This window comes from Hetaerina americana, unplaced genomic scaffold, assembly GCF_022747635.1.
Source record: "Hetaerina americana unplaced genomic scaffold, ioHetAmer1.1.p SCAF_8, whole genome shotgun sequence".
Classification (NCBI taxonomy): Eukaryota; Metazoa; Arthropoda; class Insecta; order Odonata; family Calopterygidae; genus Hetaerina; species Hetaerina americana.
The window spans coordinates 82,959,849-84,113,281 of NW_027287427.1; the positions used below are offsets into that span (position 1 = coordinate 82,959,849).

Below are 1,153,433 nucleotides of genomic sequence, written 5' to 3' on the forward strand. Positions count from 1 at the left end.
AGTATACTCCTCGGAAAACCCGTAAGGAGACGAAAAAGGTTAATTTTTTCCATAGTTGGGTCCACCTGTAATAAACCACTTTCTTTTGGGATTCATGGGTCTTAAAAAGCTTCCGGACGGATTTCCTGTGAGTTTTAATTTTCTGATGCATCTCTTTGCTATGCGATTTGAAATGAGCTCCAACAATTATGTGATAAATACTCAGTCCTCTTCTTTTTTTAACATTCTCGAGTCATAAGTAAGTATAAATATGTCCCAACCATATTTGTCCCCCTCAATTTATCCATTACTTCATCTTCCTCCGCAAGGATATATCCCCAAAGGCTTACCCCCTCCACTCCGGAATCTTTCACCCTAGTTAATCTTTCCTCATTGAAAATCATTATTTTTCGATGTTTTCAACAGAATTTTACCTAAAAGGCAATTGCAAAATTGTTATTTATAGCTCAATTTTCAAATAAGCCATAAACCTTTTTGAAAAATAAGATTAATTTTCTACTTGTGCATCATCCCTCGAATAATTATTGAAATGTAAAATTGTCCTGAAATGGAAATAAAATTAGGATTATTAGAACTTATGAAGAGTAAATTATATTATCCAAATCGTTATAATATTATTGCGAATGATAATTATAGCTGTTAACCTTGTAAAAGCCCTTACTATTCTGCTTAACAGTACTTGATACATGTAAGACAGCTAATTTATAAAAGTTATTGCTTAATCCTACTGGGTGAGAAGTTACCCATGATATGATGAACAAAGAATAAAACATATAAATGAAATTCACTTACTTGTTTAATAACTTTCCGGAAAATCCAACTGATTTGTATGAATACATGAGAAAATAACTGTAACTGAAGTTTTAAAATTGGAAATTTAGATGGAATTGTTTACCTTCCTTGCATATCTTTGCCATGTGCAATTTATTCATGTGGTGGGACATCCTCAACTTGGGGCAAGTTGTGTGGCACGAGATCGTCTTGGCAAAGTTCAGGTGGCACAGAAGATGGAACTGCCCCTCCTAAGCTGTTGTGCGAATGTCAAATGGCGTGTAGGGCTCAATACAGTGTGGGCTCTACCTCTACCTATCCAGCCAACATTGGGAATGATTATTGCGGTCGTACACAGATACCTTAAAACTGAAATTTTGAATCTGTACTATTAGAATGGGATAAATGAGACCGCAAAAAAATACACATGTTATGAAAAGTAGTTTTAAGTGAAGATGCATTAGAAAAATTAGAGATTTCATGATTATGAGAGAGAGTACAGAGAAGTTTACTCTATGTTACTAATAAACATTCTCGCAATAATAATCTGTGATAAAAACCCACTTTACTCAGAGTATCACCATTGCAGAGGTATATTCAGTGTACTGGTCTTTAATGAAGTAATGTAACATTTTAAACAGGTGCAAATTACTTATATCTTGGAATATCCCCTGAAAATACAAATCCGCTAATTACATAATTTTTCACAAAACAAATCGACCAGAAATAAAAATTCTGAACGCTCCTTACACCGGCGTGATATGATTAGCAGATAAAACTAACTGGATTAAGTGACATAACTTTACTTCATGTTCGGAAAACGTTTTAGGCATTTTTATGTAAAAATAACTTTAGAAGAAATGTAAAGATATAACGGCTACGTGACAGCAAATTTGGTTGAAAATTTGGTGATGCCTAAGAATCCAGATATCCTTGATCCGGGCATGATGCCTTTGAAAAACCACGCATATATTTTAAGTGTTTTGTTTTCATGATTACATCCCAGAAATTTGTGAAAGTTTGTTGGCGAAGAAATGGTATGCTACCATGCATTTAACACATACCGTAGGTTTTAGTTTAAGGTCAGATTTACACTATTGTATCAATTTTTTAAAAAGAAATTCTTGATTAATGATTCACTCCCGAAATAGGCATGGGAATTGCATTACCAATTAGGCTCAATCATAGTTCAAATGATATCATGAAGCGTGGGCGTGGTTAGTCATCCGGTGTCGTTATCTTTCTTGTAAATAGCCAACTGCAAACTCAGATTCTATCTTCGGTCTCCTTGAGAAATTGGTCGGGAAAAGATTTGTTGTCCATTGAAACTTTCGAAACTTGCTGCAAGTGTCTCCCACTTTTTTCTGCCACCAAAACACTTCTGGCATGACGAAGAGCTCCAAGAGGCGGTCTGGAAGTGGTTAAACGGACATGAGGAAAATTTGAATAACGTTAATTTAAAATGTTAGTGCCACTTGTGGAACGATGTCTCAATATCTTACACATAGTGTTCTAAGGCCCTCCTCATTCGAATCCAGTACACAGTGACAACTATTCCCATTGTCATCATGGAGGACCAAATGACTCGATAGCATTCGTTTTCTGCAAATATTTTTATGCACGCCGAATAACTAGATCCATTAGTATGTGAACGCCGGTTGAATGTAGTTTGAGCTCTTATTTCTATTTGCATCTGTAGAACAGAGTTTAATCAGGGATACATTAAGACCCCGTACTTGAAATTATCCAAGTATTTGATTTTATAATTACAGAAATAACATATTTAAAATTTTTCTAACGGTGGCAACCCTGTATTCCTTCATTTCGATATTAATCAGTATTTGAACAGGACATGATAGCATAGAAGGATGATTTTCATTGACAATTTATTTTCACTAAAATCTGTGGAGAAACCTCATTGCAAATTTGGATGGGATTTTTTCGGTTTCTAGGATGCTATGTAATAACTTTTGAGGAAAGAACGAACGGGAAAAATAAGTGACTCAGTTGATAGTGTTCAATTCACATAATAAAGTAAAGAAAAGATGGTAACAATTTTCCCCTAGATAAGTTAAATAGTACGCCGGGTTTCGATGCATTACATCATCTTCAGACTTCATGTAATATACCGAAACCCGGTCATACTATTTAACTTATCTAGTGGAAAATTGTTACTATGTTTTCCTTATTGCATTCGAATTCCACCACATCACACCTGAAGCAACTCAATTTGTTCAATTCACACAGCAAAAGCGTGGTGTAGAGACGCCTTCACGTAAGTATCTGTATGACTGCCACAGATATGTCAATTAATTGTAAAATTCATTGAACTAATTTGACCACTAAAAGTTACTTATGAGAGATTAAATTTCAAGCAACATATTCACATGATTTTCTCGTAGTTATTTATTAGATAAATGGATCAAAATGTATTGTTCATGAATTTAAATCTAGATTTCACACAATTTCTGAGAAAATTGAATGCTTATCTTATCGACAATGCAATGACATTTGACGAAGTCCCTGTCAACTGACGACTAGAATTTCTATTTTGTGGTGATAAATGACTAGGATAAAAATAAATACGATACTTATTTTTTAAGATATGAAACGCTCAGCGGTTTTTTAGTCACTGCTAAATATTTGCGTAATTGTTCTTGAAATATCTTAAAATGATATAATAAATGAAGCAGGATTTTCCATTTCGATATGACGGAAAGCCAAATTTTCACCAAAAATTAATGAATAATAACATTAAGTCAGGACTTTGTATTAAAAATATTTACAGCATTTTTTTAGCTCATGCTTCGTTATAATATCGGTATATTTATTCCTGTGGTCGATATTATTCAATTTCTGCAGGCATTTGTGGGTAAGAAAATAAAAAGCGGTAACTGATAAAGCCTCATCTATCAACCGCATATCTTTCTGACAAGTCCCCGAGAGCCGCTCAATTAATCTTCCCGAAACATCGTCGGATATCGCCTCACTGGTCCCGAGCAGCGTAAATTCATATTTTCGCCTGTTAACATATTGCGGAGTCGGGACTGTGGGACGAGGTAAAAGGTGGGGGGGGCGTATGGTGCCTTGGCTTCGCCCGGAGCGAGACAGGAAGGGAGACATCTTTTCACCGCTTCCCATAAACGTCCCTTTCATTCGTCATGCAGTGTGTATAAATGAGCCCGATGTGGGGGTGGGCCGCGTGGAGATAAGGTGGATGGGAAGAGGGAAAAACAACAGAGATTCACTCGGGCGAATCAATTGCCGTTAATTCTCCTGATTTTTTATTGGCTTGGCAGCCCGTGAGTATTCTTTTTTACACGTCGACTTGCAGTAGCGTATCGCAGCACGACAACAAATGAATTGGAGAATTTATGCTGGCGACCGCCGGTATGAATGAATGCCCCGAAAGAAATTACCAGCTGTCGGTCAAACCGAAATTTAGGCACTTTCAAATTTTAACCCGGTCGGATACAATTGCTAATAAATTTTACGCACTCGGAATCTCGTAATGAGATCAAAATTCTGTCAGTGATTTATTTCTGGGATCTCTTAAAACAGTCACACGACAAACTGCATCGGTTATCAGCATGTATTCCTGATTGTCGGTGAGTTATTTGCGAGAATATAAATGTAACCATTAATAATAATCAATATAGACAAAAATTGCGTTTATTTTTTACTGAATTTTCATCATGAAGGCACCTTTTGTGGACAGAATTTAATGCATTAAATTTCAAGGGGTGAAAGAAATATAGCAATCTAATAGTTTGAAATAAATTTATTAAGTGTGATTCGGAAAATAACTATAAATCCGCGCGTGTATGACCATAACGTTTTTTCTCACTTGCTTACTTACTTTGCTTAAAAATCAGCAGTGTTTGCCATAAGTAACGCCTTTTCTCTCTTTTTACAATCAAAGAGCAACCTTACCTAACTTTCTACTCGAAAGAGTTAAATATAAGGTCTTCCTTTCGATGGGTAAGAATGTCATTATAAATAAACATTAATACCATATCTTGGAATGAGTATTTCTAATAAAAGTAATTGCGTGCGAGCTAATATTGCAATTTATCAGCAGATACATGGAATAAAACAAAGCAAGAGCGCAAAACGTGCTTTTCGTGGAAACATGACAGTGGTAGAGGCTAATTCGAATTTACTATGCCCCGCGCACGCCGCAAATTCATTAGAAAGCAGCAGGGCTTCGTTAATGAGCTCTGGAATTTGCCAAGCCATCGCTCTGCAGCGCCGCGGCTGCGAAGTCTGTCCAGCCGCTGACCGAACTGACGCTAAAGTCATTTCCCGCCCCCTCATTTGCCTGCGGTGGGTGCGGCCGCCGCAAGCGGGGGGTATGTGCCGCGGGGGCCTCTGCCCCATCTCCCGCCTCGCCTCCTCCGGGCGGAAGTGGCCCGCCGACGCCGACGGATCTCCAGCACCACGACCGCCTCCGCTCCGACGCGGGCTTGTGGAACTTCTCGCGGCAGCAGACCAAGGGGTACAAGAGGTTAAAGCGGAAGAGTTAGGCGCGAGGTTGAGGAACGCTATTCCCAATGGCATTATTGAAAAATCCTCATAAATAACATGAAATCCTGTAGAAAATATAAACCCACCCAATCCTTCATTGGTACTTAAGAAAGCCATTGCTTTCAATTTATAGTACGTCATGGTAACGAAACCTCGTTTTCGAGGGAGGAAAAGAGTAAATAGCAGATTTTTCCAAAGAGGGTATGTCTAATAAAGGTCATACTACGTTACTCACATATTAATGATTAGAATAGATTCAGAGTGGTAGAAGGTATACTGTAAGACTTTACCTGGAAGAGTTGAGGCGAGTTTAGCTATTGATATTGAAGCTGTAATTGACGAGGATATGCACCTTAAATCCAGATTATAAGGAGAGCAATTCATGTGTGTGTGTATATATATATATATATATATATATATATATATATATATATATATATATATATATATATATATATATATATATACCAACTCAGCCACATAAAATAGATATTTGGAAAGGGTTAGGAACACATAAAAGACGAACACAAGATAGGTAGGTAAGGCAGAATCTAGCAGATCACAAATGTAAAAATATTTCCTTGACCGGGATTTGAACTACGGATGGCGGATTTTCGTGTTTGAATGTGTGTTTATACATGTGTATATATATATATATATATATATATATATATATATATATATATATATATATATATCCATATATATGATTTCGTCGACGTAACTCGGAAGTGTTGAATAATAATGTAGCTTATGTAATGTAGCTTAATGTAGAGTATTGGAGCTTACTTCCATATTTTTCGATGAAGACGGAGCAGAATTCCGTCGAAATGATCAAGAAATAACGCGTGAGTGATCTTTTTATGTGAGTCTATATTGTTTGTTGCTCTCCAATTTATTATATATATGAGTGTGTGTGTGTGTGTGGGTCGCGGTAGTCCAGGGGGTAGAGCGTTGGGATACTGACCGGAGGGGCCCGGGTTCGATTCCCTGGGCACCTGCAGCTCCACCTAAGCTATGTGAATTTTCGGGTGCCACATGTTGCTGGGAAACCAATACCGACACAGGGAAAGGAACTTGCCCCCCTACCCTGATGTTTGAAATCCACACATCAGGGTAGGGGGGCCACTGAGGCTTAGTACCGGGTGAACTCTACCGTCACCAACCAAACCGACCCTCGGGTTGATTACTGTGATTATGGATGTACACACATGTATTTATTTGTGTATCTATTTCCCTTATATCTTCTCATATATAAATATATATGGTAATGTTTATGGGAAAACGTAATAGGGACGATAATATTCCCATTGCATCATGGTAAAATAAAAATCAAAGGAAGGACTTAACAGAGTAAGATTCAGAAATATAAAACACTGAAAGAGACTTTGCCATGAAACTTAGGGCCTAGTTGCCAAGAAAATTTGGTCTTAGAGAAAACCGGGTGAGCGTGGTTTAGGTGAGTTTTAGAATTTTAGAATTAAGTTTAAATAACGAAAAGGAAATGATTTGAAGCAATGAAAATTTTTGTAAATTTAAAAACACATTATTATTGGTATATTCCATGATAAGTCACTTGAGATGAGTTTTTGAGAGAAGAATAACAATAACGGTCATTTAGATCATTTATCTCTGCCAGTACTCATTAAATATGATATACCCCTCCAAGCAAAACTATCAAATGAATATATATATGTGTATAGATAAATAAGTGTGTATATATACTCATTCAAATTGATATAAATATAAAGAAAGGGATTATTATACAAATTTTTATGTGAATGATTACATGATGGGAATTTGGCGGATTTTCGCATTCTATACATACGCATATACTATATAATTAAAAATATATTGTATAGGAATCTAGTGGTGACGGCTCAGACCGGTTAATTCAAACGCTCGGAATGCTAAAATATATGTTGCGGATTCGCCAATACTCACCATTATATCGGTGGCTGAATCGGAGGGGTAGATCTAAGTTGGTTAACGAGAAACACTGGTCGAAGGAAAGGTTGTGAGAATTTTCGTGTGAAGGGATAGGAAGAGAAGAGAGTGAGGCAGAATTATAAAAATAACGGTGATTTTTCTTGCGGTTGGACAAGGGGGTAATGCGTTCGCCTACGTAGAGAGATGAGCATTGATTGCATGATAGAAGATTAGCCTATTTCTAATATTATACGAATATATATATATATATATATATTTTTTTTTTAAGGTAATCTACCGGTTAAGGTAGGTTTTTGGATGGACACAACTACCAAACAAATATTTCCTTCAGGAATTTTTCTCGGGTTTCCAACCGGGTCAGGTTTGACCTGACCCGGTTGGAAACCCGAGAAAAATTCCTGAATACTATTCGCCGGGAAAGCCTGAGATCCTTCAAATATTTCCTTACTCCTAACAAAACACAAAATCCATCATCCTACTCTATACTATATAAGGTCCCTCTTCATCTCTGAGTACTTTCTTCCTCCCTTCATCCCGCCCAACATCCCTATCCTGTTCCTTCCCTTTCCTCTTTTACCCAAAATCCTACCCTCTATCACAGTCTTCAACATTCCACTGCCGGTCAACAACCCCTTCATCCACTTTTCCTGCCTCCATAGGATTGCTCCCAACAAACCCCACTCTTCGCCCACCATACCAAGTTCTTCCTCATTTGTCTTCTTCTCTTTCCATTTCACCTTCTCCATTCTTCTCCACGCCCACATTTCAAAAGCCTCCAATCTACGTCTATCCTCCTGCTTCAATGACCACGTTTCCGCACCGTACATAGCTACGCTCCATATCAAAGTTTTTACGAGTCTTTTCTTAACATCCTTACTCAAAGTCCCCGTCATCAACTCCCTCCTCCTTGTGAAAGCCTCTTTGCCTAGGGCAATTCTTCTCCTTACGTCCCTACTACTTTGACCGTGTTGGTCCAAAACACTACCGAGATACGTAAACTGCTCTACCGGCTCTAGTTTTTGCCCTCCTATTTTAATGTTAAGCTTGGCCTTTTTCTTTCTAGAAAATCGCATAACCTTTGTTTTCTTAATATTGATTCTCATCCCATACCTGTCGCACTGAATTTCAATTCACTCAGCAATGCTTCCAGCCCCTTGGCTGACTGACAAACTAAGGCTTGGTCATCAGCAAACCTAACTGATTTTACGAATTCCCAGCCCACTTTCATTCCTACCTCGAGTTCTTCCCATCCCCCTTTAATCATTTCCTCTGCATACAGGTTGAACAGCAACGGTGATAATGGGCAACCCTGCCTTACACCCCTTCCTAACACTGCCCATCCTGACTCCCCGTTTCCCACCCGCACCTGAGCAGTCTGAGACATGTACAGGTTGCGGATTAGCCTCCTTTCCCTCCAATCTATTCCTATTTTCTGCAATATACTCATTAGTTATTCCCAATTCACCCTATCAAACGCTTTTTCGAAATCTACGAAACAGGCAAATACCTCCTGGTTGTGTTTTATATTCCTCTCGATTAATAATCTCATTACTGCAATGGCATCACGCGTACCTCTCCCCTTCCTAAACCCAAACTGATCATCCCCTAAGTAATCATTTGCCCTACTCTCTATCCTTTTGTTTATGATCCTGAGAACAACTTTAGCTGCGTGGGATATCAAACTAATCGTCCTATAGTCCTCATATGACGTGGCCTTTACCTTTTTCGGAATAGGAACTAAAACTGATCTCACAAAGTCTTCCGGCCAGATTCCCTCATCATAAATACTACGGATCAGCCCATATAGCCTCTTCCTCCCACATTTTCCTAAGCATTTTAAAAGTTCCACGGGAATGTTATCTACCCCCACGGTCTTATTTAGTTTCATCTCCCTTAATGCCCTTTCTATCTCATGGTCTAGTATGCCTGGACCTAAGCTGTCCTCCTCTACGTCATTTTCTTTTTCAATGTCTAACTTTGTTGGTCTGAGTTCTTTATCATACAGTTCTTCTATATACTCCTTCCATCTCTCTTGGATCTTTCCTGCGTCAACTATTACCTTACCCGCCTTATCTCTAACTGTTAGCATAGCTCTTCCTTTCTTACTTCCCGATAACGATTTAACTTTGCTGTACAGCGCACCGATTTCACCCTTCCTCTGCAGACTTTCCATATCCTCGCACTGCGTCTTCCACCATGCTTCTTTTGCTTTATTTGTTGCCCGCCTCAATTTATTGTTTAATTCTTTGTACTTCATTTTGCCTAATTCTGTATTCATATTCTTCCATTTTCTCCACTCATCCATCTTTGTAATCATCTCATCCGTGACCCATGGTTTCCTAGTCCTTTTAGCGTTAACGGTTCCAATAGTGTATTTTGCGGCTTTAGACAACCCCTTCTTGATCATTTCCCATTTTTCTTCGATAGTACTAAGCCCTTTACCATCCTCCATGATTTTCTCTACCGCCTGTTTGTATTCCTTCCTTTTCAACCCATTTAACGCTTCTACATCCCATTTTCTTACTCGCCGCCCCTGCCTTATCTTTTTGAAACGTACGCTACATTTCATAACAACTAAATTGTGGTCTGAGTCCGCATCCGCTCCCGGGAAGCTGTGGGAATTTATCACACTATTCCTAAACCTGTGTCTAACCAGGATATAATCTAGCTGATATCTTCCTGAGTCACCTGGCATTTTCCATGTATACCTGCGTCTTTTGTGGTGTCTAAACCAAGTGTTGGTGATCACTAACCCCTGTCTCCTGCAGAACTCAACTGCTTTCTCCCCGCGGTCATTCATCGTGCCTAAACCGTAGTCCCCGACCTCGTCACCTTCTCTTCCTTCGCCTACCGTCGCATTCCAATCCCCCATCACTATCAAATGTTTCTTTGCAGGAGCACACGAAATTATGTGCACTAACTGATCGTATATCCAATCGACCTCTTCTTCCTTGTGGTTGCTCGGTGGCATGTATACATAAATAATAACTAAGTTCGTCGGTTCTGCTTTTATCTCTACTAGTAGTATTCTATCCGTTACCTGATCTATGTTGACTACGCTTCTCTCTACCTCTTCATTTAATACAATGGCAACCCCTCGTTGGCTCTCGTCCCCGCCGCTGTATATTATTCTATACTTATCACTCCAGTAATCCCCGCTATCTTTCCATCTCACCTCGCATAGACCTAAAATATCTATACTTCCCCTTTCCATCTCTCGCTTAACATTCTCCAATTTCCCTGTCCTCATCATTGTCCTAACATTCCACGTTCCTATTCTAACTAATTTCGTCTTCTTCTCCTGCGTATTCTGTCCTGCTGCTGCTGGTTTTCCCCTGCAAGGGTTTCGTGGGATGACGACCGCGGAAGCCTTGCCTCACCCGCTGCCGGGCACGACACACGGCCGATTGGGCCGAGCCCCGTGGTTGCCAGGACTCAAAATATCTCTATTGTCCATCATATTTTTCTAGGGAATGATAATTGAGGTGGTTTCCCGTTGCCTTCCTCAATAGTGTTTTTAACATGACACCATCACTTACTGGCCGCCCCACTGGGGTCAGACGCCATTGCAGCCGCCTCACTGAGGAACAGACGCTACGTGGACTACCTTTCGTCTGGCTCCTAACCTTCGACCTATTTGGCATGGGTGACCCTACCAGGAGCAATAATTATTACTCCCGCCAGCACAGCTCTAGGGGTCATCGGAATGCACAAGCCCTTCCACCACGTCCAGGCTGTAGTCCGGGGATATATATATATATATATATATATATATATATATATATATATATATATATATATATATATATATATATATATACATGCACACACACACACACACACATAGAAGACTGAAATTTCTCAAATTTATGCAATGACCTCAGATGCCGATCGGCTTCCATAACAGCTACTACTAATAATGTTTTTTCCAGAAATCACATTTATCTACCTTCTCACTCCTTGCTGAGAGCTAGTCAATGCATAGAGGGAGTTTGAAGAGCAGCATGGAGAAGGAAGTAAGTAGATTGGATGTTATAGAGTGCGCAGAAGGGCAAGAAGAGTTTGGATTTTGGTGGTCAGGGGGTTGGGGCTCTAGTTAGTTCGAAGTAACGGGGAGCGGAGGGAGGGAGGGAGAATGGTGGGGCGGTTCTCGAGGAGTAGTAGAGGGGAGAAGGAAACAAGTGAAGGGAAGGGGGCGGTTGGGTGGTTGGTTGAATGGTGGAAAAGTGGGTGGGCCATTCGCTTGCACGTAACAAACACCATCCATTGTTGGCCTTAGGAGGGAAACATTGAGAACCTTCGACAGGAAAAGAAAATGCAAAGGTTGCCATCAAAGGGTAAAGGGTGAAAAAAACTAAGTATAAGAGAATCAGCCTTGGCTTTCGGTTTGCCAGCCATCTATAAGGGATTGAAGGGATGCACATGAATTACGCGGATTCGTATAAAGGAGGATGATAAAGGGTCAGGGAATTGGTTAATCACTTGGAAGGATATCCGACCCAATAGTTAGTATAAATGAGAGAAAGAAGAAGTAGAAATAGGTGCCAATGAGACCAAGTTAGATTCAGGGCTAGCCAAATGGGAAGCGATCAATTGTTTATCGAGGCAATTAAACAATAATGGATAAAATACGTGGCACTCTCCACAATTAGAGAATTTACAGTTTTAATGCATATTTAAACATGTATATTGATATTTATTTACACATACATACATGTACTACAATCGTGACGCAGTGGAAGGGTTTGTACGTTCTGATGACCCCGAAAGTTGGGCTTGTGAGGGCAATGGTACAGATATGTCATTTGAACATTAACCGACATATTTTTCTGCAATACTCGTATACCATTTACAAATTTCAACAACCAGCAACCAGCTCAATAAACAATCATAAGTTTCGTTTGATTTGTGGGCACTGATTTCCACTGTACCAAGTCGTACGTGTTTAAAATAAACACTTATGGGGATTTTTTCTACTGTTATATTCTGTGTAATTTGCAGTTTCTTGAAAAATACAAGGTAATATTAACAAAATATTGCCTTGCTCCTTTTCTTTGGGACGGGTGTTTGATTTTGCAATTTTTCGGAAAAGTACCACCACAGACCACATCATCCCCTCCAACTCCCGCCATCACATAAGCTTTCCACTCTTCATTTCCTTTTCAACAGACTGTTAGCCATCCCCCTTTCCAACAGTAATTTTGCTAAAGAACTCAAAACGATTAAAGGTTTCGCAATGAAAAATGGTTTCAAAGAAAATTTAATTGACAAAATGCTACAAAGAAAATGTTCCTCCGAAGCATACAATCTTTTGTTCAAACCTATTAATATGGAGGAAATAGGTTACAAATGGTGTAAAATCCCATATTATGGATTAATTTCACAGAAGTTAGCCAACCTTTTTCCTAGAGAGAAATTTCGAATAGCTTTTTATTATAATAATAACTTAAAATCATTCTTGAATAACACTAAAGACAAAATATGTACGCAAAATAAAAGTGGTGTGTATAAGTTAACTTGTGGGGACTGTGGTGCTATATACAGGTATATAGGTCAAACGGGGAGGTCATTAAAGACACGGGCGGAGGAACATAAACGCTGTTTTAGAACTTGTGACCTCAAACAATCACACTTTGCTAAACATTTATGGGAAGAAAACCATGGGAGTGATTTCAACCCAGAACTGTTACACAAGAGTGAAAAAGGAATGAGGATGGACAAGTGGGAAGAGCTTGAAATCAGAAAGAACTTAAAAACGGGTCATGCGGTTAATGACTTATTGTTTGAATACCTCTCCCCAATCATGGAAGTGAACCTTTCCCTCCCAGATAGACCCGACAAACCCCCCCACCCCACCCAACCCAACCCCACTCTAAACCAACCAAGCACCTGTCCTGACACTTAACACCCCTCTTCCCCCTCCCCATCAACGCCAATCGCAACTCCATTTTCTTTCACCTCCTCCTCTCCCCCCTCTCTCACCCACCCCTCCTCTTCCTCATGATTGGTATATAAGTGAACTGCGACTGATTTATTTTGTACCTGATGATGACGCTTGAGCGTTGAAACCGGTTGTACGCTAATAAAGGACAGTGGAAAGTTACTTTGTATTCTTAATTTCATTAAAATGAATTTCCACAAGGTTGAGCCAGGAACAATTGAATATGATTCCCTTAGTTGTTCCGAATGTCGCAAACAGTACAAGCTGCGACCTATCTTCTCTATTAACAAAAATATTGATCAAAATACCAAGGTAACAAAACAGCTCGCCACCTGAGGAGGTAACAGTAGTCATATCGGCATTATCACTTAACTGCTATGCTTTAATGGAGATTATGCATTTGTTTCTTGAATTTTAGTGAAGTACTGACTACTACTGCCAGGAGTCATAAAATTGTCTATTTTTTCCAATGTGGGATAGGACTTGATAATTCTTTAACGGCCGGTAAAACTTGAGTGCTATGTATATTCCTGAAAGCATTAGTGTGGTTTTCTCTCTTTTAACTGGAGGGGCTTAGTGTTTTCAATTACTCGGTCCCCAAAGTGGAACAAATATAAAAAACACGTTTCCCCTATGATACAGAGCAGAAGTCTGCTGATACGTTTTATTTCTCCTTCTGAGGGAAACTATGAAGGCTGGTGACTTTTAGCTTTCTTCCAAGGAACATGGATAATGGTTTTCATTTATGGCTCTTTAGCACTTATGATAAGGTTATATATATATATATATATATATATATATACACTGGACGGGGAAATAATAGAAACAAAATTATATGGAAACCGATGTGAGCTCTGTTATTTATACTATTTCAATTCGTAATAATTTGGCAGTAAACAAATATTCATACTATTTATTCACTCTTGCACCCGCGTCTTTTAATTGAGTCTCATTCGATCTACGTTTTTGCATAAGTGATATTTAGTTACGGCTTATGCAAGGAAATGAATAAGAATCAAACAAGAACAGGACGATCAAGTGTATAACGAAGGAACATACTCTCCAAGGTAACGAGGTGAGTATACGAGACGTCGATACAGAGAAAACGTGAATAGGAAATGATATAAATATTTCAGAGAAATTTATTTCCTTTTGAGAATGAATAAATGTTGAGGTTGCAATATAAAAAATGAGTTATTTCAATAAACCTATTTCTTGCCATCCATGCGATTTTGTCAAAGACTTAACTGGAAAGGAAGTCACAAGATATGTGAATGCACACCAATGGGATAGGATAATTTCTATGGATGAAAATATTTCCTTGTACCAAGGCATTTTTTAGGTGTTCTTGTTAAAATAAAATATCTCTTACCCCATTTTTGATATGGTACTCATATTTCTGCGAGAAAAATTTGAAAATTATTTTCCCAATTCACATCCGAATCAACCAGCAGTCAGTCTTTTTCCCCATCAGGTATTTGAACTAAATCAACATTTTATGATATGCATTTCAAGGAAAATAGAAGCAATAATGGCTCACGTTTGTCTGTATACCCTAAAATATGGCTTGGGACTTTAAGTGTCCCGATCTTGTGAAAATAATGAATGTTTTAGGCAGTGATCGACGCAATGTCAACTAATTTGAAGTAAAACTTTACTATTGGTTGTTTCGTTTGGATTTGCAAGTTATAAACGAGAACGGTTCTGAAGCGTTTGACCTTGGCTAGAATAATAGTTTTTAGGTGAGGAGGCCGACTACTGATGTCATTTGCGCCATAGGGGATGGACAGGAAAGGATGAAGGGTGGAGAGAAACCCGGCGTCGGCATTAGCCTACTCTTTACGAATGGCGCCAAGGGGTCCGCAGTTTAACGTCCCATCCGACGGACGGCTTACTCACTGAAAGTGCTCTCCACAAAGCACCTCAATTAGGGATCGAGATACCTCTGAAAAATATTCAACACCGTCGGGATTTGAACCCGCTCCCTCTGGGTGGGAAGCCAGGACCTTGGCTAGAGTAGACGTTTTCAGAATAGGCGTAGAAGCTTAACATTAGTAAAATAAAATATCGTGGAAAACTATTACTTTTTTAATTCCACAGTAATTCATTTTATGCACCACCCGGGTTGTGACGGTCAACGCCATCATCAGGTCATCGGGATGACGTTGAACTTTGGCGTCGAAACCCGGGTCGTGTCTAAATGAAATATGGTGAAATTACGAAGACAGAGTATTTCATTATAAAAAGAATCAATTCCCGAAATTGACACCTAAAAACAACCAATTATTGTAAACTAAATATTTACATTAATATCGATATCATGAAATTATCCAAATATCTGTGGTTTAGAATGCAACAATTTCAGAGTGTAAAATGGACCGGGATCTCGATCAAGGCGACTGATTTTTGCACTCTGAAATTGTTGCGTTGTAATGAAAGTTAGCGGATGACTCCGTTGAAAGTTACTGTCGTTACGAAAATTATTTTTTTCGTATTACCACCTATTAAAATGGGATGGATTTCATTATACACCTTGCAACGCTTTGTATGAGGACTTTGATATCTATCGAATGGTACTAGAATACATTCAAATACCTCATCGTAATCGGGCTACAGGCACAAGCCATCGTCAAAAAAACTGATGCAAGGTTTCATCGGATTATTGCAAGAATTCGATATGATTACGAAATGCTGGCATTTGAGCGCGCGTTACACGTACCTGATCATTATTCAAAATTTGCCATCTTGCCTAAGTTTTATGCCTAATGCCAGGTCACAAACGGAATTTAGAATTTTTATCACGGTTTGGCGTCTGAGATATTGGTCCCGGAAAATAAACTTTACCGCTCTTCTTGAAAAATCCACCCCCCCCCCGGCCCAATTCCTTTTTTTAGGCAGGAAATAAAATAAATTCGCAGACAAAATTATGAAGGCTCCTTAGCCAATTTCTGCTCTTATTGTTCCCTCATGAACCCCCCCCCCGTAAAAAATAAAATTAAATGAAACGCTCGTTCCGAAGAAAAATAAGAATTCCCTCCCACCCACGGAAAAACCTTCCGACACGATTCCTTCCCACCCCTTCCACATTTCTATTCCACTCCACCCCTCCCCTCAAAAAACCCCCTGCGCTTTCCGAACGCCACAACCCCCTCCCCCTCGACCCCCATAACACCCACCCTCTCTCTCCTCCTCGCAAACTCAAAAAATAAAAAAAAAATAATAATAGAAATGCCGACCTTCCCACTCATCCATTCGTTCTCTCCCTCCTTGCTCTCATTCCTTTCTGCGTCCGCGACGCAAAAACTTTTTCGCATGAATCGTGGTCGTGTGGGAGGCAGTATGCACGGTTGGCGGAAGGTGAGGCACTCCTCGTCTCAGGGAGAGAACGCCGCGCGCTACTTGACTTCTTCCCTCCGCTCTCACACATGAACACGTGAACCCAGTTCCCCGGCAAACTCCACCCGCCATTCGGTCCTCCCACATGGAAACCAACGCCTCTCCCCCCCACCCCGAACACACTCCTGCTGCGATCCTCCTTCCGTCCCGCCGCCCCCCCCCCAGCACACCTACCACTCCCGCCTCTTCCCAAGCCCTCTCTCGGTCTTGTCCCAAGTCGGCGGTGAATATATTTCGGGACTCGCCTAACCCCTCGTCCTCTTTCCCTATACGTACGTCCTCCCTCCGCACAAACCACTTTTATCCTTCCAACCCGAGACGTTAAGACCTTCAAACCAGCCTCCCCACTCCTCCTCCTCCCAAAGTCGGATGGTGCCAGAGTTGGTGCGGTGATGTGGCGGGAGGCAGAGTAGAGGAGCGGGAGGACAAAAGGGTTCGAAGCCGGGTCACGTGACGGCATGGGCCCTCTGGGTAATACGGCATAAGAGGAAGGAATTGAATGTGGCTGGAGTGGCGTCGAGCGGGAATGCCTTTCTCCACTCACTCACCCCTCCTTCCAGACGGGCACGGAACACGAGAGGAGAAGTATGATGCGGGGAGGCACGCGGGGACGTCGGAGGACGCCGAGGGGAGGCGGATGGAGGACCGAGGGTTCGAGTGGGCAAATTTTGTGCTTTCTGCGTGCCGGATAAATAATGGCGCCTTGCCTCGATGAGTAGGTACTGCCTGATTCCGTATCGCCGAACATTTGACTCCCATCACGAAGTGAAAAGAAAATCGCATGAAAAGGAGAGAGATGAAATCAAAGGATCGAGACAATTATTTACAGCGGTAGAATGCAAGTCCAACGAAAGGCAAGTCTGCCATTAGGGGGAATCACTTATTCTCTAATAAATCTTTAAAAAATAATTTGCTTTCGATAGCGAGTAGTGAAAATTGGTCCCTACATATTATACTTCAAAAAGATGGATATAATAACAATTGCATGTTATTATGGCTCGGGTGATTCCAGAGACCGAAAATCAATCTTTTACTTTGTCGAAAACACAATGCTTAAAGGACGCAACCTAGGTTGCGATAAACCTGGATCAGGTTTTGCAAGTTATCATGATGCAAATTAATGACGAATGAAAATAGAAGCTAAAATATAGAAAGATGTTATAAGAGAATGTATTATCTCAATGGCGTGTTTCATCTTGCACTGCGAATAAGTGATAGAAGCACAAACAGTCTGTATCAAAGCAATTTGGAGGAACGGAGAAAAAATATACATGCTTTGGTCTGATAATGAAATCGAAGAAATAGCGGAGAACTGGAAAGAACTGCAAGCGTTCTTGATCACAGTAGAAAAAGTATTGCAAAAATATAAAATCAAACCAACTTAGAAAAAAATCATAATATACCGAAGAAAAAGAAGCAATTGCCGGCAAAATCTCACGACCGATGTGATGGGAGAGACTCAACGATTATCAAGTGCAGAAGAGCTCAAGCTAAGAAGGCATTTGTGATTAAGATGCAACTCTAATGTAGAAAGAAGAGACGGCTACGAACATTATAGTAGTTCGTAAAAGCTTTCGAGTGGAGTGTTGCATTTTATGGATAAGAGAAATGAAGCACAGGGAAAGTCCATCCGGGCAACCTTGGAAAACTTGGACACATAAAGTAAGATATGAAGAAGCTCACAAAAGATTATAAGAGAAAGTGTCACATGGAGAACCTTAAGGAACAGAAGAACCAAATGGGTCGGACTCAACTTGTGACTCAATGAATTTGTAACGGATATGCAAGTTGGAAAAGTTGACTAGGGCACAAACAGGGCAGTCATTGAATTGGACAGTGCAAACACATCGCCTGAATAAAGAGAGATATAGGATAATGGAATAAATGTTAAAAGTTTCATTTAGTTGTCAGGAAACATACAGTTTTGTTTTTGATATCTTTTTACAGGGAATTTGGACATTAAAAATTTCAAATTCAAGGAATATTTTGTAAGCAATGCCTATATAATGGATGGATATCTGGACGAAAAAGTTTGGAAAAATGTTTAGCTAGTTTTTTTAAAATTTTATTCAAAGTAACCTGATCAAAGGTAAGTCGGCATGCTATCACCAAAATTAAAGACAATCTTATAATAGAACTTCAATTGACTGGACCCACGAAAACAGTCGTGCTGGTATGTAAGAATGCACGTGAGAACGTGCGTGCGTATAATAAATGTGTACCTTCCCGCAGGTTTTTGACTGGCAATAAAAATTCTTAAATGTATAATGGTTTATTAACCTACCGTTTTGCAATACTATTTTTCTCATTCTTAAGTGATTAGCAGAAAAACACAGTGTGAAATCCAAGGCTGTGAACTAAATTTTCTTCCCATGGGTAGAGGTGAAGTAACAAGATCCAAGTATAGGTTTACCACTGGTTAAATAAAATCAATAATGAGACCTTTAGAATCTATATGGCTCGCCGTGGTTAGCTGGATGAACCTATTTCTTTTGTTCAGATAGCATTTATTTCCATTTATTTTGGATTCAGTGAGGAGTGTAAACGTTACCGGGCTCTTCGTTTTCCTTTCGCCATGGATGAGTGCATTTCCGCGTTCGCTTTATATGCGGAATCAAAAAAAAAGCACGCCCACCACGATTCGAAGCCAGTTTTTATTTCGTAGGAGCGGAGACCTGAGTGGGGATGGAAGCAATTCGAGGAACCCACCGCACACACTGGCTGGTTCAGACAGCTGCTTTTGGAGGCAATAGTAAGCGTGCAGGGAACCTTTTCAATTAGTTTTAGCCCTTCCCAGAAACATCTGACAATGGCAGATCTCGGTGATAGGCGCAACATTACATTTCAAAACAAACGTTTTCAGTTGAGGGGCTTCGCAGAGACCCCGCGAGGCAACTCTCGTGCGGGGAGGTCTTCCGTCCCGAGTACGGAGGCCAAAAGGGAATCGGGGAGAGAGAAGGGTGCGGGGGGTCGAGGGGTGGAGATGGTGGGTAGCGGGGCGAAGGGGTTAAGGGGGGTGGAGGAGGCTCGATCTCTGGTGTAAGGGGGGGCGGTGGCGGGCGAAATGGCGGCTTAGGGAGGAGGAAGGCCCCAAGAACGAGGAGGAGACGCCAGAGGCCGCAGAGCGACGGGCCCTCACTCCAGAATCCTAAATATCTGCGATCTCTTCTCCCTTGGTGCCAAGTCGTAAGCAGGAAGGATAGCATTCCGTTGCTCAGCTTAGCGGAATCGCTTCAGCCAAGGCAAAAACTCGCATGTTGATTGATGCCTTGGGCCAAGAGAGCCAATGAATTAGAGCCGTAATTGGGTTTCCAAAGTGTTCCAACGGCTGAGAACATGTCGTACTGCAACCCAAAACCTTATCACAAATGACATCCATGCCGGAAGTGTGATAGAGAAACCGGTACGGCATTAACCAAAGTAACCATGACGACTTCGAGAAGAGGAGGAAAGTTTAAAAGTTCCCGCCGAGTTAGTCCTGTTATTCAGAAGTGCCTCGGCACAAGGAGAGGTATGTCAAAGTGCCCGCGTCTCTTAGCGGTATGCTTTGCTTGATCTAATTATTTGATTCAATGCACTTACCATAATAATTTTCTTAAGCAGTGTCCGACATATCAGGCAAATTTTTACGATCTTACTGTATTTCTCAGACATTTTCCTGCCGGCACTTGAAAACATTTATTTAAAAATTTATTGACATTACTTCTACATCAAATTAAAAAAAAATTAAGGAGCGGAGTTCGCTTTTTTTATTAATGAATATATAAGAGCTTGACGCTAATAATTAGAACTTGATACTGATCATCTATGCGGATTAAATACTTATAGACACTATATGTGGATAAAACATTTAATAGATACGGCAGAATTAAAAACTTAAAGGTAAGATTTGCAACGGAAAACGTGATTTTCAAGTCCAAAACGACTTACAAGGTTTTCAAATACCGACTCAGTCGTATAACACCACAGTTTCAACGACCTTCATGACTTCACCTATGGGATTACGGCATATTATAATGCTCGTAAATCCTAACTTTTACTTTTCCCCTGAGTGGCACAGTTTCTGTTCATGGAAATGAAAAACGACTTAGAGATATCAAAAGGAACCCATAATCCCTATTTGTGTAGTCAAATGTTTGTACGATGCCCATATAAGTGTGACTGAACTTTTATGCCCGGGAAAAGAAAAAATATTATTAGTTCGAGCAGCATGTTTTTGTTACTTCTTTCATAAGAGATTTTTTTGCGGATACATTTCTGTCGAATGAGGCCAACCGGCATTAAGACTTCTCCGTGGATAATTTCTTTACTATTTGTCCGTTGAAGCGTCTAACTCTTGGCTAAGCACATATTTTACTTAAACTGTAAACGAATTGGATCAAGTTCGTAACACCAAATCTTTCATGCTTACGAAATTCCTTTCTTTGCCTCGCAACATATCTTACGGTACATGATTCATGAGCCGGTTTTGATTAAATGAGCATTCTTATAAGCTGTCTCTTCACTGAAGTATATTTTGATTGTCGTTGACTGGTACGTTTTCTGGGTTGTAGATCAAAACTTTTGCCCCCCCCCCCCACGTCTACTTAAGGCAAAGTTATCTGGTGTAAGACTTAACTTCCATCCAACTCTTTTGCCCTCTGCAGGGAAATTCCCTGTGAGTATCAAATCACTTCCAGTTCCAGCTAATTATTATTTCCATATAAATAAAATAATTAAATTGTGTACACAATCGTTTATCCTTCTTGAAGCCTTTTAAAAATATATTTACGTATATTAAAAATAGATATTTCTCACTTAGTACAGATTAACTTCATTAATCCCGAACTCTAGATTTGAATTTTGTGTCTGCCATAGTGAATACACTTAACTGTCTATTACTCTGTGACTATTGTTTGAAAAGTCTCCATCCTATATAGTTCCTTATATATCGGCAGCTCCTATGTTTCATGCGACGGCTAAACCTCTACCGCTCTTTTTTCAAAACAGAAAATTCTGTGCCCTGAATCAAATTGTTTCTGGAATGCAACGCTGGGTGTTTGCCCACGATTGAGTCAAGGGAATAGTATTTGATCTATTTAATGAACTTCCTGTACACTTTTAAATAGTTTGTTGGTGATCACTGAATTTCTAATCCAATAAGTTAAAAGGCATTTCCAAACGCCTCGCGAAGGAACAAACACCGCATGAATTACTTTTTCTCTCAGTAGTACTCTTATCTACATGACGTGAGTGTCCATAAAAGATTTCAATTTTTCCAGCTCATTCTCCACGAAAGTCGATACGATTCATGGCAAGTGAAGAACTATAATTTTATTTAAATTTAAAATAAATTTCAAAAGGATATTTTTAAAGTGCATTGTACAAATATTTTCAGAGAAAACACATTTCACAAAAGACATCAAAACTATTTCATGGGATAAAATATTAAATTCGGGCATAAATATGATGGTTTAATTTCTAAAACCATGCCAGAACCTTGTAGAATACTTACCAATAATATCCATCCAGGTTTATATTACTTCAAAAGGCTGAACACACTCATTTACTAAATTTTCCTCTTTAGTGAACAAGTGTAATAAAATGCAACAATTTCTGAGTGTAAAAATCATTCGCCTTGACCGGGATTCGAACCCGGATCTCTCAATTTCCGGTCGAATGCTTTAGCCAGTTAAGCTATGGTTCAATTTAGTTTTATTCGGTCTAGTATGTTACACTGCTAGTGCTTACATTGTACACATTGTCAGCTTATAGATTATGGTTACAGCATTTTTTTTCCTTTGTAAATATATGTATGCATATAGATGCATAAAAACATAAATATGCAAATTACACACTTACATATACATAAATTCAAATACATTTCATAAAACAATTGTGACCATGAACAATACTGTGGAAGGAAATAATGAAGGCAGGGTTCACAGGATATAGAAGGAAATATTTTGATTAGCAGCGGAGCATTACATTTGGTTGGAATTATTGATAGATTTGAAGCACAGTTATTCAGAAAAACAACTTTTTTACCACGGATGTCCGGTACCAGGGGCAGCCACATCCGTTCCACCAATGCTTGCATGCCTTTAGCGGAATGTTTATGCTAAGTTTGCCTTTTGATGTGGGTGACAATGCGGGGTTTGAAAACCTCGTCCCACTATACAGCGAGGTCTGCACCGGGACTGAGTGCCGCGATCAGTTCACACACCCGGGTGCGGATAGAATCGCGGCGAGTCGCGTCCTCCAACACGCGGAGGTCCATACACCACACGGAGCCGCAGCGGTCGACGTGCGCACCCTTGGGTTGTGTCCGGGCATGTAACTCTCATGATCACTGCGCAGTAATCAGAGAAGGACACCGGGAGGTTGTCCACTGTCTGGACATCATTCTTTAGAGATGCCGAGACGAAGAGGTAGTCAATCCGCATCCGAGAGTTAGGCCCTGATCGTGTGAAAGGGGCGGGACCAGCGCAGAAAGAATGCACTGCGTCAACCACTCCAATGGAGTCGAGCATCAGTGAGAGCGCCCAGCTTGGATAATATGTCACCCTATCCCTGTCCGAGGCACTAACCTCTCGGCTGTAGATAGATTTAAAACCTACACCCGATATGGTCTTCCCCGAGAAGGAATACAGGTAGGGGAGGAGAAGTTCATTAAAATATAGTATGTTTCGCGCTCTGCACTCGCGCGCTCACCGGGGGGAGCGTAAAGGTTTGTGATATGGATACCATTCACGATAGCGGACGTCATTCGGCCCGAGGGGTGGCGGCGAACATGACAAAACGGAATGCCATTTCGGGCAAGGGTGGTGGTGCCAGAATGACCCTCGGTGAAATTGCCGATAGCCTGAAAGATATTTGCATCCCAGACTATGTCCTCCTTTACCTATTCAAGGCGGATCACATCAGCCCTAAGATTGCGGAGAAAACGTTGGAGGACTGCAATTCTTAAAGCGGGATAAACGCCAGCAATATTAAGTGACATAATATTCATTGGTGGAATGAAAGGACAGCTATGGGCACCGCACATCACTAACCAGAGTAAGTGGCTTACGTTTCCTGGTCGTGGCTTACGTCGCTTCGGTCGCGGCTTGAACCCGGGCGACGAGTGCTTCGCCGCTTGGCGGGACGCTTCGTCCGACGATCGAAGTCTCGAGTTATCACCGCATACCTCCCCCTCGACCTCGTCCGAAGAGGATGACCCAGCCGTGGTCTCTACGAAGAGCGGGTTACTCGGCAGCATTCCACGGGGGCCTTCTTCGAGCGAGCACAGCTGGGGGTCGTCCCAGTCCAGGTGGCCTCAGGGGGGGTCGGGGTGGGTGATTGGAGGTCATCTGCCGAGGGGGCCCCGTCGGGAGAAATCATAGGAAATCGGTCGAATGGGTCCGCATCTAGAGGAGCTCTGGGAAGATCGTCGACACCTTGGCTGTCCTCAAAGGGGAAGGACGATGGAATGTCTGGGATTGTTGACGTAGACAAAGTTTTACTCGTACATGTGACAACTTCCGCGGCCGGTTATACTTTCTTGAGTTTCCGTGATAACGGAATCGAGGGGCCTGCCATTGTGGAAGGGGGACAATCGCAATCGGATGCATCCTCCCCCGCTGTCACCCATGATTCTCTGGCAGTTGGAAGCCCGTGGTGCAAGGATTGCGGGGAGAGCGTGTCGGTGAGTGGCCAGAGAAAGGACGGACGCAGGATGATCCATCCTCTTTTGACGGGGTCACGGAGATAGGGGCCGGTGGTCGTGAGAGTATATCCGAGCTGGTAGGGACCGCAGCTTGATCGATGTTCGAAATCAGCAGTACAGTGTCGTCCGTCCTCTTCTTTTGGGATCCCTTTCTTCCGTTGACGACTTTCGCTCCCTCTGAAGTTTCCCTCCAAGTGGAGGGGGTTGCGGGGGTTCGGCGGGAACAGCTGGGGGCGCACCATCGATAAGTATCAGCGACCGCGCCCTCTCCTCCACAGCCATCTCGGGCTCATCCACCTCCTCAGCGGTGTTCGGGTTGGAGGCCAAAAACATTGCCTCCGCATAGCTCTTCCCTCCCTGGTTCCGAGGGCAGGTCTTGCGTTCGTGGCCTTCTTGGTTGCGACGGGCGCAGGTGCGGCGCTGACCCTCGTAGATGATGTTGGTCCGGTTGCCGCCGATGTGGAGGTACAAGGGGATATTTCTTTCGACCGTCATCCGCACCACTCTCGTACCTGTCAGCACGCGCGCCATTTTGTCGCCCTCCCACGAGCGATGGATTTTTCCAGAACGTTGAACCTCGCCTGTTATATCATCCAATGGGATCTCCACAGGGAGACAAAGAACCCTGACATTACAAGGGCTACCGGAGTCCTCGTCAATGGTAATTGTCGTTCTAGGATCATTTAGGTATAGAAACGGTAGTTTCCGTGGGCTATTATCTAGAATCCTCTTCATAGCAGCTTCAGTTGCCAACTACAGGAATACCAAATGGCGATTATATCCAAATTGGATCGCCACAATCTCTTCGGGTGTGAGACCCAGCGACTCTAGGGTGAAGGGGATGGACCTCCATCGGAGTAGGGGACTTCGCCTTCTCATCAACTTGCAAGGCGAGCGTGTTTACGTAACGTACGACCATTTTGAAACAAATCAGATTGAGCACGCCAGCGCGAAAAAAAAGGGAGAGCGCACCGAAAGCACTCCGAGAAAGAAAAAAACACGCGTGTACACTCCCTCCCCGCTACACACACCCGACGGTAGCAAATAAAACGGAGCCTTAGCTCTACACCAGGAGTCAAGGTCAGTCTTGATCCAGTGAACAAAACGAAAGCACGGCCTTCCCGGCAGAAGAAGTAGAGAGTCAAACCGCACGCTTCTTGATGAACTAGGCGGTCAACCGCCGCTCGAAACAAAACACGATCGGAACCTCGATTTCCGAGAGTCTGGCAGTGCCGCTCTCCAAATCCCCGCGGCCGATGCCTCGGACGCGGGCGAATTTTAGACATTCGATGAACACAGGCAAGTCCTGCGAGGCGTCCTCTTAAACTTTGAAAAATTGGGGCTTTTAAAAGAACAAGATGTTGTAACTAAATACCTTACATACAATGTCACGAAAAACGAGTTTTATTCGTGGTAAAAAATGAGCGTTAGATAGGACCAAATGAATTGGGCTGCTGAATACAAAGTTTGTATCAAAAGTATCGGGAAAGGTTAGGGAAACCTAGATTTATTTCAGATTTTTCTGTAATGCCTCAAGTTTTTCAAAGTACATTCCTTGGGCGTTGAGGCACTTTTGCAAGGGTTTATCAACGGCTCGAATGGTTCGTATTTAAGCTTCTTTGACGGTACTTAGGGTCCCATGATGATGTTCTTTGAGGCAGGATTTCACTTTTGGAATAGGAAATAACCTACCGGTGCCAAGCAGAGACTGAAATGGGGTTGGGATATCGTCGCGATGTCGTTGCGGACAACATAACCATGTGCACTGTCACCATAACAATGTAAATACGACCTACGATCACGCGCACACTTCACTGACGATCTGAATTTAGCACCTCACGCAGACGTCAGGAATTAACTGTTACCGTAACATTTTGTACAAACCTTGTACGGGTTCTCTGGCACAGTACTTGTCCATCTTCATCTAATTTCTCACACCGACTCAGCACCAATCTTGCTGTCTCATTTTTCCTAGTTTTCCTTAGTTTTCTCCGTCTCTAATCATCATAGTAATGTAAAACCATAAACCATAAACACAGTCATCAACCCGAAGGTCGGTTTGGTAGATGATGGCAGAGTTCACCCAGTATTAAGCCCGACGGCGTTTGAAATTCACACATCAGGGTAGGGGGGCCAGTTCCTTTCCTGTGCCGGTTATGGTTTCCCAGGAAGATCTGCTGCCCGTAAAAGCACTTAGCTTGGGTGGAGCTGCAGGTGCCTTGCCCGGGAATCGAACCCGGGACCCTCCCGTCAGCAGTCCAATGCTCTACCCCCTGCATTACCGCGACCCACCATATTTATGTAATAATACATATTTATTAGTAATAATTGAATATTTCGGAAAGGAGCAGGCATTCCCTTACTATGTTATAATACACAGTTGAAAGGGAACAAAAAAGTTTTAATCAAATGTGGAAATATGGATAATAATGACAGAAAATCAGTGACAAAAATACTCATTGATTTTTGCTAAAAATCTCTTTATTTCAACACATTTGTTTTCAGGTATTTAGATAACACTTCTAAATTTATAACATAAAAAATTTATCTTCTCCACAACAATACATTTCATGCGTAACAGGTGGTTAACATTAGTATAGTGAACGTTCATTGCTTACGCCGGCTGTCACAATAGAGTAAGCAAGTTGCAGTTATAAAAGGGAGATTATGTTTTTAGACAAAGACGCATTTAGACATTTAAAAAGATATGCTTCCTCTCCAGATCCTCCCCAGCAACCCAGCAGTTTAAAGCGAAATACCATATTTTATTTTAGATTTCATCCCGTGCATGAACGTGCACGAATATCCAAGTACTTATAACAGGCCAAAAAAAACGTAAACCATTACGAAATGACATCGCGGAAACTCAGTTGCCAATTTACCTGTTTCTCAAACTCTTGCGAATCGGAGAAAATTTCAGCATTTCCAAAATGTTTGTGTTGTCGCTATTTGTTAAGCCGCTTTGCTGCTCACTACTCCCTTAAATGCAATGATAAGCCCTTAGGATGTTTTTTTATTTTTTTAAATTATGTTATTTTTCGAAGATCGTTATTAACAACATTTTTGACCACCGTTGGATAGGACAGTAGACCATTATACACACTTAGTAAACATCATGGTTACAATTGATATGTGTCATTGTCAAACGAGACAAGGCATTTGAATTTTTGTTTGCTTTTTGATAATGGATAACTCACTGTTTTCATATAACTGTTTAACGTATTGCATATTTAATATCGCATTTTCAGTCGAGTTAATATGTAGATTGTTTGGGCGCACAGTGTAACCAATGCTATAGTTGACTTTTCACACAAAACGCTACGCAGACGTTAGGCCCATGATTTATACCATTTACAGAGGCTGTCGTTTATTAGATTTATTGCTAAAATTCTACATAGGTACTTGATATGTTAACTTTCTCGGCCATTAAAAGGCCTGATAGTTAGTAACATTTCATTGTCTAGCAGCAGATTCATTCTTTTGTGTGCTATTTCAAAGCATCCATGTTTTATTTTTCTCATTATTAATAAAATTTATGAACGTAAATGTTTTCAATTAACTTCCTCTAAGAAAAAAATGGATGCATACAATGATATTAGAATCAATACATCAGCTTTGCAGGGAAAACATGTTTTTTGGATTCTTGTATTATCGCTAGTGGAATAGCAGCCCGCCTTCTTGGTGAGAAATCTTTATAGTTTTACCTCCAAGTAGGTCATGAAATATCTTGAGGAAAAATTAAGCAATGGGATGCAGAAATTTTACAGTTTATTTGGAGAAAGGAAATATAAATTTAATGTAAAACCCAGAAAAGTAATAAAGACATTTTTACTTCAATTCTATTCAATGAAAAATTAAAAAAAAATCTTTTGAAAAATTTCCTTTCTAGCTACTTAATTTGTCATTTCGGTGACGGCGAAATGAACGGCAGAATTCCAAGTCATATTCAACTTTTATGTTTAACATCACTCATTTACTGATCGTGTTTCCGGATGCATATCAAAACTTAAGCAATAAACAACGGATTAATTCGGAAGACGACTTCGCGATAGATATGTTTAAAATCCACCAAACAACCATTTAACATTTTTTGAGGTTTTCTCATAGGAACTTCGAAACTCAACCTTAAATACATGTTGGCTCGCTGGATTCATCTCTTTCCTTCGTTGGGAAGTTACCTGAAGAAGGATTGAAGGGATAATCCACATTAACGAACAAAAACGTTACGGAACACATCTGAACGATTTGTGATTAACATGCTTGTAAGGAGATGTTGGAATGTATCGTATATTGTGCACGGAATTCCTTTTAGTTAAAGTTGTTTAAATAAGATTGCCAAAGATAAGACATTTTAGAAATATTAAATTCCATTCCTCTTAACATTCAAGGCCATCTTGATTATTTCTGAAGAAATATCACTGACATTTTTTCAGTTATCTTATCCGCTAAAATATACGAAAATATATCGGGGATACGCTAAATGGTCTACGCAACACGTTCACAACGCTATGAAGCCCCTTTTTAGGTTAGATACAACATATACAGACAGATAATCCATCAATCACTTTTCGAACTCTTTTTACAACTGTTAACATATTCATTCTTCCATGTATTTCTAAAAGCATGTGGAAGAATGGATATTTTTCCTTTTCAAATAACAGTTAACTTACAGACGCCTTCTCCTACATCTGTATTCTTCCGCACCGGAAGCCAGGAACGACGCACATGTACAACAGTACATTCGTTTTCGCTGTTAAAGGCCAAAAAATTTTACATCGAGAACTGGTCCAGAAAACTATTACAGCAGTACTCATGCGGTACACTCCTGTACTGTCGTATTGTAGCTATTGCCTAAATCACGTCGTAGTCCACTTTCCAATTTCTGATCATGTACAATTCACTTTGCCAACCGCAAGCAACAACGTAAGCTTATTAATTAAACACGGATCTGCTATGGGAACAATACAATACTATAGGATCAACAATTCATCACAAGGTTACAAAAACTTCAACAAAATTTCTTTTCTCCATCCTGACGCCAATGACATCAGATCCATAAACGTGACTGATTTTTCCCTGGTATCCTTTCCCTGGGGATCTTGTCCCCGGCGGATGAATTAATCCATTTAAACTTCATCTTCAGCCTGGTTTTTGGAAAGAAATGCTTCATGACGGACGCGTAGTACTTTGGCGTCCAATAGTCGACACGCGCAACTCTTGAGCTCTCTTTCAAGTACATTCCACCATCGGATGAAATATGACACCCACCGCCAGAAGAAAAACTCCGCGTCGACCTCCGAAACCCTTCCCAACACACCAAACTTCCCTCCTCCTACAACTCTCCCCCCTTCGCCCGGCATTAGTATTTTCAACACTCCCCCCAACCACTCGCACACCCCTCGAGGGACGACTGCAGTTCCGATTTCCCCCGCGACGACCTCTCCTCCCTCCCGCCCGGGGTTTTTGAGCGGCCGTCGAATCGAGGGGCGTTCGTTCGTATTCCGGTCCGATTGTGACCCGAGGGCGATCCAGGCCATAAGGTTGATATGTTTTCGGAGCTGCGTCTTCGGACGGCCTCCCGCTTCCCTCCGCCTACCTCCTCTTTTACTCCCCCGGTCGAAGAGAAGGGAAGAGACGGAAGAATGGGAGCGTGGGGAGGATGGGAGAGTGCCGGACCCGGTATGCTGGAGTGGGGGAGTCCCGGGGTAGGGGGTGAAGGTCGAAGGTAGCGGTTCACTTCGGGTTAACGAGGGGATCTCTTTCCGGCTCGGGGAGGGGGGCAACGAGGGAGTCGAGACCGGGAGAAGGCTGGCTCGGGGCGGGAGTTGGTGGAACGAGTGAGGGGAGGCAGGAGAGGGGTGAAACAGTGAAGCGGGCGTAAAGAGGGGAATAGGGGTTGGGGGAGCGGCTAAAAACTAGAGGTGACTATATGGCGTTGGGTATTCTCGAAGCGTCCCGGAGAAGTCTGCGGTCGTCTAGGGGGACCAGCGTTTGCCCCACTACATTTTTTTCGCATGGACCGGAGGAGTTTTTCGGGGGAGGGGGGAGATTGAAGAAAGGCGTTTATTTCATTGCCACTACTGTGGATGAAAGGGGGAAGAAAAAGCATCATCGGCCTCTCACGTGGGATGGGGGGGGGTGGAATTAGGAGATTATTCACTTCGACCTTCCTTCATTCGGCTTACTATCCGCCGATACCCCATTCATCATCACCTCTAGTATGTCTATCAGTGTTTCGTGGAACACGCGGGGTCACAAAAACAAACGCATCAGAAGACACAAAGAGTCCCGGAGAGTTTCTCGGTGTTTTGCCAAATCGGTGCACTCGGCCTTACCCCCCGCAATCACTCGCATTTCTCCATCTCCTCAACCCATGTGTCTCTCCTTCCTCGCACCACTCATGTATAAATGCTCTTCCACCCATCTCTGCTCTCAATGCGAGGTCCCTCTCCCCCCTTGGAGAGCACCGTTAATTTCGTCTCTGGAAGAATTTTGAAATAGGGTGGCGTCTCTGACTCCGGGGTTCCTAGACCACCGCAGTCATCTTGAGGGGCGAACTGGATGTGAGAAGTGGAGGATTGCAGTCGGCAGTCTTTCATCTCGGTGCTCCCGTGAAGCTCGTTCGCTCGCCTTCCGCCCTTCCAATACCCTTCTTCCACTCGCGCGGACCTCAGTGCTGTTTCCAACTGTTGGCTGAAGAGTCACGAGGAGGTGGAAAGTATTAGACGAATTTAAATTACTGATTAAAGTAGTTATTAATTATATATTATAATTTATATGAATATCATACACTACTAAAACTTTGCTTATAACTTTGTTACCATCAAGCCCATCTGACCAATTACTCGTTCAGACAACAAAGGAGCATCTATTCAGAAAAGCAATCTGATATTGGCCCAAGAAAATTTCAAGAACAAGAATGTCCTTTTTGGCAATTAGACGGGTTCAAGGTGTTAAGTTTTTCTCAGTTCGTTTTGACGAAACACATTCCACAAAGATTATTCCATCTTCTGCATTTTTTAACGTTAAATTTACAGTTTAAATATTTTTGCATACATTGAGCCATTGAGTGGAATGATTTGGAATATTTTCTTTGATGACATAATTATCTCAATTGTTATTTGGACTTAGAGTTTATGCAGTGTGAAAATCTTAGAAAAAGTTATAATTACGTCAAAATATTAATAAAACCGATAGAAAAGCAATAATACAAGCGAAGGATACATCTAACATAAAGGAAATAAGTGGAAGTATTTTAACTTTATTAGTCATCCACTTACATGAAGTAAAACACTAATTTTCATACCAAGTGTCAAAGTTTATTCAAGAGAACATTTTTAAAGTTTATTACACACAAATTAAGCAAAAAATTGTATTCCCACTGATAATGTATTTTATCATAAAAAATAGCCGTGCGGCCAATAGGAATTCTTTTAAATACACTTTTGTGCAATAACGCCATTAAATTCGTAAGTACCAGGTGCAAACTCCATACTTATTAGTTAATTCTTCGAGAGTTTTTCGCGTAAATAATCAGTAATTGATATTTATATTTCTTGATTAAAAAGGAAATGGAATACACACCTTTGTAATAAACTTCTCGGTGCATACTTGGGCAGTATTTTCCTCCTCCTGGGGTCTGAAAAGAATTGAAAATATTAGTGTGCTAACATATTTTCAATGATGAATGTTGGGCATACGACCACAATGCTTTCTCGAAAGTCCATAAATGGAGGAATATAATACTTTTAAAACATCTTTTACAAAACGCAAGGCATAAAATAGATTTATATTGGGTTACTTTGCTCTCATTTAAATACATATATATATATATATATATACATACATATATATATATATATATATATATATACATATATATATACATATATATATATATATATATATACATATATATAAATATATATATATATATACATATATATATAGATATACTATATATAGGGTATGGTGGAGAATGTATTACATTTTCTTGGCCAGTTTACACATTTAAAATAAGCAGAAAATTATCAGGGGTTTATGTACGTAATGTCCTAATAAAATTAAGTTCTATAGTCTATAAAATGCCTTCAATTAGGTAATAAAGCTTTACTAAGAATACATAGGAAAGTAGGAATCTGTATAAAAAATTTACATTTTAGCTGTAGTGTTTATTAAAGCGTAATTAGTAACGGTTTTTAGATAAGGAGGCGAGAAATGACTGATACCTCATGCGTCATTAGGGATTAAAGGGTAATATGATGGGGATAAAATATTCAGAGAATGAGGAAAGGGTGGAGAGAAATCCCAATCGCCTACTCTGTGAAAGAAATACAGCAGGAGGTCCAAAGTTAAACATACCGGCCGAAGGGTGACGTACGCAAGTTGAGGTTTTCTCCACGTAGCGCCCTAAATAAGGATCATGATGTCCGTGAAAGATGTTTACACCGTCGGATTTCGATCCTGGCTCTTAAGCCCGTTTTTTAAGAATGGTAAGGCTACATGTGACGTCAAAATTGGAGGGCGAAACTAAAACCAGTGAAACAGTTTCTCGTAAGTGCTCCGGACCATGATGGGCCAAGGAGCAAGGCCATAAGAGAGAAAATTTTATTGGGAATAGAAACTTTAACAATGAAGTGGAAGTGATAACCGGGACTTTGGATAAATATATTAAGAAAAGTCTCGTTCAAACTTGTAGGAGGGGCGTAGTATTGTGCTGCGTTGAAACATGTATTATGGATGTGGAAATGACGGCTTCTTCATTTAAACATTTAATTGGCTTAGGTTGAATGGTTTTGTGATGTGGATGTGAAAAATGATACCAAGATTAAATTGAGAGATAGGAAAATATAAAAAAATAATCAGCTTGGTAGGTGAGGAGAGAGAAATGTAATGATAAATCCAAAAAAGACAGGATAAGTGGAAGAAGAGCTTTTTGATCGGCAATGGAACTTTGAAAACAGTGTTGGAAGGAAGAAAGTTAGCCTGATGATGAAGGGAGAAGAAAGGTATAGGCATGCTTGATGGAATGAAGAAAAATATAGACTGTATGCGGAATTTAACAGTTTACTGTAGTCTCGGGCCAGGGTGCATCTGGTTATGTTGAACTAAGAAATTTCGGGTTGTAAAATATGCGTCTATCCAAAATCTTACCAACATGGCAGACAAACAAATAATAATAATAGTCTTCGTTAGTGTCTAGCGGCCAAATTGCCAAAGAACTGAACCAACATTCCAAGATATAACCGCTACGAGAGCGCGTGGCAAGGGGTCATAGCAATTAATTTGTATTCAGTGACTGTTGGTGTTGGCACGCATTTATTGTGCGGAAATGTTAGATTTTTCGTATGTTGTGTTGCATATTGACGCCACGAATGGTAAAAGGGGAAAAGAATTCCTTAAATCTGTCCGTTTGTATCTTATTCTTTGGGTTTTGTTTGCCTGCTGATATAGCGTGAGGCTTCCACTGTATACACATTAAACTCGATTATATTGCACGGATTTGTTCAAGTGGTTAATGTAGCCTTCAAGATACCAGTGTGTCACATCGAAAGATTTTCAATAATAATGTTGGAATATCTGCAATACTGATTATTCACAATAAGAGCACTATTTCACCGTAGAAGTACGATGGTTATTTTGGAAATTATGTCCAAACACTCGCCATGTATTCAAGTTGAGGTCTTACCAAATTAACGTTACTCCTTTATTTTTCTGATTTGGATATTTCCTCAATGTTCGTTTGACGAACCCTCTTTCCTTAATGCATCTTCGCATACGTTTACGTGCTCATCACATCTTATCATCTGTCTTCGGGTGACATACGAGACATTCTTACAATTAATCCGCTATTTATGTTTTCAACTGTGAGTCTTAAACATTTACTTCAGATTGTTTAGTTACGGTTATTTAAGTTGTGTAAATTTACAAAGAGTTTGCATTTTGTGCTATCATTGGAAAGTTCTTACGGTGGGAGGCAAAAATATACATTACGTTCTTCCTGGTTTCTAACAGCTCCTCACTGCTCTTTAATGCATAGAGAAGTGTACCTCACGTAGATATGTCACCACCCTCAGTACTCCCTGCCATACGCTGTGTTGGTGGCTTGCTTGGTAACATGTAGGAGTAGAAGATAACTTGAGCAAAATGTCGTTCGAATGCGTCAAGCACGCGATACAAGTGAGGAACCTGACAATTTGTCAAATTGTGGCCATTCTGTAGAAAATATTAGGATATTTATTTCTGTATTGAGAAAGACTTCATTTTTGTTTAGGTATATAATATTCTTTTATATTTTTGATTAGAAACGGTGGCCTGGATGGATGGATTTCTTAGAAACAGGTTCAATTTTATCATCAAAATCAACATCTTTCATAATAATTGTGTGCAATGTCTTGTTTGTAAGCAATGCCCTCAGCGCAAAAAAGCAAGTCAAACAGAACTAACCCACCGCTTCTTTCATATCATTCTTTATTTACAGATACAAGGAATTTAATTCACTATTCTCATAATCAAATACCCGTAGAGTATTGAAATACGAAGAAAGAGGAAATTTTCAAAAAATAAGCTCTTCAGTAAAAAGTTACCCCACTCTACTTCCTTTCTTGTTAATGATATCATTACTCAGAATAAAAAACTATAGAGCCACAGGTTTGGAATCCTCTAAATATAAACGCTTTTAATTCTCATTTGAAAAAAAAATCATTTATGGGAGAAAGTATTGCAACCAAATAGAATTATAAATATATTTATAGGCGGAAATATATTTTTTCGAATCTGATTATGATCGATACAACAAGAAATACAACGAACCGATTAACAAAATGTATACAATGAACTTGTCTATTAAAATTAAAACTAGGAATTATCATCACAACGATAAAATTCATTTACGTTAAACTGTGATGACTGAATTTATATTAATCATAGTGCAGTAATGATGAACTCTGGATATCACATCGTGTTCCTCAATAAAGATTCATGATAATTTATCGGGGAAATGGCTGAAAGAGAAGTGCCTTGCCAAACGTCTTTCGTTTGGAATTTTAAATTGGAACTATAAAATTTTAATGAACTAACGTGACTTTATCCGTCTCGGCATGCGTTTCCCTTTTGAACAAAATATGAAAAGGGATTGATTTCTCCACCGGCTGGGTAATTTTTTCTTTTCCCTTCCAAGTCCTTTTGAGCAAAACTGCCCGTGACGAGAGCAGGGCTAGAGCAAACGGCGGAAGGGGTTGAATGGAGGTAGACGAGGCCTCACTGAAAACTACACGAGAAATAAAAGATTCTAGCCGACGCGGCATGGGATGATTAGTACTTGAATGGACCAGATTGATTCCCTTTGGAGCCGTAGTGCACGGGGGAAAACCAATTGATGCGATCCGGTGAGGAGGGGCGCAACCCCGGCCGGAAATAACCTTTTAGCCTGGTCATCCGTTCAATGGAAAAGAAAATAGACGGTCACGATCCGCGCCATTTTAATCCGAGCGGAATCTGGTTGAATGGGGCGCTGTCTCGCTGGTGAACGGTCGATGCGATAAGTCGGTAAATTGAGTGCAGGGAGGAGGGGTGGGGGAGGGAGTCACAAATAAGAACCTCTGGGGTGGTTAATTAATACACGTACATCAATACGGTGTGGCTTGGAAGGGAATAAAGGCTATCGATTGTGATATCGGAAGCAACAAGGAGCTTTAGAAAAATCACAATGAAAATTTTTTTAAGGGATGAGACTAAGAGGCGACTACTTTCGAGAAACATCTGCGATGCTCTATAATTATTTCATCGACGGTAAGTATTCTTTTATTAGATTTAATGTGCGAGACCACGAAAATTACTGAATGGTAATATTCAACACTTGGTTTTACTGGAAAATCCCAGTCGAAAACTTCCGATCCAAGAGCCGGCGGCGGACCGCATTCGTGACGCGAGAGGGAAAGACGACCCGGGGATTGAGGTCGATTCCAGCGCCACCAATGAAGTGCGCGGAGAACTGATGGCGCTCGGAGATTTAAAAAAATGCAATTTGCCGATAGAGTAAATCTATTTTTCCTGCATCCCTCAAGCGTATAACATTTTTTCAACATTCCCTTCCACGCTCCGGCAATCAAAAAGTCAGTTTTGTGATGGCCCTAATTACTTTTGAAATGCATCAGTGGAGATGTTTAGCAACAAAATTTCGGAACCCATCCCAAATAATAATGGTCCAGTGAAAACATCACTTGTCAATTATATACTTATATCAGTCTTCCAGCTAAGCTCTTCTATTCATGCATTCCTTGAAATCAATCCATTAATATATTCTTCGGATTCGGCAGGCATGCCAATGCAATGAAAATTAATCAAGGTCTTATTTCATAGTGACTGTACTCAATTAATTTATTCTCATATATACTTACAGTAAATCTTCTTAACTCCTGCTAACGTTTCGAAGGAGATAAATAGATAGATAGTCGTCTTTATGTTGGAGCGAGATTGGGACTATGGAGTCTCTTCTACCACCTAACCCCTACGGAGAGCGATATAAAAGAGATATTACAATTTCTGATAAACATGAAAATTCTATATTTTTTGCAAAACGCATCAGAGGAAAAGAAAAACTTTCTTTAACACAAATATTCATTGTTTCTTCACTCTCATTATGCGTGACGGATGAAGATTATCAACGCTTTGGGGCTGTTCATTTGTACATGATTTTCGGACGAGGTTGATGGGAACACTTAGGGCTGCTCTTACCTGCTGCGAGTTGAACTCTATATTCGTCCGCACGGGCCTGTGGTGCAGCGGCTGCGGAGGTCGGAAGTTGCTGCCGAGTGGCGCCCTCGGGTGCATCCCGTCGCCTTGCATAAGGCGTCGAAGGCCGTGGAGCTGTTCGGTGAGAAGAACGTTTGAGCAATGAGAGTAAACAGGGAAACAGGCGGGAATAGATCAAATTCGGCGATTGTGAAAAAATAAACGCGGATGAGTCATTGGGTATATTACGATTCTTGATTGTTGACGGTATATCGAGGTATGGGTTATGGTTAAAGAGCAAAATATGTAATATTCTCGATTAATCTGTAATAATTAGTCAAAAAGCTGCTGTAGTAGGTTGGAATACGAGAGAAAATTGAGGGCTATCACCTACTAAGAAACTTCTCAATCTTAGATCGATCTCGATATTTGAAAACAAGACAATATGTTTTGAATTATTTCATCGGTTACTGTTACCAATTGATTAAGGTTATTTATCATAAATGCATGTACCATTAGGATGATAATCAAAATTTGAGGCTCATAAAAATTAAATGATTTAAACTTAAAATATGGCTTAAAATATATTAATAAGGAACAGATTTCCTGTTTTAAATGTTCCTTCAATTCCTGCCCCATTTTGAATATTAAAACAATAACTATTTTTTAACAAATTATAAAAATGAATCTGCATTAAATGTGTCAGAGGTGGGTACAGCTCATTTAAATTTTTGTCTAATATGGCCAGTTTTCAATGATTACCACAATTACCTCCTTCCATAATAAATTTTATAAATCATAAAAATTATTCTTACTCAATTGCAAAATCTAATTTACCAATGTAAACTAATATTAAATATATCATTTGAAAATACCACATCAAATAGCTTTTTAGGCACCAAACAACAAATTAGGAAGAACAGTAAACTATGTATCACTTCATTGTTTGCACTTCAGTCGAAAGAGTTCTACTTGGTAAATTAAAAGTACTTTTTGGGTAAAGTGGTACTTTATACTTTCACTATCAAAGTAATTATCTGGTAGATTGATGAACTTCTGAGGATGTAGAGTGTTCAAGGGCATCCTGAATTTTCTCCGGGACCATTCAATCTGTAGATAAACTCTGTATCAGTTTAGAACACCTCACCCCTGTTTTAAATTTTCAAAGATCATTTTGGCTTCATTTATTATAGCTGATGACATTGCGTATGTTAAAGTATAATTAAGACTAGTTATTTGTGCATACAGGCAGCACGGGTGCATTAAATGTGTCCATGAAGTCTCTCCAAAATATTCGGTAGCGACTAATTATTTATAATTTGGACATGAAAATTGTCTTTTGATCGATCATTCATCTGCTATTTTAACGTAGATGCACAGGACGAGAATTACTTCCATTATGTAAACTTTCATTTTCCTCTGAATCTACTTCCTAAAATTTGCATTAGCATTCATCGCATGTACGCAGTTGTTGATTTGTATTTTCGACTTTCACAAAATTTTCCACCTAGAAAATTACACTCGTCGTTACACCGTTGAATTATTGACTTAACCTGGGGATGAGGTGCCCCCGATGTTTTGCGAAAATTAGGACGACTGGCGAATGAATGGTGCGCCAAGAAATGAAAACGTACCGCCGATTAAACTTCTCGTGGGTACGTGGCCACCGAAACTGAACGTCGAATAATTACTTCCGGATCTTATCTCGGATCCCTCTCGAGCCCCCAACAACCCACATATTGTCGGGAACCTGGGGAAGGGGGGGACACACCCTGGGGGTTGGTGAAGGAAGTAAGTGAGGGGAAAGGGGGCGGCTAGAAAATCATTTTTGGCGAAGGATTCTGTCCCTCCTCGTTCCAGAACACAGTCCTCCCTCCCCCCACCCCCACTCCCCCCCTCCCTCCATCCCCAATCCTCCCCAGTCATCCATCCCTCCTACCCAAATCCTCCCTCCGGGTCCTTCGAGCGAAGAAGTCACGAACGCGTCATCTGCAAAGATGATCCGGAAGAGACTGAAGATCATTCCGGCGCTGATCCTCTCTTTTCTCTCCCCGTCCTCCTCTCCGATGCCACGTCCTCCGTCTCGCGTTCCACAAAAGAAGAACGCAGCACCAACTCGCCCTCCCCCGCACAAGCCCATACACCGCCCCGACCCCCTCTCACCCATCGAGAGACCAAAATATCCACCCCCAAAGCCTCCTCCCCCTCCGCGGGGACGGAGGGCTAAGGGCGAGACAAGCGCTTCCCCCAAACGCGTTGTTTATTCTCAAATATCCTCTCGGCACGTCTTTTCAAACCCATTTATCCGACTCCTCCGGCCTCGTTCCTCGCTCTCCCGCCCTCTCCTCTCTTCCCCCGACTCCTCAATCCACCCCGGAGAGGAAAAACAACAGCTATCTCCCTGCACATCCCATTCTTTCCTCATCCTCCGCTTCCCTCTCCGCATCTCTCTCCACCCTCCCCGTTCCTTAGCCCTTCCTGTGTCCTCCTCCCCATCCCCCGCCACCCTTATAAGTCCTCCCAAACCCCCAGCATTCACCCTTCTCCTTCCACTCCTCCCGGCGTCTTTTCTTTCCCAACCAATCAAATCTAATTGTTTCAGCTCGGCGGAGTTTCCCGGGCAGAGGACGTGATCTGCAGTCGTAAAACAAAAAACACGTGCGCCAACCCATGGAAAACTCCTCACGTTTGGATGAATGGGGCTGCGGAGACGGGGGAAAAATGAGAGAGAGAGAGAGAGAGGTAGGAGGTGTGTGTGTATATGAGTGTGGATGAAGATGGAGCATAGGGATGAGTCAGGGCGGAAACGTTTTCGTTCAGTTTGCATAATACTAGTATCGATGAATTATGACTATATAATTTGAAAATATTTTTGTTGAAAGCAGGAGTATGTTCCCTGTTATGTTATGTACCCGTATGTTTTCAAATGAAGAACATTTTCCTTTATATTCGTTCATTTGAATTTGATACAACCCTAAACATATTGTTATATGTTTGCTTCAAAAATTGAATGAAACATAAGGTCCCCATAGAAGAGTTATTCGAAAATCCACATTTGATTGGTGCTGTTATTTCCAAGATATAACTTCGCATTTGTTAAAAACAATCTTCAGTGTTAAACATATTTTATGATATAACCAATGAAATATCATCGCAAAGTTTATATTTCATCTTGTTTTGCGATTTTCATCAATTTCACAATTAATAACTCATATTATAAAATACATGTAACATGTGTCAGACTGCTCAGGTGCGAGTGGCGGGTGGACAGTACGGATGAGCAGTATTAGGGCGAGGAGTAAAACAGAGTTGGATTGAATTACCTGTACTGGTCAACGTAAATCAGGAGGAAGCAGTTGAAAAGGCATGGGAATTACTGGGAAGAGAGATGAAATTAGTGGGGAATTTATAATATCAGTTTGGTTTTCTTATGATCAAGTTCTAACTTGTCAGTCAGCAAAGGGTTTGCAAGCTCTGCTCAGCGCACGAGACAGCCAGGGAGATAGTTATGGGATGAGAACAAATGTAAACAAAACGAAGGATATGCGATTTTATAGAAAGAAAAAGACCAAGTTAACTGTCAAAATAGGAGTTCATAAACTAGAGCAGGTGGAACGGTTTACGTATCCCGGTAGTGTTTTGGATCAAAGTGGTCAAAGTTATAAATACATAAGAAGAAGAATTGTGTTAGGCATAATAACTTTTACAAGGAAGAATTAATGACCGGGAATATGAGTCAGAATACTAAAATATTTCTTTCAAATCCTTGAAATGGAACGTGATCTTTTGCGGCTTGGAAACATGGTGATTGAAGCAGGATGATAGACATTGATTTGGATACTTTTAGAATGTGGGTGCGGAGGAGGATTAAAAAGATGAAATAGACTGAAATTAAAAAATAAAAGGAGGGAGTGCTAGGGATGGTGAGGCTGGAGACAGGATTGTTAAAATAAGTCACATTAGGCAGGAAAAATATACTCAACAAATGCAGGCGAAATTTTGTGGAAGTTCGTTATTACATGTAAAAATTTGCACTTTTCCACAGAAATCTGTGGAAAAGTGCAATATTTTCTCTCTCACAGATTCAGGGTGTTTTGATTGGCGATGGAATGTTTAAGACTGTGATAGAGGAGAGAATGTTACTTAAACAAGGAGGGTAAAGGAATAAGATAGGCATGTTGGATTAACTAAATGGAAGAAAAAAGTATGCAGAATTAACACGGGGCTTGTGATGCCACGATTTCCGATTTCAGATTTTGCTTTTCGCCAGGAGAGGCAAGTAAATATACTTCTGTACCATTGTTTAGATTGTGTCCATCCAAAATCTGCCGTGATCGGAAATACCGGTGATGAATATAAAAATTACAAGATAGGCTCGTATTTCTACTTTTAAAGATGTTTGGTATCCGACACATAATGGCATGTGAAATAGATATCTGTACTATCTATCACTGCTAGTAATATCGTGAATTGAAGCTTGGATATGATATGGCCGTTTTGATAACGAAAATTATAGATAAACGGTTAAAACCTGATTTTAAGATGATGGTATTAATTGGGGAACAATTGAGGCATACTCGTAAACCTATTTATAAGTAAGCAGGAGATTATTGAAAAGGATTCTTAAAGTTCATCATTACTGATCTTAGTAATATATCCGAGATTAGAAGAATATGTTTATCTTATTCGGCGTGTCTGCCAGTATTCAAGTAGGGGCTGCGTTCTAAAACGATGAAATATAGAGGAGAAAAATTAACTGTGAAGTTACAGGTTTTTCGTGAATACTTGTAATTGTGGAGCTAAGGAGACATAGTAATAGATATTACTCCAATTACAGAAGGACATAGGAATTGATATTACTCCTGGATATCATACATATCATATGAAAAAGATACTATGGGATTCATGCTTCTGACAAATTTCGTTTACAGCTAGCGCTCTTAAGATCATCAAGAGGAATGAGAAGAGGACATGATATTACTTAGGAGGATATACGTTTGGATTAAGAAAGGAGAAAGATAGGCGCATTAACAGCAATGCCACTAAAGATGTCACAAATATCGAAAAGCATATTGTACAATCAGAGTTTGACGGTTTACTTAATAGATATTGAGAAGGCATTCGATAGAGTAAGTTTCTAACAATAAATGAATGCATAATATATCATAGGAGTATATTGGAGAGATTTATTCACTTAAATACGCGTCTCAGTCTAATTGGATGTGTGTGGTGAATGGAGGAGGACAAGGTTAGGAAGAGCGATAAGACAGGACTGTTCATTATCAACCTTCCTTTTCAAGCTATATAGATAGGGTCAAGCTCAACTTGATAATCAGCCAAAGGATTACAATCATTGCTTAATGTTTACAAAATCAATGTAATATGTATCGAATAAGAATCAGTTTAAACTATCAAATGATGCTGGGTTTTCAGAAAGAGAAAGACTAAGTCAAATGCTAAAACAGAATGAAAGAAACTAGAGAGATGGAAAAGTTTAATCATCTCGGAAGTGTTTTGGATCGCTGTGATCTAAGTGGTTGGGACATAAGAGAAGGAATTGAAATAGGAACAGAGGTTAAAAAAATGAGAGGGTGATTGAGGAAAAGAACTTTGGAAATAGATGCTAAGAACAAATAGTGAAAACTTCGGTATGGAGAGTGGTTTAGGGCGGAATGGAATTTTTAATTAAAGGAATATGAGACTTACGAGATTAAAGGCTTTTGAGATTTGGTGTGGAGAAGAATGGGACGTTAAAATAAACAGAAATAAAAACAAGCAAAGGAGCATTAGAAATGGCGGGGATTAGATAGGGTTTCTATGAGAAATTCGGATGCAAGAAAGGTGGATTCATAGAATTTTGATTAGGGATGAATTGTTTTAGAATGTGATAGAGTGTTATGCAAGTGATATTGGAGGAGGAAATGATCAGGACTTTTGACTAAATGATGGCAGATGTAGTGTCTATGGAAGTAAATAAGAGTTTATGGTAGCCTGGGGTGAAGGTTTGGGTCTCGCTATGCAAAGGAGACTGAACATTGCTACAAAATATAGAGATGTTCAGTCTGTGTCCATCCAAAACCAACACTGAATGGCATACTACCATAAAATCGAGGAAATGTGGTAATTAACCTTAGGTTGTCATTTTGAAGAAGAAAAATTAGAATACAACCCCCCAAAAACTGGAAACAGAACATCTTTCTGTTTGGAGGCGATTCAGTCTCAAAGTTAGTGGGAAATATGTATTAATAATATTTTAAACGGGAAACATAGAAGATCTAGTAATTTGAAACTTTTTTTATTCATTAATATATCTTTTGAATACATGCAACTATTTAAAAAGATAAGTCGAATAATGGTAAATTCATTCATTTGAAATATAGAGCGCAATCAGATAATACCACCTTTCTAAACGAACTTTTAAACTAACTTCCTTTAAACGAACATGAACCTCCACAAAGTTGAGCCCGAGACCATAGAATTCACCACCTTTCTATTTAGATATCAATATCTACATATTTGAACATATTTATGCAAGGCCCCGAGGACCGAAATTAAAAACAATTTAGGTTTAATTAGCTCCATTATCTTCTTTGAAATTCGTACTTTAGTTTACTCGTATTTTAAATGAAACTATGTTTGAGGTAAGTTTTTAAATATTGTCTTTTTCCTAAAAAACTGGACGATAGAATGCTTATTTCGATTAACGTGGAAATATCTAATATTTTTATTGGGATAGTAACAAGGCCATGAAATAGGTGACAATAATTGACAAAAATTACGCATCCAAGTGGTCACTGTATCCTCTATTAAAATGCAGAATATTGTTTCGATGAATATTTGCCTATGTCAATTAATACTACTCAACGCCTTTTTCGAAATATTGACCTCTGCACGGTTTTGCCCATCTGCCGATTTTCTGCATTTTTATGTCAATCTGCTCAAATACAGCGCTCTTCAACTTCAAAAAAATTTGACAAAACACTCGAAATATGAACATCATATTCGATTTTCCTATGGAGTCAAAACAGAAAAAATATAAGGAATAATACAGGGAATTTATAGCATTTCGATGATTTTACATTCGTTCACGGAGTTTCGTATCAATTTTTAATTATCTATTCTATGTCGGAGGGAATGGCTATGTATTTCTTGGCTAGGAAATCAATCTCCTGTTCCCAATCCAGTTTTAACTCCGAGCAGAAGCAGTTTGATTACTTAGTCAGAGTGAAAAGTGAGGAAGGAGCACAATATATTCCACGCGAAATTAGCTAAACGAAATTTCTTCCCGCTCAAGTCGAAGTGTTGCTCATATTGTCAACGGAGGAAAAAAAAGTCGACCCTGCATCCTCCTTCAGAAACACGAATTGAGAGTTTTCCAATCTCACCTCGGAGGCGGCGGATTCATGGAGTTGGTCTACCAGAGAGTTGACAAGAGGTGAGAAGCAGGGGGAAAACTCCGAAGTAGGACAAAGCCTGCAGAGGGTGGGGGATGCTTAACATCCCGCACGCAGGGAAAGGGTCTAGATAAGCCCAACTGGGGGGAGGGATGAAGACCAAGCCGAAAAGTAATAACAAAACAAATTTAAAGGCGTTTCGTGGGTTTTGTCGGAGAGGCCCGTCTTCGGGCGAGACGGGGAAGGGGGAGAGGTTTAAATTGTTTTTGGAGAGCGATGTTAGAAGAAATTGTTCGCGCGGAGAAGATTATGTGACGTGACTCCAATCTTCTCCGACATGCCGCAGCAGTCAACCTTCCTTCTAACCCCTACCCTCATCCTCCCCCCCCCGCCGACCCCATCCCCCCCCGCGCCCGCAAAAGTCCCCATCCAACGCTTGTTGCCTTCGCGCCCTCTTCAATATGTCTCCTTTTATTTTATCTCATATCTCGCTCGCTTCAACGACCTGTCAATGTCTCCGATATATATCGACGAAGTTTTCCGTCCCTTTGGCAAATCCAGGAAAAATCTTGAATTCATTGTTTCCCGTCTGCTTATCGACGCCGTGAGATGTCCCCATCGAGGCTCCCGTTGCCCTCTCCTCGGTCGGGAATTGCGTCGGGAGCAAGTTTGGAAAGGAGACGAAAAAATAAGCGCCGGAAACTCGGGGAGGAATTGTCAACAACTCACCTTTATTAAAGATCAGACGGGAAGAAATTTTCTCTTTGCCTTTTTTGGAGCGGAGGTGGAATGAAATGATCAGTATTCACGGCAACATTCTATTGTCCATGTAGACAAAGAAAAGGGTGAAGTTTTGCACTTCATTTTATGGACACTGAATCGATTTTTCAAATCTATTACGACGGAGAAAATGACCATTTTTATATGTGAAGTTTTTCGAAACACAGTACTGCTTAAAAATAAAAGCAGTGGCACGGACTGAAAAAGAATGGAAATTATACGAGGAAACTGAAATTTTCAGCGTTGGCCCATTCGGCAAATTTTCGACAATTTTCAAGAGTAATAATTTGAAATGTAATTTTTGAAAAATAATTATAACAAATTTACTGAGATACTTAAAATTAAATGGGGAATACAAAACTAATATTAGACCAGGAGTTTAAAAAAGTAACCTTACGAAATTCAATTAAAAATAGATTAATAGGAACATATGTTGTATTTGGTCTCTGTGAACTTTATATACAAGTATATATTTATGAAAATTTCGTGAACTTACTGCCAAGCATTTTTTATCACACATATGTATAGCTTTATATTTCCTTTTTAAAATCATTTTATCTGTCTGCTTTTAAAAAAATTTCTGTTATGTATGAATTGAGAAGATATCGGGAAAACTTTTCATTCATGTGAGCGTAGCAAGCACGAGAATACATATATTAATATGTAAGATTTTTCCGTTTTTCTGCAAAATTCATCAGAATTTGAGCGAGAAAATAAGGTCAAAAATTTGTCAGTGCTTAGGTAAATCAATGCTTGCGAGCCACTTCATTATAAACCTTACCTAAATATAAAATTATGATTTTCATTTTAATACAAAAGTTTCTGATTAATATTGAAGGGTTTGATCATCGCAAGTAAAGAGAAAAGGTTATTTGAAACTAATATTTCTACTATATATAGACATCTTATCAACCTTCTTCTTCATTGTCCAATAACTCTATGCCATTCAATCAAAGCTGGTTTCTTAAGATCATATAGCCTTAATTTTTTAAATATTTTTTCGTTTATTCTCTAGATAATGAGAACCTCATATAATATCAAGTCTCCAGATAATACTCATTGAGTAAAGAGACGCATTTCCGCAATAATTTATGAAAATATACGTGAAAATGAGAGAAAGTTCCCGAAAATATGTCCTACCAATTTATCATAATTTCGAACCATTATGTTGATACATATACGTCTATCTTGTCAAATAAAGCCTTACATGCCTTTTAAATTAAAGGTGTGAAGAGTGAAGATGGGAGTAAAACAAAATCAATGACGTCAATCGAATTTACTGGCATGTCATTAACGGCTGAAACGATATTCTATCATAAATGATTACATTCAGTGTCACAAATAGTTTTTTTTCAAAAAAAGACAATGGATTTCCTGTTGGTAAACAACATCGCCACTGGCTAATTTCGTAAAAAGTGATTGAAAAATTGTTGATTGACTTTGATTGATCGTAATGGGCCGGATGAAGGCCTACCTCGGGTGTGGAATTGAGTCAACTCTGATGGTTTGGCCCTTGAAAAACCCACCGAAGAGCCAAGGGGGCTGTTAGAATGCCATGTGGCGCGGATCACCCAGAGTAGTTCGGAAAGAAAAAATAAAAATGTATGCTTATTGGATTCTGCATGAAAACCTACGCAGCCATATATATATATATGCTTATTTATAATAGTGTTCCGTCTCGCCCGAGTTTATCAGTTGAATATTTGTTCACCAAGAATATTTCATTCGATCTCAACCTCCTTATCCCTCTCTCTTCCTCCACTGTTCCCTCTTTGCCCAGGGTCGTCTGACTCTGAGGCGGCAGCGAAAGAATAAAAATTACAGCGTCGTTTATACAGGTATCTCATGTGTACCGTGCAGCTCATCTCAATGCACAGTCAAGGCAAACGGCGAGGAATGCCTTAATCATCCAGGAAGAGTGCATAGAACATCATTAAAACAGATTGGCCAGAGGTAAAGAACAAACAATCGATAAACATTCTGCCTCATTAAACTCACATAGGAATTATCTTAGAGAAGCTCTCGACCATATACATCATGCAAATCGAAGTATATCGAAGAAAATATCAGCAGTGGCAGGCGAATTTCGAAGGATGAGGTTGTTCAAGCGTATTGAAAAGATGAACAGAATTATGAACTTTCAGAGAGATAGGAAATTGTCCCCTTCGCTCTGAGAGTGTCCGAAATATAATTATTCATTATCACATTTTCATGGTCTATCATGCTCCCTTTCTTTACTTTCACATCTGATTAATGGCGTTTGCTATTTTTAAAGGAAACTTTTTGGAAAAAGGGCTCAGTGGTAAATGGAGAAAGTTCAATTTATGAGACTTGATGAGAAAATTCTCGCTCCGATATAATAAAATAATGTAAATTTTGCTGCTTTATCAAGCTTGAGAATTTAATTTCGGGAAAATAATTTAGTGGCTTATGACATTTACGTAAAACGTGACCTCGTGGTGCTGTTGTCTTGAACCGGTTATTGGAATAGTGCTAGGCCATCAAATGTTGCCGTGGAAATGGGCAAAACTGGGTGAGAGACTCGAGACATGCTCAAGGCAGCTTATGATGATGATAACGCCATCGGTATATCGGGTCCTATTAGGAGGCAAAACTTGTTTTGGGAGGTTAGAGAAGGCGTTGAAGACGCCGAACGTTCAGGACGCTCTTTGACCTCAAAGAGTGACCAAATTCATCCAAGAGTGAAGGCTTTGTTGGACAGGGATTGCAGATTAAGTATTCGCATGGTTTCTGGAGAACTTGGTACCTCTGAAAATGATGTGCATCGACTTGTAAGCAAAAACATGGGCATGAGAGAGGTGTGTGTGCGGGGAGTTTATTGCCGCGAGTGCTCTCGGACTAACGAAAGGGAACTCGCACGCGGATCTGCCAACAGCTCCTCGACCAAGTGAGTGAGGATCCAAAAATTTAGGCAATGCCCCACCAGACTTCTTCCTCTTCCTCCGCCTCAAGTCCGTGCTGAAATGACGTCACCACGGCTCGGTGTGAGCGTTACAACAGGCCGTAACGAGAGAGCTTAGCAGCATTCCAGGCACCCCATTCCAGAAAGCGTACGAGGCTTGGAAAACCCGCTGGCAGAGGACGCTCCGGGGTGCTACTTCGAAGATTTTGAGTGAATGTATTGATTCTAGCAATAAACTATTTTAATGGACTCAGTCCTACTACTTTTGGGATAAACCTTGAATATGAAATTACGAGGAGGTTAATTTTCAGCGATGTGTCAATGCTTACAAATCTAAACCTCATTTATGTCCATTCATTATATGCTATTTTATCGTGGTCACGCTTAGATTATCAGAAATGCACAAGAGCATCCGTCTCGAAGATGTTAACATCTATAATGCATTAAGTATAGTAATTAATAGCCACATTTTCAGGGTGTTCATGGATGAGACTGGAAAAGTTATATCTGTCATGCAACATTGCGTGCTCCTTTCGTCGGCCGCTATATACGTGCGCTGAATTTAAGGTTAAGCCACAAAAGCCGATATTAAATTAGCCATGCATGAGTAAAAACAGAAATTTGCTGGAAAATGTGTTGACGCCCAAATACCGAAATCTAAAATACGAGGGTCATCCGGAAAGTAGTACCCGTTCGTGCCGCATGAAGTGCTGACGACGCGAGTAGCCGCTGGACGAGGTCAGATAGCTTCAGTGGCTTGTCTGCCTTCTCTGAGCCAAGTTGCGTGACGCTAGCATTGCCTGTGTTGTTTCTGTGATTGTTTACAATGTTTAAAAAATTGAGAACGTCGCCAGTTGTGAAGTGAGGGCAGTGATTAAATTCCTCAATGCAAGAAACGTTCGCCCATGTGATATTCATCGCCAATTAAAGGAGGTGTATGGAGACAATGTAATGGACGAGTCGTCTGTTCGGCGGTGGTGTCGCAACTTCAACATGGGGAGGGGGAACACACACGACGATGAGCGTTCGGAGAGACCGTCTGTCATTACAGACCAACTGGTGAGCTCAGTTGACGAATTCGTGAGGAACGATCGGCGCGTCACAATTGATGACATCTGTGAGCATTTTCCCAATGTTTCTCGAACAATTGTTCATGAAATTGTTAAACACCATCTGCATTATGCAAAAATTTGTGCAAGATGGGTCCCTCGCGTATCTCAATGAGCTGGCGGCGAAGGACTATGCAGCAGGAATACAGAAACTTGTCACACTTTATGACAAATGCCTTAATTTGCTTGGAGATTATGTTGAGAAGTAGTTTAAAGTATCCTCTTTCAAATAAAATTTTTTATGTTTGTTAATATTTACTTTTGTGTCTTTATTTCACGAACGGGTACTACTTTCCGGATGACCCTCGTAGTAATTTCCTTTGCCTTTAATGAAATAAATTTCGGAAAGTAATTCGACATCAATAAGCAGATGATGCACCTTTTATTTTTGCCAACGCCCTTCCTTTTTATCGTGTGAAATTATTGAACGTGGGTGGTGGTAAGTGGGTTTTGTCCCTGTGATTAAAATGAATGAATATGAGGTGGTGTATTCCATTTATTTCTTGCATTCCTTAACGATTATTATTATTTAAGTGATTAATAATATATTTCATTCTTTCAATGGTAATCGATATTAAAACTCTAATATGACCATCTAATAATCTGTACAAATATTAACTAATAACTAACTTTCAATTAAATCTTTTGATTAACATTTTTCTGTAAATAAGGTATTTCATTCCGCTACATTTGCAAATGTTAAATGTACCTTTCGTGTTTCCCAATTTAGAAAAAAAAATATTTGAAGTTTTCTCGATGGTCAATGATCAAGACGTGGGGAGTGACGAGAATTGAGCCGAGAGGAGGGTGAGAATAAAGCAGGGAAATGACGACTCCCGTGGCTGTATCGCTCACCGGAGAACTCTTCATTAATTATTGGAGTCTGTGGGACCAGGTGAGAGTTGGCGGCACTTTTACTGTCTCTGATCGGCACAGTATAACGTGTTTACACCGGATGAGACATGTGGTGAGGTGGAAGGTAACGGTATGTGGTAAGGATCAAATGAATATTCACAGTTGGGTCAAAGGAAAGGGGGAAGAAGAGAGAAAGAGGGGGAAATGCCGGGCTTTTCGATGGAAAGACGAATTCGGATCAGTTAGGGATTAATTATCGCATTTCTGCTCCACAGATGGAGGGGAAACAAATCCGTGAGAATAGCAGGGCAATGGGGAGATATTTTAGTCCAAGGATGAAATTTTAAAATATTGCCTGTTTTTTTATGAATATGTCTTTGTAGGGACCCAAAAGATGATCGGAAGACTTTTAAAGAGGTTTTGGCATTGCAATATATTTACGGTATGCTCAGTATTCCTTGAATCAGACGGGTAGCTTCCATTCGGTCCATTGCTCTCCCGCTGCCGGACTCGAGCCCGATGGTTACCAGTGCTCGTACTGATATCTAAGCCCGTCAATATTGCGTGGAATATGGAGGATGTTTTAGAATGAATGTTGGGATTGTAAAACTCCACAGTGTTTATTACATTTAACTTATAATTATAAATTATATATCAAATGACAGAGTAACTCAAACAGTTTTCTTGTCACAACTGCTCAAACACCGTTTCCTCTGTCGTCCATTAGCAGGCGCTGGTAGCAAAGAGGGTAGCTAGAGCGAACAGTGGGATCGGGATGGCGCGGTCGCTAACGCATTTACTTCACACCCTGAGGGCCTGGGTTCGACACCCGGCGACGACAGATATTTTTCAGTGGAATCCCGATGCCTTCCTGAGGGGCTTTTTGGAGGGCACTTTGAGTGAGTGAGCCGTTCGTCGGATGGGACGCTAATCTGCGGACCCCTTGGCGCCTTTAAGAGCAGGCTAATGCCGACGCCGAGTTTCTTTCCACCCTTCAACCTGTCCATCTCTCATGGCGCAAATCACCTGAGCTTTCGGTCGCCTCCCATAAAAACTACTATTACTGAGCAGAAAGCGTTTTGCGTTTTACAATTTACAAGAACTGAATCTGTAGTTGTAGTAGTGTATTGTTCATTCGATCTCACGCCATGTGATTTATAGCTTTGAGGGATCTTAAAGGATCACAAAGAATGTGCCTCCGCCACCAGCTGACCTACCCAACTAGAGACATGATTGAAGCAGTTGCTGCAGCAATTACTCAGGGCGTGCCACGATCAAGGTTTGAGAAGAACTCGACTATCGACGCGGTGAGAACATTTAACACGAGTAAGAAAAACTGTTTAAGTTGCTCTTTCATTTAGATACTAGATAAATATATACTTTAATATCCTTCAAGCTATAACTATGGCGTGTGGCAGGTGGGTAATTCACACCAGACTAATTGTATATTTTTATCATTGTAATTTTAATGTAATGCACACTGCAAAGTCTTAAAACCCCGATATTCATATCCCTGATGCTCATTTTGATAAAACTTGTACTTTTAAAATAGAGGGGGTCTCATAATTGTACGAGGGCGGTTCAATAAGTACCCGTGTCAGAAATGAAGAAACCATTTTTTCAAAAACATTTTTTTAATTTTTCAACATAGTCCCCTTTTAGAAGGATACACTTCTTCCAGAGTTCCGGCCATTTTTTTAACCCCTCCAAAAAGAGGATTTGTCGAACTCTCGAAAATACGCCTCTGTCTCGGCGATAACTTCCTCGTTTGAGCTAAATTTTTTCCCCGCGAGCCATTTCTAGGGAGCCAGATAGGGTGAATACTGGGGGTGCGGCAGCAATTCATAACGTAGTTCATGCAGTTCATGAAGTTGACAGCCAGATCAGCTTGTTGTCCACCGTGAGCAATCGCGGAACCCATCGCGCCGACAATTTTTTCATCGCCAACTCAATCATGTAAAATATTAATTGCCGTTCCGGCCTCTGATAATTCGCGCACTTTCGTTCGTCGATCAGTGAGAATCATGGTGTGGACTTTTTGAATGATTTCCTCGGTAACCACGTCTGCCGGGCGTCCTGGTCCCTCCTCATTAAAAACAGATGTTCGCCCACGTTTAAATTCGTTGAACCAAAATCTAACTGTGGTCATAGATGGCGAAGTGTCTCCATAAACAGCATCCAAATTTGCTTTTATCTCCTCGCATTTCTTCCCATCCAAAAACAAAAAGCCAATTACCGAACGATACTGCTCTTTTACCATCTTAGCGAAAATCACGAAACACGTCTTACTCGAATGGCTTCAAAATCCAAACTAGCCTTTAAATCAGTCTGAAATTTATTTCACCTTCGTTTGATAGATGGTAGCACACGATGATAACATAAACTTCCCTCAGGAACAGCCTTTGTCCTCAAACACAGGTACTTATTGAACCGCCCTCGTATTTCACAATAATATTTTAAACGTGAGCAATCAGTGCAAGAGCCGTCTCTCAGGTCCATATTTTGCAGTCCCCGCCTTACTGAGTAACAGCTTAATGAGGCTATACGGAAATCCCTTTGCCTGGCCCCTATCCTAATTTGGCAGGGGCGATCTTACCAGGACAAATTATCTTTATTCCCGTCTGTAGAGGGGTCATCAAAAAGCGTAAGGCCTTCCATCAACTGAAGGTTGTATCCTATGCGGAGGTTTAATTTATGTGTATAAACGCACACACACATTTATATTCTCATTTCTCCGCCACTATATATCTATCCGAATGCCCCTCACCACATACTCTCGGCAATGAGTTTATCCTGAAAACATTATCCTAGCAGAGAATTCCTTCTCTTTCCTCAAAACGCATTGCCTTCAGGTCAAAGGCTGTGCAATGGGTAATAGATTAAGCCCTTCACCTCCACCTCGGCCCCCTTGATAAAAACTTCCTTTCTGGTAACCCCCTTCAGCCTCTCCTCTGCGTGAGATACATATATGATGTATTTCTTCTCTGGCTACATAGCGGGAATTCCATTGAAACATTCATTTTCTCCCTCAATACTTTCTTTTCTCTCTCCTTTCTACTCTACCTCAGAAATCACTTTCCTTGATGTCAACATTTCTCTTATTAATAAAATATTCCACATCCCTCTCAACTTTATACCCAGCAATAAAATGTAATGCCTCCACTACACCAGCTGTCACACATCGCCCACTTAACGCCTTCTTATATACACACTCTCCACCCGTGGTTACCGTGTCTGCAATAACGCTCCCTTCTCCCTGGACACATTCCTCCACAATTTACATAACGCACTCCTCCACCGCGGTTATCCCAAGTCCCTTCTTTATAAAATATCCCCTGAATCTTTCACGCCCTCAAACCTTTCCAAGACCCCTCCCTATGCACAGCGTGCGAACAGTTACTCAAACATATCCCCAAAGACCTCTTCCCCATTCCGGCCAATCAAAAACAACAGCAAGCCCGCCATATTTAATCGTACCATAAATTTATGGGGCAATTTGAAATCCACTCGATCCCAATCGAAATTCTCAGTCGACCACAACTCCGACCGATATCTAGCGGTAGACATGTCTGCATAAAACATGTCCCATCTTCACCACTCCTTGCCTTTCCTCTCAACTTACCATTTCTCTCCCATCCCACGGTACTCCCTCACGCACATCCCCCCTCCTACGACCGGCAGTGCACCACACTCCTCAATATACAGTAAGTATCAAACAATCACCGCGCCGCACGCAGCCTTCTTCCGCATTGGCATCTCTACGAGCGCCTAAACATGCCTCCCTCCACAATGTTTCACTTAATGATTGTTTTAATGTGTCGATTATTGCCTCCTTTCCCCTTTTGACAGACACACCGCTAAAACTCATAATCCTCGAGGAAGTATGCATTTGGCCCCTGGGAGCTTGCTCTGACACAGACTCAGAACTTGCTCGATTCCGTCTTCCCCACATCTTCCGTGCTATCCATGGGAATGTGCATTCGTTCGCCGCATGGCGGGGTTTTCGTGTTTGAATATGTATTTGGCCAATGTGGCTCGTCTTCTTCTTCTGGGCATGCGTGCCACGAAACACGGTTCCCATCATTTCTGACGCTGTATGATTACTTTCCTACTTCATTTTCCTCTTGCCGTTGTCCATTTCTCGTTTGGTGGGTGAAACAGCTCCCTAACGCCATCTCCCGATCAAAAAATCTGGGCACTTGATTGCTTTAACCGCAGAAGATTGGTGTAAATTGTGTTTACTAGACAGCTAGGACGTGTTTGCTTTTACCGAGTATCTGTTTTCGCCGGCGACTGAGGCATCGGCCGCCGGGATTGATGCAGCGGCACTGCCCGACTTCCTGGAAGACTGAGCGTATGGTCGTGTTTTTTTTCGTGGGAGGTTGACCAACCGGCTTTTTTGAAGCGTGAGGTTTGAATCCAGTCTTTCTTCCGCGGGGAGAGCCTTGCTTCGTTTTGTTTACTGAGACCTTATCTCTTGTTATATATGTTAGATTCCCTTTGTTTTGCTACCACCGGGTGCTTGTAGCGAGGAGGGAGTGTACATGATTGTCTTTTCCCTCATGGCAATGCTAGTTCTTATACCGCGCTTTCTTTCTACAGGCAAGTGGGCTGAATTTGATTTTTTAATAGCTGTGCGCCGCTTAAAAGTGACGTCTGGTACCTATCCGGTCCCGGACAAAGTCCGTGGTTGAATTTCTTTTGCAAAACGGCTGCCCTATCATCGATAATTTCAGCCATATCATCGATAAATTATCATAATACTATATACGAGGGTCATCCGGAAAGTAGTACCCGTTCGTGCCGCATGAAGTGCTGACGACGCGAGTAGCCGCTGGACGAGGTCAGATAGCTTCAGTGGCTTGTCTGCCTTCTCTGAGCCAAGTTGCGTGACGCTAGCATTGCCTGTGTTGTTTCTGTGATTGTTTACAATGTTTAAAAAAATTGAGAACGCCGCCAGTTGTGAAGTGAGGGCAGTGATTAAATTCCTCAATGCAAGAAACGTTCGCCCATGTGATATTCATCGCCAATTAAAGGAGGTGTATGGAGACAATGTAATGGACGAGTCGTCTGTTCGGCGGTGGTGTCGCAACTTCAACATGGGGAGGGGGAACACACACGACGATGAGCGTTCGGGGAGACCGTCTGTCATTACAGACCAACTGGTGAGCTCAGTTGACGAATTCGTGAGGAACGATCGGCGCGTCACAATTGATGACATCTGTGAGCATTTTCCCAATGTTTCTCGAACAATTGTTCATGAAATTGTTAAACACCATCTGCATTATGCAAAAATTTGTGCAAGATGGGTCCCTCGCGTATCTCAATGAGCTGGCGGCGAAGGACTATGCAGCAGGAATACAGAAACTTGTCACACGTTATGACAAATGCCTTAATTTGCTTGGAGATTATGTTGAGAAGTAGTTTAAAGTATCCTCTTTCAAATAAAATTTTTTATGTTTGTTAATATTTACTTTTGTGTCTTTATTTCACGAACGGGTACTACTTTCCGGATGACCCTCGTGTGTGTATATATATATATACTATATATATATATATATACTATATATATATATATATATACTATATATATATATATATATACATATATATATATACTATATATATATATATATATATATATATATATATATATATATATATATATATATATATATATATATAGTACTTGTACTCATGTAATATTTCAAGGAAAAACATGATTTACACATAATCTGTGAACTGACGTTATGCATGATGCAAACAAACTCTGTAACATTCTGGACCGGATAAAATAGATTGTATTATAGCTGAAATGGTTAAAGCATCGGCCCGGCATGTCGAAAGATCCGGTGTTCATGTCCCGGTCAAGGAAATAGTTTCTCATTTGTGATCTGCTCGATACTGCCTTCACCACCTCTCTGTGGTAATGAGTACTGTGTTTGTCTTTTATGTGTGTTCCTATCCTTTTTCCTTATATCTATATCCATGTGAATGAATAAATATAAATATTTACACACACACACACACACACATATATATATATAAACACACACATATGTATGTGTATGTATACATAAACTCACACACAATTTTCCGCACTGTAGTGGCGGGGTAATGTTCTCGACGGCCAACCTGGGTTCGAACCCCGCCGAGGTGGGTTTTTCTCCATCTAGGGCTTGGGTGTTTGGCGGTAAAGGGCAACTTGCTCTTTCCAAATTAATGTGAAATATATATGCACAATTTGAATACCGATTGGATGAAAAGGATTGTGCACTTTAGTCAGGATTTCACATATTTTACGTCGTATCTTGACTATGTCCGATATGTTTAACTGTTTTTTAAAATAACTATTAAAAATATAACTCGTGCGCGATCCGATGAACTTTGGAATTCAATCTTGGGGAAAGAACAATCTCTACTTGTATATTCGTTTTTTTGCACAAATTAGAATCGCCTATTTTTTAGAGTAACTATACTTTTAGAGAAGGTTTAACGATAACAAGCAATACGGACACATTAAATGTCAGAAGTGGTTTTTCAAACATGTGAACGTGAAAAATCGCGTCGTATTTGATGTAACTGGAGTCATGTTGGAATGGAGAAAATATCCAGCTGCGAGAGGTTTGCGTCGGACAGAGATTACTGCGACGGAACACTGCTTCCTACCTGTTGCTTGGTGATGTATATCGGTTTATTTAAGACGACCCATGTGACAGTTTCGTGGCATGCCGGGGCCGTTGTGGAGCCGTCGTAGGTCATGTAGAAATCCGTCTCCGGCAAAAGGCCCCTCACGGACAATCTCCTCACTTCGGATTCCGCACCTTGGGAGCAAGCAAAGGATGCGATGTCATTAAAGGCGCAGTAATCCAGTGCGAATTCATTCCTTACAACTCACTAAAAATTATCCACTTTACCAATGCATTTTCTGAATTTGTCGTATTGCTTCTTCATAAAAGGCTATTTAACTAAGTACGTCAAATACAATTGTTTTATCACCGGCATTTTTTTTGTTTTGAAATTGAAAAATAAACAACTTGACTTTTCCAAATATTTTTTTTAGGTTTCTTTATGGTAAAACCTAGGTCGTAAATAAAAAAATGTATGTGGAAAAGCCAAGTTGTTTATTTTTCAATTTCATTTTCAATTTCATTTTCAACATGTCTAATATAAATTTTTAGCAAAAATATTTATGTCGAAGATATACTATTAAAATTCACATAGTTATCAGTGTGGTATAGAGGCATTACCTTTTATTAACTGTATGGAGTTGTAATTAACTCTAAAGAAGATCAAGGAATAAGGTTAAATCACGTTTTCAAGAAATTATGTTTCGTATATTGTAAAGATTTTTGAAGCTACTGAACACATGAAAATGCCATTTAAATAATGTAAATACTAAATTTAACTTATATATTCATGAATTACCTTAGGAAGTTCATGATCTAAGAGAGTATGGATTCTGATTTTCGTTTTAAGATAAATTTTGAAAATATTTTACTAACCGATATTATTAAATTCGATCTTGTCTACAAAATGTAAAAGCCCGTAGTTCTATTGATATTTTTGAATATATTAATGAAATGAAATCATTAAATTTTTCACCAGAAAATATTTTCATTCATCAGATGAAAAATTAGAATTTCTGGGTTAATGCTAAATAAACCTAGCGGACAGCAATTTATCACATTATCATCCGATATCTTAGTTTAAGTGACATTGTTTTGCCCTAAAATTACCTCTATGCAATATTTTTTACTCAAAATAAAAATTTTCGGCGCAAATTAATGTATAAATAAATAAAGTTAAATAGTTTAAATAAAGAAATTGTTATTTCTCCAGACTTCATTCTAATCATTCATAAGAAACGTAAGACGAAAATCATAATTTTCTCATACATATGACAAACATAACATATTATTCGTTACACATTTTTTCCTTCCAACTCACCATCAAAATAAGGCATTTTGAGGCCGTGGGATTGGAAAACTTACCTCCAAACTTGATCCTTTCGAGTTGATCTGTCAGAAGTCGAAGTTCTGGATTAGATAAGTCTCCTAACTGCAATAAAAAATGGGAAAAATAAATATATTAGTTATCGTACCGGGAAATAATCATCTGGCATGCAATAAACTGTTTATTGAAGGAAAACTGAATTTGCGGTGAGCAGCGATAAAGGGAGGAAATAATCTTAAGGTCAATCCATTCATTCCTGAGACATTCAGAGGAGGATATAAGGAATACGCGGGAAAAAATGAGACAAAAGAATTTTATGCGAGAAGAAACAAAGGTTAATTAAACAATTCATCAAGACGGCCACACATTAAAGTGAATGCAATCGTTATTATTGCAAGCACACTGCACTCAAAGATTTCGCTAGCTTATTCTTGATTTTTTTCACGCCACTCGTCATATTGCAGTTTTGAAAAATATATTAATTATATGACTTTCATAATTTTTAGCACTATATTACACAGCATTGTGTTTGTAATTACCTTTTTGACATGGATAATAGAACGTAGTCGTTCACCTGCTCCCGTCAGTTGCAGTATGATAAAAAAAATAGGCTAACAACTACAGAAAAATAAAATTTTAAATTTGCAGCTTACACGAAATAAAGTCCCGTACGCATTAACTTAGGAAGTGATTATCACTTACACCTCTAGTTATAAAAAAGGACACTTTTACTTTGATCATTAACTGTACTGAATGATTATACTGGCACATACGTGTGGAATTAAGCATCAATAACTGAATGCATGCAATTGAAAATAATCATTCTGTAATAAACATTTTGAATAAAAATTGACCAATCAAATGGGTCGCAATTATCCGAGCAAAGATTATCTGTCTCTCTGATTAGAAATACATACACTCCGGTAAACTCACCCATTTAAAATGTTCACTTAGTCGTAATCCTATTGAAAAACAGTTGATCAATTTAATGTGACCTAATTACAGTTACGGTCTTTCGGAAATTTGATTCGGAATGCGGTGACATCTCAACTCGTCGCCATTATATTACGCGCAAATCCAGTTATGCGCGGAGTGAGTGGTTCCCGGCGGCGAAGAGCAGGTGCCCCGTCTAGGCACGTTGTCACGGGGATTTCAGAAGCTACAATCCAAGCACGGGTTCATTTTTCTCTCGGCTTCCCGCACGCCGTGTCGAATGCGGCGGAGCAAGAAAGACTTAAAGTAGTTACAGCAAATGGCTCGGGGAAACGGGAAGGGATGACGCTTTATTAGTGTGTGGGTGTGTTCTTGATGAGATGAGTGGGAAGGGGGGCGGGAGGGGGAAAGGAGAGTCGGGGGGAGTTCAGAATTAGTGGGAGGGGGGAGGCAGGGGGCGGGGGGCAGGGTAATCACAGTGGGGGTGGGTGGGAGGGGAGCAATCCCATCTCTAGTTTTGATAAATTTGCTCGCAGATACCGAGGCGATCATTCCGTGGCCATCGACGAGGAGGAATGGAAACCCTTACCCTTAACCCTCTTCCGCTTGCTCGCACTCTTGCAATCGACCCGTGTGGAGGGCACTGCAGGGTCAGCCCTTTTGACTACTTCGGTCTTATGAATATGATTTCTGTTAGCAGTGGTAGCCTTTTCCTCCATACATCCTATGTGTAGAAGAGGATTCATGAAATATGAGGACCATTTTAAAATAAAGCTGTAAAATAATGGCCATGTTGTCATGGTGCCGTAAAATCATTTCTTAATTTAAACGGTCATTATTTGTACACGCAGGGCCAGATATTTCATCAAGGTGAAGCAGAGAGAAAGGAATGGTCGGGGGAGGTACTCATTGCGGGTGAAAAGGGACGGAGGAAGGAAGGAAAGATCCAGGAATGGACCAGAATGAGGAAGGCGGTGGTGCCGAGGGAGGTTTATGGGAGGGGAACCCTCCGAGAGGGGAGGGGGGGAGGAACCGAGAGAGGGAGAGAGGGTTGCGGAGATGGAGGCTGGTGGGTGAACGAGAAGGAAATGTATGTTGATGCGAGCTAGTTACGGAATCTGTCATTGGCAAACGTTTTCCATCCGGAGAACCTCGGTCTTGCAGGGAAGGGCTGGGATTGAGGATGTGCAGGAGGGAGGGGTTGAGGTGGAGGGAGGGGGGAGGCAGGGGTCGGAGGAGGTAAGAGAGCCGGGGGAAGGAGTATGTGGAGGGATGGTCGCAAAGAAGGATATATACATCGTGTGGTAAAAGTAGATTTCCGTAAATGAAATTGTGCTCTAGGAAGACAAAACTACTTCATTGCAAAAAAGCATTTATTCTGGAGAAAAAACGAAATATTTTCACAAGGTATTTTAAAATAAAATTTTTGCGGAGGCAATATTACATCTAGATACGTTTTTGATTTTTAAACTTGATTATTAGAGCTCTTAGACGCAGCATTTACATCTATATACGTTTGTTATATTTTAAATTGGATCTTAAATCTCAATTCATTTAATGGTGGAATCTTATGTCTTCTTTATCTAATGATTGGGTATTTTATAATGGAAGGAGAATTTTTCCATCATTAATGTCCTCCAAAGTTTGAGTAATCAATTTATCGTTCATACGTACTTCTAAATTTTAATTTAGGATTTAATTAATGGGCTAAAGCTTTACCCCGACGTGAAGTTTCGTAGGAAGGTGGAATCAATAGGCTTACTAATGACACCATTAATGTACGATACAATATTATTAGCCCTGCTGTTTAAACACTATTGGTACTTTAACTCAAGAGAATGTAATCATACCGTGGGATTTTACCGAATGCATAAAAGTGCAAAATGAATGCTGTATTTAACTGTGTTCGAGCCTGCAGTTCTGCTAATCCGCAAAAGATATTAATGAAGAAGTCTCCTAAAATTATTCAAAGGAAATATGAAGAAAGAATAAAAGTGATAGCATTCTATTAGAATTTGAATCTTTTCGTTCGTAAGGAATACTAGAAAATTTCTGTTACAATCTTTTTTCAGCGCCATTAAAAATAAATTATAATATTAATGACATTAAAAATTATAGCATGGATATATAGGCGAAGGTATTACCAATAAATTTTCAATTCTAGAATAAACATGTATATTTAAATGTATGCATGTATATATATATATATATATATATATATATATATATACTCATATATACAGAAACATATATAAGGAAAAGGGATAGGAACACGTATAAAGGACGAACACAATAGAGGTGGGGAAGGCGGAATCGAACGGATCACAAGAGTAAAAATATTTCCTCAACCGGGACTCGAACACCGGATCTTTCCACTTGCCGGGCGGATGCTCTTAACCACTTGAGCTATGGTTCAATTTATTTTTATTCGGTCTAGTATGTTACACTGCTAGTGTTTACATTGTACACATTGTCAGCTTACAGATTATGGTTACAGAATATTTTTTTCCTTATTATGGTTACACACTTACATAGACATAAATTCATATACATGGCATAAAACAATTGTGACCATGAACAATACTGTGGAAGGAAATAATAAAGGCAGGGTTCACAAAATATAGAAGGAATTATTTGGATTAGCAACGGAACATTAGATTTGGTTGGAATTATTGATAGCTTTGAAGCACAGTTATTCAGAAAAACAACTTTTTAACCACGGACGAAGTGTGTCCGGTACCGGGGGCAGCCACATCCGTTCCACCAATGCTTGCATGCCTTTAGCGGAATGTTTATTCGCGGTTCTCATCTGTGTGAATTCCACGATTAGGGTGGTCATTATGAAGGATTGGAAGTTCGGAAAGAGCCGAAAGTTCAAGGTGATCAGATTCATGTCGGTAATGGCACCACCACCGAACACGTCCCAGGTTTTATAGATCTTTTTTAGAGCTTCCCATTCTCTGATTTTATCGTTGCATCCAAGGATGAGATGTGCGACGTTGTCTATTCGACCGCATGACGGACAAAGGGGCGAATCGGCTAGCCGAAGATGGTGCCTCACTTCCCTCGTCATGACTGTGTTCGCGATTAGGTTAAACATTCCACTACGTGCTTCATCGTTCGCCCTGCTGGTCGCCCAGTTTTTCCAAGAAATCGTTCTTTTTAATGTATCTTGTTGCTGCTCGGTAAGCGCTCTGACATACTACCTTGATCAAAAAGTTCCCGGAATAACCACCGTGTGGCGCTCCCATCGTTCCGATTTGAGTTCTGTTTTTTTTGTTAAATTGGTACATCTGTTGTTGATATTCCCTTTAAATCTTAGTGTCATAACTTGACATTTGCAAAAGTTACGTAGCCAAGAGTACATCTATCTCTATGTGTGTTGGCGATTTTTTACAATTGCAGAAATGGATTTAAATTTGCAACAACGAACTTGTATTAAATTTTGCGTAAAAAACGGATTTAGTGGCGCACGGACGTTGGAAATGTTGGAAAAGTGTTTCGGCAACGATTCTCTAAAAAAAACGGTCGTTTACCAGTGGCACGAGCGGTTCAGAAGTGATCGTGAGTCAATCGAAGATGATGAACGCAGTGGCAGACCATCGACATCGAAAGTCGGTGAAAAAAATGATAAAGTAAAAGAAATGTTGGTCAATAACCGCAAATTAACCCTCAGAGAAATAGCGGAGGACTTGAACATTGCCTATGGATCCGCCCAAGACATTGTGGTTAATGATTTGGGTTTCCGTCGTGTAGCAGCAAAGTTGATGCCAAAAGACCTCAATTTCATGCAAAAAAGAGACCGTGTTGACGTCGCAAAAGACATGATTTGCGAGGCTGAATCCGATCCCACATTCATCAAAAGGATCATTACTGGAGACGAGACGTGGGTTTATGAGTACGACACGCAATCCAGACATCAGGCAAGTGAATGGCGTTCACCAAATGAGCCGAGACCAAAAAAACCACGTCGTTTTCAGTCAAAAAAGAAGGCAATGCTGACGGTTTTCATGGATTACAACGGTGTAGTGCATCATGAATTTTTGCCAGAAGGCCAGACAGTAAACAAAGAGTATTATTTGGGCGTTATGAGACGTTTGCGTGAAGCAATTCGCCGAAAGAGACCAGAAATGTGGGCAGAAAACTCGTGGATTTTGCACCATGATAACGCACCGTCGCACAGTGCTATCATTATTCGTAATTTTTTGACGAAAAATGCAACAAATACCATCCAACAGCCACCGAATTCACCTGATTTGGCTCCCTGTGACTTCTTTCTGTTCAATCGAGTTAAAAAACCATTACGGGGAACGCGTTTTAGCAGCCGAGAGGAAGTAATGGAAAAATCGCAGGAAGCACTGATGGACATACCGAAAACCGAATATAAAAAATGTTTCGAGGATTGGATCAAGCGCTGGCATAAGTGTGTTGCAGTCGATGGGGATTACTTTGAAGGGGACAATATAGATTTAGATGAATAAACTTGTATTTTTAATTTTCTGGATAAATTCCGGGAAATTTTTGATCAAGGTAGTACAGGGTCTTCACCCGAATTGCTTCTCCATCTCGCAGGAGAGAAGCGACTTTTTTCGTTTCATCAAATGCCCTCCGGTGGCATACGTCGCGCGCGAGTTCCTGCCACGCGTCCTTGAGGAGTGCCTTGCGCCACGCGTCGTCACCGCCGAGGATGCGCAGGCTAAGCTTCGCGTAGACCACCTTCGCCTTTAGAGCTGTATCGGTTAAATTGAGACCACCCTGCTCAAACGGGCCATAGAGCTGGTTTCGGGACACTTTCTTTACGTAGCCATTCCAGATCATTTGGTTGGACACTCTAATAAAGTATGCGTTGTATTTAGTGGGTAAGGGCCATAGATGGGCCACATACCATATCCTTGGGAAGACAATCTGGTTGAGGAGGCGGACGCGGGTCACGATCGGGAGGGAAGGGAGTGAAAGCTTTCCAACACTCCATTTTACATGATGGTCAATAATTCCCCAGTTTCGCTCAATCGTGGGAGCCAACTCCCTCTCCCACCAGAACCCCAAGATTTTGAGCGAGGGCGCTTCTGACCAACCGATGGAGTTCGAGGGCCGGTCGCCCTTCAGCAGCAAAAACCCGGATTTCCGGTTATTGAGGAAGATACCACCCTGCTCATATGACTTTAATATGTCGTGGGCTAGGGCCATGTGGGACGGGTCGTCTACGAAGAGCGTTATGTCGTCAGCGTATGCGACGCCCAGGCAGACGGCGCCGTGACGACGTACCCCGATTCCACTGCTCTGTAGTCGTCTGAGTATGGGGTCTAAGGCAAGGGCGAACAGCAGCATTGACAGTGGGCAGCCCTGCCGAACGGAGTTACTGACGGGGATGGGCGGCGAGGTGGCATTGTTTATCCTAATTATAGAGTATATTCCGTTATACATCGTTGATACGGCACGAATGAAGTACTCGGGGAAGGCCATCTTCTTGAGCACGGTGAGAATCCATTCGATCCGGACCAGGTCAAATGCTTTCTCAAGATCGATAGCCACGAGTGATAAAAAACGATCACCATACAAGGGGGCGGAAAAAATGATGTCACGAATTAAAAGTGCTGCATCGAAAATGTTTCGCGTTTTCGACACGGCGTACTGGGATGGAGAGAGGACGATGTCGGCAGCAGCCGTCATTCTACATCGTAGGACGTGCGCCAATATTTTATAGTCTGCGTTTAAAAGGGCGATTGGCCTGAAGTCGTTGAACGACTTTGGCCGCGTCTTCTTTGGTATAAGCGTTATCACGGCGGTCCTCTGACTTGCAGTCAGAGAGCCGCTAGCTAAAATACAGTTAAAAAGGTGGGTTAAAATAGGTTTTAAAACATCCCAGTACGCTAAATAAAATTCAAAGGGTAGGCCGTCCAAGCCGGGTGCTTTGCCCTTCGGGAACATGGACGAGACGCAGTCCAGTTCGTCTGAACTTATGTCTCGACAAAGATCGTCTTTTTGATCTGTAGGAAGCGTAGGGAGAGGGGGGAGAGGGGGTGCGTCTCCCTCCTTCCATGGAGGATACCTGTTAAAGGTGTTTTGAAAGTGCCGGCCCGCTTCCTTAAGGAGGTCGGTGTCACCGGCGGCAGATTCTCTGACAGGGATTCTGTCTATATCGGAGCCAGAGTTGGATTTCATCCAGCGCCGAAGCTCAGATAGCGTTAGGGGGCCCCCTTTATCCGTGTCCAGTTCTTTTTGCCACTGTTGGGGAGCGTATTTTTGGAGCTCGTGGCCCAGGATAATTTTTTTTAGGGACGAAACTTGGGCGTGGAAACCCTCCGGCGCCACATCCTTACGCAGGAGCTCTTCCAGCGCTCGGCGGTAGAAGGAGATGGTGTAGTTCTTTTCCCTACGCCACTCCAAAGTTTGCCTTTTGATGTGGGTGACAATGTGGGGTTTGAAAACCTCGTCCCACCATAGAGCGAGATTTGCACCGGGACGGAGTGCCGCGATCAGTGCACACACCCGGGTGCGGATAGAATCACGACGAGTCGCGTCCTCCAACACGCGGAGGTCCATGCGCCACACGGAGCCGCAGCGGTGGACGTGCGCGCCCGGGGTTGTGTCCGGGCACGTAACTCTCATGATCACTGCGCAGTGATCAGAGAAGGACACCGGGAGGGTGTCCACTGTCTGGACATCATTCTTTAGGGATGTCGAGACGAAGAGGTAGTCAATCCGCGTCCGAGAGTTAGGCCCTGATCGCGTGAAGGGGGCGGGACCGGCGCAATAAGAACGCACTGCGTCAATCGCTCTAATGGAGTCGAGCATCAGTGAGAGCGCCCGGCTTGGATAGTATGTCACGTTATCCCTGTTCGAGGCACTATCCTCTCGGCGGTAGATAGTGTTAAAATCTCCGCCCAATATGGCCTTCCCCGAGAAGGAATACAGGTAGGGGAGGAGAAGTTCATTGAAATATGTTTCGCGCTCTGCCCTCGCGCGCTCACCGGAGGGAGCGTAAAGGTTTGTGATATGGATACCATTCACGATAACGGACGTTATTCGGCCCGAGGGGTGGCGGCGAACATGAGAGAACGGAATGCCATTTCGGACTAGGGTGGTGGTGCCAGAATGACTTTCGGCGAAATTGCCGATAGCCTGAAAGATGTTCGCATCCCAGACTATGTCCTCCTTTACCTCTTGAAGGAGGATTACATCAGCCCTAAGGTCGCGGAGAAAACGTTGGAGGACTGCAATTTTTAAAGCGCTATAAACGCCAGCAATATTAAGCGAAACAATATTCATTGGTGGAATGAGAGGACAGCTATGGGCACCGGACATCACTTACCAGAGTCCTGGTCATGGCTTACGTCGCTTCGGTCGCGGCTCGAACCCGGGCGACGAGTGCTTCGCCGCTTCCCAGGACGCTTCGTCCGACGGGTCGACGATCGAGGTCTCGAGTTGCCACCGCATACCTCCCCTCCGACCTCGTCCGAAGAGGAAGACCCAGCCGTGGTTTCTACGAAGAGCGGGTTACTTGGCGGCATTCCACGGGGGGCCCTGTTCGAGCGAGCAGAGCTGTGGGCCGTCCCAGCCCAGGAGGTGGCCTCAGGGGGGGGCGGGGTGACGGACTGGTGGTCGGGAGAAATTAGAGGAGATCGGTCGAATTGGTCCGCCTCTAGAGGAGCCCTGGGAAGATCGTCGACACCTTGGCTGTCCTCAAAGGAGAATGACGATGGAATGTCTGGGATTGTTGACGTCGACAAGGTTTTGCTCGTACATGTGTCAACTTCCGCGGCCGGTGATACTTTCTTGATTTTCCGTGATACCATAATGGAGGGACCCGCCGTTGAGGAAGGGGGACAGTCGCAATCGGATACATCCTCCCCCGCTGTCACCCGTGATTCTCGGGGAGTTAGCAGCCCGTGAAGCAAGGATTGCGGGGAGAACTCATCGTTGGCGTGGCCAGAGAAAGGAAGGACGCAGGATGATCTGTCCTCTTTTGACGGGGTCACGGAGATAGGAGCCGGTGGTCGTGAGTGTGTATCCGAGCTGGTAGGGACCGCAGCTTGATCGATGTTCGAAATCAGCAGTGCAATGTCGTCCGTTCTCTTCTTCTTCGGATCCCTTTCTTCCGTTGACGACTTTCGCTCCCTCTGAAATTTCCCTCCAAGTGGAGGGGGATGCGGGGGTTCGGCGGGAACAGCTGGGGGCGCACCCTCGATAAGTATCAGGGACCGCGCCCTCTCCTCCACAGCCATCTCGGGCTCATCTATCTCCTCGGCGGTGTTCGGATTAGAGGCCAAAAACATTGCCTCCGCATAGCTCTTCCCTCCCTGGTTCCGAGGGCAGGTCTTGCGCTCGTGGCCTTCTTGGTTGCAACGGGCGCAGGTGCGGCGCTGACCCTCGTAGATGATGATGGCCCGGTTGCCGCCGATGTGGAGGTACGAGGGGATATTTCTTTCGACCGTCATCCGCACCACTCTCGTACCTGTTAACACGCGCGCCAATTTGTCGCCCTCCCACCTGTTCTCCCACGAGCGATGGATTTTTCCAAAACGCTGAAGCTCGCCTGTTATATCTTCCAATGGGGTCTCCACGGGGAGACATAGAACCCTGACATTACAAGGGCTACCGGAGGTCTCGTCAATAGTAATCGTCGTCCTCGGATCATTTTTGGATGGAAACGGTAGTTTTCGTGGGATAAGATCTAGAATCCTCTTCATAGTAGCTTCAGTTTCCAATTTCAGGAATACCAAATGGCGGTTATATCCAAATTGGATCGCCACAATCTCTTCGGGTGTGAGGCCCAGCGACTCTAGTGTAAAGAGGTGGACCTCCAACGGAGTAGGGGGTTTCGCCTTCTCATCAACTTGCAAGGCGAGCGTGTTTACGCGACGTACGACCATTTTGAAAGAAATCAAATGGAGCACGCCAGCGCCAAGAAAAGAAGAAGAGCGCACTGAAAGCACTCCAAGGAAAGAAAGAAAAAAAACACTCACTAACGCTCCCTCCCCGCTACGCGCACCCGGCGGTAGCAAATAAAAAGGAGCCTAAGCTCTACACTAGTGGTCAAGGTCAGTCTTGATCCAGTAAACAAAACAAAGGCACGGCCTTCCCGGCGGAAGAAGTCGAGAGTCAAACTGCACGCTTCTTGATGAACTAGGCGGTCAACCGCCGCTCGAAACAAAACACGATCGGAACCTCGATTTCTGAGAGAGTCCGGCAGTGCCGCTCTCCAAACCCCGGCGGCCGAAGCCTCGGACGCCGGCGAATTTTAGACACTCGGTGAACACAGGCACGTCCTGCTATCGAGGCAGCTATCGAGGATATGTAATTTACCCTGAGATCCGTGGGTCTTATATGTCGCCAAGCGCCCCGATTCTTTAGCCAAGAGATGGCGTCAGGGGGCTGTCAGGGTAAATTACATATCCTCGATAGCTCAAGTGGTTAAGAGCATCCGCCCGGCAAGTGGAAAGATCCGGTGTTCGAGTCCCGGTTGAGGAAATATTTTTACTCTTGTGATCCGTTCGATTCCGCCTTCCCCACCTCTATTGTGTTCGTCCTTTATACGTGTTCCTATCCCTTTTCCTTATATATGTTTCTGTATATATGAGTATTTATTCGCCGTTTGGCGGGATTTCGTGTTTGAATGTATATATATATATATATATATATATATATATATATATATATATATATATATATATATATATATATATATATATATATATATATATATATATATATATATATATATACATATATATATATACATATATATATATACATATAATGGTTCGCGGTAGTCTAGTGGGTAGAGCGTTGGACTGCTGATCGGAGGGTCCCGGGTTCAATTCCCGGGCAAGGCACTCTGGGCACCTGCAGCTCCACCCAAGCTATGTAATTTTTCGGGTACCAGGTCTTCCTGGGAAACCATAACCGGCACGGGGAAAGGAACTGGCCCCCCTGCCCTGATGTGTGAATTTTCACACGCCGTATAGGGCTTAGTACTGGATGATCTCTACCATCACCTACTAAACCGACCTTCGGGTTGTCCCTCTCTTCCTTGATAAAGGTGGTCACGACCACCGAAAATTCGAAAAATACTGAGTCTCTTTTTGTGTGCTTCTATGTGTTTTTGTCAGTGTCCACTAGTGCTAAGTGCTATATATATTTATATTTTTTTTGATTCCTACTGCTTTTTCTATGGTAAAGAAAAATGTCTGATGATGAAGTAGTGTATATAGTAATTTTCATGCATAGCAAAATTCATGAAACCTTGAAATGCGTAACACTGAAGAAAGCGGTGGCCAGGAGCGGTTGAAGTAATACACTGCTTTAAATTATAGAGTAATAGTTAACATTTTAATCTTGCAAAAAAATGGTAGTTGTAAATTATTATTGCTACCGATGGTCAACAGGTGCAATCTATTACCGAAAGCAAATCTCGGTATAATGCGTTCCGAAAATGCATGATTACGTAACTTATAGTAAACGTAAAGCCGAAGTACTTAAAGTGTGAAAAGAAATGATGGTGAGGGCAATTGTTCATCGTTGCTTTTATTCAAAGCAGTAAGTCGTCCCATTGCAAGTATGATGGTAATTGCATATCTTTTAATAAAGCAGTATTTTCCAACGTCGAATTACTCCCGTCGGCATCATAGTTTCTAGGAATTCGCTATTTTCTGTCCCTCGCGGGATTATTTAATTGCTCACATCGCCCGCCAATAGAAAATAACTGGTTAAGAAGTTGGGAGAAAGGAGGTTAATCGCTATGCATGAGTGAAAACTCACACACCCAGACCCGTGCCTACTACTACTACAACTCGTATTGCTGATCATTGTGGTGAATACGTACGCATATATATATGCGGTGGCTCAGTAATTTATTTACCTCACCATCATCTCACCAGATATATTCTGCGTTTACTCTATCATTTAGTGGTTTTTAACTCAAGTGGACTGTTTTAATCAACTCAGAGTTCTGACAGAACCCGGGTATTGTATGCCTGAGTTTGATTGTCTCCACTCCATGAAATTCTCGAGATGGGACTGATTGAACGTACAATACACATTGAATGAACTCTGGAATTTTGCATTGAAGTTTCCTGGAGTTTCATCTGCAGAGCATTTACGATGACTTCATTTTGACTACTGTTAAAATTAGAATTATTTTTATTATGTGATGTATCATATCCTCCTATGGAATAAGACTAATGAATTTCACATAAAACTGATTCCATGGTTACGATAACTACCCTTAGACCTTTCCCCATTTTTCATATCCTGCGTCTATCACTAAATGAATTTTGATGAGTAGGGGAAGAACATTGATGGAAGCAGGGGCACATTGGTCCAGGTCCTTGAAACGAACCTACAAGCCCCGCTTGTGTTGTCCAGGAGGCCTTTTTGATCAACCTCTACATATCTAAAACATTTTTGGGTTCACGTGACTGTCAGCAAAGCCATTTTGTTTTAGTAATCCATACAACTCATTCCATCGATGATCTCGTAACTCCTTCCAACTATTCGCATTTTTCTTACCTAATACATTCGATGACGATTAGCTCCATGATCGCAGCGATAGCATAAACATTTAAGTGGACTTTTTAAGAAAGTTCACCAGTCCGAAGAGCACTAATCCATATCATGGAATCACATCTACGTTAAAGATTCTGCACTCGACTCTGCTTTAGTCGTCCGTCTATGCCTTCAGGACGTGTTTAGTGAAGATCTTTCGCATCGCCAAGTTTTCAGTGATAATGGCGTGCACTGTCATCTTATCAATGCCAATGCGATCTGCAATCACGCGCACAGTTAACTGAGGATCTGAATTCAGCACTTAACGCACAGGTCAGGGAAAAATTATTACCGATACTTTTAAGACAAACCTTGAAGTCTAATGAATATTTTTAAGGTAATCTACCGGTTAAGGTAGGTTTTTGGATGGACACAACTACCAAACAAACATTTAATTACTCCTAACCAAACACAAAATACATCATCCTACTCTATATCAGGTCCCTCTTCATCTCTGAGTACTTTCTTCCTCCCTTCATCCCGTGCAAAATCCGTATCCTGTTCCTTCCCTTTCCTCTTTTGCCCAATATTCCACCCTCTATCACAGTCTTCAACATCCCACTGCCGGTCAACACCCCCTTCATCCACTTTTCCTGCCTCCATAGGATTGCCCCCAACAAACCCCTCTCTTCGCCCACCATACCAAGTGCTTCCTCATTTGTTTTCTCCTCTGTCCATTTCACCTTCTCCATTCTTCTCCACACCCACATTTCAAAAGCCTCCAGTCTACGTCTATCCTCCTGCTTCAATGACCACTTTTCCGTACCGTACCTAGCTACGCTCAATATCAAAGTTTTTACGAGTCTTTTCTTAATATCCTTACTCAGCGTCCCTGTCATCAACTCCCTCCTCCTTGTGAAAGCCTCTTTGCCTAGCGCAATTCTTCTCCTTACGTCCCTACTACTTTGACCGTTTTGGTCCAAAACACTACCGAGATACGTAAACTTTTCTACCTGCTCTAGTTTTTGCCCTCCTATTTTAATGTTAAGCTCGGCCTTTTTCTTTCTAGAAAATCGCATAACCTTTGATTTATTAATATTGATTCTCATCCCATGCCTGTCGCACTGAATTTCCAATTCACTAAGCAAAAGCCTGCAACCCCTTGGCTGACTGACAAACTAAAGCTTGGTCATCAGCAAACCTAACTGATTTTACGAATTCCCCGCCCACTTTCATTCCCACCTCCAGTTATTCCCATGCCTCTTTGATCATTTCCTCTGCATACAGGTTGAACAGCAACGGTGATAATGGGCAACCCTGCCTTACACCTCTTCCTAACACTGCCCAACCGGACTCCCCGTTTCCCACCCGCACCTGAGCAGTCTGAGACATGTACAGGTTGCGGATTAGCCTCCTTTCCCTCCAATCTATTCCTATTTTCTGCAATATACTCATTAGTTTTTCCCAGTTCACTCTATCAAAAGCTTTTTCAAAATCTACGAAACAGGCGAATACCTCCTGGTTGTGCCTAATGAATATGCATGCGAATATATCCGAGTGATAAGCTAGGTGTTCTATTTCACAATCACTGGGAATTTAACCATACAATATTAATAATTCTGTCCCAGTATGTATAAACATAATATTTTTAATGGAAAGTATTCACATAACCTTTTTAATTTCTTATTTATTATTATGGTATCGCGTAATGAGTTTCAATGCTAAAACCTTTTTGAAAAAGATCTTTTGAAATGGCCCTTGGAGAAGGATTAAATTCCTCCATTAACCATCATGAATGACTGAAACCTAGCCGTGGCTTTCATTAGCAGAGTATCCATGTCAGAAACAACTGCTACATTAAGTAATTTTCTTCTGGGGTTGTCCCTGGCGTCGAATTAGTTTTCCGTAAACAGCCACTGGTAGTCCCTTGCCTGATTTTCCGTGAGAATTTCTAGTTTGTTTGTTTCCTAGGATTAGTATTTAGGGGAGGTGACCGACAGCTGAGGTCATTTGCGCTATAGGGAATGGATAGCAATTCGGCATTAGCCCACTCTTTACGGAAGGCGCCAAGGGTTCCGCAGCTTAACTTCCCATCCGGCGGACGGCGTACAAACTTAAAGTGCCCTCCACAAAGCACCTCAAGTAGGGATCGAAATACGACGGTATTTGAACCCGGGTCTTCTGGGTGGGAAGCCACTACGATAGCCATCGCACCATCTCGATCCCCGTTTGCTTCCTACGTGAGGTGATGCCTGATGCCGTGGGAGTATTTCATTGCAAATCCCTTCGCAGGACGGCGACGGCGATAGTTTATCCCATACGAGGTCTGCAGTAAATGATCTTACAGCTCGGATTCTATGCCCTCTATCGGGATTTGTATTTGTTAAATGTCCGTAGCAGATCATCACCCATTACATATTAAATAATGGTTCCTTAATGTCTAATATATCATTAGAATAGAACATACTATGCTTTAATTGTTGATAATAATAGAGTTTGCTAACAATAATGTATTCCCTAACTAAAATGGTGAAGGTGTTTACAACCTACGAATAATACTCGAAGTTGCTTCTAGAACTGAAATAAGGTCGTAAGAGAATGGTCACAATCAAACTAGTAATTTTAGTAGGCAAATGTCGCTTGAAAAGAATTAACTCGTACACAAGTATACAGGCTGCTGTAGGAAAAATCCATTACGCGCATAATATAACCTCATGAGTTGGATTTTCAACAATCACGAGGAAAGTTTTGATTAAAAGGCATGGACTTAATTCTGACGTGGTTTAGCCATCTTATTAGTATATCAAGATGAAAATGGAAAATAACCAATTCAAAATGATAAAGTAGTTTCTTGCACGCAGGCGGTGGCTTTAATTTTAATAGCCTCCCCTGAAACTCTAATGTGATTCGTGATCTAATGTTGATTATACAGATGTATAAAATATAACAAAATCAAAGTAAGGTCGGGGAAAAATTTGACCAATATATTTAAAGACTAATGCAAGAGAGCGTAAAGCCTAATGATTTCCTTGCATTAATAATGAGTTTGGGCAAAATGGATATTCTGTTCAAAATTCACTCAGATTTCGAGGTTTCAAATGGTATGGCTATTACACAGCGGTAAAGATCGGGGAGAGTAATAACATAAATAATATTTGCAGAATATATATCACATAGAAAATAATCTATGTAATTTAGGCAAAATATATAAAAATACAGTAAAATTATTGAATCCAGTGATTAAGTTTCCAAAATTCAGAGCTGTGGCATACCTCGTGGGGAATGTCTGAAAATAAATAAGCATCTATGGATGATTTGATTGCAATTACTAACGTTCAGGTAAGGAATTAAGTGCAAATAAATGCGATTAACGTCAATCTTTAGAAATAATTGAAATTTCCCGCATTAGAGAATGAATCTATTTTTGGATATAGAAGTGCTCAATTTCCATGATTATCCCTGTGTTTCGAGGATGTAGTCGAGAGTGGAAGCAAAGCATGGAGACGCGGGCACGGACATTTCCATCGATGCGGGGCACGGGCCGCACGGAAAGAGCGAACTTTATCGGGTGCATTTATTCTCGGAGGAGGGTGACGGGCGTGAAAAATTATCTGGATGCGATTGCAAGGCTGGGTGGCCACTGAGTGCGGAGGAGAGGGGGGGGGTTTAGGGGTGGTCAGCAGGGTGGGGGGTGTGTGTGGAGGAATGGTGGGCGGGGGAAATGGATACGGATATGTGGGGCGGTAAATAGGGGGGGGATGGGAGGGGAAGGAGATTGAGCACCCTTTGAAGCGGGATGGATGGTCAGGGAGGCGGCTGAATGATTAGTCGAAGCGGGAAGGGGTGGTTGTTGGTGGGGGATCGTGGGGAGGGGGGGTGCAGACGCGAGAAGGGAAGGGCACTCGTGAGATGTGATTCGCGCCCCCCACCCCCTCTATGGCCCCCATCTCGCCCTCTCAATGGTTGGCCACTCCGGCGGCCCCGAGATCTTAGCGGCAAACGGGGGAAGGATGTGTCTGATTGATGGGTCGGCGCCCCCGATCCGTGGCCCGGCGGTCGCGGAGTAAGTGGCGGGGAACACATGGGGCGGGTGCCGCCGGCTGCTGCTCCCGCTCCCTACCCCCCCCCCCCGCTCTCCGCGGTGAGGGGGTTGAAGGGAGGGGAATGCGTGGCTTGGGAATCAAAATAAATCTTCCGAGGGCCGTTACGGTGCTCCATTTCCCACACTTTTTATTTCGCATTCAAATGCATTGCGGTGTAATCGTGTTGTGTGCTTCCATTGCGACAGCACTTGCTTCGTTTGCAGCACGATCGAAAAACAAATACGGGCGATCCCTCGGCAGTCGTGTGTTTAGCGGACACTCTTGAGAGATGATAATATTTTTATCATTAACATTTTAGTCACAAAGGTTTGGACGTTACCATAATGTATAAATTCTTTTATTTGTTTATTTTATTAATTACTTTCAAATTACTTGAAATAATGTTCGTCACAATTTAAAAAACTTGTATTTCCTACGAACAAAATTTTTATTTTGCAGCAATTTCAGTTGCAACTCAAAGTTCAATGATATTATTTACGATTTCAATATTGGTGCATAGATGCAGCGCCAAAGTACTTGCATTTAGTCAAAAACATTGCACTCTCCTCCGTCTTAAATAATGCTTTCTTATTTTTCCCGGAATATAATTAAATAAATGATACCTATTTCCACTTCCTTATAATTCAGAGTTGAAACAATTATTGTTTGGTTCCTAAGATGTGTCTCATAGAAGGGAAGTTCCACCGTATGAAGAAAAGTCGTTCTTAACTTTTATTAAAAGGCAAAACTTTTCATGTCAAGCATGATTCTGAAATGCCATTTTTATAGCCTCTAATATCCGCCATTATTTATATAATATTGATGGAAGTAGACGTACGTTAGAATTTAAGAGCAATTAACTTGATTTCGCAATCGTCAAAAGAATTATTTGATTATAATGTTCAACAAAAAGGTGAACAACAGAGAGTTAATGATCACTTGGGGAATATCGTTTGTTTTCATAAAAGGAAAGGGGTAGTAAGCGTTATGCTACTGCAGTTATTGGGGATACTGATAAAAATAAACACGGAATATATCAATGAATTTATTTATGCCCTGCATTTCGAGATGGCATTCGGCAGAGTAAAATGGGTAAAATTAATAATTTACAGTAGAAGATATGACTAGACTGGAAAAAGGGGCAACTTCCCCTGAACCTATGCATCTCTTCCTAGGTTCAAAGACATGCAGCGAATGAAGAGTTGAGATGGGTAGTTTTAGAAAGGGGTGTAAGATATGGCTGCTCATTATCGCTTGTGCTTATAAACGTATGCGGAAAGGTAAACTAGGCATGATAAGAGCTAGAGATATGAATGAAAGTAGACGGGTTATTCAGACTTATATTTAGATTGGTGTGACAATACCATGTTTAATTTTCTTGTAAGCAAAATAATTACAATCACTGTTTATCGCTTGATAAAATAGTTGCTATAAATATGGGATGATAATGTATTGAAATAAAGTATAAGTATTTGGACACTTCATAAAAAACTGGAGCATTGACTTTGCATTGAAGTAAATGGGTAATAAGCACCCTAAAATATTAATGACATTGTTCTCACACTTCCAGAAATTAATGAAGTACTTTTGGTAGCCTACTCTTGCAAATGTTTGCAAAATATTGATGACAACATTGAAAAACATCCCGAATAAATTCAATTAGGCCAATATATGAGTCTCGCATTTTCCAAAACTTACCTATTGATACTATATCTTATCTATCTATATATATAAAGGAGAGTGTTTGTTTGTATGTATGTAATTTGTTTACTTTTTTGCTGTCATAGAAACAGTATTTTTCCAACTATGCCAGCAGGATACTTTTGCAAGAATACTATTGTATTCAGAATTGCCGAGATATTATACGTGGAATACATCAAGGAAAGTCTTTTGTAGAAGAAAAATGGGCAACTTTGATCCTGAGAATAATATTTATTCATGTGACGCATTGGGCCGAGTCTACACAGTCCATCCTAACAACGCCGAATGTTATTTTTTAAGAATGCTTCTACATACCATTAGAGGACCTCGCTCATTTGCAGAATTAAGAACGGTAAACGGAGAAATATGTGAGACATTCAGAGAAGCTTGCCAGAATTTAGGGTTGCTAGAAGGAGATCAACACTGGGATGGCTCATTGCGAGAGGCCAGTTTGATTTCTCTTCCAGGACAAATCCGAATTTTGTTTGCCATCATAATAACCTCCTGTAATCCATCTAACCCAAAAACAATATGGGAAAAATATAAAGAATCAATGAGTGAGGATATACTGGCTAAAGTTCGAAGTGAAAATCCTACATTGGATATTACGTTTAACTCCGACATTTTTAATAAAACTTTGATTATTTTGGAGGAAAAGTGTATCACCATGGTTAACAAGACTTTAGTGGAACTCGGTCTTTTTGCACCTGTACAAGATCAACAGGGTGTATTTTATCCAGATTATATACGTGAAACTAGCTACAATGTCTTAGACTTAGAAGCATACATCGCGGATAAAAATCCACTTCTTAATGAAGATCAGAAATTCGCGTACGAAACAATAATGGATCAAGTAGATAAACAAGAAGGAAGTATCATTTTTCTTGATGCTGCTGGTGGCACGGGAAAAACATTTTTAATTAATTTAGTTCTCGCTGAAATCAGGGTTCATGGAGAAATTGCTCTAGCCGTTGCATCTTCAGGTATTGCAGCGACATTAATGGAAGGAGGAAGAACAGCCCACTCTGCCCTTAAGTTGCCACTTAATATTTCCCGACAAGAAAATCCCACATGTCATATAAATAAAACAAGCGGCCAGGCACAAGTTCTTATAGAATGTAAATTGATAGCATGGGATGAGTGTTAGATGGCTCATAAAAAATCTCTTGAGGCCCTCAACGCAACACTTCAAGATCTTAGAGGAAACTGCAGTTTAATGGGAGGAGCTCTGGTACTCCTGTGTGGAGACTTCCATCAAACTCTGCCTGTCATTCCAAAATCGACTCCAGCCGATGAAATTTATGCCTGTTTAAAACATTCTGTTCTATGGAATCATGTCCAAGAAATTAGCCTTAAACAAAACATGCGAATCGTCTTAAGAGATGGGAATGCTCAAAATTTTGCAAATAAACTTTTGGAGATTGGAGAAGATAGATTAGTTATTGAAGCATCTGGTATGATAAAATGTCATCAGATTTATGTGTATCGGTGAAAACTGTCCGCGATATGATACAAGCAGTCTATCCCAACGTTAATCAAAATTATAAAAATTTAGAATGGTTGCGAGAAAGAGCCATTCTTGCTCCTAAGAACGATGATGTTAATGAAATTAACAAGGAGATACTAGCCATGCTGCCAGGAGACGTGATTGAATATAAATCGGTTGATACCGTAGTGGATGCTGACGAAGCCGTCAATTATCCAACGGAATTCCTAAATTCACTTGATCCAGCTGGATTGCCACAACATCGCCTTATACTTAAAGTAGGATCTCCAATCATTTTATTGCGAAATTTAGATCCACCAAAACTCTGCAATGGGACACGATTGTGTGTGACAAAATTAATGAAAAATATAATCCAGGCAGTCATTTTAACTGGAAAAGGTGAAATTATTTTTATTCCACGGATACCTCTAATCCCAACTGATATTCCCTTCAACTTTAAAAGATTACAGTTTCCAGTCCGGCTAGCTTTTTCAATTACCATTAATAAATCACAGGGACAGTCTTTAAAGTTTTGTGGTGTTGATCTAAGATCGCCATGTTTTAGCCACGGGCAACTTTATGTTGCTTGCTCCAGAGTAGGTTCGCCTAAAAATTTATATATTCTTTCTCCTGGATATGAAACAAAAAATGTAGTTTATAAACAGGTGTTAAATAAAAAAGATTCTTAAATTTGTATGAAGTAGTGTATTATTGTACTTTATAATTTGTTGTTTTTATTTATGTAGTATATTTATATTACTGTTTCTCCCTAACCCGTGCAAAGCCGGGTATTAAGCTAGTTGATACTATAGCTTATGCATACAAAAGCATTGATTAAAGCGTTCGTTGAATATGATCAGTCTAAAAATAATCTTTGAAGTTGACGATGATCTTATTTGTTTTCCGTACACATTTATTTCAAGAAATACCACATTTCCTTTGGTGAAATCTGGATATGCTTAGAGATATTTCTCATTGCTTGTCATTTCTTCGTAGATTGTATATTTTGGTGTGTTTCTGGCCATCGCTGTGGTAATGTCTTTGTGGAAAGGCCCTCAGCATGCTATCAAGGTTAATTAATTGCCAACCATATTAGTCAGGAGGATAATAGAAAGGGGGTGTTAGTCAGGTGGATATGAGCTCGTCTGTTATCTAAAACGTCATTGGATCGGGTGTGGGTTTTGCGTCAACTTTAATGGTTCAGCACTTTGAAAATTTAATGACAAGCAAAGGGCTTATCGGATCCCAGAGGGAGGAAGGCCAACAGAATGGTCTGGAGAGCAAATAGTTAGTTACTAATGGTCTATCGTTTTTTGGAAGCAATAGCAGCTGGTAAAATCATTACTGAATCATTCTACGTAATCATGATAATTAATAGGGGAGGCGACTGACAGTTTTTCATCTGGGTAAGGAGGGCAATTAGATACAGGCAGTATTTAGAGGGAATTAGGGAAGGGTGGAAAGTATTGGCTAAGGTCACATCCGACGGGTTGCTTAGTCCAGTCGAAGTCCTCTCCGCATGTACCAAAGTGTGGGTACCATGGGTACTGGATACGTCATGGGTAAGATCTGCCATGGCCGAGATCGAAACCCTCTCTCGGGCTCTCGGGGTGGGAAGGCAGTACACAAGCCACCTTACCTTGATCAGTTCACAACGATGAACCTAATTGAACCCAAAAATGTTCAATCGTTTACAGCGCTACCCTGAAATCCTAGAATCAGCACTTTATCCATTATTTATATTAAATATTGCTTTACCTAATTTAATTTCAAAATAATAAGAGAGGATTAAGAACTGAAAGCTCGAGGGCAACGGACCACGTCCCTCCTCCATCATATCCGACATCCTCCTCCTCTCTTCCATGCCGCTCGCCTCCGCCTGCCATCCCTTCGCCTGAAAACATTCGCCATCAGAAAGTGATGGGGCGCTTACCTCTCCCTGTGTCAAGCCTCCGTTCCTATTTTTGTCACCTGTTGACCAAAATACCGGCGTGGGAATTTTGACTTTCATCACATGATGGTCACTGGGATGTAAAATACGCGCCAAGTACTACGGTCTATTATTGATTTCATGTTGAATATTTTATGAAAAATGATACTCTTGTAAATGCATCCCGGACTTAAGCCCCTCAATTCATTTTGCTATTTCTTGGTTGGGACTGTCGGCAAATTAATTCCTCAATATACATTTCTACGGCGCAGAAACATGGCCATGGAAGCAGGATGGTAGGCATGGATTTGAGACATTTGAATTGTGGGTGTAGAGAAAGTGGAGTGGACTAAAAGGAAAGTCAACGAGGAGGTACACAATGTGGTGGGAGAAGGGACATGGTTGTTGGGAGAAGTCAAATGGAGGCGGAAAAGATGGAATTAGAGCATTTTGATAGGCGCTGACACAATGAAGAATATGAGAGAGGTGAGAAATTTAGACAAATGAAAAAGGTGTAGGAATAGAATATTCAATTTGGATGGAATGAAGAAATACGTGGAATTGAATGGGAACCTTTGTGTTGTCACGATTTCCGATTCAAGTCGTCCTTTTGGAAGGAAAGACAAGTAAATGTATTTTTGTACAACTGTTTAAGCTGTGTCCAGCCAAAATCTACCTTAACAGGTAGAATAATAATAATAATACAAAAATATAGGATATTGTATAATAATGATAAAAAAGAGGATATAATTAGAACGAAAACCAAATTATTCAAAATCTAAAATGTTTAGATGACCAAAATCCTACATGAAACTTGTTTATTTTTTAGGATATTTCATTTTTCAATTTTTTTTAATTTACACCTTTAATGACCCAATCATTCAAACTTGTCGATTTAATTGTATACGCTTATTAACTAAATATTTGCTTATTTGAAATTGTTTGGTCAAATAAATATTTGGTGTTTTCTTTAAAGATTAAATATAATATTTTAGTCATTATGCATATTTTTGCCGTATGTCAAATCCGTTTATCATCAAATGCCCCAATTATGCGTAATAAATAACGGAATCGCAAAGCAGAGAAATCAACGACGGCTGACAGGATACAGAGAATTTCTGACGAGCGTGTTCTGTGAAACTTCACACCGTTGGAGATGTGCGTAGCTTTGGGGTCTGCTAGATATGGCCGTATGCCAAATTTCATCTTTCACTGAATAAATATTCTCTTTTATTTGATAACCAAAGTGCCTGGAAAACCAGAAGTTTGATTTCGAAATGTGTAGATAGCACAAATCTCGCTGATCCAAGTCAAGTCTCCATGGCGCGTGTGATGCAAAAAATACCGAAGTTAATAGAGTAATATGTTGGCCCTGTTTCTTTCCATGCATTACCATTCAGTTGCCCATGAATTTCCAGTAACCAGAATATCCCTTACTGCTGGGAATTTATCGCTCAGAAGTCACTCAGACTTTGACATCGAAACACTACAATCAGTACTCCACTGCTCTTACTCAGAGAATACCACGAAATGCTTTCCCTGTTGTAAAGTCTTAATAGGCAAATAAAAAGTGAATCTTTTTGGACGATTAGACTTAATCACTTCATACGCCTACGAAAATCTATTCTGTAGATTTTATACAATGAGTGATATAATAAAATGCGTAAAAAAATGCGATGCAACAAGGGAAGGCAACATAAAGCTTTTCAATGTATTCATCTCAACCGCAAAATTTAATCAACATGTTATATAAAGATTTTGACTTTTCATGCCATTTTACATTCAGACTATGACATTCCTTTCATAGAACATTTTATGATGAGTTGTCATATTATAAATAACTAAAATTTAGAAAAATATTTTTCAATTTTTTATCGAAAAAAATATTTTATTCATAGTACACACTACGCTCTCTTGAATTTGCAGATCATTTCATTTCATTCAAGAAATGATCCTTGTAGGAGTTCTAATCGCTTTTAATCACAACCTTCATTTTCATTTAATTATTCACTGTTATAATTATCATTCCAATTGATTTGGTTTCTTTATTATAATTATAAACTTCTCTCCGACTTACGATAATTGCCATTGACAAACAGAATATCATGTTTCTGGCTTTTATACATAATTGTTTATCGTCAATTATATGAAGGCGTGTGCATCAATATTGTAAAACACTTTTTTGTTTAACATGCTATTACATCTATATCATAAGTCAAATCCACAGCGTGAGGATATTTACGTTTCCTGATGCTTTATATTATGTTTGGCTTGCATTTAATATAATTCACTCAACTGCCCGTTTGAAAAATAAATAAAATAGTCACGACGTTCTGTCATTGAGTAATCAAAAATAAAGGATATATATATATATATATATATATATATATATATATATATATATATATAAATATATAATTTTATTATTAGGTAATCTACAGGTTAAGGTAGGTTTTTGGATGGACATAGCTACTAATTAAATAATTTGTGACTCCTAGCAAAACACAACATCCTACTCTATATCAGGACCCTCATTATCTCTGAGAACTTTCTTCCTCCCTTCATCCCGTCCAACATCCCTATCCTGTTCCTTCCCTTTCCTCGTTTGCCTGAAATTCTCAACTCAATTACAGTCTTCAACATCCCACTGCCGGTCAATACCCCCTCCATCCACTTTTCCTTCCTCCATAGGATTTCTCCCCACAAACCCTTCACCCACCATACCAAGTGCTTCCTCATTTGTTTCTGATTTAATTGTAAATTTTGATGAGTTAAATAGTTTTTCCAGGACTACTCAATAATTCAGCGGAAATCCTCGTCTTAATTTTCACCGGCGTACTCAATTTAGTTCGCTTCGATTCGTCTCCGTGCAAAGGTACAACGGGCCCGCCGAGATTATTCCCATTATCCAGAAGTTGACGCTGAATTAGACTTCCTGGGAAGATAATTAACACTCAAATAACTTTTTCCCGGGTCGGGGCGCGGCGCGTGTCCCGGGCATTTCGGTTCGTTGCAACCCGGGCGAACGGCGCGGTTTTGAGTCGGGTCGGGTGTGGGACCGCATCGGGATCACGGACCGTAAGATTGAAATAAAATGGCCGGCGATGATATGTAGGCCGACGGATCTGTTTGAGCAATACGCACACGCGCGGATGTAATTAGACGTCTAAATTAATGCGCCCCGGCGTTATTGGAAGTCGTCGGTGCGCGACGGGAGGGATGACGCGGTTGGGTGGGAGGGGGGCGAGCGGTCGCGGAGTGTGGAACCCCCTCCCCCCCCCTGCGACCCAGCCGGTAGTCAAGCACACACAGACATTCGTTCGTCCCCCACTCACCCTGAGAGCCTGGAACACACACACACGCCCGTTCACGCACAGCCCCCCCCTCCCTCCGAAATACGTTCCAGCAGCTCATAATGGATGCAGATTCCTCGGCGTCTCGAATAATCTCACGTTTTGCTGTCAGCGCGGGTGCCACAAGCGATAACACGAGAGGGGCGGAGGACGGGGAGAAGGGGGGCGTGCGAATCACGGGCGACGAATCGGCGGCGACTGGGAGGCTGTTCCGCGCAGGATTGTTACAAGTAAATAACAACCTGAGTGAGGGCATACATTTATATGATAATAGAGACCTTGATAAAGACTGGCGCGATGGGGAAAATAGGTACGTCAGGTTGTTGAGCGCAAGGATAATTACCATGACAACATTGAGAGAAATAGCGCAGTGGCGTATTTTTGGAACAAAATAAATTTGAATTTCAACCAGCCCAGGCTTAAATTGTATAAAAAAGATAATCCACTAATGTGATGCATTCAATTACAAATGAAAAAAGTGAACAAGGTCTACAATTTTCTCCTACCCTTTCTTGGAATTGGTGATCGGTAACAGTAAATAAAAAAGATCCAATCTGTGGTTGATATTATTTGTGACCATTGATGTAGTGTGTTTTAACATCTCATGGCAACTCCGAAAAAGCTGGAGAAGGTAACATTATCTATCGCTATGATTGAAGCTCCTCTGTGAAACCAAGTTCTCTACCGTTTATTACTTTGCAGATTTGGGGCCAGTGGGCCCGTGGTGGCCAAATACGAAATAATTTCGACTCTCTACGCCAACTAAATCTAAAGCCTACGGTTATTATTGCTAAATCCTAAGCAGAGTTGTGGAGACATGCCTAACCCCTAGCCTTCTATTAGACAAATACTTCTCAGGGAATTTAATTCTTGTCACTGCGGTCGAGAGAATCGATAAAGGTGATTAAAAACATGTCATATTTGTTTGATTATTTTTTGGGTGTGATTATATTGACGGGTTGGAGTGAAAGGCACTAATGTGTTCCCAATGTTTTGGTAAGGCGATGTATAGGAACTATTATATGGAGCAAATTGAATATATTTGGTTAGGCAACGTCCCTCGTCGGCTTTTCAAAATATTATCAGTTAATTTTAATTAATCTTAATATGCTTAATGATATTTAGCGATACATTATGACAGCTAAAGTAATTGTTTTTCTTGGTCAAATAGCATATCCGTTACCCCTTTCGTGACCTTCTGGTCCAGTAATGTGGAAGCTGAAAGTGAATACTTCACAATAAATATGTTTACCCGAAAACTACCGCATTGCAGGGGTGGTTAATTCAACGGAATTCCGATTGTAAAATTTGGAAAGGCGCGTCACTAACTGATACTAACAACAACTGCTAGAGAATCCCGTTCAAGGTTTGCTTTGCCTGAGGATGCATCCTAGAGATATGCAAAATCCCGAGTAGTGTGTTTATGGTTACTGTAACGTTTTTGGAGCACCATTTAGAGCTCTATACATAAAAATGTATATAAAATAATTTGTGCCTTTAAACCGTGTGGTTTACGATGCAATAAAATAATGAGACCTTGTGTAGATTAAAAGAAAATATTGCATCTTTTCAACTACCAATTCCTAAATTTGTCAATCAATTCTAAATTTTTTCCAAAAATTGCGTCCAGATTGATTAAGTAAAACGACTCATGAGCACTCAGTAAGTGAGTGAACCTAGGAGTGAAAATATACTAATATATTTTTCGAGGTTCAGTGATAATGTACGCACATCAATGTAAATACGTGTTAAAGAATTCTCGTGATGACCCTTACAATATTTCCAGATTAATTCTCTCCAACACCTCGCACCAATCGTGATGGCCGGCATAAAAAATATACTGCGACGGCAATATCTATCTCTCCCTCTCTCTCTCACACGTAAATTACTATTCCTTACCATTCGAACCCCGAGAGCAGAATCGAAAAAATCACCGGATTAGCCAAAACGGGCTTTGTAGTGGGTATCTCTTTGATTCAGGGAGCGTCACCCTTATCGTATGCCTCCGTGCGTGCGCGCGCCGGAGAGGAGGCCGGGGTGGCAGGGGGTGCGAGGAGGGGTGTGGGACGGGCATGGTACGGGCCGTGATCGAGAGCTCGGGGAATAAGGGATGGTTTCCGAGATGGAGTCTGGCGTCGAGGCCACATGTCGCCGTCATGCTAAAGAGAGACCCTAGGGTGGCGGGCAGGGGGGGCTCGAGCGGGAAGCGTGAAAGCAAGAAGAAAGGGGTGTGATGAATTGTGGAAGATGTAATTAAAGCGGAGAAGCACGGAGCCATTTGCTGAATTACTTGTCGTTTACCGCCTTTCTCCGTTTGCAGGAGAAGTTAAACATTTACGCTGGCACGCACATGACAGCGTACGACTACGTATGTTCTAATCTCGACACCTTTTTACTCCAATGAAAAATACTGTATGAAACGTGTCCCTACTTCCCTAAGGGCCTGTGTTACCTTTTAAATGAATTCCCTCCAGCTTGCTCCTGAAAATGCCATAACATTGAAAATACATCGACTAGGAGTGCACCACACAATGCGCAGTTTCTCAGTCTCCAGCTGCATCTAAGAACTAAGAGTTGTCTGGTGAATTGCATGATAGTAAATATTTGTGCTCAAAATCTTTTAAAACCTAAGAGGAACGCACAAAAACTATCAAATTCGAAAATATTTTCTAAGAATACTCCGACAAAAATGGCTGTCAGAAAGTACTTCATAAGTCTAATTGAGAGAAAGCAAGACGGAATCAGGAGAATGCGGCCGAAATATTTCTAACACCAGGTTGTAAAGCCAGTTATTATTATAAGGTAATCTACCGGTTAAGGTAGGTTTTTGGATGGACAGCTCCTAAATAAATATTTTGTGACTCCTAGCAAGACACAACATCCTACTCTACATCATGTCCCTCTTCATCTCTGAGTTCCTTCTTCCTCCCTTCATCCCGTCCAACATCCCTATCCTGTTCCTTCTCTTTCCACGTTTGCCCAACATTCTCCCCTCTATCACAGTCTTCAACATCCCACTGCCGGTCAATACCCCCTTCATTCACTTTTCCTGCCTCCATACGATTTCTACCAACAAACCCCTCTCTTCGCCCACCATACCAAGTACTTCCTCGTTTGTTTTCTTCTCTGTCCATTTCACCGTGGGACAAGAATATAGTATAAGAGGTTTTTATTTTTTTATTTAGCATGAGCCCACACTTTTTATTAGACAGCACTTTTTGACCTTTACATCGGACTATTAGGAATGGACACAATTACATGCACCCCAGTCCTAGGGGGAAGAAGACCCACCCATGCGGGAATTGAACCCACGACCCTTAGATTGGCAGACGAAGCCGTTACCCCTCCGCCTCCGGGGCCGGCCGGAAAATTTGACTGCTGAAACGGATATGTGCAGGAAATTTTCCTCGTGCTCATTCAGCGATGACAAATAAGTAAGGTAATATAAAGAATGAAATGGCCTTTCGATTAAGGATGTTGTCTTTTTGCCTGCGTCTCGGACTCATCAAATTTGCCTAAATGGATGTTGGCCGAAAACCTTCCATTCATTTCTGTGGCAGCTTTCGGGGTAATATGTTGGTGTAATGGCGGCAGGGTGCGGTGAGAGGGGCTCTGGGAAGGAGCGGCCGGAGGCACGGGTAGAGTGATGGTGGGGAGAGGACAGAGTGATGGCATAACTGATAAAGGTTTCCGCAGACCTATCATTGGTTCGGAGTGATTCCGCCGGAGGGCAGGGCAGGGCCCGTGGCTGCTCTCGAAGCCGCTCGGATCCGCGGCGGTGGGTTGGCAAGGCGCCCGCGGGGGATCACGGGAAGGGTGGGGATAGGGGTGGGGACAAGGAGAAGACTCGTGCATGTTTATATCCAAGCTGGCTCTTCTTTTTTTTCTTTTTTCCTGAAGAGTAAGTAGCTGACGCCGATGATATTCCCGCGTGGAAAAATGTTTGATGTGATGTTATATTCATCAAGGACGTGGGTGTGGGAGGAGTAGCGCTAATGTTTTGGGAATCGGGGGAATTAGCAAAGAATATTTCCTTCCATTTTTTCTCTTCCGGGAGGTTTCCTCGAATGTTATATTAATCTCAACCATTTTTCATAAAAAATATTGTGCGTTCAAATAAGGTTTAATATTTTGTTCCCCTACCGTTTATTTTAAAGTCAAGTAACTAATTTTCTGTCATTTCTGATTGGAAACTCACCTTGTAAGGGCCAAATTTTAAATTATAATGCTCAATACTTCCATTTAATTTCTGAAGTCGACGCGTCGTCTTATCACTTCTGTTTTCATATTACTGATTTGACTGATGCCACTTCACGTGCTATGGAAACGTGACATGGCTTACTTCCGCTTTCTTCCTACTAATACGTCTTCTTTAATCTTTAAACAAAATTTCTTCAAGTTTGAACTATAACGGGAAATAGTAAACCTGGACTAAGAATATAACAAGAGACTTTTTACTAGCTTAGTGACTGTTTAGACCACCACAATCGGAAAGTTTCTCCAACTGATTGAATGCCAGTGGTTTGATTGTCGTGTCTGGAAATCCTTTCCTTTGAAATCAACGTGAATTTCAAAACCTGTTCGCAACTTTACTTGGCATATTGTATTTATTGTATGTACCATCATCTAAGGAAAAAACATATACGCTCGATTTGTGGAGGGGCGCTAAAAAAGCTGGCATTCGTCAAACGTATCGTCGGAACGTGTAGCGACGAAAGAGTAAAGGAATCTTGCTATTTATATTTGGTCACGTTGAGTATGCGGCGAGCATTTGAGATCCATTTAAAAAAACATTAATTAGATAATTGAACGGGGCACAGAGTAAGGTCGCTAGGTTTGTGAAAAACGTTTTCGGTATTTATTTCGGTGATCGCTTGCTCGGTGAATCGGATGTCCTCAGACATTAATTCACAATACTTATTGCGTGCATGAGTTAAAATGTCATGTAATACTAGTGTAGCCTCACAGTACAGATTCCGCAGGATCCATTGTTTCTGTTATTCGATATAAGAATAATTTTGACTTAGCGATGAACTTCATACATTAACTCTAATTTCCTAGAGTCAACTACGGAGTAAATAATACATTTTGCAATAGAATTTTAAATTTTTTCGTACTCTTTTCATGCTCATTTTTCTTTTCACTCACTCATTTGATTCCCGTCATATTATTAGTCTCCGCGAATGACTGACTTCATTTATGTTCCTGCCTGGAGTCTCCTTTCCCCTTCACCTGTCGTCCAACGTATCCTGGAAACAACCCCTACCACACATCATAAGGCGGTTGCAGGGCATTGTACACAGGGGGATGAGCCCTTTTCGTATTCAACGTGCCTAATTTTTTTTTCTAAAACTTCTCTTAAGATGTACACAATATCACATACAGTTTTATCGCCTTACCGTTACCTAGCGCTTTACATATTTTTTGTGCGGCTGTCTCTTTCATTTCGTTCCTCATTACTTCATTCAATGTATTACTCCGCTTCGTACTCTCTCTTTACTTTCCTTTTGTAATACATTTCTTCATCTCATTGTATACGTGTATCTTTACGCGAATTAAATTTTGCACCATGGCAGCTTTGAGACCCGAGAGCTTTTCTTAGAACTGTGTAATTACGATTTTGCCTTGACAGGAATGCCTGTATATTTGGAATTTTAATGCCTATCTACGTGCTCAATGGCGCTTAGTCCAAGTTTGGGCTGTTGGTGGTTTGGGTGTAGTTGGCCAAGTAGCTGAATATTATGCCGTGCATGTTACATTGTAATACGCAGATCACAATACAACTACCGGTTTATCTGTATCATTACTTGTACCTACAGGTACATTTCATCATAACATGTTTTCTCAAGTAAACCGCGATTATTTACTTACCGAATCCATTGTCTCATATTTTCACTGAGGAAGTGCTCCAATTTGTTTACCTGTTTTCAGTTCAAAGTAACTTAGTTTGTCGATTATTATTTAGTATATAATAACATTTATAATATATGATTCGCTTTCTTTGAATATACTTCTCTCAAATAGTCTTGTTCAACAGCAAGACTGTCTTACGTTGACTCTCCTCTTTTTAATATAATATTGAGACAAAGGTTTAAGCCATATACTGACATAAAAAAGCGTTCTCATTGAATTGCTTCGAAGAAAAAAGTGTTTTTCTTCTTTTTAGAGGAAATTACGAGGGTGGTTGTATTGGCCGTAATCATTTGACCAATTTCTTTCGTGTCTCTCTAAATATTTTGGAAAACAAACAATCTGTCACAGGTAAGTGTTTGGGAATGAATTATTTTTAATGCCGAAACGAAGTTTCTAACCTCCACGCCAACCAACTCGCCTCCACGCAGCACGCATCAATTCCTCCCTTGCTGGTGTCCCCACCCGCCCACTGTCGAATTTAAAGTGAATTTAAGAGGGGACCCCCGTCCCTCCTTCCACCGACTTCCCCCGCCTCATCCGCCGACGGCTCCGCTCGTATTTGCCCACTCCCTCCCTCCCTTCTCCCAAACCTCCGCTCGTGCTGTTTTTTAAAACGATTTTCCCGGATCCGCCACCAGTTTCCCCTCATGCTGGAGGCTCCACTGGATCCCTCTGCCGGAAGATGGACCAACTTTCAATTCTAACCTTTAACCTCTCACTCCCTCTTACCCTTCCGATATTTCTGGTCGAATCAGAATCGTACCCTTGAGCTACTACAAAATCCTTATTTACGAAAAATTATGCGATAGGAAACTTCGGGGCACCAACCTTAAAGTATTTAGATGGAAGGGGTTGTTATAGTGATTTTTTTCTGAAATATTTTAAATAAGGATACAATAGAAGAGAAAGAGGTACATAATTAATAACCACCAAGTGTTTTTATTTAGTATTTCATCTGATAGCGTGAATTGCGATTGCTGAATTATTGCTAGAAAGCAGCATCTCTTATGGAACCGTATTTTATTATTCTATTCGATTTTTCGAGCCTGCCAATGCAGTTTGTCGTCATCATGTTTCCATCTATGGCCGTGTGCAACTGTGGAATCTCATACGGTAATAAAGAGGTGATGATCTGCTGTGCGTAGAATTCCTGCAGGTTTACTCGTCAATGGAGGGTCTACAATCCCTCACATTATGTAGGGAACTCTGTGTACAGCACAGAGCGTCAATTTTTGGCGTACAGCGTGCATGCGAAGGTGCGTGTCTGCTCGAAGCCAAACACGACGCACCTTTCGACAGCCGGGGGAAATTTGTATTCACGCCTCTGCTCCGCCTCACGTCCTCCATAAGGCAGGGAACTGCGGAATTACTCTTCCCTCCACCTCACGGAGCCCGCTGATGGCTTAGGGGATGGAAAATAGGGGGTGGCGATGGGGAAAGGGGGTGCGGGGCTGGCTTATAGGGACTCTCTAGTCGAATGGAGGGTGAGTGGGTGAAAGGGGCAGCAGAACGAGCGAGGGACGAAATGGGCAGAGGTGATGGTGCCAGGCCCCGAAATAAAATAAAAGGATTGAAATATATTTTATTATGTAATCCGTGCGGGAAGGAGTCAGCTGGCTGGCTCTTGTGGCAGTCTCTTCGCCGAGGAGGACAAGACACTGGACCCTAATGTTTTATCTTATAATAATAATCGCCTATCGTTTGGATCTCCAGAGTGGTCCTCACATCCACTCGGACGATAGCGGGTCCACATTGTACGTGCATCCTTTCGGTAAACATTTTCAACGAATAAATGGAACACTTACCTCTATAAGCATTGAATCACAGACAAAAAATTCTTTCAGTGGTTGAATTAGGGAAAATCCCATAATGTAGGGTAATAGGGATGAGAAGGAGCTGTCAAATTGGAAAGTCGTAGGAAAAACAGAATTTCGGTAGTAACTGATGAAAACTAAATGTAAAAATTTCGTTGGATAAAATCTCCCTATCCGTTTTTTACCTGCATAAAACGTAAATTTTCCATTAAATATCTCGAGATAAAGTAATCAAAATGAAATATTCTGGGCATAAAATTATTCTAGGATGATCGAATTCGTTCATAGAAATTGGAAAAGATTTGGTTAAACAATTCTTTGGGCAATGTTATTATTATGAAACACTACGAATTTGCGGCATTAGAAAATGCGGAAATGAACATATTGAAATTATTTTTACTGATTGATTCCGGGTCATTTCCATTTTATATTAAGGTTCTCATCAGAAGCTAAGTAAGCAGTATATTAATGCTAGCTTTCAAACATCTAAAATTACCTCTGCGTACAAAATTATGAACCCAACGAGCGTCACACGAGTCGTTAAACTTCCCTAAAATGTGCCAAGGCAGCTGAAATAATTCGTTAACGTGTTTCTTTAATATTAAGTAATAGAGGCTATCTAATATTCAACAGGTAGGAGTCTAGGTACATAAGCTGTAGTTCAGTACAAAGTTGAACGCATTTTCTGGTTTGACAGTATGTTTACTATGGTATCCACCTTACTTGATTAACATATGAATTGAATTTTTGCCACCACCGAGATGTGCTACTCCATTGTTGATTTGCGTGCGGGGGCGGCTCATCTTGTGATTACACCTGAGTCGAGTGAGTTTTGGCAAAACAGGGGTTACTTTTAATATTTTAGTTGCAGTTTGAAATCAGATTCTAGCATTAAGATATTTTTGGTTGTTCTACTAGAGGCCCTGGCATTTTTATCCAGTAGCCTCCATACTAGCCAGTCGCCTAGATTTCCACACCACATAATTTACCTCAAAATAAAATAAAATTTGGTCTAATTCCTGTAAAATTATAAAACTCCCTTTGGGCGTTTTACTTATGCATCTGTAATGACCCTTGGGGCAGAAGGACAAGGCTGGCTGGTCATTAAACTACACCACAATTCCCAACGGAATAATTTCCCTCTCCACATATTAGCTTACGCAAGAATATGGAAATTTTTCATTTAGCTGAATACTGTATGCTCACGATTCATGAATTCGAAACGCTGATGAGATAAAATTTGCGCAATATGCGTAAAACTCGAAACTTCATCCGACTTCACTTTGAATTACTGAACGTAGCCTCGTAAATTTTCTCTAGAAGAGATCATATATATTTCAGATTTAGAATGAGTGCCATATTCTTGAATATGAACTCTCAGTTTCTTGTGTCTGCGAGTATCGGATTCAAGATACTATCCGATTTAAAATCTTCAATAGTTCAGCTTACCACTGGAAATTATGCTGATTATGGCGCCTTAATTCCTTAAAACAATTATTACTGCTGTTTATTTTAAGTGAGCCTCACTTACAATCTTAAAGCTTTTCAATAAAGTTTGCGTTTTCATTGTATTCCAAAGTTAAACAGAAAAACGAAGATTTCTGCAGCATTGCATTGAAATAATATCAAAGATGCGATGCTGTAAATGAATATTTTCAAGCACATGAGATATTGTGTCTGTTTCTTTATTGTAATGAATGTAATTTAATATAATTTAAATTGTTTATTTATTAATTATTCATAAATCATTATTCCCTAAGAAAATATTTTGTGGAAATTAGTAGAGGAGATATTTATTATGTGTCATTAAGACATATAAGATGTGAGTCCACATTAAGGCAGAAAATCTATTGGAATTGTTATTCACCAACTCAGAAGCACTAAAAAATGTACAAAATATGAAGCGGTGAAAAAATAAAATTGTCAATCCTCCCCATTGGTATTCTTGACAAAAAAGCTTACTCGTCATGGGTTTATACTTATTATTATTCTTATTATAGGCTTTTGAGTTTTTATGTTTACGGAAAAACAAGTGAATAATCAAATGGCTTTCCTGTTTAATTATTAAATAAAAATTATTTACTCAAATAATGTTTTCAAAATAATGCCTTCATTTGAAATATATCCATTTCTTTAGTTCCCCTTTAAAATTCTAATGAGGAATTTTCAAATTCTGGACATAAAGGGAAAAATAAAATGTCAAAATGTGACATTAAATGTGATGTTAAATATATAGTATGTACATGAAATAAGCGCCGTGTTTAATTTCATCTTCGATAAAACTGTCATTATCATTCAAATTGCAGATACCATATAATTGATGAAAGTCTGATGGCTCATGGTTTCTCACAAATGATAAATATAATAAGGAGGATTATGATGTTAAATGCGCATCGAATCATGCAATTAAAAGAAAATTGATATTTGATGGACTGTTTAGCTATAACCAAAAATCCGAAAACATTTTAAGAACTCCGAGGGAAAGAAAACTAGAATACCACTCGTATGTTCAAATGTTTGAGGTTTCTTGGGATTTAGGCCTACTTGTGAAACTCTCATTTGTTGAAAATTGAAATTTTCTTGCCGGAAGTGTTGCTGGTCTAATGCACAAAGTATTAAGAGAATGCAAGGCGGTGCCGAAAGGTTGTCATTAAATTGAAAATGCCATTTAGAATATATTTTTACCTCGTTTCCACGATCAGTCGTACTCTCACGATAAATGGCATCGTAGACGTCAAAAGGTCTGCACTCATGATGGTTTACTGTTTATTCCAACATCTCATTTGACAGGATGCATCCAAACTCTTCTGCCTCCTCATTCCAAAATGTTACTTTTCAATACTGTTAAAGTTTTAAAGAAACTATAGATGTTTATTCCCCATCTGTGTTTCGTAATTTAATTCACACTCATGATTGAGATTTTTTACTATGTTGGGTTATAATTTAACTCCGCAGCTTTAAGCATATCGAGTTTTCCCTGGATATATTTTGCACATAATGTGATCAAATCCATTTTTCTATTCAATTCCGGTAGAAAAAAGGTTTTTCGGAGTATGAACTCCACTGGAATATTCGGTAAAGCCGCCCGTTACCGAGAAATGGCACAATGACGGACAGCCACGTCTCGGGAGGGAGTCCACGAGGACATGCGGGTTATGTTATTTCGCCGAACCCACCCGCCACCCCTCATTAGCGCGGCCTTACCCCCCCCCTCTCACCGTCTGCACCCTTATGAGGTCTCCGCCCCTTCGCCGTCCGCTTCCTTCCCTCCCCAACCCCTTCCTGTTCCCTGTTCCAAAACTTGCCCCCCCCCTTGGTTGTTACCGCCGGTCCCCTCGAAGCGGAGAGCACGCCATATTTCTATCCGCCGACCGCACCACATTTCCATCTTGTCGCGGCGGGCGCCAAGGGGATGGAGGGCTGGTGGCTGCTTGCACGAGATCGCCTCGTCGAATTTATCGAGCACCTTCAGAATAGGTCGTTTCCTGTCCACAAAATGGCAGACCACCAATTTATTTTATTCCTGCGAAGCGTACGCAAAGGGCCTGACGGGCCTCCTGCTCCCTCCGCGGGGCTGGGACCCCACTTAACCCCTCCGCCCCTAAGTGACCGCCATGCCTGCGTCTCCCCCGTCCGGCACTCACCCTCTCCATCCTCTCTTCCTCCACCCCCCCCCTCCACCCTCCGCTCCTTCAGCTCCCTTGACGCTACACCATGTTGTCCACCCCATTTATTGCCGCTTCACGTGGCTCCCGAGGAGTTAAAACTTACTTATCAAGCAATCTTATGTTTCCCCTACTTGATTGACGATTCACTGCTATCTTGTGACGGCAAATATGATCAAAATGCGGGATGAATTGAGCGGAAAAATGTTACTCTTTAAATATTTTTATCCTTGAATGAACTTCACATATTAAATGCACAATTGTTCCAAGTATTTGATAATTTCAATGATTTTTATTATTTCTGTGATAGTTTAAAGATGCATAATAAGATTGACCATTTTAATGTTCCTTAAACGTCAAAGAGAAGCGTTGAGTACTAATATCTGTTCTTTGCTGCCAGTTCCTACGGAATAAAATTAAGGTATAAAATACATTTTAAGGCTCAAAGTGCTATAAAATAAAATAAATTTTCTTATCCTTTTTCATGCATTACTATTCGAGCAACTCTCGGTGTCACCATATCCTCTTAAGTGGGTGAAAACCTTCGATCATGATAGATACTTGATTTCGAACGTTAATTAACAATTATGAGGGTAGAAAGAAACTTGACATTTCCACCATTAAGGTTTAACATTTCACGACCATGGTTTCGATGCTGTGCATTATCATCACCTGATGATGATGCACAACATCAAAACCATGATCATGTGGAGTATTAAACCTTAATGGTGGAAATGTCAAGTTTCTTTCTACCCTCATAATGAAAGAATTCCTCAAAGTTAAACCTGAAACTGTTAATTTTCCAATATAGGAACTGTGCTCGATCACGGTCTAAGTTATTAGCGTTCATTTAAATCTTAATATATGTTTATTACATGATAATGTTATGCATTAAAAATAAGTTTCCAGAGATTGATAAAAAATTTACATTCACATTATTGCATGAGCTCCTCACCAAATTACAGCATGTGGACTGTCATGTTCCACTCATGGTTCGATTCACGATTTTTGTTGATTTTTTAAATTGAAAATATCAGTTAAAGGCCGTCGAATATTAGGACAAAGTTATTTTAGGTGATTGACGGAGAGGAAAAATGTTGCAAATCAGTGGTTAAAAAATTATTTTCCTGCTGCCAAATAAATCGCAAGGAATTTTATGCTGCTTAATAAATTGCTTAGTATTTATGAGTTTGTGGCTAACCAGTATAAATATGATATTGGGTTATGATACCCAGAACAGTTGGATTAAATTCTTGATAATTATTTACTTTGTATTGTTTTAATGGAGAAATATTATGTATTTCGGACATATTCGTACATTATAATATTTTTGAAGCCAACTTAATACATCTAAAAATGAATATTTAAATATGAATCTTCATAAATTTATAAAAGTATGCATTCATCATACATGTGATTACATATCTGAAAGTAAATATGTGTTAATCGATCTGTGTAAAAAAATGTCACCTTCTTCAAATTCAAACTCGTGAGTATGCCGATGCAATATATCAGGTGTTTAAATAGCCACAGCATATTAGTAATTATCCAACCATTGCTGTTCGTCCCCGCAATTGTCCGCAAACAATAATGCATTAAAATAATCTCGATCACCTCAATCCGCACCAAAAAGGTCCCACTTATAGCCACTCTCACGGCCATTGATTTTTACTCCTTTAGAAGAGAGCAACATAGTTTAAAAAATGAGAACAACTTAGCTTAACACATGTTATGTGAAAACAATATCGTTTTATAATTCTGAACACAGTGCAGACAAAACTTGGAGTAATATGTAATACCTGTAGAAAATGTGCTTAAATTATAGTTGCACACTCCATAGATAATGCTGTCTACAAAAATACTCATTCTTACAGTGAACTATTAATTATTGCATATCTTTCTACAAACAAAGAGAAAAAACACCGTCCAACTTTCAGGATTCTGAAAATGAACGTAAACCTTCGAGATAAAATATCTGTAATAATATATTTATTTTCTTTAATGAATAAACGGACGTTTTACGGTCAAATTAAAAATACAGAATTCATATCCTATGAAAAAGCACAAATTGGCTTTTCGTATAGGAGCTAAAGAGGATTTCTCCATCGCTTCCACAGCGGGGCATGCCTCGGGAGTGCATAAATAAATTCCTAACGTTCGAAATCGACTATCGCGCAAAACTCAATTCATTCCGCGATGGAATTCCGACGGCAGAGATAGAATGAGGATCAAATGACGGTGTCCATTGAGGGACGAATTTTTTTTGAGGCAAGGAATTTTCTTTCTAACTTTCGTAGACTCAAGGAGGCCTCGAGTTTGATATGCAAGGATGAGGGAGAGAATAATCCACCGCATTACTTTAGACAGCCTTTTTATGGGATATGAGGTAAATAGTGGCCCGTATGAAAAGAGGATTGATTTGCTAACGAAAAGGGGAAGCAGTCAAATAAGCGCACGTATTTTGAATTTTCCTGGCGAGCAAGGAAAAAAACTCCAAATCCAATTCCAAATAAAATATGACTTTAATAAAAGTCACGGACATAGAGGCGGCTGATGCACGAAAGAGATGTATTCAACAAGCTTCGAAATTTAATGAAGGAATACAAATAAAGATCAATGATTCACCTCCAGCGATTCAATCAACCCACCGACCCTGTTTAAATTGAACCTTGTTTGCACAGTGATGATGGCATTAGATTGCCTCCGTTCGATATTTATTTCCTTCTAATTAGTTCCTATGTATGTTTATCATGTGTATGTACATATAGATATTAATTGATGCATACGAGGGAGGTCTAAAAATTTTCCAACCTAACAAAGATATAAGAAATTTTTTCCTCATATTTTCTGAAATTTTCCAAGGTTAGAAACTTTTCAGACAACCCTCGTATGCAAATATGTATCGAAGTTTTAGGAGAGGCAACCGACAGCTAAAGTCATTTGCGCCATTAGGGATCGATGGGAAAGGAACATTGGGAGAGGACGTCGTACTCACTCAAAGTGCTCTCCTCAAGGAACCTAAACTAGGGATCGGGATTCCAGTGAAAACATATCTCTACATCTACATCTACTTAATACCCCGCAAGCCACCGCAAGGGCGTGTGGCGGGGGGTGTAAGGACACCACCCGTAATTTAGAAAAGAAAAAAAACCGCATGCAAAGACCACAAATTCATGCATCCACAAAAAGATAGCATACATTCATGCAAGAACACTTACACCCAACACACACATGCAAACACTCAAACTACCAACTAACATACATATGCACCTGAAAGTATACCTAACAGCTTTGCAGTGTTTAATTTTGTTCCGGCTTGTAAATTCAATGTTTTTAATATTTCTAAAGTGCATTCGGTTTCTTACTACTATGATTCCTGATTGTTCAGGGAAAGAATGAGTGTTTGTATCTATCTGTACTGGAATCTATCTCCCTTATTTTATCGTCCAAGCGAAGGTATGCACTTGTTGGAGATCCTTGCTGGGTATTGATCTGTAAACCCCCAAGATAACATCATCGGCGCGTGGATTTAAACCTTCCAGTAATTAGGTGGGGGGCAAAACAGCAGGGGGCGGGCAGGCACAAGATCTGGTAAATCGCCTCATTAGCATAGAAGGGTCTACCCAGGTAGTAAATAAGCCCACTAGGGGAGAAAATACCCTCGACGTTTTTCTACTTAGACCTCCAAACCCTATCCTTAGTATCCCCCGCCACACGCCCTTGCGGCGGCTTGCGGGGTATTATGTAGATGTAGATGTAGTATAGATGTCTTTCCGAGAATAATTGATCACGCAGCAGTGTGTTCAAATGGACTGGTATAGATCAACAAAAGGAAGTATGGGAGATGAAAAGAAAATTTGGCAATATGCCCGGGCAGATAGGGAAGGGTGTCAGGAATTTTTAAGGGGCAAGTTTCCTGGATGGGCAGGTAGTGGAGCGACCGTGGAGAATATATGGGAAACATTCAAAGAAATAATTCTTGAAGGGGAAATGAAATATGTTCCCATAAAATATTTGAAACAGAACACGGATCCGGAGTACTACAACAAAACCATAAAAAACTCAAGCGGTAAGAAAGGCATATAGATTAAAGAATGAAAGTAAAGAAATGTCACACCATTACAGGACCTTGGTACGGAACCTAAATAGGGCAAAGAAGGCGAAGGAAAAATTTCTTATAAATGCAATTTCGAAAGACAAGGCAACGAAATTCTATAGATACATTAAAACAAGGAAGGGCAACAGGGAACGAGTGAATATATTAAAAACTACGGAAAATGGCATTGTAACAGACACTGTAGAACTAGAAAATATGTTTAACTCCTGCTTTACCAACTAACATACACATGCACCTGAAATTATACCTAACAGCTTTGCAATGTTTAATTTTGTTCCGACTTGTAAATTGAATGTTTTTAATATTTCTAAAGTGACTTCGGTTTCTTACTATTATGCTTTCTGATCGTTCGGGGAAACAGATTTTGAAATTCAGGGTCATCGTTTAAAGGCCAATTGTTTTCCTGTGCCGGTTATGGTTTACAAGGAATATCTGGTACCAGAAAAATCAAATAGCTTGCTAACGGATGCCTATTTCTGTCGCATTCAAGAGTCCATCGGAGGGATACTCCATCGTATATATTGTGTCATAATTAGTAATTGAACTAGGCAATTAATGTATTGTGTCGATGTATGTTAGTCTTAAATTATTGGATTTATTAGTTTTATTGCTATATAGTATATGTGTAATAAGTGAAATTTATCTGTTAGTTAGTTATCTTGCAAATTTGTGACGTGGGATTGGGTGGTAGAAGATACTCCATAGTCTCAATCTCACCTCAAAATAAATACCACTTTCAACCTACTATCTATCTCTCACAAGCCTGCTCTATCCACTTTGGCTGCATGTAACCTTTCTAGATGAGAGCTAAAGAATATTAAACAATAACGAGTTAGAAAAAGGGCTGTTTCTTAATGTTGGTCTCATAAATAAATCACGGATTTGGTCAAGCAGATATTATGATCTATAACTTAATCTAAATGACGAGTACTGCCGTCTAACTGCATTCGTTTTTCCGACGCGGACCCTTCCGCACCTCTCTTCAGTCGCTCGTGCACTTTGACCCCACCTCGTGCTTCTGCGGCACGGGTTCCGAGTTCGTTTACGACGCGCAGGGAACGAGTTTTGCGTGCTTTTCGTCGAGGGATATAAAAAAATGCCCGTAGTGTGCTCGTGCAGCAACAGCGGTAACGGCGCAGCACCAACATCCCGGGGCGCGGCGTTAACCGAAGGGGTCGGGTGGTGTGCGGTCGGTGAAGTGGGAAGGGCGGGGTGAGGTCTTGCCAGTGGTCCCGCGGGCGAGCAAACGGGTGGGAGGGGGAGGTGGTGGGGGAGGGGTGCTCACCGGAGAGGGGGGACAGGGGTCCGAAAGAGTGGGTGGAGGGGGTTAGCGGACCCAGTGACAGGGACGGGTAGGGACAGGATGTTTGAGTAGGGCCGCGTGCGTCGTCCCCTGTTGCAAAATCGGATGGGAAGGGGGAAAGATCAGCTCGTAAAAGCTTTAAAGGTTTCTTAATTTGAAAATGTTTCACCCACACCCACCTTCCCTTCCCCCCAACTCACTCGGTTTGAAACACGCACAAAAAGTGTGGGAGTGAAGCAGGATGTAACGGACTTAGTGGTGTGATTTTTATTAGTAACAGAAGAAATTCAGAGAAGAGAGATAGAACGTCAGGGAATTCCTAGAAATGGGTCATTTTTATATCCAACTGTGTGCACAAGAACATGGATACTCAAGTGCAAACATGGGGTAGAATATTATTCAAACGGAAATATACCATATAAAAATTGATGAAGTCAGTATTGAGGGCATTTGAAGGAGAATTTCATTTGCGAGGAGAGCACATTAAAAGGAAATGAAATAGATGTTCAAGCATTGCGGAAATAAAATGACGAATAAAAATACGGACTTTGTTTTGAGTACAAAAATAGGTGAAAGGTTGAATGCAGACCTCGGTGTTGTGTGGATTTGAAACTTGCTATTTGAGGAGGGAATATGAGTGTGAATTTTGAGATTGAGTTAAAAATTTAAATTGGAACATTGCAGTTATTACGAATGATTGAGATTATGCACAGGAAGGGATGGAAAACAAAGAGCTGCTCTGCAGGGTAGAGTTTGCAGAAGGGGTTGAAAGTTGAAAGGAACGAGAAATGTGAATGAAAGTACCAATAATATTAAGATACAATGGGATTTTAAAGCCTTTGATAGCGGACAATTAGCGGTGAATAGGAAGAAAAATAATTGGGAATTTATATGAAAAGGAAGGGGCGAAACACCTTGAAATTTTCGTTGAGCAGAATTCTGATTTAGAGTGATGCTTAGGTTTTATTCCCACTAATTTAGGAACTAGATAACTACAAATGAGCTATGTTCCTTAGAAGATGGCGACACTCTTTAATAGCTCTCACGGTCGAAATCCACCGCTGAGTAAGACATAGCTATTAATTAAATGTATGTCAAATATATGCAGACAAATGAATGATCCTAATTTTCTAAAGTACAGTTATGTTAAGGGACTTTGATTTGGCGTGTAAAAGGCCATTATTTTTCAATATTACAATTCAACAAGAAATTAATTTTAAAGATATTTGCTGTCAGATAATATGAGCATCTAGTATAAAAGATGGGTAATGCAAGGTACAAAGGAAAGATATGCTTTAAATTTTGAAGTATGCATTAATTTTAAAATAAAAGAAAGATTTAGGAGACTAGAGTACTTCTCCTTTTTACTTAACCCTTAAAAATCGTAAGATTTCATTATTTTTCATTGGCTGTGAGTGAAGAATAATTTAAATACAGGGTAATTTTTATGAGCATTTGAAAAAATCGAAATATATACATTAAAAAATATCGTGTAGATATTTTTACAAATACTGATTGAGAAATGAATGTTTTCAGCCAATTTGGATTCTCTTTTCATAAGCGTAACGATCTGACTACTTTGATTTAAAAGTACGTTTATAATAATAAAATCTGAATCACTAGCTTTGTTTTCTTTGAATATATTGAATGCTTTCAGCTGAATCGAATCATTTAAATCAATTTATTTTCTGCTATAAGTACTCGTAATACTTAAACAATTCATTCATATTTGCTGCACTTTGAATGACGATTATAGACTTAGTATGCCTAGGGACATAACTAATAGTCATGGATTTAAGAAATAAGCACTGGCAACCGACCGCGGCGTTTTAGTTGAAGGTCCTGTGGCACGAACTGCGAAACTGGTCGTTGGTTTAACAAATGCTTGCAAAATAAAAGAGTTTCTTGCGTCATTTGGTGGAAAATCTTCGTATTGAAATTTATGTATATTGTGAAATATATTGAAATACTGTGTTTGGCCTGTATTTTTACCTGACAATGTTTTACCATAACGTAACCTAGGTCGTAAATAAAACAATTTCTATGTGGAATAGCCACGTTGTTTATTTTCAATTTCAAATGCTCCTAAGTTAAAGGAACAAGACATATGAAAGTCGGTTGAATCTAATTTTGGTTAATGGAAATTTTTTTGCACAAAGGTCTTTACAGTCATTATCCTTTTGGTTCCTCAGTAGCCGTATTAAATTATCAGGCCTCTTCTTTGTACAATTTGTGTTTTTCCACCGCTAGGTGGACTTGGGAGTTAAGTATATGCATTCTTTTAAAATCAGTATAGAATCCTAAATATTTTTCAAAGGTTTTAAAACATTGAAGAAGTAATTAAATTAAACTAAAATATGCTCGAAATATTGTGAAATTGATCGTTAAGTGATAAATTACAACTGAGCAGAAATCATCAATCGCGTCGGCGAGTGAAATATTCTAATTATAAGAAGTATTAATAAAAAACGTAGAAGAGTTGAGAAAATTATGCATGCTCTCAGAAACCTTAGCTTGAAGAATCGTAAGATATGGCAACATTTTCACACCACATAAGGCACCCTAAGGAGGTTTTAATCAGGTGGGACATCACAATGATGCTAGGGCTTTTTTAGCGCTTTATGCGCCATTTATGTGACTCTCACTTAGCTTTGTGGAATCCGTCTTTCCATATTTTATCCCATATTCTCTGTGGATGATGATACTGACGGTATTGAGTTTCTAGAGGAGATACGTAATTCGCTCCAGTCCGCAAAAAATAAACTAATTAATCTGTAAGTTGTTTTAAATTTCCGCTTTGTTATAATTGGTTAATGAATGAAAAAATACAGTTAAAAGTTATTACGGTACTTGAGCTGAAGTACGATTTGATGATTGAGGGTTGAAGTCGCCACTTCAACAGGCGTGTGGAATATTTAAATATTCATGATAGATAGGCGAGCCAATTTTATTCCTTGTACCATCTGTATTTTTAAAGGAAGATCTCGTGCCGGAAAATAAATTTCACTAGTGAATTTGAAGGAATCCATGAATTCATTCAAATCCACCTGTTCACGATCCATCGATTAAAATAATGATATGGACTAGTACATACTATAAAAAATGTATTAGTGTACAAGCATCAACACGCATGCCTGCATATTATGGTTAGCAATAATAAAGCATAGTAAAGATTTAAATACGGCTTTTGGATAAACAATATCAAAGTGGATAACAATAGTTTTACCTTTATTTTTGTCTTGTTATTTATCTGTTATAATTCGAGGTAAGAAAATGTATCCTGGTCTACCTATTAGTGACTACCTACCTGGTCTACATATGGTGGATAATAATTCTTTCGATGTCAAAGATAAACTTGGGTGATCTTAAATTTTTCAGCCCTTGTTGCTGCGATGAATCCAGTTTTATAATTATTGTGCTGTGACTGTGCATATGTTTTCCTTTATCACCATGGTCGAATCTGCCATTACTACTTCGGACTATTTTATACCGACGGTGTTGCTAGAAAACTAAGGTATCCCGTACATTTCTGTTTTGCTAGCTGTCTACTTGACCTAGCATCCTGATTCTCCCAACATTGCCGCCATCCCAGTTCTTTCCTCGCAGTAATTTTCAAGAAATTTGGCGAAATTTCTCTAAAATTGACCAACTTTTTAACTGACCTTTTGCAACATAAATTCGAAATATTTGGCCGGCGATGGCCTGCCACCCAGAGTTCACGGGTTAGATTTTCATCTAGATGGGTTTTACTCCACCTAGGGCTTGGGTGTTTGTAATCATCTTCTATGTAATAATGTAATATGCAGGGGTTAGGTGGAAGAAGAGATTGTTAAGTGTCATTCTCAACCACATTAAAGTCGTGAAATAAAGAAATACTCTTTAAATGTTTTCCCCCATTGAACTCTGATGCCTTTGTAATAACCAAGTATTTGACCTTTTCAGAGTTACTTAATGTATTTTCTGCTTGATTGATTTATGAGTTATGTGATTTATACTTGCTCAATTACTCGTTCAAATTTCAGTGAATCGGTGAATTTTCTTTGAGGTTTCACAGTCCAGGGCCTTCTTATACGTATGTTGTTATCTGTTGGGCTGTGGAAAGATTTCATCGGAGGGCGACGACTAAAGCCTCAACTTTCCTGCAGCACGAAATACACCCCAAAAGGCTAAGTCCAGTAGATGACAGGATTCACTATCAGTTTGGAGTCATTATCATTTAGCGGGAGAAATATTATAACGTGTAACGTGTTTTGTTATAAATACCCATTTTTTCCGAATGACCTCATTCGTGTTCTGTTCATCTGTTTTTAAGTCTCCCTTTCAATCCCTCGTCCCTCTCCGCGGGGGGAAATTCCAGCTACCTGCAATCGTTGGGTCGCATTCCCTGCCTTTTACAGTCTCTTCGGGGGATAGAGTGTTCTGTGGTGCATGTTCATGTGGTAGTGATGTTTCACACTCTTGCTTGTTGTGTCCTGGCTTGCGTGTTGTAGGATGGCTTTCGTGCTGCATCCTGGGGTGCAGTTTTTTGTTGTTTTGCGTAATATGTGTTTGCATGAGTGTTGGATGAAGGGATTTTTGCATGAGTGTGTGCGCTGCTGTGGGTGTAATTTTCCACGTTGTTGTTTTGCATGTGGCATTGTTCCTTTTTACGGTTGGTGACCTAACACCCCCCGCCACACGCCCTTGCGGCGGCTTGCGGGGTATTATGTAGATGTACATGTAGATGAACCTCTTCCCCCACGTAAACCGGGAGAGAAGTCGGCTCAGTAAATACAATGCCCCACTTACCAGGATTCATTGTCCATTTACTACCGTCCACATTTCCGTCACGGACAATAATTGAGGAAACTCGTCGTTGTCCAATTAAATAATGATTTTGACGCGGCACTGTCGGTTAAATGGTCTTACCTCCTGAACTGTGAGCCTTTACAACCGTCACACTGAGCCAAAAAATTATGGACTATTTTTCATTTAGTTAATAGTCTTCGGAATGCCTGGAATGGGTGACTTGACCAAAAATAATCCCGTATCATTTCTATTGCAATAGAGCCGTAGGGGGTCTTAAAATCACGCAGGTCCACCCATCACGTCAAGTTTATACCCGGCTGGTTAGGAGGTAAAAGTAAATTATTTTGTTTTTAAGCAATAAGAGGTTACAGCCAATAATTATTAGGTTATAGTTTACAAGAGTTAGCATTTGCGTCATATTTTTAAGGGTTAGCACTGGAGGGATTCGATGGGTGTCCCGAAAGAGGGAAGGGTACGGAAGAGAGCGAGCACCTGGGGACGGACGTGCTATTGGCACGCGCACTGCTCACCGTTGCGTGACGGTATGGCGTGCGGCCCCCGGAGGGCGGACGCTGGGGTGGAGAGACAAAACGGATAGCCGAAAATAAAATAGAAGAAAAACGGAGAAGTGACGTGGGAGAGGGAAAGAAAACAGCAGAAGAACGGCAAGCGAAATGTGATGGCGATGAGTATATTTGTAGGAGCGTAACTGTTGAGCGTCCATCGACGCCGATGTCGGCCGGGCGTGTCATTTCACTTCTAACAGAGAGCAATGTCGAATTTCCAGCGATCCATGCCACATAAGCAATGACATCTCTAAATGCATCCTGAAAGGATCACGTGGTTCGCAATTATTCGCTCCAGGGAGCTTTTCTCATAGCTATAATAGCAGCCTTCTCAATGGTACGAGAGATGATCTAGGGTGGTAAAAATAGGAAAACGCTTAATTAAAATATGAAAACAAGGTAGCCGAGACTGTAAGCTTGATTGGCACTATGTTGTAAAGGGGCAGGGGACTCAAGCAAAGGTTCCGGCTACCTCGTTTTCATTGCTTCACGTCCGCAGGTACGTTCAATTTATATTTACTTCATAAAAATAGCTCATTAGGTGCCCTAGCGTGCAGGAATATATTTGTGAACTTGCTTTCCAATGTTCTAAACACTTTTCCAACTCTATTTACAGGACTCTAATTTTTCATGTGGTCCTCTCTAATCTTTTCTCACTCACCAATATGCTTTCCCTATCTCATTATTCCTGGCTTTTCACCAGCATTATTTATTTAAATTAGACATTAATATGTCATCAAAAATTCCTCCATTCATTAGTCTCAACTTCTCCGTTCTCGTTTTTAGCATTCCCATTCCTCCCCACGGCATTAACTCGAACTAATGGCAAATCATTTACATGATTTTTCTCTTATACTCTATAAACAATTTTTATGAATCCATAACATACGAATTATCATTACGAAAAGTTTTAAGATTTTTTGTAATAAAATGATACTATGGGCTTCATGGTTATTATTATCTTCATTTTACTTAACATTTCACTCTACTTTCACAGATGATAGCTATATTGCACTCGCTACTTTCACTACTCACTTTTAAAGCTTACCTTTTTAGAATTATTCCCATAGTTACCATATTTCCAGTCCGGGTTCAGCTATAACATACCTACAATGATTTTTTTCCTCAGTTTTACCACCTTTCTTTGAATGTTTCGTATTCAAGAGTGGTCATAAGTAATGCTCAATAGTTTCTATTGGTAATGAGAAATACTTTAGGAGAAAATTTTTACATAGTTGTAATTTTTTCATTGGAAATGAATAGATAAAATGTTTTAGCATTGAAACTCATTACACGACACCATAACAATTAGTTATAAATAAAAAGGTTACGAAAACATTTTTTATCAAAAATATTGTGTTTAAATACTGGGACAAAATTATTAATATTGTATCCTTAAATTTACAGTATTTGCCATATTTTCCCTCTATCTAACTCATGCACTCGTTATATTATTTATTTCTTGTATTCTCCAACTGTTGATTTACAGATATAACTGTACATTATTCTTCACACGCATCTTTCCACATTTTTTTACAATGCCAGTATTTCACTTTATGCTTTTTTCTATTGAAATAATTTTAAAGTTCAAATTAGGGTCTCTCCCTAATAAAACATTTAGCCGTTTAACAATTCTTATCTCTCCACTCCATCTCTTTTGCCTCCCCAGAGTAACTGATGCATTTATTCATTTTGATTCATTGATTGACAATGCATTAATGCTTTGTAAATAATCTTATTTCGACCATCAGATTACGTTTTGCAAGTTTCACTATCCCTTTTAAAGTTCATTGGAACTATGTTTTTCTGCCTCCTTCGTCTGCCTTCCCTCATATCGGCGTACATATCCGATGAAAGAATCAGATGTTTTGTATCTTTGGTTAACCATGGCATTGCTCTTACGGCTAGTAGTACAGAATAAATTAAAAACTCCAGCAGCCGTAAACAGTTTACCTTTCTAAACAAAGAACAAATGAGATTAGTTGGCTTACGCGATAAGTCAAAGAATGGGGTAAAGGGTAAAAAAGGAAAGGGATAAGAAAGGTGAATATGAATACGCGTATTTTCTCACTTCACCTTCAGTACGCTGAAGAGGGCTACTTTGTGGCCGAAACACGCGTATTCGTATTCACCTTTCTTATCCCTTTCCTTATTTACCCTTTACCCGATCCTTGACTTTTGGTGTTAGCCAACTAATCTCATTTGTACTTTCTTATGAAAGGTAAACTGTTGACGGCTACTGGAGTTGCTCATTTATTCAATAAAATATATGTATTAAAAAGAAGTCGCAGCTGAAGCCTTCCTCAAAATGTGAATTTATATTTTTTTCCATTTTACTTCAGATAGAAACGATCAAAATAGTTTTATGAATTTACGAAATTACTGCAGTCATTATGTTGCAGAGAAGATCTAATCCATTCATCCCTTGTCGTCTCCTGTCTTCCTTAAAAAAGCTCTTTTATGACTTGTTTATTAAAATGTCGATGGCAATGTTTGAAATTAGCCTCAGGGATTTTTAAAAAAATTTAAATGATCTTAACCAAGTCAAATTCAAATCACATAAATATTAATTACGTGTGTCCAATATTGCATGAGAGTGATATTAAGGGTGTTTGGCAGTGGGTCCGTTCAATATATTTTTAGGTCTTCAGAGAATATTTATCCTAAATTTGGTATATAATCATTAAATCTTATACAACTATTTACCTAAAACTTACATATTTGAATGATTAATTTTATAACAGTATCCATTCATTTCATTATGTAGTAGAATATAACACTAATTAAGGTTTTATGCGGCCAGAATTTGGCTTTATTAATGATTAGAGTGATATGGACTACCTTTTTCCAGTGACGATAAGTTGGGTTCATGCGGAAACCTTGACACAGACAGCCAACAGACTTTTAATCAAACTTCGACTTTAATTCGGCATTTCATCTTCGAGTTTCCATCAAATTTGGAGCTCTGACCAGAAAGGGTTGAATTTAACTTCAAAATGAACTAATATTTTATTATGTACCATGCATTAACTGTTTAAGATCAATTAAGTCATGTTGGAGACCATGAAGAAAAAGTATGCAAACGCATTTATTCCCTACTACTTGTATAGGTGGCATATTGCATTGTATAGACGATTGCAATATGATTGATGGCATCGGTGAAATTTAGGAAATTGATGTTGTTTAATCGTCAAATTTTGTGATGTAGAGAACATAAACAAAGATTACTTAAAAGAGAAATGAATGCCGTGTCTGTTTCTGTAGCATATTACGTTCCGGCCATTTTCATTGAAATTTCATGAATTCTGATGAATTTTATATGCACTAACTCCAAAAAATAATATTAAGCTTGAGTCATCATTTCACCCTTATTTGTGCATTTAATTTATGAGAATCATATTTTCTCGCGTGTCCATCTAGGTTTCCATGGGCCCTCAATGTATACCTGTGCATCAAAGTAAGTTTGGTGGTATAGAGTTCGGTAGTTTTAGTATCAGAGTAAGTTATACTCATGTATTCAATAATAAGTATGAAGTTTTTCTAAGGAATACGTTGGTATAACTCCTTATGGTAAGATTATTCGAGTTGACATTTTATAGCAGAAAGTTTACTCATGATTGACGTAATAAACAGGTTAAATTTATTTGTGATAAATTTCCTCCGTCAATTATAAAAAAAGGATAAACGCATGCATCTGAGGATTCCGTTATTTATTCTGGTACGCGTAGCTTAATGAAAGTTTGCCACAAAACTTCGCTATTTTGATTGATTTAGTAATAGACTTTTGTTTTTTTCCAATTAATTTTTTTCAGGATACATTTGATAAAAATATCAACTTGCAATTTTAAGTTTTTGAAAATAAGGAGAAGAAGCGTGAATTTAACGCCATAAAATCCAGCTTGAAATGAACATAAAATTCATTTATAAAAATGAATTTAAAAAGATATTCGCGTAGTTATTTGGGTTTTATTTGATTTTTGGGTAACTGACTGCCGTTGTGTTATATAAACTATTTGCAGTAATATACAAACTATCTCAAAATTTGTTGTTTCTGGCGTAACTTATGAAATTTGCATAACATATTGAAATGAAATAATTGACTTTGTAATTCCACACACTTTATTTGAAAAACACGACCCAGGTTTCGACGTTGAACGTCATCATCAGGTGGTCCCACCACCTGATGATGACGTTCAACGTCGAAACCTGGGTCGTGTGTTTTTTAAAATAAAGTGTGTGGATTTTAATGCAACAATTTCAGAGCGTAAAAATCATTCGCCTTGACTGGGACTCGAACCCAGATCCCTCAATATCCGGTCGAGTGCTTTAGCCACTTAAGCTACCAAGGCGTCCTCTTAAACTCTGAAATTTTGGGGCTTTTTAAAGGAACTAGATGTTATGACGAAATACCGTACATACAATGTCACATGCATTCGTAGTCGTGCGCGAGGCGCCACTGTCCACGAGGTTAAAAGCCAACTTTAAACACGTATGGTGTTTTCCCTTTGACAAATTCCAAAGAAACTACGGGAGATGCCGCAACAGTAACTTTTAACGGAGTCATCCGCTAATGTGCATTTTAATGCAACAATTTCAGAGCGTAAAAATCATTCGCCTTGACTGGGACTCGAACCAAGATCCCTCAATATCCGGTCGAGTGCTTTAGCCACTTAAGCTACCGAGGCGTCCTCTTAAACTCTGAAATTTTGGGGCTTTTTAAAGGAACTAGATGTTATGACGAAATACCGTACATACAATGAAATTGTTGCATTAAAATGCACATTAGCGGATGACTCCGTTAAAAGTTACTGTTGCGGCATCTCCCGCAGTTTCTTTGGAATTTGTTAAAGTGTGTGGAATTACAAAGTCAATTATTTCATTACATTTCAAACAAACTAGCTCATTTACGATCTTAAAATAAGTACGTACACTCTTGAAGATTAAGGTAATATTTAGTGAAAATTTTAATCGAACCTTCATACAATTTTATTCGTAATATGTGTATATTTTCATCTGGATAAAATTAATGAGCAGATCTCTTTCACACAATCCATGAATTTGATAAGAATAAATTATGCAATGATCATCTCAAAGCCCATCTATTCATGGGTGTTTCATGTCTTGGCCATCGTTATTATTACCCTCTCATTCTATTGCAACTATAGACATCTCTGTACCCTTACCACTCTACAAAAGAGCAACTTTTGACGTTTCCCAAACAGAGCTTGACATTTTGTACATTGCTTTGACCATCCAGCCCAGAGAAAATATTTCTATTAACTTTTTCTGTGAGAGCAGAGGGAAATTCGAATTTTTTCCCTGTAAATTTTCCCTGGGTGACCGAACAATTCGAATTCCTCGTCCCTAACTGTGGTAGCCTCAAGCATTTTAGGAGGCAAGTCCGACAAAAATACAAGAATTTCATTGCTATTCATGAATGTATGGGAGATTAAGGCTTAACTTTATTAAAATACCTATTCCAATGCTTCTGAATGTTAGTACCTTGACGTTTTGTTTTATTTATAAGGGTTCATTATTTTTATCACTAATTTGACACTAAATATATGCAGCCTACTATGAATGGTTCTAAGCTAATTCTATTAATTTTAGATCAATATGTAAGTTAAATAATGCGAAAGCTTAAATAGTTTTACGGCAACAGCTTTAAATTTCAGTAATCCATAAAAAATAAAGTCACGGTACATTATCTTCTTCGCAAGATTCATATAAAGTTATTCTCTCATTCATTCATTACTAAAATTCAGTTAAAATAAATTATTAGCATTGCTTAAAATTATCTCCCACAATGATGTTGGGGATAAATGTTTTCTTTTCTCTTTGAAGAAATGAAAATATATTGCCAACTTTTGTTTCAGACGATATCTTTTCTGGTTAATTCGACATATTCCTAACTCATATTATACGCCACACCAAGTGGGAGATATTTATTTTGAATGAGTAATTTGTTGGGAAATGGTGTGAGGATGGCATTATTTGAATTAGTCTTACGTAATTGGTTTAACATTTTTTTGGAAATTTTTATTATCAACATGATACCATTAAAGATAATATGCCTCTACTCTCTCACAGGGCTGTGCAGCCTTCCGACACACCTATATAAAAGTTGGAACACCTGAGTCAAAGGGTTCCAATTCCGAGTTAAAAATAACGATATGAATCCTCGATGAAGTTCAGTCACGAAAACTGAATAAACCTATTTCCCGTTGCAGGTAATGTGTTTTGACTTTAATACACATTTTTAGGAACATTCGTAAAGTCATTTAAGGAACATACGGGTTTCATCGAAAACTTTAAATCATATGAATGGTTATTGCAGCCGTCGATTCCTTTATTTAGTGTAAATTATCTCACCAACCGGTAGCTTATTTTTTTACGTCCCTCTTAATTCATTCTACGTACTTATCTGGTGGGAAGATACTGGGAGGATACCTCCCACTGTCTTCCATAAAATCTTCCCTCCTAAATACGAGTACGTTTTTAACTCCTATGTGCCTCAATGTGAGTTCAGTCCATTTCGTTCTCTTTTGCTGTAGAATCCTCTATGTGATAGCTTCCCCTATTTTTTAAATTTACTTACAAGTTTAGATGACTTTATATTTAAAGTTATAACCTTCTAATAAACCACAATAAGGATTTATTTGGACACAAAAATAAACTAAATCATATGTATCAGCGTAACCAGCCAAAATACATCACAAGTATTACTATGGCAACTTAAATGCATACGTCATCTGGTATATTTAAAGCATTCATAAGGACAAAGCGATAAAAAGTCAATTATTAGATTACTTTTAAAAATATGACCGTAAAACTAGAATTAAATTCTCAAGAACCTTACAACTTTTTCAGAGGACATGAGAGCTAGGAATTTTTAAACAGAGAACGTCAATAATAACATTCACATAAATGGGACAATGAAACGTTCCAGAACACCCGATAACGTTCTAACAATCTAACATGAAAATACCAACAATTTATTTGCGTTTGGAACAAATTTTGGACACAAGAAAAAAATGACTTTTATTATTGAAAACAATCCAGATAACAGTGCACTATCAAGGAACAGTAATGAATTATGGGAATATTGTTTTATTTTAACCTAAATAAAAAAAACAATTGGGCGTTCAAATGTTCTGTTTTATGAATGTTCAGCGTTAAGTTCCTTTCTTCTATAGAAGAGGAAAACTATTTGTAAGAGATTCATACGGGAAAACAAATGGATTGAGTGCTTTTGTGATCTATAATAAGGATCTCAGGTGTGAAAGACAAATTTCCTCAACACCTCACAATTTTAACCACCAGCCAAAGTGAGAAATCGAAGAATTTTTGCCGAGTAAGTTTCCAAAGGGTTTGGACGGCTCTCATTGGAGGACGACCTCTCTCATTACAATGATGGAAAACCTCGCCCAGTGACAACCGATGTGCTTAGCATTACCTGAAATAGTACACATGATATACAATTAAAAATGTGTATGGTTATTAATATATAATACGGACTATCAACTTTGCTTTGGACACATGATATGCAAAATCGTCTTTGAGCGTTAATTTCCAGACGCCTTTTTTTCTCAATTTGCCATCATTTTTTGCAATTTGCAACCAGAAGGTTGATTTAAAGATCTGGAGTTCTTTCCTAATTATAATGTAAGAAAATTCTCATTATTCATAGGCTTTCATTACATTTATATTCATATTTGTGTGGGTTCCCATCATAGATTTTCTAATGTCGACGAGACGTTATATATTCCCGGAGGTAATTTACCGAATTTCAGTCAAATCTTTGCATATTGAAAATAGCTTGATCTCATGTGATAAAGCCAATACCAACGGTGAGGGGCAAATTGTGGGCACTATTTCATTGTTTCCTGATTAATCGAATCTTTCAAGTTCAGTGCCTATTTTACATTCAGAGGCAATAAGTCTCTAATTATAGCTCTGGATTAGGTATTAATATATCATTAGAGTCGCTTGGATTCGACGTGAAAACGTTTTCCTCTACATTAGCGGAGGGTGTGTCGTCTCATGAGGCCACTTTCTTTAGCAAGTGGCGCACAGTGGGTCGCAAAGGCACAAAACGACCGTTGGGACGGTTCAATTATTAAGTCGGCGGTAAGATTTCACCTCGAGATGAAAGGGCGTGTACCTCTCCCGCCCCGCGACAGTGCTCCGTTCCCGCTTTCAAAACAAAAAAACCAAGGAAAAGGGAGTTCGGTGTGGCCGACCTCCCAGTTTCTTCTCCTCTCGCGACCATCTTTCGGTTCGACTAAGCACATTGGGAATCGGGGCTCGGATTCATATGCCTACTAACTCCTCTCCGTACGTGGCCTTCCGGAATGGGGAAAGGATACACGGTTCTGAGGAGGAAAGTGAGAGTGTTAATCGGATTCTAGTAATAGTAGCAGGGAGTCGTGGAACCAATTCTACCTTGAAATCTAGCAATTCTAATGAAATAGGTCGATATTCTACCAAAGCCAATCTAGGAGCTTGGAAATTTTGGTGGAGGAGGGCTGATACTTCATCAGCATGCCCTAATATTTATTGTTTGTGGGTCTATTTAGTTATCTACTCTCTTTGTCTAAAGTGGAATGTTGCAGAAACTTTCAACTTAGCTATAAATATATGGTTTGCATGAAAAGTATCTGGCAAACTTTCGGATGAATAGACTTATTTCAGATATTACTACAACGCTTCAGAATCCTTCCAGAAACATCCCTTGAGTGTTGACACACTTTTGTAGGCGTCTTTTCCACGACTCTAAGGCTCTCCGATAGACGGATTCCGGAAGGCCTTTAATGGTACGGGGGCCAGCTTCTTTGTCGGCTACATATTAGGGTTCCACGGTGGCGTCCTTTGAGGGAGGATTTCACTTTGGGAAATAGGAAATAGTCAGTTGGTGCCAATTCAGGACTGAAAGGGGGTTGGAGAACCATCGCAATGGCGTCGCAGAATGTCTTCGTAAGCAGACAATCGACTTTGCTCTTGGTCGTCCGTCAAGATCTCCGGGAGGAATTTATCGCAGATCCTTTCCATCACCAAATTTCCAGTGATAATGGTGTGCGCTGTCATCTTATGAAAGCCAATACGATCGGCGATCATGGGCACACTTACCCGACGGTCTGAATTCAACACTTGGCGCACACGTCAGGAAAAAAATATTACCGGTACCTTTTATACAAGCCTTGTGCGCCACTATTGACAACCTTTAATGGAATTGTACGTTCTATATTTGTGATAAACTCGTACTATGTTAATTTATTCATCACAGGGGGCTAAATTTGGGACAGAATACAAGTATCAAACTTTAAAATTTGACATTATCGACCTTAGTTAGGTTTCTGTACAACAGGAAAGAGCATTCTTCAGACACGTGCATAGTTTAGCAATTGGTCAAATTCTGAAATGCAATTCTTCATCTCCTATCCAAAGTGTAATAAATCGTCTCTATTGCCTCCTCTACTTAAATCACTGAAGTTCTCAAACAAAGACATTTGAAAAAATTGACGAAATGATTCAAAGAGGATTTTAATAAAAAACAATGCAGTCCAAGCACCAAGTACTAAGAATGTGAGGTTCGTTTTCCCCACCAATTCAGGTGGACTAAGAGAAATTTCCATCTCGATTTCCATCCACTAATTTCTATCTGTATCGATAACACAATGTATGTGGCAGTTTTGGACATCGTTAAATCTAGGAATATCGTTGAATCCCTGCAAGGCATTCTTCCAAGTTTATCGTCTCACCGAGAGCGCATAAGCAGAGCATGGGAAATGTTGAGCGTGAATGTGAAAGGGGGATGATAAGAATTTTCTCGAGGTTGAAAACATTGGTTGGGGTTGAACGCTTAAAAATCCACGCCGGCACGGAGGTGGTGATTTACAGCGGAATATTTTGAGTAATCCGCGAATGCTTTTTCATCCCTCCTCTAACTCTCCGTCCCCTCTTTAAAGGAGGGAGTTCAGAGAGAGGGGAGGGAGAGTTCCGTGATTAAATCGCATTTGTCAAAGCCTCTCCCACGAAGGAAGAGAAACTTTTGCTGATGAAATGCCTCCACGGTCTAAGACGTGGATTAACTTTCTTGCTTTCTCTGGAATTATGCTATTCCAGAATCCCCTTCACAAATTTTTCCCTTGCTATTAACCTGTCAACACGTCTATTTTGCAGCGCTTCTTCTGCGATCTAATGCGTGGCGTTCTCGCGTTTTCCTTCGTCGATCCGCAACTTTTTTCCATTGGTGGGGAGAGACGATTACATCTATTGTAGGTCGTTCTTTGATAGAGAGAAATATCACCTTGAACGCTCAAACGCAATATTAGGTGGAATTACACAATTGTCAGTAATTACGACTTAATTTAGAGCAATAAATGACGAACAAATTTATGATCAGTTCAACAAACTTAAGTCTAAGGCTGATGCTGAAGTGGTTTACTTTCATCATCGCCTGCCTCATTTTACGTACATTACAATCACATCTCCAGAGAAATGAATTGAGGACACTCATTTAAGGGGATCAAGAAAGCTATATGATCAACCAATGGGTTAGCGTGATGGTTAAAAAGATGGAAGCGTGTAGTCTTGTGCATATAAATTAATGTAATGTACAAAAATAATGCGGATAAAGTAAAATTGTTATATTTCTTAAAAATAAAATAAATTTACCAAAAATTAATTTTATATACACTCATTCATTAGTTCAATTGTGGTATTCCGACATTTAAAGATTATTTTTGAGAACTTTTTCTTCATATTGATTTATAGCGGATATAATTTTTTATATCATAGCTAATTTAGGTAAATCAATATCCAGTCAAATCATTTGAACTATACTTTACATGACAAAAATATTTCAAAAAACACCCTACATGTTTAATATGTAATAACAATATTTATAACAATAATATTTCAAAATATAATAAATGATGTATGAATAAAAATGTTATTAAATATTAATTTTAAAAATGTTTTTATTTCTTAAAAATTTTATTGCAATATTTATAACGCTGATAATATTTTTACCTATTCTCCCGCCGAAATTAAATGTTTATTTTTATATTCATATCACCCTTTGCAATGTTAATGTGTATTATTATTTTTCTAATCGCCTTCTCATAATTAATTATGTTTATTACGGAAAAATTCCTTAAATATCATGCTAAACTTTTTGGTAAGGATAATTTATTGTCTTTTGCTACTGTAGATCAAAATGCATTGAAATAAATCCACAATTGTTTTTTATAAACTTAAAAATGAATGAAATCATGTAAGTAGACCTTGCAAGGCGTTTTCATCGAAAGAAAAATTGCATTGCGTGCCTAAATTATAACTTTAAAACTACTAGAACCTGCTCAAAACTCACATTTTATTAAAATTTATAAATAATGAAGTAAATTAGTGGTTATTTATGTTCTAATCACTATCTGCATTCTACACCTTGTTATTTGACTGGGGTACATACCAAGTCGTATCCTTCATTGCGGATATCAGTGAAAATTTGAGAAATGACTGTAAGCATCGAATACATATTTAGATTTGTCACAGATCAGTTTGAACTAGACAGGTGTCCGCAAAGAAGGTTTAGTAATGTGGTCGTTTTAGTGACTCGGCCTCAATTGTTCCATTTTTTCTATTAAAAATTCATCCAAGTTCATACTTTGTCCTCATATTCCATTTTTCGGACGCCTGCCAGACAGACGGTTGGCCGCGACATTTCCTATTTCCATCCGACGCCGTCTCAATATTATCCAGTCAGAGAAATAATTTCCAACGGCGGCTCTAGCATTATCGTATCATCCGCGGAAAGGAGAAATTTATCCGGCCGCTTCACCGCATGGCCTCCGCCCGTCACTCCACGGCACGTTACCGCAGCGAGATTCCGACGTTGGAGTGAACGCCGAGCGTCGAACGTTGACGGCTCGTATTACGACTATTCTCCACCTCCGGCGTGATTATTCTTGAATCAGTCATTTATTTGGAATAGAAATTATTACACGTCTATTTCAGGTGTCTGGTCAAGAATGTGATATTTAGACGGTATTTAATTTAGGAGAATTAATCTTCTGTCAGAAATGTCGGATACGATAATTGTGGAGAAAAATAGGGCAGCGAAATCCGTTGAATATGGAATGAAACTTTGAAGGATTTCATTTTGTAATGAAAGGAAGTTTGGATATTTTATTATAACTAGTTGTGATAATAAAAAATCATACCAAGATGGTCTCCTTTATTATAAGTAAAGCTAAGTGGTTTTAGCGTCATCAAACTTTGCTGACGATACAAGCTTATGATAGTTTCACTACCATAGGATCGTATTTATCCCATTTTCATTCTTATAATATGTTACCCTCCGATACTTTCGTCATGTGTAAGATTCGTAGGTAAGTAGGTTTTCTTCCTATAAATCACTCTTGGCGAGAACGTTTAACCTGGTGGTTAAAACAATGCGTCCCTTAGAGATGATTTGAAAACGGATCACAAATTGCAAGCACAGCATTGTTAATGGCGTATTTAAAGAGACGTTTTAATGATGAGTTTACCTTAATGAAATTTTGAGTTCAGAGTACATTAACTCTACCATTTATTGATAAGTAATAACTTCAATAAGAGCAAAATAACATTCTCGACAGTTTAATTAATTGCTGAGCAGCCATCGCCGCTGTGGTTTACAATTTCCGCTTATTATGTTTGATATTTTCAGTTTTGCTTTTTTCCGTTAAAATTCGTGTATTTATAGCCTCAATCTCGATCATGACCCCAATAAATGGTCCATATTTAGACAGGGGTTTAATTAAACATTAGATGCCGAGTTAATTATTATTTTCCAAACAAGTAAGTCCATTTGGGTTTTTTGAACTGATTCCAATGTGTGAAGGTTACTCAAAATTTGAATAAGATGTGACAAAGTAAAACCATATAGTTAACAGAAATAGGTGCTTAATAATATATAAATACAATATTCTTGAATGACAATGTAATAAGTACACAATTAATCAGGAGTAGGGAAGCCTTCGGTCACAGATGTTACTTTAGCCAAGCTTGCTCAATCCATCTACATCGTGCGCGAAACCACTAATCTGATCTATATGCACAATGACCTAGTTTGCTGCAAACTTTACAAACCCCCATTTTCCTAATTTGAGAAGGGTTTTGAGCGTCTAAGTGCTCATGCCAAAATGCACTTTCGAAAGGTTAGGTAAACGTGTCTGCTGAAAGCCACGAAATACATCTCGGGTGTATGTCACTATATGTATGTACAGGTATACTTCAGGCGTAAAAATTCCGTCATAACTATATCCCATTTTTCCTTGAGGCCGGAGGAGCTAACTTTCTTTCATAAGCGGCGACTAGAAATTGACGTCGTCTCAATTCAAGTATTATTAAAGTGACCGCTATTTTAACCTCCTAATTTTTAAAGTCTCTCACTCAAATATATAGGCATATGACCATTACTACCCGAGGGAATGGAGTGAAATTCATTCGAAATCCATGTACTTGTTTCAATCCGAGGTCAAGGTTATATTGAGAACTGTCACTGACGGTTATTAAGCTTCAAACTTCATCTATATTCGTGTAGGAAGCAGATATTTTTGTCAAACATTTTCATTTTCCATTGCTAACTGTAAAAATTCACGATATTCGAACGAAGGTTAAATATGTTTTGTAATATGAGCAAAACGATGATAAATAATGGACATCTTTTATAAATAACACTAGAGACGAAATTTCTACAAACATTCCACCAAATCGTCCTGGGGCTTCTAATTGAATTTACTAATGCAAGATTTATTTATAATTAGTTTGGCTTTCTTATGGGCAGATTGTCTGTCTATTGAAAGATCCCGGTCTTAAATACAGGACACTTGGGCAAACACTTGGAACACCAACATTTAAAAGTCTCAGTGGTGATTTTGACAACCAGAATTTCATCTAAAACTTCAGGTGGAACATGGAACTAATAAACATAACGATACATTTTATGCCAGCGCTATGCTTTTCGGTGAATACCGGCATCAATTCTTGTCACTGTGATCTACGAGTATGTGCCGACCCCGGTGGCGGCGGGGCATCGCCCTCCCCTCCGGAGTTCGGTATCTCTTGGCTCTCTTGATTCCATAAACCCATAGTTATTCGTAAGCATTTTTTGTCATTCTAATTAACGTCTTCCCAATCAGTTATGGTATAGTCGCGCATAAATCTTTTCCGTTATTTGGTGCCGTGAAAATAGAACAGAGAAATGAAAGATGGTGGCTATAAATGTCTGGAATTCAAGAAATTACTGCTAAGCGCTCCTTTATAAAGAAGAAAGAATAAGTTGAGAGTGACATAAACTAGCTATGACTTCAGAATCACCGAACTTGAATTTTAGTCGGGAGAAAGAGAGCCATCTTGCTCCAACCCTCCCCATCAAACCACTTCTCTTAGGATTTCCGCTGCGTGCCTCTTTCCCGTGAACCCTATTCAAGGCCGACTCACATAACTGTGGTGCACCATGGCAACTTAAATTTTCGCTCTGCCTCAATACCTACTTAATTCCGAACCCTCTCCAGCATGAATATGTGATCACAGGCTACTCATATCAGTTAATTTCACGGTCTCTCATTTGATGACTTGACGTTAAAATGACCGTGACACATGTTGAAACGAGTCGGTTTATTTAACTGCAATCAAGTCGGCTCCTGTGCTCCAGAATAATGAATTGGGAAATTCATAGTGTGCATTTTTTTAAGCATGTGTCAGCTCGAGTATTTCTGGTCAAGACAAAATATCAAACGAGAAGGAAATATTTGTACTCGTCATCGGCTCGACATAATAAGTATTAACCTAAAAGGTAGCGACTGCGCATGGTTATACTAGTATATTTATGTATTTTTTTTTGCAGGTTCTCCCCACCTTTCCCCATCCATTTGAGAAACCCTAACCCCCTCATCCCTTTCACTTTCCTCCTGGTGCTGCAATCCCTGGAACACACCTTTTCGGTGGCTCGCAGGGTATTGATGTAGATATATTAACATTATACCCCAGATTGTCGAAAACAGTATTTGTAAAAAACAATACTACTTTATTGTTACGAAATGTACATTTACTAGGATACCTATCTTTAAAATGCTTTTACGTAATTGTTAGAAGACTAAGATTGTCTGGAATTGTTCTAATTTGAGAGGTAACCCTTCCAAGGTAAGTGGCGTTCGGTGGAGTGGATGGCGCTGCCGAAGGCAAGAAGAGGAAGCATGGAATGTTGGGGGACTCCGGAAAGCCCGTGAGTGCCAAGTCATGGACTTTCCGTGTATGTGGCTGCGCGGGGCAACTGCCCCGTGATGACTCCAACCCACGGCCCCGCGGACTTCCCCTGACGTCTCCTGGCTTCCTTCCGCCGATCGCCTGCTTGTCATTGGCGCGCCAGTTTCCCTGCAGAGGCCCTCGGAGGCGGCGGCTCTGCACGCGACTCTCACCTTACTCGGAGGGAACATAATTAGCTCCGGGGTGGTTATCCCCACCACGTCAGATTGGCCACTTTTTAAATCAAATACTTTCTTCTCATTTGTTACATTTATGACTTATTCTATCATTTAAATCAATAATTCCTTATAGGTACACAAATATAATCTTAAATCTGTTCAGGTTTAATTCATAACGTTATTTTGTATGAATAAAAACCATTAACACAGTAATCAACCCGAAGATCGGTTGAGATCACCCAGTACTAAGCCCTATACGGCGTGTGTAATTCACTCATCAGGGTAAGGGGGGGCAGTTCCTTTCCCTGTTCCGGTTATGGTTTCCCCGGAAGATCTGGTACCCAAAAAATTTTTTTTGAATGAATATTCTATGCAATTTAAATATATTATAATTTCCATTTTTCCTCTGTGGACCATAATTTTTGAATGCGTATATTGCTGCTTCGATGAATTAATGTATCTTAGAAACAGAAATTAATATTTACTCATTAGCTTGGATACAATTTGTGCTTATCTTTTTTATATTATAACTGTTAAAAATGTAACAATGGCAATCAGCTTGTTACTTTCGATGCATGTTCCAATAATAGTGAATAATTTAGCAGTGTCGATGATTATAAATATGTAATTTTGCTCAAGTAATACCACTGTTTATTAGTTACTATTGCTTGGGAACGGTTTACGAGTAAAAGTTGCTTTTCTTCGATTCGGTTGACCCAAAAAATAGTTTCACTATGTTAATCAAGAATATTCTGTCTTCCTGAACATAAAAAAAATATTCACTTTCCAGCCCAATAGTTTTATTTTAAAAGTGAAAAAAGTAGCACTTTTACACTTTCAACTTCTTCCTTTCAAATAAATTTGACTATTTGACATGTTCTGTTACCCCTGTAAGCTGATAATTATCCCGAACAATTACCATCTCTCAAAAGAGCTGGTAATTGTCTGGGTCCGCATGAAATTTTAATGACTTCAGGGTATACTTGCTGCAATTTCTACTTAAACCAGATTTAATTTTCTTCTATTTTTCAATATTTACAGAATCCGTCTAACAAAACAATGTATTTACAGATTCATAAAAATTTTGTGTATGCATTTAATTTATTTTTATTTTGTCAAAATTTTCACAATCGAAAAAAGAGCACGAATGTCGATTTTTTTGTTTTATCAGTCTTAATAGTAGTTTTCCTTAAAATGTAAGCACTAATTTCCTAAGGTATTGCGATATATGTAATGCTTAACAGCTCCATAGCAAAGCTTACAGCTGTAAAAATATTATATTCCCCTCTTTCATAATGTCATAAAATGCAATACCCCACGAGGAATGCCGACGCAAAAACAAAATTTATAACTCCAAGTACGACAGGGTACGCTCCGCAGTTGCGAGGCCACCATTTTGAACATCACACACAAACAGAACATCGCGTGGGGGCTACTGGATGTCGTTAATGTAGGTCAAGTGGCGAAGAGAGACAGGAGAAGGTGGGGAGCGCCTTGAGAAGGGAGACGGCGAAGACAGGAAGTACCTTCTAGGGAATCTAGACGGTAAATCATCGAAACGTAATCTCGGAAGCGGCATTTCTCCACGGTCTCTTCACCGGGAAAAGTTAGAAATGTATGGTACACGAGGATCTAGGTAATAGACTTAAATAGCGAATCATAGCACTGAACAAGTTTATGGCTTAAAGGGTTTAAGTGAATCATGCATATGCTCAACGAGGACGAATGTCCACGGAAAATTGTGATGAAATCTCCCGTAGATGGTAAATTTATTTTTGCGAGCATATTGTATTTCTTCACAGAACTTTAACTAAATCCACCAAACAAAACTCCAAAAGCCAATGCAGTGGGCCCAAATTTCTCTACTTTTAATTCCTTTACTTCTTATCTAACTTTGCTCGAAAATATTTTCTTTGAGCTAATAGCAATAATGTAGAGAAGTAAAAAAAGCCTTAAGCTTTTCGCAAGAAAATTAATAAAAAATAAATTTAGGATTTTTTTACATGAGCCCCTTTGAGTCATTTTAGATTGTTTCAACTAATTGTTACGTTTTTAGTATTAAGTTTTTACTATAGCCTTCGTTAAATTCCAATTTATCGTCAATATATACATATATATGTATGTGTATATATATGTATTTGCGTACATATATTTTTTAACGTAGGAATGATATCTCGCTTCTTCATTTAAATTATTATTCACATCCTTAAGACTTTCCTATTAAAGACATTCATATATATAAATTTTAATATATGTATATACATAATTTTTTGCAGCATATTTCTTACAAGATACATACGTATATATATATACATATATATATATATATATATATATATATATATATATATATATATATATCCAAACTAAGACGTTATTCTCAGTTTAACTTAAGTGTGAATAGTCGCCCTGAATGTCACACCTTTTTATTTAATCTGCAGAAGCATATCGGCAAAATAAAAACAAATGCTCTAATTAATAAAAAAATTAATTCCTTATAAGGTACTCACCTGAAGCAGTAACGATACCCCGACGATTCCTTGGGCTTTATGGAGGGATTCGGAGAAGTTCCGGTAGAGTTGCGAGTTGAATCCAAATATTTGAATCTGCAAAAGAATAAACGACTTCAGCAGCAGAAAATAGGAACTCTCTATTACATAAGTGTGACAAACCATATTTACCTGTATTTCAAGCAGCATGGCTATTTGGTTTCCTCAAAAAATGATTATTTTTATGGCTTTTGTGCAAAAATACTCTTTGCAACGCTCTATAAACATTGCATAAATATTGTCTTTTTTCTGGTTTTATCAATATCTGGTTTCATGCGCATTAACTCTATTTTATGAGTTCTTAAAAATAAATTTTACATCTCTGAAATGGTTATTTAAAACGCAAATTTATATTTGTAAGGCATTTTCGATGGAGTTAATAAATAACCTCTGCATAAATATATTCACACATGAAACAACTGCAAAAAATTTATTACGAACATTGAATTTGGGTTGTTAAAAGAAATTTCTTGAAATACCTTCCCTTGAGAAGCAGAAATGTTTTTAAATTAAAGGAAATGTTGCCCCGACGGCAATTCTTGGTTCTTATCTCAGCAGTATCTGATCCTGGATTTAGACCACATTCATTATATTCAATGACCTCAGGCCGACGAAGAATGAACATTTTTCTCCCGTGAATTTTATTGAAGATATTATTAACAAAATTTAATGTTAAATTTACATATAAAAAGCGAGATTTTAGCACGGTAAGGCGTATGATAGCAGAAAAGTTTAATGCAGGATAGTGTTAATAAACTAATATTTGTTGGAGTGGAAATGTGAATAATTGTATTCATCTCATAATTACCTCAATTGTGACTGAGGCGAATTGTATGCTCAACTTATTTCCTCTTTGAATTAGTATTCAATGACCATTTTGCTAAAGTTCACAGTAGTTTTTAACTCAACATTGGGACACCGTAAACCCGTGGAACTCTGCTTCATTTAAACACATTAAACTTTTTTCGAAATTTCGCTTACCTAAGAAATTATTCTAGACGGGTTTCGCGAAATAATTGATCATTTTAAAGTATATTAATTAATAATTGGATAAAGGCTTTAATTCTTGCCTTTTGGCAGAAAAAAACTTGTGCACACTTATTTTTAATGAAATTAAGTCGTGAGCTATAGTATGTATTCATCAGTCTCTTGATATTTTGTATCTGTTTTTTGCGGAAAGAACTGACATTTACGATTAATACGTGGCCTGTGAAATAAATGCGCGAACTGGCGCAATCTGCCGGCCGTGACGCGGACTATAGCCCCGCCCACTGGCGACGCTAATTGGATGAGACCCAATGAGCCCTCTGAGGTTGGCGGATCGTCGAGCTGTGCATATGGTGCCAGTTATGTTGGTTTCTGTGGCCCTTGTTTCTACTTTTTTTTTCACTCACTTCCTCCCTCTTCCAGTATCATCCAAGATTTCTTAACTCTCACCGCTTTCAAACCTAACTTCTTCCATATGTCCATTCAATGTGTCCACCTCCTTCTAATTATTTCCTCCGCTTACCCTCTGCTTTCAACATATTTTATTCCAGTTTTTTGCTATCTCTCCCAGTAATATGGTTATTCTTGGTTGAATATTTTTAAGCGTAATTTGCCCTATTTTTCTCTGTCATCGGTGTCCTTTTTACGGCGCCCTTTCTTTAAATCAAAATACAAAATTAACCTTCCACTCTTTTTAGTCTTAGGCGTATAATTTGCCCTATTTTTCTCTGTCATCGGTGTCCTTTTTACGGCGCCCTTTCTTTAAATCAAAATACAAAATTAACCTTCTACTCTTTAGTCTTAGGCGTAGTCCCTCCGGCAATTCCTTCAGCAAAATCCTCCTCCCCCATGAGCAGCTCCGAATTTTCTTTTTCGTTCTTCTTCTCGTGAAGATTAATTACTTTGAGCTTTTCCTGCAGCACCACTTAGAAATTCTTAATTTATTACTCTCTCCTTTCACCTAATTTAATTAGTTTTATCAACAGCCGCATTTGGATCGCCTTTCTCTGTCTTTCTCTAATGGAATTCACAGTTTTACCTAGAAAATTAAACATATTTAAAACACATTGGAAACATATTGATTATACACACATTAAGTGTACCTGATGAAGGATTTGAAATGGAACAGCGATTGGAATGTCGGAAGAGAAAAGGTGTGAAATACCCGCGATTGGATTTGAGTAGTTTTGTAAAACACTCTCTATAATCAATTCAACATCACGTTTGAGGAATACTCTAGTGAGTATTCATCTGCATTAATACGCTGCCATCCACCACAAAAGTGTGTGACAGAAGGTGCACGAACCATGTGGGATGGGTAAGGGATAAGGAAGAGAGAGCGTATTAAGAGTGAGGAAGATGGAAAAATATACTCACGAAATATTCCCAAAAAGACGTGAAAATCCATATTCCCTTGGAAAACCATTGCTTTTTCCAGAATAATTTTATGATTTATTACTATCACTGGTCATTTCTTAGGTTTTCACTCTTTATCCATCCCCATTTTATTTTCTCAATGCAACCCACTACGGAATTAAAGGTTTCATTGATGCAATTAACTTTTATAACCCTAAACTTTTTCAATCATGAAATCACAGAGTTTATATATAATATGTTGAGATTATTTCACCCGTGACGCTACATCAGCAATGATTTTTAAAGGATACTGGTGATTGGCAGCAACTTTATTAACCTTCTCCTCCAGTTGAATACCTGTCCATTTCTGGGATTCGTCATTTTTCCAATTTTAGCATTCCCTCTTATTATACGCATATCTCATTAATCTTCAATTCCATCAGTATTCCCCACAGTCCGAATATGCACACATCCTTCCATTTTAAATGTTATTTTTCCTAAGCATGTCATACAAAATTCGAAATCTGCCTTTACGTTTAAATGCTTTTTAAATCTTTACACAGTGTCTGTCATCAATTAACGTGAAAATGTTTGCTTAATATGAAAATACAGTTGTGCACTTTGTACGTGTATCCGCAAAAATGTGTCTATTTTCATCAATAGTAAGGAGGAATGGAGTAAACACACGAAAGGAGAAGAACGTAGGCATGTTCCAAGTTGAAAACGAGGGTGAGAGTGAAGCAAGAACGAGTAGCCGGTCATGGTAAGATGTTGGGCTACATTGACCAACTCGAGCCAATTGGGCAGAAGGCGCTAATTGTGGTAATTGAGGCTTTCTAAAACATGTGTCTATACCATACACACTTGCCCTTGAAGAGGATAGATATCCAACAGGTCGTAGCATGGCTGAGGGTGGGTTTCCTCTAGGTAAGATGCATTATTATAAAAAAATGATTTCATTTTGCACCAATAATCGAAGTAGGAGTCTATAAAAAATCTAGATCCATATTCCGTCATTTAAAGTCAGTAGAATTAAGATATATTGTTGTTAACTTAAATTAAAATTGATAGGTTTAGTTAAACGTGACAGTTTCAGGCTTAACTTTGTGAAATTCCTTCATGATGAGGGTAGAAAAAGAAACTTTGCACTTCCACGTAATAATTTAATGCTTCATACGATCATGGTTTTGTGAAGCATTGCATCTTTATGTGGAAGTGCAATGTTTCTTTTTCTATCCCCATGATTATTAGTTTTGGTTCCGTAATGAGGCAAGAGTAGGTGTAGTAGCAGTAGTTATTTGGGGAGGTGACCGACAGTTGAGGTAAATTAGGCTATTAGGGATAGGTGGGTAATTCGGTGCTGGAAGTATACTCAGGGAAAGGGTGAAGAGAGACCCGGAGTTGGCATCACTCTTAAATAAAGGCGCCGAGTCCACAGATTAACGTCTTATCCGACGGACGGCGCACTTACTCTTGAAGTGCACTCCACGTAATAGCCGTAATGCGACAAGAGATGACGCGTGAATTGGAAAGAATTGATGACATTTTTCGGTGTTAGACAGCTGCTATTCAAATGGAGAAGGCAGGAAATTGTTCAAACCTATGCTTTGAAATTAATGGACCACCCCTAAGAAAAAAGACGAATCTAAAACTTATCCATGGGAACCTTGAAGACAAAGAAGCAGAAAAGAATGCTGTACCTATTGTAAAACTCTTCATTTATCTGTTTTGGTCTATGAGTAATGATTATCAATGCGTATGCTGATATCATTTTAAAAAAATATTTTTATCAAATATCATTTTAATACTATTGACGCAGTATTGTGATTTTGTACGAGAACTATGTCACAACATCATAACTATGGGAAAAGATTCTTTACTCTTTATACTAGTAGATTTCCTGGTTTTCTCAATTAAGGCAGAAGAACATACTGAAAATAAGTGTGAACATACTTTTATTTCTACAGGTATTTCATACTATTGCTAAGTTTCAGTAGTCTATCTCATAGAACTAGCAAGATAAAGGTGGGAATATATGTAGTAGAACCAAGTGATTCCCTACTACGTCGCTGAAATAATGCAGCTATAGCGGCAGCGAGTCATGAAACTTCAGAATTGGCGAAATAGCGGTTCGGGGGATGATGGTGTGCGCTTAAAGAAATGGAGTTGTGGGCTGGGGTCTCGTGTGGTGGAGGGTGGGCGAGGGTGGTTGGTGGAAGGGGTAGGTGGGTGGGAGGTGTTGGGGGAAGGAGGAGAGGGTGGGAGGTGTTGGGGGAGGTAGCGCCTCGCGAACAAAGGGGGGAGCCGTCGCCTCCCTAGAGACGAACTTGCGACTGCGACTTGGGAGTTGGCCGTGCAAATTTGTAGTTTTGTGGGGCGCGAAAGAGCGGTCGTCCCGGGTGCGCTGCCGAGGAACTGAGTTGGGTGGTGTTCCAAGGGTTGTCCACGCCCCCCCCCCTTCCTCTTGGCATTTTGTGGAGCTCCCTTAATTGCCTCCCTCGCCCCCTCCATCCCTCTCTGCGAATCCATTATGCATATTGGGGTGCATTTTTGCGTCTCTTAAATCCCACCTTCCATTCCTTCCCCCATTCCCCGAAGCGCACACTCTAGCGAAGTACCGAGCACTGCATTACATCCATTTCCAGATATTATTATTGCGCGCACTATACGTTATCTGTATGACGATTGAAGGGATCTGAAAATCGCTCGAGTGATATTTACGTCGGTGTGAGGGACTATTATTATTAGATCGATTCATTTTCATGAGAGAAATGGGAGATAAACCTTGCTGACAACTCGCGGGATTTTTTCATAGCAGCTCGCATTTTAACAGTTCGCAGTGAACGAAGTAGAAAAACCATAGTCTGCACACACTACCACAGCAGGATGCGTGGACCGGGGCGTGTAGACACCAAGACGGTGGCTCTAGCCCTATCCACAGTCACGCTAGGCCGAAACGTAACTTAATTTCTAGACGTCTCTCGTAATCGTCTCGGATTACTCACTGTAATGTGAGTAATCGACTCCAATAGTAAATTTAGATAACTAATCTACCGGCACCTGGGTTTTTTGTTTACTCCTGCCATTGCAACATTTGAATGGACGACGATATTTCCAGCGTTTAAGTCAGTGACCGAATTAACTTATTACCTTATGAAATTCCAGAATAGCTTTATATTAATGGCGTATTTTTCCAGAGTCTACATTAGTAAGGTAATGTACTAGGCATTGGGAAATTAGAAGTTTTCTTCGTACCGCGTCAGTAGCCAGAGACCGAATGGCAGATTATTCTTTTAGTATTTCGTGAAGCCGCATCTCGAACTGAGTTAATTTCCACATGCATACATATTTTCAATAAAAAAGTCGCAAAATATATGCAATTTGAAACGCGTGCGTAGAGAGAGACTCGTACATGCATACGTCTAACTAGTAAATCCCATCCTTATACTCTAGCAAAACATCTAGTTACAAAAATAGATACATTTACCGTTGGGAAAATGATAATATTATATGCGATCGAAATAATTTGTGATGCATAACTGTTCTGCTCAATACAGTGATTCTATACCTTAGCCTTAGACTAGCGCTTAATAGACCCAGACCCATTGAAGGAGGTTAAGTTTGCTAAATCAAAGTAATGAGTAAATTAACTGGTGAAATTATGAAACATTTCGCCCTCAATAACTGCACATCGTCCAATTTTTTTAACCGCAAGCGATTTCATGAGGATAATTCGCAAATAGTCACTTTACTTTTCATCCGAAACTTTTATTTTTCCTTCATAATAAAATTTGGTCCATCAGTCTCTTGTAGGCACGACGAATATTTACATTAAAATGGAAGTCGAGGCGGGATAACGTTTAATGACGCCTCGGTGAAGCGAATATATAGACAGTGATGGATTGCCATTTGAATTATTTCTTTAAAGAAGAAATTATTTCTTTCTTTGGAGTGAGATAGCTTTTTATCAAACCATCATACGGGGGGGTGGAGTCCCTTAAAATATAATAATATTAAATCACAATTAAAAGTGTTCGGAGTATGCCATGAAGAGCTCTGAAGGGAGTCAAGATCCCTGTCGCTGCGCATGAAACATTTTCCCCGCGTAATCGACGGAGATAGCCTCTCGATTGTTTTTCGAGCGCGTGGAATCGGTCGCTTTAGTCACGCCTATCCGCTCGCCCTTTCGCCTCCCGTCCTTACTCCCCCTCCCCACATCCGAATCCTGGCCCCGCGGAAACTTCGGCTTTAAAATTTCATCCAGCCCTTTAACCCCTCCCACCCCCCGCTTTCTCCCCCTCTCACTTTCCCTCCCGCTTAGGGCCTCCCCCCTCTCCCGCCAGTCGTCCCAACTTCCGCCCAGTCACAGTGCCCCACTTACTCGACTCAAAGGCCATGCAAATGGAATAATGTCTGTCTACGCGGCTTCCTCCCTCCCCACTGAATTTTCCGCCTCCGTCACCTTTTGCAGACGAGTCGCCTCCCCGCCCCCTCTCCGCTGTCATGTCTTCCTCCCCCGCTCTGCAAAACCCTTTCGTCCAATCACAATCCTCCCCGGCATCCCTTCCGTCTTCCCCCTTCCGCCCCCCGACGGTCCCTCCTCCCACGTCTAATCACATTTGCGTAGCAACCGCACCTCTTCCTCTCACTCCCTCCTTCCTCTCGCTTCCCACCCTCCCGCCGCCTCCCCGGAACGTCACCCTCCACTCTCAACCCCCACCACTCCCAAAACCTTACCCGAGACCTTTTAAAAACTTTGGCATCTTTTTTTCATGACGTTGAGGAAGAGCAAGAGTCCTCCTACTAAACCCTCTTCCCTTTCTACCTTGCTTGCTTGCTTTCTCTCTCTCTCTTTCTGTCTCTATCCCCACACGCTTCCAGTTTTTAAGCCGATAAATCTTTAAAAGCGGATTCGCGAGCCGTTTCTTCGCCTTAGCGATTTTTAGAGCTCTCCTCATCCCCCCCGTGGCCGCCACACCCTTTCCCATCACGATCCCTCCCTTAAATTCATTTACTTTTTTCCCCCGGGGACTTGAATCCTGCTACCTGTGGCTAGCGCGCATGCAAAACGTCCCCCGGCCTGGCGTTTGTTCCACACGTCCGTCCGGTCGCCCGCAACAGCACAGAGAGGTGTGAGTGGGGTTGCTCAGTCACCGAAGATGTTAACTCTTTTGATACTTTCCACGAAACCCCAGGGACCCTTTCTGTTATCTTTCTTTTACTTTCCTCCCATTCTACTTACCGTCACTGCCGTTCACTCTATGACACTAAAACAATAAATAAACGTAAATTCTATATAATCGGAAAAGAAATTGCCATCATTAAAAAATATTCCGAGAGTATATATAAAAATTTAGTTGTACGTGCAGTGCATTTTTATATACATTGAAGAATTCGTTTTATTTTGTTCAGCAACCATTAAGTCAATTCCATGACAAATAATTCAAATAAATGGATTTAATAATTAAGGTTTTCGAAAAACGAATCATAAATACTAAAGTTGCTAAACAATATATAGCACTTTATTCTAAATTCATCCTGGAAGCCCAAAATACCAGTGAAGTCGCTAAATTTCCATCCATGTAAAATTTTCGCTTTAACTATTTTATTACGATAACTTGCATGAAAATTCCATTAAATACGACTTTTCCACTGCCATCCATCTATAATTTAGGATACATATGACATTTCAAAAGAGTTTTAGAGCTTTTCTTTACATCCATTCTCAATGAGTCGTTTTAGCGCTAGCGAACGAGCTAAGCAAGATTTTGGAATGATAACTTTAAAGTATCACCACATTATAGATATTATAAAATTCTAATGTTGGTTGCCTTAGCCTCTAATTACCATTAATGTAGGTATACTGGAGGTAGTATCTTCTGGTAGGATTTATCTTGAAACAGGAGACAACTTCTTGATTATCAGCAAATAAAAATCGAATATCTTGTAAATATTTAGCTACTTTTTGACAGGCGGACTGTTTCCGTGGCTCTTGTTACTACATATTTTGACTAGTATAATCTTTATTTAAATATTGTTGTAATTTTGCATGAAGATGAATTAAGGTTTTTCTCCGTATTAATTCTTCTTTAAAATTAACGAAAATGGGATTAACGAGTAATCTACAAATAAATGTTCCCTTCACTTGTCGCTGATAGTTCAATAAACGCTAGAAACACAGAGGACACTCTCCCGTCACTGGCAAGATTAGCTTTCGGCAGATATTCCGTGCGGTTCGAAATTACCTTCAGGCAGAGTTATTAAACAATTTACCTAATTCATTTAGCTGAGCTTCTTCCTTTGACGACCGACCATAGATTGCAAACTCCATAGATCTATATCATTTAGCTCTAATACTAGATAAGCACAAATCAGGAGCAGATCCTGGAAAGAGAGGTCGTACACGAGGAAGGAAGCGGTATCCCTTAACCGCCGCTGCCCCCGTTCCCCCAGAGTCACGCTCCCTCATGCGACCCACCCTCGGAAGCTGCGGGACTCACCTCCGCCGGGAAAGCGTATCCGTTGACCGTGTGCTCTGAGCCAGCGTCGTCTCGCAGGCCGAAGTGGACGTGGATCTCGTGGAACTGGTATCGGTAGGAGAGCGGGCCGCCCGTGATGTTCACGTGCCGCGTGGTCGTGTTATCCACCGTGAACACGACGCTGTGCCCGGTGTTGGCGATTGACCCGTGGATCTGGCATGCGGAAGAGGAGAACATTGAGGGGGTGGGCAACGAGCATCATGGGCGGAAGAGGTTGGTTACCACCCTCGAGCACCCATTCCATCCCCCTCCCCCAGCAACCACCAAACCCCGGAGGAGATAGGTAGTTTCGAGGGGGGGGGATGATGGTGGTGGGTTTTGCGGCGGGCCTGGGAAGCCACTGCCACCGCCGGGCGACGCGGGACGAGATTCGATATTCGATTGGAACGGTTTTTCAATGGAAAACATATTAAATGCCCTCCAATCAAAAATCATTCCTATCATCTCATTTGTTCTTAATACTTAACATACCAGCCAGAAGATTTTTGAAAAAGTCATGCAAATATTTTGGATTCTTAGTAGAAGGTAGGGGAATACAAACAAATCTGAATTACGCTTAATATTTCATTATTCATATTCATACCAATTTCACACGATCTATTTCAACTTTTAACAAAATGACAAAAATTAAATCCCATGAAATTTAACGTAAGAAATGGGATTAATATTTTCAGCAATTAAAAGCAATGTTTATTTACTTTAAAAATACAGTACTCTCTGTTTCAATTAATAATGCTCTGAAAGTTTAATAATAATCTTTGAAGAGTAATTTCATAAATACGCGAACTAAATATATAATTTTCATGGTGCAATACCTCTTAGGCTAAATATTCAATGTTCTTAAGCCATTATATTGTCTATTTAACGTTCTGTTGTTTAATTGTCGAATGCAATGTTCGTTTGAATGGAATTTTCGTTTCTAGCGTCATGGCTGGTTATATAAAAATATTTTTGATTGCCTGCAAGTTGACTATTTAAACCTTGCGATAAGAAAATAAATGGCAGCTAAAATCACATAAAACTCCGTGGCAAACATTCAATATATTTTAAGTACATTATACCGCTAAAATTGAATCAAGGAAAATTATAAGGACGTGCCTTTGCATATTAAACCTAAGATAAAAGGTAGCTCATTGTTATTCAAGAAGATGATCCAGTATTTATTGGGTAATCAAATGAATCCAAATTCTTCGCAGCTCTAATGTTTCATATTATATTAGAAATAGTTGGCCGGCATTGCGTCCTTTAGTAGATAACCCTAAGTGATTCATTTGCCGCGTGTGAAGTCAATTATTTAGACATGTAGTCTTAATCACTTATTATATTGATCGAACAAGGTGTTTTGGACAAATTTCTCCCTCAGGAATGCTACACATAAAACCTCATTCTTTCTCTCCAGAAACGAGAGGAATGAGTTGGTCAGAGAAATGAGATTGGGAATGAATTGTCAACCATTGAGATGATGAGTCGATAAATTGAGACATTTTAAGGTTAGGATATAATGAGACGGTTGCCAACGTAAGTTTTCCATGTGAATCGTTTTGTTTGATATGATCATCAACTTAAAGATGCTGATCACCTTATCTGTCCCATTTGATATTATGAGGAAGCACACACGTCCTTTTTCGACATTAGAATTTTCAAATTTGCGTTCTCTCCCAAGTGAGGGGAAACAGAGAGTACCTTTGGCGTAATTCAACGTTGCGAAAATTCAAAATGGCCATCAATTCGTTGAATTCGATCGGACAATACGTTTCATTTCATTTGAAGAGATGGTCAGTGACCGCTTTTTCTCAAAGTATAAAGGATTTATTTCAATTAGAAAACGTTAAATTCAAATTTATGATTAAACTGAATCTAATTGCATGCTTACCCTGTACTTGTCTATGTGCAGGATCCGGAGGTTTGGATCGTATAACAATTTGCTTGGCTCCAAATTTACTGGAGACTGACGGCGGCCCTTGTTGCATAACGACCACTCCGGATTAATTAGGCCCCAGAATGCAGGCCCTGAAAAGCAAGAGCGGGAATGATTAGCCAAACGTATTCCAAGTCCAATGGTGGCAACCGACTACTCAGAAGGTTTAAACATCATAGCTTAAAAGACATGTCAAACAATTAATAAATTCTTGGGAGCAGATAATTTTCATCAATATTATACTCGTATACCAAAAACTGCAATCTTGGGGATCTTCTGTGTGCAGAAAATGTATCAAAAAGACACAGTCATTGATCCCTAAGAAATATTGAAAATGAAATGTATACACAATAAGAGGGCCTGAGGCAATAATATAATATTGTTATAATTATTTTCATTGTAGCTATTGTCATTATTATTGTTATAATTATTGTTAATATTAGTATTGTATTTGTTATTATTGTTATTAGTAGTAGTGGTAGTATCTCATTAGTATATGAAGAGGACAATAATGCTATACACCAAATTATTACGCAAAATATTCCGTAAATTAATAATAATTCAGCGAGCAATTTTATTGGTTGATTTAAACTATATCTGGAGAAGACTTGTAGATGGCGCTTTTATGATTACAGATAGACGAATGAGAAAGCCACGCTGAAATTAAAAAAAATAGAGACATATCTTGTAGTATGTACACAGCCGCCGTAGGATTATTTTACTTCTCTTAGAAAAACACAACCGAACATCCTAATCTACAAAAATCTCCTATTCCTCTCCGCATTCTACTTCCTTCTTCCCTTCATTTCGTCCAACACATATATCCCATTCCTGCCCTTTCCTCGTTTGCTTAACACTTTCTCCTCTTTCATAGTCTTAAACATCTCATTGCCAAACGATGTGTTTTGCGTCCATTTTCCCGCCTCCTCCTCCTTGTCTCCTTAGGATATCTCCTTGTACTCCCCCACATAGCCCAGAAACTCCCCATTTGTTTTCCTTTCTTTCCACTTCACCTTCTCTATCCATCTCCTTCTACACACCAACATTTGAAAAGCCTCCAATCCACGCCTATCATACTGCTTCAGCGACCATACTTCCCTGCCCAACATAATTGCGCTCCAGATCAAAGTTTTAACGAGCCTTTCATTGACATCCTTACTCAACATCCCCATCATCAACTCCTTCCTCCTTGTGCAAGCTTCTTTACCTAACGCAATTCTTCTCCTACATGGTTCGTCCGGAAAATAAGTGTACTGATTTTTTCCCGCCGCTCCAGGCGCGCCCAGCACCGCTCTGACGGGCTGCGATTGGAGGGGGTATGTTGGCATGCGACGCTGAAAAAGGCAGTCGGCTCTGAGCTGTGGTGTAGTGAGGAGCTCTGCTAACGCGAACCTCCACGCTCGACCCGCGTCACGGAACGCGATGCCGAAGTTTTTGGAGCAGCTTTATTCCATCAAATTTGCTGTAAAGCTTGGGAAATCGTCTACCGAAACTGCCGGTATGATTAACCAGGCTTACGGGGAGTCAGCCATGTCCAGAAACATGTCCCTGTCAGCCATGTTCCTGTATGTTCCCACTACGTCAACCAATTCGCTTCCGCGATACGTAAACAGCTCCACCTTCTCTAGTTTTTGCCTTCCTATTTTAACATTTAACTTGGCCTTTCTCTTCCTGGAAAACTGCATAACCTTTGTTTTATTTATATTAGTGCGTAAATGGTAGTTGCGTGAAAATATTTTATGGGCACATTAGGGAAGAATACGTGACGATTGAATGGGTAATGGTTATGAGTTGGATGAAACAGTAAAAGAGAAGTATGAAACACATATTCTACGAAGGTTTGATCAGATGAAGATGATAGATTTTAATGGAATCAAAGAAAATATATATTGAAAAAAGATAAAATGATTTAAGAATAAGGGATAGGCCAAGGAATGCATGGAGGAATACGATAGAAAGGACTAAAACCAAGGAGGAAATGTGGACTGATGAGTGTGGCAGAGGAGATCGAAGTAAGCAAGAAACAGGGCAGTATACCAAACGGTATGAATGGGAATGAGATTCCGGAGCCAAAGTTAAATCAGGCAAACAGGCCTACTACTCCGGGAACAGCGCGAATTCACATGCACGCAATAAAATTATAATACTTGGTATGGGAAACTCCATTTGACGTATTAACGAACGTAATTCACAATGAAAATTGCAAGAACATAATCATAATTTGAATATTATTACTTTTTATGGGGATAACATTTAAATAGGTGCTCTTAAGGTGAGAAAGAGTGACTCCAAAACTAGGGGTGAAGGGGAAAACCTCCCTTGCAAAATTCATTGGTCTTTCATTATTGACTTTTCATTGGGTGCGTTTGTTTTCGTAATAAATCCAAACTTTATTGGTATTCTCAACTTGAGCTCGAAATATCGGACAAAATTTATTCTAAACAGATCACCGGTCGTTAATGCTGTCCTCCTTGGGAGACATCTGGAGAAAGCGAAGACGGAATAATGGCTACTTCGCTCCCTATCGACCAGCTACAGCGCTTGTCAGCCAATCCATATGCTTCCAGGACACCGCTTCATTACCGCGAGGGCGTAAAAAACAGAGAGTTAATACCCTTTCCTCTTTTTTTACCAAAAAAAATACGACGTCGCAAACACATGCCTTCCTATTCTTTTATTTCCCCCCCGCCTCCGCAATCGGGAAAGGTGCTCCCAAGGCCCACTTAATGCCGCAATCTGTTTTTTCACCGTTTGCGTGGAACCCAGTGATAACGTCCGAAACATTGACTGCCAATGAAACAACCTCTTTTACGTGGCGCGTAAAATGGAGGAAGGCGAGGGGGAAAGGGAGAGTGGGAGATGGGGTGGCCACTCCGACCGTTCCATGTTTATTCGGTTGTTGGGGCGAAACAAAAGAGCATCTGCATGCGAAGTGGAAGAAGCAAGTGGCAGAGGCGGTGGCGGCGGCGTGGTCTGGGAACGTGACCGAATTAATCACGTCGAGCACGCAATTACGCGCTTTCTCGCCCGCTGCCCACCTCGGCCTAATCGAGGGCAAATACAATCAATCTCGCGGACACGCAGGGCGACAACGCGGACGCTTTCAGAGGGATGTCTGGGGAAGGAGAGGAGTGGGATGGGGGAGAGGAAGCGGGCACTTTTACGCATGACCCCGTGACGCGGGTAGCTCAATCAAAGAGCGTGTGCGAGGGTTATGGCGAAAAGGGAAAGGGGAATTACCGGCAGCCGAACCCTATTCACCCATGTTGAAGATTTCTGCCAGAGACTTGTCTCAACCTCAGCCAAAAGACATTTGATTTCCAGATTAGAATGTACATACTATTAGACGTTAGAGTTTCTATGATGATTCAGTGTTCTAAGAAATCTTAAATGGAAGAACCATATAGTATTAAAACAGAGGATGTTTTTATTGATGAGGCGCTTGAGAATGTTGATAGGCAAATAAGTATTACGCGTAAGTATTGTAAAGCTACCAGTTAATCCCGGAAGTACACCAGGAGTCAATGTATTCTTTAAGCGTAATTGATTAATCCTTCCAAATGAACCAATAAGATTTAACAAGCATGTTTAATTAGTTTCAATTTTCTAACTAAAGAATATTCTGCGAAAAATAAATGATTTTAAAAGAATTTTAGCATGTTTACCAAGAGAGTCAAGGTTTTTATTGTATTGAGGTAAAGGAAATGAGTCAGATTCCATTTATTTGCCGGTTTATTCCAATCCCTTAAGAATGGCAACTTAAAATAATGTATTATTTCTTCACAATGGCACTTTAAAAAATCTTGAAAAATTCTTTATTTTCAGAAAAAAGCATTGAAAAATTGCACTATTGACGGAGAATCGGGTTGACAGTCCAAGAATTGGTTTGAATCAGTTCTCCGAACTATCGCATTCCAATCTGTCAACCTCTTCTTTCTCTCACACATCCTCGTTCGTCAGAACGGTTTCCTTTGTCTCCTCCTTACGATATGCATAGTTAATCCCATACCTTCTTCTATAATTCTTATCCACTATCATCTCTTAAGTCATGGTTTTACTTAAGATATCTAGCCACTGAATATATTCAATGACTATCCCTTTCCTTGTTGAAATGGACATTAATAAGCTTCACTCTTTCTTTGAAGTAATTCTTCATTTGTTACTCTGTCTATCCATTTTATTTTCAACATCTCTCTGTGGTTTTACACTTCTATCGCCTCCAAAATTCTTTTATCAGCTATTACAAACCTCTAATCCTGAAAAATGTGGACTCAATATACCGTATAAATTTAACAAACTGGTTCCTCGTGCCCATGGTAGTACGATTTGCCGCATTTAATAGCTGTTGCTCCTGATTGAAAGTGTTCTTTGCCATTCTTATTCCATTTCCTACATCTATTTTGCTTGTTCATTGAACACCTCCGAAATAAAAAAAATGTTCTATAGAGGTGCAAACCATTACTGTTCCACAGAGGACTAATAAAATAATATCACATATGCTTCACACCAATAGATTGAGAAAAATAATGCTTTTTTTTAGAAGAGTTCATGTTATCTTTTAATTGAATTCGATTCGCAAAACTCAAGATTCAATCCGTTTCAAATGTGGGTCAGTACCACTAATAACTGCTTATACATTCAAGCATATAAAGAAAATTTCAACAATAAGAAAACTATCCAGTTATTATGTTCTTTATACCTTCCCGAACGCGAGTTCACAGCGTTTTATCATTTTCTAATCACAGATCCGTAACGACACCCTTCACTAATTCTACTTTTTCGACTGCCAGTCATAAGTGCTCACGCATACAATTCAGATTATGTCCATTATATTTGACCAGTCCTTTTGAATTCCCTGCAAAGTACCGGTTAGTACTGTTCATTCAAATTTCAGACAAGAATTCTCTCCGTTGACTCCAGGAATGCCGTCTTAACAGGAGAGCACAGGGAAGAAACGTATAATTTGTTAATAAAACTGAACTTAATACCACGAGCCACTATATAAGTAGGTTATGCTTGCCATTTTCAATTCTCTCTTAAATTTATTAGTCACATGTATTCATGAATTATTAATATCTATAATTTTATGTCTTTATGTTCATCCATGTGACACAATGTTTGCTCTTGTGTTGCAATGGAAGATTATTGCGGAAATATGTTAAGGGTATCAAACGCGAAAACAATGAAACAATATTCAAGAATTAACAACTTTTTAGCTTTGAAAAATTTTAAAAGTATGGTTATCATTAAAAATTGACTTATGAAAGCACATTAGTTCGTTTGAAAAGCTTAGGTGAGTTGACTTGCGTTGAAGTGAGTGAGACTTCAACTTGTGTTGTCGTGACGATTAACCTTCAGTACGCTAAAGAGGGCTGCTTTGTGGCCAAAATACGCGTTTTCGTATTTACCTTTCTTATCCCTTTCCTTATTTACCATTTACCCCATCCTTTGACTTGTGGCGTTAGCCAAATAATCTCATTTGTATTTTGTTTTGGAAGGTAAACTGTTTACGGCTATTGGAGTTTTTAATTTATTCAATACTACTAGCCGTAAGAGCTCATTTCTACCAATAATGACATTTATAAAAGCAGGAATCTTGCATGCAACATTCACACTTTCTAGGGAAAAATGTGTCAAAATATGTAATTCTGCTAGATCTCTTTTCATCCGCGTTTGCAATCAAACTTACGCAACTATTTGTGTAATTCAAATAATATCGATGCGCAATTTTTACTTCATTTCACACTAAGAGTTGCAAGAGCTAAAGATCTAATATTTATTTTGGCTCAAGTGAAAAATTAGTCCTGGATAGACGAAGAAATAAAAGAAAGACGGATAAATGTTGATGGGTAACGAAGTGCGCCCTAGAGGGATTATATGTATTTGCGGGGAAATGTTTCCTACCCGCGTATTAAAAGAATATATCAACGTCGGAACCGCTTCTCCGTATACCTTGGGAGCCATATATGAGCAAACAGCAGCGGATCGCGAGCGCCGCGTGCTATTTCCGTATGCCGAAGCTATCTCCTACCATTGGGACCATAAAGCATTTGACGACAACCAAGAAATGGCTTTCGAGCCCCTGCCACTGGGACACGGTGGGGCTAAAATGCGAGTATTGGGCCGGATAGTAAATAAAAAGGTCCTTTCTACGGATTTCGAGGAGAGGCAGGGGTGGAGACAAGGCGGAAGGGGTTCGCAGGTGTAATGACCTGTGGCGGCCCTAAGGCCGAGATGACTTACTACAGCAGGGAGCGAGGAGATGTGAGGAGGAAAAAATATGCTTCTGAGGAAAAGGGATCATTCTTTCTGGCGAATAATCCTTCCACCTTTTCTCATTTGACATCCCTTGATACTATTTGCAACGTTAGTGGTAATGCCCTTGCCTTACATGATCGAGGACCAGTTGAAATTATACCTAAGAGTACCACGTGCGTTCGGCGACATTGGTTATTTTATTTCATCCTTCTGCTGTACGTACTTGATTAATACATTTTTGTACTAGATTTTATGGTGTTTCTAACCATAGTATCACTATAGTCGCATTAAATTTGAAAATTCGATTTAAAATTTGACGTTACATTCATCTTTCAAGCTTTATGGAGGATAATTTGGAATCCTTACACTATCTTTAGTAACATAACAGTGAAGAGTCGAAAAATGTATTAACCCAGTAAAGATTTATATCATACAATCTGCACATTCTTGATGGTTACAAAATAAACAATTTGTAGCAGCCTCGGTGAATTGAGTCAGTAAACCTAAATTTTTCCAAGAGATTAGGTTAAATGGTATTTTTGTATTTTTCGTAAATATATACAATGTCTAGCCCAGGACTCAAGTGAAATATTCCTTTCCTGGAAAGTAGCTTATGGAATTATTATTTTATATGTTTAGAGATATTCGAGTATCAAAATCGCTGAAGGCTCATTTTTTGATTTCTAAATCCGATTCCATCATGAAAAATGAATATATATATATATATATATATATATATATATATATATATATATATATATATAATTTTACCAGTATTTCAATCCTAGGATTGAAATTGCAGCTCTCCATTTTGCTCTATTTAATGCCAATGCCCTCAATCCTTGATACCCTGTGTATTTTGTCTGTGTCCTGTAGCGCTAACTTTTATACATTGTATATATATATATATATATATATATATATATATATATATATATATATATATATATATAAAATATATATATGAGGACCAGGTCCCATTCTCTGGGCACCAGCAGCTCCACTCGTGATTTTTCGCGAACCAGATCTTCCTGGGAAACCAAAACCGGCACAGGGAAAGGAACTGGCCCCCCTACCCTGATGTGTGAATTTAACACGCCGCCGGGCTTAGTATTGGGTGTACTCTACCATCACCTACCAAACTGACCTTCGGGTTGATTACTGTGTTTACCGTTTTTTATATGCATATATATATAATATATATTTAAGCCCAAAATAAGAACAAATTCAATTAAAAAAGTATATAAAATTTACCTTTACCTTTGATCGTAAAAAATTATAATTACATTTTTTACGGAGCTACAAATCTTTGATCCTTTTCTCAAAAAACGAGCTAGACGTACTTTATGTTCTCTTAAATAACTCCTCGGTAGAAGAAAAAAAATCAAGTTAAATTTCAAAACAGAAGTTATATCTGATGCAAATTGCCATATTTTGTTTTCGAGCAGGAAACTAAGAGAGAATTTCGCCATCTTCTCCTGTGCCAAATATGAATATCTATTCTTAGAATAATCCTTATAGTCTAGGGTATTTTTATTGAATAACATATTATGACAATTACATCCACTCTATACCTAATTAGTCCCCAGAAAGGAAACAATGGGTGGCTCCTTACTCAGGACTTGGCGCAGAAAGTAAAAAAATGAATATCAAATGGCGAGTTCTGATCACGCGGTGACTATTTATGGTCATCAGATAAGAGAACTGCTAAAGCATTTATCGCGCGGTCTGCCACGCTTTGGAACGCCCCCACCGGCCCGCCGCCCCTCCCCTTTTCCCTTTCAAAGAAATTGCTTCAGACTGCATTTCTCATTCCACCTTGAGCTGACCCCCAATTTTCATTAGTCGGAAATAGAAATTTACAGGGTTGGCGTAGTTCCTAGGGTTCTAGTTTATGCGCGTATTTGGCCATGGAAAAAAATATATCAAAGGCTGAGGTTATGAATAGGGCTAGTAAAAATAAGTGAACAGGGTTTATGAACACTCCTGCAATAATAATTGAAGATTTTACCTAATAACTAACTTTGCTGGATCCGGTTAAAACAAATTAAATATATATAATAAAAAAAGAAATACGACATCAAATTGGCTGCACACAACATGCTGATTGGTATGAAAGATTTGATTCCATTAAATGTTCCCATGCTATTTCACACATTTGTCAATATTTTAGTCTCATGCTCATTTCCTTAGTTTTGATAACTCTTTCTAAAAAAATAGATTGTTTTTTAAAAGTAAATGCATTGAAAATGAAATGTTTCCATACTAATATATTGAATACTACTACATTAAATACCCAAAATATTTCAGGACTTTTTCGGTATGTATGAAAATGAATTTCAGACAGGGTAAATTAATATAAATGCTCAAATTGAGATAAATTAATCAAATCCAGCATATTAAATGTAATATGTTAGCAAATGCGAATGAACGGCGAGGAGAGGTTTATGAATTATGTTTAACTGCCGGAAAATCCTAGATTGAAACAAAAATTGCAAGATAAATAATCAATCAATATCTCCTCAATTCTCTTACCAGGCATTCGCATAATTCATAAGTTAAAAATTCAACACGAAAAAATGACTAGCAGTGAGTTATTGCGCTCATGTGTGTCGTGAGGGAGAATTCTGTCGACTTGTTAGTCCATTGGGTTGTGGATGACATGGCCACGCTTATGACTGACCTTAGACATGTAGATATTTTGTTTATTGTAAACAGCAAAATTCGACAATCTCTGATTATATTATTTAAAAGTAAAATTTTAAAAGTGCCAATATCTTTCGGTTACTTGCTACGGCCAAATTCGATGGTTTCAAATGATTTCTAAAAAAAGATAATTACAGAGTACATCAGTTCGTCTTTTTGAATTCCGTATTCATTAGACCTTGCAAAATCTATCTATCCGCCCACCTATGAACCCCTAGCCACCGTTGGGGAATGTAGCTAAGGAATGAAGGTATTTTGAAAGGTGCTCGGAGTCAGCGTTATCGCAACGAGTTTCCCACGTAGTAATACGCAATCATTTATGGGTTAACACGCAACGCGTCAGTCCTCTAGGAAGAGATCTGTGGTGCGGACGCCTCTATGTTGCTGTTCCCCGGTAGTGATTTGTGAAAATGGAAAAACTGAGAATCGAGAGAGATTAAATACTTCGCTTAGTAAGGCATGGAAGCAAAGGAAATTCATGCCATCAGAACACTCTGGGGGACTCTGCTCCTTCTAAGTCAACGGTTGCCATGAAGGCAAACGAGTTTAAGTTTGGTCGGGAGAGCTTAGATGATGATCCACTTAGTGATCGGCCAAAATGTGCCCCGACCCCATAAACTTCACGACCATGTTATGAGTGAATAATATGGTCGTGGAGGATAGACGATTGAAAGCACGGGAAATCGCTGAAGCTGTCGGGATGTCATCTGAATGGGCATGTCACATTTTAATGGTGGAGTTTAATATGAGAAAATAATCTGCTAAATAGGTGCCGTGACCTCTGACGCGGGGTCACAATGGAAATTTCCGAGCAATTTTTGACCCGTTTTAAGAGCAACCAACAAAGTTTTCTGCAATTAATTCTAAGGCTTCCGCGACATCTGTTTGATGAATTCATTCTTCTTTCGGGAATTTCCGTCGCGTAGGTGAGCGTAGGTTTTCTGCCCCGGTTTATGACCGCAGATGTGAATCCGGTCCACCACTATGCCCTAGAGACAAAAGAGGAGGAAGAGTGGTGGAAACATGTTGATTTTACCATCACCAAAGATAGCAAATGCAATACTGTCGACCGGAAAGGTGATTGCTTCAGTTTCAGTCTGGAATGCTAAAGGAATTCTTACGAAAGATGACCTTCACACTGGTCAAACAAATACTGGGCAACACTAAGCTGACCATCTGGACCGACTACAGTGACAGATGCACTATTACGTTGAAGGACAGGCGATGATTACACACCAGGAATACATCAAAAATTAAGTTATGCTTAACTTTTAGTTACAACATACATAGTTTTGTAAAATAATTCAAATAATTTATGCAGATGAGTTAAATATAGGTAGGTACATGAACTGTGATATCTAAGTTACAGCTAGGAATCATGGGAACGAACGGAAGATCACTCAACCACGTGACGGCTGTATTCCATTGAATCGGGTATATCACATCACTTGATAATTTATATTTATTTCACCTAATCTTGATAAAAATATGAATAGATTTAGTCTGCGTTAACGCACGACTCAACTTCCGAAAGATTCACTTCCCTTTTCGCCCGCCATCGGTTCAAAACTCACACCAAAGGATATCATTTGGCTGGCTATTTGCGAGTGATGTTCTAGCAATCCACCGTTTTATTTTTCTTTTTACCTCGTTGGAAAGGAGCAAAGATTTCGGTCACGTTATCAACTCCGTCGTGGCATTGCTGTTCCTCATCGGCGTTAATAGCCCCCGTGGCTACCTCCCCTACCAGACCACCGTCCACCCTGAGGCGTGCTTTTTCTCTCCTCCACCACCCCTCGGCTGCCTGCTTATTATTCGCCATTGAGGAGACCCCTAGAAAGGAAGACGATCTCTTCCTGGCCCAAACTACCCCTCGCCGGCCTCTCCGCCCACTCAACACGGCCGGCGATCGCTGGCCCCTTCCATTCCCTTGGAAGGGTCCCCTCCTCTCTGCCCCTCGTCTCAATCCACCGCTCCCTTCCCCCTCTCTCCCTCCACCCTCCCGCTCCGAAGCGTTTCCTGGCGAAATTGCTTATCCCCTTGCGTGACCCGAGACACACAACTTCCTCCCCGCGAACAAGCACTACTCGCTGCCCCAAATGCCCCGGCCGCGCCCCTTTGCCCGGAATCGCATCCCAACCCCACTTGCACACACCCACCCCCCCTCTGACTCCTGTGCTCTGTCGTCTTCTCCATACGCTCCGAATACATTTTCTCTCTTCTTCTTTGCCGTTTTAATGGCGATTTTCGTCCTGTAGTAGACGTAGAACATAGGGCTAAAGGGCAAATCTCCCTTCTTGATCGGGGGGACTCAGTTAACATCCGTGTGAACTTTCAACTAGAGTTTTCGCTCCAGCTGAGAGAATAGCCAAAACGTACTACAAGTTGAAACTTTGGTGTACGTGACGAATCCACAGGGGTTGATGCAAAAGTTAAGACTCCAAATTAGCCATTTCTTGGCTCTCGCCGTGTCTTAGCAAAAAATGCAAATACACCACTTTCGGGGAATAAAATACATGTAATTCGAAATTAGTCAAATGGCATTTTCGTTAACTAGAATTAGGTTTAGATTTTTAGGATAGATTCATTACAATTTAAAACAAAATTAATGTTCCAAATTATTAATAATGCTCTTCAAACTACTATTCCATGGGTGCAAGATAAACATGGTGGCTAGCTCGGTATAATAGAACAATGTTTGTCATTATGATTAAGTGCTGTTTAGAAGATGATTCAAGTACACCAACTATACGAGTTTACTGTAACAGTAAAATTGTGCCGACATCTCCCCGTGTAATCAAGTAAAATTTTTTTATTCGTATGAATCTCGTAAGATAATGGATGCACTTGAATTCAGGCAAATGTAGCGAGGAAGCATTTGAAAATATTCATGTTCTAAACTCTCCTTTAAACAACCAAGATTCCCATGGGACAATCAATACTATTGCGCATTATTTTAATGTGCATGTCGGTAAAATGTTGAAAGAACGACTCCCCTGCAAAGCAACAGATAACACTCCCATGACGGAAGACCACTAACATTAACTCTGACGCGAATTATTCGAATTTCGGCAATCAAGGAATCCAGGTTCGATTCCCGGTCCCGGCATACGAGCTGGTGACTGCACTAAAATAACGGTCGCGCAGTTTTATCATTAAAAAGTACTCAAGTACTGAAAGAAGTATAATTGGAGGGATAATAATATTTTCAATATCTTTTACATCAGCGGTTTGATAATAGTTAATGTGCGAAACATTTACATAAAAAACGTCGTTTTTTAAATTTTTTATATCATACCACGAGAAATTTTACACGTCGTCATTTTTATCGACCATCGCCATTGGTTTGTTGGACAGAATTTTTTTCCCTTTTCAACCTTGTTTTTTTTCCGTACACTTTTTCTTATTATTTTAAATACTACCACTTTGTGCGCCTCTCTCTCCCTCTCACCCTCCATTCAGTATTCCATCCCGCTGAGTCTCTCTTCCCGTCTCTTTTCACGACCTGTTCCGTGCCCGTCGTCCGCACGGCGCGAGTGAATGCATTAACCGCCTCCACACTGGCACCAAGCCACCATCCCCTCCCGGACTTACATTTCCGTCAATCACCACCGCCTCCCTTCCTGGCTGGCAGAGCGCTCTCTTTCTGCGGCCGACCACCCCACTGCCACCCCCTGGCCCGCCCCTTGAGGGCCGACCGCGATAGTAAAACCTCCCCACCCAAACACACAAAAGATGGACGCCCCCCCGTCCCACACTCTCGTCCGCCCGTGAGGACTCGCCATTTCGTGTGAAAAAAATGGCAACGAGCACTCCAGTCAGGGAGGGCATGTTAGATCATAACTGCCTCGCGAACGAATGCTAAAGATTGAGAGTTTATATAGGCTAATGCGAGGTTGTCGTGGAGAACTTGTAATTTCAGGATGTTTGCCAATCCAAATCGCACTTCTCGGCGAAAGAAGAAACGCGTAAAATTGCACTTAAACGCCCCTTCGAATAATTTAGCATATCAATTACGGTTTCGCTTTGTGAAAATTTACATGTTTTCTAGGACGACCCATTCTGTCTCTCCCTCTACTCTCCCCCGAGTGCGTCGATGCCGGAACAAGACGTTCAGCGGTGGAATCCATAGCTATTAGACGCCAAATATAGCTCCAACATTACGAGTGCAGCATGCATGGTGCGCGTATTTCATTAATACACTGGAAACGATGCTTCAACCAGTTGTTTGGACTCTCCAGCATCGCTCGCTCACGCTATCTCGCGCATAATGAAGCGCGGCTCAACCACGACCTAATGTATTCTTTGCCAACCAGAAACTTGTTAATGAGAGATGTATCAAAGAATTGCCACCTTTTGTAACGCTTGAATTTGGGAAGCTTTTCCATCAGTATTTCTCATTTTTAAAAATAGATTTCTAAGTACAAGACTCATTATTTATTATTGAAATTTGCGATACCATTTGTTTATATGAATCGAAATTCAAGAACTGAAGTAAGGATTATGCAATAATTGGAGAATATGGATAAAACCATTAAGCTAAGTGAGCTTAGGAAAAATAAAATCTTATGAAGAAATACATTTAGCACAAGTAAATATAGTATATTAGATAAAAATATTTAGAAATTTTTAAATGTCCAAAATTTCCGGAAAAAATCATTTAGTTTTCAGCGTAGTTCAAGTTGAGCAAAAAAAAAGCAAGTGGTGGTACTTTCATTTGAGTTCGAATACTATTATTATTATCAATAGCTTTATTTTCAAAATTTATTTTGAAAGTGTTTTTTTGAAACTTTTGCTGTGGATAACGAGATGCATTAGAGTTTATGTTATCCTTTGGGCGTTGAACATGGAACTCCAAATGCGTTGGCTCGCACGTGCACTGTATATCGTCGCCTGTCACATCTTTTCTTAATAAATATTCGTAATACGTGTATCAAACAGAAACATCCATTTATCGCTGCTTATTAACCGTAAATTTGATTACTCGCGATATGTAGAGGTAAGAGGTCAACTATAGATAATGACCGTAAAATAAAAATGAAAGTATATCGAAGGACTACAAAGTACTATAAACACTATAACTTCGGTAAAAACTAGCAATCAGATAGGTCATAGGGGATTGACTGATTTAAGTACACTTAAACAATGGTGACCAATCTATTGCATGCTACAGACACAATTTTACGAGTATTTCGCTCCCTCATTCTCTTAATACCAATCAAAGTTTGCCGTTCAAGCGAAAGTGACTTCAAGAAGAGGTGAGTTAAATTTATGAGAGAATGTTACTTAAATATTTAAATGTTATTGCCGGAGGAATGAGCAAAAAATACCTCTCGCAATTTTACCTGAGAAGTGATTTGAGAAGGGCAGGACGTGTGGAAGGTTTATTTTCAAATTAGTAAATCATTGGAATGGGGCATTAAGTGATGAGTGTGATTTGCAGAATAATTTTGTCTACTTAAAATGAAGGCAAAAGAGATACATGATGTCGGTCCAGAAAGTAACTTACGCTTGCGTGTAACGAGCGAAGCAGTGGGGGGAGTCAATGTTCGCTACGTTGACACACACACACAGACACACATACACAGTAGGGCAGTACGACTCGATCTGAAGTGTTTGGAAGACCACACCGCTTGTCGTTTGTCCACAGTTCAAAATGACCAATGCAATTGGAAATCCCACCAAATGTAAAATCCATTTAAAGGTAAGGTTTTTACTGGCAAAAATTTCAAAGCTGCTGGCATCCATCGGGGAAATTTGTGCTGTAGATAGATAGATAGAGGTCTGTATACCGACTAAGTGATGAGTGACAGTGTTGTACGTCAGTGGTATTGTTAGGTTTAGATTGAACGGACAAATGACCATGATGCCCAAGGACTGGTCATCCGTCAAATCATCAGTCACAAGGCTGACCCGCACCGAGGAGGACCACTGCGGTCCTCGTCGGTGCGGCCATTTTTAAACTGAATGCACCACTGCCTCACTCCATCTTCACTCATTATTGCGTTTCCGTACACACTTCACAAAGTTGCCTATGAATATGAAGTGTCTTGTGATTCTTGGCCGGTAAAAACCTAATCATAGATCGCAATACTAAACTGGCGGGATTTTCTATTGTAGGGCACATTTTGACAGTTCGTAGTGAGCAAGGTAGAAGAACCCTGGTCTGCACATACTACCACATCAGGATGCGTGGACTGAGTGCAGGTAGGTTTATACGCCAAGATGGTTTATCTAGCTCTACCCACGCTAACTCAAAACGTAGCAGAGCGATGCGAAAAGTATGGTGTTCTATTTTTTTCATTACAAATCAAGTATATTCTCAACTTTGTCTGCATCGTAAGTAACGCTGAGCATTTAGCTATTTTTCTGCATAGTCACCTTGACGATCAATCACTTTTTACATCCTTGTAAGCAGCTTTTTAATTCCGGCGTCGTACCTTTCTCCCACCACGTCACGAAGCTAACTGACGACTGTTTCTTGCCCTTCCTCATCTGACTTGAATTTCTGTCCTCCAAGGTGTTTTTTGAGAGTGGGAAACAATGGTAGTCGCTGGGGGCAACGTCCGGACTGCAAGGAGGGTGGTCGATGATATCCCAGCAGCCGAATTCATTGAGTAGGGTGGTCGTTTGATGTGGCACAAGTGCATTGTCATGATTCAAACACACGTCTTTGGTGAGACACCTTGTTCTAACCGAGGACCTCCGACACACAATAGTCTGCAGTAGAGAGAAGTAGCCACTCTCTTCATTAAGGCCTTCCTTTATCTCATGAAGGGTAATTCTCCGGCTATTGCGCACCATCTCGTCAACTGGAGCCACCGTTGATTCCGGCAAACTCGGCCGTTCCGACCGCTGCTCATCGTGGACGTTTTGGCGGCCATCAAAAAACTCCCTGCACCACTTCTGCACGTTTTTGATGTCCATACACTTCCCACCGTACACTTCCACTAAATGGCGACAAATTTATATCGGGGAAGCAGTCGTCAGTAGGCTTCGCGATGCAGCGGGAGAAAGGTACGACGCCGGTATTAAAAAGCTGCTTACAAGGATGCAAAAAGTCAAGGCGACTATGTAAAAAATAGCAAAATGCTCAACGATGTACGGAAAATTGGGAAAATTTGATTTTTCATGAAATAAAAATAGAAGATCTTACTTTTTGAATCGCTCTCGTAAATTAATTCTTGACGGTCCTCGTATAATGATCCCATCTTTAATATAAGTTAAAATGCACTCGTTATACCGTCAGCCGTGCTTCATTTCCCGAAAATAAGAACTTGTTCCTAATCCATTTTCTGGTAGCCGCTAGGATACATCAACGCCTTGAGAGCCCCGCACTTCGTACCCTATCCTTCGTACCCTCTCTCCGCGGCTACTCCGCGGCTTTACAAACTCCGCCCCCAACTCTCCCCGTCGCCCGATATTCAAACCCGTTAATAGCTTATAAAACCACCATATTTTCCCGTTCGTCTCCACCGTCACGTAGTTCCCAGATCCCTCCCTCCCGTGCCGACTTCATCCCCGTCAAAAATCCCTCACGTCACTCCCCATCGTATCTTTCAATCACCAGCTTGCCTGCCTTTTCACACCAATTAAATCCACTCCCTCATCCGCTCCGGTCCCTGTGTAGCATCCCCCTCGCCCATGCGTACCCACTTTCTCTTCCATTACTCCCGATCCTCCGCCTGCCAGTAACATCCCGCAGATATCGACCACCTTTACCCCGTCTCCCAGTGCTCCTCGCCTGGCTCGACGCCGAGCTTTCCCTCCGTCCCCAACCCCTCAATCTCAACCTCTTTAAGTACCGCTTAATCGTTTATTTCGTTCCAGCCGCCAATCCACCCCTCCGAGCCTATAAATGTATCATTCTCTCGCTTCTGCGGGCCTTGCCGCATTTTCCCATCACAGATGGGCTTCGATCGGTCATTTTTTTTCTTCCACGGAAATATTTCCTCATTAACGGGAGAATTTAGTCGGTTAGATGGCTTTAATCACTCATCGAGCGATTATCGGTCGATTTTCCGCCGTCATCATCATCGGTTAATTTAAGGGGCTCAGCTAACACACCTCGGAAAGACTGCAGGTACGTTTATGATCGACAATGGAAGTCGAAGATGATTTAATCCAGATTTTCGGTCTTTAAGAAGAAGAAATTATTGCTCCGGCTAAAAATTATCTCTGAATTGCTCTTCTGGTCTTTCTTTTCGACACTCAGTGTGAGGTTTATTGTTGCTCAAATGAATATAATCTGGATCAATTTGTGGCGGTCGAGTTAGCGCTTAGAACGCTGTCTGTTCCATTTCTTGCATTCGTAACTACCTCAATATTATTAGGTTTCCATCACGGTCGTTCAACACTACTGGCAATTGGAAAGCTCGCTGCAAAATAAAGTTAAGGTGGTATCGTTCTTTTCAACCAAATTTCAATTAAATACATATTTTAATGCTTATTTGTAATGTTAAAATTGTCTATAGTAAAATATTCCTATTAATTACGAGAAATCGACCAAATGGAAGCATAATGGATATATGAAAATAAAATATAAAATGACTGACAAAATATAGAGAGTGAGTGAGTGAATGTATATTGAGTAAATATCTGATGAATGCAATTTTAGGACCTCTTGATTCTGTTCCAAGAAACTGCAGGAGATGCTTCGACAGTAGCTTTTAACAGTATCCTCAGCTAAATATACATTACAATGCAGCAAATATTGTTTTAACCGACCCAATTACCCGGATTGTAATCTTTAAATGCTCAATTCTGATATCTATTGCTTGGCTTCATTGACATAAAATCCTTCCTAATGCCCTTAACTCCTTTTGCCTCTCGTTAATCTTTTTAAAGGCCTCTCGCATTTTCTCTCCATAACCCCCACTTCGTTTGATCAAGTTTACCTACACACTTCCCCAAATCTATTTTATTTATTTATTTATTTATTTATTTTATTTGGGATACATTGCTGTTAGGCGATAAGCCGGGTGGCAATGACATGATATAACAAACAGTAGTCATTCTTAAAACATATCACAGTGTCATTAAATAGTCGCCATTAAATAGTGTCATTTAACAATCCCATCATGTATACCTTTTGCATTCACGCCTAAATGATTTAATGCTTTTGGGTAAGGGCTTAAAGAGTTCATCAGGCAGCTGGTTCCACTCTTTGATTCCCATATTTAGGAACGAAAACTTGGCGGTGTTTGTCCTTTGGGGCATGTATTTGATTTTAAGCGGGTGATCATTCCTGCCGAGATAACATGGCTTATTTACACTCTCGTTCAGTTCTTTCCAGCCTCCGTCAGCTTTCAATATTTTAAAAATGGCACACAGTCTATTCAGCTTCCGTCTGTTCTTTAGTGACCCCCATCCTAGTGAGCCTAGCATGTCACTTACACTGTCGGTCTGCCTATGTCACCCTAAAACGTACCTGGCAGCCTACCTTTGCACTTCATTCCACGTGACCATACTTCTTCTCAAAACTTTTTTCTCAATATTTTTCTGTCTTAGAATTTCCTAAAAAATCTCCCTCTTTTCTCCATCTACAACTTATTCCTTCATTCTGGTAACCTTCCTTCCTTCTTAACCATCACATTTCAAATCGTTTATCCCAGCCTTATTTTCTTTTCAGAGTTTAATTTCCGACATCATTTTACGCCACGCAATTCCTTCATTTTTCAGTTACGCCGTAATTAGGTTGTCCCACAATTTTAAGAAGTACAGCAGTACACGCAGCATGCTGAGAACAAGATGTGGGTCAAATCTCCAGCAAAATGCTACGTAATAAGCAGAATTTTGCGAGCTGATTTGTAAACCTTTTGAAACATCTAGGGTTGAAAACCCGTATTTGAGAAGTTTAAATACGCTGGATATGCCGGAAAATACGTTGAGTTAATAATTTTGATTGCAGTACCTTTTATTACGTCTAACTTTTACGATAGTTAACAGTATTCACGACATTTGAATATTAGGGGACAAGAATATTTTTAAAGTTTTACGAAAACTGTCGCTTAAATTTTAATTTTGTCCCATATATCTCTTGACTTTTGACTTAAGAGCAATTTAACTACCAGCATTCAAATATTTTCAAGTGTCCGACAACTGTTTCAAGTTTCGTAAACATTAGGTTTCCTACTGGGAATGACCGTATATCCAATTTTCCCTATTCCAAGAATCATATTCAACAATTCACCCAATAGATAAACGTCTTTATTCGGGGCAAAAATGAGACCATAAGGTACCTCGTTTCAGATAACCCTTCGTCAAGTACGTAAACACCATTATACAGGATAGGAAATGCAATGTAATGAGAGGAAAATATGAAGCAATATAGAGAAAAATAAAATAATAGTAAAGTCATATGTATAATAAAATAAATAACCGTAATATGTCGTCTTGTGGGAAATAACTAGGGAGTTAAGGCAAGAAGACCTTAGTAAAAACCCACGCAGGAAAACATCCACAAAGAAAAGAGTTTTTGTAAAACATCCACAAACCCTGCAAGATAGTTTATAAAAACTAAGGAGACGTCTGCATATTCTAGACTTATTGCGAGTGCATAGGCAAAGTAATATTTACATTTATTTCTTTGTTTAAACCGTTTGACGTGGAAATTGATAATTGTGTTTCTAAATGTTTTAAGAAATCAATACTGCATGAGGTCTCTTTCTGAGTACTCTGGCTTTCGTAAGAATTATCGTCATTCTATAAACCTCCAAAATACTATGCTCTTCAACCAGAGAATTAGAAGGACATCGTTTCTAATCAAAGTTTGATCCCCTGCAAATATAGCTACTTTAACAGTTCTCCACCACTATCCTCCATCACTATTACATTAGCTTCAAAGATAGGGAACTTTCCTAGTTGGCAAGCAGGCATCCATTCATTATCCATTACCATGATTGAGTGTTTTCATCTTTTGAATAAGTTGCTGAGTTGCTAAAAAATTTGCATTTCATCTAATAGGTTTGCTAACTCCAGTTACTGTTGTCTTCTCAGAATCATTGCAGGGAAGGAAGACATACTCTCTATTTTGAATGTGTCTATGCAAAAATGTTTTCTATTTAGTTCATTTCTATCTAATTTAAATTTAGTTTGCTTCAAAATTCCTATGCTTGTCTTTTTCTCCAAATTTTGCTGATAAATATTACCTCTGCTTCGCGTTAATTCAAATTAATGTACATCTATGATAAAATATTGGTCAAGTCCTTCCCCCAAATATGCTTCTAACTGTAAGAACGAGCCCATAAGATCTATCCCCGGAGTACACAAACAACTAACAATTTGAATAGTTTTGCTGGAATATCATCTAATAGTGTGTTATCTATCTTTCAATTTGTCTATCGTTTACTCTTTTGGGTCTAATTGTTCTCAATTGTTCGTTATTATCCGCCATTATTATTAAATCTTTTGCTCATTCTTCATTTCAAATATGTATTCTAGTTCTTACATTTTATTCTTTCCACTACTTTCTCTCTATTTTAATATGCTAAAATTATTTTTTATTGCTCTCTGAATATTTTCTAAAATATCACCAAATTATTTTGTCCGACCAGTCAATTAGATTCTGTTAGACCTACCCACCCCAAGGTCAACAGGAAAATTCCATATTCGTGCTCTTCCCCGGAATCGGATGTTATATTAATTAATGGGTTTTTTTTACTAATCTCTACAGTTTTGCTAAGGAGGTATATCGTGAAAGCCAAATAATGACTTCTATTGAAAATGCATTTGATTCTCTGATTAATGATGAGAGCTTTTACCGAGACAGTCTTTCAGCATCGCCAATTATTCGAAACAGCCAAGTTCACGCAGCAGAATCAATCAAACATTCATCACCCCTGGCTTTAATTTAACGGGCCCTTGAACAGGACTTGTTAAAATCTGCATTGCTGGAGAGGTGATTGAACTGAATAGATTATATTTTTAACGCGCACTCGGTAATCTAACGCCGAAAATCTATGTTCACAACGACGGTTAACTTGAGAGCGGCGAGCGTGACATAACCCTTAGTGACTATTCGGTTATTTGATTTGGACTAATAGGATTTCGCATCGGAGCGATTTCATTAGTTGATTCAAAAAATAAAGCTGTTATTTTCGAAAACACTTCCATCGTTAGTGGGGCACTGAATATTCTGGTTAATTAACAAGTGCCACAACACCCAGTGAAGACCAAAAATAATTATCTCATCGTGATAATGGTCTCACTAACCTAATTATGATCTCCTGCGAAGTATGTTTAAATAACAGTCCTTCAATTTTCAGTTAACAGCATCGTTTAACAAACCTCGATTGTGCTAAAGAGGCAAAAAGTTTTATTTTAGCAAAAAAGCGATTTCAATCAAATGTGGATTCTTTTTTTAATTATTTTTCAATTCTTCATTTTTTAGGAGTGTTTTTGCAATTCATATGGTCTAAAAAGGATAAAAATTAATAGTGGTCCAGCGGTAATAGAGAGAAGATGCATTTAAAAAATATATAATCTTTTCAAATACATTTTTCTCGAGAAAAGTTTTAATAAATTAAAAATATTAACCGGTTGACCGAAGTATTTGATTAAAAAATAACGACTGATTGCCAAATTTCGCACAAAATGTAAATCGGTAAGCAAATAAAAATTTTACTAAAACTACAGAAGCTTGCTTATCACAGCGTTGGTGATAATTAAAATGTCATCAGTGGTAGCGATATAGAGAGTCGGGTGAGAGAGAGGGACGGGAACTGATGGAAGCGTATATTTTGTATTGTCTGGATGCTAATTACTAGAGTATTTTTTTAATGGTGGTCAATTTTACTACCGTAATCAGCCGAAAACACCAAAGAGGGAATGGGGATACCAAGGAGAGGAAGTAGGAAGAAGGCAGTTTGGTCGTGGGGTGGTTTTATTGCAGTTACGTACGACGCTGCCGGTGATGTGATGATTCTCTCTCGCGTATGACACGAGCCACAGAGTATGTCGAAGCCTCGATGCGATGAAATGCACCGCGCTCTCCGAAAGGCAAAGAAGACGGCGATTAAGAGTGAAAATGATCGATTCTCATGCTCTTTGTAGGACTTCACTAGTGTGATGGCCGTCACAAACTCACGAAACATAAGGAAATGTTATTGGCTTGAATGAATTTTACAATTACTGCAAGGATGCGCAGGCGTTCGAATAGTTATAGTTCACTGCCTTAAGAAAGATTTTTGTCAAATACGTGAATGACTCAATTTACTTCATTGAAGTTTCTAGTATAATCATTTAGAATGATGAAATAAATCAAACATGTGAAACTAATATGACTTCATTTTACTACAGAGATAATTTTCAACTCTAAATTTCACTAACAATTTATAATTCCACGCAGAAGAAGAACCTAAAAACAAGGAATATTTAATGACCATACATCCTCACAGTAAAAACTCAAAGTGACCGTGTATAAGGTTACATTTCATATGCGCAGGTCATCCACATTTTTCTCTTATGGTGCCACATATTATAATCTTCGATTAGATGTCGCCAATCGTGCTCAATAGTCTATGTCACAATTGTTTCTTAATATCATGCCGTTAAGATATTTTTAACGATAACTTTTAAAAGAACCAGTGATCTTGTTTCTTTGCCTAAATACTGCAACAGATACTCTTCTACTCGCAAAACAGAACACCAAAACCTAGCCAACAAAACAAAATACTTTTGAAGGCCAATCTAAGCACAATCCATATATTGCACGGCATTCATCGGCACGGCGTATTATATGGCAGTGCACTGTGAACATCCATTGCATGCTGCCAAATATTCTAGATAATAATATGCTGTTGTTTTGATAATAAATTATATGTTATAATGTTAATTATAAATGCAGATTAATTAGTTGAAAATAAGTCTGAGTCACAGTTTTGGGTATGGATTAGAGCTCGTCAGGACAGCAGTTTTGGCAATAAAATTATCTATTTAAGAAGCATTTTACATCCAGATATATTGGGATGATGGATCTAGTTTTTTCTGTCACATAAAAATCCATATGGGAGCCTATTTGAACAATTAATAATAATTATCAGGAAATCAAGTGATATCCTCTCACTTAATTTCTTCGATCCTACTTTGTTTACCTCCTTACTGCAATTGCCTATTTTTAAAACACGTCTCAAGAACCTGGGTTAATCATATCATGGAATACGTTTAACAGAGATAATGTAACGAGAGTTGATAGACACTTAGTATGATGCACGTTCATTTGAAAGGAATTCTTCAATACATCGAAAGAGTAAGTGGTACGGTTTCCAACTGAGGACATTTTTCAAAGCTCGAAATGGCTTCCCTTTACCATGGTGGTATTCTATATGATATCTGGATGAAGTGGTATTTCACGATTTCATGTTTCAAGATAAATGATGGCAATATTTATGAAAATTGTTGATCAAAATTTGAATATCAAAAGATAATTGGAGCTGCTGGCTACCGTTTCCTTGGGAGTTTTCAAGTACTACACTTAAGATATTATACAATAGCAACTGCGTCAGAGGTACACGAAAGACCTTCAAAATTAGTTATATCTGAAAAGGATATCGTTTGGGATATGGCAAGGAAACGTTTTTTACTTCATAAGCAATGAACGTCCCTTTTGTGAAATTTGGGTGAAAACATCTTCATGGTAAAATCGAATCGAACCGGCATTGTCTGTTCCTCGACCCATTTATGTCATCACTTCCGTAGATATTCCCATAAAGATTGCATCTCCGTTATCTTACGGATAAGATATTGGAATTAAAGCACTCCTTGGTTTGTCTTGCATTATGTAGCCTTTAACCTCTCTCGCTGTGGATTACTGCAAAAACATTTGGTGTCCATGCAAACGTTTTCGATTGAAATGGATTCAAAAGCACAACGAGTTGCTTCTTTGAATCATTAGCATCATACGTTTGCGGGAAACCGTCCGATTCCCAGCTCTCTCCCCTTGCTCTTAACAACCAACCACGCTGTCTTAAGATAACTGTCTGCAGCCTCGCTTGATGTGGTCCAACTATGCTTGATGTCACCCTTGTGGGAATTATAGTTGCACCTCTTATATTTTACCAAGACTGAAACTCTAAAGTCAATAAAAAGTCTAACTCCATCACTCTTCAGAGCGCTTTGTTGAAGATTACATTTTTGAAATAAAAAAATGAAATATAATGGAGAATTTTTTCTCTAAAGCTCTGACTGAAATACTCCTCCGAGGGTGTTAGAACCATGCCTTAGTTATCATGCCCCTGCCATTTAAACTCTCTCTGAATAAGTGACCCTACCGGGAAAAACATATTTATCCCTGTCGGTGAAGCGCATGGGGTCATGGGAACGTGTAAGCTCTTCCGCAAGTTTCACAGCTATACTTCATGAAAGGAGAACTTGGTAACTTGTGTGCATTTCCTGGAGTAATAGTGAACAGACTTAGAGTCACGGAAGTATAGAGACAAAAATTGGTACGATAATTTTTGGGGTCCATGAACGAATTACATGTCATTAGAAAGCATTTCGTCGGCCATGATGCTAAATTTACGCACGACGGTATGCAATTCTTAAAAAAATCTTAATTAAAATTGAACTAAAATGGAATGGTTAAGATGGTTTTAAAAACCACGATACCATATAGATGAGACCGAACGTTTGAGGGATAGCTTCGTTTTCCTTTTGATCCTTAGTGTTTTGATCACAAGAGTGCATTAGAGAAACGTTTTTTATCCGCTCAAAAATGCATCTGTGAGGAGAGCTTTATTTGTGAGGCCGAATTATCTATCTGACAAATTAAATGCGAGGCGCGAAAAACGATTAATTAGAGACCAAAAGGACAAACGGTGTCGATGCACGAAGCCGAAAAGCCCTCTCCGTCCCGCGGACTAATTGAAACCCTCTCCCTGGAGCCCACCCTCCCACCGACGCTCCTCCCTTTCACCCCTAGGCACCCACGTCACCTTCGACGCCTCCTACAATAATAGTGATTTGAGCAAATAATCCGCCTTTCCACCCGCATCGCGGCGCCGAGTAATCACAATCCGCCAGATAAAACTCCGGTGCCCTCCCCGCTGGAGCCACTCCCACCCTCCCCTTTGCCCTCCCTTCTCTGCTCCCCCCTCACTTTGCACTCCCCCCCTCCTTACATTCCCCGTATCCAGCCCACCCTCCTGCTCTACCCCCTCCATCAAGGGCCTCCTAACCACCCTCTCCTTTCCCGAGAAACATAGGAGGCCACCTTTCATCCCATCGTAAAATATTAATGCGTACAAGCGGCGTGCCTGGAGGGCGGAAGGGCCGTGTCATTGTCGGAAGGGAGTTGGTGGAGTCCGGGGGGAGAGTGCTTGGTTTGGGGGAAGGGGGAGGCGGGGAGGGACGGGGTGGGAAGGGAAGAACCGAAGGCGTCGCCCTTTCTGGGAATCCGGTGTCGAGTCGGGGGTGAAAAGTGGGGAAAGGTGGGAGTGGAGGCAGATATTGGTCGTGGCTTATCTGGACGCAAGGAAAGGAGGGGAGCATTGTTTAGAATATGGGGAGATATGAAAGGAGGGGGAGGGGAAGGGTTGAAAAAGTATCACTAATGAGGAAAAATACTTGATCATTAAATATTCTCATGAAATAGGTAGATTCTTCGAGGAGAACAGCGGAAGTTTGCAATTGTATTCAATGGCCAGTGTATTATTTATTTCGAGCCTTCTTCATGGTTTTTACTCATTACTCATTGAAGCATCGGTTTGCCATATCCTAAAATTCCTTCTTATTATATAGATGATAGATATATACACACAGATATATAGATGATATACATGTATTCTTTCTATGGCCACAGTTTCTGTATTGCCTTGAAACATTCATTTCCTCCCTCAATGTTTGCTTTTCTCTCTCCTTCACATCCATCTTACTCTATCTCAGAAATCACTTAAATTGATGTCAACATTTCCCTCACTGAACAAAATGACACATCTCTCTCTCACATTAAACCTACTCACAAACAACAATCACTCTGCTACACCAGATGCCCATCCCATCGCGCACTAAGCGCTCTCTTCCATAATAACTCTCCACACTTGGTCACTAGGTCTGTAAAAACCTAAACTTTCTGGACAAATTCCAATGCAATTTACATATCTCTCTCCTCCACCGGTGTTACCTTAAGTCCCTTATTAATAAAAAAATCCTTCGAAGCATTCACCCACCTTCCCAAGACACCAACACACACACTCTCTCCAATTGTACAACATACTTTCCTGGAATTCAGTCCCTCAGACATATTCTCAAAGACCTATTCCCCATTCTGAACAATCAACAAACAACGGCAAGCATTTTAAGCAATCGTCCCTTGGTTACTTTTAAACGACCCGCCAAATACGTATTAAATTCCACCAAGTCTTCATCCAAATCCCCAGCCATCCACAAATCCACACCGGCCGGCACTCTACAAAATATCAACATGTAAAACATGTCCCGTCTTCACCACTCCTTTCCTCTCCTCTCAACTCACCATTTCTCTCCCATCCCTCGACACTCCCTCACGCAAACCCCGTAATATAATCTATCGACTTATCTTCAGGCTCTGTCCTTCTCCTACGCTGGGCAGTGCACCGCACTCATCATTATCCACACGGATAATCACTGCGTTTCATGCAAACCACCTTCCGCATTAGCCTCCCTTCCAGTGCCTAAACATACCTCCCTCCATAGTGTTCCACTCAATGGCTGTTTCAATGTGTCCTTGATTGCCTCTCCTTCCCCCTTTCAACAGACACACCTCTAAAACTCAAAACCCTCGAATCGGCATCCATCTGGTTCCTACCCTCGAGTACGATAAACAATCAATGATGAGCCAGGAGAAATATTGAATGAACCACGGAAGATTACGCGGAGACGGAAGAAATATATGGAGGAACTACGTGTTAGTATATGTTATGGCCGGTTATCCGCAATCTCAGACTTAAAAAGATAGTATGACGTACCTGGATTGCCCAGGTCCAGACATACTTGATCTTAAGATAGGATGAGCATTAAAGAATTGAAATCAGAGAAGGTCATTGGCGTTGAAAAATTCCCGTGAAGCTATTAGGGTTTAGGAAAACGTCTGAGAATTTTTTTAATGGACTAATTCGTAGCATTTATTGAGGAGGAAGATTTCATTGTATCAATGCTCTGATTCCATGAAATGCAGTCAGCCATATATGAGGATTAGATTATAGAAGTGTATTTTAGAAGAATAAGTTTGATTTCACATGCAGCAGAAGTGGTTCTTCGAATGACCCAAAGGAGGATAGATGGATAGAAAAATGATTATTTGCGGAAGATTGGGCAAAAGCTTGGGAAAGAGTAGAAGTACGCGTCATTCCGTAGTAGTAACGAGGCCACTAAAATAGGGGAGCATTGAACACAATGATGTATATATTTCTTTTATGGATTTTGAGAAGGCGATGATTGAATTCATGAATGTATTGAAGGCATAAGGAGTCTATTGGTGGAATAGGAGACATATCCTCAACCTGCTCAACATCCTGAGACATATCCTCAACACATCAGACTGCTCAAGTGCGAGTGGCGGTTGGAAAGTCTGTATGGACAATGTTAGGAAGATGAGTAAGACAGAGGTGTCCGCTATTACTTGTGTGGTCCAAACAATATGTGGATAAAGAGGTATGGAAGGAATATGAGATAGGCATGAAATTTGGAGGGAAATCCATAAAATAAGATGTGTTAGCAGATATCAAGCTTTCTTTTGTCAGTCAGCAAGGGATTGCAAGCGTTGCTGAACGCATTGAAATGTCAGTGTCACTTGCACGGGACGATAATAAATGTAAACAAAATAATGGCTATTCGGTTTTCACGAAAGAGAAAGGCTAAGTTAAATATTGGGGTAGGAGTTCATAAACCAGAGCAAGTGAAACAGTTTTTGTTTTTGGGAAGTGTTTTGGACCAAAATGATCAAACTAGTAGGGGTACACGAAAAAGAATTGATTTAGACAAAGAAGCTTTCACAAGGGGATTTGTTGACAAGAACTTTGAGTAAATATGTTAAGAAAAGAATCGTTTAAACTATTTTTTAAATGGACTAATAGGTTTCTGTTAATCAACTTAGCATAGAAACTGTTTCCCCATGATTCAAAATTCCCCAACCCGTGAAAATATATGGATATATCCCACGGGCATAAAAAATAACTGGCTACATACCTATATATCGACGATTGGAGAACTATAAGGATTATTTCAATTGAACAATCTCGGTCTAAACCGACTATTGAAATATACCGAAGGAAACAATAAGGACAATCATGGTAGTATTACTTTCTTTAGGAATTACTTTGAAGTGACGCTTTCTTATCTCCTTCAAAGTTGGCTCTTTTATCTCCTCGTAGACGTAGTCAACAGCCAAGCGATGAAAATAATTAAGTGCAAATTATGCTTAATTGAGAGTCTGGGCGTTCAGCTACATTTTTTGAAAGTGTTAAAATAATGTTGTGCTCAATTTATGGTCTATGTGAAATGATATGAGAACGATGAAAAACCTTAACTTTTTGTGATCGAAAATCAGTATACGGTTAGAACATTTGGTTTTAAGATGGCTTAAGATTTAGGTACCTTAAAATATGTCACTAATTGCGGCTATCTCCATTATCATTGGAATTATTTTATGCGACATAATACACTGACTTCCAGGTTGAATTCAAATTTCATGCATCTCAATTATCTTGCGTTCACTTTATTCCTCAAGTCTAATCACCCATTCACTCAATGATCCTCTCCACTCTCCGGCATATCCTATTTCCTTTCATATTCCGTAGCTGGAGTCTCCCACGGGGCCGGGAGAGGGAGAAAGAAGGCCGATCGACTTCCCCTCCCCTTCCTGAAAGGCAGTCATCCAGACAATCAATTCAAATGGGACAGCCGTTTAATGCGTATGCAAATGCGTTCCTATTCTCGCCGAATCCTTGTCTCCCCTCGCCGACTCGCAGATTTTAATGAGGAAGGCGTCCCGCTGGAGATTAAGAAGTGGAGGAGTCGTTAGTTTCGCCGCACCCCGCGTCGTCGAGGGACGAACTCGATCCCTATCGAGGAGGAGACATTCCTCCGGCGACGACGCCACCGCCCGGAACCCTCCCTCCCCAGCCACAAACCCCCGTCCCCCCCCCCCCCAACCGCGCCCATACTAACAGAGCGGGGAAACCTCGATGGCGTTCATTCACTCGGCTCATTAGCAAGGGTAATGGCGTAACGGAGTATGGAGAAGAAGTGGAAGTGTCCTCGAGGAAGCGATACAAGTATTACCGTAAGTGGAAATAGCAAGTAAACCTTCTTCTACATTTAAATTAGGGAGCATGGCATACCAAGCGGTTACAGCATCAAAAGCTGACCATAGACCGGTTAATACCTTTGAAATCTTTTACGATGTATTTAAGAGTAGGAGAACTTTTGGTAAACCCAAAGCATGGGCAAAAAGAACTTGATCTTCAAACAATATGGTTGTAAACAAAAATGTTTAATTTGCATTTCGGTAAAAATGATTCAGGTTTCTAGCCAAAAAAAAAGAGAATGATCTTGCGTGGATATTTGCAAAGAAACATAAATCTCCGATTCCGTCCAAGGGATTGTATGGCTAGAAGTCTTCAAATGTTTGTTCTGGAGTCCGATTTTTCTTTTATGACACTGCTTGAAGTTTTTAGGTTCTTTGGAAAGTAATTGTTTTCAATTTTCCAGAATAACTAACCGAAACCAAGCCAAGTTGCCTGCAACTTGGGGAGAGGGCTCTCTGGCCGTTAGGGTGTCGGTAAGTGAAATACATTTTTCTCTGTCAAAAAATATTGTCACATAATAAATATTGCTATTTATATATATATATATATATATATATATATATATATATATATATATATATATATATATATATATATATATTATTGAAGTTACGTAGAAAAAAATATGTCAATTCTAGAAAATAGTAATACCATAAACACAGTAATCAACCCGAAGGTCGGTTTAGTGGGTGATGGCAGAGTTCACCTAGTACTAAACCCTCTACGGCGGGTGAAATTCACACATTAGCAGGGTAATAAGGTGGGACAGTTCCTTTCCCTGTGCCGGTTATGATTTCCCAGGAAGTCCTGGTACCCGAAAAATCACTTCAGCTTGCGTGGAGCTGCAGGTGCCCAGAGTGCCTTGCCCAGGAATCGAACCCGTGACCCTCCGATCAGCAGTAGTAGTAGTTTTGAGGGGAGGCGACCGACAGCTATGGTCATTTGCGCCATAGGGGATGGACAGGAAAGGAGGAAGGGTGGAGAGAAACCCGGCGTCGGCATTAGCCTACTCTTTACGAAAGGCGCCAAGGGGTCCACAGTTTAACGTCCCATCCGACGGACGGCGTACTCACTCAAAGTGCCCTCCACAAAGCACCTCAAGTAGGGATCGAGATACCTCTGAAAAATATTCAACACCGCCGGGATTTGAACCCGCGCCCTCAGGGTGGGAAGCCAGTACGTTAGCCCCCGCACCATCTCGATCCCCTCCGATCAGCAGTCCAACCCTCTACCCACTGGACTACCGCATATACATGTATATCTATATATATAAAGGAGAGTGTTTGTTTGTATGTATGTAATTTGTTTACTTTTTTGCTGTCATAGAAACAGCATTTTTCCAACTATGCCAGGAATATACTTTTGCAAGAACACTATTGTATTCAGAATTGCCAAGATATCATACGTGGAATACATCAAGGAAAGTCTTTTGTAGAAGAAAAATGGGCAACTTTGATCCTGAGAATAATATTTATTCATGTGACGCATTGGGCCGAGTCTACACAGTCCATCCTAACAACGCCGAATGTTATTTTTTAAGAATGCTTCTACATACCATTAGAGGACCTCGCTCATTTGCAGAATTAAGAACGGTAAACGGAGAAATATGTGAGACATTCAGAGAAGCTTGCCAGAATTTAGGGTTGCTAGAAGGAGATCAACACTGGGATGACTCATTGCGAGAGGCCAGTTTGATTTCTCTTCCAGGACAAATCTGAATTTTGTTTGCCATCATAATAACCTCCTCTAATCCATCTTACCCAAAAACATTATGGGAAAAATATAAAGAATCAATGAGTGAGGATATACTGGCTAAAGTTCGAAGTGGAAATCCTACATAGGATATTACGTTTAACTCCGACATTTTTAATAAAACTTTGATTATTTTGGAGGAAAAGTGTATCACCATGGTTAACAAGACTTTAGTGGAACTTGGGCCTTTTGCACCGTTACAAGATCAACAGGGTGTATTTTATCCAGATTATATACGTGAAACTAGCTACAATGTCTTAGACTTAGAAGCATACATCGCGGATAAAAAGCCACTTCTTAATGAAGATCAGAAATTCGCGTACGAAACAATAATGGATCAAGTAGATAAACAAGAAGGAGGTATCATTTTTCTTGATGCTGCTGGTGGCACGGGAAAAACATTTTTAATTAATTTAGTTCTCGCTGAAATCAGGGTTCATGGAGAAATTGCTCTAGCCGTTGCATCTTCAGGTATTGCAGCGACATTAATGGAAGGAGGAAGAACAGCCCACTCTGCCCTTAAGTTGCCACTTAATATTTCCCGACAAAAAAATCCCACATGTCACATAAATAAAACAAGCGGCCAGGCACAAGTTCTTATAGAATGTACATTGATAGTATGGGATGAGTGTACGATGGCGCATAAAAAATCTCTTGAGGCCCTCTACGCAACACTTCAAGATCTTAGAGGAAACTGCTGTTTAATGGGAGGAGCTCTGGTACTCCTGTGTGGAGACTTCCGTCAAACTCTGCCTGTCATTCCAAAATCGACTCCAGCCGATGAAATTTATGCCTTTTTAAAACATTCTGTTCTATGGAATCATGTCTAATAAATTAGCCTTAAACAAAACATGCGAATCCTCTTAAGAGATGGGAATGCTCAAAATTTTGCAAATAAACTTTTGGAGATTGGAGAAGATAGATTAGTTATTGAAGCATCTGGTATGATAAAATTGTCATCAGATTTATGTGTATCGGTGAAAACTGTCCGCGATATGATACAAGCAGTCTATCCTAACGTTAATCAAAATTATAAAAATTTAGAATGGTTGCGAGAAAGAGCCATTCTTGCTCCTAAGAACGATGATGTTAATGAAATTAACAAGGAGATACTAGCCATGCTCCCAGGAGACGTGATTGAATATAAATCGGTTGATACCGTAGTGGATGCTGGCGAAGCCGTCAATTATCCAACGGAATTCCTAAATTCACTTGATCCAGCTGGATTGCCACAACATCGCCTTATACTTAAAGTAGGATCTCCAATCATTTTATTGCGAAATGTAGATCAACCAAAACTCTGCAATGGGACACGATTGTGTGTGACATAATTAATGAAAAATATAATCCAGGCAGTAATTTTAACTGGAAAAGGAAAAGGTGAAATAATTTTTATTCCACGGATACCTGTAATCCCAACTGATCTTCCCTTCAACTTTAAAAGATTACAGTTTCCAGTCCGGCTAGCTTTTTCAATTACCATTAATAAACCACAGGGACAGTCTTTAAAGTTTTGTGGTGTTGATCTAAGATCGCCATGTTTCAGCCACGGGCAACTTTATGCTGCTTGCTCCAGAGTAGGTTCGCCTAAAAATTTATATATTCTTTCTCCTGGATATGAAACAAAAAATGTAGTTTATAAACAGGTGTTAAATAAAAAAGATTCTTAAATTTGTATGAAGTAGTGTACCTGTATTATTGTACTTTATTATTTGTTGTTTTTATTTATGTAGTATATTTATATTATTGTTTCTCCCTAACCCGTGCAAAGCCGGGTATTCAGCTAGTATATATATATATATATATATATATATATATATATATATAGTTATATATATAGTTATATATATATAGTTATATATATATATAGTTATATATATATATATATATATATATATATATATATAAACACAGTTGTAGATTGTTAGAATATAGAGAAACATAGAAAGGACACTCACAATTTGTTATTTTACGTTTCGACAGCAGGGCTGTCGTCTTCAGAACCCTTGATTCTGAAGACGACAAGGGTTCTGAAGACGACATCCGTGCTGTCGAAACGTCAAATAACAAATTGTGAGTGTCCTATCTTTGTGTCTCTATATTCTAAAAATCTACATCTGTGTTTTTATATATTTGTGCGTCGCCGAAGAGCGTTCCATTTCGAAGATATTATATATATATATATATATATATATATATATATATATATATATATATATATATACACATATATATATATATATATCCTGTATGATGTTGTATGAATTCTAACCCACTGTCCTTTCCTCTTGTGTATTGTCTATTTCTCCTTTGGTGGGTGAAACAGCCCCCTGACGCCATCTCTTGCCTAAAGAATCGGGGCGCTTGGCGACATATTAGATCCACGGATCACATAGAAAATTACGTTTCCTCGATAGCTCAAGTGGTTAAGAGCATCCGCCCGGCAAGTGGAAAGATCCGGTGTTCGAATCCCGTTCAAGGAAATATTTTTACTCTTGTGATCCGTTCGATCCGGTTCGTCCTTTATGTGTGTTCCTATCCCTTTTCCTTGTATCTGTTTCTGTATATATGAGTATTTATTCGCCGTTTGGCGGGATTTCGTGTTTGAATATATATATATATATATATATATATATATATATATATATATATATATATATGGATATATATATATATATCCATATATATATATATATATATATATAATTATATATATATATATATAATTATATATATATGGATATCTTCTGATGAAGACGGAGTAGAATTCCGTCGAAATTATCAAGAAATAGTTTTTTGTGTTTCAATATTGTGTGTTACTGTGTAATGCACTATTCGGCACTTCCGTGTTACATCTACGAAAGCGTATATGCATATATATATATATATATATATATATATATATATATATATATATATATATATATATATATGTATATGTATGTGTGTGTGTTTGTGTTTGCGTATGCGTGTTTGTATGTGTGTGTGTACATGGAAGTTTTAAAAAATGTAACTATAAATTCGGAAATAGTTTAGGTTAGGCATAAAAACTTTTTTCTCAGCTTGTTACTTGCAGGAACAACTTACAATGTCGGGAGAAACTTTTCATCCTCCAAATGTATAGCTATGAACCTTTTGTCGCATCTCTCAGAAATTTTGATACACGTTGTTTTTTTAAATTCTGTAGTTAAAGCAGTAGTAGAGTAGTTATCCCAGGTGAAATTGCGAAATATTTACATATTTAGGCAACTTCAGCACGTTTTAATTGTATTTAACTGAAATGGTAACGACTTGTAGTAAACTCAAGGGTTTGAAAAATACACTGATAAATTATCACAAGTGACGGTACTCTGCTTTTTAGGCGAATCCAGTAATTTTATGTTCTTCACAGAAGTGGAGGTCAAAATTATCTCCAGGAAGTAAATGATCACTCGAACGCGTGTGTGGGTTGAAATAATGGCGCAGTGAAAAGAGACGGAGATGACCCATTTCCCGCGGTCTCAACAACAGATAAGCGGGGGGCGTGCAAATGCAAGCAGATTAAGGTTGCTGCCTCCCCGTCGTGTCTGTGGGCGGCGGGGATTCCTACGAAGAGCGCCATCTTCCCATCCTGCAACAGCACTGCTACACCATCGCCCGTCCTTCCCTTCTTCGTTTTAATTCCTTCCGTCGTTGGGACAAAACATTTGAGAGCGCGGCCTCTATCCAATTAGTCAAGAGCGCCGTCCTTTGGAAAATAAGAAATGGGAGGCACTCGTGCGGATGAAAACGGTAATAATTGCCCAAATTAAATGTTGATTGTGTAGGAGGGCGAGGAAGGGGGGAGTTCAGAAGAGCAGAAATGAGAGAAAGAGATAATCTCTGGAAGCCTGGGCACTGAGGTCATGGGAACGTTGAATAAAAAAGACGGTGGGTTATGCAAGCGGCGAAGGATAAAGAAGTCGAATTCCTGGGGTTCTTGTTTCGATGAACGAAGAGAGAAAGCAGAATGCTAAAATGGTTAATGAGTTAATAAAGACCTTTGGGATTGTGATTTCGATTGTCGTATCGTTGATATGGGCAAGTGCAAAAGGGCACTAAGCAATTCATATTTTCATCTTAACATTATAATTCATTTCTAAAACATTGTATTTTTAATATAATTTTTCTACCAATCAAAGGATTCTTTGCAACCTATTTTTAATTCAATTGAGGCCTCCCGAAAATGTTTAGTATATACTGTACAAGGAAAGCACGTATGGCGTCATTAATTTCACCTTTTATCTACGTGAATAGCCGTTAACTGATTGGACAAGGTGGGTTGAAAGTCCATGCAACATTGTCATGGACATCGGCCTCCGTACATGCATGTGCAACAGACACTGAAGCACCAAATATTAGGTTGCGATTTACCATTGATCTCGTTATCTCTATTTTCAAGGCGAACGTTCAAAGGCAGACATCCTCCCCATACTCTTTTCTACACTGCTGATTAATCGCATCCGCAAACGTGAAACTGTCTCTCTTCAGTTGGATAATTTCTTACTCAGTGAATTTTTTGGATTAAAAATACACAATAGACCTTTAAAAACTCTCTTGGTTGATTGAAAACTCTCTCCCCTCATTTCACAATAGTTTTACTTAATTTATTTTTATTTTAGCACAGCATACATGTCCGTGTGAATAAAATAGAGCATTTCAATCCAATGAACGAAAAACGAAGGAGTGCCTGGATTTTAAAATCCATATTTATAAAAGTTTGCACACCTTGAACACTATGTGTGTCCTTTTTCCCATAAACACCGATATAGAATCATTAGTGAAAGCAATTGACATGGGAAGAGGAAAGAACCTAAAGGTTAGAGAAAGAAATTTTTTCCTCGTGTTCTAAAACTTATTCCCCTGCTAATGATTTGGTAATTTTTCCGTGCAAGTTTATTAGTGCAATCGTAATTTTCTCTGAAAAATATCTACAGCAAAATGAAGCCCTGATGCTTTGGCAGTGTTGTGCAGGCAACCCAGTTCGACGATTCTTTTATTTAATAATAGTATTTTACGTGTGGCAAGAAATGATATGGAACAGATGTCATACGGATTAAAATCAAATTAACAAGTACCATGAATATTCTCATGTACATGTGGTAAGGGGCGGGGTTGGAAATGAATATATCCATTAAATTTCCCAAGTTACCTTTTGTTCGAATTTTTTAATGAGTTCGAACATATCAGAAAATATACTGTACAAATTTCGGATATTCATCAATAGAGGAATAGAAAATAGCTTGGGGAAAACTTTCTTTAAAATAGTACTAAATTATCTGTTTCTTTGATCGAGTTCGAGTGAGTTTACATTATCACGTTTATCCGAGACTTGAGGAGGACGTTTCGTATTCACGTCCTCCGCGAGAAATCCGTTCGTGGAACATCGACGGAGCGGGTGTAGAGAAGCGAGTGCTCCCCCCACTCTTTTGAAAGTGGGGTGGTGTGGGGGTGAGGGGGGGCGAGGAAAGGGGCGGAAAAAAGACAGAAAGAAAGGGGCCAAGTGGATGAAGGCGGATGGAGAAGGACCATAGGAGGGAATAATTGGAGTGGCCGCAGCTTAATTTTGCATCGAGAAATCTCTGTCTCCGAGAGACTTAGCCAAGTGCGAATGGAGGGATAAATGCGGAGAGGGAATCACTCCTCTGGGGGATGGGGTCGAAACGAGTCTCGGTGTGGAAGTGGGGGGGACGGTGGAAAGAGGGTGGATCGGGGGATGCGGGGGTGTTTGCGGTGGGCAAGCGAGCCTGGGAGAGGGAGAGAGGTTTCCACGAGTTGCGGGGAGGAAGTGAGAGGGAGGGAGGGAGGAAAAGAAATGACTGAGCTCAAAAGGAGCCGTGTAAAATGGGCACGTGGGGTAAAATGGGACGAGTAATCAGGAAAGCGAAGAATTAGGTGGGATTGAGAGTCGACGAGAGGTGGGAGAGGTGATGCATGCCCGAAGACGAGGTTGTAGGCGCACGGGAGAACTAACTGGCTTCTTTCATTTCTCTCTTCTTTCCCCCTTATTTTCCTTATTTTTATAAAACACCAATTTCTCCTTTATTCCACCGCGGGAGTAATACACGGAGAAGGAGAGTTGTTAGGGGGGGTAGGATTACAAGGAATGGGGTAGGAGGTAGTTAGGTTCCCTCCAGACCACCGGAAGAAAAAAGAAAGAATGGCGCGGGGGTTTTCGCAGCCGTAATGGGGGAGCCTTAAATTTGCGGCGGTCTGAAATGGTGGATCTCTCTTCGGGAACCTCGTCTTCCTTTTGTTTTATCACCTTTTATTTTTCTCTTGTTTTTCTGGAGATTTTTCACTGCGTCTCATCCACTCTCAAAAGTCCAGAAAGAGAAAGAAAAGGATGTCATTTTTTTCCCCTTTTGTCTCCTAATTGTGGAGCTTAAATTCTTCTTTTTAAGGTCGAGTGAATTATGTTGCCAATTTGAAACCTGGGCGACGTACCACATTTGAATCTGGTGCTCTGATGTAGATAGGTACACCTGCAGCTGTAGCTTTAAAATGATCGTAGCAATTTTTAACATGTAATTTCTTTCACTGCAGGAAATAACGGTGATTAGGAATGCGAGGCGAAACCATTGCTTAAAACACTAATTCTACCGTCAGCGCATAAGATTGAAATTTATTTCACCGGCCCTTGTGGAAGTATTTGCTCGGTCGTACATAAAGGAAATAAATTGCCAGTTTTTATTTTCCTTATAGATATTTCTGGTTGCTCTCCTAATGAATCTAATTTGCCGACCCCGGTGGCGGCGGGGTAACGTCCTCATCTGCCATTCCAAGGGTAGCGGGTTCGATTCCCGCCTGGGTGAGTTTTCCTCCACCTAGGGCTTGGGTGTTTGTGTATGTGACCATTCTTATCGTTGTTAATAGTTCGATGTAAAAGCCAAAATGTGCTGTTTTCGGACTGATATTGAATAAATAAGGAAATAAATAAATAATCTTCTCTCGTTTGTCATTAGGTTTTTCCGGAGATTAAAACCGGTAGTGTCCACGTTCCACAATGGTTGAGAGTAAAATCAAACCCAAGAGGCCTTGTTATCATTAGAGTGGCGTGCGGCAATTACTATTTGAACGTACCATGATCGCAGTCGAACAATTGATCTTGGCAATTTAAATTTATAACCTAAAATTTAATAAGAATGTAGGAACTCTAAATGTGAATATTCATTGTATGTTTTCCTCAGCCGCAGTTTTACTCATTGGAAAATAATTTTTCCTTTTTAAATCAGAACTACGATGCAATGCTTCATCCCCGTGAGCGAGACATTATTAGGGTTTAAAATATACCGGCCAAATGTTACCAGCGTCAAGAACTTCGTAAATTGATTCTGTATCGCTTGTTTTCGTTCCTCAGAGAAATTTCTGTGCCTGAGCGTAATAATTCCCTTAACTCTTAAGGATATTGCACATGATGTTAGATATTTTTAATATTTTGATCAGTACGAAGGGGCTGATTACTCGTGAATGGGATGGGAGAGGATTGGATTGCCAGGAAGATGCGACAGAGTTAATTGGAGTAAACGCGTATTAAGGAGATCGAGCTCCAAGTTCTAGGGATCTTACTTAGTACCAAGTTCGTTCTCGGTTCGGAAAGACAGGGCTCTCGGCATGGACGCACTGGGAAGTGGCTCGGGTCTCCTGATTCGTCTCAAGGAGGTCTATGTGAACTTAGTTCTTGGAAGAGGTTCACTAATTCCCACGCAAACACACACACATGCACATTCACACACGAGTTCAAATCCATTCATGCGAACAGTCACTGCGTTTGTCGGGATTGTGGATGGAATACGAATCTGTTTGGGGGCTTAGAACTCTTGTACGCTCGACGCGGGCGATAGAGTAGTGGGAGTACTTCAGTGTACGCTCTAGGAGGATTAGAAGGCCATTAACGATGTAACCTCGGGTAGTTTATCACTTCTTTCAAAGTCTTCTTGGAAAAGAATAAGCAGGTTCGAGAAGCAAGATCACCATCATCGGGGGATTTTGAGATCAGAGACTGAAAGATAGTCAAGTGGAAGATATGGATTTCTTCACATTAGTCCTAAACATTTGCCCCTTGTATTAGGGATATAGAGTTTTGAAAATGTGACGATTATTAATTTCATATGCTTGCTTGAGCTGCCGACCGTTGAATTTATTGCAAAAAAACATGCATCTAGATAAAAGATTGCAAATGGATTTTCATAGTAAGAGGACTGTCCAGAAAGTAATTTAAGTTTCGTAATAATATATGAACCTAATGACAAGACAAAAGTGTGATTACATACATTACATTACGTAAGAGACAATCTTGAACTGATTTTCTACATTGTCATCATCCAAATTGAGGCATTTTTCATAACGATAACCAAGTTTTCAATATCGTCTCTGAAGAAATCTGCCGTCTGCCCCAAGGCTAGGCCGACCATTGTGGACCTCGTCGTGAGCATTAGCGCGGTGGCCGTTCTTTAAGTGAAAGCACCACTGCCTCACTCTATGCCTTCACTCATTATTTCATCTCCTTACACACTTCAAAAATTTGCGTATGGATTTCATTTGGTTTATGATTTTTCCATTAAAAACCTAATCACACATTGCACTTTACAACTCGCGGGATTTTACAGGGTTCGTCCGGAAAATAAGTGTACTGAGCTCAGGAAAAAAAATTATTACACTTTTACATATCTTAAGCTAATATTCCTCAAAATAGGACCCTTGTGAGTCGATACACTTGTTCCAGCGGCGTTCCCATTCCTGGAACGCTCCCGCGAAGGCATCATCGGGAACCTCTCGAAGACTCGTCGTCGACCTCTTCTCTGCCCTCCACGAACAGCTTGTGCCACCGAAAGATCATGTTTCTGGACATGGCTGACTCCCCGTAAGCCTGGTTAATCATACCGACAGTTTCGGTAGACGATTTCCCAAGCTTTACCGCAAATTTGATGGAATAACGCTGCTCCAAAAACTTCGGCATCGCGTTCGGTGACGTGGGTCGAAGCGTGGAGGTTCGCGTTAACAGAGCTCCTCACTACACCACAGCTAAGAGCCGACTGCCTTTTTCAGCGTCGCTTGCCAACATACCCCCCTCCAATCGCAGCCCGTCAGAGCGGTGCTGGGCGCGCCTGGAGCGGCGCGCCCAGCCCAGGAGTCAGTACACTTATTTTCCGGACGAACCCTGTACATTACAACGAACATATTAACAGTTCTCAGTGGGCAAAGTAGGAGAATTCCCGTCTACACACTTCCAAATTAGGATGCATTCTAAAGGTCCTGTAAGTTAAAGGACGTTTAGACCCCAAGAAGGTGGCTTTAGCCGTACCCACCGCTCCGGCAAGGAATGGGATTTGATGAGTCGTCCACAGCTAAACTTCTCAAAGACTCCTCCCGTAAATGAAAACGTATTTTGTCGCCTTTTAAGCACTTCTAAACTGGCTCCGTAACACGCATAGGTTATCTCTAAACGGTCAAATTAATTATAATTGCTTATAAAAGTATATTTCGGCTGTCAAATTTAATAATGCGAACAGTTGCTTATCACTTCCTCATTCCTTGGATTGATTGTGACGTCAGTCACGCCACAACTCGAGGGTGGTTGAGTTTTTGAGGTTGCAAAAAGGCTAAAATTCGCGATTTCACGATTCTCCAGTTTTTATTTGATACAATTGGACTACTAGCAATTCTTTTGCAAATATTCTCAGCTAATTTTAGTTATTCGTAAAAATATATGTTAATCGCTTTTCCACAGCCTTAAATCCAAACGAAAATTTTACATGAAAATCCATTTGTCTATAAAAAAATGAAATGTAAATTTTCTTTGGTTTCGAATATATGTTTTTAGAATAACGTATAATTTGCTCATTCTAATTTCTTTATTTCTTATTAACTCAATAATAGTTTATTGGACACCTATTCCATTTCCCAAATGCAATAAAACCTCATAGTGTGTAGGAATTTGAATGAGTGAAATGTCGATTGTCATGGTAGGAAAAAGAAAGATAGAATACGTCACCACTAAATAAGGTCTGAATGTGAATCCATTATTTTCAACACCACCTAAATGTCTCCCGTAAAGCATTTATAAAGTTATGCGTAGTCATCGTTCCTTTATAGAACCTTTTCCCACATTTTATAATTATATCCTAGTCTACTACTAAACCATTATAGCGGTAATTTATTCCGAAGTGAGTTATTAAAAACCATGGCTATGCGTAGGATATTAAGTCAACAGATCACGGTCATTTTCAAGACAAATTAAAAATGACAGTGCTTCCGAACACATGGCCTCTCTTCAAGATTAAGTGTTGATAATTACTAAGCAGGGTTTATTTGTTTTTAGAACATGGAAGTTTTTGGAACATTTTCATTAAGTTAACCATGAATGAATTCGTTCAAGCTTCACTGCCGGGTAGGTATATTCGTAAATTTGCACTAAAGTCCTTGAAAAGAAATATATAGTATCTCTCTCAAACTAGATATATTCAAGAAAATAGTAATGCCTTACATCAAAGGAAGAGAGATATGCATTTTTCAGACTTATCATCGGAAATACTGTGAAATGAATGGTAATATATAGTATGATTCCTTGCGTTCGTAGCTCGTAAGATTTTGCATTCGAATCATAAAATTTCTCTCAGTGGATTAATTGGGATGTGAAAATGGCAAGGAGATGGGAGGTTTTAGCTGTAAGGAAGGATATATCAATTTTCAGGGTTTTGTCAAAACGAATTCCAGGTTGAGATTGCTGCAAAGATTCTTGTTTTACTAAATGAGACGTCGCGGACATATTAGACCTGCATAATTCATTCTAAGAATATATGAAGAGCGACGCAGGCAAAGCGGCCTCGTGAGTTCCTTTAAGGATCATTGAATATCCTCGCACTCCAGCGTCGAGGGAGACACCCGGAACGGGGGCGTCTTTGTTGGGATGCAGCGGTGGAAGACTCCAAGTACGTGCGGATTCATTTACCTCCAACAGAGATTTGACGGTGGGCGTATTGAGCATCACAGGGCTCCGGCAAGGAATGGGATTTGATGAGGTTGTTACTAAAGACAAAGGTATGGAACAAACAGTGTAAGTCGGTATTAAGGTAAGGAAACAGTGGATGCAACGAAGGGAGAAAGAAATCGAGGGGAAGAGACGCTGGCGAGCGAGGGATAAATCAAACGACGGCTTCACCACTTTAGACGCAATGCCATCTAAAGACAGCCAAAGCACGCGCGGAAGATTACTGTTCGGCTGGATTATTATGCAATATAAATCAAACGAGAGCGCGACGAGTTATTCTGCCGCCACATAAAAGAGTCCTATTTTGATGACAGCACATACGAGACTTATTGTTTGGCCTCAAATTGTCTTATATGTTAATAACTTGGTCACAGTTTCTCACCACACGTGCACCGCATAGATATGCGTCAATGCTGGTACGATACAAGCTGAATCTACAAATTCAATTAAGTGTAATTATTTTACTCATAATCCGTTAGGTTTGGCATTAACAGTATGCGACAGAGTAAAAATACCCCCAATAGTTGCATAAAACTCCTGAATACAGACAGAGTATTCGTAGCTGTTACTAATAGGGAAAAGTGTTGAGTCTAAATAAACAGGGGTATATTTAACGCTTATTGAGAAAAATTCTATTGTTTTTTCCGAATATAAAGTTGAAGGATAATTGCATTCATTTGTTTGAACGAACGTGTCGTGTAAATACGAGGGTCATCCGGAAAGTAGTACCCGTTCGTGCCGCATGAAGTGCTGACGACGCGAGTAGCCGCTGGACGAGGTCAGATAGCTTCAGTGGCTTGTCTGCCTTCTCTGAGCCAAGTTGCGTGACGCTAGCATTGCCTGTGTTGTTTCTGTGATTGTTTACAATGTTTAAAAAAATTGAGAACGCCGCCAGTTGTGAAGTGAGGGCAGTGATTAAATTCCTCAATGCAAGAAACGTTCGCCCATGTGATATTCATCGCCAATTAAAGGAGGTGTATGGAGACAATGTAATGGACGAGTCGTCTGTTCGGCGGTGGTGTCGCAACTTCAACATGGGGAGGGGGAACACACACGACGATGAGCGTTCGGGTAGACCGTCTGTCATTACAGACCAACTGGTGAGCTCAGTTGACGAATTCGTGAGGAACGATCGGCGCGTCACAATTGATGACATCTGTGAGCATTTTCCCAATGTTTCTCGAACAATTGTTCATGAAATTGTTAAACACCATCTGCATTATGCAAAAATTTGTGCAAGATGGGTCCCTCGCGTATCTCAATGAGCTGGCGGCGAAGGACTATGCAGCAGGAATACAGAAACTTGTCACACGTTATGACAAATGCCTTAATTTGCTTGGAGATTATGTTGAGAAGTAGTTTAAAGTATCCTCTTTCAAATAAAATTTTTTATGTTTGTTAATATTTACTTTTGTCTTTTTATTTCACGAACGGGTACTACTTTCCGGATGACCCTCGTACATTTACCGCTTACTTAGTTGGCCGCAGTTTTATAACTGAAACCTCGACCTTTACCGTAAGTTGGCAGATTGTTTTCTATTTTTAATTTCAATTTTATCATGATTGTTAATTGACTTAGTTATTGCAGCAGAGATATATTAATAATGATACTAATTAATAATTGTAAAAGTAATAATAATAATTAACTAACGTTAGCACTACTAATTGATGCCCTTCCTGTGATTCACTTGGCGCGCTTTACTCAAGGGGTCAAATTTACTTTCAAATTTTGGATAGAATTTAATTAAATCGCTGTCATTTCCGAAAATAGTTTAGAACTCCTCAAAATGTAGAGTGCCACATTTATTCTCGAGTTTCCTCACCAGGTCTACCATTAACTATTTCATGTCGACACCGAATGGGTACATGTACACCCCATTAATAAATAACGCTCTCTGAAATCTTGTCGAAACGAACGCACTGTGCACACGCTACGCTGATTCATGTCCGAAATGAGGGCCGTCCTACGGGTGCGGCCCATTTCGAAGTGATTCTTCGAAAGAAGCTAGTGTGGAACGATTGTGCACGGGCAGTGGATTGATTTGAATAATGTATTCGACTGTGTCGGTTTTCCTTGGAAAATTCTTTTTTTCCGAGGGGCTCCTATATGTTTACGAGAAATAACCCCTGTGAAACAAGATAAAAAGCTTTCTCTTATAGTATCCGCGCCGTTAAGAGAAATACATGGCCTCCTCTTATACGAAGGGTATCTGGGAATAGAGATTCACTGTTTCCTTGAAAATAAGTAAGCACATCCCGGAATAGATATGTGCCCCATATTTTGTACTCATTTGAAATGAGTTACGAGCAACTACGTGTTTCATACCTGAAGTCTAACATATGAGGAAATTATATTAATTACAAATGCATTCAATCGATTTACCGTTCCAAGAATATTATTATGAAAGTTAATGAAATTTAATATCTAACCGATTATTATCTATTATTTTAATGTAGGCGATTAATAATTCCTCCCTTGCAATTGGAGAGAATGTGAGGAAGCCATGGCCAAGGACTAGTTAGTCCACCATCGATGCCTGGACATTAAGTTTGATTATTGTTGAGGAATGTATTTACAAGTAATGTTTTATATTCCTTACGGTTTTTGAATAAGTTTAAAACACGATAGCTATTGTGTTTTTATTACTTCAAATAAATTGCGGCATTTTTTCAACACTCTAAATTCTCATATTTTTCATTTTATAATAGAACATTTTAGAGAACAATAATCAGAATATATTTTACTATTTAAAAAAACAGTAATTCAGTTTAGAAAAATCATCTTTCAAAACTTTATGGTACTTGATGTTTATAAATAATATTAATCCATTACTAATTTTTCCTTCTTCTAACTACCATGAACAAACTCATCTTTAATATTGCATTCTTCAATTTTGAGGGCAATATTGGCAACACTCAACCCATAGGTACAAGGTTTGTCTAACAGGCATCGGTATCTTTCTTTCCTGGCGTGTGCGTAAAGTGCTGAATTCAGACCATTGTTTACGTGTGGACATGATTATAGATCGTATTGACATTGATACGGTGACAGTGTATCACACAGTTCAGACAATGATCACACCATTATCACTGAAAATTTGTCGATGCGAAAGATCTGCACGAAACTCGACCCGGTCTTCTCGGACGACCAAGAGGAGAGTCGAGCGTCTGCTTACGAAGACCTTGTGAAACGGCATTCCCCAACCCTCCTACAGCCCCTACTTGGCAGAATAGTAGAATATTTCCTATTGCCAAAAGTTTAATCCTCCCTCAAAAGACATCAGCATGGGACCCTAAGTGCCGTTAAAGAAGCTTACACGCGTACCCTTAGAGATCATCCGGAATCCACCGACAAGGGATCCTTCGATTCATAGAAAAGCCGATGGCAAAACTGTGCTGACGCTCAAGGGATGTACTTGGAATAATTTTGAGGCATTTCACCAATATCTGAAATAAATCAATTTTTCCAAAACTTTTCCTGATACTTTTTATACAAACCATGAGTTACTGCAACTCTCACTTTACCTTCTCTCCGGATGATTACGAATATATACTATTATATGTGATACTATAGCCACTCTGTGATGAGATGCGACGTGGAAACGCTTGACTTTCCCTGCGTTAGTCTCGGTCTCCAGCGGAATAACCAGGTTAGCAGATCGAAAATACAGACTTTCACGTTAGATATTTGTGTCCGTTGTTAATTTTGGGAACTGTTACCTTTTTCAAGATCAAGTTTTGAGCCTACTTAGTTTCCTGACAAAAAAAACTGACTCCCATCTCTCTCTGATATGCGCGTTGTGGAGGGAAAGAACAATAATTCTAGTGACAACCTGCTTCATTTTTAAGTATGCGCGTAGAGAAGACATTTTCGGTGATCAGTAATGGGAAAATCTTGACTTGCATTTAAGAGAAAGTAATTGAGATGAATTACCCGGGCGCGCCCGCTCATTAATGCAAGTCAGAGACCAAACTATGACGGCCTCTCGAGCCGGTGAATCGAATATGAAGTGTCATAAGAGAAGGAGAGTTACGCGTTTGAGAATCGCGTGTGGACTGAATGGGAGGGAGTGTAGGGTCGGAGGACGCGATTTGGGAAAGAGGAAATGGAATGCGGAGCCGTCATTAAGTGGCGCGGAGTCATAGAAAGAAGGTGGAGTTCATTCGTTTCCACGGTCAAACGTGATAAATCGCTTTCGGCTCGCGTGACAAAAATTAAATAATGTGACGTGATTTTCGCGTGTCACCCTGATTTTGACAACTGGGAATGTCGACATTTCAAGTTCACATTCTATGAATAGATGCTGAAGTCGCGATGATTGCTCAAATAATTTTATACTCTTTTGCCTTTAGCCTTGTCATTTCCGGTAAAGTTGGGAAGTATTTTGTAAACAAATGAATTTTACTTTCCGTGAGGGCGATAGCCGAGCACGAGACTGAAAAGATGAGCATCTTATGTCATTATTTTTGTGCGTACCATTAAAATATTGCGTTCATTTTATCTGGATACGTAGGGATTTAAAATAACTCAACATCATGCTTTAGTTTTAGTGAACGTATTTTGTCAGTTTAGGACAATATGGTGGTCCTAGTTATTGTGTGTAAAAGTATGAAATATTTTACTTTACATAGACCAGGCTTAAACAAATCTCTTCAAAGGAATTTCTCGAGGCTTGAATGGAATAAAGGCATTATTATACTGAATCATTAATACCATTAGCATATGTAACTAAAGAAAAATACAATTTGGACGAGATATTGGGGTAAAAATAAAATATGTTTAGTCCATAATATATATGTAAAAATAATATAGTAAAAATAATTAGCGAGAAATGTGTTTTAGTGCTCAAAAAGTTTAGTTCATACTCGTAAATCAGTTTTTCCCCTCGTCATCTCAAAATTGGGCTCTGCAGCATTTTGAAATTGATCTAAATTAAATTTGAATGTAATTTACGTGTTCTTTTGCATGCTACTTAAAGAGCTGCGACGAATTAAGTATATTCCCACTAATGATGCCTTTATTCAAGCGAAGGCAAATTAGCGGATGATTACAATTTGGTATTTCGAAGTCCTCAGTATCAGTACAAGTCTACAAGTTTATATGCTCTAGGTATAAATAAACTTAAAAAAATAAAACAAACCGCACACAGAGCCTCAGGTTCCAGAATTTTGGGTAGACTACTCACATAATAATAAAATAAAATTAAGTTTGCATATCAAAGAAAAATATCGAAAATCTCAAAATAATATGATTGATGTTCTTTAGAAATAAGAGTAATATTAAAGTACATAATTGACATTTATATAAGATACATAATTGACGGATATTATTGATTGGATGATGTATAATACAATGCCTATATCATGGACCAAAATATTTAGTATTTGAGGAATCACCTGATAATATCTTGAAATCCCTAGCTAAGAGCCAGTAGCACAGAGAGCCGCCTATGAGTAAGTATTATATTACTACGCACTCAGGCATTAAATTTATGATAGCTTAGCTACCAAAAGACCTATGGCGTGCTTTCGTAGCAAATGAGGAAAGTGTGATGTGATAAAGAAAACACAGGAGTGGACTTATCACCAACCAAACAACTGTCCCATTGGACTCCACCGCGACCGTCGATGGGGTTTGACGGTCGAAGGCCCCGGTTAGTCTGTCGGCCTGGCACTGCGATACTCCGCGGTGGAGAGAGGGGAGAGGGCAGGATTCGGTGGGCAGGCGCTGAGGAATTTGTGTGAGGGAATGCGTGTCGACAGGGGTGTGGATGGAATGGGGTTGATGGAGGGGGTGGATAAGCCGGGAATGGAGAGAGGAAGAAGCTCAGGGTCGGAGGAAGAGGGGATGAGACGAAGGCGAGGCCGGGCGAGATTGAGGCTGTGAGTGAGGAGTGTTGTAGACTCAGATGGAGGGCAGGGGAAAGCAGCGGAGGCGGAGACCGTGCCTCTGTCTAAGAAACAATGCTTGCTGATTGCCGAATCCATTTGGGTGTAAAATTACAAGATTAATGGTTTGCAGAGCGCCGAGGTTTTAAAGGAATTAGCGGCGGGGGAGGAGGGGAGGGGAGAGGAGTAGGTTGGATTCGGTGTTGAGGGAAATCTTCGTTTTATGTCCGCTTTGAAATATGCATGCATTTATCCCACGCCGACAAATGATGGGATCTCGGAATCGCGTTTGCGGATACGAGCAGCTCTCTCCTGCCTATCGAAACAAAATTGCAGGATGTTTTGCGCTAGTCTGGAACGACGCATAAAGGTTCATGCTACTCTCTGAGGTAATTTCCATTACAAATCTCAATCAAGGGACTGCGGAATTAATATTTTGTCTATTATACCATTCATTATTCTTCGAATAAAATTGAAATTACCATTTCTATTTTTTGAATAAATTTGAATAAAGTATATCGAAAACTATGTAATCGTCACCAATAATTTCCTAATGGGTATTCTCCTTGAGCATGTATTTGTGATTGCAATTTATTTAATTTAAAACAAATAATTTCGATGATAGACTCAAGTCTTCCAAATTACAAATGCTACCAATGTTTGCAAATAATAACCTTGTTACATTTTGTACACTTTTTTAACAAATGTTAGAATAAATATGGGTACAATGGAATTAAAATACCGAAATATGAATCCATTACCTCCGGGATAGATTGCTTAATTTCAGGCGTGATATGATGAAATTGAAACAAAATAATTAACTAATAGTAACCCTTGTCCAGAACATATAAATTAGATATGTAGTGAAAAATACTGCTTATTGTTCATGATTACCTATGAGAGAAGAAATTTGGGTGACATCACAAGTTAGGTTCATTTCATTTTTCTTGAATTAACCTAAAATCTTACGCCAGAACTGTATCCGGCAATGACTCCATCAAATTGCAGCAAAGTACGCGTAAATACTCGTACATACTAGAAATATAAATCTCCAGAGGACCAATAAGATTAAAAGGGCTTTGGGTGTTTGACATTGGTGATTCAAGTATGGCACACTTTGCGGCTAATTAATTAAATTTCTTTCTAGTTATATACAATGATAGAGTTAATGAATTATGATTTAAGTGTTGTATTGTATTAGTTAATATCTTTTACCGGCCCCGGTGGCGGTGGGATAACGTAATCGTCTGCCAACCCAGAGGTAAGGTCGAAGTGCTGCTTTCGGACTAATGCAAAATAAATAAGTAAATGAATTTCAGTCAAGTAAATCAGTTCAAAATAAATATATGAATATTTTCGTAGTACAAATTTCAGTCATACAAAGCCTTATGTCGTTCGTATTTAGCAGATTAAATTAAGGCCGAATATTTTGCTTTATGTAAAACTAGAAATGGATTTACTTTTTCAATGCAACCAAAGTTAAAAGTTACTGTTTCGGCATCTCCCGCAATTTCTTTGGATTTACTTTGTATTGACTGTGATTGCGTCTTTGAAAGATACGTTGTTCTTAATATAACTAAAATTTCACATAACATTTTGAATGCTATATTCATTTTTCAATTATTGAATTAGATTCATTCCCAAAATAGAATACAATTTTGGCGCTGTAAAAGTATAAAATACACATTGCACTGATATTACACATAGGATTTAAAGAAGCCACTTGAAGTAAGTTTTACATAAGTTCCTGTGTAGGAATTACCATAACAATATATTCTCTCTATATGGCTTTCCTGAAAGTACGCGCATACGTGATAATGATTTTGATTTACTGGAATTAGTTTAAAATAAGAGTTTGAAAAAAAGATGATTTAGGAACTGAAAACATTTTCTGTCGCTAGAATCTAGGAAAAAATGTTTTATGTCTTCCGTGTGTATAGTTTGACGAACGGAAAACTAAACTATAAACTCAGAATAGTATCGTTTCTATAAAACTCATCTCTCGTTATCTCACTAAGATAACATGAACGAACAGCTATCCATGCGGAAATACCAAAGAGGTTATAATAGAAGATGTGATTTTTCTGATTCAATAGAGACAAGGTTTCTTTCATGCTAAATTCGAAGAAATTTAAAGTCAGTGTTTTTTTAAACTTCTGATTACAAATAGAGAGCGTATCAATTTTCCGTTGTGGTTATTAGAAGATACAGGATACATAAATAGCTCTCTCCTGTTATTCGATAAGAAATTTATGCGCAACCTGCTACACGCAAAATATTTCTGAAAGCATACTATGTATTTCAAATTTCACTCTCATTGACTACCTTGAACATTATTAGTACGATTTAATAATGCAGGAAATTTAAAAGCCTAATGGAAAAAATTCCTTATATTTTATATTACTTTGTGCATATAATAAAAAGTGTTGCTTCAAGTTGGAATATATTTTTCCTCTTTCAATTACTGCTTGACATCATAATTTATCTAACTTAAGTATATTACTGGTTGCAACTTTGGGGATAAGGTAAAATTGAAATACTAATTAATTAAGTAAGTAGAGGAGCCTGTTTGGATTTTGAGCATCAAAAATCCCTTTTCTATGCCGAAGTCGAAATAATAGATATATATAAAAACATTTCCACCGTTTGACATTATATGATGCGATTACATTTTTAAAAATTCATTTAACATCCTTTTTCAATGTTAACATCGGCGTGTGGAAGGCTTATCGTCCACAATACAAACCTTGTAATGTATTTAAAATCCATTCAGAAAATGTCCCTTTGTAATAGCTTTCAGATTCCAAAAAGGAGTTCACATTATTGAAAAAAATGGACAGGGACCACAGTAACAGCTCACCTTTCTCTAGGAGCACTAATTCGTAAGCCAAAGATGGAAATATTCACATTGTCCAAGAAAGTGGAACTCTGAGTGTTAGCTTCCGGTATTACATCGCCCTCAACCGGGGAGAATAAACCCACCGTAGATCCATGACAAGGAAACAATTATGGTTCCGAGAGAGAGAAGAAAGCCCCTCATGCTACTTAGAGTAAAAATATCTCTTAAGAAAGTTCTACCACACATCCATCCTAACAATCCATCCCAGAAGGACGCAGGAAATATGCCTACATATAGAAATATGAAATATCCCTCAAGTCGTCGCAAGAAAGTGTGGCAGGGGGTGATAGGTCACCAGCGATTCTATATGCATTCCCTCTATGTCGTCATACTCGTGGCCACTCGCGATCAATCCAAAAATCTCGTGGAAAAGGGTTGACCCACAAAGAGGGCAGGAATAAATTATTGAAAATGGGCAGGCATATATGCAATTCAGGCACTCATTACCGGTTAGTATTCTACTTATTCCGGACTGACCACAGCTTTATGTTTATTACAGCTATCTCTGACGGAAAATGAATAATAACTTTGCGATCAAGAACTTTATTTCTTTATTTTTAATGTCGGCAAGTTAAGTACATATATTAATGATATACTTGTGCATCGTATCCCCTCTATAGCTGCGAATGAGAATATAAGAGTGAAACTTTTCTCCGTTTTGGTTCTTAATGTGAAACTATGCACGTTTCTATCGTTCTAATTAATATATATACTTATGGAGGTATTGCCAAACAAAGGGAGATCTCTTTTTAATAATGTTTCTACCACCTACCCAGAGACAAGGGCTTATGCATTGCATAAAAGAATCAAATGACAAAGCATGGAAGGGTTGGGGCAGGGGAATGAATAAAGAGGCGCGGTGCCGGGAAATGTGGGGGAGGAAAGGGATGTGGGAGGGAACGGAATGCGACGGGCGTATGTGGTAGTGGAAGTAGCTTATTCTGGGAGAGGACTCCGGAGCCGCGGAGTGTAAAAAAGAGAAAAGTGTATTAGGCTTTGGCAAATCTGCCTCTGTAGTTAATTAATTGATAAAAAAAGGCTTAAAAATTGTAGATTACTTTATCCTTCGAATGAAAGAATAAACATTATGAAAAACAAAATAGAAATACTGACAGATATTTAAAATTATCAAATGGGAGTGAACGCCCACAGGCAGAATTTTATAATGATACCACGAGTAATATTTTTTTAGAAATATTAATCAACGAAATATTAATCTAATTTTTAAGAATTGGTTAACCAGTTGATACTTAATACAAACAGAAAAACATAGGGAAAACTTCATTTTTTTCCAATTTAAACACAAGAAATAAAAAAATTAGACCTTTGAATCGCCAAATTGGGTTCAAAGTATTACTTTTACATTACGATAATGAAATTCAACTGTCTCTGTGGGGGGGGGGGGGGACCCTCCCGCTACCTGCAGCGTTGGGTCTAATTCTCTACCTGTGTCCTCGGGGGAGGAGACTGATGTATGTTACATGTCCATGTGGTAATAGAATTTCGACTTCTCATGTTCAAATTCTAGCTTGCACCTTATTGGATAAATGTTTTGCTGCAATCCTAAGATGATATTGTTAGTTAATAGTATATATATTGCAGGCGTACAAGTTGAATGGATTTTTGCATGAATTAATACGTCACTGTGGTTATAGATTTGCATGAATGTGTTTATTTTACATGTGTTTTGTCCCCTTTTATAAGTGGTGACCTAATACCCCCCACCACTCGCCCTTGCGGCGGCGTGCCTGGCATTATGTAGATGAACATATTAAATATAAGACTCAATAGATAAACACGAATAACTTAGTTTACATCGAACATCAAATGAAATTGGATTGATATAGCTTGTCTTTGCATTTCCGAGTTCTCATCCGCGTTGGGTGTCTCTTGGCAACGACAGTTTCGCTGGCCGTCCTGCATTCAGGTCGAAGGCATTTTTCGATGCTTTCTTTTCGCCTAATATACAGGCGGTAAAATGTAAACAGTAAATATGTAAATGGGCTATGAAAACATTTTCTAAAAAATAGGAATGCATGCATAATAGTTAAAATTTTTTTTCTTTGATATAATAGAAGAACTTTCTCAATCAATTCATTTGGGTGTAAATATCGTGAGGGCTTAATCGAGTATAGATGAAAAATAGTGATAGTTAAAATCAACTTACATATAAAAATAAATATTTTTGAGGACCATATGCAAATGAAATAAGTAGTTGAATATTATTTCATTATAGAACCTATTTTTGACGCTCTTTACCCAAATAATTACCCTTAAATTACTCAAAGATATGCGAAAACTCTATTACACATTCAACTAATATTTTAATTGTGGCGATAACATATTATAAATTTAACTCAATTACGAAAACCGGTCGGAAATATATTACTACCACCCGATGGTTACGGTGACCAAAGGAGAAATTTCCTTAGTTTTTCTTTTATATGACTCACGGATATTACTTATCAAAATAAAATAAAAAAAGATTTTTTGATTATGATAAATCTTTTTTCAAAATAATACCAATTTAAGAAAATATAGATACTCTAGGCATTATAAAAACATTAATGGTGGGTAATTTATCAAATGGATTTCTCAATTCATCTTTTACTACGGAGTTTTTTTAGGCTTTTATGCTCAGGCTATGTTCTTCAATATGAAATCATCAAATTCAATGTTAAAATCATCAAGCGTGAAGCTATTTATCTGAAGGATATCGCGAACTAGTTACAGATTTTAAATTTCTCTGTGATATTTGTCGATAAGATGAATACAAGTCAGCAGTCACCTTGCAATCAAATTTCACGAAAGCCCTCAAGAAAGTAACTTACGTTTCGGCCTAGCGTGACTATGGATAGGGCTAGAGTCATCATATAGGTATCTAAGCACACACTCAGTACCCAACCCGCTCTGGGAGTGTGCGACTGTGGTTCATCTACTTTGCTCACTGTGAAATGTTAAAAAAGAAGCTGCAATTGATAATCTAGGGAGTAGTCATTGAGCACGTCGAAATGATTAATTATAGTGACAAAATATTCGTAAGAATTTGATATTTTTCATCCGATGAAAAAGGGAAATAAAGAAGAATAAAATTTCTCTTCAAAGTGTGATGGAGATTATTAGAAAGGCGGTAGATATGGTATAAAGAGAGACGAGATTGATCAATTTGCGGACTAATGACTGACACAAGAAAAGGGGGAGGCTTTTCCTTGTGCTTCCTTATTCGCATCTCATCAGATACGCCAGTAGACATTCTAGAGGTTTCCCATAATTTTGCATGTTCTTTTCCTCCTTGGAAACCCATTTGCTGGACGTTCGATTTCCAATATTGCCATCAAAATAAAAGTTGGTAGGGTGGCTTTAGAGTAGCTGTGAGGGGATATTTGGAAGAGACTGATGGCATGTGGTATCCAGGTTGGTCCAATATTCTTTGGTCGGGGGCGTGAAATCAGGAATTTCAATTCATACATATATATATGAGTATATCATACTCGTAAAATGAAGTCAACTTAAAGCCTTAAAGAATGCACTTAGTGAAAAATGTCTATGAGTATGATGTGATGGCGATAATGCATTAAGTATAATCCACAAAATAAACAATGAATAAGCACATACACACACAACCAGACACTTACATATTATATAGGTACACGTGTATATGTGTGTGTATATATATATATATATATATATATATATATATATATATATATATATATATATATATATATATATATATATATATATATATATATATATAAATATGTGAAAGTCTCACGGATGCGAATGACAATGTATATGAAGTTAGCAGTCCTCAGAACTCAGTTCCTTCCTTCTCTACCTTGAGAAAGTTGGGCTGTATTACCGACAATACGAAAATTTTTGAGTTTCTTTTCTTTCTTGTGTGTTTATGTCTTTTAGTCTGCCTTCACTAGTGCTAACTTCATATACAATATGTATATAATATGCATATATATACTATATATATACTCTCTCTCTTTCTCTCTCTCTCTCTCTCTCTCTCTCTCTATATATATATATATATATATATATATATATATATATATATATATATATATATATATATATATATATATATATATATGTATATATATGGAAAGAGAGAGAAAGAGAGGCCTTCCTGCAAGTATTATTTCCAATATGTTGTCACACATTCATCTTTATTGACTTCTACAAAAATTGAGTTTTTTCATTTCATGTGTATCCGTAAAAATAATAATTTATCGGTCCCCGGAGTCTTGAGCGATATTGAAACTTCCTATCGCCACCAGTTGGCAGGTGTATGGAGCGGAGTCGCGCCTTGTTGCTAAAAAATACGATATACGAATTAGCATGAGCCTGTAAACTTTAGAGTGAAGTGAATTTTGCAGAATTGTTCGTAGAATTATGGCTTCCTCCGCAAAGAATAAATCTTCCTCGTTACCTTCTACCGCTATTAACGCGTAAATTCAGAAATAATTTTAGCTCTGTATACTTACACAAAAGTAAGCCGCCCATGTGGATATGCCGTGCGTCCATACCATGGACACCATTGTTAAATATTCAAATAGCTGTATCTAGGCTCCCACATTATTACACCTTCTTAGAAATGGAGTAGTGTATAAATGTATACGTAAATAGCAACCAAAATTACAGAAGCAGCTGGGTAATTCATTAAAGACCTGCCTATTTTATTCGTATTTTTTGTGGCGCCAAAGTATAATTTTATCTTTTATGTTCATTTAACCTGTTTCGTGTATGCTGCATAATTTTAATTGATTTAACTACAAAATTTAGTCAGCGGTAGCCATTGAAAGGCGAAGCATGATAAGCCACCTACGGCACGCGACGCCGCCTCAGTATTTTTCTACTATTTGGAATAATTTGTTAACAGAGGCCTATGTCTCTGTTAAGATTATGTTGTGACATGAATGTGGGCGGTAGACTCCGCGAAACTTAGTAAATTCACAAGAGTCTCACCATGATAAATTTGAAATATTTTTCTCATACTTTATTTAGTCCAAACCTAGATATAGACTAAAAGATGACTTTATCTTTTTAATTAATGTGAATAAAAAACAGTTTCCGGAAATCCAATTTTCATTCTCAAAGCAAGCGGAATAGAACATTTTTAAAAATTGTAATGGCAGCAACTAAAGCGATACTGGATTGAAATCAATAAAACATGATATGGACATTTTCTGTACAGGAGTGATGAATGTGACGTTTTTTGCCACTATATTTTGAAAATTCACAATACATTCACTAGCTTGATTAGTTTCCCAAAATGCGAAAAACTTCACAGCGAGCTAGAGTGATTTTCAACCCGAGGAAAAAATAAATTAGTTCTCGGAGAATTTTTAAATCTAGAATAACTTCCGCTGACACTTTGCCACCCAGAATTTGAAGGACTCTTATTTCTACGGCCACGTTGGAATATTGATGCATGCATTGAGGATTTGGGGTAGAACTATTTAAACGCTCGATAAAATATTTCTTACATGCTCGTCATAAAGCTTTTACTTTCAAGTTAAAATCAAAGTGGAGTACGAGAATCGTAAGACTCGTAATATCAGAATTTATTAAACCACTTTTTTCGCATTTCTAAAACCTTCATTTTTTTTCATTGACTATTAGATGAGATTTTAACATAATTTTCCAAATTTATCTTACCCTAAACGTTTAAGAAAAATATTTTGAAATTATATAATAACTGCACAACTTGAAATATTTATCAATTATCGTAGGAGTATATGTATTTAAAATTATACTTCCCGCACTTTTAATTGCCTACCGGGGTATCTTGAAGTATTTTAATTGAAATAAAGTTTCTCCGGTTACATATTTTTCCCTTCTTCATGCACAAGGGAAAAATAATTCCAACTTAATTCTAATATATCTCAGGGTAATTTTTCAAGTCAATTTGGTTCTCTAAGTCAAGCAAAATCTTGAAATTTTAAGACTGGATGTACATGTATGTATGTAAATGAAAGTGTAAGCTCTTTGAGTTCGTGAAGCCGTCAGTTCGCGGTGACAGCCCGTGCGTATATACTGGTATTAAAACCGTACGGTAAATGCCAGAATAAGCGTTACTCAGTCATTTAGTATAAATATATGTATTGCGTGATATTTACAGTAATTACAACCTGCTGATACGGTTTTACGATAGTGGAAAAGATCTCGGAACGCTTATTTTATTCATGTTTTCTTATGTCTATCTCTAGATTACAGAAGAGGAAAAGTGGGTGCTCGATTTAGAAAATGAATCATATTCTGTATTGTTGTACTATCTTTTCCAACTTAGGAAGTTCCAATGTGACAGCTCCCAAGCAAAATTAGGTAATCCATAAAGGCACAACGAAATAAGAGTGCATATCATTGTGTTGTGTGCATGGGGATGGCACACACGAAGACGTATCCATATGCTATACATACAGACGGACAATGCATTTAAAATAATGTCTAACTTCAGAATTTTTCCCTTGGCATAGATATAGCTACACAACAAACTTTTCCAACTAGAATCTACATTATAAATGATTTCCAATATGGTTATAAAAATTTTTTATGTGCTAGGTTATATGTATATTGATATCTTTAAAAATGTTATTCCTGAAAGAATAAAATAAATATTGGTGAAAATTTTCGCACACCAAAAAATTTTCAGCCGTCCATAAATTTCCCACCGTTCTGCTGGGCAAAGCTTCGGCTAGAAATGGCTTAATACAGAGGATCAAAAAAGATTTCCGACCGGGAAAATACATAAATTAATCACAAAATCAAGGAGTTAAAGGTTTTTCCTTTGCTTTGTTTTTGCGATGGCCGCAGATTACGATTGAAAAGCCACGGAGGGAGTGGAGAGAGGAGCCGAGATTAGCGCTACGGGAATAATAAGTCCAACGTCCTTTATCCCCGCGGGTGGAGAGAGGTGGGTCTCTGGAGGCGAGCGAACGAATGCCTCTAACCCCAACCCCGCCCACCCACGAGATGAAGAGGATAAGTGGGTTGGGAGGGGAGGGGGTTGGGGTGGAAGTGTGGGCGATATATTAAAGTCAATACGTCGAAATCAGTGCCAAGAAGATTCTTCTCTGTAATTCCCAGGACGAGTCAATCAAAATGTGCAAGTCATATGTCGAAAGGCATCTCCATATGAGATGCGCTATTCTGATTCGCCTCCGACAAAAATTGCTTTCCTTTAAAAACGTTTCCCGATTATTTTACCCGATTATTTTGGTGCTCTTTCTAATAATGTCTCCCTTTATCACGATTCGATTTCAATTCCTAATTACGCTCTTTCTGATTTACTTTGGAATATGTTAAAATTCCGATTTTACGCGAGAAAGTACTCATTTCGTGTCGTCGTCGATTACTGAGCAAATTGCATGCATCTACCTCGAATAAATCATCGAATTCGCTGCCCTCAGTCGTGAATTAAAAGCAGAATTTGTTCATCTAACTCGCCCTTTTGATTACCACCATTCATTTTTTTGTCATCTCTTTTGCTGTCCGTTACACAACTGCATAATTTCTTCAGCCTTAGGTATTCACCAACATAAAATCTTATTAGGCTTCGGTAATTGCAGTGGCATGAATTTTGAAATTATTGTGAAATATAGCGAGAAAGAGTCAAAGGTTTAACGTCCATCATCATTATTCCGTCGCATTAGGTAATCCAGTTCTGGTCTTGCAGGACTAATTGTCATTTTCATACCAAAATGTTGGATCGAATTTTGAAATGCAAAATTTTTAGAGTCAATGGATTGGTGTGTTTTGATTGAAATTGATGTTTTTCCCTTCACCATTTTCCTTCCTTCCCAATTCGAAGATCGACCGACGGATTGGTGCAAAGCTAAGGGAGGGATAGTAATGCAACCAAAAGAAAATTACGATTTTATTTCACATCGCCAGATGACTCCATCAATGCACGCTACGTACTTTTCTGAATTTGTGTGTCATTTTTTGTCCTTGGAAAGTTTTTAATTTCCCCAGGATTGCTCTCTCGTCCCATTGACCGCGTGACCCAAAAGTTACGGTTGAAACACGATACGAGGAGAGAAAAGTAATTGAATAAGTGCAAAATAAATACGGCTTTGAAAGGACTTGCCTGTCACACAAAAACACTCGAAGTACAAAACCAAATTCAAACACACGAACTCCTCGACGTGTAATTAATATTTTTGCCTTTCCACCTTAACCCGTATCTCACAAGCTCTGTCACTGGTGCAATAGAATTATATAATTAGATGTTTCGGACAGGTCAATTCCTGCCTCCACTTCTTCGTTACTGAATGTCCTGTTCAGAATTAAAATATTACGCAATGCGATGCAACCGGTAAAGTTGGCCCATTACAAAAGATTAAGCGGTTTATTTTTCTTCTCTTGCGATAGTAGAGCCTTCCCCCACGTGCCGCTAAATCTGTCGAAGCGCGTTCATAATTTTTTACGGCCTTAATTATTCTTCCAAATTTTTGAAAACTAATGATAAATGCAATTTAAAATCCTATGAATGTGAAAAAAAGATCCAAATCCTCAGTTGTACTCGCATATTAGTTCAAATTACATTTTAGACTGGGTTGAGTAATGTTTGTAAATTTAAGAGTATCTTCTATCCATTTATCATTTCTCTGAGCATTTTCTTCAATGGGGTTTATAAATGATCCCTTTATACTGCATTTAAATTATAAACGAAATTCAAAATTTGAGAATTTTCTCTACTGGATTCCGATTGCTCATTGATTGATGTTAGCCTCCTTTCCTGCGATGCGCAAAGTTTTATTTGAATGTCGCACATATTTATTTAAATTTTTGTTTCTACTTTGACCATTACTCAGAATATTTTAAATACAAAATCTCATCCATTTAATTGTCCAAGTATTAAAAATATTTATCATTTTTAAATATGATTAGATAAAATACAGTAAATGGTTGCGTTCGTAGAAACAGGCTTTCAGAGATTCCTTTATTGATTGACGCAATCGGCTGTTCATGGACGCACATATCCGCTCACTTCACTTGTCCTTTCATTTTGACTCAATATCTTGATCGCTGACTCCCTTTTATTTTCGAGAATACTTTACCTGCTTCCAAAATTGCTTCAATACATTCTCACGAGTCCTTTTTCTTGCTTTAAACAGCTTTTCAAACGCTTAAGTCACCGGTGGCGCTGTATCTAAGCTACTTGTTATGGCTGTGCTTTATATTCCCGTAGCGGCATTCCCTACAGAATTACTATATCACCCACTTAACGAATACCACCAAGAATTACATAAGGGGCAATTGGAAAACTTAAGAAAAATCATTTCAAAAGATTAAAAGAGATTCGCTGAGATTTGAATAGGTACGCAATGAAGGAAATTAAATATGAATATCCAGGTACTCATTGAATAAGAACGTATTTACTATTTTTTTATGTTTCTAAATATTATTACTTATCTGGTTCATTTCCCGCAAATTAGACTTATTCACTGTTCTCAATCAACTCAAATGTTTCACTGTTCAGCTGAATCTTTTTTGGGAGCTTTTTTTGTTATACTACTAATGTTGTAGGATCCAGAATAAATATCAATTAATTATTCAAAAAATGTTTGATAAGAAAAATCAGATTCATCTGTTATATTAATACTATCCTCGTTAAACCCATTGGTAAGATACTTAATCTTACTGTTATAAAAGATTCATGTCATCTTATTTCTGTTTACTTACAAATGTATTACTCCCATTAATTAGTCAGTAATAAAATTTACCTCAATCATAAAATTAGCATTGATTTTTGCTTATAACTAAGAGCCAACCGTTTAAAATCAAAGATGCCGTTGTAAATGATAGGTTCATAATTTGCTGCTTCATATCTCTCCTCTTGTCACTTAATAAAAATACTAAATCTGCAGTTAAAACCTAATATTTCATTGTGTAATTTGATCCCATTTCATTCATTGTAATTTGGAATCTTGTTAACATTTACATTGCTAATTTTGAATTGAGGTGTTTGAATGTAAAGTGTACTTTTCAAGCTATTCAAGGAAAATTTGGGTGGTGCATTTTGTTTGGCGAGATGAATTCACGACTGTGTCCTAAAGTTGTTGATTTGGAAGTGCGTAGTATTTAATAGGAACCAATTTTAACCCCTGTCTCTTTTTTTCCAAACTGTGCTTTATTCTGTGGCTCTCAATACCTGCGTCGTCTATTTCATGTGAAATTATATTAATCTCAGAGATAATTCGAAAAGATTTTCAATTTGTTTGAGATGATAATAAAAATCACTTCAATCATAATAACTGCCTTGTAGATCTGAAATTCATAAACATAATTCCATCACTGACATTTTTGACGAAATCCTTTCCCAAAAGCATTTACTAATTAAATTTTAACATTGGGTTTTGGCTTATTTAGCAAAAGACAAAATATCCATGCGTATTTTTATGTTGCGGAAATAATTACTGCTGTTGCATTAACCAATTATGTATCTAGAATAATATTAAAGTGTATTCTTATTGAATTTTTTAGGATGTTAAATTTTAATTTTTCTTTCAATTGAATCTTTAAATCACCGTTAATTATGCATACCACACTTTCTTAAATGACTTTTTTTTAATTTTCATAGAAATACTAAGAACGATATATATTTTGACCATTCAGCTGCTTGAAGTTATTTGACCTTAGGAATTTGGTTTTAATTTATTGGATTTCATTAATGTCTCGCAAAAACGGAGAATCCGTGTAGGTTTTCGATATTTTCTCTTGGAATGAAGAACTAAACTATCATAAAATACACTTTCGTCTAATTGTCTCCTAGTAATTTCATTGCCAATTTTCAAATATCTTCTTTGAATCATCTAAAATTTCAATCCCTATAATTTATATATAATATTTAAAGAATTTTACTCTAAAATGTTCACTTTTTGTTCAAATTATTCCCGTCCTCCGTTTCATTTGACCTCATCGTAAACTAGACACGTTGGCTCTTAGTTCTATTTTTCATCATTGTGGAAACCTCACGGCACGAACGGCATCTTCACATTTCTTCCTTCCTGGATGACTAATTAGGTTCCACTTACCAAAATCTGGCTACAATTAACAAAACAAAATGCTAAAATGTTTCATAAAAGAGGGAGATATTGCTTCCTATTTTCTCACAGGTCTGCGACACCTATCCTCTTAGAAGTTCTACAGAAATCCACAACATTTATTACGAAACTACTCCGTAAAATTAAATAGTAAAAGCTGGAAACTCAGTTTTATCAAATGATTGGATTGAGGAGTAAGGCAAGGGAAGAGGAGGTTTACATTTTGCTTCTTGCTTATTACTCATTTTTGCATACATTCCCAGTCGATAAATAAGTGGGTACAGAAAGGGCTGGGAAAATGAATGACGGGTAACTATCATTTATTTTCTATGAGTTAAATCTTGTAGTCCAAGAAATATAAGCTATTATTAGGCTCAATGAAGAATCATTGTCATAGGCATGAGGTATCTTGAACGAAAGTAGTGAGGGTTTCAATTTGTAGGAATACAAAGGATATGGAAAAGCAAGATATTGACAAGAATCAGAATGGAACAACAGAGTTTTAGTGGAGCGTATCAACCAATATTAATTTTGAGCAATTTAAAATAATAATTTTGTGTGCCTGTTGTGAAATAAAAGCATCTTTCAGTTACCGCCAGTACTCTTTGCCGAATTCATAAGTTTTGCTGATGACATTTTTCGAAGTTTTTCTCCTGAAGATTTTTATCGAGAAGTAACTATATCATTAAGATCTACGCCTCATTTTCAAGTGTATTTTCCTTTCCTCCTTAATATTTATAGACTCTTTGGGCACAATTTCCTTGAAATAGCATGGGAAAACTGTATGTTTTAGCATATTGAAATTTAATTAGAAAAGCTACTGTTTTAGATAGAAATTTTACTTTTATTGCAAAAAGGACCCCACTATTCGTCGTTAATTTTGGGTTGACGAAGAGAGAGAGGTATTCCACGACATTTTCAGTGGAGCATATTTCAATTTCTTTCCTTTTAATTTATTATTTTTTTAGAGCAAAGTGAAAGAAATTGACTCAAAATTAGCTTATTCAATTTTCACTCTCAAGTAAAACATTCCAACCTTTCCATTGCCTAAGCAATGCACTTATTCATCAAAAACTTCGTTCAGATGGTACTTACGCCACACACACAGCCCGTACGCCTTGCTTTTTTTTCATCGAGATGAAACGGCTCGCATAGTTCCCTAAGGATAGCCACCATTGCGACTGGGCAAAAAAAGGAGCGCTGAATATTTGCGAAGTTCTTGATAAGGCTATTGGGCCTTTGATCTTCCGTTTCATTAGCGAGAACTATATTCATGCTCTTTGAGAGTGCCTCGCTTTCCGCGTGGCCCTTACCCGACTTCTCTCCCTTCCTATGACTTCGCTGTCTAAAAGTGGACCTCTTTTACGGTTCTTAAACACATATCGCCACCGCGGGAGCGTAGGAAGCACGCGGCATGAATTACCGCGGGTCAATGCGACCCCTCTTGTGACCCCTAGCCTCCCTATCCATTAGAAGTTCCTCACAAAGGAGGGCTCTTATTCTGTCCGAACGATTGTGAGAGCCTCCGGTAATGCACACCCTCTTCCCACCCTCTCCACCTCTTCCCCGGTTGGCTTGCGCCGTCCAGCCCTCCCTCGCCCAAATGTACATTTCGCGAATTCTTGCAATCAAACGGATTCACTCTAGTAATGCCGAGCGCTGTTCTTTGCCAGCGTCCAGACATTAAGGGACCGGCTTCATGTTTTTGAGTTCTTTTTCCTCCGTGGTATAACGAACCAGAAACAAATTTCAAAGAAAAATTTTCTTTTTTTCACTAAAAGGAATTAAAATTCTTGTTCCGCCAAGAGGGTCTCGTGCCCTTGTGTTTAAAATGACGAAATGAGAGCAGAGTACCATCAACGTAATTCATAAGGGCCATACCAATCACGTCAAAAAATCGTTAGCTAAATATGGGCTTTCAGGTATTGGAAAATTAATTATCTGCTCCACGTAATTTTTCACTGAGTACGTTTTTCGACGTAAATTTCGATGTGTTTGCCGAAACTCGAAATGCGTAGTCAAATACAAGACCTAATATCTAATAACCAAGGCTTTATGAAACCTCCATATATAATTGAAAAGTGAGTTAGTTCCATAATGCCACAACATGAACTCCTTTCACCATATCATAACTTTATTTGTACACATTTTTGGAGACATAAATTCGCCTAAGGAGTCATCGCATTAGCTATTTCAGAAATTATAGATAAATTATAGCGTAAGTGATGATTTGAGTCTTTCCCCATGCTGGTTGAGAATTTTGCGAACATCTGACCCCGTAAGTGCCCGATGGTATTCCTACCTTGGGTCGATTTGTTATTTCATACCCGTTCTATGCATGAGTGATGAAATAATAGATTCAATTTACAATTTTTCAATTAATTCGTGAACGAGAATGCTTCTTTTCATTCCAGAATAGGCAATAATTTAGAATAGTGTTCGAAATTAATTTTAATGTCTTTGTGTATGCTTTAAAATTTACAATGCAACAATTTCAGAGTGTAAAAACAGGCATTCGTAGTCATGTGCGAAGCGCCGCTGTCTACGAGTTAAAGCCAACTTTAAACGCAATGGTGTTTTGCCTCTGACATATGCCAATAAGCTGCGGGAGATGCGGCAACAGTAACTTTTGACGGACTCATCCACTGAGTGTGCATTACAATTCAATAATTAGCAGATTAACCTGCACATTAGCGGATGACTCCGTTAAAAGTTACCGTTGCGGCATCTCCCGCTTTTTCTTGGAATTAAATTTAATGTATTGATTTAAAATTATTTATGTTGCAATTAGTTCTTGTTGCTCAATTTTGCTACTTCACCGTCATTTAAAGGTATGAAGCAATGCCATACACTTTTGGCTGAATAGAGTGTTAAATATTTTGAATTATCAATGGATCCATCAAAACCTAACTTCATGGAAGCACAATCACATGCAAAATATCCTTAGACGTATTAACATTTCTAGTGTGCTGAAAGCAATTATTATGTTTAATGCTTTTAAAATGGATGGCCCTGGAAATGATGCGTGCACAAAAAATATTCAGTGATTTTGAAAGCAGTATATAGGAGATTTGCTTCAAATGTTTCAACGTACGTTGCATTCTAAGGAATACACGTAATAATTTAACTGCTCTTTACTTACACGAAGCCAATTGGCCACCACTGAGCGATGGAGGAAGGAAATATTCTTTTTGGAAGAATTTGACCACGCCGAACTAATCACGAAATGCGTCAAGATGAATTAGCTCCGGAAAATAAAAATTTTAGAAAAAAATTGAAGTGGAAAAAGTGGATACTGCTCCGTCAGATAAAAGTGTTTCAAAGTCGACGGCTCCATCGTAACGGTGAACCCGGATTCCCTTCACCTCTCGCAGGCGGAGGCAGATAACATCAAGCCGGGGCGCTTATCTCTCTTCGCCGGGGCTTAGCTGCCGAATGCGTGCCGTATCTCTTCATCGGTCGCCTCCCCTCCCACTCTCTTTACCTGATGCTGTGCCGAGGGGGATTGGAGAAGGGGCAGGGTTCAGGGGTCGTCCCCGTCCCCCGCGTCACCAAATTCCCATTCCGTGGCAGAGGGATTGGGTCGCGGCGAGAGGGTGATGCCCCCACAAGTAGCGGGGAGGGGCGGGGTCGGAGGTTAAGAACAAAAAAGGGTGCAGATGTGAACGTTCAGATTATGAATTTGAAAAGGGAATCTCATATTACATACATGTACACGTGCATATCTTTCTTTTAATCCTGAAAACATAGGTCACAGCCAATAAGGGTCGTTTGAAATATGGATGTGAATTAATGATCTTATTAAGCAGGAAAATGTAAAAAAATACCTCGTAGTCATTGACATTTATAAATGTAGTAATAGTAAGTAGAAATAATTTAAAACTTCTTGATATTACTTTTTATGTTTACAAAGACAAAAACAATAAATTGCAAAAAGAGAACGTGCAAAATTGGGATTTTTTTCATGAATTCAATAAATTTAAACAAAGTGACACCAGAGCATAGGTGAATTTAAGGGGGGAGGATATTCACCCTCGTGGAATTCCTGAACACTTGCACAAATTAACATTTTAATTATCCATTCGTCTTCGGATTTTTATTTCATACTATAATGCACGTTTAATGTATTGATAATATTTACACTGACCAACACTGACTTACATTCGCTGTGATTGCAATATATATGGGTTATAGTCACATAAATACTCAAGGATTTAGGGAAACATCGAAGAAAGGCGTGTTTTACTCTCAGTAGTACGTGTATGGGATGGGAGATGACCAAAAACCTTTGATAGATCTACGTTGATTCCCTTCACAAAAAAGGAAAATACAACATTATTCGAGAACTGGAACCATAAGCTAGTTTTTTCACGCAGATGGAGCAGTACATCGGATCATCGACATATAAACGGATAAGAATGGAAACTGTTACAAAGGGAAAGATCGGTTTCGTGAAGGAGATGCGTATGCTTGATGCTATAGCAGCAAACAGATCTCCAGCTTTCAAGTTAGAACATAATTCACCGTCTCGGACACTCTTATCGTCTCTAACCCATGTCACCTATGATCTCAAACTGTCACTAGCTGTGACTTCAAGTCTCCATGACTACACAGTTGTCGCTAGCGATTGACGTATCAAAATGGCGTGTTAAGCATGGGGTTAAGAGATTTCAGTACGCTACCACCTATGCTTTCTAATATATACAGGGTTCGTCCGGAAAATAAGTGTACTGAGCTCAGGAAAAAAAATTATTACACTTTTACATATCTCAAGCTAATATTCCTCAAAATAGGACCCTTGTGAGTCGATACACTTGTTCCAGCGGCGTTCCCATTCCTGGAACGCTCCCGCGAAGGCATCATCGGGAACCTCTCGAAGACTCGTCGTCGACCTCTTCTCTGCCCTCCACGAACATCTTGTGCCACCGAAAGATCATGTTTCTGGACATGGCTGACTCCCCGTAAGCCTGGTTAATCATACCGACAGTTTCGGTAAACGATTTCCCAAGCTTTACCTAGAGGTTCGCGTTAACAGAGCTACTCACTACACCACAGCACAGAGCCTTTTTCAGCGTCGCTTGCCAACATACCCCCCTCCAATCGCAGCCCGTCAGAGCGGTGCTGGGCTCGCCTGGAGCGGCGGGGAAAAATCAGTACACTTTTTTTCCGGACGAACCCTGTATATCCAAATTTTCTGTTTAGAAAGCATTGTAAACTCACCACTTCATTCATTTCCCACAACAATTTTTCAACACACCCAAGCTCACCGGTTCTAGTGATTTGGTCGTCCCTTGGATACCACTGCGGCGTACTTGGGTCAATGATGGCGAGGTCATACTCGGGAGGAGAATAAGGAGGGGGAGACATGAGTGGACACTGTCAAGGGTGGGCACTAAGAAGTCGACTGGCCGTATTTGAATCCGGAGACCGCCTTTTCGCTCGTTAGCTCAGACCAGCTTGTGCCCCTCACCCCTTTCGATGAGCCTCCGTTCCCATGAAGAGTACTTGAAATCTATTAATGAAAATTTCTAATAACTGTCGCTTTCATTCATTGACCACGTTCTGTTTTGCTAGCGTTTACTTTTTTATTCATGCATTTCACGTCTCCGATTTATTTCCACTGTTTAGATTTTTTTCCAATTGATATTAAAGTAAAGTCAAGGAAAGTAAATATCTTAAGGCAAAGATGATTAAAACTGGGAGTACATATATAATGGCCCAACTGAGTGTTAAAGTGAGATATCCGAGAGAAACGAGTAGGTAATGAGTGGGGAAGGAGCCATGCATGTAGGAAATAGGACGTTTCAGAAAAAATGACTCATTACCGTAACTACGCCACTGAAGAATTAAGTGAATTCAAATTGCATAATAAACCATAAACACACTCATCAACCCGTTTGATAGTTACGATAACGTAGAGTTCACCCGGTACTAAGCCCGACGGCGTGGGAAATTCGAACACCAAGGTAAGAGTGTGCCAGGGCCTTTCCCAGGAAGATCTGGTACCCAACAAAACCACATAGCTTGGGTGAAGGTGAGAGTGCCCAGAGGGGTTTGCCCGGTAATCAAACTCGGACCATCCTGTCAGTAGTCCAACCCTCTACCCCTGGACTACCTCGACTCACATTGCATGATAATGCACATTGATATACACGAGTGGAAACTTAAGTAATTATAAATTGTATTGCTTTTACAATAAATAACCAGCGAAATGACATTCTCTCATTAATTAAGGTATCATTATCACTTAAGAGCCTTTATAATTTATCCTCATTTTTTAATATTTACTATACCAAATTTGAAATAAATAGGTTTTTTCTTTACGTGCACAGAAATATCTTATCCCAGTAATTAATTTTACGATGTAAATCGAACCATGGGTATTCAGAAATTTATAATTTGCATCCTTTATCGTACATATTTAATGTTTTCTGGATAAAGAAAATTGTGCAGGGGAATCAGGTAAATCACATTAATCATAGAACACTGCGCTGATTGCAAAGAAAGATTTAGCAACATTGGCCAATGGCTAACTACTACGTGAACTGATTTATGCAGGAGTAATAAGATGAAAGAATAAGTTATAATTATAAGTAACTATTCAACATTAAAATGGAATCAAACTATAAATGTACTGATACCAATGAAGTAATAAGATATAACAGTATAAAATTTACTGCTTTTAATGCCCAGAATATGAAAGTATTTAAGTTAAGACAATAATTTAAAAGGTCACTTTTAATTTTTGAATTAATGAATCTTATTTGTGAAATATCTTGTGCCTAAATAGCACTCTATGCTTGGCCACCTGTAGTAAAAAATGAAGTCGTGGTGGTCCCTGATTCATTCCGTCTCAAACTCACTCGCACCCCTCCCCCCTTTATCCCTTCTTTATCTCCACGCAAACCGGGGTCTATATATTTCCTAAAACTCAGACCGAATGAAAGAGATGTTATGTCCTACACGTAGAGTACATTTGTGCATATTTACAGGTGTGCATATATTTTTTTCTTTACCCTACCTGAATGAACCCTATCTTTTTTTTATCCCTGGGCATGGCGAGCCGTGGCTTTCACCAACTCGAGACCAGAGGGCCCGATAGGACTGCCTTCTCCCTCTGCGCTCGCCCTCAAACTTCACATACGCTACCCATATGTCTTTATATATACACACGATCCACTCGGTCGAAACCTCCTCCCCTCCCCTTCTCCTTATCTAACACTCCACCCCCCCCCCCAACCCCCCCCCAAACTACGTCCATACACCCCTCGTCCTACACCCAGGCCCATTTTTCCTTTATCCCACCCTTCGCAAAACTCCAATGAGGACCCATTTCATCCGAGGACACACGTAAACCTTATCAATCCTATCTGTCTCTCTCTAGCTCCCCTTCATTTCACCTCTCTCTTCTTCTTTCTCCCGTCGATTGCGTCCCGCGGTCTCTCCTGCTTCTGTCCTCTCGTCCCACGTTGCAACAATCTCATAAAAGTAATGTGCCAACAAGAAATTAAGTGGTCATGACGAACTCAAAGTAGAAAACTAACTTTAACTGGGAGCGTGCTGAAAGTGCAAACACTATACGCTCGAGCCATACTGGAATGAGACGAAGGGTTGGTATCAGCAGGCCTTTTTCTCCTTCAGATAATAATAATGGTAAAGGTAACTGTTGTGGTTTGAGGTCGTCAGAGATGCACTATAACCACTAAAACAGCCGGAAAGTAATCGTGAAATGCTGCACGCAGTGGTGCCCGATTTGCAGTTGTCACCGAATGCTTTTAGACACCACCGTTTTAAGGTGGAATAATCAGACGGTGAAAGGCTGTTTCAATAGAATATTATTTCTTAAATTATTGCCTAACGTCAATCGCAAGAACATTATTGTTTATGTTTTGATTCCAGTGAAATTTGGAAGTTTCCAAAATTTGAGGAACATATTCCATTATTTTTCATAGTATTACCTTAACAAATATTTCAATGGTAATAAAATTAATTTATGTACAGACTTTAAGCATAACCTGTTCCTCTTCGTCTGAATATAACTGTCTAAAAAAAACCAATATCACACAAAAATTCAATGGATTCTTTCGAAGGCGGTCTAAGAACAAATCAGGACAGAAATTCGTTATTTTTCTGAGAGTTGAATGGATAAACTTTGTGCGTAATGCACAATTCAGTATGGTTTACATTTAATTCTTTAATAATTTATAAAAATAGCCTAAAAACAGTGTAATTTTATGCTTGAAGATTAATAATGGTTGATAAATGATATAAATGAAGTTAAAATCCTTCAATGTGACTGTTTGCGAAAACAGTTTCGGGATTTGGTTTACTTTTGCTTTTATTAGGGCTGTATAGTTTATTTTGTGTATGGTATTCATAAATAGATAGTAAAGTCATGGGCTTCGCAAATATTTTGAGCGGTATGTTTTTCTGTTAAATAGAAATGTGGTGATACGTGGGGATGAGGAATATTAAAATGTCGGAGGCGATACTGAAGAATATGAGAATATATTAGACTTATGTTAACTCTGAGTAAAATAAGGGATACATTTATCGGGAACAATTTTAGGCTCGATGATGATGACCGTAGACTCCCATCGATGGCAAAAATAACTCGCAGAATTGCACAAGAATACATCTCATATGAGATACACGAACAAATAACGACAGATTTTAAAGACAAGAATCCACCCCTTAAAACCCCACGGAAGGTTTCACCCCTTAAAACAATAGAGTTGCGTCATATCAATGTTATATTTGTTGGCGATTGACGATGATGAAAGTTATTGAGTATTTTCAGGTGGCACTCGGAGTGCCGTGTACTCCTCTGACAAGTTCATGGTGGGAAATTTTCCGCAGGGATAATGTAAGGGGTAAGCACTTCTTCTACCTTCGGATATAATTGATTGCTAGCAAGTGATTGCTATTAAGTTTTTTCAGGGCCCCAGGACGTTTTCGGTAACTGAACAGAATAGCGGTTTCGACCGTGTTAGGGCAGAGAAGTATTTTGTGTTGACGTTAGTTTGGTGTGTAGGGTACCATGAATTGTAAAAATGTAATTTTTTGTAACCTTGAAAGTTTTTGCAATGCTAAATGACACGTCGCTTGTTATTTTGCAAGAAAAATTACATCTTATCAGTTCTACAATTAATATTTGGAATTTGAGAGACATGGTCTCTCCTGCCGTAGTACGGTGGGGCTAATGACATAACTTTAACATTATTATTAAAAGGATATCGTTCCAATTTATGTTAGAGATTCAATCTGTAATTTAACCTTCGCTCCATGAAAGATTCACAACCTAGCTTCTCTGATAATTATGATACGCTACTCAGTTTGTCGTAACAACGTTTTGCAAATCTACCTCCTATAGAAGCACGCTACAGGTGAACTTATTCGGCAACCAATCAACCTTACCAGCAGCAGGGTCTAAATGGGGCCCAACCAGAAAAAAATATTGCTCCTTCGCCACACGCCCGTGTGGTGGCTTGCGGTTTATTGTGTAGGAGAGCTAACATTCGTATGCAACAGATATGAGGCAAAGTTCAGTGAAAATTTAGTTTCGTCAAGGGGGTATTTGTGAAATTCATTGTATGTGCGTTTGTGCATGTCACAGTTCTACAGAATTGTTTGAATATACGTATCCTATTATTGAATGTTACTGAATGTAAGCACTTTCTTTTGTGTGTTTAAAATTTTTCGAGTGCACGATCAAACTAATATTTGTGTAGAGGTGAGTGACTGAGTTGATTGGGATGGTGCAAGGATGGGCGGTGACCTAACAACGCCCTTGCCGCGGCTTGCTTTTGTAGATACAGATATAATATATCCCTTTGTGTTAATTACTCTTATAATAGTAGTTGAAACTAATTAATATGTGTGAATCGATGTAATCCAGGGAATCGTTTCTTCAGTAGAATGCGAGATTCAATGCCTAGGGGTTATTTCGTGGCTCAACTATCCTCTTGCTTTGCAGCAAGGGTTTTGAGAGAGAAGTTGATCTCTGACCATGCCGTTTTAAAATAAGTGTCATTTAATCCTTACGTCCTCAAGTTAAGATACAAAATGCAACACACACAGTGCTCCTTCAATACTACCTCCGAATTAGTCAACAGTTAAGGACACTTACGATCGAAAATATATAAATATAAATATATATATATATATATATATATATATATATATATTATATATATATATGTGTATATATATATATATTTATATATATTATATATATGTATATATATATATATTATATATATATATGTATATATATATATATATATATATATATATATATATATATATATATATATATATAAAAGAAAACTATTTTCTTCCTCATTACTTAAGTTGTATCTTAAAGTGAAATATTCATGACTATGCTCAAAAAATAATATTTTCTCTTGTATATACACATGTGAGCATTCTAATTACTCTTCATATCGATCAGTATAATATTGGAAAAATTGGGAAAAAATTGCATTTATCAGAGAATATATGATCATTTGTGCTAAATAATTGGAAAACAATTTTTCTGACCTTACCCCACTATCTGGATTCTGAATGTGGAGCACATAACAATGTTTATCCTTTTTTAAGTGATTTTTTCCCTAATTTTTAGCACTCACTGCATGCAAAAGCCTGGCGGTTTTCTGCGAGATGAATTATTTATTCGGAGTTTTGAATCCCGGTCCGTTCTCTGGTGTTTTTTTAAAATCAGGTAGCACGCTTGTCTCGAGGGTTTTTCTGTATCTAATGTAGACTTTTAATGATACGGAGATGAAAGTTATCGATTCCGGAATTCTTCAAAATATTAGAGTGTCAGATCGAATGCCTTGTTGAGTATATTTTCCAAATCTATCAAGCAGAAAGAAACGTCCTTCTTCTCATCATTACAGTACACTTGAAGCAATAAGGGTGTCTCTCTGGTTCCAAGAGACTTTCTAAAACCAAATTGTGTAGCCTCTAGATTTTGGTCGCACATACTCCATATTCTATTTTGTTTTATTCTAAAGAATGTCTTCCTGGTACGACTCATTAAGATGATTAAGTGGTAGCCAGTACATTTTCTTGCTTCACAATTTTTTCGGGAGAGGGATGAAAACAGAGAGCATTCCCTTTTATGGGATCTCTTTCCCATTACATACTTGATTATATAAGATGACCTAAAGCACTAAATTGTATTCATTAATATTTTTAAGAGCTCTCTAGGAAATTTAACTAATCCAGGGGAATATCTTACCTTTAACTTTTTTAGTGAAGATTCAATTCCTGATTTTTAAAATAGGGATAAATCTTATAACATTAATCTTTTGAAATGTATATAAGTTTATGTAAACATCAAATTTTAGATTGCTAGTTGTTTGGTTTATCTTTTGGAGCTTTCTCAATTTACAGTCGTGTTAAGGCAATTTAAACCATACTCTTTCATAAACTATATTTTTCTCTTCGCATAATTTATGCAATCCTTCTCCATGTTCGTTTCCCTGGACAACATCCTTCTCTATTATTATTATTTCCTCTTATTGATTCCCTAGTGTATTATCTCTATGTTATTGACCAAGTTTTGTATTTAAAGTTTAATAAGAAATATATAATTTGATTACCCTATGTACATTTTTTCAAGTTAGTTGATCGTAGAATATGTATTTAGTTACTATACCCTCTGTTACATTTGTAGTCAACTGTTAGGGTAAATATCTGTATGATATTTCTAATAAAAGGTTTATTTTTTTTCAGTTAAAGGAGAATAAGGCCTGATGCAGGAATAAGGAAGGGAAAAATATAAAAAAAAACTTATTTTAGAACAAGAGTTGGGACTGGCTATGTTTTATTGGTGAGTAGTATCCGTGCTAGGATAACACAGCGTCCATTAGAGCAAAAACATGATGCAGTGTATTTTCTATTCTATGAAAAAAACCCGATCCAGGCCATCTTAGTTCACTTACAAGGTGTGATCAATAAAAGGCAGGATTGATTTTATAACTTGTTTATTTCGACGGATACAGCTTAATCGAACTTGTCGCCCTCAAAGTACATGCCTTGGCTGACGACACACCTTTGCCAACGATTCTTCCAGCTCTCGAACCCTGCCTGGTAAGCCGCCTTAGGGATCCTCTTCAGTTCCACCGTACAATTAGTTTTGATGTCCGCAATAGAGTCGAATCGGCTATCCCTCTAACAGTTGAACGGCGATTTGTCCGCACGTAATCGTTCTCCAAATTGGCATGGTTGGGGTCTGTCGACGTGGAAGGCCGCCCCCAATCGAATTAATCGAAAAATATGAATCGCGAATCTTCATCTGTCAAAATTCTGTCCGATTTAAAACGACCGTACCACTAAAAACACTGGCGTAGACTCATAGCTTCATTAACGAAGGGTTGCTGAATCATTTCAAATGTCTCCGTAGAACTTTTGCAAAGTTTGAAACAAAACTTCACGCACACACGCTGTTCCTCTAGCTCCTTCATCGCTGCCGTTGCACGCGACGACGAACAGGTTTAGACACGTACCGCTGCTGCTGCGTGACGACTCGACGTAAACAAACACAACACCTCTCGTTTTAGTCGACAGACGTATCGCTTGATGGTCACTGTGTCTCTTTTAGATTCGTTGAGCAGTTTGTGCAGAACAAAATCAGTCCAGTCTCTTTTTGATCATACCTTGTACTCTTAAAAAGTCGAGATTAATTCTTCTCATTTTATTTTTTTAATTATCTAAATATCCTGCTTCACACAGGGTTTAACTAATCTAAGTACTTATCCTGAAGTTATACTTCGACGCGTCGACCCGGATAATTCCTAAATTATTATTTCGCTTACTGTCGACAATAAACCATTACGAAAATTAAGAAGGTACAGGACAGAGGCATGACACAGCAAAAAATCTATTTTAGTAATAACAGGTCGCGTTTTATTATGTTTCAAATCTTTTATACGCAGGATGGCATATTAGGATATAGTGTTTCCGAATGTTTTCACTAAAGTTCACAGATATCTATGAATATGTTAGTACTTCGTTATTTTACACTAACTTCAATTTTTGTTTTCTCTTATCCGAATCAATTCAGTGTTACAGTTACAAAAACCCAGACAACTGATATAGGCATAAGTTCCATTTCACCAAAAAGATCAAAGTAAACACGAATCAAAATTTGTTCGTTAATTGGAATTGACATTAGAAAAATCAAGAAAATACACGCCGTATGTTTGAAAAACTTTTAGGTAACGAGAGCCGAATTTCTTCCTCTAATTAGGGAGACATTTAAAAAACAATAATGAGAATTTCTGATAATAAAACCGAAATCCAAAAAACGAAAGTTAGTGTGATTCGTCTGAAAAAGAATGAAATTGAAAAGGAAATCTTGTTTAGGAGTGCTTAAAGTGATCGTCCATGGCAATTAAGCGTGTGCGAGCATGGGGAACAAATCCAATGCCTCTAAGCTTCCGATTAATGGGGTTTAAAGGACACATTATTGAGAACATTCACCAGGGGAGGGAGAATTGTAGCTTCCTCTGGGAGTGAAATTAAAACTCAATTTGATTTGACCACGGTCAAACTCCTTAATATAATTCCGAGCAACCTCAATTAAAGACCTCCTCCCCATATAACGCTTCGGGGAAAATACCCAATAAAAACCGTAGCGGCGAGTTTCCTCAGCTTTTATTCTCTCCCTTGCGCTCCCACAAAAATCATCGAAATACCGCGGTCAGGAAAGGGACAGTTCGGAGGGAGGGTGGTTCGGGAGGACGGGGGAAGGGGGGCGGGAGGTCCGGTTGGCTTTTAAAAGGATCCTCCCTCCCACCCCACGCTCTCTGACCAAGGGACAGCTGCCACAAATAAATCAAACTTTCCGGACGGAATTAAAACTGCGGTCCTAATCCCCTTGGCGAATCAAGCGAACGGGAATTGATGAGGGCCGTGTCGTCTGTAATTGAGGCGCGAACTCGCAAAAACAAGAGGTGACGGCGGCGGCACATTTAGGCCTTGATGCTGCCGCCCCTGCCGAAGAGGCGCGGCGGTGCTGGTCGTCACTGCTGCCGCCGGCCGCCTAATCACAGGGGCGTCATTGTCCCCGCGATTGCCAGATCATAAATCCCCTCGCTCCATTCGCTCTCACTCCGTCCTCTCCCACATTGGACCACCGTTCAGGTAATATTTTTATACTATCAATGCGATGCTCTAAAAATGGTTACGTTAAATTATTTTAATACATGGTTTGTATAAGAAGTATTAGGAAAAGTTTCGGATGGATATATTTATTTCAGATATTGCTTCAATGCCTCAAAATTCTTAAAAGCACATCCTTTTAGCGTTGGCACAATATTGCCAGGGCGGCTTTTTTACGACTCGAAGGTTCCCTGGTCGGTGGATTCCGGAAGGTTTTTAAGGGTACGCGCGCAAGCTTTTGTGACGGCAGTTAGGATTCCATGGTGGTGCCCTATGAGGAAGACTCACTTTTGGGAATAGAAACTAGCCTGTCCGTGCCAAGTCGGGACTGCAAGGAGATTGAGAAAATGAATAAACGTATTCTGATGCTTTATCTATCGCCGAAAGAATTACTTCTGAAATCTATCTGAGCTACATTTTATCTTTCTAATTTTACTGACATAATCTCGCCTACCGTAGTACAACGGGGGTAACAATGCATAATAACATCATTTCTAAAGAGACATCCTTCCGATTTATACAAGATATTTAATCTATAATTTAACCTTTGCTCCGTGAGTGATTCAAATCAAAGTCCCTCAATTAATTTGGATACGCTACTCATTTTATTATAACGAAGTTTTACAACTCTATCCCCTCTATGCAATCGAATTCGGCAATCAATCCAGCTTCATGAGGATACCATATACTAGCAGCATATTCTAAATAAGGTCTAACTATCGAAAGATAACATTTCTAATTAACATATCACATTTACCCTGTACCATTCTAATAAATCCAAATTTTTTGTAAGCTTGTCCACAATTTTCCCGCATGTGTTTCAGCCAGGAGAGGTCGTGAGCGAGGGTAACGCCTAAGTATTTAATCGAACCTACGCATTCCATTTCGGTTTTCATTGTCCAGTAGGCTTTCGGGATGGAATCGCTCTTTTTTCAATGATTCGTTACTACGCACTTTTTCAAGTTCATCTCAACAAATTTTAGGTCTTCTGGTTAAGATTCTTTATCCTTAGGAATACGGATATCTCAGTAAACCCTTCGTCGGCGCATAAACGTATCTTACTAGTGACTGCGGCGTTAGTGTTGCTGACGTAAAGGAGGAATTAGAAAGGTCCTATAACAACTTCCTGGCAAAGATGTGAAGTGACTTCCAGTGCATTAGAGCCAACTTCATCTATGACTACTCTTTGTACCCGACCGAATATCTACAGGTATTTCCCAGAACCAATTATTTGGAATGATCCGTCGTAGGAATGTGCTGCTGAGTCGCTTGAGAGGGACCACGTGGGGTATAGGGATGCTCTTCTACGCCAGTTTATAGAGCGTTTGAAAGATGAATAACAAGAAGACCAGGGACTCAGCCGATCTCATTAGGTTATCTGAATTCCATTGCAGATTGATCTTATGAATATAAGAAAATCACTTTTTCCGATGTATAACCGACGGAGACAAACCCGAGGAAAAAGATTAGAGATTTTATATATATATATATATATATATATATATATATATGTGTGTATATATATATATGCATATATATATATATATGTATATATATATATATACATATATATATATGCATATATATATACATATATATATATATATATACATATATATATATATACATATATATATATATATATATATACATACATATATATATATATACATATATATATATATACATATATATATATACATATATATATATGCATATATATATATACATATATATATATATATATATATATATATATATATATATATATATATATATATATATACATATGACTACGAATACCGCGAATGCTGAGTCTGACTCCCATAAAAGTTTTATGGTCAAAGACAACCCAATGTTGTTTTTGCATACCGCAATAATCTAGTAAAATATTACCGAGCAAGTCATAATGGAAATTCAGCAGATTTATTGATGGTTTTACCCATTTCAAAATTTACGCGTTCCTAGATGTATCCTCTCCAGGGAAATAACTCGGGAGGGAATGCGGGACGCCTGGCCCACATTCTCTGATGCACATCAAGATACGAAAATGGTATTCCGAAGCGTAAAATTCATCAGCAGCACTCCAAAAAGTATGAAAAAGAACATGAAAAGGGATGAAGATTTTAATGTTAATTCAAAACGCAATGCGCAACATACATAAAAGTTTTTAAAATACTATAATATAAAACTTAAGCTACGTATTTAATGTAATAATTATATATGAGAGCGTCATTGATCAAAGCAGGTAAGTTTTTAAAAAAATACAGTAAAGAGTTAATTAATTTAAAAAGTAAAACATCAGTACATTTTATCCTTCATCAAATTAAAATGGTGAGTCTAATTACCAGCACAAAATTTATGATGATTACTAGGCAAAATGTAGATTTTTAACATAGTACCTGCGTATTTAGCCCGGGTTGTTTCTTATGGAATCATTAATTAAAATATAAAATGAGATATAACAACGTGGATCGCCTAAAAATTACGAGTACACATTGCTAGTTACCTGCGTCATATCATAAAAATGAAAAACATATAGTAAAAAGGGTTTTGATTAATCTAACTGTCATCAAGGAAGAAATTGTCTTCCTCATGTGCACGTAACCGAGTTATGTAAAACATTGCAGCGTAATACGGAAGCTGTACCATCCAAATGCTTTTGGGTTGCTACAAAAATATCTAAATATGGCGACTGAATTGTTCGTTTATCAGATTGCTGAATTTAAAATATGCTAGAAATAAATGGCGGAAGTTTAGCATAAAATGGCACTTTGCCATTCTGGCGGAATTGCATTCAGTACTCTTAAGTGGTAAATTTTAACAAATGATTGTTACAAAACTTGAATCACGTCCTAAACTACATTTTAATTCTTTGAAATGGCTGAAAATTAAAAGATTTCGCTCCACATATGTGCCTCATTAACGTGACCTTTTGCCATTAATTCAAAGAAGAAATTTATAACCCTGAAAGTATTGGTAAGATAGTTTTCCGAGATTACGGTTCTTTTTAAAAAAATGTTAATTTTTAATATTTACCCCAATCACTAGCAATATTTAATAATTTTATCTCTAGGGAGGTGCTGAATATTAACTTCCGCCACCCTTGACTACCCTCCTATGGCTCTCTAACCTCTCTTTTTCATCTTTCAAAATCAATTTAATTTCTGCTCAATCACATCTTATTATATTAATCGCGTAGCAATTAGGAAATTGCCCTGGTCGCTACGGTCAAAGTCGGGTCAGCGGTCACTGTAATGCACATGCATGCATACACAAGAAGAACAGATATGAGGCAAAATTCCCTGAAATACAAAGACACTTCAAGATGACCAACCGCACCTTTGCCATCACACAAGTGCCAGGCTCACACCATACCTACAAGGCTCCGACCATCGCCGCACACCGTCGATAATCACCCACTCTTCAATTTCATATACCGTTCAATATCACGCACCGTTAACATATCATTCACTTTTACAATACCACTTCTCACAGCGTCCAAATCACATACAAACAATATTTTTAAAACGTACAATAGTATAATAATCCCTGATCAATGAAGTTTATCACCCAGTGGCTGCTTCTTAAACTCCTAAAATTTGATGAAAAGGGCTCAAACAAACCTCCAGGCAGCTGGTTCCATTCACCAATAGTTCTGTTAAAAAGTGGTGGTTTTTCTTATTTTATTTTTATTCAAAAAATGTGGTCGTTTTTTCCCTCAAAGTTTGGTTTTTCTATCTATTTCCATAAATCTTCCCACGCTTCGTCATTTTAAACAATTTTTTATACCGCGCGGCTAACCTACTCCTTTTTCTTCTATTTTTCAAACTCTCCCATTTCAGTTTAGCCAACATTTCCGTAACAATCTCTGCTCTTTTGTACCTTCCGAGTACATATCTTGCTGACTTGCTTTGAACTTTTTCTATCTTTCTAATATGTCCCACCCCATATGGATCCCATACTATGGACGAATATTCTGGGATAGGGCTAACCACTACCTTATATTTGTGGCAACGCTGCTTCCTTTTAAATATCTCACTATCCAATCAAGTATTTTAAATGCTTTTCTTGTCATATTATGAACTTGGAATCCCCACTAAAGATCCCTAATTGAGTAAACGTCTAAATATTTGCAATGACTGCTACTTGGGATTCTTTCTCCAAAGAGGGTGTAAATATCCTTTTGTGCATTCCTTTTATTTGAAAAATGAAAATATGCTTACTCTTACTAACATTAATGCCGATATTATCATTAGTAACCCAGTAACCAAGGCGACTGATGTCATTTTATAGTGTTAGACATTGAAGTATAATTTGATTGATTTCCGATCAAAAATGTTTTCTTGCCACCGCTCCTTTCACAACCCCTATAATCCCATTTTCATTTCGGTCAAAGTATGAAATCCATTAGGTTTTTAATTCTCATTATTTCATGACTTGCTACATCATTCAGTTCTCATAGGTTCTCCGAAAGTGAGGAACGCAGAAGTTAACTGTAATATCCGAATTTTGGGCATAAATATTTAAGTTCTCTTACGATAATTCAATCGATAGCAGACAAATATTCTGACTACATACTGACCTAATAATGTAGTCCGGTAGAAGATAGGGTTTGTTTGGCATGAATTTCATTTGGTAAGTTCTGACTTTATCAATCCACAGTTACATTCATTCTCTTTTTAGAATATCACCCAGATAACATTTCTCCATTTATATTCCCTGTTTAAAACAAATTGATGGGTATGCATATATCATAACTTCCGTTTAACATTTTCGTGCATAAAGATTCACCTGAATGTTGATTACGGTGCTCTTTCTCTCGTCTGAATGCGTATCTATGATTGGAAATTTATTTAAATTTGAAGAGCTCACAACAAATCTTCAATGAAATTTATGGCAAATTACATTAAATCTTACTCATGTGTGTAACTTGACTGAAATACTTCAATCCTTTTCAGATTAGAGAGCCTATCATTTTGAAATGTCGGTCTTCTAAATTACAGTCTCTTCTGACTCACGCTAATGATAAGAATATCGCAAGAGGTTATCCTTCTTCGGTGAACAGCAGTGGTGTCCCACTGATGGTGTCCTGTTCATTTCGGACATTTCGCCTCGTGGCGATAAATTTGTTGAAGTCTGTCACTAAGCCCTGGATCATTTGGAGATTTTAGGTGGAGTCGGTAAACGAGTTTAGCTATATAAGCACGCTTATCATTGACTAAAAGAGTTGCTGTGTATATTAATACAGGATCGAGAGACTCCGCATTTAATTTCATTATTCCTATTTATTACAGGTATGATGCACCAAATATTCACCGGGGGAATTAAAATTATCATGTACAAGTAAAAACTTGCAGTAAATTAGATAAGTATAAATAGTGTATTATTGAGACAAATTATGACTAATTTGCGCCGTGAATGATGTTTTCAGTTGCGAATCACTTAAAGGTGTGAACGACTGCATTTTCAATGGGTTTGAGTCGCTTCATATATTTGTACGTTTTTGAATGGTTTTACGAATTTTATGATCTATCCTACGCTTCAGATGAAATATTTCCCGTGACTTTCCTCGAAATCTTCTTTCTTTGGTTGTGATTCAAGGAAACTCCACTTTAGATTTTTTTTTGTTAGGAAGCCCTGTTTTAGGCAACAAGCCTCTTTAGGGAGGGGAGGGAGGGAGGGAGGTAGGTCCACTTTAGATCTAACAGTTTAGAATATATTCCTAACTTATTCCATCCGTTACTTTTTTACCGCCTTTCCTCCCAACATTTGTGTGGTAAACGTCTTCCATTTCACCTTCTCCCTCTTAAACAAGCCAAACAACCTCCACTCCTCTTCTTTAAATGGCATTCGCAAACTCGGCACGTATCATGGCGGCTGCGAAAGAGCCAATGAGACGAGAGCGTGCCCTTTCCCGTGGCGGCATCTGTGTTTCAATAAAGCAAGGAGAGGGCCCCGCTAGCAGCTTAACCCACGCCAGGAAAGAACGATCATGGCCCTCACAAGAGGGGGGAACTTCCTTATCTCACCGCTAGGGGGCGCTTCTTATTCATCTCTCGTTCCGGGAGTAAAGGGATGCGTTTACTTAGGTCGTTATTTTTTCCTTACCTTTTTTTTTCAAGCCCAACGAGTATGTTCACACGTTAGCACTTAACGGGCTTTATTTCCTTCGCCGGTTCCTGTAGAAGCAGAGCAAATTTAACTACTTGATGGGGTTCTGGGCGTAATCTTATCTTACGCAAGACACGAATGTCAAGAAATCTAGGTAATTAATAGTCGCTACTTACTTGCGCATTCTATGGTATGTCTCTTTGAAGACATATCGAGTGATTCGAAGATCGAGGAATGAGAGAAAGTACTCTGCATGCTAAATTCCATGGTGAATTTATATCCCAGGGTTTGGCTCATACCGTGGGTTTTCAAAACAACTGACATCGAGTTAAACGATTGAACTTTGACAAATTCTAATTCAAAATAGTACAAATATTGAAACATTTCAATAAATTTCATTGTATTTATTCTAATGCTAATGTTGATATTCTCTTCGGAAGAATTCAATCGCGATTTTGAACTATTATTTTAAATATCTACAATGTCTTCACAATCAAAAGTATTCCCATCTTTAAGCATAGATCTCTTCTAAACTAATTTGTAGCAACGTAAATAATACTAGCTCAATTCAATGTAACATTCAAACCTGAAAGCATGAGAAAAGGGCAAAAATATTAATTGCAACAATAACAATTTTTATTATTTTCGTTATACATGCTGCAAATATGGATTAAAAAAACCCGGGTTTAACATGCTCTGCGTTCAAAACGTTTGTTTTAATTATTATTATAGAGGGAGAGGTTTCAGGTTACGTTCGGTTCATAAAATAAAGGTGCTCATGGGTTCAACCTTCCGGTTTCAAGTGCAGGTACGGAGGAGGTTCCGAGGACAAACTCAATTTCATTTGGCCCTCCTCCCCAGCCTCTTGCCCCTGGTTCTAATTTTCGCCCTCCCCAGATCAGTGTGGAGATGCACGTAGATGGGGGTGAGGAAACCGCCCCCTGGTGAGAATTCAACAGTCGGCGAGTGCGGTCTCGGAAACTCATGCGGGTGCCAGCAGAGAGTGGGGGAGGTCCCTGTCCGCCTCCCTCGGACCCCGCTAACCATCCAATGTCCGCGCCAGGGCCAATGGTGGCCCAGCCACCCGCAAGGAAACTCTTTCCCACGACTGACTCGCCAGCGTGAAATGTATCTTCTCCCTTCGTTTCATCTACTCTCCTTCCGACTTGCTATCTCCATTGAAGGCATGTCGATAAATTATAAACTTTGTTCCCCTGCAAATTAAACTCGAGTGCATTAGCATCCTTGGTATATTTTTATTTTATTGTCTTTGCAGAGTTTCTTGGCTATACTCATACTTATGGAGTGCTTCTACTCGTAGTGCGATGGGGGTCAAAATACATTTTCAACATCGCTGCTAAAAATACATCCTTCCAATTTATACAAGAGATTGGTATAAAGTATAGAAGTGGTTGGGGTTTTGAAAGTCTATTCATGAGTTAAAAGCATAATGTCCCTCCCGTGAGTCAATTTGAGAGGTGACGGTTGGACTTCAGTAATACTCATCTCTAAAGCGTTTAAAATGAACTCACACAGCAAAGTAGGGGAACGGTTCCATTCCCTATGCCGATTGGGATTTCCGTGGAATATCTGTTACTCGGAAATTGCTCGGTTTAATTGAAGACGATAACGCCCAGAAATCTTTCACCGAAAAGGAAACATAAAAACAATCGTTAAGAAAATTCGTTTTAGTTTTAGCGACCAGGAGAATGACCTCCGACTTAAAATTCTGTCGTGGAAAAAACCGGACGATACTTATTCCGATCGAGACTCCATTGACATTTCTTGTTTAATACACGTTAGATACATACAAGTAATGTACTGCATATTTCCCATTTATGCAAGAAATCAATTGTATTTTTCGATATTTTTGTCTCTGTACGTTAATACATTAAGATAGTTCCTAGGTGAATTATGAGTATATTTGAATGGTACGCAAGGCTTAGCGAAAACAATTTGCATCCTTACCTCCATTCGGATATTTTCTATGGCCTGAATGAAGATTACCGCAAACCTGCAAATTTAGAATGAAATGAATCTATTTAGGACGCAGTCCCATCAGTTAAAAAAAATTCTCTTCGATTTTTTCAAGAAATATGAAGCATTGCTCTCCTCCCGAGTATTTAAGTACTTTTTAACTTTTGTATTGAATTGCCCCTGTATAAGAAAAATCCAATTTTTATAGGTTTTATTTTTCTTTTAGAACGGATTACAATATTGAAGTCTGAATTATTCATGTATAATCAATTAAATAAAATGACCAAGAGCTAAAATTACGTTTCAGAAGGAGTAGTAGTCGTAGTTTAAGGGGAGGTGGATGGTCAGCTGAGGTCATTGGCACCATTAGGGAAGGATGGGAAAAGACGTGTGGAGAGAAATCCGGCGATGGCATTAGCCTACTCCAGTCGAAAGGCGCCAACGGGACCGCAGTTTAACGTCCTATCCGAAGGACGTTACACTTATCTAAAGTGATCTCCTCAAAGCACCTCAAGTAGGGATCTGGTTGCCGCTGAAAAATATTTGTTGCCTCCATGATATATTTTTCAGCGGTATCCCAATCCCTACTTGAGGTGCTTTGTGGAGAGCGTTTTGAATGAGGACGACGTCCGTCGGATGGGACTTAAAACTGCGGACCCCTTGGTGCCTTTGGGCAACGAATAATTGTTCACAACAACCCTTTACGTGCCGAAGATATAGCCAGAGGCAGGGAAAAAATATTAATACTTATCGATTGGATAGATTAAATATTCTCCCTCTTAATTAAATATAATTTTAATTTGATATTGCAGAAAGAAGTAATACCAGGGAAACTTAAATTTGAGGAGCCTTAAAGTTGCTATTGCGAGTGATAAAATCAAAAGTGGAGGTGAGAAGAATCGGATCACTGATTTTCAATCAAATGGCTTTAGACTTACACTGTGAAAATTCATGATCACTGAATAATTAAAACTTGTATTTTTCTAAAAAAAATTATTATACTGCAAGTTTCGACGCATAGGTGACATGATCATATATTTCTGATGATGTCACCCAAAATAGTAGTAGATGAAGTAAGTGTTTGTGAAAAAATAAAAAGTTTATTTGTTCCTTGCAGACCTCAAATCACCCCCAAACCTAATGGCTCAAGTGAATCGGGGGTTCCCATAGCAATCTTTAAAGAGTTCGGTAACATTGCATTACATGAAACAAACTAATTGTTTAAATAAAAATAATCGTTTAGCCAAGTAACGCCCCCTTCAATTGAAAGGCTGAAGCCTTTCAAGAAGTTCCCTAGAATCTCTGTTGGCCGGACTCCACAGTTAATTGAAGAAAAAACAAAGTTGCCCAACTCCGGTTGCCAATGTCGTCAAACTCCGCGCCAGGACCTGCTTTTGGAAACTCGTGACGAACTGGTTTTCGGAAAGGGAGGATTCTTCTGCTCCCGGATTCTTAATTTACCCCTTTTCAACTATCGTACCTACGTTACTTCGTTTCTTCGACTCTCTCGAAAAATTGCATTTCCGCATTCCCACTCAGCAGCACTCTCCGGCTTGAAGAGTGTGAAAAGCACGGAAAAAAGTAAAGAAAGAGAACTCCGAAGGAAAACAGGAACAATCAAATGACTCCTCACTCGTCCACGCAAAGGGATAGGAAAGTAGGTGGAGATTTTTTCCCATGGTAACGAATCGGCAGCCACACAACACACACACACGTATTCGGACAAAGGAAATCACTTTCTTGGCCTCCTTTTCATTACCCTGTTAAGTAAATTAAAAAAAGAAGAAGCGAGCCTTTTTCACTTACAAATCTCTTTCGGGAGGCAATGAAGACCGCTGAAGCCTTCCAGGTTTACCAGGCTGCGCGTGGCGCTCCCGCCGCCATTGTCCCAATTGCCAGTGCTAATCCCCGGGCAGCAAAGCGGCGCGGCATAACTTCGTTTCCAATTTGCGCGAGAGGTGGCGTGCGCAAGTGGATGTTGTCCCTTTACCCTCTTTTCCCCACCAACTTATCAATCGCTTGAGGAATATCTTCTTTTTTTTCCTTTTTAGAGTGTAATCATTTTCACGTGTACTCAAATGGAAACAGAAGAACATAACTTTACCGCAAATGTGTATTAATTTAAACTATTATGTTCAATTTTCCACAAAATTCAGAAAATATGTAATTTCCTATAAAAGCTACCAAATCTTTATTAATCCAAGGAGTAAAAAACTTTAACAAATGAATCGAAGAATTTTTGGCAACACTCTTCTGTTATACTTAGTTTGGGTGTACAAATACAAATATGTACAGTAATTATAGTATAAGTAGTAATAGTAAGTTGCAATTTAAGCAGTAATATATACAAAGTATAGATTGGGTATACAAATTCGACATTAAATGTTCAGATAGGAGGTAGGCATAATTGTTTAACATGATATCCACGGTTATTACAGTATATTCGGTATCTACATTCAATGAATAATTGTAACAATATGGTGTTATTAATTTCCTGGTCCCAGACATTTTTGATGCTTTTTGGATAGCGTTTACGCTACTCATGCACCAGTCGTCAGTCTTCACTAGATTCTGAAAAGGTCATTTATTTTTAAAAGAAACAAAAGCTGTCATTGATATTACTAGTCCTTTTTTCTCCTCGATTCGAACACTTCAATTTCAAATAACTAATGAAGAGGTCTAAGGCTAAAGGTTTTTTGGTTGATTCATGGTTTTATAAAGTATCCCACGAGATTTTGTCAAAACAAGGACTAACCAAACAGTCAATACCATATCTGAATGACATACTCCCAATCCTTCTTAGTAATTCTTGATCTGTCATTTATATATGAATGGCCTGCCACGACATCTAATACATTCAGTATCATTGATTTTAGAGTAATCTGACAATAGTTGATAAAAAGAGAACTGGATTATTTCAGCAGTATTATGTACAAAATGCACTTAAAAGTGGAAGCGTTAATAAAAGAATCGCTTTGATTAAAGGAAAATTAACAAAGAGGATGGAATTTAGCGCAGGTTCTCTATGTAAATATCTACAGGATTAGGAAAGACTTTAAGGAATCGGAGAACTATTAAGATTTGCCATCTGATCTTTGAAAGAAGAGAATGAGGTAGTTGAACAGTAGTTTCAGAGGTGTTTTGACGTGTAGGAATTGGGAAAATGAAAACTAACGACGAAGTTTCAAATAAGGTACTGAAAGAGAAGACGTCGCTTATTGATATTCAAAGGAGACATACTAAGTTAGGGGACGAGAAATTGAGAGTTAGAGCGATGCTAATGGCGCTGATATAAGAGAAAATATTACGTGTTTATGGAAGAAAAGAATGACATATTTCTTAGACGGCGTAAAGACGAGTAGAAAGTTTTATTCCTGTAATTTTCAGTTATAATATAATGATATTTCAGTAAAAATTGCATAGTAAGTATACTGGTTCAGTAATAATTTACTTAGTATATAGTGCGTTTAATAGATCGCCCAAATCATACAATTAATAGATAGAAAGGACAATTGAGCTACTTACAGTATCTTTTGGGACTGACTATATTAAATAACACTTCCTTTGATAACAAAATAAACCCCTTTAATAAATATATTAATTAAAACCCTTAAAGGCTTACGGAAATATTATTTAATATAGTCAGTCTAATTAATAAAGAGATCACCACCATTCTTGATTCAATCAAAAATATCCTCAACGTATTCGACTCACAGAATCCTGTTAGTTGAGTGAATCTCCAATTTTTATACTCGTACACGACCGTATAAAATTTTAAGTTTGAAACATATGCCTCGTAAGTGCTAATGCCATTAAAAGCCTATGGAATATGACAATGTTCATCATCTCTGCCCCAAACCACAAAAAACACGCGGATAATTACGCAGGGAAACAGTGACTAATCGTGAATCTGAATAAATATCTCGGATATCAAGTAGAGGCATGGAAACTATTTATCCACTGTTAATGACGATACGTAGAATTAGAAAACGGTACATACTTCTGACCTTTTTCCTTCATCTTATTTTTTGATACCCCAAGTTAGAAATTAACTAGAAGAGAGAGAGAATCAATGAACTAAGCATATTAAAAATCTCTGGTTTTTCAGATCACACATTATTTTTAGGCATCATTCCCTTTCTTTATCGAGGTAATCGGAGCTTCGAGAGGGTCTTCAGGACACGGGGGTTGAGGGATAATAGCATGGTAGGGCAGGGCAAGGAGGAAAGGAAGAGAAATAAGGCGAGATGGTGGGCATTCCGGTTCCCAGAGCCTCACAGCCAGCCAGCCTTCCTTCCGATTCTGATGAGGCGGACGGACAACTTCGGCCCGGATTGCAGTCGTATGCTCTCGGGTCTGGGTCAATCGAAGGACGGGGCACACGAGGCCGTGGCGTTTCATTCGAACGGGGAGTGAAGGACAGCGAAGGCCTTGGTTGATTCTGAGGGGCGGAGGGAGTGAGGGGGAGTCCAGGGGTTGGGGTAGAGACGGCATTAGGATGAACGCGGGCTCCGGCAGATATTACAATGCATCGGCTGCGTTGAGCTGTTTATGAGATGTCGTACGCGAATGACGAACCCTTAACGCAATTGCGACGAAATATTAAGATACTTATCTTCAATCATTAATTATTGATTCTCGATTTCTATATATATGCTGGAATATGGGATGTAAAGATCTGGTACAGAGGACACATTCCACAATGATACTAGCATCGCATGGATGCACTCCTCATTGTAAGGTATCCTACGAAAGATATGTGAAATCCAAAGTATTAAAACCGAATAATGGCTTGGCAAGTGGACTCTACTAATAGTTAACCAACGATGCGTGAAATTCCTCAGTGAAGACCTGTAAGGGGGGGGCAATTTATTTCCCTGTGCCGTCTTTGATTTCCCTGAAAGATCTGATGAGCGATAAATTTCAGCAGTTGATCGACAGTGAACAGCTTCGATGAAGCTAAGGTTGCCCAGAGGCGTCACCCAGAATCGAACCTGGGTCTTCCTGTCAGTGAACCAGCGCTCTACCAACTGGACTACCATACTTCTGACAGAAGTGATACACAGCTCTGTAAAACTGTAGCTTTTAGAATCGATAGTGACATTGATGCGTCAATTTGCGTCGCACAGTGCCACGAGCGTGTGCTTGGAGAGCAAGGAGTGCCGGGTTGAGAACGGGGAGAGACGAGAGGTGGAATCGCGACAGATGTGGGAGTGGAAATATGAGCAGTAGTAGTCATAAAGGTATGCCCGACCGACAGCAGATGAAATTTTCTCACGAAGGGAAGGGTTATCTGGTAGGAATAGGATGTTTCAGGGAATGTAGGAAGGGTAGGGAGAAACCCGGCGTCGGCATTAGCCTACTCTTAACGAAAGGTGCCAAAGGGTCCGCAATTTAACTTCCCATCCGACGGACGGCCTACTATCTTAAAGTGCTCTGTATAAAACACCTCAAGTGGGGATCAGGATACCACTGAAAAATTCGGCTACAACCGGGATTCGAACCCTATATCGGCCTCCGATATAGGAGACCAGTAAACAGAACCCAACGCACCACCCCGATCCCCTGCAAAAATGAGACGTGAGGGAGACGACGAAAAAGTGTTGGGGTGAACTTACAATGGGTTCATAGGCTATATTTTACAAATTGAGATTAGATAACAGGTAGTTTATATGCTGCATGAATTTTATGATGAACTTACGCTTGAACTAAGAAACAAGTAACTCTTATATTAAATGAATTTTTAAAATTATTCTTTGAAATGTTGTTTATAGTTTGTGTCGTGCATTGTAATAAGGTCTTAGTTATTTTTCATGGATTACAACACTGAATTAAGTCAATGATTATTTAACTTATTGTTTATGTTGTTATATCCTATGGTTACGTGCTATCATAAGATAGAATATATACACCATCACCCTCGTATAATTACAAATATTTGAACTATTCTCTTTGTGTTTAGCACCGTAAGTAAGTGAATACTAAATCAGATACTCTAGTTACGTTCGGTCTTCGAATCTGAAAATGAGAGTTACGCCGAACATAATGTCTCAGGGGTCGTGTGGACTGTAGTTGAAAAGTTCAAACAATAACATTGTTTTAAAATTCTACCCGAAAGCCGAGATTTTTATAGTCTTTTATTTTCATATTCCGCGAAGGTAACGACAACGATTCGTTGCGTCGTAAAAAAAATAAGATTAGTATTCGTTGGCAGAACCAAGGAAGGAACATGGAATGATCTTAGTGAAAGATTCTTAAACAAGAATAAGAAAATGAAAAATATCAATTTGTTGCCATAAGTTTTACATTTTGGAAGAAATATTTTTATCGAGTAGGAGGTTATCTATTCTTAAAAAAAATCTTCCTGGATTTTTTATTTATTTTGACTTTTAGTAATTTTTTGCCATATTGTGCGATTTTTAACCCGAAATAAATTTGAATCACCTGTAAATGCAAGTGGAAGCAAGATGACTAGCCATTTGCAACTTGCTAACAGGGCATAAAATGCGATCTCAGATCATTAGTTTTCTTCATTGCATGCGCGTGTTTATCTCCGTTCGTTTTTGTGGAAGGCATAGAAGAAAGGCGAAGAAAGTCTGGCTCAAAATTATGTTAGGTATATTATACATACGCATTCTAATATCATTTTCTTTCTTTCTATGCCATTCATGCATATTTTTTGCCTCTTTATTTAAACATTTATACTTGTCTACATTTTGTGTCTAAATACAACATTTTCATCAATAAAGAATAATTTCATAAAACCCACGTTTTTCCTTTAAGTGGAACTCCTTTCAGCAGCGAACATAGTTTACAGCATAGTGCGGAGAAAAGAAATTAGTGTAACTATGAAATAAAAATGCAAAAATCTAGTGTGGCATAGTGCAATCAACTTATCCATATTTGTTACCCTATTATACTGATTTAAATTTCTATTATGAGCTAATTATGAGTCATAATGAGATATTATGCATTACCTAATTAAGAGAAGCGAAATGAATTGCTTATGCTATTATCTAAATACCTATCATCGCAATCCCCTAAGGTACACCGTGTTCATAATTCTATTCACCAGGTAAAATTTATCAAAGTCATTCACAGACTTATCACTTCATAATATTCTCTCTCGCAGTAATTATTCTGCCGTAGTTAATGGTTCATAATTATTCATTATCTCTCGTCATCATATAATATCTGCTGTGTGGTATTTCCGCTTATAAAGTGCTACTGCTATTATTTAAATCAATGAAGGAACTATTTGTCTGTGCAAAGAAATGTTGGCTCTGTTAATACGCGCATATAACTAGTTTTCATTAGTTCTGTACGCCATTAGATGGACAATTTATTGATTGACGGACTCATGATGTATTCTGTTGACATATAAGTGCTTACCAATTGCACATATTACTCCTCTTGGGCTATTTCTCTGCTTTGACAATACGTCTAATATTCCAAGGTAATTAAACTCCTCAATTCATAAATGAAATATCCATATATTTTAAGGTTCTATTCCCTACCAGTTTCATTCAAAGTCGTCGAAACGATATTCCGATAGAAATCACATTGTAGCATATGATCAAGGTTGTATTTAATTCCCAGGCACTACGTAAAAGTGAGAGTAAAACTCTTTTTCTTTTGAAATATTAATTTATTTATAAGCCCATCAGTTAAGTAATTGCGTATATTGAGAGATGCCGCCTCTTCTTCAATTCAACCTGAGGGCGAAGGGGAAGACACCCAGGAGCACCAGTCGACCGCTCTCTCATCTCTCTCATTCCTCAAGCTTGGAAGGGGAGGACGGAGTCATAGGGTTTGTAAGCCCCCCCTTGATGCCCTCCCCCTCTATTCTTCGATCCTATTCACGGCTCTGGTGGGTTGAAAGACGGGTGAGATGAGGGGGTTAAGGGAGGGGGTTGGGGGAGGTGGCGGCGGTGGTCAGGGTGGGTGTGTCGGGGTTAGCGCTGGCAGGGGCAGGGAGGGGTGGGGGGGCGGGTGAGTGGCCATGGGAGCGTGAAAAGAGGTTCGCTGAGGAGCCCACTGTCGAGAGTTGGACTTCGGTTTGCGGATTGGGCGGAGACTGAGAGAGGGGGGTGGGGCGCGGTGGACAGGGACTCGTACGACAGGGAGGATGCGAAGGGGGTCGCGGGTGTTGGTGGGGGGGGATAGGGGGGTGGGGTAACATCTGCGATGGAGAAGATAGGTCTTCGTGGAGGGAGGCCGTGGCGGGCGCAGGTGATGAGATTGATAGAGATAAGCGGAAAGACGAAAAGATAAGCTCGGGTGTAAGGGAAAGGAGGCCTCTCTTATCCATTTGGCTAATGCAGTTAATATGTGAGTCATCGCCTTGGTCGCTTTCGTAAAATTAATATCCAGAACGTACAAGAGGCGAAATAAAAATAAAAACACTACATTCACACGCACGTAGGGCACGTCCTGACTCATTTCCTCATTGCGCATCGAATTTAAGTGAAATTATTTTCAGCAAGCATTGCAATTGAATGCGTATTTACATTTATTTAACTTGCTTATCATGTGCGAGAAATGCTATATCGTCCACTTGTGGATAACGACTTTGGGCCCACTCGGAGTATAGTGTCATGCCACGTCCGACAGCATGCATCAACGAGCTAAATACTAAGCGAAATATATTTGCTGTTTAATACACACGAGTTTAATTAGGACGTATTAATATTTTAAATCTAAATTGCCGCAGTGTCATAAATTAGACTCCGGACGAGGAGCATATTTTCCAAAACACAGTAACTGTCGTAACAATAGACCCACAAAGTTGGCCTACCGAATATATTGCAGAATTAAATTCTTTCTAAAAGGCTATGCCATGCACAGGTGAGAAAGAAAGAATAAAATAGGCCATAGAGCGTTTGTTGCATTCATTCTAAAACTGTAGCCACGGTACCGTACACGAAAATAACACAGTGATCTTATGTGGCACAGTGATTTGGTCGAACTAAAAAATATTGCTAAAGTGCTCGTCATGACTTTCATATTGACGTTCTTTGAATAGCCCATGTCCAAATATCAGCTTAAAACAAAACAATATTGTAATTGTTGTCGCAGAAGATTTAAATGGATCACCAATTACCTGCAACAACTCTTACGTCTCGTAACCGGCAAAAAATACCATTTCAGTCCAAAACATGTGAATTTTATCGTGATTTTCACTTTAAAACAAATAATTAAAGTCACGAAGACAAATTCACTCTATTTTTTAAAAATAATTTAAATTTTGGGGCCAAATTCCAATGAATACGTTATACGCTTATATAACAGCAAATACGTTATGCGGGAATTCTGACCTTTAAAGCAAAATGTTATGCAAACATATAGGAGATAACTGAAAACGATTTTGGTCGTGTATAAGGAAAACACACGAGAAACATCCAACTCTAAAATCGTTACAGTCGAAAAATGACGAAATTGTAACAGAAAGCATGACAAAGTGATTAACTCAAACTATTTTTTTAAGAACGCCTATGGCATAAATAATAGTGCAAAAATCATTCCCTCAAACGCCTGAAGGGCTTATGAGCCACCTATTCATTTTCCAAGGGCAATAAGGGTATTTGAAAAACAGCCCCAAAATATAAAACATTCAAGACCCCAGGTCCGCAAATAATCCCCACCAGAATAAGAGAGGGAGTTGCTAAAGTATCTTAACTAATTTAGTAACAGTTTATTACATGTCCATTAAAGCAGATAAAGCGCCTCTCCACTTATAAGTTAGCTCATCTAACCTCCAATTACACAGGAAGCGATTAGGAAGTCCCAAGCAATTACATAGTAGACTTATTTCTTTAATGCTATTATTCTGCAAAATAAAATACCATTTCATTGTCAGTAATATCATACCTTCACCAACGGTAGGAGCTTACCCTGCCTTGACCTGATTGAGTTTATTAAAGGCAGATTATGTGAAATAAAATTGATTCTTTTGTTCACATCCTTAAATCGGGAGAAATGTTACATTCTTTGTTTTTAGGAAAGATTTTGGCAAAGTTGCTAACGCAAACTTGATATGCAAAATTAGATGCGTATAATGGCATGAATGTAAAAGCAACCCACTGGGTTAGGGACTTGTTAACATACTCTAAAAATCAGTAGTCTTTCTAAATGTGAGTACAATCAAGAATGTTAAAAGGGAAGTTTTTTAGGCTTTTATTTGATGATTATGATCTACCTAAGTTCCTACGCTAGTAAGAATTTTTGAGTACCTACAGACAATAGAGTGTTATACAGAGAAATAAGAACACTAGGAGATTGCGGGATACTATCTAGAAATGCTTACCTGATATCGGCGTCCTATAAGGATGGGGAATATAATTAAATACGTAAAATATGAAGCAATATCTTAATAAAATTGAGTTTTTAATAAAGATAAATGCGTGAACAACAAACTACGTTCATGGGACCGAATTAAGCATTTTAAAACAGATGACGTACTTGGGGATAACACGGACATCTAACCTTTCATGGACTATGAAAATGAGGATAAATCTAAAAGAGATTAGAACTCATCAGACGAGTTGCAGAAAAATATAATAGAAAGGTGAGATATAGGCATTCATTCTCCTCTCAGAGTAAACACGGCACCCATCTTATCGACATCTTTTCACGAACAATGTTTCAAGCAAAAGTGAAAACACCTTTCTGTGTGATATGTACAGGGTACGTTTCGAAGGTAATGGAATTTAATTTTTTGCGCCGCTCCTATTGGTAGGAGTGGGATCAAACCACTTGCAGTCAGGTGTGGGAGGGACGCTAAGCTTTGCCGAAAAACCAGTCTCAGTGCTCTCCAAGCCGTGGAAGCGGCAGGACGTCAGTTATTGAAAACCTCTGCGCGCCGACCGTGTCTAGAAAAAAATGGTATCGACGATCGAGCAACGTGACGCCATTACTAAGTTTTGTGGTAAACTGAAAAAAATCTCTTGAGGAGACAAAAAAAACGATTCGCGGGACTTACGGGGACTCTGCTCTGGCCTAATCACAAGTTAAAGGAGGTGGTTAAAGGCCTTCATAGGAGGGCCGGGAAGAGATCCACGACGAGCAACATCGCTCCGGGCGGCCGCCAACCAGCAAAACCGACAACAATGTGACTCGTGTTCGACAATTGTTGGACTATGACCGTCGATTGAGTATCAAAATGAACTGAACTTGTCGTTTACCGTTTTGTTTCCCATTGTTACTGACCATTTAGCGATGAGAAACGTGTGCGCAAGCTCGCGCCGAAGGTGTTCGCAACAACGGGCTACGAGTCCGCAAATTCCCGGCCAAACACCAGGTGCCAACGCTGCCCCATCCACCTAATAGTCCTGACGTCGCCCCAGCAGACTTCTTGTCGTTCCCTCAGTGTGACGAAGACCTTCCGAGAGGTCCCCGAAGACGCCTTCCAGAGCACGTAACGGTCATGACAGAGTCACTGGAAAAATGTGTTGAGGCCCAAGGGCAGTGCTTTGAAGAATTTTAAGTGTTTGTGCAAATCTGGTAAATAAATTACTTTTAAAAAAATTGCATTACTTCCAGAACGCACCCTGTATGCTTGTGACCTTAATTATGTTGGGAACTTCGATCCGTCGATCACTCAAAACTATATAATGGATTTATGAATATATTCTATTGTTTCAGGCTTCACTTCGTGGAAGTATTTAGTATCCATATTAAAAAGAAAGACTTGTACTTTTCCACATATTTTATTATATGGTACGACGCGTTTCACCGACTTTCGGCATCCTGATGATGCCGCAAGTCGGTGAAACGCGTTGTACCATATAGGAAAAGTACAAGTCTTTCCTTTTAGAATTGATAATGGATTTTGTCAATCATTTCGGAGAAATTCACTTCCTCTGGACGTCCCGAACGATATTCATCATTTGTGGGCGCACGGCAACGTTTAACCTCATTCACCCAATTGTAAACAGTCACAAACAACGGAGCAGATGTGCCATGAACTTCATTCAACTCAACTGGGATGTCTCTCGGTGCTAATTGTTTTAAAAAGAAGTGTTTGATCACCGCACGAAACAAATTTATTTTCATTTCTATAAATAAACAAAATGTTGGTGCTTCGGTCGACTAAAAATGAAATCGCGTGGTAAATATAGCTGAAACAATAAAAACAGTCTTGTGAGATATGAAGCCAACTAAAAGTAAACTTTTTCTGTTACTACGAGCGTCATTTCATGGATTCTCTATGGAATTATTGAACGACCAATGTATATATTTATTCATTCAAATGCGTGAATGAACTAATGATTGCGCATACATGCCTGGTACACTACCTCGCGGCGGCTAATGCGGGGGGTTTTCAGTAGATGTAACTGTTTAAGTTTAGTTTTTGTAATATATGTTAAATTGGATACCTATAGAAAAGTTAAAATGGCTCGATTAAACATGATTAAGTTCAGAAACCACTTGGAAACCATGACCTAAGTGTTTGATTAATATTTAATATTGTCCTCATACATTTATAAATCGAAACTCTTGGTAGCCCTGTTAATTAACAGAGTGATTCCAGAAATATAGGAAGGAAGTAACAAAGTATGAGACCGGATTAAATTAGGATATTCTCATGTTATATTAAGAAACCAAACAAATCGTTTTCTCTGGAAAAGAAATACTAGCGGTTCCCAATTAGTTTTTATTGAATTAAAACGATCGGAAGCGATCATTTAAATTCATAACTATTAATAAAATAATGCTCTAAGGCTGAATTATTTAATAGAGAATTGGTATAAACATATAAAATTAATGTGAAACAATGTAAAAAAAGGCCGCAATGACTTTGTATCGCTGAAGTTATGATAGCACTCAAGAGGTTTTTTATACGAACTCATTCTTACGTGATGTATTTTGAGCGTGAGTTCAACAGCACAGTTGCGAATTGAAAACTCAAAACTTCAGCAAGAAATTGAGTTTTCGGTAACGCATTAGATATGTAATATTCTAACTGTGAAAGAAAAAGGTATCCCATCAAAAATGTCTTCTTTGAAAGAAGGCCAAGATTTATGTGGTTACATTATTCTTAGGGTAGCGTAGGGGGCAGTGGGTATCTAAATTGAATCGGGAGTCGATACGGAATACTTCTACGGAATATTACTGTGCATTACTAAAAAATATACTCTTCAGAATAATATAGTACATATAAAATTATCTGAATACAATCAAAGCAGCAGTATGATATGAGATTGTTATGTAATTAAAATGACAGGGGTTACAAGTTTTTCAAAAAAGGAAAAAACCGTGGAATTATTTAATTACTTTTTGAAAGAGATAACTTAAAAAGATTATCTGAATGGGAAATAATCGAGTTCATTTGTAATCTTTTACACTAATAACTTATTAATAATAACTGCCGCTTAAGTTACATATTTTATAATATTTTAAACTCAGAATTAACAGTAATGTTTAATGAGAGAGACTGAACTCCAGAAGGGAAAGAGCCTGAAAAAGATTATGGCTGATAAATCCAAAGGATATTTTCCAATTCATATGGGCGGAGTGTCATCTTTTGGCCAGGCTTTTTCAATGATTATAGCAAATCAGTTTTAAACTGCTTAAACAATTTTAAGCATAATAGACAGATTGGGAAGATATTCTCACACATATTATTTGAAAAAAACCGTATAAAAACATTTTTGGCGGTTGCACATCCGACTTACAGTGAGGCCAACTCAGATATCCAGCTCTGGCTTCAGTTTTCAGATCCCTCTACATCTGGGCCCCTTAATCTGAGTATTAATCCTGAGGGGGAAAATGCAAAACAAAATATCTGCCGCTTCTTTTTAAGAATTTATCGACAGCTCCCCTTGTGTGTAGTTCTCGATGTTAACTCTAGGGGTCAGGAGAAGATAGGCGATCACTTGACGTCGGTCTGCTCGTCATGGCCGGAATTACCTGCGTTCTAATTTGCCTGAGAGGCCCTGTGTCGCCGCTATACACTGCTATCCCGGGCTAAGGGTCACCCCTGAGGGGAAACAAGTGAGGGGAGGGGGGCGAAGGGGTCATTGGGGAGGGGCGGCGGGGCCCGAAAACGCATGGACCTGCGAAGAAGTGGGGTGACTTGGAGGCCTTTGATGGCCGGTTGGGGAGGGAGGGGGGTGGTTTGGCTCTTCGTGTCCAACGGAGGTGGAAATGGTGGAAGATGGACAGAGAGTTGAAAGGTCATCAACACAGATCGGCAGAAGATTGCCACTCGCGGCAAATGGATAGGACAGGAGGAAAGGGCATGAGTGGGATGGGGGAGGGTTTCAAAAGACGACCTCTGAAACCACCCCATCCGATTCCATCCCTCCCTTCCTCTCTCCCTCTCATCCGCACCTCTCTTGACCCGCAAGCTACGCTGAAAACCCACACAAAACTCGCGCCCTCCCCTCCTCTTCGCCACCGCAGACTCCTCGCCCCTGGCTTCCATTCTTCCGCCTCCGATCACGACTTGCCCTCTCACGCCGCCCCCCCCCCCGTCAGACTATGCCCAAAAATCAAATCCCTCCTACACGCGCTCTGCCCTGCTTTCGACTTCGTCTCATAATACATACCGACCGCTTTTTCGTCCTATTCGCAAAGCCATCATTTCGACGACCCATATCTCCTGGAAATGAGGTCCGCTTCATTCGGAAGTTCACTCGTGTGTGATGTCATAACGTGGGGTGCATATTACCTCAGAGGTCCCGGTTTGTTTAATCGTTTGAGAATTTCGGTTTAGTTAGACATGATGTTGCGGCTGTCGCGATAGCTTTCCATTTCGACGGACAGGGTTCCTTTTTCGGTGAGGACGTTAAGTTCTCGGAAGGGAGTAAAGCCTAGTAGTTCACGTCACGTGGAAATTTTTAGTGCCCTGCAGTTCAAATGTGATAGGTTAAGCACTATGTCCCATGAAACCCTTCCTCTAATAACTGGACCTTTAATCTAATGCTCTTTCCTTTTACTCTCATTTAATCCGCAGAAAAGTAGGCACGAGGCTTGCATATGAAATTTTATTTCACTGACAACTACCTACCCTACCTCTATAATTGCATGAAATCGTTGAATCAAATAGGATAGTTTGATAAGATATAATGCATAGCTTCCTCCAAAGTCAAAATAAAATAACTTTTCATACAAAATAATCACATTGTGTCAAATTGGATTGTCCTTTCAGTTCATTAAAGTATCAGCAACACTGTGACAACATTGTTGAAAAATTTTGAAGCGGTAATTTTTCAGTGTTTTTTCTGGGTTGATTGGTAGTTGCATAATTCTCTATCTCTGCAAATTTATATGAAATTTTAGCTGCAAATTCTGAGGTTAAATACCTACTCCTCGTTTTTAATTTTTCCTTTACCAAAAATCACTAAGGCTAGGTGACAAAAATAGTTTTTAGTCGAATTCTGCCAGCAGTGAATTACTTGACCTACCCAAGCTGTGCCTTACTTTGGAATTTTTGTATGGTTATTGCCTGGATACCCATTAATCTAAATACAGTCCTACATCAGTAATGTTATTTTTCATAAAGTAATTTAACGTAGTTCTGTATGATAGTTCTTACCTTGAAATACGTTACACCTCCTAATAATTAGACTGAATGTTTATCTCTCTTCAATAAATTGAAAGACTGAGTAAACCATTTTTTGGAAATAGTCTCGAGTTGGAGAGTAATTAACAGCTTATCTCATATTAACCTGCTGACCATCCAAACCAAGCTTGTATCGTTACTGCTTCATACTGGTTTTCCCCCGGTCATTTATTCCATACTCAAATGATATTTGAATAATATTTTCCCCTCATATTGAAAATTATTCTTTTTAAGAGTCTCTGAGCTTTAAAGCCTTTGAATTAAAACTGAACAGACAGTTGTATGATGAGTTTAGGAAAGTTGTATGCTGCCATTATACATTGAAATAAAGTTTGTGAAAAAATGCATAAATGTTTTTAATTCATGGCGATCGAGCCTTGGTGATATATATCTATGAGTATTTTCCATAAAACTCTTCAATTCATTGAGGAAAATTCAATCGCATTTGGAAATGAACCAGTACTGAAGTCTTTGTTTCGTAGGCACTGGTTCCGACAGTAGTGTATAATTTTGCGATATAGATATAAGTACGCTTAAAAGTGGCGGTATTATTGAGATATTTCGATTCTCAAAGGTGGAATACTCACAGAGGCCTATGTGGAATTACACCAACTTCTACACAGTACCCCGCAAGCTGACGCAAGGGAATGTGGCGGAGGGTTTAGGTCCCACCCGTAAAAGAGAATAAAACCACACGCAAAACCAACAAACTCATACAAATCTACGCCCACAGAGGCAAATAAGAAAACATTCTTCCAATTATGTACTAAATGTGTTCTGTATAAATTAGTTGAAGATAAATATCCGCTTTGAATAATTTTAACCACCAATGTTTTTATTACTTTCAAATATAACATGCAAATAATACCTGTATTTGTTTTATTGCTTTGAAATAAACGATTTGGAAAAAATCAAAGATTTTCCAATAAAATTAAATAGTTAAAGAAGTAATATTTCTGCTGCAGGATAGGACAGGTAAGAAATGGCAAAGAAACGATGAGTATTTTTACAAAAAATACATATACCAATTCGCAATCAATACTTGAGGAAACTATTATATAAAATAAAAATGCAACGAGAAAATATGCCTCTTAGCACAGTTTTTATTTCGGGCTCGGTCAATTAAAGCTTTGACTAATTATTTAGTAACTAATTGATCTTATAACATTGGCAAATACTTTTCCTTCTATTCCGTGAATTGGTGAATGTTGATTCAGTAGTAAGAATGCTTAGTTATTTATTTCCAGTATTTAAGAAATAATTTTTTAATATCAAGAATATAGTTTTGTGATCACAAGTAGTTACAATCTTATATGGTGTCAATATTTCTCCTCTATTTTTTTAAAGTTAAATAAGTATGTTGACGATATTTCCAAAGTTTCTAATCAGCAGTTAGACCAATTTCTTCAGTGATTTGCTCGAGAGAAGACCAAATTGAAAAGGCAATTTCTTAAACTTAAAATTTGATTTTCAATGCTTTCTCAAGTATATCCGATATTAAAAAATATGCGTTGTGTTGAATTTCTAGAATAAAACAAATATGTCAGTCGCAGCCTTTATTTTGAGCAAACTTTCCCGCTAGGAAAAGGAATAGACGAAACACTTGAAATTGAAACTAAATTTTTATTGAATCCACGCGGATTTGAAACCATAGAGACATCTCTTGATCTACATGGACCTTCAGGACATGACGATGACTCAAGGAGTCGAAGCTTTAGTTTTAATGATAAAATCTTAGTAGACGTAACAAGGTGTAAGTCTATGTCTTTCTCAATTGTGGTATAGAATTTTTAAAAAGCATCATGTATCTTTGGCAACAACTATCTTCCATTTGAAATTAGTTATGACTATCTGCTGTATAAACTGAGTATTGACCGCCTACATATTTTCCTTCATCCAAATATTTCTCCCGCAATAGCCTTGCGACAGGTACCGACAGTTATAAGATACCCATTCTTACACAAAGTGGTCATCCTTTTTTATTTCCACCCTTTCAAAATTTCGGCTGACTCGTATTCCGGGATTAAATCTCATCATTTGTATCGGATAACGACACTTTTCAGGCTGGCCCTAGGTTTTGGACAAGATAAAACCTTTTCCTAACTACGTACGTATGTAAGTGAGGGGTACGAAAGGTCATAGGGAGGGCGCTCGCTACAAGCCATTTCGCTAATTCCCGCCCGTGTGCGCTCGAACGAACCTGAGGTCACACGCTGGCTGAGGAAAGAGATCCTCCCACGAACCTTCATGCCCCCTCGGACCTTCCCTCCCCCCCTTTCCTCATTGCGGGAGTACCGTATCAAATGGGACGGTGGTGCCCGCCGCTCGACCGGTCCGAATCGAAAGGGCCAGCTCAGCCGTGCGCCCTAGGCGACCGCCAGGGTGGTGGTGTATCTCCTTTTACGCTCCCTCCTCACCCGTCCCCAGTCCCGCACACACTCCCCCGCAATCCTTAGAGAAAGAACGTTCTCTTCCAAGGCCCCCGGGCTCTCTTTCCGTGCATCACTTGACACACTGAGAAAGCTCTGCTTTTAAAAGGAGTCACGATCCCTTGCATCTAATGGGGGCCAGCTGCGGTCATTGTGGTTGTTGCCCTTGTCGGTACAAGGCTTGGAGAGAAGCAGTGGGTAGGTTGAGGGCAAGGGAATTATGTCAGTCCTGGGGTTATTGGATCCTATTCTGATTTTTTGAGTGGGTTCATGGAGTTAAGCAGAACTCCCCTTAATATTTGAATGGGTTTTAACGAATTGCTCAGTAGAAGGCTTCCGCTTGAGTGATTCCTGACAATCTATTATTTTTGTGTTAAACCTGGAAAACAGTGGAATACAAGAGAAAAAATTGTTTTTTTGAATAATTTGGGAGTGATTTTATCAATTATCAACCATATTTGCTCTTCCTTGAATAGATATAACAAAAGTCACGCCTACTTGCCAAAACCCGTTCCAGGAATGGTACATAATAAATGAATCAATAGTAAGCGTATTTTAATAAACGCGAAGTGAGATAGTTGATTTATTCAAAAAACACCATTATTACATAAATTGTGGAATTTTGGAGTACTACAATTCAATAACCTGATTCTTCAAGGTCTTTATGTATAGCAACCAATTATTGAATAGTCGATGCTTCGTTGTTTCACTTCGATAGCCTTATTCAATTTGATGTCGTTGTGTGAATAGAAGCCAAGTGGAAAACACTGTAACTGATTGATTATCATTTTAAAGAAATATTCACTTCGGTGTAATTATTTACTGACTACCCTGTCATTACAATGCAGTAATAAATAAAATAAGCTTGTAATGGATTCACGAAATAATTCTTTTAGTTCCCTCGATGTTTCCATTTATTTAACAGAAAAATCACGAAAAAATTTAAATTCGGCTAATCTTATTGACCCATTAATCAATTAACGATTTTCTATAATGCCAGTGAAATTCATTTAATGGTTAAAACTGCGATATTTAAAACCAATGTACGCCATAAATGTTTACCACGATTTAAAGAGAATTACTACCGTTGGCATATGGGAAACTTCCTCAATCGAAAGAATATACTGATCATCAATTTGACCATAATAGTCTTCCACATCTGAGACTTATGAAGTTCAGCAATATGAGAACGGGAGTCTGATTCCCGCAAAGTTGAAACACGCCATGTACTGTTGGGACAGGAACTCTTGAGTCTGACTCAATAGGCTGAAATTGAACGGAGGGTCTGGGTCGTGATTTCCATGCCACCACGGTTTGGGGGGTGATGTAGAATTTGAACGCTTTAACCGAGGACTCAAAGAGTCCCCCTTAACCGCCAAACACTTCATCGAGGCAAAGGGCTCCGTAATGCAAGACAGAGGGGTATGGTACTCCTGAGGACGTTGCCATTAAAGCTCTTTGCAGGCGTGTGTTACCTCAGGACGCTAACTCGGGAAGGGTGCAGTCTCAAGAAAGATGGCACGTAAAATGAGGGCGGGCGGTACTTGGGAGAAAATGAACAAGTTAACATGAAATCAAGTCCAGGACACCTAATTCTTGATTTTTTTCTCTTCTTTGTACCGCAATAATAGAAAAGAGTCATTAACTTGATTTATTTTAACCAAGCATCGATTATCAATTATACCACATTTTCGTAACACACCATTAATGCATAATATCAATAATGGCACAAATAGAGAAAAAACGGAATTTTTATCACTCTTGTTTGAGAAAAACTACGGCAGTTGATGATTTTATGAACTTTTGTAGGAAATAAGATAACCCGAAAAACTAAGTTTTACTTCTATGAGTAAAAGATATTGTTACCAATCAAATAGCAAATATATTTTTGGGGATCTATCCTGCAAAATGTAATATTATCAACAAGTATGTTATCAACTTTCAATATCAAATGTGAGTACATTCTACAAGGATATTTGCGCATCAGTGCTGCTTTTATGCTACACTTACTACGAACTTCATGAGTTCCTATGAAATCTGAGAGGTTTTAAAATAAATTCTATTCCTCTTTCACCTATTTCACAAATAAACTTATGGGTCCGTTATGACGCAGTAAAACAACAGGAAATGTTTTTAGGCTGACTAATAAATTCACTTAACTACAATATATCTATTAAAGATATTCAATTGATTTTTATAAGCTTAGATTTAAAAGAACATGCCAGATTACCTTGTCTCATGCCCATTCTATGCCATTTGTGAACAACAACCTTTTGATCCCAAATTGAAATCGGTGTAAAATAAAGTGTATATTTAAATTAATTAAAATTCATTAATGTTTTCCTTAAATGCCACGTTAAATCAGTAAATTGATGCAAAATTTAAATCAGCTCTGAATCCATCGCTGAATTCAAAGAATTACTGATTTTAAAAATCCTATCGAAACGTTATTTTATAATTTAGTGGGAAGAAGGATACGATTAAGGAGTTGAATTATCCTATTTCAACTACTATATACGTAAAAATAATTAGCACTTCCTTCAAGATAAAACGGCACTATGAATTGATTACTTATAGCGTAACGACAAAACATATATTTAGCGGATACCCTTTCAAAATTTCCTGTGATTTTGTGTTCTAATTTTAGCGATTCAGTTTTACATAAAGCTCACCTGTTGATTTCCGCGAAGATTAAAAAGATACAGCGGATATATTCACCAAACCATTAAGTGAGACATGAATTTTTACGATTGGCGTACAACCAAACCGACGACCAAACCAAGGCCGAAATACTGACAATTATAATTGAGCACAAATCCGTAATTGGATGAAAATTGACTGTTTTTAAATGAATTTCAAACCTTATCACTTAGCAAATATAGGATAATTGAGAGAAGTAGGAATGGATACGCCCAACATTTGATTTCGAGTTCTTTTCGTCACGTTTTGCGTTTCCCTTCAGGGTTCAAACCTTAGCCCTTTCCGATGAGGCTTGTTGTGTGCATTGAATGAACGTATTGTACGTTTCCTATTCAAACACCACGTGAATTTTTCCTTTTCTGTTGCTGATTATGATTAAAAGTTTCATGATTGTGTTTAATCACTCGGAGGCTTAAGATCAAAAGCTATGAGTGTGATAACACTAACTTAATCGTATTCGACGATGAGAATATGGATGAATTTAGAATATGCACTGTGTGGTGTTCTTTTCTCGGTGTAAAATTAAATGCTAAATTAACGATAAGGGAAATTATTGAAAAAAATGTAAATTAATTGTGAAAAAATATTTATAGAATACTACATATTTTGATTAAATTTAAAAAGAACAGCGTCGTTGGTTAGATTTTTTAAAACTTTATTCTAAATACAGTCCCTATCAAGGTTGAAACATGGCCATCATAAATATTACAATTAATAGCAATAATACTCAAATGGTTTACTAGTTCCGAATTTTAAAGTCAGACGTCAATTTATTCAAGCAGGTGAAAAATGGCGCACCAAGTAACAAACATTTTTAAGAGATGGGTCACAAAAAAATATGCATAAGAAAAATTTCATAAAAATGCTTTGGATAGACGTGGCAATATTGTACTCTACACACAAATATCGTTTTTAAGTTTGGAAAGAGGCTTTAAATTTCAGCTTGCTACAGTGGGGAAATGAAATCCAAAAAAAACTAAGCAGGCATAGAGACAAAGGCAAGCGGAATGGAAATTGATACTTTCTGGTTTCTCAGGGTTTAATCGGTTTGCATAAACAATTTGAACAAAATGATACGCATTATCAAGTCATGAGTTCTCCAGAATGCACGCCATTCACTTTATATGCAAACGGAATTTAGAAAAAAACAGCACAAAAACTATGCCACGGCACAAGTAAGGGAAAATAAGAAACGGTTTGGCAGGACAGCGGCCATGTCGAGGGGCGAACACGTTCGGTCTTGCAGCAATTCATTGCTCTGGGGGAGAGGGAGCCAGTTTCCAGGAATCGCTTGGAGACGGAAGGGGAGGAGGAAACAATGGGAAGGGGAAAGCTTTATTAAAATTGGAATCCTTTTCGTAGGAGAGAGCTGCTGAAACAAAGAGCCACGCCACCCTCGTCTCAGAAGCCGGCGGCGAGGAGGGCTTTCGGCCGCCGATTCGCTTGCCCCTCGCACCGCAGTGACCGCCGATGTTGAAAGAGGCGGAGGGGGCGGCGTGGAACTATTTGGGGAAGGAGAAGGATCGTCTGAGGAGGAGGAGGAAGGCTGAGAGAGGGGAACACACAATGCCGATGCAGACCTGATTGCACGCCATTCCTGGAAGACGCCCCCTTGCAACAAACTGCCGAGTCGTTCCAAGGGACTTTTTGGATGGTCACGTTGACCCAGGAAAATAAAATGAAACCGGCATGGAACGAAGAGGATAGGGAGAATGGAAGATGAAGATGTAGGGGAGAGTGGCGGGTGGTGGCATTCCGCGGCCACATGGTGGCGAGATCTTGAAACGAACCCTACATGGTGCCACATATTACATATTGCCTGATCTAACACATCGCGCTACCAATTGATTCCAGGAAAACTTCACATAGTTTCTCTATGAATGCAAAAATTTTAGCAAGAATATTTTCACACTCTCTTTGCATGGTGGATTAGATGACTCTTACAGACACTAAATGCACATCCATATATTAGACCAAATATTATAGCAGAGAGGCTTAATTTAAGTAAACTTTTCCAGCAAATACAAATTTTTTCCTGCTCGTGGACTGAATTTTTTAATCTGTTAGAAGTGGGATCTTGTAGTCAGGAGTATTTATTATGCTGCAATAACTGGAGCAATTATAATTTTTTTTGGTAGCGCTATCCATCTAAAGTAAATTTAGCGATAGCTGGAGTAATTAAAATTAGCACTACTTAGTGGCAAGAGACCCTCCTAAAAATTTAGTAGCCAAAATAAATAAATTTTGTGGATGTTTATTGAATTCTGGTAAATAAAGAATGTACGGAAAATTTCAGTAGGTTGTGGTTATGGTCTCATTGGGTGTTATAAAATTAATTCTTTGTGAAATTCCACGAAACTGCGGGAGATTCCGCAGCATTAACTTTTAACGGAATCATCCGCAAATATGTTGTTGCATGGTTACAGCAACTTTTAACGGAGTCATCCTTGTTGCATTGAATTCTTTGTGAATTCGTGTATGTGGCGAAATTATAAGAAACCGTGACGAATAATAAACAAAGCAGATACAAAAATGATTGGAAATTTTTGGCCTACGTTAATATTAGGGAGTAAGAAAATATAACTTTTGATATTGTAAAAGCAATCATTTCTATGCCATTTTTATACATTGTTAGATAAATTAATGTGGATGGATCATAGTGAGCCTGAGACATAAATAATTTGTTTCAAAATACGGGAGCATCTTTGCTGACTATTTTACCCCCCCCCCCGCCGTTACCCTGGCGGCGGGGTAACGGAGGGGTAACATCCTCGTCTGCCATTCCAAGGGTCGATTCCCGCCTAGGTGAGTTTCCCTCCATCTAGGGCTTGGGTGTTTGTAAATGTGACCATTGTTATCGTTGTAAATAGTGCGATGTAAAGGCCAAAATGTGCTGTTTTCGGACTAATACTGAGTAAATAAATAAATAAAAATAACTGAAGACGGTGCATAAGCGTATTGAAACGAAGTAATGGAAGGAGTAAACAATATTTAAATAAGATGGAAGATCTGATCAATTTTATGCTGATTCATTTGCATGGTGCACTTTTTTATAGAATTGAAAAGCATGATATTTTGCAAATGGATTGAGCATAGAAGGAGTAATTGACAATCTGTCATAATTGAAAGGGGTAGATATATCTTAGGACATAAACTTTACGAAAATCTTTTATCAGGCAATGTGAGGAGAAAATTCATGTTGCGCTCATTGACTTTCCTTCAGCTAAAGATTGGGATGGAGAACTAGACGGAGGAATTACATTTCCATCTCTTGCCTGGAAGACGAAGAATTCTGCTATTGGAGACGGAATGCGTTGAGCAGAATTGCCAAAAAAACTTTGGAACTACATTGAGAGAATTAATTATACCTGTGATTTGCAATTTTCAAAAACCCTTGCCTGAATTGAAGACGGAAGTTTCACAGCAGAGAGAGACTTATGCACGGAAGTCCTCCCTCTATTGCCATCCAGTGTCCACCCAATTGCTTCGAGAAGGTGGAGTAATATGGTCACTGTCACGTGGTGAATTGTTGTGACTTAACTGAAAAAATGGGCTAACAAATATGAACTGTACACGTAGATAATTAACTTTGAAACGTATAGTCTTTTTTAAAAAAAGTTTGGTTTCCCCCCTGCGTGGATTATGTTATAACGTTTGGCAAAAGATGTATTTAAAGGAAACCGAATAGGCTGAATTAATGGATGCAAGTGGAGCTAGATTGCAAAGGGTCCCATGAAATTAGAATCTAAAGCAAGATATCGCTTTCGGCTGGTCACTTCCCGCTTTCATCGCCGTGTAAATGCAACAGGTCGCTAAAATTCATTGATGATTCATTTTTTATTCATCAATGGTTGGCATTTCATTTAAATTAATGTACCTCAGGAATCACTCATTGCTTTAGAATATTTTATACAATTTTGAATACATTTGAATTAAATATGATATATTTTAAAATTATATTCCACACCAGCACCACTTCTGAATAATTTGCCAGCACTATGTGTTTCATTAGAGCCGTAATATGCTTTCATTACCATCCATTTCATAGTAAATTCGTTTCATGAAAGTCGTCAAAAACATGCATTAATGTTTGCCTTCTTAGAAATGCCATTATAAAGCAGTGTTTTTCAGTCTTTTTAGGTAGAGATTTGCTATCCCCATCGGTGGAAACTTGTAGACTAGCATGAAGAAAGAAGTCCATGAAGAAGAAGAGCTTTGAAGCCTCAGTTTTGTAAAAGTTATTCAAAACTAAAATTCCTTTCTAGTGAGTTCATTCGTGGTTACTGTCAGGATTACTCTAAATTACAAATTTTATGTTCATAATATTGAAAAGTAGCATAGCATAGGGAGTAGAGTTTTTAGCTACTCACCAGAGGGACCAGTGTTTAATTTCTAGTAACTCGTCCGGAACATAAAAATCCACCGTCCATCCGATCCCATGTTATTTCAGATGCTATAGAACTCTCTGAGAGATTAAATACTCAAAGAAATGAACTGACCCTTCAAACATCTATGCTGAACCCATTACCTTGATTATCATCCATTTCTCATGGCACAATGTCATAGCTTATCCCATCTATATGTTAGATATTTGAAAGTGGTGTATGTAAGAAAGGAGTGAAAGTTAAATATCAAGACGTGCTTTCTCACCATTTATTAAATGATAGTGTGTTTTAAATGCTAAAATAAAAAAAGTATTAATAAACACTCCAAATATGGATGGCCATTGGTTAGAGCCTTTCCTCCGACAAGAGAATCATGGTTTTGAATTGGACATTACCAGCCAAAATCCTAGCTGCACCTCCGGAAAACCAGTACTAAATGGTAATTATGGGTGGAAGAGGAAACAGTGGCGCCTCATGAAAGGAATGCATTAATATCAGTCTTGAATAACAATACGAGGTGAGTGACACTCAGCTATGTTTTAGGCATCTGCTCCGGTGGGTTGATCTCTTCAGGAGTATCTTGTTAACTGTTTTGCACGGAAAACCATGCTAAGTTATGGATCTAAAACGTTTCCTGATGGATGTCTCCCGTGTTTCTATAATGCAAATTTTATAATAGCGTATGGATGAATATAGAAAGAGAGATAAATTCTTTCACTTATGTACATACTTAACGAAAGTAAACCCCTTTTTTTCCTCCCGTAAACAATTATTACTATAAACATTCCGTATGAATAATAGAAAATTTTTATTTGATGAACTATCAGTAATATAGAGGTATTGATAAATTAATTCTTATCAAATTGTCCGCCGGGGAAACATATTACATTATATCACATCTCCAAGGAAATTTAATGAAATTTTATGTTCGAACATACTAATAATAAATGTGAAGCTTCCAGCCGTATAAGGTATAAAAATTCCCTCCATCACCCTCGGAGTGAAATCGTGATGGATAGTGGTGGGAACGGAAGGCGGACAGCTCTTTCGGCGAGTGGCAGCGAGCGACGTCCTTTAATATGGCGAGGCGTTTGCGACGGAAGGACTTAGGACGGTAAATGAATAGACGCCTGTCATCGAGCGATCCCTCAGCAAAGGAGCGTCTTCCCACGACCATTCCAAACCGAAAATGTTTCAACCTTCCGGGCCGAGCGCATTTGCCACGGAGGGGGTGAGTCGGAGGCGGGGGGGGGGGGGCGAATGACAGCAGTGTGAGGGGAAGGGATGACAACCGCTTCAGAAAAAAATAAGAAACGAAAAAAATGAATAAAATCAGAGGAAGTGGGAGAAGATATCTCCGACGGTGCACTCATTTCCTCCCCATCTTTCTCTCACTTCCTTTCTCTCTCCCTCGCGACTCCTTTCGGGAAATAAGGACGCTCTGAGAGGGCTCAGCGTAGCGGGAGGTTTGCGAGACTTGGTTGGCGTGGAGTTTGGGTTATAGGAGGGGGACTTTTGGGAGGGGGACTTGGTCTGAGCAAAGGGGGATGGGGGTGGACGGGTGTGCAGAGGGTAAGGGGGAGGGGACGGTATGTGTGTGTGTATCCCCCCTCTCCCCCTGCGACAATGGGGCCGCCTTTGCCCGCCCCAATATCCCTCCCGACAATTTTCTAGCCATTAACGATCCCCACCCATTAAAAGGGAAGTCCCGTCGTTTACAAAGGAGCTCTTTCGCGCTCTCCAGCAGAAAGAGACTGTGGATATGAGAGTAAAAATGACGCCAGAAGAACGGGAGCGGTGGGGCTTTCAAAGTCTTCCCCACGTCCCATCTCAACCCCATCTCTTACATACATACATTTCAGTGGGATAGGTATGTATAAAGAAGCATATGAAAAAAGCTTCCCCTTATATAGAATTACATTTTTCGAGGACTCAATGGCCTAAAAATGATGTGTCTAATCCTAAATGCCTAGACATTTGAAAAGTTTAAATACTAGGCTAAAACTTATAGGTCATGAATGTTACAGTACACTAGGTGGTATTGCATACTGTGTTAGAGTATGCATTTAAATATTTTACGAAAACAGTAAAAATCGAACGAAAGATAAAAGGTGTTTTTTATTCATAATAATTATATGAAAGTTCTTATTGTAGAAATTCAACTTTGCTTAAAAAATTTTTCCCTTGCATCTGCATACTATTGACAGTATGAAAAATGAAACATAATAACAAAAGACACGACAGCAAAATTATTATCTTTATAAGCAATCAGCGAGTGTCCTTTTGTTCGTTCATTGCAACCGATTATTTCGTTTTCATAAAATATTGGCTTAAGGAAAAAATATGGCAGCCTGATTAAACAACAGTTTTAATTTCATATCTTGATTTTCAGTTACTTTAAAGGACGTTCTCAGGTTCCCTATTGAACCCGAGAACTGAGTGTAACTAGACTTAAAATGTGGCTGAAGTGTATTGGTACTTTAGTAATTCGGCTGCTCATTGTTTCGAGACGAAATTTACAATTTGTATCCACATTTTGAAAGAAAAATGATAAATGTACGATTTCTAGATCACTTTTACTGGTATGCGATTTAAGCAGTTTTCAGTGTCAAAATAATATCATTTTTATTTAAAAATAACTGTAAAAGGGAACCTAGGTCATCATTACTGCTTTAGATAGACTCTGGAGCATTCATTTTTCTGAATTCTTACTGATGATATTGCAGGAATTATAATGAACGATACAATATGGAAAGTAAGAAGAAGTGAAATTGGGAGGCGGAATTCTTTTTCATAAAAATCAGTGAAATTTTTTAAAGAAGAATTCGTTTGAAACGGAATATTCATCATAGATACTCAAATTGATCATTTTAATTCAAATAAATTGATTAGCCTATTAATACCAATGCTGCTAATTCTTCTCTTCTTCATTCTGTCTTAAAATGTACGGTCATAATTTTTTAATAGAATAAACCATCGATAGAATAATCCCCCGATCATCGATTTGTGAGGTGATTGCAGAGTTCACAAAATGCTAAGTCCGACGACGTGTGAAATTCACTCATGAGCGGGGGTGGGGCCAGTTCCTTTCCCTATGCCATAAATGATTTCCCTGGTGCCTGTGACTGGTACAGGAAAAATCACATAGCTCGGGCGAGACTGAGGGAGCCCAGAGAGCGTGCCCCGGAGTCAAACCAGAACCCTCTGGTCAGTAGTTCAACGCTCTACCCCATGAACTACCCCGTCCCCTTAAAAAGAAAATTAGACCGTAAATATTTGAAATATGGGGACCAAAAACCAAAATATACCATTTTAAAAGAATCTATTCTTCATAGGTTAAATTTAAGAAAAGAAACGTATTTTATTTTGGAGAAGGAGAGAGTTATCGTAACTTTTTCTTTACTTCCTTATCCGTCAATTTTATTTTTTTCGCGGTTCTCCCTCCACACTTGCACTTCAAAAGCCTTCATTCTATGCTTATATTCTTTCATCAGCGATACGTTTTGGAGTCATTTTGTACTGCTACACGCATAAAGATTTTCACAAACATTTTTGTTACATTTTTTTAAAGCATCCATAAACCCCCACCTCTTTGTAAAACATTCTTAAAATAATGAAATTCATTTTTTATACCTATCCTAAGTAATATTTCCATAATTTTATGAATCACCTATTGCATGACTGTTGCAATGTGAAAAACCTACTCCTCTAATTTATGATTTCCATCTTAAATACTATGCCTATCTACTTCTTAAGAACATATTCCTTTCGATTTTATGATGAATAATCATTTCATACCTCCGTAATCGATTATTCAACGCACTTATAATCCTTTCAATCCTCGAGCACAAAGCCAAGTAGCGCTTATTTACACACAAATTTTATTTAATCATTCCCCAACATACACTCATCCCAGCGACCGTCGATTCCCATACGCATCTTACCGTCTCTTTACGTATGATTATTAATGACAAAACAGGGTATTTTAGCGCCTTTAATATTCTCTGTCAAATAAATTGACTTTTCTCTAACTATTTAGCTTGGATAAGCTTCCTATCATGCAAGGTTTCTCATAGAGGTTGGATGGAAGAGTGGCTTATTCTAATCGTAATCTAAAAAATCTCGTCGGAAATCGTCTGACATCTTAAATTTTCTCCCAATTTACTCTGTGGCTTATTCGTTTTATTCGGTAATTTTGGTAATTACTATACCACCACCATGCTCTAGTGAGATCATTATAAACTCATAATGAGCACCCTCCGTGTAATAATTTTTCCTCCCCTCCATTGTTTTGCTTATGATACTATGTATAAACTTTGTTATGGGTAAAATATTATTATGCTCTTTAAACTATATAAACTTCCTTTCCTCTTTCTTGAAATGGAAATAAATGCCATTCTAAAAACTTTTTTATCTAAAGAAACCTTCCTTCTCTCTAACAAAATGCCTCAAATAAGCACATAAGAAATCTTCTTCGCAATTTTTCAAAGTATTTTTTGTTCCTATATATCTTGATGCTTCGTCAAACTCGTTATCAAATTTGACTGCATATAGGCTATTCCAACGGTAATACATATACTTTTCTTTGCCTAAACTCAAAAACCAATTTTGTTTACCATATCTTCTCCTAGCCCGATTGCAATCTCGTTCCAGTCTACATATATTACTGCATGCAAAATTTTCTTACTCATCTTCTGACAATTACGTATTTCGCCGTTCTTTACTGTGCGCCTATTCCTCGCAACTACCTCTTGATACTCTTTTACTCTTCTCTTTTTATAAATATTTATGTAGCCGTATAAATTCCAGTCATAGGTTTAATATTTATCACTTTTTACTATTTTTCTCCAATTAATTTGAAATACATTCTTCAATGTGCTCTGCAATACTTTCCGTTTCCATTTCTCAGTTATGCTTCAGATCATTCCTTTTCTGATAAGTAGATATATCATCTTTATTCCCAATAAATGTTCTTTTCTTTCATTTGTTAATTATGTTGCGCCAGTCTTTAGTATACAGCTGTGCTACATAAATTAAACTTTTTATAAAAAATTCACTAAAAATTAAATCATTTGTCCGAATAATTAATATTTTCCTTCCACTTCGGTTATTTCTTTTCATAAACAATAAATTTCTTCTACTATCACATATCTCCAGGTGTATTTCAAATCCCCTTCATATACGATGTGTTTTAGATATATACGAAGGCTGACCAGAAGGTTAGGAAGATGAAATAATGAGTGAAGGCGGAGTGAAGCAGTGGTGTATTCAGTTTAAAAATAGCCTTGTGATAGATGAGCTGACGGTGGAACTCAACGAAAAAATTGTTAAAAATTGTCGATTTACGATTATAGATCTCTTGCTAGAAGTGTCTTAGAACACAGCGCTTTGAAAGTGCAGCAGAATTACATGCTGGTGTAAGCAATTGAGCTTCTGTATCGTAATGATAAATGCCTCAATTTGAATGACGACTCGGTATAAAAGTTGTTTCAGAATGAGCTTTAAAGATATATATATGTATCTTCGAAATTGAACGCTCTTCGGCGACGCACAAATATATAAAAACACATATTGTGAGTGTCCTTTCTTTGTGTCTCTATGGTCTAAAAATCTGCATCTGTGTATATATATACAAATATATATATATATATATATATATATATATATATATATATATATATATATATATATATATATAACAAAACTTTGTCATGTCACTAGGTTCATAATTCATTTCAAAACGTAGGGTACTTTCTGGGAACCCCTCGTTTTCCCAGATTTTGAAGCGATTTCTTCCAATTAATAATTTAGTTTGAATCAGTTACAGCTGTTTTGGATTATTGATATACGTAATTTTAGTTAGTAAAAGCATATTTTCTGTTAACCCATGATAGTATAATGTCTTTGTTAGGCCAAAACGTAAGTTACTTTCTTGATACCCCTTGTATTTACTTGTTAATACGCCTACCCTTCCCTCGTTCTTCATTCGTCCCATATTTGTCGACACCCACTGCTCCCTGCAGGAGGTGTGGCGGAGGCAAGGAGGGAGACGGCACTCGGCGACCGTCGTCTCGCTTTCCCGCCTCCCCTTCCCGCCAGAGTCGAGAGGCGTCGTTGGCCTGGGTGTCGTTTTGGAAACGCGGTTTGCTTCGTCGCCCCGGCGCGGCGTGAGACGCGACGCCGGAAGAGTGAAGGGATTTTAAAATCGGTCACACGGTGAGCCCGCCAGTTGCGTTTTTGTATTCCCATTCCTTCCCTTCCGCACCCTAACGTCTCTTTCTTCGCGGAAAGAATTCGTGGTGGGTACCGGTTGGGCAAAACCGGTGTTTCAAATATCCCCTGTCCTGAAATTTTCGAGTCTGGAGTTCAGTTAGAAAAACTAAATGAATAAGACATATACATTTTTTACTGTACATGGAATGTTTAACGCTTTTATATATTGTTAAGGTGTAGTTACCCATGATAATATAATGTATCTATTTTATAACCATAAATATGGGAGCTCTGTGCACTCAATGTCATGATAAAATTCCACAAACAATAGAAATTTCGATGTTAAAGCTTCATTCCGTGCATTAAGGTAGATATAACATGAACGTAACTGTTATGAATCTTTCTTAAAAAAGTAGCTTTAATTTAGTCCTTTATTTAGTGATTGAATCTTATGTTCACTCATCGCAATTTTGACAAATCCCAACCTTTTAATAAATGATTAACCTTAAATCACAGTATTTTTCAGGACCTCAAACCAAATAGGGAATATCACTAATGTCCATTTATGTGTGTATTCGTAGACCTTAGTAACAGTCAGAAGGAAGTTGGTGAAGTTTTATTTTTTGTATTACTGAAAGGCCAGCAAAAGATGATAAATTCATTCATAGCACTAAAACTAGACGGAATAACATTTCAAATAATGTACACATCTATTATAAAAATTTCCTAAATTCCAATATTTATTGGAACGTATCCTTGAGTCGGATGTAAAGGAGCATGCAATTTTTTCTTTAAAAAATAATCAGATGCAAAATATTTCGTTGAGATAGCTATTTGTAATGCTCACAGGTTATTATATTATACGTACTCAGTCATAGCAGATGAATGCCTATTGTTATAGTAAAGTGTCCACCCCACCAGAGGATATTCACAGAATTAGCGTTAAATTCTACCTTCTTGAAGCGAATTCCTTCTGTTCCAAGACTTGATAACACTTGAATAACTTGATAACAGTTTAAGTACTATAAAATTTTAAGTGTGTATTTGAATTCGGAGAGGTGCAGAAAAATATATAATGTATATGAAAGGCGATAGGGTTAACTATTCTACTACTAAAATGTCATTTTTATAAAATGTTTGAAGTGATTTGTTCCAATTTATTAATTAGTTTGAATCGATTGGGGTGGTTTGGAATAATTAATATACGGTTTTTTAATTTATTAAAGCATATTTTCTGTTAATGGCAGAATTTGAGTTCAAAAGAGCGAGAATCAATACTAGGTCAGATATTTGGAAGTATACAAATAGAGTAAAATCAATACATCTTTATTCTTAATATGTGAATTGTATTACATCGCATGCTTCAACCAATATCAGAGAAAACTACGTGTATCACTTACATCCGTGTGCTTACATCATACACATATCGTGTACATGTATGGGGTTGGATACATAAGTAGAAATTGCTAGTAGAGAGAATGTTTTTTTCAATCATCTAAAAATGATTTAGGAAAAGTTATCATGCATGAGTATCATATTTTATATTTTTAACCCGTGGCATGACTGTTGAATCTCTCAGTAACTCTCAGGTATGGGATGAAACAAATTTTTACATTTTGGCTTTGTAGTAAGCTCTTTCTGACTCTATCGACTAATTTATTATTCGTCATTTTTTATGCAACTCACCCAAATGCTGAACTGGTAAGACTTTTTGTGAATCGGGTAAAGGTAAACATAATCTGCAAATCAGTAGTTTAAGCTACACGTACCTGAAAAAAGATAATAGTTGGCATTGAGACACAAGCAATATTAAAATTATCTACATATTATGTTGCTCATATAAGCAATTACTAATGAAAACTTCGTTGCAATTTTCCACAGTTAAAACTTTATTGCCGACCATGGTTTCGATACACTGTATCATCTTCAGTGTCTGAAGATGATACAGTGTATCGAAACCATGGTCGGCAATAAAGTTTTAACTGTGGAAAATTGCAACGAAGTTTTCATTATGTCTCGATTCCACAATATCACGCCTGACTCTTCACTTTTCGTGAGCAATTACTTATTAGAATATTTACTTATAGAATAGAACTATTTAAACTTTAAAATAATACAAGCCAGGAAGGCCATTAGTGTTAACCCTTATAAATAATTTATTTTTAAGGTCATTATCTTCTTTCTGAAGAGACTCCTTTCTACTACTGAAGAATGTTCGTGTGCCACCGTAAATTTGAACCAAATGCCGTGAGACATTTTTGCGTGAAATTCGTTTTTTCATTGTGTCAATTGGTTTTTTTACTTCAAATTAACCAAAAAAACGAATTTTGTACTCCAGTTTTGTTACGTAGCATGAAAATAAAAACAAAGACCAATTTATAAAACCAAGCCTTAGATGGTGGAAAAAGTTTTGAGCTGGTAAACGTGAATTTCACTCGAGAAATTATGGAAGATAAGAGGAGGTCGAAGACTGGGAAGATTGTTGGTAACGAAGTAGGAACATCTGGGAGGACTCATCTGTGGGAGCTGAGGCAAAGTGACGCAAAAACTCGTAGAGAGCACAAGGAGGGGAAAAAACTCAATTTTCCTCGGCACCAAATGAGAAAAATGTCTGAATTAAAAATCCAATTACGTTCTCTCCTCTCTTGCTTTGATGATCGATTGTATCAATCCTCTATGTTGCCAGGGAAAACTTAAGAATTTATTTACACATATATATTATCAATATATTATTTTAAGATTGAATTGGGACGGTACTTCCTTAATCAAGAATTGAATTGAAGATAATTTTAACAACCAAGAAAGTCAATAAGAGTACAACAAATACCACTTTCGATCATGAGCTGTTGATTAGTCATTAAATCATAGTCTACACTTACATTTTTGGTTTTAGGGCAAGTATACATATATATATATCTTATATCGATTTCCAAAGCCTCTTTTGTACTTTATTCATTATTTTACAATTTGGAATAACTTTTTGTGGTGATATAAAAATATCATCTCATTTTTCAATGGAACTTTAGTGCCATCTTTCCACAAGAAATTCAATGAACACACATAAATGAAAAGACTCTAAATATTCAGAAAATGCAGTTAAACATCTAGAGACATAAAATCTCATAGATACGGATTGCTTAAAGCACGTATGATTTACATTGTTCAGACATCAATGACGTTATGTCGCACTTTAGGAGTAAACACTGCATAATAAAATCATTGTGATTAAATAGAATACCTCTTCAAACGATACACAAAACACATTAAAGGATTGATGTGAAATAAACCATTTTCTAACTCTCTTTTAACCATTACAAAGAGCCTTTCCTTTCCCTTGGACGTATAACCTAAATTCTTCACTTAATTAATGTCTAGTGGTTTTTCTGTACCCACTGAATACTTTATTCCTTATTTATTGATCATTCTGCTGACAAATAACCTTTCTTTTCACACTGATCATAATGCCCGTGCACGTAATACAGCATAATCATTTCTCCCTGTTTATTTCCTTCATTAAAAAAAATTATATTTATGCTTTATTTTTCTCCTCAGTTTCCCAATTTTTAAATTATACATAGTACTCTCAAATTAACGAATACCGGTAAATTTTTTCATTGAATTCACTCAAGGCTTCAATCATCTTTGCAAATACTAAATCATATACCTCAGATTAAAAAAAATTCATTTGTACAATGCACTTTCCATCTTGAGTCCTACAGAGTTAAATAAAAGGTTACTTCTGCTTAAAATAACGTCTCCCGTCAATTCTTACTGATTATTCATACATTTCCATATCAATCTTCGCACTTAATGCCTATCAGTGAGTCTCAGAGTTCTTCATCGAACTCAAGTTAGTTTTTTCGGGGTTTCTTAGAAATATTTTAGCAATGCCGATCGTAATTGGTATAAACTTTGACTTTCTGCAAATTTATATTCAATGCCATTTTCAAATATTTTTTCGAGAGAGCCATTCTCCAACTCACGAATGAAAAAATGCATCAAATTTATTTTCTGCACAACTTTGTCCAATAATTTCATATCTGCGATAACATCCACTTAATAATAACCAAAGTATTCTAAGAAAGCTATGCTTTCAAAAGCATATTAATCGTTTTATCTTTCCTCGTTGCAATGTTTTTCTTACCTTGATCATTTCCTTTTTACTATTACGAAAAATGCTTTTGTTTCATCCAATTTTCTTTGTTTAGTGAAGAAACCCTGGAAAATTCCACCCTTTAAATCTCTAACCTCCGATAACCTTAATTTAAATGTTCATATAAAATTCAAATTTTTTAGTTCCATGCTCAGAAAGTGATTCATTTAACGAAATAGCATTTGCATCAGCATATGTCCACGTGAAATATTTTACAATATGAAAAATATAGTATTATATATTATATATATATATACATATATATATATACATATTTATATATATATATATATATATACATATATATATATACATATTTATATATATATATATATGTATCCCGGTCTAGGATATATTTTTACATTCGTGATCTGCTGGATTCCGCCTTCCCCACCTCTCCTGTGTTCGTCCTTAGTGTGTGTTCCTATCCCTTTTCCTTTTATGTGTTTCTATATATATGAGTATTTGTTCGCCGTTTGGCGGGATTTCGTGTTTGAATGGATGTATATATATATGTATATGTATATATATATATATATATATATATATATATATATATATATATATATATATATACAAATATATAAAAACACAGATGTAGATTTTTAGAATATAGAGACACAAAGAAAGGACACTCACAATTTGTTATTTTACGTTTCGACAGCACGGCTGTCGTCTTCAGAATGGCGTTCTCGGGGAAGAGCGGAGAGGATGTGCGGGGGAGAGTTGGGGGAAGGAGAGGTAAAGGGTTTCGGTGATTGAAATCCTTCCCAAATCTGCGAGTATAATAGAGGTGAGAACCCGCGAGATGGCGCATATCTGGGTGGCCCAATCATTCAAACCGCCCGGGCTGAACCAAGCCCACTGAATGCATCAATTGGCTGCCTACATATCCCCCCCACCCCCTTGTTCATTTCCTATTGGTCCCTTTACCTCTCCTTCCCCCAACTCTCCCCCGCAAATCCTCTCCGCTCTTCCCCGAGAACGCCATTCTGAAGACGACAGCCGTGCTGTCGAAACGTAAAATAACAAATTGTGAGTGTCCTTTCTTTGTGTCTCTATATTCTAAAAATCTACATCTGTGTTTTTATATATTTGTGTGTCGCCGAAGAGCGTTCCATTTCGAAGATATTATATATATATATATATATATATATATATATATATATATATAACATTCAATCTCTATCATCTCTACCGACAGATATCCTCAATTTTATATCAAGTAGCTTATTCACGATTACTCTTCTGTTTCTGCAGCGGAATTATTGATTTTGGTACATTTCTTCGTATAGTCTACAAGGGACTTTTCCCGTTCTTTCTGATATCAACGCCCGTGTTAGGGACCTTATTCCAAGCAATGGTAGCATTTGTTTTTAGCATATGAGGAATTAAAACTTGGGATATTTTCCTGGGCTTAGATTCAAAACAATATTTCACTTTAAATGCAGTTAAATTTGCAATTTGAAGTTGTCACAATATCATTCCTTAGGAAAATTCACATATTCGAGGAACTGACGCTGTCCTGTCTACCATTCTTGGCCTGAAAAATAAATACATACCGATGATATGTATAACTCTGCCAGAAAAAGGTTCCTGATCACCTCGTTTAGTTTCAAAGTTTGGCCTGGAAATAGGCCTCGGTGGTAAAGTTTATTTTCACGTCATCAAATTTATATCCTGCAAATTATACATAACCCTCATAGAAATCATTCAGTATCCTGTATACTATGCACATGCATTACGCATGTGTATTAAACGCTGTGTACTTTTAGGATACATCGATATTTTCAATTATACTCTATTTTTACCTACATTGTTAAATCACACTAATTATAATTATTTTATTTTTTTTATAAATTATATTATATATATATATGTTTGTATGTATATATATATATATATATATATATATATATATATATATATATATATATATATATATATATATATATATATATATATATATATATATATATATATATATATATATATATATATATATATATATATATATATTGTATTTTTGAAATATATAGTTATTAGAATTGTAGAAATAGTAAATTTTCCGTTGCCTTTGATGTCAATCAAGTGAATATATTCTATTGTTTTAGGCTTCACTTCGTGGTAGTATTTAATATCCATACTAATAAGAAAGGCTCGTACTTTTCCACAGATTTTATTATACGGTACCGTATAATCAAATCTGTCGAAAAGTACGAGACTTTCTTGGTAGTATGGATATCAATCAAGTGACGTAAAATGGTATGTTTTGTTTGAAAAACCATTAAACTGTTAGTGCTACGTTAGAAGAAACCATAGTTTATTATTTACGAAGTGATTGAAAAATATCTTATTTGTCTTTGAAAAAAATTAGGAAAAATGTCATTAGGAATATGTTAATATATCAACTAGCACTGGCAAAATTAAAAATAATAGCTTTTTAGGGTATTAGTTTCGTTGGCAAAATAAGTGTGTGCAAGAGGTAAAACGATGATGTCCTGTTCAAATTTCTTAGAAATTGGAGGAAATAAAAGAGTCACAAAACAAGGGATGAAAATTATATTTTAACCAAAAGGTGACCGACAGAAATCAACGGCCGGGGAAAAAGTTTTCAATAAACATTATTTTTGAATTGTAAAATGTAAATATCAAAATAATTTTCATGGTTTAACGTAGTTCTCAATTACTATATACACGTATATAAATAAATCGCTCTGCAAATAAAAATAAAACAGATCTGTAAAATGTTGGCCAAATGCGCTCTAAATAATGGTGCCCCCGAAGAATGGATTTTATAACCATTTTATTCTGAAATTAAGGGAAAATATAACTATAATTAAAAAAATAAAGTAAATTTTTACGCCTTATATCTGATGCAAAAATGTGGAAACTTTAGCTTGAAAAAGTCATAGTGATTCTATAATCAGATATTATCTTTTAAATTAAATGCAAATATTAGAATAAATAAAATCAAATTGATCTTATTTTACGTGCAAATCACTCTGAAAAATTATTATCTAGAATAATTTATTCTTTTATTGTTTTTTTTAAACAAATTTGGACAGGTAGAATAAATATTGCTCAAAGTGCTTTCCCATGTGTCCCACGCATCTGAATGACTATCATAATTTTCACATCCATCTCTCGATGCTGCACTTAAACAGTCAAAAATTTAAGTGTATTTATCGTTTAATTTTTGTATAAAATTAAATAAATAATCAAGTGTAACAAACGTAAGTAAAAGCAAGTTATGTGGCAATTATTAGAACTCACCTCCGATCGGGGCAACCAAATGTGGGCGGGGGAGCTGCGAGAGTGCGCGCGGGGTGTCGGCGCCTTGTCTCCCTCCCGACTCACCCTTCGAAAGGGAGACAAGTGATTGGGCGTGGGAGGAGAGAACGAAGGGGAACTCGGTCGGATGGAATTCATCTAGTGGTTCTTCATCGCACTTGGCAAACAAAAAGAGGAACGCCAACGTTTGCGATGGAATTCGTTCCCACAATCCCTCGCGTCTGTCCTCTTGCGCCCGGTCGCCTCACCCCTCCTTTCTCGCGGGTCCCTTACTAATCTCCACCCTCCTTGCTCGGGCACATTCATCCGCCAGTGGCCCCTTCCCTTCCTCCCTCTGCCCCTGACCCCCCAAAGTCCCCGCCTCCCCCTTTCTTCCTCACTTTCGTCGTCTGTATAATCTCTCTTTCCTCGCCTCCTCCGTCTTCACTCGAGCCCTTCCTGCCACCTGCCACCTTCTCACTCGCCCTATTTTGAAATTACAATCTCATGCGCCCCCCGCAGAGAGTACACTTTCTTTTACCGCGTGGTTCGATTCGAGGGAAACGGCGTGTCTGCGCTCCGCTCGTGCTAAGAAACCAGCGCCACGCGACGCCAATCGTGTACTGAGAGAAGCGAATCCTGCGTTGTACGTTACATTGTTGATTGGTCCATGAATAGATCTAGAGCACTATGGACCTCTATCTAAAGGTCATTGAAGGTAATAATAATAATAATTGGTCTTATTTGTATCATATTTGTGAGGAGGGAAAATCAATCATAAATTAAGCTTACTTTGGCGTAGCTGATAGATAGTGATAGACGTTATTTCAAATTAATATTTTCCTCATCAGTGAGTATTTATTTATTATATTTTAATAATAACTGAAAGTTTTTCAAGGGTCCTTAACATTTACATTTTCTTCAAAATGTTATGCTAATTCATTTCAATAAATAACAATTAAATTATGAATGGAAGAATCTGATAATACATGATGCTGCTAGAGTTTGCGCACATGGACTTCACTGTGATACGTGTAGAAAAATCGTAGTTATATCTAAAAGAATTTCAGAGGACGCTTTGTTTTAAACTTATTTTGGAGTTATACAAGTACAAATTGGAAACTACAGGGGTTTTTTTTAATTGCCATGATATTACGAAGGAATATATTTTTATATACATTACGAAGGAATTACATAAAATTAATGAATAACCACGCAGATATCGCGGGTAAAATGCGTAGTTTGAAACTACGTAGTACTAACGGACATTATTTTTTAATGCAAGTTTTAGGGGCTATTTACTCGAAGTAAACGTGATTTCTGTTGAATTTCAGAAGAAATTGATCGTCGCCAATGAATAATGGTTAACATGATATGCTGATGGAAAAATAAAATTAATAATAAGCTTTGAAAAGAATAAGGGTATTTTTCCTAGTTCAAGACGATGAACAGCTTATGTTCCAAATCTGCACATTTCATTCGTCTCAATATTACGTATAAAAACCTTCTTAATATGTTCTCATCGATAATACCTGAAACTGCGTGAAATACAATACTATATGCTCAAATTTTCAGAATCTTCTCCGTAAAAATGTCCTTTCTTGTTTTTCCATTGAATAAAATCCATTAGTGGTATACCCACATTTCTGGCTTACACCTAATGGAACACGTACGAACAGTTTTGGTTAAACGCACTGGATTAAAAGGAAAGGTTCTCAACCAATCGTAGAGTTCAAAATAAGGGTATAAAACCAACGTTATTCCCGCGATGAAGACAATAGATTCATTATTGGAATTATTGCCATAAAGTTAAAATTAAAATAAGTAAAAAATAACTATAGTTAATGAGTTATAAAGAGAAGCCATTTATGAAATTTTATCAAGGTTTAGTAACCCAAATGGTCGAAATCGTTGATATGGGAGGGTTGGTTATTTTTTAAATCAGGACTCGGTGTTTGTATACGTATCCTCCTCCCGTGTAATCCATTACTGTTCAAAAATGGAAGCCGTTTATTTTTCCAATGACTCACAGAGACTCGTATCATTGCGCAAAACGTATAACACTTAAACCCGGTTCAATATAAAAAAAGGCAAGAAAAAAACCGATCAAATAAATTAAAAATATGTTCAAAATCTAATATTGATAGTTTTAAACTATCTGCAATAATAATAATAATCCCTATTATAGATATAGATATTTTTATAAGTTAAATTATTTGAGAAATATAATGATTGCTAGTCAAAAAACTACTATGAAAGCTCTAAATTGGCAACAGTAAAATTTCAGTGTTAGTTAGTTTAATTCATCTAAATATTAATTAGTCAGTTACATTCATCTAAGTAAATATCTCATACTTTTTAATAAAACAATATATGATAAAAATAAATACACTACATATTTTGTGAAAAATAAATTATGAATGGCCAAACATTTATGCATGAGCATGTTTCTCTTCATGGTCCGTTTATCGCCTTTGTAGGTGTAACTGCTGAAGATAAGATTAAAATTATTAAAAATTAAAAAAATTATTAAAAATTAAAATTAATTAAAAAATTAGATTTTAACACACATATTCAATTGTGCGGAGAAAACTATGCTAAGTATTATTCATATACGAATTAAGGAACACAATATTCATCGAATATTCTAAATAATTCCGATTTTAACATGTTAGTAAGATCAATTATTTCCCTTTTACCTCTAGCTTCAGCCATTTCCAAGATTTTTGACAATCTGCTGTCATTTAATGCGCGCATACGCTCTCACCATGAGAACGCCGACGCCGTTGAAAGATATTCACCACGAGCATCAACCGTACCACTTATTATCACGACCATTTGTTCTATTAAACGTTTGAGAAGTTTCCTCGCATTTTTCATCTCCCGCTCTTTCGCCCCCGCTTCCCCAAGGCAAATACTCATCCCTCCCCTTCCCCCCAGCCCCTCCCCCATCAACCTCTTCTCCGCGCCTATCTTTCCGACCCCACAACTTTTCCCTCAAGTCATCGTGCCCGCATTACCCTTTATTAATCCAATTTTCGGCGCTCCAAAGAGAGAGTGGAGGGAGAGGTAAGGAGCAGAATCGTCTTGACGAAGCGAAAAGTTAAGAAGAGGCGGGATGGATTCTTTTGTGTCTGTGTGCGTTAGAGCGGATTTGTAAATGGGCAGGAGATGGAAAGGATGGGCGCTATGCATTCAGGATGTGCTAAAAAAAACAAGCGGAAAGGTGCGGCTTGTGTGTGTTGTATGTGTGTGTGTGTACGAGTAAGAGAGAGAGAGAGAGAGCAACGGAAACGTAAACCCTCTTAACTCGTTAAAGTAGCCGCGATAAGTTGGTTAAAGAACCGTGCCGCTCTCTCCTGCCGCCTTCTCCACGAGATTAAGTGCAGGAGGTGCAATGGGATGGGAAACGGAGGCTAAGGGAGTGGATTCCCCCTTCGCAAGGGTAAGGATAGAAGAAAAGAGTTTGATCAGGGTGAGGGATGATAGTAAGAGAGCCATTAAATGTTTCATGGTGAAATTACAACAAAAGTACAACAATGAAATATGCTGTTAGGTACTTCAATGTGCAGCACGATTGACCTAAATTTAGATATCCATAAAACAAGGGCACATTTAAAATATCCATTATTTTTCATAGGTACTCATCAGCCGGAGAATCAGATTGAAGACAGGATCTGTCCCAAGAGTAACATTGTTTATTTTTCCCGGATAGACCGCGGCGGTTTCTATGGCTGGGCTCGAAGGAGGTAAGTCTCAGGAAAGATTGGAAGCCGGTGGTAGTTGGCTCTCAGTTTTGCGCAATGCGGGTAGTTCGTTTGCGATACCTATATACCGTGACCTCGTTACAATATGTTATGAACAGCGCCACGCCAATTTGAGAAAAAACTGGGAAAAACTGGGAAAGAGACTCATGACATGCTCAAGGCAGCTTATGGTGATAACGCCATGGGTAGATCGGATGTCTTTTAGTAGCCAAAGTTGTTTCAGGAGGGCAGAGAACGCCGAACGTTCAGGATGTCCCTCGAACTCAAAAAGTGACAAAAACCTTGGAAGAGTGAAGGTTTTGTTGGACAGGGATTGCAGATTAAGTATTCGAATGGTTTCTGATGAACTGAGCATCCCTAAAAGTGATGTGCGTCAACTCGTGAGCAAAAAAATGGCATGAGAAAACTGTGTGCAAAGTTGGTGCCGCGAGTGCCCTCGGACAAACAAAAGGAAACTCGCACGCGGATCTGCCAAGAGATACTCGACCATGCCTCAATCCCCCTAGAGCCCTGACAATACCCCACTAGACTTCATCCGCCTCAAACCAGTGCTGAAAGGACGTCACCACGACTCGGTGGAAGGGTTGAAACAGACCGTGGCGAGGGAGTGTGGCAGCATTCCGGGCGCCGCTTTCTAGAAAGCATACGAGGCGCGGGAAAACCCGCTGCTAGCGATGTGTGGACGCACAAGGGTGATACTACTTCGAAGACTTTTGAATGAGTGTATCAATTCTGGTGAGAAATATACTTTTTTATCCAATTAGGCCTATTACCTTTTGGACAAACATTGAGAATCTGACATACTATATATTTGTCATACTCTAGGAATTATAGGTTTTTGTTCATTGAATAATAATCACACCTTCACTGCATTACTTCATCTTTCTCCATGTCTATTACCCCCAAAAAATCGTAAAAAAATATCAATAGTATTTTTTTCTCGTATTAAAAATTCTGACATGAAAACAAACCTAATTGCCTTACAACTAATAATTATCGTCTCCATCCACGTATTTAACTTCTTCCGTTTTTCCCGGTATCTATTACAAACAGAAAATAATCGAGGCATGCTCTTATAACGCAGGTATTGAAGGATGGCAATCAAAGATTGAAAGAAACAGATGATTTATTTTCATTCAAAATAGTCATCCGCAATAATAAAGACTTAAAATAAACATTCTTTGGCTCATGGGAACAAATTAATGGATTCAATTAGTTTATTCAACATATTAAGCTCTTTAATACATCATTAATGATTGAATGCAGAATTTAATGTCCCATTCGGTAAAATCTTAGTGAATTGAGAATAAACGTCTATTAACTAATTTAAAAACTGATCTCAGGTATACTATTAAATATTTTATATTGCCACTTTTCCTTGAAGTAATTACTTAAATAAAAATCTAGTTTCTTCAAATAAGTTGCAATATTTAAATGAGTTCTTACGTGAAACCCAAAATGGCACCTGCTTAACAACGCAAAGGTGATTCATATTTGAAAATAGGTTTTTGGTGAGATAGCAAATAAAGTTTATTATCACTGCCACATTTCCTCTTTAAAATAATTACGTAACATAATGAATAACTTAGGGGATCTCAGTTCTTAATGTAGTTTCAGGAAAAAGGTATATTTTATGTAGTGAAATATTTCTTTAACTAATTTGTTCAAAAAGCACGTGTCAGCCTAGATTTTCAAAATTTTGAATGTTCATAAATTTTTGCTTTTCATTGTAATTATATGATTAGAAGGGTGGAGTAAAACCACCTTAAAACAATTCCATATTTTAAAATACTATGACGAACAAATGTTTGCTCCAAATGTTGTTATTTATCGAGAGATAATGATGTTGTGGTCATGTGGAAACATTAAAATCATAATTTTAATTCCATTAATTTCTATCGATTGAATTATAAAAATCTAATATTCAACCCATGGGAAATAAACTCGTTCAATTTTGTCCAAGAATGGAAGAAATATAGTCAAAATATGATATCCAAATGTATTTAAAGTTAAAAAATTACTTATTACGTGTCGGGAACTGACTCGTTCATATTGATCAGGGTAGGCAAACATTTGTTGGTAAATTAATCTCTGATTATGAAGCAGGAAGTGGACCCATTAATCATTTGATTCACATATTTCATTTATGGATGATAATAAATCATCCGTAATTGTATATTTTAATTGGTCAGATGCAATATCCTAAATTGTTAGTGGACAGAGGTGTTGTATTAACATGATTAATGGATTAACCATATCACCACCCTGGAATCAAGAGATTGCTAATGTGTGAGAAGAGATGATGAATTCAAGTAAACTAAAGCAATCAACATTCTGAGGGTGGTACGTCCCAAATGTTCAATTTCTTTTTCAATCCAATTACATAAGTAAAATTTTTACAACGCAAATGATTTGTATTTCCTGAAGCATTTTGAGTGAATCATAAACATTCCTCTGTCAATTAGAGTAGCAAAGGTATTGGTAAGTTTCGGAGCATCATTATAATTATGATTTAAATTCCATAACTTCCCGCACTTAAGCACTTATACATGAACTCGACTTTAGTGAAGAAATGTTATTCTTTTTATTGAGGAGGGAAAAATACTTTTGTGGCTGTGTTTTCTTTTCCATTTATATCCTGTTTAGTGTCCATTTAGTATATATATACGAGTATGTATGCACATATCTCTCGACACACATTCATACTGTATATAACATTTGTAAAACTCGTAGGCAACGCTAAAAACATTAAATATATATGTCAAAAATAAAAAATGTTATATTTCAACCTTCATTATTTGTCTTTTAGAAATCTATGGAATAAATTTGAATTGCTTATGACATTTTGTAATATACAATAAAACATTATATTTTTTAAGTATTTTAAAAATATTTTGCTATAAAACTCCCCACACACTCTGATTGGTGGATTCTCGTTCTTAGCAATCCTATTGATATTTGCAGTAAAAAAATTTGTAAGCCCTGAACTAAATTTTATCGATCACTATTTTCAAAATCGGAGAGGCCTGTCGTGTTCTGTTTATTCATAAGAGTCAGTTACCCGCAACTCCATCGTGAGTTCATCAAGACATGGCTTAAAGAACTACTAAGGGTAGGGAGTAACATCCACTTTAATATGTTTAAAGAGGGAAGCACATCGGAATGGCAGTGAAGCATTGATTAAAAAACTCCTTCTGCAAAGAGTTACTGAAAGAAAGTCTCCAGTATTCCTTTCATAAAAACTCTGACATTCATTTTGCATGTAGATTTTGCGATAATAATCCCTCTTTCGTGATAGAATGTAAAGTCTGGAAGGGAGGAGCATAAAATAAGGTGATATTAGAATATCATTTAATCATTATATCCTCTTTCAAAGAGGTATTTATATTCTCGGAGGAAACACCGTAACTCTTGCCAACTCCTGCCCCTTTGAGATTAGCCGATATTCTCCACTTAAAGTGAACGTAAAATTTCACCACTTCTTGCATGAAACCGTGCTTTATTTCATCGACAGGTGGATGAAAGCCAAAGATTATATAAGTGAGGTAAGGTTTGAACACTCCCGTGTTAAAACGTTTGCGTATGTTCCTGGAGTGATTTAGCGTGAAAGTAGAGGAAAAAAACTTCTATTCCTTTTATGGTCCATGAAATGCATTACCCTTCAAATCATGAGGATTCATTTTCAAATAATCCCCAGGGTTACCCAGTTGTTTAAAGAAGATAAGAAACTTGACTGCGCTAAAAGGCATAACGCCCTGGGATTTGCGCTGTGGTTGAGGAAGAACCTGCTCCAAAATTGCAAAAGAACCAAATACACTGCAGTGGTTAACTCTACTACGTGTTCGCTCCTTAAACGCTGAGAGTCTCGCGGAGTTAATTGATACTCACGCTCTCGAGATATGGTTTATTTCTGCTCTCCGTTAATAGACGCGTAATGCAAAGGTCCTTATCGCACGCTTCTCGATCAAGGCGTTACTCAATGATTCATTCATCAGTCAGAGAATTTTTTGGAGAATATTTTCAAGTTTTCCTATATTAGATCCCCGTTATAGTCAATGCACTCTATCTAGTTACTTAGCTGGAATGAATATAAATTTTTACATCCATATTCCTCGTTTTTTGAATGATTTTACTCAATCAAATTAGAATACCTTCGAAAGAGGTAGTTTAAATCTTTTAGATTTCCTTATTAGGGTGTGGTTTTAATGTGAATACAAGTTCTGCTCTTGGTCAATGTAAAAAAATCCACAGCTAAAACCTTTAACGGCGTACATATGCATATACATGTATATGTATATATATATATATATATATATTCATATATATAATGATTATATTTGTATATATATTTATATACGGACATGTATGTTTGTATATATAGTTACTTGTATTACAATGAAGATAGTGGGGACCACTGAAATATAATATAAAGTCTTAAGTGATAATTTTAACACTTTTATTTATCTCTTTATTATTTTTTATGCTACAATCTCTAAATACGCGTGCGCATTTGACTTTTAACGCCATTAAGATGTAGTTTCTGCGAATTATATATATATATATATATATATATATATATATATATATATATATATATATATATATATATATATATATATATATGTATGTATATAAATTCATATATACAATGTATATATATATATATATACATAAAATATATATAAATTCATATATACAATGTATATATATATATTTTATATATATATATATATATATATATATATTCAATATGTATATTATGGTTCAATGTAAATGTCTTTGAAAAAGAACACTCTTCAGCTACGGCACAAATATATATAACGCCGAAACGTCATAACTAAATATGCATGTGTCCTCTCTCTTTATATAAGTATTTATATAAATATATGTGTGTATGCATATATATATAAATATGATAGAAATGAAATATCATGTAAATAAGAACATGTGGCACGTGGGCGCAAATGGAATATTTACAGGTGTCAACTGGTATCTAATCAATACCCTTCAGAAAATAGACCCAGCGCAATTCCGATCAAAATAAAACTCTTAGTACCAAATTAAAACTTTACTTTAGGTGTAATGTATTGTCCTTTTGTTTAAAGTGTTGTAGAATGACTCCTAAATTAAATCCGTAAAATTAAGAAGTATTACGATGATGTAATTAGTCTTTTTAGAGTATTACTCAATTATTGACCTTAGGGAGCAGTACTGATACAAGGAGGAAGTTTAGATATTGAATTGTGTATCTATGATATCCTCCGAGTACGGAGTCAAATAGTTTTTATTTAACTTGATAAAGGTGGGTCATATTATAGCGTCCTATCAATAATAGGTGATTGATAATCCTCTGGGATTTAATACCAATTTTCAATTTCACCATATTTTAATTTATTTATGACACGGAAAAATCGAAAAAAGTTTTATAAACATCAATTATGTTCAAGCATGTATGCCAAATTTGATAAACTAACCTAGTAATATCACTCCTTGTTTTGCAATAAAGACACGCGTAGCAGAAAAAGTCTTTTGGTGCCGATATCCTTCTTTATCCTTTCAAACCATTTCAAAGAAAGGACCGCAAGCATTCAGAGAGCACGGGGAAGACGTAGGATAAATTGAAAAATCCCTGGGAGACATATTTCTTATTTGAAAGAAACCAAGGAAAACAATGAGCTGCCAGAGTTTGTTTCTGCAAAGAAATTTTTTAGCAAAAAATGATCAGTGAGCGGATGAAAGAAAACTCAGGAGAAGAACAAAATGTAAAAAGTGAACCCGAAAGAAAGAGAAAATCGCAAATATGATATTTTTAATTGAAGGAAGGTCGTAAAGAAAAATTTTGATGAGGATATGCGACATAATTCGCAATTTTGGCGTATCAAAGTGAAAATGGTGAATATTCATAGAATAGGAAAACTGTGTTTATTACCTTCAACTTATGTTCTTTTTCTTATTATCTTTCCACCCAACGTAGTTATCCTTCCCCACCCTTCACATGGCCTGTTTAACCTTCTTTCCACTGTCAATATTGCCTTAAACATTCCTTCACCAAATAAAATGCTGTGCATGAACCTTACCCTTTGGATTTCTCCCAACGCTATTTCCTCCTCACACGGAATGCCTCGTACTTACTCGTTGGATTTTATTTCCGATACTTTTACAACATTTGATTTATTATTTAACTAATCGCTTTTTATTAAAATTGGAATTCAGTTACAAAAAACATTAAGTTTACAATCATTCTTGCGAGGAAGTGAGGTTTTGAATCATACCACATATATTCTAGCTTATAGAGGTTTAAAATATATAATTTCGCATAACACATAGTATTTCCATCGTAGGTAATATTAGAGTGATGTACAGGTAATATGGGAAAGTACAAATTCAAGTTGGTGTATTTCTACGGTTGAGCACATTCACTGAGTAAATGTTGTTAAATTTGAAATTACATGAGAGAGAACCAAGGGGGTATGAGTGAATAAGTTTCCTAACACTGTGGGTTGAATTTAGCGGGAAGATGGAATAAAAAAATAAATTGGGATGAAAGGAGGTTGCAAGGTGATGGAGAAGAGAATTTTTTCTGACGGAAAACGGAAGAGAAGGGAAGGGCGTGCGTGGTGTTTTTTTGGGTGGGGAAGGGAGTTTGGAAGGCTCTCTCGTGTTGAGAATATATTCTCGGCAAGAAGAATGGATTTCTTGAGGGTTCTGAAGGTGAAGAATTCGCCATAGAAAAGGGTTCAAAGGCTAAACTGTGTTCTTATGATTGGTGTGGCAATCGTCTAAGGCCATCATGTGTGAGTTGGGTGAAATATCAGGAGCACCAGCTCCCTCTTTTCGATGTAGTGCTCTCAGAAAACCATCGACTGTGAACGAGTGCTTTATCTTGTATTGTGTTTTGGAAATCGTATCTCCCCGTACGCATGCCGTGATGAAATCTAACCCAAGAAATCTCAGCAATGTCCGCGGCAAGAAATGTTACTGTCCTTCCACCGACTGGCAACTATTTGGTGCTGTTTTCGTGATCAGGGAGGTGAAATTCTCCTTGAATGAGAGGGGGGAGGGGTCATACTTGGGCGATTCCTAGCAAAATTATTTGGTCAAACGATGCTTTTTGTGCGTTTTCTTGATAAACTTTCAACCAGAAAGAATCTAATAAATGAAAATATTTTTTGGAAATAATTTGTAAATTTTTGAGGACGAGTTTTTGTCTCTTTTTCATTTGCCATGTCTTTATATTTATCCATAATTTATCTGCATTACACATCATTAACTTACTCTCCAATTTTTTTAGTATTATCATTTGGTAAAATTCTATCGCCTTATTAGTTTAACTAGTTCTCATAATTATTATTAGGATCATAGATGATGATTTAAATTAAATTCACATTGCATTCTACCGAAATGGAAATAATTGATAGGAATAGAGCGATCAAAAATTTAAATTAAGCATTTATATCGTCAAAACCTTCCATCTAACTGAGCGTTTATTAAACCAATACGTTCAAATGCGGATGACGGAAAACAAAAAATGATTTTCTATGAAATATATTGTAAATGGATACTGGATGTAATGGATACTAGATGTAATGGATAATGGTAATAGGATTCATAAATCAACAAACACCATTCTTTTGCTTCAGCTTTCTCAAGCTATTTGTCCTCATAACTTCATTTGTAGTTTAGCTGATATAAATATTTTTATTTAGGTTATACTTGTGAACATTCAAATAACTTATGCAGTTAAAAAAATTTCAGATACCAGGAAAGGAGTCTGTGCAGTCATTAAAAGGTAAACTTTTCCAACAAAAGATATTTCAGAAATGCCTCGGTGTTTTTCATGATTTCTCCATTGCACATAAGTCATCAAACGCACAGAATAAGCAGAAAAGGAGTATACGTATGTATACTTTAGAAGCACATATGTGAATAGAAAATTAAAACAAACCTTTTATAAAAGAATGATGAAGATATCATTGCTGAAATATAAATCGGTATTTCAATGCTTTTGGTTTTTAGGCGTCGCCATAGATTTTGGTATGTGATACATTCTAATGCTCTAATTTTTAAGAAGTTATATGATATTCTTAAGAATCAGTCAAATATATATTTAGTTAATAGTATTCTGACGGTTGAGGTTTGTTTTATATAAACATGTGAAGTCAAGTAAATTCCTAGAGACGAACGCTATTGGAGAATATTTCTAAAGTTTTCTTATTATTGACTATAATAATTTACCTAACTTCATATTCAAAGCCAAAAGCTCAAACGTCCTCTTATACATGTAACAATAGTGACTGCCCACCGTTAAATTTGTAAGGGGTAACTAACAGGAAACAAAACAAAACCCTACTTATAATACTTGCGATGTAATATTTTTCTATTCCACATAATTGCTGCTTCCCTTGGTTCTTCTCAATATGTGTATTCGTTTCCTCCAACTACTTCAATTTATCCCAATTCTCTTCCCGGTGGGTCTCTTCAAAATGTTTCTACCAATAAAAAACCTTAACATCCAGTTGTTTTGTGCCTCCTTTGCATATATTATGCTCCCTCTTTTCTCCCCTTTCGCGATTGAAAATTTAACTGTGGAATCGCTGTGCTTCTCTTATCTGTTTATACCAGTCTACAAGTATTAATAGATAAGAGAAACAGTCTAATACCCGTTATTTTGTAACTTTTTTAACCGGTTAAAATAAATTAGAACCGAACTCCGATAAAAATAATACTACTAATAATAATGTTGAACTCCGAACCGATATTCGGTTCGGAGTTCAACATTATCATTAGTCACTTTTAATACAAGTGGAGAAAGTTCTGTATCATATGCATCTACTGTCCTAATGAGGTTGTTTGCTAAATAAATAGAATTATGAAGTAATGTAAACATGTTGGCGGATGAAGTCCAACGATTAAATTAAGTCGTATTGAATTTCCCGAGACTGTCGAGAAGCATGCTATTGGTTATCAAATGGAATAACATCTACCTATTTTCTCCCCAAAGGGTTTTTTTACAATAATAAATTTACCAATATATTTTTACTCGAACGATAAATAGAAATGATATTATTTAATATTATTTCTTAAAAACAAATCAAAACTGTATTTAATTAACAATTAGATATAGCTTCCAAATGGTTTAATTCAGTGCCGCTGGAAAACACACTATGATAATTACAATAATTCGTCCCATATTTTAGTCTACATCTCATCGATAATTGCTCAGTTTTCACCCCCCTCTGAACATTTAAGACCATTGCATAATATCAAGTAAGTCTTGCTTAACTATTTGCCAATTACATCCTAAGAAATATGTTGAAAAGAAATGCACGCGTCGTGAGTTCATAATGGAGTGACGACGGCACTTAACCCTTGTGGTGGAATTTGGACACCTCTTGGCAAGGAGACCCCCCTTAGTATTTTTACGACCCCCTCTCTCTCTTTCTCGCTCAATCCCTGATAACCTTCAAACTTTACAAGTCTCCCTATGAGTGCACTATCAGCAGCATTTGCCGACACCACGGCGTGGGAAGGCGCCGGAGGAAGAAAAGCAGGATGCCGAGAAAACAAGCGGATTGGAGAGGGAGGAAATGAGATGATGGTGTGAGATTTTTTAAACAATCGTGTCACGATTTGACCTCCTTGTTATCGGAATGCTCATAATTCCCATTCGGATGAGAATTGAATAACGCATTTTTATCGCTCCCTCCCCAGCACAGTCACCATCTACCAGGAGTCGCATCACACAACCCACCCACGTGCTATCCGTCTGCAGGCCGGTGTGTGCGTGTGTTTGCAAGCCAAGTCCCTCCATTTTCCTTCCTCCCTTTTCTCCCATTTTTATGTCTCTTCTCCCCTTCACCCCTCCTATTTATTTTTCTACTTGGTCAATCGACGCACTCAGTCCACACCCCGGTGGCGGCGCCCACTGACCAGGCTCTCTACCGAAGCCAATGTCTCTCGCTCGCCTCCGCCCTCCGTCAATTCTTTCCCCTTCCCACCTCCCGTATAGTCGTTTCGGGGGCAGCGCGGCGACCTCCACTTGTGTCCTCACTCGTCTTGCCCCCCCCGCCCCGCCCTCTAACCCCGAGGCCGGTCCAAGTCCACGCGATTCTTTCCCCGTCCTTCTCCGACGGCAGCGGCGATTTGCCGATTCTCATCTCGAAGCGATTGGGCGATTGCGAGGGCGGATCAAGGGGTTGGCGGCTGTTCCAGCGGTGCCGTCGTCCGTCGTTTCGACTTGATTTTACGATTTTACTTTTAGAATCGCTCTGAGTATTATTCCCTCGCAAATCTCCTGTTCCCTCCGACTCCGAAATGATGCACGCGTGATGAAGGGAAGGGCGATAAATGGGAACGCCCTTATCTATCACTTCGGTGATGCTATACTATAATAAGATCAACCCTTTTTGTGAAACTTCGGGACGCATACAAATCAAAAGTTTGCAGGCTCGATAAAAAATAATAGCAGTATTGAGAGATAAAAAAGAACAATGATCCGTAATAATAACTGACTAATTTGATTACAGAAGATTTCAAATGCTGAATCACTGCCACCATGCAGAAAATTTCTGGTGCCAGATTTGACCAAAAAACTTTTACATTCAAACCTTAAACCGTTGATCCCGTGAAATAAGACAAAAAAATTCCATTTAGTGTAATCTCGGAAGATAGATCATTACAGTCATAGTATGAGTGACGAAATCTTGCCATTTTAGCATAATCACTAAGCAGATGACATTTGAATGGTAAAAAATTGTATTTATCAGAAGCTATCCATCAAACAGTCACTCTTTCATTGCAGCCGTATACTCACCCATTATCATCCTATTGACCGCTGCATGAGCATTAAGGCATTCAGTTGGGCAGTTGAATGAAGGCTCCGCCGTATCGCATGCGATTTTGGGTTTAACAACCCGAAGGATTTCTATCATTGACACGCATTCAGTTGTTACTGAACTTACACACAGTTTCCATTTTGATCCTCGAGTGCGAGGAGTGCACATTAGCAACAGCGTAACAGCAGAAGTATGTACGTCCGGAGCATGCGGAAAGTACCTCCAGGAATACGAATTGAAGGGGTGAAAAGAGGTTGTGGGGAGATGGAGAAAATGATGGCCCGAGCCACGGGGGGGGCTAGGTTCTTTCGTGATGGCGGCGGTGGGTTTGCGAAGTTGCAGCCCGTAAACCGCCCCCTCCCTAGCCTCCTCTCCATCCGAAGGCTTCGATCGAGGGGGACCTAAGCCTACGGATAAGCATCCCGACCCCGTATTTCTCTCTTTACCACTCACTCACGCTCTTTCTGCACATTCTCCTTTTTTATAGGACGAGGCAATTGGAGAAGAATCTAAGCAATTCAAGGGCAAGCAGTAGATTTTTCGTGTTAGTTTTGCAAGACAGCGTTTAAAAAACCGGGAATTGTGGACCTCACTGAGTGTTAAAAACCGAATGCATATGGAGGAATCCATTGGGGGTGTTTCCATAGGGGGTGGAAATTTGGCTGGAGACTAGTTTTACTACACTGCACGTAGCATCATCTAAACTACTCGTATGAAATGGATCGGTCCATCTGGCCGATGCGACAGTATAGCGAAATTAGCTAAGAGCAATAAATTCTACCCTGTGGAAACGCAAAGTTATTTTGAATCTACCTTGTACATTACGATGGAATTTAACGAAGCGTCGACCTGAATTATCCATTGAAGTAAAATTACGAATTAATTCTCTGTGTGGCGTAAATTTCTCTCACCTTATTAAAGAAACGGTAGGTGTTTCCTCGTTTCTCATATCAAAGCCATCCGACTCAAAATGTTTGCGCCGTATATCATATTGACAATACTCATTTTATTGCACCATGGTAGCGATTACTTTCGATTTTAAAGGTATAAACAAGTTGCATCCCCAAAAGTAATTTCTGACGAACTTATAGCTGTATTTTGTTACTAAAACATTGTGTTAATATTCATTTATTGTTTCCACAATGTAGCTTGAACGGGATAAATAATTAAGAGCAGTAGATAATGCTAATGGAATGTGAGGAAACGTTTTAAAGCGCATTTTTGACCCATAAAGTATGTCTTTCTTGAATCAACCAATCCACTTCTTAAATCCCCCCTTTTCCAAAACCACTCCCATGTCCTGAAATAAACCTAGATGCAAAACAAGTCCTATTATCAAAACCAGAATCCCATCCCTCCCCCACCCGCTTTTTAGCTCTATCCCACCAACTCCCTATTCCCTCTTGTGTCTCCATCTTAGTATCCCTCACACCCTCGGACTCTCCATTGAAACTCAAAGTAATAGAGTAGGCTTTCATCTGGCTCCTGGATACCTAGAATTGCCAAGGAATTAATATTATACATTAATTACCCAGATCTTCACATATTTCCATCCCCCCTCCGCACCCAACACCCTTCATATTATGAACAACTTCTAAAATTGCCCCTACTGACTCTTCCCCTCCCAACACTTCCCAACGTTCCCCTTCCATTCTACATTTCCAGCCCTTTCTATTTCTCAGTTACGTCCTTCTCTAGTCCTAGTGAGTTTCTTTTATGTTTTTGTCTTTCCCCCAATGCTAACTTCGTATACATTTGTGGTCGTGGTAGTCCAGGGGGTAGAGCGTTGGACTACTGACTGGAGGGTCCCGGGTTCGATTCCTAAGGGTAACCAAAAAATCACGTAGCTTGTGTGGAGCTGCAGGTGCCCTGAGACTTACCTGGGACCCTCCGGTCAGTAGCCCAACGCTCTACCCCCTGGACTACCGCGACCTAATATATATAAATATATATATATATATATATATATATATATATATATATATATATATATATATATATATATATATATATGTATATATAGTATATTATTGCTTCTATATCTTCCTTCTATATAGATGATGAAAGAGCAGATTTCCGTCAAAATGATCAAGAAATAACGTGTGAGTGATATTTTTATATGTGTATATATTGTTTGTTTCTATCCAATTTATTATATACAGGGTCGCACCCAAAAGTGGTAGGACTGATTTTTTTACAAGAATTTTATTGACGATATGCTTACATCGACTTAATAATCATCAAAGTATGCTCCTTGAGCTGCTACACACTTAGTATAACGTTGCTCCCATTCCCCGTACGCCCGCTGGAAATTTTCTTTGGGGATTCCGTTGATGACCGTCGTCGAAGCCTCTTGAACGGCCTTTATCGAGTCAAAACGTAATCCCTTGCGCTGTCTTTTCATCAGGGGGAAGAAGAAGAAGTCCGGTGGTGCCAGATAAGGAGAAAAGGGCGGGTGCGGCAATGTGGCAACGCCGTATTTGGCCAGGAGCTGAGTATTTGGCAGTGTGCGATGGCCGGTCGGACTCTTTTCACGCGTTCTCGGATGCGGGTGAGCACCTGCACGTAAATGTTCGCATTCACAGTCTCCCCTGGTTGGAAAAACTCCTTGATGGTCGAAAAACACAATCAACATTGTTTTGATTTTTGCTTTGCTCATGCGAGCCTCTTTTGGACTTGGGGACGCGGAAGGGTGCCATTCCGCGGATTGTCTTTTCGTTTCGGGGTCATATTGAAAAACCCATGCTTCGTCACCAGTTATCACATTGTCCAAACAATTTTCATCTCGGTGCAAATTGGCTAACACTTCTTCGGAAATGCGCACACGCGTTGCCTGCTGGTCGACACTCAGAATTTTCGGCACCATCTTGGCGCACACCTTGCGCATGGCCAAATCCTGTGAAATAATGCGTTGGACGTTGGATGCAGACAGACCCAACTGGTCTGTAATTTCTTCACTGGTTAAGCGTCGGTCTGTGTTCAGCAGTGTCCTCACTCTGTCCACATTCGTGTCGGTTCTTGCCGTCGACGGCCGTCCGGAGCGATGGTCGTCTTCAACGAGCTCCCTACCCTCTTTAAACAACTTGTGCCACTCAAATAAGGTGAAACGGCTTAAGGCAGTGTCCCCATAAGCCTGCTTGATCATATCGAGGGTCTCAGTGGCCGTCTTCCCGAGTTTCGCACAAAATTTTTCGGAATAAAGTTGCTCTAAATTTAGATTCATTTTGTTTGTCGACGCGGACAAAAAACTTGCTTCACTAAAAACGGTGTCCTCACTCAATGACAGCCCGCAGGCGACTGAGGTTGGTGTCTGATGTTGGTGTCTGATGAAGGTGATGTTAAAAATGTATTGCATTTGAAGACATTATCATACTCTGATTAACACTAATAGGTGTAGCATAGCTTATAGGGTGATTGAGTTGCAAAATTCGGGAATGTTATGACTGGGAATATTTAGTTTGCTAATATGGAGATATAAAAGTTGCAGATATCTATACCTACATACTTGTTTTTATTTAATATCATATTTCATATGTTAATTCGTTATTGTGCAAATCAGGCAATACGGTTGGTTACATGGAATCTAAAACTCGTTATTTCGTTAGAAATTCGAAATTTATTAGTAAAAATCTATAACGTTCCAACTATAAATGTATCGTATCAGCTAAAAAATAAAATTTAATCCTCGATATTAACTGCTAATGATTTTAAAACTGCTAACGCATTTTAATTCACTTAAGAGTTATCATTGTAAAAATAGAATACTTAGAAGTGAGGATTGGAATAGTTGCTTCCTTACATTATATAAAATATCAATTCGTCACTATGACGCAAATAAAAATAATTTTGGAGCGTCGGTGAATAATAAAACGCATAATTATTAGGCAATTTCCAGTTTTATTTTTTTTATTCAAACTATTGTAATGAACAATATTATATTCTTTTTAAATTTTATACAATTATTATTCACAGTATAGCCTATGAATTTTATATCGATTTGTCTTCGTCATGTACATTTATTCTATTAGATTTCGATGAATTAGGTCGACAATCTTCATAATTCTTGTTGTTATACACTCGGAATACAGAATTTGTCAGGAAAGCTTAAGGTGGAACTATCCATTAGTTTGCAAATCAAAATAGCTTGAGAAAGGATGGCTTCATCTTTCGCGTTTGAAGATTGAATAACGTTAAGGAATCGGATTTTTGAGAAGAAAAAAATTCGTCGTGTATAGCGAATATGATTCGTTATCGGGTAATTTGCATTTCGAGCGACCCATCTCTACCCAAATTCTGACTTCTCAGTTGTTTGTCTCCTGACTAGCATTTGAATGACGGACGAATGAAAAAATGTGCAACGGCAGAATGATTGAATTTTATGCGGCATCTTTGTTTTCAGGTGGGTAAGTCTAGACTGCTATAAATGGAGAAAGGGAGTGGCCTCCCTTTTTCTCCTGCTCTTTTTCCTTCCAAGTCTTCCCTTCTCCGTGGACCATTTCCGACACGCATCGTGAAACCTCCGGACCCTAGGCTACCGCGGAGCCGGCCGATGATGGAGTGAAGCCCAAAATGGAGAAAACCTTTTTCCCGTTGAGGTCAGGGTGCAAGTCAATCACCCACTCCCCTTAGGTCTCAGCCTCTCAAATCCCAAGCTGGGACCCCTTTTTCCATCCTATTCCTTCGTTGACTCCCTTTATAACTCCCTCAATATTCTCCCTTGCTACCACCCTTCCAACGATCAGCCACCCAGTCACAACCGCTGTAGTTATTGTAAAAGGTAACCGACAACTAAAGACCATTTACGCCGTGAGGTCTACGTCGGTAATTTTGAAGGGGCAGATTTCTTGAAATGGGGAAGGGTTGATCCGGTATTGTTAGAAGCCTAAACTTAGCGCAAGGTGCCATGGGACCGACAGTATAACGTCCCATCCCAAGGACGGCGTACTTCACATGAAATGATCTCCTTATAGCACCGCATGAAAGTGTCGGGATACCTCTGAAAAAGTCTGCCAAGATAGAGATTCCAACCAACGGCCTTGGAGGAGAGTACCTGACGCTCACTATTTCTCCCCCCAAAAAATATACCTCGCCAATACCAACCTCCCTCCATATTTGAACTCGTATTTGTCCAATAACTGGTTGGTCTTTTATAAGTTATTGTCGTCTCTGCGTCTGAGCGTTTTTTTAGCATGCTGTACTTTTTTCTAAAATGCTGATTTCTTTCTATTATCCTTGCAAATAGAGGATTCCTTTTTTAATTTTACATTTTTATTTCAATATTCATTCAATTATTTGATAAGGATAGTATTAAATTGAAATTAATTCCAAATATTCAGTTTTATTTGTCACTAATATAAAAATCATTAGATTATTGTTAGTTATTAGTTAGTTGTAGTACCTCATATTGCTCTCATTTTTTTCTTTCCATTAGTGACCTTATTACAGGCACAGCATGTTTCGTCTCTCTTCCTTTGCTGAATAGAACTAATAATCCTCTTAATAATCATTCATTGATTCTCCATTCTTTTTACACGATTCTTAGTACTATTTTAACGGCATGCAATATCAGCCTGATGTTCTGTCGTCTACACATACACCTTCCCCTTTCTTGCCATGAGAATGAATACTAATCTGATAAATATCTCGGCCAAATTCCATTCTCATAAATATGTATTAGTCCTTAAAAGAGTGTCTACCATTTTTAATCAAGTCTGGAGTAGCTTTATCTATTTATCTATATATCCCCATTGTTTGATTTCAATTTTCTTCTATACTCTTTCCTTCCTTTACTTCCAAAGATCTTTATACCTCTCAATCAACTATGCTGGGAACTTAGCTAGCCCTATCAACGTAATATTTCTTTTCAATGTTTAACATGCTGGCCTGATATCTTGACCACATATGTATCCGTTATGTATTCCTTTCATCGCTCTTTTTTGGCTTAATATATCATTTTCCTGACGTATCTTTAAGATTTATCGTGGATTTTTCCTTCTTGTTTACTGATAATAATTTCACCTTCTTACACAGCCTTACAAATTTCTGGCTCCATTAGTAAACTTTCCGTATCCTCGAACTTCGGCTTCGACCACGCCCCTTCCGCCTTATCAGTTTCCTGTCGACGATTATTATTTATGCTGTTTCTTTCTTCTACCTAAGAATGAATTATATTCTATGTAACAATGTACATTCTACTCTTTCCTTCTATATTCTGTTTTTCTAATCATCTCGTCTTTAATTCATTGTGTTCTTGTTATTTCCTATTAACTGTTTTTACAGTGCTGTATCCCTTCTTTGAGATGTTTTTATTTCCATTTTTCATCTTCTGTACCCGTCATCCTCTCTCAGCTCATACAGTTTCCACTGCCTAAAGGTCTGATACTCCTCTCTTTTCGTCCCGGTCAAATATTTTATACTCCACTTCCTCATTATTTTCCCAATATCCTACTTCTAAACCTGATGTCACAAGTTTGTACTAAATTATGCACGATCTAAATTGGCATTCGTTCCCAGTAAACTGTGTAAATTAATCACGTATGTGCTGTGCCAAAATATAGTTTAATAGTAACATAAGATATCTATGGTGATTCCAAAGCATTTTCCACGTGTGTCTATGCCTGTTTCACTGCTTAAACTAAGTGCTCGCAATGATTTAGAACTGAACACTCTACTGCTTCCTTCCCTCAGTAATTCCTTTTTCGTTAAATCTTAGTGCCCGGCACGATCCGTATGTTCTTTTAGGAACAACAGCAAATGTTTTCTCTATTCAAAAAAGCATTAAAATGACTATTTCTTCCTTCCTATTATTGTTTGATGGTGAAGAGATATGAATTATGAACAAGTTCTTTGGCTAGACTTACGCTTCTGCGGACAATATTCTACAACTTGCCCTCTCTAGATTTGATACGCTCCTATCAAACGTTTGGCTCAGTGCTCAAGTATTACGAATTCCTATTTTGATGTTAAAAGGAAAATACCCTCCACGGTAGCCCCCTTTGCCTTTGCTGTATATTGCTATCACTCTCGTAATCCGCGCTATGTTTTCTTCTCAATCTCTATTCCATTTTATTCATCGCCACACTTATATTTTTATAACATCCCTTTTCTCAGCATTATCCTTAAATTCGAAGTCTCTATTTCTACTGTTTGATCTTATTCTTTGTCTTCTTATCTGCTAACGCTGTCGATTCTGCTTTGACAGGATTTTGTTTCATGAAGACCGCGACGACCATAAGTCTCTCTCCCGCTGCAGGGAACGGCACAGGGTTCAATGGTACGGATCCTCTAGCTGCCACGATTCATGTTCATTCCATTCTTGGAATTATTAATTGAGTTTGTTTAGCATTGCCATCTTTAATAGTGTTTACAGTCCACCATCACTGACATTGCCGCTTCACTAGAGCGACAGATGGCTTTATCTGCCAGCAAAATGAGAAAGACATGCTGCTAGTATTGTTTTTTTCTTGGAAACTACCGTTCATCTGATTTGATCCTACTGCAATTCTCCCGCTAGCACAGCTCAAGGGGACATCAGGAACTACGATTCCTACCACAAGGTTTAGTTTGTACCTAACAGGGGGAATTAAACATTTTGATCTTTGTTTTATCCCTGGATATATATTTTCAAACTAATGATATGAAATTATTCTTCATGTTTAAGTAATGTTGTCTATTGATACGAATGCAACTATTACGATAATTGTAAATTAAGGACAGATAATAATGCTAATAGCTGTGAAATAATAAAACATAATTCAATTGTACAGCAAGATTAATTTTTGTCCCCCTTAAAGTAGAAGAGCGTTTGACTAGGTATATCGCCATTAGTATAATTTTGTATTTATGTCAATAATACCTTTTCATGCGTTGAAAAAGGGAAATCTTCATCAATCAGGTATGAACATATTTTTTAACTGACTCATTAGATTTAAAAGTGCTTCTTAGGCATAGAAGATAGTATATACGAAAAAAGAGGCATGAATAATCATCCACTGAGATCTTCAATGCGGAGGTAAACAATACCGCAGGAAAAGAATTATTAAGATGCACTGTATATGGACGATTGCGATTAAAATTAAATACAAACAGCTATTTTATTTTCTTAATACAATTACCACTCATAAAAAATACAAATATTAAATATAAGCATCATTGATAAATTGACCTAGCCTCAAACCAAATCTTTAATAAAAAATATTTTGTAAAATAAATGGCTAATTTAAATACATTTTCTTCTTATTCATGGGCTATGCTAATCTTACGGCTTATGGGACATGATGTGCAAGGAAATATCGCCCAAAATTATATGCTTCGAATTTGATTTGAAAAATTACAACAGCGGACATTAATCCGTGTCCCTGAAGCGTTCTGTTTCCGTACGCATTGCCACCTGGTCTCAATGCGGCAGATAATCTCGATAGAGCGCCGCGGAGGCCCTTATCTCCACGTGCTCGTTCGCGCACGTTGGTTGTGTGCGTGTGTATCGGCATGTGACTGACCACTCGTTGAGTGAGGGAAGAATGCAGAGTTGAATTCGCATCCGGCGGATGGCCCTCGACCCTCTTCCCCCCCCCCCAATGACGCCATTACGTAAACCTATTCTGAGCCTAAAGTCCTGCTTTATTCGTCCTCTCTTTTCCCTCCCCCTCATCCCTTCTTCGCCACCGTTCGATATTCCATCCCCCTCCGACTTCTCGCCCAACGAGCAACTCCGGCTTCCCGCGGCGTCAACTTTTCCTCTTTTGTCACCCCGGAAATCTTTACCCCACCTCGAGTTACATGGCTCTGGGAACGCGTTTTGATGCATTGAGTGTTTGATTTTTCCTGAAATGTGTACGCAACTCCTTTGTTATTTAACGACTCAATTTAAAAAAATTTCCATGAGCAGACTGCTCGAGTTCAACGGATTCCTATATCTCTGGCGCTAAATCAGGGAATGGTGTATATTATGTGATAGTTACAGCAATTGTTCAATTATATTTTTGTGATTTGGTGATTATCCTGGGAAAAAAGTTGACATATGATCTTTGCACTGAACTTAGCCCTATGTTAGGGGCGATATGCTTAGTGAATGTAATCGATACTATTAATTGAACACATTTTCTGAAAGAAATGTTTTCCGAAGTAAAATTGCAATAATTTTTCAATTTGGCAATTTGTAAGCAGTCCTGAAAATTTTATTGAAATTCCTAAGTTGTGTGACCACTTTCCAACCTGCTTATCATCAACGGATATTTGCTTTACCCTTAAATTATACGAGAAAAATCAAAGATGAGCATGCCAATATATTTTAACGTCCGAGCGATTACTACAGAGAACACGATTCATTTTTACACACATCGATTGGAAAATACGTCGATATTATCCTCAAAGTTCCTCGCCCATTCCCCACAGCCTCTCCGTTTCTTAGAGGCCCGTATACCCACCTTCTTATTCCGCATTACACACTCCAAAGGAGCGGTGGGTATATCATGGATTCTGCTCACGGCCGGGCGTCTGGATGGCCTGGCTCCCGAAATCGTTTCAGTGTTTGATTATCCGACCGCCTTCGCCCATCCCTCCTCCCCCGCGCTATGTCTCATACCAAACCAACCCCCCTCTCTCTCTCTCTCTACCCCCGCAAACCTCCGCTATTCCCACTTCCTCCCACCATCCCTCGTTCCGTTTTTATTATTTCCCCCCCCTTTCTTTCCACCCTTGCTCGCCCCGGATCCACCTTTTCCCAGCACTCGTTATGTCCATTCCTCAAAGTAGTAGCAGTAGTATTTAGGGGAGGCGACGGACAGCTCAGGTCATTTGCGCAATTAGGGATGGACAGGATAGGATGAAGGGTGGAGAGAAACCCGGCGTTGGCACTAGCCTACTCTTAAAGAAAGGCGCCAAGGGGTCCTTAACGCAGCTTAACGTCCCATCCAACGGACGGCGTACTCACTCCAAGTGCCCCCTACGATGCACCTCAGTTAGAGATCGGGATAACACTGAAAAAGATCTACCGTCTCCCAGATTCAAACCCGGGTCATCTCAGTGGGAAGCCAGTACGTAAGGCGCTGCACCATCCCGATCCCCCATTCGTCAAAGCTTCTCATTTTACTTAGCTCTTTCATCGCCGTCATTCCTTGGTACGAACTCCTAGCCTACATCTCCACCTTTTCCTCTGTGAAAATAATTAACCGAAATGAAATGCTATTTCATGGCAACATTTATTTTGGTAAAATTCGAAGACGCGGAATTGCCGTCTTTTAAATTTGCCATCAACCCTTGGTTGTCATCAGGCTCATAAGAAGTTCGCGGCCAATTATGAGAAAAAATCGCAAAAATTAATCTGATACTAAGAACGGAATGGTCGATTCCTTCCTCAAAGTCGCATTATAATTTTATGAAGAATTTGTTTTATAATAGTTCGACATCAAATTAGTCCATAAGCAATATTTGATTAGCACACAAAGCTTTCATATCTCTGTTACATCGTTTTAGACATACAGGTTTGATTAAATTGCACAAAGCCTTCAGAAGTAACTAACGATCTTTCAAAAAGAAGTATATATTTTCATTGTAGATAGTAATTGATAAACTAACTGAAAAAAATGTAACAAAATATATACACCGTAAAAAATAAACATAGGTAATGTAGAATAATAAATTTCAAAAAGACTCGTCGCCGTATTTATAAAAGTTCCTTGCCTACTATGACGCCCTGTTTCATAGCAGTATTTCACGATAAGAAAGAATATTCTTAGTATCTTGTCCTAAATTTGAATAAGCGTGTCTTGAATACAGCAAATGACACATCGTGTATAGGATGTGCGATTTTTAAAAGAAGAAGCGTATTTTCTTTACTTTTTTGCCACAGTTTTTGGAAATTTTATATTTTTCAATGCGGCAGCACATATGTAAAACTATGAATTGCCCCCAGTTTTGGTCTGAGTTGATGGCGTATTATAAGATCTGGAGTCTAAGCAATCAGGTCACCCAGTATTCAAATGCATTTTAGCGCGTCTTTAAAAATTCTAACATTCCCTGTATTTTATTCCCTATTTATTTTAGAGCTTTTAAAGGGTGGAAAATAATCTTTTAACATTTCAGAACATACTTCATAAAATTCCATGAGTTATCACCACATTTTGCAGCACAAAATTGCTACGAGATAAGAGTAGCCACTTGGTTTCATTCATTACTTTCGGAGAATTTCACCGAGGATGTTCCAAATTTTGTTCAGTCCAACTATTGACAGTTTAGTTAATTTAATATGTCACACGTATCATGTTTCTCCATTGTAATGCAAAATTAGCTCAACTCTCGCTTTGATTGCTCTGCCCTCCTACGCATTCCCTCCATATATTCTACCCTTGGCATTTTCGCACGAACGCGGAGGTCGTTGCAGGGAGTTGAATGAAATGATCTTTAGTCGTATTCTCCTCGTCTCCATCTTGCCATAGAGCACGCTATTCAACCCAACACCTATTCTGTGCCACTCTCTCGCCCCCGAAGTCGTTCCCTCAAGAGCTCTCCCGGTTGGACATTAGTGGGATCTCCAGAACGGAGCGAATTACGGCCGGAATAAAAGAATATCTCTCGGCCGCGAAGGGGTTGGAGGGAGGGGGGGGGGGGGGAGGGGGCGTGTTTGTGTGTGTTCTGTCGGCGGCGCCCGTGTGTGCGTCCGCGGGTGTAATGCGATCTGTCATTAAAGGAAATTACGTGCGGCTGAATATCAATGCCCTGAAGACTCACGGAGGCTGGAATCTTAAGTCGAAGAAGAACATGATGGAAATGCTGACGCCGGGAGGGATGAGTATCTACAGTTCACCGGCGTTTCCTTGGGAATACCTGATGAAGGAGATTGCCAAAAACCACTTACTAAACATAAAAATAATCACATCGGAATTTTTTGCAGATATTTAACACCCGCAAATAAGTTGCATGAATGATTAACCCAACGTATCTATTGAAATAAAAGTTATTTATCTAGAAAATGATAACCCTCTCTAGAAATTTTTTATGAAATAGTTTTAGAAATTTTAGTTCTCCTATAAACGTTTAGAAAAGAGTGCTTTGCACGTTGAATTGCAGACTAAAAGAAATAATTTGACATGAATTTTTTCTTACTATATTTTTGGTATTCTACCGTTTAGGATAGGTTTTGGATGGACACAGATAATTCGCAGCAATTTTCAGAGCCTCGTATAACAAGATATACCCTAACATCTTTCACTACAATGACTGAGCATACATTATCTCTATTTCTCTTTTTTTTGGTCAAAATTCTTATCTTATTCTTCCCACCTTGCTTGCCAAAATTCATATCCTACAGGTATCTCACGGAATTCTGATTATTGCTAAATATTTTGATCAATTTCATGGTGTCTAGCTCAATCTTGTGAAATTTCTACTTTAGGTAAAAGTAAAACTTTGTGAATTTCACCAATACTCGTTGCCTTATGACTGGTTTCGTTACGTATGTGATATTAATTGCACCTGAATACGGCTCATTAATGATGAAACCAGGTTCACCGCAGTGAATTTTGGTGAAATCTACAAATATTTTCATACTTCCTAAAAAAACTTTGATATCCAAGGTATGAATTATTTGCCCAAAGTTTACTGGTCTGGTTTTATTTTACGATTATAAGGTGGTAAATATTTTTATGTAATTTGCTCGGCAACATATATTTTCTTCCATTTTTATTCATTTCCTTTTTTATTTTATTTATGCATGAAATTCACTCTGCCCTTGCCATAACGCACGTCCCGTCACGTCCGCGTTCACATTTTCTCTTCTATGAATCATGGGGTACCATCACGGGTCTTTTATCTTTAGCCCACATATCCACTTTTCTGGGCCCCCTCCCGCTCTTCCCGCCCCCTCCGCCACTCGACCAATTCAAATGATCCCTTCGCACCCGCGCCAACCCTTTCATGGGCGCTTTATGCTGCGGGACGCATTCCTTTATTTCCCAGCGGTCAGCGCCCAGCACTTCTCCCAGTTCCTGCTCTCTGCCACCGCAAAACAACGCTCTGGGTCTCATTCCGAAATTCTCCCACCCCCGCTGTCCTCTCTGCCTAACTTGCGCCTGAGCTGTGGTCTGCTTACCCGCCTTCAGAAGACTGACATAGCAGTTTCGAGTCAAATATTCCTTGCGATGAGTTGTACTTCTCTTAATACAAATTCTCTAACCTTTTATAATTCAATTAATATTTATAATCTAATATTTATTCTAAACGTTTATCAGATCCTGAATTTCCGCTATTTCTTCCTTATTCTAAAACGTCAATAGTTTTATCCATGAGCAACGACAACAGTATCGAACCATAATGATTCAAAACACAATCTTAATGGTATAAGCCGCTGACTGTTGTTACGATGGCTACGGCTAGATGTATTGAAACGAAACAGATTATACAGATGACTGAGTTTTAAATTAATTTTGGTGCAGGATGATATTCACTTAAACAGTTATTTTATGTTGGTACATACTGTCCTAAGGTTACGTCACTGTTTTCGTGGAGCATGAATAGCATTATTTGACGTCTTGGAAGATGAGAGAAACAACAGAAATTCAGGAACTGATAAACTGTATTAAAGTCAGAAGGAAAAAATGAGATAAATGAAATGATAAAAGCAAAGAGAACTTTTATGAAGAGCCGGTAAAAAGACATACAACTTTTGGCAAGGAATATTTGAATCAGATTTTCACCTTGAGACACGGCAATAAATACGAGGTGGAACCGAATGTCATTACTATTGACAACTTTGAAATCATTACTGAAAATTAAATAAACCTGAACCAAATAGAGGAAGGGAATATTTAGAAAGTCTATATGACGGAGGGTAACTGCTGGATAGACAAGATAGCGCCAATGAAAATGCCCACAAAGTAGACTCACTGACCAGGGATGCATTTGACACTGAACTTAACACTGGGCTTAAAGAGAATACAGGTAAAAACTGGTCCCCAGGGCTAAATCCAACTCTATTGGAAATGAAATAATGTTGGGCAACAACTTTTTCAGAGTTAAAATTTATTCTGTAACATCTGCAATATAATTAAAAACTAAGGATTGATTTTAAAAACAATATGATCCCACCCACATTGAATAAATGTGAAAACAAAGTCTATCCCTGCATGTAAACCAAAGCATCTGGAGCAGCGCACAGTCACTGATTATAAAAAACTGAAAGCTCCTTGAGGGATGAAAGTGTATTCTGTATCGTAATGGATCAGGCTTTCGAAAGGAAGAAATGCAACGACTAAAAAAAATCTTTTAAAACGACTGATATATGCTGATGAAAGAAGAAGTTACCAGTGAATATTCTTATTTTTAGAGTTATCAGAAACCATTTCAAGGAATTATAGGGTTAATTATTATATGGTTTACCGTTAATATATAATTTCCCGGTTAAATCTCTTAAAAGATCATGAGACACGTTGAGTGCTAAGTATTTAAACTCCATCGCTTAAGACCATTTTCCATACAAACTCGTCCCAATGCTGTGTGGTGGGAAAATTGGATATATTAAATGCTGACCATATGTCAATAGAATATGATAACAATATTGCCAGTGAGAATAATTATAGAGAAAACAATGCGTGTGAACAAGCAACTGAATGTGGCATTCGTGGAATTGGAGAAAGCGTTCGACAGTGTGGAATGGAACAAGGTGTTTGGACTGCTGGAAAAACTCGGAATAGATTACAACGATAGAGTAATAATCTATCAGCTATACAAGAAGCAAGTAGCCACAATGCGAATGAGAGATAGAAGCCATAGAGGCTTAAATCAACAAAGGAGTTAGACAAGGATGCAACCTCTAAACCGGAATTGTTCAACATGTACGTACCTGGAGGAGGCAATAAGAGAAGCACAAGGAATCGTATTAAACGGAATAAGGGTCAATGGAGAAGAGATAAACATGCTACGATTCGCCGACGATATTGAAATGATAGCAGAAACCAGGAGGATCTTCAAAGGGCACTAAACGTATTGGATAAAGTTCTACCATGATACAACATGAACATAAACAAGACGAAGACTAAAATCCTATTATATGGAAGAGAGAAGCGGAATACAGCAGTCACACTAAAAGGACAAGAATTAGAGCTAGTGGATTCCTTGATCTATCTCGGAAGTGCCATCACACGGGACGGAAGAGGTACTAAAGAAATCAAGCGAAGATCAGCTCAAGCTACCATAAGAGAGCATTCACGATGAAGAGATAGCTGATATGTTCAAAGAGGATAGAACTAAAGACGAGAAAACAATAAGTAAAACCATTCTTATGTAGCGTGGCACTCTATGGATCAGAAGCATGGACCATCGGAAAAGTAGTCCAGAAAAGAATAGATGGATTCGAAACCTGGTGCTGAAGGAGGATTCTTTACATCAAATGGACAGATAAAATAAGAAATGAAGAAGAAGTATACAGTAGAATAGACGAAGAACGGACCTTATGGAAGACCGTAGAGAAAAGGAGAACCAGATAGATTGGGCACACCCTGAGGCACAATGGATACATGAAGAATATAATAGAAGGAAAAGTCCCAAGATGAAGTCCAAGGGATGAATACATGAGACAAATAAAGAAGAAAGTACATTGCAAAAAACACCAGGAAGCTAGCCAATTAGCATCAGATGGGGTAGGAGAGAGGGCTGCAGTCAACCAATCTTAGGATTGAAAGACCAATGATGATTGGCAATGCAGTATTTCTTGGGCTTTCTATTTCTGCAATGGTCTTGGGCTCGTATTATAGTATTATGATTACTGAGTCAACCAAAATATCTGGCAAAAAGTTTCTTTAATAATATTACATCCATACTGTATCATTAGTCTTTTTATAGACTGGAATCTTGTATCATTGTACAAATAGCACAGGTAGTAAATGATAGAAACATTATCTTTTATAAAATCAGCCACTTTAGAGAAATTATAGTTAATACCGAATTTTACTTATTTATTTCCAAAATATGCACAAAGATAAGTATTTATTAATGCATTAACTTTTGAGATAATAATCAATCATTTTTCTCCTCACAGAAACTGTTTAAATGATATAATATAAATTTTGTTTAGAATTAATGGTGCATTTTAAATTATAAACATGGATCATAGCCTTTTAGGGAATCTACAATTAAGCAAAACTCCAATTTCGGTATTTTGTCAAAGAAATACAATGTGAGACTGCCTACATGGGCATGTAACATTTAGTACATCTATTGTTTCGTGTTTGCACATGCCACCTCATGTTTATTAGTGGTAATAATAACTTGTTGTGATTTACGTTGAAATGTACCTTCAAATACAACTAAGCAAATTGCTGCTTATTGAGGTTTTTCGGTTAAATTCTTTCGCTGCTATATAATAACCAATTTTGAAAACCATAAACTTTAGATACGATTGATGAAATCGTCAAACATTTCAAGGATTTCGTGTTAAAAGTGTATCAAATATTCTGAAATGAGTTGATCGCTGTACGAATGAAGATTCTAGAAATTGATGCAATCTTCTATTTATGAAATTCAATGAAACCTTGGGATTTCGTTCAAAAGTGAATGGAAGTTTGGAACAAATATTCTGGAAAAACATGAATAATAGTTCAACTCACACCAATGCCGTTTATAAACACTAATATTTCACCCATGTTAGCACTCTTTACTAATTTGTAACTGTATATATCGCTTTATGTTCATTATTTCTTGAATTCTTTAGTCTTGTTGAAGTCTCTGACTAGCTGCATAACCGTTTATCCTCGTGGATAACAAAGGTACGTATGAAGAAAATATAAGCAGTAAAAATATAAAGACAAATGATTTGCGAGATGTATTACGAGGAGATAATTTTTATTTTTACACTATATATTTAACGATTAAAAATATATGCCTGGATACAATTTGCTAATTCATTGTCTATGCCACATTTATCTCAAAGAACGGTAGTAAATTCTCTTAAACATTTCTAGTACCCACTGTATTACTCAATCTTGAATGGTTACGCTAAATACTTTTTTATTTTTTTTTTGCATGAATAGAGAGAGAGAGCGTTCCTATGTAAAGAGTACTTCAACAAGTTGCGAGAGAATCAAAAAATAAAATACATCCGTCTTTGTAAGAGTGAACACTATAGTATGCCCTCCAACGAGATTCAAAAAGGAAATCATTTTCCATTGTGATCTTAACTCCCGCAACGTGCCCCACATGCAGTTCTTCCAAGATCCTTTTCCGCAACGAAAAGGAAAACTAAGAGAAGATAAAAAGAATGAAGAGGAGAAAAGATTTTCCGCCAAATATTGGCCTTTGATACCTCCAATCTTTCACCATTCTCCACTCCCACATCCCCCACATCACCAGAGGCCTCCATTCCTCGCCCCTTACTCCGCTTCGCCGCGACACATCCGATGTTTACCGAACCCAGGGTCCGGGGTAATTTCTCAGAAACTCTGGCGGTGTACAAATCTTCCTCCGGCAGCCATCCCCTCACACTATCCCACTCTTCCTTTCCTCCCCTTCACCTCACCCTGACCGCCTCCTGCTCGCCCCCTCAAACCACTCCACCTTTATGAGGCCGTCGGAGGTAGGAGGTCGGCCACTACGCCTCTTTTTCTCATCTCCTCTCCCTCATCACAAAGACCGTCCGACAATTTTGGACCCCTCCATTCCGAAATTGCGATATTTCTATCCGCTGTCACGTTGTGAGATTAATAGTTGCGAAGTCATATTGCATCGAATTCTATGCAAATTTGAGCCAAACGAATATTTAATTTATCCATTACTGATACTGCAGTGCTATACAATCATCAGTTTTGGATCGAACATTACATTTGCATCCAAATGCCCTTGCCAATCCTATACCTCCTTTTAGTTTCTCTAGTTTTGTTCTTCCTTTTCCCTTAAATACCTTCTTTTCTGTCTCTGAAAAATATATTAGCCCGCAGAATCATATTTATTTGGAAAATTTGGAAAGCAAAATTATTATTATCCATCGAATATTTACATATCAAGTTTTATAACTCAATCGATTTAAAGTTTTCCAAAAAAAATATTTTTACAAATAGAAGAATGGATTGACTAGACAAGTAGGGTATAGATCATTCTTAAATTTGAAACCAGGATGATTTAAGTGAATTGAGGAAGTTTGGAGAAAATTCTGCTGTGAGGCTTGGCTTGAGCACATCGAAAGCCGAAAGCTAGGTCAACAGAACGACATCAACTCCGACGAGTGATACGAGTCCCCTAAATGAAGTGTGCGTAACTGAGTTAGTAGCCGGGATATGGTATAACAATATGTGGTCGTTGGCTAAAACTTTTGAGTTTCACGGAGCGGGAAGTCAACGCAACAGTAAAAGCCGCCGCCTGGGTCGTAGTCCACAAACGTCGCTGTACGAAGTGAAGTTTAAAAGATCATGGAAAAAACGAGTAGATTCTTTTCTGTCCTAATTTTTTAATTGTTATCTCGGGTTTTTGATCTATGAATTTGCTATCACCGCATTATATATTTTATTCTACCCCTTAGAATAAATTAAACATTAAAATAATTTACTTTCAAGCTTATATACTTCTTATCGCCTATAAATCCACAAACATGTCTCTTTATTTCCTTACTCTTCCTGGCTTACCGAGCGTTTCTTCTCTCTATTGCCTTCTTCATCATCTCGTTGCCTCTCAATCACTCCTGGATCTACTTTTCTTGCCTTGTTTCAATATCTCCCAATAACCAATCCTCATTCCTTACCATCCGTGTTCCATTATTCTGAGAACTTATGACACAAATGCCACAAATTTACGTTCATATAACGACTAAAATTGTGAACCATACAACCGACGCTTCACATTGGTTTTCACTAATATTAACGTATTAACTTGAAGGCAATTAACATAATAAAAATATCACACAGCTTTCATTATACTGATGAAAGAATTAATACCCTAAAAATGATATGAATGAAAAATATACGCTGGAGATATTTATGATATTCACAAATAATCGCTCAATTTCATAAGAATTAACACATATGGCGATAAAATTGGTCGAAATAAGTACATGTTATTAGGTTAAATATGTTTGATACACAATAGTGCAAGTTTTAGGGAAGTACGAACAACTTACTGGAAATATCAAGTTTTATTAGCTTCACCTCTTTCCCCACAATACAAAATAACATTGAACAAAAACGAGGGGATCGAGATGGTGCGGGGGCTAACGTACTGGCTTCCCACCCTGAGGGCGCGGGTTCAAATCCCGGCGGTGTTGAATATTTTTCAGAGGTATCTCGATCCCTACTTGAGGTGCTTTGTGGAGGGCACTTTGAGTGAGTACGCCGTCCGTCGGATGGGACGTTAAGCCGCGGACCCCTTGGCGCCTTTCGTAAAGAGTAGGCTAATGCCGACGCCGGGTTTCTCTCCACCCTTCATCCTTTCCTGTCCTTCCCCTATGGCGCAAATGACCTTAGCTGTCGGTCGCCTCCCCTCAAAACTACTACTACTACAAAAACGATGAAAGAATTTTTACTGTGGGATTTCGGAGAGAATGACGTAATGAATAAAAACTTTGACGAGAACTCAATTCTTTCTAATACTTACTCAAAGAACAAATGCCTCTTTTCTCCCGTTTCTTTTATCTCTACTGCTAGAATGTCACTTTGCTTCTTTACTCCTCTGAAAGACATTATTTCTGCTCTTAGAAGCAGTGTGGCGATAATGACTTACTCTTTGTCATTGCGGGTCACCTCAGGCGGATATAATATGAGGAGGGAGTGAGTTTGCTCTCAAAAAGTGAAAATAATTCCTTTTTTTATCCATGAACGGAATAAGAAAGGATTTATCGAACACTGGGGAACAGATTTCCGGTAATTCTTCCCAGAACATCCTTCTCCGTTGAGATTTATTTAAGGAACTCATTTCAGAACGAAGATGTGGATAAGAGGGAGCCAGCAAGAGGATCGCATTTGCATTTTTCTGAAATAATGTCAGGGTGAGCTCTTAACAAAAATTAAACCTTTCAAAACCTTAGCCTTTCTCTTTTTCACAAACTGTATAAACTTCGTTTTTTTTACATTTATTCTCATTCCAAATCTACTGCCATTACCTTACAATGCGCTCGGCATAGTTTGAAACATGTCGAATTGATGACTTATTGACAAATTAAAGATTGATTATCCGCCAATCCAACTAATTTAATAAATTCCTCACCGATTTCCATTTCCTCCAACAATTCTCCCCAGGCCTATCCATTCCCTCAGTCTACTCCTATTTTCTGCAATAAATTTATTTACTCCACCCTATTTGCTCTGTCAAACACTTTCTCAAAATTTACGAAAAAACAAATACACGTGATGTTGTTCTATGTTTTTCTTTATTAGTGACCTCAGTACTACTATGGCATCATGTTTTCCTCTCCCCTTCCTGAAACTAAACTGATCATCCCTTAAGTATTCATTTGCCTTGTCTCCATACTCTTATTGATGATTCTAACATTCACTTTAGCTGCATGCAAAATCAAGCTTATTGTTCTGCACTCCTCACTTATTTCTACCTTTCCGTTTATTTGGAAAGAAACAAAAACGTACCTGACAAAGTCCTCCGTCCTAATTCCTCCCTCATACATACAACGATTTACCTCATAAAAACTCTTCCTCCCACATTTTCTCAAATGTTTGAATAGTTCCGCAAGAATGTTATCTACCCCTACGGCCTTATTTGATTTCAAATCCCTGAAGGCCCTTTCTATCTCACTGTCAAGTAAGCCTGAACCTAAGTTATCCTCTACTACGCCATATCCTCTCTCTATTTTATGCTTGTTTCAAGCCATTTTACCAAACATTTCTGCTATATATTCCTTTAATTAAACTAGGATATTTTCTGGTGCAAAAATGTTTCCCCTGACTTTTCTTTGACTGCTCGTAACTATTTACCCTTATTACTTCCCGACCGGGCTTTAATCTTCTTGTATAGACCTCGAATTCTACTCTCCCTCTAGAAATGTTCTATTACCTCCCACTGCGTCTTTCACCATTCTTATTTTGCTCTATTTGCTCTTACCTGCCTCAGTTGATTATTTCACTCTTTCTACTTCCCCATCTAACTCTGCGTTTACTATGTTCCATTTACATTTCTCAAATACAAGTATCTTTCTAATCCACTCGTCCGTAATCTATGGTTTCCTTGTCCTTTTCCTATTCTAATTTCCTATAGTATTGTTTGCGGCTTTCGATATCCCTATTTTTATTTGTTCTCATATTTTCTCTGTAGAATCTTTCTCATGACACCCTCTGAAGTCTGCTGAAAATATTTGCCTGTCGCTCCTGTTAAGGCTTCCAAATTCCATTTCCTAAACCGTCTTCGGTGTTTTATCTTTTTGGATCGAACTCTTAACTCGTTTATTTCAAACTTCCGCATGTGCTTCCGGAAAACTGTGCAAATTAATGGATTCTTTGTCTAATTAATGGAATTAATTCTTAAATATGTATCTAAAAACAATATAGTCAAACTGATATTTTCCAATGACCAAGTTTGATGTTTCTACTTTCGCAATATTCAGTCCTTTGATCTATATTAACTACTCTTCTTCCTACCTTTGTATTCAATATCATTACCATCCCTTCGCTGTATATTGCTCTTTCACTATCAATCCAACAATCCTTGCGATATTGATGAAGCATCTTGTACTTTTCTGGCGCATCTGTTGAGTGAAATCCTCCTTCAATTTTACCTCAGCCCCAAAACATCTATCCCCTCTCTCCATCTCTTATTTCATATTTTCTTATTTTCCTGCCCCCAATATCACCCTAACATTCAAAATTCATATTTTTACTGATTATGTCCTATTCCGTGATACGACTGACGTTTTTGCTTAGAAAGGATTTCATGAAATGACGACCGCGGAAGTCTTGCCTCTCCCGTTGCCAGAGGCGACACACGGCCGATTGGGCCGAGTCTCGTAGTTTCCAGGACTCCTTTTACTTATATTGTCCATTGTGACATTCCCGGGTTATGTTATTGAAGTAGTTTCTCGATACCTTTCTCAAAAGTTTTTTTTTAATGTGACAACATCACTCAATGGCCGCCCCATTGGGATCAGACGCCTTTGCAACCGTCAGCAAATACCGACGTCGTCTCAATTTCGTCTGCTCCTACCCATCGACCTATCTGGCATTGGTGACCCTACCAGAATTAAATATCTTTGCTCTCGCCTGCACTAATCTAGGGATAATCTAAACCCACAAGCCCTTCCACCACGTCTAGATTATGCTCCATGGGGAGGAAGGATAAATATAATTAAGTCAATCTGAAAGGTTCTGAACAAAATAACGATAAACAGTGAGATGTGGAAGACGGTGATATAATAAAGAGCACTTGGTAAGTGAGGAAGAGGAATAAATATTAAATGAAATTTTGACCTAACCGGAAATGGAAAATTACGAATAGCTGAAGTAAATAGCACAAGAAATATGTTTAGCTCCTTGTAAATTGTTATACATACGAGTATTATTACATACTTGCATTAGTTATCACGGGTGGTACAAAAACATACTTCGAATATATATTACTAATGAAAATGTTTTTCATTAAGTTACATGCATCTGAGGAAATATTGGAAATTTCTGACATTAGCCACCTCAAAATATCCTCTACCTCTTCTCCATGTTCCTTTCACCAGTATATTCGTATTCATCATGAGAAAGACAGATTTGACCTTTCCCCCAGATTTATTTGCAACGCACAAGGCAATATTCAACTTGTGATCCATCATATTTATACCTGTTTGGGGAAGGGGGGGGAGAAAAGAACGAAGAGTAAGATAGGCGTGTACAAAAAGGGGAAATATGAAAACCCAAAGAAACAGAGAAGCTAGCGAACTAACTTTGAGCGTTCCATATTTCCCCTCTTCGTTCCCACTTAACTTACCTCTCACCCCCCCCCCTTTTCTTAAGCAGGAATAAATATGATGTATCGCAAGTTGAATCTTACCTTGTGCCTTACAAATAAATCTGTGGAAAAGCGCAAATCTGTCTTTCTTTTAACATATAAGGCTGGATTGCATCGCAGTGGACTGTAGACAAAGCTGCGTACAATTTTACAATTTATTATTAGAAATGGATGCAGCAGTTATACAAATACCTTCAAGGTATAACTGCTCGTGAGGTGATACCACGAATAAGTATTTCTACATTAAATTCAAACGGTGAAGAAATGTTATAACCACTAGAAAACATATTTAATTTCAGGATTTATTAATCAAGTGAGTACTCATTTGTATCTTACTCTATAGGAACGTGTTTTTGTTAAACGATATATTTATTTCTAAATGTGCTTCTACTTTGTCAATAGTTTTATATGAAAATCCATATGCATTGAATAAATATGACAAAAAATAAATAATGTCCTTAAAACGCGGTGCCATTACGCTGAGCAATTTAACAGAAATCTCTACGCACAAGTCGAAAGATTTGAAAAATTGGAACTCAGGTATCTTTGGATAAGACAAAATGCAATTTTTCTCAGAATAAAAGACATTAGGGTAATAAATGTAGTTAGATGATCTTAATGTAGACGAAAGATGTAAATAGTTTGAGCGATTGCTACTTAGCTTCCTTCCAACTCACAAAAAAGGATTATGTGCAAAGACTTAAACATTGACTTTCTGAAGATAAAATATGTCAGTGTATGTACCCTTCAGTTATCGTCAGCATTGCATGCTGATGACGACACACGCGTATGTGTTTGGCTGGCTGACTCATGTTTAATTCTGATTAGTCAATAGCATTTCGGAGCTCTTCCTACCTTCAAGGTGTCTCCTTGATCAATGTACCGAGAAATAAAGTTCAAAATATTGGAACAGATCACTCAAATAATGTAAAACGTTTAGGAATCTGGTTTAAGAATATAAATACACAATAGAGTCAATATAATTCTATTCCATATTGTTTTACGCAAGATATTTCAATTACACATCGGCAAAGGTTAATACATATTTTAGTGATTCCGCATTTTGATTAGTGCTTAATTACATTCTTTGGTGACAGCAAATTGAGTACGGGAATTGTTGTGTTTCATCTTGTATATGCATTTGATTGATTTCATGTGGATTCACAATTTAACATATAATTCACAATTGCGGCTGCGATTTGAACATTACTCAGAAAAATAAAAGTTAATGAAATAATATGTAACTGTGATTATTAATAAAACTTATAAATTACAAAATTTTGAATTTATTATCTTATAAGTGCTTAAAGACAAGTGCTACCCCATTGAATACTTATCCTTGGATGTTAAATGGGAGGTATAAGTGCCAGAACCAAGCAAATTCTGCTCATTCTCCACGGTGGCTCAGTTTGTGATCAGAAGTTGGAAAGAATGTGCTGTAAAATGCTAGTCAGTCACACACAAAAAGCCGTTTGCATTCATCGGATTCACTTGGAACGTATTCCCATGTGCACTGAATTTGCTCAAAAAATGAGTGAATATATTAGACGCCACAATGGCCATTGCAACGACTCCCAAGACAATTTGAGGGCCACTCATTAAACTTGCTTGGAGAATTCTTCGCTTCCTTAGACACACGGCTTAATGGTGTTCAGGGTAAAGCAGATACGATGGTCGGGAGGTTTTGCAAGCCCTTATGATTTCAGAATTAAAGGAGAGTAAGTATGTCATTTTCTAAATGCATAGGTCGGGTTAATTTATGAATTTTGTTGCCAGGGAGATCAGAAGCGCCCGGTTACTGCTCTTCTCACGTTAGTTGTTAAATTAAGAAAAAAAATGGGAAGCGTATGTCTTCTTTAAATGAAAGTGAGCTGGAATCGATAAAGTTGCCTAATTTTTTGGAATAAATCACTGACTTTATTGTACTGAAACACTATGAGGTCGCGTAATAAATGCCTTATATATTTTAGAATACCTAAGTGCGAATCTCAATTCTATGCATAAAAAGTTTGTGTCCTAATCACTGTTAATCATTAAAAAATATAGATGCCTACACACGGCTGTAACCATTTGCAAATTGATGCATTTGTTACCAAGTAGTTAATGGAGTGCCAAAAAAGTAAAAACAAGTGTACAATATGTGCATGATAATAAAATTTATTGACGCTTACTTAATTTGTGTAGAAAAATCTAAAATATAACTTAATTTTCGTCTGTATATACTATTTTTTTTTACAATTTTGCGATTTTTTACAATTGCAGAAATGGATTTAAATTTGCAACAACGAACTTGTATTAAATTTTGCGTAAAAAACGGATTTAGTGGCGCACGGACGTTGGAAATGTTGGAAAAGTGTTTCGGCAACGATTCTCTAAAAAAAACGGTCGTTTACCAGTGGCACGAGCGGTTCAGAAGTGGTCGTGAGTCAATCGAAGATGATGAACGCAGTGGCAGACCATCGACATCGAAAGTCGGTGAAAAAATTGATAAAGTAAAAGAAATGTTGGTCAATAACCGCAAAGTAACCATCAGAGAAATAGCGGAGGACTTGAACATTGCCTATGGATCCGCCCAAGACATTGTGGTTAATGATTTGGGTTTCCGTCGTGTAGCATGCCAAAAGACCTCAATTTCATGCAAAAAAGAGACCGTGTTGACGTCGCAAAAGACATGATTTGCGAGGCTGAATCCGATCCCACATTCATCAAAAGGATCATTACTGGAGACGAGACGTGGGTTTATGAGTACGACACGCAATCCAGACATCAGGCAAGTGAATGGCGTTCACCAAATGAGCCGAGACCAAAAAAACCACGTCGTTTTCAGTCAAAAAAGAAGGCAATGCTGACGGTTTTCATGGATTACAACGGTGTAGTGCATCATGAATTTTTGCCAGAAGGCCATACAGTAAACAAAGAGTATTATTTGGGCGTTATGAGACGTTTGCGTGAAGCAATTCGCCGAAAGAGACCAGAAATGTGGGCAGAAAACTCGTGGATTTTGCACCATGATAACGCACCGTCGCACAGTGCTATCATTATTCGTAATTTTTTGACGAAAAATGCAACAAATACCATCCAACAGCCACCGAATTCACCTGATTTGGCTCCCTGTGACTTCTTTCTGTTCAATCGAGTTAAAAAACCATTACGGGGAACGCGTTTTAGCAGGCGAGAGGAAGTAATGGAAAAATCGCAGGAAGCACTGATGGACATACCGAAAACCGACCGTAACTTTTGCAAATGTCAAGTTATGACACTAAGATTTAAAGGGAATATCAACAACAGATGTACCAATTTAACAAAAAAAAAGAACTCAAATCGGAACGATGGGAGCGCCACACGGTGGTTATTCCGGGAACTTTTTGATCAAGGTAGTATATATGAAGAACTGTTTATAATTTTTTGGGTCATATATGTAGTAATATTTTCCTTTAAGTGTTCAGAGCATTACACGGTAAGGAACTAAATAAATGCCTAAGAAGCAGCATAGCAGTGGTATTTTTTGAGATATTTAAGGAAAAATTGGCACCAAAAATAGTTAGGCAGAACAGTTTCAAAGTATAGCTGGATTCATCAAAAACAATTACGGTTTAAATCCCAATGAAACGATCCCAAAGGAAAGATCTCGCATTTTCCCATCTTCACACCATTCTCTCGAAACTATTCTCCACTCCCGATTGCCTCGAAAATAAAATAAAAGTTTAACAAAACGTACACTCAGTGAATCCCTCCGATTCCATTCCCTCTAAGAGAGTAATTTAGTGAAATGCGAAGTGGACGGCGACGTGAAGGAACACACTCGCTCCAATTCATGCTCTTACATGAGAGGAGGACATTTAGCGAATTACGCGGTCCTCATTGAGCGAAGGCGCGAGGGTGAGGGGAAGGGAGGGGCGGGGAGGGGTAGCAGAAAGGGGAAGGATAAAAAGGGAAACAGGAGAGGCGGGTAAAGAGGGTGGGAATAACAAGTCCACCCATTCGCGCTTAAACGGCACCAAAACAACGGAGTCGTTCGCGTTCCCCACAGCTTCGCCCTCCACCCCAAAGGCTCCAGTTCTCATTATCGCTCTCCCCTTCCAAACCTCTCTCTCCTTCTCGCCCTCCCCACCCCCACCCTACCCGCTATTTACGCGCCGACACCGGGGTGTGCCACCCCTTCCATCTCCTATATCCTCTCTCCCTCTCTCTTGCCTTCTCCTCGCCCCCCCCTGAGCCTCCTTCGAGTGGGTCCTTTCCGTTTCGTCGCCTGGCCAATTTGCGTCGGCTGTAAGTGGCCAAACAGACCCTTTCTAGCAACAGGGAGTGGAACGGAGCTCCAAGACGACGCTTTACGAGCACAGCGACGAAGGGGGTGGTTGTGGTCAGGGGGGGAGAGGGGGTACGCAGTGGGCAGAGGTTTGGGAAGGGGACGCTGCCGTGACTCGGTCGACCGTCTTTTGGGGGTTTAGCGTTTGGTGTCGGCGCAGGCGGGCGGGGGGAAAGGTGGGGGGAGCGAGACAATTCCATCGTCTCCCCTTTATCCCCTTTCGTGCCCCCAACCCCCTCCCGGCCCCTCTCGCCCCGCATCCCTTACACCGCCCCCTTGCCCATCTCCACTTTCTTCCTCGCTGCCAATCATCCTTCTCACCGCTCGTCTCCCAAGCCTGTGAGACTGTTCCTCCGGTAAATTTAATTAAACCTAACCAAATGCGAAGAAGGGATTTGACGCAGTCCGTCACCCCATCTAGTGACAAATTTACGGCTATTAAATTATGTAAGTCCACTTACCTGCTACATTTCTAGTTCTTACACAAATAGCTTGGAAGATTTGGTTCGGAAAGTATTAATTAAACCTTAAATAAGGCGTATAAATGAGGGAAAACTATGACAGAGAAAGCAATTGGGTTGCATGTAATTTTATGGAGTATAAGTGATTGAAAAAAATGAAGCATTGAGTTGATAATGAATGTAAACGTTTTAAAGTTTAATAAAAATACGATAAAATTCTTAGCAGTAAAAGAAAAATTACAAGAAAATATTTTATAAAGAAATTCACTATCCTAATGAGTAATAGTAGTAGTTGCCCTGTGTAATTTTATAGAAAAATTGGAAAAACAGCAAAATGTATAAAAATCGTTTGAATACAAATACAGTATTTTCATACATAGTAATGGTAAATGTGTAGCTGTAAGATACCTAACTACTAATTAGATAAAAGCTCTCAATAATTTGCTTATTAAGCGAAAAGCTGATAAGTTTCTCTTTCTTTAGTCTTTAAAGTTGCCTGGTCACGTTTTGCTTAATTTATTGAGGCTAAGTCTATCCCCAGATTAACGCCTCTGGTTCCAGTTTGAATGATGATATGAAATTGCAGATTTCCGCCAAGTATCTGACAACATCAAAATGAAAAAATCATTAACTTTTAGCCATCTGCACCATTACTGGAATGGAATATGCTTATTAAGTGGGATGTAACCTAGAAATGGCAGTTGCTCGCACAATTCAAATTTACACTGGAGCTGGTATTTCATATCGTGTTCGCAATCGCATAGTATAATTTGATGCAATATCACTTAAGAAAACGTTTTGATGATATAATATATTTGGAAAGTTGATGACGGAACCAGGTCTTTTGAGCAAGCTTTCCATAGAGAGGAAGAGATACGATAGAACGTATCTAAGGAAAGGAGCTTAACTCTCTCCTGGAAAATTCTACCGCTCACTGGGCGCAATAATAAAGAAACTGCTAATAAAAGTTACAAAATCATTGGTAAACTGTATAAGTCTCCTTTATGTATGGTGGGCATTCACTCCATTTTTGGTGAAGTCAACTTATTTTTTTGGTCAAATAGAACTCAGAAATGGCATCTTTAAGTTACATAAATGTGCCATTCATATCTTAGCGTTCCATTTACTCAGTTAAAAATATTTTCCATTGTCCTTTTTCTTCATGAACTGGTAACTAGAATATTAAATTACATTTTTAATAAAAACATTAATAAGGTGGTAATTTATTTAGTACTCTTTTATTTTCAAATTCAAATTTTCATGTAAATTCATCTTAAAATAAGCTCTACTTTCACTGACAAAAAAAATTAACGATTTAATAAACATAATAAATTTTAGAAAAAAATTTCTTTCACATTAGATGTTATTCGAAGCTAAATAAAAAATACAAGAAAACAAACTCAAAGTTTGTGGCAAGGAAATAATATGAAATATTTCGTATGAATGTATTTCTGACTCATGTATCTTCATATTAATCTTAGTTGACTTGAAAAGAAACGATCTGCACAATCACTGTTCATCATTAACCAGATGCCTCTCTCCGATGGAGAAAAATGAGTGGAAATACAGATAACTGTTTTTACCTTTTCATTAGGCTACGCTTTTCTATTGGCCACCCAAAAAAGTGAGAAGCGAGGCTTATTTTGCTCCCATCGTGAAATATTTGAGTTGCTACTAATAATAAATTCAGGCGTTTCCACTATTATAGGGAGAAGTGGAAGAGAACTTCCCGTGAATGCAATGAAAATGCAGATTTTGGAAAGCGTTACGCGCATGTCAAGTATCAAAGCGGAGGTTTATGATTTGCTTTCTTTTTACGCGAGATGAGAGCGTGTTTGGGCTCGCGTTTACTCAATTTCCAAGTCACCCATTATATTCCGAGGGGAACCTGGCCATTTTTAATTTTATGTAATTTGGGGGGTGCTGCTGAAGTATTTATGCCCTTGTGACCTCCGAGCTGAATCTCAGTGCAGTTTAATAAAGGCCGAAATGAGGAAATGAGTAATTTCAGGTTGCATAAATATGAATAAATACGATTAAAGTTGCACTTTTAGTGGTTACGGAGGAAGATTCTTCTCGGGGTTGCAGGATTGGGATTAGGATTGAAATCCTTAAATAAATCCATATTCATCTGAAATTTCTAACTAAATCAAGTCAAGAATAATGACGCTACTTAAACGTTTAGATTACTTTGTTTGCTAGTTTAAATTCTTTCCCAAAAGGAATTTGGCTCGACTTAATTATTTCAATTTTAATTTAACTTCATAGCCTTTATGCTCATATTTTTCAAATTAAATTGAAGTTATTTAAAAACATTAACTTTGAAGTCTGTTATAAAAAAACACGAAGTATGTCTCCCTCCTGACTATCTTTCCTGAACTAAAATTACCCTTTAAAAATTCCATTTTGGTGCCATTTACCAATCCATACATATAAAAGATTATCACTATTTGTTATATTTTTCCAATTGCAAAGCAGTTTCGTTGATAACCCGAGAAGTTAAGCCATATAAATTTAATTAAGACGATAATTACGTGAGAAGATTCATAAATTATAAAATGCGGAATGCAAGAAAAGGCTACATCTAAATATCATGTTAAAAAGCACACATTAGTGAATATTTCGATTCCTTATCTTAAAGAGAAATTAAACAAATCTTAATTGATATTTCCTATAAAGGCAGTAGGTTTTTATTTGTACGCAACATGGATAAAAATATTCTCAAAAACAATTACAAAATCGTCATGAGTACCAAAACTGAAAACATAAATTAAACATATTCAATTTTTATTAAATCATTCTTTTACAACTGTAAGTTATGTGTGCCCATGTACCAATAAGAGCTTTTGCATTATCTGAAAAAATTTCTAAGATTCCATTAACTTCTTCTCCAAAAAAGAAAAACCTTGTCTTTCCTCAGTCACTTGCGTATACATAATTCATCATCAAATATTCTCAATGAAGGGCTTTCCTCGGTCGTGGTATCATGGGATGGCTGTTCATTCATTAACACCCGAGAGGAGCCCTCTAATAGCGAAGAGGGACGTCACTTTAATTGAGTGCCTTTGCAAACACTCCGTTTCCCTCAGCCCAAGATTAGCGACGCTAGTAAAAACACGACACCAAAGGCGACCGCATTCTAGTCCTCCGGATCTCTCGACCCGTTGGGAGGGGAAGGCTGTTCTCTAGAGAGGGACTGGGAGAGGGAGGGAGGGACGGCGTGCGTGGTGTGGGGCGTACCTATGCGTAAAAGGACTCCGGAACACACCACAACAATGCCGCGAGAGTTAGCAAAACTGCCGGATCCTCGGGCGGGGGAGGAGGGGACGCGAAACAGAAACGACTAAACCCCCACCCCCCTTCGCACACATTCTCGCGAAACCTCTTAAGCGAGAGAAAATCCTCACTCTCTTCCCCGTCCCAGCCACGTCGCAGTTCCCATCCGACACCTCTCGCAAAGATTGCACCACTTCCCGTCTCCACCCCCAGCCAAAGACCCTCCCTCACTCCTACTCCCTCCAGATCCAATGAACACCCTCCGCATGCGGCGACATCCCTTCTAGTGCTAAACGAACCGCCCTCCCACACGTGCGCCCCCACGAGAACAATTTCGAAAGCAGACACGGCGGGGCACATACATCAGGCGTGTGTCACGCGGCGGAGAGGGAAGAGAGTGCGAGCCGTGGGCCTTCTGGAGGGCCGAGGTCAAAACTGGAGGCGGCCTGAGGGGTGACGCGGGGAGGCCCGACTACCGTGCGCGCCCAACTGGCCCTGGGACGAGGAGATGGTGGGATGGGTGGGTCCCTAACGGGTGGGCAAGGGTGATTGGGGCAAATGGGTCGGTGCGGAGCCGAGTGGGGTCATTTGCATCTGCATATCAACCAGCCGCCACTGTACGTCCCAGGTCATCATCCTTCAGAGAGACTTAATTATTTTATATTGAATCAATTGCAAGTAATCGAATACAAAATCATGCAAGCGATACAAACAATTCAAATACCAAGTCAAACGTATGGGCTCAAATACGAGCCAATACATTTGATTGATTTGTCCTCAAATACGAGCTCTTACGAGTATATAGTATGTAATTACTGTCAAGTTTCCATCCGGGTAAAAGAATGCTCAATGCATAGCGAAGTACTCTTTAGCCGATATCGATGAAATCAAAGGCAATACTCTCTTCACAGGGACGAAATTTATGTGGTTGAATCCATCAGATAAATTTCAACGTTTTGATTTCAAGACTTCCGTAAGATTTTATTTGTGTTTGAATTATTGTGCATATTATTCTATGTTCTGTGATCAAAGCATTAGTGAAAAAGGATGATTCTGTTAATTGTATTTTATGCCCCTTTTAATCCTTTTTGATTGACTTGGAATAGAAGTTATTCAACCGATACCATCATTGACGTAAAAATACTTTAAATCGAAATGCCCCTCAGGAAGAGTCTGGAACGTATTTTTTCGCCTTCAGTGCTTCCCATATCAGGTTTTTTAGTTGCCAAGTGATGCCTTAATGTTTGATCGCATCATTTTTTTTAATGAAGCGGGCAGTTTTGTTTCGTACTTGGTTAGACTCAGAATGAAATATTTCTCTGTTGGGAGGAGACACCCCGGCCCCGTTCTGAGTCCCCAAAGTGAAGACACGGAAAGGGGAATGAAGAGTGCAATGGGAGGAGGGATAGAGAGCGGGGAAAGTCGTTGCCGCGGATAGGGGAGAGGAAAGGCAGGGTTCGGAAGAAATGTTCCAGCCCAGAGAGCGTCTTAGAAGATGCGGTCAAAGGGGGAAGCAACGGAGACGAAATGGAAGGATCTAAGCTCGAACGAACCTCGGGGGTACTGGCTGGATTCTCGCTTATTATAATCTTTGCTCCATATTTTCTTAAAAACCACAATGCAAATTTTCACTGCCAAAGATTTTATTGGTTGGGAAAATAAGCAGTGATCTATTAAAGCAAATGGGCGCAAAAAGAAAAGAGTACTAATTAATGGACAATTATTTAGCTAATTATCAGTGAGGTCGGAAGGTTCGATATTTGTATCTTACCTTTAACTATTTATAACCTAGGATATCTTCAAAGGATTATTTTCCATTAGAGGAAAATAAATATGAGTAAGTTTTAATTATTAATATATTATTATTGAAATCACGAATATGTTCTCGTTAGACAGCATTTATTACTTGATGCCATTCTGTTAATCTAAGCGTGGATATGATTAACTTTGTGTACTACACATCTGATAATGAGATTATTTCTATACAATCCTTAACAAATGGATGAGGCGACTTTATTTCGTATTATCTGTCGACGTTAAAATCAAGCATACTTGTAAAAAGACTTTTAATATTCAACATGACGAACTATATATAAAGAAAAATACCCTTTTGAAATAATGGAGGAATAAAGTCCCTATTAGCAAGAGCAAAGGGATATAATGTCTAGCCTTTACATATTTCACGAGGTGTTTATTTGAATGTATATTGGCGGAAGATAAATAAACGTATTCATACTGAAAAATGTTTTAGACCTGTAATAATGTTAATAAACATAACTTTTGATCTAAAAGAGAAAATAGATCTTTATAAACTGGATTAAGCTGAATGAACATTGATGGATAAAATGTGATTAGTGTTTGATAATTTCTGGTCATGTCCTAAAAAGTATAAATAAGGGTGCGAAGTATCCTTAAATTTATTGGTGGAAAATTCAATACCGCAGAATATAATATAGAACTTTTGATTAGACGAGAAACGAATGAACTTGAGCAAGAGAAGGCTCGTAGGAGGCGATTCTTCAACTAAGAGCAGAAGCGAAGGTGTTTGCGGGGGGGCGGGGAGTGGGGGAAGGGAGGTTTGTCGCGAGAAAGGCGGAAAGGAAGGGATTTGAAATGAGGCGTGTGGCCAAGAGCGAGGCCGTGAAAAAAAATACCGAGGGCGCAACGGTAATTCTGGAGAGGAAACAGGATGAGAGTGAACTAATTTCACTCTCACGCCGAACCGAAGCGAGCCTCATTAAAAGCTCTTTAGGTCCCGCGAGATCATTGAGAAGAAGTGCGTCTCATAACTAGGGAGTCTAGCGGGATATTTTCAAAGTATATACTGGGACCCGAAAATGGCATACGTAAATGTTTTCAGTAGCCATATATTCGCTAAAAAAATATTTCCCCAATTCGATAGGTCTTCTAGGGAAATCATGACCAGGAGAAAGAATTAATTCGTCGCCTATCATGATATTTGATTTTCATGCACCGTTGAACCTAGTATTAGGTGAAATTTAGCGCCATTAATCAGACAATCTTTACGATGGCTTCTGTGATTTATTATGCAAGTACATAATCGCTCTTCATTTGCATTCATGCATAATCCCTGTTACCCTTCACTTTTCAGGATATACCCGTATATTTAACCTTTCCTTTTATATACCCTATATTATATATTTATATACCCTTACCAAAGGTAATCAAACTGATAATATCTTAGGGCTTCCGTGAAATGTGTTGCACATTGTGAAAAGAGAAAAATTTGAAAGCTAGCTAAACAACTAGTCTACAGGCATATTTTACTGATAATTACTCTTCTATTTACGAAAATAAATTACAGCATACATTTTCATTGGTTCACAATTTAAAATAGGGTAAAATATTAGCAGTTAGTACAAATCAACCACTTTAGTTAAATTCATTATTTTTTTCAATTTTACAAAAGCGCTATAAGTTCGATGTTCGCATCTGTTGAGGTGGCACGCCTCAGTGAGTCCCTTGTATTTGTCGTTTATAAGCTTAAAGAAAAATCCAATTAACCGAAAAGAGCACCTCGGCATTCTACCCGAAGATCGGTTTGATAGGTGGGGGTAGTAGAGCTAACCTAATATTGCGCTCACGGCGCGTCAAACTAACGTATCAGAGCAAGGGGGGGGGAGAATCACGGAGCGAAGGTTAAGTGACAGATTGAATCGCTTATATAAATTGAAAGGATATCATTTTAGTAATCATATTGAAAACGTGTTATAAGTCCCATCGTACTACGATAGGTGAGATCTTGTCAGTAAAATTAGAGTGATTAAGTGTTGAACTGGTAGTTTTAAGATGTGATTTTTCCAACTAACAATAAGGGATCAGAATAACATGGTCCAACCACGCTACGGGGGGAAAAGTATTTCAGGTCAAAATTAATACGGGGTGTATTAACCTCATTCCACACCCCCTAGCGGTGGATTGCAGGGTACTAAAATCTTTAAAAACGTTGAAAACTAATGACTCGCGACCAGAAAAAAAAACACAGTTTGGGCGAACCTGAGGCTACCCATAAAAGTGCATGGAATCAAACCCGGGTCCTGGGGTCCTAAGTCTAGCCTTATAGCCACTGGATTATCACGCTCCATATGCTCATGAACAAATATAAAACATTCAGATGGCACTCGAAAAATTGGTTTTCTATTCGAAATTTCATTTTTATGCTTTTCATATTTACGGGCAGCCCGTTTTGTAAAATATTCTTAAGATAAAACGCAAAGCGTCACCTAAATGCTCATGGATTTGGGGTGGGAATCATTGGAAGAGAGACGATTCAATGCAAGATTGAAATTATTAAATAAATTCAGATCCGCATGTTTCAGCACCGAGGTCTCGCAAATTATTCGTACTCCTACATACATTGGTCGCTCGGATCATGCATATAAAATTCGGGAAATAGATGCCAGAACTAGCCGACTCAAGGACTCCATCTTCCCACGGACAATACGGGATAGCAACTGCAGGGTTATAGATAGCAAAAATTCCACTTGCCACCCTCAGCGTCTAAAAAATAATTAGTTCTACTTAAATGCATGCTCTTCCACTAACCTTATGTGTTTTGTTATAATAATCCATTCTTTCCGAATGACCTCATTCGTATTCTGTTCATCTGTTTTTAAGTCTCCCTTTCAATCCGTCGTCCCTCTCCGCGGAGGGAAATTCCTGCTACCGGCAACTTTGGGTCGCATTCCCTGCCTTTCAAAGTCTTTTCGGGGGTAGAATGTTTCGTGGTGCGTGTTCATGTGGTAGTGATGTATCACATTCTTGCTTGTTGTGTCCTGGCTTCCGTGTTGTAGGATGGCTTTCGTGCTGCATCCTGGGGTGCAGGTTTTAGTTGTTTTGCGGCATATGTGTTTGCATGAGTATTGGATGAAGGGATTTTTGCATGAGTGTGTGCGCTGCTGTGGGTGTAATTTTCCGTGTTGTTTTTTTTTTGCATGTGATATTGTTCCTTTGTGACATAACACCCCCCGCCACACGCCCTTGCGGCGACTTGCGGGGTATTTTGTAGATGTAGATGTATGCTAAAACTGCGAATCCATCTGTTGATCCACGCACGTCTTTGCTACGCGTACATTCAACAAAAAAGCTTACAAAGGAAATTGTTCCGCATGGCTTATACCACGGCTGCAGTCAACAATTCGGTATCAACGAAGTATGAATCTGCCCAATGTTGCGGATAAAGCTAACAATGTTTCACAACTGGCTACTTCGGAACCTCACACAACCGCTCTCAATGTCGTTAAAGTGGCAATACTTATGGCCGACGATTACACTAAGCAGTACACAAACTACGAGGGTCATCCGGAAAGTAGTACCCGTTCGTGCCGCATGAAGTGCTGACGACGCGAGTAGCCGCTGGACGAGGTCAGATAGCTTCAGTGGCTTGTCTGCCTTCTCTGAGCCAAGTTGCGTGACGCTAGCGCGCGTCACAATTGATGACATCTGTGAGCATTTTCCCAATGTTTCTCGAACAATTGTTCATGAAATTGTTAAACACCATCTGCATTATGCAAAAATTTGTGCAAGATGGGTCCCTCGCGTATCTCAATGAGCTGGCGGCGAAGGACTATGCAGCAGGAATACAGAAACTTGTCACACGTTATGACAAATGCCTTAATTTGCTTGGAGATTATGTTGAGAAGTAGTTTAAAGTATCCTCTTTCAAATAAAATTTTTTATGTTTGTTAATATTTACTTTTGTGTCTTTATTTCACGAACGGGTACTACTTTCCGGATGACCCTCGTACTTAGTAATTGGCACTTAATCTAAGTAAAAGTAGCTCTGTGTGACCGAAGTTTAAAATAGTAAAACGATAACAATTAATTTGTGCTAATAAATAGGCAATAGATAAAATCATAGAAGCCTCCCAGTTTTTAAATCTTCACAAAATATGCGGAAAAATAGGCCCAAATGGCAAAGAGATAGCCTCGCATCGTGCGCACTTTTGCTTGCTAGATGCCAGAGTAGATATCTCATTAAGTCATAGAATTATGCATGGGAAGGCGTATGTGGAGTACACTGAGAGCGCCTTCATACAAATAGGCCACCACATCTAAGGTCAGGTGGCACAAAATTCGTTAGTAATTAGTGGATAACTGGACTAGGTCGGGCATGGTGAACTTAGATCAATTGCACCCAAATTAGCCAACAGAGCCATTATTTTGGCACGCAGAGCTGAGAGAGTGCTACGGACAATTTCACGCTGACCATTCAATAGGTTGGCACACGAGTCAAGAGTGTATACAGGGTCGCACCCAAAAGTGGTAGGACTGATTTTTTACAAGAGTTTTATTGGCGATATACTTACATCGACTTAATAATCTTCAAAGTATGCTCCTTGAGCTGCTACACCCTTAGTACAACGTTGCTCCCATTCCCCGTTCGCCCGCTGGAAATTTTCTTTGGGGATGCCGTTCATGACCCTCGTCGAAGCCTCTTGAACGGCCTTTATCTACTGAATACGTAATCCCTTGCGCTGTCTTTTCATCAGGGGGAAGAAGAAGAAGTCCGGTGGTGTCAGATCGGGAGAATAGGGCGGGTACGGCAACGTGGCAACGCCGTATTTGGCCAGGAGCTGTCTGACGACGAGCGCGCCATGGCAGAATTTTCGGCACCATCTCGGCGCACACCTTGCGCATGGCCAAATCCTGTGAAATAATGCGTTGGACGTTGGATGCAGACAGTCCCAACTGGTTTGCAATTTCTTCACTGGTTAAGCGTGGGTCTGTGTTCAGCAGTGTCCTCACTCTGTCCACATTCGTGTCGGTTCTTGCCGTCGACGGCCGTCCGGAGCGATGGTCGTCTTCAACGAGCTCCCTACCCTCTTTAAACAACTTGTGCCACTCAAATACTGTGAAAAGGCAGTGTCCCCATAAGCCTTCTTGATCATATCGAGGGTCTCAGTTACCGTCTTCCCGAGTTTCGCACAAAACTTCACGGAATAACGTTGCTCTAAATTCAGATTCATTTTGTTTGTCGACGCGGACAAAAAACTTGCTTCACTAAAAATGGTGTCCTCACTCAACGACAGCCCGCAGGCGACTGAGGTTGGTATCGGTCTATTGCTAAGAGTCCCCTTCACCTTACCCTGCCAGGCAGATCCCCCTTTACCGATCTGTTCGCGCCGGAGAAAATCAGTCCTACCACTTTTGGGTGCAAACCTGTACTCCTATTAGGTAGAGAAACGTTGGCACTCTTTCGCCAATAGATTTGCCATCCCTGGCCTAGGTATTCCACAAAACCATTAAGGAATCAAAAAGAAACGAAAGACGCATCATAAGAAAATGCAAACACTTATCACTTCATGAGAAGTGTAATACAGTCGCTTCAAAGTGTTTTAAAATTAAAACAATGGGCTCACTTGTCAACAATAATCACTTCCTTCACTATAAGCCGCAGTCTGTCGGAATGGGTTTGCTTTTTGATTGACCTAGCATCTTGTACTGGTAACTGTTAACTAAAATGATATATTTATATATTCTTAATAATGACTCATTATTTGGCTCTGCATTATCTATCTCTCTCCCCCTTTATTCCATCTAAAATACTGCTTCAGTACCAAAATAATAGGCGATGAAAAGAATCTCTACTTATTTCCCTGGCTACCACTGCTCATTCCGATATTCCATTCTCAAAATGTGCGTGTGCAGTTTGAGATATAAATGGGCTCTGGATATGTCGTCAAATCCTCCCAGTTGACTTCTGTCTTCTCAACATTTCCATTAATTGTGCACAATTTACACCATCAAATTCATTTTCCATGTGCACTAAGCATACAAAAACATCCTGGTAATACTCCAGATTTCTTTCTACAAGTTCCCTCATTATTGTTGTGGCATCATGCATACTTAACTCCTTTCTAATTCACAACGGGTGTCTTCCTAATCATTGATTTTCTTTTTCCACCATCTTTTTGTGATGATACTAAGCACTCACTGTCTTTCTCACTAGAATTATAACCCTTACATAGTGCTGCTTTTTACATTTTTGGGGTGGTATGATCATCAAACAGGTAGAGTGAAGAAGTTGGCGAAAGTCTTCTCACCAAATTCTCGCCCTTATATTGCTACCAATGAGCGAGCCCTCTTTCTTTCTCGTTTTCCGATTTAGCTCCTATATCTTCCTGGAGCACCACCAGCGTCGTTGTATTTCCCTCTTTTTATTTATTTAATCATTTTTTCGTATTGTTTAGGAGTGTAACATTATTTGGTCTCTTATATTTGTCATAGGGGCCTATTTTATTTTGTTTGGTGTGTATCATAGCCCCCTTAGTGTTTTATTTTAATGTATCAAAGTATATTTTACACTTTGTCAGTAAGAAGTCTGAAAGTTTTGCTATGTTTGTTTTTTGGTATACCATCCCGCTGAAAATCATAATGAAACTTAGAAAAGTACGTAGTCATAATTTTTTAGGAAAATAGAAATTCCTTTCCGAACGCCTACTGCATTGAGAACACCGAAATGGAATTTTTAGACTCAATAAAATACCTAGGCATTACCTTCACTCCCGATCTCTCATGGGTGTAACACATACACGGGGAATATGTGGGAAAGCTAACAAAAAATGGGATTTAATATAAGAGTACTTGGTAAATGTGATGCAAAGGTCAAAGAGAAATGTTATCCTTCGCTGGTTGGGCCTCATTTAGAATATGCTGCGGGTTTATGGGATCCTGAAGAAGTTGGATTGATTGCCGAAAAGGATCGCGTGCAGCGTGGAGGAGTTGGATTTGTAAAACTGTGTTATGATAATCTTAGTAGGATATCTAAAATATTAGAGCAGCTAGCCTTGGAATCACTCACAGAGCGAAGGATAAATTACAGATTGAAGCTCTTGCAGAAATTGGAAGGAGGCCTCTTTAGCGGTGATGTTGAACATTTCTTATTACCCCCCTCCCATTCGTGCTACGATAGGCGAGATTATATCATTAAAATTAGACAGATTAAGTGTAGAACAGATAGAGTTTAATGTTATTTCTCCTGCGATCGATAAGGGATCAAAATAACATTGTCCGACCGCGCTAGGTGGGAAAACTATCTTGCATCAAAAGTAGTCTTGTGTGTAATCACCCTCTGCAACACACCCTAGCGGTGGCTTGGAGGGTATACGTATATAAACAAATATAAATAAAAAACTGCCATCGCGTATTTGTAGAGGACATTTATGCCTTGACATGTTATGTTGTGGTGTGATCCGATAACCATTTACAGCGATTAATCAAAGCATTGGTAATCGGCTGACCGGTTTTCTGTAGGTAACACCGAGGAGATATCTAACTACTATTACTACATTGTTAAATGATTGGCCAGTGTTTCGCTCCCCCCCAAGTGGGTGGTGCAAAGTGGAGTGAGTGTGCCGTAGTTTGCGCCGCAGCAACAGGAGATGGATATGTGATGCTGAGGTGCAGGGAGTGCGGCGGGATGGGGGGTGGGGGCAACGGTAAGGCGGGCGAGGGAGTGGGGCGGGTGGGAGAAGGCTGGCGGGGAGAGGAGGGGGCCTCTGGATCCCTCCTCTCCACCGGTGAAGTCTCCTCTGTGGTAAGGGGGGCGCGGAAGGGGGGGGGCGGGCAGGCGTGGATGGGGCGAGGAGAGGGCGCTACTGGAGAGAAGCGCTGGAAAGTGATTCCGCCGAGCCCCCGGAGGCCATATTACTCCGGCGACGAGGAAAACTGCTCGATTAAAGCTTCTTCAAAGGTGCACCTCGGCACAATAAGTAGAGGAAGGCCAGTGGAGCGTGTATATGAAGGAGTGCTGCATTATGGGGTAGCGGCGGAGGAGGGGTGGGGAAGAGGTATGGGGGCACAGACTGCCGGGAGAAAGGGAGAGGAACCAAGGGAAGTTGAATGTTGGTGCGAGAGGCGGTGTTGGTGAGGCGGTGTAGTAAAGCAGTAAAAGGGATGTTCGGGGAGGGTATGCTTTAGAAGATCCAGGGGTGGTGTGGCGGCGGTGGTGGGGGAGGGGGTTGGTTAAACGGAGCCATAGAGGCGATAATGAGTGCTTGGCTACGTGCTCGTGCCTGTGAGTGGGCGTGTTTGTGTGTAGGCATTTGTATCCGTGTGTGTGTGCGCGCGAACGTGTTTGTTCGCCGAGGAACCTCTTCTTCTCTCTCCACCCCATTTCCGTTTATGGCGAAGATAACATTCTGCGCCAAAACGAGGGAGGGAGGGAAGGGGGAATGAGATTGAATGCCTCTTATCCGGACGGCAAACAAGCTCTCAAGCAAGCGTTCCTGGGCGAAGTGGGAACGTTTTCATTTTTTTTTCCCACCCCCCTCTAATATTTTTCATTCCAGTTTCGGAGTCCGTGTGTGTTTTTGCGTCCCATTGCTTTGGAGGTTCATTTGTGTGCAACCTGAAAATAAATTGGACGCGCGCGGTGGGATTCGGCTAGTGCCATTTTAGAATGAGGCAAAGAAGGGCGGAGAGGTGTAATTACTTCTCTCCCGGGGAGAGCTTGGGAAAGATTCCGCGTGAAATGGCTAATTTCGGACTATAAAATATATATATTTAAGTATGTATGTAAAAAGAAGGTGGAGCACATTTTGTCAAGGAGTTAACCAGCCATGCGTTTAAACTATGGAAATCACTTATTGAATAAAATTAGGCATTTTTTTCGAAGTGAGAAGGACATTCTTTCTCTCAGGGATTTTAGATGAGTTCCCTTAAAATGCATCACTCAATACTTTATTGATGGATTGTTAAGAAAAGAGAAGTAATAAAAAAGTTACTGGAAAATAAATGCTGCCAACAATATGCATTAATGTGACTTGAAATTATAATAGCGATCTATGAAAGGGATTTTAAATGAGTTGGTCACAAGTTCTCCAATACGATTCCGTTTTAAATCCTCGTTAGCATTTTCTTTATCAGAGCTACGTTTTGGTAAACTGAGGAAATTCATTAAAAAGATTGGTTTTTCTGAAAAATGTAGGACATTTAAGCCATAGCATAACATTAGTGCTACTTAAATTAAATTACTATCATTCATAAGTTTGAATATTTTCTCTCTTGATATCGTGCCAGTGCTTATTCACCTCCTACCTACCTATAATTTTATTGCCAAATATTCTCGTTCTCTCATAGCCTTCAAAATCATATTTCTCCCTCCCCTCGTTCCTTTTTCCTTCCTTTATTTATTCACATCTGTATCTACACACTACCACGAAAACGGTCATAAGGACGTCTGGCAGAGGGCGTTCGGGCAACAGGCATAACTGCATCAAATCTAATACTTCTGCAAACGTAATGACACCTTGCGATCACCTTCGAGGCACGCGGGAGGGGGCGACCGGACGTAATTCACATAATAATAACAACGGATTCACATGCTACGTAGTGGCATCCCACTCATTGGGGACATAAATTTTACAAATAATCTAAAACTTTATTTACATGACACCACATGACTCGGCGCATGAATTGAGTTGAGGGAGAAAATAATTTCCACGATCCTAACTTTTTTCGCTAGTGCTTTCCCAGTTCTCTCTTAGTATGGCCCTCCTGCGTTATTGTCGCGAATACTACGCGGGAGACATAACTACTTGAATCTATCCGCTCGGCGGCCTATCTCTCTTAATTTACGATAATTGTCTGCACTACCCTCATAATTGGAGAGCTGAATTGCGAGCTTCAATGTTGGATTCAAAACGATTGGTATCATTGGGATAGGGTTGATTTTTCCCTTAGTCTTGGCATATCTAAAGATTTCACATAATTTTGTGAAAATGTGAGGCTTCGCGATCTTTCGTTTGAGTAGTGGTATTAGCTTTCAGGGGAGATGACCGACAGCTGAGGTCATTTGCGCCATTCAGAATAGATGAGAATGAAGGAGGAGTAATGAGAAACCCGGTGTCAGCAGTAGTCCACACTTAACAAAAGGTGCCAAGGGGTCAAACAGCTTAACGTCCCCATTCGACAGACGGCGTGCTAACTCGAAGTTCTCATCACAAGGTTCTCATCAAGTAGGGATCGGGACACCACTCAAAAATATCTGGCGTTCCGACAAGATTCGACCCCGGGCTCTCTTGGTGAGAAGTCAGTTCTGTTAGCAACCGAACCATCCTGATCCCCTCTTATGTTCGAAATTTTCACGAATGTCTCTTACATAAACAGGACTAGTAGTCCTATTTATGTAAAAGACATTCGTGGGCTAGTAGCAGAAAATAACATAACCAGCGTCTTTTGACATGGATTCTGTGTGCTAATCGCATAATCTATGTGGTGTCTTTCTACAAGAAGAATAATGTCTCTTTCACGGTTACATTTTCCTATTATACTTGTACATTTAATGTATGCGAGCATCTCAAGGACCCATCCACAAAGAGTGCGCATGTGCTTCCCCATGTAAGATCAGATGCAATGCTGACACCCAAGTATTTTATGTGGCCTACAGCCTTTGTCTGATCACATTCCAGTTCTGTAGTTGGTAAAGTCTGCTCGCTTTTTAAGCACTTTAAATTTTAAGAATGGCATAATCGTCCATTTTTTAGTATTTAAATCCAAAACACATTATTTTCCCCACGCTTTAATATTGCGTTAGGTATTGCTTAGTATTTGGCGATCTATATTGGTAGAAATTTTTCCTTCAGGTTATCATGTCGTCGGCAAATAGTAATATGCAGCTTTTTATTAGTTATTTGATATAATTAATGTAAATAAGAAAGAGTTAAATGGGCTGTGGCGTAACCCAAAGGGCAGCCAGATATTAATTACCCAACATTAGAGCTTGAGCCAATTTTTACTACTCTTCGTTTGCGATTAGAAGGGAAATCCTGAATCCAGTTTGATGCATTATCGTTAATTCATTACCCTCGTAACACGTGTAACAATTTGGCATTTGCAAATTTATCAATGGCCTTTATAAAGTCCAAGAAAATTGCACATTCTTGCTTGTTCCTTTCCCTCTATTCCAAGAAATGTTATATAAAAAGCCTCAACTGCGTTTCGTATGACCTTTCCTTTCGTCCGATTTCCTTTCATCCGCTCGATTCCGTCTTCCCCACCTCTATTGTATTCGTATATAATATATATACTCATTTATATAGAAACAGATATAAGGAAAAGGGATAGGAACACACATAAAGGACAAACACAGAAGTGGGAAAGGCGGAATCAGGCCTATAACGAGTGAAAAAATATTTCCTAGACCGGGATTTGAACTCCGGATCTTTCCACTTGCCGACCGGAGGCTCTCAACCAATTGAGCTATCCAGGAAACATAATTTACAGCGAGATCTGCGATGCTTTATGCAACCAAGTGCCCCGATTCTTTGGCCAAAAGATGGCATTAGGGAGCTGTCACCCACCAAAGGAGAAATAGACAAGACACACACAAGAGGAAAGGATAGTAGTACAGCAATCATGCAACATTATAAATGATAAGAACAGTGCATTTCGTGGCACGCATTGCCAGAAGAAGAGACGAGCCACATTTGCCTATTACACATTCAAACACGATATCCCGCCAAGCGGCGAACAAATACCCATTTATATAGAAACAGATATGAGGAAAAAGGACGGGGTGCCAAGTGATGTGGACTGAGTGTTATTAATAATTGGGAAGAGGTCACGAATTAAATGTTTAATTTTTTGTGCTCCGGGGAAGAAAGTGAGATTAGGGCATTTTGGTTTAGGGAGAGAAGTATATTGGGTTGACGGTTTGAGGATTATACTGTTCAGTAGTTTTTCAGGGTACCCACATTTTCTGAGAGAGTCATGTAGCTGATCCAAGTATTTCTGTTGGGAGGGGGTGTTGTTGCAGAGACGGAAGTCACGGACTGAGAGTGAGAATGGGATGGAGCGCTTTGTATGAGGTGAATGGCAGCTGTCGAAATGAAGATGCTGTTGCTTATTGGTTGGTTTAATCTGGACTGAGGTGTAAAACGTCTTGTTTTGGAGGTGAATGTCAATACCTAGGAAAGTGATATTCGAGTCGGATATCGAAGAAGTGAAAGAGGCAGGGGGGAGGAGTTGAGAGAGGATATAAAAGTGGATAAATTTTCGCGGTCATGGGACCAAAGGAGGAAAATATCATCGATATAGCGCGCCCAGAAGTGTGGTTTGAGCGTTTTTTGTTGCAGAAAGTCATGTTCTAGTTTACGCATAAAAGGATTGGCCTATGCAGGAGCCATACGCGTGCCCATTGCGGTGCCTTTTATTTGTAAATATATTTTGTCGCTGAATTGAAAAGCATTTTTGGTGAGGACAATTTGGCTCAGTTCGATGAGGAAATCTGTGGATGGGGTGTGTGGGTATATATATATGTATATATATATATATATATATATATATAAGCCGCCCCATTATATATATATATATATATATAATTATAATGGGGCACCACAATAGAACACAAATAGAATATCAACATTTAATAGAACACTCACGCGGTAAATTGTTTGAGCTTTCGGCCCTCTCAGAGGCCTTCTTCTGGTAAGACTTACTTCAATCAATTTACCGCGTGAGTGTTCTTTTTAAATATTGCTATTTTATTTGTGTTCTATTGTGCCGTCCCATTATTGTGCTCGTGTGAGTGTTTCCCTATAATCGATATATATATATATATATATATATTCAAACACAAAATCCCACCAAACGGCGTATAAATACTCTTCTATATAGAAACAGATATAAGGGAAAGGGATAGGAACACACATAAAGGACGAACACAATAGAAGTGGGGAAGGCGGAATCGAACGGATCACAAGAGTAAAAATATTTCCTTGACCGGGGCTCGAACACCGAATCTTTCCATTTGCCGGATCTCAGGGTAAATTACGTTTCCTCGATAGCTCAAGTGGTTAAGAGCATCCGCCCGGCAAGTGGAAAGATCCGAGGTTCGAGTCCCGGTCAAGGAAATATTTTTACTCTTGTAATCCGTTCGATTCCGCCTTCCCCACCTTTATTGTGTTCGTCCTTTGTGTGTTCCTATCCCTTTTCCTTATATCTGTTTCTATATAAATAGTATATATATATATATATATATATATATATATATATATATATATATACATAGACACACATGCACAATTCTATAATAATTTAATGCCACTCAACAATAGGGGTTAACGAATGTGAGCGCTAATTTTAGGGTGAATATATGGGAAACTGTTAGTTTTTTAAAATAGATTTATTTAGGAGTGATGATGAGGTATCGTTTAATAATTATAAAGTTTTTTTTTGTTTTTTCATTTTGATGTTTGACAGTCAATATTATTTGCCCGCTTGATTTGATTGACGTGCCATATGCAAACTTTTTTTCTAAAGGTAAATACTTCCAATTATTTTAATCTGTTGAAAAATAAGACCTCCAATCAATGGTTTTCAATACAGATCCGATTTAATTGAATCATTTTTTATATCGTTCCATTACAAATAGATTGTCGTTTCAGTTTATCTTTATCGCGTATGAAAATTTTCTCTCAATTTGAACTTTGACCCTGGCGAGGGCATGATAGTAATTACTGTCTACAACCTTGAATCTTAACCCCCAAATTCAATGTATTTCACAAAATGACCTCACTTAAGAAAACAAGTTAAGCTTGCAGTTACTCCGCGACAAAAGAGTGATATACCCAGAGAAATCATTCACTTTTATGCCAATCCCGCCTCGGTGACAGATAAAGTCTTCGGAAAGAATTTCAAACATAACCGTGACCTTTTATTACAATTTGTACAACATTTTCTCTCATTGAATTATTCAATACATTGTAAATTTCTTTGACTAATTAGTAATGGGTTATCCTAGAGTGGTATTGTAAAAGGCAAATGCATCGTAAGCCTTACGCTCGTCCATTCGTTCCATTAGCTAAATATGTAGCCCATGGTGGTCTATGAGTTGGCACAAACGTAATATCTGCATTACGTTTGTGCTTACGTTTGTACCCTGCAGGAGTTATTCATTATACCATAACGGAGGCTATGTAAAAGGTTCAATTTTAGCTGGCGTGCTTTACACGTGAACTGGAAGTGGCCTTTGAGGTCAGCTAATTATTCTAACGATGGCTTGGATATCAGAGGTCAACCCGTGCTACATCACAGACTCCACGATAGATTCAACTGTGAGATTCCTTCAACCATTGACCCTCGTCATAGCCCCGAATAGGCATGTTCTATGCCTTCTAGTACGCTCTCTTGACCCCTTTCTCCATAGAGGTCTAACTGAACGCTGCCCGCCCTAGAATTCCTCGCCTGTGCCCGCTTACTGGCTATTTCCGCTCGAGGGTTGATTGGAACTTGGGTCTTGCCATGGAAAGCGTCTTTCAGTGGAACGAATAAGTGACGGAGGATGCCTTTCTGTGCATTGGTCGTGTTCCTCAGGGCCTGTTTTGATATACAATCATTTGTAACGCGCAATCGCTATCGCATAACCTGAGTGGCGCAACATGTTTTAATGATTCACGTTTCTACCATCCTCTTTTCATATTACCGATATTCCAATTACCAACTTTTATTCGATTTAAAAAATATATATTGGTTCTCATAGACGTAACTAACTCCATCCTTCTATATTTACGATGTTATATCAGTTGCGTAAGCCGTACTTATGTTAAAGCTGAAGTGAATCGTCCATTGTATATTTTAAAAATATCAATTAATAAAATTCACATGTTTATACGCATAAAAGGAAGGACTAACTTTGTAGTTCCACACGAAATGTTTCTTGTGGAACTACAAAGTTAGTCCTTTCATTTATTTATAATGAATCGGTTCCATAAAGTTACGCCAGAAACCATTAATCGCATAAAAGGAGTTTATCTATCTATTTATATGCATGTATGACAATACTACGCTCATATCCCTTCTTTTGACCTGACTAATATTTTGACAAAGATTTTAATAATAATAATAATAAACAATTTCTATTGCTCTGGGAGCAAAGTCACCTGGAGCAGAATACATGTTACATGAGGTTTTGAAACCTATGGAGTGAAACAGGTTTACATAATGCATAGAATAAGGTAATTAAACCAGTCACAAAACACAATTTAACATCATTTGAACGAAACATATAGTACAATACATACATACAAATACAAAGAACAATAGTTAAATATTTAACCTGATAGAACAGCAATAGGTCATTTTGGTAGTGTGGTAGACAGATATTTAAACATTTCCCTGTTGAATTGGAATGTGTTCCTGGATAATTTTACTTTATCAGGCAAACAGTTCCATAGTTTACGGGATGAAATACTGAATGACTTTTCATATATAGCCGTGCGGTATTTGGGAAGATGGAATGTTTTTGTAATGCGGTTTGATCTCTTTGATCAAGATATCTCATCAGATCAGATCATCTCTTTGATAAAGATTTTAGTAAATAATAAGCGTATAAATTTTGAAAAAATGCCCAGAATATTCTTAAAAGCTTGATACATTTATTAAGAAACTATTAGAAACATTTTTCGAGCAAAAAGTTGGCACTGATTCATCCTCCGGCAAATGATAACAGATCAAATGAGATTTGGATTGATCGAGGGACTAATGAACTGGTTGGCCACGCCGAAGACGTGAGCGGCGCAGCAGAATGGTATGTAAGTACTTGGACGCCCACTTATGTGTCTCATGAAGTACGCTTAGAGTGCAGCACTCCGTACGCCGGTCTAGGCATTTATCTCTGGAATACTTGAAGCTTTTCTCTATGAGTTGGCTAATGCCGACGTTAGGAACACTCCAACCATACCTCCATTGCCTTTTAGTCCTACCTGTTTCTAAATCACCAGACGTAAACTCATGTTACGGATAATCTCTTTGTTTGTTGGCTCCTTAAACTACTGTAACTGCCTCTTTTCTCTCAATACTTCAATCCGTTGCTAAAATTGAAGATAGGCGAAGTAAACGCGCTTCTATTACTAGCCATTTCGAATAATTGATGGAGTATTTCAGAAACTCATGGTGCCGCTCTTAGCTTTTATTCACTACTTCATTTCACCTCTGTATTACAGGAAATAAACTTATGTACCCAAGGCAACTACTAGCATACTTCAGAAATGTATGAAGAGATGTAGTATCGTGTGTAACGGTTTTGAACCTCTAACGTGACTAAATCCCAGTGCAGTGCCCATAACATTAACTTCCTCAGGTATTTGAGTTTATTGGACGATGACATTGTTAGCAGTTCATTGGAAGTTGTTTGTCTAATAATATTTCTCCATTAATTAACTCCATTCGCTTGCTGATTCTCTCTTTGCTAAACTATTCTTCATATCACATCACTCGAGGCTGGAAATACTAATTGTCCTCAAGCATAAAACTGGCTAACTCTCATTTACGTCACGTGACTCCATTGATATGAAACTGCATCGGTACATCATGTTAAAATGGAGCTTCGGAAAATATATTGATATGGCCAAAAAAGTAGAAAAATAATTTTTCCAAATTGAAATTTTTAAGTGGAAGAAATAATTTTATTACTTTGATTAAAACCATACACAACTATGTGTCTTGAAAAATTCGCCTCAATTAAAATAATTTTTTTCCGAAAAACTGACCCGAAAGAAAAGAATGGACCTTGGTCGTACATGCAAATGCTCAGGTTTCAAGTTGCCCTAAGGCATATCTTATTTTGATGAATTTATATTGGTGTCAGTGGGCTTTCATTATATCAAAACACGTCAAGTGCAATTCAGCCCTTAAAGAGTTTAATTCGTTGAACATATAATTTTTTCGGGTACTCGTGAAATTACTTCGAAGATCATACTGAACATAAGACCCCCCGAGACCTTATCCAATTTAACGCTTCACGGGGTCGAGCCTATCTTGCAATTATTCAAATATACAATTTCTTTTCATCTCAAGGAATTAGCGATGCGCGCAAATTTATGATCGAATAATTCGATCAAAATTTTTCCTGCTCATGAGTTTCATTTCGAACGGTAAATAGGAACGGAATTTGAAGCGATTTTTGAGACAGTGTATAGTTTACCCTTCTCCCTGTTTAATGAAGCAAGACTCAATTAATACTCAGCCAGGTATTTTCGAGCAATGTTGGGAGAGCGGGTGGGTGGGATGGCCGTGGACGGGAGGAGGACTGGGGGAGGCGGCGGATGGGTCGGCCGCCATTCCCCGGCAGCATGAGCAAGTTGGAAACAAAGCGGCGGGGGGAGGATGCCTGTAGGGTTTGACGGGAAGTGGGAGGTGGGCGTAAGGGGGATTCCAAGAGCAATTCGTCTCAGCCCGACTCGGCAGCGTCCACCACGCAGCAGTTCTCGCTTGGCTCTGCGGATAAATACCGCCAGTCCGCTTCGGGTTTTCATCTACATCTACATCTACATAATACCCCGCAAGCCGCCGCAAGGGCGTGTGGCGGGGGGTGTTAGGTCACCAACCGTAAAAAAGAAAAATACCACATGCAAAAAAAAAACAACACGGAAAATTACACCCTCAGCAGCGCACACACTCATGCAAAAATCCCTTCATCCAATACTCATGCAAACACATATACCGCAAAACAACTAAAAAACTGCACCCCATGATGCAGCACGAAAGACATTCTACAACACGGAAGCCAGGACACAACAAGCAAGAAATTGAAACATCACTACCACATGAAAATGCACCACGAAACACTCTACCCCCAAAGAGTCTAATTGGCAGGGAATGCGACCCAACGTTGCAGGTAGCAGGAATTTGCCCCCGCGGAGAGGGACGAGGGATTGAAAGGGAGACTTAAAAACAGATGAACAGAACACGAATGAGGTCATTCGGAAAGAATGGGTTATTACAGCAAAACACAAGGTTAGTGGAAGAGCATGCATTTAAATACAACTAATTATTTTTTAGACGCTGAGGGTGGCAAGTGGAATTTTTGCTATCTATAACCCTGCAGTTGCTATCCCGTATTGTCCGTGGGAAGAAGGAGTCCTTGAGTCGGCTAGTTCTGGCATCTATTTCCCGAATTTTATATGCATGATCCAAGCGACCAATGTATGTAGGAGTACGAATAATTTGCGAGACCTCGGTGCTGAAACATGGAATTGGATTTTTCGGATTTGACCTCCACGTTTCCCGTATATAAAACTTCCCCAGTTAGAATGAATACCGCCTTCAAGATCCAATGGACGCCTGGAACACTTCTCCTCCTTTGAGACTCCTTCTCTTCCTCATAGATGTTGTTAAAAGCCAGTCCGCCGACGAATCCTTCTGAAACCGCCGAAGCTCCCGATCCCATCCCAGCCACCCCCCACTTCCCTTATCCCTCCTCCCCCCGCACGTCTCTGGCCCCCACCTCCACCTCACCCTTCGATTCCTCGCACCGAGGTCAAATCCATTTCTCAACCTATCATTCCGAGCCCTCCAAATGCCCTTTACCCTCTCCACGGCTATGAACAGCTGAACTCAATCTCTTTAGATTCACGTGTTCGATTCAATTTGCTATAATCACGACAAAAATGAGGTTTAAGTGACGCCGATTTACTTTGTAAGAGTGGTCGAGTTATCTCCAATATTTTTTGCACCAATTACAACTTTTAGGGTTTACTTAATTAGGTTCCCCTATTTAAACGTAACCGTTACGATGATCTTGTATTCATGAATCTAAAGCAGTGGGTAAGCAAATTATAAGTGAAGTGCTTAATAGATATATATCATTCATATTGTTCTTAAAACACAATCTTTAAGAATGCTTTTTGACTTTTATTTCTTGAGGGATCAATATAACCATATAGTTGACAACTTCAGGCCCAGTAGTAAATGCGTGGAGCTGGACAACGTGCAAAATGGGTCATCACATCTGACTCCATAACACTTTCAAATTATATCAGCAGTAAAGCATATTTCCTTCTCGGTATTGCGCTAGAAGTGCTTTGCACGGCTGTTTGTATTTTTAATGCAACATTCGCAGTAATTCCATGAAATACATTCAAGCAACACACTTCTTGCTTTGAAGCCATTCATCTTTGGAAAGATAAATAGCTTCAAAGCTTTTTACCTGCCGGAAAGATGCATGCGCGTGTGTAAATAAATAAATAAATAAATAAATACATATATATATATATATATATATATATATATATATATATATATATATATATATATATATATATATATATATATATATATATATATATATATATATATACATATATATATATACATATATACGAGGGTCATCCGGAAAGTAGTACCCGTTCGTGAAATAAAGAGACAAAAGTAAATATTAACAAACATAAAAAATTTTATTTGAAAGAGGATACTTTAAACTACTTCTCAACATAATCTCCAAGCAAATTAAGGCATTTGTCATAACGTGTGACAAGTTTCTGTATTCCTGCTGCATAGTCCTTCGCCGCCAGCTCATTGAGATACGCCAGGGACCCATCTTGCACAAATTTTTGCATAATGCAGATGGTGTTTAACAATTTCATGAACAATTGTTCGAGAAACATTGGGAAAATGCTCACAGATGTCATCAATTGTGACGCGCCGATCGTTCCTCACGAATTCGTCAACTGAGCTCACCAGTTGGTCTGTAATGACAGACGGTCTCTCCGAACGCTCATCGTCGTGTGTGTTCCCCCTCCCCATGTTGAAGTTGCGACACCACCGCCGAACAGACGACTCGTCCATTACATTGTCTCCATACGCCTCCTTTAATTGGCGATGAATATCACATGGGCGAACGTTTCTTGCATTGAGGAATTTAATCACTGCCCTCACTTCACAACTGGCGGCGTTCTCAATTTTTTTAAACATTGTAAACAATCACAGAAACAACACAGGCAATGCTAGCGTCACGCAACTTGGCTCAGAGAAGGCAGACAAGCCACTGAAGCTATCTGACCTCGTCCAGCGTCTACTCGCGTCGTCAGCACTTCATGCGGCAGGAACGGGTACTACTTTCCGGATGACCCTCGTATATATAACGATTGTACGGCAAAACTCACACGAGCGGCACAATAATGGGCTGACACAATACCACACAAATAGAATAGAATAGCAACATTTAAAAGGACACTCACACGATAAATTGTTCGTGCTTTCGGCCCTCTCAGAGACCTTCGTCTCACTTGAAGAAGGCCTCTGAGTGGGCCGAAAGCTCGAACAATTTACCGTGTGAGTGTCCTTTTAAATGTTGCTATTCTATTCTATTTGTGTTATATTGTGTCAGCCCATTATTATATATATATATATATATATATATATATATATATATATATATATATATATATATCTTTATTTATTTATTTATGTGTATGTATTACACATACATGTATATATGAGGAGCACCACATGTGTATGAAGATCGTGGCGGTGTGGTAACTAATGTACTACCTTACTTTCGAGAGTGGCCGGGTTCGAATCCTGGAGACATTTTTCAGGGGTATCCTGATCCCTGCTTGAAGTGCTTTGTGGAGAGCACTTTGAGTGAGTACACCGTCCGTCAAATGGTACATTTAACTACAGATACCTTGGTGCCTTTCGTTAAGACTAGGCTAACGTCAAGGCAGGGTTTATCTCCACCCTTCTTCCTTTTCTATCCATTCGTAATGGCGTAAATAACCTGTCGGTCGCCTCCCCTAAAACGACTACAATGAATATATATATATATATATACACATGTACATATAGGTATGTGTGTATATATAAATACATATAAACATGTATATTTTTACAAGAAATGAATTTATATTCATTTCTTTATAAGTTAATATTTCTAATATAAATTGGGTGATAGAGGAGCCAATTCCAAAAAACATATTAGTGATAAGTTTTTCCGTTAAGATAACTTTTTATATGAATGCATCTCTGAGGATGTCGGTTTTCATTTGAACAATTCTCCTTGAATGTGAGCATTCCAGCAGAATTTTAAATCATGCGTAGGTGAAATACTGGGAGGGACAAGTCCCAATCCTTAAGAAAGAATCATCTCTTCTTAAATAGATAGTATAAAAACTCTTATTAGCAGGCATGTTTTTTGCTATTAAACAACTAGATCCGATGATTCATTTGTTAAATAAAAAATACCAAAAAGGACTGCAAAACTTGTGTTCCGCAAGTAGTTGTGTCCTTAGTGGACATTCCTGAGAGATCGTAGATAAATGCATTAATTTTGAGGCCAGAGAGTTTTCCTTTCGCCCACGTTGGACGAGAAATTCGATCAGATAATATTCCGAGGGTCATATGCTGATTACCCTCATTACAAGCCTTAAAGGGCTTCTTCCTTTGGTTACCTACGTTCTCAGTCCTGGACCCTCATTCCGGGCGTCTATCGCCCGCCTCATAGCCTTACTGTCTGATCCTCCTCTCAACCCCACTTTCACTACCGATCCCTCTCCTCCCTTCCTCGTTTGTGTCCCGCCGCTTAATTTCCTTTCCCCGTTCCGTCACCGCTCTGAAATCTCTCACCCCTCCCCTGTCGACCCAAAAGCACCGCCATATCCCGGCCCAACCACCGAAATATCTCCCACTCTCTCTCCAGCCTATCGCGCGGTGTAGTTTATGCGGGGGATCCCACTCGCGCAAAGCTGACTCCCAGCCTCCTCCACTAGCTCCCTCGCATGCGCCTGCTCTTACGTGGTACGCGTTCTCTCGTCTCCTCCGAGAATCGCTCCCCCCGCATGCGTCCCTCGCACGCACTCCCAGATTGAAGGGAAGGTCTCCCTCCATCCCGCTCCAAGGGTCAGTCTCCGTTCTTGTGTTTTCCCTCTTTCTGATATTGAACGCCCTTATCGGTACATGCAGTCGGAAATGTGGGGAACCTCTTCGGGGCGTTATGACATTCAGTTCCAAATACAGTTTTGAGCAATCGTAGTCATTATTTTTGTAGCAGGCATCGCATGAAAATAGAACCGAGTGAAATCAATCCAAAAATATTTTGCAAAATGTTTAGATCAATACTAAATTAATTTTAGTATGCAATCGTTTAAAAATTACGGAGAAAAATGCTGTGATTAAAAGGATGTGGAAGAAACTGTGACTGACAGTGGCGAAGGATTTGTAAGTTTGAGAATGGGGTTTCCCATCTTGGCGCCGCGAAACTATGGAGTTTCTCATAAATTTAGATTTATTAAATAAATTACCAAGGTGATTAATCTCATATCGTAATTTAAAAAAATATTTTACTCCAATTTTCTTAAAATTCTTCCGCCAGAATGAATATTTCTTTCCTTTTCGGATGCATCAAAGTTTCTGCAAAGCTCGGAAAATCTTATTACAGATCAGGTCAGTCCACGGACTGTTCTCTCAGACCAAACTTATATTATGATAGCAGAAAGGTAATAAAACCAAATAAAATTGACCTGGAAATATTGCAACTTTAACATTTGTAAACTTATTGTGATTGCTTTCGTGACCCGGCCGTAGACTAATTTACTTTGACTATAACTCCGCACTGGGTAATGGTTATATGCATTCCTGTCATCACCCTCAGTTGGGTTATATTTTTGCCTCAACTGGAATCATCGAAGCATCTGCCGTCATCCGCTCCAATGACGTGATAGTGTCACATCAAACAGAAGTATGTAGAGCGTCCAATGGTTTTCCTCGGGGGACCACCCTCCTCCTATATAATTTATTGTCTACTTTTGGTGCATCGCAGCCCTCATCGTCCCCAGAGCACTTCCATTGCTTCCCCTGCATAATTACTGCACTGCTCCACTTTTTTGCTTCGATCGCTCACTTTCCTCCTTTGATCATACGCCGCTGCATTTTTCCTTTGCTCACTGCATTTCATCCCTTTCCCCTCCATTGTCCCGGTCCTCATTTTGACGTACCTTTGGTTCTTTTCCGCTCCCCCGAGACGCATCTCGCATTTTTAAGACAAAATATAGCCAGATGCTCAGATATTCCGGAGAATTGCTACCTACTCCTTCAAAGCCTCTTCAAAATGATTTATTCTAATGATGTGGTGGAAAAATATTATTTTTTTATTATTTAAGTAAAATTAAATTTTACAGTCTCTATAGTTTTTATAAATATTTTCTCATCTTTACGTTCCTTTCCTTTGTGAAAATGGAATACAATGAATGAATGGCGGAACATTCGGTTGCTGAGTCTGCGCGTCTCAAAATTGATGATGGCTGTATACACTCCCATTTGCGTCATTTCGTCATTGAATTAATGTTTTTAGGGATGAAAGTAGTAACTATCTAGGATATCAGACATTGTGTTGTTAAAGTTCACTCAAGCATAATGCTTTACTGATTGAAAAACAAAAAGATTTCTTTAAAATTGTTTGTTCTGTTTCGTGTCTATTTGACTCTTCTCGAAAAAAAATGAATGCTCAATGTTGTAGAAACGTCGAGAAAGAGTAAACAATTGTCATTATGGATGCGTTGCCTGATTAATATAATCTGTGAAATATTTTTACTTTTCAAATGATCTTGAGAAAGAAATTTGGTTTCTCTTCCAAATCCCCCGGAAATTCAACATTACATCCAAACTGGATATTAATCCAACAAGGATAATATTGGTCGCTTGCTTTCACCTTTTGTCGAATTCGGATATGTTGCCTGCAGATTATTTATCTACTGCAATCTTTTCTCAGCTTGCCATTTCGACCCTTTTTGATTCGATCCACTTCGATTCGTTATATCCAAATACAATTTCGACTCACGTATTTACATTCTTTACTTATTTTTATGATTTACTCTGTTAGTTGATCCCAAATACGTGTATAATAAAATTTAATCTATAAAGTATTGTTTTCAGTAGAGCCCATTCTGTCTGTTATTGAGTCTTTAAAAGTAAAACAGCGAGTACCCATCTTTTGGGTATTGAATACTATGGATTACTATTAACTTCTGCATCGCAAGGATATAGCCATTAAAAAAGTGTTATCGCAGCAACGCGGAAATTATCATTTAAATTTAAAGTACTCGTACTTTGGTTATTGCATTTACTTACATGAAGGAGAATGTTGTGTCTTTTCAAGGCTATCACTCATCTATCGTTTGGTAGATTATCATGAAGCACTTTGCAATTTGATTCAGATAAATTCAATTCTAATTTTTGCCGAGTCTACGCTTAAAACATAATTTAATTATGAATTAATTTCCATTGGATATTATTTAATTTATATTTTTGTCGCGGGGACATTGAATATTTTATTCCTTGGAAGACGTTTTCTGTTCATAATCTCATTAAAAAATTGAGGAATAACTCGTTCTAGAAACTTGAATTCTAAAAACCCATTAGAGTTTCATTTAACACTTAAGTTATTTTTTGTAAGATTGTTAAGGAATTGTGCATTATGATGCTAAACTTTAATGCTGCCGGGTAATTTTAATTGTGTTGGAAGTGTTTATAAGCCGAATTAGTTCCTCATTGTGATTTTCAATTAAAAATATCCACCATTGATGGATTTGCCGTACAGTATTCATCATCAAACTAACGTCCCTTTCGCGTTTGGTAAAACCTTATTAGATTAAACAAACTTTTAATATCGCATAAAATTCTTATACTCATGCAGTAAGATTTTATGCAAACCATTTAACAAAGGCCATAGAGTTTATTTTAATAGTATTGAATTGAATTTTCGATATCAAAAGACAGTTTTACGCTTCTATCGCTTCAGATTCTACCTACTTGACACCTTCCTAGGTGTTGAGAAACTGATATAAAAAAGATTGTGTATAGGGAAGAAGAGTCGAGTGTTTTTGGGATAAGACTTTGATCGCCAATTGAGCACAATTGTAAGAATGTGTGAGTCGAACTGCGGCTTTTATCAATCTAGCGTTCATCCGAACAGCAAGGGTTACCCTCAGTGGAATTACAACCTACCTTTTGTCCACTTCCACCCCTGTCCCTTCATGGTCCCAATTACTCTTCCTCCCTCATATCTTAATCCCTAAAGTCATCCCTTTCCTTCCTAACACCGACCCTTTCTCGCTTCTCCTCAAGTCTGTTCCATTCCTCGTCTTCGCGTCCCCAATTTTCCACCTCCTCCGCTACTCCCTTTTCAGCCCTTATACGTTTCGTTGTTCTCCTTTTTCCCAATTTCCTCCATCTTCATTTTTTCGGTCGCCTCCGCTTCCCCTCCCACCTGCGGCCCATTCTTCTCGGCCACGGACCTCGCCGTATGCTGGGGAGCTTTTCCACCGGAGTATCTTCACAGACACAGCGGCGCCACCTTCGACGGAACTTCGCCTCTCCCCGCTCGTTTGTCTGGCATTTATCCCCTCCCTCCCCCTTTGCCTCTCATACCTCTCTCGCCCTTCCTTGCCCTTCGGCGTCCCATGCGCCAAGAGTTCTCCTATACTCGGTGCGAACCCTTACGCCACCTCCTCCTCTCTTTCTCTCTTCCCGATACTTCGCCGTCGCGTTTCTTCTTTGCATCTAAACACCACCCCACTCGCCCGTTTGCTTTGGATCTGCCGTTCCCACACTCTCGTTCCCATTTCACAACGCTTGTCGCTTCCTTTCCCTTGGTCACGGGACGGAAGGCTTCGCGAGGGGAGGGGTCGAAGGGATGGGTTTTCCCCCTCGCGCCACTACCCCCCCCCCCTCCCACACCCCGTTCCGTTCCACTCCGACTACTTGAGAGCAGAACACTCGCACTGCATCGCTCCTCATAGGAATTTGAGTTCATTGGTTTTTCAAAATTTTTTGCGCCACCCTTTGCTAGGATTCCTCTGCAGACGCTCGTGTTTAAGCTACCCAAGGCGTTGGAGTGCGCCTTTTTTGCGGCGGAAGGAAAATAGTCCAACAGAAAGAAAAAAAATATATAATTCGAGGCCATGGAATCGTCGTGGAGAAACATTTTTGAGAGAATTCGGAAAATTCTAAACTGAAAATTTTCGCCACCTTTCGTGCATTCTCGTTAGTCGTGATAGCGTGACACACATTTCTGTCTGTATCCATCCCCGACTCCTTTATCCGGTCGTGTTAAAGGCGACAGGGCAATTTCAAATATAAAGAGTGGCCTACTTCGTAGGCGAAAGGAAGCTCGGGTCATGATTCAATCGAAGGAAATTCAGGGTATTTGACGTGGAGACGTTTGAGTGAAAACAGAATTTATGGCGTTCAGCAGCCTGAAGTCAAGATATTTGGTGCTGCAAATATTCTTCCTGCGCAAAGAAAAAAATTTAATCACACCTATTCAGAAATAACTTCCGTCACATATTATTATTATTTGATCGAAATTTGTCTTTATCATTAGGATTACAACTCAATAAAATTAATTCAAGTCGAACCTTTAAGGGGGTAATATAATTTTGGACCTTCTAAAATTGGTGCGTAATGATTCTATTTAAAAAATAATTTCAGATTACTCTTTTGAAAACTTAATTATATTTATTTTTACTATAGGAGTCCTATTCAAATATTGTAGAAGTGAAATTTTTCCAAGAATGAAAAAATCATCGTACTTAAATCATGCTTGATTAATGCTTAAAATATTTTTCACACTAAAATTAAAGCTTATATCCTTGATACTTTACTTATTGTTTCATTCAGTCAAAATGGATCAATATTCGTGATATTTGGAATACACGGTTTTTCCAACCCAGTACAAGTTTTATTTGATTGGCCTCCTAAATCATAGCATTGACATCCTATTACATTGAAGGTACTAGTATTCAGCAGTCTTTGGCGTTGACAACGAATCAAGTATTTAAATGAAAGCTCTTTATTTTAATTATGCTAATGAAGAAATCATGGGATATAATTATGTAATAATAATACTAAAAAATTCCAATGAAACTGCGGGAGATGCCGCATTAGTAACTTTTAACGGAGTCATTCGCTAATATGCATTTCAAATGCGACAATTTCAGAGAGTAAAAATCATTCGCCTTGACCGGGATCCAGGTTAAGGTGAATGATTTTTACATTCTTAAATTGTTGCATTGGAATAATACTGAATTTATATTTGTATCAACATTGATTACCTTACCCATTAATTAGTATATTATCGTTGTTTTTGCGCAGTGATGAAAGGAATTTAACAGCATATTTATGGTATTTATGTATTAAAATAGGATCTACAAATAATAGGTATTTATGTATTCAATGGAATCTACAAATAATAACTACAACACAATACACAAAACTGTTACAAGGTAAACAGTGTTAATTTTTATCACATTCAAATATTGTAATGACATTACTTTAAGGATTGTATTTTTATCAGTATTGAACTAAAAGATATATTTTTAAGGTAAACATGCGTTTCGCTAAAATATACACTACGCTCCAAAACAACTGTAGGAAACGGTGACAGATGCACAGAAAAACTCTTCCCCCGAATACGCATGGCGTAAATTCAAAGAACCATTTTATTGGCTATAATTTGCTTGCATGGTATTCCAAAAGTGATAAAATGAAGCCCATTTGTAGCGCATCAAAGTTTTCCCTTTAATAAAACTGTGACATTCATACGAGGACATAGGTTAACGCACATCCATGCAGCCTCCAACCTTTTATGGCCTCTCCAGTTAAACTCCATTAAAAATTTACATCCCTCCCATCCTACTTCTTCTTCAAGTTCGTCCCCCTCCCCCCCCCGCCTTCCTCGTACATGCACCAGTCCCCTCCTTCCCTCCGCCCCCGAGAGTAATCGCGGCCCCCTCCATCTTGTTTGACCTTATGTCACCAAAGGGGCAAAAAAATGATGAAACAAATCCTACTGCTACAGTCACCTCCCTCCAGCCTCCCGTCGTGGACCTTTCCGCGCCCCTTGCCAACTCCTCCCCCCTCACTCCAGCCAACAACCTTAAGTTAACCTTTTCCTCCTCTTCTTCCTTTCGCACAATTACCCTTCGGCGATTGTAACATGGCCTTGGAAATGCGGATTCAAGGGGGAGCGGAGGAGTGGAGGGAGCGAAAGAGTACAAAGGCAGAGTGGGAGATAGGCGGGCGTGTTTCTTTGAAGGGGGTTGGTTTCTTAGGAGAGTAAGGGACCCAAGTGCTGAGTTTTTTTCCTTTATTCAGTAGGAGTCAAGAGAGACTGCGTGTGAGAGGAAGAAAATTGTCCTCGATCTATATTCTTTCCTATCAATAGGCCGTCATGTCGATAACCCTTATAAATTTCATTTTGATATGCATGTTCACTGGGATTGTTTCGCTGAGGCGATCATAAAAAAAAATGATGGAATAATAAAGGAATTTCAATTGAAAAATAAGAACTGAAATGAAAACGAAATGAAAGTGTTAAAATAAAGTGAGTGAAATACATATTTGAATGTTTGCGTGTCTTCAGGGGAAAATCTAGTTTGAAGAAATGGTTGCTAATCTTTGTTTTTGTGAGTGAAGTAAAAGTAAATTTTAATTTCCCTCGCCCGTTGGCAGAGTTTTCTTCAGGTAAATAAATTTCCTTGATATTTCTATTTGTCTAAACTTTTCCTTTCCACATTTGTGTCCTTCATACACGCAGATAATTGAGGCCATTTGTCTTTAAGTCCTTTTTTTATCCTATGTTTCCGCACTGTCACTCATGTTTTCCATTCATTTTACTCAGAAGAAAAAGAATTATGGAAATGCTGAAAGCTTCTTGATTTACTTGAGCTACACCATTGTTTCTAATTTCGTACATTTCTTCCGTTTATCGCAGATTGACGAATGACGATCCAAAATTATTGGACGTACAATGACCAAGAGGCTACAAGAAAACGCGAGAGATACGAAAGAAGACACAATATTTGAATAATATAATAGTTATACGTTTTGTGGCTATGAGGGAGGAGCCAGGAAAATCTTTACAGACTTCAATGGATTGAATGCCACATATGCACAAAATCTTCTCCCTGAATGTCATGATCATTTTCCAAACTTATATATTCGACGACTTATTATAATTTTAGGGTTCCCTGTATTTTTATTACAGTAATTATACAATTTAAACTGCACAGGATATAAAATAATTTTCATATTTTTTCATTGAAATTTGTAGACTGATCTTGCTCAGCTTTGTGAGTGAACATGAATGAAAACATCTATAGTTAAATTAATTATACCCTCAATTCTCTTTTACTCTTACGTAATTCTTAGCCATAGACCAAGCGTAATTTAAGAAACTATGTGCATTATTCATATTAGCCATTGGTAGGTTAAAGTATGTAGAAAAAAGGACGGGAGCTTTGTAGATGTAATGTAAACTTTTCATAAATGATACATCAGCAATTCATCAGGTCAGATTTTTTATTCAATTGTGCAAAAGGCTGTGATGCAAGAAAAATAGGGGTAATTGCCTTATAATGCAAGTATCAAAACATTCCAAAAGGGCGCATGAAAAAATGTAAAATGCAGTCAAGTCCATTCACCCAGTCCAACAGAAGCCAGCAAGCAGATAACTCAAAAATGGGCCAAGCTTATCCTGCCAATTATCAATTTATCCGACAATCCGAAGAGATCTCCCCTCAAAGCGTCTTGCACCAAAATATTATTCACGAATCACATCAAACTTCCTAAATAGATCTTTTTTGGAGATAAACAATTTCCAAATAAATGATTCTATTTTCCATTCTAAGTAAGTTCACGTGCACTTCAAGGGTAAAAAGTCATCCGGAGTAGTGCTGAAAATAACTACAGGTCCCGGAGCGGAAAATTCGTACGCGCCACGCCGGTTGAATAAGAAAACATGCGGCAAGGGAGGACGGAACGGAAAATAAGAATAAATATCGTAAAAAAGTAAAGTGAATTAATATCCGTGGTGGTGATAAAAAGGAGCCAAAATAAAGACGACTTAATAAATAAAAGTCGTCTCGGAGAGAAAAAAATCGTAGTAAGGTTTTCGGTCGGTCGGTTTCCGGAGAAGGCAGAGGAGACGGGGTGGATCGTGGGAGGAGGCGGGAGAGAAGATACTACGAAGAGGAGAGGAGGGCGTGTTTTGCGGGGAGCCGGTGCGCTGCCGGGAGGGAGAGAGGGGGTTGAAATGGGGAAGGGAAGAGGGTGAAAGGGCAAGGAAAGAAGGGCAAAAATCGGAAGGTGACTGGGAGCGGGGTGAAGGGGGTTGGGGTGAGAAGAAGAAGATGACGAAGCTCGAGTTTGAGAAAGAGACGTTTACACAAGTTTGAGAATGTTTTCGTTTCGTTCTCGAGAACAATCCCAGGGGCCAATTTGCATTATTCAAATTCGGAGGGGACCGCGATGGGAGGGGGGATGGGGTTCGACTGTGTGGGGGAGGGAGGGGTGTGTACCCATGGCGTGGGACTTTACGGGGCAGGGATTCCAGGAAGGAAGGTGGGTGGGAGAGGGCGTGGGAGGGCATGAGGTGGTTGATTGGGGTTTGAAGGAGAAATGGCGGGGGAAGGGGAGGGGAGGCGGAACGGGTTAGGGAATTAGTTGGACGAGGGGTTGGAGGAGTCAGGGAAAGATAGTTGAGAACGATGTTTATGTAAGGGAGGAGCAAATAGTATTGAGGAAATTGCAGGTATTGAGGAGCAGACGGAGTTGAATCCGTGATGAAGCGGAGTTGGTGGCGTAAAGCCTTGTGTGTAACCGATATAAGGGATGCCAATTAGTTGAATCATACGGCCGGGAATTATTAATTCACTTTGACTTACGTCTATTGATTAGAGTCGTTAAATGTCCATAAGTTTTGTTTTAATTTTAGCGCAGAACGAATAAACAACGTAATGTCCTACTAAAACTAATGATTGTTTTTCTGTAAAAGCCAAAATAATATAGATCTTAGCGAGTAAAAATATTTAATATCCGAAATACGAGAGAGCATCGTATACTTAGGCATCCAAAACCTGCCGTAGCAGATAGATTTTCTATAATAATCAGAGTGTTCCGGGGAAAACACATTCGTGAAACTTGCAGAATAGCGAATAAAAAGGTCAGGATTCATAAAAAGGATACTTGGGAATTTTAATGAGAGGCCAAGTGATGTTTGATAATTTAAGTTAGTTAGGCCCCGCATGGAGTACGTTGCGGGTGTATAGGATCATTGCGAGGCAGGCTTAATTTTGGAACTAGATCATGTGCAACGTAGAGCAGTTAGGTTTGTGAATAGTTTTTTCATACGACGTAGTATTGCCACAACACTATTCGAAGAATTAGAATGGACGCCAATATTACTCGTAGTTGACCGTAGGTTGACGTGCGGGTTAAATATTCTGCGTAAACTTATCCGAGAACGTTAAAGACATATTACAGACCCCGATTTGCTGAACGGGGAAACGCCGTTAATTTTACTGATATACTACCTTGATCAAAAAGTTCCAGGAATAACCACCGTGTGGCGCTCCCATCGTTCCGATTTGAGTTCCGTTTTTTTTGTTAAATTGGTACATCTGTTGTTGATATTCCCTTTAAATCTTAGTGTCATAACTTGACATTTGCAAAAGTTACGTAGCCAAGAGTACATCTATCTCTGTGTTTGTTGGCGATTTTCTACAATTGCAGAAATGGATTTAAATTTGCAACAACGAACTTGTATTGAATTTTGCGTAAAAAACGGATTTAGTGGCGCACGGACGTTGGAAATGTTGGAAAAGTATTTCGGCAACGATTCTCTAAAAAAAACGGTCGTTTACCAGTGGCACGAGCGGTTCAGAAGTGGTCGTGAGTCAATCGAAGATGATGAACGCAGTGGCAGACCATCGACATCGAAAGTCGGTGAAAAAATTGATAAAGTAAAAGAAATGTTGGTCAATAACCGCAAATTAACCATCAGAGAAATAGCGGAGGACTTGAGCATTGCCTATGGATCCGCCCAAGACATTGTGGTTAATGATTTGGGTTTCCGTCGTGTAGCAGCAAAGTTGGTGCCAAAAGACCTCAATTTCATGCAAAAAAGAGACCGTGTTGACGTCGCAAAAGACATGATTTGCGAGGCTGAATCCGATCCCACATTCATCAAAAGGATCATTACTGGAGACGAGACGTGGGTTTATGAGTACGACACGCAATCCAGACATCAGGCAAGTGAATGGCGTTCACCAAATGAGCCGAGACCAAAAAAACCACGTCGTTTTCAGTCAAAAAAGAAGGCAATGCTGACGGTTTTCATGGATTACAACGGTGTAGTGCATCATGAATTTTTGCCAGAAGGCCAGACAGTAAACAAAGAGTATTATTTGGGCGTTATGAGACGTTTGCGTGAAGCAATTCGCCGAAAGAGACCAGAAATGTGGGCAGAAAACTCGTGGATTTTGCACCATGATAACGCACCGTCGCACAGTGCTATCATTATTCGTAATTTTTTGACGAAAAATGCAACAAATACCATCCAACAGCCACCGAATTCACCTGATTTGGCTCCCTGTGACTTCTTTCTGTTCAATCGAGTTAAAAAACCATTACGGGGAACGCGTTTTAGCAGCCGAGAGGAAGTAATGGAAAAATCGCAGGAAGCACTGATGGACATACCGAAAACCGAATATAAAAAATGTTTCGAGGATTGGATCAAGCGCTGGCATAAGTGTGTTGCAGTCGATGGGGATTACTTTGAAGGGGACAATATAGATTTAGATGAATAAACTTGTATTTTTAATTTTCTGATTACGAGGGTCATCCGGAAAGTAGTACCCGTTCGTGAAATAAAGACACAAAAGTAAATATTAACAAACATAAAAAATTTTATTTGAAAGAGGATACTTTAAACTACTTCTCAACATAATCTCCAAGCAAATTAAGGCATTTGTCACAACGTGTGACAAGTTTCTGTATTCCTGCTGCATAGTCCTTCGCCGCCAGCTCATTGAGATACGCGAGGGACCCATCTTGCACAAATTTTTGCATAATGCAGATGGTGTTTAACAATTTCATGAACAATTGTTCGAGAAACATTGGGAAAATGCTCACAGATGTCATCAATTGTGACGCGCCGATCGTTCCTCACGAATTCGTCAACTGAGCTCACCAGTTGGTCTGTAATGACAGACGGTCTCCCCGAACGCTCATCGTCGTGTGTGTTCCCCCTCCCCATGTGGAAGTTGCGACACCACCGCCGAACAGACGACTCGTCCATTACATTGTCTCCATACACCTCCTTTAATTGGCGATGAATATCACATGGGCGAACGTTTCTTGCATTGAGGAATTTAATCACTGCCCTCACTTCACAACTGGCGGCGTTCTCAATTTTTTTAAACATTGTAAACAATCACAGAAACAACACAGGCAATGCTAGCGTCACGCAACTTGGCTCAGAGAAGGCAGACAAGCCACTGAAGCTATCTGACCTCGTCCAGCGTCTACTCGCGTCGTCAGCACTTCATGCGGCACGAACGGGTACTACTTTCCGGATGACCCTCGTATATTCCGGGAAATTTTTGATCAAGGTAGTAGGTAGATAATATCACACACGTGAAATCAGGGAGATAGATAGTATATTGCATAGATCTAAAAAAAAAATTTCCTTCCACCATTAGAGATAAAAATAGAGATGAAAGCAATCGCGTAGGAGATAATTAGAATTGGCAGTGTATATTTTTTAGTAATATCTAGTTTGTTATTTTTTAATTAATAGATCCACATTTTCAACAGTTCTACCACATGATTTCAATAAATGAATTTTATTATTGACTATTGTTTAATGCAGTTAGCTTCATTTGCGTGATTACCTTTCTTCCAGTTCTTGATAAAACTAATATTTGTGTAGAGGTGCCATGATTGGGATAGCGGATGCATGGTTGGTGACCCCCCGCCACATGCCCTTAAGGTGGCTTGCGGGGCATTGTATAGCTGTACAGTAGATGGCTTGTGAACTTGTTTCACAAATATTTTTTAATTTTCTTTACCTGAGTTTTTGCAACAGTGATTACAGATCAATAATTATTTGTGTTCTTTTTTATGAAGATAGAACAATGCATTAATTTGAAACAAATGACAATACCAGCTGTATGAATGGGTTGCCTTAGAATTTCTCTGCTTTAAAAAGATACCCCAAAAATACCACCTCATTTCTATGAATAGGTTATTCCAAAAAGAATGATTCGTGCTGTACTTGGGGTTTTTTGGCTTAGGTTTTGCTAAGGGTTTCTAGTAGAGAGTGCTTTTGAACCGGATGGAAATGTACGAAAATTGATTTCCCTTCTCACGACTGCTTTGGTGATTCTTATAGAGAATAGTTTTACTGAAATGAGATAGCATTTTTTCTCCTTTTTTTCGTTCAAATTCGATGAATTCTGTGTTTTTCAATATCTGTGTGAGTCAAATATAATGATACCACTGCAGCATTATTTATGTCAGTGGCATTTTAAGTTGATTCACGCAAAGTCTCCAAATTAAAAATTCCTTTGGAAGGTTAATGTGAAGATTTCCGCAGAGTTTCGTATCATTACCTTCATTACTGAGATTCCTGACACGTTGGTCAACGTTTGACAGTGGCGTCTTCAGGTCGAATTGAAGTCTTCAATTTAACTTGAAGATGCTTCCTGGGACGGGGGTAAAACTGTTTGCCACGCTGGTCAAGGCAACTTGGATCCTATTGCAAGCAATATTTATCGAATAATTAACTTAGATAATCACTAATAATAATAACTAAGCCTTCATATATATATATATATATATATATATATATATATATATATATATATATATATATATATATATATATATATATATATATATATATATATATATATATTATATATTATATATATAATATATATATATATATAATCCCCTAACTGATTCAGCCACCAATATAGAGATGAGAACTCGAGATTCCGCCTGCATATTTGCTTTCCGTTCTTTCAAAATTCCCACCCTTAACCGCCATCTTTAATTTCCCTCCCAGCATGCTTTCCCCACACCTCCCCTACCCGCCCCCCGCCCATACCCCTTTCCCCTCTCCAACATATTTTCAGTCTCACTTGAAGAAGGCCTCTGAGAGGGCCGAAAGCTCGAACAATTTACCGTGTGAGTGTCCTTTTAAATGTTACTATTCTATTCTATTTGTGTTCTATTGTGTCAGCCCATTATATATATATAGGGTAGAAAGATATATATATATATATATATATATATATATATATATATATATATATATATATATATATATATATATATATATATATCTTTCTACCCTATTCAATGTGAATTCCCTCATTCCTTGATACTTTATCTGTATTACATTGATTCTGCCTCAATGTGTGTCAAACCCATCCATTTCTTCTTTGCCGCAGAGTTCTCAATCTAGTCCTATTCTCTTCTGCTCCTCTATATACTTCCTCATCCATTGCTTAATTTTCAGCATTCTCCTCCAGCACCATGTTTCTAAGGCTTTTATTCATCGCTGGTATTTCAGAACCATAAAGTGCCATGCTCCATAAGAATATCTTGACGAATTGTTTCCTTGTTTCCATCCTTAGGTTCTCAGGTTATATATAAAATATATATATATACACATATACATATATATATATATATATATATATATATATATATGTATCTTTCCACCCTCTCACCACCCACATTCAAAAGCTTCAAACCTATCACCTTGCTGTATTGGCCATGTTTCCGCGCATTACAAAGCATAACCGTAAATACTATAGAAATATAATGAAAATTAAGTGAAGACCTAATACTGTATTCAATGTCGGATGCTTAGTGTGTAATCACCCCTGCCGCACACCCTAGCGGAAGCTAGCAGTAGCCTTGTACACGGATAGAATCGCCCAGAACTGAACCCCCAGTCGTCAGGGAGTTGAAAAATTATTTTAAAAGTAATAATTGCATAGGGGTCTTAAAAACCCTGAAAAGGTTACCTAGTAATTATCATTCCAGAACGTTGAATCAAAGCTACCATCATTAAAAGTTTGAACACAATGAATTGATTATATAAAGGAAAATATTACAAATTTTAACAAGCTAGTACTTAAGGACAGAATTTTGATCATCTTTAGCACCGAAAATGGAAATGAACTGTATCCGAGAACTGTTTTATACCAATAGTATATTTAAGTTTTAGAAATTCTTGGTGTAGTTCATGCAATACTAATCTTAACTCTTTTTTATATATCTCCTTTTGATTTGAATTGATCTTACCTTAAGTTAAACTTAAAAAGTTCTTCTTCGCAGGAGGATTTCTTAAGGACATTAATAGCAAAATATATGTGCTTTGAAGAATAATAGAGGTAATTATCAATTACCATGTTGCAGATAGGTTTGTACGTAAAACAGTAAACTCGCGTTTCGCGGTACTTCTAACGGTATCTGCTTAGTGCCTAGACCTGGAATGGTGAATGTTTAGGTGAGCGCCCATGTTCCTCTACTTAATATGAATATACTCGCAAAAAAACTCCCGCCCTTTACCATCAAATACCCGTAGAATTCCCTAAATAAGAGTAATAATGGTTACTGGTCAAAGTTTATTTTTGCGTGATGCGAAGCCGTAGAACCATATAGGAGAAATTTCAGTGAGATTTTCATACTGAGAATAATATTTACGAGCTAGCATTTAGCGAGGCTTCCTTCTGAATGCTTCATTGGAGGTGAATCCATGCCATTGGGCATCATATCAGCCATTATGTCAACTTCCCCGTTCTTAGAAATCTTTCATATAAATAGCATTTGCATATTTGTGATTACCTGGAAGTCTGTTGAAAATCTGTTTTGAAACGAACGGAATCGATCCATCGCATCAACTCGGGTCGTTTTTATTCGATCTGATTTAATTACAATCTGTTCATCCGATATCCATGCAAATGATTCAGCGATCCCGAAGGGAACCAATTATCTAGCTCATATGCAATCGCTTTATCTGACTTAACTAGAATTAGGTATTTATAACTTTAGGCAATAGATTGATCAGACCTCGATGCAAAAAGGTCTTTTGGTTCCTCTGAAATAGATTCATCCCGTCCCTATGCAGTCGATTCATACGACCCAATGGCCTCAAAACAGATGGAACCGCGGCGGCTGAGAATGAGTCGATGGTGGAGCAGGAGGACCATTGAGCGGTGCATGATTAGAGTGCTTTCGGAAACAAAAGCACTATGCCTCTTCTACTTCGTGTATTTGGTATTCAGGGACATAGTATCTGACTGGTTTGGTAACAATCAAATGGCTAGGTGAAAACTACCCCCCGCCACACGCCCTTGCGGCGGCTTGCGGGGTATTATGTAGATGTAGATGAAGCTATCTCGAATTTCTTTGATTAGACGAAATCATTCCAATGCATGTGGTGATAACATTTTGACTTCGGCACATTGCGCACGGCTCTATGAGTGCGTGTCGATCAGAAGGGTCGTAAAACTGCCAATCTCTTGCTGTTTTTGTCAAAAGATTTTGGATTCTAATTCAGATATTTGTTGTCCTAATTCAGATTTTAAAATACCCAACTTATTAAAATATACCCAAATATTCCGAATAGCGCAGATGTATAAACCCGAACGTCTTCTATTAATTAATTGCTGTAATTTGCGTTGCATGTAAGAAAGTAATTCGAAGTAAGTTGCTTGTTTTTTTGTTAAAGTAACCTTTCATCACCGCATTAGCTATAATTGTCAATCACATTCCTTGCTTACGTTTCCTGGATTTACCGTTTCGCTCTCCTTGTAACTGCCAACGCAAATATTTTTTAGTTGATTCAATATGGAAAACTGTTTTATTATTCTTAGGTATCCTTATATACACAGGGGAAAAGCTAGCAAATTTCACTAAAGGTAAAACAATCTGAGGAGAAAAAATATGAAAGTATTGACTGAGTAAAAGGAAAGTGAATTTGTATATGTGGGAGTGAAGTGATTAGTCGAGTAGAGAGTGGCGTCGTATCAATCCCTTGAAGCAGTCTCCAAGGATCACAAAGATGCAATTAAGATATGCAACGAAAACTATTTTAATGAACCCAACATTATATTTTCAGTTCAAGTTAATAAATTAGGGTAAAAACGCATTATTTCAGCGCCGAGTTTTGCGTAGTGAAATATGTGCCACAGCAGTCAACCCCACCACATCTCAAGTTGGAGTAAACCTCCACGAATGAAGGAAGCTACGACCACAAGTCAACACCAAACATTGGCACCCTCTCTCGTGGAGACAACAAGCACAAGGGAGGAAGCACACGTGGGTGACTCCGCCGGCTCTTCATTTCGCAGGCACCTCGGGGGAGCCTTCGCTAAGACCACCCATTAAGTCACCCTTGAGAGAAACAAAAGACTCCTTCGCTGTTGTTACCAAAGAAAACAAGGACAGAGACCTGAACCAAAAATCCCTTAGTCCACTTCCTGTGCTCCATCCCTGTAACGTCCATTCACCCAAGGCCACAACTTCCAGCCCTACCCCCAACTCGCCAATTCCATCACCATCCAAACAACAATACGAGCCTCTTCTTCTATGATCCATCGCGTCACCAAGGAGGCCACCCCTGCCCAGACCCTAAGAAACCTCAACGAAGCATCCATCTCACTCATTTCCATGGAAACCAATCTGGGATAAAAGGCTCGCACATTTTTTCCCCCACCCATGCATCGCGTGTCGTATTTCTTCCCTCCCTCTTCACGGAAGAGAGGTGGATCTGCAAAACCTGTTTCATTTCGTCCTCAACCCGATTCGTGAAGGCGGTGTGATGTGACCTACACCCTTGAGGGCTTATTCCAGCCCATCCGCGTACGCGCGCCTCCCTCTCTTCCCCGCATTTCACGCTCAGCTTCTCTCTTTTCCCTCCAGGAGGCGCTGCTCTGGCTGCAGTGCCATTATTGCCCTCCTCTCGACCCCCTCGGGCTCACCTCGCCCCACCCACCCGCACCGTTACTCCTCTTCCCTCTCGGCTATTATGACAGAAATCTCTCTCATCGCCCTCGGAGCGACTTACACCCTTCCTCATCTCAGCCGCAGGCCTCCCGGGTGGGAATTAGCGTGGGATAATCTCACCCGAGGGGTTCGCCTCGGCTGTCCTCTCCCGTAGCTCTCACTGCACATCTTCTGCGGTGCAGGGACCACGTGCACCGCAGGACTCACGTTGAGAGACAGCCGACCTCTCTCTTCCTCCACTTGCCACCTCACCATTTTTACTCCACTTTCCTCCTCTTAGGCACTCTCTGAGAAGTTCTCTTGAGACGAGACGGGGAGGGACGGGTAATTTTAGCAAACCCATGATATTTACGTAACCATTCGTTCGATCTCGCCCAACGTGTCGGGTGGATCAGAAAGTAGCAATTAAAATATGGAAAATACATTTCGCTAATATGTTGGATAAAATAATAACTGCTTAAAAATTTCTATTTCTGCAGATATGATCAATGGCATTGAATGGTGGAAGGTGTTCTATCCAACAACTTCCACGCTGAAAATATTTATTTTATGGATTATATCGTGAGAGTAAGCATGAAAAATTAAATATCTCTGGATCACTTAGTTATTCACGCATTCAAACCCGTTTATTGGAGCTTAAATGTCCAAGTTATCACTCTAATCCCTTTAATTTCATTCCCCGTTAACCAAATTTTGACCATTGCTGCTGCTAAAATTTATCAGCAATTTTAGCAGAATATAAGCTTAGATTACATTTTCTCGTCCTTCATTTAATGTCCGTTTCATGAATTAAACGCAAACTAAAGAAATGAATATTTTTTAAAAATATTGAGCGAAAATAATATAGAAATTTCATTTATACGTTACTCGTACTACCTCCATTTTATGTAATTTCTCTCTGATATAAAATCATACTATCAGTAATGTTCCAATAAATGAGACTTTATAGCATGTAAATTGTGAAATCAATTCTAGATTGTTAAAATTTTCTCTCAAATACAAATTCATTATCTAAAACCTAATCCATTAAAAGAAATAATGAGAACAAACATCTATAAGTATAAGAATGATGTAGAAATTCGTCTGACAGATACCATGAATTGAAAATGAGATGCTTTAATCAATCACGGTAAATATTTCCATGCATTACAACATTTATACGATACCAAATGGCAAAATATGAATAAATTACGAAATAACTATTCATTTTTAATTCATAAATATAGAATTATGATAAAAATTATTTATAACATGGATTCCATCAGTTAGAGACTCTTTCTAGCGACAAATAATAGTAAATTGGGTAAATCTTATGCCATAGTTAAAATATAACTCAGCCGTTCCTTCCAGCATTTTGTCGATAACAGCTTTGCCACATATGCATACGACCCAATATAACCACAAGAAATGCGTTTCCAGGAAAATATTCCAGGTTTACGTAATACTTCAAAAATCCTAGTTTTATTCAATTATAAATTAATGACTAGCCACCATAAAAGCAATTTAGTTTGAGGTCACTTTTGCAGAATTTAAAAGTGAACACTTAAAAGTGAAATTAAGTAAACAAAATTATTTACCTGATATGCCATCGTAAGTCCACCACTCCTCCCAGCTTACTCCACTGGTTACTGTAAGGATAAAAATACATTTATTTCATTATTTTACAAGCATTTATTTGTATTTAACAGGCTTATTAACACAAACACTTATTTCCGTTTAGTTGAAATTTTGAAGTGACCATCTTATCTAATTTTAAGGTTTTTGATTCGCCTTTTAAATATTTCCATCTGCTCGTTTTCAGAAAATATTATTTATTTTATCAATATATTATTTTAACTAATAATTTGTGCTGATGTCAAATATTTGTGATACCTTCAATGACATAGTTAAAATATAAAACATAACAAAATTAAAATATTTGGAAATTTTCTCTCAAATCTTCCTTCATATAAGAATTCATGTCAATATCAACGCCTACTATTTACAACTACATATACTACTAGCGTTTAATAAATTTTTATCAATATCGGATATCTTGGAAGGAATAGACATTTTACTTCATTCATATGTACCCACGTATGAACAGACGAATGATAAATATTTGATAATAAATTAAATATTGTAACGAAAGTGAATTCAAACTTTTAGTTCAGTATAGTGGAGAACAAATGTCAATTATTTTTTTGAACTTGATCGGAAATGAAGCAAATAAAAAACAAATTTTGGTTTGCATGTTGTGTAAAATATTGTTCTCGCGAAGCGGCATCATGACGAGATGACTTCCGAAAATTTTATTTAGTTTAATCCGTTTCTGGTTTCAAGAAATCCTCTTTCAATTATGGGTATTACTTTAATTTTACTTTTACTTAAGATTGCCTAAGGTGCACTTAATCCAGTAACTTCACTATTATTAAAGTATTCTTAAAAGAATATATTTCAATCTCATACTCTTCACTCCTTCATAATTTATAGTGATTATCTTTTCGAGGAAACCGGAAATCAATTAGGATCATAAAAAATGATGCACAGATTTTTGAGTGGAATCCTTCTCGTAGATAAGGGAATGTAACAATGTAATTCACGCAGACAAAGAGGGTAAAGCTAACATCCTCAATTCTTTCTTCCAAAGCGTTTTCACGAACGATATTGCCACCGCATATCTCCAAGAAACGATACATACTCAACCCATGGAAAAAATAACAGCGGACCAACAAGGAATTCTCAAATTGCTTAATGACATTAAACCCAACAAATCCCTGGGTCTCCAAAACATTGACAGCTAGGGTGATAAAACATTTAGCTCCAAATATTGCCCTGCACCTTGAATTTATATTTAACGAATCCTTCACAGAGTTCAAAGTCCCTACGATTTGGAAAACCGCGCAAATAACGCCTATTTTTAAAAGTGGTGACAGGGAGGACCCCAGTAATTACAGACCTATATCTCTCACTTCTATCTGTTGCAAAATCTTAGAGCACATAATTGTCAGTTCAAAAATGAGATACCTTGATAACATTTACTTTTTAAGTGACAATCCACACGGATTCAGGAAAATCCGCTCATGCGAAACCCAATTAGGATTATTTACATACTAGTATGACTTACCATTATTGGGTGACAGAGGGAGGCAAGTGAATGCGATCTTCTTAGATTTTCAAAAGGCATTTGATAAGGTTCCCCATGGTAAACTCATTAATAAATTAAAGGTAGGAAAAGTAAATCTTGCGAAACACAACTTGGTCTCTTCATTCACAACGTACTTAGATCGGGAGAAAACAACACACACGTCGATTCAGTATTCCTGGATTTAAAAAAAACCTTCAACAAAGTCCCACACATTGAACTGTTACATAAACTTAAATACTATGGGATCAATGAGTAAATAATTGATTGGATTAGAGACTTCTTGTCAAACCGCAAACAAATAGTAGTCATAGATGGGTTGTGCTCAACCGATAGAGATGTAACTTTGGGCGTCCCCCAGGGAAGTGTAATAGGGCCTCTTCTATTCTTAATATACATAAATGACTTAAGCACACACGTTAGTAGCGATCTAAGGTTATTTGCTGATGACACGGTGATAAACAGGGAAAAAAGGAGCCAACTAGATCGTGAGCTACTCTCTAGAGACTTAGACAATATCCCAGAATGGTGCAATAAATGGGGATTAACACTTAATATAGATAAATGTGCAGTTTTGAAATTTTGGAATAAAGGAAGTGACAAACAGGATACAAACTACGAAATAGAGGATTCAGTACTGACTACGACCAATCAAGTTAAATATTTTGGGGTTGTTCTAACACCACGCCTTTCATGGGGAATACATATCAGGACAATATGCGGATCAGCTTTAAAGAAACTTGGCTTCATAAAACGGGTGGTGGGGAAATGTGATTAAAAATGTTAAAGAGAGGTGTTATTTTTCTCTGGTTAGACCTCATTTGGAATATTCTGCTAGTTTTCAGGATCCTTGGGAGAAAACTTGGCAAAAAGAATTAAATAAAGTCCAGAGAAAATCCGTTAGATTCGTTAAAAATTGTTATGATAAGAACACAAGTGTGACAGGTCTCTTAGGGGAATTAGGCTGGGAACCACTTGAAGTGCGGAGAGAACAAGCGAGGCTTAGATTTTTAGAAAGGTTCACAACAAACGAGTTTAGCTATGACACTGAAGGAATTACAATGACTCCACACTACTTAGGTAGATCAGACTACTTAGGGAGATAGATTCCAGTACAGATACAAATACTCATTCTTTCTCCGAACAATCAGAAATCATAATAGTAAGAAACCGAAGTCACTTTAGAAATGTTAAAAACATAGAATTTACAAGTTGGAACAAAATTAAGCATTGTAAAAGTGTTAAGTATACTTTCTGGTGCATGTGTATGTTGGTGCAAACTAGTTGGTAGTTTGAGTGTTAGCATGCGTGTGGTGTATAAGTGTTCTTGCATGAATGTATGCCATATTTTTTTGTGGCTGTAGGAATTTTTGGTTTTTGTATGCGGTTTTTTTTCTTTTCTAAATTACGGGTGGTGTCCTAATACCCCCGCCACACGCCCTTGCGGCGGCTTGCGGGGTATTATGTAGATGTAAACGTAGATGTAGATATGTGGCATGGCGTGCATTTTATTTCCCTGAAGTCAAATGCTTAATAAACCATATTTCTTTACTGGAAATTCGATAAATTCATGTCAGTTGCACCTGAAATATTGCAGTTGCCGTACGTTTTGGTCAAGGTGTTTAATTAGTTGAATACTGAAGTCACTGTATTATTATTAGCACATATTGAAAAACGATTTTTGAATAATTCAGTTATAACTTTTTCCTCGTTCTAACGATCGTTCAAAAGAAAACGCACTCTTCGGAGTGGTTGGATGGATTGAAAACTCGACCGTGTAACAAATACCAGGAATGAGAGGAAAAGACTTCACATATATTATGTTTGAAGTAAAGCTTCTCTAACGACTAAGTTAGTCGACTCTCCGCCCTTCCCAACGACCAATTTTCCACAAAAAGCCACAATTTTAAGTTTACGAAGGTCAAAACCGCCCTCTGAGAGACCACCTACCATTAAACGACATCATCTCCACGTAACCACGAGTTGGACTCGTATACACAAAGGGGGAGTGGGACCTCATCACACATTTAGAAGAGCCGAGGAAATTCGTTATTTGCTGGCGACTCAAAGACGACCAAAATAAAAAAAGAAACGATGGATGGGAAGTGAAACAAAGGAACGGAAGAGGGAATGAGCAATGAATGCTCCCACGCCGCCGCCGTCCTGGTTGAATTTTTCAGGGTGACGACCCACTCGAGTGGTCACGTGGACGGACGTCACGAGCGCTCAGAAATCCCACCGTTGGGCACGGAAGGAGGGGGAGGGAAGGGGGTGATTGCGGTCGGGAGACGGGGCGGAGGGAGGGGGTGAGTTGAAAGTGGCCCGGAGGAGGAAAGAGATGTATCAATGATATGTGAAGGGGGAAGAGAGGAAAAAATAGAGGGAAGAGCGGATAATAAATAAAAAAACCGAAGTTTGGAAAACAGGTTCCAAGTCCATGGATCGCGTGCCGGTAAACACGTTGGGGTCCGGCGTGTGACCGATACCCCATCAGGAGGCATTCCGAAGTGGAGAGCGTCGACGTCACCCCCGATTACCCCCACGCTCCTTCCCACCCACCCCCTTTAAGACGCCATCCTATTTCCTTTTCCACGGAAGCGATGCCCACCCTTCGGAAGGGTCTCGTTTCGACCGGGCGACACCCCTTCGACACCCCCCCCCCCCGGGTACTCTCATGCGAGGCACGCATACTCCACCGGGTGTTTACGCAGCCGAGGCCTAGGGCTCTTGATTCGGTCGGAGGCACACGGCGGCGGTGGCATGGATTAGCGGATTATTTATCGACCAGTGACCTCATGGGCCGTCAATTCGAGGGGCAAGTGGGAATGGGCGGGAGCAGAGAGGCGCTGAGGGGGGCATTCATTATCGTCCCTAACACCTTAAATGTCTGCGTGCTCAAAAAAGCTCACTCTACATCTGTTGCCCTTCGCCATTAGATTTGAGGTTTTTTATTTGATATTGTAAGATGTTTTTTAATGGGCAAGAAAAAATATTGTGAAAAAAATAACCACTGTGTCTGGGATAGCATTCGATTTCATTGTATTAATACAGCTATCTATTGCCGAAGATGTCGTCTTAAAAATATTTTTCCAATTAACAGTGGCAATCTTTTGGCTAATAATGGATTTTTTTATTTATTTTGCTCTAATATCTATTTTCCAAAATTATTTTTTGCATCTGACACTCATTTTCTCTCTTCATTTCAAAACCTTTTTGTGTCCATCTGGCACTTCCTCGCCGTGCAGTCCTATCCATTTGATCCATTTCTCTTCTGCTCATCTATTTATATCCTTTCTCGTTTGTCACTTTCTCTGTCAATGTAATCCTTAGAATTTTCCTCCAGCACCATATTTCAGAGGGTTCTATTCTTTGCTGGTCAACTATTCCATTGCTCCATGTCTATCATTCGTAGAGTCTAATGCTCCATACAAGCGTTTTGACTAACTGCTTCCTTGTTTGTAACTTCAAGTTCTCTGATCATTTTAATCACCTGCTCGTCACGAATGCCTTGCTTTCCAAGTTATTCTTCGCTTGATGTCTGACAAACTTTTTCTGAAGTTAGTTTTACTGCTATCTAGGTAGACAAAGGATTCCACTTGCTCTACATTTGCTCCTCAAATTGTGATATTTGCCTTCAGCTGATCTCTTCCATACACACAAACACAAGTTTCCTTATTTTTGTTGATCATATTACAGGTATATGTACCTGCATTACCTGTATAGCCCCCAAGTATCCATGGTATTCAGAGTTGCTTGCATGTACTCTTGATTTAATTACTACTGCGATGTCGTCTGCGTCTTCATTTCTTCATCATTCACCTTGCCTCCTTTGATGGCAATTACTGGTGTTTCTTTTATTGCCTCTCCTAGGCTTGCGTCGAATAGTGCTTGCGAGAGGTTTGCATGTTTGTCTAACCCCTTTGTTTATCTTGGCTTATATTTTCCTTCCGTTTTTCATTGACATGTTTTTTACCTGACTCCTGTAGAAGTAATTGATTGTCCTTCTGTAGTTGTGGTCGATTCCGAACACTTTTTTTTAGAATCTTTAATATATATATTGTTCTATTCGGCATTTTAATAAGGCTTTCTGTAAGTCCACGAATTCCACGCGTATAAGTAAAGGCTTGCTTATGTGTAATCATCATTTTTTGGACGGTACCCTCAAGTTCAGTATAACCTCTTTTGTACCACGGTTTTAAAAATCCAAATTGTTTTTTTCCGCGAGGCAATCATCTATCTTCCTCCTTTCCTTCGAATAATTATCCGAGAAAGTATTTTCGACGCACGAGACATCAGGCTCAATGTTCTTCTCAGCTACCTGTTTATGGTATTTTCGATGTTACAATTAGTACATGGTTTCGACATCCTTTAATAATTTTCCAGTGCCGTAACTATGTCAGATCATTCCAATAGAATATATTCGCTTTGCTCTCGAGTACCTTGATTATTTTTTCCATTTATTTTGCCAACTATTGTGATCTCTCAGGTCGGTTCATCACGGCTCTTGTCTCCTCTCATTGTATCCTGGCGCTTTCGTTTACTCCTGTTAGGATCTCCACTTTAATAAAGTAATATTGAAGTAATGTGTGCCCTAGGTAGAGTACTTTAATATATCTTCACTTTCTCTTCCCATTTATTTGATCTTCTATTACTATCTTAAGATTAACATCTCTTGCGTCGATGAATTTTTTTCTCCAATATATTCCTTTCATCTCTTTCCAATTCCTTCATCTTTTATTTTATCTTTCAATTAGCATTTGACTTTGATGGATTTTGTTTTTCTTTCCCCAAATTGTATCTTCACCAGTTATTAGTCCGCTTTCCTGTTTGCCTACTTTTTTATCAATGATTTCCTCGAAGCAACATTTATTTCGTTTTTTTATTTGGCCTTCTCATACGCTCGTATGAGTTGGTTCCGCAACTTTTTATGAAGAGTTTCCTTAGTTTCATTTCTTGGATTTTTGTATTTCCTCTCTCGCCTCCGTGAGCACTCTTAATTGAACTCTCATCCATGACCGCTTAGATATCGCCACCCTAATCACTAGTTACTCATTTACCACTTCTGATTTGATTTTATTCATTTCCTTCCATTCTCCTTCTAAGTCCCTTTTTACTACTTATATTTTTTGTCGATAACCGCGGTAAACGTCTCTGTTGCTTGATTTTCTTCCAGTTTATTCGTTTTTAATGCGTGCTTAAGTGTCACTCTCTTCGTTTTATTTTATTGCGTCTTACTTCACAATCTTCGAGTCCAAATCCAGCATTTTCCAACTTCCCGCACACTTCTAATGACCTTACCGTGCCATATTCTATCCTGCATACGTCAACCTTGACTGATGACTCTATTTCAGTAGTCTTCACCTTTTCCTGACCAGTTGGGAAACTATTTAAAACAGGAATATTTTGCCAGAAGGAATGGAATCGCCTTATGCATGGTTGCAAGTTTGCATCTGCCATGAAGATTAATTTGGTTGTTTCCCGTTGAGTATGCAGCGGCAGTATTTCGCAGTTGTGCTGCTGATTCCATGATTTTCACGCAAATGCGACAGTTGACACCGGACTGATATTTTCGAACGGCGATCGGAAATTAGTACCTCATGGTGAAATTGCTACCTTTCACGATTGATTCACGATAGAGTTTGTTTTAGAAACCACTTCCCTCGTTGCTTACTTTCGAATAAATGGGAAATTAGATTCCAAAGCTTTTGGCAATATCTGAGAATCGATCCAGTGACCATGAACTCCGTAGCGGCAGAGTCGCTGCCCCCAGCCTATCTGGGCTAGGGACTACTGGGCCTGCTTGAGGGTATGCGCACGTATGCATGGTTAACATTATGCGAGTTCGCGTATTGCATTATAATTGTGTTAAGATTGTTTCGAATAAAAAACTTGGTAAACGGACTTATGCTGTAGCTATTAGGTATTTATATCATATACTAGATGGGGAGGAAGTTTACTAACTGATGTAATAGTTAACACACAGCTCGTTTAGCCTTTAGCCGACATTCTGGGGCCTGATTTTTTTCCTTCTTCCGTCTTTCATCCGTTATTATTTTCCATGTGGCATGCGTATACTGTTTGTAAAACCGCATTAAATAATTCCTTATTTTTTCCATAGTCATGAATGTATAGTTAAAATATAATGCTCAAAAGCCTTTGATCTATCGTCCTACTTAGAAGCGAAGAGAAAGTGCCGAAGTGAGATTGAAGAAATTTAAGAGGTATTTGGTCTACGTAGATGGCCAGGATCATATTTAATGGTGATCATTGTTTCGGTCAAATTTACTAATTTTTAAATATGTCACGTATTTGAATAGCCTCTTTAAAACATCACATTCCATCTGAATACAGCTGCAAATATTTTCGGCGAATCTCATATAGTACTCATGTTTTCTCATTTCCGTAATAATTTTAATTTTTTTAATAATGTGATAAATCATATTGAGCAATAAAATATGAATTTATAAAATCATAGCGTATAATTCGATGGTAAATTTTCTAAATATTTTACAATAAACCGAAAATATTACCAAAATTAAAAATAAATGATTAAGGGCTTTTTAGTTTATTCCTTCCTTAGTTAGGTATTTAATATTCTTTAAATTCATCTGTGGAGCATAGCAAATATTTGAGAGATGAAATCCTTGATATTAATCCTAGAGTTTTACATCTATGGTTCCCCAAATATTTCCGTATTTGCGCTTGAAGTTAATAATTTTGAAATTACTGAGATATATTCATAGTTGCTGCCGACACCGTTGAATTATATTTCTGGGACCCCGCGTTGTGGCTCAAAGCAAAAGGAACCCAGGAAAAAATGTACAGAGGAATCAGAAATCCTTGGTAGTTTCTCTTTCAAACTTCCTTGGGATATCCTCCTCACCGAAAAAATTTAAACATTTACTCCCTGTGTCCCCAATGGATCGTCATTTCAGTTCCCCCCGGTTGCTTCCTCCCTTCCCTCTAGGAGATAGCTGGAATGGGGAAACTACCAACCCCTTCCACACCCACCCCCCGCGGCAGCATAGTACATGGAGACTGGCGGGGTGGGGTGTTCTGAAGCAGAGATGCAAATATCACAAGGCGAGCGGGTCGCATCGACAGCGGGGAATTGAGCGTGGGGGAGAGGGGGGATGGAATTCGAGAGAGGAGCGATGGGGGAGAGCACTTTTTGTTAGAGAGTGAGGATGCCGGCCAGCCGTTTGGAGCAAAGGATGCAGCGAGCGGAGCCGAGCGTTGTTTTCTCAAAGTCGCCTGGACTTTATGTCCCTTTGGCGATAAACCCACGGAGAGGAGATGTAAGGAAATGCGGGGAGGGTTACCGTACCCCCTCCCGTGAGGTGGAATTCGTCGTGCAAGAAGAGAGATGTACGGCGTAATGAGACGCCGGAAAAGAAAGGAGGCGGGAGGTGAGAGGGGTAATTCGATTGCCGATTGGAGCCATCCCGAGAGAAATTCCGGGAACGCCTTGCTGGTTACCGGGAAGGAGGGAGCGTTGGTCAATGAGGGCGTAAAAGTGGTCAATATTTTTCAAGCAAGTTCAAATACAAGGTCTGCTCCAAAAGACGTAGGACTGAGTCGATATTAAAAATTATTTGTTGCCAGAATTGAGAAATTCACAGAAATGTCTTCGAAGTAGCGCCCTTGAGCGTCCGCTGCCAGTGGCTTTTCCACGTCTCATGCGCCATCTGGGAGGCGACGCCCGTAATACTGCTGGGCTCCCTCGTCACGGCTTGTTGTAACGCTTTCACCGAGCGGCGGTGACGTTCCTTTCAGCGCGGATGTGAGGTGGGGGGAGAGGAAGAAGTTTGGTGGGGACGCGTCAGGGCGGTAGGATGGATTTGGATCCTCACTCGCATGGATGCAGACAATAATTAATAATTACTGTCTCAGGACCATGCTATATTACAGTCCTAGTAAATGCACTGCAGGAAAAAGTTCACCAAGAGTCTCAAATTCGTCTTCGCTGACAGTATATTCTTAAAGGCTAAATTCTTAAGAAATTTCTTCCCATTCTCCTTAGCACGTCTACAGAATACTTTCTTTTAAGGTGAATGGAGAATGAATTGGCGCAGGCCATTGCGTTTTTATGGAGATCATATTCAAAATGGCAACAAAATACCGTATTTTGCCGACATTTTACAATATTTTCGCGTGAGATACGATCGATTTTGAATATCATAGGAGTTATCAATATTTTATCATAATATAGGTCAAAGTCTAAAGCTTCATTGACCCCCTTCTTTCGACACTTTTATGGAATAGGTAAAATAGTGCTTCAAGGAGAATTTTATGTTTTTAATAAAAATAATTCTCAGATAAAGATGAAAAAAATTCTGATTTGTTCACTTCCGGTGGATAGATAAAGGCTTAAATATATATTCAGCTCTTCTAACCTCAGTAAAAATATTGAATATTAAATTTCCAATGGTAATTTTTGAGTAACCGTGCCCGTATAAACCTATCATACAGCACAAACAACGGCATGGGAACACGGCAAAATCAATTTAAGGACACCTCACATCATATATTTTCGTAAAACTATTGATTTTTTAATAAACACTACTTTCTCCAGAATTTGGTGGGGACGAATTGAAGACGGAAACCAAAGAGGCATGGTGTGAAATTAGCCGAAATTTCAACTGGGGGGCTTATTTCATTGTAACATAATTATATTTTCCCAAGAATTCGCATGACTCTATTCATTTGTAATCTGTAATCTCTACATTTGTAATTTGAAAGGCCAGTTTAACGACAAGTAGCTGCAAGGGCTGCTAAAAAAATACAGGTTTACAGGAGTATACTGGTATACGTGTATAAATACGATTATACTGGGACTGTTTGAAGAAAAAAGAAACTCTTAAAAGTTACTCTTCATACGAAACAACACTGAAATCAGATATATTTTAGCCTTCATTCCGGCTGTCAAGAACTAAATGGAAACGTTCACCCCCTCGTGGCTTGCTCTAAACGAAGCAAGACCGCTCTCATAATGTCGCATGTGATCTCTTTTTGATTGCACCCACTTTTGTGAGGAGAATTCGCCGCAGAGCTCTTCGCTCCTGGCTATTGTCCTCTTCCTATCCATCTCCTTCCCCCCATTCCTTCCCTCCCCCCTACTCAACCTCTTTCCCAAAATTACCCCCCTCTTCCCCCTTCCCCAGCCCCACTCGCTTTCATGCTATGACGCCCTGAATGACTATGACACATCGCGCCGCTCACGTCCGCGGGAGTCGAGGAAACTAGGAGGCTTATCTCGCACACATTATGGCAATGTTCGGCGACGCCATGCCGTTAACCGATGCGTAGTAATTTCCCTCTCTTACGTCGAAATGGCGGGCCGGTTTGCCCACCGTATTCCAGGAGCACGCATGTTAGGGGAGGAGGTAATGGGGAGAGAGGGATGAGGGGGGAAAGGTAATTCATTAGTGTGCGGGGAGGTACCCGTCAAATACTCCTGATGGACGATTTTGTGAGCATAGTGTTGATATTTAACGACAAATACCCGAGCAAGGCGAGCAGGCGGTGAGTATCCAACGTGTCTATCGTATTTTGTGGCCAATCATTTGACCGAAGGACTTAGAGCAAGAGAGTTTCCAGTGCACATGGTGTGCTAACAAACAGTTAAGTTTTGCATTTAATTGCGTTTGCATGATGTCACAGAAAAAAGTATTTATGATTTTGATAATTTACCATCTGATTCGACAAATCCCTGTTGATCATGTTACTTTTTGGCCAAAAAACGGGAATTGGATCGCGTGCAACGGAGAGCTGGATTTGTAAAACGCTGTAATGATAAACTGAGAAACGCACCCAAAATATTAGAGGAGATAGACTGGGAATAACTCACGGAGTGAAGGTTAAATTACAGATTAAACCTCTTGCATAAATTAGAAGGACGTCTCTTTAGCAATGATGTGGCAAATGTATTATTACCCTCATCGTACTACGGTATGCGAGATAATGTCAATAAAATTAGAGAGGTTAACTGCAGAGCAGATAGATTTAACATGTCATTTTTCCCATGAAACATAAGTAATGAGAATAACTTCGTCCGACCCTGGTAGGGGTCAATATATTTAGGTCAAAATTAGTCTGGTGTGTAAACATCCCCTGCCATACACCCTAGTGGTGGCTTGCAGGGTACTTTAATGATAATGCCAAAAAAACTATAATATATTGTTCCTCAAAACTTTTATTTTGAAGTAGACGTCTTATTTCTCCAATTTAACACTAATGCGAATGGATTCCTGATTTTTTCAACGCAAAAGGATTCTCGGTACCGATGCGGCTCTCCGAGATAAGAATCCGTCCTAGTACTTGGGCTATTAATACATATTGAAGAGTATTTTATATAATTTTCAATCGTCGGTTTAGTATGTTGATTTGGATGCATTCTTTAAGTACATTGTGTTTCATTGAATTAAAGGCAACATTTTTGTGCCTCACTTTAGAATTCTCGGTTGTTCAAACTAATTTTATCTTCCGCTTACGAATATTGGTGAATGGCTGAATGTTGATTACAGGTGTTGGTACTCGCGCACCAACCCTGACACCTAGTAATGATGTAAAAAATGAAACAGATACTAAGTCAACGGTTTGTAGGATTGTTCAAATAAAAGGGTGCGTGGCACTTTTTTTGACGGAGCCAGAAGTTATATCAAACTCCATTCTTAGAACTGAGAATGAATATAGTATTGAAATATTTCCAGGTGATTAAGCCCTACCTGGTTGATATTTACCCCTTATTTATTTTAATGTTATAAAACTAAGATTTTTTTCAAAGTTTCTCTTATTTCTCATTAACTATAACTTCATCGAAATCAATTGCATGCCGGTAAGTATGTGTCTGCTGTATTAAAAAAAAATGGTAACTGTTTACTACTGGACTGCTGAACCTTAAAGTGAATTTAAGCGAGGCCTAACCATCGAAAGATAGAATTAATCCTTAACCTTTTCCTCGCATTTTTCCACTCTTCTGTTAAATCTTCTGTATGTATATATATATATATATATATATATATATATATATATATATATATATATATATATATATATATATATATGTATATATATATATATTCTTTGTTCATAATTTTATTAATTTGTGCCCGTTTTTGAGTACGTACTTATGATGTACTGAAAAAAAGCATCTCATAAAAATTAAACTTTATGAAGATATATTTAATTATTACGATAGTTTCTCAGCTAACGATACCGATTATTCATAACATCCAATTTATGTTGTCATCTAATTTTAACATTGAAGGGACAATGTTTTCACGTCTATAGACAATAATTTGTGATCATTCCTGTTATTCTCATCTCTTTGATGGGTGTTCAGAAGTACCCAAACAGTGCTTCTAGGTCTGCAGAATATTTAAAAAGATTGCTATGAATGGACCCTGATGAACTTTTATATACGAGCTCGTAATTCAGCTTTATTTCCTTTTGAAACAATTTTCAAGTAATTATCAATGATTGCGTTATTTTTAATTCTAATTGAGCTTTATCTTTGCAGATTTACAGAATTCCGCATGCATAAAAGGCTTATTGTGATTATGCATACATTGAGTGCAATCTGGTAAATTTCTCATGTGTCAACAGAAGGTGATGATTTAAATGGACTTATGCAAGACTTACGTGATTCACAAACTAATCTCTTAAATACAGTACTTACTAAAAGAAAGCCCACACTATATCCTCTACCGAATCCAAGCAACTGTAAAATTGAAAAATTACTGCGGAGAGAAATGTTTTCGAGTTCTGTTTTTACAAAATACTCTCCAGTTTCAATCATGCCATTATGAATCGTATACCTTGCTGTATTAAATTAATTCAAACAAGTCTCTTATAGCTAGATTAATTTTAACTTGAAACAATAATACTTTATAAATATTAAAGACCGTGATGTTGGGCGGAGTGGAGGGATTGCCTAATGACTGGACAGCCCGGGTTCAATCCAGGGTGACACGTCTGGACACTCACAGAATTTATCAAGCCCTTTGATATTTCTGGTCCAAGTCTTCCTGGAAAGTCGCAAATGGAATTTGGAAGTAATTTTTGCCTCCCACGTTTCTGATGCACGACATTCACTTGCTCTATCGTATACTCTTTGCATGGATCTATACTATTCCAAGACATACGTATATGTTATGTATGCATGAGAAATGAAGCCAATGTTGTACTAATATATCAGCTGATGCTGTTACACTATAACAAAAACGATTTTACGAAACCATCATCTGTGAATTATGCAACATTAGGATATTATTTAGCCGTGGATTACTTAAACGATATCAGCAATGTTTAGTGAACCGAGTTTTAATCTCAAATTTAATTCTTCTTTCTCTTCATCTACTGACACATTTCTTTGTAAAAAATGCAATCTCCATAAATTTTAATGTATTTCTTTTCTTGGATGAGGCTACAGGTATATTAATGCAATCACTTCCTTATACTCCTAAATGTATTTTTCTCTGCCCGTAGGTAATGAACAACATATCGACATATTGGTGGTTGTCGACCCCGATGGCGGCGGGGTATTTCCCGCCTTGCGACCTAGAGGTCGCAAGGCGGGAAATCGCGGGTTTGGTTCCCGCCAAGGTGATTTTTTCTACACCTAGGGCTTGGGTGTACATGTATGTAGATGTCAAATCATTTCATTTTTCAAAGTCCGATGCAAAATCCAAAGTACTATTTTCTGACTAATGCAAAATAAATAATTTTTCACTGGTTAATGGTATTTTTTAACATGAATCCTCATTTAGTTCACCAGTCATTACACTGTAATTCACGGCACCAATGCCGACGTAATGCATTTCATAACTTTATATCATACCTGTGATTGTAGGCATTGGCTAGTGTTTATCTAATGAATACAGGTTTGTGAGAGGAATCAACCTTGGTTGACAAATACAATAAATACAGAGACCAATCTGGTAATGAATGGCATTTGTAATCAATGACATCAAATTACGATTAATATTATCCTCGCGGCTTAATGTATCTGACCCTATACCTCTGGCATCTTTTGTAGTATCTTATGTACCTCAACTCTTTCTCTTCCACAGCCACCGGTCAAAAGCCTCCAGTCAACGTCTTTTGTCAACATTCAAATTAATTCACCTTAAAATCCTGGAATGGCATTCCATATTAAAGTTTTCGCTGCTCATTCCTTTAAATCTTTAACTTACGGCTCCTGTCATCAACTTCATCCTCTTTGTGAAAGTTTATTTACCAAACAAATTTCTTATTTTAAGGTCCCTTCCACTGTCCCCTTTTCATTTGAAACCCTGCCCGTATAAGTGAACTGTTTTATTGCTTTAGTTTATGCTTTCCTATGAACATATTTTTCTTATGCTTCTTATTTCGTGAGTATCTCACTGTAATCTTTCTGTAATGCACTCGATAATTAATTTAATCCTTTGACTGAATGCCTAAACTTCCGCTAATGTAAATAATTCGATTATTCCTGCACCAACGTTTATCCCTTCCTCCATAGTTGCCCATTCGCCTCTTACCGCGTCAACACCATACACGAACTGATTTTAAACGCGGCTGATGCTAAACGTCACTGCCTGCCCCTTCCACCTCTCTACCCATCATTCGGACTTGAGCAGTATTGACTCACGCACAAATTCTAGATAAGTCACCTATCACCATAGTCTACTCCTAATCACTTGCAATACGTTCGTTAATCCTAGCAGATTTAACGTCTTCCTGAAATTTAAAAAAAAACTTATTTTCAATTAATGATCTCATTAATGTTAATTAATCGCGCAAACCCATACCCTTAGTATTATTGACTTTTTTGTACTTGTCAATTGCTCAATGTTCCATGTCTTTGTCGATTATCTGATTTAATATTTTCTTTGTGCGCAAAACCAAATTTACCCTCCGACATTTCTATAATAATACTGCCTATTTATCTTTTGGATTAATTTACTATCAATATTGATTCAACATTACTTTCCGTTCAATAGTCTCCTTAATGTAAAACATTTTTCCACCACTTTTCCACTAAACTCATGCGTAAATCTGAAGGTTTTACATGTTCTTGGTAAAAAATAGCAAAAAAATAATTAAGTAAGTTGAACTATTTAATTTGTTAAAGTTAAATAATTTTATAATTTAAAACAGCACTTCAAGATGAGTAACTATAATAGTAATTTTATACACTTTAAGAAATCCGAACGGGGATAATTACCCCTTTACTTTTCCTTGAACCCCATTGCTCATAAGGTGAGTTTTCCACTAGTCTATCAAACGAATTGCAGTGGTTGCTGTAGTTTATTAATGTAAACGTGTATATGGTAGTGTAAGCATACGCCCAAACAGGTTTTCACTGGACTAAGCAACATTATTAACTTTTTGATCGGAGCTAACTTGAAATTTATTTAAATATGTGCCTAAAATCAATGATTTGGTAAATGAAAATTTATTTTATTTTTTATTGTTTCATCTAAACCAACTATATTTTCATTCGATAAATCATGAATCATCTTAAAGATTCTGACGTCAACGTAGGAGAAATCATCTTGTTATGAATAAATGGCTTCTAATAGGTTTCACCAAGCATTTCTGGAAATTCTTTTTCTTCTTTTTAGCTTCTCTGTTTGCTTTGCAATAGAGCTGTGCAACATTATTTTATTTACTCAAGTCAGCCTTTAGAATAGTGCACAGCCAAAACTGGACCAAAGCCAAACTATTTGGAATACTGTGTAGTTGGGAGGCAAACGCAATTTCAAATGGATAACTTAAGCCATTATATTTTTATTCCCCAAGATGAGTTTCCTACGGGGTTAAATTCACGCACTGAATTTCAATTTGCATTGAGCTGAATTGTGGACCTCGGCGCTGCGACATTTTTACTCCCATGTTGTATGTGATCCAACCCGTAAGATTAAAATGCCCTCCATGAGTTTGTTTTTAAAATCATACTACTTGCCTACGTGCTACGGTCGTGTTCCCTTTTCGGAGTTGTTTAAAGGGGTCCGGCGGAGGACGACACCCCTTTAAACGCAAGAGCGGGATCTCTGAAGGTTGAAACATCATCGTGGAACGATGAGAGGGCAGCCGCATGTATGGCCCGAGGAAGACAACCCCTGTGCTGACCACCGTTCCCCCGGCCCCCACGGACCCCCGTCCCCCGTTCCCTCTCGTCCACACCCCTGCCCAAACAGTCCAATTCAACAACCTCACCCCACTGGTTCCTCCCCAACCTCCGCCACCAGTCGCTCATTCCTTACCCTCTCTCGCTCCCCTCCCTCCCGCTCAGCTCTTTGTCGGTGTATCCTCTTTCGCAACCCCCCCTTAAGGGCGACCAGCGGCACCCTTTCAATATTCCATGGCTGGGAGTCCCACCGCCTACTTCTCCTCCGCCAACTCCGCTCTATACTCAACCTGCACTTCCTGGCCCTCTTCCGCCCAACCTTTTGTCCTGGACTAACTATGTCCGCCTCCCCATCGCTTCGTCTACAATCTCTCTCTCTCGCTCTCTCTCTCACCCCTTTCCTTTCTCAGAAAGAAGCCCTTCATTATAATTAGATTATTTGCCGACTTGAAGATAAACTATAGAAAAAACGTAGCATCCGGTATATTTAAGCAATTTCAAACGTAATTAAATTATTAATTAAGTCGAAGCTTTGATGAAGTGAAATATTTATTGACGCTCTTATCATGGTGAGTCGATAGTGGGTGTTCACTAGTTAACTACAGTCTGGTCACACGCTCGTGACTAACTCTGATGATGTGTATAAACTGGAAGTTCGTTTACTGAGAAACTCAATCCTAGGATCTTCAACTATGGAGACAAAAGTTGAGCCACGGGGAATCAGAAGTGGTGATTCCGCTGGTGTATGAAATTTATTTAAGATCAATTGGAAGTAATGGAAAACCAGAACAAATATGTTCAAGATGATTTTTAATATCATGGAAACTTAAAAACGGAAATTCAATTCGTAGTATGATTCAATTGAATGAAATATTTTTCCCGATACTTCATTTCGAGGAGTTAAATTCGCCTACTTAAAAATGAATTTGGTATCGTTAAATTTGTTTTCCTACTTTATTATACCTATTTGATAAAAGCATAAAACAATTACGTTTTCATACATACACACTTCTGAAATCGCACCGATCAACGATCTTTCACGATAACTAAAAGGTAAAATACTTCGCCACTTGTGAACGCACTTCAGCAAACTAAGCTGTTAGAAAATCCAGACGAGTGAAAGACGGACGTTTATAGTCGGGGCCACGCTCTTGGTAGGGTTAAATTTGCAAACAAGGAATATAAGTTACATATGTGAACGCAAAGCCGCGTCTTCTCACCCCTCCCCCCCTTCCCCTCACCCCCCCCTTTCTCTCTCTCTCTCTCTCTCTCTCTCTTGTCGTTTTCCTCCAGCGAAATAGACGCCGTCTTGTGCCCTCCATTCACGCACTGAAAATTCTATTGCTTCCAGATACATTTTATTTGAGTACTTGCATCAAAAGAAGATAGAAATATGCATTCTTCACTGGCAATGACTAACAGTACGCTCATCTTCCTACATAATATTGATTAAAATTTGTTTAATCTCTACAAGAAAATGGTTTATGAAATAGGCCCATGACTCCAGTATGGATTTTCAGGATATGATGTATTTTCTGACTATTTTCAAATTGGTAAGATGTTTGTTTACATCTCTAATATAAACAAATTTGATATTTATTTTTAGCCACCGACGCGTTATTCCAAAATTTTATTGATGTAATCATAATAAAATAAATTCTTTTCAAATCAATGTTTTTTCCCATCAGGTTGTTTTCTTCGTTTGCGTCATTGCAATAGGACCGCTTCTCTTAATAGGAAACCTATATTGATTCAGTTACAGGTTCTGCCATTTATATCGAAGGTAAAAATTCCAACTTCTATAGAATTCCAGATAAACAGGATAGCGTGTTTCGGGAACGGCGTCCTTCGCTCCATGTGCCATTCACTTATCTCGATGGCTATAGTTTCGGCTTTATATTATTTTATTCAACCAACGCTGGGACGTTTTTTTTACAGCTAGCATTTAAATTACCACTCACATGGAGAGGAAACGTGGGCATGCATACCTGTTCGTGTAAAACAACATCATTTTTCGAAGGCGGGGGACATTTTTTTCCATATACTTCTAAGCATATTCTTATCAAATGTTTTGTCGACAAATGTATCACCAGCTCTGAATTTTACTTCCATTTATATTGTAAATTATAGACTTACTTACTATAGGCTGCATCATCATGGACATGTAATCCTAGAGTAACTGGTAAATGAGAATCCTCTGTAAGAGGTCTCCTTCTCCGAAAGTTTAGTAATTTACCAACAGCTTCCTGTACCTGCACATTGCATGACGTTTGTTAATTGAACTTTTCTATTTTCCCCGGAATGCAGTATCTCACTGATGAATGAAACACTTCCTTTTTTAAGCCAGACTAGAATTTTCTAATCAATACTTAGCCTTCATATCATATTCTTTCATGCATGGTAAAGTCTAATATGAATCTGAATATGAGATTTTAGACAGACTAAACCCTTGTACTAATTAAATCCAAACATCCTGCATTTCTTTAAAAACCCTTCGCAAATTTGTAAATTTGGTCACAAACGCTCTTTTTACTATGACACTTCTTATCTTGAAGATTTCTTCGATCCCTTTCACCAATGACTTCCTCGGTCTAACCGTTAGCAAAACCATTTACTCTTTTCTTATACATGTGTTGACTAATCTAACACTAAAAAATTAACTCTTAAACACCAGACACGTGTAGTGAAATTCATTTTTGATTACCTGTCACCTTTTCATCCAATCCAAATTATTGCATTAACCAATTATTTTTCTTCCTAAATATTCCAAAAGCACTGCTAATATACCCCAGACCAAACCAAATTCATGTTTGTATCGGAACAATTGCGTTTGAACTGGATACATAAAATGGGTAGGTTTGCACTTTTAAACTCTAAAATATTTACTACTTTGTTCAAGATTTTTTCTTAAACATTCCAGATACCTTTCATCCGGAATTTGGAGTTCTATTAATCTATTCTCTACTAAGAAACTCGCAGATCCAAGGTTTACAAAATCATCTAGGATTTCGCTCAGATCCATCCATGTTATCCAATAAATGTAAAGAATTTGATTTGAAGCCCTCCTAAACCGTGGTTACAACTAGAACCGTGATTGTATTTTTAAGGAGTCCTTTTATGCATTAACTGTTTAAATGTTTTGTTTTCATGCTTGATAGAAGATTAGATGTGTTATGTGTTTGTGAATGAAAATCAATATATTGTGGCACAAACATTTGATCGGTTCTGCTCTCTTGTGGTATAAAATTTTGAAACTGTTCGTATTTATACTTTGATCTTATGTTCCACCTAACTCGAGGGCCATTTTCATCCTCTCTACATCGAATTTTCTCTATCAAAATGTTATATTAACTGTAAATTGGCTAAATTCTCAGATCTAGTAGAAATATCACGTTTCCTACACAGACGACGCCTATCCTAAATTATTTTTCCGCTCCTTTGCTTTCCTCTCCGAGATCGAATTCTAAGGGTATGCACGAATTGTAAACTGAGAGTGCCTGCCATCGGGGAAGTTCCCTCAACATTCAGATGGATATAGGGCACAGCTAGTACCAGTGTTTCTTGGAGTAATGTATCCTCGAATCGAAAATTCATTCGAAGGGGTGATTCGGAGTGGTCCTTCGGCAAGTGAAGTCGTACATTTTCGGTCACTGTTGCCAGATACGATTCCTCCCTCAACCGTTGCCTGATCGCAGTGAGCAACCCTATTTGAGTAGTAGCAGATGATAAACCATGAATTAATATGCATGAATTTTTAGAATTTGTTTTCAATTAGTAAACTCTCGCATCAATTTTCATGACTATATTCCCTCTTGTATTGTTAGTGTACCAATAAACCCGAGAATTATATAACAAGTGCCGTCAAGAAAGTGCTGAGAGGTCAGGAAGCGTGATTGAAGTCGTTAGTGCGGTTTCACCGGTCGGGAGGAACGAAGGGCCTTCGGGGGATCGTGAAGGACGCATAGCTCGTGGTGATCGAGTCCATCGGAATACATACAAGTCAAGACGAGACGGTTAGTATGTTTATTTCTTGTCATCATTTGACTCTCTGTAGCAATATTTTTCAAATAATTTTCAAATCACAGATAGATTAAAAAATACAATGTCAAAATGTAATTCTTAAAGATGACGTAATTTCTATGGACACTTTTCATGTAAAATTCAATATCTTAATGATTAACAGTGAAAATTAGCATTAAATCCTTCTAAATATGACCACATTGCTGCAGAAATTTTGAGAGTGTTTTAGACATAATACGTTTAAAAAAAGGGCTTGATGAGATTTTTATTCTTCTCATTCCACGCTTATACCCCTTTCTCATAACTCTGATTCATGAATACGTTTCCCTTCCCTACTTTTCTCGATTCAATTGTCTTCCTCGACCTTTCCCGCTCTTTCTGCTGTGTCAGTTTTGTTTACGGCTTTCATTAGGTTTCTTTTGTGTTCACCATTCAACTTTTAAAATGTTTCCACTTTCATAGCCGAACGGTGGCTCAGAAGGAAAATCCGCACTCGGACACTTAGGATTTTCTGTCCCTATCCTTATCATGTTTGTTAATTCGAACTTTCACTTCAAGATAACGTGAATACTAGGAAAGGGTTCGCACCTTTATATTCCAAACTGTTTTTGTGATTCTGTATTGGGAAAATTTTTCTTTCGTTTGGTAGAGGTTCTCATTTATTATTAACAACGAGTTAGGGCTGGTTTTAGTAAATCCCTGTAAATCAATGGCACGTCTAAAATTCAAAGGAGTTAAATCTATCACAGAAAAAATGGAATATTCTTGAAATTGTTTAGGCTGATTTTTTATTAATATTATGACATATTATTACTTAATTTACTTTAAAAAAATGTTAGTATTCTAGTCTGAAATGTAATTTCTCAGCCTGTGAGAATCCGGAACTACCAGTGTTGTCAGTGCATTATATTTTTTATTCAATAATTGTTCAATTTATTTGTTTTCAAAATTAATGAAAAGATTCTACGTAGCTATGAAGCTGAAAAGAGTTTTGACACAGGGATACTATTGCAAGTTATTATTCTATACTCTTTTGTTAAGGCTATACTTAACCTTTAATTTGAAAGTTGAAGATACAAGCCTGACAATAATTGTAAGCACCGCACAATTTCTCAGCAAAATATCTCTCAAGCTGAATCTTAATAAAAATTAAAAGGAATAATCAATTTTAAACGATTGTCATGTGAGTATCCAGCGAGGCAAAACTTTTTCAAAAGAGAATTCACTCGCGTAAAGCAATTCTCGAAGAAATGCCCTAGGTCAAGAAGTCCTCAATATTTAAATGGCAATACAGGTATGCTTTTGACCTTAATCCGAGATCGTTCAGCCACCATTGCTCTCAAAATAAAATAATAAAAAAAGAGTTTGACTCCTCCTCCCGAGAAAGCTCATGCTCACGCAATTTCCAGTCTTAATACACCCGCCGACGTTTGCCTACCTCTCCGCCGGCCGCACCTTACCACTCCGCCGCCCGCGATTCTGCATCCCGACGCCTCCTCCCGCCCGCCCGCTCTCCCACCCCCCTTCCCATTCTCACACTCCCACTCGGGAAGGCACAAAGGCGGAGGAAAATCAAAATGTAAAACGAGAGACAAGAAGTTGGAGAGTTCCCTTGAAATTATTTTTCTTTCTTTTGGTTCCACCCTCCCCCGTTCTCCTTCCCTCTCATTCCATTATCTCTCTCTCTAATACTCTCCCCCACAAGTTCGCCGAAACGGCATTCCTTCCCTCCCTCATTCCCCGCTGCACGTGCCCTCGCCTTAAATATTTAACATCTCACCCGTCCTCATTTCCTCACCACGGCCTTCCCTTTCCACCCACCCTCCTCAGACATACGCCCCTCCTTTTCCATTCCCCTTCGCCCCGCACCTCCTCCCCCCTGCGCGCCCCACCGGCACGAATCCCTATTACTCATCCTACCTCTGGGCTTGTCCCGGGTCGTCCCTCTATGACCCGCTAAAACAACTACCCCCAGCCATTTCATCCCCATTCATTTACCAATCTACTCTTCTTGATCATTCGAATTTCATACCTATATGATTACGTACAGGGACTGGTTTTACAACCACTCTTTTCATCTAAACAATAGATTTAAGGAAGTTTGAAAGTTTTTTTTAGTGGTCTGATTCTGTAAGCAATACCACGCAATGTTATACGTTAATACTTATAATATCTTATAGAAATTAAGAAATGACGGATGAATGCCAAAGAAAATCGACGAAATAAGTTTAAAAGATTTATAAAATACTAAAATTTGGAAACCAAAATAAAGCATGCGTTTTTGAATGCTTAATAATATTACTTTTATGGCAAAATTACTAGGTATTTGCCGGCCTCGGTGGCGGCGGGGTTACATCCTCGCCTACCAACCCAAAGGTCGTGGGTTTGATTCCCGCCTAGGTGGATTTTCCCTCCTTCTAGGGCTTGGTTGTATGTGATTGTCTTCAATATAATATCTGTAATGTAGGGCTAGGTGGAAGAAGGGACTATTAGTCTCAACCTAGCCCAATTAAGTCGATAAATAAATAAAAAAATAAAATAAATATTCCGGGATCAAGTTGAAAGAATATTAAAGTTCACAGAATAACAACTCCTTTAGCAATAGAAACACTTTTACAATTAGTGTATTAAAATGCAACAATTTCAAAGTGTAAAAATCATTTCCCCGACCGAATTGTCAAACCCGGACACCTCGATTTCCGGTCGAGTGCTTTATACAGGTTAGCTCCCGGGATCCGGTTTCGAATCCCGGTCAAAAAAATGTTTTTAACACTTCGAAATTCTTGTATCGTAATGCGCATTGGCGGATAACTCCGTTAAAAGTTACTGGTGCGGTATCTCCCGTAATTCTTTGCGAGTGTCTTATTGGCAATTCGTTAGTAAATACGTATAATAACTATGATGCAAAATTTTAATCGAAATCTTGGCGTCCTATGATTTCAAAACATGGTCTTTAAGGAAGTGTAAATCAGAGGATTGTGAGGAAACGAGGCTATGAGGAAATAAGTTAGACGGAGAGGAAGGCAAAGGCAATGGTGTTTGTGTGTCAAGAAGAAAGGATTGTGAAGACGGAATTGGAAAGAATCTAAAAAACAATGGTGAATGGAATGCTATGAGGAGTTAGTGGGAAGATTAAGGAAGTCGCGCGAGAGAATGCCAGACAAGCGGGGAGTAAGGACGGGAAGAGACATCTTGGACGGCTCGAAGGAGTAAAGTGCTTCAGGAGCTAGGGAAGGCCCAAAGTGTTTAATCCCTGAAGATTTCCTCTAGAAGAACATCAAGTAGCGCAATAGTTTGATCGCAGGTTACATGTACTAATTGAAATCAAATACCCTCTGCAATGCAGCAAATACGGACGTTTCTGAAAGTATTTAATAGATTTCATTGTACTCCCTTGACGGGTTGGTTACATCCGTTTAGGCTGTCATAATATATTTGGCGTCATTAAAAGAGCCCAAATACGAATGTTTTGGTATTATTTTCCGTTTAGAAATAGGAGAATCTTCGATAAAAATTGATTATTTGCATTTCAGAGGCATTGAGATATATTTTGGAGTCAACATTTCTGGTTTTGAATGCGAAATGAAATTTAGTTTCATTTGCCAAATGAGCATGAGGCTTCCTTCCTACGCTTACTTTACTTGGATGTACTTACTCTACAACCTTGGTCACTTGAGCCCTTCTAACTGAAGGATGGGCATGTGTTAGAGAGATCTAAAATTGTTTTAATTGAATAAGTATGACTTTTATGGCATTAAGAATCTTTTGTCACTATCCTTGATCCAGACTGCCGCATACTATTACTGAAGTACCATCTTATGAACAAATGCACGCAGATGCAATCTGAGGTTTGAAATAAGAAACCTAATTGTTATTTTAAACACCTATGATGTGTAACTACTTTTTCGAGTCGAAAGTTATCATAAGGATCACTATCATCATTGCGAAGAAAAGTTTTCAATAATTTTACATAACCATACGTTTCATCTAGATGAAGGTCAGTCTGTAATAGTGTCCCCTTTCATTTTTATAATTGTTTTATGTCGGTCAAATGTTGTTGTATGTTGGTCAAATGCTAAAGTAAAGTTGCATGGTCTTTTCCGTTGCTATGGACTCTTTAAGCCGATAATTTTATCACTTATACACGCTGTCCTCTTTAATCTTCATGTTCCGCACCAGGGAAAATCAATATACTAACATACGTCTTTATTATGTGCCTAATCCTATATCCTTAGCTTTCCAAGGGGTTGGTTCCCCTTGATGTGTAGGTGGAAACTCTAGCTGTATCCTCTGTGCTTGGTGAACTAATTTAACTGTTTCATATTAAATCTATGAGCACATGGGCCGTAATTAATGCTTACCAGACCTCGCCATTGGTATCTTGGTTAATTTTTAACTAAGTGGTAAATAAATTTAATTTCACATATCTGTTGACTTTCAACTTAATTCCTCCTTCCCTAAGAGAGTATTTCTTTCCATAAACCTAATTAGAGGAATTATTATTTCTACGTAAATTCGTGAAAGCTTTTCATTTTAAGAATGTTAAGAAAATTTACAAATACCCTTTGCAAATTTTCATGCAAAAAAGTCAACATCCTCTGAAGAGGCTGTGAAAATATGATTTTTAAGAAAGATTTAGCATTTCATGAAAGCGTCTGTTTAGAAAGTGGTATTCCGATGGGTTTATGACGAACTGCATTTTGAAAGGGGGAAGAAACCATTTGGACCCTCTCGCAACATTGTTTATTCTCGTTTCTATCTCAACGTGAATTCTCTCCCGGTATGCCAGAACTACTCCACTCACCTCTTCTCTTAGCCCTTGACGATACACTATCCCCTTATTCCACTTCGATCTCTCACTGTACCCTGCCCATAACCTCTTCTTCCTCAGACCGTCCCCTACCCCATCCCCTAGAGCATCCAGCGCGGTAAATCTTATTGTTACTGAAATTACGTTAGTCGTCTCATCCAAGCGCATTGCTCTTTCTAACAGAAATATTCTTTAAGAGAGCTTTATGTATACTACGGCTTATTTAAATTTTCAACAGTTTTTCTTTTTGCCCCTTCTTGACATGTTATTGTTTTATTTGAATTTCCAATATTATGAATCCTATGAGGATAAACTCTTTATGAGATAATTGTCCTATCGCACCTTCATTTAGGTTTTTATTTCCAATATTATTCATTTTAGATAAATCAGCTACAGTAAGTGTAAGCCTAAGAATTCAAAGTCGAGGGCAAAGTTTCCAAGTTTGAACGGCACAAATGAATTTTTGCAATGATATCTTTAACTCACCTACAGTGAATATTGATTTTTTCATTACCTTGTAAATAACAGTATAATTACCAAATTTCAATGCCTTTAAATATATAATAAACCAATCACGTCATAACTGTGAAATATGAACTAACTTACCTTAGTGAATATCTTAAACATTTTATTTTTTCTTTACCAAAGGAAAATGCATTAAAAATAGAAGGTGAAATAAGCTTCGTTAAACGTTCAATAAATTAAAACTTTTTCGCTATTGATTTTTGGGACAAAAATTGTAAATATACTCCTGATAATGACGGCATGCGTCGAAAGCTATTTAAGTAACATGTATAGGCATACATGCTCATTTGCGCAATCATACAGGTATTTTCTATCAAATATTTCAATTTGGCTCTCAGTAATGACTTGGTAGAGTTAGAAATAATCTACGCATATGATTAAAGAAAACTTCTTCACGAACTTTTCTCTCCACTCCTAGCAAGAGAGTTCCTAATTTCCCGTTTTTAAATTAATTTTGTGCGTTTTAATTACCATTGCGTTTATTTTATTTTACAGGGAATGCTTAAAGGTAATTTTTGTTTCATGAATCATATTTAAACTTTTCACCATTTTTTGACCAGACATCTTCATATGTTGGCAACTCTGCCCTCATTTTTCTATTCCAAATCAATCATCCATCGGTCACTATGCATTGAACTGGTGCTTAATACCAGCTTATCCAATACATAATTTCTTTCAACGCTAAAACGTTTTACATGCACCTATTATATAATTTCATTTTTGTGTAGAATACATCTTTCTTAATGCAAAGATTGCGAAACGATATTATGAAGTACGGCCGCAGTGCTAACTACTTCCATTTCATTCCCACCCAGTCTCGGTTTTATGTAATAGTCGCAGAAATCGACATGATTGAGGCTGAATCGGTAAATAAAGCCTTTTGTTGTTCATAGTTGTTGCATTGTCAATATCATTTGAATGTTAAATGGCGTGTCATCTCCTCTACATGAAACTTGCTTAAGCGGCACAATTCACTAAATCACACGCTATCTTCACCAACACTATCGTATACGTAAACTTCAATTTCGACTTCATTTTCACCGATAGAGTATACCAACACCAAAAGAAGACAACGGGTAGGGCTGACTGCGAGCGGCAAGCGCTTTTCACTTCGCTCTCCCGCATTGAAGTACGTTAAATCGCGATTCTGCTCACCACTTTCGTAAAGTTCAGCAAGCCGTGAGAAGAGGCGTTCAGTCAAACGAACAGAGCCCGTCCGTCTCACCGTGAAGCCGAAGGGAGACTTCAAAGAACGCGTCGGCGTTGTTTAGGTATCGAAGAAGGGAAGAGGTCCGTGGACGCCCTGTGACAAAAAAATGGACCTTTTTAACCGACCCTTCTGATTTCAGCCAGGAGGGGGGGGGGGTGTCCACGCGCGAGTGTAGGTGCGAATCAGCTGATCGCCATGGGGTGGGAGCGGAAGGGTGAGGGCTTGTTGGGGGGGGGGGGGCGGGGGTTATCCAGACGGGAGCGGGGGCGTGTCGAGAGGGTTGGGGAGGGTGTGCGTGTATCTGAGGGAGGCAGTCATTCATATTTTCCGTTCTCTTGCTCCACGGTCGAGGCCGCCGCGGAGTCGGAATAAAAAATGAAATTAACGTTTCCATAATTTATTTGGGACGCGGAAGAAGAAAGGGAGATGTGAGACTGCTGCTCTGTGGAGTAATTGGGCGGCAATCGCGGGGACTGGTTGGCTGGGATACCTCCGCTCCGCTCTAATAAACTCCCCCTCCCGCCCTGCCGGGGTTGGGGGAGGGAGGCTGATGGGGAGGGGTTGGGGCGTCTGCAGCGAAGGGGGGGGGGAGGGGGAGCGTGGAACTGAGATGGAACGTCTTCTTTCGCCTGACTGCGTGGTTCTCTTTGCGGGGGAGCGTGCCTTAACCCTGGACCCTTGGCCGGGGCATATGTTCGCGTTGACGTATTTGAAGTTTCTTTTTTTATTTTGACCTACGGGTAAAGTTCAGCAGCTCCAAAAAGGGCCCATATATTTTTCTGCATGTTAACATTATTATTCATGTCCCCTATTTTCCTTGTAGCATGAATTTGTCTATACATTGTAGACAAAGGGAAATGTTTGACTCGAATAAAATATTTGACATCAAATTAGTTTTTAACTAACAATTAATAATTCATTTTGTATCATCCTATTACCTTCCTTCTATAACCTACCTTTCCTCATCCTCTGCTCTGTTCGCACCCCATTCAACTGGCCTAGAACTTTTCTCCTGCTCTTCGAAGTTTCTTGGTCTCCTCATATTTCCTGCCACTATTTGTAGACATTCTCCTCAAACATAATCAATCTATTGGTTCATTCTCTAATCCGTGAGTCAATGGCTGTTATGTTCTGTCTAGAGTAAATAGTTATGCAATTTTTGTCCCTAATCTCCATAGCGAACACATTTACGTTTAGGTGTATTTTTGTTTGTTTTGGGCATTAGTACCGCTTACACTGTATTCTATGCTACCAAACCGACGCTATTCTGGGCCCTATTATTATATTTATTTAAGAATCGCCGATCCATAAAATAATGTATGGAGTTATAACTATGACAGTGTCATGACATCCATAAACCATGGAACATGCATGATTATTCGCATTATTTCATATCATATTTTATTACCCATCAATTACAAATCGCTATTTCACTGTCGCACGGTTCTCTCCATTTCAATGAGTCATTAAAAAAAATCATCAAATTCTCATTCCTTCCATATTTCATCAAAGCATTACGTAGTTTTCCTTGTTTATCCGGTATGAGGCCTCCAAATCAACAGACGGACTGTAATTACCTCGAAATGGCATATTTGGATAGAAATTCTTATAATTGGTTTGTGTATCTGTTGACCGTCAGTTAAACCAGCACACTATCCTTTTCCTGCCATCTCACTTTACAATTCCTTCTGTGAAATTCCTTTTGAATACCGATGGTGCTCTCAGATACAGGTTGAAGAGGTTAATTGGCCAAACAACCACTGCCATATATTTGCTAGATTATTTTCCAAGTTTACAATCGATGATCTTTTAATTAATAATCTTTCTTTATTATTATAAAAAACCGGAGCTCTTCATTTGAAAGTCCACCTTACTTCAACCTTTTTTTATACGAATGCACTATTTTGACATCACTCGTATTCCGAATATTTGGTATAGCTACAATTTGCTAATAGAATAAAGTAAATCTCAAAGGCGAGCTACATTTGCGGGATATTTTCACTTTATGTGAGTTTTGTAATATAATCATACATTCTTCCACATTACCAATGCGGTTTCAGCCACTTTTAAAGTTATTTAATTCTCTTTGCAATCATGTTTGCCGTCCGGTGCACTTGTCCACTTGAATACTCCATTCACCACTACAGCACAAAACCTCAAAATAGCCCTACCAATCCTCTGTTATTCAAATTGTATCTAAAAAAATCTCATTTATTTTATATTCTCATGTTTGGAAATATACACATCACGCAATTTTTGCAAAAATCAAATAAATATGTTTTTAAATGTCTGCATGTAACAGTAATTTTTAAATTTGATTTGAAAAATTGAGCATTTTTATTTTTGAATTGTGCCGTAAATGGTGTTCTTTTTCTCTATTTCCTAATATTAAAAAATCGTAATATCTAAATAAATTTTATATTCATTTACCTTTTTGAGTAGTGAAATTTCAAAAATTAACAGTTGCATGGTTTCATGAAGTCCTATCATTCCATTTGTTGGTGAAATTAATATCCGTGAAAATTAAAAATTAAGATTACTCCGGGCATATCTTAACGTGGTCCATGTACCAAAATGGAAATATTTGTTTTGGACGAGATAATTTGAACTATCTATGAAAACCGATAATATTCAGCTGGAAATCAGCCAAGTATTCCACATTTTTCTTGCCTTTTTGTGAAAATTCTAAATCATAAAATTTCTACAACTACTTCCCGGGTACGACTCAGCGCGCGTTTTGTTATACTTCGTAGACATTTCTAGAATTAAAAGTATACCCTCAAACTTAAATTTGGAAAAATGTAAACACAACTTCCTCTCTGACCTTTCTCTTCCAAAGGTAGTAAAAATGGAAGAGGCTCACTGCATATAAATTCCAACTTTATTTTTGAGAGAGGGTCGAAAGTTATCAGTGACGAAGAACCGATAGTGAGGAGAAAGTCCTGGTGTTCGCGGAATTATTGAACGAAGCGATCAATCAAGTTTCTCCCCACCGTCAATTTGCATAAGTCCTCCCTTCGGCTCACCCCGATTTCTTCGGTTTTTTTCCTAATTTGTTTCCCCTCGTGGATAAAATTAGACGGCGGTGGCTTTGGCGGGATGGGAACGAAGGAAGACCGGGTTCCTATCTACGCGGGAATCACTCGTACATCACGCTCGCCGGCGTAAACGATTCCTCAATTTCACGTTTGTTGCGAGCGCCCAAAGCTTTATATTTCTGTTTTATTTTTTGCTATTGTCTAACGGCGCTCCTTCGCGCACGACGGTGAGGGAGAGGTTGGAGATTTACGCGTCACCTCTTGGTTTCAGAACCACCTCCGAATGAGGCAAGGCTATCGGGGCGACTGAGCGTGCCCTCTCAGGGGCAAAGGTGTATATGTATATGAAGGGGACATGGTTTATTTCGGTTGGGAGTCTAATTGCAATTCAGATTTCCTAGCATTTTTCGCCAAAGTTATTGCCCGTATCTTTTCCCTTCGAATTTACGAGGCTCATTCGGCGAGGTGTCCCCAAAACCACCAGTCGGGAGAAATTTTCGATTTAAGTCCGAAGCGAAGATTTCAGTATTATATGTGTGCTATGCATATTTTATGACTAAATTTTAAACAAGTGAAACAATCAGAGTAATAATTGATAAAATTTAAATGGGAGTTTATTTTTTTATAAATTTCGAAATCTTCATTGTTAAATTTAGCTCTTTTAAACATTGATTAGACTAATACAAGTTGAATACATGTTCATTTCTTATTGTTTAAATCCTTTATAATCTTCTAAACTTACCATATTTAAGGAAAACCGAATGCGTACTTTTATTGCACTTTTTTCTTTCAGATTGACGGATAATTATATTCAATTTCTCAAGTTGAAGGATGCGTTAAATTAATTTTCTAAATTAAAGCGAATATTATAGGAATGTAGTCACAGTATAGTTCACATTGCAGTGCAATTGTTCACACTGGACTGATATTAATTTAATAAGATAAATTTCCTTAAAATATACCTCAATTTTAAAGATACATAAAATATACTTGGGAAAAAATATGAAATTTCAATGATAGACAAAGCCGAGGGGAGGTTGTGTCTGCAAGAGTGGTTGCATATAGTTACGCTCACCATCGTGTAATTAATATTAAACCAAATGTATATATAAGAGTAGAGCTCAAAAATCCCTGTGTAAATCCCATAAGAAGTACGAAATTGAATCATTTATTTTTCTTTCTGTTTTATGGTCATAGTTTTTGTAGGTCTTCTGGAGTGTTGCAAAATTTTCTATTACGAAATAGTTTTCAAATAATACTTTGTTAAGCTATTTTTTATCGAATTTCCAGGATTCAAACCCTGATTTTGGGGTGATGGTCACCCAGTACTAAGCCCGACGGCGTGTGAAATTCACACATCAGGGTAGGGGGCCAGTTCCTTTACCTGTGCCGGTTATGGTTTCCCAGGATGATCTGGTACCCGAAAATCACATAGCTTGGGTGGAGCTGCAGGTACCCAAAGACTTGCCCGGGAATCGAACCCTGGCCCCTCTGGTCAGTAGTCCAACACTCAACCCCTGGACTACCGCGACTAACATGTAGTAAAATTAATATTAGTACTAAAATTTGATTCAGTTTAGTAATGGAAAAAATAAAGGAATCAATATATGACGATTCCATTCTAAGTTATGCTGCCAAGAAATGGGAGATAAGTTTAATAATTAATCCCATGCTCTTTGAAATTTCTAAATAAATAGAAAAATATTCTAAAAATATGAAAAATTCCAGGAAATTGTGAATGTTGTACACATTTGCTAATGACTGTACATCATTGTCATATTGAGCGAGGGATATTTGATAAGAGGTAATTATAAGCATTTTTATTGGCATAGTATTTTTATTCAAAAATATAATTTAATGGATCGCTATTACCTGAAAGATTACTTTAAATGTGAAGCACGTTTCAAGGATTTTATACTCGCAATGCGTAGAGTGGCAGCCGTTGCAATTTGAAACATGTTCAGTTCTCGTTCGTGTGCTTTTGGTGATGAAAAGGTTCGAAAATAAAGGCGAATTTTTATTTTGGGACACAGGGACAAATCACATCGGGCAAGGTCTGGACAAAAAGGAGGACGACGCACATATTATAAATTGATTCTAACCAGAGAATCGCGGCGGGCCACCGAACACAAACAAGTCTAACGTGAAATATTTCTCTTACCAACGAATGTGTGGTATTCAATGAATTTTTTTTAAAATCATGATATTGTTCCAAATCATTAATCAAAAATCTTATCTCATAATGACTGCAGTGGTGTCAACGCTTACTTTCGTAAGAGCAGTGACTCTACTTCCAAGTCCACTTTCCTTTGAAAATTATTATCTCACAAATTTAAGCATTTAACATCTATCTAGCAGTATTATAGGAATGGAAAGATTATACAGCAGCCATTTGTACTATTAATTAGGCCTTTATTGACCATTTTTTCAGATGAAAGCAAAATCTCAATCCAACGTTGTTTATTTCCTCCATTCTTGTTGCTGTCGAGCTAAATATGTAAATGTATTTATTGATAAACGGTATGTAATACTAAAGGCAAAGCAGTGAAAATAATTCCAGACAAACGAGTACATCAAGCATTAATATAGAAAGGTATAGTAAAATTGGATTTTTAATGACTTTTTTGGATAAAAATAAGACAATTTTTTGTGAACAGCTCTCCAATATTATTTTTTTAGTTCCAATTATATAGGTCCTCTTCGTTGTCAGCCCTAACCGTCCCTAATTTCTTGTATGTTTTTTGGCATCCGTAGTTTCACTCTTTGAGCCCTTTTCCTACATGTCCTCATTTAAGGGGAATTTCGCTTAATGTATTCTTCAAGTGAAAGACTCCAATGAGCACCTTCTTCGTCAAATCGTATTCACCGAGTTATTAATACTACGGTTGCAGCATCTATTCTAAATATCTTCATAGTCGTTAGTTCCTTCAGTGATATTTTATTCTATGTAGTACGCCAGAAATTAAAATACTGTTATTTTATTTAATTTCCCCTTTTGCTAAGTGTTTTGAGCTGATGTATATCAGTAATAAAGTGTGCTAGAATCCATCATATCTCTTCAGCAATAGCTAAAGTGAAAATATTATATGGCTAATATTGGAAATGTTGAAAACTCAAAGCCTCAAGGCTAGATTAAAGTTGGCAAGTCCCCAGATTAGAAATGTGCAAGATCCCAGACCCCATAGGAGCAGATAATGATAAAAATAAAATTAGCGATATTTGTTCAAACAATGAGATTCCAAGAAACCTTTTTTTCTCGATGATTCCAATAAATAAAATGACCAACCGCAAAAATCAGCCGGAAAAGTTTTACTAATTGTAAATAATATCTGTTCAAAAATTTATCTCCCGTGATGGAATTGTAATTTGTGGGAAGATGCTAACATAATCTAGTTTATGATTCTATAATGATTTCCCACTAGGGAGAAAGGCCAAGTATAATAGCATAGAACATATCCAATGCCCGCAAATATTTCTGCTAAACATCCATATAAAATTCTAAGTGTAGAATTCGAAGGTGGCTTTCTAAAATAAGATTTTTTTCTGCTATTTTGAAGTAAAACTGCCTTAGAATTTGTTTTAGAATATAAATATCTATTTCGATACTTATTTAGTCATTAATAAATTTAAAGTTAGTAAAGATCAAGGAACTACTCTACAGTATAATGACGTTTAGTTAAGAAATATTGTGTAGCTAACCTGTGGTAGTGTAAGGATAATAAATTTTAATTTTACAGTTGAGTTATTAATTTCTCAGTTATGTTATTTGAAAACCTCACACGCATTAAAATTTACCGACCACTAATTATTACATTGGCTTCTGGTATGAAATGAAGAATTCTGTGAAAGGTATAATTTAAAGCTTTTGATTTTTGGAGGAAATTCTTAGAAATAATAATTGTGCCATTGCTTTTTGTTTAAAGTAATTTTATGAATGTAAAAAATATCAATCATCCATAACAGAGCTTCAAGATATTTTCTAACAAATTCAAACTCTCTATAAAAATTACCAAAATCTAAATTAATATTATCTTTTAGATTTTATTGCCTCATATTTTCATATTGTGGCAATGAAAACCGCCAGTATGTGCATCATTTTCTATTATTGGTTCATTCTAAATTAATTGCCTACTTAATTAATCTAACACTGGGATAAATATTTGAACAAAGTTTGATATTCTGAAAGAATTAAAATAAATAGATTTGCAAGGGATTAACACATAAAATATCATCCCCTCTGACTTTATGGAGGCTATTATGGCAAACAAGAACATTTTACAGTCCACGGATGAAATTTTTAATTTAAATAATAGGAAATAAGAACGAAATATTTATCTACTTCATAAAATATTTGACAAATAAAAAAGCTTAATATTTAGCATTGAAGTTATTCATACATATAGATTCGTTGTATATTATACATAACAATAAACATTAGCGGATAATTGATTGGTAGTACTGAATTGAAAACTAAACGAGCAAAATTAAGCTTACCCTGCATATACCAGTTATTTCTTATTAGACAACTGGCTCCAAAGGAAACTCATGGATTGTCAGAAGTGGATAGAATTTGGAAATTCATTCAAACAAAAAATTAGTGAAATCAATTTATTTTCATTTTTGTTATGTTTATATAATACGCATTTTATTCAGCCCCTGACTGCAGACTGCATGTGTGTATATAAAAATTTTGACTAAACAGTGAATATTGTGGCTTTGAGCAATGTAAATGTTCATAGCTGGGTAATAAGCTATTTATTTAATTTCGTTGGGCAGGTGTTAGCCTTTAAAACATCACTTAGTATAATGTAAAACCCAACCATAACCAATATACGGTATTAAAAATGTCGCCTCTCCATATTTTATTCTTTTAAATTGAGTTCCACTTGATAAAAGCCCTAGTAAAGCACCTGCATTATAAAATGCCTTGAATGTTTCCTACGGACAGCGTTGGGAAATACATCCAGAGTGGTCCAGGTAATCCCATCTGCCTAGCATGGTTTAAATTCGTGGCCTACGAATTCCGAAACTCGGCAGACATTTTAATTTTTAAATTGAACTCCCTCCTCCCCCATCCCCTGGCCTTGCCGAGAATGCCCCGAACGCATTCCATCGCAATGAATAAACTATCAAACCGTGTGTTTGTGTGTGTGTGTGTGTGGAGCAAGAAGTTCTCTGTTTTCCGTCCCGAGATTAAATACTTTTTGATGAAATGTGGCTCACCGGAGACGTGGAGCCCTGTGGAGGGGAATGAGGAGAACTATTGTAAAAGGAGGTGGAAATGAAAAGTAAGAGCAAATAATGAAGGACGGTCTGCCCGGTGACAAAAAGGGAGCTTTATTTTCAAAGAAATGTCCTTTGCTCCTTGGGTCCGCAAAAAACTAGTCTAGAATGCTTTAATACATCATGAGTGAACTCACCGTGTTCGCCTTCACTCAAATGTGCTCCAAGGCATTGGAATTTGGAAAGGAAAATTTAAGCTTTAAACGTTCCATTGCGTCAAAGTAATAACTGACTCATTATGTAATATGTTGTCAGTCAGGAAACATATTGCTCGGAATTCGGTTGGAATGTCTTCTTAATTTCTAATTAAAAAGTTGCGGGCTTTGATTATTCCTATGAATAAAAAAACATGTTTTATATATTTGGATACGTTTATATGCGTGTACGGTGTAAATAGTTGTCTTTGAAATACGGTGGTCCACCCACCTATATTTTTCATGGCATTTTGACGTCAGGCTTTTTAGTTAAGTGTTAGCTATAGTATAGATACAATATTGGAGATACTTAATAACCTAAAAATACTTCTCCTACATGCAGAACTAAATAGTCGGAACGTTTTAACCCAATGCATTAGGGATGGGATACACACAGTTTTCTGACTCTAAAACTGGTATGTCACCGACTTGAGTCCGCCAAAATGGAACATTACGGCTAAGGGTTCCTCGTTCCCTCCGTAACGCTTCCTCGTTCCATTTGGAATGAGGTACGATTTGGAAAGGGTATTCGTGAGAAGACGGCAATGCTAATGAAGAAATCTTGTCTGATGCGGAGGGCAAAATGATGACTCCAGACGTGTGCCAACGAAGAGGATGAATTATATCTGGAGAGGACAACTTCGAAATCGGCACTTGTCGACTTTATTTTTATATGTGATGCTTTCGAGGCGTGATAAAGAGGTAGCAATAAAATTGAGAGTGGATACTCTCTCTGTAATACTTAGTAATGCGAAACACGTCTAAAAATCGTAGCAATGAATTTCAATGAAGCCGTACATGGAATGGACCGTAAATACAACATGGAATACATTGTGTACAACAGTTCAACTTGTTTTGTGAAGTTAAATCCCTCTATGAGTTATTAAGTGATGCTGAAAATGATAAATAAATCTCTTTCCTTATCACAGTTTCCCCGTGCCTACAGCAGTAAACATAATTTCTCCTCCGCACTTAAAATTCTTTCTTTCTCTTGCCTAAAACACCGAATTGCGTAGAATCATTTCAATTTTTCTTATGGAACAATCTTCTTCCACTGGAATTGTAAGCATACGGCTACAAGATATAATCGGTTAAAATAGGAAAATTTAATCCCAGTGAAAAAGACCTTTTTAACATTTTTGTAATTGTAGGGAGATGGAATGGCAATGGAAGATGGAATGGCAATGGAGTCAATGGTGCGAAACACAGCCAACGTTAAATTCCGAGGAGGAGTTATGATTAACTGTCTCCACATCAAAGGAGAGTTTACAGTAGTTAGTAGTAGTATTTAGGGAAGGCGATCGATGACTGAGGTCATTTGCGCCATATGGGATGGATGGGAAAGGATGTAGGGTGGAGAGAAACCCGGCGTCGGCATTAACCTACTCTTTACGAAAGGCGCCAAGGGGTCTGCAGTTTAACGCCCCATCCGACGGTCGGCGTGCTCACTGAAAGCGCTTTTCACAAAGCACCTCGAGTAGGGATCGGGATACTACTGAAAAATACCTGCCGCCTCAGGGATTCGAACTCGGGCTCTCTGTGTGGGAAGCCAGTACGGTAGCCATCGCATCATCTCGATCGCCTTACGGTAGTTTTATTGCTTGTTCGAAGCATGGTCAATTCATAATATAGATATGAAATAATCTATTCTTGATATATTCGATTATAGCAGACTTAACTTTTTGAAAATTTATAATTACAAAGTAAAAAAACACATTGGTGGAAACATAAATTGTGTGTTTCTACTTCAGTGAATCTATTTTTTTAACAACGATTTTATCACGGCTAATTAAAATGTAAAGGACAACATGTTATAAGGAACGATTTGGGAGTGAAAAATCTCTTTAACTGATCTAAGTAGGTGATATGCACCTACATGTCTTAGTATATAGCATGATAATATCTTAAGCCAAAGTAATTGAGTTTTTATAGAAAGTGGATTTCGGATAATGCTAGATGACATTTAAAGTAGGGATTCATAAGAACTGCATAAACCAATGTAAAGTTCTTCGGAAAATACGGTCTCTCACGAATACTCACATGAGGACATACGAGCATAAGAGTACTTACTCGTTATAAGCACACTACCAAGGAAATTACCAGCTACTCTTTTTAATAAGAACGTCATAGCGTTCATTAGGAGCCCGTACTATTCCAAAGGAGATGCAATGATTGAAATTCACCATTAGAAGCAATGGCCAACTTTTTCCACTGCATCCAAAAACGACGTTTGACTTAGTGGAATTTGAATGATCATTCCACCCACGTCTTTCGACTCTAACCTCGCTCCTATTTTACACTTTCCGCGAACCCCCCCCCCTCCCTCCCACACACACATACGGTGCTTCTCTCGTGGTCGAAGGAGGGTCCCTCCCAGAGGTCGCCCTTTCTTCCCCCCGGATGCATTCCGGGATGGAGCGAAACTGTTCTCGCGGGAGGATATTATTGATTACGAGAACACTTAGGAACGCGTAAAGAGGGAATCGTATAAAAAGAAGGCGAAATAGGCGAGGGCACGGGAGCGGGAGGAACGGCTGAGAGGGAACGGTCGAATAAAAGTGTGATAGGGAGGTTTAGGGCTTGGGAAGGTATGTTTGTTCCAGGGTGGGTGGGGAAAGGGAGTAGGGTAGGTCTCGGTGTAGGCTGGGAAAGAGAGAGGGTGGATAACAGGGGGAAGGGGTGGTAAAGGAGAAAGAGACAATGGAAGAGGGGCAGAAAAGTAAGTGGTAAATCGAGGGATGGGACCCTTGTTTCGAAAATGGGGAAACCTTCCATGTTTATGAGTGCATAAAGGGTGAATAGGGCGGGACCCCGCCGGCCCGTGCATAAAATGGGCGGCTAGGCAAAGCGGGTGTAGGTTTTAAAGAGGGAGAGGGCTGGGGGCAAAGGTTGAGAGGCCACTAGGGCGAGGATGGGGCGGAGGGTGGGAGAGTAGGGAGTAATCGAGGTTGAAGACGTGTGCTTGCGTGCAAAGGTATATAAACGAGTTCCAGTCGAAATGCTTCGAGCGTTTAGTATTCAGCGGTGTCGCCTGTATACGATCCACGTGCTGAGAGAACAAAGACGTTCCTCTCCTCGCTCTCTTTTCCCGTGAGTAACGCGTCGGCCCTGGATTTACACCCCTTGTGCTGAGAGCCACTTCGCTATTTTACGCACTGTTTTCACTCTGATTAACAGCGAAGTTACTGGAGCACTTCGGTCACGATTCTAACTGAACATTCAATCAATTCTCTAAGCATTTTATGAATGGAAAAGCTACATGTTATGCTAGAAAATCATAAGAGTTACAAGGTTTGCATAAAAAGTATCGGTAACTATTTTTTCCTGACGTATGCGTGAAGTTCTGAATTCAGACCGTCGGTTAAGTTCGATCATTATCGCAGAACGTATTGGCAATGGTTAGATGGCAGTGCACGCCATCGTCAATGACAATTTGGTGATGAAAAAGATCTGCGCTAAACTTGTTTCGAAGGACTTGAGGGACGACCAAGAGCAGAGTCGAGTATTTATTCGCAAATACCTTCTGTAACGGCATCGCGACGATTACCCAACCCTCTTATAGTCCCGAATTGGCACCAGCAGAATATTTCCTATACTCTAAAGTGAAAACCTCCCTCAAAGGAATCCACCAATGGGACCCCAAGGGCCGTCAAAGAAGTTTGCAGGCGTACCCTCAAGGACTTTCCGGAATCCGCCTTCCAGGGAGCCTTTGAGTCGTGGAAAAGCTGCTCTGGCAAAAGTGTGTCGACGCTCAAAGGATGTACTTCGAATAATTTTTAGGGATTGTAGCAACATCTGAAGTAAATCGATTTTTTCCGAAACTTTTCCCGAAACATTTTATACTAACTGCGTATACAGTCTTCATGTAAAAGTAAGCAAAACAACAGAAGCAAGCACAGTGGGCGTAGCAAGAGCTGATTCCACCCAAAAAGGAATTAACTATTTTGCAATTTTTAAAAGTTTCATGTTTTCCATGAATTATTAATTTTGAAAAAACACGTGCCCGCAATAAAAGTTAGACAAGACTGCGATGTTTCCAGCGAAGAAATTTCATTTGAACCTAAAAATATTTTAACTTTGAATTTCGAATAAGAATCACCCGCTTGTTTTATAAGAACTCAGTGCCCATGATCATCAAATCGGGCTAAGGACCCGATAGAGAAAGGATTCAAAGAGATTGACGATAAGGTATAGGATTGATTCTATTGAATGACAAGGACCTCAAATTAGAAGAGTGACGGGTTACACCCGTGGAATATACTTATGCTCTTCAGAATCATTGTCCACATCGAGTTCCTCATTCCTTATTATTCCTTTGAAACCTGTGAAGTCAATGTTTCCATTCTGTAATATTATGAAACTTTCAATCATGTAATTTCAATAGAGAGAAAGGAATGAGATGAAACTTTTACGAGGCATTAAAAATAAATTGTGTTGATTTTGCACATTTTCTTAGAATGTATTATAAAATATATATTCGAATTTCTTTCCCCACCATTCCCAGCGATTCCACGTTTGTTTTTCTTCCTACGCATGTCACTTTTTCTATCCATCATCATACCTTCAAAAGCCTCTAATCGGCGCATCGAACAAGTGTCCACGCCGTACAAAGCCACGCTCCACATCAAAGTTTAGGAGGCCAGTTTCTTAATATTCTTACTTAACGACCCAGTTATTAATTCCCACTCCCTTGTGAAAGCTTCCTTGCCTAACCACCTACTTTGATATGTTGGTCAATAACACTTTCGAGATAAGTAAACTCTTTTTTATTTATCTAGTTTATGAACTCATATTTTAATATTTAACTTAATTTTTCTCTTTCTCAAGATAGCACCAACTTTGGTTTGCAAACTTTTTTCTTTTCCCATACCTATCACACTGTCTTTCCAAATCGTTCAAAAATATTCGAAGCCACTTGGCTGACTGACAAACTAAAGCTTGCTCATCCGCAAACCTAACTGATTCTATACGTTCTCTACCGTTTTTCATCCCTATGACGAGTTATACCCACGCCTCGTTAAACATTTCCCCCAAGCATAAGTTGAAAAATATAGGAGGTAATGAACATCCCTCTCTTCCTAGCACTACCCATCCAGACTATCAATCTTACGCTCGTAACTAAGTAATATACAAGGTGTGATCAAAATAAGACAGGACTGATAATATGTATAACTATAACTTGTTTATTTCGACGGACAAAGCTTAATCGAACTTGTCGCCCTCAAAGTACATGCCTTGGCTGACGACACACCTTTGCCAACGTTTCTTCCAGCTATCGAACCCTGCCTGGTAAGCCGCCTTAGGGATCCTCTTCAGGTCCGCCGTACAATTAGTTTTAATGCCGTCAATAGAGTCGAATCGGCGCCCTCTCAAGGTTGATTTTAAATTTGGAAACAAAACAAAAGTCTGATAGGGCCAGGTCTGGAGAGTGGGGTGGCTGTGGGATCACGGAAGTACCGGTTCTGGTGAAAAACTCTGTCACGACCAGCGCTGATTGAGTCGGCGCGTTATCGTGGTGGAAACGCCATGCATTGTTTCTCCACATACCCGGCCTCTTTCGTCTCGATCCGTTAAACGGTTTATGCAGAATAAAATCAGTCCAGTCTTTTTTTATCACACCTTGTACCAAATACAGATTGTGGATAAGCCTCCTATCTCTATTATCTAATCCTGATTACTGAAACGAATTCATTTATTACACCCATTTCACTGAGTCAAACATCGTCTCTACATGAACTTAATCGACAAATATATTTCGACTGCATCAATCTTTTGTGTTCCTCTAAATTAATGGCCTCAGTAATTCTGCAGCATCATGCGCAACTCACCTCTTTCTGAATCCAAACTAATCATTCTATAAGTAATCCTTTGCTCTCTTGCTGATAAGCCTAAGAATACGTCAGCTGCGAGTGAAATCGAACTCATTGTTCTGTAGTTCTCACGTATGGCTCACCTTTCTTTATTTGGAATAAAAACTACGATATACCGAACGAAATCTTCTGACGAAATTCCTATCCTTATAAATGCTATGAATTAGTCCTTAAAAACTCTTCTACATTTTTCTAAAACTTAAACAGCTCCGCGGGAACGATGCTTACCCTCGCGCAGCTATTTGATGTCAATTCCGTTAACACGGTTATTCTGTCTCGCCATTTGCCTGGACTAAACGTATACTCATTAATGTAATATTCTCTTTCTATGACCAGCCTTGCTGGCCCAATATCTTTACCATATGGTAACTTTATATATTCCTTCCATCCGTCTTGAATCTTTCCTGATTCAATTATTAAATTTTCTGACTTAATTTTGATTATTGTTACGGATTTTCCCTCCTTATTTCCAGACAGACACTTTCATGTGCACCATTCACGAGTTCTCCATTCTCGTATATTCTTCATTAGTAAACTTTCTACATATATCTTCACACTGCATCGTACACCGCGCTTCTCTCGCTTTGCTTGTTTCCGCCTCAGTTTATTATTTATCATTTATAATTGCCTTTTCTAAATCTGTTTTTTAATATCTAACTTTCGCTTCTATAATCCATCTTTCTCATCATCTCGCCCGTGATCCAAGATTTCCTTTTCTTTTCCTCTTTACTCTTCCTACAGCTTTGTTTACGGCTTTCTTTATCCGTTCATTTGAATCTTCCCTAGTGTCTTTTATAGTTCCCAGCTCAATTTTCTCACGCATAATTTTCTCGAGAGCCTGCTCATACTCCTTTCTAGTTGTTTTCCAGACGCCTTTGCAGCCGCGTCACCAAAGAGCGGACGTTACTCGGCCTATCACATTGTCTGGTCCCTACTTTTCCACCTATCTGGAGGTCATCCCAACTGGAGAATATTCCATTGATCCCGCAAGTACAGCCTTAGGGGTTATCACAAATCGAAAGACATTCAATGGCGTAAAATGTATCGAATAGAGGTCAGTATTATTTAACATCGATCAGGATAAAGAGAAACCTAATATCTAAAGCCGATAGTTTTCGTAAATATTACAAAATATATGGTAATATCTACGGTATGGTAATGGTATTACTACGTATACCATATAGGTTCAACGTTGGAAGGAGGGAGATAAGTAAGACGTGGCACTTTATATGACCTAAACGGTGATTTGGACGATATATCGGCCATTGTTTATTTGATAATTTTTAATAAATGTTTTTACCTTTTTCTCTTCCTCTGCTACATGCTCCTTTATCGCTTACCCTTCCCACGTGGTTCTTTCACCCCCTAATACAGACGTTTTTAGGTGGATCGCGAGGTATTTATATCGATGTGGATGATTTAGACGATTCCAGCTATGGAAAGTACAAGTGCAATTGGGATTTGTTTGTTAAATATTATCAATATGACAATTAATGCCATTATTATGATTCTGTGGACGATAAATGTGTTTGTTGGGCAATTATTAATTAAATGAACTTTGTTAACGCTTAGATCTATGTTTCCCTTCATCTACTCGAGAGGAGAGTGTTGGGAAAGTATTGACGAAAATATGGGATACTGTACCCCCGTTGTAAGCACATGAAAAGGGTGCTATATATTGAAATAATTCGATTATTATCATATTTTAGTAATTGACATAATGTAGATAAACCGTCGTCTTGTAAATGTTATATTTTAATTGATTGTCGATATTAGGAAAAGAATATTACACGTTTCCTAGACCTGCACAGAAAGTGGGGACCGTGGACATTCGTAGGGATAGGCGTGGAATAGGTCAGGATAGGTCATGGCGGTGAAGGCGTGGGGTCAAGGAGACCGGAAGGTAATCAGGGAAATGCGTGACCACACCCAGTGTTATTATGTCGTCCCGAGCGTCCGCCACTCTCTCTTCCCAAGCCAAATGTCGTGCGAGTGTTCATTCTGCTTTTTACATGATGACCACACTACATTTGCCTCTCGTACTTTTTCTGCCCTTATTCTCGTCTGGCAGTCTTATTTTGAATGAGAGCGGAGGCGCAGTGAATGCCACCGTTTGCTCAAGCTTGCAAGAATTTTGCTCAGACTATCAAAATAATTTCCAACTTCAACGCACAAGTAATCATTTTCCAAAATTTTTATATTCTACGGAGCGAATAAATTTCAAATATATTACATTTTGGTTACATTACAGTTGTTAAAAATTTTAATTACATTTAATTCATAAAATAGGGAATGGAAATTATGTATTTTATTTAGAAATATCGTTCTTATCCCATCTATCATGATGCCTACTTACTATTCTTCTTGTGTCAATAGCCGGCCACGTCGACAAATAAATAGATTTATGTTGCGTCAGAAAAACTAATAATAATATTCTTCATCGATACTACCTGATTTTGTTCTGAAATAACGAAAGTTTTTTGTGTTTTCACTTACCTCAACTTTAATTTTGCAAATAAAATATCATATTCACTTCAAACTATTCCCACGCAAGCAAAAGGTTTCCTTATCATATCACAGTAAATTCGTCTCTTTATTAAGAGACAGTAGCAATAGACAGGGATACGAATGGGAAGAGTTAAATCAGCAGTGTCTGATGAAATTTCTGATTCGTCTGCCGTCATATTACCAGGGCTCTAATTTTCGAATACTATTTCTACCACTGGCTAATGGTGTAAGATTATTGATTGGATATTTTTGTTTAACTTTTCTCTGGTAATTTATTTTTAAGTCAATATGGAAGAGACAATTCGAAAGAGGAACATAATGAATTAATTGAGATAATTGGTGTGTGAAACCATTTTATCGTTGATCAGTATTTAGAAAACAGTGAACACAAGATTTATCGTTTTTTCTATGAAAATATTTATCCTTTTTAAATGATAACAGAATAATTAAAATCCCAACCATTTGACCAGTTTGAATATTAGTAGATTAGTTTATAAGATTAAAGCATCATTTCATGGTGAAAAAATTTTTGCCGCGCTTTTTACGCATTAGTTTAAATGGTTTCATTTGTTAAATTTGAATATTAATGTCCACTGAATTAATTTTTTCCCATGCGTGAGAGTAAATGCTATTCCACTACCAATTCATATTCACGCACAAAACTTACACTCTACTTCTCTCACGCACACATCCATGTGTGCATACATACATATTTGTTATCATTCAGAACATTATACACCCAGAATAACAAACATTTAAATTATAATATCTGCTACCAACAAAGCATAAAATCTATTAAATAAATCTAAAATTTATGCCAGGTTTATTTCAACCAGTAGGGTCCCTATCAGTAAAATTATATCAGAATATACTCTTAGAAATGATTTAAACTATTCATTAGTCGAAAAGAAGAATGCCATTGCACCTAAACAAATTTCTGAAGAACGGAAAATACAGTCCCGATCTGTGAACCATGCAATTCGTCTATAATCTTATTTTGGGGCTTATGGGAAAGTCAATATTTTAAACACGATTAAACTAATTAAATAATAGTACAGTGTAGGCCCATGAGATCTCGTGATAATTCCGATAGTAGTTTTCACCGTGAAGACACGACATTGCCTGGGATAGGTGACATCAAAACTAAGAAAATGAAAAACCATTTTTTTGCACCATGAATCAATGTCAGGATAGGCAATTTAAAAATATGTTCGGGGGCAAATTCGTAGATGCTATTATTGTGAATAAATAATTGATATTTTATATTTAGATAAAATATAACTGACGAGAAAACGGAATTAGTTTTCTCATTTTCATTATAGAAAGTAAAATAATTGCTAAAAATAAAACAAAAAAAGACTAAAATTATAAAAAATGATGGACTTCTCAGTTGGATATTTTAGATTTTTTGTGCTATTTCATCGGAAGCTTTATTATATTTCATTAATTTCCTTAGAAATTTTAAGCATTTCGTATGGAATTTCATAGCACGGAGATTTTCAAGAAAGTTTAGATATAGATATTTTCATTATGATAAATAGTTCGCTAGATTTCGAAGATTTTATGCATATAAATTTTCAGTTGTGCTGGGTGAAAGGTTCCTTTCTGAGGAATCGATTTGACTGGAGAGGTTAATAACTTTTCAACAAACGAAAACGTTTCACCCACAGACGCCTCAGCAAATAGATCGTGTCTCTCTCGTCTCTGCCCTCATGTTTTAATTTCACCCACCGTACGGGTCGCCTTATTAGTAGTATCCTTGGATTTTTAAATATTATAAATAGTTTATATAATGCGTGTCTGATTGTAGAGGATAAAAGTATTAATAAATACAACTCCATCGCCTTTCGTATTTTGAAAGAATATCGAACGTTCTTCTGATTATTTCTGCAGCCGGACGACATTTGAATCCGTTGAGTGCGAGTTCTAATCCAAGGCCAGTTGGTACTATTTGCGGCAAAACTTAACGATATACGCGGTATGCGCATTCCCTGGGAGTGATGATCGTGCAGTGGTTCTCACGTACCTCCCCATCAGGAAGAGGGTGAAAAAGCGGGACCCAAACGGAGCCTTCGCCATTCGTCCCGACCATTATTCATCCGGCGCCTCATCGCGCCCCCGCCCCGCTCGGGGGTAGAAATGGAGACACGGCGGCCCTGAATGGGACGATGCCGTGGAGGCGACGGCGGCCAGGGCTGGGGGGGGGGAAGGCGGCACACACGCGTCCGCGGTGGAGTCTTTTTTCCTGCTACGGGAGGACTGAGGGTGAGGTGGGGTTGGGGGGGTTTAGTATTTCGGGCCGCGTGGGGGTGGGGCGGGGAGGAGGCGGAGAGATCGCGAGAGAGAGTATGCGCTCGCATAATCCAGTGTCGGGCGACGCTATCGTAACGAGATTCTGGCGGCTGTCATCGCGTGTGTGGCGGGGCGTGTTGCGAGCGGCAATTAATCATCCTCGCCTCCCCCGGAACGACCGAATCTTCCTCCTCCCCCCTCCCCCGCCAGCGGTAACCACTCCCCCGCCCCCAACCTCACCTTCAACACGCCCCCTCCCATCCTGCCCACTCCTTCCGTGGTTACTCTTGTATTCCAAAAACCTGGAAAATCGTCAAATTCTGGAAAGGGATAATTCGGAGAATTCAGCGTCAATTCCGAAAAAAGTCAGTTTTTGACAAGCTTTAAGGGTTGAGTATTTTTTTCACTTTTAGCCACATAATTGATTGCAAATAACTATTCGAATGTCAGAGAAGTGTTACGATGACAGCGACTTATTACCCATGTTCTAACAGGTTTATTTTTTTATTCCTTTTACGTTTTCTTTATGGATATTATATTTCTTCATCAACATCATGAATTATTAATCAGAAGATTGGTTGGCCACAGCTCAGCCCCACTGACCAATCAATTCTCCTTCCATCGTTGGTGATCTCTTTGTGCCAATATGTTAATTTTGTTTGGAGTTGTAATTATTTGATCCATGAATCTCATATCCGGGGTATCCTTCCGCAGTACTTCTGATTCACTCTCAAACCCCAATCATGCTTGATGGCCGATTAGTTAATATCCTCTTGCAATTTTGAGTGTATAAAATGCTTCTTTCTTTCATTGTTTCTTCTCCTATATTTCTAAGAATACTTTTGTCAATATTTTCAACCTCCCATTTCGTATTCTTCTCCATTCCCTTTGAGATTTTCTGTCAATAAATATGAAATTTCGTTAATTGAATTGAATCGATTTCCTATGAATGATTTTGTTGAAAACCTGAGAAATTTGTATCCCTTTTTTAGTAAATATTTTAACTTAAGTTTACTAAAATGGCAACACAGATACCTCCTTCTTCCATCTTTGTTGGCATTTGTTTATTTTATTAGTCTCAATTTGGAGATTTTCTTACCAATTGAGACTTAAGCTTAAATATTGCTTTTCTTGAGGGTTGGCTTTCTGATCCTCTTATATAGTATATAATGGCTAGTATTCTTGTAAGATCTTCTCTTTTTTTTAAAAAAAAGCACGGAAATTTCGTCCGCAAATCGCAGACTTCTTATCTTTTCTCCTTGAATTTGCACTTAATTTTTTACATTTTTTCTTAAATTCGCTGTGTTCCACTATATTCGGATTTAACATAATGATATTTTAATTTTATGAGTGGTAATAATGAGTAGCCTTTTATTCCTTTTTTATTTTAGCATGAAGTATTTCTTTCTTTCCCATCTGCCGACATATTTGTTCCTTGTCACTCAAATCAAGCGCCAGAATCAGTAGCTCCGGTGAATAAATTAAAAATTTGAACTGAATGGCTTCCAGAGCAGAGGCCATTTAGCTCTCAGGTGACAGTTAAGGGGCGCCAAAACATTGTAAAAAAGCTATATTAATAAATACTTATAAGAAGGACAGGAGTAGACCTCAAAAAGGAGAGCTATCAGTCTGATAATAAACATTTAATTAGAACTTTTTACCCGGTGTGTAACACAAAAAATCAAAATATATCCCAACAATTATCTCCTGGGTTTTAGGTCATTATTTTTTGACAAACCGGCTCCAGCTGGCTATCCGTATCAGTAAAGTGGTATTCCGTGATTTTACAATGCTCAGATGTATTTACGGAATAATGCGGAAATGAGTAATAATTGTGTTTCTGCATGCGTTATTTCAGAAGTAGACACAGAACAACAGATTCACATGAAGCATTCACATATTCCCTTGTATTGAGGGAAATTTAATCGCTAGCATATTCTTGAAATCAATCATGGAATTATTTCTACAAACGCATTTTAATGCTTTCAAATTTAAATTTTAGTATAGGAAAGGTCAATAGCTGCTCTTTCTTCTATCAATTCAGAGTCAGTGCAAAACGAATCTATAAAATATTTTCAAAGAATTAAATATTACAGTCAGTAGTTAAGAATAAATATATTTGACAATTGATTGGTAATCTGTCACTATGCACTTACTTTGTAATTGTTGCGGGGCAATATTACCCAGTATTATTTGAAAGTTTTGCACAGAGCTTTAATTGGAAAATAATACTATCCGCATACTTTGGATTGTATAAAAAAGTATTCTCATTTAGCCATCATAAATCCAATTCAGACGTAATTTTTGACTTAACAAAATTAATAAAACAGACGGAATATTCGTAGAGATTAAAAATTAAATGTATCTCTATTTGTAAGCACGTGCTCACTCTAAGTGCGTTCTCAGTATTCGATGGAAACAGAAATCCGTCATGAAATACAAAAGTTAACAGTAGTTAATTGCTTGAGACTCTCTCACCATGGCAAATACTCGATGGTAACCTGAAAACCACTAGAAAATTTAGGGAATTGTGTGTCATAACAATCGAAGGAGATAAAAAGTTAAACGAGAGGGAAAAAGATCGCTCAAATTGGCGTTTGTTTTTGGTGTCTTTAAGGAGCGGGGAGCTTTGTTGAAAGGGGTAGATGGAGACACGACCAGAAAAAGGAAGACGAACAGATGGGAAGAAAATGAATAAAGGAATCGGTTTATTCATGAAACAAAAGTTGGTTATGGAGGGAGAGGGAATGGGAGGGAGGGTTGAAGAATGGAGGGGTAAATTCCGAGTTCGGAAATAGTCCAAATTTCACTCTCTTCTCCCCTCCCCTCCTCTCGACTTCCTCCCTCCCTCGCCCTCCTCACCTCCGACTGCTCGCTCGTCTCAATGTTTGTCTTTCCTAAGGCCTCGTGCAAGAAAAACAGATATCAATATTCTGCTGAGCACGAGGCATGAATTCCGCCTTACAAAATTCATACCAATGATTCGAAGAAACTCCCGTTTCCCTCGTTGAGACCCCTTCGGAATATCGCCCGCCCCCCCTCCAACGCCCTCCGCTACCCCCACCCCCTCACCGCCGCAGCTTTTTATCTCTCCGTCTCGCTCATATCGCTCTCCCAACTCATATCTCTCCCTTCCTCTCTGCCTCCCCCTCCTTCTTATCTCCAGTTCGCAGAGATATTCCAGATATTTTAAGACACCTCGATCACAGTACTCTCAGCATGGGGAAAAAAATATACTCTCGTATTTTCTTTCACGAAAGATACAAATTTTTACGAAAACTCCAGATCATCTCCACCTCACTAACCTTAACTCCGAACCTCCTGCCTGCCTACAATACGAAATGGTATAACGCACTAATTTTTGCTATATTTTTTGGGTTTTCCCTTTTTTTGTGGTTTTTCTGTCTTGTGTGATGCTTGAAAAATTACGACAGGACCGAAAAGTTGAATGTAAAATGAAGTTAATCTCTAATTTGATGAGTAAGTTTTATTAATGTAATAATTTTCTGATTATTTTTGTCCGAGAAAATTTCACATTGATCGGCCGCTCATTTCTAGTTTTTTTGCAACAGATCCACTCATTTGAATTGGCGAAGGATATTTTTCTACTTTCCCTAAAGAATACGGCAGTGTATTAAATAACTTGTGATGATAAATCACTTCTAGAAGTTGCAATTTGATTATACCTTGGTAAATGATCAAATATTTTGTTCTTAGAAATATACTACGCTGCAAGATTTCAACTGAAAATCCAAAGAATCTAAAAAATGTAATGTCTTAAAAATATGATTGATATGTAAATGATCTGGGTAATTTATAATTCATCAACGGATCTATACGATATAGCAACTCCTGGCTCTGATAAACTACCATACTTATAATTCTAGCACTTCCTTAAAATATGAAGATTATCCTGAAATAGTATATTGGTTTCATTTAGATTTTTTCCCACTCCTTCCTCTAATCGTTATGCTCTTTTTAATTTTCTTCACCTAGTGTTTCCTTCACAAGTTCATTTCTGCGTAAGTGCAAGCCCCTTTGGGAAATGGTGTCTCATATTCATCCGAGTTCGGAATTTTTTCCAGTTCTCAGCTCCACTCCCACCATTACGACCCCTTCGCCGAACGCCATTGCAAACTTTCACCGACCCGGTTTCTTTCCAACCCTTCAAAACTTCCGCTGCCGCACCCCTACCCCCTCTCCGAACCCTCTGCCCAAACACAACAGCCAATGGAGACTCCACGCCCCTTCTCCCTCACCGCAAGGCTCCTAACTATTCATCCTGACTTCGGGAGGAGGAGACATTGGGGGAGATCGGGGCCTGGTTGAGGCTCGGGGAAAGAGGGGCCGTCTGACCCCCGAGAGCGGTCGACGTTGGGGAGGATGGTGGCAGTATGGCGGACGGGGGTGAGAGCGGACGGGGGCGGGCCGGTTGGTGGAGCGAGAGAAGTCGGCCACGCAAAGTGGTGGCAGAGAGTCGTCAAGGAACGGGTAAACCCCACTCGCTCCCCGGCTCTCCCCTCCCCGTCCAACCCCCCTCGCAATGTCCCCTCGGCAACCCCACTCCCATTCTTTGCTGGGCGCGGTCTCTCTCTCTCTTTCTCTCTCTCCCCCTAGGGGGGCAGGCCCGCATGAAATGTGAATGAAAGGCCCGACACGCGCGCGGACGCCGCAAAGGGCGGGTCCGGGGCAGAAGGGCAGAGGTGGTGGTGGTGAACTGGTTGGGGGGAGGTTTTGCGGAGCCGGGGGAGGGGGGCGGAGGTGAGAGTAGAAATGAGAAGAGTAAGGAAATGCGGAGGGGGCAGGAAGGGGGCAGGGAGGGGAGGAGGTGGGGTAGGATGGATGGAGGGATAACTGGCTTCATTTGAGACGAAATGTGGACAAATATACGTAAGGGTCTTCTCGTCCACGCGACGAATAATTAATTACATTTTATGCAAACAGTGTAAGCATATAATTAAAAGAGAACGAAAATACATGGTAAACACACTTCCTCCTCAAAAGGGACCTCATCTAAAGTACCATTTAGTTGCGATTGTCCTATATAATTTTTACTTCAAGCAGGAGTGAGGTTTATAGTCAATGGTGCCATTCACGCAAAACTAATTTTACTCGAAACATTACCATAATATCACAAATGAATTTGGGCACCCCCGCTGAAATGAATCTTTCTGCTGTGCCACTCGTGATCCCTGGTCACGTATGCATATTTTGTTTCAAATACTGGTTCGGGGGAACACCAGAAAATTAAGAATGCCTACCTAAATCCCTGAAACGGAACTTTGATTAACAAACACGATTTTAAATATTTTTAGTGGTCATAAATCTACTTTCTATGATTGGTTTAATCAAATAAAGTACATAAACTACATTTATCTATTTGAATGTTGTTTTGATAAATAAACTTGTATTTATTAGCCTCTAAAAGGAAAAATATGTACAAAGTCATTTGGTTTCCTCGTAGAAATGGCGGGTTCCCAGACAGTTCTTATTATTAGCAGTAGTCTGCCTGATTAGTTTAGGTTTTTGATGGATCCTTGCCCTATTAAATATAACTAATGAAATATATATAAAAGTAATATAACACTGTATAAACATGGCTTAAATCTCATACTGTACCCCATTGTTTATCTCCTGAGTATACATTCTACTTTCCTTAATTTCATCCAAATTTCCCCCTTTACCTCGATTTCCAAACATTATCCCCTCTAATACTGTCTTCAGCACCCCGTCGACTCTCAGTATGCCTTGCATTCATTTGTCCTACCACCTTAGAAATTTTCCCAACAACCCTCTCTCTTCCCCTAACATACCTGGAACTTCAACATTTATTTTCCTTTCCATCTAGTTTATTTTCTCCGTTTCTCGTCACAGATACCCATCTCTAAAACCTCTTTATTACGTTTAGCTACTAGTTTTTGAGAAACAAAAAACTACGCTCCATATCAGGACATCTATTAGTCTTTTTCCCATCTTTACTTAAAGAATAAAGTACAGCTTCTATAGACGCCACTTCAACAAGCAAACCTTTTTCTTTAATGGACCCCACCACGCTGCTAACCTCACTTCATAACACTTCCTCAAGAAACATAGCTTTTGCAGGAAGATTTCACTAAATCTGGCGGGTGGAAATTATCCTCTGAGTTCCCGAAGACATGATCCGGATTTGAGCCTAAGGATCTGAGTGGCCATACACTCTTTGCAATGGGTTGCCCCGCCGATCCCTCGATTCGAAACTATGTCAACATTAGTTCAAAGGAGGAGAGAAATGAGATGCACGTGGAACAGCATTTCACAGGCATGTTGAATGGTGCCCATAAACCATTGGAAATTGTGTGCGGCCCTGAAGAGGGACGGGGGGGGGAGTGGTTGGGGAGGGGGAGATGGATAGGTTGGGAGCCAGATGGAAAGGCAGAGGCAGAAGCCCCCCCCCCTTATGCTATCCTCCTCCTCTATGATCAGTTCAAATGCCTTAAACTCCTAGGGGAACATTTTCCAATAATTCATTCCTCCCCAATGAGCCATTAACGTTAAATAAACTTATTTTCCAAAAAAAAATTTAAATTTCCCAAAACTCTCCTTTTAGATATCCGGCTGGATGGTTTATTGGTAATTATAACTTAATATTTATGGGTCAAGTTCCATTTACACAAAAGTCTTGGTATAGTATGAATCTTCTCTGAAATAACTGCGAAGAATTTTTGATCTTGGTAGAGGTGTGGATTTTTTACATTTTACGGGTTTATTTGTGAGCGAATTCATCTTGGCGAAAGTTATACCCGTGATTTTCATAATCGGTTAAACATTATATTGTCGGCTACGATGGCGGCGGGGTAATGTCCTCGCATGCCTGCTCAAGAGGTCGCGAGTTCAATTCCCGCCCAGGTTGGTTTCCACCATCTAGGGCCTAGTTGTTTATATTTGTGTCCATTACTGGATTGCTATAATGGTTAGAAGTTACGTCTTAGGTATTAAAATGCTGTTTTCGGATTAATGCTGTATAAATTAGAATAAACATTTTAAAGCATAAAGATTTCAAGTTTCTTTTTAAGGTGATCCCTTTCCTATTTCGGTATGGACTCTATGAATCTGCTACCCCTGATGTTATAGCACGATCATTACACTCATGCAGTTCCTATTTAAATCCAAGAGCGTGAAAATGTGAGTACAAATTAATTTTTTTCCTCCACCAAATTCATACTTAAGCATGTATATTTAGTAATAAACACTGGTAAACAGGCATCTGAGTAAGACCAAAGCTCAAGTGTAATTTCGGCAGCTGACGGGGGCTGTAATGCAGGAGCACATACCCCGAAGCCCATTCCCGTTCTTCGCCATCTTGCCTGCTTCTTCCCCCTCTCACCTGCGCCTTTTTTCATTCCTCCCTCGCATTCACTCCCTCTCCCCCTCATCAGCCACTCCTCTCTCCCGCCACTGCGAGCCGAGGAACGGATCAACAAGCTTCGCGGATGCCGTATTGTCCGTGCTTTGTGTAAAAAGGATTCCTCCGGCGTATAAAAGTCCAAAAGTGGGCGTACAAATCTAGGATCATGCCCACTCCTCGCCAATATCGAGGTCCCCGTAACTCAAAAAATAGGAACGAAAAGACAACCCCGGATTCTCCGGATCCGGGGGCATTGGAAGAGACTCACTGAGGATGAAGCATGAGGGATAATTTGGCCCGACTGCAGGCGGCGAATCAATATGCCGAGAGGTAGGGAAAGTGGCTCAGGGGTGTCGCCACGTTAAGACCCCACGGCCCTCACTCCCATCGGATCCCCGATTAAAAGAGGGAGAGGGCGCCGGCCGGAGTCCACTCTTGCTGGCCGCTGTCCACCACTCCGAACAGGGGATGTGTGGGGGGGTGTTCTCGCCCGGTAAGCAAAGAGTCTAGAATGCTTCCATATCACGCGAAGCCAAGGCATGCCGAGCCCTAATGGAATGAGCTATGGAGCGACGAGACCTAGTTTCTCTCCCTTCTTCATCCCCATCATGCAACCGGATTCTCGGCACTGAATTTTGGGACAAGTGCCACATCGAATTTTTGAAAAAATAAAATGTAATGCTTCAAAAAATTATCAAGGTGTTAAAAATTTCTAAAATTAAAAATTTGAATCCAAAAGAAGAAGTATATTGTATCCGAAAATTGTTTTGTAAGTTTCAGTCCTTCGCTGTTGGAGAGGAAGGAAATATAGACAAACTGAGAAGTCCGTCTCAAATTGACAGTGAAAGAGGCTTTGATTTACGCTTTACGCAAGTAGCTGCACATACGTAATATTGACTGTCTGGTTCATGGGAGGAAGAGAAAACAAAGCCTTGTATCTCGATTGAGATTTGAGACCCCTTTATGTAAGTCTTATAGAAGCACATCGTGTCGAAAGGAAGAACGGTCTGAAATTATTGGACAGAGCGTGAAATACATAATGTATGGTCGCAAGTTTAATCCCACGTGGCACTCCAGGAAAACCGCACACAAAATTCAAATAGTGTGACTCTTCTCATTTCCAAAAACTCTGGCAACTCACCCTATATTGGGCGAGTTTCCAGGGCATAGCACCTAAATTCATTGATCAAAAAGAAACTTTGTGTTTAGAGCTAATAAGGATACAAGACAGAAGATAGGTTGTTAGAAGAAAAGCTTATGGAAGAATTATTAGCCAAAAATGTGCACGAATAGTTTTCAATACATTTATTGTAAATATTACATATTTAATTATTTACATTCCATTAAATGGCAATGGCAAATTTCCGATCCAAATGAGTTCTAAAAATAATACGGGCATTAACGTAAGTAAGAGCATGCATATAATGTTTCCACATTAAAAGGATATAAATCAGAATATTTACAATCTCTTTTTGAGAAAGAACCTCTGGTGGCAGTAATTGCAAATATTTAAGGGTTTATTTTGGGAGCGTGCCTGGGAATCTGAAGTAAATGTTGTTACTAGGATATTATTATAATTACTTCACTGGGTAATGAGAAATTTAAAAGGAAGTAGCGTCGCTAGAAAAGTAAAACATTGATGAGGTTTCAGTTTGTGCTATCATGAAATATTCGTTAATGATATGAGACCCATATGATGCTGGATGCATTTAAAAGGTTGAAAAGTGTGTCAAAAAGCAGCTAGATATTTACCAAACCTCTTGGCATGAAAGAACAAATAACTGAACGAGAATGTTGGGTATTCGGAAATGGGAGAGTTTTTAAAATATAAGTAGTAGTTTATTTACAATATGTGAGATAGTTAAAAATAAAAATGTATGGGACGACTTAAGGAAGAAATCGAAAAAACTAATGTCAAGGAGTAAAATGTTGATAAGCTGTTTTGAAATAAAATTAAGGCACACACAAAAACAGAAAACTTTTCATTTTTAAATAGAATTTTTAATGGAACCAGTTTTTTAAAGAGTTTTTGGAGCCCTTCCCTTCATATGTGAGGCATTTTAAGAGTAGAGGTATAACAGCCTTTGGACGGAGAAATGGGTGATAGACTCATATTGTCTATTGTGGTACTGACTGCAAGCGATATGGACAGCGTTAGAGAGGGGCTGTAGAAGACAAGTTAGATCGTGATTAAAACTATTTGTATGACCCTCAACACTGCCTACCTGCACATGCATATTTGAATAATAAATACCCTTCTACATATCATACCATTTTGGGGCAGGTATTGTCGATAAAAAATGATTTTAGGTATGGTCTTTTAAAAACTAAATAACTTATGCTAGTTCCTTTCATACTTATCTGCCAATGTATACTTTATTCGCTAACGTTTTATCCATACATATTTTCATGCGTGATCATAGAATACTGAGTTTTTGATATTTATTGCATCAATACTGTAATTTTTATTGTTAAAACAGACAGACAAGGGGATTGTCACTTTACCGTTCGGTATGTCGTGTACATCCAAAACCGGTAGATTACCTATGATAGTAATAGTATCATTGATCGCTATCACCCATTACATTTTAAATCTTCTCATTCCTCTTAAAACTTTTTAATCTTATCTCACGTGCCTGTTAAGGTATTGAACTCTCATCCATTGTAACAATTTGACGAAACCAGTACAGTGCATTCTTACACATAAATGCAGGATTATACCCAATTCTTATTAAATTTACCTTCTTAATATTTCTTTGGCTTTAACAACTGACCAAATAGATGTTCATTTAAATGGAAAGAAGGGAATATAGTTAGAATAGTTTTTCAAGCATTCATCAATGTGATATTCCACTGAAAATATCGGAGTAACTCATTTTTGAATGACGATAAAATACTCCCCTAATATTAAAAAGAACATATCAAATTTCATACGAAATTAGTACTCACTCCCAGGATGTAAATAATTTGTTGTTCTTATTTCAATGCAAAGAATGTGAGGTCAAGTGTTGTATTCTGGATAACTATACGCCGAGAAAAAACTTAATAAGTTCAATTATCATACGGACACATTTATTGTAATGAATTTTTAGCTATGATTTGAATTTATATAGTGTAATACAGAGAGCACGCATACTCAAATAAATATTTGGAACAACAAAATGGAAGAAAATCGGACTATTGTATTGCAATGATATTGTCTAAACCTAAACGTGGTATGTATCATTTCATTCATCCTGATCATAGTTACTCATAAAAATCCATTTCGATTTCTCCTTAATTAAATTTGTGAATGTATATATATATATATATATATATATATATATATATATATATATATATATATATATAGTGCCATTAAATAGCACTTAAGTACATGCACATATACCTTAAATCAATTGTGATACGGGGACCAGTATCAGGAGCATAAATATCATTGGGCACCTGGGCACGACAGCCGATTCTTATTTTTGGCATGCAGCCCTGAACTGTGGTTTCTGACCCTGAAATTTGGCAGCTGACCCTTATTTTTTACAACCCCTTCCTCTGTCGAGCATGGCAAATTGTGGCTTGCCCTTGTCAATGGTGGTCGGTCATCGCCCATGCCCTAGACGCGCTATACTCAAACTAAGAACACGCACGACTCGGTGAGGGTTCTTTTCTCAAGAAGAACAATGTCATCCTATTTTGTTCCTTATTCATTCCGAATCTGAATGTTTCTTACTCATTTCTACATTATTACATGAATTTCTCCTGATTAATAATGGGCAAAGAGTCTCCCAAGCCACATGTAGCAATCTATTAAGACAACTATCTCATATCTTTCCACTTTTGACATAGCCCTTCATTGCTTTGGTGCCAAACGTTTTATTCTCCATCACTGCTTCGTGTGTCAATTAAATTTATACTTTTACAGTTGTCGCCATTTGCATAGGCGGTGATGAGCTGATTCCGATTATTTGGTGAATAATCTTAACTTACGAATTTTATTTTAGGCAACCTACTTTGAATGAAATACAGAAGTTTTGATTATGAAAATTATTTTAATTGCTATAATAATTTATTTGAAAATTTCGTGAATATTTAGAGCTATCAGCCGTTTTTGTCTTTTAATGAACGTTTATCTTACCTTTTTTCCCACCGGTTTTTTATAAAACATTAACACATTCATTAAATGAAGAAGACCATGTATTTTTCCACTTTTCTTAAACAATGGAAATAGAATAGTGGATAAATAAATTGTGTTCTTCATTTAATGGGCGTGCAAATCCACAAAGTTGAGCCAGAAACAATTGAAAACATTAACAACATTGAATTATATAGATTTGAAATCTCTGCCTTCTCGTTCCCTTATACTTTTCATGTATTTTCAGGGCGTTAAAGAACCACTTATAAAAACAGAAATTTATGTTATAACATGTAAAACCAAAGCTCGAGCGTTTGTTTACATATTTATTATACCATTAATACTTACGTATTACCTGTATATTATGTCTCTATGTATAACTTTGAAAGGACGAAAATTCACGAAAAATTTATAATATATTTCTTATTTTAAAATGTATAATGGTTAGCTATAAGTTAAATGCATAAAGTAGTTCAGTTTTTATGTCAAAAACGATGCCTTTTCTAGTTGTGATATACCCTAGTGCAAATGTTGAAAGTAAGCCTTTCCAGGGATTTCATTGCGATCAGGTGGCGATCGAGTGCGACTTGATATGGAGAATGCGTGGCTTTCCTTCCTCTTGTGCTATTGTTGGCACCTCAACGCGGGAGAATCGAGGGAAGTAAGCTTGCCTCATAGTCTGCCGAACTTATAAGAGGGCATACTCCTATCACATATTCCTTCTTGGCCTCCAATTTAAATTTAAATTGATTTGCTTTTTCACGCATTATTATTGAAAATGTATATTCTAAAATAAATATTTTACCAAAGCTAAATGTATAGTTAAAAAATTAGATTAATGGTACCAGTGCTCACCAAAAAAACATTTATTTTTAATCATGCTTAAACTGTTTTATACTGGACTAATCAGAGAAAACTCTATCACAATACGTATTGATTCTTTGTTGTTAATTTACATGAAGTTTATTTCCTTTCTTAGATATTATTTTGAAAATTAAGATTTTAAAATAGATATTTCGCTAAAACCAAATATATAATTAAAGAAATGAGATCGATTGCACCATTATTCGCTAAAAATGCATCATTTTTTAAAGAATGCAAACACTGTTTTATGCTGGAGTGATTTAAAACGTGATACCATATATTATATAAGATTTTACCACTCGTAAAAAAACCCTTTGCGCGCCTGGCAATATTTGTTAGTATTGTATAGCATCGCTTAGGATATTTTAAAATTTTTTCTCTCGAAATTGCAAAACCACACGGGATGAAGACATTTTTAACCACATCGGAAAAAAATCAGCCGAAATGTTCCAATGAGAGACAAAAATCTCTGAGTTAATGCATTTTTCAGTCCTTCAATTTCTGGGGAAATGCCTTCGAGAGCCTTGGAAGGAAATCCTATTTCGGCGAGGCGCAGGGAGTTGGATTGTGGTGGTCGCTGCGCTGTAACTTCTTTCTGACGGGAGAAAATGTTTCCAGCGGTTCCCCACCACTTTCCCCTTCCAACGATCACGGATTGGGGGAAACGTTTTTACGGCTCCTTTGACCCGGCCGACTGGAGAATCGCAATTCGTCATTTCATTTCGAAAAAGAGAAGGGGGTTGTAGGGAGGAAGGGTAACCTATTATATATATATATATATATATATATATATGTATTAAAAAAAAATATATATATATATGTATATAAATATAAATAAATAAATAAATAAATAAATATATATATATATATATATATATATATATATATATATATATATATATATATATATACATGTATCGATGATGTTGAAGCATGCACGAGAGCAATATTACATTTGGACGGCACAATAGAATACAAAAATAAAATAGATAACACGGTACATAATAAAAAATTCGGAATTGAAGAACGCCTCAAAAATTCCGAAAGCTTAAAAATTCTTAAATGTGAATGTCCTTTTACGTATTATCCATGATATGTATAATATGTGTATATACATATACATGTATAAACTCATTCCCATATATATATATATAGATTTAAGGAAAAGGGATAAGAACACATATAAGACGAACACAGGTGGGGCAGTTGGTTGCATAGATCAACTGGTTAAGAGCATGTGCTCGATAAGTCGCAGATCCGTGGCTCAAGTCCCGGTTAAGGAAACATTTTTACGCTTGTAATCTGCTCTATTCCACCTTCCCCACCATTCCTGTGTTCATCTTTTATATGTGTTCCTATCCCTTTTCCTTGTTGAGGAAGGAAACGATCATCAAAATCGAAACTATGTTCGATGAAAATGCTCGTAAAATTTTCACTTTAATCTCCGTTTGACGAAAAATATTGTTTTCTTAAAGTCTCTACCCTAAACGTACTGGGACAATACTTTTTTTAAAGAAATAATGAGCTAATACTTAATTGCTCAACCGAAACAGGTATGCGTATTAGTTTGATACAAAGTAGTTTTAATTTTAATATTAAAATAGTTCATGATGTTAACAAATAATTTATTTAAATAATATGAAATTTTAATTTTTTTACGATGCATGCAATATTTTTTCCGAGTGAGTGAGTTGATTTCTTCCAATAGTCCGTCAAAGAGTTAGATCCTCTCATTTCTAGCTGTGCCTTTGCCTTCGCGGGGTCCTCCCTCGCCCGACTGAGCCTACCCAAATTTAAAGAGTAGTCGGGATTCTGCCACCACATCGGTGGCCCTGTATTCCCCGCCTTGTTTCCAATACATACGCGGCTCGATCCCGAAAGAGCAGGGGGTCGCACAGGGGACCTTCCTCCTCCCACGGCCCTTTCTCTCTCATGCGGTCCTTTGGAGGAGGAAACGTTCCGTTTGCGAGCGATCGCCGAGGGCCTGATCGTTCTTTTGGGCGCGGGAGGGGGTCGACTTTAATTTTAAAAATGCCAAGGACAGACTTGTCGTTTCTCTCTCTTCATTCCTGGCGAAGAGGAGGGGTTTATGGAATGGCAGGTAAAAGACTTCAACTGACGGAAATTGAGCGGAGGATTTGTCTATCAACAATGGATTATATTGTCTATCTTGAAGACCATAGGACTTAATCTTCACGATCCTGTGTTAGTTTTAAGTATCGAGAGATTGCTTCTCAGCCAAATCCTTCGATGCCTGTGATCTTGACCCATGTCGTTTCCGAATATCTGAGCACTGATAGGAATACAAATGATTGTGGATACTCATGTGTGTTTTAAGATGAACATTTCAAAACTTTATATTTCAGAGGGGGAAGTGGCGAGTGTTGGTCTTCGCGCCCATTAATAAATAATTATATTGAGACAGATTCAAAAAAACTTCGAGAGATGCCACGACCATAACGTTTAACGGAGTCATTCGCTAAAGCGCATAAAAATTATCAATTTAAAAGTGTAAAAATAATTTGCCTCGACCGGGATTCGAACCGGGATCCCTCGATGACACTTCATTGGCTTAAATAGGGAGAGCACTCGACCGGGCATATAGGGAATTCGATAACTTGCATTATATTATCTATCATTATAATGCTGATGAATTTCGGGTTCAATCGCAGAAAAGATAGTTTCGTCAAACCAGAAACTGTAATTTTTAATATGCTGTACTTTATGTCAGCCTGGAGACCGTTAATAGAAAAACAATTTACCTCAGAGGATATCTTTTATTGAGCTGTAAAACATGTACTTTTTTACTCAAGGTTTGCATAAAAAGTACCTGTCACAATTTTTTCCTGATGTCTGTGTTAAGTACTGAATTCGGACCACGTCGGTTAAATGTGTGCATAATCGCAGATTGCATTGCTATTGGTAAGATGACAGTACACACAATTATGACTGGAAATTTGGCAATGCGAAAGATCTGCGCTAAACTCGTCCCGAAGGCCTTGAAGGACGACCAAGAGCAGAGTCGACTGCCTGCTTGCGAAGACCGTCTGCAACGTCATCGCAAAGTTTCCCCGACCCGTTATAATCCCAACTTGGCACCAGCATACTATTTTCTGTTTACAAAAGTTAAATCTTCCCTTAAATAACACCACCATGGGGCCCTAAGGGCCGTCAAAGAAGCTTGCAAGTGTACAAATTAACTTTTCCCGATACTTTTTATACAAATCATGTTTAGCTCCCTTTCTACTCTCGTAGGTAAACATGTTGAACGTATACTGTGGAAGATAAAATGACCTCTTCCCAAAATTTTATTTGAAACCGAATGCTAATATGGAGAATACGTACGTCCATATTAAATTTATGGAAAATTACCAGTTTGCCTTGTCTCAAATGGATATATTTTACTCATTAAGAACAGTATTATCTAATAAAAAGATAACCTGTTCGATCCGAAAATATTTCAGTATGTCACAAATGAATTATTTTCAATATGACGTTTATTTTATAGCAAATAAAAATACTCTACAGTAAAACGCTTAGCAGGGGGAGAACCTCATTTTTCATTGAAAATAAATAAATATACGTTCATCATTAATAGCAAATGTCTGTAAATATTCCCTCCTATAACTGCAATAGGATGAGCATGAGAGTCTCTCCTGAAACCATGTTCGTACTGCATTTCATTAATTATTCCGCAGAATTGGAGATAAGTAATGGATTTCGTGGAACCAGAGCTTACAAAGAGAACAATGAGATTGCTAGAATGGAAAAAGTTTCCGTGAAATCAAATTTGCCGTCACATCATAAAAACACAATTCTCTAAATGGAATACTTATTTCTGAAGCAGTTCTTCCAAATTCATTAATCAGGAAATGGGTTATTGGTTCCTCGCCCTGCTTGGAGTACGTGCAAAACCATTTCACACTTCAGTGGTCGCGGTAAAAAAAATCAAACCACCCCTCTTTTAACCTCGTTGCCTGTTTTCTCCTGCTGTTAACATCATCAATATTACTCGAAATAATATTTGCAATCGTTCAATAAAGCGACTCCGTTAAAGCGTCGTATCCAATCGTAATTTCTGCCCCCAATGCCTGTTTGCTCACGTTTTCATTGAGCCTCTAAAGGTCGCTCGGGGAACTAGACCCGAAAGCCGTAAAACAAACCAGATGCATGCTGGGGGGATGGAAAAATAAAACGTCCAATTAATAGTCTATCGGCTCTCAATTTAAATTAAGCCGCGTACAAAAACAAGTGTTGCCCGTCTCCACGCGATTGGAGGGAGCGTTGTAGGCATTTTCGGCCCTTTAGCACATCCCACACCGCTTGTACCCGGGGAAAGTAGAAAATTCTAGAAAAATTTTGTGAAACAATCCGTCGTGATTCGAACCTGTTTTCAGAGCAAAGAGTTCGTTTCAACACAACCAGCTGTAATGCGGTCAAGTTAAGTGACCACCCCGGAATTGGTGAAAAAAAAGTGAATGAAACATGAGGGAGGGTTTACGTTACGGAGTACAGGCGCGTGACGAAATTTCGCCCGGAAACGTGGGTTAAAGAGACCAAAACCACCGGTTGTAGAAGAGAAATAAAAAGACAGCTTTAAAAAAACTCAATTTTCTAAATTCATGAGGATGTAATCGTGAAACGATGAGGGTGAAAACTGAAAGGACGGGCTGAGGAAGAGTCCCCGTGATAACGAACACTCAGTTTGGTTCCTTCATATTTTCCATCCCGTTCAGTTGTCTGTCCTCGTTCCCAAACAATGCTTCTCGCCACTAGATCGGCATGTATATGTCGAAAGAAGAGGCCGTAATATTTAAAATAATGCACATTGGGATTGGTGGTTAATATAGGCAACTTCGCAGTTTTGCAATTTTGGAGCAAAGGTAGGGGCTAATAGGACATAAATTATAAAATAAAGGGTTCGGTGCTTACTACCGCCGATTAAGTTAAATATTTGGGGGTAGTTCTAACACCACACTCATCATGGGGGGCATATATCAGGACATGCGCGGATCCACTTTGGATAAACTTCGCTTCATTAAACAGGAAATGTAATTAGAAAGTAAAAAAGAATTTTGCTCTAGTTCGACCTCATTTGGAATATGCCGTAAGTATTTGGGATCATTGGCAGAAGCATGCCAAAAATAATTAGATAAATTTCAGTGAAAATGCGCCAGATTCGTCTAAAATTGTTGCCATAAGAAGACGAGTATGACAAAAATTTTAGGAGAATTAGGCTGGGAGTCAGTTGAGATGCGAAGAGAACAAGCGAGGCTTAGAATTTCAGAAAGGTGCAGAACAAACGAGTTTAATAATGAAACTGAAGTAATGATTATGGCCCCACACTACTTAGGTAGATCACATCACAATGGTAAGATAAGAGAGATAGTTTCCAGTACAGATAGATACAAATATTCATTCTTTTCTCGGACAATCATGAATCATAATAGTAAGAAACCAATTTCACTAGAGTGATATTAAAAACTTTTAATTTATAAGTCAGTAAAAGATTAAATGAAGCGCAGACATAAGGTATATTCGTAGGTGCATATGTATGTCAGTTGATAATATATGTATTTGCATGTGAGTGAGTATAAACTTTTTGCATGACTACCAGTTTATACGATTTTGTGTGTGTAGTTTGGTGTGAATTTATGGGTTTTGCATGCGATCTTGTTCTCTTTTTATTTGATGGTGACCTAACAACCCCTGTCACACGCCCTTTCGGCGGCTTGCGGGGCACCATGTAAATGGAGGTGAACATTGAATGAAACAGGGCCCCGATATTTCCATGAATCGGGTGTGCTGCCAGTGGGGAATGAAATTTCACTTCTGAACACAGTCACACAGCGTGAAATAATAATCCCCGTGTGTATTACTTATGAATGCAGTGATTTGTTTGGAGCAGTTCTCCCAATTGCCCTCTTGCATGAACATCTATGCATTCTTAGTCCAGTACTCTGATAACTTCCATGGCATTGTGGTTCTTTTAGTTTATTTTTGGCTTACCTCTGCTGATTCCCCATCCTTGTTACCTTTCAGTATGCCATTTGGTAAAATATCGTTCATCTGGAGATGCTCAAATCAGCTTCTTGAGTATTAATTTAAATGTTCATTCCCTTGAACTTATAGGTTTTTCCTTTCATATGTATTAGAATTGCTTCATATTTTATCCCTTGTATCAATTACCTAACATTCTCCCCCCTATTACAGTCTTCAACATCCCACTGCAGATCAATTCGGCCTTCATTCATTTTTCATGCCTCTAAGGGTTTTCTCCCAACTAACCCCTCTCTTCACCCACCATACCAAGTACTTACTCATTTGTTTTCTTTTTGGTCCACTTCACCCACTCCATCAGTCTCCACACCCACATTTCAAAAGCCTCCAACTTTGTCATCACCTCCCTCTTCCTTGTTAAAGCCTCTTTTCCTGGTGCAATTCTTCTCCTAACGCGCTTAATAATTAGTTCATGTTGGACCAAAACACTTCCGCGATACGTAAACTGTTCTACCTGCTCTTGCTTTGGCCCTGCTATTTTAATGTTTATGGAGAGTGGAAGGAAGTGCACAGAGAGGAAGAGGGACTTGATGTAGAGAAGATTGCTGGATTGTGTTTTATTTGGAGATATTTGGTTGTTGTGTCCATCCAAAACCTACCTTAACAGGTAGATTACTTAATAATAATATCCATTACATATAACGAGTCACGAAAGATCTCATCGTTACACAGATAAATTTCGAAAAAAGTCCACCAGGAAAATTTAAAACCAAGCATTGATGTGGAACAAGCAGCAACATAGTCAGCATTGTTTTATTGGCAGTATGTATTGATGCATACCACTTTAATTAGAGGGAGTTGGTTATAATCGGCCTATTGATTATGTCAATTTGTAAATCGTGTGAATGCCTCCATGTGTTACGGATTCCATGTGGCAAAAAGTGTTAACATTGGTGTCGTCTGTTAACGTCACAGCTTCATCTCTCACTCTCTTGTCCTGGATTTCACTTAGGTATTAAGGCAGTGTTCAGAACAGGATCATCATCATCCCCTCTCCGCTTAGGAGGGGACGGCGCCGAAGGAGAGGTGTGAGAGACGGATGAAGGAGGGTTGGGGTTAGGAGGAACTAGTTGAGACAAAACGGCCGAGAACTGTTGGCATCAAGGCATCCATTTGAATCTTCGGTTGACAAGGCGAATGGGAGGGTAATAGAAAAACCACGGGAGATATTCCTCCGTCTCCCACCCTCTATGGCATTCGCGAAATCCGCATATCCTTGCAGAGATGCTTTCTCTCTCTCTCCGCCGATCTCTTTTTCGTCCCGAATTTACCTTCCACCCTGCCTTTTCTATCATCTACCTCTCTCGCTCACCTGAAACTAATTGCAAGGCCCACTCCGAGGGCTATCATGTTATAAAAAAAGGCCCTTCGCCTTCTCCCAACTCTCGCGGCCCGGTGGCATTTTTTTCCACCGGACAGGATGGCAGGAAAATAGAGATGGGAAGAGGAGATAAAAAAATTATACGATTGCGAAATGATAAAAAGAGTGAGGACGGACATTGGCAAACCCTTCGGTGGGGGTGATGTGTAGGGAGTGGGCAGCAGGGGGTGGGGTGGAAGGAGAGGGAAGTGGAAGGGGTGTTCGGAGATTTTTGCCTGGAGTGGAGGGGGTGGGTGACCGGCCGGCGTGCGCGATGGCTTTCTACGTCACCTTCCCTCCCCTTGCCCCCATCACCGCCCCCCACACTCCCCCCTGCTTCCCGCCCCTCCCGCATCTCTCGGCGAAACCAATCATTTCAACCACCCGCGTCTCGCTTGTTGGGACAAGACCATTGATCACTCTCTCTCTGTAGCCACAATCTGCAACAGCATTTGGTACCCACACACTCGCACACACAAACACACCCGCCCTCTCGCGTCCCGCCTGTCCCCGTCCTTCCGCCTCCTCCCCCCCTCCACTTAACTGCCCTCCTACCCCAGCCCTCAAACCCCCACCCCCGAAACTCAGCCCAGCCTACTCTCTCCCCCTCCGCGAACACGAAAGATCAACCGTCCTCTCCAGAGGCACCCAAATCTTTTTTAATTTTATTTTTTTTAAGCTTTCCCTCCCGTGTTTGAGCCTCCCATTGCTTTGTAATTGCTTCCAAACGCCCTGGTTTTTTCCCATGCCCAGTGGTTTGAAAACAATGTCTTCTTTTGTTGAATGGCAGGTATTGCTCCAGTACAGATCTATTTACCTAATGGTACATCAGTCTCTCCCTCAACTAAAGGGAGGGCAATAGCTGGATGTCCATATTTCTCTCCCACGTGATCCCAAATCATTCGTTAGTATCATTTGTTCGCGTAAACCCCGATCGAAAACTCGTTCAGACGATGCATTATGACAGTGCACATCTCCCTGAAACGGCTTTCGTTTGAGTCATGAATTTAATTAAAGCCCGTTTGATATTTTGTACTACTGCAATTTGGACTCGAAATTCAATTGCGACGAGCAATCGGTACCTCTGACAGAGGTAGTTGTGAACGCTGATAAGACGCTCGTGTTTAACAAAAAAGAGCGACAACACTTTGATGAAACTTAAATTGTTTAGGTTAATATTAGCCTTGCAGAGCATAAAGACAGCAGTGACTGAATAGTTCTTCAACTGACGTTTTAATAACAAACATGTACCTATTGCGATAAGCACGTGACCAGATCATTGCATTCAGCAACGAAATACTTGGACCAATTAAAAGCAGACTTTTTAATTACTTCTCGCTCAGAGTTTCTAAGCATATAGCTGTAATTGCCAGAAATAAATTATTCATTAATGCAAAAGCCATCAAGTAGAGAGTAAAAATGACAATGAAAGCTGCAGTTTTGCCATTTATTGATAGATGGATAACACTCGCAAACCATAGTGACAAAGTTGCAAGACAAGGATGGAATGCATTCGGATCATTTTAAGGTGAGACTAAAGGGAATATAAAACTTCCCTTCACACTTTGTTGCTGTGCTTTGTAAACGTTTTCCATCTGTGAATAAATTTCCTTGCTTCACAAAGTTTCGAAGGATCGAATTTCATCTATGGAATATTTCTTCTTAAAAAATCTTTCCATCTATGAACAATTTCAATAAATTAACGCCCGAGGTATATTCTTTTTTATTTGTTCAACGTATAGAATAGTTAGTTTTCCTTTTCCTTGAGGTCTTGTGGAGTTACGAGGTCAATGGTGAAACCGATCGCATAGAATCTGTCTCGTGTGCTAAAGACTTGACCTCATATCGTTGCAATAAACCTTTCGGATTTGTATAATACCTCATGGCAATGCGTGTGTTCACAGAGGCGTGCGACCCTCCGGTATGATGACTGTTCTTTGAGTCCACTATTTCCTCAGATGATCGGTCTGAATGGCATCTGGCCAATTATCAAAAAACTGCAAAGGCATACTTTCTGTTATCCCGAGGTGATCATTATCTTAGAGACTAGGCTTTGTTTCGATTCCATTCACTGACTAAATCAGGAATGCCTTCTCTTACTTCTGTTTCGTGGCATATTTCCTCACCTTTTTATTATATATTAGATATGAACAACGATATTGATGCACGACCGATAGGAAAACCTCTTCAAGGTTTCCTAAACACACAAGCTTTGCTGGAATAGTATCGATAGCAATATTTTCCTGATGCAGTGCTGAATTAAAGACCGTCAGTTAAGCATAAGCATGATCGAAGATCTTATTGGCATTGTTTAGATGACAATGCGCACACTATTATCACTAAAAATGTGGCGATGCGAAAGATCTGAGCTAAACTCGTCCCAAAGGTCTTGACGTATGACGAAGAGCAGAGCCGAGTGTATGTCTGCTTGCAAAGACCTTCGGCAACGGCATCGCGATGATTCCCCAACCCTCTTACACTCCCGACTTAGCATTAGCCAATACAATGGGAATTTCCTTTTCCCAAAAGTGAAATCCTCCCTCAAATAACACCGCCATGGGACCCTAAGTGCTTACCTGTGTACCCTTCGAAAGGACCTTCCGGAATCCGCCTATCAGGAAGCCTTCGAGCCGTGGAAAAGCCGATGGCAAAGGTGTGTCGACGCTGATGGGATATACTTCGAGGAATTTTGAGGTATTGTAGCAATATCTGAAATACATCTTTTTTACGAAATTTTTCCCGATACCTTTTATGCAAACCATGTATGAACGAATTTAGAAAACCTCATGTGCACTATTTTGGTGAATATTTTTTTTCATTAACCTTCAGGACATTCTAATTCACAATTCGTGAAGTAGTTCCTTGTGGCTGGATAAACTAGTCGTAACTTCTTTGGGGAGTAAATATAGCATAGGGGTAGTATAAATATAGAGGGGAGTAAATATAGTAACAAATTCTAATAGAATTATATTATTAGTTCAGAATACATGGCTTTAGATCCAGTAGCGAATTGAAACTAAGCATACGACTATTCAAACGAAATAGCAATTGAAATAACGTAATCTGAGGACATTTAATTTCTCTAATATTTTATTCTGGGAGTTTTTGGTTTTTCTAGAATGTAATAGAGTTAGAAAAATATGTTCCGTTAAAAGGTCAATTTACTCTATTTACCGTGGACCTCTATTAAAAAAGATATATCTTTATAAAAAGAATGACCAACTATCGAAAACTTGCCACGGTAGTTTTTTTGATCGTTATCTTAGGAATTTACTCAAATAGAATTCTTGTTGGAAATGATCTTATCAACTGGGAAGCGAAGAAGCTCAACCCAAATGGTATCATTCTTGTGAATCCCGACCCTGGTTGCGATTATTCTTCGAGACACCTTTTTCATTCTTTACACACACACTCACACACACAAACACACACACACAAACACACACACACACATATATATATATACATATATATATATATATATATATATATATATATATATATATATATAATATATATATACTACCTTGAACAAAAAGTTCCCGGAATAACCACCGTGTGGCACTCCCATCGTTCCGATTTGAGTTCTGTTTTTTTTGTTAAATTGGTACATCTGTTGTTGATATTCCCTTTAAATCTTAGTGTCATAACTTGACATTTGCAAAAGTTACGTAGCCAAGAGTACATCTATCTCTGTGTGTGTTGGCGATTTTTTACAATTGCAGAAATGGATTTAAATTTGCAACAACGAACTTGTATTAAATTTTGCGTAAAAAACGGATTTAGTGGCGCACGGACGTTGGAAATGTTGGAAAAGTGTTTCGGCAACGATTCTCTAAAAAAAACGGTCGTTTACCAGTGGCACGAGCGGTTCAGAAGTGGTCGTGAGTCAATCGAAGATGATGAACGCAGTGGCAGACCATCGACATCGAAAGTCGGTGAAAAAATCGATAAAGTAAAAGAAATGTTGGTCAATAACCGCAAACTAACCATCAGAGAAATAGCGGAGGACTTGAACATTTCCTATGGATCCGCCCAAGACATTGTGGTTAATGATTTGGGTTTCCGTCGTGTAGCAGCAAAGTTGGTGCCAAAAGACCTCAATTTCATGCAAAAAAGAGACCGTGTTGACGTCGCAAAAGACATGATTTGCGAGGCTGAATCCGATCCCACATTCATCAAAAGGATCATTACTGGAGACGAGACGTGGGTTTATGAGTACGACACGCAATCCAGACATCAGGCAAGTGAATGGCGTTCACCAAATGAGCCGAGGCCAAAAAAACCACGTCGTTTTCAGTCAAAAAAGAAGGCAATGCTGACGGTTTTCATGGATTACAACGGTGTAGTGCATCATGAATTTTTGCCAGAAGGCCAGACAGTAAACAAAGAGTATTATTTGGGCGTTATGAGACGTTTGCGTGAAGCAATTCGCCGAAAGAGACCAGAAATGTGGGCAGAAAACTCGTGGATTTTGCACCATGATAACGCACCGTCGCACAGTGCTATCATTATTCGTAATTTTTTGACGAAAAATGCAACAAATACCATCCAAAAGCCACCGAATTCACCTGATTTGGCTCCCTGTGACTTCTTTATGTTCAATCGAGTTAAAAAACCATTACGGGGAACGCGTTTTAGCAGCCGAGAGGAAGTAATGGAAAAATCGCAGGAAGCACTGATGGACATACCGAAAACCGACCGTAACTTTTGCAAATGTCAAGTTATGACACTAAGATTTAAAGGGAATATCAACAACAGATGTACCAATTTAACAAAAAAAACAGAACTCAAATCGGAACAATGGGAGCGCCACACGGTGGTTATTCCGGGAACCTTTTGATCAAGGTAGTATATTATATATAATGTGTGTGTGTGTGTGGGTTCTGTAGTGGCCCGCGTTCGATTCCCGGGCAAGGTACTCTGGGCACCTGCAGCTCCACCCAAGCTATGTGATTTGTCGGGTACCAAATCTTCCTGGGAAACCATAACCGGCACAGGGAAAGGAACTGGCCCCCTACCCTGATGTGTTTATATCACACGCCATCGGGCTTAGTACTGGGTGAGATCTACCATCACCTACCAAACGCTTCGGGTTGTTTACTGTGTTTATGGTTATATAAGTATATATATATATATATATATATATATATATATATATATATATATATATATATATAATTTCGTCGAAGTGACACGGAAGTGTTGAATAAAAAACTTGGACAGCAATATAAGAACACATAAAAAGAACACTCACACGTTTTTCTTAAAAATTTCGATGGAGCTAAATTCCGTCGAAATTATTAACAAATATTGTGAGTTTTTCTTTTCATGTGTTCTTATATTGTATGTTGCTGTCCAAGGTATATATATATATATTATATATATATATATATATATATATATATATATATATATATATATATATATATATATATATATATATATATATATTTCTACCTTTATTTCTAGCTACATACATATATCTTTAGAGTGAGAGATAGAAATGTAAAAATAAAATAATGTCTAGCTATAAAATAATATATTTTTTTGCTTAAAGTTTTGACTTTAAGATCTAGTATTCAGAAGCAAAGAAAATACGGGAGATATCACGACGGTAAATTGTCACGGAATCATCCGATAAGTGTGCATAAGAGTACAACACAACAATTTTAGAATTGTAAAAATCATTCACCTTGACGGGACTGTAAACAAATTCAGGATGTAATATTTTCAGGTATAAAATCCTGCATATTCTTTGAAGAAATTTAATCATTAAGCACGTTAATATTTTTTCATATTATGTCCATATCGAGACATTATCGTACATTACGATTCTGTGATTTATTGAAAAATTTATTTTTCAATTTAAATTTTATGGTGGACGAAAACCCCTTTGTATTGGAATGAAAAAAACTATCTGGAAAATAAACTGTAACCATACCTTATATATATTTAATGAAAGTAGGTAAAATTAAACAAATATTTTTCATCTTGACTGCTGTAGAGCAGCGACGAAGAAAACCCCGTCTTTTTTAGTTTGCAAGTCAAAATTACCATAAATTATTTTCCAATTTTGAAGTACCGACTTTCCTTTTACGTGGGTTTTTTCCCTTTTGATTTCACATTTGATATTGGAATCACTTTATCTAGGCTACATGTGTGCTGCGTGCCAAATAATTAATAGGTTAAAACGCTTTCCAATAATTTGAAAAATGGGCATAAAAAATCCGCTAGATTTGTTACAAATAGTTTCAAGAAGGGAGTAAGCGTGACGGTTATGTTTGAGAAATCAGATTGGACGCTCTTGATTCACAAATATACTAAGTAAGACCCAAACATTTAGAAAAGTACATGGTCCTAGTTTTCTTGCAATACCGAGGGAATTAATGTGACACCATTTCATTCTTCTTGTTAGATCCCATCAACGTGATAAAAGGAGGGAAATGCCGTCACCAGTAGATTCCAGGCTTCGTTTTCCCTCCTTCTCCAAGCAACCATAACAAATCAAACCGAAGGACCCGACACGAATGATTTAATGAAGCACGCCAATTATAGCATTAAGGTATGTAATGTCTACTAGTTTCCATGCACCTGATCAAATATTTATTTAATTGATATGCCTTAAGACATCTGCGGATTCAGGTAGGGGATCAATAACCTAACCTAAGAATCAATTATCAAAGGATTGGTCGTGGGAAGCAGCGTTAGTGGGAATGGGATAATTAAGGAAGGAGGGAGATGTATCGGAGTAGCGGTGGTTGCTCATGCGGAGAGAGGAGGTGGCGGTGAATCAGCCCACGTAGAAGGAAGCACGACAGATGTTACATGGTAGGCGGTGTATCAAATTTTTTGAAGTGCAGGTAGCGAAGGAATAAATCTTGGGTCGGCATTTGGTATTCGGAGAAGTGGTTGGTCGAATAAAATGGCAGCATTTGCAGCGTGGGCGATTACATGGTGCGGAGAGAGGCGGGGCAATGACAGGGGGCCCGCAGGTGGTCTGGTGGATTTGAATATGTCCCGTTAGTTCGACGGGCGTTGAAATGTCACGGAGGGACAATGTGAGAAAAATGTAATATGGACTCATTTGAAAAATTAGGTAGAGATGAGGTATAATTTGTGTTTTTAATTTGTGGGTGTGGAGAACATTGTGGGCGGTTATTTTGGGGATGAGGAGGGTAATTGGGTGAATATTTGAGGATTTTATTATTAATTAGCTTTTCCGGGTACCAATGATTTTCTCAGAAATCGCGTGAATCAAAGTTACCTTTCTTAGTTTCTCTTTGTGTAGATAAATTCTCCGTTCAGTGGTTCGCTGTACCCCTGGACTACCGGGACCCATATAACGAGTATGTGTGGGTGTGTGTGTGTGTATATATATATACACACACACACACCCACATATATATATATATATATATATATATATATATATATATATATATATATATATATATATATATATATGTATATATATATATATATTTATTATATATATATATTATATATATATATATATATATATATATATATATATATATATATATATATATATATGTCACGCAGTCTGATCTAAAGAAGGTCTCAGAGAAGGCCGAAAGCCTAAACTTTCCTTTTACGTGTTATCTATTTTATTTTTGTGTTCTATTGTGCCGTCCAAATGTTATATTGCTCTAGTGAGTGGTTGTGCATCATCGATATAGAGAATATATATGCATATGTATATGTATATATATATATATATATATATGTATATATATATATATATATATATATATATATATATATATATATATCTAGGACGAATATCAGCCAGAATGTAAAAAAAATGATCGCGTCACCTTGCCCTAAAACAAATGAGATACTATGAGTGACGTCCTTATTTTGCTTCAAATTTATGATCTATCATAACATTTTTGATTTCCAGGGTGGGAGTTTTTAAATTTGAAACATCGAAAGTCTAGTTCGCGAGAATTTTTCACGAACCTCGATGGCGACGCTTCACTTCTAATTCCAACCCATGCAACGCAAGACTCATTTGCGGAATTGCTCGAGAATTATTACATTTTTAATTTATGTACACAAAAGCAACGTGAGCAAGAATCAGGATTTGTGTAAGCTGGCCAGTCTCTTGAGTGCCCCGAGGCTCTTGAATGTGTTTTTCATGACTTACTCATCTTCTCCGTGTTCCCATGGCATGGCTTAAAATTAACGATTTAACTCCGGGCTCGTGTTCCATGGACGAGGAATACTATTTAACTCTATACCGACAGGCAAAAGAATCTGTTAAAGCGTTCAGGATGAAATGAATAAAATAATCGCCCTTCCGCAGGGATTTCGAATGAAACGGTACTCCACGGACCTTTTTGGGGGAAACGAAAAATTTTCCCTCGGCGTAGTATACCTAATATTCCCCCTCACTCCCAATCTTCTGACTTTTGAAGTGCTCTGTGGTGGTTATTTTACTTAAATGTCCCATTTTTTTCATTTCGACGCAGACGTCAAAAAGCGTCCGATGGGGAAGCGCCGAAAAACCATGTCACCGTGAAGAAAACTTCTCGGGGTTTGGACCGACCAAGCAGCAAACTTTACGAAAAACGGATGAGTAGGAGGAGGGAAGGGACAGTCAGGAAGAAATAAACGAAAGAATTTCAACGCTGAGCGGTGGTATCATTCAAGCTATTCATTTGTTTTTTCCCCTTTAAAATATTCACTATCCACGAAATGTATCCTTTTGAAAATAAAAATGAAGGGAGAAAATAAAAGGATCGCACGTGAGAAGAAATTCTTGGAACACATAAATTGATTCCGCGTCCGCACGCGAATACAGACACAAGCTGAGAGTCATGGTGGTGTTTTGAATATCTGTTTCATTTTTTTCCCTCCAAACATTATTGTTTTTTTTATTTTCCTGGCCACACGTGTTTCCTCTCTGCTCAGTATGTATTGAGTGAGCCACTACTGCCCTGATGTCGACCTTTTCTGCCTTTTTTTATTGCCATCCAACTGGCGTCGCTAGTGCCTATCTCTCTCCCTCTCGCTTCTTTTCCGCTGGCATCACGTGACCGCATGCGTGTGAGTGTGTGTGGGAGTGTGTGTGTATGGGAGTGTGTGTGTGTGCGTGTGTGTGAGTGTGTGGGGGAGTGTATTCGAATGTGTGCGCGCAAGGGTAATTTTATGATCGATGGTGCTGCCAACCGGCTGCGGTGTGTGGATTTGCATTAAACCCCAGTATTCCATATCCGGACTACGAAAGGGAGATTTTATTTTTGGTCGGGATTGGGGAAAGGGAGTGTGGGAAAGAGAATTATGAGAATCCAAACATAAAAAAATGACATCCGAAATGGCTTTTACAAATAACAGAATGACAATCCGTTTCCCTTTCTCGCGTTACAAGAATTTGATATGAAACTCGCTTGGAGTTACACTCGTCAGTTCGGATATTTGATTCCGTTCTTTCTTTCATTATGAATAATTGATAAAAGACGCTCTCACTTCTTTTCGCCGACAATACGCGAGGACTTCTTTCGTTGGTCTCACAAAGTGAAGACAATATTGCGAGAGTCCAACTGTGCGGTCTGAAGACGTAATGGATAAATTTCTTCGTCTCACTTGATCCTTTCATCTTGATTCGCCTGATCTTTCCACCATGCCGCGCACGGAAACATTGAACAAAAAGTCGTCAGGCAGGCTGACATTTATTAAAACGCACTCTCTGTAATATTTCGTTGTTCGTCGAGATTCATAATGAAATATTCCCTTTTTCCATTAATAGCGTTTACATTTAACAATTACATGCGCAATAACATACTTTCATACTTTTGCACGAATTTGGCTCGAAAAATATTTTTAAAAATGGGTCAGTAATTAAATATAGAAGTGTATGCCACATATTTACACAATTGAATGTTTTTCAAATCATAAATGTTTAAGGATAAAAAAATACCATACAATTGAGAATTTGATGCACCCCTAAATTTATGCCGGCATATAAAATATATGTACTAATTTTCAGCTAACACGGCCAACAGTTTTCCTTTGGATTAAGCTCTCAATAAATTCTGACGTTGAATGTCTAAGCCATGATCGATGGATTGTACACTATTATAATGAGACTCGTGATAATCAGTAGATGGGGAATAATTTTTAATATATACTCAAATGCATATTTATCTTTAGAGGTGAAACCTATTGGCTGGTTGTAGGTCTCTTCTTCTGACTTTCCATCATCGCGGAATTCGATCAACGGGCTGAATTATTTCGCAGTGACTCGCGAAGTAAGGCTCGAGCGTTCTACTTGCGAGTACACGTTGAGGTTGCTCCCTTCGTCCTCTATCGTAATCGATAAATTTAGTATTTACAGGCGGTGATTTATGATATAACCTCCATTTATTTCAGCAAATTAAATTAAGCCCAAGTAGCACAGTTACTATTATTGAATAGATGACCCAGTTTTACTTGTTACAAATCATCATTTCAAAGAAACATCATGTCAACATCGAAACATGACATAAATTTAATGTGAATAAAATGCACTTAGGTTAACCTCGCTATAGGCAAGTTTAAAATCGCGTCGAAAGAGCAACTCTTGTCTTTTTAAATTCCACAACCGGTGAAATCAAACCCGAACGCTGCATAAACCGCCAGAGAGACTCCATGGGAGTCATTTTAAACCTGTTAACGGCAAACTCTTCCCTTCCACTCGTTTTTCCACGAAATACACAACATTATTCTCCCCCCTCATCCTCCCCCTTCCTCGCCCTCCTGCTCACTCCCTAATTATACTACTTATATATTCTATTATTACTTATATACTTGTTCTATTACCACCTTCCTCTCAGTGCATCAACATGCACTGTACCCTACGACTCCATCCCCTCTAGCCATTCCTTTACTGTTCCCTCCTGAACTTTAAAGGTGTAAATCCTGAATGCCCCAATTTTGTGCGTATGTTTGGTACTTGATAATTCCACAACATGTAAAAATGTTTTTATCGTGCTTGAATAAAGTGGGGGAATTCTTTCAGTTAAATTTACAGATTTAGTAAGAATAACAACAGAAATACACTTATAAGGTAGCAAGGTTACTTGAAATTGCAAATGTTAGTTTTTTTGTAGACTACCTAAGAAAATACTATATTTTAACCGGTGACTATAATATCAAAGGTAAATATAACGTTTGACTACATTTTAAATCATTAATAGCTTTATTTGAATCGTGTACAACCGCAGAGTTTAGCAAAATAACTTTGCACGTAGGCCTTGTCCGTCATTATAGGATACCGCATCGCCGAATCCCATTAAGTGATATTAAGCGAGCTATGCTTGCATGCAGTATCTGTAGTATAGTTAGCATACTGGCCGACCTTTGAACACTTTGCACTTGTGCACCTTTTTGGAGTATTTAATTTGCGGTTCCTTTCGTCAGGTATCTTTCAAATGTTCTAAATATCATCGTATAAATAAATCTCAATAAAATCAACCACTCTCGAAAAATATTGAAACGAAAGCTCAAACTGGAGTAAAAAGAAACGCGCACGGTGGAGAGGAAATCTAATTTCAGGCAATGGGCATGAGTCTGCTTACAACTAAGCAAATGGACCACTTCACCTTTGTGGGATCATTATTCTACGCTTTAACATTGCTAACTGGGTAATGTTTATTTAAGATGAACCACACATACTTAAACTTGACGCTATTACTTTTGGTGATACTGCAACGAATTCGTCCTCGAGGTAGACGCCCATTTCGCGAGCCAACTAATTTACTCAGGGCTCGATTAGCATGAAACTTTCGTTTCGGGGGGTTGAGAGGCGCGTGGCATATCACGCCGGGCGCAAATGGCGTCCCTATTGGTTTACCTCATCCTTTCCAAACCCTCTGCTCCATCCTCACGCGTCCTCGGGCCAATTCATTAATCCCTCCTTCAAAAGTCTTTCGAGAGAATCATTTGGATGAGAAGGAACCTTTCTGTTAATTAACCCTCAGCAGGGGGCGGAAAAAAAATTACGAGGATTACGTCGGATTGAGCGTGTGCGCGTAAGGGGGTTGGCCGTTTCCCATTGTTGGAAACACGCAATAATAACCACTTAATGCGCAAATTTGTTCGCAAAAACTCGGCCGACAGGAATTCGCGGCCGGGTGTTTGCCCTTAACTTGCGGGGGGGGGGTGGAGAAGTAGGAAGTGACTCGCCCAACACACCCCCTCCTCCCCATTTTCTTTGACCTCCTCCACTCGTCTCACGTTTTATTTTTCAAAATGCTTTTTGCATATTTTTTTCGACGCAGGGGTGGTGGTGTGGGTAGAAGTGGAGAATGGGCCGGTCGGAAGCGGAGTTGCAGGGCGGGCGGGGTGGTAGGGTGGGGAGGATGCTTGAAACGCTTCATTTCCACACACGCGTTCCCACGTGCGGCCTCAATTAAAGGCAAAAAAATGGAAGAAAGACGATGCGAAAGGTTTTCGTCGAGTACAAAGGTGAGCGATGGTGGGTAACGTGGGAGGGCCGGGAGGGAAGGCGCCCAACACGCGGTGTGTGCTGGGGGATTTCGCGGATTGGCCGGAATAAACAAACAGGATGCTGTGTGTGGATGAAAGAGCTTTGTAAGGTGGAGGAAGGGAAGCAGGGTGGGAAGAACGAGGAGGAGAAAACTGGAAGAACAGTGGGTCAAAGGGATGTACAAGATCAGTTGGGAGTGAAACGTGGAAATTATTCAGTTTCGCAAATATTTTGAAGTCCTGAATGCACGGGGCGCGTGGTGAACGGAGAAGACGGTCTTTGTATGTGTTGGATGGGGTGACGCAACGAGACTGCGTAACCTGCATTTTCCAAACCAGATAGTAGTGTTCAACAGTCAGCGGTGCTGGATGCAAACATCCACACAAAGTATGCATGGGCTCAGAATCAAAGCTCACCATTCGGAATTCGTATAATTCCTTTCCCTGTCGCAGTTTGTTTCCCACGGGTATTTTTTTGACTAATCTTTCAAACTGCAAAATACGAGATGAAAATTTTGATTTAATACTTCCTTTCCCAGAAAATAACGTTTTCGTGAATGGGTAAGAGAAGATATTGTGAGGGACAATAATCTCAGAAAACAAATGTTTCGTCGGTGTAAATCCATTGATGAATCCAACACAACGCCCTTCAAATTTTCATTTTCATGAAATTTTAAATGCGTCATTGCAGGCTTCGTTGAGAAAAATCTGAATGCTTTGAGTTTATTTGAAATTCTAATTCAATAATACACACTCCAAAAAGAACAGTTAATTTGCGTGGTTAATTTTATTTTTCAATCCCATTTCCACTTTTGAATATAGTAAGTTCATCAAATACGAGTTTTAATCTCTAAAATAAGGGTACATATATATGTTTATTTATAAAATGTTTATTATATTATTTAAATTTTGGTAGGACTAAGCATTTTAAGGGTTCCAATCGATGATGCATTAAAAATGTATCATTTAGAGTCAAAAACGTTAGAATATGGTTTGAGAAGATGCTTTAACATTTTGCTCCCTCCGTTGCACCTTATTCTCAATTGATTGAAGATCAACAAATTTCCATGAGTAAATTAACGTGACATGGATTTTCATGGCTGAAGCGTGTCAGTAAAAATAATTTTTATTCGGCTACAAGTTGAGTAACCAAAATTTACACATTAACACATATATGATCTATGTTTTGGCGAAACTGGCTTTAATTTTGAGGTTCTTGGTAATTGCAAATATGAATTTCACAGAATTCTGTCAAAGGTTTTATATTGTGATGTCCAAAACTCCCAACTATGTGTGTAACCATCATTGCATTTTGATGTTCTTCCATACATAATGTTTGGTATTTCAAGGTTTATTTCATTCTATTCATAATTATATTCTTATAGTGCTGTTTCATAATCTTGAAATTATATTTAACACAAAATGTTTCACATTTAACAGCTCTTCAAGAAAGTGTAAACCAAAGTTTCCTATTCACCAAAATATTTGTGATTAGAAATTTTTTAAATACTTTCAATTAAAATATTTTTCTGCATACGACATTATTAATATACGTACATATGAATACATTAGTTTAGAAACTAAAAGAAGAGGAATATAAATCTGCCAGCAGAATTGGTTATCATTTTTCTCCAGACTACTTTGTTGCTCGATAATGCTGTGATTAAGCAATTATTAAAATATGAAAAAACTATATAAGTATATTTTCAATCAAGAAAAAAGAAAGCATGCTCTCAATTCATATGATATTCATATCCTCAAAGAAATAACTTTTAACGAAAATGAAATAAGGAATCTTTTATCCTCTAAAACCCTCATACGACATGCTAATTTGAAATGTGATACTTAGTGATTGGTCAGATTCAGAATTTCAGGCGTAATTGATGGTATTGGTCATATAACCTATCGGTAAAATAAAGTGTAAAAATGGAAATTTAGGGTTAAGGAAACAGGAAAAGAATGTTCTAATCATTACGTCACCATTAATGTATTTCCTTGCTCATTGGAGCATGGTTGCTGGATTACTGCCGCGATCAATTGGTGCCGTCTGTAATTAGGCAGTCGACGGTTATGGCATTGGACAAAATCTCTCCTTTAAATCACATATTTGCGTGCACATGACATTAGTTATGAAGGTAAAAAATTCTCTTTTGACCAGTAATACGACTAAATTCAGCCCACGCACCACTTTTAGCCCAGTATTTCCTGTTTTGTGGATGTCTCCTTTTGACTCATCGATGATGATGATAGGGATTCGCTGAAATCAACTAAAATTCCCTGATTGTAAAATTGCAAAGAGTTACAACATAGAAAAAGTGGGCGAATATGCCAAAATCTATTAATAATCAATAATTTCGAGTTTAATGACTTCGAACGAACTAAAACGTTTCTAATTATTTGTATCCAGATATAGAGTAACTATGTGAATGACAGCTTGGTTCTTCCAAGCTTGGCATTTCGGTGGTTATGGCAATCCGTTGCATGATATTTATTAGATTTGTATTACTCGTCATTGTTTTTCTATCTCTCATAACTCATTACGATTAATATCACGAATATGTATGAGTTTATTTTGATTGTTCGAGTATTGAGTGATTGTGTCACTTTTGGGATATTTTCACAAATTTCCTAAAGTTAAAGTAGGGATCATTTCCAAGGAAATAATTATAAAAAGCCGGAGAAATGCTGCCTATTTTTACAAAAAAAGTTATTTCTTTATTTGAATTTGATGTCAACCTGTATTATATTATTATTTCATGTTGAACGAAACATTAAGAAAAAACCAGTAGGCTGAGATATGGGCCCTCCCTCCATTTTCTATGCTATTTATAAAAATATTATTCCTAAACGTGGTCTTTCATTTTTAAATCATTCATTTGTGACAGCCTTTACCGCAGAAGTTGTATTATTGGCTTCCAAACGTGGACGAAATTTTGTTAATATGGACGTGAAATACGAGGTAATTACGTAGATAACTGGTTAAAATGCATAAACTACCTTGGTTAAACGTAATTGCTTAAACTACTTTGACAGAACTTTCATTATGGAAACCCGTTAAGGCGGTATTAAATTTATTTTGTGATATGATTCGAAATCTCTTGACCAATTCGTCACTTTCATATTAATACCGTACTGTTAAAAATTGTGTAGCAGTTTATTGTGAGTGACATTGTCGAAGGCTTTTTTTGAAATCCAGAAATATTGCGTTTGCTCGAGTATTGCTTTTGCCCGATTTCAGTACATCGTGAATATAAAGATTGGGTTTAGCAAAATCTGCTCTTCCTAAATCCTTTATGTAGTTATGGTTATGGTTTATTATCTTCCTGCTTTCTTGGATTCTAATAACGGTACTAGCCAAATCTGTTCTGATATTCTTCCTGAAATCGATGTGAAATGTAAAGCCTTGTAATTGGTAGTATTTTCACTATATCCATCTAAATTGATGGGAGTAATGTGAGATAGCCTACATTTGTGAGGTACTGAACCTTCTTCCATCGACTTCCATCGACGAAATAATTTCTAAATATGGGGAAATTTCTTCAGCTAATTTCTTCAAAATACAAGCAGGTATTTCTCCTGGGCCTGGTGTTTTGTTTTTTTTTACTATCACGGAGCCGTTGTTATTTCCCTCTCTTGGACAGTTTAAGGTCACTAATGTGTTCTCCGAGTGATTGAGGAGTCTTGTTTGGTGCGCTGATATCTTCATTGGTCAAGTGGAAAGGCGGCGATTTACCCGTCAGTTAGATGCCATAGAAAAAGTTTGCAAATAATAATGCAAAGCAAAATGTTCGAGCATATTATTGCTAGCAATATAATTGTCAAATAATCAGGGATATAATTTTCCCTAACAATCACAGATTTAGGAAAAAAATCATCTGAGACACGATCGGATTTATTTTGTACGAAATACGGTAATTGGGGAAGAGGAATACTTTGCTGTGGTTCTTTCACTGAAGGTCCTCGGCAATACGCCATGCAATAATGTTATTAATACTTCAAGATATTATTGGTTAATTGAAAAATCAACCACCTATCTTATGGAATTCGTATCTACCCGTATTCAAAAGTTAGTCGTCGATGGGTTGAGGTTTTTATTTGTAGATATAAGTCCAGGAATGCCTCAGGGAAATTTTATAGGTCTCCTACCCTTCCCGATAAACGTTAACGAACTAGGAAGCGATGTTAGGACCAATATTATATTTTATGCTTTTATCACAGTGGTTTTAAGAGAAATAAGGACACCAGCAAGTTAAGCACTGCCCTGTTACAATTTAGAGCAGCAGTGGAGAGCATTTATGACGGGGATGCTGAGTAAAGTATTGTAAGAAATTATTGTTAGAAATAAATATAAAAAAATGCATCGAATTAAAATATTGCATAAAAAAGGAACAAGGCGTCAATTAGAAAATAGATGGTATCTAACCAAGCATCTCAGATCAGATTAAATTATATGGTGTTACACTTGCTTCAAAACTGCCATGGAGTACACATATTCGAATAATATGTGGGTCAGCCACACGAAGCTCGATATAATTAGACGGGTTGATGGCAAATGGAATAAAAAAGTAAAAGAGAGTGAAGCATAGTGATGGACGAGGGAGATTTTAAGTGAGGTAGAGTACTGCGCTCATGATCAAAGTCTGACAATTGGGATAACGCAATAAAGCTAGGCAGGCGATAAACTTAGTTACAAGGAACAATTAGTTGCCACACCGCTGCTGAAGTACATATATGAGTTAAATGCTTGGGAATTCAGAGGGATATCAGTGAATCTATTTTATGATTGGACGCAGAATTAGAAACCGCGTACTTAATTTGCTCAAGTTCCCGGGAGCTGATGCGGGTTCAAATCATAATGTAGAACTAATGAAGAACTACGTCAAATTCAGAAAGATAAAATGTAGAAGAGAAGAAAGGTATGCCAGAAGGCAGTATTGTAGTGCACAAAAGAGGACAGGGATACCGAAAACTTAGAAAATATATCAAAACGGTGTATATACAGATAACCTCAGGCAGAATTATTAGAACAATAACTGGAAGAGGCCAAGAAAACCATGGGTTATGGATGACTTAATTATGAAGGGGCAGAACAGGAAGTAATAGAATGTGTTAATACATAATAAGGCAAAAGGAAGTACAAAAAGGAAATGATATAAATCACGTGGAAGACTACTATGATAAAAGAAGCGGGGTGGAAGGCATTACGAAGATAAAGAGATTGTACAAAGGAAAGGACAAATAGGTGCGGTTAACGGAAAGGTAAAACATTCACAGTAAATAAGAAGGAGAACACTATTTAGAACAAGGTAGAGTAACGTAATAATTGAACCAAATAAAACTTGAGTTGGAAAAAATACATTAATTACACTCAAGGTAAAGATATGAGAGCAAGTTAAGATAAATAGTAAATATGAGGAAAGTGGGGGATAATTTAATCCCAGGCGCACTTGCTTGCAAAGTACAAAGAATATTGAGGGAAATGAAAACAAACATGACCGTAAAGATAAATTACACCCCGCAGAACAAAGGAGGAGCCTAGGAAAACGCAGAAGTAAGAGCTTTAATGGGCCAAATCATAGGATTTATGAGGGAGGAATGGGCCGGAAAATTCCTTAGAAAAAATTATTTTTATCCCGAAAAAGGAAAAGGTAACTATATATGAGGACGGTAAAATGACACGTTCGATTTCGCAAGTTGCCAAGGTGGTGTTTAGAATCATCAATACGAGGATACGGAGGAGGTAGAACGAGTAAGTAAATCGTTTGATTCCAGGAAGGAAAGAGAAAGGGTAAATAAACGTTTAAATAGGAGGGTAACCCCTAGAGCAGGTGGAACGGTTTACGCATCTCGGAAGTGTTTCGGATCAAAATGGTCAAAGTTGTAGGGATATAAGGTTTTATTGGGCAAAGAATCGTTGGCAAGGAGGATAGCATTTATGTCGGAGATGTTGAATAAAGATTAAAAAAAAGCCTCGGCAAAACTTTGATATGAGACGTAATTATGTATTATATACCGCGCGGAAACATTGTCATTGAAAACGAATGACAGGCGTAGATTGGAGGCTCTTTAAATGTGAGTGTTGAGAAGGATGAAAAAGGTGAAGTGGACAGACAGGAAAATAAATGAGGAAGTCTGCGAAATTTAAATGAGGAAGTGCTGGAATGTGGAGGAGTGCTGCAGTGTATGGTGGAAAGGAGAAGGGATTATTGACAGAAATCCAAAGAAGACAAGAAAAATGGATGAAAATTATGTCGATTGGCAATAGGATGTTGAAGACTGTGATAGAGGGTAGAATGTTAGGCAAACGAGGAAAGGGTAGGAATAGGATAGGGATATTAAACGGAGAGAAGGGAGGAAGGAAGTATACGAAGTTGAAGAGAAGCTTATAAAAATTAGGATGTTGGGTTGTGTTTTATTAGGAGAGACAAGATATTTAGTTGGCAGTTGTGTCCATTAATAAACTACCTTAACCAGTAGATTACCTGTAATAATATCTCCCGAAATCAGTCACGATTGCGGGTTTTCAAGCTTTAGTTTGCCATTTCCCCCAGCGGTTAGGCTAGCAATTTGCACGAGGAGAAAATTTATGGCAGAAACGTTGAATAAGGATGTTAGTAAAAAGCAGTTCAAAAACTTGATATCTTGCTAGATTTTCACATAGAGGAAATATGTTCGTTGATGCTATAATATAGACTTTTAAAATGTTGATATGGCTAAAAATGGAAAATTTCCAAAGGAAGACTAAATGGATGGAGAGTATTTTAATTTGAGATGGACTTTCGCAAACTGTGATGGGATAACGTTAGGCAAGCGTGATCTGGGAAGGAAACTTATCAATATATTAGACGGGCTCAAAGGACGTATAATGAACTAGGATTATGGAAAATTGTAATGTAGTTTGCAGTGCCCAAACGTTTCTTGTTAGACAAAGCTAAAATGTGTAGCAATGTTCAATCTATGTCCATTCAAAACATGCAATTATTTGATTATTGGTTGGGAGATGGTAATTGGGTCCTCACGTCAAAATCCCGCATTCAATTCCTAATGGTGGATTGATGATCGGGTTCTAGTACGGTAACGTTCTCTCCTTCATATATGGAGCTGTATGAAACCTGAATTGTTTAACCCTCTCGAGCTTCTGAAGATAATCATATACATGGACTAATTTGGGCAATAGAATTTTCTTCATACTTCCCTCTCTTCCTACTACATGAAAACTTACCCACAAACTTAACTAAGCTTTGGAACTGGAAGTTAAAGTTTCTTCTAATAGTTATTAATCCCATGAACTGATAAATCTGTATCACCAATATTGAATCTAGATAATCTGTTATTAACAAAGAGTTAATGTGTACAAAGTTAATTATCTCAATCATAATTCTGTTTATTTTTTAGGTCTCTAGTCGTCTCTGCATTTTTTAAGAACTCTGAGTCCAAAGTGGCAAGGCTCTTGAATCTCTACAGCTCTGCATTAGTAGTATTCATAACTCAAACTTGTGTTCGAATTAGAAATTCCTTTGTTAAATGTGCAACCTATTAATTATGCTCTTCCTCTTTCCATGTTCTCTTCTCATTTATTCTCATATTTCTAATTTTTTGCAGTTCTATCTCGTAAAGCAAACATCTTCCCCTGTAATGAAAACCTTCAACATACCGATTCTTCATACTCTTCCATCTGTATTTTCTCTTCACTTCAATCTTTCACTGGTCATATTTCCCCTGCATCTCTTAATTGACATACATAAAACAATATATCATATCTATTCCTCTCTTCTCACAGACCACGATTCTGAACGATGGTAGATTCTCCATACTCATTTATTACAAACTTCATCAACTCTCGTCTAAACGGCCTCCACCGGTTGGGCTTCATTCCTATATTTTAAAGCTTCCCTTTGATAAAGTAAACACCTCAACAGTGCTTAAATTCGTATAAGCGTCCAAAATATTACTAAAACCTCTGAGTGCATATAATTTTCGTAATAACTTTTTTCTTTCAGTATTTAAGGAGATACATCCTTAATCCGGACTCAATGCAGGAAAGTGGGCTTGTGCATTGGTATTATATTCCACGTCCCATACTAAAGACTCGTGAGACTAATAATTTACAAATGGCTTAGTTTCCCAGCTCTTTCAGAGGCGCGGTCGTCGCATTTGTACATCAAGGGAATACTCACCTCAACCTGCTCTGAATGCAAAGGTTCAGCACATCCGAAAATATAATACAAACGTTGCTTCAGACTCGAAAGATTATCGTATCTTCGCCACTCAAAGCGTACACAAACCTTTTCTTATCCATTTTCACGTAATCCGACGATTTGACGATTTTTTGATTTAAAAATGAAAACAGGAAAGGAATCCCGAAAATGAAATTTCGTCACTTAGTTCAACCCCTTTATATTCTCAAAAAAATATCCCTCGGATCCGCGGCTTGATGTTGGTGGAGAGGGATGGAATGCCCCTGGGTAGATGAGGAGAGGGGGATGGGTGGGAGGGGTTTGGGAGGGAGGGGAAGTGAGATCGAGGTGGGCGAGTGTTTGTGGTGATCATTCGCAGGCTGCGGGAAAAGCGTACGGATACTGCGCAATTGGTGAGTGGGTCGCGAAGGGCGGAGTGCCGGTCGGTGGCTTGGACGGCATCTCGGAGATCGAGGAGAACCGACCTTTAGAGCGAAGTGAGTGCATTTCCGATTGAGACCACTTAAGTTTAACGAACTGGTCACATATCTCCCAGCCAACTTATACCGGAGGCATGGCGAAATAAATGTTGGCTTGTTACAATGAAGGGTGATACTATTCTTATCCTCGGTCTTCCACCAAAAAATGTATTGCAAGCTCTATAGTATACCTCACCACATGCTAATATCGATTCCGTATCAATGAACGCAATCGGAGTGGGAAAATTGTATTCCCTTATTTGTGCCTCCTAACATATACTAACAATTGAAGAAAGATTATTCCTAGGAATGAGCCGAATTTATTTTTACAATTCATGTTTCCGTGGACGAATTCTGTGTTTTCTTAAATTTCAGTAACATCCAACTACGATCCCGAAGGGTGGCATAACCATTTTGAAAACCTATGTATCGTGTCAATTTTAGACAACTGTGAGAAGGCGTGGAATGAAAAATATTAAAAATTATGATTAAAATAAAGAAGATGAGGATATTATTAAGGTTATTTAAATATGTCACGAAAGTAATTAAGATGGTTTTCCAATTCAAATTCTGAAGGAAAGGGACAGGTGGAACAATATTGTTACCTAAGAAATTGGATCAGATCACCAGCAATTAAGAAAGACAGGGAATACTTGGACTCACTGCTCCGTATACCGCTGATGAATTTTAAGTTGATTTGCATAGCAAATTGTAATTGAATTAGCGCCAGAAATTTGAAAGCTAGACGAACTGTAAGTCAGAATTAATTTGCACTCGTGATAAAAACGATCTAATTTGAAATTAAAAACAGCACAATACACACGTCGTTTGATGCTATAGTATTCCTCCATTCAAGTTGAAAAGTTTGTGCTGCCTATGTATTCAATGGTATATTTGAGAGAGATTTCACAAGGTGAAGTACTACTATGCCGTAAAGATTTTACAGGTCTAGGAAAACAGTCAAGAAATTTTAAAATATTCTTTTATGAAAAGTGAAAACTGTATAAAATTTATAAAACAGTCAAGAGGAGGATATTTAAAAATTAGTAAGTGATGTATACTCTGTGACGGCAGCTAAAATACCCAAGAATTAACATGGGAAACGCTAGGTACTCTGAGGCGACAATCTCCCCCAATGTTTTTCAAAATAATTTCCTCATTCACCACATAAATTCTTAGGTAAAAATTACGTTTCTTGTTACTCCTTAGAGAGATATAGTACTAATTTTTTCGTAATTGATTTTTTCCGTGATGTCAAAAATCATGGAGATGATAGTATAATTAAAAACACGCGAAACGTATGGCCGCATAATTGAATCTCAGGCTAGGTCAAGACTGATGTCCATTCCTCACCAGCAAATATTTCTTTTCTACGTAATTTCGCTCCTAATATCACTTTCATCCTCCCCAGCGGGCACAGTTGATATTTCAGCGCGAAGCTTTGTGGACGCGGGGCTAATGAGATTTTCCTACTCAAGGGCTGCAAGAATAATAAGGCGGATACATTCGCCCAATGGATGCAAGCAATACGCGGGGAGGGCGGAGGTGGGGGGGGTGGTGCGGGGAAACTTCCGGGGTGGAAACAGAGGCTGTGGTAACGGTGGAAGCGGTGCAGCGTGGGCAGGTCAGGAGAGGATGGCCGGGGGGGGGGGGGACTGCGAAAGCAGCATCGCGCGGGATAAGTGCTCATGACTGATAAACTTAAAACCGGCGTGGGAATGAATCGGGGAGGCGAATGGCGGTGCTGGACGAGGGAGGGTCGGTCAGGAAATTTAGAGTCCCTGACCGTCCAGGCATCAGTGGAGGAGCGGGTTGGGAGGGTGAAAGGTGATGGTGGGGGGAGTCGAGTATTAGGCAGGAGAGAGGGTGGGAGTGGACTAAAGGGCTAAGGGTTGAGTGCCCTTTTTATGGAGCGTGGGAGTCGGGATGTGTGTTTGTTGGGGGATGCGGGCCTGCCCGCTTCTCTCCCGACCCCTTCCTCCCGGCGAGCGGAACCTCGAGCACCCCGGGTGGAGGGTGAGGGGTTGATTCGCTCGGCAACGGGGGATGGAGGCGATTGCGACCGCTGGTGGCGGGTGAAGCGGGCGGGAGGTTGGGTTGGAAGAGGTGGGTGGGAATGGACAAAGGCGGCTGGCGGCGGGGATTCGGTGGCGACGGCCATCTCGCGTGATCCGGATCAAGCAGAATGAGATGGGGAGTGGGCGGGATTTGCCGCTCGCATCGACGGGATGAAATTTGTCGATTTTTTCTTCGCTCTCGCACCCAGCGTATCTGTGTCCCTCCTGAAATGAAAGAAGATCCTCGACGCCATCGTCCCGTTTGCATTGCTTAACGTATTTTCGCGTTCACTTTGCTACGCATACAACACCAAGAATCAATCGACGATTAAAAATGTAATGTCGAAATTATTACTCTAGGCTCCTGGGATGATTGAAAATACCCCAAAAAACATATTTTCCATTTTTAGCATGCGATTCAGCTAGTTCGAATTGTAATTCATCTAATACTGTGGTTAGAATCGAGTACTTTGAAATATCCGTTACATTTTCGTACTAATGGACTGAATTTGAATCAATTATATCTTAAATCACATAAAATTGATTCAAAAGTTGATTTAATAGGTCCAAAAATATATTTTTTGAAGAAGAGAGAGTGTACAACGCCATCTGAATTGCGGCGTACTCTCAAGTCCAGTGTGCAGGAGAGGAAGATTGGAGTGAGGCTTAGTTAGCAATGGCGTAAAAGTCCACTTAGGTTGTTCACCTGAAGGCAGGTTATTAGTAATTCATTCACACTCTCGGATACATTGGTTCTCACAATTGATGTAAAAAGCATACAGTGAGAATATTGTATTAATCACATGAGTATATCAGTATTAAGGTAGAATAACCAATATCTTGCGTATAGATTGGGATATTTTATTGAAACTATGAGCAATCAATCACTTAAAATGAACGAAATGAAAGATTATTATAGGAGGAAAAACAGTCAACATTTGTTGCTTGAGTTACCTATATAATTTAAGGAAGTACTATAAAATATGATGAAAAAGCCTTTTAAATTCAATTCATTACACATAAGTAAACCACGACATTCTGCTTTGACAACTGGAATTAGTTTAACATCAATTATTCTTTATTTTATTCTTTGAAGCATTGTTCCCATAGTAAGTAAGGTAAGCAAAAAATAATGCTTATTTTACAAATTTACTTTTTCCTATCCTTCGCATGCTTGTCTCATAACTCCATCTCATATTGAGATTTTTAGGAATAGCTTAATGTATCTAGCGTTTCGCGATAACTTTAGTCCCACTATCCTACGTGTAGTTGGTAGGCAAAATGCTGCTAGCTCTGGTATGCAATCTTGGAAAAACCCCCTTAGCAAATACGCTCAGAGATCTACCTCCAAATTGAAGTGATTTTGCTCGTTGGTTGCACTGCAAATGAAATTATTACCACCTTTTGGTGGATGAAGTAAAATATAACCCATGATAAATGGGAAAACTTGTTTTAGTTCCTCAAAGCATTTCTTTAGTATTGTTTTTAAAATTCATTATTTCTAATCTCCATATTCTATCCACCATACCTTAGGGATAAAAAACATCCAAGGACAAAAATATGGCCCTTACTTATTTTGTGTCCTGTTTATTAACCCAAAATATTACAATTTAGTACTGTGTTTAATTAATTCCGTAATTCAGGTTTTATGTTTAATATTTGACCCCCCATTGGTCATAAACATGCATGAAAATAGCTGGAGGAAAAAAATTAAATGATAGCCTTATTTGAAAATACGTCACATATATAAAACATTTGCATATTCTTAATAAAAATTAATTTCGGCATCAGAAAACTACTCTTAATCTGCTAATCTGCTGCTAATATTTAATTTATAAAAAAGGTTCTACGATATATTATCCCCAAGACTATTGTTCGATGTGTGGTTGTCGAGTGGATTTAGCTTTCACCAATGGCATAACATTCAGTTCCGTATGACATATGACACCTTTTTCCAACAGAAAAATATTTAAATGAATACGCAAAAAACACTATTTTGTCGTGATTATTTTACACTCTTAGATCTCTGATTTATTTCCAAGAGAAGGACGTTGTCAGTTCATCTTTGTTGGCAACCAACATATCTTCACACTCTTCTGGGAAAATTGGTCTATCATTACAAATTTCATTTTTCAGGATTGTTATTCTCTTAATGAGAAAAAGCAGATGCAGATCCCAATTATAGTGCATGAAGTTAGTGTATCATCATTATCGCAGCTAAGGTATGTCCCTTAAGAAACCAAGAAAGAAATATGACCAAGAAAAACGATACAGTTCGGACGAGATTGTATTTAGTTATATCTCCAACCTGGATCGTTTAAATTGAGTATTTTTTAGCATTTTAGGTGTACTCTCTCACTAGGGTATAAAATGGGAGTTACTTTACATTTTGACGATATTTAGGCTAATTTGATCTTAAATTCATGCGTTAGAAATCCTTAAATATCTTTTAGTGAAAAAAATGAATAAAGCCTAGGTATAAATAAATCTTTTTAGCCTACCAAGTTATCAATGAAATGGCATTCAGTATAATTATAAAAGCAAAAAATTTCTTTTACACCAAACGTGGTTTTCAAAATGTTCGGTCAACCGTAAATATTGAACATGTTATTAAAACGTACAGCATTTGTAATCACATACCTGTAGATCATAGCTCACTCATTCTTGCAGGGTGGTATTGGCATACTGTCTCCATTGAGTTTAAAATAAATGCGCGCCTATTTGCAAAAAAATTGAAAAGTTCCTCCTTTCCTATCCTGGCCGCAACGAAATTGCTTTGCAGCATCCCACCCACAATGACGGAGGCGTTGGAATGCCTTCAATTTCCAATCGGTCTTTTTTTCCATCCCCTTTCCCCCCTCCCCCCACCGTCATCTCCTTACCAGCGCCTTTACCGTCCCGCCCCAACCACCGCCTTCCTATGCACCGCATCCTGGGCCCCCAGGCTCCTCGCTAAACCGCAAACGATGTCCCTCGACGTCGAGGGAGGCGTGTGCGGTGGGGGTGAGACGGCAGCGGGGGTGTGGAGGAGGAGAAGGCGGCGGCATTGCATCCACGAAACACACTGCTTCCGCGCTTTTTGGCGTAACCCTAAGCCTCAGGCCGGTGGCGGTCGAGTCTTCCTCCTTCTCTCTCGTCCGCCCCTAAAATTGAAACCATGCAATTTCCTCGCCCACTCTCGATCCGTCCCACCCCCACATTAACCGGTACACCCCCCTCCGTACACCCTCTTTCCCAAACACTGTCGCTCTCTCCCTCTCTTTCCGTCACGGGGGCCCCTGTTAGCCATTGTCACTCTGATAATACATTTATAACTTGATTTATTTATTTACATTCCTGATGATATCACATTATCATTGATGTTTTGATTGCATTTCGGAGCCTGCTTACACGTGCGTGTGTTTATTGATGTGGCTTAATTATTTAATTAAACACGTTGTGTGGCAAGTGAGCAATGCGATGGTGTGGAATAAAATCGGGGAGTTTCCACCAGGCAAACATCACTACGCACAAGTGTAATTTTCTAAGTAGTGCAGATTACTAAGTAAAAGAAAGTAGCATGAAAATTTAAGGAATTTTTACTAATTTTTTACACTCATACTGTGCATTTCATTCGTGCTATTTATGTTAACCAAGTTTTCACTTGTAGTTACTGGTATTTTCTCATCATTGTTTTATCAAGACGTGAATTTACGTCCCAATATAGTCTGCTTAATTCAATTTTGAGAATTTACTCGTAGCGCGAAAATTGTATTGCATGTTTTAATCACTTGATATTTGCCTCCTGCTTCTTGGCGTAAAATCTTTGCTGCTGGTTTGTTATCTAGATGTATTCTATTCCGCCAAGAATTTTGCAGCCAGCTGTTATAGTTTCTCTAAAAAGGTGGCATTTAACGCATCTATGTATTTGTATATTATCTTTCATACTTTGCTCCCTGTAGATTTTTGTTGCTATTACTCAATCCTATACTGCTACTAGAATACTTCCTGCAGAGAGTTTTTCAATTAGGTCATAAGTAAGAAAGTGCTTAGTCTATTTTAGGTTGCGAATAATTTTGTAGTAGTTACCCTGAAATCCTCTTTTTGACCAGGTGTTTTTTTTTCCTCCGTGAATACCATTTTCGTTCTCTCCTTGTCTCACAATCTCCACTCCAAGATTCGGTTGAATACAACCTTTTCCTACTTAAGCAATGATTTGGCGAAGTGATGTTGGCTTTTTTTATGATTTTTGCGGGCTACTATCTTGATCAAAAAGTTCCCGGAATAACCACCGTGTGGCGCTCCCATCGTTCCGATTTGAGTTCTGTTTTTTTTGTTAAATTGGTACATCTGTTGTTGATATTCCCTTTAAATCTTAGTGTCATAACTTGACATTTGCAAAAGTTACGGTCGGTTTTCGGTATGTCCATCAGTGCTTCCTGCGATTTTTCCATTACTTCCTCCTTTTGCAAATGTCAAGTTATGACACTAAGATTTAAAGGGAATATCAACAACAGATGTACCAATTTAACAAAAAAAACAGAACTCAAATCGGAACGATGGGAGCGCCACACGGTGGTTATTCCGGGAACTTTTTGATCAAGGTAGTATTTATTGGAGATTTTTGCAGTATCTGAATATCTATGAATATCTTCTTCTTCGTACCTTACTACTGCTCGTAAATGCAATTCTCTTGGTTCCGATTTCTTTTAAATAAAATAACCCAGCGCTAACTTACTTCTCCATCGAAAAATAATAAGAACATACATAACAGATGGACATTATTGTGCAACTGAATTTAGAGCCTGCTCGTCCAAAATGTTACTCCGTCCTGATTAGTATTATTTAAAACACACTATTAATTAAAATAATAATAGAGTTTCTAAAGTATCGTTATTTACTCTTGCCCTCATGTTACATATTTAAGTCATTCTCTGTTTGATGTGAGCCAACTGTAGTCGTAATAATGACTTAAACTCTTAAGAATTGGCCGAAAAAAACTTTTGTTGAACTGTGCACCTGAAATTTAAGATTGAGAGCCATCTCATCCTTTCACATCCCAGTTGGCAAAACTTCGCGGTGCCGATGCATGCACAATATAAATATCATCTGCTCAGGTGGCGTGGACCAAAGGGACCTAACCGTAGTCTGGAATATGACTACATTTATAGATACATAAGTGATGAAAATCTAATCGTTCGGAAATGCGACAAGGAAAACGTTTTCATTTCTGTGAACAAATGGAAACAGTATTTTTTAAACTTCTAGTTTTAATTCAAGCTGTAACGCGATATTTCGTGCATAAATAAGTTTATTTTCAACTTTCATCGCTAAAAAATGTCTACTTTTCTTTCCTAAAAATGAAGAAACATGAAAGTAACTATGATGATAGGTAGAGTGGTTCAACAATACATTCTTCAGGATGAACTCTTAACAATTCAAAGAAATTAAAAGTAAAAATAAAGTAGTCGACCAGCTGGACAAGAAATAACTCATTGGAATTGGAAGAAGACAACTGAATACAACTTCACCTTTAAGAACAAAGATCAAACTGTATCATAGCCAGGAGATACTTACTTCTGGACCTTTTTCTACTTCGTTTTTCTTTCCATACTAATGCTCTGATTGCCAGTCTAATCAATTTTCAAATAAATCCCTCCTTTTGTAACAATCTATATAAAGTCCTTATAATGCCTGTTTATGTACCTGATGACGGTGCGACAAAACGGAACCTGGCGCTGGAAAAATAAAATGTATCTCATGAAAAATCAAATGAGTGATACACTTAATTTAAATAATCAATTTTCTCCTAACCAAAGCTTCCTTTGGGACCAAACGACAATCTTTCATAACTAATTGCACTAAATATCTCCATCTAGCAGTGGGTTCCTCTATTCTCCTTCATCATATAAGCTGTACCCGATCCACTTTCTTTCTAACACATTCGATTGGTAACCGTTCATAACAACCAAACCACGTAAGGATGATTTGTTTTATTGTGCTCTTTGACGCTGGCACACTCCTGCCCTCTAACAAATTGCGAAGTTTCAGCTGTGACGTGGTGGCATTCGAGCATAACAATGTTAACATTATTCCTTATTCTACCCTCTAGTATACGACTTATCTCATTGAACTTCGTACCCGCAAACATTATCCTGAGTAACCTGCGCCTAGATTTGTTGTGTTAGCCACATTTTCGTGGCCCAACATTCTTCTCTATGCATATGTCACGACCTGCGCTATACCAAGTGACCTTAAGATTAACGGGCATCCTCTTTCGCACGAGACCTCTAAAAAGAGTTTCCCATGCCATTGTATTGATGCATGATTCTATTATCCTAATCCTTTTTTTATAAACAGCGCAGCTTACCTTAATATTCCCTAGATAATGAATTTCAAGGGTTATTCATCAATGCACATCAGGATGAGCATGCTTCAGGCATATCGCGGAAGAGTTTTCTTAACAATTTTGATCCATAAACTGTGCTCATCGCCCTTATCTGTCCTCACCCATCTCGATTCTGAAATGCATTTCTGTTTTCTAGCTTTCTGCACTTATGCTTTTTTACGGAATGTTTTGTTTGATTACTACTCGTTTTTTCTGCTGAGCTGTAGTCCGGATATTTACCTTGTACCATTTCCAATATGTAACTTAGGTGAGATTTTACTTGGTATTCCACATTGAATTTGAAAATTTGCTTGCGATAATTGAATCATTTCTATATTTTATTAGATTTATTAAAGCTTTATTTAAAAACCAGTAGAAAAGGAAAGCAATTCATTGCATTACGCTTGGCTTTATATTTTATTTTCAGTAGATTAAAATAGAGCATATTATGAATAATTACTCAGTATAGCAAATGTATGGAAAAATATTTGAATGCAAATGAAAGATGATGAAAATATTTTTGAAGAAGTAGTATTTTTTTAATATGTTCCCTACTTAATGAAGACGTCTAGTGAGTGCCAATGTGCGATATTGGTAGTAGTAGTTTGAGGGGAGGTGACCGACAGCTGAGGCCATTACGGATGGACAGGAAAGGATTAGGGTGGAGAGAAACCCAGCGACGGTATTAGCCCACTCTTAAGGAAAGGCGCCAAGGGGTTCGTAGCTTAACGTCCCATCAGATAGACGGTGTACTAACTCAAAGTGTTCTTCATAAAGTACCTCAAGAAGGGATCGGGATACCACTGAAAATTATCTGCCGCACCCGGGACCTCTGGGAAGTACGTTATCCACCGCACAATCCCGATCCCCACGATATTCGTGTATTATATGATTAGTAGGGTGCGTGAATTATGCAATGCGTTTTTGTAAAGTGTTGTAAGCTCGGTAAATGAAACTGGTAACTTTAATTATGTACCATTAAAAAGCTATGGAGGGCCCCGAAAACGTTTTCTTGAGCAACACCTGAATGAAAACTGCTCGCTTATAAATAATTAAATAAGAGAAAATAGAGTACTTATTATATTCCATTCTTATACCAACTTAATAGTGTAATTACTGAATATGTTTTTCCACTTATATAAATATTTCGAAATTATTGAAAATATATAAGATCACGTTACAATTACTTTGAGTCTATCCATAATTTTCCTTGATGCAGTTCTCCATTGTAATCATTGCATCATGTTAACATCCTTAAACCACCAAATATTTCTTTTCTAATTTCTTGTATTTCAACATTTAATAAATATTGCTCTTGGGTCGGTTGAATGATTCTTACAGTTTAAAGTAATTCTAACTTCATCTTTAGCTGACCAAATCTTTTTATAATAATTCCGTTAAGTTTATATATAACGAATATTGTCAGTATGTCGTTGGCACTTTTCATTTATTATTTTACTGGAAATCAATGAGTTGGGAGGAAATTTCAATCCATGAAAATAATCATGAAATTCCAGCTCTGCGTTGCACATCTAATGAAGTTACACACGAAAACCCATCCCTGATCACCTGCCATTCTGGTCAGTCCGCGGAAACCGTGATATTTCACCAAGAGCGGATAACGCTTGCGGTATAATAAAAAATGGGACCATTTTTAGCCAGGGTTGGGAGTGAAATCAAAAAAACCTTTTCTTCCTAATATGCCTCAGAGGGTATGAGTTTTATTGGCACAATATCGGCATTTTTTTATTCCTCGGAATACGGAACCACAATAGAATTCGAAGCTCCTGATCTGCGTCATGTCGATCCGTCATAAACTTGCGCGCGTATTTCGGGCGTCACCGCCCTGCAACCCAACGCACAACTTCTTCGCCCACATGTGGACCCGACTCCGCACACTGCCCACCACATCTCCCTCCCATCACGCCCCTTGTGCCCTCTCGGCCCCTCCCCACCTGATTCCCCATCGCCTTGGTTCCCCCTCTAGACTCCCACATCTGGCGAGACCACTAATTAAGTCGGATAGGTCTGCACGGCCGTCCCTTTCCAGGTCGACCCCTCGACTCCTCCCGCAAACCTCACCGCCGCGCCCCCTAGCGCCACCCCCTTCCAGACGCCACTGACCTCCTCTACTTTTCCCGTCGCCGTCGTCCTCCGCTGATTCATCCCTCCCGCCCGTCCACCCGATCCCCATAGGCGCATCGTGGTTGCAGTTCCAAAACGCCACTCTAGCTCCCTCGGCCCCCTTGGGGGGGGGCAGGGAGGGGGGAAGCGAGGGAAAGGGGTGGGTCAGGTAGGAGGAGGGGGATAGGGGATCCATCACTGCGACAAGCACGCATTCGGGTGGGGGAGGGGTGGGCGGGGGATGGAGGCCTTTCAAGGGGATGGAGTGGAGGCGGTGACGCGGGTCCCGAGCCGAGAGAGACGCGCAGATAATCTCAAAAGGCATGGCTCTACTCAGCAGATGGGTGACCACTCAATGTATTGGTGCAAGATTCGTGACTAAGCACCCCGTCGAATGGAATAAGTATTGCGTGCATGATTCATCTCCGTGAGCTGAGCGACGCACAGAGGCAGGGCAGAAACGACGAAGTATTGCACAGGAGTTCCCAAAGTTTGACTTCCCGGTAAGAAGCTATATTCCTTTGTGTCCTGTAGACCACCAGAAATCAAAAACGGAAACCTAGGACGTGTAAACGCTTGTTTCCTAATTTTTGTGCGTCAATGACACGTTACAGTCATGGGAACTGTTTTGTATATACATCTCCAATTTGACAGTTTAATTACTTCCTTTTGTAGGCAACCATTTAATTTTCACTGGTCTTTACTCATAAACACATATTTGTGAAGGGCACTTCTATCGACATATAGTAAATGTTTGCCCTAAATAGTATATTTCCTTTTGTTTGTCCATATTTGTCATCCATAAGTACAGGATATGATAATAATTTTATAAAACCATTACATATATCAAAGGAAAATATTTACGAACTTCTTGTTAGGAGAAGGCTTCAATTCATTCATAGTTTTAAAAAGGTTGAATTTTTGCATTCTCACTGATGGCCATAAAATGAGCTAACATAAAATTAATATTTAATTGAAAAAGTAACTCCTCCAGAATGAAAACGCCATGGTAAATATTAATTCTATTTATATTGACAAGTATATTTTTCTATTCACGTTAGTTTGCTGTAAAAATAATTAGATGAAATTCCTCTAGTTAGTCACCGTTTCCTACTTCCCCTGGCGGTGGTGCAATTTTATTAAAACCTAAACCAATGATTAAATCTTCTAAGTGTTGTCAGAATTTTTAAATGAAAATATTATATACTAGGATGAGAAGTTGTTAAATAACCTTTTCTCGTCTCTTTTAGTAGGAGGGAAATAAATCTTTTTTGCTTGTAACATCCTAATATATGTAGTAAATAAAAATATTTTTCCGGGACGTTTGATCGTGAAGTAATTTCATATAAATGTGCACTTTTTCACAGAAAGGGGGGGAAGATAGCCGGGGTGAAGAGAAGCCAAAAAGCTTTCTTTTCACTCTCAAAAATCTTGATGTCGGCATGTGATGCTACCAATCATTATCGCGCGCATTAAGCTCCCAGTATCTCCTCTCGTTATTGCGTGTTTGCTCTTTTGAATGATATCCAAAAATTCATACGGTCCGTTTCTTTGCATTCAACACGTTTTTCTGCCTAATTTCAAGATTTTTAGGAGTTTAAAAGAGCCAATAAGATTTTATATGATCCTAAACTTGCACCGCGGCTCTGAGAGGCGGATAGACGCCCATTTTTTTTTCAACTCTGCAAAACACAAAATAGAAGAGTTCTACGTCAATTTTCTTTCCAATCAATTATCGCACATAAAAACAAGGAAAATAGTTATTCAAAATTACATTGGATTTGATCCAGCCATTTTATTCACGGGGACCAATAACTTGAGTGTACATGTTTGAAAAATCCATTATTAATCAGTCAACGAAAGAGTTCTTTTGATATGACCTGACAAAATTGATGTAATAATGTGGAAAATGTTTTTCTGTACAATCATCTTTAATTATATTTTCTTTTGAATTCGTTTTTCTATGGCAATAATTTTTTAAAGAGGTACGGAAAATTGCACAAAATAAATTGTGAAACGGGGATTATCCGATGTATACAAAAAGTAAATATTAGTTACAATATCATGTATTTACTTCCTTCATTGTTAAGTTTAAGATTTTATTCATATATTCAGGCAGCTTTATATGGTCTAAAGACGGTCCATAGGAAAACTTTGAAGTTTACAAAATATACTCGACTAACTGTTATGATAAAAGAGAACATTCTACCCTCATGACTAAGAAATGTATTTTATAAATTTATTTGAAGAAGATGTTTGCAGTTTGCCAAAGAACAATCCAAACCTTTCGTAAAAACATATATGGCGGACAATTTTAAGGTGGATCTATGTAAATTGGCATTTTTCTTCTATCGTATGACCCAAAGTACTGAATTTAAGTATCCTTTAGAATTTCGATGATCATAAGTGGCTGCAAAATTGTATCCCCATTTAATGTTATCTCCCACTAGCTTTGAGTATAGAATACTATTCATGTGAGTAGCAATGAACCCCATTTTAACAAGCTTGAAATATTTATATCTAGGTTATGAGTTCACGTTGAAAAAATTCTTGATTTGAAAAAATGTCAAAAATTTTGGCTGATTCAAGATTTTACATAAATAAAACGGAAGATTTCATTCTTCCAATTATTCCTCAATTTTGACTCGTCCGTCTTACGAGCACTTCTTTAAGCAAACTTACTGGAATTAGGCATCTTCTTTCACGGTTCTACGCTTTTTAATGATTTAGAGCTCAGAATTAAATGAATAAAATAATTATAACAGCGCTGTTTTGAATGGGATGAGCTAATAGAGAATCGTATTATTTTGTGGGTTTTAGCGAATATTCCAAAGGTAAAAACTCACGAAATCGGCTAATGAAAGGCAGTCACGAGCATGAAATGTGAAAGGGATTGTCTCATCCTCACTGAAAAATGAAAAATAATGCAAAAACTCCAGGTCCGGATTTATCACTGCTGAAGCGCGCTAATTTTATTATTTTCTCAGCTACATTCACCTTGGTAATCATCACGAGAAAAGAGGAGGGGAATAGTTGAAAAACCAACTCAATTTTACCCGCCTCGGTGCTGACGGGATAGCATCCTCGATTGCTGGCATGAGGTTATGGTTTCCTTCACAGCCTTGTTCGGTTTTCATCCACCGAAGTCCCGGGAGGTTTTGTTTGTCTTCAAGATATTTCATGCTGACGTCCCATTGCTTAAAGTGGAAGACTTCGCAGTATTTAAATAAGTGTAAATTAATAAATTAAATTTTCTTACTTGTTTCTTATTATTAAATCATAACCCTTTCTTACTCGTTGCTCTTCTTTATTTTGGCATGGGATCCACGCAAACAAATCAACTTACGTTTCAACCATCGCAGGGTCGACTCTTATCCAAATTTACAGAAAACACTATGCTCCTCTCTGAAACTCTGTTCCTTTGCTTATTTAAATCCCTCCTCAGATTAACCTCTTCACTCCTCCCTCTCGCTCAACCCACATTTCTGTGGCTTGCATATTTCCGCGGCGTAGAATAATTCCTCTCTCCCCCTCCAGCGAGCGAAGGCGCGGAGCGATTCGTTATTCCCTCCCGACGACCGCCCGTGTGTGCGCACTGATCAATGCTTTGGTGCCCTCACCCTACCAACCCCTCTGCCCCCCCCGAGCTCTTTTCAAGCCCTCTTAGGGTGGAGGTTGGCCCTCATCGCCTTCCCTCCCGATCGGTGGCTCTCGCATCCGCCATAAGCAGGAGTCAATGCCGCTGAAAATCTCATTTGCTCTCCGTACCTAGCCAACCCACGACGCCGAGAAAATATGCAGGTGTTTCCTTCCGAAGACGCCACTGAGTGGAAATACGTATAAAGGAACCTATGATTCCGACAACCTCGGGCGAACACCACCAGATGGCTGCTCACTTTCTCCTCACTCCATCCCCTCTGAGCGATGGAAATCCGACGCATCACCAATCAATGAACTTCTCCAGAATAATTTACTCGTCAGACGAATGATTTGCCTGTTGACGGAGTGATAAAAGGATTAGGTACTTTTTTAATCGCTTGAGGATACAAAGAGCGAGTCGTTATATCTAAAATGAAAAGGCGTCAGAAGATCTAAAATGTAAGATGTCTATGGGTACGCGTTCACTGCTGTCATGAAGTGATTAAGCAATTATAAAGGATTGTATGCACTCTATTCTAAGGTAGAATGTGTACCTAATTATTACAAAGGCAATGAAAGTTTTAATATAATTCAGTGAAAGTTTGCGCTTAGGTTAACCAAATCAACCCAACCATTTTATATTCGTGAACGAAGAAAATTATGCGCTAAACTACATTAGCATATATGCCAGAATTTACTCATCCTGGTAATTGATTGCTGACAATGATTGCTTGTCTGACATATTTGAACAATTACTATCCCATTTTCATATCCCAATTATGCAATGAAACAAGGATTCGAATGGTTTCTCTATCAATTTTGAAATCCACAGCCTTCTCTGTTAAAGGTGTTACAGCATAGTTCTAAGAATTTGGTAATATAAGCAAAATAGAGAAAGAAAGAGAGCAGGTTTATCTAGACAGCATGACGGCAGGAAGAAGTTATGAAGGAATAAACACATAATTAATGAAGGGGAAAAAAGGGACACTGACACCAGACCACGCCTCCTTTCCGGGTATTTTGCTGATATGGAGATAGAAAGGGTTGCACTGTCTAACTTGGACACGTGACCATCACAACATTTTGTTATATATTTGTCGCCTAATGAAAATGGAAACGAGAAATCACCGGCCGATTATTAAAATATCTCAGGCTCAATACGTAAAACGAATGCAGTTTCTCCAAGACAGTATTTCAAAAATCAATGGGCTCATTCACTGTTTTAAAAATTTGCTACTGACCTCCTTAATTAGTTTATAATATGATTATGATTTCGCATGATAACAATTTGTAAACCCATTCTCTGACGAATTCTCCTTTAATGTTTTTAAAAGTTAAATATCAACAAAAACCTCAGGTATAATCTCAGAACGAAAAATATATCAACACATTGATGCCATTTCATATCTCCACATAAATATCAGAATGATTTGATTTTCTATCCGGAATGAATGTGATGGCTTAGGGGAGGGAATTATCCCACACCCTTGAACTTCACACGGCTTTTAGTTACCTTAAATTGGGCTGGATTTATTCTCATCAATTCAGAAAAAAATTGGGTTGAATTTTGTGTTCGTGAGGAATTAAGTTGGAGAACTAGGACATCTAAGCTTCCTTCGGGAAAATTCAATGAGCGGGTGATTGAAGCATTAGTGCCTTCCCTTTAGATCACAGATATTCTGTGGTAGGTCTTTATGTCATGTTCAAAAACATCATCAGCTTCTCGAAGTTGAAGGAAATAGTTGGTCATAAATAAGCCGGAGAAGAAATACAAATAATACTCCTCGCAAGGACTGCAGAGTTATGGTAAGATTCATTGCGGCTTATTCCTCCCTATTATGTAGGAGAAAAGAAGAAAATTAATTATGAAAATGTATTTTTTAAAAAAAACTCTGAAAACGTGATTTTCTCTTCTCTAAATCGTGTCGCTCTACCCCAGGGACCATTTACACAAATTAGCCATCAACCACGTATCAATTTAAATATATTGCCCAAAGTTTTTAAGGGAAAAGAGTCACATTTTTTTGGAAGGGAGCATATAAAAGAGTCATTTTGAAATGGGATACAAAAGTTCCTGGAACACATTTTTTCCTTCCCTTTTGGGTCATATGTAAGGCGTTATCGGGGAAGGGTGAGAGGGGGAGTAGGAAGGGGTGAAGCTGGTGTATGCGAGGGAAAAAGACGGAAAACTTATAACCTCTCCAGAAGCTCCGAGGGAAGCTTTTATAGCAACAGAGAACCCAAATTGAGACAAACTCCGCGAATGTTTCATTCTTATAAAAGAATATTTTTTTATTTTGTGATCGGGAAAAAAACGCAAATATTGGGAAAGAAAGAATACATTTTGACCTCCGTAAAGAGAAGTTGCCTTAAATTTTATCGCCTCGATACGTACGCGTTACGCGTTTTTAAGTACTTGTAGTAAAGTGATTGTAGTAAAGAGAGACAGAAATGAGTCTGGACAATCCGAAAAGTTCATAAAATTCTTCGCCCCATCAAATATCCAATACTTTATGGAATAAAGTTTTCATTAATTTAAAGCTGATATCATCATCTTGTGAGCATTCCTATTGCAAAGAAAATGCTAAATGCTTCCATGCCTGCAGTGTGTTCACTCATTCATAAAAATTATTGCACTATTGTTTAAATCTAACGATAAACGTTTTTATTGACGCTGGCGGTGGGTAAATAATCTAAATAATACACTATAAATGTTAATTACATAAAATACAAAATATGTGTGAAATGAATCCATGTCACTACCATTTTTATTAGTTTATAGAATACACAGAGCTGTCCTCGAATACGTAAAAATGAACTTCTGTCTGACAAGTTTTAATTACCTTTGGAATCAAATATCTCGCTATTTTGGCTTTTCGTTCAATGTATTTCGTAAAATGTCGTTATTTCAAAATCGTCCTGAATAACGTTTGAAACAACTCATTCCCTTGATGGCATCAAAATTGTATTTAATTAATCATATTCCTTTATTTCAATTCATTTTGTTTGACGAAAAGAAATTTTAATTCCTCAAATGATTGGATTTCAAATAAAATGATTTATTTAAATGATAAATGGAACGTCTCCAGGCAGTATTATTTTTTCAATAATTTTACTTGACCTAACCAAAAATATCAAACGCTCAACCGTTTTTATAAATCATGGTATTGAATACCTACACTGAGTTTACAACAGATTTTGTGCCCGCCTTTTTCTGTGCCCGATTTTTTAATCGTAACGAAAGTTAATGTTATCACATTGATATTTTAAAATTTTTCTGATAATACTATCGGCTTTATTTTTAGGATTCATAACATTGAAAAATTTTAGCAATGGATCTAGAAAAATAAGGACGGATTTGTTCATTAGCTTTATGGAAATACCTTTATTTCAATTGAGGAACATTTTGCTGTCATCGGTAACTCATAATTTAATGTTTCACGGAGCAAACTGCTATTCCTGCATTAAATACTTTTTCGTGAACCGATATTGCAATCGCGATGAAACATATAACTATTCATATCAAAGAGATTAGCCGAGAATGATTTACAGGTAGATATCAAAGGTATAAACATAATATTAATTTGTTTATGGAAGGACTTCATTATATTTTATGGCTACATTGATGGCCACATGACTATATGATCGCTCAGTATTTGCACGATCGTACGAGAATTCAATAAAACATACCCTTAGATTTTTTCATTATGACACTCCGACTGTATAATTGTTGCTGTAATCTATGTAGTAATTTAATTAATTGTTTGTATTTATTAATAAAATAAAAAGAAAATGCTTTTAACCAAAATGCGAATATAATAGTTAGAAATCCTATTTATCGTTTTGACATCCATATTTAAAACCTAAACCTATTTCCTAATTTAAGATTAATAGTTAAACAACAATTTTTAAAATATTTGACATCAGGTCAGGTACATGTTGGAAATCTTAGAAAGAGAAATTATTAGATATTTTATTTTAGTTTAACGAATAATAAAAAAAAATTCCAATGGTCATGAAATTGACAGAAGGTGAGGAATCGGTACTATTTCAGGAATTACTATCAGTTCTAGGAAGTTCAACGAAGAGGAAACCAACCATAACAATTTTCAGCAACAAAAATTACTCTTTTGGAAACGTTTAACATCGGTTTCGGAGTAACAGCCTAAAATGCCCCTTATCCCCTTCAACTTTCCCTCTCAACCCGCATCAATACTAACCTTGTTAAAGCTGATAACATTACCATCCTCTTCTCGCTTATAGTTCCCGGTTTTACTCTTACTGCTGTGAGGTTTAGGCAAAATAACTTATCCCTTATTTTGGCAGCGGATTTCTCTCATTTCGTCGCAACTGTTTGGCTGACGATTTAGTGACATGCTTGGATTATTTATGCTGTGTCTCCAACAAAATCGCATAATCTCCAATAATTTTATAATGTCTCAAATAGCCTCGGGTCTTGTGTTTCCGGGTTTAGGGGCTCCCAGTTTGTGTCGCACTTGAATGTCAGATTAGGTCCTTTCTTGGTGAGAAATTTAATTTTATATTTTGTTCTACTTCTGTCTCATCCTGAATTCTGCAATGGTCCTTGTACTTAAATTATTACCATCACTATATTAACACCATTTTTTCTAGTTTTCATCAGCATATGTTTTTAAATCTACATCTCACTAATATTTAACGAGAATCCTTTGCCATTCTTATTGATAATCGTGACAGGATGGCAACAATGAAAGAGATGGCATCCAGACACCTGAAATAGACGGGATCAAGTCTCGGTCGCGAATACCACCGTTTTTACTGTGTTAGCTGCTCAATGATGAGTGATCATATTTTTTATCCGTGCCTTTTTATTACCTGAAAATGAATGTTTTATTGTTAACTTGAATCTGTTAAATTTTGGGACTCCAGTACTGTGTCAGCACCCGTACTTGCACCTCGAAAATAATCCGTTCTCCTAGGCCTACGAATGATGATAGAAAAGGCCTCCCACGAAGATGTTTCCTGTATTTAAGAACAGAAAAAAGTCATGTGGGACTAGGTCTGGGATTAGAGATATGATAAACGTAACACATTGATGTTTGCGGAGCAATGAGTGACAAAATGTACGATGTTCGTCCGTTGACTATCGAATTGCTAGTACAATTTTATGTACATGCTGACACACTATTCCCTGAACACAGAAAAAACAATATTACCACACTTTTCCCAGAACTTGGCTATTTGTGGTGCTAATAAACCCGAAAAATACTGCAAAGGGTATTTCCCATTGCTCTCGGGATACAAATGATTCATTTCATTGCATTGATTAACATTAAAGAACGTCTTATCTTCCAATTATGTCAACTACAAGTGTTAACACACCTGTCTGCGAACATGTTGCTTTTTTGGGAAAGGACAATCTCAGCACTCACCACAAACAATCAATGTGCGGAATGCACTCAATAAAATTATTAATATTTCTGAAAGCTATTTTAGCGTCGTGGACAGTCTTCTCTTGCAATGGCAGTGGTGGTTTTAATGTTTACTTTGGTAAGAATAATGACTGGAATTCTAAATTTATTTGATTTTGTTTTGCCACGATATGAAAAAGATCTGACTCTCCATTAGTCTCCTGTAACATTACATGCACGAGTGCCAAAGCTGACGATATGTTTAGGTGAAAACTAAATTTCAATACTGCGTCACTTGTTACATTCATATCTCTTCCTTAAGCAAAGAGAGCATATTTCAAATTTCAATGGCTTTTGGCTGGTGTAAAATCAATGAAACTTTTTCCAACACATATTGGGTGCATTAAGCCAACAGTGTAACATAGTATTAAATTTTCGCTAAATTAATTACGCCAACTAAAAAATTGAAAAAAACTCTCTTGGACGAGGAAAGTGATGTTGAATGGACTAAAAGATGGAGAATCAGTATGCGCATGGCAGACATCCCTATCTATGGTTTGAGGTACCGATGGGGTCAACGATCGAGAAATAAGGGCAACAACAAGGCACTGCCCGACATTCGGCTGAGATTAGCGCAATATGACAGAATTAGGGACATAATTGAGTTGAATTTTAATCCCAATGTTGCGACAATGGTGCAATTTCTATGTTCATAATCCCTTGGCGCATCAACGGCTTACGATTCTTTCCTCCCTAGTCAAGCAACCGGGTCGACACCAACAACAGTACTCCCTTTCTCTGAGATCCACAACTTTTATTTTCCCCGTCGTCCCTGCGTTCGCAACCACCCCAATCCTCCCTCCGACGACTGCCTTTTGCAAACTGCACCAACCCAATCCTCCCTCCGACGACTGCCTTTTGCAAACTGCACCTCACCGTCTAGCGAGGGGAGAGGAATGAGAGAGACAGGAGGTTGGGTGGGGGGCGGAGGGGTTGATGCTGCCAAGGGGTTTTGATTCTCGAAATGCCCACTAGAGGGGAGGAGGGGTCGGAGAGGGGAGAGTTCGGGGGAGGGTGCGGAAGAGAGAGGGAGGAGTGAGATGGTCGCCGGACCGTAATTGAGAGCCCGCATCAAAAGAGAGGAGGAGATGAGGGTTCAAACCATACGGCACTGCCGTCCATTTTACGATATTGCAAATGAATTGGCAAGCACACTCCTCGGGACGGGGAATTCCGGAGGAGGAGGAGGTAGAAGGGGGGGTATGAGTACGCCATGCACCCCCCACTCACCCTGGGGGTCCGGGGACGGCGTGGGAGGTCCCACGGACTGACCCGTAGGCGAGGCCATAAAGTGAAAATAAAAATATAAAAAAAAGGAAAGAGTCAATCTCAGTCAGCCGGCCTTTCTCTCGGCCCTCCCCCTGCCCTCCTCCGCCCACAACCTCCCCCCCTCTCTCTTTGTCCACTCACTCGCATCAAACGGACTCGAGAGGTCAGCGATGGAGGCAGAGGCGCGGGGGGATGGGGGTTGGAAAAGGGGGGAGGGGAGGAGGTGTGTTGTGTGGTGCGGCGGGAAGCCGGAGCGCGAACTCGTAGTGGGGGAGGAGGGGTAGAGGAGGGTCAAAGCAGTGCACATGCGAGGGTCGCCGTGATTAGCACGCGCGCGCGGGCGGGCGGGCCGCTCCTCCTCACCGGGTGCGCCCCGCGAGGAATGCAGCGAAACCAAAGGGAGGCGCAGGCGCCTTGGGGAATAAAAAGCAGTTCCGCTCAGAGATGGAAATGGAGCCGGAGAGCGTATCTCGGTGGCTTTGTTTGTCTTTCCGGTCAAAGTAGGCGAGAAGGTAACTCTTTGAGAGTCACCCACCCATTGTTGGTATCTGTGATTAAGGGAGACTGCGTCGCAAGGGGCGGGGGTGTGTTGGGAGAGGGAAAGGGGGGTGAGTGAATGCGTGCGTGAGGCTATGCCGGAAGACCCCGACTCGGAACAACCAACGGAGGGTGCGGCGGGTCCTGTTCATTCTAGGGCTCGTGGTGCTTCCCTCGGGTACCTCTCTCTCCTTTAATAGGGAACCTTAGATTGATAAACACAATTCTTAATGTGGTACTTGCTGATAAACGGCTGAATATCGCCACGTGATTTGAGCTAATACTCAACAGCGAACACGAGCTGGTGATAGAACGGTTTGATTTGCATTGATATTCATGGCCTTCGCACTGTTTTGCTTACGAATGAAAAACTCAAAAAATGCCTACAGTTATGACTGTTATTTGAGGGAATTTCTCCCTCTTCTGATTTTACTCTATACATTTCCTTTTCCTTGTGCAAGGATTGTATAAAATGTATCAGGAAAAGTTTCGGAAAAAATAGATTTGTTTCAGATATTGCTGCATCACGTATATCCCTTCAGCGTCGACATACTTTTGCCAGCGGTTTTTCCACGACTCGAAGGCTCCCTTGAAGGCGGATTTCGGAAAGTAAGCTTCTTTGGCAGCATTTAGGGTCCCATGGTGTTGTCCTTTTAGGGAGAATTTCACTTTTAAGAATAGAAAATTGTCTACTGGTGCCGATTTGGGACCGTAAAGAGGATTGGGGAATCGTCGTGATGCCTTTGCAGAAGGTCTTTGCAAGTAAAAACTCGACTCTTGCCCTTAGTCGTCCGTCAAGACTTTGGGACGAGATAAACGCAGATTGTTCGCATCGCCAAATTGTCAGTGATAATAGTGTGCACTGTCATGTCATCAATGCCAATACGATATCAGCGATCATGCACACACTTAACCGACGGTCTAAATTTAGGAATTCACCTAAAAGTCGGGAAAATATGTTAACCGATCCTTTTTACACAAATCTTGTACGTGCCAACACTTCCTACGCTTCTGTCACAGTCATAAATTGCATCTTGCGTTTCCTTCTGCTGCTGACGTTTTTAATATTACAAAACTATGGACTAAATTTATTCTTTACGTGAAAGATTTCAACTCAATAATAAGATATTTAGAAATAATAAACATTGAGCGTAAGATATGAAATAATGCAAATATTAAGTTTAGGAATACTAAAACCTAGACCTTGGAATATCTAGTTCATGCTTTAAGACACAGTTTGGTATTCGTCCAAAGAGTTTCTTTGCGGTTTAGATGATTATTTCCTGGAAGGCAATCTGAGTCAATGGTAGATGCACGTAATAATTAACCATAATAATTTAGTTGAATCGCTTCATGAAAAGCATAAAGGTATTGAAACTTGAAAGTGAATGGATTTATAGTCTATATTTAATGGCGAATATTTAGTGCAGACATCCATTTTTATTCTGGAAATGTTGTAATAAAGAGAAAACTTTGATAATAAAATACGCAAGTTAACCATCGTGCTGGTATGATATGAAATGAACTCTTCATTAGCAAACGAGCCTTTAAACACAGTGTAGGAGTAAATGACGGCTTTGATTCAAATTCAGATATTTTGCAAATTGCATTTATTTTTTTTCTCCCGCTATTTTAAGAACATAAACTGTGAGGAAACTTCTGCGACCATTTACGAATGAGTTAATCATTTTCTGTAACTTACATCAATAGAGAAAAAATGTTCCGAGTGTGCAATTGCGTAAAGACAACGATACTTTGCAGCAAAATGAATTTCAAAGAAGCCACAAATTATCGTCTGAGACCTTTATTCCGGTGACATTAACTAAGTTAACCCCGGTGGCGGCGGGGTAACGTCCTCGTCTGCCATTCCAAGGGTGGCGGGTTCGATTCCCGCCTGGGTGAGTTTTCCTCCACCTAGGGCTTGGGTGTTTGTAAATGTAACCATTGTTATCGTTGTTAATAGTTCGATTTAAAGGCCAAAATGTGCTGTTTTCGGGCTCATACTGAATAAATAAAATAAATAAAAATAAATAAACATGTTTCCAGGCATATGATCATCAGGCTAAAATTTTATACTATTTCTCACAAGTTAATTAGTGATAATGTTCTTTTTGCAATATAAGTTGCTATACTCGTAAAGCTTTTCCATTGCTTAATAATGTAAAGTCATATATTAGACTTTGCAAAAAATAATGTCAATTCATTGACCCGTGGATACTGAGAAAGGTGATTTAGTGGAATGAAATACTACCTAATGACGGTAGTTGATGAAACAGAGATGACCCGCAATGAAGTGTCCACATTTTTGCCCGATGAGAGTACTCGCCGTGGACGTGATGACGAGTGAGGTGAGGCGTGGGAGAGTTTGGGAGATGCGATGGCCGGCTAATATTAGATCAAGGACGGGAATTACAGTGACCGCCAGAACTTTTAAGTTGGGCACAGGGGGAGAAAAAGTTTACTGAAGGGACCGCAAACCCTGGAAAGGAATTGGTTGGAAGAAAAAATAATTGAATGAAATGAGTGAAGATAAGTTTGCTGAAATAATTGGGTCAGGTCATGCTTGGAAGATTCATGTCTACCGTTGAGTAAGTCTAATGCGTTATCATTGGTAACGTTGATCCAGTTTTGTGCCACACCGCTGAGTGAAGCTTCCTGGAGAATTTTTCGCTGGAATATTTGTGAAGCATTTCCAAATCCAAAACTACGTCTTGCGAACATTAATTTGCTGAGTGAATTTTTCGTGAATTGTTTTGTCGTGATTGATCTTGAGTATAATTTCTATGTGAAACAAATAATATTGCCCAACATAATATTCAGCTAACATGTAGCCAACGAAGTAGCAAAATAAATAATATTAATTATTGGCGCGATTCAATTTCTCCTGAATTGAAAAATACACAATTATGTCACAATTACATAGGATGGTATTTTGCACTCATTTTTCACCATTAAGTAGCAAAAGGAATGAAAAACACTTACTTATATACATATGTTGATGAATGGTAAATAAAATTATATGAATATTGCATCCCTTCAATTTTTTTACCAATTCATTATTATTACCATCCAGATGCAAGCATACTTTCTCAAAAAGACCAATCAAGTTAATCCAATCAAGTTATTTCCCCAAATTTTATTCAACTGACTTAGATGACAACAAAATTTGTTAATTCTTGAGAAGGTGTGGATTTATTAATTATTCTATCCCAAAGATCCACATAATGACATTAAGAGATTTCCTTACGACGGAAACAATGAAACTCCATTTGGTGATATTTCACACGCTGACATTTTACCGATATTAGATTTAATTCAGCCGTGACAGCCGGAGTTCTTATGTAGTTTTGAAGAAATTAATGAGTATCTGAAACTCCTTTCATACTTTGGCAAGCCCATTTATGACCTAAAGCAAAAAGCTTTTAAAACAAAGCTTTTCTCCACGACCGCAGAGGGAGGAATAAAAGAAGGACTTCTCGTAATATTTATGGATGAATCGCAGGCGGGCGGGTGCGAGGGGAGTCAAACGGAAACCGCTTGCGTCAGGGAGATGCCACCCATCTCGCTCTCCCTCCGACTAAGGAAAAGGGAAATTTTCTTATAATGGGCGAAAGGAAATCCAGGCTAATTTTAAAAATAATGCTCTTTCTCGAGAGGTGGGAAAAATAAATTTATTTTTTCTTATTTTTATTTTTCCCAAGGTATCTGGAGACTAATTCATCTCGGAGCACCCCGTCGTTGGGAAATGTTTTTTTTTCCACCTCGCTTTTTCCTTCCACTCAGCAAAAAAATATGAAAGGCAACGGGAGCAAGGAGTGACAATGAAACCAGGGAAGGGTTTTTTTAAAGAAGACGGAGTATGAATAACATTATTCAAATCTTCGATACACAACCTATTTAGCGTACGTCACACGTTTGTCTAGCGCTGGAGTGATAGCCTTCAAATTCCTCACTCCCACCCACTTCACCATTCCACAGTTTGTTCGCTCTTTTGGGGTTTTTTCACTTGTCCTGGAGACGGAAAAGGAAATTTTTGGGTATTTTTGGGACCACAATTGGTGAGGCTTCACATATCGATCTCTGTTGGGAATGAATCGCAACACATTTGTGGTCCTTCTCCGTCTAGTTTAGTGTCGCAAACAAAAAACCAGAGTCCGAATCGAAAATCGATAAGAAATGCTATGAATCATGAACGATTATATTTCCTGAGTGGCCGGAGATAGGATAAGGCTTGAGATAGGCTTACGCGGGAAATATGAAGTGCTACCGATAGCTAAAGAAATGATGCTCCTTAAAGAAATTGGTATATCAAATGCCTTAAACACCACTTAAATATTCCTACACTCACGGATAAAAATGGACGACAATTCAATGGTTGCATTTTAATGCCTACCGCGAGTCCATTTGGAACGCGTGTGTTATTTTAAGGTTTTGCCGAATTATTATGTTATAATCAAGGAAAAGAAGAGAGGAGCTAAAGAGGTTCGGGGGGAGGTTGTATTTGAAATACGGCCACCATGGTTTTTGGCATGGAACACTATTGAACACAAAAAAAGAAGAATTTCGTGCATTTCAGGTGAAGCAGCCAGCCTTTCGTGATTCAGCAGTTGACACAGCCCCTTTCTGATCAACTTTCACAAAATTTCCTTTTAGGAGCTTACTGTGACTGTTTGGAGGAAAGAAAAAATTCAGAAATATTTACATCCGCATATGAATATTTGCGAACCTGCCTCCTCTACGTCGAGTTACACATAATTCACAAAACATTATAATAACTGATGACTTTAAAAGTGCCGAGTAATATTATTTTCGGGAAGTCTAAAGTTTCTTTGAAGGATGACGTACTATTGTTATCACGAACTATTTGACAGGAGAATTTATTTTGCTTTCCTCGGCAATCTCCTTTCAAAAAATAATGTTATCAGTTCTCCTTCTTTGACTATTTTTCCTTGCTAGTGGCTATTTTTCCTTGCTCAACCAGTATTTACAGGTCAAAGTCCAAAAATTGCCGAAAACGAGCCACATAGGTGTCGGTTTTGCTGATTGACGGTAGCCCAGAGAGCGTTTTTCGTCTTGGACCTCTTCCCGGCCCTCTTTAATCGCCTTTAAACACCTCGAAACTTATGAGTAGGACAGAGTCCCCATAAGCCTCACGAATCATTTTGTTAGTCTCCCCAAGAGATTTTTTTTCAGTTTAGCACAAAACGTAGTAATTGCGTAACGTTGCTCAATCGTCGATTGCATTTTTTCGTGACACGGTCGGCGCGAAGATGCTTACAATAACTGATATCCTGCCACTTTTACAGCGTGGAGAGCACTGAGACCGGTTTTCTGGCAAAGCTTAGTTCCCCCCAACCAACCACGTGGTCCGAACCCAGCCGGCGCGGAAAATTCAATTGCATTACTTTTGGAACGCACCTTGTATATTTGGTTATTTAAATTAAAAACTGTTCAAACTAGGTCCTGCGAGGTATGAATAGTCAAAAAAAGATATGCCTGGACTAGAGTCTGAGTGCTCTTGTGTTGCGCCTATCCTGATTTGGGTCAGCATTTAACTCTTCCTCTGGATCGCTACTTGTTTTGTTTCCGCACGGTGAGCATTAACTCAACTTTCACCAACTAGTGCTTGAAGAAGGAAGAATGAGGGTGCGAATAGATATTCCTTTGACTAGGAGTACCAGAAGCAACTTTGCATCCATCGCTCACATGCTGAAAACGTTCAAAAATATGCATTAAGTTCCAAAAGTCTTGCGCCCCGCAGCTAGACACATGGTATTTGTTCCAACCTTAGATATTCTAGGACATTCATGTGCTAACTGATATTTCCTCTTATGTAACATGAATTACAACGGTAGAAGAATGTTCTATCAACTGTATAGAAACCCAGACGCCAAAATTTAAATGAAGAAGGAACTAAATTAGGAGCTAAAATCAATGAAGGAGTTCTATGTGGAGACAAATTCTCACAAGCATACGAGCACTTGCTCGTATAATAAAGAAAGCACTACGAGAGGATATAAAATAATTTATGAGAAACGAAGAAACATAACCATGCTCTGTTTCACAGTAATGGGAGATAATTCAAATATATACTCGCAGAAATCACACAACAGAATGAATAAAGCACTTCATGGATATGATATAAAAATCTATGACAAGATAATTCAAATATTTCTATGCGAAAGAAAGAATCAGTCTAGCTAGTAGAAGAAAAATGGCACGATTACAAGAAACCTATTTCTTTTATTAGAAGATAATTGCATGATATGACAAGAGCTAACCATGCATCGTCTGAATGTTGAGAGAAAAAGATATTTACCGAGATGGCATAATTACTTGAAGAAGATGGCCTTACCGCTAGTTTCCGAAAATAAGCTTAAAGACAACGAATGAGGCATCCCACGAAAGGACGGTGTATCTATCTATGCAAGTGAGACATTCACTGTAGGAAGAGAGTCCAGATTAAATTGGAGGCATTCGAAATTGGAAACTGGATTTAAAAAATAGATAATTTTTAACTTTCCACGGTGGCATGTCACCAGATGTATTTTTTATCTTTACCTGTAATTTCTAAGATAGTTGTGAAGAGCGTTGGTAATTCAACATTGATAATGTTGTTTTTTAAGATATCACAGAGTGTATGCTAATACTGGAAGAAAATGCTGAAGATGAAGTTGGCATATAGCGAGAGAAATGAAGAAGGATACTGAAGTAAAGGTGGGAGAGATATAATGTAGTTCAGTTGGGTAAGAAACCAGATGAATGTGGAACCAAATGAGATAATGCTTCAGTTAAGAAGATAAGAAGGTAAGACCATGTTGGAGTGCTAAAGTGAACATAGGTGTTGCATCCGAAATCTATCAAAGTATAACGTAAATAGTGGTAAAGATGGTGATGATCGTCTCATAATGACATAAACCTATTAGTAAATTAGAATCCATCTCATTTTCCAGAGATAACTCAATTAAACGAAAAGTACTTGTCGCCGGAAGTTTCGAATTCCAGATATTGCCACTTAATTATTCCTCAGCGAAAATCTTTTCACTGGAGATGCATAACATTGGAATTGTGTTCCCATATATTTTCCTTACCTCGTCCACGTTATTTACAATGGGGGATAAGAAATAAAGCCGCAGACTGAAATATTCACCATTGAAATTATCCTCCTAATTTCCCAATGTTTATATCGAGACAATCCATTAGGATTGATTATAATTGCCCATAGTGTGATGGAATATCCACCGTATATCCTTTAAAAGTTGAGTCTATTTAAAATGTAAATGCATTCTAATTCAGCAATTAGTGTGAGCTGAGCGCCACTTAATACGATTAACGCCTTGCATTTGCTGTGATCTCTATATTTGTGTTGATTCGGGAAACGCATTTAGCAGCTATCAGTTGAAAAACAGATATCTCTAAAATATTTGTATTTTTAAATTTTTGTTTTCCTCCTTTTTTCATTTAATTTAATTACGGAAAACATTGACTATTGACGAATTCTACCTCAAACCAACGAGCAATTTTTTAAAATTTTTCATTTATTATTATAATTTATGATGCATTTCGAGTCTGATTAGATCTGCCTCATCGTCTAAAATAGCTGCAATTTTTTCTCTATCATTTTTTGGGTTCATTTAAAAAATAACTTTATTTAACGTGCATATTATTGTTTCAATCGACTTCTTTAAAACGTGATTGTTCGTCAACTGTGTTCTATCTACTAATTCACACATTGTTCAAGATTATGCATTCAAAACCAAAATGTAATTTGAAATAAAAACTCTTTGCTTGAGTATCAGTTCAGTGTACTAGTCAACGCAGAAAGAAGTGAAAAAATTTTGATGCATTAAAAGTTTTTTGGGGACTAGTATTTCATTTAAAGTTTCCAGTATCCTAAGAAACTACCATTTACTCGAGAATTTTAAAAGAACATCCTTAGATACTGTGAAAAATAACTATAGAAATAGATTTTCTGGAAAAAAGGCACATTTTTTAGCTGTCTTTCCTGTTATAATTATGTGTTTTATATTTCTCCAAATTAAATTATCCATCCCATTTAGAATATAATGTAAATCATTCACCACCATATAAACTTTAAACAGTTTCAAAATATTTGGATCTTCGCCATAAATTCCTCACGATATGAATAAATTTTCCATTCATATACTTATCTTCAATTGCTATTGACCTCATTTTAAATACTACACGACTTTGTTGAACAAGAAAATACAATCCGTATGATTCCGCATCATGTAAGCATTCTTTTGTGTTTAAACAATTGGACTAATTGTTCTACATTTCGAATTTTAACGAAAGATAATCAATAATATTTTACTTAAGAATTAGTTCAGTCGAAATTTACCAGCGATTATTTTCATATTAATTAGAAAATTTTACTCTACATACTAATTTCGGGTTAACTAACTTAGGTTCAACTATTAAATTTAACGACCACTATCAAAACTAAATTTGGTAACTAAAATGCATATCTTTTGAAACACTTCATTTCTCACCGCTCTTCCTAGAATATTGTCTCATTGTTTAAATTTCAAAAAAAGTATTTTCATACATTTTTAAAATACTTTTTTTAAACTTAAAAAACGGTCGTATTTAAAGGTTTTAGACACATTTCCCTGGGCGTAAACACGAGCCTTTCCTTCTAAAGGGAGTGAGAAATCTCTCCCTCTATTCCCATCTACGCACACCAGAGTTTAACCATAAACTTCGTACGCCAAACTATAACTCTCGACAAAAGATTCTTGTGGGAACGTCGAATATTCACTTCTTTCCTTCCTCTTTTCTTTCCCTTCCATTTCTACCTTCACGATATTCCTCGCCTACCCCAACCTCTCCCGCTCCTCCGCACAAGGATACACATGAGGGAGCTTATTCGCCCGACTCGCACCCACTCTCCATTTCCACTTTTATTTAATTTTTCAATATACGTCCACTCCTTTTCGGGATTGATTACGCGGTGACGTTTCCTCAAGTTATTCTTTCTTCGCCGTGAAGGAAAAAATAATAAAGGACGGAAGTTCTTTAGGGAACAACAGGGGACCGAGTCGAGAGATTTATTTTTTCACTTCCCTTTCTTCGGGCAGGGGCTGGTATGCGGCGGCTGCGGGGTGAGGGTCGTTTGGGGCGGGTCTGTGGGGGGGGGGGGGGAAGGTGGAGGGGGCGCGGTCCTCGGGAACGCCGGGACTGATAGAGAGGGTGGCAGGAGGGAGGGTCTTGGAAGGGCGTTACTCCTACCTCCGCCCTCCCTTCTACCCGCCCCGCAACTAGGGTTGCCAACTCTGAATGTGTTGATCCCGAACGGTATCCGGTTCGTGGTTTCGCAATATCTTCCGGAACGCGAAAATAACGCTCATCCTTATCTGCTCTTCGTGCCGCTGCATGGGCACAAGTCGGAAGGGTGTTAGATAATGCCATTTATGTCAGTATCTGTAATTGTCAGCTGTTTTGCGATCGTAAAGAGAGTGGTGAAAAATACTTCTTCTGATTAAGTAATATGAGACTATTCGTATCGTATTTTTATGATTGATAAATGAGAGATTTAAAGTTTGAGGATGTATGGAGCGGCTGCAAAACAAATTTTAATTCTACGATGGGAAACTTTGCTACATGACGGTTTTTAAAAGGTGATTTTCAATTGAATAAATTGAAGCTCAAAAGTTTGATTTTCATTTTTTATGTTCATTAGGAGAGAAAATCATCTGCTTTAGAGATATGAACGCCTCTTGTGACATGTTGAACGTAATAACTTTGTTATCTTGTAATTGCTAGATTTCAAAGTTTTAATTGCTAAATTTCAAAGTTATCATACTTATCTAAAACATAATTTCTCTCTAATACTCTTTTATAGTTATTCATAATTTATACTCCTTTCCTTTTCTCGAAAAGTTGATTATAATGCTTTCTTTTCCCCACGTACTGTAAATTTCCCCTATATTGCGTCCTACTACAATATCTTAACTCCTCTGAACATCAAATAAAAATATAATTATATGAAGTATGTATAATCAGAGATGTGTGACTAATGGCCGACTCGTGTCAATTTTTTAAAAATTTCCCTCGGCTTAACCATGGATAATTACCTTAAAAAAATTAGATAGCCATTGGAATGTGAGCTAAATTATTTTACTTTATTATATTTATCACTAGATATTTATGATTTGTTATTTATAATTTATTGAGATATAGCATATCCACGTACAATAGAGTGAGAAAATATTGTGTATATTTCAATGACATATACGTCACATTGATTACGTGTGGAAACCTACTTAGATGTATAAATAATACAAGATATAACTTTCCATTTTAAACCCTGTAAGATTTTATAGAATTGGATGAAAGCAGTAATAAAATTTGGGACAAAATTTGAGATATAATTATTATTCTAATTCATCTAACCTTGCGAGGTCAACTACACTCATGAAGTTTCATATATATCGTCATCTATTTCTAATATGCTATCTGTGATACAATCTACCCTGCTCTCAATGGTAAGGAGAAAGACTATTGCTTGCCTGAAAGCGCAGAATCAATTTTAATATTATTACGTTCATTTAACCCTGTGGGCGTTGGCAGCAGTGTGACATAGTTTCACATTAAGCCCTCTAAACTGTAAAGACTTTTTATACGGCTGACTAACAACTGTAATACCAATAGTGCACCTTAGAAGACACAACGATTGACACCAAATGAATAACGTATATAGTGCCGCACATCGGTCGATATAAACACAATATTAGAGCAGCAATATGCCACGGACTTTGAATATCAACTCTCTTTCCCCCAAGGCATTCCATTTGCAGCAAATCATAGGTTAATCACAGGAAAAGTTGTAACCAAGAATGTCTTTCTATAATTTTCAATTACTCCCCAAAAGCATGGAATCGTGTAAAATAAATGAATGATAAAGTCTGGGTGAGTTCAAACACTTCCTGCCATATATTCCCGTCACTGTGCATGACGTAGATGTAGAAATAGATACAGATGAAACGGTCTCAATTAGAGTTCGGAAGAATTTCAGGACTTGTGTCAAGTTAGGAGAGCCTGCTGGGGATTTCCTCGAGTGTTGGCAATCCTTCCTCGCACCCAGTCGAGTGGGGGAGCAGTGAGGGAAAAGTTTACGCACCCCCTTCCACCCCCGTCCTCCACTCATTCTTCCCTCCCCCGCTCCATGCAGTCCTCTCTCCCGATCCTCATTCCCGCGACATTCCCTCTCCTCTCTTCTCTCCAACTTCCATTCCCTTTCCTTATCTTCATCCCTTTCCCGAACCTGCTGCCGTAAAATCGTGCCCACCTTCCACTACGCGACTCGTTATCTCAATTTTGATACGCACAAACCTCCCGTCACACGGCTTTGGAAGGGCAAAAATTGATCAAATAGTCTCAAAATGATGCATGCGCGTCGCGCTGCTTTTTATGCAACTGGATAATAAGATATGTTGTTTCATACGCCAACGCCGTCAAATTATTTATCGATGTATAATATTCGGTCAAGCATCTCGATAAACTTCGGCATATACCCTCACTCTATTTAAGCCTAGAATTTCTGCCTGGGTGCATCGTAAAGATAATTTTGGTGATCACGTTATTGAGGTAGATGAACCGATTAATTAGGTTATTAAAGATTCACCTGCAATAGATAACAGACACAAAGCGCCCTTTCATTATTACGTCCTTGCTGGTTCCTCACATAGTGAGAAAAGGCCTCTTTCACAGTAGGAAAAATTATGTGAGTAACTGTGTGAGAACGAGTCTTACCTGAAGAAGGCCTATGGAAAGGTCGAAAGTTTAAACTGTCTTAAATGTGAGTATCATCGTTTTACGTTTTTGTGTTCTAATATCATTTTTGTGTCCCATCATGCCGTCCAATTACTCTCGTCAATATATATATATATATATATATATATATATATATATATATATATATATATATATATATATATATATATTATTATTAGGTAATCTACCGGTTAAGGTAGGTTTTTGGATGGACGTAATTACTAATTAAATAATTTGTGGCCCCTAGCAAAATACAACATCCTACTATACATCAGGTCCCTCTTCAGCTCTGAGTACTTTCTTCCTCCCTTCATCCCGTCCAACATCCCTATCCTGTATATATATATATATATATATATATATATATATATATATATATATATATATATACAAATATATAAAAAACACAGATGTAGATTTTTAGAATATAGAGACACAAAGAAAGGACACTCACAATTTGTTATTTTACGTTTCGACAGCACGGCTGTCGTCTTCAGAACCTTCAGGACCGGATTCTGAAGACGACAGCCGTGCTGTCGAAACGTAAAATAACAAATTGTGAGTGTCCTTTCTTTGTGTCTCTATATTCTAAAAATCTACATCTGTGTTTTTTATATATTTGTGTGTCGCCGAAGAGCGTTCCATTTCGAAGATATTTTATATATATATATATATATATATATATATATATATATATATATATATATATATATATATATATGCATATATATATATACATCCCGTCCAACATCCCTATCCTATAATATATATATATAGACCCACATATATATATTTATATAAATAAATATATTATTCATATATCTAGTGGTGGTATTAATTTCCTCTATTCCATCATATTCCTTTTTCTTTATTACTCCTTAATTTATCCTTTTCCTCTCCTATCTCCATCCCTCTCAACCATCTCATCTTCTATATCTACTTCCACAAAACCTCTTCACTTCCAAGCTCTTCTCTTCTTTCCACCTCTTTCGGCAGCAGCCACTCGTCCTCATCCCTTACTCCTCTTATCACCCGAACCATGGAAGAACAGGAAACGTTTCCCCACTTCTTACCTCGCACCCTAACAAATCCACGCTAATTCCTCTTCCCACCCTTTTAAAACCCTCCTAAATTTTCCATCGTTCCTTCTTCACTACTGTCTTTTTCTCTCTACTCCCCTCGGCCGCCTGACATCCACCACCCCCCTCCCGACAACCCACAGTGCAACGCGGTTATACGGGTGGTAAATAATTCAGCACTGGGCTGGAGAGGTGGTTAGGGGATGGGGGGCGAATGGGAGGGCAAAAGGAAGGGGTCTGAGAAGCGGGTGGGGCTGTGAGGCGGGGGTGTCAGCGTGGAAAGATTGGCTGCAGGGGGGGGGGGGAGTGGAATTGTGATGGTGGAACATTTGAGCGGGCAGACGCGTGAGGGGGAAAGTAGGAGGCAAGGAAGGAAGTTAAGGAGGAGGCAAATTGTTTTGGAAAAGTCAGAGATGACTTCAGTCAAATTAAAAAATTCCACTTTCATCTCATTCATTTTGTTACCAACCCCGGTGGCGGCGGGGCAATGTCCTCACTTGCTTACCCAGAAGTCGCGGGTTCGATTCCCGCCTGGGTGGTCTTTTCTCCACCTACGGCTTGGGTGTATATAATTTTCTAAGTGTTGCATCATTATTCAAAGTCCTATGTAAAGGCCGAAGTGCTGTTTTCGCACTAATGCAAAAAATAAAATAATTAAAATCAATTTGAACGGTTTTAGGAAAAAAATGAGCAGAAATTTGAGAAGTATGAACATTCATCTTACTATTTTGGTGAACTAAATGAAAGAACCCTAAGTGCATTGAAAATTTCATTTCAGAATCTCGAGTTCTTGCTTGCTGGTGCTTTAAACTCAACAAATTACTATTTGGAGTTAACTTCTTCCAACGTAAATTCATGGTGTATGTTTCTTGGTCAAATAATATGAATGCATGCTATTTCATTTCACGTAAATATTTAGGCATTAAGAAGTGAAGTTATTTTACCACCGTCAAATTTTTATCATAATTCAAATACAAATCGCAAACCATATTCCTCTACAACCAATCACTAATTTTGATACCGCGCGATGAAAATCTCCCGAAATTGTTAGACTACTCAGTATTACTTTCTATGCAGTGCCTTAATTTTTACTTCACCTAAAACCGGCGGGGACATGTATTAATAGAAATAATTTGCGGAATACATGAGCATCCTGCGACAATTAGAATATGCTTTTCATGATGCATTTTAATAATATACCCTTTAATTCTGATATTTTAATTATTTTTTCCGGAGTATTCAGCGGTTTATGTTTTTATTATTTGTCGCCAAGATTTTCTGCAGAAAATAAGTGCGGCATCATTTTGGTAACAGTAAATATTACGGAAGTAATGCCGTAATGCCTTTCTCTCGCACCCCTCACCTCTCCTATTCCAGCAGTCATTACTTGTATTTCTTCCGATGAAGACGGAGCTGAATTCCGTCGAAATGATCAAGATGCATCATATGGCTGCCTACATATCCCCTCCAAGCCCCTTTTTCATTTCCTATTGGTCCCTTACGTCTCCTTCCCCCATCTCTCCCCCGCACATGTCCTCTCCGCTCTTCCCCAAGAACGCCATTCTGAAGACGTCGGTCGAGCCGTCGAAACGTCAAATAACATATTGTAAGTGTCCTTTCTTTGGGTCTCTATGGTCTAAAAATCAACATCAGTGTTTTGATATATTTGTGCGTCGCCGAAGAGCGTTCCATTTCGAAGATATATATATATATTTATATATATATATATATATATATATATATATATATATAGGCATTATTTAATAAGATTGGTGAAGTTTATTTAACTTATTTAAGTGAACTTGTTACCCAACTATTGACTGCAGAAAGGAAAAATTGAAACTATAGGCATTATAAATCGTTTAGGCTAACAAAAATCGAATTACAGAGTGATTCTCAGGTATTTCGATCATAGTTGAATGCATTTCAGTTTTGATACAGCAGAATTCCAAATTTGGATTTTACGGAAACATTAAGGTCACGTAATAGCACTAAATTTCATGATTCATGCATAATACAAGGCACAATAATTAAATACTTTAATATCAAAATATTGAAATCCCTATTGGAAATCTGTTGCTTATATTTAGCATGACCGAAACATATACTTATTTTTTTTTAACTTACGTAACATATAAGCAAAATTGATTTTATATTATGCTTTCATACTATCTTGCATTTGCCTAATCTTTTTGATATTTATAATCCAGTGCGTTGTAAAAATAAAAATTCATGAAAATTGTTTCCGCAGTAATTCATGCAGCATTTTTTAAGGAAATGCCTAGCACATCGGGTGTATTCGTGGAGGCGCATATTATAGTGAAAAATCATACCTTGAATAAATATTCAAAGGTTAACCTTTGATGCACTATAATTGATGCACCGAATTTTTCAAGCAAATAGGAATATTTTCTCATGAAATGACGCGAAGTATCTTCAAAATATTTTTCCGATATTAGTTCGATGAATATTCTTGAAGCATCATCCCATGACCACTTTCCGGATATTATGGCATTGGTAATCCGAAAAGAATATTTATTTAGGTATTTACAATAGAAAAAAATAATATTGATTGGAAATACTAGCAGTATGCCATCGAGGAAATTTCCATGATTTATAATAAACATGCATGTAATATGTTATATGGATATATTATACTTCATGAACAACATTTCTTATAATAAACGAATAAATATGTCGTTAAAAAATATATTCCACGTGGATTCAAAATTTTTTAGTTTTTGACTGTAGGCATATACCAGTTGTATAAAACGCTATTGGTGACGATTAGATGAATTTACATGCATTTATTTAAATTTCGCGTTTCAAAACAAGGAGAGGGAGTGTGATATTTATGTGTATGACCTCGCTTGGAAAATCTATTAAATGCTGCCGAACCACATAAGTAAGGTGTTAAAAAATAATGCAGCATTATCAGCTATTTTAAATGTTTCTTTAAACCAGAAAACATTAGTGATATGAGAAATACTTGGTCTTTAAAAATGGAAAACTAGTAAATTTGGAAGAAATGTGTTCCAACGGTTTGTAAACAATTTTTTAATGTAGTTTTCAATATTAATTTTGAATTATTGAGTATAAATCTTTTGAAAAAGTAATCACCCGTTTCCAACAATCTAAGTAACAGCTGCGGGGAAATAAAGAATATTTCAGTGCATAGTCATCCACGGTATATGCTACAAGACTATTTCTGCAATTTTTTTAATACTCTCCTGAGATGATGAGGATGGCATGCCCTTTGCGTCAATGGGAGCATGGAAAAAAATTCTATGCCTTTCACTGGAAATGATGAAAATTTGTGAATTAAAGTTATTTCGCCTAGAGCACTATGATACCAAAATTTGCGTAGCAGAATGACGTGTAAATTTCAAATTAAAAAAGATTAAATTCTATTAGCGGGACAAAGAAGCCGAAATTAGTTATTTTGATGAAAGAGGAGAATATTAGAATAAGTGAAATCTTTCACCTACACTGACAGCAAGATGACAGCATAGCGCCTTACAAGCATCAAGCGCGGAAAATCATCAGCTAAAAAGAGAGCAACACTAGAGAGCCATCTGAATTGCTAAATAAATGACCCAGAAAAAATACACACCACACACATATACATATATACATACATATATATATATATATATATATATATATATATATATATATATATATATATATATATATATATATATATACATATACATATATATATATATATAGAAATATATATATATATATATATATATATATATATATATATATATATATATATACAGGGTTCGTCCGGAAAATAAGTGTACTGACTCCTGGGCTGGGCGCGCCGCTCCAGGCGCGCCCAGCACCGCTCTGACGGGCTGCGATTGGAGGGGGGTATGTTGGCAAGCGACGCTGAAAAAGGCAGTCGGCTCTGAGCTGTGGTGTAGTAAGAACCCTGTCCGTCCGGAAAATAAGTGTACTGAGCTCAGGAAAAAAAAATTATTACACTTTTACATATCTCAAGCTAATATTCCTCAAAATAGGACCCTTGTGAGTCGATACACTTGTTCCAGCGGCGTTCCCATTCCTGGAACGCTCCCGCGAAGGCATCATCGGGAACCTCTCGAAGACTCGTCGTCGACCTCTTCTCTGCCCTCCACGAACATCTTGTGCCACCGAAAGATCATGTTTCTGGACATGGCTGACTCCCCGTAAGCCTGGTTAATCATACCGACAGTTTCGGTAGACGATTTCCCAAGCTTTACCGCAAATTTGATGGAATAACGCTGCTCCAAAAACTTCGGCATCGCGTTCAGTGACGTGGGTCGAAGCGTGGAGGTTCGCAATTCAAAATTATCAATCAATTTTTTAATCTTTCTAAATTTGTCTAATCTTTTTAAATTTGGATGAAAAAAATACATATCTATTAATTCATGAATATCTTTATGCCTCAATTTAATAACACATAGTTCACGTTTGTTGATCATATTTCTTGTTGACAGTACTTGTACAGTACAGAGCATTTTATTAATCGAAATAGACCTGTGACGAAGGAAAATGTGATCAGATAAGAATAAAAATTTAGAGAAAACCATCGTTTGGAGGTAGATAACGAAGGCCAAAGAGGTAATGTCGGAATAAAAGAAATATACTTAAGAATAACGTAATATTGGCAATGTAGAACGTTCGGAAGTTTTTCGAATAAGCTCATATTCGATGCCGGGTGACATCTCTGAGTGATGTCTGTTTACTAATGTGGTGAGATTACTTTAGGTATCACAGATCTCTGGTAAATCACAGAGAAGGAATTGGATCCACTTAATTCCTTGTTCATTAGTGCATTTCTTAAGCGTTATTACTTAGTCTTAGAAATTATCTCCTATCAAGCCAATCGTTTGTTTAAAAACTAGCTTATAAGACTTGTGTTCAGAAAACGATAGTGTCGGCTACCTTCCTGCAATGCATGTAATAACATTTACGAAGATACAATAATGTCTCCATTCTTTTTATGAGCATTTTCCAAAAATACCATGGTGAAAATATTACTCATTTGCAACGAGAAAAAAAGATGGACTCCAATTTTACGTATATAACCACCTTAGGATTTATATCTGGTATTTATGTGGATGCAAAAGAAAATCTGGATTAATCCTGGAAACTATATGGATTTATGAGGAATATCTTGGAAGTAAATAGAGACGGTGAAGTCCTACGACTCAATAGCAAGATGAAAATGTGATGGTTTAGTATGTAACGGGTTGCAGAGAGTAAACTAATCTGCATAAGGAAGAGAAAGGCGCAGAGTTACAGTCAGCAAATATAGGATTGAAGTGCTAGAGGAATGATTTTAAAATTACAATTGTTTATTTTTACCTCCCAGAGTATTTAAAAATATAATTACATTAAATTTGTTTGTCAAAGTACGTGTTCCATTGGCATAATTTTTAATTTTTCAAGATCTAGATAAGTAAATGTAACTTAAACTTCAAATTCCAAGCCTAAAATACCAAGAACGGTAATGTCATTGAATTTTACATGGATAGTTATTAAATATTATGTTTTAAAATTAAATTTGCAGTTTACCTTAACGCGCAACATTCTTTCCATTAAATGTGAGCCCTTTATTAGGTGATGTGGGGTGAGGGAATGTGAGCTTTAATAGGTTTTCAAGCTCGAGAACGTCAATAGAGCACGTTATATCCTTGTGAGTGCAAGGCACGAGTGCCTGAAATATGTATTACATGAAAATCTTTCGTGGCAATTAAGTGTATTATAACCGAAATGAAACTGAGAACGTGAGAAGCTATGGCAACGATGCAGAGAGATACTACGCGCCTCTCTAAATACATCCTCACGCCCCAACGTCTGGTGAGCGGTTGGCGCAATTTGGATTGAGCACTTTTTCACATAAGTAGGCGAGGCTAAGGAGATAAGTTAAGACAAAAGTAGAAAGGGACATAAAATTAATAAATTATTATTATTTAGCTCACATAAATACATGAACTCACACGCATATATATAGATAGTAGTGTAAAAAATATTTCTAAGAAAAGCTTGATAAAGATTTAAAAACTTCCTAAGGGTGTTCGGTGGTCCAACCCTCCCTCATTCATATATATATATATATATATATATATATATATATATATATATATATATATATACATATATATTTAAACATTACACTAAATAGTTATATAAAAAACACTACATAAATAATATTTTTTATGATTATTTAGTGTAGCGCGAGCTCAACTTTGCTTTTTAAGCCAAACTACTTGTTCATGTGATCCGTAAGCTCTTAATATTGAGTTATTATTAGTGATTTATTATTTATAGTTTACTTATTATACGACTCGTACTGTCGATAGAAATTTGCAAAAATGCACCTTTATGTAAAAAACATATGTCCTTGCTCTTTACAGAGTGTATTCAACATGACCACTTGAGAGTGTTTTTCTCAGAAATATGCCTTAATATAAAAATATCAATAATCAATGCATTTTTTTTCTCTTTTTTTACAATATTCTTGGTTGAGAAATTTAACTAAGCGTTAAACTTAAACTGAGTCTGAATAGCTAGAATGTGAATGGGAACGCAGACTTGTAACTACATGTATCATACAAGTCACAGTTAACATATGTTCACTTAACTCAGCGATGTTATTGTTTGAGCTATTAATTAAGTGAGGGAAAATGTTTTACAAACACTCACCAGATCAGCAGGGTAAAACTAATCCCAACGACAGAAATACAAGACCCAAACCAAAGACCTTCCTGTGGGGAAGGACGCGACGGTGTTGACTGAAAGTGCTAACGGGTCGGTGTGGAAAATAGGAGTCGTGACCCGATCGGTTGGTAGAACAAAAACAATTTTGAATCAGCAACCACACCTCAATGTTCGTCGCTAATAATATCCGAGCACTTTAAACAAAACCCACTAATTAAAGAGTTACCTCCCTCTCTTTCCCCACGAAAACGCAATGAAGCCCGCAATTGAATCACCGTACATTTATTTATTTTCAAATATAAATCTGGCGTGAATCTACTCCATTGAAACAGCTTCGGCTTTTAACCTTTTTCTCCACGCTCGGATTGAAAAGGAATTCGCGACGCCCAATCCCCGCGGCGAACGCTCGTTTCCATGCAAATATTCCGGACAATGAACTGATTTATTTGCAATTTCGGGTGCGCGGGATTCCCGGCGTGCAAGTGATGTGATCGAAGTATGTCACGGAAACAAAAAAAAGTTAAATCGCCACCAGATGGCAGGAGGAATCGTCGCTACGGGCCGAAACCAAAAAAAAAGAAAAAATGAATGATCGAAAAAAAACTTTATTTCACACGAGCGGGCGGCACAAAAGAGTGAGCGCGGGGTGGGAAATAAAATTTGAGGGATTTACAGATAAAATGACGGGAGCGAATTTCGGATGCACGCAGAAATGACGCGGGTGGTTGAAACAACGACAGGTCATGATGGACCGAAATCGGAAAGGCAGTAAATAAATCCAGAATTTAATTATCGTCGGAAATAAATTTTTAAAAAAAATCGTCGTCAATTGGTTTTCTTCATTTCCCCACTCCAAAATCTCGTTTTGTTATACTTTTCTTTCTTTTCCCTTGTATTTTGTTTTTTTTTGTTTGTTTGTTTTTTAAATGGTGGTTTCAATCGTGGTAATGGAGCGGAGGAGAATGGTCGAGGAAAATTTTACGGAATTCCCAAAACGAAAAAAAATTTAAGTGGAAACGATTTTGACGAAGGGGTTACGTATAAAAAAAGACTGCGATGAGGTCGTAATTAATGTAATGAATCTGAAAGCGGATTTAAGCGAGAAATCACTCACGGAAGTGGTATGAGCGAAAGGTTTTCGTTAGCAGGGACAATAAGGTTAATTATGTATCGTTTCACGCGCTATCACAAAAACCTCTATGCTCTGCTTTCCTCATAGACTTTGTCACGTCAGCCTTATGCCTTTACAAACTGGTACCCGATTCCTCACCCTTATCTGCCCAAGCAAAAACCTTTTTATCTTCATTTCCTCACGCATATCCCGAAAGGAAATTTACCAAATACGTGTATTGTCCCCAGATTTCATAAAATTTGACTTTACGCAGCCTTATTGGGAACGATACATCGGAGGCATTTGAGAAACTTATAGGAATGATATATTTTGACTATTGTGGCCTACTAAGTTTAGCATTTTTGTCAATTTTTGACTAACTTCTCAAGCACGGTATTTTCATAGATGAAACCAATACCCAGTAATTGCTGCGGAAACTATGCGGCAATAAATGTAGTTACAGAGTGTTGGATATGATTCTATGTATGTCTAAATAATGATTCACATGCTTTAAATTAAGGTGAAAAATTACTTTTGTTGGTAATTACATAGTTTTATTTTATATTAGAGGAATGAATAGCAGATTTATTCCTTCCAGAAAGCTTTCGTTTAGTCATATCTATCTCTGAGCTTTAGAGAAATATGAAATCTATCAGTTTCATGGAGAGCGGTAATTGTTATATTTGATGACATTATAATCAATTTCTCTAACAATTAGAATGTTCTCGTCCATATATTATTTAACTCTTTAGATACATATAACTTTCTTTCACATAGAACTTCCTCTTCGTGGAAATAAATTATAATTCCATTGAAAATAACCTTTATATGACATTGCGCCCAAAAATCTTTGCTTAGGCGTGATGTTAATTTTATCGAGCGTGTCAATTAGTAGAGCAGGAGAAATTTTCCGATTTTGTCTCCTTGCTTCCTTCCTTCCTTCCTCCCTTTTTCGTCATTTCCTTCTTACCCATCCACCTTCCATCCCCACACTCGTTACTCAATCGTTTTACCTTTCCTCCCTCGCCAATCAAGTTTCCTCTGCCTCGCTTTCCCCCTTCGTCCTGACACAGAGCCCATAAGTATAACTGCCGCCCTTCCCCCAAGTACAAGACGTGAGGGCACAGAAGAACGTCCGCCATTAGTCCCGGCGCCATTCCAGCAAATGCCCGATCCCTAACCCCCATACCTACCCTCCATACCCCCCTGACACCACACCACTTCCCCCTCCTTTTCCCCAGCAACCGTTGTCACTTTAATCGCCTCTCCTCCCTCTCCAACTAACTCTCACTTGTATTTACATTCCCTTCTCATGCTTAAATATTTTTTGTTTCATTTTTTGCTCTCGCCGAAAAATAATATATTTCTCCATTCTCACTCCCTTCAATGCCCTCATTATATGCAGGTATTACATTAACGCTAAGTCTCTTTAGGAGTTGTCTAAGGTACCTGGAATTCCGGCGTGCTGATTGGTACTCTATGAGTCTAAAGGGAGACATCATATTGCGTAATCGAGTCAAAGTATTCATTTCAAAACATTGATTCCACCTCATTTATAGTGTGTAAAATTCAAAACAATTAGAGAGAAGAGGAAAGGGATTACGTTTTGCACTCTGTATACGATTTCCCATCATAAAACCTAGCACTATAAAAATCGTAGATAAACGTATAATGGGATTACCAAGAAGAATAACCCAAATTTGAGTCAAGGCGCTCCATTTAGTTGACAAAACATTAACCACTAGGGGACCACGCCATCGCATTGGCAAAAATTAGTTTAAAATAATTGGCAACATTAAAAAATTACTAAGTGCCATAAATAATACTTTTAAATTTTAGGTGTATACGTATTCCCACAAATGGACGCCTCATTAGTGCTCTACAACATAGGACATTGTAATTTTCATTACTTCAAAAGATCGATCTTAAACATACGTGTATATTATATAATTAATTATATATATGTGTGCATTAATATGCACATAAACATATTTATAATAATAAATTAATGCAAATAGAAATATTTAGTGTTGCAAGAATTTGGACATGATTTTCGTGGTATCTAAATGCTGATCTTCCTGACCAGCAACAGTGGGCTTATTTGCAATTGACTTGTATAGTTATATATATATATATATATATATATATATATATATATATATACATATATACCTCCCCTGGACTACAACCTTGTGGTTGATGTGGTGGAAGGGCTTGCGCGTTCCGATGACCCTAGATCTGTGCTGGCGGTAGAAATAATAATTGCTCCTGGCAGGGTCACCCATGCAATAAAGGTCGAAGGTTAGGAGCCAGACGAAAGGTGGTTCACGCAGCGTCTGTTCCTCAGTAAGGCGGCTGCAACGGCGTCTGACCCCAGTGGGGCGGCCAGTAAGTGATGGTGTCACGTTAAAAAAACTATTGAGGAAGGCAACGGAAAACCACCTCAATTATCATTCTCAAGATAAATATGATCCTCACTAAAGAGATTTGGATCCTGGCAACTACGAGGCTCAACCCAATCGGCCGTGTGTCGTGCGCGGCAGCGGGGGAGGCAAGGCTTTCCCGGTCGTCATCCCACAAAACCCTTGCAAGGGCAAACCCGCAGCATCAGGACAGAAGACGCAAGAGAAGAAGACCAAATTAATTAGAATAGGAACGGGGATATTAGGACAATGATGAGGACAGGGAAATTTGAAAATGTTAAGCGAGAGCTGGGAAGGGGAAATATATATATTTTAGGTCTATGCGAAGTGAGATGGAAGGATAGCGAGGATAACTGGAGAGATAATTATAGAAAAATTATCTGCGGTGGGGATGAGAGCCAACGAGGGGTTACCATAGTATTAAATGAAGAAGTAGGAAGAAGCGTAGTCAACATACAACAGGTAACGGATAAGATATTACTAGAAGAGATAAAAGCAGAACCGACGAACTTGGTTATTATTAAAGTATACATGCCACCGAGCAATCATACAGAGGAAAAGGTCCATAGGATATACGATCAATTAGAGGACATAATCGTGTAGATTCCTAGAGGGAAATATTTGATAGTGATGGGGGATTGAAATGCGACGGTAGACGAAGGAAGAGATGGTGATGAGGTGGGGGGACTACGGTTTAGGTACGAGGAATGACCGCGGGGAGAAAGCAGTTGAGTTCTGCAGGAGACAGGGGCTAGTCATCACCAACACTTGGTGTAGACACCACAAAAGACGCAGGTATACATGGAAAATGCCAGGTGACTCAGAGAAGTATCAGCTAGATTATACTCTGGTTAGACCCAGGTTTAGGAACAGTGTGATAAATTCGCACAGCTTCCCGGGAGCGGGGTCGGACTCTGACCACAATTTAGTTGTTACGAAATGTAGCGTACGTGTCAAAAAGATAAGGCAGGGGCGGCGAGTTAGAAAATGGAATGTAGAAGCATTAAATGCCTTGAAAAGGAAGGAATATAAACAGGCGGTAGAGAAAATCATGGAGGATGTTAAAGGGCTTAGTACTATCGAAGAAAAATTGGAAATGATCAAGAAAGGGTTGTCTAAAGCCGCAAAAGACACTATTGGAACCGTTAACGCTAAAAGGACTAGGAAACCATGGATCACGGATGAGATGATTACAAAGATGGATGAGCGGAGAAAATGGAAGAATGTAAATACAGAGTTAGGCAAAATGAAGTACAAAGAATTAAACAATAAATTAAGGCGCGCAACAAATAAAGCAAAAGAAGCTTGGTGGAAGACACATTGCGAGGATATGGAAATTCTGCAGAGGGAGGGTGAAATCGGTGCGCTGTACAGCAAAGTATAATCTTTATCGGGAAGTAAGAAAGGAAGATTATGCTAACAGCTAGAGATAGGGCGGGTAAGATAATAGTTGACACAGGGAAGATCCAAGAGAGATGGAAGGAGTATATGGAACAACCGTATAGTAAAGAACTTAGACCAACAAAGTTAGACATAGAAAAGGAATATGACGTAGTGGAAGATAGCTTAGGCCCAGACATACTCGACGAGAAGATAGAAAGGACATTAAGGGAGATGAAACTAAATAAGGCCGTGGGGGTAGATAACATTCCTGCGGAACTACTGAAATGTTTAGACAAATGAGGGAGGAAGAGGCTATATGGCCGGATTCGTAGTATCTATGAGAAAGGAATCTGGCTGGATTGTTATTGTGAGATAAGTTCTAGTTCCTATTCTGAAAAAGGTAAAGGCTACATCATGTGAGGACTTCAGGACAATTAGTTTGATATCCCACGCAGTCAAAGTTGTTCTCAGGATCATCAACGGAAGGACAGGGAGTAGGGCAAATGATTACTTTGGGGATGCTCAGTTTGGTTTCAGGAATGGGAAAGGTACGCGTGATACCATTGCAGTAATGAGATTATTAATCGAGATGAATATCGAGAATATTAATCGAGAGGAATAGCATACCACCGAGAGGTATTTGCCTGTTTCGTAGATTTTGAAAAATCGTTTGGTAAAGTGAATTGGGGAAAACTCATGAGTATATTGCGGAAAATAGGAATAGATTGCAGGGAAAGGAGGCTAATCCGCAACCTGTACATGTCTCAGACTGCTCAGGTGGGGGTGGGAAACGGGGAGTCAGGATGGGCATTGTTAGGAAGGGGTGTAAGGCAGGGTTGCCCATTATCACCGTTGCTGTTCAACCTTTATGCAGAGGAAATGATTAAAGAGGCATGGGAAGAACTTGAGGTAGGAATGAAAGTGGGCGGGGAATTCGTAAAATCAGTTAGGTTCGCAGATGACCAGGCTTTAGTTTGTCAGTCAGCCAAGGGATTGCAAGCATTGTGGAGTGAATTGGAAATTCAATGCGACAGGTATGGGATGAGAATCAATATTAATAAGACAAAGGTTAAGCGGTGTTCTAGAAAGAAAAAGGCTAATCTGAACATTAAAATAGGTGGGCAAAAACTAGAGCAGAACGTATCAGTTCAACGTATCAGGAGAAATCCTATGGAGGCAGTGGGATGCTGAAGACTGTAATTGAGGGGAGAATGTTAGGCGAACGAGGAAAGGGAAGGAACAGGATAGGGATGTTGGACGGAGTGAAGGGAGGAAGAAAGTACCCAGAGATGAAGAGGGACCTGATATAGAGTAGGATCCTAGATTTTTTGTTTTGTTAGGAGTCATAAAATGTTTTATTTAGTAGCTGTGTCCATCCAAAAACCTTACTTAACCGGTAGATTACCTAATAATAATAATAATAATATATACACTTTGCATATATTTATTTATATATAGATTCTTATTTTGTAGAAAGTGCATTTTAAATTCTTTCATCTTGAAGGTTATCGGTGAAATCGGTTTCTATTCATCAATGGGTGTCACGCCGTCAATTAATATAAGCAGAGTAGAGAAATATTAAGATTGGAGGCGAATATTGGTAAAGTATTACTAACAAATATATATTATCAGATAATGAATTCGTAAATAAATCCTTGTAGGGCTCTATCTTTTTATTGCTTCCATTTACACGTTTGAAATAGTTGATATCAAGTTATCTGATTTGTTATGAAATCCTATAAATACCCCATGCAAGCTCATCCAGACTACTCTTCTCATAATGCAGGTATATTTCCTTAAAGTAATAATGCATTCGTGGATGATTGCGATGAATTATAGTCAATGGAAGTTTTACTTTTTCTAAACTGTGTACTCTATTCACGTTTGAAGATAAATCTCTAGTTCTATCTTCCACAAAGAGTTATTCGATTTTTATCGTTTCGAACTTAGATTCATTTATAATGTTGTATTAATTATTCAAGTTTTGATGCAACCACCAATTCCACATGATATTTGTTGCAGTAATTGGAGCATATAAGAAAAGTGGAAGAATTTCCGATGCAGATGTGTATTTATATGTGCATGAATGTCACGACTACGTAGAGTTCACAATCCAATGTGTATCTTTCGTTTCCGTATTCCCGAAGAGCCGATGGAATGCGATGAACATGGGAGAAGTGTGTTTTGTTCGCTACCATATTAATTTTCGACGCGTAAGTCATGGTAAGGGAAAGTAATTCGTTTTCGGACCTTTCCAAAATATATGAAATCATTATTCCTCCGTGCTTTCATGTCCTTTAGGTGGGGACAATGCTCAAAGAGAAGTTTTCAAAAGCAATTTTTTCATTAAATCGCATATGTCGTTCATTTCGAGGTTTCCTTCCTTTTCATGTCATAGACCTCCATCCATCTTCTTCCCATAATCCATCTTGTGCAGTCCCCTTCTCCCTATTGACTTCTGTCCTTTACTCGTCTAAAATATATTTGTGCCAGTGTGTGTCCGTGAACACCTCATTCTATTTCCACCCGTTTGCATATCCCTCTCTCATATATTTCCCCGCCGTTTCTTTCCATCAATTTTACTTAATTTATCTTCTTAGCACCCCCTGGCGAAAGCAATGGCCCCATTCCACCTCCAACTCGGCACTTATTTCCTCATCTGTGACATTATTACCTTTTTTTGGAGGACCCATTTCAATACGTTTTCACCCTAACACGGACCCTCCCTCCCTTCCCGTCTCTCTCTTCCCGTCTCTCTCTCTCTCTCACACGCACACACACATACGTCCATAGCCACCTCCACGCCCCCGTTAACCCTCCCAAACATCACAGCTCTCTCCTGGATTTCTCAAATCCTTCAATCTTTCTTCTTCGTCTCATACTCCTATCCACCCCCTCGAGGACCCAACCCCCGCGGCCCCTCTCTCATCCCGTTTAAGGCACCCCGAAACGCCCTCTTGGCCTCCCCCGACCCTTTCTCAACCGAACCTTCGATCCCCTTCCCCTGCCTGCCACTTGTCAATTCTTCTTTCCCCTCGACGGCCTCTCCCTCTCTCTTATTCCTCCCCCGGCTCCGACCGGCTTCCATAAACTCAACCCCTCCACCCCCGCTTTCCCCCTCCCCCCCACCTGCAGCCCCACAAAACTCTTCCCACTCCCCTCTGCTCAGCATTCTCTCGTGCCAGCAAAATCTCTTCATTCCCGTCTCCGGTCTATAGTTTTCTTAAGTACCACCACTTTTATGCAGTTTTTTTAGGAAAAATTCGTAAGGGACGTTGTTTTCATGAAAATAAATATTTGAATTGAAACTTAAATATGTTTTCAATCAGGCAACATTCATTTTATCTTCTTCAAACTGAACACGTAATATCTTTTCTGCCAATCATTGCGTCGTTTCATCGAGTTAGCTATTAACAATTATAATTTCCCGAGAAATTCCTGATTTTTTAGTGATATTTCTGGATAAAGGAGACTGGAACTAGCCTGTAACCCTTGGTTCCAGCATTAAACATGTAGAATTTGTAACTTTATGAGTATTTTACTTGATTAATCACTCATGTACATTGAACGAAGAAGAATTTCGAGTTTTAATTACCTTCTTCTGTTTATTCATATTTTTCGCACCGTTGTATTTAATGATATTCTGCTTGCATAGAAATTGAAATGTTTTTTGTAGAAAGCTTGTCACAGTCCCACAAAAATTTCTCTTCCTTTTAGTTAAAACTACTCCTCTGAGTTTGTGTTTTCAAACTTGTGGGATACTTTATGGCATCATATTAAAAGGCAGGATGATTTTTTTTTATTTAGCCGTAAAACTCTTGATAACAAGCTTAACAATTGTTAAGTTCATTTAATTATCGAACATTTAATTTCCTACTGATCATCACTCGCGCAAAAAGCTTTTCAGGGTAATGCAAATTTTCAAACAAATGGAGGTACCTTATTAGTAAATTATGGAAATGTAATACGATTCACTAATGCTTAGTTTTCATCTAAACGTCAAAAATTCATATGGTAACAAGCGATAGGTTATTTAGTATTACTGGGACTAATTACAAGGATCTTTCTCTGCTTTCATAATTACGTATTCCCGATTCAAGGTCCATGTATCTATTTCATTTCCTTTCCCGTCTCGGCTCTAGGTTATGCAATATTTCTCTCTTTTTCCTTCCTTCTTAGTTTTGATATAAATTACCTATTTTTAAGTTTAAATTAACCTTTATCAATGAAACTCATGGGATTGGTGGTCACTATGGATGGTCAGCACCTAAAAAACACGTGGTTTTTCGCACGTAAATTTTTTAATAGAATCTTAAATGACTTTGAAGTTTCGATGCGCATATCGCCCGTTAGAAAAAATATTCTCCGATCAATTTCTAGAACCAAAGAGTAGAATATATTCTCAGGTATTCTCCGGAGTTTAAAATGTATTACTTAATTTTTTTTAAAACCAGGAGAAAATATTCCGTTATTTATTTACACTTATAGAATGTCAGGTTTGACGTGATTATACTGTTCTAAATAATGTATTTCTCTCGAAAAGGTTTGAGCATGTTATCTTTGATTTATTTTATATGCCTATCCTTCCCAGTATACGTTAATTTGACAATATTAGATAATTTTATCATCATAAGTCTTTTGATAATTCGATTTCTTTTTTTATCTTATTTCATCTCCCTTATCTCAACAAACCCGAAATGTGAGCTCTATATACATCTGTGTGTGTGTGTGTGTATGGATGTATAGGAGCACTTAAATATTATGTATAAATAATAATCAATTCAACCTCACTAGCTATGAAAATGTGACTTGTTACGTATGTAAGACTTATACTTACCACGAACCGATTCCTTTTACATGGTTACATCCATTGCGTTAATTAGTTGTAGAAATTACTAAGAGAAAATTCCTGTTCCTAGCTCAATATTTTGATATTTTCTCATTGTTTACTACTGAATAATAGCCCATCATACTTTTCAAGGAGGGTCAAGCGTATATCCTCCACTTCACAGCCACGGAAATCCCCTTCCTGCCATTCCGCCTGCTGAAATCAATTAAATTTTGATGAGGCCACCGACCAGCATCTGTCTCTCCTTACATCCATCTTTCTCAATGGCCTTTCAATCTCCCTCCTACATAATTCCCACTCTTCCCTCTCAATTACCCTCAAGCGATTCAAACTATTACGTTCCTTTTCCACAGTCTGTCAGGTTGTTTTCCCAGATTTTCCACCTGGACTTGATATCTGAATGCAGAAGTGATTTTGACAAAATTTAACAAGAACTAGGTAGAACTCCCGTGGCAATGTTTCTTTCGTATTTATTCATTTATTGATTTAAACGCCGCATAAAAAAGAACTCATTCCTTGCGGAACTATTTTTTCCTAATTTAATACAAAACGCTGAAAATTTTCAAATTTTGGATAAACAATTCATTCAAAATGTCCACCCATGTGTTCTCTGTTCCGCACAATGATCCCTCTCCAGCTCTCGATTTGAAGTAGATGGAGTCCAAGGATAAAACACGCGTGAAGACACCCATGCAAAGTATTCAACTTTATCTGCTGCTACTTGAACAACTCTGAGAGTCATTGTTCACTGCTATAGTACAGTTTTTTCTCATTCAGTTCTTCATTGTTTTCTATCTACATAGTAGTTGCCCGACAATAAAAATATCAGTAATATTTCCCCGTATTTCTCACTCGATACATGATCATTTTTAGCATTAAATGATATTCTGCATGCCTTCTACATATGACTTTCTGTACATAATTGACAAAACTGAAATCCTGAAAAGCCAAGTCCTATGTTTTTCCCTTACGTATCTATAGCCAGGTTTATAAAAGTCTCTCATTACCAGTGCTTTAGCATTAAAAGCAAATTAAATAATTCACTGCTTCTATCTTCCGGCATAAGCTAAGTGCCTCCATTTTTTATTCCATTTTGTCAAAAAATTTACTTTAATTGTTCTTATATCATACACCTTTCGATTTAAATTGGCTGGATACAGGTTATACACTGGCTATAGTCCAATTCCTCGTCTAAATAGGCACTACCTGACACCCCACTCTACAAAAATCCCTTATTAAATTCTATGTACATGAACTATATACTTCTCCTCATTTGATACAACGACCTTATTTCTTTCCTTTCTATGCTTTGCTTGCCTTACGTTTCGTAGTTTTTATGTATTCCATTGCCAAAAAAATGCCATGCATCCACGTTTCTTGTCACCTTTGGGTTTCTTCTAGAAAACTTTTTGCCTTCCGTACCAAGCTGGTTCATCTTGAATTGTGTTTCTTTCCGTCCAGTTTACCTCCTCCATCCTTCATCAAACCCGTATTTCAAACTTCATTACACCGTCCCATTTAATTATTCTCATATTCTCTCTACTGTCTCCTTTTTTCATAAATACATTTTTAGTCTTCTTTGTCATAAGTAATTTTGTCTCGCTTATATAGCTGCATTATATTTCCTCATCTGACTTTCTGTTTCATCCATTTAAATCTAGCATCATACGTCAATAGAATTAAATTTTTAAATGAATCCGCATCTGCTTGTGGCAACTGGGAGAAATAACTATGCTGTGCCTAATCATAATATAGTTTGACTGATATCTCTCTTAGATCCCTCGGACCCCACTAATATAAGAGCGTGAATCAAATTAACTATTGAAAGTGCACTAAAATTTCAATATTATATCCCAATGTCCTGTTAGCTGACAGTAGTGACAATAAGATTTGAAAAGAGTCCCACAATTGGTAGCATAATTCAACAACATGCTGCAACAACAGTGTAAACATGGAAACTGAATTTGCAAAATACACCAGAGATGAAAATTTATCTGTTTAGTAGTTAAGAGGAAATACATTGAAAGTCATCGATAAATTAAAGTTAATGATTCAACTCCGTCACTCCAACAAGTTTACAAGTGAGCATAGTACTTCCTAAACAGCATTATTAGTTTTTTACGAGACTCCCCTTGACCAGGTCAGGCACACCAAGTGTTCACACCTCAGTGGCACTTAAATCCATGGTATTTCTAAAGCCATTGTGAACTTTCAAAGTGCTGGAATATTTCGATTACACGCCATGGATAGAATATATGAAAATATTATTAGTGAGGATCTTTTGTTACAAAGAAATACGGGGTTATAAATATATAAATTTCAAAGTTTCCATTTGGCTCTACCCAGTATCTACGTCTATTGTAGCTTTTGAACCAGGTCTTTGTTATGTCTTCTACAAAACTCTAATGCTTCTTCCCCGAGGCCATCCATACCTTGACGTAAAACGTAGCTTCCCACAGCACTCCCAACCTAACCATATTAAAGTTTAACCGATAACTTACATAATTTATGGCCAGTTTAAAAAAATGTATCCGTCTATTCTGATTTGTGCAAACTGAAATCACTGCTTATTGCGCGTATCTCCTACTTTGCAATCACCCTGCAAATGTATCCATTCTCGTACGAGTAGGGGTCAACAATCTATGATGTCGAATTTCAGAAAACATTCCAATTCTTTTCGGTGTACTAAAGCATATAAACTATCACTGAGATATTGAAGATTATGGTAGTGGATAAAGCTGAGCAAACAAGGAAGTGGCAGGAATAGGATAGGGATGTTGGACAGAATGAAGGGAGTAAGGAAGCAAACGGAGTTGAAGTGAAGAGAGACTTGTTGTAAAGTAATTTTATGTTGGGTTGTGTTTCGTAAGGAGAGATCGAATAATTTAGTGTATCTTACCATCCAAAATTACCTTAATCGGTAATTACCGTGATCGATTTTCTATAGTAATATTAATTATACAGGGTGCGAAAACATAGCTTCCTTTTTTCCAAACGCAAAACACTTCAAAAATGTAAGTTATGTTGCCGCACACTGTGTGTACACACACACACTGTATATATATATATATATATATATATATATATATATATATATATATATATATATATATATATATATATATATATATATATATATATATATATACACACATTATATCATGGAAATAGATATAAGGAAAAGGGATAGGAACACATATAAGGGCGGACACAGGAGAGGAGGGGAAGGAGGAATCGAGTAGATCACATGTGTAAAACTAATTCCTTGACTGGAACTTGAACCACGGATATTTCAACTTTCTGGGCCGATGCTCTAACCACATATACTATGACATAAATTATTTCATTCGGTACAAAATATTATAGAGTTTGTTTGTATCATTCATAATATCAGCTCACAGATTGTGTGCTCGTACATCATGTTTATCCTTTATATAAGTATATACATGCATAAATACGTACATGCATAATACATATAACCTACATACATATGCAAATGCACATATATACACACGCATACATATGTGCACGCACACACACACGCACATATTCATGCATATAATTAGAAGCCCAAATATTTTAAAATATCATTCTTACTTGAAGGGAATAGCTTCAATCCGCTAAAAGTTCATTTAAAAGCTAAACAAATTAGGAAAATCTACTTTGGTGTGAAATTTTATACTGTTTACCATTTTAAAATCTAGCGTCAATTAATCAATACGAAAATATTAAGATACTTTTAATAATCAAGCCATTTTGATGGGTCATCTGAATGAGAGTGTAATTTAGTATTGAAATTTGCTCTCAAACATTAGGTTGTTGACCAGCCGATCGATCATTATTACTTCAATATGTCTTTCATATGAGTACTTCTTACGCAAGTAATTGAAATTTTCTCAAAGGTACGTTTAGTATTTATATATATTTAAAAAATATAATATCTACCCTTTAATGATAAAAACCAGCACAGAAAAATTTATAAGAGCGACGTGTGTCCGCAAAAGCCTTTGACAAACCTAAAAGTCTTGTTATCTGCATGCATTTTCACTTAAAAACTAAATATCATCTGCATATCGGTGGAAACAGCGTAAACGTGCATTTAACTTTGAATATAGGTTTATATTGGAAAATGTGATTATGATTCGACGCCAGGCGTCTCTTTATAAAATACATCATTAATTGTAAAAAAAGTCTATTCCAAACATGAATGTAACAAAACCGGCCCGGACGGTTCATAGTCCGGGATAGGTGCCAATTTGATGGCGACATCAAAGGACAAGAAAAAGGTATTTTGAATTAATGTAGATAATTTTTCATAGCTACTTTGGTACAAAAATGCACTCATTAATTTATTTTGTGGCTAGGGTTTAATAATAACAAAGCTACAGATACTTCTCTTTCTTAGCCAATTGGTGACATTGTTGGGGAGCCTAAGACATTTCCGGCCGAACGGCTACAGCAATTACATGTCTGTCCAATCTCGAATTAAGTCCAATCGAGCATTAAGATCTCACACCCACTGCCTGTGATTCTTTGGTTCATTTATCATCATATTTCAATTTAGAAAACATGAATTTCGGTAAATGTACATTTGGTAAATTAAGGAACTTTCACGAACTAAATGTTTCGTCGAAATACATTTTTATATTTCTCATCACATATTTATTGGCACTGTTACAATAAATCCCATTTCAGCCAAATTTTAATTTTATAACCTTAAAATCAGTCATTATAAGATAAGATGCCAATATCTTTTGTAGGATAAGTGAACATTCACGTTTCAGAGAAAATTCTGGGCGATTTAATAATGCAGGAAAGAAAATGTAATTCTCATGTGGATTCGTATCTGACTCATCTGTTTAAAAATTTTTAAAATCAGAATCGCAGTAAAGTGATTATAGCCATTAGGAAAGGCAACGCTTAATTTCTCCTAATTCCGTAACTTCACAAATCCTTCCGGGGGATGGCGAGTACGCAGGTGCTTGGGCTGCTACCATCTTGCAAAGAAAAAGCAGTGCCGACAAACTCATCTCCCAATGGACGATAGCATTTTTATTTCTTAGTCCCTTTTAAAATCTAATATCCTCTTAACCCTTGGCCTTTAGGCAATGCATTTATAATACTTCATATTAATATTTTCTATTTTCAGTACAACGCCATAGGTAGCTTAATGAAACTCTTAACTATCGTTATTCAATTTCCAAGTGTGGCCAAAAAGATCCTCCAAGTTTTATAAATTGAATTTTTTCAAAAGCAACTTCTACAGCTTTTTGGGGGATTGATCCTTACTTTTAGGTCAATTCAAAATTCCATTTGTTCCAAATACTCCATAACCGTTGGGAACATAACTCATAATCTTAAAGTGAGGCAGGCTAAATAAAAACAACAGCCATATAATCTTTAAAATTTAGGAATATATAGATTAAAGTGTCTTAGGTAGGCTTGGTAAATTACTAATCGTTCAAAACCACTATATTTCCACGTTCTTCGACTTTGTTTAAGTGCTTAACTGTTTACTCCCTCCGCTCTCAATAAATATACTTGGTATTTTTCCTCATTCAAAATTGCATGCTAGGGAACGTACAGGTTGCCATCACAGTTTCATGTTACTTTGTTAAGATCTGTGATAATCCTTTTCCAACAAAGATTCCTCGCGCATGCTGTGGACCTATACAAATATATAACCTCTCATCTTCGCTTGGCCTGTAGTCTATCATTCTATGTAATTTTAATGTGAATATTGCTATCATTGAACAATTTCGATCGAGATATCAGAAAAATATGAATTAATCGCACCCATAGTCACGGATACAAACACATTTTCATTAATGTCGCTTTGATGAATATTTTAGGATTCCCTCTAAACTCTCTTTTGAAATTGATAGAATGAAGTTTAAATTAATTTATTATCTACATCATATCGAAATAAATCCAAATAGAATATGATTTACGTCATTAACAAATTTTGGAGCAGAATTGATTATGATAATTTTGTTCTGAAGTCTTGGTTAGACGCTCCAGAAATGAAGTATCTACTTCAAAATCTCGTTTTCATCTCCTATATTCCTGCGTGCCCTTTGGATGTCATTCATTAAGGAGTGGATAGCTTCACCCAGTTCATGCCTAAAATCTCCTATTTTTTATAACCATTATTCATGACTAACGTAATTCTGATCTTTTTTCTTATTGATAGTTGAAAAGTCTATTTCTAGTTTGTCTGATAACTCTTTTGAATGCTAGATTCACAAAATGGGCATTAGAAAAAGTTACAGAAAATTATCCAAAATTGCTGTATTTTTTAACATTAAAATTGAATGTCTCCAATAACTGCTTTGTATTTGAATGCTGTGAAATAGAAAAAAAGGACTGGGGAAATATGAAATATTAGTTCAAAGGCCCAAGCATCGGACTTTATGAGAGACAAAATGTAATGCAGAGGAGAGGGTAAATAATTGACACCCTTTATAAAAAAAATAATAAAGAAGAAAAGTTACAGTCACTCATGATTTTTTATAGGCAAGAGAATACAAATTTATCAACTGATCTGTATTAAGAATGAAAGGAAAATATATCCTCGGCATAAACAATAATTTAATTAAAATAATGGCATACATTATGGATATATAAGATAATATTCATATATGATTATCTAAAGGCATACTGAAACAAGTAGAAATGCTAGCTATATTTGCTACTAGATCACTTGCTGTTGAAATTACAAGTTGTAGTGCATGCGATGACGAAGATGGCTTTCTTTAGGAATACATAATGATGAACGGTAAAAAATACTTTTCTTGAGATGAGTATTCCATTAATTCAAACATATCATATAGTCATAAAAATAAATGTTCTAAGACAATGTACATGAACTTTAGGGGAAGAAGACTAAATAACATTATTAGCAATGACAACGCGGTCCTACAGGAGAACTAGAAGAAGAAAATTATGACCGAATGTTTAACAAATGAAACATTTTGAAGGATTGAAGCCAAGAGAGGCACAAGGAACCGAAGGAAGCGAAGTGAACCGTCCTGAAATATGATAGTTCAAGAAATTTTGAAAGAATATAACAGCAAATTTAAGCGGAAATTGAGAGATAGATCAACGCCGAAAAAACTACGAAGTAATGACTAGATTAGTAGTAACTTAATAATATAATGAGTCACTTAAAAATCAACGGATTTAGAAGAAGTTTGATGATGATTTTGATGAATAAAATCTCAATTGAATCGTAGACCGTATTTAAAAAGTTAAGTTCTAATTTCTGTGAGCATATTATAATAATATTAAAACGAGATTACTTGGACTATCTGCTATGATGTTACAAGTCGAGTGCCTTTGCAACTCTACCCTACCTCGACAATTTTCACCATCTGAAATGGATTGCACACGTTTTGTCATCTGTTATACTTCCTCTTGTTCCCTCTCGTGGAAGCCATCTTGTTCAGCTTCCTCAACATACCTACGACGACTCGCTCCAATTTCTTACGCCCGCGCTTTCCAAAAGCAACGCTCTCATCGCCCTTAACTTTCTTTCATATCCCACTTCTCCACCCCTCTTCCGCCTTCCTTTTCTCCCTCCCCCCTTCCACGTCCTCACCAACGAGGCAACTGTCGCCTCTGACGAGGCGCCCACACGCATTGTTTGGGTGGTGCTGCAATGCAGATTTTGTTCACGATTTTTGTAAATGCTGGCCCATCGTGGATTCGCGCTGTCTGCCTGAATAGTGACAATTCTGCATACATTATGGGTGCTTCAGGGGTGCAGTGGCGGCAACCCTCCACGACGAGAGTGAACGAGGAAGGGAGCGACTGAATTGAGTGGCGCATCGCTTAAAGCGATGTGCTAGGTGACATTTTCCCCCGAGAATCGAGAACACACGTTTACTCGTGCGAGCGGTTGGAAGGGATCGAATATATGCCCCTGTACCCTTGTCTGTTTTTCTTCGTAGTAGTTACTCCATGACCGTACGTATGTATGTCGTCATCCCGCCCGTGGGTTTTTTATCGTGATCAGAAAATTTCAACATATGTATCATATTCCAGCTCGTTCCTTAAGTATTGAAAGTATTTGTACTTGGAATAATAGGTAACTGGTCATATTTTCATTTGCATACTTTTGAAGGACTACTTGAACTAATATGAGATAAATCCCATTACAAAACTGATCTGCCAAATTAGAACAGCTATTTCTTCACTGCAAAAAAAACCATCCACAGCTGAAATCACTAAATATGTACTAAATAATTAATTTCTAACATGACTAACCCTACATTTTTCTAATTCACATTTACGATTCTGCCTCATGCCAAAAATTGTAAAGATTTTCTCAGCGGATTCTTATCAAGTCCCTAATTTCTTCTATTCCATACTCGTGTTCCAAACTTCCAACCTGCTAGTCGTAATTCTATGAGACGTTCCTGGAGATTATGAGTGCCTTTTAACTAGATAGGCACACTTGTATGTGGTATACATGAATGACTGAATATTCGAGGGAATAACCCCTAAAATTTATTAATTTTCTACAGATATGAATTTGGAAAAAATAATCAAATAGAATTAAGGGCATAAAGGGCATCACCTTGCTTTCATAGAACAATTCCTGGTAATCATATTCTTTTAAATTCTGATATTTTTGCCATCATTAATTCCATCTCAGAAGCCATTCAATTCGTACTAGTTCAACTTTCCAACCAATACCAACTTTATGATCCGAAAAGTTTTTTAATCTTTCATTATAGAAAATCAATTTGGATTATTGCATGCAACTAAGTAATCGCAATAATTATTCCATAATGTATTTAATGCAATAAAGCTAATTGAAAATCGTTAAACAAATACTTTGTAACATTACCGACAGGTTTCTGAGCAGACGGCTGAAAGTAGCCTCATCATTTGTTATAATTTCAGTATGACCGAAACATTGAAGATTTTATTTAGATCGCAGGTAATTTACAAAATTCTTGCCTGGAAATGCCAAATGCGAATCGGAAACGTGTTAAAATAATACTGTTGGGATTCAAAATAAATATTTTTACAGATTAAATACTTAATTATGATAATAACTAATATTTATTAACAATACCTAACTTTAAAAGGAGCTATATCTTAGCCAACGAACAGCATAGTTTGGTGAAAATTCGTCGAATGGCAATGAATGAAATTTGGTTACAATACTATATTTCACTCTACGATACTTAATGGCTCAGATCGCCAACCAATTTTTGTGTCCATTGGAACATGTGGTTCCAACTCAAACATAGTTTATTGCCATTGCATTATCCAGAGCTCAACTCATATTTTCCGATGTCAAAAACACGAATCAAATCAAACTTTTATGACTTATTGAACAATCCTATTCCGGATTCATAGTATTACTTCTGGATTCCCTTCCCACGGAATCTCTCGTTCATCCCTCTGTCCTTTCCCACCCACAAACTCTCCTCATAATCCTCACCCGCGAATGACCCTCCCCTCTCTTTGTTCGTTTTTCTCACTCCCCCTCGAACCAACCCACACGTCGAAAACCCCAACACCACCACTCTTTCGCCGCGAGAACTTCTGGCGAACCCAACTCCCGTCGACCCACCCCCGCACTACTCCACTTCCTTGGTGGCATTCACTCATAAATCTCAATCCTGCAATTTCACGCCCATGAACGATTGATCAGAAAACTCTTCGGAAACGTTTTTGTCAAGCCCGCTGTGGACCCTGAGGGGTACGTAGGAGGAAGAGAGAGGGGAAGGGCAGGGGGGAATCAAAGTGGGAGATCAGACGTTTCGTGGCGGCAGGGGCGTAGAGGGGGGGAGGCGGGGGGTTAAGAGGGCGCTGGGAATTAAGGGAAGGAGGCGTTTAGGATCTCCGGAGGGAATGCATAAAAAGGTCGAGAGGAGAGACGGTTTTTAGGATGAGGGAGTTAGTGGGATGAAATAAAATGGAGTGGAGAGCGAGAGAGGGAGAGATATCAAGGCTTTTCGCGAAGCCCTTGGGGGTTAGAATGCGATATCGCATCGGCGAATTTAACGACGCGCATTTGTATTTCCTTCACCCTACCCCCTAAAACCACGCGCCCCCCCCTCGCAAACCCCCCAACCCCCCACCCGGGAGGATGCCGCGGAACGACATTCCGATCGTCTTATAATCTCTTCCTATCCCGTTACCTTTCACCCCCCACCTCGGAAACCCAACGACACCTCGGCTAAACATCCGTTTACGCCCTTATGACCTTGATGAAAATCTCTCTCTCTCTCGCCCTCACCTCCCGCCCCGGCGGCCTTAAAATCCCGAGGCCCCACTCCGACCCTCGCACTGCTCGACCCATCGGGGATTCTTCTCACGCGCGAAGCCGGCGTTCCCCGACTCCCCGACCCACCGCCCCTCAATCTCCCGCCAATATCGCTACCCTCCCTTCCCCTAGCCGAACGGATCCCACCCCTCGCCCACCACCCACAGCCCCAGCTACCCCTCTTCCTCTGCCCTCCCGGCCCTCGCCCCCCCTTCTACGGGGCCGAGAGCCAAAACTTCCCAATTTTACCGCTACCGAGGCTTAAGGCGACGCTGATGCCGCCGGGTGTTACGCGGATGATCTGTTAAACGTTTATGGAACTTGGGTTGGAGATTTTCCAGTCGGCCTGTTTTACTCGGTGAGAGAGATATGGGGATCGGATTCATGGTTGGTCGGATAGAGGGAGGAGCGAGTGGGAGTGGAAGGGGGATGTGGCGGTGGGAGAGGGCGAGTTTGGAGCTTGGGTAGGGTGGGGAGCGATGCTAAGAGAACGGGCGGCAAAGGGATAAACTTGGTGGTGTAATGAAGGATAAGGTATTTTGACGTCTTATATTTATAGCATGAGGCAGTGTGTGGAAAGGAATCGAAAAAAATTATGGTGTGCCATGCAGTGAAATGCGTGCCTTATGAATTTTACCCTTACGAATAATATAAACCTACGAAATAATACAGCCAATGATATATGACATGAATTTTACTATAATATTATCAAATTAAAACAAGGTTGAGCTATTTAAATGCAAATACCATTCCGCAACTACATTCGCTAAATTATGACTATAAAAATTATTATTGATCAAAATTAAATATCGTTGAATGAAACAAAATGGTACGTGGCGAGTACAAGGCCTTTTTTATGAATTTGACCAGGTATAGTTATTTAATTCTCATAATTTACTGTTCTAAAAAGTAAGTTTGACGTAACATATAGTTTTTCAGAATATGGTATACCCGTATCTGTGGTAGACATTGTCTTGATTTTTCTGCAATTTTCATTTCGAGGATAGGAGCTGCAAGCTCAAACACTTTCAGTTCGTCTACGTATGCCTCCGCTGATGAAACACGTTTCAACGAGAGTTGTCTTGCATATTGAGGAACAAGAAATAGTCGCATGAGTATAGTTTTGGAAAATAGGGGGGATTGGGAAAGCACTTCACATTTATTTTCTCGAAATATTGAGAAACTGTAATTTCGATTGTCGGCGGTGCATTATCTTCGAGGAGAATTTAAATTAGCATTCATCCGATTAATTTCCGATTTTCTATCGAAATGGTATCAGTGCTGTAAATGTTTACTTCCGTCAGAACAGTGATTTGTTCTCCGCGTCCATCTTCCTTTGAATTGAATCGTTTCCACTCTTCACACTTTTTAACCGTTTTCTAGTTCTGCTTCGAGGAAAACTTCTATTTGTCAATTTCACATTTACAAATTTTTGCAGAATATTATTCGTAAATTAACGTTTACGATTACTCCTTATAGAGAACATTTCGGAGCTAAGGAAATAAGCAACATTTCCGTTAAACACAAAAGGTTTGATTAAATATTTCAAATTTTTTTGCTCTTTCTTATATTAATGGATGCAATTTGATCGAGTCAGATAAACAATCTACATAGGAGACAATCATACAAATATGATTACCTCTTGAATAATTAGAATATTAGAATTTCAGTTTGTGAAAATTTTGAAACTTAAGATGGGCGCAACGAGGCAAATATGTTGCCTAGAAATGCATCAGTGTTTTATAATTGTTAATAAAAGTCATTCGATTGTCCAGTGATTCCTTCTTGGTCGTTATGTGTAAAATAATTGCCCTTTTGGCTATAAGAAAGCCCATGGTTACACAAAATGTTTCTTGGGAGTTAGCTTCTTTGAATCTTTGCATGTTGACGAGAAACCTAACGTTATCTTATTTTCTACTGCCTTAACAGATTTTTCTCAATTCTAAAGACATTTAATTAAAACTTATGTACCCTCTTTGACAATGAGAGCGTGAAATGTTCAAAATTTACTTCTAAAAATTATTCGTTTGATGTATCAAGCAAAAAAATTGTTTCTCTGACTATAAATGGTACTTGTATCATTAGCATAACTCATTACATATTCTAAAACTATACTCCGATACAGCATTATTTTATGCCATGCCGAATTTATATTATTGTAATTTAGCATTCAAATACATACATTTCTTTCTCGCAGTAAAATTGATGATCTGAAATCAGTCAAGTCCATCGGAAAGTACGTCCATCACATTAGAATAAAAATATTTTTGCACTCCATTGATTTGAAAAACATTAATACTTTTCTAAAAATTACCGTTAGTTTCAATATACAGGACAATTTCAATTCCTAGGTAATTAATTCTTTGATGAAGAACACAAATCATACTAAATAATATAACCGTTGAAATTTTTCTTCATATAATATGCTAGCTATATATTTTTCAAATACATGCAGGAACACTTCGCCTATTTTCATGGAAATGAGATATCAGAGGAAATTGGAGGAGGCATTGATAAAAAACGTTTTATCTTTGTGAAATTCAAACATTCTTTCCTCTCTCCGCAATCAATGGCCGAAAGAGTCGGCCAATAATCCCGATGGAATGTGTTTCAACTCACTGAGCGGTATCAAATATTTTTGCAATTCCTCGACAAACTGGCGGCAAACGAATTCATTGCTACAATTTGGAGAAATTACTGCTGATCTGAAAGTTTGGTAATTAATCAAAGGAAATGATTCAATGACCACAAAGTGCTACTTTTCTCTGCTCATTCATGGAAGTATCTATGAGATTTATTAAATATTAAAAATTTTTACGGGTGGCACCGTATACCCATTTAGTAAAAACCATGTCATTACAATGGGAGTGTAAATTTGTACGCCATACTATTACAAATAAGAAGAAATACTGCTTCCTATCAAAGGATTTTTGATAGAAAAACCGCTCTTCTTATGCTATGTTGAAAATTAGATTACAAGTGTAATGTGGAATATCAAAGGCCAGAAAATTTAAAGAATATGTGAGCAACTTTTCATAAATCTTTCAATTTGTTTACGTACTCCAGCAACCAGGGTGTTTCCATTTATATGCATTGTCCTGCGATTATTTTATAAAGGCTTCATACTTGATGAATGAAGCTAGAATGATCCTAAGTCATCCCTGGAGCGTTTTTGGAGAAAGAGAAGGCGGGTCAGGAGCATGTTTTTAAAAGCACTATCCGTCCGGCCGATGCGACTCTACAAAGTGGGTTTTCAGTGCCCGGAAGTTGTCATGATTTCTAGTGTTCTATGCTAATGTATTTCATATTTTTGCTATAGAAAAACAATCTGTGTCCTTCATTCTGCTTTTTAAAATAATTACATCTTCATTAAATTATGCTGTTTTGCGGTCATTTGGGCAGGGTGCACATTAACGATAAAGTTACGTAAAAACAATTCCTTTAGCAAGTTAAACGTATTAAGAATGAAAATTAGCAATGAAATCTTATTCAGAGTGTTTATTACAGGAAAGTACAGAAAGGAAGGCAGAATTTAACCCAATTAAATCCTTTATACAGTAAAACGGAAAGGCAATGATGCATGTACAAAACGCAATTTCTAATCTTTGACTATTGTGTATTGAAAAACATTTTGTGAAATCCGACATTTAAAAAGGCAAAAAATAGCCAAAATGGAATAAAATGAGTGCATGAGAAGAGAGCGGAGGAAATGTGATGCTGATCGGAGATGCATAACGCTGGCTAGATAAAGAAAAGGATCGGATGATAAATTACAGGGAACCGAATAAAGGCAGAGATTTCTCTTAGGATAATGGACGTTTAGTTGCAATAGGGAAGGGAGTAGGGATCATTAAGGGTTAGGAAGGTTTAGCGAAACGTAGTAAAAAGAAAATGTAGAAAACGGTGAGATTCAAGTCGTGAAAAATATTCGGAGATCAATAGTGTATGCGGGCGAATGAAGAAATTAGCAAGGGTATTTGTTTGCTTTTTGTCTGGTTATCATTTTGCATTACTTTCCAGGGCATCGGTCGCCTAATGTGGCCCATATTTACTAAGTTTTCATCCTTGAAACTTTGCCTTAGAATTACTCGTCAGAAATAAAAAATGCAAAAAAATGACGGTTTCATATAAAATCATAGGATATCTAAAAATCCTTTTTTATTTTAAAATATATCGTGCTCTACATACTTATTGTGACAGTTTTCAGTGAAATGTTATCCACGCTTAACCAGACATCTGCTCAATGTGATTTCATTGATCAGGTATTGGAGTCCCCGGCTGAAGGTGTGTTCTTTATTATCTCAGCAATAGAGTACTTGTATATTTCTATGTGCCTTCTAATTTATTCTATTAGAGTATAGGTGATTCCCCAACAAATGATAAATATTTTATATTGAAGTCAGTTTTAGAAATAGTTTTCCACTCATTTACACTTATAAGTGAATAATTAAATCACATAGTTATAAAGACTGATCGTACGATAAAAAAATGTTAACAAATACAAATGCATTTTTTTCTTCTCTTAATTCATTCTTTTAGAGTGTCAACTCGTCGATTAGAACTCTTACCATTTTTAATCCAGTAAAGATGAGGTTAAACCATGCGAAAGTAACATTTGTGGTAAAACTTTTGCTTAAGTTAAGGAAAGGTGGATCCCAACCATTGAACTGTGTCTAAATTCATGCCGAAGAGTCTCAAATGTCTTTATGCTGTAATAACGTTCCTCAATGTCTCATAAAACACTATCCAGCATTCGTGTGGTGATGACCAAAATTGACAAGTTCATTTTAGGCCATTCTAAAACAATATCGGGGGAATCAGCGACAAACCCATATGTGGTTTATTCACGTATAGACTAAAACCAAATGGAACATCATGTTATTATGGTAGCTAGCAATTAATTGGCTTTCAACACCCAAGTACATTTAGGCTTATAAGGAGAAAGTTACACAGCTGAAGTTGTAAAGCAAGTTTCAAATATCTGTGCGTGAACGCTCCCAAGAAAAAAACTATGGTACCCCGAATACATGTGAGAAATTCTCAACAATTTCTCCAGAAATAAAACAGCAGCCAATTATAGATCACTCAACAAAATGCGTTCTTTTTGTTCAATTTTAAATGCTGCAACGTTCAGAAATTGACATAGATTACTGATAGTGATTTTCAAATGGGGATGCAACTGCACCTCAGGCCGTGCATTTAAGAAACATTGATTGGCAGAAGATGAGCATGATGATTTCTTTTTGTTTGTAATTTGCTTTTATTCTCAAAAGATGATTGCCGTAATTTACGAAAGCACGATTTCCCATCAATCAACTTCCTTTTAAAAAAGAAACTGCGGTGTTGACGCGGATGGAGGGCAATAAAATTGAAACTCATGTTGAAGCAAGTCGTTAAAAGTTCAAATCAAAGAACGGTAAATCTAGGTTGGAACGAAAACTCACTCTAACGATAATCAATGTCGAGTTATACCGCATATTTTCAGACCAGTGGACGCAGATTCCCTTTATTTTTAGGGACTCCGTAAAAAACGACTTATTAGGAGGGTCATTTGACAAGGATTTCTAGCAACACTCTAACCTCGTTCGGATTTAACAGCTATCACGGCGGCATAAGGTGTTTTCAATCCTGCCAGTCATACATATAGCCTTCGTGGTACGCATGACATAATCTTTGTCTATTGAGTAGACAATGCTTCGAAGGATGCACAAGATTAGTGTGTGAAGTTCCATTGGTCAATCTGGGAGACAGCCCGTCCACACTGACCTCCATCACGCATCACTTAAGTAGCTTGGTACACATTGAGCTACATGCAATTTCTGGATTGCAAGCAATCTAGTTATGAATCCGAGTGGTATTATTCGGGGGTATAAACGTCATCTTGAAACCAATCTTAGTTGTACTATTTCATAGTTTCAAACTGATTGATAGGAATCGAACTGATGAACATAGAGTTTGTGCTCAAACTAACTAAGAAAGCATTACATTTCCAAAAGTTAAAAGTTTAGTAAATAAATGTAATTGTATTTGGAATTCCCACCTTCATAATCACCACTGTAAAGCGTGGCTGCCGGAAATTGACCATGACTTACTACTTAAAAAAAATGTCAAAATTACTCTTTCTACACAGGTAAATCCACTAAAAAAGTGAACGAAAAAACTCCAATAAAAAATTCCATTGTAAATTGGACGCCTTTATCTTCTGTTGCATAATGTGGAATTATGCAACAGAACATTGCAACAGAGCGTATTGAATTTTGTGCATTAACACAAAATTCAATACGCTCCCCACGGTAGCACAAAGTATATAAAGTGATATAGCAGGAGAGAAATGTTTGATAGAATGCTAAGGAAACGATCAATAAATTGAACGTCGCTGCAGACCCCAGGATGCGGCCGACCCGTACACCTCACCCTGGGGCCCTCTCATCCTTCTGACCTTTCTCACTATGACACGCGCCCTCGGTGCACCACTGGCCAATATTGGGTTACTTATTATTATTATCATTTTCAAGCGTCATATCACCTGCCGGACCGGAGAGGTTTAGCCTTTAAGGGAAAAAGAGCCAATGAAAATAAAAATTATACTTGAAAAAAACTCTAAGCTGTATAAATGTTACCACATTATAGACCTATTTTACTTAAGTTTCTTAAATATAAATATTCTTTAAGTTTCTGAAATATAAAAAAAAACAAAAACACAGGTGCTTGACTAGCTATTGATTTTATTATGGATGCAGTATTTGTAGGCATTTTTTCAACGCCTAAATCTCACTTTAAGCTTATAAAACATTAAATTAGCTTGATAACCTTATTAACAATTATTATGTAAGCTTCCGCCACAAAATAGAATCCGTTCTGAATGGAGTATATTGAGTGGCTGTTGGACATTTACCTATGTGGTCCCGCCAATTAAAATTATCTACCTATCTGCAGGCACTGATTCTGGGATTTTTAGGGGGAAAAAATAAATGATTATTTTTTAAGAAAGTTTTACAAACCATATCTAAACAATTTTATAAAATAGCTACGTGTGGCGTGATCATGATGAGGTACGCTGGCGTAATTTTTGAAAGAGATGATCTGGTGATGACGGGCGGTGACCGAACGCTAAATAATTATGTAAATGTAGATGTAAATTATCGAGTTCGATCACCGAGTTCGGAATAGATCAATAATTATTTCTCTTTGTATATATCTGCGAAAATTTAATCAGGGGCAAAGTTTCTTATTAATTGTTTCGGTAAGTTTTAAAAATAAAATTACGACGCTAAAAGATAACATTACATAAGTCGCTATGACTCTAATGAAACAGAAAGTAATTCTATTTTTATTAAATACAATAAATACGAGTACCTGTGCATTTTTACGGAACCGGAAGAAATGTGTTCGTATTTAGGAAATAGATGAAGAATAGCTCATAGTTATACACGTATAATGACGGCGGTTTTAGGAATCACCCTAGAGATTGGAACTTATAGTAATTCCTCGAAGTTCACAGAGGGTAATAACCATCATATGCAATCTTTTATATTTTATATGTTGGTTGAATTGAAGTACTCGTAGTATAATGTATTAGAAAAAAGCCCTGTTGAAAAGCAATATCATAAATTCACTAGAAAAAAACCCTCAAGTCTTCCGAGGAAGAAGAAATAATAGGCTAATTCCATCTTACAATATCGGTGAAATTCGTGGCCATTTGCATTAGTGAATAAAATTCTAATTTTTTATAAAGGATAGAAATGTGGGAAATTTGAGTCGAGGGAATGAGATTTTTGGTGTTTTCCACGGCCATGTCACTCTAGTCTTCAATCTCACATCTTTTTCCTAGGCTATGTTCAAGAACACCTTTCGCGGAATAACTCTTTCGTTGGCCCCCCGATATTTTTTACCCGAGCAGAGGACCTAACGACTCCTCCCTCTCATCCCCCTCCGTCGCCAACCTCCACCCCATGGCTCCTCAAGTTGGAGCGCCGTATTCCCCCTTCGGCTCCACCTCCCTCTTATCCCTGCCCTCCGCGGCGCGGGAGAGGGTGCACTCCGCTCCAACTCCTTCGGCCATCCAACCACCCATTCCTCCTCCTCTCTTGTTTTTATACTAAATACTCCCCATTCCATCCTCGCAAGACCTCGACTCGAAGCCCCTTTCGACAACCCTCCTCCAACTCCTCCGCCCTCGCATTTCCCACCTATTCTTTCCATCCCCTCCGCTCTCTTCTTGTCTTGTCACCATATCCCATCACCCTCGAGTCGTGCGCTCACTCGTAATTGGCTTTAAACTCCAATTGCCACGGGCCCAGCATTCGTTGTGGCACATAACTTTTGTTGATTTCTTAGTCACCGCTGGCGTCTTAACTTTAGCTGGTGCTTCAAATCATAGTTTGCGTTGAGCAGAACTAGAAAATCATTGCGCAACATCTTCCTAGGTTTCTAAAAGAAACTTCATTTTATCTTTTGCACCCTAATATATTTTGTCTTCTCCAAACAGACTCTTTAAAATAACCGTAATTCAAACCTGCCTTTTGCCCAATTACCGAGTATTCTATCTTTAACATTGTCTCCGGTATTACTCACCTGCTCATAATCTCATCCGTCCTAATTACCTTCCGTTGTTGTGCCTTCGCATCAACTTTATCCCTTTAAATTCGCGTTATCGTTTCTTTTCCTTTCGTCGCAGCTAATTTTCACCATTATTAATCCAGCCCAATTAATATGACCGTTGCTTCTACACTCTTTTTCCAACCTCAAATAACTTGTTTTCACACCATATAGTAATAAGATTATCATTTATGTTTTCAATCATACATTATTTTCCATTCGATTTCGCCAATTACCTTATATTTTAAATTGTTTTATTTCCAAAGAATTCCCTTGTGAGCATGCTGTTCCGCTGGTATATCTGCGTATCTTAATCTCATTTGGTAGTACGTGTAGCAAATTGAGTAGTTTCAGGTGTGATGTGGTGAAATTCGAACATAATAAAGAACGGATAGAAGCAATGTTTCCCTTGATAAGATTTATTGCCCGAATGGGTTTCGATGTTTTATATCTTCTTCAGATGAAACCTGAAGATACTTGAAGATGATATAATACGTCGAAATTCGGTCTCTCTATAAAACCTATCGAATAGAACATTGCCACTACATGTTCTTAATTAGACGTGCAGCGTTATATTTCTTGTCTATCTAACAACAAATTTTGTGTAATTTTTCTTCAATTCATAGTTTTGTAACTGATTATGCACTACACTCAAAATTTACTGGGTATCTTTGTTATTTTTTTACCAAAAACGGTCATTTAATAATTTTACTGGTAGACCAAAGCCAAGTTCAATTTCATTCTATCCCAACTCAAGCTGTCTATTACAAAAATGGTAATTAATGGTAAATATCACGCGGTCATTCACGTTCATAGTTATTTCTACTTGAATAAATAGGTTTCATATGATTATTTCATTTAAATTACAATTTCTGGGCTCCCGGTTCCAGACACCCGATTTGTGCGAATATGCATATTTATAAAAGCGTCTATGCCATGAAGTAGATATTGATGTTTTCTACTAATTCATATTGTAACCAATATTTATAGTCAGATATTACCTTATGGTAATGGCAATTTCTTCTTGTTGCAGTGTACACCACTATCAATCGTAAATTTCTAAGGTTTGGTGAAAAATTACCTTTTACATGGCTCATATTGAGCACAAAGTTTACTAAATCAATTATTTTTCGTTTCATTGACGGTACTTATCCTGAAAGATGTGATTTAATTCTTCCCTGTCAAGTTTACCTCCTGAAATAAACTCCTGCCTAATTTTAATAGGGAAGTTTATACATTATAGACTAATGCTCGTTTTGTAATAAACGTATTCACGAATACCTTTGAAACTTCTCCATCTCTTTATTTACTTCTATAAATGTATTTTATTCTCACCTACGGGCTTTCCATTGCGGCCCTAAGAGTTTGTAAATGATTTAATGAAATATGGTGCTAAATACCAGGCTTATCCTCTTCGCTATTTCCTTTATTTCTTATTCATTAAATTCTACTACTTTAATGTATACATTTCAATGCGATCTTTTCTCATTTCATCATTAGGTAAACCTAGGCAGATACCATTACACCTTGCTAACTCATTATTACTCATCTCCCGAGTTCTTCCAAACAACCCTACAAATGGAGAGTTATAATGAGCAAGAAAGAAATAACCCACTCTCTTCTCCGTCCCTTTCATCATTCACGATTTTTCACGGAAGAAAGCAAAACCCACTCCTTCCATCCCATCTTCCTCAAGGATGGAGGGAAAGAAGGAGATAAGTATTGCACCAGGAGTTACCTCGGGTAGCACGCTCCCCCTTCTCTCCATCCCCCCTCTCATTTCCCCCCCCCCCAACCCCCAGTGTCTACCACAGCGTACACCAACGATACCTCAACTCGGCACGCACCATTCAAACCCACGGCGGTAACAAGATGTGTCGACAGCGGCTCAGTCTTTCAGAGGTAACGAAATGGAAGGGGTGGCGAGGAACAGGAGGGGGGGGGTGAGCGGAAGGAGGATGGTTGCAGAGAAGGGCCTGACGAGGGGGGGTGAGAGAGAGATACGCTATTTTCACATCGCCTCTCCCTCCTTAACAACCCCACTCCTACCCCGCTGCCCTTGAGGCTTAGAAATCCTCATGCCCACTCCAGCAAGAGAAATATACGTATACCTGCAGGAAGGGGGACCAAGACGTGAGCCTTGAGTTATCACCGAGATTTTGAGGGGAGACGTTGAGACGGAGGTTTGAGATTAATCTGAGTAAGTTTAAGGTTTTCATTTCAGCCCCCACTCCACCTAACCTTCCTCCCGCACTAACACTGTTCGTCGTCGACACTTGCAAAGGCTCTCTGGACCACCCAGCCCCGCGTCTTTAAGCTGAAATGGCGAGATGGGGCGGGAGAGAGTTCTCCCAGAAGAGAAGAAACCTTAACCACACCTTGCATCTCGGTGCCACTCCGGACCACTCCTCCGCCTCTTTGACCCTCTTTCTCCTCCATCCATTCTCGGCTTCCCTCCGCTCTCCCTCTCACGCCCTCAAGTGTTTGTGGCGCGAGGGTTTTCCGTTTTTTTGCTTTTTTCCTTGAGTGAACTCTACCTGCTAAGAGGGTCAAGAGTTCGTATATATCCATTAGGAGGAGCGGACGTCTGTAGAGAATTTATTTACTCGTGCTTTGCCTCGTTATCGTCGGACTCATTCCCTGCCTTTATCTCTTCACGTGGCTCACGCTTCTCCATACTCCCTCCCTCCACTTCCCCTCTCACCAACACTGTGTTCCCCTTGCGAAGAAAAGCAACTCCCTTCTTTGGCCTATCCACCTCGTTCTTCTTATTCCGCTTCATTCCTTTCCCCCTATGCGTATCCCGTAATAAGGCCATCGCTTGTCATGCTATGCACAGATAGAATCTCCTGGCTTCCCGAAACAGTATGAAACTAGGGACTAAGCCTTCGTTTTCTATTTCTAAATTAGTTTTCAATCCCTTCCTCGTGGGTTTCTGCATTCATTCATCCTAGTCATATCAATCAAATAATTTCCTGTTTGAAGAAAATTGCTCTTTATTCTGAAGGTATGTATTAGCTAGACTTCAATGTAAATGGCAAACCAGAAACTCTGGCGAAGAAAAAACGTTCAGAAAAAATGTGGAACGTTTGCTGCTGTGTGATTCTCCATCTCCTGAGAAAACGCATTTATATCCATGTATTATTATTTTTTATAATTATAAAATATTTATAATGTTATTGAAATAGTTTTCACAAGTGGGAAAAAGGCTTGTGCTACATTCTTATCAGATGAAGATACATTTTGAACCCTGAGTTTGCCGAAGACAGGTGCACACTACGAAGTCGTTTTCACGGCGTGATTTTAAAGGAAACATTTTCATGCAGTTGGTTCTTAGTTTCATTCAGTATTATGTCTTATTATTAAGTTTCGCTAAATATCCCGGATAAATAGAGAGAGGAAATTTTAAATTGAAGCTCTGATGTTTATACTAATAATTTCGTATTTCCAGAGCACTTTATTTTTAATTTGGTTTGAAAAATTAGTAAAATAAGAAAATATTTCTAGTTTTACACAGCTAAAACATATTTTATCTGACGAAATTTCCACTAATTTTTCTATTTTACATCATAGAGGTTTGCCACTAAGTTTATATCACAGAATTTGATTGCATCCTATAAATGAAATATTTTAACGTTCTTTAAGGCCTGACGGATTTTAAGGACGAAAACACGCACGTCTGGGGAAATTCTGTTAAGTATTGTAAAATGTAAAATCTTAAATTGAACCCGAAAAATATTAAAGGAATGTTACACAAGGAGATTAAATAAGAATTCCTATATAGGAGTGAACTGGATGATTTTTTTTCCTTTTTTGGCGCTTAATTTTTATTTTATTACCATTGCTTCAATTTGAGAATATTTTTTGTAAAAAAATTAAAATAAACTATATTACGGCTCCATCTCACGCTATTAATGTGTGGTGAAAGATTGAAATGATGGTTTTAAATAATAAATGGGTATGTTTTGTCAGGTACGCGTTTGAAATTACACTAGAACTTTTTCAATTGCTGGTACTACATCGCTCATTGCTACAAGTTATTAATATGTTATTTAAAAAGTCGTTTAAAATGAAAATTTTGAACATAGATGCGTTTTTTTTTATAGAATTCCAGAGGTTTTTATAGAATTCCTTTTGAAATAAGATGTGAACCCCTTTTCAGTTTTATCTCCCAGACAAATAATATATGTGATTCACTTACTGACTTTACTCCAATAATTCATATGCCTCAATTTTATTTAAATAATCGTCTGGGGAAAAAACAGTTAAAATGTTTGCTGTTTGCATGAATTCTAAATTATGCGATATCGCCCAAAATATGTTGAAAACGTTTCATAAAAATTACTTACATTTAGTGTATTATAAAGCAGCTTATGTGATACATAAATTCATCAATAGCGGACGAAAAAGTAATGTAAAATCCGGGCAATTTTCAAGAAGAAAGCAATTTTAGATGCATGTTGGTAAATCTTTTCACAATATATTACAAGCTATCACATGCATTACGTCAAACCAATATCTCTATTTGTTCTTTGAGTTCTCTCTTCCGTAGATATAATCATTTTCTCCATCTGCAATCAGCTCTCCAACTTGCTAGTCCTTCTCGCTTTTTGACCTCTCCCAGTACACTCTTTGCCACCTACTCACCTCTCCTCTTCCCCTTTCGTTTCTTACACCCGTTCCGGGCACTCAACTTCCTCCCTTGTCCCCTATCCCCAACCTGGTATATTAACACTTTTTTACTTCCCGAAAACTCACACTTATTAACGTGTTTCTCCCCTGAAGCAAAACTCCCGGGTCGTTCACCCGCGGCTGCGTGCTCCCTCTTGTTTTGTCAAGTTTCTTTCCTTCCCCTTTCTTAATTTTCCGCCGTACTTCAATTGGGTATTATCAGCCCCGTCTTTAGCCCTACAAGTGGATAGCCGTTTATAATTTGATTTTCAGATACAGACCCTTGTGGATTGGAAGAGTTGTCCTGGACGGACGGGGGGATATAAACCATGGTAATAAATTATAAATGATTATATTACAGTGTCACAAAAATTATCACGCTTCATGTTCTTTTGGGAATCAGAATTCAGGATTCAAACGATTTAACCAGTAACTAGCCTGAATTTTCAAAACAAAAACTTTGTTTTTATTTTTCTCAATGGTTTTACTTCTTGAACACGGAATTTAAGAAGTTAGTTCCGCGGGAAATGTTCACTTTTAACATTTTTATAGATTGTGTTGCGAAAGAATAAACAATACTTCATTTTTCTGTAAGTAACCGAGTGTGATTTTGCATATTTACCGGCAGCACTAACTAGGAATATACTTCCAAATTACCTACTGTAGTATTTAAAAAATATGTATATTTTTTACCATATGTACTATACACATATATATATATATATATATATATATATATATATATATATATATATATATATATGTATTTTTTAAGGTAATCTACCGGTTAAGTTAGGTTTTTGGATGGACACAACTACCAAACAAATATTTTATTACTCCTAACAAAACACAAAATCCATCATCCTACTCTATATCAGGTCCCTCTTCATCTCTGAGTACTTTCTTCCTCCCTTCATCCCGTCCAACATCCCTATTCTGTTCCTTCCCTTTCCTATTGTGCCCAACATTCTACCCTCTATCACAGTCTTCAACATCCCACTGCCGGTCAACACCCCCTTCATCCACTTTTCCTGCCTCCATAGGATTGCTCCAACAAACCCCTCTCTTCGCCCACCATACCAAGTACTTCCTCATTTGTTTTCTTCTCTGTCCATTTCACCTTCTCCATTCTTCTCCACACCCACATTTCAAAAGCCTCCAATCTACGTCTATCCTCCTGCTTCAATGACCACGTTTCCGCACCGTACATAGCTACGCTCCATATCAAAGTTTTTACGAGTCTTTTCTTAACATCCTTACTCCAAGTCCCCGTCATCAACTCCCTCCTCCTTGTGAAAGCCACTTTGTCTAGCGCCATTCTTCTCCTTACGTCCCTACTACTTTGACCGTGTTGGTCCAAAACACTACCGAGATACGTAAACTGTTCTACCTGCTCTAGTTTTTGCCCTCCTATTTTAATGTTAAGCTTGGCCTTTTTCTTTCTAGAAAATCGCATAACCTTTGTTTATTTAATATTGATTCTCATCCCATACCTGTCACACTGAATTTCCAGTTCACTAAGCAATGCTTGCAGCCCCTTGGCTGACTGACAAACTAAAGCTTGGTCATCAGCAAATATAACTGATTTTACGAATTCCCCGCCCACTTTCATTCCTACCTCCAGTTCTTCCCGTGCCTCTTTGATCATTTCCTCTGCATACAGGTTGAACAGCAACGGTAATAATGGGCAACCCTGCCTTACACCCCTTCCTAACAATGCCCATCCTGACTCCCCGTTTCCCACCCGCACCTGAGCAGTCTGAGACATGTACAGGTTGCGGATTAGCCTCCTTTCCCTCCAATCTATTCCTATTTTCTGCAATATACTCATTAGTTTTTCCCAATTCACTCTATTAAACGCTTTTTCGAAATCTACGAAACAGGCAAATACCTCCTGGTTGTGTTCTATATTCCTCTCGATTTATAATCTCATTATTGCAATGGCATCACGCGTACCTCTCCCTTTCCTAAACCCAAACTGATCATCCCCTAAGTAATAATTTGCCCTGGTCTCTATCCTTTTGTTTGTGATCCTGAGAACAACTTTAGCTGCATGGGACATCAAACTAATTGTCCTATAGTCCTCACATGACGTGGCCTTTACTTTTTTCGGAATAGGAACTAGAACTGATCTCATAATAACAATCCAGCCAGATTCCTTCCTCATAGATACTACGAATCCGGCCATATAGCCTCTTCCTCCCTCATTTGTCTAAACATTTCAGTAGTTCCGCAGGAATTTTGTCCACCCCCACGGCCTTATTTAGTTTCATCTCCCTTAATGTCCTTTCTATCTCATTGTCTAGTATGCCTGGACCTAAGCTGTCTTCCTCTACGTCATTTTCTTTTTCAATGTCTAACTTTGTTGGTCTGAGTTCTTTACTATACAGTTCTTCTATATATTCCTTCCATCTCTCTTGGATCTTTCCTGCGTCAACTATTACCTTACCCGCCTTATCTCTTACTGTTAGCATAGCTCTTTCTTTCTTACTTCCCGATAACGATATAACTTTGCTGTACAGCGCACCGATTTCACCCTTCCTCTGCAGATTTTCCATATCCTCGCACTGCGTCTTCCACCATGCTTCTTTTGCTTTATTTGATGCTCGTCTCAATTTATTGTTCAATTCTTTCTACTTCATTTTGCCTAATTCTGTATTTATATTCTTCCATTTTCGCCGCTCATCCATCTTTGTAACCATCTCATCCGTGATCCATGGTTTCCTAGTCCTTTTAGCGTTAACGGTTCCAATAGTGTCTTTTGCGGCTTTAGACAACCCTTTTTTGATCATTTCCCATTTTTCTTCGATAGTACTAAGCCCTTTGCCATCCTCCATGATTTTCTCTACCACCTGTTTGTATTCCTTCCTTTTCCACCCATTTAATGCTTCTACATTCCATTTTCTAACTCGCCGCCCCTGCCTTATCTTTTTGAAACGGACTGTACATTTCATAACAACTAAATTGTGGTCTGAGTCCGCATCCGCTCCCGGGAAGCTGTGCGAATTATTCACACTGTTCCTAAACCTGTGTCTAACCAGGATATAATCTAGCTGATATCTTCCTGAGTCACCTGGCATTTTCCATGTATACCTGCGTCTTTTGCGGTGTCTAAACCAAGTGTTGGTGATGACTAACCCCTGTCTCCTGCAGAACTCAACTGCTTTCTCCCCGCGGTCATTCCTCGTGCCTAAACCGTAGTCCCCCACCTCATCACCATCTCTTCCTTCGCCTACCGTCGCATTCCAATCCCCCATCACTATCAAATGTTTCCCTGCAGGAGCACATGCGATCATGTCCTCTAACTGATCGTATATCCTATCGACCTCTTCTTCCTTATGGTTGCTCGGTGGCATGTATACCTGAATAATAACTAAGTTCGTCGGTTCTGCTTTTATCTCCACTAGTAGTATTCTATCCGTTACCTGCTCTATGTTGACTGCACTTCTTTCTACCTCTTCATTTAATACTATGGCAACTCCTCGTTGGCTCTCGTCCCCACCGCTGTATATTATTCTATACTTATCACTCCAGTAATCTCCGCTATCTTTCCATCTCACCTCGCATAGACCTAAAATATCTATATTTCCCCTTTCCATCTCTCGCATAACATTCTCCAATTTCCCTGTCTTCATCATTGTCCTAACATTCCACGTTCCTATTCTAACTAATTTGGTCTTCTTCTTCTGCGTCTTCTGTCCTGCTGCTGCTGGTTTTCCCTTGCAAGGGTTTCGTGGGATGACGACCGCGGAAGCCTTGCCTCCCCCGCTGCCGGGCACGACACACGGCCGATTGGGCCGAGCCCCATGGTTGCCAGCACTCAAAATATCTCTATTGTCCATCATATTTTTCTTGGGAATGATAATTGAGGTGGTTTCCCGTTGCCTTCCTCAATAGTGTTTTTAACGTGACACCATCACTTAGTGGCCGCCCCACTGGGGTCAGACGCCATTGCAGCCGCCTCATTGAGGAACAGACGCTGCGTGGACTACCTTTCGTCTGGCTCCTAACCTTCGACCTATCTGGCATGGGTGACCCTACCAGGAGCAATTATTATTACTCCCGCCAGCACAGCTCTAGGGGTCATCGGAACGCACTAGCCCTTCCACCACGTCAAGGTTGTAGTCCGGGGAGGGATATATATATATATACAGTAACGCATAATATAGAAACACAAAAAAAGAGAACACTCACACGTATTTTCTTGATATTTCGACGGAAACAATCCGTCTTCCTCTGAAGATATAGAAGTAATCTTCATTACTTCTATATCTTCAGAGGAAGACGGATTGTTTCCGTCGAAATATCAAGAAATTACGTGTGAGTGTTCTCTTCTTTTGTGTTTCTATATTATGTGTTACTGTGTATTGTACTATTCGGCACTTCTGTGTTACGTCTATGAAAGCATATATATATATATATATATATATATATATATATATATATATATATATATATATATATATATATATATCTGTGTGTGTGTGTATTTTTTTCAATGATATAATAAGGACATTTTCATTTAAGAAACTTTGAGCTTTCGACCTACTCTTGTGCCTTGATCAGGTCAGACTATAAATAAATACACACACACGCATATATATTTATATAAATATACATATACGCGTACATATATATATATATATATTACAAGTATGTATATATATATATAAGTACATTTATATATTGTGGTGTCCTAACACCCCCCGCCATACGCCCTTGCGGCGGCTTGCCGGGTATTAAATAGATGTAGATTTAGATGTAGATATACATATATCCGTCTGATTGTGAGTATTCATCCATTCTCATCTCAATTTTTTGAGCTTTTGTAATAGTGGAGGACTATCAAGTGCAGAGAATACTAGTCGATAGGTCTTGACCAAACGGTTTTGCTATTTTAAATAGCACAGGAAAATGTAAAGACGGAAGATTAAGAATCGAATATCTCAGTCCACTCCACCAGTCACACGCTATCTGTAAGCTAAATACCGGAAAGGCGTTCCACCTCCAAACGTTAACACTAAACCCGTCCTTTCCTTTCCCTCCTACGCTTAATAAAACCATGCCTAATTTAACACCAGTGCCCTTTGATACGCATCCATATCCCTTGCAATGAATATATTTTCCTCTAGCCTCCTCATTCAAGCAAACTTGGCAGGCCCTCCACCGCCACCTTATGCACTCGCCTGGCTCGGAGGACAGTTTCGCATGTCCACCGGCCCTTCCCCTCGCTCTTGAGGCGACTGACGTTACTTGCACGGCCGTCCCCGCCCGCGGAGGAGGGAAGTTAAATAATGACCCACACCCATTTCGACCTTCGGTGCACCTGGCCGTTGGACGAGAGAGCAGCGAGGAGGGGTATAGAGAGCCTGGAGTTGGCACGGCCGGACGGGCTTGGCTCGGCGTGTCCCCCGGGGCCCACCCTGGTGCGACGGTGACTCAATCTCCTCGCTGAAATCCTCGCCTCGGAATGCGAGGCATTGCTGCAATGATGGTTGGCGGGGGATAAGCCGTTTGGATGGGCCGTGGGCTGAGGGGGGCGGTAGGGTTCGGGTAACTCGGGCACTCGGTGTTCGAGCCAATTGGGTCATGAGACCCAGTCAGAATGTTGTTCGTGGGGGACGTGGGGAGAAAAATGCCGACGGAGGCCGGGGAACCGGACAAAAAGTTTTCGGGAGTGGAGGAGCTCCTCTCGTGAGTCGAGATCGCGATGGGATGGTAAACATGCACGCGGGTCCTGGAGGCCGCCACTCAATGGGAATTCCCTAGCAAAATTGAAAGCCACTCCCATCCGGATATAATTTCTGGCCTCTTTCACTAAGGGTAGAGAGAACTTGTGCGTTCACCTTATGGGGAATGGCCATATTACTGAGAAGTATTATCAAACTTTTCGTGGACCTAATTAATAAATAACTTCTTCCTCATGTGAATTTCAAACACTCTAGAACTGATATTATTGAGGGATGAAATGAGATGTGTATGCCGCCGCAGTTTTCGAGTCAGAGCCAGGCTTCAGATTACGTATGTGAACGTAATAACCAGGCATGCTTGAAATTAATGAGACTTTTAAATTTCTCCTTAAAAAATGAATTTGCATTAAGTGAAAGGAGGTATTTATTTTTAGATGTAAAGTAGTATATGAGAATGGGTATTTTGAGTATGACGAAATAACACTCTGGGGTGATCAAGTCAACAAATGTTCATGTCTCAGGCCAATGGTGAAAGAAAAATGGAGAGTAAGGGAGTTCAGCAAATAAGTAACTTTTGTAAAAAGTTTATTTTTTAAAGAGGAGAATTCGAAAAGATACCAGCAACGTTGGGGGGCATTCCCTGACTTTCACAGTCTCCTCGGGGGGTGAAGTGTTTTGAGGTGCATGTTCATGTGGTAGTGGTGTTTCACATTCTTGCTTGTTGTGTTCTGGCTTGCGTATTGTGGGATGGCTGCATCCTGGGGTGCAGTTGTTGTTGATTTATGGCATATGTGTTTGCATGAGTGGTGGATGAAGGGATTTTGGCATGAGTGTGCGCTGCTGTGGGTGTAATATTCCATGTTGTTGTTTTGCAAGTGGTATTGTTCCATTTTACGGTTGGTGACCTAACACCCCCCGCCACAAGCCCTTGCGGCGGCTTGCGGGGTATTACGTAGATGTAGATACGCTACAGTAAAATTTCTAAGAGGGGTTAGCTAAATTTAGCTCAATCAATAAGTTACCCTTAAGAATATAGTAAAGAAAAAAGACAGTAAAGAAAAGAAAGCACTCACCGATAACCAATTCATCTACATCTACATAATACCCCGCAAGCCGCCGCATGGGCGTGTGGCGGGGGGTGTTAGGTCACCAACCGTAAAAAAGAAAAATACCACATGCAAAAAAAACAACACGGAAAATTACACCCTCAGTAGCGCACACACTCATGCAAAAATCCCTTCATCCAATACTCATGCAAACACATATCTACATCTACATCTACTCAATACCCCGCAAGCCGCCGCAAGGGCGTGTGGCGGGGGGTGCTAGGACACCACCCATAATTTAGAAAAGAAAAATAATTAAAAAAAAAATCGCATGCAATAACGACAAAATCATATATAAAAAAAAACATGGCATACATTCATGCATGAACACTTACACCCCACACACATGCAAACACTCAAACTACCAACTAACATACACATGCACCTGAAAGTATACCTAACATCTCTATAGTGTTTAATTTTGTTCCGACTTGTAAATTCAAAGTTTTTAATATTTCTAAAGTGACTTCGGTTTCTTGCTATTATGATTACTGATTGTTCGGGGAAAGAATGAGTATTTGTACCTATCTGTCTTGGAATCTATCTCCCTTAGTTTATCTTTGTGGTCTGATCTACCTAAGTAGTGTGGGGCCATTATAATTCCTTCAGTGTCATATTTAAACTCGTTTGTTCTGAACCTTTCTAAAAGTCTAAGCCTCGCTTGTTCTCTCCGCACTTCAAGTGGTTCCCAGCCTAAATCCCCTAAGAGACCTGTCACACTTGTGTTTTTATCATAACAATTTTTAACAAATCTAGCGGATTTTCTCTGGACTTTATCTAATTCTTTTTGCCAAATTTTCTCCCACGGATCCCAAATACTTGCGGCATATTCCAAATGAGGTCTAACTAGAGCAAAATAACACCTCTCTTTAACTTTTTCATTACATTTCCCCACCACCCGTTTTATGAAGCCAAGTTTCTTTAAAGCTGATCCGCATATTGTCCTGATATGTGCTCCCCATGAAAGGCGTGGTGTTAGAACAACCCCCAAATATTTAACTTGATTTGCCGTAGTCAATACTGAACCCTCTATTTTGTAGTTTATATCCTGTTCCTCGCTTCCTTTATTCCAAAATTTCAAAACTGCACATTTATCTATATTAAGTGTTAATCCCCATTTATTGCACCATCCCGAGATATTGTCTAAGTCTCTAGAGAGTAGCTCGCGATCTAGTTGGCTCCTTATTTCCCTGTATATCACCGTGTCGTCAGCAAATAACCTTAGATTGCTACTAACGTGTGTGCTTAAGTCATTTATGTATATTAAGAACAGAAGAGGCCCTATTACACTTCCCTGGGGGACGCCCGAAGTAACATCTCTCTCCGTTGAGCACAACCCATCTATGACTACTATTTGTTTGCGGTTTGACAAGAAGTCCCTAATCCAATTAATTATTTTCTCATTGATCCCATAGTATTTAAGTTTGTGTAACAATTTATTGTGTGGGACTTTGTCGAAGGCTTTTTTGAAATCCAGGAATACTGCATCGACTTGGGTGTTGTTTTCTCCCGATCTAAGTATATCGTGAATGAAGAGACCAAGTTGTGTTTCGCAAGATCTGCTTTTCCTAAATCCGTGCTGGTTGTGGATTAGTATTTTCCTACTATCAAGAAATTTCATAATGTTAGTGACAATAACGTGTTCCAATATTTTACAAGAGATCGATGTTAAAGAAATGGGTCGGTAATTGGTTGGTTTATCCCTATCGCCGCCTTTATAGATGGGAGTTATATGGGCTAGCTTCCAGTCGCGAGGCACTGAGCCTTCTTCTATCGATTTTAGAAAAACAATATGTAAAAATGGGGCAATGTCGTCAGCTAATTCCTTTAATATTCTAGCAGGTATTTCTTCCGGACCAGGTGCCTTGTGTGCTTTGATACTACGGAGCAGATGTACTATTCCCTGCTTGGTCAGTGTAAGATCGCTCATGTGTTCCCCGGGTGGGTGTGGAGGATCGTTTGGTGCGTTTGTGTTTTTGTTGTAGACGCTCTGGAAAAAATGGTTTAAAATATTTGCCTTTTTCACGCTATCTGTAATGATTTCTCCATTTTCCGTCTTCAAAGAGTGAACAGTGGGACGTTTACCCTGTATTTCCCTAACATAGGACCAGAATGACTTTGGATTTTCCTCAAGATATTCGCTTAGCATTTTAGATTTAAAAGAGTGTAGTGCTGTGCGCATAATACTTTTCGTCTTACTACGACATTCTTTTAGTAGCTGTTTGGTTGTATTCACAAAACTTATATCGTCACTTTTTAAACTCTTTTTGAAATTTGACTGTAGCTTTCTTTGCCTTCTTAATGCCGATCTGACTTCCCCGTTGTACCATCTAGGTTCCTTACTGTCGCATTTGAGTTTGGACGGGATGTACGTCTTTATTCCTTCGCGTAAAATATTTAAGAAATAATTCCAAGTGTTCTCTGTATTTGTTGTCAGTGTTTTTGTCTTGTATTCCGGTAATTTTATCTTTAAATATTCTCTTAGTCCGTTAAAATTTGCCTTGTTGTATAGGTATATTTTACGCTTTTCTTTGTTTATTTTGACGAACTTAGTTTTTAACTCCACAAGAATAGCCTTATGGTCACTGATTCCGTCTATTATTTCAATGTTAGTAATGATTTCGGGCATAGAAGTCGCAAAGATGTCTAGTATGCTTTGGCCCCGTGTTGGTGATTTAACTATTTGTTCTAAGGAGTGTTTTGTGAATATATGAAGGAGTTCTTGGCATGAATCTCTGTTTTTGGCAGATTTTCCCACGCAGTAGTTTTCCCAGTCAATTGACGGTAGATTTGTGTCACCAGCGATTATAGTAATACTGTTGCTTTGTCTGCTGCTGATAGTGGATATTTGTGCTGATAGTGGATATTTGATATACCGCATATACCGCAAAACAACTAAAAAACTGCACCCCATGATGCAGCACGAAAGCCATCCTACAACACGGAAGCCAGGACACAACAAGCAAGAAATTGAAACATCACTACCACATGAAAATGCACCACGAAACACTACCCCCAAAGAGTCTGTAAAAGGCGACCCAACGTTGCAGGTAGCAGGAATTTGCCCCCGCGGAGAGGGACGAGGGATTGAAAGGAAAGAGACTTAAAAACAGATGAACGGAACATGAATGAGGTAATTCGGAAAGAATGGGTTATTATAGCAAAACACATAAGGTTAGTGGAAGAGCATGCATTTAAATACAACTAATTATTTTTTAGACGCTGAGGGTGGCAAGTGGAATTTTTGCTATCTATAACCCTGCAGTTGCTATCCCGTATTATCCGTGGGAAGAAGGAGTCCTTGAGTCGGCTAGTTCTGGCATCTATGGTCTTTTATCACTATACCAATATTACTATTATAGTATATAATATTATTATTATAATTATTATTATTGTATTATAATATTATTATTATATATACTATTTCTTACAAACACGCCGGAACGTATTATTAGTGTAACAACTGATGAGGGCTTGAGTGACCATAAAGCAATTAATGTCCATTTGGACATAGCAATAAAAAAGATTGTTAAACCAAAAAGAAAAATTTATAATTACCATAAAGCAGACTTTGAATCTTTTGCCAATCAATTAAACTCTTCACTACCCGAGTTCAAAACCCGCTTAAGTCATGTCAACGTGGAAGAAACTTGGACAGAATTTGTCAATATCATGCAAAAAGGAATCGTAGATTTCATACCTATAAAATACGTTAAAGCAAATCGCGACCCCAGGTGGTACAATAAAGACGTTAGAAAAGCCCTTCGAAAGCAGAGAATGCTACACTCTAGGGTAAAGAGGGCAGGCGTGAACACATCATCCCCTGAGAATAAACAATTATGGGACACATATAGATCCTCCAAAATTGAAACCAAAACACAATTACGTAGCGCTTTACTGGGCTTTAAACGCAAAGTACTTTGCGAGCACTTGGACACTGACCCCAAAGCTTTCTGGTCATATGTTAGGGAAGTAAATGGGAGTAAACAAACCGTGGCTTGCTTAAGGGATTGTAGCAATGTAATTCATACAGACAGCGAGGTTAAAGCTAACATCTTAAATTCATTCTTCCAAAGCGTTTTCTCGAATGATGTTGCCACCGCATATCTCCAAGAAACAATACATACTCCACCCATGGAAAAAATAACAGTGGACCAACAAGGAATTCTAAAATTACTTAATGAGCTTAAACCCAACAAATCCCCGGGTCCCGAAAATATACCAGCTAGGGTGATAAAACATTTAGCTCCAAACATTGCCCCGTACCTTGAATTTATATTTAACAAATCCCTCACAGAGTGCAAAGTACCTAAGATTTGGATAACCGCGCAAATAACGCCTATTTTTAAAAGTGGTGACAGGGAGGATCCCAGTCATTACAGACCTATATCTCTCACTTCTATCTGTTGTAAAATCTTAGAGCACATAATTGTCAGTTCAATAATGAGACACCTTGACAATATTAACTTTTTAAGTGACAATCAACACGGATTCAGGAAAAACCGCTCCTGCGAAACCCAATTAGGATTATTTACACATGATTTACTTGTATCTGGTGAGAGAGGTAGGCAAGTGGATGCCATCTTCTTAGATTTTCAAAAGGCATTTGATAAGGTCCCACATGGTAAACTCATTCATAAATTAAAGGTCGCGGGTATAAACAAGGGCGCTATAAGTTGGGTTAAAGATTTTCTTTCAGAGCGGGAACAGAGGGTAGTCTTTGATGGCGCTAGTTCCGACAGCATTCGAGTCACGTCGGGGGTACCTCAGGGAAGTGTGATCGGGCCGTTACTTTTCTTGATTTTTGTTAACGATTTGAACCGCGAAGTGAAAAGTAACATTAGGATGTTTGCGGATGACACGGTGATCTATCGGGAGATATCTGGGGATGAGGATCGTTTTATTCTAGCGCAGGATTTAGATTGCATTACTAAATGGTGTTCTAACTGGGGATTGACTCTAAATTATAATAAATGTTCAGTGGTAAATTTCTTTAAAAGATCAACGGGATTTGCTTACAAATTAGCTGGAGGTGACCTAGCAGTAGTTGATACGGTAAAATACCTAGGTGTCACATTCACTAAAGACTTAACTTGGGGGACTCACATACGTAAAGTCTGCGGTCAAGCAAATAAAAAATTGGGATTCATTAGACGCATTGTCGGCAAAAGTGACTCAAAGGTCAAGGAACGTTGTTACCACGCTCTTGTAAGGCCTCATGTAGAATACGCATGCAGCGTGTGGGACCCGAGTGAAAAAGGTCTCATTCGGGAAATTGAGAAGGTTCAACGCCGGGCAGCCCGTTTTGTAAAAAATTCCTACGATAAAACGCAAAGCGTTACCGAAATGCTCATGGATTTGGGGTGGGAATCATTAGAAGAGAGACGATTCAATGCAAGACTGAAATTATTAAATAAATTCAGATCCGCATGTTTCAGCACCGAGGTGTCGCAGATTATTCGTACTCCTACATACATTGGTCGCTCGGATCATGCATATAAAATTCGGGAAATAGATGCCAGGACTAGCCGACTCAAGGACTCCTTCTTCCCACGGACAATACGGGATAGCAACTGTAGGATTATAGATAGTAAAAATTCCACTTGCCACCCTCAGTGTCTAAAAAATAATTAGTTCTACTTAAATGCATGCTCCTCCACTAACCTTATGTGTTTTGTTATAATAACCAATTCTTTCCGCATGATATCATTCGTGTTCTGTTCATCTGTTTTTAAGTTTCCCTTTCAGTCCCTCTTCCCTCCCGGCGGGGGGAAATTCCTGCTACCTGCAACGTTGGGTCGAATTCCCTTCCTTTTACTGTCTCTTTGGGGGGTTGAGTGTTTTGTGGTGCATTTTCATGTGGTAGTGATGTTTCACATTCTTGCTTGTTGTGTCCTGGCTTGCGTGTTTTAGGATGGCTTTCGTGCTGTATCCTGGGGTGCAGTTTTTTGTTGTTTTGCGGTGTATGTGTTTGCATGAGTATTGGATGGAGGGAGTTTTGCATGAGTGTGTGCGCTGCTGGGGTGTAATTTTCCGTGTTGTTTTTTGCATGTGGTATTTTTCGTTTTTACGGTTGGTGACCTAACACCCCCCGCCACACGCCCTTGCGGCGGCTTGCGGGGTATTATGTAGATGTAGATGTAGAAGGCACAGAAGCGGGCACGCAGGTAGTCTCAGGTAGGGCCGAACCGGTTCCAGGGAGCGAGCTCGAGCACGTCTGTTCACGGCAGAAGACAGGCAGAGAAAGCAAGTCTAGCTACACATTTATAGCAATATTAAGGTCGTAAGTAATAAATTTGGGGAGTAAATCAAAAATAAAATTCAGATTAAAAATTCTCGTTAGAATCGATTCTGCGCTCTAGTGGTTTCCAAAGTTGGTTACTTATAAAGCGTTTTTAGCATAACGTCTCTCTCTGTCTTCATGAAGAAATTAATTAGAGATGACTATTCAGCCGTCTTATATACTCTTCACCTGCCAATTGGCCGTGGGGTCGAGTTCCTCTCCTGGGTCGAGAATGCGATAGGAGGGCGAACATGCACGGCGCTCCAACTTCAGTCGTGATGACGGCTTCCGCCTCCCCCCCCCTTACCCGCCTTGGAATTTCCTACGACATGGGCGAGAGTCAATTATCGTTGCGGAGTATGTCAATGTCAACAGAAAATGGCTGAAAAGTGATGGTCAATGCTGGAAGAAGGTAAACAAAAATAGCCATCACTGAAGTAACGGCCAAAACTGAAAGGACGAATAGTGTATTAAGAACCCCCCGCCACACGCCCTTGCGGCGGCTTGCGGGGTATTAAGTAGATGTAGATGAAGTAGCAGATAAAGAATCTCAAATTGCTTTACACTTGTAGACGCTCATTGTGACCCGAGAGAAACGTTGTGCCTAAACGTTTCCATATCCAGTTAACCGAAATTGACACCAAAAAAGGGTAAATAGCAATTGGATGATCATTTTTCAAATAGTGTTTGCCAAAAAATTCGGCTCCTTTGTCAAGTATTATCTTGCATATTACTTTTTTTCATTCTTCCCCTATTGCATAAATGTACAAGTTTTGGATATGTGTATATATATATATATATATATATATATATATATATATATATATATATATATATATATATTTGGCAATCAAAAATATTATGAGCAAAATTTTTCATTGAGAACAGTAATTAAACATATCGAATAAAATTATGAATAAATAAATCGATTGAAAAGGATTGTAGTAGTTGAAACCTTTAGGCCTGAATTTGACAGAATTTGAAGGAAGAGCCTCTTACTCTATAAGCACGTAACCTCACTCGCTCTTCAATTTTATTTAGTTATAATTTTCATTTTCTGGACGAAACATCTTACTCATTCATACACTTTCGGTGCATTCATCTGCCAATAGAATTTTGAGATCTTCCAAGATGTGGTCACAACACTGTTTTATAAACATAAATGTACTCTTTTGTGCAATTACATCAGATACACCAACTAATTTAAGTTAAATGTGTGCTCAGGTTTGCGATCAACCTACATTCTAATATACTTGTCTCGTGGCCAACCTAACGTTACTCTCAATTATTTATTCGGTAAAATTTATCTTTTCATTCACTCTCGTCCCATGTATATTGTATATATGGGACGGACCACCAGTCCGTTTCTCATTTTGTACCTTACAATTAAAATTCCCCTCTTGTCCTTTACTAGCACGTCATTACTATTATCACACGCATTTAAAAAATGTCCATCCCAACAAATATTACACTCAGCTAATTCCATGGAGCTATAAAATTATTAGGAAAAATTTAATTTCATTTATTTTTCGTTTAAGGATATACCTAATATATTGGTATAGTGATAAAAGACCATGAACATTGGCAAAAAAACAATTAAATATTTTATTGAAAATTTAAATTAATGGACAATATTGAGAGCCTTGGAATGGACAGAAAGAAATGACACTGAATATTGGTTTAGGATAATATGAAATTTATTTCTGGTCACTTTATCTTTTTAAAAGATTATTTGCTATTCAATTAAATATATCTAGTAAATCTTTCTAAAATAACTTCAATAGCAATTTCTAATATAATCAACATATTATTAATGGATAATAATCTTAAGAGTAAACTTTCAAATATTAAATGCTATCGTTTATATTTTAGGCCTTTATACTACCCTTCTACAGCATACCGATGTTGAACTCTGTTATGATGGGCGCGTAATCGATGTGGACTCACCTGAAAAGAACAGAAAACGATGATATATAAAATTAATCATTGAAAGTAGATAATTTTTATTAAATATTTTGAAATATTTTATTTTAATTATTGATATAAAATATATATTAAATATAAAATTATGTATACTATACATTATAGAGTCGCGGTAGTGCAGGGGGTATAGGGTTGGACTAATGACGGGAGGATCCCGGGTTCAATTCCCGGGAAAGTCTCTGGGCACCTGCAGCTCCACCCAAGCTATGTGGATTTTCGGGTACCAGATCTTCCTGGGAAACCATAACCGGCACAGGGAAAGGAACTGGCCCCCCTATCCTGATGTGTGAATTTCACACGCCGTCGGGCTTAGTACTGGGTGAACTCTTTCGTCACCTACCAAACCGTCCGGGTTGATTAATGTTTTTATGGTTTTTATACTATATATTATATTTTTAATTATAATGTGTAGTTATATAACCATTTAAATATATAATCATGAATAACATATATATATATATATATATATATATATATATATATATATATATATATATATATATATATACATACTCGTACATAAAAAGTAATTTTTTATTCAATAAGGCCCAAGCCCTAAACCCGGGTAAATTCTTCTAAAAGAATCAATCCTCGTTCAATCTTAAATGATTAAATTTTAATATGTTTAATAAAAAGTTATAAGCCATTACTTCCAATTAATATAAAAAAGAAAGTAGCAAAAATCGTGCTACCGCCAGTTGCCAAGTACATGGTGTGATTCGATATTTTTGTTCACAAGGGTCATCATCAGCTCATTTTCATAGACAGTTATGCCTTGTTTTTGGACCAACAGAAATTAGTGTAGAAAAGATTAGACAACGGTGACGAGACTTCAATTATGGAACGTCACACGTGACACTATTTGTTTCGCCTAGGCAATGTTTAATAATGCCGCCTCGAATACGTCGCAAGAAATACAATAAAATTGCTATTTGTTTTGTACGTAGAAAGCAATGAAATTCTCGGTAATCTTGGTTAATTCTCTTCAAAGTAAATTGGAGTATACATATTGTACCGTTTCCTTTTTAAATGATCGATCAAGATAAAGCCTTTACCAGTTAAATTAGAAGAATAATTTTAATGATAGCATTGTGAAATAACTTGTAATAAGTGCAAACATTTATTACTCTTGCGAAGTGAAAATTTCGGAGAACATTCATGACGGCAGTTCTAAGGTGGAGACTTAAAATAGTGTCCACTGCCAATAGATTTTAATTCGTAGATTGATCAATAAAAGCTATAGTATTCGTGTATAAAAATAACATTCAAGAAAATTCCATCGCACCATTTGAAAAGAGCAAGATAATTTTTACAATTTCCCCTGAAAAATTTATTTTCTCTTGATATTTAAAAATATTACTCCGTGGGAAAAAGGCCTCTCGCGTGAGTTTCTGCCTCACTGTAAAAAAAAATACGTTCTACAAAATCCTTGAAGAAATTCAATCGCCACGGACTTCCGAGTTGCGACAAAGGATTTTATTCCCTCCTCTAAAAGCCCTTATATCCTCTCACTTATAACTTTAACGGCCGGCTATATACGAAAAAATGGAGGGAAGAATGTTCCGACCACGAAATCCCCATCCTGTTCTCCACCCGCCCTCACTCCCATCATGAACAACACATTCCTTATAGACCTCCCCCCCTCGTGCGAGGGGTGGGAGCGTGGAGGAGCCTGGACACGGGGTGCCAGCCGGTGGCGGCATCCCACTTCCCCACACCAATACACACAGAGGGTGGAGGGGGAGTGGGGCGGGGGGGTCATTGCCGTGTTTTCCAACCCCCACCCCACGCGCCACCACTTACCTTCCATTTCCTCCTTCCTTCCTCTCCCAGGGATACTCAAAAGGGGTTCTCACCCCCACTCTACCTCTGACCCCCTTTCGGAAGAAAAAGCCCATCAGGCGCCCCCAAAACGCCCCCCTTCCCCGATCCCCTCCTTTCTCCCCCCTCATGGTCACAAACCCCCCTGGATGCGACTTCGTCACATCCTCCTATCTCCCCCGTACTCCTCCACGCTATCAAAAAAAAGGAAGAATTCTCACCGGGTGTGGAACGCCATTGCTCCCCTCCCTCGCTCAACTATCAAACCTCATCTCCGCTTAACCTCTCCTCCCTCGAAACCACGTGCCGACACCCCTCCCGCCTCAAGCCAGAAATGTTTCGGGAGACTGTCACTTTCCGCACTTCGCACCTCGGCCCCCCTTCCCGGGGGCACCCTTCCTGGGAGCGCGGGGGGAGGAGACGGGGAAACCCCAGACGCGGAAATTCCTCAGTGCACCCCCCTCCAATTCCTTTCTCTCCGTTTGCCCCGAAAAGTGCCACCGCGTCCTCCCTCAACAGCCGGGAGGTTTCGACGCGCATCAGTTGCTTCCCACCCTTGCCCCGCTTCCCTACTCTTCCTTCACCGCCGCGATTGCTTTCATTTTGAGCGGACCCCCCCTGATCGAAGAAGCTACCGGAGATGGAGAGGGAAGATTTTCGTCAGTTCAGGACAATCAACCTGCGCATTTTTCACCCTCCCCTATAGCATAATATATTTCAAAAGAAGTCGCGGTAACATAAAAGCATCCATTTCCGCATTTATCGAGTGCATGAATATTTTAGAATTGCTTGCACCGTAAATTTGTTCATTAGTCATTAATCGTGAATGCTTCATTGCCAGAAAGATCTTTTAACATTATTATAATCTGCATGAGAGAAGAGCAATGGCCCTTTAAAATGAACTTAAAAGGTTAATAGTAAAATCAGCTCTAAAAATTCAATGTTACGATGATACCTTCATCGAACGTAAAACCATTTGGCCTCCCAAAACAACGTACTAATCCATAATTCCTTCTCCGAATATCCCCAGCCCTCGGCTTTTGTTGATAAGATCTGATGAGAGAATCCCTCTTGAGAAGTGCTTACGCACTCGTATTTTGATCCTATACTAACGAACAAAGCTTTAGCCACGGTATTCAGAAGATCTTTGCTCATCTCAAGTTGATCCGTTTTCTGATTACTGCTCTATTTTCCTAACAAGGTTGATCGTATATGATTCCTTCAATATACATACATAATGGCAATTGATTGATTCTAGATCATTCATAGTACCAATGCACAAGAAATTAAAGAATATTTTCATACCTACGAAATGCACTTTAGAATTATTTCACGCATATTTTTAAAAATGAAGACATAATTTTTTAAATAGTAAGGTCATTTTTAAGATACATTATACAATCAGATCCCATTCAACTATTTCCTTTTAAATATCATGCAAAATCACACACGCCGGGGGAAACTGACAGGTGCCCAGGGACGTGCCCGGTATTCGAACTCCGACCCCTCCAACCCTGGACGACCACGTCCACTTTCCAGGTGGACATATTTTTCTCTAATTAATATCAGGTGTACATATTTTTCAATATCAAATCATCATTTATTGCAATCCATAAAAATAGATATCTATTCTTATTCAGCCATGGATTTTATTATTTAGAAAGTAGATGCTACATATTTAGCGCTTTAATAAAGAAACATGTGTTACTATGTTCACCAATATATAACTTTGGAGCATTGGAAATTGACCATCGTGACCATTCATATTGTTACCTGATGGAAGTGTCATATTAAGTTTATTAAGATTTGGCGTCACGTTCAAAGACTGCGTCCGTCGTGATTGGAAAAACAAGAAAATCCGTTTAATTAGGAACTCCTCGATCGCTATTTCTATGAAGAACAGACAGCCCTTTTATTTTTCTATCGGGTTGGATCGTTCTTCATTTCCCTGTTTCAACAGGGAAATGAAGAACAATCCACCCCGTGTAAGTTCGTGACACGACTCCGCTTCCAACTTCTTTGCCCACCTTTTTTTTAATCGCTCTTTCCTTCGAAAAGCATTCACGTTTGAAATTGCGATTAACAAACACGGCACAAACAAGACTCGTCAGAACTTCTCCAACTTCTCGAACCTTTACCCAAATGCATCAATCCCCTTACCAGAAACTGCATCTAACCACTCTGGTGAAAGGAGCAAAAAAAAGCTGGCTTACACCAGACGTTCCCATAGTTTCCTCTTGTTTGCTGGCGAGAGCAGGAAAAAAATAATCATTTCTCCACGAAACAAGGTCTTATACACCAGAGAAGGTTTTCCTCAAGCGCTGCTACCATCACTAAACCTTCACCCTCCGTCCACATCCGTCCCGTTTCTTTCTTCGGGTCTTGCCTCACCTCGAAACTCCCGCAGTCAATCTCTTCACCGCGAGAAATCAAAAAATCCTCTCTGGTGGAATCGCCTTTCAAAATACAGCTGTTAACAATTTCTCCGAAGAATTTAGTTTTTGGGAGAGCATTAAACCACACAGAAAAATACTCCACTTATATCGCCGTCCATTTTATTCTCCCCCTGCATCTACCACCCTCGTCTCCCTTTTTCCGTTCAAAAATTTGATGATCCTCATCATCATCGTCAAACGAGAGTGGGGGTCGTGAAAGCCAATTCGCAGTTAACTGCCATAATGGAGTGAGTGTGTAGACTTACGGTTCATGAGTAAATTGTGACCATCTCTCCTTCTATATATACTCTCCTGTATATCTACTCTTTCGCCTCATTTCTCTCTCCATACATGTATCATATTATATATATATATATATATATATATATATATATATATATATATATATATAGATGATTTCGTCGAAGTAACACGGAAGTGTTGAATAAATAACTTGGACAGCAACAAACACTATGAGAACACATAAAAAGAACACTCACACGTCATAAAGAGTTTACAGTTATTAAGAAATAATGTGTCAGTGTTCTTTTTACACGTTCTTATAGTGTGTGTGTGTGTGTATATATATATGTATATATATATATGTATGTATATATATATATATATTATATATATATATATATATATATATATATATATATATATATATATATATATATATATATATATATATATATATATATATATGTCGTAGATGTAGAAGCACTCACGAGAGCAATGTAACATATGAATTGCAAAATAGAACGCAAAATAATACAGATAACACGTAAAAGGACACTCATATTTTAGATTGTTTGAGCTTTCAGCCTTCTCTGAGACCTTGTTAAGGTCTGACTGGAATGTATTGGATGGAGACTATGGAGTCTAGGGGGGGAGATACATGGTATGCTGGGAAAGGAATTAAAGATGGCGGTAAAGGGTAGGAATTTTAAAAGATTGGAAAACTAGTGTACATATATGCGGATTCATGAGTTGTAACCTCTATATTGGTGGCTGCAACGGATAGGGATTCTAGGAATGGTTAGGGAGAAACATTGGTCGAATGAAAGGTATTAGGAATTTGCATGTGAAGGAATAGGAATAGAAGAGATTGAGGCAGAATTACAGGAGTAGCGGTGATTGTTCATTCGAATGTTAAGTGTGCAATGCATTCGCCTATGTAAAATGGAGTGCATTGTTTGCATGACAAAAGATAGATAACATTTTTCTAGAGGCAATTAGCGTGGGAACGAGGTGAGGGGGCAATGAGGGAATATGGAGAGAGGGGAGCAGATCTGATAAGCAGACATATTTTACATCGGGAGCAAGTAGGGGAAACATGAGGAAATTTGTCAGAGGGGGTGAGCGCCAAATGGTTGGTGGACCTAAGAAGGTTGTTGAGATCGGCGGGTCGTCTGTATATGAGAGAGGGGCAGTGAGGATGAGGTAGCGTCATTGCGTGTAAAACAGGAAACATTTCATTAGTAAGGTTTTCAGTCTGTGGGATCCAGGTGGTGCAATGGTTGAGTCCTGCGTCAGATGTGGGGTTGTTTTTCTGTGGTGTGTGAGGTCGGGTGGAGCGTTGGATTTTATTTTGTAGGAGCTTTTCTGGGTAACCGCGTTTGTGGTGAGCATGCATGGTGTAGACAGTGGAGGTATTTGTTGGGGGTGGCTTTAGTGTTGCAAATCAGGTGTCCGCGGATAGAGAGAGAGAGAGAGAGGAATCGAGCATTTAGCGTGAGAAGGGTGACAGCTGGTGAAGTGTAGGTGTTGTTGATGGTTAGTGGCTTTGATATGTACTGAAGTGGTGAATTTGTTATTGTGAAGTGAGATGCCTGTGTCAAAAAAGGTGGTGGTGGAGTCTGAAATGAAAGAAGTGAATTTAACTGTGAAAGAAGAATTTAAGGTCGATAAGAAATTATTGAGGGACTCAGAGACGCGGGTCCAGGGAATGAAAATTTCGCCTATGTAGCGGGCCCAGAAAAGAGGTTGGAAGGGGTGCTGTGAAAGGAAAGTCCCCTCAAGGTGGCCCATGAAGAGATTGGCGTATTATGGCGCCATCCTCGTCCTCATCGATGTGCCTTTGGTTTTTAAATAGGAACAATTTTGGAACGAAAATACGTCCGGACGAAAACTGACTAGATTGAGGAGAAAATCAGTTGAAGGGCGCTGGGGTGGGGGGCGTAGAGAGACATAATGTCGGAGAGAGGATAAGCATTCTGCATGGGGAAAAGAGGTGTAGAGGGAAGTAACGGCGATGGTGGCCATAAGTAGGCCGGAGGTGGAGGGAATGGAGACAGAATCGAAAAAGTGAAGAAAGTGATACGTGTCTATCGTGAAGGAGGGCAAGGAGAGTACAAGAGGTTGTAGGTGGTGGTCAAGGAATGCGGAGATTATTTCGGTGGGAAAAATGCAACTGGAAACTAAAGGGCGAAAGGGGATGCTGGGTTTGTGTATTTTTAGGAGGATATAAAACTGGGGTGTTCTGGGGTTTGGGAGTGAGAGTAGGGATACGTCTTGGGATGAGAGAACTTCTTCTGGTCCAAATTGGAGGAGGAAAGACCGAATTTCTATTTGGAAAGTTGATGTCGGGTTGTTGGTGAGAGTGGTATAGGTATAGATATATCATTGAGGTGAGCGAGAGCTTTGGATAGTAATCGTTGGTGTTTAAAATTAATAATGAGAAGCCTTTATCGGCGGTGGTGACAACAATGTTGGGATTGGACTGTAGGGTTTTTAGGGCATGACGCTCGTTCATGGAGAGGTTATTTTTTGGTCTGAGATGTTTTCTGAAGGATTGATTGGAAACTTTTTCGATAAGGAGACGCATAAAAATTTCGACAGGTTACTCGGAAGGGGTTTTGGTTCATGGGTTGAAGCAGGGCGGAATTTTTCGAGTGCGGGATTGGCGTTTGTGTGACCGAAAGGTTTTACTTTGGAACGAAAATACTATGGAATCAATGATAAAATAATAAATTGGATGAGAGACTTCTTGTCAAATCGCAAACAAATAGAGGTCATAGATGGGTTGTGCTCAACGGATAGAGATGTAACTTCGGGATGTGTAATAGGGCCTCTTCTGTTCTTAATATACATTAATGACTTAAGCACACACGTTGGTAGCAATCTGAGGTCATTTGCTGACGACACGGTGGTATACAGGGAAATAAGGAGCCAACTAGATCGCGAGCTACTCTCTAGAGACTTAGACAATATCTCGGAATGGTGTAATAAATGGGGATTAACACTTAATATAGATAAATGTGCAGTTTTGAAATTTTGGAATAAAGGAAGCGAGGAACAGGATATAAACTACAAAATAGAGGGTTCAGTATTGACTACGGCAAATCAAGTTAAATATTTGGGGGTTGTTCTAACACCACCCCTTTCACGGGGAGCATATATCAGGGCAATATGCGGATCAGCTTTAAAGAAACTTGGCTTCATAAAATGGGTGGTGGGGAAATGTAATGAGAAAGTTAAAGAGAGGTGTTATTTTTCTCTAGTAAGACCTCATTTGGAATATGCCGCAAGTATTTGGGATCCTTGGGAGAAAATTTGGCAAAAAGAATTAAATAAAGTCCAGAGAAAATCCGATAGATTCGTTAAAAATTGTCATGATAAGAACACAAGTGTGACAGGTCTCTTAGGGGATTTAGGCTGGGAACCACTTGAAGTGCGGAGAGAACAAGCGAGGCTTAGACTTTTAGAAAGGTTCAGAACAAACGAGTTTAAATATGACACTGAAGGAATTATAATGGCCCCACACTACTTAGGTAGATCAGACCACAAAGACAAACTAAGGGAGATAGATTCCAAGACAGATAGGTACAAATACTCATTCTTTCTCCGAACAATCATAAATCATAATTATAAGAAACCGAAGTCACTTTAGAAATGTTAAAAACATTGAATTTACAAGTTGGAGCAAAATTAAGCATTGTAAAAGTGTTAAGTATACTTTCTGGTGCATGTGTATGTTGGTGCAAACTAGTTGGTAGTTTGAGTGTTAGCATGCGTGTGGTGTATAAGTGTTCTTGCATGAATGTATGCCATATTATTTTGTGGCTGTAGGAATTTTTGGTTTTTGTATGCGGTTTTTTTTCTTTTCTAAATTACGGGTGGTGTCCTAATACCCCCGCCACACGCCCTTGCGGCGGCTTGCGGGGTATTATGTACATGTAAACGTAGATGTGGATATGTGTGATGGCGTGTATTTTATTTCCCTGAAGTCAAATGTTTAATAAACCATATTTCTTTACTGTAAATTCGATATATTTATGTCAGTTGCACCTGACATATTGCAGTTGCCGTACGTTTTGGTCAAGGTGTTCAATTAGTTGGATACTGAAGTCAATGTATTATTATTAGCACATGTTGAAAAACGATTTTTGAATAATTCATTTATAACTTTTCCTCGTTCTAACGATCGTTCAAAAGAAAACGCACTCTTTGGAGTGGTTGGATGGATTGAAAACTCGACCGTGCAACAAATACCAGGAATGAGAGGAAAAGACCAAAACTGGTAGTTTGAGTGTTAGCATGTGTGTGGTGTATTAGTAAGTGTTCTTGCATGAATGTATGCCATGTTTTTTTTGTGGCTGTATGAATTTGTGGTTCTTGCATGCGGTTTTTTTTTCTTTTTTCTAAATTACGGGTGGTGTCCAAACAACCCCCGCCACACGCCCTTGCGGCGGCTTGCGGGGTTTTAAGTAGATGTAGATGTAAAAGGTTTACTTCGTGATTTCAGTAGGCGCGCCATCGAAGGTTTCGCAAGAAACTGAGGTTATCGGTGAGTATACTGATGGGGTTTTCATAACTATTTTGGATAAGAAATAGCCCGCGGATAATGAGAAAAAAGTAATAGACGGTTTGGATTCCTATAAGGATCTAAATTTTCCTTCCTCGAAAAAATTTCAGTCCCCATCTACCAGTAAATCTGATATTGTGAAGCACGTGACTAGGTTTTTCGAGGAATTATTCAGAAAATCCCAAAATGATCGATCGTTTTAATTTATACTGCACGCATAACGTAAATAAGAATCAAGACTCAAATGAGCATGTTTAAACAAACCAACATATTTCTGAATGATCGTTCATTATATTATTTAAGAGATAAACTGTGGCAAAAAAAAACCTCTCGAAAATTCTCATTCATTCCGTGGAAGAACAAAATACATTTCATCGAAGCATTGAAGAAGTGCCATCAGGTTTCTTTATTGTTACCCATGCAAATCTGATATCTAGCAATGGCAACTTGTCATGTATGCAATGACTGCGACAGGTTTGCATTTTATTAAAAGAATAGCAATCCTAGTAAATAGTATATTGAAACACATAACTTCTCACATGGTGCGAGTACCTAAACTAAATGTACAATGTACTATCGATAGACCATGACAGTTATGGAGTAATCCCGTTCAATCAATCACGGTAATTTCTTGGAGGAGAAAATTTAGAATCATACTTCCTTCTTTCTCAGGTCTCCTGAAAGGTGTTGCGGCGTCGGTACAATTGTATTCAAATGCTTCCAAAACAACCCGCTCGACTCCCGAGTCTTGGAGGTTTACTATCCCCCACTCCTTCGTAACCTGTCTGGCACCCGTATCTTGCCCCCAAACCCTCTTCTTCCGCTTGCCCGCCAAACCCATCAACCCCTGACCCAATCCGCCACCTTTCACCCCCCCCCCACACACACTCTTAACACGCACGCGCTAACAAATAGCACTCGCTCACCGCAAGGCGCATGGGTCGGCGGAGCAAGTAACTTGGCGGCACGCCAGACACACCGTCCTTACGCCACCTCCCGCCCCCCTTTCCCCTTCCCAGAAACCCCGAAATTCTTCCCCCAGGCAACAACTACCACCATCACCTCGACCTCGAAAAGCTACTTACCGACACCATCGCTTTCGTCTTTTCTTTTTTCGGCCCCTCGCTGGAAAAAAGCCTCGCAACTCTCCTCACTTTTCGAAATATAAAAAAAGGGGAGCCAGGTTTGGGGAGAGGAGTTGGTTTGGGGGGGGGGGCGGCAGGAGGTGGTGTGGTAGGAGGGGTGGCTGAGTGGGAGTTCGGGCAGAAATGGAGAAGGGGTAAGGATAAAAAAAAAACCTCGGATGAACTTCATTGAGGACGGCTTAGGGAGTGAGCTAGTTCCAGCTTTTCCCCGTCTCCAAGACCCCGCGCGAGAATAACAAGAAAAATAGAAAACAAAAGAGTGACGAGGAGAGAGCAAAGTTCTGGATTCCTCGCGTCGGAAGAGCCGACGACAAATGAGAGAGTTTTACGACCCTTTTTCCGTTTTCAAGGCAACATTTGTTCGTCGTTTATTTTTGTAGGTTTGTAGATATGTTGATATATATATATATACACACACATATGTGTATACATATATAGAATCAATTATTTACGCATATGTCACTAATTTTTATTTTTTATAGTATCGTCTGGGTGGTTTGGAAGTGATTTTTCGACGACCTCCACGGCAACTTTGACATTATAAGGTTCTATTGAAAATATATCGTAGGGTTGTCAGGAAACAGAAAACATTTATTTATATAAAGAGTGATTTACGATGTTAATACCACGTCTGTTAATCTATAATGTTTACTCTTCTTCAAGTGGAAGAATACTGGATTGATAATTGGATTTCCACTGTGATCGCCTCCGTCTCGGAAACTACGGATCAGGGTTCTCTTCACTACTTCTCTCGTGATCTGATGTACACGCATGTCTTGGGTCGAACATTCATTTTATACTTTCTTTTCTCCAATCAATTATGACTACTTTCATGGATTGAAATGGCGTTATGCTCTTCATCCCAAAAAAAAATACCTCAAGTAAAGCAGTGATGTCAAATATTCGTATGATTTTAAACACCCATGGATCCGCAGGTGAAATTGCAAAGTGGGATCATTGGAAATCAAACATGGAAACAAGTTAATATAATGCTAATTTGTATTGGACAATATTACTGAGATTTTAATGAAGAATAATCACCAAATATTTTATTAAGCATATAAGAATATAAGACCTTCCTGTACAAGAATTTCCTACTGGTGGCGTTAGCTGTTTGGGGGAAGTAGCGGCCGGCATTCATTAGGGGTTTGAAAGGAGGAATGAGGATATTCTTGGCCATATTCCGGTGATAAGCACTGAGGAAACGACTTCGAATTTTGAAGTCCGACAGCCGTCCAGGATTTGCGGCAAAGGACACTGACGAACGAATATAGCCCACAGTCTGATTATTGCCGCTAATTAATAGAGGTTTAGAAGGATTGTTATGCTTAAAGCCTCCGCTTATTCCCCTGCCACCACTGGTCAACGTTTTTGAAGGAGCCAAGGGGCCGGGACCAGCTTCTGACGCCTCCAATCGATGCCGTCCTAATTGAGACGAAGGGGCATCGAAGCAGTTCAGCGGACGCCAGCCACTGTGCATGCCGCCACCGTGCCGTGGACGCAGCAAAGGAAGTGAAGAGGGGAGGGCCCCCCCCCCTGCAGAACTTTAAAGCCCTCAGGTTGAGTCACCTGCGCCGTTGGAAGGTGCTTCTCGGGGCCAAATAAGAGGAGCGATCTTCCGTTGGTGTTTGACTGTGAGTATTGCTAGTAATTTCCCGAATCGCTCCGAATTTGGCTGCCGCTAATACTGGGAGATATGGCTGGTGGGCTGTTCAAGAAGTAGTATTTAGGGGAGGTGACCGACAGCTGAGGTCATTTGCGCCATAGGGGATGGATGGAAAAGGATGAAGGGTGGAGAGGAACCCGGCGTCGGCATTAACCTACTCTTAACGAAAGGCGCCAAGGGGTCCGCAGCTTAATGTCCCATTCGACGGACGGCGTACTCACTCAAAGTGCCCTCCACAAAGCACCTTAAGAAGGGATCGAGATACCTTTGAAAAATATTCAACCCCGCGGGGATTTGGACCCGGGCCCTCTGGGTGGGAAGCCAGTACGATAGCCACCTCACCATCTCGATCCCCAAGTTCTCAAGTATCCTAACTTTTTCTTAACCGAAAGCTTCCAAAATGGTTGAAACTTCTTTAACTTTTCAACATAATAACACTAAAGACATGAATGATTTTCATAGCACCGTAATTGTCATTCCATGGCTGCTGAAAAATCCTATGTGGTGATGCCTTCGCTTACTGGAAAAACGGCTTCTCCGTGGCCTCGTTGTCACACGACGTCAGCCTTCTTTGAACTGTCACACCCAGGAGCGTCCTTTTTTCGCATCCACAATACATTCACTGCATGCCTCTCCCTTAATTGACGATGCGCTTCGACGGTAGCTACACCACGCAAGTGGTAAGCAAGAAGGATCTTGCAGATCTTGCGCACTAAAAAATGCCATTTTAAGTACGAGTTTTAAGACCGCTTCCCACTTAAGCGGTGGCTATATATAAATACTCAGTATTGTACGTTACTGCTAAATATGTTTTGCAATTAAACACGATCATAGTGCTGGCAGATTTTAAACTCAACCGTATCTTTCCTTCTTCTCCATAGTCTCTATCTCTCCCCAAAATAAATACCACCATCTATCTATCTCCCATTCTCGAGAGATAACTGAGTGATCATAGATTTTGAACGCACTACGTATTTGATAGTTGTGTTTCTACTAGAATAACTCGGCCTATTAAGTCCTATTATAGCTCGGTCGACATCTACAAAGTTATTAGCTTAAGAGTCTTTACAAACTTTATTTTTAAAATAAGAAATTATTTTGTTCTATCTCATTCATTAAGTCACGCGTCGTTTTTTTCTAAATGTTAGTACTGATATTCGGCCAAGTTTTCGGGTACTAAAAGAATAAATCTGCATGCATGATGATGAAAAACACATTCATTTAGAATGATACAGGTAGTATCATTTGTATTGTGCCGATGAAGGAGTTGATCTTTTGAAAAAAAATTAAATTGATGAGATTTTAATGACGTTTGATTCCCACCATGTTAATGTCCTTTTCACGTGCACGAAGCACTTAAGCCGGTAACATGAAATTAAAACTGGTTAAAACCTTTTTGTATCGTTTGAATCACAATATTCATTATAATTCTAATTATATTGAATAAGAATATTTAATTAGGTGCATTATTACGTGGTAAATTTTATTTATACTTAAAATTCGGGGTCTCTCATTTGTTCAGCCACGTTGAATGATATTAAAAATCAAATAGAAATTGGCAATGGAATTAACTATTCCAGTAAATGAAAATAATACCTGTATCACTGATGCATCAAAAATGAATCCAACTCTAATTAAGGCTCTACCTCCCACAATGTTTCTAGTGTCCCCGTTTCTATCAACAATTTTTTATGAAAATATTCATAAGCATGAACCTTAGTAACACAATCCTTTTTTTTTATCTTCCTCCTAATCGTCTATGTAAAGCCCTTTTGGAACACTTTGAGTATTTATATTTGAGGAGATGGCTATGATGTGGTTTTTATTAATTGCATAAGGACATTTGTACATTTTTCGAAGTGTTAATTCCCGATTAATAGTTTCAAACAAATAATCAGAAACTAAATTTATTAACGAATCTATTAATTAAAACCATTTTAATTGGTTCTGAGTTCCGGATCGTTAGGTAATTTTAAAATTTACAAAATAGACGGGGATATGAAAATGAAAACTAACTATAATATTTATAAGAATGAAATATCATTTGGTAATCGTACCTTTATTCGCGTTATTAATACTATAGCCTATATAATTACATTAAAGGCATAGTGTAGACTTAGTGTAAGTGCATGCGTCTTCTATTGTGTTTTGACCCACGTCATTACCACACGACGGTCACTAAATAATACCATAAATAGCAAGTCCCATGTCCCTCGTCTACCACATCCTGAAGGTATAATTCAAGTATGATGCAGCCTGAAGTACTTTTACGAAGGATATGGACCACGTGATAATTTTCTTAGACTTCGCACTTGAACAAGCATTTTAAATCCCGCAACGCCGGGGAAAACTGCGTTTTCTTTTGTCTCTCTCTCTCTCCCTCGATGCCTGCCTCTCCACCCCTCTCTATCTCCCCTCCTCCCCCGTTCCCCCTCCGCCACCTTGCCCGCCCTCTTCCTCAGTCGGCGAAACCCGTAAGCTTTTGCACCTCTCCGCAACATATTTCCAACCTTTCCTCGGTCGAACCACTCACAAAAGGACAACCCACACACCTCCCAACCGCACCTACCCCCAAACCCCTCGCCCACCCTCCCCGCCCACCCCACCCCATCCCCTCCGTTCCCGTTTACGTAACCTCCGTGCCGTAGACCCTTTTCTTTTCGCACACCAACCCTCCTCTCCCCTCCGCCGTAGCCTTGTTTCCAATCCCACCCCTCCCCACCGGCCGCACTCCCTCCCATCCCCCCTCCCTCACTCCCTCACCTGACTCTTTTCCGTCTTGAGAGCTACCGTTCCATTTTCTCCCCTGTCTTCGGATTTCCCTCCTCAGAAAAGTTATGACTCCCCAGCGTCCACGCGTCACAGGCCTGTCCCGTAATGAAGTTGCCTTCCTTTAACCCTCTTCCCATCCCCTCCCCCAACACCCACTCCATCCCCACATCCCGTCTACCTCCTCGCTTATTCGCTTGCCTTCTCCTCTTTCTCCCTTTCTTTCACGCACGGTGTTCGCATTCCGGCTCCAGCTCCTTCCCCCTTCTCCACTCACCTTCCGCTCTCTCTCTCCTTCCCTCTCTCGTCTCATTCTCTCATTCTCCCATTGGCCACGACACAGCGTTGCCACCTCTCGAATTCACCCGAGTCGATGATTTCCCGCGGAGCTGTGGAAAGGAAAGGAAGGAAGGTTGGGACACGCGGGGAATGGAAAATGGTAATTTAGTTTTTCCGAAAGATGGCGTCAATGCCTCCGCGGTATTTCTTTGGTCTAGAGAGCGTGGTCGAAATTTCTGAATTTCTTGAATTTTTATGAAAAGTAACACGTACGTGTGTCCTTCGTAAAGTTTAGATTTAAAGCTTACTCCATTTCTTGGAAATACTACGCATTTTTTAAGCTACCTGAAGCATCATTAGAGGGATTTTATAAAAATTCCGTAAATAAATTTGATTCATAACTTTAAAGAACTATTTAATTACAGGATATATGTAAATCTAATAGTTTTAGTAAATAAAGTGGCTAAATTCTTTCTTAATATGGTATAAGGACACTATGGGAATGAAATGATTAAAAATAGGAAAATGGAGTGGAGATTTATTTATTGGAGAGGGATTCATTTTTATATAATTCATCTATAGTGATCTCAGAAATCCAGATTTTGAACCATATTCTGTTATTTTACTGCTCACTATTATTCTCTTAGGAAATTTATCCAATTGACATTTTATGATTACTTATTTTTCTTATGATGATAAATTAACATACAAATTAACAAATAGACACACTTGTTTTTTCCACTTGCCTTGGTGCATTTGACTTGAAGAATTTCACATGTTCACGCAGTACTCATAATAATGTTTGTTTGAGTGTACCAAGCCTGGATATTTCAATAAATGTAAAATGGGCTGAATATGGATATTTCAATTTCTTTTTAGTCCATCCTAGTGATTGTAACAAATTTCTTTTTGATAGTCTAAATATTAGTATGATTTATTTACTTAAAAAAACGTTGAATAAAAATGAATGTTACAACAAAACAAGGGGCTATGGAAAAACAATTGCTGAAATACCCCAGTTACTTCTCATGGCGAATAAATGTTAACCTTGAGTGACATGAGTTTCATTTACGTCGTAATTCCTCACAAAGAGACATATATACCTACGGGTAATACAATATGTTCGTTGAATGTCATCACGAGTAATCGGTAATTCGTTATATTTATTGAATACTCAGGTATTTAAAAACAATATAGCTTACTTCCATGCTCACCATTGGTTCTTTAATACAATAAATAATCTGTAAAATGCACTTATTCAAAACTCTTAGATTCCTGTTAATACATACCATACATGGGATTAGTGGATGTAGGTTTTCGCAGTAGATTTCTAAACTCGAATATATTCAATGCCTATAGCTTGCTCGTGATTGACCTTTACATTCCCTGCTGAAGTGTTGTAACAAGTTCAACCCAGTGTAATTGCAATTCCAAACAGGCAACCTATCAGACGCCTCCTTCTGATGCACAAAATTGAGTTTGGTCAAGAATGTGCCGAACAGGATATTTGCACAGTGTTGTCAAGGAACCTCGGCCTCATTTGGCTTTTCCCTACGTAAACTTCAGAAGTATAGCCTTGCTAAAGGATTAAGTGAATTCAGAGAAAGATTAAAGACTATTTGATTTAAGATCACAATAGGCCTATGGATCACGGACAAGGGAAATGGCCGGGGATTCAGGGAGACATCAGGTAGGCTATATTGTGGTTAGGCACAGATTTCGGAATAGTGTGATTATTTCACGCAGTTTCCCAGGGGGGGGAGGATGCAGATTTTGCTCTATCCATGCAGAAATTACTTTCATGCAATTACTGCATATTTTGTACTGAATGTTTAAGAGAATAGGAGGGAATACCAGAGGTAAAGATATTAGGTAAACAAGAAAGCTTAAATATAGAAGGAACATATGATGTACATGGGGATAATTCAGATCCGGGCATACTAGATGAAGGGCATTAAGGGACACGAAATCAAATATTGCCGTGTGTGTAGACTACATTCTTGCTGAACTACAAAAAGGTTTTAAAAATGTGGAAGGAAGTGTTTTTACGGCCTGATTCGTAGAATTTATGGAGGAGGAATTTGGCTGAAAGATTTTGTCATATCAGTGTTAGTTCTAATCCCAAAAAAGGAAAGTCCATATGTGAAAGCTATAGAACAATAAGTTTGATTTCGTAGATATGATCACCACTAAGAAAATGGAGAGGATGACTAATGATTGATTACTTTGGGGAAGAAAAGTCTCGGTTAAGAAGGGCGTTGGGCACCCGTGATACCTTTGGTGCATTGAGGTCGCTAATAAATATTGGCATAGAATTCAACCCAGGCATATTTGTTTATTACGTAAATTTCAAGAAAGAGTATAATGGCGAAATTTAATGCATTGCAGAAAATAGAAGTAAATAGGAGGGATAGGAGACTTATCCACAATCTTCTCTATCATTGGCTGCTCAGGTATGAGTGACGGACGGGGACTCGGGCCGGATAGTGTTAAGAATATGGTTGAGAGAGTAATTTTCATTTCATTTCACCCGCTTTTCCAAAATATGAAGAAGAATTGGTTAAATAGGCATTGGAAGAACTCGGGACAGTAATGAAAATCAGTGGGTAATAATGTTTACAGTGTAGTTTACGGATGATCAAGCTTTAGTTTTCTTGTCAGCTAAGAGGTTGCTAGCATTTATGAGCGCATTGTAAAAGTCAGTGCGGTTTGTATGCGATGAGATTAAATGTAAAGAGAACAAATGATGAAAGAACACACTTAGCTTTTCCACAAAGATTATTTTTATTACGACCTATGTTTCGTTTTAGCGAAACATCTTCAGATGTCACCTGGAGATGTTATGCGAAACCTAGGTCGCAATAAAAAAACCCAAAGTGGAAGAGTAAAGTGCCTTCTTTCATAATGAAGTATTTCCAACATGTTACGCCTGAATCTCTGTTATCTAAGCAGAACAAAGGTTTTGTTGTTTTCGAGAAGCAAAAAGTGAATTGCAATATTAAAACATCAGTGCAATAATTTCAGAGTGTAAAAATCATTCACCTTGACCGGGATCCGAACCCGGATCCCTCGATGTCCGGCCGAGGGCTTTAGCCAGTTATTATTATTATTAACTATTGAGGCATCCTCTTAAACTCTAAATTTTTGTTTTCGGGCATCGAGAGATCCGGGTTCGGATCCCGGTCAAGGCAAATGATTTTTCCATTCTGAAACTATTGTATTGAAATGCATATTAGCGCATGAACCCGTTAAAAGTTACTGCTGCGGCATCTCCCGCAGTTTCTTGGAATTCAAATATCTGTTCATACAGTTTAATAGATGGAACAGTTTACTTACCTTGGAAACGTTTTCGACCAAAATAGTACAGGTGAGAGGAACATGAGAATAAGTAAAAGCAAAATGAAGGTTATACGCTTTTCGAGAAGAACCAAAGTCAAGTTTAACTTCAAAACATGATGGCGAAAGCCAGAGTGGGTGGAGCAATTTACTTATATTGTCAATGTTTTGAACAAAGATGGTCAAAAGAGTAGGAATGTTAGAACTAGGTTTGCATTAGACAAAGGAGCTTCCGCAAGAAGGGAATTGATGACAGGGACTTAGGGTCAGGAAAAGGCTCTTTAAAACTTTGATCCATTGATTTGTACAGCGTGCAGACGTGGACATTGAGGCCAGGTTATAGACATAGTTTTGGAGTCCTTGAAATGAGGATGTGGGGAATGCTTGAGGAGGTGAACTTGACTGAGAGAAAAACAAACGAAAAGTGCTCGATATAGAGTGGGAGGAGGAGAGAGTGGAGGTCAGGGATGAGAGGCTTTTGCTGCATTTTCAAATTGCTTTTGTTGGAACCTGTCAATGGCATTGCAAAACGATAGTAAATTAATTTTTGGAGAAATATTTTTTGATTATTTTTTATACGCTGACATCTCTCTTGCCACGGAAATGCCTCCCAGCAGAGAGATCTGTAATTCAAGGATTATTTTTAATGCCTCTCTAATGATAAAATACAGTTGGGGCGTATTGCAAGGTCAAGAGAAGTCTGGGGAAAACAAGGGTTTAACATACTTTAGTATTACTTCCATTCATTGATTTTGGACCTGCAGTATGAGTGCATGAGTAATAAATTAGTTAAAATTTGCATTTTAGATATAACGTGCTTAAAACAATATTTTCCGCATATATATGTTCGTTAGTGACTTAATAATACACACTAAATAATCCACATCAAAATAATACCATTATAAAAATGACGGGATAAGTTACTTCGAGCAACATTTTATTGTTTTAATATTTTTTCCATTGATTTATTAGTAGGATATTTCATTTTAAGGCAAAATTTATAGTGCCGTCAGTATGATGAGGGACTCTGTTATGCGTATTCATTTGCCCATTCTGCTTGTGAGCATACTGGACAACAAGTTTCAATAGTGGATGGGATTGGTAAGTAATTAATTCAAGACAACCTTTTAATTAGTGTGCTGTCAATGTACGCAATAGTAGGAACGCTTTTTTTACCCGCCGCATTTAATTCGGAGACTGCAAGTCATTTTGCTGAAGATTGCCATTTCTTTTAACGTCGGTTATTTGAATGCCGTTCAGATAATTTTTTTCTTCTCAAAGCCAATCCGGATTTGAGTAAATTATGTAGCACGAAGGGATCATATGAGCTCATTTAACATATATGTTCGCCTGTTCGCTCGAGGCATTCATTGGAATCGGACGGATCAATTTGGAAAGCGGCAACGAGCTCCTACCCATCCTTAGTATTCACTGTCCATCTCACTTCGGTCGAACGCTATTTCACGCCTGACCAGCATCGAAATAAAAAAACAACGAATCGAGTGCGTACATTTCCCGCCGTCCATTTTGCTTTCGTTTCCCAGGCGAAAAACAAATAAATGGGAAAATGAGATGAAAAGCGCGTGTTTCATCGGGTTCAACTAATGCATACGACATTTCTCGCCCCGCGAGCGAGTTCCAAAATTTAGCTCTTCATTTTTTTTCTCCTCGCTCTTGCTTTTTCTCGCTTCCATTTTATTCGGCGTCCATGCATTTTGGAAGCGGGACTCTGGACGTTTTTTCGCCCGCCGGTCCTCCCCCCGTGAGTCAACGTAGGGAAAGGGACTCCGAGGGGCTGGCACGGTGGTCTCTCAACCCACCAGCGTTCCCCCGTCCCTCCTTTCCACCCCTCGGATGCCTTTGCGATTCCCCGGAGTACCGCGGCTGTCAGGACGCGCGTCCTTCACATTAAAACCACATCTTTTGTTGATGTACTTTTTCTTTCCCTCCTCGCGCGCTCCCTCCGAACCGCCACTGGCGAAGACAGCGAAATAAAAAGATGACAATGTTTTGGAGAGCTTCATCTCGCTCGTCTTCCCCCGGCCGTTTCACGGCAGCCTCCCTCCCGCTCCCCCGGCATGCACTCCTATCCGTCTCCTGCTGGCGTGGACTCGCAGACTTTACCCTCCACCCCAACCTCCCTCTTCATATCCTCTCCTTGCCTCCACTCCCCCCTCCCTTTCTCATAAAGAAAACCATCTTCCCAGCATCTGTACCCTCTTCCTTCCACCAAGAAAAAGACTCGTCTCCGTAACCGCAGCCTTTTATTTCATTTTATCTCGGTCCCTCATCGCCTTCCTCGTCGGCCCTTCCTCCCGTCTTACCCGTCATGGCCTTCAAGGCCTGTTTCTATCCGACGTGCACCTATCGGAGAGTTTTCATATTCCTCGTGATTAAATGGGTAACATATATTTCTCATCCTCCCAGTCCTAGTGCTCGCTTCGTATCCTTTCCCCTCCCCCACTCCGTCTCGCGGATACCTCGAGGGACATCAGGTCTCAAACAACGTGTGTGCTTCCCGGGCTGCTTATTTTTTCACCACCAGGGGAGCCCGTTTCCCCATTTCACGCCGCACCCTCACATCAAGACGAATGTTTTGCAAATTCCATTGCCGTGTGCGTTGGATATTTATTCCGGTTCATATTCTTTGAATAAGTTAATTAGAGAAATATGTGATAGGCAATTAGTCATATCGCTTGTTTGTGTGAACGATTGAGCCGTTGGCGCGCAAAGGTACTGCTATCGCAACTGCTCTCATTGTTTTTTTGCAAAAACAAGGCCATGATTCTTATAACTCATGTGGTCTAATTGTTATTGAAACGAATACTAATAAAATAATGATATTACTCTATGCTCTGAGAAAAAATGTAATATTTTGATAGAATTATCCTCTATCGAATTTACATTCACCTCAGCGATTGATTTTGATATTTGTGAGTACTGCTCACCACTTGCTAAGTAATGTGGCTCGTGAAGCTTTGACGTACAAGTTTAAGTATTTCGGAGTTAGTAATTTCTTCCCCTTTTTCTGGCACTCCCCGAGTTGTTTTGATTGATAAAAATATAGTTCAATACAATGTCAAGTAATATGAGATAAAAAGCTATACCTCAAATCGATGGTTAATGGCGATGAATGCCTTTTCTTCTCCCCCCCTCTGACAGCTAAGAGCTGTACCACTCGTTTTCAGCTTCATAGAAGGTGAGAGTTTTGCCCTAAGTTCCTTTCATTTTCTGCTACTTTCCCTCTCAATCACTTCCATCTCAGGAGCTCTCCGTATATACTTTCGCTCCATCTTGCCATGTCTCCCGACTAACGGTTTGCTGCCTTCAAAGCCCCTGCAACACGTTCCGGGTTTAAGTATAAGCTGCAACAAATATGAGGAATTTCATTTTACTCTAATGGAAATAATTTGCAGAGCTGTACGAAACTGTATTTATGAAGGATTCAAATTTTTTGTTCATGGCTTTAAGCGTGCAGCTTTCAATCAGTGGCTACCAAGGAGTGAAACCATGTTGGTTCACATGTGAACAGCGATATTTCTACGTTTTTCAATCACATTTCCGAAACAATGATACATTCAATTATGAATTCAACGCGATATGTACTCAATAGTGCGCGAGTAGAGAAATATGTTTCCTTATTATGTTGAAGGAGTCTAAATTTTTTTTCTTGAAGTCTTTCTCTCACGTAATCAATTTAATCTTTCAAAATCTCGTCTCTTAGTGAGCACATATCCTATCAAAAAATTCATAGACAGAGTTAAAAGAACTATTACTTTTATTCTAAATATTCGATAGCTGTTGAACACAAGACGCTGTTTTTACAGTCAAAATTTATTCATGTCGATCAGGTCCCACGTTGCTAGAATCACAGATCAAATTACCAAAAGAACATTTTATGTACAATTTATCAGGTCATTGAACTTATTACTATGCACTTAAAAACATTATGCACTTTAAATTATTTTTTTTCTCCAATATCCTCATCAATGAAAGCGTACATATAGTTCTCACTCTGCCACCTCAAATACTGATACAATGAAGGCAAAGACCAATGGCGTAGACCAATGAAGGTTGTTGCCTTATTAAACTGGAAAGTATTAATAATATGTTGATTTTTTTTAGACTGAAACACCTCTTACGAATCCTATTTGCTATTTTTTTATACTCTCCGCGCAGGTTACGGAATCTCGGATTAGTCTCTCCTTACAGCGTCATTATGAGTGACACCTGCCGAGCGCATGACTTTTCGATCCCACTTCCCCTCCTAATGCCGCTACGACGCACACCTACGCCTTCACTGACTTTCCTTTTTATATTATTTCCAGCCAATGGGGAGTAAGAGTGAGAGAGAGAGAGAGAGAGTGGCGTAGGCCCTTAATATCTGCTCAGTTCGCCGCATTGTGTACACTCATTTCTTCCCACTTCTCCTCCAAACTCTCCTTTTTACGGATCTTTCCTTCTCGCTCCCTCTTTCATTCGACCTCTCCTCCCCCTTCCACCCCTCTCCCCACCACTCCAATCTTCCCATCTCTCCCCTCCATCTCTACTCTCCTATTATTTGCCACTCCTTTTTTAACATCATTTCATTTCCTCTCCCTGTCCTTAATTACTTTGTTCTCCTACTCCCAAGCCCTTTAGCGGTTTTACCACCTCAAGATCCATATGTGGCCAGACGAAGCATTCATGGAGTTTCTGTCCCGGATATTTGCTGAGGCTGGGGAAAGCAAAGAGGGTATTTTTTTCTGAGGCGACAATGGATTCGTGTAAATTGCGTTGAGAGATAGCTCGGGTTTAAGGACTAGGAAAACTGTTGTAAGTAACTGAAGAAATACGTTTCTGAAGATGTTAGAGAGAAGCATTCGGGTGTCGTTAACAGTATAAACCCCAAGATTTGGAAATACGTAGACCCACATGTTCCTAGCCATTATTAAATCTATGTTGGATGAAAATAAAAAGAGACGTTCCAGGCATGATATGGTGGAATATCATGATTAGTTAAAAATACACCTGATGATGATGTAGTTACATTGAAACCGGCCGCATTAAATTATATTTTTTTTAAATCGCCAATTTTAAGTAATTAAGTTGGATGAAAAAATTGGTGTCTAAATATCTGAAGTAGAAATCTAGTTGCTTCCTCAACAGAAGACATCACCTATCATAAGGCAAGAATCCTCCACGTAACATTACATCTTATAAAAATAATATAGTAATCTAAAACTGACATTTAACCTGTGACTATGTTGCTAATCAAATCAAAAGGATCTACTAGAGAATCTACTTGTCAAATTTGGAGTTACCATGTATTTCAATAAGGATTTCGTAATGCATCAAAGCACTTCACAGCCTAATCATTAATAATTTGCAACTTTTCATAAAAATTTTAATAGATGACAGTTTTTTTACTTACCATCAGGCCATTAATAACTAAAAACGAAGAAAGAAGGAAGGCTCAGCTGCATCCTTTCCTTACAATAAAATTAGAAGCTTGTGGATGTTCACTCTTTTTCTCTCTACCGGCTCTCTTTATTTTCACCTAAAAAATTGCATTGAATATCATTTATGAACCTCTTCAAACTTCCTTTCCCATCTCTTAATCCTTGACATGATCTTTCCTAGAATCCTCGCAAGTTCCACGGCTCTCAGTTTTATTTATTTTCTGTCCCCATTTTAAGGAGTCGCATGTGTTCATGTTTGTTGTCCATCCATTCTTCATTCCATTCGTTTGTTCGTTGAACCCCTTTCAAATTAACATCCTGGTAATTATAAGGACGTTAACAATCCAATATCAAACACAAAATGAATGAATTCGGGGTATTTTCCTTTCCTCTCTTGGCTATTCTAGTTCCGTGAATTTCTTTTTTTTTTCATTTCCGCCCCTTTTTCTCCGTTTACCCCTACCGCCCTGTCGGAAACTTCTTTCTACTCTTGTTCCGCCCTCTTTCTCCCTTGGGTATCTCCCCCCCTAGATTAAGGTCTGCTTTTATGTCCGAGTCACTAAGGACTCATTCGGTACACTCTGAAATATGGTCAGATATTCAGTTTAGAGAGCGATGGAATTTTCTTTTTCCTGGCCTACAGATTAACCTCGCCCCCCTCCTTTCGTCCTCATTGGATCTCCGCTTACCAATAGAGTCATCATTTGTGTGAGCACGTTAACCTTTCTACAGCTAGAGTAACAATCAAAGGAATAATTCTCTACCAAAAATCTTTGTACTAGAGCTCTCCCATTTCCCCGCCAAATCAAGAATTCCGAATTACCTAATTTGAAGTCAGAAATATTTATTATGATTGTTGAGTGAGGAGGAGAAGCATTTTTATAAAGTAAAAGGCTGATTTTTTTCTTACTGCTTTTACAACATATGAGAATAGGTTTCTCAAAAATTCACATGGTAACCAAGTAGCAGTTTTTGAAAACGTGATTAACGGTTACGTGAGAGCAATAAATTCCAAAGTGAGAAATAAGAGTGGGGAAGAACCCATTAAAAAAAAAAATTTATGGATTAAAACTCAACTCAGAATATGCAGGTTCTGAGAAGAATGAATGCATATTTCGAATATCCCATTTAATCAGCAATGCATCTAATCGTGCACTTTTGACTGATACTACGTTGTTGCTAAGGCATTTAAGTTCGTTTCATTTTATTTTTCTGTGCTCGTGTTATTTATTTAGGAGTCCCGAAACATTGGGGGATAACACGAGTATTTTCCGCCAGGGCATAGTTTAGCTCCTCGACGTATGTTATGGGTGTGGGGTATTTTTCGAACAGTGGTTAAAATTTCATATTATATACAACGGATTTTAAGTTGGTCATTAATTTAAAGCAGCCTACAGCAATTTTTCACTAATTTGCATCTTTGTAGAGGCTATGCTCAAGTAAAATTATCATTTAACTTTAATAATAACAAAGAAATAATAATTATTACTATTATTAGTTTATTTATGGTTTTGATTAAGTTATTATTTACATTTATAGAGTTATTTATGATGAGTTTGAAAATTTATATTTCATTGCATATCCGACATTGAAAAATTAAAAGATTTGTACGAAAATTTAGAGTCGCAGTCTTCGGATTATTTTCCTCTCCTTAAAAAGGGTAAATCTCATCTGGGAGTTACATCTCTGAGGAAAAAAACAGAATTTTAATATTTTGATTAATTGTTTACACAAAATTGAAAATATTTATATCTTTAGATGATTTGAAGTCTTTTAAATTATCATAAATCCGAATTTTACCTACATTAAAAAATAGTAACAGATTTCGCAAGGTTATTTGATTATATGCTATTATAATGTCATTTTCGAGATTACTACCATTTATTTTGATTTTATATCATCTATACATATATATATATATATATATATATATATATATATATATATATATATATATATATATATATATATATATGTATGTATGTATATGTATAAGAACCATAAAACAGTAATCAACCTGAAGGTCGGTTTGGTTGGTGATGATGGAGTTCACCCACTTTAAGCCCGAAGATTTGATTCGAATAGCGTGCTATAGATTTTTATATCATATATATTTTATATATGTCACATATATATATCACATATATTTTATATCATATTATTGAATTAACTTTACTTATTTCTAATAACTTAAAAACCCTTTGCTTTTACACTTGTAACCATCTAATTCGGCTGCAGAAAAGAGAATTATATTCTAATAAAACATAGAATCCATGATTGCAGTCTTAATATATCAGTTACTATAATGCCGCTTTAGGATAGAGATAAATAAATGACATGGTATCTGTTTAGTGAACTTCTGATGCTGATTGAACTTAATCGTGATGTCGTTGAATCTGGGAAATTCTTTATTTTCGATTAATTCGGGCTCTCTACTCATTCTGCAGGCATGTTAAGCAAGTTTTTTCCTCCTTATTTACTGAGAAGTCGAGGTATATCTATTAATCACACGCAAAAGAGGAGGCAGGGGTCTACAGTCCACCTCACGTGCACGTGTTCCTGGATAGTAGCAGGGCGATGTGGTTAATTCCCAGGCGCGTTCCGCTGGGAGAGGAAGAGGTCGGGGGCAGGGAAGGGTCTGTGGTATACGTCGGAAACAACCCCGCACGCTTTACATTTTATCCTTCATTTATATAGTACATTCTCCAGATCTTCCTCCTTATTCTCCGCATTCTTTATTGCTTAATAACCAAGTGTTCTCTATTTATTTCTTAGCCGTAGGAATGTGCCATAAATTCCAGTTAAGTGTATTACATGATCAGAGAATTTGCGTTCATCTATCACTTTGGCACTTGGAAAATCTCAAAGCGTAATTTCTGAGTGAGTTTGCCCATCCATAGTTCTATTTCACTTCTAAAACGCGGGAGTTTATGGATAATTTTGAATTTTAAATAACATCATTGGATTAGTATTCGCGTACGCAAAACAGCTCTCCGGATAGAAATCCCGTTTGCAAAGGCGCTACGAATGAAAATTTAAGCCATAAAAACGACCTTCTTGATAGATAGTTTTTCACAGATCTCGGGTAACATTTCTCTGTCCTCTTTTACGGCTAATAGTTTGAAAAACTGAATTGAATAAATATTACACCTGAAGAACGTAACATAACATACGTAGATACGTTAAAAATATGCATTTAACATCATGCGGGGTTTAACTTTTGAAAAAGGCAATTCGAAATTGAGCTAATATAATAATTAGACCAAAAAAAGAGCCTATCCATTTGAAATCATAAAGCAGTTTCCAGACACGTATACGTCGAGAATAATGTTGTTCAAGCATGGTCATTGATTTTCGCCATTTGAATGTGTTTAAGCATGCATGCTGAATGTTTGAAATACATGTATGTATTCTTGCTCAAAAACGACGAAACTGGGCTGCGGGGGAGAAAACGAGGACTGATGTCCGCCTATTGCACTCTTTCTTGAACACAGAATTTTAAGTCCATGGACAGCCATTTCATCTAACATAAATTAAAATAAAACTGTTTCTGGTGTAATTTTGTGTAAAATCTTCACATTGAAATTGAAAATGAGCAACTTGAATTTTCTATTTGGAAAATTTTTATTCACGACCTAGGTTTCGTTATGGTATAACATCGTCAGGTCTGGTATAACATCGTCAAACCTGACAATGGTTATACCATAACGAAACCTAGGTCGTGAATAAAAATTTCTATGTGGAAAAGCCAAGTTGTTCATTTTCTATTTCAATTCCAACGTAAATTGTTTTGTTTCCGATATTCTCCCCTTCACCAGCAACGAAACGCGTCCAACTCAAGAAAACAGCTTGTAGTATACTTTCTATCAGTGGTTCTGGCTTCTAATTAGTTCTTTCCTGCTGAAAAATTTTCCACATTTTCATATTTTTACGTTTTCTTCAAGTATCAATCGTGCAAATGCATTAGAATTATAAACTCCACTTATAAATTTACTTAATTTAAAACTCAATATTTTATCCAAATGCAATTGGCTTGTGTTTCTGGACATATTCTCATGGGATCAATGCAGTGTTTTGCTTCAAATGATGACATCCTTGGCTTTCGTTTGGTAGTTGAAATTAATTTTAGCCAAAAGTTGGGGATGGACGGAACGAATTATTATATAAATCAATTTCTAGAAGTAACCGGACTGTCAGAGTACGATTTAGCTATCTAGATACTTGACATTTAAGTAGTATCAAATAAGTTTTTCTAGGAATTGATGGTCTCCAACGGTTAATTTGACTTTAAGTATTATTTTGTTTGCAGCCTTCACAAACACTGATTTTTCTTTCATTGTCTATGCAATATCATGTCGGTAAAAAGCTTTACTATCATCAAACTTGCAAATCTGTTGCCTCCCAAAAAGCTTTTCTTGAAAAATATATTAACTCTCCCAAGGTTGGATTTCAAAATGCGATCAATTTGAAATTCCGGACGATCACCTGAAAGGAAAGAATGTCTCGTGACCAGAGGGCACGCAATTAACGGTACAATTTTGAATTTGCAAGAAAGGTTAACTTTCTTACTTTTCTTTACCGGAATAAAAACCTTCGAACTTAAGCACTGAGACCATCGCATTTTCTCCAAATAAACCCACACGCCTAGAATCATCCTAGATTTGCCGTGAGCGAACTTAAATGTCCCTTCGCTTCCAAGGACCCCTCGATTTCTTCCCGTTTCACGGCTGATTTTAAGAGGGTGAGCCATCTGTCCGAAGTCACCGCCTCCCAAAAGATCTTGCTTATCAGTAAGTTCCTCAAAGTCGGTTTATCGGTTCCCAATCTCCCTTCTCAATCTAGCGGCCGTCTCCTGCGGCAATCTCCACAACCCCCATGCCCCCCCCCCTTCGATCTCGCCCTCATCCCAGCGCCGATACCCATTTCCCAAGGCGAAGGCGGCGATGCCACCTACCTCCAGCCTGGGATTCGTGCCTCCAAACCCACCGTCGTCACCACCACCACCATCGGCGACAGCCGCCCCGAGGAACTTTCCCCATCCCACCTCTCAAACCCCTCCCCCACGTTCCACCCTGTTCCCCCCACCCCTTATTCCTTGAACTCCCCTCCACGAGCCGAATTCGACCATCCCGCTCTTCCTTTTCTTTCCCGATCCTTATGTTTATTCCCCCCACAGATTCGGATAGACCTTTTTCTCCCCCCCCCCCGCTCTCCTTCGTTCCTTTCCCCCGCAGGAGGTGCTGCTCGCAGGAGTCAGATACCCCCTGCGAGCCCTCTTTTTCCCACCTCCCCCCCTCTCCCACCAATCCTCCTCATTCAACCCCCGCAAAAACACTCCTGCCCATCTCACGCCCTCTCCCTCCCACGCCTCGCCGCCCTCCCTCCCGAGGGACCCATCCGTCTCCCGTTCCACGGCACTCCGCCAAAGCGTCCTTTCACTTTCTCCCCGATCCACTCCCCCCCCACCTTTCCCCGCAACTTCGCTACCTCCTCCCGACGCCATTTTACCCCCACACCTCCATTTCCCGTATCCACACACGCACTCACACTCGGAGAGGGGGAAGGGAAAACCCCCTCTTCATCCTCCGCCCAGCCTTCCATTTTCACCGCCCCCATCTCATCCGTTACCCTTCATCCCCGTGACTAGTCCGCGCCCAAACATTTTTCGCTCATCTTCAAATTTTACTCCTCTCCATCCCATTTTCCTTTTTGTCTCTCGGGATATTTATCGAAGGCCGACTTCAATGCTAGTCGTTTCATTTATGCTATGAAAAATTCTGACAAGCATTCCGTGGGAATTTTTTTTCCTACTTCATCATAAGTTCTAAAATTATTCGAGCTTCATTAAGGAATGTTGGGACATCTACGTGTGACATTAGCGAGCGATAGTGGATGATTCGTCGCGACTTGGTCGGAAGAGAATATTACGTTCTCTGAGTGATAATGAATGCGTCGTAATTTTTTAATAAAATAATTATTTAAAAAATATTTATTTAGATCTCTGCAGTCTAATTATTTGTAGGAAAGCTCATGAAGTAATTTTGCCATGAAGGGTCCCTCTTCATTGTGTTACTCTTATTGGTTTTTTCTCTATTCAACACTCAGCATGGATAAATACGTTATTCAGTTTTAAATCTTTTTTATTACTGAGACAATCATTAAATCAAGTATAGCAAAGCTGAATTATGGATAATTTTATGCTGAATGGTAGTTTATAATTTAGTATGACCGTTCATACTAGCAGTCTCATGTAATAGTCAAGTTTTCACCCCTAATTTTCATCCCACGAAAATACTCCACAAAATTTTGGAATTCCAATTTTTAATTTTTTCTTCGAATTTATTCTTTTCTTTATATTTTTCTTGATCTGGCTATCTTCCCTAATTTCACATGTTCTAATTTCTTTTCACAAGTCTAACACATTTACTCAAGCTATTTGGTACATAGCATGTTTATACGAAGCTATAGTATTGGTAAAAGAGAAAGATTAAATGGTATTGAAAACGAAGAATCCAGTATTTCAATGACATTGAGTACGGGCAGTCATATAGTACTTTCACTTAAAGCATGCACTTTTCTCTCGCCGAATTTGTTTCTCATATCATTCCATTAACCTTTTATTGATTGCAATTGTCATTTTCTCCTATGGATTTACGTTTTATCTTTCCTTCGTCATAGAAACATTTATGCTACGAACGGTCAAATCATTGCTTTTTCCAATGCTACAATTTTCTCAGCCGTGAAAATGATTTTTATCGGTTAAATTTCGTTTAGTTATTTTAGAGAAAAAACTTTTCGATGGGCTCTGTCGGGCAATAAGTCTGAAAAGGAATGCAATTATCTTTTAAGTGATAGTGGTGCCTCGCGCTCTATGTACGCACGAGGGGAATTTTCAGTTTTCCTCCTACACATGGAGTTATGGAGGTCCTAGTCACGTTTTTCAGGCTACCTTCAATATCCCCGACCACCCCTTCCTTGCCTCCTCCTCCCTCCCTTTCGACTCTAATCTTCTCGGCCTCAAGGACGGGACGTGCCCTTCGGTCGCACAGCTGCGGCTTCCGGATTGCCAACCCTTCCGGCCGAGGGGGTATGGGGAGGAGGGTCGAATTCATAGGGGGACGGGAGTGGACTCTTGTCTCCTGCCCAAACTTATCGTCACCCTGGGTGCAATAATAGACACGCTGCACCCACTCTAGTTCAGATTCACGTGGAGTCCACTGCATGCAGCATAATAATCCCCTAGCGTTGAGGAAATTTACGCAAGCCACGTCGGAGCCGTGGAGTGAACTATTGACCCAATGATCACACCATTTCCGTTTTTGAAATTATATAGCTATATAGTATCAGGTGGATGATATATTAGGGCAATGACAACTGTCGCAAAACTCATGGAAATGTAGAAATTTCAAAAGCAAGCATTCAACCAGAAACCCTACAGACAGTGGCAGACAATGTACACGTCTCCGACGGTTAGAAAGTCTTACCTTTGTGCATAAAGCCAATTCAAAATGTAATTGATGTTCCGTGTTTGATATTAGTGGAGTTTGACTTGAAATTCTTTGAATTATTTCAAACATTATTTTGTTAAAAATCTTAAAATGTGTCAACAATCATCCCATAGTAAAATGATATTCGCTTGCTCTAAAATGATATAAATTGCTTTTGTAAGACTACTTTTATTTCATTTTAATCAATGTAATGTTATAATAATTAGAATTTATATTCTAGCGTTTACTAGGAGAAAATTTCACAAATATTCAACATGATATTCTCTTATAATGAGCTAATTATGATTAGAATAAAACGAATTATCTACAGCATTTGATTCCTTATTCAACCGCATATTTATTATCAGATGCATTTTAACCCATCAACGAGTTAATTTCTCATTCACTGAGTATTAGCGAAGTTCAATGCCACCTGAGAGATCCGCGCTTGGCTGTGTCATCTTTTAACAATCACAAAGGCCTTTGTAAGGCAGCTGAGAGGAAGCAGAGACTTGGGACTCAGTTGGTGAGGGTTCGTAGAGAGGGCTCTGATTAGCCAGAATCGGCGTTCGATGTTGCGTGGAAAATGCATCGAGATGAGTAATGGCACGAATGGAGGGCGGGGGAGGGATACTTTGGCAGCTGAAATCGGCATGATGATCGGCAACTGGCTGCGACAGGGTAATAGTGACCAGGATTAGAGCGAGTAATGCTTTAGAGGATATAGTAATCATCTGGTAATGCATTAATCATTAAAAGCATGCTTATTAAAGCTCGTAAGTAGCATCCATCTGCTGAAACCGCGGTTAAATGCATTCTGCGCCATTTTTGATCCTGGTGTGTTGCATCCATTACTGTTAGAAAGCTCCATTTTTATTTTAAAAAATGCCTCTATTGCATGTACATGGACACGCACCTGCTCTTTTATCTTGATAATTCCGTTATATTTCAAATTAATTGCCTAAGAAGAAAATTAGAGCTTATCGAATTAAACAAAATGGGAAATTTCAAGGTTTTGAGTTCGACGTGAACTTAAAAAGAAAATATAAAGGTTGATTAAAACATTAGAGTTGAAGGGCATATAGTACGAGCTCGTAGGTAAGGGAGAGCCTTTCACTTATCTAAAGGGTCTCCATAATGAAAGTGGATATAGTAGTAAAGTCAATAAAAGCAATATCGCTTAAAATAATGAAATGATTTTAGAAATAGTAGCGTGTTAATTCCGAGGAACTTAATCGAAGATGTACGAAAATATTACTTATGGAAAGCTTTTATGGGGCGTACTCCTGTATCGCTGAGAGACATTGTTGTCCAGACTATAAGATTAAGGCCTGGGTTGATAATGGGTTGTTCAATTCAGTCGATCATTTATATAAAAAATGCCTTTTTTATTGGCCTTAGGATCTTCTTCCTTGAGATTAGATCATTTATATGAACGCTAGGTAGAAGATTACTGATAAATCCGATTTCGTAAACATGAAAGATTTCTCTATAGTGAATGTGAACAGTTTAACCATAGCATTAATGCCATCAGTCAATTATTAAGCATTTTAACGGTCGGTTTCGAACTTAGCTAGCAGCCATAAAACTTAGTTTTGGTGTTAATTGGAGGTACAAGTTACATTTCAGTTCAGTAAGACCTTAATAAAACCTTACCTAAGAAGCTTAGATTGAGGACCTGCAGGTTTATGCGCCAAGAAATTTGTAGGATAAAGGAAAATTTGATCCAATACATCCTCGATGGGAATGATTGCTGAAGGATGTGGTTTTGAAATTATATAAAAATATTGTGTTAAAGAGTGGAAGGAATACATAATTAGGAATTCACGAAGGGTGTCAGAGAAAATGTGTGGCTGAAATATTTTTTGATGAAGTGTAGGTTGTGTTCGGAAAAAATTTGAAATTTAGAAATCATAGGTTAACAATATTTATTATTCCTTGATCCATGATATAATATTAATTGAACTTGAGATACTTTTAACAATAAATTATTTGAGGGAAGAAATTTAGAAATACATGCAACTAAATATGAACATTTATCAGATATATTCAGTTGGATAAATCTGCTAAAAAAATTAAATCAAAATCATTGCTTTGTAGAAACACATCTATTAGTAGATTAATGATTTAAAAACAATTTAAAAGCAAATTTCAGCCACAGAGTGCACTTGTTTCTTTCTGCGTAACTGTGTATTATCTGTGTTCGAAAAATGTAAGAGATATTTGGTATTTTTTTGGCATTGGAAATCAGGTAGGACGTTTGTTGCATCAATGAAAAATTTCTTTCAAAAACGTTAACTTTTGGAAAAAGATGCTAGCAGCAGTCAAACATTAGAGATATTATGGAAAACAGTAGAGTCACAACTAATCCACAACTATCAGTGCTCCTACGAACATTCACAATGACATATGCCGGGTTATAATTGAACTCGATATTGCAATTTGATTATACAGGGTTATTGTCAATTATTTATAAAGTAACAGAGGAAGATTGGAGTAAATTTTTTTAATGAAAAGGATTTTAAAATAACATGAATGTTTTATGGTAGTAAATTGCTCAGCATTCAAAAAAGATTATTTTATTATTTCGGTGTTCCCTATCGGTTATTAACATATTAAAGTGTTATTCTTAATGGATACTTAAACAGTTTATTGCATTAATAATCTTATCTGTTTAAAAGTGCATTCCGTTGTTCTGCAAGACCCTTAGTCTTCTCTACTCTTTTCATATTTGGAGTGACTCTCATCACAATCTCTCAAACAATTCAAAAACATTTACTTTCTTCACTTCTTGTTTTTGCTTATTGAAGATATTTCATTCACATTTTCTCAGGTAGAGGCAATATGTGGGTGAAGTGTATCGATCTGAATGAATTCATGAAATATAAGTTATTATTTCTTTAAGGGATCGGGATAGTGCAGTGGTTAATGTACTGGATTCCCACCAAGAGGCCCCGAGTTCGAATGCTGGAGGCGGTAGATCATTTTTATGTGGTATCCTGATTCCTACTTGAGGTGCTTTGTGGAGAGCACTTTGAGCGAATACGCCGTCCGTCGGATGGGACGTTAAATTGCGGACCCCTTGGCGCCCTTTGTTAAGAATGGGCTGATGGTGACGCCGGGTTCCTCCAGTCTTCCTCCATTTTCATCTCTCCCTAGTAGAAGTAGTTTTTAAGGGAGTTGACCGACGTCTAAGGTCATTTGCGCCATTATGTTGAAAAATGTTGGCTTTATCCAGGATTCGAACCCGGGCACTCTTGGTGAGAACCCAGTACGTTAGCCACCTATCCCAATCCTCTATCTTTACCTAAAGCCGCAAATGACCTCAGCTGTCGGTTGCCTCCCCTAATGACTGCTGCTACTACTTTATTTAACTAAGTTAATAGCCTACGTATTGAAGGTTATTTGGCAGACGGTATCAATCAATTTACTGATGTAACTACCAATTAAAATTTTAAGTATATTTCATTGTTTCCGCATGTATAATGGAGACGGAAATTTGCCGTCCGCATTCATAATTTGCTATTTCGGGGAGATAACCTCTGCTATCTTCATTCAGGTTTACAATGGAGAATGCATAATAAAGGTATATCTGGAATTGAAATAAATTAATTGGCAACATATCGTCGACATATACAATACTCGACAAGAGGATATATAGAATATACAATGCAGCATTTCATAATACCATTATCATTATGTGTTCCCCATTGTGCGCCAAGGAACAGAAAACTACTCTTGAGTACTTTACTATTCCATACTAGGACAATCCAAATTTATGAACTGGGAGGCAACCACGTCACTCGGTTTTCGTAACTCGTCCTACGTATGTTCGATGTTTTTTCAATAGTTAAAGGAGGTGCCGTAAGCTATTGATGATTACCGAAAAAATCGAGATGAAAAATGAATGTCTACTTGTTATTCTTAGGATATCTATACATGGTCATCATCCAGAGTTATACATTTTTCCTATGATTCCATGATATTTAAATGGCCGTCATTGCAGAACTCAGCCGATTACGTCAACAACCATTTTTTACCCATTAAATTGCGTCAATTTTGTGGTCAAATCTCCCCCACATTGGTTTTTTGAGTCCTGGGGATAAGCATAATCGGGATCGGGAGAATAGGGTGGATGTGGCGAAATTTAAAACTTACATGACTTGGATTGCCATTCGCGCCGAGTTATTGCTAAAGGTCATGAAACACCTGACACCTTTGATGTGTGCAGTTCTTCGTGAATAATTTTCCACACACTGCTGTAACTAACATCAGTTTCATTCAGGACCATTTGGATGGTTACTCTTCTGCTTAATGGGATTAAGTCCTCCACTTTCTTCGCGTCCGTGAGTGACGGTCTTCCACTTCTCGGATCGTTTGTGAGGGACATGCGGCCAGTTTGAAAATTCCTTTCCCCCCTCACAACTGTGTCATATGACTGGCTATCATTTCCATTAACATCATTTCATCCTGGCTTTGTCGGACACTGTAACTTTTCAATGAAGAATCTTAGCCACACTGCGAACCTCTATACTGAGAGTTAACTCGCTCTACTAGATCTACTAATCGGATTCTTGAAACAAAACAAGTCAATATTAACAGCTTTCGTTTAAAACATTATGTGTATAAGAATCAATTTATTTTCAGAATAAATTTTATCTAGATATCGCAGTTAATTCTTAGCAATAGTTATTTAAAAGCGATACCCTAATGTAACCCGCGATTCCAAGGCACAGTGGTCACCAAAGCGAGGAGTGCCAAAAATCACAATTTATTCTTACCAACCAAAAGGAATTTCTCTTCCATTGTTTTAACGAAGACACACTGTTCTTTGAGAATCGCCGTCGATCCACTCAATTGCGGATTGGATCCGCCCGAATGGATTTTGCGGCCGCGGGGCGTTCTCCGACGGATGATGCATGTTGAGCCCTTTCCCAGCTCCATTCCCAGCTCCCCCCAATCCTCATAAATGGCCCACGAGCCTCGCCCCCTTCCACCCTCGCGACCACCAATCAACCCCCTTCTCAATCCCACCCCCCCGTTCCCCACACGATCGCCATTCAGCCAACCTCCACATCCCCCCGATCGCCGCTTGCTGCATCCGAAACGGTCCCCCCCTCCCCCCGCCCCTAGCGGAGGAGGCCGGCGATACATGACAAGCGTTTGTCGTGGGGCGGGGGTGGGGTGTTTGCTGCTGGAGAGGGAGAGAACGAGCGAGGCGTGAGGCAATTAATGGGCCTCTCGGCTGGGAGAGGGGGCAGGGGGGGGAGGTAGCACCTGCTCTTGCCGGACGCGCGCCATATGGGGCAAGCGGACAAACTCTCGAATGCTGCGGTGTGGGAATTCAGGCGGGCGAAATGCCTGCCCGCCCACGTCCTCCCTCCGTCCGCGCGTATATCTCACCCGCTACACGCGTGCCCCCGGGGGAATCAGTGCGCCGTCACGAGGAGGAGGCATACTCGGCAATGTTTACGCCCTCCCGGCGCGTCACCGTGCGCGGGTTTGAAGGATTCCCTCCCTCCGGGCGCCTTCCGAAGACTCCCGGGACATGCGCTTGCAGCGGAGTCACCAGTGATCGAGGAGAGGCCGATTGAAACATTTTACCTCCTCTTCGAGAGCGGCTCCCACCGCCGTAAATTAAGTACTTGTCCGCCGAATGGCATGCGGAGTTGATAATGCCTCCGTGCATCTTAAGAAATTTAGTGTTCAGAAGATGTTATTGGATATGATAATCACGCACATAGTTACGATTAACGAAGGAGTTATATCAATAGCTGAATTGTTATGAGAGATTTTGATAGAGGTCATATTTAGGTCGAAATTGAGACCGAATTCTTTCATTCAACCCATTTCCATGGCATTATATTATGCCATAAAATTTATAAGTACACCCTTAGACTATACCTATACACGTGCAGACATTTAAATACATACAGACGAACAGGCAGGCACGAGAGGAGGTACTACTGCATTTGGATCGGTAACCCTAATATTGTGAATCAAGGGCATTCCGTTGCCACTTCCTAAAGAAATTTACACATCATATTACCTATGAAGCGATGCTAGAGAATACCTGTTCGATTATAAATAGTCAAGAACAATACATTGTAAATTGACTCCTATGACACAATTTGACACGGATTAAACATATTTTATGTTATCAAACATTTTGACGAAAGGAAAAATATTTTTTATGATGCAACCCACATTTGACTCTCATGTTTAAACTGCTCCTTTCTCTAGAAGGAATAGCAAATGTTGCAGCTATGTAGCGCTCTATTCAGCAATTACTTATGATTTTCAGAGAAATAAAAATAAGAGAATTTCATAGATGAATGTGATGGAAGGGATTATCAAGGGAAGGAGTATTATGCGCCTAAGGGTCAGTAAATTAATCCTCGGTTTGAGTTATTTTTGGCTTCCTGTTAGGTATGAAAAGTTTATTATGAATTTATGTGAGGAACTTAGATGCTGTTAAATACACTATATAATTAGGGGCGGAATGAAAACACTTATGAGGATTGAAGTGAAAGCTATTCAAGCAATATTGATGTTATGCCTAAAGAAGTGTAATAAGTAATGAAAGAAGTGGATCAGTCGATGGAGTTGACGAAATCAGCACTTAATGGCTGTAATATTTCATTGCCGACATTATAATCGTAAATTTTGTACTTAAGAAGTTGGAAATTGTCAAAATTCTCGTCCGTTAACTTTAAAATTGAACGAGTCGAACGAAAACTTATATATATTCAAATTCATTTAGCCTGAATTCTAAGTTTCCCAGCTATCGTCATATTCTTTGAACTATACATCCAAAAACATCGAAAATAGGTGCCAATATCTTTTACCTGGTCGCATAACTCCCCAAAATTTAGGTTTGATCATCAGCTAATATAAGGACAAAACTCGTTCAGGGTGTAATATTATGCTTTCTGATTAACAAGATAGTCTTTCTTTGTGAAATTATTATTTTTAGTTTCTCCTGTAGCTAGTAAATGTAATCATCATTCAAAATTGTACCTGAATATTTGCTAAAAACTAGTAATGACTGTTGAAACTTTTCCCTCGTAGTTTTACAACAACTTACAAGGCGATTATGTAGAAAAGTGACATATGTTTGTAAAAAATAACAGTCGTAAATAAAAACTAAATTTACAAATATTTTTTAATGACCAAATTGCCCTTATTCTTCGAATATCTCTAATTTATATTTTGAATTTTAAACATTTTTAACCTGGTGATGTCGCTCCAGCGATGAAACTGGTCTTTTCTAAATAAACACGTAGCAAATTAAAAACTTCCTTTTAGGTTTTAATGACCATTAATATTTCAAAAAGTTAAGTCAGAAGCTATATACGCTACCGAACATGTTTACTCAATGGTTGATCTACAAATACGTCTCCACTTCCAACGTTTAAAAACTAATTATGTACGATTGGATTTAGGCAACTCGTTGTATAAGTCCATAATAATAATTCATAATAATACTCACGTTTATTTACGGAATAAAAAGGTTGATTCGATAGATTTATTTGCTCAGGAAGTCGTGTGATGTCACAGTTAAAATATTTTATTACAGTGAAATATGAAGCTAGGAAGCAAATTAGTACTATGATCGTGAATTATACATACTTATTCTGTTATTAACCCATATCATTAGCACTAAATATTAACAATATGGTTTAATGAATGTAATAAATAGGTAGTCACTTGTGTTTGTGCTTGCATTGCTTGATATTGATTGAAATGAATTAAAATTGTAATGAGAAAGATTTTGTGAACTTACGGATAAGTGTGTATATGTAAAGCCTTCGGTTACACTTGTTTACTCTTTTATCGCTACATCTTCGTTAAATATATAAATGTTTCTTGAGACACCTAATATCTTCAAAAATACATAGATGGTTCAAATAATACGTTGAAATATAAATGGTTTGGAAAATATATAGCCCATATAGTTTGATTTGGTAGTACATTTCCATAATTAGATAACATATTTTTATAGTACACCTGCAGTTCCATAGTAATAAGTTTAGCATTAACTCAGCGAAAATTAAGGCCCCTCTAACATCACTCTATTGGCAGTAATGGGTCAACTGTCCAGTCAAAATAATGTGCCAATTAGCCATTAATTTTAGTGAGTGAAAACCATTTATAAGAAAACTTTATTTTTTCTTTAAAAAAAATAAAAATCTTATTTTATTGTGACCATATCTCATTAATTACTATCATACATAATTGGCTTAATTAATATATTGTTAGGTTGTCATGTAAATTTAAATTATAATTTTGAAGACTGAAACTGGTAATGCATATTCAGAAACGGTATAGGAAGAGGTCTGTCATTGGTTAGCTATTTGATCCGAACATTCATATCAATTTCGATCAGTGAGAAAGGCTTTTCAGTATACAGAATCCTTTTAGATGCGAGTTTGAGAGCATGTTAAATTTTATTATATATTTAAAAGATAATAATACATAGATTGGAGGCTCTTAATATATGGGTATGGAAAAACCTGGAGCGTATAAAATAGACGGAAGGAGAAAGGAACAAACAGCTGCGGAAGGCAGGGGAAGAGATAATGTGGTATAAAATAATGGTAAGAAAGTGGGATAAGTGCATACACAGTTTACTGCGACAGAGGAAAGAGGGTGAGCGATGTTTGAGTCTTTCTGGAATTCTATTACAAAGTTTGAACAGTTTAATTGATTTGAAAAAATAATTCCCAATTTCCGATCTGCAGAATACGATATTATTTCAACTAGATCACTACATTGTAACATGTTGAAGAACGGGTAAACAGATGGGAGGATAAATGGTAAGCGATGTATATGGAGGAATGTAATGACGGGTTCGACGTGATGAAGGGCTAAGAAGGAACACGGTGCCATACATTGGTATATTTCTCATTATAATTCCAACCTGCTCCCTTGTACCCAAGTTTTGGTTAGCAAACCATCCAGTATTTTATAATGTCATGCAGAAAAATATGCGCAGGCGTTTGTTTATTTTTCTCACCCAGAAAATATTGTCTTGAATAATAATTTCTTGAAGGAAAGTAGGAAAAATGTTTTCATTTACAAAAAGTCGACACAGTTCTCATGCCCAACAACATTCTTTCACGTTGCCGGGATAGAGTTTTCATGTGTGAGAATAAATGCCAGCATTCAACAAATGAAAAGAGTAATTGAAGTTCCTTACCAAATATTTCGTCGATTATAAAACCTGAATTCCATTAGTAATCGTGAAATGGCACAAAAACAGTTCCACTGAATTCTGGCATTCCACGTCTGCCTTTACTAAAGTATAAGATTCAGAAAAGGTGCTGCCAATCAGAAGTACGAAAGACAAACCAATCGCGATTTACTCGAGTAGGCATGAAGTATCGTACATTTTGCTACTTTTAATAATAAATTTAAATAAAATGGACTCTTTTATATAGTTAGTTTAACCGCGTTTTAAAAATGGCTTTGTTTCTTGGAACAGGTAATGATAATTAAACGGCTGAGTGAGTGTTACTTTAATTCAACGTGTATGATTCACCTTCCATGCTGTTAACAAAAGGCAAATGAGGAGGAGGCATTCATCCTCACATTTACTCATTCATTTGGGAATAAACGCGATGTGGGAAGCGATAACAACAAACTTAGTTCGCCGCAGGTCACCGTCCACAGAATACCGAGAACCAAATGGGAATGAATAACGCTGGGCGTAAGGCGAGGGCAGGCTCTTGGAATCCTCATTATGCTATGGTCGTACGAGATTAGGGAAATAACATTTCCATTAAATGTATACTAATATATACCCTATCGGAACAAAAATATCATGTTAAAAGGATGATGATCAAGGCAATTGATATATTTAAAAAAAAATTGGTAATGAAATTAATATCTTTTTAAAGGTTAGTAAAAATATTGCAGCAATTCTAAGGATAATATTCATTAAAGAAATTAATTAATTTATGAATTATGTGCTTTTAGTTTAAATTAAAACCTTAAAACCTATATTTTCGAAAATTACATTTTTTTTAAATATTCTACGAAGTCCGTACTTAAATTCAAGCAGATACTCAGATAAATTCATTAACTCAGTATTGAAATAATAACAATAAGACATAACATATACACAGCTTTATATGTATTATTTAAATTCGTAATAAACTATGGTAAGCAGGTAAAAAATAACTAGACGCACCGGAGAAAGTACAGTAACACCACTAATACCCAACCCTGTGACGGAATGGGTAAGTATGAGGTATGTTATACACTTGCTAATTTGAATTCAAATTCAATTAAAACAGAAAATTATGCCGCCACACCCTGTATAATAGACTTGTATGCTGCAAGCAGAAAGACTTCATCTTAATGTTTGGTTTAGTGCTCAAAACAGTAGTGACCAGCGTTAGTTTCATTACCCGTCTCTCGGTAACGTCTTGGTTCTTATAAGTTGCATTCTACGATAAACGCCACGAGAAATTGGAGGATCTTAAAAGGAAATGTAAACATGTTATGTATTGATACTAATCTCGTCTAATAATTGGAAAAATTTATTTGAAATAGATAACCGGTTTGTAAAAAATAACTGCCTCAAATAATTGAGTCTCGTCTGCGTGGATGGGATGTGGATCTTCCGGGGGTCTACTCTAGATTAACCCTATTAGGAAAGCACGCGCATCACGTGACCTTATTTTCGGCTTTGTGGAGATAATCTAATTCTTGCACCACTTGCTCAGGCGAGGAAATAGCAGCAAAACTGGAGCGACATATTTTTCGACGTTAAGACGCTAAGATTAAATTTCCCCTTCCATATTTGACGAGCACAGCACCAGAAGAAAGGAGAAGCAACGGAGTAACATCATGCATGTATTTGTGTCTCTTCATTAAAGACTTCTCCCTCACCCATTTCCACGACCATTCAGATAGCTTTTGGCGAAGGATTTTGCGGCGGCTTCGAGTGCATGAAGTGTGATTATATGCCAACAGAATCCAAATTGAACGTTTAAAATTTTCAGAATGGTAATATCAAGAGTAATACTAACAATTTAAATACTGCTGCTACTAAACTTCATTAGCCTCTCAGGGACTCCAACAAATGATGAATGGAATGTTACTATTATTACCTCCACTGTGGATGAGAAAATCTCTACGTGTTTCAAAACGTTATGGCGATAATGAATCGAGTAAGGCTATCTTACAAATACAGAGAAATGAGGATTAAATAGCGACGGAGGGGAGGCTGCCGAGGCGGTAGGAGTAGCGGAAATTTTTGAGGGAACAGTCGTAGAGAGAATCAGGTGGGAAAGCGGGAGAGAGGAGCGTTCGGGTTTGCGGGGATGGAGAGGGGAAGAGAATGCAGGATTGTGCTGGGTTTGGGGGGGGGGTTCCGGAGATGATTCAGGATGATCGCCCCGGGGAGTGAGTGGGTGCGGGTGGCTAATTCCTGAGGCGGTGTGACTTTATATATAGCACGGGTCGGAGCCGAGGCTTGGTGGTGTGGCGCCTGAAACTTTCGCATCCAATGAGCGCAAAGCCTGGGGCGAGAGGACAACGCACGGCGAGAAGGGGAGGGGTGTTGGAGGGAAGGAAGGGGCGGGGAAGGGTTGACGCGACCCTCCCCTCCCAGAGCGCAGAGGAGTGAGTACGTGTGTGTGTGTGTGTGGCGTAGGATTCGAGAGGATTGGAGAGTTGCAGCGCGCGCCCTCGTCTGTGTGCATCTGTGTATGTATGTGAATGTGTGTGTGTGTGTGTGATGTGAGGAGAGAGGATGTTGGCGCCGGGCGCTTGAGGAGAGGCGAAGGAATGGTTTGAAAAGTGGGAAAAGTTGAAGGCAGACATCCCAAGCCAGTCAGATGCTATTTTATTCCCTCTCCCATACGTTTTGTTTCCCAGACTAGCGCTCTCCCCAAGTTTTTTTTATTTACTTTTACCGTTTTCATAATTCTTCCTCTCACCCCTTCTCCCACTGTCTTCATTTTTTTCCCCTCCGTTATCCTCCAACTCCTCCCCATCCACACCTTCTCTCCCCAACTCCCCCTGCCCTATCCCCCACATCATCTTCTCCCTCTTCTTTCGTGCAACCCCCTCCCTCCCTCCTCTCGCTCCCGAGCCAACGATACGGCGGTGAAATATTACTTGTTATATTCCCAGCCTTTCAACTGGAAGGGTTTAGTTTTATCTGCTCATTTTGCATTTGCGTTATTCTGGGGAGAAAAGGTAGCATTTCCAGGCTTTTTTTTCGCCTTTATTCATCCTCACGCTCCTCTGCTCTTTCAGGAAGAGGGAATAATTAAGTGCAAAGCATTAATTGGAATGGTTTTGTTTTTAGAGCGTAGCGAATGAACGATGATAATGAATGATTTTCTTTCGCCGGTAATAAAAAATATTTATGAATTTCTTTTACCAACTATTCACAGTTCCTCCTATTGACTCAAATGAATTTGGCACATCTCGATTTCTACTGGCAATATTGAGGCAGTGTTTATTTCAAACCTCAGTGGGCTACACCGTTTTATTGAAACCAAGCGCGATTGGAAAGGCGTGAACGTGGAAGAAACTTGGGTTTTGAGTGATTTTTGTTTCTTTACGCCTTTGCATATTAACGCAAGATACTTTTAGGGAACAGCAGAAAAAGGCCTGTAATGAGATTTATAAATCGTACATTCCGAAGGAAAAGAAATGGATAGACATGAAGAAAGAGGATAGCCGATGAAAGGAAAGTGGAGTGTTCGTTCTTCGTCGATTCAATCTTAGAATCGATGGCCAGAGGTAATGGAGACTTAAAGAGCTGTCTTAATTGAATACTCATTCTTTCTCTGAGCTTTTAACTGTTAATAATAATTAAGCCTTTTCCCTGCCCAAATCGTGTAATGAGTATACGAAATTGGTGAATTTAAATTTATTACTTGGTTAGTGAAATTTGTAAAGGGTTTTTCAAATACAATGTTCAGAAATACCTTAGTAACTAGCAAAATTAACATATATATCTATGGTAAATAATTTTACATGTTTAGGATATCTGCAACTGGTTGGGGCAAGTGGGTTTTTTCTTTGAAGCTGTAAAACGTTATGTCTACGTCGAATTAGATTTGGATATGTATAGTATATTGTATATGGATATGGATAAAAAAATTCAAAAAGATTGTTTTAAATGCGTAAAGATTAAATAACCTTAAAATCATTTATTATTTGAAATATAATTGAATATCAATTAATTGAATTTTTCCTTTATCACAAGCGTTTGAATTCTTTTACAGATAGCCATAAAAAACTTTTTAGATAATTTTTAGGTCTGCATAGTAGACTAGTTAGGCAAAATTATTCCTACTATTTGTGTGAAATTAAAGAAGCCCGAAAACATACGGCCTCATACTAATTGAGTGGGTTAGATCATAAAGATAAGATACGTGAGGTAGACTGCAAGACAGATAGATACAAATATTCGTTCTTTCCATGGAAAACCAGACATCATAATATTATGAAATCAAAGTCAAAATAGAAATATCAATGACATTCCATTTACAAGTCAGGACAAAATTAAACGCTGCGTAGACATTGGGTATATTCGCATGTGCATGTGAATGTGTATCTTAGTTGATAGTACATAGTGTTGCATGTATTTAAGTAACTATGGTTTTTGCATGAATATATACATCTCTGTGGGTGTAAACGTGCATGACTTTGGTAGTTTTACAGTTGATTTTATTGTTTTACAGGTGCTGATCCAATACCCCCACCACACGCCGATACTTTGTCTTAAGGATAATTATGTAGTAGATGTAGAAAGAATCATAATTCAAAAAAATAATAATTAGTTAAATTCATAGCCCTCATATTTTCTGTTTCTTTTTCTACTTTTCGCTCCCTGTATTTTAATGCACGAGTGATTCCCATTTATAAAAGTATTATATTGCAAGAGCAATGAACAGTATATTGAAGACTCCAAATTGTGAAAATGAAATAGGCGAAAAATGAGTACACTGTTCATTTACTAATTCTATTCCGGTGAGAGAGAGAGAGTAATGTGAAGCTTATACAGGTAGCAAGTGTAATAACTATCTAATTAATTAAGGGTGATTTGATTGGAGAATGGAATTTTATAGTTGAATTATTGAAATTAGGATTGTGGAAGAGTATTGGTACCCCTGCTAAAAATCTATTGGAATGAAAATTTCACCCGTCCGCTTTCTTTCTCTGAAGTTTGGAGTAGTTAAATTGGTGGAGCTAAAGAGGAAATTCAAGTGCCTATCTCAATGAAGGAAAATTTATGAATCAGTTGGCAGAATGAGAGTAACAGTTCTTGTTGGGAATCGGATTTAGTCCTCCAGGCGAACCTTGTCCCTAGCCGAAGGAACTTTCCCTATCTCTCTGTCTCATAAGGAGCGTGCAGAAACATCCACTAATGCTGCCAAACACTCGAATTCCAACCTCGCGGCAATCGGCCGTCCGGAACAGAACCTCGGCCCTTGAACTCGAGTTGGGAGTTAGTGAGCGGTTCTGTACCCCCCCCCCCTTTCCCTTAGCTTCTCCTTCCCCCTTCCCCCCCCCCCTGGCAACCCCGCCGGCAGCTCGCTCCTCCGCCGCCGCACCCACACCTCGAGTCGCAGCCGCTCGACAGTCGCAAGCTCAGTTTCAATATTTGCCACCGAGATCTTTTCCACTCTCCACCCAATCTTAACGTTCCCGCACCTTTTGCAAACTTACGAATCGAGTTTTGTAAATCTCAAGTAACGGAATCTCGCGTTTCCGTTGAGGATGCTGCAAGGGTTTGGTCCATTGAGAGCCTCCTGGCTTCATTCCTCCGTTGTTCCCCGGCAAACGAAACGGAATCCCTTCCAGTGCGGTTAATATCCGACGAGATCGCGTTCAAAAGTAGTTTAAGTGGTTTTATTGCTGTTTGCTCTCCAACTTAAAGTGTAATACACATACGTATATTTAGTGCGACCATGTTGCGAGGCATTTTTACCGGTGAACATTAAAACTATCAATATAATTCGATGTTTCAACCCAATGAAATTTATTTCCCTGAGGAGTATATATGTTATGCTACAAAAGATTCTTGCAGAGTCTCTTCTAAAGTAAGAGCTTATAGAGTCACAGAGCTAAAAGATGGTTTAAAATGTACCTGGAGGGAAGACATTCGAAGTCATAAGAATGTGGGCTCGAAACTCGAGCAACTGCTGGCAAACATTAAGACCGTTGCCTCTGTTTGAGGGAAGAGAGAAGTGATAGTCTACGGGAAATCACCATCGAGTGAACTTGGTGGGAAAGATATTATAGAGAAATGCCTAATTACGAGAAACAAATGATGGGAAGTTTCAACACAAATAGCAGTGGGGAAATTAAGGTATTTGTAGGGAAGAGGATAATTTCAAGAGCTGATACAAACCATGATCATGAGATTAATGATGAATTAAAAATATATTTAAGTAATTTTTTCTACTGAATGTCATTTTAATTTAAAAAATGAAAAACGATTTTTAATAATATATAATCGCATCTTTGTAGGGATGAATTGACTCACCTTCAGTTATCCACTTATTCCTAATTCAAGGATTATTTCTAAATGATTCCTGTATAAATGACATTAACTCTTCCCATTTACAATAGGCATGACATCGCAGTGTTTTTTTCAGTTTCTCCAGTTCTTCAGAGGTCCAGGGTGACCAGAGATTAGCGAGCATACACATCGGTTAGATTTAACCTTGATAGCTAAATATTTAATTTGCATGAAGGCAGTTCAAGTGCTCACTACGTCAACGTGAAATCGTGACCGACAGGTAGATAGGATTTTAATTCAAATCAAAATATGTTAGCTATCATATATTTGCGGCAAAGAGTTACATGACGTGGGAAATGAAAACCTGATTAAGAAATTAAAATCATAATTTCATAGTACAAAGTCCGCAGTGGAGTCGTCCGACTTCGGAGAAGTGAATAGTGAAAAGGCCACCTCTGAGGGAGATAGAGAGAATCGAGATAACAGCACGTAGTCATGGAAATGCTGCCCTAAAAATTTATGAAAATACGGTGCTTTTTAAATTCCCAACGATTTGTGAGGGCTCCACGTTTATTGCGAGCCATCGGAAGAGAATGATTTGCAATATTTTCCCTTTGGTTACGCGGAAATATCCCGTGGATCAGAAGAAGGAACATTAGGGACTACCTGAATTAATTCCAGGTATCTTCTCTTCCCTCGTGCTCCTGTTTCACGGAGTAAGACCCATCGGCATACCAATCCGAAGAGTCACCACGCTCTCTTGCGTCGTACTGTTGTGAATAGCGTCTCTGTTTGTTTCATCTGTCTTTTTGAAGTAATTCCTTGAATCACCAGGCTGGGAAGGAGATTAGCGAAACAACACCCCCATCGGATACAAATAGAACTTTTATTTAAATGCATTTTAGAATAATTACTGCAAGTAAGTCTAATTAACTTTATTTAGTGCATGATCGAACCGATATTGGTATAGAGGTGCATGGTGTATTTGTGGCTGGTGACCAAACACCCCCCGCCACACTCCCTTGAGATGGCTTTCGTTGCATTATGTAGCTGTAGATCTAGATAAATTATTTTTTGAGATAGTAACTCCTCTAAATATTTTGGAAAGTTTCTCGAGCAAATGATTGCCTCTTCAAAACATTCGCTATGAAGCGGACTGTTTATGTAACCTCTCCAAAAATATCGTTGGTGAATTTTTATCGGTATACAAGCTTGATCAAGGCCCAAATTTAGTGCATGGTAGTCAATTGAAAATTTAAATTATATAACGAAAATATATATGAATACTTGTGATGGATTTAATTTTTTTGATCCAGTTAGATTCAATCCTCCGCAATATTTTGGACTTAATTCGTATGTGTTTTGAAAATTCACTCATAGATAGACGATGGCTGTTTTCATTTAAGCATTTTTAATCCTCTCCAGATTTTAAATTCTATACAAACCCTTTTTTCGAGTTGCCTAAAACTTTCCTTTTCACCAGTGCACAAATTTCGAGAATGATATTTTTAAACGTTCACTAATTTCAACGAGGATACCAAAACCACTAGCGCATAATTCGGGCTTACGATCTCAATGAGTCCATAAAAATCTCGGAAGGCACTTTAAACGTATCCGTATTTGATTTTCTTTTTCCATCGTTCAGGGAAGATACCTACCTACCTTATTCCACTCTTTCCCAGAAATGAGCTGGGACAAATCACCCTCTTTACATTATTAACGCGGAATTCGAAAAGCTGTTCTAATCTGGGGATCCGTGGACGAGTCTTTATAGAAGCGTATTAAAGGCCCACGTGCAACTCCAAATCCGTCCCCTCCCACGAGTCTCCCGGCGCCCTAATCTCCAACCTCCCTCCCTCCCCTCCTCTCGTCCCACCCCAACCCCTCCATACCCTGAAACCCTCGTTCATCCACTTTTCAGACACTGCATTCCCGCCGGAATTAAGCGACGGTGGATTTCTCGCCGGCGGTTAGTCGACTATGACGTATGGCTCCACTTAATAAATTCCATCTTCCTCTCCCGCGCGCATCCCAGCCCTTACCCGCACTCGCCTCTCTCCCCCCACCCTCTTTCCAACCCTATCGCCTCCCGCCGACGGCAAACGGCCGGAACTGCAAACTCTCCCGGCCCGTGCCATTCCCCCCCACCTGCCAAAAAACACGCCCGCCCCTCTCCGACTCTTCACTTTCGTTATCACAACTATCTCCACCCCACACTCTCCCCTTACGTCCCCATCCCCTTTTCCCCTCCCCTTTTCCCCTCCCCTTTTCCCCCTCCCCACCCCACGTGCTCTTTGTGCACACCATTGTCGTGGTGTGCACACCCTTTCGTCGTCGTTTTGCTGTCCTTCAGTCGAGACCGCGCCGTGGGGGGAACCATTTAATCGATCCGCTTTCATTCCCTATTTGTTCAGTATCTACCCACATGCGTAATTTGCGGAAATGCCTCTCCGGGTACACGAATCGGGGAAAAGTGAAAAGGGCATTCGAAGGGTTGCTTCGATGTTAAATTAACTTCAGCACATGATAATCTTTGGAAAATGCAACGGAACCATGGAATTGGGACAACTGAGTGCAAAGGGAAAGCGAAAAGGAAAGGGAAAGATGGTAATGGAAAAGTTTGACGAAAGAATGACCGGTGGATAGTGTGAAATTAGAACGAGAAACGTGATTATTCGGAACTGCGTGGAAAATATATGGCATTCCTTTGGGGACCTAAAATTGGTTTTAGATCGAATCAATCAATAGACAAGGTTTCGTGATTTTTTTTGACATTGATTAGAGAAACATGGATATGAAGCTTCGTGTCGAAGGGTGCCAAAATGCCAATATTTATCCACATTCTTCGAAATCACACAATCTCTATAAAAATTAAAAAAAAACAAGTTCATTGATCATCATTAAACAAAAACTACCATTTCTGTACTTAAAAAATGCATGATCGTAATTCCTTTTAAGGCATTATCATTAAAATTGATACTAGCTCACTGACTGTGACCTACATGTTTCCGCAAAGCAATTGTGCGATATCGTAAATTTCCTGAATGGAATAAATAAACTTTAAGAAAATTTTTACAATTTCTAGAACTGATTCTAAGATTCTTTTGGTGAAAAAATCTAAAAAAAATAAAACTTTAACGCATCTGTCGTTTTATTTAGTGTTCGCCTTCATTTCACGTATGTAGGAATATTAAAGTGTATTTACAGGTGTATGGAGTCTGCTGATGAAATAATCAATAGAATATCTTCAAGATTAAGAGTGTTGTAGTGACACACTATCTCACTTACCTAAACTTTAACTTCCTTCCCAGTACCTTGATCATCTATTCATTTACGCCAAACACACGTCAAACTACAGGTTACTCGGACAGGAAATGTTCGTAAACCATTTATCATGTATTTCAGGATAATTTATGGAGTTAAGATTACAGATTTTAATTTACAATTAGATGATAAAGTTTTCTTCTGGAGTGGACTCCAGATGTGATCACGAAATCTTAAAATCCTGAAACGGTATTTGCATTTACCTCTTCCGTAATCGACTAGAGATATTTTATTTATATGGTATCATCTATTGATATCAAGTCGGATCATTTTGATTGGAGGCACACCATGAAACTCGTGTCAGCTACTTTTCTAAGTCTTAGTCTAAATATATTTCTCGTGAAGGATTATTTTATCCTGGTTCTCGTATGTGTTATTTATTATTTCCTCTTGTCTGCTTAACTGTCTTTATCCATCTAAAGTATTTCGAACAATCATTATTGTCTCAATGAGAATTCATTGTTACCACATGCGCAGAAGTAAGCGTTTAAACTTCCAATGAGAAAACTTTAGCATTTTGCTTGTATTTGGCCAATGTTCTAAAAGCATACCAAAAATACAAGCTTTAATTATAATCTCTGAATTTTCTCTAAATGAATTAATAGTCTCACATAGCCCCAGGAGGCTAAATGGCCTTGATTGAGATGTTTCAACGAAGATGTCTCCTATTACACAGTCCCAATTGATCCTCCCTAAAATTCTTTTTAATTCTCCCATGAAAGACGTAGACTCCGTTCGTCCGACTGGAACCATTCGGTGTTCCTTAACTCGTTCTAAGTTTGTGTGTAACTTGCGACTCGAAGCCATGCCGACACACCCATTCCATGGTCGTCACAAGGCCTTCCGGAACTTCCCCACCCCTCCACCCACTCCGTTCTCTGGATAGAAGAACACTTGCTGAGGAAGATGATTTCCCAAGATTTTCAATCATGAAAGGAACTAGAAAATTACTAAGTTTCACGGGAAATTACCTAAAACTGCAGATGAGACGATAAATAAAGAGTATAAAAGATGTCTATGCAAGGCGTCGAAAGAGTTGACTCAGATTTCACGATAAAGGGCTGCAATGGAATTTTCAGTGCGCATACGAAAGCAGATGACAGTTTTCAATATTCATTCTTCATAATTCGTGCCACCTAATAAATATTTTCGTTCTACAATAAAATTAATGAATAATAAAATACGTTGAGAAATTTCGGCACTATTTCTCCTCGATAACAAGCCTAAAATACCGATGTAATATGTAGCCAATAGAAAATGGATCTCCTATATTCACACATCAGGGCAGGGGCCAGTTCCTTTCCCTGTGCCGGTTATGGTTTCCCAGGAAGATCTGGTACCCGAAAAATCACATAGTTTGGGTGGAGCTGCAGTGCTCAAAGTGCCTTGCCCGGGAATCGAACCCGGGACCCTCCGGTCAGTAGTCCAACGCGCTACCCACTGGACTACCGCGACCCACTATATATATTTATAAAGTAATAGTAGGTAATCTACCGGTTAAGGTAGGTTTTGGATGGACACAGCAACTAAATAAATATTTTGTGACCCCTAACAAAACGCAACATCAGATCCCTCTTCGTCTCCGAATACTTTCTTCCTCCCTGATTCCCGTCCAAAATCCCTATCCTGTTCCTTCCCTTTCTTCGTCTGCCCAACATTCTCCCCTCTATCACAGTCTTCAACATCACAATGCCGGTCAATACCCCCTTCATCCACTTTTCCTGCCTCCACAGGAGTTCTCTCAACAAACCCCTCTCTTCGCCCACCATACCAAGTACTTCCTCATATGTTTTTTTTTCTCTGTCTATTTCACCTACTCCATTCTTCTCCACACCCAAATTTCAAAAGCCTTCAGCCTACGTCTATCATCCTGCTTCAATGACTACGTTTCCGCGCCGTACATAATTACGCTCCGAATCAAAGTTTTTACGAGTCTTTTCTTAACATTCTTACTCAACGTCAATGTCATCAACTCCCTCCTCCTCGTGAAAGCCTCTTTGCCCAGCGCAATTCTTCTCCTTACGTCCCAACTACTTTGACCGTGTTGGTCCAAAACACTACTGAGATATTGAAATGTAATGAAATAATTGACTTTTGACACTACTGAGATACGTAAACTGTTCAACCTGCTCTAGTTTTTGCCCTCCTATTTCAATGTTTAGCTCAGCCCTTTTCTTTCTAGAAAATAGCATAACCTTTGTTTTATTAATATTGATTCTCATTCCATACCTGTCGCACTGAATTCCCAATTCACTCAGCAATGCTTGAAACCCCTTGGCTGACTGACAAACTAAAGCTTGGTCATCAGCAAACCTAACTGATTTTATGAATTCCCCGCCCACTTTCATGCCAACCTCCAGTCCTCCCCATGCCTCTATAAACATTTTTTCAACATACAGGTTAAACAGCAACGGTGATAATGGGCAACCCTGCCTTACACCCCTTCCTAACACTGCCCATCCTAACTCCCCGTTTCCCACCCGCACCTGAGCAGTCTGAGACATGTACAGGTTGCGGATTAGCCTCCTTCCCCTCCAATCTATTCCTATTTTCTTCAACACATCCATTATTTTTTTCCCAATTCACTCTATCAAACGCTTTTTCGAAATCTACGAAACAGGCAAATACCTCCTGGTTGTGTTCTATATTCCTCCCGTTTATTAATCTCATTACTGCAATGGCATCCCGCGTACCTCTCCCCTTCCTAAACCCAAACTGGTCATCTCCTAAGTAATCATTTGCCCTAATCTCTATCCTTTTGTTTATGATCCTTAGAACAACTTTAGCTGCGTGGGATATCAAACTTATTGTCCTGAAGTCCTGACATGATGTAGCCTTTACCTTTTTCAGAATTGGAACTAAAACTGATCTCACAACTGAGCTCTTTAGCATCCTCCATGATTTCCTCTAAAGCCTGTTTGTATTCCTTCCTTTTCAACCCATTTATTGCTTCTACATTCCATTTTCTAACCCCTCGCCCCTACCTTATCTTTTTGAAACGGACGCTACATTTCATAACAACTAAATTGTGGTCTGAGTCCGCATCCGCTCCCGGGAAGCTGTGCGAATTTATCACACTGTTCCTAAACCTGTGTCTAACCAGGATATAATCTAGCTGATACCTTTCTGAGTCACCTTGCATTTTCCATGTATACCTGCATCTTTTGTGAAGTCTAAACCAAGTGTTGGTGGTGACTAGCCCCTGTCTCCTGCAGAACTCAACTGCTTTCTCCCCGCGGTCATTCCTCGTGCCTAAACCGTAGTCCCCCACCTCATCACCATCTCTTCCTTCGCCTACCGTCGTATTCCAATCCCCCATCACTATCAAATGTTTCCCTGCAGGAATACACGCGATCATGTCCTCTAACTGATCGTATATCCTATCGACCTCTTCTTCCTTATGGTTGTTCGGTTGCATGTATGCCTGAAAAATAACCAAGTTCGTCGGTTCTGCTTTTATCTCTACTAGTAATAATCTATCCTTTACCTGCTCTATGTTGACTACGCTTCTTCCTACCTCTTCATTTAATACAATAGCAAGCCCACGTTGGCTCTCGTCCCCGCCGCTGTATATTATTCTATACTGATCACTCCAGTAATCCCCGCTATCCTTCCATCTCACCTCGCATAGACCTAAAATATCTATTTTTCCTCTTTCCATCTCTCGCTTAATATTCTCCAATTTCCCTGTCCTCATCATTGCACTAACATTCCACGTTCCTATTCTAACTAATTTGGTCGTCTTCTCTTCCGTCTTCTCTCCTGCTGGTTCTGGTTTTCCCCTGCAAGGGTTTCGTGGGATAACGACCGCGGAAGCCTTGCCTACCCCGCTGCCGGGCACGACACACGGCCGATTGGGCTGAGTCCCGTAGTTGCCAGGACTCAAAATATCTCTATTGTCCATCATATTTTTCTTGGGAATGATAATTGAGGTGGTTTCCCGTTGCCTTCCTCAATAGTGTTTTTAACGTGACTCCATCACTTACTGGCCGCCCCACTGGGGTCAGACGCCATTGCAGCCGCCTCAATGAGGAACAGACGCTGCGTGGACTGCCTTTCGTCTGGCTCCTAACCTTCGACCTATCTGGCATGGGTGACCCTACCAGGAGCAATTTTTATTACTCCCGCCAGCACAGCTCTAGGGGTCATCGGAACGCACAAGCCTTTCCACCAAGTCAAGGTTGTAGTCCGGGGTGGGATGTATACACATAAATATATATATATATATATATATATATATATATATATATATATATATATATTTAGTATTAATACTTTTGACGGGCAGCTTGGCTCCATAATCTATTAGCTCTGGCTTTTTTAACTATACATGTGTTTATTATTTATATTGGTACGGAATTTTGGCTTGACGACTTTTACTAATGTTGTTGAAAGAGATATTATAGTCGAATAAAAGATGGTAAATAATATTTCATTCACATAGTACTGCGTATTTTTCTACCTTATTCGTATTTGGTGTTTGTTTTTATTTTCATTTCATTCAATTCCCTCGATTTATTATACGCAGTTAGTTATGAATTGGAGCATGGAGTAGGTAAATATTTTAACCAACAGTGATTTTTAACTGGATTTGCTAGCTAAAGCTGGTAACCCTTGTTGGGTGATAAAAATATTATTGAAGTTAAAAAGCGTCCCGTAAACTGCACTGCTAAGTATTTAAGTGTGAATATGTTAATCAATGCGAGTCTTTTAATATATTTTTGACCTTGTGTTTTATGGAAAGCGAATTTCTTCTCTACTTCTAGTATCGCACAGTGCTGTAGAAATCCGGTCAAAACAATTTTATTCTTCTCTTGTCCCAGGACAATTGCACAAAATTCCCAATACACCCGGAAAATCTCCAATAAAGTCGTAATCACTTCACACTAGAACGTCCTGATCAATGAGTCGTTTAGTGATCGTCAGAGCGATTGTTTCAGGCAGCAGTAGATTTGCGCATGGGTTAGTATCGAAATCATATCCACCCTTCTGCTTCTTTGTCTATTGGATGATGCATACTGATTGTTTTTTGGTCCTTTACTTTCAATTTCTCAAACACTTCCAGTGTTGATACAACTCTAAACGCATTGAATGTTACGCATGACATATGGACACCGACGACAAACTATGCAAATCAAAATAGATTGGACTATACGCCCAACTCAAGATGATTTTCTTCCGTTCCAAGCAGTGACGAGGGAATAAGTTTTTCTTAGGCTAATTATTAATCCTTTTCAATATATTTTCTGGAAGTTCCGTTGTAAAATTGGATCTTTATAAAATGAATGATATGGATCCATGGCCATCTCAAAAATAGAAAATGCACGAGCACAATTATTAGTTATTTTTCACCTTTTTTCATCGATTTGGTGCATCTTTGTCTAGTTATGTTCTTTCAATTGTACAGGTTAATTAAGTACGCCTTAGCTGCCTATTTGAATTTGGTGATGTACATATAGGAATGTTTATGGATAATTGAAAATTATTAATTTATGCCGTATTTCGGAAAATATTGGGGAAGCTGGGTTCAACCCGAAGTTACACTGGAGATGGTGTAATTGAACATTCTAAAAATAGAAGCGTATTTTTGTCATTCATTGCGTTCATAAATTTTTAATAATTAATTTTTACTTATTGCTCTTTCATATATTTTTTCTGGGAAATGAAGGAGTAAATCTTTTGAAAACGGAAACTTAATGCAAAATATTCTTATATTGTGACATAGTTTGTGGTTCTATATAGTAACTAAGAATTTTTAAACGCAGTATTTTTATACGTTTCAAAATTTAATGAACTTGGCCTCACTTGACATTGTAGTGTAATATTTCTTATAATATCACTTACGGAAACCTTAAATGAAAACACGTTGAACACTCGTATGCTGAATCTCTTCAATGCATTCTAGCGTGAATCGGACACCACCGATTTAATTATCGCTCTGCATTCCGGCAAAATAGAAGTGATCGACAAAATTTATAAAAAATTATGCTATATTGATGTTATATCTTCATAACAATTTTAGAGGAAAAAAATATTTATATTTCGTTTTGTTGGCCAATTTTATATTGCAACATGTCCATATGTGAGTTCCACACGCACAGATGAATCATAAACCTTCATTCATTGATGGATTTCTACATCCCTCCTCTCAAATACTCAACAAACAAATGAGATTATAATTTCCTTTGTGGTGTTTGTTGAAATTGCAGCTCCCATGATTACACTACAGTGGCACTATTTTGATGCTGTCTGACATAATGCTGCTGCAGCAAACTCATCAAACCATGGCTGCGTAGATTTTCGCGGCGGTGGCTTGAAGAATTCTGCATGTCCGGGTTTTCACCGCGTTGTTGTTTGAAGCCGACAACAGTTTCTGGGTTTCAACAGTTTAACTGGGATCGAGTCGGCCATCCGAAAGCTTCCCAAGGGAGACGCTGATGAGATAAGGGAAGAAGTAGCACTCATTCTACGCAACGCTAGACCACCTAAGTCTAATATCACAACTGCCGAAAGACGAGCTCTGAGGAACCTGCAAGAAAATGAATTTCAATAGAGATGAAGGCTACCATCTCCACAACGCGTGGAAGAGAGTCCTCCGAAAAAGGACCAATCAGAGAGCAGCACCTGGACGGGACCACCTATATAAGGACGGCCAAAATCTGAGTCCCTCATCTTCGACCTGAAGACGCCGGATGAAACTTCGGCGAAACTGTTGTCGGCTTCAAACAACAACGCGGTGAAAACCCGGACATGCAGAATTCTTCATCAAACCATGATTAACATCATTGCCAAATAACAGGACAGTGAGACACCTTTTTGAAATTTTAATGCACTTCAAAGGATTTCACTTGATTCACTCTCGTATAACAATCAGCCGGATTTATAGTAGAGTTTAGGAAATACCTACACTATTATTTCTTTAAAGGTAACATTTCTTTTAAATTTCACACCTAAAACGAAAGCCTTCACAGTTTAAGCATAATTTACTTGTTCTGATTAAGAAAATCTAAGACGTTGATATTTAATCGAAAATCCTTATGTGCTGATTCATATTTAACGATAGTAAAACGTAGGTATTGAACATTAAACATGCGCCAAAAAAGTCTTCTTTAGTGATTTCTCGCAGGACATACGTACTTGGAAATGATCACAGACCATTGTTCGTACATATATTGTTTTTAGAATCCACATACTAATGTTACACGTAATTATTAATAACTCTACGTAGTTACTTTAATTATTTATGTTACAATATTGACGGGCTACATGGTGCCCGCAATACGAAAGGGCCATTAATAGTTTTAAATGATTTAAGTAAACAATTTTTTTATTATATTTAGAAAACTTTTTTAGAAAAATTTTTCATTTATTATTCTTTAATGGAATTTCCTGAGAAATATATTTTTAGGTTACTAAGCCAAGTGCAGGAAAGTGAATAATAAAAAGACTACTTTCTGGGACAATCGGCATGCATTGATGTAAAACAATTAAATGGACAATTCGTTTCCATTAGAAAGTAATTACTGCTAATAGCCAGTATGTGTAAATTTTCCACGAGTACAAGTGGATAAAATATCATGTGTTTTCATTACTTATATAATGATTGCAGCCTTGACAACTTTATTTCTTGCTAGGATATCTTTACAAAAAGAGAAAATTGGAGATGGAATTATGAAGATAAAATCAGTAAGAAGAATCTTTATTGATTAATGGTCTGATCTCAATGGATACAGCGTTGCTTTATGATTATGTACTTCTTCAATGAGATCATATTGTTAGTTCACGCAAGATGAAAAATTAGTATCAGTCGCTCTCAACTCGATTTAATTGGCTGAGTTAACGATGCGGTAAATGTAGTTATATTAATACGATGAAAATATTAGATTCTATTCAATTGATATTATTTTGGATAGCCTAGAACGGAGAATTAAGCAATAAAATCTAAACTTACTTAACCGTATCACTCACATGTATTTTCCATTTTTCGTAGACTGGTTCAAATAACCCATTTTCCAGTTTCATGCGCTTAATAATTCCCCAACAACTCACTCACACATCCGAACGCAACCCCTCACTACTACTAGAAGACTTAATTCAAACTTGAACCTAAACCTTTAAGCCTTGCCACCTAACGCGGTGCGGGGATTATAAGATCCGGAATTGAGCTTAAGGGAAAACAATTGCGTCGCGGAAATCTCAAACCCTTTAAACTGCTAGCGCCACTGCAGTCACCTCGTGACCTCCTCGTCTCCGCCACCCCTCCCGCCAAACCACCCCTTCCACTGTGGACACTTGCTCAACACTCCATTCTCCTCAAATTTGAGTTGAACTCCTTAAATCCTTTAAATAATCATAAATTATTAACTTTTAATGTATTTTCTCATAGAAAAAACATTACAAAATTATTTATAAGTAACTTATCAGTACCTTTTTCTGGTGAATAAATATCCATATCGATGTAATTAGACAAATAAATTGGTGGTAGGTATGTAAACAATAACTGATATGAATTTGAATGATTATTTATAAATATTAATACAAATGTGTTATCGATTTCATTGAGGTTAACTTTAATTAAGGATACTATTTAAACTTGAGAGTATTTAAATTGAAAGATTTTTTTTAATTGCTGGTGAAATAGTTTTGATAAGATTGAAAGTATGATTGTGCTGTGCATTGGTCTGCCGATTGAATCTGTTGGTTGGCGGTAAGATTTTGCGATGAAGTAACTTTTCCGGTTACCGAGTGCGCTGCGGGAGTGGTGGACGCCTTCTGTGTTCACCTTCGCTCTCAAAACGTCATTCTTCTGCTTTCGACATAAGTGACATGGCCGCATAATCGTTAAGGCTTGCATGATAGTATCTTTTTTCTTGTGTCTTAATAGCGTCTTTAATAGGTACCATTTGCTCTCTGCTCTTCCCGACGTTTCTTTTCCTTTAACTTTACATTTTTCTTCAGCCAAAATATCTACCATTAAATTTTTTTTTACATTTTTTAGGACCCTACAAGCCACCGTTATGGAGTGTGCCAGGGGGTTAACACGCAGCAGACTAATTTTGACCCTAGCTCATACCGCGGTTGGACAATGTTATTCTGATCCCTTATCGTTCGTGGAAAAATGATGTCTTAAATCTACCTGTTCTATACTTTAACTCTCTGATATTTTCTCGCATAACGTACAACGATGGGTGTAATGATACATTTTAAACTTCATTGCTAAAGAGACATCCTTCGAACTTATGCAAGAAACTAAATTTGTAACTTAACCTTCGCTCAGTGAGTGATTCCCAACCTAGCTCCTCTTATATTTTGGATACGCCACTATGTTTATCTTAACGATGTTTTGCAAATCTAGTTTCTCTACGCTGCACACGATCCAATTCGGCAACTAATCCAACTTCATAAGGATCTCATATAACAGCAGCATATTCTAAATGAGATATAACCAGCGACAGATAAAATTTATTTTAGTTTCGCAAGATAACGTTTCCATTAATTTACATAGTTTCCATTTCACGGAATAAAAGATACTATACCAAAATTGCCGCATTTACATTTGGTTTTTTACTTGTGGCTGTACACCTGGTCAAAGGAAAACCGATTGCAAACTCTGGGTTCTGTGTCCTCAACCCCTTCCTCAATGCGTATCACCTCCGATTATATGATTATTTCCGGTCTAACTCTGCCAATTACTTCCCCTTGATGATGGTTTATCTGACAGTTCTTTGCTTATAGTTAAATATTTTATGCACTTATAACACACATATAAACTTCATTAATCGAAAATTGTTCAATTTACACAACTGTGCTCTTGATGACTTTAATTTTTTTGTAATACATTGTCACAACCTTGAGATACATACAACAATTTTGGCAGACCCCTCCGTCTGAACCTGTGACAATCAGGCCATATCCCCCTCCTTTTCTTCTCCCTCCGAACCCTCTCTCAGCCAAGAGTCCCCTTATCACTCCCCCGTCATCCCACTGATTCATACCTACCCCCCCCCACCCACCCACTCACGTCTCCGCCCAGCTGAGCACACCAAAAACCCGTCCGGCGCGTCTCATCCCACATTTCAATCACCTCTGTCTCCCGGACCGCGAAATTTCTCGTCTAGTGCCCATGTCCACACCGGGGCCCCCATTCCATCCCCCGCTCCTTCCCAACCCCCTCCGTCCCCCTGCATGGAGAGAGCCTCGGGGACGCAATCCGCCCGCCACCGAAAAAACGACGGGCGATGAGGAGGAAGGAAGTAGGGAGAAGCAAAATAAACGTCTGCCTACATATCTCCTCCGCTCAACGGGGCGGCAAAGGGGGAGGGGGGTGGAGGGGGGAGGAGGGAGGGGGATTGCGGTCGTTTACATTCACAAAATAGACTCACCCGGCACTTCATGTGAACTCCCCCTTTCCCCTTCTAGCACCTTTCTCCTCTCAATACACCCATACTGACCCGAATGAAAGCTTTCGTCGTGATAAAATAAATATCTGGATGCAAAAGCTGTTTAGCCCTGGTTCGAATGGGTCTTCAAAAAGTGAAAGGAAATAATATTTGGGAATACCACATTTGGTATCCCTTGTATTTGTGTTCCACGAATTGTTTTGTCGTGGGACCTTGATCGCCGCTGGCTCATCACCTGATGCAATATCCGAATGCGACAAAACGCAGTAGGTCGTGGTGAAGGTATTGCTTTAAAATTCACTATAACATTTCTTTTACAATGTTGCTAAAGTAAGTCAGAACTACTTGTCTCTGTGCCTGAGATGATAGCATATCTATCTACTGAGGAGCACTGTTATTGGTTCTACACGTAGATTTTTCTTAGCTCTTGTGCCAATTGTATGTAATTACTGATCTATATTCCACTGGATTAACCTCTTTTTTCTATTTTTATAGGGTTCGAAAATTTATCCCCATCGCTTCTTAAATATGACTGCTTTGTAACCTTCTAATTAGAATAGCCATAATTTCATCCAAATTTGTAATTTTTCTAAATGATTTCATTTTTGCAATTTTCTTCAACTAATCCTCATACTATTCTGCTCGGTGGTAACCGTTATCATATATTTTTTTAATTTTTTCCGTAAATACGTTTTTCTGTAAAATAGTATGACAGTATTTTCAATTAATTTCGTCACTTAAGCATGGCCTGTTGCTTTGAGTTTTGGGAGAGAGTAAAAATCTCAGGGCCGTCCTAAAAATAAATGGAAATATCTATCTCTCCCTCTATATTTTCGGAAAGACTACTTAGTCAAGGTCCAAGCCCTACTCATCCTCCCTTCGTACAGATTTGTACTCGTATGCGAACTGAGCGGTTTGCGTTGTTTCAATTGATAATACATCCATGGAATTGGGACCTCTAAGTTTTATTTTTTTCTAAATTTGGTCATCTATTTATTTCCAATTAGATTTTATCTGTGGATATTGCGTAATAATCTATCAATAAGAAAGTGGTTCCATTTACAAAAAGATGCATCACTGCATGATGCATCAAAGGAATCTAAATGCGGGTTCTGAGTGTAAGGATATTCATATCAACCTCTTACATAAAAGTAGAGGCGAAATATATTTAATTAACTTAACTCTCATAATTACTAATACTTTCAACAAATGATACGGTGATAAGTTACGATATAACAGAAACTTGATGCACAATTGTCGCCCTAAATATTGGAGTAAGATACAAGAGTAATAATATTTTGCATTGTAACTCGCAAACAGGTTTTTTTGAGCAACGGCTCTAATTATTTAGGTATAATACGGCATATACAGTACAGGGTTTTACTATAGCTTCAGAGCTATATTTCATAGCTACATTGCAGAGCTATCCATGGTAGATTCTTTCTTTAGAAAATTTCTTGCGATGGTTTTCTCAATAAAATTTGAATTATTCGAGTAATGCCAATTACGATTTATTTATGGAAATGATATCATTAATTGGTGCCAATTTACCTAAATCAGTTTTCAATAGCCTTAACGATGATCTTTATTAATCATTGCATGAGGGTTCCTAATATCATCCTAGAACTTGATGAACTTCGAGATATTATGTATGAGATCCGATCAAAGTATTTCCATTTTTATTGGTAATGAGAACACTCAAGGCGGTATAGCATAATGGCACACTAATATATGGATTTATCACGCACTTCGATCAGCATGCAGGATTAGTTATCAATTCAAAAAAGTACTTACCATTTTTTTTAACCATTACATTAAGAGAGGATCAGGCTTACCTGAAAGTCAAAGAGATGATATGAATAATTGCTTCTAAATTATAGCCAAACTTAGGTTAATAGTCATATCTGCTCAAAGTTCATTTTGATTCGTTCACAATATTCAAATTTTAATTTTTATGCTCCATAAAAATGTATAATTGGTGATTTTTTTGCAAGTTCCGTGGAATATCTCAACTGTGTACCCTTATTTTAATATCTTTGATGGAAAATTCATAAGGCGTAAATTTAAAAAATGTCACTCTGCGCTTAGCATGCTAAATTTAATAAATTTATTTCTTTAAAATTTCACTTTAGTTTCAAAATAATAACCTTTTAGTTGCACACGCAAATAGATGTAAATGGAGTTTATGAGATTCATTAAATTCAATTCACCCTTTGATTCCACAAATGAGTAAATAAGGAGCCTCTCCATTTGGAAGTGCTCATGGTGGAAAATATTTTAATGAAGATTATGCAGCGCAAAATCATGGATCGAGAAGCATATAATGTGAAGTACATATATAATGAATGAATAAAACCTTTTATATTCTCTCAATTTACCTGTATTACGATACTACCAGTTACAACGCGTAGGCGACATCATCATGCGCCAGATTACGTCCCTAAGCGTCGAAACCGATAGTGCCGGCATAAGTGTGCGGTAAAAATGTACAAAATATTTACTCATTCAGTGACCATGAATTTTCGCAAAGTTGAGCCTTCAACCATTAAAATCTATGAGGCACTTGAATCTGATTTAACAAGCGTCCATAGTATTCAATAATCACAAAAAAACTGGATATTCTGAGACAATATAATTGACTTAATTACTTCTCGTGAATTCTCCTTCAATACCCCATCCAAGCACATCTCTCCGTTAATGAACCCACAGTTATGAAAAACAACGTGCCGTAATTAACTCTTGCGGACACCAAAATGCTGTTAACCGATAAGCCTACATGTGCTTCCGCAGGTATTGTTTATTGACACTCATAGAACTAGAGTATGTTCACTTTATTTCTTTGTAATTATGAAGCATTCAAACGATGGCGATGAGTCATTAGGGACACTTTAATGTGCATCGCATTTTTCCATTGGTTTATGGAGTGTCCCTTCCTCTGCCCATTAAAATGTAGTTAAGAGCTGGTCCGATTCCTGATGATCGCGTCTGTTATTGCAACACGTGTACTCCCATATTTATTTTGCGTGTGATTTTGCCCACATTCATTAAATCGGATCGGATCGAACGGCCTGAGCTGCATCCACTGAGATACAGGATATTTATTAATATAAATATGTGTCAATTTTGAATTTGCATTTATTCTTTTGTCTTAATCTTTTCTTATAGCCAACTCTATCTCTCTTAATATGTATCAAATGGAAGGTTTGGAAATACATATGGGATGAGGCCTACACTTCAGTAATATTTAGATTTTAGAGACTTATTAATGAAAAAATCGAGAATAATTAGCGAAAATTGGATGTTGGAGGCGTGAACTTCTCTCCCACTACCCTCTCCTAATGGTCTCCGAAGTGTTTAGTGTCTTGTTACTATTGTCTATGCACAACTAACCTCCCCCACCCCATTACGTTCCTTCGCCATTTGACAAGAATGCTCCCGATGAGAGTTCTTCTCGGGCTTTTTACCCTTTCCTTAACTATGCCACCCTCACTCACTCGCCTACAAGTACTGGCTACATCCCCTGGTCCTATATATCACTCTTCCCCCCTACTTGTACCTTTCAAACTAAGAATCAATCAAACAAAAAAAAAATTTTATGAAATATCATTATTACCTAAACTATTATCTGCATAGTAATCTTGATTAACAGCACCCTTGACTTGTTATTCAAGACATATTGTTTCCCCTTAGATACTGGCATTAGCCATTTTTTGCCCATATTTCTTTCATCATCTCTCTAGCAAACGTTCAGCTAAAAGACAAACATTTAAATGTATATGGATTATTTTCGAAGCAATTCTATTATTACATGTATGACTGCAAACTTAGAACTATTTCACAATTTAACCGTACGTTGAATATTCAATAATGTCAGTGCAATTAAATGGGTACCTTTGATTGAAGGTTTTTGCAGTGACAACTATTTTCGTTGAATAATTTTCCACGGTTCCAGGAGAAAATTCTCAATACTCAGCTGAACATCCAGAAAAGAGTATGGAAAGCGGATGTTACCTACCACAATAATCAACCAGAACACTCGTTTGATACATGAGGGTGGAAGCTCACTTGGTACTAATATCAATGTCGAGTGAAAATCTAGTGAATCAAATCCGGGCCATCCGGTCAGTAGCCCAGCGCTGTACCTAATAGATTGCCTGTCCATGAAAGCGAATGAATCATTTCAAATAATAATGCAAATGCCAAAGGTGATAGATGGGCACCGAGCATCGGGCACCAACTAGTTTGTCCTTCTTAGTTCTGTCATTCACTATGGCCTGATGAGCCGAGTTATCGTTCTTTCACTTATCCACGTGCCTACCTGAACTGACACAAAATTTGGCTCTCGGTAATCGGTCACCATTTTGGCTACTTTGATTTTACGATAAAGACTACTTACTGTTTTCATTGCGATATTTAGGATAGAGTTGTTATAACTTTTGATTTGACGTTAACGTTCGGCTGCCGTTATTTTACCGTGCTGGACAATGCATGTAAAAAGCAAGCTGGAGAAAAGGAGTGACAAATAATGGCCCTCGAAAGAGAAGAGCGGTTAATTTTGGGTATAACAATATCAAGTATATTTAGTCGCGGTAGTTTTAGGGGAGGCGACCGACAGCTGAGGTCATTAATGCCGTTAGGGATGAACAGGGCGAAAGGATGAAGGGCGGTATCTCCTCCACGCAATGTTTAAGCGGTAGGTGAGCTTAAAAGTTGTATTAGAGGTAAAACCAGTCTCTGTCTTCCACGACGATAACTTTGGTCTCCTCTGGAGAGTGTCGTCAGGTTGAGAGCTTGGTCAATTTACGTCTCGACTACTAGTACTACTAGTCGTTTAGCGTGTTTTTATTTAGAAGACCTGACCACGCAGATCGGCCTCTCGGGACTTAGAACTCAGCTGGCCACCGCCGACGAAATCTCTCCGACCTTAAGCGGCCGTCGAGGAAATTGACTCATGCGCACTCTTCTTCCCTAAAAATGAGTCTCTTAATTGGTTAATTAACACCAATATCAATTTGAAAAACTGTATTTTGAGTAAAAATATTCGGCCTTAAATCGTTGGTGTCTATTTAAAAATAGTATATTTACTTTAGAAATTAAATCATAAGGTCCATCCAATGTCATGTATACAACGTTTGCCTTGAATAAGCCATAGGCATTAAATATTTTTAAAGTAACAGTAAGTTTTTTGTGGATCTGAGATTTTAACCCAGTCTTATTTAGTAAACATTAAAAAAGTGCATCACACAGGTCTGTCCCAAAAGTAGTAGGACTGAGTTGATTATAAGTAATTAATTGCATAATATATTCACTCAAAGGTCTTTAAGTAGCCCCCTTGTGCGTGCACACCCCGCTGCCAGAGGGCTTTCCACGCCTCGTACGCCTTCTGGAAGGCAGTACCCGGAATGCTCTTAAGCTACCTCGTCCGGGCCTGTTGTAACGCTTCCACGGAGCCGTGGAGGCGTCCTTTCAGCACGGATTTGAGGCGGGGGAAGAGAAAGAAGTCTGGCAGGGCAACGTCAGGTCTGTAGGGTGGCTGAGGCATGGTCGAGAACCTCTTGGCAGATCCGCGCGCGAGTTTCATTTTGTTCGTACGAGAGCACTCCCGGCACCAACCTCGCACACAATCCTTTCTCGTGCCTACGTTTTCGGTCACATGTCGATACACATCAATTTTAAGGATGACAATTTCATCAAAGACCATACAAACACCTAACCTGCGATTCTGTCCAACGAAGCCTTCACTCTTGCAATATTTTTGTCACTTTTTGAGCTCAAAGAGCGTGATGAACATTCGGTGTCTTCAACGCCTTCTTAACTATCCCGAAACAACTTGTGCCACTCAAAAACACCCGATCTAGCCATAGCGTTATCACCATAAGCTGCCTTGAGCATGTCATGAGTCTCGGTTTTTCCCAGTCTCACGCAAAATTTATTAGCGCAGCATTGATTCAAGAAACAGTTCATGATGGAACGCAACGAGTGCACGTTATAGAGGTTTCGCAAGCGAGCAATCCGCAAAGGATGAGAGCCAACTGGCACCGATCTTCAGTCTTCCCTGAGACTACTCTCTCTCGAACCCAGTCAAAGAACCCGCAGCCCGTTCGCTCGTCTGTCCGGGGAAAAAACTCTCTGCTACTTTTGGGACATACCTTGTAAGCCACCCAGTGTATTTAGTTATTTTTAAATTACAACTTGCATTAAACTCGATAAATTAGAAAATAATTCTATTCAAATAAATAAGGGATCAGAATAACATTGCCCGACCACGGTAGGTTTATATTCGGATCAAAATTAGTCTGGTGTGTATTCACCCCCGGCCACAAATCCTTAAGGTGGCTTGCAGAGAACTAAAATATCTTATATCAAAGGCAACGTATGTGTAGATTACCCCTTGTATGTTTATGTAAATAGCTAAATCCAGACTTTACTCTCTATTCCAATCCTATAAATACAGTAATCAAATCGTCGATTTAAATGTAGAAGCTTGCATGAACAAAAGCCTAATAGTTATGAACTAGAAATTTACATTCAAAAAACTGATGCTATCTATGTACGAAATTGACAGAAAGTAATTCCGAATGCGTCATGCTTGATGGAAGGTGAGGTTCTTCACACCTTAACTAATTTTCTAACGTCACTTTAATAAAAAATTTCCATTTTACTTTCAATAATTCATTCATTTTTTAAAGATAACTGTAAATTCCATATTATGACTTTCATTTTTTTACAGTTACTAAATAACTGATGCGTATTATGAAGCACCTTAAAACATTCTTCCCATTAAATTATGCACACTTAAATAAATACGGCCGTGAATTTTAAAAATAGTCAATTTTACTACCCTTTCTTCATTAAGATCAGCAGAGGGAATCTAATGTAACCTACTACTCACAAGTTTACATCCCTAAATTTTACGATTCCTTTTCTAAACGGCAGGAAGTTTTGAAGCCCTAATCTCACACCCAAAGAGTGTCTATTGCTCTAGCTTTAAAGCAGTGCACATGCCACCATTTGTTTTCCATTTCGCATCCACTTTCCCTTTTCCTGTGGTAACTGATTGCTTCACTGAAGATCGGTCCCGTTTTCTTTTGGCCTGTCAAGCGGCTAAACGTGCATGGTGGAGAGGAAGATAGGAGCCTTCCCTGAACGACCCGGCCGCCCTGGCCCCCATTGACCTAGCCAAAACGAGTATTCGCGATAATAATTTTCGCTTGGGATGATCTCCTCTGCCCGCATGCACCGCCCCCGTGTTTCCACATGACGTAGGAGTAAGTTGGATTCCCCGCGGCGATTGGTCAGCGAAGGGAGGAGCAAAGGGCGAGGCGGAAATCGTTGGAATTAATTCATTTGGGAAATATCATCATCGCGGAAAATTATTTCAACGCAGAGGACCGTAAACTTGATTCCGTTTTCCTTTATTGAATTTTTAGGAGAATATTTCCTGCAATCTCTAATAATATCAGTTGATTTATGTATTTCTCGTCTGCCTGGTGCCCACTAAACTTAGATTTACTTTATCGATCTTTATCCTTTAGTCCTTGGTCGTCTAAAAATATACGTCCTCATTTGATCATTAAAAATAACAACCGCAAGATTGCCAACAAATGTGATAAAGAAAGCACACATTCAAAAATCACACTTATGAATGAATGTGTCCCGTAGTGGCTGACGTATGTGTTGAAATAAATGGCTCAATTTTCGAACCGAATGTGTTATGATTCGTCATATATCATTCGTACCAATCTTTTGAAGTGAATTTCGATTTTCATTACTAGCTTATATTCAAAAGTATTTTCGTATATTGTGTTGGTAATTTAATTTATGCATCAAACTACGAGGCAAGTGAATTTCAATATTCCGATTGACCATGGAAATATTTAGATTATAGTTTGTCTTACTTGCCCCATAATCTTGAAATTTTAAAAGTTTTTAATACAAGCTACTAAAATGTTAAAATAACTAGACAATAAAATTTGTAATCACCAAGTGCGGTGGGATCGGGATATTGCAGTGGTTAACGTACTGGCTTCCCACCTCGAGGGCCCGGGTTCGAGTCCCGGCGGTGGCGGATATTTTTCAGAGGTATCTCGATCCCTACTTGAGATTCATTTAAGTGGAGAGCAATTTGAGTGAGTACGGCGTTCGTCGGATGGGACGTTACGCTGCCTACGCCTTGGCGCCTTTCGACTAGAGTAGGCGAATGCCGACGGCGGGTCTCTCTCCACCATTCCTTTCGCATCCATCCCTAATGGCTAAATGACTTTAACTGTCGGACGCCTCTCCTAACCTACTACTATCAAGAAAAGTAAAATATTTTAAGAGCATTTAGCAATAAATAATCGTTCATTACTTATAAATTATCATTTTTGTAAATTGCATTATTTTAATCTCTTTCACCGATAATATACATATATACGCATATTCCTATAACCATTTTCATTTCATGAATAATGATAGTAAAGATGGTTGAACAAATAAATTTTGGAAGGAAAATTCAAGGGATGGATGTAAAAAATTCGAAAAAGCCAGCTACGAGGTAAAGAATAGTAGAAAAAATAATTAGTCAATTAAATCCAATATCAGAAAGTATAGAGAGACACCAAGTGAAAAACAGATTGAAGTAACCACGAACAAATAACGGTATTAATAGTGTACAATGACTATTTTTAATAATTCTCGGCTGCAAAAAATGAAAAAATGTATTATTTGTTTCATTGAAACATAAATATATCCTGTTTTCGGACTAATGATTAATAAATAAATAAAATAAATGAATTAATTAAAACTCATCTTAAATATTTTATCAAAAAACACGCCGTTTTTAAGCAAAATAAACAACATGCTCAATTGATAATTCTTCGTGTTTCCATAATGAGGATTACTCATTTCCAACAGTTTTCAGCTGGCTCAGAAAAACGCCCTCCCATTAGCATTTCCATGCATTGTCATTAGTTCTTCTGCCACTTTCCTATTTTGGTGAAAGCATTGAGATCCTGAATTTCCTTACGGAACCTTCCCTTCCATTTTTTTTATTCTATCATGGGCATTGGGTCCCCTGGGGTGCTCAGTCCATCTGGTTCCACTCTCCTCGATGTCACCCCGTTTTATCTTTTCCACCTAATGCATTCTATTCTGGAATACCAACCTTCAGTAGTCTATTAGATCCGGGTTCTGAGCTTTATATTACATATACCCTGAAGTTATTTTTCTTTAATTCAGACATATTCCTCTTATAAATTGTGCAACAACCACATAGTTACTTTCATAAATGGTTTCCTTATTTACAATAAAATAACCGTGCATAGCGATTGCTACCCCTGAGTGCGTTTTAAACGTTGAATGTGTTCATCGATTTTATTTACCTCAAGATACGTGTAGAGATAAAATGAGAAGCAGTAGAGGTGATATCTCTGTACTCATTAAATGGTAGATGCTTTCTATTGGTGTAGGAGTCTTAAAATTCTACGAATTGCGTAGAAAGATGAGAAATATACACGGTAAACGAGGAAACAATGGCTTTTAATTTTTCAACACTGAAATTAAAAAAAAATCATATCACCACTTTGCTATTCTGAGAAGCAACACCCCTTCACTTCTTCTTTAGCTCACTCATCTGTAAGTATTTATACACCAAATACTATATTTGTATGGAAATGTATTGGCCCAAAAGCAATTAGCTTGCTTGCAAAAGATCCAGGAAGTTGAAATTTTTATGGATATGATATCAAGTCTGAAAAACAATTGGTATTTTACTTCGAGGGGTGTTTTATGAACCCTTAGCTTTATTGATCATTATCTGCATGAAAACGTATGGAAGAAACTGCAAAAGTCCATGTTTTCCTTAAATGGTTTAACTACAAAACACAGTGTATTGTGGAAGAAATAACGGTTTCGATGCGGTAACGATGCGAAATTATCCAAATGCTCGCATCATATGCATATACTGAGATTAATTGTAGGAAATTATCATATTTTTTTACTAATTGGATATTGCTCTGGGCAATATATGGAGAGGTACTAATAAATGAGATCTTGCAAAACACTGTGCTATGAATGGATAGTTTTAGCTGATGAATTTAATAAAGGTAGAATGGAGCTGTCTCAACTGAAATACTTCTAATCTACTCACGCTTTCTTATCTCTATGCCCAAGAGAGAAGACTCACTGAAATGTGAGGCAGACAGTTGAGGACTGAGACTTTCGGGCAAGGGGAAGTTTAGAAAGTGTAGCAGTAGGTATGAGTAGAATGGGATTGGACAACTTAGTTGTTTCTGAGATGAAATGTCCGCCAGAAGCTTCTCGGAGCGATAGTTAAATACTTAACACAGGCTTCGTAATTGTAAATGCAGAAAAATGCCGTACCGAGTATGAAAAAGTTCATTCCACACAGTAAAAGTGTCGTCAGAATGAAGATAGGGGTCCAAGGCCAACGAAAACGCCAAATAAGTTCAACATGCCAACTGGAGACTTTGTTTCTGGTTTTATGCGTACGATAATAGCGCTGGTGCAATAAAATTTTAAAGTTGGAATGATATGTTTAATTATTTTCTATTGCTGGAATTCAATCGCCAAATCTCAATAAGCGAAAACAGGAAAAAGATAGTATAGACTATGGAAACGAGCAAGAAAGTAGATATCTTGCATATCTATTATTGGAATAATACAGTGATGATCACAATTTTCTTTAATTGAAATGAATTGACGTTCTCATTGAAGACAAAGGTAGAAAGAGTAAAGGAAGTGTATATAAATTCTTTATGACGCATATTAAATGCATCTCAGAAAGTTGGAAGAAGGGAATAATATTTTTGAAAATGATGATGTGACTGCATTTTCCGGAATAACTCTGGAATTCATATTTTGGAAATTCGGATTTAGATTTATAGACATTCAAGATTCCGTTATACACAAATGAAAACTTAGGAGTATGCAAAGCTTTCAATACAGTGTAGCTTAATATGAGATATGCTTTGAGAGTAGAAATACATTAAAACTTTAAGAAAAATATAATTTCCCTTTATGTAAAGTGAGAAAGAGCATTAAAATGTGAGAAATTCAAACCAATTAGTCAAACAACCCTTGAGGTATAGTTTATAAAAATATCTACAAAAATTAGAAGTGGAAAACTAACTTGATATATCTTGAGAATTAGTACGTAGTTTTATCAAAAGCCATAATGGAAGAAACAAACAAGGTTTGGATAAAAAGTATTGGTAAAATATTTTTTCCTGACATGTGGGTAAAGAGCTGTTTTTCAGACCGTCGATCAAGTGTGTGTATGATCGCAGGTCGTTTTGGTATTGGTAAGATGTACACAATTATCACTGAACATTTGGTAATGCGAAAGATCTGAGGGTAAACTCGTCCCAAAGGTCTTGACGGATAACCAAGAGGATATTCGAGTGTCTTCTTGCGAAGGCCTTCTGCAACGGCATCGCGACGATTCCCCAACCCCCTCATAGACCCGACTTGGCACCAGCACAATATTTCCTATTCCCAAAAGGGTAATCCTCCCTCAAAGGACACCACCATGAGACCCTTAAGTGCCGTCAAAGAAGCTTGTGCGCGTGCTCTTAAGGACCTTCCGGAATCAACCTACCAGGGAGTCTTCGAGTTGTGAAAAAGCCGCTTGCAATAGTGGGTCGACGCTCAAGGGATGTAATTTGAAGAACTTTGAGGTATTGTAGCATTATCTGAAATAAATATATTTTTCCGATACTTTTTATGCAAACCAAGTAAAGAAAAGCAATTTAGTAACCACTTCAATGAAGAATAGTGGTGTGATATCAAAGATGTCATTGTAAGAGGCTTCATAGAGCGAAGAATTTGGGTGGTAAGAGGAAAGCTTTGGAAGGTGGGATTACCTGTTCTTCCGATTGATAACTGATGGCGACGGGAGGGATTGGTGAAATACTCGTGCATTGCTCATATTCTCCTAAAAATAACTTAACGCATCAGCATTTTTTGCTGGCACAGTCCGTAGTAAGTTTAGAGCAAGCAGGGGCGAGATGGGAGAGGGGTGGGAACGTGTCTTACAGCTCTTACGCGCCCCTCTCACCTTCTCCGATTCTGCGGTTCCCACAGTCGGCGATGGGGGTCGGGAGCTTAAAATCCTTCACGCACCAATTAAGCCCTCGGGCAACGTTGCTCGTGTTTTCCCCGTGCGGGCGGATTGGAGGGGGGACCTGGGGGGGGGGGTGCGAAGGAGCGTGGACTGGTGGTCATATCCCTAACCAACATCGGAAACACCGACCGGGCCAAAATTTACACGTGCCGTCACTTGCAGATAACTCCCCGGGCGAATAAATCGCTGCGGGCGGCGGGAGAAGGGGTGAAGCGGAAGGGGAAGGCGGAGGGAGTGACGGAGAAATGTGGGGGGGAAGCGGAGGGGAGGAAGGATTTTTAGGAGAGAGGGAAGAGAACTTTACGAAGGAAGGGAATTGTTGGCGCAGACTCTTCAAGCGGTCGGCGGAAAATCGGCTGTGATGGAGCAGCGGTTGGACTCAAATACGCCACACCGCACATTTAAACTATGTATTAGTTTTAATTTTTTTTGATTATTTAACGGGGTGCAGTTATTAGCCAAATATTATTATCATTATGTCAAATAAGTTTCATTGATCGTTTGTCGATTTACAATGCATTAAAAGATAAACTTTCCTTGACGTAATAGCATTGATGGTTTACATAAAAAGTGTCGGGAAAGATTTTGAGACAAATAATTTATTTGATATATGGCTACAATGCCTCAAATTCTTCAAATTACATCCCTTGACTCACACGCTCTTCTGCCAGCGGCTTTTCTACGACTCAAAGGCTCCCTTGTAGACGGATTCCGGAAGGTCCTTAAGGGTACGCCTGCAAAGTTCTTTGACGACGGTCTCGTGGTGGTGTCCTTTGAGGGAGGATTTCACTTTTAGAGGGAATAGGAAATAATCTGTTGGTTCCAATTCGGGACTATGAGGGGGCTGGGGAATCGTCGCGGTGACGTTGCAGAAGTTCGCAAGCAGACACTCGACTCTACTCTTCATCGTCCGTCAAGGCCTTCGGAACGATTTTAGATTAAATCTTGCGCAGGGCTAAGTTTCCATTGATGAATGTGTGCAATGTCATCTTACCAATGCCAATACGATCTGCTATCTGATCATGCGTTCACTTAACTGACGATCTGAAAAACAGCACTCCACACGCACGCGGGAGGGAAACATTGCTGCAGATACTTTTAATACAATCCTTGTGTTCTTACTTCTCCCATGTAACCGTTAATTGATAATATTGTAATTGATAACATTGCAGGAGGAAACGGACTTGCTCAAATAGTGTTCTATTAGGTATTGTGGATTTTAACGAGTAGTGTTACGTTCCATGCTTAGAGAATGAGGAAGCAGTTTTAATAACAAATGATTCTTTGAATCTCTTTAGAATACAAATGAAATATTTATAATATTATGAATGATATAAAATATTATAAGAAACCCTAAACATGTGATCATTGGATGAAAAGGCGGTCATAACTTCAGAATTTTAACAAATTTAAAAGAAGATATCAAAAAAGAAAATTGGAAAATATCAGTGTGTATTACTCGTAATATGAATTAAATAAATGTAATAATAGATACAATCCATGCATTTTTTCACTCAGTTGTCCAAAAAATATGTTTAACGTTACGTCGGAAATATTTTATTTTATTTAATAGGCACAACTAAAATTTTCAAGAAATAAATAGCTTAACTGCTCTCTCAAAAGGTCTTTAGATTGTTATAACATTTAATTAACTCCAATTTGTAAATAACCAACAATTTGATAATGGACATAATATAGCACTTTTTGAGTAAAGTTTGAAATTTCGTAAACCTCTTTACATTAAAACATGAATGGTGAATCTTGCCATTTAGGAAAATACATTTTATTCTTGCATCATCTTTTACATTTATCACCTTGTATACATCTTTTATAAAATACCAAAAACCAATGTTCCAACGTTTGCATGCCCTCTATTGATAATGTAGTACATATATTTTAAGAAATGTTGTTACTGTAACAGTACAAGATATCCTCACGGTAAAATAAAAGTATAGCGAAGATACTGAGTTCGTTTTCTGAAAGATAATTAAAGTAGTGGCTACTACCCCTGTGGCTCATAACTTTTAGGGTTGAATATGATGTCACAACTTTGTTAATTATTACTTAACATTAAATATTGGAAAAATATACCGCACATTCTGGGAAAATAACTTTATGGTGATTTTCGGTTTTGAGATCTTTCAGACTTTTTTTTATTTGAACGTCTAAAAAGCGGTGTAAATTGTGCTCGGAAACTGTAGTTTTGTGACCATCCTAGAGTATGAAGTGTGTGGTGCCCTATACCTCACACCTCATACTATGACATATGCATATTCAACACCCAATACATTCTCATAATAATGTGGGTCGCGGTAGTCCAGTGGGTAGAGCGTTGGACTGCTGACCAGAGGGTCCCGGGTTCGATTCCCGGGCAAATCACTCTGGGCACCTGCTGCTCCACTCAATCTATGTGATTTTTCGGGTAACAGATCTCCTTGGGAAACCATAACCGGCACAGGGAAAGGAACTGGCCCCCCTACCCTGATGTGTGAATTTCACACGCCGTCGGGCTTAGTACTGGGTGAACTCCACCATCACCTGCCAAACCGACCTTCGGGTTGATTACTGTGTTCATGGTTATGGTTAACAATATAATATTGTGCCTAAAAAATGGATTACTTTCGCCAATTGCATTAATATCGGAAAGAAATTTGAGAAACTCATCCGTATCTTAAAATATTCATTGTGGTGCACATATTTAAATCGATTATACGCAATATGCCAACGGTTTTTAAGATTTAATGTAGTGAAATTAGTGTAGGAGTCATCACATCTTATTTCCAAATTTAATTTATTGACAGAGCCGGAAAACTTTGAGCTTTCCATTCCCTAAGTATTTTATTCGGTTGCCTCACACTTCAATGGCATGGAATCAGAGAGAATACATTGCAGATCGACTTTCCATCAGCCTGCAAATCCCAGGCCTTGGAACTCATCAGCTCCCGGTTGGTACCCCGAGCTACTTCTGAGGTCACGAAGCTTCGTATCGCATGAAGGCGTGCAAAATATCGAAAAAACGGAAAGGGTAAGGATAGCACTTGACGGAGTAGAGAAGGGAACCTATTTATATTCCACGGTTGGGTCCCTTTTGAGGAATGTAGCGTGATTTGGATTCGCCAAGCTGCGGGTCAAACAGGGTTGAGGCGGCCGGTCAGGATATTTATTTCGTGGACGGAGTTATTTACGTGAAAGGGACGAGGAGTGAGAGGGATCCTCACTCGCTGAGGGCCCTAGGACAGGGAGAGACGACCAAATGGCCTCGGGAGAGCCCTTTGGGTAATCGAGATCCAATGGACCAAGTGCGGGAGTTTGAACGTGCGGCAACATCGCCTAAGCATTCAAACGAGAAAATGAAATACACCATTATGCTATAACCAACCGGATGTAAGTGCTTGAGCGTCATTATTAGGTTTCTGCTTGCATCACTTAACCTAAGAAACAGTGTACTCATTTAAAGGGCATCATGTCCAATATGTTTATGTTGGTGGCAAAATTACCAATCGGAAGAAAATCCTTACTTTAGGCTCGAGGCTAATTACATCACCTCTGCACAAATATTAGTTAGATCATGCACTTGAAAAATGTTAATCAAACGAAAGAAGTTACTTCCATGCAAAAATATCCAATGACAGGATATATGGGGATCGGGATGCGCGGTGGCTAACGGAATGGCTTCCCACCGAGAGGGTCCGGGTTCGAATCCTGGGAAGACAGATATTTTTCAGTGGTATCCCCATCCTTACTTTGTGGAGGGCACTTTGAGTGAGTACGCCGTCCGTCCGATGGGACGTTAAGCTGCGGTACTCTGGGCGCCTTCCGACTAGAGTAGGCTACCATATTAAGTCGGGACTTGCAATACTATATGTCTTCAACTTCCTCAGATAAGTAACATGCCTCAAATTTATGCAGTAAATTTAACTTGTGTTAAGCCTACGGTCAACTTACGGCGCCATCCTAATACTTCTAATGATATCGATGTAGATAGCAGGTACTGTGCAACCATGTGTCAATGATTATCCTTATTTCATTTGAGAACATTCATTACTCTTGGATATGTTACTAAAACGCTAAAAATCAAACTCACTTCAATGAATTTTTTGTGGAGATTGGGACTCGGATTTGAAGACTTATGAATTTCTGTAAGATATTTTTCCATAGTTCTAAGGCTACTTACAGGAATCAAGAGGTTCTCGATTCGAGCTCTACACACTCAAATGGCCATATTTGATCAATTCAATTGTCAGGCATAAATCTCTATCAGGCTTGCACACAATTTCATTGATAAATATGTAGAAATATTATTTGGCCAGCGTCAGAATTAGAAAATAGGAAGCTATGGTGGTAATTTTTCTTGAAGCCAACATCGGTATTTCCATTAATTGCTCCTGCATCTTCGATGGTCCCCGAGGGCTAGTGGTGGGACATTTACATTGGATATTCACCTGCATCTACCTATCGCGTCCAAGGTGTAGCAAAATGAGGTCATGGGCTTGGGAATGAGGAGGGGTATCGGGGGAGATTAGACTGGAAGAATATATCCCCTAAAGATTCGCTTCCCTTGTTCCGACATGTTTAGTTTGAGGGAGAGGGGGGAAGGAGAGCTCCTTGTTTCTCTCGAGAAGAAGGAGCAACTTTGTGGGTCTTCCAAGAAGGTCTTTAAGTGGCCTAGAGGAGGAGTTCGGCGCCGTGTTTCTTGCTCTCCAGACTCCTAGTCCGTCCACCCTGCACGATAGTTTCACGAAGAATTGCTGTTTCTGCCCGATATCCCCAACATGATTTGCTCATGATGAACACGTTACGAAACATTTTCACGTGATAAACACTTTCCGATATTTGACATGGTATGCTAATGCTGGCAATAAACTCCTAATACGAGGGTCATCCGGAAAGTAGTACCCGTTCGTGAAATAAAGACACAAAAGTAAATATTAACAAACATAAAAAATTTTATTTGAAAGAGGATACTTTAAACTACTTCTCAACATAATCTCCAAGCAAATTAAGGCATTTGTCATAACGTGTGACAAGTTTCTGTATTCCTGCTGCATAGTCCTTCGCCGCCAGCTCATTGAGATACGCGAGGGACCCATCTTGCACAAATTTTTGCATAATGCAGATGGTGTTTAACAATTTCATGAACAATTGTTCGAGAAACATTGGGAAAATGCTCACAGATGTCATCAATTGTGACGCGCCGATCGTTCCTCACGAATTCGTCAACTGAGCTCACCAGTTGGTCTGTAATGACAGACGGTCTCTCCGAACGCTCATCGTCGTGTGTGTTCCCCCTCCCCATGTTGAAGTTGCGACACCACCGCCGAACAGACGACTCGTCCATTACATTGTCTCCATACACCTCCTTTAATTGGCGATGAATATCACATGGGCGAACGTTTCTTGCATTGAGGAATTTAATCACTGCCCTCACTTCACAACTGGCGGCGTTCTCAATTTTTTTAAACATTGTAAACAATCACAGAAACAACACAGGCAATGCTAGCGTCACGCAACTTGGCTCAGAGAAGGCAGACAAGCCACTGAAGCTATCTGACCTCGTCCAGCGGCTACACGCGTCGTCAGCACTTCATGCGGCACGAACGGGTACTACTTTCCGGATGACCCTCGTAGTATACAAGATCGTTGCGGAAGATCGCTACCAGAATAAAACAATTAGAGCCGATTTAATATGAAAAATCCCATAGAAAACATATTCGTAAAAATTGAACCATCAAATAAAGATTCATACGATATTTATGCACTATATACGATAGGATATACTTAATTTCATTGACAATTTATGTATTAGCATTTACTACCAGCAGTTAGATAGGTAGACTGCAAATATTCCGACCTAACAAATTAAGGAGATGTTTTTTGTTCAAATTTACGTCAACGACATCAACCCCGTGGTTAATAGTAATGTGAGTTTATTTGCCGACGATGCAGCGGTTTACAGAGATATCCGTTCTCCTGAGGACACAGCAGCTTTATCATATGACCTCATTGCTATAGAACGCTGGTGCGCTCATTGGAAATTAGAATTAAAGTTAAAAATGTGCGTTGCAATGAATTTTTGGGAAAAAAGCAATTTCCTCCCGAATACCTACTGCATCAGGAACACCGAAATAGAAAGTTTAGACTCGATTAAATGCTTAGGTTTTTCCCTCACTCAAGACCTCTCCTCGGTGAAATACATGGGGAATGTGTGGGAAAGCTAAAGAAAATTAGGATTCAAAAGAAGAGTATTGGGGAAATATGAGGACAAGGTTAAAAATACGAATTTCGCAGGAGAGGTCTCATTATATTATGTTGCTATTATATGGAATCCTTCATGAAATGGGTTTGATTGCCGCATTGGATGGCGTGCAGCGTAGGGCTAGATTTGCAAAACGTCGTTATGACAAAGTGAGTGGTTTATCAAAATCATTAGAGGAGCTAGGTTGGGAATCACGCACGGATTGAAGGTTAAATTAGAGTCACATTAATCGGAAGGACGTCTCTTTAGCAATAATGTTGAAAATGTTTCATTACCCCCATCGCACTACCGTAGAAGAGATCATTGTGTCATTGAGAACAGAGAGATCAAGTATAGAACAGATTGATTTAAAATGCTATTTTCCCCACTAAAGATAAAGGATCAAGATAACGTTGTCGGACCGCACTAGGTGGGAAAATTATTTTGGTTCAAAAGTGGCCTAGTGTATAATCACTCCCTGCCACACTCCCTAGAAAGTCGTACGTAAATAAAAAAGCACTTTCTTCTTCTTCAAATGCCGTCTTATTTTGACATTTCTGTCCTCAGTTTGTCAAGTAATGATGCATAATACTCTCCCGTTATTGTTTCACCTTTTTGAAGATAATCAATAGACACAATTTCGTGACAATCGATATCACCTTCCCGGCCAATGGAAGCGTCTTTACCTTTCCTGGAGCAGGTTCAACCTTTGCAATCCCTTATGTTGACTGTTATTTCGTCTTAAGAGTTTACAGATTAATCCATTTTCGTCTACAGTTGTGAATCGACGCAAGGAATCTGACTCGCTTCGCTTAAACCTCCCCAAACCGCCCCTTGGAAATGTTCAGTCGAATGCGCTTTTGGTCCAAAGTGAGCAGACGTGGCAACCTACGCGCGGACAGCTTAGGCTTTCAAGTCATTATATGACGAACGCGTCCTTTTAATAGCCCATAGCCTCTGCTATCTCGCTAACCTTAATTCGATGGTCATTCAGTACTATTTGGTGACATTGTTTTATATTATCGGTGGTTGTCGCAATTTTTGACCATCCCGAACGCTCATCATCAGTCGACCTGGTAAAGCCTCGTTTAAAATCAGCTTCTCTAAATTTCACGGTCATAAATGATGCTGCAGAGTCCCCAAAACACAACATCCAACTTGTCTTTGATTTAAATAGGCGCATTCTCTTTCAAAAACAATCTATAGCATTTACAGCTCGTTGCTCAATGTTTTCAATTTTTACAGAAACCCTCGCAACGACTCACTCAAACGATTGCCAAGCGACAAATTCAGCAGAATAGTATCCAAAATGGCTGAAGTATTTTTGAGTACCTTTCAACACATGCGCAAACACATCCTCCAACTTTTGTTGAATAGCACTGCCATCTTCATGCTGATGCCGGAAACTTTCAAATAACCCTCGTACATATATGAATGTCACTAGCAAGAAAGTCATTATATTTGTAGAATTTTCAAGTTGAGAATCTGTTTCTTGTTAATTTGTCCTCTAAAAATCAGTCAAAATCAAAGTTAAATACATTCTTATTATATTTTATTTGTTTTAAACAATAAAATGATTAATTTTATTACTAGAACTTTAAGTATCACGAATAATTATTTTTTTAATCTTGCCAAATTTAGCTCAAACATATTTTAGTGAGTTCTATTTCATCCATACATCGGTGGGATCGTGACCAAGAACTCGTGCAATATTCACCAACATCAAAGACACACACTTATTTAGAAATATATTTTTAAGAACTTTATGTGCCCTTCATCCATGACATAACTATAGCCCCCTTAACGTAGCCATCGTCAAGCGAGGATTCTTCAAACATTTATGAGGGGATGACTAATATTTGTTTTCTGGGGAAGAAAATAAAGTGTAATAATTTTTTATCCAGGATGTTTTTAGGGAGAGATGGAGCTTATCATAGATCAGAAAAGGTAGCAATGGGAATCCATGACGTATGCCCTATATACATGTACTTCACGGGTGTCCCGGCAGCTCCCACACTTCGTCCCGCCGACCTATCCATCGTGCAATGATCTCCTTACCTCCCTCTCGCACAAAACCTTCAGATTTAACATCATAAAGGATTGCTACATAATAACTGTGCGAAGTTTGCTTTTTAATACTGAAACCAGTGCCATCCACACGCATCCTATATTTCGCGTTCCATCAGAACAATCTTGGCTTGCTGATTTCAGTCTCCAATGCTTCATAATATCGCCGGTGATTATCTATAGATAAAACCCAAATATTAATGAAATTCGCTCTGAAATTGATGTAAATATTTAACTTGCATTGATACATTAAAAAAAAACTTGAAGATACTATATCATTTGATGTTTCAATTGAATACTTCAGAATATCTGCCTTCAACTGCCATTCAGGTTTGATTTTAATCTCTCCCGATTAACGTGATCACCCTGTTAGAAATTATTTCGTTTGATTAGGGAATTTTAAAGTCAGTTATTCAATTTGTATGAACTCACAGAAAAGTTTCAGAATTTGAAAATATGTAAAATGAAAATAGGGAATGAAATCCCTTTTAGTATTTTATGCCCGATTTGGACCACAATGCTTTTGCTTTTTATCCAGTATTTGCGATGACTAAAGGATGTGACAACGTGCCGATTAGATAAGTAATCATCACCCCCTCTAAGCATGCATACTTTTCTGGAGTCTAATATATTTCCATGTTTAAAAATGACGAAATATGCTTGATGTTCATAATCTCAAGTTTTAAATGTCAACGCTAATTGATGATTCCTGTGGTAATTTTAGATTTATTCCTTGAATTAACTGGGAACTAACGCTAAATTTATTGGCAGCGATTGAGAGATTGTATGTTTCGTCAAACCTTGCATATCCTTACCTCCGCAACGTGTTTTGAATCCTTTTATAAAGACGAATGCGTCTCCAGGGAGGAATTCACCATGAGTTTGAATAAACCCTTAGCAACGCATTATATTTTAGTTATGAAACTTTCCTCATGAGTCTAGCTGTATATTTTTCCAAAGGAAATGAACATTGAATTTCTTCATTCCAGTTTAATACAGGTCACGGAGTTAGAGCCGAGAGTATTGTCAGGAATCCACTGAAAAGGGATTGATAAGGCGACCCAGTTTCCCGATGTGGACTATTCACTATTTCTCGCTCGATTGAGGGCTAACATTTAGACGTCCTCTACGGCAGCCGAAAGAAAACCTTTTATTTCCCCGCACCGGCTTGTGATGCTTGTCGTGGAATGGGCGCACGCAGAGTGCCCCCCTCCTTGCCTCCACCGTGCAGTGTCACTACGGGGTCGCCCACCTTCCCCAATGTAATACCTCTGCCCCTTAAACAGATCATCTGTCCCCCTCCGCACTCATTCAATCTTTTGACCTCCATTTCATTCCCTTTTTCTCCTCAGCCAAGTCCTGTTTAATCCATGACGTGAGTTTTTCTAAAATACTGGTACTCGCTCCTGTTTACGCGTCTTTACTATGCCATGGAATACACTAAGCTCTCAGATTCAACGACCAGCCGTTGGAATACTCCGGGTTCCTCGGTAATGAACGATTTTTAAAATAAGGGTTTTTTAAAAGGAATTATAGACTGAATTTAATTAAATCAGTGTATTGATTAATTGGTACGGACTAAATTCTACTTTACTCAGGTTTCTATTTTATATGATTCCAACGGCCAGGTTTTTCTTAAATTCAGGAGTAAAGCTGTGAGTTGTGTAACTGCTATAATTTTCAATTTTGATGCATTTCTCAACGGTCGAATAATTGGAAAAAGTGCGTTTTAACTCTACAATTAACTCTAAAGCTATGCAATCCGATTGAATAGACTATTATAATTCAAAGCTGTTTTTCAGGTGCATATGTTATCTAGTGTACTTGTGTGTAACATATCATAAAATTTAACGGATAGACTCGTACTTTGACTTACACTGCTATTTTCAATCTCAAATTAAGAATCAGTATATCACCCATCACATTTTCTATGCCTCACATGTTGCAAAACCTCTTGCACCTAAGAGATAATAACTCATTAAATCTGTAGTTCTGCTTTAATGATTGCAGTCAGTATGTAAAGTTTTTGATCAATGATGAAAAATTTTCCTCAAATTTTGGGAAACGAAATACAATTAATAGCCGCGTCCATACTACGGTAATGGAATTTTAATCTTTTTATTAATTTATTAATATTAATTGGTTAGTTGCGGCACATTTTCATCGACTACCACCATGTTGACCCCAATAATACGTATAATGAAACTTATTATTGAGCGGTGCACGCTGTAAGGGGTATACACAACTTTGAAAATATATTTGGAACATATTATTTATTTACTGCAATTACAGTGGCAAAATAAGATGTTAGCTCATCAGACTTGACATTTCCTTTATAAAATTTATGATTATTATCATATAAGTGTTCATCATCATCGGCAGTAATTAATCTTATAATTTGTTGTACACTTGCACTCTGTTCTCATCCAGGCTTAGCCTATTCTTCTTTTCAATGATTCTAACATTTATATTTCCCATTCTCCACTTTAGGCATTCAGTTCTTGATCCTCCACAGAGATGTTCCCACACCAACTCTTCCCTCCGATTGTGCTTAATTTACATATAGAATTTCAGCGTCATACATTGATTGGGGAAGTTGTTAGATATATATGTTGGAGTTAATTAGGTTATTTGGCGTATACTTCCTCGTGTTATTTTCATCTACCTATCATATGTGAGTATTGCTTGAAGCACGGGACCGTACAATAATAAATTCCTTAGTTTGAAGTAATTCAAGTCTTGGCACCCGAGCTTTGGATTTATATACGTATAAGGATATATTAGCTTTTTAACCTAACCAAAAATTCTAAGGTGTATCGAAATTGGTTTAATCAAATCAGTTATTTAGATTAGATCACAAAATTTTATTCATACTTTTGGTATTCCTACCTTTTTCCACAACTTGTATATATTAATATTATTTATCATATTACATAAAACTAATACTCCTATCTTTTCCTCTATTTACACATCTTAATTCTTTTTTCATGCCCCACTCTTTTCAAAACTTAATTTAAATTTTCGATCACTACAAAAATATCTGTTAATTCATCCAAATGAGGGATGATTTCCAATTGGGTGATATTATTCGAAAATGTTATTTCCAAAATGAAATAAACTTTTATTTCAGTTAATTGAATTCAGATGAATGACACAAGATACCTATCTTTTCTTTGGGCTACTCATCTTGTCATGTTTCTTAAACAAAGACTTCTTTTTCAGACCTTGGTTTACGGCATCGATGGAATGGTATCCACGACGTCGCAGAATTTCTCATCAGTCATACGAGTCATTTCGTATGACATGTAAAACTTGACGAAATTGAAAGCCTTCTGGCATAAAGCTTAGCTTTCTCACATAAAACATTAAGAGGCCCCAGGGCTACAATGCACTCCTTTAGTGCTAGATTTCGTTTTACATAGGATGCCATTTCTTCTACTTTAAACAAAGTTCCCTTTAAATGTGCCAATAACACGCCACTATCATCCCTAGGCAAATACATTACTCAACCATCGTATCTATAGTTCTCTCTGACTTTACCTCACCTCACGGAGTCCGAACACATTTCCTGCTTGACCTTCCCAGCTTCCTTGCCGTCAAAATTGTCCTCACATCTATTGATTCAATTAGAAAGAGCTGAGACCTTCTCTTGAATGTTTTTATAAGCCAAGACTTGCTAGCTTATTATGAATTATTATTAAGAGAAAGTTGCATCCCAAAACTGTTGCCTTTGCACTGTGCCCTCTTATGGCTTTGAAAAAGGAGTCATATGATGAATATACTTATCAAATTTTGAGTAGATCCTAATTGATACCTTGATGACTTTGTCTGTTCAAACAGCCAATCAGGATTTATAACAGTAAATACGGTATTATGAATCCACCAAATGAATCGTAAAACTGAGGAAATATGGAAGGGGATCCAAATTTTAATAAGTAATATGAAAAGTAGGCTGCGGCACGCTGCTGCAGTAGATGCAGATAATTTTCTACTACATTATTCCGCCCGACCATTCACTACGCATAGCCCTTTCACCATCAATTCTGGTCCGCTGAGCCCATATCCGCCTTCTCCCATATGGTCCACTTCCTGCTCTTTCCTTTTCCCGCATTCTATCTTTTCGCCTGCTGCTCCGCAAATCCTGCCTTCCTCACTGTCCCTGCGACCTTTCACCTCCGCTCCCATTGTTCCTCTCTTGGCCTTGCTCCTCGGCCACCAGACCCTTTCCTCCTTTCTTCGACCGTATCAATTTTAATGTCGATATCGCTCGCAGAACTTCCAAGGAAATGCGTTTAATGGGTAGGGATGAGGATAGAGGGAGAGAGAGATTGAGGGAGGGATAGAGGGGATACTTATATGTTCCATGTGGAATATGTGATGAGCGGATACATTTCCATTTCGACAATAAGCTTCTTTCAATACAGCCAAGGATAGCAATAGTAATTTGGGTTGTGAAAGGTTACATGGTGGCGGTTTCGTAAGCGTTAGGGTCCATTACTTTTAGAAGTGTGTTAATGAGGCAAAAGAAAGGAAAGAATACTCACGGATTCAAGAATTTTAGTTTCTTCAGAGATAATTTCATTATTTTTGATTCAACCATTATTAAAATAATTCTTATTTATATAGCAAATGATTTTGGGTGTTACTTTTTGGAAATTTTACGTCAATAGTAGTCCAAATCGTTTCATTAAAGGCACAGAACCAAAACCAACAAGTCATGAAGCGAAGAGATCCATCGAGTAATTTTAATTTTAATTTGTTTTTGAAAATTATTGTATCAAAAATGTATTTTGTAGAATTATTGGTAGTCATTCCCATGAAATGTATTATATATAGGTATGAGGACAAATGACAACCTACTCTGCAGAAAATAATCCTAGTGATATAAACTCCAGTGGGATCATTTCCACGTTTGGAAATTGGAGTCAGGCCTATTCAAATCCTTGGCTTCATTAAAAATATTACTGGGATTCCTTCACATGAATTTAGGTATAAAATATCCTAATAACATATTTTATCAACTTAGCGACAAAATATTACTTCCTGTTGCAGTTCCACATGATTATTTTAAGTGATTTGAGAAATTCAAATGAATTTCACATTCAGTCTCGGAACTGAAATTTCACTCTTAATTCTGAGTTTTCTATTTCAAAATTAGCTTTGGTAGGGAAAATTCTGATGATATTTAATTAAATAACCACAGTCATCAAATCAAAGATTGGTTTAATAGATTATGGTTACATACATAAATAATCCTCGAAAGGCTGAAGAAAAGTCCAACGCGTCAGAAAGAATATCTTTGACATGGCTATGATATATGTCTGAATAATATATATATATATATATATATATATATATATATATATATATATATATATATATATAGTATATGCTTTCATAGACGTAACACGGAAGTGCCGAATAGTACAATACACAGTAACACATAATATAGAAACACAAAAAAAGAGAACACTCACACGTATTTTCTTGATATTTCGACGGAAACAATCCGTCTTCCTCTGAAGATGTAGAAGTAATGACTGCTGGAATTGTTGAGGTGAGGGGTGCGAGAGAAAGGGAAGGGGGCCAGGGGAAGGGGAGAACGGGAGGCGAAGGAGGGGTGAAAGGAATGGTTGGGGAGAGGAAAGGGAGAGGGAAGGGGTGGAAGTAACAGTTTTAGGCCACTCCCATCAGTGAACGACATTGAGGACCGGATGCTGATAGGCCATACAGATGTAAATGAAAGCCAATTCAAGGGTTTTTAATTCTATAGGGTTATCGGATGTGGGAAGGGACGCTAGGACGGAAACATTGTAACACTGGTTGAAGGGGGTATTGTGATGGGAAGCATGTTTAGGGATGGGGAGACCCGCGGACGGGGAGGAGGGATTGCACGAGGCGCGGTGGTTGTTAATCCTAATGTTGAGTGGTGTGGAACATTGGCCTATGTAAAAGGACGGGCAGAGTTTACAGGTAAGAAGATAAACAACATTCTTGGAAGTGCAAGAGGAATAGGGGAAGGGCGGGAGAGAGTTGAATGGTGGGATGGAGTGGGGTGGAGTGGTGAAAATAGGGCAGGTTTTGCATCTTGCTCGATGACATGGAGTGGGTATGGCTCTGGGTGTGTGAGGGGATTTTGAGAGTGGCCTGGTGGATTTGAGGATATCTGCTAGGTTGGCGGGACGTTTGAAGGTGACAGAGGGGCAATTGGGGAGAAGGTTGGAGGAAGTGTTGTGATTTTTGAGGATGGGGAATAGGTCTTTGAGGATGACTTTGAGAGACTGAATGCCTGGGAAGTAGGTCGTACAGATTGAGAGAGGCTGGGAGTCTGTGGTAGACGCAGGCTTGGGGGTGTAGGAATGTTTAAGTATTTTTTTATGGAGGAGAGAATCAGGGTATCCTCGTTGGAGGAGGGAGTGGTGAAGGTTGTTAAGGTATTTGTTAAGGGATTCGGGATGGTTGCAAATGCGGTGACCGCGGATAGAAAGAGAGTAAGGGAGGGAGCGCTTGGTATGGGAGGGGTGACAACTGCTGTAATGAAGGTATTGCTGCTTATTAGTAGGTTTGGTGTGAACAGAGGTAAGGAATTTGTTGTTGCTGAGGGAAATATTAACATCGAGGAAGGTAATCTGAGAGGATGAAATGGTCGAGGTGAAAGACAAAGATGAGGAATCATTGAGTTTGGAGATGAAGGAATTGAGGGAATCTATGCCGTGTGGCCATAGTAGAAAGATGTCGTCAATGTATCGGAGCCACAGGAGAGGTTGCAGAGGATAGTTGGAAAGGAAATTCTCTTCCAGGACACCGAGGTGGAGGTTTGCATATGAAGGGCTGAATCTGCTACCCATGGCACAGCCCTTTATTTGGAGGTAATGGTTATTGTTGAAAGAAAAGGAGTTGCGGGTGAGAATGAAGTTGGAAAGATCAATGAGAAAATCGGTACTGGGGATTTGAGGGGTAGGGCGTTTGGAGAGGAAGTAACGTAGGGAAGAAAGGCCTTCTTGGTGAGGAATGGATGTGTATAAGGAGGTGACATCGATTGTAGCCATAGTAATTTGGGTGTCAGGAGGGAGTGAAGTTGAGTGGAGCAATCTGAGGAAGTGGTAGGTATCTTTGATAAAGGAGGGTAGGGAGTGAACTAAAGGTTGGAGATAGTGGTCCACGAAGGCGGAAATTCTTTCGGTCGGAGAGCTACGCGAGGAGACTATAGGGCGGCCTGGGTTGTTGGGTTTGTGGATCTTAGGAAGGATGTAGAAGTGAGGGGTGTGAGGTTGGGAATGGGAAAGGAGGGAGATGTCCCTGGGGGAAAGATTCTCCTTAGGGCCATTGTCTCGGAGGAAAGCGATTATTTCTTTTTGGAATGCGGGGTTAGGGTCAGCAGGAATATGTTGATAGGAGGAAGTGTCGGAGAGTAATCTGTTGCATTCTTGAAGGTAGTCTGTAGTGTTTAGGATTACAACTGTCGAACCCTTGTCGGCAGAAGTGATGACTAGGTTGGGGTTGCGTGTGAGTTTTTTTAACTCAGCTAATTCGGCCGGGGAGAGATTAGTTTTCGGATTTAGAGATTTAAGGAAAGAAGGACTAGATGTTTTGGACAGGAGAAGATTGATAAAGATTTCGACCGGGTGATTTGGAGGGAGCGGTGGAGGCTCAAGGTGGGAAGGCGGCCGGAACTTGGTGAGAGCGCTGTGTGTGTGTGCGGGGGATTGAGTGGCGGGTTGCATCGCCCAGAAATGTCGCCATCTAAGATTTCTGGCAAAATTGATGACGTCTGCGAGGATGGTCACGTGATTAACCTTGGGGGTGGGGGAAAAAGAGAGGCCTTTTCCCAGAAGAGAGGTTTGGTGCTCATTCAGCGTTGTGCTAGAGAGGTTCAGCACGTGTTCGGCAGTATCTTTTGCTTGGTCAGCCGGCGGGGAAGGGACGGATTGAGAAGGGTTTTGTTGGTGGCAACGGCTCGGTGGAATTCCTGGTGTTGGTAGGGAAGGTGGGGGTAGGTGGAAAACAGTCGCTAAATCCGGTTTCTGTAGGTAAAGGGGTGGGGGAGGAGGGCTAGGTTTGACAAGTTGGAGAGGTAAGGCAAGGCCTTGGCGGAAGTAAGAAGTGCAAAGATTGGACAATTTGTTTAAGGCTTTTCTGCGTCGGAACTCAAGGGAGCGGAGAGCCGATTTGAGGATTCGGTTTACATTCGGGAGGAGATGTGGGGAAGTGAGAGAAAGAATGTTGATGAGGGAATGTGTGGAATTGTGATATTTGTGAATGAGGCCATTGTATTGATCTCGGATGAACGTGCAAAAAAGAAAGGACTGTTGAAACTTGAGTGCATGTAGACTGGGGTGCAGGACGGAAGGTAGGCCTGATATAGGGAACTTAATGCATAAGCCATTGGGAATGATACCCAATGCAATGCATGCCGAAAGAAATTCAGAATGGCAGGTGTATTGGGCGAGTTTGCGGGAAAATTTCCGAATCTGGCGTAACCAAGATGATGTGGGATCAAAGTCGTTCATCATTGGAAGGGTGCAAAAATATATAAAGGAAGGGTGTTGGGATGGTGATTAAGTGGAAGAGGAAAAATAGAGAAACAGTAGTGAAGGGAAGGATAGGACACTGAGAAAGGTAGTTTCAGCTTACAATACTGGAACCGTAGACACAGCACGTTGACAGAAGATGACAGGGTGATTGCTCATAGCAACAGTATATAGTATATGCTTTCATAGAGTCTTTCAAAGTCATCCTCAAAGACCTATTCCCCATCCTCAAAAATCACAACACTTCCTCCAACCTTCTCCCCAATTGCCCCTCTGTCACCTTCAAACGTCCCGCCAACCTAGCAGATATCCTCAAATCCACCAGGCCACTCTCAAAATCCCCTCACACACCCAGAGCCATACCCACTCCATGTCATCGAGCAAGATGCAAAACCTGCCCTATTTTCACCACTCCACCCCACTCCATCCCACCATTCAACTCTCTCCCGCCCTTCCCCTATTCCTCTTGCACTTCCAAGAATGTTGTTTATCTTCTTACCTGTAAACTCTGCCCGTCCTTTTACATAGGCCAATGTTCCACACCACTCAACATTAGGATTAACAACCACCGCGCCTCGTGCAATCCCTCCTCCCCGTCCGCGGGTCTCCCCATCCCTAAACATGCTTCCCATCACAATACCCCCTTCAACCAGTGTTACAATGTTTCCGTCCTAGCGTCCCTTCCCACATCCGATAACCCTATAGAATTAAAAACCCTTGAATTGGCTTTCATTTACATCTGTATGGCCTATCAGCATCCGGGCCTCAATGTCGTTCACTGATGGGAGTGGCCTAAAACTGTTACTTCCACCCCTTCCCTCTCCCTTTCCTCTCCCCAACCATTCCTTTCACCCCTCCTTCGCCTCCCGTTCTCCCCTTCCCCTGGCCCCCTTCCCTTTCTCTCGCACCCCTCACCTCAACAATTCCAGCAGTCATTACTTCTACATCTTCAGAGGAAGACGGATTGTTTCCGTCGAAATATCAAGAAAATACGTGTGAGTGTTCTCTTTTTTTGTGTTTCTATATTATGTGTTACTGTGTATTGTACTATATATATATATATATATATATATATATATATATATATATATACAAATATATAAAAAACACAGATGTAGATTTTTAGAATATAGAGACACAAAGAAAGGACACTCACAATTTGTTATTTTACGTTTCGACAGCACGGCTGTCGTCTTCAGAATCGTTTCTGTTTCTGAAGACGACAGCCGTGCTGTCGAAACGTAAAATAACAAATTGTGAGTGTCCTTTCTTTGTGTCTCTATATTCTAAAAATCTACATCTGTGTTTTTAATATATTTATGTGTCGCCGAAGAGCGTTCCATTTCGAAGATATTATATATATATATATATATATATATATATATATATATATATATATATATATATATATATATATATATATATATATATATGCTTTCGTAGACGTAGCCTGGAAGTGCCGAATAGTACATTACACAGTAACAAACAATATAGAAACAAAAAAAAGGAACACTCACACGTTATTTTTTGATAATTTCGACGGAATTCTACTCCGTCTTAGATAGAGATGTAATCTTACTTCTCTATCTTCCGATGAAGATGGAGTAGAATACCGTCAAAATTATCAGGAAATAACATGTAAGTGTTCCTTTTTTTGTTTCTATATTGTTTGTTACTTTGTAATGTACTATATATATATAAAAGCCTAAAAGCCGCCCTAAAGCTACGATGTGGCTCCGCAGAACTAATTAATACTCCACAGAATTAAAATGATTTGAGATAGAAACCATTTTATAATAGTTGGTAACGTCAAAGAGACCATTACGAGGTGCTTGAACGAGTTTCTAGTCGACGCCCTTCAGGAAGCGAACCACGGCTAGCAGAGGCTCGGACATCGGTGTGTCGATGCAAAAAAAGAGCGTTATTTTGAAGAACTATAGTAATTTGCGCTATGATATGCAATGCATTTTCCCCAAATTTACTCGAGAATTTTCGGTGATGGCCATTGACAGGACATAAACGTATATCAAATCAAACTCATAAGAAGAAACGCTCAGAGATAATTTACGTTTACATGGTTACAAATACATAGTTTGATGTAAAATAATCACGCCGAAAGAATATTGTCCTCAACACCGAAAAATGAAATACCTAAATATTCTTTTTATTTCTATTTTTTAATTGTTTTCCTAATTTTCTGTCTGCTTTCTCCACTCGAAATTTACAACGAGAAGACATATATACTATTATATTCACTCGTCCGACCGGGGGCAGAGAGTGCGGCGTTGTAATAGTTCCTCAGTTGGCGAACGCGGGCGGTTGTGGGGAAAGGAAGACGAGTCACCCCCACAACACCCCTCCCAACTCTGTGGCCGGTCGTAGATCGATCAAATGGACAAATCAGTCGACCCCTCGACCCACCCCCTCTTATTTCGACACTCCTGCACCTATCTCAGTCCACGCCCCTACTTCGTCCACCCCCTTGCCGAAGCATTCGCACGCGTCCCCACCTATACCTGTAGGTGCTCTCGCCAACCAACCCCTCCCTCCCTCCCCACACCCTCGCCCGCCACTCAACCCTCCCCCGTCATCTCGCCGTATAGAATCGCTCCTCGCAGCAGAGTTTGGATTTATCTTTTCAACGAAATTTCCAATTTCTTTCGTCAGGGAGGAAACGCTCCCCACCTCCTTTCCCTGAAAAGGAGGAGGGGTTATGGTAGAGGTACCGTAAAAAGATGGAATGACACACACACATATATATAGGAGGAGTGATATATATATATATATATATATATATATATATATATATATATATATATATATATATATATATATATATATATATATATAGTATATATATATTACTCCTCGCACAAACACACAAACACATGCGTGCGCGAGGTTTAGTGTGTGACGCAGGTCTTTCCGAGGAGGAGGGTGGAGGGGGAGTAAAAAGGCAGATCGAAGTGGGTGGAGGGATAGAGTGAGTGGGTGAGGGATGGGGGTGGGGATGGAGGATGAAAACGCCCCGTGGACGGAAAGCCAAGGAACCAACGATCTCATCTCCGCGGGCCAGAATCCCTTTTCCGCGAATGAAAATTCAAAATCCTATGTCAACGCTTCTTTCGCCTCCTCCATTTCTTTGATTTTTCCCTTCTCTCTCATCCCAATCCGCGCACACCCCTCTTCTACCCTATTCCACCCCCCTTCCCTCTCTCTCTCCTGAAAACCTCTGGTCTCTGAATGCGATTTTCGTCTTATATGGATTAGAGACGAGAGTTTTCTTGTGGGGTGAGGGCCGTGTAAGGTGATGTGGGAGGTAGAGGTGGTGTATTCTGTGGAAAGTAGGGAGGAAGGAAGGAAGGGGAGAGGGTAGGGTGTAAAATGGGATGGGAATGTAAATCACTCGGCGGAAACGGGGTAGTGGGCGTAGCGTGAGTATTAGAAAGTGATCTGCGGCTTAGGAAAATATAGTGCCTGTTGGTTCTCCCTCGCGGTTGCTGCCACCCTCCCCCCCACTCTCTCTCTCTTTCCCACCCCTCACCCTCTTTCCTCCCTCTGCCATTGCAATCACTCCCGAGCCCTCGTTCCTTCCACCTTCGCTGGAAGTACTGCCCCACCACCAATGAAAATTCACAATTTAGTTGTGGCCATTTCATTCCACAAAGCCCCCTTGGGGGGATTTTAGTTGGACTTTTTGTTGCGACGTCAGTGGTTAGGGACATATAGCGATTTTTTTCGGCACATAAATGGGAAACACATAACTTTTCATTTAGTTAATTTGCTGTACAAAATGAGGAGTACTAAAGCGTTAGCGTATTGTTCGATGGAAAATATTCCTCAGAGAAGCGTTGAATGACAGCCTATTGACTTCAGATGGCACTGTTTTATCGTCCGAAAACGTGATGTGGGCATAAAATCATCTTCTCATTGCGTAAGGTTAGCACTTCTGATGTAATAAGAATGACAGTATACAGTTTAAATATAGATAAAACCTAAAAGATAAGAATGGAGGGAAATGATTTCAAATGTTTCCCCAGAAAATTCCTACTATGCTTTCTGCGTCCTTTTTCTGTTCCGTTATTCCATTTAATAAAAATTTATGGGAAAATTGGTAGTTGTGAAAACGGATGCATAGATTTGGATTGCTGAAAAATTGCATTGTTTCAAATTAATGTATTACAATTATTTTAATATTAATGATTAGTTTTTCTGTTGCATATCATTACTTTACTTCTAATTCGGCGTGGTAAACAATGAGTGTTTTTTTTCAAATGCTTTAATTTCTGACATACGACCCAGCGGGTTACATAGTTGCTAGGGCTTAACTATTCATATTTGCGTCCATCCTTAGGTCATGCGTAAATAATCAAGGTGAATTTCCTTGCCTTCTCCAGCAGTTTTTGTATGACACAATAATTTATTATTAACTTGATTAATATTTATCTATATTAGTCTTCAAATTAATATAACTCTACTCTTTAACGATCATGATCATTAAAAAGTTTATATGGTGTCTGCTTACATTTCATTCACAAATTACAGACTTTTAAAAATAAATAATAAAAGTTAATGCATACTTTTACAAACTTTCATTTCTCAGACGCCAGTAGGAACTCTTTCTAAACTCTTCCACATGCCATTGAATGATTAATACAAAAAATCGATGAATGCAGGAGACATGCTCTCATTTGAACTAATGAGCACCTCTGAAGCTATGATGGTGGATTGATTCACATTCATCATTTTTTGTTTTTTTTTCGTATCAAAGTTCAATTAGGTCCTGCCAAAAACGGAGTTTAATTCTTGAACATTTTATGCTTCCAAAAAAGAAACATTTTATGGAAAATTAACAAGTCCCAAAGGGGGGGTGAAATATTCAACGGTTGTTTTATCTAAAGGCTTGGATGTGACTTTAATTAGATACAATTTATATGAAATCGACGTCTTTTATTTTTAGGTACTCTCTCTTGTGGGTCTAAATTACATAAAGAAATGAGATTTTACCAACTAACCCCATGAATGTAAATAGAAAGCCCATGAATAGTGAGAAATTAATGTTTAATTATTGCATTTTGTGTTGTGTAACTTGAATAACTTGTGAATAAACAGAACAAGAGACAAGGGTGATCATCTTGTTTAAATTAATTAAAGAATTTCTTGCAGTTCCGACATATCGTTATATTTTTTTGATATCTTATTATTAAGTGACGTTCACGCGTGCAACACGTTTTCCACGTTTGATTACCTTTATAGACTTTATAGATAAGTGTGTATCGAAAAAAATCTTTATCTCATTACACTGTTCCATTAATTCTATAGTCTCTCAAATACATCAATTTTTAAAGTCTGTTGAAGCAAATAATTTTGATTTTCCAGTATCAAACAAATATATTCTGAATTAGGTTTAAAGGACAGTCGTCATGGATATTTACCTTCAAGAAGTTGAACGGAGAGTTTAAATATAGATTTATAACTTCAAGGTGAAATATATTTAAGAACATTACGGCTTGCTTATAAAATTTTAATTGAAAATTTAAATATTCCATTATTTCCTCCTTCGTCAGTAATAAAGGAATATTGTTAAAGGTCCATTGTGGTGGCAATGTCACTTAGACATAACGTCCGATTCACTTAGTTGATAGTCAGAAACACTGAAACTATGCTGATATGGTTTAACATCTGAGGGAATGAGAATTTTATGGTGTATGTAGATTTGAATCAAATGCAAGTAGAGAGTGACGGTTTGTGGCAAGTTTATTATAAGTGTGTTTCTTCCGTGCTGCTTCCGATTCCATCCCTTCGCTCCAGGGCCGGCCCTGTATTTGTTTCCAGGAGCACTCATTCAATTCATGCGACTGTTCCTCTCCCGAGAGACGTGTTGCCCCAAGCCGAGAGGAGCCACAAGTACTCCCATCTCCCGCGGAAATACTCCCGTTTTCATGCCGAATGTTAAGGCCGTTGCACGAGTGGCATTCGAGGTCATCATCCATCCGGTCCCACCACCCGAGGGTCTTCGCTGCGTTCGGTTGAAGGACACGGCCTGGTCGAGTGCACAATGGCCCTTCGGAGCGCCCTGGCGAGCCAGGACGAGGCTGTCCCTCAGCTAGGGCCACTGGGATGAGAACATCCGACTCGAAATTACAAGGGAGAAGATTATCTTACTGGACGAAACGAATTTGGTACGGTACACGATCGGAAAAGGTAAATACAGGGGGTGCTCTAACCGGTATTCGAAGAGTAGCATATCGTACCTAACTAACACTTGACTGTGAAGTGGTCCCAGACATCTTTTTCTTTCGCTGATAATATCGATTTGAAATCCTCAGTGCCAATATTAGGTTTTCCATGCTTAAATCAGGTGCTTTGTGCTGCTTTTATCTCCGCTATCATTATTTTTTCGTTCATTCTCTCGATTATCATTCAGAATGGCGTCTGTTCCTAAGTCAGTTTATAATATCATTTGAAGAACTGAACTCCTACCTAGTAACAGTGTTATACTTTGCCTTTCAGGGATGTCGGTAATTATTTATTATCACTTAAAGGGTGATTAAAATTTTCTTTAAAATTTGGTGAAGGAATAAATAGTACATGAGATATTTTCTCTTTCTTGATCTACCTTTGCAAAAGCATTGATTTTATATAAATGAGAAATGAACAAGAGTTATCCTTACATACAATTGAATTTACTAGTCGGTTATGACGTATCCGATATGAGAGATATTATGTCGACAGGGTACAAGGATTCTACGTGAGGAATTAAACGTTTGCGATAGGGTTAAAATTTAGTAATTCGACTGACCATTCTTGCAAAAATTTCCATGAATTCAGAAATTAATTTAGAGCTCTCATGTTTTAAATTCTATATAAAATATGTTTGGATGAAGTTTGATTATAAACCACTTATTTTATTTATTTGTTCAAACGGGTTAAAATTTTATTTCAATTTCCTACAAGCTAACCTGTTGGTCTGTTTTTCTGTCTACCAGAGCGTTTTAAGTAAAGTGCCGCATTCCATTGAATAGTTAAGAAATTTTTTATCAAGAGTACTTTTTTAACAAGTGTGAACATTAATATTAACCTTATAGGTGAGCAATTGAGCATATTGCTACACTAACTATTTACCAACGGCATAGTTTTCACTCTAAGCTACAAAAATATTGTTTGTGTTTCATATTTTTTCAAAACTTTTAAGTGTTACTAAATCATGAAACAGCTACTTTTTTATACCCCAATTCCTCATTTTTCTCTTATTTCTAGGCACGTAGTTTTTTTTCATTTGCCCCATAGTCTTATTTTATGAATTTATTTATTTTTATGCATCTTAAAAGGGTTTCAGCTACCATTATATAATTTGTTTTCATTATAGATAAATTGGCATACAAGTATTACGTCAAGCCAATGTATTCTAGAGGTAACTCCAGAAGGAGTGCACCTCGACAGGTACATCATTCAAATTCTGCATTAGATTCAAACGGCATCACTATCTTTTACAAATATTAGAATTCCTTTTCCGTAGTTGCTTTCGTTGAGTGCGATTTCCATTAATTAAAAAATGGCAATTTTCCACGGAATAAAATTTAATGCGACCGGTTTCAATGGAATTACATCATCGTCAGGTACCACTCATCACTCGGAGTCCAGTTTATATGCTGAAAAGCAAGTAAGGGGAGGGTAGTGGAGAAGAGAAGAAGAGGGCGGAAATGTGGAAGGGTGCATGGGTGACTACGTATGTGAGTGGGGGAAGGGATGGTGGTGGGGCATAATTGTTTTATTAATATATCTGCAAGTCTTTTGTCGCTATATCTTTGATACTTTAAGTCATTATTCGTCTAATTTTGGTTTTACATATTGTACTTTTCGTTTTTTTCAATATTTATTATTGAATGTCATATATGGTTCAGGGCACGTTAGGTCTTATCCATTTGAGATATCACTTCTGTTTGTAGAATACCACACCTTTTTTTTCTCGTACCCAGACTTTTTGGCAATTTGGTCTTCTTTCCATCATTGGCCAACATGCTTTGTATTTGTAGAATTCTTCCAAATTTTCTAGCTTAATGCCAATAGCTTTCTTTTTGATTGCTGTTTCAATTTCACAAATCTTACTTCACCCTCTCTTTTGGACCCGCGGTCTTTGTAAAGCCATTTGTCACACAGAATTTGCGATTGATTTTCCTTCTTTTTAAAATTCTTTCGTAGACTTCTCCTTCAAGTAAGCATTATTTAAAGGTACTTGGCATGATAATTAGGTTTCCATTACACAGTAACATATGATTATTCGTACGTTTCATTGGAACTGTATTGAGGATCGGCTCGTCCGCCACCATCCTGCCTGTAATTTTGGGGATTACTTGGTAGTAGGTATTTCAGACAATTCTTTTCCTATGAAACGCGTGACATTTAAGAGTTAACGATCAGTTATGCAATCATTTACTAATTTTAATTGGCCAACAGCACTTCATTTAATTAGTAGTGAATTTTTTTTTTGTGATCCTACTCTTACTGTTATTGAAGGATATTTGTTACACATAGGTAGCAGAGAAGTAAATGAATTAAATAAATTTCATTATCAGTGCAGCCCAAGTCTTCTAGCTGGAAATGTTCTGTCTCCGACGTAGATTTATGCAATTTACACAACATATTTGAATGAAAGAAGAAACTTGGTATTTCCACTTTCACGTTATTGATTTGCGACCTAGGTTTTGACGTTGGACGTCAGCATCAAGCGACCTGATGATAGACGTCCAAAGTCGAAACCCAGGTCGTATTTTAATAAAGTTCGTGTGGAATTACCAAGTTACTTCTTTCAATTAAACATCTACGAGTTAATTTTAAAATGAGTAGGGATGGGAAACCTGGAAATTCTAATTCCTACCTGTAGTGGAGGTTGAAATTTCAACTGTATACCTTATTTGAGTTCCTTGTAAAGGCAAAAAATTAGCATTCTCTGCATTCAAAGCTCTCGTGCAAGCGGTGAGTTCCAAGCATTAAAGAAATATTTACATATTTTCCACTCTCAGCGAAATTCATTCCTGGGATGCGAGTAGGATCACTCAATGAACCACCAAACTTAAACAAAAGTCTGCGTTCGACGGAAGGAGACTATTCAGATGACTGGCTGGAAGTGTTTGAGCTACTTCCTCACCGCCGAGCGCCAATGGTCATCGGAAGCCTCCAGTTCGTTCTTCTGAACAGAACCAGGTACGAATCGCCATTCCATGCGGAACATCTTCCGAGTCAAGAACATCTTCGGCTGCCATGAGAACTCTTCTCTCTTTGCTTCGAGCCCCGTGGTCAAGGGATACCACCGGAAATTTTAACAGAAACGCGACCTAATCGTCGCGCGCTTGGATCTCGCTTGGGCTTGGAAGAGTAGTGGAACGCCGGTCGATTTGCCTCAGGGAATAACCAAGAGAAAACAAAATTGTGGTCCTTTGAAGATACTAGGTGCATAGTGACCGCCCAGTAAATGAAAAATTATTGATACCACAGAGGTCGGAATATGAATTGGTACTTTAAAAGAACTTAACAGAGTTCATTGAAACGTTTTGTAAGCTTCATTAAACAAATATGAAAAATAAAAATTTGAAAAATTAAATGAAAATCATTTATAAATTATCTAGAGGCAAATAACTTTATCTAATATCATTTTTTCCAAAATTGTGACAATTTTATTTGTTTCTAAGTGATAAGCGTGATATATATAAATATATATATATATATATATATATATATATATATATATATATATATATATATATATATATATATATATATATATATATATATATATATTTATATATATCACGCTTATCACTTAGAAACAAATAAAATATATATATATATATATATATATATATATATATATATATATATATATATTTTTTTATATATATATATTTTTATATATATAAATATATATATATATGTATATAACATTTGAACGGCACAATAGAGCACACATTATAATAGATAACACGTAAAAGGGCACTCTCATTTTAGTTTGTATGAGCTCTCGGCCTATTTTCGGCTGAAGCTGTTTTATTTTGTGTTATATTGTGCGGTCCAAACGCTATATTGCTCTCGTGAGCGTTATACTATATAGACATATATATTTATTTTATTTATTCAGTATAAGTTCGAAAACAGCACGTACTGGCCTTTACATCGAACTATTAACAACGATAACAATCATGACATTTACAAACACCCAAGCCCTAGGTGGAGGAAAACTCACCCAGGCGGGAATCGAACCCGCGACCCTTGGAATGGCAGCCGAGGACGTTACCCCGCCACCACCGGGGTCGGATATATACACACACACATATTTATATATGAATGTTTGTATGCATATATTATATTTTTCTCTTTTATTACTTGGCTTGGGACCTAGAAACCAATATTTGATATTATTCCTGCACCTATACGGGTCAGTGGCGTGACTAAAGTTTTGAAACAGGAAGTGGAAAATATTTACTGTGCGTTATTTTTCGTTTTATTATATTTATGTAACTAAGTGGATTGGAATTTGATCTTTACATGGAATCAGCAATACATGTATTATTTTTATTTTACCGTTTGAGATACAGTTTAGATGCTCTACATATATATATTTGCATTTCTCAAAATTGAAAAGCATTGCACTCCCTATATCCTTGCTATCATTTCATCTTCGCGATCTCACTCTGTGTGATTTTAAAACTAATTGCTTGGTGTTTATTCTCATTTTGAGTGCAGCGTTGCAATGTTTTGAAGTAATATGTTGTTCAAAAACTTCAAACAGAACCAAGAATGGTAAATATGTATATAATAGTATTATGAAATAAAGAAAGCAATACGAAACCACAGTATGCTAGGGCAGAGGAATAATATCGAGCTTTGATTTTCTTTCTCGCCCTCAGGAATTGTGATAACACTTACGTAGCTTCTGAGATCTCTCGTTTTGAAAAATACAAAAAATCAAGGCACGAGTATAGCAACATCAAATGGAGTTTGATGGGCCGACTGGAGTGTTCTTCTGTTGCACCGCTCCGGTTCGCCGACAGACACGTTTGTCTTCCGACCGAACGGCAATGCGCGAGCCCTTATCTTCATACTGCCTCGTCGACGTCCCGGCAGGCTCCCTCGCTTCCTCGGTCTAATCCATCAATAAATGCCCCGTGGCCGTTACTCTTGGTCAACGAGCGTCGCTCTCTCCTTTGACCGGGATCGTCCGTATCCCCGAGGCAATGCTCTCGATATCACGCGATGAAAGATGGATAGCCCTGGTTCCATTGTTTACACTTTGTCGTAAAGAAAGAAGGTCAATCCCCACTAGGTCACGGATCTTTGCGTTTACCACTGCCTCTCTTCCTCGCACGTATCATTTTTTTATTGTTTATTTGAGAAACAAGTTGAGGAGGTGGGGAAATTGACGTTCTTTCGCAAAGCGGAAGGGAATTCTTCCGTCGAGCGATGGTATATTCTTTTGACTCTTCATTTTTTGCTATCCCGCGCTGTAATTGTTCTAAGAGTTCAGAACTCTTCTCGTGAAAGCAAGAACGCATTCGTCTCTCCACGGTCATCATAAGGGTTTGATATTCAAAGACTCTTACCCTTGAAAAATTCATTCACTCCAGGAGCAAAATTCATAGGTTTTGCTGAAGTTGTAATTGAAATGGATTATTTGGCCTAATTCGTATGCCCAGAGTCCTTCAGATCTCAATTCTTCTCCAAAAGAGTAATGTATCAATGTTATCACTAATGGCACGTTTGTTTAATTACATCCAAAATCCATCAGGTCAAAAAGAAAAACGGTGTCATTTGGAATTGCGGAACTACGACTTACGAGAATGTTAGTGAAACGAAGCCATGTGGAAAACTCAGAATGTGAGTCAAATAAGATTATTAGAATGTTGCACGTCGTAATATTCATTCATTGCGTTGTTGGCTTAAGGACATTCAGTGGGCGCGAAAACCTAGGTACGTACTGATGATAATGATAAGTTTATTTAATTCAGAATCACTTTTGCATTTTTGCTTGGATCCAAATAGCATCCGAAAATGTATTTATCTATTATTTTAAATGCATCATGTATTACTTTAAATAATTTATTGGTATTCTTTTCATTATATTTTATTATTAGTGGGTCTTTTTTAATTTGGTCGCATGAACTGCGGAGCTGCTGTCTACCAAGGATCTAATCTTCCATTATTAGCGTAAGTGCATCAATGCTAATTGTTTGTTGTGCAGTGTTAAGTGCATCAGTGCATCAGTATGAATTTCTGATTTATGGCAGAGAAAATGATAATTACCTTCGTTAAAGACACTTACCGATTAATATGACAAGAGTAATTGGGTGTCACATTGCGAGTTTCGTGTAAATTTGGTTCATATTTTGAATTCCTATATTTCTGAACATATTGTAAACGTTAACTTGTGTTGAAAGGAAGATTTCAAGTATTGCTTTGTCACTACTTGACGCGGTACCCTTCCCGTTAGAATATTAACATATATGCTAGATTGTTCATGAGTGGGAAAAATTAAGAGTCCCAACTTATTATAAACAGAAGAATATGCCACCTGGCAACGAATACTTACTACATAACTCGGTGTCATTATATTTCTGATTCAAATAGGTAGTATGTGGAATTCCTGGGATTGGTAATGGTAACCTTTCCGGGGAATCAACTGGCCCGTATACTCGAAACTATATGCGCTAACAGAAGGAGAAAGTAAAAGTACAATTTTAGCGTTTTTCTTTTTCTCTGTAATTAAATTTAGAGTTTGTTTGAGTACTCTTAAATTTTTTTGGAATGGCATTTGAATGGAATGAGCATTTATTCATTGCTGTGATTTCCACTTTCACATTTGTATATTTCCGCTTATCACCAATATGACAAAAGAAAAGATAACATCAAGTAGAGAATTTAGAAGAAAATCGCAATGGTATCTTAATAATGCTGACTCAATATACACAAAACCACACAAAAGAAATTCACCTGCTTCATTTTTGCCATTTCAGTTCAATAATTTTGAATATATATGTAATTAAATGAAAACCAAATGATACTGAAATCCATTATGACGTTGTATTTTGTTAAAGATTAAAATATGTGTTTAATATTTTTGTATGAAAAAATGAATGGTATTCATCAGACTTTGCAGGCAATACATAAACAAATGCTATTCATATGTATGTGTACGTCATCGAGCGGCGCCCTGAGTCGTCTTCGGTGTAACCGGAATCCTTGATTGAAATCTCCCGTTTAACTGAGACGAAAAACCTCTCGTTTTACGTTAATACCTATTTAAATGTCGAAACGGAGTAAGGTGAAATCTCGGATGATTAATTGAAAATGTACTCAATTGCCTACGCCTCGCATTTGTTAGCTGTCAATTTTTCCTTCCGATCAATGTCAAGCAAACCAAAATGCCTATTTCAAAATTTAGTTTGGCTTTGACTTCAAACGTCCTCATGCTATGCCGCCAACCCCCAGTTCTCTATTCAGTTTGCCTAATTATGCTCACAAACTCTCTGTAGTAGTGACAAGCAATAACTAATGTGGTATGGCTGTAAGTGGATATACGTTACCCTTTCCGCCGCATAAATAATTATAAGGATTTATGTGTCTAATTCAATATGACCATCGTATAGAGGAATATTCATTTGGCTACGTCGAACGAAAACAATGAATTTAACGTAAATTACCTCGTTATCTAAGATTCTTTCTCTTTCGAGGGGGTTTGACTTCACATCTGCGTGAACAAAAACCTGCGTTGAACCTACTTCAACTTTACCGGCGATGCAATGACTAATTACATGATTTCATAGAGAACTTTGGAGTAATTTTGATGTTTTTAAATAAATAATGGTACAAATCGTAATTAACAATGCAAAACCAAAAATCCATAAATGCAATTTTCATCCTTAATTTTATAATACATGAAAATATTAGCAAATATAAGCAATAAAAATGTGATGGAGTCATTAAAAGGTTACAAAGCATTTGTCTTACATATTGTATGTGAACGTTCTTACATGATACTCGTAGCTTTGATGCTATTAACACCCTTAATATTTACAGCTACGATATTCTTGTCATTTCTCTCTCCGGTCTGTGAGTTAGCACCTTCGGGGTTTTCGCCAGGGGAAAGTGCCATCACGCCCCTAACCCGGTGCACATCCATATAAGCTCTTCACATTTCAAACTCGCAAAGCAAAACTCGTTTCGCCTTATGCTTCATATATACACATTTGGAACAGCGAGGGCTCGAAGGAGCTTATTGAACACAGTCCTCGAGGTAGCACATTGAAATTTCACTGAAAAAAAATAAAAGGCGAGGGTGGATAAAACGTTGAATTCAAAGAATGGGCTGCTACATTTTGATGAGTCGAATTTTTAGCATAGTGATGCAGAAAGGAAATGGAAATGCCATCACGAAAATGGTATTCAATGATCACGAATTTATCAACGTCTCTTATCTCGACGAACACATTTTGCAATAGTTAATCCTCTAAGTAGTTTTACCTCCCTTTCATTCACATTTGCAATTCAGCACAGTGGAGTTACAGCAAAATGCTTTCTATTATAATTTTATCCATTTTAAATGTAATTATCCAAGCATATTTATCAAACCATAACTTCTCTTAAGAGCCATTGATTTTGAAAATTTTAAACTTTGCCATAACGTCTACAAATTAGCAGAGATATGTGATGAAGATATCAACGATCTAATGGCATTATGTTTTTTTAAGGCAAATAATAACTAGAGAGATTCTATTTTTGGCGAACTCAAAAAACATGCCTAAAATATAACAATATCTGTTTTTTTTTAATTTACCCTATTAAAGAATAAAATAGTCCTAATCAATCCTAAAATATTACTCACCCTATCTCCAGAAGATTCTTTCTCAATTTGCAGTCATGAAATAGGCGTGTCGAGGAAAAATATTTTCTAAATTAGCAATACTAACATTTTTGCTGTCTTCTTTATTCAGAAATAGAAATTTTGTTTGAGTTTCGTTTACGATGTTTTTGTTTCATTTTACAATCAATATTTTATTGTTATTTTATTTCATTTTTTATGCCTTCTCACTATGAATCAAACTGGATACCGAAAATGGTAAGCTTAAAATAGAATCTCATCAGACAGATTCCATCAAAGCAATTTTGAAATGCATACTTAATAATTATAAATAGGGAGGTTGCAGTAGTCCAGGGGTTGAGCGTTGGATTGCTGACCGGAGGGCCGGGGTTCGATTCCCGGGCTAGCCTCTCTGGGGACCCTCTTCTCCAACCAAGCTTCGTGATTTTTCGGGTACTAGATCTTCCTGGGGAAACACGAAACCGGACAAGGAAAGGAACTGGCCCCCCTTAATACCCTGCTAATGCGTGAATTTCACACACCATCGGGCTTAGTGCTGGGTGAACTTTATCATCACTTACCAAACCGACATTCGGGTTTGCCGTGTTTCACTAAATACTAATGAATGCTACCCAATATATTCCGGTTACAAGATTAAGAAATAATAATACTTCCACATAATTGCACTCAGGCAACATCATTTTATCCTATGGGAAATATGGATGATACCCACTTGGGATTCAATTGTCGAGTAAATCTCTTTTTTGCAGCAACTCTACGCTGCCATGCTCGAAAAATACTTTTCTTTCACTCATTTTATATGAGTTAAATCGGAGCTCGCTCCACACAAGGCTTTTAAGGTGGGGGGTGGGGTGGTCCGTTAATAAACTATTTCCCGAATCCACATGCAATGGGCGAAATATAATCATCCCGATGTGGTTCCACACATTTGAAATAAAATAAGGTCGGATCGAGACCGCGTATAAAAAATGAATGTGGAGACAGAGGGAAGGGGAGCGAAAAACTACTCACCAAAGCGAAACTATAGAGGTCTCTCTCTCTCCATTTATAACATTTCCGCTCCGTGCCGCGCATACGATCCGTGCAAACCGATTCTTTATCGATCAACTTGTTAACGCCGCCGCGTGCGCAATAAAATTTAAAATCGGCAGTTATACACGACCTCGATTTCTCCCCCTGCCTGCTCCCCTCTTCCCCCGCAACGGTGAGAGGGCCTCCCGCTTCCCATTCCGCTCCCACCCCTTCAACCCCGTCACCCCCCCCTTCCGCCCTCCCCCCAACGCCCGGGCCTCTTCCTGCGTTTTCTCCACCGTCTTCCTTCCGTCCTTTTAGCGACTTGTGACGGGGCGGAGAGTACAGCCCTTGTATTCATGCATTCTGCATTTTTTCCCTATGATGCCTTCATAAAGTATACACTCGTTTGCAAATAGACCATTACATCTAATTGTTTAGATCGTAATTACGAGGAAACAAGTACAACATGTACGTTATCATACAAGATTCGTATAAAAAGTATCGGTAACAATTCTTTCCTGACGTGTGCGTTAAGTGCTGAATTCAGACCATAGGGTAAGTGTGCGCATGAGCGCAGATCGTATAGGCGTTGATAGGATGACAGTGCATACCATTATCAATGAAAATTTGGCGATTCGAAAGATCTGGAAGACCCATTTAGGAAGAGAGATAGAAGTCATTCACAGCGGAATAGGTGGAGATGATTGCGATTCCACCAGCATGGCAGATATATTATCCAATCAAAACCCATTGGTTTTCAAGCCTCCAAAAGTTATAATGCCTCTTTATTCCCAAAAAATATATATTTCAACTATTTTAGCGAAAGGTTTCTGATATTTTACCGATAAACAATAAGAGTTGGATGTATCACGAATTATCCAAGTACGCACTTTTACACAGTAACATCTGTGCAATTAATATTTCTAGAATGAGAAAAGAAAGTGAATCAGTAGTCATCAACTGTTTAAATAGTGGAATTTTTCATTCCGATTAAAAAAAGAAAATTTGTTTGTTCTTTAAAGATAGCACTGCCCATATATAAACCCCACTGTCACGCTTCCATGTCAGATTAACAACGTTTAAATGTGAATAAAGGATGAGTTATTGCAATAATGTAAAATCACGTGTGTGTTTCAGTCAATATTTTCAAGACATTTTCCTAATCAATAAAAATGGGGAGGTTATAATTGAAGTAGAAGTGCCTAAACTTGATAATCGAAGTGTTAGGTAAGTCAAATAACTGAAGCATTTTGATCAAATTATTATTCTATTTTTAAAAATGCCATTATTCTTATTATTACATCATTCTGGTTACGGTATGCTTTAGTTAAACTTTAAATAATTAAGCATGCGTCATGATTTTACTGCAGATATTTTCATTCAATAATGTCAAATTTGTTTCCATACAGTTATATCAAGCATGTTTTGTTCCATATAAAAAAGAAATGATATAGGCTTAAAAAAGCAATTTATTTCATCCCTAATGGTCATGGGATTTTAATTCGACACATTTAATTGGATCTTCAGTATTTATATGATTTTAAATTTGTAGATATGCCGAGAAAAAATGTATAAGAGAGCACTCCTATTTTAGTCTAAAACTGTGATAATATAACCTCAGTGAAATAACCCTTGGTGATTCCTTTGAGGAACTCTTTGGAAACGGAAAGGAATAATAGACCTGGCAAGTTATTATGCCAGTAGTTATGTCACATTATAATGCTTCATTAATTGGAAACTATATTGGAATATGGTGGGTCGCGGTAGCCCACTGGGTAGAGCGTTGCTGCTGACCGGAGGGTCCCGGGTTCGATTCCCGAGCAAGGCACTCTGGGCACCTGCAGCTCCACCCAAGCTATGTGATTTTTCGGGTACCCGATCTTCCTGGGAAACTATAACCGGCACAGGGAAAGGAACTGGTCCCCTTACCCTGGTGTGTGAATTTCACACGCCGTCGGGCTTAGTACTGGGTGATATCTACCATCACCTGCTAAACCGACCTTCGGGTTGATTACTGTGTTTATGGTTTTTTTATTGGAATATGCTACCATCTATTACCAGAATTACCATAAGTAATAGAACTCTAGTCCTGTGGTAACTTTTAACATAGAAAGTCTCTGATGAAAGTGCTTTCATCTCTCCGAGTGCACAGCTTGTAAAACTAGCAGAAACTTCATGGCGTATTTCATATGACGAACTTCGAAAGATGAAAGTTTAAATGATGAGATTTTGGGATCAAAACATTTGCTTGCCTATGGTCAACTGTTTAAATCTTAAATCAAGAAGAGGACGAAGGATAAACATTGATCACTGCCGCGATTCACATTTTGAAAAATCAATTTTCCTCTAACTGGTAGGAGAGAATGCTAATTTTTCCGGGCGCAAGAAAAATTCCTAAATCCAGTCGAACGGCCTAAAAGACAAAAGTAGTTCATCCAGTTGTACAATGTGCCTCCCCCACCTGGCAAATTTCCCTTAAGTGGTGATTCTGAAACCAATTATCCAATCTCAATTCGAAATTCATCCGCTAACAAGTTTTTATCCCTGGTAGCGATTTATTAACTCGTCCCCTCTGCCCAACGACACGGAAATATTTCTTTGCAGTGAAGTTTTTTTCAAGTGATTCACTGTGTGTGTGTGTTCCCCCACCGTCCCACACCCTGCGGTTATCGTAATGGGAGCAGTATCGGCGGGACGGCGACCGATTCGCGGGGGCCGGAGGGGGGTGGGTGAGCGAGGGTTAGAGGGGTCAGCGTGTTATGCGGTCGGTCGGGCGAACCACGGAGTAGGGGATGCATTGATGGGTGAGGGGAGGTATAGGGAGGGTGTGGGGGACTCGAAGGGGGTTGGGGAGGTTGTTTAGCGGATGAATTGAGGGGTATGACGAGTGAAAGAGAGAGAGAGAGAGAAGGAGGTGGGATTCGGGGGGGTTGGGATCAAACGAGGTGTTTGAGCGTAAGGGAAAGGGACGATGCGCAGGCGGATAATGGACTTCATTCAAACGAAATTGAGACCTCATGATTTCTTTTTTACATTTAAAACTCCGGTGGAATGCATGAAAAAACACAAAATAAACAAAATGGAAACCAACTTTTTGGAAATATGAATCACGTCTAGATGTTATTCCCATCATTAGAGAAAAACACATGTATCATTTCTTTAATTTTTAATCAGTAAAACGTTTCAACCACATGCGTTTATTTGGGAATTTTTTTAGTCTTTGGTTTTTTATTTTATTGTTTCATAGCCAAAAAAATGGCTGTCTATCAAATGGAAATATCTGTAGGAAAGCGTTCAGTGCTTCGGGAGCTCAGCCGTTTGTGGCTTTAGTGGATATTTCAGAAATCACATAGAGTTAGTGGTAGGCTCTATCGTAATCATGATTCACAAGGATTTAGCTATTTCAATGATGATGAATCAGTTTCAGTCTTACTGGTATTTCTTGCAAACAACATATATCTTTGGTAGCTAAAAATAAGAAAGACCTAGTAGCAAGAGAGAATAGTAATAAAAATGATAATGCAAAAGGCCAACACGGTCAAAGTAGTAGGGACGTAAGGAGAAGAATTGCGCTAGGCAAAGAGGCTTTCACAAGGAGGAGGGAGTTGATGACGGGGACGTTGAGTAAGGATATTAAGAAAAGACTCGTAAAAACTTGGATCTGGAGCGTAGCTATGTACGGCGCGGAAACGTGGTCATTGAAGCAGGAGGATAGACGTAGATTAGAGGCTTTTTAAATGTGGGTGTGCTTTTTAAATGTGGGATTTGCTCGGTAGTGGGATTTTGCAGACTATAATTGAGGGGAGAATATTAGGTGAACGAGGAAAGGGAAGGAATAAGATAGGTATGTTGGACAGAATGAAGGGAGGAAGAAAGTACTCAGAGATGAAGAGGGACCTAATTTAGAGTAGGAGACTGGATTCTGTGTTTTGTTAGGAGTCCCAAAATATTTATTTAACAGCTGTGTCCATCCAAAAACCTAACTGGTAGATTACCTAATAATAATAATAATGCAAAAGGAGTGATAAAAAAAGAGGTATATGCCGAATGTAATTACTCGTAATGGTAGTTTAAGCATGAACCTTAGGATATAATTTTCAATATATAATAATATTTCTGGAGTTGGTATTGCTACCGTTTATAATAAAAATATTTGAAAGGTGCAAAAAGAAGATTAAAGTCGACTGATATGAGACGAAATTGAAGATATTGCATAGAGTAAGGAAAATGCATATGAATGTTTTCAAGCAAGGCTGATTAGCGGTGTCTATGAAATAACTCGTATGCAACAAGATGTAAAAACTGATATAATTGAGAGAATCAAATATTTTGTAACATTTTTGAAAATAATTTGGCAGTTAAATTAAATGTCAGAATAATTTAACCATGATGTCATCAGAATTAATTACATGCCTGATACCCTGCCAAATAATAAGTGAACAGTCATAAAAAAATGAGAGTAATTTAAAATGACCCGATATTAATACATGCAGAGTGTCCTTATAAGCAATTCTAAATGTTGTCTATCTCTAAATACCAAATGCTAATTATAATTAATCACAAGTTCAAATGATAAGTATTTGCAAATGTAATCCTAGAGTTTTATATTTCAAAATCATTCGTCATTTGTGTGCGGTAAAAGAAAAATATTCGAAAAAAACAGACCTTACGTAAATGCAAGTACAGGCCAATGTCAAGAGAAAATTTTCGCCCGCTAACTGGAATAACAAAGAAATAAAAACAAGGATAGTCAGTAAGAATTAGTCTACTATTTCTGCGGCAGAATGTGCGGCTGGATGATAACGTCAGTCAGGAATGAAAGGAGGAGGCAGCCTCCACAAAATGCTGAGCAGTTGTAACCTCGAGATACGAACAAATCTCAGGTTTTGAATCATTAAGGACGTATCATCGTCGACAGTTCTGGAAAAAAATGCCGGACTTGACGTGAATTTAATGCTTACTTCTAACTAGCATGCTTATCCCATCGCACACTGATTGCAACAGATTCCTTATTCCCAGTCCACAATTTCACGTTTCGGGTCACCGCCTTGGCATAACTAGCTCATGCTCGCGTCGCGGAAGTCCCGCCTCCTTAATATTAACTCGACCGCTCTCTGGGTGTCGGTTTGCGAGCCACCCACCCTTCCTTCTGGAATGTGAGCACGCCTAAGGCTAGACAATGGGTCATTTGTGGTCGACAGAGTGAAACTTTTTCTTGGTCCCTGGGAACGAGGGAATTATCTACGATGGGAAAAGTTTTGTCTGCATCGCGTTAATCATGCTGTCAGAATGACACTAGGAACGTAAACGTAGAGTAATGGAGAGATCACTGAGATGTATGCAGTTGGGACAAACAGTATCGTACACTATGCACCGCTCTGGACCCAAATATCTCTACAATAAAACAGGTTTTAGTGTTTTGTAGGGAGTAGATGAAAACCTTTTTATAATATTTAAATAATAAAGATATCTGATTTCTACCGTGGAATAATGAGACGATGAGTTCTGGCAGTAGTGAGAACCTTGCTTGTACCATCCGAAACAGTCGTCAATATTTGGTGTTAAATATGAGGAGATATATGTATGATAACGCCACCCTAAGACGATCCGAATGAGTAATGCGCCAGCCAGAAGTATGTCGATCATCCTAATGGAAAAATTCTTCCAGAAAAATTCCATTTATTTGACGTAATTCTGTGACCAATGAAATATTGCATCCAATTCACCTGAGAGTCATTAAGATTTTACAAGTTATTTTGTTACATCTGGATAAAAAGGATGAATACTTCTGCATGAGAATAATAACTGCGAATACAAGGTTTGTCTATAAAGTATTGGTAACATATTTTTCCTGACATGTGCGTGAAGTGCTGAATTCAGACCGTCGGTTAAGTGGGCGCAGGATCACATTGGCATTGATCAAATGACAGCGCACACCATTATCACTGAAAAATTGGTGATGCGAAAGATCTCTCTTAAACTCGTCCCAAAGGTCTTGGCGGGCGACCAAAAGCAGAGTCGAGTGTCTACTTGCAAAGGCCTTCTGCAACGATATCGCGACGATTCTCCAACCCCCTCAGAGTCCTGACTTGACACTAGGACAATTTTCTCTATTCCCAAAAGGGTAAACCTCCCTTGAAGGACACCACCATGGGTCCCTCAGTACCGTCCAAGAAACTTGTACGTGTACCCTTAAGGACTTCCCGCAATGCACCTACCATTGTTGCAATATCTGAAATAATAATATTTTATACAATCCATGTAATTGGACCTTAGGTGGATGAAAAACCAGTCCCGGTGTTTCAGTCCCATCCTCGAGACCATGCTGCGCGGAAACTTCCGCCATGTTGCGTGCTCCTGAGGCCTCGGCGTTCTTCTCGGCGCCCGAGGTTTGACCACGGTTGGTGCTATCTTCTAGCCGAAAGATTGCCCCGGAGGAGGAATCCATCACCTTTCTCATTAACAAAATATTTTTTTAATTCCTCGAGCACTATATCTTGATACAGATTGGGACTCAAATAAAAACCGCAAAAACCTAATAAACATTCGATTTCTCGCACCCTCGCATATCCCACCCGGCATTCGCCGTAGCTTTCTCTAGAATTTAAGAATAAAAATTATATTTTTGACTCTTATACTTTTGCTTATAAGATTAATTGAATATAGTTTAAGTAGTAACGTAGTCAATGGAATACAATTCACTCTGTTGGTTGGTATTTACTACGGATGACTGTGATAAAGAATTTGTGTACTTACTATTAGGTTTTCATGATGGTGTGATTGCGTGATAAAAAATTACCTTGAGTACATAGCAAGAAATAATTATTTCCATTGCACATATAATTTCAGATTTAGAACAAAAGCATTGTGTAAGCAACATTTATATTTTTTTGGTTTTAAAAATAATGTTTAAACGGACATGCTCTTTTTTATTTTGACTTTAAATGAAAGCTCGAAGAACAACGTGCGTAAAAATAAATCTAAAGTTGCATTTTAAGCGCAATCAGAATATAGGGTATTCTTTTTCCGGTAGGGATACATCCGCTTTGGACAAAGAGTTATGAAGGGCACAAAACCTTTTGAAAGCCCACGTACCCACATCGCGCTGTAAATATATATAACTTGGGTCGAAATAGGAAACGGCTTTTGTTTTACGAGAGGGTTTGCTCGTGAGAGAGGGCCGCGCCGACTGAAATATCACTATTTTATCGAGCTGTTTAGGAAACGCACGATTTTGAATCGAGGGCAGAGATGAAAGAATGATGGAGAAGGCACGAAGGTCGCACAAGTCTCATTCCGCAATAGGTCTTCGAGAGGCCTCGAAGGTCTTCACATTGAGGGGAAGAGTAAATTTGGTTCTTCTGCCATTTATTCGTGCTGTTGCTTTATGGGGAGCCACGGTAAATAACGTCTCCCACCACACACTTACTTGAAATGATCTGCTTCATTTACGCCTCCGATTTTGAAGCGAGAATGAGTAAACAATAAACGCTTACTCAGTATATTTCAAGTATTTTTCAATGTAGAGTTATACATTGGAATTATTTACTTGCTTGAAAAAGGTATGTATATATATATATATATATATATATATATATATATATATATATATATATATATATATATATATATGTATGCCCCCGATGTAAAACCTGTCTTCTTATTAGGTCTACTCCACTCTCCCTACATCCCCTCATTGCCCCTTCACCTCGTTCCCACGCTAATTGCCTCTCAAAAAATATTATTTACCTTTTGTCATGCAAACATTGAATTTCCTTTTACATAGGCGAATGCATTACCCCCTTATCTATTCGAATGAATAATCACCGGTAATCCTGCAATTCTGCCTCTCTCTCTTCTCTTCCTACCCCTTCACACGCCAATTCCAACCTTTCATTCAACCAGTGTTTTGCTCTTAGCATCCTAGAATCCCTACCTGATTCAGCCACCAACATAGAGGTGAGAACTGGTGAATCCGCCTACATATTAGCTTTCCGTTCTTTAAAAATTCCCACCCTTAACCGCCATCTTTAATTTCCCTCCCAGCATTCCCTCCATACCTCCCCTCCCCGCCCATACCCCTTTCCCTTCTCCACAGCAATAGCATATTTTCAGTCTCACTTGAAGAAGGCCTCCGAGAGGGTCGAAAGCTCGAACACTTTACCATGTGATTGTTCTTTTAAATGATACTATTCTTTTCTATTTGTGTTATATTGTGTCAGCCCATTATTTTATATATATATATATTTATATATATATATATATATATATATATATATATATATATATATATACATATATATATACGCACTGTTCTTATCCTTTATGATGTTGTATGATTCCTTTACTACTCACCTTTCCTCTATGTGTCTTGTCTATTTCTCCTTTGGTGGGTGAAACAGCTCCCTAACGCCATCTCTCGGCCAAAGAATAGGGGCACTTAGTCGTATAAAGCATCACAGATCTCAGTGTAAATTACGTTTCCTGGATAGCTCAAGTGGTTGAGAGAATCCGCCCGGCAAGTGGAGAGTGTGTGTATACTTATCAAGGAAAAGGGGTAGAAACACAAAAAAAGACAATCACAGATGAGGTGGGGAAGGCGAAATTGAGCAGATCACAAGTACAAGAACATTTCCTTGCCCTGGGCCTGAACCACGAATCTTTCAACTTGTCGGGTCGATTATCTTTTATATATGTTTCTATCCTTTTTCCTCATACGATATCTATATCCATATGCATGAATATTTCTTCACCATATGGCGGGTTGTTTTCATGTTTGAATTTGTATATATATTATATATATATATGTGTATATATATATATATATATATATATATATATATATATATATATATATATAATTAGGTAATCTACCGGATTAGGTATGTTTTTGGATGGACATAATTGCTAATTGAATAATTTGTGACCCCTAGCAAAGCACAACTACTCCAGGTTCTTCTTCAGCTCTGAGTATTTTCTTCCTCCCTTCATCCCGTCCAACATTCCTATCCTGTTCCTTCCCTTTCCTCGTTTGCCTAACATTCTCCCCTCTATCACAGTCTTTAACATCCCGCTGCCAGTCAATACCCCCTTCATCCACTTTTCCTGCCTCCATAGGATTTCTCCCAACAAGCCCCTCTCTTCGCCCACCATACCAAGTACTTCCTTCGAATTTTCGGTTGTCCAAGCCATCTTTCTCAAGGAAGAGAATGACATATCTCTGTCCTGAACTAAGTTCTGAATCAACCCGAAGGACGTTTTGGTAAGCGATAGTATAGTTCAGCCAGTGCTAAGCTAGATGACGTGTGAAATTCGCGCATCTTAGTATTGAGGCCAGATCCTTTCCCTGTGAAGGCTATGGTTTCCCAGGGAGATCTCGTACCCAAAGAATCACACAGATTGGGTAGAGCTAAGGGTGTGGCCCAAGCCCAGGCCCAGTGGGGCTGCCTGGGAATAGAACCCGGGACCTTCTGTCAGTATTTCAACACTCTGCACATTAATATATATATATATATATATATATATATATGTATATATACATGTTTGACCTCTATACGTTTTTTGATCCTTTTTCCCTATATTTATGCCCGAGTTACTATACTTCCGTCGTTTGGCGGGTTTTCATGTTTGAATTTGAATATTTTCAGTATGGTTCATTATTCTTATTTAGAGTATGCATGGTTTTAAACGCATTGGTGTAACTACTTTTTATGACATTTAATGACAACTTTGCCTGCTATCCGACCACTCTTATATTAGTCCATTTCTCTCTGGTGGTGGTTGAAACATCTCCCGAGCTCTATATCTCTGGCCGCTGAACTATCTACATCTAATAATATTCCATAAGCCGCCGCAAGGGGGTATTAGGTCACCACCCGTTAAACATAATAAAACCACATGTAAAACTAACGAATTTGCGCCAATCTGCATCTTCAGAGACGAACGTAGATATTAATGCAAAAATCATTTCAACTTACACTCATTCAAATATGTGTACGATCAACTATCATAAACATGAACATGCACCTATGAGTATACGAGGTATCCCAGTTGGGGTGTAGGCGAATTTATATAAAGTCTACTGTGCCCGTGAATTGTTCATCTGGAATGTGTAGAATTCTAATCGGTAATAAGCGTCTGACTTGCATGTGTGTCTGCCCTCTTTTAACGTATCGTCTTCTCCTCTAAATGTTAGCTTCGGAATAGCTGCAAACCATGTAAAACTCGTAATATATGCAGGCATGTTTCATGATCGGTGTTCGGTCGTCCCCTTTACAGGGTGTTTTTGGTGGTTCGAGGGGTATCAGGTACATGAGGAAATTGAGGGAATATAAATGCCTGGTGACCTATCACCCCCTGCCGCACATCTTTGTGACGGCTGGCGGGGTATTATGCAAATGTAGATGCCTTAAAAGTACAAGTTTTGAATAAAAAGTATCGGTAACAATTTTTCTCTGACATGTGCGTGAAGTGCTGAATTCAGACCGTCATTTAAATGTGCGCATGATCGCTGATCGTATATTGATTGGCATTGACAAGATGACAAAGCACGCCATTATTACTGAAAATTTGGTATTACGAAAGATCAACACTAAACTCGTCCCGAAGGTCTTGACGGACAACCAAGAGTAGAGCAAATGACTGCTTTCAAAGAACCTCAACGGCATCGCGACGTTTCCCAAACCCCTTTACGGCCCCCAATTGTCAAAAGCAGACTATTTCTAATTCCTTAAGTACCGTCAAAGAAACTTCCACACGCACCCTTAAGGACATTCTGGAATCTGGCAACCAGGGTTTTGAGTCGTGGAAAAGCCGCTGATGAAAGTGTGTCGACGCTCAATGGATGTGCTTTGAAGAATTTTGAAACATTGTAGGAATATCTGAACCAAATCTATTTTTCCGAAACTTTTCCAAACACTTTTTATACAAACCATGTATTACCACACAACGTTTAATCTTGCCCTGACATGTAAATCGAATGTCTTTACTATTTCTGTAATGGCTCTGATTTCTTACAACAATTATGATTCCTGATTGTCCGGGGCAAGAACGAATATTTATATCTTACCTGTCCTGGAGTCTACGCAGAATACTGGGGTCTTGGCTCCTAGGACAATCGGGGCACTTGGTCACATTAATTTCCTCAGATTCAAGCCATAATCACTTGTGCTCAATGGCTTAATGACAACAGCATTCATGCGGCTATTTGAAGGTATCTGGTTCAAGTCTTGTTCCAGTAAACATTTTGTTGCTTGGAATCCACAGGAACCCTCTCACTCTCCTTAGTAACCATGTGTTAGCTCTTTATATCCTTTTAGCGATTTTCTTTCTTTATTCTCTATATTTATATCCGTGTGAATGCTTTCCCCATTTTTCTGGTTTACACGTTTAAATGCCGACACCGGGTTTCTCTCCACCGTTCTCTGATCAACCTACCCTTACCGCATTACCCACATTTCCCTAACGAACTGATGACCCAAATTACCTGAGATGGCGTTCGTTCGCTTTCCTTAATAAATAATGCCACTAATCATGCATTTATTTCACCAAAATTGTAAATTATTTGCATCGAAAAGGGTCGAACTTGGCTTCACTCAGGGCCGTCTGCGCCATTGGGTGCATTCACGTTCAAGTGAAATACGCCCGGGGCCCTTGGGAGTCGGGGATCTTGACTGAGTATGCTTGGGAGGGAAAGGAAACCCAGGGTCCCATAGATCGGGGAGAGGGATGTTTCGCGGTCAAGACAAAGAGTAGATAGGTAAAAAAGGCATTTCGTAAAAGTTATGTTTTCACCAGACGAAAATTCAGGGTCGCATCCTTCCCCTTCGAAACAGGCCCTCCGACCACCAATATCAATTTCCGAACAGAAGATAGCCCATGTGTGTTTACGTATACTAGTGGAAGACTTTTACCAAACGTGGCATTGAGTAGAGTATAGAGCTCAAGTAATTTATGTGTGAAGGAGTATTAGAAAGACATTGGCATCTCTATTTGATTGGGATTAAGACGGCGTTATTATTTATCGATGTATGAATTTTATGTAAGCAAAAGAACGGAGGAGAAAATGATATCCAATAGATAATGGAGAGAAAATGAAAGGATTATTGCTGAGATAAGTTAGTTTATAGCCTACAACTACGCCAGGCATTATGGTTAATAGCGGACATGAGCAACACTGGGCAGCTAGCCTAGAAGCCATGAAAATTATTGTAATAATAGCCCTATACTTTGCGTTGATGGATTTAACAGCTGAGTTCGCACTGAGTTCCCTGGGGGATGACCTGTGCACGTCATAAAAATTCTTTATCCCGCTACAACTGCGTTTTCTAGGAAGACTTCATTCACAAAAATCACAGACCTTGGGTTTGAACCCGGCTCAGATTAGAACCCAAATATTGCGATCAGTCACAGCGCTATACACAGCAGGCCTCAAGTAATTGCCTTAACTAGTCGGTAATTATATGCATTCCAGTTGGAAGTGTGCCGGTTTAATAGTTTTAGCTGTGGATAAAGATTGTTCGACCTTATTTTATATTTAGTTTGGCTAATGCTTACGCTTCATGAAGCAGAGGAAAGAGGGAGGGAGGTGGTGAAGTTAAAAGGTGAAGATGTACCTGGGGTGGTGAGGGAAGGCACAGGGGCATGACGCGTGAGAGAAGTTTGCGGGCAGCAGAGATTCAGTCATAAGTCGTCACGCATCTTGGGTATTAGATGGAAACGAAAATCGATGAGTCAGCCGAGACCTATTTTTCATTTCCTACGGCGGCCCCTCTCACGGGACCTTCCCCTGCGCCGTTTGCCCTCGCCCCGCCCAACCTCCCGCCCCCCTCCAAAACCCGCCTCGCCGCTATAGGGATCTCCCCCTCACCCATCTTCATCCCCCACAACGATCTCCCCCTCTCCGTCCCATTTCCCTCGCCCATACACGACTTACAGCCTGAATAATAATATAACTCCGACGCCCTCCTTTACCGCTTCCGAAGTCGAGGAGAAAATAAAACAGCGCGAATGACTGAGTAGTGCGATGGGCCCGCGGACCTCTAATAAGAGGTCTCGGGAATACGCTACTTTCCTCGCACCCTCTCTCCGTTTGGGTGTTTCTGAGGTTCGCCTCAAAATAATCGATTAGGTGCCAAAATACGCCGGGGTCGTTCAAGGGTCGGGACAATACGCTCACGGCAGTAACTTTCGGAGATTTAAGTACGAAATAGATCTTGCTTGAAGTATGCACTCCTCTCGAAGTAGTTCCTGTAAAAGAGAAAGGTTTAAACAACAGTCTCGGCATGCGATGCAAAGGAAACCCTGTTGTTTGAACTAGGGTAGCTCGTTTAATGGAAGAAACTCTGTTTGAATGTATTTGGAAGTTTAATTTATTTATCGATACATTATTTATTCTTTTATGAGCGAATATTTTTATAATCTGTAGGAAAGCCTCTCAATATTTATAATCTGCGTACTGTTTCCTCATTGCCTACCATTTGACTTCATTCTTGAGACAATCTTAGCCTTTTTTTTAAGTATCCCATGGTTTCGATTTGCAAAATCGTCTGCCCCTGTCTCTGACCGCAAATATTTCTCTTGAACGTGGAGAAGGGGGATCCCTTACTCTATCTTTTTCTCTTTAACCAGAAAATATAATGGCCATATAAAAAAATTCACCATAAGATGTTTTGTTAACACTGTAAACATATTTTTGAAATACTTGTGTACTTTAGCGTATTTCCCTGGGAACACCAGATAATTATAAATGAGCATGTTTGTAGATATAATAACGATGGGTGGACTAATAACTAAAACAGAAAAACGGCTTGAGTGTAAAAGTAGCTCCAAGGAGGATTTCGACAGAGCCCGAAATATCACCTAAACGCTGAGAAAGAATAATACCTGCAACCTCAGTTGTGTGCAAAATAATAGAAAAAAGAATCGCTGACTACATTAGGGAATGGTGGAGAAGAGATAGATGTCTATTCAAACACCAACATGGGTTTAGAAGGGGATATTCATGTGAAACGCAGCTTTTGGGATTTAGCCAATATATCGGCGACGCAATAGACGAAGGAAAGGATGTGGATGCAGTAATTGTTGATTTCTGGGCAGCTTTCGACCGAGTGCCTCACGATAAATTATAGTTAAAGTTGGATGTGGAAGTTTGTTTTTATGTGATGTGGAAGTGCCATTGTATGTAAGAATATTTTGTCTCCTATCTGTTTTTCTGGTGCGTGTATGTATGTATGTTCGTTGTAAGAGTGATCATTGATCAAACTTGACCGTTGCCAGCAGGACAATTGCCTAATTGCAACGTAATTCTTAAATAACAATAATATATCTGTCACCAAAATGAGGATAGGTGGTCAAAATTCACTGCCTACAAGGTTACGCTGGATGCATCTAGGTTTAATCAATAAACTTAGACATAATATTAGCATTTTAGATGAGCATTAAAAAGATATACAAAATAAAAAATATAATGGATTAAAATAATTGACATTAAAGTAGTCAGTGTGTGTTCTACAAACAATATTGAGCTTCCAAAATAGGGATGTGGGTTTTTGTGTCTTAGAAGCAATTAGACGTTAAAGATAACGTCATTTGCCGCATTTGTTGCCCTTATTCTTTTATATTAATTGCTTTTTCACTGTGAAGTTCAGTTGCAAATAAAAAATCTGTTAAAAATAATCTAAATTATCTCTTCGTTTTTCTATAGCATCTATATCTTGAAGCATAGGAAAAAAGGAATTAGTAAGTAATAAATAATATCAAAATGTCCCCCCCCCCATCGATAACTCGTACATTACTAGGGGCAGTCAAATGAAAAGCGAGCACTCGCCATAAAACAAAATCCGCTAAAATCTTTAAGCTAACTTTTTAAGTATCAATACTGCCATTGCTGTGGTAGAAGAACTGCACAGTGTTAACTCATTATGTGCGAAGCTGTTACTGGGTTATTTCCTTGCTCGTACGCGGACTGGTTGTTGTAGCGGTTGCTCAGCTTTCATTTGACTGCCCCTCATATATTAATGGCATTGAATGTTTCTTAAATGAATGCAGTATTTTTGCATTGAGTTATTTCCCTTTTTGAAATGTCAGTATTCTAGGGATCATAGGAACCATTTCTTTACACCAATAAAAAATGCCGGGTGAAATTGCGTTTTATACTTTCTGGTGTGTTCCATAACTATGCAATCCCAAATTATATGCGCAGAATCATAATTTGACTATTCAAAATTGCTATGAGTTTTCTGATACTCAGCTTAAGAATATTTTACAGGGACAGAAAGTCACGCAAGAGGTTAGAGAGCCCTTCATGAATATTCCAGCAGGCACGATTTTTTCTATATAATTTGAAGAGTCAACGGTTACGCCGTATATGTATTGTTCAATGCGGTAAAAATTTCAAGAATGATGTAACTAAGTCCGCAATTAATTTCTCAGTACTAATTTTCTTCAAATCACTGCTGAGTTTTTTCTCCTGCGGTATACGAAGCCTCTTCAAGGGAGAGGTCTTCTTGTGAGAGCTTTTTGCGAAGGCGACTACCTTCATCAGGCAAAAGAGGATTCACTCCATGTATTTATTATTTATATTTTCATTACAACGATTTGATTGAATTTTTCTCATCTAAATCTCAAGGGGCGAGGCATATTTGCGTTTCTCTCTGAGGTTTTACTCCTTTTTTTTCCTTCTGGAATTCTGGGTGAAAGTACATCCAAGTACTCGGTATTATAGCTATTTCTATATCACACGACAATTTTTTTTTAACTTGCCTTTGAAAGAAAAAATAGTATCCGGCACCGGAAAATGAAGTACCCATTCGAAGAGCGGTCTTCGATAGAGCTCACTCTCCGCCATCAATTGTGTGCCAGGCAAGGGGAGAAGGGCAAACGATGTGCCCTTTGCCCTCTCCAGGATCTCCAGCGACAAACTAACGGAGCGGCGGCCCCCAGGGGTCGTTTTCGGCCGTTTAGCTCACGAATCGCTGGACACGTCTCGTATGATCCCTCCCGCTTCCGCCCCGATGGATTCCTCTGTTTTCATTGCCCGTACGGCCAACCATTCCTCCCAAATCCTTCACCCCCCTCCACCCCTTTCCACACTCCCCTTCCCGCGCTGGCGATTCCCCCGACCTCCCCACCCATCCTCGCCCAACCCTCCGCCCCACCGATCTTTATTCCTGCCCTTCGTTTCTGTTCGGTTTCAATTTTTAAGGCCTCAACTCGCTTTTTGACGGCGCAGTGAGAGGTGCAGGAGGGAGAAGGGATGAAAAGTCAGGAGCGGGCAGGTGTACATCTGACGACAGAGATCGAGGACGTGTGTGACGTGTGAGGGGATCGAAACAGATCTTGACCGCGGAGCGATTGGGCGACATCCAGGAGACATCTTAAGTACACGCACGTCATGCCCGGCCAGGTGAAGCGGCTGAGGCATTGCCGCGGGGGATCTGAAACGTCAACCTTCAGTCATACGGATGAATGGAGTTGGTGCTTTGTTTGAGAGAAAAGGGGGATGGCAATGAAGTATTTCTAAAACATGTCAGTGTTCACTCTTGGTTTTGTTAAGACCAAGAATTCTGCAGACAAAAAACCGAGGGCTTGAATCCAGCCATTTGTTACCTTCACATCCGCTGCCGATACCCAATTTCAAAAGTAAAGTCCGTACTGATACCTATACACCTTGGAAATTGTTTTTCTACCTAGGTTCCTTCATGACTGAAGGGGCTTACATCCTCAGTGCCTTTGAGTACACGAAAAGTTGCTTAAATTCCTTTTTCCTACACAATTTTTAATATTCATGAGCCTAATCCTTAAAGTAGAACATTTTTCAGTTTCCATTACCACGTGTTTACTAGTCTTGATTCATCATCAAGTAAAGTCCGTATTGGTCTTTAAATCCTAAGATTGGTTTACTGCAGCCCTATATCCTACCCTATCTGACGATAATTGGCTTATTTCCTAGTATTTTTTGCAATATACTCTCTTCTGTATTTGTCCCATATATTTATATCTTGGCCTTCTTCTTGGGGCTTTTCCCTCTATGTTTCCTTAGTCTTAGTCTTTTCCTAAATCTTAGTCTGGCTTAGCCATGGAAAATCGGCGTTATATTTATCTAACGCCGACAGAATGAAGCCAAATATCTTCAAGTGGTTTCGTGCGTCCTCATATTGTGTGAACCATGAGTAAATTGAAAACTGCTCATGGCTCCATCGGGAGATATTCTGTTAATTAAACGATATTTGGATAGTAAACCCAAGCATTAGAAATTTCTATATTCAGTTCAACTCATATGGCTGAGTTCTCAAGCCTATGAAAAGTGAATGCGTAAGAGTTCAAATTCATTTACGACGTTAATTTCGGACCAATGAAAATCAGAATTGGCCACAATCACTTACTTTAACCGTAATACGAAATCGGGGATCCTAACTCAGATTTCAAATTATTTTTTAATAATGAAACGAGGTACATAAAATAAAATAAATATTTAAGGCATATGTTAAGGCATTACCGCCCGAAGTAAATTTGAAAGCGAAATTTGTGAAGGTTAAGTAGCGACATTGTAATTAAATAGTAGTATCCTCGTTCTCAAAACATTATCTATCTGTGTAAACCTGCGTAAACCTTTATTTGGATAATGATAGTGACGATAAGTACAAAAAAATGACTAATTTATCAGGGCTTATGACAAAACCTCGAAGCAAGAACCCGCACAGCATTTCAAATGTAACATTTAGTCATATATTACAATTAGGAACCAATATTTTGAAATTATTCATAACAGATGCAGATAAAAATGTTGGAGAAAATGAATAAAATATTTTAAGATTTAAGTAGTACGATATTTCGTGGTATTCCTCGTTTCCGGAGTTTAACCATAAAACATTTCTTTTCCTACTCTACGCAAAGAGTATTTTTGATTCCACCCAATTAGGATGAGCTCTGAGCTAAGGAAAATCAATAAAAAATATCTAAAAATAACTTTAAACTATTTGGTAAGGGGTTGTGGGGCACATTTCACAGATAATTGATTTTGCATTAGATATTACTTTCGCTTAATAACAGCTTATTACACTTTATCATCATAAGCGAAAATATTACGTAATCAAGAATTACGGTCGACTATCGCGAGACATGTAGATAATGAGTGATGGCTTGGTTGACATAACTGAGTAAAATATATTATGAAAGCAGAAATATTCCTCAATCAAAACTACACAGCTAATATATTTTCTTAGTCAAATCGGAGTCAATATCATGTCATTATATATTACTAACTGCAAATGTTTTGGATATCTAGGCAATATTTATTTTGTATTCCATGGTTTCTTGCTCAATGTTGTTCAAGTTCATGTTCATGGAATGAATAACACGATATATTTTTCCACTGCTCTTTAGTTTGGTAATTTAATTTAGGAACCAAAGTAAAGGACAGTGGAAAAACTCATTGTGTTCGTCATTCCATGAATATATCTTATATTTTGAAAATATATTTGCAGATTTAATTTAGCTAATAACTGAAGATCCAGGCATCATAGGTTTTTTGTATTCACTTCTTGACACGGAAGTCATGAGAAGTCCCAAATTATATTACCGTCTATGATGAAATTCTTTCCATAATTCATGCAAAAAAAATGGAACCATTGCTTCACAAGATAATTTAAAAGGCTAAAACTTAATAGATCCTACAGCGTGTAAACAAAGATCACCCTTTCTCCTTCTCTTTTGTTTTCTTTCACGTGTCTCCCAGAAAAGTGGGTCACGTTTTCTCTGCTGAAATGTTCAGCTATTCTTTTAGAAACCCACTCGTTGGTGCTCAAGTGTTTCGACGTATCCTTCTCTATACATACATACATACTTATGTATGCAAATATGTATGCGTATATATATATATATATATATATATATATATATATATATATATATATATATATATATATATGTTCCTCAAGTATTCCAACCCGAGAATTGGAAATATCGAAGTTATAACGCCATCCCTTCCACCTCCAGAATTCTCCGCCACCCTCGGGATCCCCACGAAACAGGTTCAAGAGTTTCATTTTTCGAACGAGTCTCCTTCCCTTCTCTCGTTGCCCAAAGGGAGAACGTCTCTATTTGCCCTTCCTTACCGAAATTTTCCAAGATAAACACAGAAGTCATATTAACCCCTGGTACCTTTCCTACCTACTCTCCTCCCGCCCCGTCGCTACCCGTCGGGGTCTCCGGATCTCCTTCCTCACCCTGCCCTGCTTGCCATCATCCCTTCCGGGGGAGCCTCTCGCCTCCCCTTTCCCCGAACCCTCGAAACCCGGGTGTTATTCTTGCGCCGCAACTTCCCCCCCCACTCATTATCATACAAGAAGGCGGCCTTCTCCCTTCACTCGAATCTCGTGCAACTTCTGTGTTTCTTTAAAGTTCATCCCTCCTCCCCCCACACACCCTATTTCTTTCACATTTCCTGACTTTTCTCTCTCTCTTTCTCTCTCCTTCACTCTTCCCAACCGCCGCCCAACCCCAAGGATGACACGCCGACCATTGCCAAGCGGCGATCTATGAGTTCAACCCTCTCCCAATCCAGTTTTAGCCACCGTCCTCAATTTCAAGTTCAAATCCTCGGTCTCTGGTGCAATTTAATGAGTCTCTCTCCCACCCACGGGCAAAGGAACAACACGACGTGGTCGTAGCAATGGACGCAGTAATATTACTATGTTCATGAGCATTTCCTTTACAAGCGTCCAATTATCGTTCCCAATAGACTTCTAACTAGAAGGCATTCTATAAACTGGGTTACTCTATACAAGTACAAGTAGGATTTAAAATATAATAAAGTCAACTTTTTAGTTTTATTTATATCATACTCTCTCGTGAGTTTAATCTTTAAAAATACCTATGTTTTCTCAATAAAAATCTCTAAAAAACACTCGTGAAATTATCATGATAACTTCATAACGTAGAAGTATGAAAATTTACGTGAGATTTTAGCTTAATATTTACCAATTCTGCGACGAGACATCTGAAAATCTTTCCAAAACTTTCCATTTGTATCAAAAAATACCAATCATTCACGTCTTTTAAATAAATATAAGTTTGAATAAAGGCTCATTTTGACTTAATGTCATGTGATTTTCGTGTTTTCTCATGTACTTAATTTCCATAGCCATATAATTAAATTTGAAAATATTTAATTCCCCAACTGCAATTTTTGCCACTGATAATTTCATAAAGGACCTCTATTCTAATCTTTCCTAGAAGCTAAGCTAAGAGATTCAAACTCCTACGCAGAGAGAGAGGCATTTGATGGTATTTCCTTCTATATTTATTTACTTAATTGCCAATAACACTGCAAAAAAACACCTTGGTAAACGCTTCTTATGGAGTTAATGACGGAGGTCTAAACGACTTAAGCTGTTACAAAAATAATAAGTCTTGCGCATTACTCGATATCATACGTAATAATATTCCCAAAGAAAGAAAGTAAAATAAAATTTTGTATTTTAATTTATTCCCGATGGCAGAAATATTTGTATTTACAACAGCCAAGCTAAGATATTCCGGAATGGAGGCCAATTTTGCCAGAGTAATCATAAACTTGTGATTTTCTCCTACTGCTATCATAGATGTACTCAGTAATATTTCAGCCTCCATGAACACTAAATTTGTAATACACATTGAAATAATGTAGGAAGTAGGTAAAAAATAAAATCCGCCGAGTAATTAAAGAGTGAGAATCAATATCAGCCACTGGGAGGAAATTATAAACAAACGGTTGATGCAAATCATATGGTATAATGAGTGTTTTGCTGGTGTAGCATGTACTCAAACATAAAAATGAAAGATTCAACGAGAAAGCAAAATAAACTTATTAAGTTGAAATAAAGAATGATGTTAGGTGTTTAAACAATTTAGGAAAGTTCTGACTGTATAAACGAAAGAAAATATGTTACAATCAACCAAAATAATAAATGAAAAACTCATTGCTATGATTATAATTTTTGTTTGAGAAAATAAGTTATCACTTAAAACAGGGGCCTTAGCTTCTGACCCACAGATTACCTGATTGACATGAATCTACGTTAAGGGTCGTTATTAGGCCAGATTTAAAGTATATCGCTTATTAAATGGGAACAACACCCATTACAACCATTCTCAGTTAACAATGAGTAATTATAGGAGGTTTATTGCGCTTTCTTTATGCGAGTATGTTAGATTCACAGGAATAAAGATAAAATCTACCAACATCCAAAGGTAACCAGATACGGGAAAAAATATATCTTATACTTTGTCTAAGGTATCGGAGACCGAAAACATAGCAAAATAAATAGTAACAATGCATTTATACGCTTCTTGTCATTGAATTAATAATGCCCTAGTCCGATAATGTAAATCATTATGCACACTATGCTGACTCCTGATTAAACTTAACAACGTATTTATTCCATATTTACTTAATTTATAAAATTATTTGATATACTATATATAATATAATATATTATTACGTATGCTTTGGTTTTATTCCGAAAATAGTGGAGCCGTTTAGAAATCGCACAAGTCCGAAGGCTAAATGTTTTTCCCTGTGTTGCTCTTTTTATGTAGGTTCGGAGAAATTCCGAGAATTATTTGAATGAAGAATTTCTTATTCACATTTTCAGCATATGGTATTGACAGATTATTAATTTATTTACTTTAAAAACTATATTTTTTAAATTTATTTCCATTGAGGCTAAATCATTTCTCGATTGCACAAGTATTGAGCGATGCATATTCCAATTTTTAAATGCATTTTTTCTTTAAATTTTGTTATGCCAGTATTACAGTTTGCTTCTTTATTTTCTTACCATATTTTTTTGAACTTTATGTTCTCCCTCTATTTACTGATGACATTTTGAGACCAAAACATGTATCGCTCCATTCTTAAATTATTAGTTTGCTCAGAAAGAAGAGCAGCAAATAGTCACATTTCTCTAATGAATACGAAGCCTAATGATGTCGTGTTTCTCGTCAAAAACATCAGAGTCTACTGGCGTGTCTAATTTTTGCCAAGGCATAGATAACACGCATGTCTGTCCTGTGGGGTCTAACACGCCAAATAATGGTTTACATAAAACTCTTGTTCATTCAGGAAACTCGTTGAGAATGACGAAAAATTAATAAAATATGATCGAAATATCCACAGGAGTATTATTACATGTGATGACCAAGGACAGTAGCGTAGTCACGCCAAGGATAAGATGATATATTGCCACCGACCATAAAGATTTCATTAAATTATCAGTAAGGTGTAAATTAAAGGATTCCCAGGAAATACCAAAATAAGGAAATTTCTGTTTGTCATACATGCAGCGATCGCATATTCAGCATAATTAGGATTGGTGGTATTCGACCGGTTTTCTGTCCTAAGAAGGTTTTCATGATGACTGCTTCCTCAGAGTTAGATGCACCCGATCGAAATGAATATAGATAAAAAGATCTCGCTAAATAAATGACATTTCCTGAACCTGCAACTTTATCGATGATGATAACATAGGGGATTCTGAATGTATAATCCTAATTTAACTTAAGTATTCTTGCTCCAATTTTAATTCAGGGTCTGTCCCAAAAATAAGCAGAATCAGTCGGGGAGAGTTTTATTGTAGTTAAAAGTACAAACTGCTGAAATTTTTGACAAGAGCACCCTTATGTATCAACATACCAATGTCAGCGCCTCTGTAACGCTTCTGGTACGCTTTCTGGAAGGCGTCGACGGGAATTTCGTTCAGGCACCCCGTCATGGCCTCCGACATAATTAAGTGGTCCAAAACCGTACTCAAAGGGGTTGTACCAATTATAAAAAATTGGGGTCACATCACCATGGTCCAAGAGGTCCAAGGGTAGATGGTCACACAAGCAGCCTTCTGGCAGCACCTTGGGAACCATCTTGTCACAACTTTCTCATGGCTAAATCGTCTCTAAGAATGCAATGGACTGTGGTTTTTTTTTAAATATAGCACACTTCTGCTAACATCCTGACACTTGGAGATCAATCGGAATCGAGCATGCGGTTCACTTTTTGCACTTTTTCATCACACTTTGCTGTTGACGTATATACAGGGCATTCCTCATGTTTAACCTCCTCTAAACCCTCCCGGGATATTCCAAAAAACTGCGGGAAATACCGCATCCGTAACTTCTAATAGAATCATGCGAAATTTCAGAGTTTATGAGGACGCCTCCATAGCTAAAATGGCTAAAGCACTCGGCCGGACATCGAGGGTTCCAAGTTGGAATCCTGGTCAAGGCGAATGATTTTTACACTCTGAAATTGATACTCTCAGAATATCTTGTACCAGCGGAAAACCATTGGACATTCTTTTAAACATTGCTGTATGTCTTGAATCCGATTTTCCAAGCTTAACACAAAATTGTATCGCCTATCGTTGCTCCATGGAACGTGGTATCGTGAATTCGTGACGCGACCCTCGAGTCGGAGTCCGGTTTTGCAGTTATCAGCACACAGTAACGACCCCCAGACAACTAACGTGGATCGCGTTGCTTTCTCAAGACATGCCATCACCTATTCCGTCACAAATCGCCCCACTCCAGCCGTCCACGTTAGCGGAAAAAAATCATTTCCAACGTTTGGGACAAACCATTTAGTCCATATTTTCATATTTCTTTTTTTCTTCAATAGTATTTTTTCAGCCAACAAACTTTTTAAGAAGGAAGACCTTGAATTCCACTGCACATCCCCAACCAATCCTTCAGTATTTTGCCTTCGATAAATTGATATTATCCCGGCTTTGTGCATAAACTATAACATCGAGGCCTGGAGCATATGTCGTCATCTGCGACAGTCTCCTAGATGAAAGCCCTCCGCCATGCTTCACCGTCACCCTTTTAATTTCATGACTTTTCCGCGAGCGTGAGGTGACTTGGAAATATCTTTCTTCTTAATTATTTTCCCCCGGGGAAGTTTGGCAACATGGGCTGAATTTATAGGCGGAGGTTGATTTTTTCCAACCTTTGTTTTCAGAAAATATTTTATTTCCCATTCCAAAATTTCCAATTGGGTCAAGCAAGTGGTGGTTTTAATCCCTGGTAGACGATAATGCTATACCAAGGAGAGTGGAGGAAGAGTTTGAGTTTCCCGCGTCGTTATTCCAACCACAACCTTCCTCCGTTCAGTTAATTTATACTTTAAGTCCAATATTATCGGGACAACAGAGATACTTTTCGTTTGTCTCTTCCACGGCTCCAGTAATGTGAGCTATCACGAAAGAGAGCTACTGGGCAGATCGGAAAGCGACGATCAAAGTGAGCGACTTCAATAACACTCCCAAAGTTTTTGAAACTCGTTTATATACTCTACAGAGTTGTATTTTGCTTTGAGTGACTCACAATATTCATAAACTATGTTCACACAATCTATGATTTTTAATCCAGATATATTACAGCATAACCTATCAGACACGAATGTGTAGTTTGAATTTTATGACCCTATAGGTAATGGACTCCTTATTTGAGTGAGCATGGTTGAATAACTTTTCGTGGAGCAGATTATAAAATGACCTCAGCCTTGCGAAAATTAAAACCCAATTTTCGCAATGAAAAGGCGAGAGAACAAGGTAAAAATATTCATTTTCAATAATAAATCGTTATAGATAAAGAATTATAACGTTAAAAATGAGGATAATCTTAAACAAAGGTGACTCGATTAGTTTTCCATCCTTATGCGTTTCTTAACTCCCTATCCCTAAGTTCTATAATGTTTCAAAAACTAACAGTTTCAAATCAGATATAAAATTATTCTGACTAGCATCTAAAAATGTATCCTTAGTTAAGAAATATTTGGGAAATTATTTAAGAGTTATGTGCTCCCATTATTTCAACATTTTATCAATTTAAAATTTAATTTAAAACGAATAAAATGTTGGGCTTCCACTATTGACATATTTTTCATTTAAAAATTAGAAAAAAACGATTCGTTAAAGTATGAAATTTGTTTTGATTAGAGAATAAATTTAAAGTATGCAGTAATGAAATATGACACCAGAAATGTAAGATAAGGGTATTGCGTATTTAGATGTTCGTTATTGCCAATTCTAGTACCAAAGAAACCATAATGAATCAGCCCCTTCGATCGCTGAGGGAACGTTTTGATTTTTGTGCTCATTAGAGTAGGATCTCTTTTGTGCCAATGCCTCACGTATCTATCCTTGGAAATGACTGTCCTTGGATGTTTTGTTATAAAAGGCTTGATAAATAACCGTTTAAATAAAATATACGCCATTATAAGAAAATTTGGACTTTTAATGGAAAAAACTAAGCAATATATTTCAAATTTGAGGGAGTGGAAAATTATTTTTGCATTAAAAATTACCTTTTAATTCAGTACTGATTGTGGAAGTACACAATTGCCACAATTACAAACAACATACGATGCCTGAATCGTGTAAAAGTTTTAACTGAGAAATTAACATAATTTTTAGAATAAAAACAAGGCATGCCGCGGGTCATAGATGTGACAGTAAACTTAGATGCTTTTAGTGGGGAATATCTGGGAAAAGAAAATAACCTTTTAATAATCCATATGGTTTAATAATCAATGGAACTGTTAAAATGTGCCATTGATATGATGGTGCTCATGAAGAGGCCGTAATGATTACTAGCTGAGTTCCTTACCTTGATTTCTCTTGCAGTTGGAACATCCAGAAATGAACGTCCCAACACGTTTGCTCGTCAGAGCACGACCTCCCTTCACTTTGCCACGTTTGCCCCTCCCTTTTAAGGCTCGGCAGGAGACATAGTTCCCATTCCCTTCCTCCTTTCCCAAGGCCTTTCAGTCCTTTCTCGATCCCACGCTAACGCTCCTTTTAGTCGCCATTGCCACCCCTCGACATTCGCTGTTCCGGTTAAATGGCGTCCTGGGCGCATTAGGCCGCCCCGGCGCGCCGCGAGGCATGCTGGGACTCGGCGCCGTCGCTAGCCGAAGGGACTCCGAGGGAGGTGGTGGGGTTTGGTGCGGGCGCCGTCGAGCCCCCGGCGATCTGAACCCCCACCCCCGGCCACCCCCCTTCGGCTCAGTCTAATTTGCTTCAGTCCAATTAACTATTGAGTGAAAGTGTACACGTCATGCCGCGGTGTAAATAGGGGAGTCATTGCAAAAACATGTTTCGGGAAAATATGTATAGTTACCATTAAAATGTTTCCTGCAATGCACGCAAATTTTTGGAGTCTGTTACGTGCAATTTGGGAAATGTTTTGCAATGAGCATCGGGGGTTAGCATAGATCCCCGTGCTTTGGGTGTAGAAGAACCCACTAAGCGGAATTCCAACGGACGTCCTAATTAGCTAGCGAGGGCACTATCATGCAGCCACTGAGGACGATAAAGGCATTTGCGATCGGAAAATAAAGGGAGTTCTAGTTATCAGTCACTGTCAAGTCAAAACATACAGTCAAACATTAATAAAAATCACGTTTCGCATGGGAATAATATAATCCGTGTGGAATAGTGATCCTTTGGAGTTAATTATTCAAAATTGAAATAATATTATAGCAAATTTAGACTCCCATTATGGCGTACCACATATATACCTCCTCCAGCAAACTAAAGCATTTTTTCAGCGGATGAAAATGAATATTCCAAGAATGGAATTTCTCAGGTAAATGGACTTTGGAAACGGGAAGAAAGAAATATTCCTGGGACCAAGTTCTTCCTGAATTTCCTAAAATTAACGGAAACTAAAATTAATTAATAAAATAAAATAGATGAATATTAATGATTTTACGTAAACAATTCAACAGGGACTTAACTTCAAGAGAACAGGTTATTTCAGTTAATAATGAAACGTTCTTCCTATTCCCCGAGGAGTAGTGTTAAATTTGCATGAAAAGGTATGAAATATTATCGTTATCACTCCCGTTTCTCATTTCGATATTTTAAGGAAACTAACTTCTATACTGTTTTCGTTAGGACTGCTGATTGTTTATATATCCCTACTCTGATTTTGCCTTTACTTAGGACTCCCTTATTTGAATAAATGGTGTAAATTTAAAAAGTTTAGAGAAGTACGATACTATACTTTCAAGAATTGTTCTTTTTTGAAACTAAACAAAGTGAGATATAAAGCAAAGATTTGCCTGATAACATTTCAGTTACCTAAATAATAAAGGAACCTGTTTTCGTAAAATTTCCCAAACGGACGGATCGTTCACCCCCTAGGCTATAAAAACTGCAGTTTCATCTCGTAATTGAAATTCTTCTGGTCTGGAATAATAATAGTGGGTCGTTGACACGTACCCTAGCTCTTACTTCCAGAGTATATATAAATAAAAATTACTATTAAAACCAACTCAGATTTGCTGGATACTTTGTCGTTTCTTGTGAAGTAATTAGTACATGATCAAATTCTTAAATTTTCAACTTTTGCCTGTGCATCATAAATGATACACCTATTATCTAAATATTTTTCTGAGAGACTGCTTATGCATTTTCAATAGGTTGACCACCAACGACCCTCGAAGATCTCATAGTAAATCTGTCCAAGAATTCAGCCATCTCCTCTCCTTTCACAATACTCCTCTCTTTTTTCTTGTTTCATTTCGAACCCAAATTCTTTCTTCCACATTCCATGAATTTTCCTCTCTTCAATGGCTTAAGCTCTTAATAAAACAATGTTTCATAGTTCTCCTTGCATACATATTTTGCACCAAAGCAAATTATTTTTGAGTGTCTTAAAGATTTACCTAAAGAAAGGAAATAATTTTTTCAAATCAAAGTACTTGAGACCGTATCATATTGGCGATACCAACTTGGATTCATATGTGCACTACATAGCTAAACATCTGAGTTTACCGTATCTATGAAGAAAATCGTTTTTAGTTTTGTTTAATGAGTTTCAAAACTTTTTTAGTAAGGGTATGAACTTCGAATTTTACTAGCATTGCTAATGAAACTATTTCATAAAGTTAGTTTACGATATGTGAGAACCCAGTTTAATATATTTAGGCAAACGAAGTCGCTTAAAATATTACAAATTCATTTGTTTGACTAACCAGATATTCTCTTGTTTTTTCAATCACTCTGATACAATTATTATCATTCCTTTCAAAGACATCTTCTAATTTATTGCGCGTGAAATTAAATACAACAGGGATTTGTACATAAGAACTGGCACCAAAACTAGAACTTATATAATAACTATTTAAAACTAATAAAGTATTGATACTGGGATTTTATAAACGAAAACCTCAAGTACTGAATTCCATGATGCAAAACAATAGGAAGACTCAACTATGAGAAACAAATAAATTGAATCAAAAGTAGGATGAACTGCTGCGAAAGTAAAGGGAAGATTCAATTGCTTAGTGTTCCCTTGTGATAAGTCAAAATATTTCTACGATCCAATTCGTCCTTATAACACAAGAAAATAAAATATATTTTTTCCTTTTTTATAATCATACTTTTATATATCCCTTTGATGTTACTATTTGGAACGTTAGACACTACACCATTTGCTTTTTCATACAATTGAAATTATTTAAATATACCTTAGATAAAAAATAATTATAATAAATAATATATTTATTAATTATTTAAAAGAGAAAAATATATATCATAAATAAAATCATCCTTTGTTATTCCCTATTATTTGTGATTTTTGCAAATCATATTACAATGTTTAAAAAAGTCTTTAATGAATAATTTGAATATCTTTTGAGAGAAGATGGTGCTAAGTATTACATGAACTGTAGAGATAGGACTTAAAGTAGTAATTACTTAGTCTTGTGACAGATGAACTGAAGGATTCTTGAACATCAAGGACATTTGTCCGTGCACTCTTAAACTAACAATACTGCTAACGCACAACACTGCCACTCATCTTTTGGTCGGTACACATCACAAATTTCCAGATGAATGTCATCAGCGGATTGAAGATTATTGCCAGTGAAAACCTTAAAACTAAACGGACTTTACATTTTGCGAAATTTCCAATTGTATTGATCATTTTGACCCGTCACTGTAAACAAAAGACAAGCGGTGTTGCCTTTCAATCACTACAGCTCGAGAGGTACTGTCCTAATGTGCGTCTCAACACAGCAAACACTCGGCTCTCCCCCTACTTCGCACCCTACACGCAAACGTAAGTTACTTTCAGGACAGACCTCGTCACAATACCTTGCCAAATAAAATATGGGAATTCAAATGCAATTGGGGTTTTTGATGTGCATTAGAACCCACAAGAATTACAATATTGCTGCGGTCTTCGGGATTGTCTTGTTCTAAAACTATGACGGAACATCAAGTCTTGCGGAAAGGTCCGCAGAGCGATCGCTGGAGCCAAAGTTTCCCGTGGAATCGGTGCTCCCTTCGGTAATCGCTGGGCGGAGGATGGCGTCTTGAGGAGAATCGCTGGAGGGGGCGCAACAGTTAACCAGGGGGCCTCACCGCAACCAGGGGGCGCGCCTCCCACCCATTTTCCCGTTTCTTAAGACCTCTCTCTCTCACACCCACGCATTCGTCCTCACCCTTCCCTCACCAACTCCTTGTCATCCCTTCCGCACGCTTGATTCACCCCATCCCTCCGCAAAGCAACTCCCAACCGCTTCAAGCTTCCTTTCCCCACACCTCCGCAACCCCCCCCCCATTCACCCCCAGTTCCCCCAGCCGCCATATCTCCATTTTACCCCGTGAAATCTCACGCGTTCACCTTCCTTCGCTTCCGTTTTAAAACCCATTAGCTTCCTTCATCCGTCTCTCTTCACTTTCTCCCGCTTTTCCACCCCCTCCATCATCCGCCAGCGCCACTCCCTCCTCACCAGTCCATTTCCCTTCCCTAATCATGACCTCCCCCGGCATTCCCAGCACTCTCGACGTCCCCTCTCACTCCCGGCCTTCCTCAACGCATGCCGAATCCCTCCTCTCCGCCCGAGGCGCACCCTGGCAATTCCCTGCCGCTCTCGGAGCGTCCCAACCCACGCGACCCCCTCCCAACCCCACGAGCCGACCTCGCCCCCCTAAGCCTTCTTCCCGTTCATCTCCATCAATTCACGTCATAACCAATTCGAGGAGTATTCCATCTTCATCAGTCCTCTCTGCTTCTCTTGCAGTTTGAATAGGTCCCAACCCACATGGGAATGTCTCTCCCCAAAACCCTCCCTCTTCCCTGTCTCTCAGAGCCCGCCCGCGGCACCTCCCCAATCCCCAGCCGCCCAGTCACCTCTCCCACACACTCTCTTTCCTACCCACCCCCACGTCTCTTCTTTCCGTTTCTTGTTTCCATGCCCTCACTCCTCTAACTTACATCCTCCTCTCCCAATCGCTATTCTGAACCAATGAAGACATAAGGCCTCCCGCCGAGGATTCTACATACCCATTCATCTCTTTATCACGCACTTCCTCCTGAGGATATTTCCTTCCCAAGGTTAAGTGCTTCATGTCTATGTCGGAATTCACGTGCCAACCCTCCGCCATTCACGGGAAACGATGTACAAACATCGTGCAAGTTGCGAGAGAAAAATGGATGCCATCCAAGCATCGGAGCAAGTAAAATATGTCACTTAGATTGGAATTGGAATGTTAATATATGGAGTGAATTTTTTTTATTGAGGAGGTAGATTTAAATATTTCAAGCCAATTGAGTTCCTACTTGCAATATCTAACGAAATTTACACCAACCTTTATACATTTAACGGTATTTGAAACTCATCCTCTTCTGATCCATTCCAATACAAGCATTCATACAGATGAATTATTGAGAGATGATGCAGATGAGACTGAGACTAAGCATTCCCTTCCTCCACCTAAACCTTCGTCATTTACCCGCATAAATACGTCAACAACCATTAGAACAAAGGGAGTAGAAACGTTTGCAGAGATATTTTGGAAGTATAGCACTGGGAAATGACTGGGGTTGATGATCAAGTTTGGCAGAAGGAATCTTCTGCAACTTGCCTCGAAATGGAATGTACAAAGCAGTAGCCGGAATGGAAAAAAAGAATTCTAAGGAGGCAGTTGAAGACATTTATATGAGGACGAGAAGGCGGATACCGTTGAATAAATGTTGTAAACACATCATAAAAGTGATTACGGAAGACTCAAGAATAATTATAGGAACAGTAAATAGGGAAATGTTAAGGAAACCATGGATAACAAGCGATATGGTTAGAAAGATAGAAGAGAGGTGGAAGTGGAGCAGTATCAAGAGAGAATTAGGGAGAAGCTACTACCTTATTATTTAATATTTAATTGAGATACACAAAACGGTGCGTCGCAAATGTGTGTGTTAGTTTTAATAGGTCTCAGCCACAGAACTACAGGAAAAATTCAGAAAAAATACACGTTTAAATTATAGCAAGTTTACTTGTGACAAGGAGAGACTTATTGCACCCCCAGGTTCCACTTCTAATCCTAGCATACATATTTTATCTCCAATGGAATCAAATACTCGTTTTCCCTTGAACCAAACATATTATCGACAAAAGCTTTCAATAACCTCTTTATTCTCAAATCACAGGGTAATCTGCAAAGCCTAATTAAAAAATGACGACTATTTCACCATGAAAATATTCATTTCGTATATACACACTTATAGCTGCAAGTATAAGCGGGCATTTCCCTTCTCATGGACTACAACTTGGCGTGGTGAAAGGGCTGGTGCGTTCTGATGACCCCTAGAGCTGTGCTGGCGGGAGCAATGATATTTGCTCCTGATATGGTCATCCATGCCAGATAGGTCGAAGGGTAGGAGCCAGAAGAAAGTTGATTCGCGCAGCGTCTATTACACACCGAGTCGGCAGCAAAGGTGTTTGACCCTTGTGGGGCGGCCATTTAATTGTTGGTGTGACTTTAAATAGACCATTGAAGAAGGTAAAGGAAAACCACCTTCATTATTTATCCCATGTAAAAAGGATTCTCGGGGATTTGATGATGAGACCTGGCAACGGCGGCTAACTGGGGTACGTGTCGTACCCGGCAGTGGGGGAGGCAGGGCAACTGGGGTCGCCATTAAATGTAATTCTTGTAAAGCAAAATCGAATAAGCGAACCACACCAGGGAAGAAGACATGAATGTATAAGTGGACCAAAAGAGACAGAATAGAGGGTTAGAATGTAAGAAGGTTGCTTAAGACAGGGAGATAAGTAAAAAGGGGAGATGGAGAGAGGAGGTATAGATATTTTAGGGACGTGCGAGATGAGATATAAGGATAGCAGTGATTACTACAGCGATGGCAATGGAGTCATACACAGGAAAAGGGAGGATATCTAGCGAGATCAGACGCTAATTTTGATCAAAAAAATAGAAATAAGCGAAGTAAAACTTATAACAGATAAATGATAGAAGATTAGAGATTAGGCTAAACCAGCAAAGCTTGATCGTTATTCAAATCTACCTGCCAAAAAGTGACAATACGGGAGAAGAAGTAGAGATGACATTCCATCAATTTGAGGAAATAATTGAGGGTGTCAGGACACATCTGATAAAAAGTGGCATTGTAAGGAACGGTTGGTGAGAGTGTAAAGTAAAAGCTAAGAACACCAATTGAGTAATTGTTCAGGCCTGCGTGGAATCAATCAATCATAGGGAGGACATAGTCTACAAAGTTTACAATTAATGGAAGGAAATAATGGCCGATGTTCGTGAGAAAAATTACTTTATAGTGATGGGGGAATGGAACGCGAAGCTAGGGAGACATACGAGTTTATTTCATACGAGCAAATTTAATACGTAAAAACACTCGTACGTATTAAACTGGCAAAGGACTTTTGTTGAGAAAAAAAAATAACCTCATAAAGTGTGTCCATCTGAGTCCATCCGATACCTACCTTATACGGTAGACTACGAGGGTAGATGGAAAGGTTCTCGGAATCACATCAGATGCCAGCGCTAGCGCAACGAGTTTCCCGCGTAGTAATAGTCTATCCTTTATGAGTAAACGCGTACCGCGTCAGTGCTCTGAGAAGAGATCTGTGATGCTCACACCTCACTGTTGTTGTTCCCTTCCAGTGATTTGTGAAGAAGGAAAAAATTAAAACTCGAGCAGTGAGCAAATACGATCGTACTTCGTAAAGAAAGGTATGGAAGAAAAGAAAATCCATGCCAACTTTTAGAACAGTCTGGGGAGCTCTGATCCTTCATATTCAACTGATGACAAGTAAACGAACAAGTTTGGTTGGGGCAGCTTAGATGGGCTTAGCTCCGCGCAGTGGTCGGCCAAAATGTGGCGCTACCCCAGAAATCATTGCAAAAGTGCATAACATGGTCATGGAAGATGGCCGAGTGAAAATGCGAGGAGTCACTGAAGCTGTAGGAATGTCATCTCAATAACTTGTCATCCCTGAAATCGGATACAAGAAAGTTATCTGCCAGATGGTTACCGCGACTCTTGAGACAGGATCACAAATACCTCAATGGAAAATTCCGAACAATGTTACACCCGTTTTAAGAGCAACCAGCAAGATTTTCTGCGCATTGCATTCATGGAAGATTGTCACCAATCAATCCAGATGCATTGAATACTGGAGGAAAATTACCCCAAAATGAAGTATGCGCTCCTCTAAAGAAGATAGCGATAAGAAACTGCAAAGAGTACTTAAAGAATTGCATTTAGCAGGGGAAAAGGCACTCTCACAAATTCATCTAAATACTGAGTATTACTTCTAATTAAAAAAATAATCGATGTAATGTCACATGCATATTTAATGACTCAGAGGGTGGATTAAGATACGTAGGGGAGCGAATTACATAATTTCTCAATTTTCTAAAAACTATTACATGTTTCTTTTCTTTTGCGTTTTTTTTAATAATTTATATTTGCCAATCGTATTTTTCTCATCAAAGTCTGTAAAAAAGATAAGTTGAAAGAACTGAAACTTCTCATCTAAGTCTGTCGCAAAGATAAGTTGAGAGAACTGAAACTGTAAAGATGCCACGACAGTAACTTTAATGGAGGTATCCGTTAATGTGCATTGAAATTCATCAATTTCTATGTATAACTCTTACCTTCACCTTGCACGAGATTCGAACCCGGATCCCTCGATATCCGGACGAGATCTTTATTCAATTAAGCTACTAAGGTGTTTGATATTGTGAGAGAGTTTACTTTCTTTTAGCCTAGATTATTTTACCGAATCTTTTGCGCAAAGAGTTAAAGATCTGACAGAAAATTTATAGATCACTTTCTTTTAGTTTTTGATCAATCTAATTGTTCACATTTTTGCATTAGAGACGATTGAAAATGTTTAAGTTATTTATCAACGTAGTACAACAGTGAATTATTATTTGTGACACCATTAATATTAAATGTCATCATGTAGTTATCTTTATTGATACTTGAGTCATATCTTGTCGTGAGAAAAATGAACTACTCGTATTTGAATAATTCAACAACTTTATTCGCTAAGTTCTAAAGTTTCTCAAAGCTCTGAAGTTCGTACTTCATAGTTGCATAGGTATTGATTAAAATAAAGCTAATTAAACAGAGTTTGAGTGGCTATCAATTTTTTATGAGATGGTTTCATTTTTTACTCAATAATAATGTTATAGGAAGTCTCAATTTCATTATTTTGATATCATGCCAATTGTATAGCACTAAATAATTGTCACGTTGCATGTGATGACGAGAATGAAGAGGGTATTGGTAGTAGCAGCAAAAGATTTAGAAGTAGGGGATGTTACGTTAGAGGGAGATAAACAACATTGCTATGGTAAATTTTTTACAGACCTTGTAGAATCGGAATTGCTGATTGGAGACTATTTTTCCTGGTTACCTTTGGTTTCTATCTTTTTATTTTCCATAATAAGCACAGGCCATAATGAAGGGCGTTTTGGGGTTATAATTTATAATTCCTACTCCTATATCAGTTTTATATTGAATAAAATCACAGTTATCAATAAAAGTATCCAATGTATGGTAAAAGTTTATAACTAATGGGATTTTCCGAAAGATACATCAAGGAAACATCAAAACAAAGCCAGTTTTATGTACTTTAAATATATCTCAAAAATTAAATCCAGTACGATTAGATATTTCATTTTTAATTAGGAATGGCAAAATACGATGACAAAATACACCCTTCAGTGTTAATAATTTCATGTTAAAAAATTCATATTTTTATCTCCTCACGTAGACTGAACGATACGGGTCTTCTGCGAAAATTTCTCTTTTCTAAAAGAAAAAAAACACTTTATCACACGTTATATTACTTTTTCAGTGAGGATGGTTGTAAAACATTTACCTATTCAGGACACTCTGGGATTAGCAAATTTTCAGCATGATTTAAAATATTTCCCAAAAATCATTATCACCGAGAAAATATTTATTTATCAACACAGCCTTAGAAATCATGAGTTTATTATTATATCTATATATTATCAGTCACTATTGTAATTATTATTCAACAAACATTCCGTTACTATAAAAATAATAGCCATTAGAGTCAATTCACACTGCCATGGTTTTGAGTTTTCATACGCAATTAATCTGTGCTCCACGTTTTTCAAACTAGTCTTTAAAATTAGCATAGCTTATATCTATATTCAGTACATCAGCGTGGTTTGTGCCCAGTTCCTTCATACAGATTAATAATAATCCAATACATTTGAGCTTTTTACCAGTGATTGCTGAATATTTAAACTGTCTCCAGGTTTTCTCTTTTCATTTACGACTTCTTGTGCTAACAACCCTATAGTTTACTCCAAGTCCGATATCTGTTGCCCGTAGATCCTTTAAACTGCTCCTATTCTTAACAAATAACTTCATTTTGTTTTAGTCTGTTGACTTTCAAAGTGCAATTCTTATCGGTTTTCATGCACATATAATTTTCCTAAAATGTTTTCAAAATGGAAAGCTGTCTTTAGTTTGCCAAGTTTATTAAATGTTTACCCAAATAATATTTCATAATACAACGGCTAATACTTTGCTTTATATATTTCGGGTACATTTTCACCATCGAAGAGTAGGCTCTTCGTGGTGGCCTTAGTGATCTTAAAAGCATCGATAGATTGCGGTAAGCTCATCATTAATATAATTCTTGTGGTTCAATATGGTAGGCATACATTTCTGCAATGATTTACCTACCACATGATTTTCTATAACTTATTACGATGATGAATTAACTGTAGCAGGAGACTTTAACCCTCATTTTTAGGAGGGTGGGATTTAAGTTCGATGTTAGTAGCTCTAGGAATGATATACCAATGTATCAGTTTCGACATATTTTAGAACGTTTAGTGTATATATATATGAAAATAATGTAAAATTAAATCTTCTTTAATATTCCGGATATTAAGAATCAAACACACATCCTACTACGTAATTATGGAAAAACATTTTATTTTCCATACAGATTTCAGATGATTTTATACGCGCTAGTAAGCACTTTGGAAAAATATTAATACCAAATTATTTATTCTCGATGGTTTTTACAGGCACAAACTGGAGCAACCATTTAAAGAAATGTCTCCTGTAAAACCAATTATCGACTGAAAAAGCTCAAAATCGCAATATTACGGGTAGAGAAATCACTGATCGCCAATCGCTAAGGAGTAATTCAAACAAACGCATGTAATACTACGTCGGCCGAACCGATGTGTGGCAAACCGAGCATTAATATTTTCATTGCAAGCCATTAGAAATTTCTCTGGTTGTAGATTAAAGTTTAACGAGCTTCAACGGAGGATAATCAGTCACATCATAACTGATTTTCTCATCTCGTGAATAAAGAAAAATACCAGGATCGTTGGTCGAAATGGACCTCGAGACCATCGAGTTTGCCAAGTCGGCTGGGCACCGATATGGCCTAAGCGAACGGCACTTGCCCACGGCGTCTCCAAACGCTAGCGAACAGGTACGATCCTCAATGAACGGTAAAAGGTTTTTTTTAAAGTATAGGGAACGCCATTTTCCTGACTTGACATGATTGTCAAGTGCTCGAGGATGAAAACATGTTAAAAACTGCAGTTTTTAAGCCGTACAAGCTCTTGAAAGATGGCCGAGAGAGCGTGTAGAACTAGCCCCACGTTCGACGGCCGTCGACGCCAAGAACCGACGACAACGTGCAACATGCGCGCAAAGTGATGATTTCAGACCGTCGGTTAAGTGTGCGCATTATTGTAGATTTAATTGGCATTGATAAGATGAGAAATGCACACCATTATCACTCAAAATTCGGCGATGCGAAAGATCTCCGCTAAACTCATCCGGAAGGTCCCTTGACAGTCGATCAATAGCAGAGTCATTAACATCTGAATTAATCATCTTAACAAGAATCAGGTCACGATGATTAATCGAATTAAAAACAAACGAAACATTTGGACAAGTTGAACAAAGGAGTTAAGATAAGGATGCAACCTAGATATCAGTACTATTCAAAGTGTTCCTAGAAGGGGCAAGAAAGAACTCACAAGAAGTGGGCATGAAAGGAGTCAAGGGGAATTGCAAATAAATAAACATGCTCCGGATGGCAGATCACATTGCAGAAGTTGCAGAAACGCGAGAGGACCTGCAAGAAACTCTGAACACTATGCACGAAATACTAAGTGAATATAACAAGAGCAACAACCGGAAGAAAACTCAAATCCTTGCGTGTGGAGGAGAGAAGTTAAAGATTGATCGATCCCACAATTCGAGGTTTGAAACTAAAGCAAGTGCAATCCTTCATTCACCTGGGCTGCAGCATAACTTGGTTTGGAAGAAGTTCGACCAACTTAATGCGCAGAATGGCTCATGAGAAGAAGGTGTTCCTGAAGAAGAGGTAACTACGAGTACTTTGTACTAAAAACCTGAGGTCGCCAACGAGGAATCAGTCAGTCGAAATGTTCATATGAAGCATTAAACAATACGAATCAGTGACATGGAGCATTGGGAATTTGATACTTTGAAGAATACGAGGCATGTATAAAAAGTATCGGTGGCAATTTTTCCAAACGTGCGTGAAGAGCTGAATTCAGACCTTCGGTTGTTAAGTGTACGTATGATTGCTGATCGTCTTGGCTTTGAGAAGATGACAGTGCACACCGTTATCAATAAAAAATTGGCGATGCGAAAGATCTGCACTAAACTCGTCCCGAAGGTCTTGACAGAAGACTAAGCGCAGAGTCGAGGGTCTGCTTACAATGACCTTCTGCAACGGCATCGTGACGATTCCCCAAACCCCTTACAGTCTAGAGTTGGCACCAACAGACAATTTCATGTTCCTAAAAATGAAATTCTCCCCCAAAGGACACCACCATGGGACCAAAAGTAGGGTCAAATAAGCTTGCAGGCGTACCCTAAAGGACCTTCCGAAATCCGCCTGCCATGATTCGCGAAAAAGGCGCCGGCAAAAGTGCGTCGACCATAAGGGGATGTACTTGGAATAATTTTGAGGTCTTGTAGCAATATATGCAATGAATCTATTTTTCCGAAACAGTTCATACACACCTTATATCTCTCAGAAAACCGTCATGAGAGCAGAAACGTTCATTTGAGAAACATTCAAATGACATTGCACCAAGTCTCGAGCTACCATCGAGGAACGAAGAACCCGTAAGCAAGCAGCAGTGATGCACGAGGCGCGTGGACGGCCCTCCAAATGTCGCTCTTTCAAGACGGACTGCCCCGGGCGAATTGCGCGCCCGGGATCGCAGGGCAAGGAGCACCTGCCAACATCCACCGGCGATAACGCTTTCATCTCCACGCATTCACACACGCACACGCATAGACACACGCCGCTGACGAGGACATTTGCTTTCATTCTCCTTTCCCTCCTTTTTTCATTTATTCCAATATTCCACGCGAAATTTTGAGAGGAGGGAGATGTGAGTTAGGGGAGGGGGGACTTCATCATTTTTTTATCGCCCCATCCCCATGATCCACCTCCCTCTATCGTCCGCGCTCTTAGCCTCCACGTCCACCCCTTCGCAACACCTTCCTCCCGGCAGCCACCTCCTTCCCCTCCGTCCCCCGACGCCAGGTGGAGTGCTTGATCATCGAGCTTAAACCGTGGTCCCCAGCGAGCGTGGAGTTGTTTTGAAGGGAGAAACGGGACCCCCGGGGGGTAGGGGCGTCGGGTTGGAAAGAGAGGCGAGGCGATGGCATTAGGGGTGGCTGTCTGAAGGTAGGGGCGTGATGTTGGGTCGGGGAGGAGGGGTTGAAATGCCCGCGACGGACTTCGTTAAAGGGAGGAGCAGAAACTAACGGACGTTTCACTCAATTCCGTCAACTGGTCTGCCGCCGAGAGGTTCAATTTTCTAGTTATTCGGAATATTCCGCGCCGCTCCTCACGAAAAATACCTCTATTTTCCCTATTAATTCTATCTATATTTGCTTTCTTGATACAAGGGCAAAACGTTTTACCAACAAATGAGATCAATTCTTAAATCTTTAAATTTTACTCTAATAACGTTAGAAGATATAACCAATTTGTGTATTAAAAAACCATAAAAACAGTAATCAACCTTAAGGTCGGTTTAGTAGGTGATGGTAGATTTCACCCAGTACTAAGCTCTATACGGTATGTGAAATTCACACACAAGGGTAGGGTGTCCAGTTCCTGTCCCTGTGCCGGTTATGGGTTCCCATGAAGACCTGGTACCCGAAAAATCACATAGCTTGGATGGATCAGCAGATTGCCGGGTAGGTATGGATGGTAATTGAATCCGGGCACTCCGGTCAGTAGTCCAACGTTCAACCCCCGGACTACTGCGACCCACTATTTATATATATATTGACTGACATTTCAATATATATTTCATATATTGACTGACTTTCATGCATCTAATAAAACGGATGAAACGTTAAACAGAACTTTATTAAAAAATGAATGCTAAAAAGTTATCTATCGAGTCATGAACGGTTTTTGATGGACCCTAGCACTAAACACCACTGAATTCCTAAACACTTTTCTAGCATGATACAAAATATCCTTAAACTCCATAATTCATATTAAAATGGCTCATTTTGCGTTTTTTATAATTTCTATCTCCATCACAGCGATTCATAATTAATACTCTTTTCCTGTTTCCACCTCGCTTTCCAAATATTTTCCCTCGTTCTTATCTTCGGAATCTAGTTTCTAGAAAAAAATCGGATTATTAGCTCTTAAAATATTCTACTGAAGCCCATTTTATTCTTTTTATCCTTTTTTTTCTAAATAAATTGGCGCGAGCAGGCAATTCATTTGTCGTAAATGGGTATATTTTTGCCTAACTCAAATGAATCATTAATAACTAATTTTTATTTTCTTGGCGAAGATTTAATGATCAAGTTAAATAGTGCGGCCATATACATGTAAGTTAATTTAGTTTTACGCCTGACGTAGGCTCCACTTTCTGTTATATTTCCATGGGCCAAATAATGTCATCAAGAATATATTAATAGTGGTGACAGTATTGGAAAGAGAAGCATGCTATGAACTTTAATAGAATGCAATAGAAATGAAAATTAATTCGCTCAGGTTGCAGGTGCGACGGTAAGGCTAGCACGGTCAGCAGGATTACTCATTATTTCCAAAGAATGTCTAGGTGTCCCCTGAGGAACGCATTTAATAATGCAGGATGAAGATTATCCTTCTCCTTAGTGTGTAGTAAGATCATTTCCGAATTAGTTCCTAGTTTATTTCAGTTGCAACAAGTACTATCACATACTGACCAAAAAAATTCAATTCTCACCTGGAGCATTACGATTTCAATGAAAATGTTACCTTTCTTAAGCAAGATTAATTTTATGCCCCCACGAAGAGAATTTCACAAATGTAAAATTAATGAACGGTTTATCACATTGAAATGAAATCGTTTCTTGGTAACTTAAGTTTACTAGTGATTAAGAAAATAGCATGAAATTCTGAGGAACTGAAGCTTCAAAAAATGAATATAAACTATAAAATACGTTTTATTATACGTTCTCACTTTATGTATGAACTTGAATGCATTCATATGAATCGGTATGAAACTATTTTTTAATTACATTATTTAATCAAAAACCGAGGAAAAGATCTGTGTGTCTGCTTCATAAATAATGACATAGTAAATTAAATATTTTTAAAATATTTTCTTCCCGTTGAGTAAAATAACGTTGAAAGTGAATGAATTTGTACACCGCGTTCTCCTCCCACTGGGCATGGATGACCTTTCAAGTTCACTTCGTATGATACGTAGATGCATGATATTCCTCATCAATTAGTCTGAGACCATATATCCATAGTATATTGAACACTAGCCTATCCAGCTATGTTAATAATAGCACTTCATTAGTCAATATTGATATTAATTCAACAATAAAATTGATGTTAATTTGGACGAAATAAGTAGGAAATGTTTTCGCTGAATATCAATTTAATACTCCCGTTTCAATACGATTATATTAAATGAGAAATATTAAAATGTTAAAACATTATATAAAAAATGAACCATTAGTAGATTTATGTGGTTGAACATTAGTCATCATTTAAATCATAATATTATAAATCAATATTGTTTTTGTAGCTGTAATAACCTTAAAAAAATCATTTAGCATATTTCTGTCATAACTTCAAATTCATTGCAGTGATGAGCAAATGGTATTATTTCAAAATATTAATGATATAGTTATAGCCTTCAGGCCTTTCCCAGAGCCAAAAAATGCGCACGAAGGTAAAACATGAGTCACAAATTGAATTAAAATGTACTGACAAAAAAATGAATTACTTCTCTTTTGGTTTAAAATAAGGTAATGAATCATTGTGACTTTCCAAATCAGTTACTTCTGATAATATTTGCCACATTAACAATCTTTTGGGATAGATATAGCATTAGATAGATTATTCGTTGTGCATTCCATCTTAGGTAAAATAAAATGTATGAGGACAGGGAAGAGAGTTGGATCTTGAACTCTGGGCCGGGCGCTCCTCCTTCATTGAAGCAATCAAAAATTGAAGACACGTAATTATCGATTGAGTTAAAACACTCGTTATTTAGATTTTCAATGGAAAATATTGTCCGAGCGAGTCATCGTGTGTGTTCGTGTGGGCGTCGTGTGGGTGAAGCATTGTGCATGCATTTTTAAAAATCTGTTGTTTCCATAATGATGCTTTGTCCATTTCGGATTTGTTTAGGACCATTCCCGTTTGTTTCAAGTCAATATCTCGTACAAAAGAAAGAGAATGCTGGAGGAAGTCTCCGTGGAGCAGATGAATCCATTTACCGCGAACACACACGCACCCACGCCTTTCTATTTGAGATGAGATTTCGTCCGTGGGGGTATCTCGTCTTCAGGAAGGGGAAGCCAAGTGGGAGGGGTGTGGAGGGAGACCCAGCGGGAGAGGGAAGATGCTCTCGGGTAGATAATGCTGGATGGATATGGAGACTAGCGAAGTTAGGATTTTGCGCTGGCGTAGTGGGTGACGCGCAGGGGCCGTCGAATGGGCATGAGGCGGGGGGAACGGGGGGAGAAGCCGCATCCGTCCGATGGGCGAGGGTGGGGTCGGGAAGAGGAGTGTCGGGGGGGTTCATGCGAGTATCTCCCGGCCTTGGTTTAGGCGCTAAGGATTGTCCGGGGGAGGAGCAGTGAGAGTGCGAGGGGGTAGGGATGGAGACGAACGTCGGGTCTTGGCGTTGGGGGAGGAGGGGAAACTAGGGGATGAGAATTGGAGAAGTGAGTACGGGAGAGACCCCTAATGCCGACGGATGTGAAATAATGGATGACAGTGGTGCCCGCGAGGTGGTGGAAAGGGTCGGGTGAACCGAGTCCAGGATTTAGCGCGCGGAAGATACTCTGGGGATTGTCTAAAGGGGTTTAAGGATGGGCGAGGGTGCCTGTGGCGCGGGAAGGTGGGGGGGGGAGGGACAATGGTCTCGTGGAGCGTGACGGTCGAGGGGGAGTAAGTGGGAAGAATGCTGGCGGAGCACCGAGGAAGGTCCTTCGTCTCTCCTTCTGCCCGTGATTCCGTTCTTTGACTGGTTCCGCAATCCACCGGCCCACCACCCCCCCAGCGCCTCGTTTTATCCCTAGTATTCCATTTGACTCGGAAAGGAGATCTCTCACGACCCGGCAGGACACCACCGCCGCAAGTAATGCGTCATTGTGTCCATGCTAACTATGCGATCTTCGGACTTTATTGTTGAGGATTGTGGATTCCCTGTTCATTAGATATCCTCAAGGGAAGTCAGAGTTTTTTCAAGGTCTATCAGATAAATTTATTATTGCAATTGCAGATTGTAATATAAAAAACGTTTTCCTGCCTCTCATGCTCCTTGTTCGTTTAAAATGAGGAGAATGACGTTTATAACTAAAGTTATAAATAAGAAAATTCTGGCTGTTTGGAATGCATACGTTTGGTATTAATATCCCATTTTATCAGGGAACTAGTACAATAATTTCTTCAAGTTGCTCTCGTTGAGGAGGATCACATCAATTATTATTATTATTATTATTAGAATAAATTTATGATATTATGACATTGAAAACGATCATTGGCGTCTTTTCAGTTTCTTCTTGTTGGTGTCTTTTCGGAATTAATTATTATATTATTCACCAAGTAGAATTGCCGTATTGTTATCCTTAGGTAATCATTTCTAAATATACCCAACTGAAGTTGCTTTAATCAATTTTATCGTATGAGTTGGTGAAAATGAACATTACTTAGCTATTTTTAAACATCACTAAACAAAGCCAAAAATACTTAAAACTACTCCGCAACTGAGAAATATACTCTTCTCTGTATTTTTTTAACTTCTTGTTAAATTAATTTCGTACCAATGAGATTTTATTGAAAATTTAAAATGGTGACATTAGATATTCATCAAAAAATTATTGTTACCAAGTCAGCATCAAACTAATCACACCATCTCAGAGTATTACTTCAAAGTTTTGAGGCTTAATAAAGAGTAAAGAAATGCAGAATCTACTTTTCTCAGACCACTTAATTAGAATGACGAACCATGCGCCCGTAAACGTACGTACGAACTGGCCAACTCTCATACTTTGCTCTTAATATCATCCATTATCTCTTCATATGCAATTCTTTCAACGGAAGTCTTTTTTCAAGGAGTAATATCCCTCTCCCATCCGCGCCTCTTCCTTTGCGAATTTGTCACTGCAACCTGCGTCAGCCTCACAGTTAATCCAGGTTTTTTTTTAGTATTACCATTTCCTTCTTAGTGTTCTGAATCTATTTAGCGACGGTAGGGGTTTCTGTTGCGTGAACCACTTGGGGAAAGAAAACTATACAACTACCAGGGTCATTTACTTCATTTTATAGCGAGATTATTCTGTAAAGAGAGCTCATTTTTTAACTTCTACAATTTTTTAAAATTAATTTAAAGCTAATTTCATTTGATTTATGTTTCTCATCGAAAAACTGAAAATCGAAACTTCAGTATTTGAAGTCACATCTAGATGCAGTGAAAATATTTAAAAATTAGAATTATACTTTTGTTTTTTAAGAAATTTAGTAATTAATGATATACTCATACTTCTTTCTCTAAGATGATCAAATAATTTTCTTAAAATGGCACCATATGTCTCTGTATCATAGGCGTATATTTTTCTCCATTTTTTGTTGCCTCAAAAAGTTGTAGGAAACTGGTGTCTGATTGTGTTCAAATAAAAATTTTGCCGGAGACCGACACATTTTCTACCTAGACTTTCTAACAATGGCTGAATCTTTTAAGATGAGCTCATTTAAATGTAACTCAATAAGATTTTTATTAAATTGCAAGCATTGAAAAACTCTACAACCCTTATCACATTACTTCCTCAATTTATTATTAATATTATTTGCTTTAATTTGTAAAAAACAGTTAAAATTGCTTTCATCAAATTTGAAATACATTTACTATGACGTCGTAATTGACGCATGCACAAATTATGCAAAGTAAATTTGTATTGAACGGCAAAACATGTTTTTGTTGGGTATGCAAATTTTGATGCGCATGAAACTCAATTGAATTCCATCATCATTTGCAAAAATAGAGCGTCGTTTCTTGTGAGTTGATTAAAATTACTTTTAGACAATTCCCAAACACATTGTCAGATGGCATTTCAGACCAATGAATTTTAATTAGCAAGATCAGGATGACGTCGCCGTAATAACCAGTCAATACGTTTTTTAACGTGTTATCAGGGTAGTAAACGGAAGTCCTTTTGAAAAAAGATTATAAAAAAATAAAATGTCTTCAATGCAAATGCTTTAATGCAGGAAATTAAAATACAAACCAAACACGGAAATACATTAAATCAACCAAAAAGAGTAAAGGCCATGCAAAAAAGAAAGATTTTTACGCTTTGAGCAATGTTACATTGTCACATTCATTTGCGAATGACTCCGTCAAAAGTTACTGTTGCCGCATCTCCCGCAGTTTTTTTGTCAAACGAAGATACCTGTGGAAACAAATATGCAAAAAACATAAAGTAAACAATAAATAATAAAAAATAGACAATTTAGAGGTACAATTTGTTGTGTTTGGCCAAAGATAATATTTTAGATGGACATATTTACAATTGTAATTGGATGTCAGTACATTTTGAAAATTATATCATTTAAATAATGAGCTAGTTATTTTTAAATGGCAATTTGGAAATATCACAATGATAGCCAGGTAATGACCAATTTGAATAACTTTCAGTTACGAATTTATGATATTGCCTCACAAATTATTGCTATGGACATGGTTAGACATCACTCGTTTCATTCACATTTTTGCCGAGTAACGCTTTGTTAATTAACCATCAAATATTATTTTCTTAGAAGCACAGAAATCTTGAATTACATTCTGAATTATGGGTGGTTTCAGAAATTGCAGCATTTAATTCTATGAGACTATATTCAAGGTTTGATGAAATGCATAAGGGAACAAAGTGAATAATTATTTTTTTAGGGAAAAATCTCATTTAAAATATTTGGAAACAAACTATGTACTTTGTTCTGTAAATGCAATGCAAGTAATTTGGATGCTTAAGAAATTTGAGGAAAATTTATCTATCCCTTGTGTTGCCACTAAGTAAAAGTCTAAACAAAGCTTTCAATCCGTATGGCGATGCAAACATTCATCTCTCATGATGGACAAACTTAGCGTACAAGTATTTGAGTAATGGAAATCCAAATCCATAGATACTCGCCAACCCCACATCATAGTTCGGGCAGTAAGCACTTGATAGCATATCCTCCGGGGACATCAAAAGTGTATTTAAAAAATTGGATACGATATTATTATTATCATTAAAACTCACATGCGCAGATGGACAATGTCAGGTGACAGGTATTACAATCAAACTTGCCTTGGAAAAATAGTATGACAACTCCAAGCAATATCACAAAAGATAATAAATAAAATCAGTCGGAGAAAAAATACACTTAAGGGTGGAATCCAATTGGTGGAATCCAACATCACATATCACATTAAGTATGTTTCAAAAATTACTATCTCCAATCTCGTCTTATGGAGAAATGTTTAACTATAGCATCCAGCGCGGATATTTTGATTCTACTTGCATTTGCGTGAAGCGAACTGTGTCGCCGATCCCTCGAGCAAGTGCGTTGTTCCGTATATCAGGCGAAGACAAGGGAAGAAGACGTCCATGAACCCCTCACTCAGCTTAAAATATTCATTCCGTACCACACCGTTATATTTATTCTACGTCGACTTTTACGACCATTCCGATATCCTCTTCCAGCGCATCAGCTGCACAGAGGTCTTCACCCCCGCCCTCCCCGCCCCTCTGACACTCCTTCCATAAGCCTACCTACTTTTTTATACACCCGCGCTATTCCTCTGTTTACCTCAGGCAGTAAAAAATTTGCGAACCCTTTGAAACCGAATTCATCGAATATATGAGCTCACGCAGAAGAGGTTTGACGGCCGTTTTTACTTCATCCTTCGGGATTAGCCGCTTTGATTACTAATCCGCGAATAGTTCGCATATGCGTCTCCCCTTTTACTGCATTTACTCTGAATGGTATAAATACGAGGGAGCAGAGTTCCAAATATTGGGATCAGAGCAAGATGAGAAGAGGAGTGTAAATTACTTCAATGCTGTCCTAGTACAACTCTATAAAAGCAAATCTCTTGCAGCATGTTCCCAAAAGTTGATTATTTTATTTCACTATTTTAGTTAATTATTTTATACATTGAAAACGGACGGAATAAGCTAGGAAAATAACCAAATGCATGCAGAAAAGTAGAAATAATTAAGAATAACTTGGACTTTAGATATCAGGGAAACGAAATTAAAATAAGTGTATGGAGTATGGTGGTCGATTAAAAAGGGAATTGTGATTCGGATTACGTTTAATATTTCAGGAAAAATTGTGATATTGACGTAGTATTTGCTGATTACTAATAATACGTATCATGAGGCAAAAACTAATTTAATTTTCTATTTTCGACCCCCATTATTATTTTTTTATTCAAATAAATTTTTCAAAAAAACTTATCCATGTATAATAATTATAAATACTCACGACGTAATCTCCCTCCCATATCATGACATTCTCTAAAATGTTGTTTATTGAAACGTAATAATAACTATTATCACATTTCATCTTCATAGACCCCTAGTTTTTGTTGATATGACTGGAATTGATTCTGCAAGTAAATTAATATTTTAGATACGTTCATATAAAATGATTTTTTTAAATAGATAATTCCGAAAAAATATTCATCCCACATTACCGAGAATAGCGTTAATTATTCCCTAGCTATTCTAGTAAATAGCAAAGAAAATATTATTTAACTCAATCATACGCAAAGCGAATTAATTTTCTTGAAAAGCTTGTTGGTGTAATTTCATGTAACACTTTAAGCCAATCGAGTGACCAGTTAACCAAAAGGATAACTACTGCACCACCAGACTCATTACAGTAGTCAACGAGCTGTATATTCCTTGGCAGCGATGAAATGCTCATTTCAGACAAGGATGAGGATAAATGCCGCGCTATTGAAATTAATTATCAGCGGAGGGACTCCAGTTTCGGCGCCTATATCCCCAGGATACATCATTAAGATGTTTGCACTTCCTCTACGGAGCTAATCTTTTATTTATTCCGCCACGTTTTCTAGGAGCCTTTCAATTTTGCGGCCTCGACGAAGGATTACTCAAGAGATGGGAGGTTATCTGACGCTCTTAATTTCGAGGAGGATGGAGTCGTTTAATCTAGCCACCTCGTTTCTCGTTGTTCATCTTCATTCCAAGCTCACGTAGGAGCTTAAGCCTCCCCCTCTCCCCTTCCCTTCCTCCCTGGCCATCCCTCCTCCCGCCTCGACGCCTTCCTCGCTCTGTCACTCCGAATTTCCACAACCGCACGTCCAAATATACGCGCACACACACTCTCTCTTCTGCCGTCCAACACTTCTCCTTCCCTCGCTCTATTTTTATCAAGGTTTGTTGGGAATAATAGTGATTTTCCGTGACATGTTCCTTAAGGTGATTTCGACAACATAAAAACTTTTATCAAGGTTCAGATTCTGTTTTGGGGATGAGGTTTATGGAAAACAATGGAGAAAGTCTTTATATTGATCGCAGACGGATGATCAGACATTTTGATATTAAAAATACATTGCTTTCGTTTTCTGGACTGGTCATAAAGCACATTCAGGCAACTTTTTACAAAACCCTTATTGAAGGATCTACAGTAATACAATTTAAGAGCGCCATCTTAGTTCTATGTCGGATGCGTATTATTTGCTGTTTACTTTTAAAGGCCTATTTTTCTACTTTGCAAAATATTAGATTTATTTTATTTTAAATAATGGATTAGATCGATAAATATGTACAATATACATTCTTTCTCAGTAAAAAACTCTTTTCCCTAGCTACTTTTCGTCACCCTTTCATTTTTGCTAATAAAAAATGTTTACTTCAACAGAATGTTTTCCCTAGCTTAATTGCATTAATATACTTCAAATGTTTTTGAAACTGAATGAGATTTTAGTAACTAACAAATAATTTTCCACCAATTCCACTAATTATTTCATACGTGTAACATAGCAAATGAGCCAATAGAAAATCCGTGTATATATATATATATATATATATATACACATACATTTCTACATACATATACATATATATAGTTATTCATTTTTAGGCGTTCCCTTTTTCTGCTGACTTTGGACTCTGGGAGTCAAAGAAATTCAGCGTAATTGAAATGTAGATATCCAGTTTATGCGTTGGTCTATAGAGAAACTATTTCTAAAAGCTCTTTATTTTTACTCGGCATGCTAATTTTAATTGACAATCAATTTTTACGCAGCATATCTTTTTCAACGGAAAATCATTTAAAACACCGGCATCTGAAAAAAATATAAAAAATTTATTTAATCATTAAGGAAAATATGTCTGCCAGTTTAATTTTTCCAGCCTTGGCGTGTATTTTTATGTCATTACCTTTCTTTTAGTAAGCAGATTCTTTTTTCTTTGTTTTCCGATGGAATTAACTCAACGAATTTAATATTAGCATACGGTGATAATTTTCTACCCAAGAGCTATTCTGATCCGAAACTGAGACCTAAATTCTGATTCCAGTTCATGTAAACGTAATCATCAGTTTGACCAAAGTGATGCATTTTATTCAATGTTGAAAATAATATCTTTTTTTTCCTTACCATCCTTTTACTTTGGGGTTTATATTTACATAGATTAACGTGACCCCTGTGATTAAATTCCCTTTAATTAGTGAGATTAATTTTATTTCCTACTTTATCATCTTTTCCTACACATTAAACTAGTCAAAAATACCCAATAGATATGGCACTACAAATGCCACTTCGTTGAGCAAACACGGAACTCAAGGAACATTAAATGGAAACTGAGTGTAAATATATCTCTAATAATTCAAAAATTTAAAAATATAATCTCAGTTTTGCTCCTTTTGGTCAATGCTTTATAAACATCAAAACATTCTCAATACAAGAGAGCAATGCACCACCCTTTAATTTCAACGAATATCAGTGCAAAAAGTTCAATATGCAGGTTACACTTACCCATGAGAGCCCTTTAAAATCATTAAGATTATGCATTATTTGCAAATAAGTCTTAAGTTCTCAAATAAATTTTATCTTTGGCGATTCATTTGACATACTTGGTAGTTTTCCTCAGTTTGAGTTTTCTGTGGAAGTACCCTGTAGGCATGCATTAATAGCTTTTCCGATAATTGTTTGTGATAAGTTTCAATTGCATACCTCTTTATTTACTTCACTTTATAATCAAAAGGAAAGATCCACTTGTTGTTCATATTTTAATTAATTAAAATGGCAATACAGCTGGTTTCATTTGTCAACTTGTAACGAAATACGAATGAATAAGTGCCGGAGGAAACCCGACGTTGCACTGTCACACTAGGAACTAGCAAGCTGCTCTCTCTGTCCCCACTGTGGACAAACGCCCCCTATGTCTGCACATTTATTACAAAACAAAACCATTAATAAAACATCATCTATTATTTTGATAACTTCCTCCACTGAATTACCACTCTGTTACAATAAATGAACAAATAAGAATGTCAACATTTTGGGACGAGTTAATTGCTTCAGAAAGCCAGCACAAAGTATCGATGTGGCACATTTGGTAAGAGTTTTATTACTCATCTCAAACTTTCCTTTAATTCCATCCCATTCACATCTCCTCTCTATCTAGCCCCTTGCTTTAAGCAATGCCTCCCCCTCTTCCCGGCCCTGGGCTTCCTAGTCCTCCCATCCCGTCAACCTTCATGACCCTTCCGCCACCGCTCTGGCGGAAATCCACGGTCAACTCTTGTGCTTTTTCCCTCTCCGCTTCTTAGTGTTGCCTCCCTGCCACCTTACTTCTGGCTCCCTTCCCCCTCCTGTACCTGAGGGAATCGCCTCCTCCGGCTTTGTTGGAGATATCTCTTGTTGCCCCCCTTCTTTTTTTACCCTCTCCGGGGAAAGATGCCTAGACATAAAAACAGATGAAAGAAAACTCACGAAGCAGGAAATGGAAAATGAGGGGAATGGTCAATATGATGAAAAAGTGAAGAAATATTAGTTCACATTACTTAAACCACATTTCGAGTATCTTCTCCAAAAAATAAATATTGGGCGTTTCCGAAAACGTTTTTAAATGTAAAACATAGAAATAGATATAAATATAATCTGTATCAAATGTCTTTCTTATCTGTGGAAATTTTAATCGAAGATATTAATATTTTCATGTTAATAGGGGAAACAAGTTTTGGGGTCCTGCAAGGGTAGGTGAGAAATATTCTTTAAACGTTTACGCAAGAATTTACTGTCGAAAGGGTAAGCCTTAGCAAAATGATAGGAGGCCATTGGCTATCAAAATCACTGATTCTTAGCGTTTCTCCTGACTAAATATTCCGATCCAAAAAATGTCCCAATTACGTCAAGCAGAGAAATTTGTGAATGAGTTTTTGTGAACTTATGCTCTTTTCAAGCTAAAAGTTTTTTTTTTCCTTCCCAGAATCACATCTTAAAATATACTATAAACAAAGTGGCATGATTAACTAAATATCTGTATTATTTTAAATAGCCCATTACTAGGATATATTCTTTACGCTATCGTATTTATATCAACAAGATATGACTTTCGTCTGGGAATTAAACCACGAGTTTGGTAATGGTAGGGTGGTGGGGGTGGTTAAAGGATTTTACTTTGAATTTAGAGTTTAAGCCAAGAAATTGCTTCGTTTTTCGATAATATTAATATGCATCCTTCGCCACTGCGACTGTCTTGCTCATGTGCTGAGCCCCGAGTCACACGCATATCCTTTTCCAAGGGCTCTGGGCGTAGAGGAGGAAGGAGAGCCCAGTGTGGTCGAGGATGAGCGAGAGGAAGGATGATGAGCATTATGAATAAATATGAGAAAGACGTAGAGAGGATAATGGGGCAGAGGTGGAAGAGGGGCGGAGGGGAAGAAATGGAAGAGAAGAAGCGAGTGAGCGTGGGTTTGGAATGGAGGCACCCGGATGAAATTCGGGGAGGAGGAAAGCCAAGGGTCGGAATGATGCCAAGAAAATCAAAGATGGCCATGCGTGGATGAGCTGTCGTAGGCGAAAAAGGGTGAAGTTAAAAGAGACACCCCGTACAATCACTATCAAGTACAAATAGATTATAACATTGCGCAAGGAAAAATATGTCAACTTCGTCATACAGGGTGCGTTCCAAAATTATTGCTTTTATATTTTTAAAGTAATTTATTGAACAAATTTGCACAAACACTTAACATTCTTCAAAGTACTGTCCTTGTCTGTCTACACATTTTTTCCAGCGACTCTGCCATGATCGGTACGCGCCCTGGAAGGCGTCTTCGGGGACCTCACGCAAGGTCTTCGTCACGGCTGATTGGATCCCTTCTATGGACGAAAAACGGGTTCCTTTCAGGGCTGACCTAATCCGATGGAGCAAAAAGAAGTCTGATGGGTTAACGTCAGGACTGTATGGGGGGTGGCCCTTGACCGTTGACCCTTGGTGTTTTGCCAGGGACTCGCGGACTCGAAACGCATTATGGCCAGGCGTGTTGTCGTGATGGAGTTGCCAGGTAGCGGAGATGTCTTTTCTCGTCCTGATGAAATTTTTTCGGAGTTTTGCTAGCACCTCTACATAATAGGCAGCGGTAACTGTTTGTAATTGATGAAAAAACTCCTTATGGGCCACTCATTTACTGTCGAAAAAGACAATGAGCGTTTTTTCACTTTTGATTTGCTCATTCTTGCCATTTTGGGCTTAGGCTGGTCGGTTTGCCACTCAGAGCTTCGGTGTTTCGATTCTGGGTCGTATTCAAAAACCCTGGTTTCATCTCCAGTGATGACGTTGTCCAAATATTTAGGCTCATTTTCAATATGTTGAAAAGGTCAGTTGAAATATCCGCTCGATTGGTCTTTCGTGACACGGTCGACGCGCAGAGGTTTACAGTAACTGACTTACTGCCGCTTTAACAGCTTTGAGAGCACTGAGATTAATTTTGAGGCAAAGCTTAGCGTCATCCCCTATTTTTCTACATAGTCACCTATCAAACTGAGGCGTTTATCTACCAAAATATACAAGCTTATCAATTCCGTCTCTAAAGAAATATGCCGCCTTTCATTTTAACCACTCGTTTACACCAGCATGTAATTCTGCGTCACTGTCAAAGTGCTGCGTTGCAACGAGGTCTAGTGAGAGATCCGTAATTTTAAATTGCAATTTTCACGAATTTTTTCGTTGATTTCCACCGTTAGTCTATCTGTCATAGAGATAGGCCGATCACTGTGGTACTCGTCGTGAATATTGGTGCAGCAATTTGTAAACTGAATACGCACACCACTCTTCCTTCGCTAATTATTCCGTCTTCGTACATTTCACAAAGTTGTCTATGAATTTCAATTGGCTTGAGATTCTTAACCTAATCACAGATCGCGCTTCACAATTCGCGGGATTTGCTATTCAAGCCCACATTTCAACAGTTCGTAGTGAGCCGTGTATAAGAACCACAGTCTGCGCTTTACCACAGCAGGATGCGTGCTGAGTGTAGGAACGTTTAAACGATGGCGGTGGCCCTTACCTACCCACCGCCTCACTAGGCTGAAACTTAAGTTACTCTCTGGTCAACCCTCATAAATATATGGGACATGGACGCAAAACAGTTATAAGAACACTAACGCGTGTTGCTAAAATCCAGGATTTAAATTCATATAATAGCTGCGTGGGGGAACTGATGGATTTGGATAAAATTTTAAAGTGCATCGCTTCAAAATAAGATGATAGGGTAAAGAGGTATTTTGGGGCATTTTTGGATTGCTGCTGTATTATTTGGCTCGTTACATTTTACTAACTGCTATTTTGAGATAACTTTTCATGAAATTCATGGTCATAAATTTGAAATATATTTCGTTCTTTAACTTAAAAACAAAACAAACAGTGCATGATTTCATATGCTTCATGCTTTTCAAATAGATATGAAACATTCCAAATGTTACAATTAATAGAAGGAAATTCAAGCAAAAATAATGTTATTTTAATGCAACAATTTCAGAGCGTAAAAAGCATTCGCCTTGACTGGGACTCGAACCCAGATCCCTCAATATCCGGTCGAGTGCTTTAGCCACTTAAGCTACCGAGGCGTCCTCTTAAACTCTGAAATTTTGGGGCTTTTAAAGGAACTAGATGTTATGACGAAATACCGTACATACAATGTCACATGCATTCGTAGTCGTGCGCGAGGCGCCACTGTCCACGAGGTTAAAGCCAACTTTAAACACGTATGGTGTTTTCCCTTTGACAAATTCCAAAGAAACTGCGGGAGATGCCGCAACAGTAACTTTTAACGGAGTCATCCGCTAATGTGCATTTTAATGCAACAATTTCAGAGCGTAAAAATCATTCGCCTTGACTGGGACTCGAACCCAGATCCCTCAATATCCGGTCGAGTGCTTTAGCCACTTAAGCTACCGAGGCGTCCTCTTAAACTCTGAAATTTTGGGGCTTTTAAAGGAACTAGATGTAACATCTAGTTCCTTTAAAAGCCCCAAAATTTCAGAGTTTAAGAGGACGCCTCGGTAGCTTAAGTGGCTAAAGCACTCGACCGGATATTGAGGGATCTGGGTTCGAGTCCCAGTCAAGGCGAATGATTTTTACGCTCTGAAATTGTTGCATTAAAATGCACATTAGCGGATGACTCCGTTAAAAGTTACTGTTGCGGCATCTCCCGCAGTTTCTTTGGAATTTTTCAAAAATAATGTGATTACGATTAAAAGTTGGTATTACTTCTTTTCATTAACGTTTATTATAGATAGGATTAATGAGATAAATATTTTTTAATTTCATCCCTTTGGTTAACATTTTCAGCTATGTACTTTGAAGAAATCCATTTTTCTCTTTTGTGAATCTAGATCTTTCGTCTATTTTCTATCATATACGAGGAGTGAATATTTAAGGGTTTCATTTTTTTCCTATTGCAAACATAATATTTGATAATTTTTTATGTTTGATGCATTTTCAATTCGGAAGAAAAGAATTGGAACAATATTTTCATTCAAAATATAGTAGCGTATCGGTTATTTTTCTATTGTTGTAAAAACTTAGTTAATTGCATTAGCCATTAGTTTCAAGTAACAAGTCTGCACTATTCGTAAGGTTCAAGTTCCTCAAGTTCTTTATATTAAAGCGTAGGTAATTGATGAAGGTAGGTGATATTAAAGTGTTCCAGTTTCTCAAGTACCGTGATATAAAAGCGTAGGTAATTGTGCGTACCCAGTCGCTCTTTCTCAGGGACAGAATTTTTATCCTTGGGATCTTGCATCATTAAACTGCCTCTAGACCACAGCTTTTTGGTCGTACAATAACCTAAATGTCTCCTCAATTTTTTGCATACACTAAGAATTTTCCAAACCGGTTAAACCAAAAGTAATTTCAGATAAAGTATGAATAAGAATTTCTAGAAAAAAAATGGAACTGTAGGATCAGTAATAAAATGAGTGTTTTTTATTGCAATCTGGCGTTATTAAAAAATATTTAATCCCAAATCTTTAATTTTGGGCAATCATTGGTTAAAAGAATGACAAGACCCCCAGAAAAGGGAAATGAACTTCAAAATAAGTGTAAACAGGCAGAACTTTATTAAGAAGACAAATAAGCAGGCAATGAATTAGCCCGATCCATGACCGGGTATTCTATTAATTATTTTAAAATCCTCTCCATTTAATAAGGATGCATTATCCTTCAGCTCAAACTTATTTCTTCGCGTTAAAATATTTAGTAAAATACTTTAAAAGGAATTTAAGCCTAGGAAAGTACATTAGACGTACATTTTCCGCCAAGGTGCATTAAGAGTGACGCCTGGTTTCCCTTTGCCTTGAATTATTTCCGAGGGATCGTTAATGACTTCAAATTAGGTACTGAGGTGGCCTCTAAGCTTCCGTAAATAAGGACTTAAAAGGCGAGAAACAGGAGTAAGCTCTGCGGTCTGCGTGCGAGGTAAATAGATGAAAAGGCTTATTCCGCGAAAGCGGATAATTAACCCGAGAAATATTTGATGCGGTCACACATAACTTTCATTTTATATCAGTTTTTTAATAAAGGCATTTAATGAATGACGACATCAATCAATGTTTGAGTTACTTGAATCCATTAAAAAGTATGTGTGGATGCGGCCCCTCTCTGCAGTGAGGGAAGAGGTTTATCATCATGCCCTCTTAGGGTGTCTGCCTAAACACTTAGTTTTGAAAATCTTTTTCCATCCGGAGTTGAAATGATTTGCCATCGTTTAAAGAATTGAGCAGTATAAAAGGTGAAGAGCATAAGAAAACATATTACCTTATCCGTTTAATGGCCACTTTCAATGCTACCAACTCAAACTTTCATATCTCCGGCTATTTTAAATTTAATTTCATGAAGGCGTGCTGCAGCCACACATTGAAATTTTGATGCGCATTACACATTACACTCCATATCTCTCATTTGCATAATCAAATGTAAGTATGAAATTTAACAATTCACTGTAACATTTCGCACTACTCAGGTGATTTAAAATTCTCCTGTATACTTCTAAAAGGAAAAATGGAGGAATAATACCGCAGGCATCTCCTCTAAAAGCGATAGATATACGCATGGTTTATAATCAATCCATTTTCCTCCAGGGTTTAATGAAGCCGAATGAAGTTCCTTTGGCGAGCAAATAAACAAGAGTAAGAAAGCGCTAAAAATCCGAAAAAGAAATGAATATGTATCACTCGTTTTTATTTAAAAATAAATTTCATGGTGAACATATTATATTCAATATGAATGCAAATAGGCTTCAAGTTTCGTGCCACGTTGATACTTGCTTAATACAAACTAAAGTGAGAAAAATGTAATGCTTCTTCGCAAATTCGTATCAGTTCTAATGACCCATAGCCACAGAACACAGGCATGACTGAGAAAGAAATAAATACTATGAATACCGTGGTTACTAACAGCGTGGAAAGATTAATTATGTACCCATAGTATATTAACAGATTAAACTGTCCAAATACCATGACCAACCGAATCAAGTGCTCTTTTAGCTGTCACAAAAAATAAAATGGTTACAAAAGAACCTTAGCACCATTACATAACTGAATAAACTGAAAAACTTAACTTGATAAATCCCATCATTGAATTATGGAGATAGGTATGGATGTGTACTTGTAAATAGTTTGTGTAAATAGTATTTGGAAATAGCACTTGGGTATGCGTGTAAGCTTCTTTGACGGCACTTCGGGTCCCATGATGGTGTCCTTTGAGGGAGGATTTAACGTTTGGGAATAGGAAATAGTCTGCTGGTGCCAATTCGGGACTCGAAGGGGGTTGGGGAATCATCGAGATGCCACTGCAGAAGGTCTTCGCAACCAGACCTTCAACTCTGCCCTTAGTCGTCTTTCAATGCCTTCGGGACGACATTAGTGCAGATCTTTCTCATCGCCATATTTTCAGTGATAATGATGTGCACTGTCACGTTATCAATGCCAATACGATCAGCGATCATGTGCACACTTAAACGACAGCCTGAATACTTCACGATCACGTCAGGAAAAATTGTTCCCAACAGGTTTTTACAAACTTTGTATAGTTTGACATAAATTTGCAATTATATGTTCATATTTATGAATTTTATGAGTTTCTAATTAGACATCAATGGCTAGTGGACTAACACCCCCCGCCGTACATTTTTGCGGCCCCATAAGGTTATTGTATTAATACATGTAGGTTTAACAGATACAAACTTCAGATTTTACATTATATTTAAATAGTTTTAGGCACAGTAACAATAAAAAATAATTGTTCCTGGGTTCCCTGGATATCGGCGATGAGATTTCAGAGAGTTTGGAAAGATTGAGAAAGGAAGCTAGATCGTAAAGATGCATTCATTTCTCTCGAAAATCAAATCCAACGCACTCTTGCGGTCTGGTTCGATATTTAGGTATTAATAATTTGACGTTATTATTGCAACGACTGATTGAGGAGAAGTTTTTTGCTCATTAATCTTACTAATATTGGCATATTGCAGTCATTTAAAATATGCACAAGTTTTCAAAAGCGTTTTTTGAACCTGCTAGTGTGTATATATGGATGTATAAGTATGTTAATAAGGTGGGTTGAATGTGGTTGTTTTGCAAATGGATTCACAAAGAAAATGCGGTAAATTATGAATTAAGTGGAATACAAAAAAACCTTGGAGGTAATTATCTCTTTATAATAATAAAAAAGCTTTAAAATTGAACAATTTCCCATTTAAAAAAATGACGGCACTCTGTCAGGAAACTAATTTAAATTCTATAAAAACGGAGGAACGAAGAAGTCGAACTTCGCCTAAGAATAGCTGAGGCGAAAATGGTACACAGGAAAAGCCACTGTACATTGCATCAGTGTACTTGAAGGAGGCTTTGGACGGTATTAAGTGGAGCAATATTTCCAAATGATTTAAAACACTTGGCCTGAAAAATTACTATAAGAGAATAGTCAACCAACTTCGCAAAAACCAAGAAACACATTGAGAGCAAAGGACGGAAAATAGAGTCTAATATAGATAAAGAGGTTGGAAGCAGCAAGTTGTTGCGCTAAGAGAAGAGAAATTGAAGAAGGAGAGTCTTTCATCTATCAATGAATTAGCACAAATTGTAAGGAATTCGTCCAATATAACGCGGGGATTTCTTTATCTACCTCAACAGAAAGCCCACAAGTCACCGCAGGGCATATCGTCCGAATCCTGGAGCACCAGTTATGCCTGAATAAGTATGTATACACTAATCAAAAATGTGAATACATATGTAGTCCCAAATATCCTTAAAAACGTTTACTTACATACATGCCTATCTACATCATGCAGTATTGAGTGTTTTTGAGTGAGTATTAAATTTTTTATGGAATTATTTCAAGGGTGATTAAAGCTCATAAGAAATTTACCATAAATACGCGCGTTATAACCAAAATTTCATTATTATAAAACCTAGCCGTTACGTGAGGGCATTTATGTGTGACCCTGCCATGTATGAAAGACATGGATCACGAGAAAGACTTTTCCGAGAGTAATACGCAAAAGCAATCAAATTGCCAGACAATATGAGAAATATAGTAGCTGATAGAACAGCAAAGGAAGAAAGAAAATATAGAATAAGGTAAATAATGGTAAAACTATATCAATAACTTGAGACATAAGGAAGACCGAGGTCAAGGAATAGGAATGTTAGACGGAAGGGCTCGAAGAGTGTAAATGTGAAGGGAAGCCTAAGGAACTGAGCTTCAGATTGGAATATTGATGGCGATAACGACGCATACGGTTTATTGCGATCAAACAGATAGGTCACGTGAATGCAGCTATTGAAAATAGATGAATTGTAAATTTTCATACATTGCATCATTTCATAAATTTCTGGAAAAACCACTGCTCTCCCACCAGATTTCCCCATACGTGGTGCCGCTGGATTATTAACTTGAGGGCATGACTATATATATTATTAATATGTGTATGCCTTCTATGACATCATAGATGAAAGCGAATTTCTGCCTCGATTCGCGGTATTCTGGAAAATATTATATTAAGCTCAGTGGCTATCAAGTTGCACAGCATTTTTTTAATTTCATAATCGGTTTTTAATTCTAAGAAGCAAGAGTTAAGTGCCGTTATAAATAAATATATTAGGGAATACCATATTTTTATTAAGTAAGGTCGTTTTTGGAGAATTTGGACATTAAATCATCTGGAAATTTTCGGTTATCTTAAATAAGAACAATATTTATCAATATATTCATTCAAAGAGAGTAAGTTTAATTAATTTTGTCAGATGGAATGATCATTCTAATGCCTTTTGGAAATAATATCTTCTATCTTGGGCGTTAAGTAATTGCCACGAAAAATTCGCAATGTGATTCCAAAAAAGCCCTGAGGATCACGAAGATAAATTTACCGTAGAATACCTAAATGTATTTCTCAAAATAATAGTAACGACGTCCCGAGATTCACTAGAGGGTGAATACCCTTTGTTAATCCCGAGGTTTTCAGCCAAAACCGGCTCGGAGGGCCGACGATCCGAGGACATGGAGAAAGCCTTCGCTCGGGAGAGAAGACAATGATGCAGACGGGCCGGGACGGAGAATTTATGCGGAGGAAGGAGAAAAATGGCGCGGGGGGGAGAACTGTGGACCTCGGAGGAGAGCGGGGCAATAAATATGGGTGGGGGAGGGGGAATTTCGAGGGTGCGGGTCACGTGACGCGGGGTAAGAAAGCGAGGTAAACAAGGGGCGTTGGTGAGAAAGAAGGTAATGCCGCCGAAAGCCCTTCCATGAAGCTCCTCGAAGAGAGGGGAATTTGGACAGCTTACGACCCGGGATTTGGAGAAATTCAGGTGAATGGCCGTATATCTTCGTTGTCCTACTTGCGTCGGCACACTATTTTAATTAGCGGTCATTTGTTGCTTTGAGAAAAGGGAAGCGAAGGTGAGCGGGGAAGGGAGAGGTCCTACGGCGGCGGGGGGGAATGTTTGGTGGAAAAGGGGGAATCTGGGAAGAGAGGGCAGGGCGTGGCCGATACGGGTGTGTTCTCGCCAAAGGCGCTTCGGCCCGCGGCGGTGATTAGCAAAGGGATCCCCCGTCGCGGTGGCGAGGGCGAAGGTGGCAAGGGGGGCAAAAGGTGGGGCAAAGGAGGGGGGAGGATAAGGTGGCAAAAGAGTTGGGATAGGAGGAAATACCGGGGTGGATTGCCACTCTTTTCATTTTCCCGAGGCACACCTCCCTCGCTTTGCCTGGTGAGCTGACTGTTTCGTCGTAATCATTCTTTTGAGAACTCAAAAATCCTTAATTTTATTTGGAGAGCTTGACGAATAAATAAAGAAAGAAGATCTCTAAAAAACGAAGATAATAAAGCCTCATGAAGTAGAATTCGTTAGATGAATCGCAAAACTTGAAGGTTAACATGAAAGGATAAGAACAAGGATATATTTTGGCTGTGCCTTTGAAGAAAAGTGAACATATACGAATAAAATAATTTGCACTTGAGTTTTGTGTATTGAACATACTTTAACATTGAACCTGTACTTTGTTTCTCTATTTATATATACTCGTATATATCCTACAAGCCACCACAAGGGTGTGTTGGCAGGGGTTGAATACACACCAGAATAATTTTACCCAAACATGACCCTACCGCGGTAAAGCAATGTTATTATGACCCCTATACTGTATTTCGTGGAAAAAATATAATCTTAAATCTATCTGTTTTATACTTAACCTCTCTAATTTTATCAGCATGATCTCTCCTACCGTAGTGCGATGGGGATGATCATACATTTTCAACATCACTGCTAAAGAGACGCCCTTTCAATTAATGCAAGAGCTTCAATCTGTGATTTAAACCTTCGCTCCGTGAGTGATTCCCAGTCTAGCCGCTCTAATATTTTGAATACCCGACTAAGTTTATCACAACAACGTCTTTCAAAATTTTAGCTCCTCTACACTGCACGCCATCTAAAGTAATTCCACACATTCTCAGTATTTCGGAAATTAATATCTTTCTTAAAACTAGAAAATTGATTCTGTAGCACGCACTTTATTGTAGCCACCTTCTTTCAGCAAGTAAAATTTCCTTTTAGTCTTCTTATTTAGGACCACATGAAGCGAAAACTTGGCATTTAATGCTTTATGGTCGCTAATTCCTTTTATAATGTCTATATTTAAGACGTTTTCGGGGATATTTTTGACTAACAAATGAAGAATATTTTCGCCCCAAGTTGGTGAAGTGACAAGTAGATAGGACATCGAAATCTCCACCGATTACGTCACGATCAATGTGCTGGGATATAAAACCTGGTATTTTTTGTTCTAATTCCAGTATTGAATTATTTCTGTTGGCTGGCGGTCTTTAAAATGCGCATACAAAAGTTATTTTGGACTGAGGACTTTTAATTGAGCACCAAACCTTTTACAAGCCACTACCTGGAGTCACCTCAGCCCTGCTGACGCAAGAATTTTTAACTGTAACAAAGACACCGCCCCCGATTATATTTTTTCTGCCATTTTTGTAAATGGAAAATTATTTTGGAAACATTTCACCGTCGACATTATTAGTAGAATGGTTTGAGGCGTCACTTTGTGGAAGCGATTCATTTCGGAAAAGAAGTACTTAGTCATTACACATATATTAATTTAAATACGACCCGGGGTTCGACTTTCAAAATCACCATCAGGTCACCTGATGATGACTTTTTAAGTCGAAATCTAGGTCGTGTTTGATAAAATATATGTGGAATAACTAAGTACTTATTTTCTGATATTATCAGTGATTAACGAGCTTTCTGTCCCAATAATTATATCTGCACCTGTGATATGAGTAAGGTGATGATATTCTGCGACTTTGTTTTTTAAACTTCGACAATTTACTACCAATACAGACAATGTTTCCTTGACTTTACGATTTTTGAATTTTTAACGGGGATCGTCTTCTAATTAATATTGAATCCCTTGTAAAATTGTCCGTCCGATGCTATCTGATTGGTGTTAAATGCTATTGCCAACCCTGAACCTACACTTCATTTAAAGCTACTTGAATCAACAAAAGATTTTCTACCAAAGAGAGGCATTTGATCATAACAGAGCAAACATTTACCAGAATAAAAGACAAGCCAACATTTTTAAAGGAGGGCTAAAGCAAGTTCAAAACCTTGTCTTTGGGCAAATCTAGATGCTTCTAGCAAATTAAGGTGCCTCTAGAAAAGCTAGCTAGATGTCTCTCTCATCATTAAATGAAGGATGAGAGGAAGATAAGCTAGAAAATACTTATTGATACTGAAATAAAATCTATGAATACCCCATATTGTAGTAAAAGAAAAGTGAAAAGCGTGACATGCAGTTAGGCATAATAGAACATAGAAATAGGCATAACTGAATAAGAAAAATCATACTTAAATGAAATGAAATTGTACTGTTTTAGGCTTCACTTCGTGGAAGTATTAATCATACGAAAACTCTTGATAATAAAATGTATTAAAATCTATACGATGGCCTTAAGGTCTTCCTGGCGGAGTCCCCGCTTCAATTTTTCCTTCTACCATGATTCTAACTGATTCATTCTGCTTCACGGTATCTCCTTCAAATTCATTTCGTTCTTTTTTCCCATAGAATTATCCCTATGGCCTCATCCTTTCCGGCTCTTACATATCGTTCCTCACTTTGTCTGCCCTAAATCTTCAGCATTATAATCCAGCACCCTATTTTAAAGGATTCTACATGGTTTGTACAAAAAGTGTCGGAAAAAGTTTCACTAAAATAGATTGATATCAGATATTGCTAATGTATCTCAATATGCTTTAAACTATTCCTACTTCCCTTGAGTATCGACACACTTCTTCTAGCTGCTTCTCCGCGACTCGTAGGCATCCTGGTAGGCGGATTCAGGAAGGTCCTTCAGGTTACGCCTGCAAGCTTATTTGACGGCACTTAGGGTCCCATGGTGGTGTCCTTTGGGGGAGAATTTCATTTTTAGGAACATGAAATTGTCTGTTGGTGCCAACTCTAGACTGTAAGGGGTTTGGGGAATCGTCACGATGCCGTTGCAGAAGGTCATTGTAAGCAGACCCTCGACTCTGCGCTTAGTCTTCTGTCAAGACCTTCGGGACGAGTTTAGTGCAGATCTTTCGCATCGCCAATTTTTTATTGATAACGGTGTGCACTGTCATCTTCTCAAAGCCAAGACGATCAGCAATCATACGTACACTTAACAACCGAAGGTCTGAATTCAGCTCTTCACGCACGTTTGGAAAAATTGCCACCGATACTTTTTATACATGCCTCGTATTCTTCAAAGTATCAAATTCCCAATGCTCCATGTCACTGATTCGTATTGTTTAATGCTTCATATGAACATTTCGACTGACTGATTCCTCGTTGGCGACCTCAGGTTTTTAGTACAAAGTACTCGTAGTTACCTCTTCTTCAGGAACACCTTCTTCTCATGAGCCATTCTGCGCATTAAGTTGGTCGAACTTCTTCCAAACCAAGTTATGCTGCAGCCCAGGTGAATGAAGGATTGCACTTGCTTTAGTTTCAAACCTCGAATTGTGGGATCGATCAATCTTTAACTTCTCTCCTCCACACGCAAGGATTTGAGTTTTCTTCCGGTTGTTGCTCTTGTTATATTCACTTAGTATTTCGTGCATAGTGTTCAGAGTTTCTTGCAGGTCCTCTCGCGTTTCTGCAACTTCTGCAATGTGATCTGCCATCCGGAGCATGTTTATTTATTTGCAATTCCCCTTGACTCCTTTCATGCCCACTTCTTGTGAGTTCTTTCTTGCCTCTTCTAAGAACACTTTGAATAGTTGCATCCTTATCTTAACTCCTTTGTTTATCTTTTCCAAATGTTTCGTTTGTTTTTAATTTGATTGATCATCGTGACCTGATTCTTGTTAAGATGATTAATTCTTCTTCTGTTGATGTACTCCATTCCAAGCGCCATTATTATCATGAATAATTGTATCATTCTACGTTGTCGATAACATACTCTATGTCCATGATATCACACATAATGGTTAGTTTATGTCTATCGTTTATTTTCGATGAGTACCCTCAAGCTGAGTGTGCTGAGCTCTCTTATTCCCCGGTTTATCCTGGATCCTAATTGGCTTTCTGTTCTATTATTTCAATTTTTCGACTAATTATCTAAGTAATTATCTCCAATGCGTTAGACCTCAGGCTCAATGTTCTGGGCTTTTTGCGTTCATTTGATTCGGTTTCTTCGGTATTCCATTCATCACACCCTTCTTCAATTCCCCTGGTAATTTCATACAACCATAGGACTTGGATTACTCCAAAGAGAGTATTCTATGCTTTTACCTCGAAGGCATTAATTGTATATCCGTTTTTTTGTCTTGGTGCTCTGTAAGCCTTTGATGTCTCTCACGAATTCGTATTTCAGTTTTCCCCATTCCATTCTTCTTCTATGACAATTTCTTCTTCAATTAATCCCTTTCAAGTGGTTTGGGTCTTCTATCTCTTTTCCCATTTTCTTCATCTTCTATAAGTATGTTTCCATTGAAGTCGTGGGCCGCGTAAGTTTTTGTTTCTATTTCTCTGGATTGTCTCTTTCCGTATGCAAGCCATTTCTCTGTTTCCCTTCTCTATGCTGTCATCTATTTCCTCGCAGCGTGTTTCTATTCATTCCTCCTCGGCCTTGTTGCACTCTCGTTTGGATTATTCCACAGATTCTTAAGAAGATTTTCCTTAGATTCATTTTGAGGATCCTTGAATGTTCTTCTTGTCCGGATGAGTTTTTATATATGCTCTTTTATCGATGGCCGTTTTTTTATTTCCTTCTATCGTCATCCTATGTTAGTCTCATTTACTCATTCAGCTTTTCTGCCGATAAATGCAATAAACTTTCCTTTGGCTCACTCTTCCTTCAGTATCTCTGAGTTTCATTTGGATTATAATGTCACTTTCTTCATTCTCGTGCATCATACTTGGCTGTCTATCAATGACTACCAAATTGTGATCGCTATTTTTATTTACGGCGCAGTAGCTCCGACTTTAAAGTTATAATATATCGTACAATTTTCTTTTCATTTATGGGCTCAACGTTGAATACATACATACCGTGGTATGTATAATCAATGTTAAATGGTATCATCATTGCATTAAATTCGTAATCACAAAGTTACTAAAGCAAGGTATCAATGAGCCACTTCATGATCTGCGTGAAGGAAATGTTTTTTCAATGAAGCAACCAAATTAAATTCACTGAGACCACAAGATCGTATTGAGGTCAAAAAATGTAAAATATTCGAGAAAAGTTTCAAGAGTGAGTAATTTTTCTATTAAACTCAGTTATTTATCGAATTAAACAGAGAAAATCAAAGCAGCTGGTTATAGAGGTGCGATTAGATATTAATTTTATGCAATTATTCATGGCCAACTGGCTTTTCAGGGTAATTTATTCAATAAATCCTACATAAGGGATTTCCCGGAAGTCGACGAATAATCGGAATCAATGGAATGCTATTCTTGTTTGTTGCAACAAGATACGGAACTGTATACTGAATATACCTAAGGGTATGCGTAAGAATACACACCATATCTTAGGGTATTTTAACGATGAATTCAAAATTTTCCACACATAAAGCAATTCTTTTCAGTCGAAATTAACTGCAGCTTAGCTATCATGGAGGAATTCATTCATAGTTAACCTCGCTAACTAAAGGTAGATTCGGAACGGTCCCTAGGGGCTATTTACATCTAAGTATTGTGAGAACTTTCTCTTAAATCGTCTTTTACATACCACTACGTACTATCTAAATTAATGTCACACTGTGATGTAAGATTAAAGGTATTTGCATATTTCTCCGGCCATCTTCCATCTGTGCCTACAGCCGTTATTATATTTCGACCAGATCTAGTAGTATTTATCACACCCCTTCTTCCATGGTATCCCTTCTCTTCATGAACATTTTTGAGTCTTAAAAATTACTCGCCAACCTCTCTCCCATCCCTCGCTCCTCCTATAGCTACGTTCGAATCCCTATTTATTGATAGATTCATCCTTCCACTCACTTCATCAATTATTTCTCCTAATTCATCAACTTATAAAAATAGCAAGATACTGTGTGCTTCATGAAATAGGCAGAAATTGAGTCATTCCCCATTTATTTTAGCGCCAATATGACAAACAACGAGTGAATGATGTTCCCGGAAGCATTAAATATTTCCATGTATTAGTCATTTTCAGATTACTGTAGGTCCTAAAGAAACTGAAATTAATTTCAAAGAAACCGAGGGGGATGCCACAGCAGTAACTTTTAACGGAGTCATCCGCTAATATGAATTTCAATGCAATAATTTCAGAGAGTAAAAATCATTCGCCTTGACCAGGATTCGAACCCGGATCCCTCAATGTCCGGTCGAGTGCTTTAAGTTAAGGAGTTAAGCTATCGAGGTGTCCTCTTAAAATTTCAGAATTTAAGAAGACGCCTTGATAGCTTAACTGGCTAAAGAACTCCACCGGGCATTGAGGGATCCGGGTTCGAATCCCGGTCAAGGTGTATGGTTTGCACACTCTGAAATTAATGCATTGAAATTAATTTTCCTTATTTGGAAAATTTACGTTCATAAACATTCAAAGAAACTGCACAGGATTCCGTGGCAGTAACGTCAAAAGGAGTGGTGCACAATACAATACATCAATTAAGAATGTAAAAATCATTTACCTTGACCAGGATTCGAGCCCGGATCTCTCGATGTCCGCCCGAATTCTTAAGCTGGCTACCAAGGCGCCCTCTTACACACCGAATAATTTGAATAATTTAGAAATTGTAATTTGCGACAGTGGATGACTCAGTTTAACGTTATTTGCTAAGTTTATACATGGTATTCTGCCTATTAAATCTGGTTATTGACGGTCATTATTATAATCTATGTACTACGAAAACATCCTTATATTTTACTTTATTATATTATTTTATTATTTATAATTATTTCTATTATTATTCCTAATATTTATATTATTTCTTAATGATTTCATCGTAAATGTTAAATTCTCGGATATTTTATTCACACAATAAATTTAATGATAATGCTTTCTCCTTCAATTCTACAGGTATAAATTATTTATATCAATCCGAGATTTGGTTTGAAATTTCTTTTGAAATTCTTATACTCCCTGCCAGTTTATTCTTCCTATCTTAACTCCTTGCGTTGAAATTGTTCATTATTTGCCCTTACTTGGCCTTCGTTAATATATTTTCTCTTCATTTTTACTTCAAATTTCGTCTTCAATAGTCTACGCATCTTCGGGTATGCCCAATTTATTTCCTTCTAAGTTAAGACTGTTTCCTTCATAGACTAGTTTGTTCACCCATTCCCTTTCAAGTACTTCATTTACTACTCGGTCAATTCAACATTCTTCATTAGCGCCATAGTTTGTGTAGTCCATTCTAAAGGAGGGAACATAACATTATATCCGAGCCCAATTTTTCAAAAAGCTCTTCTCCGATCGACGAAAAGTCAGTTGATCTTGTAATACCCTTTTTCTCTACGAAAAGTCTTAAGATGAGAATTGCTTATCCTATTTCTTTATTTCTCCTAATACCAAATTCATCCTCATTGAAAAATCTCATGCTTATTTTTTCCACTCTTTGGTAGATAATTTTTGCCAGAGAATTAGTTTCTTACATCGTCAAACTGATTGTTCTGAGTGACTTATATTTTTCTCTTTGTTTTTTTTCATTTTCATCTTTAATTGGCATCAAGACGATTATATTCTTCTTGAAGGTTATTGGCATATGTTTACACATGTGCATATTAAATGGAAATTTTGTGGCCATTTATTTCTAGTGGCATTTATTGTGAGCTCAAACATTTCATCTTAACTTCTTTTTTATTGCTTCAAAACAAGGAGTTGAAGGGTAAAATCATGAAGGAGATAATAAGGCCTACTTAACCCACAGAAAATACGGAAATAAATCAGTCTAATACAAGAGTATGTGTCAAATGTTTGAACATTTACAATTGGTAATTATTAGGTAACTAACAAACCTTCTGTTATTGAATTAGTGCAGCCATTCGGAAATCTCCTGGAAGCCAAAGGTGACACTTACCTGCAAAGAAGAGAAAAATTCATTAGTTTTTAGGATCAGTTCGTGCAGTCATTCTTCATACCCTCGAATTTTTATTAATGTCTGTAATTTAATGAATCCAACTGCTCTATCCGTGATTAAACAGAAAGAGATTGAACTGGTTCTATGGCCTTCTTTTTTATAATTTTGTTACCAATGTTTGAACTTAATTATAATGCTGGATGCTTATAAAGCAAACAAATATATTCTTAATATAATTCTACGAAAATGAATGAATAGAAAAGTTAAATTGCTGACATCAGTAAAAATATTGTTTCTGCAAACCTTAAATAACATTTTTCCCAAATAGACAATCCCCTCTCTTAGCTTTTATTCCTGACACCGCTAGCCAAATTATGAATCTTAGTTCTTATATCCTTGCATTCATGTCTTTCAAATTCAAGAGATGATAATAAATGCATAGGTAATATAAATTAATGCAATATCATGGACTTCGGATCAGAAAACGGCAATTGAAGAGTGACTCCAGTGTCCACGTCTAGCATTAATGTGTGAAAAGTGTCCTAAGACTAAATGGAATCGATGAATTAAACCGAGCTGTTTAACACTACGCATTTCTACTAATAATGAATATAATTACCCATAGTAATTACCCATCAAGAAAATTGGTCATGCGATAACACTGAATAGTATAGCCGTTGATAAAAGCTACATGAATCAAGTTAAATGCATGTAATCTCATTAAAGTTGTCTCGGAGATTATGAGAACTATTGCAGACTGAATTCCGACATGTAAACGCACACACGCCACTCTTAACTCAATTGTATTGTAAATGGCTTTATTCCATTTAGAATATACTTCCTCATTTCATATTCAAAGAAAAGTTCAAGGAGCTAAAGATGAGGTCGAGCACTCAATGGCAGGTACACATGTTGAAGAATAATGAGCCAAGGATTGCTTTCCCAGGGGGTTAGAAAGGTGATAAAAGAAGGCAGAATAGATCAAAGAAAGATGACATTAAAGAAAGACGATTTTTGATGCTGATAATATATCTTAGTGAAGGAGTTTTGGACAGAACTTGTAAAAATAATTGATTTTGGTTGAATAACCCAATCCTTACAAAAGATAAATTATATTGCATGAATTAGCGGACGTAAATTGTCACCCTTATCCCAAAGGCTTCCCAGCTGAATCCAAGAGACATGTCAATGCATAACGCATTGACGATCCGTACCGTTTTTACAAGATCAAATTTTTACCTACGATGTTTACTGAACACATGAACAAGGGATTCATCAAGTTAATCCCTCCGAATTTAACTGAATTCCAGAGATAAATGTAGTGGGAGAAATGGAATAGTCTGCTTCCTGTGGCCGGCGCACGTCACGCCTTGGGGCAGGATTCATAGGACCACGGTATCGCCTGTTCAGATGTCCACGCGACGGAATGAATGACATTGCTCTCTTGTATCGGGCGTCAGGCCAACGAGATGCTGCGGAGAGAGAGGGAGAGACATATTCGAGTCCGTGTAGCTGACTCCGCCGCCGTCTATCCGTCCTCCCCCCCTGTTCCCCTAACCCCGACCCGCGTCCACGAATCCAAATGCGACCGGTCGAAGCGCGCGCACACACACACACCCATTCACACGACACGGAAGACCCCCTCGGGGACTATCCCAGCCTTGACCCCCATTGTTGCACCTGAGGCGTCCCGGTCTCCATTTCAGCTGCCCACCTCGTCCACATTCGCCGGGCCTAACAATGGTACTCGCGAAGCCTCTTGAAAAGACACCCGCCCCCTCCTTACTCCAACCCCCTTCCCCAACGACGACCTCCGTTCTCTCCTCCTCAAGCTATGGAAAAAATATCCCAACGGAATATTTTATTTTCCTCCGCTAAAATTATTTGTTTCGCGTACACTTATTCGTTTCTGATGTCACGTATTCTCTCTCCGTAATTGGCGTAAGGCCTTCAGTCACCGCTGGCTTCCCCAGCGGTGAGGGAATGTACGAGCGAGGGAGGGCGAGCGAGCATCCGCATCAGGGGCATTCTCCTTCGTCGCTGGGCACTCATTCGGTTCCCGCGTATTCCGAGGGACCACGTCGGGTGACGGTCCGAGTCCCGAGCGACGAGTGAATCGGACGGATGAGAATGCTATGCGGGATTAGCGGATACCGCCAAGGGCTTCAAAAGCGATGTCATCACTTTCTCAAACTCACGCTCTTTCGCCGAATCTTGGAAAAAGTCAGTTTGTGTTCGCGTCATGGAACGAAAACAAAGTATTGCATAAAAAAATGGCGGACTGAGCTTTGGAGAACGCGTACGCTTTTTTATGGCGAACATTTGAAAGCGGAGCTCCGCAAGCATTCCCCTTTCCTCCCTTGGACTAACTGCTAACCTTGCAGTGATCATGTAGCACGAATATTTGAAAGTAGTTTCAGCTCCTACGCTCTTATTTCGTTAGGAAATACACTGGACCCAAAGATAAGAAATTCAACTTTGCCTTTTATAATCGGACGTCTTCACCTCAGTATGCGAATAATATATTAATGATTGACGTTTTCAATATACGTGCTTCCAATTTTTCTGAAACGAGTGACCTGCCAGCAGCAATCATTACCATTCCTTGTAATACCATAGGAGCCGGGGATCGAGATGGTGCGGGGGCTAACGTACTGGCTTCCCACCCTGAGGGCGCGGGTTCAAATCCCGGCGGTGTTGAATATTTTTCAGAGGTATCTCGATCCCTACTTGAGGTGCTTTGTGGAGGGCACTTTGAGTGAGTACGCCGTCCGTCGGATGGGACGTTAAACTGCGGACCCCTTGGCGCCTTTCGTAAAGAGTAGGCTAATGCCGACGCCGGGTTTCTCTCCACCCTTCATCCTTTCCTGTCCATCCCCTATGGCGCAAATGACCTTAGCTGTCGGTCGCCTCCCCTAAAAACTACTACTACCCATAGGAGCCGCAGAAGTTCTAATGCCTCTTCAATGTTGAATTTATTACAAGATAGCATACACACAACTGGAAAAATGTGAAAATTAGATTCCTACTTATGTTTCTGGTAACACCGGCTGTACCTTCCAATTTGGCCTCACGGGAGCCTTCTCTTTTTACATTTGAGCCAAACCTTTAAGAAAACTATGTGCAGCTTAGGGTAGGCAGCAATGCTAACATGAAATAACACAAGACTTAAATTAAGAGTAGTAAAATATGAGAAGACACATTTTTGGATTCCCCAATCTCGCTAACGTAAACACATCTTTATTTATTATTAGTTAAATGTGATACCGTCCTTCAGTTTAGAAAGCCACAGGTCAAGTATACATATAACCACAGCAATCCACTTGAAGGTTAATTTGACAGGTGAGGGTGGAGATCACCGAGTGCAGTGGCCGGAGAGACGTGTGTTCACAAGTCGTTGGGCACACTACGCACTGTGGGAGAGTCTATTACTTTTCTTGCGCTAACTGTGGACTCCCAGAAATATCAGCCAACCAAAAAACATATTGCTTGGATGAAACTAAGACTGAAGAACCACAGATCTCTTCCAGAGCACTGTCGTAATACGGGTTTACTCAAAGAATTGCCTATTAGTACGCGGGATACTCGTTGTGCTAGCGCTGACATCAAATGGTGGGTTCCCAGAACATTTCAAACTACCCTCGCACTCCTCAAACTATATATATATATATATATATATATATATATATATATATATATATATATATATATATATATATATATATTTATATATATATATACATATATAATGGGCTGACACAGTATAACACAAATAGAAAAGAATAGCAACATTTAAAAGAACACTCACTTGAAGAAGGCCTCTAAGAGGGCCGAAAGCTCGAACAATTTACCGCGTGAGTGTTCTTTTAAATGTTGCTATTCTTTTCTATTTGTGTTATACTGAGTCAACCTATTATTGTGCCGCTCGTGTGAGTTTTTCCTTACAATCGTTATATACGAGGGTCATCCGGAAAGTAGTACCCGTTCGTGAAATAAAGACACAAAAGTAAATATTAACAAACATAAAAAATTTTATTTGAAAGAGGATACTTTAAACTACTTCTCAACATAATCTCCAAGCAAATTAAGGCATTTGTCATAACGTGTGACAAGTTTCTGTATTCCTGCTGCATAGTCCTTCGCCGCCAGCTCATTGAGATACGCGAGGGACCCATCTTGCACACATTTTTGCATAATGCAGATGGTGTTTAACAATTTCATGAACAATTGTTCGAGAAACATTGGGAAAATGCTCACAGATGTCGTCAATTGTGACGCGCCGATCGTTCCTCACGAATTCGTCAACTGAGCTCACCAGTTGGTCTGTAATGACAGACGGTCTCTCCGAACGCTCATCGTCGTGTGTGTTCCCCCTCCCCATGTTGAAGTTGCGACACCACCGCCGAACAGACGACTCGTCCATTACATTGTCTCCATACACCTCCTTTAATTGGCGATGAATATCACATGGGCGAACGTTTCTTGCATTGAGGAATTTAATCACTGCCCTCACTTCACAACTGGCGGCGTTCTCAATTTTTTTAAACATTGTAAACAATCACAGAAACAACACAGGCAATGCTAGCGTCACGCAACTTGGCTCAGAGAAGGCAGACAAGCCACTGAAGCTATCTGACCTCGTCCAGCGGCTACTCGCGTTGACAGCACTTCATGCGGCACGATCGGGTACTACTTTCCGGATGACCGTCGTATATTATGTGTGTGTGTGTGTAAAACAACACACAAGAGGAAAGAATAGCAGGTTAGCAATCATACAACATCATAAAGGATAAGAACAGTGGCTCGCATAGCCTGAGGAAGAGACGAGCCACATTGGCCTAATACACATTCGAACACATGCTGTATGATCGCTAACCTACTCTCCTTTCCTCTTGTGTGTTGCCTATTTCTCCTATGGTGGGTGAAATAGCTCCCTAACGCCATCCCTTGGCCAAAGAATCGGGGCATTTGGTTGCTTAAAGCATCGCAGATCTCAGTATCAAATACGTCTCCTGGATAGCTCATTTGGTAAAGAGCATCCGCCCGCCAAGTGGAAAGATACGGAGTTCAAGTCCCGGTATAGGAGATATTTTTACGCTTGCGATTTGCCTGAATCCGCCTTCCCTACCTCTACTGTGTTCGTCCGTCAATTGTGTTCCTTTCCCTTTTCCTTATATGTATTTCTATTTGAATGAGAGTATGTCTTCGAAATGGAACGCTCTTCGGCGACGCACAAGTATATAAAAACACAGATGTAGATTTTTAAACCATAGAGACACAAAGAAAGGGCACTCACAATATGTTGTTTGGACGTTTCGAAGGTTTGTCCGTCGTCTTCAAAATGTACATCTGATCGAATTCTGGAAACGACGGCCGAGGGGTCAAATTAACATATTATGTCCTTTCTTTGTGTCTCTATGGTTTAAAAATCTACATCTGTGTTTATGTATTTATATTTTTTTAAAGGTAATCTACCGGTTAAGGTAGGTTTTTGGATGGACACAACTACCAAACAAATATTTTATTACTCCTAACAAAACACAAAATCCATCATCCTACTTTATATCCGGCCCCTCTTCATCTCTGAGTATTTTCTTCCTCCCTTCATTCCGTCCAACATCCATATCCTGTTCCTTCCCTTTCCTCTTTTGCCAAACATTCTACCCTCTATCACAGTCTTCAACATACCACTGCCGGTCAACACCCCATTCATCCACTTTTCCTGCCGCCATACGATTGCTCCCAACAAACCCCTCTCTTCGCCCACCATACCAAGTACTTCCTCATTTGTGTTCTTCTCTGTCCATTTCACCTTCTCCATTATTCTCCACACCCACATTTCAAAGCCTCCAATCTACGTCTATCCTCCTCCTTCAATGACCACGTTTCCGCACCGTACATAACTACGCTCCATATCAAAGTTTTTACGAGTCTTTTCTTAACATCCTTATTCAAAGTCCCTGTCATCAACTCCCTCCTCCTTGTGAAAGCCTCTTTGCCTAGCGCAATTCTTCTCCTTACGTCCCTACTACTTTGACCGTGTTGGTCCAAAACACTACCGAGATACGTAAACTGTTCAACCTGCTCTATTTTTTGCCCTCCTATTTTAATGTTAAGCTTGGCCTTTTTCTTTCTAGAAAATCGCATAACCTTTGTTTTATTAATATTGATTCTCATCCCATACCTGTCGCACTGAATTTCCAATTCACTCAGCAATGCTTGCAGCCCCTTGGCTGACTGACAAACTAAAGCTTGGTCATCAGCAAACCTAACTGATTTTACGAATTTCCCGCCCACTTTCATTCCTACCACGAGTTCTTCCCATGCCCCTTTGATCATTTCCTCTGCATACAGGTTGAACAGCAACGGTGATAATGGGCAACCCTGCCTTACACCCCTTCCTAACACTGCCCATCCTGACTCCCCATTTCCCACCCGCACCTGAGCAGTCTGAGACATGCACAGGTAGCGGATTAGCCTCCTTTCCCTCCAATCTATTCCTATTTTCTGCAGAATACTCATTAGTTTTTCCCAATTCACTCTATCAAACGCTTTTTCGAAATCTACGAAACAGGCAAATACCTCCTGGTTGTGTTCTATATTCCTCTCGATTAATAATCTCATTACTGCAATGGCATCACGCGTACCTCTCCCCTTCCTAAACCCAAACTGATCATCCCCTAAGTAATCATTTGCCCTACTCTCTATCCTTTTGTTTATGATCCTGAGAACAACTTTAGCTGCGTGGGATAACAAACTAATTGTCCTGTAGTCCTCACATGACGTGGCCTTTACCTTTTTCGGAATAGGAACTAAAACTGATCTCACAAAGTCTTCCGGCCAGATTCCCTCCTCATAAATACTATGGATCAGCCCATATAGCCTCTTCCTCCCACATTTTCCTAAGCATTTGAAAAGTTCCACGGGAATGTTATCTACCCCCACGGCCTTCATCTCCCTTAATGCGATTTCTATCTCATTGTCTAGTATGCCGGGACCTAAGCTGTCTTCCTCTACGTCATTTTCTTTTTCAATGTCTAACTTTGTTGGTCTGAGTTCTTTTCTATACAGTTCTTCTATATACTCCTTCCATCTCTCTTGGATCTTTCCTGCGTCAACTATTACCTTACCCACCTTATCTCTAACTGTTAGCATAGCTCTTCCTTTCTTACTTCCCGATAATGATTTAACTTTGCTGTACAGCGCACCGATTTCACCCTTCCTCTGCAGACTTTCCATATCCTCGCACTGCGTCTTCCACCATGCTTCTTTTGCTTTATTTGTTGCCCGCCTCAATGTATTGTTCAATTCTTTGTACTATGTATTTATATATATAAATGTATATATGTATATATATATATTTTTTCATAAAAAGTGTATATACATTACATATATGTATATATAATATATATATATATATATATATATATATATATATATATATATATATATATATATATATATATATATATTTATATATATAAGGCTGGGCATCTCTGGTGTGGTCCTAGGCTCGACCGACGGGCTCAGAGGCAGGGTAATGAATGGGGTCCCTGCTCCAGGAACGTCTCGCTTCATAAGGCATCGCGCCTTTGAGGGGAAGGGCTTTAAAGTAGCTACATAGATAGTAGCTACATTGTAGCAACAAGGGAATTGGGTAGCGGACATTGTCTTGCCTTGGTTTCCAAGAAACCCGCACTACATCACCATACGATGTCCTGTATGTTAGGTGGTACTCCTTTGGTGAGATAATCGTTAGTGTGGGTTTCCGAGAACTACAATTTTGCCCAACATACCTTTCCTTCTCCCCCTTTTCCGTAGCCGTTGAAATCCATCCATTTTTTCTGTCTCCTTTGAAATCAACCCAAATTTCTCTTTATTCATCACGGCTAGTACTTAATGTTCTTGTTTTCATTTCCGTCCATTACATATTTTAACTCCTTCCCCACACCCGAATCTAAATCACTCCACTTTCCCTTGCTGCAATCTCTCGTCACTGTAATCGGGGAGCGACATACATGCTAATGTGTAAGCCCAAACTATCTTTCCTTTGGAAGTTCACTTTTGGTACCTGTTAATAAATCTCTTTATTGTACTTTTTTGAAAACTCTATTTTTTTAATTTCCCTAGTCCAAAAAAATATGCATTCCACAAGTTTCTCAATTCACAACGAATCTCAATATTTGCTTTCTATGTCAATAATGGTTTATCTAACATCTTTACCGAAAATAACTTTCATGTATTTTCAAAGTTCTCAATTACAATTTTTTGCCGTATCTTACATCAAGTATAGATACACACATTACTTTAATATGTCCTGACATGGCCCGTACAAACTCTTTATCTCTTTTATCGTGCGTCCATTTATTCTTCGTAGCAAAGTTTCTGAATCATCACCCTGCTCTCTAAACAGCATTTCTTAGACAATAAACACATGTACCCTCTTTAAAAAAGCTAAAATGGTTCTTTTGTATAACTATATCTCTGCTTCATACATGTAATTGCATGGATAACGGAAGATATAAGGGATGATTAGTAGTTTGAAAATTATGATTAATACCTCACCGAAAGATTAGTCTCCCTTGGTAGCCTATTGAACGGTACCCAATATCTATCCAATGAATAATTACTTTCTATTCGAAATGAATTGTTTTCATACTAAGATTTTTTAATGAAAATTATAATATAATTTTCTCCCAACAAATGAAGAAGTATTAACCATTCTATCTCTCATTCGTAATTCTCACGACTTTCATTGCCCTCAGTCCCAAAAAAATATGCTCATCTTCTCCCTTGCCCCCTTCCGCATATTTCAGTATTGTCCCGTTTATTTTCTCGCAGCACAGATCATGCTTCGTCTCTCGGCAGTCCTTGTGGTGCGCAGAGGGAGACCTCGTCTTCATTACTGCATCATGTATCGTGCATCATGCCAAATGTGAATACACTGCGAAAGGGAGAGTCTGAAGACAATCCTCTCACCTTGTGCTTATGAAATCAGAATGTTTTATTCCACTGCGCCATTCCCTTGCGTCACTTTGGCGGACATGGTTGGGGTCGAAAAAAGAAGTCTCGAGAACACTGGACAATAGATTCGGATAAATTTTGCTACCTGTAGACCTACAATTCAATTTAAAAGATGGTCATTTTGAAAGACAAAAAAGGCCAATTTTTTATGAACCGCAAAACAAACGTTACATAAAAAAAGGTTTTTTGCAATGTTCTCAACCGCGACGTTTTGATATACACGAATTTTCAATTTAAAAATTCACGTACATTTATTACCTTATTGTTAGAGCATTCAAAAAATATTCCAAATATTATCCATAAATATTATTATGTTCCCTTGGTACTCGGCGCCCCCGTCTGGTCTCTTCCGTGGAGCAGCACGAAGGTGAGGGGAATGATGCGATGGGCAAGGGGAGAGGCGTCGCTGATGGCAGCCCATTCACCGCCCCTGCACACAGGGAGAGAGTTAAGGGGCTTGGGGTGGGTGGTTGGTGGAGGCGCCGGCCGGGATGCTCCGAGGCGCCAATGGTTTCACGCGGTTTGTGAGGGACGGGCGATATTATCTCAGGGGATGGCGGAGGGGAAGAGTGACATGGAAAGTTGGGAAAGGAGGCGGGCGAGATGGCGGGAGTCGCGCTGGTGGGGGTCGGGAGTAGTAGTTTCGGGTGGTTCCGCTACGTTGACGGAGAGTAGCCCCCGTGAAATGAGCAGAGGGAGGAAAAGATGGGGAGGGAGAGAGAGAGAGACAGTGAGAGAAAGGCGTCTGGAATTGTGGGAAGGTAGTAACCAGTGGGCGGGCGAGGAGTGCAGGGATTAGGTGGGCACAGAAGGCACAAGAGAATGGAATTCCACACGGATTTCCAACTGCATTAAACATGAAAGGGGTGATTCCTAAAACCCTCGCCCTTTCTCGTAAATTTGCCTTGATCGGTGAAGAAATTCTCAGGACTATGATAATTCAAACGTAACTTGGGATCTTAAGAAAAACACACCGTAAATGGTTTACAAGAATTAAATTCAGAGATGTGGCTTAGAACCAAGGGAAATACTTGATAAATCCCTACAGAATGTGCCAACTATATGTATTAATATTTGTACATCGTCAATTTAACAGATAGGGAATTTTAAATCTCTTGCACGAAGTTGACTGCAAAAATATTTGTCGAGACCTATCTTCATGTATTTGATTGTCTTCATTTCAACATAAATATTTCGAGTAATTAAAACGAAATGTCGCAGTGAACTTTAATTTTTTACCAATAAAAATATAGTAGCGCTATTCGATTTAAATTCTTGAAAGCTCTTAAAAATTGTTATTTGAAACATGCACCTTCCTCGTTATTTTCTCTGAAACATATTGTGTATAAAAATATCACTGCACAATATTTTTTTAAACTCAATATAACAATTTTTGCTTTTGAAAAGCTGGACAACGTATAGCTTGTTTTAATGAAATTTAATTCTTGTATAACGCCTGAACTTCATTTTTTACCACTGCAAAATGCAAAATTTATTCTATAAGCTGTTCTTCGTAGTGGTAGTATTGCAAACGTTTACGGCATTACTGGCGAAAAAGCGGTGTTCCAGGGGTGGCCATGTCAATTTAAAAATTATGGAATCTAGCGAAGATAACAGAACGTATGAACTTTACTGCGAAAATTTTAATGACAACGAGTCGTAGATTCACTATTATACGGTATAATTAATGCTCTCCCGCTTGATACTCCCGTTGCCAACGCGCCCCTCATCTAACCCGAAGGGTAGTAATTCCTTTGATTCCTCTGAAAATATGCTGCCTTCATCCACATCAATATCTTTTTATTTTTCCACAGACTATTTCAAAGTTGAAAAAACCTTCGTAAGGAGCAAAAAGAAATAGCCATATATAGATATTCCTCCTCTCGATTCGCAAAATCGAAAGACTTCAAATGGTGGTCGATCCCATTCCTGGGAGCGATTTCACATCGCCTGCTTACCTTACTCAAATCAGCCTTTTATCCTCCCCTAACTCTCTCCGAACCCATAGATAACGGCAAAGACAAACAGGAAATACTTCTAAAATCACGCATAAACAAATTTAAATGCGACAGCTGCACAATTTCTTATGCCGGTCGGAAAGGAAGAAATTTCAAGACTCGAGCCAAATAACACGCTGGGTGCCAAAAAATCATAATTTAAATTCTCTATTTGCAAAATACCTCATTAAATTGAACCACAATAGCAATTTTTCCCCAAAATACTGCATAACCTCCCAAAACGGATTGAATATGGACGCTCTTGGGCAAATCGAGATATGAAAGCACTTGCCAGACCCCAACACGACCTTTTGTACCCACAACCCTCCCCTCTCCATTCACCTGGAGGGAGAAAACGAAAATCATCCCTCAAACAAACTAGATCGCACCCACCCTCCACACCCCTCCATCCCACCCCTACGCCACGTCATAGCCACGGCACTACCTCCACTTCCCCTACCATTATCCAAATAACCCCGATCCCCACTTTCAGTATCGCTACCTTCCTCACCCTCCAACCAAAGCCACCCTCTTCTCTTTGTCCGAAGTGTATTATGCCAGTGCTACATACAAATAACATTTGAACCTGACGATGCCGCAAGTCAGTGAAACGCGTAATATCTTAAAATAAAATCTGTGGGAAAGTACAAACTTTTCAATATGGATATGAAGTACTTCTACGAAAGTAAACCTGTAAGCTTGTAAATTATAATGTCTTGAATTAATTAGATATAGCCTTAGGATATTAATGGGTCACCTAACATGGTCAGCTAATTAGAAAAAAACCAATATCTTATGAAGAGATAGGAATTGTATATAAAATATTCTATTGGTAGGTGCTAAAATAGTACGTATCTATCAATGAAAGCAGTTATAATAAAGTATTTTGTGAGAAAAATGCCAAATTTATAATTTTGTTTTTTAAGATAAATGACTTGGAAAAAGGTAGCTTGAAATATTGAAATATGTTTTAGGTCGATAATAAGACGATGAGAGATGATGTATTTAGAAAACATTTGGTCACTAGGATTTGGGAGCAAGAAATCTTCAAAAGGACTTAAGAGCAGGAAGAAATTAAACATTACTCGTCCATTAAAAAGGCAATATTTTTACTTCAAATGTTGTAGACCTTTGAAGTTAATAGATTCGTATTTTCAATACGTATAAAGCCTTAGTTAATGAACCTAAATTAACCGAATAGGTTAAGATGAGTTTAATCATTGTCAAACCATTCCTTATTAGCATTGCTCATAAAAAATCATGAATAATCTCTAAAATAATTTTCTTCCAAGGAGGTAATACAGGCGATCAAAACAAACTTATAATGCCTTCACCACTAGAATTTATCGATCTTCAAAATATCAGAAAAAAACTTCTGCGTACACTTTAAAAGTAACTTGCGTGTCGATGAACGGGCGCTTAATATGATATTGATCATCCATAGGCGTAGGTATCGGAAAAACGTCAAAGGTCGGAGTGCAAACGCTATTAAAATCGCCAGGAACGTTTTGATTCGGAGGACTCTATCACCGTATCACTCGGGAAGGGGATGGATGGAGCTTAGTCACTCGATATTTCGAATAAATCGTCGACGGTAGGGAAAACTGAGCATAGGGTATCGTAATTGGCCACGAGCAATAGAATTTTCAATGCACTTGTGGGGCAGTGGAAATACGAAGGGAATGTTTTATAATGAACCCCTCTCGAAGAGCACTGCTTTTCACATTTCTATCGATTCATCTCGTTTATTTACCCTTCAGAAGCACTCGGAGGAAGTGAAGACGCGTTCGAACTGGTGAAAAAGGTTCGTGCGTTTTTTTATACTTGCCTCTTAACTCTCCCTCATATTTTATCATTAGTTTTTCTGCTGTGCTTTGAAATTCTTCACAAGACATTCCATTGGTATATTTCCCAGCGAACAAAGTCTCGCACAACTTGCATCATTTGAGGAGATTTATCCGCATAAAAATTTGGTAGTACTTAGGGATTAATGATTATTCAGGAACAGGTATAAATACGATTCATATAGATTCCCCTGAAACTACACGTTACACTGTGACTATCACGAAGAAGAACGTATAAAATGAGAAAAAACACCCGTTTTGAGAATTTTGCAATTTACTGCCCACGCATGCTACGATTTGCTTGTGTTTGCTAGAATTTGGGCACTTGAGCCATCAATTGAAATGAGCCCCCACGTTCAAAGGCTAAATCGAATTGCAGTGTACGAAAATTTCATTTACCCTGAAGGTGAGCGTTTCCTCCTCAGTTTACTTTGGATGACTATTATTCCACCCTTTCCTTATTCACGCACTTTTGTCTCCGTGGGAGAAAATTCCCCGTGAACCGCACCTTTCTCGCAAAAGCTGTCGGTAATGAAAAAATATCGATCGCCAAACTTTGTTTCCCTCCCCATCCCCACTTTAATAAAGTGTTCCCGAGTGCCCCAGTTTTCATAACAACATCATGGTGTGACCACAAGTTGGCCGTTTTTTTCGTTTTCGTTCCCATCCCGGCTCCGCCTCCGTTCAATTTAGTTCCGCTCCCACTTTCTGCCCCGAATTTCTCCATTCTACCCTCCAAACCCCATTCCCCCTGATCCCCATTCCATTGCCCTGGGCCACAAACGAAATCCTCATTATCCCCTGCTTTCTATACTCCTTGTACTCCTTATCATTCCTTGGGCATTTCATTGACATTCGAACTTAAAATGAAAAGTATCAATAAGAATCACAAAAAGATTTCATTAAAATAATAACAATAATTAATATGATCTCATTTATGATCAAATAAATGCTCTCTAAAAGGGATAATAAGTATTTACAACGCTTCTTTGTCGAGATTTTGCAGAAGTGAACAAATTTATCAAAAATCCAATTTAATTAGCTATAAAACAATATATATGGTTATGGTGAAGACATATTATTAATTTTGAATAATATGTTTCCTGCATTAAATATTCGTAATGCTACTAAATTAAAACTTATTATGATTTTTCCATCAATTTTTAAACAGTTTTTTTGTCTTCCAGTGATATTCATGTTTCGAGGAAAAGACGATTACGATTGCTCTTTGTTTACACGTTTAATCAATGCGAATGCCATTAGGGGAAAAATAAAGAAATAATAACGAAAAAGCCAATGGAAAAATCAAGGGAGAAAAAGAATATTTGAAATTATTCGAAAATATCCTGTAAATTAAGGCATTATAAATTGTTCAATTTATTTCATGGTCGTAGCTAATAGAGTTAGGTTTTGGGTTGCCCATAACAACTATTACTTTCTCTTATCACGAGAACTCCCTTTGGTACTTGGGTCAATTTATGTAAAAATAATATAACCGGAGAAATTGCACAGGAAATGTTCGCAATTGTTCGAAGTAAGTTCATTTCCTGAATTTTACCCTAAATTTATTTGACCGATCTCTAATACCTGAATGGTTTCCGAACGGTTATTAATCTGAATTTTGTTCTTTTTTGCATCACTTAATTATTTACCCTCGTCTTAAATTATTTTATAATTTAAGCCGAGTCTTCAGGTTCATTTCACAATCCCTCGCATCACCAACTCTTCTGTTCACATAATCTAAACAATTATTTAACCAATTAGAAGTAAATGTTAAGCATATGCCTTTTATTTTTTAGTGTTTTTATTCTTTAATTGTCCATTAAAAATTATATTGATTCCTAGAGAATATTAAGAAATAATTTGGATTTAAATAGTTCAACGATTCCATGCTATCTGACAACTTCCATCACCAATAGCATACCAGTATGAACTTGAGATCACCCACATGACGAGTGGATTTAATCGAAGTCTCGTTTGCGTTGAATTATAAAATTTGTCTACAAATAAAAAAATTATTTGTAATTTCATTACAAAATTCTTTGATGCGTTCATGATGGGAAAATCTATCAAACGGCACTTGTATCGCTAAAACTAAAATTTCCTAAAGCAATTCTGCTGGACGGGTTCCTCGCAATGATTGCTTTGAAACGTTTCGTGACGACCCACGGAGGTTATTCATCGCCGGTGACCCAGTTTTTTATTGTGAGAGAGTTTAATTGCCAATGTTATATAAAGTGAACTGGAATCTTCGTGATGTCAATGAGATTCAAGCTGTTCCAATACTGGTACTCGTATAATTGAGAAAAAGGCATTTAAAAAAGAAACCAGTAGAAAAATTATAAATTCAGGGTTCATGTAAATTGCTCGACAAACATTGCTGCTAAAAAATAGATACATACTTATCGTAAAAAATAGAGTTTAATCGTGAAAATGTCAAGGTGCTTGGTCAGAAATAAGTTGAAAGTCACAGTAAAGCATAACTGAGAGCGGTAAATGCAGAGTGACAATTTACATTTATCGTCAGTTAAGAGAGAATAGTAACCGATGGAAGTGGAAGCTATTGGCTAGTAGTCCCAATCTATGAAAATGTAACTGTTCATTCATTCACTACTTAAAATAACTAAATCTGTGAATGTTTAACTGTTAATCTGTAAATTAATAACTTTATGAGATTAAATTTACTCTCAAATACACACAATTTTATTATAGTTAAAAATCCTTTTTTTGTGCACATTCATTCCAAAGTTATCTCTAATTATTTTATCTCCTTCACGATCAACCATGCCCATATTCTATCCACAAGATTACTACATGCCCTTTAAGGATTATTATAGAATTATAAAATACAGCAATTTGAAATGAAACGTTTTTGTAAGAGCTCTAAACATAGCGTCCTTGACTTTCATTCAATGCTGCAATTAGTACTGGGGGATGAGAATGCTAGGCGCACCGAGATACCGGGCTCAATGAGAAGATTATCCGTGCGCTGCTCCCAATTTAAACCAATATTTATGCCTAGCAATTAGGTTTCTTCAGTGCCATAATTATCATAACTCTTCATTCTCTTGAAAATATAACTTCCCGTTCGCAAACAACCCAAACAAAGTTGGCAGTCATAGCCAAGCAAAAATAGTAGTGTAAAATGCTTTCTGAAGGAGTGGCGACTTGTGTATTTAATAAATGTTATTAACTCCTGCGGGGCGTCACGAATTCTCTGTAGCACTTTGTATTACTTCTTATAGCATAAAAATTTCTAATAAAATTGAATGCAGTGATATTCTTTAAAAACTTACACAAAGGGTTTAAGGGTCGTATTACATGACGGCAGTTTTCCCTCGCCCCTCCTATGGAGCGTTTGTTTGACCGGAACGGAGCTTCCCCCATCCCTCGGATTTCTTTTTTAAGCTTCCCTCTTCCTATTACTCAACAATTAGTAAATCCTTCACGTGGTCTGAAAAATTGTCAAACAAACCCATGACATTTCATTTACTTCTGAACAAACTACAAACACATGCATTAATAAGTCTTCTAAGTGTTTTTCAAATGCATATTCTTAATATTAACATTTTTTTAACTATTATAAAAAATGGAAGCTTTTTGAAGGGATATTTATTTTAATAATTCACGATACTATGTCATCACCTGAAGAAATCATTCATCATGACAAGGACATCATCAGCTTCCATCTACAAATGACATCACGATTATGAGGGGATATAGCTCATTTTAACAATACGAGACATTAAAACAGTTGCGTGTTGTGATATGGTCTTCACATTTAGGATTTACGACGGTAAATAAACACCTCAATAATCTATTATTGAATTTTAAATGTTTGCAATGTTGGCAAACCTGATCCGTAATTCTGTAATTTACAGTCTTGAATGACCTTTCCGTTTCAGTTTAAAATATTTTCGGCGATGTATCGATTACCAAAACCACCAGAAAGTACTCTGACGCCCTTGAATTCGATGAGTTCGTTCTATGACCCGAATGTGAAAGATTCTTCCGGTGCCATAATATGGGAGGTTTGGGGTACTTGAATGAAAGTGACGTCATTTAAGAGGAGATTTTTTTCCCTGGCGGGACAAAGGATTTTAACAATCCACGCCAAAAGCAGCGTGATGCCATTATTGGACCATAATGTAGGACGATAAGTCAAGCGGGAAGTCATCACTTCATGAAATTTACATCCCAAAAGTAGCAGAACTGAGTTGATTTAAAAAACATTCATTGCCAAAATGTATACATTCACTCAAAAGCCTTCGAAGTTGCACCCTAGTGCGTCCACACACCGCTGCCATTGGGTTTTCCAAGCCTCGAACGCCTTCTGAGAGGTGGCGCCCAGAATGCGGCTAAGCTCCCTCGTCACTTCCTTTTGTAACGCTTTCACCGAGCCGTCGTGATGTCCTCTCAGCACTTCTTTGAGGTGGGAGAAGAGGAAAAGTCTGGTGAGGCATTGTTTAAAAAGTTTGGATCCTAATTCACGTGGTCGAGATACTCTTCAACATTTTCTCTGCCCACCCGGAACAACTTGTACCACTCAAAAACACCCGATCAACCCATGCCGTTATCACCATAACCTGCTTTGAGTGGTCATGGGTCTCTTTCCCGGTTTTGCCCAGTTTCACGTAAAATTTGATGGCGTAGCGCTGTTCCAATAATCGGTTCATGATGGAGCGTAATGAGGTCACGTTAAAGAGGTTTCGCAAACAAACGATCAGCACTCTGCAAAAGCTGGGAGCCAACTGAGACTAGTCTCCAGCCTTTCTTGAGACTCCCCTCCCTCGAAATCAGTCAGAGAAATCGCCAACTCTCCATCCGTCTATCCGGGAAAAAAATAAGTCATACTACTTTTGGGCCAGACCTTGTATTTTTCTCCAACCCTCGGGATATGATTCCCCATTTGAGCGTCTGGCGAAGAGTGCGTTTGTGGATGAAAACATTCTTTTTTCAACTCCGGGAGAGCGCGAGGAGTCCGCGGGCCGATGTTCGACGGAATCATTGATAAGGGGGGGGGGCGAGAGAGAGGGCATGGGGGAAAGCGAGGGACGCCGGGGAGGTGTGAGCCCTGAATGGGAGTCGTAAATTTAATTGGTCGGTTTGAGACATGGTTACGGCGGAGGAGAGCGGGTGGCGGGGAGATGAGGGAATGATCTCCTGCCCTTCGTCCTTACCTCCTTTTCTACCCTCCCCCTCCATTCGCACCCCCTTTCCCCGCCCCAGCCTCCACCCCTCCCTCGGACCCGAGGAGATCGAGGCTTCGAGAGGTCGGGGGCACGGCCGTTCAAGGCGGGCGGCGGCTGGAGGAAACAACTCCCGTAAATATATCGAGGAAAGTTGAGCAATAGATCGAGAAAGATAAGGAAGAGAGTGAAAGAGGGAGGGGAGGTGGGGTTTGGGGGTGGAGGGTGAGAGGAGGAGGAGACAGGTTGGGAGGGGAACGCAGTTGGCCGGAAGTTTTCGGCCTTAAAGAGGTGTTCCCTGAAAGATTAATTAAGATTATAGCATTAGGAAAATGACTTTGCAAGGGAAAAATTTCAAACGCAAGCGATTCCATTATATAAAAATCGTTAATTTTCTGTTGTGCTTAAACTTTGATTTGATTTCCCCGTCTCACTCTGTTGGCTTTGCGTAATTACCGAAGTTAAAAAAGTTGGAGAAATTTTTTCATAATGATTTTTTATGGCATTAGCTCAGGTAAAATTGTGATGCGGATTAATTTGATTGGATGCGGAATCACACTGGAAAGTGTAACTAGATAGTACACGTAAACTTTATTGTATATGTTTCATTATAGGATAGAGTCCAAGGTCTCCGCACTCGTCTTGATCCACACGAAGGACTTCGCGGTGCGATTTAAGTTTCAGAGCATTGTGCGGTTCAGTAATTCCTCATTATGTCTAATGCTGATGTTTAACATTTTTGCCTTGGTTTTATAACTATAGCAAGAGCAAATGCACGACTTTCCTATTTCCGTCTAAGCGACTTCTAATACTAAATTCTACCAGGGTTCAATTAAATTTGAATACGACGTTACAGGTAAAATAATTCACATGCTGGAGTGTGTTTCACCATCAATCTTCAGGAACGATGTCAGTAAATTTTATGTTGCATCGCTCGAGGATTGATCCCAATCGCACAATATCTCTTTATGCAGGGCCTCTTACGCTGTTATGTCGACGGTTTCACTGCAGGGTGTGCTAGAAAACCTCATCGTTGTTATTTTTACCCATTGAATACAGAAGATGGTCTCTCTATGTCGGTGTTTTCCGCAAATAAAATCTACCTGGAAGACATTTTGACCGTGTGGCTTAAAAGAGGGCATAGTGTCTTGGTGCATAGTCCTGTTCAAATTGGGCGAAGCAAACTTGAATGATGAATAGGGTGAAAAATGGAGCGTCTCAGAACAGAATGTAGAAATTATTGATATTTGTGGTCTTGTAGTGATATCCCAGTGATCACGGGGATCATGGGGATTAAATGGGGATCAAAATGGTGTGGTGGCTAACGTACAGGCTTCCCACCGAGGGGGCCCGGGTTTAAATTCTGATTTTTAATTTTATCCTTTATAAAACAAATATTTTTCAGTAATATCCGGAGCCCTACTTATGCTTTGCGGAGACCAATTTGAGTGTGTACGCCGTCCGTCGGATGGGATGTTAAATTTCGGGCCCGTTTACGCCTTTCGTTAAGAGTAGGCTTATGCCGACGCCGGGTTTCTCTCTACCCTTCATCCTGTCCATCCATAATGGAGCAAATGACCTCAGCCGTCGATCCCCTCCCATGAAACGATGACTACTTCCCAAAAAATGAAAGATTTACAATGCAGACTGAGAATTAATATATACCTTCTGTAAATTTAACCTGATTAACTTTGACCTGCTGTTGGAGTGAAAATGAAGATTTGGTTCATTGTATTCACATTCTTATTTTTGAGGAGTGTAATGGTCGGCGGTAATGGCGTCTTCGAATTAATTACAACATATTTAGCCAGGACCAAACACGTGTTGAGGCAGATCTGTGCATTTTTCTTATGGCGATGGATTTTCAAGTATTTAAAATATAAGAGAAATATTCAATAATGTTTTATTCGGATTGTTTATTGCTCAAAATAAAATTTTGAGCAATGCTGCTAGCTTAGCGTCTAATCTCTTCGTGGTACAAGCTTCGCTGATTTTTATCACAGTACTTCTTCAGCGTTTGAATTTTGTTCAGTTCACCAAAGATATAAATGAACGACGCCACAGTAAAATGTTACGTGCGCCTGAAGAAATCGTCATCCTAGGCCAATGAAATGCTACAGGAGGAATGAATGTGACAGACTGTTCTTTTGCAAAGCACAATTGGGCGATGGTTTAAAGTGTTAAAAAATTGTGGAAAGAGGGGATACAATCCATTTCAAAGAAAGATGAAATCGGAGCTTAGGTTACTACTCTTAAGGAAGTAAACATTAACGTTTCTTATAATTTTGTAAGAAGAGATTGTAAAATAGCCATCGGAATTATTGAACATCCAGTGGGGCTTACAAATGCGTTAGCAAAAGAAGTACATATCATGAGACGTGTTGCTGGACTCTCAGCGACATTCACCGGCAACTCGCCCTAATCTAGCCCAAAAAAACGAGAGGTGTTGCTCATCCTCAAGACAGTCCAGATGCATGTTTTGTATAAAAAGTATCGGTAATATTTTTTCCGGACGTATGCGTGAAGCTCTGAATTCAGACCGTCGGTTAAGTGTGCGCATGATGGCAGATCTTATTGGCATTGATATTATGACAAAGCACACCATTATCACTGAAAATATGGCGATACAAAAGGTCTGCGCTAAACTCGTCCCGAAGGTCGTGTCGGACAACCAAGAGCAGAGTCAAGTGTCTGCTTGCGAAGACCTTCTGCAGTGGCATCTCGATGATTCCCCAACCCCCTTTGAGTCCCAACTTGGCACCAGCAAAATATTTCTTATTCCCAATAGTATAATCCTCCCTCTAAGGACACCACCATGGGACTCCTAATTGCCTTCAAAGAAGCTTGTACGCGTGTCCTTCAGGACCTTTCGGAATCCGCCTACCAGGGAGAATTTGAGTCATGGAAAAACCGCTGACGAAAGCGTGTTTTCGCTCAAGTGAAGTATTTGGAAGAATGTCGAGGCATGGCAGCAATATCTGAAATAAATGTATTTTTCCGGAACTTTTACCGATACCTTTAATACCAACCATGTTTTTTGTGAGTTTTTTCCGTTCTCTTATTAAAGAAGCTTCCTGAAACTATCGCTGAAAGAGTTTTTGATAACCCAAACCATGCGTAGATGAACTGCTGAAAATAATTAAAATTGAAATGGCTAGCGCTGACGCAATGCTGGGTTTAAATCGAAGAAACTTGTTTCATGTATACAATACTCACGAAGGTAACAATATGGCGGGAATAATATTAAAAAATGATATGATTAATTTTTGCGTTAAATTATGCAAAGGAAAAATAAATTATTTTTTAAGTCTTTGTATATTGGCATTTAAATGAAACATTCAAGCATTTTTAAAATTCGATACCATCAGTCTGGAAGGGCTTGGTAGATATTTTAATTGCTCCCAAATCGTTAATTTTAAAGAAAGGAAAAGGGTGATCATTCGTTGGTTTGGTCATCCATTTACATTTTACTTGTTCTTGTGTCCAAATTATTTGAAATCAGCCGTTTAAATATATTTTTATTTGATCAAAACGAGGATCAACAGTGTCCTTTAGAATAATTATCAGCCAAGATACCTCTCTAAAAAGGTCTTAGTGCAAGTACGCCTTCTGCTTCTACATTCATACTCATCGACCGAAGCATTCGAATTATCTTGCATTCGAAAGCCGTCATCTGTTAATTAAATAATAGTTTTAATGAATTCACTTATTTCTTTGCTAGCACTGAACGAAACCATAATTCAAGATGAAATCAATATGTCCCTTTGGTGATAAAGTTGTACAAAAATCAATTTTCGATTTTGTTTTAAGGATTATAGTCAATATAAATACAGCGATACTGGTGTTACAATACAATATTTTGCTAAAATTCCGATATGGAGATATCGGTCGTGTTAGAGAAAGTTTTTATTTATATTATTAGAATTACTGTTATTTTACATTTTTCAGGGTAATCGCAAAATAGATCTCGAACTAATGAGTGGCATATGATCTCCACGTATAATATAATATTAAAATTAATTCGAAAATATTTCCATAATATTCTATTACGTGTCTCTTGCTTATATATTGTCTGATCAATGATTTCTGAATAAAAATCATTTAATATACACAGTAGAGACTTTTGAGGCCCTGGTTTCTGTATTTGTATATATACCAATAGTTAATAGGAAAACCGATTCCCTAAGTATATTGTGACTAATAATACGAATTTATCTTAAAATAATTTGTTGGTCTAAAATAATTCAGTGGGATTAAATTCTCATATTGAACGTAAACTTTATTGATAGTTTTTGTCAGATAATATTTCAAAACATAGAAATACGATTACTTTTATCATTTTCAATGTATCCCATTAATAATATTTCCAATGAATTTCTTAGAAAATTGGTTTACTCAAATCGATTGTTTTAAAAATCAAATGTTTAAATTATTTTCCCTTGTTTAAATAGACAATTGAAAGAATATAATAAATTCTTATTTCAAATTTTGGAATAGCAATCGCGTAAAAATAAAACTTTTCTTCATTCTATTTTTTACGAAAGAAGGCGAATAATTTTACTGCTATTGCGCTCGGGTAAGTGATTTGAATACATATCAAAATAATGGGGTAAAAGCAATAATCAATACCTAATTGATGCGTGTGCTTTTTTTTAATTGTCTTCGGAAATTATATAATTCTTAGTTTAATGAAGAAAATTTATTATAATAAAGCCTGGATTTCTTAAACCCTGGGTTTCTTTGACATTATCTACGACGAGAGGAATAACGAGAAATGTTTGCATGAACATTTTATTTGGATACAACTTATTTTCAGGAAAGGATCCGTTTATATTTTTTCATCTAGGAAAAGCAAGAGTTATAAGGAAACAAGTATGCTTGGAGCTTTGCACAAAAGTCACGGTGATCGGTAGAACGCATGCCGGAGGGCATTTGTTTCATTTTCATCCGCCGCGATGGTGTCGTTTTCCCCTTCCCACGTCATCTCATTACCGTAATTTTCCCTGGCACCCTCGCTCGGTACATGTGCTCCCCCGCCCATCTTCCGCCGACCCCCCATCATCTTCCAGCCGCCTCTCACTCACTCATCTACCACCCTCTCCTCCCCCCCCCAACCACGGCACCTGCATTCCCTCCCCCGGCGATGGCCCGCACCCACCGCATGGCGCGCTCGAGGGGAGCGGGTGTGCACAGTCCCAGGGAGTGGCTGGAATGGCGTGACCGAACTCCATTTCTGCTTTTCATCCGTTATTGGGAGCAGGGAAGCACCAGTTGGGAAGGGTGGAGGGAGGAGAGGACGGAGGGGAAGAAAACTTCTTAGAGCAGAGTGGAAAATAGGGAAATGAAAAAATACGGAGGAAATAGATTATGAGTGGAGTGGAAAGAGATGGGAATATTCGTGCGAATAACATAGGATAGGAATCATTGTTTTATGCGTAGCTATACAGAGAAGGGATAGGTTTCTCCTTCATCACCATCCACCGTGGGTGACTGGAAGGTAAGAAAGAAAGAAAGGACGCTGGAAGGGACGCGACCGAACGAATGCAAAGATTCAATCGGCAAAGGGTAGAGCTTTAGCCTGATTGTGATTGCACTCCGTTTTCACCTTATAATAAATTCTTAATGCTATCCTTTTACTGGTCTGTCCAAGCGTCTATCCGATTTATTGTCTTTTTAAATGCAACTGCAAATTTTCATGCAATTACAGGTGAAAGGGAAAAGATGATTCCATTCAAAGGGTAAATCTTTCTCAATTTTCTCTATAATTACGAGTACAGTTTCGGATCGTTAAGAAACTTTTATACCAATTCAGGACTACACAGAGTAGGAAGAGATGCTAGAAATAATAATAATGGTAGTCGACCAGTTAGGAAAGTTGTTGGATAAACATAGTGAATACAATTGTGCAAAAATACATGAATTTGCCTCTCTTAACAGAAAAAAACACAATCTGACATCCAGTACTATAGTAAGTCCCTCTTCAACTCCGAATAATTCCTTTCTCCCTTCATTCCCTCCTAATAGGTGTGCTATCCTATTCCTGCCTCTTCCTTGCTTAACATTCTCCCCTCTATCACAGTCTTTCACATCCCACTACCTATCAAAGTGCATAGCATCCATCTCTCCTGCCTCCTTTACACTTGTTATTCTGCTAAAATTCCCTTCTCTTCCCCCACCATGCCTAGCACTTCATTGGTTTTACTTTCTGTCCACTTAACATTCCTTATCCTACTCCGAACCCGCATTTCAAAAGCATTCAATATACAGCCTCCTGTTTCAATGACCATGTTTCCACGCAATAAAAAACCAAGCCCATATTTAAGTTTTGAAGAGCCGTTAATTAACATCCATAACCAACTTCCCTACCATCGAATCCCCAGGGATCGGGATGGCACGGTCGGTAACGTACTCGCTTCCAACCCTGAGAGGTTCGAATCCCGGCGACGCCAGATATTTTTCGGTGGTGTCCCGATCCCTACTTGAGGTGCTTTGTGGAGGGCACTTTGAGTGAGTACGCCGTCCGTCGGATGAGACGTTAAGCTGCGGACCCCTTTACGCCTTTCGTTAAGACTAGGCTAATTCCGACGCCGGGTTTCTCTCTACCCTTCATCCTGTCCATCCATAATGGCGCAAATGACCTGAGCTGTCGGTGGCCTCCCAAAAACTACTACTACTTCCCAATTTTCTCCTCTTTGGATGATTTTTACCAAACGCCACTATTCTCCTTGTGTCCCCACGATTTGGATCATCTTGGTCCAGAACACTAACAAGATAGGTAAACTGCTGAAGTTGATGACCTCCTATTTTGATTTTTAAATCAGTATTTTTAAACCGATCTTTTATAGAAAACCGCAGAACCTTTGTTTTGTTCACATTTATTCTCATTCCATATCTAACGCACTGACTTGCCAATGGACTCAGCAATGATTGCCAACCCTTAGATGACTGACAAACTAAAGTTCGATCGTCGGAAAGCATACCTGATTTTATGCATTCCCCGCCGATTTTCATTCATACTTCCAAATCTTCCCATTTACTTTCACCATTTCCTCCACATTATACCATATCACACCTGATATTGGACACTGATCACCCGGTCTCTCGATTCGACACTCGCATCTGAGCAGTCTCTGACATGTTCGTGCTGCGGATGTCTCCAAACCCTCAAATCTGAGTCCCTGAAATACATTCCATGGTTCCACTAAATTCACTCTAATAAATTCTTCCTGAAAATCTATGAGACAGACGGATAGGTAATACCATAATAATGAGGACGCTAATCGTTTATTTTTTGCGAGAGAAAATCTCGATTAGGACTTAAGTAAAATTTCTATGACCAATACGTATATATATATATATATATATATATATATATATATATATATATATATATATATATATATATATATATATATAAAATCACATATCGAATTTAGTATTAATGTAGAAATTTTATTGCGATACTTAAGAATAAGATGGCTTGACAGAATAGTAAGTTGAGGGTTTGATCCTGACCCTAGATTTCTGGGTTCAAATCTGGCTCTGGTCATTCCGATGGCACTCTCCCTGGGCCCCGCAATGCACCTTAAAGGAGAACTTATGGCATCGCAGGTAAAGGAACAGCTCTCCTTTTGGCACTGAAGGTTAGTTTGAGCTGCCGTAGCTAAGTGAATACAGTCTATGACTACATAAATTCAAGGTTGTGTTTAAAGAATTCGGGTTTGTTTGGTTCATTATTTCAAAATGTACTTAAATGATAGGTAACTAAAATGTTCAGTACTTACATTGATGTACTAGCATTGTCGAACGAATGAAAATAACAAAATCATATGCACACTCATGCTCCCGTATTATTCTAATTGTCTTCAAGTTAATCATTTAATTAACTGGGATTTATGTTATGCTGTTTAAGTTCCCCATTCGACGATATTGGTGTGGTAACCCTAATTTTAAAACATTCTCAGGCGTAGAAGACCCTACTAGAAATACTATTTACGATGACGTAGTTGCTCAAATGTTAAACATTTGATAAAAGTCATTATTCATTTGAATGATATTACATTACTTAGATTTCAAAGCGTAGTAAGACTAAGCTCTAAATTCGTGACATATATTGTTTTCGAATTCAAATGAAAAGACCTAAAAGCTCATGCCTGTTTAATTTGCCCTATCGCTTTCGTATTTTTAGCATTCACTTAGAAATTACTCGAGATGGTGGCGTTTATTTTAGCGTGTTGGAGGTGACCGACCATTAATATATTGAAGAATTCCTAATAAATGTATCCCTTATTTCAATTGTGTAAGAACCGCCTTTATAAAAATCTGACCATGAAAAATTTGTAAAAATAATTTAAAATTTAACTAATGAAATGACGAACTAGTTTCAAATACTGCTGAACAGCTTATTTCTAAGGTACATGTGGTATTTTGATAGTACAGATATCCCTTCAAAATAAGGGAATATGTCAGCCGCTTTTAAAAATGGTGTAAGTTTCCAATCTCTTGCGGTAACCCTAATACCATCAAAAGTTAGAAAAACGATTTATTGCTCTTTTATTATTTAGCATTTGATTTTAAGTTCCTTTCCCTAAAATTTGGTAAGATTGATTTAAAGTACTATTCACTGGCGTTTTCAATAAAAATACGCTCGAATATTAATTTATTATTTTGCAATATATATATATATATATATATATATATATATATATATATATATATATATATATATATATATATATATATATACGAATATAATTGGTATAAATATTAATTATGATCATTTAATTGTGATATAACATGTAATATTAGGGAATATTTTAATCCTTCTCTTTTCTAAGTTTACTTCCTTTTATCAGCAAAATATGACAGACACATCGTTAATTCGCAAGTAATTGTTACATAAATGCAACAATATCGTATACCTATGCCTACCTAACTCGCACCATTGGATGAATGCTGTTGCTACGGTTTATATTTAATTACAATTTTCTTCTGAGTTAATCTAAAAAGCGCCATTTCAAATTAAATTGTGAACTACACCCCCCCTTTCTCAGTTCAATCACAGACTATTGTGAGCAGAAATACCCTCGCGATCGCAAACCCTTTTATTGCTGGTTTCACACGAAAAGGAAGCAAAACCTATTGCAATAAAATTCCACCGGCCGTTTTTAATTGGTCCCAGCGAGATTTGCAGTGTTCTACAGCGGTGGGAACGACTCGGCTTATATCGCTCCTCTTCCGCCCTCTCCAATGCATCCCACCCTCGCCCATTGACGCTCGATTTTAAATACTCCCTGGCGTCCACTCTCGAGAGCGTTTCGAGAATCCGCGGTCTTTTTTCTCCTCTCCTCCCAAAAAGGAATCGCTTTTTTATGCCGGCTCCCACCCTGCCACTTTCGATCTGAATCCCCGCGCGCATAAAAGACGAATACCAAACCAATGGGACCTAATGCCTACCACGGGGGTCTAATAATGCCCAGCCAATGACCGCGAAATGAGATGAGACGAGGGTCGAGCCAGACTCGTTCCCGCTGCTGCTTCAATCTCGTTTGTCCTCTCTCGTCTCAGTCACCAGAGAGACTACCACTCCCTTTTTGTTTTTCTAAAAACCAATGAATTTTTCATCTATAATTGGCTCTATATTGGTCCGCTATTGTTTTGTGTCTCTTTCCGGCTGTCGATCTACGTGTAGAAAGGAAGCAAATAAAACATATGCTGAATTTTTATGGTTTGAGACTCCACTTCGTGAAATTCATAATCACTGATTAAATATAATCGCACTTGGTATTTTTTTCTCACAACATTTTTTGGGAAAAAATACCAAGTTTGTTCATTAAGCGTTAACATATGCTCTTAACTAACGAAAGGTCTCTACTCTTTATCCTTAAAAGGGGATTATCAGCTGGGAGATTGGTGGACTAAGAGTAGTTTTCTGATGACTTCGATTTTTTATTAGTTAATGATTTTAATTAAAACAATAAGCCTTGTAAACTTAGCATACACTCATTTGATTAAAGCCTTCTACGTATGGAATTAACCGTGTTCATTTCAAGGCAATTCCACATAAATATCAACTAATCACAGCTTGTAAACGAGGTATTGGCCCATTAACTGACTCAAGATCCAGAAAATGTCCTAATGGCGAATAGCAGACCAGGTATGAAGCATTAACCTAGCAGTCTCCAAAGAACACAGATCAAATCCATAAAAGTCGTTATGAAACTAAACAGTTCGCTTAGTACCGAAAATAAAGCCTTCCTTCAAAGAAATTTGGCAGCAAGAGTACTCGCTCAATATAATTATGAAGCTTTGAATTATATGTTAAAAGATTTTGCAGGATACCAATATTACATAAATTCGTCCTATATTTTTTTGGAAACTAATATTATCTCTGTGGAGGGTGGTTACATGAGCCAGTTTCAATTCGCAAGGCACCGAACATTCTTCTTAAGACGTACAAGGTTTTTCAATAAGGTAAGGTATGGTTGGCAATACCCTATTTTGATCTAGTGGGAATTGCTCGCGAACTATGAACTATGTTTGCCCTCATATATTTTGGAGCTGCTTTTTATCTATTATTCCTTGGAAAAATGATATGTCGCTCATTATGTCTTTCGGTTTGCGGATGACTACTCTTTCTCCAATAAGAATTTTGCTTCAGACTTGAAATAACCTATTTTGCGCATTGTCCATGCTTATAGTCTAAATAGCATTTATGCCATTTTTTGCCTCACAATAATGCAAACCGGATCAATACAACCGGGTCAGACCAGACAAATTTAGGTCTGTAGAGAATAAAGTTCTTTATCCCGTCTCGTTTAATATTTTAAAACATTTTCAAGTCTCTATCAGCACTGAGGGTATCTAACCTGAATGACTGCAATTCGTGTTTAACTTTCTTCCACAGATCATTAAAGTTCCCTTTGTTGAATTGATCTACCTAATGCTCTTCCTTAATAACATTCACCAACTTAGTTTTCATTTCCGCAACGCAATCATACTAGGTGTAATGAAAAAATTACCGGACTGATTTTATTGTGCGCAAACCGTTCAATGGATCGAAATGAGACACAGTGCGCCATCTAGCGACACAACTGACAACTAAACCGAGAGGTGTTGCGTTTGTTTACGTCGATCCATTATGCAGCAGCAGCGGTACGTGTCATAACCTGTTCGTCGCCGCGTGAAACGGCAGGTATGAAAGAGCTAGAGGAACAGCGTGTGTGCATGAAATTTTGTTTTTAACTCGGCAAAAGTACTGCGGAGACATTTAGAATGATTCAGCAAGCCTTTGTTAATGGAGTTATGAGTCGAAGTGTTTTGAGTGGTACAGTCGTTTTAAATCAGGAAGGACCTTGACAGATGAAGATCCGCGAACGGGGTGGCCTTCCACACCCCAAACATGTGGAATTGGTGAACGATATGGCGCGGGCAAATCGCCGTTTAACTGTTAGAGATATAGGCAAGGAAGTTAACATTAGTTTTGGATTTTTTCCCAGGGCTAATTTCTTTTTTTGAACTAATTTTTTCTCTTGAGGCCAATTGATGTTGTGCATATGCATATTTTATCACATCGTTTCCCATAAATGTCAAATACTAAAGGTTATCACTAATGATGGCGCTAAAGATATATTACGCTTGAGGAAATTTTATTTGATAGCTGAAACATGTACTCATTTCATTAGGAAGGAAAATATAGACGGGAATGAACAATCCACCAACAATTGTTACGTAGCTAAAGAATCAAAATCGGTTCTCATGAGCAAAGAAATTTGGAATTTTTTCAGAACGAAAACAATTACTTTTCTCGATCAAAAACCGACCATCGGTTTATCATTCTGCTTCAACTTAGAATATACCTGCTCATTTAGGTAGTAAATGTCCCATTAGCAAAGTGATCATATTTTGTAGCAAAATTAAGATAATATTAGCCACATGAAATGGGGCCTTCCTTCAAAGAATCATTTGTATATGTTCCTCACCGTACTACGAGGGGCATTGTAAAAGTAAGTCCCGTTTGATTAAAAAATATATATTATTTAGAATAAGTTTTATTGACGGTTTTAGTTTATTACAAAGCTACTTCACTTTTCCTCATAATCACCGTTCACTTCTAACCTCTTCTCGTAACTCTGCCCTGGCTTCTTTAATCACTTAGCATAGAGGTTTTACACCTGAAAATTTAAACAATTGACCACGGCGCTCTTGGATTTCTTCTCCTCTTCAAGCCTTTGTTCACCAAGCTACTGTTTTGAGTGCATGAAAAGGAAATAGTCGCTAATTGGAAGGCGGAACGAGTGTTTGCGGTCCAAAACGCTCATCTCCTTAACATTCCTTGCTCTCTGTCTTCGTCGGTACGAATTTTCGGTATCCATTTCGGTACGAGCTTGCTGTAACACCGTGTAAGCAGTGATGTGTCCAAAAGGATTAAATTTATCAGCCAGAGAGCTAAACCTCAATCAGATCAGATCTTGATCCAAGTGTGGAACGATGACCATTTTTGAAGTCACTACATATATTTCTAAGCTTTCCTTCATTCATTACTCGGTAGGTCAATAAACTAGGCCCAGTCCCCGATGATTTTCCCTTGATAATGATCATCCTTTTACACACAAAAATCGGAGCACGCACTTAAAGGTTAGCGCGAGCAACGATTTTCGCGGGCATAATTATCTGCATTCAGCAACAAGCAAACGACTAGTGAATCAAAACTTTAACTTCAGAGGCTTTGAAAGCAATCATTAGTGGCGCTGCATGCGTACATCCGTATTCTTACTCGCCAATATGAGAAAACGGCCCTTATCTTTTAAATATGACTCGTAGTTTCTGTAAATATTTATTCTGCAAATGTAGAACTAATACTTTGGATGTGTGATTTACTTAGCAGGTTTGAAAAATATAAGTAGTTTTACGAAAGAAATAATCCTTTTTACTTATTTTAACGTATGTATTTACATATATATATATTCCAATTAATATGTTAATCAGGATATATTAATATTATAAAAGATGTCCACAGCTTAGCTATATCTATGAACAGATACACTGAAGTAGATTCTGGAATTTAATTATTTGTAACTCATAATTGCGCATTTATGTTATCTGTTTACACAATTGCCAACCAGGTTAAAATATTTGTCATATTCTATGGTTTGTAAGATATGAGGCGACCGACAGTTGAGGTCATTTGAACCATTAGTGATGGATGGGAATGACGGAAGGGTGGAGAGAAACCTGGCGTCGGCATTCGCCTACTGTTAACGAGGGGCGCCAAGGGGTCCGCAATATAACATACCATCCGACAAATACTCTCCTCTCAACAAAACACTTCAATTAGGGATCGGGATACCACTGAAAAAGATTCCAGGGCATTGAACACGGGCTCTCTGGGAGGTGAGCCAGTACGTCAGCCACCGCAACATCCCGATTCCCAATATAATTCTTTTTGTACCTAGGTCACCCATTAAATACCAAGGGACATGATACGATTAGGAAGTATTTTTTATTCTGGAAGCGAAATGTAAAAAGTGAATTACTCTCCACATTAGTTTAAAATGACCATATATGGTGCTGTGAAATTGTTTAATGGACCTGAGACTCCCCTCCGTTGTTAACTTGCATCAAAATTCTTTGTCGAAACCTAAACCTTTGTCACTCTGCATCCTTCCGCACGGAACTATTTTTATGTCGGGGCTATATTTATCCCCCAGTTGACAACTGCGACGGTGGGGAAGTGCTAAGAGACTCGGCTGCTTTGGTTGCTTTGGGGAACTGACTTGAGTGCTTTAATGCCTGGTGCGCGAAATGGGTTGACTCAGAAAAGGCGTCGCCGGCGTGTGCGCCGGTGTGTCTCCGTTTGAACGTGTAAGGGTGTGTGTATCCATGCCGGGGGATGCGACTTCGAGTGGCGGGGAAAGGAGGGAGGGCGGGGGAGGGGTTGCGGGAGCGGCGAGAAGAGGCATCCGAAGGATTTCCCCACGTACGAGGCTGTCAACAAGGCATGTGGTTTCGAATTGGTTTACCCCACGAGGCATTTAGAGAGCAGAGTTGCGCCAGGAAAGAATCCGCACCTCATACACGCCATTACTTCCCGTTCCCTCAAATTCTAAGAACCCTGGAGAACGGTATTTATACAAGTGATTACATTTGTGTTCCCTCCATTTCCTTATCACCTTGAACATTGCTTCCTTCATGTTTAACACCTTCGTGCTCAGTTACGTGCGATATAGCTACCTGGTAGGCCTTGTGAGATTAGTGGACATGGAAATTTTCTAGCCTTAAATCAACGTGGGCTAATCTCAGGTTAAGATGTTTTTTGATCAAAATTTTCAGGAAAGTCATCCGCAACTTAGCACCTGGATAAGTAGTTATATATATAATCACTTCTTTAAGGAAATTGTAATGAAAATATATGTATATATATATATATATATATATATATATATATATATATATATTTTTACTCTTGTGATCCGTTCGATTCCGCCTTCCCCACCTCTATTTTGTTCGTCCTTTATACGTGTTCCTATCCCTTTTCCTTATATATGTTTCTGTATATATGAGTATATATATATATATATATATATATATATATATATATATATATATATATATACATTATTCTACACTTCATATATATACAGGAGGTGTAAAGCCCATTTAAAAAAGATAAGACAAGGGCGGCGGTTTAGGAAATGGAATGGATCGCTCCATATCAAAGTTTTAACAAGTCTTTTCTTAACATCCTTACTCAAAGTCCCTATCATTAACTCCCTCCTACTTGGGAATGCCTCTTTTCCTTGGGCAATGCTTCTCCTAACGTCCCTACTACTTTGACCGTGTTGGCCCAAAACACTTCCGAGATACGTAAACTGTTCTACCTGCTCTAGTTTTTGCCCTCCTATTCAATGTTTATCTTAGCATTTTTATTTCTAGTAAATTGCATAACCTCTGTTTTATTAATATTGATTCTCATCCCATATCTTTCGCTCTAAGTTTCCAATTCATTCAGCAATACTTGCAACCCCACGGCTGGTTGACAAACTAGAGCTTGGTCTTGAGCAAACCTAACTGATTTTGCGAATTCCCCGCCCACTTTCATTCCTACCTCCAGTTCTTCCCATGCCTCTTTAATCATTTCCTCTGCATACAGGTTGAACAGCAACGGTGGTAATGGGCAACCCTGCCTTACACCTCTTCCTAACACTGCCCATCCGGACTCCCCGTTCCCCACTCGCACCCGTGCAGTCTGAGACATGTACAGGTACCGGATTAGCCTCCTATCCCTCCAATGTATTCCTATTTTATTCAATATGCTCATTAGTTTTTCCCAATTCATTCAATCAAACGCTTTTTCGAAATCTACGAAACAGGCAAATACCTCCTGGTTGTGTTCTATATTACTCTCGATTAATAATCTCATTACTGCAATGGCATCACGCGTACCTCTCCCATTCCTGAACCCAAACTGAGCATTCCCTAAGTAATTCATTTGCCCTACTCTCTGTCCTTTCGTTGATGATCCTGAGAACAACTTTGGCTGCGTGGGATATGAAAATTATTGTCCTGTAGTCCTCACATGACGTGGCCTTTACCTTTTTGGGAATAGGAACTAAAACTGATCTCACAAAGTCTTCCGGCCAGATTTCTTCCTCATACCTGTAGATACTACGAATCAGCCCATATAGCCTCTTCCTCCCACATTTTCCTAAACCTTTCAGTAGTTCCGCAGGAATGTTATCCACCCCCATGGGCTTATTTAGTTTAATCTCCCTTGATGTCCTTTCTATCTCATCGCCGAGTATGTCTGGACCTAAACTATCTTCCTCTACGTCAATATCCGTATGTTCCTATCCCTTTTTCTTGTGTAAATAGATGGATTTATTTACAAGCACACAGATATATATATATATATATATATATATATATATATATATATATATATATATATATATATATATATATATATATAAACACAGATGTAGATTTTTAGAATATAGAGACACAAAGAAAGGACACTGACAATTTGTTATTTTACGTTTCGACAGCACGGCTGTCGTCGACGTAAAATAACAAATTGTGAGTGTCCTTTCTTTGTGTCTCTATATTCTAAAAATCTACATCTGTGTTTTTATATATTTGTGTGTCGCCGATTAGCGTTCCATTTCGAAGATATTTTATATATATATATATATAAATATATATATATATATATATATATATATATATATATGTGTGTGTGTGTGTGTGTGTGTGTGTGTGTGTGTGTGTGTGTGTGTGTGTGTGTGTATATATATATATATATTAATTAATTAATGCTTGTCACGCATTCATTTAACGCTTCTATTATTCAAAAATCTGGAATAAAATTTCAGCAGCCAGTGTCACTGTCACTATGTACGAGCCATGATAACCAAATGTTACTACTTAACTTCTAAATCTAAAAGCCATATGTAATACGTATTCCACTTGTAAGCCTTTTTTGAACAGTTGTTTTACACTACTTGTAGATGGTGTTTACTTAGAGAGTTGGGCGCCGGGCTACCGGTCGAAGAGCCCGGGTTAAATACTGGTTGACGCTTCCGGGCACCCTCAGTTTCAACCGAGCCGTGTGATTTTTTGGTTGGTAGATATTTCTAGAAGTCCGCAGGCGGTGCAAAATGCTAATTGGCTCCCACCCTAAAGTGTTGTGAGCCCAATGACATATGAACACATGTCCCTCTGGCCTCTGCACTCGGCGATCTCTATTCTCGCCTGTCAAAATAACCTTCAAGTGAATTGCTGTAGTTTTACACTTGATTTTCGGCTTTTTAAACTGAACGATAGTATCACATGTAACTAGGAATAAATAAATGGGAGGTAACAATGAGTGAGATTGGGGAATCCGAAAAGGTGGCTTCAATATTCTACTATGATAACAAATGAAAGTTATTTGTTATTGTACATAAGCACATGCTGCCTACCATACGCTGCATATATTTTCTTTATAATTCGGAAGAGGAGGAAGCTCACGTGAGGCCAAATTGGAAGGTACAGCCGGTGTAACCAGAAGTACAAATAGGGATGTAATATTCACATTTTTCCAGTTATGTGTATGCTATCTTGAAATGAATTCAACAATGACGAAGTACATGAGATTCTGTGGCTCGTATAGCTGGACTACGTACGTTGAATGGCAATGATAGCTCCTTGATGGTCACTCGTGTTAGAAAAATTTGGAAGTAGCATGGCCATTCAACCGATAACGCTATATCAAGTACTCTAATGAGGGCAACTAATTGAAAACCGTATTTATCCTTTTATTGTGAAATCATGAATTAATTATGGGTAACATCAATCTTGTTAAAATATCTTATTCATTCCAATGGCACGTGGGTAACGTTGTGAATGTCAAGAGGCATGACCTCCGTCCTTAAAATATTTGCTAAGTTACGAAAAAACGACAAAAAGGGTTGCGTATGGGGAGAGCTTATTTTCTAAAAATAAGGAAATTGAAATCTGGAATGACGATGATGCAATGAAAAGTGAAAAACATTATTTTGGAAAAGAAATATAGTTCATTAAGGTATCTTCACTGAGAGATAAAACAAAATGCGAAGATAAATACATAGTGTCGATGGGGTCTGAAGTAATGAATGCATGTAAATTGCAAGTGGATAGTGGAAAAAGTCGAAGTTGGATAGCCAATAGCATAGCGAAGTTGGATAGCAATTAACATAAATTGGAGAGAAGTTTAAAATTTTAGGAAAATGCTCTTTATTAGTTTCAAAGGCGCTCCTTTTCTTTGCAAAAATTCCAGTTCGTGACAAAAAGGGGACTAAAGACGGCTAATATTCTCGGTAATAAACTTTTTAAATAGACTATGATTTAACTAGAATATGAAAAAATATTGGTCCCTTCCTTTTAAAATCATTTCAGTTTTACTATTGCAATTAATATTTCTAGCTAAAAGAAAAAATTAGGTTTCAATGAAAAGTATAGTTATTATAAAACCACTAGAGACGAATGTATGCAAAGATAAGCGAAAGACATTGTGGATTGGCAGGTGCATGCATATTGAATATTGTTAGTTTTAATATTTCCAATTCCTCGATTATGTTCAATGGAAAAAGTGGAAGTATAATGGGCATTAAATATCCGATATTTTACCTGTATTAAAGTGATTACTGATGTTTCATGATTGATTTCAGTATTAAACAAAGTGCTAGATAACTAAATTGTAATATGAAATCTGTGTAGTATATTTCATAAGAATAAAATATTTAAAAAACAATACAAGATAAAATTAACCTGAATAAAGATTTGTTTAAATAAATACTACATTAGTAAAACCTAAGAGTTGAAAAGGCTCCCGGTCGTAAGAATTATGATCGCAACTTTGGAAACAACTATATCATTACGCAAAAAATGATACCTCTGGAATTAAATTACCACATTAAAACTAATTTATCTAGCATGAAATATCCGTAACTTCCCACTTTATATGTTACAAAAATAGAAAGTATCTAGTGAGTGAAAATTCTTTTAAAATAATTTTTGAATTCATAATTTAATTGCTACCAACCAATGTTAAAAATATGTTGAGTAATAACTTAATTGTAACATATATCAACGAACAGAAATATATAAGTTTCAGGGTTAATTACTGAGTAAGTCCCGCGTACTGACGTACAGAAAACTAGCACTCCATCATTCATGCTCTGCTGTGAAACTGTGGCATATTTCCTTTTCAGAGAATGACATCTATTTGGGGAAATATTCAATCTACTCCAAGCAGTGAATCATATCAAGTAACCAAACCGATAGTATTCACATACTTTACTCAACTTTTACGTTTCGCGAAAAATAATAGCTTTATATTTCTCGATTCCAAAAAAAAACAGAACAATTGCCTTTTAGTAAATGGTCTCATTGATAAAAGAAGCATTTATTTAAAACAGCATTGTCATTAGGAATTAAGGAGAGATTATAATTTCTTCAAATTTTTTAACCTTAGACACCCGTGCGATGTTTAGTAGTCGCACAGTCAGTCGAATAAATTGTCACGGTTGAGATGGCCTATTGAATCCTGGTCACATCTTTATCCGTGTTTTTTGCTCAATAGAGAATATATAGTTTAATATATTTCACACTCTATCGTTAAAGCATATTTATGCACATATTAAATTTATCTCATTAAAAATATTTAATACTTAACCCTGAAATTAAACCGGCGAGCATACATCAAATAAACTCGGCAGTTCCGCCGTAACATTCCGTCACCACTATTAAAATCCCCACTAAAAAATATTAAATTCCGCGTTTCCATATCTTCTACGCGATGGAATCAGGTTTTCATTACCATTTGCCATTTGCGTTACACGATATTTGATGACGCAAATTCATACCCCCCAATAATTTATGATGATGGGCAGGTGGACCGAAAAGAGCATGCGATGCCAGTTGCTATCGCTCCGCGGCAAGCAGCGAGGAAATGCAATAGCGGAGCACTGAGCGTTACATCCGTGGATTATATGAGGATCCCGCCGCTTGCAACTACACCAGATTATTACTGCTACGTGCTGAAATTCCATAAAAGGCTAAACGATACATTATTATCTGACGGGAGTCAAATTTATGACATAAAAAAACACTCCATAAGCCATACTATTCCAGTGATGAAGCATATGATTTAAGTATTAAATGTTACCTGTTGAAGATACAAAAAAGAGTGAAGCGTTAGTGTGATTTTGATGTAAAGACCAAAAATGGTTTTATTTTGACAAACGCTCGTGATGGGAACAGAATATGATTTACATTAATTTCGTAGATTTCATCTACAGGTTGTAGTTGCTCAACAGTAAAGTGCTGGAATTAATATGAAATTATAGTTCATCAGAGAATTGAATTAACATGCTATCAGCTAGATTTTCCAATTTTCTTGTCAACTACTTTGTAAGTTGCCATAGAAAACTCTGTTCTTCATATTTCGGAAGGAAAAACATGAGTCTACATGCGTGCAAATAATTATCTGCTGTGACGGAATAGAATATATTTTGGTAATTTGTATTCTTAGAAGAATCCGCTTCAAATGTTGGACTAAAGTTCAAGGCTATAGTTTTAATTACGTGTTTCAAAAACTTACACTGGTTGGGATACATAATTGACCTCTAATATATATATATACTCGTATGTATAAGAAAAAGTCCCTGATTTGTATGCAAACATGTAAACGTGGCACGCTTTATGGGTCAGTGCCTGTTAAATTTGGATAGAAAGCAACAGCATTGTTTTAACGATAATGATGGATATAATGAATATCTAAATTATTTATACTTCATGCAACCTAAAATTTCACCCATAGTTGATTTTATTTAGCTTTCATGTATCAGTGATCCAAAAAAGATGTTACACAGAGTTCTTAAACCTTTAAAGGATTGTTTTTATTAAATAATTTTTAACTTTTTTATTCTTGTTCATTTTCGTTATGATTAGTGATATTTTCAGATATTCTAAGGCACTATTTGTGGTAATATGTCGGTGAAAGACATTTATTTCCAAATGGCATTGATCGTGACAAATTCATTTGGACGAAATAGCATCCTTTTCACCGTTTAAAAACTGATGAAAAGAAATAACTCGTTATATTTGGCAAAGATATAACGGATAGGATAAAATATAATTCTAATGAGCCAGTAACAGAAAAAGTAAAGAAAAATTCATCTCCACGAGGGGCGTGATCACTTTGCAGGTCTTGTACGATAGGTCTTTCAAGTTGAATTTATAACTGAGCAAATTTCGTACCTTTGCTTATAAACAAATCTATTAGTAAGGCAAAGTACCAATTCAACATAAAAATAGTTTCAATGGGTTTGGCGATTTCTCCGAAACGTGTTGAAGCTCCGAGAGTGCCCAAGTGCCAGTAGCGGACGTAGAATCAGGATGAGCCTTGGCATGCAGGAAGGGAGGGATACGGCTTTCCATTATCGCTTGTGTTATTGAACATTAAAAGAGACGAAAACTGCGAGAACCTAATGGGAATACAGGTAGGTAGGAAAGTAAGTGGAAAGCTATTGAGCGTTAAAGTTTAGCGTTTTATTGTCATCAACGTTAGTTCAATTTTTTTTACCCTTTCTCCGAAGGATTGGAATCTTGTTGAGCATGCATCAGAATCAGTGAGATAAAAGGAAAAAAAGAACTACTTAAAATAATACTAAGTTAATAAGGAACTTAAAGCAAATGGATGACTCCAGGTTTAAAATGTGATGGATGAAGAAGGGTTAAAAAAGATGAACAAAGTAATGAAAATAAAGATAGGTAAAAATATAATGACAATATTTGTGAATACTTGGTTATCCAATGTAAATTCATATGTCTCCGAAACTTGGTCTTTGAGGCAAGAAGACAAGGGCGATTAAAGGCTCTAGGGAAGTGTGAGTGCAATGGAAAAAACGATACGGACCGAAGTGAAAACCAACAAATAGTGAGTGCTATGCTTAGTTTTTGAAGTGAAAAACAAGCTTTGAGGGAGAAATCTGAAGCCGGAATGAAAATTGAATACATTTGATCGGTGAAAACGGCGATATGTTTGATAAGCGAGGATAAATATAGGAAAATAGAAGCATTTTGTACAAACTCACGTGAGATATAAAGTAAATAAGTTGAAAAATAATATAATAAACTTGGTTTTGAAAGTTTAAGTGCATTTATATGCACGTACTGGTAGGATATAAAAGTATATTAAACAAAGGAATATCCTCAGAGAGGTCGTATAAAATCGAGAACACTCACACGGCCGTTCGACCGTTACGGTGGTGATCCTCCGCCTTCGTTGACTGAACTCTAGGGGGTGAAAGAAGCCAATGGTTTGAGGAAGCAGGAGAGGGATAAAGGGAGATGCAGTGTATTTTGTTGAGCCCTGAGGGTTTGTAGGACTGAAGGACCCTGATGTATTCGCAAATAAGGGCCCTCACATCCGCGTTGGTGGCGGAATCGGGGAGGAATTGTAGGATGGAAATTGAGATGCGGTAATCAAATGTACATAAGTATGAGAAGAAGAATGAACAGGAATAGGGAGAGTAACCAGGGATGCAGATTTGGTTGTGGAGTGGTGAATATATCTTCGGTGGGAGAGTGAAGTTATACACATTCCAATATTGGAGGCGAGCCAAGGTTGTAAATTACTATGTGGATGACGTGTTTAGAGAAAGCTTTGCAGTGGTATCAGAGTGAATAGATTACTTGAGATGCATGGGTCTTCGGAGGTAGGGAGCTGAACGGATGAGAGGGTATATGTATCTTACAGCGGAGCTGGTATCAGGTACGAGGGTGTGTCAAATCATAGCCTTCAAACAGCGAAAAAGTTTCGAAACATAATGCCGGTGCCAATTTCCGTTTTCTGAGGGATAGCCATTGTTTGATGAGTGGCCTGCAACTGGTAGCATGATACTACAACACAACAATACGGAGCAGCATTAGTGTAAACCTGGCTGGTGCGCTTTCAAGATGCATCAGAAAGAAACAGCGTTCTCTTATTCGTTTATTCAGCAGTCAGATCGGTGAAACAAATCATATTTTATCGAAGAATGAAATCTCAGAATGGTGATTCTCATATTACTATTCCAACGAAGTCTAGGCTATAAGCTCTAAAAGAGTATTAATTTCCATGTAAGGCTCCCCTTGAACAGGTCAGGCACACACCGCGTTGTGATGGCAGAAGTTTTAGGAGCAGTCAAAGCTGAATTTTCTAGAGGTATCAGTGAACTTTCGAAGCGCTGAAATACTTCTTGTATGCCAACAACTAAGTTTGAAAATTGCAATGATGAGAACCTTTAGTACTCAAGAAATACGAGATAAAAACAATTTAAGTTAAATGGTTTTCATTTGGCTCACCCTCGTAGACGGTCGATGGAGGGATGTTTTGATCAATTCCATGGGTATTATTTCCTCTCTCTATGTATCTGGACCTGACGAAGGCCTTTTAGGGCATTTATGTCCGGTAAGGGAATGAACAAGAGATGGCAGATACAGATCAATGAACGGGGACACTCTTTCGGTTGAGGCATTTAAACTTGAAAAAAATGAGACGATCTGGATGTAAGGCCTCATGTATTTTGGCTAGCATAATTATTTGGGGGTTTCAAGAATCAGGGAGAAACGGGACGGGAATATCCTGATGGGAGAGGCCTTCGTCAGGTCCTAAATTCACATCAATAGGAATGACCTACACCTTCTATTTTGGAATGTGTATAACTTCACTCTCTATGCGCTTAAATAATCACCACTTTTCGACTAAATCTGCATCCCTGGTTACCCTCCATATTCTTCTTCTTCCCATACTAATTCCCATAAGATTAATGCTTCTGATTTTCCATCCTAGTCCCCGATTCCGCCTCCAACGTGGATGCAAGGGCCCTTAATTCCGAATTCATTTGGCTCCTCCAGTCCTAGAAACCCTCAGGGCTCAACAAAATAGACTACATCTCCCTTTGTTCCTCTCCTACCTCCTCAAACCACTAACTTATTTCACCCTGCAGAGTTCAGTTGACGATGGCGGAGGGTCACCACCGTAGCTGTAGAACGACCGTGGGTGTTTTTCATGTGAAAATATATACTTATAATGAATAACGTCTGTCAGCTGCTGGGAAATTGTAGGGAAAAGTGTATCATAAAAGATTTAATTATACCTCATTAAATACCAAAGTATTAGTATTGGTTTTCACTTCAGTGGCCCAACTCGATAGATCTAAAAATCTATGCACAATCAATTAAACTCTTTCTTTATGGAAGGTAGACATCGGTTGCTAACGTATACTCATCCGCAAAACCCAATTGAAATACAAAATGTTACCCTTGAAAACTACACAAAAGGAATTAACAAGGAAAAGCAGGAGTTTTCACAACCAAATGGTAATATTAAAGCCTCCATATCACTCTTCAATGGGCTGATCAAAATATTACAGTAATATCTCAAATAAAAAAGAAAACAATATGTTATCATTGAATGAAGAAATAGAGACCACTGCATATTTTTAGTCAAGATTTTCGTGCGAACATAACAAAATGTTTACCTATTTAATTGCTTCGCGAGTGGAAATATGTTAGTAAGTTTTCCCTCCATCATGAATTCATTAATATTGTATTCACGCGAGCGAAATAGAAGAAAGAAACTATTTGGCATTTCAGAAGCCACGAAGATAGGCAGTATGCACAAGCTTGTATGTGGGGCTAGAAAGTAGTTTATTGCTAAGCAGTGGGTAAACATGTTGAATGCAGTAATTTCTATTTTAAAAACGGGTAAAGGACTTAGCCAAGGTGAAAGTTATATCTTCATATCAAGATTGCTTACGAAGAGACAAGAGCTATCGTAAAAGGACCTTCTCATATCCCAAAATTTTAGCCGATGTTGCATTAAAATAATAAATTGAAACTTTCCTACTTGCACAATAATATCATCTAAGAAAAATATTTATAAAAAAACACATATTGAGAATCGAAATGTAATATAAATACAGCATTAAGTCGCCTCAGGTGGCGACTGTAATGGAGGTCATATTAGGTGTGGGCTTGGGAGCAGCAGTTACATTTTGGCAGCGAAATTTGCTTCGCTCGCAAATAAGGGTTTCCGGCGGGAGGACGAGTATTATTTGCGAAGGGTCGCGAGGGGAGGGCACACTGCATGGCAGAACGAAATCGGCTCGGCGCTGAGGTGGGCGAGCGGGGCCATCCACGCCGTTGTGCTTTGCGTTGCCCCTTCATCACGGCGAGACGTGAATGGGATGCCGCAGGAGGGCGGTTGATAAAGGCAGGCGGTTCCGCTCGCTGACCACTGCCAGGAAAACTGGCTGAGGGGCCGACCGCTTCCACTTTCCATCAACGGAGCAGAACGTGTTATATTTGGTGACGCTAAGATTATTACGAAGACTGGACGGGGATGGGTTAATGGGTAATGGCACAAGGCTTCCGACAGGAGGTCCCGGGTTCAAATCCGGGGGAAACTCCCTGAATATTCTCCGTAAATTCCAAGCTGTGTGATTTTCCGTTCGCAAGATTTATCGGAAGCCGTGATAACGACCCCTTCCAAACACAAATGCCTCATTTCAAAATACATAGCAGGCACCAAGATTGAGGTAGATAACTGTGATGATAATGAACTATTTATTTTTACAAATTCATTAAAACTATGCTAAAAAGAATCGTATTTTTATTATAATATGACAATATAATTAATAAATTTCACTTGGAAAAGTAAGCCAAAGAAAAAAGTAATTCCGTTGAAGGAGGTAGGCCTAGAAGGGATTTTTTTTGCTCATTAATTAATTTTCATAAATTGATGTCATACTTTGAGAGTGCAAACCCGTCCACCTGATTGTTGTTTGGCGGGAATTGGTTGACAGCGGGTCATTTATTAGACGATGAAGAAAATGCTGCATTGGACGAGATGCATGATGATATCACGTTACGAAAGGCTGGCTCTCTCAGAATTTTGCCCTCGCCTTCACCAAGCCATTTTCTGTTACAATTAATTAAATTTTATGCATTTATTCGATAATTTTCACCCAGTTTATCACCATTTCCTTACATTTATGGGTGAAAAAAATACATTCAGTATGTATGTATACTCCGTTACTTCATTGAAATTTTTGATGTATTAATCTTTCAGCACTTCCCTAAGCATCACGGGAATCGCATTATGTTGCAACCTATGATGATTATGTTTAGTCGTCTAAAAACAATATGAATCAATAGTACTTTTTGATTTCAAAAGCATTATTACATATTTTGAATCATGAGCAGATAATTTTAATGTAAGGTGTACATGGTTTGCATAAAAAGTATCGGAAATGTTTCGGGAAAAAGGATTTGTTTCAGATATAGCTACAATTCCTCAACATTCTTCAAATTACATCCCTGAGCACCAACACCTTTTTTGGCTTTTCCACGACTGAAAGGCTCCCTGGTAGGTGGATTCCGAAAGGTCCTTAAGGGTAAGCATACAAGCTTCTATGACGGCACTCAGGGTCCCATGGTGGTGTCCTCTGAGGGAGGATTTCAATTTTGAAAATAGGAAATAGTCTGCTGGTGCCAAGTTGGTGCTGTAAGGGAGTTGGGAAATCGTGGCGATTACGTTGCAGAAGGTCTTCGCAAGCAGGCACACTCGATTCTGCTCGTGGTCGTCCAAGATCTTCGGGTCGAGTTTAGCGCAGATCTTTCGCATTGCCAAATTTTCATAGATATTGGTGTGCACCCTCATTTAATCAATGCTAATCCAATCTGTAATCATGCGCTAACTTAACCGATGGTCTAAATTCAACTCTTCACGCACAAGTTAGGAAAAAATTGCCATCGATACTTGTAATACAAACTTTGCATGTTTAATTATCGTGAAAGAAGAGCATGAAGAAAAGAATTAATTTAATTACTTAGTTCACTGCTTATGTTACTCAAGACATAAAAATTCCATCAATCGCTATAAAAGAAATATCAAATGAATGTGTAAACCATATAAGAAAAACTGAGGCACGAATTGACGCTCAGTTTGCAAATTGTGCCAACGGTTCGATGGCAGTTATTCCACGGTCTTTTTGTGGCTCGTTTCATGCAAGAAAACGAAGTGCAAGGCGTTGCGAGGGGAGGCTTTAAAGCCAACCGAAAACCGAGGCAACGGGAATAGAGCGAGTTTATATTGTTGGGTGCAGAGTGACAGAGTGGGATGGGAACAGGTCGGGCGGATGTTGGGACGAGAAGATATGGAGGTTAATTTTTTCTTCTTAAAGGAGTTCTCCCCTACGTCTTCCTTTCATAAGATCCCTCCTCCGCTACGAAAACACCGCCTCTTCCCTCCGCACCCTCACCCTTTCACCGATATAACCCCCTCCCTCCACCACCACCCACGCCTCCCCGTCTCCCCGTCCTCCGCCCGCTCCCCTCGCGAGATCCCCCCGTGTCATCTCCGCGGTCAAGAGCCCTCTTTCGAGATTTCTGCGAGCCACGAGGAGGGGAGGCACTCTTCACCTCCTTCCTCCTTTGAAAGCAGAAAAAAAACACCTTTCCGTTTATTTTTACCCCCTCCCCTCCCCCCTCCCACTTGCCCATCCATCCCTGAGTGAGTTCAGGTGCGAAGTGTTACGGCTGGGTTCCGAATGTCACCAAAGACGAATATTTCCTGTGATTTCCTCATCTCTTTCCCTTTCTCTCTCTCTAAATAAATATATGTTTGTGTATTTGTGTGTATATATACACACACACACACACACACACACATATATATATATATATATATATATATATATATATATATATATATATATATATATATATATATATATATGTATATATACATACATACATATACATATATATACATACATACATACATATACATATACATATATATATATATATATATATATATATATATATATATATATATATATATATATATAATATTCCCACGTACACACAAAACAACTACCCCACTCTGGATCTCGCTTTTAGGTTCCTCCTCTACCACCGATTCAGTACTCCATCCAGTTATTGCACGTGAATTATATTACAACCCAATACGACTTCAATAGCCATGTGCCTGGTATCAGCTAATAGTGACATCATTCCACCACATTTTTCACTTATCTCGACAGGAGTTGGAAATACCTCGTACCAGAGTACAGGGTTCGTCCGGAAAATAAGTGTACTGAGCTCAGGAAAAAAAATGTATTACACTTTTACATATCTCAAGCTAATATTCCTCAAAATAGGACCCTTGTGAGTCGATACTCTTGTTCCAGCGGCGTTCCCATTCCTGGAACGCTCCCGCGAAGGCATCATCGGGAACCTCTCGAAGACTCGTCGTCGACCTCTTCTCTGCCCTCCACGAACATCTTGTGCCACCGAAAGATCATGTTTCTGGACATGGCTGACTCCCCGTAAGCCTGGTTAATCATACTGACAGTTTCGGTAGACGATTTCCCAAGCTTTACCGCAAATTTGATGGAATAACGCTGCTCCAAAAACTTCGGCATCGCGTTCCGTGACGTGGGTCGAGCGTGGAGTTTCGAGTTAACAGAGCTCCTCACTACACCACAGCTCAGAGCCGACTGCCTTTTTCAGCGTCGCTTGCCAACATACCCCCCTCCAATCGCAGCCCGTCAGAGCGGTGCTGGGCGCGCCTGGAGCGGCGCGCCCAGCCCAGGAGTCAGTACACTTATTTTCCGGACGAACCCTGTATAAATTTCTTCGTATGTTTCTCGACTTTACTTTTTAATTATTGTCCACCTTCGCATTCGGCGATTCGCGTCCAGCGCCTTGGTTGCAAAGCGGGAATTGAAGTATCCCCAGCATTCATGCTCTAATTTATTCGATCTGAATCAATTTTATAAAAAAGTGATCAGTTTTCTCCGCCACCATTTAGTTTCAGCCATTCCTTGGTGGGATTCCTGCGAGTAGAGAAATTTGACTCTTAACGTAAAGACGTGCGTGCGTGCGGACAACCCCAACCTCATCAAAGCTATGAGTTTCTCTGTGTACCATAGCTTCCTGGGAAACCACAGGTGGCGCATGGAAAGGAACTGCCTCCTCCTACCTCAAACCCTGATTTGTTGATTTCAGACTCCTGATGGCTTCACACGCGGTTTGTTCTATTAAAAATCATCCAAACAAACCTCAAAGAGTTGATTAATGTGTGGTGGTTTCCTTATTTAGGAGAGGAAGTTTTCTATAAATACAATTCCCTATTTATGAAATGTTTTATATGTACATAAGTGCTCTTAATTAATCAAAATAAACTTGCCTGAAAATGATATCGGCATTAAATAATAAGGCTTTATTTATAAAGACAGTGACTGCTGAATATTTGATTCGCGAAACTGTGTTCCCATATTACTTGAATGATATTTAGGTCCGTATTTAAACATAGATTAGAGCGAAAGATCACATGCGGATTCCCTCCTTTTTTCAAGTATCTATTTTTTATGCGTAAGTGTATTTTTAAGTATTTTGTTATTTTTGCTTGTCATTGAATCACATTAGAAGCATTATTCTGAGGGTACACTCCCAACTTTACGCCAAGGTATTTCCACAGGTCCTCCCTTAAACCAAATAGCAAATGCTGGAAACGGATTCTATTGAATAAAAATTCTTATTTGCCCTGGAGTGATGACTGATGGACTATTTTAGAGACCCCTATAGTGAAAGCAGGCTATTTTAATAAGGGTTGCAAAATATCATAGAGGGAGGTCAATCTCACGTACTTTGTTAGATCATTCGAGACCCATGATATAAAGCCTTCAAAGCGATACTTCACGTATTTGTTTCCGTGAGTTTAATCACTTCTATCTGGCTCATAGCTGAGCGTAACGCTCTTGCATGTGTACTCCTCTACCTCCATTTCGTGGTCCACTTTTTCGGTGGCTTGCATAAACATTCCACGCTCTCGATTACCGCATTCAAATTGCACGAAGCCGCTGAGCAACACACAAGAATTCCGCATAGGTGGGTATATTCGCGTGGTAATAAAGCAACAAGTCTTTGAGCTTAAACATCGATACGGCTTTAAAATTGCGCCTATGGCAAACATGAGAGCTCACCCCTAGAAATAATTAAAGTTTAATTTTATCTCCTTTACACGCCGATGGGCACGATTATTAGCAAGGGAAAAGTCTTTGACCGCACACAGATTTCGAATCCGAGTTTGTTGAAACATTAAATCACAGCAAATAGCATTGCCTCGTTTGTGCTGAGCCGTTTCCAGTTTTTTATTCAAACGATCACGGGAATGAAGTGTTTCTAACACATTTTTCAAAATTCCTCTCTCGGATACATATATTTCGTTAGTAACGCTTGGTTTATCTTAGTCGAAAGGCTTTTCCTGGTTGGCAATGAAGCACCTAAAATAATATCTGAGAGAAGCCTTTCTTTATTAAGTGACTTTGTTTGGATAATGAAGCAATAGGTGGCCAAACAATGTGGAGAAGTTTGTAAGCTTTATTACGGAAAAAATCCATTGTGAAAACATTTTTTGGTGAGACCAATGCTGTATTTCTCATTTAGTGATGGATATAGAAGAATTTCTTGTACTTCTATCTATTATTAATCCATATAGCATTCCTTAAAGATTACCTTTACTATATACTCGCAAATCAATAACGGCAACTTATCCTGCAAGGCGACGCTAAAGTGCGTAGAAAGGGCAAGCTGGCTCATCCCCATTACAGTGATTGATGATTAATACAATTACCTATCATATCATACTTGGAAAGTCTGCATTTTCGAACGTTCAAACATCTTTATTTTGTAATTAGGCATTGTAGCAGAGAAAAAGAGATACCTTTTATTGGTTATCTCGACGTTCAATAATTCTTAAAAGAGTTCTGTGTCTTTAAAAGGCTTATCAATAGTTTATTATCCCCATTCATGTGCCCTAGTCTATCAATTTAGTACACATTTTAATTATTTTCCTTTCAGTCAGAAAAACACCCGTTTAATTTGTATTCACTAGAAGTATAAGTCCAAAATGTACGCGTTCTACATTTCTGCTGCCTCCCAATGCAAGATTTTCAAAAATGAAGAAATAGTAGTTGCTATGGGATGCGAGCGACAGCTGAGGTCACTTGCGCCATCAGAGATAGAAGGGGATGACATATGGGCGGAGGGAAACCCGGCGTTTGGCATTAGCCTACTCTTAACAAAAGACTCCAAAGGGTCCACAGCTTAACGTCCCATCCGACGGACGGTGTCCTTACTTAAAGTGCTCTCCTCGAAGCACCTAAAGTAGGGATACCACTGAACCCCCGATGCTGTGGGACATCCTGTTCTTAAATAGCAACTTCTTAATTTCAGCAACTTCTATAGTTTTTTAACTATTCAATAATGCCCTTCTGGATATGGTCTTAATTAACAAATGGATATCCACGGAGAGGTCTAACCATCGCAAAATGACAATTGTTCTAATGTTGATGTGAATGCTACACCGATATTCTTTTAATGAAATCGTTTCATCAATGCAGCTCCACAGACATTGTGAAGATAATTTTTCTCTGTCCACTCCGATTGTGGTCTGGTTACCTTGTCTCCTATGTTTTTGCTTACGTATCTGAGTATGTGCTTCTAAAAGTGAATACGTTTTCCAGATATAGCCGAAGGTCTCGAGAACTCACGAAGCAGTTATTATTTGTTGAGACCGTAGGAAAGACCGATTTCACATTGATGTACGTGCATTGGCAGACTAGAGAAATCAATCTGTTATTTTAGATGATGAAATTCCTCTTCATCGATCTTCAAGTAGTTTATTACAACCGTTTAAGTTTCACTACCGCATAAACCGGGAGTGAAAATTAACAGCAAGTGTTTTGTTTTTCCTACTTGAACACTATCAATTTTGGAAAAATGTCACATGCAGCAACTCCATTATTTCTGGTAGTTAAGACATATTTTGTTAACTCATTCAAATTGATATCGCATCAAATAAAGTTTTGGAAGTTTTTTCACATTTAACTTTTCGGCTCGATCTTTGTGCGTTCATCTATGTCCATTGCTTTAATTCACATGCGCCAATAGGAAAATATTTTTCTAAATTTTGACGATTAAATATTAGCTATTTGATTGGAATATATGAATATGGCAATGTATGATTGATGCATATAATGTAATCCCATGAACGATAAGCACAGTAATCAGCCCGAAGGTCGGTTTGGTTGGTGACAGTAGAGTTCACCCAGTACTAAGCCCTATACGGCGTGTGAAATTCACACATCAGAATAGGGGGGCCAGTTCCTGTGCCGGTTATGGTTACCCAGGAAGATCTGGAACCCGAAAAATCACATAGCTTGGGTGGAGCTGCAGGTTCCCAGAGTGCCTCGACCCCTGGGATCGAACCCTGGGCCCTCCGGTCAGCAGTCCAACTCTCTACCCCCTGGACTACCACGACCCACATATAATGTATTCCATGTCATTTAATTTGTTTTCCAGGAACACTTATTATTACAACAATTTGAACTAGGAGTCATTTAGATACTGATGTATAATTATGTGATTGAAATTGATAACCACGGCAAACTAACCAAAGGTTGGTTTTTACTGATGAGGATAAACTCAGCCAGTACTTAGGTATGTGGCATTCACACATCAGTTCCTTTCCCTGGCCAAATTTGATTTCCTAGAAATATTTGTTGCCCAAAAAATGACGCAGCTCGGGTCGAGCTGAGGGTGCCCAGAGGTTAGGTTAGGAATCAAACCCAGGACTCTGGTCATTACCCCAACGCTTTACTACTGGAATAAAACGTCCCCTATCCTATAATTGATATGATTTTAAAATTGTCCAAGATCAGAGTTTTAAAATTTTTAGGAATGATTTCATATACGATGCACCCCATTTTACCATATTTCCTTGTTACTGTATTAAATTAGATATACATTTTTTTAAATATTTAGGGAAAAATTACAGAGATTACATCCCTAGTAGAAGTCACATAGTTTTCACTGAGATTACGAAAAAATCCAATTTCGTTCTGGATTTTTTAATTCATTCGTTTGTTTCAATTTATGCTTACAAAAATAACCATTTGTGCCTGAATTATAATTTTAAAAATTAAAACAAATTAGACTTCTTCCTATCACATTCATTGATTTTTTTATGCTCTCTAGCTTGGATATTGTGGTCAACCAACGATCGAGGATTCTTTTTTGGAAGCACAATTTTTTTGGAAGAGATCGCGATATCTTTGCCTTTCACACCCAGTAGTCCCTTCCTCACTCCTCGTGTTATCTCCTAAGCTTCTCACGGGGATCGCACAGCCTTTCCTTGTAGAGGATCCCATTTCAAGAGATTATCCTGGAATTAAAATGTGAGAACGTGACTAAATCTGCGAGATTTTTAAATTTATTTTTCTTTCGAAATGCTTTCGGAAATAGAATATGATTGATCGGTTATCGGAAAATTCCCTCGCCGGATTATACTCCGATGTCTGCTCGGATCAAGCGCCACAGCCACGGGATCCCCGGCCCCACCTCCGACATGATCGATGGGTAGGTGACTGGTTACTCTTAACTCGGCAACTCTCGTGCGCTGTATTACTGCAATGGAGGAAAACAAAAGAGTACCCTGATCTCGCAACGAAACTTTAAAATTAGCCACCTCAAATATAAAAAAATGGTTCCGGATTTTGGAGCGTAATAATGTTTCCTGGAAAGAAATTTTTCGATATTTCTTTCAAGTGTAAATCTCGATTAAACCAATTTTGCGGTCAAGCATGGTACTCGACTGATTAAGGATTCATTTTTGTTTTCAGACGCTTAAACATGCCACAATAACTCGTCACTCGAAAAGTAAAAAAATGAGGATAGGAAGCAAGTCGTAAAACTGCAAAGAGAGTAATGGGAGCCAGTACTAATTGGTTGAGCTGAAAGCGTGCATTCAAATAAAATTGAATTTGTTAATTTAATGTATCTCACTTAAGCATATGTGAAAGTTTTGCAAATATTGGGGAAGTTGCTGTCATTAACTATTTGGGGTAAGTATTTTGCAACATTTATGAAAAAAAGATAAGAAAGATATAAGACACTTTAGCAACCTTGTACATTTTTAGGCATCTTAATGTTACAGAGAGAAAGGTCTGTTAATGGAGGCAGTTTAATTATGAAAAAACGGGAATACACCAAACTCTTGAATTTTTTTTCTTTCCTACAATTCTACTAACCTGTATTTAGAAAAGACCAATATCACTGTTGCCAGTAATAACAAATAACCCCTCTCATAAAATAATTATTTTGATAAAATAAAAGAATCTTGGGCTTTGAGCAGTTTTTCAACAACAGAGGAAATAACAGTACTCAGTTCCTTTTAGGGTTGTTTCGTCAATAGCGCCGAGAACACGGGAACTGGTGAGGCTTGTATTGGATGGAGAAAATTAGAATAGAAATGCAAAAGCAATGAAACATTCGTGGACACAGAATTTTATCCGTACCAGTTTTAATCATTTATAATAAGAATGAAAGTGTATCACATCAATAAGTTGAACGTAGTTTTTAAAAATCATTTGAAGATGTTTGCAAATATTTTCACATAGTTAGAAAGTATGCCACAAATAATGCGTTCCTAATCAGAGAGACTAACCAGCTCTCGAGTCATTTTATGTTAATATAATTAGTGCTCGAGAGAGCGTTGACTCCAGGGTCGAGCAAAACGAACTTAAACAAACAAAATAGACCCAAGAGAGAAATGTTGAAATTTGCTCGGATGGGCGCCACCTTCATGCGCGTCGAGCCTCCTCCTTCCCCGGGAGAGACAGCGGAGACAACTCGATCTTCTCCACATGCACCTTAATGCCTTTAAGGAGATGTATCGGACGACACTGGCGGGAAGTTATTTTCTATTTTTTTTATATTTCTAGCGACCCGAAGATTTACATTCCCCGCCGTCATGCCCCGCGGAGCACTCATTGTTTGGCGAGGGAAGGGAGATGGAGTGAGGAATGGAGAGGGGAGGTTTGAGGGGTAAAAAAGGATGGGTTTGCATTGTGGGGATCGGGAGGAAGGGGGTGCAGGGAGGGGGTGGGAGGAGGGCGACTGTATGATGCAACACTCGCGGCTTATCAACGGGGCAACGCCCAAGTGACAACTACCCGTGCCTGATCACGGGCGTCACACCCATGCCGGCGAGACAAAAAAAAAGATAAAAGGAAAGAGGGAATGAAAGGATGGCAGAGAGGGGTGAAGAGTGGTGGGGGGCGATATCGTAAGGGAGGGGGAAGAGTGACAGAGAGAGAGAGGGGTGGGGAGGCCAGCGAACAAATTACAACGAAAGGGAAGACAAAAACGAAACAAAAGGGAGGGAGAGGAGAGTGTGTGTGTGGAGGGGGCAGAAGGAGAGAGTGGTGTGGGGAGAAGAAATGAGAGCGTGGAAGATCGGCATGCCTGCACACAATGCCGCAAGACACACACACACACGATGATAGAAAAGAGGTGGGCAGAGCAAATAAAAAGAGAGAGAGAGAGCAAAGGCGTAATGCGAATGCCGGTTTTTTTCGTTATTCTCCTGTTTTCTCCTCCCCACCTCTTTTATCCCCTTAGTACAGCGTGTTAGTTTCACCTGGGTCGTACAATTTGCGCGCGCTCCCAAAGCGTTTGTGTGTGTGTGTTCGAGGGTCGCATGTATGCGTGCGTGTCTTTTTTCTCGAATATTTTGTAAAGTCACGGCGCCGGAATTCCGTTGTTTGTTTGCCAGTAATACCCATTGCTTTTATAGCTCTTTCTCCCTTAAAACGCACGCCTGAGGTTGAGGGTAGGGTGGGTGGTGGGAGAGGAGGAAATACAATCGACGTCCCGAGCACCCAAAGGCATTTATTACAGCTCTCAATGAAAGTAATTGGCATTTAAAAAACATGGTTCACGCAACCGCTGATTTGCAATGGAAATTGTTGTTGTAAAACTTTGAAAAAAAAATCCTCTAAACCCTAAAAGGAACGTGCAATCAAAGGCCATTTCATTTTGAAGGTATTTTATTTTCCGCTACTTCGATGTTCACATGTGCACACGGTGATAAAAATATCACCAGTGGCCGCTATCAACCAGCCTGACAGAACTAATCAATATTGATTGGATTAAACATTTTACGGCACGAGGGACCTGTAATCAGGAATTCATGGAAGGTTAAATTCACTTAGAGTTTAATTACCGCGGAAAACGAGCTTTTTGTTGAACTAAGTTTCCTGAATGACTCCTACTGAATGTCGTATCAATAAATCAAAAACAAAAATTAAATTATACCATAGAAAGTTTTATAAGAAATAAATTACTGAAATTCAATTATAGCCTGGAGAAATTTATCATTGAACAATACATTAGAGATTTTTAATTGATGCATCTGGTATCATACTGAGGGAGATGTTCATCTGATATCATCTACTATCTCTGTTGTTGGATATTGCAGCTCTACGGTTTATCATTTTTCTGGGGGTTTGGAACTCTATGGCACGCAGAGATAATTTTTGTTTGCTAGTACTTATATTTGGTATGGTTTTTACCAATTATAATTTTTTCTCTAGTATTTCCTTAATGTTATACGCCTGATAAATGCTAGGAAATTTCAAGGATATTGTTATATAACGATTGCACTGACATGACATAAATTTTAACATTACCTTTGTTTGCGATCAAAAGATACCATCCATGCAGCCATTGATTTGAGGTTGCTGATATATATAGGTTACTTGAAGCCAAAAAAACCAGCAAATGTCATTTTTTAAATTATATTTTCATCACCTGTATTACAATATGGAAAAACTATTATTCATTCATTATGATACTAATAAAAAATAGGATAAAACATTTCAAATTTCTACAGAAAATAGTTTTTAGCAATCGCGTTGCCTAAATTTACTCATTTAGGCTTTGACACTAACGGCTTGTAATTGATTAACACATGTGAAAACAATGCTATCTATATGCAATCAATGAATTGGGGCTATGTTTGAACTCTCACATGGAGTAATGCATTGATAAATCCAAAAAATGGGTACCATAATATTAATGACATATTTGTATTAGCCGTGTAAATATCTACAAAAATAATTGAAATGTGTCCGAATCCTGTCTTTAACATCTTACGAGGTCAATGCAGTGGAGAGGAATCCGATTAGAATTGATGAAAAAAATTGCGAGAGAGGACGTGTGAAGCCCGAGGCCATCTTCTCTCCCCATTATGTCCGCGTGTCCAAAGAGAGGGAAGGGGGGGGGGAGTGTTCCCCCATTTTCCCCCGCCCTCGGCGCCCCCTCCCTCCGACATTCTTCTTTCGGAGCAGCGGTGAGGCGAGGGCGGCAGCGGAACAAGAAGCACGGTTCACTCGTGAGAATGGCTCTAAATGCACGCTGCGGATCTCAATCTGGGCGATTTTGAATCGATAAGGGCACTCCCACCCACTTTAACCCCCCGACCCCCCACCCCACCGCCCGCTCCCCTCCCACCTTTCACCTCTCGCTTAAACCCTTAAAAACGGCGAGGAAAGGCCTCCGGAAATTCCCAACCGCTCGAATAAATTTATTTATCCTGACATCCCCTCCAAACCGAAAAAGTAAAATCGATACAAAAATGAATTTATTCCCGCGACCGCTTCGGGCATTCGACAGCGCGAGCAAAATATTCCATAAATAAGATGGAAGGGTGTGTGGTTGTGTAAGTGGGATGGGAGGATGAGGGTGCGGGAAAGAATGGAGACTGGGGTGGGGTATGGGGCACCCTCGAAATGACCGCGGAGCGAAGGAATTTTCCTTTAATTGAGTGCTCAGAGAGGATTCCGAGTCGTTATCATATTTCGAAGCGATTTCCTTTATTCTCCTCCGCACCGCATTGGCGAGACTTTCATAAGGTTCAGGTACTTGTAGCATTTGGTTCTATTATGAAATTTCTTCTTTTAACTTTCCTGAGAGTTAATTAAACATTGTGATATGTATTTTTATACTTCATCATGCTATGTGTGGGAGGTAAGGTAATCAATATAACGCTAATAGAAACGCTGAATAATGATGTTAAATTACTAAAATTTTACATTACCTTGAACTTTTGATTCCTACTGAATCTTGCGAATTCTGTTTGAGCAAATGATTATCTAAATTAATCTTGTCATTATTTAAAGAAAGACATTTTTTCTTAACTTATACAATATATATATATATATATATATATATATATATATATATATATATATATATATATATATATATATATATAATAATTTCAGAGACTTCCAGCCTTAGTAAAATACACCTTCTTATTAGAATCATTTCTCACCAAAAAAATAGTTAATACATTTATCTCTTAAATTTGATATATTTATACGTAACTATAAATTCCGCAAGGGATTTTGTTAAATCAATGTATATGGTAATAAAGGCTTGTGAAACGGTTAATAGTATTGGACAAAAACATTTTGGATCCCAAGTTGTCTTTCTGTATAATTTTAAGCTCAAAGCTACGGTGCGCTCAAACACATTTTCCTAAAAAATGTACTATGACAAATTCATTTAGAGACAGTGTTAAAATTCCAACTCATATTTAGGTAAATATTTTCACATGCGGATCGTTTAGGAGTAACCTTTGTGGTTGACTGCTGGTCGTTGCTTTCAACCACCCTTTTAGGATATGAGCGTCTCTCAAGAGGCGCCAGTCAGACATGCTCCCGGATACGATGAATCGATCACCAGGTTGGGTGCGCCGCGCGAGGAATCCGTCGCCAGAGACGGAATCGATTCGCCGCATGGATATTAGCCGTGCAATCACGTTAAGCAACGTTTTTCTAGCATTGGCGGGAACTACAAGTGCCAAAAATAGCATAAAACTTTTTAGTATTTGCTTTTCTGACATGCGTTAATTGCTGAACGCGGACAAGTTGGATGTATTTCACTCAGCAGAATGAAATCACTGGGACAGCGATTTCTTTTAATGCCCATCCTCTCTTTTAACCCACGATCTCTTTTTGAAGCAATGATGGGCCGAAAGTTTCTTTTTATTTTCAAGATTTTCAAAGGCAAAATATCATAGTGTAACCTCGAATTTAATTTCTTCGATACTATGTGATCAATAGTAAAAAATATATTTTCTTAAGAGAGGAAATTTTCATTTATTTGGTATGAATAGAGGAAATATCGATTTTTCAGAAGAAAAAGTAAGAAATTCTTCCTTTGTAGCAAAAAAAATAATTGAACATTCAATTTATATATATATATATATATGCATTAAAAAGATTTTGTTATCCTGCAAATTGTATTTACGTAATGCTTATTATGATATAGCATTTGCTTCATAGTTCTTCCAATATACTTTCAAAAACTTAAGTCACATAAGCATTTCTTCCTTGACATTTCTGACAATCATTCTTAGACAAATAATTCATCCAGATAGGAGAGTCAAGAATAAACCTTCGTTCACTAACTTGACATTTGTTTTGAATTTGAATATTCATTTTTTTAACTATAGAAGTTAGCTTTAATTTAGAAGCGTTGAAACTTTGCAAAAAAAACTATTATAAATAGCTATTTTAGTTCATTTCTGAACGCATACAGCTAATTCACTTAAATCGCCGGAAATTGCATTAAAAAACACAATATGTATAAAAAACAATATGTGACATTAATTATTGGCGATTTCTGCGGCCAAGTACCAAGTTAGGTAGGACCCTCGAAAGTCCTAACCGGAATCTTCACTCGGGTTTGCACTGAAAGGCATTACTCATGGTAAATAACTATAATGGCACCTATTTCATTTTCATCGGGTATTACTTTTTGGTAAAAAAACACTCTACCCTTAAACCTCTCTCAATTAGGTAGATAGCTTTATTCCGTCACATTTACACTGATATAAGATATAAAATGAACAATGTAGAGTATTACATCAGGTAAGTATAACTGTACTCAAAACGTTACAAAATTTAATTTGACATCAAATGTCGATAAGCTAAATTAATAAAAATTCATGACCTTATACATTAATACCAAAAGTATGTATCAGAAATTCCAAAAATTTATAAATGCGAACGATCCCTGAGTGAATTATAAACTTTAAGGCGCATTAGCGGACATTTCCTGACTCTGGATTTGATTTGATTTAGTAATTAAGAAAAACAATTTATTCATCACTGACCGGTGAATATTAACTTGCTTTTTACCTTTTCTTTAACGTAATCTATCAACTTTGTCTTTTAATCAGCAAAAAAATCTCTTTCCACAGTTCTGAGTGTTGGAGTTACGGCTATTTGCCATCGTCTCGTGGCAAGGATAGCTCCAGCTCTCGACCGACGATTTTAATAATCACCGTCACGCAACTCAGCATTAAAGACGTTATTTTCGGTGTAATGGAGCAACAGGAAGACAGGGCGATATCATCGGCGGAAGGAGGGGAGGGTAAGGAAGACAGTCCACTCCAAACTACACTCAACCGTCTCACCGTAACCTTATTGACCGCCCCCATCCAATTAGAGCGAGTTCTCGAACCGCGAGCTCTCTTGTGTAATGAATGGGACCATCTATCGACATCTTGTTATATCGTGTGCCCCTTGTGTTCCTGCAGATTATTTTCTCAAGAAGTAAGCAAAATTTCCGTATTTTTATTCGCCAAACCTCTTAACCACTTTGTTCAAGAATTATTGTTGAGTAACGTATGAACGTAAAAGTTAAACCTGTAAGTTAACGTGAATGTATATTGTTCAACTTTAAATTCAATCTCAGAAAAATATGTATATATGTATGTATATAGGGTATATGATGTAAGAATTTCAGGTCATATTACAATAAAGAAAATATTAAGGCTGTGGTAATCTCCCAGTGGTAATACATAATAATATTACTCTTGAATTATTCACATGTGCGAGTAGATAGGGAATTGAGTGGGCGAAAATATAATTGCCAACCATAATGTAGAATTAATTATTTGCAGGAATAGTTAGATAAATGAGTGAGAGGATGTTATATTTATTAAGAAAATTAATTTTAATTTACTATAACATGATCACATGGGCATGTACATATACTCTCATCATCATATCATAGCAGGAGAAAAATGATATTTGCATATATACTCGAATTCCCCTGCAGTTATTTTCTTATTGCTTTGTTTCTTTTAACTGACCATAATGGTCTGTTGTCGATTTCCTCTGGAGTATTTCCGTAAAGTCGGAATTAGTTAAATCTCACTCAATATTTGGTATACTTATAGATAGGTTTTACACTTGAATCTATTATATTTCTACATATACTGTCAAAAGCAAAATCCACAAATGACTTTAATCGAGTCAGCGAATAAAGATATATATTAATAAACGTAAGCAAATATTAATTAAACCATAGAATGCAAGCATAAAATTTCCATTTATTCTCAAAGAATAAATGACAGTACACTATCCCAATTGCATGAATAATTTTCATGACTTTAACAAATGACAAAATCTTCGTAACTCTGTTTTCTATAGTACTTTACTTAAAAAATAACAATGCTGAAGAAAATGACTACAGTTTGGCTGCTGAAAATAATTCCTTAACTATTGGTTATCCTTGTTAATTATGGATTTCCAGAGTAAAATTGAGAGGAGCTCCGGATGTGTGACAATCATTTGCATATCGGGAAGAGCGAAAGGGTAGGTTGAATGACAAACGCCAAATGGTAATGTCGGCGAAGAAAAAGAAACCCATTCGTTGCTCCCCTCAGAGGCTCCGCATAAAATACGTTACACCGATTCCGCCTGATGCTCCGCATGACTCACGCAAATTAGTGCAATATTTCGCCGAGAGCCCGCGGAGCAGCGCCCAAAGCGGCAGACCCCGTGATAAAGGGAGAGGGGGTTGGGAGGGAGCGGGGAAAAAGTGGAGCAGGCGGAACACTAAGCTGAGCGCGGAGACATGACGAACCAAATGCTAATTTTCCATCCGCTGGAGTCCTTGTCCTCGACTCTTTTAACAACCGTGACACAATCGCACCAACAGAATCTCGTCTCCGCACCGTCTTCACCGTCTCGTGTCGCAAAAAAAAGGGAGGAGGGGCAACGGATGGGGGCAGGGGAGGGAGGAGAGCGTGGGACGTGGGGAGGTGGAAATCCGACTTAATCAGAGGCGGCGAGGAGAAGAACTCCCGAGGAGGCAGGTCTGTTTGCCGCACGGGGGGAGGGGAGAGGCAAGAGGAAAGGGAGGAAGATGGGGGGGGGGGTCAGGAGGAGGTCCGGAAAGAGAAGAAATGACTTGATCAAGATCTCAGATGTCTGTCGCTCCCGTCTTTTCGGGTGGGTTCGGGTGGGGGTCGAGGGAGACGAGAGGTGGGCAGGGGCGGGGAGAGTGTTGGGCGGGATGGGAGTCGGTGGGCGGAGAGGCATCGCCAGGCTAAACACGGATGGATGGAGGAGGGGGTGGGAAAGCCACCCTATACGTGAGGCGAAAGGACAAGGAAGAAGCAGGTGGAATGAGTGATGGACTCTCATTTCACGACGGGGAAGGGAAAGAAACGGTGAGGGGAGGGGAAGAAAGCCTTCCGATCGCATTTGCCGGCGGCATCTTTGGCCGCAGGGTGGATTTGGGAGGGAGGGGGTCGAGGGGAGGAGGGATCACTCACTATGAACCCCTTGCACACCCCCTCCGCATCTCGCCGAACCCCTCCCGTTGAGAGAGCGGGGAGGATACGAGGAGGGAGTTGAATTTGTAGGGAGGGTGTCGAAAGACATCCACGCCTTCGAAATGGAAGACGTGGGAGGACATATGCGGTCTGAAGACGGAAAGAGAAGAAGACGAGGGATTCTATGCATATTTATAAATATAAATATATATATAAATATATATATATATGTATATATATATATATATATATATATATATATAATAAACGTAATAAGAAGAGAGACGTGAGGGATGGTTTTGTTTAGCTGCGAGGGTGAACTTGGGCGGAGCGGGGCTGGCGAGCGGGGGAATTCGGGAAAGGGGGCTGAAGGGGGGATGAAGGGAAAGAGACGGCAGTAATGAAGGCGTTAACGACAGATTTAACGAGCCACCTCGCGGCGCGAGGAGGAGGCACGAGGGGGCGAAGAGGGCGTGGGTGGGCGGGGTATGGATGATTCGAGTTGCCGCGGGAAGGGGAGGGAGAGGCTGGTCGCGTAAGCGCTCGTCTGAAGGGACTCGGGCTGTGATGTATAAAGCTTTGGAGTAAATGAGGGCGCGAATGGGAGGGGAGGGAGGGGGTGGGGGGCGGAGTGAGGCCAGGCGGGGGGTGTTGTTGGGTGGGGATGATGAACGTGGTGGAAATGAGAGGGGAGGAAAAATGTTGATGGTTCCCGCGCTGGAAATGAAAAAAATGAAACAGGCCCTCCTAATTTTGGACGGTCGCATATTCTTTACAGATAATGGGGCCAGGTATGAGTGTGGCGTGGGAGCGGGAGGAGGAGTTGGGGAAACGGCAGGGAAAGTGCCGTAAGGGGTGAGAGGGAGGTAGCGTACGTAGCGAGGCCGAAAGGGGATTGATGTGGGGAGAGTGTCCCTTGAGGGGGGAGTTGGGGGAAGCCAGAGGGGGGGGAGTGGGGATTGTTTGGAGGAGATCCGTCGCCGAGGAAAAAGAGTTTCGCGGACGACGGAAGGGTTTCTTTCTCGCAAATTGCTTAATATATCATTCCTTTCGTGAGTGTTTCTTGATAAATGCGAACCAACGACTTAGAAGGCAACGCATGGGAAGGAGGTTGGGTGTCCTAAAGAATATCACCTTCTGTGTTTGTGTATTCAAATTGTATCTCTGAGAATTTTTTTTCTTCTCCGTGAGAGTCCATAGCGTTCAGCTTAGTCGGAATCTACTGGAATGGAAATTTTTCAGCTTGATTTGAATTCTTAAGAGAAATTCTGCGGATATATATCTACTACTTCCCAAATAATGAGAAATCTTTGGTAGCTTAGAAGTACGAAATTAACCCCACGCTGATTGAAGAGATTTGGGTTAACCCGGCAGTGAATGCAGTCACGATTTGCGGAAACGCTAAAAAAATATATATATATATATATATATATATATATATATATATATATATATATATATATATATATATATATATATATATATATATATATATATACACACACACACACACACACATATTTGAAAGCAGTTCACCACAGGCTTTTCTCATTAATAGGAAACACTACAAGAGTTCTCTTCAGTCAATTTTCCATATATAGCCACTTTGATGTATCATTAGTGAGAATGATTCCAGTGGGATTTGGGTGTAATGATCCGTTCATATATTTCGTTGATAAATAATTGATTCTTCATCTCCATTAAAAAAGACAAATTATACAACTGCATTATAATTACATTATTTCACCAATACCCTTCCAAGACTTTTCTCTTTTACTTCCGTTAACCCAAGAGTAAAGTTTATGGCTATGAAAACAGTGTTATGAACGAAAATATATCTAAATATCGACGCAGCTATCAATTATTCGCAAATAGTAACAGAAGAAATCTATGCTTTTATTAAAGATGTTTATTTTAGGCATCAATAAGCATGCTTGATTATTTAAATATTAGGGCTTTCTAGTGTTTTGACGACGATTATGCGACAAGATTTTCTCATATGGAATGTGTAAATCTGCTCCTGCTAGTTTCTGATAACTTCATTTGTATTGGGATGTAGATTTTGATTCTCTATCCATATTAACTGTCATAAATGTTACTCCTTCAAAGTTTTTTCTCTAAAATATTTCCTCCCGAGCTCTCATACATTCTATCCTCACCATGCTGTACAATATACCTTGTTTTGTTTTTATTCCCTTACCATTGCACTGATTGATTGCTGCAAATGTTAAATACCTACTTAGTTAAATTCTTGTTCGAGTGCATGCCTCTCCCCTCACTACACAGTCTTTAATTGTATCATCTCAATATATCTTACATCCCTTACGAGGGCGGTTCAATAAGTACCCGTGTTAGAAATGAAGAAACCATTTTTTCAAAAACATTTTTATTTTATTTTTCAACTTAGTCCCCTTGTAGAAAGATACACTTCTCCCAACGTTCCGGCCATTTTTTTAACCACTCCAAAAAATAGAATTTGTCGAACTCTCCAAAATACGCCTCTGTCTAACTTCCTCGTTTGAGCTAAATTTTGTCCCGCGAGCCATTTCTTCATGTTAGGGAATAAAAAAAGGCACGGGGAGCCAGATCGGGTGAATACGGGGGGTACGGCAGCAATTCATAACACAGTTCATGCAGTTTTCGAAGTTGACAGCCGGATCAGCTTGTTGTCCACCGTGAGCAATCGCGGCACACATCGGGCCGACAATTTTCTCATCCCCAACTCAATCATGTAAAATATTAATTGCCTTTCCGCGAGTTCCTGACCAAACACCTGGTGCTAACGCTGCCCAACCACCTCTTTAGTCCTGACGTCACCCAAGCAGACTTCTTTTTGTTCCTTTGGATTAAGACAGCTCTGAAAGGAATCCGTTTTCGTCCATTGAAGAGATCCAATCAGCTGTGACGAAGACCTTGCGAGAGGTCGCCGAAGACGCCTTCCAGAGTGCGCACCCCGTCATGGCAGAGTCACTGAAGAAATGTGTAGACGCCCAAGGATCGAACTTAGAAGAATTTTAAGTGCTTGTGCAAATCTGTTCAATAAAGTACTTTCAAAAATAATTTCATTACTTTCGGATCGCACCCTATATCAGCATAACTTGGGAAAACTACAAATAAGCGAATGCATGTAGTGCCCCCACATTTCAAATTAACATCATAGAGAAATCTAGAGATTGCAAGTTGAAGTAAGTTAAATACATGTTTAGTCTCAAGACTGGAGAATATTATACGAGCATTTGACTCAAACGAGGAAATCACTCATTCTAGAACTGGCGAAAATTACAGAAGAGAGCTACCTGATACTTAAAAAATCTATAAAAGAGGAAAAAGCATTGTGTAGTTATGAGGTTAACTGTCGTGGGATGTCGTGGTAATTTGGAAGAGTCAGCGCTTGGTGAGCTTTATCACAGTGATTTCGTACTGTTTAATGGCACTCTTGAGTGTTAAGCGTCGCACAGAATCGACATCTCAAAGAACACTTGCATGACGAGTTATTTTTCCTTCTTGAATATTTCTCAACCGCAACCAAGAGAGGTAAACACCAGCAAATTATGTGCCTAGTGCATAGCTTCCCTTTCCGACTTCTCCCTTGACCGACCGACCCGGTGCCCTCTGTAACACGCACTGGCGGTGGATATACTCTACCCCACGTCTTTCACCTAGATCCTTAAATACCATACTTAAAATAGTGTTCAATTAGTAGACATCAATTTAAAAAACAGGAGTCGAATGGTAACAGCCTTTCGTATGCACGTAGATCTGAAGAGCCGTGAAGATCTAGGAATTTCACTTTTGCCAATAAATGGTGAAGTGACATTCCCGGGGATGGTGTGGTGGCTATCGTACTGGCTTCCCAGAAACAGGGTCCAGGTTCAAATCCCGGCGGTGGTGAATAATTTTCAGTAGTATCTCGATCCCTACCTGAGCTACGTTGTAGAGGACTAATGCCGACGCCGGTTTTCTCACCACCCTTCATCCTTTCCTTTCCATCCCTAATGGCGCTGCCTGATCTCAGCTGTCGATCGCCTCCCCTAAATACTACTATCGTGAGATTCCCGAAGTCATCTTTAACTGCCATACAACTCGATGTGCCCCATATTTTATGGTATCTACCAATAGTCGGTCGGTGCATCGTTACTCATCTTAAATCCATTCATACTCTATAGTGTAATAGGTATATTTCAATATATACACACCTTAAGATGACATTGATAATAGATAAGTTCGTGAATTACTTTTCAGCGACATTTTATTTCGGCGATAGCATTTAGAATTAAGATTCGTTTCAGTTTTTTCAATACATCATCTCAATATGAGTATGTCTAGGCAGATAGCCGTATCTAAAATTGCATAAATTATTATAAATACTAAAACTTTCATTTGGTAATACATTCTTTACCACCACATGCTTATACTTATATAATCTCCAAGAGCTCATATTACTTAGAATAACTGAAAATTATTCTGCATACTAAAAGCAATATTTCGGTTATTTCATTTATGGTTTAACTAGATAAAAATAATCTATTAAATCTTCAGATTTTTTACTGTACGAAGGTGGTCTGAAGAGTTTCCGACCTAACAAAGATATAAGATATTTTTTTCTGAAATTCGGAAACTTTCCAGACCACCCATGTATTATTGATGTAATGTATACTTATGTGATACGTGACGCATGAAACACGTGGAATTAAATTTTGATTCGGTATGATGAATGAACAGCATTTCAAATGTATAAGTGATAAATGTTAGATGGCTGTCAACGAAATTGCCTTTTTCTTTTATTAGTGCTTAGTTTGCTTAGTGCTTATTAGTGATTAGTACTTAGAACATCTGTATTTTTGATTTCCCTCTGTAATTGTGTTAACTGTTATACTCTTGTCCAAAGAAATGCAAAAAATTAATAAAAGGAGAGAAATAGTGATTAAATAAGTATTTTGGTCAATTACTAGTGAATGGCAGATGTCGCAAGTGTTAATGGCTGTTTCATGGAATGGAAAATTAAAATATTTTAACACAAAAATATTTTTTTCGTATCTCATGTTGATTTATGTTAATTCTAATATATTTTAATAGACGTTTTTCAGGTCTAAACATTTAGATATTATTTAAATCCCATAGTATTTTATTCGTGGACATTTTATTTGCAAATCTATAGAAATTGTGAAATTGCAGATAATGCAAAGCCCCAATTTATTTTTACCAGAATTTTTTCTCAAATGATATCAGCTTTAGGCAGTCACTGGAATCTAAGATTGAAATTAGGTCCTCAAACATCGAATACCTATATAATAACGAAATAAAATCTTTTATCGAATTTCTTTTAGATTTTCTAGGAATGGGCGAAATAATATCCGAGCTAATATTTGTTCCGACTTTCATACCGACACTGTATTGTGTGCCGATTTTTCAACAAGTACGTATATCCTACCAAATCAAGTACATCATGCCCTAGTTTGTATTGAAGGCATTAAAATGCATAGTGCATTTAAGAAAACCCATGGTGAAATATTTAGGGTAGTACGGAAAATTACAGTTAAAAAATTATTTCCTCATTCCGTGTGGTGATTTTTTAGCGGTTTGAATTGTCCCTCAATCATAATATAATCGAACCCAGGACATCGGTGTGGAAGACTGAGGGTGTCAAATGTCGAATCAAGCCAGCACCTTATCCGGAGAAATTAATTCCGCTAGAATTGAGCCACTTAAACCCCTATTTATCGGAGGGTTGAGTCGCTTCCACCACTGAGCCACCACACTGAGACCACCGATCTGCTCGGAAGAGGGAATGGGACGAAGACCCAAGGTGCTCGGGGGGGGGGGGGATTTGGGAGTGAGGAAACAGGAAGGGAGGAAGGGAAGGCGGGTGATGGGGGAGGCAGGCCTTTCGCGGGGTTTGGAGCACGCGGGAGCTGTTTTTGATAGGTTCGGATGTGTATTAATGGAGGGCGATGTCGCAGGCGTTTAAGCCGCCACCTCGTCTCCCTCCCACCCTCCTCCGCTTCCAGTCGCCGAGTTAAGGGCGCTCGTTCACCGAGGGGGTGTATTTCGGTGGGGCGGGACCTGTTCCCATCCACGCTTGGTATTTGCTCGTCCCTCCACAAAAGGTAAAGTGGAAGTGAGAGAAAAATAATGTCCTTTTCCTCAATAAAAGTCTTCTGGCAGTAAAGAAATATTTTTTTATGCCCCAAAGATGAGAGTTTTTTTTCGCAAACGATGAGCGGAAGAAGGTGATGATGATGTCATTTGAAAAGGAAGCAATGATCCGTCAAATAAGCAGGGAGGGAAAGGAAAGGTGGTTTTTCAAACCTCTCGTAGGTTTAATTCATGTCTTTTCTAAAATGTTTTTACAACGTACTGGTCGTGTGAAAGTCGGAATGAATTTCCACTTTCATTTTTCTTTTTTATGTTTTGAAATGAAAAGACATTCCAACTTGAAAGGTTTTCATTATAAATCCACCAGAAAAACTGAGGGCTGAACCTTATTATCTCCGAATTTGGTTTTCGCTATATGATATTTTAACATTTTCCGACATTAAATTTTACTTATATTCATTTTTCAGCTTAAACACTTTTCAATGACCAGTTGGTCACTCATTCCAAATCCATTCCAGATTGTGTTGATAATCAGTGAGAAATGGGTGACACGCGTTTGAAATATACTTCACAATATAATTAAACTTATAAAACAAATTAAGATTAAGTCTTGGATTCACAATCAGAAAACGTTAGTCTGTTTGAATTTCTGACAAGACTATCAATTTATGAACAAGAATTAATTAAAAATCATTGGAAAGGAAATCAAAAAAATAAAAAATATTTATTTGTGTTAAAATGCTGTTGTCTTGTCAAAACTTTTCACTTTAATGCATAGCTTCTATCAGCAAATACATACTAGCCTACCACACCAACGAAATCATATTAGAAGAAGATTACAAAAGCATTACCTTTTAATATTTATTGTTACTTTAAGAAAAATTATTGTTCCCTAACGGTCTTTGAAGAACCGAGACAAAAGTGAATTCTGTCGCTAATGAGATTTCTTTAAAACGATGTCATTTCATCAAAGAGAATCTTAATGTTACGTATTTTAGTGGGATCTAGAACAGCTGTCAAGGCATGCTTTTCAAATCATCACACGGAGTGCCAGATTTTTATATACTGGACTGTTTTCGTGCTCTGCAGAGTTAGGTTACTTGAAATATTATTATGGAAATCACAGGAATATTCGAAAATTCGGCTACTAATCCAACAAGCAATTATTGCGAGCGTCAATCATTTGCCGCACTTCATTGCCTTAATTTCAACGAGTGCCATTCCAACAAATAACAAACTTCGATGAATACAGTACCAACAAGTGCTTCCGATAGACCGTATTATTTTTATTCGAGAGGGCGAAGGATAGAATCCTGTCTGGAATCCAGCTCCAATGGCGTCGTTCCCGACCCTAGCAGTAACGTAGCCGTCCGTGAATAAGGAAAAATCGTAAGAATTCTCGCATGGTAAAGGAAGTGGGGGCTTGCTACGACGTCATCTCGATCCTTATCGTGGGGAGGAGGGGCGGCGGGCCCGGGCGAAATTTCTAATATTATAGTCACGCTCGAGCAGCAATATTCACGAACGCCTCCGTACAACCCAAACTCGCGGGAGAAACTCTCAACACGAGCCCAAAACTTTGATGGGCGGTCTTAAGGAACCTCTTACATTTGAGAAAAAAAGTCACCGGCTAACACCTCAGACGGAACGCCAAAATCGTCCCCGTTTTTTTTCCTGTATTTTTTTCGACTCTTTGTGTTTTTCTTTTATGACTACCCTTTTGTTCTCTCACCCGAGATCTCTCTTTGTTTTTCCCTCTGCTGCATTGTGAATTCCTTTTCTCCCTTCCTCCAGAAGCTATTTTCTCGCCCGTTCAATTACTTCTCCCAGTGGCTTGTAAAAGGTCCGAGCCAATTTTAGATCTCCTTATAATTGGATGCGGAATTCTTTTTGCTTGAGATGAAAATCGTAATAGAACTAATTTCATTCTGTCTTTTTTCATACCTCAATGACGTTTATCTTGATTTAATTTAATTAATGTCATTATAATTGTCGGCACGACCGTACAAGTAGCAATTTGTCAAAGCGTGAGCCGGTATTATGGGTAGGTTTCAAATCGCTACGTCGATAACTGAAAAAAGTCTAGATTTATAATTTTTCTTTCTTCCTAAATTTGTTTCTCCTCGCGATTCTCTTCAATACATGATTGTCCAAAGCAGATAAAATATATATGAGATGTTGGTAAATCTTAGAATTTAGCATTGCAAATAAGTTATCATTTTAATAATTTTTACACTTTATAATATAGCTTTTAAAGAGAGATTTACGATACTCTTTTCCCAAAATACAATTTAGAAGCCTCAATGGAGACAGTTATTTTGTTTCGTTTATATTTTCAATGAATCTATTATTTCAAAGAAATGTTTTAAAAAATATTTTCAGCACTCATTAGTTTCAATCAGGCGAAATCAAATGTTTGGTACTACCGAAAACTCATGTTAAATGTAAACTTGGCGGTATGGCAGGAATAGAAAGATTAATATTCTTCAATCGGTTATGGGAGTACATAATTATTTAATGCTAATGGTTTTCATTTCCATTTAGACAATATGAAAGAACTTCATATTTCTGATTAATATGATTGCTAAGGAAACTATGAATACGTGTTGAGTATTCTTTTCAAATAGGCTTTTCTTAGTTCATTAATTGATTAAATTACCTTGAGGGCGTCCATATGGCTATGTGGCTCAACACAAACACTAGAATTAATAAGGAGTTTTTGTTCTTAAAAGTCATGTCCTCTTTAAATAAAATAATACTCCCTGATTGGAGTTAGCTAAAAATATTTGTTAAATACTGGGGAGGGAGAATCTAATTAAAACATTAAAAAGTAAATGTTATTATATCGAAACTTATTTATTACAAAATTTTCTCACTTTTTATTGTTTTCAGGTGTAGTCTCAAAGGCATTTATCGGACGAACTTCAATGCTTCGTAAGTCCACGGATACTTCTGGGAAGACCATGACTTAAATTGCTGCGAAAGTCTCTGGTGAGACTACTGGTGTACCTGTTTTGGTCGATGTGAGTCTGTTAAATATGTAACGGATTTTAGGACTTTTATAGTCGCCAAACAACTGCTTGAGTGAATCACCATTGTAAATGTCCATTCATCGATGAATGGTGATATTTTCGACCCTTTAATGACTCAGGAAACGAAGGAGAACAATACCTTCGTAGTGCATTTTGAAAATAAAACCGCCATGATTACACTAAACAATCGCCCCATCCTGCTAATCTCCAAGCCTATAAATGTTGTAAACTAACAGGAAATTTAATTGAAATTTAAGCACCAGTGCTATGAAATTTGATCATAATATAAGGAGATTCACTTGACTCAGCCTCGAATCAAATCATTGGTTGATATATATGTCGTCGTAAGCATTATGTTCTAGCATGGAAATCCCAAATAAGGGCGCTGATAATTACTCCAAATAATTCCACAGACGTGAAGGTTACATATTAGGAAGGGAATTTTGTACTCAGAATGTAATTGATCTTAAATTGGATTTATTTACAAATATAAATGAAAACATTTACCTATACTTTATCCTGATAAATACCTTTTTTCATCAGGAAGCGTATTTTTACTACTTATTATCACTTTGGTGATGCGAATTTGTTTTTCAATCTCAAATCAAAAAATAAAATTCTACGCTTTTTTCTAGCTAGGATAAAGAGAACATATAAATGGTAACATAAAAAGATAAAGAATATGGAGACAAATTTGATAAAACGTTGCGACACAGTGTTACCAGTCCTTTCTCAAATGAGGGTTCTTTGATGGTAGTGGAAATGAGTTTCAATTTTATTTGACTTCCTGATGTTTTGTGTGCTCTTCATGACACCTGTGTTTACAGTAGTTAGTATCTGGACTTTCAATCAGGCTTTCCTGGGGTCAAACCACAACGGTTGACGCAATTCCTATGCCAAGAACGAGAGGAATTTCGAACTATGTGCTTTTGGTGCATAGTAGGTAACTAATTTACGGTGTTTAGGTCTATATTTAAAATTTTTTTTGCTTCAGTCTCTTGAATAAGAGGCAATTTGTTTGAAAACCTTATGCGTGTGTTCACAATACTGAGGCATAAAAGAGAAAACATGCTAAAATATTCTTGACCTCTTTGGCAAGTCAGTCATGAACCTGCCATTCAGTTGATTGGTCCCAGTTTCCAGATATGACCATCTGTGAATACGCTGTCAACAGAAATTTCAATTATAAATGACGTAGATTTGAATATAAGCAAATAATCATTCAATATTATATATATACTCATTCAAACACGAAATCCCGCCAAACGGCAAACAAATACTCATTCACATAGATATTATATTTTTAATAGATACATTCAGAAAGGAAAAGGGATAGGAACACATAAAGGACGAACACAGTAGAGGTGGGGAAGGCGGAATCAGGCAAATCACAAGTGTAAAAATATTTCCTAGACAGGGATTTTTCTCTGTATTATTATATATATATATATATATATATATATATATATATATATATATATATACATATACATATACATATACATATACATATATATGTGAGTATATATATATTATATATACATACATACATATATGTATATTTTTTTTTTAAGGTAATCTACCGGTTAAGGTAGGTTTTTCGTTGGACACAACTACCAAACAAATATTTTGTGACTACTAACAAAACACAACCCTAAATTCTACTCTACACCAGGTCCCTCTTCATCTCTGAGTACTTTCTTCCGCCCTTAATCCCGTCCAACATCCCTATCCTGTTCCTTCCCTTTCCTCTTTTGCCCAACATTCTACCCTCTATCACAGTCTTCAACATCCCACTGCCGGTCAACACCCCCTTCATCCTTTTTTCCTGCCTCCATAGGATTGCTCCCAACAAACCCCTGTCCTCGCCCACCATACCAAGTACTTCCTCATTTGTTTTCTTCTCTGTCCATTTCACCTTCTCCATTCTTCTCCACACCCACATTTCAAAAGCCTCCAGTCTACGTCTATCCTCCTGCTTCAATGACCACGTTTCCGCGCCGTACATAGCTACGCTCCATTTCAAAGTTTTTACGAGTCTTTTCTTAACATCCTTACTCAAAGTCCCCGTCATCAACTCCCTCCTCCTCGTGAAAGCCTCTTTGCCTAGCGCAATTCTTCTCCTTACGTCCCTACTACTTTGACCGTGTTGGTCCAAAACACTACCGAGATACGTAAACTGTTCTACCTGCTCTAGTTTTTGCCCTCCTATTTTAATGTTAAGCTTGGCCTTTTTCTTTCTAGAAAATCGCATAACCTTTGTTTTATTAATGTTGATTCTCATCCCATACCTGTCGCACTGAATTTCCAATTCACTCAGCAATGCTTGCAGCCCCTTGGCTGACTGACAAACTAAAGCTTGGTCATCAGCAAACCTAACTGATTTTACGAATTCCCCGCCCACTTTCATTCCTACCTCTAGTTCTTCCCATGCCTCTTTGATCATTTCCTCTGCATACAGGTTGAACAGCAACGGTGATAATGGGCAACCCTGCCTTACACCCCTTCCTAACACTGCCCATCCTGACTCCCCGTTTCCCACCCGCACCTGAGCAGTCTGAGACATGTACAGGTTGCGGATTAGCCTCCTTTCCCTCCAATCTATTCCTATTTTCTGCAGAATACTCATTAGTTTTTCCCAATTCACTCTATCAAACGCTTTTTCGAAATCTACGAAACAGGCAAATACCTCCTAGTTGTGTTCTATATTCCTCTCGATTAATAATGTCATTACTGCAATGGCATCACGCGTACCTCTCCCCTTCCTAAACCCAAACTGATCATCCCCTAAGTAATCATTTGCCCTACTCTCTATCCTTTTGTTTATGATCCTGAGAACAACTTTAGCTGCGTGGGATATCAAACTAATTGTCCTATAGTCCCCACATGACGTGGCCTTTACCTTTTTCGGAATCGGAACTAAAACTGCTCTCACAAAGTCTTCCGGCCAGATTCCCTCCTCATAAATGCTACGGATCAGCCCATATAGCCTCTTCCTCCCACATTTTCCTAAGCATTTTAAAAGTTCCACGGGAATGTTATCTACCCCCACGGCCTTATTTAGTTTCATCTCCCTTAATGCCCTTTCTATCTCATTGTCTAGTATGCCTGGACCTAAGCTGTCTTCCTCTACGTCATTTTCTTTTTCAATGTCTAACTGTTTTGGTCTGAGTTCTTTACTATACAGTTCTTCTATATACTCCTTCCATCTCTCTTGGATCTTTCCTGCGTCAACTATTACCTTACCCGCCTTATCTCTAACTATTAGCATAGCTCTTCCTTTCTTACTTCCCGATAACGATTTAACTTTGCTATACAGCGCACCGATTTCACCCTTCCTCTGGAGACTTTCCATATCCTCGCACTGCGTCTTCCACCATGCTTCTTTTGCCTTATTTGTTGCCCGCCTCAATTTATTGTTCAATTCTTTGTACTTCATTTTGCCTAATTCTGTATTTATATTCTTCCATTTTCGCCGCTCATCCATCTTTGTAATCATCTCATCCGTGATCCATGGTTTCCTAGTCCTTTTAGCGTTAACGGTTCCAATAGTGTCTTTTGCGGCTTTAGACAACCCATTTTTGATCATTTCCCATTTTTCTTCGATAGTTATAAGCCCTTTACCATCCTCCATGATTTTCTCTACCGCCTGTTTGTATTCCTTCTTTTTCAACCCATTTAATGCTTCTACATTCCATTTTCTAACTGGCCGCCCCTGCCTTATCTTTTTGAAACGTACGCTACATTTCATAACAACTAAATTGTGGTCAGAGTCCGCATCCGCTCCCGGAAAGCTGTGGGAATTTATCACACTATTCCTAAACCTGTGTCTAACCAGGATATAATCTAGCTGATATCTTCCTGAGTCACCTGGCATTTTCCATGTATACCTGTGTCTTTTGTGGTGTCTAAACCAAGTGTTGGTGATGACTAACCCCTGTCTCCTGCAGAACTCAACTGCTTTCTCCCCGCGGTCATTCCTCGTGCCCAAACCGTAGTCGCCCACCTCATCACCATCTCTTCCTTCGCCTACCGTCGCATTCCAATTCCCCATCACTATCAAATGTTTCCCTGCAGGAACACACGCGATCATGTCCTCTAACTGATCGTATATCTTATCGACCTCTTCTTCCTCATGGTTGCTCGGTGGCATGTATACCTGAATAATAACTAAGTTCGTCGGTTCTGCTTTTATCTCCACTAGTAGTATTCTATCCGTTACCTGCTCTATGTTGACTACGCTTCTTCCTACCTCTTCATTTAATACTATGGCAACCCCTCGTTGGCTCTCGTCCCCACCGCTGTATATTATTCTATACTTATCACTCCAGTAATCCCCGCTATCTTTCCATCTCACCTCGCATAGACCTAAAATATCTATATTTCCCCTTTCCATCTCTCGCTTAACATTCTCCAATTTCCCTGTCCTCATCATTGTCCTAACATTCCACGTTCCTATTCTAACTAATTTTGTCTTCTTCTCCTGCGTCTTCTGTCCTGCTGCTGCTGGTTTTCCCTTGCAAGGGTTTCGTGGGATGACGACCGCGGAAGCCTTGCCTCCCCCGCTGCCGGGCACGACACACGGCCGATTGGGCCGAGCCTCGTGGTTGCCAGGACTCAAAATATCTCTAATGTCCATCATATTGTTCTAGGGAATGATAATTGAGGTGGTTTCCCATTGCCTTCCTCAATAGTGTTGTTAACGTGACACCATCACTTACTGGCCGCCCCACTGGGGTCAGACGCCATTGCAGCCGCCTCACTGAGGAACAGACGCCTTGTGGACTACCTTTCGTCTGGCTCCTAACCTTCGACCTATCTGGCATGGGTGACCCTACCAGGAGCAATAATTATTACTCCCGCCAGCACAGCTCTAAGGGTAATCGGAACGCACAAGCCCTTCCACCACGTCAAGGTTGTAGTCCGGGGAGGGATATATATATAGTATATATATACAGGTATATGTAAGCACTCACGAGAGCAATATAAATAGCACTTAGAGGGAAAAATAGAAATACTATAAATAGGAAACACGTAAAAGGTCGCTCACATTTAAGAAAGTTTAAGCTTTCTTAACCGTAAGTGTCCCATCGATGATTAAAATGCCCTCACGAGAGCAATATACCTGTAACATTTGGACAGCACAATAGAGCACAAAAATAAAATAGATAAAACGTAAAAGGACACTCACATTTTAGAAAGTTTGAGCTTTGGGTCTTCTCTTAGGCCTTCTTCAGGTCAGACTCACTTCACCGCACTCAGACCTTTAATGTTATATTTTTAATTTATGTGCTCTATTCTACCGTTCAAATGTTTATATATATATATATATATATATATATATATATATATATATATTTATATAAACACACACACACGCGCGCGTGTTTGTGTGTGTCTGTGCGTGTGCGGATGAGTTTCTTTCTTTATCCCGTTGAGAAAGGTGGTTGGGCCACCGAAATGCGTATTCAAAAGACAAAACTGAGAGTCCCTCTCTATTTTGTGCACCCAAGACTTATTTAGCATTGCATTGTAGTAAATATGTGTGCATGTTTAATTATATAATACAGGTACGAGTGTAGTAAAATCATGACTTGAAACTTTCTACATTTTGGGGCTTTCGTCAGCGGAACACTTCCTTCTGCAACATCCGTGTTTTTCCCGTTAAACGCTTATATGTATTCCTCCCTTAATATTTATGAGAAATTTGCAGTGTTCTGTGAATCTAAATTCGAATAAGTGGCAGGTAAGGCATTGGATGTTTTTGAGGAATTAACATACCGAACACCATCCGTCCAGATCCTGAGGGCAGATAGATATAAGTAAGAGTGGACAGAATTTTTGCGGTGTCGCTGGCCATTCGAGTTTAGTTCCTCTCGCGATGCCTCGTGGGCGTTACCACTTCCCCCCCCTGGCCCCTTGTACGTGTTGTATACTCCTCTCACGTGGTCACCCTCAAAACCGAATTTGAATTTATAGCCCCGCCCATCCTCTTCTCATGTAAATCGACCTCTCGTGTCCCAAGCGGCGTCACATGGAGGGCCAATCAATCCACCCCAAGCCGACCGTGCGCTTCACCTCCCATTAAGCGGGCGGGCCACTCGAGGAAGCGGCCCGCAAATAATCCGGGCGAAGGGTGGAGGACCTCTTCATGTAAGGCGACCGCCACCCGAGCGCTTCTCGTCACTTCTGTTGCATTGTTTACATTCACGATTTACGGCCGATAAATTATCTGAAGGCGTTTTTTCGTATTAAATTGTGTAAAGGTTCATTCCTCAAGAGATTCTTTCCATTTTTTATTCCCGCTTGGAAGACTCCGGAACTTCTAAAAAGTGGGGACCGGGGCTGAACCGGTTACGGAAATCTGGCTGATTTTCTTGAGAGAATATTTAATTAGTGATTGATTGTTTATTTATATATTTATCAATACAAAATTCTATGATTCAAACCCACGTCATCTGTGTCACAAGATGATATGAAAAAAGCAGTATCAATTAGTTTTTAGTCTTGAGACTGGCATTTATATCGCTAGGAAAAGGTATACAATAAATGGTATGTGGGAAATAGGGGCGAATGGAGGAAAAGATTTTCCCTTTCTATTAGCTATGTATTTGGAATAAAATTGCCCAAGCATCGCTCATAAATGTTGATTTAATGACTACTTTGAGGAAATATCCTAAATTTGGGCGTTTCTTTCATGAAAAAATTTCTTGTAATTCATCTCTTCAAATTGAGACGGGATCCGATGAAAAACTTAACGCGGTAAACAGGACACATTTTGAAATACGTTTGCAATACACGTATATAAATTTTCATTGGGATAAGAATGAGTGTACTGATAAAATTCATTCATGTCCGAGAAAAACTGTGGAAATATAAATATCCGAAATAAATGGAAGGATTTCCGAGATTTACCGTACTCTTTTTTTATAAAATGGCGTATGCACTTGTGGGTTTTTTCGGCCCGGCACTTCAGTTTGAGTTGCAATGTCGAAGCTAAGCTTTCAAAAAATATTTTTTATTTCATAAGAGTTTCTCATTACTTTCGAACATTATATTATTTATGAGGACATTAATGTGGCACACTGCTTAATTTTATTAATGTATCGTGTTCTTTATAACAAATAAGCTCTGAAAAGTAATCATCAAAAATATCAAATTTCTTTTGCTTCACTTGAATTAATTGAAGACTTTTTTTAAATCATCTGCATGTGTATCAAATGACCCATGATTAAATGCGATATTCCAATAAGTAGCCTTTGGTGACGGCCTTTGATCTACAATAGCTATTAGATCATGAAACATAGATATGAACATAAGGACCATGATACACATAACAAATCAAAATGAAAGATATTAAAGATTTTAAAACTCCCTATTCTCGAAGAAAATGGATTCCCATTCTCCTCAACCATTGATATTAGGGAGAGGAAAGCTGCGTCGAAAATTCACGCAGCGACCTAGTGAGGCAGGTCAAGCTGAGAGAAAAAGCGAAACAAATAGTGCCAATGAGGCAGATTTCTAGGGCGCGCCGGCCATGTGCCTCTCGGTAGGTAGGCAGGTAGTTACCGAGAACGGAGCCAGCTGAAATGAGAAAAAAATGTATTTTATGCCGGATAAGACGGAAGGAGTGGGGAGGGTCAAGAAAAAAACATAAAATAGCTGAGGTTAAACGGAAAAAAAGGAAATGGCTGCTTCAGCGAAGAAGTTCCCGCGCAGGGACGAAAGGAGTCGAGATTGGCAAATGGGTGAGCACGCTGCAGGTTAGAAAATGAGCGGAGCGAATACGGGGAGGGTGGGGGAGAAATATGGGGAAGGGCGAAATGATGCCAAGGATAGGGGGCGGGTTTCATTGGCGGATGAAGGAAAATATCCATTGATTATCTATGTTCGCCGCGTGTAAAATAAACCATGCCCGCGATAGATTAAAGATCGGAAAATAAATCGGTAGCAATTACAATACATTTATTGGCGCCTAAATCAATTTGATAATGAGTTAAAACCCAGCTATGAGCGGGTGTTTACAATCATCAGAATTGGTCGTTATAGGTTTACAGCTGACCACAAGAGAAACAACTCCTCGATAAATACTACGGATACATTGAAATAAATGGATTACACCACTGGCAGACTTTCAGGCTACGCCTATCGTAAAATTTACGATCACATCAAACCTACATGTTGAACGCTCCAACTATGAAAAAGCCCGATTTCAACCAAAGGTGAGATTATGTCTACATGGCATTTATCAGAAGGAGCATAAGCAATTCATTTCAAGCCTTTTGCGCCTTTAGGTTTCCCTGATATCGAGCCACCAGAGTTGACAAAACACCCATGGTGGGACTCGAACCCACGACATTTGGAAGAGAAGATGCGCGCTTAACTCAACTAACTCTGTCGCCCGGCAGTTAAATAATCCCGTGCGGCCCCGAGGCGGCCCGCGGTTCATCACGTCGTCGTTCCCCTCGTGATGCTACCCTTAGACGCCCGACTGACTTCTCCGAGTAAAAAATCGGATCGATCAGAAGCATTGATCCGTGTCCGCGAGTATTCCTACCCCATATCCTGGTTCCAGGTGCTCAGTGCGAGGAAGCACCGCCTCCGCGGGGAGGGACGGCGGCCCCCCCGGAGGGAAGTGGAGGCTCGCCATCCCGAGGGCGCCTCTGGCGATTCGGGGGGTTTCAATTGCGGCGGGATCGGGAACGCCCCACCACTCGGGTGCTGAACCACCCCTACCCACTCAGCACCCACACCCTCATTCCCTCCCGCACCCCCAAATTATCCCCCCACCCCCGCATCGTTTCTTCATTTTTTTTCACCCTCCACGCGTCCGTATTTTTTTTCTTTTACACCTCTTGGTGCGACCTCTCCGCACTTCCTCGCACTTCCCCTTCCCCGAGTTAGAACTTTCTTCGCCCCGTCACGTCCGGCTCTTAGGAAGTTCTCTACTCTGGTGGCGATGGAGGAGGAGCCGAAGAGGCATGGTCACGTCCTCCTCCAATTTCGGGACGTTTCGACCCTGAGGGAGTGAGGGGTGCCGGGGGCGGGGGGAGGGAGTGAAGGTGTGTATAGGGTGGGGGGGGATATTTAGGGATTGCATCAGGCGCTATTTCCGCCCCGGGGTGGGATGAGGGGGAGGCGGGCTTATGTTTATTAAAAAAAGAAAGCGGAGGAAAAGGAGAGCGAACAACTCAGGCGTGAAAAAAGGGGTCGAGGGCACGCAGTGAGGATTCCAGCTTCTTGTGGACTCCAACCGCATTTAACCGGGAGAACCCTTAGATGCGCTTTTCCATTGGACGTCAGCAATTATCTATTCGTCGATTCGGGACTGCGGTGGAAGCAATTAGTGGGCATTTCATTCCTTGCATTCGTTTCTTCGCCTGCTCTAACGTATCATTAAATGCAAATCTCTCATAACCGCACGATATTGAGGAAAGCACGCGCATATTATAATAGTTTACTCCTTTAATTGTCGCTTATTTTATGGTAAAAACAGCGATATATGGTGTTTTTTTAATACGTCTCCGTCGGGATTGCAAGAATAAGTCATATTAAAATTATTTGTATACTTTTGAGCACAAATACATACATTCATTCATACGAAGGTGGTCTGAAAAGTTTCCGATTTCAGAAAAAATGTCTTGTATCTTTGTTAGGTCGGAAATTTTTCAGACCACCCTCGTATATATGTATACTCCTGTTTAAATATATATTAGTGGATCAAATATTCATCCGAGTATTATAGTCAGGGGATTGCAGGATTAAGTTACCGATCGAATGCGCGATCCGAATGTTTCAGCGGAGTTTCCAGCAACATTTGAAGTGCTTTCTTATCGAGTCCCCGGGGGAAAAAATGAGTCAACCCAGCAAACTTTAATGCAATTCATTCGAGAGTGCCATATTCCTATTTTAGTGTTGAAAGGTCGAGGCATTTAGATGAAGAGCGCATGCTATGAGCTGGCTTTCTGCTATTGGTCGTCGTCGCGTCGCACGATCACATACACGCCAGCTGCAAACTGCGCACAGTAAATCCGCAAACACCCCACCAGTGCCGGTGGTGCATGATAAAATTAGGTGGCGGTAACCAGCTGCCCATTAACGCTGGCACCAATCGTAAAACAGGCCTTCAAATAAGCATTTACTCGTGACTCTAAGTCCTTTGATCGTCAATTCTGCTTGATAGGCCACTATTCAAACATTTTGCTAGTTAGAGTCCGGTTGAACGTCATGCGCTGTCAGCTACAAGTGGAACTGTTGGAGAAATATTCAAGCAACTTCAAACAGCGGCAGGGACTCCTCCCACTGCTCTGCCTTCGAGGCGTGTGCACACAAGGAAGTCAAAGCCAGTATGCATATTTTTTTTGCTAGCGAGGAAATACCACTTCAGCTCAGTGAAGACAGGTGAAGCGTGCACTGAATGGTATTAGGTGCAATGATCGATAATTTTCTTCAACCCTTTCATCTTTAATAAAAATAGTCGTGTAATAACTCACTTTCTGGATATTTAATTTTTTTAAATAAGGAAACGACATTATTTTACAAGTCCTCCATTAGACCTACAATTACTTCAAAAATACGATGGATTACAGATTCAAAATTCATGGAGCATAATTTAATATAACGTGGCATATTTCAAACAACTCCTATGGCCGTAAATCACTTCAAGACTCGAAGCACGTTGAGGCTTAAAATTCATGCAAAAAACTAACTATTTACTTTAAGGTTCTACAGGATTAAGTGATTTTTCCATCTAATTTATAGTGCATGGTTAAATGAGTAAAATTAAGATGTGTTTTATGAGCTCTTTCATTGCTTAAACCCGATAACTTGAAGCAATGTAGCACCAATGTTAACACCAAGGGTTTTATTATAATATTTGGATTTTAAAAATTTGAAGTAATTCGTATGGATACACTTTAATGAATATATTACTAAGTATGATCATATTTTTATATTGAAAAAAGTTTTTTGATAAGGAAGACTCTCTCCCTCGATCAATGTCCAAAGATCTGTCACAAAATCTCGAGCATCACAGTCACCCAGACCACTGCGGAAGAGCGTACAACTGCCCGTGTTATAACTATGAAAGCATATGAAAATGTTTGATATTAGTTGACGATAAGACTTTCCCATTATTGGAATCGAGTGAGCGAATCTCCCAATTGACCTAATTATCTTTCGAAAATTGCCTTGCCTTGAAAGGAAATGAGTAATATTTTGGGATTCAAATACTCTTCGTCGAGGGAAAAAATCATGATTATTTTTAGGCCCATCGTTCCTTTTCCATGAACCGACGTTACTTTCATGCGAGCCGTTTTGTATTGCCAATTATGAATAATTAGCTGTTTTCAAAGTACAATTTGCCCTGGTTTTTGAACGTTTATGAGCTTTATTTTCAGGAGATGACCAACACCGGATCCTAAAGTAACTCAAAGCCGAATATTTGGAATAGTTGGTATGCATTGTCACGTTGTTAAAAACAAGTATAGATCTTCCATTAACATTACTCACTCTTAAAATATATCATTGAGTAAAAATTGAAAAGCCAAATATTTACATTTCGCCATGCACACGTTTCAATTCGTCGATGGTATGAGTATTTGGAGAGGTGTAAGTAGAGAGGGAGGAAGAGAAATGAGAAATTCAACACAGTAAGGGTTTAGCCAAGTTGTTTGCAATTATTCTGGACGCCTCCTAAAATAACTGGGATTAACAGTTAGGAATAATTCCAATATATCTAATTTCGCAGTCTCTCCTTTAAATATTTTCTCACGGATGACATAGCTCAAGCAGTTATTTGCGAATTTACTAAGAAATAATATTTTGAGTACATCATCATACCCAGTGACTCATACGGCCTAAAACAAGTAAAATATTTGTCTCACCCTTGCTGCGTCTACTCGTACAAACACTTGGCCTTGTCCCTTCAAATTCGAAGTCCAGTATCGGTGGTCAAGCCAGGGCCACACGGAAAACAAATTCGTAAGTGCTCATCCCTCCTAAGATATATTTCCCATCAGAAAACATAGTATAACGTAGTAATTTCACAAGTACTCTAGTTATAAAATGAGTTCTGATGTTATCCAATGAAGGATCCTGAAGTCGAACTGAAGGCCATGTTGCTTGTATACTCTTGGAAAAAGTATCTGAGGGAGCATTGCTTAAAAATTTTGATGAATAAGTTAACATTCAACGAACAAAAAATTACTCTCGATTTATTTTCGGATATGGTTTGATAAGAACAATTCGCACGAAATCTCAAGGATCGAAGCCCGGGAATCGGAAAGCCGTACCATCGAGTCGAATGGAATGACTTGCGAATGAATAGAACCGTAATCCAACATTTTCTTCTGAATGGCATAACGGCTGCCGACTCTCTCCCACCCACTCACCACACCTCTCGCCCTCCCCATACCCTTATCCTACCCTCATCATTTTATTCCTTGCCAGGGGGAGTACGTATTATGAAAGGGATCGTCCTAGTACAACCCAAGCCATTTCCAAACGAGTGGGTCGGATGGCGATAATGAAAGATTGGGAGATGCGCATGGTTTGGTTGGGACTGGACGGAGTGGATGTAGGTAGCAGCGGCGATGAATAATGAATGGGAATAATGGGCGGGCGAGAGAAGAAATAAAATATCACGAAATGAGGAGGGGAAAAGATGCCATTATTTTTTCGAAAAATTCGTATTTCTTGGCCTACTTATTTTAAAAGGTGACGATTCATTGCACTCCTTGCGCATCCAAGACTCTTGTCTTCTCTACATTTAAAATACAAAAAAAACACAAGAGGGTTGGGAAACTATCGTTGCATTAATGGATTGCGTACCGCTCCAAATCCAAGCGGAGATAGGATAAGGCAATTGAAGATGTTTTGTGCGACAGTGGGAATTTTTTTGTAGCAGACCCTACTCGAGACATGAGACCGACTGTTGAATTGTGAGAGTGTAAAACTGTGTTCTAAACTTTGAGTGATTGGCTTTCTGAATGCTTTTCTTCGCTCGTTGAACGGATGAATAAAGACATTTTTTTACGACGAAGCAGAGAACAAGTCAAAAAGGTTAAGACAGAATACAATGATTTCACAAGAAATTAATAATACTCTACCATATTCCTTCGAAAAAATATTTGTTTGGCTTAAATGAACTTCAATTATGACGCAGCGCGTTCTTTTCAGAAATATTAAAAAAGTTCCTCAAAGTAATATTCTCTTTCCATATTGAAAATTTATTACAAAATGAATTTTGTCGTAACTTGAACAATCCATTAGTGAAGATTTTTGGTGAAGACAGTATGGTCGAGTGAAAGAAATATCGGAATTTTACGTAGCATACCTCTAAAAGTATTTGAACATATAATGACCAAGTATAGCACACGTCAAAGTAACGATTTTCTTTTAATTTCATTCCATAAATTTCGTGCATTAATTTTGTGACTGAAAATACTGTTGCTTTTTCAGTTTTATTTTGCCGAAGTGCTAGAGGTTAAATATTTCAGAATTATTCAGCATAAGACCTGCAGTTAAAGGTGATATTTTATTTATATAATTCACAAACGAAAAGTAGAAACCAGGTGGATAGAAATTTGCACGGTTTCGTAGTTTTACTGGCCAATTATTTTTTAAATAATTGCAAAAACTATTCCCCTATTTCAAAGGGCCTATGGTCATTTAAACTCTGGGGAAATGATGTAAAATATTGTAAAACTGAAATTCGAATCGAAAAGAATTACGATAAATGGACGATATCTTTATCTATTAAATTTAGGTACCTTCGAAATACTTACCAAGAATTTTCTAATAGAAATTTGTCATATTTCCTAAAAAATTGTTGTCATCATATCATTCAGAAAATTTAGAAAAATAATGACCACAGTAATCCCCCCAAAGGTCGGTTTGGTAGGTGATGGTAGAACTCACCCATTACTAAGCCCGATGGTGTGTGAAATTCACCCATCAGGTTAGGGAGGGGCAGTTCCTTTCCCCGTGCCGGTCCAGTCCAACGCTCTATTCCTCGACTACCGTGAAGTACTCATATAATATGACGAAATCATATCAATATTACTATTTTTAATATTCCTGCTTAATACTATTTTAGACTGTACTATTACACCTAGCATTCTCTGATATAATTTGCTGAAAGTTGCAATGTTTGCACATTTATTATTAAAATAATTAACTTTATTAAATGGCTGGTTATTCTATATTTCAGCAAAATATATGGTAGCAAAGAATATAGATCTCTCGGCTGAAGGGATATTTTTCAGACTAATTCATGCCCCTTCGGGATTAATCTCTGATATCCTTTCTTTAGCTGCTCAAAAATGCATCTGCTGTATGAATCAACTTAATGCAACTGGCGGAGCTTTTTCAAAACTGAATCTTGAGTAAACGAGGTCACGGAGACTCATCTAGTGATGCATATTCTTTGTAAGTTAACTCCCTCTCCGCAAGTTCAATGATCAGACGTAACAAACACTTCAAAGAAAATAGTGAGGAAAAAAATTAATCGAGGTTTTATGTGATTCAATTGGAGAAAAGGGTGCTTTATAATCATTACCCCAATTATATACACAATACAATTCTTTTCATATTACCCCAATATGTTTGATTTAAAATATCCCGGCATAATATTTGGTTATATACTTATTTACTCACTATGTGGTGGCAATCACCAATATACTATATTACAATTTTGGGCATAAATAATTTAGAACTTCATATAAAATACAAAACATTTTTATCATTCACATTTCGCTACAATTGCATTCTTAAAAGTAAACAACATTTTTTTATTTTCCCACTGAAGCTACATCCAGGTTCATTTATGAAAATTGCAGCAAAAGACAATAAATTAATAATTAACGCGCCTATAAAAGCAAAATTGACTCGATCAGCGAAGCATGTCAAATTTCCATGTAGGCTTCCGCGGAGATTATTGATGTAGGAAGTGGTTCTTTCGGGTTTTCTTCCGCGTGTATCCATTTTTCGGACGATATTTCGCCAACGTTCCAGTTGGCTTCCTCAGGTCCACTGAAGTGCCGATGCAGGTTTTGGTCCAATATATATACCCTCCGTTTGGCGCCTATTTTTAGGAGGTGTGCTCTGATTCGTTGAAATCCTTGAGGACACGTTTCCACGCGCTGGCGAGGGGGTAGCCGTCCTCGCGGTTGAAATTTCTGGGCGTTTTTGCAATTTCAATTGCCTCTCTGATGATCCTTGGGTAGTAGCGGCCTTCTTTATTCAATAAAGAAATATCGTCCGAAAAATGGATACACGCGGAAGAAAACCCGAAAGAACCACTTCCTACAAGCATGTCAAATGCCTGCGACTACCATATAACGTCAAAACTACGTGATTTTTAATCACAACTTGGTGGCATATTTCATCAGATGGATAAAAACCCTAGGTGCATTCACAATTGTTATCTTTGTCCGGATATCTATTTCCCGGTAAAAACAAGTACTCGATCAGGCAGGGGTGCTCTAGAAATCGAAACGACAAATCGGCAAGAAAAGCATTCATGGTGTTTTGATGCAAAATATACAATGACTTTAAACGCATTTTCACAAGTTGGCAGCGAAGACTGGCAGACGCGCCGGATAAAATATTTTCATTATCTGATAAACATAACAGTTTCAGGTTTAAAGTTGTGGAATTCCTTCCTGATGAGGGTGAACTTTTTTACCATCATCATTTTCATTCTCTATTACAGGCTTTAGTTCGTGTAGCATGCTGCGGGTGATATTGAAATTAAGGTTATATTATTGAATTCGGTCATAGATTAATCGAAGGGGAATATTTAACCAGCGTTATTCTCTCTGTAGAAAAGACACGAGAGGAAAATTAATGTCTCGTAATTCATGAATTTTCAAACCTCAGGTGGAAGGGCAATGGGCCGTCTTTTTTTCATGTCTCTTCACCAATTATGACCTTTTTTAGGAAAGCGGGGTCATCGTTTGCGGCTTGGAGCAAGTTCCCTGTAACAGCAGCACAATGTTCTGGACGCTTACGGGATTAAAGGAAACGCCACGAGCTAACTGATAACCTTCCCGAGAAAGGACTTTGCTGATTGTTTTGAAAATTGGTACGTGGTACTCGGGTATTAATAGCCATTGTTAGAATGAAAATGTTTTCATTCATGAAATTAAATAAGTAATAAATACGTTGAAAATTATCAAATCATTAAAAAATACATACTTTTTGCCGATATAGATGGATAAATTCGCATACACGTATATGTTAGAACATAAATTGCAGCATATAGCAGTTTACGCTAGAATATTTGCTATATCATAATGATTTGAACTAAAAAAAATATTTCCTCGCTCAAGTTAAGGCAAGGGGGCAATAGTTTATCAATGAGATAGATTTGGTTTGGGAAATATTATCTAACTTTCCACATAAAGGTATTAAAGAATTATCTAATACAAACTTGGTTATTTCAAGGGAATTGCCTCGGTATTTTCACTATGTGTAACAGTTTATCATTCATATTTTACCATTTTATATCAACTAAATTCTCATTTGATCTCATTTACATTGGAAATGTGCTTGGCAAAATTTTTCCCCAGATATTTCTGTTATTTAATTTAGCATATAAAATTATGAATATTAAAATTTCCTCTCTCGTTACTCAAAGTGATAAAATTATATTGCTAGCGCATACGAGAGGTACTTCAGTCAGGGTAATGGCCAATTATATTTGAATGATGTGAACAGTTTTTGTAGTGGTAATTACTTAAATTTTATTAGGTAAATGCAACCGTAAAAATTTAATTCAGTGGCACACTCAAATTTCAAAAAAGCATACTCCTCTTGAAATTCGTTTACTCTTATGACTAGTGTTGATAATATCAATAGATTCACCGCAATGATCATTCAATAGTAAGCCTTTCATCGCTATAATTCCCGGAATACCAATAAAGTGACTGACGTACCGAGTCGGACGCCAAAATTTTACAGCTTTCATATCTACTATCATGAATAAAATGCTTATGTTTAATCATAAATTTTTGCTTTTTCCCGTAAGTGAATATTAAGGTATTGATTCTAAAGTTAAGCCAATATCAATGAATAAGGATAAGTCACCATAAAAAAGCAAAAAATATGCTCAAATGTTTGGACATAAATGCGTTTAAGAAACAATCCAGTAATACGAATTTATACTTGTTGCAGTTGGAAATATATTTCTTCAGGTCAATTATCGCAATTACATGTTTGTTTCATTAATTTACAAACCATTAAAGCCTTCTCCGTCTCTTAGACTTATTTGGTTCAAGGAGCAGTTACTTTATCATTTAAAGTAATTAGGTGTGAAATTCTCGTGCGAATGAGTAGAAACTATGAGAGAGTTTGCCGCAACAGCTAATTTCTTTCAGAGAAATATCCTCAGAGCACCAGTACATACTTCATTAAATTTTTGTACATAAATTCCAAGTAATTCTATTTCCCATCTATTCATTCAACTTGAAATGAAGCGCAATAATTCCTCTTATTAATCCCTCATTTTTTTCCAACAATTGCCCTTAAAATCTTAACCTACACCTCTAATCACATTATCCACCAAATCAAATTTACGACTATACTCTACGAGGTATACTATATATATATATATATCAAATATAAGAATATAACCTTATGCATACTCGTTTACATTGAAATAGATATAAGAAAAAGGGATAGGAACACACATAAAGGATGAACACAGGAGAAATGGGGAAGGCGGAATCAGGCAAATCACGAGTGTAAAAATATTAGACCTAGACTAGGACTTGAACTTCCGGATCTTTCCACTTGCCGGGCGGAGGCTCTTAACCACTTGAGCTATCCAGGAAACGTAATTTACATTAAGATCTGTGAAGTTTTATGCAACCAGGTGCCCCGATTCTTTGGCCAAGAGATGGCGTTAGGAAGCTGTTTCACCCACCAAAGGAGAAATAGATAACACACAAGAGGAAATATTTTTACACTCGCGATTTTCCTAATTCCGCCTTCCCCACTTCTCCTGTGTTCGTCCTTTATACGTGTTCCTATCCCTTTTACCATTTGGTCTCAATTTCGCCCAAATAAAGACCTTTATCTATCTATGTAAACGAGTATTTGTTCGCCGTTTGACGGGATTTCGTGCATGTATATATCTTTCTGGGAAGCCATAACCGGCGCAGGGAAAGGAACTGGCCCCCCTACCCTGATGTGTGAATTTCACACGTCTAATAGGGCTTTGTACTGGGTGAACTCTACCATCACCTACCAAACCGACCTTCGGGTTGATTACTGTGTTTATGGTTTAAATTAATGTAATAGCTATACCTTTCAGTATATTCGTATATATAAGTTCTGTAACTTTCCAAAGAAACTGCGGGAGATGCCGCAACAGTAACTTTTAACGGAGACATCCGCTAATGTGCATCCGCTAATGTGCATCAAAATTTCAGAGTTTAAGAGGACGCCTCGGTAGCTTAAATGGCTAAAGCACTCGACCGGATATTGAGGGATCTGGGTTCGAGTCCCAGTCAAGGCGAATGATTTTTACGCTCTGAAATTGTTGCATTCTGTAACTTATTTTCAATTTTGAATTTAAATTACTAGTAGTGTTTACAATACCGGAAATTATATCTTTTTACGGTTTCGCCCCTATAAAGACATCTATTGGGTTTATACGGCGATGACGAGGTATCACCTTATGAGTTTTCGGGACGGTAAGAGTACTTCTGCGGTAATTATGTCGTTTGACACATATTATTAGTAATTGTATACTGAATTAGGGGAAAGTTTTATTGGAATAAGGTACTACAAACCGCTCTACGCTTAATACTACCATAAAACGACACTAATTACACTCAAATCCGTATTATAAATTGGAATACATAACGCATGATTTGGCTCCGCATCCTTTCAACTCCCCTTGGTTCCATCCAAAATGTCTTTTATTTCCCCCTTTACTCAAAATTTTTCCCTCTATAAAATTCTTCAGGGATGAAATTGATTGATTATGTGAAATTTGTGAAGAAAAGGAAACGTTTGCTGACGAATTACAATATAATAATGAAGAAAGGAGAAAGGAGAGGAGGGGAGGAAATGACAAATAAGGAAGGAATGAGGATTCAGAGAAAAGCAATTAGCAATTTTTTTAAATGAGAGTGACTCTCATTTGGGAACATTCAAGAGATATGTGGAAACATGAGCAGTGCAAAGAAGTAGACTAGTCGTAAAATGAGGAAGAAATTAATAGGCAAAATAAGAGAATTTTTAAAAGTAGAAAGGTAAAACATAGTTGGGAAAGGAATAATTAAACCAACCAAGAAGAGTGAGAAAAGGAGATATTGAAAAAATGAAAAGAGTACATTATGGACCAGTACGACAAGAATGGAAAACTAAAAGAAATTGAAAATTATAGAAATTGAGCGGTGGAAATGGTTTGCATAATGAGGAAATATAGTGGATAGCGACCGAAAATGTGAGGAGGGGATTTGAGAAGGATAGATATAAGCAAAGATGGAGTTCAAAAGGATGAAATGGTTGTGTGCTATAACTATGCGTATAGAGGCCTGGGGAAGAGACTTTACTAGTTCCATGCTTACAGTTTGTGCTTGTAGGGAGTAGAATCATAGGTGTTGAGAGCATCGGATAAGAGAAGACGTGTGTAATTTGGAGTATAGACACGGGAAGAATGCCGCGATTAAATCGACAGATTAACATAAGTACTAAAGGCGTTTTCCAGCATGTGAGTTGAAGAAGATTACCACCAATAATAAAAATAAAAAATTTGGTGGATTGTAGAGATTTGGTGAAAGGTACGATGCATGCGTGGAGTGGATGGTATTAAGATGGAGTAGAAAAATAAAGGTGCCTATTGGGAGTGCTAAAAGCATGGGATAGGTGCATAAGGTGGTATCTCTTTAGACGACTTTATAGATAAGACTGCGTAGGACGCCAAGGACCCAACAGAAAAACAAACAACACATGATGACGACCTTTGGTATCCCATCATTCCTTCTCGGTATCCCCTGCAGGCTCCTCTCCTACCTTTGAATGGTTTCAAATAACTTTCTCTCTTCCCTTATTACACCTACCACTTATTGTTCGTATTTACTTTGCCCATTTCACGTTTTACATCCTCCCATAACCCTATATCCACCAATTTAATAAGATATGTATAATGATTTTATACATATCTTATCTCCTCAAGTACCATGCTTCTGACTTCTATATTACTTCCATATCATTTTTTTCACTCATTTTTTCAACACATCTTAAATGATCAACTTTCTCTTCTTTTTGAGCGCATCTTTAGCTAACTATTTCTTGTGTAAGTATTACTTATCCCATATTACTCCCGTTAGGAATGAATAAGTGATTTTAGATGATCTTTGTCAAGCTGCCAGAAGTTATGAAAACGTTTTTCATATAAAAAAATCCACTGTGGAAGAAGACTTTCACAAACGTAAACATAGCATTGGGTATTTCAATAACTAAAAGTTATAATAGTTTAGTTATATGGTAAGCAAAATCTGCTGAAACGGAAGGCAGAAGAAAAATATTGGGTGTATTCAAACACTAAAAAACCCGTTTCAGTGTAAAATCATTTCGCAAAAAACTAAAATCAGCAAGAAATTTGTAAGGCAATGAGACATGCTCATAGAGTCAGTCAACTCTTAAAATCCGAGGCATGAGCAGCGTCATCACCAGAGTAATTTAAGAGAGTCAGTGGGTGGTGATACATAACATACGAGGGTAATCCCAAAAGTACCCGACCCAACAAAGATGTTCAAGAAAAGACGAGACTAGTCTTTCTTATAGCGACATCTGTGAAAAGTAAAACACCGCCTTTTACGTGTCCCTATCTTCAATTGTTTCTGCACGAAAGCGACTCTTGTCCGAGTTTACTCATGCTTGCTGTACAAATTCGTGTTTAAGTGAGAATGAGGGTCTTGCGTGAGTGAATTGAATTTTGTTTGAACCTCGATAAAAGTGCTACTGAAACTTATGCAAAGATTTAAGGGTCATTCGGCAATGAATCTATGAGTCTGGCACAGTGTTGGGGGAATGGAATGGTTGAAGGTGGATTTTTGAAACAATTGAAGACATCCAATAAAATTGTACCGCAAACTTAAAAGGCTATCCCGAAAGAAGCGTTCCTGGCGGCATTCGAAAAAACGTTGGGAGCGTTTTATTGGCAGCCAAGGGAAGGCTATAAGCATGATTAAATGGTAACTAATTCAGCAGTAACAAGTATTTACTTAAGCAATTTCATCTTTTTTAGAACAGACCTTGTACGTACAGAGGTCCACCGATAATATGTTCCCCGCTTACCTGCATTGACTTGCATGTCATAAATACAAGTGCTACAAAAATGAATCACTAGGCACATATGATGTGAAAGCAAAAAAACATCGAGGACAAAGAAGCAGTTGGGACATGACGACGCAATTGATGGCCCTTGATTTAGCCTGCCTAATACAATCATGTGTGCGAAAATGAAGCAAGAATGTAGAAATAGCGGAACAAAAATCTAATTTGGAACTGTCTGTTTCTTATAATACAACTGCAAAGGCTCATAATGAAAGTGGGCCGGCCATTTGGTATGGCCGACTCAGTAAGGAACCATCGAGAAACGCAACTGAACACAACCTAACTAGTTGTATTCTATGAATGCAATAATGGAAAATGTTAGAGTTTAATCCTTGTTAAACGGATCAGAGCTCCTTGGGGTAAGAGTGGACACATTAGCAAAGGAGTCAATTCCTCTGCAATCATCGCACTATCGTTTCAATTCTTACTGCAAGCAGAACCTTGCTTCAAAATTGGTGTTTATTTCTAAATTTGTTATTTTAACTGAGTATTTTATTGAAACATAGGCATTTGTTGTACCTTTTCATGACATAATATCCTTGATTCGTGAGCACAATCAACTCCGAAAATTCAGCACTTATCCACGCTTAGAGGTCATCTGAACACGCTTTAGCTTTTGTCTGAAGGTAAATGTTGAGTGCAAATTTTTAAAAGATGTGTTTACGTTACGTTGCGTTAGTTTGTGTCGCGATTCAAACGATACGGGAACTTGAGCAAAACTTTTGATAGATGAGCGCTTGTATAGGTATTTAGCCGTTGCAGGGAAAATGTCTAAGAAAAAGTAGATTTAAGCATAATTCAGCTACTGGGCCCTTTCTACCAGAAATTAGTCATTTTATTTTCCTATCAGGATATTATTCAGTGCTGGGATTGATTTCGATTGCCCATAACGAAATCAAAATATAAAATGTCTAAAACGTTAGTACCATTAGCCTTCCGATTTAAGCTAACAATTGGAAGCAAAATACTCAAGCGTTTTACACATCTTTATTATTTAAACGAGAAAAAATAATACAGATTTATGATTAATTAGTCCGTAAAAGTTCACGTTTATTTCTATTTTTTTCTTTATCGACGATGTTTCAACATATTTACCGATAAAGGTATTTCCTTCGTTAAAGTAATACGGCCTTCAAAAACAATTGTCTCTTGAGTTCCCCACAAAATCAATTCTAGAGTCACAAGAGCCGTTGATGAGATGGATAAAAGCAGTTTTAGTCACTAGGTGAAAACGAACTTATTTTATTGTTGTCCATATTAAAGAACAAAGGCGGAAGTTATCTAGCCAAAAGTATTACGTGAAATACCCAGAGAATGCCAGTTTTCCGCTATGCCTGAACCATTTTAATACATATTTCAATTTTGATTTTGGCTGTAAATTGCTCGGCACTCGATCCAGGTATCAATTACTGCTAAAAGAAAAGGTCTTGCAAGTTTACATTAAGGTCAAATTTTTCTTCCTTAGAATGTGGATTTTATTTTTATAAGGGAGAATTAAATGCCATTTGATACACTAAGAGTAAACATTTTGGCAGACATGTAATAGATGCATTTTTCATTCTACTGTAGTTCGCCAATGCTTGTTTTCTAAAAGATGTATTCAAGCTCATTGAGAAATTACAAGCACTAGGCTTTTCTGGACATCATCAACATAGGGTTAATATTTGTGCACAGAATTGCATAGGCCATAGAAAAAATTTTAAGTTTACCTATTCCCTCCTTCCAGGTTATTTGTAAAACACCTCGATTATTAGCGTTAATGTTAACTATGCGAGTATTTAACAGGTGATATAATCGTAAGATATTTATTCATACTGATTAGAATTTAATTTTAGAGCTGTTTTTGGGTTAAATTTATTTTTTCTAAGTATTAGTTCGTGTGAAATAAACTGCTAATAAAGTAATTTATTTTACACATTCAAAAGACCCCATTCTCATGTAGGCAATTTCTTTTGAGGGTTGTGAACTCAAAATAAACGGGAACACTTGGTCACGCTGTGACCAAGTAATAAACGGAAGTTTCTACGGCGGTGAATCCAGCACAAAGAATTTTGGAATCGGGTCCCTTCATCATGACGAGCTGCGATAATTCAGCATCATGCACATGATATTCCGTAAGCGGCTACATTGGTGGATGCCATGTGATGCTGGAACACCAGAAGTGAAACAAATGGAATAAATCATTTTGGGAGACGCATTACAATATTTAAATGCTTATTTCTGTATATGTCGTGTTCGCCGGCAATGCAACGGAAAGGTGAGTGTGAAGTATGTCATACTCATATCACTTTGTATTCTGCAAATAATATAGAACGAATGGTAGATTTTCAATTTATTTGCATTCTGATCATGTTCCATTCTCTTTTTTCGTCAATCCCTACTCAATTCTTGGAAATATTTAGAATTTTCAAATGTATTTCATTGATTTTTAAGGATAAAAGTATATATTTATATGGGCAATATATAGATGTGATACATGTATATGCTATGCATTATATATATGTATATATATATATATATATATATATATATATATATATATATATATATATATATCTTCTATATATATAAAGGAGAGTGTTTGTTTGTATGTATGTAATTTGTTTACTTTTTTGCTGTCATAGAAACAGCATTTTTCCAACTATGCCAGCAGGATACTTTTGCAAGAACACTATTGCATTCAGAATTGCCGAGATATTATACGTGGAATACATCAAGGAAAGTCTTTTGTAGAAGAAAAATGGGCAACTTTGATCCTGAGAATAATATTTATCCATGTGACGCATTGGGCCGAGTCTACACAGTCCATCCTAACAACGCCGAATGTTATTTTTTAAGGATGCTTCTACATACCATTAGAGGACCTCGCTCATTTGCAGAATTAAGAACGGTAAACGGAGAAATATGTGAGACATTCAGAGAAGCTTGCCAGAATTTAGGGTTGCTAGAAGGAGATCAACACTGGGATGACTCATTGCGAGAGGCCAGTTTGATTTCTCTTCCAGGACAAATCCGAATTTTGTTTGCCATCATAATAACCTCCTGTAATCCATCTAACCCAAAAACAATATGGGAAAAATATAAAGAATCAATGAGTGGGGATATACTGGCTAAAGTTCGAAGTGAAAATCCTACATTGGATATTACGTTTAACTCCGACATTTTTAATAAAACTTTGATTATTTTGGTGGAAAAGTGTATCACCATGGTTAACAAGACTTTAGTGGAACTCGGTCTTTTTGCAGCTCTACAAGATCAACAGGGTGTATTTTATCCAGATTATACACGTGAAACTAGCTACAATGTCTTAGACTTAGAAGCATACATCGCGGATAAATAGCCACTTCTTAATGGAGATCAGAAATTCGCGTACGAAACAATAATGGATCCAGTAGATAAACAAGAAGGAGGTATCATTTTTCTTGATGCTGCTGGTGGCACAGGAAAAACATTTTCAATTAATTTAGTTTTCGCTGAAATTAGGGTTCATGGAGAAATTGCTCTAGCCGTTGCATCTTCAGGTATTGCAGCGACATTAATGGAAGGAGGAAGAACAGCCCACTCTGCCCTCAAGTTGCCACTTAATATTTCCCGACAAGAAAATCCCACACGTCATATAAATAAAACAAGCGGCCAGGCACAAGTTCTTATCAACTTCCTCAACGCAACACTTCAAGATCTTAGAGGAAACTGCAGTTTAATGGGAGGAGCTCTGGTACTCCTGTGTGGAGACTTCCGTCAAACTCTGCCTGTCATTCCAAAATCGACTCCAGCCGATTAAATTAATGCCTGTTTAAAACATTCTTTTCTATGGAATCATGTCCAAGAAATTAGCCTTAAACAAAACATGCGAATCCTCTTAAGAGATGGGAATGCTCAAAATTTTGCAAATAAACTTTAGGAGATTGGAGAAGATGGATTAGTTATTGAAGCATCTGGTATGATAAAATTGTCATCAGATTTATGTGTATCGGTGAAAACTGTCCGCGATATGATACAAGCAGTCTATCCTACTCAAAATTATAAAAATTTAGAATGGTTGCGTGAAAGAGCCATTCTTGCTCCTAAGCAGTCTATCCTACTCAAAATTATAAAAATTTAGAATGGTTGCGAGAAAGAGCCATTCTTGCTCCTAAGAACGATGATGTTAATGAAATTAACAAGGAGATACTAGCCATGCTGCCAGGAGACGTGATTGAATATAAATCGGTTGATACCGTAGTGGATGCTGACGAAGCCGTCAATTATCCAACGGAATTCCTAAATTCACTTTATCCAGCTGGATTGCCACAACATCGCCTTATACTTAAAGTAGGATCTCCAATCATTTTATTGCGAAATTTAGATCCACCAAAACTCTGCAATGGGACACGATTGTGTGTGACAAAATTAATGAAAAATATAATCCAGGCAGTCATTTTAACTGGAAAAGGAAAAGGTGATATAATTTTTATTCCACGGATACCTCTAATCCCAACTGATCTTCCCTTCAACTTTAAAAGATTACAGTTTCCAGTCCTTCTAGCTTTTTCAATTACCATTAATAAATCACAGGGACAGTCTTTAAAGTTTTGTGGTGTTGATCTAAGGTCGCCATGTTTTAGCCACGGGCAACTTTATGCTGCTTGCTCCTGAGTAGGTTCGCCTAAAAATTTATATATTCTTTCTCCTGGATATGAAACAAAAAATGTAGTTTATAAACAGGTGTTAAATAAAAAAGATTCTTAAATTTGTATGAAGTAGTGTATTATTGTACTTTATAATTTGTTGTTTTTATTTATGTAGTATATTTATATTATTGTTTCTCCCTAACCCGTGCAAAGCCGGGTATTCAGCTAGTATATATATATATATATATATATATATATATATATATATATATATATATATATATATATATATATATATTTATTTATTTATTTATTTATTTATAAATTCATATAATGTATATATAAATGTAAATATATAAATATGTACATCGATGTATATATATACATATATATGTATATGTACATGTACATGTACATATATATATATATATATGTATGTATGTATATCTACATATACATATATATATACACATATATATTTACATATATATATGTATGTATATACACAAGCTAATAGCAACACTTATTTATTGGAAAGATTCGAAATGTTATTTGCTTTCACGTATTTCCTTTGCTAAAAATTCTTATTAATTAGCATCACCTCAAAAAAGAGATGGTGGAGCAGTGAATCAAAAACTTGTTTTGCGATTTTCATGTAAGATAGACTGTGGAGAGGGATGGCACCTTTCTCGCAATCTTACTGCCAGTATTGCATCCTCTATCACGGAGTCTGAGACTTATATTTTCGCCTGCGGTGACTTTCTGCCCGCATTTTCGTTTGGAGGAGGCGATATGAAGTCCATAAATCCCCAGAATTGCAAGTGATGAATGAGTTTTAATAAGGAGAGAGAAACGGAGGGATATGAAGATCGTCCCCGACTCTTTGCCGGAGTGCATGCTTCCCCGCGGTTTCACTCCCGGCGCATCCGATCCCCCCGTCACGACGTGCCGCAAGGAGCCCCGGCACCAGCCGATAAGCTCAAGACCCAAACTGGGTGCCTTTCCGGAGTGAGCCACAACTACAGAATTACTTGGAGAGTTTTGTTGATCGTGCAATACATTAGAATATAAAAGCTGTTGATCCTCCCTTTCTACAAGTTATAATATGTTGTTGAAAATTAGATTAACCATAGTGAAGCAATCCATTGCTAGAATGAGGAGCGTAGTTTTTTAATTATATCTATTTAAAGCAAATGTAAACAAATAAAAGGCAGATACTGAGTTAACGGCAAATTCAATCGTAGGGTAATAGGAACGAGAATATTGAGCAGATTATTGATAATATTGACCAGAGCAAAGATGACCCCTAAATGAAAGAATCAACTCCAAACAATAGATAATTCTAGCCTAGTAATCATAGGGTAACTATTCCTTAAAACTTAAATGCATCGCATTTATACTTCATAGGTAATCGCAGCTAAGAAAGTAAAGGGTTGGAAGTGATGGACAAGTAACCGCTAAATAGTCACAGAAAACAATTATGAGGAATGAATTAGGAAGAGGGTCTTAAGGAAGTGAGTCGGTCTTTGTTTGTGTATAGGTAGTCCACTAGTTAAATTAGGTTTTTTATGAACACAGACTATACAACGATGCATCTACTTGACTCTCCTATCAAAACGTACCCTGACATCCAGCACTACAGTAAGCCCCTCTTCAATTCAGTTTATATCTCCGCCGGCCCCGGTGGCGGAGGGGGAACTTTTTCTTCAGCCAATTCATAGGTCGCGGTTTCGATTCCCGCCAAGGTGGATTTTCCTTAACCTTGGGCATGGGCGTTTTTAAATGTCTACAATGTTGTGTTTTTGGGTTAGCTGGAAGAAGGAACCATACAGTCTCAACCTCACCCCAATAAAAAAATTAAAGAAAGACCTCCCTTCATTGCGTCTAACATGCCGATTCTATTCCCACCCCTTACTTGCTTACACATAGTTTCCCTCCATATCATAGTCTCAAACATCCCATTGCCAATCAAAATGCTCTGCGTACACTTTTCCTGCCTCCTTTGGTTTTCTCTCAGCAATCCTTCTCCTCCCCCACCATTGCCAGCATTTCTTCCTGTCCTCCTTTTTGTTCATTTTACTTTTCCCATCCTTCTTCACACCCTCGTTAAGGTGTATAGATCGCCAAATGCGCCAGTCTAAAAAATAGAAATATAAAAGTAATCGGAGGCAGTTCCAGTTTACAATTCACGGACGAACGTCATTGAAGAAACCAATTAAACTAAATTACTAACTAAATAACTCCACAGGCAAAGAAGAATCATCAGAAAAAATGATTAAAGAAACGATAATAATGGAGATGCAGTCAAGGGCAGTTCAATAGAATAGTTCAATAGAATGGTTGGTAAAAACCATTCCAAAGGTTATTCCACGTGGATTATCATGATCAAGTTGCGGATATAAAATTCCTCACAATCATACAGCTTCCTCAATTCCCACGATACATCCGTATCACAACACATGCATTTTTCCACAAATATTTTCACGCGAAATTCACTGTCGAAAAGGGTTTCATACTGCTTTGACATGTATCCATCACATCTTATAGCAATAAGCGAGCTAAAAATTTAAAATATATGCAATCATTTTTTTATTTTGAAAATATATGTGCACACCTTAATATGGAGCGTAATTTTGTACTGCGGGGAAACTTGGTCGTTGAAGAAAGATTATAGGAGTAGATATTTGAGATGTGAACGTGGGAAAGGAAGATAAAACTAAAATAGACGGAGGCAAGAGTGAAAACAAACTCAAAAGTCCTGGTCATTTTAGTCGAGGAGAGAGGGTGATTCCGAGAAATCACAAGGAGACTAAAAAAGTGGATTCAGAGAATTGCGTTCGGTAATGGTATTTTTAATGCTTTTACAGAATGGAGAGCGTTAGGCAAGAAAGGTTAAGGGGAGCAAAAGAATTGGGAATATTAGATGAAATGAAGGGAGGCAGAAATAATGGTAAATTGAAGAAGGGTTTATTGTGGTTTGGGTTTGTAAGTAGCGTCTTGGTGGGCGTAGATAGCGTAGGTATGTAGTAGTGATAAGCTAGTAAGTCCTTTCAAAATCTTGTGCATGGCACCCATATTTAGTTTCATATTTGGAAAAATAGCGTTAAAATTAATCATGAATTGTTGTCTTTAGAGACATTTTTACCGTGGTAGTATTCACACTGTTTTTATTTAACTTTTCTCACTCGGTCAGTAAATTCAATTTATTTAGAATAACACGGACAAGCGTTTGATAGATTAATGACAATATTTGTATTTCTTTCACGCTCTATTCAACACTCTACGAGGAATGTAAATGACTTTTCCACATTTTGCAAGTTAATGCTTACACGTTTAACTTGAGAAATGATACTCTTACGCCTGTAGTTTCGAAATTCTCTATAAAATTCACCCTAAATAATTAATTTCTTAAGACACACAACTTTATATCGTTAAAAATATGATTTTAATTCCAATAAATGGCAAAGCATTCCGTAAAGAATTTATCAAAATGTACTAGTTAACATTTAAGAAGTTATGATTGCCTACAAGAGATCAGTTACAATATCTTTTGAACCTATATTTTCATGGGAAGTCTTAATCCTTTTTCCAAGACTATTTTCATATTGATCATATATTCGAGGATTTAAAGGTGTAATTGTCCTGATATAATTTTTTAACATCTAAAATTTAGGTTCATGTATTTTTATAAGTTTTTGTTTATCATATTTTTTCAGACATTTCACCAATATTTATAATCAATAATACTCCATAAAAACTATCGTTTAAGTAAAATTGAAGGATTTTGTCCTCAGAATTGTTGACAGCAATTGAACAAAACAAAAAAAAACGGTAAACAATGCCTTCATTGTCGGTATTGATAAAAAAGGATTGGAGTAAACGACTCCACGCCGACCTGGACAATCGTCATCTACTTGGAGAAGAGCAATGCAGCGATGAATAACTGATCAGCAGCCAGCCCTGATATCTATGATTACTTTCTTAAAACATCGTTTGAGGGATTCTGCCTGAAAAACGCTAAAAATGTTAGGAATTAATTCAAATATGAATGCGTTTTTCATCCTAAGTTCCAACTGCAAGCTGTTGTTATTCTTTGGCTACATTTCATTTACGTGCAATGAGGAAAAAAACAATTTTTCCTTTTTAAACATTTCCACAATACGCTCACAATGCGTTTTATTCATTTTCTCGTCATAAATATTAATAAAATATGCAAATAGTTAACCGATCGGCAAAACTCCGCACGCCTGCTGTAGCTTTAGTTCATATCATTCGTGAATGCCAAATTTGAAAAATTGTTAACCATGACGTAATTTCGGCCATGATATTACTTAAGTGCAATCAAAGTTGAGTATTTTTTTCATGAAAGTGATTAGAAAAGAAAATTTTTCTACATTAAGCCATAATGATACCTCCGAACTATCAGTTCCGTTGTATTTTTAAAAGTTTAGAGAATCCGTCGTATAAATTAATTTTAATTTAGAAGTCAATTTAGTTTATGCTTAACAGTAATTCAGCAATAATTTCAATTAGGATTTTTACCCTATCTCTGTGAAATAGGAATTCAGCTACTGATCAAACGCTCCTATGTTCCAATGTCTAATAATGTCATGACATTTATGTATTCAAGCCGCGTAGTGACTACCTGGTGTTTAGAACTTCTCAGGAAAACGAATATTAATACAGGGAAAGGAACCGCGCCCCTATTTGGAGGAGTGGAATTCACATTCAAATTTATGTGAATTTCACTTTTCCTAAAAATCAGGATTGATCTCTATTCTCACCTATGGGAACTAAATTGCAAGTGGGCATGCATTCATATGGATGAATGTGAGTTGAAATTTAAAAATTAATATTCAGTCGAAAATAAATATTAATGATTTAGTCGAAATCCAATTAATGGTAAATTTGCTGTAAATAATGTGTCCGTCCGCGGGAAATGGAATAGGAATACCTGCCTCTTTTGGTGCATATCCAATTCAAGGCGCACCTGATAATGGGGAATAACTACCATTATTCCTGCCTCCCTCCCCATGAAAATAGACGGACTGTCACCACATGGACTTGCTTAGGACATAATTCGATAGAGGAAACGATGACAGGATCTGAGATAAACCAATTCCCCCAACAATTTGCGGTCATTTCACAGCAGCACCCACGAATGAGGAGGTGGGTAAACTTCCTCGAGATAAGTACCCACATTTATGTCATTTTCAATGACAAATGTAGCATTGAAATCTAAACTAAATAACATTTTCCGTTGAGGGCGGATAAAGCGATATTCAGTCGACAGCCGTGAGGTGAAAAAATGGCATCGAGTCGTTCCTCCTTATCACGCCACGGGTTTGCAAGAGTTGGACGAACAGCCAATGTTTCCATATCTCACGCGATTTCCAAAGATCGTATTCCAGCGCGCTGCGCCTATAAATCTAAAATGTGCCACTAATTTGGACGTAATTTCCGCGTGACGTTCAACTGAGCGAAATTTTTTTTTCCTCCCCATCATCGAAGGCAGTGCACCACAAACGGAGATAAATATTAAATCCTGTTATTGAAGCGGTTTATCGATAATTCAATGGCAAAGCGTAGAACAAGAGCAGTCTATCCGTATTTCCATCCCTGTGACTGGCATATTTGCTTTACCGTTGACGGAGCTGAGTCTAAATTATCCTAGGTCACGACGATTTTGTGAAATCGTCCATCTGCCATCATATATGAAAAATCTTTCCGACCTATTTGTCTCGAGTTCGCTCAAGAAACGATGAAAACACCCTTATTGAATGATTTTCATCGATACAAGTAAATAGGAAACGTTGGTTTTCGGGTGCCAATCGCAAAGGACGAATGATTCATGTATTAATATCTACAGCGATCATAAACAGTCCTAAAAAATCACTTCGCCAAAATTTGTCATGATTGCCTTACCTCATTATATTAAGTATGGAAGCAAAATAGTATGGCCTTTTACTCACTTCTTTTTTTTGGGATTGTCTATGCCAGTTATGATGTGTATTTGAAACGAGGTAATTAGCGAGAAGAGTATATTTCAGTAATACGTATGTAAATTATATTCATTAATAAGTAAATATTTGAAAAAATGTACGAGTATGCAATAACTTCACGCTAACTAACCGCACATGCTTTAGAATTCACACACTTTTTGCCTTTTGTTGCTTGGGATGAGACTGTGTGCTTGTAGCGTAATTTTCCATTTACATGCTTGGAAGAATGTATGAAGGAATTCGAAAATACAATTTTTCGGTACTGATGCCGACAAATTCCAATTCTAGCGGAGAGAATTTACCATTTATGCTTATTCCAGTATTTTGCTTAAAACTCTGTGATGAATTTATTAACTTATATAAAATTATTATGAAATAAAAGTGTAAAAGGGGATGGTATGTTCGCCTAATCGTCATTCTAAGAATCATACCTACAACATCCATGATTAAGTATATAAGCTGTAAGCGAATTATTCAAAAAATATTGGCACAATTGGTTTCATGAGAAATGTCCTATGCATTCAAACGGCTGTTCTTTCTAATTTTAAACTAGTTATATCGTTAATTTTTTTCAATTTTCCTCCTTTCATCACACGATACATTATGATACATGATATAATTATCAAAACAAGTGATATTTTCTACTAGTGGGTGACTCGCACTTTTTATTTAATTTATTTGCAGAAGGCAAATCAAATTTCACACGCATTTACTATACCCTTGAATACTTATTAGCAGAAATCGTTTTTTGAAAACTCACGGATAGATCTAACGTTTCATAATCCCACCGTTTTGTCTTCTAATAGACGTTTAGAGCTCACTTCTATAAAATGAATACCCATTCAAAAGATCTTTAACCAATGGTTAAAAAACACCCTTTTGATAACGTCATCGTCCATTGAATTTGAGTTGAGTCATGGATGGATAACTGCCCGTTTCAATTGATGCAAACGATGGTGGCTTGGCACAGAGAATCCTTAAAATTACCGGAAAAACTTTAAGACGGACATAAACTAATATTCCACATGATACTTAGATTAATGAATGAATAAAATATAATATTTTCATTGGAAATATCACTTGTTATACATACAACCATGCAGTCAAAAATGCATTGTGTGCACCTGATTCAATCACTCATTATGTCTTCAATTGTAAATAGATAAATTTAAGCCACACCAAGAAATTCGTTCTCACCATGTGAATACTTTTGTGCAATGCGATACTGATGGAACAAAGTTGAAGCACACGGTAAATTTGATTCAATAAAAGAATAGTAGTTATAATTGCTGTGCATTACACAGCTTTTTATGATGTTATACGCTTTGGATATTTATTTTTCGACAAATCATCATCATGGTGACCATAATAGCTTACTGAATTTGTTGAAAAAATTAAAATTCAGTTTTAAAGGGAATTTCATAATGTTGTTTGTGATGTTCATTATAATGTGTTTATTTGCGATGTTCATAATGTATTGTTTCCAATTCTTTGGCACTTGGAAACATGGCATCTATTTTTACAATACCCCGTTTTTTTAGTATCAATGCATTGTGGCAATTGTAGTCAACATGAGAAGTTAGCTTATTCTCATACATAAGTATGCAAAAATGTAATCATAGAATTTTTCTTAGAATGAACGGTATGTTCGTGCATACATTAATAATCCGTTCTATCGAAGGTTTCCGTTTTTATCCGATACATTTTTACTTTTTAATTCTTGTCAAGACATGAAAATTAAGATTCACCAAGGTTAAACTGGTAATATGCAGCAAGTCAACATTCGGACAGAAAACTTTTTATACGTACGAAGATTGCAATCCGTCGCTCACAAATTTCAATACAAGCATTAATACAATGAGTCCTAAATCTGTGATTAAAAAGGATTTTTACCGGAATTTTATTGTATTAGTCTTCTATTTACCTTCCTCGTTCACTACCGATGAAATTCTTGACTTTGCCTATTACATTTATTGTATACCAAATCTGGCATCTCTCGAGAAAATAGAAAGGTTTCATGATTTGAAAAAATATGTCAGTGCTACCAACACTTATTTACTATACTATGCATTTCAACTAACAGCACTTTGTTTATGATAACTTCTAAATTATTTTTCCCTGAATGAAATCTTACTACAGGTCTTTTAGGATTACACTCTGATATGATCACCACGGTATTATCGTGCAGTGTAAAACGTCTCGCCTTTATTACTCTTTACAAAAGTTAATCCATAAACCAAAAGCGTCAAGAATAGTTTTAAAATCTTCAATTTATCAATCTCCAAATATACCCAATAACTGAACAAACGTGTGATTCATCCTCACTGGTCCCTCTGCATGACTAACTTTCCGTTTGTAAACCCATATAAAGTTTTTTTATCTGGAAGCGTTTTGATTGAAAGTTGCAGTGGAATTGGCGAGAAACCTCAGCCGAACCACATTTTAAAAAAAATCCACATTACAACTTACTACCACATGACAAACGTATCATATGGTGCGCGATATTGGGTGTCTGCTGCATGTCTACAAGTCACACCGAGCCTCCCTCTTGTGTGGACGCATAAAATGTCACACGCCACGGATCGCAATGGAAGTCCCCCATCTCTCCCGTCCCAGATATAAAACATGTCAAATCCCAACGAAAAGAAAACCGCGGGACTCACCGTGATCTTCCAAGAGGATCATGTGGAGCAGAAAAGCAGCGACGAATCTCTTTAGTAACGGAACCATTGTCGCCGGAGGGAGTCTTCGACGGGGGCCCGGGATCCAAGGCTCTTTGATCGCACCGCTTCCTTCTTCCTGTCGCGTTGGCGGGGATGTGATTCACTCCCCCAGTGGGACACGGGCGGCGGACGGCAGGGCCATAGATCCACGAGGAATTTGAGAATGGCTCAAGGCGAGAGAAGAGTCGGCCGCCTTTTAGGAGTCCCCACGTCGAGAAGCCTTCACAAGGCGGAAGAATCCGATATTTTCCGCACCATTGTGGATTTTACGACGAGAAATCCGTGAGATTCGGAGTTGGATAGTTTCCCTCTACCTTGGCACTGGAAACATCCGATGCCTTTCCTATCTCTGAGGGAACCGGAACAGCTCCCCCGGCCGAGTAGGTCGGTTTGAACGTGGGTGAGGGAGACAAGCGTATCGGGAGGAACTTAGCGGGAGACGACCAGGTGACACGGTCTCGGCGAACCCCGGCGACCCTCACCGGCGGCGTTGGATCCCACTCGCCGCCACTCTCTCCTCTACTTCGCCCCTCGCCTCGCCTCAGCGCCGGAGGGAAGACGCGGCGGCGCCCAATCGAATTCTTCTCGGCGCGTGTCGAATTGGGTACGCAAGCCTGCCGAAAACCGGTTGCGGGGCGACAATAATTTCTTACTCTTTTAATTCATTCAAAGGAAACCCTTCCTGCCCTCACTTCCTGGCTGAGAGGGAATCTCTAAGGATATGGTCGTGGCCGGTTTTCGTTTCAACACATCCCAGTAAGAAGCGTCACGTAGAAAATTAAAAATAAAAGGCCGTGCGGTTTTCCTCGGGAACCAAATGTGTGAGACGGAATGAGAAGGAAAATATAAAAGGATATCGAAGGTTTTTTACGATACCAGGATATTGTTTTTTTAAGGTAAAATAAACTTTCGAAATTTTTTTCTCCCTTTCCACTCCTACTCTCTTTCCTGCTTTTAGGCGTTGAATTCTATCGCGCAGAAGAGCTGATCAATCCGCCGGGGCAGGTCACGAATACCCACGAACCCCCCTCCCACGTGCCGCTCCGTCATCCAAAGCCAGTCAGACCGATTCCCTCTTTTATGCCCCCCTTATATCTTTTCCCACTGCCACCTCCGCTATATCCTGACCCTGCTTCCCTCCCCACAACCCCAACCCCCCCCCAACGTGACCCTGGCTCTCTCCCTGGGTATGTAATAATAAATAATATTGTGTTCTCAGAGCAAGCCTTCAGTTTCCTTACACTGGAGCTACTCTTCCTTAGTCACGCTCTAAGTCCTCTCTTCCTGAAAAAATTCAAACAATTACTCAACAGTCAGTTCATTTACACTCAATGGAATACTAAACTGTTTTTGAAGAGTTCAGGAAACTTTTCAATTTATTTTGAAATGTCTGCGCACTGCAGCTTCATTTTAAATCCAATACTTTTTACGCCTATGAGTAATAATATTTACCTAAAGTCTTGTGAGTCGTTACTGAAATGCTTTCCCAATCATCAATAAAATCCTTCTGAACCACCAAAAGAATAATTACCTTTTGGTTTTATAAAAAATTACGAGAGAACTGGGAGAACAATGGGCTATAATAAATTGTATTAAAAATAGTACTCTCGAGATTTCAATTAAACCTGACCGACTAATTCCAGGTTACAGCATCAGTGTTGATTTAACATTAACTTTCGCAAACCTTACTCGAACGTTTCAAGTGTCTTCTCTTTTTTTTCAAGTTCATTAAAATAATTTAATCATTATTTATCTAAATAAAAATACTTTCGAATTTACATAATTCATTCCAAAGAATATTTTTTTTAATGATTCGGCACACATACAGATTACACATTTTCAAAAAATGGACATAAAGAGAGAAAACAAAATTAATTTGAAATATAAATAGAAAAACAAATAGGGTAATCAAAAAATTCTACCAGCTAAATAAATGTTATCGCGTACTGCAAAAAGGTGAATCTTCTTCCGATTGAAACACACTTCCTCTAAACGAAAAAAATTGGACGAGCTCCAAAACGGAAAAACCTCCTGTTTTACCAATAGTTTTGAAGAGCACAAAATCGCAAGTCGTTCACATACAGGCTTTTTAGATATATAAAAATCGGCTTTCACAATTTCGCGATCTAATCGGCAATTAAAGTAACCCGCACGCGTAATTTAGAATCCATATCCAAACAAACTGGGCACCGCCATCCTCGGTGGAAAGACAAATTCCTCTAAGAGGGTTGGGGGTTTGAGGAATGAATCCCTCACCGCGGAGGGGACCTTCGGGCGTCAAACTTTCCACCGCCGCGTCGGGAGGAAAGGGAGAGAGAGAGAGAGAGAGAGAGAGAGAGAGAGATAAAAGGGCACGGAAAAGCGGTCGAGAGAATGGGTGGGAAAGAACAACTTCCTTATCGGGGCCGGCGGCGTGCCGCTCTGGGGTCGTCTGAGGCGGTCACACGAGGCAAGCAGAAAGCAGTGGCGCGCGCCCACCACTTTATCTCGGGCGGGAAGAGAGGGAGGCGCGTGCCGGCGCCGGCCAATCAAATGGGTCGCTCTGAACCTCCTCGCGAATCTTGGCGCGCGCGGGAAGAGCGACCATTCGGTCGCCGGGGGCGGGTAATCCGCGGGCGCACGGCGGCTCTCTCTCTCTCGCCGGCGGAGTGGTCCCCCTCTCAGGCGGAGAGCCTCAACTGGCCGCTCCCGCCGACACGCGAGGGAATCGGGGAAAAGACACGGGGCCACCGCGCCTCTCCCGGAGCACAACTAGGGAAGGCGAGGGTGGAGAGAAGGTTGCGAGAGGCCGCGTGTGCGGAAGGGATGAGAGAGAAAGGGCGCTTCCCGCAGCGAGAGCGAGACGGAAGCACGTCTCGGCTCAGACTGCCTGCTGGTCGGCTCTCGTGGCCGAGTAGTTGCGCCGCGGGACTCGGAGAGGAGGGGGAAGGGCGGGAGGGAGGGGGGGCGAGTCGGCGCGCGGAGTGGGAGTGCAGTGGGAGACGTGAGGGGGGTGTGTGGGTAAAGGGGAGGGAAAGTGCGATGGGGTGTGGGGTGAGCCAGGGGTGGGGCGCGGATGGCGTGTAGTAAAGTCGTCCTCCACAACACGTCTTTCTTCCCTCTCCTGACGCCCCATCCGACCACCCCTCCCCTCTCCGATTTTCCCCTCTATTTCCATCACCCCCCTCCCCCACTAATCCTCTCCCTTCCAACCATTCCCTCCCTCCAGGCCACGCCACAACACTGCGTGCGGCCCGTATTGGATCGGGGAGGAGAGGGGAGTTACCGGGGAGGGGGGTGGCAATTTTTCCACCTTCGAGAACGCTTATCGCATCCGCGCTCTTCCCGTCGCCGACTTGCGCGTCGCACCTTCCCCGACCCGCGGCCCCTGCTCTCACCTGTCTGCAGTTTCCACCCCGGATATCATTAGTGGAGTGGACGGTCTCGAGCTAAGAATAGTGAATAGTGGTCGTCATAATTAGGAAGGACGCGCAAATGCAGAAATGTACTTCACCAAATTTATTGAGCATTGAAAGATTGTTCGCTTATTTCATCCCCAAATAAGGTGGAACGAATCTGCGTTCCACCTCGATTGGAAAAATTCCTTTTGAAACAAAATTTGCCTGTTTATCCTTTCTTTGTTCTTTACCGAACAAATTGGAATTGGCATCTGAGGGAAATGACGAATGAAATAATTGAGATTTTCTAAGTTCATCACATGGCTAAAATCCAAGCTTGACTCTTTCACTCTAAGTATACCTCGATTTTGCGGACAGTTTTTAATACATCTACGTGTGTTTGCCCTTATATTGCGGAGACCCGACTATTCTTCCGTGTCAGTCAACCGACACGTCTGGTAAATACTGTCTTTGCACTTGCTGGAAGAAATTTACCAAATTGTCATTCTACACGAGTCACAGCCCCATACTTATTTAAAATGATTCCCATTAATGAACAAATGTCCATTTTTTTGACATTAAAAATACTCACGTGAACCGGGGTCGATATATTGATCCTTATTTTTTTCAAATCAGGGGTCGACAGTGATGGACATATGCCACTCATATTCCCTGTATAAAGAAATACTTATTTATTTTAGAGATATAGTTTTGACTGTATACACTTGGTACTAAAATGATTCGTCATTATGTATTTATCGTTTCTTTTAAATAGCTGAAAGGTATTGTAATTGTCCACTGCATCAGCGATAATTATATTTGTTAATTAAATTAATCTACTCAAAATAAAATATTCTAATATAATGGTATTTCCGATTTGAAAGTTGTAATTTGGTCAATAAAAAATTCAGGTATTTAGCATTATACTAAAATGAAAAAAAAACAGTGATAGTGATTTCAGAGTTCGAAATTTATTAAATGATCGGATATGTACGCTACGCATCATAACGCGTTATATTTTTGCAAAATGTAGGAAAATCAAATTTAAATGTGTTTCATTTAAGAGGGATAGGATATGGCAATGGCAAATGGCTCGTTTTACAAACCAAGATGAACTTCAAATTTTTCCAATTTAATGAGGAAGTTGTTGGCCATTAAGAGAGTGTGTAGCCATATATTGGCTCCGGTTTCAATTCCCAGGGAGGTTTTTGTGCACCCTCAACCTAACACAAGACATGTGAATTTTCAGTGGCCAGACAATTTCCTAATTTCCCAATTTCCTAACAAACCACCAAACCAAAAGCGGTACAAGGAAGGGAACTGCTCTTGTGCCCTGATATGTGGATTTCACTTGCTGTTGGTATGAGTACTCGTACTAGGAGATCTCCATTCACACTCATCAGAGTTAACTTCGAGGAAATTACGGTGAGTATCATTCGCACAATTGACGACAACACGTTAAAAAACTCTACGTAGTTTGGAAGGCAAGAACATACTACCTCCATCATGCACCCCATAACATAATAATGGACAAAAATATGAACAAGTACTCTACTTAATAATGAACTTGGGCTCCTAGGCCTTTATTTCCGGAAAGGTAAGATTTAAGCTATCGAAGAACTTATAGCACAACAAATCCTCGCAACGACAAACAGACAGATATAGCACAGAAGAAGGCCGAATCATATATAATTAATCTTAGGTAATCTAACGGTTAACGTAGGTTTTTGGATGGACATAATTACTAATTAAATAATTTGTGACCCCTAGCAAAACACAACATCCTATTCTACATCAGATCCCTCTTCAGCTCTCAGTACTTTCCTCCTCCTTTCATCCCGTCCAACATCCCTATCCTATTCCTTCCCTTTCCTCGTTTGCCTAACAGTCTCCCCTCTATTACAGTCTTCAACATCCCGCTGCCGGTCAATACCCCCTTCATCCTTTTTTCCTGCCTCCATAGGATTGCTCCCAACAAACCCCTGTCCTCGCCCACCATACCAAGTACTTCCTCATTTGTTTTCTTCTCTGTACATTTCACCTTCTCAATTCTTCTCCACACCCACATTTCAACAGCCTCCAATCTACGTCTATCCTCCTGCTTCAATGACCACGTTTCCGCGCCGTACATAACTACGCTCTATATCAAAGTTTTTACGAGTCTTTTCTTAATATACTTGCTCAACGTCCCTGTCATCAACTCCCTCCTCCTACTGAAAGCTTCTTTGCCTAGCCCAATTCTTCTCCTTACGTCCCTACTACTTTGACCGTGTTGGTCCAAAACACTTCCGAGATACGTAAACTGTTCTACCTGCTCTATTTTAATGTTTAGCTTAGCTTTTTTCCTTCTAGAAAATCGCATAACCTTTGCTTTATTAATATTGATTCTCATCCCATACCTGTCGCACTGAATTTACAATTCACTATGCAATACTTGCAACCCCTTGACTAACTGACAAACTATAGCATGGTCATCAGCAAACCTAACTGATTTTACGAATTCCCCGCCCACTTTCATTCCTACGTCCAGTTCTTCCCATGACTCTTTAATCATTTCCTCTGCATGCAGGTTGAACAGCAACGGTGATAACACTGATCATCCTGTCCTAACACTGCCCATCCGGATTCCCCGTTCCCCACTCGCACCTGTGCAGTCTGAGACATTTACAAGTTGCGGATTAGCCTCCTTTCCCTCCAATCTGTTCCTATTTTCTGCAATAAACTCATTAGTTTTTCCCAATTCACTCTATCAAACGCTTTTTCGAAATCTACGAAACAGGCAAATACCTTCTGGTTGTGTTCTATATTCCTCTCGATTAATAATTTCATTACTGCAATGGCATCACGCGTACCTCTCCCCTTCCTAAACCCAAACTGATCATCCCCTAAGTAATCATTTACCCTACTCTCTATTCTTTTGCTTATGATCCTGAGAACAACTTTAGTTGCGTGGGATATAAAACGATTATGTCCTCTAACTGATCTTATATCCTATCAACCTCTTCTTCCTTATGGTTTCTCGGTGGCATGTATACCTGAATAATAACCAAGTTCGTCGCTTCTGCTTTTATATCTCCTAGTTATAATCCATCCGTTACCTGCTCTATGTTTATTACTCTTCCTCCTACCTCTTCATTTAATACTATGGCAACCCCTCGTTGGCTCTCGTCCCCCTCGCTGTATATTATTCTATACTTATCACTCCAGTAATCCCCGCTATCCTTCCATCTCACCTCGCATAGACCTAAAATATCTATATTTCCCCTTTCCATCTCTCGCTTAACATTCTCCAATTTCCCTGTCCTCATCATTGTCCTAACATTCCACGTTCCTATTCTAACTAATGTGGTCTTCTTCTCCTGCGTCTTCTGTCCTGCTGCTGCCGGTTTTCCCTTGCAAGGGTTTCGTGGGATGACGACCGCGGAAGCCTTGCCTCCCCCGCTGCCGGGCACGACACACGGCCGATTGGGCCGATCCCCGTAGTTGCCAGGACTCAAAATCTCTCTTTTTTCCATCATCTAAATCTTGGGAATGATAATTGAGGTGGTTTCCCGTTGCCTTCCTCAATAGTGTTTTTAACGTGACACCATCACTTACTGGCCGCCCCTCTGGGGTCAGACGCCATTGCAGCCGCCTCACTTAGGAACAGACGCTGCGTGGGCTACCTTTCGTCTGGCTCCTAACCTTCGACCTATCTGGCATGGGTGACCCTACCAGGAGCAATTATTATTACTCCGGCCAGCACAGCTCTAGGGGTAATCGGAACGCACCAGCCCTTCCACCACGTCAAGTTTGTAGTCCGGGAAGGGGGAATCATATATATGCTCATATTTATGTACATACTAGAGATATGGTACAAAAGGCCTGTCTCAAAAGTAGTATGACTTACGTTTTCCCGAATAGAAGGACAAACGGGCGGCAGTTTCTCTGGCTTGGTTCGAGGGAAGGGGAATCCTAGTTAAGGCTGGCGGCCGGTGGCAGATGGCTCCCAGCTTTTGCAGAATGCGAAGAATGCGCCTTACCCGGGACGAAAAGAAAAGACTACCAGGAAGCAAGAGAAAAACTTACACGAATGAGGATCGAGAGTGGGGTGGATTAAAGTAGAATGAAATTGTACATTAATTGAATAGAAAAATTACGAGGAAGCAATGGATCAAGACTAACTAGCAGGTATTAAAGAATATTAATGAATGAAATAAATGGAAACATTTTAGAGAGTAATAGCTTGTTGAAGGAGGTACATAGAGGTAAATTGAAAAAATGAAGCGGGAAAATAATAGGGTTAAAGAAGCGAGGGGGAGGGCACTGTTTTAAAACATGGAGATTTTATTGAGTAAGGGTGAGATAAGTGCGCTCTACAGAAATGTAAAAGATCAATCATGGAGGAATATGGAAGAATCCGTGCTGAAAATTCAAGCTACGGTAGGAAAATTAACTACTGGGACCAGAAAAAATCAATAGAAATGAAACTATGGTTAACGAATTGACTTCGTTAAGATATTAGCTCAGTAAGTTAAATAATATATAATATTAAAAATTATAGTTACAATGATATAATTATAATGTCAAATAATATAATATTAAAAATATATAGAATCGGTCGTATATTGGGGAAACAAAGGAATATACATTGCGAGACGGAAAAGATATTAATAAAATTAAAATCGCTTGAGACGATTCTGCTAACGTTCTGTCGACCTTCTAAGATTTCAAATAGTGCCGTTTTGCCATTGACTTTCTCTACGCCAAATATGATTTAACTTTGTCATCAAACCCATGTCACAATCATTCCTAACAATGAAACATATTCGTAGCGATATCTTATTAATGAAGAATGCCATCGCCCTATTTAATCACCTTAGCATAGCCATACTACTTCAATTCTAATAATTCCTTATTTTCTGCTACGTTGACCGAATATTTTCCTCATACTCTTCTCCAAGAGATGTCGTTAAATAACCCGCGGTATTCAATAGATATTACACTTAATATCTCAATACTTTGAAAAAGTAAACTGTTGTGCGGTTAATTCTTTCAAGGTTTGGCACCGCACTATTTCAGGAGTATTGACAATTTTTAATGGTCAAGGCCGTTTTTTTACATTTGGGTAATTTTACAATTTTACTCTATTCTTTCGACTGAGCGTATGAATGTGATTTACACCGTAGTTTACAAGTAAACAAGATAAACTATTTACTACAACTGTTTTATAAATAAAACTTAACAAAAACAACTGTATAAACTCAGCTGTTTTCGTTCGTTCATGCAAAGTAGGAATTAGAGAGGGCCGGAGACGTTTGTTTTGGGAGCCAGTGAAGCGAACCAATTGTATGAGAGCTCTAAGGGCCGTTGTTAGAGGCACTGGAAAGTATAATTCCTTCCATATTATCAAGGTCAAATTTCATGAGATGGGAGATAAAATGAGATAGGAAATCATTAATCACTAATAATCAGGGCATGTCTATTAAATATACACTACCAGTTTTCCGTCATAGCCATGTATTCTCTAGGAAACGCGTTTCATACGATCCTGACTATGAGAGATGTCGGGCGTCCACTTCAGTTGTATTCTAGCAACAGTGTGCCAAGACATGGTGAAAGTTTCTTTACCTAGTTATTACCAAAAAAATAATTTAGATATAAAATGTAACCAGGTTATATCAATCTTCAACAGATAGAACTAGTGTACGAAAATCCTCCAATATTTACGCGTGTACGTTAAAATCACGAGAAATACTACTTGTACCTCGTCATCGTCCAAGTGTGAAAATAAAAATACTTGAACAATCTTTTCAAGTATGATAGTGGAATCATTTGCACTAGTTTACTGTTTTTATTTTTGTTAAGAAAATATTATCTTTAACTTCCAGGAGATACCTCTGAGCACACTCGGTTTCATTTAAATGGTGTGGTTTGTCGGACACCAGGTCTTCATGGGAAAGCACAGGGAAAGGAATTGGCCCTCCGTAAATACCCTGATTTGTGGATTTCTCACGCCGTTGAACCGTCCTTTTTTCGCCTATCAAATCGACCATTGGGTTGATTACTGTGGTGGTGGGTTTAATTTATGAATAATTATTTTATCTTTACTTTATTAAAATTAAATGAATTTAAATTCACCTCTAAGCATAAAAGAAACCCAAATTAGTTTCATTTGAACGAAGGCAGAGGGACGTAATTGAGTGAAAAATGTATATATTTTTAACATTTTTATGGTAAACCTGCTTCAAAAGAAACAGGCAGCCTGCCAACACAGGTGATAATGTCTTTATTCAATGAACACAATGTCGGCTTTTTTAGTTTAGTTACTTTTGCGGCATCTCCCGCAGTTTCTCAGAATTTGAGGAAATTTTATTCATAAGTTTCATTTAATCATTCCGTTTTTTGGAGCGATGAAGATGAAAGGATAGCGATTGCTATTATTATTCAATATCCCATTACTTCAACTGTTCATAAATTAATTAGGTTGAAATATATGCTATCTCTTGTATAAATCTTTCCCGTCCTTCCACATGTCAAATAATTACATGAAAGCGAGTCCACCGGAAAATCATACTTGTAACTCCGTTGGAGTTTTAAGGTGGAATATCAGCGTTTCCCAACCTGCTCTTTCGATTTCAGAAAATATTGATTTTTGCAGTTGGTATTTGTTATTGAAAGAACATTTATAAGAAAACAACATTTAAAGAGTCCAAACCGGAATGTATAATCAATAGCCATGTCTAATCTTATCTTATCTGAGTATTATTTTTCGGCATCAGGTTTTCCATATTCATCTTCCACTGAAGATAAGGCAATCATTATTTTTACTTACTTCAATAAAGATAAAGAAGAGCTAAAATGTTATCTATTTATTTAAATATACGATGATATCTAGATGGCCCTCATCCCTGGCGGGAGGACAAAAAGAGAATGGGACATTTTTCGTCTATAAATGGTGCACGATGGAGATTGGGTGAGAGAGCACCGGAACTATTTCTGTTTTATCATGAAAGCGTAGTATTGCACACATAGTATTATATTATTTCCTAATAACTTTTATCTTTTGAAAGTTTCAAAAATTGCTGATGGGTGTGATTTTACTTCTTGATAATGTTTGATAGTGATAATTTGTGCAGGTAAAACAGTTTTATGTACGCTAATATTACGAATCGAATACAAGAACGTTCATTTGACATCCAAAGTGAAATTCAGACGTGTATGCCTTTATCACGTATCTCGTTCATCAGTTGTCGAATAAATGGCATCAAATGTCACATTTCTCATTAAAAACCATGCTTCTCTAGGCAACTGGATTATGAGGCGGCAATTTTGGCATTAGTGGATGGCTTTTTACTCCAATTTATTGTCTAAAAAGTTCCTTAATGGTTAAGTTAAAGCATAAGTTAAGGCATGGCGTGGATCCTTTATCGACACTTCCATATTAGTTAACTGCAAAATCGTTTAGAGTAAAAGAAGATAACTAATAATTGACGTAGTTTACAAAAGACAATATCAATACTTCTGCATTAGTAACCATCAATATTTATTACAATTATCGGTCAATATACCATTTGGTGTCCATGTAAATTTTTTAATGAAAATCATACTCTATAGTTTACTGTCTTAGGCTCAATCCCGTGGAATTTCTTGGCACTCAAAGGTCGGGTGAAAAAGTTCATACGAATACGTAGCTTTCTGGTGACTTGATAATGTTGCGTGGAAGCGAAACCATGGTAGTGGTGTATGGCATGGCAATAGGTGTATGGCATGGCAATAGGTGTATGGCATGGCAATATATTGTGAAGTGTGGATTGGCAGAATTTCTTTTACCATTTCTTGCAAAATCGTAGTCCACATAATATGGATAATTATTCATGAAAATTGAGATTTTAAAGTAATGCAAAACTCAAGTTAAACGTATTACCTTTATGGCTCTCGAAGAAAATTCTTAAACCTAGTTACTTAGTGTTGATAATTAGTGACCGTTTAAAAATTCTTTTTTAAATGTGCTCAAGGTAATGAAAAAAATGTACGCCTATTCCACTGTACAAATGTTAAAGCGTGGAAAAAAGTTCATTTATGATGAAAAGGGACAACTTCAACCACACGAGTGCCCAAGAATGAACATTTTCCTTTTTAAATAAACCTTCCCTTTTCAACGACGTGCTCCGAATTACTGTCGCAACCAAGAGGTACACCGACGGAATTCACGACAAAGAAGTTAATTAAACGTTTAATTGATATTTACCTCCTTTTTCATTTTAAAATGGCAAAATACCAGGCTTAGGTCACATTAAAGTCTTTCACTCTAGTCTGTCCATTAACTTTTTGACGGATATTCACTAAGAAGCTTCTAAACTAACATACTGGAGGAAATTGATTGTTGAATAAAATAATATAACGTTTTATATCCTATAAAATATAATTAATTCACTTAAACTCGGTATTTTTTCTGCTTCATTTGGTTTAATTTATAAAAAAGGAATATATTTCTTTTCTCATAATCTTTTTCCATTTTTCGTGGATTTTATTTTCTATTTCTTACTAAAACGCTATTTTATTCGTCAATTTTTTCCGAAAGGTTTATGATAATGCTTACCACGGCTATTGCATATTTCATTGCTCTATTTTATTCTAATATTTCAATACTTTTTCCTTAAATATTAAGGAAGTACTAGCCAAACTTGAATGTTTAGTTTGTATTAGTTTCTAAGTAAAAATCATAAAATCATATCTATGAATCAAATTCTGCGGATTTTCCATGACCGGGAAAAATAATTTGGTCCATTCCATTAGTGGTCGCACAAAATCCATATTATATTACGGATTTATATCGAAGGATTGAATAATATAATTTCCATAAATAGATTAGCCAACTGTATCGGAGTGAAGAAAATTGAAACCTTCGGAATCACAAAGACGCTTTATGAGGGCATTGGGATAGATTTTACAAATTTATTGTTCCACAAAGTAACCGAAGCGGAATTTGTTTTTATCAAGCGGGTATTTATCGGAAGTGAGTTGTTTTCGGAAACTGAATGGATGGTCAGTATTTCATTTGGTAAGAATTCGACAAGTTCTGGCAGTAAATGATTTCAAGCTGCACAGAATGAGCACACACGCGCTCCCTCTCGCTTCCCGAAATGACGTGGCTAAGTGACGTAAATAATACTTATTATTTCCCTCGTGCGTCTCGTCGGAATAATATTGGAGAGTGATTTCGTTCGGAGGCGAGCGCGAGCCCGCACATCCCACCCCTCCATCCCCGTTTCTAATCGCGCCCACGCCGCTGACCGCGCCGGCGCTCTCCCGACCCATCGCCGTGCGAGGTCGACTCAACTTCCCCCCCCCCTTCCTTCCTTCTCTTTCCCCCTCCGTCGACATCCATGAATCATATATTTCCCAACCTGCGGCACGCGTAAAAATTGGTTTCATTTAGCCCACGCCGGACTAATAATTAAATACAATTTAGCTTTGGTTCTCTGAATCTGAATTTCGTTATTCCACCAGTGTCCCGAGAGTGGGTTTGAAACCCATAAAATTTGCGGAAAGCTAAAAATTAAAAGAAGGAAAATATTTCATTAACTTTTTTTATCAGTCGTCGCATCGGTACAAGACTAATTTTTATTCATTCGGAATTAAACTTTTATTTGATGAAATTGTTTTTCGAAACCTATTCTGCGTACATGATTAGTGAAGCTATTGGTGACGGAACCAGATTCTTCAATTTGAAGTGGATGAGGATGATTTTCAGATCGTCTAAAATTAATGATATATTAAATAATTTCATGTTTACCAACTCAACAATTCAAACATTTCTTTTTATTATTCAAACATCGTGGAGGAATTCAATTAGCGCAAAATTTCCCTGCAAAACCAACGGATCTCTGCCCACTGCCATTATTTTCAAAGCCTGGATCCAGTGTCAGGCATGCGCATTATTAGCTGGCGTAGTTCAGTCAATTGATAGGCAATTGACTGCATGGAATAATTTTCCTAATGGGAATTTAAATTTTAATGTTCAATTTTCTGAATAATTATGAGAAATTGCATTACGTTGGAGGTCATTCTTACAATAAAAACTCTCTTTTTAGGGTCTTGTTTTTCACAAAACTATAACTCCCAAATGGTCCAGTAATTGTCTCTCTGGCGTACAAAATTAATGAAATGAACTGCAGTTTATTTGCAGGGGCTAATATGAACCCTAGACTTACAGGTATGTTACGAATGGATTGATGGTTCTTAAACATTTTGTCACAATTCTGTTGGATGAGTATGCGGATTGATTTGTTCTTCCGAATGCATTTCGTCTATGCAACTAATCTAGTCTAATTTCGGCAACGTAAAAATTCCCTTGCGGTCGAATAGACGAGAAAGCACACATTTTATCGAGAAAATAAATTTTGAGCTGGAATAAACTTGAATAAGTCATATTCGATAAGGTTAGACTCGTAGGGTCATACCCCTTTTTGGCCTTCATTGTACTTTATGCCTACAAAGTACATAAATCATGCTTTTGCTTATGATCAAAATTGATGTGAATTCATCAATACACCGATTGGACTGAAAGAATTGAATATCATTAGATTGTAATGTTATTATTCTTTGAATATTTTCAAGACTAACCTTGAAATATATTTAACTAAATCTGAACTATTTTCGTTCACCCAAAAATTGCATTTTTTAATCGACTTAGATCTCACGAATAATGAAGTAAGATCAATTACCTCAATCATGTTCGATATATAGTATTTATATAGTATTGAAATAAACTCTTATAAAACTGTATTCACTAGCTTAATGGGATATTTACAGGCATATTCGGCTGATTATCGGAAATTTAACACACATTTTTCCATTTTTGTTTTTAATTTATAATTGAGCTGAAATTATTTAGGGATTACAAGTGCTGTTCGGGAGTTTAACAATATATTACAGTGCCTTCAAAAAAAATCAAATAACAAAATGATTACATCCATTTGTACGAAACGTTGAAGTGCTATAAAGTCCTGAATTTCTTAATTCACATTCAAAAGAAGGATATATATTGTAATTGAAAATACAAGTTTTGCATAAGCATCGATAAAGCATCGATAACAATTTTTTCCTGAAGTGTGCGTGAAGTGCTAACTTCGGACCGTGCACAAGTGTGCACGTGATCGCAGACCGTATTGGCATTGATGAGATGACAGTACACGCCATTATTACTGAAAATTTGGCAATGCGAAAGATCTCAGCTAAACTCATCCCGAATGTTTTGACGGACTACCAAGAGTAGAGTCGGAGTCTCTGCTTGCGAAGGCATTTTTCAACGGCTTCGTGACGATTCCCCAACCCCTTACAGTCCCGAGTTGGCACCCACACACTATTCCCCATTCCCAAAAGTGAAATCCTCCCTCAAAAGAATACAACCATGCTACTCCTAATTGCAATCAAAGCAGTTTGCACGTGTACCCTTAAGGATCTTCCGGAATCAGCCTACCAGGGAGCCTTCGAGTTGCGGGAAACCTCTCTGTAAAAAGTGTGCCGACACTCATGGGATGTACTTTGAAGAATTTTGAGGCATTGTAGAAATATCTGAAATAAATATATTTTTCCGAAACGTTTCCTGATAATTTCTATGCAAGCTATGTATTTTAATTTTCGACAATTTGGCACAGAAGAAAAATTCTTAAAATATAAGTGACCATAATAATTTTTTGGCTTCATTTCCTATCATTTTTTAAAGTTGTATTATCATTATATTGTTGTAGAATGCAACGCTTTCTCATTAAAGGCTATAACGAATTACAACTGCTTTGAGAAATATTTGGAATTTTATAGTAAAAAATAGAGGAGTCACAAGTGAAGTATTTATATCAATTTTATTCATAATTATTTACACTTATCTTATTCTATTTCATGAAATTTAAATAGAACCATAAAGAAATTTTGAAGGCATCATTATGCATATATAATGTACTGTGTTAAATTACAAAGGAAAGTGGAGTGACACAGTCCAATAATTTAAATGCACGTCATTTCATTTACTTATTACTTCGACCCTTAGGTGTGTTATCTTTATTTCCAATTCATTTCCGATATTTAAGCCACTATTTAAGATTTTTTAACCTAGATTGACTCAATTCGTAAGTCTAAGACCTATATGCAAAGATTTTTGGTGAAATTTTTCCAGTTCAAATCGGATGGAACTGAATTGAGCAAAGCTTAAGTGTTCTTTTTAATACGATGTCTATGCAATAAATACGCGACTGGTGCAGTCTGGTGACCATGACACGGATTATGGCCCCGCCCACTAGCGGCGCTAGTTGCCTGAGACCCAATGACCCAATGTCTGTGCTTGGCGGATCGTCGAGCTGTGCGTATGGTTCCAGTTGTGTTAGTTTCGGTTGTCCTTGTTTTTACTGTTTGTCCAAAATGGAAATTGACGACATCACGGAGCAACGAATCGACATCAAATTGTATGGTCAAGTTTGGTAAAATTTATCGAGAAATTACTGAAATGTTGACAGCCGTTTATGGTGATAATGCTCTGAAGAAAACATCTGTTTTCGAGTGGATTTAATCAAACCAAAAAAATCAAGAAAAAGCAGATCGAACATTTAAGTCATGCTCCTAGTTTTCTTTGATATCGAAGATATTGTTCATTATGAATTTCTTCCTGAAGGACGAAGAGTAAATGCTGAGTTCTACCTGACAGTCCTCAAGCGTTTGAAAGATCGCGTGCGTCTTGTACGACCAAATTTGTCTCAAGGCGATGGATGGATCCTTCACCATGACAATGCACCTGCACATTCAACATTGATTATTCGCCAGTTTCTGGCAAAAAATTCAATCACATCCTTGATCAATTTTCTCATTTTCCAGATCTCGCCCCATGCGACTTTTTTCTATTTCCAAAATGCAAAATTTAAATGAGCGGATATCACTGCGAAGATGTGGGCACAATAAAGCAAGAAACGACGAGAAAACTAAAAAGCCTAAATACCGGAAAAAAAGACAAGATAAGTGATTAGCAACGAATGGAGAGAACTTTGAAGGGGACAAAATCGATTGAGACTAAATTTTGCTAAATAAATTTTTTATGGCCTCAGTTCGCGTATTTATTTGACAGACCTCGTATAATCGATTCAATCCCAGATCAGTTGAAAATAACTGATCTCGGAGAGAACCATGTAGAAAGGGCCCATCTCGCCTTGCGTCCCTGCAACGTTCGGTTCATTGAGGGAAACGCGTGGGACGGCACGAGTTAAATATTTCGTTAGTGAAGTCTTCAGCAGGTTCAGCTCAAACGTCCACCCAACGCCGGCGGTGGCATTTAATTGAGCACTCTCCCCTTTGATGTCAAAGGTTGCTCCCGCCACACGCAATGTATGTATACCTCCACCCTGCCCTGAATCTGGCAAAAGCAATCCATTGTGCCGAAGATACTTACGCTTTCCAAAACAAATGTACCACGAAAGCGGGAAGCAGGTAACGGAAGTACAGAAGACGGAAATATTAGGTATAAAAGAGTACTCCATTGCCTGTCATGCCCATGTTTAGGTTTACAAACGACTCTAGTTTTCCCGGGACACAGTGATACTTAAGGGCGTAAGTTAGAAACTGAAGAAACAGTTTTTTACAAGTAGTAACTCATTAACGGTCACAGTGCACCGTGATAAAAATAAATTATGGCGAGAAAGTTTCTTGTTCAACTGCTAAATTGATGAAGACAGCCAAGCTCAAGGACGAGTTTAAGTTTGCAAATGAGTCTTAAGTTTACAAATGAATCGTGATAAAACAATACATGATTACTTTATGACTCATTGGTGAAATTAAGCATTGAAAGTTACATTGTAAATAGGCAATATTAATAAGTACGCATATATAATTATTATGAACGATAATAGATTTAGTACTGGAAAATTTATACCTTATATCATCGTGAGCCGGCCGGAAGTGCGAAATATCTGGAAATAACTCATTACGTGGCCAGTTTATTGTGAAAGTGTGTCTCTCGTATGAATGAGTATCTTAAGTTCGGAAAATTTATTTAGATCGATTATAGTGTGATTAATTTCCTCAATATTGCATTGATTCATCGGGAAATAGACAACCAAATAAGAATGAATGAAGCTTATCCTGCCTAATTTTTACCAGTGCCAGTTGCCTAATTATTTAATTATTGCAAATTACCTCTGAAATATTCTTTCAAAAGATCGGTCGGCTATTTCCTCTACATCTAGTTCCTTTCACTCGCTGAGTTATGATTGGTAAAACCAGTAAGAGGATTTCCTTTTGTGGATGACCCTCACTTGAATTTCACCAGGAAGAACATTTCTTGAGAACTTCCACTGTTTTCAGAAATACATTTTCTTCAGAAGAGCAAAATAAGCAATAGAATGCAGCGTAAGCAATATTATTTTTTTCGAATTTTATTCAATCAAATAAATTGAGAGATTATTGAAATCATGGCATGTAAATTATAATTGCGTGGAATGAAATTTTCTTTTGAAATATCTCGTTCATATACGTATCTGTCTCGCCGTGAGGAGAGACAAGAGACCGGTCCCTTTGATCTGCGAAAACATGAAATTTATAGTTTATCCTCCTGAATTGAAAATGCAAAATTTTCATAGTCCAAACGGATGGTTTGATCTTTGACTGCTTCGTGTTGTTTTTACCCAAATGGACTCAATGCTCCTGTACTTTTTTTCCGGAAAAAGAGCTAACCAAATTATTCGTAGTATCATTAGTTTATGTTTTATCATGTAGCCAGAATAGGCCTTAACCCTTAAATAGGTGTTTATTCCAAAATAATACGTATTAATTATTACGTTTTTGAATAATACGCATTTATTCCGAAATTTCGTCAATTTAAGGTGTTTTATGAAGATAATTAAATTTATGTCTGAGAAATTCTTTGTCAGCTTTTTAATGAGAATCAGAGGGCACAGTAGTAAAAGAAAATCCATAAACATACATGTTGCAATTATTATTATATGTAATCTATCGTTTCTAGATGGGCACAAGCTATAGATAGCACAGACTCAATTCCCTTGTCTCTTTTAACAACAAAAATCGAGATCTAGCCTTAAAATAGGCCCATTTTCAATACTGTTGATATACTTCCTTCCTTCATTAATCATTTAACGTTCGATTGTTACCATTTAAGGGTTCATGGATGACTTTCCAGAATTGTGCTTCTCGTCACCTGCTTAGAACGGCACATATTCTGACTATTCAACTACAAATATTTTTAACTGCATTATTGCAAATGGATTTACAAATTTACCATAGTTGATAGTAGCCCGAGACTTCAATGGGCATCAATAACATGGAGTTTTTCTGAGCCAATTGAGATTCCATTTATCAATCGTGCGCCTAATGCCATATTATCACATACTTATAGCAGCATGAAACTCGAAATAGTAGCATTTGAGAGGTACTTTCTGCAAAAAGATCATACATACTGTTTCAAGATGCAGACGCGAATGCAGTGACACATATTCTCACTAACATGCTGAAGACCTCCTTCTATGCCACTCTAGTTCTACGAAAATCCAATTGAACGAATTATACAGTTACATCGCATATAATACTTTTATTAGCATCGAAAATAATTCTTTGCAAGTTGGCGATAATCGGAACAGAAAATCGTACAATATTACGGCACGTCGAATCAATAGATTTCTGTCGGCGAGTAACGAATATAACATCATATTTAGACTTTCTTTGACTTAATTTTGATTATAAATAACGAGCCTAGGGTTTATTACGTTTGCTGTTTATTTTAGTATGGTGGATTACTTTAGTTTCATCACGTTTATTATGACTGTGTTAATGGAACATTTGCTCAAAATTAAAGCCTCATATTTTATAACATTAATCATGGCGAGGACTTAAATAGTCAGATACTCCAATCGTAAATGCCACGTTCTAGAAGGAAACCTTTCAGCGCTAAGTTTAATAACAGAACATATTCGCTTTTCTATGCGCAGTCTTTATTCTCGATTTTGAAGCAACTTGAGAGATATAAACCCGCCAGCACTCCGCGCTATCAATTTTATGATCATAGTTCGCCAATGACCCGTAAGTCAGTTCTTGCTCTTCGCCCTAATGATATTTTAAGCCTCTCGGCACATAAGGGGTTGTGCTCCGGATGGCTGGTCCCGACTGGGCGTTCGTCGGTTACGCGGGTTATGCGTTTGATTTTCAAGGGCCGCATGAATCAACAGCGGTCAAGCCGGCAGTTCTGAGCAAAGTAAATCGCTTGGGCGTCGCCGGGGTCTTTAATTAGTAAACCGGGTCATGAATTCATTGCCAAAATAAAAGGGGGCGGGGCTGTACCGGCTCTCCGCCGGTCTTGTTTCGCGGTGGGGAGGGGAAGAGAGATCTCCCGCAAAACGTGCTCCGCTCCCAGTTCGCGTTGCGGATCCGATGAAACGATCCCATTCCTCCACCCGCACTCCGTCCTGGGGAGGGAAGGTACATAAATGGATATCAGCTAAATTGCGCCGTAACCGAAATCCGGCGGCATTTAAACGCGGCGGAGTGTTGGCAAGGAAGGGAAGTTGAGGGAGAGAGGGGAGGGAGGAAGAGATGGCGCTCTCGGGCAGTACGGCGACGGCTGGAGTGATGAGCGATGGAGGGAATAATGAATAACGGGGGGGGGGGGTGAAGGGGAGATAAAGGGGGACTTGGTGGCCGCGGGGGGATTGGAGCCTGAGGCCGAGGGGTCCGAATGAAAGGCCCCGTCAGAAGGCTACTGCGATGTGACGCCTCAAGATTGGCGCCGCTCGTGCTATTCCGACGAGGAGCCCAGAAAAGGCATTCCATGTATCGAATCGAACCATAACGTGACGAAACCTTGCTTTCTCAAGGACAGCAATTTAAATATGAGGGAAAGTCAAATGAAAACCGAAAACCTACTACAACAACAAGAGTCCGCGCACCAACAAGGACATAACCCAACAACAGTGAGTTGTCACTATGAAGTTCTCCAACCACATCCATGGGAGTATGGATACGTAAAAAGCTAACTTCTAGCGGATTGTATGTTATGGCAGGTGTTCGGTTTCATTTGATTGCCTCTAGTATATGTAGTCCGCTTGGGTCCTGCTACATTGAACTTACAATATGCAAAAATTGCATATTTGAAAACCAAATTTGCAAAAAATAGAATTATTGACGATGTTTCGGCGTGGCGATATTTATGAGGTAGATATGTCAAACTAATTCAAAAATATGGTTGATACTTCGATTAATATTTACCGTAAGGATGCTAGTGTACGCAGACATATCCAAAATATCAAATGACGTGTGAACATAGGATCATACCTTAAACTTCGTTTCTATCGTCATATAAACTGTGCTGCTCATATCAGCATGTCGGCAGTATTATGTCGCGAAACATCCACGAACAATTGGTTAAATTAAATTGGTCGAATTAAATTATCCATACTTGTTTGGCGTTGCTATGTGACACGATGCTCCGGTCGACATGAAAAAATGAAGGGGATAATGGGCATAAACATCGTTTACACACCATTTAAAATAATTCTCGTCATATCCTGTATCATTTTCATCCTTGCGGTAGTTGGGGCATTAGTTAAAACCAAACTTTTACATCTTTGTGTGGAAATATACTTGTACACAGTAGATAAAATTTAGGCATATTTATCACTAGTCAAAGTGAATACTCTTCGTCACATTTTCCTGGGCAGTATAGCTAATATATATCGCTCAGCGTAAACTGTACCCAATCGAAGTTCCTGATGATGAACGGTGTGGGCGCGATAACTAGTCTGAATTATTTTAGTGGTTCTGATTAATTTTTCGCTTTTATTTTGTGATAGAAAAGCTAAAATTATCTCGAACAAAGACTTAAAACGAGTTTTAAATGGTTCGTTAATAATGATATGCATTGTTTTATCGATTACTAGGATAAAACAATAAATAAAAATTATTTGACTTTTATCCTTGTTACTGTTTTGAAGAAATAGCTGCACTCACTCAGATAACAATTAGTACGTGACTACAAGCAAGTATTGAACGCAACCTTGACCTTTGGTGAACCCGAATGATGATGAGTATGTTGCGTAAAAAAGTCAATCTTCCAAGTGGGTTCCACTCAAGAGTAAATTCCTATGGGTAATCACCGTTTATTGTGAATGCAGCAACATACAATGTTATGACTCTGTGGCTGAGAGGGGTACCGGCTCGATATGGAATGTATTACCATGGCCGCACGTGGCCATTTCCGAATGTCGACAGTTTGGCGAATCAATTTATATGGCACCGCGATACCAAACTTCAAGCCCCACTCGTTTAGGAAGCGGCCCGCGGGCTCTTCTCCACTCCTCCCTCCCTCCCTCCCTTTCTTCCGGTTCGGTCTCCTTACTCATTCACCCCCACTCCCCATCCTGTCCACACTACCATTTGTTAACATATGGGGAGGAAAAGACGCTATTAACTTTGCCGAACTTCAAAACAGCAGAATTATCGTTTTAATTCCATTCTTTGAGTTGATGTTATAAAACATAGTTGAATTGATCTTCACGTTTATCAAATAAGTTCCATTTTTAGTATATCTGCTTAAGTATTCATAAAAAGTATTAAATATTTACTGTTGTAGGTCAAATTTTCCTGTGAGGCACGCAGTGAAACTTTAATTATTTTGAATGCATAAAAGTTATAATAAACAGGGCACGAATTAAAAAGTGTTTAATGTTAATGATATAATAAATAGATAATTTATAGTAACTAATTAGATCAATTTGCATCATAATCCATTGTATTGCGTATTCCCACAATACTAACACATTCCAACATTTAAATAACAGCTTTTGCGAATAAAATAAAAATAAAATGAAAATAAAAATGAAGAAACAAATGAAAATAAAAATTTCAGTGTGTATGCTTTCGGGTGTACGCATAGGAGGGATCTCCGAATCTTGCGCAGGCATTAGGTACATAATTATCTTTGAATTAGTTCCGCAAATTTGAGTCCTTTCAACTTTCACAATTATTTAATGTCAGGATTATAATCTTTATAGTCTGGGGTCTATAACTTTATTAATGAAGTAACAGTCCTTCCTATTTTATGCCACCACATTTTAATTCAATATTCCAAATATATTTATTTCAACCTTTGCAACTGATTAAAGTTTTTTTGCATATAATGTTAAAAAATTCCATCTCTTTGAGGTAGAAAGATTTAATGACATTAATGTTGTCTCACAAACGCCAAACACTTTGACGAAGCCTTTTAGCATAGAACTCAAATAGATTACGAAAAGATCAACTTCATCTGCAACTGCAACGTGCAGTACCGTCGTTCACCCGGTGCCCACGGCTTAACTTTCTGGAAACCCTCTCAAAGGTCGCCGTTCCGCCACGCGTCGTTCGATCTGCACACACATTTCTGTTCTCCCCCCACACCCCCCACGAGTCCATTTTTCCGTATTAAATACGAATTGAACAACGGAAGAGTCAAATATTTAATTTTTCAACCCCGAAACACCCTTTCTCTCCCAAACCCCTTGTCCTCCCCCCCCCCTCCGCCCCTCGCATGCGGCCCGATGGGACTCCCCGGCGTCCCGCCCACTCCCACCCCGCCAATGTCCCATCCAAATTCCGGTCACGATCTGCCATCCGCCACGCCGTCAGTCTCCCACACACAAACACGTGTGCCTGTGTGTGTGTGTTTGCGTGTTGGCGGATCGTTTCCATGGGCCACACAATCGTGTGTATGTGTGTGTGTTTTGCCGTATGCGCCGCTCCACCGTTGTCGCCCCTTGGCTTTAGGGGCGTGGATGCCGTGTTCACGTATTGCGCACGCCCCTTGCCCTCCTCCTCTGGCGGCACGCCCGTCCCGTCGTCACCGCGGCCGTGAAGCGTGAGCCCGTGCTTTCCTCCCCCGCCCCTCTCTCGCCGATGGTCGCGATCTCTCGGTAGTTTGGCTCCGGACCCCGCGTGCATTAGGTGTGTGCGAAGTGGGGAAATTGGTGGCGAGGAGCGCGTCGCTTCGACTGGCAGATGCTGGGGCAGAGGTTATTGTGGGTGGAGGGGCCCCGCCGCCAATGTACGCGCCGTGACAACGTGAAAGGTTTCGCATCTGAACCACCCAATCGGGGTGACTTGGAGAGAGGGCGCTCAGGGTCGCGGGGGAACGAGGAGGAAATTGGAAACGGCAAATGATGGGGAAGTCGCCGAAAGGAAAAGAGTTGCGGAGGTGATATTGCCTGAAAATCGGACAGGTGAATTAAAAGGCTGTGAATATCGTCATGTCATACATTCCACCACAGCTATCCAGGAAGTAACATACGTTTCGGCTTAGCGTGGCAATGGGTATGGCTAAAGCCACCATCTTTGGGTCCAAACATCCCTACACTCAGTACCTATCCTGCTGTGGTAGAGTGTGTCCAGACTGTGGTTCTTCTACTTTGCTCAACTGTTAAAATATTCGCTGCAATAGAAAATCCTTAGAGTTGTGAAGTGCGATCTGTGAATAAGTTTTTACCGGCAAAATTCTAACATGAACCGATTGAAATTCATCTTTGAGGCAACTTTGTTAAGTGTGAGGAAACGGAATAATGAGTGAAGGCGGAGTGAGGCAGAGGTACATTCAATGTAGAAATGACTTTGGCACCAATGCTCACGACGAGGACCGCAGTGGTCGGTTAACCTTGTGAAAGATGCACTGACGGTGAAAATCAACGAAAAAAATTTTTAAATCACCGATTTGCGATTACGAATTTCTCGCTAGTCGTGGCTTGCAACACAATGATTTGACAATGACGCAGTGTTGCATGTTGGTGTGTGAACAAGTGGTTACAATGTAAGATGGCAGATTTATTCGGGAACGGTATTGAAATGCTTGTGTATCGTTTTGATAAACGCCTCATTTTCAATGACGACTATGCAGAAAAATAGTTAAAGAATGTATCTTTCAAATGTACATAATAAAGCTTTGCCTTGTCTCTAGGTTCATATTTTATTTCGAAACGGAAGATACTTTCTGAACAGTCTTCGTATTTCTGTTGAATGCGCATTACAGGCTAGCACTTCGGCGCTAGTGTTAAATGGTGTATATATTACCAGTGCCAATATGTTATTTAATCATCTATGAGCAGTAGTCAATATTTGATTGATGTTTACACCGAAATAATATTCCACCATTTGTTCCTGTCACGGATCATCTCTCAGACTTGGGAACTTTTAATTGGTGAGAATCTGAATAAGCTCAGAGAATTGATTATAGGTGAGAAAAATGTTGGAATTATTGCAGTAAACAAATTATCCATTGACATCTGCTCGTAATAGATATTTTTATTTTATTTTTGAGTCATATTCTACAATTAAAATAGAGGCATTAATAATGTCCTCAAGCATAATCCACACGTGTGAATAATTGGAATTGGTTATAATTGCAAATATGTGGAGGATAATGTCAAAGGTGCATTCGTTTTCGAGGAAAGCAACCAGTCCAAGATTTAACTTCATAGAGGGAATGAATTACCTTGAACACATTGCTGAAAAATTATTTAAATGTCTTGAATGTAAAAGAAATACGAGAGAAAAGATTTGGTGAATAAATTGTCCATTATTTTGGTTCTATTTGACTAATTTAACCAATCTATTCCAATAAAGGAACATTGTATGAATATAAAGCGGTATGCTTTCCCCTTATTTTCCAGATTCTTGATTTTTAATCACTTCAATGGTTCATTCTGCTTTTGCTCTTTTCGGAAACATTGCGGAACTTTTTGCTCATTCTGCGGAAATACGCAAAGGTCTGTGAGCAAAGACAAAATACCTAGCCTCGTAAAAATACCCTTTAATTTCAATGAATTGAAAAAGTCCAAAAATTCTAAGCTTTCCGCGAAGGTCTACATTGATATTTAAATTTTGAAGCAACGTAATTTGGTAAACCGTTCAATTATATGTATTACTGCCCTACCAAACAATGCTGACCTACTAATTGGGCGAAAGTTCATTACATATCAATCAGAAGTTTCAAAAATAAGCTTATTGTGCAGCAAAAGAAAGTTCTCTTGATTTATATGTCAAATGAAAAACTAATTCAACGTAAATATTTATCAATTTATGTGATTTAACACAGAAAACATTTAATTTTCAAGGTTATATTTTTACTGCATTATTTATATGGATCCCGCGAGACAAAACGTGCGCTTTTTGTGCATGATATCTTAGGCTCGGGAGAAAGCAATATTCCATTATACGTGAATTATATATATTTTAACGAAGTTTAAGACCAAGTACATCATAGCAAACTACTTACAAAACTGGAAGCCTATGAGATAGATAATATATCCTGGACTGCATGAAAGGCTTTTTGGATGGTCGCTTACAAATAATTACCGTAGATGGTTTTGATCTAATGCATTAGAACCCACTTCAGATGCTCCCTAGGGAAGCTTTATCAGACGTATTTTATCCCTTCTTTACCTTAACGACATTAATTCCATGGTTTACAGTAAGATACGTTTATTATCTGACGATGCATAGGTTTACAGATGTACCCGTAATCCTCAGGTTAAAGTAGCTTATCTGATTATGTAAATGCTATACAGCGTTATCGTGGCACCTAACAATTAGAAATAAACTTTAAAAGGTGCAGAGTAATGAATGTTTGTAATAGGAAAGTTCCATTCCAAAAACTTAGTGCATCAGGAATACCGTATTAGAAAATGTACACTAGGTTAAATACGTAGGCATTATCCTCAATCACGACCTCTCCTGGGTGAAACTTATTCGTACAATGGAATATGTGGATATGCTCACAAAAAGTTGGGATTTGTTGGCAAAGTATTGGGGAAATATCCCTGGAAGGTCTGAAGATGCACGTTATATTTAGCTAGGTAGGCTTCATTTAAAATATGATGTTTCCTCATTAATTTGGCTGGATTACCAGATCGGATCACGTGTTGCGTAGAAGAGTTATATTTGTAAAACGTAATTATGAAAAACTGAGTAGAGTGTTCACACTATTCGGGGAGCTAGGTTTGGAATAACTCAAGGAGCGAAAATCGAATAACAGATCAAATCTGCTGCATAAATTGGAAGGATGTATCTTTATCAATGATGCTGAAAATGTAATATTTGCCCCAACGCATTACGGGGGGGGGGGTATTTTGAAAATAAAATGAGAGAGATTTAAAGTATTGATAGATTTATGATAAAAACATTAGTATTTTTTTCAGTGAACGTTGTCCGATTGCACCACAGGGTAAAAGTATTTTTGGTCATGTGTATTATCACCCCTTTACCACCAATCCTAGCGGTGGCTTGCAGGGCACTATGCCATGTAACGTAATGTAAAATGGTTATTAGATTTTTACCGTACAGCGATGGAATAAAATTGTGAGATAATCTTTTTTCTATCCTTTGTTACAGAAGTATTGAAATCCTAAGCAAAGAAAAAGATTTAGTTCAATAGCTACATCTAGCTAATTTTCAAATTAGGTAGGAAGTTGTTTAACCCATCGAAATAAATATTATCAAATTGCGAGACTTTCCTTCAATAATGAGACGAAATAATACGTGAATTCAAATTCTGAACTATCCATATAGTGAAAGAACTTATAAAACTAAAGAAATTTAAAATTTCAATGATCCAAAATCAAAATTGAAATAAAATAATTGAAGTTTGTTAACCTCAGTATTTCTTGCCCTGTGCCCGCCATCTGTCTTGAAAAAGTTGTAAGTCCGATACCCACAAGTCCATCGCAGATACCGTCACCCACGACAACATTATACAATTAAATACACATTTTCGGACTCGTTTCGATTACTTCCCCTTTGTGAAATTTACATACTTTAGACATTGGAAGGTTGGCGTAATTGTCTCGAACGAAGGAGAGCGTTTCTACTTACCGGAGGTTTCTGTGTAATATATTTCCCAGTAGAGCGTTTTCTTCATACCTGAGTTACTTTGAAATCAGCATTCATTTCGTAATCAGACAATGGATCTTAACCCCATAGCTTAAATGTTTTCATTTTAAACCCATGAGACGTTAGTTCGGTGTGGATTCCATTCTTACCTGTCAAATAAAAAACTATGATTTCACTTAAATTTGGCTGGTGGTCTACCAAAAGGAAAAATGGGATATCAAACATGTAGGAGAGCAGTCCACAAAGTAGCATCTGTTATGCTACAAGAAACACAATGTAACAGGTGCAGAAATTCATTATATTCGTCAAAAAATTACGCATCTCTTCTATTTTATAAATATTTGCCAAACTGATATAAACATTTGCCATATCTCTGGACTAGTTTTCAAATTCCTTCAGCATGGAATTCTGCCGCCTGAGATCGCAGCCGACCAGCGACGGCATCTTGAAGTTCCTCGCCGAGACGTGCACAAAACATGTTTAGTAGCCAAGCTTTTCAGTCATGCTTCCTTTCAAGAGAGTTGTAGAAAACTGTGTAAAACTTCTAAAGATTTCGGATATCGTAAAAAAACAGTTTTCGCGTAATTCCCTCAATTTTTAGGTACAGTTCATTGCTCACCACAGAGTAAGGCCGCCATTTCAGCCACATTCGGCCAGTTTTTTCATCATCATGGGCATTTGTGTTCACTCTTTTAATAACGACAACACTGACGTACAGCTCCTGTCATTCATTACATTTGATCCGTACTGAGCACAAATTTCCCGGTGAATGTCAGTAGATAAAAAGTTAATTTTCTCAGTAAAAACCCTATCACTAAAAGGGATTCATATTTGGCGAGAATTTCAATTGAGTTGTTCATTTTGACTCGCTATTGTAAACAAACGACAGACGACTTTCCAAACACTACAACGCAAGGCGTACTGAAATACGAGGTTGGTCCCAGACGTACCCGGCGTGACCAAGATATGACGGTAGTTGTTCATTATATATCACTGTATTAGAAAGTATTCAATCTATAAAACATATTTTTCAAGTTTGAAGACGCTACGTTGTTCGGTGTTTGTTTGGCAGTCATCAATAGTGCACGTTTTAAGTGCATTTGTGAAAATGGAGAAAATTGGTCATCGTTTTGTGATACAATACTTTTATTAGAAAGGCCTCAGCCCAACCAATATATATATAAGCAGCTAAACTGGATTTTACTCTGGTTGAGTCTGCTCCTTCGTTTATAGCAGTCTATTGGGTAACAGAGTTTAAACGAAGCCGTACGAGTTGTCAATACGAACTTCAGGTTGGTCGACCAAATGAGGTGACGACTCCAGAAACCGTGAATAAAATCCACTAAGTGATACTGGATGTTCGTCGACTGAAAGTGCGCGATCTAGCAGACATAGTAGACATTTCAAAAAGTGCGGTTTGAACTGAAACATATTAACTGAAAATTTGGTTATGAAAAAGCTGTGTGCAAGATGGGTGCCGCTATGTTTGCTCACACTCGAGCAAAATCAGTGTCGTGAAGATGTTTCATTTGAGTGTTTAGCAAAGTATCACAGCAACAAAGCAGAAAGTGTGCGCCGTTTCATAACCATGGATGACACATGGGTCCATTACTTCACAACCAAGACAAAAGAGCAATCAAAACAATGGATTCAAAAGGGAGAACCGCATCCAAAGAAGGCGAAGACCGTTTCATCTGCAGTCAAGTTCATGGCGTCGGTTTTTTGGGATAATTTTCATTCACTATCTTGAGAAAGGATACACTATCAACGGCGAGTATTATGCAAAACTTAGTGCAACGTTTTAGCAAAGAAATAAATCAAAAGCGGCCTTATTTTGCTAAGAACAAAGTGTTGTTTCATCAAGACAATGCACCGGATCACAAATATGTTAATTTAATGGCCAACATTCATGAATCAAAGTTTGAATAGTTACCTCATGTCCTATGTTCGCCAGATTTAGCCCCCTCGGATTATTATCTGTTCGCAAACTTGAAAACATGGCCTGGTGGACAAAGATTTTCCAAGCGTGAAGAAGTGATGTTGGCAGTAAATGACTATTTTGAGGGGTAAGGCAGTTCTTTTTATAAAAAGGGTATCGAACTTATTGAACATCGCTGGGAAAAGTGTATAGATCTGAAAGGAGATTATGTGGCAAAATAAATACATTTTTTTCCAAAATTTTTGTTTTCTTTGTGGGGTCAGGTGGGTATTTCTGATATTATCCTCGTACTGTGTGCGTCAATGCACCGACCATTTGGTTTCCTCCACTATTTCTCACGTTTCGCGAAAACGGAGGTCATTTTCTGGAAAGCCCTCGTATTTTAAATACAATGAGCCTTTCTTGAAGAACATAGACGAATACCTTTAATTAAATCAAATCATTCAATCAATCAAAAGGAGTATTCGGGTGAAGAATAAAGTGGGCTACCCATTATTTTAGCAAAGAATGCAAAAAGAAGCAGTGATCTATAGCCTTTAATATATCTTGACGGAGATTATGAATAGCGGGTGTGTTAACTTTTTATCCAAAATGTTTTTTAAAGCACCCATTTCCAATTTCATCAAATCATCGTGCCTGAAGATAACAAAACAAAATACGAGGTAAAAGTAGTTCGGAAAGAGTTGAAGATGACCCACCAGGCATCCGCAGCGAACCGAAATAAATGCTGAATAAACCAGAGCAGTCGTCCATCGATGACAAATCATTATGCGATCGCATTTTCTCGAGATTAGTCTACCTGATGGCATTCAATTGCGCTTCGGCTCCTCTCAGGATACGTAGACATGAAGTGGGAGTGGCCTTTGGAGGGCCGAGGAAGAGTGATGTTGGACTACGTGCCGCGGAAATGGTCGAGGAGAATCCCGGGTGGAGGGACTAGAACAGGATGGTTGGGAGAGTAAGGGGTCACCGGCGCAAACGGATGGAGGAGTGTTGATTGGATGCTATCAAGGGGTCATAAGGTATCAGTCACCGGTGTTGATTATCAGCTGGGCTTCCCTCCCTCCCTCACCTCGTGTCTCTACGCGTGCCGTTGAGAGATACGGTAAACCGGCCGGGCAACCGCCCCTTTCCCCCCGGCATCCCATTCGGTGAGACCGCTTTATTTGCTTGTCAAGTGCGCGGCCGTCATTTGTCCCGGCCGGCGTGCGACCATGCGCCCGCGTGCCCGCGTGTGAGTGGCGGTGATTTCCCGTCACAAGGAGGCGGGCGATGAGAATGTTCCGACGCGTCAATAATGGCTTCATCCTTTTATCGTCCTTTTGATTGGCCCCGGGGAATCGGAGCACGGCTCGGTGCCTTCGGTCGCCTCGGCAAAATCATTGCCATGTACGCCGACCGTGCATTTGCACCACAAAGGAATCCTCACCGATCAACATGCGTTGTTCAGGTGTTTGTATTAAAATATTCCAACGACCTCATAATTTCTGCAGAGAAGGTTTAAAACGGTACATTTAATTTTTTTTAATATTTTAAACACTGGAAAACCTAAAAAAAGGCTTGCCACCTGTTGTGATAGTGTTTTCCTTCCTAACTTAATCCATGTCTGTCACTCATATACTCCCATTTTGGATTCATGAATATTCTTTGTTTGTATATCCAATGATTTCATATTTTTTGAGTCCATCTACGCATCTTTCATAAACTTCAACTTTATCTTACAATGAGATCGTGTGAATTAGGATCATCTTAAAAATCATCGGATATGAAATTAAGCCTTTTACTTATTTTGGCGCGCCCTTAAAATTGAAAGTGAACTCCGACTAATTTTCTTCACTAATTAGCTTTCGGACTGTTTTCTACGAAAGACAACAGTGGGATTATTAACAAGTTGAGTAGTTTCTGGCGTGATGTGGTGGAATTCGAACATAATAAAGAATAGATAGTAGCAATTTTCCAGTAGCTACGTTTTACTGCACGACCGGATTTCTTTGTATTACTCCATCTTCTATTTTGACCTGAAAATTATATAATACACTAAAACCCAGTCGCACAATAAAACTTATCTATTGGAAAATTACTACAATCAGTTATTCTTATTTTGGGAGTGTTAGCTGTAAAATGTTCTCCAACATGTTCGGAAATTTGTTTGGGCGCCTGAGCATTATTCTTGCAGAAACTTTCTAGTTCTCATTTCTAGTTGGTTTATTTTCCCAATGTGGGTGTGGAGAAGGACGGAGAAGTTGAAATGGACAGAGAGGAAAACAGATAAGGAAGTGGTGGGCGAGGAGAGAGGATTGTTGAGGAAATCATAAGGAGGGAGGAAAGATGGATGCATAGCATATTTATTGGAAATGGGATGTTAAAGAATTTCATAGATTGGAGAATGTTAGGAAAAAGATGGAGGTGCAGGAATAGGATGGGAATGTTGGACGGGCTGAAGGGAGGAAGGAGGTATGCGGAGATTAAGTGGGGCTTGCTGTAGAGTAGGGTGTTGGAAGAAAGGTATACAATTTACATTCACCTGATGGAATTATAAAGAGCAAAATTGTGTTTTGTAATATTGTCAAATAATATAAAAAGCAAATCATTCTGTTTTCTTTGTGCCATTATTGAGAGATATTACTAAAATACAATCAATTAGATCACAATTGCGGAATACCGAAATTTGTTTTGCTAGGAGATTTGTAACTCCTTACATGGCCATTTGATTCTTCATAGAACTGAGAAATACCGATCAAAATTGTTTATAACGACTGATTGTAAATATTAATTAAAAATTAAGGAAAATGAGTGTGAGTAAAAACTAAAAGATTTAGAAATATTTGGTGGAACGGAATCCTTGTCATAAGACGACATTGTTCATGTGACTGTAAGAACTCCTGGTTCTTTTTCGCGCGAGTACTGAACTGAACTTGTTATATTTGGGGCCAATTATTTGACCATTCATCCTGCATTAACTAAGTAAAATCTAAATGGACATTGCAATGTTATACTATATTAATGCTCATTTTTAATTCCCAGAACAATGATAGGAAAACAAACACCTGCTACATAGTGTCGACTCCGTGTAATGAATAATATGTAACCAGACCAGACCAGATCCCCTAATGAATGGGCATTTGCCCTCAGTTTTGACGCTGCTTCGGTGTGACAACGTCCACCCCTTCAGCGGCAGTGTATGTGCAGTGTGCACAGGGAAATAAATGGCGATCGAATGTGTAAATGACGAACGTGTACCTTTCCAGTGTTAGTGAAGGAGAAATTGAAAGAAAGACCTCTAGTGGGTTGGCAATTGGCCTTATCTTAAAGGAAGGACTAAAATTAGCTTAATTCTAAGGGCCGAGACATTTTGCCCAAAAACACGTCAACAGGACGGAAAAACATTTATCAATCTAAAAACTTAAAATTAACATAAGATTCTGGTCTAATTATTGTCTATATAAGATATTTTTTTTCTCTTTTGTTCTGTTTTTTTTAATATATTTTTTTTTCATTGGATATACTATATATATAATTTTCTTTTTGTCCTTTTTTTTTCTTAACTTTTCTTTTCAAAAGAAAACTTTTTTTTTTCTTTTCTTTTTTTTTACATACAATGAAAACAAAATGGCAGTTACACAATACCTTGAACATAAAACATTAACCCTAGCTCAAATACATTTATAATTTTTGAAACATCTATAAAAAAGAAAGTCATAGAAAAGAATTCGGTAATGTTACCGAAATAGAATTTCTTTTGGCAGTCTGTAGCTCGGACGGCGTTTTCTATGTAGGGAGTAATCCCATATGTTCTTTGTAAGCGTGTTTTGTGGAAGGGACCTCTCGAGTCGTTCAGCTTGTGCTCGAATGAAGTCGTGAATTTTAGGTATTTTGTGTGCGTTTCTGATCTCTTGTATTGGGACGAGTTTACTCTGGTTTGTGAAGTAGTAACAGCGTTTTAGCCAGTATTTAACGAGAAGAAAATTCCGAAAAAGACGCGTGGCTACTTAGCACCATTAAAATTGCATATTTAGTGTAATTCATTGTACATGTTTTAATTCCAATATCGTCTGCTTAGTAGATTCGGTGAGCAGAAATAAGTAAAAAAACACGATTTTTGATCTTGTGCTCCTTAAATACATTAAAAACCCTAGCCAAATTGGAATAATTTAGAAGGAATTGAATGGAGGTTATTGATTTAATTAATGCTTTACCTGGTAGCACTGCAGTAATCTTGGACGCAATGCTCGTCGTACACACGGGAAAAAGAATCATCTCTAGTCTCCCGATTGTGGGAATGTGTTCACGTCTATAATGGAGCTGCAGGTTTTATTCCAAATTTCTATAGTTATATTTCTTAAATCTCCTTCTATAACTATCTTTAAGTTACGTAATAGGGTCTTGGAAAAATATGCCCGATAAGCAGATCATCCTTATCACTACTAATTTATATAATTGATATACTAAGTAATCTTTTGGCACCACTATTTTGAATTCATTGGCAACATGCCGTTTTGTTGTTGTTTGGCACAAGTGGAACACAAATAGTTCCATCATGACTTTTCGGTTAAATATTACCAACTTAAGATTAATTGATCGAATGTTTACCGAACCTCAGTTGATGACTTGCCACGTTTTCGTTTGTAAAAATATTAAACAATTTAAATATAAATCGGAGGATTTCACTGAGAGATTTCCCATGAGAATTATTTAATTGTGAATTCGTCGCATCGGCCTTATTATCATGCACGTTTCGATCTCAGGCACAGGTTTTTAAAACCACCGCTGAATGCGAAACCCAATCCGGCTGACTCGTATGCAATCTGCATGCGCACATTTTCACTCCCTGATAACCTGCTGGCATTTATGCAAATTGTATTTAATTTCACCTCCCAAAAATGAATTTCTCCCTGGGATGAATCCCTACTTGGTGCTGCGTTAAAACGTAGATTTGTGAGAAAATATTGGTGATTAATATTAGTTTAGAGTTATTTAGTAAATTATTTCCAATTTATGAATCATTCAGCCTACAAACATATTTATCCATTTTCAAATGGGAGTACCCATGTGAAAATGGATAAATAGTAGTATGGGATTTTCATATTGCCTAATACTTCCTTCCCTTAACACTTAGAGTTTAAAGTTTATCATTTTGATCATTACCAATTTCAGCTCATGAATTTTGTAGAATGTACGATTTTGTGCTTTTTCCCGATTCCTGACTATTTATTATGTAGTAGTTATCGTCTGTATATAAGAATAAGACCGTCAAGTTAGATTATGATACGTATAATTTGGTCCCAATTCATTCGTAAAATATCCCAATTCATTCACTACTACATGAATATACTACAATGCATGCTATACTACATATACTATACTAAAAATACTATACTACAATACCATAATGTATAATAGCCTTTTCAAAGAACGGATGGACATACCATGACAAAAGCTTTCAACGGAGTCATACACTAATATGTACTAAAATGCGACACTTTTTAAGTGTAAAAATTATTCGCCTTTCTGGTCAAGGCAAATAATTTATTCCTCGCCATACTGATTGCTGAGGAACTCCTGGAATCCAAATATACATAAGTATATATATTAATATATAATTATATATATATAATTATATATATATATATATATATATATATATATATATATATCCAGCTTATCCTCTTGAAGGTACACAGGGATGAATTTGATATCTTTTGAGCCATGGTTTGTGTCGTGAAGACCTATTGGGTGGACCATTCGACATTAACCGTCAGAACCGGTGTAAATCCAATGTTTTACCCGGGATGTGTGATTTGTGGGGCACCAGATCTTCCAGCAAACCTCAAGTGGCACAGGAAAAGGAACTAACGCCTTCCCTTCAATGTGTGATATTCATACACGTCATTGGGATTTGTTATTTTCAAATGCCAATATTATGGATTTTTCTATTTAATATTTAATAGTATTCCATACACACTACGACTAGGCAATTTTAGCAATGCACCAATGAAATCTTAAAATGCACATAAGGACTCAACTGTTAGGGGATGAAACTACATAAGTTGTGCTAACGGTAGCAAACTTCATTACAATTATTATCAAAAATCCGAGAGCAGTGTGAGGGAAAGGAGAATGTTGAAAGATTGATGGAAAAGGTGAAATTATGCCCACCCACTCCCTCTTATGTTTAATTATCTTATCTTTAAAAGGTACTTAGGTCAACTTTTCTTCTTTGCCTTACGTGACAAACTAATACTCCGCCATTTCCATATATTTCTATAGGCACAAACTTGGTTAGCATTCATAAAAATTTGTTTTACTTAAGAATAATTACTGAATACTGCAAAAATAATGTCTCATAAATGTCAATAACGCAAATGAAATATTGACCAAAGTATTGAAGATCATAGTTTCGCTTATCCACTCGTATTTACAAGTCTTTAATCATTGTAAGTAAAAAAAAGTCATTTTTTAGCAATTCCTTTCCACATGTATTGCTTATTTTTATTAATAAATCCGCATATCTGATAGTTCACCGCCCGATCCAGTATGTTCCCTCAACTAAAGAGCAACTGGTAGCGCTCAAAATTGAGCATTACAACGTTACTTTAATGCATTTTAGACCAATTTCATTTGCAGTAGTTCCATCTTTTTTATAGTATATTTTCTCGGCTGGTTAAAAATGAGAGTATGTCTTTCCGATTGCCTGCAACTTTCAAATTTTCATCGAGAGCAAAACAAATATAACAAGCTATTCGTAATTTGTGCCTTGCACTGTTTCCTGTAAACACTTAATCAGAAAAAAATCAAATTAATCAGAATGCATGGTTTGCGTGAAAAGTATTGGTAAAGGTTTTGGAAAAATAGATTTATTTCAGGTATTGATAGTGTTCCAAAACTCTTCGAGCTGCATCCCTAGAACGTCGACACACTTTTTCCAGCGACCTTTCCACGACTCGAAGGTTCCCTGGTAGGCGGATTCCGGAAGTTCCTTAAGGGTACAAATGCAAGCTTCTATGACGGCACTTAGCGTCCCATGGTGTTGTTCTTTTGAGAGAAGATTTCACTTTTGGGAATCGCAAATAGGTTACTGGTGTCCAGTCGGAACTGTAATGGGGTTTGGAAATCGACGCGATGCCGTTGCATAAGGACTTCGGAAGCAGACACTCGACTCTGCTCTTAGTCGCCTGCCAAGACCTTCGGGACGAGTTTAGCACAGATATATGGCCAAATTTTCAGTGATAATGATGTGTGCAGTGTCATCTTATCACTTCCAATACGATCTGCGATCATGCGCACTCTTAACTAATGTTCTGAATTCAACACTTAACGAACACGTCAGGGAAAAATTTTTAACATTACTTTTTATAAAAATCTTGTATGTCTGCGCCCTCCTCCAATGTCTCGTGTCTCAAAAATACCAGAAAGAGTGCTAAATTCTGAATTACATTGTGAGAATAAAAATATGTATTACTTCCTTTTACTTATGAATACAGCCAGTGCGATTGTTAAAAGCTACGAATCCGCGAGTCGTAAGGCCACTGGAAAAATCATACTTAAATAAAACGAACGAACTAGAAAACGTTTGAAGGTGCTCACGTAAGAATAGCAGTAAATATAATGAAAAGCTGTAAAGCACGAAGGCATTTACTGAACTTGGACACTTTGTTCGTAAATATGATGGAAAATCAACTTTAAAAAAGGACCGAGAGAAAAATAACATAAACTAATGTAAAGATAAAAGATTATGCTTAAGTATAAATGTTAAGTGGTTATTGCATAAAATGTTTACGCTTTCATGATTTGTAATCTTAAAAATGTACTAGCTAAAAATTCAGCACTAAGTTCTCAACTAATGTAATTATATAGGGTGCTATCTTTAATAAGACGAATATAATATAACAAAAGGGAAAAATTTCTTAGTTTTACAATGATACCTGGGAAAACCATACATATTTCTATGAGAAGCATCGGGAAATGATTGGGCGAAATAGATTTATTTTAGATATTGCCACAATGCCTCAAATTCTACAAAGTACATCCCTTGACCGTCGACGCACTTTCACCAGAGCGGCTTTTTCACGGCTTGAAGGCTCCCTGGTTGGCTGATTCCGGAAGGTCCTTCTGGGTACACGGGCAAGTTTCTTTGATTGCAATCAGGAGTACCATGGTGGTACTCTTTTGAGGGAGGGGGGATTTCTGTTTTGGAAAGAGTCTTTTGGTACCAAGTTAGGACTCAAATGAGTTGGGGTATCGTCGCGATGCCGTTGCAGAAGGTCTTCGTAAGCAGACATTCGACTCTGATTTTGGTCGTCCGTCAAGACCTTCGGGATGAGTGTAGCGCAGATCTTTCACATCGCCAAAGTTTCAATGATAACAGTTTGCCCTCTTAATAATATAATCAATGCCAATACGATCTGCGATCATGCGCACACTTAACCTACGGTCTGAATTCACGCACGCGTCGCACGTTGTCGTCCATTCTTGACTTCGACGGCTGTCCAGCGCGAGGCCATCTTTCAAGAGCTTGTGCCGCTTAAAATGTGCTTTTTGTGACATTCATTCATCCTTAAACACCTAACAAGTCATGGCTGTTCTTTTTCTATTCGATTTCCCTAGTCAAGCACAAATTTGATGGCGTACCGCTGTTTAACCATTCGCTGCATTTTGCGCTCGATCTACATGAAAACACGATCTAGCGTAAACGAACGCTCGCAGGCAATTGGCGCTTGGCGCGTGTTGAAGGTTGGACCTCTCACCACCAAGTCTGCGTTGTGAGAGCGCGCTGCAACCTACTCTCACGTCAGGAAAAATTGCCCCCGATACTTTGCACAAACCTTGTAGGAGTAGCCATGCTTGGGTATACATAATTGCACTTAAAATTGCAGATGGTTTTCTTACTCTTACATGGATATTTAGCCCACTTTCTACTCAAAATATTATCGTATTCATTTCCAAGAAACTGCGGAAGATGCCGCGGCAGTAACTTTTAATGGAATCATCCGCTATATCTAACCTACAATGCAGCAATTTCAGAGCGTAAAATTCATTCGTCTTGACCGTGATTCGAACCCGAATCCCTCGATGGCACCCGTAAATATTCAGTACCCAATTCGTAACTGAACATCTGATGAATGGCCAGAGAAGAAATTAATATTTTGATTGTAATGGCCGTTAGCAGTGAAGTTAGGAAAAATAAATATAAAAGGTGGTGGGAGAGGACAGAGGATTACCAGACGGAACAATTCGTAATAACCCTGTCACCACTGGTTAAGCTATAGACCCCCCAAGTTTTAGGCTCTGAGTTGGCCATCCAAGTGAAATCCGGGAAATCTGGAATCGATGACTATTTCTGGTTAAGCCTCTTTGTTAATGCCTAAGAAATAAAAGTTTTGGAGTGTCATGAGTTATCGCAGTAGCGCATAAAGTTATCGCAGGGTTGTGAATTAGATATATAGAACCATGTGGAATATATAGAACTCTATTCTGTCTCCTCGGAAGAGATGGGCGAGAGAGGAAAAAAGGGCCTAAAAAGCCTTTTGGACCCTTTTCAAGGATTTCCGAAAGTTACGAGTAAAGGTTTGGTAAAAGTGGAGAGACCAGTTTCGACAAAATAAGGAACGATTCAACAATTCTGCACAAACTAAGAGGTCAAGCGAGCATGGTGACCTCATAGAGAAAGGTAAGAGAACTGGAGTAAATTGTGATTTTAGTGCAAAGAGATAATTTGAAGGCGGTGGAAATTTATGAAGCGTAAATCTACATTTTAACTGCACCTATAAATTATTCATCAGCTGAAATTGAGACTTGATTCCCATATTTATATATCTGTTTAAGTCTTTGTATCCATCCTTTTTGTGAGTATGATGAAAAAGATCGTATTCAAAGAAGAAATTCGTAACTACGTCTTAAATGTAAGAAAAAATTAATCCTTATCTGATATCGACTAGATGTCCACATAAAAATAAATACGTGGGGCACGTCAGGTATACGCAACGGTGTCAAGTAATCAGTTAGCAATAAGAAGGAGGTAGAGAGAGTTATGCAGGAGATGTGATGCGGAGGAGGGGGATAATAGTGAGAGAGAGTTAGGGGTACTTTTTGTGCGAGGGACTTCAGCGTCGCCTCGGGGATAAACCTACCGCTCCCCGCACCCTCTCCCTCCCTCCGCCGTGCTCCCTCATCCATCCTCCGCGCTCCCTAAACCACCACATCCAGAGTCGCCAACCGTACCTGAAATTTACGCACCTGCTCGTCGTTAAATGGAACCGAATTCCCTCAAGGCCAGCCAAGTCAGCTAACGTTTTAAATTTCCCAAATTGCTACCTGCTTCCTAAGCTGTTACTACAATGCTTTTACACATCTACTGGTGGAAGAAATGGACAAGGATATGTTAAAACTGAAAAGTAGTTTTATAATGCATACGCATTAAGCTGTGTTGAATTTCTTTCATCAATTTTCGCCAAAGGGATATAGAATAAATCTTTGCATCCTACCCTTTGTGTTTATGCACATGGAATCCAATTGAGGGAAATATATGCGTAGTATCCTTGAAGAAGCAGCTACATTTCCCAACTTAATGTCCATTAGAAGTATTGGTAAACTTTATTAACTGTTTCGAGAATTATTAATTAACAATAAATAAAATAAATTGCACTAACATTAAGCAAAACCAAACCACTTTAGAAGTAAAGGTAGTGATAATAAGTTTTCATTTCGGAAAATTCAACTGAAACAACCACTGTTAGCTCTTTTTCCCGATCCACCTGACATTAAAACATATACGCCTAAAGCTCCATCTACTGCTTAAAATAATTTTCAAAAAGCTCAATTTTTTAAAACGAATTACTTGTAGTTGAAGCTTTTTCTCGGAGTTGAAGTTTCACCATTGACGAATTTTTTTTTCAATATTTAAAGAAAATCATCACTGGAAATGTTTCAAAACCACTGTTTCCCCAAATTTTAACAGCGAGCACGTTAATAAGGGCATTTGGAGATGATGCGTATGTTTTTACCATATTTTATTATTTTTCAAGGAAATTGGTGTTTTAAAAACATGTGGTGATAACAATTTCCACGCAAAAACTTGTTGCCAAGCGGTACTCATTAGTTTATTTTTTATTTCAATGAACTTTGATTTAAGAGATCAGTTGAAGAGGGTTAGGTTGGTCTTGGGTGGATGACACTTACACTGGCGCTATTAGCCCCTTTTTAACGCACTCTCCAATCCAAAAACAGCGAAAAACCTAACCACAGCTTCACTTTAGCCTCCAACGTAGAAAATTTTAACAAGCCCTCTCTTTTAATTTGACTGGGAGCGCTAATTTACTGTAAAAGTTGCAAGTCCTACAAACCATTTAAGTGTAAGAAAAAAACTTCGACTACGGGCATTCTTGTGATAAACTTTTCCTGTAGTATTTGTTATGACTTTGAGAAATCAATGATATGGCGCGAAAATTAAAAATAAAGATACATAGCCATAACTTTATTTCGACTGAACATTTTACATTCAAACTGTGGGTATTATTGTCCCGGTGTCCATGTTTTCTGATTTAAATACTTGATAGTGTGGTCTATCTCATGCAAATTTCGCAGACGTCTTAGGGAAGGAAATATAGCCCCGTCGTGCGCTGAGTTTTTTATGCTCTGTCATGAGGATCATCGTTGAAGAAGCAGCCCAAGTTTTCATGTTCTCGCATGAAAGCAGAAAAACTTGGACGTCTTCCGGGCATAATTTCGTGGAAGGACACGGCCTATGGATACGAAACATTAAAAAGATCCCCGATTAACCTAAACAAGGTATAAACCTTGGAGAAAAGATATCACAAGAATTAAGATCCTTTTGCAAAAAAATGGCATATTGGTGATTTTTAATCATTTTTGTTCCAAAATCCCTGAATATTGAAACATATGAGTAATTTCTTAATATAGTAAAGGAAGTTTACATTTTTACAGACACGACAAGCAATTCTTAAGTATTTCCTATAGTTTCTACTTTCTAAGAGATCCTAGACGATTACATCAAACCAATCAATAGAGTCCACCCCCAATCGTTCCATTTGCTATTGCTGTTCATTTTAAGATATTCTAGATTTTTGGCAGTAGAATTGAGTTTCATGGAGTAAAATTGCACATGACAAATATTTTTAATCATATTTTATTAATTTTGTTGACTCTTTCACCAGTAAAATAAAGAAAATCGAATTGAATAAAATATTTGACAATATATTTTTATGCACATCAAATAAAATTACAAGTAATGAAACTTCCAAAGAAACTGCGGGAGTTGCCGCAACAGTAACTTTCAACGGAGTCATCCGCTAATGTGTATTACAATGCAACAATTTCAGAGTTTAATAGGACGCCTAAATAACTTAACTGGCTACAGCACTCGACCGGATATTGAAGGATCCGGGTTCGAATCCCAGTCAAGGCGAATGATCTCTACACTCTGATATTGTTGAAATATGATGAAAAACTTCTTTAATATAGAGTAAATGAGACAAATAGATAACTGATTTCATAAGCAAGTATAGCTACTAAACGAAAGAATTGTGAAATGCCATTAAGCTAAACACAGAACTTGTGTAGAATTATTTATTTCCTAACGCCTCGTAGTTGAATAAATATTTGCAATATATTCCTGTTTTTACTTGCCATGTTCTACGGCTATAACAAAATAGTAACTAGGCTATTTTAATGAATATAACCTATGATCTTGCCATATAATTTTCCCTTGACCTTCCTCTAAATGTAGACCTTTCTGGGTACGTAACTACCCTGCTTTCGTAGTTTTTCCATGTTCTCCGAGACATACGAAATCCTAAAGGACTATTTGCATAGGACAAAGTGAACATCTTACCAACCTCTCGGAAACCTATTCACTACATACAGGTATCCATCCCTTTTAGTCCCTGTGAATTGACGCTCACGAACGGACAGGGATTCGAAGTATAAAAGAAAGAATAAGAAATAGATTAGTTTCACGAAAAGCGTGGGACAATCGGGTGGCACGGCGCTCATCGAACGTACCGCGATGCTACTTGCCGGTGGTGCACACTCCCTCAGCGTTCAGCGGGAGGGAGGGGTCACGCGCGTGGGCCTGGAAAGGCGATAACCCTCCCCCTCGCCCCATCACGAGAACCCGTCCCAGTGGGGGCCAACCCTGCGGAGAGACTACTAATTTCACGGACTCCCACTCTGCGGACTTCTTGAGTCGAACACACTGTTATAGTGTTCACTAACTACCACAATTAGCTCTCTCTCTCTCCCCTCCTGCCCTCCCTAAACCTCCCCTCTTCCACCCCACCTCTCTCACCTCACCAAAAACCCTCTTCGGAGGGACAGCTCTGCTCAAATCCTCCCTCTCGGCCTCATCCACTTTCCACGGTTCCGTCGCCCGAGGGAAGGCCGGGGACCCTCGTCGGGAACAAGGGCCGCCCCCCCCTGCTACCCACACCTCGCTTCCCAGCCCCCTCCGGCTCCCCCTTCACCACCCGCCGCTCCCCGTCCACCTCCCTCCCTGCCTCGCCCGTCCGAATTAGTCCGACGCTATTTATTTCCAACGCTTCTCAATTCCTTTGTTTGTTAAACAACTTGCCTCGTTAGAAACGGATAGTACATACATCTCTCGCCCCTTCCCCTCCCTCTCCTTTCCCATCCCGCCATGCGTTTTCGTCGGCGCAGTCGACGTATCTCCGCAAGTGTATTAAAGCGTTCCCCTGCGTTCGGTCGTGTGTTCCCATGCCGAGTTGTGAACACCAGAAACTGGAGGGGAAAGGGACATTTGCGCATGTCCTCGGATGAATGGGTGAAAGCAAGAATAGTAATGGCATTGATTTAGTCACTTTTCGCCACCAGCTATTTACGTTACAATTTTTAACGAACAGATTCAAACCCCAGCAATTAACGGGCTCCATGTTCAAATATATCCCTACTTTTTAGTGACGTGATAGAAAGGTCAAGAATATACGACCTGGCATTCGACACTAGAAAAAACAGTTTCTGCATATTTCCTTCCTCCCTTCATTCCGTCAAAATGTCTATCATATGCCTACGCCTTCCTCGCTTGGTGAACGTTGTCATCAAAGTCTTCAACGCTCTTTAGCCCTTTGGATTCCTCCCAGAAATCCCCTCCCCTGCCCCTCCATTCTCGGCCCATTTCTTTCATTTACCTTTTCATCCATTTCACCATCTCCATCTTTCTCCGCGACCACATTAGAAAAGCTTCCAAAACACACCTATCATCCTGCATGTTTCCACACTGTTTAAAACCACGCTCCATATCAAAAGTTAAAATACTTTTCTCCAACTCCTTATTTAACGTCGATTTAATGCATTCGTCGTATTGAGAAAAACGCTTTACCTTACATAATTCTACTCTATATGCCATATATTTCTTAAATTACTGTTGTGCTACAGCTGTGGCAATTTGGTCTAAAACACTTTCGATATACGTGCAACACTGTCCACTTTGTTACCTCTCATTTTAATATACAAGTATTTTAACTTAGCATGCCTCTTTCTCAGAAACCGAAGGAAAACGATTGAAATTTATTTGATTATCAATTTTTTTAAACTTTAAAATATATTATCATTAACTTAATAGGCTGCTTCTAAGATGCACTTTGCTAAAAACGACCTCAATTTGATTGAAGTACACTCGTTCAGGGCGACCCCTTCCATCTCTCGTATCCCCACACATCTTGTACACTTGTTACGTCTATCCCCTTTTGTTTATCCTCTCTATCCGTCCAAACCATCTCAGCTTACCGTTCTCAATCCTTGATACTCGTTGTGGGGTGAAAGAAGATGTAGATATTCTCTCTCTTTACAACGCTCGCTGAAATTAGCTTGATAAACTGTACTTAAAGTTTTAAGTCTTAGTTAAACTAAAGGAACTTTGGATGAAAATCGATATCCCACATATATTTTATTTACCATTTAATTTATTAAATGGAATAACATAAATTTAATTGTGAAAATCACTGACAAACCCTAATGTTAATGGGATCGGTATTGGTGCGGTGGCTATCGTACTGGCTACCAATCCAGAGGGCTCGGGTTCAAATCCCGGCGGTGTTGAATATTTTTCATAGGTATCTCGATCCCTACTTGAGGTGCTTTGTGGAGGGCACTTTGAGTGAGTACGCCGTCTGTCGGATGGGACGTTAAGTCGTGGACCCCTTGGCGCCTTTCGTAAAGAGTAGGCTGCTAATGCCGACGCCGGGTTTCTCTCCACCCTTTATCCTTTCCTGTCCATCCCCTATGGTGCAAATGACCTCAGCTGTCGGTCGCCTCCCATAAATACTGCTAATACTACCCCAGTGTAACAATGGTCTTGCATCTTCTCAAATAGTTTGGTTTTTGGTTAATTTTAAATTGAAATGTTTTTTTTTAATTTTAGACACGATTCCAGATTCTCATCAAAAATACGACTTCTCATATTGCACTTGTGAAGGTTGATGCTTGAAAATGATTTTATGCGTGAATATGTAGATCCGAATAAGGAAATAACAGCGGACGTTAATTTTTTCAGCTGATTATACAAGTCAGGAATACTATTCCATGCTTTAAAAATCGACGCATCCTCCTTCTCCTGGTCTCTCAAAGCAAACCACTCGTGCTGTGTGCTAAGTTCACACTAGGGCCGCACTCAAGGGGCGAAAGAGCCGCATCTACCTCGCGGGTTTCGGACCACTACTCCAGAGTATTCGTTTGCAAAGTTCTCAAAGCGAAAAATTAGCCTCTTTACTTGCATCTAAAGCAATAGATAATTTTAAATTGGCTGTTTTTTGTCAGTTTGAGAATATATATTACGCCAGAATACGACATTTTTCGTAAATGATGAAACTAAGGTGACATTACTGTTGTGTAGTGTTGCTGAAGTGTTGAATTAAAGGTTAGAAAAGAATCGATTATTACACGACCCGCCACATTTTCTAAATGAAATGAAAGTCGTAAGTTACTTTAAATGGAAGTTTGGAATAGCGTTATATCCTTTAAGTTTTGGCATGTTCAATATTGTTCGACCAATCGAATATTAGTCTTATAATAATTCACTTTAATGTGAGCTTTAGTATGACAGAAAAATCAATTATGATTTCTTTATTACTTTTTTTACATTATCTTTATTCCTTTTTTATGCCTTAGGTAGTTGAATTATTCATCATCTCGCGTTTTTCACAACGTTTTTACCTAAGATGCCCTGACCCTTGACCTTCCACTCGTTTTGCTTGCTTTTTTTATTACTCAGTGGTGCGTCGTGTCTCTCTTTTCTATCATCCAAATTTTATACCTGAACTGTTATCGGCCATCTCAATATTTAAAAGTGAATGTTGCCGAGATGTATATTATTCGGGTGGCGGTTTTCATAAATGTGAGGTATCAAAATTAATCTGTGAGAATAGGGATACTCTTATTGATCACATTCATTCCAGAGTTTCAGATTCACGAGAAGTTCTCATATTGTGAAACTTGGATTCTAAAATACATAATCTATCGTCACCCCAACATTCTACATACTTGCGTTTGAAATTGATAATCAGTTGTTACTCACCAAGTAACTATATTAGAAGAGTATGATTTTGCTGATGAGTAGTCAGTTTTAGCATGCTTTCAGAAAGTAGTTGAACACGCAACGATCAAATTGGAAGTGCTATTTTTGATTTTAACCATTTGGATTTGTATTATGTTCCCTTCTCCCTTTAATTTCTTCCCAGAATTAACCGTAAGATGCTTTTAGCACCAGAGTAAGCATTTGGTTATTGATTTTCTGGGGAAACAGAGGTAAAAATAGCGGCTATAATTATTCCTGAAATCGGTGATCTCAGTATCAAAACGAAGTAAATGAAAATTTAAGTCCTTTCTTTACATTATAGTACGTAAGTGTTTACATTATATTACTTAAACTTTGCCTGCTTCGAAGATCACCTTTTCTTCAAAATGGATTTCGAAGAAATTGCGACTGATTGCGCCATTAGTAATTACATGTTCATCACGATCTTTGGAGATAAAATCGATCAATCCAATATTATACAAATGATAAGTACCAACATCGATTTATCGATCACAAGATAAAACATTTACGTTAATCTCTTAATTGTCTTAGGTTATCGTAGGTTATTTGGTGTGCATATTCTTGAATTTATCACAAAAATGTAGTTTTTTTTTTGAACGGTTTAAATAGCTACGAGACCCTGTTCATATGCATTAATAAAAGACGCTCATTTCATGGAAAAATATGAGATAAAAGGCAATCATATTGAAATAGTATTTACAATATTGCTCTAATAAAAGCTGCGAATATAAATTTTGCGTATATTGAGTTTTATGAAAAAGAAATTGCTAATAATAAGATAATCATAAATTGTAAATTAATTCATGCACTATATCAATTTACTTATGTAATATAAGCCGATAAGGTTATGGTACAAGTTATAGTCTATTCCAAGGTGAAAATGATTGAAATATTGATATCTTTATTGCGGTTAAGAATCCACTGACAATTTAAATACTGGAGAATGATCCCTTTTGCTTCTATAATGGAGGATGCATCAATTCAATTACTGCAATATAATAACTCATTTAGAAGCTAAGAAGTTATCTGATGAGCTGGATGAAAAATAATTTAAGAACACCAGGGCAAATGTGAGTGTATTGATGTTAAGTATTTGTTGATGAATTATTCTCAGGTGTTGAAACAAGAGTGAGTAGATAGATGGATAGAGGTATTTATTTGGGCGAAATTGAGACCTAAGAATCCCTCCTTTCATTTAACTCATAAAAAAGTGTGAGGTAAACCGTGAAAATGGTTATTGTTTTACAGTGCACTAAGTAATTGGTTTAACCCTTTGGCCGAATGGCCAACTGGCGCTAGATCAATCTTTAGTCTAACTGATTTAAAGAGGCACCCAATTACTTTCACTCCAGCCCATTCCATGCTTTCGTGACAATATCATCCGTGCATTTATTGCTAAGAATAGGTGGTAGGGACATATTTGTCTCATTTCCCTCCCACTCTGCCCATCGTATTTCTTCATTTGCTATCTGCACTTGTCCAGTCATGGACAGGTACTGGTCCTATATTTCGTTTATCTCTCCAATCTTTTCCTATACCTTAAAAATGACCATCAATTGTACCCAGTTAACTCTGGCAAGTACCTTCTTAAAATTTACAAGAAATGCTTAAACATTTTGTTAATAATCTACGCATGTTTCTTTCTACTAGTGACCTCATTATTGCTATGGCGCACTCATGCATACTTATTCGCTTTCTTAATCCAATTTTATATCCTTCTTACTCATTTGCATTCTTCGCCAAATTTTTTTTGAGTAAAAAGTCTTAAGTTAAGTCATAAGCAGCTTGTGAAACCAAATTAATAGTCCTATATCCCTCGCATGCACTGCTTTCATTTTCATTTAAATATAGATAAGTAGCTATGCTCCTGAAATATTCCTGAATCTAACTCTAAACAAAATAACTTCTAATAGATGTCTTCCTTTGTACGCTGGCAATTTTACATATATCTACCTCAGCTGTGGTTTTTAAACCAGATTTTTGTTATAATGAAGCTATTTTTTCGTTCTCCGCTATCATTTCTTCCTCATAAACCCTTCCCTCCCATCTCCCTTCGCCTACCACCGCACTCCAGCCTAGTTACTGTCAAGCGCTTTCTTCCACGTGAATTCGAAAACATATCGCTTAAGTGGTCTAGTGAACTGTGTACTCTATCCTCGCCTTAACTGAAACTGCGCCCATTGGAGATGTCATCAAGACTCGCGCGACGGCCTTTTATGAGGAGCTTGAAGGCAAAAAAGAAGAGCACTTGCGGTCGATCGGCGGCTTAAAACCTGTCTCCTGGGAAAGGCACAAACGCCCAAGAGCAGCAACGGGACGGGACGACGACCAACCACCATTGAAAAGGAAAAGGAGTTGATTGGACCTTCCTTCATCGACGGGCTAAGAAGCCGCAAACACAGCAGCTGAATGATTAAATCATCGGGCAGCTGCAAGCCAAGCGTCAAGAGGGAACGTTTTGGCAAAAAAAAGAAAAAACTCTATCCTCCCTAGGACTCCTTTTCGGCAAGTACACGTAAATTACCACTATATTGAACAGGTCTGCTCTTATTCCTAACAACATTTTATCGTTCACCTGATCCACGTTCACTACCCTCCCACCAGTTTTCTATTCATAACGTTGGCTACTTATTCTCGCCTCTTTTGCTTTATATTATTTTGAAACTATTTTCCAATAATGCCCTTAATCTTGCCACCTCACGTAGATCTAACATTTTTACATTTCCTCTCTCAAAATCCCCGTTTCCTTCCTCAATGGTCTTATAAACGTAATACTTTCACTAAACATACCGCCTCAATGGCATCACACTTCTTTGCAGCCACCTGACTGAAAAACAGGTGCAGACAGCCTTTCGTCTGGGTCCTTTCTCCACTTTATCTGGCGTGGGTGACCGAAAGAGGAGCAGTTCTGGATCCTCCCGCCGCCAATGTTGTAGGGGTTATCAATATGCAGATTCCCTTTTACCACTTCAAGGCTATAATCTATGGCGAAGGTTTTTCCATTTCTTTAAATATTAAAAAATTACCAACTCTATGATATCGTTATTATGAGCATCTAACACCTTTAAATATTTATTTTAAATGACGAAAAATATTGTTGCAATTATTTTTAAAAAGTATGGTGCTAATGATGATTTTCTCAATAAAATTGGGAAACTTGTGAGCAAGGACAACTTAAAAGTTTTTTCACGAGTGTAAATTTTATTTGAAACATTCTTCCAAAATTTTATTTATTGAACTGTACCTATCACATGAACATTTTCTTTTTTTCACATTTTTCCTCAATTCAAAATCATATGGTACTTTGAAATGAGTTTTGCAAAATCAAAATATTTTACTTGAAAATTCCTTCCCATGTGTACATTCTAATAGTATTTTTGTGGAGGGTCACTTCATTGAAAGGTATTAAGTATAGAAATGACTAATTTCACTTTGAATTTCGATATCTAATAAAATTGTTAGCCGTAAAAACCACATTAAGTTAAAAAAAACATTTATTTTGTAGTTAAAGTGTTAATTTATCTCACTTATGGCATATAGTTATAGCCTGCAATGTAAAAATATTACCGATATCTTCATTGAGCAAAACAACTAAATAAATGAAGGCTAGTAAACTCTAATGATATTCAACCTGATGTTACTTTGACTGATATTTTAACTTTCTCTCTTATTATTCGTATCATTTTTTTCTCGTGTACATTATTCAAAATATGCACCCAAGTATTCAAAAATTACTATGTACCTAAAATGGTCATCTTTCTCATATGTACCGTTAAACTATTGCAGAAGTTGATGGAGTCTTCCTCTGGTTTAAGCGTTGTAATCTTGGCGAAATAATATCCAGAAATATTGATGTTGCACCCATGATGAGGGCAGAGTGAATATTCCACGTATTTTCTACGTGTACTTAACGATTCCCGATAAAAATATTGAACACCATGGAATTCGTGGGTGAGAGCAGCGACCTGAAAACGTATCGCACCACCGAGACAAAGGAAATGAAAGCTTTAGCAATAAGAATGAAGAGACGTCCATTTTAGTAAAATATATGCATACATCCATGCATCTGCACATTGATCGTAGGATACCAATAGGACCAAACGTTTTAATATGCCGTCGGGGGGAGAGAAATATTTCATTTGATATCAGAGTCTGCAGATCTTCGAATTTAACTCTGGGCAATTGAAAAAGATATCATAATTATATATTTAACGTTCAAAGAAATATATTTTTATTCTTCCGTGGGCTTGACTGAAGTAATTTCCCGGGGAAAGTAAAAATATAGATTCAGGGAGAGTAATTTTCTCATGTAAAAGACAACTTATTTGGACAGAATTGTAATTACCGATAAGCGGAAAGGTTTTTAACTTCAAGTGATGAAACATTTCCATAATTCATAGCAAAAAGCAGAAAAATTAAGTTTTTTCATACTCAACTAGAAATAACTGCGTCAAAATATTATTTGGGCAATGACTTATTGCTGAATTAATCGTATATTAAGAGTTTGAAAGAGTAGGAAATACGTATTTAAGATGCCTAATAAACACTTCTGACGCGGTTTTAATATCCTTGGACAAAATATTCCTCACAGACGTTTGAAAATATTGATATTTAGAATCATATTGCACGTTTAAGATCTTACGAAACATAAAATATTATCTTTGATAAATATTTTTGTTGACGATAACATCCGAGCATCAAAAATCCCCATTACATTTATTTGTGCGGACAATAGGCAATGAGCTTTCTCATTTCGCGAGTCTCTTTAAACATTTGGCCTTTCCCGTTAACCACTTACTCTTTCCCTTATTAGTGTTTACGCATCCCTCCGCTTTCTTCACCTCCTGAACTTCAGTTTCCATAGAGTTGCCTCCTTAACATCGTCTTCTAACATCCTACCCACGACTCATCCATCCCCCCAATCCCTCCCTCATTTACCCCCTCCCAAACCCCACCACACACACACACACAAACACACACACACACCGCTTCCTCACACAGAAGGTAAAACTCGCACAAACACAAACCAAAGCTCCTCCTCCACCTACTCACTCCCTTCCAGGCCAGCCCCGCCCCTCCCCTCGGAGCGGAAACAATGCCAACTTCCCCACCAACCCCCTCTCCCCACTTTCCAAACTTCCACCCTCCACACACGCGCTCCCTCTCTCGCTCTCTTCCCACGTCCTCCTTCAATCTTACCTCCTCAAACTCACCCTCTCTCTCTCTCTCTCTTTCTCCCCACACCCCCTCCCCCCACCATCCCAAACACCCCCTCTCTCCCCCCTCCGCTGCCAACCCATCTGCCCGCAGACGCCGCCAATGAGCCATCATTCTCCGTTCCCATAGGGTACGATCTTCCGCCGGCAATTATTCCCCCACCCCCGCCACGGAACACCTCCCGGGGAACTGCAAATCCCTTCCCTCTCCTCTCCTTTCCGCCCGCGGCCATCCTCCCCTTTTTCCCCGGCCTGTTTCGCTGGGTGTACGGGTCGAGTGCGGGAGAAATACGTACAAATGCGGTTGTTCTTCGTCGCAAGATCATTACCGGCAGCGGGAGTATTTCATTGCGAGTTATCCGGGAGGAATTTAAAAAAATGGTACTTTCTAAGCCCATAAAACCGGTTTAACACCACCAGTAAAGTTTTCACTAATATGAAAATTTTGAATAGAGTTAGATAAAGCTTGATGAAAAACTTGTAATGATACAATATGATAATACATATGTGACCAGTTACGCCCTAGTAATCCGGAAACGAAACGGGTAATATGGGAAATTAAATGTTTTAATATGAATCATAAATATGTATCACATTTTAAATGTGGTTTGTGCAATTGACAGAGCTTCAGAAGTTAAATTAGATAAATTCGGTGCGTGTATATTAATTCTAATATTCAATTTTTTTCAAAATTGATCAATAATTTTCATTGTGTCATTATTTAAACTAAGTACCAATTTCACCGAGTTATTTAAATTAATTTCTATACTTATTGTCTACTACAAATATTGCTTATCTTCTAGTTTCTCTGCTTAGAGATAGCTTCAATGTCATATTTTATATCACAGAAATATCCATTTTCATTTTTTCCAAAATTTTCTTTGAGAAAAAAAATTTCCTCAAAATTAAGGACAACTCTTTGGAAGGAAATGGAATTGTTTTCAATATTACAGTTATATTTCAAAAGAACCATCGCGATAAATTTTTAAAAGAATATTATACATGAATATTCATTTAACTATTGGTAATGTTCTTTACGGAAAGGAAAGCTATAGTTTAATGATGATAATTATAAGTGATCAAATTAGCATTATTGCTATTATCTTTATCTACGACATCATCTTAGCATTTATCACAAATATTCCAATATCACAAGGAATATAATCCTATAATGCGTAGAAGGGAATCGGATTTTAGTTTCTTTCATTAATTTCTGTGAATCACAAAAATATCTAATTAAAATCACTTAAATAATAAATTTTTGTTTAAATATTTATTTAAATATTACATATTTATGAATAGTAATTAGTATGAAGTTTCTTTGCTAATATTAGTCCATACTAAATATAAAATATTTGATAGCAATATGGGTGTAATTTACTAAAATTGAGAAAGGCGTTATTCTAGTAAAATCATGGGAAATTAATTATTAATTCTAATCAATTTGGCAAAGATTGCCTTTGCTTTCCTGTCAAATTGAATCTGGTGAATGGTAGTGTTAAATTTTCATTGCACTTGAAATATAATCATCACACCTGCTTACTTCAGCATTCGGTCCCAGTCATGAAACGTCAGTGCAATCAATTGACGTAATTGTTGGCGTTCCTCGCACGACAATACCATCGATCCACGAATTTCAATGATTTAGGAAAGTAAATACTAGTCAACCGACACTTTGAAGCCTCTCTTGGCACAGCGTTTATGGATGTAAAGTCGAATTATTTTGGCTATACTTACTAGTTTATGAACATTTTACCAATTTTAGTTATATTATTGTGGATTTTTATTAAATTTGTTTCTAGTTGCGCATAGTGCCATTCTTTTTATAAATTACTTGAAAAGATTTTTCTGAAATAGATGATTTATTATAATACTTAATATTTTAGTTTGAAATGTTTAATTTTTTACGATTTTTTAAATAAAAATTTCTAAATATTTATACAAAAAATAGTTGGAAATAAGTTATGATGGGCTTAGTTAAATTAGACTTAATTAAATAACGAGGGAGAATTCTGGTATACTGTGGAGTACTTGATACAAAAACCTGTAAGGAAATGCACTAAGTAAAAAATTCAAAATTTCATGCAGCAATAAGGAATTTAAATGCATAGGGTGAGGAGCATTGCTCTATGATCAATGGGGAGGATTTGTCCAAATAATTCAATTAATATATATGTTTATGGTTATTTTGATTGAAGAGACTCGTGCTATACTTACCTCACTAACATTATCAATATTCGTAATTAATCGTTTCAAACGTAATTTTGTGGAATTGCTTCATGATGAATAACGTCAAAATAAAACTTTGTAGTCCCACAGTTCTTGTGTAGGGAATCACTGAGTTTTATTTTGACGTATTTAACGTTATGAATGCCAAATTTTCTCAAGATTTCTGCATGCCTGAAACTTTCGAGGATACCAATTTTATAAATTATATGCAAAAGTTTTTGTAAAACATTTTTTTCGGGATTGGAAATGAGAATACTTTTATTTTAATTAACCCCATACATTAACCAAAAAATGTATTGGAAGATTTAAAAAAACCATTTAAGAGCCCAAAAACTTTCTTTAAACGATGAAATCTGTTATTTATAGAACTACGAAATTATATATTCCATCATTTCCAAATGAATTTCCAAATGATGAATCATTTTAAATATCATCTAATTTATCATTTGATCCACTTCTTTGTATTCAAACTAAGTGGTTGAGGTTGCAAATGCTTCAAAAAAGAAAATCCTCATCGATGAAGGTTTGCATTACCCTAAATTTCCGGGGCGCAAACCAAAATAAATTATTAAGACGCCGAAAACTTGAGACAAACTTTGAGAATTATATATTCTGTTGTATTTCCACGGGGGCCGTCACGGAATGAGACCGAACAAATAAAAAGTTTTCCGTCACAATAGTGCGAAATTAAGAAAAACTTCTTTCTCCTCGAGCCTTGGGAGTGGAAAAAAATAGCTTCAAATCCAGCAAACCTGAAAACAGGAGAGAGTAAAAAAGAAACACGAGGGCGCATAGGAAGAAACAAGTCGTAGGAACGGGAGCGAGTGTGCGGGGGTGTGTGCTGGTTGGTCGGAGGAATTTGGGATGCAGCGATGGCGGGAGAAATGTGGAGGAAGATGAGAGGAAGCGAACAGGGGGGGGTGCCAAGTAAGGAGAATATATATCATCCGAAGACCCCTTCCTTACACTCGCCCGTCCGCATCTTCGAGCAAGCGACCAGTGCTTCCCTTTCCCACACCCTCCCACCCCCGAAGGCCGCCCACCCTCCATCCCCGCGGAACTCGGGAGCTAAATTATGCATACTAGCCAGGAGACTGGTGGGGTGAGGAGAGGCGGATGGGTGGGGGCTCTCTCCCTCTCCCCCTGTCTGTTGGCAGGGTGAACTGGGCTGGACAAGTTAGCCGGTCGGTGTGTATGGGGCAGGCGGGAGAGGTAGCGGGGGGGGGGGGGGCGACTTCTGGAGACTGATTGGTGAAACAAGTGTTCGTTAGGTTGCTATGGCGAAGATCCGTGGAGGGGAGAGTTCACCGAAGTAGCAAGTTATTCACCATAAGAAAAGAAAAATGTACATATTAGAAGAAAAAAATTATTATGCCGAATAGCCGTACATTCAAGGAGTTATATTGCAAAGCCCTCGAAAATTGGCAGCCCCAGCCTTCCTCAGAGCAGTGGAGTGGCGGAACTGCGGAGAGTAAACTATACACTCAATATGAGCTACTTACTTCGATTTAGTTTATTCAAATTAAATGCGTAAATAGGAAAAGAATAACAAATGAAGGACATAGATTCGGTGTAGCTGAATACTTCAGAATAAAATTGTTGGTGATTTGGGATTGGGGCTCTTGATATTTTAGCTCCCCTTTTTCTAGGCGAAAATCATTACCTTTATCATGCTAAAGGATTACAAGTGGATAATACTCAGCCAAAAAGTATATTCTAACTGAACCATGAACTTACATACACATCAAAGCCCCTCCTGTCATGGCAGTTAGTTCCAAAACCCTTACTATTACTTATACTTTAAAGGCGGTACCTTTTTTCAGGCCGTCTATAATGCATTTTTCCTCTTACTAGCATAATCAACATTCTCCTCCCGGACGTGTGTCTTCAATATTGCATTGCTACTTCATTTTCCTCCATCCAGGTTTCCTACCTTTATTTTCTACTGATTATTCTCTGTTCTCTTAAAATTCCCAGAGCATCTCTTGATATCCATTCTACTCAACGTATATTGTTTGTTCGTCATTCTGCTCTATTATAATTGAACCTCTATCGCATAAATCCATGTTTATGATCCGAACAACACAGTAAACAATATTGAAGTTTTTCTCAGTATTTTCTTTACATGTTCACTCCAAATAATGCAGAGCATTTATGGTGATTGTTATTGCACCTTATTGCGTTTATTTCTTAGTTTATTATGTAACTCTATGGAATTCCTTCTGTGTGACTCTCTACTAAAATACATCCATTTGATTTAACCTCTTCACCATCTATCCTGAAATCCAGGGCTTTCCTTTTCCAATTGATTTTTCCGTTTTAGGCTTTCCTTGTACCTACTTTGTGATGTTTCACCCGGTCTTTTGATTGACCTATTCCCTAATGCTCAGTAGAAAATTGTCCACCACGCTTGGATACTCTTTCGTCTCAGCCAAGGTCTTTGATTCTATTTTTTTACCCTTCGCCGATTTGAATCCTACATGGTTTTTCATTAGCACTAAATTATCATCTGATTCATAGCTGCTCCACGGGTAAATTCAAACAGGTAACCTTGTACGGAGGCTATATATTACTTCTAAATCTATATCATGATATATTTTTCCATCTATTCATACCTCCTTCTGAATACCATGAATGTATAAAAGATTCCAATGATACTTATCAATGCTCCTTCCCTATTCTTTACCTCCCTCCGTTTCTCTTCTTCTCCATAGTAATAAATATTTTCTTTAATTTACTTTTTATAATCTTAAGATATTTCTCCCCTAGATTGCTTTTTGTCAAAGTAAACCTGACAGGAAAGCATCTTCGTTACTTCTGCTTTTGTCTCTACTTACATCGTACTATGCTTAATTTGCTTTCTCCTATCTCTAATTACACCAGTATGGTAGAAAAATAAGGAAAACATCGAATAATAGATATGATTGATTTAATGATTCCGGCAACAAAACGGGATGATTACTCAGGGACGCTTTAATCCAAACTCATTCTTAAATTTGCTGTGTGATTGAAATTCCTTGGTAAACCCAGGTGGCAGAAAGAAAAATACGGAGTCTTGAACAGAATGTTTGACATTTACTCACCGGAGGATATGAGAACTGCTGTTTTAGGCCAAAAATTATCAAAATTTCTATTCAGCTGAAGACAGGGTTTTTTGTGTTGTTCATGTGTTACTCAGCGAGTTGTTAGGAGGACTAAGGGTATTGTTTTTATATTAAAATATTATTGAAAAATATTGATTAATTTCCATTTATCCCATATTTTTTAAGAAATAACGCTTCCTAAATCACTATTCTGTCTATTATTTCCTTCTTGTCTAAATATCTCTTCGCCTATTCTCCTGAATATCGTTTTATGAATCTAACCCGAGAGATTTCTCTATACTACGTCCAGTTCAATTAGCCCTCAAGTGCTATCCTCAGCAAGTTACCACGTATTCCATCAACGTATATCCGATTAGAATAAGCTTAATTTTATGATAATATAGTTCTTTGCCCATTTTCCGTAGATTTAGTGATTTAATAAAAGTCACGAGATTGCTGATTTTTGGTGCCAAGAGTATCATATAGGTAGCTTACTCCTCAATATTGTGCCCGATGAATTTAAGAGTTAAGTAGTCATTAAAAGAATGTAATCGGTAGAGATTTAATATTTGCGATTAGGTCTCATGGACATTAAATTTAAGTTTGCCTAGTAAAGGTGGAGAGATAAATCCGCCAGCATGAAATCAATCTTAGGTAAAAATATATCACACACGGGCGGTGCTACACTATGCATCAATTTCAGTCAGGCTGCAAATTGGTGCGGTTAAGTTTGGCTCAGCACAAATACATCTGAGACCCCTGAATGAGAAGTAATCGTTTAAAATCTTAACATTGTGATTTTCTCTCTCCAAATATACGTTTATAGATCCATTATTATTGTGGCCACTAAATAAGTAAGATCTTTCCTCACATCATCATGGAGTAAAATAAACTAATTTGTTTTGGAAAATTTGTAGAAGTTGGGATTAAGTACTGTAGAGCCGTCAGGAGGTTTTTAAGGTGGAGTTAGAAAGAAATGCGACAGTCATTAATGTGGCAAGCCTGCCCACACCTGCACCCTGAACTTGCTTCGTGTTTTTTAGGTCGGATATCCTATCACGTATTCCGGTTAGTATTCCTCGTTGGCATGATTTTTTCTGATATTTCGTGTGTTCAGAAAATCAAAATGTCAGTTAGTACAACACCGCTTTTCCCTATTATTTTTTAATGTTCAAATTACAGGATGAAAATGTATTAAATATTGATTCGTGTAATTTATCCGAACATAAGTAAAGGAACAAAGGGTAATAAGTAATGTTCAAAAGTTTCTTCATTTAGCTGAGTCTTTTAATGAATATTGTAATAAACCTACAACTGAAAAATTCTGTTTTTCGCCTTTCATCCGGCCCACTAAAAATATTGTCAAAAATATTCACCAACAATAATGCTGCGACGTCGCCACGGATTATTGAGTATTTATTCTGCAACTTGAAAACCTCCAATCAAATAAATTGCGGAAAATTGAGTTTTTATCATTTCATACTTAAATAATTTCATACTCAAATATTTTTTTACCCATTCAATGTATTGGCACGATTTGTATCCTGTAGATCAGTTTAGAAAAATCTTATTCTAATTTTTAAGAGCTGTGGATTGTCATCTTTATAGATGTAAGGGTGAATTGATGACCTCCGTTACTCAATAACCATAAGGTATGATCTGAATTGATTGTAGATTTCCACTTCTAAGCCAATAGGTATGTGTACTCGTGAGATCAACAGTCTAGAGCATTGTTGTTTCCTTATCGGAAGCTGCAGTTGTGTCCAATGTTCCCCGACGGCCGAGGCAATATTATATGCGCCGAACCGACCCTAGGAGTGATCGCCCCTAAGGCGATTTCATAGTGTCGGCATTAAATCTTACCCCACGATTGGTAACTATCACTTAGTTTGCCCGAAGATAAAAATATTGGATTAATGCCAAAGAATGGACTGAAATTTATGTTCATTTATAACTAGTTAAATCACGGATACCTATATGTATACATATAATGTCACCTCTTAACGCTATTCATATTCATCGTTCATCAAGGCGATGATTTCTAACTTTGAGGAACATTCTACAACATTTTTTCACTGGATGCGAACTACATGCTTATTCCAAGACCCTGGGAGACTTGCAATATAGGGATCGCCGTGCATACGGGGAGTTGTGTTGCTGCCTTTTTAGTTTCCAAGGTGAGCTGCACTTTGTTTGAGAAGACGCGTTTACGGAAGCGGAAGTTTGCGCGCAGGCTGCCCAAGTTTCCACAGCACGACTGTAAAGGGTTACGATTTTTAGGGGCATAACTTCCCATTCGACCTCTGACCTCGCTTTAAAAACAGAATGCATTTATGGGCCCCCGCATCCTTTCAGACGCTCGTCGTGAGACTGTTTTGTGTGATAGCGAGGCGAAGACAAAAATCCTCAATGCCATGCTTGGCCCACTAATAACGTTAATTTGCGAGGTCAAATAACCTATTGAAGGGGGGAGGAGCGATTCAATGATCTAGTCTTCCGGCGAAGCTGAGAGCCTTTACCATACCAATAGGGGACGGAATGCATGCGGTCAAGGATTTTGATTTGCACGTATGCAAAATTCCCTTTTAGTGAGGATGTTTTTTTACCATCAAGCTGAAATAAAATCAGCTGAGACATCCTCCTGTGCTTCATGCCCATTTTGCTTCAGTTATTCATTTAACATTACCAAAACGGCTGCCTACAAATCCCCAATATCCTCCGAGGATTCCATCTACCCATGTCAACTCATACTTAGAGGACTTATGAAAAAGTGGTCGAGAAACAGATATGTGGCTCTTGATTCAAACGATAATATCTCTATCATATTTCCTGTATATTCTAGGTCACATCAGACACACCTCAGAAGTTCCACGCAATAATTTTCAATTCGAACGTATTTAGTTATGTATCAGCATAGAATACTCACTTCAGATGTTGGTATGCTAAGTAAATGTTAGTTAAAGTACTTTTCAACAAACAGTTGCTATTCAGTTCTTAAGTCTTAATAATACGACCTATCACTGAAAATATTTTTAGCGTGAACTTTTTTATCATTGAGTACTAGCCCTTATAGTAATACACAGCTTTATTTTCCGATAAAGTAACATTTCTGAGAACTTTCATTACCACAACCTCAGCATAGTATTAAGCATAATTTTCACGCATAAAAAATTGAATGAATGACAGTATATTCATGAAATAATCACATTTCTTGAATATTATTCATTTTTTGAATCTTCAATTTTAATTTTTCTTCTCGTCCAATGGAATTTCCGCTCCTGTTCTATTGGTAAATAAGCCTCGAACTAACGGGGGTCATTCAACATAATTTAGCGTGATTTCACACCCTTTGTTTCCCTCTCCACACGTTACTTCAACTAGAGATCTACTTTTCTTTACTTTCATTCAAGTATGCATATTCTGGTAAACCTAAAGACACATTCATGACATTTATTAATAATAACACATTATTTTTATGCTTCATCGTCTGTAATGATTCCTATGTAACTGCCTGAGAGCTTTTAAATAATCGGAATATAGGGTAATTTTTTTATTCTCTTCAGTTGACTTTGGTGTGATAGTAAATATATCCACAGGGTTAAAGATTTTAAATTACTTTACAATGCAGCTCGTAATGGCATATGTAAAAAGCATATTTCAAAGAGAGAGTAATTCAAGATCCAAAAAAATCATTAAAATCTGGAAAAGAGATAAAGTCTTCCTTTTTTAAAATTACGACACATCTACTGTAAGATTCATCTTAGAATTAAAAATCCATAACAATTGGCTTAAATTGAAATCTTATTGCAGTTTGAATGTCTGGAAGTGACTCCTTCAAGAGACTGGAAGAAAAAATTACATTCTTCTTGACTGCGTACTCAGAACTTTTTTCCGTTGCAAAATTTGCTTTTTCAACAGTAAAACTCGTATGTTTCAATAACCCGACTCAAGAAAATTTCTTCCGCTCTAATAAGGGAAGGAAAATGGTATCCTAAATCAGGTGTTTCCCCCAACCCCCTAGGATAGGATCTTATGGTGCGGGGCCGCGGAATGAGATTTGTGCTAAGCAGGCAAACGCTCGCGATAAATAAATGTAATTTTATGAATTGCCTGCTCAAGAGAGTTTAAAAACAAAATAAGAGAGGATAAAAGGAACGACGACCCCCTTCCCTATCTCCCGCGCAACCCCTCCTTCCACCCCGTGGTTTCCCCACCGCACGCACCCCCTTCCGACCCATCTTGCCCCCACCACTCCCAGCCGCAAGCTCCCGCCTCGAAATCACCCCGAAACCCCCTGCACCCTCCATTTCACTCCCCCCCCCTTCAAAAATCTCCAATGATTTGTGCCCGCACGAGCTGAAACGGCAGCATAACATTCCATCGCGAAAGTTTTATACTCGCCAAATTTATCGTTTGTCCGTGCGAGGAATAAATGGTTTTCAAGTTTTCGCGCGCTCTGGAGTTCTCACTCTCTTTCTCCATTTCTCTCTCTCTCCCTCTTCGCTTCTAACTCACACCCTTTCTTCCACCCCTCCTTCAACCCTCTGCGTGGCGTTAAAACTTTTAATTTGCGAGTGGAAGGAGGGATTTTAATTGAAATTCATGTTGCGTCCGTTCGCTCAACCTCCCCTCTCCTCTCGCCGCCCTCTCCCCATTCGGATTCCTCACCCTCTCACTCCCTCCGACCGCCCCCCCCCTCAGTGCCCTTCCCATCCCTTCCGCGAACAAGCAAACCTTTAGACCACACATCACGCCCAAGAGCCCGCTACCCCAGTAGGTCCCTCAACCGCCCCCCCTTCCCAGAAAACCCCCCCTCCACCCCCCCCCCAGCCGTAGTCTCCCCTCCCTGCCGCCACCACCTTCATCTCCCTCGGACAGAAACCAAACCAAACGTGTGGGGAGGGAACGCAGGAAGGGGATATTTTTGATTTTTCCCGAAGTTCCGCCACCCTCCCACGAGCCTTCTCCGATCCCCCCTCCCCGGGACCTAGGCTCGTCCCCCCCTCCCGGCCCCTCCCCCTCCGACATCTCCATGCCACCGGCCCTCTTACTCCCCCCATCCGCAAAATTCCGCAAAATTATGCATTCATCTTCCCCGCCGGCGACCCTACCGCGTCGGCCTCCCTCCTCGCAACTCCTTCCATCCACAGTAATTGCCGCGATTAGTAATTCATCCATCTCCTTGGGAAGTAAGTTATGGGGACAGAGCCGTTTTGCCGAGTGCTCCTTAGAATTCCGCATCCTCGGATCTTCCGTTGGCCCGTCATATTTTTTTTATCTCTCACCCTCCCCCCTTCCTTGGTGTCGCAGTCCGTGCATAGTTATTGGTCATTTTTCGGGGTGGATATATCCCGCCACCGCGAAGACCGCAGATGGGTGCGCTGTGCGAGACTCGGTGGCCGGCATCATTCCGAGTGGCCTGGGCTATTTTTTCTGGATTAATTAATGCTGCCGTGGGTTTCCCAAGAGGTTTATTGCGCAGAGAGAGTGTATATTTCTGACAATTTTCCCGCGACGGGGTTGGTTTGTGGCATAAATCTGAATTCACTTTTGCTACTTGAAACATATGATACCGACAACGGAGGCAGATTAATGTGACAGAAGGCGGAAGATGCTCGCATGTTCAAGGAAGAATGGAAGGAATTAGTACGAAAGTGTGAGTTTCCTTTCGTGCCTATTTCAATACTATCCTTGGATGTGCCTACTCCAAATGAGAACGGCGTTAATGATATGTATATGTGTATGTCCGATACCATCAGGGCTTTTTTCACTTTTGACAATGACATCTTTAATCGAGAATACTCGATTAAAGATATCATTGTCATGTAATACAGTATAAATCTGGCATAGCCATTAATGTCATTTGAATTACTCGTACTCTCCGCGAACATAACGTAAACATTCCTTCTTCCCTGAAATATCTCAAATTTTAAATATTTCATGTAAACTTTGATAAAGGATAAAGAATTATGAGAGAATAGAACCCTAAAATAGTTCCTTCAATATTGAGATGCACATCCCGAAATGAATTAATATTCTCCTCTCGTAAAAATATAAACAGTTAAAAATTAAATATTTCGCCTTTATTATCCACTGTACTTGCACTTGTTTGTTCAGCATTATACGAATTATGTAAAAATATCACTAAGTACATTTTCCCTCTCATCAACAATGGATTTGACAGCTTTTGCCATCGTCATGGTCCATTTTCTTTTTATGGGTATCGCAAATCTATTTTTATCGTAAGTCTATTTCTAAGTATTGAATGAATTACTTTCTTTCAAAGCTTAATGGACTTAAAAAATAAATCTTTATTGTATTCTACGAATATATTTCGTGCATTTCAAAACAAATTATTTCTATTTTTCATGCATAAGAGTACACTGAAACTCACTCCACTTTATAAGTTAAGGTACCTTTTGGAGCCCTTAAGTATTTGCAGATCTGTCTGATACTCTGTGCAACAAAGGCAGTGAAACAACTTCATCGATTCCTTGTGAGGTTCTTGCATTAAAATAGCAACGAAACGTTGTCTTGCATACGACTTAATACCTGGATTTTGATTTCCACCAGTTTGGTATAAAAACGTCGAATCTCACTTTGAACGATTCCAGTAGGAGAAAAAGCACGACTTGTCTATCTTTTACCCTTTGCATTCTCACTTACAAATGCAAGTTAAGTAAAATTGCCAAGAGATTTATGGAACACCCTATGAATATAGAGCCATAGATTATTATATAGAATTAGATGAGTTATATGAATGAACATCAGATTCATCTCTTTTCTCATGATTGACATGATGTTGGCATTTTTAGGATTGTGATAATTCTAAGGCATCCACTAAATGGAATCTTTGGAATAAAACAAATCATGTTTTTTCAACGCATTAAATGTAAAGGACTTCTGGAATTTTTTAGTAGCATAATCAGTTTACATACACATGAAACTTCTCTACTGTATTTTTAAGTAAATTATGCTCAGACCTTCACAAGTATTCAATTACACATATGATTGCCAATGCACAAGATTAGTACAAAAAGTATCGGTAAAAGTTTAGAAAAAAAGATGTTTTTCAGATGCCAATATGCCTCCAAATTCTTCGCAGTGCATCCCTTGAGCGTCATCACACTTTCACCAGAGCGGCTTTTTCACGACTCGAAGGTTCCCTGGTAGGCGGATTCCGGAAAGTTCTTAAGGGTACGCGTAAAAGCTTCTTTGATGGCACTTATGGTCCCAACACGGTGTCCTTTGAGCAAGGATTTCACTATTGGGAATTAGAAATAGTCTGCTCGTACCAAGTCGAGACTGCAAGGGGGTTGACGAATCGTCGCAATACCGTTGCAGGACTTCGGAAGCAGACACTCGACTCTGCTCTTGGTCGTCTATCTAGACCTTTGGGAAGAGTTCAGCGCAGATCTTTTGCAGCGCCGAATTTTCAGTGAAAATGGTATACACTATCACCTTATCAATGCCAGTACGATCTGCGACCATACAAACACTCAGCCGAAGGTCTGGATTCAGCACTTCACGCATATGCTGCCCGTTGCCGTCGATTCTGGACTTCCCCAGCTGTCCAGCGCGGAGCTCGTCCTCCATACTCTCTCGGCCATCCTTGAAGAGCTTATGCCACTTAAAAACTGCATTTTGTGGCATGCTTTAATCCTGAAACACCTGCCAAATCATGTTCAATGTCTCCGTTCGCAATTTTCCCATGCAAACACAAAATTTGATGGCGCATCGCTGTTCGATCGTTTGCTGAATTTTACGCTTGCACCGAGTCACTCGAAAGGAATCCACTAAAAAAACAATGAACCCTTCACAAACGCTCGCAGCCGATTGGTGCTTGGCGCGTGTTGAACGTCTGTGCGGAGCAGGCGCGCTGTAACGTACAGTCACGTCAGGAAAACTTTTTCCCAATACATTAAATTCATACCAGTTATTTATATATTTTCACGTGATATGAAATAATAGAGCGCAATTGACGCAAAAAATGTATTTCTGATTATTTATTTAGTGAAACGTTCGCAATTTCAAAAGTTTTAATATATTTCTGGCAGGGTAATAAGTTTGGCTCCGAATTATATAGATTATATAAGAATTCATTTTTTGCATCAAGATTAATATCCGTGGGCGGGGTTGTTAATAAACGGTTCAGATCGTCTGGAGAAATGCCAGTAGGTGGGGAGCGTGAATTTTTAGATTTTCCGTCACCAAAATGCTTCAACCTCTCCCAATTTTGTGACGGAGGCTCATTAGATATTTGGAAGACATATCTAATTTTTGAATTTCTGATGACCTGCTTAGTTTTGTTATACAGTTATTTTGTATATATTGAATGAATTTTTGTTTCTATGATTTTTAAATAGGCTATAGGCTGCGCCACGACTGCGCATCAAGGCTTTTATTTCATCTTTTACCCATGAGGAGTGTGGTTTAGAGAGTCGGTTTTTTTTCGAAAACGGTGATATTTATCTCCTAGTTTATTTAAGAACGTATTAAATAGTTCTATATTTTTATTTATATCGTCCATGCATTCTCTGGGCTGCTAAGGAATGGTCAGCAGAATCGGACAGTAGGTATTTGTCATAGATGGAATTGAAATCAAGAGTAAGAATGAAATAAACATACAGCAAGCGACTGGCATGATGCTATCAGTGGAAGTGAAAGCTTAACCAACGAAATTGATCATTGTTCATGTCTACTTGCTAACAAGCAATCATAGGGAAAAAAGTCAACAAGGTATACGATTATTAAGGAAATACAAATAGGTGCGTTTCCGGAGGGAAACATTTAATTGTGACGGAGGGTTGGAACTCGGTATTTTGCGAAGGAAGAGATAGTAGCAGGTAGGGGACCACCGTTTAGAAACAAGGAATGACCGCGGGTAAAAGAAATAGAGCTCTGCCGGGCACAGGAGTTAATCATAAAATACACTTGGTTTAGACACCACAAAAACGATTCAATTCTCTGGGAAATGCCTGATGATTCAGGAAGATATCAGTTGAACTATATTATGGGTAAACAGAAATTTAGCAGCAGCGTAATCAAATCGCACAGGCTTCCGGAAGCAGAGGTAGACTCAGATTACAATATTATAAATGCGAATTGTATATCCCGATATATAAAGGTAAAATAATGAAGATGGCATATGTACGAACAGACAGTATAGTAATGTGTAAGTATTAACAGAAACGGTAAGGGATGAGTATCAGCAGGTGCAGAGAATACCATTCCAGAGAGAGAACTCTGTGCACTATAGAGAAAAAAAAGAAATATATGATACCAGGGGTATTGCATGCCGCGAAATAAAATGAAGGAATAGTAAAGAGGAGAAGGACAAGAAACCATTATTTTATGAACGATAGACCAAAAAAGGAAATGGAAGCATATAAACACCCGTCGAAGGATGTATAAAATGCTAAATAATAAAAAAGGGTGGAAACAAATAAAGCTAAAGAATTTCGGTTGGGGAACGCAGTGTGAAGATATAAACATTTAACTAATTAACGGTGTGATTGATGTGCTACGTATTAAGGTGATGGCATTGTTTGGAAATAAGGAGTGAAAATCAGTAAAAAAATTAACGGTGAGTTATGAGAACTATTAAATAAACCAGGAGAGATCCAAGAGATACGGACTGAATATTGGGAAGAATTGTGTAGAAAAGACATTGGACGAGCAATATCAGAAAGAGAATATGGCATAGATGAGGATATTAGAGGTCCGGACTTTCGGGAAGGTGAGATGGAAAGAGCTTTAAGGGAATTGAAGGCAAATTAGTACGTGTGGGTCGTAAACATTGCCGCGGAACTACATCAAGGCTTAGGTAAAGGTAGAAGGAAAAGTTTTTATGGACTAATTCGTAGTGAGGAAGGAATTTGCCGGGATTATTTCATCAGATCAGTTTTAGTTTACATTGCACAAAAGGGAAAGGCAGCCATATGTGAGGAATACTGAGCAATAAGTTTGAGTCCGCATGAAGCTAGAGAGGTGCTCAGGATCTGAGGATTTGAGAACAGAGAGTAGGGGGATTCAGAGAGGGGAGGGGCACACGTGATACCATTGCATGAATGAGATACTAAGAGAGAGGAATAGAGAATAGGAGACATCCGCATATAGGAGGGATAGGAGATTTATCCACTACCCGGGCATGTTTCAGATTACGGAGGTGCGACTGGCGAATGGAGAGTTGGTTTTGGCTGCGTCAGAAAGGGGGAAAGAAACGACGGTGCCAATTTCCGCATCACCGGTATTTTTCCACTAATATGAGATTCAATTGATATTCAGTTGATTGCTTAAGAAATTACTTTCACTCTCCTAATAAAAGACGTGGCCACCGGTCAAGACACGTTAAAACCTTTCCTAAGGAAATTTTACTCCTCCTAATTGACATTTTTCATGACAGACGTGCAGTTTCACGTAAAGATATAGCCTTAGCTAGCTAATAATAATAACAGTGGTCGCATTCCAATAGAGGACAATATTCTTTCATTCAAAGCGGTGTACTATTGTGGGAGTTTACTATATAACTAATCCTTACGGTCCGGATATCACCTTACGTGATATTTTTATCAAATTTAACTCTCATGCAACCAAGTCGCAAGTAATTTCTAGCCCTCAAAAAACAGTTTACTGGTGTCTATGAGGAGTGCTTATTATAGAAGAATCTTTAGAATGAAGAGAAAGAGAAGCAAACATTCACCGTACCATAGCTCACGGAGCCTGCTGCGTGACAGGACCGCTTTGTCAGGGGCAAATGCATGGCCACTCGGTGGGCAGGAGGGTGGAAGGAGGAAGCGTCGGGCGGAACGGGGGGCATGGCAGATGGTTTGGATATAGAGAGGAGAAGGAGGAGATGAGGCGATGCCCGAGGAGGGAAGGAGAGAGGAATAAAGAGTGAGAGGGAGGGAGGGAAAGGGACCCGACGGTTTGGAGGGCGCTGAACGCTTCAAAGGTTTTCGAGCGGAGCCGAGGGGAAGTGGAAACGGAAAGAGGAGTACTCTCTCCCGTCCCGTCGCCGTGCTAGGGAAGAGAGGGGGGTGGGCGGGGGATAGGGTCCAGTGGTCATGGAAGCGATCATCAGTCCGGCGGAACCCGTTTGAATAAACTCCCGAGTGTTTTGGTTTGCTCACGGCTCAAAGGAGGAGGGCGACACCGGGGAAAGATAAAGGCGAGCGCGACGCCGCGTTATGGTGGAAGTGGGATTGGATGGGAGGGGGAGGAAGGGCCGGCAAAGAAAATACCGTGCTCGTCGAATGGTGAGGAGGGTGCGGGGAAAGCGAGGAAGAAGGGAGGCGATGGACGTGGAGGAACAAAACGTGGAAGGTGTAGAAAGAAGGAAGGAATCGTGAAAAAGAGAGGGTATTCACTGAAAGAAATCAAAAGCTAATGCCTGGAAAGGAAAATTCATGCGAAAAAAGAAAGAACAAAGGTGAGACTCGCCGGAAAAGGTAAACGAGAAATGTAAGAAAATACAAAAAAGAATATCATTGCATCGGGGATCAGCACAAATTCACTCAGATCAACTCATACCAAAGGAAAACTGTCAAGTTAAAAAACACTGAGTGCTGCTATGAGGTAATCCCTCGGGAAGAGCAGTTATTGTTGCTCTTATAAAATTACAATTTTTAAATAAGGGTGATTTAGGGATTATTTCGGACAAAATTTACTCCCTATAATCGTTTCGTATTGATGTAAGGATTAATATTTTGAAATTACATCATACTGTATTACTTATACGCGAAAGTTTTAATAATTAGGTTTTACACTTAGTCCATGATTTGTGATTGCATGCGCACTAAAACCTATTAAGAAAAACTAGCGGCATACGAACTGAAACTGGTTGGCCATGCGTAAAATTGTGATATGTAGGACAGTGTACCGTAGATTACTACAGAATTGATACAAGGTCACTCCTGGATGGATGTTACCGTTAAATCTCATAATTATCCATCGTGCACATTACGAGTGCTATGTCACATAACAAAACATATTCCCATTCTATACAGCTGATCGCTGATACGGGGACCCCCTTTCAACTCTTAGTATTACGGGATGCGACCTCAATAGATTGATTTTGCTCCCATTATTAATATTTTTGGCCCTTCAGGAAGTTGATATGTTTAAAAACAGTATTATGAATTGTTTTAACAATGCAATTTTCCGTTTTTTTTAATCAATTGTAGTAACTCTTTTCCTAAGCGTATGTGTGAAGTTGGGTGTTTCCCCATTTGATGATTAGCGTAACACAATGACTCGTATTACTGACATAAGTAGACGTAGGGATTCTGAGTTAAAGTTGTGAAAAAGCTGTTTTAAATTTTTTTTGGCTTTTGGTGAACCATCAGGTATTCAAAATAATGTACAGTTGGATGTGTATTACGTTCTGGCAGAAAGAATGACGACGAAAGAGTTTTTTATTACCAAAAGGTTTAGAAAAAAAAGAAAAACTTTATTTACGATCTCATATGCCTTGTATTAAATCACCCCATACCACACACTATAGCATTGGCTCTGAGGGTACCATATAGTAATTAACACTCGTACAATTAGAAAGGAAATAGATGGCGTTGTTATTGCATGGTCCTGCGCGTATATCTATTTTTCGAAATAGGATAGGCCGCTACTAAGTTCAATGAACAAATATGAGTATTACGCATTCTCAACATTAAAATGCCATTTAAGTAATTTCTATGATTATAACCACGGTTTATCCCAGGTAGGGTCCATCAAACATTTGGAGGGAAAACTATATTTCGGATTTTTTTATTAATGTGAGCCTCCAGTAAATCCTTCAAAGAAAGAAAATTCTTAGCACCCTTCAATGCATGAAATTTGCAATACACACACGTATTTACTTTTGCATACAAGCACAATATAAGGGGTCGATGTCTAACTTACCACACCATTCTAACATGAATTACCATTCCCACTCAAAAAAAGTACCGGATATTAGCGTTTAGATATTCTAACGGAATCTATTCTAAATTTAAAATTTGATGATATGGAAATATGGCGCATATATTAATGAAATTCCAAACAATGAATGGTGTTATTAATAATGTATTCATCAAATTTATTTGTAGAAAGAAATAATTTTAATCAATGATATCACGAATGGCACAAATTTCACGTAACAGTCCACATAGAGCAATTCTCAAGGCAATTCACATAAACCAATCGATGTCTGAAGTATAGAATCGAGTGACAAAATGCAAATAATATGTGAATTATGTCCTACATGTAATTACTAAATCCTCTTTCTCATGTCATATAACTGAAAGAGTGAATACCTGAATAAATAACAATTTATCATGAGATCTTCTTGAGAAGACGAATCCATTTAAAAAATGATGTGCTTCCATGGTCATTGGGGATTGAAATGGATAGACATTGGAGATGGTTAATTGTGCTGGCCTCCGTAATAGTGTTAAAAGTAATTTGGAAATTAAATAATCCCTTATTCAGACGTCGTCAAAATGAAAAAAAAATTGCCATTCGTCCAGTCATCATTAGATCATAACTTTAGGGAAAATCCGAAGTCTGAAAAATGATAATATTCAAAACTAAACTTTCCCACAAATTAAGGAAATGCACGGAAAGAACTCTGCGCGCTTTCGTTCACCAATGACCCCATCTGATGTCAGGACAAGTAATAAGATGGACTGGCCTCTGTGGTACCGCTCTGCCCCACCCCATTTCACCTGACACTCCTCCGAGTGCAATAGTACCTGCTACTACGCCCCTGACCCCGTTTACACCCACTCCCTCCCGATTCTTCCTTCCGCCAAACCCTCCTTGCCACCCCAGCAACCCTTCCTCGTACAAAAATGACAAAAGAAACCCACGGAGCGTCCTGTCTGTCCCGTAAACTCCCGACGGTTCAACTCCCATGTTCAACTCCGACACGTCCGCCCACCACTCGCCACGCCAACTGGATCTTCACGCGAGGTGTCCCACAGCCGGGCAAACACGTTTCGGTGCGCGCAGGCGCCATGTTGGTGCAACACGACATGCGGGAGGAGGGAGAGGTAGATGAGGGGAACGGGAAGGGAAGGAAATTGTACTGCGGAATACACGGAAACCGTAGGACTGTGTAACTCCATCCGGACATTGAGTGTGTGTGTACATGTGCGTGAGAGAGATAGAGCAGGTAGGTGCCGTGACACTCGTGATTTGCTGCGATTATGAGCCGTGAAGGACTAAGTACCAATGCAAGGCTCTGCATCTCCCCCTCCTCTCCCGGCTGCTCACGTCTCGACACCCTAAGTGAACGGCGAGTATTCGCTTTGACCACGTCGACGAATCAAGCGAGCAACAGTGAATGCTCCGGAGTTAGCTCAAGGTCTAGGATAGAGCAAGTATATATTTAATCGCCGCATGTCCACTCGAAATGACCCTGAGCCATTGGTTTGCGTCTTCGTCAAGATTTGCATTACCATGCAAAATTCTCCATCGGGAGTTTTCGGCCATGAGGCGATGCTTAGAGCACATGTCGCGCAAGACGATTCAAAGAAAAAACAAATGAAATGACAACGGATCGGTCTGATTGGCACCGTGCACCAAATTCACGCACACAACCTTTTGTAAAATCCACTAAATGTGATGATATGCAAAGAGGTATTTATCGTTGGGCCATTTGAACGGCCTAAGTTGCGCAAAAACCAAAATAAAGCACCATCCAAGTAATGAGAGACATTAAGCAGTTTATTATAGGAGAGTTATTTTGTATCGTTGATTGATAAATTTGAGGAAAATTATAAATTAAAATGGTTATTTCATCTATAACTATCTATTTTGTTGCCAATTTTTTTTTAATTCACCGCCTCTATTCTTACAACTCTTCTTTTAATGCAAAATTTTATGTTGCGTTAAAAGTCAAAACGGCATTAAATCTAGAAAATACGCATATCTCCTAAAATTTCAGCCTTCAACAATCTTATAGAGTCTCACAGTACATCTTTTAATTCTGCCCATTATAGTTACCTAGTTTCTGTTGCTTTTCACGCAATCTAGAGTCCGCACATGCTGTTTGAACTCTTCAAACGCCATTTTCAAATTACATACATTGTCCTATATGCAATATTTTCCGTTTCTGTCGAGAGTTAATACCTCACTCCAGCCTCTCCCCACTCCTTTAGAGCGGCGGGACATGGTTTCAAAATAAAAAGTGAAGCCGCGTGAACATAAATATTTGAAATGTAAATCATCCTATATTTGTCATGTATATATGATGACTATTTTTGCATGCACTACTGTTGATAAGCTATCTACCAGATCTTGTATAATTACATAGGTGCTTTATTTAGCGTGATTAGAACTACTTTTACCTCTGTAATACTGGAAAGACATTAACAGTAGAGAGAAAAAATAATATACGATTTAACAGAAATGTGTTTCCACGGAATATTTATGATAAAACAAAAAACCAAACACTAAATCGAAGAAATGGTACAAATGTTGGGGAAGCCAAAAATATTAGTAGTTATGCCACAAGGAGATTTATATTGATTAACTAAATCCTGAGGAACATCCATTTAATAAAGATTATATAGCTTAGGGAGTATAGGGCAAATTACGAGAAGTGGTTAAATGAAGAATCAAATGGAAGCCATTATGAAGGGATGAATTGCCAGTTAATAAAACGGATTGGATTGATACCACAAACAAGTCCTATGATCAATAATTCAATATGACCAACTTTTTTGGCAAGGTCTAGGGCAATTATAAAATGATTGTTTTGATTATTTTAGACGATTATATGAGTAAATATCCCTAATATCCAGACAAAGGCTTTCTTTGCATGTAAATTCATTGCAAAAGATATTGCATTGAAGATTATACATGTATAACCATAACGGCTTGGTAAGCTTGTACCATAATGATACTTAAAAAGAATTTCTCGTCATTACAATAATTACTATACCAGTTCTGTGTGATTTGAATTTCTTCTTGCAAATTATCATCCCATTTTGTCACTCAAAATAGGGCCAAAATATGATGAATATGTTATGATGACGTATGCTGATAGTGATGACCAAGGAATAGCTACGAGGGAGTCAACTAAAATGCGATATGCTCCTAATTTTATATTGAGTTTAATACGAATATAACTCCTCTAAACTATGCCATAAGGAATACAAAACAGTATGGATTTACATTGTTTGGAGAGGGGACAGCTTATTATAACTTAAGTATCTCTTTCTCAAATAAATATTTTAGATGGTATGCCAATGGTTAACTTACTTTTATAGTATAAATAATGGTTGCATCGGTAACTTCCTCATATCAAATTATGAGAATTTTTGTAAAATCATTTTATCCTGATGAAGAATCAAGAATTTTATTAAATAACAGTGAATATATATGTATGCTTCTGACTTTGCTTTGATAAAATCAACTATTGAGGTTATTATCTAAAGTGGAACTACTTTTTTTTAAACTACTTCGAAATATGTGTTCGTGTGTGTGTACTTCGACGAAAACATATATATATATATATATATATATATATATATATATATATATATATATATATATATATATATATATCATTCGCCTTGACTGGGATTGTTGCATTGAAATGCACATTAGCGGATGACTCCGTTAAAAGTTACTGTTGCGGCATCTCCCGCAGTTTCTTTGAAATTTGTGTATATATATATATATATATATATATATATATATATATATATATATATATATATATATATATATATATATATATATATATATATATATATATACATGATTTCGTCGAAGTAACACGGAAGTGTTGAATAACAAACTTGAACAGCAACAAACAATATAAGAACACATAAAAAGATCACTTACACGTTATTCCTTGATTTCGACGGAATTCAGCTCCGTTTTCATCGGAAGAAATAGAAGTAATGACTGCTGAATGACTGTAGTCATTACTTCGAAATGATCGACAAATAATGTGTGAGTGATCTTTTTATGTGTTATTATATTGTTTGTTGCTATCCAAATTATATATATATATATATATATATATATATATATATATATATATATAAAATGTATAACACTTAACACTAGTGGACACAGACAAAAACACAGAAACACACAAAAAAAGACTAACTATTTTTCGAATTTTCGGTGGTCGTAGCCACCTTTATCAAGGAAGAGAGGGATAGAGGAATAGAAATGTTCTTGAGCGAACAGATTTAATAGGAAACAGCAAACAGATTTGACAAAAAGAGAATAATATTAAGTTATTAAGGTATTCGAACTTAAAATATTGTTAATTATGAAAGTAAATAATGGTACTTATTTGTTTTTGACAATACAAAGTTTTTATGTCATATACGGATGGCGAAATTCGATCGCTTGTCTTTTGTTCGACCTCCATTCACTTACTTCAACTTATCGACCACACAACCGAACTTTTTTCATCGGGAATAACTGATAAAATTTTTACCAGAAACAAGTGCCCCGGTAACTTTCAAATGTAATTCACCTCTTATTTACATACAACTTTGTTATTATTGGCGAACTGTAATTTTCCGTCTGCATATTTTACATTATATTGGATCTATCATTTTGCAGCGATCAACATCAATTTTCCTTCTGGCTACAAGAATACGACAATAAATTCCGGAAACAGTGAATGCTCTTTTTTTTGTTTTTTTTTCCATCGGTAGGTGAGTAGCATTAAGAGTTATATCTTTCCTCACTTGGAATTATTTTGCATTTAGAAACACACCTTTAGATACTATTTATGACTAAATAATATCACAAAGTATGAATAAATTATGCCCCTTATTAGGTCAACTGCTTTCGTTCATTTTGTGTAAATAATGTCCTTTTTACGAGTTAAATTGCACCTTCCAATTGTACATACTTACCATTATTTTTCATGCCCAATAATATGTACCTATTACCCTTGTGTACTTTTTACCCTTATGTACCTTTATGTATGCCCTTAATTGAATGTGATTCACTTTGTTTAGCTAATAAACTTCATTTAATATCCTAGTGTATAATATAGTTTGTCGATATTCATGAGTGTTTGCATAAATACCCGTCCTGTAAATATCCGAACACTTTTAGGAGCATGTAAAATAAGCGCATTAACTTTTTGCAGTAATCCATGGAGGAAAGTGGGGACCAGGTATGTAAGGAGAGTTAGACACCAACAGTCACCAAATAGAGTGCACCTCGCCCATATTCGCCAAAACTTTCCACCAGCATTCCAACGTCACATGTACTCAATTACAGCGGCCCCGCCCCAACCCCATCGCCCCTCTACGACCCTCTTTCTCCTTTCCCCTTTTTCTCCTCGGGTACGACGTAAAGCATCCACTTGTCGGTCGTGGGAATTGGGTCCCCCGGTAAAGGACGGGAGGGTTTCCTGGTGCGCCCCTCTATTTTAGCAGGATACCAGCCACTGGAAGTCGATAGAGAGGTTACCCGGGAACCTTGGCGCGTTACGGGAAATCAGTCTATTCGACGGTGATGATCGCTCGGCCGGGTGTGTCGACTGGTGGGTCGGAGAGCGAGACTACCCCCTGTTGTCTGGCGAAAAGGGAAAAAGGGGGCACGAAGAAGGTCACCCTCTCGCAGGCGCCTGTGGGGCTCGTAAGGAATCATGAAAAATGTTCCTGCACGACTCGTAGTTTGCACAACACACGCTTTCCATTTACATAGATACATGTACGCACCACATACATATCTCTCTCTCTCTCCGAGGCAACGCACCGGCCGAATGAAGCCGTATCGAAGTTGGGTGGAAGAACGTGGGGGAGTAAGGATATATATTGACGCGGGGAGGGATGGAAGGGAAAGTTGTGAATTGGGTATCCAGGAAGGAAGTGGCCATGAAGGAGGAGACTCACGACCCCAATACTCTCGTGTCCAAGCCTGTGTGTCCTCGCAATCACCTGGAAATGTTTTCGAGGGCACTTCAAAGGTACATCCAGGACCCTCAAGGATTAATTACGGAGTTCATCTTGACCCCGACTGCTCATTTTGCATGAATGAGTATGATGTAGTTTGATACGTTTCAGATAAATATTTTCCATGAACAATATACACTCCCGTTACACGCATCATCATTTGCAGAAATATAATTCGTAGTAGATGCTTATTCAAATATAATTACTCCTTATAATTGCAGGAAATCATTATAAATAAATTATCTTCGTACATTTACGAATTACTAGGCCTTCATGATAATATTTCTGTAGAACTTTTAGAATGTTCATTTTTTCAATGATCAATAGTTAATAGTCAAAATTTATTAAAATATTTATTTAACAAAGAATATTTAATCTAAATAAAAATCAAAAATATCAACACGGTTTTGCATATAAAATCATCGATGATGGATGGGTGAATTGCAGAATCTCATACGTGATTATCGACAATTCATTGCTACGAGTATTATACCTGGAATTGGTGCGTATAGTATACCAGAAGAACTATGAAATTGAATTAAAAAGATGAGGTGGGTTTTGTGCCTTCCCAGAGAACAGGCCCGCAAGGGGGGGGGGGGTTGGAAACTTTCCTCAATAGGGTATTTGCAAGATGTATTAAAACAAATACCGATCGCTCCCGGCATTTTCAAACAAAAATAAGCATTTCTTTGATAAATGGGTATTATTGATGAAAAAATAAAACTTGTTTCACGAAACAACATGTCCCAAAAATGGCAGGCAACGATTTAAAAATGAATACACAACATATTTAACAGCATATACATCAACAGCATACTTAAATCATCTCAACGTATTCTTTCATATTATTATGGAGTACGAGCAAACTTAAATATGTGGACATTTTTCCTACTAAAAAAGGTATTAATGATACCTGTAATTTACAGCCAATTTTTATTTTTACATGCAAGATTTCGATTAATGCAGTCACATTCAGGGGATAGAATATTAACGATTTGGAATTGATCCCCTCCCCCACGTTGCTTTACCCACCCCACTGCGCGCGAACACATCACACCACTTTCCAACCCACCCCCGCATCCCCCCCTTCAACCGTACCCCACCAAAGCGCCACTCATTTATTATGGTCCCATCTCCACCCGTTTGCTCTCGCCCACACCGAGTGCATTCCATAGCTATGCCAAATCGGTTATAACTTTTCAACTGAAGATTACTCATTGCGTCAAAACCCGGGTCGTAAAAATATAAAGTTATTGGAAATGACCAGTGTATTTTGCACCTTTACCAATAATACAGGGTTTTGTTAATTTGAATGATAAATATTGTAAAAGTTAAGCAAAAACTGAGAATGAAAAATCAGGGCATAATTTGATTTTTTTTAAAGTTTGTCAAAATTGAAACTAAAATTGAACTAAATCATATTTAAACCTGGGAAGTGGAAAAAAATGTGCTGAAATTAGATCTCAAGTGGGACTTTATAACTTAATGGAGTAGTCCTAATTGAATAGATGAAACACAATTTTAGGCTAAATTATTAATACGTATACAAAATAGGACCATGAGGAAAATATACTTTACTTGGTTAAAGTAGTGAACAACTCTTGAAGTCCTGTGCAATATTTTAGCTGGAATATCACCTGCAATAGGCAACTTCTAAAAGACTGACATTTAAGTGGATTCAAAATTCCAAGTTTTTTATATTAGTTGAAGTTCACTTTATTTTGTAGGTAAATGGTATGGAATACCATTCAGCCATAAGATGCTTAACTCTAGATAAAATTGTAGAAATTCGAATTTGAAGGAGGTTGTTTTGAAAGAAAAGAGGTATTTTAAGTTATAACCTCACATTGTTCATGAAGCTCCCTATCTCGGTAAACGCACCAAAAAATTGTCATTTTTAGTTCCTTCCATAAGCTTATTCCAATTTACTAATTTCTTCCATGCTACTTTTTCTCGCGTTGTTATTTTTTGTACTTACTCAGCTATATTCATATAATTTCTAATTTTTTAATGCAATTTCAAATAATCCTCGTATTGAAACGCACTCCAGCCAGATTCAACCCGAGTTATCCATAGTTCCTCGCAATTACCAGTTCCTCGCAACCCCTAATCTATTATTCACATTCAATCTGATTTCACCTGATATATTTTGCAATAATCTCCTAAAATATGTCAAACCATTTTATGCTCAATTATATTTACATTGATTTAAAAATACAATTGTTCTTTCCATAGTCATTATCAAACACCCCTAGCCGTTACCAAACACTTCGTTTCAGAGGTTTTTGTCCTTCCTTCTCGCTGCTACATCAATGCAGCTACTTACTGCTCCCTGTATATTTTCTGGACTTTCAGATAACAGTAACGTATTCACGGCCCATATATGGGTGGATAAGTAAAAAACTCTAGAATGAACTTTAGCAGTGTATCAAGATTTCACGACCGTGCTGCCTCCCTTGAGAGAGATCTGGAGGCAGGTCCACACTCTGCGGGATTTCTCGAACGACTGCCGCCTCAGGCTTCCTCCCACCTACGAGGGTCATCCGGAAAGTAGTACCCGTTCGTGCCGCATGAAGTGCTGACGACGCGAGTAGCCGCTGGACGAGGTCAGATAGCTTCAGTGGCTTGTCTGCCTTCTCTGAGCCAAGTTGCGTGACGCTAGCATTGCCTGTGTTGTTTCTGTGATTGTTTACAATGTTTAAAAAAATTGAGAACGCCGCCAGTTGTGAAGTGAGGGCAGTGATTAAATTCCTCAATGCAAGAAACGTTCGCCCATGTGATATTCATCGCCAATTAAAGGAGGTGTATGGAGACAATGTAATGGACGAGTCGTCTGTTCGGCGGTGGTGTCGCAACTTCAACATGGGGAGGGGGAACACACACGACGATGAGCGTTCGGAGAGACCGTCTGTCATTACAGACCAACTGGTGAGCTCAGTTGACGAATTCGTGAGGAACGATCGGCGCGTCACAATTGATGACATCTGTGAGCATTTTCCCAATGTTTCTCGAACAATTGTTCATGAAATTGTTAAACACCATCTGCATTATGCAAAAATTTGTGCAAGATGGGTCCCTCGCGTATCTCAATGAGCTGGCGGCGAAGGACTATGCAGCAGGAATACAGAAACTTGTCACACGTTATGACAAATGCCTTAATTTGCTTGGAGATTATGTTGAGAAGTAGTTTAAAGTATCCTCTTTCAAATAAAATTTTTTATGTTTGTTAATATTTACATTTGTGTCTTTATTTCACGAACGGGTACTACTTTCCGGATGACCCTCGTATATACCACGCCGGATGCTGGCGAATCGTAGGCTGACATGGCGTAGGGAGGTAGGACGGTCCGAGACGGACGGTCGGCCGGATTTTCCAGCGTGTGGACGTACCTCCAGGCTACATCGTGTAGCTGTTCTTTTATTAGTTCAATAAACAAATATCTTATTTCTTGTGTGTACATAATCATGCCCTTGCCCTTAGATAAAGAATATAATACAGACATATTATCAGTATACATAATGAGTCTTGTATCTGGCGGAGTTGTCGCTGCCACGTGGTGCGCTGCCATGAGGGCCGCCAAAGCCTCTGCTTCCAAAATGGGTCTTTCCTCCTGCAGGGCCCAGATTTCCGTGTGTGCCCATTCCGGAATGGTCCAGGCGACCTGAAAAGGAGTTGCGTCCACCTACGCATCCACCGTAATGGACGCTGGTGAGAACCTTCGCTCCTTTTTCCATACATCGGCTGTCCATAGTTCTTGAAGCCATCGCGTCTGCCGCCGGAACGTATCAGTAATAAGGAAATACGGGAGCCGAAGAATGTACACACACCATGCGATGTACCCTGCTGCCTCAGGAACATCTGCAGCTCTGATTCTTTTAATTGCATCAATAATATACCTTACTCGTTTAAGCGCATTTTTTGTTAATCTTAGCGGTAGTATGCCTAAAGTCGATGCAGTATTCCTGGATTTCAAAAAAGCCTTCGACAAAGTCCCACACAATAAATTGTTACACAAACTTAAATACTATGGGATCAATGAGAAAATAATTAATTGGATTAGGGACTTCTTGTCAAACCGCAAACAAATAGTAGTCATAGATGGGTTGTGCTCAACGGAGAGAGATGTAACTTCGGGCGTCCCCCAGGGAAGTGTAATAGGGCCTCTTCTGTTCTTAATATACATAAATGACTTAAGCACACACGTTAGTAGCAATCTAAGGTTATTTGCTGACGACACGGTGATATACAGGGAAATAAGGAGCCAACTAGATCGCGAGCTACTCTCTAGAGACTTAGACAATATCTCGGGATGGTGCAATAAATGGGGATTAACACTTAATATAGATAAATGTGCAGTTTTGAAATTTTGGAATAAAGGAAGCGAGGAACAGGATATAAACTACAAAATAGAGGGTTCAGTATTGACTACGGCAAATCAAGTTAAATATTTGGGGGTTGTTCTAACACCACGCCTTTCATGGGGAGCACATATCAGGACAATATGCGGATCAGCTTTAAAGAAACTTGGCTTCATAAAACGGGTGGTGGGGAAATGTAATGAAAAAGTTAAAGAGAGGTGTTATTTTGCTCTAGTTAGACCTCATTTGGAATATGCCGCAAGTATTTGGGATCCGTGGGAGAAAATTTGGCAAAAAGAATTAGATAAAGTCCAGAGAAAATCCGCTAGATTTGTTAAAAATTGTTATGATAAAAACACAAGTGTGACAGGTCTCTTAGGGGATTTAGGCTGGGAACCACTTGAAGTGCGGAGAGAACAAGCGAGGCTTAGACTTTTAGAAAGGTTCAGAACAAACGAGTTTAAATATGACACTGAAGGAATTATAATGGCCCCACACTACTTAGGTAGATCAGACCACAAAGATAAACTAAGGGAGATAGATTCCAAGACAGATAGGTACAAATACTCATTCTTTCCCCGAACAATCAGTAATCATAATAGCAAGAAACCGAAGTCACTTTAGAAATATTAAAAACTTTGAATTTACAAGTCGGAACAAAATTAAACACTATAGAGATGTTAGGTATACTTTCAGGTGCATGTGTATGTTAGTTGGTAGTTTGAGTGTTTGCATGTGTGTGGGGTGTAAGTGTTCATGCATGAATGTATGCCATGTTTTTTTTTTTTATATATATGATTTTGTCGTTATTGCATGCGATTTTTTTTTTATTATTTTTCTTTTCTAAATTATGGGTGGTGTCCTAGCACCCCCCGCCACACGCCCTTGCGGCGGCTTGCGGGGTATTGAGTAGATGTAGATGTAGATGTAGAAATAATTTTTTTAAAATAATCAGAGGGGTATGTACACACTTAGTGATTGCCACTCTGTAATAAAACAGATTATACAATATCATATCGTGAGTTCGTTTGCAGTCAACGGAGTTTAGCTCAAAATATCAAATGCTCACTCTACATTGTGATGCTTAATCTAAAGAGCACTTGCTTTTCCCTCGTATCCAGTCCGTTATCCTTTTTAGGTAAATTTCTCCACGATGAAACATAGATTTTCCATATTTATTTGAAGTCAAAAACTTTTCACACATAAATCCTATTTTTGCTGCTGGTTTATTACGAAAGTCATATCTAAGATTATTGCAATAATTTTGCTATCCCGTTCACGCGCCCAAGACAATGGACGACATTCTGAAACCCTTGTTATTCCGAATTGAAAGAAGATCATATTTTTTACGATCACGGAATTTAAGTTTGGTGACCAGAGTGGGTTCTTGAGGAATTTCGTATACAGACCATCTGTGCAATCATTGTTTGAGCTTGCAGTGATATTACTTTCTTTAACTCTTATATTACCTTCGTCAGATTTGAGGTAATAGGAGTAGTCCTTTCTGATTTTCTACAAATTCAAAAAGCAATGCTTTTTTCTTTAGAGTTGCATCTTACAAAAAATTTTTGATTTGGTACAATTGTCAAATATGATACCTATAACCAATGAATAGGTTCTTATGTCAGGTCAGTTCCAAAAGTAGTATGACATATTTTTACCGGATGGATGGACGGGGTGATCGAGATGGTGCGGTCGCTATCCTACTGGCGTCCCACCCAGAGGGCTATCCCAGCCACGCCGGGTTCAAATCCCAGCGGTGTTGAATATTTTTCAGTGATATCTCGATCCCTGCTCGAGGTGCTTTGTGGAGGACACTGTGAGTGAGTACGCCGTCCGTCGGATCGGACGTTAAGCTGCGGAACCCTTGGCGCCTTTCGTAGAGAGAGGCTGATGCCGCCTCCAGGTTCCTCTCCACCCTTCATCCTTTCCTGTTCATCCCTAATAGCGTAAATGATCTTAGCTGTCAGTCACCTCCCCTAAATACTACTACTATGGACGGACGGGTGGACAGCGGTTTCTCTGGCTGGGTTCGAGAGAAAGGAAAGAATGGAGACCGGTAGCAGTTGGCTCCCAGCCTTTGCGGAGTGCGAATCGTTCGTTTACGAATTACACTCCCTCATGAATCGGATAAAGGAAAAGCGCTATGCCATCAAATTTTGCGTGGAACCGGGCAAAACCAGGAAAGAGACTAACGGCATGCTCAGTATTGCGTATGTTGATAGCGTACCATGAGTAGATCGTGTGTTTTACGGTGGCACAAATTATTTCGGGAGGCTAGAGAGGATTTTGAAGATGCCCAACGTTCAGGACGCTCTTTGACCTCAAAGAGTGACCAACTTCATCCAAGAGTGAAGGCTTTGTTGGACAGGGATTGCAGATTAAGTATTCGCATGGTTTCTGGAGAACTTGGTACCTCTAAAAATGATGTGCATCGACTTGTAAGCAAAAACATGGGCATGAGAGAGGTGTGTGTGCTGGGAGTTTATTGCCGCGAGTGCTCTCGGACTAACGAAAGGGAACTCGCACGCGGATCTGCCAACAGCTCCTCGACCATGTGAGTGAGGATCCAAATTTTTAGGCAATGCCCCACCAGACTTCTTCCTCTTCCTCCGCCTCAAGTCCGTGCTGAAATGACGTCACCACGGCTCGGTGTGAGCGTTACAACAGGCCGTGACGATAGCTGGGGGATTGAGATGGTGCGGAGGCTATGATATTGGCTTACCACCCAGAGGGCTCGAGTTCAAATCCCGGTTTTGTCGAATATTTTCCAGTGGTATCTCGATCCCTACTTGAGGTTCTTTATGGAGGGCACTTTTAGTTGAGCGCCTTTCATCGGATGGGACGTTAAACATCGGACTCCTTGGCGCCTTTTGTTAAGAGTAGGCCAATGTCGACGCCGGGTTTCGCTCCACCGTTAATCCTTTCCTATTTATCCCTAATGGCGAAAATGGCTTTAGCTGTCGGTCACCTCCCCTAAATACTACTACTACGAAGAAAATTAGCGGCATTCCAGACGCCGCTTTCCAGGAGGCGTACGAGGCGTGGAAAACTCTCTGCCATCGGTGTGTGGACGCACAAGGGAGCTACTAGAAAGACTTTTGAGTGAATGAATCAATTCTGGCAATCTTTTTTTTAAATCAACCCAGTCCTACTACTTTTGAGACAGACTTTGTAGAATTGTCCCACCGATATGGTTACAGTGATTCATATTTGTTAGTAAATGATGCAAACCCTTCGAGCCATCATAACATTTTTCTACAGTTTAATAAACAATATGCCCTTGTGTGTATGCCATGTTACAAGTTACTTAATGAGAACAATTCATTTATGGGATGAGCGAATCCTATTTCGTTTCCGACACACCTCCTCGCCTGTGAGATATTTCTAAGAGTTAAGCGTAAAGCCAGTACATAAATAAATAAGCGATAAAATTAAGCAGCAGTCCCCTCATCCCCAAAGTTGATCGCTATGGTGAAACCCGTGATCCTCCCTTATTATTGCCAAAAAAAAGAAAGGGTTCGCCCACCAACCACCCTGCCCAACTCCTCCCTGCAAGTAATAGACCACCTCCCTGGATTTTCAAATAAATACGAAGGGAGGAGGAGGATTATATGGGTGTTCCAGAAATGTGGAGAACGGTGGATGAATGGGGGCGGAGGGATAGGAGGTTAGGATGGGGGAAAGGGAGGACTTTTTCCCGTCGGGTTGCTGCGAAGTGAATGGGTGGGGGACTGATAGGGGAGGTGGAGGGAGGAGTAAGGCCGGTTTTATCACCCAGCGTGCGTTCTCACGGACCCACAGATGTGGATGGGAGACCCTGCGGTCTCTTTAGGATCGGGAGCGGTTTGGGGAGTAATGTGTGGGGGCGAGCGGTCCACGGGAGGAGAAAGGACATGGAGGGGTTGTTTTAGCCCTATATCGGCCACCTCCTCCACCGCCAACTCTCTACCAGCCCAACCTGCCCACACTATGAGAAAAGCGTTCCATCTTACTTCTTCATATGTATGCATGGATGTTTATATGTATGTATAAACATGGGCGTTAATATATATATATATATATATATATATACATGTGTGTGTGTGTGTGTATAAACGCCCGTGTGTGTATGTATATGAATATATATAACATGTATATATTTATTTTTTATACACATTCACATTGTAGTGGTGAACAGCTACACCCTTGCGTTGACACACGAAAGAAATAAATTCGGAAAACCGCTCCTCGGTCCAAGTTGTGTTAGAGATGTGTCCAACCTTTTGCGAATGCTTATTATTTTGATTATTATTTTTTCCTCCCTCCCATTTTAGTTTCTTCTTTTTGCTCGTCGTAATTCCGCTCGCTTCCCATCAAGTCTGCACAGCCCTGGCCAATCCGGCTTTTTCGAACAATAGTTTCATCATCCGCCGCCCGAGCCCTTTCCTCTCGGCTCCTAAAAAAAATAAGATATGCCAACATATGTAGACCGCCGCCCCGCGGTCGGGACACACGAAGTGTGCTAGCTCAAGACGGTGCCTTTTCCATGCCTATACTCGCTCCTGCGCGGTTTCACTCTGCGTTGTGAACGGGATCGCTTAAGCGAGTTTACGTTACCTTCCAGGGTGCACCTTTTTTCGGTTCCCTCTTTGACGTCTCGTTTTCTTTCGGTCGTAAGGGCCCCGTCCGCCCCTTCCCCCCAGCCGCCCCTGCCGCCTCTTTCCATGCGGGAGACTGCTACTATGATGGGTTGCTTTCAATTGCGTGAAAACGAGTGGAGGTCGGATGCAGTGTTTGAGATGGATGAAAAAAACCCACTGAAAACAACCGCTTTTCTTATTTTCCCTTCGAAAAACTAATTTGGCTTAAACTTTCTAAAACATGAGGCTCAATGTCAGTAGGTCTATAAACTAACTTCCGCCCAAAGTGAGTTTTAACCGTTGACCTGTTGACTCTACATCGTAACTCTCTGATAAATGGCCACCTTGGTAATCCCTCAAGAATATATTACACCTCATCAACGTTGGTTTGAAATGTATTTCCTACAGAGAAATTACTCCTTTCACATCGATGAAGATGCCTGGTTGGGTTTAACTATATGTGCATGCACATATAGATAAATAATCGGGATACTTTGGTTAGCCACTGAAAAACATATGAGCGGTAGTCAAATGAAAAAGGAATACCCGTTTCAACGTGACCGTGGAATGGTTTTATTCACAAATAATGGCCAAAAGCGTTACTACAGTTATCCAACCGAGAGACGACACGATAAATTCCAGTTTTGCTGAAAGAAATAGTTTGCTGATCGATCCGCCACCTTGCCTACCTCGTGCTCTCGCAATTTTTCGTCTGAATAACACCGACGCCCACGAATGAATTTCATTAGTTGGCCAAAGACGCAAAATCTGGACTTTACCGAGGATGCTGAAGTGCTTCACAACCAAATTGCCGAAGCGTCAGATTGGTAGTATGGGGGCATCAACTCGCCTTATCACATCAGGAGTAATGGCTCGATAGGCCTATCCTGGCCGCGCATGGTCTTGCAGTGATTTTTTATTTTTATTTATTTATTTATGCAGCTTGCAAGTCACCGCTAAGGTGTGTGGCAGGGGGTTAATACACACACCAGGCTATTTTCACCCCAATTGCGGTTGGATAATGTTATTATGATCCCTATCCGTTTTTGGAAAAAATTACATTTCAAATCAATCCGTTCTACACTTAATCTCTCTAATTTAACTGACGTAATCTCTTCTACTGCAGTACGATGGGGATAACAATACATTCTCAGCATCGCTGCGAAAGAGACACCCTTCTAATTTATGCAAGAGCTTCAATCTGTAATTAAACCTTCGCGCTGCGAGTGATTCCTAACGTAGCTTCTCTAATAATTTTGATATGCTACTTAGTTTATCATAACAAAGTTTAACAAATTTATCTCACCTGTGCATCACTGGATCCAATTCGGCAATCAATCCAACTTTGTGAGGATCCCAAATGCTTGCAGCACTAGAGAAGGCCTAACCAGCGACAAAATACATATCTCTTTGACCATTTCATGACATTCACCAAGTCATCTTCCAATAAATCCTAATTTTTTTGTTAGTTTGTCCACACATTCCCCGTTTCTGTGTCATCCAGGAGAGGTCATAATTGAGGTAGTATTTAATCGAGTACACATACAATTTCGGTGTTCCCGATGCAGTATGGGGGAGCAGTTCGGGAGGGAATTAATCTCTTTCCAAAAATTTATTACTACGCACTTTTTTAAGTTTAATTCTAATTGCCAAGTATCGTACCAGCATTGTATAGCATTGAGTTTATCTGATAAAGCTGCTGTGTTCTCAGGACCACGGATATTACGGTAAACCACTGTATCACAGGAAAATAAACGTATCTTACTAGTAACTACAGAGTCAATGTTTATAACGTAAAGTAGGAATAAAAGAGGTCCTATGATACTTCCCTGTTGTTTCCTGCAATTGTTTAGTCTTTGCGTAGTGCAGTGCTTAGCGCCTATCCCATCTAGAGCTTTTCTGAACAATCTCGTAGACTACCTTAACAAATACAGTGTATCGCTATTAACGTACCAATGCTTTTAATCTTGTAAATACTTAGATCTTTAATATTTTTAATTCTTTCCTCTTATGCTTCTGCTTGTGTTAATCTAGATAGCTTCGCTATTTCCAGTATTTATCTAAGAAGTATGATGAACCCCTCTTTTGGCTCTCAGGTTCCTAAAAACATAACTTCCCAGTCGTCACCCGTAAGCCATTACGCCTTCCCAAATTCCCAAACTCATTATCGCATACCCACTACCTTACCCCCACGGCAGGACACCCTCGGCCATACCCCGCCAGTAACACCATCACCGCAGGATGCTCTCCCACTCCTTTCCACTCAAAATACCTTGACCCCCACAGGTAACATCGCTAATCCTTGTCCCTCATACACGACTGAATTCCCCGATAATGACCTTGTGTCATTACATTTTACCCAGCTACCCACAAAATACCGGTTCGGATTTTCCCAAACCTTTTCGCCCTTAGACCCTTTTGCACCAGAATTCTTCCCTAAAAGCCACCACAGATCCCTAAATCCTCTGGCACCGGAATTCGTCTCTTTCCAACTTGAAGGTAAAAATACGTCTCGAAGACTTTCCTCTGCAACCATTGATCTACGTGAACGATACGTGGCTCCAAGTAAATTCTTTAACAATCAATTAACCTTATGCAGCATTTTTAGATCTCACCCTCGTTCTTTTCAAATAATTTACCTCAACGCCCAAAGTCTCTCTGCGCACCTTGACGAATTGTGTCAACTTCTACCTGACAACGACGTTCATGCAATTTCCATCGCTGAGACTTGGCTTAAGCCTCATATGCCTACCTCATCCATCGACATTCCTGGCTACAACTTCTATCGACATGATCGTATCGGCAAGGGTGGTGGAGGCGTAGGTGTCTACGTGAGAAAAGATCTCTCATTCAAAATTATATCAAAAAGTTCTTCCGTTTACTGCAAAAGACCCGAGTTTGCATTCTTAGAGATAACCTTCAACCTACAAAAAATTCTTTTAGGCATAGTTTACCGCCCACCCAAGATAGGTTATTTTTCCGACTTGGAAGAAGCATTATCTTCCCTCATTCCGAACTATGACCATGTTATTATTACTGGTGACTTCAATGCCAACTTTGTTCCCTCAACTCATGACTCTAAAACAATTACTAACTCTATGTCATCCCTCGGTCTTAGTATACTTCCCCTAGAACCTACCCATCATACATCTTCATCAGCCACTTGGCTTGATGCAATAATTACAGCCAACCCTGACAAAATCACAACATATGGGCAACTTTCTGCCCCAGGAATATCCATGCATGATGTGTTATTTTTAACATACTCAGTTAGATGTCCTAAATTTAAGCAGAAATTCATTCTTACTCGCGATTTCAAGTCCATAGATGACAAATACCTGGTATCCGATGCGGCTACCATTCCATGGCAGTCTATAGAATTCATCAACGACATAGATAAAAAAGTAGAACTATTTAATACGTTCTTAAATGATCTAGGAGACAAACATGCACCGTTTAGAAAAATCCGACTGTCCAACCAAGCTCCCCCTGGATAACAGATGAAATAAAATACTTGATGCGTAGGCGTGACGCAGTCTATAGCCTGTTTAAAAAACATAAAAACGAAAATGTATTCAATATCTACAAAAAACTGCGTAACAAAACTAAACAAGTCATTAGAAATTCCAAAATCAGATATGCCTTCCAAATATCTAAAGAGCCCCCGTCACATATTTGGAAAAGCTTGAAGTACCTTGGTGTTGGAAAAACTAAAAATCAACACTCCCTACCTGCTGACATTTCTCCAGACGACCTAAACCGTTTATTCACAACCCCACCGACGGAAATCGACTTTAATGCAAAAAATGAATACATATACAGTTTGCAAAATTCTGAACCAACTCCAGTTTCTGCTGGAAGCTCATTCAAAATTTCTCCCGTCACACAAATGGAAGTCCTCCAGGCCCTCAAAAAAATCAAGTCCTCCTCAGATGGAGCTGACGGAATTTCAGCTATTCTCATACAAAAGTTACTTCCCATTGTACTTCCTGTTTTAACTCATATCTTTAATTGGTCTATTTTAACTGAAACATATCCCTCCCTCTGGAAACGTGCCCTCGTCCGTCCCATCCCCAAAAAATCCACACCCACTAACATTGCTGAATACAGACCAATCAGCATCTTGCCTCCTTTATCAAAAGCATTCGAGAGACTCATTCACGAACAAATTTCAAAGTTTCTGAATGAAAATAACTTACTTGATCCTCTACAATCTGGCTTTCGGTCCTCTCACAGCACAGCTACCGCTCTCCTTAAAATAACAGATGACATCCGACTATCCATGGATCGCAAAGAGGTGACAATAATGACTCTCCTAGACTTTACCAAAGCCTTTGACTCTATTGACAAAGATATTCTCTTAGCAAAACTTCAAAACCTGAATTTTTCTTCCTCGTCTTTACTGTGGATTCGCTCATACCTAAGTAACCGATTCCAAAGTGTCACTACACCTAATTCATCCTCTAACTGGCTTCAAATACACAGGGGTGTTCCACAAGGATCCATTCTTGGACCTTTGCTTTTTTCCCTGTATATAAACGATATTAGTAAATGCATTTTAAATTGCAATCATCACCTTTATGCCGATGATTTACAAATATATCACCATTCCCGCCTTCAAGACCTACCTACAATTATAAACGAAATTAATGCAGATCTGGCTGCTTTGTCACTATGGGGAATAAAAAATTTATTGAAAATAAACCCAATCAAAAGTCAGTCCATCATAATTGGATACCATAAAATACATTCTAAAATAAGTATTGATAAACTACCACCACTAAAATTGCAAGGATCTATCATACCATACCTAAGGACAGTAAATAATTTAGGCTTAACCATAAATGAGACATTATCTTGGACTGATCATGCAATTGCTATCTGCAGAAAAATTAACTCATCCCTGCATTCACTGAAAAGGTTAAAGCACATTGCTCCCCCCTCCTTAAAGATGCTTCTTGTGTCCACTCTTCTCATACCCCACTTTGATTACTGTGATGTAGTATACCAAGACCTTTCAGGCGAACTAAAAACCAAACTCCAGAAGACCCATAATTCCTGTGTGCGGTTCATATGTGATCTTAGGAAGTACGATCATATTTCCGACTCATTTAATAGAATATCCTGGTTAAAGCTAGAAGGCCGCAGGCATTTACATATTCTTTCACTTCTCTACGGAATACTTTCAAAGCACACCCCTAATTATCTATACAAAAACTTCCTCTTCATCAACTCAATCCACAACAGAAATACCAGGGGTAATAACAAACTTCTTGTCCCACACCATCGCACGGAAATCTATCACAAATCTTTTCATGTTACAGCATGCCGTCTGTGGAACTCTCTCCCAGATGACATAAAAAACTCTTCATCAACAACAACATTTAGAAGAGCACTTCACAAGTTCATTTTCCTCAGGTACTTAACTTAACCAGTATCCCTCCGTCATTCCACTCAGCTGTTATACAGATCACTGGGTCTACTTTGTTTTTTACCCTGCTTTTTGTTTTGTCATCTCAAGCGGTAGGAGTTTGCGTAATTATTTTTAGAAACATCACGCTTCTCATTACTCCGCATGTGTTGTCAATGTATTTAATTTCTCCATTTCAATTTCAGTAACTTAATAATATGTATACTCTGTAAAAATGATTGTTACAATGTACATGTATCTTTCCTCTAATTAATAGGGTTTTCGCAGGTTTTTCACACCCCCCTTCTCTTCGTGGGTGTTTTTCCTGCGTGGGTTTTTACTAGTTGAGCAATGCCACGCTCTCCCTAGCTTTTCCCACAAACCTCATTCTTTGCTTAGACTTTCCTCATTTTATTGTACTCTATCTTCACTGTCATTTAATTTGAGTATTTGAAGGAGTATTCTTAATTTATATATGTATATGTATGTATGTATGGGTGTGTATGTGCGTACTTATGTATGTATTTTATGCATGTGTATGAATGCATGTATGTATGTTTTATGTGTGTATATGTATGTGTGTGTGGATATGTATGTATATGTGTATTTATGTGTATGCATATAGGTATATATGTGTGTGTATGTGTATGTGTGTGTCTATATATATGTATATACTTTTTTCTTTTCGATGTGCAAATTTGGATTAATGAATTTATGTCTATCTCTATGTGTTTATGTTTAGATTTGAATGTAACTGTAAGTTTAAATGGCTAATATAATATGTATATGACGATGGGTTAAATGGAAGAAGGGACCATTTGGTCTCAATTTCGCCCAAATAAAGACCGCTATCTATCTATCTATCTATCTATCCCTGGGGAACACCTGAAGAAACTAATACCTCATATAAGCTAACTCCATCTACCACTACTCTTTGAACCCGACCATTTAAAAAGTCTTTAATCCAACCCCGAGGGATTTTTATCTATGCCACATTCTTCTAGCCTTGTGAGTAGTTTATAATGAGGCACTTTGTCGTAGGTTTTCTTAAAGTCTAAAACAATAGCGCCTACGGGAACATTGCTCTCTCCCGAAATAAGAATGTCATGAACAAAAAGCGCAAGCTGTCTCTCTCAGGATCCACCATTTTGAAAACCGTGCCGAGTATTCATTAGTAACTCATGACTGTCGAAGTGTCTCTCCCGTTTCGTGCACACTAGTCAGGAACATGCAGTGTTCACCATACACAGCAGACATGCAATGATGGAATTCTCGTACTCCAGCGCCCTCAGCCACCAGCCACAGCAAGCCACATCCCTCTGCTCTTCTTTGCTTGCCTCCATTTCTAGAGCTGGGCGAACAAAGAGCTTGACCAGTCCGCGCACCAACAAGGACATAACCCAATAACTGCGTGCGTCTGTGAGCTGTCACTATGCATTTCTCATACCACAACGATGGCAGTATCGATGCGCAGCAGCAACGATGTCGAGGCGGCAACGATGGCAGCGACGGCAGCGACGATATCGAGGCAGCAACGATGGCAGTACCATTCTCTCTCTAGCCCTCAACCTGAGCGGACCTGCCTACTGAGCGCTCCTGGTAACCGGTTTGACCCACCAGAGACTACCTGCCTGCCACCTCGATTCTTGGTGCTTTTGGTTTTAGTGAAGTGCAGTGTAGTGTCAACGTATACGTTGCTTCGTTTATATAGTTTTCGTTTTGTGTGTGGTTTGTTAACCTGTGTGTGGTAGTAGTAATTTATTTAGTGGATTGTGGTGGTTTTTGTCCTTCGACTCTGATTGGTGACCGGTGAGTGCTTTCCTTTTTCTTTCTTTTGGTCCTCTGAAAACCAGACCTTACTCAAGCATCGTTTTTTCCACTTAGGCTTCATATTCAATTCCAAATCGTAACTTATTGTTTGAGCTAAAGTTAGCTAACCCCTTCTATAAATTTTAGCATAGTGTATACAGGTTAGCTTTTGTTGGGAACTTGGTAATTAAATTAGGATGGCTTCATCCAGGTCCCCTGTTGCTATGCTCGAAGGCACTGGCGAATGCGCGGCTTTAAGGGCCCGTATCGTCATGCTGGAGAGAATGGTGCGGGAGCTTCGATCGGAGATCGCCGGCCGGAGGGCTCCCCTCGGGAGAGATGGTGCTCAGGGTGGGAATTCGAAAACCCGCCACGCCCATAGGGGTGCACGGATTCGTCCGAATGCAACACGTGGCTGGGCGATTAGAGACCTACCCCGTGTCCCATCTCTCAACGAGGGAGTGTCTCACGTCCGTAGGTCGGACGATTGGAGGGTCGTCTCTCGGGGCAAGGGGAAGGTAACGCTGCGGCGAGGATTGGACTCTGCGGAGGCAGATACCATCCCCGTCTCCAACAGGTACCAGGTGCTGTCGGATGACAGCACCACCGTACCTGCAGCCCCTATCCCTACTCCGAGGGCACTGCCTAGGGTAAGGCATCAGCGGTCGGGGAGGGAGGGAACCGTTATATTAGGTAGTTCAAATGTCCGGCGTATAATGAACCTGCTGCGCCGCAGAGTCCAACAGGAGGGAGGTGTTGGATTCTTGTCGTCCTGGTGTATACCGGGCGGCGGGGTACCCCAGGCGACGCTGGCGGTGAAGGCGGCCGTCAGTAATACGGGCTGCTCCAAGCTACGCATTGTGGCTCATGTCGGGACAAACGACGCCTCGGAACGTGGATCTGAAGAGATCCTGCGCTCCTTTAAGGAGATGCACTCGGAGGTGAAACGAGTCGAGGCAGAGTTGAAGCTCCCAATTAAATTAAGTATATGTAGTATTGTGCCGCGTTCAGACCGCGGAAGGCTCGTTTGGAGCCGCATTGAGGGTTTAAATGAGAGATTGCTGGGATTTTGCCGGGGAATCGGAGCGGACTTCGTTGATCTGAGGCCCGTCCTCTCATCGTGTCGGGTACCCCTTAATCGCTCCGGGGTCCATTATACTGCCGAGGCATCGCAGTTGGTAGCGCGTAGGTTACACGAACACGTGTCGAGGGTTTAGCATAGCTGGTAGGCAAGAGCGTAGGTCATATATTGGGAAAAATAAAGTAGAATCCAGCGCTTTTTGTCAATTCAGTTCAGGTAATGCCTCTCAAATCCCCAAAAATATTGAACAAACAAGCACTTGCGTTAAAACAACATATAACCCACGTAAATGTAATAAAATTGGTGCCTCTACATACATAACAGATAGCAATGCAAGTGAATGTAATTCTTTTGTCTCTGTTCACCACGAATCGTCTCAAAACAGTTTTGTTAGCGTACATAAAACCGAAAAACAAGAAGTTATTAGCCATATTAAAATTATAACATTAAACTGCCGTAGCATTAGGAACAAAATATCGGATATTGAACATATTTTTGTCAGTACAAACGCAGACATAGTAGTTGGAACAGAAAGTTGGCTCACGGGAGATATAGCAAACAATGAGGTTTTTCCAAACGGTTTCACAATTTACAGAAGGGACAGACCAAATAGGTTGGGTGGGGGAGTATTCATTGCAGTAAAGTCACATCTTAGTAGCCAACGATATGAATGCGACGTAGATGACATAGAAAGCGTTTGGTGCAACATTAAGGACTACAACGGCAGAAGCCTATACGTGTGTTCATTTTATAGACCCCCAGATTCTAACACAGATGTCCTACACAAGCTCGACGAACAAATATCCACTATCAGCAGCAGACAAAGCAACAGTATTACTATAATCGCTGGTGACACAAATCTACCGTCAATTGACTGGGAAAACTACTGCGTGGGAAAATCTGCCAAAAACAGAGATTCATGCCAAGAACTCCTTCATATATTCACAAAACACTCCTTAGAACAAATAGTTAAATCACCAACACGGGGCCAAAGCATACTAGACATCTTTGCGACTTCTATGCCCGAAATCATTACTAACATTGAAATAATAGACGGAATCAGTGACCATAAGGCTATTCTTGTGGAGTTAAAAACTAAGTTCGTCAAAATAAACAAAGAAAAGCGTAAAATATACCTATACAACAAGGCAAATTTTAACGGACTAAGAGAATATTTAAAGATAAAATTACCGGAATACAAGACAAAAACACTGACAACAAATACAGAGAACACTTGGAATTATTTCTTAAATATTTTACGCAAAGGAATAAAGACGTACATCCCGTCCAAACTCAAATGCGACAGTAAGGAACCTAGATGGTACAACGGGGAAGTCAGATCGGCATTAAGAAGGCAAAGAAAGCTACAGTCAAATTTCAAAAAGAGTTTAAAAAGTGACGATATAAGTTTTGTGAATACAACCAAACAGCTACTAAAAGAATGTCGTAGTGAGACGAAAAGTATTATGCGCACAGCACTACACTCTTTTAAATCTAAAATGCTAAGCGAATATCTTGAGGAAAATCCAAAGTCATTCTGGTCCTATGTTAGGGAAATACAGGGTAAACGTCCCACTGTTCACTCTTTGAAGACGGAAAATGGAGAAATCATTACAGATAGCGTGAAAAAGGCAAATATTTTAAACCATTTTTTCCAGAGCGTCTACAACAAAAACACAAACGCACCAAACGATCCTCCACACCCACCCGGGGAACACATGAGCGATCTTACACTGACCAAGCAGGGAATAGTACATCTGCTCCGTAGTATCAAAGCACACAAGGCACCTGGTCCGGAAGAAATACCTGCTAGAATATTAAAGGAATTAGCTGACGACATTGCCTCATTTTTACATATTGTTTTTCTAAAATCGATAGAAGAAGGCTCAGTGCCTCGCGACTGGAAGCTAGCCCATATAACTCCCATCTATAAAGGCGGCGATAGGGATAAACCAACCAATTACCGACCCATTTCTTTAACATCGATCTCTTGTAAAATATTGGAACACGTTATTGTCACTAACATTATGAAATTTCTTGATAGTAGGAAAATACTAATCCACAACCAGCACGGATTTAGGAAAAGCAGATCTTGCGAAACACAACTTGGTCTCTTCATTCACGATATACTTAGATCGGGAGAAAACAACACCCAAGTTGATGCAGTATTCCTGGATTTCAAAAAAGCCTTCGACAAAGTCCCACACAATAAATTGTTACACAAACTTAAATACTATGGGATCAATGAGAAAATAATTAATTGGATTAGGGACTTCTTGTCAAACCGCAAACAAATAGTAGTCATAGATGGGTTGTGCTCAACGGAGAGAGATGTAACTTCGGGCGTCCCCCAGGGAAGTGTAATAGGGCCTCTTCTGTTCTTAATATACATAAATGACTTAAGCACACACGTTAGTAGCAATCTAAGGTTATTTGCTGACGACACGGTGATATACAGGGAAATAAGGAGCCAACTAGATCGCGAGCTACTCTCTAGAGACTTAGACAATATCTCGGGATGGTGCAATAAATGGGGATTAACACTTAATATAGATAAATGTGCAGTTTTGAAATTTTGGAATAAAGGAAGCGAGGAACAGGATATAAACTACAAAATAGAGGGTTCAGTATTGACTACGGCAAATCAAGTTAAATATTTGGGGGTTGTTCTAACACCACGCCTTTCATGGGGAGCACATATCAGGACAATATGCGGATCAGCTTTAAAGAAACTTGGCTTCATAAAACGGGTGGTGGGGAAATGTAATGAAAAAGTTAAAGAGAGGTGTTATTTTGCTCTAGTTAGACCTCATTTGGAATATGCCGCAAGTATTTGGGATCCGTGGGAGAAAATTTGGCAAAAAGAATTAGATAAAGTCCAGAGAAAATCCGCTAGATTTGTTAAAAATTGTTATGATAAAAACACAAGTGTGACAGGTCTCTTAGGGGATTTAGGCTGGGAACCACTTGAAGTGCGGAGAGAACAAGCGAGGCTTAGACTTTTAGAAAGGTTCAGAACAAACGAGTTTAAATATGACACTGAAGGAATTATAATGGCCCCACACTACTTAGGTAGATCAGACCACAAAGATAAACTAAGGGAGATAGATTCCAAGACAGATAGGTACAAATACTCATTCTTTCCCCGAACAATCAGTAATCATAATAGCAAGAAACCGAAGTCACTTTAGAAATATTAAAAACTTTGAATTTACAAGTCGGAACAAAATTAAACACTATAGAGATGTTAGGTATACTTTCAGGTGCATGTGTATGTTAGTTGGTAGTTTGAGTGTTTGCATGTGTGTGGGGTGTAAGTGTTCATGCATGAATGTATGCCATGTTTTTTTTTTTTTATATATATGATTTTGTCGTTATTGCATGCGATTTTTTTTTTATTATTTTTCTTTTCTAAATTATGGGTGGTGTCCTAGCACCCCCCGCCACACGCCCTTGCGGCGGCTTGCGGGGTATTGAGTAGATGTAGATGTAGATGTAGATGCGTAACAACAGTGTCGCCGCCTTTAGCGCGAACTGTGTGCTATGGAGGGCGTTTGGTTTTCATTTTACTTCCTGTCATACATCAGGAGAAAATTATCTAAATACAGAAAACATAAAACGCACACTAACACGGGGGTTGACAAGCGTTTTACGAAGCGACTAATAAAAAAGACATGGCAGCCGAAATGTTGGTGAACTCCCGTATGAGTACCCTTACCATATTGTTTCTGCATCTAAAAAATTATCTGTTACCGGTACAATTTGTATATTTCGCATTCCGGCTGAAAATGATATGCCTATTTATTTTTATTGAGTCGTTATGCAATTATTTTACGACGTATGTGTTTGTATTTATAATTATCATAATCCCTTGAACAACGAATTTGACGTGGCAAAAGGGATCGCTAATTGGAATAACTCCTGCGGCTGAACTGACATGAGAAATCATAATTGCTTCTGTTAGGATCACCCATGCCAGATAGACGGAAAGGGAAGAGTCAGACGAAAGGCAATCCCCGTAATTTCTGGTCCTCTGTGAGGCGGCTGCAGAGGCGTCCTACTCCAGTTGCCATTTTAGTTACGGTGCCACGTTAAACAGACTGTTGAGAAAAGCAGCGGGAGACAACTTCAATTATCTTTCCCATTACAAAGACGGAAGTCTACAAAGATAAAATGTATCCAGGCTACTACAGCACTCCCTGCCGTAAGTACCCATGGAAGATGCCGCAAGAAACTGTTAGATACCTGTTACATTTTATCATGGTTTGACATTGATTTAGAAACAATTTCATCAACCAACAAAGGTTCCTGGATGTAGATACAGATTTGAATCATAATTTAGCTTTAAAGCACTCTAGTACTTTGAAATTTAAAAAAAATATTAGAAATGTCGGGAGAGGTCCAAAGCGGAATCTTGAATTTTTTAACGAGATTAAAATGGAAGAAGTGCCCAAAAATTAAACCAAGGGATAATACCAGGGATTAAAATCATTTGAAAAAATATGGTTGAAGATTGAGAAGGGTATATAATGATGAGCAAAGGAAACGATAATTATGCTGAGAAATGAGAGAATAATAAACCAATGGGTCATGGGAGAGATACTTAAGAAGATGGATGAAATAATAAAATGGGAGAAGGTGAGTACTGAAATGAAGATAAGCAAGTACATATTACTAAAGAATAAGCTAAATTAAGAAATAAATTGACGCAAAGAAATGTAATAGAAAGTTTAGTGTGATGATACGTAACATTTTAAGACGCAAAAAAAAACAGAAGCGTCATTTTACAAGTAAGAGCTGAAGCAAAATTATTGACTCCCATGAGAAATAAGACAGGAAACTATGAGTACAGCCGGAATACATTCAGGGAAATTATAAAGCATAAGTAGAAGACCTCTGTGGTAAATATATTTGGTCATCCAGTGTAGAAGAAAGATGAGGATACGACATAGCCGAGGATAACTTTGATATCGGAAAAGTAGTATGGGAGAAAGAAAAAGCGCTATCGGAGAGAAACGAACAAGCAGTAGGAATTGGTAGAATTACTAAAGAGTTTTGGGTTAAAGGCAAGGTTAGAAAAAAGATGAAAATAATTTTTTTGTAAGGACGATACTTTTAATTTTACATTCATCAAAAATAGATCAAATAAATGCCACTTAGAAAAAACCACTTCTTAGAAGAATATCAGAATGTTAGTTTAGATAGGAAAGAGATAGGAGCGTGAGGTCATTGCAGTGGTCAGAATATAAGTAGAAGAGAACATTGAGTATAATCAGGATAATTTTGGGTGTTCAATGGATTTTGCGATCCTTCAGAAGGAGTTTTTTTAAATGGAGATATTGAGGAATGCGGAAGTTGACTGAAGGGATAAAAGTGTTAATGGGAGCGAAGTTTGGAGACTTTTGAGATATGTGTGCGGCGAAGAACGGTGAAAATAAGCTGGGCAGAGATGAACACAAACACTGAGGTGCTAAACTGAGTGGGCGAAGAGAGAGAGAGTTAGAGGGGAATATCCGAGCAGGGTAGCGAAAGTGGGTGGAGTAGGAATTGAAAGGTGGTGCGATATTTATGGTCGTCGGAGAAGGGAGATCGATTGACAAGACGGCAAAAGAAGAAAGAGAGTATGTTTTCCAGGCAGCATGAAGGCAAACAAGGGTAACGAAAAATATGAAGGAATTAAAGTAGAAAAAAGTTCTCGCGAGAAATTGAAGTGATTATTTGTTCCGGGGGATTCAAGATGTACCTGTCAATAAGCTGAATGTAACGAGTCAGTAACGTTTTTCAGAAATTTAATATTGATAAAAATCTAAAATGCATTTTCTAATAAGGTGGCATTAGGAATGTTTTGTAAGATGTTAACGTCTTCATTAAGAGAAAAAATGAATTATTCATTTTCTCAGTAATTTGCTATCAACAAATTTATAGAGGACCAATATAAGAAGTAGAACAGGTGTCATGTATCTGCATAATATGTGTAATTATGGATCAAAATCATTCCTATTCTAATACTTATAATGATTTATTCCTAGATAAAAATCACAGTTGTGGGGCAAAAAATTATTTCCCTTCCCTTATGAAACTTAAAGTAAATTTTCAGCATCATACATTCTTTCTATTCCATACAATATTAATTTCAAGCTTCTGATAATTTGAAATAATAGCTTTGAATACTTTTATGACGGAATACTCTTTTTAATTACGTTTCCATTTTCTCCTGTAATTCTATTCCCCCACCTCCATGTATTGAGCGAAAAATAGAGGATAGAGTGCATACTTCACGATGCCTAAAATAATAAGACGTCATGGATCCAATTTAATCATGGAGATAGGGATATTGAGCCATGAAGCCATGTAGTTGCTGGGCATGAATGTATTAATAACTGAAGTGCTTCTGTTGTAAACCCAGAATCTCTCTGAATGGAGTCAATAGACTGCTATGGGCTTATTCTCCGCCGTTGTCGAGTCAGAGATTTGTTTATGGACGAGAATACAGATCTCCTTATATTAATCCCTAAACCTTGTGAAAATCGCATAGCTTATTACTTACGGACTAAGTCCATTGACATCATCCGGATTTTGCGTCCCGGCCTGGAATGCAAATTTCTCCATATTTAACAAATATAATGTAATGTAACAAATAAAATGACCAACCATTGATCTAAATTACACCACGATACATTATTAACCAAGCCAAGAACACCTTTGGGAATTTAAATTACATATATTACTGCGTTATATATTACCCTGGATGATAATAAACAGCGATGTCAGTGAATTAAATGCATTTCAATCTGGTTTCTAATAATTAATGTATTCATTAGTTGTGTTAATATACGTATTTTGGCTTCACTTTCACGTCAAATTTTTTTCTGTTTTTCCTTTTTTTCTACCCGGTTTTCCACTGTAGAATTGAATTAGACATTTAAAACACTCTGCATATTACATAAAATCATGTGTAAAACGATAGCAAACGTGCTCGTTATTTATTAAATAATGGTCTCAGCTATCAATAAGAAATCCATACAAAAATATTAGAACCATCGAAATAATATAAAAATATAGGGGTGCGGTAATAACATAATCTCTCCAGATTATTAACAACATGTATTGAAATACATTTTGCATTGAAATGTAAGTTCATACTTTTTTTCATCACTTATCAACGCATTTATCTATTTTTATTCATATGATTTGAGAAAAAAATAAATATGGTCCTTTAAGAGATTGATTGTACAGTATTTCCCTGAAGTTATTGAGTGCACAGAAAAAAGAATTCAGGCATTGAAAGAAATAGGGCGTATTTTTTTGTTTCTACATCTTAAAATACCACATGATATTATTTTACAGGGTGCGGCAACATAACTTCCTTTTTAAAGGAGTTTTGCTCCAGAGAAAGAGGAGTTATGTTGCCGTATTCTGTATTATCAAAGAAAACTTCACACCAATAGAAAATCTATCAACCATTATACGAGGCAGATTCATAAGGTAAGGGTTTTTTGCTTATATTTAAATATTGGCGCTTCAGAACACAGTTTTATTCCTACAGCGCCATCTACTGATTCATTGAGAAGGTATGGCAGCATTTGTTTTGTTTCAGAAGTCGTTTTCTTGTCCGTGCATGCAAACAACAATGCCCGCGACAATCCTTGATCCCGCCAGCTGTGAAGTGCGTTGTTCCGTCATACGATTCTTGTATGCAAAAGGATTGTCGGCTGCTGAAATTCATTGGGAGTTATGCTTAGTCTATGGACCTACAGTTATGAGTGAAGGAAAGGTCAGACAATGGTACCGGGGGTTTAAAAATGGACGAACAAATGTCCATGACGAAGAGCGAAGTGGCAGGCCAAGTATTCTGACCGATGAAATTGTTTGGCAAGTGGAACAAAAACTGCGATATGATCGTCGGTTGGCGATTAATGGCCTGGCTGAACAACTTCCTCAACTTGGACGCACTACTGTCTACAATATTGTCACGGAAAACCTCAATTACCACAAATTGTGTGCAAGGTGGGTACCGAAAATTTTCACCGACCACCACAAAGAGCAAAGAATGTCCAGTGGACGAGAGTTTCTGGGCCATTACTCTTTGACCACCCACCGTACAGTCCTGACCTTGCACCCAGCGACTACTTCCTCCTCTTGCACTTGAAACAGTGGCTCGGTGGACAACGTTTCGAGACCGAAGAGGAACTCAAGAACGGCGCTGTCAATTGGTTCAACTCTCAGGTGGCGAGCTTCTATGCAGAGGGGTTAAAGAAGCTGTTGCAGTGGTACGAAAAATGCTTAGAAGTGAACGGCGATTATGTAGAGAAGTGAAATAGGTTTGTAGCTAACTAAAAGTGTCACGAAAATGTGTTTCATATGAGTATATATTTTCCTGTGACCAAACGGCCCTTACTTTATGAACATGTACCGTACATCTCAATAAATAGATGATAATATATTATAAAAATAAGACGCAATCACTCGTATGACTACACGTTTGTCACTTTGTAACATTGCTATGCAGGAATTGTTATGGTGGGAATACAACCGGTTAATATCCATTCTTCCTCCTTGCGTTAATAAATTTAATTTCATTTAACTTACTTTATTCTGATAATCAAATCTTTTAAATTTCACAAGCATTATTAATATTCTTGTATATTAATTTTAACCTCCCCGTAAACTCTAAACTTGACCTAATGGAAGGGCTTTGTAAGTGAGAGTAGTGCCGGCGGGAGCAATGATGTTTTCTCCTGGTAGGTTCACCCATGCCCCATAGATCGGGGGGTCGGTGAGAAACGAAAGGTATGCCGTGAAGTGTCAGTTCATCAGTGAGGAGGCTGCCAAGGCGTCTGACCCCAGTGGGGTAGCCCGTGAGTGATAGCGGGCGTTACGTCAAAAACACTATGGAGGAAGGCAATGGAAAACCATCTCAGTTATTCATCCAATGAAATTTTACGGTGGACAGTATAGAAAAATTGAATCCTGGCAACTATGGGACTCGGCTCATTCGGCCGTGTGTCGGGCCCGGGAGAGGGAGAGGCAAGGCTTCCTCTGTCGTCATCTCACGAAACCCTTGTGAAGCAAAAGCGACTGCAGAATCACATAAAACCCAGAGAAGAACAGAATCAGATAGAACAGGGTTAAAATATAACTTGAAATTCTCGGATAATGACTATGCAGGAAAATTGGAGGATACAAAGTGAGACAATACAAATGATTTAGGTCAGTGTGAGGTGAGATGGAAGGATAACGACAGTTACTGGAGTGATAATTACAGAAGAATATACAGCGGAGGGGACGAGCCCCCTCGATAGGTTGCCATAATATTGAAAAATGATGTAAGAAGAAGCGTATTGAACATAGAGCAAGCAACAGACAGAGATAAGCCAGAGCCGACGAACTTGGTCATTGATCAAGTGCCACCAAGAAACCCTAAGGAGGAAGAAGTCGATAGGATATACGATCAGTTCGAGAACATAATCGTAGGTGTTCCAGCAGGAAAATATTTTATAGCGATGGAGGTTTGAAATTCGACGATAGGCAAAGGAAGAGATGGTGATGAGGTGGGAGACTACGATTTAGGTACGAGGAATGACAACGGAATGAAAGAAATAGAGTTTTGAATGAGACAGGGGTTGCTCATGACGAAGTGTAGCGTCCTATTCAAAAGGAAAATAGGGTAGACGGTAAATAATATGGAATATTGAAACATTAAAGGAACGATAAGAAAGTATAAGCAGTTTTCAGGAAATATTATGACTGAGGGCAGAAAGCTGGGTACTATAGAGACAAAGTAGGAGTAAAGAAAAATAGGAATATCCTTAGCCGAAAACTAAACTATGGGAATTGCAAATAGGAAAAATACAAGAAAACCATGATATACGGATGAATAGATATAGAGATCAAAAAGGAAATGAAACAAGGAAAATGAAGAGTCTAAATTGAAGTAAACAGATTCGAACAATAAACTGAGGCGCATACAAAATAAAGCAAAAGAAACGTGGTGGAAGACGCACTACTTGGATTTAGAAATGTTGAAGAGGAAGGGAGAAATTGGTGCGCTATACAGGTAAGTTAAAGACCCAATAGTTAGTAATAAGGGAAGATCGTTGCGAGCAATCAAATATAAGTAAGGAAAAATATTATTTGAACCTTAAAAGACCCAAGAGAGGTAGAAGGAATGCATAGAACTATTAGGTAAAGATATTAGGCCAGCTAGGTTAGGTATAGAAAGGGAGTATAACGTAGATGAGGATAGCTTATGTCCAGGCTCACTCGATGGCGAAACAGAAAGGAAAAAAACAGGAATTAAGGGAAAGTAAATCAAGTGAGGTAGTCGGTTTGGACACCATTCCCGTAGAAATATTAAAAGGTTTAGGAAAGTGTGGGAGGAATAGATTTTATGGACTAATCAGTCGTATTTATGAGTGAAAATATGGCCGTAAGACTCCGTCATATCAGTGTTATTCCTATTACATAGATGTTTAAGACAGGTTTATGAGGTTTAGAGACCAATAAGGTTGATTTAACACGCAGCTAGAGTCGTTCTCAGGACCATCGATAAGAGGATGGAGAGCCGTGCAAATGATTACTTAAGTAATGGTCAATTAGGGTATAGGAAGGGGAGAGGCATACGAGATACCATTGCAATTGCATTAATGAGGTCACTATTAGTGAGGAACATAGAATAAAATCAGAATGTATTTGTTTGCTTCGCAAATTTTAAAAGGGCAATCGCTAGAGTGAATTGGGTAGAATCAATGAATGTATTGCAGGGAGTCAGATTATATTAGAAGGATAGGAGCCTTTCGCAGCCAGTACATGTCTCAGACGGCTCAGGTTCAAGTGGTGGATGAAGGATCCAGTTTGGTTGGCTGATGATGAAGCTTTAGTTTGTCAATATTTAGAATAGTGATTGAAAACAGCGCTGAGCACATTAGAAAGCCAGTGCAATAGGTATGGAATGAGAATAATTGTAAACAAAACAAAGGCTATGGGGTTTTACAGAGAGAACGTTTGAGTTAAATATCAAAAAATTTACCTATCTAGGAAGTGTTTTGGACCAAAATGGCAAATGTAGTAGACGAAGAATTGTGTTAGGAAAAGTCTATCACAAGGAGGTGGAAATTGATGACGGAGACGTTGAGTAAGGATTTTAAACAAGGGTTCCTCGAAACTTTTATATTGAGTGTAGAAATGTACAGCTCGGAAACATGGTCACTGAAGCAAGATGATAGACGTAGATTGTAGGTTTTTAAAATGTGGGAGTAATTACTGCTTGATTAAAACTCGGGAAAACACGCTTTTATTTTCATTAATTGTTATATACTGTTATATATTCGTATACTGTTATATACACCCACTCATATTTTAGTTATAGATTTTAATTAATTTGTCAAATGCAAAATTGCATTGAATATAAAATTGAATGAATTTAGTGGGATAGTGATAATCCTCTCAACACGAGATGACCCAGTAGAGCACAATTGGTTAAAATATAATTAATGAATAATTTAAATGAACTCAAGCAACTAGCCATCCTCAGTATACAAGTGCATTATTGCCATTGAATTTTCAACTTTATTGCTTTGTTTTACCATCAAGGTTTACAGTTATGACTCGATCAAATCAAAATACCTTTGAAATACAGTTTCTCATTTTTACTCGCGTACCATGGGCTTAATATTCTAGCATATTATCTTATGTCTCCTTTTAACTCCATAAAACAATAGGAGAAATAAGATATTATCCGGGTTGATACCTAAATTGGATGTACGCAGGATATTTCAATACCGGATTCTTGTATATATATATATATATATATATATATATATATATATATATATATATATATATATATATATATATATATATCTTTATGCATAGGTATAATTTATCAATTATTTCAGTATATATAGATATCGTAAATAAATAAATATTTATATATACATATATTTATTTATGTGTGTGTATTTATTTATTTATTCATTAATTTTCGTTTCATCGCAGACCTCCCATTTGTCTCCGATGGATGGAGGCAGTCAGAGAATGGCGAATTGCTGTGACCAAATAAGATAGAGGGGGAGAGGACGGCTCTCCGTTTCTAAAATTTCCCCAGCCGGCACTCAAAACGTTCACCGTTTAAGCTTGCCATCCTTCCGCCCATGCGCCACCTTGGCCCGTTTTTGCCGTAACTCAACCCAAGAGACCAACAAAACGTTTCGTTTGAATACGGCGTCATACTTTTATTAGACTCCTCGACTGTTCGGAGGAGTGCGGTGCTGGTGGAGAGGGGGGACTGAGTTCGGTGGGGGCAGAACCACTTTTATGTCACTTTGGCGGGCCAATGATGGCTTGTTACCGATGTCGTAAATTCCAAGCGAGAATTTCTTCGATGGTGTACGCAAGGATATTTTTATGATTACCTACATCTGAACGAATGTGTGGCAGTGCAAAAGCATATATATTGGAATAATAAAACATTCTGCTCGAGAGAGATCGTCCCCTTGTCACGTGGATACACTTACGGGCCAATTCCGGAGGGTCCAATATATATCTTGTCAAAAATTCTCTTTTTTTATATATGTATATCTAAAATACGGAATAATTTAACCAAAGTTTATTTTACAAAGTTAAGCAAATATTGTTACTCCTGCTGTGGGAGAAAAGCCATAAAAGTTTTAAGATTAATTTTCGCACAAGCGCTATTCTATTTAGTTTATCATATTCTACATGATTATTATCTGCTACTTTGTGACTCATCTTTAAGTTAGCGAGTTCAATGGAGTAAAAATAAATTTGAATTTCAGCCGTTTTCCGGTTTACTTGCTAATGTATTTGGTCATTTTTAATTTAATTGTTAATCGTTCTAACCAAAAGTCTTCGTTTCTACAAAACAAGACAACATGAGCAGCAAATCAAACACAAGCGACAAAGGGAGCGTGAAAAGAAACTCCTAAATAATTGAATACTTCGAATTGGCAATGGCTTCAGAACCACATGGAAACCTTTAGAACGAGAGAGGAAATATATAGATCGTATTGCTATGCACTGCTCTCCCCTGAGACACCAATTGAGAAAAATCAAGAGAAAGGACGAGTAAATGAACATATCAGCATTGAATGTGTATGAAATAGCTCCTTCTTTAATATCGCTAACTATTGTTTTCGAGTAATCTCAAATGAATGAAATATCATGCGAAAGAAAAGCATGACCAAGACATTATTATTTTAGAGCGTCGATTGTATCACTGACTTCCTCCTTTACACTATTAGCTTATTCATTAGCTAAAGCCTTATGTACGAGGGTGAGCTGAAAGGTGATGCACACATGCTTGTAGAGCGCGAACAAAAACAAATAGCAAGATCGGGCAAAAAGTATAATTTTTGTTTCAAAATCGTGTATTTATTTTTCAACAGAGTTGCCGTTCAGGCTTATCTCCCCACGTGTAACAAGTTTTTTCACCCCTTCACTGAAAAAATGTCCCGACTTTACTCGAATCCAGGACTTGACAGCTGTTTTCACCTCATTGTCCGAGGTGCATTGATTACCCTTGAGGTGTCTCTTGAGTTGAGGAAAAAAAATAAAAATCGCAAGCCGCATGATCGGGGGAATAAGGAGAGTGTGGAGTCAATTCAAATTTCAGGCTTCGCAGAGCTTCTCCAGTAGCGTGCGAGGTGTGTGGACGAGGATTGTCATGTTGCAAGATTATTGGCGCCAGGCTGCCTTTAACACGATAAACTTGACATCGAAAGTGTTTTATGTAGAGTCTGTATATGCTGAGAAGAATTTACCATTGCCCCTCGTTCCAGAAAATCGGTTACATAAACGAACGCTGCGTTTTTCATCAACAATTTTAGCTTTTCCAGCCTCACATCCAATAAACTTTATTATCCATTGATTTACAGTAGACCTATCAACAGCATTGTCACCATGAACAGCCTTTAAACGACGATGAATCTCAGTAGAAGTCACTTTTGAAGTCACGCTGTTTAACTCGCGTTGACCTGTATCACTAGAACACGTCTCCATACTTCAGCTTCTCAAAATACACTGGGTGAATGTAACGACCTCAAATCTGCGCATGCCTGTTGAGGGGGAATGTTACTTCCACATACCACCAGGAGTGCTTCTGAAGATCATTTTGTTTGTGGTCTACAAACATGTGTGCATTAGTTTTCCGCCTACCGCTCGTACAGGTATACATCCTGTTGTTAACTAATGCTACCGTAGGGTAAATGTTGACAGTGCATTTGCACAGATATCTTTCCAGCTAACATATGGAGACGTCTTTCAAATTTCCGCTTATTGTCAGTCTGTCTTAATTTTTCGTTCATGTAGCCAACATCGGAAGGCTCGGATGTCTTCTACCGTCTCTCCAAATATTCCTCTGACTCCGGGCCTTCTGCCGTCCATACGCTCCATTCATCCCAACACGCTCTCCAATGCGAAGCGCAGAAGATAAAAACAATGCATGTGCCGAGCTTGCCGGAATAAAAGACGGGACAAAAAAATGGGCGTCACTTCCTTTTGTTCTCCGTCGCCCTCTTCCTTCGCACCACGCGCCACCTCTCTCCCTCCCGCGCCGCAGTCGCCGGTGGGCGAGCGTGGGCCGTTCCATCCCCCACCCTCCCCCCAGCACCCTCGGAGCTGAGACCATCGACCTCGTGGCCAAGAACCAAGACCGTTGACTCCTTCAAATAACGCAACAGCTCTTTTATAAAAATGATACCACCTAAAATTGAATGCAATGTTTCATCCTAGAACTATATCAAAGTTTGCTCCAATTACTAATTCGTACAAAAATTTCCATAAAGATACTATCACTACTGTTGGGTGGACATCATCAAGACTTGTATCTCCCCGGAGGGTAAGTAGTTTTTCGGCTGCTAAATCTCAATTTTATGAGGATTCCTATTTACATGTTATGACTAAGTAGAAGTGAATGTAGGCTTTATTATGTAGGTATGATATGACCCTCGGTTAGGAATAGATAATAGAAGGTAAACTGTCTGACGGAAATGCAATTGGCTACTTAAATTTATATATGGCTTAGTTATGTTCTACTGGGCCATCACTATCGGTTGCACAAACTCTAATCTTACGATATCCATAATTTAATTCTCTTCGTAATGAGCAAATAGTGGCACTTTTCCACTAGATATTTACTGAAACTACATCGTTCGTTTAAACAGGTGGTTTAAATAAGTATCTGGTGGAAAAGTGATCATATTACCACCTTACTATTCTCGATTTCCACAACATCACGCCTGAAACTACGATATGTGTTAATCGTCTTCTCTAAAGATGCAGGTAGTACGTACCTTTCTCTGCATAACAGTTGTACACATTTGCAGTTCTCATTTTACATATTATTCTATTAAAATCAAGTCAACCTTTGCTCCTGAACTTTGCATTTTTCTCTATGTTTATTCATTTATTCACTCTAATTCTTGTTTTTTTAATCAATAACAAGTGGTTGGGAATATAAAAAGTGATCTGAAATGTGTATTTTTACTTTGCTTTACTCATTATCGCCTGAAAACACTTAGGATATTTTTGAGAAAATGAGACCAAAATGGACAAGGAGTAGTAGAGTCATAAGACGATGAATTGCGTTAGGCAAAGAAGCTCTCACAAAGAGAAGCGAATTAATTATTGACAGACATAAAGTAAGGTTGTTAAGGAAAGGTTCGTCAAAACTTTGGAATGAAGCATCGTATTTTACGGCGCAGAAATATGATAACAGAAGCAGGATGATAGGCGTAAATTAATTACTTTTAAAATGCAGTTGCGGAGGGCGATGGAGAAGGTGAGGTGGGCAAAGAGGAAAACAGATGAGGAAGTGTTGGGTATGAAGGGGCAGGGGAGGGGATTGTTGAGAGAAATCCAAAAGGGGCAATAGGAAAGATGGATGCAGGGCGTTTTGATTAATAATGAGATGTTACAATCTACGATAGGAGAGAGAATGTTAGGCAAGCGAGGAATGTGCAGGAATAGAATAAGCATATCGGACGGAATGAAAGGAGGAAGGAATTATTAGGAATTATAGTGGGGCTTATTAGAGCCTTGGATATTGTGTTGTGTTTTCTTAAAGACAGATGGGAATTGTCACTGTACCTTTTGGTAACTTCTTTCCATCCAAAATATACATTTACCGGTAGATTACCAATAATAAATAATAGTATTTTTCAACCCATGTTTATATCAATGGGTTTGCTATGTAAATTGGCAACGTCATAAAAAAAGCCACAAAGTGATAACATAAATAAAAAAGTCATTGAATGGAATTCACGTGTCTCTGATTGGCAGGAGTTGCATAGTTTTAACTTTACAATCTATTGTAGCCATTGAAACAATGCACGTTCCTCGAGACGCCTCACGGGTGCCTCACTCGCTCCTTGAATCTCGCCCTCTGCTTATGGTTATGACCTAATGAATACTCCATCCTTGGCAGACATCACCAAACATGCTCAAACAATGGGTTTTGAAAGAGGAGCTTCGAGGGGAACTCAGGAACCAATTGAAGAGAGAGAAAATGTTTTCAAGAAAATAAAATTTTCTGTGGGTGAGAGACGCGAGTGGGTATAATACTCGTATCTTCTTGGATCCCATTTTCAGTGAAAGAACTCTAAGGACGAAAAAAGGAAAAAGATATTTCTGAATTTTCTTTGAGGCTCATTGGGTTTTTACAGAAGAATGGAACTAATTGTCGGTGTTCAGCCAAGTTACAAGACATAACGTGTCCGCATGGAAAAATGCTGGAGGGAAGCAATTAAGATAGTAAAATTTGCGACCGAACACTCAGCGTTCCTTTCTTCGATCATTTTCTTGTAAGAGCATTATTTTCAAGACAAGCAGATATTTTTTCCATTCCTTAAGCTATATCTAACCAATTTATAGTTGCATTAAAGTCATTGCCTTCGATACTTATCATAGAGAATTAAAAATGATGCAATAATAAACACCTATGCGTACAACTCAATGATTCACTAATATAATCAAGTTCCAATTAATTAGCTCAAATTCTTGTGGACTATTTTAAATCGCCATAGTTTCTATATATTTTTAAATTCAAAATATATTCTCATATAAGGGATTTTAATGCGTTATATGTAATTATGTCAAATTCTTGTCGGGTATATGAAAAATACGTGTTTAATTTTAAAAATGCAGACTTATTTCTCTTGATATAGCATCACTGAACAACTTATTTTCGCTATATTTTCAAACTAATTGTCTTTTTTATGAAAAATGAACTATTTTTCCTATATAGCATGTATGGCTCATGTCTATTATGTATTTAGTTATTTATATGCAAACTTTCAATTCAATTTTATTAATATAATATATTCTGAGCAAACGCTAAACACGTATATATCATAGCGGCTTGCTAAATAGTTTTGAATTAGAGCATGGGAGTACACATTTTCATTAGCTGCAAAAACCTTTTTATTCATACTAATTTTGACTGAAGCATACAACATTTTCTCCTTTAACACGCTCTAAATCTAATCGCAATAGCTCTATCTATCTACGCTCCATTAACATCTATTCTATCATCTATATTTGATATCTCCCCAACTGTTTTTCTTCTTTGCCCAATTCCCCTTGTGGAACCCATCATATATGTAGATATATATATATATATATATATATATACATATATATATATATACATATATATATATATATATATTATTAGGTAATCTACCGGTTAACGTAAGTTTTTGGATGGGCAAAGCTACTAAATAAAACATTTTGTGACTCCTAATAAAACACAAACTCCAGCATCCTACTCTATATCAGGTCCCTCTTCATCTCTGAGTACTTTCTCCCTCCCTTCATCCCGTCCAAAATCCCTATCCTGTTCCTTCCCTTTCCTCGTTTGCCTTACATTCTCCCCTCTATTACAATCTTCAACATCCCACTGCTGGTCAATTCCCCCTTCATTTACTTTTCCTGCCTCTATAGGATTTCTCCCAAAAAACCCCTCTCTTCGCCAAATTAAAGTTTTTACGAGTCTTTTCTTAATATCCTTGCTCAACGTCCCTGTCTTCAACTCCCTCCTCCTTGAAAAAGCCTCTTTGCTTGGCACAATTCTTCTCCTTACGTCCCTACTACTGTGACCGTGTTGGTCCAAAACAATTTCTAGATACGTAAACTGTTCTACCTGCTCTAGTTTTTGCCCTCCTATTTTAATGTTAAGCTTAGCCTTTTTCTTTCGGGTAAATCGCGTAACCTTTGTTTTATTAATATTGATTCTCATCCCATATCTGACGCACTGAATTACCAATTCACTCTGCAATTCTTGCAACCCCTTGGCTGACTGACAAACTAACTCTTCCTAACACTGCCCATCCTGACTCCCCGTTTCCCACCCGCACCTGAGCAGTCTGAGACATGTACAGGTTGCGGATTAGCCTCCTATCCCTCCAGTCTATTCATATTTTCTGCAATATACTCATTAGTTTTCCCCAATCGACTCTATCAAACAGTTTTTCGAAATCTACGCAACAGGTAAATACCTCCAGGTTGTATTCTATATTCCTCTCGATTAACAATCTCATTACTGCAATGGCATCACGCGTACCTCTCCTCTTCCTGAACCCAAACTGGTCATCCCCTAATAATCATTTGCCATACTCTCTATCCTTTTGTTTATGATCCTGAGAACAACTTTAGCTGCGTGGGATATCAAACTTATCGTCCTGTAGTCCTCACATGATGTAGCCTTTACCTTTTTCGGAATAGGAACTAAAACTGATCTCACAAAGTCTTCCGGCCAGATCCCTTCCTCATAGATACTCCGAATCAGCCCATATAGCCTCTTCCTCCCACATATCCTAAACATTTCAATAGTTCCGCGGGAATGTTATCCTCCCCACGGCCTTATTTAGCTTCATCTCCCTTAATGCCCTTTCTAGCTCCTCTTCGAATATCCCTGGACCTAAGCTATCTTTCTCTACGTCATGTTCCTTTTCTACATCTAACTTTGTTAGTCTAAGTTCTTTACTATACAGTTCTTCTATATATTTCTTCCATCTCTCTTGGATCTTTCCTGTCTCAACTATTATCTTACCCGCCTTATCTCTAACTGTTAGCATAGCTCTTCCTTTCTTACTTCCCGATAAAGATTTAACTTTGCTGTACAGCGCACCAATTTCACCCTTCCTCTGCAGACTTTCCATATCCTCACACTGCGTCTTCGACCATGCTTCCCTTGCCCTATCTGTAGCCCGATTCAATATATTGTTTAACTCTTTGTACTTCATTTTGCCTATCTCTGTAATTACACTTTTCCATTTTCTCCTCTAATCCATCTTTTTAATCATCACATCTGATCTGCGTCATCTTATAACTTGCGTTTCCCAATAGCTTAATAGAATTAAAATGTCGATATCGATTCTACAGGGAGACCATGCAACCTTATGGATATTAGCCTTAGCAAGCACAAGTGTATATGTATGTTGCTTGCGTGTATCCATAGACTACATTGCCCTTTAACTTACCTTCGTACACACTGTTCTCTTTGCATTTACCGACTCTGGGACATATATTTATCCGATACACATGGCCGTAGCCATAACCATAGCCGGCGTACATTTAACCGGCAATAAATTTACATAAGTCCACATGAAACTCAATGATAATGTCTCTATAGCTGCCATGCACCACATATAATTCCTTCCATACGCCCATTGCTGAGTTCTTAAACGAAACCAAAGATCTTGATGAATTACCTCTTCAGTAGCTCACTGCTGGTACGCGATCATACCCAGAATATCCTCAATCGATTTTCTGTAATTTCCACCGGTGCTAATAGAAGCATCATTGGAAAAACTCCAGGAGTTAGTGACATATAGCCAATGTATTGACTTGAATTAATTCATTGCTATGAAATGAAATGAAATATGCAACTGAAAAAATGTATCACCTTACTAGAAATAAAATATTCGACAATTTAAAATGCATTTCAAGGAAAATTAGCCTTTTAGTCATTTTTGTAGGGAATATCCATTTTAGAAATAAGTATGTAATGAATTACTACAAAAATGTTGTAGCATGTAAGGAATTAAAGACTTGAGCATGGAAAATGATTTACTATAAAGATTTTCAGGTCATTTGATGCTATTTTTTATGGTAAATGTAATCACATATTTGCTCAGAAGTATTTTACCCTAATCTTTGTACCATACGATAGAAGCTCAGGAATATAGCATGGTAGGTTTGAAATACATAATTTATTCATATGTCTTGTAGAAATTTAGCCTAATTTAATCATTGGTAATGCTAAAGTTGGCCGTTTCTTTGAGAAACTATTGTGGGTATACATTCTTCCATTGTAATCAAGGAAATAGTTATCTATAAACGTGCATGTTCAGATGCTCTGTATAAAAAATTTCTGCCTTCATTAAATTTTCATTTCTTTCCGCAGGTCAATTTTGTAATTAGATTCACAAACTTTTCTATTTCACAATGAATTTAGGAAAAATATAGCCATGAGTCTGCTTCCTCCAAACTAATAAATATGTTTCATTTTACCCGAGGAGTGTTCCACAGATAAAATATTTATTTGCAAAGCACAATTACCTGGAGCGTACTGTTTTCATCAAAAGATATTTTAACGGCCTTTTGGATATTGTTATTTCATTAAACAGAAATAGTTTAAATTATACATTGCGTTTTAAATAAAAACATCTGTTAACAACACATGCCGAATTTTTTAATGAAGTTTCACTCCCCATATTCTTAAATATAAGATTCCATAACCTATGTTTTTAGAAGAATACAACTACAAAATACCCCGAAAGCCCCCGCAAGGGCGTGTAATCATTCAACTTGACCGGAATTCCGGTCAAGTTGAATGGTTTTGGCACTACGACATTTCAGCATTTTAATGGCAAAAGGGGATCAGCATTTTGCGGTGGCTAATGTGCAGGCTTCCCACCGAGAGGTTCAGGGTTCAAATTCTGGAGACAACAGATGGGAGGTTAAACTGCGGACCCCTTGGCGCTTTTCGACAAGAATAGGCTAATGCCGCCGCCGGTATTCTCTTCACCCTTCCTTTCCCATCCATCCATAATGGTGCAAATGACCTTAGCTGTCGGTCGCCTACCATAAAAACTAACTAATGGAAGAGTGCATCAGGTTTTGAACATATCAGTTAGGGTAGAGTTCAATCCGAAGCAATCTTTGAAACCACTGCCGTGTGGCAAACTGCTGACGCTACAAAAGGAATTGAAGTAACAAAGTAGTTTCTGTTTGCCTTAAAAATCTTTAACACAATAATAGGGCAGAAAATAAAATATTAATCCTTAGCGGTTTGGTGTAATTTTTATGTATTTATATGCTCAAAACGCTATGTTTGCTGTTGCAATTACATGCTTGCTGTGTCATTTATTGTCCTATGAATCTTTATGTAGGCATTGAGTTGAACTTTGTTTATAAATGCAATGATTGAACTTAATCTCTACCACAAATGTCAAGAATCAATTCATTAAAAGAATTCCTTCCTGTTTCAGCCCATTCAAATATTTAAAATAACTTACCATTGGCTTGTATGTAACAAATAATTAATTTACTTCAAATATATTATTTACATTTAAATTTAGATCTTGCCCCAATGAGCCATAGCAGCTGAAATGACAATCCTATTGAAGTGTGAACGAAGGAGAAGGGTTATGAATCATCAAATACGAAGTATTTAATTGGAATGGATTTCCCATGTGTGCGGAGCAAAAATACTACGAAATCCTACGAAGAAAAGGAAAATAATACTACACATAAAAGTGATGGAAACATAAATTTGTCAATAACTTAGTGGTTTTAGAAAGTGAAATAGAAAAACTGAGTGGCAATACCCTTAATACTTAGATATAACTGAACAAGTACATAATAAAGAGCGAATAGATATGCAAGTACATTGAGGTTCCATTTGACCTGCTTTACCACACTTTCGATAGCACCTGCAGATCATGAGTGTCCGGACGATAGAACACCAGAAAGCTATGTGGAACAAACTGTCCTGGGTATTCACCTAAGACTGAACTAGTATGGAGTGGTCTCTTTATCTCTTGCTGTTACATCATAAACCAATTCCAGCAGACTTCATCCTCATTGTTTCTCAGCCACGTGAATACATGCAGGTCCTGTATACCAGCCGATAGTTGCAGTATTATGCATATATGTAGGGGATCTCTAGCCATGTCGTTTAAATTAACGACTTTTGGAAGTAAGTAAACTTGATTAATAGAAATTCTTTAGATTAATCATTATCTCATACGATTGAGTAAATGCATTTAAGATCCCATTTTGTTACCTATGGTACTCGTAGAAGAAAATATTTAACCTAGGAAACAGCAGGCAAAATCAAGTTACATGTTCAGCTAGAAAAACATTTTGGAAAATGTTTCTTGTTATTTACAACTAAATGAAACGCAGAAGAATTTTTAACCAATCAATAGTATTATCTTTAACTGATAAATGAAGGAAAATCATGATTATTTAGATTCCAAAATCCAAACTCAAAACCCGTGGTTAAGTATGAAACTCACCCCGGAACCAAGGTTTAGAGGGGATGAAAAAATAAAAAAGGGTGGAGAGATAGAGCGAGTGGCCATATCCAATAATGCGGGACATTAAAAGGCATCGATTTTGGGTCACATCAATCATATCCTGCCCGATTCAATCTGGACCCATCCGCTCAGGCTGGACGCATCGCTAACGGAGTGCCCAAAAATCATCTCCCCTCCGATTGCCCACCATTGTTGCCTCGTCTCCCTCTCCCCTCCTCCCCCGACGCCCCCCCCCAACCCCTCTCCCGAGACGGGACGTGAAAGGAAAAAAATGAAATCCCCGCCCAAAAATTCCCCCTGCTCTCTCAAGATCCCACAAACCTCCCTCTCGGGATTTCTTGAGAGCACTCTCACGCCTCCCCCCCTCCCGACACACAAGGTATAGCATCCCCCTCGGCCCAATAATGCCCCCCACCCCCGGTCGCGACCTTCATTTTGACCCCCTTCATCGCTCACGCGTTTACCCTCCCGAACGCCTCGCCCACGCTCACCCATAAAAGTGATTCTTTTCGCTCGAGGTCCTTCCTGTTCCCGAGAGAACTTCCCCGCCGACGAACCCGACTCCCCTCCAAACCTCGTCCTTTTGACGTCGATTAATACTTGCTCCATCATGATCCGAAACTCGATCGCCCATATATTTCTGTAAAATTGTACTTCAAACATTATTTATCCGTCAGTGCATGCTTACTGAGTCACTTGTGGTAGATGTGCCCTTCAAGCTCCAAATGTTACTCTATTATGCTCAACCTATTTATTAAACTATGGCGTCGTTTCTACGTCGTCACACTGTTGCAATTCCATTACGTAATTAATGGTAAAAATAAACTCAAGTTATATTGCCAAAATAGTTAGGATATCGAGCCGTTATAAATAATCTGTTGAAGAATGGTCGGGCAGGAATTGACCGGGAAAATATTCTTTAAATATTACTTGAAATTACTTCACTAATAATTTCATTATTTTACATGTTGGCATAACCGGTTTTATTTTCACTTTTTGCAATATTTTTTTCGTAATGTGAAGTCCCTTTCCAGATTTCCGCTGGGGTGATAAATATTTGTGATGCAAAATAAGGCAATATAATTAATGGGAACTAAAATATAAGTATTTTTTTCAATTGGATGAACTCACTGGAGTTATCACATCATGCTCCCTGTTATATTTACTAAAAGGTACTCCATATCATAATACCTTAGCCAGACTATGGATCGCCAAGTAATTAGTTTAGAGTAATCTATTTTTATAGCTTAGTATGAGTTTTGTGTGACTCATATTTTCTGGCGTTCCTCCGTATTTTTTTTTGCTTCACGCTGGCTTTTTTAGTTTTACACTACCGATTTTTGCCTAAAATATTTTTAATTTATAAATCCTATTCTGTTATAAAATATTCTGTTTCCTCCAACATGTTATTCACTCATGGATTTTTGTCAATATTTAATACATTTTTTGGCACTTCATATTTGCAAATTTCCCTCTATTAAGAAATCGCTTTGTAATTCCATACATCGGAAATCATTATCATTGACATACAGTGTTATCACTTCTTCTGGGAGGGCTCAAAGTATTTCACTCTGGAAACATTTTGTGCGTGCTTCTACGCTACTACAAATACTAAAGCCAAGTTCAATTCCGGACCTATATGTCACACCGGTTTCGTTCTTGTCACGACTTACCTTAACAATCCCCTTATTTCAACCGTTGGAAATAGGGACTTTGCCCTTACTTTGCGGTGTGCTTCAATTCATTTAATTAAAACAAGAGTTGCACATACTGGCCCATTTCTTGATGTCTTCTATGCCTAGAATGAAGTGCTTGGAGTGTCGTATCCATGAGTATTGGTTTATCGCACGCGAGCAGGTCTAACTCAACTCCAGTTGAAAACTGATAAGGGGCCTCTAAAAGGTTGGTCGAAAATCCTGCATTGCTCACTTGGCTATAGCAAACTAATCTCAACCAAATACAATTAGGCTACTACTCTGGTGGCACAAATAAACGAACCTACTCCTTTTTTCGTATATCACGTATCTTTTGAATCCAGAATCAAAATGGAGGAGGATGAAGCTGATTATCATTTGTACAAATGTTTATAATTCTCTGAAGTAAGTATCGTTAAAAGAAGTGTTTCACTGTTTTATCTCAATGAAGACAGACTTGATGAAAATCATTTTGTAAAGTTCTGGTTACCTAACGTTTGCACATCACGTTCTCATCTTTGGAGGCGTTGGTGTCATACTTGTAAAACACTCCAGTACGTGATCGAGAATTTATGGCTCTCTATTGAGTAAACAACTCCAAGACTTAAATTAGGAAATGTATTAGCCGGCCATTGCCTTAATCTGGCGAGTTTATCATGGTATGCCTGCGCAGTCACCGAACAGTTTGCCTCTCTCTGACTTCATCAAGTTCTAAAGCTATGTTCTCACATTCTATCTGAGCTGAGGTCTCCTCTCGACCGCGCCTCAAAAAATCTCCGCAGGGAGTCATCCTCCGCCACGCCCTTCACCCGCCAAATCCCTTTGGTGACCCCGAGGTTCCCTGAACAGGGTGGAACAGGGCGCCCTATTACCTCCATCCCGAAACCCTCTTTCTTCCTCCCCCCCACGGGGAAGGCCCCTCCTCCCACCCCCTCCGGCTCGCCCCGCCCGCACGATCTCCACTCCGGAGTTTTTATCAATTGTTATCGCCGAGGACAATGAGAGGCCAGGGGATGAGGGAGAGGGGTCGGGAGGGAGCGAAAGACAATGGACCAGGCCACTCCAGCCGTCATCGCCGACTGCCCTCCTCGCCCCGCGACCCTCTTCCCGCCTCCACCGACAAGACCTCCACCTATGGGTGCGTGTTCTTATCGCTTCCTGTCATCTAAGCCCTCCTTCCCTTCCTCGACACCCTCACTCGACTACCCCCACTTTCCAGGCCTCAGAGTGGACCAGGGACTCGGCCGCTATTGTCGCCTCAGCTAAACTCCACAGTTAAGTAGTAGGCAGGCTTTTATTTCTTCTCGGTGAAGCACAGTTCGGATGGTAGGGCAAGCGGTAATTACAGATGGTCATTCCTACGTACTCCTTCAAGAAAGTGCTAATAGATAATCAAATAACGTTTAAATAAATCGCGCCAGATTTTTCTGTATGTGTGGGTGGCACACAGTGCATATGCGTGCCGGCAAACTGGGATGGGAGTTCTTCCGGACACGGAGAGGGGTAGGTGAGCTTAAAACTTGAATAAAGAACCATTGAAATAACCTTTTATACCAAAGAAGGCTTTATCAGGACTTCAATTTTCGTAGGCATATCGGGATGCCTGGTTAAAATTAGATAAATTTAATTCTAAGATTAACTTATTGCAAAAATGTTTTCTTTTACCTCTTATGCAAATCGCCTGGTAAACAAAGACTTTTTCTTCCCAAATTAAATCTAAAAACCTAATTTTAGTCTCCCATACCTATTTTATTGTATTGAACCGCTAATCATCTCCCGTTGATAGCCGAGGACCCTAGTCACGGTTATATACGAGTATATATTTGGGTTTTACTATGTATTATTTCTCCATTTGCTCTCCGTTTTCATCACCGATATACTACCTTGATCAAAAAGTTCCCGGAATAACCACCGTGTGCCGCTCCCATCGTTCCGATTTGAGTTCTGTTTTTTTTTGTTAAATTGGTACATCTGTTGTTGATATTCCCTTTAAATCTTAGTGTCATAACTTGACATTTGCAAAAGTTACGTAGCCAAGAGTACATCTATCTCTGTGTGTGTTGGCGATTTTTTACAATTGCAGAAATGGATTTAAATTTGCAACAACGAACTTGTATTAAATTTTGCGTAAAAAACGGATTTAGTGGCGCACGGACGTTGGAAATGTTGGAAAAGTGTTTCGGCAACGATTCTCTAAAAAAAACGGTCGTTTACCAGTGGCACGAGCGGTTCAGAAGTGGTCGTGAGTCAATCGAAGATGATGAACGCAGTGGCAGACCATCGACATCGAAAGTCGGTGAAAAAATTGATAAAGTAAAAGAAATGTTGGTCAATAACCGCAAATTAACCATCAGAGAAATAGCGGAGGACTTGAACATTGCCTATGGATCCGCCCAAGACATTGTGGTTAATGATTTGGGTTTCCGTCGTGTAGCAGCAAAGTTGGTGCCAAAAGACCTCAATTTCATGCAAAAAAGAGACCGTGTTGACGTCGCAAAAGACATGATTTGCGAGGCTGAATCCGATCCCACATTCATCAAAAGGATCATTACTGGAGACGAGACGTGGGTTTATGAGTACGACACGCAATCCAGACATCAGGCAAGTGAATGGCGTTCACCAAATGAGCCGAGACCAAAAAAACCACGTCGTTTTCAGTCAAAAAAGAAGGCAATGCTGACGGTTTTCATGGATTACAACGGTGGTGTGCATCATGAATTTTTGCCAGAAGGCCAGACAGTAAACAAAGAGTATTATTTGGGCGTTATGAGACGTTTGCGTGAAGCAATTCGCCGAAAGAGACCAGAAATGTGGGCAGAAAACTCGTGGATTTTGCACCATGATAACGCACCGTCGCACAGTGCTATCATTATTCGTAATTTTTTGACGAAAAATGCAACAAATACCATCCAACAGCCACCGAATTCACCTGATTTGGCTCCCTGTGACTTCTTTCTGTTCAATCGAGTTAAAAAACCATTACGGGGAACGCGTTTTAGCAGCCGAGAGGAAGTAATGGAAAAATCGCAGGAAGCACTGATGGACATACCGAAAACCGAATATAAAAAATGTTGAATAAATTCCGGGAAATTTTTGATCAAGGTGGTAACCTTCCAAATTCTTTTCTTACACATGAATATAAGCAATGGTCCGTATTATTGGCCGAACTTTTTAAGGAATAAAGGAAATCCAGTGTTTTATTGTAAAATTAAAAACTCTATATTTGATAGTAACAAAATTGATTCAGAGTATTAAAATTATAATGTTATTGGAATGGTTAGGTGATTTTACGGCTCAAACATAATGTCAAATGAAAAATCAAAAAGAGGTCCTCTCAAAACTGTGTGGCTTATTCATATATTGAGTTAAGAAAGATTACCAATATGAATCAGTTTGCTAGCGGCACGCCATATATTACAGGCTTATTTTGAAAACTGAAAATAGGAATCTGTAGGGCATATGTTACAGAGCATAACGTAAAGGCTAAATTTAATTTGAAACGCATTGATAAAAAAATTAGAATATATGTTAATGAGACAAGACGCACCACAGCAAAACTATTTATCACCAAAACACAGTTCATTAGATCAGACCAGAATGTGTTTCAAATTAAATGTAAACAAAGAGAAGGTTTAATACTCTCTAATACCTCATAGTCTAGTTTTGACATGATTGGTAGGTGCTATTTCTAAAAAAAACGTAATATTTTCATCCATTGATTCCTTATGTCACGATATTGATATAGTACTTCACTGTCATTCATTGATCGACTTTAATATACGAGGTCTGTTCAAAAAGTATCGCGAATTTTGAATTTCCGCGGGAATTCCAATTTTTTCGTGGCGTTATGTTTTTACGTATGTCTCTCGCTTTTGCCGAAAATTTTGGAAATTTTGAATGTTCAGTTAATTGTTGTCCGCTGTTTTGCTTGGACGTGTTTTGGCTTGTCTTCGATTATTGCCTGTTCCAGAAAAAGGATCAAAGAATCTGCATCAAATTTTGAGTGAAAAACGAAATTAAGTGCGCGAGAACATTCCAAATATTGACTGTGGCATATGGAGAAGCTAACTTGGACCGAATCAACGTTCATCGGTGGCATGAAATGATCTCAGGGGGCCGAGAAGATGTGAATGACGAAAAGCGTACCCAACAACCGAGCACGTGGACAAAAGACGAAAACATTGATAGAGTGAAGAAAATAGTATTGGCCAATCGTCGAATCACCATGAGAGAAGTTGCTGAGGACCTAAACATATCATTTTGCTTACATTTTTCTTCAATTGCAGGGGCGTGGTGCATCATGGGTTCTTGCTTCAAGGTAGAACGGTAAATAAGGAATATTACCGGCAAGTTATGCGCAATTCGCGCGAAGTAATCCGCTTCAAACGCCCGGATTTGAGGGAGAACAAAAATTGGCTTTTGCACCATGACAACGCCCCTGCTCACATATCGCTACTTGTGCGCGAATGTTTGACCAAAAACAACACACTAATGACACCGCAGCCACCGTATTCCCCAGATCTGGCCCAGAATACCCCCAGTGACTTTTTCTTATTCCTGAAACTGAAAAGGCCCATGAAAGGCGACGCCACGCAACGATTGACGATATAAAGAATGCATCGAAGGAGGAGCTGATAAAGATCATAAAAAATGATTTTTCGAAGTGCTTCGAGGACTGGAAAAAACGTTGGCACAATTGTATAATATCGAATGGGGATTACTTTGAAGGGGACAAATAGATATTCATGAATAAATAAATGATTTTTGAAAAAACATAAAAGTGGCGATACTCTTTGAATAGACCTCGTACAATGAATGACAAATGATCTAGCAGGTGATGTGGAAATTACGTCTTTACAGCATTGCAATATGGTCGTTAAAATTCTCGTAAAATATTGTGACAGGGAAAATGAACATTCAGGCAAAATAAGAAAAATAAAAACTTGCCGTGAAGATATGCCAAGATGTATTTTAGCTAATGACGAAAATTTCACTTATTATCAAGAAGGCAAACGTAATCTTGGTATCATTTTTACTAGTTTAGTTGTTCTTGATATATTTTCCGCGTTTTTCCTCAGATTGAAAACGAAGTTTTAATAGCAACGGGAAGTTATAAGTTCTAGAGTCATAGAAGTTTATGGAAGATCGAATCAAATTACAATACAAAAATTTTTACTTGAGCATATTTTTGGAGTATACAAATCCTGCATATCACGACTGATTTCTGCATTATTTTATTTATCAAATTAGATACTGACATGCACAATTACATGAGATAATTTTTCATATTTTAAATAATGTCACAGCTGTATTATAATTTTCAGTGGCTGCGATAAACAATGATATGAAAGAGTATTTATCAGTATTTCTATGATACGTACACATATTAAAAATTGCAGCACCACCAGTTTTCAATGGAGTTCGGGGTTGGTTGATTGATTTACTCTTCAGGGGTTCAGAAGAGTTCAAGGTTGTTCGTGCACATCGGTTACTTCCAACATCAACATGAGAAGAAAGAAGAGCTGATGGAAACTACAATCGAGAATTTTTTTCAATTTCATCTGAGAAAAAATCTCATATTTTACACAAAGGGACAAATAATAATTTCATGCATAAAATTTGAAGTTGGACAAATACTGTCTCACTGAATTCAACGGATGAGAACAAACTTTATGAAAAATCATGATCACTGAACAATTAAACTTGGCAATTTTATAATGGAAAAAAACTCATTTTTATAAAAACCTATTTTCTTTCAAACAAATCTCATTGTAAATTTTTGTTTGTTATATAAGACACATTAAGTAAAACAATGAATTTTCAAATCCATTACCGTAGATCCTCGAATGTACATTTCTATACTAGTGCACGTTCGTGGTTTTTATGCCTAAAAGTGGAGGAAAATGATTACAATCACGCCAGTGGCGTTCCCTCGAATCATCACCTGATTCGTTGAGTTTGCTCAGTCGTCCACCGCTAACGACGGATTCGAAGCGAAACAGACGACTTGAGAGCGCAAGGAGAGGACTTCAAACACACCGGAATCGAAAAAAATGGAAAATGGTTGGATTGAGGGGGTCGGCGGCGGGCAGGAAGAGGCGGGGGGGGTGTTGTGTGGTGATGGGATTGGGAGCCGGGGTGGATGCTCTCCAGCCCACCTCTCTCCCCACTCAAAATCGACACGGACGAAGAAACGGGACGTCGGCCCCCCCCCATTCCTTTTGTCGGCCGAAATTGAACTCTTTGAGCGCCACGGCAAAAGTGGCATAAGCCAAATGGGGATTCGCTCCCTTGGCCCTCTTCCCCCGCCGCCCTCCTTTTCCAGAATGCATCCCGGGGAGGATGCGGGAGTCTCCTTTGTGGGAATGGAAGGGGTTAAGGGGCCCTAAAGTGTGCGAAAGGAAACCAAAGTGGATCGATGTGATGGATGGGAGGGTGAAGGAGGGGTGATATACATATATGTATAGAGAGAGAGATACATATAAATAAATAAATATATATATATATATATATATATATATATATATATATATATATATATATATAGGGAGGGAGTCGCGGTAGTCCAGTGGGTAGAGCGTTGGACTGCTGACCGGAGAGTCCCGGGTTCGATTCCCGGGCAAGGCACTCTGGGTACCTGCGGCTCCACCCAAGCTATGTGATTTTTCGGGTACCAGATCTTCCTGGGAAACCATAACCGGCACAGGGAAAGGAACTGGCCCCCTACCCCGATGTGTGAATTTTCACACGCCGTATAGGGCGAACACGGTACCGGGTGAACTCTACCATCACCTACTAAACCGACCTTCGGGTTGAATACAGTGTTTATGGTTTATATAGGGAGGGATATATATATATTATCCCGTACCTAGGGGTGAATGCCCTCTCTTTCTATACAAATAGTCCCTCTTTCTCTACACACACACACACATATATATATGAGTGTGTGTGTAGAGAGAGAGAGAGGGAGATAGAAAGGAAGAAGAAGGATAGTTTAAGGTTTTCGATCAGAGGATGGATGCTCGTCGAATGGTGAACTGGACGCTGTCTTCGTCCTCTATGTAGTCCCAGGCAGTAGTCATATATTTTGCAGGGAGACTTAACAGAGCACGACGGAGGCTTTCTCTTCGCCGCGCGGTCTGCATAATCGGCCAGCCGCACCCCTCACTCCCCCCCTATGCCGCCTGACCAAACCGGAGAACTCGGAGCCTCCATCCCCCAAGCACCTCCCCACATTCGCTCCCTCCGTCCACTCCTGGGGGGCACTCTTGTTTTCCTCAATACTTCGGGAGGCACCGGAGCATTTATAAATGCCTCCAGTCTCCTTTGTCACACGCTACAGCACATGCATGCTGCTATTCTAATTGCTCCGTGACCTTCGTTTTTTCTTTTAGCGACAAGTAGCCACACAGTATATTAGACTTTTTATGAGAATCAGACTAGTTACTATTACAAGGGCTGTCCAGAAAATAACCACCGTTATGATATAAAAAATGCTCTGTAATAGAGTCAGAAAATTTATTATTTTCATCTCACAGTTACTTATCTCCACTATTTTATGCATGTTCGTCAAGTATTTGGATTTAAACATTTGTCATATCTCTGAAATAGTTTACTTCATTCAGCATAATATTCAGTCGCCTAAGATCACAGCCAAACAATGACGGCACCGTGATGATCCTCGTCGAGACGATCACAAAAAAATTGTAGTAGCTTAACTTTTCAGTAGCGTTTCCATGCAAAAGGGTCGTAGAAATCTACGGAAAACTTTCTCAGTAGTTAAGATATCGTAAAACGCCGGTTTTCACGAAATTTTGTCGGTTTTAGGTGCAGTTAACTGTTCACCACACACGAGCGGCCCCCTAATGTCATCATCATGGGCATTAATGTTCACTCTTAAAGGAATGACAACACTGACGCACTCAACTCTTGTTACTCTTCTCGTTTGGTTCGCACAGAGGACTAATGTCCCCATCAGTCAGCAGCTTTGAAGTTTTTTATCAGTATAACCTTATCACTGACGGTACCTCCCCATTGGCGGAAATTTCAATTGTATTGATCATTTTGGCTTACTATTGTTTAGAAACGACCAGCAGGTCGGCCTTCCAACCACTGCAGTTCGAGGCGTACTGACTTACGTACTGTGTGCGTCAATTCAGCGACCATTCAACTCCTTTCCCTAATTTTTACGCTACATAAAAACGAAAGTTACTTTCTGGGAAGCTCTCGTAATTTCTTCTAATAGGGATATCATTTTAGAAACTCCGCTCTAGACCAGGCGACAAGTCAACATTTTCCTATGCTTTTTCCATTTGTACTCTTCTCACTTCAAAATGTTGATTATAAAGAAACGTTCTGAAAGCACTGTAGTTATTGTTCGTGCGTATTCGAACGCAAAATCTGATGTAACTTCTCGATGATTTATATGACATCGTGATAACTTAATAAAAAGAGCTCTTCAGACCACCTAGATTGATAGTTTAAGTTTTATAAAACAGATAATAATTTCATTTTTAGTCTTTTCAAACCCTTTAATACCAAGCCTAATTTTCAGTGACACTGTGGAAACCCTTTTTATTGTGTCGGAGCCGTTTTCATCGGAATCCCAAGAGCTCTACTTTATCTGAGTCGCGAATGAATCCCATTTCCTTCAGATACCATTAATTGCGGGGTAGAGACCTACAATTATTTGGTTTTAGTTCGTCTAAGAATTTTGAAATGTATTTACACTGGGACCAAATCGTCTACTCTTCAATGCTCCACTAAATCGCAGAAGCTGGATCACTTCTTCCAATTATCCAATCCAAAAAAAATAAAATTATATAAATTATATTAATGCGCTTAGTGCTCCTGGGCTGCTTCGATCAAACCAGCTTCACGACCCAAAAAAAAAAGAAATTGGGTTTTCATACGTGTTTTGATACGCCCTAGGCCTTGTATGACCTATAAGCATTATGATAGGGCTATGATATTTCAATAAGTGCTTGTTGTTGGTATCATTCTGGATAGCTCTCTGCGATCATAAGTATCATTCCACCCAAGAACAGCAATGAACATATTTTAAGTGTTATTGAAAGAAATACAAACAATATTTCATTCATTTTTGCCTTGATAAACTCAGCAAAATTCCTTACCTTTATGGTGGATTCCAAATTGCAAATCTCCGTTAATTATCCTGGATATGATAACCTAGTGAGTAGAATGTTCCTCTACAAAATATTAAGTGGCCAATTAAAACCCTGGAGATGTTCCTAGGTACCTCCAGCCCCTTTCATTTGCGCCTAAAAGACCATCGGCGTAATTTTCTGGACATCCTACCTTTCTTGGAATTCTTACGAGAAACAAGGATGTGAAGTGCGTTAGTTTTGAAATTCCACACACCATATCTATAGCTTTTTACGCGCATTGACCTTTTCATCCTCTTTCTCGCCTACCCAACTTAATCTTTTCAAAATAAAACTTTTAAATCCCGGACTACGGAAAATTTTCAGGCTCTTTTCCATGCAATGATTTTCTCCTTCAAGAATTAATCGCCGCTATTCTATCAGGATATTCTATTATTACCCAGTCTTTCCCTGAGTTTGACGCTGACGGGCACGTGGTTACCTCAAGAAGTGCAATATAGAATTAGCAAAATATGATAACCCAAAATGCTGAGTATGTGCATTGCTTATGTTATTTTCCTTTAAAATTTAAGCTATTTCAAATAATATTAAACGTTTGCGAGAGTTCTACCGAAACCCTCTCATATTCCTTCAGCCAAACTATCCCTTTACTCGTACCTGTAAGCAGGACTTTCCTTAAAAAGTGAACGAAAAATTAATAAAATCGTGATCCACGAATTACTTGTTAATATACGGTCTACTATAAAAGTAATGCGCATTCTCTGGGAAAAAAGATATGTTGATCATTCTTGCACAAATTATTAAAATTATTCAAAATGTACTCCTCCTGTACCAATACCCTTACGGAGACATGTCTGCCACACCTGGGAGGAACTCTGAAACTCCTTGACGGGAATGTCTCTCAGGAACGTTATAGCATTCTTTCGGATGTTATCCACACGCTCCCGATGATTCCCTTTCAGCTCTCTCTTCAGTCGGGGGAACAAAAAAAGTCACACTTAGCCAAGTCGGAACTGTTAGGGGGCTGGGGGACCACCAGGGTGGTGCTCCGGACCAGGAAGTTGATAACGATGAAGGACGTGAGGCTGGGGGCATGTGGCGTGTGGCAGGGAGCTCCATCGCGCCGTGCTACAAATTCGAGCTACATTCGAAAAACACACTTCACGCGGAGACATGTCTTTCCGCTCAGACTACTTGGAGTAAACAAGCAACCGGCTGCGTTGAAATTGCAGACCCACCACCACGTTTTCCAACCGGGTTTACCACACACACAGCTATGGATAGTCACGACACAATATGCACATTGCTTTCATAATAGATCATTTAGATCACGTTTCTCATGGCAAGCACATTTTTAAAGTGTGCGGGACCACATTACAAATCTTAACTATTTAAGAATAATTATTTTAAAGTTTGATATATGGTGCAATGAAATTTCCACATTTACTATGAAAAATAAATAAAATACGGCAAGCTACTCGGGGAGAAACTTTTAATTAAATAAAAATAATTCGAGCAAATTTATCCTAAATTCTTCCGAAAAATTGAGAGTGGCAAGATAGTGATTTGACAAGAACAAGAAAACTAAGGAAATTTGAAAAGGTTTTCAAAAACTCGAATCCATTCCATTTTCTTCATAGGGAACGAACGGTTAATATTGCTGAGCGATGAAAACGCGTCCAATGGCCGAAATATCACGAGTTTGAGTCCCTTCGGCTGCCAGGAGAATCAAATGTAAGTGATTAAATATAGGCGAGGGTCTTATGACACTAATTTTTCCATTGATGAAAACTGCATTATATTGGAGAGGGAAAAAGTGAAATTAAATAGTGAAAATTAAATTGACATATTAGACCACTCGGCAACAATAAAATGAAAAAAACACTTTACATTATTTCAACATATATGGATACTAAACAATCTGCCTTCACCATAATTTTAGCCCGGCCCTCACACGATATGCTTTTGCAACAGAACACAGGTTAAGCTTTCAGGAACTTAAGTTGAAAAATCTAATAGCAATCTTCTATTCTTTTACAAAAAAACTCATACACATTACGTGAAGTAAACATTCAATGCAATAAAACTGCAGTCCTAAAACCTTCAGCCGAAAGCGATCGTTGCATGTGAGTTACTCCGTTGGAGATGAATCACAGCCCAACCAAGAAGCCCACGGGACAACCCAAACGTATGCCATGCCTTCCCAAACTCAACCCTGCATCTCTTCTCCAATTCAACCCGCTCACGCCTTATTCCTGTTCGCCAGAACCTTACCACTCGCCATCCAGATTTCCATCAATCCAATTGAGGTTCGGGTCCACCCAAATTTTTCTCAGTATTCAGCATTCCCAAGACAATCACACGTTGTTGTTGGAAGGTAGGGAACACCTTAAATCCATCGGGAATAAATGATGGAATGCACGTGTGTTGGCTGAGAGAAGAAGAAGAGGAATCTTACATACATGAGAGCATACGTGCCCTTCACATGCGTATCCTTTGCACTCGGAGTAGGAACAGTCCAAGCACTAGCCATTTCTTCAATAACTTTTCACCATTTCACTGAAATCATTTTCCTCATTATTCTTATAAAAATTATAACTTTCTTCATGAAAAATTATACCCTAATATTGAAGTCTTCAAATTCTTCTTTTGGTTACCTCGAGTAAGCTGTCCAAACTCCCTGTGTATTTCGTGGTCTATCAGTCATCGGTACTGCATCGCAGGTTTACCATTGAAGGGGCCTTTATTTTAGTTCTAACACTCACCTTGAACTTTCATGTATTTCTCATATACACAATGAGCAGTCATGGATTCATTCCGCATCCTTGTTTCACACAATGCTTTGTTTCAATTCATTAACTCAGGGCGCCATTCGCGCCTAAAATAGTAAGAATTTTTTATACTTTTATGCATTTTTTTCATTTATGCATCTAAATCCTGTTCCAATGCTCCATGTTTTCTTACACACATCCACAACGTATTCTCCTGATAAATTTCCTCTGCCTCCTCCAAATCAACAGTTTTTCCAGGGTACTTTTTCAATTAACTCTTCATCGAGCACCTCCTGGCAAGCTTAGAAGGGCAGTAGCAATATAATTAATACATATCATCGTATTTTCTTTGAACACCTTTGAACCCTGGTATTGTATTCTTAAAATTAACCAAAACAACATGTGTTCAAAAATAAGTACAATGACTTCCTGCAGTTCTTCCTAAACTTTTTTGTATTCAATGACTTATCAGGTGCTGAAAGCTGCTAATCTAGTCCTTTGGAAGAGAATTCGAAATAAACGAGTCGTGTGGTCAGAAAAATACAGTATGGAAGCCTTCTGGTAAAAGGGACATAGGTAAATGCGAGTCAAATGAAGACACTAAATTTTGTACCCTAAAATTTTTATTCAATATGCCAAAAACGACTGAAGTCAAATGCAACAAGAAAATGTATCGGACTTTCCGTAGCCTTTAACGGTTATTTTTCCCACTATAATGCCAAAAACTAACCCTACCTACAGTTATCTAAGGGGTAATTTGATATCATCTATTCACTGACAGCTCCCCCAAAAATACTTCATCATTATAATTAATGTATCATAATTTAAAAATATTTATTCTATGAAATTAAGTGAACATAATTAAAAAGGCGATTTACAACTGTAATTCTCTAATATAGGTCGTTGCAAAAATTGAACTTGCTTCACCATGAAAGTTCTCAAATTGAACGTGGTAAAACCAATATTAAGTATGGCAGCATTATTTTTAAAAAATAATTAATAATTATTCAGTTAGTTCATAAAGTACATAACCCGTTACATGAGGCATGCTGACAGCAATTTTTGTCAGATTTTGATTTCTACATGGGGTCAGTTCATGTGAAATCGAATTCCAGGTTTCAGTATAAATGCACTAGAGATTTCCATTTTACGTTTTCATTACCTCGGTAATGTCTGCGCGAATGTGGGTTGTATTGGCGAGTAAGATTTTGTGGGAGGGAAACCTCAAAAACTATTTACCTAGGCAGCATGAAATTTTATCTCACATTTTTTTACAAGTGAACTTGGCTTCACTGTAGTAAAAACCGATATAATGGAGTCACGAAAAAGTCCTATGAAACATTTTTGATATTTTTGATTGAACACTATCACCAAAGATAAAATTAACCTAAAAATAGAGATACCTTTTTGCCCACACTACTGGCTAAACGTTTTCCCGGAATCTTAGGTAGTAATTTATTTCAGTCGGATTGCTATCATATATCTTCTCCTTCATAAGCAAATAATGTGATACTGCAGATTGTCTTTTCGTGGAAAATTTAGCTTTTTATGATTTCTGTCCAAAACACTATTCAATTACGTAAAATGTTTCTTTATCTCTGCAACTGTACATTTATTTGTTAATTTTCAAAACAGCTAAAAAGCCTTTTCATTTTGTTGCCAGGAAAAAATGATTCTTGCAATTACAAGCAGGAGCGGATCATTATTTCTTCGAATGGAATCGATATTCTATAGTTATTAGAGTGAATGTAAGTACGCTTATTACTTTATTTTAGCAATCGTTTTTAAGAGGAAAGTGTGTGAATAGGATCATAAAGGCAATAATACAGCGTGAATAAGTATTATTTTATTTTCATTTGCGTCAATGTTACGTTCTCAATTCATCACTCTTTTCTTAATTAAAAGATAAAATACTCTTCATGCCGCTTCTTAATATTTGATTAATTTCCGTTGATTCAGGCTTTTAAAACAGAAACAAGCATGAGAAAGTATCTCAATGCAACAATTTCGGAGTGTAAAAATCATTTATTCGAATCCGGATCCCTCGATATCTGGCCGAGTTCTTTTACCAGTTAAGCTATTGAGTAGTCCTCTTGCACTCCGAAATTTTGGGGGCATTAAGGGAACAAGATGTCGTGACGAAATACCGTACATACAATGTCACAGGCATTCGTAGTCGTGCGTGATGCGCCACAGTCGGCAAGGTTAAAGCCAACTTTAAACACTTAGGTTGTTTTACCTTTAACAAATTCCAAGAAACTGCAGGAGATGGCGCAGGAGTAACTTTTGACGAATTTTTCCGCTGATATGCATTACAATGCAACAAAGATATCTCCTGCAACTCGGTAACCAGGTAACTCGGCCAGATGTCGAGGGTTCCGGGTTCGAATCCAAGTCAAGTTGAATGATTTTTACAATCTGGATTTGTTACATAGTAATGAATATCAGCGGATAACTCCGTCAAAGTTTACTGCTGCGGCATCTTCCGCGGTTTGTTGGCATATGAGGAAAGTACTGTGTAAGTCACGTAACCAAATTATTTTCAGACGGAGACAGTATTAGGAATTAAAAGGTAATACTGAAAGGAAGTGTAAGGGAAATATCAGACCTTCAAAGACTAGGGACCATTTGGTTTGCAAACACTATTCCGTGGATCTGGTTGTTTGGGAGCAGAAATGTGTCACGTAGATACGCAAAAATCCTAAGTAGTTACATGAGTGTCAAATGAAGTTATACAGAAGAATGACCCCTGTGTTTTGAATTTAATTTTCCTTTCAAATGCAAATCATGGAACTATTGTTAAATGGGTTTGGAATAATTCTTAGAAACGCACTAATCTTCATTGTTTAAAGAGAATTAAACTGATTTCAGCTGTCAATCTGTTAATAAGGTTTCAGAGAGCAAATAATGCCACCAAGGAGTTATCATTTTCACTTGCCAAAATTGTGGGAAATACCACATGAAGCATTCAAAATAGGCGATGGAAATGTCTTCGTAATGTCAACACATTACCCCTGAATACGCCGAAATACCGTGAGTCTTGTAATTTTATGCTAACAACTTTGATAATGCAGGTAGGTGATTCAGTCGGTACAATTACTGAAAGTTTTCCACAAGGTTTTCAATTTGTTTTTTATGACATAAGCACAATTACACTTCAGCAGGTGCGTTAATATGAATTTTAGTGAGAACAGCACAAGAAAACATAAAGCCGACTAAAATTCTACTTCCTTCCTTATATTACACCATTGAACCACCATATTCCCCTCGGTCACAGCTGTTAACATCATAATTTCTCTCGATACCTTCTCCAATCACTTTCTCTTGCTTCCAATTCGTATTCCAACAGCCATCTGCCTAAACTCTTTAGCCAAACATATTTGACGCGCCTTAGAACGACTAACTTTCCTACCAAAATCCTGCACTACAATTCCATTTCATTTAACTCCTTATTCTATGCTCAAGATCCTTTCTCAAAGATTCCTGAGTGTAACAGTCCTAACTTAAGTTTTCATTGCGATTTTATGAATCCGAACCATTCATTTCTATTCCCCATTGAATAACCACTTTTGCCAACATATCTTTCTAAAAATAGGCTCAATTTTATCTTGTAAAAAATAAATGTGATAATGTTTTAAACAAACGAAGTGCTTTCAATTGGCGTAGAAACAATTTGAAATTATATTCTAAGAATAGGACACGGGATGCAGGAATTTCGCAGTAAAAAATCATTTGGCTTGGTTGGGACTCAAACTAAGATTTCTTGACTTCCGCTCAAGTCATTTAACAATCAAATTACCGGGACGTCTTTAATTGATCACTTGGTTAGAAATCGAAGGATCCAGGTTCGAGTCCCAACCAAGTTGATTAATTTTTACACCGCTAAAGTATTGTATTTTATTTGCACATTAGCTAATTACTCCAAATCCGTTAAAGTAAATGTCGACGAATTTCCCGCAACATGGCAGATTGTTTCCGTTTCAGCAGCATCCAGTCCAAAAGTCCAAAAAAGGCTCCAATCCTTTCCATTTGATTTCCATCTCAAAAAACCAAATAATGTCTTTGGACTGCATTTTTTCGGTTTTCTTAGTATCTTTTTTTCAGTATACCATCCTAAACCCTTGTCTCAATTATAAGAATCCATTATTTTGAAGATATTTAGAGAAATTATTGAATAAAATATGAAAGCAGAAAATGCTATTAAAACTTTAAGTCTTGGGTCTTGATGAACGTGGGCGAGCAACAAGAAATTACGAGGTAATGTATTGAATCAGCCAGTAGTACAACATTTGGGCATTAGACTGGGGGATGGCGGTCTGTGAGGCGGGGGTCGTTGGTGTGGGGGCTGTGCCGGAGGGAGCCCCCACGAGCGAGAGCATGACCGCCGCGGGAAATCAACCGGGTAAAGGAAAAGAAAACTCACTCCTTCGAAATAAAAATCTCCCACTCCCTCGACCCACACGTCCTTCCAACTCCGCTTCATCCCTTCCCAATCCCGACTCCGGGCGCTCCCAAACCATTTCCCTCCTCCTTCTCCCGGAAGGTCAAAATTGAGGCACGATCAAGCGAAGGCCGTTTTTGGGTATTAATGAAATTTGCTCACGGATAGAGAGAGAGTGAGGGAAAGAGGAGGGTGTATGCCGAATCGGAGTTTCGGCGCCTCTTGCCAGGGGATAAAACGGGCCGAGGCGGAATTGCAGCAGGGCCGGCTTAATCCAATTGCAGTGACCTAACCTGATGTTCTCTTTTCTTCACTTTCCTCCCTTGCAGCGGAACACCCATCCCCGAAACTCTTCCCATTCTCCTCCTCCCTTTTGCCATCCCCGAGATCTTTCAGGATTTACCCTTGTGCGAACGAACGGCAAGAAACAAATCTGAGAAATTCACTTCGGGAGATATGCGCTCCGAACGGATAAAAGAAAGAGCCTTTGAAGTCGTCGAACAGTCGTGAGGTCGGGAATCCCTGGGGGTGAGTCTCGAGGGGGACTTGGAGGATTATTCGTTGTAAGGTTACAAGTCACCTCGGTAATAAAAGAGACATGAAATCATACATTTGGGCGTAGTTATAGATTGTTCTATTAAGCATTCACGTTGCGTATAACTCCGGCTGTATAAATTAAATTTAGCATCTTCGCGTTTCTCAAAGAAACCTCATTTCCGAGTACAATCCTGAATTTCGAATTCGTCCATGTTTCTTTTTTGATCTAAATAATTCGATTTCACGGAATTCAAATAAATCTGATCTTGTTAGTATCCCAAAAACGCTCCTCGACTGATCAAATGTACGGGGATAGCAATCAATGTTTAATAAATTCTGAAGTTATCGTAATTGAAAAACCTAACAAATAATGTAATCTATGAGGATCCAAGAGCATAAACCAAGAGAGAGTGTGAGAGGTATATGAGCGCTTTTGGTGAATTTTTATCATGAAATCAAAACTAAAACTTTGTCTCCAGCACACATTCAAAAAGTCTATTATTGATTTAAAGGGATAAAAACGTTGGTCGTCGTAAATTGGGTAGCGCGTTCAAGCGTGGTTTTGGACATATATGCCCAGCATTCCCTAATTCGTGATTTCCAATTGGTTCTTCTAACGAATTGTTAATTCTTTATCGAAATTTGTGAAACTCATTTTTTTTAATTATTGCTGTATGGGATATATTGCCTGCAAATTAAAAAAGTACACTCTTAATCTTAATTCTCTCTTAATATTCTTGAAATCTCTCCTAATCTTCATGAAAGTGAAACAAAATTACGTATATCAACCGTATAGAAGTGAATGACATGAATCAGTAAAAGAAAACAATGAATATTTTTTTTAAAGTCTTTAATTCTAAAAATAATATCCTTCGGCGTGAATTTAAAAATTCTTGTTCTTTCTGTCTTTCTCTTCATTAAAAAATCGAATTTGAATTACCTAAGAGCCAAGAATTGGCATGCGAACTAACGAGACCTCGGCCGACGAAATGTAGGACTGTTCAAGTTTAGCACTCAAATTCCACCAACTTAATAAGAGTTTCATACTGCCGTTGTTTTATTACCTTTGCCCAGTTGACTTTTCTGCAGGCTCTGAAAATTAGTTACTTAACGTTATTTGTGTAGTTGGACTTCCCCGAAATGAGCTGAGCTTTCCATAATCTTTGCTCATCTTAAAGTTTTTTTTCCGATTCTTCAGCGTGTACCCATTTACCGCTCGACAGGGATAGTTGTGCCTTTCATCTGCACGTAGTCAAACATAGGAAAGAATGGATCGCCTCGCTTCTGTGCTGTTTGCTCATTTGTCAGTCAACTCCTCGATCCGGTTTGCATTCCCCAATTCCATTCAGAGCCACATTTGATTCCTTTTCATGAAACCTCTGTACTGAAGAATTAAATATCTCTTTTACAATATCCTTTGATTTGAACAGCTGGGTAAAGTTAGACCTTATTTTTTTTCATTTTACAGAATCCAATTTATTTTAAATGTAGATTTTAATTAACTTTATCTTGTAGTTGCGAGAGTAATGGATGTATGATAATGAATTTATATCATAATTGACCATTTCAATCAGTAGAATGGTTTCATTTTATATTCGTGAATGAAAAATAATATAAAGTGTTACAATAACCCTGTGGTGCCTGCCGATAAAGCTGTCGCCCTTCACCGTCATAACCCAGTAAGTAAATTTATTCGAAATTTGAATATTACAGCGTGTGGGGGCATAACTTGCTGATTTTAAGGGTCAATCCAGTGTAAATCGGCAAATTATACCACCAAACCCTGTAGTTCTGATTGCCCGTACTTGCGTAGAACATCCAGGTACTGATTCATTGGTTTGACTTTTTTTTCAAATTTTATATTTTCCCATAGCCACACCACTTCCTCAAACCAAACAAAATTCTTCCATGTTCACATTCCCTAAACTCTCCCACCCGTTCGCGATTTTATAAGCGCCGATTGAGAATTCGGGTTTTAAATCATTTTTCACTCTTTCCTGGAAGTCCCAAAAATATCGGAAAAGGTCCAAGGGTTTGAATTTTTTTATTATTTGTGAATTAATGCTTCAAAACTGCGAAAGAGCTATGTTCCCAGGGGAAAGAGGATGACGGGGCACCGGTAATATCAGGGATAGAAATGTCAGTCGGTCAAACGCAGAGGCGTACAATTACCCCGAGAGATATAAAATGCTAAGGTAAAAAAAATTTCTTCCTCGGCTTATTTGATTGAAATATCTGAAAAATATAATTCTGGAATGCCAAATCTCGCCAAGGACTCAGGTCTTGAGAACTCTCGCATCTATCATCTCGGTGTTTTCTTTTAACGATTGTTTTACGATTGATGAATTTATGTAGGTACGCATCAGATTCCTAACATTCAACAAATTCAAATTCTTGTGAACCAGAATCGAAGTAACATGGAAAACATGAATATGACCATAAACCATAATCACAGTAATCAACCCGAAAGTCGGTTTGGTAAGTGATGGCGGAGTTCACCCAGTACTAAGCCCTATAAGGCGTGTGAAATTCACACATCAGGGTTGGGGGGCCAGTTCCTTTCCCTGTGCCGTTCATGGTTTCCCAGGAAGATGTAGTACAAAAAATCACATAGCTTGGAAAGAGCTGAAGGTGTCCAGAGTGCCTTGCCCAGGAATCGAACCCGCGTCCTCTGGTCAGTAGTCCAACATTGTACCTCTGGAATACAGCGACCCCTGAATATGACCATAAGAGAAATCAAATCACGGGTTTAGAATACCCGTGGCGGTTGTTCTCCTGTGTAGCAGGGAGTAATTATTCTGATTTATGAGTTTGTTTACCACACGGCAATAGGTGTACGTAGGTGAGCAAGTAATGAATGATATGATTTTTGGGTGACGGAAGATGAATAACTAGGAAATGGAGAGTTCTTAATGGGAAAAGGAGAATTCGGGTTAAGATGCACTTAAAAGCCCCATCAGGTTAATGTCATATAAACGATGACACTTCATACGACACAAAAGTTGGAATTGACTGGTTATCATTGAGGTGTTATTCCCCTCTGTTCTAAGATTTCAAAATCTGCGCGCGGTAGCGGGAGAGGAGGAGATGGGGTGAATGGAAGAGACTAAGGCCAGATACGAGACTCGCCGTCAACTCGCGGGATTTCCTATTTCGGCAGACATTTCAAATGTTCGCAGTGAGCATAGTAGAAGAACCATAGTCTCCACAATACCACAGCAGGATGGGTACTGAGTGTAGGGACGTTTAGAAAATAGTGGGTACAGATAGTGGCTTTATCCTCACCCACCGCCATGCTAGGCCTAAACATAAAATACTTTTTGTTGTCTCAGGCGTAACTTTATGGAATTTGCATAACATATTGAAATGTAATGAAATAATTGACTTTGTAATTCCACACACTTTTTAAAGATAAGTCTAAAGATAAGATAAGACTAAAGTGTGTGGAATTACAAAGTCAATTATTTCATTACATTTCAATATAAAATACTTTCTTGACCGCCCTGCACTGGCACTTGACAGCAGTGCAGTGCACACATACAGTGCGATATTATACACGCCACAAATAGGAGAACCAGGCCATTACATGGAAAGTGAAAAAAAATGTTCTCCTACGTAATATGTTCCGTTAAAATGAAATGATGACAAGCAATGGCCTCAGAAATAATAACAATACCGAATTGAACAGCTTTTTGAGAAATTCTATAAGAATTTCAAGAACAGCAAGATACGAAGGGTCATTAGGCATGTGCCTCACAGACATATGTTAAAGGTCATTCTTCGAAATGCTTACTTCTAGCTGACTTGAGATGCAGTCGTGCAAATGGAATCATGACTCACGCAACTTCTTGACCCACTTGACGCACGGCAACGGCTGGACAGGATTCCTAAACTGACCTCTTCACACGAGGCAATCTTCTTTTCCCATTTGAAATGGTTTTCAAATTTGTAAAGCGAAGATCGTCTACCGCGCAGCACAGCGAGCCATTACGAAGACCATGCTATCTGGGACGGATTTTTGTCCAAGTCATGATATTATCTATGCATGACCTTTTGGACTTATTCTTTTTTCTTCAGGTTCCCTCCATAGTCTCTCTCCTTCGAGTAACCTTTAACAGTCAACTAAAAGAGTCAGAAATGGCTGTGCGGCATTTTAAACGATTTCATTCACGGGTCAAGTGCAGTTTGGGAAAAAGCTCCTCAGGCGAAAAGTTTAAATGCTTCGCAGGTCTTGGGAAAAATGATTGATTTTTTTTGTTCCATAAAGACATATTAGATATATTTTTTTAAACATGTTTCATTGAAATCCCTCGGAATTCATGTGTGACATCAGACCTGGCTAGAAATAATACCATTTCCCACGAAATAGTTTCCAATATGTGCAGACATAGAAAGTATATACGGCAGTTTAAATGATCGGATGAATTAGGGTAACCTCGATTAATCAATGTTTTGTCAATGGAGGTGCGCGGATTGAAAAATCTCCGAATTTCCTTACATTTGTTTCATGGGCCCGCCGCGCGGGGGAGCTTTGATGTTTTCCACGGATACATATTTACTTTTTGGGCTCGCTTCAGGAAATATCTTTCCTTGCCTCACCCCCGCCTTCGCATCCCACACCCCTCTCTTCCCTTCTCACACCACTGGGTCCCCTTCACCCCCGACCGATCACCAGGGGTGTGCGCCTCCCAGGCTAGCTTAAGCGCCTCCCCTGTAATAAATATCGGAATCCGCGCGCAATATTTCACGGCCGATTTTTCCCTTTTCACTTTCGACGGTCATTTTCGGTTCCGTCCCTTTCCGACGCCCTCTCGCGGCGATCGATTCATCTCTCCGCCGCCGTCAAATCGGTCGAAATCCCACTCCCCTCTCCCCCACCCCCCTCCCATCTGTTCGCTCGCACCCCCCCCCCATAGGGTTCTGGAAGGGAGGGAGAGGAGGACAGCATAAACGAGAAGGGACGAGTTTGAAATCGCCGACGACGCGAAACGAGGATGCCCCCGCGGTGAAAGCACTCTGGCCGGCCGGCCCTGAGTTTGCCAACTTCCAACAGGCGTTGTTTTTGGGAGCCGACCGCAATGCGAGTGGAATATTCCGGCAGATACTAGTACGCTTAGAATTCAAATTCGGCGCATTAGTATCATACGTTATTTATTGCATAAAAAATAGGAAATCTGCTTCCTGATATATAATGGCTGAGTTCGACCAAATTTTTTTTAGATGGAATTGAAATATCAGCAAGAAGGATAATATTAGCACGCCTGTGAAAGTGCATATACTAATCTTGCATTGGAGTTCCTGTGTAGAAATATATATTTCATGAGGGTTGTAAAATCCATATTATCAGGGGAGGAATAAAAAGATTGTTAAGATAGAGCCGCGAACGCATTTATCTAATATGGGAAACATTCTTTTGTAACTGCTAATATAATATAGCTAGCTATAGTTAGAATATAGCCATGATATGCATTATACATAGCGGTGGCTTGCGTGGTACTAAAGCATCTAAAATATCTAAAAAATATATGACTGCTCTACTCCAACGCAGCCTATAGCCTTTCCCAAGTAACGCGGGAACGTTCATGCTGAGAAAAAATTGATGCATCATATATGTGAGAATATGTCGTTCATGTCTCGGCATATATTTTTTTTAATTCTCTAACATATTTAAAAATTCTTTTTTGTTACCTCATATCCTTACCGGAACAAATGGTCGACTATTGTATTGATATAAAACACACACACACACACATATAGGTGTTCCTGTTGTACATGATAGGTGTGTTCAAAATGTATCGCGAATTTTGAATTTTCGCGGGTTACGTATATTGGTTTTGGGTCCATTTTTTGGTGGCTTAAGTTTATGCTTATGTTATGTTTATGAATATATTCCACTTATGCCGGAACGTTTGGCTATTTTGAATGTTCAGTTAATTGCTGTCCGCTGTTTTGCTTGGACGTGTTTTGGCTTGTCTTCGATTTTTACCTGTTCCAGAAAAAGGATCAAAGAATCTGCATCAAATTTTGAGTGAAAAACGAAATTAAGTGCGCGAGAACATTCCAAATATTGACTGTGGCATATGGAGAAGCTAACTTGGACCGAATCAACGTTTATCGGTGGCATGAAATGATCTCAGGGGGCCGAGAAGATGTGAATGACGAAAAGCGTACCCAACAACCGAGCACGTGGACAAAAGACGAAAACATTGATAGAGTGAAGAAAATAGTATTGGCAAATCGTCGAATCACCATGAGAGAAGTTGCTGAGGACCTAAACATATCAATTAGCGGCTCGTACCATTCCGGTTTTACCATTGATTTGGGCTTGGCACGGGTCCCCGCAAAATTCGTACCAAAATTGCTCAATTTCGACGAAAAACAGTAACGCATTAACATTGCTAATGGACTTGCGTTGGACGTTGTCCGTGACGACCCAAATTTGATCTAGAAGGTCATAAATGGTGACGAAGCATGGGTTTATGGTTATGACTTGGAAACTCCCAATCATCCCAATGGAAGCTGCAGCACGAGCCAAAACCGAAAAAAGCGCGCCAAGTTCGGTGGAATGCGAGGGATTTGCTCATAATTTTCTTCAATTTCAGGGGCGTGGTGCATCATGGGTTCTTTCTTCAAGGTAGAACGGTAAATAAGGAATATTACCGGCAAGTTATGCGCAATTCGCGCGAAGCAATCCGCTTCAAACGCCCGGATTTGAGGGAGAACAAAAATTGGCTTTTGCTCCATGACAACGCCCCTGCTCACATATCGCTACTTGTGCGCGAATGTTTGGCCAAAAACAACACACTAATGACACCGCAGCCACCGTATTCCCCAGATCTGGCCCAGATTGCCCCCAGTGACTTTTTCTTGATCCTGAAACTGAAAAGGCCCATGAAAGGCGACGCTACGCAACGATTGACGATATAAAGAATGCATCGAAGGAGGAGCTGATAAAGATAATAAAAAAATATTTTTTGAAGTCCTTCGAGGATTGGAAAAAACGTTGGCACAAGTGTATAATATCGAATGGGGATTACTTTGAAGGGGACAAATAGATATTCATGAATAAATAAATATTTTTTGAAAATTCACAAAAGTCACGATATTTTTTGAATAGCCCTCGTGTGTGTATATATGTATGTATGTATATATATATATATATATATATATATATATATATATATATATACATAATATATATATATATATATATATATATATATACTCATATATACAGAAACATATATAAGGAAAAGGGATAGGAACACGTATAAAGGACGAACACAATAGAGGTGGGGAAGGCGGAATCGAACGGATCACAAGAGTAAAAATATCTCCTCAACCGGGACTCGAACACCGGATCTTTCCACTTGCCGGGCGGATGCTCTTAACCACTTGAGCTATGATATAAATTATTTTATTCGGTTCAGAATACTATATTACAGAGTTTGTTAGCATTATGCATAATATCAGGTCACAGATTATGGGTACATCATGTTTTTCTTTAGTATAAGTGTATACATGGATACATATATGATACATATACCACATACATATCCACTTGTACATACATACGCACACATGCATATCCACACGCACATACATAAGCATATGCATACAGACGCATACTCGTGAATTTGACCATTAACATTTAGAAAGAAAAAAAAGAAAGGAAGACAAGGTCCACAGATATTAGGAGGGAGATTTTAGCTAGCAATGGAAAATTATGTATTGTAAGAAATTATCAACGGCAGGGTTGAAATTATCGATTCAATCAGTCATTCAGCAAAAAAAAAACTCTTCAACGATGGACGAAGTGTGTCCGGCACCGGGTGGCTACCGGACATCACTTCCCAGAGTTCTGATCGTGGCTAGCGTCGCTCCGGTCGCGACTCGACCCCGGGCGACGAGTGCTTCGCCGTTTCCCGGGACGCCTCGTCCAACGGGTCGACGAGCGAGGACGCGGCATTTCGCCGCATCCCTCCCCCCCGGCCTCATCCGAAGAGGAAGAGCCAGCCGTGGTCTCCACGTAGAGCGGGTAACTCGGCAGCGTTCCACAGGAGGCCCTCTTCGAAGGAGCACCGCTGGGGGCCGCCAAGGGGCAGGACGCACCCTCGGGGAGGGTCGGAATGGCGGACTGGGGCTCATCTGCGGAAGGGTTGTGGTCGGGAAAAATCAGGGGAGATAGTTGCTTGTGGTCCGTATCTTGAGAAGCGCTGGGAAGATCGTCGACACATTGACTGTCCTTAATGGGGAAAGAAGATGGGGTATGTGGGATTTTTGACTTTGAGAAACTTGTATGCGGGTCGACTTCCGGGGTCGGTGACGCTTCCTTTACAGTCAATGATAAAGGGGTCGAGGGATGAGCTGTTGGGGACTGGAAAACATCGCAATCAGATGCATCCTCCTCACCTGTCACCAGAGGTTCTTGGGGTGTTTGAAACCCGTGATGCAAGGATTGCGTAGCGAGGGCGTCGATGGCGAGAGCGGGGGGGAAGGGGGGCGAAAGACCATCCCTCCTCATTTGACGAGCTCACGGAGACGGGGGCTGGAGGTCGTGTGATATTAGGCGAGGTGGTAGGTATGTGAACCATTTGTAGAACGGTATTCGAGACCAGGAGTTTGGGTTTGTCTGTCCTCTTCTTTTTCGGTTCCCTTTCCTCCGTTGACGATTTTCGCTCCCGCTGACATTTCCCTCCAATTGAAGGGAGATGCGGGGGACCAACGGGAGCAGCCGGGACCGCACCCTCGATGAGTAGAAGCGACCGCGCTCTCTCCTCCACAGCCACTTCGGGCTGATCCATCTCCACGGCGGCGTTAGGGTTGGAGGGCATCATCATTGCCTCCACATAGCTCTTACCTCCCTGGTTCCGAGGGCAGGTCTTGCGCTCGTGGCCTTCTTGATTACAGCGGGCGCAAGTGCGGCGCTGACCCTCATAGATGATGATGGCCCGGTTGCCGCCGATGTGGAGGTACGAGGGGATATTTCTCTCGACCGTCATCCGCACAACCCTGGTGCCAGTAAGCACCCGCGCCATATTTTCTCCCTCCCACCTGTTCTCCCACGAGCGATGTATTTTACCAAAGCGTTGGAGCTCGCCTGTTATGTCTTCCAATGGGGTCTCCACGGGGAGACAAAGAACCCTGACATTACACGGGCTGCCGGAAGTCTCGTCAATTGTTATTGTCGTCCTCTGGTCACTTAAAGACGGAAACGGTAGTTTCCGCGGAGTATTGTCTAAAATCCTAGTCATTGTAGCTTCGGTTGCCAACTTCAGGAATATCAAATGGCGATTGTATCCAAATTGGATCGCCACTATCTCTTCGGGTGTGAGGCCCAGCGACTCTAACGTGAAGAGGTGGACCTCCAACGGGGTAGGGGGCTTCGCCTTCTCGTCAACTTGCAAGGCGAGCGTGTTTAAACGGCGCACAGCCATTTGAAGAAATCAAATTCAGCACACTAGCATGAAGAAGGAAAGCGCAACAAAAAAAAAACGAGCACTTTAAAGGGAAATAAAACACTCACGAACGCTCCCTCCCCGCCACACGCACCCGGCGGTAGCAAACAAAAGGAGCCTAAGCTCTACACCAGGCGTCAAGGTCAGTCTTGATCCACTAAACAAAACAAAAGTACGGCCTTCCCGGCGGAAGAAGTCGAGAGTCAAACTGCGCGCTTCTTGATGAACTAGGCGGTCAACCGCCGCTCGAAACAAAACACGATCGGAACCTCGATTTCCGAGAGAGTCCGGCAGTGCCGCTCTCCAAACCCCGGCGACCGAAGCCTCGGACGCCGGCGATTTTAGACACTCGGTGAACACAGGCACGTCCTGCTATCAAGGCAGCTATCGAGGATATGTAATTTACCCTGAGATCCGTGGGTCTTATATGTCGCCAAGCGCCCCGATTCTTTAGCCAAGAGATGGCGTCAGGGGGCTGTTTCACCCACCAAAGGAGAAATAGACAATACACAAGAGGAAAGGTCAGTGGTTAGAATTCATACAACATCATACAGGAAAAGAACAGTGCGTTTCGTAGCACGCATAGCCAGAAGAAAGAGATGAGCCACATTGGCCAAATACACATTCAAACACGAAATCCTATCCCTTTCCTTATATTTGTTTCTCTATGCGGGATTTCGTGTTTGAATGTATATATATATATATATATATATATATATATGTATGTATGTATATATATATTTACAATATGTATATTATACATTTATTCATATTTATTTATTTATATACATATACATTTTTATATACTATATGTATATACACACTCACATTTATATATATATATATTATATATATATATTATGTATATTATATATATACACTAACAAGCATATAAACATATACGTATACCATATCAATACGATTGATATTTATGATTTAAAATAGCGATAATAATTGAAATGATCGAAAGAATGGTCAGTATGAAGTTATCAGGGTGGCTACAATGTATTCGAGCACATTTAATTGTAATAGAGTCCGAGAATGCCACATAGACTGATATTTTTATATCAATATGGTTTTCAAGAAAATATTTAAAATATATAGTCATACATCTCTTCCTAAAATACGGTCATTTTGTTGGGCAATCAAGAGAAAAAATGTGTAAAACCAGAAGTGTTAAGAATGTTATAATTATTTAAAAGTAACCGTATTATCATTCCGGAATATTATGATCCAATAAACATGATCCACATAAAATTGTGTTATCCAGATTTCCGAAAAGGTTGGATTTAAGAAAGCGAATGTGACTGGATTAAATAAGTAATCCGGGAGGGAAACCTTGCAGATACAATGAGAAGGAAAGGAACGAAGAGTTTTGAAAGGCAGGAAAATTGAGCAGTTTGCGACTGAAACAAAGCCAAAGTTGTGCATAGGATATCCGTAAAAGTTCACTAAAATAGCTTTTCTTCTATTGCGGACCAAGATTGAAGACCATTAGAAAAAAGTAAAAATATAGGATATTCATTAGAGAGGCCAGTAAAATTAAATTAATAAAGGCGGGAATTGATATGCGAGAATTAATATAAATATTTATTTATATTTATTATCTCTGAATAAAATTATGCGAGAATTAGTGTATACTTGTTACATGAAGTTGTTTCCGATTTTTTCTTAGGGAAATTCAAAGGTAATAATTGATGATTGGTGTAGATGTTGTAAATAAGACGTACATTTACCGGGAGTCGGGAGCCTGTGAGTCACAGTATCATCGGAGTCAACATGGGAAAAGGATGTTTGGGATATCTGTGGAACTACAAAAAGGAAGAAATAGTGCTCATCTTACGAATAGATATGACGATTAGATACTTTAATAGAAAAGTTAGATATAAGTATTGTTTCGTGCTAGTTGGACCCCCATTTCGTGTGTTTGACACCCATGACAGAAGTACTTAACTTCGAATTTAAACAGGGCACAAGGGAAATCTGGCCTTTTAATAAAAAATCATTATGGACGGACAGAAAGTGTCACAATCTTGTGGCATTTCCTTTATTGCGAGCCAATGGAAGCGTGAGTCAAATTCGAGACTTTAGCAATTAGGTAAATGCTAATCAGTTCGAATTCAACTCTGGTACATAGGGAATAATTTTCACGCCGATTTACAACATCAGCAAAGTATAGAGAAAGAAATACAAATAAATTGAGTTTAAAAATCAATAAAAAAAATTAACCTTAAACTTTTGCGCAATATGTTGCCACAACAGCAGGTGACCTTAGACCATTTGACGAAAATTTTAATTTTCCCAAAAATTGAATGATAGGCGCAACATTGATCAGAAATTCCTCTAATTTCTAGCAACCAAACAACCTTTGCCATAAGCCATCGTGCCAAAATGAAGGATTAGGTGTACGTTGTGGCTTTCAGATTTGCTAATAACCAGTCCTATGTGATTGATGCCCCTTGATGCCGTTAAAAATGAGCCAACCACGACATTTATCCGCCAGGTTGACTGTGTTCTTTTTAAAGTAACTCTGCTCAAAATAACGTACGTTTTACCACCTGTTTTTAGCTGTAGTGTCTTAACACTCACACCTGCACCCACACTCTTCTCTTGGCAGACCGCAGAACCTAGATAAATTTAGACGCCCGCCTCAATTACTTATTGCCATTCCGTGTCGACGGCAAACTTCCGTCCCCGCCATGCGTGTCACACCAGTAGTTATAGAAATTGGCGGCCAGGAGTTGATTTTCTTCTTGTAAATAACAAACAGCATCTGGCCGGATAATCACTCACCTGAAATGAATCCCTCGGTCGATCGAGGTTTGAACTCCTTCGGCGAGCCAACCCATAAAATTAAATGAAATATTCAAATAAATGAACTCGTCTTATTCCACTCGTAAACCTTGCAAATTAGCAGATGTAATTGTTTGCAGTTTTTAAATACTATTCCCTCGTGTTTACCTCGAATCCCGAGCAAGAGGTCAATACCAATGATTCAGAGTATTCGTGCAGGTTCTCATTTACCTCTGGAATTCCGCTAGTCCGAATGTTGTATCGCAGAAAAGTTCAATATAAACGATACCGGGGAGTTAAAATTTCATATATATTCATAGGTACAGTGGATATTCCCTCGGTTTACGACGTTTTGGGTTTGCGTTTCTGTCCCTGTCCGTGATCAACTTTCGACTATGATTTGCAGCCACTTTGTGAAACTGTCGCCTTTTTTGAAATTTGGCATTTAAATCAGCTGTCATTTTGAGTTTTCAAGATTAATATTTATCTCCACTCCAACTATGGCGAAGGGGAGAGGAACTGGTTTAAAGATCATCCTTTTTGTTCTGTACCCGAACTAATTTCTCTATTTTCTCTAAGTAACCCACCCTTCGGATGGGATGCTAAGCCTTCCATACCCTAACATATTACATTGAGTTCTTAAAAAATAGTCTATACTGAATTCCTCCCCATCCTTGACCCGTGGGTTCTGGTTCTATTCCCGAAGACACCTACACACCGTAGGCAGCACAGTAAGAGGAATCGTACACACAGACCTGATTTGTGATTTTCCAGCATTACAGTTCATTACTATGTGTTGTGATTCTGCGCACAGCATGCGCATAACTACCTATATCTTGGTATTTTTATTTGTAATTCCTGGCAAGAGCAACTAAATTTCTTCATTGAGGTCTAAAAATATTGCCCAAACATACATGCATATTGCTAAAGTATGTTCTAATGAGTGATCTTAAGGATTAGTAGGTGGAATAAAGGTCATATTATACCGAGGCTTGAGAAACTTGAAATCAAAACTTCAAGGTAGAGGTGCAATGAATTTGCTTCATAATGGTACTTTAAATAAATTACGAGATAATTGTAAATTATCGACTCGTGTTAATTTAGCAAGCATATCATATCATGATTATTATTATTATTGGGTAATCTACCGGTTAAGGTAGGTTTTTGGATGGACACAGCTACTAATTAAATATTTTGTTGCACCTAACAAAACAATAAATCCCGCATCCTACTCCACATCAGGTCCCTCTTTATCTATGAGTACTTTCTTCCTCCCTTCATCCCGTTCAACATCCCTATCCTGTTCCTTCCCTTTTCTCGTTTGCCTAACATCCTCCCCTCAATTACAGTCTTCAACATCCCACTGCCGGTCAATACCCCCTTCATCCACTTTTCCTGCCCCCATAGGATTTCTCCCAAAAACCCCTCTCTTCGCCCACCATACCAAGTACTTCCTCATCTGTTTTCTTCTCTGTCCATTGCACCTTCTCCATTCTTCTCCACACCCACATTTCAAAAGCCTCCAGTTTACGTCTATCCTCCTGCTTCAATTACCACGTTTCCGCGCCGTACAAAGCTACGCTCCATATCGAAGTTATTACCAGTCTTTTCTTAAAATCCTTACTCAACGTTCCTGTCATCAACTCCCTCCTTCTCGTGAAAGCCTCTTTGACTAGCGCAATTCTTCTCCTTACGTCCCCACTACTTTGACCGTGTTGGTCCAAAACACTACTGAGATACGTAAACTGTTCTACCTGCTCTAGTTTTTGCCCTCCTATTTTGATGTTTAGCTTATCCATTTTCTTTCTAGAAAATCGCATAACCTTTGTTTTATTAATATTGATTCTCATCCCATACCTGTCGCACTGAATTTCCAATTCACTGTGCAATTCTTGCAACCCCTTGTCTGACTGACAAACTAAAGCTTGGTCATCAGCGAACCTAACTGATTTTATGAATTCCCCGCCCACTTTCATTCCTACTTCCAGTTCTTCCCATGCTTCTTTAATCATTTCCTCCACATATACGTTGAACAACAACGGTGATAAAGGGCAACCCTGCCTTACACCTCTTCCTAGCATTATGATATAAAACATAAATGGCAACATTTTCAGAGTACTTTGTTTTTTTGCCTTTTGAGCATAAATATTTCCTCTCTTTTCATTTGCATCTAAATCTTACTTTTTAAGTCCCGACGTGGGTTTGGAGAATGGTAGGGTGTTGGGTGGCCAGCGATTTGAGTGACAGGTGATGAATGCCATCGCGTTTAATTTTATTTTGGATAGCTTTTAACTATCGCAAGTAATATCTCCTACTCTCTCAACCAAGGATTGTCCTAGTGAAAAAGAATTACATGCATGGAGCGTTTAGGCAGTTACCTTGCTTAACATTCTAGCTGTAATCCCTTTAAGTGGCATCAAAATTATTCCTCCATCGTTAAAATCTAATGGATGGCATTGATGCATTATTTTAAGCCACACCTGATAATTACCTGCTTCCAGCTTCTAATAACCTAGGATATCAAATAATAATTTTTCCTTGTACTCGTGCATAACAATTATTCAGAAAACGGTCAAATAAATCCTGCATCGTATAAACGCGAAATTACGTCCTTCACAGGGCCCCCCAAGCACTCGATGCGTTCTAAACGAATGGTCTAAACAATGCAAAATGACAGCCAATCAGTCCAAAAAAATTTACCTTCAAATATATCCTCGCCATTCGCTAAATGAATTATATTTTTTTCACAATGCTAAAAATTCAGTATGTAAAAATCATTCGCCTTGATCGAGATTCTCGAGAGGGTTCTTCAATGTCCATTCGGGTGCTTTAGCCGGTTAAACAGCCGTCGTGTCCTACGCCACGCCATTTTGTCACGTTTTGAATGAGTTGTCGTGCCTGACCATTTGGTCATCTCCGACGATTTCCTGAATGGGCTTTGTTTCATGTAATAAATTTATCACATATTAAAAAAAGGTGGCTAGAGAGATAATGACTAAGAATAGAGAGGAATGATTAAGGTGAGGGGATGGGAATATGGGATTTGAAAAGTGCTCTTACACTCCAAGATTTTGGGAGTTTTAAAGGAACAAGATTTTGTGAAGAAATGCCGTACATACGATGTTACATACATTCGTAGCCGTGTGCGAAGCGCCACAGTCCTCATTGGTAAAGCCAACTTTAAGCAATATAGTGTTTTACCTTTGACAAAGTCCTTTCCTCTAAGCGCCGCTCTTCTGATATTCCTAAGTGCCTTTTGTCCCTCGTTTCCTCACTCGTTCAATCCGTTCCTCAAATGTTTGGCTCACCCTCTCGTTCTCGCTCATTCCTCTCCTTTTGCCGATGGCGTTCAACCGCCCGGGCACTCCGCACTTCGATTCCCTCGGCTGGCTGCAGCATTCGGGGAGGGGCGGAGTCGCGCGACGACGCGTGTGGTGTCCGCCGGGTGTTATCGCGCCTTCCAGGCCACCCATCGTCCCGCCATCATTTTCTTCTTGCCCTCCTGGACCTTAGTCATCCCTTATGCCCGCACCCAACCTCCCTCATACACCTTTCTGGCCGATTTCCCCCCTATTGGGCCTCGATAAAAAAGATCGAACGCTATTAAGCATTCCTGGAGAGAGACCTTGCTTTGGTCGGTAAAATGGAGGGGTCGTCTCGAGTAAATCTGACCTGCTGCTCCATACGTACGCCCCTTTCATCCGACGTACACCTACAACATCGGTCTCATTCCAACCGCATATAAAGGCTTGTGTTATCCGCTGAGGTTAAATATTGCTAACACATTACAGGTGGAAATTATGTCCTGAACAATGAGTGTAACTGTGCATAACTTATTACGTGCAAAATAAACTTTTTGCTGCTCAATGCCGGAAATCACTGCGTGAACATCTTATCTTGCCGTTCATACCACGCTTCTCCGAAATCAAAGTGTTGATTAAAATGTTTCACAGTATAGTGTCTTTCCTTTGGCTTATTGCAGAAAGCAATTTAACAAAATTTGTGACTCAGTTCAAACTTTCCCCTTCCATGTTATATCTTGTCTCTCATTAATTAAGTATCAACAAATTGTAACTTTTATAAGACTTCTGAACTGTCAAATACTTAAAAGCGTGTCACATGTGTGTGTAAATAATTTATTGCCAGAAAACGGCGGACATAACTGATAAATAGCTTCTATTATGGCACCCTTTCGAGGCCGTACCATGAGTTTCCGCACAAAATTTTGTTCATTAAAACATTCGGAAAGAATTACATTATTCTTAACTTTCCAGCTTTAATGGTTGGGATATTTCTCCCACCAAGGAGTTAAAACTTTGGAATATTTCATTTTCCTTATTTTCAGTCCTTATGTTATGGTCTTATCAACTACTATCCAAACAAAAGCAGTGCATCGCGTTTAATTCTTTGACATCAACATACATACCCCATGATCCATTAAAAAAGTGTGTTGCAGGAGGTGAAAGAATCAGATGGAAAGGTTAAAAGAGAAGGAATGATATGGGAGAGGATGGGAAAAGGGGCAATATTCAGTAAAAATCTGTCAAATTTCGTGCAAATTTGTATACATGCTGGCGGAAGACTGAATTCATAGCAAGGGTTAATTCACATAATAAATTAGTTATTTCTAATGCATAATAAATGGAAAAAAATGAACCTGAACTACGACAGGCCTCGACCATAACAAGAAAGGTCATGAAGATTTGAAATGTAAAAAGGGAAATTCTACTGCCATGTGGACATGCAACTAACTCATGGTCTCCTTCGCTTAAACCATAGGTGAGCATTCTTAACCAGAATAACTTCACGACATAATTCATAAAACATAACTCAAGCATAATCTTTATTTCATATGATTGTTTCTATGACTTTAACACATTTCCCAGAAGGAGCCATTCTTCTTAGAAATTAATCCCAAACAACATGAAAAGGGCACTGATTCCCTTTAACTCTTAGTTGCCTGCTAGAAGATGTTCAACTGCGAATTCATTAAAGTTATTCTTGAAATAATATTCTGAAATAGATGTGTTTTTTGAATAAACCCGATATTTGTCGCTACTAGTATTCATATGATATTTTTATTTGTTTAAATGTGGAATAGAATTAAGTTTTTTACTTTAACGAGAGAAATTCTTGTACATTAGCTAAACACAGTGAGCAAATGGCAAACTAACTTATAAATAACGTTATCATCTCTGCAACCACTCACCTCGACGTTCCAATTACTATCATCATACTTCCTAACAAATAATATTCCCAGATGAACACCAAACTTTTGGAATATTACAGATCTTTTGTGCTTTTATTTTGGCATTCGTATTATCTTATCTTAATTTTGATCATAAGTATCGCTCACTTAACAAATATTCCTCCATTAATTCAAAAAGATTTTTTTGACTTTTTTAAATGTGTGTGATAACAATTGTCGAGAGAAATGTTCGTTGACTTAAAATAATGCATAGATGCTTTATGCTACACTCAATCCCACATTAGAACAAGCCCATTATGAGTTGAAAGCAATCCATATCTCGCCGCTGCCCTTACCAGTCCAGCGACGAGATTCGGATTGCTTATCCAGTTCAAACCAAAGGCATGCAAATTAAGACGACGACATGCTGCCGATTTTACATGGTCCAGCGCCTCTCCGCTTTCACTATCTTACCCGGATCAGACCATAGAAAATAATGGTCGGGGGCAGCATTGACATTTTTGTATTTTGTTAAATATTTGATGGGTTCTAATTGAACTCAAAATACATTAAATGAGATCACAGGATGAAAATTAATCGGCGTGTTGAACAATATTAGGGGAAGAATATATGTACGTCAGGAAAATGATGTCGTAAAATACAAAAGGTCGTTACGCTAAATAGTGTTCAGTTCTATGTCCAAGATTTGTATGAAAAATATCGGTAGCTATTTTTTGCTGACGTGTGCGTGAAATGCTGAATTCAGACCGCCGATTAAGTGTGCGTATGGTCACAGATCGTATATTGGTATTGATAAGATGACAGTGAACACCATTATCACTGAAAATATGGCGAAGCAAAAGATTTGCGCTAAACTCGTCTCATTTTGAAGGAAGACCAAAAGCGGCAAGAAAAAAAATAAAAACGACATTGCGTCGATTCCCCGAACCACTTACAGTCCCGAATTGGCACCAGCAGACTATACTCTGTTCCCAAAAGGGCAGAAAGTTTCCCCACCTTCCGCTTTCGCTTCCCTTCTCTCTGTCGAGGATATTCCCCGGCGCTGGATTCTCCTCTGTCCCATCGTTGGACTATGGTCGAATCCTTATCCTTAGAATTTTCTCTCTCCAAACCTTTGGAGACTCACATTTTTCGTTCGTGAAATCATCGAACGTACTCACGCGCTGTCGAATGATGGCGACCGTCGAGAGAGATGATGAATTATCCTTGGGGTCGACGCAAAAATGCTATCATGATTAACCATCCCAATCCCAGATCCCCAGCCCCAGGGGAAGGATCGAGCTCTAAAGGGAGTCAGTGCGTCGGGAGACTCGTACGAAGATCCATTGCCGACAGCCGGCATCTTACTGGGGCCCTCGGACGGAGACGCCGACGCCCTCATGAAGTCTTTCTCGCGGATCAAGAAGAGGGCAGCCCTCCCTTGTGCTGTGGACGGTGAGTACCGCTCGATCTCCTTCGATTTGCTCTGAATTTGGTCATCACACTTCCTATCACGGTGACTCCTCTTTGCAACCTTCTGGTGTGTATTTGTTCCGCGCTATCTTAATCCGAAGACATCGCTTCAGATTCAGTGATCGAACATACTTAGTGACTTTTGAACAGATTTTAACCCTATTAAGTCATAGAAGGCTATTTATTTAAGTGAATCATACAAAAACAAATTGGAAATTCAATGCTTCTGTAGTGCGAATAGTCTTTATAAAATATCTCATTCCATTCTATGGTACGATTAGTCTTCTAAAATATCCCATGCCATTTAGGAGTAATCATGACTGAAAATTCTCATTAACCACTTAAATAAATTATCTATACCTACGGTGGTGTACAATTAAAAAAATAATGTTATTAAATATCTACATCTATATCTGCACTATACCCCGCAAGCCGCCGCAAAGGCGTGTGACGAAAACCTGGTCTCACATCGGAATCTAGTTTACTAGTATTCGTGTAGTTTATGGAGTGGTAGATATTGGTCAATGGCTATTTAATGAAATTAGAAAACTTGCTTTTAAATTATGATATCATAAATCATGATATCATATTGAATTGACAAAATTTCTCAAGAAGAAGAATGGTTTTAACATACATGCGTCAAATTAACATTCAGCGTTATGACCACGAAAGGGTGGTGCGTGCATAAAAGTTGTGTGCAAATTAGCTGTTCTTTTTCTTCTAAATATGGATGCATTTTACATTGCCAATCTTCATCCAGTGGGTTGTTTTGAAAAATATCTTTCCCCGTTATATTTACGTGGGTGTGGTGAAATTTCGCTTCAAAAGTTGCGTACAAATTAGCTGTTCTTTTTCTTCTAAATATGGATGCATTTTACATTGCCAATCTTCATCCAGTGGGTTGTTTTGAAAAATATCTTTCCCCGTTATATTTACGGGGGTGTGGTGAAATTTCGCTTCAAAAATAAACTCACTGACTCCGTTTAAATGAAAGTCAGAATCCAATACGCACGCCCGTCATCCAACGATCGACCTCACCACTTCCATTATTATCATACCTTGCGAAAAAAATCGGGCGAGCGATGGCTATCTGATGGGGTCTTGGAACCGATTGACCTGTCGTGACCGCCGCCGCCAGAGCGCGGCGCCTCGAGGGCAACAGCACACGCCCACACACGTCTCCTCCCTCGGCGCCCCTGTTCTTTGACGAGGAGTCACGAAACACTCGTGCACACTCTCACGGCCTTGCCTTCTGCCGTCATGCTCCTCCCTTTTCGGGGTCATCGAAGTCATTTTCAACCAGCAGGTAATATTTCCTCTCTTTTCCCTCAATGTTAAACACGTTGTCTTCTTCTCTGATGTACCGGATGATAAACCATCAAAACAATAACATAGATGGTCCCCACCAGTACTCATCCTCTTTCGTAGCGCCCTTGCGAAATACTTGGTGTGGTATGAATCTGTGTTGATATCCATAAACACCTACCATGGCATGTAATGCGGCAGGTTGCGATCCCATCCGTTTCATTAAAGGGGGCGAATATGAGTGAGAATTAGAATGAATTTCATTTATGCTATTCGGTTTTATTTACTGTAGTTCTCAACACGGAACCTTTTACTCGCAGCAAATACATTATTTGATCAAACAGAAGATCGACAGATTTGACCATCACTCGTCGGTTATTTTAAACATTAATTTTAAAAACTTTTCATCCATTACCAAAAACAATTTTATTCCGCAATCAGGTCTCAACAAAAAATGGCCATGACGTACAATCGAAATCGATAATTTCTTGTTGGCACCGAGTTTTGGAATAAAAATATTATAGTAGTAATTGATACAAAGTTAATTTGAACTAATGTCGAAGTCGAATTTGAGCTAACTTAAATAAGTACACAAGAGTCTTAAAATGCATTAACATTTCTGCGGAACCGTTCCTAAAAGCCCGTTCAAATTTATTTGTTCATAAAAGCAATAGAAAACTTAATGTGTTGTACTTGGACTCATTTCTAGAAAAATACGTGACCTTTGAACAACATCTGCTATCAGGGAATCAATCAATTTAACTACATCAAGTATTTTTGCTTTTATAGCAGATTATATTATAACAGAAGTTTTCTGGAATGAAATATGGACATAAGGCTGTGATAACATTTAATATATCATCACATTTGCTCCCAAAAATGGGTCATATTTTTCTTGGAATTCAGCCTAACTTCATTGTTAATGGCTGACTATTTCTTGGATTAGTTATTGCATTTATACTTCCATTAAGCATGGAGTAAAACAATAGAGTGTCAAATTCCTTTCAACTATTAAAAAAATGTCCGCCTTCCGTTGATACCTCGATCCGCTCCTGCCCCGGGGGTGGGAGGAAAAGAGGTGGGTCAGGTCGAATCCAGAGGAAGCGGGAGGTGGGTGAGTGATGTTTGCTGAGTCAAGGAGAGTTTGGGGAGGGTTTCTTATTTTCCGAATAAAGATTTTTGCCTTGAAGGACGTCCGCAGCCCCGCTGTGTCGAGGTGGAGAAATGGGGGTAGGTGTCGCTCAAGGAAATACCTGGTACTGCTACCAATGGGACGTGGAATTGAATGCTAAAACTCGTCTGCGAACACATTTTTACGAATAAAAACAGGAGAATGCTCCTTTACCCCCGTAGGTATTCAAATGGAAATGGCCTAACTGGCCAAACCGTCAAATAGAGGCCTGCAAATTGCTCAGAAGGCTCTATGGCGACTCAGCCGCTCGGTTTAGGGATGCAACTGACTAATCCTCAGAATGTGAAGGTCGGGGGGGAAAAGCAACCCAACGAGAGAGGGGGACTCGCAAGCCCCAGGGTGAGCCCGAGCACAGCACACGTGGCCGTCATTGTCAGCTATGTAAGAGGGTGGCGCATCAGACCAAGGCGTGTGTGGACGAAAACCATCAGAATTCGAGGCACGGGAGCTGTGAGAGGAGACAGGGAGGAGCAGCGCTTCGTATTAGTTGCCACCAGTACAAAGGTATAGGCAGGTACAAAGCCACTGGTATTAGACCAAAGAGAGGAAAATATGCTTTTGAGAAACATGTTAAAGGTACCTACATCGAAACAATACTCCGCAAGCTGCCGCAAGGGAGTGTGACGGGGGGTATTAGGTCACCAGTCATGCATGCACAATCACTATCATGTCACCTCTGCACAAATATTAGTTTGATTATGCACTCGAAAAATGTTAATCGCTCGAAAGAAAGTACTTACATACAATAATATTCAGTAACAGGATACGTATATTCAAATCGCGCTTCAGAACTTTTAAACAGATGGGTCTATTAAATGAAAAAAATAACATAAAGAAAAGAGCATGGTCAAAATATACACTTTTAATTCTAACTATCTCATCATACATCTTAGGTCGTATCTATTTCGATCTCTAATAGAATGGGGAAAAAACTAAATTTTAAATCTATTCGTTCTATAATAAATCTCCCTGATTTTACGATGGTGATCTGATAAGTTGGGACCTGTAACATGTCTTCATCAGATATCATACATCATCAGATAAGTAAGTTGCCTCAAATTAACGAAGTAAATTGAACCTGTATTTTAACCTACGGTCAACTTGGGACTCCCGTCCTAATTATCCCAATAGTTTAGTGATACTTCAAGAAGAATTATGACGAGGAAAAAGAAACTATCCATAAAATTGAGAGCGCAATATTCGTTCACTCCAAGGGTAAGGGAGGTTCTAGTTCCCTGGTGATTCATGAAAGGGATTGCCGGCCAAGTGTATGTAATTCGGCAGCAAATGCTTCCAAAAGTTTACTTTTTTCGCCTAATATTTATGCTATCCATAATTTATTTCCTGAATATTTATACACGCTTTTTATTAAATTTTTCGTCTTCAAAGTATTTACATGAAATAAGACAAGGCGTGCTTATATTTGCTCAGTTCGTTCCAAGTGAGTCCCGATTGAGCTTACTTCACAGTTCGTGTCTCTCTATTGTCAATCATATGGTTTTTACGATTTTAGGAAAACAGATACAAAGCATATATGTGGTACTTGTTGAAGAAGCTATAAACAACTAAAGTCAACGCACCCAAACAAGAAATAACTCTTAACACGCTCAAAACATCCATCGAATAACGCGGAGAGGCCCTAAAGCATCAAACCTCTTACAGCCAACACTAAAAGCCCTTTTTACTACCCTAATTAAGATCTCATGCTTAGGAGCCCACCTGTTAGGTAATGAATGAAAAGGCAAGCCAAACGGCAGCCTGAAACTTGAGGGTGGATGGAAAGACTTTAGAAGCTATAGAATTTTTTTGACGAGTGGAAAAAATGGCGATAAAAAAGGGTAGGTAAAATTGTATTTTTCTACGTATCTATTTTTAGGCCATCGTTCCGACATTCCTAGAACCAACTCCAAATTAAATAGAAAAAGGTGTTGATTCAAAAACTTTGTGATAGTAAATAAAGACATTAAACTTCTTATCAAAAATTGAATTGTAATCGCAGCATTTCATATCGTATTTTACTTAGACCCACTCGTGACCCATTTCATTTTATTTTATTTTTGCATTTATTTTTCAAATGTTCTCAGATTCGTACGAAAGATTTTGATCTAAATCTGCATAAATATCTCGCGATCTACCAAAAAGGTGGGTGGCAAGGAGTGCTAGCACGAAGTGGGATGAGTAAGGCATGAGGGAGAGGAAGTGTGGTTAAAGGGTTAAGGCAAATGAAATGCATTCCTTTAAAAACCCAAAAAAAAGTGTGAAAATACTTATGCATGCTAGAGAAAATTCTGTTTCCTAATAAACGCTAATGTCACCCACGGTAAAAGGTCTTTGGCATGCGAAAAAGGAGGAAATGAGAATAGACCACAACTACTTACACGACACACAACACCAAGATAGGTAATACAGCACTCAAAGAAGAAGAAAGTTCTATCTATTCATGACCATGCAACTTAAGGTTCCTGCTCCTAAAACCACGCGTTGCAAATGTGACACCCCGCTGCTGGCAGCGGACGGCGTGAGGTCTCACCCCCACGGAGAAGGACGAGGGATGGAAAGGGGAGAGTGAAAATACAGCATAACAGGGTAGAAAGTGTTGTAACATGAGCTACGTTAATTGTATGTCATTTCCATGCGGTCAAGCGAGAAGGGAATTACCAAAAAAACACGAAATGAGTGCAAAATGAATGCATATTTGTGTAAACAATTAACCCCAAGACGCTGCGGGTGGCAAGCGACATTCTCGTTATCTCTAACCCCACACTTACTATAGCGTACTTCCCGCGGGAAGGAGGAGTCCTTGAGATTAAGGACGATTGCAAAAAAAAACTTATGGATGTACGCCTACACGATACCCCGCAAGCTGCCACAAGGGCGTGTGGCGGGGGGTGATAGGTCACCAGCCACGTTATATACGAGGGTAGGCTGAAAACTAATGCACACATGCTTGTAGACCTCAAACAAAATGACCTTTTGAAACAATCCTGGTGGTATGTGGAAGTAACATTCCCCCTCAACATGCATGCGCAAGTTTGAGGTCATTTCATTCATTCAGTGTATTTTGAGAAGCGGAGGTATAGAGGCGTGTTCTAGTGCTATGCCAACGCGAGTTAAATAGCATGTTGTTATCGATTTTTTAACTGCTGAAAAAGTGAAATCATTCAAATCATTCAAAAGCGTATGGAAAACCATATTGGAATATCCAAGGAACGTTTCGGCTTCATTATTGAGCCACTGGGATACCGTAAATCTGTGCACGATGGGTTCCACGGCGCCTAACAGACGAGAACAAACAAAACCCTCATTCTCCCGATCTTGCGCCTTGCGATTTTTATTTTTTTCTCAACTCAAGAGACACCTCAAGGGTAATAATTACACCTCAGACGATGAGGTGAAGGCAGCTATACGATAACAGCACGCTGTTTAACTCGCGTTGACATAGCACTAGATCACATCTCCATACTTCCCCTTCTCAAAATACACTGAATGAATGTAACGACCTAAAACCAACGCATGCGTGTTGAGGGGGAATGCTACTTCCACATTCCACCAGGAGTGCTTCTGAAGGTCATTTTGTTTGTGGTCTACAAGCGCGTGTACATCAGTTTTCAGCCTACCCTCGTTTATTAAAATTTGTTGTTCTTTTGATCAATTTTATGCTTATCAATCTTCCATGGCACCACACTTTCATATTGTCTCATCTCGTTCTCCGGCTTCTATCGACCATGTCTGACTGCCGTAAAAAATAAACTCCTCCGTATGTATTTCAATTACCCATTGAAACATTAATAATATTGTAGATGTTTTTCCTAAAGGTAGCCTTCTATGATATCTCTAGATGAGGGATCTACATCTACATCTACATAATATCCCGCAAGCCGCCGCAAGGGCGTGTGGCGGGGGGTGTTAGGTCACCAACCGTAAAAAAGAAAAATACCACATGCAAAAAAACAACACGGAAAATTACACCCACAGCAGCGCACACACTCATGCAAAAATCCCTTCATCCAATACTCATGCAAACACATATACCGCAAAACAACTAAAAAACTGCACCCCATGATGCAGCACGAAAGCCATCCTACAACACGGAAGCCAGGACACAACAAGCAAGAAATTGAAACATCACTACCACATGAAAATGCACCACGAAACACTCTACCGCCAAAGAGTCTGTAAAAGGCGACCCAACGTTGCAGGTAGCAGGAATTTCCCCCCGCGGAGAGGGAAGAGGGATTGAAAGGAAAGAGACTTAAAAACAGATGAACAGAACATGAATGAGGTCATTCGGAAAGAATGGGTTATTATAGCAAAACACATAAGGTTAGTGGAAGAGCATGCATTTAAATACAACTAATTATTTTTTAGACGCTGAGGGTGGCAAGTGGGATTTTTGCTATCTATAACCCTGCAGTTGCTATCCCGTATTGTCCGTGGGAAGAAGGAGTCCTTGAGTCGGCTAGTGATGATGAATTCTTAGAGAAAATATTTCTCATGGTAACGAATTTCTCTGTTGCTGGAGATTGCATTGCGGTACGGTCTGAAAATCGTGCTTTGCAGTTCATGCCTCGAAATATCGTGCAGCCCAACTGTAACTAATCCACTCATAACGGATGCCTCCATTCTTTTTTTAATCTCCTCATTCGTTCAAAACAGGTTAGCGAAAGTTTTTCCCAGACCTCTCAAACTTAACTGCAGTCAGGGCCCTTCAAGACGTTCTCGAAACTTTTGACGCCCGCCCCTCCCCCCCCCTCCCCAGGAATTCCGTGTGCTCGGTCCCCTTCCCGACTTTCTTTCACTCGGTCATTGAGGAAATAAAAAAGTAGAATGAGAACTCGTGGCAGCTCCCAATCGAACACCCTCTCCGCGTGTTATCGCGACCGTGTGATTTAATTACTTTCAAGTTTTCCTTCCTTCCCTCTCCCCTCGAGGAGGCATGCTGGTTGCGACGCCTCGGTTTTCAATTTGACCGACAGCTCGCAGTGTGGGACTCGGATGATTGAGAGAGAGGAGGAGACGGAGGGTTGGAAAACAGGCACTGGGCGGGTACGGAGGACATAAGATACACAAAAAAAGCAAGGGAACAGGATATCTCCGTCGCCCGCTGCTGCCGAAGAAAAGTGCAAGCCCATGGCAGTCCCAAGTGAGAGCGGAAATATCCGGGCCGGATTAATCCCTCGCCCCACCCCCCACCCCCGTATCCATACGTGATTGTGTGTGTGAGTGAATATTCACGGGGGGGTGGGGGATGTGTTTGCGTGAAAAGAGGATGAGGAGAGCTGGTTGTGGTGGCTTTTCCGTGGAGGGTGATGTGCTGGCGGCACGCTATCCACGTCGGCCGCCTAAACCCGTTCGCTCCGTGTTCTATCTCTCTCCTCCTCCGTCGCTCGCCTGCAAAAATAAAAGAAGACGACGCTGCGACCCCGCGGGAAAATCCGGGAATTTCATATTGCGATGGAATTTGTGATCATTTAATCAAAAGCATTGGGGGCTCGAAATGGCATCGGTCGAAAATATAATCCATCTCTGCTTCCGCCGAGTCAGCTCCTCCTTTAATTACACCTCGGCACGCCCGTATTCCTCACGTTCCCCTCAATCACGTATCCAAATAAAACGGAATAGTAGCAGCACATCATGACGTCACGTCAGAGGAATCACTTTTTCATTTTGAAATCGTTCTTCTGTTAATGACAACATGTAAAGCCCGAGGCTGTTGATTTCGGGTGTTCTTTATTCTGAAATTATGACGATTTATCCAAATATATGCAATGAAATTTTCGAAAAACAGCGCATGGAAGCCTCGCGAAGCGGTAACTTTTCTTCGTGGACTAATTTGTGAAAAACATTGGCATTTTGGTTTGATTTATATTGTATATTTTTCCTTTCTTGTGTCAAAGGTAATCGCCTCGGGGTCAAAATGCAAAGTAGCTGAAAATTAAAAGTAACGGATTTTGTGAGGGAAAATAAAAAGGAACTTGAAGATTATCTCCAACTTAGACTAGGAAAGACACACTGGGACACGTGAAAGACTTTTGCTATTTAAGCAGTGGAATTACTAGTGATGGAAGAAGCAAGAGATGCATATTCTGCATAGTTTGCAGAATAATAATGGCAAAGAAGGCTTTCTACATAAATGCACGTATTAGGAGAACCAACAAATAACGGCAAGTAGCATTAACATAGACGTTTGGAAGCGATTCGTTGAAATTTGTATGTGGAGTCTCCTTTTTGGTGGACATGAAACTAGGGTGATGGGAGAATTAGAAAAAAGAATTCAATTGTTTCAGGCTCAACTTTGTGGAAGTTCATTTTCATTAAATGAAGAACGCAATGTGCGATGATGCCTGATGATGACGCCTAAGTGCTGAAACTAGTTGTAAGAAAATAAAGATCATTGGAAAAATACATTGTGTTCTTCATTTAATTATTAAAGAAAAGAAGACTGGAAGTGATGAAAATTTAATGGTACAGAAGCATTCTACAGATATACAGAGTGTATAATGAAGACATATTTCGAAGAGTGAGTAAAGAAGATAGAGGATACAAATCATTATGAAAAAATGAATGGAAAATCATACGTGGAGGAAAGATGGAGGAGTGGAATTACGGTGGAAGTCCTAGGATGAATTACAGGTATTATATGAGGCAATGGTGCAAGAACCTGTAGAGAAACGACGAGTTTTGCATACCAAAACAGGATATGAAATCTGCAGCTGCTACAAACTAATTCTTAGAGTGACAACCCCCCAAATTCTGATGATTACTGTAGAATATCTCGATACACCCTAACTTGAGAAACCAATTAATTGGTATCCACAGAATGTTATCTGATTGGATTGACAAGGGATTAAGAAGCCTGAGCGGCTAATACGGATGATTTCAATTTCATAATATTTACTTAAGACTGAAAATGATTACTAAGCAACAATTCAGTTGTGTTTGAAAGCAATGTTGTAGTTTGGAAAAAAACTCGACCGATTATCCAAAACCACCCCCGATAACCTTCTAACCTCATTCTATTCCCTTGCTTCCTAAAGCGGATTTCTAGTCATCGGCAGAGAGTGATTACATTGTGTTTCCACGTCATTCATTCTCTGCCGGCTGATTTTTATAAAGCAAGCGATCTCATTTCGGAGAGGAGTGGTAACGCATATTTTTCCCGATGATCAGATGCCTCGGTCCAATAAATGTTCATAAAATTCGATCTCTTAATTAAAGAGGGAAATCGTAACTCGTGGTGTTCTGTTACTCAGTTCCCTCGACGTTTTTGTAGCGAGTTGAAGAGGGGCAGGACCAATGGTGAGGCTGGGAATCGATTGAATGCATTTTCATCTGGTCGGACTCTAAATGCCATTGTAATCAGTTACTTTAAACGGGATTCACATAAATAACTTAGTAGTCAGCTTGACGAGGATCACCCCCGGAATCCGGGCGACGCGGTTGGAGGGAGACCGCACCGAATGCGAAGCGGCAAAACACCAAGCGCAGATTAGCAAACCTTAATATTTGATCCTTAGTTCATGATACTGAATATTATTTCTATGGTAAATAGTCTTCGAAAATTTAATATTTCTCCAATCAAACGTTTTCTGAATTGCTGCATAAATACACAAAAGATATTTTGACTGATATTTTCGCTTAGACTTTTCAAAATATGCATGTAGCGTGACTGAATTTTAGACAGAAAACTCTGTAATAAATTTCCCAGTCTTTAGTTTTGTTTGATATTCCAAAAATATTTCAAATTTATAACTCTTTCAATACATGCATACCTATTTTGGATAGGGTAGCTTATGATCATAATTATATTACCAAAATATTTCATCAAATTTACTTTGTCCAAAAGCCGGGTTAGAACGAAGTGAACAGAATAGAAAAAAACTTCCGTATGATTTTTAGGAAAGGAGAACGAAGGTTCACATTAATTTTATGGCTAATAGAGGAGGTAATATTGGTATTACGTCGTTTAAGAGAGATTTTCAATAGAACCCAACCAAAAAAGCGATACATTTCCTTGTTTTTCCTTGGAAAACACACCCTGACATCCAACCCTACACTAGGCCTCTCTTCATTTCCGCATGCTTCCTTCATCACTTTATTCCGTCCAACATCTCTGACCCTATTAATACCCCTTTTGTGCTTGCCTAGCGTTCTCCCCTCTATATCGCAGTCGTCAACATCCAATTTCTAATCAAAACGCTCTGCATCTCTCTTTTCTGCATCCCTTGGATTTATCCCAACAATCCTCTCTACTCCTGCACCATGCCCAATGCATCTTCGTTTGTTTTTCCTTTCTGCTCAATTCACCTTCTTCATCCTTCTCCTCACCCTTATTTCAAAAGCCTCAAATCAGCGCCTATTATTCCACTTAAATGACCATGTTTCTGCGTCGTTCAAAACCATGATCTACGTCAAAAAGTTTGGGCGAGCCATTTTTCAACATCCTTACACGTCCTTACCTGCCATAAATCCCCTACTTGAGTGGCTGACTTCGGTTACTTCAATTCTACTTTTTATATTCGTAATAATTTGAAGATGCTGTCTCAAGACACTTCCTAGATAGTTGTATTTTTTACCTGCTCTAATTTTTTTCCAACTATTTTACACTTAACGAAGCCTTCCTTCTCTTCACAAACCGTCGATCTTCGTATAATTTACATTGATATTCATTGAATACCTGTTGCACTGATTTACTTATGCATTTAACGATTATTTAAGCTTTTTAGTTGGCTGAATAACTAAGGCATTATCCGATGTATTGATGAACTGATTTCATTGATTCCCCACTTACTTTCTTTCTTCTCCCCATCCCATTGTTTACCTTCCATATCATAAACTCCGCATGTGTATTGATTTTATCTGGCATCTTTGTCTTATTCCTCTCTATAGAACTGTCTATTCCGACTCTCCTTCCGTCCCATTCACCTGAGCAGTCTGAGACATTTAAGGGTAGCGGATAAGTCTTCTATCCCTCTAATCGACTCTTTTTTTCCAAACATTCTTTCATTCTACTTAATTAGCTCTATCATACGACTACATGAAATCTACGAAATATAAAAAAAATCTTGAATGAACCGTATTATCTCTTTTATACACGGTTTTCTAGACCCTGAAGTATTTTTGCGTGGTGTCATCCATCCCAGCCGTCATTTTTCCTTTTTACTTCAATTCTGTCATTTATAGCTCGCGATGAAGTGTGCCAGGATGTAACCTATCCCCATCCACGTCTTTATTATCTTCATATATAAAAATGTGCTTACGTAATATCTTTACCTAGTAGTTCCTCTCTGTATTATATCACATCCATCTCCCTTGCATCTATTCCGGATAAATTTTAAATTTTATTCACATATTTTTAGTATAGTGCACTGGTTTTCCTTCTGATAAGGAAAGTGCTTTCCTAAAAGTGCATTATCTTCTTCAATGGTTCATAAATTTTACTTTTACTTTCAATATTCTGTAACTGAATCTTCCAAAATTTTATAAGCCCTACCATCTGTAGACTGTGTACATAATGTATCTCTTTGTATTTACTTCAGTTTACATTCTTCCTTCTCCTTCTTCCACCTATTTTCTCAATCATTTTGTCTTTAACCCATGATTTCTTTGTCCTTTCGTTGTTCACTGTCGCTTTAGTAGTTACTTTTGAGACTTTGTATATCCTTTTTCTGAGATGTTGCCATATTTTTTCTACGTTTCCCGTTTCTCTTTCCCCATTCATAAATATTTACACTTCTACCTGGTGCACCTTTTTGTCCATTTTAATGCTCCAAAATTTCGTTTCCTCGCAATAATATCCTATTTTATCTTTTTAATCTTGCGTTGCACTTCATTAGCAATAAGTTATGATAAGATCCGCATCAGCTCCCAGGAAATTGCAAATTCATGAAGCTATTCATAAATCTATGTCTAACCGTAATTATTATGTTTGGTGATCTAACGGTTAAGTTATGTTTTAGATGGACACAACAAGCAAATAAATACCTTGTCATTCCCAGCAAAAACAAAACCCAACATCCTAATCTAGGAGAAAGTCCCTCTCTATCTCTGTGCCCTATCTCGATATCCTTCCTTCATGCCGTCCAAACATCCCTATCCTAGATGAAGCTTTTGCGGGTCTTCCACTGGTTCAAGGGTTCTAAATTGGCCAATATGGAACCCCTGACCAGGTGTGGAATACGCCGGGAAAGCACCAGATCTTACTTCATTCCTATCCTATTCCTGCCCTTTCCTCGTTTTTGCATAAAGCGAACGGTAACTACGGCTGTATGAATATATTGAGAAGAGTCAACCCCAGCCATACTCTTATAAATGGGCAAAGAATGGGTGAGGGAAATTAGAGAAGATATATGCAGTAAATCAATAAAAATTACAAAAATAACTGAAAATAAAAATAATAATAAAATAAATCTAATAAAAATACTAAAAATAATTTAAATAAATAGATAACGCAAACGGTTAGAACAATGAAATGGAAAAAATGCAAAAAATCACGTACTCTCTAACTTGGATATACTATACAGCATTGCTCCTTGCTAGTCTCAAGCACTCAAACTCTATCACGGCTTTCGAGAGGTTTCCCTCTGCGCCAGGGACACACCAATCACACGTAATAAAATAAAATTAAAAATTATAATAAGAATAAATGAAAATTAATCACGCACCTTCTAGCTTGGATGTACTATACAGAATTGATACTTGCTATGATCAACGCTCTCCACGATTCCTTTTCAACTACGTCTACTCTGTATCCTGCATGAACTGTATGATTTGCCTATCTCTCCAAAAGTGATTTTGAATAAAAAATGTTCCTTGAATACAAATTTCGTAACATACTTTTCTCTAGTACTGAAATTTAAGATATTTACTATGTAATATACGTGATTATACAATATTAGATATGAATGGTATAAAACGTAACTTTTAATGATTTAAATTGCATTTTTATTTTATGTCGATTGCGTTCAAAATTGATAATAATTGATGTTTAAAATAAAATACGAATTGTTAAATTAATCGTTTTTACAAACCTGAGTCAAAATTTTAATTGAAAAAATTGAATATGTATGCTCTCGCATAACTTTTACCTTGGTTTTCCATTGATAACTTCTCATCCAATTTTAGTCACGCTGGTTCCGTATTGCAGCAGGTGACAACGGAAATATCTTGATTGAATGATTAGATAAATATTTTATAAAGTAAAACCTAACTGAATTAATCAGTTCTTCACTCAGATTCATTTCTAATATTATTCCTTCTGATGCCTCTCATTCCATTTTCTCTCAAGATACAATGTTTGTAGAATAGGCATTGTAAAAAGCTTCGGAAAAATGTATTTATTTCAGATATTGCTGCAATGAATTAAAATTCTTTGATCACATCCCTTGAGCGTCGACACACTTCTATCAACGGCTTTTCCACGACTCGAAGGCTTCCCGGTAGGCGGATTCCGGAAGGTCCTTAAGGGTAGGCGTGCAAGTTTCTTTGACGGCACTTTGGGTCCCGTAGGGGTGTCCTTGGAGGGAGAATCGTCGCGTTGCAGAAGGTCTTTGCAAGCAAACACTCGACTGTGCTCTTTTCGTCGTCCGTCTAGACCTTCGGGAGGACGAGTTCAGCGCAGATCTTTCGCATCGCCAAATTGTCAGTGATAATGGTGTGCACTGTCATTTTATCAATGCCAATACCATCTACGATCATGCATACAGTTAACCGACGGCCCGAATTCAGCACTTCACGCACACGTCGGGAAAAATTATTACCGACACTTTTTATACAAATTTCGTAAGTGCTACAAAGCGAAGAATCCAGAAAAGCAATTCAGCCCTTAGCGTGCACGCTGCACGTTAAGGGCTGTTCTTGGTGTCGACGGCCGTGCAGTGCGAGGCTTGTCCTCCACATTCCCTCGGCCATCTGTGAAGAGGTTGTGCCAATTAAAAAGGAAGGCCAATCACGCCCAACGTCTCCGGACTCTATTTCCCCAATCCAACACAAATTTTGATGATGTACCGCTGATCAATCGTTCGCTGAATTTTGCGCTTGAACTGAGTCACTCGACAGGGGTCCACTAAAAACACGATCTAGCCTGGACGAACGCTCGCAGGCGATTGGCGCTTGTCGAAGGTCAAACTCCCCACCTCTTGGCCTGAGCAGTGGGAGCGTGCTGCGACGTACATTTAAGTCAGGAAAAACTGTTACTGTTAGCACAGTACAAGCCTTGTAAGATGGAGAGCAAATTTAATAACAAAAAACCTGTTTGATCCCCTACCTGCCTCACTGCCTACTATTATTTCCTAATCATATCAATACCCCTTTAGTCTGAGACGTCTATAGAAGTTCCATTCTAGTCTATTCTTTTTTCTCCTGCTCTCTTCTGCAATACGTTCATTAATGCTTTTTATTATAATCTAATGCAACTTAAACTCCACAAGCAAACAAATGTATCCTGGATACATTTTACATTCCTTTCACTTTACAGCAATGGCATTTTGCGTCCCTTTCCTCCTTCCCTTAACGCACAGCATTCAACTTACTGCATCGATAAAATATAGGAGAAGATACCAACTATTAAACATATATGCTGACTGTACAATTTAATTTGGTGAACCTTCTTGAATTGATGGTATATACTCAATGAGCATTATATGAAACGCATCCGTGACACTATATGTTTCATCGGGAGAACACCGAGTAACATGCCTTCGCTATCATAGTAGAACGACGAACACCACGTGAAACTGCTTCTGTAATGAGTTCTACCTGTCCCAATTGTATCACATGATGAATGCAGAAAAGACACGTTCGCCGTACCCATTTCAAAGCTATTTAGAAAAAATTCTTTTTGAAAAAACACTAATTAATACGATTTTCATTCCTAAGTAAACATGGAAATCTCCAAAAAAAAGAGTGATGCTTTCCTATCGCGTCATTGTCCAGTGAGTTTTCTGCAGTTCGTTCAATTAGAAGAAAAAATCTTCACGTACGTATCACGACATTACAGTTTCCGCTTCGTGATTGTGCTTGTTAGCTCTCATCTGCTCTATTAATCCTTCTCGTGTATTCAAAACTTCACGGCACAAATGTTCACGGTGGCTTTTCTCGCAGGCAGTCAAATATATGGCCTCCCTCTACTCCCACGCTCTCAGCGGGAAGCGGAATATCCATTGTCACATTCCCGTCGAATCCAATTTCTGTGCAAGGATGAAAGAATTTCAGCGAGAGAGTCACTGGATCTCGCCAAAAGGAAAGAGCTCGTGTTTCTCGCGGCTGCACGGGTTCACGCGAGCCGGGGACCCCGAGGATAATTTCGTCCTACCCGCCATCCGTGACCCCTTTGTCGTATCCTGTGAGTGGGAGGGGGGTGGGCCGGGAGGGGGTTATCCTAACGCGGGTTGACGTGGCGACGAATTTAGAGTTAGAGGCGCATGGGGATAAGTGGGATCCCAATAGGGCTGCCAACTCTCCGGATTTCCCGCCAGGCAGGTATTTCGCGTCTGAGTTTTCGGAGGCAGTGGATAGATCCGGTTTCATTTAAAATCCTAAGCCTTGGTGCCCATTAAAAGAGTCTATCCGTGATGGAGGCCCTCATCTCTTTTTCACATTGTTTCTCGGAATAATTTCCGTTCCCGAGTTGGAGATTTAGCAGTATCCACGTGAAATCAGGGATTGCACAATTGGAAATACCTTCAAGGAAAACCTTATTACCATTCATGACTAAATTTCATGTCCTGTAGTTTAAATTTGATTACGTAGGCTTATGAAACAAGTGAGAGTAAAAACTTACATTTTCAATGGAATTATAATTATTTTTATTTTATTTGGTCTTTCCTTTTTAGATCTGCCTCCTTCAAATATGTAAAACCACTACTTATTTTATGCAACAATTACTCTTGCAGATATTCTCGATTAAGAATATTGGTCAGTTTTACGTTATACTTTGGTTAATTTTTATTCAACTGTGAAAAAAGTCATATTTATAATGCTGCCTTGAAAGCTATGAAACACTACTTTTTATACACTTCGTCATAATAAATAAAATTAAGGTTACGTGGGCGTATTATTTAGACAAAGCAAAAATTGTTTTAAATTCAAAATATTTTTATGTTATTTGATATTAACATTGAAGAGGAAAAATGTCTACTATATTTTATGGAATACAGTTCTCTCAAGCTAACCTCAGAGGAAATAAGTTTTACCTTCATTTCATTTAGATTTTCAACCAACGTCAACTTAGGGGTCAAATTGAGTGACATATTTCAAGAGACAGCATTGTAAAACTAATGGTAAAAAATCCCTTGTGTTTTTGCTGTAGAAAATACTTATTAAGGCATTAAATTTCCGATATTATTTCAATTCATCGTGTGAAGCGTTGTAATAAACATTAATTCCGTGTCGTTTGAGTACAAATGTTCTGTACTAGCTAGCAACCTAATAAATTAGTTATTAATTGACTATAGTTTGACAGAAAAATAGAAATTCTCATTGAAAAAATATACTTGGCTAAATTGCACTGCAGATAACTCATATCATCATATCTAGCCTAATTCGAGATGATGATGTTTCTCATTGCACATGTCCCGAGCACACGAGTATTTCAGTTCAGACAGATTATGTGGCAGGTCAGGGTTGTAATCCCATTTAAATAAGTCTGGGGTAACATGGGAGAAATTACTTTCACGGTATATCGCCCACTATTAGTTCAAGCATATTGCCCCGAAGGAACTTCCATGGATGAAATTTATCAGGTTGGTAGTGGGAGTCGCAAACTTCTCCCCAGGGAAAAGTCGAATCCTTAGGTCGTCGGCGACATTGCTCAAACCTTTTGTGCAATCATTCGGTTGAATATTCAGAGAGGGTGGCAGTTTATGTGAACTCCCGACGTGGAGCGTTGTCGTTTCCATTCTTCACCCCCCCCCCCAGCTCCGCACCGTCTCCCAACCAACGCGCCCTTAGCGAGGAGACGGGAGGGCGGAAGGGGTTGGAATGGGGGAGGGATGGTAGAGGTGCAAAGCCGAAGGGTTATGGCTTGAGTAGTGTGTTGCATTGTGCCCGTGATGACGCAATGAACGCGGTATTTTTTGAGTCATCCTATATTTTCATTTCAATAATTCCCCATCCCTTTTCTTTCCCAAATTTCTGGGAGACCAACCTCTTGAAGCCCCTCCTCCCTCAATTTTGCACCTTAAGCAATACTCGCCTTCGGGGGATTTTCCGCGAGGTTTACGTACCTATTCCGAGTATTTACATTTAACTTTGCTGGAGTTTAACCGACGTCAAGGGATAATTTCGAACTATGTAGTTTCATCTCCATCATGGGAACAATTTCCAAATGTGCAGCTATTACACTCGAACCTGATTAGAGTGGTGACATTTGGAATGGTGTGTTTCTATGGTTCACGTGTGCAGTTTGGCGTGCTTTTTGTGGATTTGCACACGTATCCTTTCGCAGGTGGGAGGAATCCGCATCGCCATTTTGTGAATAATACTTTGGTGTCAATAACTACGAATTATTTTTCTGACATTATAACTAGCTGACACTCGGTTGGAATTCAACAGAGGATTGAAAACGTTGTAGTAAAAACTAGTAACACGAATAGACTTTTTATTACACGACCCGGGTTTCAATTCCATGAGCTATATTCAGAAGTCTGAAGATTTAAAGATATCTCAGACTTTTTTAAAAAAAGGAAAATATTTCCATAAAGTTAAGCCTACGCCTGTATCATTTATCAATGGAGAATATAAAACACTCTCTCAGGCGTTACTTGGTGGAAGCCTTTCATAGTAAATGAACGAATACTAACTTTTATGTATAGATATAGATATATCTCTAGGGATTCTCTGTAACTCTTGTTGAATCTCATAGAGCTGACAGCGACAGCTCTATGCAGATTCTTCAACATCATTTTTAGTTTTTTAATTAGCATGCCGTTATTTTACTTCTATAAAATTACTCCCCATCAATGCATTTCATTTTAACGTAGTTTCTATTAGTTGGTTTCTTGGTCTAATCAACTACTTATTTCTCTTACGTCGTCTAACTCTTTCGTCCATTCATCCATACACCACTTTCTCATCTACTTTAATATTTTTATTCAGTAAATATATAAAAAAGAGATCCCAAATGAATTGTGTTTTATTATTTTATTCTATTCATATTAATTGGACCCAATTACAATATTTGTGGATTCATATTCAGTTTTAATTGCATTTGCTGTAGTGTTTTGTGCACTCACAGCGCCTGTTTCAAAATTATCTGCGACGTTACATGATGTAGTGATCTCCGTCATTTTCCTACGTGATGTAGTGATTTCGCCGTCCACCGTAATTTTTAAATTAAGTACCGGTGGCAACTCAGAACAGAATGTTACTCCCAAGCCTATTACTACACGTCCCGGTTCTCACTCCCCTACACAGTCTTTTGCCAAATCATTCCAATCATATAATTATGTGTTTTCAAGTAATCACCTATCTCTCCGGGCTACTCCTATATTCCGCAATGCTTTCCTTGGCTTTTCCTGGAATATCAACCACTCTCTTGAGATCCAGGATGCAAATAAAGGCATCCTGATCATACCTGTATTCTACAGTCATTTCTATTGCAATGTATCTGCCATTAATGAGACGGCGTCAAATGTCCCCTCCTCTTCCAAAGTCAAAACTGGCCCTCATCTGGGTAGGTAAGCTGCTTACGCTGTTAGGAAATCTTTCATCTAGAGGAGGAAAAAAATATGTCATATGAATTACGCTGAAGTAAGTACATAATACTGATCTAAATACCTTTCGGAAACGCCCAAAGCTTCGAGCTTCGCTAAATAGGTATAAAGCAAAAATGCCATCTCTAAGGCAATTTATATAATCAATAAATAAGTATAATTTACCTCCATTATTCAAATAACGTGTATATAAAATTCCAGAAAGCGCGGTAGAAGAGTTGTTCGTCAGTCAACGCTTAAAGAGACGTTGAAAATTGAGTTATGCATAAACGCCCCACTTGCCGGACACCTAATTTTGCTTTGCGAAAATATTTTGGCCTCTTATTTAAAATAATTTGGATTACTGAACTCTTCAACGAGGGGAAAGTACGTCCATTAATCCACTTACGCTTCATTATTGGGCTTATATTACAGGGTCTGTATATGCAAATGCCTCTTCACTGAATTTAATGTTATTTTTAGATTATTGGAATTTTAATCCAACTTTCAAACCAATTCTCGTGGACGGACCCCCGTTACTCCGGTCGGGGCTCCACTGTGTTGCCTTTCCAGCCGCCTAGGCTTCTAAGGCAGGGCGTCGTCTTCTGCGTTGTCACGGCGTTCTGGCGATCCCTGCTACTGAAGCCTGGGCCTCTTCTTCGCTGGGAGGGCATCTTGGCGATCCATGCTCGCAATGGGGCGCTTATAGCGGTCCCACGTTGAAACCTGGATCTCTCCGAGGCGTCGGATGGTGGCGACGTCTGAATCCGCAGCCCTCTCGAAGAATCTTCGAGACAGCTCCGGAAGAAGGACGTTCAGAGGTTCCATGTTCCCGTCCTGGTGCATCTCTTCCACGCGGGCGTAGCGCCCGCATCCCAAGATGCACCGTAGCGCAGAGTTCTGCACCACTTGGATGAGAGCGAGGGTAGACTTCGGCACTCCTGACCATACCGGCGCTGCGTACGTGATGACAGGCAACACGCACGCTCGGTACAGTCGACGCTTCGTTTCCGAGCTCAGGACCCCCGGACGAATAATCAGCCGAAGCCGGTTAAGCGCCGCGAAGGCCTTCCCTCGGACACGTCGCGCTTGGGCGTTCCAAAGGAGTTTCCGGTCCATCAGCACTCCGAGGTAGAGAACCTCGGATTCCCACGGAAGGGTGACTCCATTCACCGACAGCTCCTCTTCTGTCGGCGCTCCTCTGCCGGTATGGAAGACGATTGCCTTCGTTTTCCCGGCATTGACTGCAAACCGCCAGCGACGATACCACGAAAGTAGCTCGTCGACGACGATCTGCAGCCTCTCCACGGCGAAAGATATTCGCCGGGAGCTGCACAGGAGCGCCGCGTCGTCCGCGTATAGTGACAGGACCTCGTGCCTCCCATGACTCCTGGGAATGTCATGGGAGAAGATGTTGAATAATACTGGCCCGAGAACCGAACCCTGGGGGACACCAGCGGAGATCCGGTGCACCCCAGAGAACGAGTCAGACCAGGAAACGACGAAGGTCCTGTCTCTTAGGTAGGAGCGGATCACCTCGATGATCCACGTCGGGAAGTGGAGTCTCCGCATCTTCAACAGCAGTGCCTGGTGCCAGACGCGGTCAAACGCCTTGCTGACGTCGAAAAATGCGCCTGCCACCGACATCTTCCTGTTGAAGGTGTCCGTGATGAAGTCCGTGGTTCTCACCAGCTGATGGACCGTGGAATGCCGCTCGCGGAAGCCGAACTGCTCATCCGGGAGGATGTCAGCCTCTCGGACGAAACCTACTATCGGCTCCAGCAGAAGTCTCTCGTACATCTTCCCGAATCCGTCGAGTAGAGAAATGGGCCGGAAGTCTCCGGGTCCCACCTCCGTCCTCGACGTCTTCGGGAGACATATGATCCTCGCTCTCTTCCAAGTGGTCGGGAAATAGGAAATCCTGACGCAGCCGTTGTAGATGCTGGTCAGGTACGCCACCGCTGCATTCGGAAGTTCCCGGATGACGATATTGGGTATATCGTCATTTCCCGGGGCTTTCCTCTTGCGTAAGCAGCGTATCGTGCCCAGAACGTCCTCCTTCCGGAACTGGGGAGCAGCCTTAGCATCTTCAGGGGCAGCATTCACCGCTTCCTCCGACACCGCGATCTCCTCCTCGATGGCCGCCGAATCCGCGTTCCCGGGGTTAGGACTGAAGGTGCCCTCGAGATAGGTCGCAAGCATTTCTGCCTTCGCCCCGGGAGATGTCGCCACCTCATCACCGCAGAATACGATGGGGTCCAGTCACTGGCTTCCTCGCAGCTTCCTGCAGATCTTCCAGATCTCTTCCATGTCCTCCGCGCCATCCTCCCGCAAGAGATCTTCCCGTAGGTGCGCCTCCCAGTTGTCCGAGCGGACTTCCTGGAGGGCGCAGCGGACTTCCCGGTCAAGCGCATGTAGCTGCTGCCGAAGGTCGTCGGTCCTGTACCGCTGCCAGCGCCTGCGGATGTTATTCCGGCGCGTGATGAGTCCGCGAACCGGGGGAGGAAGCGGCACACGCAAGTAGTACGAGCGCCTCTCCCTTCTAGGAATCGCAGCCTCAATGGCAGCGGTGATGGTAGCAGTGAGATGACCGACCATTTGGTCTGCCATCTCCTCCGATGTTGGTGGAGTCAGTTCCCTAGGCAGCTTACCAGCGATGAGCCCTCGGAAGGTCTTCCAGTCCGCGGCACGAAGGTCAAGTTGAGATCTGGCTGGAATCACTGGAACTCTGGTCCCCAGCAGCAGGATGGTCGGGTTATGATCCGACGACAGTTCAACACACGAGTGCATACTGAGAGACGTCCGGACACCACGTGAGATTGCAATGTCAAGGACGTCTCCAAGCTGGTGCGTCGCCGTCGCCGGGCCAATCACCGTTAGTCCCTCGTCGTCTGCAAGCTCGCGGAGGGCTTGTCCTCTCGTGTTGAGAGACCTTGAATTCCAGGTGGGGTGCTTGGCGTTGAGGTCTCCCAGAATGATGGCCGGGCTGCCGTTTCCTAGTAGGTCCAGGATGAGATCCGGGTCCCAGGGCTTCCCTGGCGGGAAGTATAGGGAAGATATCCGGAGCCATCCTCCCCGCGTCCGGACGTCCACCGAGACAGCCTCCGCGTTCCGATGAGTGATCATTCGGCACGCTCGGTGTTCAATGTTATTCCGGACGAGGATGGCCGCACCTCCTGATGTTCGACCACCCTGGCGCTGAAGTTCCCGATCAGACCTGAAGATGGTCCAGCCGGGGAGTCTCCATGCGTCGGACGGACGGAGATGCGTCTCATTGATGGCTGCAACGGCAGCATTCTTGTCCTGGAGGAACGCCCGAAGTTCTTCACGACGGCGAAGAATGCCGTTGGCGTTCCACTGGACGAGCACTAGAGGGTCTCTACCCATGACTGGGTGAAGAAACCGATCTTGCGCTCGCCAGTTCCTCCAGGAGTGAGAGGAGCAGGAGCCCTTGCTTGCTGCTGATGTACCGCCTCAGAGTCTTGGAGATCGTCGCAACTGTCACCCAAAGCTCCTGGTCCTCCTGCAGAGCAATGGAGGCGACGGGAGCGACAGCCGCGGAAGCAATCTCTGGGTCACGGGGAGCGTTGGTCCTGACAAGGGCCGTCCTTGCCTGGTCCGGGGGTGCGTCGGTCGGCGGTGTTTTGGCTGGCTTTTCCGCTGCAGCTTCCTCCTTCTTCTCCGCAGGAGCTAGAAGGGAGTTCTTCTTCTTTTTGGAAGACTTAGAGGGCACAGGCTTGGCGGCGTCTGCTGGCGTCGACGTTCCCCGGTCCTCTGCCGTACTCTCCTTCTCCCCGGAAGGACTTCCCCTTTGACTTTCGGGGCCGAGGTTGACAAGTCCTCGGTCCTCTCTGTGCTCGGGGGAGGGGAAGAGATCTGGTACCGGGCGTTTGTCGCCGTGTCTATCTCCATTTTAATCCAACTCAACATAGGACTTTTTAAAGATATATTTACCTCCATGATTATATTTGAGAATAGTGACTATTTATTTAGATTATTATTACTGCACCCAATAAAGCCAAGTTTTTCCTTGTTTTGGGAAGGACTTCGAATATTTTGCGCACCTATCACGGCCGTGCTCGGCCAGAAATGATTCAGCGGTGCTTAAGACCCCTAAATCTTTCTACTTCAATCCGACAGTTCAAGGTAGTGCCATCTATCGAGCGACCAGAATATTAAAAATTCGCATGAGCCCCACCCATGAGTCGGCAGTTGTTTATGTAATGGCCAAAGGCGTTGGCGCCATCGATTGATAAATGATGAGGTACTCTGAGGGAAGAAAGTAGGTGGTCCGTCGGTGGTCGCTAAAGCGGAGGGGTTCGCTATTGGCATAGCATACGCTGCCGTGGGTGCAAGACCTCGGTACCAAGGTACGATGTTAAGGTACTTACTACGGGAAGATATAGTTATTTATTTTTTTTATATAGCCTGCAAGCCATCGCTAGGGTGTGTGGCAGTGGGTGAATACACAACAGACTAAATATTGCATATGCATGAATAATACACATGTCAAGTTAAAAAAGGAAATGCAAAACTTAAAATACAGAGCAAAACAAAAAGTTTACATTATTTTGACAGCATATAAAAAATATCGGGGCTTCCATCGAATCGAAACACTCGTCCGTTCTTCATTCCATCGAGGAAATAAGAGAACGTAAAATTTTAGTTTTCCAGAGAAAATGGTGAACGGCATAGGAACTTCATAATGCACGCTTTCGTTTTTGGCGGTGACATAAAAGGAAAGCGGTTATCTCTTCCCCTCATATTTTGCAATATGGAACCACACACAAAGTGATTTCTGGTGCCATTATGAGTCATTTGAACTCAATCACATTATTCACAGTCGTATTGTTCAGCAGGGGAAAATTGCAATGCGTCTAGCGAGAGTTCGCTAAAGAGATCCGTTATCGCAATTTTAACCTTGCAAATATTTGCTCCATTTTAATGCCATTGACATTTAAACAACTAACCATGAAGATTTTTCTATACATCCACGAATAGTTAATTAAATTGACTCCATATTTGAGCCAAGAATTGATGATTAACATATCTTTAATTCAACATTGAATAACATCTATTTACAAGATTGAAATGCAAGCAGAATTGTAGTCAGAGGTAGTAAAATGAGCGTTGATTCCCATGTTAAACAATTTAAAGTGGCAATGCCTTCGGAATTCACTTGAGATAAAGAGTTTGCGTTCTAAATCCATTGACGTCTTGGATAAGCCAGTGTTATTATTAAATTAATTACTTAGTAACATGATGATTATAGAGTAATGAAAGAACTACAATACTCTCACTAATCTAGCTCCACTTGCTGGCTCAACTGTACAGGAGATTAGGATCAACAACCACTTAATGAGTAAATCATTAAATAAACAAATACAGGACAAAAAGTTTAATGATATATTCCTTTTCAAGAGTAAGATTGGTCACCATATAATCTGTGATGGGTGCCTATGGAATCGCGAGGACTTCACTTCAGGCTAAATTTTTTAGACAATTATATTGTATTGCTTATATTGGCATTAATTTGCAATTTCCATGGTCACATCTAGGAAAGTAAGCCGGTTCCTCATTGCATTCATTATCCGGTCGGAAAATGGGAAAATAGTTATAGAAAACACAATTAGAACAATTTTTGATCATGGATGGTTTTCTCGATGGAAAACTCATGACCACGTTGGTGAGTGAAGGGAACAATAATACTGTACATTCGCATCTCATTTTGACTGACATTGTTCTGCGCAGATGTCCGCGGCTGATGCAAAGACATCCCCTTCCTCTCACCCTCACAGTGCAGCTTGCGATTTTAGTTTCTTGTCGCTATAAGTTTATTGATTTTAGGGGTCCTACGGTGGCCGCGAGGAGACTTTAGGGACGAGCTGCCCTCCTGGAGGAGATGGTAGTGCTGCTCCTTTGACTCTTACCCCGCACGACCTTCTTCGCCGCCCCTCACTCTCATGTCCTCCCACGAAATCGCTTTCAGGCGTTCCTGCGTGCTTGCTCGAAAACATTCCCGACTCGACACATCTCACGGCGCGTCGCTCGAATATCATTTCCTTGAGCTTGGATACGTCCTCTCTTCCATCCGAAGAAGTTCCCAATGAGATGATTAAATATATAAATTACAATATATTTTTGATATCCTGATCAACTTTTCTGCCTCTATATATTAAATCGGCTATACGCCTTAAGAGCGTGTTGCATTACCATATATTAGGTCATTAGGCTTTTGGTGACTTTAATAGAATCATGTGGTAGTTTGAATGAGGATTATTTTAAGTGGTTACTTCTCTCTCTTTCATTTCCAATGCTCAGATAGCGGTTCATACAAGGGGAATCGGATAACTCATTCCGGATAGTTCGAAAATTTATTTTCCGCCGGTGATTTTTACTACCTAATTAACATGTGATTCGGAGCATCTATTCGGTATCTGAAAAAACTCGACAGATTTGATTTTTATCAATGTACCGTGTGATTCCCATCCTATTTCGATAATCGTGAGTTCCTGGATTCCGATAATCGGATGGCACTTGCTGTTAGAAAAGGGAAAAGGAATGAGCTCAATATCCAATGTATCACTCTAATTAAAAAAATTATATATTTCTGTAAATCTCCAGGGATTTATTAAAATAAAATCCTCGACGAATGCATGAAACTTAAAAGATTGAGAAATACGACCGGCGCATTAATTTATGTACCCACTCCCTAATATGAATTTTTCAGTTTAATTAATGGAACTACGCCTAACATGCTTGACTAAAAATGGAGATCAATTTGTAGATCGCTCTCGGCCTACAGCTGTGCATCATGTTAAGCTGTAAAATCTCCTGTGAAGTTCTTAGGAAACAGAAGGTGATATCCTTGAGCATTGTATTTCCATTCAATGGCCTTCCAAATGGAGCTCCATGACCATGTTTATCTCCAGAGGACTTTATAAATGTTTCATTCAAATGAACGGGCTTTAATTATCTTTGTCTACAGTTAAAATATGTTGCATAGAGAATTGTTTTAACCTTGCAATAATTCGGGTTATAAAAGTTGCTATGGTTTTTCAAGTAATGTGACACATTTTAAAACAAAAAACAACTTAAAGGATATAATAGTTAAAATAATTAGTAAAGCAAGGAGAGATGTTATTGACTTGAAAATAATTTGCATTCTTAATTACCGTTTCGATTAGCATAAGTGGAAATTCATGTTCTATTCTGCCGGAAGCTGTGTGCGCTTATGGAATTCGTATCCTCTGGGAGCGTTGCTTATATTAAAAGATCCCACTCTGTTCCATCTACCGTTATTAATGACTTAAGTAAATAAAATATTACTTTTTTATTCATTACATACTCTTGCCGATAAATCAAACAAGGTAAGCGTACCTTCGAGTACGCCAACTGGATGTGCTCCGTTGCCAAAGGATGGAAACCTACTGAATTATCTAATGCTCTTCGGTTTTCGCGAGATTATTGTAACAAATTACGCGGAGTGGGCGGGACGGACTGCTCCCGAGTACGTATTTATTTGCGACTTCTGGAGCAGAAGCGGGAGTTTGCCGACTTAATGCAGCTGCTTCGCGCCCAGCCTTATCTCCACCTCACCATCTGCAACCAGTCCGGAACCCCAAACTCCGCTGGCCTACTGCACCCACCAACACAGAAGGGCACAGCGTGGGCTTCCCTGCACGAGTTTAGCACCTTCCCTGGCTGCATGAATAAGGATTTCGGTTATCGTGGGTTAAGGGAGAGGAGAGCAGGGGGAGGTGCGGACTCCGATTCAGACGCCGTAGTTTGTTGGATGCACTTGCTCGTCATGCCGGGAGCGAATTCACTCGGTCGCGAGGGCGCTTCTGTGTCATCGGAGATACGTAAGTACATACCTGCTAGGTTGCCTAACGCTCTACCGGTCTTATGTGTGTCCCGAAAATGGATAGAGACATCTTCCAGCACGATGGAGGATTCAGATTCAAGACACTTCTCTCGTTCCGCTTTATCTTCTTACGTAAATTAATAGTAATGTCTGCTAGTCATGTCACTCTGGGTAGGGAAATAATTTTTCAGTGGATCTGGCTTTGAAGTATTTAGCAAATGGTAATTTAATGGACGTTTTTCGAGTCTCTATTGAATATTCAAAGATATAAATCAAATATTTTCAATCAATATAGTATACCGAAAATCCATTTTCACCAATGCAGAGTAATATACCATGAACAATATACCATATAATGTCATATAGACAGCAATGAATATGAAAATGGTGAGAAGGATAAAACATGAGGAAAAGTTGTGTGATGCAATGTTATTAATAAGATTAACATCAATCCCGGTAAATCTAGTGGAAATATAGGTGAACATACGTATAAAGAGTCATAGGGAGGAAGTAGGAGATAGTGTATGTGTACAGAAAGACGTATTGAGTACCGAATGAAACAAGTGATAGTGATTGGGGATCGGTATGTGGCCATAGGGCAATGGACAGACGGGTGTGAGGAAGTAGGGTTTGCTTTAGATGAAAAGAATAACCGCGGGGAGAAAACCACAGTGTTTCACTGGAGAAATAGGTAAATTACAGCTAATACCTAGTTTAAGAACCGCAGCACACTAGGTACACATGGAAAATGCAGAGACACGCATACGTACGAGATATATTATACCGGGCCCATCAGCACAATTCGTTCATTTGAATTGAATTTACCCTCCAAGTCAAGCACCCTGTTATTAAGACTAGGCAAAGATTTAGGAAAAACGTGGTCAACTTCACAGCAGCAAAGGCGAATACGGAGACTTATTAAGGACGCAGAGAATTGAATGTGTTAAATTTACTAGAATGCAGAATGGAAGTAGTGGAAGAAAATAGATCGGAGGAGATAACTGTAACGAAAAGAAGGAGTACCACGAGGATATTGATAAAAACCTAAACAAGGAAAATGGGACGGGTCCAGAAGAATAAAGATGTTAGCACGAGGTCGAAGGAGAAATGAGTAAAGTGGTGAACGAAAGAAGAGTAACGGTAAATAGGAAAGCATTTAAGGAAATATGGATTTCAAAGGAAATAACTGGATAGATGAGTGATATAAAACTTTGAAAAGAGGTGATCAAAATTAGAGAGATGGAGGCAAAGAAAAAAAAACAAACTGAGACGAGAAACTACGAATGAGGCAAAGGAAACATGGTGAATAGAGCGGTTTGTTGATGTAAAGATTTTACAAGGAGAGGGTGAAATGGATGCGCTGTTCAGGAACTGTCAGGATGAAAGAACGGAAATTCTGTCAATACTATTAGAGATGCAGTTAGTAATATATTAATCTAATAAGAGGTTGTGACGAAATTGAACAATAGAAGAGTTATATGATGCAGTTAATAGACCAAATGGTTTGTATATGAAAAAAAAGTGTTGATAATTAAGGCTTAGACCAGGAATAATTGACTTCAACATATAAAAGGCATTAAATGAAATAGAATAAGACTGTGGGGCTAGATAATATCCTTGCTGATAAAGATAAAGATTTTAACCCAATCATAGAAGTAACAGCTTTCATGGGCTCATTGGTAGAACGTATGAGGGAGGAATCTTTATCATATCAGTATTGGTATCCAGCACAAAAAATGGAAAATACAGTTGCAAATGGGAGCTGTAGGAGTATAATTAATTTCACACTCAGCAAATTGGTTAATGGAGATGATCAACAAAATAATGGAGGAGAAAGCAAATCATTGATTGCCAGAATATTAATTTAATTTGGAGATTTAGAACTTATCCTAGTCCAATAGATTACAGCTAAAAAATTCTTTATATCACCTCAAGTGTAGACAGTATGGTTGAGAAATCATATTGCGCATAATATGTTTAGCTTTCGACTTAAGTGATTAACAGCCTTCGACCAATTACTTCTCTGCCATATATCCACTTCATTTTCACCCCTTTCATTAAATAACCAAGAGTGCATTGGCAATGGAAAACGACGCAGTACCTCCACCTTCATGCGATGCAGAATACAGGTTCGTCCCATCCGGGGAACAAATGATGATGATGTCACGCAACACAACCATAGTCAAGGTTAGCAAAGCGTGCATGCATAAAATTCGCTCTGCTTTTCCATCCGCTGACTCACGACACAAGGATTCCACATCAGCAAACCGGAGACATTTTTTACTTCTTATATAGTATTAACTACATGTATTCCAGATTATTGTAACTAAGAAGTAAATTACGAATGTGTGACTCTGTTACACAATCCAGCAATGTAAGTTTTATTTTCTGGGTAGGAGAAGGAAGAAATGAAGTCCATCTCAGTTGATCAACGTGTCCATTCGGCAACCGTGACTCCCCTCCGCGATGCGCCCCCGTTGCTGCTTATTCCTGAACGTCACGCAGAACCTCCATATTTTGAGTGTGGTGAAAGGCAGGTGATGGGTGCGGTGAGAGGAATGGAAGGGACTGGATGGCGTGTCGCCCATGAGTAGGGAAAGGGTTTGGTGAGCGTCAGAGGGGTGCAGGAGGGAGTGCGATGTGGGGGATCACTTGCGAGAAATGAACGGAAAGACTGGATAGCCAACGGTACTATTTTGAAGCGAAAATCGAAAACTTCACGGAAATGTAAATTGCATATAGTATACCATCCTTAATATATTCCCTGACCACTGGCATAATCTTTCCTTGCAAAACGGAAGGCTTGTATTTTTTAATGAGGCACAGGTAATATGATATTAAAATTATATGAAATTGTGAAAGGGGATTACGTTTTTTTTCATTGCATTCCACAAGGAAGGTTTTGCTAAAGTTTGAACTGCAAATTTTGTTTCAAATTATCAACTGAATTTTATTTTTATTGGAAAAATATTATATTTTCTATTTCTAAATAGCATGTGAGTTTTATAATTTTTTTGCATGTGTTCATAACCTGCGGTGCCACTTCATTGATACATGGTAGGTATCTATATATGGTAGGTATCATAACTCGCAATCCCCCGTAGGGGTGTGTCGTGGGAGGTGTAGCGTCACCACCCGTAAAAAAGTTTAAAATCACATGCACAACCAACAAATCTGCACCCATTGAGGGGTATTTCACTCATTCGAAAACCTGTTTGATTACACGCATGCAAATACAAATGCTATTAACTAACATGCACATGCACCTACGAATGTGGTAAAAATCTATCCAATCACGTGCCAATTAGAATTGAAAATTAATAGTAAGTAAAGTAAAAAGTAAGGTTAGATCTTTTCCAGATCGCCTTTATGGTGAGACAATAATGGTGATTTTTAAATTAATGGTTTCTCCGCTTTAAATAAAATACCTTAAAATTTGCGTTAACCCGAAATCAGAATTCTTGATAAAATTATGCAAACCGCGATGAAAAAAAATGTTTTTCTCAAACGGCCGGGAGACTATTGATCTAGTTCTACACTTGCAGCCCTAACCGAGGATATTGAACCGGAGGATATCCTTTCTAAAAATCATCCAAAACTCTACGTTATAAGTCAAAAGTTTGAGCAATATCCGTTGATATAATGGCCGTTCCCCTTGAGTGTGGTTGACGTGACTTAAATATCTGGAAAAAGAGGAGGAAGAATCATAAATTCTGCTGAATGAAGTTTTCCAATGTAACGTTTCTCCGCAAAAAGTCTGAGTTTCACTACGTATGAGCTTTAGCTCTATATTTTAGGAAAGCAATTGACTCCCCTTGTTTTATTTCTCTGGTGAGAATTTTTTAGTCACAGGGTCATTTTAAACGTTTATAATTAGAGTTCAAATATACGTGTTAACACATATTTAACCATCAAGTTCTTTATAATATGCCATCATTCCCTCTGAGATCAATAATAATAAGTAGCAGCTTTTACGATGTTTGTAAGTACCTACTTTCATTTCCATTATTTTCCTATCTAAGTTACCAAATAGGGAATGTTAGTCGAATGAAAAGCTGTTGATGATAACTATTTTTCATAATTTGCAAAGGAAACGTCCTGAAAGTCATTCATACTGAGTTATCATATTGATTGGTTTTATAATTATCATTATATTATTATCTACTTGTGTGCAAACTCCTTAATATTACTGTGAGTTTATGACGTAATATTTATAGATTGCCAGTAGAGGGTACCCGTCTCGTCTTCTGGACATGTCCTTTCGTGACATGAAAAGTGTATACTCGCACAATGGTTAGACTGTAGTTCTCTCTGTAAGAAAAGCCACATCGATTTTGTGAAGGGTTTGTTCTTAGCTTACAACGAAAATTTCATAGTATTACCGAGTAAATCAGAATGTATCATAATTTCAAAACTATGCTGCAGCAAATGTTAACTTAGTTGCTCAATATGGCGCTCTAGAAAAAGTTTATTTCCAGCATACCACTGTGTTTCCCTCGAAGTGATTAATTTCAAAGCGGCGAGGTTACCTATTCGTTACGTCGTAATTACTTAGTCGTGACACATTCGGCTACTGATCGGGGCTTCAGCAAGTGTTTACATGTTGTAGAAAACTCTGGGCACCCTCGTCTTCATCTAAAGTGTGTTTTGCCAGCTTCCTGGAGAGTGTGGTGTGCAGGATTAACTTGGTTAGTACCACGCAAATTTACCGTCAACATCCCTTCTTCCCAAGCACTAATTTGTGCCATTACGTTGTGGCGAGACGTGGTTACTCGGGAAAAATCTACAGCATTTCTATTTTGAAGTTTTTCTCCTGTGGCAGGTCGATTTCAAATATTAAGAGGATTTTCTAACCTTTCCCTTCACTTCAGGAGAAAACCAATTCATGAGAGGTTTCTCGTGTTTTCTCATTTCCGCAATAAAACGTTACTTCTTCTGAAAATGAACAATACATAATGGGAAATCCACTTCTTTATAAAGAATCTAACCTTTCATATTGGAAATGCGTGTGTGTTGATGAATAAAACTACTGAACTAGTAAATATATGTTTCATTGATTAAGGCCGAAACCACTTTTCATTTCCCACTGACTTCACACGCTTGCTGTCATAAGGCTTGGCTAAACATGTAAAACGCTACGTTTTGCAAAGAACTTTAGAGGGAATAGCGCCTTTTTATTAACATCTTAGCTCTTGATAGACAGTTATTATCCCAGCTAAAGTTTTCAAATATAATTTGAAGATGGTATCTACCACCTTTGTCATTACTAGCGATTTTGATTACTTACAGGTAAATGTCGTACTCTTTAGGAAACACAAAGAGAAAGGAAAGTATGAAGATGCAAAGAAGGCGTACAATATACGAGTAAACTCTCTTCACCATAACGTGAGAAGCAGAATGTGGTGAAGAATATTTAAATAATAATCAATATTTTAAACACCAAAAACCTCTTCAGCCTTAGGGTTTTTGATCATATCAAAAATTCAAACATCAATAATAAGGATAAAACCTATTTAGATGACAGATTATTTATTTAATAAAAGTGGGAATGTATTTTTAAACTATGAAATGAATTGTAAACTGCTGACAAACAAATTGGGTATTAATTCTAATCTAATTGAAAGAAATGTAGGAGAAAACTTATATGTATATATATATATATATATGTGTGTGTATATATATATATATATATATATATAATACATAGTAACACATAATATAGAAACACAAAAAAAGAGAACACTCACACGTATTTTCTTGATATTTCGACGGAAACAATCCGTCTTCCTCTGAAGATATAGAAGTTATCATTACTTCTCAAGTCTTCTCACTTCACTTCACTTCTACTTCTCAAGTCAAGTCACTTCTAGTAATCATTACATTACATGATTACTTCTATATCTTCAGCGGAAGACGGAGCGTTTCCGTCGAAATATCAAGAAAATACATGTGAGTGTTCTCTTTTTGTGTGTTTCTATATTATGTGTTACTGTGTATTGTACTATTCGGCACTTCCGTGTTACGTCTATGAAAGCATATATATATATATATATATATATATATATATATATATATATATATATATATATATATATATATATATATTACACATATATATAATACATATATGTATATATTACATATATATAAAACCATAAACACAGTAATCAACCCGAAGGTCGGTTTAGTAGATGGTGGAGATCACCCAGTACTAAGCCCTTTACGGCGTGTGAAAATTCACACATCAGGGGGGCCAGTTCCTTTCCCGGGGCCGGTTATGGTTTCCCAGGAAGACCTGGCACCCGAAAAATCCCCTTAGCTTGGGTGGAGCTGCAGGTACCCAGAGTGCCTTGCCCGGGAATCGAACTCGGGACCCTCCGGTCACCAGTCGAACGCTCTACCCACTGGACTACCGCGACCCACTTACATATATATATATATATATATATATATATATATATATATATATATATATATATATATATATATATATATATACATATATATATGTATTTATATATACACATATATGTATATATTACATACAGGGTTCGTCCGGAAAATAAGTGTACTAAGCTCAGGAAAAAAAATTTATTACACTTTTACATATCTTAAGCTAATATTCCTCAAAATAGGACCCCTGTGAGTCGATACACTTGTTCCAGCGGCGTTCCCATTCCTGGAACGCTCCCGCGAAGGCATCATCGGGAACCTCTCGAAGACTCGTCGTCGACCTCTTCTCTGCCCTCCACGAACATATTGTGCCCCTAAAGATCATATTTCTGGACATGGCTGACTCCCCGTAAGCCTGGTTAATCATACCGATAGTTTCGGTAGACGATTTCCCAAGCTTTACCGCAAATTTGATGGAATAACGCTGCTCCAAAAACTTCGGCATCGCGTTCCGTGACGTGGGTCGAAGCGTGGAGGTTCGCATTAACAGAGCTCCTCACTACACCACAGCTCAGAGCCGACTGCCTTTTTCAGCGTCGCTTGCCAACATACTCCCCTCCAATCGCAGCCCGTCAGAGCGGTGCTGGGCGCGCCTGGAGCGGCGGGAAAAAATCAGTACACTTATTTTCCGGACGAACCCTGTATATATATATGTATGTGTGTGAGTAAATATATACAAATTTATACATATATTTATGCATACAATATATACATTTATATACACTTACATATGTATATAATTATTTTATTATTCAATAGCCGATAATTGTTTTCGGCAGAGAGGTCTACGATTGCAATAGTTCTAAAAGTGTATATGCAGAAGAAAGAAAAAGTGCTCTGGGAATACTTGGTAATCGGAAAAGGACCGAAGGTTAGAAAAGGAGTTTGGAACGTGGCCGGATTTTGAAAGGGAATGCTTGACGTGAGCGCGTGATATAAATCATAGTCGAGAAAGGTCGAAAGAGTTACGTTCCTCGGGTCAAGACCGAAAAATCCTTCCCCTCCCCTCTTGCACTTTTCCCAATCCCGCTTATTTATTCCCTCTCCCTCCTCCAGGTCCCGGTCTTCCATTGTCGTCCAACCAACGACTTCACGCTAGCGTGGAGGTACGCTATGTGCGTTTTCTCTGTGGAACTTCGACACCAATTCACTGCAGTATAAACATTTCCTTCATCCAGAATGCTAAAACAAGTTACCCAACAGTTTACGAATACCCACAGTTGGAATCTAGTGCAAAAAAATTAAACCGCTTTTATTTCGGTTTGCCTTGTCCCTATTGCTATCGAACTGTTAATTAATTATATCATCAGTTTATTTTTATTTCTTTACCTACTTTGCTCTGCACTCTTTGTTTCACTACTCAATGAAATTTTATTAGCTATGCAGGGCACAAAGGTCATATTTTCTAGTATCATTATAGTGCTAATGCATCATTATTTTACATTATTCCACTATGGAACCAGTAATGTTTGAAGCAAGGAAAGGCCGATATTCAACAGTAATTGATTCATAGATTGGCTATATAGATGGGCATAGACCTTGTCAAACGTCAAATCTAGAAAAACGTGAAAAATGATCACGTAATGGTGGGGAACCCAAGCCCATCATTTCCCTGTACCGCCTTTGGTTTCTTGGGAAAGTCCGGCACTCAAAAATCGCCCTGCGGTCAGTAGCCATGGAAACATTGGGCTTTTGTGGCAGTTAAGTTACGACTAAATCTGATTTAATTTTTGGCATAACTCAATTAATTCAATTAAATGTACATTAGCGTCACTAATTAATTGTTCAATTAATTGTTAACTTCAGCATGTACCGTTACTGAAAAGATATCAATAAAGACAAATTTTTCGTCTACATACAATTATCACGTTGCGACTACATTGGTGCTTACCGATAGACATCGATGGTTTATTTCGATTTCTTGAGTAAATTAGATCATGTACTAAACACAAATGTTCACTCTGCCGAGCAATCAAATTTTCTTTGATCCCTAACAGATTAAACACAATATAGACTCCTGTTTTATTATATGCTTGTCTACTTACCCTTCCGGTGGATTCAAAGGTGCATTAAAGTTCACTAGATTCTCAATCATCAACAGCTAGTCAAGTTTATTTGTTATTTATTCAATAATCCATATTGTATAATAGATGTCGACCAATGGATTTGTGGATACTACCGAAATCAATTAGTCATATGAATAAGATTATTTCTACGGTTTTCAAATGCTATGAAAAATACCTATACGATCGCTTGTACATCTATGATATTTTTTTTAACTCAAATTTATTGCGTTGCTCTGGGCATAAGTACCTAACAATAGCGCCCATCGCCCATCTAGATCAAGAGTTAAGTTTGGCTCAGTCTTAAAAAATTTTAATTGATCAGAACTATTTCTTTGATAAGCACTCTAGTGTTACATTCATAATTCCTTTGAAATCTTCTGAATCGCAAACCCTTCACTCCCTCGCAGATATTGTTTTGCGGTATCTTTACTGTATTGTCAACCCCTTGATGAAATAATGGCAAGGCTTATTCGTGCGTCTACCGTTCGCATTGTGGCGCCACCGCGGCCTCTCGTACTTTAGCCCTCCTCCCCCGCCCCGAATTTTCCCCTCTCTCTCCACCCTGGGAACGGAGAGATGGTGTATTGCTCTCCCTTTCTTTATTAAGGGTGTGGTTCGTCAGAGTGGGCGCTGTTTTAGGGCGGTGCCGACAGGTGGCATTGTCAAAAAGAGGGAAATGCCCCACCCCACACCAGGAACGCGAGTGGGAGATGGGGAAGGCTGATCACGCGGGCCCGGCCTCAGCTTAAAGGGGGGGAGGGGGCGGCGATATGGGCGGATTGGGCGGGTAAGGGGCGGTTTCGGCCGGATGGGGGCGCGCGGGGAGATGTGGGAAGGGGGTGTGGGTGGTTGGAGGAGGAAGTTGGCGCGAGTGGCCGGAAAGGTGACAGAATGAGATGCAGAAAGTCACAATGAGTCGTGCGGCAGGGTTTGGGAGAAGATGGCAGTCAAAGTGCCATAACTTTGCATCTTAAAATTTCACTAAGCTTTATTGACCAATGCTTACAAATATTTCAAGTAACAGAAGTAGGCGGTAAGGTTATTTCATGAAGAATAAATAAAACTAGAAGTTTGAACATTCCGCAATCTGTCGTAACAGTCAATCTGGCTGCGTGATGTAAATTTTTTACCGTAATTATAAAATCCCATAGGATTATATAAATCCCGATCGTGACCACTATTAGACATGATTTGTTAAAGAATGAATTCAACGTGAGTTTGGTTTTAAAATGTAGACAATGTTCGAAATATGCGTATTATTTGGCATATACTAGGTCTTAGGCATATAGCCATATAGCCTTTGATGACGTCTCATGCATTAAAACATAGAGATTAGCAAGAATTAGCTTGGCTTCTTAGATACGGTTTCCAGGGGTTCATTTCTTAAGTACCTGTATTGTCTTCATACCTCTATGAGATTTATTACTTCAGCTGTTATTTATGGCCACCTACCCTTTACCCTTAAGGCGGCCGCCTTACGAGTTGCTCATCCACTAGTACCATCGTAGGGACATAGAGAGTGTTCAGTCCAAGTATTGAGAAGCCGAAGTTGTTTAAGGTGCATGTATTAACATCAGATGGTATAATATGTGGCTTCCAATCGGGCATCCCATATGACACATGAGTCATTTCACACAGAGCCACTGACATGGCTAACCTAGGAGGGGCCCCAGTTCCCCTATAGCTTGCGGACCCCAGTCTTGTCGGTCAACCTAAAGGTCACTGCGGCAACACAAGTGAAGAATCCTACCTGACGCGGGATCGGGACTCAGGTCTGGCTGCTCTCTCCACCGCTTGGCGCTGGGGAACGCGATGCTAGAGGGAAGGTCCGAACTGGCCGAGGGTCCCTGGAAGAGTCCCTCTCCTATGGGATGGATAGCGGTTGTCAATGGTTCTTATCATGCAATGAGTGGTGCCATTCATTCTCGAGGAGAAACTACGGTTGGCTGATAACTTCAAGTACCAAGCGGCCCCGAAGAGTATGACTCTTCCAGGGAGAAAGCATCATGGAAGAATGACGTTTTTCTGGGAAATCCCGAACCGTTATGATTGAGATTATTTCTTTTCATCGATCTTACATGTTAGCTCCAAAAATTCCGTCTATATTTCTGCCGAGGGTGTCCAGAGAACACACAGGCAGAGACAACATTTTCTTACTTGCTTTTTCTCCAATATCTGTGTGTTCCCTTTCCGTTTCTGTGTAGTTTTCTCCACATTCTTTAATCTCAGTCAAGTTGTCACGGACCTCCTGGTGTGATCGCTATTTTTATCTGCGAAAGGATACTCTCACATTGTCTAACTTGATTCTTGAATTTCATACTGACAAGGATGTAGTCAATTCGATATCTTGCCCCCGGCATCTTCCATGTAAATCTTCTTTTCCGATGTTGCACGAGAGGATGTTAGCCGATGCCATGTTTTTCTCCATTTATTTCTTTTGCTTTGCGTGTGTGCATGCATATATATGTGTGTGTATTGGACCAATTCAAGAGGGAAACGACCAATTTTGAGACAAATCACTACACGCCAGAAACGAAACAGCAGTCGAAGCAGTGGGTGGAAGTCAGTGGTTCAGCGCCAAAAAAAGGGATTACATCGTCGGAAAGATCATGGCTAAGGTGTTTTGGGATTCTGTTAAATGATAACCTTGAAATGGCAGGATAGTTGCAGGTGAATATTATTCCAACCTTTTTGAGCAGCTGGATTCAAAAATTCGCGAGAAGAGTCCTGGCTTGAAGAGGAAAAAAATCATCTCTCACCAGGAAAACGCACTGGTTCACTACGGTGCGTTAGCGATGGGAAAACTACAGGATTTGAGGTGCGATGTGCTCGGCCATCCCCTCTTTTCTATATTATTTCACACCCTCAGACCCATCTGTTCCTAAACCTGAATTAATTTTTTTCTGGGAAGCGCTCCGCGTCCAATGAAGAAGTTGGGAGGACCGTAGATGGATATTTTCACAGCATTCCTGACTATCACATCCGGCAAGGAATAATGATCTTAGAATCGCTGGAGAAAGGGTATTGAAGTAAATACAGATTATGTAGAAAACTAAAATAATTTTTTAACTGAAAACTTAGTCTTTAATGGTAGGGCCAAAAAATCTAAAAGTTATCTTCGTATAAGTGTATACTTGTGTATGTATGTGTGTATATATATATATATATATATATATATATATATATATATATATATAATGTATATATATATATAAAATATATAGATATATATATATATATATATATATATATATATATATATATATATATATATATATATATTATTTATTATTATTAGGTAATCTACCGGTTAAGGTAGGTTTTTGGATGGACACCACTACCAAATAACTATTTCATTACTCCTAGCAAAACGATAAATCCCGCATCCTACTCCACATCAGGTCCCCCTTCGTCTCTGAGTACTTCCTCCCTTCCTTCATCCTGTCCAACATCCCTATCCTGTTCCTCCCCTTTCCTCGTTTGCCTAACATTCTCCCCTCAGTTACGTTATCCAATATCCCGCTGCCGGTCAATACCCCCTTCATCCACTTTTCCTGCCCCCATAGGATTTCTCCCAACAAACCCCACTTTTCGCTCACCATACCAAGTACTTCCTCATTTGTTTTCTTCTCTGTCCATTTCACCTTCTCCATTCTTCTCCACACCCACATTTCAAAAGCCTCCAGTTTACGTCTATCCTCCTGCTTCAATTACCACGTTTCCGCGCCGTACAAAGCTACGCTCCATATCGAAGTTATTACCAGTCTTTTCTTAAAATCCTTACTCAACGTTCCTGTCATCAACTCCCTCCTTCTCGTGAAAGCCTCTTTGACTATCGCAATTCTTCTCCTTACGTCCCTACTACTTTGACCGTGTTGGTCCAAAACACTACCGAGATACGTAAACTGTTCTACCTGCTCTAGTTTTTGCCCTCCTATTTTAATGTTAAGCTTGGCCTTTTTCTTTCTAGAAAATCGCATAACCTTTGTTTTATTAATATTGATTCTCATCCCATACCTGTCGCACTGAATTTCAAATTCAATCAGCAATGCTTGCAGCCCCTTGGCTGTCAGACAAACTAAAGCTTGGTCATCAGTAAACCTAACTGACTTTACGAATTCCCCGCCCACTTTCATTCCTACCTCCAATTCTCCCCATGCCTCTTTAATCATTTCCTCTGCATAAAGGTTGAATAGCAACGGTGAAAATGGGCAACCCTGCCTTACACCTCTTCCTAACACTGCCCATCCGGACTCCCCGTTCCCCACTCGCACCTGTGCAGTCTAAGACATTTACAGGTTGCGGATTAGTCTCCTAACCCTCCAATCTATTCCTATTTTCTGCAATATACTCATTAGGTTTCCCCAATTGACTCTATAAAACGGTTTTCCGAAATCTACGAAACAGGCAAATACCTCCTGGTTGTGTTCTATATTCCTCTCGATTAATAATCTCATTACTGCAATGGCATCACGCGTACCTCTCCCCTTCCTAAACCCAAACTGATCATCCCCTAAGTAATCATTTGCCCTACTCTCTATCCTTTTGTTTATGATCCTGAGAACAACTTTAGCTGCGTGGGATATCAAACTTATTGTCCTGTAGTCCCCACATGATGTAGCCTTTACCTTTTTCGGAATAGGAATGAAACTGATCTCACAAAGTCTTCCGGCCAGATTCCTTCCTCATAGATACTACGAATCAGCCCAAATAGCCTCTTCCTCCCAAATTTCCCTAAACATTTCAGTAGTTCCGCAGGAATATTATCCCTCGCACGGCCTTATTTAGTTTCATCTCCTTAATGCCCTTTCTATCTCATCGTCTAGTATGCCTGGGCCTGAGCTATCTTCCTCTACGTCATTTTCATTTTCTATGTCTAACTGTGTTGGTCTAAGTTCTTTACTATACAGTTCTTCTATATACTCCTTCCATCTCTCTTAGATCTTTTCTGCGTCAACTATTATCTTACCCACCTTATCTCTAACTGTTAGCATAGCATACATATCTCCCTTTCGTAGTTCCAGATAAAGATCTAACTTTGCTGTACAGCGCACCGATTTCGCCCTTCCTCTCCAGACTTTCCATATCCTCGCACTGCGTCTCCCACCAAGCTTCTTTTGTTTTATTTGTTGCCCGCCTCAATTTATTGTTTAATTCTTTGTACTTCATTTTGCCTAACTCTGTATTTACATTCTTCCATTTTCTCCGCTCATCCATTTTTGTAATCATCTCATCCGTGATCCATGGTTTCCTAGTCCTTTTCGCGTTAACGGTTCCAATAGTGTCTTTTGCGGCTTTAGATAACCCTTTCTTAATACTTTCCCATTTTTCTTCGATAGTACTTAGCTCTTTACCATTCTCCATGATTTCCTCTACAGCCTGTTGGTACTCCTTCCGTATTAATCTATTTAATGCTTCTACATTCCATTTTCTAACTCACCGCCCCTGCTTTATCCTTTTGAAACGAACGCTACATTTCATAACAACTAAATTGTGGTCGGAGTCCGTATCCGCTCCCGGGAAGCTGCGCGAATTAAGCAAATTGTTCCTAAACCTGTGACTAACCAGAATATAATCTAACTGATACCTTTTTGAGTCACTAGACATTTTCCATGTATACCTGCATCTTTTGTGGTGTCTAAACCAGGTGATGACTAACCCCTGTCTCCTGCATAACTCAACTGCTTTCTCCCCATGGTAATTCCTTGTGCCTAAACCGTAGTCCCCCACCTTACCACCAAATCTTCCTTAGCCTACCGTCGTATTTCAATCCCCCATCACTATCAAATGTTTCCCTGCAGGAACACACACGATTATATCCTCTAACTGATCGTATATCCTACGACTTCTTCCTCCTTACTTCATCCTCCATGGGTGGCATGTATAGTTGGACACTGGCTAAGTTCGTCGGTTCTGCTTTTATATCTACTAGTAATATTGTACCCGTTGTTTGTTCCATAGTTATGTTTACTACGCTTCTTCCTACCTCTTTATTTAATACTATGGCAACCCCTCGTTGGCTCTCGTCCCCGCCGCTGTATATTATTCTATACTTATCACTCCAGTAATCCCCGCTATCCTTCCATCTCACTTCGCATAGACCTAAAATATCTATATTTCCCCTTTCCATCTCTCGCTTAACATTCTCCAATTTCACTGCCCTCAACATTGTCCTAACATTCCACGTTCCTATTCTAACTAATTTGGTTTTCTTCTCCTGCGTCTTCTGTTCTGCTGCTGCTGGTTTTCCCTTGAAAGGGTGTCGTAGGATGACGACCGCGAAAGCCTTTCCTCCCCCGCTGCCGGGCACGACACACGGCCGATTGGGCCGAGCCCCGTAGTTGCCAGGACTCAAAGTCTCTGTATTTTCTTAATTATCTCTGTCCATCATTTTTATCTCGGGAATGATGATTGAGGTGGTTTCCCGTTGCCTTCTCAATAGTGTTTTTAACGTGACACCATCACTTAGGCGGCCAGCCCCACTGAGGTCAGACGCCATTGCAGCCGCCTCACTTAAGAACAGACGCTGCGTGGACTACCTTTCGTCTAGCTCCTAACCTTCGACCTATCTGGCATGGGTGACCCTACCAGGAGCAATTATTATTACTCCCGCCAGCACAGCTCTAGGGATCATCGGAACGCACCAGCCCTTCCACCACGTCAAGGTTGTAGTCCGGGGAGGGCCTCATATATATATATATATATATATATATATATATATATATATATATATATATATATATGTAAAGTAGAACAGTTTACGTATCTCAGGAGTGTTTTGGACCAACACGGTTGTTTTGCTAGGAGTCACAAAATATTTATTTAGCAGCTGTGTCCATCCAAAAACCTACCTTTACCGGTAGAATACCTAACAATAATAATACATACATATATATATATATATATATATATATATATATATATATATGCATATATATATAATGTATAACACTTAGCACTAGTGGACACAGACCAAAACAGAATCACACAAAAAAGAGACTCATTATTTTTCGAATTTTCGGTGGTCGTGGCCACCTTTATCAAGGAAGAGAGGGATAGAACTGCAGTTCCATCGCTCTCTTCCTAAGCTAATTGACCTAATATACCTAATTGACTCCAGCAAATTTTTTAAGGAAATGCTCTCCAAATAGCTTAAATAATAAATTAATGGGAATGATAAAATATCTAGTATTTTGAATTTCATCTTTTTTGCTACGTTATATTGCCATGGCATACATATATTGCCATGGATACTGGAAATTATCTTTTGCCAGGTAACGTATGCCCACTGGAAGCTGGATGGAAGGTAAAGGGATTAGACAAAACAAAAGAGTGAACTCAAACAAAAGACTAGGGTGGGTTTAGGGAAGGGAGTTGCGTCTGGGGTGTGGAGAGGAGGGAGCTGGAGAAGGCTAATGGAGATGTTATTAGGCGAGGGTTGGCGAGTTGTGTGTGGAAAGGGGGGGTGGAACGGTGGGGGGGAGGGTGTGGGAGGGGAATTAGCCGTGCGACGGTGGACTAATCGAGCGGAGTGATGCGAGACAATGGGGACGAGGAAGGGGTGGGAGAAACGGCTTTAAGTCTTGAAGGCGAAATTAGGATCATTTGGCGGACGATAGGCAAGGACGATAGAGGAAGAGAATGGAAGCACTTCTCACAGGGTTAGTTGAAATTCCCCAAGAGGTATTTAGCAAATTATCTGAAAAAAAAATAAAATGTTTCCTCAAAATCTAAAATTTTCTTTCGTTAAAAACAAATTAGTGTGCCTCCTTTTTTTCTATTCCAGTGCAAATTCAGTAACTCACAGTAGTAGTAGTAGTTGGCTAATAAATTTTAAAGGTAAGAGCAAATAAGAAACTGTAGGCACGATAAATTATGATTCGAATTATTTTCGAAATGAAAATACATTTCCCAAAAATGTCCGTTAATCACAGCCTTGTTTAAACAGCAGGTGTAAATTTAAAAACATGAGTTTTAAAATAATGGTACAAAGAAACTAACCGCATTTAAACAAGGTTCTATAAATTTACGTTCAATTATATTTCAATTGTAACTTTCACGTAAAACGAGGTTAAGCATTAATCTGGGTAAAAGGGTCAGTTATTTTTTCGTAGGTTTAATGTAATGTAAGTTCACGTGATTAAATATTTATTAAATATTTCTATTAGAGTAGGGGTATTGTAATATTATTCAGTCGGCCCCCGATGTGGCGCGAGACCCATTTGTTCACTGTAGAAACTCAAAGGCAAATAGTATGAAATTAATACTTTATTAATTACATGTTAATTAAGCTTGAGGGCACTTAATTATAAGGGCTCTTTATTGCAAGTTTGTCTGCGAACCGCCAGTGTCCTGCAACAAATTTGGGAGCTTTTTATGGCGGATAACAATCAAGATTGAGATTGTCCACGCCTGCACCCCATTTCATGATAGCCCTAGGAGTTGTAATTCTGTCATAACACAATCATTTGCTTCAACTTAACTGCATGAGCATTCGGTTCTGATGTAGCTACTCCGGAACATTATATACCATATGAAACATCCCATTAGTTTAATTTAATACTAGATTCAATGATTTTCAATTTTTACGTAAATAATTGATGAATTAATGCGTTAATTTGTAATTGTTTTCCTCAAAATGAGTGTAATTATCTCATTTCGCCATCCTCACATATTTAAGGTGATGTTTAATTTTCTTCACAACGTGCATCCCACGTTTTTCAGCTTTTTAATTTCCTTTTGTAGTATGACGATGAAGTTTTGGAAGATCCTCATTTCAATAGTGACTTTGGCTTCTTACTATTGTGCTTTTATGATTTCTGACGGTCCGGGGAAAGAACGAATATTTGTATCTATTTCATGGTTCTTTTTTATCAATTCTGTTTCCCGAAATGTTTTGAGAATTTGTATTAAATTTGAATACTTTTTAAGTCATTTGAATATAGTCTAGATAATCTGGCAAAAAATGAAATCTAAAAACAACCTGACTTAGCGATCAAAACAAGATTTAAATAAGGAATAAAAAGTTTTGGTCTTCACTTGTCTTTTTAAAAATTGCTATTTTACGTTATTTATGATTTACTTCATAAATATCATCGCTCTAGTACTCCGCTACCCTTCCATGTCACCTCACACCAGAATAAAATATATTTATTTATCCTCGCTATCTCCTACTTTATATTTTATAATTTCTTTGCCCTCAAAATCGTCTGAGCCATGCCTCTGTTTCGGTATGTTCTTCATTTTCTTTACTATTGCTTTACATTGATTCTGCATTGCAAGTACTTCCTTAAATTATGACCGCGGAAGGTATACCTCTCCCACTGCCGCGCACGATACACGGCCCAGTGGGCCGAGTCCCAAAGTTGCCAGGACTCTTTCTCATCAATATGTCCGTCATGCTTTCTTGACATACGTACGTGATATAATAAATCGTAACCCTCCACAATGGTGTTTTTAACATGACAACATTACTCAAATTGCCATACCAACTCGGTCAGACGCCTTTTCAGCCGCCTCACTGAGAAATAGACGCTGCGTAAACTGCTTTTCATTTGACTTCTACTTTTCCCTCCAACCTATCTAGCGCGGGTTACTGGAGCAATATTATTGCCTTTGCCAGCTCATCACTATGAGTTATCAGAGAACATAAGCCCTTCCACCAAGTCATGGTTTATATTCCTAAGAGAGGGTCAGCGCAATTAGCACCTCTAAAAGAAAAGCACCTTTCACAGAGCCTAAACTCTTTATATGTTCTCCTTCGATGGCTATTATTTTCCTCGACCTTTCACTGAGTGTAAAATACGTCTTCTTTTCCCCTCCTCCATCTGCTTGCTCATCTCTTAAGCCATCACCTTCACCATCTCGTGGCCCCTTTTTATCTCTTCCATCTACCTTTTCTGTCTTTTTCAAACTTCTCAAGAAACTCCATTTCTTCCCCTATCATATCCAGAGCTCCTTGGGTTTTCATTTTTTATTTGAAGCTTGTTTTCTTCATCCTTTATCACTCAAGTAGCTATTCCTTGATGGAAAACCAAACAATCCCCTTTCCCAAACCTAATTATAGGTGGGACAACTGGGAGCGACCGCTTATATGTTTTTTTTCCTCTCCCTGCCAACCAATCACTGGGTCTAGGCGTTTCATCTCTCACTTCTTCTTCCCTCTTCCTGCTATTTCACTCTCTCTCTCTCTTTCTCTCACTCACTCCTTATCGTCTCGCTTCCGGGCTCTCATTCTCACCTGCAGGTGAAAGGGCCAGGTTTCCCCCATCTGCATCCCTCCTCCCATCGCACGCAAGGCCACCCCCGGTACAACCCTCCCACCCAACGGCACGCGAAACGGACGTCGGAAGGGTGGGGATCGCGTCATCTCGCTCGTTCATCTCACTCCTCTCTCCTTCTCTTAATCAACAGCGCCCTCCCTCACTCCCCTAGAGCTCAACCAGCAGCAGCAACGGTCATGCCATCCACCCCGGCCAGAATACGAAGGCGTATCTTCCCTTTCCTCGCCCCAATCTTAACCGTGAGCCGCCAAGGGCTGCTAAAGACTTGTACGTGGTGCCTGGCTTTCATTTTGCAGTGTGTGGGTTTTGAAATTTTATTCCCAAAGTGCTCGCAAAGGAAAAAGGCGGGTGAAAACTAGACATAAATGTAAATATAATTGGATCTGTAGTTAATTCTATATTTTTTCTTATCCTGAACTGTACTGGATAATTTATATTTAGATATATCAAAAGGCTAATTAATTTTTCTAACACTATGTTTCTGTGGCAGTTCACGTTATTTCTTGATCTTATTCTTAATAATCCACTGGGTCATACTTTTTAATGCCCGTGATACTAGTAGCCAATTGAAGAAATTTTCTTAATTGCCCCGTTATATTCAAAGCTGAATGACCTTAAGTCTTAGTACATTCAATAAACCTGTAAGTTTTTTATTTTATGTTTTTCAAGTAATCAATTGTATCTCTTCTCGAATATTTGCTGTCAATGCACCGACAATGCTATAAATAGATGTCAAAATGGTTATAAAGTTTAATATACCTAATATTTGTGTTCCAGGAAGATATTGCTAAGCATGTCGATTTAGCATAACTTAGTCTTCTAAATTTTGACGCGAATCTCGATATATTCGTATTTTTTAATGAAATATTTGTCACTGGTCCCAAATCCTCAGCAAAGTGCGGAAAAATGGCAATAGCAGTACGGTTCTTTCCAATTTTCCCTCAGCTAATCAACTTGCCGCTTGATTGATCCAAGCGTCAATGGCCTTACCGCATTTTCTTCTATGCATCTGCTATGAAAGATTCGTTGAGGTTAAAGTTATTCCTGTTATCTTGTCTCTTCCAAGTTTTTTTGATGGTTGAGAGTACTTTGCTCAATTTTTCAAATATAGGTTACTATTTATCCTTTTATCAAGATTAATTAATCAACTCCAAATTTTGAGACTTCTTAAAGCTCACCTTAACATTGGTGGGCAATCCTTTCTGCAGATGTTATTTATTCATTAGTAAGCATTGTCTTCATGGCATTGTCTATTATTTATGCGAACTAGTGAATACATATAAATGTTTGCAACATTTCACTGCAAAAATGCTTGCTATTGTTTTAGGTAGTTTTAAACTCGAAGTGCGGTGGCCGATCTTATCGGTTGACGTCATGGGAACTTGTAGACATGATGTCGTGTTATGAATTCCCAAAAAATTTAGTCTTTAATGTTACCACGAAAACTTCAAAGAACTTCAAATAAGAACACTATGTTTCATTTGGAGTATGCCAAAAGCCACCCCTATGTTTCTCGAACTCATACCATGAGTGATCATACTGTGCTAGCTACCGCAAACGTCGCTTTTAATCAACCCACCCACACTCGCCCGCCCCCTCCTGCCCCCCCCTGGCTCTGCATGCTATTCCACTTGACTTTTATGTTCCCCATGGAGGTCATGTCCGCTCACCCCCACGGGACACGCAGGGGAAAGGAAGCGTGTGGGCCGGCCCAAGTATTCATCCTTCTCAACCCCTTCCATTCACTCCGTCCCCTCTCGGACCTTTCATCACCCTACGACATCCTCCCCTATTTCCTCATACCGATCCCACCAAGCCCTCGCCCCCATTTGATATCTATCTGAACTTCCCTTGCCAATCGTAAGTTAGCACCTTAGTCTTCCTTCGGAGGGATTTGAAAAGGAGATCGCAGATCTATTGCGCTAAAGGGAATGCGGCGACATTGGATATCACTCTGAGTTCTTCTAATATTAATGGACGAATCCGTGAATCATTTACATAGTTTGAGTTTCTTATTTTTATATATCATCGCCACGCTTATGACAGACCTTATATATATATATATATATATATATATATATATATATATATATATATATATATATATATATATATGTATATACACACACCCAAACACACATTCCACCATAATTCACATGACACTCTCCTCAACCGCGGTTACCTGAAGACCCTTCTCAATAGAAAAATCCTTCGACACATTCACATTTATGATCTTCTTACGACACTCGCACATCATCTCCAACTGTATTGCATACTTCCCAGAAATTCAGTCCCTTAGACATATTCTAAAATACTTATTGAACATTTTGGAAAAACAAAAACCAACGGCATATTACAGGGGCCGTAGAATGAGTATCGGGGCTGGTTCCAAAAATCATATTTTTTTGCAGTTATAATTACGTTTACTTAATAATCTTCAAAATTCATTCCTCCTGCATTGATACACTTAGTTCTGCGCGTCTGCCACTCGACAAAAACCCGCTGGATGTCGTTTTCCGCAATACTGTTCAGAGCCTTTATCGTCGCCACTTGAACCGCCTCGATGGAGTCGAACCGATATCCTTAGAGCTCCATTTGAGTTATCCTTTAATAATAGAGGTAAAGGTAATTAGAGGTAATAACGTTGCCGAGGAAATCTTCATCTTTCTGGACGCAGCCCAAAATTTCTTGCGAAATTTCCAACCGCGACAGATTTTGTTCCTCGCTCAAGACTTTCGGCACCTGCTTCGCGCACCCTTTCCTCATCGCAAGATCCTCTGTTACAATGGTGTGGACACTTCCGACTGAAAGGCCGGTCTCCTCACTGATAAGGGCGATGGTTAAACGCCTGTCAGAGTCCAAAACTTTTTCACTTTGGCCACCTGAGCATTGGTTCGAGCGGTCTTCGGGCGTCCGACGCGGTGCTTGCTTTGACGAGCTCACGGCCTTCCTTAAACATTTTGTGCCACTCAAAAACTCTTGTGCGGCTTAAGTAATCATCCCCATTAGCCTGTTTGTTCATGGGTCTCAGATGCATATTTCCCGAGTTTAACGCAAAACTTCACAGCGTAGCGTTGCTCGACAGTGCGCTCCGTGCTGGCACGACTACGCTACAAGCAATCACACGCCACAAAAATCCACCTCCTGTCTCAACGCATGCCCGAAGAAGACTGACCCTAAGTGCGCCTGAGTGATGGGGGATCCCTTTATCGAGCCGACCGTTCGGACCCCCTTCCACCGCGCCGTTGATGCTATAGTTAACCAGTCTCGATACTTATTGTACCGACCCTGTAAGTAACTTTCCTTTTGTTACTTTTAAAAAATCCGCCAATTTAACAGATATATTGAATTCCACCAAACTTTCATCCAAATCCTTTACCAGCCACAATTCCACATCAGCACCTTGCAATAGACCAAAATGTAACACATCCTATCTTCATCACTTCATTCCTTCATCCCTTCACCCTTTCATCCCCTAAACTTACCAATTTTCTCCCATCCAACGGTACTCGCTCATGCACTTCCCGCGATATAATCAATCAAATTTAAACTCTGTCGTTCCTTCTACGTCGGGATGTGAACCACACTCTTCAGCATCCGCGTTAACAATTATCGCGCCTCGTGCAAATTTTTTTCCGCATTATCCTCCCTCTACAGTGTGTCATTCAATGATTATTTCATTGCGTCTATTATTGCCTCCCTTCCCTCTTTCGACACACCGAGCTTAAAACCTTCGAGTCGGCATGTATTTGGCTCCTAAGTGAGTGCTCGGACGTCGGTCTGAATCCAGCTCACTAGGAGGACCTATTCGACACCTACCACTTCCGATCCCCCCTCCCCCAAATCCCTCCCTCTCCCTCATCACTTCTCTTTATCCCTCCTCCGTTTGCCCGTCCTACGCATCGCCCTCCTCCCTATCAGTCATCCCCAGTTTTCTTCCTTCCGTGGAGAAAGAAAGGTTGAGGCAACAAATATTCAAAATTGAGAACACTAATTCCTTATTTTTTGTTTCTAATTCTTACGCATCTTCGCCACGCTTGCGAGTAACCTTACATTCACTTTTGTGAAGACTTTCCGTGAATATATATGCATACATGTATATAGAGAGCACTCGCGGCACCAATTTCGCACACACCTTTCTCAAGCCTTTATCTATGTTTTTGATCACAAGTCGATGCTCATCACTTTTGGAGATTCCCTAATCATCAGAAATCATGCGAACACTTAATCGTCGAACACCCGATCTGCCGTTGGCGCTATCACCATAAGCTGACTTGAACATGTTATGAGTCTATTTCCCGGTTTTTCCCAGTTTCACGAAAATTAGTTGCTTAGCGCTGCCATAATAACCGGTTTATGACGGAACGTAGCGGAGTTGCGTTATAGAGATCCAATTTTAATTTTAAAAATGGTGAAAACTTTCAGCGAGATCAGGCCAATGATGACTCAAATCGGTACGTAAACGAAAATGCATTATATAAAACTATAAATTCTGATTTTGAAGGGGTGTTTAGTGTCTTCCTACATTATGAAGGAAGTGAAATATTTACATACTACTCTTATATTTATTGATATACATATATGTATATATATGTTTTAAATATTACATGAAAATGGAACCTGAGGTTTTCTCGGCCTTTACATACAATGGTTAAAGCTCTCTGGGGTTTCTCCGCATCAGGGTGTCTCTTGGCGCGAGGCAGTTTCTCCAGCCACGCTGCTGGAGTCTCAAAGTTATAAATAATCGAATAAAAATACATAAAATCATTTTTAATTCAATGGATGGTTTTAGAACGTATCATTTTTCGTATGGGGTAAAATTATATTGTGTGAAGGCCATATTCTTATTTATTTCCTCTTGCCTAGAATGTCTTTTTATAAGTGAATTTCCCTTGAACTAAGTGTAGGGTATGGACTGAGGTCGACTGTAGAGTAACTTACAAACGTAATAGTAACAACTGCAAATTCTCTGAAAATAATCCTGAATCATGATGGATAAATTTATATTAAATATTATATTTATATTATATTAAATAAAGTTACCGGTGGAAAATTTCACGCGATCACATCTTCGACTTTAAGAAAACTCCATAACGCGAGCACTTCATGATGTTTCCTTAAAAAACATACGAGTATCATTAGATAATTATATTTATGATTTAGATAGTTTACTCTCGATATTTGCTTTCTTTCCCACTGCCCAACATACAGGGTTCGTCCGGAAAATAAGTGTACTGAGCTCAGGAAAAAAAATTTATTGCACTTTTACATATCTTAAGCTAATATTCCTCAAAATTGGACCCTTGTGAGTCGATACACTTGTTCCAGCGGCGTTCCCATTCCTGGAACGCTCCCGCGAAGGCATCATCGGGAACCTCTCGAAGACACGTCGTCACGGCCTCTTTGACGGCGTCCAAAGTCCCGTATCGCGTTCCTTTCAAACTCCTCTTTATCTTCGGGAACAGAAAGAAGTCCGGTGGTGCCAAGTCCGGGCTGTAGGGCGGGTGCGACAGCGTTGCCACGCCGTGCTTGGCCAAGAAGTCCGACACGACAAGCGCGGTGTGAGACGGCGCATTGTCGTGATGCAGCCGCCAGATATTTTTAATCGCTGGCCGGACGCTGGCGACTCGTTTTCGAAGCCTGTCGAGCACTTGGTCGTAAAATGCAGCATCTACAGTTTGTCGTTCAGGTACAAATTCGTAGTGGATGACTCCCCTTGTGTCAAAAAAGACAATGAGCATCGCCTTGATCCGAGATTTTCTCATGCGAGCTTTCTTTTGACGGGGTGATGATGGGGTGTGCCACTCCGCACTTTGTCTCTTCGACTCCGGGTCGTACTCAAAGATCCACGTCTCGTCACCCGAAACAACGTTCTCTAAAAAATGTGGATCATTTTTGCAGTGATCCGCAAGTTGTGCCGCGATTTCCAAACGATTGAGTCTTTGATCATCACTGAGCACTTTCGGCACCAACTTTGCACAAAATTTTTCGCATCTGTAATTGGTGCCTAATAATCTCGTGCACTATTGTTTTTGGCACATTACACTGCTCTGCTTTCATCCGAACACTAAGACGACGATCAGAGTTCAGTACATCGCGAACTTTTCGCACATTTTCGTCGGTGAGTGTCGTTGATGGGCGTCCAGGCCGTGGTTCGTCGTCGACCTCTTCTCTGCCCTCCACGAACATCTTGTGCCACCGAAAGATCATGTTTCTGGACATGGCTGACTCCCCGTAAGCCTGGTTAATCATACCGACAGTTTCGGTATACGATTTCCCAAGCTTTACCGCAAATTTGATGGAATAACGCTGCTCCAAAAACTTCGGCATCGCGTTCCGTGACGTGGGTCGAGCGTGGAGGTTCGCGTTAACAGAGCTCCTCACTACACCACAGCTCAGAGCCGACTGCCTTTTTCAGCGTCGCTTGCCAACATACCCCCTCCAATCGCAGCCCGTCAGAGCGGTGCTGGGCGCGCCTGGAGCGGCGGGAAAAAATCAGTACACTTATTTTCCGGACGAACCCTGTATGTACGAGGGTCATCCGGAAAGTAGTACCCGTTCGTGCCGCATGAAGTGCTGACGACGCGAGTAGCCGCTGGACGAGGTCAGATAGCTTCAGTGGCTTGTCTGCCTTCTCTGAGCCAAGTTGCGTGACGCTAGCATTGCCTGTGTTGTTTCTGTGATTGTTTACAATGTTTAAAAAAATTGAGAACGCCGCCAGTTGTAAAGTGAGGGCAGTGATTAAATTCCTCAATGCAAGAAACGTTCGCCCATGTGATATTCATCGCCAATTAAAGGAGGTGTATGGAGACAATGTAATGGACGAGTCGTCTGTTCGGCGGTGGTGTCGCAACTTCAACATGGGGAGGGGGAACACACACGACGATGAGCGTTCGGAGAGACCGTCTGTCATTACAGACCAACTGGTGAGCTCAGTTGACGAATTCGTGAGGAACGATCGGCGCGTCACAATTGATGACATCTGTGAGCATTTTCCCAATGTTTCTCGAACAATTGTTCATGAAATTGTTAAACACCATCTGCATTATGCAAAAATTTGTGCAAGATGGGTCCCTCGCGTATCTCAATGAGCTGGCGGCGAAGGACTATGCAGCAGGAATACAGAAACTTGTCACACGTTATGACAAATGCCTTAATTTGCTTGGAGATTATGTTGAGAAGTAGTTTAAAGTATCCTCTTTCAAATAAAATTTTTTATGTTTGTTAATATTTACTTTTGTGTCTTTATTTCACGAACGGGTACTACTTTCCGGATGACCCTCGTATAATGTTTCTCCAGAGTCAATTTTATCCATTGCCTATTGCATGCGTTTTCGTTCCTGTAATGTACAACATATCTACGTTTCAGACTCCTTTTGAAAACATCCCCTCACGACTTCCTCGGTCCACAACTATCCTCTCAAATAATTCAATCTTCTACCATAAGTCAGAATTTTTTTGGCTCTAATCTGAAATGATTTCTCAGAATGGTAAAACCGGTGAAGAGCACTTCTTTCTTATTCGTCCTCCTACCGGAATATCCAAACCACATTCTTTATCTACCTTATCTCTGCTACTTTACAAGTACCCATTAAATACCACGAACCACCGTTTCTAATCGATATAAATATATATATTCCAATCTTTATCAAATATTAATTCCAATTTATTCCTAACCAATCAAAGCTTATCACATGGAATAAGGGAGATTTTTATCAATACTATGTTTATTGAACTGAAGGAGTAACTTTGCAATTCCACACACACTTCATTTAAAATACGACCTAGGTTTCGACGTTTGACGTTATCATCAGGTAGGGCAGTGCATCCTGATGATGACGCCCAACGTCGAAACCTAGATCGTGTTTTAAATGAAGTGTGTGCGAAATTATAAAGTTACTTCCTTCATTTCAGTGTGCTGTGTAAATTCCATGAAGTTATACCGGTGACAAAAATCTACTGCGTTTAATTACGCAACGAATATGTCATTTTTTTATCGCTCCATATACAGTGAACAATCATTTTGAAAATGTACGCATTCCATTATTCATTCATCTTGTTACCGTACCATCTGCCAATATTATTAGCACATGGTATACAGAAGCATGTACTGATTAAATCAGACCACCGTTTGCACTCATTATGCAAATATTCTTTTCATTCACCTTATCAAATAAAACAACTCCGTTTTGGAGCCGTTTATCCTGAACCCCACTGCTGTTTTAAAAATACATCCAGGAATTGTACATTTCTTTCCTTCGGTGGCCATTTTCGACTACACCCCTTTTTCGCGGTCTCCTCCATCTTTTCCTGTCTGACTTCCTTCCATCCCTCCCCTTTATTTCTCCTTTCCCTCCTCCGAAACCTCCTCCTTACCGCTTCCGCGTGCGCCTAAACCGCCCCTCTTCTCCTTCCATCCACCTACCCCACCCCACCCCCCCCGGCCCCGGAACCCCTCTGCTTTGAATAAAAAGTCACTCGATCTTCTGCCTACGCCGTACTCAGCGCTTCTTTGTTTGGAAATCGAAGTCGTCGTCCCGCCCTCCACCCATTCCAACTCACCCCCTTTCCCTCCGCAACAAAACTCGGATAGGGCTCACCATCCGCCTCATTTATTCTTTATCCTTCGGGTGCAGGGTGAGAGGGGGGACTATCCGAAAGGGAGGGCAAGAATGGGAAGAAGAACGCCTTTCATTTACTTACCTTCCCTCCCCGCCCCCCTCCACCTTTCCCCGCACGGACCCCCTTCATTCTCTCCTAACCCATTTGGAAACGCGATCCATCGCGATTTGTTGGATGTTCGGTTGGGCACCAATATATTTCCCGTTGCCTCCGACAACTCTTTCCGAATTATTTGTTCGCCTTTTCCACCTTGCTTTCATTTCCTTTTCACCAGACTTTGAAGGGTGATGCAGAAATTTTCGGTCTTCTTAATTGAGAAAAAGTTTTCGTCGTTGGATAGCCTATTTGCACAATCGTTTCTCATGTATTTAATTCTCTTAATGTACATTTACAAAATAATTAACATTTTTGTATTTAAAGGTGATTACATTGTGATGATTAATTACGTCTCTGCATTTTGATCCCTGGCGATCTACGTAAACTCTTGTGTAATTCGTGCCATTTGTTTCAACTTCCTTCCAAGGAACAGATTGAACATTTTCGTCTGGAATTATATGAAGTAGTATCGTCCAAAGGGATTTATTATAAATATGGCGGTTTTTTATATGATATGTATTTATTCTCTTATGAAGAGTTTGCTTAACTTTTGTTGCTATTCCTGTTGATACGCAACTAAGAAAAACTTTTTAATACATTTTTATCAAATAAAAATAAACTAACTAAAGGTCTACGGTTGCAACTTACTGAAGCAAATAGCATAGGCTCTAAACTCCGGAAGAGCGAAGGGCGAAATTTAAATGCCTAGCATTAATTGTGAGAAAAAATTAATTAAATTCATGAAATTCAAGTATTATTCCTCTTAATGATTCAATAATGTATCAATACTCTGAGAAATAATTCATACAGGAAAAAATCATTATTTTTGCCTTTACAAAATCAGTGTGAATATAAAACGATCTTAGGTGATATTACATATAAACCATGCAAACTCATTGACGTTTGTACTAGCAGGAAAGTTTGATTACTAATATTTATGCAATTGTTTATGATAAACGAGTATTTCTAACTAATGTCATGCCCAATTCCATTTCTCATAATCAACTTCTAAACTACTCCATACGCTATTTTATGCTTCAATTTCCAAGGGAAACTAATGTTTCTAAAAGAAATGAAATTTGTTCGTCATTGAATCATTCGTTCCTCCGGGTGAACTTCGGTGCTGCTGGCCTTTATGAGAGGCACGGCCTATGAGAACTCCCTCCGCTCAGCACACTTCTCGGCAACGAAGGCCGTTCAACCGGAGGTCTCATGTCTTCCAAGAAGGCATATGACCGCCCGACGCTCAGATCATTAAATGCAGTATGGTTTAGTCCAATGTACAGATTGCAAAATATCCAATGAGAGAGTAAATATTTTTCAATATACCTCCCTGTTAAATTTTGAATTATTTGGTATTTTAAATATGACAATGCCATTCCCGTCTAACGAAAATAAACTGGTTGTAATTGTAGTATATTGAAGATAATCAGCTGGCATTTTATTGTGAAGGAATGAATATTTTCACTAAATTTTCATTTTCTACACATACGTTTTATCAAATGAGTTGTACATGTATTTAATACCAGCATCGTGTATGGAATATGACCATATTCTTTTTTAAGCAATGTCCATCCTGAGTTCAAGAAGAAAGTCAAAATAATCAGATCGTGATTTGACAAGGACATGCATCAGTCAACGCTGAAATCTACACAGGTTTTCTTAAGTTCAAGTTTATTCCTTAACTATATTGCCTCATATGCAAAAACACCTTCCTAATTAAGAAGACTTCAAAAAATCACAGCAAAAAATTATGTATCGGGGGTTAACATGCCCCCAACAATAGTGTTGCGCGAAGGAATTTCATCATCATATTCAAGAAGATAAAATAGGAAAAACGCAAAGGAAAGAACCATTACTGCAGTGATAAGGAACGAGTATCAGGAGGCTGTAGAGAAAATCAAGAGTGAGAAAAGCGAGCCAGGTAAAAGATAAAAAAATTGATTCATATAAAAAGATAGCAAAAGGCACAGAAGAAAGAAAATGGAAGGAAAAGCATATTACGGGCGAGATGGTTAAAGCGATTCATGAGATAAATAAATATAAGAATTTTAACGCAGAGATGGGTAGAAGGAAGTATAAAGAGTTAAGTATAAAGAGTTAAATATTGAACTGAGGCGGGAAACAAACGGAGAAAAATGAGCGTGGCAGAAGATGCAGTTTGACGAAATGGAAAGTTTTCAGAGTAATGGTGAAATTGACTCACTTTACAAGAAGATGAAATTACTGTCAGGAAATAAGAAGGAAATATCCGTGCAAGCAATCAAAGGTCAGCCGGGAAAATTATTTATTGAACCAAAGATTGAATGAATGTGTTGAGTATGATAGAGACAATAGGCCATCAAGCTTAGACATAGGAAGAGAATATGATGAAGGTGAGGATAACTTGGGTCCAGATTTACTTGAATCTGAGATGGAAAGGGAATTGATATCAAATAAGATCGTGGGGGTTGACAATATTCCGGCGGAACTACTGAAAATTGTGGGAGAACGTGAGTGAAAGAACTTTTATGAACTAAATTGTAGCATTAATGAGGAAGGAATCTGACCGAAATATTTCCACATATTGGCTTGTTTTCCTTTAAAAAAACGGAAAGGAAGCCATTAGTGAGGTTTATCTAAAAAATTTGATTCAACGCGTAGCTACAGTAGTTCTCAGGATCAACAATGAGACGATGAAGAGTAGGGCCAATGATTACAAAGTAAATGATCAGTTCAGGTTCAGTAAGTAGAGGGGCACTTAGAGTAACTTACTTAGTAAGTAGAGGGATACCATAGCGGTAATGAGGTCACTAATAGAGGATCATAGATACAATCAGGGTTTATTTATTTTGGTTTCGTCTATTTTGATAAGGCGTTCGATAGAGTGAAGTGGGTAAAATTTATGGGTTTATTGCAGGAAATAATAGTATATTGAAGTGTTAGATTACTTATTAGCAATATGTGTATGTCTCAGAATTTTCAAATGCCATTGCCTGCGATGGGCAGTAGATTGGAGATTTTTAAATGTGTGTGAGGAGAAAAATGAAAGAGTTGAAGTGAAATCGTAGTATGTGTAGAAAGAAAAACAAACAAGGAAGAGCAAGGCAAGGTGGTGGAGGAGAAGGGGTAGTTAGTATATATACAAAGGAGGCAAAAAATTGATTCGAAGCGTTTTGATTTTCGATAGTATGTAAATGGCAGTGATAGTGATGAAAATACTAGGAAAACAAGGAAAAGGTAGAAAATGACAGGTATAGTTGGCGAATTGAAAGTAGGAAGGAAGTCTGCGTGATTGGAGAGGATTTTTTGTAGTGTCGACGTCAGGTTGAGTATTTTCGGTTAGGCAGGGACATGTATTGTTTCAATGTTTTATTTTCTGTGTCCATCCAATATTATTAATAGTATACCTTCACAGGAAGATTAACAATAATAATAAATGAGAAGTAAATTTTTTGTAAATATAAAATGAACGTACCTACGGTCGTGAAGCAATGAAAACGAGATATCGAAGTCTGCAAACTTGATTGGAACTAGGTTTGTAAAGGGGAGGGGAAGTAAAATAAATTTACTAGTAAGGGGAAATATATGGAACATACACTAGGTCAATGTTTCCCAAACACACCCGTGACCTAGTCTATGCTCCATATCTTTCCCCTTACTTGTAAATTTGTTTTACTTCCCCCCCTCCTTTACAAGCCTAGTTCCAATCAAGTTTATAGTCTCGGCTATCTCGTTTTTAGTAAATGTATTACTGATTTTGGTAATTCTGTGAGAGAGGATGGGTGGAAGTGCGTATCTATCTGCCTTGATTTTATTTTATTCATGATTCAAAGTGTATATAACTTCTGTGATAGCCCGGTGGAGGGATAAATATTAAGTACATACTTAGGAAAATCATGCAGACAGTAGTTTTAAACTAATAATTGTTGACATTTTTCGATGACACTGGCAAATTGGAAGAAATTGTTGAGGAGTAATGTTTAGACAGGTTTCTTCATAATTTATTAACATACTCTCATTTTCTCTTGAATAAATAAATGTACCATGAATATTAAATAAACGTTTGAAAGCTTGTATTTCTTCAATTAAGTCCCTTAAATAACAACAAAAGATCCTCGAATGCTATTTAAAAATACATCTCACCTCAGAATTCCGTTCATGTACGAACCTCTTTGAGCGGAAACCGTTTTTTAACATATTACCGATAAGTGAAGTGATTTGCGTGTTCCAGAAGAGTTCTTAACATTTTGCCGTCATCCCTTCCCGACGCTTTCGAGGCACTGCAAAGTACGAAGACTTATCAACAGAGTCATCCTTGTCCCATCAATCAACCTCCTCCATTTCATTCCCCTAGAGCATCTCCTCCACCCCCGCATTTAATAACCACGGCCACCACCCCCCTTATTATCGCGAAGTGTTATCTCAGACTCGCCCCCAATGAGCCCGCCCCCGCCCACCTCTTGTGGGATTACCCCGCCGCACACACGAGGGCCCCGCCCGCTGCGAGAACTCAACTTCACCCTCTATTTCTCCCCCCTTCGACCACCAACAAAGGCGGTTCAAGAACTAGTGCCAACTACCGGTGCACTCTAGGGAAGAATCATGCATGAGTTGACGTGGTTATACAATTTTCTAAGTTGATGAATTATCATGGAGTTACTCTGTGGATTCTGAAGCATGAAAATTCAATAGACAAACCATAAAAAATTACTTGCGGTTGCTCGGTTTCGAAGTTGTGTGCGTACTTTTCCCCGTAATGTTTGATCCACAGATATCCTGTCCTAACATTCTCAATAATTTAGCATTTATATGGTATGCACAGCTAAAGAAATGCCAGATGTATTTGGAAAAGACCTTTTTATTGAATAGCTTTGTGAGATCATACTGTATATTTTCCAGCATTGCAACGGGCGGCTCTCCGTCTTCCAAATTATATTACGGATAAAGTAAAAAATTGTTTGCATAATAGTACTTCAGATGAAGAAAATTCATATCAATCCCTTTATTTAAATCACCCTTAAAAATTACTCCAAGGGCCTTTATTCTTTCCTTTCTCACCGTTTTAACCAAGCTACAGATATTAAATTTGGCTGGGATACTGATTGGGTGATTTGAATCAGTTTTCATAATCGACTTACCAAATATCAATAAATGTTAAAATGTGTTCCTTACTGCGCATGTTTCAAATTAGTAATATTCCCGTACTAGTTCTGACGCAAAGTGTTAATTGTACCCTAATAAAAGGAGTAATTAAAGAGTCGTTTAACTTAAGACTGATCATCATTAATACGAGCATCTTATAATAATAATCTACATTGATTATTGACTGCTTACATATTTTTGCGTAGAAATATGTACTAAATTGGTATCCAATAATCTGATATCTATGATTCTCCAATAATATTTTGTATATATGTATATATATATATATATATACAGGTATATATTTTTAGATGTACAAATCTGTGCATAATGTACGACTATGTCTGTCTGTCTATATGTATTATGTGAATGCATGTAATCATAAATTTTATGGCTAATATAATATGAGTATGACGACTTGGTCTCAATTTTGCCCAAATAAAGACCTCTATCTATATCTTTAACAAGGATGCGCTCAATTCGTAAGAAATCAATTTGTAAAACCTCATTGAATTTTACTGGAGGAATTTGATATGATGTGCGTATAAATTAATGCAAAAGTTAAAAATTATCTTTAATCAAGGTGGGTAGAGTAGTAAGTAAAAAGTAACAGTCGATTGGAGAATCTAAACTTCCGACCCGGGTGACACATTCAGCAATAGCTATCCAAGTTTTGCAATGCTGCATACTGGTGTTCTCTGATACACAGCAACGGTAAATGAACTGAGTCTACTTTCTTAAATGTTCTCTAATGCCTTGTCTGCAGTAAAATCTGCACTAGTCTATGGAATGTGTCGTGGAGAAGCCTCTGTTCCAGAGAACCTAAAGGTTATTTGTGCGTTAAAAGTCACGCATTCTGAGTTACACAAATGGCATAATATGTGTGTAGTATGAGGATGAACTTTATAAAATTCCATTCTTAATGAATAAAATTAATTACCCCCGCAATTTACATTAAAAACACAGTAATCAACCCGAAGGTCGGTTTAGTAGGTGATGGTAGAGATCACCCAGTACTAAGCCCAACGGCGTGTGAAAATTCACACATCAGGGTAGGGGGGCCAGTTCCTTTCCCTGCAATTTACATTAACTATGGAAAATTGTTTTCCTGTAATTAAATAAATGATATTAAATTCATGCAGTTGGCAGCGTATTCAAATTGAATGGAAAAATACTTTGTTTTATCAAGCTAGAAGAAAGACGGCTATTCCCGCCTACCGCCTTATATCATACGTTAATGGGTTTGGGCGTGCCGTGAGTCATCACTTCCATTTTAACTTACCCAAATGATTTACCTGCCACATCGAGAATTAAAAATTAGTGATCGACATTTCGCAGTGCGTGAACGAGTTATTATATTTAATAATTCAGAAATATTCATGCTTTCTTTTATCTTCATGAATTCTGGCATTCTTCTTATTCACAGAATTCAATTTCACTTCATCGGCTTGTTTGGCGATTTTCGGTATATTTTCTGGCATATTTTAAAAGTTTGGAACTTTCATTTCCCAACCATTTCTTGTTGATAGGCACGTGAACATCGCTTTACATACTATTGAAAGTTTCCATTTGCGTTTCAAAGGTTTTCAGCTGGATCACGTTTCTTCTTGACTGCTGGTTCCCATAACGGAGCCGAGAGAGGTTTAATTATCGGGAAAGGACGGGAGTAGTCCAGTTGCTTCCGTGGCATACTCGCTCTCTCCTTCCCGAAGATAATGGAGGTGTCAAAATCCTGCTTTCGGAAAAAAAACCTTGCTTGGCGTGCCTGGGCGCCATATATCAAAGAAGCGTTAGCGTTCAGGTCATTAGGAATATTGGCAGAGGAGGTCAAGAAGTCGAAAATTACGGATGATTTAGACGTCTAATTTTTCAGGCCATCCACTATAGCTCAAAAGTGGGAGTAATATTGGATAAGGAATAGCAATTTGTCGTGGAAAATGAGGGCTCCATTACGAGATCGTCTCGTTTGCTACACAAAGAATATTATTGTTTCCTTTCAAAAGAAAACTCCCCGTCGTTTACTTTTCTTTCAGAATTTCAATGATTGCTGTCCCATTCTAGTCCACCAGGCTCTTAAGAATTTGAAATTAAACGACAATCTCATTGGTTGTAATTTAGAAGAACTTTCTTGCAGTGTACTTAAGTGAAATAGGATATTGATGATTATCGATCAAAGAATTATTTTCTTACTTGAAGGTGAAAGGAACGCCTTTGCGCGGCAAATGGGTATAGGCGCTCTCGCAGTGTAATGTAATGATTGCATTAGAGAGTCTGTGTACTACCCTCCTCTTTACCATGTTTTGTTAGTTTTCTGCAATTGGTCACTTCATAATTTTTTATGTTTTTAAATATGAATACTAATGCTAAACGAATGATTTTTCTCGTAAAATCTTTTTGAAAATTCGTTTATAATCAAGAGGGTAGTGGGCAGAATATTTTCCGTAGCTCTTTTTTCGGAGAAGTACTTCGGTATCAATGGCATTGAAAGATATAGCGGTAGCTTGAATGTCCCTTATCGATGAATTACAACTCATTAACTTTTAATTAGTTTAAAGTTATACGCTAACTAATATAACACATAATTTTTAAGGCTTTAACCACCATTCTTATCGAGCTAAATTTGTGAAATTAACAAAAAAATAATAGCCTCAAAGGTAAACCTTTCTCCCTCCCTGAAATGGATGAGTTGTTTTCGTTGTTTTTAAAGGACTTGCTTTTACTCACGTGAATTTGTCACAAATGGTACCGTTTCTTCTCTTCATTAATATATATTCTGTTTGAAGAGTGGATACATCTCCATAGGTCTTCCGTGTCAAAGTCACACAACGCATCTCAAGTGCCACATTTGTGACTTTAGCCGTTTCATAAGGCGCAAGCATAACTCATTCGGGAAATTTTTTAACAAAAATATATCCCATCACGAAGTTAAAAATAAGATATTCTGTCAAGTGAGACCTTGCTGACCCCCGGCTCGGGATGAAGTGTGTCCCCTGGAGGAAGTCCTCTCTGGGATGTCGACACGATTCCCATGGTGGCCGAGATGCTTGAACCAATGGAGGGAAAAATCAAATAAACCGTGTCCGTTTGTACCATCGGGGCCATAAACTCTGTATGAATGGCGCTCCATGTCCTCCCTATGCTATAACGTTCGAGATTTATGGATACGGAAGGGAAATACGGAGAGGAAGGTTCTTCCGCTCCCTTAGTTAACCTCTCACCTCGTTTTCTTCTTCAGGGGAGCCTCCTTTCTCGGATCGTTCTTAGTTCCCTCTCCTCTCTACTTGAGTAAAAATATGAATACGCCAATTGGTAAGAAAATCGGGATTTCGAAGGGAATTATATTGGTGATGTGGCTGATACTGAGATTACCTGTGTTCCCGGGTTCTAAGGCGGCAGCGAAGGTTCATTTGGCGTTTCAATACTTAGTTGGATGCATTTAATAAGCAAACGAGTCCATGAACTCATCCATCTGATACGATTAGACGTACTGGACTCCATTAATTTTCAATAATAGTCCGTGCACTCTGCCAGTGTCTTTCCCTACCCTACATTTTAATATCCCTCTTGAAACTAAATTAACCTGATTACAGACTAATATCAGAAATGACCTCGCATTTTTCTACTATGGGGTCAAAACGTTCCGCGGCAAATTTATAGGAAATACTTTCATATCCTCAGTAGAATTTGATTCTTAAAAGAGAGTGATATAATTCTTGAGGCACGTAATGATGAGGAAAATTGATGATGAATCGAGATGAGGGAAGCACAAAGCGCAGACACGCACACACACACTCCGGTCTATCAACCACAAACACAGTAAACAACTCGAAGGTCGGTTTGATAGGTGATGGTAGAGTTCATCCAGTATTAAGCCCGTCGGCGTGCGAGATTCACTCATCAGGGTAGGGGCACCAGTTCGTTTCCATGTGCCGGTTATGGTTACAGAGGAAGATCTGGTACCCGAAAAATTACATAACTTGGGTGGAGCTGCAGGGGCCCAGAGAGGCTTTCCCGGTGAATCGAACCCACGGCCTCTTATATATATATATATATATATATATATATATATATATATATATATATATATATATATATATATATATATATATATACATACATATATATAAAAATTGGGCAGCAAGAAACAATATAGAAACACATAAAAAGACCACTCACACGTTATTTCTTGATCTTTTCGACGGAACTCTGTTCCGTCTTCATCGGCAGATAGAGAAATAATGATTTACTTCTCTATCTTACGATGAAGACGGAGCAGAGTTCCGACGAAAAGATCAAGAAATAACGAGTGGGTGATCTTTTTATGGGTTTCTATATTATTTGTTGCTATCCAATTTATTATTCGGCACGTCCGTGTCACGTCGACGAAATCGTCTATATATATATATATATATATATATATATATATATATATATATATATATATATATATATATATATATATATATTCATTTATTTATTTATATATTCTAAGAGGTGAATTAAAAAAATGTTTGGCATTAGGTAGAGGAAATCAGTTTAGGAAAACACACTATGAACAATGCAGGAGTGAATATTTTTCAAGGGAAAAATATGACCCCACGGATGGGGAGTGCTCACTGTGAAGCGAAAGTGAGTTCATGGGCGATGCGATGGGGAGAATAGAGGATGGTTGGGGGAGGACTCTGACGAAGGGACCGCGGATAATATCGCAGAGGAAGGGTTGAAACGAATCAAGGAGGGGTCATCCAACGATCAGTCCATCCAGAGCCCAACCGGGACTGTGGGAGGAGACGGGGAAGAGGGCGTTACGAGGGCAATCGAGAGAGAGGGGGAATGAAATGAAGTGGGGGTCGGAACGTCGGAGGTGGCGCCCCGAATTCCAGAGCGGTGACGTGGAGAAATGTCGGATCATTGAAAAGAAGACGAAGGTAGTAGTGAGGGGGGGTTGGCACTTTGAAGTACGGCAAAAAAGGGTGAGGGCCGGGGGGCGACGGAAAATATTGAATTAACCCCCGGTAAATTCTCGAAGGAGAACTTGGGGATTGGATAAAGAAAACGTATGCCTGTATACCAGGTAAATACGGAAAAGGATACGTGAGAAGACATGAGAGCAACGTGAAGACAAACTATCTCTCTCTCCTTTTCTATACATACGATATGTTTATGTGTGTGTATGTTTATATATATATATATACACACACATATACATATATACATCATATAAATGGTGGTATCTACCTATACAACATTTATATATATATATATACATATGCTTTCGTAGACGTAACACGGAAGTGCCGAATAGTACAATACACAGTAACACACAATATAGAAACACAAAACAGAAGAACACTTACACGTAATTTCTTGATATTTCGACGGAAACACTCCGTCTTCATCATCTGAAGATATAGAAGTAATCATTACACACAACCTTACTTCTATATCTTCAGATGAAGACAGAGTGTTTCCGTCGAAATATTAAGAAAAACGTGTGTTCTTCTTTTTTATGTTTCTATATTGTTTGTTACTGTGTATTATATATATATATATATATATATATATATATATATATATATATATATATATATATATATATATATATATATATATGTGTGTGGGTCGCGGTAGTCCAGTGGGTAGAGCGTTGGACTGTTGACCGGAGGGTCCCGGGTTCGATTCCCGGGCAAGGCACTCTGGGCACTTGCAGCTCCACCCAAGCTATGTGATTTTTCGGGTACCAGATCTTCCTGGGAAACCATAACCGGCACAGGGAAAGGAACTGGCCCCCCTACCCTGATGTGTGAATTTTCACACGCCGTATAGGGCTTAATACTGGGTGATCTCTACCAGCACCTACTAAACCGACCTTCGGGTTGATTACTGTGTTTATGGTTTATTTATATATATATATATATATATATATATATATATATATATATATATATATATACATATATATATATATATATACATATATATATATATATATATATATATATATATATATATATACAGGGTCGCACCCAAAAGTGGTAAGACTGATTTTCTCTGGCGCGAACGGAGCGGTGGAGGGGGGTCTGCCTGGCAGGGTAAGGTGAAGGGGGCTCTTAGCAACAGACCAACACCAACCTCAGTCCCCTGCGGGCTGTCGTTGAATGAGGACACCGTTTTTAGTGAAGCAAGTTTTTTGTCCGCGTCGAAAAACGAAATGAATCTGAATTTAGAGCAACGTTATTCCGTGAAGTTTTGTGCGAAACTCGGGAAGACGGCAACTGAGACCCTGTATATATATATATATATATATATATATATATATATATATATATATATATATATATATATATATATATATATATATATATATATGTATATATGTATATATATATATATATAAAATATATATATAATATATATATAGGTATAGGAAGATATCTCCTTCCTGCTGAGGAAAGAAAAAGTTCCTTCTTTCCCCAGAGGAAGGTGGTTTGGTCACCGAAAATTGGGAATATATGTGAGTTTCATTTGTATGTGCTTCTCAGTGTTTTTGTTTGCTAGCGCACTCTCGCTTCTCCGTTTAAATTACACATACTAATGTGTATATATGCATACATTACGACTCAAGTATTATTATTTGTGTACCATTTAAGACATTTTTTGTGGGAACACGGACAGATAATAGCTACCCTTCCCAGCTCCTTCCAAAAAGACAATCTGGCACGAAATACAACAGATATTAAGCGGTTCTTTGATTCCAGAAAAATTCAAGCTCCCTTCATTCTGCCATAAATGTCAATTTATTTTCAACAGCAGACGTTCTTCCCTAACGTTCTCCCCTCTATCATAGTCTTCAGCATTCTGTCACCAATCAAAATATTCTTCATGGCCCTTTCCCACCTACTTTTGGACCTCTCTCGAAGGGCCTCTCCTCTCCCACCATGCTTAGCACTGTTTCGCTTATTTTCCTATTTCCTATCCCAAAAAGGAAAGTTCTACACATGAAAGGAGAATGTGAAGTGGTATCAATAGAAAGCTACATGACATTACATAAAAATTAATTTCGTTTGCAATGTGCGACAATTCGTCAGCCTGAATCTCGTATCTACGATGAACAATAATTAAATGGAGAAACTTAGTCCAAAAGGGGAACAATTTCTGAAGTAATATGCTTAAAGCGAATCATCTACGTATTTTTTCTTAAATCATTAGCGTTTTGCTGTCACTATCACCTTCCCTCTACGCCATGCAATGCTTGTATATTTTCCAACTGTTCATCGTCTCCTATGTTACTTAAATGTTATTTCCTTAATACCATACAAGCGTCAGTTCTTCTCTAAAACACTGTTCTTTTTCATTGTTTTCTAAGGAGAAGAGTCGCATATTATTCCTATGACAATTTCATATATTAATTGTAAATAATGAAGCACGTATTGAAGGTGTTAAAATATATTTTTCATATACAAGGGGTCCTTAAAACTAATACGAATACTAACATTGACATTTTAAGAGTTATATGTTCCGCGATTGTATTCGGGTTATAGTTTATCGTTTTTTCACATTAAAAGTATACTCCTACACCGCCATTGTAGAGAAGTATCATGTCCTTTTATAAGCATGACTCTTTTGAATTCCGCCCCTCATTCTGATTACATGTGATTCCTAACCGTTCGAGCTTCTTTTTCCAGCCCGTCAAACGTGCAAAGGGTTGATTCTCCCTGGGACAAACCCTTTCATCCCCTTTCGCTTCCCATTCACCCGGAATGGTTTCAACCATTCTTCATCAACTCACCCGCACCCTTTCGAGGAACGCGCGAGTGAAGCTCCATCCCGTCGCGTGGAAGAGGTGAGTTTTTTTGCCCTCTCTACGAGTTGGAACACCACGAGGGAGGTGAGACGCATGATTGATTTTTAACAATCGGAAAAACGAAAGTGTCAAATGAAAAACCACTCAAATAATTTTTCGGACTAAAAAACTTAAATAAAACTCTGGAAGAACATGAATACCATATTCCCGGATGTACTTTAGTTATACACTTACTATTCTACCGGTTAAGGTAGGTTTTGGATGTACACAGACTAAGACGTGCTCTTTCCCTGTCTTTTCAGAAACCAAATGCACTCTGTCATCCGAAGCCCCCCATAAGCCCCTCTTCAATGCCGCACACTTCCGCCCTCTATGTCATCATACATACCTATTCTATTCCAACCCTTTCCTTGATGGCCTAACGCTCTCCCCTCCTATCCCAGTCTTCATAACATTTCCCATCAAAATGCTCTTCATCCATATCATTGATATCTTCCAATAATCCTCTTCCCCTCCCTTACCATGCCTAGTAGTCCTTTTCTGTCATTTCACTTTCTCATCATTCTACGGACCCACATTTCAAAATACTCATATCTAAGTCTATCATCCTGCTTCAATGGCCATGTTTCCGCGCTGTTCATGGCTACGCTCCATTTCAAGGTTTTCACGAGCCTTTTCTTATCATCCTAAGCCACTGTCATCAAATCCCTACTCTTCGTGAAAGCTTTTTTGGCTACTACAGTTCTTAGTCTTATTTAAAACAAATATGTTGCCAAATGGTTTTGATGTCTTCATCTGTTAAAAGTTGAACATACTTTTTCCGAGAAAATATACTTCAAATTTGTTTAAAATTAATAAAGGCATTGAAAGTATACTCTTAAAAAATTAAAAGAAATATTAGATGATGAATTCAATGAATTGTACCAGAATTTTCAATTCCAAATGTGTATTTTTCCTGTCAAAAAAATTAACACTCAATTTACACTCTTCTATGCTGTAGAATTGCAAAAATAAATTATTGACTAATGAGCAAGTATTACATTTTAGGCATAAATTGTTCGTTCTCCATTGAAAAATAGTTCATCAGGCAAGCCACAGCTGAGATTAGCCGGGTCAGTTGAGCATGGCTAGTTGTATTCTATCAAAACCACTCCCATGAAAATAATTTTATCGATGATGTTGTGATCGAGGCCGTGATTTTTATTGAACACAGTCAAATGATTGAAAATTAATTATCAAATTATCGAGATAAACGAACGTGAATGAAGCTGCCACCAGGAGTAGGAGAAAGGGAGATTTTTAACCCGTGACATGGTGCAGTATAAAGATTAGGAAACTGGCGCGGGGCGCATAAGGGCGTAGATTCGGAGATGGATCGAGAAGCGGAGAGTTGTGGGTGCGCTTTGCGAAAGAGAAGGAAGATTAAGGGGCGGTTGGGGGAGGGGGGATGGGTCGGAGGGAAGCGCGGAGGTGGCGGAGGTCCGTGGAAATGGAGCGACTGGAAGATGAATCGCCCCGGAAGGGGTCGTGAAGGACTGCTCCCTTCGCCCCCCCCCCCATGGTCCCCAAGCCCTCAACTCATACCGTGAATCCCAAAAGCCTGAGGTATGCTGCGGTGGTTCGGCGGTCGGGCGCTCCCCGTCCGGATGCCGAGGGTTGCACAAAACCAGACCGGAGGGGGTTTCCTCGAGTAACTTGTGAAGCGGTGAGCGGCAAACTTCTGAGAGAATATTCAAAACAGGTGTGCGGTCGACGTGGTGCGGGGAATGCGAGCGATTATGGCGTGGAAGCTTCGCACTTGCAGATTTGCCGCTCTTCGAAGGGAGCGTTGATGTACGTGTGTATACCGGGCTCTCATTGAATGATTCCGCGGCGACGGACGATGCCTCACTCGTATATCCTCCCCAGATCGGAGATTTTTTGATTCGATGGTATATCATTAAAACTCTCAATTCATACATTGAAAACTGTTATAATAAAACGAAAAGCGTCCCAGAAATACTTCTCGAGTTTGAGGTGGAATCATTAGAAGAAAGACGATTCAATGCTATGTTGAACTTACTAAATAAATTTAGAGGCACATGTTTCAGCGCCGCGGTCGCGCCAATCATTCGCACAAGATTGGTTGCTTAGATTATGAATATAAAATTCGGGAAATAGATTCCAGAACTAGAAAATTAAAGGACTCTTTCCCATGGACAATCCAATAGGTTACGCATGTACATGGACAATAGGATGGTAACTGGAGAGTTGTGTGTAGCAAAAATCACATTAGCCACCCACACCGTCTTGGGAATAATTAGTTTTACTCAAATGCATGTATTTACCCTAATCTCATGTGTTTTGTTGACAAATTCCTTTCCGCATGACCGCATGCGACTGTCTTTAAAGTACGTAGTGCACATTACAGTATTGCTGGGTGTACTTCATTGTTTTCAAGCTTCGCCTTCAATGCCTCATTTCTCTCTGTGTTAGGAGGGCGACGCCTCACGCCGTCCGCTCCCTTCAGCGGTGGGTCACATTCCCCACCTGTGACTCCAGGGGTGCAGACATTGCGCCATAAGGGATTTGCGTCATATTGCATTGCATTGGTCATTTGCGCCATAGGGGATGGATAGGAAAGGATGAAGGGTGGAGAGAAACCCGGCGTCGGCATTAGCTTACACTTTGGCGCCAAGGGGTCTGCAGCTTAATGTCCCATCCGACAGACGGCGTACTTACTCAAAGTGCCCTCCACAAAGCACCTCAAGTAGGGATCGAGACAACTCTAAAAAATATTCAACACCGCCGCGATTTGAACCCGAGCTCTCTGGGTGCGAAGCTAGTACGTTAGCCCCCGCACCATCCGGCCTAGTGCTTGCACTCCCTGCCACATATCATCTCGGTGGATCGCGGGGTATTTGTGTGTATGTCGAAACATTCAAGCGACTTGGAATATTGAAGCGCTTCAGTTGGATGCTTCGCTAACCAACGTCGCTCATCCTATAACAATTGCGTGCTACAGAATTTCAAAGTTAATATTCTTTACCATTGGTATTTAATTGCTCATCGCATTAGTTTACGCGGGATCCACTTCATTATATTGAAGTTACTTCTTTATCCGTAGATGCAAGCCTCTGCTTGGGAATTTCACTCTTTCTGATCAATTTATGTCCAAACATGAGAACGACAGTGTCCAAATTCTAATATTTGATTTCATCTGATATATTTTTTAAAAGGATGAATAACTAGGCTAATTGTTTGTTTGAGTCGTTGATTTACGGAATCGATTCATTTTGTTAATGAAAAACTATAACTTTGTGATTCCACGGGATTTTATTTAGACACGACGCATGTCACCTGATCCTGACGCCGAACGTCAACAACCGGGTTCAATTACAAAGTTATAGTTTACATTATATTACCAGGCTAGGTTGAGAAATCCTTGGGAAATACGTTCTAGCCACTTGAACATAGGTCACATCAAGCTTTAGTCAAATGGTTACCCTTCCTCTATTTCTCCTTGTAATCTCTCACCCCGTATGAACTCATTAATTATCGCCAAGAAAAACTACAAAGTAAGGAATTTTAAATTTATTTGCGATAATTATTTCACGATTTTGTTTCGAAAACATTTCCTCGTGATTCAGAAATTAAATTTTGGGAATCATCACTACGATAGTCATACTCGTACTTCAAATCAATGAGGAAAATGGATATACATGTAAAAGGATGGTAAAATGGAACCCTGAAAATCAATTACGGGTGTACCTTGAACGAAATTTGTATATTAATTAACTTTGCCCTTGTAAAAAGGAGCAGAATATGTTTTGTAGTAGTCCAATCAGCATCAAGTAAATTAAAATAGGATACATTCATAAAATCTGTTATTATTTCGCTCATGACGCCTGTTATTATTTACAGCCGCTGCCGATTTTCACGGAAGGTTCGCACTCGTAAATTGAAACCGTACGCGCAATTCTTGGGTGATAGGTGAAGGTGGCTTCTCATTAGCCTTGACTCCATTAATAATTCAGGTTATGGTGCCAATAGTTTGAATTGGATTAGTGAAAAAAAGAGAAAATCTCCCGTCTATAATTTTTGTGAGTCAGTGTCTCCTCAATTCAACAAAATTAATCGCTCTTAAAACTGAATCATCACTGCTTGTCTGGGATTGAAAAAACAAGCTTGTAGTTCCAATCTTAATTTTTACCTATATAAATAGGAATATTAGGTATTACACTTCCTTTAATACCTTGCTTCATGATAATCTTGATCAGATCTGAATATTTATTGCAAACATATTCAAATATCATCGCCATATGACGATAGCAAAAAGAGCGGATGGTCAATCTTTTTGAAAAGGCAACCCATCTCTAAGTAGAACATAAAAACGAACCTTCGGGCTCGATTGAACAGGAATTTGGAGCACCGAAGGTGGAAAGTGGTCGCTTTACGTGATTTCGGTGTACAGTGTAAAACATTTTTGAGTCTTCTTTCTTTTTCCTGTAACGGCGTCAGAGATATTTGAAAGGGTGTGTGTCCGCTTCTCAGGGAACCGCTTACGCCGAGACATACCTGTGGTGTTTGGGCCACATTTGACGAATTCGTTTGGGCAACCCTTTCCTTTATTTTTCTCCTCCCGCCCTCGGAGGCAATCTGGAGTTAGCCGCCGTTCTACGAGAAAGGAGTTTGGAATGCGGGGAGCGGATAAAAGGATAGCGGGGTGTGGGTGACGTCGGGGGTTGGGAGGGGGACGGTTTGAAAAAGGGCTCCGGGAGATAGAGAAAGGGTTCTCTCCCGTCGGAAGGGAATGGCGAATGTGTATGGAGGAGGAGAAGCGGGACTTATCCCCGTCCGACTCCAGACCACCTATGTAGGTGGCGCGCCCTGGGGGGAAGGGCGGAAGGTAAGAAAGGACGATGGGTGGATAGAGCGGAAAAATTGGAGCGCACGAAAAAAAAGAATGGTTTGGGGGAAACGGTTTCGGGTGGGATGCAGCTGGAAGGGAAGGGGCGGGAGGGGGAGGGGGAAGGTGGGCGTACCGGGGGGACGGGGTAGGCATTCTTATTTCTTTTATATCATTTTTCTATTTGGAGGCGGGAAAATTTGAAGGTACCGGCGAGGTAATTCGATTTAGTATTGACGGGATTCCTCCCGGAAAGGGCCGGGAGGAAGGGAGGGGAGTGTGCAGGGGTATATAAGGGGGCTACGTGGCCTGAGGTGGTGAGGGTTGAATGGAGGGGCCTTTTTTCGACCCTTTGGGAGGAGCAAGAAGGATGGAGAGCCAAGGATGAGATGGGAGTGTATTAGGTGTGTTTATAGGAGATTGGGTGTGCTGCGGATGAAGGGGGAAGAGGTGCATGCCGGGAGGGCAATGGAGAGAACAAGGGAGGTTAAAAGGGACAGAGGATTGACTCCTGCCCTCGAGATTGGTAAATTTTAGACGGTAGGGAATGCTTTAGAAGACATGCCGAGTCTACGGAGGCTAAGAGAACAATAGCAAATGATTTCACACTCCTTTTGTCGGGGGCATAAATTTGAAGCGTGCACTAATATCTGGGGAGGTCATATTGATTTCCATACTCATATATACATGTGCCTTCCATATATTAGACGCATAATTATATACATACATAAATATATATATATATATATATATATATATATATATATATATATAATGAAAATTCACACATCAGGGTAGGGGGGCCAGTTCCTTTCCCTGTACACACACACACGCAAATATATATATATATGTGTGTGTGTGTGTATACGTATATAAATGTGTATATATACATATATATATATATATATATATATATATATATATATATATATATATATATATACATATAAATAATTGCATATGGGACTGAATTTTTCATTTAATTGAACCGTCAAATTAATTAATACGACTTGAAATATATGATTTCGAAACGGTATCTTTTAACAATACTCAGGATTTTTTATAGAGATTTTATTCCAAGCACAATGAAAATCTGATGAGCACACCGAAAAGAATTCGGTAACATTACAATCATCATTCTGCTACGAGCTAGTATTGTATGAAAAGTGAAAATTTATTTGGTACCCTCACTAAGATTATTCTCTTCGTGTATTTTAATAGATACGAAAATTAGGTTCTCCCTTACGTTACCACTATTACTCACTGTAACAAAAAAATTGTTGAATCACCAATATCAATATTTTTTAAATATCCTTATTATTTAAAACAAAGTCATATAGTCATATATTATGCATAGTTTTAGTGGTACTCCAATAAAAAATCGATCAATGCACGATAATTCTTGATATTTCATTAATTGATTTAAAACTGTCAATCGAAAATGCCTAGCTGTAAATTTCACTTTGAAGAAACAACCAGACTATGTCTCTGAACCCAATCAATTAAGATTTTCTCGAGGATAAATCATTAAGACACAAGTTAATATTTCTTTAAGTTATAAAGCACGAATTTGAACTATTTAAGTAATCTAGTTCTGAAAATAAGAGGCAAAGTATTCAATCAACTACTAATGGCATCTACAGAAAATATTCCTAAAATAACCTTTGTGGAAAAACTTTTATCAAAATATTTGCCCTGCCGCTTTTTGTACTGATTCACACGATAACGAAATAATTAATTGCCAGCCAAGTTTATGAAATGGTATTCAATTACATTTTGAAGGAACAAAGAGATTTTTTCCACGTAATTTTCATTTATCAAACTTTTCCTCGTGCGTATATTCACGCTAGACGAATTGATTCATTCCGTTATGAAATATTCCTGTGCTTGTTATTATTCCGGAAATATTTTCCAAAAATTATTGTAGGTAACTTTCCGATCGAAAAATTTCATTTGGCAGAATTCTAACGACTCAATTAAAAGTATTGCACCACAATGAGAAGCAAAAGATCATACTGAAAGATGGGAACGACTAAGCATGAAACCTTTAAGCACAGAACCTATTTCAAAGCATTAGAAATATTAAGTGCAAAAACTGGCATGTGGAGAGTATTGCTTTAAATGCTTTCGTAAATTATTAATAATGAAGATTTGTCCATCTTTAATACTGTTTTAGCTCTTATCCTTCTATTATCTAAAATATACGTATGAATAAATAGTTATTTGGTCTAATAAAAAATTGGAATGACAGTAATTCATTGGTTATCAAAAACGAGTCGTGGTGAAAAAATTCCACGTAATTTTAGAACAGAGTCAAAAACCTTTAATTGGGAATAGGCAGTGAAAGATAAAACGGGATATTTTTAACAATGGAAGTGTACGATTGTATTAAAAATTTATGGGCAATCATCGGAGCACCGAGAGTTATAAAATGTAAAAAACTTTTGTTATGTTGGCATTTAATGGCTGGTATTTATTCCGGCCACTTCAGTCCAGCCTAAATCATACTATTACAAGTACTTCCCAGCAATAAATACCAATTCGAGGATGGTTTTAACTTTTCCCTACTATTCCATTTTTTCAGCGTCAATTACTGCCTAAGGATCCTTTGGAATTCTATCATTTCCACTTCATTTCCAAATCATCAATTATCATGATTTCTTCAACATTCTCGTCCCTTATGCTGTGCATTGTTTTTTAAATTTACTTTCAAAATGTTAATCCCATATATTCCGGTGCCACCTCCTGGTTGCCAGTTGTTATGCCAATTTATCATAACTTTCAACAAATCCACTGCAGGAAAAACCTGAATACCACAACTTAAAGTTGATTCCCAGCCGATTTCCTCTTACAGCCAGGAGAGTAGTAGGCTCGTCCACCCATGAGTGAAAGGCTTTCTTTTTCAACGTGCCGCTCTTAGGCCACCTTCTTGGATAGAGATAATTATGTGGAATACCCGCATTGGGACCCCCATTGCATTTAATTGTAAATGATTGAAATTAGGGAGGAATAAGTACCGCGCTGCGTCCGTGGATCTGGTTGAGAATCATCCTATTCATGCATCAACCACTTTTCTACTCGTGGCGTAGATTTTATAGTCGTATCGATTTTTTCAACGGCTCGTCTTCCCATTCTCTCCTCCAGCACACACCTTTCTCCCTCCCATCTCTCTTCCCGGTCCTCCTTTCCCCACTCCCCGGCACCCACCCACGGTATCCCAGGCATTTCAACACAATCCCAACACCCGGCCAGTTCTCACACACGTAACGCCAAACTCCCGCCCTTCAACGCTTTGCCTTCCCTCCTCCCCTTCACGGCCTACCGAACCAATTCGCTCCCTCCCCAGAGGGGGTGCCGCCCTCTTCACCCTCCCTTCCCCCGGCCACCGTCCCACCCCACCCCCTCCCCCCAAATCTCCCCTCAGCCGAAACCCCTCTCCCCCCCTCGCTGTCCCTCTCTCCGTTCTTCCAACGTGCCGACGGTTCGTTAGTGTTGTAACAAGATTGTAGAGGATTCCCCCAAGTACCTGCGCTCGCCCGGCACCGCGCCCCTCCGCCCGACCATAGGCAAGCCCTCCCCATCCAACAATACGCACCTTGGGGTTACGGGGGAGAAGGGGGCGCGGCCCACCTACCACCCTCCTACCTTCCACCCCCTCCCCCCTGGGTGCCACTCTTTTGCCACCCTCACTTCTCCCGTGACGCTGTTTACCGTGAAGGGTGAAAAAATAAAAAGGGGTCCATGGAACCCCCCCTCTCCGTCTGGCACTCGGCTTGCGCAGCAGTCCTCCGCCACCGTTCATCCGATGTTGTCCCCTTTTGTGCTCGTTCCGTTATTTTCCCCCATACTCCCGAATCCAGTCCTCCCCACCTCATACATTCCACCCTTAACCAATTCTTTTGATTTAAAACGCGCTTCCGGGATGATTCAGTTCGTTTCGACCCTCCTCCGTCCTCACCTCGAGATCTCCCATCGTTCTCCGTCCCGGCCTCGTTGTCCCTATTTCTCTTTCGCGCGCGGAACCAGTAGGGTAATTACACATAAGGTACTCATTCTTCAGTCTTCCCGTGAGAAGATTGGTTGATTCCTAGCACCCTTTTCTTCTCTATTTGACGCTTATATCCCTATCCCTATTGCGTCTTTCATATTTATTTCCATTTGCTTGGGTCGTGCGTCCCTCGTCTTCCATCCTGAGGATCTGCTTTCGCTTTTTGATTCTGTCATTTTTCAAACGAATACCCTGCGTCTCAAAGTTTAGCCGTACCTTCCGGCTCATCCTTTCCGTACAATGGTCTTAGTGGGTTTTTCATATTTCTCTTTTCTCCTTTAACCTTTCTCGTTTCTCATGCTATCTTACTCTCTGATCTTCACTATCCACTTCCAATACCAGGTTTCGAAGAATGTTATTTATCCAGATTTGCTTCTTCATTGATACATAATACCTGTATGCTCAGTGCACAATAGTGTATTTGCATTTAGTTTTTATGTTTACAGCATTTCTTATAGTAGAATATTTTACTTTTGTTTATTAATGTTTACATAAGCTATTATCCATTATTCCATATGGGAAATTTTCATTCAATCCTCTTTATGGATGACATTTTCTTAGCTTGGTAACATAATCTTTTAAGGAGATGCATTAAACTAACTCTTAAAAGAGAAAAAATTGAGTAGCTTCAGACGTGATGTGGTGGAAGTTGAACATCATGAATAACTGATCGAAGCACATTTCCACTTGATAAAATTTATTTACGCCCGGGTTTCGATGTATTACATCATCATCAGGTCTCAGGAGGTTTTCAAGATAATTGAGGAAGCATTAGCAATTTTCAGATATGTTATACCATGGCAGGATGGGGATCAAAATAATGTGAAGCATTTCTGTAATACATGGGTTATCGTAAATTCTCTTTTAAACTTAGCCATTTTATATCCTGGGCAAGAAGAAATAGAACTTGTATAATCATGGTGATTTTTTGTTCATTTAATTGTTTTTATCGTAAAACCGCGGTTTTTCAATCAACTCCTAAATTTGCTGTAATGTGCACGATGGTGATTGACACCCCGAATCTACAGTAATTTTTTATGCCACTGATGGACATCTGAATTTCAGCAATCATTCGGAGAGGAAGGAAACTGACACTATAAAATACGAAATAAACCAATATATCATATTTTAAAAAGCAATAATATGGCCGAAGGAAGATATTTTGAAGGAAAAGTGAACGGGATGCATAAATGATACGCGCGGGAAAAGAAACTGGCGAAATTAAAGCAATAGTAGTTCACAGTAAGATACGTATACGTCTTGAAACGAGTTCCGGGTTTCAGGGTTGTTGATATACTGTTGAATGCACTTTCGTGCATTCAAATCTTTCTTAGTTCATTTCTGCTAATATCGTCTCTCCTGAAAACCCTTATACATGTACGTCATGAGACACGGTATTTTTTTATTAGGAGCGAGGCAATCTCTAATTAGTTGCGAAGTCGTCATCTCTTTCCTATTATTTCTTCCTTTCTCTCTCTTTGACATGTTTACGATTAATTTTGATTTTTTATCCCGTCATAGTCAATTGACAGCCGTGAAGTTTCGAGACATTTAAGTTGCGATGGAACAAGTGACGGTATGATAATGATTTTATAACAAGTAATGATAATACATTTTAATTTTGAGGAGATACCTTTTTTAAATCGGAATTCTCAAGTCAAATTTTAATATTATTTCAAGGATCGCCAAAATTGTATGAAATAAAGTGCTTGTTGATAGGTTGGTCGAGTTTTTTGTCGGTTTTCAAAAGACTTAAGTTTCCATTTCATAGAGTAATTTTTTTCAAGAATAAGTAATTTCTTTTGGAAAAGGAATTATACCTTTCTTTGGAATTTGACAAATATCTTCCAAAATATATCAGCCAGTGAAAAATTTTTTAAATTATGAATGGCTTCAAATATTTTAAAATTTTACTGGATTTAGATTTGCTGACGTCTTGTTGACAATCTATCGCTCTTTTGGATCGCCATAAGAGAATGAGACATTTAACAGTCTACCACAATAAATTCAAACTGAAAACAAAATTAACGATTTCTTCATAACAACAAATCCCTTTAATCGCCAATGTCAGGCAAATACAGAATATATGAGTATATGGTATGAAATTGTTGAATTGTAAATCAACGATAAGTTGACGTTCCTACCTCCAGCTTCAATGAAATATCACCGTTTAAAATAAATAATGTCACAGTTAACAATCATTTAATGCTTTAGATATCCAATATCAGTGTTGAATACCTTTTTAGAACGTAGGATTATTTTAAACAAAATAATGTTGGCCGTCAGATATAGAAATAGGTATCATCTGGTATCATTTTTTTTGTGCATGTGAACAAACTTAATAACCAAAAAAAAGATAAAGATGTAGCGAAATTTTCCAAATAATAAGCAAAGAACATGCTTTTACACAAGAAAAAGATATATTGGTTGTAAATTACGTAGCATCCTGATGGCCTGCGCCAGAGTGGGTGGCAGGGGGTCTTTGAACACCAGACTACTTTTGACCCAAAATACATTTCCCCGTTAGCACGGTCGAACATCGTATATTCTCATCCCTTAGCATTCGTGGGCAAAATGACCTCTTAAATTCATCTAAATACATTTTCAAAGTCATCAATAAAGAAACATCCTTCCAATTTATGCAATATATTTGATTTATATTTCAAACTTTGCTCCTACGCTAGACAGTTTCTCATAAAAACGTTTTACAAATCTAGCTCCTCTACGCTGCACGCGATCTACGAGTTATTCGGCAGTCAATTCAACTTCATGAGGATCCAATATTCTAGCAGCATTTTCTAAATTAGGTTGGAGCAGTAAAATATTTTTCGCCAATACTCTTCTGATAAATCCTAATTTTTTGTTTGCTTGTCCACCCCCCTGCCACACACCTTTTTGGCGGCTTGCAGGGTATTGATGTAGATGTAGATGAAGTCCTAGTATATTTTTCACCCAGGAGAGGTTGTGAGTGATGGTAACGTCTAAGTATTTGATCGAGTCTATTTGCATTTTCTATTCCGGTATTCCTGCTGCTGAAGGCATTCAAGAGGGAACTGCTCTAATCACAAAATTCATCTCTACCTACTTTTTTAAGATTAGTTCTAATTGCCAAATGTTGCACCAACGTTGTATAACATTTAGATCATCTGCTAAAGCTGCTTTATCCTCTGGATATCTCGGTATACCACTGCCTTGGGGAAATAAACGTATCTTACTATTGACTACGGAGTTATGTCGTTAACTTAAAGTAGGAATAAAAGAGGGCCAATAACACTTCCCTGAAGAACACCTGAAGCGACCTACACTGCTTTACAGCTAACAAATCAATGGCTAACCTTTGTATGCGATCATTCAAAAAATATTTAATCTAGCCCAGGATATTTCTATCTATGCCATTGGATTCTACCCTTGTAAGTAGTGTACTATGAGGCACTTCATAAAAATCTTTTTTTAAATCTAGAACAATGGCGTCCACTGCAACATTTCTCTCTCCAGAACTTAGGATATCACGAACAAAAAGCGCAAGTTTTGTCTCTCAGGGTTTACCCTTTCGAATACGGTGATGGTTTCCAATCAATAAAACTTAAATATCAAGGTGTCTTACTATTGTACCAGTAACTATATGTTCCATGGCCTTACATGATATGGATGTGAAATAAATATGTCTGCAATTACTCCATTCCTCCTTGTCTCTGTTTTTAAATATAATTTTTACTTAGCCGTTTTCCAATCACCGAGAACCGTGTAATCTGTCATTTATTACTGTGCTTATTTTATACTGACCACATAAAATGGGATCGGGATTGTTGCGGTGGCTATCGTACTGGTTTCCCACCTAGAGGGCGCGGGTTCAAATCCCGGCGGTGTTGAATATTTTTCAGAGGTATCTCGATCCCTACGCGAGGTGCTTTGTGGAGGGCACTTTGAGTGAGTACGCCGTCCGTCGGAAGAGGCGTTAAGCTGCGGACCCCTTGGCGCCTTTCGTAAAGAGTAGGCTAAGGCCGACGCCGGGTTTCTCTCCACCCTTCATCCTTTCCTGTCCATCCCCTTTGACGCAAATGAACTCAGCTGTCGGTCGCCTCCCGTAAATACTACAACCCACACAACATTATTTAGGTATAGTATCATAATTAATATGAGAAAAATCACATCAAAGCCTGATACAACGCTGCGGCTAGACAGTCTCCAGACAAGTTCGTCATTGATCTGTTGGCACTATATTGCTGCATTCGTCGGTTTTTTAGCCACTATACGTGTCTTTACGCAGTACAAGTACTTCACTGGTCAAACAGTCATCATAGTATAAAACCTTCATGTGGAACTTTCTTTGAAGATAAAAATGTGTAACAGGTTCCTTTCTGGAGTAACCAAATTGCTTTTTATCCAAGGCTAAACAAGGAATAATGTTACTCTTTGGTCCATTTTCTATGTGCTTTAAGTATAATACTTTGATACAGATTTGCACATAATCTTCCTTTTTTTGCTTGAAAAGAGTAATTTACCTAATTCCAGTTTTTTTTGTACTTATAGGTAGATTTAAACGCTGGCCTCACACTTGGCCAAGCAGATTCCATCGTGAAGGGGGGGGAGGGAGGAATAAGTCTCTTTAAATATTTGGCGCCATACTCATGTTCCGCCGACTGACACGCCCTTTATCATGAGGGTGGCGCCGAACAATGGGCACCTTTGGAGAGGGTGACCCCTATTATGCCGATCGTGTAACTTCGCCATGCCCATGGGTTTAAGTCCTTTGATCGTCAATGGACTCGAGGTACTAACAGTCGCCGCCGCTTGGGTGTGTTTTGCTCTGATTGGTTGTCGGGAGGGCACACAGTCTGGAGCCGTGCAAGGGGAGAGGCAGCCCCCTTCGCTCCGCAAACACGACACTTGTACGGACTCACACGTGTGGACAAACACACACACACGCACACATATAAAGACACGCGCGAACTAGATTCAGGAGGCTGGAGATCTGAAAGACCTCACAGCCGAGGAAAGTGGCGCTTCTTCGGATGACTCCCCGAAGAAACGGCAGACGCGCCCCACATTTCCTCCGCTTTCCGGAACACAACACGTTGGCGTCCGTATCCCTTTACCACGGGGCTGCTGTCATTCCCCGCGAGGAAGAGGACTATTTTTCCATTCCTTCTGCTCTATCTAACGTTGAGGCGCCGGCATTAAGGAAAGCTCGCACGGAGAGCGTATGCACCTGTGACTGGCATCCTTTGAGCCAAATCCTACTATTTTGTGTGCTTCGCCTTCGCAACATGGATTTCGGTGATATGGACATCTTTCGAGGGAACTTGATTTAGCCCTACAACTCTTGCGTTCGCGGAACTCAAAGACATCAAAGGGATGAACTTTGACCTAAGCGTGTATAAGGCTCAAAATGAATTAAAATTAATCAACCCACACCTATTCTCATGAAAGTGACTTCATTTGGCAGGTGATTCCGTATCAACTCAAGAACCGGTCTTATGGAAAAAATGAAGTATACTCACCACGTTTTTTGGAAGGCATTGTTACGTTGAGGTTATTATTTTTTTACTGGCAACATGGCACACATTATTCTATACCAAACAGATGTTAGATAATTTTTGTATAGCAGGGGGAAGCATTACGGCTACAAAGAGATGCACACAGAGACCAACGATGGTGAATAAAGAGAAAAATAAAACATATAAGCAATTACGAGTTTAAGAACGTCTCCTTCGTTAGTGAAAAAGGGAGTGACACTGTGAAGAGAGTGAAGCTTTTTTTTCAAAAGTACCCTGCAAGCCACCACTTTCGAACCACCCGTGATTAAAGACCCCTACCCAAAACAGAACAGCGCAAATAATCTCTATTCTGCTTTACATTCCACTGAACTACCCTATCTCACTCTCTCCCCTCTCCCTAAGATCAACATCTTTTTATATATTTTAACTATTGGTAATAATAGAAAGCATATGTAAATATTAATTACAACAGTCCACTATAATTTAAAAACTTTTTGAATTAATAATTTAAAATTTTACATGCTATATAATTTGAAATATTTTCAATATTGGCCAAAGTATGAGTAAGTTCAAAGAATATTAATAAACATCCATCATCGTAATATTTCTTAGCTGAAATAGTCTTGTGAAAGATTTCTTCGCGTGAAAAACATCTCGGCACTCTTACCTGGAATATACTTGTTGAAGTATGGGTTCATCGCCATTCCCATAGTTCATTCCACTTATATTTTGGCAAAGATGTTTCTCTATTTTTCAAAAATGGAACATATTATCAGTCTGCAATGCACGTCGCTGATGGCCAATTGTTAGGTTCCTATTTAGTGTATGTTTTGTAAAAATGATAGTTCATCCGCGGAGAATCACTGGCTTTGCTTTGAAAGCAAGGCGCTCGTATTTTCGGATCCATATGTCTTTCCTCTTATAATCCCCGCACGACCTTTGACTTCGCGCACGCAGTTTCCGCCTCTGCAGTTCTCGTGTGTTCCCACTCAAGTGAGCAAGCGACTGAGCGCGATACTTACTTCGGCCTGCGTGCTTGTGCCTGACAGGCGAGTCCCGGGGAAAGCGGTCGTATTAATAAATAACAACTTTGATCCTGCTTACCCACGTGTAGGAAGCATGAATGGTATTTGTTACTTAGGAAATTAGTGGCTTTGTGACCTCATTATTGACCTCCAACGAATTGTATTATTCATATTGTTTTGCATCCTCAAATTAATAATAACTCGTCAAAGAGTGTCTTTTTTAGCGGTTGCGTATGAAATCTTTTCTTTCTTTAAACCAATAATTGTTTTCCTCGTGGCATAAATTGTTCTCATGGCAAAAGCTGCAATATCTAGTTGGCTCGAGTAGTCATTTCATTGACTAATTGATGTGAAATTTAATTATAGCCTCGTGAAAGCAGTTTTCATGTTGAATTCTATCATCAAATTTGACGCAAGTTCAAATTAATCTCATCAATTATCCATTGGATATTAAAAAATAGCTGATTAAGGAAATATTTCCAACTTGAGTTTGTTTAACTTTTTAATATGCCCGGGCTAGGTTATGTTATATTTCCTCGATACCAGGTAATATTACCAATTATTTGTTGCTTTGAAATTGTTTATGTGACAATCAGAACTTCAGTTACGGAAGCCCGATGATTTCATTACATTACCATGGGATTTAAGGTGATGATTTAATTTGAAATACGATGCAACATTTATTCACATATCCTTCAGCCAAAAATATTTCCTGAGCAAATAGTCATGCGTTTATATTTAAATCAAATGCTGTATTTTCATTTTTGACTTTTTAATCGGTGATAAACAAAAATTTCACGAGAGTATTCGGTCATTTAACTCCAAGAGCTAAAATTGGAAATTCTTTTTTCTAGAATTTCGAAAATCTCGAGTTTTTAATCGTGATTACTTCGGTAGCATAACATGTGTGCATTTCAATGCCTAAAATACTGGGGATTTGTTTCTCCCCAGGACAGCGGTTGAATTTGTGGAAGTTAGTAAATAGTACAACTTAATGCATTCCTGTTCCTTTTGTATTTCATAAACCAAAACGAATGGGAAACCACATAACTTTCTCACTAACGAAATAATTTCTGTGCTCATGTCATTGGAAATGGTCTCTCCGGGGGGAAAACAACGATTAGTCCGAGTGCAGCAAAGTTTGGCAGCAAGCGGAACTTATTGCCGTTGTTATGTGCCGAGCCGTAACATACATCACCTACTTTTATTGCCTTTTCCACACATTACGTAAGAATTTAAACGCTTTCCCCCTGAACGTTTGGATAACTGGCTCATCCCCTCCTCTTCCTCCACCCCTTGCATTTATTACACCTCTTGTTTCAGAGCTCAAAGCGGTCTACCCCCATCCCCTGCTCCTCCCGGCGTTTCAAACGCGCAGCTCAGTAATTACCGGGATCAATAGGCGTAGGCGTTTTTCAGCGTCCAGGAAAAGATTCACACCGTTAGAGTTTTCGTTTTTCTTCCGGCGCGACAGCAAATAGCTGGAGCAAAATGTCCGAAAAAGGACTAATGGTTCACTGGGTTGGAATTCAAAAAGCGTCCGCCGGGATCACGTAGAAGTGGAAGCGCTGAAATCTAACATTTTTCGCCCAGGAGAGTTTGCAAGAGCGTGCATGTTTAAATTCACTCAGCAATGTCCTGACATAACTATACGGGGTCATCCAACATGTGTCATCGGAATGATAACTTCCAATCATGTAAATTTGAAATGGCGAAACAAAATTCAAATGTTGAATTAGAGCAAAGATAAGAACATTGGATACCCTTTAAACGTCCAACTGCATTAATGTGTAAAAGCGAACTTACATTAGCATCATGAATGAGATTTACAAAGAAAAGTTAGATATTAATATTCAGGCCATTGAATATTACCAGGATTATTTTCAGATATTCGCCATTTCAAACGAAACTAATATTTCACGATTAATTTCTCAAAACCAGAACGAAATGGCATAATTAGACGTGACTTAAGAAAGCAAATTTCCTATCGTGATAATTACACTATTTTGTTTACCATAGTTGAAAAATATTTTAGTGAGTTCCTAGGTAGATTTGCAGTGCTTAAAAATTTTACGAGAATTATTTTTATTTTTCGTAACATTTCATTTCTTCGGATACTTGAATTTATTTTTCTGTTATTTTCACTTCATTTCATTTCTCTAGAATAAATAATATATCTACAGGATATTTTTTTAATTTTTGTAAAATTTATGTAAAAAAAGTACAGCATTGATTGGTATTACGCGCATGAAACCCTTTATTAAGGAACAATCATCTAGTAAATATACCTAGGGCATAATTATTTCATAAGCAAAAACGAGCGTTTTCCCTTTTGAATACAATTAGTTAGTAGTGACAAAGGTTATTACACGTTGTGACCAGCAGAGGTTTAAACTCTTACTTTTACATTTTAAATTAAACATTGAAATATTTTCTTTTCATGAACCTTATATGAACCCTTTTGTTGATATTTGGATTCAATCTCACATTATAAGTGCATGCATACATTTTTCTCCTGATATTATAAAAAAGGAGGGAATCCAAGTTGTGCCTTGATTTATTGAATTTAGGAGAACCACCAACGAACGCATTTGAAGCTCTTTGTACTAGTTTCATGTTCGTTCCTCGAATAATGCAAATCAAACCGTTAATATCAGTTATTTACAGAGGGGATGAGTAGAGAGAGAATAATATAACCTGAAAAATGATTTGAGGAGGGAAACTGGATAGCGATGAAAAATATTATATGAATCCTGGGAAGAATTTCCCAAATTCTCGCAAGGTCCGAGGAATTAAATATCTCCTGCGCCAAGAAAATCGTGTGAGATGGGTTTCTTTCGGTGGGAAGATTTCTTTCGTGTTTTCTTTTGTGCACGAGCCTCTCCCACTCAGCGAGCGAAAAATTCATCTTCCCTCCCCCGCCCGGAGATGGTTGATGGTCGAACCGCACGCAAGTCTTTCCAGGGAGAAAGTCCTGACTCACCGCTCCCATCTATCGCCCAAACGCTGAACTGCTCATCCCCACGCCCTTCCTCATCGCGCCACCGCACTTCGCTTGAGTCGCTACGAAGGGGGATCCAACCATCCCACCCTCCACCCCACATATACATACATCCTTCACCTTCCTGCCGGCTATCCATTCAACACACCCACATGCCTCCTCCCCCACACCGCGCATCCCCCCAGCGTTCAGAGCCATGCCGACTTAGAAATATCCACCACCCTCGGACCCGCAATCTGCCCTTGGGGGACTCCGTGCCCAACACGCAGTTGAGGAGGCCACGATTTCCTTGCGCACGTTCCGATCTGGGTGCGCTCGACGTCACGCCATCGGGAGGAGGCGGCGAGATGGTGTCTGGAGGGGGGACCGGCATTTTGTGGCCAGAGGGGGAAAGAGGGGTCCGGAGAGGAATACTTCCGCGCTTTCGACATAAATGTTCGGGCTTTAATACGACAATCGGAAACAGGAAGCGTGCAGGTTTCATTTCAGGGTCTTCAGTTTCCTCGTGCATTTTTGTGTGTGTGTGTGTGTGAGTTTGGATCCTAGTGCACGTTGGGTTTGCACCCGTGCGCGGCGCTGATGGGCAGTGCGGTGGTAATGGGAAGTAGAGAGTGGCACACGTTATACGGATGAACGTGAAGCGTGTGTGATTGTGTGTGTGTGTGCTTGTGCATGCGGGCGAATTTTTTAACTCTCCTTTGGTCTTTCCCCTTGTGTGCTGTTTTTTTCTGTATATTCCATCGCTAATTTCCCTCCATGCCCTTCCCATTCGACTCCTGCCGCTGGGCCGTTGCATGCGCGGTCGTCGGCTCGCCGTTTTAAATGCAGAGGCGAGAGTGGAGCAACGATAAGGGGGAAATTTATTGCGGCAACGAGAGACGGGCTGCGCTTTTCGGGTGGCGCTGCTGCTCCCTCGCGATTTTAATTATAATTACACTTGTACGCGTATTGACACAAAGAGGGAAAGAGTGAGAGATGGAGAGAGAGGGAGAGGACGTGAGGAAGGAAGTGAGAGGGGATGGCTGAACGGATTCGAAGCGATTGCATTTTCTTGTGAGAAATAATGCTTGCCTTTGCGAAACTATCCAGCATTTTTACCCTTCCCAGAGAAGTTTGAGCTTCCTTTCAAGATGCTGATTTCAGAACTCTTAGATAACCGGTGCTGATGCCGGTTATTTTGTTAAGGGTATATTATTGGGCTAAGAATTGAACTTTAAAGTTTCTAACGTTAACCGACGTGGAAGGGAAATAATATGCACAGCATTTCTACTTTCAGAAGAAAATAAAACCTTAGGCTTTTGTATTCCCACAGACTGATTTGACAGGACTTACAAGAGGGTTATTCTTTGGGCCAAAACTAATGATAATTCACAGTGAGACCATGTACCATTCTGATGAATAGTACATGGTCTCACTGTGAAATCGGCAATATAAAAATATAATTAATAGAAATATATCACTAATTACGCGTACATACGTAAAAGTCAAGTAAAAATTAAAGTGATGTAGATAATAAATATATAGGAACCAAATGTCATCTTCCAGTGAAATTCAATAATTTTTTCCTCTTAAGTTTTCAAGGTGCGAAATCAAGAAAAATTAGACTTTTTTAAAGAGAACAGTGTGGAAGCTTAAGCTCTCTAATAAACTGACTGATCACTGTCGTTGCTAACTTTAAATTAATCTGAGGGTTGAGTCTAGTGGTTATTTTTCGCAAGTGTTTTCAAAAAACTATTAACAAGTATATGTTAAAATATTATTAACTTTAGAATGCTCAGATGAATAATTGACATGTTATACTCTAAACAAATGATGAAGAAAGACAGCGTTTAGTGAATCGAGACTATTCCACAGAATGCATTGAAGAACTAACGTAACATGAACGTAGGTCGGGAAAGTCAAAGACGATTTAATAAATGAGTAATTAAAGGAAACTATGTAAAAATCTACGTGTTTATGGAATTTGAGTAAGAAGGACAATTAGATGGTGATAATGCTCAAATTCGCCAATTCTTCACTTTCATTAAGTGTGCTCATCAAAAGAGATGACTTCATGGATCAGCATTTAATTTAGGTTCACCGATTCATGAAAATATAAATTAAAATCACAACATATTAATAAAGTTGCAGCTTTGGTGATTACGAAAGAAATGATTATATTATTTCAATAATATTAAAATCACAAAGACTAAAATTTCTATGTTATGAACTTTACATCTAGAGAGAGGACGTTATTTTTATATGGCTATCGTGACGTCGATTGTTGTAGCTTCTGCTCACCAATTATTGTAGCCTTGCAAAATATGTTTGTTTGACTGTTAAATTAAAAAAATACATCCAGCAGTTTAATGATTTCAACTAATAATTAGTTTTTTTAATTTTTCCATCGTCGGTTTTAAATCTATTAAATATTCAATTAATTCAACTTGATTTTCAAATATTAATCTTTTACTTTGGCAATGAAATAAAATATTTAAATGCATAGACTACCTTAACTAATACTAATTCCAGTCTCTACTAATAAGTTCTTCGATGGCTTTATCTCAAATAAATAATAGCTACAACTAAAATATCTGAACGTTAAAACTTACGGCCTCGGTGGCGGCGGGGTAACGCCCTTGTCTGCCAATCCATGGGTCGCGGGTTCGATTCCTGCCTGGGTGGGTTTTTTTCCACCTAGGGCTTGGGTGTTTGTAATCGTCTTCACTGTTATTCTTTGTTAATAGTCCGATGTAAAGGCCAGAGTGCTGTTTTCGGACTAATGGCTAAATAAATAAATAAATAAAATAAATTAGGTTGTATTTTAATATTCCCAATTTCTCTTGCACAAAAATAAATTGAAGTAAAAGCTCTCTTTGTAGTCTCCCTGTAGATTTTACAAATGAATTTAAAGTACCTAAAGTAACAGAATTTCGTATTGCGTGCGAACATTGTCGTCTCCCGAGTTAAAGGAATTCGAATTTCTTCCTAATAAGTATTCGCCCTTAAAAATAATCGCTCCTCCGATTACAGCAGTTTATGTCATCCGCATTACGAGCGATCCCGACAAGTAATTAATTCAAGCGACGGGTAAGATAGCGCTTCCAACACAAATACACACATGTTAGCGTAGTGGCAAAGGTTTGCGTGGAATTAATGAATTTGGATGCATTTAGCAGCTGCCTCGCCCTCATCTCTCATGGGAAGAATCGCCTCCCAGACTTTATTTCCCACATGAAGCGAAACAAGAAATGGCCTGTTCATTTATTCATGAGCCAAATTACTTTTGATCGAATGAGGGGCTAAAGAATGTTTAATACTCAAAAGAAAACGACACACATTTCCCGTCCAGCGTCTCCTTCTGTTAATCTTTTCGTGTCAGAACACAATGATTTTACCTCATTTTAGCTCTCAGTTTCCAAATATTTTTGTCATTTTTCAGTAACTCCTTGGTTATACTATAACCTGGTAAACCCTGGTATTAATATAATATTAGAAGGAAAATTATATGATTTACACGTATGTTTAACTTTAAATAGAGATTTGTTTTAAAATATCCATATACATATTTGACATGTGACCGAATATAATTTCAAATGAAATAATTTTACTTCTATGCATTTGGATTAGAATTGGAGAAATAATACTGGACCATATTAGAAATACAACTTCAATTTCTCGAATTTTAAACATTTACAGATAATTTTGCTAACCAAAATGTATTCATCTTGTCATTTTTTACGAGTAATACACATTACTGAATGGTATAAATGTATTCCTTTCTGTTGAGGGATAGAATTGTGGTAAAATAAAATAAATATGTGAAAAAACCTTGCTGAATTCCTGCGTGCTTATTTAATTTAAGGTGAATATGACATTAATTTATGATAAATAATATTAATAACTTCTCTACCGTGAATAACGCTTTGTTTCACAATTGCTCGCCTGACGTAATTCGGTGTGTGTAAATTATAAGTTTCATCATAACTATGACAATGTAAAGCCATCGGTACCTCGATGGGTAGAACTTTCTACCACTGGCCAGAGGACGCTAACATTCGGATGGCACCTCAAGCCTTGCCCAAGATGTGAAGTTATTTCGGTATCAGATCATCTTGGGGAACCACAAGGCGCCACAAGGAAGGTAAATGCCCTCCCCAAACCCGAATCTATGTGATCAAGGTGGATGAAATTATGGCGGAGCACTGCATCATTCTGCTCACCTCTCTTACATCCCAGCGCATGCGAGCAACCCCCCTTCCAGCCTCCGCGTTCCCCTCCGCCCACCCCCTGGATATCTCCGCGCCGCGCTCGACCAGACGGACGGCGAAGCCCTTTCCGCACACGCACCTGAGGTCCTCCGGCCCGCCCTCGTGGCGACGCCATCGTAGCGTTAAAGGAGAAGAAGATGGACGGACGCGTCTCCGCGTCTCTTTTTTCGTCCACTCACCCCTCCACTTCCCATTCTCTTCCGATCGCTCTTTTGTTTCTCCTTCTGTTCCCTCTCTCATGATGGACCAATTACAGTTGGACTACGTAATTGCCCCAATCTCTAAATTATTTAAGAGTACTGTTCAAAAGAGATGATCTCGATTCCCTTTAATTAAGGAATTTTCCAATCATTATTTGATTCAAATGCGAATTTATTTTCTTAATTCACGACTTTTATTGGGGTGAGGTTGAGACACCATAGTCCCTTCTTTCACTTAACATTACAATAAAGATAATCACAGATATTCATGCCCAAGGTGGTGAAAAACTCACCTAGATGGCATTCGAACCAGCAACCTTTGGATCGGCATGCGAGGGCGTTACCGTAGCATCCGCATAGGTTCTTGAAAACACGTAATTTCATTATATTTGGACAAATCTATAAAAAAAGGGAAAACAGATACTGGATTGAAAAGTGTGATTTCGGGTCAATGAGGCATCACTTTAAGTGCGCGTGAGAATTTGGAGCCGTCTGCACATAGGCATGTATTCTGAATTCTATCTACATCTACATCTACTTAATACCCCGCAAGCCGCCGCAAGGGCGTTAGGACACCACCCGTAATTTAGAAAAGAAAAAAAAACCGCGTGCAATAACCACAAAATCATACATTCACAAATAAAACATGGAATACATTCATGCAAGAACACTTACACCCCACACATGCAAACACTCGAACTACATCTTACATACACATGTACCTTAAAGTATACCTAACAGCTTTGCAGTGTTTAACTTTGTTCCGACTTGTAAATTCAATGTTTTCAATATTTCTAAGGTGACTTCGGTTTCTTACTATTATGATTTCTGATTGTTCGGAGAAAGAATGAGTATTTGTACCTATCTGTCCTGGAATCTATCTCCCTTAGTTTATCTTTGTGGTCTGATCTACCTAAGTAGTGTGGGTCCATTATAATTCCTTCAGTGTCATAGTTAAACTCGTTTGTTCTGAACCTTTCTAAAAGTCTAAGCCTCGCTTGTTCTCTCCGCACTTCAAGTGGTTCCCAGCCTAAATCCCCTAAGAGACCTGTCACACTTGTGTTTTTATCATAAATATTTTTAACGAATCTAGCGGATTTTCTCTGGACTTTATTTAATTCTTTTTGCCAAATTTTCTCCAAAGGATCCCAAATACTTGCGGCATATTCCAAATGAGGTCTAACTAGAGCAAAATAACACCTCTCTTTAACTTTTTCATTACATTTCCCCACCACCCGTTTTATGAAGCCAAGTTTCTTTACAAGAACAAGGTACAGGGAAAAGCTGTGTGATTAGTGAAGCATCGTTATAAAGGGAACAGAAAACGCCACACATTCATTGAAGAACCCAAGGTGGGAGTTACTGAAAGTGCTGAGTTTATATGCACCAGTATACTTATTGGACAAGTAAAAATCGTATGAGTTTAGCGCTGGTACCGAGGGAATAAGTCTAGCTCCGGATCATATTGGTAGGTGAGATCAAAAATGGAAGTTTAAAAACTTCCCGACGGACAAAATGATGGAAGCACTATTGTTTACCTCGCAAAAATTCACATCTAACCAGTAGCGCCTGAAAACAAAATGCCTCCATATGATCCTGAATGGCAAAATCATCAAATTCAAGCATCTTGGGGGCCAACCACACAAACCTTCTGTCACATGCTCTTATGGTGATCTTAAGGATATTACGTATATTTATGCATGTTTACCTTTCCATTATAAATACATGCATCGAACTTCAAGTTTCATAGTCGGCAGATACACTTTTATTTTTTTAGTTACTCTCCAGAATCCCTTAATCGATAACTTTATTAAAGCATTCGTTATATTCTTCATTATTTCCATATTACAGAGCCCCATTGCAAGCCACCGCTAGGGTATGTGGTGGGGAGAGACCCAAAACACCTTTCCCTCCTAGCGCGGTCCATTTTATCCTGATCCTTTGTCGTAGGAAAAAGGGCGTTTTTAATGTATCAGTTCTGAACTTAATATCATAATAATTATTGACCTGATCCCTCCTACCTTAGTACGATAAGGCTTTGTTTACATCGTTGCTAAAGACACATTATTACTTGGACGTCGATATTGTTTCCAATTCCCATCCAAACCATTAATTTCCAAAGGGTTAAGCTCTACAGCGCTATTACCGAATGTGAAAACATTCTCTGGTGTATACATTATTGCTAAATGTATACAAACAATGTATATGCACACATTCATTTGTATACATTTAGCAAACGCGGGTACTTATACAGTTCCCCGATTTATATCCGAAGTCTGTCTAATAAATACGCGAACTGAGGCCATAAAAACTTTATTTTGCAAAATTTAGTCTACATCGATTTTGTCCCCTTCAACGTACTCCCCATTCGTTGCTATGCTCTTATTCCATCTTCTTTTCCACTGTTTAAAGGCACCCTTGGAAGTCCTCTTGGCAGTTAGGCTTTTTAATTTTCTCGTCGTTTCTTGCTTTATCGTGTCCACATCTTCCCAGAGATGTCCCCTCATCACATGTTTGCATTTTGGCAATAGGAAAGAGTCGCGGGGACCGAGATCAATAAGAATAAGGAGAAGAATGATCAAGGTGATTGAATTTTTTGCCACAAACCAGCGAACGATCAATGTTGAATGTGCAGGTGAAGGATCCATCATCCATCGCCTCGAGTCAAATTCGGTCGCACACGACGCACGCGATCTCTTAAACGCTTGAGGGCTCTCAGGTAGAACTCAGCATTGACTGTTCATCCTTCAGGAAAATATTCATGATGATCTACACCTTCGACATCAAAGAAAACCAAGAGCATGACTTTGATTTTCGATCGGCTTTTTCTTGATTTTTTTTTAATTGATTTAATCCACTTGAAAACGGATTTTTTCTTCAGAGCATTGTCACGTTAAACAGCTGTCAATATTATAATAATTTCTTGATAACTTTTACCGCACTTTACCAAGCACTTGGTGTTGATTCGTTGCTCCGTGATTTCGTCAATTTCCATTTTTTACAAACAGTAAAAACAAGGACAACAGAAACTAATATAACTTGCACCATACTCACAGCTCGACGATCCGCCAAGCACAGACGGCTCATTGGGTCTCAGGCAACAGCCGACTCATTGAATATCAGGCAACTAGCGCCGATATTGGGTGGGGCTATAGTCCGCGTCATGGCCGCCTGATTGCACTAGTTCGCGTATTTATGGAACAGACCTCTTATATCTCGGTGCACATGCTTGCATAAACCCTCAGCAGATTTAAGTGTTAATTACGGTTCCTCGTTAGCTCAAGTGGTTAGAGAATCGGCCCGGCCGAAGTCGAACTATCCGTAGTTCAAGTCCCGGTCCAGGAAATATTTTTGCATAAATAAGAAATTATGGACAAGATAAATGGAATTTTAAAATTTAAAATAAGTGTTGATGTGTTGTGGTTCCCTAAATATGTAGAAACCTTCAACATAATGTTACCAGGAAGTCATTAATGGAACAGAGTGGATTATTCAGTAAAATACTCTCATGGAAAGATAAATTGATGAAGATTTTTTTAGAACCGGAAACCTATAACTAGCTGTAAGGTCTTGCGTAGGCTACTGATTTTCAAACTCGTTTTGGGAATTGCCAAAATGATTGTATTATTATGTATTCTGCCGTTTCAGGTCGGTTTTGGACGAGATTAGACTGAATATTTCTAATTCCTTAGCCTCCCCTAACTGGACACAATCTCATGCACCACACTTAAATAAAATCTTACTAAAATCCGCATATTATGCATATTCCTTCATTCTGTCCAAAAGGACTTACTTCGCTTGCCTCTACTACAGTAGTCAATATTATATGACCAATTTAAATGCCATGCATCAATCTTTTTATCATTATTTTATTCTTCCAATAGCCCGGTCTTCTCCCCTTATTACTTCTTAGTACGTTCTCCTTTCTCCCCAGTCTACCTTTTTTCCATCCCCACACATTAAAATGCTCAAACACTTTTGTTTCGTCGACAAAATTTCTACGATAGTCTACTTATTTGCCACTAGGTGCTTAATTCCGAGGCTTTACAATCCGGAACGTATTTTTCTGACTTTCGTCATTTAAACAGAAAAAATGTTCAAAACATAAGAAAAATAGTTTTTTGGTAAATTTGTAGTCATTATCATCGCAAGAGTTTGATTTTTGGAAACAATCGCCGTTCAACAGCAAATACATCACGAAACCCTAAGTCATGAGGAGTATATGGGTACTGATCTATCTAAATATTAATTATTCATTGGTAAGTATTAAGTGCTTGCATATTCGCATACCTTTCCTTTTCTTTTAAAATATTGTGATAAATATTGTAAAAATTCAAGGGGCTATGTGCGCTTTAAAATTTTTAAATTCCTAAGTAGGGTAAGTATTTATGCAGATAACTGCTAGAGTGATAACGCTCGTCTATTTCCAGGTCCTTCCAATCCATGACTAATCTCAATTCAATTATCCTAACCTATCTATTCTCCCGCGCGTACTTCATAACAAAGTACAAGAACAGAATTAACTAACCCTATTGGCAGCAATAGAGACCTATACTTAGGACTATACCTGCCCCTTCCTCTCTCAATAACTTCCTAGTTAGCAGCACTAAATGGCATTCCTCACGCATTCAGCACGTTTTCAATATTTCACAGCGTAATGAAGTACTTTCGGTCACTAGCTAGGCGAGACATGCATGCAAACCATCTGTTTAACCAATTTTTACGCATAACTCGAAGCGTTATCTTCCCTCATATTTTTTATGGTATTCATGCTGCATAAGTATCAAAAAACTTTCTTAATATATTTCTCAGTCTTTTATTGTATCTTGGTGCTTATTTTATTTGACATAGCTAAAAAAGGGCCACAAAAAGTCTTCAAAAACAATTCAGACAATAGTAACTCAGCAGACGACTGTAGCTTACATGCGTCTTTTACGACGCATACAGGAAAGACTAACCTCACGACGCATTAAAGCACCAACAAAAAACTGCAGCACCATCTAAATATGTGCACCCTCCTAATCTCTGCTCTAACGTTTCAACACCTGGAAGTATCGGTTTACTCTATGCTGAACGGCTAATGGCATATCTTGCCATCCAGGGTATTTTTAATTGATCGGTAGAGGAAAACGCAAGCATCAATCAATAGATATATTTGCTCCTATATTTGCAAAATGGAGCCAATTTGGAAAAATGAGCATAAAAATCCATTGTTAGACTTCACGTTACCAGGGCAGAATTCATTTTTTATCGTGAGAAATGAGGATCCTTATCTCTCCCGCTCAGAAAATATTAAAACTTGGTACGACGTTCGCAAATCGCGCTCCAGCGGTGCAATCGAGTCGTGTCCGAATGAAAAAAATAAAACTCCAACGGCCAGTCAACCGATGAATCCCCTCTAGCCTGGAAGAAGAAAAAAAAATATTTCAATGCTGTACCTCAGTAATTCGTCAGTTTTTCTTTTTTCCCGAGTCACACCACAGGGAGTTTGAATCGAATTTTTTCTTCTATTCCCTTCTTCGGGGCAACGGATGGGGATGTGCGGTGCCTCGCAGGCTATAAAGACGGTATCGACAAGGGAGTCGTCGTTTTATTTTTAATCATTTCGTTCCCCTTACCCGTGGGAGTGCGGTTTAGAGGGAGGCTGAGGGGAAGGGTCTAAGGGAAGGAGTACCTTCTAATAGATGTTTCTCTCTTTCCTTTCAATATCGGGGTTTTTATGCGGGAACCGCGTCCGGTGATGCATAAAAGGTATAAAAATGAGAAAAAGAACGGGAACAGGCTAGTTGGAGTGCGGCAAGGGTTGTGCGGGGGGGAGGACGGGATGGTGGCGGGGAGGGGAGCTCTTCCCCCGCGTGAGAGAGGTCGCTATGCGAGGAGGAGTGACTTCGGTGGGATGCATTTGTAGATGTCGACCATCGTCCTCAGCACATTTTCGGATCCAATTGCTTTCAAAGGAGATTGAATGGATGGGACACGTCCACCCGAAATTGCTTCCCCCTGTGAGACTCTACAAAGTGCACGTGAGGTCAGCCGTTAAAGAGGGCGCGAAAAGGAAGGAGGGGATGGCGGCGGAGTTTGAGGAGGACCTCTCGGGAACAAGAGGGCGGGAAGGCGGTAAGACCACCATGGCAGAGTTTCCGGGAAGAGGAGGATGAGATGGGGGGGGGCGGAAGCGAGGTTTGCCCCCGGAGGCGGACGGCGTCCTCTTTTTTTCCTGTGGGGATATCGTCTTGCATTTGAACCACCCGGAAAACTTTTGGAGAGTCAACCTCCGAGCGCCGGAGGCGTATCGCTTCAAAGTGCATGCGCGTTTCACTACACCCCCCACCCTCGACCCCCTGCACCCCCTCCACCTCCAACCCACCCCACTACGCCCTCGTGGTGGACCCCATCCTTTTGCCTCGCATCTCCATTTCACCATTCATTCAGCTCGTGGTCTCTCTCTTTCCGAGGAAGTCACATATTGCCCCTTTGTTTTTCAAGTGGACGACGGCGGCGAAGGCATTGGGCGGAAAAAAAAACCCTCCAACGGCAGCCAAAATCAAAACCGAGGGATTGGAAGTCAGAAAATTCATCTGGAATGTTCATTTAGTAATTCCACTTTATTGTACTTCGTGTGTGTGATGTGTTGTGGTTTACTGAAATATTTATTAGAGAATGGTCCGATATTATGCTTTAGTAATTGAAGAAATTTACGAAACTGCCCTCGGATGTGGCGTAAAATTCTCCATGGAGAAGAAAGATATTTGATATCCTAATTTTAATTTTCTTATAAAATAATATTTATATTTGAAATAGGAGTGACTTCAACTTTAAATTGGAGCTTCTCACGAATTGAGTTTTTTATTCGATAACAAGGAAGTAGACAGAGATTTTCTTAGCACAATTAGCAAGTAATACCATTATTATTGTTTTAAGTTGATAATGCCTTTCTTTTACTTTTCGGCTAAAATTTGACAGCTTAAAGAATCTGCAAAAGCTGCTCCCTGAGTAATAACATTTCAAATATAATTTTTTAAACCCTCTACTCTGATATTAATTAACCTTGCAAACGTATCTGACTTTAAAATACAGCTAACTAAAATTTTATGAGATTATCCATCTTTGGTTGGATTATTAAATGCTCTGTTCTTAATATAGGTAAAGGTGTCATGTCTAAGTTTCGAAACGAGAATACAGCACATTCAGATTCTACTCTGCTCTAAAAATATAACCATCTAATGTGAAGAAATATTTAAGAAAATGTTGATTTTTCTTTGAGGACACTTTCTTAATATCAAACATCAGAGCTTTTACGTCATTGCGTTAAATATTTCCAAGATAGATAACCTTGAAAGATACTGCATATTGATCATTCAGTATCGTCCTGATTTATGTTTCCGGTTAGCTAGTACAACTCGCTGATGCCTGTAAACCTTAGTTTTTATTATTCATTGAATACCCATTTTCAACTGATTGTCATCCCCGATAAAAACAAAATACCATTTTACATATTCTTTGCCTAGAATCGCTTCTCATCCTTAATTAAGCTATTCGTGTTCGTTAGCCTTCAAAGGCATAAATAGCAAGTTGAAGGGCGGTAATACAGAGTTGCTTGCCTATTTACCTAGCTAATTCTACATGTTATTTTTTATTTTAATATCAAGCTAATCAAGAGATTTAAAAGGAAGAGCACCACACGATAAGTGATTAAAAAGAATTTTTTTCGGGATAAGAAGAAGGCTATTCACGGAAAATTATTCAATTTCCTAAACCCTATTTGCAATGTAAGGGTATCCTTTAACTTTTAACGCAGCCACCCAAGAATGTGACGTATTCTTTACATCAATTACGAGTGCCTATTTTGCCTGCTACTTAATGTATTAGGCACATAATTTAGAGTTTTCATAATTTTTATGTTGAATTAATGTATGTTTGAAATAATGAACCCTAGGTGCATAGATTGCAATAAACAAGAATGCAGTTGCAACACTTTAGTCAAAGATAACGCTCTCCCTACAGTTCCTGTAACTAATTTATGATACTCTTGGCGTAAGAGCAATATAAGTACATACAAGTACATACAAGTACATACAAGTACATATTTCAAGTACATAGTACATATAAGTACATATTTCCAAGTATCGCAAGCATTTTTATAACTCGACAGCCCTGTCTTCCCACCCCCTTCTCCCACCTTCCTCATCTCTCATCCAGCTCAATACCTTTTTTATTTTCATCCACCGATCTATTTTCTCATTTCATCCATTTTTTTAAATTTTGCAACTTTTACATTGAAAATTTTGAAGTAATTTTTCTTCCTTTGAGCCATGATTTGCACAGAAAGTATTTATTTATCACTGGCATACTCGATGAGTAATTGTAGGTAAAAGTACCTCTTTTTGTTCTATTTTTTCCTCCTCAGATTTCCCCTTGATCAAACATTTCCCCTTTCAAAATATTAGGCATACGAATCACATAAACTTTGAAGAAATAAGGGCCATCACAAAGTATTGTAAACCCCATACATGTGCAGCTAAACTAAGAGTAAATGGGATTAAAGTTTTTTATGAACACATTGAACCATTCTCCGCAAAGCTCGCGACTGTAGGTTTCCAAAGTTGTTGATTCCAGGAGAAGCAAAACGCGATTTTAAAACACAGGTTTTTCCACAACCACTATTTTAAACAAAGAAGCTGCGAAAAAGTAATCTATTAGTGTATAAAATTTTAATATACTTCATTCACCCACAGTCTTTAAAACATAGAAGTAAAAATTTTCTTATGAAAATATTGAAAAGCAGAATTAATTTGGTGACAGATATTTAGGGTTTGTTAGAACCGTAAAAGCCTGATGTTCGTTAGACACTTAGGGTTGGCTATTTTGTTGAGAATATTGCGTGCTGAAGAAAATTTTTTAAGCTTTAGTTTCAGTCTTCACCGCACGTGGAAATATGATTAGTTGCTTATTATGTTTTTCTTATAACACTTTACATTTTTAAATTCATGGAGTTTCCTGGAACGTTACTCAGACGTTAGTATAAAATATAGAGTATAATTGAAATCATAGAAAAGGCTACCTCATATCTAAATCATTTCACACGGAACATCAATTAGGTGCAAAGCAACACTTTTCATTTAGAAACGTAATCGGTACGATTCTTATGTACGGGCATTATTTCACGTTCCAGCTAAACTTTTACTTTAGCTATCAAGAATAATTTTTATTATAATAATATAGTTTTTCTGATAGACATTATAATGGTCTTAATAGTTAAACTATGTTCTTTAGATCATATAAGGTAAAATGGGATTCTTTCGTAAAATTCAACTTTGATTTTTTTTCTGTGGCATCGTGAAAAAATTGTATTAAATTACCTATTCTAATACCTATTCTGGTACCTATTCTGATTACCTACTGTGTCAGTTTAGTGAGATTAAAAGCACTTCATACGTATAATAAGCAGAAAACTTATAATGTATCTGGTTATTCTCTAACTAAAGAGTTTAATTTATTTTCAATTGTCGGTATTCGTCTTTCTTACCGCGCTTCCCAATACCCACCTCTTTCCCATAACCGCACCTACCGTTTCCATTATCCTAACCCATTCTTTCCCCATCCCTCTCTTTAAATCTCCTCCCATTTATCACTTTCCTTTTTTCTTCTCTCTCTCTTTCCTCACTCTCCCACTTCCTTTCATGCTTCTTCTAATTCCCAAACCCTGTCGCTGTTTATTCCACACCCGCAACCTTTCCTACAGCTCGACCTCCCTCCTTCCTCCACATAAACGTCTCCACGTGAAAACCAACATCCCCCCCTCTGGCTCACTCACCCCCACACTCCTCCACTCGGCTAACCCCCTTGATTCCCCCTTGTGCCTCCTTCCTGCCCGACTCCATTTTCTCATTCCAGAGACCCTCGGGGCGCAGGGTCCTCATCCCCGTGCGTGGGCGGGTCCCACCTTCCAGTTACCTCTTGCGTCGAAGTCGCCTCCCGCCCCCTCGTTCCCACCTTCGCCGCACCCACACACCTATAAACCCTTCACCCCGCCCCACCCACACACCACGCCAAGGGGGACGGTGGGTGGGTGGTTAGCTGGAGAAAGAAAACGGGCGGCTTGACCCTCAAAACCGATTTCCATTGTTCTCATCCTTTTCGCAGCCACCACTTAGCCTTAATTAAATCTCTCACCCCCTGCCACCCTCCGCTCTTTCTCCAGTATTTTTTCTCTTTTCTCCCGGCTTAATATTTATTTTAGGGCCCCCCTCCCCCTCACCAACCTTCCTAACTTCTCCCCCCCCCACCACACACACACACACACAGACTCGTGAGACGAGAGAACGCCACAGAGCCACCCCCCCCCCGGGCCCTTCCTTCTCACTCTGCCTCCAAAATCTCTTCCCTCCACCCCCGAGAGCCTCTCTCCCTTCCTTTCCCACCACCCACTTAATTTCTGCATGGGCTCACCCTCCCACTTCTCCGGCCTACTCCTAGATTACCAAACTAGCCTTATTATATTCTTGGCTTGTTCTCTTCGGAGTTCTTTCTTTGGCCTCCTCTTTTTTTGTCTTTTTATTATATTTTTTCACGAAGACGGCTTTTAAATGAGCACCCTAAAGATAATGCGTTCCTCCACCTCCACTGTCGCCTTCCGGCAGATGTGGCACCCTCAACGGTGGTTCGCCGGAGCCGCAGTTTGCGGCAACGTGCCGCTCTCCAGACCACAAATGTAAAGTGACCTTATGAAGGGTTCGCAATCGTTTGATTACTCGGTGTAACTCAATGATTCCAAGTTTTCCAAACATATTTTTGCATTTCTCTAAAGTTTTACGTTTCATTTGAGAATTTCAACTCAAACATTTTCTTCTTTGATATTGTTACTATCTTTTCAAAAACGTTCACCAAGAGTCAAGGCCATAAAGTGGTTACCAAGGGTGTCCAATATGTAGCTTTTCTCATATATCCGTGGTGAATATCAATAAGCAGAAATTTTCCTTTGGTCACTATTTACGTTGAGGTGATCGCATTTCCCGTGCAAGGCAAATGCGAAATGTTTTAATGTGTAAAAGACGCTTTAAAAGATTTTGTGATCTTCGGTAGTCTGGTTTTTCTTAGGTGGGTTACTAAAATATTTGTTTCACCTCCTAAATTTGGCACTTATTCCAAAAATGTCACAATCTGCGTATACTATTTACTCACATTATCAGACTCTTGAAACTTAAGATTTTCCTTAATCTTGAGCTTTAAATTTTTTAACCGAGCTGAATGGTCTTTCACTAAAAATTCACAGCCATACTTTAAGACTAAAAATTCTAACTTCTTCTAGTTGTTACACTTGGGACACAGTTTCGTCTTTATCAAAGCAGTTAATGCCTTCTTTTAACTTAAAATTAAACATTTTTTAAAAAATTTACTCAACTCTCACTGGCTTAATACAGTGCAGAGCAACAAAATAAAATACGCTTCCTCCTTCAGTTGAAATTCACTTCATTTTTTCGCACAGTAAATCCATATCTTTAGAGCATCCCTTCGAATTGCAAATGGGTCAGATTCAATCAAAATAATGAAATAGTTGGAACGAAAAGCCTCAATTTGGTGACCATTCTCCATTGTGCATCCATTCTGAATCAATTATCATTGTTTCCTCCTTAGTATAGGAATGAATTGAATTGTCTACACTATAGTCTGTGTGCCTCCCTAATTCCGCATTATCCCCATCTCGTAAAATTCCTCATGCTTCACGTGGGGCATCATTTTCACCATTTCTGTCTAATATTCCTTTCATCTGCATGTCATTCTGCTTCCCAAAAATTCTTCCACCAAATTCTACCCTTCTTAAAAGCAAGAATTTGAAGGCCGCCTATTAATTGTCACTGAAATTTTACGTTACATTCAAATTAGTGAAGACACAAATGAGTTAATTCTCATAGACCTTTTTGGTTCAGAAGAGGTCGGATTCGAGCTAATCATGACGCGGCATGCACACCATCAATCAATCCATAGCGACGCAACTCCGGTGCTGATTTTTTTTCTTTTGTTCGTAAGAAGTCAAAAGTTTGCACCACGTTCCAATTAAAACAAATGATAAAATTTGAGCCTAGTCAAATTTGCACTCAAGTCACCACCAATGACCGTATATTGCACTTGTAAAATGTGTTTCTAAAATGCCTCACAAGATAACCACTTATTGATCTTTTGATTTTGTCTAACTTTAACCCTATAAGTATAGAGCACGTACTATAAAGTTGAAATGATACAAACGAATCTTTCCTATATTCAATCATTGTAGCTTTTATCTCTTCACCAAATTTCTATATGGCACCGGAAAATCTTAGCTGAATTCAATCTTACCCCCCGCTAGTAAAATATCAACCAGAATTATTCCACTCATGGCTGCGCGCACACGTTCAAAAGCCAATATAAATTTAGCTAGTTACTTTTTAACCTTCTTCTACTCGTTTCACTTTGCTGTGTAAGCATGTTTGTGGCATACTTTTCATCAGTGAGGTAAAAAGTCTAGATTCCCATATTTGTATATTGTATACATTTGGAAAATGCTTATCATCCTGTGGATGGTATTTATATAGTTATAGAAGAAAGGTTTTTCTATTGTGTCAACTATACAGGGATTATATCATTCTTTTATATATTAACGTTTCGGATAAGTTTTGGATCAACATAGCCTGACCACGCTACATTTTTTAAAACCCGAATATCAAGCCACAACGTGACACCCAACTCAGCGATAAACTGTTCTTCAATGCTGCATACATTTCACCTCCCTTCATTCCGTCAAAAAACTCTCCCTTCCCCCTCTACCTGGCTTACGTAATCACCTCCCCTCTACCCGTCTTCAGATCCAGTAGGAAGGGGTGTACCCCAAAATTTCCTTTAAAATTCCCACTTTTTTCTTATTTCTTTTAAGTAGAAGGAGCGGTTTATAATTTTTCACCTGGACTGCATAGCAAAAACCAACCGTCGTTTCAGCCGCGCCGCTCAGTCCCCTAGATAGTTGTGTCGCCCACTAGACAGAACAGTTAAATGGCCTGTTTGAGTAAGTGGAAAGAGAAAGTCGTCTGCCTACCCTTAGAGAGGATTTGGTTTTGTCACCCTTTCTAATGTCAGTATGTGTAAGAAATGTCTAATTGTCTGACATATTGAAAATATGGCATGTGTGCTGATGACTTGCAAATACATGTTTCATGTAATCGTATTCCTAGAGAGCTCGTTTATATTATCGGCTAAGTACATGATGATGCAATCAAACTACGTTTCTGTATTTTTTTCTTTTGCTTTCGCTCCTAGGTTTGCTTGTCTCTCCGTTTTCGTGGTTTCAAGGTTTCGGTTTGCCCTTTGAATGCTCTGGAGTTAGTACAGGTTAGCCTGTATCTAGCAAATTACGAGTAATAAACACGTTCTTCCGACCCTCCTCCTTTTGCCTTCCGAAATCCCTGCCTCCCGAAATGTTTTTGATCTGCCTCCGTGCTTTATAATCTACCGAATCCACGCACGCGTCCCCTCCCGTGGTTTTTCTTCGACCGCCTTTAATACTTTTTCGTCATTCCAATCTTTCCACCTAAGAGATATTCAACGATTTTTTGTATCAGTTTATTCCAATACAATTGGCCGTTTTGATACTCTCCTCTTTTGCTTCATTGATGAAGTAGTTCCCCTTTTGACCTTTGCCATCAAATGTCATTTAGTGGCCAAGATGAGAATAAGATTCCATGTCGTCCAGTCACTTATCCCTTAGTTACGATTTAACTGGTGAATTAATTACCCATGATTAATCATCACAAAGTCATTTTTCTTCGCCTTATTTAAACACACATTTTTCCTGGAGTTTGCAATGCTTTGCCCCGAGGGTGTTCTTAGGTTACCAAAATTAAATCAATGATTAAACATTATTAATTTTACGAAAAATTATTTATCATTGTTTTTGCAGCATTGCGCCATTTACTAATCCACGTAGACCTCGGATATTGAACTCAGTGCTGATAAGACCCTTTTTGCAAGATGCTTGCAAACGGTTATCAAATAAAGTGTTTAGGATGATTCATCAATTAAAAGGGAAACTAAACTGCCTGAGTGACAGCAACGTGCACTCGGCTCGTCTTCATGCTGTCGCAACTAGACTACTGCTTAATCGAACTAGAAGATCAGATTTAGACATGTGAGCATATTTGCCTACAGACCTTGGAAGTTCAAAGGTTCTCAAAGTAGGTCAACGAAGGGTCAAATGTTTCCTCCTTTCTTTCATTACATTTTTTCAAAAATCAGGACCGCATTTTCCGGATGTACGCACACTCATAATACACGTTCAAAACAGAGAAAATCAAAGTACGCCATAGCAACTTTAATCCAATCTCATCCTAAAACACGGTACTACTACTCCTTGTGTATAGAAGCACTATTTTTTAATATCCATCCCTAAATTAATAGAGGCACATAGATTATTACTGCATTTCTAACTGTGCCGTACAATTATAAACTTGAATTATTATTTTGACACGGGAATTAGGGTGATTGTGGAGTATTTCGATATAATATGTGTTCGAGTTTATTTTTAGAATTAGCATTTTTTTAACTGCCTTTGCAGTTAAAAAATAAAATGCAGAGATGCAGAAATATTCAAATTGTAAAAATCATTCCTCTTGACTGGAATTCGAACCCGGATCCCTCGATGTCCGGCCGAGTGCTTTAGCCTGTTCAGCTATCAAGGCGTGCTCCAACTTTTTCGTCCTCTTACCTAAAACTTTTGAGTGTAGTCTAAAATTCATTTTATTAATACAAAACGACGCCGAGGAATTATTATTTATATCCAATATTGCATTAATTGAGCGTAAATAACAATGTCTTCTGCGTTATAATAATGCTATATATATATATATATATATATATATATATATATATATATATATACATAAATGCTATATATATATATATGTTTGTATGTGTGTGTGTATATCAATGACGTATTCCTCTTTGTGTATTTTTAGTTATTCTAACAGACTTGAACTTGCCACGAGTATCCCATTCCGCGTACAAAGATTCACCACAGAAAGAATTTTAAGTAAGAATATCAATACCTATACATCATATGGTGACATTTTAGAAGGAAAAACACAGTCAAAAATCAAACCTGACATTTCAAATCAAGTAAATTCAGAGGGTTCCCATTTTTAAACCTCAGCTTGAACCTTCCTATGGGTTTCGCCTGTTTAATTTTCGAAGATAATAGATAAGAGCCCATAGTGACAAAAGCGCATCCTAAAGAATTGGTTAATCCTTTTTAAGAAAAATAGTATTTTAATGCCTGGTGAGTGTTGGTAACAACATTTTTGTATCAATTACAAATTTGCATGATAGACTACCATATATTACATTAATGCATTTTATTTCAGTTCATTTTAATTAGCTATAATTTTTAATTATATATTTTCACTCATTAATGTTGGCCTTAATATTACCAACGTGTCCCTTTTTGTTCTTTCTTTGCGGTAAAAAATTCTTTGGCTAACTTTGCAAAAGCAGCAATGTTATCATTGCCTAAATAATCCTAAAACACATTGAAAGCCTTAAAATCAGGGGCAGCAGCATTACGTTTCTAGGTATCCTTGATTGGTCTTTGTACCTGTGCTATATAATCAGATTAGGGATTTATTCAAGGATGTTCTACAGCCATTCTTCAGTATTAGTTTCAACATTTATGTTGAGGCGTGGACTGCAGCATCAGCTGGTAAATAGCAATGGTATATTTTTATTCCTGTGGTACCATTTCCATTCCAATAAAATAGTTTTGATGTCTTTAACTGAACCTTATGCTTGAATCGTAATCTAAAAAAATCACATACTTGATTGAGAAGCGTTATTGAGAAAGAATATGAACCATGGTGTAACTTAAATTAACCGTTCCAAATCTCACTCCAAGTTCTTTTACCTGTGCTTTGTAAGTAGGGTTCATAAGCCGAAATACACACTGCAGTTAATTTTGATTCGGTGTCCGTCTTATTATACGTAGTTTCACCGTTTATAGTAAACGATAATCAGAGTGCAGAGGTTTTTGGACAACATAGCTCCTGTTTCAGAGGAGAAATAATGTCAGAGATATATACTGACACTTGTGTAGAAGAAATATTAAAGTATAAGCTTCATGGTAGCAATAACAAAAAATTATGTACGATGGGATATCGTAAACTTTTAATAATTGCTATAAAATAATGGAGATAAGAAATTAACATTTATTTGTTATTCTTAAGACTCTACAAAATCACCATCCAGAGTTATACATTTATCCCTGCGTTTCATAACTTTTTGAAGGCCGTCATTGTGGGAGCGAGCAAATTTGATCAAAAACCATTGTTTGGCCTCTTGAATGACATAATTTTGGTGACCAAATCTCCGATCTTGCAAGTGATTTATGAGTCCTGGGAATAAGAAATAGTCACCTGGTGGAGAAGGTCGTGCCGCGTTTGCTTCTGAAAAGGAGTCAGTAGTCGTGGAACCCAGCAGGCTGATACCTTTGACATGTACAGTTCTCCTCGATTAATTCTCCACAAACTGCCGTTACCACGATCAGTCTCGTCTATGGTCATTTGGATGGTTGCTCTTCAATCTAAATGGATAAATTCCGATCTAATAGCATCATCCGAGAGTGATGGTCATCCACCTCTCTGATCATCTATGAAGGACGAATGGCCAGTTGGAAAATTCCTTTTCCATCCCACAATTGTGTCATTCCATTATCAGCCATCGTTCTATCGTGGATTTGATGGGCTTAATAACTTTTCAAATGCATTATTTAACACTGTAAGCCTGTATCTTCTCCATTGAGTGAGTTATTTCACTCTACAGCTTCCTGAAAATACAAATAATAAAACAGTAATAGCTGTAATTTAAAACATTATGTATATAAGGACCAATTAATATGCAGAATAAATTTTATTCAGACATCTAGGCTATTTCTTAGTAACGATTACTCAAATCGATACCCTCATCTATGCAATCGAATTCCGGAAAACAGCCTCGAAATAAGGTTTATTAGAAATGTTTTGCTACTGGAAAGAAAGATCACCAGCGGTGGAAGATGTAAATCTACTGTAGGCGTAATAAAGTACATTTAAAAGGCTCTCTACCAAAAAGAACCATCACTATCGTAAAATAGTATTATTAAATTGAAGAATACAGTTTTTTAAAAACTTTCACATGGAGTTTATTCACCACGGCCATGAGACATAAAAGGCGGTAATGTATTAAAATGATGGAAATATATCATGCACTACTAAAGAATAACAAGTCTAAAATGAAGGTTAAGTTTAGCATAGAAAGGAGCGCTTGGAGGAATTAGTAAAGAAAGGGGGAAGCTAACAATACTAAGAGGGATAATTATCGGACTCATACTGCGTCGCGATAAAATCGAGAGTGATAACTGAGAGAGACAAAGAGGGAAGACTTACGAAGGTTTTTTCTAGGAGTAAATTTAAAAAAGCAGTCAATAAAATGCCCCAGACTAAGGCTCTCTTCAAAAAAAATGTATTAATATTGTCTGGATTATATCCAACTAAAAGCAATATAGAGCGAATTATTTGGTGGTATTGCCTTTGAATTAGGCAGCCTTGCACTTGAACTTGTAAAAGCGTTTTCAACTTTTTCACTATAGACCTCCGGAGTTATTTTGATGTGTGATTTACTCTCTTCTATTAAAACCACTCTTTAGGTCAATTAATATGTATAGATCAATGGATGAAATAAAATAATGCATTTCCATGGTGAAATCCTCTCGGGTGTTCCACTGGGTTAGTCTCTACCCTGATGCCAAGGTTTCGGAATCCGACTCGGTCATCGCTCACAGTACTTCTGAATGAAACTTTGGCGGCAATGAAGACACTAACATGGTATAAGACCTCAGGGGATTTCACTCAAAGATACGCCGAGAAAGCACAAGATCCAAGACTTCGTGAGTTTCCTTCATTGTACGGTATTCCTCTTATATCCTTTCATTGAGTCCAGAGGTCATGAAAGAAACTTAGGTGTATTTTAGGGTCCTCCACCGGGTTATAGTATATCGTCCATATTGGCCCGATGGACCAGGCCAATATGGACGATAAACCCGGTGGAGGACCCGAGAGGAATTTACGCAGCTGATATGCCGGGAAAACACCAAATCTTTTATCAGGTGTATTTTACTCGAAACGGATGATCAGTGGGGGTTAGTAAATCAAATATCTTGCAGTTTTCTCGATATTTTTTTATTTCTAAGGTAGCTTTTACCTTATATTTGGCGTCAATTTATTTATTTATCCTTAATATTAATCTTTGGGCTTTGTAAATTGTCGCTTATTATACGGTGCAGTTTTACATTTCCTTTTCCTGTTTCACATTGTTTCAAGTTATGACAGAATACAAGAATAACACAAAGTTGACTACGATTACTCCAAGTCCCCGTCAAAGATGGAGTTAAAGACTTCTAAGCCTTTAAGAAATTTGACCTATGAAAGCAAATGAGGAGCAAAATATTTGTCATTTAAATGCATACGTCAAATGAAAAGTGTTTGATGACGATATTTCAAAAGGCTTTTCTTGGGTATGCTATTATTCACGAATTCGTAGCGGAGTAGGAAACGCATATATCAGTTAGTGCGTTCTATTCGCACTACCAGGTGAGCATAACATACCCAATTAGGATGCATTAGGATCTCATTTTTGGGCGGAATAAGGATGCTTCCTTCCTTTACTCTTGGTTACGTTGCGACACCGTAGCGTCCATCCTATTTCCAGAAAACTTTCGGATGGGAGGATTGTGATTTGGAGTTTTATGTAAGAGCACGTAAGAAGGAAGGAGAGGAGGAAAAATACCAAAGAGAGAAGGGTCGAAAGTAAGAGAAAAAGAGGGGAAAGAAGAGACGAGGTAAGAAAGGAGGGAGGGAAAAAACGAAAAGGATAAACAAAATTAAAGAAATCCGCGCTTCTCTCCTAGTTTTTATTATGAGAGAAAGAGAAGAGAGTCCCAGAAAATGAGGCAGAAAGCGCGGAAGGGAAGCGGAAGGTTTCAGAAGGGGGACAGGGCTTTTCCTTTTTTTCCTTCTCATCTAATGGTGGAAGGATGGGATTGGGGGATCGTAGTTGGTTTTGCAACTGGTGAATGGATTGGAGGGTGGGGGAAACATTAAGGGTAGGAGAGAGCCGATGCGGTGACAGAAGTAGGGTGTGGAGAGAGAACCAAAAGGGGGGTGAACCCCTGCAGCGATGTCCAAGAAATCCCCACTGAAGGGAGCCCTGCGCGCGTGAAGAAGTTAGCGGGAACCAAAACAGAATAGAAATCCATTCATTGGTACAAAAAGGGGCATTTTTACTTCCTTATTTCCTTCCGAGAAGAAAGCAAAAGGGGACCAGGTGGCCATTTCATTTAGCAAATTATTGCTGGTCAATTGCTTCCAATAACAGGCCAGGGGAAATGGAAAACAAATGCCCGACGGTTATATATTTATATATATATATATATATATATATATATATATATATATATATATATATATATATATATATATATTTATTTATTTATTTATATATGTATATGTTTTTATATTTATATTTATATGTACGTCGGGGAAGCTAATAATTATGGGAGGTAGTCGAATTGCGTTTAGGTATGAAATTATTTATTATGACAGAAAACTTCCTCCTTAATGCAAAATCCTTCATGATTTATATAAGGAGGTAATATACGAGGAATCTTCGCGCGCTTGTATGGAAAAATACTCCGATTCTTTAACGTATTTTTCCTTCAAATCGATGATACGCAGTCAAACTGGCAGGCGCCATCCAAGCAGTAAATCACGTTCAACTCAATTGGAAAGTAACATAAAATATGACTATTAATGACAGAATTGAACATTAATTTTGATGATCTCACAGTTTTTATTTTCTATTTTTCCTGATTTCATATTTGTTGCTTGTTGTAGAACATTGGTCAAATTGGTTGTCAAAGTGACTGCACTTCAAGCATGCCAATACACATCACTTTTTTCTTAGTCTCACTTAATCATGATTTCACAGCTATATCTCTTTTTTCGCCCAAGTACTAATACAATTCCTGAATGAAATAATCTTGAGTCTCTAACTGTGAAATAATTTAAATTAAAATGCCAAATTGAATTACATGAAATAGTTAATGAAAATTCTACCATTCTTCAAAGGTAATCTATTCATCAAATTTGGCAATTGATTTTCAATTGGGATAACATACAGGGTTCGTCCGGAAAATAAGTGTACTGAGCTCAGGAAAAAAAATTTATTACACTTTTACATATCTTAAGCTAATATTCCTCAAAATAGGACCCTTGTGAGTCGATACTCTTGTTCCAGCGGCGTTCCCATTCCTGGAACGCACCCGCGAAGGCATCATCGGGAACCTCTCGAAGACTCGTCGTCGACCTCTTCTCTGCCCTCCACGAACATCTTGTGCCACCGAAAGATCATGTTTCTGGACATGGCTGACTCCCCGTAAGCCTGGTTAATCATACCGACAGTTTCGGTAGACGATTTCCCAAGCTTTACCGCAAATTTGATGGAATAACGCTGCTCCAAAAACTTCGGCATCGCGTTCCGTGACGTGGGTCGAGCGTGGAGGTTCGCGTTAACAGAGCTCCTCACTACACCACAGCTCAGAGCCGACTGCCTTTTTCAGCGTCGCTTGCCAACATACCCCCTCCAATCGCAGCCCGTCAGAGCGGTGCTGGGCGCGCCTGGAGCGGCGGGAAAAAATCAGTACACTTATTTTCCGGACGAACCCTGTATTGAATGACACATGAAAATTATTTTACGGAGAATCTCAATGCTCTTTTGTCCCATTATAAAACACGTGTAATGGAAAAAAGGCATCACAAAACTCTACTATGTTTTCATTAAAAGAGTATCCGATTGATTGACGAAATCCTTCCTACGTAAATTTACGTAAAGCAAAGAAACACGCGGCTATCCATAAAAATGGAAGATTAAATAAATGATTTCAATTTTCTTTCTGTCCTCGCAGGTAGATAGATAATGGCGTGTTATACGAAAAATGACACATACTAAATCTCACGAGGAATATCGTCACGTGGGAATGGCGATACACCTGGCTATCGATTGTTGCGCTATCTTGCCTGGATTCGAATCGCGGGAAGCGTGCATTCTCTTCCACTGTGCTTAAACAGGTATTATCTGCCAGGCGAAAAAAGTTTATTGTCCATGTTGCTGAGGAGTGTTCTTTTCGATATGCGGATAAACACCAAAGCGAGCACGAGCAGGTACGGAAGCTACCCCATCCCGATGAGCAGCAGAGTGTAGTCGTAGTGTGCGCACGGATGGAATCAGAGATACTCGCCCGGACAAAAGATCGCGTCGGTTTTCGCCGATTCCACTTCCATCAATGGCGGCTCGAGTCATGTGTATTGCTTTCATTTTTTTCCTCGGGCACTGAGATGGAGTGGAAATTTAATTTTTTTGAAAAAATAAGGTACATGGCTTTTCCGTGAATTCCCAAGATTGTTCTGGCGGCATACCTCAAAATGTACAACGTTACTCTCTGAATCGTCAACAGATGCATGCTTGCAGATTGATTTTTCCTATGTTTTTGACCATACCTTCCTAGATCATTCGTAAAGTCAATAGAGTTATATAAACAATCGTTTGGTTCTGGTAAATCTCATTTCTCTTCTTCGGATTCGCTTATTTAGGAATTTATCGTAATAACATTATTTTTTCATTTTTATTTGAGAACGTAATGAGTATTTTAGAGCAATACTAGGTAATATCAGTTTCATAAATAAGGATAAATAACGATTAAATTTGTAGCTTTATTTGAATATAGAATTACTCCAATTCCAAGTTCAGAGCCCAGGTTTTAATACTAATGAAAAATATGATATATAAATTTATATTTTCAACGCATCCGTAGACCCTGGTTGTGGCATCTTTTTAGAGGAATCTGATTAGTAATCACCATTTCCTATGTCAAATGGGTGTTGCGAAAAATACTTCAGAAATTTTGTATTTTGAAACGCCCCGGCAAAAATATGGCAACGTTTTCATTATGATATAAATAATTTTAAATGCTTTCCTATCATCAGATATTTGATCTTAACTCTTGAAACCCCATCAAGCCATGTTTATATGTATATACATACTATATATGTGTGTGTATATATATACATATATATATATATATATATATATATATATATATGTATATATATACATATAAATGCCATATATATATATATATATATATATATATATATATATATATATATATATATATATGTGTATATATACACACACATATATAGTATGTATATACATATAAACATGGCTTGATGGGGTTTCAAGAGTTAGGATCAAATATCTGATGATAGGAAAGCATTTAAAATACGAGTATATACATATATGTTTATTCATTGACATGAATATAGATACAGGAATTTCCTGAATAAAGAAAAGGGAAAGGATCACACATAATATAGGACCATATAAATGGTGGGGAATGTGGAATCAAGCGAATCACGAGTGGGAAGGCATAGGAGTGTTTTGTGTGTGATGGGTGGCAGCTATTGAAATGAAGATATCATTGGTTATTGGTCGGTGTAATGTGGACTGAGGTTTAAAACTTATTGTTTTGGAGGTGAATGTCGATATCTAGGAAATTGATATTCGTGTCAGATATAGAATAAGTGAAATATACCGATAAGGAGGAGTTGAGAGAGGAAATAAAAGAGGATAAACTTTCGCGTCCGTGGGACCAAAGGAGGAAAATGTCATCAATATAGCGGGCCCAGAAGTTTGAGGGCTTTTTTTTGGAGAAAATTATGTTCAAGTTTATCCGTAACAATATTGGCATATACAGGAGCCATACGCATGCCAATTGCTGTGCCATTTATTTGCAAATATATTTTGTCGTTAAATTTGGAAAGCATTTTTGGTGAGGACGATTTGACTCAGTTCGAAGAGGAAATCCGGGGATGGGGTTTGTGGTGTGGGTCGTAGGCAAGGGTAATATTTCAGGGCTTCTAAGCCTTTTTGTGGGGGAATGGAGTTGTGTATTAGATATAACATCTAATGTAGCCATGAGAATGGTCGTGTAGTGCGGAATTGGGATTGAGTGTAGACGTTCCAGAAAGTGGTACGAATCTCTGATGTAAGAAGGGAGTGAAGTGGCTATGAGTTGAAGGTTGGTCTATTAATTCAGAGATTCGTTCAGTGGATGAGTTGATGCTGGAGACAATGGGGCGTCCGGGTTTATTGGTTTTGTGAATTCGGGCAAATAGAAATGGGGGGTCTGAGGACTAGGTGAAGAAGGAATGGATATGTCTTTGGACGAGAGACCTTCTTTGGGACCAAAATTGGATAGAAACGAGAGAATATCCAATTAATATGAAGGGTTTGGATCTTGGGGCAGAGGGGCATAGCAAGAAAGGTCGTTTAATTGGCGAAATGCCTCAGCGTCGTAGTCTTCTTTGTTTAGCACGACAACGGATGACCCTTTGTCCGCCGTCGTGATTATTATTATATTTTTGTTTGACGCTAAACGTCTGAGAGTTTATACAGTATATATACACGTGGGTCGCAGGAGTCCAGGGGGTATAAGGTTGAACCGCTGACCAGAGGGGCCCGGGTTCGATTCCCGGGCAAGGCACTCTGGGCACCTGCAGCTCCACCCAAGCTATGTCATTTTTCAGGTACCAGGTCTTCCTGGGAAACCATAACCGGCACAGGGAAAGGAACTGGCCCCCCTACCCATATGTGTGAATTTCACACCCTGTATAGGGCTTAGTACTGGGTGAACTCTACCATCGCCTACCGAACCGACCATCGGGTTGATTACTCTGTTTATGGTCTATATATATATATATATATATATATATATATATATAGACCATATATATATATAGACCATATATATATATTGGTAGGTGATGGTAGAGTTCACCCAGTACTAAGCCCTATATATATATATATACATACTCATATATACAGAAACATATATAAGGAAAAGGGATAGGAACACGTATAAAGGACGAACACAATAGAGGTGGGGAAGGCGGAATCGAACGGATCACAAGAGTAAAAATATTTCCTCAACCGGGACTCGAACACCGGATCTTTCCACTTGCCGGGCGGATGCTCTTAACACTTGAGCTATCGAGGATAGTCAATTTACCCTGAGATCCGTGGGTCTAATATGTCGCCAAGAGCCCCGATTCTTTCAGCCAAGAGATGGCGTCAGGGGGCTGTTTCACCCACCAAAGGAGAAATAGACAATACACAAGGAAAGGAAAGGACAGTGGGTTAGAATTCATACAACATCATACAGGAAAGGAACAGTGCGTTTCGTGGCACGCATAGCCAGAAGAAAGAGATGAGCCACATTGGCCAAATACACATTCAAACACGAAATCCCGCCAAACGGCGAATAAATACTCATATATACAGAAACATATATAAGGAAAAGGGATAGGAACACGTATAAAGGACGAACACAATAGAGGTGGGGAATGTATGTATGTTGTTGATGATGATGTATGTATTCTGTATGCTGTATGATGTTGTATTAATTCTAACCCACTGTCCTTTCCTTTCCTTGTGTATTGTCTATTTCTCCTTTGGTGGGTGAAACAGCCCCCTGACGCCATCTCTTGGCTGAAAGAATCGGGGCGCTTGGCGACATATTAGACCCACGGATCTCAGGGTAAATTGACTATCCTCGATAGCTCAAGTGGTTAAGAGCATCCGCCTGGCAAGTGGAAAGATCCGGTGTTCGAGTCCCGGTTGAGGAAATATTTTTACTCTTGTGATCCGTTCGATTCCGCCTTCCCCACCTCTATTGTGTTCGTCCTTTATACGTGTTCCTATCCCTTTTCCTTATATATGTTTCTGTATATATGAGTATTTATTCGCCGTTTGGCGGGATTTCGTGTTTGAATGTGTATTTGGCCAATGTGGCTCATCTCTTTCTTCTGGCTATGCGTGCCACGAAACGCACTGTTCCTTTCCTGTATGATGTTGTATGAATTCTAACCCACTGTCCTTTCCTTTCCTTGTGTATTGTCTATTTCTCCTTTGGTGGGTGAAACAGCCCCCTGACGCCATCTCTTGGCTGAAAGAATCGGGGCGCTTGGCGACATATTAGACCCACGGATCTCAGGGTAAATTGACTATCCTCGATAGCTCAAGTGGTTAAGAGCATCCGCCCGGCAAGTGGAAAGATCCGGTGTTCGAGTCCCGGTTGAGGAAATATTTTTACTCTTGTGATCCGTTCGATTCCGCCTTCCCCACATCTATTGTGTTCGTCCTTTATACGTGTTCCTATCCCTTTTCCTTATATATGTTTCTGTATATATGAGTATTTATTCGCCGTTTGGCGGGATTTCGTGTTTGAATGTATATATATATACATATATATATATACAGGTTATATATATGCAAAAGAGTTATAGAAATAAATAAATATATATATATATATATAAACATATATTCATAATATTGTGACAGAAAGAAACACGGTCCAAAAATAATTGTAAAACTAATATGCCCACTTGCATGTCAAAAATTTATTATTATTAGGGAAACTCTCTTGTGACTTGCAGTAGCATCTTGATATATTTTGTGTCTGACACTTAATAAGAAGTTTTAAAGTGAAACCTCCTCTTCAAAAGAGGAGTTTTCACTTTAAAACCCTTCCCCTTCTTCATATCTTAGTATCTGATTTTAAGATATTATCTGCACCACGAGGTTAAGTATCATATCTTCTACAAAGAGGATTATATTTAGCCGAGCAAAGGGAAGATGTTCGTGAATGCCAGGTCCAGTGATTTGTGCCCCTTTCTTTGTTATCTGCACCCGAGGCTCACCCTCGTAAGTTAATTCGCGTGTTGTCCGTTCCAGCTAAAGAGGTTTTGTATCTTTCAGCTGCTGTTCTCTCCATTTGAACATTCTCCTTTTTTTCTTATCTATCGCCCCACCCTGTCCAAAACCTCAACACTCAACTTCCTTCCCTCTTAATGTACGTTTTGAAAGCAAACCTGCAAAGTTTTACTCCAGTAAAGACGATTGAATTAATCATATTTTCTGAAATGAACTATTTTATCCGATATGCTTTCCTAGTACTCAACGCAAATACTTTCCCTTTTTTGAGAAAGTGAAAAGATAATTTATTTTATGGTTTACCTAAATTACTCCTTGTTATATGAAACCATAGGCGGAACCAACTTCAAAAGAATGCATGTAAAAATAATTTATTACATCCATAATCCCTCCTAACAATACGCATAAAGCTTTTAATATAATTTTCTCAATTAACAAGTATCATATTTTTGAAAGTTGACTATTTACCTGTACATTGATATTGACTTAAAAAGAATTTATTCAGGCCAACTTTAAATATGACGAGTCTACTCTTCTGGCTCAGGCAAAGTAAATTAACAAAATCTCTCCATAATTAATGTTAAAGCCAGTTGCAAAAAGTATTTCTGGGTCTCATATTTACTAATAAATTAAATTGAATTTTTTAGTCGTCAGGCAAAATATTCTTTAATTTTGTACATGCTACTACCGACGCCTTCTTCTTACACGATTTGATACGAGTTTCAGCGGAAATTTAACCTAATTGATATTTATTATCTCAAGATTTCTGTGAAAATTTCTCACCTGAGGCAATAATTATGAATTAAAGGTGTGTCCCACAGGCGTGACTATATGAAGTTATCAGTCATGAATATTTAAGCCCTAAAGACAATTGATTCTCCAGATACTTAATGCCTAGTAGATCTCAACTCAAATCGTAAATTCATGGATCTCCGTCAACTCTTGAGCTAATCCAATTGCATAAAGCTGAAAGTTAGAATATAGGAGTGAAACCTTAATTGACCTAAGAGCAAAACCAATGTCTGAGATTTTCAGTACTCATTACTAACCATGGACACAATATCAGTTGAAGTAGTCAAATATATTTTTATTGCATACTTTTTTCGGTGAAAACTTTTTAACATGCTGCATTGAATCTTCCATTTAATAAAATTAAACAAATCTCAAAATAATTGTTTTCGAAAAATTTAGAACCAGAGATCTAATCTTATATTTAGGTAGATTTAGTTCATGAGGAGAAACTGTGGCAAATATTGCGTTTTAGAAACAAGGATGACCCTCCAACTGATCTAGTTTCAATGAGGAAGTCGAATTTTCGTGGTTAGAACGCTTGGATAATGAACGGATGGGCGGGGTTCGATTCCGAGTGACACCTCCAGACATCTTCTGTGTGATTTGTTGGGGGCCAGATTTACATAGAAAAAAACAGGTGACATTGGGAAAGGAACTAGCTTAACTACTCTGATATGTGAAAGCCACACGCCGTTGGGTCTAATATTAGGTGAGTTCTGTCCTCACCTATGCAGCCAATCTTCGGGTTGATTACTGTGGCGGTAGTGTGGTAGATTAATGGTCCATTTTTCATCTTTCTATGGTATTTCCGATATTTCATGTCACGATCAAGGGGAGAAATTTCATAGATGATAAAATATTTGTCACATAACATGTTTGAGGTGAGTTGTTACAAAAAGTGTCCAAAAGAAAGTATCCAAGTTTCGCATGTGAGAGCAAAGATACGAACAAAGCGATCGCAAGGAAGCACATAAAATGAAATGTACCATTGAATATATATTTAAAAGTTAGGATGAGATGAAATAATAACTGACGAACTGAACATCAAGGAAATCATGTGAAGTGTGTTGAGAGTGAATCCTGAAGAATTAAAAAGTCACACCCCTAAATTATCCTATACGTTATGCAGTCTGCAATGCATTTATGCGTTGATAAAATCTAAACATAAGGCGTCTTCAAAGCTGCGGTAATCAAAAGGATCGTTGGGAATGAAATCCATACTTTTTTTGCATGGTTTTCTTATTCATTAGAATTGAAATAATCCAAGCATTCTTGAAGAAGCTAGTTAACCACCTTAATGATACTTGTTTTGAGTGTGATACCTTGCGTTTGGTTGCCTTAAATAGCTATTCATTTTTAAGAGGTTTTCGAAGTACCAGAGATGTATTTTGTACAGTTATCTAAATACCTCCTGTTCCATCGTACAGGAATAACTAATTTCAGACACTAACCTCTCCATCTCATCAATGTGCTTTGTTCATCACCATACCACCATACCACTGGTTTTATCAAAAACTGAGAAGATTTATACTTATTTTGGATAGACTTTTAAAAACATATGCCAAAGGAAAATATACTAATTAAAATTATTTTAGCAATATTATTCTTACAAAATAGTTGTGGACTGATTAATTTATGATAGGAACTTCAATTGGAAATACACATTTTGAATCAATAAATATTAAAATTTTATGAAAAATTTAAAACCCTCGAGAATTTCACTAAGTAAAAATCGTCTTCCTTGATTGGGTTTCCGGAAAAGTGAACGGTTTTCATTTAAACACTGTCCGCTTTGTATATTAAAGTATTTTTGTTGTTTTCTATGGTATGAAATATGTCACCGCTTTCATAACTGTCTGCTAGTAGCATGTTAACCCGTTTATAGCAATATTTTCCCTCCATTAATGATTTTATAGTTGTTGAAAATAATTTATTTTGGCCTCAGTTTTTTTGAAAGAAAAATGAAATGAATGAATCTTACCTGCTTAATTCTTGAAAAGTGATAATAATAAAATATAGGACGCGTTTCCTAGTAGTTCGGATGTGGACTTTTTAATAGAAATTAAACAATCTCTATTTGTCAGTATCAAGCGAGTTATTTTACGAAAAATCTTCGCAGTATATTATAATGTGTAATACTTAAACAAAATATTTTGAATCACATTCATAAGCTTGAAAAGAAATGTACTTTAAGTAAAACTGGAGGAGCATTAAACTTCTACAACATTCTACAAATTCTACAACAATCATGAAATGTTAGTTGATTAATTCCCGACCGAATCCTAGTCTTTTGTTTTTTAATTCCAACTCAATGAACAACTTTGAACCCAACAGGATGGGAAAGACGACAGGATAACTTCCGCATCGAAAATTTCCATTCCAAAGATCACGTATGCCTTAACTAGGGTAAAATTGAAAAAGCTAGGTATTGAAACAGTGGCCGAGGTATTCTGGAAGGCAAAATCTCATCAACAAAATATGGCTTGGTATATTTTTATTTACCGCATTTTATCGGGGCCACCATCAGAGTTAATCAATTTCACCCGGTCCCGTCCATCCCCTCCCCCTGAGACGACTCCGCCGGTGGGCAGTCGCGTATTTACCGAAGAGAATTAACACGAACGACCGGATTGAAAGAAAATTTAATACTTCTCCCGAAAGGATGGTGCGAGCTCATTTCCTACTTCTCCCCTTCGAAACAAACGCTGCTCCCACAATGCCCCTGGGCCCTTCCTCTCCCTTCCACCTCCCCCTCCGTCTTACTCTGCTCTAACCCCTCGTGATCTTTCCCCCCACCCATCCGAGTCCTTCGCTACCTTTAACAAAACGAACTCTCCAGTCGCTGACCAGATAGTTGGGAATTCAATACACACCTTTGGCCTTGGGAAGCCGACGCGGAGGGGGTTCTCGACGGAGGCTTCGAGGGGCGGGAGAGGGTGTGGCGGATGAGAGGAGTTCTGTTGAGGTGGGTGTTTGTGTGTGCGCGCACGGAGAGGAGAGTGAGTCGAGAGGAGGATTTTGCAAGGACGAGGGAAGTGGAGAGAAGGAAGAGGGAGGGAGGGGAGAGGAAGGGGGGAGGGTTGGTCAGGAGAGAGGGGTCGTTCCCATTATTGGTCAGTAGGAGGTAGGTTTGGAACGGGGAGAGTGAGTCGGTGAGAAAGTGCTAGGGCAGGGTGGGTAAGGAAAGGTGGGAGATGAGGGTTGGGGTTTTGAGGGAAGTGAAGTTTGGCTGTTGTGAGAGTCGAGAGCGAGGCGGAATTTCCCACACTCCCTCTCCCCGAAGGGCGGAGAGGGAGAAGGGATGTTTGGGTGGTCTCTGGCCCCACCCACGTCAAACTCCTCTCGCACTCCTTCGACCAGGTGTAGTAGTAAGAATTGGATCTGCCTGCAGGGGGGGAGGGTCTCGGTTTGCGCTGGGTAGGGAGAAGCCAAGAAGAGGGAGGTGCGATGGGTGATAGGGTAAGGGTGGGAATGACCAGTGACGGAGGAAGGGCGCGGACGTTTGGATGTGCCAACAGTGTGTGCCGGCCACGTGGAGTGCTGAACTGGAGGAAGTGTATGTGAAGAAAATCCCTCACTCCATTTCGAATGGGGCAAACACGTAAACTGATATTTATGGAAGAAAGGAGCATGGACATATTAATAATCCTAGTGGCCGAATCGGGAATTTTCAACCAAATTTAATCACATCCAACCTAAATAGCATTGGGTACGGAAAAAGAAGCTTAGTGGGGGAAGAAATCATTCTAATGGCCAGTATGATCGTTTGAAATCATTTAAATAGTTATTTATTCATTAATATTTAACAGATCTACCGCATTATTCATTCAGGAAATAAATTTTTATTTACGTGGTTCCTTCGTGTAAATGTTACTGTGTACATAGTTATGTATACAAGTATAATTTAATATTTATTGAAGAGGCAGCGATATTCGTACCAAGGGAAACATGCATTGGCAAATTTAATTTCCATAATAGCTGGTAGACGGCGCTGGTGAAGTCGCCGCTGGCTGCTGCAGGAAGAGTGAAAAAAATTATTCGGCGGCTTCTTACGCCAGCAGTCAATATTTCCAACGAATGTTATCATTATTAACTTACTCGAAATGTATTGAGACAAAACCAAAAAAAAAGTATATGAAATGAATTTTCCTCCTTCCAATTTCGTCTATTTTAACCAATTTTTTTCCATTTCAATTTTGCCAATTCCATTAAAAGTGTTATGGTTTTCTGTCAATAACAGCTTCGTTTAAGTGGAAAAACGCAACAATATTTTGAAAATTTTCATGTATATATTGTGAAATTTATACTTGTTATCACATTATTCTAAATAAAATAGTCTATTTGGGGAAATTATTTAAATATTCTAGCATTACGTAATAATTGTATGTGATAAATGTAACTACTAAGGGTCAAGCCTGTGAACGTATTTTTGCCAGAAACCATTGCCCAGAGGCGAGTTGATATATTTTCTGCTCGTCGATGAAAATTTCGATCGACTCTTTCAGATAAACAACGGATCTGGTTCATTACAACGGCATCAAGAATATATTAAAGTGTGAAAACCTTTTATTCATCAGTCTTTAAATTAAAAAATGGTTTCATTGAACCCTCTGTCTAACGCTGAATACCTCAAGGAATGAGAACCTCGTTCATCAATTTTCTCTTTAGAGAAAAATAGAAATCTGATGGAGCCAAATCAGGTGAATAAGGTGGGTTTGGTGAACATTCGTATCTTATGTAATTCACGTATTTTTCCGTGCCAACGACACTTGTTGGCTGGCGAGCATTGGTTTGATGAAATATGACTTTCTTTCTTGCCAAACCCGGTCTTTTTTCGTAGATCTTTTGCTGCCGAGGTTAGCGTAGTATTTTCCAGTAATAGTTTGACAAATGAGAAGATTATCTATCAGCAGAATTCTTTGCGGATCCCAGAAAACTGAAGCCATTACCATTTTGGCCAACCATACTCCCGTTTCTTTCTTTGGTGGTGGTAAATCAACATGTTTCCACTACTTTGTGACTGCTGTTTTGTCTCTGGGGTATAGTATAGTAATAAGTAAGTAAGTACCCGAACCACTGGAATAATCCGTCTTCGGCTCTTTGAAAGTCTATGAAAACTGAAAAAATCTTGTTGATGTTGAGTTGATGTAATGCTGTTATTTGTTTTGTTTGATTATGCTTCATGAATGACTTGTTTCGCTTTAATTGTCCTGCAAGTTGAAATATCTTGAATTAAGGCCGCCGTTGAATTAATTACATACCGGTGACTTGGTATTTAGGTTATGAATCTATACTTAAATTTCTTGGACTACCCTGTGCTCTTTTTACTTTTGAGGAAATTTATTTCAAATCACCAGTATTTTGCAAAGTATCCTTTCCCTTACTACGTTTGTTCCCAAAATTCTGAAACAAAAGTCTTATATTTATTAATAGCAGATCATTCTGAAGGACAAATACGATTCTATAAAAATATAATATTTTCTAAACATGCAAATCGATACATTTTACATTGTACATTACGAAAATAATCTAAAAGCGTTCACACAACGAGTTGATCCAAATCTAGAGTATGTTATATGTTTCTTTCTTATAGCTATGATAACATAGCCTCATTTCTTACCCTCTGGTCAACGCCATTACGACCCTTATGCTCGGCATGTAAAGCTGCAACCTCTAAGTAAGCGGCAAAAGGGTCGATGATGTTAGCGATAGAAGTACCTTGACATAAAATGTGCAGTTAAGTAACCTCTATAGGAAATACATTTCAAGAGGAATGTAGCGTTAATATAAAACATAAATGGCACAGCAACCCTTCATCTTACTGAAGTAAAAAAACAAAGTTTATTTCCACCAAATGTTTTATTAGTTACAGCTAGTTTCAACCCATTGTACTTAAGGATGACGTCGATGAGTTGAAACAAGTCGTTCATCGTAAAATTTCGGCGGAAAGATGCTGTTTTCTTTTCCTCCAGTGATAACAAATTTTCACAATGTTAAGCCTTAATACATCGAATAAACCCTTCACCTCCTTAAACGCAGTGCTTGAATTATTTTTGGATCGTTCTCCCAAATTAAAGTACCGCTCAATCACAATATTTGGGATGAAATTTGGGGGAAAAATTGGATTAATTCGAGATAGAATAATTTTTTCAATCAGTTAAGTTTTACTATGACTCAGATTAGTTGCAATAGAATTAATATAATGAGATTCTTTTTTCAATTTTTTCAAACCCATTATTTTATTCCCCATACCCTTAGTCTTTTTCTCATTGCTGCGATAGCGCTTCCTCCGATTCGACCCTTTTTTAGCACTTGATAAAAAGACACACCGCCCCTCCACCAAACCAAGAGATGATCTTAAAAAAAGAGAAAACTGAAGGAAACAGATGTAGGAAGAAATGGCAGTAGCTCTACCTATTCCGTCTTCCTTCCAAAGGCTCGCACCCAATGTATGCAAATGGGAAGCTTTTTCTTCTTCGAGGAGGACTTGAACAACGCCGATATTTGAAATTCGAAATATATAGGCTGGACACATTTCTTTATACACACACACACATATATATATATATATATATATATATATATATATATATATATATAGTATAAAGAAATCGCATCAACGGTGAAATTCACCAGACAATTTCACGCGAGAGACGATTTCGGCGAAGGGATGGCTGGAAGGCAGAGAGAAAGCGTTTCGAGGGCTTTGCGAATCGGCAATGGGGGGTGAGCAGGGGTGCGGGAGGGGAAGAAGCTGAGGGGGAACAGAGCAGGGAGGATCCGATGGCGTCTTTGCCAATAATAGGCACGAAAACACAGGTCGGAGAGGTGGGCGTAGGGGAGTTGGGGATGGGAATGACGGGAAAGAGACACCGAAGTGGAATTTCCGGGGGGGAGGGCGAAATCGTGGGATTAAGAAGGGCGGGGGTGGAAGCGATGCTATAACGGAAGTGAGACATCCAGCGGATGCACCCCCTCGTTTCCTCGCGGAAGGAAGAGAGACACGGATGGGGCTCCACATTTGCGTGTCCACCATGAGGCACTCCCCTCACCCTATGCTCACGTATGCCTCCAATATCTGCGCTTACGGCCCTCCGTATTCTTTTCCTTAACACGACACAGTCACTTTTTCTCCATTTTGACTCGAGGCTTAGAAAATGGTCCAACCCACCCTCCCTCCAGCATTTCATCGCCTCACCCCATAATACTACTCCGCGTCGCGCAGAAAATCGGGCGTTGGAGGATGAAGCTGCCTTCTTTTTACCACCCCTTTATCCCCATCCCCCTTCCTCCCCCAACCCCCTCCACCCACCCCACCTGCCGTATTTTTCCTACAGTTTCCTCTTTCCTCGGACCGATTCCGGTGAGATACAGCGTACGCTCTCCAGCCTCCACCTCCCCCTCCCTCCGCGTTCTTCCCCCCCCCCACCTCGCGTCGAATCCGAGGGAAAAGAGATCGTCGGCATTATTGGATTGAGTTTTTATTTCCATTCGGAGCAGATGTGAGTTGGAGCGGGGTAGGGGGATGGAAAAAGTGCATCGCTGGATTTCGGGCGTTGGGAGAGAGGGACGGGGGACGGAGATGGCGCCTGCTCGAGGATCGGTTTGGAACGGCACTGGTTCGGGTTGCACTGCTGCCAACTGCGATCTTTGAAAAAAATCACAACGCGGTTGGTTTTAACTCCCCCACTCTCTCTCTCCTCCCCCCAATTCCCCCCTATGGAAATAATAAAGCAATGCTGGAACTTCCCTGGCAATGCTGAAACTATAGTTTATTTTCTACATGCGTCTGTAGTATTCTGAGTTCTTCGTTAGAAGACTGTTTAGAATTTTCTGGTGTCGTCATTGCCACGGTTTCGTCAGTTTAACAAGGCGTCGTTTCCCTTAAAAGCCAGTTGTCGTCTGGTAAATAATGCATATCCACCGTGTGAATATTGTATGGAATAGCAACACTTATTTCATTACTCGTGCATGGTCATACCTCATGATGAAGACCGGTTTGTTTCGTCCTGTGCTCTCAAGCTGTCTCGTCCGTCTGATTCACTCTGTGGATTAAATCTCAAAAACAGAAAGAGAGCTATTCCTGGGAAAATATTTAGCTAATTAATTTTCACGTTGTTTCTGCGCAAATTGAATAGCAGGACTTATTTATTTAACTTTTGAAATTTTCAGTGAGGTAGGAATACATAAAATAACTGAGTTTGGGAAATTGTGTCTATACTTATACTAAATATCTTTCATCCAAAATCACGCTCCTCCCACAACATTAGGTGAAAACTTTCATTCAAGTCGAATTTTCCCAAGAAAATCCAACTAAAAATAATTTTCAAAACTTTCGGCTAGGATCATTATGATGAAGAAATGAGATTTACTTACCAGGGTCTCCGACTTTTCTATGGGAAATGAATCCGCCAAATTATTTGTAGCACTCTTAAGTACGTATGATTTGACGAAAGAACAAAATGATATGAAAAGCAGTTAAAGGAGTCATTATGGTCCAGGAAAATACTATATATTATCTACTTTACAAAAACATAATCAATCTGTTTGCATTAGACTTTTTAGTATCGAACTCTTCTCTGACTAAATTCCTATTGAAGACTAAATTATCTTTTTGATTTTACTCAAGAAAGTATTTTTATTCCAGAATATCGGCAAGTTAATATTTCTTCAAAACCTTGGCGTACTTTTTTCATCGAATCTCAATCTAAAATCTATCTTAAGCAGCTTAGTACAAAATAAAAGTCCTCCATGAAACCAAATTTACGCCCCTATGGGTGGATACTTCGTTGATAGTTAACTCTAAATGAAAACACTTAATGAGGTAATAGTGATGCAGTTTCCCTCCAAATTTTTGAACTAGAAAGATCAATTCTAATTCCAATTCCACGCTAAGGTCATATATCAAAATACCCGATCACTTTCCTTTGGGCAGTGATAAAATTTATGGCAAAAAGAATATCTAGGTTAACGAGTTTAAGTGCTAATTTACTACACTTTAACCAGTAAACACCGATTTTGCTAATTGACTTCTACATTATTAGTCGAATATAAATGTGAAAATATAATGTTGTGGTGGAGAAGAATTCTAACTGAAACGGCCTTGTGTGTACTGAATTTGACTCTACTGGCCTTCAAATATTTTTACAATCGTACTTAATGAATGTTTCGGAGTTTCATTAAATTGTCCACGCTAAAGGTTGAATCAGTTGAGGTCATAGTTGGTCAAGTTCACCTCAATGAGAAATCATTTAGCAATTTTGATTGTATTTAAACTGTGGTAGTTGTGATAAAATGAGTCCTTTTCATGTTTCTGCTGATATGGTTATCCATTTGTTTTACGATTGTGGGGCTCTTCCTTTACCAAATTTCATTTTTCTCACGTACAATCATAGGGGTATAGATAGGTCTCTCAGTATTCTGTGTATTTATTTTTAGTTTGTGGTTAGATAGCCCTGGAAAACCAATCATATAGGATAAAGAATCTGTCACCACCTTAAACATTTAACCAACTTCCTATTTTTATAATATTGGATTTCATAAAACATATCGAATTTATTCGTAAGTCAAGGTTGTATTTGCGTAGAAATACGACGGCAGTTAAAATTCTTAATTCACACATATAAGTCTTGAAAAGCAGATATTTTTCCCACTCTTTCACATTTTTAGGGCCAAGAGAAATTTGCCTTTGCCCACTTTGTTTTCAAATGCTATTTCATAATCAGTATGATTCACATAATTGTCTCAGTTTCATAAATATTATTCTATGTATGTCCCATTACTTTAATAAATACGCTCAGCATGCGTAAATATTGCTTCATTACAGAAGTACTACCAATGCTGAGATGAGGAAATTAACAGTCAAGGTAGGGTAAAAGTCGTGTAGGGATTTAACACACAACACTTGACATACCCCCATTACCCTACGATCCCCATTCTGAATAAATATTGGTGAAAATATATAGCACAAAAACCTTTAACTGATCCCTTCTCTTTAACATCGGATGGTTTAATTTTGTCTTCATACTTTCAGTGATAAACTTAAATTTTTCCCCAACATTCAAATTTAAGATGTCTACCTGTTTAACTCCTGACATCTTACAGAGGAATTTCAGTCAGATCATACCCTATGATCCGTGTGTGATTGAGTATGTTAATAAATCTAGATTCAATTACCAATGTGCATAATTAAAGGTGTAATAAATATTTATGTGTGCTGTTCACATTAGAGTCCTACGGTCAGATATGTGATGACAATCATAACAAATAATACTTACATATATGGCACTAATAGGAAAGAGAAGGAAACATGTACGTTTCCATGAAATTAACTAAAGCAATTGATACATTTTACTAACTTATAAGTATTTTGAGATGATGATTCACAGTTACTGAAGAAGTTTCGCAGACACCATGAGAAAAATTACTGTGGGCATTGTATGAGAGATTGGGGCAATATTATTGAAAAAGCAAGTCATACAATTATTGTTGACTTCAACTCGTGGTGCTATAGGATGAAGGTAAAAATCAAATAGACTCATAAAATGAGGATTGAATAAGTACATGACAGAGTAAACATAGCAACTGAAGGCACTATTAAAGGAAAGAAGAGTCAGAGGAAATGTTTACACCTTCCAACAAATCGGTTTAGCTTGTTGGTAGGGAAAAGACAAGGGAATTTTGAGTTCAGACACAATTTTAAATTTCGAATTGTAAGGATGACATAAATTTAACAACATTTTTTGGGTGATAATAGCAATGAGGGTAGAATGTCATAGAGCATGTAAGAGATTTGATGTTGCATTATCATCGGAAGATAGCCAGGAAAGACTCGTGAACAAAATTACCAACAGTACCCAACTCGAAGCTTGGTTTGATAGGTTGGAGGGTAGGTCTTACATATTACAGAGGCCATTGGGCTGTAAAACTCATTCTTTAAGAGGCTCACGTCCTTTCTCTACGGCATCTTAAATAACTCATATTCTTTTACCAACAAAATCACATGGTTTATTTTAGAAACTCCAGCAAGTTCATTGATGTAGTATGATATTAATAGGCAGTGAATAAAGGAAAGCAGCAGAAGAGAAAATTAGGAAAAAATACATTGGAGTGATTCTTAAAGTAATTTTTAATATCTGCCACATTAAGAAAGTAACACACGTTAAGAAAGAATTTGATGGATTAAGGTTCAAGTAAAAGAGCAAGTAGAAGTATTCCCTATGGTATTTGAGAACCAATTAAATTTAAAACTAAGTCGTCATTGCTAAAACTTTAACTTAAGGTAAATTTTGTTGCCACCCTTTTATTATTCCTTCAGTGAATAGTCAATGATGTGTCTTATATTATAAATTTTAATAACATATCAATGCAAAGAGGCTTTTACTGCAGATATTTTGAAGAAATGAGACTTTAAATATATCTACCATATGCGATAGACATTATATAGTGATGCGTGAAGTTTATAACAAACGCTCTCTCCTTTTTCTAAAAGGGCGATTGACCAATCATTCTGCCAAGAAACTCAAGAGTATTTTTACATTCCTTTTACTTTTGATGCATCTCGTTGCCGCATAACTGAGTCGTGGCATCGGCTTAACCAAGCAGAAACAAATTAAGTTTACACGTAGCATTTCTCCTCATTTTAGCTTAATTATTTCTCACAATAGAGTTTTAAAATGGTGTTTTGTTATTATATGGATTCTAGACAATATTATTTCCTCACTTCATCTTCTAAGTTTATATATTGAATCCAGTAAATTTAAAAAAATAGTAAGCGATTAATTTTAACCACTTAAATCGGGAATGATTGGTCACGCCATTAGTTATGCCTCTTGTTACAGCGGTTCTGGAGAATTTAAACTGATCTGCGATTTATTGGCTTAAAATTGTATACAGGGGTAGGAGAGTGGAACTGGGAGGTAATTATTGTCTCAAGAGGCATTCTAACAAGTGGAGAGACACTCCTTCCCTCGTATGCTACTCAATATCTCATATCAATATTTCAGTCCTGATGTAAATTTGAATCCAAATATTACCCTGAAAACCACAACAAGGGCGAATGGCGGTATTGGATCAGTAACCGTCAGAGAAGTTATTAATTTGGAGCGTATAAATACGCTTTTCATTTAATTATATTTTTATTTATTTTCATTTTATTTTATGTCTCTTCATGCGGCCATTAAACCATATTAATTTCCACCACTTCCCCATCATTTTCAAGTTTTTCGTATTTCAGCATCCCATCACCACAATCATTCCACCTTTTCTGTCCTCTTTCAGTTAAATTGTCATCATTTTCTCTTCTCTCATTTCATCTAATATTTATTGATTCCCTTTTTTCTCTTATATTTGCAACATAATCCTATTTTTGCAGACATTAAAATTTCCTCAACTGAAACAGCTCACATTTGCCGTCATTAACATTTGTCAGAGGCCAAGTTTCTGACCTTCAAACTTTAGGCACTATATTAAAGCATTATATAATCTTAGCTGTTGTTCTCTCAAAAGAATAACTGTCCAAAAGTCTCAGTTAGCTGTTAATTCTTCTAATAGCTAAATAATTCACCCCATAGTCTATTTTCCTTTAACATTTTTCCAAATTGCATGGATATTTCCGTCTTTAACTGTATTTTTCTGACTTTAAACTGTTACCCTTACTTCCCTCCATATGATGAAAAGCGAAATTTTGAGAGTTGGACAACTTCCTCTCGTTCAAATGCTTTCCTCTCACTCTCCCAATCCCGCTTCTCTTTTCTTTCTTTTCATTTGTATTGCAAATCGCTTCCGTACCTCTCCTTCCTTCCCGCATTCCGTCTCCGGCGATGGTTGCGTATTGCATTTTTTCCTTCTTTCATGAAAAAGGTGTTTCCTCTCTCTTTTATTTTCTTCCCTTTTAGAAGTCGTTTTTATCTAATTCCAGCTACGGCTCACTCCAATTTATACTTATATCCCTTACTTTACCTTTCTTCGATAATATCCTTCTCAGACAAAATAACCCTTGGTCACTTCTGTGACGTCTATCCTTTTCCAAGTGCGTGTGACACCATTTATCCTGTTTACTTGGGCCTCCAAAATGAAAAATTCGGCTCGGCCCAGGTAAGATGCCATGCAAACAAACTTAGACTCCATTACGCAACATTTCGTGAACAATATATTTGATAACATGACAGATAACCTTTCCATTGTATGCTTTTGCGGATATTTACATAAATATCACCTGTTAATTAATGGAAATCTACGCGCCCGTAGTCACCCTAATAGCGTCGTATTCATCCAGTTTTTTGGACATATTATATTTAATTAATGTAGATAGTATTTTTCAAGTATATACATATATTAGAAGCACATAACATAACGTCTCAGGTAGCAAGAGTTTTAGAACTAACTTCGGTTTGCACTCTTCATGAGTATATAACCCATATTTCCAATGTTGAATTCTCAACGAGGTATCAATGTGAACGATCGAGTCATTTTGGCTACTAGCTATTGAAATAGAATTAAAAAGTCAATCGCAGGTCTCCTAATGAATCATGATTGACACTGATAGATATTTCTGACAGTTCATGAGGGAAATCAATTACAATTCTTATATGTCGTTAAAGATTTATATAATAGCACGTCTCAGTAATATTACGGTAGGCTGAAATAAGAAATCAATTGCGATTTATATCAATCATGATCATAAGCCAAAAGATTGGCTCAACCAATTGAACGATGAGGATCAAATGATTTAACCTAACAGCTATGCCAAGAGTTTAAAGCTAACATAGAGGTAAATTTGGAAATCATCTCGCGTTGAGTTACGAGTAGAATGCAAACATTTTTTTTCCTTTATTGAGAAATATTTTAACTTTGGCTTCATTTCTATTATATATAAATATATATAATAATTTACAAAGAAACTGCGGGAGATGCCGCAACAATAACTTTTAACGGAGTCACCCGCTAATGTGCATTTCAATGCAACAATTTCAGAGTGTAAAAATCATTCGCCTTGACTGGGATCCCAGTCAAGGCGAATGATTTTTACACTCTGAAATTTTTGCATTGAGATATATAATAATAATAATAATTATTATTATTATTATATTTATCATTATTATTATTATTATATTAATATTAATCCACTGGTTAAGGTAGGTTTTTGGATGGACACAGCTACTAAATAAATATTTTGTGGCACCTAATAAAACACAAAAACCAGTGTCCTACTCTGCACCAGGTCCCTCTTTATATCTGAGTACTTTCTTCCTCCCTTCATCCCGTCCAACATCCCTATCCTGTTCCTTCCCTTTCTTCGTTTGCCTAACATTCTCCCCTCAATTACAGTTGTCAACATCCCACTGCCAGTCAATATCCCCATCATCCACTTTTCCTGCCTCCATAGGATTTCACCCAACAAACCCCTCTCCTCGCCCATCATACCAAGAATTTCCTCATTTGTTTTCTTCTCGGTCCATTTCACCTTCTCCAATCTTCTCCACACCCACATTTCAAAAGTCTCCAGTCTACCTCTATCATCCAACTTCAATGACCACGTTTCCGCGCCGTGCATAGCTAGGCTCTATATCAAAGTTTTTACGAGTCTTTTTTAATATCCTTACTCAACTTCCCTCTCATCAACTCCCTCCTCCTTGTAAAAGCCTCTTTGCGTAGCGCAATTCTTCTCCTTACGTCCCTACTACTTTCACCGTGTTGGTCCAAAACAATTCCGAGATTTTTTAACTGTTCTACCTGCTCCAGTTTTTGCCCTGCTTTTTTAGTGTTTAGCTTAGCCTTTTCCTTTCTAGAAAATAGCATAACCTTTGTTTTATTAATATTGATTCTTATCCTATACCTGTCGCACTGAATTTCCAATTCACTAAGCAATGCTTGCAGCCCATTGGCTTACTGACAAACTAAAGCTTGGTCATCAGCGAACCTAACTGATTTCACGAATTCCCCGCCCACTTTCATTCCTACCTCCAATTCTTCTCATTCCTCTACATGCAGGTTGAAAAGCAACGGTGATAATGGGCAGCCCTGCCTTACACCTCTCCCTAAAACTGCACATCCGGACTCCCCGTTTCCCACTCGCACCTGAGCAGTCTGAGACATGTACAGGTTGCGGATTAGCCTCCTTTACCTCCAATCTATTCCTATTTTCTTCAATATACTCATTTGTTTTTCCCAATCAATTCTGTCAAACGCTTTTTCGAAATCTACGAAACGGGCAAATACCTCCTGGTAATATTTTATATTCCTCTCGATAAATAGTTTCATTACTGCAATGGCATCACGCGTACCTCTCCCCTCCTAAACCCAAACTTATGATCCCCTAAGTAATCATTTGCCCTACTCTCTATCCTTTTGTTTATGATCCTGAGAACAACTTTAGTTGCGTAGGATATCAAACTTATTGTCCTGGAGTCTTCACATGATGTAGCCTCTACCTTTTTCGGAATAGGAACTAACACTGATCTCACAAAGTCTTCCGGCCAGATTCCTTCCTCATAGATACTATGAATCAGCCAAAATAGCCTCTTCCTCCCACATTTTCCTAAACATTTCAAGAGTTCCGCGGGAATGTTATCCGCCCCCACGGCCTTATTTAGTTTCATCTCCCGTAATGCCCTTTCTCTCCCAATGCCTCATCGCCGACTATCCCTGTACCTAAGTTATCTTCCTCTACGTCATATTCCTTTTCTGTCTAACTTTGACGGTCTAAGTTCTTTACTACACAGTTCTTCTATGTACTCTTTCCATCTCTCCCGGATCTTTCCTGTTTCAACTATTATCTTACCCACCTTATCTTTAACTGTTAGCATAGAGTGTACAGTGCACCAATTTCACCATTCCTGTGAATACTTTCCATATCCGCGCACTGCGTCTTCCACCATGCTTCTTTTGCTTCATTTGTTGCCCGCCTCAATTCATTGTTTACTTCATTTTGCCTAACTCCGTGTGTACATTCTTCCATTTTCTCCTCTCATCTTTGTGATCATCTCATCCGTGATCCATGGTTTCCTAATCCTTTTCGCGTTAACGGTTCCAATAGTGTCTTTTGCGGCTTTCGATAACCCTTTATTGATACTTCCCTATTTTTCGTTGATAGTACTTAGCTCTTTACCATCCTCCATGATTTCCTCTACCGCCTATTTGTACTCCTTCCTTTTCAAACCATTTAATGCTTCTACATTCCATTTTCTAACCCGCTGCCCCTGCCTTATCTTTCTGAAACGGTCGCTACATTTCATAACAACTAAATTGTGGTCAGAGTCCGTATCCGCTCCCGGGAAGCTGCGTGAATTAATCAAATTGTTCCTAAACCTGTGACTAACCAGAATATAATCTTACTGATACCATTTTGAGTCACTAGACATTTTCCATGTATACCTGCGTCTTTTGCGGTGTCTAAACAAGGTGTTGGTGATGACTAACCCCTGTATCCTGCATAACTCAACTGCTTTCTCGACGCGGTCATTCTTTGTGCCTAAACCGTAGTCCCCCACCTCATCACCATCTCTTCCTTCGCCTACCGTCGCGTTCCAATCCCCCATCACTATCAGATGTTTCCCTGAAGGAACACCCGCGATTATGTCTTCTAACTGATCCCCGCTATCCTTCCATCTCACCTCGCACAGACCTAAAATATCCATTTTCCCCTATCCATCCCTCGCTTAATATTCTCCAATTTCCCTGCCCTCAACATTGTCCTTAAATTCCACGTTCCTATTCTAACTAATTTCGTCTTCTTCTCCTGCGTCTTCTATCCTGCTGCTGCCGGTTTTCCCTTGCAAGGGTTTCGTGGGATGACGACCGCGGAAGCCTTGCCTCCCCCGCTGCCGGGCACGACACACGGCCGATTGGGCCGATCCCCGTGGTTGCCAGGACTCAAAATCTCTATATTATCCATCATTTTTATCTTGGGAATGATAATTGAGATGGTTTCCTGTTGCCGTCCTCAATAGTGTTTTTAACGTGACACCATCTCTTACTGGCCGCCCCACTGGGGTCAGACGCCATTGCAGCCAACTCACTGAGGAACAGACGCTGCGTGGACTACCTTTCGTCTGGCTCCTAACCTTCGACCTATCTGGCATGGGTGACCCTACCAGGAGCAATTATTATTACTCCCGCCAGCACTGCTCTATGGGTCATCGGAACGCACAAGCCGTTCCACCACGTCAAGGTTGTAGTCCGGGGAGGGATATGTATGTATGTATATATATATATATATATATATATATATATATATATATATATATATATATACATGATTCATTTATGTAATACATCGGTATACATTCATATTCATGTATACATTTAAGTATATATATATATATATATATATATATATATATATATATATATATATATATATATATATATTTCAAATATTTCTCTTATATATTTCCCGGGAGTCAGGGTTTTGGAGTTCCTGAATTTATACAAAATCAATGAAAATACGATGGTTTTAATTTCTAATTTATGGTTATCAATATTGAATGTCAGCTGATATAATCCATATTGCATTATTTAGTGCACAAACTCGTTTAGTTCTCAAAATTATAACATTTTGGCTATCAAGTCATCTAAGACAACATATTACCATTAATTTACAATCAAATAACATGAGACCTCTGCAAAAACCTTTAAAGCCATTCTCAAGTACGAGTATCATATACGAGGACCCTGAAGAAAGTAACTTAAGATTCGGCCTAGTATGACGGTGGGTAGGAATAGAGTCACCATCTTGGTGCCTGAAGTTCCCTACATTCAGGACGCATCCTGCTGTGGTAGTGTGCGGAGTGTGATTCTTCTATTTTGCTCACTGCGAACGTTTAAAACGTACGCTGCAATAGAAAATCCCACAAGAGGTGAAGCGCGATCGGTGATTAGGTTTCAACTGGGAAAATACCACAAGCCGATTGGAATTCATTGGCAACTTTGTGAAGTGTACGGAGACGGAATAATGAGTGAAGGCAGAGTGAGGCAGTGGTGCATTCAGTTTGAAAATGGCCGCACCAATGTTTACGACGAGGACTGCAGTGGTCGGCCTACCCTTGTGACAGATAAACTGACGAATGGCCAGCTTTTGGACATCAAGGCCATTTGTCCGTTCACTCTTAAACTAACAACACCACTGTACTGTCACTCACCACTTGGTGCGCAACACAAATTTCCCGATGAAAGTCGGCAGCTTTGAAGTTTATCGCCAGTAAAAATCATATCACCAAACGTTTCTTTACATTTGGCGGGATATCCAATTGTATTGTTCATTTTGACTCGCTACTGCAATCAAATGACAAGCGGCGCAGTTTTCCATACACTACAGTGTACTGCCCTAGGGTGTGTGTGTGTCAATACAGTAAGCTTTCGCCCCCCCCCCCGTACCTCGCTCGCTTCATGCAAATGTAAGTTACTTTCTGGGCAGTTCCCGTATTACTTTACTGGAGCAAAAATAAGCTCAATTCTTCTATCACTGTTGATACCATGCTCCACTAAAAATAATTTTAGTGCCTAAATATTTGAATCTATAATCCTTTTTGAAATATGTTGACTCGATTTCATATTATACCCTTGCCATAGCGGGAAATCAAGCTCTTACGTATTGGAAGTTATGTCAACGATAAGATGTCCTGGAAAAATTGATTGTCCCCTAATACAGCACGTTAGTTCAAAATTAAGAGAGGAATGAATTATATTAGTCAATGCCTTGTTTGAAGAGGAGAAAATCAGACGGCTATGAAAGGAAAAAAATATGAAAAGACAAAAAAACAATTTTCTTATATCCTATAATATGCATCGCTAAGATTTCATCAACGAACCCACATTTTGAGGTGTCCCGGGTTCCCCGCATCGATACTTGCTTTCTCTTCCCATCCCTCTCTGCTTCACCCAGATTTTATGCAACGACTACCTGTTTCTTTATTCCACGCGAAATATGAGTACATACGAGCAATTAAAAAGATGAAAACCTTCCTGGATCTCAGGTTCCTCCGGTACGAACTCTAGCCCTCTTCATATTCATGCATAAACACACGACCCCCTTCCTCCCTACACGTCATCCCCCTGCAGTGCCGCCCACGCACGTTCCACCCCACTCCACCCCCCTCTCCCACCCGTCAAACAAGCCTCCCACCTGGTAGCTTTTAAAAGCTCGAATCCCGATCGGTAGTCAAATTAGAAAACTTCTAGTACGATTCTCGAACGACTTTGACTCGGCAGAAATAGTTTCGATTTATTCCCCCGATAGTCGGTCTGTTTCCATCCATCCCTCCGCGTCCTCCCTCCTCACACCCCTTGCCACCTCTGGGGCCCCTTGTGTTTCCCCTCCATTTCGATCTTCCCCCCCAACTCTCAACCCTCAGCCCCTTCGGGCCTCAGATGCGCCGGAGTAATCAAAAGAGAAGGGGATACAGCAATTACTGAGGGTCTGGGGCCGGAGGTTGGGAAAACAAGGGTTGGAAAGGGAGGGAATTGGTGGGTGGGTGTGGTGGATAAAAACAAAAATTCGAATAACGGGAGTCGAGGCTTATCTCCAAGGTTGCATCGGAAATGTTTGAGATGTTATTTTGCATGCTCCATGCCGCGCAGTGATTACGGAAATGATGAAACTGAGTTTTCGTTCTCGCTCTGTCATTTTTTTTATATAACTGCCTACTTTATCTTCGAAATCAATTCATTCGTTCAGCGAGGGAGATTTACTTTCCGCGTGGTTATGGTCAAAGTTTCTTCATTAACGTTACATCTCAGCTGTCCTGCGATCATTTGAATGGACACGGAATTTCTTCAAATGCATTTTTCCAGCTTCAGAGATTTGGAATTGTAATTCATTTTATACGAAATTATCGCACAGAATAGGTTTACTTGCTTCATCAGACATGACAAAAAATGTAACTATCGAATTAAAGTTGATGTTTTGTGAATATTTTCATATTTCACTAAAAGTTACTTAGTTTTTCATAGATATCATGCTGTACTTCAGTATTTTTTATATACTTAAGCATTTACGATTAGTTTAGAGCAATCATAAACTGTTTAATTTAGTTGTAAAACTATAAAATGAACATTTTTGCCGGCTCATTAAAGTCGTGAATATAAAACCAGAATACAGTTTAGATCAAATTAGGGATTAAATGCATTTTTTTCTAACTCATTCTGCAGCCATGTGAAAAGTTTACGCGTATAAATACAATTGATTGAGACTTTAACAATACCTTTTGTATTCCAGCCGTAATAGCAGTGAGCTCCTTCGCCCAATTTTGGCAACCCCAAGTCTACTGTTAAAAGTGTAATTTTTAGTTTCGCAGCAATCGAGTTCAATACAATTATTAAGACATCTAGAATATTGATATCAATGGAAGATAGAGTATTCGGTATTTCTCGATATCTCACCAGTGCTGGTCAACTTGTGTGTAGAGGAAATGGTGAAATAGGCATGGGAAGAAGTGGAGGTAGGAATGAAAGTGGGCGGGGAATTCGTAAAATCAGTTAGGTTCGCGGATGACCAAGCTTTAGTTTGTCAGTCAGCTAAGGGGTTGCAAGCATGGCTGAGTGAATTTGAAATTCAGTGCGACAGATATGAGATGACAATCAATATTAATAAAAACAAAGGTGGTGCAATTTTCCAGAAAGAAATAGGCAAAGCCAAAAATTTGAATAGGAGGACAGAACCTAGAGCAGGTAGGACAGTTTACTCATCTCAGAAGTCATTTGGGCCAAAATGATCAAAGTAATAGGGATTTAATGAGAAGAATTGCGTTAGGCAAAGAAGCTTTCTCAAGGAGGAGGGAATTGATGGCTGGGACATTGAGTAACAATGTTAAGAAACGGCCCGTTATAACTTCGATACGGAGCATAGTTATGTACGGTGCGGAAACATGGTCATTGAAGCAGGAGAATAGACGTACAGGTTCGCACCCAAAAGTGGTAGGACTGATTTTTTTACAAGAATTTTATTCACGATATATTTACATCGACTTAATAATCTTCAAAGTATGCTCCTTGAGCTGCTACACACTTAGTATAACGTTGCTCCCATTCCCCGTATGCCCGCTGGAAATTTTCTTTGGGGATGCTGTTGATGACCCTCGTCCAAGCCTCTTGAACGGCCTTTATCGAGTCAAAACGTCGTCCCTTGAGCTGTCTTTTCATCAGGGGGAAGAAGAAGAAGTCCGGTGGTGCCAGATCGGGAGAATAGGGCGGGTGCGGCAACGTGGCAACGCCGTATTTTGCCAGGAGCTGTCTGACGACGAGCGCGCCATGGCAGAATTTTCGGCACCATCTTGGCGCACACCTTGCGCATGGCCAAATCCTGTGAAATAATGCGTTGGACGTTGGATGCAGACTGACCCAACTGGTCTTTTCACTGGTTAAGCGTCGGTCTGTGTTCAGCAGTGTCCTCACTCTGTCCACATTCGTGTCGGTTCTTGCCGTCGACGGCCGTCCGGAGCGATGGTCGTCTTCAACGAGCTCCCTACTCTCTTTAAACAACTTGTGCCACTCAAATACTATGGAACGGCTTAAGGCAGTGTCCCCATAAGCCTGTTTGATCATATCGAGGGTCTCAGTTGCCGTCTTCCCGAGTTTCGCACAAAACTTCACGGAATAACGTTGCTCTAAATTCAAATTCATTTTGTTTGTCGACGCGGACAAAAAACCTGCTTCACTAAAAACTGTGTCCTCACTCAACGACAGCCCGCAGGCGACTGAGGTCGGTGTCGGTCTGTTGCTAAGAGCCCCTTCCATCTTACCCTGCCAGGCAGACCCCCCTCCACCGCTCCGTTCGCGCCAGAGAAAATCAGTCCTACCACTTTTGGGTTCGACCCTGTAGACTGGAGGCTTTTGAAATGTGAGTGTGGAGAAGAATGGATAAAATGGAAAGTATGTAAAACAAATGGAGGAAGTACTAGTAATGGTGGGGGAGGAGAGAGGATTGTTGGTAGAAATCAAAAGGGGGCTAGAAAGATGGATGCAAAGCGTATTGATTGACAATAGGGATGTTGAAGACTGTGATAGAGGGGAGAATGTTAGACAAACGAAGAAGGGGCAGGAATAGGATAGGGACGTTGGGCAGAATGAAAGGAGAAAGGAAGTATATGGAGATGAGGGGGGCTTGCTTTAGAGTAGAATTTTGTTTTTTGTTAGGACAGACAAGTTATTTATTTGGTAGCTGTGTTCATCAAAAACCTACCTTAACCGGTACATGTGCTATAATAATCATCTTCTACGCATTCAAAGGTTCACCGCTGACACCCTTTTAAGCGTGCCCTTTTATAGCGTCCTTAACGGTTCCCCTCTCTATTGGCTCCACCCGGTTGGTGCTTCTGTTCTTCCGCAAAGTACTTTACTCTTTTCAGCATGAACTAGTACGGAACTGGTGGCAGCAAGTAGCTAATCTCCATTCCTCCAGCAATCCTCTCGAGATAGTCAAAGTGAAGTGAAAGCATTTGCAAAGTGATCTAGCTATTAACACTAGATAATAATTGATCCGTCATCTTCCTCTCCCTTATTAAAATGGAAAATTCTCCCATTCATAGTGGTCATGTTCATAATGTCTATTTCTGTATATGATTTAATGAACTATTCATTAAAGGCTCTTTCTATCCAAAATTTTGCTTCTTTAAAACAATACTCATATCGAAAGCTAATATTTACAAATTACGATAACTTTCATTCTTCCGTACGAACGCATATTGATAAGTCCAATGTACATCTTGTTTTCCAGACGGTATACACGATTCTTGGGCTAATGGTTTCATTTCGGACATATACCGAGTTCATCTGGATTGAAATGAACATTTAACGTGGAGTATTTGTCTTCTTAAAAACCAAATGTTTTCCTTTTAGCTGCTCATTCTATGTAAGTGTTAAGAGTCAATGTGAATGGAAAGGTGAAAAAAGAAGAATTTCTAAAGCAATGATTCACTCTATCACAAGCATTTTCAAAGTCAATGTCTAAGAAAAATATGTCGATTTCAGGAATAACCATTTATGATGGATTAATTTTTAAAAGATGTATGAATCAAAAGCTAAAGTACCTATTCATGCAGTAAAGAAAATTCTAGTTTAATTTCCATCCTTAAATTCAGCAATCATAAACTCCATTCACCACACGGCATCTGTTGGAGAAAAAGCAAACTGTTTCATAGTCCTGGGTTCGCTCAACCTATCCTGTACACTCGATGTTGAATAGTAATACGATCATGGGACAGAGTTCCCATTATAAGAAGAACAGTGCAAAGTTATATCGCTAAAAGTAAATAAACCTAATAAAAAATTAAGAAATGAGTTTCATTTGGTAAAAAATAATGGGGGAAAAGAATAGGTTTAATTCTCTTAAAAACTGATTAAACAATGGAAATGGATGTTAAATATGGAGAATCATGTGTGAAATTCTACGAAGGAAGAGATGTAATGAATACACTTAGCTACTTCAATGGACCACCGTACCATTATCTGCTGTAAAAACTATATCGGGGGAATTATCGGCTGAAGAATTTTTGTAAGCAGAGTTTGGAATGAGTATTAACATAGGTAGATATTTAAAAAACGCAATTATATTGAGAAATCACATGAAAGGATTATGAAAGATTGATAAGGAACAAATCAGTAGATGTACTCTAGGAACTTTGGTTTTTATATTGAAGAATAACGAGCATCTACTTGTATGTGAAACCTATCCATCGATCCAGACTTTAAGGTTTCCACTCAGTCAAAGAGAGAAAATATTACATGGAGGCCATTCCTTGTATTTCATTAGCTCTCTAAAAACAGCAAAATAAGATTTAACTTTCTAATTTTCGATTTATATGGCATTTAATGTTATCTTGTCTATTCCACTTGCCAGCCACAACATGATATTGATGCTGAACATTAGCAATTATTTCGAGTTAGTCTGTCTGGCAGATGTTGGTATATCACAATAAAACAATATTTTGAAACAATATTAATACATGGTGTCATTGCAAATATGGATGCAATTGTTATGAGAGTGTAGGTATTTTAAAAATCAAAGATATTTATATTTCATTTTCTCAATGTTAGAAAGCGGTTAACCACGAGTAATTCAGGTTTTGGAAACACACCTATTCTCCTCATACTTCATTCCAAATTAAGCCTTTGCATGGAGATAAATCAGAGAACCATGGTTCGAATCCCTGAGGCGGCAGGTATATTTCAGTGGTATCCCGATCCTTACTTGAGGTACTTTGTGGAGGGCACATTGAGTGAGTGCACCGTCCGTCGGATAGGACGTTAAACTTGGCGTCTTAGCGCCTTTCGTTAAGAGTAGGCTAATGTCGATACCGGGTTTCTCTCCATCCCTCTTTCCTACCCATCCCTTTTGGCGCACATGACCTCAGCTGTCGGTCGCCTCCCACAAAAATTTCTATGAAGATAAATCATTATTGAAGTTATTCAGGCGCTGTATACTCATTCGTCTCCATGCATTCAAACTACATAATGTGTAAAGAGTAGCCAGTTAATGTTTTATGCCATTCCCATGCTCATGGGAGCTATATTTCGTCCCAAGTTGCGGAATATATACCAATAAATTAATAACTAATTAAATGTGATCTCATTTAACAATGCATTAGATTCTTCGTCTCCGTTTAATTTCGCTCACTCCAGCCGCTATTGCTTCATAGTGCTTAGGTTAACAAGATTCTACGAACTAATGTCAATGTAAAATTACCTGCAATCATTAAACGTGGTAAAAATAACACTGCATGAGTGTCAATTGTAAATGTGTAAGTGCTATCAATTGTTTAACCTTATGGCGAAATTTTTGAGTTTATCCATGGGTAGATTTAAAAATCCCTTATACTAATTTTCCACCGAGGGTATCCTTAGCTTATATTTACAAAAATGCGTTTTTTTATTTCTATTACGAATTCATCAAACTTTTCATTTTATTTTTACTCAATATGTGCAATAGAAGCAACCTATGTAGTTTTGTCTAAACCGTGATACACGCGTTTCTCTCTTAAGGAAGGAACACTTTTAACAAATATGAATTTCTCTCATTTAAACTAAAGTAATGAGATATTTTCTGTAATATTTTTTTTATTCAAGGATAAGTCCATATTACCTGTTCGCTTTTGCGGTCACATCCGTGGCGTATATATATTTCACGAATAATTCTCGACTCGTTATCTGAGAGTTTCCTCCCAATTTCCCACATTCCAATCCTTTTATAATATGGCATCGGAGGCAGTTTTAAAATGAAGCCGGATACTAGTAGTAGCCAATCAAAACTTTTGAGGGATTCCGGATCGCACGGTGTCTGCTTACGAGTTCTGGATTTGAAGTAATAAATTCCGGAATTTATTAGAATTGATTACGCGTAGAACTATAATCGCATTTTTCTTTCTGGAGCTAAACCCGCAGAGCTCATGTGATGGCGAATTTCATGCCTTGGTTCCGCCCGGGGCCTGGGGATATCTCGGTTCTCGTCCGCACGTCCGCCTTCCTCATAACCTCCGCCTAAAACCGCAGCGAGAGTATTCTTTACCGATACCCCGTGCTCTTCCTTCGCCTTAGCCTTATCGATCCCAGCATACCTTGCGCCATAAACCAACCAGCCAGCACAACTCCCCCCCCTCCCTCTCTTTCTCGCCTGCGTCCTTCCCATGCCCCCCTGCTCTTCACTCGTTATCGCGGTGCTGTTCCCAAACCACTTCTCCGCGAGCCCTTGTTCCCAAGCACGCATCTATTGCTTCCGCCGAAACCTCATCCGACCAATGGCTTTCATTTTCTCGAGAAACCTTCCCCCGCCACCCACTCCCCCTACTCCCTCCTCCACAACCCTCCCCCGTCTCCCCCCACCACTTACCTCGTCAACCCTCCCCCACCCACACAACACATTCCCTTCCCTCCTTACCCCTTCGCGCCCACGCACAAATTATTCTCTCGCCACACCTAGCTTTTATTCGCTTTATTACTTCTCCTCGTTATCTCCCTCCCTCGCCCCCAAACCCTGTCCAGTTACTAGAGGGTCCTGCGTGTTTCCTCCATGCATGTATTTTCAGCGTTTATTTTCGGCACGAGGAGTCTTTCGTCTTTGTGTGTGGCGCCGACTGTGGAGAGGAAGAAGGCTCAGGTTTTCAAATCAAGGTGGTACCGTATAGTTCAAGAAAAAGATGTTGGCGATTCGTATTCTTTGAGACTTCTGACCTTGGAATCCTTTGAAAAGTAAGATTGATTTGTGAGATGTCGAATCGGAGAAATTGCCCGCGATCTACCCAAGCGGCCTGATGTCGGGCGATTCGCCGTAGCAGGAAGATGAGGCAAACACAATAGCACAGAGGAGTAAAATACAATACAATAATAATCGAACGTAGGGAATGGATATTTAACAGTACTTATATGGGAGAAACCAGTCTCGTGCGAATGTTCATCCACTCCACCCGTTCGTTTCATTATTCTTTCAGCTTTACCTTTTACCCTAATGGTCCACTTAAATGTTTTCTTGCCTCACTTTTTCTTGATGTACTTCAAAACATTCTTCCAAAGTTTTAAGTTTAAGCAGTTACATCGTTTGTTTTATTTTCCTATCGTTTTTTTCCTATGAGAGTGGCTTAGCTTCTATGTCTTGGTTATTACCCAGAAGTAAGCATAGCAACAATGGTCTACACTATTCGCCATTACACTCTGGATAGTTTTTGCGAAATAGTTTACCTTCAGCCTTTTTTTAAATCCGAGCTTCTTCAGGCCTCTCTCTCTCTCTTTCCTCAGTTTCGTCCACCCACCTCCCTTTTCGTCTTGCAGCTTATTCTGTCGCCATGAACTTAAACAATGGCTTTACCAGCTGGCATGGGTGAGAATGATATTTTCAACTGAATGTTTGGCACATAAAATTTTCGTCGTATTGCAAATGTACCGCAGAGTTTGTTTATTTTCTCATCGTGAAATATTACTCTTATAGGCACGATACGGATGCAAGCAATCGAATAATTCATCGGTGAGAGGTGACACCATCCCTATCCGTTAGTAGTCTGTACAGTACGTTGCCACTCAATTAACTTCCTTATGTCCTAATCAGATTAACCTTACCATATTGGGAAGCGTTTGTCTAGCTTAAGATATAAATTACCAGAAATACTTATACTAAACTAATACAGTAAAAGCAATGTCCTAAATTTAAAAAAGGTAGTTTTAAAAAATGTGATTGCATCATTTTGCAATTTAACTTTTTCTAATCAAAGATGAACTTATAACAACTGAATAATTAATCACTTGCCTACGTCATATTACGAGCGTCGTTTGAACTGTTGCACCTGCTACCATATGTTTTCTCGATATAAATGAGGTGATTAATGGCTAGTATCGTAAGTGACTAGAATATAAAATCCGGCTTCGGTGCTGCAATGATTACAGACCAAAAGTGAGAGTTTGCGTGACCAACTGGTTAAGTACTTAGGCGTGTATGAAGCAGGACTTTTTTGTTCACGCACTAAATATTTATTTCTCATCTATTCATTACACCTTAGAATGGGAGAATAAAATTTAAACAGATAGATCCATAGATAGAGGTCTTTATTTGGGTAAAATTGAGGCCAAGTGGTCCCTTCTTCCCATTAATTCATCGTCGTATGCATATTATATTAGGCATAAGATTTATAATTACATGTGCACACATAAATACATTTAGATAGAAAGACATGCATTATGCGCAGATTTGCGCATCTAAAAAAATATGTGTGTGTGTATATATATATATATATACACATACACATCTCCTGTTTTTGTCCTTTATGTGTGTTCCTATCCCTTTTCCTTATATCTGTTTCTATGTAAATGAGCATTTGTCCACCGTTTGTCGAGATTTCGTGTTCGAATGTGCATATATATATATATATATATATATATATATATATATATATATATATATATATATATATATATATATATATATATATATATATATATATATATGTATGTATATATGTATATATATATATATATATATATATATATATATATATATATATATATGTATATATATATATATACATCCATATACATGTATAAATTAAGTATATGTACACTTACGCATACACACATACTCAAAGTAAATGACAATTAAGGAAGAGAAGAATGAAATAGGGAAAGTCTGAGCAAAAAATGAGGTCTGTGGGAAACGCTAGGGAGAGCGTGGCATTGCTCACTTATTAAAACCCACTCGGGAAACCACCCACAAAGAGAACGGGGGTATGATAAATAGTGTACTATTCATGCGTATACTTAAATTCCAAAATTCTTTCAGTTATTTATTATCTCCGGATGTACCTGATGCCCCATTGTTTTCTCATAAGCAATCACTAACTTGTCTTCAAGTGTCTCAATGAACGAACAGTCAAGGCTTACAACACACATGGCCGTGGTGGGACTCGAATCCTTGACCTTTGGGTAAAAATACCGGCGCGTTGTCTGACTAACCCGCCCAGCCTCTAAAAAAGCTGAAATTAAAATATCGATTTTGTGGAATGACGGTCAAATAAGTGAATTTGGTTCCGGATAATCTCCAAATGACGGAGAAAAAAGGGGAGGGGAAGATGGAATGAGTTACGAATTTGTGAGAGTAGTCACTGTTTTCCTGCAAAGGAGTGCCTTTGGTCCATTTTATTCTCCCATTTACATTTAGGGCAAAAAATCGTCTGGGGGACAAGTTTTAACAGGTTAAGTCTTCATGAACATTATACAAATTACTGATATGTTTGATAAATGATTCATCCATAAATGTCATCATTTTTCATATATTACTTAAAATATTTTGTGTGAAATTGAATATTCTAAATTTTACCTAAAATATAATTTTGTATGCTAATTCTATTACTTAATTTCATTTTTTCTTTGGGGACAGTTATACACACTTAGAGACAGTTGATATAACAAATTTAATACGGGATATATTTTTGCTGAGGACGATTCTCAAATATCATAATTAGGTTTGTGTTTACAAATCTTTTTAAAAGCAAAAACGCGACTCTACAGGCACATGACGGTGACCAAGGTTCGGTTAGTGAAGCTTGGCTATATCTACCGTATGAAATCTTATTTTATATTGCAATCATAATAATCTACCAGGAAATCAAGTTTTCAGCAGCTCCTGAAACTCATTACGCCAACCTCTCATTGTGTAAACATAAGTTTTCAGGGACGACATTTTATGTGAAATATGTGACAGAATAAACTAATGACAAACTTCCAGAATTATAAGCGAGTATAGCAGGCTAATTTGCCCACTTACTCCTTAATAAATAGATTTTTTCACTTATTTTGCATTATATTGTCTATTAATGAGATTTTTTAAATTAAAAATGTTAATTAAATTCTTGTCATGTTAGTAACTTGTACATTTTGACATGAGCGCGATAGTTTTTCTATAGATATACGCAATTTCCGCTAATGCCTTGTGGTTTTTTCAATGACACTGACACTTGAGAATTCAATATATATTTGAAAATTTTTCTGAGATTTTAGCTCCAATATTGCTGCAATTTGGCTGCAATTAACTATATTATGAAATATTTCAAACTATAGATGTATACAAGGTAAAAAAATTCCTCACATAATTAAATATGGAACTTACTGAAAATACATGACATGTTGCAATAATTGGGTACAAGACTTATCAAATATTATGTACCCACGGATTATTTCGGAATCTGGCTGTATTTGTAAAAAGGGAATCGTAAAACTTTTAAGTATTACTACAAAATAATCAAGATAGAAATTTTATTTTCATTTATTTCTCTTAAGACTTCTCTAGATTGTCACTATGTAGAGTTATACATTTCTCCCAGCGTTTCTTGACCTTTCCAAGGCCATTATTCTTGATTCGGCAGATTGCGTCTAAAACAATTGTTTCACCTCTTGAATCATCATTTGTGTGTTCAAATCACCAACCAACCAACGTGATAGTTTTTCAGTTCTGGGAATAAGAAAAAGTCACTTGGGGCAAAATCGGGAGAATAGGGCGGATGTGGCAAAATTTGATTGCCTGTCGCGCCGTGTTTGTTTCTGAAGAGGAGTCAGTAACCGTGGAACCCAGCGTGAGGATACCTTTGTCTTGTGTAGTTCTTCGTGAATAATTTTCTACGCATTGCCTTGGCTACGATCAGTCTCATTCATGATTATTTGAATGGTCGCGATCCTCTATATTCACCATACAGCGAGTCACTTCAATCTACGGCTCCCTGAAACAAAAAAATCAACATTACGATATGCACATGAGGATCAAATTAATATGCAAAATGTATCCTCAAGTATTAAAGCATTAAATATAGTATACCAAATTAAAAAACAGTCAACAGAAAGAATTTTCCACTCATCCTATTGCTGTCTAATCTATAATGTTTACCTTTCCCAATACAATTATTTGAATATGTTTTCATTAAAAATAATTAGTTCGCCGACCCTTTGTTGTTATTAATTTTGGAGCCATATGTTTTATTTTCAATGGCATACGGTTTGGAGGGTAAATCTTATCAGAAACATTCGTAATGAATCCGACTGGACTCAGTGGTATTCACCGCGGGTAAAGTCTCGTTGACATGACGTCGAGTGTTCTCAATGAACATCGAAAAGACAATTCAGCTTTAAAGATCACGTTTCCCTAAACTAAACTTAGAACTAAATCAATATCGGTCAAACCGATTATACCATTTACATTCAGAAAAGCGTGGAATTATCGATCGGCCCACTAAATATATTCTCATCTTTACTTCCCCTTGTGTCATTCTTTTTTTTTTAATCGTGACCCTTTTCTCACACTGCTTTTGAAATCAATCTCTCCGTGGAAAGTATCACACCTCCGAGGATATTCTTTTTCGATCGAGCATCCATTCTCATTCTTCATTCATTCATTCATCCATTCTCATTCTTCTCATTCTTCATTGATGAGAGAGATTTGAGAGCTCTAAAAAAATATGCTCATTTAGATATGAAATTGCTCTTGTTTTCAATTTAGTGATTCGCACAGATTTCATAAAGTCTCTTATATTTTTTATTTCCCATTGTATGAATGCCAAAGGTGAATTCAAATAACGCGGGGAATCAATTTATAGTCGTGCGTTTGGACACATTGATCACTTATTTGAAAAAGATTCATTCAAATTCTCTATGAATTCAAACATTTTGATTCCATACATATATATTTATCGACTCACTTAATTCTCATTTCGCCTAAAAAAATATTCTAGAATAATTTAAAATTTAAATAAGCAAATGCACAGATTGGAGCAATTAAATGGTGATTTAGATATATTTATACGTATAATTCAAAATGCATCCCTTCCACCTTGGGATAAAAACTTTTCATCGTTTTCTCGAATGATAAGTCTTAATATACACAAGAAAAGAAACTGTATGGTGTAGTTTTGATTTACACAGCGTTAAACTCATCTTCTTTGCAGAAAGCAGTTCCTAGGCGATATAAATCCTCAACTGCTTTCTCATTAATTTACTCAATTCCAACTTACTACTGCTTCACAAAAATTTGTTATCTCAGGTGTAACTTTATGGAATTTACCCAACATATTGAAATGAAAGAAGTAACTAAATAATTCCACATGCACTTTATTTAAAACACGACCTAGATTTCGACGTTGGACGTCATCATCAGGTGTGATGATGACGTCCAACTTCCAAACCTAGGTCGTGTTTAAAACAAGTGCGTGTGGAATTACTAAGTTACTTGTTTCATTTCAATATTCTATTCAAAGGATATGAAATTTTTGCATCTCTTCTCATTGGTTCAGGTGATGCCATAACATCCCTTAACACTAACCTTAATTGCTCACTTACATTCTGCTTATTTTGCTTCAATTTGGACCGAAAGTCGTTTATCCAAAAAAGAATGTTGTTCTTTAAAGAAAATGCACCGAATGATGAAGAAAAATGTGCTTCACCTTTATGATGCAGTTCTTATCGAAGGAACACACACTCTAGGATATTAATTTTAGTTATTTTTTATTTATTTTTCCCAGAAAGCAAAAGTTTAAAGGGTACCTTCACCTATCAAAATTTATCCTTTTCAAATATTTACATCGTGCATTTATGATTTTATATACAGTACTATTTTATATACAGTACTATACCACATACCTATCCTCGCCATAATCTAAAAAACCTTGACGTCATGGAACTACGTTCTGATGACTCCTAGATCTGTGCTGGCGGGAACAATTAAAATTGCTCCCGGAGGTATCTCCCATGTCATATAGGTTGACGGGTAGGATCCAGACAAAAGACAGTTCGCACGGTGTCTGTTGTCCAATGAGGCAGCTACATAGACCTCTGACCCCTGTGGGGTGGCCGCTTCAGTGGACATTTCTAGTTAAAACACTAGAGGAAACTTCCTCACTTATTGGCACGTTAACCAACCAGTACACTAACACCCTCTACAATTCTCACCCCGTTGCCGTGTAACGGCACTCTGTCGCAAAAAAATGCCCAACTATCTAAAATGGTCATCCCTTCTCCAGCCCTACACGCTGCATGACTGCTGGTCTCCCTCTTCAATTCACTTTCTAGAAACTATAACATTTTTCACTTGAAATCCCAGCTCCCCGTAGTCTTCTGACGTCATCTACCTAGGAACGCGTGAGAATTAACTCATCCACCTTCCTTGCCGTGTGTGTCGAATGACTATATATGGATGAATATCTAAAAGTGGTAGTTGCCACGGTATGGCTCTTTTTATTTCACAAGTAAATATTTATTAGTCAGTATAGTATTGTACATTTTGTACATATACCAATGCAATGTTCACCATTCTACTTTTAAATGAATCACACCTGCTCCCTCTCACGCAATTGACCAAAATTGTCTACAGTAATTGTATTTTCAAAGTGAGAACCTAGTACTCCTAATGTGCTGGCGGTATACTCCATAGCACTCCAAGGAATGAGTATGAGGATGTATCATAAGGGGAAAGGGTAACAAGGCGGTGGAGTAACGAGAAAGTTCAGCAACGCCAATTCGCTTTCGAATTGTCTTTGCCACCCGTTTTTTCAGCCTACTCTCCTCCCCTTCCCTCCCCATATCCTCTCCGTCGTTACATTGTACGAGGGAAATCCCAGAAGTACCCGACCCAACAGAGAAAACACAAAAATGTTGGGAAAATTTATTTATTTTTCAACATAATCTCCTTTCAGCTCTATACTTTTTTGCCGGCGATGTTCAATAAGTTCGATACCCTTTTTATAATAAGAACTGTCCAGCTCCTCAAAATAGCCATTAACTTCCGACATCACTTCTTCACGGTTGGAAAATCTTTGACCACCGAGCCATTTTTTCAAGTTTGTGAACAGAATATCATCCCAGGGGGCTAAATCTGGCAAATAGGGTGCATGAGATAGCTATTCAAACTTAAATCCATAAATTTTGGCCATTGCAATAATGAATTTGTGAGCTGGTTCATTGTCTTGATGAAACAACACTCTCTTCTTAGCTAAATGCAGCCACTTTTGCTTGATTTCTTCGCTCAAGTGTTGCAATAAGTTCGCATAATACTCGCCGTTGATAGTTTTTCCTTTTTAAAGATAGTCAATAAAAATTATCTAACGCGCATTCCAAAAAACCGGCGCCATGACCTTGCCTGCAGATGAAACGGTCTTCGCCTTCTTTGGAGCCAGTTCTCCCTTTTGAATCCATTGTTTTGATTTTTCTTTCGTCTCGGGTGTGAAGTGATGGACCCATGTTTCTTCCATGGTTATGAAACGGCGCAAAAATTCTGCTTTGTAGCTGTGAAACTTTGCTAAACATTCCATTGAAACTTCTTCACGACACTGGTTTTGCTCTAGTGTGAGGAAACACGGTACCCATCTTGCACACAGTTTCTCGTGTCCAAATTTTCGGTTAATATGCGATGTACCGCACTTTTTGAAATGCCTAGTAGGTATTTCAAATCTGCTTATGTCTGCTAGGCCGCGCACTCTCAGTCGACGATCATCCAGTATCACTTTGAGGATTTTCTTCACCGTTTTCTGAGTCGTCACCTCATTTGGTCGACCAATACGATGCTCGTATTTACGGCTCGTACGGCCTCTTTAGACTCCTCCACCCAATATTTTACTGCTGTAAACGAAGGAGCAGACTCACCCAGAGTAGAATCCAGTTCAGCTTTTATATTAATTTGGCTGAGGCCTTTCCATTAAAAGTATTGTATCACATAACGATGACCAATTTTCTCCATTTTCACAAATTCACCGAAAACGTTCACTATTGATGGCTGCCAAACAAATACTAAACAACGTAGCGTCTTCAAACTTGAAACATATACTTTCTAGATTGCGCACTTCCTAATACAGTGATATTTTTGAAACAACTACCGCCATCTCTAGGTCAGGCCGGGTACTTCTGGGTCTTTCCACGTATCTTGCCATCTGTATATTTACAATTAAATTTCGGCTTCCTACGTGTAAATGGATTGGAGAAGAAGACAATCATGGTTTGCCCGTTGGCCTCATGCACTCGACTTTGGTCATGGGAAGTATATGATTTGGTACTTATAGTTGAATGTCCTCGTAAAAAACAGCGGAAATATAAATTATGGCTGTGAAATTATGTCGTAAGTCTCATTTGAATTTCGCATAAAAATATTAGATTATAATTATCTCTGAAGTGCCTGTATAACTATTAATGCAATGTAGCAGGGTGCGAGTACAATTAAAGATGGATGAAGATATGTTTATGATCAAAATTGTAAAAAAAAATTTGCATTCACCAAAGGGTAGCAATCGTGTGCACATAAAATATGAGTTTTTCCCAGTAAAATTAGCTTTTACCAAACAACAGTATTTAAAATATTACTTAAAAATATTGCCCAACATGAAACCCCTGACTAAGTAGAAGACCCTAAAAACTTCATCAAGCAAATTCACCGGGAAAGCACCGGATCTTACTTCTTTTTTAAAATGTCATGAATGACATCCCGAGGTATCAGCCGAATAAAAATAATCAATTGAGAACAGATTTTAAAAACAACCAGTTAAGTGAATGTTGTTCCAGCCGAAAATAAGACACAGTTGAAAAAAGTTGTATGATCAAGATGGCAAATCAAGGGAATCGTCAAGCAGACAGGGATTAGCCCTCAGAAATTCACTGTGTGAAGTCAACGAAGAGCTGGGAGGAGCAATATTTTTTAATAAACAATACTCAAAAGTTCAAAATAGTACATATAAAAATAATGTAATGTTGACAGTTCTTCGTACTTTTGGAAATTCATTGGTCATACTCATATGAGATTTCAGCGCAACATAATCACGTATCAATTAAACTCGAATGAGAGTCAAACTGATTCATAGGTATTTAAGAGATTGCGAAATAAGAAATGGGACATAAGCTGTTGCTTAAATAGTGCATACATTACGTCTATCTGAGACTAGAGTACCGTTTTCTCTCCACTGGATGCAATTCCCCGTTATTGTGACGTTCCCAATGGCCAGGATTCAAATCAGTCGGCGTTTAATCGCTTCATTAAATATGTATACTTGCCCATCGCCTTGCTAAAAGCCGAGCGCATTCATTCGATTGGCTCGAATTATGCTTCTCCCAAAAAAATAACATGGAAAAGGAAAGACATGGAGCAACAAATGAAAATGCTTATCCGGAGATCGAATTAAAAATTAACGGGTATTTTTAAATGCTAACTATACAATGCACTTGAATTGTTGTCTAAACTAATTGTTTTGTGTCGAAAATTATATGATTTGGAATTGGGATGAAATTTCCGTAAATATATTGCAACACCTGTTGTATAATCTTATAAGCGGAAGAACTCATTTAACTTACTTGATTTCGAGCAGTGGATTAACTAGTTAATATTTAATATGCCAAATAGATGTGTTTCAGATTTCATCCCGATTTTTAAATGCCATTTTACGGATCGCGCTCTTTCGTTTGATGTATTAAAATAAATTGTCGATAATTAAAATGTACCTAAACGACGAAAAGGAAAAATATGATTAAAAACCCGTAATTAATAAAAGTTTATTCACCAATAAAAGATTATGTTCAATGCCTAGGATAATTATTTGAAATACGTATAAGGACTTAATGCATTTGCAAAGGTCTGTAGATCGGTTCATACTCGTATATGGGTCTCGCCGTCTCTATTTATTTGATTAACGAGGTATTAAAATATTGAATGGACACATTTGTTTACAAATTATTTGCATGCTCCACACGTAGTTTGGCTTACCAAACATTTAACCGTGTGTACCGGTAAATGAATAAATATAGTATATGCTCTTTCCGCGTAGTATACTAAAAACTGTATTTTCTGCAAAAAGGGTTCGTCGAAGGCTTTTAGTGAACAAGGTATGTACACACGATAAGTATATGCATTAATTGTTAAATACTCCTTGCAGAGTGTACAATTTAGCAAGAATCTGTAAACAAAAACTTCCATGGTATAAAAACTGATTGAAAATAAAAATATACGGCTATACATTTAAAGGTGCTCTTAATGCAGTGCCGGGGATGACATCACGGAAAAAAACGTTGGAATGTTAATTGGGTATTCAATGAAATGTTAATAACCTTTAATGCATCGCCAACATTGATTTCAAGGGTTATTTATAATCATACTCTTCGCGTCGAATGCTAATTATTCCCTATTATCTGTTAACAGTGTTTCGCCACTGACGACATGCGGGCGGTCTTGTGGATTGATAGGTCCAACACAAACAAATTCTTTGTAATTGTCATTACTAAATTAGAACATGAGATAATTAGCTTATTTTCTAATGCTATTTGTCTCTTATGGTAATGCCCATTGTAATATAGCGGGGGCAAGTTGTGATGGCATGCTGCGAGAACCTTCCACCCGAGGAAAATGCCCTCTACCTCTGGCGACGAATGATGTTTTTAGTATGCCGCAAATGTTTCTGCCGAATTCATCTCTGTAAACCATTGGCAGATCCTATTATTGTTGTTAATTACGTAGCAACTATTAAAAATTATAAAAAATATAACCGTGTTCAATTGGATCATACGGATAATTGAAAGAAGTTATTGTTCTAGTTCGCATTTCACCATTTAAGATTATTCACTGAAAAAGTTTCATTCTTCGAAGGAATATGTATTATGTATATGTATATGTATATATATATATATATATATATATATATATATATATATATATATATAATGTATAAGTTACAATTTCTAAGCTAATGAGACTTGGCTTGAATTTAAAAAATTAATTGATGTTCTGTTAATATTTGGATGACTTTTAACCGGCAACGGTCAAATATTTATTTTTCAATATACTAGTATTGTTTTTTATTAGCATCTCCAACGATTTTGTAGAGATTTCTATGAATCTTGGAGATAATTTTAAGATATGGGGTTACTTCAAATTATGGGAGTTCATTAAGAAATGGGAACGGTGATTCCTTATCTAAATCTCATTTTTGTTTTCAAAATCAAGTATAAATACTTGAAAGTGCGCTAAAATTTCAAAATGGAGTACCGCTGTCCTGGTAATTGACAATATCCCACGATTAACAGTATGATGCCAGTAAGCAACAATATGGTGCAACAATAGTGTAAACATGGCAGCTGCATTTGCAAAATGCACCATAGAGGAACAGAACCTTCTCATTTGTTTGTTCAGTAGTTGACAGAAGAAAAATATGAAACATCAGTAAATGAATGAAATTTTGTGATTCATCTCTGTCTCTCCAACAAGTTTACCTGTGAACAAGGCAGTCCCTAAACAGCACTACCCCACTCCGAGACTCACCTCGACCCGGTCAAGCACACCAATTATTGACATCACTAGCTCAGTAGCAATTAAACCCATGGCATTTCTAGCTTTATCGTGAACTTTCAAAGTGCTGGATTACAATGCTTGTATAAAAAGTATCGGCAACAATATTTTTCACATGTGTGCATTAAGTACTGAATTCAGACCGTCTGTTAAGTGTCCGCGTTATGGTATATTGTATATTTTCCCTGAAAATTTGGTGATGCGAAAGATATGCGCTACATTCGTCCCGAAAGTCTTTGGACGGACGAACAAAAGAGCGCAGTCGAGTGTTTACTTGCAAAGACCTTCTGCCACGACATCGCGACGATTCCCCAACTACCTTGCAGTCCCGACTTGGCACCAGTAGACAATTTCCTCTTCCCAAAAGTGAACTCCTCCCTCAAAGGAAACCTCCATGGGACCCTAAGTGGCGTCAAAGAAGCTTGCACGCGTACCCTTAAGGACCTCCCGGTATCCACCTACCAGAGAGCCTTCGAGTCGTTGAAAAGCCGCTGGCAATAGTGTGGAGATGCTCAAGGGATGTACTTTGAACAATGTTGAGGCATTGAAGCAATATCTGAAATAATTTTATATATCTGAAAATATTCCATGTACCTTTTATAGCAACATACATGTCTATTGCACTTAATGGAGGGTACACATTAAAATAATATTACTAAGAATCTTTGGTACTCAAGAAATTACGACGTTGCTTCGCAAGCTTCGGTTAATTAACTCCAGACCCACTCATGCAGTGGGTTAGGTGTTCATGTAGTCCATCTAAAATAGAAGAGTAAAAGATGTGTCAATGTCTTGTTCTTAGTGCTATTCTTATGAGTCATTGGTCAAGTTCACCAAGTATTACATTATACATTGTCAAAATTAAAGCCTTCCAATTTGTCCCTTTCATATTCTTACGCCCTTGATGCTTAATACATACTTTAATAGCCCACGTATAAATGGACAATGAATATGTAGTATCCGTTTATAATCATTGTTCTGGGAAATGACGAGTAAATTCCAAATAAAATTTAAGTAGAATTTTATGAAAAAACTAGCATTATATTTTTCTGTTATTGTGACCCCGTAACGTTTCTTTTTAACGACGAAGTTTACAGAGCCTGTCCCAAAAATAATTAGTCTTCGTCTCGTCGTCATTTTCGACTCAAAAGACCTTATCCATAAAGAGTTAGTGCTTCAGAGTCAGACAGGGGTCAGTATTTTTACGTGAAAGTCCTCTAAAGGCTGTGTAAAAGAGAGCAAGGTGTCACGAAGGCATGTCGTCTATGCTAACTTTAAAGGTGTACCATCTTTGCCAAGTGCACCACGACAATGCGCCATCCCACACCACCTTCCTCGTGACCGACTACCTGACCAAGCACAAGGTGATAACCCCAGTCAGGATTTGGCGCTCCCGAATATCTTTTTGGTCTCAAGAGTAAAAAGAAGCTAGTATTTTCTTCACTTCATCAATGTTTTCGCCTGTTGTTGACGTACTCGGGCGTCCGGCACGCTGTTCATCGTTCACATCTTCTCGGTCCTCTGGGAACATTTTGTATCACCGATAAATGTTGCTTCGGTCTGAGGTAGCCTCCCCATATGCCACAGTCAACATTCAGAATGCGTCCGCGCACTTAGTTTCGTGTTTCACAAAAAATTGATGCAGATTCTTTGATCCATGTTTTGGAAAAGGCAAAAATCGAAGACAAGCCAAAACACGTCCAAGCAATACAGCTTTTAACTAAACATCAAAAATGGCCGAACTTTTTGGCGTAAGTGAGAGACATACCAACATAACGCCACAAAAAAATCGAAAATCAAATATACGCAACCCGCGGCAAATCAAAATTCGCGATACTTTTTGAACAGACCTCGTTTTACTTAAATCGAGAATGAAAAATTCAGTCGATACAAAAGAAACAATATATTTTTGTGCTACAAAATTTAACACATGGCGTATTCACTCATGTATATATGGTTAGATTTACTAACCTGATTCCTGACCCCAAATAAGGCTTTGCGTGTTCGAAGAATCGCGGGCCCTAACTCTTTAAGTGGGAAGCACCTGATCATTGACATTAAGGAAGAAAGGTGGTTTTCGATTCTCAGCCAAATAATACGTAGAGATAGTGCCCACAAGAAATATCCTCCGAGACTTTATATCATTTTTCGATAATTGGTACCGGAAATGAAAATCCCTGCCAACCCAATGACTCGTATCAGTAGTACCAATTATATCTGGCATAGTTAGCCAATTGAGGCGGCGCAATATGTAAACTTAGACGTTGAGGTACCAAACATTTCAATTTAATGCCACTGAAGTTTGGCATATTTGGTGTATCAAATGCACAGTATAATTCAATCTCACAATCCGATCGGGTCATCGCGGGATCCGGACGCGACTTGAGCCTGCCCGGGAAGTTTTAATATCTTCGCGGGGCGCCGTATTTACTCCCCACGGCGCCGCCTTCCCAGCAGGCCTCAGTCCGTCTGCCTCCCCCGAGTCATGCTTCGTGCTGCATTCATTACTTCGCGAGGGTGTAGCGTTACGCTCCCCATCTTCCTCCGACCCCTGCCAGCCCCACTCCGCGCACCACCCTTGGGCACATGTCCACCCAATCCCCCTAATCCCCCCTCCGTGGAGCTTCCTGAACCAACCCCCAGTCCACCAGGAGGGGGCCCCGAAAGACTTCCTCCGACCCCGCTCCCACCCCCCATCGTCCCCCATCCCCCGTTCTCACCTTTCCTCCCCTCCCGCCCCTAACCCCTCTCCCGCCCGCCCACCCTTCTCTCCCTCGCAACACACCCTTTTCCCACCCTTATCGCCCCGAAATAGAGCCACGAAATCCATTCATATCATACCTGGTTCCTCCCCCCTCTTGCCTCACCGGAATCCACCCCCCCCCCCTCCCCCTGCTAACCCAAAACCCACGGAGAGTTGATTTTCACCCCGGCATTCCCTCGCCGGCACGCAACCGCAGAGCCATCTGTTTTCTTGTCTCGACAACTATACACTCGTTAGGAATTATCTCACGGTAAATCTCCGTGTCTGCCGTTGTTCCCGGAAGTGGTTATTTTTTTCTGTATCCCATCCCTGAGGTTAGGGTTTTTATAAAGGCATGTACAATCCTCGGAGTTGGTTGTGCCTTCTTTTTTTATTTTTTCTCGGCTTTGTGAAATAGTCTAATCAGGATGCATTTGCCGAGTTTTTTGCTCGACTTCCCTCGCCCGGCGCGACCGACGGAGGGCGCGACCAGAATTGGTTCCCTGGGAGACACTGCTCACCTTCGATGCCTCACCGCCACGTCAATGGCTGAACAATTTAATCGAGCGACTTCCGCATTAGTCTGAGTGATCCCGGGTAAATAGCCATATCTGAGTTCCTAGTAAATGTGAGTTCCTTTAGACTTCATAAATTTCAAATGTTTACCAATGCGAAAACACATCCTTTGGGAAGTGGCACAGCCAAGCTGTTTTATGAGGCCCATCTGCTGTGAAGAAAAGATTGAATGATTACTAATTTGACATCAATCATTTTGTTTCCGGTCGTATAACTTACCATGATGAGACTGACGGGTATATTTCCATGACATTGAACTTTTATTTTCCATTACGGTGCAGTTTTAGTCGACACCTGAAATTGGATAATCAGGACTGAGTTTTGTGGATTAACGGATTCCGTATTATTCTAAAATATACCTATACTCAACTTGTAAAGGAATATGTTTTTCTTTTTATCTCAACCGCGGTGATGTTTTAATTCATTTTGAAGATGCTTGCTTACGTAAGCCAAATTGCCACTAAATTATCACTTTAAAAATATAAGTCGACTGTCATTCTAAGTTAAACTTTTTCTTTAGCATTTTTCTCCAAGCCACTTAATACAGTAACATTTGGTTACCGAGGTTACGGTACTCGTATTGTTCAATTGCGCTGAGCCATAGATAAAATGCATGTGGTTATTTGTAATAATAACTCTCAATATACCACTTATCATATAAACAAACAAATTTAACCCTTTCTTCGATCAATGATAAAATCCTTGAAGTACATTTTACTTCCTTCTCGCGTTTCATCACAGCGTTAACTTCCATCCAAGATCTGACTATTTTTAATAATTATGCCCAGAAAATTGCCGAGAGATAACTGTTTGTTGGTCTATGACTACCTATTTGTTGGTCCTTCATTCAATACCCAACCAGCAGTCATGAATATCGATCGAAGCGTGATTTCCCAGCCACCCTTTCAGGTAAAAAAAATGGAGTGTCGTCGCCGGGAAATCACGGTAATTTCATTAATACCCCCCTATCTGAGAAGGGGATGAGTGGGGAAAGGAGGGGAGGGGAGGATCATAAAAAAGGAGGAGTTCGTTATTGAGCCATCGCCATAACGCAATCCTGCCAAACCATCTGAATAATAATTCGCATTCATTTCCCAACCCCCATTACGAATTCATCCGGCCCCACAGCACGCTCCGACGACCCCTCGCCATTATCATCCCTTTCATTCGGCTATCACCGCCGCCGCCCGCGCGACCTGCGGCTGACGTCGCCATTTAAGACACAGGCGCCAGGCGCTCCCACACACGCACCCCAGGGGAAAGGGGGGGGGGTCGTCCGGACCACCGCACCAGCGCCGCCAGGGGCCACCTATTCTTTGATTGAAAGCATTATTAATAGGACACCGAAAAAAGAGGCGTCGAATTTCCTCCTCCCTTTCCCTCCCCCTCCCTGTCTTCATAACGGACTTTTAAAGAGGAACGATGAAATACAAATTCGAAGGGATGAGTTCTGGACCACTGAAGCTCAAGCGATTTCTCACACTTCATTTGTCCGGGCGTCATTTTTCCTATCAAAACATTTTTTCCCTATCGTCCAGCGTTTGGTACACTCCGGTTGTTTTTATTAATGTATATCTATGCATTATGGTGTCATTTGATATACCCAAATAATTCTACACCAAACAATAACACAATGTGCCCTAAAAGGGATTAACTCGGGAATTTTAGGTATGAACTAGACTGTGTAGAAGAAGTAAAATGTTGCAACAAACACTAACAATATTCCAGCAGCATAGATTCATATCCTTGAAAGTAATGCCAAAACTACTTCCCGCGTATCATGGAGTGTCTTTTGGCTCAAGAGGTCATGGCAGAGTTGAAATCCAGTAGATGTGCTATGGGAAGAATAAGTTCTGAACTGCCGAAGTTATTTCATAACCAAAGAAAATCGGTTCCGATTCTGAATCTAAACGGAGTTTCGTTGTGTTGATCAAATAATAGTAGTGCTATACTAAGTGTTGCTATTTTGTTAAGATTCAGCTTTATGAAAATGTCATTTTGGTTTTAATTTAAGTTAAATGGGATGAATTCAAGTAAAACATTAGTTTTATGTGTGGCATTAGATTCGTGATAATTTCGGTGTGGGAGAAAATGAATTATGTTGAATGATTTGGGAATTTATGAGCCAAATTTCAGGATTTATTACCTAAAATATCTCATTACGTTCTCGGTAACATTTTTTAAATTATTCCTGTTGTATATGCTTGATCCATAGTGATGTTAAGTTCAAATAGTTCTATGTGGCACCAATTTTTCCGTATATTAAATTATGTGTAAACGTGATAAATAATGTAACTCGCATTAATTAGATCCGTCATGGTAATACAAAAATGAGAGTCTAATTGCTGTGTCTGTCGCCAGCATCGTAATCAGCTTGATGGTTGATTTTGAGTGCTGTTTAAGATAATAGTACTCTAACTACTTCAATATGAGAAAATATTTAATTGATTTGTTTTTTCAAATCCTCACACAGGAAATTTAATATGGGTAGGTATCATTAGGGTATTGATATTTTCATCAACCTTTATTCAAATAATCCCTCGATATGCCATTCCTCGAGGAATGACAGAAAATCAATCGCATGAATCCTTTAATTTGCCTCATTGGTTTCCATGAAGGTTTCTTTAGTATTTATACTAACGGAAATTTACGGAAATATTAATCCATATTAATTAGTTATTTTCTTATTTCTTTTATATTTGTTTTCTTAGGAATATATATATACATATTCCTATACATAAATATTCCTAAGAAAATGTTATATATATATATATATATATATATATATATATATATATATATATATAACATTTAGCACTACTGAACACAGACAAAAACACAGAATCACACAAAAAAGAGACTCCCTAACTTTCGAATTTTCGGTGGTCACAGCCACCTTCATCAAGGAAGAGAGGGATAGAACTCCCTCTAGAGAGTTCTATCGCTCTCTTCCTAGATGATGTAGGCTGCGACCACGCTTGCCCCGTGTTTGCCATGCGGAAAACGCTCTGGCGTCACCTTGAAACCATCCAAAACAAATTCCAAAGAAACTCACGGAGATGCCGCAGCAGTAACTTTTAACTGAGTCATCCGCTAATGTGCATTTCAATGCAACAATTTCAGAGTGTAAAAATCATTCGCCTTGACTGGGATCCCAGTCAAGGCGAATTATTTTTACACTCTGAAATTGTTGCATCCAAAACAAGGCTGTTCGGTCGTTACTCCAAGTGAGTCGTTTCACTAGGATGGCCGACGTGCGGGCGGCGCATAAACTCCCGTCCGTCGCGGAGTTTATTCGCTCACAAGTTGCGTCTTTCAAATCCCGCCTCGCACCGTATGAAAATCCGCTGCTACAAACCATCTGGGACTATGATCCCGGAGAGAAACAGACATTTACACTGCCTAAAGATATTACTCGCCTATGAGGCTTTTCTATGTCTTTTAATTTAAAATTTTCTTCATAGTAATTAGCCGCTTCACGGCCAGACGGATCTCTTTCTCCGTCCTCTTAAGTTATTTTAGTATCCTTTTATCCGCTTCACGGTCTTGCTGTCACCCGCTTCCTCTTGCCCAAGTGTAATTTCTCGCTGTGGGAAATGGGTGACCCTCGCCTCCGCTTCCTTTTTGCACCGCTCTATGCTCAGTGTGTGCCGGTGGGCAGTTAGTGCTGTTAGTACGTACTTTTTTTTCCTTTGTAAAAAGCCGTTCCCTGTCGGCTTTCCTTTCTTGTTAGATTAAGAATTCATATTTTATACCTAGTTTTAAGTTTCACTTTCTCGCAAACCACACTTCCACGTCAGCCATGTTTTTTTCTTCAATGTCATGCGTTTCTTATGTACAATGACCGGTAAAGGTTGGACTTCACTCACCGGGACGGTTTATACTTGCCCGCTTGGGCAGTCAATGAACATTTGTTTGTGACCACCGAAAATTCGAAAGTTAGTGAGTCTCTTTTTTGTGTGTTTCTGTGTTTTTGTCTGTATCCATTACTGCTAAATGTTACACAGTATTATTCAGGTCAGTGAGATTTTTAAAAAGTGTTATATATACATATTAGAAATTTCTTTCTAAAATTTCTTTCTTGTAGAAATTTCTTTCTCAAAAAATTCCCTTCTATAAATATAACTTCAACCTTGTGAAATTACATTCACAACGCCAGTATTTCCTTCTTTTGGTATGTTCAGTAAAGAAATTACCAGAAAATCGATGGTTTTCATTCCCTGGGAGGCATCTTAAGAAATTAAGGTGAAATCCTGGCCCCTTCTGTTTTAAAACGAGAATCTCAGTCATCCGTTTCCCTACGCTTCGTGTGCAAACGTACACTCTTTGAAGTCCCAAGTATTAATACCTTCCCTTCGACATTTATTCGAAGGCAATAATTAAACAGCGGTTATCGAATTTCTAGATTAAATTCCAGAAAATCCTCGAACGTGCCTCGATGTATGAAGCGCAGGCGCAAACTTCATTCCTTCCTCGATAATAAATTCCTCAGGATTTTTTCCCATTGTTTGGTACTAGTTTTACCGGATTTATACCGTTATCTTTTTTTTCCTCCGACTGCTGGAACTACCATGGCTAGCATGGAAGACAAACACCAAGAAAACTCACCTTCCGAGCCCCAGCATGTATGAATGCCAGGCATCAATTATTACCCCCCAACCGTCTATCCCCTTGGAAGCACGAGGAATGGCCTCATTGTGTGTATGTGTGTGTCTGTGTTTGTCTAGGCTGATTAAAACTGAAAAGGAATACCAACCCCCCTCCTCCTTCTTCCCCCAACTCCTCCGTCTTATGAAACTCTCCATCTCCCATGTTCTTTCCCTGTAACTACTTCCAGAAAAAAAGGGGCAAAGTTCCTTTTCCGTGTTTTAACATGCGCGGAGGGCTTTCAAGTTGAGGCAGGAAAGGCAAAGCAACACCAGCACACTCTCTGTGGAGAATAAATCCAGCTATGCAAACAAGGTCGAACAAGGTCTCGTAGCCAATCAGGATCGGTCGCCTTGGAGACCGAGGTGGTGAAAGACAAGGGAGGATTGAAAAGGAAAGGACGGAGAGAAGAAATACGATAGATGAGCGAAGAGCAATACGATGAACAGATAAGGAAGGAGGATTGGCTGATTGAGCCCTTTGTCGCTCGATCATTCCTTTTCCACATTGAGCAGATGCCCCGTCGTAAATAATACATGTTAATGCGCGTGAATTCGGGGTAGCTTGAATTTATGAATACCTGTAAACCATAGGGGATGTTTTTAGGGAGTTTGTTTGCCTACTGTAACCTCGCTGTCAAAATTAGTGTTTTCGTTATACCCTGAAGAACATTTATACACATGTAAGACCCTCATGGTAGGATACCAAATATCATAAAATAAGCTTTGAAAAAAATTTCTCACACCACACATATTCCAGCTCACTCCATGCAATAACAATTCCTTCATGTCATCTATCTTACGTGGCATGTTTCCTTCTAGAGTAGATATTTCTTTGCCACGCCTCTCCTGGATCCACTTTTAGTGCCTTCTTTTAATTTCCTCAAAAACGTTTCCCCTTTTGCTACCATGGGTGGCGTTTTTTTCTTCTTCATTTCTTCCATTCTTCTACACGACCGCGTTTTGAATGCCTTTGATAAACATTAATCCACTCGACCCAACGGCCAATTTTCAGGACCTTACAAAACTAAGCTCCGTATCAAAGTTTTCACTAATCTGTTCTTTACATATTTAGCTTTGGCCTTGTAATTTACTCCTGCCTCTTTGTGAAAGCTTTCTTTCATAACGCCAGTTTTCTTTTTCTTATATGCCTATTATTTTGCATATTCGTATAAATCATCCTTAGATAGCTGAACTCATCTACAGGCTCTAGTTTATGCACTTCAGTTCCTGCGGTCAACATAATCTTGCTACTACTTGAGAACCTCATTACCTTCGTTAGCGTCTGATCGATTCTCATTCCATGATCATCACACTTATTTTATAACGCGATTAGCAATATTTGCATCCCTTTCAGTCCTTCCTCCATTTAACCCCCGCTTTCCAGTACCCTCCTCCGCTTACTCTCCTCCCATCGCCCCCTGACGCTCTTCCTATCCACTGATTGGCTAACTAATAATTATTCATACAGTCTGATATGATTAGTTTCCCACCTGCTTTCATTCCGAGCTCAAAGCCTTCCTCTGACTTTTTGAACATTTGATTCTAATATGGATAATATCAGCATGTTTCAGCGCCGAGATCTCGTAAATTATTCGCACTCCAACATGCATTGGTAGCTTGGATCATGAATATAAAATTCGGGAAATAGATGCCAGGGCTAGCAGACTTAAGAACTCCTTCCAAAGGATATTACGGGATAGCAACTGCAGGATTATAGATAGAAAAAATTCCTCTCGCCACCCACATCGTCAGTTCTACTCAAATGCATGTACTTTCACCAATCTCAGGTGTTTTTTGTCAAAACCCTTCCATCATGACTGCATGGGACTGCCATTAAAGTATGTAATGCTCTTTACAGTATTGCATGCCCTGCTTTGTTTGTTTTCATGGTTCCCTTTCCAAACCTTGTCTCTCTCTCTGCTGGGGCGGGGGGACGCTTCCGCTGCTAGCAGCAAAATTGTCACATTCCATACATGTGTCCTTGGGGGCGGAGAGCATGGGTTGAATGTCCATGTGGTAAAGGGATTTCCCCTTCTTACTTTTCAATTCTAATGCATACGTTAGTGGATAAATTTTTACCACATTCTAAGGTGCATGAGGATGTTAGTTGATAGTTTTATGTATTTACATGGGTGAAAGTGGAAAAGGTTTTTGCATGAATATGTACGCCACTGTGGGTTTAGGTTGGCATAAATATGTAGTTTTTGCATGGGCTTTTATTCCCTTTTTCACGGGTGGTGACCTAGCCACACGCCCTTGCGGCGGCTTGCGGGGTAGTATGTAGATGTAATATGAATTTCAAAGTAGAGTTAATAACGGAAATCCTGACTTGCTGTTTCAATTATCATTGTCTCTCCTCTTCATTCTCTAAGTGAGACACGTAATTATGCAATGTTAGACCATGTAAAGTATTGTGAGTAATTTTCCATTACTCCATTCAACTTCTATTTTCTGCAATGTCCATTCATTGAAATCCAAGTTATTCAACTTACTATTTCAGATCAATTTTCTAAATCCCCGCCAAAGAAAAAATATATATGCTGGTTATATTTCATCTAACTTCCTATCAATCACCTTTAGTGTAATATGGCACCAAGTGTTGACTTTTTGAAGTTAGGAAGTTGATTGGAACGCCTGCGAGATTGTCGTGTTTTGTGAACGGTATGCATGGTTCAAATACCGGTAAGAAATATTTTAATTTTCACTATATAGTGGCTTTATGTATTTTTACATATTTCCTGATTGAAATGTTAAAATTAATATTTTTTCTATCGGACATATGATATTGTACTCGATATATTTATTCTCTCCTACAGAGAGTTCTTTCACATCAATGTTCATTGCAACTATTTCAACCTATGAACTTTGAGCCATATTCCCTTCGACCAATAATATCATCATATAGATAGGCGATAGATGTTTAATTAGAACTCGTACGTTCTTTTCCTTAGCTCTTTGTTAACGTCTCCCTTTCCTTGTCTGAGATCCCTCTAAAACCAGCTCTTCTCTACTCAATATTTCCTAATCCTTTTTCCATAAGCCGTTCCTAATCCTTATATTGTTGTTTCTTGTAGTCTCATTATTAATTTTTACAACATTCATCTGCTCTACTCGCCCTAGGCAACTGATTCCATCCTGAAATACCTGGGATGAATGATGGAGTTGTTATACCGTATTTGGCCTAAATAGTGTCTTTAAAGTGGTTCGATTGCTAAAAAAGGTATCCCACCGGGATCTGATACCTTTGTCAAATTCCAAGAAACTGCGGGGGATTCTACAACAATAACTTTTAATGGATTCATCCACTAAGTGTGTATTACAATGCTACAATTTCAGAGTGTAAAAATCATTCGCCTCGACCTGGATACGAACCCGGATCCCTTGATGTCCGGCCGAGTGCTTTAGACAGTTAAGCTATCGAGGCGTCATATTAAACTCTGAAATTTTTCCCGGTCAATGCATATGATTTTCACACTCTGAAATTGTTGCATTGGTACCTTGTCGGTGACTCACTAAAGACCTGGCAACCTTTCGTCTACATTTCCGTACACAAATACCAAAAGATTCAAGGTGTGCGGCAATGATTACAAGTGTCATATGGAAAGAGTAAGGAATGAGGGAATGGGAGGGTTTTAGGTAGATTCGAGGCTCTACTTTGTGGAAATTTATGATCACTGAATGAATGAACTTGATATTTTTTCGCAAAAAAAAATTTTTTTGTGAAAAAATAACAAGTTAATTTAGTTATTGAGTGCGAGGATGTTTAAGGAGTGAGGGAAAGGAAAATATTCGCATAAAATCCCTGAAAGGGACGTGCAAGGTGGTTCTTACAGACAGGAACCACACCCACGTGCATCCAGGTACAGAAGTACAAAGTACATTGGTTCGAATATTAGTTTTAAACAAGTTTTAATATTTTTCACCGGATAATTTTTCTTCTATATTTAATAGAAAATGGTGGAAATGAACATTAAACAGTTATGTAATATACCACCCCTATTCTAAGACATGCGGGACTGCAAAGAACGAAGGGGAAAGCATTAATTAAGCTACGACCTTGCAACTTGAAGTCCCCACCACTGACGCCACCAGAAGAAAAAGCGGCACCCTGCTGATGGCAGCGGACCTCGTGAGCCATCACCCCCGCGGGGAAGGACGAAAGGGGAAGGGGAGAGTGAACTTGAAAACACGACGAAAACGCCTTGAGAGTGCTTTAACATGTACCCACATTAAATGTTGTTACAGTCCTACTCGATCACGCGGAAAGAGATTTGCCAACAAAACATAGGACATCAGTTAATAATGCATGTATGCAAAATAAAGTGTTTACATGTGTGCAAGTGAAATGGTTATATTTCCTTGAGGTATATCAGAGACCACTCGCACGCTATCAGAAATACCGCTGTCAAGGACAACCCGCTGATCCCGCACTGACAGAAAGTCCTTCGTTCAATTTATTGCGCTCATATTCATTTCGCCGGAGGGCTTCCATTAATTAAAGATTATGCATGGAAAACCTTGCCAAATACCTTTTAAGATCTAAAAAATACATCCACTTACATACATACCTCCTCCGATAAAAATGCGTTATATTTAAATAATCATAATTAAATCTTGCATGAGCGGGCCTTCATTAATCCGTGCTGATCTAAAACTGTGAAGTTTATACAGCTGAGATATCCCATTATCTAACTGATAATGATTTCCAAAATTTTGCAAAACTAGACTAGAAACAAATTATAGGTAATTACTGGGATCCGGGCTGTCACTATTTTAAAAATAGGCGTTATATGTGCGGTTTTCCAATCCTGAGGAGCTTTATATTCCGCAAGGGATTTATTTAATATTACTTCAATATATGGGGAAATTATAGGAGCTAATGTTTTAACACCTTAGTTGGAATGTTTTCGGAACCTGCGCGGATATTTTGGGTTTCATCTAATATAGTGATTTGATAATACCTTGTTCGTCCAGTGTCACATTAACCATTTTTTCGGAATTTTGAATATCTGGGAAATCCTTGGTGGCAACATCGATCGTGAAAACACTTGGAAAAAATGTATCGAGAGTTTTAGCTTTTCCCTCGATATCCCTGTGCGTTACGCTCCATCCACGCGAATAGCGTTACGATCCATCATGCATGCCACGGTTACTCATTTCCCTAGATTTCCCTGACAGACGACCAGAAAGCTTTAGAGCCACTGCCCAAGTACTGATAGTGTACTTTACGTTTGAAGTCTCGTAACACGCTGCGTAATTTTCTTTAAGTTTTAATTTTAAAACACATGTTTGGCCAATAACTGCCTGTACTCCAAGGAAGATATTTTCTCACCCTACATCCTTACCCGTTATTATAGCATTCTCAAAGATCCCTCTCATTCAGCACCCTTCTCTCCTTTCTACGGTTCTACTCTTACCTTTCCATCTATCTGGCATTGGATTCTTTCATGGTGTTGAAGCCCAGTTGTTTTTGGCCGGGATGTATAGCCATGCGATCCGCCTTATAATATCATTTAAGTATATTAGGATAGTAATTTCCTCACTCAACTTTAATGACTTACTGTAAGAATCAAATTAAGCAACTTATTTATGGATTTGAAGAGTCGCGTTAGCTAACGACCTAAATGCAATTCAAACTTGGTGCAACACATGACAATAGGAATTAAATTTGAAAAAATGCGTGGTAATACATTTTAGGGAAAAGAGTAACACCCCCCAATTTAGTTACAAAGTGAAACAAACATATATCCCGAGGGTAGATTCCTTTAAATACTTTGGTGTAACAATTACTCATGATTTGTCCTGGGGAAAGCACATACCAGAAATATACGGTCCTGCTAATAAAAAATTGGAATTGTAAAAAGAGTGCTGGGTAAATGTGACGAAAAAGTGAAGGAACGATATTTTCTTGTCCTAGTCAGGCCCCACCTAGAGTATGCTGCCAGTATATGGAATCCTCAAGAGATAAATTTGATTTCAGAATTGGATCGAGTTCAGCGGAGGGGGGAGTAGATTTGTCAAAAATTGTTACGACCAACGCAGTAGCGTAACTACTTCGCTAGAAAATTTAGGCTGGGATTCCTTTAAACAGCGGAGTTTACAATATAGATTAAACTTATTAAAAATATTTAAAGATGGGTCCTTTTCCGATGACATCAAGAACATAATACGAACCCCAGCGTATTACGGGCGGAAGGATCACGAATATATGATTAGAGAGATAGACTGCAAGACTGACAGGTTTAAATGGTCATTTTTTCCAAGAACGATAAGAGACCAGAATTCATTTAATCGAAATCCCCCACTAGTCGGCTCGACATAATAAGTATGAACCTACAAGGTAGCGCCTATGCATGGTTATACTAGTATATTTATATATATTTTTTGCACGTTCCCCCCACCTTTCCCCATCCATTTGAAAACCCCTAACCCCCTCATCACCTTACCCTTTCCACCTGGTGCTGCACCCCCTGCCATGCACCATTTTGGTGGCTCGCAGGGTATTGATGTAGATGGAGCACATATTCAACACTTCACCCAACGACCCAGATATTTTCCATCCAGTATTCTCTGAAAGAAGCATAGTAAATATTTTAAATATATTTTTGGTGTTCCATATATTAAGGCGATTACTACAGAGATAATCTGTACCGGCTCACATGAAACAACGCATGATTTTTTCTGGAACTACCAACAAAAAAGCATAAACCATTACTTTTTCAGTGCATTTTTCAGTTTTTACATTTTTAGGTACCCTGTGTTAGGTGCGTACCCAATAGGAGATAGTTCATGAAATATAGTATGGTGCCAATAAATACCATTCATTTTCCTGCAGTGCCAACCGCATTCACTGAGGGAGCAAATTGTCTTGAGTTGAGGATTTCGTGACTGTTAGTTCACTGGATCCAGCATCCGTCGAGTTTATTTGGCTCAGGATATTATTTCCTTTGTCAGTATATTTATTTTAAATACTCATAAAAATTACCTTCTTGTGACTTGAATATGACTGAATTAATTATATCCCACAAATAAATGTAAAAACTTATGGATGTTATTCTTGTTTTTGTATAATTAGACATTTATTTGAGTGCGCTCATCCGATTTACGATTTGTCATTTATATTGGTATTAATGCATTTGAGTCCTCAATTTTGGTGTATTACGGTCATTTTTCTGCTTTTTTCTAATCTGCATACCACGATTCATTTTTGGTAATTGATAATTTCCACAAAATTTCTGTAATTCGAAATGCATGAGGAGTCATCTGAATTGCGATGTAAAAATATCATATCCGCAAAAATATGAGTCAGTAGACAAAAGAAGAATGAAGTGTTACATTGGAAGGATATTCAGAATGGTATTTTTATATTTACCAAATAATTTATTTAAAAACATTCTTTTACCTTAGTATTCCCTTTCGTCTAATTGAATATTTTCCGCGAGTTTATATTCATTTTTATCTCATGTTGAGTTTCCATTTTGGATATTCTATACGCTCATTTGGCGTTTATCATTTCCCTTTGTTTGTACATTCCTTGCCACTTACCTATTTCTACGAATAATCCTGTAATTCTCTGCTGCTGACAGCAACGTTTTGTATCCGCGGGGATAGAACCTTGTTGGACTTCTATTCTTATTCTAATTTTTGTCAAATTCCAAAGAAACTGCGGGAGATGCCGCAACAGCAACTTTTAACGGAGTCATCCGCTAATGTGAATTTCAATGCAACAATTTCAGAGTGTAAAAATCATTCGCCTTGACTGGGATCCTATATGTGTTTAAAAGTTGGCTTTAACCTCGTGGACTGTTACGCGTCGCGCACGAATACGAATGCCTGTGACATTGTATGTACGGCATTTCGTCACAGCATCTAGTTCCTTTAAAAGCCCAAAAATTTCAGAGTTTAAGAGGACGCCTCGATAGCTTAAGTGGCTAATTTTTGTGCTGAAGTGCATCTATTAATGTCGCACCAGAAACTTCAAATAAAAATAGATACAAAAATACTACAGGAAAAGTAATATGAAATACATTATATGTGTTTACGTTGAAAACATCGTAACAGCGGAATACTAGCTGGGATGATAATTGTTATTCAATAGGGTTTGCGGCATTACTGCGAGTAGAGCTTCAAAGAACGAAAATTTAAAGAGAGTAGCGAACGAAGTAAGAGGAGGGTAAGTGAAATAGTTTTTAGAGCTACCTAAAGCCAATCTTCGGATACTAAAATACTGATGTTGGTGTTAATTTAGCAATATTTAGCACCTTAGCAGTTAATTTAGCACTATTACGTTTACCTTAGCAATAATATTAGCTTGTTTTAAATTTAAAGAACCGAATGAGAAATTAATGTAAGGCGAAGAATATTTAAGGCAGGAGAAAGTCCGCGATAATGTGTAAAAACTCTTTGAGATCCTCCAAAACTTATCTCTTGTCAGTAGGCTACGTACTCAAAGTATGTATAAAAAGTATCGGTAACAATTTTTTCCTCATGTGTTCATTAACTACTGAATTCAGACCGTCTGTTTAGTGTCCGCGTGAATGCATATCGTATTGGCATTAATAAGATGACAGTGCACGCCATTATCACTGAAAATTTGCAATTGCGAAAGATCTGCTCTGAATTCCTCCCGAATCATTTCTGGCGGACGACAAAAAGAGCATAGTCGAGTGTTTACTTGTAAAGACCTTCTGCAACGACATCGCGACGATTCCCCAACCCCCTTGCAGTTCCGACTTGGTGAGCAAAAACTATTTACTATTCACAAAATTAAAATCCTTCCTCAAAGGACACCACTATGGGACCCCAAAGCCCGTCAAAGGGGCTTGCACGCGTACCCTTGAGGACCTTCCAGAATCAACCTACAAGCCTTCGAGTCGTGAAAAAGTCGCTGACAAAAGTGTGGCGATGCACAAGGGATGTACTTTGAAGAATTTTGAGGGATTGTAGCATAATATGAATCCGAATTATTTCCAATGCATAATTTTCCGAATCTTCATTTTTGCCTTGCTCCAACAACGATTAAAGACATTTTCTACGGATTCGGGTGCATGGCAAGATGTTCGGGGGAAAGTCAAGTTTTTGGGTGAGGAATCGCTGTGCGGGAGGGGATGGGAATCGGTCGTCTCGACTTCCAAGGGTCGCGCGCGGGCGCCCTCCCCCACGCGGCGGGAAAAGGGGGAAAGAATTGTCGCCAATTGTCTGCGCACTGTACTCTGATTAATTGGGCCCCGCAGATTAATCGCCCTCGTTTGCCCACGACCATTGTTCCTCAAGATACACGCTTCCTGCCCCTTCCTTTCATTCCGCCCGCCGGCCAGTCGTGTCGGCCCACCCTCCCCATTCTCCCCCACCCCTCTCCAACCCCCCTCTCCTCCCTCTCCCTTTGACGTCACACAAATATACACCCACCACTCCTTCTATCTCGCTGCCATAAGTAAGTTACGGCTCCCCTCCGCGGCCTTTCCTCTTTGTTTTAAATTTGGGATTTGAAAAGGATTCGCAGCTCTCTTTTTCGCCACAGAGCACGCATAAGATCTTTCCCTAGTATTTTCGTGTGACTAACTCTATCATTTTGGATAAGAAATGACCCGTTTAGAAATCATGTGGGAATTTATATCCAGTCAGAATTCTGAATAAATAGCCAGCCACGATACCAAAGAAAGTTACCACAACTGACTAGAATGCCCGCGAATTGATTTGCCGTAGAAACATGGATAATAATTAGATGAAGGGGATTATATTCGTTGAGCAATAATCCTGCAGCACTTGATTTTTTGTTTAAGTATTTCATGTGGGAATTCCCATATTTGCCTCAAATTACGCTCGTGTCCTTGTTTATTCCAGGAATTTTGTGAGATATTAGCAATAAGTTTGGATTTAGTAAAAGATCATTAATGCTTATACAAACAGAAACGTAACATTTTCAAATATGACCAGGTAATCTACTGAGAATTAAATATTAAAACAGACTTTGAACTGCTTTCTAGTGAACACAACAACATACTTGGTGTTTGGAGTTGGTTCTCCAACTGAATATGAAAAAGTGCGCCGTAGTGAATTTAACGATAAAGAAACCCACATGTGTGTGTGCGTGCGTGCGTTTTACTTGTCACCATGCTGCTAGCAGAAGTCTAGGGGTTTTTAAGCATTCTTTAATAGAAAAAGGGTGGTGCAATATTCGAATGAAAAATAAATGAGAATTTTTTATTGGTGTTGTTTATATCCCACCGTTAATATGTGTTAGTGAGTCTACGCATGACCTAATAACTGAGTTTAGATCTAAGGATTCAGAAAAAATCTGTCAATTTCGATAAAAATGCTCAAGAAAAAGCATAATGCATCACTTATTATTGTATTTTGACGGCCATTTGAGTGATGACCTCATGTTAAAAACACTAGTGAGGAGGCGATGGGAAATCACCTAAACTTTTGTCCTTGAACTGATGATAGAGCAAATTATTACATTGACACCTGGCAACTGCGGGACTCGGTCCAATCGGCCGCACCGTGTGTCATGCGTGGTAGAGTGAGAAGCGAGGCTTCCGTGGTCGTAGTCTCACGAAATCCTTGTAAAGCTAAATCGACAGCAGCAGCGTCAGATGTAAGGACAGTACTGAAGACAGAGGGAATTGCAAATATAAGGCAGGAGATAAAGGGAAAGGAAGCAAAGAGATTTTAGGGCTGTGCAAAGTGAAACGGAAGGATATTGGGTATTACTGGATCCATAATAAAAGAGTAATCTGCAGCGGAGGGGAAGAGAGCCAGCGAGGGATGGCCATAATATTGAAGAAAAAGTAAAAAAGTAGAAAATATGAATAAAGCCAAATTGAGTAGCTCCAGGCGTGATGTGGTGGAAGTCGAACATAATGAATAACTAATCGAAGCACTTTTCCAATTGATAAAATTTTATTTTATTTTTACGACCGGGTTTTGATGTATTACATCATCATCAGGTAACAAACTGAAGTTGTGTTCAGGCTTATATACATTCCGGAAGGGGTGGAGAGGGCGTGGTAGGAAACGAGGGGGGGAGGAGAGGAGGGGGAGGGGAAAGGGGGGGGGAAGACGTTTACAAGGAATAGCGGAAACAGCGTATTGACCTTGTTAAAAAACACCCAGTATATATAGTCTTAGGGTGCGAAGGCGGGTATTGGGTGGATGGCGGCAGTCTCCAATAAACCATCGGTGGCCGGGACGAAACCAGTAGACGGGCTGGGTTAGGAGGCCAAGGATTAGGCCCTTCTGGAAGGGTGGCGGTGGAATACCCCCACTTAACTCACACACTGGGGGGGGAGTAGGAAGCACTCAAGGAAGGAGGCGGTTGTGTGTCACGCGTGGTCAAAGTTTACCGACGAAAGTTGATGGAAAGGAGGGGGGAGGAGGAAGTGAATTGCATGTCATTGAGAAGAGGGGTTTTCTTCCTAACTCGTTGGACAATTTCCAATTGTTCAAACGCGTCTAATTTTCTGCATTTATTTGACACATGAAGCACTTTTAATCTGAAATCACAGGTGTGATTAGTTTCGAGTAAGTGTTTGGCGATCATTGATGTGGTGTTGCCTAAGATCGTGCGCTTCTCGTATTCTTTGATTCGGCTGGAGAAATTCCGACCCGTTTGGCCCACGTGTATGGCAACACACTCGCACTGTATGGCATACACACCACTCTTCCTTGTATTGTCGATGGTATCTTTGTATTTGCAGAGGAGTTTCGATATGTTGAAGGGGGTGTAAAAAGGGACTCTAAATTTGTCCTTCGGGGGTGCATTGGCTAACTGGTTGTAGTAGTTTTGAGAGGAGGCGACCAGCTAAGATTATTTGCGCCATTATGGATAGGGATAGGGATTAGGGATAGGGACCAACAGGTACCAGGTACTCCAGCAGGTACCAGGTGCTGTCGGATGACAGCACCACCGTACCTGCAGCCCCTATCCCTACTCCGAGGGCACTGCCTAGGGTAAGACGTCAGGGAACGGGAAGGGAGGGAATTGTAGTAATAGGTAGCTCGAATGTCCGTCGTGTAATGGTTCCATTGAGGGAAAGGGCGCGCCGCGTAGGCGCCGATCAACGGGTGACCGCCTGGTGTATACCAGGCGGAGGAGTCCCTCAGGTGACGAAGGCAATCGAGGCGGCGGTCAAAGGCACGAAGTGCTCTAGGCTGCAGGTCGTGGCCCATGTGGGCACCAACGACGTCACGGACCGTGGATCCGAGGAGGTCCTCCGTTCCCTTAGGGAACTGAGCTCCGAGGTGAAGCGCGTCCAGGGCGTCGAGGGGGTTCGGCTGGGATTAACGGTCTGCAGCATCGTTCCGAGGGAGGATCGCGGGTCTCTGGTTTGGAGCCGAGTGGAAGGCATAAACCAGAGACTATCGAGATTCTGCTCGGACATAGGAGCCTCCTTCGTCGACCTGAGGCCAACCCTCCGATCTTGCAGGACTCCCCTTAACCGATCTGGGGTCCATTACACGGCGGAAGCGGCGAGTAAGGTAGCGGATAGGATACTCGACCACTGTAGGCCTTTTTTAGGATAGAGGGCAGGTCACTTAGTGGGTCAGTAACATCTGGGGATAGCGCGTATAATATTATTAATAAAAATATAAAAGTCACCGACAACACTGGCATTGATTTAGAAAGTCATGTGACACGCACTTCCCCACAAAGGCGTCCTAAACTACAGTCAGGCGCAAATAAGGACGGTATTCAACATCAAAATAATTTAACTATACTTGTTATAAATTGCAGAAGCCTCAAGAACAAATCAGCGGATCTAGAACACATAATCCAAACTCATTCCGCTGATATAGTATTAGGCACAGAGAGTTGGCTGTGCAATGACATAAACGACCAAGAAATTTTCCCAATAGATTTCAAAGTTTACCGACACGATAGAGATACAAGACACGGAGGAGGGGTTTTCGTGGCAGTTAAAAGTCATTTTGAAAGCAGGCAAGTTTCATTTGAGAATAATAACATAGAAAGTGTTTGGTGCACCTTAATACGGACCAATCAACCCAACATAAATTTATGCTCTTTCTACAGACCTCCAGACTCAGATTTGAAAACACTTCACACCCTCAACGATCAAATTTACAATTTTACACGTAAATATAATAACAGCATAAACATAATTGGTGGCGACTTTAATCTCCCTGGTATAGATTGGCACAACAATATCGTTAAATCTGGGACCCGCGATCGCGAATCTTGCAATTCCATGATAAAATTGGTTCAAAGAAACTCCCTCCATCAAGCAGTACGCATGCCCACCCGTGGAAAGAACATATTGGATCTATTTCTTACAAACACGCCTGAACGTATTATTAGTGTATCAACTGATGAGGGCTTGAGTGACCATAAAGCAATTAATGTCCACTTGGACATAGAAATAAAAATGATTGTTAAACCAAAAAGAAAAATTTATAATTACCATAAAGCAGAATTTGAATCTTTTGCCAATCAATTAAACTCTTCACTACCCGAGTTCAAAACCCGCTTAAGTCATGTCAACGTGGAAGAAACTTGGACAGAATTTGTCAATATCATGCAAAAAGGAATCGTAAATTTCATACCTATAAAATACGTTAAAGCAAATCGCGACCCCAGGTGGTACAATAAAGACGTTAGAAAAGCCCTTCGAAAGCAGAGAATGCTACACTCTAGGGTAAAGAGGGCAGGCGTGAACACATCATCCCCTGAGAATAAACAATTATGGGACACATATAGATCCTCTAAAATTGAAACCAAAACACAATTACGTAGCGCTTTACTGGACTTTAAACGCAAAGTACTTTGCGAGCACTTGGACACTGACCCCAAAGCTTTCTGGTCATATGTTAGGGAAGTAAATGGGAGTAAACAAACCGTGGCTTGCTTAAGGGATTGTAGCAATATAATTCATACAGACAGTGAGGGTAAAGCTAACATCCTAAATTCATTCTTTCAAAGCGTTTTCTCGAATGATGTTGCCACCGCATATCTCCAAGAAACAATACATACTCCACCCATGGAAAAAATAACAGTGGACCAACAAGGAATTCTAAAATTGCTTAACGAGATTAAACCCAACAAATCCCCGGGTCCCGAAAATATACCAGCTAGGGTGATAAAACATTTAGCTCCAAACATTGCCCCGTACCTTGAGTTTATATTTAAAAAATCCCTCACAGAGTGCAAAGTACCTAAGATTTGGAAAACCGCGCAAATAACGCCTATTTTTAAAGGTGGTGACAGGGAGGATCCCAGTAATTACAGACCTATATCTCTCACTTCTATCTGTTGCAAAATCTTAGAGCACATAATTGTCAGTTCAATAATGAGACACCTTGACAATATTAACTTTTTAAGTGACAATCAACACGGATTCAGGAAAACCCGCTCCTGCGAAACCCAATTAGGATTATTTACACATGATTTACTTTTATCGGGTGAGAGAGGTAGGCAAGTGGATGCCATCTTTTAGATTTTCAAAAGGCATTTGATAAGGTCCCACATGGTAAACTCATTCATAAATTAAAGGTCGCAGGTATAAACAAGGGCGCCATAAGTTGGGTTAAAGATTTTCTTTCAGAGCGGGAACAGAGGGTAGTCCTTGATGGCGCTAGTTCCGACAGCGTTCGAGTCACGTCGGGGGTACCTCAGGGAAGTGTGATCGGGCCGTTGCTTTTCTTGATTTTTGTTAACGATTTGAACCGCGAAGTGAAAAGTAAAATTAGGATGTTCGCGGATGACACGGTGATCTATCGGGAGATATCTGGGGATGAGGATCGTTTTATTCTAGAGCAGGATTTAGATTGCATTACTAAATGGTGCTCTAACTGGGGATTGACTCTAAATTATAATAAATGTTCAGTGGTAAATTTCTTTAAAAGATCAACGGGATTTGCTTACAAATTAGCTGGAGGTGACCTAGCAGTAGTTGATACGGTAAAATACCTAGGTGTCACATTCACAAAAGACTTAACTTGGGGGACTCACATACGTAAAGTCTGCGGTCAAGCATATAAAAAATTGGGATTCATTCGACGCGTTGTCGGAAAAAGTGACTCGAAGGTCAAGGAACGTTGTTACCACGCTCTTGTAAGGCCTCATTTAGAATACGCATGCAGCGTGTGGGATCCGAGTGAAAAAGGTCTCATTCGGGAAATTGAGAAGGTTCAACGCCGGGCAGCCCGTTTTGTAAAAAATTCCTACGATAAATCGCAAAGCGTCACCGAAATGCTCATGGATTTGGGGTGGGAATCATTGGCTGAAAGACGATTCAATGCAAGATTGAAATTATTAAATAAATTTAGATCCGCATGTTTCAGCACCGAGGTCTCGCAAATTATTCGTACTCCTACATACATTGGTCACTCGGATCATGCATATAAAATTCGGGAAATAGATGCCAGAACTAGCCGACTCAAGGACTCCTTCTTCCCACGGACAATACGGGATAGCAACTGCAGGGTTATAGATAGAAAAAATTCCACTTGCCACCCTCAGCGTCTAAAAAATAATTAGTTGTATTTAAATGCATGCTCTTCCACTAACCTTATGTGTTTTGCTATAATAACCCATTCTTTCCGAATGACCACATTCATGTTCTGTTCATCTGTTTTTAAGTTTCCCTTTCAATCCCTCGTCCCTCTCCGCGGGGGCAAATTCCTGCTACCTGCAACGTTGGGTCGCATTCCCTGCCTTTTAGAGGCTCTTTGGGGGTAGAGTGTTTCGTGGTGCATTTTCATGTGGTGTTTCAATTTCTTGCTTGTTGTGTCCTGGCTTCCGTGTTGTAGGATGGCTTTCGTGCTGCATCATGGCGTGCAGTTTTTTAGTTGTTTTGCGGTATATGTGTTTGCATGAGTATTGGATGAAGGGATTTTTGCATGAGTGTGTGCGCTGCTGTGGGTGTAATTTTCCGTGTTGTTTTTTTGCATGTGGTATTTTTCCTTTTTACGGTTGGTGACCTAACACCCCCCGCCACACGCCCTTGCGGCGGCTTGCGGGGTATTATGTAGATGTAGATGTAGATGACAGGAAAGGATGAAGGGTGGAGAGAAACCCAGCGTCCCGGCGTTAGCCTACTCTTTACGAAAGGCGCCAAGAGGTCCGCAGCTTAACGTCCCATCCGACGGACGGCGTACTCACTAAAAGTGCCCTCCACAAAGCACCTCAAGTAGGGATCGAGATACCTCTGAAAAATATTCAACACCGCCGGGATTTGAACCCGCGCCCTTAGGGTGGGAAGCCAGTACGTTAGCCCCCTCACCATCTCGATCCCCGCTAACTGGTACGATGAGTTGTTGATAAAGGGGGTTTTGCACCATTTTCGGGTTTCCGTGGTCCATTCCATTTGTAGGGAGGTTGTTATGTTAGTGACAAGCTTGGTCCTTTTCCTCCGGAGTAAGGAGTTGATCAAAACCTCCTTGTAACCATTATTGACGGCGACACGTTTAATTATATTTAGTTCGTGGTCATAATGTGCTTTAGGCATGGGGATTTTGATCAACCTATTTATCATGGAGTGGAAGCTGGCTAATTTATAGGAAATGGGGTGGTATGAATCTGCGGGAATCACCAAGTCAGTATAAAAGTGTTTTCTGTAGATCCCAAACACGTGTTTACTCTCTCGAAAGTCGATGGTCAGGTCAAGAAAATTTATTCTCCCATCGACTCCTGGCTCCATGGTGAACTTTAAAGAATTATGCACTGTGTTTAGGTATTGAAAGAACTTTTCCAATTGTCTATTGCTCCCTGTCCAACAGCATAAGATGTCATCGACATATCTGAACCAATATCGAATATTGTCCAAAAGATTTTCTTCAGAATTGAATTTTTTTCTTCTAATCTATCCATGAAAATTTCGGCCAAAATTGGGGAGAGTGGTGAGCCGATAGCTAAACTTTTCTTTTGCTTGTAATACCCTCCATTTAACAAAAAATAGGTTTGGTCAACACAAAGTTGGAGTAGCTTACATATCTCGGTGTTTATCGAGCCGTCTGCATTAGCATTGGAAAGGATGTCGTGGGCGTAAGATGCCCCTTGTTTCGGGATGGAGGGGAAAAGATTTTGGACATCAAATGAAACTAACTTGGCGTTCGGGGGTAAGTTAACGTTTTGGAGCTGTTCCTTTAAAGAAAGTGAATTTTTTATACTGAAATTTGGTTTAAAATCAGAGAATTGGCGAAAGACTGAATTTAGATTATGGGATAATTTATGCGCCGGTGCACTCATACTGGCTACCACAGGTCTGATTGGTACGTCTTGTTTGTGAAGTTTGAGTAAACCGCATAAAATTTGGGGGGAGTGGGTTCATGTTATACTCGATCTCATACTCGATGGTGAGATAGAGAGGGTATTGAAATGAATTAATGACTTGCGGGTGGACACCATTCCTACAGAACTACGGAAAGATTAAGGAAAACGCAGAAAATAGAGTATATACTAATTCGTGGCATTCATGAGAAAGGAATCGGAATATTTCCTCAGATCATTGAGAGTTTTTCTCCTAAAAAAAGGGAAAGACTATGAACATGTGAGGACTACAGAGCAATAAGTTTCATTTAGCACGTAGATTTTGTGGTCCTCAGGATTATCATGAAGCGGTTTGAGAGTAGGAAAATTGATCAGGCGATATTTAGGTTTGGTTCAGGAAGAGGAGAGGCCAGTGCAGTAATGATGCCACTAATCGAAAGGAACATAAAATGCGATAAAGACGTATTTTTCATTTTCGTAAATATTGAGAAGGCTTTTGATAAAGTGAGTTAGCTAGAATTAAATAATGTGTTGCATAAAATAGGGCAGGACAGGAGTGCTAGGCGAGTTATCATCGCAATATGTGCACGTTACAGACTGCTCATGTGCTGTTAGGGGACGAATATTCGGGATGGGCATTGCTAGGTAGAGGAGTAGGACAGGGGTGACCATTATCACCAGTTCTGGTTAATGTATATGCGGAGGAAATGATTAAAAAGGCATAAAAAGAACTGGAGATAGGAATGAAAGTGAGTGGGGTATTTATGAAATCAGTTATGCTTGCTTTTGATGAAATCAAATTTACCAGTCAGCCAAGGAATTAAATACAATGCTGAGGATTGCTAACTATGACGGATTTGCAAGATTGTTAGGTATCCGAATAGCTTTGGGATATTCCAAAAACAATGCTTTCAATAATTTACTTATTAAATGTGTTTAATTTAAATGTGTTCAGTATTAAGTGTGTTAAATACTGAATGCGTTGCGGGCCCCGGTGGTGGCGGAGTAAAGTGGTTGCCTGTAAACCCAGAGACCGCGGGTTTGATTCCCACCTAGGTGGTTTTCCTTAATCTAGGGCTTGGGTGTTTGTAATTTTAATTCTCTTTAAAGTTATTCTAAGAGGTAATGTGAAAGATGGGACTAAAAGTCTCAATCTCGCCCTATTAAAAGACATTAAATACATAAAAATAAATAAATAAATATAGAATACGCTATGAACAAAGTAAAGATGTCACATGATATTTTTGAAAGTACTACTCGAAGGTCACTGACTCTGATTTTAACCCAATCCTAATTTGTAAGCATCGAATGAAAGCGAATTTTATACATATTACTAGAAATTATTGTTCCCTGCTGTTATGTTGTAATTAAAATTATTGCTAATATATATTTTCTATGTTAAAATTCCATTAAATTTCTGATAAGAAAAAGTTCAGTGCTGTTTAATATAACATGCTGAGGTATATTTTTCAATTCTAACCAGTCCACATAAATCAGTTACTAATATTAAGCATTAGGCCTGTTTTTTTGCTCCAGTTCAAGTAGAAAAAGATTTAAAAAGATAATTTATAAAAAGGTAAAATGATATTTCAGTTAATACTACTTTTTTGCGACATGCAACTGCCATATCCACCGTAGGCACAGTCATTTGAAAAATACTTCAACCAATCAAATTTCAAAGTGAACTAAGGAGGACATCTCCGTAAGTGCATGTTTTCTACAACCCAAGAGGCAAAGAATATCAAAATATTTTCAAAAAATATTGGTCTTTGGGGTCAATTTAATTCTGAACTATGTGCCTAAATAATTTGTCGGACTTTGTCATAATTATAGATTTAACATTCTTAACGATATTTTAAGCTAGAAAAAAATGTGAATACTTCAGTTTAGTTTACATTTTAGTTCAATCCGTACATTTGCTCATTCATACAAATATTTATTACTGATTTTTAGAGATACCTTTTCATCCAAACTATGATTCCACAAGGGTGAAAGTGGGTGCAAAAACATCTACTTCCTATCAAGTGCTCCAATTTAGTCATATAACTTCTTCTATTATTAAGTAAATATACTTTTTTGTGCATTCAACAATGTAACGTTATATCGTCCTCATTTCCTTACAGTCTTCGTCTGTTGCTCAGAATATTTCATTTTTTGCTCCGCAGACATCTGGTACCAATTCTGTCTCTTGAATCCTTGTAACCGGTTCGTAGCTTAACATAAATTTGCCCATAAGGTCTAAGTACCAGAGTTAACCCATTACTAAGGTGGAATTGGAACCCGCAAGCATTTAGATTAACAGCGTGTTTCTTACAAGACAAGCCTGGGCAGCTAATTTTTTCTAAGGAATGGTCGAAAAAAAAACTCTGCACTTCGACATTTCCAAATTTATTATATTTCACGACCATTAATTCACTGCCTTGCATCAGCATCAGTTTAATTGTGGAATTATAGGGTTTTTTTGTCTGCCATATCATGAAATATGGTGAAATTCCGCATAGTTAAACCTGAGAAAGTGTCCAACAGCAAAATTCTTGTCAACACTTTTAATTTAGCCAAGGTACTCTAAAATTATTTCTCACCACCAGGAGGGCGTCTAGAAATCGTCAAATTATACTGACAAACAAGATCAATATGCTCTTTAGTTCTTTCCTGATTATAGAAAGGCAGAAAGGTCAAGGAAGCTTAAGTTTTTTCATATTTTTCCGCGTAATCCCTCTCATCGTGAGTGTTCTCGCCTGTTTGCCTTGTTGTTGTACGAGAGCCATGTTCTTGATAATTTGTCACGTTGCTTACTTTTTGATATTGTTTTCGAGGCGATACTGTATACTCCATATTTATACACAATTAACTAATTACAGAGAGGTGTTGGGCACTTTCCAAGCACTACCCATGTAAACTTTTTCCAGCCTTAAACCATGGTTTACCTAAAAGATTATTCTTTCTGCTCCTTTCTGACCCCTCTGCCAGCAATTTTACAGCCCAAAAGTTTTATTTACATATATTCTTTCACGGAAATGCATAATATTTTCTCTTATATCTCTGTCTTCAAGAAAACTTTGCCTCTTGGTATCTTCTCCATCTACTTCATCTGCATTCTTCAAATTTCACCGAATAACTTGCTTTTCAGTCCCAACACGTGCAAAAGTTCATCTGTCTTTCCGGTTAGGAATCTTCGGCACCGATTCCCCGGAATCAAAAAATGGGCAGGGACAATGTTTTTTCGGTGCATAAGAGCTTTTATCATCCAGTCCTATATTCTAATGAATATTTACGTGGAATAAGGAACCCTTAAAGGTCTAAAATTAACACAAAATTGGAGGAAAACCGTGCTCTCAGTATGTTAGGTCAAAGAGACCAGTAATTTTCCGGAAAATTCCACATTTCACTTCCCAGTCAACTGAGTAGTACGTTGCACACCTTGAAGAAATATGGGGTCTCATAGACGTCCTTCATCACAGACAACCTACCGATTTCAAGCAGATTACCTACATCCTTAATGTCGTAAGAAAGTCTAATTCCCTCCCTTCCTATTCGTTACGATTCCCAACATTTCACCGGCTATATTTGCCTCTGCATACTCCGTATTTCCCCAGACGATCCCCTCCTTTTTTCCTTGACTCTCAAAACTTCGTTAGAAGTCTTTCTCTTCGCCCAACTTATTTCCTCCATTCTCCTCTAAACCCACATTTTAAAAATCCCAATCTGTACCTAATCCCCCAAGTCAGTGAGCAAGGTATGAATTCAAGAAATGTTATTCACTATATGAAATAAAATATTCCCTATCATTTTCTCTAGTTCCCTTTCCCTCCTTTTGGAAAATAGATAAGTCGCTGCTTCAGTAATCGATTTATTTACTTGTTTAAATTCCCATATATTGGTGATAATTACTCTTTAACCCAAAAACACTCACTTTGAAGGCCCGCGTCTTTGGTTTTCTCCGGCGCAACTTTATGGAATTCACACAACATATTGAAATGAAATAAGTAACTTTGTAATTTCCCTCACAGAGTATGTGTGGAATTAAAAAGTTACTTTTTTAATTTCAATAAGCCCGTTTGAAAACCACGAATGCGTCTCCGGAATCCATAATACGCATCTTGTATTTCTTGGAGTCATACTTGCACCAATTAATTATCAGTAAATTTTAATTATTTACCTGACATGTGCTTCATAACAGCCGGTAAGTAACAAAAGAGAGTTGTTGAACTCGTTCGTTAATTTAAAACGTTCATTACACAATCGCATCAAATAATAAGTCCTATGGTTTTTGCTGTACATTTATTCTTTTTCCATTTATTTACAGATGTTATATTTTCCAGAGGTTATCAAAATTCAGAATGGAATTCTTTTTCTGCAGAATTTCTCGAAAATAGAATATTTCGAACGCACAGTTGACAAAGTTTCGTGAGTGCTCTGCCGAACTGCATTAACGTAGCAAATGTTACTCCCTCCAGTTGTAGGATACGACCACCGCAGGCGTTTCCTTCGGCCCCTTATTCGCTTGAGACTGGGAAGACGTTTGAATTTATAACCGAAGTTATATCGACGAACATTGCGAAGACGAAGAGGTCTTCCCCGCGGACTGTAAGAGAGCTAAGTGGGTTGGAATGGGAGAGGTTGGTTGCAAGGTGCAAAAACCAGACTGGGTTCTATCGAATGGTTTAACTATGTGGAAACCGGAGCCCTGGTTCTTGGGTATTCTCCTAGGATGCGCGATGGAATGCCGCGTTGTGGGAAGAAAAGGCTCATCCCAAAGCAGAACTCATGAGCTATGCCTTAGGACGGCTATTTATCCGCCTGCGGAGACACCGAGGGACACCAAGCAAGAAAAGCGATAAGAGCAGCCATACCTAACTACCTCGCCCTCACCCTCTTTCCCAAGTCTCGCCAGCTGAAATGTGTGTGCGTGGTATGAGGTGAGGCAATGAACGAATTGGCGAATGCAAATAGGGAGAACTTGCGGATTTGTGGCGGCTCCTTCACGTGTTTGTGAGTCCTGCCTGAATGTGTTCGGCACATACACCCGTGGAAACGGGCGGAAGGAGACTCACAGGTAGAGAAATGGCCAAAGATGTCTGTCTTATCTTATTCACTCCCAAAATACGTGTGCCACTCCTATACCACTCGTCGCTTCCGCTCGGCGGCGCTGCAAATAAAATGAGTATCGCGATGCAAATGTCTCCTTTCTTTGAAGTTATCCTCTTCGCGTGATTAATCTAGGGGAATCAATGAGGGATTGCTTCCTCCACTTAACGTCTTCCGTCCTTTGAAATAGTGGCTGTGGATTCAGTCATTCACGGAGTACTAATTTGGGCGCATATGAGCTGCTTTATCGCTTGATGTTAAACTGAAAACCCGTCAAAATTCCGTGGAACACTTCAGTCGACCATGCGTCAATTGCAAGGGTTATCTGTAAAAAGAATGATTCGAAATTGGAAGTTAAAACTCAATCTAGAATCCTGAAGGAATATTCTTTTCTTCGAAAAGAAAATTTCGTTTACCTAATAATACAAAGTTGCACTTTTTAATGGTGACAATAAAGTATCATCATTGGTATTTCAATTCAAGGATTGGTTTCCCGAAGACTTAAACTTTCTTTACAATCTAAAAAACTCTGCCCTCTGGCCTGTGTCTTAGTGCTCTTGTGCTCTCTCCTGTTAACCTTCTTCTCTTTCCCATCCTTGTGTACGTACACCCCTTCTTTCATTACTTAACCTTTAGTGTTTACCTCAAGGGAAAGGTGTCAAATCCATCAATTTGAACTGAACTTCTTCAAATTGTCTATTTCAACGAATTAGAGATCCTTTCAACAACCTTCACTCGAATTTCCTCAGGTTAAGCTTCCTTTAACAAATTCTAATAAATTGTGGGAAATGCCGCAACATTTATTTTTAACGGAGTCATCCGCTAATGCGCAATAGAATTCAACAATTTCAAATTGTAAAAGATCAATGGGATCTTAGTCAAGACGAATGATCTTTTACACTTTGAATTTTTTTCATTATTTGGCTTCCTTGATTTTAAGATTATGATCTTTGAGTATGCTTGTTGCTTCGTAGTGGTATGCGTTTACCTAAATTCAGCTAATTTCTGTTTGCTGTTTATTGAACACCATTCATAGGAGATTCTGCTTCCAAGTTTGGAGGAAAAAATTTCTTTCTTTTTTATTTATGTCCGCTAATCGCATCCTCTGACTAATGATTAGTACTCTGGCTGATAAATTTCCTCTAATTGTATAAACTACTATTTACACGATTGTTTTAAAAAAGCTCGGATATCACAAACTGTGTGCAAGGTAGCTACTAACAATGCTTACCGAAATTAAAACAATTTTCCCTCATGTAAATGGTGATGAGATGTGGATATACTACACCAACGCATAAACGAAACAACAGCCAATACTCTGGGCACCATTAAACTTCACCAAATCTCAATAAACTCAAGCAGCATTCTAACTCGAAATGATGGCTACCGTTTTCTGGGACGAAAATGGTGTTCTTTTGATTGATTTCATCAAACATGGGACAACAAGTAAAGGTGATGTGTGCTGCTAAACGCTCAATTAACTAGGATGTGCGACCTACAATCGATGGCACGGGAAATTGTCGCCCGGAGTAAGTCACCCTCCATGGAAACGCGCGTCCTCACACCGCTACCCGAAACAAGGAGAAGACTCAAGATTTCAGTTGGGAACTTTTTGATTGCCCACCTAAAATCCAAATGTTGCACCTAGCGACTATTTTCTCTTCTTACACTTGAAACAGTGCCTTGACGGAGAATAGTTTGAAGACGACGAGAAACTCAAGACCGCCCTTGTCAGTTAATACAATTCCCCGGCGGAAAACTTCTATGCTGACGGATTAAATAAACTGGACGGCGTCACGAAAAGTGATTAGACGAGAACGCTAATTATCTAGAAGAGTAAAGTAGGTTTTTAGAAAAATGAAACTGTCAATAAAAACTTTTTTTTAATAACCATACTAGAAAGAAAGACTTGTACTTTCCCACAGATTTTATTATACGGCACAACGCGTTTCACCGACTTGCGGTATCATCAGGTACAAATTTGCTAAACAGACAGTGCCAGAATATATACCCTCAGGACAGAGTGGGGGCGGGGAGGGGTGGAAGGGCCTGTGTCGGTGAAACGCGTTGTACCATATAATAAAATCTGTGGAAAAGTACAATTCTTTCTTTTTAGTATGGATATTAAATACTTTCACGAAGTGAAGCCTGAAACAATAGAATATATTTTTTTAAGAAGTCTATATATTTTTGATGACCAGACAGTCCTTACTTTTAGGTCATCCCTCGTATAATATAAATTCGCATTCGCTCCCTGGAAACCGCGAACTAATTATGCTGTCCCTAAATCTTTCCCTAACTGTGACATATTTTAAATGATATCTCTCTACACCTTATCCTAATTGGTTCAATTTACCTATCTGCCCTCTTTTACGCAACAGCTGCCGATTCCTTTTTGCAAGGATTTTACCTGATTAAGCTAACGACAAAGACTCGCTCAAATGGCTGCCCCACTGGGGTCAGATGCTCACACTGCCGCCTCATGAAGAACAGTGCTGCTCGGAATACCTTTCGTCTGCCTCCTATTGGCGATCTGTGTGGTCGTGGTAACGACACTACCAGGAGCAATTATCACTGCTCCCTCCACATACCTAGGGGTCCTTAGTGCGCACAAGCACTTAAACCACGCAATTCAGTTAACCCATTGAACATCACCAGAAACATCTTTTTATAAAATGAAAATGGCTTGAGAAAGTTATTCCAAATTAATAGGTACTTAAATAAGAATGCCATATTCAAGTAGTTTGTAATTTTCCATAATTTATTTTAAGATACGACGCGTTTCAACGACTTGAAGTATTATCAGGTAAAATTCCGTGAAACGCGTTGTCTATAAAATAAAATGTTTGGAAAACTCCTTAAATATGGGCATCACACAGTTCCACGAAGTGAAGCCTGAACGCGTAGAGTATATCATGTTAGTTTTCAAATCCATCAATCGTTTATATCATATGAGATATAACATATATTTAATAATTCAGTAGATATTATTTGAAAAATTATTACATGATATAATTTATAGGTGGGTCGCGGTAATCCAGGGTTAGAGCATTGGACTACTGACCGGAGGGGCCCGGGTTTGATTCCCGGGCAAGTCTCTAGGCACCTGCAGCTCCACCCAAGTTATATTATTTTTCGTGTACCAGGTCTTCCTGGGAAACCATAACCGGCACAGAGAAAGGAACTGGCCCCCCTACCCTGGTGTGCGAATTTCACACGCCGTATAGGGCTTGGTACTTGGTGAACTCTACCATCATCTACCTAACCGACCTTCGGGTTGATTACTGTGTTAATGGTTTTTTACAATATATATAAGTTATTCAAAACCATGATAGATTGGATAAGTAAGCAAGGTATGGCCATGAAAGTAAGAGGGATCTTGGACGGAATCAAGGAAAGTAGGAGGGATATGGAATTGAATAACAGTTTTTTGTAGTATTGTCTTGTTTGGCGAAGCTAAGAAAAGTAGGATTGTAAAGTGAGTTTTTAACAGATTATCGACTTTAGAACGGTAGATTACCAAAAAATAATGATAAATTAATATTATAAATTTATTATATCTTACAAATATTTTTTTAATGTTGAAAATGAATTTTTCGGGGTTGATCTCAGGATGATCCGATGAAATGCAATATTATTTTAAAGGGTCATCAATGAACTGCTAAAAACAGTTATAGCAGTTCAAAGAAATATTAAATACCGTTATACCCCCGTCATTATTAATGCTATGAATATTTGAGTTATAATGATCTCCTTTTGTTTTCCCACTGGATGCTGAGTTGATAAGACGCCGCATATGTTCCTTGGAATTTTGCCTGGAATAATCGCAATGCGGTCAGTAGTTTTTCGTCGTAAAATTTTGATGGATACAATATGTAGGTAAAACATTCCGCAGAAATAATCTCATCTGGATTTGAGAAAAAGAAAAATAATCCCTTCGCTTTTGTTTCTTCAATCCGTAGTTAAGACGGAAGAATAAAGGCTTTCGAGAGGATATTGTTTCATTCCCCTCCCAATGTTTCCCAACGCCGAAATATGATTAAACGACCCAAGTTCACAAATCCCAGGAAACTGAAGGTTCTTGAAAAATGAAAACGAAAAAAAAATTCCATAATTAGTTGGTATGTTTTTCCGTGTCAAATATCCCCCGAAGCGATTATCTGCACATATTATGTCCTAAATTTGATATGAATACCATTTTAGAGTAAATAATAACACATACACATTCAAATTAGTAAATAAAGGAAATAATGGCGGTATTCTAGGACGATGGAGTTCTGAGTACATGATCATATTTATTTTTATCTCTAGCAGTGCGAGGAAAAAAACGATATTTTAAATATCTCCCTGATTTTGCATACGTGATCTGTTCTACCATATTAATTAAGGATCTGTAATATGTCTTTTATATCCTCAGTAAAGTGAATTGTCTGAAATTTAACGTTTATTTCAAACTACGGTAAACTAATGGATCGTATCTTAATTTTCCAATATTGTCGTGATACTGCTTAGTTTTTTATAACAACTTGTCACAAATTCAGCTGCTCTACGTTACACTCGATCCAGTTCCAAATCTAAACCTACCTCTTGAGGATTCCATACTCTTGGAACATATACAAGGTGGGGTCTAAATAACGTAAAATAACTAAGTTCCTTAAATCTCTCATTTCTCAATGGAAAGGTGCTCCTTATTAACCGATTGATTAGTCATGAGGTTGACAGCGAATTTACCCAATTTGAATGATTTGAAGCTTTAATTCTGTCTGCTTGATCTATTCACCATCAGATTTAGAAAGATAGGCCAACAAATTAAGAAAAAGAAACCAACGTATTAAAAAAAGGTAGAACCCAATGCCACGGTATTTGTATATCCGAAAAATATATTAAAATCAATCAAATTGCTAGATCGTTTAAAATTATGGGAATGTACTAACCATAATAGCTTCAAGGAAATGTACTTTTGAATCAGAAAAATGAGACTTCAAAAAATATTTTCAAATATACAGGTACATGAAGCATCGACGATTAATGAGGGCATGGAAGAGAATTTTTAAAGAACTTTTTCGCGTGAGAGGGAAAGAGAGTTTTGATAGACGTTAAGGAAAGAAGGGGGAGACGAAAAATGAGTGAGATGGAAAGAGGGTTCGAGTGGCGAGAGATATGGAAAAAAATCAAAAGTTTTATCAAGCGGAGGCTTGCACCAGACTGGCTAATTAACAACTTTCCTCTCCCGAAGCAGACTCCAGTTTTCCCTGTTCCCCAACACTCAGTCTAAAAGCCCGTCTCCTCCCACCCCACGCCCCGCCCCCTATCCTCCCTCCCCCCCCTTCTACCAGGACACCCCCTTCTCCTCCTCCCATCCCAGCTCCCTCCCAAAACAGAGCTGGGAGAAATCCTTCCAGTAGGGTTAGATCTTCTTGCTCGCACGCACATGCAGGAACAACCGCGGAGAAAAACACCCCCCCCACCCTCCACCCCCCCACCATCCACCCCACCCACCCCCTAACGCCCCTCCCCCCCTCGTGGCGTGATGAAACTTAAGTCGAGGAGGCGTGTGATCCATTTCTGAGACCACATTTTAATTACCATTTCTCGGATTCTTTTGTGAATCATAAACGTCGATGGAAATTTTACTTGAGGTGCCGTCAGTCAGATAAGCTAAGGATATTTTGGACTCTTGATTTCTCATTTACTATGCTTTCAACCCAACGTTTTCTGGTTGAAAGCACTTACTCACCAGATAATTTGAATTAATCAAATACTGTCTCTTAATCCTCGGATTACTATATACTTTCATTATCAAATTTACAGACAATAATGCATTCCAGTGTCATGTAAATTAATCGTTCAATCGAGCCTTACTAATTAAGTTATTTTTATAGGTGGGATTCAAAATATATCTGACCATTATTATGAACGGTGAAAAATGTTTCAATTACGATTTTTTAATTGTTCAAAAAGAGATTATACGATCTTCATCTTTTAGTGTTTAATAAATATATAGTTATAAAAATCAATTAATACAAATAAGATATGCAAAATTGTAAAGTACCAAGCATCCCAATACCTTTCTTCGAATCCGCTCGCCACCACTACGTGGAAATCGAAAGTTAGGAGAAATGTTTTATGGGGATAAAAATTAGGAGGTAGTTCATAAATTATGAATTTTGGGGTTTTCTGCATTTATAGGTCATTCGCGAAAATACAAATTGAATGAAATTAAATTAAGGTAAGTTTCAATTTTTATTAGTTGGTGGTCTACTATTTTGAGTAGATTTTGGATTTGAATAGAAAACACTGGTGCATTTATCAGTGTCGCCTAACAAGACAGCATGACTCTCTACACCGCAATAAATCCTTAGATTCCTCGCACACTCTATCTCTATTCATTCCGCTCAATATAACTATCCTTTTATTTCCCCTACCTCACCCCTCTAACGTTCTTTCTTATTTGACAGTCTTCAAAAATCCATTGCAAATCAAAATTAGCTGTATCTACCTCTCCTGCCTCATTTGATTATATCCCAACAGTCCAATCTCCTTCCCCTTCATGTCTAATATTTACTGATTTTCTTTCCGTCCAATTTACTTAAGAATTGATAAATTGTAACCGTCAAAAGATATTTTTATATCAATTATAGACGTGTTAACCTGAAATTCATATGACGCAGGGTATTTTACTACCTCAAATTTTAGAATAAATATCGAAATAAAATTTCCGGTGTATTTCTAGAGGAGAATTCATAGATTAAAGAAAGATATTAGGAATAAATGAAAAGAATTATTAAATAAAATCAATAGTGTTGGATATTTATTTATACAGGGTCGCACCCAAAAGTGGTAGGACTGATTTTTTTACAAGACTTTTATTGACGATAAACTTACATCGACTTAATAATCTTCAAAGTATGCTCCTTGAGCTGCTACACACTTAGTATAACGTTGCTCCCATTCCCCGTGCGCCCGCTGGAGATTTTCTTTGGGGATGCCGTTGATGACCCTCGTCGAAGCCTCTTGAACGGCCTTTATCGAGTCAAAACGTCGTCCCTTGAGCTGTCTTTTCATCAGGGGGAAGAAGAAGAAGTCCGGTGGTGCCAGATCGGGAGAATAGGGCGGGTGCGGCAACGTGGCAACGCCGTATTTGGCCAGGAGCTGTCTGACGACGAGCGCACCATGGCAGAATTTTCGGCACCATCTTGGCGCACACCTTGCGCATGGCCAAATCCTGTGAAATAATGCGTTGGACGTTGGATGCAGACAGACCCAACTGGTCTGCAATTTCTTCTCTGGTTAAGCGTCGGTCTGTGTTCAGCAGTGCCCTCACTCTGTCCACGTTCGTGTCGGTTATTGCCGTCGACGGCCGTCCGGAGCGATGGTCGTCTTCAACGAGCTCCCTACCCTCTTTAAACAACTTTTGTCACTCAAATACCGTGGAACGGCTTAAGGCAGTGTCCCCATAAGCCTGCTTGATCATATCGAGGGTCTCAGTAGCCGTCTGTCCGAGTTTCGCACAAAACTTCACGGAATAACGTTGCTCTAAATTCAGATTCATTTTGTTTTTCGACGCGGACAAAAAACTTGCTTCACTAAAAACGGTGTCCTCACTCAACGACAGCCCGCAGGCGACTGAGATTGGTGTCGGTCTGTTGCTAAGAGTCCCCTCCACCTTACCCTGCCAGGCAGACCCCCCTCCACCGCTCCGTTCACGCCAGAGAAAATCAGTCCTACCACTTTTGGGTGCGACCCTGTATACAAGAACTAAGTTGCTGTTATAGGTTATTTTAATTATTCTGTGACCATAAACTGGTAATATTCCTAGATAAATTCGTAGCAACGTGCCCTAAAACCAAATACTAGTACGTCACATCGCTTTGATGTATAAAACTCTTCATTGTTTTTCTCAGCCTACACCTCGACTATACCGGAAGTATTACTGAATTAAGAGTGTATCCCCTCGGGAGATATTGTTACTTTTTGAATTTTAGGATTTCGTGGAGAAATGCGGCCAATATCACTTTGAAACGATGGTCACGTACTCCCTTGTGCCAACGCAAGAGGGATGATTTCTCGTGTAAGCCTCGATGAATGCGGCTTACGATAGCTATCTTGCGGGTGGACTAAGAGGGTGCTGACCAATCCAGCATCACCTCCCCTTACCCCCACCCCGCCCAAGTTAATTCCACCCCTCCGTGGGGAACGGCGGCGGAGAGAACCAACTGTCAGGACGGGCCGGAGGTGAAGTGAAGGGGGCGGGAGGGAGGCTATGGTAGGGGGGGAGGGCATGCGGTGTGGGCGGCTTTCCGGTAGGTTTTATTTCGCCCGACAGGTGGCTGTTTCGACGTTTCCCCCTCATCCTCCTGTTCGGCTCGGTGTGCTCCCCGAAACACGTTCCGACGGAAGGGAAGAATGTTGAGCGTCGGGGTCATTCCGACCGGCTGACCGGTCGGTCAGTGGCCGCGCTTTTAAATCGCGCCCCCCGCGATGGGAAAGTGGAATAGGGATCCCGGGGAACTTTTGATTGTATCTCTCGTAGTTACGCAGCTGTCCCCCATTCATGCAGTCGGAATAAACACTACCACCTCGACTGCTTGTTTGAATTACCTTTTTGCCATGAAAAGTTTCCTAATTAATAGGGATTTGCCAATTAATGCGCTAGCAGAGCTAACATTTCTATTAAAAAAAAGGCAGAAAATAATGGGGCACCGGTGATAATTTTATAATTGGACATCTAGTAGGTAATCTATTCGAGGATGCGGAGTATGACTGAAAAGTTATTGGGTTCACTGAAACAATGGATGATGAGGGCAATCATTAATAAAAACTATTTAACTAATTAATGGTCTTCATAAAAATGCTTTGAGATTTATTCTAAACCTTCCAAACCTTCCATAAGTCCAATTAATTCGCAAAAACTCCGCAACCATGGTTAATCCATACTATAAATAAACAAATTGTTTCATTATTTAATTATAGTGAATATCAAATGTTCATATGAAGTTTTAAGTGATTTTTTTCTCTTATGCACACGTTCTATAAAGGTCAAAAGTGAAATATCTATGATTTGAAAAAATCATATTCAACTATATACCACAATTTATATTGCTTTAGATAAAATAAAAAGAAATTTTATCGTTTCTAATATAAAGCCACTACTTAATACTGATTATTGTTTGCCAAAAGGAGAGGATCTGGGAAGCAGTATCACTAAAAGTCAGATATGATAGAAAGGAATAAGAAAAGGGATGAGACAAGCAGGGATAGCATTAGCAGTAAGGAAGGCCTATTTACAACGAATATCATCATATTTTATGTACCGGAGAAATTACTAACGTATCTGTGGAAGTCAATACACAAGGGCACTTCAGACTAATATGTGTGTTGAGTGTTGTGCTATATGGTTTTGGACTGAGGAAGAGAGGAGGCAAAATTTCTTTGAATATTAGTGCTCTGGGGAATTTCTCAATATCCACTGGAAAGTCAAAAAAAAAAACAAATTAATCAAATGAAAGAGTTAGAGGAAAGTGTTGCAAAATGAAGAAGAGTGTAAGAGAAACAGACAAATAGGACTTATTCTAAGTCGAGATGGCTTGATTAAGACAATTTTGGTGGGAAGTACAGAGAGAGAGAGAAATGTCGAGGAAGGAAGGGCCCCAACCTTATATACAACGGATAATAGAAGTACTAATTTTACCGAGTATATATATTTGAAAATTAGAATAGAAAGGAGAGTCGGCTGGAAGACAGACCAATGAGAACATAGAGTGTATAAGAAAAAGCAATAATTGCAATTAATAACATTCTATTCAGTTTTTCTCAATTTCATATATTTTCCTTAAATTAATGAATTTTAAATTACATATATGAATATATTGAAATGAAATAAAATAATTTACTTTGTAATTCCACACACTTTATTTAAAAAAAACACCCCCCAGGTTTCGATGTTGAACGTCATCATCAGGTGGTCCTCATAGAAGCACACTGGCTATATATACCTTCTGATCGAGGGAGGGGATAGGTCAGAGAGGGAGGTTGGAGGGGTAAAAAGGTTACAATGTAGCTGGGAAGAAAAGAGAATTACATATTTTGACTTAGAAGAGTGGTAGGTCTAGGAGTGGGGAGTGGAAGGGATGCAAAATTTCGAAACCTGGGTCGTGTTTTAAAATAAAGTGAGTAGAATGACAAAGTAAATTATTTCATTTCATTTCAATATGTTATGCAAATGCCATAAAGTTACGCCTGAGACAACAAAAAGATATATATGAATACAAGAAATTACAGCACATTAGAATTAAATTTTGATTAACCGAAATTCAACGTTTCAAAGATCTTTCCTATTCTCTCAAAGCACTAAGATGTTTACATGTGTCATGCGAGAAGAATGTTGGATTTATATTGGATATTATTACTTTAAGGCGGATTTTCCGGAACTCAAATTCGCATTTAATCCAATTCGTTATTTATTTATGGCACGCAGCCTCGTAGGATAATCTAAATTTTGTGTGAGTAGAATGCCCATCAATAAAGGAGTAATCCAACTTTTCAGTCATGCAGCCAACGATGCGTATTAAACTCAATAAGGAAACTCGGAGCATTCAACGCACTGCCAAAACTATGCCATAAATTTCTGCGTTCTTGGGCCGTTGTCATTCCCACGGCCCCTGATCCCTCTCCCACTCCCCTTAGTCAGAAAAAACGGAAACTTCTCTTTGAGATAAATCATTCGTCAAAATTTTTTTACACTCATTCCTCGAAATTTGTAATGCATTACTTTTTCAACACCCCTCTATCCTTAACCCATTTGTATAGCGTCCACGATCTCCAACCACCCCCATCCAACCCTACAGTTTATTCTCGGGCCGCCGAGAAAGGGAGGCCCTCTCCCATGCCCACCCGCCCAACCATCTGATTCCTCCTCCCACACCCCCTCCGCCATTCAACCGCTCCCCCGTTGTCAAACACCTCTGCCGCCCCCCCACTCTGCCTCCCTCTGCGCCCAGCAGCCGCTCCCTGTGGGGTGAGGCAATCTCCGCTCCCGTGGCCTCCACCCTCCCCCTCACCCCGAGCCTCGCCTGCGCAGCTCAGAAGAATATTATTAACGACCCCGTAACAAGTCTACTCGACAGCCCTCCTCTAAGTGGTCTGGACCTTAATAAGTCTGTAATACGAAGTCTATCTGGTGATCTCCCTTCAGCATCCTATTCTAAAATCAAATTTGACTTTTGACTCCTAGATTTTGAGAGAAAATAAATAAAGCAAATGTTCATTCAAAGTCCATTGATTTATGTCTACATGTACATTTACAAAATACCCGGGATGGTGTAGGGCAGGGGGTGTATCCACACCAGATTCGAAGAACACAAGAAGAGACGGTCTCACCCCATACATGAGACGCAACTAAAGAAAATAAATCCGTCATAAAAATAAAATTTCAACCACTTTTATCAGAGTCGAGAGGAACATACATGATATCACCATCATTTCTAGCAAATCATGCAAACAGAGGGTTCTATGTATTGTAAAATATAAAGTGCATTGCAAAAAATACCTGGAAGTTAGCCAATTAGTATTAGATAGGGTAGGATGGGGGGCTGCAGTCAAACAACCTTAGGATTGATCGACCAATGATTATATACAAGTAGATACATATGCACAGTAGAAGTTTTTATGGGAGACGACCGACAGCTAAAGTCATTTGTGCCATTAGGTATGGATGGGAAAGGAATCACGGATTGGCTTAGTACGTGTTTATATATATACTAGTATAGTATACATACATATACTAGTATAGTATACACACACACACTCATATTAAGCCTATCCATGCTGCAGTCTATCAACAAAAATCACCAAACACACCTTTGCTATTTACGTTCAATAGCTCTAAACTTCTGATTTCAAAAAACTTGGAATTTATTCATTGTTATTTTACAGTAGTTTAGTAATGAATATTGTGATTATATTAATACTTATGTTACTGAAATACGTGTTGGGAATATGCATCTTCGGTCTTTCGCTTCTCGAAAATTTGAATAATAAAATGGAAGCAACTGATAAGCGGGAAAGGAAAAAAGGTATACATTTTTCATACTGTCTTGAACATAAATTGTAAAGGAATTGAAATAAAGGTAAATCAAGTTAAGAAAAAATATTCAATGCGAAGTGATTAGTTGAAATGTTATTAATATGTTAGAAAAAAAATATTTTCCTGCGATAGTAATTAATTAGGGCATACAGGATATATTTTATAATTAAAGTAACAATTAAAGTAGTGTCAGGCGTAAATTGGGGAATCTAAATACATTGCTGATCAAAACGTGTGCAATTTTCCCCTAGTTGCACCACCGCTAGTGAAAAATGCCAAATATTTAGGTTCGATCAATTTTAATATTTTATGCTCACTCATTGCCAAATTTCATCGAGAATACATGCTTATCCAGAACTAATCACCATGCAAATAATGGAATAAAATCAAAATCACCGCAATATGGTGGAATATTGCTATTTGTTCAAAGATTATTAAATTAAAAATTGATGAGGATTGATGAAAAAAGTTATTCTCTGATATGGTGATGCTTAAGAATGTGAACAAAGGGCGAGATGGAGAACAAGGAGGCAAAATCCCAGTAGCCTGGGGGAGAATCCCAGTAGCCTGGGGGAGAATCCCAGTAGCCTGGGGGATAAGAGGCAGATTACGGTGGCAAGACTATTGGATATGTTACATCGATTTACTTTCATTCTCTCTCTGGCCCTCAACCTGAGCGGACCTGCCTACTGAGCGCTCCTTGTAACCGGTTTGACCCACCTGAGACTACCTGCCTGCCAGCTTGATTCTTGGTGCTTTTGGTTTTAGTGAAGTGCAGTGTAGTGTCAACGTATACGTTGCTTCGTTTATATAGTTTTCGTTTTGTGTGTGGTTTGTTAACCGTAGTGTGTGGTAGTAGTAATTTATTTAGTGGATTGTGGTGGTTTTTGTCCTTCAACTCTGATTGGTGACCGGTGAGTGCTTTCCTTTTTCTTACTATCTTTTTTTTTGGTCCTCTGAAAACCAGACCTTACTCAAGCATCATTTTTTCCACTTAGGCTTCATATTCAATTCCAAATCGTAACTTATTGTTTGAGCTAAATTTAGCTAACCCCTTCTAGAAATTTTAGCATAGTGCATACAGGTTAGCTTTTGTTGGGAACTCGGTAGTTAAATTAGGATGGCTTCATCCAGGTCCCCTGTTGCCATGCTCGAAGGCACTGGCGAATGCGCGGCTTTAAGGGCCCGTATCGTCATGCTGGAGAGAATGGTGCGGGAGCTTCGATCGGAGATCGCCGGCCGGAGGGCTCCCCTCGGGAGAGATGGTGCTCAGGGTAGGAATACGAAAACCCGCCACGCCCATAGGGGTGCACGGATTCGTCCGAATGCAACACGTGGCTGGGCGATTAGAGACCTACCCCGTGTCCCATCTCTCAACGAGGGAGTGTCTCACGTCCGTAGGTCGGACGATTGGAGGGTCGTCTCTCGGGGCAAGGGGAAGGTAACGCTGCGGCGAGGATTGGACTCTGCGGAGGCAGATACCATCCCCGTCTCCAACAGGTACCAGGTGCTGTCGGATGACAGCACCACCGTACCTGCAGCCCCTATCCCTACTCCGAGGGCACTGCCTAGGGTAAGGCATCAGCGGTCGGGGAGGGAGGGAACCGTTATATTAGGTAGTTCAAATGTCCGGCGTATAATGAATCCGCTGCGCCGCAGAGTCCAACAGGAGGGAGGTGTTGGATTCTTGTCGTCCTGGTGTATACCAGGCGGCGGGGTACCCCAGGCGACGCTGGCGGTGAAGGCGGCCGTCAGTAATACGGGCTGCTCCAAGCTACGCATTGTGGCTCATGTCGGGACTAACGACGCCTCGGAACGTGGATCTGAAGAGATCCTGCGCTCCTTTAAGGAGATGCACTCGGAGGTGAAACGAGTCGAGGCAGAGTTGAAGGTCCCAATTAAATTAAGTATATGTAGTATTGTGCCGCGTGTAGACCGCGGAAGGCTCGTTTGGAGCCGCATTGAGGGTTTAAATCAGAGATTGCTGGGATTTTGCCGGGGAATCGGAGCGGACTTCGTTGATCTGAGGCCCGTCCTCTCATCGTGTCGGGTACCCCTTAATCGCTCCGGGGTCCATTATACTGCCGAGGCATCGCAGTTGGTAGCGCGTAGGTTACACGAACACGTTTCGAGGGTTTAGCATAGCTGGTAGGCAAGAGCGTAGGTCATATATTGGGAAAAATAAAGTAAAATCCAGCGCTTTTTGTCAATTCAGTTCAGGTAATGCCTCTCATATCCCCAAAAAAATTGAACAAACAAACACTTACGTTAAAACAACATATAACTCACGTAAATTTAATAAAATTGGTGCCTCTACATACATAACAGATAGCAATGCAAGTGAATGTAATTCTTTTGTCTCTGTTCACCACGAATCGTCTCAAAACAGTTTTGTTAGCGTACATAAAACCGAAAAACAAGAAGTTATTAGCCATATTAAAATTATAACATTAAACTGCCGTAGCATTAGAAACAAAATATCGGATATTGAACATATTTTTGTCAGTACAAACGCAGACATAGTAGTTGGAACAGAAAGTTGGCTCACGGGAGATATAGCAAACAATGAGGTTTTTCCAAACGGTTTCACAATTTACAGAAGGGACAGACCAAATAGGTTGGGTGGGGGAGTATTTATTGCAGTAAAGTCACATCTTAGTAGCCAACGATATGAATGCGACGTAGATGACATAGAAAGCGTTTGGTGCAACATTAAGGACTACAACGGCAGAAGCCTATACGTGTGTTCATTTTATAGACCCCCAGATTCTAACACAGATGTCCTACACAAGCTCGACGAACAAATATCCACTATCAGCAGCAGACAAAGCAACAGTATTACCATAATCGCTGGGGACACAAATCTACCGTCAATTGACTGGGACAACTACTGCGTAGGAAAATCTGCCAAAAACAGAGATTCATGCCAAGAACTCCTTCATATATTCACAAAACACTCCTTAGAACAAATTGTTAAATCACCAACACGGGGCCAAAGCATACTAGACATCTTTGCGACTTCTATGCCCGAAATCATTACTAACATTGAAATAATAGACGGAATCAGTGACCATAAGGCTATTCTTGTAGAGTTAAAAACGAAGTTCGTCAAAATAAACAAAGAAAAGCGTAAAATATACCTATACAACAAGGCAAATTTTAACGGACTAAGAGAATATTTAAAGATAAAATTACCGGAATACAAGACAAAAACACTGACAACAAATACAGAGAACACTTGGAATTATTTCTTAAATATTTTACGCAAAGGAATAAAGACGTACATCCCGTCCAAACTCAAATGCGACAGTAAGGAACCTAGATGGTACAACGGGGAAGTCAGATCGGCATTAAGAAGGCAAAGAAAGCTACAGTCAAATTTTAAAAAGAATTTAAAAAGTGACGATATAATTTATATGAATACAACCAAACAGCAACTAAAAGAATGTCGTAGTAAGACGAAAAGTATTATGCGCACAGCACTACACTCTTTTAAATCTAAAATGCTAAGCGAATATCTTGAGGAAAATCCAAAGTCATTCTGGTCCTATGTTAGGGAAATACAGGGTAAACGTCCCACTGTTCACTCTTTGAAGACGGAAAATGGAGAAATCATTACAGATAGCGTGAAAAAGGCAAATATTTTAAACCATTTTTTCCAGAGCGTCTACAACAAAAACACAAACGCACCAAACGATCCTCCACACCCACCCGGGGAACACATGAGCGATCTTACACTGACCAAGCAGGGAATAGTTCATCTGCTCCGTAGTATCAAAGCACACAAGGCACCTGGTCCGGAAGAAATACCTGCTAGAATATTAAAGGAATTAGCTGACGACATTGCCCCATTTTTACATATTGTTTTTCTAAAATCGATAGAAGAAGGCTCAGTGCCTCGCGACTGGAAGCTAGCCCATATAACTCCCATCTATACATCTACATCTACATAATACCCCGCAAGCCGACGCAAGGGCGTGTGGCGGGGGGTGTTAGGTCACCAACCGTAAAAAAGAAAAATACCACATGCAAAAAAACAACACGGAAAATTACACCCACAGCAGCGCACACACTCATGCAAAAATCCCTTCATCCAATACTCATGCAAACACATATACCGCAAAACAACTAAAAAACTGCACGCCATGATGCAGCACGAAAGCCATCCTACAACACGGAAGCCAGGACACAACAAGCAAGAAATTGAAACACCACATGAAAATGCACCACGAAACACTCTACCCCCAAAGAGCCTCTAAAAGGCAGGGAATGCGACCCAACGTTGCAGGTAGCAGGAATTTGCCCCCGCGGAGAGGGACGAGGGATTGAAAGGGAAACTTAAAAACAGATGAACAGAACATGAATGTGGTCATTCGGAAAGAATGGGTTATTATAGCAAAACACATAAGGTTAGTGGAAGAGCATGCATTTAAATACAACTAATTATTTTTTAGACGCTGAGGGTGGCAAGTGGAATTTTTTCTATCTATAACCCTGCAGTTGCTATCCCGTATTGTCCGTGGGAAGAAGGAGTCCTTGAGTCGGCTAGTTCTGGCATCTATTTCCCGAATTTTATATGCATGATCCGAGTGACCAATGTATGTAGGAGTACGAATAATTTGCGAGACCTCGGTGCTGAAACATGCGGATCTAAATTTATTTAATAATTTCAATCTTGCATTGAATCGTCT

The 1,153,433-nt window shown here is 38.9% G+C and overlaps 1 protein-coding gene and 1 non-coding gene across 2 annotated transcripts; one reads left to right on the plus strand and one right to left on the minus strand.

The window, feature by feature from the left end:
• Positions 1-26,757: 26,757 nt before the first annotated feature.
• Positions 26,758-800,040, minus strand: CARPB (Carbonic anhydrase-related protein B). Its single transcript, XM_071596722.1, has 10 exons — positions 798,921-800,040; positions 344,561-344,611; positions 133,934-134,070; positions 132,022-132,213; positions 123,140-123,235; positions 58,060-58,126; positions 56,735-56,889; positions 37,008-37,139; positions 31,857-31,911; positions 26,758-30,965 (listed from the first exon to the last, which is right to left on the minus strand). Exons 1-10 carry the CDS (start codon positions 798,985-798,987, stop codon positions 30,943-30,945), a joined length of 975 nt encoding a protein of 324 aa, XP_071452823.1. The 5' UTR covers positions 798,988-800,040; the 3' UTR covers positions 26,758-30,942.
• A 266,608-nt stretch (positions 800,041-1,066,648) lies between these two features.
• TRNAA-GGC (transfer RNA alanine (anticodon GGC)) lies at positions 1,066,649-1,066,724 on the plus strand. The gene has a single exon. It is a non-coding gene; the product is annotated as a tRNA-Ala (tRNA).
• The last annotated feature ends 86,709 nt before the right edge of the window (positions 1,066,725-1,153,433 follow it).

What these genes read in the sequence shown, in the direction of transcription:
- CARPB (XM_071596722.1), bottom strand. Translation starts at nt 798,987, where the DNA reads ATGGTTCCGTTACTAAAGAGATTCGTCGCTGCTTTTCTGCTCCACATG. An exon ending in TATACATCACCAAGCAACAG is followed by an intron (nt 37,140 to 56,734) that starts GTAGGAAGCAGT and finishes CTCACCGAACAG; the next exon opens with CTCCACGGCCTTCGACGCCT. An exon ending in CCGAGAAGTTTATTACAAAG is followed by an intron (nt 30,966 to 31,856) that starts GTGTGTATTCCA and finishes GTGACTCTTCAG; the next exon opens with CCAACAGTTGGAAACAGCAC.